The 1,153,433-nt window shown below is 41.1% G+C and overlaps 8 protein-coding genes, 4 long non-coding RNA genes and 1 other non-coding gene across 15 annotated transcripts; 7 read left to right on the top strand and 6 right to left on the bottom strand.

Moving 5' to 3' along the window:
- Positions 1-20,725: 20,725 nt before the first annotated feature.
- On the bottom strand, positions 20,726-23,515 carry LOC134221121 (uncharacterized). The gene is made up of 3 exons (XR_009982216.1): positions 23,475-23,515; positions 21,191-21,590; positions 20,726-21,131 (listed from the first exon to the last, which is right to left on the bottom strand). It is a non-coding gene; the product is annotated as an uncharacterized LOC134221121 (long non-coding RNA).
- Positions 23,516-377,595: 354,080 nt separating this feature from the next.
- On the bottom strand, positions 377,596-380,897 carry LOC134222030 (uncharacterized). Its single transcript, XM_062701183.1, has 3 exons — positions 380,647-380,897; positions 380,389-380,582; positions 377,596-380,331 (listed from the first exon to the last, which is right to left on the bottom strand). Exon 3 carries the CDS (start codon positions 380,239-380,241, stop codon positions 377,596-377,598), a length of 2,646 nt encoding a protein of 881 aa, XP_062557167.1. The 5' UTR covers positions 380,242-380,331; positions 380,389-380,582; positions 380,647-380,897.
- Positions 380,898-400,279: 19,382 nt separating this feature from the next.
- On the top strand, positions 400,280-407,305 carry LOC134224965 (uncharacterized). Its single transcript, XR_009983123.1, has 3 exons — positions 400,280-400,420; positions 400,480-400,917; positions 407,184-407,305. It is a non-coding gene; the product is annotated as an uncharacterized LOC134224965 (long non-coding RNA).
- A 46,247-nt stretch (positions 407,306-453,552) lies between these two features.
- Positions 453,553-453,626, top strand: Trnaa-agc (transfer RNA alanine (anticodon AGC)). Its single transcript has one exon. It is a non-coding gene; the product is annotated as a tRNA-Ala (tRNA).
- Positions 453,627-464,844: 11,218 nt separating this feature from the next.
- LOC134225666 (uncharacterized) lies at positions 464,845-465,716 on the bottom strand. Its single transcript, XR_009983299.1, has 3 exons — positions 465,431-465,716; positions 465,229-465,368; positions 464,845-465,127 (listed from the first exon to the last, which is right to left on the bottom strand). It is a non-coding gene; the product is annotated as an uncharacterized LOC134225666 (long non-coding RNA).
- Positions 465,717-520,432: 54,716 nt separating this feature from the next.
- Positions 520,433-521,731, bottom strand: LOC134222029 (uncharacterized). Its single transcript, XM_062701182.1, has one exon. It carries the CDS (start codon positions 521,729-521,731, stop codon positions 520,433-520,435), a length of 1,299 nt encoding a protein of 432 aa, XP_062557166.1.
- Positions 521,732-521,824: 93 nt separating this feature from the next.
- On the bottom strand, positions 521,825-522,322 carry LOC134222028 (uncharacterized). The gene has a single exon (XM_062701180.1). It carries the CDS (start codon positions 522,320-522,322, stop codon positions 521,825-521,827), a length of 498 nt encoding a protein of 165 aa, XP_062557164.1.
- A 53,412-nt stretch (positions 522,323-575,734) lies between these two features.
- Positions 575,735-1,146,796, top strand: LOC134227610 (zinc finger protein rotund). Of its 2 annotated transcripts, XM_062709225.1 has the most exons (7): positions 575,735-576,902; positions 577,164-577,322; positions 862,501-862,950; positions 1,029,063-1,029,149; positions 1,066,907-1,066,958; positions 1,067,116-1,067,348; positions 1,137,036-1,146,796. In XM_062709225.1, the coding sequence occupies exons 2-7, from the start codon at positions 577,194-577,196 to the stop codon at positions 1,138,248-1,138,250; spliced, it is 2,166 nt and encodes a 721-aa protein (XP_062565209.1). In that variant the 5' UTR covers positions 575,735-576,902; positions 577,164-577,193; the 3' UTR covers positions 1,138,251-1,146,796. The 2 variants fall into 2 exon arrangements, with proteins under 2 accessions (XP_062565209.1, XP_062565210.1); XM_062709226.1 differs by lacking the exon at positions 1,029,063-1,029,149 and having other exon boundaries at positions 575,735-577,322.
- On the top strand, positions 756,609-763,191 carry LOC134224610 (uncharacterized). 2 transcript variants are annotated; one of them, XR_009983001.1, is made up of 3 exons: positions 756,609-757,436; positions 762,289-762,823; positions 762,891-763,191. XR_009983001.1 is itself a non-coding variant. In XM_062704020.1 (2 exons), the coding sequence occupies exons 1-2, from the start codon at positions 756,845-756,847 to the stop codon at positions 762,723-762,725; spliced, it is 1,029 nt and encodes a 342-aa protein (XP_062560004.1). In that variant the 5' UTR covers positions 756,609-756,844; the 3' UTR covers positions 762,726-763,191. The 2 variants fall into 2 exon arrangements, 1 of the variants encoding a protein (XP_062560004.1); XM_062704020.1 differs by having other exon boundaries at positions 762,289-763,191.
- On the bottom strand, positions 766,202-767,383 carry LOC134220657 (uncharacterized). Its single transcript, XM_062699761.1, has 3 exons — positions 766,728-767,383; positions 766,354-766,662; positions 766,202-766,291 (listed from the first exon to the last, which is right to left on the bottom strand). Exons 1-3 carry the CDS (start codon positions 767,203-767,205, stop codon positions 766,272-766,274), a joined length of 807 nt encoding a protein of 268 aa, XP_062555745.1. The 5' UTR covers positions 767,206-767,383; the 3' UTR covers positions 766,202-766,271.
- LOC134220068 (uncharacterized) lies at positions 978,513-981,807 on the top strand. Its single transcript, XM_062699019.1, has 2 exons — positions 978,513-979,045; positions 981,717-981,807. The coding sequence occupies exons 1-2, from the start codon at positions 978,593-978,595 to the stop codon at positions 981,756-981,758; spliced, it is 495 nt and encodes a 164-aa protein (XP_062555003.1). The 5' UTR covers positions 978,513-978,592; the 3' UTR covers positions 981,759-981,807.
- On the top strand, positions 981,802-983,039 carry LOC134228123 (uncharacterized). Its single transcript, XM_062709903.1, has 3 exons — positions 981,802-982,267; positions 982,333-982,631; positions 982,953-983,039. The coding sequence occupies exons 1-3, from the start codon at positions 981,802-981,804 to the stop codon at positions 983,037-983,039; spliced, it is 852 nt and encodes a 283-aa protein (XP_062565887.1).
- On the top strand, positions 1,128,840-1,129,452 carry LOC134227615 (uncharacterized). Its single transcript, XR_009983709.1, has 3 exons — positions 1,128,840-1,129,006; positions 1,129,071-1,129,136; positions 1,129,235-1,129,452. It is a non-coding gene; the product is annotated as an uncharacterized LOC134227615 (long non-coding RNA).
- Positions 1,146,797-1,153,433: the final 6,637 nt, after the last annotated feature.

The following is a 1,153,433-nucleotide window of genomic DNA, read 5'->3' as shown; positions in this document are numbered from 1 at the left end:
TTGTTGACATTAAATTGGTATTAGTTAGGTTTACATTGAAATAATAATTTTGTGTTTATTATTAATCGATTGCAAGATTTGAAAAGTTATCGCCGATGACAACTAGCCTACTTTTCATTCCTGAGAAGTTATCATTGAATGATAATTCCAATAATCTGGCCGATAGTGTACCGCTGCCTTGACCGCTGCTTGACAGTTTGAAAGTTTATTGATAATAATTATCATTCATTCACGTGAGTTGTGCCGGACTTTGCATTTACTCCGGAAGGCACCTAGGAATCAGTGAAAACGAGCCGAAAAAAGTTTTCCAGAACGCATCCACTGTAGCAGCGAAGAAGATTCCGAGCCCCTCTACCGTGGGGCATCGAAATCCGTACACTTAAGCACCTTAGTGTGGTATCCTGAGTTAAGTGTGTATCTGGTTGTTGGGCAAACTGACAGTAGTGTGTAGACTCGAGGAAAGAGGGAGCTAAATAAATGTAGTGTTCCAGAATGTACTTACGAAATATGTGTTTAATGAGAATCAACCAATATGACTATTCCCAAGAATATCACATTGGCGATCCTGCCATGTTTAGTGAACGAATTGCTGTTGAAATTCTCGATAATGTGAGTATATTATATAGCTAAATAGCCATGGTTCAAAAAAAAAAAACCCAGATGAATCCACCTAGCGGTGATGGTGCCTTTCTCGTTCGTTCAAAAGGTTTGGAAAAATCTCAAATAACACCAATATGTGGATTGGTCTTATTTTTCATATTTGTTTATATGCATAAAAAAAATTCTCGCCAAACGCAATTTGTTGCAAACAAATCGGATGAGCATAAGAGCAAAAAATGGCATTTTATTTAGTAGTTTTAAAATTAGTATTTTCGCCATAACTTTTGACCCAATTGTACGATCCGGCCATGTAAAAAAAAATGGAAACAATGGGACAAGATTCTGCGTCGAATGCAATCTGTTGCGAGCGACCTGAGAACATAGAACACATATTGCACATCAATCACAGTAACTTATATATGACCCGATTCAGTCACAATATGGTTACTGCAACCAGATTTGTTGAATTGTGTTGCTTGGGGAATAGATGAAGCATAAGTGCTAAAAAAGTGAGCTAGACTTTTTTGAACTGTTTTTCACAATAAATAGTAATTTGACCATAACATCTAAGCCCATAATCCGATCTGGCTAATTTTCAATAAGAAAATATTAGACATTCTGCGTCGAATGCAAATGCGAGCAAATCGGTTGAGGAAAAGTGCCTGAAAAATGAGTGACATATTTTTAGCGATTTTTTCATAAAAAACAGAATAATCCACCTAGCGGTGATGGTGCCTTTCTCGTGTATTATAAAACAAGAAAATGCATAACAGTAATAATAAAAGCACATAAGAGAGGTCAAAATTGCACTTTAGGGAGATAGATTCAGTTATTTTCATCAATTCACATTTATTTGCGTTTATTTGAATGCATTGCAGCAGCTTTTGAAAAAAAAATTTGTTCGTTTTTGAAAAAAGTTTTCCATGGGGGGACCCTTGGGAAAAAGAAGGGAAAAATCAATGTTTTTTTAATAACTCCGGAACGCAATGGCCGATTTGCCCAATTTTCAATAGCTAAAATTAGGATTCCACGTCGGATGCAACCTGTTGCAAGCAAATCGGATAAAGCTAAGTGCAAAAAAGTGTGTCTCACATTTTTTTTGTACACACACACACACACATACATACATACATACACACATACAGACATCACTTCAATTCGTCGAGCTGAGTCGATTGGTATATAACACTATGGGTCTCCCAGCCTTCTATCAAAAGTTCGGTTTTGGAGTGATCCTATACTTACACTGCCAAAAATATTTATATAAGATATATGTGTCGCCGTTATAAATTTTTGCAATAGCTCTACCCTAATATAATCGATACAGAATCATACATAAATTAAATAATTGCTAATTCGACACCACACATAAAGCTTATTTGGATATATATTTCATCAGTAGTTCGCGTGGCGATAGGTTATGTGTGCGCTGATATACATCATAAGTTAAATCTATGGATTTTTGCCAATAAATATGTGTGGATTTTTAGTAGTGTAGTATACGCGAAAGGCAAAAAGGGACGAAAAACGAAACAAGGAATGACGGTTAAAAGTTGTAAAACTATACTTGACGAAAAAACCCAAATTTATCCCCAAGTGGTGATTATGCCTTACTCGATTCGATATGTTGGATTCGAATTAATGTTGTAAATGCTGTGCTAATTGCCTACATCTTGGCGGTTAAAATATTTGATGCAACTCTATCACGCTGCTTATAAATTACTCAATAATTGAGTAATTTTTAAGCAATTATTATGAGAGTAATGGATTGCGTCATGGCTAAATTGATTAATGACCTAAAGTGTGCATGTAAACAGCGTATTTGTTAAAAGAAAAATAGAAATATTATTTAAATCGAATGAGTTATTAGCAAACAAAAACAATAGTGTCCAACTAGGAAAGTTTCTCCGTCGAATGAAACTAGTTGCACTCGAATCGGTCAAGTCCTTCTATATGAAACGTGTTTAACAATAAAAAATTCCCGGGGCTACACACACACACACACACACACACAGTCAGACATGTGCTCAGTTTTTCGAGCTGACTCGATTGGTATATAACACTATGGGTCTCCGAGCCTTCTATCAAAATTTGGCTTTTGGAGTGAAATTATAGCCTTCTGGTACAACTTTGTTGTACGAGAAAGGCAAAAATGGTATAATTTTCGATCCCATAGTCCAATATGGCCAATTTTCAATAGGAAACAACGGGACAGGATTCTACGTCGAATGCAACTTGTTGTGAGCAAATCGATTGAGGATAAGTGCCCGAAAAATGAGTGACATTTTCTACGCGATTTTTTCGTATGAATTTGTATTTTGGCCAAAACTTCTGATCCCATAGTTCGATCTGGCCAATTTCAAATAGAAAACAATGGGACAGGATTTTGCGTCGAATGCAACTTGTTGCGAGCAAATCGGTTGAGGATAAGTGCCAGAAAAATGAGTGACATTTTTTACGCGATTTTTTCGTATGAATTTGTATTTTGGCCATAACTTTCGATCCCATAGTTCGATCTGGCCAATTTCAAATAGAAAACAATGAGACAGGATTCTGCGTCGAATGCAACTTGTTGTGAACAAATCAGTTGAGGATAAGTGCCCGAAAAATGAGTGACATTTTTTACGCGATTTTTTCGTATGAATTTGTATTTTGGCCATAACTTTCGATCCCATAGTTCGATCTGGCCAATTTCAAATAGAAAACAATGGGACAGGATTCTGCGTCGAATGCAACTTGTTGTGAACAAATCAGTTGAGGATAAGTGCCCGAAAAATGAGTGACATTTTTTACGCGATTTTTTCGTATGAATTTGTATTTTGGCCATAACTTTCGATCCCATAGTTCGATCTGGCCAATTTCAAATAGAAAACAATGGGACAGGATTCTGCGTCGAATGCAACTTGTTGTGAACAAATCAGTTGAGGATAAGTGCCCGAAAAATGAGTGACATTTTTTACGCGATTTTTTCGTATGAATTTGTATTTTGGCCATAACTTCTGATCCCATAGTTCGATCTGGCCAATTTCAAATAGGAAACAATGGGACAGGATTCTGCATCGAATGCAACTTGTTGCGAGCAAATCGGTTGAGAATAAGTTCCCGAAAAATGGGTGACATTTCTTACGCGATTTTTTCGTATGAATTTGTATTTTGGCCATAACTTCTGATCCCATAGTCCGATCTGACCAATTTCAAATAGGAAACCATAGGACAGGATTCTGCGTCGAATGCAACTTGTTGCGAGCAAATCGGTTGAGGCTAAGTGCCCGAAAAATGAGTGACATTTTTTACGTGATTTTTTCGTATGAATTTGTATTTTGGCCATAACTTCTGATCCCATAGTTCGATCTGGCCAATTTCAAATAGGAAACAATGGGACAGGATTCTGCGTCGAATGCAACTTGTTGCGAGCAAATCGGTTGAGGATAAGTGCCCGAAAAATGAGTGACATTTTTGAGTAGTTTTGCACACACACACACACACACACACACACACACACACACACACACACACACACACACACACACACACACACACACACACACACACACACACACACACACACACACACACACACACACACACACACACAGACATCACCTCGATTCGTCGAACTGAGTCGATTGGTATATAACACTATGGGTCTCCGGGCCTTCTATAAAAAGTTTGTTTTTGGAGCGATCATATAGCCTTTACCGTATACTTAGTATACGAGAAAGGCAAAAATAATAATAATAATAATAAAGGAAGCTTTTTTTATAGGGTTGCCAGACATATGGTTATGGGGTTTTCGACTCGTTTACTTATCCACACTAAAAAAAAAAATACGCCATTAGGTGCGGGAAATGCTATAGTCAAAATGTATGTGTGCCACACATAAATAGAATGATTGGATTTTTATTAATGTATAGATCATGATAAAAGGTAAAATGATGGTTGAGCCGATGAAGTCCATGGCCAAAAAAAACAAAAAAAAAAAAAGAGAGAAGGAAATGAATAAAACAGAAGGAGATTTGAAATTGAAAAGTGTTCGTTCTTTGAGGAAATAATATATTTTGATATTGGGATTGTTTGAGCAGGTGAAGTCCAGGGCCAAACAGTTTGAAAAAAAAAAACCCAGATTAATCCACCTAGCGGTGATGGTGCCTTTCTCGACCTTCGTAAAATGTGTGTGCTTGAAAAAAGATGAGCGAGTAGCTAGGAGTAAAAAAGACAAATTTCTTTGTCCGTTCTATGAAAATCAGATTATTTATGGCAAAGATATTGTAGATCCAGTTGAAAACCGAAAATCATATTTTGTCCCATTCCCGGATGTCGCGACTGCATCGCGAGTGGTGCCCGACTATGGCACAGTTGCGCACTACTCGCGATGCAGTTGCAACATCCGGAAATGCGAGAAAATGCGATTGTCGCGAAACCTCGGTTCGGTTTTCAGCTTGATCTACAATATGCTAATAAGAATTTCGACATTTTTGTTTCCTTTTCCAATCTTTTTGACGTACATACCCCTGTTTTATTTTACCCAGTCATATATTTTAAGGTTATCACTTTTGGATGTAAATTGAACTGAAGCTCCGACTACACAAAAAGAAAACGAAAATGTCATTCCCATCAAGCGAGCGGAGGGCAATATTTGTTATGATATAAATCTCATGACCGTCTTTCTACCAAACTCCAGTATGAAGAGGAAGGGAAGTGTATCAGTGTGGAAGCATCCGATAGTTCGTTTTCGGAAAGAAATTATAGCCTTTCGGTACAACTTTGTTGCACAAGAAAGGCAAAAATATTTGGCCATAATTTCAAAGGTAATAGTCCAATCTGGCCAACTTTCTAAATAGAACAGGATTCCGCATCTAATGCAATTTGTTGTGAGTAAATCGGTTGAGGGTAAGTCCATTAAAAGTCAGCTAGACTTTTTACTCGCTTTTATAACACATAGTATATTTTGGCCATAATTTCTGTGCCCATGGTCCAAATTTTCAATAGAAAACAATACGACAGGATTCCGCGTCGAATGAAACTTGTTGGAATTATAGATAGTGGAATATATAGATGAGTGAAGATAAATCCTCTGTCTCCAAACGAACTGTCAAACGTGTCTCCAAACGAGCATGACGTCACGATTTCAATGGAAACGTTAAGGGCTGTGACGTAATATGTGCGTGTGCACGGGCAGAAAAATCGACTCAGCCATGCTTTCGCTCATCTAACTATTCTACTATCTATAGTTGGAATTAAATCGGTTGAGGATAAGTTCCAAAAACGTGAGCTAAACTTTTCGCACTTTTGGTGCGCGCACACACACACAGAGACATCATCGCAGTTCATCGAGCTTATACGTATATAACACTATGAGTCTCCAGGCCTTCTGTAAAAGTTTGGTTTTGGAGCGAACATACAGCCTTTTCGTAGAAAAAGGCAAAAATGGTGTTTCAGCCATAATTTCCGATCCCATAGTCCGATCTAGCCAATTTTCAATAGAAAACAATGGGACAAGATTCTGCGTCGAATGCAATCTGTTGCGAGCGTCAATAGATGAAGTCTAAGTGCTAAAAAAGTGAGCTAGACTTTTTCGAACTCCTTTTCGCAATAAATAGTAATTTGACCATAACATCTAAGCCCATAGTCCGATCTGGCCAATTTTCAATAAGAAAATATGAGACATTCTGCGTCGAATGCAACTTGTTGTGAGCAAATCGGTTAAGGATGTGCCCGAAAAATGAGTGACATTTTTTACGCGATTTTTTCGTATGAATTTGTATTTTGGCCATAACTTTCGATCCCATAGTCCGATCTGGCCAAATTCAAATAGGAAACAATGGGACAGGATTCTGCCTCGAATGCAACTTGTTGCGAGCAAATCGGTTGTGGATAAGTGCCCGAAAAATGAGTGACATTTTTTTAGGCGATTTTTTCGTATGATTTTGTATTTTGGTCATAACTTTCGATCCCATAGTTCGATCTGGCCAATTTCAAATAGGAAACAATGGGACAGGATTCTGCGTCGAATGCAACTTGTTGCGTGCAAATCGGTTGAGGGTAAGTGCCCGAAAAATGAGTGACATTTTTTACGCGATTTTTTCGTATGAATTTGTATTTTGGCCATAACTTCTGATCCCATAGTCCGATCTGGCCAATTTCAAATAGGAAGCAATGGGACAGGATTCTACGTCGAATGCAGTTTGTTGCGAGCAAATCGGTTGAGAGTAAGTGCCCGAAAAATGAGTGACATTTTTTACGCGATTTTTTCGTATGAATTTGTATTTTGGCCATAACTTCTGATTCCATAGTCCGATCTGGCCAATTTCAAATAGGAAACAATAGGACAGGATTCTGCGTCGAATGCAACTTGTTGCGAGCAAATCGGTTGAGGGTAAGTGCCCGAAAAATGAGTGACATTTTTTACGCGCTTCTCTCCTATGTACCTGTCTTTTGGCCATAACTTCTGATCCCATAGTCCGATCTGGCCAATTTCAAATAGGAAACAATGGGATAGGATTCTGCGTCGAATGCAACTTGTTGCAAGCAAATCGGTTGAGGATAAGTGCCCGAAAAATGAGTGACATTTTTTATGCGATTTTTTCGTATGAATTTGTATTTTGGCCATAACTTTCGATCCCATAGTCCGATCTGGCCAATTTCGAATAGGAAACAATGGGACAGGATTCTGCGTCGAATGCAACTTGTTGCGAGCAAATCGGTTGAGAGTAAGTGCCCGAAAAATGAGTGACATTTTTTTAGTAGTTTTGCGCACACACACACACACACATACACACACACATACACACACACACACACACACACACAGACATCACCTCAATTCGTCGAACTGAGTCGATTGGTATATAACACTATGGGTCTCCGGGCCTTCTATAAAAAGTTTGTTTTTGGAGCGATCATATAGCCTTTACCGTATACTTAGTATACGAGAAAGGCAAAAAAAAAGATTGAACAGGATTTGGTCCATTGTCAATCACTATGGAATTGCGCCGAGTTAAGCTCATGGCCATCGAAAAGAAATGAATGGAAATACATAAATATTTTATTTTGAGCCGGCAAGAAAATAAAAATAAAAAAAGGGGTTTGGTATACTTTATATACTATGGCATACATTGTGTATTTGGAAATATTCAAGAGTAAATGCATTCGAATAAAGAAAGTGTGATTTAAGTGAATGAAACATGTTGGCACAACCTAATTAGAAGATGGAATGATTAAAGATTAAAGATGAGAAAGCAACACGCAAAAAAAAAAATACTGCAGTCGAAACTACCATTCCGAGGGTTATTTTGAGAATACGCACCGACGATTTTCAGCAGATAACAAACCCATTTGATTTTACTATGCGAGCAGTAAAAATCTACTGTGGCCCATGCGGAATGTTTTCACATGAACTAAAACAGTGGTGAATTTCTCTGGAACCATGGTAAAATTTACTGAAATTTCATGTTAGTTTTAAAAACAGAGCGTAGTCTACAAAATAGTAGTTTTTACCACGGAATTTTTGTCTGTGTACGAATTTAAAACTGTGGACGTATCTGTTCCCAAAAAGGAAATGTAAATTCATTTTACCGGTTCGGTAGATTTGTTTGAGCGTGTGTGATTCGATATTATGTTTAACTATTTTACACTGGCGTAGAAGCTTTCATATCCGTTCATGTTTTGTTGGAGACCTCTTGTTGTCCTACTCTTTCACTAGATGACGAACCAGGGCAGAGCTGACAATACCAATTGCAATCGTAGAACATTTTTGACAGGAAGAGCGGCAAACTGGATTGCATTTAAGCTTTTTTTTTGTCAGTGCAGTACAGTGGAATTAAAGCACGAGGTGAAAATCGCAAAATCAGTAACTGTAGTCGGGGTTTATTTCTTCTAATACCGTGGCTGTGGAACACATTTTATTAATTCTAATATACCAAAAATGAGTGGTATTTGGCGAGAAAGTGAGCGATCGTCATCGGATGATTCCGATGCGGAAGAAACAGTAAAAAACATTCCTGTCGCAGTTGCAAAAGTGCCGAGTGTGTCAGAATGGTTATCGGGTACATGGCCGCTGAAACCGTTTGACGAGGCGTTACCAACCAACAAGCGGAAAGCGGAATGGGTTCGCTTCCGCGATCAGTTCGACAGAATTGTCTCATGCAAAGCACCCGTTGTTCCTGGTATGCGATTGACAGGGATGAAAATTTTTGCCGGAAATTATTTATTGAGCATTATTGAATTGCACGAGAAACTCATTGATCAGCAGTCGGTCGACGTTTATGCTGACACCGTGATCGCATTAAACAGGTGATTTGTGTATTTTGTATATTGCATGTGTGGTTCTTTGAGAGAGAAAAATAAGACATATATTTAGAAATTATGTACAAATGATATGCATATTTTGTTTCATAACGCCATTATATAGGTATTTCAGTCAGACGTGTGACTCTGCTAAGGAACGATTGAAATATCGGGAAATGCGCATGAACGTGAACGAATCTTTTGGAGACTGGGTACTGCGGCTAGAATCTCAGGCAAAGTTTTGTGAATTCGCGGACCAACAGCGAGAAGAGGAGTTTGTTCAAGCTCTACTGAGGCGTTCGATTCCAGAAATAGCAGATAAACTCTACGAAATGTCGGACGTGTTTGAGAATGACCTCCAACGTATTATCAAACACGGCAAACATTTGGATTATATCCGAACGGAAGCGGCTGAGATGAATCGGCTGCCGAAAGCTACAATAAACAATCCGATTTTGGACAAGGGCGTAGAAGATGTTGAGATCCGACCCGTTAACGCTGTGCATTCGCTGAGACCGAAGTTAGGCTCGCATCGATTTGAACCGTATCACAAAGCACGAAGGGCACCGGATCGTAACCAGTCTCGTTATCGAACCGGGGATTTCCTGACACGAGATAATCGCGCTGCAAATGAAGTTAGATCGTGTACGAAATGTGGTCGTTTGCATGGTCCCAGGGAGTGTAAAGCGTTTCGGGTAAACTGCTACTCGTGTGGAAAAGTTGGCCATTACGCTGAGTTCTGTCGCACACCAAAAAGTAACGATAGCAACCGTTTTCTTGACCGTGTTGGTGGGGTGAAGACCGAAGCGGAGCGGATTAATCAGGTAGATAATGAGAATTAGCCAAAATAATATTATCCACATGTTTTCTTCCTCTCGTCGAAATGCTGATTTTTTTTCTCAAGCAGTTGTTTTAAAATAAATAAAAATGTACAGTATTTTTTTTACTCTTCTTTTCTTGTTGCTCTCCTCCTATTCGCAGTTGATAACTCAAAAACCTGACTTTAAACAATCTCTGGAAGACCCTAGGCTTGTTGATTGTGTGATCGGAACTGAATGTATTCAGTTTTTGATAGATTCTGGGGCCACCGTGAATACGATAACGACATATGTTTGGAAGAGGGTTAAAAGGAATTGCAGATCGGTGATTCATGATGTGGTATCATTCCCAGAGGAAAATTTGAAAGCCTATGCACAACATCGTTCCCTCGAAGTTGAGTGTTCTTTCAGAGCTTATATTAGCGTGGCTAAGCGCGATGGACCCTTGCAGTTGGCTAAATTCTTCGTCGTAAGAGGAACTCAATTATCATTACTCGGGTTCAATACTTCACAGAGCATGGACCTTATCCGTGTAGGCCTTCCGAAAGATTATGCAGTTAATAACGGGTTTGTGGAAAAACTTCAAGCTATTTCTTGTCTAATGACGGAAACTCGGGAGTTTCCAAAAGTTCGTTTCGATCCCATCAAGTTCAAAATAGACGAAACTGTAACACCCCGGCAAATTATCAGATATAATATTCCGAAAGCATTCGAGAAAGCTACGAACGACAGATTGCGAGCTATGGAGTTGAGAGGCATAATCGAGCGTGCAGACAAAGAGCATGATATTATTACTTATGTGTCGCCGCTTGTACTGGTTCCGAAAGGTACGAATGATTTCCGCATAGTCATTGATTATAGGGCGGTAAACAAAGCAATAATTCGCGAGCCTTACCCCATGCCATCTTTGGAAAGAATTTGGTCAGAAATACCGAAAGGAACCATGTTTTTCACAAAACTGGACCTAAAAGATGCATATTTCCATGTTGAATTGCATGCAAGTGTGCGTCACTTCACAACATTTATGACAGCGAATGGGCTCATGCGTTTTAAAAGGCTACCATTCGGTTTATCATGTGCGCCCGAGCATTTTCAACGGGTAATGGAAAAACTATTGATCAGATGTAAGAAGCGCATAGTTTATCTGGACGATATTCTTATGTACGGAGAATCAGTAGAGGAGTTGGAGAAGAATGTGGAGGCCGTTAAAAGGGTGCTTCACGAGAACAATCTCACCATAAATGAAGGGAAATCCACGTACAATCAACAATTAGTAGAATTTTTGGGATTCACTATTGATGGGACCGGAATTCTGCCAGCTAAACAGAAAATATCGGACATTAAATCATTTGAAAGACCCAAAAACACTGCAGAGGTTCGGAGCTTCCTGGGTATGATGACCTTTATAAGTCCGTTTATCCGGAGTTTTGCGCATAAAACTATGCCTCTACGTGATCTGTTGTCAAATGATTGTAAATTTGAATGGAATGAAGAGCGTCAAAAGGTTTTCAACGCACTCAAAGATGCGGCTGAGAATGATCTGATAAAACGTGGATATTTCGATGACAATGATGACACCATTTTGTACACCGATGCGTCCCCTCGGGGGATCGGTGGTGTATTAGTACAGGAGAGGGCTGGAACTGACAATCGACGCATTATCGCATGTGCGTCAAAAAGTCTAACCGCACCTGAGCGTCGCTATCCACAGTTGCATAGGGAAGCCTTGGCCATTATCTGGTCAATGGAACGATTCGCATATCATCTCTTGGGAAGGAAATTTACAGTGACAGTGACGCACTTATGTTTATGAGTAAGACCAAGGATAAAGATGTCGGTAAATGAATTTTGTCCCGGGCTGAGGGTTGGATGATGCGGATGGATCACTATTACTTCGAGTTCGAGCACGTGTCAGGGAGTGAGAACATCGCTGATGCCGCCTCGAGAATTGGCGTCGTGCGAGATGATCCACAATTTGGAATGCATAAGGAACCGCATGAGCTATGCACAGTTACGACAGACGCAGAGATTATTACTGATCATCTGTTGGCTTTGACCACATCGGAAGTAAAGAAGACGCTGGAAAAGGATGATGAACTTCAAACCGTTATCAAATGGCTCGAGAAGACGGAAAAATGGCCAGAGCAAATCGCAAAGTACCAGCCTTTCCAACGTGACATGTACATGCAAGGTGTCTTGTTGATGAAACAAGAGAAGATGGTTCTACCAAGCGTACTGCGGGCCCGCGCACTTCTGTTGGCTCACCGCAGCCACCCAGGTATGTCTACTATGAAACATTTTCTACGGCAAGGTTTGTGGTGGCCAGGTATGGATAGAGAAGTGGAAGACTTTGTACGGAGCTGTCCGGAATGTCAGTTAGTAACTGCATCGAACCATCCGAACGTTGACGGAGCTGCCAAAGAATCCGTGGGATTATGTCTCTATGGATTTCTCGACTGCGTCGGATATACACAACTGGAAAGCTCTTGTTCTCACTGATAACTATTCGCGGTTTTTAGTAGCAATTCCCATGGATAAAACAGATACTGATGCGGTCAAAAACGTTCTCAAACGTGTTTTCAACACATATTACATACCGAAAACATTGAAAGCTGATAATGGGCCCCCATTTAACAGCGCTGATCTGAAAGCTTGGTTGCAGAGAGTATGGGGAATAAAACTCATTCATAGCACACCATTGAATCCAACAGAAAATGGGCTCGTGGAAAGGTGCATGCAGAGTATCAATAAGATAACTTCTATCGCGAAACTCGGGAGGAAAAATTGGAAAGAGGCATTGGCTGATTACGTAGCAGCGTATAACACATGGCCACATCATGTTACGAAAATACCACCAGCCGAATTAATGTTCGGAAGAACAGTAGGAGGATTGCTACCAGATATACGGACGGATTATCAGCAAATATTGGACGAAGAACTCCGAGACCGAGATCAAGCATCCAAATTCAATCGAAATCTCCGTGAAGATTCCAGGCGCAGAGCTACCGAATTGGATATTATGGTAGGAGACACTGTACTGGTCAGTCAGGCGAAGCGCGATAAAACGGATTCACAATATAAAAATGCTTTCCATGAGGTAATTGGAATAGAAGGAGCTGGCCGTGCGACAGTAAAGGACTTAACCACACAGAAGGTTTTTGATCGTAATGTTAAATTCTTAAAAAAATTCGTTGAACGAAAGACAAGTAAGCTATTTCCTTCTTATATTATTTAGTAGTATTCAAAAATGAAAAATAGTGGAATAATATTATTCAAATTTTTATATTTTATTAATCTTAGTTGAGCCAGAGGAGGATGCACGCAATCAAAAGGATGACAGTACAACTAGCAAACACTCACAGGTAGACATAGAGGTGTCTACTGCCGCTACCACGAGTAACGATGAGGAGCCTTTGTCTAAACGCCGAAACGCTAGGGAAATTAAGCGACCTCAAAGATATCTGAATGTTGTGAATAACGATATTTAAACTAATCATACGCATACAGTGAAACTTATACTTTGTTGATGGGGAGGATGTGGTATCCTGAGTTAAGTGTGTATCTGGTTGTTGGGCAAACTGACAGTAGTGTGTAGACTCGAGGAAAGAGGGAGCTAAATAAATGTAGTGTTCCAGAATGTACTTACGAAATATGTGTTTGATGAGAATCAACCAATATGACTATTCCCAAGAATATCACACTTAGTATATGAAAAAGTCATTAGAAAATAGGTATCGAATGTAAATAAAAGGTTTTTCATTGATATAGGAGCATGAAGGCTTCTACTTTTGAAATGTTTAACACTCATTAAAAACTACGAAAAACATATTAAAATAATGAATAAAATCAACTACTCCTGACTCGAAATCCGTCCGCCGTGGACGGATTTCGAATCAAAGGATCAAAATCCGTACAGCTATTTTTTAACTAAATATTTAAATTGAAACAGTCTGATTGACTAAACTACCACTAAATAGTTCGATACGCACCTTGAGAAGCGATCCCTTTGATTTGTATTCCGCGTATCTTATGTGAGCAAAGAAACACAGTTACTTTTGGTGCAATAATGCTCTACCCGAAAACAAAATGGCGGCGAAAACTCCGCGTTTGGGGGGTGGCGATTTGTTTTTGATTTTTGTTGTTTTAATTTCAAAGCCTTCTTTCCATTTCTATGCCTTAAAAGCTTACTGCCAAGTATCTCAATAGGACAAGATAAATTATTTCTACATTAATTACCTATTAGACCCCTTTAATTTATTGATATCTCACGAGGTGGACGGATTTCGGTGCTGTACGGATTTCGGTCCCGCACGGTACTGGCATCAATAGACGTAAGCGAGAAGCTATCATCAAATGCCTCCATGCTTTAGAGAGAAAACGCGCGTGTAAGCAGAAATGAGCTGAAAGCCCTGTAAGTTGCATTAATTTGACGTCTATGCTGGCTTAAGGGCCCCAGTTAGCCTTGAGAGCAAAAGCGCAGAATCCGGAGATGGTGAGATCTATTCTCGATCTGATCTAAGATGTTTCAGGTGAGAAACATTCTAATGATATTGTTCTTTTAACTTGGGTTGGTAAATATTCCTTAATCCAACGTTGCCAAAAGTGAGATATCAAGACTTGCGCCCTTTTCCACTGTTGCTAAAAAGCTTCAGCTTGACTAACATCGTTCAAAGATAATTCGGCTTCACCTGAACATCCTAAAATAAAATGATTCGGAGTTAATGGTCCTTCCTCATCAGAATCTAAAGCTATGTGTGTTAATGGCCTGCAGTTAATGATAAATGCAATCTCATTGAACGTGGCGGCTCTAAGCGTATGTTCACGATATGTACCCTGAAAGAATTTCATCAAATTTTTCGTTTCTCTAACCATTACTTCCCAAGCTCCGCCAAAATGTGGTGACAAAGGAGGATTAAAATGCCAATCGATTCCTTTAGTCGCCGACCTTTGTTTTATTTTCTTAAACTCGTTATTAGCACCAATAAAATTTGTACCGTTATCACTATATAATTCAGCAACTCTTCCACGTAAGTGTTGTAAATTCATTAGACAAAGAAAGAAAGAATCAGTACTTGCGTCGAAGGCTAGATCTAAATGGATAGCTCGCGTAACCAAACAAACGTAAAAAGCGCTCCCCATCGTTTCTCCGTTCTTCTTCCTATTGAAATTGTTATCGGACCAAAGTAATCAACGCCAGTGAACGTAAATACTTTCATATTCGGTGTTGTTCTGAACTCAGGAAGAGGAGCCATCAATAATGGAGGAATTGGTCTGGCTCTTGCATTTTTGCAAACCTGACATTGATTTTTCACTTTCTTTAAAGCAACTCTGATATTCACAACCCAGAATTTTTGGCGAATATATTGAGGATCCGAGTTAAATTCTTTAGAAAGATGAACACCTTGTTAGTTATACACGAAATCACTTTTATGGACCCCACGACTTTTGTCAATTCTAGACTCACCCAAACTGTCATAACTCTAATATTTCTCAATCGATCTTAGAGACGTTGGACAGACGTCCTCAATTTGCAATAAAAAATAGAGCCAGCAATATTTAATTTGCAATTTTTAAATGGCCTACATCAACGATGTGATATTGAACGGTAAAACAGTGAATGAAGTGTTCGAGAAATTTGAACGATTTTTTAATGTTCTTCGCGAGCACGGATTTACGGTGAATTTCAAGAAGAGTCAGTTTTTCAAACGTTTGGTGGTCGATGTGTGGACATTCAGAGGTCCGAACATTGACTCTGATCACTATCTCGTTGTCAGTAAAATTCGATCACGGTTGTCAGCTGTATCGAACGAAAGATCACAGCGAACGATGCGTTACAATATCCAGCGATTGTCGGCGGGAGGAGTATCGGCTGAGTACCGCCAGAAGCTCGACGAACGGATAGGTGCAATCAACGTTAGCGACAACGTCAATGATCTATGGGAGTCGATCCATGGAGCTGTGAGCACAATAGCATGAGAAGTGGTAGGCACTGTACAGGGGCGACCCAGGACGGGTTGGCTCGATGTGGAGTGTCAGAGAATATCAGACGAGAAGAACGTTGCCAGAAGCCGGATGTTGGTGTTGGGTACCCGGTCGAATAGAGATCGGTACAAGGAAGCAAGAGCAGCCGAAAAACGAACCCACCGCAGGAAGAAAAAAGAGTACGAAGAACAAGTTATTAGTGAGGCGCAGGAAAAAATGGAGCAGAACGATATGCGGAGGATTTATGAGTCTGTCAATGGCGTGCGGAGAAAGACAGCGCCATCTCCCGTGCATTAATCGTGTACCATACCGTGGGCTACTATGGCAGCCTATTACTATGGAGCACCTGAGCAACTTTGATTTAGTTGATGATGTTGCTCTACTAGCGTAACGACGCTCTGATATATGTAATAAGCTGAAGGACGTTGCCGAACGCTTCTCTACGGCGGGTCTCACCATTAACGTCAACAAGACCAAATCGTTGGATGTCAACACGAACTACGTAAAACATTTTCCATGTCTTGGCAGCCAGTTAACATCGGATGGCAGGACCAGAATCCACATAGGAGTACGTCCTTCACTTTATGTTCGATCGTTCTTGTTAAACGCAAGAGTAATCACGCAGAAGCTACAAGTATTCATCCATTGATACTTACGTTTTATAATCGGGGCCTGTTGGCCTCACAACTGGATCTTGAATGCTGAGCACCATCGACGATGCTAATTAAAAACCGATACAATCACATTCTGACGTAAGTAATTCAAATACATTATTCGAATTAAATCTTTCGCATGCTTTGCATATGTACACACATTTTACAGATCCTTTGCAACAACTTACATTCCATCCGGATGGATCCGAATTTGTCCCCAATTTGGGACACAAGCCAACGGACCAACGGAATGGACATTTGTAAAATTGAGTATAAATAGGTCGTGCGACACCGCAAACTTCAACCGACAACTGACCCCAACTAGAACTGTACCGTCTTTCGGGGTGACATTGGGCCTAGGGGGTAAGATTTAGTCAAAAACGAAAAATGTTTCCACTCCTAACTCAGAAACTGTTACGAATTTTGATGAAAACTTCAAACGGTTCGAAACTATATTGAAATTCACGTCTAGTAAATCACAAAACAAATTCTAAGAACTAATTTTGCTCGTACCATAATGCTTGGAATTTGAATGTAAAACTATTGATCGAATGAACCCGTATTAAAATAGTGTGATGCACCACAAATCTATAACATAACTAGTTTTTAGATCGATGGATACCTGGTTATCATGTTACGATAATCTGTTGTTGTTTTATCGAACTTTATGGATATTTAAATATACTGCCCATGATTTCATAGTTGATGTATCAATCATTTAAAATTTCAGCGAATTTAGTTTATTACTATAAGCGGTTCTGGTTTTTCGTAGCAACGAGCAATGCACGCTAAAAAGGGGTGAGATTGGGTCAAGCCTTTGGTTGGTTTGCCTTACATTGGTAAGAACCGTAATGTAGGCAATTATTTTGAATGAAGGATTGAATCGATGCGTCGTCACTGCTGATCTTTATTTTAATTGGCCCAATGTCACCCCCTGTGAGAATTTTTGAAGAATTTCCCTTATTTATTATGTTTTTCCCACACAGTGGTAAATTTATTATTCAAGATTGTACCAAACTAATTAAAACTTGATTCCAATGTTAACTATTAGAGCTTTGTAACATTTACTTGGAACATGACACATTTTGGCCCAATGTGGGTGATTCAAAACCAAAAATTTGATTCCTTTCAGATGGAATGCAAGTTGTTGCGAAGGAATCGGTCAAAAAGTGTCTGAAACTCGATTATGCATATGCACAACATGTGATAGATTTAGTTCGGAAACGGTATTGGAGGGTAATCGCTCACTTCGGTGGGGTTTGATCTCACAGGTGCTTTCTCTATCAAGCTACGAAGGACCTTCGTCGTCCTCCACAGCTTACATTACTCGCAATACATTTTCAGAACTAACTCTCTCGTATGTATTTTTGTACAATGCCAACCAACTATGAAAAGAATTTAGTAATGTCGAGCTCCTACTCAGTTGATTCATCAACATAATCGAGTTTCAGACATAGTAATTAATTTCCACTCCGTGTGGCTTAGTATCCGGAACATAGGCAATTAACTTTGAATATACAAGAAACGTGGTTTTTACAGCTGGTTTGATATATGTATGAAAGTTCTTCAAAACAGGCGTCGTCATCTAGGGAAAGTAAAAGGTTAATAACCACTCGGGGTGGTCAATACCCGGAATTTAGGCAATAAACTTTGATTGAAATGCGTATATGGTTGTCGAAAACTTAAACCCATCAGCAAAGACCTGATTGATGCCTTCGCACAGAATAGCCGATTTAATGGAGCCAGGTGATTTGAGAAAAGAAAGTTAAAGCTTGGTTTTTCTTTTAAATAGCATTGTATGCAGATTGCATTTTTAGTGTATATTACCGTACACTAAATGGCCGGTCTCATCGGCGATCATATTTGCTAAATTATTGCAGTGATAATACTTTTTTCAAAATAATGCACAACGTGACGTGATCACTTATCCTGCCCTGATTGCCGCTTTCCTCGGTTTCCGTATAATCGAACAGGCCATCCATTTTGAGAAAGGATTTCCTTGATCACCCCATAATGATGTGTTTTCATAAATGGCCTAATGGTCTTTATTATACATGTGGCGCAATGTGAAAGGAACATCTAGGTGAGCAAAGAACTCCTCCACATGGTTGAAACTTTGTCGGCTGACACAAGGTTTTCGTATTTGCTTCTCATGCACAGGGTGTTCCGATTTATCAACGAGATGTTTACCGTTGATTGTACAGTGCAGTGTACAAGCTACGGCAATGACCGATATTTATTGGTATGGCGTATTGTAGAGTCTGTTTTTCCAAGTTTGCTTCGCTGGCCTCTTGGGAATGTTTATTCCCGAGTATACGGAGTATACGGAAAGGCTATGTCTTCTTCTTATTGGCATTACATCCCCACACTGGGACAGAGCCGCCTCGCAGCTTAGTGTTCATTAAGGTGGTTATACAACAAAGCCACAAATCAGCCATCTTGGAAACCACGTGTTTTTTCTAGGGATTTTTCAAGAGCACAAATTGAGAGAACCACAACGCCCATGGGGTTGAAACATCTGTAGATCGTTTGCTTACCTTTGCTAAACAATCGACTTTATTTTCAGCATTGTACGAAAATTTTTACGCTAGATTTGAATTTTTGATAATATGAGTAGTAAACCGTGTGGTGAATTTGAAATTCACCACATGGCTTGATTGTATAATCACCTTAAGCACTTCCACAGTTATTAACTGCGAGGTTTCTAAACGAGGTGTAAAACGAAAATTTTCACATTCGAGACCGTTACGGAATTAGGAGATTTTTCAAACGCTGCGCAAATAGCGTCTTTATCTTCCGATGAATTTTCGAGATTTTCTTATCAATCGATTTGGAATCTGTCCAGCAATTTGTCAAATCTATTGAAACTATTGACTTTCAACGCTGAACTATTGGAAAATATAATTTTCCAAACCCAGTAAAAATTTCAGAACCAATCAATTCCATTCATGCATCCATCAAATAAGGAGATTCAATCATTGGTAATTGCCTACTTTTCGGTTATTATCTATTACAATAATATCCCGATTTTGTCAGCCTCTGGTGAATTTTGGGGTGATAAAATAAGACATGTGACAAAATCGATTTATTTTAATTTAATTTTTTTAAATTTATTTTACAAATATGAATTAAGGCATAAACTTGGGAAGGCAGAATAGGTGAACGGAACACTTAATTTCTTGTCGAAAAGGCTTACAGTAAGTCATTTGCTTCAGTCAGTGAAAGTTATATATTTTTTCCTTTGTCTGTCAATGGACTCGGACCTAAATAGATGATCCATCCCGCTAAATGTGAAAGTTATTTAATGAAAATCATTGTTGTTTGCGGTATTATTTGCAAAAATAGAAAGAACTACTAATATTTTCAAAATTGGGTCGAAAACGTGATAAAACCGGGACGTGATAGAATCGGGTCGAAAAAGTGATAAGATCGGGGGTAGACAAAATCGGGGGAAGACTAAATCGGAGAGTGACCTAATCGGGTCAATACTGTATGGAATCATGCACACTGTATGTATATGAGTGGTTCCTTTGTCAGTGCTGCCCCTAGATTAACCCAAAGAAGGCGCGAAGACCCATAGTGTTACATATTGCGAGAAAATAGAAAAATTCGAACGAGGGTCCGACGGTCGACCGTCGGAAAGTTGTTCCGCAAACGTCAAATCACTTGATGCACGGAAAATAATGTTGGTTGATTTTTTCGGTGTGAATGTTGATTATTGAAATCAAAGAAAATATGTAACTTTAAACGAGTGTTACATGCCGCTATTTATTTTAAATAAGTTTTATGGTACTTTCAAAGCATTTCGGAAAGTATTTATGCGATTTTGAAGCATTTTAGACTTCTCGAATATTCTTGATATCAAGAAATATCAACACTTTTCGCACAGTGCATATCATTTGAAGTTTCCGACACTCAGTCTTCTTCTTCTTCTTTGCTCCGCAAAATTAGAAGTTTTCTCTGTTCTCGCAATACCAATCGTCTCAGCACGACGAGTTGAGGTGATGTCTGTGTGTGTGTTTGTTTCTGGAGCGATTATATAGAGATGAGTGACGTTTAGCGCTCGCACACTAATGTGCAATTCGTCATGTGTAAAAACATGTTTGTTTTCCTTCTGCTCATAACATAAAAAATGATCGGGTCATCACAATGATATCAAAAGAGTCAAAAAATATATGGAAATATACTCATTTTTACCCAATCTTTGCTGAGTTGCACCATCTAGGAGTGTTTGTTTTCCTTTTATCGCCATGTTAGTCTAACTTTAGAGTTAAGCTAGTTCATGGCAGAATGATTATGTATTTGTGAAAATCGTGAAAATACATAACCAAACTGCCTCGAATGACAGTGGGATGTAAATGAAATATCAAACAAGATCAACGGGAAGTTTTATTTACATAAATGTATTTAATTGGTTTATCCTCGCCACCCGCTTTTGACACTCCTCTGTCACTCGTCCGTCCATTCCATCCAGTTTACCAAAAATACTACCCAGCTGAACCTTGGCCGATGCGGGAACCAGGGGCCGCACTCCAGTCACGCTTTCCTCCCAATTAATGATGCTCATGTCGGCCAAATTCTGCTCACATATTCGGAAATCGTCCTCCATATCCGTTCAACGCTGGCTGGAATCGAACTTTCGTACCGGTTGGGTGTCCACCTGGTCATCGATTACGTTCGATCAGTTCTCCTCCAACATCGTGTACTCGTTACGATGTACTGCGAGTAGATAGTGTGATCACGTCTACGTCTGCTGCTGGGTTAGGGGGCGGTTCAGCTCTCGAGTGCTTCTCTAAAAATATAAATTAAGCAACTGAGTGTAAATCAACTAACCGAAGATAATGCACTTACTTTTTGTTATCGTCACTGTTCTGTTTCCAAGACGAGAACACGTTATATCCTTTGATATTTCATCAAATTAACGTTGAACTCCACTCGGCGGAAGTTCAACAGACAATGGACTCGATTGCTTTTCTATCACTTCCAAATCGACCCCTTGAGGAAGGGTGTTTGCCTTGTCCATCAGATTTTTTGTCGAGCTCCCAACAGCCGGAACGGATTGTACAACCGTAGCGGAGTTATTTGGCCGTTGCGTAGAGTCAATTAACTGGCGGATGACCTACCGGAAACCTCGAGCCAACCTTTATCGGGATGTGTGCCACTGACCACTGACGGGGAAACAATATGTAAATAATAGCAATCGATGTCGACCGGCATCACCACGATCAACACCGATGTGAAACGAGGAGAGCTGTCAAAATAGAAAAAAAATCAACATCAGCATTAAAACTAGCATAAAACATGAAAATGGTTATGTTTTCGATGGTTAGCATATCTAAACAATGCCTAACAGTCCCTAACTTCTAACAGTTTGCTACTCTGGGCACTTACACATTCGAACGTGAGAATCTCAATAGCCTTTACGTATGCTTAGTATACGAGAAAGGCAAAAAGTAGAAATATGGACATTTGATACAGGTATACCTCGATAGTACGTAAACCTGCGTAATTTTAGTGTAGGGTAAGACGGTATAATGCGCCCCACCTGGACAAAACGCCCCCTTTGAATTCTAGAAAACTATAACTAATTAAAGGTCAAAAACAGTTGGTACCTATAAGTATTTGTAAACCCATCATACTATGTGAAGGTGGAAGTATTTTTGTATTACACAATGAAAATAATAGCAAAATACAAAAAGGCACTGTCCACAAAACTTGCACTGGAACACTCAGTTGGGCAACAAAATTACTTTTCTCAGTGGTTAATATGATATAAAAATGCTTCCATCTTCAAAAATATATCGATTTTCGAAAACATGTTTCACTGGCCAAAACGCCCCAGTGTAGGCAGGACGATATGCCCTTACCAACTGGACACAAGCGCAGCGAGCCTGCAGCAGTTGCTTCCAAATTGAATGGACCTATGTTGGTTTTTTAATGTCAAGCGCATAAGGATTTGTAGCCTTTTTATTATGGTACTGATAAAATACTAATGAAGGGCAATTAAACGTCTTTGGTTGAGGTGGGGCGTATTGCCCAGGCACTTTTTAAAATTCATTTTTTAACGACTTTTCAAAAAAGCTTTATTACGTGTTAACTGAAATATTTTTATATGACTACTCACGGGCAATGCATTTTCGACTTCCTGGACTACCAAATAACACAAAGTTTGCATAAATTGCGTTGAAAAGTAAAAAGTAAGTTATCAAGGAGTTGCCTTAGGGGGGGGCATATTATACCGTCTTACCCTACGTACTATCGAAGCGTGCTACTATCGAGGCCAAAAAAATACTGAACAAAACATTTTTTTTCTTACTATTTATGTAGGAGTGGTAAAATGTTTATAAAACCGTTCGGAAGCCAAAATTTCGATAGAAGGCTCTGTACTCTAATTATATTTATATTTGATATAGTACACAAAGGACCAGCATGACCCAGATTTTTCTTCAAATGGACCCTACTTGTAGCAAAACCATCATATTTGTAAATGTCAGGCTATTGTTTTTACTAAATATTATATGTTAATGCTTCGGAACATCCATAAATTACGTGACGTTTTGTAGGAGTAATGGCTTAAAGATATGTTACACATCATACATAATTATACATTTTACTACAAATAGTGACGAGTGGGGGTGGATCACTACATTTTTACGTGACGTATTTTATGGATCCCACCTATAGATTTAATTAGAATGAAAAGCTTTAAGGTTGTTCTGAACTGTCACTGTCGCTAGGACTCTATTGGCTTTATTGACGCTTCCTTACTAAAGCGACAAACTGTCAGCTCTGGCAACAGTTGCATCGCGTTGATTTGGAGGAACCTTATAAGGATTCGTTATTATATGAGTACATAATACTGAGATGAGTATAAAGATAACAAGAAAACTCATTTCAAAGATGTAAAAAAGGATAACTGTTAGAGTTATTTTAATTTTCTCGTCTGTTGAATCGTTTATGGCTTTTTATGACACCAACGTGTAACGAAAAGGCTTTAAACTCCAAAAACGATTTTGTGATAGGAGGCCTGGAGGGCCAACTTTCATATACCGATCAACTCAGCTTGACGAATTTGTAGTGAATAGGGCTGCGAATAAGAATAAATAGTTAAACAAAAAAAAAAAGTAATATTTACCGCTACAATTATTCTCCTTCGCACGATTTCACTTTTCACTGGCTAAATATTTACATACATCTAAATGTCAAAAAGCATTGACATACTAGATGTGAATCGATATTGTACTTTAAAAAGAAAAAGGAGAATTATGAGTGAATATATATATTTAACTGTACCTATAGGGAATTATACATTTATACCATGTTCGCACCATGCACGGAATAACACGTTATTTTAATTATCAACAAAAGAAATGTGCTATTTTGCAAACTTAGTATTATGGTTCATAACATAAGCACCAAAATAATTATACTGTGTTGCGTAAACAGTACATTATTTCGTTGTTAAGTTTTCGTCATAGCGTAATGATTTTAAAGATTACGCAAAGTCAGCCCCGGAAGAAATGAACGTGTGATTGAAATACTTGGCTGATTCTGGAAACGATTTTCTTAAGCGTAGGATCGCTGACGTTGATGCTCCGGAAAAACACGTTTTTTTAAGTTTCAGTAAAAGAGAAAGTTTGACGGTGATATAGTTAAGTCTGGTGAATTTATTATTTCGATTAAAGAAAAACGAAGATACGACAGAATTGAGGTGGTATTTGTCGATAAAGTATCTAAATCTAAATCATTGGCGATCTAATCACAAACTGAAACTAGCGTGGAACTGATCTCTGACCAAAAAGTGCGACGTGGGAAAATATTTTTGGCAACTAGATCTTTTTCTATTCAACACATTCTCGGCCAAACATAAAGATACTTTATACCGGAAACTAAGGAATTGCTCCGAGAACGACCCCTGAAGTTCATACTAAAATTAATTTCATATTTCAGTTTTGATTTCGTTAATTACTCAACTGAAATAAAAGTAACAACAATGATTGTTGCTTCTGATACAAGCTGCAACTCTCCTTTATTGCCCCAAACCATAAAGTCTGAGGTATACCTTATAACTATATATGCTTTCGGTCGAAGAGGAAGTGCATATATATATATATATATATATATATATATATATATATATATATATATATATATATATACATAAGTTAACGAACAGGACACACGGACTCCAACACCCTTTCTCACGGGACGAAGCTGCAGACGTTAGCAGTAATGGAACACGACACCATGGATGCATCGTGAAGCACCCAGACAACTGACGCAGCACGGACAGCAACGACGACCAACGGACTTCGGACCCCGATCACCTGATCTGGGCCACAGGGCAAATTGCTGAGTAGGTTTTTCAGGTTTGATAGGTTTCTTCAAATTGAATACAGAAAAATAAAGCAGTCTTATCGTAACCTTTTTTAAAAACGGTCTTTCATTGAGAAAGCCCTTAATTGGCGCAGTCGTACGGATTTTCTTTGCGCTTAGTTCCGGTAGTGTTTGCCATCGGCGAGTGAATATCGCGGATTCGTGGACAAGTGTTTAGAAAATTCGGGAACCGAATCCCAAAAGTAGAACTGTTTCGCGAGTGACCAAGTGTGTTTTCCGCCTTATTGGCAACTGTGAACGGACATCATAGTTTTGTGGTAACAACTGGATAACAAACGGAGCGGATCTGCAACTATCTTGCCCATCGGTCACCGGACAAGAAATCGAGTGAAGATCGATTCAAAGGTGAGTGATCAATTTTCTCTTCTAAAAATCTATTCTATCTTCTACTACCTACATTACCTCCGTAACCATAGTTCTTAATATTATAAATTTTATAGTGAAGTGAATCTATAGTGACAGTTTATAGAAATCATACAGTAACGAAATGCCAGAAACTAGGCATCAACGTTTGACTCAAATTAGTGAAGAAAGTGAAGATTTCGAAACGGGTGCAACCGCTGCTGGTTCATCCCACAACTAACAAATTGTACACTTAGAGCAAGAGATGGCACGCATCTCTGCTCAATTAAACAGGCTGTGTGTGAACACACCAACATCGAATAATGTTAGAGTGCTTTCGGTCGAAGAGGAAGTGCATAAGAGCCTCCAAGTACCAGCCTCACTAAGAGATCTTGTGCCGTTCGAGGGGAACCCCCTTAAATTGCATCAGTTCATTAAATCCGTTGATCGCATCATGCCGATAATGGAAAAAGTTCGTAACACCCCAACATTCGAAGTGTGGCTCCAAGCCATTCGTTCTAAAATTATTGGCGAAGCCGATACTATGTTAGAACTATATGGAACCGAGCTAGATTGGGATGAAATTAAAAACAATTTAATTTCACATTATAGCGATAAACGTGTCGAAGTCTCGCTCACCCGAGACCTGTTCAAGTTATATCAAACAGGAAACGTGCAAGACTTTAACGAAAAAGTTACGCACCTGATATCACTTCTCATTAATCATCTGATGATTAACGAGAGGGATGCCCATGTTAAAAAAGCAAAGCAACAATATTATCATAAAATAGGACTAAAGGTATTTGTCGCTGGTCTACGCGCACCTCTTGGACCTATTATTAGGGCACAGCAGCCCAAAACCTTGAAAGATGCAATGAGATATTGCTTAGAAGAAAGCAATTACTCATACGTTCAAAATCTTCCAAAACTGCAATCAGATAATGCACACCATACCGGTACCATACCAAAAACATTTCAATCACAACACAAACCTAATTTCAAACCACCCATGCATCCAGCTTTTCGAGCACAACCCAACTCTGATCAACATTCAAATAACCCAAAACCATTTTTCTCAACAAATAATTCGCCCAATCATTCTCATTATCCAAGAATGTTTCCGCAAAGACCCTCATATTTTAACGCATCCAATAAAGCTAACCCACCTTCATCAAAACCCAACACATTTGCACATATCAGGAATCCGAATCAAAACTTCCCGCACAGAGCCAGATCAGACGGCTTCCGTCCAAACTTTAACATAGAAGAAAGTGCACCGGACCATTACAACGAGCAATTTTGTTTTGACTACAGTAGTTATGATTATGATGCATCTGCGTCATATGATACAAACCAAACATACACGTTTCATCCCGACGAAGCGTCCGAACAGCAACAGCAGACATCTGATAACCTTGAAGATGAGTTAAATTTTCATCTGGTCGAGGAATCAATGATGAAAAGGTGAACAACTTTTTGCCCTTTATTCAAATTTTTACCAATAAAGGACCATTAAAATTTCTGGTTGACACTGGAGCGAACCGTAACTATATTAGTACTAAGCATGTGAACTGGGATAAATGTAGAGAAACGCAACCAATAAAAATTAAAAACATTAGAGGAAATCATATCGCTCATAAATATGTGGAATTCAACCCTTTTGAGCAAATAGAGGGTACATCGAAACAAAAATTTATAGTTTTTGACTTTCATGAATTTTTTGATGGTCTCATCGGATATGAGACATTACGGTCATTGAAGGCTAATATTCTCACAGCCGAAAACCAGCTTCAATTCCCTACAGGTAAAGTTGATATGCATAGAAAGTACCCCGATTCTACTACGATAAATTTAAACTCTTATGAAACAAAAGTTGTCAATCTACCAACTGCCGAAAAGGATGGTGAGTTTTATTTTGAAAAAGATATTCCGCTGTCACCTCAAATTATTATTCATACTGGCATTTACACTTGCAAGGACAACCGTGTTCATGTAACTGTAACAAATATCTCTAACGAACCAACAAAAATTTTGATCAGCAACCCATTAGCAGTAGAACTGAATAATTTCTACGCAAATGACCCAATCCATGAAGAAGCTGCTCCTTCATTCCCAAGACAATTTATTTTCGATCAGTTGAGACTTGACCACCTTAACAGAGAGGAGAAAATAAACTTATTAAAGGTAATCGCTGACTATGAAAACATTTTTTATGTTGAGGGTCAACAACTTACTTTTACAAATGCTATCAAGCATAAAATTGTCACAAAGGACGATGTGCCTATCCACACGAAATCGTACCGCTATCCATTCTGTCATAGAGAGGAAGTGCAGCGGCAGATTTCCAAAATGCTGGATCAAAACATAATTAGACACTCCAACAGTCCATGGACTTCACCTGTTTGGATAGTGCCAAAAAAATTGGACGCATCTGGACAGAAGAAATGGCGGCTAGTCATAGATTATCGTAAATTGAACGATAAAACTATTGACGACCGCTATCCCATTCCAAACATCACAGATGTTTTGGACAAATTGGGAAGATCCATGTATTTCACCACTCTTGATCTAGCTTCTGGTTTTCACCAGATAGAGATTGAAAAAAAGGTGACATTGAAAAAACCGCTTTTAGTGTCGAGAACGGACACTACGAGTTCTTGAGAATGCCATTTGGACTCAAGAATGCGCCCTCGACGTTTCAACGCGTCATGGACAACGTGTTGAGAGAACACATTGGCATAAGATGTCTTGTCTATATGGACGCCATCATTGTGTTTTCCACCAGTCTTAAGGAACACCTGGATAATCTAAGGAAAATATTTGATACCTTAAGAAAATACAATATGAAAATACAACTCAACAAAAGCGAACTTCTTCACAGTGAAGTAGCTTTTCTCGGTCATATTGTTACGAGAGAGGGTGTAAAACCAAACCCGGATAAAGTTGACATTATCCAAAATTGGCCAATTCCAAAGAATGAAAAGGAACTCAGAGGATTCCTTGGACTTCTAGGTTACTATCGGAAATTTATTCGAGATTTTGCGAAAGTAGCTAAGCCCCTAACACAAACCCTAAGGAAAGGAGAAAAGGTCGAACACACGAAGGATTTTATTGAAGCATTCGAACGCTGTAAGAATATTATAACTTCCAGCAATATACTTCAATATCCTGATCTGGAAAAGCCTTTCATCCTGACAACTGACGCCTCCAACTACGCAGTTGGCGCCGTTTTATCACAAGGCACAATAGGCAGTGATAAACCTATTGCCTTTGCATCAAGAACTCTTAATCGATCAGAGGAAAACTACTCTGCTATCGAAAAGGAGCTCTTAGCCTGGGACGGGACTTGCAAAGAGGAAAAAATGTAACTTCATCTGCAACCAGCAAGCGCTGTCACGAATTGTCAGATGCAACCAGCACCTTTTTGCGTAAAAGTATTGGTATCCCTCAAAAAGTATTCCGAATGATTTTGTTTTACGAGTACTTTGAAAAGTATTCTAGAAAAGCCGGACAGCTTAATATTGAACAGTTATCAATACGTGTTTTATTTCCGATAGGAAAATCTTTATAAAAATAAGTTTACAAATCCGTAAATCACAAACACTTTTATTGTGCTCAGAAGATTCTACCTGGGAATTAGGTGAAACACTCAAGGAAACAGTTGAGAATCGATGATCAACTGTGATGAAAGAAGAACAAGTGTCAAAACAAGGAAAAAGAAGCCGTCTTTGCAGGTCTCGTCTCAGCTCTTAGCTATTGTATGGGCATGTAAATATTTTAGACGGTACCTTTATGGACAGAAGTTTACTGTTTATACGGACCATAAACCGTTAACCTATGGACTGAATCTGAAAGATTCAAACCATAGGCTTATTCACTGGCGCCTACGATTAGAAGAATTTAACTTCGATATCGTATACAAACCAGGAGAACAAAATGTTGTAGCAGATAGTCTCTCTAGGGTCAGAGAACTAAATTCTAATGATGTAGACGAACCCTCTAACAGCGAATCTATCGAAGATGGCGATTCCGAATCATCGATACATTCCGCAGATACAGATGACTCCGTCTACATACCATGCACCGAACAACCCCTGAACAGGTTCAGTAATCAAATTATCTTACGAATTGGAAACAACGAAGAAGAAACGTACGAAGAAATATTCCCTCGGATATTTCGACGTACAATTACAAAAATAACATTCGGTGTTCCATATCTGATTAAACTATTTAAACAATATATGGATGTAAAGAGTGTGGTGAATTTTCTCGCCTTCCATTTTGAATTACGGCAGAATAAAGAGCGGCTGAACAAGAGAAAAATTAAACGCGTCTTTTCGCTCCAAAGATGGTTTTCTGAATGTCTAGTCACAGCCAAAGCCCGTCAATCCCAAACTATCGTCACATTCACACATACACCTTTTCCTCTTCATCCAATTGCTTAGCGTTGTTTTCCACTCAAAACTCACGCTCACAATCAGCGATCATGGATACCACCATAAACATGTTGTAAGGAACACAACATTTCGATTTTCCTCGGTGGTTCTTATTGACTCGCTTATTGATTACACAAACACATTCAATCACATTCAATTCCTTCATAACGTTCATAATGCGTAACGCACGAAAGGCCTTTTGTGCCCTTCGTTCAATATCGCACAGCGCTACTATCTGACTGACATCATAGGAATCAAGAAGAGAAACGTCAGATTACCGCGATTTGTTTTGCTCTTAATATTCAGTTTGATATTTCATGAAAAATCAACTCGAAGTCTTCGGTAGTCGTTTGAAATGGTATGTATTTTCTTTCAATTAAACGATAATTTCAGAACATTTTCTTTGCATTTATATTTATCTACTACAAAGAGATCCAATTGTATATTTTGCCCGGAGAACGTCATTCCAACACTTCAAATAGTGTACAAAAACTATTTCAGTCGAGGAAAACCGTTCAAGATCCATATTAGCCAGAAACTCCTCACTGATTTGAAAACACCAGAGGAGCAAAACCTTATATTTGAGCAAACGCATACGATCGAACGTCCACTCAGAGACGCACCAACCCACTCGGAGATTGGATTTCTTCATATCATTCACACTTATGAAACGTTTCTGAATACAAATATCGTTCACAATCGGGAAAACTCTAACAATATTCTCAGTTCATCTCAGTTTACACTTTCTGATACTTATACACGTCAACAACTGCTCTTGTTCATGCAGTAAGGATTTGAGCTTAGTAGGCTCTAGAAAAATCAATCTTGCATCAAAACCAGAAAAATTCCAACAATGCTCTCAGTACATCTCAGTTTACACTTTCTAACACTTACATATGACCTAAGCTGGTCTTGTTCATGCAGTCTTGATTAGAGCTTACCAGGCTCTAGAAAAATCAATCTTGCATCAAAACCAGAAAAGTCCAACAATGCTCTCAGTTCATCTCAGTTTACACTTTCTAATACTTATACTTGGCAACAGCTGATCCTGTGCATGCAGTCATGAATAGAGCTTACCAGGCACTAGAAATTCAATCTTGTATCAAAACCAGAAAAATTCTAACAATATTCTCAGTTTATTACAGTCCATACTTTCTGATTCAATATACAAAGTCACGTATCTGGTATTTATCATGTAGTCATGGCTAGAGCTTATCACTCAAAGATTAAATTTGCTTCTATAGGTCCACCCGGACCAAACGTCCTCTCAGAGATGCACCAATCCACTCGAAGATTGGATTTCTTCTATGTGATCCACTCGGATCGAACGTCCACTCAGAGACGCACCAACCCACTCGGAGATTGGATTTCTTCATATCATTCACACTTATGAAACGTTTCTGAATACAAATATCGTTCACAATCGGGAAAACTCTAACAATATTCTCAGTTCATCTTAGTTTACACTTTCTGACACTTATACACGTCCACAACTGATCTTGTTCATGCAGTAAGGATTTGAGCTTACCAGGCTCTAGAAAAATCAATCTTGCCTCAAAACTAGAAAAAATCTAACAATGCTCTCAGTTCATCTCAGTTTACACTTTCTAACACTTACACAAGACCTAAGCTGATCTTGTTCATGCAGTCATGATTAGAGCTTACCATGCACTAGAAAATTAATCTTGCATCAAAACCAGAAAAATTCCAACATTGCTCTCAGTTCATCTCAGTTTACACTTTCTAACACTTACACATGACCTAAGCTGATCTTGTTCATGCAGTCATGAATAGAGCTTACCATGCACTAGAAAATCAATCTTGCATCAAAACCAGAAAAATTCCAACAATGCTCTCAGTTCATCTCAGTTTACACTTTCTAACACTTACACAGGACCTAAGCTGATCTTGTTCATGCACTCATGATTAGAGCTTACCATGCACTAGAAAATTAATCTTGCATCAAAACCAGAAAAATTCTAACATTGCTCTCAGTTCATCTCAGTTTACACTTTCTAACACTTACATATGACCTAAGCTGATCTTGTTCATGCAGTCTTGATTAGAGCTTACCAGGCTCTAGAAAAATCAATCTTGCCTCAAAACCAGAAAAATTCCAACAATGCTCTCAGTTCATCTCAGTTTACACTTTCTAACACTTACACATGACCTAAGCTGATCTGAGTTGAGCTCAACAGGTTCTAGAAAAATCAATCTTGCATCAAAACCAGAAAAATTCCAACAATGCTCTCAGTTCATCTCAGTTTACACTTTCTAACACTTACATATGACCTAAGCTGGTCTTGTTCATGCAGTCTTGATTAGAGCTTACCAGGCTCTAGAAAAATCAATCTTGCATCAAAACCAGAAAAATCCAACAATGCTCCCAGTTCATCTCAGTTTACACTTTCTAACACTTATACTTGGCAACAGCTGATCTTGTGCATGCAGTCATGAATAGAGCTTACCAGGCACTAGAAATTCAATCTTGTATCAAAACCAGAAAAATTCTAACAATATTCTCAGTTTATTACAGTCCATACTTTCTGATTCAATATACAAAGTCACGTATCTGGTATTTATCATGTAGTCATGGCTAGAGCTTATCACTCAAAGATTAAATTTGCTTCTATAGGCCCACCCGGACCAAACGTCCTCTCAGAGACGCACCAATCCACTCGAAGATTGGATTTCTTCCATGTGAGCCACTCGGATCGAACGTCCACTCAGAGACGCACCAACCCACTCGGAGATTGGATTTCTTCATATCATTCACACTTATGAAACGTTTCTGAATACAAATATCGTTCACAATCGGGAAAACTCTAACAATATTCTCAGTTCATCTTAGTTTACACTTTCTGACACTTATACACGTCCACAACTGATCTTGTTCATGCAGTAAGGATTTGAGCTTACCAGGCTCTAGAAAAATCAATCTTGCCTCAAAACTAGAAAAAATCTAACAATGCTCTCAGTTCATCTCAGTTTACACTTTATAACACTTACACATGACCTAAGCTGATCTTGTTCATGCAGTCATGATTAGAGCTTACCATGCACTAGAAAATCAATCTTGCATCAAAACCAGAAAAATTCCAACAATGCTCTCAGTTCATCTCAGTTTACACTTTCTAACACTTACACATGACCTAAGCTGATCTTGTTCATGCAGTCATGATTAGAGCTTACCATGCACTAGAAAACTAATCTTGCATCAAAACCAGAAAAAATCCAACATTGCTCTCAGTTCATCTCAGTTTACACTTTCTAACACTTACATATGACCTAAGCTGATCTTGTTCATGCAGCCTTGAATAGAGCTCACCAGGCTCTGGAAAAATCAATCTTGTATTAAAACCAGAAAAATTCCAACAATGCTCTCAGTCCATCTCAGTTTACACTTTCTAACACTTACACATGACCTAAGCTGATCTTGTTCATGCAGTCATGAATAGAGCTTACCATGCACTAGAAAATCAATCTTGCATCAAAACCAGAAAAATTCCAACATTGCTCTCAGTTCATCTCAGTTTACACTTTCTAACCCTTACACATGACCTAAGCTGATCTTGTTCATGCAGTCATGATTAGAGCTCACCAGGCACTAGAAAATCAATCTTGCAGCAAAACCAGAAAAATTCCAACAATGGTCTCAGTTCATCTCAGTTTACACTTTCTAACACTTACAGATGACCTAAGCTGATCTTGTTCATGCAGTCATGATTAGAGCTTACCAGGCTCAAAAAAAATCAATCTTGCCTCAAAACCAGAAAAATTCCAACAATGCTCTCTGTTCATCTCAGTTTACACTTTCTAACACTTACACATGACCTAAGCTGATTTTGTTCATGCAGTCATGAATAGAGCTTACCAGGCACTAGAAAATCAATCTTGCATCAAAACCAGAAAAATTCCAACAATGCTCTCAGTTCATCTCCGTTTACACTTTCTAACACTTACACATGACCTAAGCTGATCTTGTTCATGCAGTCATGAATAGAGCTTACCATGCACTAGAAAATCAATCTTGCATCAAAACCAGAAAAATTCCAACATTGCTCTCAGTTCATCTCAGTTTACACTTTCTAACACTTACACATGACCTAAGCTGATCTTGTGCATGCAGTCATGAGTATAGCTTACCAGGCATTAGAAATTCAATCTTGCATCAAAACCCGAATATTCTAACAATATTCTCAGTTCATTACAGTCCACACTTTCTGATTCAATATACAAAGTCACGTATCTGGTATTTATCATGTAGTCCTGGCTAGAGCTTATCACTCAAAGATTAAATTTGCTTCTATAGGTCCACCCGGGCCAGACGTCCTCTCAGAGACGCACCAATCCACTCGAAGGATTTCTTTCATGTGATCCACTCGGATCGAACGTCCACTCAGAGACGCACCAATCCACTCGGAGATTGGATTTCTTCATATCATCCACACTTATAAAACGTTTCTAAATACAATTATTGTTCACAATCGGGAAAACTCTAACTATGTTCTCAGTTCATCTTAGTTTACACTTTCTAGCACTGATTACACATGGCTATGCCATTCACAGCAAGCGAATGAATCCTAAACTAAATTTATCCTCAACGACTTTTCGAACAACTTTGTAGAAGATAACAAAATAATATCTAATTCAAATATACACGTTTCACATCAATGATGAATTTAGAGACGACTATTTTGTAGGAAATCCATTGAAATAAAATATAAGTGATAGCTTTTGCCGGTAGTTCAAAGTCATGATTAAGCAATACCATTAGTATGGTGCCGCAAATGGTTTTGATTCCAAATATTTTTGTGTCAGATGAATTTGTTAAGAGTTCTGCTCCATCTTTCTAGAACATTGTTACCATTAAAAACGTTCGCCGATTAATCGGCAGCCATAGTACCCACTTAAACTGTATTTTCACTTGCCCCGGGGTACCTTATGCAAAAAAATAATATGTAAAAATGATAATATGTAAATGTAACTTATGATGATTATTGGTGCATATATAACCACTCTCCATGCGAAGTACACATAAAATATATTATAATACTAGCGAAAGAAACCCAGCTATATGTCGCCAAAATTTTCCGTGCTTATTTCTATCGTAGATTGCTTGTCCTTCTTATACATTTAAGTAAATAATAAAAATCACATCAAAAAACGCTCGAGTTTCATTGTTAAAATATTGTCGGCGTAGCACCAACTTAGAATTCGGAAGTCGGGACTTCCGAACCGAACTTTCTTCCGAAGTTTTATTTGTCAAACTAATTGATGCGTTGTCTAGCGCATCTTTATGCGAATCCAGCGCACTACTTCCGAAGTTGGGAAAGTTGCCTGTATCTGGAGAAAAATCCAACTTCGGTATAAAAAGCGGTATAAATTTATTCCGGATAGACAATATCGGGCTACCAACTCGACAACATCGCCGAGCCTACTGCTGAACTTTCAATACTGGACTAACAATTCGACACCTATTTCTCATCCAACGAGTCTGCAGCTGCAGCACAAAAACAAACCATCTCCAACCAAATACCTTTTTCTTGTTTTCATCGACCTTCAACCTATATTTCAACTATGATTTATGAACATAAACTTACCTGGATCAGAAGTCGCTTAATATATAAGCACAGACTAAGAACATTCTGGAGCATCAGCGGAAAAATTACCGATCAACACAAGCACCATTTTTATTTTTCTGCACCAGATTTCCGAGCAACAATGATTATAAATAGAAAAACACACCGAAATAGGGAGCGCACAAAATTTACCGACTATGCCATTGTCGGGTTTTCTTTAATTAATTAAACACGAAACACAATACTAAATTCTTTTCAATAAATAATTGGCTTTCATTTATTTTCTTTCAAGTCTGTCTTTTTTTTTCATTGTTCACACCCATCCGTTCTCAACACAATTCGTCACAAAACTGAAGATGCCATCTCCTGCAGGATATAGTGGGGCCCTCTCTGCTCTCCACTCAGTTGCAATACTACGCTCTCGGTCCAGAGAACAGTTCGCTCTCCGATAACAGCAGCGCAGCGTTCGTGAAATAATTACATGTCTATTACAGACTACGCTACTACAATCTGTCTAATTAAATTTATATTTTTATTTATTTTATTTCGTCAACCAACGATAATATATAATGATATAGTTCAACCGAAATGGATTATTTTTATATTTGATTCTATTATTTCCTACAATGGACATCGTGGAATCTGGGAAAATTATCAGCAGATTGCAAAACGCTATTTTTTCCCCGCGATGAAGGTTAAAATTTGGCAGTTTATTCGGCTTTGTCGAATTTGTAACAAAAATAAGTACGAAAGACACCCGTACAAAATTAAGTTAGGATCAACACCTAATCCTAAACAGCCGTTAGAAATAGTTCATCTAGATATTTTTATAAAAAAAACCCTAATATATTTCTTTCCTTTATAGACAAATTCTCACGTTTTGGTACCATCATTCCGATAAAATCCCGTAACATCAACGATGTAAGGAACGGGTTAACAAAATACTTCTCTTCAATAGGTACTCCCTATTGTATTGTCTCCGATAACGAACCAGCTATGAGATCAATTGAAATGAGAACTCTCTTAGAAAACTTAGATATCCAAATTCATTTCACTCCTCCAAATCACAGCCTCAGCAATGGCATGGTCGAAAGGTTTCACTCGACATTAGGTGAAATCTATCGATGCCTTAAGCCAGAATATCCCTATTTAACTGATAAAGAATTGTTTCGGATAGCTTGTACAAATTATAATAACACTATACATTCGGCTACCAAATTAAAGCCAAAAGAAATTTTTTATGCCAGAAAAGATGGAGAAGAAAGGTCTCTAGATATCAATACAATTTTACAAAATAGGAATAACTTATTTCAAGAGGTCTTAAATCAATCGAAGGCTACGCAAAGGAAGAACCTGGAGCATCATAATAAAAACCGAGAAGAACCACCAGCCCTACCGTTGGATGATACAGTGTACAATAAAGTACAAGATATCAGGAATAAAGGGAGGGAAAGATATCACTCGGTCACAGTCGTCCAAGATAATGGAAGAACATTTATTGACAATTCTGATCGAGAGATTCACAAAGATAATATTCGGAGAAAATGAATCCACCACAAAATTCTTTTCATTTACAAATTTCAGATGTGGATTCACCTAACTACCCTGACTTGCCTGACAATTGCCATGACGACATCACAGACTATACAAGTTTACGACTTAAACAGAAACCCTGGACTATTAGTGATACAATCTGGCAACACACTCATAAAAACTGGACAGCATCGCATATATCACGCTATTGACCTAACCAAGTACAAACCTTTTGGATAACATCGAACGCGCTGTCGATGGACTTAAAATTTTCACTGATTTTGAAGACTTGACATCTATATTGAGAACAAAGCTAGAAGAAGTCAATGTTTCCTATAAAAAGCTAATCCCGATAAACCACAGTCGACAGAGACGAGGAGCTTTTAACTTTCTAGGATCAGCCATAAAAGTCATAACAGGAAATTTAGATGAAAAAGATTTGAATCAGATTAACGATGATATCAGAGATTTAAAGGACAGGAACCGAGATTTAGTAAGGCAGAATAATATTCAAGTAAAACTTAATAGACATTTAGAAAACCGTATCAACAAAATTATAGACTCAGTAAATAAGGAACAGCAGATTATTAAAAAACAGATAATAACAGCTAGACAATCATTAATTAATAACAAGTTGATAAACCAGAATTTTACCGCAATTAGACAAGCTTTCAAAATTTCCTATCACCTAGATCTTTTGCAAAAACACCTAGATTCTATTTTTGAAGTCATCCAGTTGGCAAAAATCCATGTTATTTCTAAGAACTTTTTAGAATCAGAAGAAACTAAATTTATTGTAGACAGATTACAAGAACAGAACTTAACCATTTTGAACCCTGATCAGGTCTACGATTATCTCGACATCCGTGCTATCTTCAAATGTCCGATTCTCTACTTCATAATCGGAGTCCCTCAAATCTCATCCCTATATTTCAACAATCTACTATTGAAACCACTCCCTATCAACGGTCGAGTTATGAAGCTACCCTGGAATCATGCAATAATTCACGAGAACCAGACTTATTTCATCAAAGATGGTTGTGAAACCACCGGAGAATACACCATATGCGAAGAAGATAAACTCGAAGACATCTCCGACGACGAATGTTTTTCAAAAGTCATCCGAGGATTTCACGGAAGATGCGTCTTCACTAATTACACGATTTTTACCCACGCTACGGGACTGACAGATAATCATGTCTTAGTCAAAAATGCATCATTCACGCTCAGATCTGACTGTCTGCAAAATAACAGAAAACTGTTAGGAACAACTCTAATATTTTTCTTAAACTGTAGTATCGAATTAGATGGAAAAAACTTCACCACCACCGGGTTTTCATCTGTACTACCAACTATAATACCGATGGATGGAGTAAAAATCGAGCAAGCAAACTTCGAAGCAACCATAGATCTCAAGGAGTTGAGAAAACTACCCATCGAGAACCGAGAGGAACTTCAAATCATCAGAGATAGATATTCGCTCCAAACAACCACAAGTTTGGGATTATTCTCCATTTGTATACTTTTAGGCATCTGCATCATCATCTACATTTGGTGCAAGAGGAAAACACTTTCAGACGAATCTAGCGTAACCATCAACATAGAGACGCCTAGCAACCCAGGAACGACAGATCGAATCGAAATTGTATCGGGACGATCCAATCTTGAGGGAGGAGTAGTTCAGGACAGAACAGGACACACGGACTCCAACACCCTTTCCCACGGGACGAAGCTGCAGACGTTAGCAGTAATGGAACACGACACCATGGATGCATCGTGAAGCACCCAGACAGCTGACGCAGCACGGACAGCAACGACGACCAACGGACTTCGGACCCCGATCACCTGATCTGGGCCACAGGGCAAATTGCTGAGTAGGTTTTTCAGGTTTGATAGGTTTCTTCAAATTGAATACAGAAAAATAAAGCAGTCTTATCGTAACCGTTTTTAAAAACGGTCTTTCATTGAGAAAGCCCTTAATTTATATATATATATATATATATATATATATATATATATATATATATATATATATATATAGATCATATATATATATAGTAGATCACGGCACAGTAGCGGTTAAATAAGTGCCTACCAAATAAATAAAGGAATAAAAAAAAAACTCGTAATATATTTTGGAATCTACTTTAGAAACAGCCCAAGAGTAAAGTTCGTATGCAGTTGTAATGTGATGGCCTTGTAAACTTGCTTTTGAAGCGTTTCGCTTTAGAACACCTCCTAAAGCGTCACAAGGCCCTTTTCCATGGCAAGTGGCAAAAAAGTTCCACTCTGCTTTAAGACCGAAGTCTTTGTACATGTGGCACAAATTGAAAGCAGTCATCTTATTTTTGTATTGACTGCCTGATCCATCAGAAAAAAATGGATATTTTTCAGGTAAGGTAGCTTTTTTAATGAAATTCACACAATTTGTTATAAACAGCCGAACGGCAACATGGTTATGTTTAGTAAATTCTGCGATTGCTATGAAGCTTGTAAACTTTAAATTTTGTGCTTCATCTTTATAATATATGGCAAAAGGATGGATTGTACATTGAGCGTTTGCCCAATGAAAACCTTGTATAGCGTCCTGAATAACAAAAGAGTAATTTTCAGAGAAGTCAGGAATTATAATGCAATCAGTTGCTTCCAAATTAATTTTAAGTTGTTTTAAGTAGTTTCCTTGTTGCTCTGCAATAAAATTATGCGGAGATAATTCGCTTAATTTTTCTAAAAATGTTTCCATATACTCTTCTGTATCCATTCGCATTGAATTTAAATGACAACGATCTGTTTGCTTCCATTGTTTAAATTCTAAGGAATCGACATTTTCAAGAAAATTCATCAGGTCATTCTCCAGTGTCTGCGTACCCGGGCAATGATCACAGGTTTTTAACCAACATTTCTCTGTAGGATTTTCACAAAGTATTTTAAAAAACAAGTCATGATACGTTTTTAAATGGTTATGAATAAGTTTCTTGTCCTTAAGGGTTTTAAACATTAATTTAACCTTCTGATGATAAATGCATACGCAGACAGTATGCGTTCCGCTTGAACCAGCTAGAATACAATTTTTTGGGCGGCTGCTGGAAAACATTGAAAATCCAATTTTAAAAGTAAAATATTGCTCTTGGAAAATTGAATAAATTTCACGAAGGTTACATAAAAGTAACCTGCGCTGTACATGCACTTTTTCTCCTGCCATATTTTCAATAACGAAATCCCTTTTCCCAGGACATGCTCTGCTTATCTCGTCCAGCCCGGTGGCATCCCTATCTCACACAATAGGTTTGTTTTGCAGCCAACATTGCGCGACCGTATCCCACTGACAGTTCTGTATCCTAATGAGAATCAAATGTGATGTACACATGCTATTATGAATTTTACACTGAGATGTTGACTGCAAAAACATGGCGTCGTGCCACCCACCTGATCTCGTCACTATTATAAAAGTCCCTAACTACAGTTAGAGTATCATCGCTCAAAGACAACATATTTACTCTGGTCTCCGGTGTGCTCATAAAACCTTTTTCAATCTGTAATTTCTTTGCACGTTGAGCAGTTCGTTGCGAAACACCGAATTCTTGCATCATTTTGTATGCAGTCCAGGATTTGGGAAGGGAAGTTAGAATCCTACATCGATCGTTTCTGTCAGATATTTCATCAAATTTTGCCTTCATTTGTTGAAGAATTTCCTGACTGTCTCCGGGTTTCTGGGCACCAGGGCTACCAATTGATTCAGAACTCGTTGATTCCTAAGAAAACAAAGATTCTGAAAACAAGATGGAAAAATAACTAGGGGAACTGCTCCTTGAATTCATACCATGTACCCAAATCAATATCATTCGAAAACAAAGAATTGGTGCGCTATTTGTTTTGTTTCTCATTTTTGTGATTTTTTCCAGCAGTGAGCACGTCGGAAAACAACAAAACACGACACAAATTGAGCCTAATTTGCCTGTTTTGCGAATGTTATTGATATAGGAGCATGTTATTAATAATGGAACAGATACCCTATTAGTTAGGAGCATGTTTCTTCATATAATGTAATACATATTGTATTCGATTATTCTATTTTGTTGCATGATAGGCAACTGCTCTACAAATTGAGCTACTAGGTCGGATTAGGTAAGATTATACGGAACTGATGTTTTTTCAATTTTCTGAATAATCGAGTACAACTAGTATAACGTAGCAAATCATGATGTCTGAATGAACAAAAAGAAAAGATTATTCTACTTACCAACACTAGGAACAGCGTCAATTTCCGATGATCCAGCGGCATTGGGATCGATTATTTCGAAACCACCATTATTGATGTTTGCTGGTGTGGCGAAATTGTTCACTCTAGACGGTCCCGCCACGGCGAAATTATTGGTGCCTGATGGCCCGGCAACGGCGAGATCATCAAGTTTCGATGGTTCAGAAACGGTGAGTTCTTGATTTTCACATTCTATATTAACTGCACTTGGAGCTGCTGGCTCGTTTCCTTTCTTGATAATGCGATAAAGTCGGCAATAGCAGGTATTACAAATGTAGGAACAGCTTTTATCCAATTTTATTCTCCTTTCCGCTGCATAATCATACAGTTTAGGAGTAAGTTTCCTGTAACAATTACTCCAAACATAGCAATTTGAGCATTCGTGCTTCATTGTATTAAACGTTTCTTCAGTAAGGCAACTGGACAATTTCACTGATTTTCTTGACAGACATATACTTTATCTTATAGACCACTTTAAATAGTCCCTTTGGGTATCATTTAGGTAGAGTGAACAAGGAAAAGGAGACAGATGAATCATAATCAAAAAAGAAAATACAATGAATTACCTGCATCAAAAATATTGAAAACATATAAACAAAGCAGGTAACCTATTGCATGGATCGCTGAAAACCAACCTTTTTGAAAAACGACATATTGCTTTGCCGATTTTGGAGAATGAAGTCATCAATAACAACACCAGGCTATTCCGATTGAATTATTTTCAACTATTGCGATTCGTAAATTCTTCTAATAAACGAGACCAAACAAACACTCTTGAATAACATTTTCATACTTTTGATTTAATTTGAACTATTTGAAATAGTGGAGAATAACGTTCATTCCATGTGTGTATGGGCAGAAAACTTGAAATTTTCAAAAAAAATTAACTCGAAAACGGCTCGATGAACATTTCTAATTTTTGATATGTTATGTAAAAATATTTGAATTTTCATAAAAAAATATAAAAATATATAGTCGTTGTGGTCCAACATTTAAAAATTCTTAAAAAACGAATATTTTGACCATTTTAGCAAATTTGAGTACACCAATACACCAAACCAAAAATTTTAGTAAGAACTCTATCTATAAAAAATATTGCAAATCGATCTAGTGGTTCAAAAGTTATGATTTTTTTAAAATAAAAAATTTCGAATAATAGCGATCCTATATCGAACATGGTCACCCTAATAAAAAAATACGGGTCTAATTATTTTCGATGAAGAACATATTAAGCGATTTTGAGCAAAATTGGACAACTTTTTTTTTCAACTCTATTCTTTTCCCGTGGAATCGCTGTATATATATATATATATATATATATATATATATATATATATATATATATATATATATATATATATATATATCGCCCCTTTGATCCTGAGCGAAAGGAACTTCCGGAGGAATATCTGGAGGAATTTTTGGAGAGTTATTTTTGGAGAAACTTTCGGAGAAATTCCTGGAGGAACATTCGTATAAATTCCTGAAAATTTGTAATACCACACCACGCCACCGCCATTGGCTGAAAATGATCTATAACGCCTTACCATCGATAAAATTTAAATAGACACAGGTCTAGATAGAATTTCAAGTGAAATCCAGTATGAAATTTTCAACCAAGCTTCCAAGGTATCCAAGGAAGACCCCTTGGAAGAAATTACTGTTCCAGGATAAATTTCTTCGGGAATCTAAGTAAAACGTGTCAGAGAAAATTTTCAAGCAAATAAATTTATCCTCATTTTAGTAACGCTGCTGATTTGTTTCTGAAGAAAAAAATTGTCACCTACAAGTAGGGGGAATGACCCCGAGCAACACACATGTTGTAAATCAGTCTATTATACTCATATACGACTAAATTTGGTCATATATGAGTTATTTCAACCAAATCAACGTGAATTGTGCTGCTAGGGACGGCTTTGGCAGGTTTTGTTCTATTATTGGCAGGGGGGTTTTTTATGTCTGACTATGCTCAAATTTGGCCTGAACATTCTTTGCATATCAAAGAACATTGTGGCCAAATTTCATAAAATTTGGTCGACAAAAACCCCCTGCCAATAATAGAACAAAACCTGCCAAAGCCGTCTTTCTCCCTAGTAAAATATTTTGTCGCAAATTCAATTTTATGAATCGCTATTCCCATGATGAAAATAATTTACTCCTCGGGGAAATATTCTCTGGTCTATCAGGTGCTAGGAATGTAAAATAACAACATTGCCAATGACAACAACATTGTCCTCTCTTGTAAATGCTGGGACAAACTCAACTCGCAATAAGCGTCCCGGGTAGAAGCCATGAACAGAATAACAAAACAGACTCGATTGATATAAGAGAACAGGCAACAATATCAAATATTTGCACCGAAATATCATTTAAATATCAAGATATGCTATGGATAAGAACAAATCAATGGCATATGATATTGATCACTTTAAGCTCTATCTGGAATAAGGGCGAATGTCGCAAGAGAGGATTCTCTTCGTCGACTTCCCCTCTTTTATATAAAAGTGACAAGCAGCGGATTTCCTTGTGGTTCATCACCTCAGCTCACAATGCGAGCTTGCATTCTGAGGTGATAAACTGCAAAGAAATCCCCTGCTTGTCACTTTTATTCAAAAGAGGGGAAGTCGACGAAGATAATTTTCTCTTGCGACATTCGCCATTTTACCAGATAGAGCTTGACTTATTACAAATAGCATAACTTGATCTCCTCATGATATTTTAGTGCAAAATATTGATATTGTCGTCTGATCTTTTATCTCTTATATCAATCATGTCCATATCTCATTTTGCTATCTTATCAACATTTGATATTATTGAGCTATTTTGTTCTACTCGGGGTTTGTCCCAAACTGCAACAGAATAGGACAATGATCGTCTGCCGCGAATTTTGAGATCTAGTCGGTTTTCGATGATGTTTTTTGTTAAATAGGTATCAGTTATCAATGTTTAGACATAAACTTAACTATCTGTTAACCAGATTTGTGTTTTACTTCTAAAATATACAAGTCATCGCAGTTTGAAAAGTTCACAACAATTACCTCTCCATGTTTGTTGCAAATAAAATGGAACGCAACAATGTGTTTATCCTCTGCAGATGAGGACAAAGAGTTATCGTCAGGGCTGACAATAGTCATCGAAATGCCACAGTAGCGACGAGTTGCAGTGTCTTACTCTACAGGGAGGATTCTAGAACTGGAACTAACTTCCTTGATAGATAATATAATTCATAAACATAATAATTATTGTTCAATTAAGCGGATAGCTATTCTGCTCTCCAAGAAAATCATACACATACAATTTCAATCATTGCTGATAATATTCTTATGTCAATGACATACCCACTCGTGTGCAAAAGAATCTCTCCTGCTGATATTCTGCTTTATGAGTGCTTGGACGCGCTCCGTATCGCTCGACGCGTCGGCATGTCATCACCCTTAGAGTACGTAATCAGCTGTTCAGGATGTTCATTGAATTGGTTAAAATAATAGTATAATATGTTTTTCGTAAGACCGTCAAACATTTATGATATGCTGCTTTTTTCAAGTTTCGCTACTAAATTCGTTAGAAGCTTACGATGGTGCTTCAATCAGATGTGAAATTATTACATAGCATATGAAGGACCACACGCATGTGCCATGATCAAAGCATAATCAAATTTTAACACAAAGCGTACAGAAAATTGAACAAATTTTTTTTTTGTATACTGTATAACATGATATATGGTGAAATGCCGAATAGTGGACCCCATAGTAGCGACATTTCAAACTTGCTGCCATAAGACGAGGGAATTTTTAACATTTTCAATTCGCATAGTATCTAATATCAAGTTTTGTATCTTCCCTGCTTGTTTCATACCCAAAAAACCCAATTACACGACGTTTTTCGTAAACATCTATATTTGAAAGTCTGACCGTACTTGCCCTATAGTGAACTGATGGCACTCCAAATTTGAATGCACCGATTTTTTACGTAGTTTACGTCGCGTGGTCGTTTCTTCTACCTAACCCTTTTGTTTTGATTCAAACATCATGTTAACAATAGGAAGTTGGCGATTCCACTCTTCCTATCCAAATCGCTTCAATCGGGTGCCCTGATGGTTATTTTATATGTATATAATCATACAGATTCAATAAAAATGAATATGTATATATATATACTAGCTTTATGTACCCGGCCTTGCTCGGAATTGCCAGTTTGATTCGCAGTTTTTTTTTTCACAATCGGAAAATGAATAAACCAATTGGTCAACAGGATAATTGCGTTATCTTATCGATACTTCATCATTTGATCAAAAGAAGGCAGATTTCATTTGAAAACATTGACTGATTTTGGAAAAGGGAGCGAACCCATAATCGCCATATTCCGGGCAAACGTCTATTTCTAAAGAAGGACAAACATCCACCGATGCCTTATTCCGAGCAAACGTCTATTTTAAAGAAGGGATCACATTCACCATCCAGAAGGAAACACATTAATCATTGCTTTTACGTTGGGCAAACCATGATTTCGATAAATGGTTGAATTGATCGATAACTAAACAATACAATAATGGGTTCAGAAGTTAGGCTGGAGCACACACACAAACATACAAACATTGAGTTTTATATATCTCGGCAACTTATTCAAAACGACGTATGTGATTTTGTAAACAAAGATGCATACGTCGATTTGTCAAATATGATGACACTCCCACGCAAACCAATACAACGAACATGTAGCCGAAACCTCCCCTACCTGTATGTGGCGATAGTTTGCGTGGGAGTGCTATCAGATTGCAGAAATCAACGTTTAAATTTTTGTTTACAAAATCACATACGTCACATACGTTGAATAAGTATCCGAGATATATAGATAGCTAATAGCTATATGTATCCGGCTTTGCTAGGGACTGAAAAGTAAATTATAGAATTAAAATGTCCAATGCTGTAGCACGAAACCCACAGAGGTAGATCTACCGCTCATAGAATTGAACCTTTGTATCAATATATTTTTATATCTTTGTTTGGCCCTACCTTTTCAATAAACATCTTCCAAAAATAGAGAATAAGTGTACCAAATCTGGTTGGAATTTATCCTGGGAGTTACACTGAATTGCTCATTTTTAAAGACAACCCTTCCCCCATAACTTTCCCTTTTCCAAAATGACCTCCCACCTTCTTTGTTATCTTCTCCTTAGAATAGAAAATGTGCACCAAATTTGGCTGAAATTGGTCCTGGGAGTTGGGTGTTACACTGAATTGCTCTTTTTCTAAAGACAACCCTTCCCCTTACCCTCCCTTTTCCCAATGATCATCCCACCCTTTGTTATTTTCTCCTTAGGATAGAGAATGTGTGTACCAAATTTGGATGAAAGCGGTCCAGGGTTCAAAAGAAACACTGAATTGCCTGTTTTCTGAACAATACCCCTCCCCAGACCCTCCCTCTTTCCCAAATTACACTTCCATGTGATCGACTTCTCTTAGTGAATATGTGTACAATATTTGGTTGATATGGGTACTGGAAGTTGGGAGTAACACTGAATTGCTCGTTTTATAAAGACAACCCCTCCCCCATACCCTCCCTCTTTTACAATGACCGCCCCACCCCCATTTGTTATCTTTTCTTTAGGGTAGAGAATGTGTGTATCAAATTTGGTTGAAATCGGTGCAGGGGTTCAGAATTTACTCTAAATTACCTGTTTTCTGAACAATACCCTCCCTCCAGACCCTCCCCTTTCCCAAAATCTCTCATATGATTGTTTCCTTATAGTGAATATGTGTACAAAATTTGGTTGAAATCGGTCCTGGGAGATGAAAGTTACACATAATTGTTCGTTTTCTAAACAAAACCCCTCCCCCTTTCCTAAATGACCCTCCCACCCCCTTTGTTAACTTCCCCTGAGGATAGAGAATGTGTGTACCAAATTTGGTTGAAATCGGCCAAGTGGTTCAGAAGTAGTTAGCGAACATACATACATAGATTGGTTTTTATATATATAGAAGAAGATAGAAGATAAATAATGGAATTTCCTCACCAGATTTCCGAGCTTGAAAAATACATCTTTCATCGTTTTTCCTGGTCCTTTCATCAGCACCATTTGTTTTGGAATAAATTGATCTCTCCAAAATCGAGTCCAAAATATCCTGTTTAGAATCAGGTGAGTTGTCCAAATCTTGAAAATATTAATCTTGAATCCTAGAAAGATGGGATAAAAGAGGGAGCAGTATCAAACGCAATAACAAGCTAGTTAGTTTATTCATCCTATTCCATGTTGTCTGCACCCCAAAAGATCGTCAATTTATCAAAATCGGATTATTTGAAACGCGGTAAGAAACATTAAAAGTTATGATCATACAGTAAACATTATTTTTTTATGTGCTGTGACTTAATATGTTTTCTAGTCCGATGTAAATCCTGTACCAGTGTTAACTGCTTAACTCTAAATTGTCCTGTGTTAGATGATCGCTTCGATATTAAGTAGATGACAGTTTATTATAGAAAATAACATTCAATTCAACAGCTAATAAAAGCCCTTAATTGACCAAGAACCTCCTAAGGTTTTGGCAATACGGGGTAGCACAATTCTACATGCATCATCTATCTAACTGTAACCATACATCTTGACCCCAACACTAAGACCATCTTCAGTATTTCACAATTGACTTCAGTCTGATGCTGAAAAACGTCCCCCGGGTACCATCAAAACGCACATCTGCAAAGCCACAATCATTTTTACAAATACATATTAAAGACTAGAATACATGAAAAACATATTTAAGCAAACGTACAGCGGGCAGCCCAAGGTATAAAACCAGAAGTACAAGAACAATTAAAATAATAATTCTTTGATTCAAATAATTTGCTGATTTTATTTATTCATTATAGAAATGGCAATCGTTCCCTACCCAAATATGAAATACAAAAGAGCAAAAGTTGGATTGTTTGTTAATGCGTCAAAGACAGTTAGTGCATGGTGGACAATCAGACTTGACGAGTGTTGAGCACAGCCGTCGATGAAGGGACTCCCCACCTTTAAAATATCATTTTAATAAAAAATGATTTAATTTTAATCTATCTTCTATCTTCTTCTTCTATATATATAAAAACCAATCTATGTATGTATGTTCGCTAACTACTTCTGAACCACTTGGCCGATTTCAACCAAATTTGGTACACACATTCTCTATCCTCAGGGGAAGTTAACAAAGGGGTGGAGGGTCATTTAGGAAAGGGGAGGGTTTTGTTTAGAAAACGAACAATTATGTGTAACTTTCATCTCCCAGGACCGATTTCAACCAAATTTTGTACACATATTCACTATAAGGAAACAATCATATGAGAGATTTTGGGAAAGGGGAGGGTCTGGAGGAGGGTATTGTTCAGAAAACGGGTAATTTAGAGTAAATTCTGAACCCCTGCACTGATTTCAACCAAATGTGATACACACATTCTCTACCCTAAAGAAAAGATAACAAATGGGGTGGGGCGGTCATTGTAAAAGAGGGAGGGTATGGGGGAGGGGTTGTCTTTATAAAACGAGCAATTCAGTGTTACTCCCAACTTCCAGTACCCATATCAACCAAATATTGTACACATATTCACTAAGAGAAGTCGATCACATGGAAGTGTAATTTGGGAAAGAGGGAGGGGTCTGGGGAGGGGTATTGTTCAGAAAACAGGCAATTCAGTGTTTCTTTTGAACCCTGGACCGCTTTCATCCAAATTTGGTACACACATTCTCTATCCTAAGGAGAAAATAACAAAGGGGTGGGATGATCATTGGGAAAAGGGAGGGTAAGGGGAAGGTTGTCTTTAGAAAAAGAGCAATTCAGTGTAACACCCAACTCCCAGGACCAATTTCAGCCAAATTTGGTGCACACATTTTCTATTCTAAGGAGAAGATAACAAAGAAGGTGGGAGGGTCATTTTGGAAAAGGAAAGTTATGGGGAAGGTTGTCTTTAAAAATGAGCAATTCAGTGTAACTCCCAGGATAAATTCCAACCAGATTTGGTACACTTATTCTCTATTTTTGGAAGATGTTTATTGAAAAGGTAGGGCCAAACAAAGATATAAAAATATATTGATACAAAGGTTCAATTCTATGAGCGGTAGATCTACCTCTGTGGGTTTCGTGCTACAGCATTGGACATTTTAATTCTATAATTTACTTTTCAGTCCCTAGCAAAGCCGGATACATATAGCTATTAGCTATCTATATATCTCGGATACTTATTCAACGTATGTGACGTATGTGATTTTGTAAACAAAAATTTAAACGTTGATTTCTGCAATCTGATAGCACTCCCACGCAAACTATCGCCACATACAGGTAGGGGAGGTTTCGGCTACATGTTCGTTGTATTGGTTTGCGTGGGAGTGTCATCATATTTGACAAATCGACGTATGCATCTTTGTTTACAAAATCACATACGTCGTTTTGAATAAGTTGCCGAGATATATAAAACTCAATGTTTGTATGTTTGTGTGTGTGCTCCAGCCTAACTTCTGAACCCATTATTGTATTGTTTAGTTATCGATCAATTCAACCATTTATCGAAATCATGGTTTGCCCAACGTAAAAGCAATGATTAATGTGTTTCCTTCTGGATGGTGAATGTGATCCCTTCTTTAAAAATAGACGTTTGCTCGGAATAAGGCATCGGTGGATGTTTGTCCTTCTTTAGAAATAGACGTTTGCCCGGAATATGGCGATTATGGGTTCGCTCCCTTTTCCAAAATCAGTCAATGTTTTCAAATGAAATCTGCCTTCTTTTGATCAAATGATGAAGTATCGATAAGATAACGCAATTATCCTGTTGACCAATTGGTTTATTCATTTTCCGATTGTGAAAAAAAAACTGCGAATCAAACTGGCAATTCCGAGCAAGGCCGGGTACATAAAGCTAGTAAATAAATAAAAATGATTTGTGTTCCACCATTGAAAGGGTTCAAAAGAAAGGGGTATGACAGACACTTTGGTAAAATTTCCAAGTATTGTAAAATGTTTGTTTTCACAGCTTTTTTTTCTACACCCAGCAGAATGAATGATAATTCGTAGAAAGTTATTAATATCATGAACCTTCAAACTAATTGCATGAATCAAAGCTCAACATAAAAAGATTAACAGTTTTAATTTTGCATCTTATAGTTTCTTTTGGGAATGGAAAAAAAACAATAGAAAATTAAAAAAACAGTAGAAAATAGTTTCAAAAATTGTTACTTTTTAACCATTGTACGGTTCAAATTCGCTGTTAGTATTAAAATTAGTGACAAAATTATAAGCTTAAATAATCAATAATAAGATCAAACCATTTGCACCGTGTCATACAACTGTAAATTTTTCATCAGTCATAATAGTCATATACATATTCATTCTCTACGGTGCACATTACCATGCATTACCAACTACCAAGAGAAGCTGTAGAGCCTTAAAGAGGTATAAAATAGAGGCCACCTGAAAAAATAATAAAAATCCGTGTCCATTTTGCTGCCCTCAGTAGAAGCAAATCATGATACGATCACGAAAAGGGCGACGTTTTTTTTTCATAGAACGCAGACTAGCTATACGCCCGAAGAATATCACCAATGTCTTCTATTCTCTCTCAAACTGTTGGCACTGCACGGTAACGTACAAACTTAGTGTAGTGTGGAAGTAAAACCAGGACAGGGCAGTTTTTTTCCTACCAGTAAAGAAATTCAAAACAGGGAGAGTTTTCAAAGTGATGAAAATTACGATGAGTTAGAGAAAAGTAGAGCAGGAAAGCTCAAGTAGGACGATTTAAAAATATTAATAATAAAAAGTAAAGTGAATTGCTCCAAAAATTCTTAGAATTTATAACAAAATATCCTTTTTGTAATCCTGCAAATCGAGCACCACTACTGATACATCTTGCCAACCGTCATCCACACCAATCAATGCTCCATATTATCCATAAAATATGGGAGGATGAAGAACTGCCTGCCGACTGGTTGGATCGTCTCATATGCCCAATCTATAAGAAAGGGCACAGACTAGAGTGTGCCAATTATAGAGGGATCACCCTTCTGAACTTAGCGTACAAAATCCTGTTTAGCAGACTGAGACCGGCCTTGACCTCTAGTCAGGTTGTTTTGAAAGTAACTTGATATAAATGGCTCTCATTGTTATGGAGGGTATCACCTGAATAATCAAATTGGCGAATACCAGGCAGGTTTTCGTGAGGGCCGATCAACAACGGATCAGATGTTGATCTGCTCATTGATTTCAATGTCCCACTGAAGAGGGAGACGGCGAGGATAGGCTTAACCATTAACTCCACCAAGACAAAGTATATGGTGGCAGGTAGAGATAGGGATGTAGTGCCTGATGGGGATGTGTTTGAAGTTGTTGAAGAATTTGTTTATCTTGGAACGCTTGTGACATGTGACAATGACATTTCCCGTGAAGTGAAAAGACGTATTGCTGCTGCGAATAGGGCCTTTTACGGATTACGTTACCAGCTTAGGTCCCGCAACATGCAGACGGAAACGAAATTTGCTCTATACAAAACTCTGATTCTACCAGTGGCCATTTATGGTTATGAAGCATGGACATTAAAAGAGGCGAACCGGAGAGCTTTCGGGGTTATCGAGCGAAAAGTGCTGCGTACAATACTCGGAGGGAAACTAGAAAATGGTATGAGCTGTATCAAGTATACAAAGAAGACTATATTGTGAATCGTATAAAATACGGCAGGTTTCAGTGGGCTGGTCACTTAGTGCGAATTTCGGAAGAAAGAATAGCGAAAACAATATTCAACAGAGAACCAGACAGGGGCCGGCGACTTCGTGGAAGGCCACGAACACGCTGGCTGCATGCGGTGAAATCGGACCTGGGGACCCTGAACGTTTGGGGGAAACTGGAGGAACATCGCCCAAGACCGACGATTATGGAGCTCTACAATACGTCAGGCATAGGTGTATTGACGCTGTAGCCAGCCAGGTATCCAGGTAGGTAACCGGATGCTGTATGCACTCACGGAGAAGCTGATCGGCCTTAAACCCGTAATCATTGGAGGCGACTTCAATGCTTGGGAAGTGGAATGGGGAAGCAGACTGACCAACGCCAGAGGTTACAGTTTGCTGAAGGCGCTTGAAAAGCTGGAAGTGAGACTGGGCAACGAAGGTACCGTTAGTACATTTCGCAGAGACAGCAGGGAGTCCATCATTGACGTGACGTTTTGCAGCCCGTAGCTGGTGAGAAACATGAGCTGGAGAGTTTGTGAGGACTACACTCAAAGCGATCACCAAGCGATCCGGTATAGTGTTAGAACACGAATGCCGACGGTACGGCGAGAGATTAGGAATAGCGGGCGAAAATGGAAGGCGAAGGACTTCGACAAGGATCTTTTTATCGAAGTACTTCTAGCAGACAGCGGCGCCACAAATCTCGATGCAGATAAGCTGACAGAAACTCTTGCGAGGGCATGTGATGCGACGGTGCCAAGGAGACTGGAAAAGCCGGCGGTTAAATTACTTGTGGAATGAAACTCTTGCTAGCCTTCGTGCTGCGTGTCTCAGAGCCAGAAGACGCTTTCAGAGAGCAAGGTCTGAAACAGTCAGAAAGCAGCGTAAGATAATCTTCCGTGAAGTTAGATCGGCCTTCAACCGGGAGATTAAAGTTGGCTAATCCAAATGTTTTAAGGCGTTGTGCCGGGAAGCTGACGCTGATCCTTGGGGCAACGCTTATCGGGTCGTAACAGGAGGATCAGGGGTCCAGCGACGCCAGCGGAAATGTGTCCGGACAAGCTGAAGATCATCGTTAACGGTCTCTTCCCGCAGCATGATTCTACGATGTGGCCACTTACACCGTATGCAGATGAAGAAGGAATAACCATTGCAGGTATGCAAGTCTCCAACGACGAGCTGTCATCAGTGGCGAAAGGTCTGAAGATGAAGAAAGCTCCGGGCCCGGATAGAATTCCAAACGTGGCTCTAAAAACGGCGATACTGGCGTTTCCAGATTTGTTCAGGATGGTGCTACAGAAATGCCTAGCAGATGTTAACTTTCCGGATAGGTGGATGATCCAGAAACTAGTGCTGCTGCCGAAACCAGGGAAACCGCCGGGGAAACCAGCATCGTATAGGCCCAAGGCCCATAAGCCTGCTGGATACACTGGGGAAGCTTCTGGAAAGGATTATCGTTAATCGGCTGACGCAGTTCACGGAGGGCGAGACCGGCTTATCGGAAAAGCAGTTCGGATTCCGAAAAGGCAGATCGACGGTGGATTGCAATCAAGACGGTCATTGAAGTTTCAGAGAGAGCAGCCAAGAAGAAGAGTAACGATTGACGTCAAAAACGCTTTTAACAGTGCCAGCTGGGAGGCCATCGCCGCAGTGCTGCACGGTATGCGGCTTCTCAACTACTTGTGTAGAATCCTTGAAAGTTACTTCCAGAACCGGATCCTGGTTTACGAAACGAACTCGGGGCAGAAGTCGACTAGGGTTAAGGCGGGTGTTCCGCAAGGTTCCATACTAGACCCAACGCTGTGGAATATTATGTACAATGGAGTTCTAAAACTGAAGTTGCCCAAAGGCGTGAAGATCTTCGGATTCGCGGACGATGTCGTCCTTACGATAACCGGAGAGTCATTGGAAGTTGAAAACTGGATGAATGGAGTTAAGCTGCAGCTTGCTCATCACAAAACAAAAGTGATGCTGGTAAGCAACTGCCGAGAGATCCAGCGGATGCAGATTACCGTAGGAGGGCAATACATACCGTCCGTGCGGGCTTTGAGGCATCTAGGAGTAATGATCGACGACCAGTTGAATTTCAACACCCATTCCCATTCCATTCCTGCGAAAATGCCGCTAACATAGTCATTGCGTTTGCAAGAATCATGTCGAACGTGGGTGGACCTAAAAGCAGCAGTATACGTCTTCTGGCAGCAGTATCATCCTCGATGCTAAAGTACGGAGCTCCAGCCTAGGGAGCTGCGCTCTAGACGAAACGTAACCGCAGAATGTTGAACAGCGTGTTTAATGGCCAATCGAGTCGCGAGTGCGTACCGAACCATTTCGTCGGAGGCAGTTTGCGTTATCGCAGGGATGACTGCAATCTGCATAACCCTAGCAGAGGATATCGAATGTTACCAACGGAGAGATACCAGAAATGTGAGGAAGACAGTGAGACTGGACTCTATGGTGAAGTGGCAGAAGGAGTGGGCCAATGCGAATAATGGAAGGTGGACCCACCGGCAACCCGAAGACGAACTCGGCGCAATGCGCGATAGCGTCCCCTGCGATAGCCGCCGGTAGTCGGGTCACCATCAGTGCGGAAGTTTCCTTCATCGGAACTAGTGGACCACCCTCGACGCCGGAGAAAGTCAGGAGGATTCGAGTGAGAAAGTTTATGGCACGACCGCCGAGGGATCGAGACAACGTAGCAGTGGATCTCAGCGAACTAGTTGGCGAACTAGCCTAAGCTAGGGGCCGGAATTTTAGAAGAAGTGCATGAGCACAGACCAACTCCCACCCCACCCCCCAGTTGTTGCAGCATCCCGTGGTCCCGGGAGGATCGAGGCAAGGAGGATAAGGGACCTGGTTTTATCCGGGAGGCTCATTTTTAGCAGGTCGGGAGGAGCCCAGCCCTGTTCGCTTTCGAGCATAGTGTGGATGCTCAGGTGTCTGTCGCGCAGATTTTTGATGGCCTTCAACCCTTGTAAAAAACACACACACACACAGACATCACCTCAATTCACCGAACTAAGTCGATTGGTGTATAACACTATGAGTCTACGAGCCTTCTATCAAAATTTTGTTTTGGGGCGAACATATAGCCTTTACGTATAATTATACGAGAAAGGCAAAAAGTTTGATCGCAATGATGATCGATACAGGTGAATGATGATTATTATTCAAGGCACCTGAATTATTTGAAATTTACGTTATTATATTTGCATATACCTGCAGGAGATTTATTTCTGAAGCATTATGCTCAACATAACCGTTCATCATGATGCACTGCAATGAAGATCACCAAAGATGACTCAACTACCCGAAGCGGTTCAGTGTGAAATGGGTTCAGAATAAGTTAGCCTACCCAGTAAACTGCTTTCGAATTTATTATTTCATACCTCGAGTTTATAAATTTGGTAGGTTTAATGTTATTTGAATTATTCAATTAAACTTAAATGAAAGGATGGTCATCATACGCACGCTTCGAATAAATTTGATGCATTTATGATATGTGTTCGTCTACATTTCAGGTTCGAATTCATCACTATCACACGAATCATTTCGTCAAATTTTGCAGCTCAACCTGAGACGCACGGCACTCAACCCTCGAGGGCAGACAAATTACGTTTCTGAAATATTGCTTTATATCGCAGTTATCGCTCTTTATTGCATTTGAAAACATTGCTGCTGCTGTTCTTCATTCTCGAGCGATCAAGTGCATTCGGTCTTCGCGGAGTCCACAGCGGCGACGACGGCAACGGCTACGAAAACATACGCATGCGGTTATCTAATGGCCGATTAATTCGATGTTTGTCCTGTCGGAACCGATGTTTACGGTAGCTTTTTATTGCTTTAATTATACCTACTTTGTGCCACGACAATGGCATGACAGCTATTAGGGCAGCGCGAAACGGCGAAGGATATTCGGTCCATGGGGAATGATGTTCTCGGCCACGCTGGATATCGATCATCATTCGCCCAGATGCGACTGAGGAGGTGCGCTCAGATCGAATCCAATTGCCATTACAACCTGCTATGCACAGTTATAAGGGCAAGCTGCGTACATCGTGCATTCTGTTAGATGGGTAAACTGCGGAAGGAGAAAGTGAGGAGACATATCGAAGGGTAATGCGATCACTCTTAAAATGAATCAATGACTCAGAATGTCAAATGCGGTGGATAAAAGTGCATTCTTTTCACATGTTTTGAGATTGTCAGTAAATGAGTAATCTTGAAATTAGGCTCAAACGTTTTCGTTTCACCATCACAATTCGTTCTGTAACCAATCTGAAAACACGACAACATGGTTTATTGAAAGCTTTTTTCATTTATTTCGAGAAAGGCCCCATAATCGCTAGATGGATTAATCTGGCTTTTTTGCTCTTCTCGTAAAAAGTTCGCGCGTGGCTTTGTTGGTTGGTCCTTGTTCTCCGCGCAAGATTCAGGTGTGTTTGATTTTTTATAGAGATTTTTTTTTCGACTCGTGACCATTCTTTGGAATTGCGATCCTTTGTTTTTGTCGTCGTTATCGCCGGTCGAAAGCATCTGTCAATTTGTTATCGCACGGCGGAACGTGTTCATTTCGGTTAGGATGGCTATTAACTTGGCTCTGGGCAAAAGTGCGTACCGAGAAAGAGAGCGCGCGCACTGTTTCCGATGATTGTATGTACTTGTTTGATAAAATATTTGACGGAGAAGGGAATCAATCATTTTTTTTTCATTCCCGGCCAACAGGTGCCAAGGGAGTGTCACCAGGTCTTTTGTTGTGTTTCAAACGAATTCCAACGGGATTTTTGCGTAACCGTAACTATCGAAAGCTGCTCGCCGATCGATAGCACCTTGCTCACTTAATTCTGTTGAATTTAATGGTTATTCCTTGTTCTGGAATAATCAGGATTTTTTTTGGAATATTTTGATCAGCAACATTTGTGAAGAAAATAAATTAAAAATACTGATGCATGTCAGTAGCGGATTGAGGAAAGACACAGAAACAGTATTATGCAACGTACACACCAGTCAAGCAGTTTGACGAACATTGACTCCGCCCCCAAGAAAACGCTTCGGTTGCTGCTTTGTTTGAACGTGTGTGAAGTTGTTCGAACAACCATTTGACAGTTGGCGGCTCGGTTGGAAAAAATTAAAACGGTTTGATTTTGGTTTGAGCTGCCGGGGGTGGAGTCAAGGTTAGCCGAACATGTTTGAGCATTTGTAGTGAAGTTTCACAAACCCTCATATATTTTTTGATCGTTGGTGCTCCAGTCGGCGCGTCGGTCGTTCGTGTGTGATATTGTTGGTCGAATAAATTGATTGTTCGTGCTGCTGTTGGTAAAACTTGGTGGATGTTTGAATAAACGAGAGGTGGAGTCAATAATGCTGTCCAATGAGCAGCTCGAAGTAGCTCGAAGTTGTTCCCGTCCTGCTCGTTCTTTTTTGTCAACAAACGGGCATGAGCGTGACAGGAACAACTTCGAGCTACTTCGAGCTGCTCATTGGACAGCACTAATGTTGGTCAAACTGCTTGACCGTGTGTACGTTCCATTAACTAGTATCTTGTGATATCATCAACGGGCTGAACGCTGAGCAATCGAAATGCAAATGATTAGTTTTAATTAGAAATACTACAATAAGAGATCGGCGAAGACGCCATCTTGTTTCCAATCGAACCGTCAAAAGCGGTTCCAATTCGACTTGTTTACTTTTTGCTTCCATAAGAAGCAAGCAAAAAGTTCAAGTGATGCCGGTATTATTTTCACTATTTCATGCATTTTCATACGTTGCCATTTCGACAGTTTCTCACTCCGCCGGTCTCTGGTTATAGGGTGGCTAGTTTTAATGTAATTATGTTGATTATTTATAAAACGAGATTCAATGAGTGTCGGTAGTGTCTATGTCCCCACTGCACTGAGACATTGTCGCCTCTCATATTAAAGGTTATTCAGCATCATTATCAAGGCTAGGAAGGGCCCCTCGTTATCGCGGATACCTATAAGATGGTATGAGAATTTTATGCGTGGAACCAGAAGATCCTATCACTTATACCTGACATAGGTTTTTGTATTCGGGATCTCTAGTCTGCCCTCTGAGTAGCCAGGGGTGGACGCAATTGTCGAGCACATATTTTTTGTATGTCATCGTTTCGCCGTGGCGACGCGTCGCGAGGAGTGGAATATTCGACGTTAAGGAGTGGGGCACCAAAATGGATAAGGAAAGGGAAGGGTCGTTTGATCAATACCCATTCGGCCGAAAGTCAATTGACCGAATGCCACTAGGCCGAACAAACCATTAGGCCAAAACCATCTGGCCGAAAGGGTCGTTTGGCCGAAAGGGTCATTTGACCGAAAGGGTCATTTGGCCGAAAGGGTCGTTTGGCCAAAAGGGTCGTTTTGCCAAAAGAGTCATTTGGCCGAAAGTGTCGTTTGGCCGAAATAGGTCATTTGGCCGAAAGGGTCGTTTGGCCGAAAGGGACATTTGGCCGAAAGGGTTGTATGGTTGAAAGAGTCATTTGGCCAAAAGAGTCATTTGGTCGAAAGGGTAGTTTTGCCGAAAAAGTCATTTGGCCGAAAGGGTAATTTGGACAAAAGGGTCATTTGGTCGAAAGGTCATTTGCCCAAAAGGGTAATTAGGCCGAAAGGGTCATTAGGCCGAGAGGGTCATTTGGTCGAAAGGGTCATTAGGCCGAAAGGGTCATTTGGTCGAAAGGGTCATTTGGCCGAAAGAGTCATTTGGTCGAAAGAGTCATTTGACCGAAGGGGTCGTTTGACCTAATAGGACATTTGGCCGAATAGGTCATTCGGCCTCATAGGTAATTTGAAAAGTTATAAATTAGCATCTCTCACTCCTGTGAAAAGTGAGAAGAGAAAAATGAAGAGTGAGAAGTGACACGTCTTACTTCTCACTCCTCATTTACCACTTCCCGCTGTAAAAAGTGAGAAGCGCAAAGTGAGTAGTGAGACGACTCAAAACTCACCTCTTTTTTACAGTGAGAAGCGCTAAGTTAGTAGTGAGACGTCTCACTACTCACTTCGCGCTCCTCATTTTTTTAGTGAGAAGTGAGAAATAAGGAATAAGAATAGAAACGTTTCTCTTTTTACTCCTAATTTCTCAGGTGATTTGACCTATTTCGGCCCTTTCGGCCTAATGACCATTTCGGCACCAACATTTCAAAAGGGCGTAACTGCTTTTGTAAACAAGAGCTTCTCACGTCGCTGGTAGGGTAATTAGAGCCCGACCCAGCAATCCAACACCGCTGATGGAAGCAGCGAATCCTCTTCTTTCATCCAATGGCGCTGGATTGCGTTGGTGGGCACTAATTAGCCCACCAGCGACGCGAGAAGCTCTTGTTTACAAAATCAGTTTCGCCCTTTTGAAATGTTGATGCCGATTTCAGTCAAACGACCCTTTCGGCCAAATTACCCTTTCGGCCAAATGGCCCTTTCGGCCAAATGACCCTTCCGGCCAAACGACCCTTTCGATCAAACTACCCTGTCGGCTAAACGATCCTGTCGGGCAAACGACCCTTTCGGCCAAATGACCCTTTGATATATCTGGTAGATATATCTGAATCTTAATTGTAAGCAGAAACGATCATTATTCGCTCATTTCCAAATCTAACAGCTACTGCTAGAATAGTCTAGTTGAAGGTATAGGTTAAAGATGGAATTGGAATGAATTCCATTTCCAGTTGTAGCGATTGCTGAAACATGACAAATATAGGAAAAGATACAAAATAGGAAAGTCTAATGGACCTGGGATTGAACCCACGACCTCCTGCGTATGAAGCCGAAATGGTAGCCATATGACAACCAAGTCCTTGTACTTCGTAGTTACCAGTCGTGAATGGCCGAGATACAACAAATATGCATAGGTCACCAATTGAAAATCATCATTGGGACTAGAAAACTATTGGCACTGTACATTCTTTGGAGTTTCATTAATTCAATAGCAATAACGATGCCGGCCAAGTCCTCATAGTCAATTTAAGATTAGGAGATGAAAATTAGTTCGAAGCTCGTTGCTACAAGAGACCGAGAAATCGTCTGCATCTCCACGGGCGCCACGGATAGCTGGTTAGATGAGAAGGCAATGTATAGGAAGTTGTCTTGGCAAGCAAATAAATAACTATTTTGCACGAAGGTATGTCAAAGTAATTCACCCATACGCACAAAGCAGAACCATGCATTTGGATGATTACGTGATCTTTCTGCGACCGAAAGAAAATATATTTTATATATATTAATTAATGATCAATTTACTCACCAGTACAAAACTCGAAACATCGTGAACTAATTGGAAATGCGTCCTTTGAGCCTATTATTGCGGTAGTGCTATGATCCTATTGTTGTGGTAGCGCTCTAAATAAGATAAACAACCAATACCACAACAATAGGACTGCCCTTCTGAATATAGCGCAATGATAGGTTCTATTATTGCGATAGTAAGTTTTTATTGTGATAAAAACAAAACAATATAAGTTTAGCACAATTGATGAAATATTTCCGAAACTAGAGTTAAATAGAACCCGTAGTATATTGTAGTTTTTTCGAAATCAATTTTGTTTTGCCGCGATGCTGAACCCCTGTATAATAGGTCGTTTTACCCTAATTGATTTTCTTTCCGACCGCTCCTTAAAGAACTAAACATCCGGATCCCGATCAATCACTCACTCGAAGAAAGAAAAATAAAATGCAGTATGAGAATGGAATGAAAAATGAAGAATAAAGAATGAAAAATAAAGAATGAAGAAGGAAAAATTGATAATAACGAATCAAGAAGGAAGAAATAAGAAGGAATAACTAAGTATGAAGAATGAAGAACGAAGAATAAAGAATGAAGAATAAAGAATGAAGAATGAAAAATGAAGAATGAAGAATGAAGAATAAAAAAATGAAAAATTAAGAATGAATGAATGAATGAAGAATAAAGAATGAAGAATGTAAAATGAAGAATGAAGAATGAAGAATGAAGAATGTAGAATGAAGAATGAAGAACGAAGAATGAAGAATGAAGAATGAAGAATGAAGAACGAAGAATGAAGAATGAAGAATGAAGAATGAAGAATGAAGAATGAAGACTGAAGACTGAAGAATGAAGAATGGTGAATGAAGAATGAAGAATGGAGAATGAAGAATGAAGATTGAAGAATGAATAATGAAGAATATAGAATTAAGAATGAATGATGAAGAGTTAAGGATGCAGAATGAGCATGAGCATGAGCATTAGGACCGCACAATTTGTAGTTGCTTCCCCGTGAGATTGACTGAACTTGCGAAATTGTACAGAGAACACATTGAATGGGGCTTGGGATTAGCTACCCATTCTCAATTTACACATTTCGGGAGCTATTTAAAGTCAACGACGCCGGCCACGTCCTTACAGTCATATAGGAATGGAAGGATTGTTAGTCCGACTTTCGTTGCTACTAGAGACCGAGAATACCTCTGCATCTCCACGATTGTCTTGGATAGGATATCGTTTTAGATACAAAGGATAATTTATTTGGATTCACTTTGGTAAGCGATGCGATCTATGGGATGGGAAATAACATTAATACGAGTTAAAAGTTAAAACATGCACGTCCGGTGGCATATGAAAACTGAGGAGATTCGCGTTTTGGACGACCGCACGGAAGCGCAGCACTCTGTACTCACTTACTCGATGGCTACAGCAAACTATTGACGATTGCGCTTTTTTCAACCGCGCGCGACATGTGCATGAGCCACCGAACAAAAGATATATATTTTATTTCTTTCCCGACTACTAAAGCTCCCACTGCACTTACTTGTTCGATGGCTGCTCTGCTGTCCGAAACAAGAGAAATCACGCACTGAACTGATTAACTTTATTACCGGCCGCGCAATGCAGAACACAATATTTCGGCCGATCGCGCGATCGTTGTCGATGAAGAGTAAAGGATGCAGAATGAAGAATAAAGTCGGAAGAAGTAAGAAGGAAAAAGAATGAAAGAGGAAGATAGAAAATTGAAGTAAGAAGAAAGAAGGAAAAATAAGAAGAAGAACGAATGGAGAAAGATGACAGAAAAAATAAGAAGGAAACAGGGAAAAGCAAGAAATAAGAAGGAAGACGAATAAGCAAAATGAATGCAATAAAAGGATTTAGTTGGAAAGAAAAAGATATAGAAAGCGGAATAAGAAAGATGAAAGAAGAAAGAATGAAGTAGAAAGATGGAAGAAGGAAAATGGAAGAAGGAGAAAATTGAGGGTGAGAGGGAAAAGGTTTAAAGAAGAAACAAGAAGAAAGATATAAGAATGGAAGAGTAGCAGGGAAAAGGAAGCAAGAAGCACAAAGGAGGAAGAAGGATGAAAATGAAAATTAACGAAAAAGAAAAAACAGAAAAAATAACAGGAATAATTGACAAGAGAAAAGAAAAGATTAGAAAGACGGGAGATAAAGAGAAGAAAGAAGAAGAAAGGAGGAAGGAGCAAGAAGGAAGAAGGAAAATGGAAGAACGAAGAAGGGAAAAGGATAAAATAAAATTGAAGTTAGAAACAAGAGGGAGAAAGAACGAAGAAGGATGAAGAAAGAAAGAATAATGAAGAAGGAGAGGAAGAAGGGAGAAAAAAAGAAGAACGAAAAAGGGAAAAGGAAAAAAAAGAAAGAAAAAGGAAAGAAGAAAAAGGAAAAAGAGAGCATAGAAGGAACAGGTAAGAAAAAAAAGAAGAAGATATAAAGAAAAGGAATAGGATGAAATATGACAAAAATAGAAAGCGAAAAAGGGCATAAGGAAATGTGAAGAAGGAATAAGGAGGAAAGAGAATGGATGAAAGAAGGAGAATAAAGATAGAAAGGAGGAAGGAAGAAACCCGAATAGCACACTTGTCACATATCAGTAACTGTGACTCATATGCGACCATATCATGTCACATTGGAGTTGCTGTAACCAAATCGAACTGAAGTGTGCTACTAGGGAAGACGAAGGAAAAAAGTGAGGAAAAATGAAGAATTCCTTCTGAAAGAAGGAGATAGAAAGAAAAAAGAGGAAGTAAGGTATAAAGAAGAAAGAAGAAGGAAGAAGGAAAAATAAACAAGGAGAAAGAGGCCGAAAAAGGAAGCAAGTGAAAGTAAGAAAGAAGATGAAAAAAAGAAGAAAGAAAAAGGAATAAGGAAAAGTTAGAAGAAAGAAAAAAATAGAAAGAAGAAAAAAAAAGGCTTTTCTTTTTCCTTCTTTTTCCAAGATGGTGGGAAGGTGGAAAATAGATTTTAAAAAAATAGGGAAGAATATAGAAGGTAGAATGGTAAATATTGTGTTTAACTTGCAGATCCACCCTGTTCATTGATTTCAAAATAGTGCATGACTCTGTAAAAAGAAATAAGCTGTGGCAGATATTGTCTGAATATGTTTTTCTAGTGAAACTAATTAGACTAATATGTGGAATGTTTGATAGCTCGAAAGCAAGTACAGTGTTGGTTAAATAATTCACCAATCTCAATCATTAGGCCGTCCCTCCTTCCCTAGCAGCACACATGTACCACGTAGGTTACTGCAACTCATATGTGACCAGATTTGGTCACAATCAAGTTGCAGCAACCATTTATGTCTGACTTGTGCTGCTCGGGTTTGCGTATTTGAAGGATGCATGCGCCTGAGTTTTTCATGCTCATATTTTTCGCTCCAAAGAACATTTGAATTATGTGTATTGTCTACACACGCCAGACTATGCATTTCTGAATGGGACGAAAGTCAATTTACTGATTTTAACGAAGGAGAACAAAAGAATTCCTACGATGATTCAACTCAGCCACGAGTCTTATACAGTGTTGGTAAAAACTCAAATTCTCTAATTTTTTTAAACTATCATTTATTTGGAAGGCTCATTTGCCGTGAAGCGTTACGGAGCCGGAATACAGTTTTTCATGATTATTATACACTAATGTTAGTTTTGGGGAACCGAAAGACTCACGGTTTGGTCGAGGTTAGGGAATACAATTATACAATAGGAAAGGAAGAGAATTTAGGTGCTTAATTAATTACAATGCTGATGTTCACACAGTAGAAATCCTTGGTGATGTTTCACTTCTGTAACGAGACATTTTTTTTTGGGAGACAGCAATGAGAGGAAGACATACGAATGGGGTTTAACTGTACACAACAAGAGGAAGACATTATTAAAGGATTACGACAGATAAAGGGACAAGTGGACGACGATTACAGTCCAACATCAGTAAATTTCAAAAATTGGTGGACAAGGGACATGTATTTGAGATCAAGACTCGCCAACACTTCCCTAATAGGCTTTGGCTGCCTTCCTCGGACCCGAAGATGTTCAGTTAGCGCAGATCTGGGGCCACGATGCTCCTCGCACGCCCACACGACATGGTCAATGTCTCGATAATCTGCACCACAAACACAGAGATTGCCTTCTGAGAGCCCTACTCGAAAAAGATGTGCATTCAAAGTGTAGTGATTGCACATTAGACGACACATGGTTCGAATGAAGCGTCGTCCTAAATTCAATTTTTTGAACCATGGCCGCCTCGACACCTGCTGGCGATTTGAATACAGCCATCTACCCATCTCCCCATTTGTCCATTTTTGTTGCCAGCTGATCAAGGTTTCCTGACGAACTATTGAGAAAAAATCATCGAAGGTGATTTGCCGATCGTAAATATCACCTTCCATAGCGCCCACCTTAGCCAAAGAGTCCGCTTTCTTATTTCCCGGGATCGAGCAATGAGAAGGTACCCAAGCCATGGTGATTGCGAATGACCGTAAATTCTCTAACATCATCCACGATTCCAATCAAGCGCGAGGCAAACCTCACCCGATTCATGGCCCAGATTTGCGTGATTTTTGCGTGTTCTTCTTCGTTAAATTCATCGGAATAACTTTCTTTGCTCAAAACAATGGATAACAAATCTATACGTAAACACAAAATACGCTTCAATTGGGTATTGACACTTATTGGAGTGAAATCATTTTTCGGCAAATTAGCGAAACGAAGCGATTCTGCGTGAAAAACTCATGAGCGATACTTTTCATGCAAAATCACAAGCGAGTCAGCTCACGCATGAGGCTTCAGTGAGTGAGATTTGAGCATGATTCTACCAACACTGGTCTTTAGATGCTGACTTTTACCTCACGATTGATTGAAATCGTTCATGAAGTAAAATTTTGTGTTTTTACCAACACTGAGCCAGCCCCAGCCTTTTACAAAGGTAAATAAAAGTATTTGGATTGTTTGTTCTTCATCGTATTGGCATTACATCCCCACACTGGGACAGACCCGCCTCGCAGCTTAGTGTTCATTAAGCACTTCCACAGTTATTAACTGCGAGGTTTCTAAGCCAGGCTACCATTTTTGCATTCGTATATCATGAGGCTAACACGATGATACTTTTATGCCCAGGGAAGTCGAGACAATTTCCAATCCGAAAATTGCCTAGACCTGCACCGGGAATCGAACCCAGCCACCCTCAGCATGGTCTTGCTTTGCAGCCGCGAGTCTTACCGCACGGCTAAGGAGAAATCCCGATAGAAAATTTTATAATTGCGCGAACGAGGAAAGCCTATGTTATCGTGTAGATTAGAAGGTGTTTCGGGGATACTGATTTTTGTTTTTAAATGAGCCTCTGGACAAAGATACCGTGAGCGCTTTAAGGTCATTTCTGACAGAATCCCAGTCTCAAAGTGCTCGCGTTTTCGGGGGTACACCACTCGATACGGAAGCAACGCACAACTGTCATTTTTATTTTTTCACGCATGCTGCGACGCAGCAAAGCTAAATCAACAAAAATGACAGTTGTCCGCCGCCACCGTATCGAGTGGTGTGCCCCCGAAAACGCGAGCACTTTGAAACTTGGATTCTGTCAGGAGTGACTTTAAGGTCACTCTGTCATTTTTGTTGATTTAGCTTTGCTGCGTCGCAGCATGCGTGAAATAATAAAAATGACAGTTGTGCGTTGCTTCAGTATTGAGTGGTGTGCCCCCGAAAGCGCGAGCACTTTGAGACTGGGATTCTGTCAGGAGTGACCTTAAAGCGCTCACGGTATCTTTGTCCAGAGGCTCATTTAAAAACAAAAATCAGTATCCACGAAACACCTTCTAATCTACACGATAACTTAGGCTTTCCTCGTTCGCGCAATTATAAAATTTTCTATCGGGATTTCTCCATGCATTTCTTGTTGTGGTGACGTTACAGCGTTACACTAAAAATACCAAAAAAATAAATAAAAATTATTTTCCTAAAATTTTCTTAAGGCAGACAGACAATTTTCCTGACAGTGGCCGTTCGTGAAAGGAGCAAAAATGAGAAGCCTTCAAATCCGACGCTTTCCGTTTTATAATAAATCTTTTTCAAGAAATAACATATTTGGAATACAAGTGGGAAACTATATTAGTTGTCGATAAGAAATTGCAACCGATACAATAAAGACATAAAGCGACCGATCGCATCGTCAAAGATAAATGTATGTTCAGTTGCATGTACAGTGAGCCTAAAATTATACAAATTAGCCACAGTACCAATAACAGTGAGTAGATTAGTAAGATGTTTTATAAAAAAAAACAAACCTCCGCAAGAAGTCGTAGTCAGAGTCCATATTCAGGGCTGTGCATTATCAGTCGATAATAAAAGACCATTCAAGCGTTATTCGTTTGTAAAACATTTTCGCATGATTTGCGCTTAAGTACATAGGGACACGGCAGGTATTTCCGTCCATCGTCGTAGGGACTAAAACCAATGAAAGCAACGTACATTTGCTAGAACTCCATTATAGCAGAACGTTTCTCCTGAGCTTACGATTTGGTACGAATGAGTTTCACAAAAAAGCGTCTCTTTTATTTGTTTTCGAGACTATGACGAACAGGCGAAAATACCTGCAGTGTCCCTACTTGAAGACAACAGAAAAACTGAAAGAATTTCGCATTTTTATTCTTTCCTTTATTTCTTCGAGCCACCAATGATCACGAATTCCTTTTTCTTCTTCCCAACCTAAAATTTCTTCTTTCAAATTTGACTTCACTTGTTGGTACTTTAACTCAGAGTCCAATTTGGTGGGATAATATGCAATGAAATGTAAACCATAATTTGGCACCTGTAAAATGCTGCAAATGGTATATTAAGCTGTTCTTTTAATTTGGCACCGCAATGATTTATGACCACCAGCTGGAGGCTGTCCCGCTCTCTTGGCAGTTAGCAACTTTTCACTTAACCTACATATATTCTGGAATTACCGATACACAACACAATAAAATTCGAATTAGACTTGAACTCCTCTTTCTTTCGCACTTTTCGTTCCTCGGAGATACGCGCTCGTAACCGGCACACCGTTTTTGGAAACCCTTATTAGCATTTGTGAATATTTGCGAGAAAGACACCAGAAAATAAAATTTAACTGCCACACTAGTGGAATCCCCCGAGAAAAGCCAATTACACACGTGCTTACGATGATCGTGTTCTCCAAGAATAGTCACCTTCTGTTGCGGTTCTGGATGAACATCTGATACTGCTCCTTCATATCATAGCTCCGATGTTCATCACATCAAAAACAAAGCAAAAAAAAATATATTTGTATCTCATTTTTGTATTTTCTTTTTTCATCAGTGAGTACGCATGTACGCTAAAAGAAGAGACGATATTGGTAATGTATTTCTTTCTTTCGTGATGGGATGAGGATATGCTCAGTGAGACGAAAATGGGAGCAATGCTCTTACAGACTTCGCTTGAGAACAAAAACAATGATGCGATTGAACAACCGCGTTACGGTATTTGACAGTTGTTTTGTTTCTTGAATTAATTGGTTTATTAAAATTTGTTTTTGCGTGTGATAATTTATGAATTGTGTTTTGTAAGCTGAAGCATCCTGATACTAACAAAACATGAAATTATGTAACTTCCTAAATATCTACCGGTTTTACCTATCGACAAGTCTAATAATATATTTTTCAATAATCATATTAACCGACAACTTGTCCAGACGTTAACAGGTGTCACTTTCCGCTGTTCCCACAATTATACTTCCAAAAATAAATCATATTCCCACAGACACAGAGAGAGAACATGCAACATATGCATCTCCCACGATGATCTCGGATAGTCGTACCACTTGTGATGGTTATCGTAACTGCCACGCCGGTGACCCACTCTGAAGCACATCTCTCACCCAGAACCAACCGCCAACGTAAGCAGGCAAAGTAATGTGCCACTGGAATTCAACCGGGATCAAGTCGTCGACCTTATCCGTTCCGCAGCCATCATCTGCGTGTGGTTGCAGCATCGTTGCTTTGGGTTGCGGAACCATCACACTGATCGACCACATGTTTGTTTTCGGCAGATTCTAAATTTTCTTTTCATCCTTTAGACTGAACTTTTCCCAAAACAATTTCGCTCGACTGAAAGTATCCATCACGAAAAGTTTTGGTTTTAGATAGAAAGAAAAGGGTTGAGGATTTCTTTTTCTTATTATCCGTGCGTTGAGGAGAAGGGTTAGCAATGTCAATAAATTAAAGCAGGATGATTAAAAACCAACGATGATTGTGTTTTGAAATACGGCGTGAAAGCAGAGTTGGAGGGCGGAAACAAAATGCTCCATAATAATAATGGGAAGGGATTGTGATGGTAATGATTGGGTATGAAGATGAAAATTGACGCAAAGAGATTAGATATTTATATTTGATCGCTAGAATTTGGGAAAAATAAAAATCTGATATAAAATGACTAAAAAAATTCCCCTGAAAAATCTTAGCGTTGAAAAAATTAGAAATCATGATAAAAGTAATAAATAAATATAAAATTTTCCTTACTATTATGAGAGATGTGAGAAGTAACCAGAACGTGAGATGTGAGAAGTTAGCAGTGATATTTGAGTAGTAAGAAATTAGGAGTGAGACTTGACAAGTGAGTATTGAGTAGTAAGAAGTGAGAAGTGTGAAGTGAGATGTGAGAAGCAAGCAGTGAGAAGAGGTGTTTTAGTGATATGTAATAAGTGAACAGTGAGAAGCGAAGTGACAAGTAAATAGTAAGTATCGAGAAGTGAGTATTGAGTGATTGGAAGTGAGTAGTAAGTGGTACCAAATGAGAAGTGAGGAGTAAGAAATGAAAAGCGAGAAGGTGGAAGCAAAAAGAAAATATTGAGAAAAATGAAGCAGAAAACAGGGAGAAAGAAGAAGTAAGAAAAAATCCTGATTAATCCACCTAGCGGTGTTGGGCCTTTCTCGTGCATGCAATTAATTAAACTTATACATTGAACATGAAGCCAGAATCAATCAATTAAAATATTCTCAATCATCGATAATAATAATAAAAGGAGAAGTGACTTACGATGCATTAATTTTAAGTGTGGAGTGAGATTTATTGTGTCATGTAGTGCAAAACACCGATAAAATTGACGCGCTATCAGTAAACCCAGTATCAATAATTATTTTTCAAAACATTTTTTTTCTCAAGGAATCAAAATTTGCACTTTTATACTTAATTATCATCATTTATTATTTATTGTTCGTAGCTGAATCGTTTATACAATATCGCATAGCTGTAACCATGAATGAAATGCAGTATTTTGATTCAAAATATCTACTAATGTGAAGTGAAAAAAATATGGCGATGACATACAAGATGACTTTTCGAGATTCATTGGTTCAAATTGTTTTGCTTCGATAAAATCAACTATAAAATCATAATGTTTAGAGGTGGCAATAATGTGGCTTATATCCATGCTGAATTGCTTATGTACTAGATCGATTGGCTGTTACAAATGCCGATTGGTTATTTTTCAACATTTTACAAATGCCGGCTGTTACAAATGCCGATTGGTTATTTTTCAACATTTTCAACATATATGATGGTAATGATTAGAGAGTATTTGACAGCTCAAGTTTCTCGAAAAAAAAACGAGGCATGGATGGAAGCAGGAGAAGTTACGGATTATAACTTCGAATTGATAATTTTATTACACGTAAATAGGAAATAAAATACTCGCTTGTGACGCACAGTTCCGTGTCACCGTCAATTAAAGTGAAGTTCAAGGTATCAGGGGTGCGTCTACGCATCATGTTGTTTTCTGTTAGTTAGTTAGTGTTCTGTTAGTTTCTGTTAGTTAGACTTTTTCCGAATTTGTCACCTCGCAATTTGGCATATGCAATATCAAGATGATTGATGTAGCTGAAAATGTATCAGCATGTATATTATGAGTAAGCACGCAGCATGGTAATAGTAAAGTAAGTATATCTGCTATCCAAATAAAGTTTTCAGTCCTTGCTACTCATATTCACTTGACAACATGTTTTGGTTTTCAATCAGAAATACAAAATTTGTAGCCACCACAAATGCCAATTGATCTCATTTGAAGCCAAATGTTTTGAAATTGACTTTTATGGTTACGAAACGACTTTAAAACGTATTTCATTACGATAAATAAAACTACCGTCTATGAGCTTTAATATTATTTCTAAGATGCGTTTAGGCATGGAGTGCCGCAATAGATCCACATTTAAATTTTAAGCAACGTACACACCAGTCAAACAGTTTGACGAACATTGACTCCGCCCCCAAGAAAACGCTTCGGTTGCTGCTTTGTTTGAACGTGTGTGAAGTTGTTCAAACAACCATTTGACAGTTGGCGACTCGGTTGGAAAAAATTAAAACGGTTTGATTTTGGTTTGAGTTGTCGGGGGTGGAGTCAAGGTTCGCCGAACATGTTTGAGCATTTGTAGTGAAGTTGCACAAACCCCCATATATTTTTTGATGGTTGGTGCTCAAGTTGGCACTTCGGTCGGTCGTGTGTGATATTGTTGGTCGAATAAATTGATTGTTCGTGTCACTGTTGGTAAAACTTGATGGATGTTTGAATAAATAAGAGGTGGAGTCAATGTTGGTCAAACTGCTTGACCGTGTGTACGTTCCATTACAGTATGCGGAATTTACAACATGCTTCAAAAGTTTTTGACAACAGCTAGAAGACAGATCGTAATTCATGCCTGTTGAATGCCTTTCCCAAACTGAAGAGCATGGCGATTGTCGCAATAAAACCTAAATAAATATTATCAAATTCCAAAGTGCTGTTCGAATGTTACTTGGCCGTCTTACTAATCGGTTAAGAATAAGTGCCTTAAAAAGGAGTGACATTTTTTCCTGCAAGAAACTAATAAGATGTAAGGTGGAAGAAAAAAGAAGAAAGTTGATATAAGGAAGAAAGAAGCAAAATTAAATCAGAAGGAAAAAAGGATGAAAAAAGTGAAGAAGGGAGAAGGAATGGAGTGGAAGGAAAAAGGAAGAAATTAGAAAGAAGAAGGAAGAAGTAAGAAGGAAGAAAGAAGAAGGAGGAAGAAAGGAAGAAGAAATAAGAAGGATGTATCAAGAAGAAGAAGGAAGTATGTAAGAAGAAGGAGGAGGGAAAAAAAGAAAAGAAAAGAGAAGATAAAAAAAGAAGAAAGAAGAAGAAAGATGAAAGAAGCAAGCAGGGAGAAGAAAGATTGAAGAAGCAAGAAGGAAGGAAAAAGGAGGAAGAAGGAAGAAAGAAGAAGCTAGGAGTAATAAAAAAAGAAATAGGGAAGGAGGACGAAGAAAGAAAGAAAAAGGAGGAAGGAAGAAATAAGAAAAAAAGGTAGAAGAAAAAGGAAGAAGGAAGAAGAAAGAAGGAGAATGTAAGAAGAAAAGAAGAAAGAAGTAAGAAGGAAAAAGGAAGAAGGAATGTTAAAGAAGGAAGAAGGAAGAAAGAAGATGAAAGAAGGAAGAATGAAAAAGGAAGATTAAATAATTATTATGTATGAACGAAAAAAGAAGAGGGAAAAAGTAAGAAGGGTGCAAGAAGAATGAAGAAAGGAGAAGGAAGATGGAAGAATGAAAAATGAAGTATGTATTAAAATGGAGGAAGGGAGAAGAAAAAGGCAGATTGAAGATGGTTTCTTCGAAGGAAGAAGGAAAAGGAGTAGCACAAAGAAATCGATAAAGATCAATTAAAAATAGGATAACTTCAATGAAAATGTATAAAAACATGACCGTAGAAAATTCACTGTCAGCTTCTGCAGCTCTGACTTCTAGACCAACATTTGAAAAGGGCGTAACAGCCAAAATGTATTCCTCCTGTTTCCTCGTTTACATATATAGCTATACAGTAATATCCCGATTTTATCACCCCCCTGGTGAATTTTGGGGTGATAAAACAGGGTATGTGACAAAATTGGAAAAAAAATATTTTCATTTTTTTTAATTCATTCCACAACTATGAATCATTTTATGCCTTGGAAAGGCCAAATGCGTGAACGGTACCCGTTATTTCTTGTTGAAATTGCTTACAGAATATTTCCCAGGTACTCAGAAGTCTTTCATAATAAACTACAGACGGTGAAAGTTATTTCATGAAAATTAATGCTGTTTTTGGTAGTATTTACGAAAAAAAAAAGAATGACAAAAATTTTTGGGGTGACAAAATCGGGACGTGATAAAATCGGGTCGAAAACGTGATAAAATCGGGGGTAGACAAAATCGGGGAGTGACAAAATCGGGTCAACACTGTATATGTAGACGAAGAATCAGAAGGAATAAATTTTGGCTGTTACGTCCTTTTCAAATGTTGGTCTAGACTTGATACTTGCTGCCGCTTAAACATGAACAAATGCTAATGGGAGATTTGAACCGTGAAAGACAACAAAACTATGAATCACTTTTGCTGTGTGTCCGAGCTGGAAGTATTGCAGAGTACTAACAGACTCTCTCATATTACTATTGACTAATGAAATGCATCATTATTCATCTAATGATACCTTTTCAATCGCAATAAATTTAAATTCCCAATATGCCATCTCACACATGTCATGAAATATAGGTCAGGCTGGGACTCAACCGCACCAAAAACAACATTCTGCTGCACTTCAATAAATCTCTCACAAGGAAAATGCTGCTCATGATAAAAAATTCTCAATTTTCCCAACATTCCACAAAAAACGTAGTTTTTCGGATTTTTTTTTCGTACTCTTCTCCGGGGTATAAAAAACTCCACTCTCACTTTTCATTCATAAAGGAACTCACCAATACCGAACAGCATCCCCTCATCCTCGACTTTCAGCAACAGTTCGCTTTGGTAACGCTGTGGAGTTCGAGAGAAAACGCTTCCTCAAAGCTACAGCATCATACAGGAATCAGATCACAAGAAAAAAAAAGACCGAAAAAGAAAGAACAAGAACGTCCTTGTAAAGGGGTCCTCGGTGGAGTAGGGGGAAAATTGCGTCGGTGTTGGGAAGAGCAGACATACTTTTTTTTAATTTCGGCGCTCCCTTTCCAAACTATGGTAGCCGCTGGAATGAGGAGAACCTTTTTCTCCATGTCCGATGCCGGTTAAAAAGTGTGGCAAAGAAAGAAAAAAAGGGATCTGTGGCGAAAAATCGATACCGACAGACGAGGAAAATTCAAATTGACGCACGCGGACCACTCGGATTGAGGAGAGATGCGTTTGAAAGGTGCAATCCATTGACTGGTGTTATTGAAAGAAAAATATATAAAAGTAATTTATTTAAGAAGTTCAATCGCAAAACTATACATGTTTTAATTTGCACAAAAGATATATAAATGGATACCAACATTCTCGCATCCAATATTGAATCAATCAATATTGTTTCATTTAGCATTCTGAAGTAATATCATAACAAATAATAAAAAAAATGAGATAACCGGTCGTAAATGAATGCTAATATTTAGATAATAATTCCGTGATTCAAAATCATAAAAGAATTTTTAACAAACCAATGAGTTCATTACCCGATACTTTTCATGTCTCAGGGGTCGGGATAAAAAATTTCACTGGTACAAACTCGTCTTTGACAAGTGAAGACATTCCACTAAAAAGCCCAACATTATTTTTTTTTATAAAAAATTTCGATTTTTTAAATAATATTAGAGTAAATTCTGTCAAGTTGACTTTGATCATAGAAAATTGCTCTGCGTTATTTCTACATTAACGATTCAGTTCCGAAAAAAACACTGCAACCGTCTTCGCAATAAATTAAGACGTATGGCACGGCAGTGTTCCAATTTCACGGGTTCTAATGTTCGTCTCATTTGTAGCATTACAAACCACACGATGCAACATGTGTTTTGCTTCTTGTCGATGAGCGTAAGCTGATCCTCCGAACGAAGGCGGTGGTGCGGTGACGGAAAGATCTACATTTCCAAATGAACGATTTTCCCACAGTCCTCGAGAGCGCAGCATCTCCCGACCGTGCTTGGGATGTCCGGAGGTGCGCGGGTAGACAGGGGACCGAAACAAGATAAAGATGCAATGCCGAAGCAAAGCGGAGTGCATAATGGCAGTAGAATGTGCGTGGTTTTCCAAATTGAAGAAACCACAAGTGTGTTGATTTCGATCAGTGGCACAGCAGAAATTGTAGAATATAGTAGCAACAAATTGATATCCTGTAGGGATCTTGTTGGTGGATGGGATAAGCGTGCAGTGCTCCTTTGCGGCGAGGACATTTGAGAACTAGCCATAAATTTGTAAATGTTATGGTTTGTGGTTTTTGTGGATAGAGAACCTATTCCAGTTGCAGTTATTACCAAATGTCCATTCAATCCTTGCGTATTCGCTATTTTCTTTTCAGTGATATTTTTTAGGTTTTCGGTAAAACTGTTTAACAAACAAACGACTACATTTATTTCGCCGAGCCTTTCACACGCTTAGTTGATTTGAGGATTCAAAAACCATCAATCAACTCCAATAAAATTCTGGTTCCAGTTCTGCTTCACTGATTTTTTTTTCGTCGCCCTACTGACGTGACTTAAAACCGCATGCTAGGAGGAAAAAACGATGCCAAATTATTCCAGTCCATCGATTTCAACGCATCCCTTGATTAATTGTCGCCTTGATGGATTTTAACTCTTTTATTCTTTCAATCATTTCCGATTCTGTCCTGAACACCGGAAAAATAGAATCGAACCAAATTAGACACACTTCCCCGTATATAATTTACCAGCGTCAATTAATGATTGAGCTACGATTCTCCCTTTGTGGGCAACCCTTTACCGAAACTGTCCGTCGCAGCGCAGAAAGTTTAAAAATCAAACTCAGCTGCCGCAACCGTCCCAATCATATGCAAATTCGATTGACTATTAACCGAATTCTTTCGATTCCAGATCAATAGGAAGAGGCTGCCGGGACAGACACCCCACAATAGAGAGAGCGCGCCGATACACACGACCCGGCAGCACCTATTTACGGGTCCCGACCCGACGAAGATCTCGAACCGGTGGTATGCAAATGAGAAAGATTCCTCGTTGCCGTCTTGAGCGATGCGGGCCGAAAGGGGTCCTGTTCACTAAATCCTGGGAAAGTTTTCAAAAAGAATCCTTTTAAATGGAATATGCAAATCGAAGTATCGGGATTCGGGGAGAAGAGTGCACGTTACGCTCTATTTGGATATTTATTGATAAATGTGTGAAAGGTACACAATGACGACACAATGGAGCCAGGGTGTGAAGAAACCAACAGCTGCTACTGTTGCATCGTTGCGAATGTTTTACACTATGGGTTGTTTGAAATTTATTTGTCTGTTATAAATGATTGAATCGTTGTATTGTTGGCATTCGTTTGTGCAATTTCATAAGTGCCAATAAGATAATTGGCATGTCACACGTAAAATGTTTTTATCTATTGTAATGCAAATGTAAGGTTGATTCATTTTCATTGAATTTCCTAAAAAAAATCGGAATACGCTTTAATTAAACCTATTGCTATAATTAACCTATTAGTATAATTCCTTTCTCAAAGTTCTACCTAAACTATCGAGTTGAGTGTAAGACAATGTAAAAATATACTGCTTCCATGAGGAGGCAATTTACGTACAAATTGTATGTTAAGGGTATGCGATATTTGGAGAAATTCCATTTCGGTCGACTAGAAAGTACGTTCCGCGGAATTCCATGAATTTTTAGAAAGAAGATATCCGAATTAAAAAGGAAGTTCATACGATAGTGGTTCATATATGAACGTGAACCACAAGCTCACGTTCCTTTACGGAAACCCAATTATTCAAAAAAAAAGTCACGAAAAGGCGTGACGTTCATCACCGAGACACATCTAAAACCTGGAGGTGAACGTGAACATCCCCATTAGACAAAAATTGCTCTAAGGTTCGCTTGACAGCTTCTGCAGAGAAGGTTGCCGAAATTTTCACTTCGTCAGCTCACATAATCTTGGACATAACATCGTCAGTCCACACGAAGCAGCCGTAAACGAGCATGATATCAACATACATTTGACTACCAACGGCTTCTCGGTAGAGCAGGAGATCTCAGCTGGCGAATTGACGACCTATATCAAATCATCGAAAAACATAAAGGCCCCAGGCTTCGAAAACATCTTTAATCTCAAACTCAAACACATGAGTATACCGTTTTTTGAGCATCTCTCGCTGGTCTCAGCTACTCCCCATCATCCTGAAAGTTAGCCAAAATAATCGTCAGCTCATAAATCGGCCACACCTACATCCTGTAATCGTCGGAGGAAGGATCGTCAGTTGGACACTTTTGTATGGACGAAATATGCATACGAATATCGCGCATGAACGATTTTATTGCTGTTATTTTTCTCAGAAATGTTCCCAACACTGTGTCTCTAATATTATTTTATAACAATCAGTATCTCTGAAACACCCACCAAGGAAAAGTGTATAGTCTCCATTTTCATGTCGTGGGTAAACTCCATACTCCATATAAACCTTCTTCACCACACAGATAGAAAAATCCACTAAAATTTACGCTAAAAATCATGCACATAAATGGAACGCTATTATTAGCGTAATTCCACACGGGATATAGCCTAAACTAGAAATACTAAAATAAGAGATCGGCGAAGACGCCATCTTGTTTCCAATCGAACCGTCAAAAGCGGTTCCATTTCGACTTGTTTACTTTTTGCACCCATAAGAAGCAAGCAAAAAGTTCAAGTGCTGCCAGTATCATTTTCACGATTTCATGCATTTTCATACGTTGCCATTTCGACAGTTTTTCACTCCGCCGGTCTTTGGTTATAGGGTTGCTAGCCTAAACATATACAATATTTGACGTTAATCGTCAATATTGCTTACAAGTTGTAAGCAATCTTGTTAGGAAGAGGACCATTTCAGCGTAGAATAGAGTAAATTTCCGCATGCCAAGTTTTACGTGCTGTTTATTTTTCATTTCTTTTTTGTGTGCACCAAACTCACCTCCACCAAAAATGTATGGGAAAATGACCTCCGATAGAACACCTTATATTTGCACTTACGTGAAAGAGGAAAGCCAGCCTATACTATCATCTAGTGGGTGTTCAAAAGATATTGATTTTTTGAAAATAAATTTCTTTGAAAATAATTCTCTCTCGTGCCAATATTATTTCAGAGATGATCATGTATGCAGACAATATTTCTACGGATGTTCTGGGATCTCCAAACCATTTTGGATTTCAGAGCCTTGGTCTACCAGGTCAAGTACGCTTGGTACGAAACCAATAGCGACCAATGGTTCCCATACAGGACCTTGCGCATCATTTACGATCTAGATATGTCCAAACCGGATGCTCTAAGTTCTCCAAATCATTCTTGAAACGATTTGACCCCGGGAGAAAATGCTCGGTTCCGGAGAAGAACCCACCTAAGCCCCAAGCAGCTGGTCTTGAGCCAACGGCCGCTTCCGGGGTGGGCACCAAAGGCCTTCTTCTTTCTTCCGGGGCGTTATTCATAGGGAAGAGTTTCGGATGTGGGACTAATAAAAGTGAATTTCAACTTACGGTGGTTTATTGAAAGAAGGGGGCGGCCGGGTGTATCGTGAAAGCGATGTCAAATAATAGCAGCATCAAGCGATAGCGTCATCGTCGGTTACGTTAGCGATAGACTCGACAGAAGCGTGGTAGGGCTGGCAGGTGTGCGCTGGACAGCACGAGGCTCAGAACGAAACGAACGAATCGGTGCTCGGGATGCGAAGTCGCTTTGGCTGGCGGTTGGCGGTTAGGCGGAGGATCTGGCGAAATCCTGTTTGGGCGTTTGTATGCTTCGTAAGCGATGGAATATCAGTAGCCGAAGGCCGATGATCTGGTTCGGAGGGATTCTCGGTGGGCTCCACAAGGCTCAGAACATACCGAACAAATCGGTAAATAACAATGGATGTCGATGTCGAGGCTTAAGCCTTAAGCCTAATTAGGTCTGTGGTTGATGGTGAAGCTTGGTAAAGCGGGTGAATCGACTGTGTAAATCCGTCGACGGATGCGTGATGGAAAGAGCGTGGCCGATTGCCGACCGAAACCCTGTGCGTTTGGAATGCCCACGAACGAGCGTGACCACGACTAACTGGAGCCGGGGCCGATGATTTTGTTCGGCGGGGCTCTTGGCTTGGCTTGTCTTTACTTTTCCGCTGGACGGAATCTCGTGGCCGACTCCACTAGGCTAGTCGTAGAACTACTGAGGGCTTGACACATGCGTTGGAACAAACGGGAGATGAAAGCTCTTGTACAGTCGACCCGCAATATTGGCGCTTAAACAATGGTCTTCACACCGTGATCGTCGTACACTTACTTTTCTTGTTCGGTTTGGCGAGCTTCCGTCACCCCTAAATCTTGGCCACTCATTATTTTCGCCCCTTCACCGTTTCAGTATTTCCGGAACAAAACGATTCAGTAGCATTCATACTGGCTCCCACGATCTGCGTTACGTTTGGAGGTTGGGTTTTTAGTATAGATCCTCTAGAAAAATGACCTTTATGTGGTGAGTTATTTTTTGGATTAACAACCTTATTTATTTTGCAGGGCGGTTTGTATGTTTTGAACTTCCTAAAGATTTTTTTCATTGGTTACGCAAAATTTGAACACCTTTTCATAACAATGACCAAAGTCTTTCGTTTTTTCACAGCAACAAGCCATAAATATGCTAGGGTAACGGTACCAATAGTGGAGGTATTAGTAGATCCACAAAAGAAAATATTTTTTAAAAATTGATAATTATGGGAAATTTAAAGCTTTAATATCTTATTTAATAGAAAAACTAATAAATTTGCTAACAAAAATGAGGTAGATGTCATTTGACATCAACAATTACCAAATATTGCTTGCACCACTATTTTGGTTCCCATAGTGGTGCTATCCATTGGTTTCTTATGAGACTCGCCACTATTGGTACAGTTGCACCACTATAGGTGCAAGGGAGTCAATTTTGTTAAGGAAAATCATTGTTTTCAATAGTTTTTCAAGCGAAATTTTAAGATAAGTTCCATTTAACAGGATATTTAAAGCACGACGCATCAACTGAAACCATCGTAAAGTCTATAAATATGATAAATCTCATTAAAACCCCACTACCTCCACTATTGGTGCTACCTCCACTAAGGGTACGGTTACCCTAATTGATCTGTACTGATGAAAATGTCAACATTCCATCAAAGTTTTACGATATTTGGATTTGAAGTTATGGCCTCAATATGGGGACACTTGATCCCCTGTTAGTCACCCATACAAAAATTTGGCGAAAAAATTCAAAAAAATATAAATCTGTTCTTAGGCTTCTCATTTTTTGTAGATTTGATGGATTTGATTAAGGGTTGGCAGGAAAAATGATTTATTTCGTAGATCTCATAGAAAGGGGATCAAGTCTCCCCAAATTTTAAAATTGCATGTGCCGTCGAATTCAATAATAAAAATCATTCATGTATACGCACAGCAATTCGATAATTCCGCCTGTTTTGAAGGGAAAATATTTAAAAAATCTTAGGGCACCTTTCTAATTTTATCAAAGCAAGTTCTTGGAGAGGGATCAATTTCCCCCGAATATTTTCATAGTCGATTTTTGACAGCACTTCAAAAAATCGATTGTGTATCAATAACAAGAATAATTTAAGGACTGTCATACATCAGTAAAGTTAAATGCTATATTTCTTAGAGAGTCTGTGTGGAAATCGCGTATGCTTATTTATTTTTGGTTGTGATACATCGGAAATCATAAAAGGGTGTCTACCCAGTCTCCCCTAAATAATCCTACCATCCCACATCGTAATGGCATCTGGGCTCAATACAAAGCAAATAGCAACCTATGGTGTCCGTACAGGTCCCTAGAGGCCATGTGCATGATTTACGATCTAGATATATCCAAACCGGATGTTCTAAGCTCTCCAAATCATTAAGGAGCTCAACCCAATTGATCTACCATGTTAACTGGGCATAATACAGTCGACTCTCCACATCTCGATGTTCTGTATCTCGATATTTCTCCCTATGTCGATGGTTTCCTCGGTCCCTTCAATCTACATACATTTGAGCTTTCTACATCTCGATATCTCTCTATCTCGATGGGTTCTGATCATGATTTGTTCAGGATTCACGCTCCTTATGTCGATATGGTCAAATTTTTATGCTACTAGACCATCTTTGCACAATAACAAACACATCAACAACAGGAAACGACGTTTGTTTTGTTGTCGTTTTTCATAGCAACAAGCTTTTTTGAATCTAGTACCCACTTTAATTTTCCTTCCATTCCTCGTTCTCTCCCTATCTCAATGGTCCCTTCAATATCGAGATGTGGAGAGGCGACTGTAAAAAGCCAATAGCAACGGATGGTGTCGATACAGGCCCTTAGAGGCCATATGCAAGACATATGATTTAGATATATCCAAACCAGATGTTCTAAGTATTCCAAATCATTGGGGAGTTCAGACGAATTGGTCTACCAAGTCAAATGGGCTCGATACGAAGACCTCATGAGCCATATGCATGACCTACGATCTAGATATGTCCAAACCGGATGTTCTTAGTTCTCCAAATCATTCTTGAGACCAGACCAGATGATCTACCATGTCACCTGGGCTCAATATCGATAGTATATCATACAGGCCCTTAGAGGCCATGCCCCAGTAACATTCGGGTTTTATGCTGGTTTTGAAGAAGTCAGGTAGAGCAAATAATGGTTTTCAAGACCGTTATAAAACCAAAAATGTTAGAACATATCTTAATTTTTGTTTATTTATTATCAGACTAAGACCGGAGTGGCCTGTGCTGCACATAAAAGTCTTCTCCATTCAGCTCGGTCCATGGCTGCACTTCGCCAACCACGCAGTCTGCGGAGGGTTCGCAAATCGTCCTCAACCTGATCGATCCACCTTGCCCGCTGTGCACTTCGCCTTCTTGTTCCCGTCGGATCGTTGTCGAGAACCATTTTCACCGGATTACTGTCCGACATTCTGGCTACGTGCCCGGCCCACCGCAGTCGTCCGATTTTCGCGGTGTGAACGATGGATGGTTCTACCAACAGCTGATGCAACTCGTGGTTCATTCGCCTCCTCCACGTACCGTCCGCCATCCGCACCCCACCATAGATGGTACGCAGCACTTTCCTTTCGAAAATTCCCAGTGCGCGTAGGTCTTCCACGAGCATCGTCCTGGTCTCGTGTCCGTAGAGAACTACCGGTCTAATAAGCGTTTTGTAGATTGCAAGTTTGGAACGGCGGCGAACTCTTTTCGATCGGAGCGTCTTGCGGAGTCCAAAGTACGTGAGATTTCCAGCCACTATGCGCCTCCGAATTTCTCTGCTGGTATCGTTATCGGCGGTCACCAGTGAGCCCAAGTACACGAATTCTTCAACCACCTCGATTTCATCACCACCGATAGAAACTCGTGGTGGGTGGCTTACATTGACCTCTCTTGAACCTCTTCCTTCCTACTTCGTCTTCGACGTGTTGATGACTTGTCAAATCTGTTTAGCTTCGCTTTTCAGTCTGATGTAGGCTTCCTCCATCCTCTCAAAGTTACGTGCCATGATATCAATGTCGTCGGCGAAACCAAATAACTGGACGGACTTCGTGAAAATCGTACCACTCGTGTCAATCGCTGCCCTTCGTATTACTCCCTCCAAAGCGATGTTGAATAGCAGACACGAAAGACCATCACCTTGCCGTAACCCTCTACGCGTTTTGAAGGGACTCGAGAATGCCCCTGAAACTCGAACTACGCACATCACCCGATCCATCGTCGCCTTGATCAACCGTATCAGTTTATTCGGAAATCCGTTTTCGTGCATTAGCTGCCATAGCTGGTCCCGATCGATTGTATCATGTGCGGCTTTGAAGTCGATACATAAATAATATGTGGGCACGTTGTATTCGCGGCATTTCTGCAATACCTGACGTATGGCGAACACCTGGTCTGTGGTAGTTAGTTCACCCATAAATCCCGCCTGGTACTGCCCCACGAACTCTCTTGCAATTGGTGTTAGTCGGCGGCATAAAATTTGGGAGAGTAACTTGTAGGCGGCGTTCAGCAATGTGATTGCGCGGTAGTTGCTACAATCCTGCTTATCGCCCTTTTTGTAGATCGGACACACGACACCTTCCATCCACTCCTGCGGCAGAACATCATCCTCCCAAACCTTGTTAATCACCATCTTTGGACAATAACAAACACATCAACAACAGAAAACGACGTTTGTTTTGTTGTCGTTTTTCATAGCAACAAGCTTTTTTGAATCTAGTACCCACTTTAATTTTCCTTCCATTCCTCGTTCTTTCCCTATCTCGATAGTCCCTTCAATATCGAGATGTGGAGAGGCGACTGTAAAAAGCCAATAGCAACGGATGGTGTCGATACAGGCCCTTAGAGGCCATATGCAAGACATATGATTTAGATATATCCAAACCAGATGTTCTAAGTACTCCAAATCATTGGGGAGTTCAGACGAATTGGTCTACCAAGTCAAATGGGCTCGATACGAAGACAATAGGCTCTCATGGTGCCCATACAGGCCCTCATGGGCCAAATGCATGATCTACGATCTAAATATGTCCAAACCGGATGTTCTTAGTTCCTCAAATCATTCTTGAGACCAGACCATTTGATCTACTATGTCTCCTGGGCTCAATATCGATAGTATATCATACAGGCTCTTAGAGGCCATGCCCAGGAACATTCGGGTTTTAAACTGGTTTTGAAGAAGTCATGTAGAACAAATAATGGTTTTCAAGACCGTTATTAAACCAAACATGTTAGAATATATCTCGGGTACTTATTCAAAAAGACGAATGTGATTTTGTAAACAAAGATTCAAGCGTCGATTTGTCCAATCTGATAGCACTCCCACGCAAACTAACACAACAGACAGATGGGGGAAGCCTTCGGCTACCTGTTGGTGGTGTTGGTTTGTATGGGAGTGCCATCAGATTGGACAAATCGACGTTTGAATCTTTGTTTACAAAATCACAGCCGTCGAGAGTTTTGAGCGCAGACATACTGCAACGAGGTAGTGGTCGGATTCAATATTCGCATTGCGGTAAGTGCGTACGTTCGTGATGTCGTAGAAGAATTTACCGTCGATTAGAACGTGGTCGATTTGGTGTTCCGTTACTTGATTAGGTGATTTCCATGTGGTCTTGTGGATATTCTTGCGGGGGAAGAAAGTGCTTCGGACTACCATTCCGCGGGAGGCTGCAAAGTTTATGCATCGTTGGCCGTTGTCGTTCGATACGGTATGCAGACTATCCGGACCGATGACCGGTCTATACATTTCCTCCCTTCCAACCTGAGCGTTCATGTCACCGATGACGATTTTGACGTCCCGCAGTGGGCATCCATCGTATGTCTGCTCCAGCTGCGCAACGCTTCTTTCTCGTCGTCGGAACTCCCTTCGTGTGGGCAGTGCACGTTGATGATGCTATAGTTGAAGAAACGGCCTGTTATCCTCAGCTTGCACATCCTTGCGTTGATTGGCTGACACCCAATCACGCGTTGGCGCATCTTTCCCAGCACTATGTAGCCGGTTCCCAGCTCGTTGGTGGTGCCACAGCTTTGGTAGAAGGTAGCCGCTCGATGCCCACTTTTCCACACTTTCTGTCCTGTTCAGCAGATTTCCTGCAGCGCTACGACATCGAAGTTGCGGGGATGTAATTCATCGTAGATCATCCTGTCGCAACCTGCGAAGCGACTTACAGTTCCATGTTCCAAGCTTCCAATCGTGATCCTTTATTCGTCGCCTAGGTCGTTGCCGATTGTATCGAGTCGTATTATCTTCTATGTCGTTTGTAATAGTTGTTTTAAAAGGCGGCTTATTGGGCCTGCACAAACCTCCTGTCTCGTCGGAGGGCCGTCGTGTCAGGGCTGTTTAGCGTCCCACCTAACACAAGGACTTGGGCTTGTGCGCTTTGAGCGGCACACGGTCGCTTTGGCGGAGCCTACTTGCAGATTCATGCAGCTTTTCATAGAGGTTTAACAGGGCCCACTGTCAAACCCCACCACATCCTAGGCAGGCGCCACAACTCGCAGATTGCCTGGGGAGGCATCGTCAACCCCTTGGACATAGTCCCTGCTGCCCCTGTCTTAATTTTTGTTCATATGTTCACAATAACTTGCTATCGGCTTTGTACCTGTCGTTACTAAAGACTAATTGTTCTTAACTGCAAATATTTAGAGAACTTAGAACGTCGTATTCGGTCGTTTCTAAACCATAAACCATGCAGATAATAATCAGGGACCTGATTGATAAGAAGGACTCAATATAAATTTTTTACCGTGCGTAGATGACCTAAGAAACAAATTGGTCTAAACTCCGCAATGATTTTGTGAACTAAAATCATTGTTTCTTCACATATTTAAATCGAAAATCGCATCCCTAGTAACATTTTGGTTTTATGTCAGTTATGTTATGGCAAATGTCAGTATAATAAAAGCTATTTTTTTCTCGTGCACAGTGAAGCAGTAAACTAAGTAGGTCATGAATAATCAAAACACGATTGTCAAAACTCGGAGCGAATGTGTTCATGAAAGTGAATATTTTATGCTCTGGTTCCGATCAAGATGAATACACCACTGTATTCATCTTGGTTCCGATCTCCATCTCACTGAACATATATTCATCTCATCGCGAAACAAAGAAATACAGCACCAATATCGTCGCTTCTTTTTGTCAACATGCGTGCTCACTGCTAAAAAAATAAACGCAAAAATAAGAAACAAATCAAATTGCTATCCATTGCTTTGTTTTTGATGGGATGAATATCGGAGCCATGAGATGAATTCCAGGAGCTGTTCCCCTAGTTTCTGTGTATCTGTTGAAAAAGCTTACATTGTTTGTATTAAAACCATTCAGAATTGTATAAGCTTAGACTTTATACGTGAGATTTATTTTTTGGAGTTCGCCTTTGCTCGTGCTTTTTATTGGACGCAGAACGATCACGTGATCAAAGAAGAGTATGGTTCTGCTCTGTGTGGGTGAGTAAATTACTTCGATATAACATCGTGCACAATAATTATTTAGCCACTCACCAAGGCGACTTCCTTTGGACTACCTTATTATCGAACCAACCATTCCTTTCCCGTGGCGCTCACGGAGATGCAAAGGATTCCTCGTTCTGTAGCAATAACTGTCGAACTAATTTTCCTAAACCAATTGTGAGGACGTGCTCGGCATCGTTATTGGTCTTGAATTAATAAAACTCCAAAGCATGTACAGTGAGATTAGTTTTCCAATTCCAAGAAGGTGAGCTGTGCATATTTCTTGTTTCTCAGCCAACAAGCAACTTAGTACAGTCAATCAAGCTAAGCTACTTACAGGGGTCCTGTACACCCCGAGTGGTGCAAATGTCCGACATGAAAGATCTCCGTCCTGAGCGATGCTGTATCGATCTAACCTTGGTTAGACCTGTTGCAAGGTTAGATTTCGGTCGACTACATTTATTTCTTTATTGAGGCTGCACCGCCATGAGCCTCTGGGTCTGCCAAATGCTTGTTTACAAATTTTCGTTTTTGCTCATACATAATCGGCCCTTCTTTTTCTTCTTCTTATTGGCATTGCAGTCTGCATTCAGCACATCCACAGTTATTAAACGCGAGGTTTCTAAGCCAATTTACCATTTTTGAATTCGTATATCATGAGGCTAACACGATGATACTTTGATGCCCAGGGAAGTCGAGACAAACCGAAAATTGCCTAGACCAGCACCGGGAATCGAACCCAGTCACTGGTCTTGCTTTAGGGGTCGTACACTAATTACGTAAGCACTTATGCGGGAGAGGGGGTCCGCCATTTTCTTACGTTCCATATAAATAAAAAATATTTGTATGGGAAAAATCTTAAAGGGGGTGGGGGGGTTGAAAAACCCAGAAAAACTGCTTACGTAATTAGTGTACGGCCCCTTATAGCCGCGCATCTTACCGCTAGCCTAAGGAGGACATATTAGGCCCATTTCGCATATTTTTATTAATTTCGTGGATCGTCCTTCTGCACATGTACTTATTACTAATGGAGTATTCCCAACTGAAAAATTTAATAAATTTAAAAATTCATAGACTCAACCCAAGCACTACATAAGGCAAATGTTTCAAATATGCTGAATAACTTATTTTTGCAATTCCTGATCATAATACCTGGCTTACAGTTTTTCTTTGAGTGATAAAATTATTCCATACCAACAATATGGGTGCATAACAGTCATTTGAGTCATTTTTTGCTGAATAAGCTTGGGTAAATGTTCAAATAGTGTTTTCTTTGCGTCTAGTAATAAATGAAATAGTTTGATGGATATGACATCAAAATTTTCCAAAGGCAAGTTCATCAAGAATAATCATATGGGGTTAATTAGACTTTTGGTACAGATTTAGCTTACATCTAAACAGATAAAACTGAATCAACAATTTGACGTCACAATACACGGCTCGAGGCTGCATTTATCATATTAAAGCCCATTTTTATTGCTAAAGAAACGCATTAATAAAGAATACTAAAAAAGTTTAATAAAGTCATTTCTAAAAATAACGTGTGCAACTCGTTTTTTCAGCACTCGTAGTATTTGTCCAAATCGGCAAGCCTCGTTGGATAAACGTCCAACTCGTGCTGAAAAAATCATCTTTTTGCAACTAGTTGCACAAACTACTATTTTATTTCGTTGTATAAATAACTGTATTAGATAACAAGAAGAAAAAGCCTCGGATTAAAAATCTCGTGAATAAATGTGATCATAACAATATATTAAATAACTATCGAGTGCTGAGTTGTCCCGATATTCCCGATGTTTCATTTATTAATTTTAGTAATGCTGTCATCAACTGAGTTATATCTCAATCTGTTATCAATCCTCATACTAGTGTGCTTACATTCTACACAGGGAAATTCTTACTGGAGGAAGTGATTCAACAACCATTTTGAAATCCTTTATGTACAGTTCGCCCGGGGGTAATTTGTGTCACAAAGCAAGTTGCTATCGATTTTTTTTCCTCCGCGGCACACCACGGCTCATTGTAAAAGCATTAGAATCGCGAAAACGATGATTTTTTTCTCGCGTAGATCCTCCATTCACCAGCGCGCTATGTGTTTGCCCCTTTTCGTCCTCCCATTTACTTCACTATTTAGCATAAAGCATGTTTTCAACCCTTTTCTTTTTCCGGGAATTCGTCATAATTAAATACATACAGCTTCACTTCTTCTAGAGTTTTCCCCGAAAATTGCGTGCCTCGACAGGCGGCATGATTGAAGGAAAACCCGTTGACGCCAGCCGGCCGTTGTTTGAAACAAAAAAACACAAAAGTAAATAAAAATGGGTAATTGAAATTATGATCAACATCAGAGCCTTATTTGCTCCGATAAAATAGATTTCTCTGTCAGATCCTAGCTAAGATCAATTTCTGAACAAATGATCGTCATCTGGATTACACTTCAAAAAAATCTCATTACTTCTAATCGGTTCCACTTGCATCTGCCATCTGTTGCCATCCGCGACTTCCTGACCACGAAAGGATATTTCAAATTTGAATATTTATTACCGGGTCCTTTTCCTTTCACCTCCAAACCGACGAAAACAACAGCTGAGTAGCCGGACGCGAGATTTTTTTTCCCACACCACAACCGCACCTCCACAGGAAGCATAAATGCGTTCACTTTCTATTAACGAGAGTATGGTTGTCCTACGCATAAACGCGTAATACCGCGAGTCAGATGATCGAATAACCGCGGCGAGAAAAAAAATCGTTCCCCGCTTCTCATGCCGATCGCGCGCCAGTATCCTTTTTTCCCACTAAAGGAGATCGAGAAAAAAACCGTCTTCGACTTCCGCGTAAAGATTGTCAACGTCACGATACCTAGTGCGTGTTCCACAGGCGTAGGTGGAGGGCTGATTTTCATTCCACTTGGTTCTATTTACGGGGGCTCTTTATATTGAATCTACAAAGTAACATCAAGAATAACGTACTGAAAACTGCAAAATAATGAAAATTTCTAAATCGATTGTTAAAGTTTAAATCATATTTTACCAAATAACATACGCTTTTGGATTCAACCGTATTACAACATAGAATGTTATTTATAATGTACCCAGAGTTAGATCTATCGAAATAACTAGCTACGCTACTAGCATCCACGCGCAGTTGGTCCAGTTTTCCACATCGATATTTTTTTCCCACCCTCGCTCGAATCGGATGCAGGATGCATTTTATCTAAACCGCAGCCCAATCTCACACATTCTGTGTCATCTATGACGACGACGACGATGGCCCAGAAAGGTTAGACACATCTCTCAACTGATGCCGCCGCGCGCCTCGTCCATCAGCCAGCCCGTCCGTCGAACACACTTGCTTCCAATCTGTCGCGGGGGTCCTCTTCGCATTTCGGAGTGTGAGAAAAAAATCTTCTAGCCACCTTTCCGTCTCGGGGGTTTTTCTCTGTTTCCTTACCGTGGCTTAGGATAAAGGTCAACGATCTGTTTTTTCTGTTCTCGAGTTTTTAGGATTATTTGAGGTGCCATGCTCTAAGGAGGCAAAACACATTTTACGCTCATTTTACGAGCGGAGGAAAAAAAGAACCCTTGTGGTCTGTTCTTGTACATTTTTTTTCGGAATGGGCAAGGATGAGGATCGTGACAGACAACAGTTGAGGCGTGCTTTCGGTTAGTGGTTTGTGGTTATGTAAACAAGCACGTGATTGCATGTGGGAAGTGTTCGAGGGCGGAGCAGAGGATCGTCTTCTTGACAAATCCGGTTACATCATGTGACATCATTAATTAATTTACTAGCAAAGAATTCGTTCAATTACACACAAAGATAGTAAGTCCGATAATTTATTCTGATTTAGTTTCAGTTCAGTTTCAGTTTGGCTAATCTTCAGACCAATTTAAGGTCAGTTTCAGTTCAGTTTCAGTTCAGTTTCAGTTCAGTTTCAGTTCAGTTTCAGTTCAGTTTCAGTTTCAGTTCAGTTTCAGTTCAGTATCAGTTCAGTTTCAGTTCAGTTTCAGTTCAGTTTCAGTTCAGTTTCAGTTCAGTTTCAGTTCAGTTTCAGTTCAGTTTCAGTTCAGTTTCAGTTCAGTTTCAGTTCAGTTTCAGTTCAGTTTCAGTTCAGTTTCAGTTCAGTTTCAGTTCAGTTTCAGTTCGGTTTCAGTTCAGTTTCAGTTCAGTTTCAGTTCAGTTTCAGTTCAGTTTCAGTTCAGTTTCAGTTTCAGTTCCTTTTTCAGTTTCAGTTTCAGTTTCAGTTTCAGTTTCAGTTTCAGTTCAGTTTCAGTTCAGTTTCAGTTCAGTTTCAGTTCAGTTTCAGTTCAGTTTCAGTTCGGTTTCAGTTCAGTTTCAGTTCAGTTTCAGTTCAGTTTCAGATCAGTTTCAGTTCCAGTTCAGTTTCAGTTCAGTTTCAGTTCAGTTTCAGTTCAGTTTCAGTTCGGTTTCAGTTCGGTTTCAGTTTCAGTTCAGTTTCAGTTCAGTTTCAGTTCCGGTTTAGGTTCAGTTTCGGTTCGGTTTCAGTTAAGTTTCAGTTCAGTTTCAGTTAATTTTCGGTTAATTTTCAGTTCGGTTTCGGTTCAGTTTCGGTTCAGTTTAAGTTCGGTTTCAGTTCAGTTTCAGTTCAGTTTCAGTTCAGTTTCAGTTCAGTTTCAGTTCAGTTTCAGTTCAGTTTCAGTTCAGTTTCAGTTCAGTTTCAGTTCAGTTTCAGTTCAGTTTCAGTTCAGTTTCAGTTCCAATTCAGTTTCAATTCAGTTCAGTTCAGTTCCAGTTCAGTTTCAGCTCACTTTTAGTTCAGTTTCAGCTCAGTTTTAGTTCAGTTCCAGTTCAGTTTCAGTTCAGTTTCAATTCAGTTTCAGTTTAGTATCAGTTCAGTACAATACTTATTTTTTTCAATGGGATGAAAAATTGTTACTTTTTACTGATTACGGAGCTCAATATTCAGACGGACCAACTTTCAAGAGCAAACACTGATATCGAATGTAAATTAATCAGCTAAGTTTTAAAACTAAGCTTAGTGCTAAAAAATACACATACATACATTACTTTAGTTCGTCTGATTGAGTCGATTGGTATACTTCGATTTCTTGCAAACCTCCTATCAAAATCAGCTTTTGAATTGATCTCATAGACTATGACTTATCTACACTTAGGCTTTGCAAAGGCTACCGACCGCCGATTCTGTAGCTATTCATTGAACAAACATAGTGAAGTTGGGATAAAAATACTTTGTATACGAGAAAGGCAAAAACGTATAAAGTTTTAGGAAAGATATCGGAATTTACTTTTTTCATAATAGAAACTCGTACTTTTAAATACCGCAGCTGTTTCCCTTCAGGCGTTGTCTTTTAAAATAGCTGCATTTTTGCCGAGCCCTTAGGCACCGAATCCTTTCTCTTTAAATTCAAAGACATCATTCACAGGGAAACCAGTTATCCTAATCAGAGTGCCTACAGTGCCGAAGATATTGAAACCCTGCAATCTGCATATAAATTGATATCAATCATTAATTATGTCAATAAAAGTAAACACATTACCCGATCCGGTGCTGCTCTGTGTGTGCTTCCTTCCAGCGGCTAACGTGTGGCTGGTCCCAGTGCCGCATTGTTCCGTTTTTGTTCCCAGCGAAACGTCCCGTTCGGAACCCTTTCGCCGTACTTTGCATCTAATTAGATCCGTTTTCCGAGGAACAGCCATGGTTCGTTCACACACAGGATCACCGGGCCACAGGAGAATAAAGAACCCACGGAGACACATTTTTTTCCTCTGTCCGGGAAGAATATTCAAATTAGGAAGACCCGGAGAGACAGCGTTTTTCTATACCTGTTGGCCTTTTCCCATTGTGCTGCTTCACACAAAACTACTCCAGAGGACAAAAAAACGGAAAACGAGACCATGATCGGGCTTTATCCCCGGCGGCGTAGTTTTGCGCGACACCCCTCTCGACCTTGTCCCTGATCTTTGCGCGACCATCGACCGGAGTGACTCAGGTAGACTGCCTAACCGCCAACTAATTTTCATAATCTCGGATGATAAAAAAAAACTGTTCCGCTCCGGTAGCGGAAAGATGCTGTCTCTTCCTGCTTTTTTTTTCTTCGATTAATCCTCGAAGAAAGCGAAAAGCAACGGATCCACTCCGGGAATAGATCCTGCCTGGAGGATCGCTCTTGAAATTTGGCTGCACTCGAGGTTACGGTGAACTTGCGATGATTTAATTGTTGGTTTGGTGAAAGGAATCGCCGCGGGACATTTTTTGTGTATGCAGTCTTCGAAGTACATACAATCTTGTGCGTGATGAGACTCATCTCAACGGATACGGAAAGCCGTTGAAATTGAATAGTTAAAACAATATGTTTATTCACTTTGTCATTCGAAGGGTACCACTTTCACCGTATGTACTCTTAAAGCTAACATATCAAAAATGTGCAAATATTTACATCTCTAATAATCATTATTAAAAAATCTTAGTTAATTACTTCTTCAATACAAATCAAATCATGATCGCTTATCCTATATCAGTTGTGAACCGCTTTATTCAAATCTCATCCCATGGTGTCAAAGCATAGCTCGTTTCATCTATTATTGATCGCAAATTACCTATGCCAATATAAATATTTTCCTTTAACTTGATTGAACGATAAAAAGGCATTTTCCTTTCCGAAGAAACGAACCCAAAATCACCCCAGAAAATGCCACTGTCAATCTATTCGATTCGCACCCTTTCGCAAACTCCTTCCCCCAAAGGAAGAAACATTTCAATTAACCACACAGCACAATTGATGATTGTGCATCAATCACCAGCCTTGTTGTCGGGCCTGCAGAGAGGGAGAGGTGGAACACCCTTCGGTCTTGTTTTGCAAAAGTGTCCCTGCTACGGATTGCAATGAGTGCAGTTCAGGCATTCGCGAACGAAAAATTGTTCTTTCAAGGTAGGGAGAATCTTCCTCACTTTACCTGCTAGTAATGGATTTTTTCTCCTAGGAATGAATTGCAATGCAATTCTGATGGTAAGAATATTTGACGTGCGTTTGGTGAAAAGTCTAATCCGGCTTGTAATTACTTATCAAGATTCAACAAGTTTGATATTATCCCTTTGCTTGTAACTTAATCTTCAAGATTACATATCTTATATTCGAGAGTTGTGCTAATGATGATGACGCCAATCTTAGGGTAACGGTAAAAATGGCAGGAATGAAGCAAAAATCTTCTGAACTATAATTGGTTGAGAATCCTCATAGGATTTCGTGAGGAATCTGCTTTTGTCAGTAACCCTGACATGATTGTTTTTGTTCCATCGAAAACCTTGCAAAATTCTGTCAGAAATCCTTTTAATTTTCTCTTGATAATCCTGTCATGATTTTCAGAAATTCTTCAAAGATATTTTTGGAAATCCTGCCAGTATTCTGTCAGAAATTCTGCCATGGCATAATCATGGCAGGATTCTGTCACAAATCCTGGCTGGGTTCTGTGAAAAATCCCGGAAGATTTTTGTTTGAAATTATGGCAGGAAAGTGTCAAAATCGTGCAAGGTTCTATCAGAAATCATGGAAAGATTTTGTTAGAAATCCTAGAAAAATTCTGTTAGACATCATGGCAGGATTCTGTTAGAAATTTAAGTATAATTTTGTCAAAATTCCTGACAGGATTCTGTCAGAGTTCTGCCAAAATTCTATCAGAAATCCTTGTAAAATTCTGTCAGAAATCCTGGTAGCATTCTTTCACAATTCCTTGAAGGATTTTGTCAAAGTTCCAGAGAGGATTCTGTCAGATATCCTGTCAAAATTATGTCAGAATTCTGAGAGGGTTCTATCATAATTCTGTCAGAAATCCTGTCAGAATTCTGATAGAATTCTTTTTAGGGTTCAGTCAGAAATCATGATATTGTGCATTTAGACCAAAACTGTTTATATGACGCTGATGAACTGGCAGCAAGGCCCACTTCCGACGAGATGCACACAAAATCGAGCTTGTTTTGTCGCTGACAACGTCGCTGGCACCAAATTGAGGTTCGGAAGTCGATTTCCACACTTCCGAACGCTCTTCCGACAATGTTTTGGTAGCAAATTCAAATTTTGTTCTGACGTTCATGATGTCGGAAGTAAGTTCGGAAGTAAAACGTCGGAAGTCGGAATACAATTTAGTGCTGGCGACACAATATGAAACTTTCAGGATTCCTGGCAGAAATCCGGGAATTTTGTTAGTAATCATGGCAGGATTCTGCAAAAAATTCTGGTAAGATTTTGTTAGAAATCCTTGTAGTATTCCTTCAGACATCCGGATAGGATTCCTCAAGAAATTATGGCAGGATTCTGTACACTGGCGTAAAAAAACCTTTTAAAAATTTAGCCACAAGAAAACTATTTGAAAATCATAAGGAATCTTATGAAACAAAATGAACTTTTGGATGAAACAGAAAAGAGGTTCATCTGATGGTTTTCATAGGGTTGTCATTGAAATCCATAAAGCTACCTTATGAAATTTTATAAAGTTTGTCCAATGGAATTCTTAAGATAACAGCATGGATATAATTTTGTAAAATATGGTTGTGTTTCTAAAAATCATAAAAAATTAAATTATTTTGGATGATAGATCTAATTTATTAAAACAAATAGTCGAGGTACGACGAGAATTAGGGGAAAGTGGGGCAAGATGGCCACCTTAAGCACATTCCTTGGACTTCTGGGGATTATGTTCAAATGATATTTCGCTTGAAAATGTCATATTTCATGTTGATTTGTTGACCTCTGGCTCAACGACGATATCTGAATTTGCCTGGAGCTAATTTTTACGATAAAAACCATATCAGTTGTTTAAATCATCTCTGATTCAGGAAGAAACTATTTTGATGATTTTTTGAATGAATTTAAAGGTTAGGCGACTCTTAATCCTGGAGATGACGTTTTTAATATAGTTGGCAATACCACCCCAAAGATTTCAATCCTATCGATCATAATTACTGTTAATCTTCTCAAATTCTTATTGTAGATAACCTATAGTTATATAAGAGCCTTGGTAAATATTAATTTGTGCTGAAAAAAATAGTAATTTTGGCTTCAAACCTTAAGTTATGTAACTACAAAATTATAAGAAAATTCGAATTTCAACTACACCATCTTAAAATCAATATTTCAAGAACAAGTAAGGTTGTCAAAGTGCGGTTTTCAGTTGAATACCCCTTTTACATTATTGTTAACCATCACTTGTAATAATAATGTGAATATAATGCTCGCTTAAGTCATAATCAACGTTGGCTGTCTTGCCCTATATGGCGATCTTGCCTCACTTTCCACTATAAATTAAATTTATATTCGTTTGCTCTCAAATTGGAATTCGAATCGCATGCCGGAATTTCTTCTTAATTCCTAGTTCGATGATACGTCGTTCAAGGATGGCAAGCTTCTTGCTGTTTTAAATGTATTGAACGATAAGTAGTGACGATATTTTTTTCGATCTAGGGAATAAAAAGATTGTAGGTTAGGTAATATCCTATCAATTGTTATTTATAAATATTTATAAAAAAATATATCTAATGCATTTTATTACCACTTTTGCTGTCTCCGCTGTTGCTCCGCCTGGACGATTTTTTTTTCTCCAAAGTCTGTTAGAAGTCGCTCTCCTGCAGTATCTGGCCAGACTTGTCAGTTGTCCAATGTCAATCGAATCTAAAAAAAAAGCCAGAAGGCCTGCTATCCTTTTCACACCCAGTTTTGTATATTTATTTCTTGTAGTTGGCGTAATATCTGAGCAATGGTAACTGATGCAGGTTTTCTTATGTTGTGGCTGGAAGTCCCCGAAGAATCAAAATGTTTGCAATGTTAAGACCAAGGATGTTAACTATCATTCAGTAATTTGCGTTCGATCATTTAGTAGTTTGTCAATAACACATTCCAGAAGCTGAATTTCAAAATATGTTGTATGGTGGAATTCTAGCGCGAATGTTTTTCTACAACTTTGCCTAATGGTTCGTTATTAGAATTCAACTAATAACGGAGTTAGAGCGCTAGTTGCAGTAACTTAAACTAAATGATTGGAATTTTGTTATCATTTAGTCTAAGTTACTGAAACTATAGCTATAACTCCGTTACTAGTGGAATTCAAACAACGAACCAAGAAGAGTTGTAGAAAAACCTTCGCACTAGAAGTCCACCATACAACATATTTTGAAATTCAGCTTCTGGAATGTGTTATTGACAAACTACTAAATGATCGAACGCAAATTACTGAATGATAGTTAACATCCTTGGTTAAGACTTTGAATTTAGTGGCATCGTGTTTAGCTGACTTTTGGGTGCAGCGGTTAAAACGATTCGGTCCATTTACTTCCAGATATTAGACTGTATTTCACTAGGGGTAATGTTCTGATCACTTTGTACAGTTGCTCGTGTTTTGCTAGAAAAGATATACATATGCTAGTTAAAGTTAAATAGGAGGTAATTGAAAAAAAAATACGAGAAAGGCAAAAAACAGACTTACAATGATGGCGTTTTCCATGGAAAAACATTGGCCTGACCAGGAAGAACAGCACAATGCATCTCGTATTTCTGCAGCACAATATATACTGCCGCTAACCGCAAGTCGAGCACATCTGTATATGGGCGTCCATATACAGATGTGCTCGACTTACGGTTAGCGGCAGTATAGATGGTTGATGTTCGTTCGACGTATTCTTAAAGAGAAAAACTTAATTTCAGCTACTTCCTTATTGGACCACATGGACCAGGGATGCCAGATGATATTTTTCAATGTCTTCACAGTCGTTTAAAAATGTCTTCAAATGTCTTCAATATTAAGATTATGATTACCAGCGAAAAATTTCAAAATTCAATAGGTCTTCTTCTTCTTCTTCAATGGCTCTATATTCCAAATGGAACTTGGCCTGCTTTTCAACTATTAGTATTAAATTAGCATTTCCTCAGTTATTAATTGAAAGCTTTTCTATATGCCTGCCATTGCATGAGTATGTATCTTGCGTGGCAAGTACGGTTCTATCACAAACGCCCGAATGACACTCGCCCGAATGACAAACGCCCGAATTCCATTCGCCCGAATAGACCAAACGCCCGAAAAGACCATTCGCCCGAAAAGACCATTCGCCCGAATGGATCATTCGCCCGAATAGACTATATGCCCGAATAAACTCTTCACATTACTTGATGAAAAGATTTTTTGTGACTAATAAAATAAATATTATTTTTGATTTCCTACTTATTCCATATTTTGTTGTACACGTCTCTCACATGTATCTGAATATTCGTTTATGTGTGAAATAATAAGAATAATAACGATGTTACGTACTTTCTTTTTCATACAATTCAAATAACGACTTGATTTCCTTTTTTTTTTTTTTTTTCCAAGTTCGTTTATTTGGTAGGCTCAGGCGTGTATAACACTTTACGGAGCCATGGTTCTTTGTGATATATACAATCAATATCATTTAATTTTTCAGTTAGTAAGAGAGGGGTAGAAGCCAGCGTACTCGTGGTGACTCGAGGTTAGTTTACAATGTTTAAGGATGGACAGGGCTAAGGATTTGGGATCAGGGAATTTCAGCTTCTCATCCGGGTATTTGGCGTCAGGGACGATGTGGCGTGTCGTCGTGCTCGAGGAATGGTTCGACTGGGAGCATCTTCCGGATGGCAGAGCTATGGTGCTCTACGGAACAGAAAGCAGAGACTAAAAATAAAAAAAAGGTTTTGATATCAAAAGCACAAAGAAAACTATAAATGGCCTGCATATAGACCACATCACGATCTTCCAAAACACCTCGAACTTCCCTGAAGGGCTGTTAACCTCAGGCCACTAGGGTATCCAATAATTGCTCTCTGGAGGCGTCATTTTCCGAGCAGGACCAAACTACGTGATCGATGTCATCATAACCGGCTCCGCACCTACATAAGTTGCTATCGACAAGGTTTATTCTGTACAGATGTGCGTTTAGTGAATAGTGATTAGACATAAGTCTCGACATCACGCGAATGAAGCCTCGACTTAAGTCCTCACCTCTGAACCACGCTCGCCCAGAAACTTTTGGAACTATAGAAAATAGCCACCGTCCAAGTTCGTTGTGTGTCCAATTATTTTGCCAACTTTGAAGAGTACTCTGACGGACTAATGGGAAAAACTCGTTGCTCGAGAATTGTCTATCATAAACCTCACCTTCCTGTGCGCCCACCTTTGCCAGCGAGTCTGCCTTCTCATTGCCGTAGATTGAGCAGTGAGAAGGGACCCAAACAAAGGTAATCTTGAATGATCTTTCGACCAAAACACGCATCTGCTCTCTTATGTTTGTAAGAAAGTAAGATGCGTGCTTAACGGGTTTCATCGACCGGAGTGCCTCGATAGAACTAAGACTATCCGAGAAGATGAAATAATGGTCTACGGGCTGATTGGAAATTATCCCCAAAGCGAAGTTAATTGCTGCCAGCTCAGCAACATAAACCGAACACGGTTCCTGAAGTTTTGGAAGGTGGTTGAAGTCACATTGAAAACACCGAAGCCAGTGGATCCGTTGATGCGAGAACCATCAGTGAAATATCTGTTGTTGCAATTGACATGTTCATATTTTTCAGAAAATGTGAGGGAATAGATATTTGTCGAAGATGATCTGGTATTCCTTGAATAGCATGTTTCATGGACAGATCGTATACAATTGAGGAACTGTCGTTGGTGAAGTGAATTCGAGGTGGATTATAACACGGAAGACAAAGATCTGATGATATGTAGTTGAGATAAACTCTCAGGAATCTTGAACGACAAGTTAGTTCAAGCATATTATCGAAGTTATCTAGAACAAGTGTGTTACTTGTCCCACATTTGATGAGTATTCTAAGTGAGAGCTCCCAGTAACGGTGCTTTAAAGGAGTGACTCCAGCAAGCACCTCCAGGCTCATGTTATGCGTTGAATGCATGCAGCCAAGGGCAATACGCAAACAACGATACTGAATTCGTTCCAATTTGATCAGGTGGCAATCAGCTGCTGAGAGGAAGCAGAAGGAGCCATACTCTAAAACAGAGAGAATAGTCGTTCTATAGAGTTTGATGAGGTCTTCCGGGTGAGCACCCCACCATGTTCCGGAGATAGAACGTAGAAAATTGATCCTTTTACGGCATTTTTGTATCAAATACTCAATGTGGAGTTTCCAGGTACATTTGGAATCAAACACGACCCCAAGGTATTTAGAAGATAAAGATTGGTTGATGTCATCATTCAACAGCTTGAGTTTCAGTTGAGCAGGATACCGCTTCTTAGTAAACACAACCAACTGAGTTTTTTGCGGTGAAAACTCGATCCCTAAATGTCTGGCCCATACAGTCAGATTATCCAGGGTACTTTGCAATGGTCCTTGCAAGACAGCTGCACATGGACCTCTTAGAGAGACCACGGCATCATCTGCAAGTTGTCTGAGCGTGCATTGTCCTTCCAAACAATTGTCAATATCTTTGACATAGAAATTATAAAGCAAGGGACTTAAACATGAACCTTGGGGAAGGCCCATGTAACTATTTCTGGAAGTTGTCAGAGTGCCGAGTGTGAAGTTCATTTGTTTTTCTGACAACAAATTGTACAAGAAATTATTTAAAAATACAGGTAGCCCATTACTGTGCAGATTGTCTGACAGTACTTCAATGGAAACTGAATCAAAAGCGCCCTTAATATCCAAGAATACTGAAGCCAATTGCTCCTTGTGCGCAAAAGCCAGTTGTATATCTGAAGAAAGCAACGCTAGACAATCGTTTGTTCCTTTACCTTTACGAAATCCAAACTGAGTATTTGACAGTAATGCATTTTGCTCGACCCAATGGTCGATTCTTGAAAGGATCATTTTCTCTAATAATTTTCTCATGCATGATAGCATGGCAATCGGTCGGTATGAATTGTGATTAGACGCTGGTTTCCCAGGCTTTTGAATAGCTATTACTTTGACCTGTCGCCATTCAGGTGGTACAATGTTGTACTCCATGAAACAGTTGTACAGGTCAAGTAATCGTCTTTGCGATATCTGGGAGGTTTTTCAGAAGGTTGAATTTGATGTTATCGCATCCCGGAGCAGAGTTATTCGATGAAAGAAGAGACATAGAAAGTTCCAGCATTGTGAATGGTCCACCCAAAGAACCGGGATCATTGACTGATCCTCGAAATAGCGGTTCTGCTGGTACGGAATCTGGACAGACCTTTTTTCGAAGTTGAATATCCATCGATTGGAGTATTCTTCACTCTCGTTGGTGGAAGTGCGGTTCCGCATGTTGTGGGCCGTTTTCCAAATGGTTGTCATTTAGGTTTCTCGCGAGAGTCCCTCGACAAAACTTCGCCGGTAGCTACGTTTTTAGCCTTGAGAAGATTTTTGAGCTTTCTTTCAAGCCTCAAATACTCTTCGAAAAGCTCAGACCTTCCGTATTTACGGAAAGCCTTGAAGGCATCAGATTTCTCAGAATACAACTTAGTACATTCATCATCCCAACCAGGAGTGGCTGGTCTTCTTATGACGGTTGTACTTGGAACGCGTCGTTTCTGAGCTTCTAGTGCGCTTTTTTTTAATTAATTCGGTAAGGAATTGATATTCATCCAGCGGTGGAAGAACATCAGTTGATTCAATACCAATATTTACCGCCGATGCAAATTTTTGCCAGTCAATGTTCTTCGTGAGGTCGAAAGGAACATTAACTGGCTCAGATTGTTGATAGCTACTTTTAATTGTGGTAACTATCGGCATATGGTCACTACCGTGGGGATCTTGGATAACCTTCCACGTGCAATCTAACGATAGTGAATTTGAACATAAAGACAGATCAATACGGCTTTGTTGACCATTTGGTCCTATTCGAGTTACTTCACCAGTGTTCAAAATATTCAAATTGAAATCGTCACACAAATCATAGAAAATAGGCGCTCTATAATCGTCATACGTTTCGCCCCATCCAATACCATGTGCGTTCATATCACCCAATATCAATACTGGAGATGATAGGAGGAGACTGCGCTCCAAAAATGTCGACGATTAATAGAGGCATTTGGAGGAATGTACACTGAAGCTATGCAAAGGTCTTTATTCTTCACATTTACTTGGCATGCGACGATTTCTAAGCCGGGAACAGTCGGAATGGGAATTCTGTAGAAGGAGTAGCATTGTTTGATGCCCAAAAGAACGCCACCATAATGATCATCCCGATCTTGGCGAATAATGTTAAAATCGTGGGAGTTGATTTCAGGTTGAGAAGAAAGCCGTGTTTCAGAGAGTGCTAATATGTCGCTATGGGGATTGCGGATCAAAACTTGAACACGTCTAATTTATTTTTAAGACTATGACAGTTCCACTGCAGCACAGTGATTGTATCTTGTGTAATAGCCGTATTATCCATCGAAAGATACAATTCCTGCAAGAAGGGGCCATGAAACAGTCAATTGCTTCAGATAACTTTCCACTGTTGGTATAAAGAGGTCAATGATTGGCCTCAATGAATTCGGAATATTGAACAAATTCAAAAAACGGTCCACAAGGTCCTTAAAGGAGATCAATCCTCGCTTGGACGGAGTACTTTTTTGGGAAGAACGAATTGAAGTTTTTCTTTCATTGATTCTCCTAGCCGGATGTTTCTTGAAACATCGGTTTTGGGCAATGGCAGGAATGTCTTGCTGCAAGATGGATCCTAAGGAGCAGTGAAGACAGGTTGCTTCAGGATTTTAAATAATCCCCCATTGCCTTCAGATTTGGGCAAGCTTTTATGGATGACTTTTGATTTCTTACGGCGCGATCCCGGGGAAGACGGTTGCTTCCTCTTTTCGGGCACGTGTACCTCCGTAGAATCATCCATATCAGCAGTGTCAGAGTCCAATTCGTCAATGCATATGGAATCATAATAATCACTTACTTGAACGGTAGCTGAAATAGCAGCCTTTGCAGTGGTATCGGCGGATGTGTCTTGCGCTTTAACCATTTCCGCATAAGTCTGCTTGGAGCGCTGTACCAACGAGCGCTTCACTTTTTGGGTGCGCTTTCTGTACACCGGGCAATCTTGCAAACCATGGGCAGGAGCCATACCGCAATAAGCACATTTTGTAGCTTGTTGCTGGCAGGATTCCTCCCGATGTCTTTCGAAACATTTACCACAACGTGGTTTGTTGTCACAAAACTCGGCAGTGTGACCAAGTTGTTTGCAATTGGTACAATTAAATACCCTTGGTACAAAAGACGCACCGGAAACAACATATTCTCTAAATCGACATATTTTGGGAGAATCGAACCGGCAAACGTCACCCGAAGCGAGCCTGACTTAGAATATACCTTTTGCCATCTACCATGGTTGCTGAGTGCAATTCCTTGCAATCCAGAATATCCACGGTAGACTCCATTGCGTTCTTTAAGCGGCCTTTTCCCGCAAGTACATCCTTGCAAGTCAGGCTCGCTGCGTTGATCACACCTTCGATTTCGACCTCCCGCGAGGGGACATAAACCAAATATTCAACATTGTAGGCCTTGTCTTTAGCAATTTCGTTCGCCACCTGATATGTAGGTGCGGTGATTCGTAGCTTGTTCCTGTTGATCTGACTAAAATCAAGCTTCGTAAAACGACGCGTCAAATCTCGCTTAATGCCGAGAAAGTCTAGACTTTTCACTTTCTGCCGAAAGTAAACAACCCAAGGCCCAGGCGAAGCCGCATGGTACAATCGTGTGCGGACATCTTTCAGAGGACTACCGCCCCCATAGTCTCTGCCTCCATTCTCACCTCGCAAGGTGGAAGGACTATTAATTCTTATACTAACTTAGAACTAATAGCAAATTAGAAAATATATAAAAAACTAATTTAATGTATTATAATTAATCCCACTCTGTATCAGAGAGATGGGAGAACAATAAAACAATGCCTTCCACTTATCTGCGCTGCTGCTGTAGGTAGCAGCAGAAACAATAGCCTGCTTCACTGGCGTCGCCAGAAGCAGCTACTTCGCTCGCCGACAGTAATCGCCTTGGATCCGTAGGTAGGCACCACACAATAGACACGCACTACCGAACAAAACCCGCGATGAGACACAGCACACACGTCTGGCTCGTTCGAACTATCGGCACGGAATGACTTGATTTCCTTATATACGTATGCATAAAGTGCTTTAAGGTAGCTTCACACCTCGGGAATTTGGTTCGCACGTTTTTCCCCAGGGCACATGGACCAAAATACGGCGGAAAACTTTCCCGAGGTGTAAAGCTCCATTTAACATTGATTATAAATAAAATCTACTCGTCACTGTCTTGCAATCCATTCACATAGAAAAAAGTCAGTTTCAATCGCTCAGCATTGTTGAGAGATTCAGATATTAAAATATGTTTTATGTATGCTGTCGCTTATACCGTTCCACAAACATCCTGAAATGAATCAAAACCTGATGGAATAATTAGAGCTGTAGCGAAAAATAACGTTGCAAGGGTATTTATTTAAACCAAACGTCAAAAATAAGAGGCGCAAATAGGAATTCACCCTTCTTTTCTTCATACATTGTTCTTTCTAAATGTATTGAAGACATGATTTCTTCCCTAAGTATTAAGGTTCAAGATCAGGTGAAAGATGACTTGCGGACCCTCCGTAGACTGCGTGGTTGGCGACGTGTAGCCATGGACCGAGCCGAATGGAGAAGACTCTTATATACCGCACAGGCCACTTCAGCCTTAGTCTGAATAAATGAATGAATGTTAAGATGGCTGAGATTAATGCTGAGGACCGTGTCTTCCCAAATTCAAGTTTTAAGGATGTTTCTTTCTCCTCAACCAAAGAATTGTTTTTAGAGAACATCAGCGATTGGGATTACAATCGGCATACGGGAAGAATTACAGACTTTAACTTGCCTATTTGTTACCTTTGCACTTTTTTCATGTTAAGATATAACAAAGGCATTAAAGGAGGTTCGAAAATCTTGCCCAAAGAAACGTAATTTTTTTATGTAAGCAAGTATTATGCGAATGGGGTGTACCCGTTAGGTATAATAAACGTTATACATAAATGACCCAAAGAACAGCCCATGACATAAAGAAGGCAGAATTATGCCAAACGACCATTATGCCTAACGTACATTATCCCTAACGTTCGTAATGCGTAACCATTATGCCTAACGTACTTATGCCTAACGTAGCGGGCTTATGTGAATGGTCGCAAATCAACGCACAAAAAGACCACTAGAGACCCACTTTTCTCCCCTTCACTATGATCGGTCTATGAAAAAACCCTAAACAGTATTCCTCGAACTTCCAATAACATTTTAGGGTGGCACAATAAGTGGAATACGCTTTTGAAACGAGGAAGTCCTCCGTTTTATAGCGTTCCAAAACAGTTCCAACTAGAAGAAAGAAATGCGACCACTGATACCCTACGACCACTGCAGGCTAAGAAGACATATAGAATGAAAATAGCAGAAAAGAATGAAAAACTAGACAAACGTTCATATGTTCCAGGTGATTGGCATATTTTTTCTTTTAATATTATTAGGAAAAATAACATGTAGTTATAGAATCTGGAAGTATACATAAATATATGACCTATTCGGGCGAATGGTCCATTCGGGCGAGTGGTCTATTCGGGCGAGTGGTCCATTCGGGCGAATGGTCTTTTCGGGCGTTTGGTCTTTTCGGGCGAATGGAATTCGGGCGAATGTTACATTCGGGCGTTTGTCATTCGGGCGAATGGAATTCGGGCGAGTGTCATTCGGGCGTTTGTGATAGAATCGGCAAGTACAATGGATACACTATGTCCAGGGTGTCGAGAATGTTTCCAACCCGATAATATCCTAGACCGAACCGAGAATCGAGCTCGCCAGTTCTGGATTGGCAATCCTACGCCTTTGCTCGCAAGGCTACTGGAGACCCCAATAGGTGTGTAAATTCAATAATCTCCTTGTATTACTGATGTTGAATAATGTTTATTTTTTTAACATTCAAATTGTTAGAATTCAAGAGAATATTTTTTAAAATTCCTTATTTTTTTAAAACGAGTTTTCCCTGGATTTTGTATTGAGTCGGATTTTTAAACTGAATTTTCACGTGGAACTCTTCCAAATTTCTTTTTAAAGAATACCCTGTTGGGATTCAAAATTTACTGTGAAATACTTGAAAAACATCCAGAGAATTTTCTAAAGGAACGCCCGGATAAATATCTAGATCAACTTCCGGATGTATTCCCGATGGAGCTTCTTATAACTTCTGGATGGAGTTTCTTATTATTTCTGAAAGTCTCCTGAAAAAATTTCCTTAAGAATTCCTGTTGGAACATTCAAAGGATTTACTGAAGGAACTTCTGGAGAAAGTTCTGAAGGAACTTTCGGAGGAATACTTGGAAGAAGGAATCTGTAGAATCTGCAGGATGAATTCCGGAGGGATTTCTGGAAGAATATTTGAAGGATTTTCCTGATGAAATTCTGAAGGATATTCCTGAGGAATTATTGAAGCAATTTCCGGTGGAATTCCAGAAGAAACTTCTGGAGAAATTCTTGGAGGTAGTTGGAGAAGCTTCGTGAGGTATTGCTGCAGAAGATTCCAAAAGAAATCCTGGAGGAAATAGAAGTATACTTATGGAGGCATTCTTGGAGAGTAATTCGGCAACCTTGAAGGATCTTCCAGAGGAGAAACATCCGGAGGGATCCCTGGAATAGCTTCCGCAGAAATCCCGGGGAAACTTTTAAAAGAATTCCCGGAAGAACTAGTGGAGGAATTCGTGAAGGAACTACCGAATGAGTTCTGGAGGAACTTCTTCCAAATGAATTCCTGGAGGATTTTTCGAAAAAATCGCTGAAACTTCCGGAAAATCTCCTGGATGAATTTCGGAAAGAATACCAGAACGTATGTTTGAAGAAATTCTTAGAGGAATTCTTAGAGAAAATACTGGAAGAATGGTCAAAGATATTTCTAGAAGAATTACCAAAGGAATTCAAGGAAGAATTCAAAGAAAGTGTGTACCAAGTTTCCTCTGATTTTGCTACTTAGTCTTTAATTAAAAATCCCTTATTTTTTGTGGAATTTCTCTGAATTTTTTTAGGAAGATTTTCACGTAGAAATTTACTATGGAAATAATGAGAAATAATCATTTAACACCAGAACAAATTCAATTTTATGTCGAAATTCGTAAAAAATTCTATTAAAATTAGTTGAGACCATTTTCTTGTGAAAATTAAAAGGGATTTATTGTGGGAGTTCAGAAGTTGTGGAAATTAAGGAGAATTTTCAATTTAAATTTTAGAGGATTCCTTTTATATCTTTTTATGGAAATTATTAGATATAAATTTTGAGCTGAATTTCCAATTTTAATTCTCTTGAGTTTAGACAAGAAATTCCTCATAATTTTCATGGGAAATTCTCCTTATTTTACACGAAGAATTCTTTGGAATTTTCACAGAAAATTCTTTTAAAAATTCACGGAAAAGACGGATATTTAGAGGAAAGTCAAATGGAAATGCCGAAAAGATCAAAGGAATTCGAAAGGAATTGAGATAAAATTCAGGTTCTAGCTCAACGGTTGAATAGATTAAATCAAGTCATAGAAGAATTCAATCAATTTTTGCTTTCCGATGTAATAATCGAAATACCAAGAAAAATTCAAACAAGTTCTGCCATCGGGATTTTTTTAAACAGCGCACAACTCAAAGTTAAGTGCGTATGAGATCTAAAATGCGTTGCAGTTATCAGCCCGCTAGTGTGAAGGTATTTTTATGTTTGAGATTCTAGGCCCGAGACAAGGACTTTTAAAACTTTTGTATAATTTACATATAGAAGTCGCAGAATTTAAAAGTAGAAAATAAAATTGTATTTTCCACTCGCTGGCTTATTGATTGTCTCAAGGTATCTTCATATAAGTAGATAAGTCTTCAAATATTTTGAAATGTCTTCAAAATGTCTTTACGAAATAAATGTCTTCACAGAGATTCAAATGTCTTCAAATTGAAAACATGTCTTCAAATGTGGCATCTCTGACATGGACAAGGATGAAGTGAGCTATTTTTTCTGACAGATCAGCGTGAACGTTTGAATGAACAAGAATTATTCATAAGGATGCCTTATGATTATTTTACACAAGAAATTGCTATGAATTTCATAAGGTAAATTTATGGATTTCTTTGGTACCTTATGAAGGTAAAATAAAATGAATGTGTAGGGTTTCATAAGCCACAACTTATGAAAATCAAAATGTTTTTTCTGCCAGTGGAAGAAATTCTAGTTGGATACTTTCATAAACTATAAAGAATTATTTTAGAAAATCCTGTAGGATTGTTTTTTTATGAAATCAGGACAATCAAAGTACTCATAAAATTACATTTCATCTTGAAAAAGACACAATCTCGGTGTCGAAACGTCATGTAAATAATAAATTTGTTGTAAAAATTGCAAGACTGAGTAGCCGTTCAATAAATATAATTGTTTCAGAATTTCTGGCAGAATTTAATCATAAATCCGAGAAGGATTCTGTCAGAAATCCTGTCGCGATTTTGTTGGAAATTTGGGTAGGAACCTAAAGGAAATTCTAGCAAATTCTTCAAGAAATCCTGACAGGACTTTATTAGAAATCCTTTTAGGTTTCCGTCAGAAATTCAGACAGGATTCTATTAGAAATAATGGCTGGATTCTGTCAGGAATACTGTCAAGATTCCATCGGAAATCCTTGCAGGGTTCTCTCAGAAATCCTTGCATAATTCGTTCAGAAATCTGGTTTTCGTCTATAATCCTGCTAAGATTTCTGAACGAGATTTCTGAGAGAACCCTGCAAGGATTTCCGATAGAATCTTGACAGTATTCCTGACAGAATCCAGCCATTATTCCTGATAGAATCCTGTCTGAATTTCTGACGGAAACCTGATTTTGTCAGAAATCCTGGTAGAATACTTTCAGTAACCCAGGATTCATTTAGAATATCCTTGAGGATTCTTGCAGAATTTCTGGCAGAATTTGATTATAAATCCAAGAAGGTTTCTGTCAAAAGTACTGGCATAAAATCCTGTTAGGATACTGTCAGAAATCCTGACAGGATTCTGTCAGAAATGTTGATAGGATTGTGATAGATATCCTTGCAGGGTTCTGTCAGAAATCGTGACAAGATTCGGTCGGAAATCCTGTCAGTATTCTTTTAATAATCCTGGCAGGGTTTTTCAGAAATTCTGGTGGGATTCTTTGGACATTTTCTGGCAGGATGCTGTCATAAATCACCAGGATTTCCTAAAAAAAATTCTGTTTGTAACCCTGGATTCTGTCAAAAATCATGGCAGGATTCTTTTAATATTCCTGTACGGATTCTGTTAGAAATCGTAGCAATATTCTTTCAAAAATCCTGACTCTTGAAGAAATTTTGTGAGGATTCTGTTAGGAATCCTGGTAGGATTTTTACATGAAACCTTGCAGGATTCTTTAGGAAAATTCTGAAGGATTCTTCCAGATTTTCTGACAGAATTTAATCTTTTATATCCACGAAGGTTTCTGTCAGAACTCCTGGCAGGATCCTGTCAGAAATCCTGATATTTTTCTATCAGAAACCCTGCCAGGACTCTATCATTAATGCTGTTTTTATTTTGTCAGAAATCCTTGCCGAATTCTGTCAGAAATCCTGGCTGGATTCTGTTAGAAATTCTCGCAGGAATCTGTCGGAAATCCTGATTGAATTCGGTCAGAAATCCTGGTGGGATTCCTTGGACATATTCAGGGTTTTGTCTGGGTTCTTTTAGGGTTCTGTCAGGAATCCTGACAGGATTCTTGCCGGATTTGTGGCTGGAATGTTTCATAAATTCTGGAAGGATTCTTTCAGAATCAGAATTTCTTTCAGAATTTGTATTCTGTCATACTGTTTGATTCATATTCCGAACACTCTAGCACATTTTTCTCTTCGGAGGTCTTTATGGAACATTAATTAAATTTTTTAATAGATTTGACTGTATCAGGTAGTGAAAGAATAGAACTTTCATATACGCGCTTGATACTCATATTTTATTGATTGAAATATATTTAATACTGTATGATTTTATACTGACAAACTTTGTTTCAAATTTCTAACACTTTGATTCAAATTCTTAACAGCATTTTAAATGCGAAATTTCAACGTTATATCATTGTTGAACGATTAATAAGTCAATTCAAAATTCTGGCAACCCTGCCGTTTGTGAGACCGTTTATTTTGCTGTGTCGTCTGCTTACCAACTGAATACGCAGAAATACGCACCTGAAATTGCTTCAACTTGCATCAATTCACCACCAATCGCCTCTTCTGCCCGCCGAACGAATTCATCGCAAATCTCAGTCAGGTAGGATAAGTGAATATATTATTATTCCGAGTCGGCTTGAGTGCGAGATCAGCCCACCGCCATAGCCCCAAATAAAATCTCCCACTTCGTCGCTCTCCACCTGCACTACGAATGCAATCCGCCTGCCGATTCATTCAAATAACAACAAACCGAATCATACAGCCAAGCATCCTCTCAGTGTAGTTCTGTTCGAATGCGTCAAATTCCTGTTTTGTGAACTCACCTGCGCCAACCAAGTCAATATATCGCTTCTGTTCCCGCTCGTCTTCTCAACCTGGTATCCGAGAATCTCACTAAAGCCTCGCCCTATATAAAATCAAAAACTTTCAGCACCGTTTCCCGATTCATCGCCATCATTCATCATCATCGATTGGTACACGGAGAAACACGTTTACTCATTAATGGGTACTTTTTCTTTGCTATCTCTGTCTCTCTGCTGAAAAATTTACCCATTTTGGGAGAATAAGTGGATCTACTCATTCAAATGAGTAAATCCACTTATTCTTCCAAAATGGGTGAATTTTTCTGCAGAGAGAAAGAGATAGCAGAGAAAAAGTACCCATTAATGAGTAAACGATTTTTACCGGGTAGGTAAACAAACCAAGTTGCACAATTCAAGACAAAATTTTCAAAACGACTTATCTGCTTTTGTAAACAAAGATTCAAACGACAATTTGACGAATCTGATAGCTCACCCACACTGAAAACCAAAACTACCCAAAAGTGGGTTGTTTGCACTCAAAACCGTGGTTTGGGCCAATAACCCAAATTTGAGTAAAATGACTTTTCTGACACTAGGTAGTTTGCCTTTAATCCCATGTAAACAATTTACCCAAAGCTGAGTTTAATTTATCCAAAGCGGACCTTGATCAACCCAAAATAGAGAATATTGAATTTACTCAAATTTGGGTTATTGGGCTGAACAACCTCGGTGAGGTGTTTGCATCTTGCTCTAGTTTTGATAGCAATCATGGGAAAGAAAGGGAAAACTACCCAAATTTGGGTAAATTTTTTCTGCGATATTCTCAATAGTGCGTATATTGAACTCAAAGTTTGGGTTGATTTATCTGTCCGTGCACGCAAACCAACACCATCAATAGGTAGGGGAAGGATTCCGCTACCTGTTGATGGTGCTAGTTTGCGTGGGAGAGCTATCAGATTCGTCAAATCGTCGTTTGAATCTTTGTTTACAAAAGCAGATAAGTCGTTTTGAAAATTTTGTCTTGAATTCGAAACGTCGTAGTGTTAGTTAATGTTGATAGCGATTGTTTGCATCTATCATCCCGGAAGTGTTGCTAGTTTGCTTGTTTTCCAGATCAGAATACATTGTGTTATCTATAATTAGAGCATCTTCACCTGCCGTTGCTATTCAAGTTGCAATGGAAATCTGCAATAGCTGCGCTGATCAAATATCAACTCAGGACGTTGTATTGTAGGGTGCTGTCAATACGATTCACCGCGCGGCTGTTAATATGTGGCGGTTTTTGTAATGCGATTTATTTCTTTCCATTACAGATGTGCCATCATTCCAGAGGTGTTGGCAGTATTTTTAAGTAATCCTGGCAGGGTTTTGCGGAAATCCTGGTAAGATTCTTTGGATATATACTGACAGTATTATGGCAAAAATCCTGGCTGGGTTCTATCAGAAATATTGATAGTATTCTGTCAGAAATGCTGTCAGAATTCTGTCAAATTTCTGTCAGGAATCGGTCAGAAATTCTGGCAAGATTCTTTTAATATTCCAGGCAGGAATTTCAGAAATTCTGGCCGGATTCTTCGCATGTATTCTGGCAGGATGTTGCCTGAAATCCTGGCTGGAATATGTCAGAAATCCAGGTAAGAAGGTAGGATTCTTTTAGAAATCCTGTCAGGATTTTGTCATATATCCTGACATGATCCGTTCAGAAATCCTAGCAGGATTCGGTAAGAAATTCTAGCAGGATTCTTTCAATAATCCTTGCAGGATTTTTAAGAAATTCTGTCTGGTTTCTTTGGACATATTCTTGCAGGACTCTGTTATAATCCTGCCTGGAATCGTTCAGAAATTTTGACAGTCATATTTTAATATTTATGGCAGGATTTTTCAGAAATTCTGGCTGAATTTTTTGTACGTATTCTGGCACGAATCTGTCTGCTATCCTGGCATAAATCTTGATGATCGCGCTTGTCTGGACCGGAACCAAGAGCAATGCAAACGCGCGATCCACCGAAAACCATATCGATCTTTTCGTTTTCACGGCGCATAAAACACGCACTGTATTACTTATCCGATGACTACTCCACAAATACTACAATAAGATAAGTTTACGAACTAGCGCCGAAAAACCTGGAAAAAGTTCTACTGTGCAAACGGTAACACAAAAAAGTCGAGATAATTTCCATTCCAAATATTTCCTAGACCGGATCGAACCCAGCCACCTTCAGCATGGTATTGCTTTGTAGCCATGCATCATACCGCGAGGCTAGGGAACGCCCCAAATTATATCGGTACATTGTGTTTTTTTGCCTTTTCGTTTATTTTATTTAACATTTTGGTTTTATTTAAGTAAAAAGTTTTTAATTTTTTTATGTTTCAAATTGCTTTCATCTATCTGGTTTTTTTTGCAAAATGTTCTCATGTGTGAAAATTTTGGAAATTGTGTATTACTTACCGATCTTTTATATTTATTAAATATATTTTATGAAGATTTTCTATTTTTATAGCTGTGGGTTTTGTTTGAGATAGATTAATTTTAGTGAAGCTTGAAGATGTACTTTAAACAGTTCAATCATAAGAAGAACTCTACCCTTCCGACAAATGTTTCCGTTTAAAAGCCATAATAAATGACAAGGATATGCAAATTAGTATCATCCATCTGTAAAAAAAATGTCGGTAACGGTTTTTTAAAACAGGACTACCGTTAACCGTCAAAAAACTAGTTCCTTCCAAAACCAGCATTTTTTGTCTCTATCTCAAGCTATCAAACAAACGTGCATATCGTCATAATTAAATAGCTTGAACCCATTCATCCTACAGCATCCTGGAAGCAGTTTAAACAAGAAGCACTATGTGCAGGATTTTACATAAGACAAGTTTGCGTAATTTTTTTCTCACACTCGAATTGAATCACCCTTCCGAAGAACAAAAAACGCATTCGTAGCGAGACAACACACATCCTGAGATAAAAAATGATGCCTTTCCGTCGCGGAATCCTTCTCAGGACATCCCGGCAAAGGAAAACGATAAGACTCACAAAGGATAAGAAACAAAAAAAATCTCATCATCCACCAAAGCAAGAGAATAGTTGTACCTCGGAAGAAAACAGGCCCGCGAGAATGAATACATTAATAATATAATAAAAATTAAAGAAAAAGTAAAGGACTCACGCAGCAGATCGAGAACGGGAATCCTCTACTCAGCGGAATCACCCCACAAGCGAAGCGGATGGTCCATCATCTGCATATCACGCGTGGTTCCCGGCCGAAAAGGGGTGCCGGGGAGAGATATCCTTGCGGTAGGCTCAGCGTCTTCAGGGAGAACTATTCCCAGCAGCTTCCAGGCACAAACACAATTGATGCGTGACAAAAGGACGAGAGAGCCTTTAGCGGCGGTAACAAAAGGGTGAGGATATCTGCGCCGCGACCAGGACGACAGCACAGCATAACTTTTTTTTTTACTCTCCATGGGTTTCGGGTGAGGTCCTAATCGTCTTCCGCAGTGTCGCCGTCACCGTCGTCGGGATGTTGGATTAGATGCGACTTGATTTGCATATTATTCAAATGATCCACCAGAACCGGGACTAGCGCCGAAAAAAGGTGGTTGCGGAAGGGTTAATGATTTTTTCCGTGAGCGATCTGTGGACGTACCTGCGCGCGTATGCAAAGGGGTGATTTTTTTTTTCATATTCGGAGAACTGTTTGTGGCTCTCAAAAGACAACACACAGCGTGTGATTTTTTTCTTTTCTATTTCCATTATATAGATTGTAAAGTTGAAGAGAAGAATTGTATTTACAAGGATGTTTGTTTTGATTTAAGTTTGTTGAAAATAAATCTTAGAATATTTAATAATTTTTAATCAGCTTTTTGTATTTTTTTTTTTCAAATATGCGTAATGTATTTGACCATGAAATTTGAAATAGTTTTTTCATTCGACTCGTTTTACATAAAAGCAATTACACCCGATTCTGTTTTTACACGGCCGTGTGATTCGTCCACAAATCATTAAAAACAAATTACACGGATTTTTCAAGTTATACAGTTATCAAGAATCTGTGAGAAGCCCTTCCAGGAATTCCTCTGGCAGTTCCTTCAGTAATTCCGGAAATTGCTCCAGGAATTCCCTCGATGTATTGGGAAGTATTATGCAATACGTTTCCTGGAAAGCTTTCCACAACACAAGCGGCATAATGGACGAATCTCAATATGTTAATTAATGGATCTCGTTAAAATCCTAAAACTCATCGAAGCATTCAGCAACTCATCGAAGCTGGCAAGAGCCGGTGCGGGTCGAGGTTGTTCGGTAAAGGTTTTTTTTCGTTGTTTTCTGACAATGTAAAGTCTATCCTGTTTTCTTACATAAGAATAAACGTGAAGTACTCATCCAACTATTTAACTTTACAATAAAAAACTTGAATGTTGTAATACGCCACTTCTTCAGATTGCGGTGATGTTTAAACCAAGCCCTTGTAGAACATTTCCTTTGAGTTTCTGTAACATTTTTTTACGAAATGAAAACGCTTTTTCAACTTATCATTATTATGTCACTAGCTGTATGTACCCGGCATTACACGGAATTGCCAGCTTGATTTGGTAGTTACTGGAATAATTTGAAAATGATGAAACCCGTTAACCAACCGGTTATTGTGTTACTAATATTTCACCACGTGAGGAGAAGGGCACAACATATAGGTTAGAGATCATCCACTGGTTAGAAAGCCGGAAGATTTCATTTTTGAATTCAATTGTTTCTTAAATTACAGCAGGGCAAAAGATAAGCTAAAGAACATCCAATGATTAAAAGATGGAGGATTACACGGTCGAATTCCAGAAAATTATATATCCGGCGAAAAGTTGTTTTCAAAGAAATCACCTGTCATAAGTCTAGTTTAGTACTATTCCAAATGCGTATCTGTAAAGTATACAACGTGGAGGAATTAAATGGAATACAGTGTTGACCCGATTCTGTCTACCCCCGATTCTATCACGTCTCGATTTTATCACGTTTTCGACCCGATTTTGTCACCCCTAAAAATTTTGCCATTCTTTTAATTTTCGTAAATAATACCACAAACAAGATTGATTTTCATGAAGTAACCGCCTGTAGGTTTATGACGAACTAATTCTTAATACCTAGGAAATATTCTGTAAGCAATTTCGACAAGAAATAACGGGTACCGTCCACGCATTTGGCCTTTCCAAGGCATAAAATGATTCATATTTGTAGAATGAATTAAAAATTGGATTTTTTTTTTCAATTTTGTCACCCTATTTTACCATCCCAAAATTCACCAGGGGGTGATAAAATCAGGATATTACTGTGGTATTAAACTCGTCTTATGACAGGTAAACACATTCTACTAAAAGAGCTTTAAAATTTTCCTCAAAGAAATGTTATTTACGGAAAAATGATATTTTCAGGGAAATGTCATTTTTCAGGTAATACCATTTTCGGGGAAATGGAATTTTCGGGGAAATGTTATTTTTGGAGATACAGTGAACTCTCCCTTACTCGATATTGAAGAGACCATCGAGTAAGGAAGGTATCGAGATAGGAATGACATTTATATTTGGCCGAGTAGTTGAAATTTGTTTTCTTATTAGGGGCCGTACACATATTACGTAAGCACTTGTGGGGGAGGGTGGGTCGGTCAATATCTTACGCTCCATATAAATAAAAAATCATTTGTATGAAAAAAATCTTACATGGGGGGAGGGGGGTCGAGAAACCCAGAAAAATTGCTTACGTAATAAGTGTACGACCTCTACGAGAAGAAGTGTACAAGAAATTAAATGTTTGAAGTGAATAGTGAACAGTGAGAACTGAAGACAATATGCACCTATTCCCTTATCCCTACTTTCTTCTCTCTTCGCACATCTCGCTTCTCACCTACCTCTTCCCACTACTCTCTTCTCACTCCACACTTCTCACTATTCATTCACTATTCATTCTCACTTCTCCCTTCTCACTTATAACTTCTCATTTCTCATTTTTGTCTGCTCATTTCTTATTTATCACCTCTAACTTCTACCTTTTCACTTTTTATTTCTATTTCGTACTTCAAATTTTACACTTCTATCTTCTCACTTCTTACTTCTCATTTCTTACTTCTCACTTCTTACTTCGCACTTCTCACTTCTCACTTCACATTTCTCACTTCACACTTGTGATTTCTCATTTCTCACTTATCACTTATCACTTCGTAACTTTAACTTTTCAGTTCTCACTACAGTAATACCTCCGTGAGTCGATATTCTTTGACTCGATATTGACTTATGGAAGCATATTATGCCATATTATAATAATATTTTCTGGGTTACTGTGATGATTCGTTCAAACACCATCCCAGGGATTTTCTGTTCCACAACTCGATATTTCCATGAGTCGATAATACCTACAATATCTACTCATGGAGGTATCACTATACTACTTCGCACTTCAGATTTCTCACTTCCTACTTCTCTCTTCTGATTTTTCACTTCTCACTTCTCTCTATTTACTTCTCGCTTTTCATTTTTCATTTTTCACTTTTCACTTCACACTTCTCACTTATTTATACCTCACTTCTGACTTCTCATGTGTCACTTATCACTTTCCACTTCTATCTTCTAACCTTCCACTTCTTATTTTTCACTTATCAATTTTCACTGTTCACTTATTACTTTTCATTTACCACTATTCACTTCGTGCTTTGATTTTTTTATATTTCACTTCTCATTTCTCACTTCGCACTTCTCATGTTCCATATCTCACTTCTTCCTTTTCATTTATAACTTCTTATATCTCATTTCTCACTTCTAATTTATCTCTTTTCACTTGTCATTTTACACTTCTCGCTACTTACTTCTCACTTCTTACTTCACACTTCTCACTTCGAATTTCTCACTTTTCTCTAATTATTTGAGAGATGTGACCACTTCTTATATCTCACTTCTGACTTCTCATTTCTCACTTATCACTTTTCACTTCGAACTCCTAACTTTTAACATTTTATTTATACTTCTCACTTTTCATTTTTCAAAATTTTCTCTTATTTCTCATTTCCCACCACTCACTTCTCACTTCTTACTTCACAATTCAAACTTCTCATTTCTCACTTAAAATTTTTCTCTTTTTACTTCTAACCATATCGTGCATCTAACTGTTTCTAACAACATCGAGTTAGCGAGGTGAAAATGCATTGGAAAATTACTTCGACTTTGAGAATATCGAATAAGAGAGATATCGACTTACGGAGGGAACGCAGTACCGTTCTGGCCCATATTCCGAACACTGGCGTTTTGGCACCCTAATTCCATTGGGTTTCAGTTCTGATGATCAAGATTACAAATTAATTCAAGATCCTACGGAGAGAATTACTCGAATAAAGCCAAAATGGTCATTCAAAAGCGAGTGTTCGGAATATGAGCCCTCTTCGGAATTTGAGTCAAAACGGTATGCTAGATTCAAGGGACATTGAATTTCATCGAATATGGGAAAATAACGAGTTACAGAATATCGAGTTAGGGAGAGTTCACTGTATGTCACTTTCGAAGCAATTATATTTTCGGAGAAATGTTACTTTCGTGGAAATGTTAAATGTTGGTTTTCGGGGAATTTGACAATCTCAAAGAACCTCGTATGAACATTAGAGTAGAGTGGGGCAAGAGTGCGCGTGGGGTAAGAGTACGTTTTCGATTTTTTGAAGTAATAAAAAAAGATAAACTAGCAGCACTGCATCAGTTTGACAGGTATTCTGGCCAACTATTATCATGTGTAATTGTAAACGATTTGAATAAACAACAAGGGAGATATGGAGTTAGATAGCTTTTTGGTCATTTTGCTAAAAATAATTGGATTTCCGCAACTAGTATTTCATTACCATATATACGTTCAATCAGGTGAACATTATTCCATTTCGATAACCTATTGTATAGAGTACTTTATGGTACAGAACACCAATCCGGTTGGTTTTCCAAGAAGTCAAAACCATTACTTGAATAATTTTTGGGAATGTGGGGTAAAAGTACGCAGGAACCGGTGGGGCAAGAGTACGCATATGAATTTTTAAATTATGATGTCAAACCCGTATCTCCGGTCGAAATAAGACTTCTTCCAAAGCGTAAAGATCCACAACTAAGAAAAAAGAGGCAGAATTCGAAATTATCACAAGTTTTTAGGATAAGTTGAAGTAATTCGGTGTTAGAAAGGACTTAGCGAACAAAGCACTGAAGCGAAATAATGAAATTGTATTAGGACTTGTTGTACACCTAAACATAGTACGAAAACACGATTTCATCTAAATGATAATTTCATTTAATCAAAAGAAACATTCATAAATTACGCCACGTTTAGCTGGGAGGGGTTGCAAGATGTGTAAAGATCCATATAATTTTAGAGGATTCATACAAATAGTGTAAGATAGGGGAGAGGGGTGATGAAATAGCCAAATTTTACGTTGCGTGATTGGTGGACTTTCTTAAAGGAAAATGCCTTTGTATACGCCACGCGAAACTTGATATATATTTTTACCTCTGTAGTTTTTTGTATATATAAAAAACAATGGTTTTTCGTATGAAAGTGCACATTTGTAGGACCCCCTCCCCCTTTAAGAGTTACGTAATCTTTAAACATTCCCTAATATATGCTCATTTAACATCAATTAAATGTTATTAACTCTTATTTGTGTAAATATATACTTAAAGCCTATGATTGGATAAATGCGTACTCTTACCCCACCCGATGCGCACTTTTACCCCACCGGTGGGGTAAGAGTGCGTTTTTCACTTGTCTTGCAATAAGGGTTCTACTAAAACGAATCTCAATAATTTCAATATTTTTTCCACTGGGTAACATAAAGGAAGAGTATATGAATCAACGACACAGATTTGATATGCAGAAGCTTGCTTCATAAGGGCCACATGATCGATTGAAAACTAAGTGCGTACTCTTGCCCCACTCTACTCTATGCCTACCATACATTATGCCTAACATACTTATGCACAATCTCGCACTATACACCTCCCACACCTCTCCTAGTTTCCCAATTACCACCCCACTTCCTTTATAATCGTCTGCTTAGGATAGAGAGCCTGTGTCCCAGTTTTGGATAAAATCGGTTCAGAAGTTAAACTGATTTGTTCGTTTTTCAAACAATACCCAACCTCCTCCTTTTCAATGACCATCCCACTCCCACTGTAGTCGAAATCATTTGGTTGAAATCGGTCAAGAAGTTCGGAAGTTATGCTGAACTGATTGTTAACCAAAGTATACAACTCCCGCCACACCCTACCCCGGCTCCAATGATCATCCAACCCCACTATAAAATATCCTCAGGACCGACTGAATGTGTAGAAAATTTGGTTAAAATCGGTTGAGGGGCTCAGAAGTAATACTGAATTACTGAATTACTAAAAAGGGTAGAGAAAACGTATTCCAAATTTGGTTAAATACGTTTAAAAGTTTTGCAAAACTATTTGATTCATAAACATGCCCCCTCCCTTTTCCCTCTGCCCCCGCTCAGTCTAATATTGTCTTCCTTGGAGAAAAAATATGTGTTTCAAAATTTTGTGGAAATCGCTTCAAGTGTTCAGAAGTTAAACCGTATTGTTCTTTTTTTCTATAGAACACCTCTTCCCTCACACCATCCCCCTTTCCAAAGACCACAATGAAGAATGTTTATTCCAAATTTGATTGAAATAAATCAATGGGTTCAGACGTTATAGGTCAGTTGATTCATAGGGGAAAAATATACTCCGGTGGAAGTAAAATGATCGATTTTAGAATCAGCAATGCTGGTGTGCTGTCCTTGTCTTCACGTTGGGAACTGGATCGATCGGATCGAGGTAGTGCAACGCAAGTTCGTTCACATGGTTTTGCGATGTCTGCTGTGCTCGAAATCGACAAATTGAAGTAAAGAAGCAACACGATCCAACGACCTTTTTTATTTGCGAAAAGACTTAGCGGTGGATTATCTTGCTCTTTTAGTCGAATTGTATATACAATTTTCATTCCGAAACAACCTTTACGATGCAGAAATTTTCCGTATCTCATACCTCGTTTACAATTGTTATGGTCAGCATAATCCGATAAGTTTTAAGACATCACACTTTACCTTTTCGAATTTGATTAGGGAGCATCTAGAACTGCTAACCAGTTAAGGCTGAGTACGTGAGGTCGGAAGAAAAATAGTAGTTCTAGAATGTTTTGATTGTTTTTTAAATAATTGACTGTTTCGTAAACTTCTATAACAATTTTTTAAAGGTGTGTCTATGATGTATTATTATGTAAGAAAGAATATAAGTTGCTTTATGCCAGTTTGAGTAAGACGCTTTATGGCTTTCTCAAGCTGGCTTTTTCCCCAAAAACTGACAATAAGTCTTATGGAAATTACTGAAGAGTCCTGTTGTAAGAAGAGGCTCATATCGTTTGGATAAATTAAATCAACATCGTGTTAATGTGATTAGAAGGTGTTAATCTGAACTTGCGCTTGTTTTTTGAGCTTACACATAAAATAATAAGTTGTTTTTCCATGTGAATTAATTATAGATTAATGGATTAATGGATGGATTAGAATTCAATTAGCACGTTTTTTACCACACACTTAATTGAATAAACGGTGAATTTTAAAACAAAGAAACTCCACAAACTATCTTTATCATGCCTTTTTTTGCAAACTATAATTTCTGCACAAAAACTTCTTCAATGTGCAAACCCGACAACTTTCATCGGTTGACCGCTTAGATGCCTGTATGCAAGTTGACAAAAAATCCGCATATTTCAGGCCCAATTTTCCCGTCTGCTTCTCGCCTACAATCCACCATGAAAAAGCCCTTAATTGGTTCATTCCCAATGCCTTGTGCGTAGTGCGACGGGCATCAGTAAAAAAAGCTCTTCCTCCAATAATAATTATCCAATAATATCATCATCATGGCTCAATTAGATTCGGCCGGGTGTGTGCTTATGCTTGGATCTCGTAATAAAAGAGTAATTAAAAGCATTCAGCCATTGTTTCCAGAGAAAAACACGGTTACCTTGGGGAGAAGCCGTTCGTTGATAATCATCGGTTTTGCCGACTGGAGCATGGAGGACGATTTTTTTGCATCTCATCATTCGGCAGCAGCAGTCATCTTGGGTTTGCTGCACAAGAATGAGCTCCATTTCCGTTCCGTCTCTCGGTGAGATGCTTTTGATATGGATATCGAAGTTGTCTCATAAAAACTCTTTCGAATTCTTTGTTTACATGGAATGCATAGAATATCTTCAAGAAACGGCTGAATATGCTCTAAAAATGAGGTCTACGCCAATAAAATGTCTTTGTAGTAATAGAACAAGCACTTCACATTTAAGGTCTCGTACTCTTCTGTCAGTTAATTTCTTTCTTTCTATGAGCTTTCATTATTTTACCTTTGGTACTCCATTATTTTTATTATCATTTAAGAGAGGACCAACGGTGTTAATAAATGATAGGGAGAATGACCATTTGAGCAGCGCAGCAGCCATATTCTGGCCCTCAATGTTTATCGCCCAATTCTAATCCAACTAATCGACTCGAATATGGAACCACTAGTCCCAGATTATTTTTGTATAACTAATACAGAGTAGTGATTTTAAAAAGATCACAAAATGTTTAAAAAATATAGCTTAAGCAACTGATGATTTCGCGGTTAATGCATACTCACGAATAGTAATGTGCAATATGTCTGGAATATTTAAACTATTGTACGAAAGTATTAAAACGTAATGATCATAATATCAATCTAACAATAACTCACTACCTTACTTTCGAGTCACATAAGCAAGGGGTGGGAAAATTTAACCAAATCAGCAGAAACCTCCATTATTCATCACAATCTATATTGAACGATTTTATTGCTTCCATTGTAGAGCCATGCCGTTTAGCACCCAACGAAAGTAGATTTCTCAAAGCCTTTCTTCCCCGAATCGTATATACGCAAAACTCGATCACCCTTTCGCTCGGTTCATTTGCAAAACAACGGCCTGAAGAAAGGAAAACACTTTCCATGACAAAGGTGTATTCATCGCAGGCAGAACGCGATGCGAAAAAGAGCCTCACTGTGCCAATCAGCAATAAATTTATCGGATTGAAATGAATTAATATTTTGGCGCAATGGTTCGGCATTGGGTCGTCGGGAGATCAGCCGCACGATCAGCATGGGATAACATCTTACTATTTACGCACCACGGTAGGGATAGGGGCCCAAGTGGCTGATTATTAAAAAGAAATATCTGTCGATTGTATTGAGTTATGATGAGGTAGATCAATTTTGCTGCCTTTTTGTTTGGCTGTTTGCATTGTTCCCATTTTTCTGCGCCCTGTCAGGGTTCCGGATGGCAAGGAAACCACTTGTAGCGGTCGGGGAAGCGCTGCAAAGAGCCGCACGCACAAAGGGCAAGGGGAAGGGTTGCAAACACCTTGTTTTGTGGAGGAATAAATCTTGTCTAATAACAGCTTCTCTTGGGTTTCACATCTTTTTCAGCAAAAAAGGATACGCAACGATTAAAGGAAAGGTGTGCATCTTTCCAGGATGTTTCGCTACAAAAGAGACAAAAGTGCACGGGGTTTGAGGAAGGTCGTTCGAGGAAAGATGACAGGATGCATTTTGGCACGCCTTGGATTCGTGTGTCGCAACGTCGTCAGTGTGTCTGAAGGTGACGAAAAGGATCAGAGGACATTTTGCGGCATTGGGAGTCATGTCGGTTAGGTTGACTTTTCACTTTCATCCTTTTCATCGAAATGTGATGTTTACACTGTGAAAAGGATTAGAGATTGGTTGGCGCAGTAGATGGTGGTTTTATTGGAATAAATCTAGCAGTAGTACTCTTTTGATAAAGTATTATTACTATAAGGGCAACTATTCTAAAAAAATAAATTAATTGACGTTTTGCTGCATGAAAAATTTAACATTTGCATGGAAATTTTTGCATTAGGCTTTTAAATTGAATTGAATTTTATTCTGCCAACCGACGTGGACTACTACATATAGATTATAGGTTCCTAGATGTTTTTTGTTCAGCTTTAACTTGTACCGATAGTCTAATTCACTCTAAAAGGAAACTTTTTAAGAAAACTCGGTGAATATGAATATCTGTCTGTTCCGAGTGTATAACGTGCGCACAAAAGTTAAGAAAAACATCAGATTACTTTTCATTTAGAAACCGATTTTCTCGCTAGATAATTTTGATCATACTCAGTCTGTGACATAGCTCGTGTTAATTTTCGTTCGCATATTGATTCGTTTCATTGCGAGTTGGAGTTTCGACCACTCGACCCCATCATAAGGAGACACGGCAACCAACCTGGTTGCAAGTGCCGTTGGAAGCGAAGCTAATCCCACTCTGTGCTGTGCAACGACGACGCCGGCAATCCGCTGGTGAAAAAAACGAAGGAAGCTGAAACAAGTGCAACCAGTGCAGACGTAGAAGTACCCTCGGGTCTATTTAGAGTGTTGAAAGCTCCGGCAACTGATTGCTAATGGCCAGAACTGCACATTCTCACTCTGCAGTGAAGGCGTTAAGATGATGCCCATCAATTCGGACCATCACAAACCGTTAGTGTAGTTACTAGAGGTTCACAAATAAAAGTTCTTAACTAATAATCTTCCGGGTACGAAGTCGCTCAAGGCTTTGCTCATCGAGGAGTAGTAGTAATAAAATTCTTCTTTATTTAATCATTTTCTGTTCTACAATTATTTTTTTTTACATGTACAGTGCTCGGCCAGCTTCAATTGGATTTTTTTTGGGTTTACATTGTTATTTAAGTTTTAAGATATAATATATCATGACGGCCTTTACGAGGCGCTAGTGTGTTTTTTAAAAATTTGATAACCTAACTACTATGTACACTAATATTTACAATAAAAATCTGATAACCTAGATTGGAACTAGCGCTCTAATTGGAGCCTGATCCGAATGCAAGCAACGGACCCTAAACTTTTCTTTACACTCACCAAAGCGTTCATGTAAGGTTTTTATTCCGGCCAGACGGTGGACCTCGGATGTTCTTGTCCTGGGAGGGGTGTTAAGGATCATCCTCAGGAATTTGTTTTGGACCCGTTGAAGTTTGAGGTGGTGGGTTTTAGCGCAGCTCTCCCAGACCGGCATGCCATATTCGATCACAGGGAGGATGATTTGCTTGTAGACAGCAAGCTTATTTTTCAGGAACAATGACGACCGGCAGTGGATCAAAGGGTATATTAGTTTCAACAAAACGTTACACTTTGTCATAGTTTTGTCAACCTGTTGCCTAAAAATAAGCTTGCTGTCGAGCGTCAAGCCATGGTAGTCGGCGTCATTGGCCCATTCCACAGTCGTGCCATTGAGGATGATTTTACAGTACCCAGGCAGAATATGTTTAGGGGATTTAGAGTGGGGGAAAATGATGACCTGGGTCTTCGCCGCGTTGATACAGATCTTCCAGCTGGTGAGGTACTCTGTCAGGGCATCCAGGCCTTGTTGGAGTGTTGCCACTAGCGCTCTAATCACTCTACCGTTATAGACGATGGAGGTGTCATCTGCGAACAGAGACAGAATGCCGCCTTCTGGAGGTTCTGGCATGTCGGAGGTGAACAGATTGAAAAGCAGGGGCCCGAGGATACTGCCCTGGGGGACGCCTGCGACGATGTTGAGCGCATTGGAACTTGCTCCGCTGATTGAGACCCGGAATGTCCTTGCCGACAGGTAATTGTTGATAATTTTCACCTGGGAAGATTGTAGCGTTGTAGTTTGTATACCAGGCCATCATACCATACATTGTCAAATGCCTTCTCGACATCGAGTAAGGCCATGGCGGATGTTTTCGAGACAAACTTGTTCCGTCTGAGGATGTTGGTAACTCAAGTCAGTTGGTGTACAGTTGACCGACCGCGTCGGAAACCAAACTGTTCCTCGAGCAAGATGTTGAGATTTTCGGCAGACTCAAGTAACCGGTGATGAATAGCTTTTCGAATAGTTTGGATAACCCCGAGAGAAGGCTGATGGGACGATAACTTCTGGAGGTGGAACGATCCTTTCCAGGCTTCCGGATGGGGATGACATTTGCTGACTTTCAGGACGATGGGAAGTAGCTGAGCCGGAGACACTGATTAAAGATCAGCGAGAGGTGCTCAAAGAACGGAGCACTCATGTGTTTGAGCTCGAGATTCAGGATACTGTCGAAGCCTGGGGCCTTCATGTTCTTCGACGATTTGATATAGGCCGTCAGTTCGCCAGCTGAGATCTCCAACTCCTCCGAGAAGTCGTTGGGAATCAAATTGATGTTGTTAGCATGCTCGTTGACGGCTGCTTCGTGTAGACTGACGATGTTCTGCCCAAGATTGTGTGAGCTGACGAAGTGACGACCTATTTCAGCGACCTTCTCTGCAGGAGTTATCAAGCGATCCTTAGAGCCATTATTGTCTAGTGGGATCAAAGGTGGAATGGGGCGAGGCTTGGATTTTAGTATTTTGGTCATTTTCCAGAACGGCTTAGCATAATCTGGGAGAGTGCGGATCTTATTCGAGAAGTCGTTATTTTTGAGGTACACCATTCTGGCCTGGATAATTTTTGTGATTCGATTGCAGCGTGCCTTAAGCTCAGGCAGTCCTGTACGCTGGAACTGCCTGCGAGTGACATTCCGCAATCGAATCAAATCTTTGGTGAGTGTATCGATGTTTAAGGAGTTGTTTTCCTGCCGAGCCGTCGGTACATGTTGCTCACGGGCCACCGAGATCGCCTCCTCGAAAGCGCACAGCTGGCGGTCGATACTTTCCGACGTCTCCGGACGCACCTCGTAATTAATGGTGTTGTCGACGCACTGCTGCAACCGCTGCCAGTTCACTCGATGATAGTTTCGCCTTGTTAGCTCGTGCCGATTTGCTGAAGTTCCAACTTCCGCCACCACCGGATAGTGGTCCGAGCTAAGCTCTTGGAAGACGACCGCCTGGGAGACGTGATTGTGCATGTTAGTGATATAGATGTCGAACGTAGCATGGGCCCCGGACCGTGTCAACCGGGTAGGGCTGTCAGGGCTCAGGATGGTGTAGTGACCCTCTAGTTCGTCGTTGGACCAGACGACTCCGTTCCGGTTGGAGACGGTGTTTCCCCACGATTGGTGCTTTGCGTTCAGGTCTCCGGCGATGATGAACTGCCCCTGCCGCCGAGTGAGCTTGACTATATCCCTTCGTAGCTCGGCCGACGTGCCATCGTCGACTTTGGCTTGTGTGGGACAGTAAGCCACGATGAGAGTGAAGACTCCGACGGAAGTGGTGACTTCCGCTCCAACGGCTTCGATGAATTTGAGCTTGAAGTCCGGCAGCAGGCGGCAGGCGATGTTGCTTCGCAAGGCGATTGCCAATCCTCCCCCTCTGGAGTTTGTTCGATCGAACCTCACCAGCCTAAAACCCGGAATTGTTGCACTTACCTAGGACTTCAGGTGTGTTTCATTGATGAAAGCCGCGTCAATCTTCTTCTCCTGAAGAAAATCGCTGAGCTCGATTATTTTACTTTTTAGTGAGCAAGCGTTCCAATTGACCAGACCCACCCTAGCAGCCATTTTCAATGACGAACATGCCCAGAGTGAAGATCTGGTCGAAGCGAGTTTTGCAACCGCGTAGTCGCGTTGCCAGTTGGGTGAAAATCGGAACTAGCTGCTCCAATGTGTAGAGCGGTGGGTCTCCCTCGGCCGGAAGGGGCTCATTATCCTGACGACGGAATCTAGGGGGAGGAAGAGGGGGCCATTCGCTGGTGGATGGTGTTGGAGCTTGAACTGCCCGAGCAGCACGAATCGGACAGAAATGGTTGCAGCAACTTTATTGTGACTGAATCCGGTCACATAAGAGTTGCAGTAACCCATGTGGAACATGTGTACTACTAGGGTGATGCTGCAGCAGCCGCTAGCCGTTTGGGTGGCTGCAAAGGTGGAAGAATTGATATTGCTCGCCGGGATGGCCGGAAAGTTCACCTCGTTGAGAGCAGGAACTCGGTTCTTTTTCAGCAGGGACCTGGTGGAGGCCTTCTTCATGATTTCCAAAAACGCCGCCCGCTTTGGACAGTCCTTGGTTGTAGCCCGATGCTTGTTGCCACAGTTGGCACATTTGGGATCAGCAACCTCCATCTTGTCGCACTCAAGCAGTTGAAGATGAAGCAGTTGGTGCACTGCGTGACGTCGCGGTGGACTGGCCGATATAGCTCCCAGTCAACGACGGTGTAATTTATAACGCCGACCAGCTTCAAGACCTCCCACGTGGTGGAGCTGTGCTCCAGGTGGACCAGGTAAATCTGGTCGCGATATCTCCTCGTCTTGTCGTGACGAGCGATCTTGTGCACGGCCACCGGTTTCAATCCGCAACTTTCGAGCTCAGCTTTTAGCTCCTCTTCCTTCATGTCGTGGAGTCCTCGCAGCAAAGCCTTTAGCGGCTTCATGCCGGTGTGGTCATGAGTGTAGTACTCATACTTGTGGACCTCGAGGAACTCCACGACGGATTGATGATGGTCCTTGTTTGCCGGCATTACTTTCACGCCCTTGCTGCAGAGCCGAAAAGTACATTTCAGCCCTTTAGCGATCAGCTGGCTAATTTTTGGGCGCAAATCCGATGGATCGCCGGGCGGGCACTTCTCCTTCCGCTCCGGTTGCACCTGCGGCAGCTGCGATTGCTGCTTCTTCCTCTTTTTCGGAGGATTGCCGGCGTCATCAAGTGGCAACGGAGAGAACACGTTGCTCTGCAAGAGCTGCTTGGAGGGGTTACCCGCGCCTCCAAAAGCAGTGCGCTTAGGCACTTTTCCAGCGACCGAATCGGCCACCGAGTCTCCCATGACGGGTCCGGGAGAAAATAACGCCAACGCGACGAAGCGAAAACGTAAACAGCGAACGAACGAGAAAAACACTTGGAAAAAATGCGCGAGCAAAAAAACACGTGCTGCTGTCTCGAACTGGAATGATTTCGTTTTGATATTTGGATTTGAAGTTATTGTCTCAATATGGGGTGGGGACACTTGATCTTTCATTGGTGACAACCCTATGGGTGACAACCTATACAAAAATTTGGCGGAAAAATTCAAAAAATATAAATTTGTTCTCAGGCTTCTAATTTTTGTAGATTTGACAGATTTGATGAAGGGTTGGCAGGAAAAAATGTTTTTTGCGCAGATATCATAGAAAAGGAATCAAATCTCCCCAATTTTTAAAATTTCATGTGCTGTCGAATTCAATAACAAAAATCGTTCACGTATACGCACAGCAATTCGAAAATTCCGCGTATTTTGAAGTAAAAATATTAAAAAAAAATCTGAGAGTACCTTTCTAATTTTATCAAAGCAAGTTCTTGGAGAGGGATCAATTTCCCCCGAATATTTTAAAAGCAGATTTTTGACAGCACTCAAAAAAATGGATTGTGCATCAATAATAACAATAAATAAGGACTGTCATACATCAGTAAAGTTAAATACAATATTTCTTAGAAAGTCTGTGTAGAAATTGCGTATGATTATTTATTTTTGGCTGGATACATCGGAAATCAGAAAAGGGAATAAAGTCTCCACAGTCCCCTTATCCGTAACAGATCGAAATGCTCCGATAGTAGAACGGCCTTTACGGAACCCATACTGGTTACTAGATAAGCCACCAGCACACTATGTATATGCCGACAATCTATTCAGTATGACCCTCTTTAGCAGCTTTCCAGCTGTGTCGAGTAGGCGAATAGGTCTGTATCCCGAAGGGTTCCCGGTAATAGCACCAATTTCTTCCATTTCCAGCGATCTTGAAAGTTTTCTTCGTCCATGCGTCTCCCCACGGATTGTCGTTCGTCATCCTGCACAGCTGTTCAAAGCAGGCTCGCTTACTGCATTTAAACTCGTAGTTCAGAGCTTTGCTCGCTGCCTGGAACACCCGATGTCTCGACCTAGCGTCTGTTCTGGTACATCGCAATCTTCTTTTAGCTCGATTTAGATAGGTTCTACGAAGATCTGGGGCTGCGAAATGGTGAGTTGACATCCGGGAAGGGGCGCCTAACATAGTTCTGGTCCTCACAAGTTCCAATACTCACGCTTCCACGGGTCTTCCGATGACAATTGACCGCCAGCTAAGGGTTGCGTACTTAGCTGGTAGTGCGGCCTGGGCACTGTTGTCCTTCTGACATCAGCTAGAGTGAGAGGGTGCGTACTGTGGGGTCTGCCTAGGATGTGGTGGGGTTCGACAGTGGGCTCTGTTGAACTTCTATAAAAGCTGCATGTGTCCCCAAGCAGGCCCTATCAAAGCGACCGTGTGCCGCTCAAAGCGCACTAGCCTAGTCCTGGTGTTGGGTGGGACTTTAAACAAATTTGACCCGACTGATCGAGCGTCTGTCCACCAAGGAGGTGCGGCTCCAACAGCGTCTGTTCTGGCATCCAGCGGCTGAGTATGAAATGCTATTCCCGGAAGCTATACCTAAGATGGCAGCCCCATCCCGGTGGATAGGGAACCTTGGGCCAACAACCTACTGTTCCCGAAACATCAATTTGTTCGAGAATCCGATAATGAAAGAATACGGACTGATTTTACGGCGACGACTCTTAGCGCGAAACAACGGACACGAATAGGAACATGGAACGTTTTAACCCTAGCCCAGCAGGGTAAATTGGCACAACTTGCCAATGAGGCACGCCGCATGAAGCTTGAGATCCTGGGACTGAGTGAAGTCAGTTGGCCAAACTTTGGAGAACACAGAACGCCGTCGGGACAAGTTCTGCTATACTCTGGTTTACGAGGTGAACACGCTCCCCGGCATCGCGGAGTTGGCTTCCTACTAAGCGCTCAGGCACACTCTGCGCTTATGAAGTGGGAACCTATAAGTGAAAGGATAATCGTTGCCAGATTTAGAACACGGGTCCGAAACCTTACTATAATCCAATGTTATGCGCCAACCGATGCTGCTGATCTGCAAGACAAAGAGAACTTCTACAGTCAACTCAATGCCGTCGTAGATAGAATTCCGAAGGGTGATATCAAGATCTGTTTGGGCGACTTCAATGCGAAGATCGGATCCGACAACTCGAACCATGAGCGCATTATGGGACGCCATGGTCTCGGAGAAATGAGCGAAAACGACATGGTGATCGGGGATCGCTCTTCCCTCATCGACCGGTTCACAAGGTCACGTGGGTCTCCCGTGACGGCTTTACAGAAAATCAAATCGACCACATCTGCATCAGCCGAAAATGGAAACGGAGCCTTCTTGATGTACGGAATAAACGTAGTGCCGATATCGCGTCTGATCATCACCTCCTCATCGGCGAAATACGCCTGCGCATTGCGCGGATTCGTCGGCAGGAGGAAAGAGTTGGACGACGATTCAACACACGCCGACTGGAAGATGCCACGGTGAAACGGTCCTTCGTTGAAGAACTGGAGACGCGTGCTGCAGATATTCCGGAAGGTGGCAGCGTGGAAGACCAATGGACCGCCATCAAGAATGCCTTCATCGCCACCAGCGAGAACAATCTGGGCGAACTACGCACCCAGAGAAAACAATGGATCACCGATGAGACCTGGAGGAAGATAGAGGAGCGAAGAGAAGCCAAAGCCGCGATAGAGCGATCGAAAACCAGAGGAGCCAAAGTCTTAGCCCGTCAACGATACACGGCTCTTGAGAAGGAAGTAAAACGCTCATGTCGACGGGACAAGCGAGCGTGGGCAGACTCTCTGGCCGACGAAGGAGAGAGCCGCCGCAACCGGGGACATTCGCCTCCTCTACGATATCTCACGACGCTTAAGCGGGGCGAAGATGAATGCAACGATGCCTGTGAAAGACGCGAATGATCAGTTATTGACCGACCCAACTGACCAGCTGAAACGCTGGTTCGAGCACTTCGAACAACTTTTTCAAGTGTCAACCAGGCCATCACCACCTCGGCATGATCTGCCTAGGATCCGACGTATAACACGTGTCAATACCGAAGCTCCATCGCTGCTAGAGATTCAAACAGCCATCCAAAGCATGAAATCGAATAAAGCCCCAGGGGTCGACCGCATATCAGCCGAGATGCTCAAAGCTGACCCCATGACATCCGCTCAACTACTGCATCGTTTATTTCGTAATATCTGGGACACCGCAACTCTCCCGGTCGACTGGATGCAAGGTATCTTAGTGAAGGTGCCCAAAAAGGGTGACCTGACTGTATGCGATAACTGGCGAGGCATTATGTTGCTGTGTACCGTTCTCAAAGTTCTGTGCAAAATTATCCTAGCCCGGATTCAGGAGAAGATCGATGCGACTCTCCGGCGGCAGCAAGCCGGATTCCGTGCCGGAAGATCCTGTGTGGACCATATTGTCACGCTCCGCATCATTTTGGAGCAGGTTAACGAATTCCAAGAGTCCCTTTACTTGGTATTCATTGACTACGAAAAAGCTTTCGACCGTCTCAATCACGAGAATATGTGGGGCGCCCTGAGACGCAAGGGGTTCCTGAGAAAATCATCGGCCTCATCGAAGCACAGTACGAGGCCTTTTCGTGTAGAGTGCTGCACAATGGTCCTGTCCGACCCTATCCGGGTCGTAGCTGGTGTGAGGCAAGGATGTATTCTATCACCGTTACTGTTCCTCATCGTAATCGATGAGATTCTGGTAGATGCGATTGACCGTGAACCAAACCGCGGGCTGTTATGGCAGCCTATAACCATGGAGCACCTAAACGACTTCGAATTGGCGGATGACGTTGCACTCCTCGCGCAACGGTGCTCTGATATGCAGAGTAAGCTCAACGACCTTGCCGATCGCTCCTCCTCGGCAGGTTTAGTCATCAACGTCAACAAAACCAAATCGTTGGATGTAAACACGGTGACTCCTTCCAGTTTCACAGTAGCCGGGCAACCAGTGGAGAATGTTGAAAGCTTCCAATATCTTGGTAGCCAAATGGCGTCAAACGGCGGTACCAAGATCGACATAGGCGCACGGATCAAGAAAGCAAGGGCTGCCTTTGCGAGTTTAAGAAATATTAAAAAAAAAAGGCAGATAAGTGAACGCACCAAAATACGAATTTTCAACTCTAACGTGAAATCTGTGCTGTTATACGCTAGCGAAACATGGTGTGTATCAGTGGAGAACACTAAACGGCTGCAGGTGTTCATTAACAGATGCCTGCGGTATATAATTCGGGCCTGGTGGCCTCACAACTGGATCTCAAACAACGAGCTCCATCGTCGTTGTCACCAGAGGCCGATAGCAACAGAAATTCGGGATCGGAAGTGGGGCTGGGTCGGCCACACTCTACGTAGCGGCGGAAACGAAATCTGTAAGCAAGCATTAGACTGGAACCCAGCGGGACATCGCAGCAGAGGCAGACCCAGAGGCTCATGGCGGCGAAGCCTCAATAAAGAAATAAAAGAAGTCGACCTAAATCTAACCTGGCAACAGGTTAAAGCGATAGCCGGGCATCGCTCAGGATGGAGATCTTTCAAGTCGGCCCTTTGCACCACCGGAGGTGTACAGGATCCATAAGTAAGTAAGTAAGTACGAAGATCTGCGATCGTGCCTGACCATCAGTACGCTGGTTATCGATTTCCGAGAGGTTTGGTACTCCTAGGGATCGTCACATCACATGCACGAGCTAGTACATCGATTAACTCGTCGCCACTTAATCCCGTTTTTCGTATCTCCCATCGTAGTGATTCCTCCAAGAGTTCTGGGTTGAACTACGAGGTGCGGCACCCTAGATCGGCTGTACCGACCCGCCTTGTGGTTGTGACGGGGGTATATCGGACCATAAAATGAATTTCCTGATGGCCACTGGAGGTATGCTCTTCATGAGCAATCCATTCTGGCTCCACCGTCCATCCCGCGCTGCAGAAGGTCACATCGATACATGAATCACTGCTCGGTCCCCTGAACGTTGGCTCTTGGCCTACGTTCAGCAGGACTACGTTCAATACAGCTAGGGACTCTTGCAGGGTATGACCTCTAGCGTTGGTGAACCGGAATCTTCAGTCCACAGTCCACGCATGGAAGTCACCTACTACAACTAATTATTTCAAACCAGCTAGTTTCGCTGCAAAAATATCGACTACCCTAGTAAGCTGCGCTATAACTACTCCACTGGGGAGGACAGTAGCAGCTACAAAAGTATACACCGTTTACCTTTGCTATGACGAAACCCTCATCGTCAGGTGATGATATTATCTCCTGAATGGGGTATCGCCCGCAAGTCCAGATTGCCACCATATGGGACTTGTCCGCAATCCAGCTGCCGTTTCCAGCAGGGATGCGGTATGGATCGGACAGCAAGGCAACGTCAGCTTTACACTCGGTAACCGACTGTTGTAACAGCAGTTGAGCCGCCTCGCAGTGGTTTAAGTTTAGCTGTGTTACCTGCATGTCTGGACCCTCCTAGAGGCCGGAAAGGCCTGAACACCGGTAAAGTGCCTGTTGTTTGTACCGGGGGACAGATCAGACATCTTGGCGCGGCATGACAGGTGCGAGCATTGTGGGCTTCTGCTCCACACATACGGCATAGGATACTGCAATCAGGGCCCTACAATCATAGGATTTATGACCGTTGTCAAGACACCTGAAGCAGGCCTGAAGTGGTTGGCTTATGCTCAGCGAGCTTACCGACCAACCCACTTTCAGTTTAGCCTTGTCCATTACCTTCTTGGCCTCGGCCAGAGGTACTTGGAATGAAGCAATCTGCATTCCCATGTTTTTTTTTGCGTAGCCGAGTCGCGGATTCCTGGATCTCGACATTGCACAGATTTCTCAGTGCTTCAGCCAGGTTTCCGGCCTCGGTTACTTCATCCAGGCACTTGTACTGGATATTCGAAACTGGCCATTACTTACTTGAATCCCATAACCGTCAAATTTTTGTACTCAGACCTTTTCTGAGCAGCATCCCGCTTCAAGACGAGAATCTGTTACGGTATATTTTTGTTCGTACAGTTTGTAAATGTTAAAGTGAGACTGTACCCACAAAACAGATAGATATCATAGAACATTTCGAGAATTTCAACCTGCGTTTAATAGTTCTAGCGTTATTCCTTCTGATTCTTTGTCCACATATATAGCAATATATGTAGACGAAGAATCAGGAGGAATAAATTTTGGCTGTTACGCCCTTTTCAAATGTTGGTCTAGATTTGTTGTCGAAAACGCTCGTCTAATATTTTTGACGTTCTAGACAAATAGTCTAAAATGTTTGTTCTGTTGTAACACCCGTACAGCACAAACCTGATTTTGCTAATAGTAACATTGATTTATAGCATTTATTAAACATATTTTTTGCAATTCCTGATCATAATACCTGGTTTACAGTTCTGCCATAATCTGAAAAAGTGACGTATACGCCATTTTTCAAAAATGGTGTTAACGAGTACTACTCATCGAGCTCTTTAACAGAAAAATGGAAAACATGCATGTTGTAAAATGGCTGTTACGTCACTTTTCCAGATTACGGCAGAGTTGGCGATTGAGTGATAAAACGGCCTACTTTTCCATACTAATGAAATGGGTGCTTTAATGAACATTATGCAACTCAAATGGGTTGCATAATATCCATAATAGCACTCATTTCGGTGCTATAATAAAAAACCAGCATTAGAACAATAGTTGTATGATGATATGGAAATGCTAATATCATCTTCCAAACTTGGACGTACATGTTCATGATAGCATAAGAGGCGAAAGTATAGAATTGATAGTTCCGTTAGGATACGGCAGGCATGAAGAATGTTTTTATAGAAGTCGATTTTAAAGCGAGCGGAGGGCAATATTTGTGATGGCACATATCGCACGACCTTCCTTCTGCCAAGCTCCCGTATGAAGGGGGAGGGAAGAATATCAGTGTGGAAGCTGATATATCTCCACTGGCAAAAGGAAGGTGGTTTGACTTGCTCATAGTTGTATGACCAGATTTAGCTCAATTAACTTGGGTGAGTGTTCAAACACTGTATTCTCTGTGTCACGTAATCAATGAAATAATTTAATGGACATGAGATTATATTCTCTAAAAGCAGGTGTATCTACCGCTTTATGGTCTGTCGAGCATACAATTTGGCACGATAACAAGGAATATGTTTGTTTTCTGCAGCAGCATGACATTTTGGCAAGATTGATCATGTGAAGTTAATACAGTTGTACCATTTTGGTACAGATTTGTCCCATTAAAGCCCATTTTTCGTCATTGCAAAAATAGCGTGTGCAACTCGTTGCAAAACTTGATTTTTTCAGCACTCGTAGCATTTATCAGACCCGGCAAGCCTCGTTTGATAAACGTACGACTCGTGCTGAAAAAATCAACTTTTTGCAACTAGTTGCACAAGCTATTATTTCCTTGTGTGCAAGAAATGTATAACGGCAAATCATAAATAAGCTTTTTATTATATATTTCTTTTCTTATTGTATCTGGAGTTTTGAGCTAAAAAAACGAAATATTTTATCAACACATTTTCAAAATAATAGCATCGAAAGCCGATTCTTACATTCTTACAAAATTTGTTTTGGCTTCGTTGTCTGAATCGATTGAAATTCAAAATATATGAATGATTTGGAAATGATGTCAATATTGTGCTTTCTGGTTTGGCTATAATATAATTTACATCATTGTTTCGCTATTTTGACTTAAGCCTAAGCAAAAGTAGTTTTGAATTTTAAATAAATTATAACTCAGAAATGGATTTGTTCGTTTGGGTGTCTTCGGATATATATTTAGGTACTCAATGGGGCGTTCTTGTTACTCGGCTGTATTTTCCTCATTCGTTTGGAAAACATTTAATGTGTCCATACCAGAGATTCAATATTCGAGCAACGCCTAACAATATACCCTTTGTCGTCAACAGAGTGTGTTACTGGCAAACGCACTTTGCAGCAAGCCTTTATCAGAACCCAAACACAATATGACAAGAATCGTTTGCCTTGCATGTTTTGATATTTCCGAGAATACGATGCTCATTTTGTAATCGGAGTTAGATTCTCGAATATTTCCATAAAAGCAAAAGATATTTTAGTTACAAGATAAAGATTGTCTCTTCGGTTCTCTTTGTTCTGCTGCCCGAAACATGTGTGGTACCTAACTGTCAAATCGTATGTATTTTTCCTTCATTGACATTTAGATCCCCTATCCACCCAAAAGATGAGCCGGACAGCGACGACAGCGACAATATTTATCTTGTAACTAACATATCTGCACCGGCCTTATTAGCTTCATGCCAAAAAAAATATATCAGACTTTTCTTTCGATGAAAAAATGTAACTTAAAATAAATAACTTCTTGGCCTTTTCTGTTCCAGTTGTCTTTATTCTCTTGCGGGAACGTGGTTTTCCCAAATTATTGTTCAGTAATTTCAATTCCCCCTTCATCAACATGTTTATATATTTATCACAAGCGAAACGCTTGCATGATTCAAACAGCAGTTCAAATGAGTTTTGCTGGAGAATATATTCACTGAGTTTCTTTTCAATTCCGATGTTTGATTTTGAAAGCAATCCTTCAAAGTTTTCCTTGAACGCATTGGCAATTTCCTTCAAAAACGATTCCAATCGTTGGCTCACTGCGCTGTATCAGCGATTTAGATTTAAATTGAAATGATCGACATTTGTTCTATATGGTCGTCGTTTATTTTTTAGGCATTTTTCGTGTATAATGGATCTTGTTATCCAACCAGCTGTGTAATTTACACAATTTATCTGAGCAAGGTCGAAATCATCTGATTAGTTTGTCGATATCTCTTCAGTTTGTGGCGGGGATATTCGACGAAACAAAATCTTTGCGATTAAACAGATTTATGCCGTTGTCTTGTTCACAGTTTTATCTCTCAGCATCTGGCTGGCAGAGGTAGCACGATATGCTGCCATGAATTGTGATGGATCAGGTCGATTGTTCGTCATATTTCTCATACGCACTATGCCGAAAAAGTTCACCAAACAATCTTGGTTGAGAACTCTGGTTGATAACGTATCAAAGTTGAACTCTTCTTTAAGTTCGTTCAAAAGTTGCTTCACGCTTTCAATATCCAATAACCAACCGGTGATGAACCAAGAAAGTTCTTTTTTTGGAGTAATTATATAGCCCTTCGATACAACTTTGTTGTACGAGAAAGGCAAAAAGCAATACGCTAATCAAGTAGGGGAAACGTTCCGATCTCCATCTCACTGAACATATATTCATCTCATCGCGAAACAAAGAAATACGGCACCAATTTCGTCGCTTCTTTTTGTAAACATGCGTGCTCACTGCTGAAAAAAATCACAAAAATAAGAAACAAATCAAGTTCCTTTCCATTGCTTTGTTTTTGATGAGATGAACATCGGAACCATGAGATGAAATCCAGGAGCAGTTCCCCTACATTTGCGGGATTTGACTGATGGACAAAAACCTTTAATGAAACCTCGTTATATCCCTCAATGGGTAACATATTGGACGTTTCTCTCCGGGTACAGAAAGATTGTCAGTTATTTTAATTCGTTGATTGTTGTGTTTATTGTCTATTTTGTATGTCTTTAAAAATTTTATGTAAAATGGTTCCCCGGTGAAAATGAAAAAAAAACGAAAGATATTCTAGTAAAAAGATAAGTATTGTCGCTTCGTTTTCCTTTTTTGCTGTCCGAAACATGTTGAGTACAGAACAGAACTGTCAAATCGTATGGATTTTTCCTTTATTGACATTTAGCGCCCTATCCTCGCCAGCAAAAGATGTCCCGGACAGCGACGACAGCGACAATCTTTATCTGGTAACTAAAATATCTTTTGTTGCAACTCATGTGCTGAGGATACGACTCTTCACTTACCTAGATGTAAGTAATTTTAAATTCTGTCACCATCAACCGTCTAAGACGAATTAAGTACTGTCCATTTAATTCCACTAGTTAATTTTCGTTATCTTTGCAGATACGTATTTCGACCACAACAGTTGTGGACAGTTATTACAACGAAACCAACGATATCAAATCGCATCTGATGCAGATCCATATGATATATGAATGTCGAAGTTATTTTTCACTGGACAAAATCTAAAAACAGTTGAAATTGTTCTTTCGAAAATGTTGTTCAAATATATCTCACTTGCCCCATGTATGTTAAAACTCAAGGGCAAGTGAAAACTGAAGTTTTGGCTTTAATTAAAATGTTTAAATCATTTTCGATGTCACACAATTAATTAATTGCTCAAACTATTCGCCTTCCACATCAAAGAAACATTTAGGATCGACTTTTCTGTTGGAGATCCATTGTTTCAAAATAAAAGTAATAGCGTCTTCCGGGAGTTTTAAGTCATGATCAAACAATAGCATTAGCAGGGTGCCTCAAATGGTTTTAATTCCAAATATGTTTGTCTCGGGTGGATTCGTTGATATTCCTGCTTCATCTTTCTAGAACATTGTTACCATTAAAAACGTTCATCGTTTCATCGGCAGCCAAAGTACCCACTAACCCCGTATTTTCACTTGCCCCGGGGTACCTTATGGGGGTTTGTGCAACTTCACTACAAATGCTCAAACATGTTCGGCGAACCTTGACTCCGCCCCCAACAACTCAAACCAAAATCAAACCGTTTCAATTTTTTCCAAGCGAGCGCCAACTGTCAAATGGTTGTTCGAACAACTTCACACACGTTCAAACAAAGCAGCAACCAATAACACAACCTTCAACCAACGGGAACGAATTTTTTGTGAATGGTCTAGAAGCGTCCACAAAAATTTCGTGAATTCGATAGGAGTAATGGTGTTGAAGAGGACGATTACTTCCTAATCTAACTTAAATTATGCAATGTCAAACAAATCAATACATACAAGACGGCAAACGGAAAATTAGTTCCTGTCGCATTCCATACAGATGCCAAAAAACAGGAAAGAACACCATACATGGTTACAGAACAGAAAAATAAGTATTTTACAGCTCATTAACAGATGTGTATTTTACATTCTAAAAATTATCTCCCGAATGAAAAAGAGCAATGGCTATACGATATATTTCCGTTTACAGTGCAAATAATTCATTTATTCTTTCGAGTTTTGTTTCTTTCGTTTTGTTTCGAGTTTTGTTATTTTTAAACTTTGCATCAGATTTACAGATTTTCAGATAAACAAAGTGCTTAACGCCGATATGAATCATAAACCGCGACTATACGCACCAAAGATCGTTTACAGAATGACGAGAGAGTGCGATCAAACCATTATTCCGTCCGGAATCAGTCCTTCTCTCACACACGTATATAAGGTGCTTACTCTTTCTTTTTATTACGCTTGTCACTCTCGCACGTTTGAGCCATCCATGGTTTGTTCGATTGCTCTCCTTGGCTTTGTAATGCTTTCACATTCGTACATACGCTTAATCGCCTTTTCTTTTCTGGCTCACGCAAATTCCGGTTGTGCGTGGTCGATATTATTATTCCGTGTATGATAGAAAATCGAAAATTTGTTTTCAATAAAATGAAATATCTGCAGTTATCAGACGATGCGTGGATGATGCGCACTACTAATGACATATTTCAAATTGTCGCGACTCGCGTCGCAGCGCGAGTGCTCAATCGCGCGGTCCGGTTTGGTGGCGGCCCGACAATAGCATTTCATAGACAGTTATTAGGTTCTGCAGCGTCTGTATCTAACCTCAAACTGATGACTGATTAGTAGTACTTCGCGTTGGACTCGGGGGCAGCCAACCAATCACGAACTCGAACCTTGTCGGAGTCAGTGGAAAGTACTACTGAACTGTCAAAAAAGTTCATTCGACGAGGACCGAATTCATTCGTGACGTCATGCTGCAGAACCTAATTACAGGCTCGAGAGAATTGGGCGTTTATTCGTTTAAAGCAAACAAATGAAATAATTTCAATCCACTCACGAATAAGCAATCATGATATAATGTTACCAATATTTATTTCCTAAGTGAACTTCATTCTTGCATATATTATATTCACTGCAATATTAACATTATATATTCCTTTATTAGCGCATTTGCCCAAAATTACACGCGGCGTTCCCCTTGGGAAACGACGCACCGCACTTTTTGCTGCCAGTATACTTGATTCTTGTGGGGAGATAACATTGCGGCATTTCCTAAGGTGCGGTTGTTCCTTTCGACTAAGGAACGCCGCGTGGCATTTCGTGCAAATGCGCTTTTGGAAACATTACAACAGCCGCGCGGTGTATCGTATTGACAGCACCCTACAATAATTAGTTTCATTCGATAGTATAACGCAGATTAGGTCCTACTTGCCTACTTGAATAAAGAAGAGGTGGAGTAAATGTTGGTCAATCTGCTTGACCGTGTGAATGTTCCATTACTGTTAATTTTATCTTACTTGTAAGTTACAAATGATTGAGTGGATTGGTGTACGTACCATTTCTGAATGTTAGTGTTTGGGCCTGAAGATAGGCAATAAAATTGTAAATAGAAACGATTATCAGACTCAAACTTTATATTGCTGGTGCCACATGGCACAAATTAGTTGAGGATGCTCAAATAGGATCTGAATCCTACACCAAAAATTGAGCTATGGATACAACTAGTGTAACGGTACCAATAGTGGAGGTATAAGTAGATCCACAAAAGAAAATATTTTTTTTTAAAATTGATAATTATGGGAAATTTACTGCTTTAATATCTCAGTCAACCGATAAACTAATACATTTGCTAACAAAAATGAGATAGATGTCATGTAACATCAACAATTACCAAATATTGCTTGCACCACTATGGGTACGCTTTAGTGGCGGTAAAAAATTATTTTGGTTCCTATAGTGGTGCTATCCATTGGTTTCTTATGAGACTCGCCACTATTGGTACAGTTGCACCACTAGAGGTGCAAGGGAGTCAATTTTGTTAAGGAAAATTATTGTTTTCAATAGTTTTTCAACCGAAATCTTAAGATAAGTTGCATTTAACATGATATTTAAAGCACGACGCATCAACTGAAACCATCGTAATGTGTATAAATCTTATTAAAACCCCACTACCTCCACTATTGGTGCTACCTCCACTAAGTGTACGATTACCCTACTTGGTTGTTGTAGACAAAATGCAAAACGCAATGAAAACACATTTACGGAATTCGACTGTCGGACCAAAATCTTATAAGAAAATCTCGTCATTTCTCGCAATGGGCAACACATTGGATGTTTCTCTCGGGGCACAGAGAAACCGTCATTTTAATTTAACTAATTGTTTATTTTGTATGTTTGTAAAACTTTTTATGTATTATAACGTTGTACTTAAGATGTTGAGGACAAGATTCTTCACTTACCTAGATATTAGTGAAGAAATTTTAAGTTTTGTCTCCAAGTGTGGTGTTTCTTTTCTGTTTTCTGACATCTATGTGTGATGCGTCAGGAATTATTTCGTTTACAGTCGTTTATTATCGTTACCGTACCGCTTGCAATGCTTGAAGATCCATCAAAGTATGGAGTCCATCAAAGATCCATCAAAGTATGGAGTTTCAGATTGCGTAATTTAAGTTAGATTAGGAAGTAACACCTTTCCTCAAATCAAATTGACGAAAATTTTGTGGATGCTTCTAGACCATCACAAAAATTTCGTTCTAGTTATTGCCTTTCTCGTATACAAAGTATCCGTAAAGGCTATAGGATCACTCCAAAACCAAACTGTTGATAGAAGGCTCGGAGACCCATAGTGTTAAACACCAATCGACTCAGCTCGACGAATTGAGGTGATGTCTGTATGTGTGTATGTATGTGTGTGTGTGCACACAAATGCGAGACACTCTTTTTGATACTTAGCATTATTTGATTTGCTCGCAACAAGCTGCTGTCGACGTGGATTGCGGTCAAGTTTATTTATTTATTTATTTATTTTGGAGCAGGGAAAAGCCCGCTTGAGTAGAGCATATCCCTTCCTCAAACGGGCGCAAAACCTTCTCTTCTTTTCATATCCACAGAAATTACATTTTCCAACAGATACAATGTTTACTTAAAACTATTACAATTTGTAGATTCTAATACTAAATATCCTGACTAACTAACATTAAACTAGAGTGTATTGGTTTGGGGGGCGGCAAGTATTCGATAAAAGTTTTTCCGAAGGTTGGAGCGAGAGATATGAAAATCAAATCCAGTTGCACAACGATTAAAAATGCGGCACATACAAGTGAATGGTTCATTATGCCCATAATTTGTGCGTGCACCCTGTAGAACCAAAAATGAATTGAGTCGAAGCTGGTGGTAGGGAACATTTAGACTAATCAGGGAAAGCAAATGTGGGCAATCAATTCTGGATTGTAGAAGGTCCGCAACAAATAGAGCCCTGGATACGTCACGACGCTTACTTAACAATTCTAAACCAATAAGCTTGGAGCCGTCGGTGTAACTGGTAGGTTATTTGGATCGTTCCAGGGAGATGCCTTAGGGCGAAACGAACAAATTTGCGTTGAATTGCCTCGATACGCGAGACACTGTTTTTATAAAACGGTGCCCAAACGACTGAAGTGAATTCTACAATCGACCTTACTAAAGCACAATACAGGGCTTTCAGACATTGGATATTACTAAAATCAATTCTCGCTTAACTTTTCAAAAGGACCTAAGTAATATTTTTTCATGATTTAATTTGAGTATTGCAATCAAAAGCTTTCATGCTGTTCTGTTGATAGCGCTATTCAAATTAATTCATGAAAAAAATGTTACTTAGGTCCTTTTGAAAAGTTAAGCGAGAATTAGTCGATTAACATCGTTGAGGTAAACAAGGAATATTAACGGTCCTAAATGACTTCCTTGAGGTACACCTGAAGTAACAGAGAAGTACGATGAGGTGTAATCGCCAATCTTAATAGCCATTTCACGACCGCCTAGATAGGATTTAAGCCAACAAAGGAAAGATCCTGAGAAACCGAGACGTTCAAACTTTGCGATAGTAATATCATGGTTGATTTTGTCGAAAGCTGCCGAGAAATCAGTGTAAATTGAATCAACTTGTTATCTTTTCTGTAGAGTTTGTGCGATGAACGATGCATAGACGATAAGGTTGGTATTTGTTGAGCGCTTAGGCATGAATCCATGTTGATGTTCCGAGATGAAATCGCGACAGTTATGGAATATAAAGTTAAAAACTACTTTTTCGAATAACTTTGAAACAGCACACAATGCGGCTATACCACGATAGTTGCTAACCTCGCGTTTGTTGCCTTTTTGACGTAGGACTTACGTCTTTCTTGACTATACTGGGTGTCATTTAGATTTTTGGAAATCGAGAGCGTTACGCTGGAAGGGAAGATTTCAAACGATACTAGCGCCTTTATCTTTCGATGGATTTTTAAGATTTATGTATCAATCGACTCGGACACTCTCCACCATTTTGCCTATTTTATTGAAACTTAAGATTATTAACGATAAGCTATTGAAAATTTCAATTCTTGTCAAAGCCAGTAAAAATTTTATATGTAACCAATCCCGTGCATTCCTAACACGGACATCAGAATGCGGTAGATCACGGTCCTTCTGGTCTACCGGAAGATTTTCTTTGTGTATAAAAGAAGCAGTGCCTGCCGTGTGCGAGTCATTACAATTTATGACAGCAGCGCGTACTGACGTGCGTTTAGCACGCGCATTTATTGTTTCGTTCGTTCGTTTGCTGTTTACCTACACAGCGACAGCATGCAGTCACCAGCGGTAGAACTGCCGGTGGGTCTTCGAATATGCATGAAAGAAGTGGGCGCATTTTTTTGTCATTCTGTGCTTGATGATGGTCGGATGCAGTGGTGTCGGTTGCGATGGATGCAATCGCCCATCGCATCGCTCGGAGTTCACGGCTGGAGGCCGATGATGGCTGAGGCAGCGATGATAGATGGAAAAGAAGAAAATTAGAGAGATTTGGTCTGCTCATTCACGAAAAGTGATTGGTTTCATAATCCACATGATCCCGGGATGGGTACGAGTCATGTCATATGACCGACCATATGTTAAGTTGTGGTTGGTACTAAACGACACCTACATTAAAACATGGTTGTACTATAACAGTTCTGATTCCCCAGCCAACAAAAATCAACTGCACTGATGAAAATAAAAATTTGAATAAAATAATTACTTTCATTTATTTGCAGAAGGCATTAGCAATTAAAGATGCACAATCAGCAATAGTGATTAGAAAAATTCGCTGCATTACATGTAAATTTTTTAAAAAAAGTCCGCAAGAAATAATTTCCAGGAGAATATTTAAATAAACTTTATCTTATTCTTTGTTTTCCATATTCTGAGAAATTGTATTATTAAATTTGACGTAGACTCAGAGTTTGGAATCAAAACATTAAATAAATTTTCGTTGATGTGTTAGCAGTACCTCCTCTATTTCAGTAGGGTACTGCTCCTTGACTTGTTTCTTATTGTTTGCTTGAGTAAATAAGGGCTTAAAAATTAGAAACAAAGCACTTCTAATTATGTATTTAATTATTAGTTTTATTTCCAGAAGTTTTGAATACACAAATTGCTAATAATTCCACACAGCATGGAAGTTGTCGTTTCCAATATCAATACTATAATCAAACTCCATAGATCCAAAAGTTAGAAGTTAAATGTAAATACAAAAGATATTTTAGTTACTAGATAAAGATTGTCGCTGTCGTCGCTGTCCGGAACATCTATTGCTGGCGAGGATAGGGGAGCTAAATGTCAAAGAAGGAAAATCCATACGATTTGACAGGTATGTACCACACATGTTTCGGACAGCAGAACAAAGGGAACCGAAGCGACAATCTTTATCTAGTAACTAAAATATCTTTTGTAAATACGCTATGTTTATACTAGTCCTACGTCTACTCGCGGTTATGTTGAAAACATTACCCATTGCTCGTTTTTTATATTTTCTATGTCCTCTCGAAGACCATTGACATTTTTAAAAACAGGGAAGACATGAGATTTTTTCCAGTGGTCAGGGAACATTCCATTCTGTTTGTTGTTTCCTATTGAAAATTTGCCCGGGGATTGGCCATGGAGGACCCCTGTATGATTACTTATGTTAACATTTTAATCTTACATACTTAATATCCACACAAAACACAAACATTAACTGATGCTGGACTTCCAAAACCGGGAAAAAATGTATCAAAGTGAATCACGTGGCTATCAAATTCCAATTTTATATTAATGGATGAAAAAAAAACATCTACGGAAAGTATAACTCAGCGGCATTACAATATCGTCCTACCGTACGTCACCTCAGGAATGGATGCAGGAAAAAAAATGACTCGATAGGATTTTCCCACTCTCCAGTTTGACTGACTGCTGATGCTGGCGCAGTCAAGCGTGGAAAGCAAAACAGGATTTCCGATGCCTTCCCGCGTGCTCATATAATAAGAGTTTGATTATCGCGATTGTTGTTGCTCCTGGCAGGAACCATTTTTTTTTTCGCGCTGGATTTTCACTCAAATATTAACAGTTACAAAACGTTAATAGAACGAGGAGTTTTTGTGCAACCCAGCTAGGAAAAAAACATGAACCGTATTCAAATGTTTATGAAACATTTTTTTATTTTAATAAATCAAGTTTTTTTCGGCATTTTTTTTTTCATCTGGAACAAATGAAAACTGAAATTCATTCTTTGTCCCTCGCTCGGAAGCAACCCTTTTTGGAAAGGTTACCCTCGCGCGCGCATCCAGCCGGGGCTGCACGCGTTTTTTTCTTGCTTCGATTTTAAGACAAGAAGCGAGAAAAAACTAATATCGTATGCATAAAAAGCGATGCCTGACAGTATGTCGCGCTTGCATTGCTCATCACCGAAGCGCCGAAGTTGGCACCGTGTCGAAGTGGGGTAGTTATTTTTTCCCAAGAATACCGCGATGGTTTTTTTCCTCGTAGTGTGCACCTGGATTTTTTGTTCGTTATTTCGATCTGGAATTAGGCTTTTTTGGCTCGCGTTAGTTGGTCTATGTTTGCTGGAAGCTTCCAGCGTTATTTATTAAGTCATGTTCGATTATGTTGAGAGTTAATAATACTGTAATCGTTGGTTATGAGAACATGAAAACAAATGGTTTGAAGCTTTTTTTTTTGTAAACTATGGGCAGTTCACTAAAATTGCAAAGAGCAACTCTCATGGATCGCCCCATTCAATACACACTGCAAACAAAGGAATTGGGAATAAAAAATCCGGAAAAGTTTAATTGGATATCATTTACATAAAACATGAGTGCAGGAACGTGAAAAATTATAGTGTTTTTGAAAAATGAAAGCTCTTGAGGTGGCTCGTCTTTGTCACCGTAAAGTAGTTAAATAACGGTTTCAGCTCATATGCATTTTCTACAATTAGAGAAGGAAGAACGAGGAAAAAGAAAGCAATCAATAAAAACGTGAAAACAGAATTGAGATTCTCAGAGATGTCCGAATATCGATCGATTAAATCGATTAATCGATTAACAAGATCAATAATCGGGTGATTTTAAATCGATTGTCTTCTTGTCAATAATCGAACAAATCGATTAGTTTATTTCGATTAATGCAACAAATATTGAAAAAAATTACCTATTTAATTCCTTATTGTATTCATTCATTTATTGGTCTACATCTGAATTGATAACTGTGACTCAATACTCGTTTCGCGGACCAACCTCGGCTGCACTCCAAAAACGACAAGCCGCCTTGAACTGGGTCCGCCCACCTAACTCGCAAGCGAAAACCATTTTTGCAAGGTTGCTCTATTTTTTGCAACATGCCCTTCCTAACATATCTTTTCTATTCCTGCTAACAATTTTTATTAAAAATAATTTGTTTTGCAGTGTTTCTAATTATTAAGGATTACATTTCCAATCAAGTTCTAAGAAAAACGGATAATTTGTTTTATAATTGGCGATAACTGCGAACACGGTGTGCATTAAACTTCTTAATTTTAAGTTTGTTTTTTCGGATCAGCTTTCAAAATGTTAATGATGATGAACTTGTTCACATGTTGAAGGTTTCATTTAGACATTTGATACTATGAAATCTTGTGCAAAATTCATCTGTAATAATGATAGGGAACCATCATAGTAAACTGAATATCTATATACATATCTATATACATAAGAATGAATTTCTGTCTGTCTAAACCTTATAGACTCGGAAACTACTAAACCGATCGGCATGAAAATTTGTATGCAGAGGTTTTCGGGGACGGAGAAAGTTCTTAAGATGGTTTGAGACCCCTCCCCTCTTTGAAAAGGGGGCTCCCATATAAATGAAGTATAAATTTCTGCATAACTCGAGAACTAATCAGAGAATAAATCAATTTTAGGCGAAACAAAGTTCGTCGGGTCTGCTAGTAAAGAATAAAAATTAATGCAGAGTTAAATAAAATTTTACTTTAAAACATTCGAATATTTAAAAAATAATCGTTTTTTCGATCGATCGATTAGTTGATGTTGATTTCGTATCAATCGAATGCCATGAAAAAAATATTCGATTTCTCGATAATCGATTAATTGAAACAATGCTGAACCGAGGTTCCGGAGGTTCAAGTTTTCTATGACTATGACTCTATTGAAGTAGAAACTCATTTCATTGCCAAAAATATGTCAATTCTATATGTAAATGGTTATATTATAATAGCAAATTTAGATTAATTGAAAAACCATTCGAAATCCACCAAATTTCGATAAAAAAAAACAAAAATCGTGCCGTTTAGGGTAAAACGACCTATTATGGAGAGGTTAAGCACCGTGTCAAAACAAAATTGATTTCAAAAATCCTTTAAAAATTACCTGTTGGTCTTTTTCCACATTACAGTAGTCGAATAGGTTGCTCGTTAACTATAGTTTCGTAAATATTACGTCAATTGTGCTAAACTTATGTTGTTTTGTTTTTATCACAATAAAAACATACTACCACAATAATAGGAAGTAGTTGCCTATCGTTGCGGCATTTGCTCAAGGTCAGTCCTATTGTTGCGGTATTGCATGTAATTCTTATGGAGATCGATACCACAACAATAGGACCTTAGCACTACCGCAATAACAGGCTCAAAGGATTCAAATTTTTAATGAAAAATGTTAATTTTTCATAATTTTGAATGGAATTTCGTCAAATAAAAGCTGTTCTAGTCGTTAATTCGAAGAGTTTTAGCGTATCCCCAATTGTTTTTAATTCTATTATATCCAGAATGGACTATTTTGACACTACCGCAACATTAGGACATATTACAACGATAGGACGTTTTACCCTACTCACATTACTGGTAACACGTCTGGTTTTAAGCCGTTTGCTCAAAGGTAGTAATACCATCGGATTTGTTTAGATATGTCAGCCAGAGCAGTTCTGCTATGCTGTATATTGAAAACCTAGTAAGAATATACATTTTAAATAACTTGATGTTAGATTTTCTAAATAAACTACATATATAAAGTGAACGGCTTAAAAACCAAAGCAACACTCCGCATGGTAGTTAAAGGCACCAAACAAAGGACTTAAAAACCACTATGGTGCAAATGGTTCATGAGACGTTTACTCTAAATAGCCATAAATGTGTTTCTTAATAGATATCAAAAAAGGAGTTTTACCTAGCAATCGTTTATGCTAGAAAATCAAGAAATCATTGGTTTGGTATATAAGCCGTAATCACATGTTACGCGAGATATGAAGAAAACGGTGTAAATTGTATGATTCGCAACAAAGTTTTTCTGAAAGCCGTAAGGTAGGCAATATTGTTTTATATGTGCAGGGGTTGGGCAAAAGGGTTGAGATAGGCAAGATTTTGGCAAATTTCATATTAGTGTAACTTTGCATAAAATAATTCAATTTTGGTAAAACCGGAATCATCGGACGCAGAAACTTTTCTAATTTTCTGTCCTCATTTTAAATCTCAGATCAGTCTACCGGCACCGGATATATTTTGTGTTTTCCAAAGGTATGTTAATACTCAGATATATGGTCACCCTTGGTTGACCTTGACCAAATGTTTGAGTATCAACATACCTTCGGAAAACTCCGGAACATCTCCGGTGCCCGTGGACTGATCTAAGATTTAGAATAAGGACATAAAACTAGAAGAGTTTATGCGTCCGATGGTCCAAGTTTTACCAAAATAGAATTATTCTATACAAAGTTATACTAATATGAAATTCGACAAAACTGTATCTATCTCTTTTTGTGTAACTTCTGTATAACACTAAGGCGAAATCAAACGATTAAATCGAGGAAGGCATTTAAAGGTTTAGACTCCTCACAATTATTTTGATGACAGAACAATTAGGAGGTTATGAGCGTGCACCAAATGTCACTCTTCTGAATACATTGGCGATTGTATCGGAAAGAAATACAAAAACAAAAACAAAAAATACGAAGGCAATTTGGAAGTCGCTTCGGAAATATTGGGAAATATATAACACTGAGTTAAGCGAAATCATTAAAAATATTTCTATTCTTCATAAATATTAATTCACTATTTCAGAGAGAGCTTTAGCCATACACGACAAAACCGGTAAATCTGACCGGCGGAATCTGCCGAAATAAACAATAAGATCGGCTTATGGCATCTGATGCAGAGCGAGTTTGGGGATTCCATCATCGCTTGTGGTTAAATAAATTGAGTCGTTCAACAGGAAAAGGACAAGAGACAAACTGATGAAACCAAGGCTGCTATCAAGGATCTAGAAGAAAACAAGCAAGACATTTTGGAGAATGTTGAGGTGGTTGAAGATACCAAGAAGACGGTAAGTGTTTCGTTGTCTTGTTCGGGAGATCTATTATACAACTAACATTACAAGTCACTAGAGAAATATGACAATCAGGAAAATTCGGTAAATTGACGTCCTATGGTACAGTTTTGCTACTAAGCGCGGATGTTGTTAGTCGGGTACATAGTTTTCAATTACGAACTGTGGGAGTGAATAACTAAGTTGAAAGTCTATTATAAACTCAAAACTACAAACTTTTTCACTTAGCAAATAATATCAATGTCGTCAGCGAAACCAAATAACTGGGCGGACTTCGTGAAAAACGTACCACTCGTGTCAATCCCTGCTCTTCGTATTACTCCCTCCGAAGCGATGTTGAATAGCAGACACGAGAGGCTATCACCTTGTCGTTACCCTATGTGCGTTTCGATGGGACTCGAGAATGCGCATGAAACTCGTACTATGCACATCACCCGATCTATCGTCGCTTTGATCAACCGTATCAGTTTATCCGCAAATTCGTTTTCGTGCATTAGCTGCCATAGCTGGTCCCGATCGATTGTATCATATGCGGCTTTGAAGTCGATAAATAGATGATGTGTGGGCACGTTGTATTCGCGGCATTTCTACAATACCTGACGAACGGCGAACATCAAAATGTTGCTGGGTTTTATTTACATTTTTTCAATAATATAAAGTTCAATGTTTGTTTGAATCTGGTTAAATATTAATTCTAAATTAGATCTCACGTCCTTTCGACTTTTTGATCTAGTTATTTTTTCAACCTTCTTTTCCTTTGACCTTTTGTCCTTTCGATCTTTTTTCCTTTCGACCTTTTGTCCCTTCGATCTTTTGTCCTTTCGACCTTTTGTCCCTTCGACCTTTAGTCCTTTTGAACTTTTGTCCTTTCGACCTCTTGAGCTTAGACCTTTTGGCCTTCGACCTTTTGTCACAGATTCGTATTTTTACAACTACCATTGACATCATCTATTCACATAGACGGAGGCACTTCATTGGTAAGTTGAAGAAAGCACAAATCTCGTACTTTTTTCAAAACAGTATAACGTCCCATATTGTAACTAATATTAATTACTAATTATCAAACATTGACGAGCAGTGTTCTATTCTACTACTGTTTGAATCAATCATTTGTTGTGAGTTGAGATTTATCCTGGCAGTTTTATATATATACGGAATTCAAATAATACAAAATTGTAAGATTTCAATACAAGGTACGTATGCAGAACTGTAATAAAATCTGCCATCCACTTGCACTCCCATTCCAAATGGGCGTAATTGATTCTGACATTGATTTTTATAGTGGCGATTGTGCTTTTAATTCAAACTATTTTGACCAACTAATGTGTCCAACAAAATATGCTGAACAGTGAGAGTACACATTTTTTTCACCGAGGCCGGCAAAATAAATTACCGAGAATCCAACAGCTGAAAGCTTAGTAAAAATCTCAGCAAAAGATTAAATTACCGACTGGTAGTAAATTGGACGTAACCGTGTTAAAATTGACTGTGTCGTTCGGTAGTGCGGTGCTGAATGACTCGGTATAGTGTTTGACCAAGATTAAGTAATATGATGTTCATATTATTCATATTTAAAAATACAAAATAAAAACAATAATCATCATGAACTTACAAATAGCCATTTATTCGGTTTTATTTAATAATTAAACTATCAATCAATGTTGAATTGATATGTTTCTGGAAATCACTTTTTCGTCTGTTTTCATTTTTTTACAGCATGTGGAGATAAACAATCCAAGATTCATAAATTTCGTAACGCCAAAATTGTCAAATTTTAACCTCCTTCTCCCCTATGTCTTACTTTTTGTATGCGCATCTGGAAATTTTATATGGATTGTCACACTGCAAGCAACCCGGCTCGCACCTCTAAGTGTTACGTAATCTATGGATTTCTTACAAGGCATATGTGCAAATGTCGTAGTGCGAGAAGACACAGATTTTCACAAATAGGGTAATTTATCCGATAGTCGTGGGTGTTCCTATAGTTGCGGTAGTGTAGTTTTTATCAAATATACGCTAATAACGCAGCAACCCACATTGTTTATCAATTAGTTGACCTGTCATTAAGTGAAAGAGTTGAAATCTGTTTTGGATTTACTAAAAAATCGGTAAAATATCACTGAAATACTGTAATTTATTCTCTGCCTCCTCCACTATTGGGTCATTTACCCTACGTCTTTTCTCAAATGTAAAAAAAAACTATGACTGAAGTTTTTATTTTCAAACAAAGTTTCAGTGAAAATGTGCTCATTTAAGATAATCATTCTGGCGATAATGTGTGTATCAGTCGTTTCAAATTTCAAGGTCAAATACAGCTACGCCTGTTTGAAAAATGTTCCTGTATTCGTTTTATATCGATGTTATTTACAATGTCGTCGTTTTAAGCCAGTGCTCTTGTTTATTTCCAATGGCGCCGTTTACTTTTCGCGTTTGTTTCTGTTATCATTCAAGTATCACGCAATTGAGTATCCAAATCCGTATGAGGGTGTCGCTAAGTTGGTCGTCTCTCGTTAAGTAAGTAGCGTATCAGTCTCCTGTAGGATTTCTCCAAGTTATAAAAGTCGGGGACTACTTTGGACATTTTGAAACAAGAATTATAACGTAAACTACTATCAAATTTTCCATTATCACCATTCAGGTGTATTTTTGATAGTTGAATGGAAACTTTCTGTTTCAAATTTGTATTTATTTCGTTTAATTTTTCCAGAAAATTAAAAATCCAACGTAGTCCCTGTAGGTAAAAGAAGCCCCGCACGACGGTAAGTGCATTTTTTCAATCTCAATTCATTCATTTTTTTCTTTATTTAATACACTCAATAGCGCACACATCCATTTACAACAGTATCATTTTTTTACCAACTCGTATTCTCGTATGAATCAGATAAAACGAAAAAGGCAGAACGCAACGGAAGGATCACAATCGAAGACGGTTGGAGAGCCACAACCTGGACCTTCAACGGTCTTCGGAGGTGAACTAGCCTTGGGCTAAAAACCTCTTTAATAAAGATTTTAATAATAATAATAACCTTCAACGGTCAACGAAGTACATCATCAGAAGGATGACAGTGAAGAGGATAGGGAAGAAAAATGCTAAGGCAATTTGGAAGTCGCTTGGGAGATATTGGAGTCTTCGAAAAGCAAGAAAATAAACTATTGGACAATTTGTCAGAATGCCATTCGGAGTTGGCCTGTATTTCTCTTGAGAAAAGCATTTTTTCGATTGTCATTAATGATTACAGTGAGTTCAGCGAAATAATTAAAAATACTTCTATTATTGATAAATATTAATTTACTATTTCAGGGAGAGCTTTAACCGATAAATCTGACCGGGCCGTCTGCGCCCTTCCGTAATGTGTCCGTCTTTGCATTCACCTTCATTAACGCTCTTGAATTTCTGTTGATATCGGGTTTTGACTGCATTGTCGATAGATCTCAGCATGCTAGATCAATTTGTGAGGCCACCTAGCTTGCATTATAAAAGTAAACATTGGCTGATGAACAGTTTCTATATGACCTTGTTCGTGTCAACATCCAAACAATTTAGTTTTATCGAGTTTTCCGCGAGCGGTAATAGCGGTGCCAGTGGGTAGTTTCAGATTTGACGTTTATGTAAGTCAACTGCACCTACTGTTCCGAGCATTCTGACCAATGAGGTAAATGATACGGTGTTGATTACCCCGCAGAAGTAATGCTGGAAGGCAATTCCTGGGGGAAATCATGGCGGAGCCCAAGGTAAGTTTAATCGGTATTGCCTGTAACTGCTGGTCGAGCCCTACAGGCCAGTACACTCCCGTGTGGTAGCTTGGCAACTACTAAGCATGTGTGCAGGGTCGTGCGTAAATGCATTTTCTCTTGTATATATGCTCAATATCTTTTGCCGATTAAAAGTTATAATTGCGGTGCGTACTGTGTATGTGTGTATGTGTGCTCATCAGTCATTGCGTTCAAAAGTTATAAAGAATATCGTTTGTTGAATCATATAAGCTTGGTTGGTTGATTCGCTAAACAGTGTTTGCAAGAGCCGTAATGTAGGCAATTATTTATGATGTGTTTCACACTAAGGCAAAACCAAGGGATTGAATCTAGAAAGGCATCGTCACCGCTGCGCTAGATGGATTACTCTGGGTTTTTACTGATTTTATTCTGTTAAACAAAATTTTAACCGACAGCTCAGTGTGTGCCGTTCAGTAGTAATATTATTACATTTGCTTTGTTTCGCGGTCGTTAACGTTAGCCAAACGGTGAGTGTTTTTTCGTCATTTGAAGCAGCATTTAATAATCGAAATAAGTGATATCGTTAATACCGTTCAGCTTCGATTTCCAACGGGTAGTCCTCGACCGTCTTGGGTGGAGATTGCTGATTTTGTGAAGCAGTTGGATATGGAAGTACGCTTAATGTAATCGGCGTACAGAACGGCCATGGACCGATCGCTGTTCGTGAAGTTTCCTACGCCGGAAGCGATGAGGGAAGCGTTGAGAAAAACGCCGATCCAGGAAAATTCGCATACACAAATGGAAAAGCGGTGGAAGTATACACGTGCGTCATAGGAACAAACATACAGTATGTCCATTAGGGTGGCTCAAATTAGTATGGGTAAAACTTTGTTCATTTTTTTTGATGGGCCGCCCTCTTATTCGATTCTATTTGATGCCCTGATGCTCTAGACAAAATTTCAGCCAAATCGGTCAACGCTTGGGCAGTGCTAAACTCGTTGGAAGTTTATATGGAAAAATGTATGCAGAAACATCCAAAAACAGTAAATTGCAGCTGGACTACACAACTTACGATGAAGAACTATGATACTCATTCAGATCTTGGAGAATTTAATACAGAATGTTATGCAGAAAACCGCGAGAAGATTAGAGTTTGGCCGGCTAAGTTATTAGCATTTCTCTGCAGTGGGGTTTGATCAAATTTCGTTTCTTTTACCTTTGAAAAGAAATAAATTCACCCCTACAACACTCCAGTGAAATGCTAATATCTTTGCGTAATAAACTTTAATCTTCTCGCGGTTTTCAGCATAACATTCTGTATTTTATTTTACAAGAACTGAATGAGTATCATGGTTCTTGATCGTAAATTGTGCCGTCCAACTGCAAATCACTGTTTTTGGATGTTTCTGCATAAATTTTTCCATATAAACTTCCAACGAGTTTAGCACTGCCCAAACGTTGTCCGATTTGGCTGAATTTTTGTCCAGAGCATCAGGGCATCAAATAGAGCCGAATAAAAGGGCGGCCCATCAAAAAATTTGAAAAAGTGTTTTTGAGCCACCCTAATGTCCATGTTTTCGATTTGCGTTCGGAACTAAGCTATTTCACCTTGTCATTGGAGTTATGCAAAATGGAAAAGCGTAACGTGCACTTCGCGAAAAATTTTCAGCGGAGTCAGACCTCGGTCATATGTATACGTGTGTCCGTGGTGGGTTCTTGGATGTAGAAACATACATTCCACCTATGATCGATGTTGGTAATCGGATTCGGAAAGAAAGAGCATATTATAATGATCTCAAGGATAAATGTGTTTTATGCGGAGCGTTTGGACACAAAAGAGCCGCTGAATACAACGGAAGATTTAATTGAAAGCGTTGAAGAGGAAATCATTGAGCAATTGGAAGCAGAAGATGTGTCATCATTCGATAATGAAGCGAAAGCTGAGCAGAAACGTAAAGAAAATTTGGAGAAACTGGAGGAAGCCAAAACTATTCTGGAGGCCATATCAAGCCCACATGCCAATCAGCGGCGAGCTCAATTTGCGGCTTCACGGTCTGGTTCAGGATCTGCTTCAGGTTCACGCCGTAAGAAAAAGTGTACTCGTAGAACCAATTATTAATTAGGACGAATGATTTTCTAGAATATTAAATTTATCACGCATATCGGCTCCGTGGAGTTTTTCATTAAACAAATGAGCCTAATAAATAAATACATGAAAAAGACGAAACTGAAAGACTGAATCGAGAAAGGGATCGTCATCACAAGGTGGATAATTCTAGGTTTTTATTATATCTACAAATTGGAGATAGGGGAACTGTTCCGATCTCAATCTCACTGTACATATATCAATCTCATCGCTAAACAAAGAAATACGGCATCAAATTCGTTGTTTCTTTTTGTCAACATGCGTGCTCACTGCTGAAAAAAATCACAAAAATAATAAACAAACCAAATTCCTTTCCAGTTCTTTGTTTTTGATGGGATGGAAATAGGAGCTATGAGATGAAGTGGCGAACCGTTCCCCTATTTATTTTATAATCTCAATTTTTACCAATTTGACTACTGTCATATTATTTTAAAATAAATTGATATCACTCTATTTTTCGAAAACATCGTAGGGCCTAAGTATCCAGAACAACTTTGCAGCACATTTTTTTTTCTCCGAAGTATAGTTTTTGCAGAAAATGCATCTTTTCTCGTAAATCTTGCAATACGGTGATAATAAAATGAATCTTCTTCTTCTTCTTATTGGCATTACATCCCCACACTAGGACAGTGCCGCCTCGCAGCATAGTGTTCATTAAGCACTTCCACAGTTATTAACTGCGAGGTTTCTAAGCCAAGCTACCATTTTTGCATCCGTACATCATGAGGCTAACACGATGATACTGTTATGCCCAGGGAAGTCGAGACAATTTCCAAACCGAAAATTGTCTAGACCAGTACCGGGAATCGAACCCAGCCACCCTCAGCATGGTCTTGCTTTGTAGCCGTACGTCTTACCGCACGGCTGAGGAGGGCCCGAATAAAATGAATACAAAGTGTTAAAGCTGTAGATGTTTTATGTCACCTTCTGAACACTTTTGAGGCTTTTCAAGGCGCGTGGTTCTCCATAAGAATATAGTCTGTATCTTTTTCCGTTGCCAAGTTATATCAACTTATTTGAAAAAAAAAATGGTTTTAGCAAAATTAGTTAAACCTGAGATAAAAACATAACTTATCTCCATTTTTATGACATAATAAAAAATATGAGTTGTTCTTTTAAATGCCGGATGAACATATTTTTTGGTTTTCCCAAACAAAAAAGGTAATTTTGACCGAAAAACAATTAGAATTTTTGATCGGCATCTGTTGAGACACTATTTTAAGTAGGTAGAACGAATTATTGGCAGTGGCTGATTTTGGGGAAGGGTCATTTGGCCAAAACCCATTCGGCCGAAAGCTATTTGACAGAATGCCACTAGGCCGAAAGTCATTTGGCCGAAAGGGTCATTAGACCGAATGGGTCATTTGGCCGAAAGGGTAGTTTGGCCGACAGTATCATTTGGCCGAAAGTGTCATTTGGCCGAAAGGATCATTTGGCCGAAAAAGTCCTTTGGCAGAAAGTGTCATTTGGCCGAACGGGTTATTTGGCCGAAAGGGTCGTTTGGTCGAATGGGTAATTTGGTTGAAAGGGTCGTTTGGCCGAAAGGTTCATTTGGCCGAAAGGGTAATTTGGCCGAAAGGGTCGTTTGGCCTCACTCATAAAATTACTTATATAATCTGTTGTAGGACATTTATTAACGAATATCACCATTACAATTTAATATTAGTTATTCAGTATTGAACTGCAATAGAAAAATTGCGCCTCCACATTCACTCAAATCAAATGATTTGTAATTCTTCCATTCTGTCGTTCAATCCATTAAGAATAAACAAACACCATGCGATCACCATTATTTTACGTTGAGTCATTTTACACCACCCTATGACCGTTTTTAAAGCCTTTTTTTAATGCGTTAGAAAGTTATGAAAACCTTATTATTTTTGGAATAGGAGATTATTGATAAATCTAGCTGGTTTTGTAAATTTTGCATCCACACGTTGCAATGGTTCGGTATTCTTGTTTATATTGGCGTAAAGCGTAATGGGTGCACTATGGACTGATCTCTCCTAGGTGCTTTTAATTTCCACAAACATCAAATCAGAAGCTAAACCCATAACACTTGGCGACCATCACCGCTCGTGGAATACTGGATACCAAGTCTTGGAGTATGTACAACGTATTAATCGTGATTGTTTTTTTAAACTAAGAACAAGACACTAAAATAGTATGATTTTTTCAGCACGAGTTGATCGTTTATCCAACGAGACTTGCCGAGCTATTTTTTGCAATGACGAAAAATGGACTTTAAATATGATGGCACATTGCATAGCTGGACAAGCGTTGAAATGAACAAGCTTTTGAAAAAAATTGGAGTCATGTTCATCAAATTTATACATTTATTAAGGTACACCGGGCAAGTTGAAACGGTTTTTTCAAAGTTGAAATTCGAAGTGCTATAAATAAATCACCCTTTGATATATTTTAAATCCGTTTGCGGTGTTTGCTAGCTCGGGCCAAATATTAAACATAAAAAATAAAAAATAAGCAACCTTAACAAACTTTTTTATAAATATTTTTTATATTTAAATTATTTTTTTATCTGCATCGTTTCAACTTGCCCTGTGAATCGGAGCAAGTTGAAACACTGCGTTATATTCAGACGTAAGATAATTTTGCCAACAAAACGTATGTACTCATTAAGACTCAAGAAGCACGAGGTTGTAAAGGTGATTATAATACTGCTAGGATTCGCATAAGAGTCCCATGTATGTTTTTGACGATTTTGATTTTCTTTCATAAATTAGCCTAAAATTGTCGCTTGTTTAAGAAAAAAGAAGGCTTTGTTCTAGAAAGTTGAAAACAATTTCCACTTTTGTTGTCTCATCTTGATATTTACGGCAAATTACTCAAGTCGGCGAAAATGACATGGGACTCTTATGCGAATAAGGGCAGTATACAACAAAGTCACAAGCGTATTTTCAGAGCTTTGTCGTTGGTTTTCTTTTGTCGCTTGTTTCGCAAGCGCATTTCAGAAAAATTGATTCCCTGCCCTTTTCATTCTAGTGGAGATTATAGGAGGGTTGCATTCATGGTGGAATGGGCGGAAATTTATTAAATTTTTGCTCAGACGTTTGCATGTTTATATAAATTTATGTTTTTCGAATGTATGGATTTACGGTCTATGTTGAATTCTGAAAAAAAACTTTTAATTGCGAGGGTGACTTTTTGAATCGTTGTTTCAACTTTCCCCGCACCACGCATTTCTATTTGCCCCGATGAGTTGAACATGCAGAGCAATATCAAACAACCAAAAATACAAAAATTAAAACGGGTCTTTCATCGATTTTTCATAATCATTATGCTTATTCAACATTGATTGATCACCTACAGTGAAAATTTGATGAAAAAACTCTTCCAAACATCGTTTTGAGACCTGTTTCATTGACGTGCCAAATAGGGTCACGGCAGGTATTTTCGTCTGTTCGTCATAGTCTCGAAAACCAATAAAAGAGACGCTTTTTTTTGTAAAACTCATACGTACCTAATCGTAAGCTCAGGAGAAACGTTCTGCTATAGTGGAGTTCTAGCAAATGTAAGTTGCTTTCGTTGGTTTTAGCCCCTATGACGATGGACGGAAATACCTGCCGTATCCCTAGTTGGTTTGGATTTTGCAAAGGGTGAAAAATAGACAATGGCATGGATTGCTTTTGAAAGCTGCAATTTTTCGGGAATGGCAGTCAAAAGGTGCGTTTAGGCGAGTAGTTTGTTGAAAAAAATTATCAGAGCATTTGGTCATTTCATATCTGAATTACAGCTTCCGTTTCAACTTACCCCGCATTTCAACTTGCCCGGTGTACCTTACGCGATGCAGAGAATATACTATTTAAATACTTTCACAAGTTAATTCAGCAAAATCTAGTCATGTAACTACTTTTCTGATGTTGGTTTTTGTTATAGCACCTAAATGAGTGTTATAATGGTTGTATTTTTGCAATTCCCGATCATAATACCTGTTTTATAGTTCGTCTCTGAGTGATAAAACGACCTACTTTTCCATGCTATCTCAAATGAGATACATAAAATCATTATAGCACTCATTTGGGTGCCATAATTGAAAACAAGCATTAGAACAATAGCTATTATGCAACTCATTCGACTGGTATAATGGTCATTAAGGTCACTCCTGACGGAATCCAAGTTTCAAAGTGCTCGCGTTTTCGGGGGCACACCACTCGATATGGAAGCAACGTACAACTGTCAGTTTTACTTTTTCACGCATGCTGCGACGCAGCAAAGCTAAATCAACAAAAATGACAGTTGTGCACCGCCTCCGTATCGAGTGGTGTGCCCCCGGAAACACGAGCACTTTGAAACTTGGATTCCGTCAGGAGTGATTTTAAAGCACCAATTTCGTTGATACGAAATACTAGGCCGATTTATCACTCAAAAACGAACTGTAAAACAGGTATTATGATCGAGAATAGCAAAAATGGCCTTACGTTCGAGGTCGTATACATATCTGAAAGTTACAAGCAAGCGGTGAAATTGAATGGATTAGTTCTAACTCTTCTTCTGCTAAGTGAAAATATTGCACTGAAAAATTCTAAACATAATTCTCAATTCATTTGATAGATTTAAAAAAAGCCGTTAGGGTAAACGATCCAATAGTTGTGGGTGTTCCTATAGTTCCGGTACTATAGTTTTTAGAGAAAATATGAATTTATCGCATTGTCGGTCAATTAGTTGACATGTCACAACACGAAAGAAAAGAAAACGGCTTGCAAATTCCCTCAACGTCAGTAAAGTATTACTAAAAACCTTATTTTTGTTTTACCTTTGCACTAATAGTTGCGGTAGTGTTCCAATAGTTTCGAATCCCGTATGAAACGAATGAGATTCGCAACTATAGGAACATGAACTACAAAATACCGCAACTATTGGAACAAAGCACCAATAATTGGAGGACCGTTTTTAGGATGCAAAACTTGATTTTGTTACATCTTAAACACTCTTCGTGCAAGAAAAAAATAAAGAGCTTTCGTATACACCCTCAAGGTGAGCAAAATGAAGTATAAATTTGGTGCAATCGATCAAATAGCATTGGAAGGTGCTTAGCTCCTCCACTATTGGATTTTTTACCCTACCGCAATTTACTCAACTTCGACTACACATACGTTTTACGCGGAGAGTAATCTCACACCCTCAACCAGATTTACAAAGGTCCAGTTAACCCATCATGGCACGAGCCTAAACGCTTACAAGTGTCTAACCTCCTGGACTCAATTACTGACGTATAACCTGCGAAAAGATCGACCGAAAAAAACAGAAACTCATAAAAACCCACCAACCTGTTGCCATCCACCGTTTCATCCCGAAAATCCGCCAGGCATTTCTTTTTGGTCACCTACCAACTTGTGTTGCTTCTTCGTTTGTAGCCGGCGTAAATTTAATTTAATTATTCCCAACCGTAATTGAAGATCTAAATAGCGCCTGGCTGGCACAAGTGTCTCGACGCCGCACAGACGGACCAATCTTCAAAAAGACGGTCAAAAATCATTTTTTCAAAATGATCCAAATTGATAACTTGAGTCATGGGTTGTTAGTAGAATACTTGACGATGATCTAAACATAGTTTTGAGTCATTTTATTCCGGTGGATCTTACCTTTACAGTCTATACAAATTGAGCATGTTGTCGATTTTTAATTCTGTTAAATCTTGTAACATTTATCTTACTGTTCATTATGTTGGCCACAACGTATACATCGCCCAAACCTATTATATTTGGCACCATTACAAAGTGTAGCCTTAAAACTAATGAAGCCACGCTTAAACGTTCGTGAATTAATTTTGATCGCGCAGAAAGTACTCGGTCTTTATTATGTATAAAATTATTATTGTATTATCTTCTTGCTGTATTCATTGTAAAATTCAAAAAGGTACCCATCGGTACCCATCAATGAAATTCACACTGTAGCTTCATTTTTTTGTCAGGAATCCAATCCTGAAGAAATTAGGTTCCGCCACCCTCCGCCCGCTCAGTTATTTCGGTTTTACTGACGGTGGTCCTTTCGGTCTTGCCAATCAATTTTGATAAGTGCAGCAACGCACAATTTGTTTTTACTTCTCTTTCTACTTCTCATTTGCCCCAATGCAATGGTGTGACATCAGCTTAAAATTGTCTAGGGGTCGTACACTTATTACGTGAGCATTTTTTTCTGGGGTTTTCGACTCCCCCTCCCTCATGTAATATTTCTTTCAAACAAATTTTATTTACAAGGTGCGTAAGAAAACGACAGAAGCCACCCCCCCCCCCTCTCCCCCATAAGTGCTTACGTAATATGTGTACGCCCCCCAGCACAATTTATTCTTGTCTCACGCATACTGTTGTTAAGGAAATCCCACGTGATCATTAGTTCTTAAGGCTTTTGCGCTCTGAGATTTTGAAAATATTGATAATGAAAGAAGGATAAACTATCAAGTCATGTTGTGTCTAGTCGCAATGGATAATTTCGGGAGAGGATTTTATTTTATCCCTTACTTTCAGTTTTTCAAACTTACTCTGTAAAAATAGCATGAGTTTTTCACATGATACGGAATATCAAGTAATTTCGCCTCTACATGTTTACTTCGGTTAAGGACGAAACAAAACATATTCCATATGTTTACAATTTCTAACAATAAAATAATTTTTTCTTTAGCACTGCGATGAGGCGGCTGAAATCGGTAATTAAATACCTGTGGAAATGCTCATAGAAAGAGAACTCTACATTGGCGGCGCCAGCCATTGATATTTGATGGACACCACTTGGTGCAAGCACGTTGTCTTAGAGAACAATAGCGTGCTTGCGACGACTGGTGCCCCACCTCTCGCTGCGATAGTTGGACTTTAGCTTACGGATTGTTGATGCCGAGAAGAGGAACCATCTATTCAATGAAAAATCACAATATGTGGCCTGCTAGACCATTTTATTCACTTCTAACATTTATGACCGTCTTTTTTGGGATTGGTCCCACTGTGCGCCGCCGGAGATCACCCAGCCTGAAATGAAATTGTACCGCGCCTAACGATGATGGTCAACTACTCGTAAATAAACAACTGACGGCGAGGAGCGTGAACCCCGTCGTATACGAAGAAACTGCTTGAAGGCAGGTTTTATGGTTCCCGAAAAAAGTCAGACTCTAATGGTCAGTAAAGATGTCTTTTCTCCTACTACATGTTTATTGCTTATTTCGAGAGGGTGCACAAGTGAAGCATACTTGAAAGAATGTCCAACGCTTTCCTTGATATGAACAAAAGGCCAAAAAGTTATCAGAGAAAGTTTGAGATGCCTTTCGCAACCTGACCCGCAATAGCGTGCCCAAATATATTAATCCATGCTCAGAATAACTGGTTTAAAAAAATGTACAGTGAAATGTTTTCTGGTCACTGAATTGCTGTTTCTAGATAGATGATAAAATTCGTATTGTAACATTATCGATTGTTTGGTAGAATATTTGATAGGTCTAGAAGAAGAGCCTTTTTGTATTTATCATCTCTAATACTTAGTTAAATAAGTTAAATAAGGAGAATCGAACGAAACCCTAACTTGGTCTGATGCAAACTGTGCAAGTCATTGGAACTCTCCTTTTGGATTTTATGGCACCAGTATGACCTTTAAGACCTCACATAATTCAAAATTCACATAATTGCATCAAAACTATGTTCTTAAAATTTGACTAGTTTCGTGAAATGTAAAAACATAATGCAGAGGCCCTGACCAGGGTTTGAATCCAAAAGAGAAAGAGAATTACAAAGTCTGCTACTTATCGTCTTTATATATACATATACGATATGTAGCATACCGCGAGAGACTTTTTTCGCAAGCTGCCATGATAAAGAACTGATTCGGGAGGCTATACTCCATGAAAAATTTATTTTAAAAAGCTCCAAACGCGGGGAGCACTGATTCTGACGATGCATTTCAACTTGTTCTACACAAGTGTGCGGTTCGCAACACAAAATGAGCGAAAACCAAGCGAAAATCAACACTTCTGTATGGTTGCTGCGTATCCGATTTTGTTTTCTCGCATTTGTATTCAAGTTTGATAAATTTGTTATCATGGTTTGTTATGATTCGGAACAGTTTTTGCCATTCTTTTATCGTTGTTCGTTACTATTGAGAGCGTTTTTTGCAAACCCTGGCCCTGACAGATCACGTCATTGGTATATGTTTTTGATTGGATGAACATACGAGCTTTGAGATGAAATCACAGTAACCCGCAGTGCCGGAACAGGCATTGGTGACCGCTGTTATATCGATTGATTTTTGATACTTTTTACGATACAGACGCAGAGCAACCACCAGCGCAAATTGAATATTTGACTTTGACCGGAATAATTCAACGGTTTCTAAAATGTGTACATTTGGGGGTCCAACATATTGTACGATGAAACGGAACCTTATGATCTATCATCCTAAAGGGTGGTATGGTGGCAGGCCAATTGCAGTGAAGAAAGCACAGACTGACAATTTGCCTTGCGGAACAATGCACCGATGCATTATTCCGCAAGTAATAATGACGTTTTGTTAGGTTTGCTTCGTATTGCTTTGAATCGTTCTATTCGTGATACAAAATTTGTTTTTCGGCGAAATGTTCATGAAAAAATAAGAATATGCTTACAGGTATGTACCTACATCCGGAAGATTCTAATTTAATTTTAATTAGATGAACATTGCGTCATTGATCTTAACATGACCTCACTCTGCTTTGGTTCAGATCGGATTCCTAGGTGCCAATCGATGGTCAAGTCAATAGTGAAGCCATCTACTTCAGAAACACTATTGGATGGGATACCGAATTATTCTAACAATGGTAGAATTGTTGTAATGTCGTCGGAGTAGATGATGCAGTCTGGAAATTCCTCCAGTAACTCCACCGCGAAAAAAAAATTAGATGATTCATCCTGGAATTCCACCGAAAATTCAACAAGTAATTCCTTGAGGAATTTCACCAGAAGTTCCTCAGAGAAATCGTCCAGGATTACCTTCGGTACTTTCTCCTTGAATTCCTCCGGTAATTGCTCCGGGAGTTTCCCCAGGAATTTCTACGGAAATTCTAACAGAAGCTTCTCCAGGAGTTCCTTCAATAGTTCCTTTAGAACAGCGGTTCTCAACCTGGGGTACATGTACTGGTCCTGGTCCCTGGGGTACCAAGGGGTACCTCGAACAACAAAGCGTAATGGCGGATGTATTACAATTCCATTAAAAGCTTACTGATAATGTTTTAATAATTGGGTAATTTATTTTTATTTTTAAACTTTGTCTTGTACATAATATGCATGGCTATCAGTAAATCGAAACTTATTGAATCCTGCCCTCCACAACCAGCACAGTGTATGAAGGGAAGTGCGACAAAAATCAAAAGGACAAAACGTCTACTGAATAAATTTTGAAAATTTTCGAATCTTGCGTAAAAACCAAAATATTGGGTTATACTTATATGCTTTGTAACTAAAATCTTGAGTTTGAAGGTACGACGAGGCATGAAGGATTTTTTTCCGAAATGCTCAGTTGCTTAGTTGCAAGAGAATCGGAAGCATTCTTCTACGATTCTCGGAAGCCTCTTTTAAAGCCACCTTCCCAGAGACTCTAGGGATTCTTTTCAAGAGGTTCGGAAGCTTAATTTGAAGAGGCTGAGAGTCCTCTTTTAAAGAGATTCGGAGTCATCCTTTCAAGAGGTTTGGGAGGCTCCTTTGAAGAGGCTCGGAATGCTCTTTCAAGGGGCTCGGGATGCTCCTTTCAAAAAGTTCGGGAGGCTCCATCCAAAATGCTTGGAAGGCTCCTTTCAATATGCTCGGAAGGATCCTCTAAAGAGGCTCGTAAGCTTTGGAAACTTTCCTTCAAGAGGCTCGGAATTTCCTTTCAAAAGGTTCAGAAGCGTATTTTCAAGATGATCAGAAGCCTTCTTTTCAAAGCATCGGAAGCCGCCTTTCAAAGGCTTCTCGAGCAGTACAAGTCAGACAAAAATGGTTGCAGCAACTTCATTGTGACTAAATCTAGTCACATATGAGTTGCAGTAACCCATATGGAACAAGTGTGCTATTAGGGTTGGAAGATTCAAATCAAGAGGTTCAGAATCCTCCCTTCAATAGGCTCGGAAGCCTCTTTTCAAGAATCGCAGAAGCCTACTTTGAAGAGGCTCCGTGGCGTCCTTGCACAGAAGCTTCTATTTAGGTGGGTCGGAAGCCTCCCTTCGAAAAGATCGGAAGGCTGCCTTCAGAAGACTCGGAAAGCTTCTTTCATGATGCTAGGAAGGCTCCTTCAAGAGGCTCGGGAGACTCCTTTTTCTTCGGAAGGCTCCCATCAAGAAGCTCGGAAGCCCCCTTTCAAGGGCTTTAAAGTCGCCTTTCGGAAGCCTCCCTTCAAGAATCTCGGAAGGCTCTTTTCAAGATGCGCAGAAGCTCACTTATAGGAGACAAGTCCCGTAGGAATGTATAAACCTAATAAAAATCATTTCACGTACTAATGAAAATATCAACCATCTTTTTGAAGAGTTATACATCCCGTTAGTTTTCAGGTCCATTTTTCATATACCTTATTTATACTTATTTTCATTTACACCATAAAAGGGGGGGGGGGGTACCCCTCAAAGTATGCAAAAGTTGGAAGGGGTACCTCTTATGAAAAAGGTTGAGAACCGCTGCTTTAGAAGTTCATCCTGGAGAAATTCCTAAGGAGACTCCTTCGGGAATTCCTCCGGAAATCCCTTCAAAAATTCTTCCGATAAATCATTTGGCAATACGTCCGGTAATTCATCCAGGAATTTCTCCGGAAATTACTTCAGGAGTTCGTTCAGAAATTCCTCCGGAAATTCCTCCAGGAAATCACTTCGGAAATTCCTCCAAGAAATTCCTCCAGGAATTCCTCCGGCGATTTCTCCAGGAATTCCTCCAGAAATTCATCCGCAAATTCCTCTAGAAACTCCTCCGGAAATTCCTCCAGGAATTCTTCCGGAAATTTCTCCAGGAATTCCTCCGGAAATTTCTCCAGGAATTCCTCAGGAAATTCCTCCGGAAACTTCTCCAGGAATTCATCCGGATATTCCTCCAGGAATTCCTCCGGAAATTCCTACAGAAATTCCACCGGAAATTCCTCCAGGAATTCCTCCGGTAATTCTTCCAGGTATTCCTCCAGAAATTTTCCCCGAAATTGCTCCAGAAATTCCTTCAGGAATTTCTCCAGAAGTTTCTCCAGGAAATCCTCCGCAAATTCCTCTAGGAACTCCTCCAGAAATTCCTCCAGGAAAATTCCTCTAGTAATTCCTGCGGAAATTCCTCCAAGAATTCTTTCATGGGACTGTGGAACTTTCTCCAGAAACTCATCTGTGAATTTCTTGAGAATTCATTCCAGTAATTCTTTTAGAATACCTCTTCTTCTTCTTCTTCGTCTTATTGGCATTACATCCCAACACTGGGACAGAGCCGCCTCGCAGCTTAGTGTTCATTAAGCACTTCCACAGTTATTAACCGCGAGATTTCTAAGCCAGGTTACCATTTTTGCATTCGTATTATCATGAGTTTCTGGAGGAATTGATGGTTCTATTTCTGGAGGATTTTCTCAAGGAACTACCGGAATAAATTCTCAAGGAATTCACAGAGGAGTTTCTGGAAAAGTCCCACATGAATTGCTAATAGAACTTTCGGAAGAATGCCTGGTGGGATTCACTAATAATTTACTGAAGGAGTTCTCGAAGCATTTTCTGGAAAAAAAATCTGGAGGAATTCCCGGTAAAGTTCCTTGCGGAACTCCCAGCGAAGTTCCTGGAAGGATTCTCGGAGGGAATACTAATGGACGTACAAGTGGAAGTCGTGGAGGAAGTGTTAGAGAATTTTCTCCCACCCTTCCTAATAACTTTACTCCTCCCTCTTCCACAAACCGAAAATTCTCAAAGGAGTCCATGGAGGAAACTCCATAGGAAGTCTTAGAAGGATTCCCGTAAGAATTGCACAAGGAATTCTCGAACGGATTTTCTGAAGAAATTCTAGAGGAATTTTCGAAAGAATTTCCAAACGTATTCACGGAAGAATTCCCAGAAGAAATTCTGGAATTATTATCGACAAAGTTCCTGAGGGAATTCTGGCAGTAATTCCAAGCAAAAGACCCGGAGAAAGTCCTGAAGAAATACTTGAAGGAATTATCGAAGGGTTTCTCGGAGATATTCCCGAAAAAGTTCTAGGAGGAACTTCCGAACGAAATCCAGGATGAATTCCCGATGGAACTCTCGGAGGAACCCGGAAAGAATTCACGGAGGAGGAGGGATTCCTGAAGGAATTCCCGAAAGAAGCCCTGGTGGAATTCCCCGAAGAACTCTTGAAAGAATTCCCAGAAGACGTTCTAGAAGAATTCTTGAAGGAATTCCTCTGGAAATTCGTCTTGGTATATCTTTAGGAATTCCTACATGATTTTAATAAGAAATCCGTCAATGCATTTTTTTGGGATTTTTTCCAGGAATTCCTTCATGAATTTCTTCTCGAAAAAGAAACGCTCAATTCTTGTCAATTGCTAGACGAAGTAGCTCTATAGAACCTCTTCGAAGAGCAATTAAAACATAAAATGTTTTTTTGGCCACAATAGAACACCATTTAATGATACTATCTGTTCGAGTACCAATTCTGCAGCGCAACTTTTTTGGACTACATCGTTGGTTCATTTACCGAAAGTTAAGCGTTCTAAAAGTAGGTACATAAGAAAATTTGCTGAAATTTCACGATTTGTTTGAATCATATTTAAAAACTTTAATATCTGAACCGTCTAAGACGAATTAAGTACTGTCCATTTAATTCCACCAGTTAATTTTCGTTATCTTTGCAGATACGTATTTCGACCACAACTGTGTGGTCGTCTTCAGTGTCTTGTACTTGACTCGACTTGAAGAAAACAATCGCAACTTACACTGTTTATACTACGCTAGGTACCTAATCTAATCTTATTTGCCTACTTTATTTACCTATACAGTAAATTACTTTATTGTTTAGGTAGAAACTTGAAGAGCCAAGAGCTGCCATTTCCCTGATCCTTATTCAACAGCGCTGTTTGTACCTGTCGGTGGATTTCCAAACTCTCAGCTACATCGAGTTTCCATGGGAAGAGACATTTCTTAAGATTTTAATATTTGATGCCGTAATTGGGTGATTTTCCTTATACACATGCTCTGCTACCTTAGATCTAAATTCGTAATGTAATCCCTTATCGTTTTCTTTTTTCGCCTTACTCACTTCCGCCATATGTTCCTTGAACCTTATATCTAATGATCTTTTGTTTGGCCTACATAGATTTTTTCACATTGGGAACAACTTATCTTATAAACGCCTGCCTTATTCAACATTTCTACTTTATCCTTCGTTGAACCCAATAGAGACTTGAGTTGGTTGCTTCTACTGGAGAATACTAGATCGATGCCGAATTTCCTTAGTCGAGGGCGTAGCTGGTTGGTGATGTGTTTATCATATGGGACCGAAACTCTTTTCAGCGGCTCCTCTATCGGTGTCAGCGTTGTATGTCCATTTCGTCGTAGGGTCCTTTCCTTCTTGTTGATGATCGCTCGTATAGTCCTCTCCTGGTATCCGTTGATCTTCGCTGTTTCCAAGATGTATTGTAGTTCCTTCGTTTTTCCTTCTTCGCTCAGGGGTATCGTCTGCATCCTGTGGATCATGTGATGAAATGCTGCCATTTTATGTTGGTACGAATGGTTCGATGTATATGGGATGACTCTCATGGTGTTCGTGGGCTTCCTGTAGATTTCGAGGCTCAATGTTGTATTTGCTTCCCTGATGACTAGTAGATCCAAGAAAGGTAGTTTACCTTCTTTTTCCTCTTCGAAGGTAAATTTGATGTCCTTATGCACGTTGTTTATCGCTTCCAAAATCCTGGGTAGATCCTTTCGGTTGATGATGCTGAAAATGTCGTCGACGTATCTCCACCACTTCTGGGGTAGTATTCCTTGTTCTTGTAGGTTGTTCTCCAGATTCGCCATGAACAGTTCGCACAAAAACGGTGATAGCGGATTTCCCATTAATTCGTCTTAGACGGTTTAATACATTCCACTAAACGAGCTTAATATATTTTTCTTTAATATCTGCTTTTTAATATCGTCTTTTTCTTTTTAATACAGTTAAGTCAATCAGTTGCAATCAATCTCATCAACTAACTAGTGTCGTTGAATGTTCTGCGTGATCACAGGTGATCACTATCAGAAAACGAACCATTAGAAGCAAAACTATGTGGATTCTCTTTTTGAATTTGTCGCTCTCAATCGTAATCCAGTCACGAACCTCCATAGCCTAGTAAACAAGTTTGAGGAAAATTTATGAATCCTGAGCAGCTTGGAGAACATTGGAACATTCTGCTTATAGGTATCCTCAGCAAACGTTTGATTTGAAAACCAGGAAAGATTTTGATGATAATGCTACCATACACGGCGCAAACACCATCAATAATCTGGCTGCCTTCCTCCATCGACGAAAGACGATCCTTCAGTCGATACAACCATCCAACGTGAACGACACATAAACACAAAAACTGAGACCAAGAATCGCCATGAAAGTCAAGTTTAAAATATCTTCAAATCAGAAAGTTCTTGCGGACGTTCATGGGTCAAATGCGGTTGAAATAGTCTGTTTTTGAAAATAGAACAAAGCATCTAAATACAAACAAAATAATATAACAATTAAACATAATATAGTTATAGACTAAAAACACTTAGAAAGGCGATTGTGTCATCACTGCTGTAGTACACACAAAATTGATGAATTGTAATTTTTATGTGGATGATTGGTCACATTGAGGCCGGTTCCGTAAATCTCTTGGTGTCTGCTCAAAGATGGTCAATAACGGAACCATTTCCATCCTTTCGTGGTCAATAACGGAACCATTTCGATCCTAGTAATGTATAAATCTCCTGGCACGGGAAAGGCGGACAAAAAAGGTCCATTATGCAATTTGATGTAGAGACGAAAAAAATGGTGCTGCAATTGTGCAAAACATATGAAATACAATTGTTTATTTTCTTATCTCCAATAATAGCTCACCTTCTGGACGACACTTTGCAAATTAGCCGCCGAATGAATGCAGTAAATGTTTTGTTTCTTCGCCAACTTTATTTAATTGCGTTCACCAGTTCCTTGGCCGTTTTTCTTGAGATCTGCATACCTACTAAGCTTAAAGCTTTGAAGCGCATCAATAAACATATCGAAGTACACGAAGTTTATTTCGGTCTAACAATCTGATCTGGTAGCCTTGGCGATAAAAAAGTTGGCTAGCTAGGGAACAAAACATCGGTTACCTTTGACGGAACTTCTGAATACCATTTAGAGAGTGTGGAGTTGATACACCCTCCAGCTTGGTAGCCACTACACTGCCCGCTTCACCCTGAGGATCTTTGTACACTTGCGTGAATATGTCTTCGAATCAGATGTGTTTGCTTCACTTGATCTGGTAGCTTTGGACCTTCTTGGCTACCGCGAATAGTTCGGCTCATTTATTTGCGCTCATTTCTTCTTGTCTTGTCTGCTACTTGTCTATTAGTTCCTAGCAGCCGTCTGTTGGCCCCTAGACGAGTTGCCTTGACATCTGCTGTTGCCTAACTCCACTAGTACATCAGACAGATCATTTCCCCATATTATATCTTGAGTATTTGGTTCCCATCTCAGAACCTCGGCACATAGTTTAGGGTCAAGTACTGAGATCATCTCCCTTGGGGAGGGATCAACTATCTTCTGCGGCTTTGATCTTGACGACCTGTTCTATGGTTGCCTCTAAATATGATTACCTGATGATCACTGAAAGTATGGTCCTCATTAACCTACCATGTAGGATCGGCTGACCAACCACAGAACATCACGTCAAGGATGGTTTTATCTCCAACTATACGAAACATGGCTGATGCCTCACCGTTATGTAAGACTATGTTCAGCCCAAATACAGACATACATATGTCACCTCAACTGGTCGAGCTGAATTGATTGGTATAAAAGATCTCCTCTTATCTATAATTCGTTTATGAAGTAAACATGTAGCCTTTTCGTTACACCTTGGTGTTCGAAAAAGGCAAAAATACTGTCCAGATTCCAGTCATATTGTCGTAATGGTATAATATTTAATATTTTATCATAAAAAATCCTTCAAGTCAAATCATCAAAAAACATAGCGTATCAGCAGCATATGACCTACAGCATTGATCCATTTGAATTTAATGTTCAAAAAACTCCTCCAGATGCCAAGCGACGCGGCTCCACTCAATTTGAATAGCCCTACCTCAACATTTGTTAAGTACGTAAACAAATGCCTAACGCGACGTGCGGTGAGTGATCTTTTTTTTTACTTGACCTCCATACGACAGCCGGTAGCAGTAAGCATAACAAAAGTGATCCCATAAAATAAAATAAAATGAAAAAAAAAATCTCGGACAAAAAAACATCCACCCTATCAGCGGGCCACAATCGGTTGTTGAACGATGATCCGTGGACAAAAAGCGATCGCTTAAACAAGTTCATAAAAAGCGCCTGAAGATCTAAATATTTACTTCGCTTCGGTCGCGCTCCAGGTCTTGGTGGCTCGCGCGTGAGAAAAAAAAAATCCACCGAAAAGGAATCCTTTTTTTTTCTACTCAACAACTTCCTTTCGTTTGCGGTTGATCATCTCTCCCTCATCTGTCGGTGATCTCCCTCCCATCTTATCTTTTTATGATCGAACTTACTTTTATTTTCAATGGACGGCTGCCCGGGGTAGTTCATCGGGCTGTAAAAACAGGGCATTGACGATCGATGAAAGTGAAATAAGACCTCCTTGCTTGGGTCACGAATGAAATTGAAATGAATTCGTCAGCTGCTGCCAAAGAATCATCTGGATCGAACTCAAGGTGTATGAAGTCTAAAATTTAACTGGGAAATTTGCTAACACAATGTTGTTCTGTAACTTCATACCTATTAACTGTGTTATTGAATTCTGGAACTTTTGAAATTTTCACACACCTCTTAAGTCAATTACCTACTAGCACAGATAACAGATGTTGAGGCTAGCATCCCATACGTGTGTAAACATCCGCAACCGTTAATTCAAATGTATTTTAAATTGGGACCGCGTTTGGCAATCGATTGGAGATGGCGCAAGAATCATTGTTATTGAAAACGCAGCCCGATTGCGGCTGTCAAATGCATTGGCTGCGTTCGACGGTTGTAATTCAGCTGCATCCTTATGTACTGCCGCAATCAGTTGAGTAGATGGCAGTAGTGGGCCAACGTATATCAATTCAAAAGTTTACACAGGATTTTCAATAAAATTTGTTCTAGCTTCAATGTCTGTTATCTGTGCTACTAGGAAACACAATCAAACAAAGGCGCGAAACTCGCTGTTATACAACTGTCTAATCGTTGATGATGCATAATTAATTTGGAAATCACAGTCTTGGTAGGTTCCCCTCTACCTTCGCCAATATTGTATTCTGATTTGTGTTTGTTTTATTGGAACCTAACACCTGTTTTGGAGCAATTATTTCACCGTTTCTAGACTTCCTTGCACCATCATGTCGGTATAACGAGTTATGTATAGAAGAAAAAAAGCTGAACAAACAGAATGTGCGAAACCACTTTAATCATAACTAGACAGGGTATGCACGTCGCCAAACATATTAAATGTTGAGAAACAATTTGTCGATATTGTAGGACATAAGGTGGTGTATCAACATGCTAATTGAAGTTAGCAGTGCCATAATTATGCATAGATAATTAAAGTTCAAAGGAAACTCCATCACATTTGACTGTAGTTTAACCACTTAAAAAGAAATAATGCTGTACATTCTCCTATTATCCCGTTTTCGGTTGGTGTTGATGAATAATGAAAATCTAAAATAATTTATAATTCACTTTACAATAATTGACACCGTTTATTGAAAAACCAGAAATAATTTCTTATTGACATCACCCTCCCTGCATCAGGATGCCAACCTTTGTATACTTAGTTAAATACATCATTTTCCTCACATTTAATTTTTGAATGCAATTATTGAAAGCAATATGTATGCAATGCTTGAATTATAATGCTTCTCAGCTCAGGCTATCATGCGGATAATCGTCGAGTAACTCGATTAGATAATCGAGTTCAAGAATGAGATCACTGGGATCATCGGTCGTGTTTTAGGCGAGTTTTGGAATTTATGCGTTTTTAACACAGATCTCGATATCTACGCGTATGTTACACCAAGTTTTTTATATGGCCTCTTGAAAAAAGGCTTCCGAGCCTCTAGGAAAGAGGCTTCCGAGCATCTCGAAAGGAGGCTTCCGAGACTCTTGAAAGGAGGCTTCCGAGCCTCTTTAAAGGAGGCTTCCGAGCCTCTTGGAAGGAGGCTTCCGAGCCTCTTGAAAGGAGGCTTCCGAGCCTCTTGATAGGAGGCTTCCGAGCCTCTTGGAAGGAGGCTTCCGAGCCTCTTATAAGGAGGTTTCCGAGCCTCTTGAAAGGAGGCTTTCGAGCCTCTTGAAAGGAGGCTCTCGAGCCTCTTGAAAGAAGGCTTTCCAGCTTCTTGAAAGGAGGCTTTCAAGCCTCTTAAAAGGTGGCTTTCGAGCCTCTTGAAAGGAGGCTTCGGAGACCTTTTGAAAGGAGGCTTCCGAGACCTCTTGAAAGGAGGCTTTCGAGCCTCTTGAAAGGAGGCTTTTGAGCCTCTTGAAAGGAGGCTTCCGAGCCTCTTGGAAGGAGGCTTTCGAGCCTCTTGGAAGGAGGCTTCCGAGCCTCTTGGAAGAAGGCTTCCAAGCCTCTTGGAAGGAGGCTTCCAAGCCTCTTGGAAGGAGGCTTCCAAGCCTCTTGGAAGGAGGCTTCCAAGCCTCTTGGAAGGAGGCTTTCGAGCCTCTTGGAAGGAGGTTTCCGATCCTCTTGGAAGGAGGCTTCCGAGCCTCTTGGAAAGAAGCTTCCGAGCTTCTTGGAAGGAGGATTCAGCGCCTCTTGGAAGGAGGCTTCCGAGCCTCTTGGAAGGAGGTTTCTGAGCCTCTTGGAAGGAGGCTTCCAGCCTCTTGGAAGAAGGCTTCCAGGCCTCTTGGAAGGAGGCTTCCAGGCCTCTTGGAAGGAGGCTTCCGAGCCTCTTGGAAGGAGGCTTCCTGAGCCTCTTGGAAGGAGGCTTCCTGAGCCTCTTGGAAGGAGGCTTCCTGAGCCTCTTGGAAGGAGGCTTCTGAGCCTCTTGGAAGGAGGCTTCCAGGCCTCTTGGAAGGAGGCTTCTGAGCCTCTTGGAAGGAGGCTTCCGAGCCTCTTGGAAGGAGGCTTCCTGAGCCTCTTGGATGGCGGCTTCTGAGCCTCTTGGAAGGAGGCTTCTGAGCCTCTTGGAAGGAGGCTTCCGAGCCTCTTGGAAGGAGGCTTCCAGCCTCTTGGAAGAAGGCTTCTGAGCCTCTTGGAAGGAGGCTTCTGAGCCTCTTGGAAGGAGGCTTCCTGAGCCTCTTGGAAGGAGGCTCTGAGCCTCTTGGAAGGAGGCTTCTGAGCCTCTTGGAAGGAGACTTCCTGAGCCTCTTGGAAGGAGGCTTCCGAGCCTCTTGGAAGGAGGCTTCCGAGCCTCTAGGAAGGAGGCTTCTGAGCCTCTTGGAAGGAGGCTTCCAGCCTCTTGGAAGGAGGCTCTGAGCCTCTTGGAAGGAGGCTTCCGAGCCTCTTGGAAGGAGGCTTCCGAGCCTCTTGGAAGGAGGCTTCCTGAGCTCTTGGAAGGAGGCTTCCGAGCCTCTTGGAAGGAGGCTGAGCCTCTTGGAAGGAGGCTTCCGAGCCTCTTGGAAGGAGGCCTGAGCCTCTTGGAAGGAGGCTTCCTGAGCCTCTTGGAAGGAGGCCTGAGCCTCTTGGAAGGAGGCTTCTGAGGCCTCTTGGAAGGAGGCTTCTGAGCCTCTTGGAAGGAGGCTTCTGAGCCTCTTGGAAGGAGGCTTCCTGAGCCTCTTGGAAGGAGGCTTCTGAGCCTCTTGGAAGGAGGCTTCTGAGCTTCTTGGAAGGAGGCTCTGAGCCTCTTGGAAGGAGGCTTCCAGGCCTCTTGGAAGGAGGCTTCCAGGCCTCTTGGAAGGAGTCTTCCGTGCCTCTTGGAAGGAGTCTTCCGTGCCTCTTGGAAGGAGGCTTCGAGCCTCTTGGAAGGAGGCTTCCAGGCCTCTTGGAAGGAGGCTTGAGCCTCTTGGAAGGAGGCTTCCGAGCCTCTTGGAAGGAGGCTTCCTGAGCCTCTTGGAAGGAGGCTTCCAGCCTCTTGGAAGGAGGCTTCCTGAGCCTCTTGGAAGGAGGCTCTGAGCCTCTTGGAAGGAGGCTTCTGAGGCCTCTTGGAAGGAGGCTTCCAGGCCTCTTGGAAGGAGGCTTCTGAGCCTCTTGGAAGGAGGCTTCCTGAGCCTCTTGGAAGGAGGCTTCTGAGCCTCTTGGAAGGAGGCTCTGAGCCTCTTGGAAGGAGGCTTCCAGGCCTCTTGGAAGGAGGCCTGAGGCCTCTTGGAAGGAGGCTTCTGAGCCTCTTGGAAGGAGGCTTCTGAGCCTCTTGGAAGGAGGCTTCCTGAGCCTCTTGGAAGGAGGCTTCCTGAGCCTCTTGGAAGGAGGCTTCCGAGCCTCTTGGAAGGAGGCTTCTGAGCCTCTTGGAAGGAGGCTTCTGAGCCTCTTGGAAGGAGGCTTCTGAGCCTCTTGGAGGAGGTTTGAGCCTCTTGGAAGGAGGCTTCCGAGCCTCTTGGAAGGAGGCTTCCGAGCCTCTTGGAAGGAGGCTTCAGAGCCTCTGGGCAGGCGGCTTCCGAGCCTCTTGGAAGGAGGCTTCCGAGCCTCTTGGAAGGAGGCTTCCGAGCCTCTCTACAGGAGGATCCTCTTTGATGGAGGCTTCCGAGCCTCTTTTGGATGGAGGCTTCCGAGCCTCTTGGATGGAGGCTTCCGAGCCTCTTGGAAGGAGGCTTCCGAGCCTCTTGGATGGAGGCTTCCGAGCCTCTTGGAAGGAGGCTTCCGAGCCCCTTGAAAGTAGGTTTCTGTGCCTCTTGAAAGCAGGAATCGATTCTCTTCAACGGAAACTTTAGAGCCTCTTGAAAGGACGCTTCCGAGCCTCTCGAAAGAAAGATTACGAGCTGCTTGCAAGGAAGCTTCTCAGACGCTTATAAGGAGGCTTCCAAGTTTCTTACAATGAAGCTACTGAGCTTTCTCGAAAAAAAACCCTCACTTCTCTAATATGGAGGCTTCCGAATCTTTAGATTCCCGATTTCAGTCAATAGACGTTTTGTCCATTTGATCTTTTGTCCTACAGCCCTTCATACACTATGCTGGTTGTGGTGGGTAGGATTTAGAAGGCTTTGTTATACTGATTGCCATGCATATTGTGTAAAGTACAAAGTTCAAGAATAGAAAATTACACAATTATCAAAGTTTTATCAATAAGGTTCCATTACGTTCTATTACCTCCATTACGCGATTTCGTCCGAAGAACCCACCTCCCAAGTTTAGATATAGTGAAAGATAGCTGAAATTAAATTTAAATTTTCGATTCAATTAGATTTTAAATAATTATTATATTGGATTAGATGAAATAATTTAAGGTCCAATAAGTCAAGAGGTGAGCCAGTCCAGGACTGAAAACCTCTCAAATAAAGACAAAAAAGTCCAATCAATTCCTTGTTGTGAACAGTTGTAGAGAACGCTTTGAGAAATGCTTCGTCTAGCAGTCTTAGTTTCAAGAAATTTCCTATAAGGCCGTTACAAATATTTAATTGACTTTTTGTCCTACTAGTCTCCGAAAGGTCAAGGGGGGGGGGGGGATAATGAAAAATAAATATTAAAATGAAAAAAAAACTCCTCGGATTTGTTAAAGAATGTTTCGAAAATCCTCAAAATTATTTGAATTTTATTTTGTTGCTCCCTCAAAATATCATTTTAGCTTAGCTTAGCTTTGACAGACTACACATATCTATGGTTGCTACTCCGTGATTGACCAGAATCAGTGAAATTGCACAAAGAATCAACTGAATGATTGACTGGGATTTTTTTTTTTTTATTTTATTTTATTTTTTTTTTTATTTTTTTTTTAACTAATTTTATTTGCTAATTATCTAATACATGCATTCATCTCTTAGACTAGGTGTTCCGTGTTTTCTTAACACTATCATCCTTATTTGCTATGTTACGCTTTTAGTTATTATTGATACATTTCAATTGCCTCTGGCAGTTAGAATTTTTCCTCTGGTTGAATTGAACCATGTAGGAATTACAATGTTTTCAACTTAAACTAATCTTAACCTATTTAAAACTAAGGGTACAAGGAGTTAATCGTTGCAATAGAAGATTGCAACGATTTTTGTCTAAAGTTGGAAATTATTTTGTTGGACATTTGTTGCAATGTCTCAATATTAGAAATTCTATGAAGTTCATTGGTACTATACCACGGAGGCAACTTCAGAATCATTTTCAAAATTTTATTTTGAATCCTCTGGAGTGCCTTCTTTCTGGTATTGCAGCAACTAGCCCATATTGGCACAGCATACAACATGGCTGGTTTAAAAATTTGTTTGTAAATCAAAAGTTTGTTCTTAAGACAAAGTTTTGATTTTCTGTTTATAAGTGGATATAGGCACTTAATATATTTGTTACATTTGGCTTGAAGGCCTTCAATGTGATTTTTAAAAGTTAATTTTTGATCTAGTAGAAGTCCTAAATATTTAGCTTCGCTAGACCAATTAAATGGAACCCCATTCATAGTGACAATATGTCTGCTAGAAGGTTTCAAATAAGAAGCTCTCGGCTTATGTGGGAAAATTATAAGCTGAGTTTTGGAAGCATTCGGGGAAATTTTCCATTTTTGCAAGTAAGTGGAGAAAATATCCAAACTTTTTTGCAATCTACTACAAATGACACGAAGGCTTCGCCCTTTGGCTGAAAGGCCCGTGTCATCTGCAAACAAAGATTTTTGACATCCTGGTGGTAAATCAGGTAAGTCAGAAGTAAAATGTTATACAATATGGGCCCCAGTATGCTGCCTTGGGGACACTAGCGCTTACAGGTAATCTATCAGATTTAGTATTCTGATAGTTTACCTGCAGCGAGCGATCTGATAAATAATTTTGGATCAGTTTAATGATGTACAGAGGAAAATTAAAATTCATCAATTTTACAATCAAACCTTCATGCCAAACACTGTCAAATGCTTTCTCTATATCAAGAAGAGCAACTCCAGTCGAATATCCTTCAGATTTGTTGAGCCGAATTAAGTTCGTAACTCTTAATAACTGATGAGTGGTTGAATGCCCATGGCGAAAACCAAATTGCTCATCAGCAAAATAGAATTGTCATTAATATGAACCATCATTCTATTGAAAATAATATTTTCAAACAGTTTGCTTATTGGAGAAAGCAAACTAATTGGGCGATAACTAGAAGCCTCAGCTGGATTTTTGTCCGGCTTCAAAATTGGAACAACTTTGGCGTTTTTCCATTTATCTGGGAAGTATGCCAATTGCAAACCTTTGTTACATAAATTAACCAAAAAGGATAAAGAGCTCGCAGGAAGTTTTTTGATAAGTATGTAGAAAATACCATCATCACCCGGGGCTTTCATATTTTTAAATTTTCTAGTAATAGATCTCACTTCATCCAAATTAGTTCCCAACGAAGGGTCAAAAACATTCTCTTGATTGAGAATGTCTTCGAAGCTCCGTGTAACCTGATCCTCAATTGGACTAGTGAGACCTAGACTAAAATTATGGGCACTCTCGAACTGCTGAGCAAGTTTTTGAGCCTATCCGCCTATTGTTAATAAAATTTTATTTCCCTCTTTAAGCGCTGGAATTGGCTTTTGAGGTTTTTTAAGAATTTTTGTTAATTTCCAAAAGGGTTTTGAACTGGGATCCAACTTCGAGACATTATTCTCAAAGTTGGTATTTCTCATAATAGCGAAACGTTTTTTAATGTCATTTTGCAAATCTCGCCAAATAACTTTCAACGCGGGATCGCGAGTTCTTTGGTATTGCCTTCGCCTCACATTTTTAAGACGGATCAGTAGCTGAAGATCGTCTTCAATAATAATGGAGTTGAATTTAACTTCACATTTCGGGATTGCAATGCCTCTGGCTTCGACAATTAAATTTGTCAAAGATACGAGAGCATTATCAATATCACTTTTGGTATCGAGAGGAATATCAACATCAAAATTCCTATCGATATACGTTTTGAGAGAATCCCAATCAGCTCTATGATAATTAAAAGTAGAGCTGATTGGATTATAAATGGCTTCTTGTGAGATTTCAAATGTCACAGGAAGGTGATCAGAGTCAAAGTCAGCATGAGTTACCAATTGGCCACACAGCTGACTTGAATCCGTTAAAACTAAATCAATTGTAGAAGGATTTCGACTGGAAGAAAAACAAGTTGGTCCATTGGGATATTGAATAGTATAATATCCCGCAGAACAATCTTCAAATAAAATTTTACCATTGGAATTGCTTTGAGCATTATTCCATGAACGGTGTTTGGCATTGAAGTCACCAATTACGAAGAATTTTGATTTGTTGCGAGTCAGAATTTGAAGATCAGCTTTCAACAAATTCTTTTGCTGCCCATTGCATTGAAAAGGCAAATAGGCTGCAATGAAGGAAAATTGACCAAAATTTGTTTCAACAGAAACTCCCAAGGTTTCACAAACTTTGGTTTCAAACGAAGAAAATAATTTATGTTTGATACGTCTATTAATGACAATGGCGACCCCACCACAGGCGCTGTCAAGACGATCATTTCTGTAGATAAAATAGTTTGGATCTCTTTTAATGGAGAGTCCTGGTTTTAAATACGTTTCAGTTATAATGGCAATATGCACATTATGAACTGAAAGGAAGTTGAATAATTCATCTTCCTTACCCTTTAGAGAGCGGGCATTCCAATTTAGAACTTTCACACAATTATTTGGATCCATTGAAACGGAGTCCGATAACAATTTTTGTGTGTACTTTATACCAACCTGAACAGCTTCAGGAATGGTATTTGCTTTGAACATTGCATCAATCATGTGATGCAATTGTTCAGTTAAAAAATCAAAATTGGAAGCAGTCATGCTACCTGAATCGGCAACATGACCGTTATTTTCCGTTGGGACATGGGTATAAACCTCATTTTGAGAAGAGAAATTTTGTCTACCAGCAGCGATGTTTGCATACGTAGGTACATTGGAAAAATTGGAATTTACTGAAGTGCTTGCTACCCGTTGACGAGCGGCAAAATTTGTTTGTGAATTGTGGTGGGTATGAATTGCTCGACCGGTAACCGGTTTCGAAATTTGAGCGTTTGAAAAATTTCTACCCATCGAATCTGGGATCCGATTGGAATTTCCCGTCATCAATTTTGCACGGAATTCAAAACTTTTTGCGTGAAGGGCATTCCCAGAAATTGGATTTATGATTGCCCCACAGTTTGCGCACTTAAATTTATTGGAATCTTCTCTCACAGGACATGCGTCCTTGGCGTGAGAGGTTCCACCACAAATCATGCATTTAGCATCCATGTGACAATGTTTGGTTCCATGACCCCACTTTTGGCACTTACGGCACTGGGTAGGGTTTTGGAAATTCCCCCTAGCACTGGGGAAATGTACACATGTAACAAGTACATGGGCCATAATACAGGCTTGTTCCAAACTTCTCATATTATGTAGTTCACTTTTGTCAAAATGAACTACATAAAATTCTTGAGAAATGCCCTCTGGGAAGTACCAGAATGGGATTTCTTTTTCATCTTAATTACTTGGACTGGTGAAAATCCAAGTAATTGAGAAATTTCAATTTTAATCTCATCCAGTGATTTGTCATCACTGGGGAGACCTTCAAGACGACTTTGAACAATCGCTCAGTTTTGTCGTCGTATGTGAAGAATTTATGGCGCTTCTCAGTTAAATAGTGAAGAAGACGTTTGCGATCGTCAAAGGATCCCGGCAAAACGCGGCAGTCACCCTTCCTAGCAATCTGAAATGAAACCTTGATCCCTGAAGGTTACTCAAAATCTCATTCCGGAAGCCAGAAAACTCGGCAACAGATACCACAATTGGCGGAATCCTTTGCTTTTCGCATGAATCGAATCACCTGGGCTAGAGGTAGATTCGATTTGCTCAATTTCATCATTAATCAAATCGAACTGATTGCTCAGTTCGATTGGAGAAGAATTATTTCCGATATTAGAGTTAGAAGGAATATCTGAATTCTCCAGCTTCCTTCTATTTTTTCCGCGCTTGGGCAGGACGGTCTTGAAACCTTGTTTCTTTGAAGTAAGTGGAGAATTCAGAGACTCCCCCTTCCTCTTGTTTTTATTAATGCTCATGGCTGAGCGTGGAGACGTGACCTTCTAAGAGGTTTTTTCCCAGAACGGTGTCCCTGCAGGATTACCACCGCTTGTCGGAATTTTACTTCCGCAAACGGGTCCAACGTAAAACGAAGGCACGGGTCCTTGCAAAGATCGTAACGGGATCAGTGGGTACAAATAGCGCTAAGAAGCACCGTTGAAATTGAAATAGCTTCGGGTAGTATTAAAAACTTCCTTCCGCAAAGAGAGAAAGAACCGCACAGCACGAAAGCACGATGCGGTCAGTTTGACTGGGATTGTTCAAGCATTCTCAGTGTGCAAGTTTCAGTGACTCTAAAATTCAAATGATCAATAACGGCGCCGGCCACGTCCTTGTAGTCAGTTAGGAAGAAGGAAGGAATATTAGTAGATGTTTTTTGCTATTTGAAGACCGTGTTTACCTCTGCATCTCCACAAATACCACAGGAAGGATTATCAGTTAATTGGTAGGCATCGTTGGATCTGGATTCACTCTGATAAGCGATACGACCGTGCCATTCTTTATATACAGTGGTTTTACTTAGCCATGAATCGGGCGCGAAAAGTAGAACAAACTAACTACCGGCCTACCGGCCGCGCAAAGCAGGACACAATATTTCGGCCGATCACTGCATCGTTCTGCTGTCCGAAACAAGAGAAATCACGCACTGAGCTCAGTTGCCCCCTCAAAATATCATTTTTTGGCAAAAAAAATCCGAGGGGGAGGGGAGACAAAATGGATTTTAAATATTTGTATCGGCCTAATTTCTAAAATTAAAGGGTTATTTTAGAGATTAGATTTTGGTTAAAATTTGAAAGAATTTTTCATAAAAACTCAATATCGATTCTCGCGGAAATCCAAATATTGCCTCATGTTAATTCAAATGGATTTCCATTGCAACTTGAAAAATCAGTTAAAAATTAAAAGAATGCAATATAAAACTATTTCCTGGAAAATCTTAAATGATTTCGTCGAAGTATTCGGTTAAAATTTAAAGAAATTTAATTTAAGGATTTCCCATGAATACCTATTTGAAATCTCATCTGTATTAATTCGAAAGATAGAGAAATTTCGGAATGATTTGTTTGAAGGATGCTGAAATATTTACCTTTTTTGAGAATGTTCATTGTAAATTCTTCACAGTGTCCGGGGGAATTCAAAAGCAGTTTTTGGATACATTCCAAAACAATTTGGCGGGGAAATTCATGAGTTTATTTCTTGAAAGTGCACAAGAATATCTTTTTTAAATTCAGAAGAAATTTCCTTGGAAATAAAAAAAATACATTTTAGATTCTAAAGTATTTTCACTGGAAAATTTGGGAGAATTTCACCAATAGATTTTTTTTACAGAAAAAGAAATTCAAAAGAAGTTTTTCTGAAGAATGAATATTTTTCTGTTTAATTAAGTAGAATTGCTCGGAGACTAGCCAGCCTCGGGCTGAAAGTCTCCTAAATAAAGACATAAAAAAAGTAGAATTGCACTCGGAAATTTAAAATAATGTTTAAATTGATGATTTTTCTTCGGAATTGGGAATTTCTTTGAGGTAAGGTAAGAAAAGTTTTCATTGGAAATATCGGATAATTTCTTAAAGAGATTCATAATGGTCAGAAGAATTTTCTTCGAGAATTCAAAAACATTTCAAGAACATAAAAAAAACTCCGCAAATGCAAAAGATTTTCCCTTGGAAATTCGGAAAAATATCCTTTGGAAATTCTTTAGATATGTTTCCACTGAAGATTCAGAAGAATTTCCCTTAGAAATTGAGGAGTGTTTCAAGGAGAATTCAAAATAGATTTCCATTGAAATTGAGAGGTATTTTAATATCCATATAGAGGAACTGCTCCTTGAGTTCGTACCATGTACCTACCCAAATCAATACCATTCGAAAACAAAGAATTGGTGCGCATATTGTTTTATTTCTCATTTTTGTGATTTTTTCAGCAGTGAACAAAACACGACGCAAATTGAGCCTAAATTGCCTGTTTTGCGAATGTTATTTATATAGGAGCAGATACCCTAGGTATTACAAATAGAGGTGTACTGAATTCAAGAGTATCCTATGGAAAAAGTTGGAAGGACTTTTCGGGGAGATTCAAAAATATTCCCGTGGAAATTTTAAAGAATTATATTCAGATCCGGTTTTCAATGAAATTTCATTGAATTTAAAGAAAAACTTTGAATGATTTTATGAGTACATATCGAGTGAATAGAGAAGAAATTTTAAAAAACTTCTTTCGGGAAAGCTTTTCGAGGAAAGGTTTTCGAGGAAATTCGAAGAAATATTTTAGGGATTTTCCAAATTTCTGGATGGTTCAAGAAATTTTTCGCAAAATTTTGATTTTTTTCTGATAAAGGTGCAAAGACGAAAATCCATGCCGCTGCTCGCTAAATTAGCTTCCGATGTGATGTCGAAAACTCCGGTGTTCTTGAGATAAATTATGGTAAGAGCCGCGGTCGATGATTTTCGGACCGGCTAACACCTCTACACCTGATAGCAATATTTTCTTTAAAATTTATTTTTTGCGTAAATTCTCAAACAAATATTATTTGTCAAGAACTTTTTGTGATATCAAATATTCCAATTAAAAAAAACACGTGGTTCAGCCTTCAAAAACCACCCCCCCTTCCCCATATGGTTTATCGTGCTTATTTTCCAACCCTCCCCCACCATGTATTACCACGTGATTTCTGGATTGCCCGTCACTTTACGAACAACGTTCAAAATGCTATTTCTTTTTTCAAATCATGAAACAGTAAAACCATATGCGTATGCAAATTATTTAATCAGCCTTCCGTCGCCTCGTGAAATGGACCAATTCGCCCGAACGCGAAAACAGCCGTTCGCAATCCAATCACCATCCCGTGATCGCGATATCCTTTTTCCGGTGCATTATTGCATGCACATAGTCCGTAGCCATGGGAGTAATTCTTCGGTCACCCTTTGCTTTGGTGATTCTCGCGTCTCCGGACCATCATAAGAGCTAATCCACAGTGCATTCTCCACGCTACAACTTCTTTGTGAAAGCGATTGCCCGCGGCAATCGAACTGCACTGCGATTCAGTTGTGCATCGTTTCGTTATTGCAACTGCAACTTATAATAGGAAGTCATATTTCTCACTTTCGCTTGCGAATTATTCCATCCACGGGCGGGGAACAGAGAGGGCAACAGAAATTACCACGCGAATCGAGTGGAGGGTTTTCCTGTTTGATGTGGAAAAGGGATGGACGAAGATGTAATTCGTCTCTGTTCGCTGGAGGGGTATGCAGAATGAGACAGACAGAAAGAAAGTCAGAAAAACACGTTCACCATCCAAACGGACGCTATAAAACTATACTAGCGTTGCCTGGCGGACAGTAGCTGAAATATAATTTGGGGAAAATTCTTTTGTTATCCAATGCATGAACCTCAATGGATGTTGCACGATAAGTTTATGGCTTCGTTGCAAGACAGAAGAGAATCGTTTATTGTTGCATTGCGATATAAAATAATTTTATTAACCTTTATTGGTAATGAGATATTTTCATATTTTTCGCTTTCTCGTACAACAAACTTTTAAAAGGATTGAAGACTTTAGATTTTTTTTTTTAGATTTTTATCCTAAAGCTAATCAATGAAATGCGATCTGATTTGTACTTTTTTACCATTCGGAAGTGTCTATAATTTCACTTTGTATGCGTAACGCAGGCGCTACGTTTTATTTTATTATTTAAGTTATTAAATCACAAAGTACATGTTTGGTACTCAACGCAAACTTAGTCAAATATGGGAAATAAAGTTCTCACAAAAAAAATTACTAAAAAATTACTTATTTTTTATTTATTTGCTGAAAATATTTAATATGACTTGTCATAAGACGAGTTTGTACAATCCCTTTTAATTCCATCACTTAATTATATCTTGACAGATACGTATTTCGACCTCAACAGTAAGGTTGTCTTCAGTGTCTCGTACTTGACTCGTAGCTCAAAATAATTTTCTTAACAAATGTATTGAGACATTATTATATTACTTATTCGCATGTATTGTAAGCGTATGAAAATTTTCAAATGTACTACCATATAAAACTCATTCATTTTTATGATACTAAACAAGATTAATTTACGAAATTAGGCCTCAGCAAGGTGGCATACATGTTATTATTGAACGCTATTGAGTTTCACCAAAATCAAGAACGGATTAAGTTAGTTCTGGATTATTTAATATCAAGGCCTCTAGAATATATGGAAGTACGATTGGCGTTACGGAGTTGGCTAATTAGATTCAGTTCGCCTGATAGATAGGCACCAATTTACACATGCGTTTTCATTTGTTTTTATTTTTATATAGGGGAACTGTTCCGATCTCCATCTCACTGAACATAAATTCATCTCATCGCGAAACAAAAAAAACGGCACCAATTTCGTCACTTCCTTTTGTCAGCATGTGTGCTCACTGCTGAAAAAAATCACAAAAATCAGAAATACATCAAATACCTTCTCATTGTTTTGTTTTTGATGGGATGAATATCAGAGTCATGAGATGAAAACCAGGAGTAGTTCCCCCATCTATCACGGCGTGTGTACCTTTGTGACAAAAAAATGAGCATATCTAAAATATTCTTCTTGTTATTATAGAGAGTCTTCAGCGAGCGTGCTGGGAATTTTACCTACCTCGGGCAATCTGAATGCCAAAGAGGATTAGGCTCTGTGGATCTCATTCGCCGGTTGACTTGAAATCCTATAATAAACGTTTGCACCGGATGTATTAGTTATGGTGGTTCAAGAACCTTCTTACAATACTGCAAGTTCCAAGAACCACTGTCTTTTTTTTGCTATGGAGGTTATGAGATAGTTCCAGCTCTCCTAAGGATCTCAGGAGAGATTTCATGACGATTCCGGTGGCTGAGATTACAACCGGAATTATACGCACGTCCTCCAGGTGCCACATCTACTTCAACTCCTTTGCCACGTCGTGGTACTTCGTTATCTTGTTGGAGAATGTTGTTTGGACATTATGGTCTAGCGGTACAGCAATGTCGATGAGGGTTACTCCACAGACAAACAGACGTAACAGTTTGAACATTTTTCAGAAAAATCCATCGCCCAACTCCTCTACCACCATCTCGCGAGCATGTTGCACGAAACAATGTTTCGTATGACATTGTCACCAGAAGGCGCTGGAGTGAAATGTCAAACTCGAAGGATTACGACGCTAGCGCCTCTAGTTGTGAAACGCGCAATCGATCAAATTCAAATTGATCGTTAAAGTCATGGTCGATAGAAATTTCTCTAGTGTTACGTCTGTTTGTCTGTGGTTACCCGCTTCATCCTTTTGTCGTAGACCACAATATCGGGCCGATTGGCACGAATGAGGACATCCGTTATGATCTCGCGATCCCAGTACAGTTTCACGAAACTATTTTCCAGTATCTGGACAGGCACATATTTGTAGTAGGCGACAAATTGGTTAACCAAGTTGTGCTTTAAAGCAAGCTGTTGGTGCACAATCTTGGCTACTTCGTTATGACGTCCGAGATTGGCTGAATCAGCTAAGGCTGAACACCCGGACACGATATGTTCGATCGTCTCTCCTACTGAATTGCACTTCCTGCAGCGGTCCTCCAAGTTTTCGTGCAATATATAGTTCTTCGTCGCAATTACACGGTCCTGGATGGCTACCATGAATCTTTCTGTTTCTGAGAAGAGTTCACCCCGCACCAGTCACGTATTCGATGCCGCTTTGTCGATGTATTCCAGCTCCAGTTGATGGGGGTGCGTCCCATGCAATTCCTTCTGCTTCCACGATGCGATCATCTCGTCGACAGATTTGATGTCGCAATTCAGCTGATAATCCTCCTGCGCCAGATGCAGGGAACTGAATCCGTAGTCAGCTTCACACACAGCGCGATAGATTTCGTGGCGGTTCTGGCTCTCCACGTCGCAATGGTTCTGCACCCTCCTCGCTATTACCAATGACAGCACTTTGTGCAGACTCGAAAGTCACGTTATAGGTCTGTACTTGGCTAGGTTCAAAGTGTTCCGATCCTTCGGTAGAAGATAAGTGACACCCCTAGTGATGAATTCTGGTAGCTGCCCGGGGTTATCTAGTACACTGTTGAAGCATTCCTCCATCCGCCCGTGGACCGTTGTGAGTTTTTCAAACCAGAAATTATGCACAAAATCGGGTCCTGGTGCAGCTCAATTCCTGGTATACCGAGTAGCCTCACGTATGTCTTGGGCGGTCACGTTGATAGCGGTCATGTCTCCAATTCCACTACAATATTGCTCTTCTTCTGCCATCTACACATCGCCGTTGTGTATGACGGGGTTCTCCCATAGATTGGACCAAAACTGCGTGACTTCTCTAATCTCCGGAAGGCCCTCACCAAAGTCGGCTTTGTCGTTTTGGATGTGGTTGTAGAACTCGCTTGAGCACTCAATCGCTGTACATGGGTGTCGAGGATCTCAGTTATGCTCGCCTCGGTGAGATCACGGAGTTCCGTGGGTTTCACAATTTCAGCAACATTCCGAACTAGCCTGGTTGATCGATTCCCCTGCTTGTACTGTGTTAATCGACCAACCTTTGACCGCAGTGTGGCGATGCGGGTCTCCAGACGTCGCATCCACGCGGGTTTTCGTGCTTTGGGGCGTGCGCGTCCTTCACTCTTACCTTGTGGGCGCGTTCGCAATCGCAACGTTCTTACAACAGCCACTGCAGCCGAATACACGATAAATTGCAGCTCCTCAAGGTTCTCCACGGTTTCCAAGTACTGTGGGAAAATATCCTGGTTAAGGATGCTTACTGTACTCGTCAACCGATAGGAGTACTACAACTTGGGTATCTGGTGTCGGGACATGGGGTCTGTCCCACGGAACTGTAACTTCTGTGTCCATATGATTGGCTAGTTCGTCCTTCATTTGCTGTCGTTGTAATTCCACTGTTGGCCCTGGAGCGGCGGGTGCAATCGAATCGCGACGGTTACTTGCGATTGATGCATCCAACCAAACAGATCTTCTTCTCGACATATCACTCGATCTTGCCTCCTCCTCCTCTCCTAGTTCCCTCTGCACTTCCCGCTTGATGTATTCTACGTCTTCTGGAGTCAGCATATTATGTGTCAAAATAGCTCTCTGGCGTGTGTACAACTTGTTCTGGTCAAGCTGGGGTGCAAACCGAGGGAACCTCTCATTGAACATCTCCAGCATCGCCGGTCTGCCGGGCATATCCGTCTCCATCCTGGTGCAAACGTAGTAGCAACGGATCACGTACTGATCCATCTCCCTTGTCCACATGATCCGTTGCCGTCGGCGGCCCGCTAACGTGAGTGGTTGACGTCGATCAACCACAGCAACATCAGCAGGTGCAGCATTGTCTAGGTGATTTCTTCTGCTGCCGTTTCTGTTTTGCCTTGTCGGCACGGCCTGTGCCCGATGACTAGAGGGTCGCTGTTGCACCTCTCCTTCCTCTAGCCGCTGGCCGCTCGCTCTGTCCCCCGTTCCAGGACCAGCTCCAGTAGGGGCTTCCTCCTCGGGCAATCGCATGGGTGGTATTCTTCTTGAGCGTAACTCCATATCTGAGTGTGCTTTCATTCCCGGAAGCTAGGGGTTCTGTAAAGTTATTTAATTATTTACAGTGCTAAATAGCTAGGTTCAAGCGCCAGTGCTCGCCCGAGGGTGGTTTTCATTGGTGCTTAGGAATTGGGCCTTAAGCTCCCACTTACTCGAAATTGTGGTTTTTCATGGACGCCCAGGGTATTTCACCTGAGCTCCCACCTACAATAGCAATAATGCTACTATAAAATGAAAAGTATACTGAGTTTTGAATTGGTAATGATTTTTTTTTTGAAAATAATTGAACCGTGTGTTTGAGAAACTGCATATGAAACATTTTTGGCCAAAATGAGATTTTTATATATTCTGATTCCTCGTCCAAAAATACGCATCCTGGAAAAAAATATTTTTTTTTGTTTGTGTAAGATGACGATGCAGAGCATAATCTCCATCCAAGCCTTTCCTAGCTGTAGATTTTTCCCCCGATAGATTTTTTTCAAATAGTCACGAAATGAATGCTAAAGAGCTATATTTTCACGTAGTTGGCCCTAACCTGGTTAGATTTCGGTCGACTTCTTTTATTTCTTTATTGAGGCTTCGCCGCCTTGAGCTTCTGGGTCTGCCTCTAGCGCGATGTTCTGCTGGATTTCAGTCTAATGCTTGTTTACAGATTTCGTTTCCGCCCCTATGTAGGGTGTGGCCGATCCAGCCCCACTTCCACTTCCGATCCCGAATTTCTGTTGCTATCGACCTCTGGTGACAACGACGATGGAGCTCGTTGTTTGAGGTTCAGTTGTAAGGCCACTAGGCCCGGATTATATACTGCAAGCATCTGTTAATGAACATCTGCAGCCATTGAGTGTTCTCCACTGATACACATCATGTTTAGCTTGCGTATAACAGCACAGATTTCACGTTAGAGTTGAAAATTCGAAATTTGGTGCGTTTACTTATCTGCCTGTTTTTTCAGATATTTTTTAAACCGCCGTCTGACGTCATTTGGCTATCAATATTCTCCACTGGTTGCTCGGCTACTGTGAAACTGGAAGGAGTCACCGTGTTTACATCCAACGATTTGGTTTTGTTGACGTTGATGACTAAACCTGCCGAGGAGGATCGCTCGGCAAGGTCGTTGAGCTTAAGAACTGAGCAGAATGGATACGTTTGCGTACGTTTTGACAGTTTTCCCATGGTAAAACTGTCAAAACGCACGCAAACGTATCCATTCTGCTCAGCTCTTTACTCTGCATATCAGAGCGCCGTTGCGCGAGGAGTGCAACGTCATCAGCCAATTCGAAGTCATTTAGGTGCTCCATGGTTATAGGCTGCCATAACAGCCCGCGGTTTGGTTCACGGTCAATCGCATCTAGCAGAATCTCATCGATTACGATGAGGAACAGTTAAGGTGAGAGAATACATCCTTGCCTCACACCAGCTACGACCCGGATAGGGTCGGACAAGACCCCATTGTGCAACACTCTACACGAAAAGGCCTCGTACTGTGTCTCGATGAGGCCGATGATTTTCTCAGGAACCCCCTTGCGTCTCAGGGCGCCCCACATATTCTCGCGATTGAGACGGTTGAAAGCTTTTCCGTAGTCAATGGAGTAAAGGAACTCTTGCATTTCGTTGAAATGCTCCAAAATAATACGGAGCGTGACAATATGGTTCCGACACGGAATCCGGTCTGCTGCCGCCGGAGAGTCGCATCGATCTTCTCCTGAATCCGCGCTAGGATAACTTTGTATAGAACTTTGAGAACGGTACACAGCAACATAATGCCTTGCCAGTTATCGCATACAGTCAGATCACCCTTTTTGGTCACCTTCTCTCAGATATCTTCCATCAGTCAACCGGGAATGTTGCGGTGTCCCAGATATAACAAAATAAACGACGCAGTAGTTGAGTTGATGACATGGAGTCAGCTTTGAGCATCTCGGCTGATATGCGATCGACCCCTGGGGCTTTATTCGATTTCATGTTTTGAATGGCAATTTGAATCTGCTGGAGCTTCGGTATTGACGCCTGTTATACGTCGGATCCTAGGCAGATCATGCCGAGGTGGTGGTGGCCTGGCTGGCACTTGAAAAAGTTGTTCAGCTGGTCATTTGGGTTGGTCAATAACTGACCATTTGCGTCTTTCACAGGCATCGTTGCATTCTTCGCCCGCTTAAGCTTCGTGAGATATCGTAGAGGAGGCAAATATCCCCGGTTGCTGCGGCTCTCTTTTCTTCGTTGATCAGAGAGTTCGCTCGATTGTCCCGTAGACAGTAGACACGAACGTTTCACGGCCTTCTTCGGATACGAGTATCGTTGACGTGCCTAGACTTTGGTTCCTCTGGTTTTTGATCGCTCTATCGCGGCTTGGGCTTCTCTTCGTTCATCTGTTTTCCTCCAGGTCTCATCGGTGATCCATTGTTTTCTCTGGGTGCGCAGTTCGCCCAGATTATTCTTGCTGGTGGCGATGAAGGCATGCTTGATGGCGGTCCATTGGTCTTCCACGCTGCCACCTTCCAGAGTATCTGCAGCACGCGTCTCCAGTTCTTCAACGAAGGACCGTTTCACCGTAATATCTTCCAGTCGGCGTGTGTTGAACCGTCGTCCAACTATCTCCTCCTGCCGATGCGTAGGCGTATTTCGCTGGTGAGGAGGTGATGATCAGACGCGATATCGGGACTACGTTTATTCCGTACATAGAGAAGGCTCCGTTTCCATTTTCGGCTGATGCAGATGGGGTCGATTTTTATTTCTGTAAAGCCATCACGGGAGACCCACGCGATCTTGTGAACCATGTACTTATTACCACAGAACTCTGCAAACAGTTCTCCGTTTTCACTTATTTCTCCGAGACCCTGGCGTCCCATAATGCGCTCATGGTTCGAGTTGTTGGATCCGATCTTCGGAATTCAATCTACGACGGCTGTAGAAGCTCTCTTTGTCTTGCAGATCGGCAGCATCGGTTGGCACATAACATTGTATTATAGTTTAGTTTCGGAATCGTGTTATAAATCTGGCAACGATTATCCTTCCGCTTATAGGTTCCCACTTCATTAGCACAGAGTGTGCCTGGGCGCTTAGTAGGAAGTCAAATCCGCGATGCCCGGGAACGTGTTCACCTACTAAAACGTTCCATGTCCCTATTCGTTTCCGTTGTTTCGCGCTAATAGTCGTTGCCGTAAAATCAGTCCGTATTCTCGGATTATTGAACAAATTGATGTTTCGAGAAGAGTAGGTTGTTGGCCCAAGGTTCTAAATCCACCAGGATGGGGCTGCCAGCTTAGGTATAGCTTCCGGGAAATGGCATCTCATACTCAACCGATGGCAGAACATACGCTGTTGGAGCCGCACCTCCTTGGTGAATAGACGCTCGATCAGTCGGTCCACCATCAGTCCCTCCCAACACCAGGGCTAAGCTAGCGCGCTTTGAGCGGCACTTGGTCGTTTTGGTAGGGCCTACTTGCGGATACATGCAGTTTTTTATACAAGTTCAATAGAGCCCACTGTCAAACCCCACCACATCCTGAGCAGAGCCCACAGGGAAGATTTTTTTTTTTGAGCTCTAGAAGTAGAAAAAGTAGATCAAAAATACTTTGTCATAAGACGAGTTTGTACAATTCCATTTAATTCCACTACTTTATTGTACCTTTGACAGATACGTATTTCGACCTCAACAATAAGGACGTCCCGTACATGATTCAAGATGGGATGTTTTATAACAATGAGGAGTGAGAAGTTAGACATCTCACTTTTCACTCCTCATTTCTCACTTCTCGCTGTGAAAAGTGAGTGAGAAATGAGGAGTGAAAAGTGAGATGTCTAACTTCTCTCTCCTCATATTTCACGACCCTCAAACGACCTTTTCGGCCAAATGACCCTTTGTTCGCCCTCCTCTGTTCGGCCAAATGGTATATTCGGCCAAACAACTTTCAAGCTTGTAGCAATCGGCCGAACGGTATTCAGCCAAACGGCCCTTCCCCACTTATATCAGTTATTTACATGATTGCTGACCTTATAATTTTCCCACATAAGCCGAGAGCTTCTTATTTGAAACCTTCTAGCAGACATATTGTCACTATGAATGGGGTTCCAATTAATTGGTCTAGCGAAGCTAAATATTTAGGACTTCTGCTAGATCAAAAATTAACTTTTAAAAGTCATATTGAAGGCCTTCAAGCCAAATGTAACAAATATATTAGGTGTCTATATCCACTTACAAACAGAAAATCAAAACTTTGTCTTAAGAATAAACTTTTGATTTACAAACAAATTTTTAGACCTGCCATGTTGTATGCTGTGCCAATATGGACTAGTTGCTGCAATTCCAGAAAGCAGGCACTTTAGAGGATTCAAAATAAAATTTTGAAAATGATTCTCAAGTTGCCTCCGTGGTAGAGTACCAATGAACTTAATAGAATTTCTAATATTGAGACATTGCAACAAATGTCCAACAAAATAATTTCCAATTTTAGACAAAAATCGTTGCAATCTTCTATTGCAACGATTAACTCCTTGTACCCTTAGTATAAAATAGGTTAAGATTAGTTTAAGTTGAAAACATTGTAATTCCTACATGGTTCAATTCAACCAGAGGAAAAATTCTAACTACCAGAGGCAATTGAAATGTATTAATAATAACTAAAAATATGACATAGCAAATAAGGATGATAGTGTTAAGAAAACACGGAGCACCTAGTCTAAGAGATGATTGCATACATATATTAGATAATTAGCAAATAAAATTAGTTTAAAAAAAAACATGATTGCTGATGGAGAAACTTCAAACGTCACAATTTCCTTGATAGCCATTGAATAACGTTGTCTGTACTTGGTTATACATTTTTAAACTCTTAGGTCATCAAGTTCGTGATTGCTTTCCTACTTTGATTGTGTACTGGATGTCATCTGTTTCGACGTAGTTGATCTGTTTGAATTCCGCCTTTGTTCAGCGTGCCACAGACTCTCAACGGTAAAACGTACACCGGAAATAGGCAACATATTTGGTTACCTTTTCAATTTAGGCAACATTTCCAGACAATTATATGACATTGTCCTCTGAACCACACGTTCCATTTTTTATGATTTAAATTTTACTAATTTGTACCTTCTCATGTGAGATATGAATGAAGGTGGAATGAGAAGGGTTTCTGTAGGGATTTGTTTATTTTACCGGGCGATTCGCACCACTGACCTGCTGTAGATGTTCGCTTGATTGTAACGCCGGATTAATCCACATAGCGATGATACTGATTCTTTGTCATACTAACTAATTGAGCTGTTATCATTTATTATTGAACATTCAACGGTTTATAAACACTTATTCAATTAAAAAAAAAATGTCTGTAGGAACATGAAAACAGTTTTACACTACAAAGGTTTCTTCAAAGTTCTAGAATACACATAACTACAGACATCAAATAACTATGAAAGTGAATAGATAGATATAGAAAGTACAGTTTTTTCGATGAACGTATAGCTTATCAGTCAAATTTTTATTTTGAGAAAAAGAACGTACCAACCGCAGCTGTGCGGAGAATTTTGTTCTGAATAAGAATTATGTTTGTGATAGAAGGACCTACATGTAAATCAGCATCGCATTTTTCACAATCGCAACCTAAATAAACAATGTCCATGACTTCCACAATTAAATAGGGTTTTTCAATTTTCTCCAAATTAATACCGATGATGAAAATGATACTTTCAAGGCCGTTATACAACCAACTGAATGCAATAATCCTACAGCGGTATGGGCACGAGCATGAAAGATAACTTCATTCATAACTAGGAAACTTGAGCCATTCCGATCATCTCCATGCTTGATAGTTTCCGATGAGCAAATCAACGAATTGCGTGAAATTCGTAATATACCGACTGACTGATCGTTTCCAACCCAGATCCTGCAGTATCGCTTTGTTTTGCAGCATTTCCCACGCAGAATAAGCAAAAGAAAACTCCTCTCAGCCTCAATTACTTTAATAGATAATTTGTCTTCCCCGGTGGCCACTTGGTGACTGCCACGGTACCCGCCGACATCCAATTCGTACATGACTTCCGTAGACAAATAAAAATTACGGTCGCTTGGCCATGTTTATGTTTCCCTTGCCTTGCACCGCCGCGCGCACCCAGACGACCCGGACGAAAATGGAAGCGTATCCCACAAAGCCAAGCCAAGTCCGCCGGTAATCCCTCAAGGGTGTCGCGGTACAAGCAAACGGCGAAGAAGGACTTGACGTTCGTCAAATTAGTCTTTTTTCCCGGCCCCCACCAGCCTCAATGATGGTGATAATGGAAACGGTCGGTGTAGTGTGTTTAGGAGATTTTCGAAGGGTCAGCGATTCTAACGCTTTGAGCGGGGGATGATTAGGTGAGTGAGATAAATTGATTTGTATTTATTTAGCTACAACAAGGCTTGGACGAAAGAGGATGAGACATGGGATTCGAAAGGTGGAATGGTCTTAAAAAAGGATTTTTGTCATGACAGTTTTTGTTGATGAGTTTAAGGTAGTTAATCATTTGAATCAAATGGATATGTAACCTCGTTATTAAAAGACATGTAATCACAAAGCCAGTAGAATAAATAAGTCGAATAAAGTCAGAAAATAATAAGTTTGAAGATCCATTAAATTTTTACTGATATCGAAGCAACCCATAAGAGGATCGGAATCAAAGCGCAACGCAACGCAATGGGACAGCTCTAAAGAAAAACCAGTGAAAACCTCTTTGAGGCGTGTAATACACATTTTTTGGAATGTAGATGGTTTGTTCATATAATGTGTTATTAAAGTTTCCCGACAACATCTTAAGGGTGAAATCCACTGTTATGTTAAAATGAGGCACCCGAGCAAAAACAATATTTTAATTTATTTTTTGTTCGGATCTAAGACTGTGTTTAGAATATCGTGGTTTGAGAAACTTTGCAAAACTTTCCCAATAATCTTAAGGCTTAAATCCTTGGTATAAAATCCTCATATAAAAATCGAAGTCAGTATATTTAAAATAAATATATAAAATATCAACTCGTTTTGTTTCACAAAACATGATACGACAGGAAGGACACTCCTCACGGATTCCAAATTCAATACTACATACTACAATACTACACTTGCGTTTTCTATGGCACATCACTCGATACGGAAATAACGCACAACTGTCATTTTTATTATTTCACGCATGCTACGACGCAGCAAAGCGGAAAAAAAAATAAAAATGATAGTTGTGCGTTGGTTCCGTATTGAGTGGTGTGTCCTTGAATACGCGAGTACTTTTAAATTTGGATTCGGTTAGGAGTGTCCGCAAAGTTTGATAGCCTGCAGGTAATATAGTCACTTTGATAGAAATTTCGATCGAATTTGATAGTTTTATCGTAAAAATAGACCATTTCTTAATGGAATATCAGCCTTATACGCAGATTTTGGCAGCTAGATTTTCGTTATTCTGAAACATTATTTTTTATAGAAGACGGCAGGGGTTGAAGCTCAGTTGGGTCTGATGATGTTCATGATTTTGGTATCAATTTTTATAGTCTTATTTTCAGTAAAATCTTTTGTATTAGGGTGACTTTCAGCTCGTGGCTTATGAAATAAAGTGTTTTGAGAAAACATTGGTTTAGAGCCCTATTACACGAGCATGTGCTACCTACGAATGGATTGAGAGGACAAACGCCTCAATAATTCGCTCTTGTTGATGATTCGATGGAAGTCAATTTAGAGAACGTAAATAGATTAAAGATGCCAAGCAAGTCGATACCTGGGAACCTGTAAAGTGGGAAAGCATATGTCGTATCCCAAAGAAGTCCGCCGATGCGAGCGTTGCAAAAGTCGTCAATAAACTGAAAGTATGGTTTTCTCAAACAAAATCAACACTCGAAACCTCGCGTCGTCACCCATAGCAACCTTCGTTGCCATACCAAACTGCAGCAAGGTGATTGTGCAACATAACAATTCTAAACCGTACTAGACTGTAGGGTACATTGGTGACTTGCAATTCATGTAGAAGTAGTGTAATAATTGTATAAATAATGTTGATATATTTATATCTAGAGCGATGAAATCTTTTTGAATTGGATAACAGCTACTGAATACTACAGCATAGTCTGATGTTTTCCCGAGGAGCCGGGTTTTGGGTTCAAGTGTAAAAGTTTTTCAGAAAAGTGCGTTTGATATAGATACCCGTGTGCCCGATAGTCTGGAGGACAGTTTGGTTCATCTTTTGGAAATTATTCCGGCCAACATTCAGGTTATAATGAACTACAGAATAGGATTTTCTAAATAAGACGGCTGCTGCAGTGCCAACAACTGACGTCACTACCACCTTTCTATACAAGACCGGATTGAGCCGGAAGGGGGCCCGTGACTGACAGCTTGTGGGTCCCCAAAATGTACAAAAAAGGTTGGTTTTGGTACACAAGATTTGTGGGGACCCGAGGCCACGTCCCACACCGCCCCCCTCCCCCCTAAATCCGGCCCTGTTTCTATAACTAACCTAATTACCGCCACCATTTCCATACTCACAAATCCTGTCAGCAACCTTACCCTGGCTCCTAGTCGAAACATTCCAAGTCCATGAAGACTCAGTGTGAAATATACCGTTTAATTAATATTTCGAACACTTTAGCACATTTTTCACTTCAAAAGTCTTTATGGCGCATAAATAAAATATTTTTTTAGATCAATTGTGAAGCGCTTGATAATCATATTTAATTGATTGTAACTATCAATATTGAATGATTTCATTCTCCCAAACTTATTCTCAAATGACGAACACTACCTTATCACATATACACTACCTTATAACATCACGAAATTGAATCCATAAAAAGAACGACCATTCGGCCACCCAATACACTCAATCGAGGCTAATACGTTCTTCCGGTCGACGGTTGAATGAGCCATTAACAACAAGCGGAAACCAGGGCGACATGATCTTACAAAAAAATGCTTTGATCAGTCGTACAAAATGATTTCTATAAACACTCCAATAAAGTTTATATAAAACAATCGCTAAAGTCCGATGTAGTCTTCCTCCATCTTTTTTTACCATTCCATTTATTTATTAGCACAGACAAACAGACATAACACTCGTTAAATTTCCATCTTTCACTGATTTACTGGTCAATTCAAATAATCATTAGTTGGCCAATCGGTCACTAGTGGCGCGCGCATCGGATTTGCTCGAGTTTGACATTTGCTCACTACCGCCATCTGGTTCGTGATTTGCCCAACCAACTGAAATCAACAGATGTCGTTAGTGTTTAAATGACGATTAATTTGATGAGTGAATGTTCAATGTGTTACGTCTGTTTGTCTGTGCTATTAGGCTCGATTGTTTAATTAAAAACTCTACGGAGCCGAAAAGCATTAGAAATAATACAACAAATTATTCCGAAGAATTTCCAGAAGCATCTTGTATGCGGGATGTCTTCTTTGGTGGAGATCGGTCGGCCGATCCCACAGTAATAAAATGTTCCCGTCGTTGAGTTGTCGACTGTGCTAGTTCCTTTTTTTCTTTTTCCTCTTCATCTTTTTGTGGAGGTCCGTGTACCCCATAATACCCTTCTTCACAAACTAGGTCCGATCCGTTTTGTTTTTGAAGAAGAAAAGTTTGTAAACAGTTCTTTGCGTTTCATAATCTACTCCGTATGATATAAGTTTTTACAAGTGAAAGTTGCGAAAATAATATTAAATTACAGCTCATTAGTTAGCTATTTCTCCCGGCTTACTGCGGATAGTGTTTAATTTACATTTTTCGTCGCACACGGGACACTTTTTTTGATATTATCCCGCTCGGTCGGTGAGCCTCCGCTTGGCTCGTTCGTTTGTTTTTGCATTTCTGCTTTGTTATCGCGCGTCGAACGAATATGACCAGAAGCAGCAAGTGTGATGCCGACCATTGTTTTGGTTCCTCCGGCTCTCGCAATCAAAAAATAAACTGCGAGCTCTGTGCTAAGAGCTTCCACTGCAAATGTGCTAATGTGAACAACTCGATAGCCAAAACAATTCGCGACTGCCCCGGTGCTTGTTGGCTGTGCTCCTTCTGTCGTTTGCCAGAAAATCGCTCGCAGTCTGCCTCGGATTCTATGGAACTAATTCTACAGCGATCGACTTCCAACTTAAAACTCACCGGTGCTGTTATGGATACGCTACAAAGTTTTTGTCGAATGTATTCACATTCGCTCTCAAGGCCTAGCTGCTGTCACCAAATCCATCCCGACTCTCGTGCCCGAAATGCCAGTGAAAACCCATTTCCGGATCGTACACTCGACGAACATCCTCTCAACCTAACGAACCTGTTCGATTCCATCATTGCCGATAATAATTGCAAGAGACCCCGGACGAGTAGTGTTTCCCGATCATCTTTTCGTCAACCGGATAAACTAACGAAAGTTGATGTTCCAGTAACCAAAACTATTGCAACAAACACTATAGTTTCTACAATTTCAGACGGTATCGACAACATTCTGCAGCCGCCTTCATCAACTGCTTCATCGAACATTTCTCAAGTCAACCGTTCTGCAAATCAACCTTCCATCGCCTCAAATAGTACAACCAACATTCCTGCTGCCGCCGTTGATACCGTAGCTACTGCTGTTAATACTATCGACTTTGCTACTGCTGCCAACAATCAAGCCATGCTCATCGAAAATCTGCCTCAAGCCATTCCCGCTGCCCACATCCATGCGCCTCCTCGCCACCCGACTGCTGCTCCCAATGAATCCACTGCCAATGCCACCGCTTCGTTTGCCACCACACTCGTTCAAGCCAACACCTGCCGAAACATTACCAATGCCGCCGTCGCGCAACATGTCGGAGATACTGCTACCTCCGAATTTACAAGCAATCAAACTTCTGCTGCTCACTATTATCATCCCAAAGCTCACCAGCTCGCCAACAATGCAATCAACTATACTAGCGCTTCGAATACCACCAACATCTCTGGCTATGTCAACGGACCACGTCATATCTGCACGAACAACCATCAACGCTCGGATATTTCTCAACTACCATCCAACAGTGCACCTACTATACTGCCGTGAATCGCATATCTGTCCCATATTTGCTGGGTTTCCTATTAATATGGGACAAATATGCGATTCACGGCAGTATAAGTATACCCAGAACGCAATATTACACTAACCAAAGTGATAATCACACTCAGCAGTATATCGATATGCCAGTAGTAGTTAGCAGGAAAAATCTTGTTCAAACCCATAACACACCAGCGGGTAATAGACATAACTTAGGAATTACTGTTCTCTCCGATACAGTAATTAAGCCACCTAATCCTTTACCAAACCATACCAGGACTTCTCCCACAACTGTGAAACCCACTCTTGCTGTAGCTCGTCCTATTATCTACGACAAGTGGTTCTACATCACTCGATTTATGCCACACGAATCGGAGGAAAATATCGTCGCATACGTCTCAACTCAGGCTAACTGCGATCCTAATCTCATTTATTGTCATAAGCTCGCTCGTCAAGACAGAAACATGAGACCTCTTTCATACCTTTCTTTCAAGTTGAATGTCCCTGAGAACATTGAAAGCATAATTCTTTCAAATGGTTTCTGGCCTGAAGGCGTATCTATCGCCCCTTTTTTAGACCGCAAATCGAACACCTACAAACAAGTTCGACCAGAGTATCAAACAACCTCGTTTCCGTCCCCGGCTGTGACCCATCGTATCCGTGCACGTGGCCCTCCTCGGATGATGTACCCTCAATATCGGCAACAAGCTCCATCAATTCGAACACCTACTCTGCAATTAGCTCCCAACGTGTATCAGCTTCCGCAGACACCGACGCAAACTCAACCTCCCACAATAAACAGAGTTACTCTAGTTTAAGCAATGAACTTTCAGTCTATTACCAAAACGTTGGTGGTATCAATACTCGAGTAAGTAATTATGCTCTCGCTTGTTCCTGTGAAACCTACGACCTCTACATTTTCACAGAAAGTTGGCTTAATGATAGCACTAATTCAAATCAAATATTTGGCAATTCGTACACCGTTTTTCGACAAGACCGCTCGCCTAACAATAGCAGGAAACAATCTGGTGGCGGCGTTCTCTTAGCTGCGCGATCCCAATACAAGGCGCATCTTCTATCTCCACCTAACTGTTCGGGCGTTGAGCAATTGTGGGTTTCACTTGCCTTCCGCAATTACAAGCTATTCATCTGTGTCATATACATTCCGCCCGACCGCCTGAACGATGCATCCCTCTTCGATCAACACATCGACTCGCTTGACTGGATAATATCGCAAATGGCGCTTTGTGACAAGATTCTGATAATCGGGGACTTCAACTTCAACGGCATCAACTGGATTCCTAGCAATGCATCATTTCTATTTGCTGATCCATCACATTCATCGTTAAGTTTTTCAATCACGCGGTTGCTGGACTGTTATAGTACTGCTGGTTTAGTCCAAATGTGTGGTATAAAAAATGAAAATAACCGTATGTTAGATCTCTGCTTTATCAGCGAAGATATAGCGGAACGCAGTCTTGTTATTCGTGCTCCTGCTCCTCTTGTTAAGATAAGTCGTCATCACCCAGCGCTTCATGTTCTGCTCAGCGAATGTCAACCATATGTTTACGAAAAACCCAGATTAATCCACCTAGCGGTGATGGTGCCTTTCTCGTTTTTTTTTTCGAGTAATTTCTACGCACTTTTGGAATGAAGAAAAACATATTTTGGGCATATCTATCGAGCCCATAGTCCGATCTGGCCAATTTTAAATAGGAAACAATGGGACATGTTTTTGCGTCGAATGCAACCTGTTGCGAGGAAATTGGTTGAGGGTAAGTGCTAAAAAAGTGAGCTATAAATTTTTACGCGTTTTTTTATGAGAAAAAGTATTTTGACCATAACTTCTGAGCCCATAGTCCGATCCGATCAATTGTAAATAGGAAACAATGGGACAGGACTCTGTGTCGAATGCAACTTGTTGCGAGCAAATCGGTTAGGGCTAAGTGGCTGAAAAGTGGGCTAGACTTTTCCACTCGTTGTTGCCTAAAGAAAAGTATTTTGACCATAACTTCTGAGCCCATAGTCCGATCCGGCCAATTGTCAATAGGAAACAATGGGACAGGATTCTGCGTCAAATGCAACTTATTGCGAGCAAATCGGTTAAGGCTAAGTGCCTGAAAAGTTGGCTAGACTTTTCCACTCGTTGTTGCCTAAAAAAAGTATTTTGACCATAACTTCTGAGCCCATAGTCCGATCCGGCCAATTGTCAATAGGAAACAATGGGACAGGATTCTGTGTCGAATGAAACTTGTTGCGAGCAAATCGGTTAGGGTTAAGTGCCTGAAAAGTGGGCTAGACTTTTCAGCTCGTTGTTGCCTAAAAAAAAGTGTTTTGACCATAACTTCTGAGCCCATAGTCCGATCCGGCCAATTGTCAATAGGAAACAATGGGACAGGATTCTGTGTCGAATGCAACTTGTTGCGAGCAAATCGGTTAGGGCTAAGTGCCTGAAAAGTTGGCTAGACTTTTCCACTCGTTGTTGCCTAAAAAAGTATTTTGACCATAACTTCTGAGCCCATAGTCCGATCCGGCCAATTGTCAATAGGAAACAATGGGACAGGATTCTGCGTCGAACGCAACTTGTTGCGAGCAAATCGGTTAGGGTTAAGTGCCTGAAAAGTGGGCTAGACTTTTCAGCTCGTTGTTGCCTAAAAAAAAGTATTTTGACCATAACTTCTGAGCCCATAGTCCGATCCGGCCAATTGTCAATAGGAAACAATGGGACAGGATTCTGTGTCGAATGCAACTTGTTGCGAGCAAATCGGTTAGGGCTAAGTGCCTGAAAAGTTGGCTAGACTTTTCCACTCGTTGTTGCCTAAAAAAAAGTATTTTGACCATAACTTCTGAGCCCATAGTCCGATCCGGCCAATTGTCAATAGGAAACAATGGGACAGGATTCTGCGTCGAATGCAACTTGTTGCGAGCAAATCGGTTAGGGTTAAGTGCCTGAAAAGTGGGCTAGACTTTTCCACTCGTTGTTGCCTAAAGAAAAAGTATTTTGACCATAACTTCTGAGCCCATAGTCCGATCCGGCCAAATGTCAATAGGAAACAATGGGACAGGATTCTGCGTCGAATGCAACTTGTTGCGAGCAAATCGGTTAGGGTTAAGTGCCTGAAAAGTGGGCTAGATTTTTTGCGCACATACACACACATACACACACACACATACACACACACACATACACACACAGACATCACCTCGATTCGTCGAGCTGAGTCGATCGGTATATAACACTATGGGTCTCCGAGCCTCCTATAAAAAGTTTGTTTTTGGAGCGAACATATAGCCTTTACGTATACTTTGTATACGAGAAAGGCAAAAATCACTGAAACCCTAACCTACGTATATTGGAAGACTGATTTCGATGGAATGAATCATTTCTTATCTCGTGTTAAATGAAGCGAAATACTCGACGATTCGGATGCCAATGCTGCCGCAATGACTGTCTCAAATGTGTTGGTTTATGCCATTGATCAGTTCACTCCCAAAAGAGTACATCGTGCCCCGACTTTCCCTCCATGGTCTACGCGACACCTCAAACGTCTAAAAGCTGCTAAACGATCTGCTCTTAAGAAGTACTCGAAGTACCGAACAAATCTGCTAAAATCCCATTACATCTCTCTAATTAATCGCTACAAACAGCTGAACGAATCGCTTTTAGTTCTTATCGGCATCGCATCCAACGCAGTCTTAAAACAACCCAAAACAGTTCTGGAATTACGTTAACGAGCAAAAACGCGAATCTGGTTTGCCCTCGTCTATGTCGCTCGGTGATGCTGAGGCTTCTTCTACGAAGGACATCTGTGAACTTTTCCGCAGGCAGTTCAGCAGTGTTTTTACTAACGAGATTCTTGATGAACAACAAGTATCTGCTGCAGCACTAAATGTACCCACTCTATCTACTTTTGGATCTCACCCTTTCATTGATGCCGAGACTGTTATGAATGCTTGTACGAAACTGAAACGCTCGACAAATCCTGGACCAGACGGAGTGCCTTCACTGATCATTAAGAAGTGCTCAACTGCCCTATCTTCACCATTGGCTGCCATTTTCAACACATTTCTACACTCTGGAGTTTTTTCTAGATGTTTGGAAAACATCCTGCATCTTTCCAGTCTAGAAAAAGGGCGACAAATGCGAAGTTTCAAATTACCATGGAATCGCTTCTCTCTGCGCAATGGCAAAACTGCTCGAGAATATTGTTTTAGCAATTTTAACACACAGCTGCAGTAATTATATTACTGAATCTCAACATGGATTTATCCCTAAAAGGTCGACATCCACAAACTTCGTATCGTACGTATCGTTTATAGCCCGCTCGCTACAGAATCGTCTTCAGGTTGACGCAGTATACACTGATCTATCAGCTGCCTTTGATAAAATTAATCATCAGATTGCGGTGTTCAAACTGCAGCGACTTGGTTTTCAGGGAAAAATCTTAGATTGGCTCAGTTCCTATCTAGTTGGTCGTAAAATGTCTGTCAAAATCGGAAATAATATATCAACATCTTTCAACGTTACATCAGGCGTACCTCAAGGAAGCCATCTCGGACCATACCTTTTCTTATTATATCTAAACGATGTAAACTTCTCCATCGACTGCCTCAAAGTTTCGTATGCAGATGATTTCAAACTCTATTGTGTAATTCGTACCGTAACCGATGCTTCATACCTGCAATCTCAGTTGAACGCATTCGCCGAATGGTGTGTTGCCAACCGGATGGTTTTGAATGCCTCTAAATGTTCTGTTATAAGTTTTGCTCGCAAGCATTCAATCATAAACTTTGACTACAAAATCTTTGACATAACTTTAAGGAAAGATACAACCGTGAAAGACTTAGGGTTATGCTTGACTGTAAGCTCTCATTCAAGGACCACATAGCGTACATTTCTTCAAAAGCGTCGAAAAGTCTTGGATTTCTATTTCGAGTTACAAAAAATTTCACAAGTGTGTACTGTTTAAAAGCGCTATACTGCTCCTTAGTTAGACCAATATTGGAATACGCAGCTGTAGTGTGGTCCCCATATTACCAAAATGGCATCCAACGCATTGAGTCCATCCAGCGCAAGTTTGTGCGTTTTGCGCTTCGTCTCTTGCCTTGGAACGATCCTCAAAATCTCCCAAGATACGAGGATCGTTGCCAACTCATTGAACTTGAACCGCTGTATTTACGACGTGATGTCGCTAAAGCTTCATTTATATCTGACCTTCTGCTCTCAAACATTGACTGTGGTTGTTTAGTCCGTCTTATAGATATTGATATTCGTCGTCGTGATCTTCGTTCCCACAATTTTATTCGTCTTCCTATGTCCCGTACAAATTATGGCCAAAATGAACCGATTAGTAGTATGTGTAGAATTTTCAATCAATGTTATAGTGTATTCGATTTTAATTTGTCGCGTTCTGCATTGAAAAAAAAAATATTGTCGATATTTGTCCAACACTATGTAAGTCAAGTTTTTTGTTATGTTAGTCGTAGTGAAAGTGTTCCAATATTGTATCGTTAAAGTTAAGTTAGTTCTAAAAAAACACCAAGAATGTATCATTTGGTTTGTAAACTGTTGATATGAAAAAAGAAGAGGTTCATGCCTACGGGAGAAGGAGTGAAATTCATTCTGAACTCCACTCCCGCTGGCTTTTCCCTCTCAATAAAAGATAAAAGATAAAAGAAAAAAGATAATTGTTCCCGCTAATTTCTCACGTTCTACCATGCAATCCGGTATTTCGAGTGTTTCCGGTCGATCAATTGAGTCAGCGTCCTGTTCTACTACATCTTCCTCTGGTACTTCAATGATCATATTTTTCCTTGCTTTCGCTGGTATTTTTCCGCTTGCTGCTTCGAAGCTGATAATGACCCAGGAGTATGTTTTTCGTTGTCTTGCTGGTCAATTGTTTTTCATTTTTATCTCCTTCTTCCCCGCTGTTTGTTCATTTGCTAGAACACAATTCCCTTCCATTTCGACACTTCTCCATACTCCATAAGCCGCTATTTTAAAATGTTATCCGGTATTTCTGGAGACAAATCAAACACTCTGATATATTGTACACTGGTACCGGCAACCTACATGTTGATTTCCACAGACATTCCACTAGCATAGCTGAATTTTCGCGGTTCCATATTCTTCCTTAGCGAGTCTTCCATCGCATCCATCGAGACAAAATTCACAAATAGCGATCGATCCAGTGCTGTTTTGTATACCGTTTCCATAAGCAAAACCTCGGTATCTAATTGTCGTAAAAATCCAGCCTTCTCAACCAATGTACGCCACTGAATTCCATAATATCAATTTCGATTATCCTGTCGCAGTCAGCAAAACCTACAGTTCCATCTTCAAAGCTTCCAATCATATTTATCGTCGCCTAGATTTGTGCCCATTATATCGAGTAGTTATTATCTCTCATGTCGTTCGAAATAATTTGTTTTACCACATACAGTAATATCCCGATTTTATCACCCTGCTGGTGAATTTTGGGGTGATAAAACAGGGTATGTGACAAAATTGGAAAAAAAATATTTTCTTTTTTTTTAATTCATTCCACAAATATGAATCATTTTATGCCGGTGGCGGTGTGGCGGTGAAAGTTATTTAATGAAAATCAATGTTGTGTTTGGTATTATTTACGAAAATAAAAAGAATGACAAAATTTTTTGGGGTGACAAAATCGGGTCGAAAACGTGACAAAATCGGGACGTGATAAAATCGGGTCGAAAACGTGATAAAATCGGGGGTAGACAAAATCGGGGAGTGACAAAATCGGGTCAACACTGTATAACACATATTGAGGCTGATATCCGATACGTGTGGTAATCTGTGGATCTGTGGTTTTACATGTGCCTGCGCAAACCTCTTGCTGGAGGGTCGTCATGTCAGGTCTGTTAGGCATGATGGAACTTCCTTGCGGATACCTGCAACTTTTTAAAGAAGTTTAACATAAACCACTATGCAAAATCAAAATGCTGTAGCTGTAGCTGGAATTCGCTTTCCAATGTTTGTTTTCAAAATAAGTTGCGCCCAAATCGCAAATCAGACCCGATTTGAGAAAGAGCGCTTAGTGCTCTACTCAAACGAACTTTTCCCTGCTCCTATGAAATAAAGAAATAAAGAAACGGTTGCGGATGTTTACATACGTATCGGATATCAGCCTCAATATCTGTTATCTGTGGCAAAATAAAGATTAGCATGACTCGATCCGATGATGTCATTACTGCAGCATTGAATTTATAAAAAAATAATCTTTTATGTGTTTCACCAATGTTATTATTTACAGGCGTACTAAAAAAATATTCGTTTCCACCGGTAGATCAAAATTTTCAACATTATTAAACAAACATAAATCATTCGCCCCATAAATCACCACCCAACTGCTAACCATAGCACATGCACAAACCGACCGTGTAACAGTTTGACCTTTCGGCAAGCTTCCTTTTTCCTCTCTATCATCCAATGAACGACACACTGTTATCGATATAGTCTCAGGTTGATCCGATTTATCGGAAAGAAAACTTCCCCACTTCCTCAAATTTTGCCAGATTCAGCTGTCCCGTTTTTTTTCTTGCTTTTCCAACCAACCCTCGGGATAAAAAAAACGAAAACTTTCCACTGGAATGGGCAAACATATTTATAAGATGCCTCCGTACAAGCTGACAGAAGGTGGCAGCAGCAGTGATTTGCTGTGGCTTAGCCCAAGGAAGAGATTCCAAATAAACTTTTGGTCACTTTTGGTCAGGTTCTCTGACCGCATGAACGTGCAAAGGCGGGAATGTAGCTGGCCAAAGGAAAAAAAAAATGCGATGAAATCGCATCACGTCCCTCCCCCGATGGGAAATCTGGCATTTTTTTTCTCTAGCTGTTTTGCGTAGATTTTCAGAGTCCGGTTGCTCTTTTCGTGGTGCACCAAATGGTTCGGTTAGGTGGGGGTGGCAATGCCGACGGCGTAAAAAATCTTCCCACATATTTTACCCTAACTAGACAAATGTTTACAGTTTTATGAGCGATTCTTTGGTGTACAAAGTTTGGCCCGGAAAGGCGGCAATGGTGATATTTTAGTGGGACTGCTTTTCTTTTCCGCGTAGTGAAAATGTGCTGGAAATAGGGTGCAAATTGGAGCGCTTACTGCAGCATAATGAATCATGTGAACGTAGAATTGGAAATAGCTCCTGTTATAAGCAATGCTATTTATTGCAAACTGGCTGATTTAAATTTAGCAAATAAAATAAAAGTGATAAATTAGGAAATACCTACCTTGTTGGCTACAGCGTCGTTAGTTACACATATCCCTGGCGTATTGTAGAGCTCCGTAATAGTCGGTTCTAAGGTACATAATTTCTTTAATAACTTCAAACAGATCTCAGTCAAGTAAGAACACCATTAAACCTACCTCACGCTTACCTACCTACTCCCAACCATCTAGGGGAACGTTTCGAGACTTCATCCCATAGCTCCTATTTTCATCCCATTATGTTTGTAATTTTTTCTTCGCCAGTGAGGACGCGTGTTAGCAAAAAGAAGCGATGAGTGCTGCATTTCTTTATTTTGCGATGAGATGAATATATGTTCAGTGAGATGAAAAACGGAACAGTTTCCCTACTTTGTCTTGGTTGAGCTAATGGTCAATAACTATCACCGTTGTCTCCTTATTCAGTGCGCCAAAGGTCACCACTACTGCCCTATTGTAAGAAACGTTCGTGGGTAGTGGACGTTCCTCTAAAGAGGTTCGCCTGGTTAACAGGTTTTTTTTGTGTGTTATCATTATGTTTTAATACACTAAAAGATGTAATCGCTATAGTGAAGTGTAGTGAAAATGGTGTTAAAGTGTTGGAGTTACTATTTATCGTATTAATTCCATTTTCATGATCTCTTTTTCTGGGAATACAGATTTCCATATAACTTATGATACGCAATGATATCTTAAGTGAGCATTCAGTAGGCATTACGGTTGTGTGAGATACAACTTGAGTGTGGAAACATATACCAACAAACTCTTTGTGTTTGTAATCTTTGGTTTATGAGATCACCATGTATATATCACAGTGATAAGTGAGAAATGGGATATCATCGTATCTTCATATTAGTGACCTCCACGCGAGGTAACAGTTGCTCATCCATCAGCCCACAGTGGTCCATGCATGTCCACATAATAATCTTTCAAACTAAAATTTGTCAGAGGAAATAAGGCGCCTTTTTTTCAGGTCGGCCAACATTTTGGATCGAAACAAAAAAACAGGCGTGATATATTTCGGCGCATTCTACATGTGCTATTAAATTGCTACATTTGTAGTTTTATGCATCGCAATAGTCATTACAACACTGGACAACTCCAGTATTTGTGAGGGAAAATAAATTTCCCCTCTCTCATTACTCACTAATCTCAAATCTACAAATTTCTATGAGTTGATTTACGTGTATAGTGTGTTCATAGGGCTATCGCTTATCAGATGTTTTTTTTTTTCTATCGTAATACATATCCATCGACTAGAAAGGGTCTTTGCATTAGTGCAACACGATTTACATTGGCGTGCACTACACGCTCGTACAAATCACTCTCAGAGAGCTATTTTATGTTCTCTTATGAACGATTTATCTTTGTACCTGGAGTTCTACAACTACTTTACAAATATACGGAACTGCGACTAATACCCATTTTGTTTGTTCCCTTTTGGTTCTATTATGCAATAACCTCTATATTAGCAAGCTGTGAACATTCATGGCAAGTCTAATGTAAGGATTAAACATGTATAGAATATATGAACACACAATATCGCATGGCTTAACAGCAATTGTGAGTTTGTGTAGGATTTAATAGAGAGATTATTCAAAGTTGTGTTCAATTCGGAAATGTACGAAACTGCTGAGTATTTGTGTATATACATCAAGGCTCTGTGTTTCAAACATTTTTTTAGTATTGGGTATTGCTTTTGAATGTTCTACAACTCTATTGTGATATTCCGGAGAGTTCGCTCTTTACTTGCTCAAATGATTGTTCTGTCGGTTCGTCGCCATCCTTATATCATTTGATCTTTGTTTTACAATCCGATCACCATCGAGTTTGCATCTCCTCTAGATACTTTGCGTATATCACCAGTGACTTTACCAGTTCGTTATTTTGGTCATGGCTGCCGTTCAGGATTCAAACATCGGAAATCTATCGATTTCCGATTTTTCGGAAACTATTCAGCAGGTGAGTCATACCGGTACTGAAACTACCGATGTGACGCACGGTGTCCATAAAGTGAACAGTGAAATTATCAAAAATCAGCAGAAGACGTCTACGGCATCTTCTGTTGATCCATCACCTTTAAAAAAGGCATCAACTTCATTGCAGTCATTCCGCTTTCAAGTTAAGCTTGACAACTTTTTCTTTACAGTTGCCTTAAAGAACGATTTAATCAGGAATCTCTATGAATACCTGTACAATTTGCCTGCAGATTCGTTTATACCTAGTTTCGACGGCTTTGGTTTAAGGTACGGCAAAATTTGGTTCTCTCCCGAGAACGAGAAAAGCTGTATCTGGCTGAAGCAATCGCTTCTAGATATAAATGAAAAGGCAGCAAACGATTTCAAGTTTTGCATTCAGCCATATTGTCTGAAGCAATACAAAATTTGTTTAAACATTCCAATGAATCCTAACGAAAGTTTAACTACTAGCGATGTTCTACATCGTCTCGATTTCCAAAACCCCGCGTTTTTGATTAACCTTTGGAAGTTGATTTCAGTCAAGGCCAACACTGCAAAAAGTCGACTGATTTTCTGTAGTGCAGACCATGATTCTTTTGAACTGTTAAAGAAACAGAAATTCCGTATTTACTACGGGTTCCAGAAAGTGCTCGTAAGAGAATTACCGCAGAATGTTTCTGCTAAACCGAAGACGGCTAGTTCTTAGTATTCGTACTATAACTTTCGTCTTTTTGAGGGGGGACATGGGCCTTCTCTAATCTTTCTCTATATTTCCCTTTCCTATTCCCATTCCCATATCCTTTCCCATTTCATCCCTTTTTTCGTCGGGTAAATGATGATAAAGGCGATGAAGGCGAGGCACAAATCTTCCTTTTGCAGGGGAACGTGCCGCCCGAGCCAACTTACTGATACCTGATACGATCGATTTCACCAGATTCTCTCAGAATTTCTGTCTATCTGACCCTCATAGATTCGGAAACTACTGAAGCGATAGGCATGAAAAAAATTGTATGCAGGGGTTTTCGGGGCCGGGGAAGGTTCTCAAGACGGTTCGAGAAGCCTCCAACTTTATAATACAAATAAAACACAAAATTCTGCATAACTCGGCAACTAATCAAGCAAATGGGATTAAATTTGAAATATGGGAAAAAAGAACCTTGGACTAATAAATGTTGGGCGAGGCGAAATTCGACGGGTCAGCTAGTTGAACAATAAATTCAACCCATCTAAGGTCACACTTCGTCGAGTTTTACGCATCAGCCGGAAAAGCATGCGTAGACTTTTTACTGAAACGTATACGGTGTTTTGCATATTGCACTCCCGGAATTTATCAAGGATCATCCGCATGCTTAACATCTTATCGGCTCTCAAGAACTCTCAGGAAAAAATCGTTGTCTTCAGAAGCGTCATAAACCGTAATTGTTATTTACGACAGGGTTTGATTTCGAATCCTATGCGATTGATTTTTAATTGGAAATGTTGGAGGAATGCTGAAGCATTAGCTTCATTAAAACCAAAAATTAAGATGGCATTGTTGTTGCTTGTTGCTCCGCTTTAAAATAAAAGCAACAATTTCTTGAACAACTATGAACAAAAAAACTTTCTTTTAGAAAGCTGAGTTCTGGTCTGTTCATTATTTAATAATTCATGATCTTCTATGAGCATCCAATTCATTCGAAGAATACCATAACAACAGGTGGAAAAAAAATTTCGGTTTGACCGAAAATGTGATTTGGGACATTAAACTTAACATGTTTTCCAGCTGTCATTTGTTCGAAAAAGTCGTTTGGACGAACGGTCATATGGCCGAAAATTCCAAAATCGTTTGGCTGGATAGGTTATTTGGTCAAAATTCTGAGTTTGCCGTTTTACAGAAACGGCCTGTCGTGATTTTGGCCCTTAATTCATCGGGTGCCTGCATGAACCGTATGCTTGTGCCTTGTGATAGGTACATGGAGGCAAGTCGACAATTGCTGCGGGCCCAAGCTTCCACCCTTCTTTAATTTTTTTCACGCCATTTGAGTGGAGAGGAGGAAGATCCGATCTCCCAGTTTGGCGTTGGCAACGGTGATGTGTTGTTTGTTATACATTATTGTGGATTTACTTGACCAATGGATTCGAAGGTCGGTTCACTTGCCTATTTCAAACGTTCCCTTTTCCTGCAAGGTTTGCCAATCTCAATAAATGTTTGGTAGATTACCTTGTTTTTTGCTGCTTGTCTATCAAAACAGATGTCAAAACATCGGAAAAAGAAAGAGAAGTTCGAGGGAAACAGCAAAAACCACGTGGTAGACTTGTCAGTTTTGACAGATTTTACTATGAAGACGGGTGTGAAGGTGAAAACGGCGATTTCAACGACCGTTCTAGGAACAACTATTTGGAACGGTCGTGTCCAATAGGGAAATCCACGTACAATACCACGCTAGCTAGTCAAACTTCTGGAAATTGTGATGCAAACACCGAATCACGGCATACAAAAACAAGGCACTATCGACACGTGTGTAAACATCAATTTTCAATGTAAACAATTAACGTCACTGCTATCGCTGCTCATGACGAAGCAAGCCAGAGGAGCGACATCCAATGTTTTTACTATGGATTTTGACAGGTTTGCCTGTTCGTTCTTTTTTGGGGGATAAATTTATCCCCCAGTGTCAAATTACCCCAATACTGATTGATTTTGCAAAAGTATGTGCGTGAATTTTGAATGTTTACGTTTTTACGGGAGAATATGATACAAAACGCCCATACCACTCAATAATGCAACATGATACAATCTTGAGAAAATAGAGAAAAATTCTTATTAAAACTTATTATCAATTAAAACAATTTTACACTCTATTCCATGCTTCAAACTTAAGAATGTTCAACTTATTTGCTCAATTATTCAGAATGCTAGTTGCACAAGGTACTGTCTATGCCTTTGTTCGTTTTATATCATTTTCACCCTCGGAATTGTTTATGTTGCATTCGCAGTGCACTCGTATTGGTGATTCAGAAAAGATGTGACAAAGATGGCGTAGCTTATCATCCCCGTGAAGCAAGCCAACGTTCTACGATTTAGAAGGCCTTCTTTTGCACTCGTCCATACTGCGATAGCAATCACAATTTTGAATTGTCATTTTCTTTACGAGCCTACCTTGATCCTGTATACCGTGCACCGAATACATTATAGAGTGGCGGTTTAACATATTTTTCATTACCTGAGAGAGAGAAGACAGCTCGCTTTATTTACCTTCATCCTAATGTCACCGCGATCCAGTCACTGCGAACCGAAAAAATAAACACTGCGATGCAACTTCAAATGGTCGTAACCAAAATTATTTATTTGGCAATTTATGTTCGCAACTTTTCTTAGATTTGCTACAGTGAATTGAACCCGTAATTGTGCATGTGAATGATCCCGTATTATGCGATATCGGTTTTGTTCCACGTTAGGAAGTTCATAACCATTCAAATCAGCCAATTCGAACAAGTTTTTATTGGAGTGAAAAATGTTGCTTCCGACGTTATGAAATGTTACTTTGATTTGGTGAGTTTCCACGGTTTCCACACAAATAAAGAAGAAGAAGACGAAGTAAATAAACGATCTGTCAGTGAGCTGGCTTCTCTCTCTCAGTTCATTACTATGTCTGAAACTTGATTATGCATATGTAGGGTTTCGGCAGGTATTTCCGTCCATCGTCGTAGGGGCTAAAACCAACGAAAGCAACGTACATTTGCTAGAACTTCACTATAGCAGAACGTTTCTCCTGAGCTTACGATTTGGTAAGTATGAGTTTTACAAAAAAGCATCTCTTTTATTGGTTTTCGAGACTATGACGAACAGACGAAAATACCTGCCGTGTCCCTACAACATGTGATAGATTTAGTTCGAAAAAGGTATTGGAGGGTAACCGCCCCTTCGGTGGGGTTTGATCCCACGACCCCACCGAAGGGGCGGTTACCCTCCAATACCTTTTCCGAACTAAATCTATCACATGTTGTACATATGCATAATCAAGTTTCAGACATAGTAATTAATTTCCACACCGGGTGGCTTAATACCCGGCATATAGGCAATTAACTTTAAATGTGCTGATATTTTTCATTGTTGAACGAAATGATGTTTCAATTTGAAGAATGTAGTATTTATTGATCAAGCCTTATTCTCTACAGGGCCCTTTGGCTAAAGATGATATTTGACCGGCCGACAATGTCATTTGGTCGAACAAATCATATGTGCGGAAATGGCATTTGACCTATACACATGATACAACCGTAAGAGTCATTTTCTGAACGGGTTATAAGTCTGAAAATGTCGTTTGGCTATTGCTAGAGTGAATCTAAAAAGTGGAAGAGCCGTATGATAATTGAGAAGTAAAAAGTCAGAAACGGGAGGCGATAAATGAGGAGTAAGAAAATGAGAAATAAGAAGTAGGACGTCTCACCTCTTACTCCTCAATCCCTTTCCACTTTCCATTTTTCACTGCGTGACCAGTGAGTACTGAGACATGAGTAGTAAACAGTTAGATGTAAAACTTTTCACTTCTCGTTTTTCAGTTCTCATTTGTCACTTCTCACATTCCTCCGGAAGTTCCTCAAGGAATTCCTCCGGAAGTTCCTCCAGGAATACCTCCGGAAGTTCCTCCAGGAATTCCTCCAGGAATTTCTCCGGAATTTCCTCCAGGAATTCCTCCGGAAGTTTATCCAGGAATTCCTCCGGAAGTTCCTCCAAGAATTCCTCCATAAATTTATGAGAAATTAAGATACCAAGGACACTAATAAGACTCATAAAACGTCTGTCAAAAACAGCTCAGTGTCTGTCAAAAGTAATCTCGCTGGGTGAGTAGCTCGGAAGTCATTCATCTATTATTTTTAAATTCATTTTGAGTTTAATTCGCCTTAGCAGCATCAGAAAAAATATGCATATGTTTGCCAGAGCATATTTGTATAGCAAGATCAGCTTAAGGTCACTCCTGACAGAATCCAAGTTTCAAAGTGCTCGCGTTTTCGGGGGCACACCATTTAATACGGAGGCGGCAGACAACTGTAATTTTTGTTGATTCAGCTTTGCTGCGTCGCAGCATGCGTGAAAAAATAAAAATGACAGTTGTGCGTTGCTTCCGTATCGAGAGGTGTGCCCTCGAAAACGCGAGCACTTTAAAACTTGGATTATGTCAGGAGTGACCTTAATGCTAGTTTCTGCATACTTGGAAGTAGATAAATGTAATATGAACTTGGTATGGTATTGGATACAACTGGAAATAGTTTTTTTTTAACTTAAACCGGCTACGCAGTCTTTAAGGATTAAAACAAGATTTTTATTTGTCCAACTGCGTAGCCGTTTTAAGTTAAAATAACAATAAACAGTTGATCATTCGAAAGTACTGGAAGTAGTTTTTTTTGTAGATTTCGGCTATCTCAGTCTGATAAAACCATTAAACGATTAACGTTTTACTCTGCCCGACGTTTCGACCATTGGATGTGGTATTGAAAAAGACCACATCCAGTGGTCGAAATGTCGGGCAGAGTAAAACGCTAATCGTTTAATGGTTTTATCAGATTGAGATGAACGAAATCTCTACAATGTAATATGAACTTTACTAAAAAATATGTATTTCCGATAGGATAACCTTACCAGTAAAACTGTTTGTTTTTAACAAAACGTGCAAAATCCATTTACCTACTGGTTTAATTGTCCATCAATAGCCAATTTTTCACTACTCACTTCTTACTGTGAATGAAGTGAGACGTCTAATAAAGTGGTAATTGCAAAATGAGTTGTTTCACTTCTTATTTCTCACATCTCATTTTTCACTTGTTACTTTTCAATGTGAAAAAATAAGTGGAGATACGTCCCACTTAGTACTTCCCATTTCTCACTTGTTACTTCTCACTTCTCACTGCTCTTTCTCACTCGACACTATTAGAAGTGACAAGTGAGAACTGGGCCCTCCTTAGCCGTGCGGAAAGACGCGCGGCGACAAAGCAAGACCATGCTGAGGGTGGCTGGGTTCGATTCCCGGTGCCGGTCTAGGCAATTTTCGGATTGGAAATTTTCTCGACTTCCCTGGGCATAAAATATCATCGTGTTAGCCTCATGATATACGAATGCAAAAATGGTAACTTGGCTTAGAAACCTCGCAGTTAATAACTGTGGAAGTGCTTAATGAACACTAAGCTGCGAGGCGGCTCTGTCCCAGTGTGGGGATGTAATGCCAATAAGAAGAAGAAGAAGTGAGAACTGAAAAACGAGAAGTAAAAAGTGAGACACGACTTCTCTCAGTAGAGAAATGAGAAGCAACTGGTGAGAAGAAGTAAGAAATTTTAAAAAAGAAATGAGAACTAAGACGTTTTACATCTAACTGCTTACTACTTATGTCTCAGTACTCACTGGTCACAGTGAAAAATGAAAAGTGAGAAGGGATTGAGAAGATAGGGGCGAGACGTCCCACTTCTTATTTCTCTCTCCTCATTTCTCGCCTCTCCTTTCTGACTTTGTACTTCTCAATAATCATACAGCTCTTCTACATTCACTCGAACAATAGCCAAACGATATTGTCGGCTGGTCAAATGTCATTTTTAGCCAAACGGCAAACTCAGAATTTTGACCAAATAACCAAATAATTGGAATTTTCCGCCATATGACCGTTCGTCCAAACGACTTTTTCGAACAGCTGAATAACATTTTAAGTCTTATGTCCCAAATCACATTTTCGGTCAAACCGAAAAAAAATTTCCACCGCTAATTCTCGCTTAACTTTTCAAAAGGACCTGAGTAACATTTTTTTCATGAAATAATTTGAATAGCGAATCAACAGAACAACGTGAAGGCTTTTGATTGCAGTACTCAAATTAATTCATGAAAAAAATGTTAAAACACAGACTATAATTTTTCACACTAAACGTGCAACCTTACCTTTTGTTCCTCCAATTAAAGTTGGAAACGATTTCATCACGTTTTCTAATGTGGTTAAAAATCTTGGCATTCTAATGGATTCAAATTTAAATTGGACAAACCAGACAAACACTGTTTCCAGTAAAATCTACAACGCCTTGCACTCCCTACTTTTGCTGCGGCATTGTACTCCTCAACACATCAGGATTTAACTTGCCAGGTCACTTTTAGTACCACTATTCGATTATGGAGACATATTGTTTGGTCTTGTATCAAAGGCAAATCTCAAAAAACTAAACCAGGCTTTCAATGCAGTCGTAAGATACGCATACAATCTAAAAAAATATCACCATATATCTGCCTATAAGAAGTCTTTATCTGGTTGTGATTTTGTGAATCATCTTAAGCTAAGAACATGCATCCAAACATATAAAATTATAAATAACCCCCCTATTTACCTCCGAAACTTCTTCAAGGTTGCCTGCTCTTCTCGAGCATTCCCAGACAACCAGAATGCATGCATAATAGAATTGTTTTTCTGTTATGCGATGCCTATGCACACAAATTTCATCGCTTACCAGCCGCGAAAACGCTTTTTGCGTACAAAAGTGGAGGCGATATATGTGTATTTCTTATCCGACGTTGAACGGCAGTGTATGCGATATGCACGATTTTTATGCGAGTTTGTTCGTTATACATTGCGATGTAGTTTGTGATAACAAACTCTGTTTGACAGATAATCCGATTTCGTTTGAGTTTGTTTGCAGGAATATGCGATGTCAACATATGAAGCTGGAATAAACTCACAAAATAGCCTACTGTGCGGGAAAGTTTATAAATAAACTGATGAGCTTCGCACCACAATGCGATTTTGATGAAATTTGGATCGGTAAACGATTTTAATCGTACATTCTTATGCGATGTGTGGTTGTCTGGGTTACTACTTATTGTTCCAAAAGCCCTTTCTAATAATTTGAGCGATTCTTTTCGTGCCCGTGCTGTCAAAATTTGGAACGAATTACCTCGTAATCATAGAAGCGAAACGACATTTGTCTCTTTCAAACGAAATATGAGCATTCACTTCAATTCCCAATAGTATTTTGGTATGAAATTACTTATTTTATTGTGTTAGAAAATAGTACATATTTGCGTAAGCTTTGAAAACTGTTAAGTGGTTATATATGCGATTATAAAGATTATGTAGATAAATAAATAAATAAATAAAATACTAAGGCCAGAAAACGGGGAAGGGTTTCTTGGCTAAAAGTCAGTCGACCGAAAACCATTTGACCGAATAATACATTATACACAAAATTTATTTCCATTTGGCCATATTTAATGTTTTCAAATCGTTCAATACGGATATACTTAATACGGCTAGATGACTTTTGGCATAACGTGTTATTCAGATAAGTGGAATTCAGCCAATTGTATTTCTGCAGCTTTTCAGCTAAAATACGACTACCGTGCCTTTTCCATAAGAGTTTTCCTCACGGTGGAAAATTTCTTAAACAATAAACTCAGCAATAACATGGTTACACTTTTCTTAAATAGCTTAGGTGACTGTTCAACTAGTGTGTTAGATAATTTGAAAACGGATTTTTTTGCGTCAACGAGATCTTTTGGTAGAAACGATGATGTGAAGTAAATCAGACAGGATTATTTTGATCCCCAATTGTCATATTAGGGCCCATTGCAAAAAAAATGTTCGCAACACGTCCCAAAACTGCTTAAAAATCATGTCATCACAAAAATAATTATCTTAGATTTCAAAAGTAAAAATCGCTGATAATAAAAATAAAAAGTAAAAATCATGATATGGTAACGGCTTAGAAACTTCGTGATTCATAATTGTGGAAGTGCTGAACTAAGGTGGCAATATCCCAGTGGGGGATGTAATGCAAATAAGAAGAAGAAGAAGCTTATCGCCAAAAAATGGAAACTGAGTTCGACGAGCAGACGTGCTTTGAATTTCAAGTAGCACCCTCAAAACTTGCAGACTGCCGTCCTGATTGATTGATAAATGGATGAATTTTGAGATTTGTTCCAAAACACCCAAACTTTAAGAATCACCATCCCACATCATCTCAGCCATGCCTGCGTTCGACAGTAAGCCCTTGATTCCGAACCATTACAATGGTGAACAAGGTAGAGGAAATCAACGTACACTGCCGAAACCCGATCGGTGCTGCCATGGTCAGCCATAAAAGGGTATTTTCATTTTAAAACGCCCGTACGATAAATCTTTAAATTCAATGTCAGTCTATCGAACGGTTGAACCAACAACCAACTCCGGCAGACATCGTTGGATTGAATTTATTTTCGTGGTTCGTCAGTTTCAAAATGGCAAATCTTCCCACTGAGTGACAACAAAAGGCGAACCCGTGCGATTGATTGATAAGACGGACCTCGTTGCCGTCCGATAGGAGTGGTTCATCCCTCCTGGGAGCAAAAGAGACCGAACGAGCGATCCAACGGATTTTCAAGATCCTTAAAAAGCCTTAAAGAAGAACGTCGGAGGCGATGTCTTGCAAAAGATAATCTAGTGTTCAAGGGTGCGCTGTGGAATATGTTGCCCTCATCATCATTATCATCATCATTTTCCCTTTTCCGCGTCATCGTCGTCGTGGTCGTCTCCGTCGACTTGAGCCATTGTCATCGGATATCGATTGAGAGGCGGCCCCGGAACCCAGTGACTGGCACCGTTGCGGGACAATCTTGGAGAAATGAGCTGCAACGAAACAAATAAAAAAAAGATACGTTGTGTAGGACTGGATTCAATAATTAATCATTCTGACTGAAGCAGCGCTCCCGAATGGCACTGTCACACACATCGAGCGACGAGCCGGTCGGTCGGTGGTGTGGTGAGGAAGGCGATAAGAGACATCATCACCCGGGGCAGGGAAGAAACCGAAACGAACGCCATTGAGTCGCTTCAGTGCGACTCCCCGAGACTTCAAGATCTGTCTGCGAGGAATCGATATTCAGTGCGGCTGACGGAGCGGTGGCTCGTGGACATTTGTGGAATTGATACCTTTAAAAGAATGTTTCGTTCTTGCGGTAAAAAGCGTTGCATTGTGGCGAGTAGCGATATACTTTCGGTTTCGATTTCAGTTTGTTTGCAGCTGAGAGGCGTAGTGCAAACTTCATGCTTTTTCAGCGTCCAATAAAATGTCGGAGCGAATGTATTCTACTTTTTACGGGATCCGGAGGTGATGAATGGGATTTGATTTCTAAAAATCAGGTGTAGCTTTAGAGTAATAGCAATGAGTGATTCCACACCATTCAAATTAATAGTTTCGAGACAATTTAGTAAACGAATTCATTGGATTTATAATGCATACAGAATGCATAATAATAACTTCGCCAGATAACCTTGAATCGTCTCGTCGCTTCCAGTATACAAATGAGTATTAAATGTTGTAAGAGCGAGATGGATATTATTATTCTTATTCGTTAATAACACCTAGAATAAAAATACTGAATTTTGAATTTTCTCCCATCATTTCCTTATATCAGTTTTCCATGACCACCACACGAACGTTGACCAAATTTATAAGTAATACCCTCCGGAACGAAGATTGTCCAAAACCTTAACATGGCCCTAACAATAGGTTACAAGTCTGTATTACGGCATTTTGGTGCTTTTTATCACATACAGATTTGATCGTGGGAGTTGGAAGTACTACTTTTTCAATATACAGCCGTTTTTCGGCATATCTGTGAATAGTAAATTTGTATAGGGTAACGGTACCAATAGTGGAGGTATTAGTAGATCAACAAAAGAGTTTTTTTTTTTAAATTGATAATTATGGGAAATTTACTGCTTTAATATCGTAGTATTAGTATGATAAACTAATAAACTTGCTAACAAAAATGAGATAAATGTCATATAACATCAACAATTACCAAAAATTGCTTGCACCACTATGGGTACACTGTTCCTTTAGTGGCGGTAAAAAATAATGTTGGTTCCTATAGTGGTGCTATACATTGATTTCTTATGAGACTCACCACTATTGGTACAGTTGCACCACTATAGGTGCAAGGGAGTCAATTTTGTTAAGGAAAATCATTGTTTTCAATAGTTTTTTCAAGCGAAATCTTAAGATAAGTTGCATTTAACATGATATTTAAAGCACGATGCATCAACTGAAACCATCACAAAGTGTATAATTATGATAAATCTCATTAAAACCCCACTACCTCCACTATTGGTGCTACCTCCACTAAGGGTACGGTTACCCCACTTTCATTTTACTGCCAAATTCTGTTTTTGAAAACAAATCGTTTCGCAACAAAGACGATCTCATTCGCCATAAAAATAGTGAGTCCAAGTTAGTACTATTCCATTCAGAGGCGCGGCAACGTTGCAAGACGTGGGTAGGACATAAACTGGATTATCAAATCAATAGAATATTTTCAAGAGAGATTTCAAGAGATTTTTTCGGACATCCACAGATAAGTTATAAACCTCCCTATGACTATTATGACAATCATTATATTTCCAGGGTTTATAGAACATGTATTCAAACATTTTTACGAATTTCCAGAAATGATTATTGATTCCTTCAAATTTTATAAAATACAGGCGAAAAATACCCAGCTTTGGCTGGGTGTTTGTGATGCAAATGTCATATTCTGAACTAATTGCAGCATCGCACTCTAAATCAATTTCCGAGCTATTGTTTCTTTTTCCTCAACCAGTGACCCAAAGTTTTATTCCACCGATTTTTTACCTTCTCGCGTCAAATTCATCAGCTTTTGTACGTACAAACCTTACGGAACCAAAAACGAATCGATTAGGGAGGAAAATTCGCCAATCGATTAACCTGTTCTTGAGTTAAATCGTCAGGAAGGGAATTTAAACTCATTTTTATTTATATAGATTGGATGTTTTCAAGCAATTCTCACTAACTTCTAGGAATTCGAACTTTTAAAATTTTCAGAAATTTCACTCTGATCTACCAGTGAAGCTTATGATTGTCCAAGAACCTTTAAAAGTGTTTAGTACTGTTTACGAGTTTTCAGAAATCTGAAGAAATAGTAATGTTACTCCGAAGTTTTTCTTTTTAACTTCTGAAATTTCTTGCCAACGTAGGTATATTTGTGATTCCTACAGATTTCAATAAACTTTAGAAGGTTTCAGAGTTGTCCTGCTACTAGACATCCGGAAGTACTACAATCACAATACAATAAACTGCTGTTCCCTCATATCCTTGTCTAGTTTCTCAACTTTTGATGATGAGTTCAGCAGTCTAGATACTAACGCATCTGCCTTATAAACAGGATGTCTGGCATAGACTACATCACTTTTCTAAGTGAATTTTTGATTTATATTTCTGTTCATCTACCTTACCGAGTTAACGAACTCTCCTTTCCGTGGTATTCTGGGGATGCAGAGGTTTTCTCGGTCTTTAGTAGCAACAATAACTACAAACCAACATTCCTCTTCTTTCCCAACTGAGCCGTAGGTAGTAAATACCAACCTTTATTCATTTGGATCGTAGCGCAATTTACATCAGTTCTAACCAGTCACGGAGAAGCAACCATTGACAAGAGTACAGTCAGTCTCAGCTAAGTTAACCTAAGCTATATCCTTGTTTAGATATTCAACTTTTGATTACTTCACAGTCAGCCTGTCAATTCTTATAAAATTTCAGAAATTCTCTGAGCCTCCCTGAGCTAGCAGAAACAATTACGTACTTCCAGAAAGTTTTCAACAATTTTATGGAAGATCACATACTAATCAATACTTCAAGACTTCTTGGAAAATCTCAATACATCGTTGAGCACTTTTTGGAATGAAAAGAATTCTTCATAGACTCTGAGAAGCCTTTCGGAATAGATTTCTCCTTTACAATCACTAAAAACTTCCACGATGCATAGTGGCTAAAATCGTGCGCCTGTGGTTGACCAGAGGAGAGCTGTTCGCAGAATTTTGTGGTAATAACGACATGGTGATCGGGGGATCGCTCTTCCCTCATCGACCGGTTCACAAGGTCACGTGGGTCTTCCGTGACGGCTTTACAGAAAATCAAATCGACCACATCTGCATCAGCCGAAATGGAAACGGAGCCTTCTTGATGTACGGAATAAACGTAGTGCCGATATCGCGTCTGATCATCACCTCCTCATCGGCGAAATACGCCTGCGCATTGCGCGGATTCGTCGGCAGGAGGAAAGAGTTGGACGACGATTCAACACACGCCGACTGGAAGATGCCACGGTGAAACGGTCCTTCGTTGAAGAACTGGAGACGCGTGCTGCAGATATTCCGGAAGGTGGCAGCGTGGAAGACCAATGGACCGCCATCAAGAATGCCTTCATCGCCACCAGCGAGAACAATCTGGGCGAACTACGCACCCAGAGAAAACAATGGATCACCGATGAGACCTGGAGGAAGGTAGAGGAGCGAAGAGAAGCCAAAGCCGCGATAGAGCGATCGAAAACCAGAGGAGCCAAAGTCTTAGCCCGTCAACGATACACGGCTCTTGAGAAGGAAGTAAAACGCTCATGTCGACGGGACAATCGAGCGTGGGCAGACTCTCTGGCCGACGAAGGAGAGAGAGCCGCCGCAACCGGGGACATTCGCCTCCTCTACGATATCTCACGACGCTTAAGCGGGGCGAAGATGAATGCAACGATGCCTGTGAAAGACGCGAATGATCAGTTATTGACCGACCCAACTGACCAGCTGAAACGCTGGTTCGAGCACTTTTTCAAGTGTCAACCAGGCCATCACCACCTCGGCATGATCTGCCTAGGATCCGACGTATAACACGTGTCAATACCGAAGCTCCATCACTGCTAGAGATTCAAACAGCCATCCAAAGCATGAAATCGAATAAAGCCCCAGGGTCGACCGCATATCAGCCGAGATGCTCAAAGCTGACCCCATGACATCCGCTCAACTACTGCATCGTTTATTTCGTAATATCTGGGACACCGCAACTTTCCCGGTCGACTGGATGCAAGGTATCTTAGTGAAGGTGCCCAAAAAGGGTGACCTGACTGTATGCGATAACTGGCGAGGCATTATGTTGCTGTGTACCGTTCTCAAAGTTCTGTGCAAAATTATCCTAGCCCGGATTCAGGAGAAAATCGATGTGACTCTCCGGCGGCAGCAAGCCGGATTCCGTGCAGGAAGATCTTGTGTGAACCATATTGTCACGCTCCGCATAATTCTGGAGCAGGTCAACGAATTCCAAGAGTCCCTTTACTTGGTATTCATTGACTACGAAAAAGCTTTTGACCGTCTCAATCACGAGAATATGTGGGGCGCCCTGAGACGCAAGGGGGTTCCTGAGAAAATCATCGGCCTCATCGAAGCACAGTACGAGGCCTTTTCGTGTAGAGTGCTGCACAATGGGGTCCTGTCTGACCCTATCCGGGTCGTAGCTGGTGTGAGGCAAGGATGTATTCTATCACCGTTACTGTTCCTCATCGTAATCGATGAGATTCTGGTAGATGCGATTGACCGTGAACCAAACCGCGGGCTGTTATGGCAGCCTATAACCATGGAGCACCTAAACGACTTCGAATTGGCGGATGACGTTGCACTACTCGCGCAACGGCGCTCTGATATGCAGAGTAAGCTCAACGACCTTGCTGATCGCTCCTCCTCGGCAGGTTTAGTCAACAACGTCAACAAAACCAAATCGTTGGATGTAAACACGGTGACTCCTTCCAGTTTCACAGTAGCCGGGCAACCAGTGGAGAATGTTGAAAGCTTCCAATATCTTGGTAGCCAAATGGCGTCAGACGGCGGTACCAAGATCGACATAGGCGCACGGATCAAGAAAGCAAGGGCTGCCTTTGCGAGTTTAAGAAATATCTGGAAAAACAGGCAGATAAGTGAACGCACCAAAATACGAATTTTCAACTCTAACGTGAAATCTGTGCTGTTATACGCTAGCGAAACATGGTGTGTATCAGTGGAGAACACTCAACGGCTGCAGGTGTTCATTAACAGATGCCTGCGGTATATAATTCAGGCCTGGTGGCCTCACAACTGGATCTCAAACAACGAGCTCCATCGTCGTTGTCACCAGAGGCCGATAACAACAGAAATTCGGGATCGGAAGTGGGGCTGGGTCGGCCACACTCTACGTAGGGGCGGAAACGAAATCTGTAAGCAAGCATTAGACTGGAACCCAGCGGGACATCGCAGCAGAGGCAGACCCAGAGGCTCATGGCGGAGAAGCCTCAATAAAGAAATAAAAGAAGTCGACCGAAATCTAACCTGGCAACAGGTTAAAGCGAAAGCCGGGCAACGCTCAGGATGGAGATCTTTCAAGTCGGCCCTTTGCACCACCGGAGGTGTACAGGATCCATAAGTAAGTAAGTAAGTGTGGTTGACCATCTACCAGGACTGAGAGCTGTTTAAACACGGTGGTGAGGCACTGGGTAGAGCGCTGCATTGGTTAACTATCAAGGTTTGGGAGGATGAGGTTCTGGCGCAGGAGTGGATGGAAGTGTCGTATGTCCCACACACCATAAAATTATGAATACTACAGGTGACGTATGTGAATGTCATATAAAATGTATCACAAAACCACATGACATAAACTGAATCGCATATTTTTCAATGTTAGATGATTAAACGCCGTCTACAAGGTACTCTTCTAAATTTTATACCGCCGACTAACACCAATTGCAAAAGAGTTCGTTGGGCAGTACCAGGCGAACGATTCAACCTAGAGCAGCATAGGCGTAACTAGAGTCACGGTCTAGGGGGGGGGGGCATGGCCTCAGCTGGAAAAGTAGATTTTTCTTAGACGACAAATTTCTTTGTATGTAAAAAGCGTTAAAAGCGACTCTGGTGCGAATGCGTGCTCCAGATTGAAGATTCTTAATTGCGTTGTCTATTAATCGAATCTGGTTTGAGTGTATTTTATTGTATTTCTGAGATTCCTTGAACGTTTAAAAAAAAGCTATGCTCAGTGACTTCTAATCAGCTATGTTCTTATTTTGAATCTTGGGAGGTGGAATAAATTTCGTTATGTTTAGTATAATTGATCCGTGGATTTCTTAACATTTATAATACAACTTGTGTTACGAAGCTCGACTTTTGAAGAAAGAAACTTGAATCGTTAGACGTTATTTTTTTAAGTAAAGTTCCCAACAGAATTTGATGATTTTTTTAGACATCGTGTGTTCTCTGTGGCTTACGATAAGACGTTCAGCTGTTGCAGAGTGTTATGAAATAAGATGCCTTTCTAGACATTCGAAATTTGTTAATTTGAAGAGTTTTGGGAAAACATTTACAATTCTGGAAGAGACTGTTCCTGTTACACAATAAAAGGTTAACGAAATAACATTTTTGAGCTATTTTAGAGATCCGAAAGGGATATTAAAGCAACAAATAAGAAACGCATGAGTTCCAGGGATTTAAAAGAGAATTTTGTGGTGTCGTGGGAGAATCAGAGATATTTTCATTGTCAGAGTTTTAAATTTATGTGATTTGGCAAAGTGGAAATTCAAATCATTCCAGTTCAAGATAGCAGCACGTACGGACGTGTTTTTTGCTCGCGCATTTTTGCCAAGTATTTTTTCTCATTTATTCGTTTACGTTCTCGCTTCGTCGCGTTGGCATTATTTTCTCCCGGGCCTGTCGTGGGAGACTCGGTGGCCGATTCGGTCGCGGGAAAAGTGCCTAAGCGCACTGCTCTTGGAGGCGCGGGTAACCCCTCCAAGCAGCGTTTGCAGAGCAACATGTTCTCGCCGTTGAAGCGCAAGAAGCAGCAGTTGCAGCTGCCACAAACTCAACCAGTGCGGAAGGAGAAGTGCACGCTGGTTTTCATTAGAGGCGACCCGCCGGAACTGCGACAAAAGCTCCGGGAATTGATCGCGAAAGGCCTAACTGCACATTCCGGCTTTGCAGTAATGGCATTAAGGTGATGCCCACCAACACGGACCATCACAATTCAGTCATGGAGTTCCTCAAGGTCCACAGATATGAGTTCTACTCTCATGACCTCCCCGGCACGAAGCCGTTCAAGGCTTTGCTGCGAGGGCTCCATGACATGGAGGAAAATGAGCTCATCCAGGAGTTGGAAGGCAGCGGACTCAAGCCAGTCGCGGTGCACAAAATTGCTCGTCACGACAAGACAGAAGGTATCGCGAATCGCGACCAGCTTTATCTGGTCCACCTGGAGCATGGCTCCACCACCTTCAAGGACCTGAAGCTGGTTGAGATAATCAACCATACCGTCGTTGACTGGGAGCGATATCGCCCAGTGCACCGCGACGTTACGCAGTGCACCAACTGCTTCAACTTCGGGCACGGAACCAGAAACTGCCGCATGAAGCCGCGCTGCAACAAGTGTGGCGAACCCCACCCAACTGACGAGTGCGACAAAATGGAGGTGGCCGATCCCAAGTGCGCCAACTGTGGCGACAAACATCGGGCCACCACAAAGGGCTGCCCAAAGCGAGCCGAGTTCCTGGAAATCCGGAAGAAGGCTTCCACCAGGAACCTTCCGAAGAAGAACCGTGTTCCTGTAGTCAACGAGGTGAATTATCCGGCCATTATGGCTCCCCGTCGAGCGATCTCAGTCCTCCCACCGTTACAACCGCACAAGCGACTGGCAGTGGCAGCTGCGTCGATTCAAGCTCCAGCACCATCAGCACCATCTACCAGCGAATGGCCCCCACTTCCTCCTCCGAGGTTCCGTCGGCAGCTGGAGAACGAAAACACACTCGAAATCTCGAACTCAAACACATGAGTGCTCCGTTCTTTGAGCCTCTCTTGCTGATATTTAATCAGTGTCTCCGGCTCAGCTACTTCCCATCGTCCTGGAAGTCAGCGAAAGTCATCCCCATCCGAAAGCCTAGGAAGGATCCTTCCTCCCCCAAAAGTTATCGCCTTCTCTCAGGATTATCCAAGCTATTCGAAAAAACTATTCATCACCGGTTTCTTAAGTCTGCCGAAAATCTCAACATCTTGCTCGAGGAACAGTTTGGTTTCCGACGCGGTCGGTCAACTGTACACCAACTGACTCGAGTTACCAACGTCCTCAGACGGATCAAGTTAGTCTCAAAAACATCCGCCATGGCCTTACTCGATGTCGAGAAGGCATTTGACAATGTACGGCATGGTGGCCTGGTGTACAAACTACAACGCTACGATCTTCCCAGCTACCTGGTGAAAACCATCAACAATTACCTGTCGGCAAGGACCCGGAATTCTCAATCAGCGGAGCGAGTTCCAATGCGCATAACATCCTCGCAGGCGTTCCCCAGGGCAGTATTCTCGGGCCCCTGCTTTTCAACCTGTTCACCTCCGACATGCCAGAACCTCCAGAAGGCGGCATTCTGTCTCTGTTCTTAGATGACACCTCCATCGTCTACAACGGTAGAGTGATCAGCGCGCTAGTGGCAAAACTCCAACGATGCCTGGATGCCCTGACAGAGTACCTCACCAGCTGGAAGATCTGTATCAACGCGGCGAAGACCAAGGTCATCATTTTCCCCCACTTTAAATCCTCCAAACATGTTCCGCCTCGGGCATACCGGTCTGGGAGAGCTGCGCTAAAACCCACCACCTCAAACTTCAACGGGTGCAAAACAAATTCCTGAGGATGATCCTTAAAACCCCTCCCAGGACAAGAACATCCGAGGTCCACCATCTGGCCGGAATAATAACCTTACATGAACGCTTTGGTGAGTGTAAAGAAAAGTTTAGGGGCCTTTGCTTGCATTCGGACCAGGCTCCAATTAGGGCGCTAGTTCCAATCTTGGTTATCAAATTTTATTGTAAATATTAGTGTACATAGTAGTTAGGTTATCAAATTTTAATAATACACTAGCGCCTCCTAAAGGCCGTCATGATATATTGAAATTATAATTAAAAAAAATTGTCAATGAACATTGAAAACATTTAAAAATCGAAGTTGGAAGGCTAAGTCGGTAGACCACTTTTTATGCAACTTATTAGTCGTAGAACAAAAATGTTTAAATAAAGAATAATTTTACTACTTATACTGAAAATTCAAAGGGATCATGAAATGAACAAATCGTGGAATAATTGAACTGGTTAACAATGACTATTCTTCTTATTCTACAATATGACTAAAATCAGTACATGTTGTTCGAGTTTAAAGCACATGGACCGAATTATATTGAAAAGGGAAAACTTGTCTTTTTAGCTTGTAAAGACATTTCACTAAATATCTTCATATGAATTTTAAAACAATTTTTATCGTTTGAGCTATCATCAGCCGGAATTATGTGCATGCAAGTCTGGGGCCAACAATAACTATATGGAGTCAGTTGTCGCCCTCGATTTTCATTCATTTGTGTGTGGTCGAAAAGTGTTCCAGCTTCATTTAAACTCGACTGCAGTTGGCAACCTAGGCTCGGTTCCCTTAGGCTCGTCTTTCCACAGCTGCGGGCACGCTGCGTTAAAGGGCGCAAGTGTAAAAAGGGAAAAATCGGTTACGCAGCGTAGCCACGCCGATGCAGAGCTACGTTATTTAAACAGTTCTGCATCGGCGTGCGTGCATTTGGCGTTGAAAAAACGCTACGTTGTCATCGGCTCTCAATAGAACAGAAATGTATAATTGTCCAAAGATGGTACAGCAGCCTGCAAATTTGAATATATCGACATAGGGAGATATCGAGAAAGGGAGGTTATTTGAGATGTAGAAAGCCCAAATGTACATATGTAGATTGAAGAGGCCGAGAAAACCATCGACATAGGGAGAGATATCGAGATGTAAAGAGTTGACTGTAACTTAGACTTCACATTTCAGTCATAAAATTATAACAACATTCCAAATCTGAATGCAGAAGTATGTATACAGTAAATGAATTTGACTATATTGGAGTTTCCTTTTCAATTTTTCTGAGGGGGTCCACAAGTGGGTCTGAAGTGGGCCAGGCCCCCCCTGGCCTTCCTTATTTACGCCAATGCAGAGCAGGTGTTCGCCTTACGCCCGATATTGCAGAAATACCCACAACCACCACATCATATATTTATCGACTTCAAAGCCGCATATGATACAATCGATCGAGATCAGCTATGGCAGCTAATGCACGAACACGGATTTTCGGATAAACTGACACAGTTGATCGGATGATGTGCGTAGTTTGAGTTTCAGGGGCATTCTCGAGTCTCTTCATACGCGCAGAGGGTTACGGCAAGGTGATGTTCTTTCTCGTCAGCTATTCAACATCGCTCTGGAAGGTCAGGGATCGACACGAGTGGTACGATTTTCACGAAGTCCGTCCAGTTATTTGAATTCGCCGACGACATTGATATTATGGTACGTAACTTTGAGAAGATGAAAGAAGCCTTCGTTAGACTGATAACGGAAGCTAAACGGATTGGACTAGTCATCAACACGTCAAAGACGAAGTACATGATAAGAAGAGGCTCATCAGAGGTAAACGTAAGCCACCCACCATGAGTTTGTATTGGTGGTGACAAAATCGACGTGGTTGAAGAATTCGTGTACTTGGGCTCACTGGTGGCGTACTTTACTTTTGGCGTACGTACTTTTGACTCTGCAAACGCTCCGATTGAATAGAGTACGAAACGCGTATTACACCGGTAGTTCTCTACGGACACGAGACCTGGACGATTCTCGTGGAGTACCAACGCGCACTGGAAGTTTTTGAAAGGAAAGTGCTGCGTGCCATCTATGGTGGGGTGCAGATGGCGGACGGTATGTGGAGGAGGCGAATGAACCACGAGTTGCATCAGCTGTTGGGAGAACCATCCATCGTTCACACCGCAAAAATCGGAAGACTGTGGTGGGCCGGGCACGTAGCCAGAATGTCGGACGGTAACCCGGTGGAAATGGTTTTCGCAGACTACGAGGTTGGTGACGTGCAGCCATGGACCGAGCTGAATGGAGAAGATTTCTATGCACTGCACAGGCCACTTCGGTCTTAGTCTGAAAATAAATAAATAAATATTTGCACAAATCGAGTTTCAGACATTACCATTATATCGGTTCCAATCGGGCCATGTACTACTACCGAATGTTATATTGTTATAACTTACAGATCAGGAAGTTTGATTTGCAACATGATGATTGATGGTGTTTACTTATTTCCCGAATTTGGTCCTAAAACCTGGATTACAGGCCATATTTTGGACCAATTAGATTCCTGATCAAGTGTGACATAGTTTATGTATCATCTTCATTCAAAACATCTAAAATATCATTTCGGTAGTATACGGTCTTGAACCCGGTCAATTCCTTACACTCTGTTTAAATACGGAATAACTCCGGAAGCGGTCTAAGATTTGGAATATTTAAATTTCTAATTTCTTCAGCAGCGTGACACTCTCAATTCAGGTAGCAGTCATATTTCTCGGGAGAAAATCTGCAAATCAAACAGCAGGAAGTCCATACTTCGGCAAGTGGAGCTCTATAAAACGAATTACAATTCATATTAGGGCGATTGTACCCATCGAAGAGTGAATGATTCAGAGATGTTTACCAGCTGTTCGCTTTCTTAACCCTTTTTGTCGTTGCTAGAGAATATGGCGCTTACCTTCGTCTGTCCAGTAAAGCAGTGGAGTCTCCGAAGAAAATTCATTCTCTAGCCCATACAGAAAGGCGAAAGATTTTATCCCGCTGATATAGTTGTTTGCTTTGCATTTCTAATTTGATGATTTATTTGGCTCAAATAGGAACCAAATGGACCGCGTAAATGGCGGCTGTTCGTTCGTTACAGAAGATATGCCGTGCGTCCATGATTTGCACTATGCGATAATGTGGTTTCGTTTACATCCCTCGTTGGTTAGCTGATGGCATGGATCGGGGGTGGGATGAGGAAGAATAAATTTAAAATTTTGCTCAGTTGTAAATATTTATGAATTTGTCTCACCGAACTTTTGTCTTGTTTTAGCGAGATAAATATGCAATGAGAAAAATATCGGTCAAGATAATCAGACAGAAGCGGAATTCTGTGGTCGTGTGGTTTTACTCCCTGAAACTAGACTATAGTCTATAGATACTACGAATGGATTGAAATGGCACGTCCTTATATTGCTTAAATCATCATACGAATCATATTGAACATCAAACCAATTCGCAAATGTAAATTTAAATCGCAGATAGGATTCACGTAGAAGTGTTTGGCATAACGTAACGTAAGATTCATGCCACCTTATCTTTTAATATGAAGACTCTAAAGAAATTGCGAGGAAAATACGATCGGTTCTGATCCATTTGGAAAGCGACAATATGTAGACCAAGGGCAATAAAATATGAGAGAAGTGGGGTACAGACGTGACCACCTTCCAAGTACTTTGACAAAGATTCATTTGTGCATTCTGTATGAAAAACGACTTATTACCAATTACATGAACAAAATGAAAATAATTGAAAGAGAATTTTCAATATAAAATCATTTAAATGTTTGATCGATTAATTCTGTCAAAAATATCCCAAAGCCTGAAAACCTTCAACGATTGTGCTAAAAAGTGCTCAAATACAATCGAGATATGTTATGACTCGTCAACTCCTGGCTGATTTTTCGCAAATGTACCCGTTGGTAACTCCTCCATCATCAGAAGCGAGCCCCTTTAATGCGGCACAGAGCCATTGCAATTCATGTGCACCGTAGAGTGCAGCAAATTGCGTCCCTCGTTGTTTTGTTGCGCGTGGTCTGTCGTATGGAGAGCCATTGCGTTGCGTCGGTTTATGACCATTAGGCCAATAAAATAATTCAAAATTATTCCACATTCAATTTCTCCTCCCCCTACAAAAAAAAACCCGGTGCAGCTGGATACCATCGCGTCAAGCGCCGTTTTGTTGAACTGTTTCAACCCACCTTAACGGCCATAAAAACCGCGATTGAGGGACAATAAAAAATAGCAAGATGTCTACCACCGCACCAACCCTTCAACTCAGGTGGAAGACAACAGCAGCGGTTAGTGCATATCACTTTGCACTTTTGCGTTGCGGTTCAGCACGAGAAGTCCAATGCGTTTTCTTTAATTTTATGGCCATGTTTATTCACGCTAGAATGATGCGGAAATTTGCTATACGGTCCCAATACAGAGCAAAGGGTCGACGTGACCACGCCTCGTTTACTGTTTTAGATAAGACCGAACTAATTAATATGAATAAAGATCACAAGATGAAATTTTTGAATTAGTTTATGCATTTATTTTTTATGCTGCTTCCCATGGTTCATAGACTTTCCGTTATGATGCGCAGCTCAAAGCAAATCATACTGGAGGAAAATTTGGTTTACTATCACCTTTAGAAAAAAGTCATAGACCTCCGTGCACATAAATTTAAAGTTATCAAATTTCTACAGAAAGCTCACAGCAGTTTCTTTTTGGATCGGTTCGGATTCAAAACAACGCTTTTTTTACATCGGTTTCGTATAATCGGTCAGAGCAAAGGTGTTTAGTTCATCTGATTTGCCTACAGCAAAATCGGCACAGGAAGTTGTCTATGCCATTTGCTCATCTAAAACACAATGTTGAAAAGCTGGCCATGTTTCAGTAGCAACGTAGAGCTGCGAAAAAGAACAGCAAAGTGATTCCCCAGAGTTCTATTCACTCAGCTGGTGTGACAAATTTTATCACGCAATCAGGGTTACGCTTATACCAAATCAGGAAAATGCCGTCCCTCGACAACTCTATTCCCATCACGTCCTCGCAGCAACGACGATGTCATCTTCCATTCTTTCCGCGCACAATCGTTATCTCTTCCCGAAGATCAATTTTCCGGTTGTCCTGCGTAAATTGACAGCTCCGCAAACTTACCAACGGAATGTGGAACACAATTAAATCGTAAAGAATCTCCCCCATTTCCTGATTTGTTTGGCTCGTCCGATCGGAATTGCGCCTCCAACTACCGATAATATAACTGATATCGAAAGGCTAATTAAATTTCGCATCACCTTCATCGCGGAATCGATCCGCGATGTGATCGAAAACGGACCCATATTTAAATCAGCTCCGGAGATGAGTTTTTCGTCGGGTTGCTTATCGTCCTGCGACGTGCGTGCGATCCGATAGGAATCAAATCGAGATATGGTCATCATTACGCGTCGTAGCGCGATGGTCATCCGGCGAAAATATGGTAAGGAATCCGGAGATTTCCATCGAAAAGTGTCACTGCTAGCCGATCGATGCTCATTATCATAAATACTTCACTCCTCGAGGCAGTATTTAGTAGCGAGAGAGCTGCCCATCGGCAGAGTGTCGTCGACTTTTCAAAGTACATTCTCGGTGTCAGACTGGGGGATGTTCGATGCAGTAGCTGTCTGACGAAGATTATTGATTTTTCGTGGGGCAATTACCATATTTTTACCATTAAAATGCTAAAACAACAACGAGAAGTTTACTGAGAAGAAAATGCAGTTTGAAACCATAAGCAATTCTGTGTAGCCCCAATCACAGTCATTCTTGGCTTTAAATTTGGAATGGTGTTTCCCGCAACACAGTTTCAGAAGCGTGAAAGATTCTTAACCAATTTTCACGCCAAATCAACTTCCTAGCTTCAGTGATGAATCTTTAGCTTTCATAGGCTGTTTTTTATGTTCTATGCGGCAAATTAAATAATTGATTTATAACTTTTTATGCGTTACGCTTTCGTAGCTGCTGCTCTTCTGTTGAGGTGATTACTTGAAACATCCATCATCGCACCTTTATACAGAAACGAAATCATTTGGCGTACATAAGCGAAGCACAATAGAGTCATTAGAAAACACCATTCCGACGTCCTCATAGAGTTCTGTTTCTCGGAGAATATTTTAGTCTTGTAATACTCATTATTGCACTAGATTATGGGTTCCAAATTTAGTGGAATTCGGTAGAAGGGCTCAGAAGTTATACATCACTGATCTCCACCTGTATGAAATTCTTTGAAAAAGCTACTCAATTTTCGAAAAAATCGCTGAAAATACGCGAGAAATGTTTTGTCTGACAATTATTCGGAATTGCCATTCTCTACTGATTTGTTACGGGAAATTATTTTGATACTTTTCAATAGAAAATTTAAGATTTTCCACGAAAGTTTTTTTTATGTTTTCAAAGAAAATTTCGAATTTCTAAGAGAAAATCAGAATTCTTTAAAATTCTCAGAGAAAACTCACTTAAATTTCCATGGGAAATTCATTCTTCGACACTTCAAAATGTCTGCTGTATCCTTCAAACATAGACTTCAAGTTAATCGACATGGACCAGGACCAGGATACCAATATCATCTTTCGAATTCAGACGTACATGTTCATGATAGAATTAGAGGCGAAAGTACAGATTTGGTAGTTCCGTTAGGATACAGCTGGCATGAAAAATTTATAGAGGTGGAATTGAAAGCGAGTGGAGGGCAACATTTGTGACCTTCCTTCTGTCAAACTTCCGTATTAAGGGAAAAGAAAGAGTATCAGTATGGTATATGATATTTTCTTCACTGGAAGAAAAAGGAAGGTTTTTTGATTTGCTCATATACCATCGCGTGCGGAAAAAGTTTCTATCGACGAGTACTGGCTCTGAGTTTCTAATATGATATCAGTATATATTCGAATTTGCACGGCAAATGCTGGGTAAAGCGTACCATTGGTACTTCGCGTACCTGAAGGAATAAAATAGACCCCATCTCGCGGTCCTTATCCTCTTACCCAGCAACTCCCATCTCTACCTCCCCACGGTGCTGGCCGGGCTACGAGCAACCTTAGGGAAGATCGGGTAACCAACTCCGGTGGGAACTATGGTCGTATGCTGACAGGGAAGGGGGGTTGCTCCTCTCCGAAGGTGCAAATCTTATTGAGCGTCTGTTCTCCATGTTAGGGACAGCTGATCATCGTCCGAGCGCTTCTCCGACATTATCGACGTCAGGACATATCGTGGTGCTAACAACGACTCTGACCACTATCTGGTGATGGTTAAACTGCGCCCAAAACTATCCGTCATCAACAATGTTCGGTACCGACGACCGCCGCGGTACGACCTAGAGCGACTGCTGAAGCAACCTGATGTCGCCACTGCATACGCGCAGCATCTCGAGGCAACGTTGCCGGAAGAGGGTGAGTTCGATGGGGCCCCTCTTGAGGACTGCTGAAATACAGTCAGAGCAGTCATTAACGACGTAGCGGAGAACAACGTCGGATATGTGGGACGAAGTCGACGGAACGATTGGTTCGACGAAGAGTGCAGACAGATTCTGGAGGAGAAGGACGCAGCGCGGGCGGTCGCGTTGCAGCAAGGTACCCGGCAGAACGTGGAACGTTATAGACGGAAGCGGAGACAGCAGACCCGCCTTTTCAGGAGAAGAAACGCCGCCTGGAAGAAGCGGAGTGCGAGGAGATGGAACAGCTGTGCCGTTCTCAAGAAACACGCAAGTTCTACCAGAATCTCAACGCATCCCGCAAAGGCTTCGTGCCGCGAGCCGAAAAATGCAGGGATAAGGATAGGAGCATCTTGACGGAGGAACGTGTGGTGATCGAAAGGTGGTAGCAGCACTACGAGGAACATTTGAATGGCGCTGAGAGTACAGGCAGTGAAAGTCAAGGCAGCGGAGGAGATGACTACGTCAGTTCAGCGGACGATGGAAGCCAACCAGTCCCCACCTTGAGGGAAGTTAAGGATGCCATCCAACAGACCAATAAAGCAGCTGGTAAGGATGGTATCGGAGCTGAGCTCATCAAGATGGGCCCGGAAAAGCTATCCACTTGCCTGCACAAATTGATAGTCAGAATCTGGGAAACTGAACAGCTACCAGAAGAGTGGAAGGAAAAGGTTATATGCCCCATCTACAAGAAAGGCGACAAGCTGGAGTTTGAGAACTTTCGAGCGATCACTATCGTTAATGCCGTCTACAAAGTGATATCCCAAGCCGGCTTCGTTGACGGCTGCTCGACAACGCACCAGATCTTTACTGTACGGCAAATCCTCAAGAAAATGCCGTGAATACCAGGTCCCAACGCACCATCTGTTGGCTGATTTCAAGGCGGCGTACGACAGTATAGACCGCGTAGAGCTATGGAAAATTATGGACGAGAACCGCTTCCCTGGGAAGCTTACCAGACTGATCAAAGCAACGGTGGATGGTGTGCAAAACTGTGTGAAGATTTCGGGCGAACACTCCAGTTCGTTCGAATCGCGCCGGGGACTAAGACAAGGTGATGGACTTTCGTGCCTGTTGTTCAACATTGTGCTAGAAGATGTCATGCGGAGAGCCGGGTGTAACAGCCGGGGTACGATTTTCAACAGATCCAGTCAATTTATTTGTTTCGCGGATGACATGGACATTGTCGGCCGAACATTTGCAAAGGTGGCAGAACTGTACACCCACCTGAAACGTGAAGCAACAAAAGTTGGACTGGTGGTGAATGCGTCAAAGACAAAGTACATGCTTGTGGGCGGAACCGAGCGCGACAGGGCCCGCCTGGGAAGCAGTGTTACGATAGACGGGGATACCTACGAGGTGGTCGAGGAATTCGTCTACCTCGGATCCTTGCTAACGGCTGATAACAATGTCAGTCGTGAAATACGAAGGCGCATCATCTGTGAAAGTCGGGCCTACTACGGGCTCCAGAAGAAACTGCGGTCAAAAAAGATTTGCCACCGCACCAAATGTGTCATGTACAAGACGCTAATAAGACCGGTTGTCCTCTACGGACATAAAACATGGACAATGCTCGAGGAGGACTTGCAAGCACTCGGAGTATTCGAGAGATGGGTGCTTAGGACCATCTTTACGGTGTGCAAGAAGACGGTGTGTGGCGGCGAAGAATGAACCATGAGCTCGCCCAACTCTACGCCCAAGCCGGAAGGGTACGATGGGCAGGGCATGTTGCAAGAATGCCGGACAGCAACCCTGCAAAGATGGTGTTCGCTTCCGATCCGGCAGGTACGAGACGACGTGGAGCGCAGCGAGCGAGATGGGCAGTCCAGGTGCAGAACGACTTGGCGAGCGTGGGGCGTATTCAAGGATGGAGAGATGCGGCCTCGAACCGTGTATTGTGGCGTCAAATTGTTGATTCAGTGTTATCTGTTTAGATGTAGACTAAATAAATGAAATGAAAAATGAAAATATATTCGAATTTGATTTTTATTGTGCAGCTGTCAACTTTCATTGTGAAAGTTATTTTGTTACTCTTGTACTTAAAAATACGGCATTTCAGATTCATATTCTAGTTAGGGTTGCATATTTATTTTATCATGTGAAGTACTTTCTTCCACGAAATAAAATGCTAGTGTTACTTTTGTGCTCCTTTTTCCTGATTCGATACGGAGGTGGATAAAATTAAATTTAACAATGACAGGCTTTTTATTAGCAAAGCAAGAAACTCTGAAATTTGGAGATGTTCATTGACCCTAGTAAATTGAATGTACTCGCTGGTGATTTTAATATGAATTGGTGTGACATCCATGATTCGAATCATTTGAAACGATTAGCAGATTTTTTCAATTTAAAGCAAAAAGTTGTTGAAGATACGCGTATTTCCCGGCACAGTAGGACATTAATTGACCATGTTTATTCTAATTTTGATTCTATTAGTATAGTAAAAAATTGTGAATTAAAGAAAACCGATCATGAAACACTAGTGATTAACGTTGATTACAATAGTAGTAATTATAGTAATGTAATAAATTTAAAGTGCTGGAGGAAATATTCGAAACAAGCTGCTGCCTCGATATTTGTGTGATCGAATTGAAAGAGGAAGTGACATACGTAGATAAAATTCAAGACACGCGGATGAAGGAAGAACGCCTTTCTTTTTACATGGTGCTTCACAAAATTCATTGTTTTCAAGGGTATACATGTGGCTATTCAATTCGATGCCTACACAGATCAAACGTGCAGCAACACTAACACAGTTTAAGAGACAATGTATTTCACACATCAAAGCTGCTTTTTGAACGGCTGCTCTACAAGTTTTTATAATTGACTAACTTTAAATCTTGACGAAGTTGTGACCATCGGATGTTTAGGTGTAATCTGAATTATTTCTTATTTATTGAGGCATTGTTGACGTAATTCTAAATTGAATCTTTTTTGTGTAGTCTACAAAAGTTTGAGCCTCGCGCGCGCAATACAAATATAAGTTGTTCATAATTTATTACAATCATCGACATTTTTGAGTTGTTTGCGTGATTGATGAAAGTGAATTTTGAATAACTAGTAATGAGTGGAAATAGAGGATTGGCCTTGGCTACCTGGTAGATTGTCTTTGTACGCGATAGAAGACGAGCCTTTGATATCGACAGAGAGGTATCACAGGCGTTTTGTTGTCGAAAATCAAAATAGATGCTGAAAGATACTTTCGAGATGTAGAATGCGGTTTTGTTGCTTTTGAAATCTGTGCGAGAGGTATCACAAGTTTTGCATTTCTGTAGACCTCGAGGTATCACTACCGGTTTTTGCTAAGTGATGAATCAAAACTGCAGTTCATTGTTTTAAATTTAGTTTTTTGCTGTATAGCGATGGACAGTATTAGAATTTATATCTGTAAAATAATCAGATCGTTTTTTTGTTATTGGCAAATCTTATTAAATTGATCTTAATTAATTATCTAAAAGATCCCAAGCAACACAACTTGTTTTATATAAGTTGATAATGCACATATAATACATAGTATCATGTATTTCTTTATGAATACATTACCATTTTTCATACGCTTATAAACCCAAAAAAGCGCAAAAAATGGCGTCTTATAAAACATCAATTATGTCCTAAAACATGTTTTTAATTACATCTGTATAACTAATATATATATATATATATCTTATATGAGCATTATATAACATGCAATACCAAATGAAGTAATGAAAACGTTATGAAATGCTCTTATAGTACATATTTATATGTTGTATATTGGTTATTATTTTTACTATTAATACTAACAAGTTTGTAAGACTCTAATTTTGTGGCCCCGGAACCGCTCAGTTCCAGAAGGGAACTGGCCTAAACCCCTAGCTGCTGGTCTAGCCACGGCAGCCGTCTAGGGTGGACTCAGAAGGCCTCTTTTGTTCCGGGTCTCAGGGTCACTGGTGTGGGGAGGTTTTCGAGAGCGCAAAGGACCTAACCAGAAAACTGAAAAATGGATTTGGAGGCTTTTATTACACAACAAAAAAACTTACAGGTGGGTGGCGATAAGGTGACGACTGGGTTGATCGGGCGATTGTGCTGCCCAACATAGAGCACGCGGTGAGGTAGTCGGCGGGCTGCCGAACGAAAATGATGCCAGAAGGAATCCGGCCAATGATGCAGTCGACAGTATCAGACGGTTATGACCCCTGCAGGCCTCGTAGGGAAGCGGACTTCGGTGTCGTTCAATGGTGGCAAGACAGTGGTTCAGTCCAAGGCGGTCGGTTGGAAGTCGGCCGGATGGAAAAGCGGCTGACACGCGGCCGCGTGATAATACGGCCACTGGCAGTCGGCTGGAGGCCGAATAATGGTGCTACCGGACGGTCTAACGAAGCAGCGGCTGGCACGCGGCTGGACGATGATACGGCCACGGGCGGTCGGCTGGAGGCCGAATAATGGTGCTAACGGTCGGCCTAACGAAACAGCGGCTGGACGATGATACGGCCACGGGCGGTCGGCTGGAGGCCGAATGATGGTGCTGACGGACGGCCTAACGAAAAAGCGGCTGACACGCGGCCGGACAATGATATACCCACTAGGCGGCGATGCAGCCGGGCGAAGATGCCGCCGACAGACGACTGGGCGACGTTTCGGTCGGCAGTGGCTTGGATGGTGAGGTGTCTGACGGAAAGTCAGCTGGTGATACGGGTAGCAAGCGACTATAGAGCCACCAGTGGGAGGCCGAGCACGGAGGCAGTCTACGAACTGCTATGCGACGGGATGGCCGAACAATGATGCGGGCTGGTTGGCCTCGAAAATCTCCGGCGTCCTTATTGCGGGAATCCTTTGCACCAACTCACTATGCCAAGTCTTCCAATTTTCCGAGAAGGAAAGCACTCTCCTCGTTGATTCCACAACGCTGACTACTATCACTTCTTTTTTTCGCTGTCTCTTCAGCCTCTTGCTAGGGCACTCATCTCTTCACAGAAAAGACGCGTTTTATGTATCCGCCTTTCCCTCTTTTATCTATATTATCGCTCACTGGGCGATGTAGCTCATTTTGCCGCTTGCGTTTCAGCCACCCACCGCACGGTTTGAAATCACCGTTTACAAATCTTTCCTACGCACAATGTAACTTTACATCTTTACGCTCGAATGAACAAAAGTAACAAATGTTACCCGCCGGTAACAAGTTGTTAATGAGTTATACAAAAGTTTTAAATATGTGCTCATTCACAAGTATATATTGAGCCACGCAATATTTGTACAGTGATCGCCAATTAGCGAACCCCAACTAAAAAGCACCCCAACTAGAAAAAACCCAATTAGCGAACGTTCACTGTATATGACAGAAGAAAAATGACATTTTATTTCGTTTACTTATTTATGATTCGATAACTCAAGTTGGCCATCCATAATGCACATGAAGTTACATAAACTTTATTTAAATTATAGACTGAAATAAATTTGCACTTAGTAGGAAAATGTCGTTTTTCCTTGCCATGCAAGATTTTTTGTGTAACTTTCCATTATACTTGCAACAAATTCTTGCGCCATTTGAAAAGGTAAATTAAGTATTCAGCAATTATCAATTATCAATTATCAATTATCATTTATTGATATATATGAACAACCCCTTCGCAAGAGGTGGGTTGTTCAGGTCTCCGCCTAGGTCGGCAGCTCAGTGCGCAGCGCCAGCGTGGGTCACTTAACCTTCCTCTCGGCTAAAAAAACGCCGGTAGAGGTTATTGACGGCCCATGGCTTGTGGAGGCGATGAACCGCAAACGCGATGGGCTTTCGGCCTTCGAGGTGGCGACGGAACAGCTGGACGCCATCATCGACTTTGCGTCATCGAAGCATAATATCAGTAAGGACCTCAAGAGGAGCTTGCTGAAACTTCGAAAGTCGATGTTGGACGCCAAGCAGGAAACGGCGGTCGGGACGGCCAAGTGCGAACCCGTGAGATCCATGGAGTCGAGGTCTACCCAGTCTGAGGCCCAAGAATTCGCGGATTTGGGCAAGGTCGAATCGACCGAGGGCGTGCCAGCGAAGACGGTGGTGCCAAAGTCTACCCAGACTGAGGCTCAAGTATTCGCAGGAACGTCGGGGGTGGCTGCTCCAACGGAGCAGACACAAAAACGGGGGAGACAGTCTCCAGGGGATGAGCTCCCTGGGGGCCGCCCCAAAACGCGGAGGGTTACTACCCCGAACAAAGGTAGTGGGGCTGGGAAGCTGAACCCCGGCCAGGTACCTCCAAAACCGGGGGAGGAAGGACCTGGAAAGGTCCGTCCATCCAGGAAAGACGGTGGTAAGGGGTTACGGCAGGCTGAGAGCTCTCAGCCGCCCCAGACCAGGGAAATAGAGGGGGATGACGCATCCTGGACCCTGGTCAAGAACAAGAGGAAACCGAAGACGTCAAGGGCCGAAAAGAAGGCCCAGGCGAATGAGAGTAGCAAGAAATCTAGGGTAGGCGCCAATTACTCCAGGGGCGATGCCCTAGTCATCAAAACGGACGAGGCTAAGTACTCGGACGTCTTGAAGGCGATGAGGAGTGACGTCAAGCTCGGTGAACTCGGCGCCGATGTACGTCGAATAAGACGTACCCGGATGGGCGAGATGATCCTCGAGCTAAAGCGGGGCGTCTCGCAAAAGGGCGCCGCCTACAAGAAGTTGGCGGAGGAAGTCCTAGGCGAGACGGTCAAGGTGAGGGCACTCACTACGGAGGTGAATCTAAGGGTTAAAGACCTGGACGAGATCACCGAAGTCGAAGAGCTCGTCACGGCACTGCGGCGACAGTGCGAAGTGGAGGTGTCCACCGCAGCCGTCCGGCTACGGAAAGGTCCGGCAAGGACACAGGTAGCATTGGTTCGGCTACCTGCAGCGGACGCCTCCAAGGTAGTCAAGTTAGGGAGCGTCAAGGTGGGGTGGTCGGTATGTCCTGTGGGCATATATGAACAACCCGAAGTTTGCTTCAAGTGCCTGGAACCGGGGCACAAGCAATGGAACTGCAAAGGCCCTGACAGAAGCAAGCTCTGTCGACGCTGCGGATTGGAGGGACATAAGGCACAATGCTGCACGAACCCTCCCAACTGTTTGATCTGTTCCAGCAAAGCTGCGAACAGCAAGCACCCCATGGGGGGTTCGAAGTGCCCGGCGTTTAAGCGTGTTGCAAAATCACAGTGCAGGTAACGCAGCTAAACCTGAACCACTGTGATGCAGCCCAGCAACTGCTGTGTCAGACAGTTGCTGAATGGGGACGGATATCGCCATCATAGCAGATCCTTACCGGGTACCCGCCAGGAACGGTAATTGGGTCACCGATGGGTCTCAAATGGCAGCGATATGGACAACGGGGAAATACCCAGTTCAAGAGTTGGTGTCTTCGACACACGAGGGCTTCGTCATTGCCAAAATCAACGGGGTCTTCTTCTGCAGCTGCTATGCGCCTCCTCGATGGTCGATCGAGCAGTTCGGTCGAATGCTAGATTGTTTGACGGCTAACTTGATGGGGCGTAAGCCGGTGGTGATAGCGGTGGACTTCAACGCTTGGGTCGTGGAATGGGGAAGCCGATCCACGAATCAACGGGGGCAGATCCTGCTGGAATCACTGGCCATGTTGGATGTGGACTTGGCTAATGTCGGTACCAAAAGTACCTACAGCTGGAACGGCGCCGAGTCGATTATCGACGTTACGTTCTGGAGCCCTGGCCAAACGAGTAGTTCGAACTGGAGGGTAGATGATGGCTACACTCACAGCGACCACCTGGCGGTTCGCTACAGTATCGACTATACGACCAGCATTCAGCGGACGGAAGAAGGGGCGAGGCCTAGTCCTCGTATGTGGAAGACATCATACTTCGATGACGAGGTGTTTAAGGAAGCGCTCCGCCACTAGCACAATACTCTCGGTCTGAGTGGCGAGCAGCTGGTAACAGTACTCTCGCGTGCATGCGATGCCACCATGCCTAGGAAAGTCCACCCTAGGAATGGGAGACCACCGGCTTACTGGTGGACTCAAGCAATTGCGAACCTGCGCCGCGCCTGCCTACGGGCAAGGAGGCGGATGCAGCGAGCACGCACAGAAGAGGAGCGTGTTGAACGACGGGTGGCGTTCGTGGCTGCTAGAGCCGCTCTGAAGACTGAGATTAGATCAAGCAAAAAGCCTGCTTCGAGGGCCTGTGTCAAAGTGCCAACGCGAATCCATGGGGTGACGCCTATAAGGTCGTAATGGCCAAGACACGTGGGGCGATGGCCCCTACAGAGCGGTCTCCAGAGATGCTGGAGAGGATCATCGCGGGACTCTTCCCACGTCACGACCCAAGTCCCTGGCCTCCCTTTGTGGAGCTGCTAGGGGCCAGGGTGGCCGACGAGGGAAGAGTAACGGTGGCGGAACTTGCGGGGATTGCACAGTCCCTTAGTGTAGGTAAGGCGCCAGGACCGGATGGTAATCCGAACCTGGCCATCAAAGCGGCCATTTCCGAGGCTCCCGAGATGTTCAGATCTGTTATGCAGAGATGCCTGGACGAGGGAGTCTTCCCTGAAGCATGGAAAAGGCAGAGCTTGGTCCTATTGCCAAAAGCGGGAAAACCACCGATCCGTCGGCATATAGACCAATATGCCTGCTTGATACGGCGGGGAAGGTGCTCGAGAAGATCATCCTCAACAGGTTGTTGATACGCACGGAGGGTGCGGATGGTCTATCGAGTAACCAGTTTGGCTCCCGAAAGGGTAAGTCGACCGTAGTCGCTATCTTGTCGGTTACCAAATCCGCGGAGATAGCTATCCAGCGTAAGAGGAGGGAGTTCGCTATTGTGCAGTAGTGACTCTCGACGTGAGGAATGCTTTCAATAGTGCCAGTTGGGCAGCTATAGCAGATGCGCTCCTACGTCTTGGAATTCCCGAGAACCTGTACAAGATTCTCGGAAGCTACTTCCAGAATCGAGTACTGGTATACGACACGGAGGCGGGTCGGAAGTGAGTTGACATAACCTCAGGGGTTCCACAAGGTTCCATACTGGGTCCGGTGTTATGGAACGTCATGTACGACGGTGTCTTGAGGTTGAAGTTCCGGTGGGCGTGGCAATCGTCGGCTTCGCTGACGATATTACGCTGGAGGTCTACGGCGAATCGATCGAAGAGGTGGAATTGACTGCAGCCCACTCGATCGCAATTGTGGAGGAGTGGATGAGTTCCAGGAAGTTAGAACTGGCTCACCACAAGACTGAGGTGGTTGTTGTTAACAACCGAAAGTCGGAGCAACAAGCGGTGATAAGGGCAGGCAACTGCACGGTCACCTCTGAACGCTCCATCAAACTCTTTGGGGGTAATGATCGACGATAAGCTCACCTTTGGTAGCCACGTCAATTACGCCTGCAAGCGTGCCTCCACAGCTATAGCGGCATTGTCCCGGATGATGTCCAATAGCTCTGCGGTTTATGCCAGCAAGCGCAAGCTTCTGGCTAGCGTTGCTCTGTCCATACTGAGGTATGGGGACCAGCTTGGGGCACGGCCCTGCGTATTAACTGCTACAGAACGAAGTTAGAAAGTACGTATAGGCTCATGTGCCTAAGAGTTGCGAGCGCGTACCGTACCGTGTCGCACGATGCACTTTGCGTCATCACCGGTATGATGCCTATTGACATCGTTATCGGTGAAGACATAGAGTGCTTTGAAATGCGCGGCACGAGAGGCATCCGCAGGACTGTCAGGTTGGCCTCAATGGTCAAATGGCAGCGTGCGTGGGACAGTTCCACTAAGGGTAGATGGACACATAGGTTGATACCGGAGATAGATACGTGGGTCAAGAGGCGCCATGGGGAAATCACTTTCCACCTGACCCAGGTCCTTACAGGCCATGGTTGCTTCAGACAGTACCTACACCGGTTCGGACACTCGGCCTCGCCCGAGTGTCCGGTGTGCGTAGGTTTAGAGGAAACATCGGAACACGTGTTGTTCGTGTGCCCGCGTTTTCGCACAATGCGTGACCACATGCTTGCCACATGTGGTCTGGACACTACCCCGGACAACCTAGTCCGGAGGATGTGTAAAGATGAAGTTGGCTGGAACGCCGTTTTATCGGCTATCGTCCAAATCGTCTCGGAGCTACACAGAAGGTGGCGCGTGGACTCAAGGAATGGCTAGTTCAGGCGCAAATAAGAGGTGGTCCAAGGGTTCGGAGTCGGCTTCATGGGTCATACCGGTGCCCTGTGGTCGAACTCGATCCTTTTATCGAACAAGTGGCCGCGTGAAGAACAACATGTTATCGTCGCTTTCGCGGCGTCGGTCAACCGGGCGGGTTCCGAGCCCGAGGACGGAAAGGGGTCCTCGTCAAGGCTGGGGCAGGCGTAGGCACCGCGTCGGCAAGTCCCTCTGTGTGCTGGCGAATAGGCACTATCGCAGAAAGGTCAATTTGGGGTGCACGCGGCATCATCATTCTTGATACCAGTCGTGCAGAGGGAAGCAGGCGCGAAGTCGACCCTGCCCACCTTCCGAGGACATAAGGCGTGGTAAGGCCACCTGGAAAGCCGGCAATGCGCTGGCACGATACCATGGTGTTCTTCTAAAAAAGCGAGTCACGATGTTCGATGCTGCAAGGACACGCAGCTAACCTCGAGGGTGCGTTATGCACTGGCCCCCTTTGAAGCATTACTTTCTGGCTGTACCGAAGGGACGATGGGCTTGGCGGCAATGGAAACGGTTTAGCTGGTCGGGGATGCAGTCCTGCCTCCCTCATTGGAGGTGGCCCCTAACCCAGCACTTCCTGGTCAACCCAGGATGTCTGTTGAACAGATTCCCCCTCCATTGTTTAGGAAGAAAATAAAAAAAAAATATATATATATATATATATATATATATATATATATATATATATATATATATATATATATATATATATATATATATATATATATATATATATATATATATATATATATATATATATATATATATATATATATATATATATATATATATATATATTCAGTAGATCATTCGGAAACATGGCAATGGAGTGTTTTGGGAAACAGTCAAACCAGTCAATGTGTTTGTTCCTAGTGGTAAAAAGTTTAGCTCCTGAAAAATTTGAAAATTTCCAATTATTATGGGTTTTATATGTGGATATTTTACTTTTATATAGACTCATAACATAGCATCAACTGAAATTAAAAATCTCATAAGCAATAATATAGTTCCTTTGGTAATCTTATTATTTGTACACAAACACATATTTCTCGTGTTTTTGGTCACAATTTCGGAACGCAAGGACCAGTCGTTAATTTCCAATAGCAAATAATTAAATTGTAATACGGAAAGCACGAAAATCATCATCATTTCTATCCTGATTCAAATCAACAAACAGTTGACTTTAAAAAAAATGACATGCTGTGTTTGGAGAGCTTAATTGATTGGTTAAACACCACTATCGAAAAATCAATTTGGAATGATCCTGTTTTTTGTACGAAAAAGGGTAGAAGAATTTTTTTACTGAACTAATTTCAAATCCAAAATATTCATTAGTAAAGTATCTTTATTTTTCAGCCGACACTGTATTTTTTTTTCTTCGAATTCTAATCATTGCCTTGTTATACAAGGATGTTGTAACTATGTTTAAGATCAATCACCGATGCAGCTTTATAACACACTAAAATCGTGCGCTATAATTGTTATACGAGAGTTATTTTAACATAGTTATAACCGTTTTTAGTAGCTTCAAAATGTTGTTCTCAGATAGCCACAAACTGCAGAGGATGAGCAATCGAGCAATCAAAGCCATTGGGCCATCAAAGATGAAATAAGCCTGCCATTCGCCCACGAAGAAATGCTCAAGCGGACTCAGTCTGTTAAACTGAACAAATGTTATGATTATGTACGCCGAGTTCAGAAGGTTATTCTCTTTGTAATTGGTCCATTGTAGTCTGCACTCTTCCTTAAATATCGAGCATATTGATCCCCAAAGCATTTTTAGGTTATTGAATAATTACTATGTTTATTTCATCATTTTTTGTTGAGATGACAATCTTTACTCTCGTGAAAATGGATATAATAATTAACTTGTTATATATTCGTCAATGATTGCATATTATGTGTGCCGTCGCATTTATATAACACTAATAAAACATTCACAATGTTAGTTAAAGTTAATGTTATAATGTAGTCATATATATTTCTTGTTGACAGAAATATAACACAGAATAATTTCGCTAAGAAATGTATGTATCAAACATTATTAAACCTTTATTATAACAAAGAAGGTATTGCTTGTCCATATTATAGCTTAAATTTTTCATTTTTGTTACTTGGGATAACTCGTCTAGCTCCTTTGTAGGGGTATCTGGCGGGACCATCATCATCATCATCATCATCTCCACGATACTTGATACTCAGCGTTTTAAAAAATATACCTTCAATACATTAAATAAATAATTCCAATAACAATATCAATATAAAATTTAACAAATTATTCTTTCCCCTAAACCAGCGGTTCTCAACCTTTTCCTTGAGAGGTACCCCTTCTAACTTTTGCATTAATTGAGGTCCCCCTATTTTTTGATAGTTTGCAGTAGTCATCGAGCAAGTAAGTGCAGTGCGTGTTTTATTCGTCGGAAAAATAATAAAATATCTATTTAATGGAGGTGGCTCATGCGCATGTATTGCGCTTTGCTCCGGTCGAAACAAACGCGACCTTATATAATTTGCTGTTGCGATTCTCCTCAGTTTTCATATGCCACCGGGCGTGCACGGTTTAACTTTTTTCTCGTGGCGAGACAGCAAATTAGTGTTATTTCCCATCTCACCAAAGTGAATCCAGATAAAATATCCTATACAACTGACACAATACCACATTCCGAGACAGTCGTGGAGATGTAGAGGTGTTCTCTGTCTCTAGTAGCAACGAGAGTCTAACTAAAAATCCTTACCTTCCTATATTACCATAAGGACGTGGCCGGCGCAGTTATTGACTTTAAAAATTTACGTGTACATTGATAATGGGTAGCTAATCCCAAGCCCCATTTAATGTGTTCTCTGTACAATTTCGCAAGTTCTAGTCAGTAGTCAATCACGGAGTAGCAACTACGAATTGTGCGGTCATAATGCCCATGCTCATGCTCAATCGAGGTCCCCCTATTTTTTGCTGTAAATGAATAAAAGCGTAACTCATAAGATATATGAAAAATTGACCTGAAAGCCAACGAGATATATGGATCTCAATAAAGTGGGCTGAAATTTTCATTGTTCCATGAAACTTTCCAATTCAAATTAAGTTTACACACCAAGCTTCCTACAGGACTACTATGACTATTGAAGGTTTCTGAGCCTCTTTCAAGTAGGCTTCCGCGCCTCTAGAAGGGAGGCTTCAGAATCACTTAAGAGAAGGCAGGCTTTCGATCCTCTTGAAGGGCGGGTGTCTAGCCACTCAAAAGAAGGCTTCTGAGCATCTTCGAAGGACGCCTCTGAGCCTTTCGGAAGTACGCTCCCAAGCCTCTTGGGAGCGTACTTCCGAGCATCTTGAAGTGTCCCTTCCGATCCACTTGAAAGTAAGCTTCTGAAGCTCTTAGAAGGAGGGTTTCGAGCCTTTTGAAAGGAGCATTCTGAGCCTCTTGAAGGAAACATTCTAAGCCTTTTGAAAGAAGGCTGCCGGCTCTCTTAAAAGAAAGCTTCCGACCGTCCTGAAAAGAGGCTTCCAAGCCTCTTGGAATGAGGCTTCTGAACCTGTTAAAAGAAGGCTGCCGAATCTTTGAAAAGGAGTCCTCCAAACCTCTTTAAAGGAAGTTTCTGAGCGTCTTGAAAGGAGACTTCCGAGTTGGTTGAAAGAAGGCTTCTTTGAAGCGTAAAAGGATACTTCCAATCAGAGGCGCATCCACGTTCCGAGTCGTGGGTAGGACAAATAGGAAATGCCGATTTAGGCAACAGTTCTGGTATTAACAGTAGCATTAAGCGATTCGCAGGCGTTACAAGACTATTTCGTCACTTTAACGGATGTACACAAATAATAATTTTGGACTGATCACTGGAAGCAAGGCACTCTTCAACAGTCGAGATCTGTCCTGGCCCCGTTCTTGTGAATGCTGGAGGGAAAAGAATGGTTAGTTGGGACACCTATATTTTGTAAAGGAGCAGAGAACTCTACGTCCTCCCATCGGTGCCACGGGACGTTTTGGAACTGTTAGTGTGAAAGCTGTAACGGTAGGAATCGTTTAGGTAGAACGTGAAACACGGAAAGAACTAAGGCATACATAATAGGAAAATGCGAGCCAGAGATCGAACCCATGACCTCCTAACTGCTAACTAACTGCTTTTCTAACTGCTAGGATTCCATATTACCTCCAGGATTTAGCGATCCAAACAAACTACCAAAAAATCGCAGGATTGTCAAAGAATCTGTTTTCGGAGCTCAGAACCTTTTAAGAGCGGTCTTCGGTATGTTTCTGGTTCCTCAGATTTCAATAGATCTTTTGAGGTTTGAAGAAAACTTTTTCCGTAGGCTTTTAATAATCCATTCAATCAAATATTTAAAATCTATTTTGTCTCCCCCCCTCGGATTTTTTTGCCAAAAAATAATATTTTAAGGGGGCAACAAAATAAAACAGAGGGGGGGGGGGGCAACAAAATAATTTTGAGGATTTTCAAAACATTCTTTAACAAATCCGAGAAGTTTTTTGATTTTTTTCATTTTAATATTTATCCCCTTGACCTTTCGGAGACCAGTAGGACAAAAAGTTAATTAAATATTTGTAACGGCCTTATCATAACATCTAAAATATTTAATTAATCGCATTTGCAGATTTCAACAACTTCTATTTCACCTCTGTAAAACCTAGACAACTTTGAACGCTTTAGGGATTTTAAAGTGCCTGAAGTCTAAACAACAATCAGTAGTCTATTGCTTTAGGATCCCAAAAACATCTATGATTATTGTTTGGACTCTGATTAACTTTAAAATCACCTTCTGCTAACACACAAATTTTTGCCATCCAATGACTTCATATGTTTTTACCACAATCATGGGTAGGACAATGCTTTGACTGTCCCACCCAGAAAAATTCATGCGTAGGACATGTCCTACCTGTCCCACCCACTCCCGGCGCCACTGCTTCCAATCATCTTGCATCGAAGCAACAGAGGTTTTCTAAAAAAAAGCCTTCATACCTTTCAAATGGAGTTTTCCGAACCTCAGGTAGATTGCAATGTAGATTTTTAAAATATGTTCATTCGACGTTTTGTTCTTTTGATCTTTTGTTCCGCAGCCCTTCATACACTGTGCTGATTGTGGAGGGCAGGATTCAATTAATCACCATGCATATTATGTACAAAGCAAAGTTTTGGAATAAAGAAATACATAATTATCAAAATTTTATCAACAAGTTTATATTGAAATAATTCCAATTATTGTAACAAGTCCGCCATAACGCATTTTTGTCCGAGGTACCCCCAGGGTTATATGTACCCCAGGTTGAGAACCGTTGCCCTAAACACATTATTTTTCAATAACAATACCCCTAATTATTAAATTATTTTTGAAAAACAATAAATTTGTATTTAAATAATTAAAAAAATATATATTTAAATTATCTAACATAAAATAGATAAATTTAATAACAATAGTACATAGTTTTTGCGGCAGCGCCATGAAAAAGTTGTTCAAAACGGTCATATTGTCCATATTTCTTCACGAAGTTTTTTCTTTCTAATAATATTTTCAGTTGTTGCTTACGCACCATAGTCACTTTTTAAATTTTACAAGACTTTTTTTTCCATGGGTCGTTTCATTTTTGTTCTGGTAATAAATTATTCAGTCATTGTAATTACATCCCAATAACATCCAAACAAATTCCACCAGGCACAAAAAGCTCACCGACAGATCTTAGATTACCACTTACACGCAAAACGGACATGATCGCATAATCGAGCATGTTATTGATCCGAATGCATGTTCCGATCCCAAGCCACACTGCTTCTGTTTGGCTCGTGTAAATGAATTGAATATGCAAAAAAACATCAACAAACTGAGAAAGAGATGAACCAGGCGATTCAGCATGTTTGTAGTAGAAGCAACTTGTGTCTTACTTCAGATCAGCCACCAACAAGCAACCAGGACGGAACGACAATTCTTATGTTCCCATACTGGGGGCAATGGCAGTGAGTGGGTTCAGGAGGAATTCATGGTTCTACTACATTGCCTTGTATCATCCTTTCTCTCGGGACACATCGATGCAGCACCATCTCTGGTCTGCCCGCAGTACAGAATGCTCTTTTGTTGGTGGCTTTCTGTCGGTTGATAGATGTCGGCGATAAGATATATTTGTTTTCCCGCCGCTTTTCTCCTTGTGCTGTAACGATTGCAGCTGTGTACAAGAGCAGTGTAAGCAAGGAGGCACCCAACACTAATCAAGATCCGATTCGACCTCTTGGGTGTTTGGTCTGGTAAAATCACCCAACAGCATCATCGTTATCATCGCCATCGTTCTCGTTGTCGTCGTCGTCATCGTCTTCGTAGTCAAGCCGGACATGTTTCGCTCTATGGCAAAGCCGCCATCATTCTCTATTCGGCCAAAGTAAGGCCAGCAATAGTACACATGCCATTTGTCAGATTACCAACGAATTAATCCACACTCGGGAGGTGAACAGATCCAAACTAGAATGTAGTTCCTCAAATCGATTATGTTTTGCGGTTGTTCGTATGGTTTGCTATTTCTTTTGATTGGGTTTTATCAGTTTTGTTGTAGTTTAGAATTTTAGTCTAATAAAATTATTCTTGGAATTTCAATTTGCTCGAAAATTAAGGTTGGTGATGTTTTTCTCAACTCTTAATTTTTACTAACATCAAATTGAACTGATTGAGCCAAAGAGAAAGCACTCAACTTTCAACTTCAAACAACTTCATCACCCAATTACGACTCCAAAGTTCCGAAATCAATGCCGCGCTGAGCCTAGAGAACATCCGTCCGATCGGCTCAAGTCATCGTTTAGCGCATCGAATCGGTGACGCCCCAATCGCCCAACAAAGATGAACCCATTGAACCTATCTTGAACGTACATCGACGCTGACATGCACCTTTCTATCCACACCTATTTGTATGGTCGGCCGCGGCGGCGGAAAGAAATTTGCTACACTTGATCGATTGGATTATTGTTTTTATTGTACGGAGCTACCGTTTTGCTATTATCGGAATTAATCAAGCGTAATACTGACCCCCCTTCCCTCACGGATTCCGCTACATACTAGTTGTTAGTCCTCCGGCTTGGATGTTTACTTTGGCCTACTGTCCGTCGGGTGAGGAGATGATGCATAGCGGGTCTGGCCATTCAGTGGCTTTCTTCGCGCCTCTTATTGAATGACCTCCGTTGCTGACTTCTGGGCTGCTCAATTGATCAAACCGGTGCAGTGATGCGGTGGTGGTGTTCGCCGGTATCCATTCAATCTCATCGGCGAGATTGATTTAATAATGAATGAATGAAATTGCCCCCGTGGAACGCGTTCCAGGTCAAAGCTGAAGCCGCCGGGTTTGGTTGATGAATGAACCGAATATAGGCACGAATTGGTAGAAGGAAATGAATCAAGGTGAAAAGATGGATGGATCGGTTTTCTTAACGGACAAATTTCTTATTGTTAACTAGAGTTTAAAATTATACGCTGTGCAATCACTTTACAGATGATGATCGTACACGAGATCCAACTATCTGTTCTGTTGAATGGTCGTTTAACAATAAAACATTCTCTTGCGAATATTTGTACTTAATTTAAATCATGCTTAAGTTGAGTACCTCATGTAGTAGCACAAAAGTGTTTTCGATGAACATACAAAAAGTAATAAAATTTTATCGACGTGAGTGGGTTGTGTTAGAACTCCATTTCTGAAAGTCTCGATAATAAAGACAAAAAAACTTCATTAGGGTAACGGTACCAATAGTGGAGGTATTAGTAGATCTACAAAAGAAAATATTTTTTAAAAATTGATAATTATGGGAAATTTACAGCTTTAATATCTTAATCAATAGATAAACTAATAAATTTGCTAACAAAAATGAGATAGATGTCATTTAACATCAATATTTACCAAATATTGCTTGCACCACTATGGGTACACTGTTCCTTTAGTGGCGGTAAAAATTAATTTTGGTTCCCATAGTGGTACTATCCATTGATTTCTTATGAGACTCGCCACTATTGGTACAGTTGCGCCACTATAGGTGCAAGGGAGTCACTTTTGTTAAGGAAAATCATTGTTTTCAATAGTTTTTCAAGCGAAATCTTAAGATAAGTTGCATTTGACAGGATATTTAAAGCACGACGCATCAACTGAAACCATCGTAAAGTGTATGAATATGATAAATTTCATTTAAACCCCACTACCTCCACTATTGGTGCTACCTCCACTAAGGGTACGGTTACCCTATAGCTTTTTACATATATGAAACAAGAGAATCGGTCCAGAGTTTTCATATTCGATGATGACATACATTCAATGCTTTTTAGTAATCACTTTTTTGAAGAACCGATTTGTTTTCTAGAAAAATTGTAGACGCAAAAAATGTATCAGGAAAGTGATCAATTTTTGGCGAGACAAAATTCGTCGGGTCAGCTAGTTAACACTAGGATTCATTCGTTCCGAAAATCGTTGTAACTAAATTTTAAAATGGCTATATCTCAGTGGTTTTTCAACCGATTTTCTCAGTTTTTCACCAACCTCTTAGCCATCTCTTCTAGTTTGTGGACATTGCAAAATATTGTATCTAGGGGTTTTCATTTTTTCACTAGAGCTGTGGGAGTAAAGCAACGGATTTAGAAAAATGCGATTTTGGAGATATACTTATATTTCATTACCAAAAATGATATCTATTCATATAGTGATGATGGAAATGATAAAATACCAAATAAAAAACATCACCTGGAAGAACACATTTTGAGCATCCTCAAATCCAGGAATTTGAGATGTTGTAAGATCTCCAAATTGTCCTGAAGTTTGAGTAAAATGGTCTATCGAATCAACCATGGCTTTCATGATGTCTCCAGCCGCGGTATCAACTTTTTTATGTCCTCCGAGTATTTGCATTTCACTTGCGCCTCAAATCCAGGCATATGAGATGGTATAAGATCTCCAAATTGTCCTGGAGTTTGAATAAAATGGTCTTTCGAATCAACCAAGGCTTCCATGATGTTCTTTGCCGCGGTATTAACCAAATTAAGTCCCTCCCTTTTTTTATTTTTCACTTGCGTCTCAAATCCAGGCATTTGAGATGTTGTAAGATCTCCAAATTGTCCTGGATTTTGAGTAAAATGGTCTATCGATTCAAGTCTATCGCTTTACGATGCCTCTCTGAAATGTTTTCGATTTCCTAATTTTCTCGATTCAAAGAGAAAAAACCGAAATAAACCAGGTAGTAAGTGATCCTTCCTCTCTTGATTTTAACCAAGACACCAACCTTTTTTTATTGTTTCACCATTCTCTTCATAACTTTTGAAAGCAATAACCGTCGACTAGAGTGTGCCAATTACAGAGGGATCACTCTTCTGAACTCGACGTACACAATTCTGTCGCCTATTCTGTTTAACAGACTGAGACCGCTAGAAGAGTCCTTCGTCAGCGAATACCAGGCAGGTTTTCGTGAGGGTCGATCAACAACGGATCAGATGTTTAGCCTGCGGATGATCATTGATGAATTCCGTGAGAACAATTTGCAGACTTACCAAAGTTCTTGTTGGTGTATCGGGTAATAACCCCCCTCCCCTTATTTTTTGGCGATAATGGACATCATTGTGCTTGCCTATACGTTCCATTCTAGTGTCTTCTTCCGTTTACCTCGAGGACGCCATTACTAGGACCTGATTGTACCAATTTGATCAACGATGTTCGGATTTAACGAGACTTGCCCGAAATTCGACTTCGACTGACAAAGTAATGTTCTTAAAACTTTTTAGAGTAAAGTTTCATTAAGACAAACATACACTATCGGATGATTATAATAATAATAATAAACAATAAACATCATAAATAAAGTACAACATCTCATATGCCTGGATTTGTAATGCAAGTAAAAGACAAATACTCGGAAGTCATAATTGGGTTGGTAGCGCGGCTGGGGACATCATGAAAGCTTTGATTGATTCGATAGACCATTTGATTCAAACTAAAGAAAACTGCGACGCTAGTGAAAAACAAACATTCAGAGGACATAATTGGGTTGATGCCGCGGCTGGGGACTTGATGAAAAATTTGTTTGATTCGTTAGACCATTTGATTCAAACTTCAAGACAATTAGGAGATTTTAAACATCTCATATGCCTGGATTTGAAACGGAAGTAAAAGGCAAATACCCGAAGTACATGATTGGGGTGATACCGCGGCAGAGGACATCATGGAAGCCTGGGTTGACTCGATAGACCATTTTACTCAAACCCCAGGACAATTTGGAGATCTTACAACAACTCAAATGCCTGGATTTGCGACGCAAGTTAAAGATAAATACTCGGCGGACATAATTGAGTTAATACCGCGGCTGGAGGCATCATGAAAGCCTTGGTAGATTCAATAGACCATTCATTTTCATTTCATTTATTTAGTTAACATCTAAACAGATAACACTGAATCAACAATTTGACGCCACAATGCACGGTTCAAGGCCGCATCTCTCCATCCTCGGATACGCCCCACGCTCGCCAAGTCGTTTTGCACCTGGTCTGCCCATCTCGCTCGCTGCGCTCCACGCCGTCTCGTACCTGCCGGATCGGAAGCGAACACCATCTTTGCAGGGTTGCTGTCCGGCATTCTTGCAACATGTCCTGTCCATCGTACCCTTCCGGCTTTAGATACCTTCTGGATACTGGGTTCGCCGTAGAGTTGGGCGAGCTCATGGTTCATTCTTCGCCGCCACACACCGTCTTCTTGCACACCGCCAAAGATGGTCCTAAGCACCCGTCTCTCAAATACTCCGAGTGCTTGCAAGTCCTCCTCGAGCATTGTCCATGTTTCATGTCCGTAGAGGACAACCGGTCTTATAAGCGTCTTGTACATGACACATTTGGTGCGGTGACGAATCTTTTTCGACCGCAGTTTCTTCTGGAGCCCGTAGTAGGCCCAACTTCCACAGATGATGCGCCTCCGTATTTCACGACTAACGTTGTTGTCAGCCGTTAGCAAGGATCCGAGGTAGACGAATTCCTCGACCACCTCGAAGGTATCCCCGTCTATCGTAACACTGCTTCCCAGGCGGGCCCTGTCGCGCTCGGTTCCGCCCACAAGCATGTACTTTGTCTTTGACGCATTCACCACCAGTCCAACTTTTGTTGCTTCACGTTTCAGGCGGGTGTACAGTTCTGCCACCTTTGCAAATGTTCGGCCGACAATGTCCATGTCATCCGCGAAGCAAATAAATTGACTGGATCTGTTGAAAATCGTACCCCGGCTGTTACACCCGGCTCTCCGCATGACACCTTCTAGCGCAATGTTGAACAACAGGCACGAAAGTCCATCACCTTATCTTAGTCCCCGGCGCGATTCGAACGAACTGGAGTGTTCGCCCGAAATCTTCACACAGTTTTGCACACCATCCACCGTTGCTTTGATCAGTCTGGTAAGCTTCCCAGAGAAGCTGTTCTCGTCCATAATTTTCCATAGCTCTACGCGGTCTATACTGTCGTATGTCGCCTTGAAATCAACGAACAGATGGTGCGTTGGAACCTGATATTCACGGCATTTTTGAAGGATTTGCCGTACAGTAAAGATCTGGTCCGTTGTCGAGCGACCGTCAACGAAGCCGGCTTGATAACTTCCCACGAACTCGTTCACTAATGGTGACAGACGACGGAAGATGATCTGGGATATCACTTTGTGGATATCACACTCCAGTTTGTCGCCTTTCTTGTAGATGGGGCATATAACCCCTTCCTTCCACTCCTCCGGTAGCTGTTCGGTTTCCCAGATTCTGACTATCAGTTTGTGCAGGCAAGTGGCCAGCTTTTCCGGGCCCATCTTGATGAGCTCAGCTCCGATACCATCCTTACCAGCTGCTTTATTGGTCTTTAGCTGTTGAATGGCATCCTTAACTTCCCACAAGGTGGGGGCTGGTTGGCTTCCATCGTCCGCTGAACTGACGTAGCCATCTCCTCCGCTGCCTTGATTTTCACTGCCTGTACTCTCAGCGCCATTCAGATGTTCCTCGTAATGATGCTTCCACCTTTCGATCACCACACGTTCGTCCGTCAAGATACTCCCATCCTTATCCCGGCACATTTCGGCTCGCGGCACGAAGCCTTTGCGGGATGCGTTGAGCTTCTGATAGAACTTGCGTGTATCTTGAGTACGGCACAGCTGTTCCATCTCCTCGCACTCCGCTTCTTCCAGGCGTCGTTTCTTCTCCTGAAAAAGGCGGGTCTGCTGTCTCCGCTTCCGTTCTGCCGGGTACCTTGCGACCGCCCGCGCTGCGTCCTTCCCCTCCAGAACCTGTTTGCACTCTTCGTCGAACCAATCGTTCCGTCGACTTCGTCCCATATACCCGACGTTGTTCTCCGCTGCGTCATTAATGGCTGCTTTGACTGTATTTCAGCAGTCCTCAAGAGGGGCCCCATCGAGCTCACCCTCTTCCGGCAACGCTGCCTCGAGATGCTGCACGTATGTAGTGGCGACATTTACCATCCAATATAATGACCAAATTTACAAATATTTTTCATTGTAATACATAGAGGTACTGATCTTATTTGCTAGTATTGAGAAGAGCGAGTGTATATGAACTGATATTCTTCTTCTTGGCATTACATCCCCACACTGGGACAGAGCCGCCTCGCAGCTTAGTGTTCATTAAGCACTTCCACAGTTATTAACTGCGAGGATTCTAAGCCAGGTTACCATTTTTGCATTCGTATATCATGAGGCTAGCACGATGATACTTTTATGCCCAGGGAAGTCGAGACAATTTTCAATCCGAAAATTGCCTAGACCGGCACCGGGAATCGAACCCAGCCACCCTCAGCATGGTCTTGCTTTGTAGCCGCGCGTCTTACCGCACGGCTAAGAAGGGCCCACAACTGATACTTACTAATAAAATACATGTGTTTAACTGACCCATTTCGTCAAAACCTTTTTCTCGTTTTATTGTCGCTCAAAGTTATAGAATTTTGCATCACTTCAAAGATAGAATGTTTTAGAATTAGAATTTCAATGCCAATACACAAAATGAAAAGCGCCGGAGGAAAGGAGGAAAAAGCGCCAGCAGGAAGATCGAAACCGTGAAGAGACGAAGCAACTGTACCGCGCTAATAACACACGAAAGTTCTATGAGAAGTTAAACCGTTCATGTAAGGGCCACGTGCCACAGCCTGATATGTGTAAGGACATAAACGGGAACCTTCTTACGAACGAGCGTGAGGTGATCCAAAGGTGGCGGCAGCACTACGAAGAACACCTGAATGTCAATGTGGCAGACGAAGATGGCGGTATGGTGATGGACCTGGGAGAACACGCGCAGGACATAATTCTACCGGCTCCGGATCTCCAGGAAATCCAGGAGGAGATTGGCCGGCTGAAGAACAGCAAAGCCCCTTGGGTTGACCAACTACCAGGAGAGCTATTTAAACACGGTGGTGAGGCACTGGCTAGAGCGCTGCACTGGGTCATTACCAAGATTTGGGAGGAGGAAGTTTTGCCGCAGGAGTGGATGGAAAGTGTCGTGTGTTCCAAGGGCAATAAGCTGGATTGTAGCAACTACCGCGCAATCACATTGCTGAATGCCGCCTACAAGGTACTCTCCCAAATTTTATCCCGTCGACTAGCACCAATTGCAAGGGAGTTCGTAGGGGAAGTACCAGGCGGGTTTTATGGGCGAACGCTCCACCACAGACCAGGTGTTCGCCATTCGCCAAGTACTGCAGAAATGCCGCGAATACAACGTGCCCACACATCATCTATTCATCGACTTCAAAGCCGCATATGATACAATCGCTCGAGACCAGCTATGGCAGCTAATGCACGAACACGGATTTCCGGATAAACTGACACGGTTGATCAAAGCGACGATGGATCGGGTGATGTGCGTAGTTCGAGTTTCAGGGGCATTCTCGAGTCCCTTCGAAACGCGCAGAGGGCAACGGCAAGATAATGGTCTTTCGTGTCTGCTATTCAACATCGCTTTGGAAGGGGTAATACGAAGAGCAGGGATTAACACGAGTGGCACAATTTTCAATTAGTCCGAAGCCAAGCGGATCGAACTAGTCATTAACACGTCGAAGACAAAGTACATGATAGGAAGAGGTTCAAGAGAAGACAACGTGAACCACCCACCGCGAGTTTGCATCGGTGGTGACGAAATCGAGATGGTAGAAGAATTTGTGTACTTGGGCTCACTAGTGACTGCCGAAAATGATACCAGCAGAGAAATTCGGAGACGCATAGTGGCTGGAAATCGTACGTACTTTGGACTCCGCAAGACGCTCCGATCGAATAGAGTTCGCCGCCGTACCAAACTGACAATCTACAAAACGCTCATTAGACCGGTAGTCCTCTACGGACACGAGACCTGGACGATGCTCGTGGAGGACCAACGCGCACTTGGAGTTTTCGAAAGGAAAGTGCTGCGTACCATCTATGGTGGGGTACAGAAGGCGGACGGTACGTGGAGGAGGCGAATGAACCACGAGTTGCATCAGCTGTTGGGAGAACCATCCATTGTTCACACCGCGAAAATCGGACGACTGCGGTGGGCCGGGCACGTAGCCAGAATGTCGGACAGTAACCCGGTGAAAATGGTTCTCGACAACGATCCGACGGGCACAAGAAGGCGAGGTGCGCAGCGGGCAAGGTGGATCGATCAGGTGGAAGATGACTTGCGGACCCTCCGTAGACTGCGTGGTTGGCGACGTGTAGCCATGGACCGAGCCGAATGGAGAAGACTCTAATATACCGCACAGGCCACTTCGGCCTTAGTCTGAATAAATAAATAATAAATCTCTCAAACTTTTGTTTTTACCAACTATTTGTTTCTCTAGTAACAAACCATTCATAAATTACTATTCATACCGCATTTGTAAATTACCGGGGCTCACCCCTAGAAAAATGTCTATTAACCTAACATGTAACTGTTTTTATTATTTCCATACGAAAATACTGCTTACGATATGCGAATGTGGGCAGAATAGTCAAGAAACCTCCATGGCAAGAACCAATCTTTGCTAGAGCTCTCCGTCCGTGCTGCTTGTCAGTGCAACAGAGTTCCGCGTTCTACGATTAAGTATGTTTCGTTTTGAAAACGAATGTGCAAGGAGCAAGGAAGAACCGGGCAACCCAATGCCATCAATGGCGTAAATGGAATAGATCTGTACATAAAAAATATGGCAGGGTAGGAGGTGCCTACATCATGGCCATGGGCCGCACGTTTGTTTTGCTTTGATTATGCTGCACCGAGTGGTACTGAAATTGATATTAGTTTCAATACCCTTAGCTGGTAAATATTGTTCTGAACTTTTGAGTGCTTATGAAAATATATTGCTTAACCAGGACTTTCGGGATAAAAACGCCGAAAATGCTGGAGATCACTAATTTAATCTAGTAACATAACTTTGCAAGCAATACACAATTATTCGAGTGGTCCAAAATATGTTCATAGGTGGTCCAAAATTAAATCTTACATATCTTCAGAATTTATGATAGTTTGGTTCTTTCAGTGGGATTTACAACATTTTTACCTACAAATCCTAACTAGCATTCGCCACTTTTTAGACGCATAGGGAATTGATCAAGCATTACTACAAAATTTAACTTTTATTCGAAAAATTATTCGGCCATCTCCTAATGTGGTCCAAAATACCTCCCCTAACCCCACCATTCGAAAACAAAGACACAAATTGAGCCTAAAATTGCCTGTTTTGTGAATAGTATTGATGTATGAGCATGTTAAGGTCACTCCTGACAGAATCCAAGTTTCAAAGTGCTCACGTTTCCGGGGGCACACCACTCGATACGAAAGCAACGCACAACTGTAATTTTTATTTTTTCACGCATGCTGCGACGCAGCAAAGTTGAATCAACAAAAATAACAGTTGTCCGCCGCCTCCGTATCGAGTGGTGTGCCCCCGAAAACGCGAGCACTTTGAAACTTGGATTCTGTCAGGAGTGACCTTAAGAATAATAGAACAGATACCCTAGCTGGAACAAAGTTAATTGCCTGTATTATGGATAAAAATCCGTCGTTTGTAGAATGCTGGGTTTGTATCCGTAATTTAGGCAATTACATTATTAAATGATTTTTGTAACGAATAATTGTATCAATCTCTGTTATAATTGAGGGGGTCAAACGCTACACCCCTTGACAAAAACTTAGCTTTGAGAAATTCAAAAAATATAAATTTTCCGTGAATTTTCACATTTATTATAAACAACATACAAACCATATAGCTATAAACTACTCTCTATGAAACAAAAGCTTTTTTCTCTGTAGCCAACTCAAATTTGACCAAAATGTCACTTACACTCCTCTGCTTCTAACTCCCTCAATTGTGTTAGGTCGAGAGGGATTTTTGTTATATGCACGCTGCTATTTTAACAACTAATCCGCCAAATTTATAACAAAGTTTGTGGTTTTATTTTTTCCTTTCTCGTATACTACTAAGTGTACGTAAAGGCTATACTGCCGCTAACCGCAAGTCGAGCACATCTGTATATGGAGCCCCATATACAGATGTGCTCGACTTGCGGATAGCGGCAGTATAGGATCACTTCAAAACCGAAGGCTCGGAGATTCATAATGTTATGCACCAATCGGCTCAGCTCGACGAATTGAGGTGATGTCTGTATGTGTGTTTATGTGTACAAAAATGTGAGACATACTTTTTGGTATTTAGTATTATTTGTGACGGGATTTGAACCCAGAATATTAATAACAGTAGCCATATGGATGCGCCTTCTCAGCCACGTCATCACTCTGTCTTCAATAGGTTATTTGTTTCACATAAGCTACTACCAGGGTTTGCAGAATTCGCTTTCAGTAGATCACGAAAAACGATAAAAGAAAGGCAAAAACTGTTCCGAATCATACAAGCCATGATAACAAATTTATCAAACTTGTATACAAGTGCGAGAAAACAGAATCGGATAGGCAGCCCCCACACAGAAGTGATAATTTTCGCTTATTTTGTGTTGCATCATCAGAACCAGTGCTCCCCGCGTTTGGAACTTTTTAAGAGAAATTTATAATGAGGTATAGCCTCCCGAATCAGTTTTTTATCATGACAGCTTGCGAAAAAAGTCTCTCGTGGTATGCTACATATCGCATATGTATACAGAGACGATAAGTGAGAGACTTTTTAATTCTCTTTTGGATTCAAACCCTGGCTACCACCATTTACATTGGTAATGATTGTCACTCTATAGTCACTCTTTCCCGAAAAGCGATTTTTCCCCGAAATTTTTTTTTAAGGGAGCATCCTGTGCTCCTGATATTGAGTGAGCATCACGAACCCTGCTAATGTGACTTTCCCAGTTTCATAATGCGCCAGAGAGGCATCATTAACTTACTACTTACATATGGGTCCTGTACACCCCCGGTGATGCAAAGAATTGAGTTGAAAGAACATCACCAACCAACGCTTGGTGGAATAATCTGCCCTTATTATAATTTTGTTGGTCGTATGCTACCATCACACGTGCCAAATAAATTCCAACAATCAAAAGAATCAATCACGGTAATTATACAAAATGCAGCAGAAGCCAGCATTTCAAAAATAACCACCATTAAACATCAGAAACTTTTGGATGTTGGATCAAAGAAGCAACGAGTGATATAAAGATGAGGAGGAAATACATCCTAAAGTTCAGAAGATGCCCCCAAAAATAGCATCCAAATACAAACTAGCCTACCTAATGCGAGAAGCCGAGAGCAAACTATTTGTAGCCAAAAAAGAAAGCTTGAACGATTTTCTTAGCTCCATAAGCAAAGAGGTATCTAATACTAATACCAAAGAAATTTGGAGTAGGATCGACTCCTTCGGCGGATAGTCCAAAGATATAACGATTGTAGAAGATACGTCCATAATAGACGAATCCAAACAAATCACAGAACGACTACCCAATATCCGGTCGACTTCCAGTCGGAAATGAAAACAAGGGAGTCAATCATCCTTAATCTGAAATATGAATAGGACACGGCATTCTTCGAGAAGCCCTTATAGCGATGAAATCCATCGCAGGAAAATGTATCCAACGGAGAAATATAAAAATCCTGGTCTATGCAGACGATATCCTTATCGTACGCATAGGAAAGGTGAAGTTCAAACTCACAAGCCTCTCACAAATTCAGAGGGCTATATATCTGATCTCAAAACAAACACAGCAAAGTATCAGAAGTTAAAAAAATGACCTAGAGTTACCGCAAATCAAAAGCGAAAAATCACATGGAGTAACCATTGATAACAGATGAAACAGCAAACAACACTTGCTAAATCTAAAGAAAGACATCGCAGAAAGATGTAACATAATAAATACAATAGGAGGGCGATACAAAGAAGCAGACCGTCAAATGATGCTCAATGTATTCAACTCACTAGTCCTATCTAAAATATTATCGGTGTGCAGCTTTATTCAAGCTGCCCACAGACACTGTGGCAAACGATAGATCCGGGATATAACCAAATCATTAGAACGATGAATAGAGCCCTTCGATCATCAAGGCATACCAAACATATAACTCGAACATATCAATGGTTGTTATTTGAAGCAACGATAATTCTATGATAATGTGTCAGTCAATTTTATTTCATACCAAATTTATAACAACATTGGATATTTACATTTTTATTAAAATTGCCTAAATTTTTGTGTAGGTATACCTAGATATAGGACAAAAATCGAATCTAACTATCTTCAGTATAACTTGAACTCAAGATCAATATAGATAGAACAGAGTTAATTGCCTATATTATGGATGAAAACCCGTCGTTGTAGCATGCTGGATTTTTTCCATAAAGTATAGGCAATGATATAGCGTTTGGGACCAAATAGTCATATCAACGTTTGTTACAATATTGATGTAAAAGATCAACCTTTGTTATACTTTTTGTTATTTTAACAACTAATCAGCCAAATTTTTAACAAAGCTTGTTGTATATTTTGTCCCTTTTTCGTACAACAAAGTTGTACCGAAAGGCTATAACATCTCTACAAAAATGAACTTACCACTTACTCAGAATTATTTTATTCCTAAAGAATTCTTACGGTCAAAAATTAAATTTTTGATAAATCTACTTTACTTATTTTATTATTTTAATAAAAATGTACATGTCCTACTAAAAAAATAATCGTGTTTAATTTCGTGGACAGGAGGAATGAGTATATTTTGTTTAGTAGAGAATTAAATTGCCTGTTTGAACATATCGTCGTTTGGCTTGCCGTTTTACTTTAGTTAGGAAATCAAAATGTGAATTCTATTTATTTAGCTCGATTCACTTAAAGTCCTCCAACTCATTTCAATATATGTTGCTTACGTAAGGAAATACTATATAAGTCTATTGAATAATGATGCAAAACATTTTATTGTGGTACAACGAATACAAGTTATAATCATTTCGCCTTATGTCCAAGACAAAATGATTACAATATGTTTGCGTTATATCACAATAAAATGCTTCGAAATATTTTCTTTCAGCCGAAAACACTTAACTACGTCAATGCCACTATTGGCTATCATCACCCAAGAGGCAACTCAGCACCGTTCAATGAGTGGAAACGATTGCTACCGTTCAAATTACGCCATAGGACAAGGAAACATATAACCGTCGCCGCCGCCACCGTCCGTTTGAGGCTATTTAAAACCAGGTCGAATTTAGCACGCGGGTCAGTTCCATTGATGAGCACCGCGGGTCGGTCCTCGACAACAAAGGAATTGATTTGACGCGCTTCACTTGTCGTCACTGGGAAGTCTTCACCGGACCGACGACGACCTGACAAAGAACCCCGCTCGGATGGGTGATGACTTGGCACGTCACCTGCCCAACGTGGACAAGCGCGAAGATGAACGCGCCCGCGCGCTGTTGCCTGGTCGAGAGACCCCCGAATGACTATTTCATTCGAATTATTTCACACGCGGGCTGTTTTGGCGGTTGCATCGGAGGCGATAACCAACGCGACGACGACGGTCGATCGATTGATCGTCAGACTGATGGACGTTATCAGTGGCTGGGTGGCCGCAATCTTGACTGCTTGACTGGCGCTAATTTGTTTCCAAAGCTCATGGGTGATTCGATAGAGCTCAGAAAATTTGAAATTATTTTTAAATATATCTTTGAATTATCTATAAATTAGCCTGAAACGTTTTTCTTCGATGATCTTATATTTAAATTAACAACATCGTCTAAGACGTATCGAATACTTATGAGACGCGGTAACCAATTTCAATTATTCAATTTAAACTTTCCTGTCCATGCATGAGTCAAGCAACTGTCGAACTTGGAACGCTTTTTCTACCAGTACCATTTACATATCTTCATAGAGCATATATTCGATGTAATTTAAAAGGGCACCTACTTCTATAGGGAAAACTGCTATAGAAGCATTAGTACAAAAACTTCAAAAATGACTGTGAAATTGCAATACGATGAAAAATAAGTGGGTGGAATAGATTGAAAAAGCATGTCTAGTTGTTGTCCTTCGTTGTTCTTGTGGAAATTTGATCGCATTTTGAAAGTAAGCTAGTCGCCTTCATCGCACCAAATGGGAGATTCTTCTAGTGATATCAAAATATAAGAAATCTTTGACATGATAAATGAAATGTTCGGAACTGTATTCCATAATGCTAAATTTGATGAATAATTAAAATTATAAATATAATTATAATCGATGAATAATGTCGAAATGAGGGGTCGATCCAATTCCTTGAAGTTAATTTACTGCAATATCTTCACAAGACGCACTATATACCCTATATAATGCCTCCGCAGTATCTGTGTTCTCTGAATACAGAATAAACTAGTGAAGGTAAATTAAATTGTACAAACTCTTTGAATATTTTATTCAGATTCATTTTGCAGCATTTATCAATGCGAACTGTCTCTAAACACATATTCCAAATGCAACAAAGTTGCACAAAACTCGCCGAAGCGCTAATAAAACCATTTTCAAACATTTCATTTGCGTAATGGGGAAAATCACGCCACTAGTAAATTTAGATCTCTAATCGTGGAAATATCATCATCATCCAGTGCGGTTGTTAATGCATAAGAGATAAACAACGCCCTTAAAGCGAAAGCTTTTATAATTCAATCCAAATGGGACAAAAAACCTAACGGTATTGCTCATCCACCATTAGAACGAGTGTAACTTCGGCATAAATGCAGTGCAGCACTCTAATAGTATTTGCTAAAGATTCAAATGGGAAGATAAAACTGTTATCCACTCACTGGTGAAATGAACAGAAACCATTTGAATGCTGCAGGTTGGCTTCGGCTTGGGACTGCCATAGAATGGCAAAACATATGTTTGCATATAAACAATTACGAAAGATCCATAGAAAAAATTAAAAACGATCCTGATTGTTCGTAAAGCGAAACCGTAAATTCTTATAATAATTCGAGAGCCCCCCGAAAGCATAATTTCAAGATCCATAACTTCATTAAATGATGGCATGGCAAATGCTGGATAAAGCGTATCATTGGTACTTCGCGTACCTTAAGGGATATAACAGACTCTATATTGCGGTCCTCCCAGTGATGTTGGCCGTGGTATAAACAACCTAATGGAAGATCGGGTAACCAATCGCGGTTGGAACTATGGTCGTACGCTGACTGGGAAGGGGAAGGGGGTTGTAGTTTTGTTTTCAAATCTGATCTAGAGTATATTCTCCATGTTAGAAGCGGCTTATAACAGCGTATGCTCCCCATGTTAGGAGCGTGGAGTTGGAGTCACGAAATCAGATTAAGCGAGTTATCCGGTGAATATCGATAAGCGACCGAATTTGAGTGTTGAGAATGAAGGGCAAATTATTCAAGTATAATCTGATCAGCATCTATACCCCAACGAACGATAAGCCAGATGGTGTGAAGGATGCGTTCTACGAGAGCCTTGATAGGGCCTACAGAGAGTATCCAACCACGATGTAAAGATTGCCATCGGGTATGCAAACGCCCAGATCGAGAAAAAATGTTCTTTTCACGCTGTCATTGGTAGGGAAAGCCTTCATTCCGCTACCAACGATTATGGTCTCTTAGTGATGGAGGGGCCCTCCTTAGCCGTGCGGTAAGATGCGCGGCTACAAAGCAAGACCATGCTGAGGGTTGCTGGGTTCGATTCCCGGTGCCGGTCTAGACAATTTTCGGATTGGAAATTGTCTCGACTTCCCTGGGCATAAAAGTATCATCGTGTTAGCATCATTATATACGAATGCAAAAATGGTAACTTGGCTTAGAAACCTCGCAGTTAATAACTGTGGAAGTGCTGAATGAACACTAAGCTGTGAGGCGGCCCTGTCCCAGTGTGGGGATGTAATGCCAATAAGAAGAAGAAGAAGAAGAAGAAGAAGAAGAAGAAGTGATGATCTCTAGCAATGAATTATTGGCAGTGGCTGATTTTCTACTCGCCGCAGCCACATCCAGGCGCTATAGTATATGCACAAAATAGCCAGCAAGAGTTAACCGCCAGAAATTTGTATGGCGAAAGACATCTAACGCTGATTTTCTCAAAATTAGGAACTTTTCATGAAAAACTATTTGGTATCGGTTATGAGGGATGATGTCCGCTACTACGCCTACCAAATATTTTTTCGATTAAAGTGCTTAATTTTGAGAAATCGAACCTTAGATGCCTTTCGCCATACTGATTTCAGAAAGTTAACTCCTAGTGTGCCGCTGTAATTACGCTCAAAGCAGGCGATTCATTGGGAAAAATAACTCAATAGTTAACACAATGATTCCGCGAATACACGTCTGGCAACATCCGAGTTGCGATAATTTCTCACAGATAGTCCACGTGCTGACCTACGGACGGCTTTTCTCGAATGTTATAAATGAAAGCTTCTTCAGATACATGAACATTGATTTGGATCACTTTTTTGGAATTCGAGCGTGACTATCCAGTACCACCAGAAGCTTTACGAACGGACAAGATATGCCAGTGGATCTGGCGACGTCAACAGATTGTGAAAGAATATCCAGGAAGCTGTGACTACAACAACGCAGCAAGTATTAGGCACTGCCAGGAGTGCCAGCGAGTGACGGACGAGAAAAATTCTGCTAGGAGTCGAATGTTAGTGGCTCGTACCCATTCAAACAGGAGCGGTATAGTGTGGCAAGGGCAGAAGAGAAACGAATTTACAGCAGAAAAACCCAGATTAATCTACCTAGCGGTGATGGTGCCTTTCTCGTTGTGTTTCGAGTGAGTAATTTAAACGCACTTTTGGTGAAAAAAAAGTATTTTGGTCATGACTCCGAATCCCATAGTCCAATTCTGCCAATTTTCAATACTAAACAATTCTACGTCGAATAAAACTTGTTGCGAGTAAATCAGCTAAGTGCAAGTGTCTAAAAAGTGAGTGATTTTTTTTCTTATAAAAAAGTATATTTTGGTCATAATTCCGAAGCCCATACACCAATTGGACCAATTTTCAATACGATACAATGGGACAAGATTCCGCGTCGAATGCAACTTGTTGCAAGCAAATCGGTTAGAGATAAGTGCCTGAAAAATGAGCGAGATTATTTTGCGCACACACATACACACACATACACACGCACACACAGACATGGCTGCGAAACGGTGGATTGACATCTGGGAAGGAGCGACCTACACAGCTCTGGTCCTCACAAGTTCCAATCTCACGCTTCCACGGGTCTTCCGATGACATTCGACCGCCAGCAAAGGGTTTTGTACTTAGCTGGTAGTGCAGCCTGGGCACTGTTGTCCTTCTGACATCAGCTAGAGTGAGTGGGTGCGACCAAGGGGACCATCGTCCCTAACCCCTAATCCCAAGGCGTTAATCGACCCATGCCGAGGGGATGCATGGCCAGGGGGGGTGAAATAATGAGCTAGGCCTTTAACGGAGCCTGTGGGGTACCTGGGCACCCTTAACAGTAATTGTCCCTTACCGCGACATGCTGGGCTCTAGCGTGGTGGACCTCTTTTCCCGAGTTTTTCCGTGGGACCAATATGGAAAACCAAGTCAATTCTTCAATCAGTGGTAGTAGTGTAGGCGACAACCCCTTCGTAAGAGGTGGGTTGTTCAGGTCTCCGCCTAAGAGGCCAGAATCAATAGTTGGCAGCTCGGTGCGCAGCGCCAGCGTGGGTCACTTAACCTTCTCCTCGGCTACGCCGATAGAGGTTATGGACGGCCCATGGCTTGTGGGGGCGATGAACCGCAAATGCGATGGGCTTTCGGCTTTCGAGGGGGCGACGGAACAGCTGGACGCCATCATCGACTTTGCGTCATCGAAGCATAATATCAGTAAGGACCTCAAGAGGAGCTTGCTGAAACTTCGAAAGTCGATGTTGGACGCCAAGCTGGAGAGGGCGGTCGGGACGGCCAAGTGTAAACCTGTGAAATATGTGGAGTCGAAGTCTACCCAGACTGAGGCCCAAGGATTCGCGGACTCGGGCAAGGTCGAATCGACCGAGGGCGTGCCAGCGAAGACGGTGGTGCCAAAGTCTACCCAGACTGAGGCTCAAGTATTCGCGGGCACGTCGGGGGTGACTGCTCCAACGGAGCAGACACAAAAACGGGGAAGGCAGTCTCCAGGGGATGATCTCCCTGGGGGCCGCTCCAAAACGCGGAGGGTTACTACCGCGGACAAAGGTGGTGGGGCTGGGCAGCTGAACCCCGGCAAGGTACCTCCAAAACCGGGGGAGGAAGGACCTGGACAGGTCCGTCCACCCAGAAAAGACGGTGGTAAGGGGTTACGGCAGGCTGAGAGCTCTCAGTCGCACCAGACCAGGGAAATAGAGGGGGATGACGCCTTCTGGACCCTGGTCAAGAACAAGAGGAAACCGAAGACGTCGAGGGCCGTCAAAGGAGTCTTGGATAGGCGCCAATCGCTCCAGGGGCGATGCCCTAGTCATCAAGACGGACGATGCTAAGTACTCGGATGTCTTGAAGGCGATGAGGAGTGACGTCAAGCTCGGTGAACTCGGCGCCGACGTACCCGGATGGGCGAGATGATCCTCGAGCTGAAGCGGGGCGTCTCGCAAAAGGGCGCCGCCTACAAGAAGTTGGCGGAGAAAGTCCTAGGCGAGACGGTCAAGGTGAGGGCACTCACGACGGAGGCGAATCTAAGGGTTAAAGACCTGGACGAGATCACCGAAGTCGAAGAGCTCGTCACGGCACTGCGGCGACAGTGTGAAGTGGAGACGCCCACCGTAGCCGTTCGGCTACGGAAAGGTCCGGCAGGGACGCAGGTAGCATTGGTTCGGCTATCTGCAGCGGACGCCTCCAAGGTAGTCGAGTTAAGGAGCGTCAAGGTGGATGGTCGGTGTGCCCTGTGGGCATATACGAGCAACCCGAAGTTTGTTTCAAGTGCCTGGAACCGGGCCACAAGCAATGGGACTGCAAAGGCCACTGCCGACGCTGTGGATTGGAGGGATATAAGACACAATGCTGCACGAACCCTCCCAATTGTTTGATTTGTTCCAGCAAAGCTGTGAACAGCAAACACCCCATGGGGGGTTCGAAGTGCCCAGCGTTTAAGCGTGCTGCAAAATCACAGTGCAGGTAACGCAGTTGACTTGCTCGGCCTCGCCCGACTGTTTGGTATGCGAAGGTTTGAAGGAAACGGCGGAACACGTGTTGTTTGTGTGCTCACGTTTTCGCGCAATGCGTGACCACATGCTTGCCACATGCGGTCTGGACACTACCCCGGACAACCTAGTTCGGAGGATGTGTAAATATGAAGTTGGCTGGAACGCCGTTTTATCGGCTATCGCCCAAATAGTCTCGGAGCTACACAGAAGGTGGCGCGTGGATTTAAGGATGGCTAGTTCAGGCGCAAATAAGAGGTGGTCCAAGGGTTCGGAGTCGGCTTCATGGGTCATACCGGTGGTCACGCCCTATGGTCGAACTCGATCCTTTTATCGAACAAGTGACCACGCGAAAAACAACATGGTATCGTCGCTTTCGCGGCGTCGGCTAACCGGGCGGGTTCCGAGCCCGAGGACGGAAAGAGGTGCTCGTTAAGGCTGGGACAGGCGTAGGCACCACGTCGGCAAGTCTCTCTGTGTGCTGGCGAATAGGCCCTATCGCAGAAAGGTCAATTTGGGGTGCACGCGGCATCATCATTCTTGATACCAGTTGTGCAGAGGGAAGCAGGCGTGAAGTCGACCCTTTCCACCTTCCGAGGACATAGGGCGTGGTAAGGCCACCTGTAAAGCCGGCAATGCGCTGGCACGATACCATGGTGTTCTTCTAAAAAAGCGAGTCACGATGTTCGGTGCTGCAAGGACACGCAGCTAACCTCGAGGGTGCGTTGTGCACTGGCCCCCTTTGAAGCATTACTTTCTGGTTGTACCGAAGGGACGATGGGCTTGGTGGCAATGGAAACGGTTTAGCGGGTCGGGGATGTAGTCCTGCCTCCCTCGTTTGCTGTTGGAGGTGGTCCCTAACCCCGCACTTCCTGGACAACCCAGGATGTCTGTTGAGCAGATTCCCCCTCCATTGCTTAGAAAAAAAAAACAACAAAAAACACACACACACACAGACATCACCTGTATTGTATGTATAATGTCCGAACATGGTTTTCCGGCGAAACTGATGAGACTGATACGTGCAACGCTGGATGGCTCGAAATCAGACGAAAATTGCCGACAAAGTGTCTATCTCGTTTGTGATCTAAAACAGATTAAAGCAGGGTGATGCATTTTTCAATAATATCCTCAATTACTGAATTGGGGAATGTTCGATTCGGTTGGCATTTGATGCGGGTTAGCAGAACACCGGCGAATTTGTGTAAAATGTTCTGATTTGCTCGCTGTTAGTGACAGCCATTTCCTATCATGTGGTGTCCTATCAATGTCACCAAGGAATAAACCACATACAGCGGTTGGTTTCCTACTCGCCGCTGCCGTATCCCGGCGCTAAAGTATATGTAAAAATAGCCAGAATGAGTTAACCACCTGAAGTTTGTAAGATGAAAGACATCTAATGCAGGTTTTCTTAACAGCACAAACTTTTCATGAAAATCTATTTGGTACTACTTATGTAGGAAGGTGTCCGCCACTACGCCTACCAAATATTTGTTCGATTAAGCAGATTATTTTGGAGATATTGAACCTTAGATGCCTTTCGCCATACTGATTTCCGAAAGTTAACTTCGCTGTAAGCACTCTCAAAGTAGGCGATTCATTGATAGAGTTTTGAGAGACCATTGACTGCTATGATGAAGAAATGATCTAGCTGCTAACACCGCTATCAAAATTCTGCATCTGGCTGTAGTGATGATGATATGGAGCAGCTTTGATTACGTAACCAGCTTAGGTCCCGCAATATGCAGATGGAAACGAAATGTTCTCTATATAAAACTCTGATTCTACCAGTGGCTCTTTATGGACATGAAGCATGGTCGTTCAAAGAGGCGGACCGGAGATCGGGGTTTTCGAGTGTTGCGTACAATACTCGGAGGGAAACTAGAAAATGGTGTGTGGCGCAGACGCATGAATCATGAGCTGAATCAAGTATACAAAGAAGAAATTATTATGAGTCATATAAAATACGGCAGACTTCAGTGGGCTGGTCACTTAGTGCGAGTGCCGGAAGAAAGCATAGCGAAAGCAATTTTCAATAGAGAAACGGATGGAGGCCGGCGATTTCATAGAAGGCCACGAACACGCTAGTTGCACGCGGTGAAATCGGACCTAGGGACCCTGTACGCTCGGGGAAACTGGAGGAACATCGCCTAAGACCGACGATTATGGAGCGCCAGGATATATTTCGACAAGCCTCGTTGGATAAACGTACAACTCGTGCTGAAAAAATCATCTTTTTGCAACTTGCTGCACAAACTTCTATATAAATAATTTTTGAGTGATATAAAACTTTCCTTCTTTAGCAGTCTATGTATATGGCCATCATAAAGCAATAAGTTTTAACTATTTTCACAATAAAATAAGGTGACCAGACGTCCCGCGTTTCGCGGGACAGTCCCGCATTTTCGCCATTTGTCCCGCGCTGAAAAGTGTCCCGCGAAATGTTCCGCGTTTCACTTATTTCAATATAATGTCCCGCGAAATAAAGAAATATTGAAAAAAATTGCAGTAATTTAGTAAACGTTCTTCAAGAACTTATAAGATTTTGAAAATTCATCATATTGATTAATGGCATGCATTTTGTAATGCTATATCCTGGATGGGTAGCAGAAACGTTGAAATAAGAAGACACGTCAGAGTTCTTTTGATAAGCAGATATTAGCATCAAAACACACAACAATGAGCATCATCAAACCCCAGCTTGTGCGTCGCAAAACAAGAGGTAGCCTCACACCAAGGAACTAGACTTTACTAAGGTGGCACAGATCAGCGTTGCGTGCCACTAGTTGTCTCGTTTAGTCTCCCGCTGATCTTATGCAACGTAAATAGTGACGTCACTATTTGCATTGCATAAGATCACCGGGAGAGTGATAGAGACAAATAGTGGCACGCACCGCTGATCTGCACCACCTTAGTAAAGTCTAGCTCATTGGCCTCACACCTCGGGAATTTGGTTCGCGGATTTTTCCCCATGCATTTTTACATATGCGATGTTTTCGGAATTTAGACACGGAAAATCAAAATCCCGGCCCCCTTTAAAATACACGTGTAAAGTAGCCTTAAGGTATCCTCATACCTCGGGAATTTAGTGTTTTTACATATGCGATGTTTTCGGGATTGGGGCACGGAAAATCAAAATCCCGGTCCTATTTTAAATGCACGGGGATCAAAATCCGGCGGAAAATTTTGCCGAGGTGTGAAGTAGCCTTTACTCTGTTTGTTAAGGTAGCCTCACACCTCGGGAATTTGTTCTGCGAATTTTTCCCATGTATTTTTACATATGCGATGTTTTCGGGATTTGGGCACGGAAAATCAGCCTTTAAAGGTAGCCTCACACCTCGGGAATTTGGTTCGCGGATTTTTTCCCCATGTATTTTTGCATATGCGATGTTTTCGGGATTTGTGCACGGAAAATCAAAATCCCGGCCCCATTTAAAATGCACGGGGACCAAAATCCGGCGGAAAATTTTCCCGAGGTGTAAGGTGGCCTTTAAGGCTACCTTACACCTCGGGAATTTGGCCCGCGGATTTTTCCCCACACATTGACATGAAATAAAACTCGAAATAGCTCAGCTTAGCTGATTTTATAATAAAAAAAAACCTGAGTAAGATGTAATAATTTTAAGTAAATTTGAGCGCCCTACCTAATTGTATAAATCGAATAATACGATCACTTTGAATGTTAGCAAAATGAATCATGTAACCAATACAAATAAGTTTAACCTTCAGGAATTCGCACCGTTGTAAAAAGTTGAACAGATTCATTCATAACAGAGGTGGGATTGCGTGATTGATCCAGGGCCAAGCGAGTCCCAGAGGGGTTTATCAAATTTTAAAGTTTTGACTTAAGCACGTTTTTGAATAAAAACAAGGATTTAAAAAATTTTGTCCCGCGCTGGCACAAAATATATCTGGTCACTTTACCTTACTTACCTTGATAAAATTCACATAAAATCAAGCGGCAAGTAACAAATATTACATGGGATGTGATCCATAAGTAAGATGATATGATTGATAAATTTGGTCATATTATCCATATGTTTTTGATATTTTGGATCAATTGATATAGTTTTAGCGTAGACGGCCACAATTTTGATCACATTTCCAAATCAGTGGATCATTGGACCATCATCACGTTAATAATTAACCCAAATTTGAATTCAAACTCAAAATCAAATTGATCAAAACATATTTTTGCCTTTCTCGTACAACTAAGTTGTACCGAAAGGCTATCATTTCACTCCAAATTCGTACTTTTGATAGAAGTCCCGGAGATCCATAGTGTTATATGTATACCATTCGACTCAGCTCGATGAGCTGAACAAATGTCTGTCTATCCGTGTGTGCGTGTGTGTGTGTGTGTATGTGTGTGTGTGTGCACAAAATGCCATAAAAAACATTAGCCAAATTTTCACATAGAAGCTCTTAACCGATTTTCTTGTAACAAGTTGCATCCGGCAGAGACTAAAACGCTGTTGATCACTATTGAATTTCATAATAATGGCGAATTGTAAAAAATAGATAATATTAAAATAGTGATGAGACATAATCACATAGAACAATAATGTGTTATGTTTTTTTTTTATTTTTTTTTATTTAATCTTTATTTAGGTGTTTTTTTAATTCTAGATTAAGTTCAACACCGGATAATGTGTTATGAAAAATGCCTTGCATCTATGAATATTTTTTATCCGTTTCCTTGCTCCGTGTTTATCCGTGGCTTGCTCCCATTACGAGTTTCATCGTACTATAAAGATGCTCGTGTTGCGCGCATTTAGGCGCAAGCATGCTCTTCGTTCAGTTTCATAGTACTACGAAATTGTCCGAAAGTCAAAATTCGAACATAGGAAATTCAAGAAACTTTTGGCAGCGCCATCTGTCGTCTACTAGTGTAAATTTTCTATCATAACATTAGACGGTGTAATTGTTTTTCCTTTCTTGTACATCATCTAGGTGTAAGCGTAAAGGCTACATTTATTACCTTTTTGCACGAGAAAGGCACCATTACCGCTAGGTGGATTAATCTGGGTTTTTTGAGATCATTTAGCAAAGATATTTTTCTGTTTTTCTTGGTCATATCTGGGCGGAACATATTGTCCAAATAATTACTGAATTTTAGATTATCTAAGGATCTTAAAATTGTTCTTAATTAGTGCTCGTGCAAGTATTATTTGCAACGTGCAAGTATTATTTGTGGATCATTTTTAAATTGTTTATGAATCGTTTTTGCACATTTAATTGAACAATGTAAGGGCTGCCCCATAGCATTGGTGCACAATCTCCATTCTAGTAGTGAAAACTAAAAAAATACGTTCTCGGGGCGAGGAACTGCGTTAACGAACAAAAACCGACCAGCAGTCAAACAACCAATTACATTATTAATTCTTAATGCGAATATTGAAAGTAAGAAGTATGCTGCTTTTATTAGGACATGACAAGTTCTTCCAACATAGTTGCAAGTAAAGAATTTTATTTAGTAGGATCGTTTATTTCCTACATGCATTAGTTTTTAAACTAAATACGATAACACCTAACTCACGTTTCTTGCACAAAGCTATGGAAAAAAAAACGATAGACGAATATAGAATTCAGCGGCTAAGGAAACCAAAGTGTTGCAGTCCAAGTTATATTACCTCCTCTATCACGTTGAATTTCATGAGATGAAGATGCTTTTCAATTTGGTGTTCTATTAGCATTTTCACAGTTATTACCTGAAAGCTTTTCTGCGTGAATTTATATTTTCTGGCGATCATAATGGACACCAAAAACCGAACTGGAATTGGCTATCTTACGTCTGCTCGCAAGGCTAACTGGAGACCTCCTTTTTTTGTCATATGATACACAAATTCAAACACTGCCATTAATAACTGTAAAGTGTTTAATGATCATTCAACCGGGAGGCGCAAAATGTCTCTGTTGAGGGATGTGATTCCAGAAGAGAAGAAAAAATGTAAGCCACCTAGTCTGCATTCATACTTCAAAGCTCCCATGATGCACATGTTCGGTAGCGATCCCAACCGCATTGAATGAATTATTGGCAGTGGCTGATTTTCTACCCGCCGCTGTCACATCCATGCGCTATGGTATATGCGCAAATAGCCAGCAGGAGTTAACCGCAAGAAATTTGTATGGCGAAAGGCATCTAACACGGGTTTTCTCAAAATTAGAAACATTTCAGGAAAAACTATTTCGTACCGGTTATGTAGGAAGCTGTCCGCTACTACGCCTACCAAATATTTTTTCGATGAAGGTGCTTAATTTTGAGAAATTGAACCTTAGATGCCTTTCGCCATACTGATTTCCAAAAGTTAACTCCTAGTGTGCCGCTGTAAGCACGCTCAAAGCAGGCGATTCATTGCGGCAGAAGTGCCACCTTACAAAAAAGCTCAAGTTCCAACAGTTCACCGACCATATCCCGTGCTCCCCGGTTGTAGAAGAAATGGATATGGCGAGCCCCGCAGGCATATAATTCCAGTGGCATAAATGAAATATTAACGTTAAATTGAGGCATCGCATCGTAATTTATCATTTTAGCGTCTCCTATTTGCAGTTGAAGCCCCGTCGTATTGCCGTTGGACACCTTTCGTTATTTCCTCATTTTCCAGCAGCAGCAGGTACGGTGCCGACAATAATGCATCGTCGGTGCATTCTGATGCAGATGAAAAATCCTTCGACGTTTTTCAAAGCGGAGAACTGCTGCTAGGACCGATCGTTCGTCAGGGAAATTTAAAATTAAATGTACATATTTATTTTATAAATTTGTTTTATATGGGAAGCGGTTCGAGTTCGGACTCTTCTTGATCCGCTGCATGAAATGTTTTGTTTCACTCGATTCTGGATCAAGGTCTGTGCAGCTCCCTGCTCTAGTGCTGCGTGAATTTCTTCTGGTAGAAGTTGGAAGCGGTGGATAATTAAACATTTTTACAACTTAGCAGAGGTGTTCACACTCGGAACATGTTATTGATGGTCGTTGTCTGCAGTTAATATTATTCATTTCACTAATGAAGAACAATTACATTTTTATTGAGTGCTATTCTTAACACTGATAGTCAATGACCCTTCAAGGCCATGCGCTTGATGAATGCCTTCCAAACTTTTTATTTTCGGAGTTGCAGTTGAATCTCCTACCTCGTGGTTTCTTTTTTATCTTTCCTGTACACTAAGTATACGTAAGGCTAAAAAAACTTTTTTTTGAGACCTGTGGACCCATAGTGCATGGTAGTTAGAGTACGGCGCAGTTGTATAAAAATGCCAACTTCAACAAGGTGAGATCAAGGTTTTTCTGAATTGTTTTGGGACCCCAAAAAAATATGAGCTCTATTGGTTGCGTCCCTGCTTTCCGTATCGCGTATGAAATCTGTATGAAAATTGGTTACCGAAAGACTTTGCCGAAGAATGAACGATGCAGGGACATCTACAATAGTAATTTTTGCAACTAGTTGCAAAAAGATGATTTTTTCAGCACGAGTTGTACATTTATCAAACGAGGTGTGCAGAGTTGAATAAATACTACGAGTGCTGAAAAACGAGCTTGGTCGTGAGTTGCACACACTATGTTTTGCAATGGCGACAATCAGGGGTAAGCCAGAGTAAACGCGAGGTGCGATGCGAGGCGACAGTGCAATTTGACCAACCCCGTGAAACAAGTGCAAGTTCTTGAAGCCACCGTTTGTTGGTGTGGCGCTAGTGCTGTTCTTGAAGTTTAAAGCTCCGTTCATATTGCACCGATTACATTTCGCGCGGGTATTCAATTATGTATCGCAAAATGATTTTCGATCGTGGAAAATTTAATTTAAATAACTTAAGTTATATTGTTCTGTTTTCGTCATTTGTCCAGCATTTTACGTGCGATAATAGCCACCACAATATTTATAATACCCAAGCAACCAAAAGTTCGTATAAGAGGGGATGTTTTGGCGTAATCTGCTCGCATTTTTAAGTAATTTTTTGAATGGTGAGAGCGCAAAAGTAAACTTTGAAGTTCAATTAAGGTGCTTGGAACTCAATGTGAACCAAAAGTGAACCAATTGGTTCGTTTAGGAACAAATTTAAGTAAAATCTGAACTTTTAGTTGCTTGGGTAATCAATCATCAAAATCAGCCTAAATCATCACCGAAGGAAGCCAATAAATTAATTTCGATAGCCACAATTTAACATGTTCTGGTAAGGTGCAATTTATTTGACGTTTGTCTTGTGTCGTTTGTCATCGTAGCAATTATCATCATCCTCATAAATTTATCATTATTGGCGAATAAAGATTGCATGAAGAAGAAGAAGTCGAAGGATAATATATGAAAAAAATGCATAAGGAAACACACGAGAAATTTTTTTAAACTCTTTTTAAAAAAAAAATTAGGAGCAATTTAATTAAAAACGGTTAGCAGTACGGAGCTTCTACTGCAAAATCGATTTCAAATTTTATTTTGTGATATCACACTTGATACTGCTTTTGTACTGCTTTCCGTTTTTAATCAAATTACTTCTAGATATTCAACTAAGGCTGTGAACCATTCCACCGATTCGTTTAACTTTTAGTTAAAATTTGACAGTTCGATAGTTATTTTTCTTTGATTAAAAGTAACCCTGCTCTGGAGCATGGTAAGATTTGACAGTTCGATTGTTAAACTTTGGTCGTGAGAAAATTGACACCAAATCCATTTTGTTCCAAATAACTATCAATCTGTCAATACTCAAATGGGTCGGTTTCGGGCTAAAAATTTAACCACGATGAGAAAATCACCATCGAAATGTCGAATTTTAACTAAAAGTTAAACGAATCGGTGGAATGGTTCACAGCCCTAAAATTGAGTTCGATTGAGGCGGTCATTAGCGCTCGTAAAATGCTGTACATGACCAAATTAACTGGATTAGGCAAATTTTGATTAAATTGGGTCGGTGTTCCAATTGTCGCCATACTATTTTACAACTATTTTTTTTTAAATAAATAAAAGGCATGTGGGTGGACTTTATATATCAAGCGAAAGGTTGTGAAAACCACAATAAAATTTGTTATTATCCTCAAAATTAATTAATCCATAATAGGAACGCATGCACCAGTTGTGGCACTATTCCTAATTTTGGTTCCTTATTAGGCAAATCCCATTGTTTTCTTATGGGACTGGCCAAATTGGGACCACTAGTGCGACAACTGGTGCAAAGGACGTTAAAAATTGAGCAAAATCAATTTTTACAATAATGCTTTGCTTTATTTTGGAGGAAATCAAAGGTGTTATCGGAAATAAGCTTTATCGATATGAACTTGGTTTGCAGTGATTTGATTGGTCATTTGACATATAAAGCACTAGTGCGACAACTGGTGCTATAGCCACAACTGGTACACCTAGCCTATATTGTAACTCTGTCAATTGTCATCCGATTTTGACAATTTAGGGATGCCTGAACTGGAAATTTAATATTTACTAAATTAATGATTTCGTGTGTGTTACTTCTAACGTGAAGTTAAACGATTTACAATGATATGGAAATGCTAATATCATCTTCCAAACTTGGACGTACATGTTCATGATAGAATTAGAGGCGAAAGTATAGAATTGATAGTTCCGTTAGGATACGGCAGGCATGAAGAATGTTTTTATAGAAGTCGATTTGAAAGCAAGCGGAGGGCAATATTTGTGATGGCACATATCACACGACCTTCCTTCTGCCAAGCTCCCGTATGAAGGGGGAGGGAAGAATATCAGTGTGGAAGCTGATATATCTCCACTGGCAAAAGGAAGGTGGTTTGACCTGCTCATATGCCATCGCGTGCGGAAGGATTTGCTATCGACGAGTACTGTCTCCAAATTTCTAATATGACATCAGCATTTAGTCGAATTGACGCAATGAGAAAACAGAACTGTGCAATAAAAATCCTATTACGTGTCATGGACAGGTGTTTTATGAAACACTACTGATCCAACTGGAAGTGGATGTCCCATTGTGGATAAAATTTTGCTTTAAAGGACCATTTGTGTGTTGACAGAATAATACTTTTTTGAAGCATAATGGACTTAGCGTAAAAGTCAGGAGATTAAAAATAATAACTATCGAGCTGCGAATGATCATGCACCGGAAAAAAGTTCTTTTAGCTGACGAGAAACCTAACTATACTGCCCATGTCGCAAATGTGTTACATTTGAATTTTTGTCGATTATGAGTTAATCTTATGAATCCTAAGTAACCTAAGAATTAAATCAGATTAGTAGTGATTCCAATTGTTCTGCTGCATTTGATTTTAATATGAATCTGAAACATGCATCCCAGCAGCTGCCCTAGATTAATTTAAGTTCAGATTCTAAAGCTCAAAACTAGTGCACAGCTATGTTTTTTCTGCAGATTGAATCACGAATTCCAAATTTTACGTTCGGAATTCGAATAAATGCACAAATTACGCTTACGAAGCAATGCACTTTGCAATTACGCGGCATTTCTGAGCAGCAAGATAAATAATTATTTTATTTATTTAAACAAAATTTAAAGACGCCAGTGTTTTTGTATTACATATATTTTGCTTCAGATTCCAATTTTTGAGGAAAAATAAATCGCTGCTGATCAATCAGTTAATTGGTTTGCAGTCTTATTTTTTCTACTTGCGAAAATTAAGTTTTCAAACAGAAAGATGCATTAGGAATTAAAGGCCCACTCTTTATCACAATGCCAAATATTTGTCAACTTCCTTCAGACATCTATCAAATTATCGACATGGGTATCAGGCAGACTTGACAAATTTGTTATTATTATTATTAACCCTTTTGTTACCGACAAAAAAAACACCCTTACGTTACCGACAGGGTACCCGGGTACCCACGGACTTAAAATGATCATAACATTGTCAGTTTCCCACCGATTTTGACGATTTTGGTTGCTACGGATTCAGGAACTTACCCGCCATTCGATATATGTTACAGAGAACCGATTCGGATTACCTGGTAACCGGAATTTCGGATTAACTGGGCCAAGTCCCAAAGTATGTGTAAACTGAAGATATATATTCAACCAAATGAAGATTTCTTGCGTCCTGACTAATAAACTTCGTTGGAAATTTAAAGAATATAACTTAACTACGTCACAGGACCATCTTATGAATTAATCCCGGAACGGTTATTCCGGAAACAGGTTCCCGTGGGGCCTTAAGTGGCCACAAACTTATTCTGAAGAAACCCTGGCAATATGGGTATCAAAATTCATGAAATTGTTTCGGAAGCATGATCTGATAAGTAATTGGACCATTGGATGGTTTGACAACGGACTGGTCATCCTGGAACAGGTTCCCGTGGGGCCTAAAGTGGCCACAAACTCATTTTGAAGGAACCCTGGCAATATGGGTATCAACATTCATGAAATTGTTTCGGATGCATGATCCGATAAGTATTTGGACCATTGGATGGTTTGACAACGGACCGGTCATCCTGGAACAGGTTCCCGTGGGGCCTAAAGTGGCCACAAACTCATTCTGAAGAAACCCTGGCAATATGGGTATCAAAATTCATGAAATTGTTTCGGAAGCATGGTTTGATAAGTAATTGGACCATTGGATGGGTTCAATCAAAGGTAATTGCCTATATCCGGGGATTAAACCACCTCACTTGATCAGTACCGTTGCTGATGAAGAATGTGTATAGCCGCCAGACATTCTAAATACTCACGCTCCTCTAATGTGGACGTGTACTATACACATGTGGAAGTATTGGCTTGAGAAAATGGACTGCGAGTGATTTGACTATGCGTCCAATTTGGGAATCTCGAGCTCGTTCAGTAGCCGGTAGGTTGCGAAGGCCGACGGAGGTCCTTCGTAGCTTAGTTGGTTAAAGCACCAGTCTAGCGTACTGTAGGGTCATGGGTTCGAGTCCCATCGAAGGGAAAGTGGTTACCTCCAATACATTTTCCAAATCAATATCTTCCACATAACGTACATATTCACATATGAGTTTTCATAACATTGTAAACCATTGGATGGTTTGACAACGGACCTGTCATCCTGGAATAGGTTTCCGTGGGGCCTAAAGTGGCCACAAACTCATTCTGAAGAAACTCTGGCAATATGGGTATCAAAATTCAGGAAATTATTTCGGAAGCATGATCTGATAAGTAATTGGACCATTGGATGTTTTGACAATGGATGGGTATCAAAATTCATGAAATTGTCTCGGAAGCATGATCTTTTGGGTTATTAGGCCATAAGATGGTTTGACAATGGACCGGTAATTCTCTAACAGGTTTCCGAGGGGACCCTCATTTAGAAGAAACACTTGCTATCATCTTTTTCCGTTATTTCTTGTCAAAAAGACTTAAAAATTCTTGACAGGTACTCAGAGATGATTTATAATGAACCACAGGCGCTGTAAGTATCATTGGTGTTTGCTGAATAATTTACAAAAATAAAAAAACGACTAAAATTTTCAAAATGTTTTGTGGTGACAATATGGGTCAAAAACGTGACAAAAGCGGGACGTGATAAAGTCGGGTCGAAAATGTGATAAAGTTGGAGGTAGATAAAATCGGGTCAACACTGTGTAACTTTTCTCATTTCACTTTTCACTTTTTACTTTCCACTTCTCACTGCTCACTTCTCATTCGACCCAATAACCATTCGGCCTAACAGCCATTCAGCCAACATCAGTCCCATCTTCTTGGAAAAACATGTTTCCGAAAATATTCCAAGAATTTTGATGCCAGGGTGTCTTTTAAATGTGGGTGTCAGGGTGTCTTTTGTGGCCACTAAAGGCCTTTCGGGAACTTGTTCTAGGATGACTGTTCTGGTAGATATCCATCCTATGGTTTCAACTTTATGGATAACATATTTCCGAAACAATTCCAAGAGTTTTGATACCCATATTGCCAGGGTTTATTTCAAATGAGTTTTTGGCCCCTACGAGCCCTCCGGGAACCTGTTCCAGAATGACCGTTCCGGTTCATATCCATCCTATGGTCTCAACTACATGAATAACATGTTTCCGGAAAAATTTCAAGAATTTTGATACCCATATTGCCAGGGTTTATACTAAATAAGTTTTTGGCCACTACTGGCATTCCGGGAACTTGTTGCAGAATGACCGTTCCGGTTCATATCCATCCCGACTAGAAGGTCATATCAAAATTATATCAACCTATGTTATCATGTTATACTCAATTTTTATAACACAATTTGTTAGAAACATGGTGCAGGATGTTGTTAAAATATCTAAATTTCTATCAAAAAATACACTACTGGAAACAAAAAACTATCAAATTTTGTTACAATTTTATCATAAAAATAACATATTTTGTTAAAAATTTATAGCAGAATTAGATACAAAATATATTGTTTCTGTGCAGTTGCAAATTTTTATGGTTCGTGATAGGTCTCCAGATTGTGATCAACAATCAGAAATTTTTGGTTTTGTCTGAACAAGAATATTTTTCGAGAAATTGAAACTAACAAGATTACAAATAAGGCAATCTTTTCAAATTATATCAGCGTTATGATATCTATATGGCTGGGAGACTTTGCTTCATCTATTTTAATTGCCTACTGTTGGGCAATTCGGTGTTGAGCATTTTTAAATCATATTATGATAAAATTCTGTTACAACATTTGAAAGATAATGACTACTAAGAACAAAATTGTATCAAAATAAGTTATAAATATCACAATATGTTAATATTGTGTTCAGTTTCTGTTATGCTCTTCTAGTCGGGATCCTATGGTCTCAACTACATGGAAAACATGTTTCCGGAACAATTCCAAGAATATTGTGTACCCATATTTATTTATTTATTTGCTCTTAATCAACAGGCTACGACAGCCCCAATGATTGTTTACTAATTCTAATAAAAAAAACTAACAGCAAACAAAACATTTTCACATTTGTATCCATGAAGGCAGAACATTTACACATTTACAAAAATACATTTACAAAATACATTTTACAATAGTTGTATAAAATATGTTGTTTCACGGTTCCCAATAATTATGTTCACGATTCACGAATTCCCTGAATAACAATCCTGTTGGCCACGTTGATTTCTCCAAAGCTTTTTCCTTATCTTTCCAATTTACACCAACTTTGAATGAAATGTAACGCAGATCGTCCAGATTACTCCATCGCGGAACTATTTTAACGACTTCTGGTTCATCGGTTGGTCGCAAAGCATTCAGGGCGCCAGGGTTTCTACCAAATGAATTAATGGTCACTTTAGGCCCTCCGGGAACCTGTTCCGAAATGACCGTTCCGGTTGATATCCATCCTATGGTCTCAACTACATGGAAAATATGTTTCCGGAACAATTCCAAGAATGTTGATGCCCATATAGCTAAGGTTTATTCTCAATGAGTTTTTGGCCACTACGGGCCCTTCGGGCCCTCCGGGAACCTGTTCCAGAATGACCTTTCCGGATCATATGCATCCTATGGCCTCAACTACATGGAAAACATGTTTCCGGAACAATTCCAAGAATTTTGATACCCATATTGCTAGGGTTCATTCTAAATGAATTTTTGGCCCCTACGGACCCTACGGAAACCTGTTCCAGAATGACCGTTCCGGATCATATCCATCCTATGGTCTCAACTACATGGAAAACATGTTTCCGGAACAATTCCAAGAATTTTGATATCCATATTACTAGGGTATATTCAAAATGAGTTTTTGGCCACTACGGGCCCTCCGGGAACCTGTTCCAGAATGACCGTTCCGGTTCATATCCATCCTATGGTTTCAACTATGTGAATAACATGTTCCCGAAACAATTTCAAGAATTTTGATACCCATATTTCCAGGAATGAATTTGCGGCCACTATAGGGCCCACGGGAACCTATTCGGGGATGTCCGTTCCGAGTCCATATGATCACGTGGTCCTAATACGTTGGGAAGTCATAATCCTTGAATTTTCTGCGAAACTGGTAGCTCAGGGTACAAGAAATCATCATTTGGATTCTATAAGATCAACTTCTCCATTTTTGAGACATGGTCTAGCAAATCCGGAACTCCGGTAACCAGGTAATCCGGATCGGTCCCATGTGACATGGAACGGATAGAGGATGAATTTCTTAATCCATAGCAAACGGAATCGTCTAAATCGGTTGAAAACTGACGAAGTTATGGTCATACCAAAACGTGGGTACCCGGGTACCCTGTCGGTACGTTACGGGGTAAAAATATTCAGAAGCCCCTCCCCAAGCCCCCCCTTACTGGATTTTCATTTTCGTACCACCCAAACCTTAATTTTGCCGAGTTTGAAGATGTCACGGAGTTTCAATTTCCTGCGATGATCAGAACCCTAAAAAAATTTCACTTGAAAACGAAAAAGGTACCCGGGTACCCTGTCGGTAACAAAAGGGTTAACCATGGTTAATTAACCCCTACAGGCAGAAATAGTCTTGATGGTGTCCCATGCAACCATGTTTAAGAATTGAGCCAAAAAATGAACAAATAAAGCTCTCTTTCCGTTATCAAGGATTTTTACGGTCATGAACGCACACAGCGACGCAGAAATAGACTGTCAATGTAAAAAACATAGTCTGTTAACTATTTGAATTAACCTTTGCAATAATATGAATGTATAGATAATCTTTGAAAATGAACTTTTGAAGGCAAAATATATTGAGGGGGCGAAACGATACTTTGCCCCCCTCTTGGATAAATATTGAGGGGGCAAAAAGTGCATCGGAATGTTCTGGAATGTTCGCCCGAGACCTTCACACAACTTTGCTCACCATCCATCGTTGCTTTGATCAGTCTGCTAAACTTCCAGGGAAAGCTGTTCTCGTCCATGAATTTACATAGCTCTACGCGGTCTATACTATCGTATCATAAACAGATAGTATGTTGGGACAGGAGTGGTCGTCGATACCGTATATGGTTGATGACATATAGTCTTAGGCGCAGTTTAACAATGCTCAGATAGTGGTCAGAGTCGATATTAACGTCAGAGAAGTACCGTCCATCAATCAGAACGTGATCGATTTGTGATTCTGTCTGCAGTGGTGATCTCCAAATGTACCCACACGGAAAGCTGTGTTGTAAGTAGGTACTGCGAATGGCCATATTCTTGGAGGTGGCGAAATCAATAAGTCGGAAGCTGTTTTCGTTCGTCAGTTGCTGGTCGTTGAACTTTCCAATAGTCGTCACAAACTCCCCCTCTTGGCTTTCCATCTGATTAAAATTATATTTGACACTATTTTTTCCCCTGCCATAAGACGATTTTGGCACTTTTTATTTTATTCCACCACGTTGTAATCCTTACACATAATCTTTACACATCTATGGGGACTTTAACCAACAGTGACGCTGACTTTATTCTAGACTTTGAAGATGAATGTATCTTATTGCCAGTCATAGGGGAAAACGAAACTTTGCAATTAATTTTCGACAAGTCTACAAGTTTGACAAGTTTTAACCAAATCAATCGTATAAAAAATAAGCAAAATTGCTATTTGGACTTTTTGATGACACATATTTATAAAGATTTTTGTGTAACAGAATCTCAAAATTCTTTGTGGAAAAATGACTTATGCGATCAATTGAATTACGCTACCGGTAATCCTTTGTATAATTCAAAAACTGAGAGCGAAATAAAGTCCTGCCCTAAGAACTTCTTTAATTGCGCTAAAACTAAACTGAAGTCTAGTAACTTTCCATCAATTATGCATCTTGACGAAAATGTTGGGGGTAGCTCGGAAAAAAACTGTAATATTTTTGCAATTTTTTTTTTCAAGAAATCTACTACATTTTCTGAAAATGATCGCGACCGCGACTATTTTGCATTTTAACCAGACTTTTCGGGTGATATTGGAGTGAATCAACTTCAAGTTGAGGATGTTTTGCAGGCCCTAAGAAGTTTAGACGCCTCGAAAGGTCCTGGTCCTGACAGAATCTATTTTCTTTTTATGAAAATCCTAGCAATGGAACTAACCGCTCAATTGTTTTGGCTTGGTTGTCACTAGAATCAGGAAAATTCTCAAATATATGGAAAAACTCATTTCTGAAACCCATTTTCAAATCTGCAAGCTCATAAACATTCAAACTTTGAAAGAGCGTCGTGAAATATAGTTTCGCAGCGTATTGATTTAACAAGCATTTTATCGAAATTAAATTTCTACATACCATCTCTACAACTTCGTCATCGTCATATATTTCTTATCAATCACTGCCTCACAAATTATGCCAAGTTTGGACCTCTTAATCAGATGATGGTCATCTATCTATAAACAACACTGCGAAACTATTGACTTCACAATATCTAGGTCGAATCTAAAAAAATATTTTCTCACAAACAGAAGCCTGCACAATTAAAAATTAAATTATATTTTAAAATTATATACTACTTTACCAATCTATTTCTATTTTTTTACATCATTTTATCATATTTCTACACGGTAAAAAATATACACGTCCATGCGAACTGTTCTGCATTTGAATATGCACTACTTTGGAATCAAATCAATATCAACAACTGAACTCGTCGCATTCAAATACCACCACTTCCATTTGACGTGCACAATGTTTTGATTATAAAAGAACAAAATAAAAAAATAGAATTACCTCAGCTCAGATTTGAATAACATACCTTTGCTTGAAAGTCTTTCGTCTTACCATGACTCCATCTCACACTTCGAAATACCTCTTGAAATAAGCAGAACAGATGAAAGAACTGTCATCTATTTTTAGAACAACACCAATATCGCTTCACTCTTAAATCAATAGCATTGAACCTGTGAATTCAATAGCATAGCACTTTCAATTCTAGTGGAGACATTATTGGTGCTGATCGCAGTGCTAATCATTTCAACATCCAGTGAGTAGCACTTTGATCAACACTGTTGATGTTATGGAATTGTCTGCATTCAACACACTTGTGAAAGGTGTGACACCACTTCAAAATCAAAAGAATATCATTTTCAATAATAGTGATTTTAAAGTTGATCATTCAATAGATGGAACAGTTAAATTGAGCGTGTTGATTTTTTACCGTGTAGCATTAAGGAAAAAAAATTATATGTGCTAGTCTATGTCGGTTGACAAAATAAATAAATAATATTTCGATTTCAACTGTCAGGCCGTTTTCAATGTCTCGTACTCGACGATTTTTTACACAACGTTTTTACGACAGGATACCTTCCAAAATTGTACGAACAAAACCGGAGAAACATGTCTGAATGTTAGTAGGGGAAAGTGGACACACATGATCCTCACTTCTTGTTTCGGATATTTCTCGAAATAACAGTCTATATGGTTTCAAGTAGACTTAAGGTGATTATACAATCAGTCCCGTGGTGAAGTTTAAATTCAGCACATGTTTTTCCATACAGTGCTGAAATTTAAGTCGATTGTATAGCGTAAGTAATAAATGATTCTACGGTTGTATCATCACTATGTGCGTTTCGGTTCTCTCAATTCGTGCTCTTGAAAATTGACTGAAGAAAACACGTGGTTATTTAAAAACATCATTGGAAGCGATTATTTTTTCATGAAAGATATAAAAATATCACCTTTTCCGAGAGATAGAAAATTTTTCAATTTCTAAACTTGCGTGAGACTTGATTCCCATATCGAGGAGAATTGGTTGGGGTTCGGCCAAATCGCACCAAGCGCCAACAAAAATTACCCATTTTTCGGCCCAAGTTTTCGTTTAGCATATTTAGCTGATCGTGAATCATAACGGATATCACTCTACCCCATTTTTTCCCACATTTCTCACAGCAAATGTATTCGGAAAGAATTTTTTTTCGGAAATTTGAAAAAAATCCTTCGGAAAATCGGAAGTAATTCCTTCGGGAATTTGGAAGTAATTCCTTTGATAATTCGGAAGAAATTCGGGAGGAATTGCATCGGGAGTTCAGAAGGAACTACTTTATGAATTTAAAAGGAATTCTAAAGGACCTTCAGGAAATAGAAATAAATTCCATTATAGAACGCTTCTTTCTCGTCGTCGGGTCTCCTGTTGCGGGGATGTAATTCATCGTAGATCATCCTGTCGCAACCTGCGAAACCTAGCGACTTGTAGTTCCATGCTCCAAGCTACCAATCGTGATCCTTTATTCGTCGCCTAGGTCATTGCCGATTATATCCAGTCGCATTATCTCTTAAATTGTTCGTAATTATTGGTTTTCCAGGCGGCTTATTGGGCCTGCGCAAACCTCCTGTCTCGCCGGAGGGCCGTCGTGTCAGGGCTGTTTAGCGTCCCACCTAACACCAGGACTTGGGCTTGTGCGCTTTGAGCGGCACACGGTCGCTTTGGCGGAGCCTACTTGCGGATACATGCAGATTTTTATAGAGGTTTAACAGGGCCCACTGCCAAACCCCACCACATCCTAGGCAGACGCCACAACTCGCAGATGGCCTGGGGAGGGATCGTCAAGCCCTTGGACATAGTCCCTGCTGCCCCTATTCAGAATTATTTCCTTCAATAATTTGGATAGAATTTCTTCGGAAATTTGTTGAAATATCCTCCGGAAAATCGGGAGCAATTCTTTAGGGACTAAAGATAACTTTGATAATTTGAAAGAAATTCCTTCAGGAATTCGGAGAGAACTCCTTCGAGAACCCTGAAAGAACTTTCTCGAGAAATCGGAAAAAAAATCCTTCGGGAATTCAGAAGAAAATTCTTTGTTGAATTCGGAAGGAATTTCCGCAGGAATTTCTTTGGAAATTCGGAAAAAAAAAATCTTAGGGAATTGGGAAGGAATTCCTTCGGAAAATCGGAAGAATTTTTTTGGTAATTCAAAATAAACTCCTTCAGGAATTTGTAAGCAATTCCGTCGGGATTTCGGAAGAAATTCATTCGAGAATTCTGAAGGAATTCCTTCAATAATTACTAACTAATACTACTTTATTGGGACGATTAATCAACATGCGGTTTTCGTTGGGTGAAAGCTGTTGAGTATCCCTTTTAGGTATGTAGGTTTTCTTTTAACCTGCGCTTAATGGGGAAACGTCATTAACAGTATAATGAAAAAATAAATTTCCCCAGACTAATTTGCATGCAAACTTGAAACGGCTTGTGCTAAATCAGTTTTGATCCAAATGAGCTCAAATTTTCAGAGAACACTCAGAACATAGTAAATCAGATGAGCACTGTGGAGCAAAACTGATGTTTTGAACCACCCTATTATCCATATCCTAAACTATTTTTTTGATAACGTTCAGTTTAAGATATTATTCATTGGGTTATGCTTTTTCAGTCCAATTGATAGCAACAATCTGTAGCCCACCTACAGAGCTGAGCTGGACCAGGCTCTCTTTTGAATTACATTTTCTGAACATATCAGTACACCTGATGACTTAATTTCCATGAACGACGCATAAATGAATAATAAATCAACGATCCACAACGAACCGGCAGATTATATACCTACCAGGATGATCCCACACCGCCCTCATTATCCGTGGCCAATTGACCACAGCTCGGTGCCGGTGACCGCTGAGCAAACAAACGCATGTACTCCGCCTTCTTGCTCGTTGCCCCATCCTCATCGGATGCGGGCCTCCAGGAGGCAATCTACACGCATTTCCGAACGTCCAAGCTGACACGTGATGGAAGGGTTGGTCATTTCCTCGATGTCCTTTCCCGCAACGGAGAAACAACAACGCTAGGAACTGAATATGTACCTACTTCAACCACTACGGGGTGGACGTGGAAGCGCTCGTCAATGTTTGTGTAGCTCGGCGCCTGCTTCACTGTCTGTTGGTTCACGGAGCTTGCTGTGTCGTTCGACGGTAGCCCGCGCATATTCTTGCATTTTGTTATCATAACTTAAAATATTTCCAATAACCAATTGCAGTAAAAAGCAGTGGAATTTTTATTATATTACGAGTGGACTGTTTTTCAATTACTGGCAAATAAGGGTGCGGGAGACAGAGGGTCAACCCAGGTGAAACGAAATGTCAATTCTGCAGCAATGACGCGGACAAGGTGATTCACAAGTTTCGTTCGTGCACATCTGCTATTCGGTGATGGATTCCGGTGCACCTCGAGTGCATGTCCAACCTTTTGATCAAAGGATAGCATTAAACTCGGTGATTGCTTAAATGAGATGCAATTCTTCAATTGATTGCTTTGGATTGACTTTTCCGGGGAAAAATAACGTAAACCGTTTACTTCGAAGCACATCATATTTGTATTGTGAGAAGCTGATTACGTTTTTCTGATAGATTTACATGGCTAGAATTGGAACACCGCATCTCGTTTCAATTGTGTAAAGTCGGCATGCGTAGATCTTTTCCAGGGCTCTGTTATCGACTGGTCGATAACAAAAGTAGAGGCTGATGGAAGAAAATTAGCAAACCTTATAGTTTTGAGTTGTTGCGCTAAGTCGCTCAAGACATATTCAAAACGTTGAATTATGAGAACCGGCCAAATCTTATTACCATAATTTAGCAACAATGCTCCCAAAAACCAATATTTCCCATAATTAAAGAGCACGCAGCTTACGTATGCAATATCTCTTCCAATTCTTCTACAGAATAGAAACCTGTTGTTTGGATTCAAGCATTTAGTCAAACTCTCTAATTTGCCTACCACTGTCTTCGTCCGGGTCCCCGTATCGTTGCATTTCATCCAAACTCCAAGCTCAAAGCTGCCAGATAAAAAGATCTGATTAGAGTCTTATATGCAAATCGCCTTTCAAACGATAACACATGCACGCAATATCTTTGCCCCAAAACCGCTATTCATAATAGCCACCACGTTCGAATATTTAGATCCTTGGTGAGGCTGTTCCCCGGGAGAGAAAGTTGAATTGATGATGAGACTGGTAAAGTGCTTCTAACCATTCCCCGTTCATAATGATGCCCCAAACCAATCCCCAAACTCAAAAGCGGCGAAAACCAACGGTACTTTGCTGCACAGTTTTCAGCAATCCGTCCGTGCATCGATCGATCCTTCGGCAAACAGTCTGACTACTAATGGCTCTCCAGCCGGGACTCGGTCATTAATGCTGTCTGGAAGCTACTCCTGCATCATCGAAATGCTTCTGTCCATCAAACGGTGCTGCTGCGCGCAGGGGCACCGAAACAGAAGAACGAACCCAAATGTTGATGAGAATTTAAGCACACACAGTGCAAAAAGAAACCATCACGCGCGCGGATGGCGTTTTTCTGTCTGGCTGGGCCCAAAATTGCAGGACTCGATATTTACTGTTAATGCTCGGATGATCTGTGTCCGCGCTGCTGTTGCAGTGGGTCCAGCGAGCAGTGAATAAGAAAAGATTCTCAACTAGCGAATCACAGCAATGGATTGGTGGAGATTTGCCATATTATGATCGAGACAATTCTTTATAAATTAAGGATTCAGTGGTTGGTCGCATTAAATAATAAATAATAATTTTAAGTTTTCACACATGGAAACGTAGTAGATGAGAAACGAAAATTAGCTAAGAGTTAAATGCTAAAACCGCTCCTTAGATTTTGGAGCCTGTACAGAAAAATTATAAATATTATTTTTACAGCAAAAATTCTTATTAACAAAAGTCAACAGTCGAGAACCCCTGATTGCAATCGAAAGTAACAAAAATCGATTCCATCGCAGAAAACGCTACTAGAATTCCAGTGCATATTTGTCCGCCGCCTTTTGCCACTTTCCTTTCCTCGGAATGCGTCCCGTGAATTCATTCGTCACCGTCTGCAATGAGGTAAAAATGAACCAAAACGCTAAAATCTGGTTTTTTTTTCTGTCGACAATAATGCGCTGCGCAAAAATTCTAAATCAAAAACCGAATTTTCCTTTGATGCCAGTCTAAGCAGCAGCCGACCTTCATGATCGTCGCGGTAACATGAACGACAACGGCGACGCAGTGCCATCGATCTATCAGGACCATAACGTTTTGAGCCAAATTCATCAAAGTCAGTCAATTCCGTCAAACGATTCGGTGGATTTTCGTGGGCAGCTCCTAAATAGCTGTGTCCACAGGGCTTCTTTTTTCATCGCTTTTTTTTGGTAGGATCAAACGACGATGGATGACGTTGTGGTGGCAACTCGCTTCAGTGCTGGCGGTAACTTCTGTCGTGCTGCGTGAAAAACAGTAGCTGATTAATTTGGACATTTGATTTTTTATTGCCTTGTAGTCGGTGTTTGGCCGCAGGGGTGAACTCTTTTTTCGTTTCTCTCGATTGTTAATATTCGGGGCAAAATGTACCCACCTTTCTATTTCTGAAACAAAATCTCGAAATAAAGTTAACTTTAATTGATAACAGATTTCCGGATAAACTGATACGGTTGATCAAGGCGAAAATGGATCGGGTGATGTGCGTAGTTGGAGTTTCAGGAACATTCTCGAGTCCCTCCGAAACGCGCAGGTTACGGGTTACGGCAAGGTGATGGTCTTTCGTGTCTGCTATTCAACATCGTTTTGGAGGGAGTAATACGAAGGGCAGGGATTAACACGAGTGGTACGATTTTCACTAAGTCCGTCCAGTTATTTGGTTTCCCGACGACATTGATATCATGGCATGTAAATTTGAGAGGATGGAGGAAGCCTACATCAGACTGAAAAGCGAAGCTAAACGGATTGGACTAGTCATCAACACGTCGAAGACGAAATACGTGATAGAAAGAGGCTCAAGAGAGGACAACGTAAGCCACCCACCACGAGTTTGTATTGGTGGTGACGAAATCGAGGTGGTTAAAAAATTCGTGCACTTCGGATCACTGGTGACCTCCGATAACGATACCATCAGAGAAATTCGGAGACGCGTCATGGCAGGAAATCGTACGTACTTTGGACTCCGCAAGACGCTCCGATCTAATAGAGTTCGTCCGCCGTATCAAACTGACAATCTACAAAACGCTCTTTAGATCGGTAGTCCTCTACGGACACGAGACCTGGACGATGCTCGTGGAGGACCAACGCACACTTGGAGTTTTCGAAAGGAAAGTGCTGCGTACCATCTATGGTGAGGGGCAGATGGCGGACGGTACGCGGAGGAGGCGAATGAACCACATTTTGCAATTTTGCATCAGCTGTTGGGAGAACCATCCATCGTTCACACCGCGAAAATCGGAAGACTGCGTTTGGCTGGGCACTTAGAATGGTACTCGACAACTATCCGACGGGAACAAGAAGGCGAGGTGCACAGCGGTCAAGGTGGATCGATCAGGCGGACCCTCCGCAGATTGCGTTGTTGGAGACGTGCAGCCATGGACCGAGTCGAATGGAGAAGACTTTTGTGTATTGCACAGGCCTCAGTCTGGTAATAAATAAATAAATCTAGTTGAAAAAAATTGAGGCGCTGTCCAGTAGAGTGATTAAAATATTGATGTTTTCGCTTCCTTATACTTAAACGATCACATTTGCCATTTGAGGAGTCCTCTCACATTTTGACCTAATTTTGGAAATAATAAGGAAAAGGATAAGCATAAGGAAAAGGGAAGCAAAGACTGGCCTGGCACAACATTATATGACAGAAGGACACAATTTTGATTTTGGAAACACGGAAATTTTCGAACGGATAGAAAACCAGGAGAGCAGGATCATCGCAGAGGCCTTCCACATAAAGATGATATGAAACGATGCAACGGTGAACCTACAACGAGAATGCGGTGGAATTGACTCAGCGTACAACGCACTAGTGTGCAAAATCCGATCGTTACACAAACGAACAGCAACTCGGTAGACACGATGACGCACATGGTACAACACATAGAAGGGATTCGATAGTATTAGACTCAAGGGGGTTAGTTATTAAACCACACTGGTGGCAAGTGTACGTTTTTCAATGTAAGTGGGAGAAAAGAAAATTGTAAGTAGTTTGAATATTTTAAACTAATTCATAAAATTTGATCACAGATCTGATGATGGCTGAATGGAGTAAGCCGAAACGTTACAATTAAAAAACGGAAATCGTGTATTTTTCATCACCGATAAAAATCAGCAAACCAGAAAATATAAAGTTTTACGGTGACCTCCACCAAATGAAAAAAAGAAAATATACCTTGTTGCGTACGTCTTACGATTCCCATGAGTTATTTGGTATCTTTGAACTGAGTAGGATGTACTCTGAGTATTTCAATGTGTACATCACCATTCGCTTTCAAGACCAGAACTCACGAATATTTTGTATGAACTGGAATGTCCCAAAATAGTATCTTCAACACATAAAACTGATTACATTTATGTCTTCAGTTTTTTTGTGATTTTCCCTCCTGTCTGGCACAATTTGGTTTATTTCGTGATCAGATTTTAAATAATATGACCATACTTCTTAGATCAGGGATATGGCTTTCAAAATAGGTAATTACAGTTATCAGATAACTTGGAAACTTTCAAAATCACTTCTGTTTGATATATTTCATGAATAATATGAATAAATTTAGCCATGATAGCAAACGCTAAGGGAAAAAAACTGAACTTTAATTGCTTTCAACAACTAGGTTTCGAGAAATGAAGATTTATTTCTGGGTGTCTTACCCTAATCCAGCTAGCGGTGTTGGTGCCTTTCTCGTGCAAAAAAATATCTAAAAATATGAGTAAGTGTTTTTAGCGTGTTTTGTATAAAAATAGTATTTTGGTTATAACTTCTGGTCTCATAGTTCAATCTGCCCAATTTTCAATAGCAAACAATGGGACATGATTCACTGTCGAATGGAACTTGTTGCGAGTAAATGCCTATGCTAAGTTTCAAAAAGGGTGTCTACAAAATTGTGTACACATACACAAACACACACATTAAGGTGGCTCAAAAAACACTTTTTCAATTTTTTGGATGCACCGCCCTCTTCATTCATTCATTTCATTTATTTAGTTAACATCTAAACAGATAACACTGAATCAACAATTTGACGCCACAATGCACGGTTGGAGGTCGCATCTCTCCATCCTCGGATACGCCCCACGCTCGCCAAGTCGTTTTGCACCTGGTCTGCCCATCTCGCTCGCTGCGCTCCACGCCGTCTCGTACCTGCCGGATCGGAAGCGAACACCATCTTTGCAGGGTTGCTGTCCGGCATTCTTGCAACATGCCCTGCCCATTGTACCCTTCCGGCTTTAGCTACCTTCTGGATACTGGGTTCGCCGTAGAGTTGGGCGAGCTCATGGTTCATTCTTCGCCGCCACACACCGTCTTCTGGCACACCGCCAAAGATAGTCCTAAGCACCCGTCTCTCGAATACTCCGAGTGCTTGCAAGTCCTCCTCGAGCATTGTCCATGTTTCATGTCCGTAGAGGACAACCGGTCTTATTAGCGTCTTGTACATGACACATTTGGTGCGGTGGCGAATCTTTTTCGACCGCAGTTTCTTCTGGAGCCCGTAGTAGGCCCGACTTCCACAGATGATGCGCCTTCGTATTTCACGACTAACGTTGTTGTCAGCCGTTAGTAAGGATCCGAGGTAGACGAATTCCTCGACCACCTCGAAGGTATCCCCGTCTATCGTAGTACTGCTTCCCAGGCGGGCCCTGTCGCGCTCGGTTCCACCCACAAGCATGTACTTTGTCTTGGACGCATTCACCACCAGTCCAACTTTTGTTGCTTCACGTTTCAGGTGGGTGTACAGTTCTGCCACCTTTGCAAATGTTCGGCCGACAATGTCCATGTCATCCGCGAAGCAAATAAATTGACTGGATCTGTTGAAAATCGTACCCCGGCTGTTACACCCGGCTCTCCGCATGACACCTTCTAGCGCAATGTTGAACAACAGGCACGAAAGTCCATCACCTTGTCTTAGTCCCCAGCGCGATTCGAACGAACTGGAGTGTTCGCCCGAAATCTTCACACAATTTTGCACACCATCCACCGTTGCTTTGATCAGTCTGGTAAGCTTCCCAGGGAAGCTGTTCTCGTCCATAATTTCCAATGCTCTACACACTTAGAAAATATCGTGTAAATTTATGGCTTGGAACATGCACATAAATGGAGCGGCAAATATGTCGTGAAATTACGTCAGCCTTTAAATTTACATGACATCAGATTCCAAAAAAAATACACGTCATGACGTAAAAGCAAGCACAGCTCACTTTCACTTCATGACGTGTAATAATGTAATAAATTTTCATTGTTATCATTAGGTAATTGATCGAACATACCTTGTGCTGACGTTGTTAAGTCGTTTCCATTATCGTCACGATATTATGCGTGTCCTCAAATAAAAAATAATTTTGATATACGATTTCCATACCTTCGTAAAAGCACCGAAAACACCACTTCCACAGACACAATATGTAACTTACATAATTTACGCACCCTGCATTTAAAAGTAGAAAAACACATCCCCGTCGGAAATCACACGGGGGGCAAAATGCTTCCAATAACACCTGTTAAAACTTTTTTATACACATCCAACCAGGGTAGAAATATTTCACAGTCAATGCAGTGAAAAACATGGATCTCAGTATAATCTGCAGTCGCCTTCTTCGCCGCCGTGGTGAGTGCGACTGGGTGCAGCCGAAAAATCATTTCCAACACCGACCTTTCAATTTCGCATTCAGCCACTCACAAGTCACTCTGACATGCTGCTCAGTTCGCTCCTTACCATATGACTGTGAGTGGCCCATTTAAACGCGTGGTGATTTTTTTCAATTTGCTGGGTGAATGTGTACATTTTGCTGTGGTAGATTTCATCTTCGCGGCGCAGTGGGTGATGTGAATTCTGTTGTTTACTTTTCTGCCTCTCCGGGAATGTGAGGTTGATTTCAAAGCAGGAAGAAAATAAAAACATGATATAAAAAAACATCACCTTCATCCAGTGCTGCCGAAAATTTACAACCCTGCATCCAACAGTTCTTGATCACGTTACTTGAAGCGATCAAACATTTGCTTCAATTCTAGCATCAATATATTGCATTTTGTTCATTGTTAGCGCTCAAGAAGTTGGAACGCCAGAAATATTTTTTCTTCAACAGCCTTTGCGAGAAGGCCGAGCGGACCGGTTTTTATCACGAAATGAACACCAATCTAATCTATAAACAGAATTAGATGACAATTTCGTCGCGAAATGTCGAAAGCAATTATTTTCTCCGTGAAAATTTCCTTTTTACGCCACAAAAATACAACCGCGCCGCACTGCTTGAAAAAAAAACTGACTGAAACGTCAGCAGCATTCAAGGTACTAAAACTAAAACTGAAAAACCATCATGAATCATGTAAATTTACGTATTCTGGGATATGAAGTTAGGTTGAATGCAGTTCAATGTGAGCTGAGAATTCGATTTCAAATATACATGAGAAGGTACATAAAATTATTGCATTTTCATGTTTAGGTCACAGAACATTTACGTCAAATAAAGATTAGATCACATGTGAATTTCATATTTTTTTAGTGTGTACGCGGTCTATACTGTCGTATGCCGCCTTGAAATCAACGAACAGGTGGTGCGTTGGGACCTGGTATTCACGGCATTTTTGAAGGATTTGCCGTACAGTAAAGATCTGGTCCGTTGTCGAGCGGCCGTCAACGAAGCCGGCTTGATAACGTCCCACGAACTCGTTCACTAATGGTGACAGACGACGGAAGATGATCTGGGATATCACTTTGTAGGCGGCATTAAGGATGGTGATCGCTCGAAAGTTCTCACACTCCAGTTTGTCGTCTTTCTTGTAGATGGGGCATATAACCCCTTCCTTCCACTCCTCCGGTAGCTGTTCGGTTTCCCAGATTCTGACTATCAGTTTGTGCAGGCAAGTGGCCAGCTTTTCCGGGCCCATCTTGATGAGCTCAGCTCCGATGCCATCCTTACCAGCTGCTTTATTGGTCTTTAGCTGTTGAATGGCATCCTTAACTTCCCTCAAAGTAAGGGCTGGTTGGCTTCCATCGTCCGCTGAACTGACGTAGTCATCTCCTCCGCTGCCTTGACTTTCACTGCCTGTACTCTCAGCGCCATTCAAATGTTCCTCGTAGTGCTGCTTCCACCTTTCGATCACCACACGTTCGTCCGTCAAGATGCCCCATCCTTATCCCGGCACATTTCGGCTCGCGGCACGAAGCCTTTGCGGGATGCGTTGAGCTTCTGATAGAACTTGCGTGTTTCTTGAGAACGGCACAGCTGTTCCATCTCCTCGCACTCCGCTTCTTCCAGGCGGCGTTTCTTCTCCTGAAAAAGGCGGGTCTGTCTATAACGCTTCCGTCTATAACGTTCCACGTTCTGCCGGGTACCTTGCTGCAGCGCGACCGCCCGCGCTGCGTCCTTCTCCTCCAGAATCTGTCTGCAGTCTTCGTCGAACCAATCGTTCCGTCGACTTCGACCCATATACCCGACGTTGTTCTCCGCTGCGTCGTTAATGGCTGCTTTGACTGTATTCCAGCAGTCCTCAAGAGGGGCCCCATCGAGCTCACCCTCTTCCGGCAACGCTGCCTCGAGATGCAGCGCGTATGCAGTGGCGACATCAGGTTGCTTCAGTCGCTCTAGGTCGTACCGCGGCGGTCGTCGGTACCGAACATTGTTGATGACGGATAGTTTTGGGCGCAGTTTAACCATCACCAGATAGTGGTCAGAGTCGATGTTAGCGCCACGATATGTCCTGACGTCGATAATGTCGGAGAAGTGCCGTCCATCAATCAGAACGTGGTCGATTTGTGATTTTGTCTGCAGTGGTGATCTCCAGGTGTACCGATACGGGAGGCTGTGTTGGAAGTAGGTGCTGCGAATGGCCATATTCTTGGAGGCGGCGAAATCAATTAGTCGTAGGCCGTTTTCGTTCGTCAGCCGGTGAGCGCTGAACTTTCCAATAGTCGGTTTAAACTCCTCCTCTTGGCCAACCTGAGCGTTCAAATCTCCTATGATGATTTTGACGTCGTGGCTTGGGCAGCTGTCGTACTCACGTTCCAGCTGCGCGTAGAATGCGTCCTTATCATCATCAGTGCTTCCGGAGTGTGGGCTATGGACGTTGATTATGCTGAAGTTGAAGAACCGGCCTTTGATTCTCAAATTGCACATTCTTTCATTGATCGGCCACCACCCGATCACGCGCCTTTGCATATCGCCCATCACTATGAAAGCAGTTCCCAGCTCGTGTGTGTTGCCGCAGCTCTGGTAGATGGTATGATTACCTCTAAACGTTCGCACCATTGATCCCTTCCAACAAACCTCCTGCAGCGCTACGATGCCGAATCCACGGTCCTTGAGCACATCGGCGAGTATGCGTGTGCTCCCGATGAAGTTGAGAGATTTGCAGTTCCACGAACCGAGTTTCCAATCGCTAGTCCGTTTTCGTCGCAGTGGTCTTCGCCGATGGTTCCGGTCCGTACTCTCTTGTTGATTGTTCCTTGCTTATGATTTTTTAAAGGCTGGCTTGCAGGGCCTGACACCAAACCCCCTAAATTTTCGGAGGACCATTCCTCCTAATTTCCGGTGGACCATGGTGCACAGTTTCACTTAGAGTCCCTCGCTGGCACTCGGACGATGATCAGCCGCCCCTAACATGGAGAACAGACGCTGTTGTGAGCCGATCCTGACATGGAGAACAGACGTTCAATAAGATTTGCACCTCCGGAGAGGAACAACCCCCCCCTTCCCTGTCAGCATACGACCATAGTTCCCACCGGGGTTGGTTACTCGATCTTCCCTAAGGTTGCTCGTATCCCGGCCAGCACCGCGGGGAGGTAGGGATAGGAGTTGCTGGGTAAGAGGCTAAGGACCGCGAGATGGGGTCTATTTTATTCCTTCAGGTACGCGAAGTACCAATGGTACGCTTTACCCAGCATTTACCGTGCCGCACCGCCCTCTTATTCGGTTCTATTTGATGCCCTGATGCTCTGGACAAAGTTTCAGCCAAATCGGTCAACGTTTAAAAATGCTATCAATCCCACGGGGTCGTTAATACTCATTACAAGAGGACGGACCTTTTGGTAGTATTGCCGCGAAAATGTAAACACGTACCGTGGGCATCGAAATCCGTACACTTGGCTGGATTTATAATCATAGGATCAAAATCCGTACAGCTACTTTGGTCTAAATATTCAAATTGAAGCAGATCGATCGACTAAACTACTACTTCAAATAGTTCAATACGCACCTTGAGAAGCGATCCCTTTAGTATTTATTCCACTGATCTTACTTTTTCATTGCGTTTTGAAATTTGAACAAATACACTTTTTATGGAATTAAGGGCAAATCGCGAACAAATGACACACGAAACTGGGCGTTTGCTGGGAAGCGATTTGTTTTTGATTTTTGTTATTTTAATTTCAAAGCCTACTTTCCATTTCAATGATCAAAAAGCTTACTATTATAACCAGGAAAAGATAAATTATTACCCACCGCAGTAAAAAAAGTAACACGAAGACAGTGTGAAATTCGGAGGTTATACGCAACTGTCAATAGCGCGCGGCATAAGACTGCGCCAGTGCCCGCCATGTGCAATGACCGAAAGGGGAATTTGCTGATAGAGAAGACTATGGTGGCAGCCAGGTGGAAGGAGCACTTCGAAGATTTGTTGAACGGTGAAAATGAAGGTATATTAAGGAGTAGGATGGACATAGTCGGCGATGGTCAAGCTGTGGAACCACCAACGCTGGACGAGGTTAAGAAGGCTCTAAACGAGCTGAAAAACAGTAAAGCTGTTGGGAAGGACGAGATCCCGGTCGAGCTTCTCAAACACGGAAGTGAGCTGCTGCATCGATTAATCCACCACATCATCCATAAAATATGGGAGGATGAAGAACTGCCTGCCGGCTGGATGGATGGCCTCATATGCCCAATCTATAAGAAAGGAAACAGACTAGAGTGTGCCAATAATAGAGAAATCACCTATGAGTCCTTCGTCGGCGAATACCAGGCAGGTTTTTGTGAAGGCCGATCAACGACGGATCAGATGTTTAGCCTGCGGATGATCCTTGATAAATTCCGGGAGTACAACTTGCAGACTCACCATCTGTTCATTGAATTCAAAGCAGCGTACGATTCAGTGAAAAGAAATGAGCTGTGGCGGATGATGTCCGAACATGGTTTCCGGCGAAACTGATTAGACCGATACGTGAAACACTGGATGGCTCGAAATGAAGCATTCGGATTGCAGATGAAGTGTCAACCTCGTTTGTGACCTTAGACGGATTGAAGCAGGGTGATGCACTTGCACTCGAAGGCGCTATTAGAAGATCTGGCGTGCAGAGGAACGGCACTATCATCACACGGTCGCAAATGCTCCTGGGCTTTGCGGACGATATCGATCTTATTGGAATCGATCGCAGAGCAGTAGTGGAGGCTTTTGTCCCACTGAAGAGGGAGACGGCGAGGATAGGCTTAACCATTAACTCTACCAAGACAAAGTACATGGTGGCAGTTAGAGATAGAGGAAGGCCCAGTGGTGTTGGTGCTGAGGTAGTGCTTGATGGGGATGTGTATGAAGTTGTTGAAGAATTTGTTTACCATGAAACGCTTGTGACATGTGACAATAACGTTTCCCGTCAAGTGAAAAGATGTATTGCTGCTGCGAATAGGGCCTTTTATGGATTACGTAACCAGCTTAGATCCCGCAACATGCAGACGGGAACGAAATTTGCTCTATACAAAACTCTGATTCTACCAGTGGCCCTTTATGGACATGAAGCATGGACATTAAAATAACGCCTGAACGTTCGGGGAAACTGGAGGAACATCGATCAAGACCAAGAACCACGATTATGGAGCTCTACAATACGCCAGACATAGGTGAATCGACGCTGTAGCCAACCAGGTATCCAGGTAGGTAAGATAAATTAATTAAAAATTAATTCTCATGAGGTGAACGGATTTCGGTGCTTTATGGATTTCGGCCCCACGGTATTCTTCTTGCGTCTATGCCATCCCCAAAACTCGCTTGGTTCTCACTTGCTGCTGCGGTAACAGTGCTTTTGATGGTTTGATGCTCGGTTCATCCAATTCTTATAGACGTAGAATGCGTTCATCAATTGTCATCCAGTTCCTGATATTGGAAGCATGAAATTTACCGAAATTCCGTTGACGACAACCCCAATTGGCAAAAGCCTTTGTTGCCTCATTCAGCTATTTGTCGACGAACACTGTCGTGAAGTTCTGGATTTCGAACCAACCGCTTTTCCAAACACTTGAAGCGTCATTCTGCTCAAGATGAATACACTACTAGGTGCTCCAAACTGCCAAGTTTATGGAAGAGAAGAAGGTGGGTGAAAATTCATTTTCAGTGTAAAACGACAACAAACCGGCTGGCTCTCCCATACTAAAATCCAAGATGGCTGAATCGTGAATATTTCAGATTGAAACACCTAGTTGTGTATTCATCTTGGTTCTGCCATTGGCCGACTATGGGGAAACTCCACGTAATGGTGCATCCAGAGCAACCCTGTCTCGCACTTCTCGCTACCTGAGTAGACAAAAATAGCTCAATAATATCAAATGTTGATAAGATAGCAAAATGAGATATGGACATGATTGATATAGGAGATAGAAGATCAGACGACAATATCAATATTTTGCACTAAAGTATCATGAGGAGATCAAGTTATGCTATTTGTAATAAGTGATCAACATCATGTGTCATTAGTTTGTTCTTATCCATAACATATCTTGATATTTAAATGGTATTTCGGTGCAAAGTTCTGATATTGTTGCCTGTTCCTTTATCTCTTCTATCAATCAAGTCGATATCATGTTTTGTTATTCTGTTCATGGCTTCTGCCCGGGTATCCGGACCCCTCCGCGTAGTAGTCTACGGAATGTTGAACGCTCGTTGCTCTTCTACTCATTTCACGAATGGCGCAACTAGTTTGCTTTTCTTTTGAAGCATTATAACTCACGAACGAGTTGATGGTTTCGCAACATTTTCTCAATAATAGATTCGTCTTGGAATCAAGGATGTTATCGATCATTTAGTAATCTGCCTTCGATCATTTAGTAGTTTGTCAATAACTCATTCCAGAGGCTAAATTTTAAAATGTGTTGTATTGTGGACTTCTAGTGCAAAGGTTTATCTACAACTCTGCCTAACAGTTCGTTGTTTGAATTCCACTAATAACGGAGCAATAGCGCTAGTAGCAGTAACTTATACTAAATGATTGCGTATTTTGTTATCATTTAGTATAAGTATAGCAACTAGCACCATAACTCCTTTAATAGTGGAATTCGAACATCGACCTGTTAAGGAGAGTTGAAGAAAAACCTTCGCACTAGAAGTCCACCATACAACACATGTTGAAATTAGACCTCTGGAATGAGTTATTGACAAACTACTAAATGATCGTACGCAGAATACTAAATGATCGATAACATCCTTGCTTGGAATTCTTTGTGTTTATTTACCTACCAGGGTTTCGACTTTTCATTTCGATGAGACAAAAGCAAGCGTTTTTAGGGCCCGGTTAGAATCTGTTTTCGTTGTTTATAGTGTGGAACATCATTGAACCCTCAACTGGCAGCGAAGAATGAATTGTCAAAGAATCGAGATGCGATCCGAATGGCCGGATAGTTAAAAAAAAATTCGTCTCTTTGTGAGTAGTAGAAAGTAAATAGTGATAATTGTGAAGTGTGGAGTGAGAAATCAGGAAAGATATATTTCTCATTTCCTAATTTCCAAATAAACAATAAGAAGTCAGAAGTGACAATTGAGAAGTGAGAAGTAAAAGAAAAGTTCTGAAAAGTGTGAAGTGTAAAGTGAGAAATATAAAGTAAAGTGAATAGAAATAAAAAGTAAGCAGTGATAAGTGAGAAATAAGGAATGAGAAAAAAAAGTGAGAAATTATTTAGAAGTAAGAAATGAAAAGTGAAATGTGAAAAGTGAAAAGTAGGAAGTTAGAAGTGAGTAAAAAGTGAAAAGCGAAAAGTAAAAAGTGAGAAGTTTGTAGTGAAAGGTAAGAAGAAATAATCAGTAAAAAGTGAGGAACGAGGATTGAGATATAAAATTAATTCTCTGTTATTCCTTCTTGTTTTTTTCCTCAGCGTTACTCCCTACTACTAACTCCTTACTTCTCAAAACTCACTTCTAAATTTTCTGAGTCTAGTGGGATTTAAATAACGTGTGAATTGAATCACCCCACAATGGTCGGATTCGTCAAATTTCACGACATAAATCGATAACTCGCTAAGTGCTAATGTTTTGACGTCTTCAGAAGAAATGATCTACAAGAAGAGATCTATTTTTGGTGTAAATTGTCGTTAGGGTGGTTCTTCGGTGAAAATTTTTGGAAATGTATTTTTTTACCCTTTCGAGTTAGGTGTTCATTTAATTCTACAAAGTTGTAGAGAATTTAATTCTAAGCATTTTTGCTTAATAAACATTTATTTTATCTCATATAGGTGATGTTTTATGACAAAATTTCTAAATTTAGATAGGGTGGTCCCGAAAAAAATAGTTTTTAGCTTCCACTTTCATCAATTCAGAATATTTTCAAAAACTGTCTTAGCATCGCTTCACGGTCTTTGGATGGCGCATCTTTTGGTTACATAAGATGGTTGATAGCTTCATTTTCAAGCATATTATAAGCGTTTTTTCATGAAAAAGTGATATTTTTCTGAGCATTCTACTGCAGCTAGTAGCAAATATTAGCAAAAATTTCAATCGTAATCTGAAAGTATACATGCAGGCCCATCAAATCCATGGTATTTCATTTGTCCATCTTTGTCCACTTTTGTTTGACGATAGTATTATTTTTGTACGAAAAATTAGGGTGAAACACATATATCATCTTTGGGATTTTCACAATATTTGGTAGAATAAAATTCAAGAACACCGTCTTCGACCAGAGGTCATACAGACTGAACACTTAACACTCAGACAACTGACAGGACACATCATACTCAGTGGACCGGCGTAGAATTTTTCGATCACGACAAGTTTCCTTTTTACCGAAGCGGGAATCGAGCCCACGCCCCATAGTCCATGCCTCTAGACGATTGACGGCGCTAACCGCACGGCCACAAAGCCCACAAAGAATCGTTCTTTATCAAAAATATTTAAATCAACTCGTGTAAAAAAGAAGTCGAAAAAATCATTTTGACATTTTAACTACTGGAACGATTTTCAAGGTGTTATGAAATAAATGCTTAAGAGCGCTACTTTTGTGGCGAAATACAAAATCATAAAAATCAAATTGGTTTTCCATGGCAAATTCGCTGAATAATTTCATTTTCACAGTTTCTAAATGAGGGTCGCCAATAACTACATGTGATTCCATGAACATTGATAATTGGTCCAGTAGTTAAAAAATTATGTTTTAAAAAAATATTTTTTTCAAAAATGTTGATTTTTTCGACCACCCTGAATCGAAATCGGACAAAATTAAAAAGTGAGTTTATTTATTTTCGAAAAAGAATGATTCTACCAAATATTGCGAAAATCAGAGATATGGTATATGTGTTTTCCATGGAATAGCTGATTTTTCATACAAAAACTAATATGATTATCAAACAAAAGTGGACAAACATGGACAAATGAAATACCATGGATTTGATGGGCCTGTATGTATACTTTCAGATTACGATTGAAATTTTTGCTAATATTTGCTACTAGCTGCAGTAGAATGCTCAGAAGAATATCACTTTTTCATGAAAAAACGCTTATAATATGCTTGAAAATAAAGCTATCAACCATCTTATGTAATCAAAAGATGCGCCATCCAAAGACCGTGAAGCGATGCTAAGACAGTTTTTGAAAATAATCTGAATTGATAAAAGTGGAAACTAAAACTATTTTTTTCGGGACCACCCTATCTAAATTTAGAAATTTCGTCATAAAACATCACCTATATGAGATAAAATAAATGTTTATTAAGCAAAAATGCTTAGAATTAAATTCTCTACAACTTTGTAGATTTAAATGAATACCTATCTCGAAAGGATAAAAAAATACATTTCCAAAAAAAATTCACCGAAGGGCCACCCTAATGACAATTTACACCAAAAATAGATCTCTTCTTGTAGGTCATTTCTTTTGAAGACATCAAAACTCTAGCAGTGATGGTTTTGGAGTTATCGATTTATGTCGTGAAATTTGACGATTTGAAAATTTTAGTTTTCACCAATACTTTTTTGGAGGTGTACCGACCACCATTCTGGCCAGTGGCCTGGACCTTTTTGCCTTTCTCGTACAACAAAGTTGTACCGAAAGGCTATCATTTCACTCCGAAAACGCACTTTTTATAGAAGCCTCTGAGACCCATAGTGTTATATACCAATCGACTCAGCTCGACGAACTGAGCACATGTCTGTCTGTCCGTGTGTATGTATGTGTGTATGTGTGTGTATGTGTGTGCACAAAATCTAAAGAAAACATTAGACAACTTTTCGTATAGTAATCCTTAACCGATTTTCTCGCAACAAGTTTTATTCGACAGAGGACAAAGCCTTGTTGATCACTATTGAATTTGATAACGATCGGTCATTGCGTTTAAAAGTTATGAAGAAAATGGTACACCGAACCATATAGGCCCCATATAAGGTTGGTGTCTCAACTAATTGCGAGAAAGGTATCACCAACGCTAGGTGGATTAATCTGGTTTTTGTTATGCGATTGGAAATAACCTTAAGCACAGGCAGCCCAGAACGTTGTTACTGCCTGTAAGTAACATTTCGCAGAAGAATTAAATCTTTGGTGAATGTATCAATTATTAGAGTGTTGCTTACCTGTCGAGCCGTTGGTACATGTTGTTCCCGGGCCACCGAGATCGCCTTTTCGATGGCACTCAGCTGTTGGTCGATTGCTCCAGGTGTTTCCGGGTGCGTTTCGTAGTCGACGTTGGAATCAAAACACTGTCGAAACCTGCTAGTTCATTCGTCTGGGACTGGGACTGGGATGACTGCTGATGCCGATTAATCGCGAAGCCAACTGCCACAACCACTGGATAGTGATCCCGGGTAAGCTCTTGGTAGGCAACCGGCTGCGAGCTGTTGTCGTTCATGTTGCTGATGTACAAGTCGATTGTTGCGTGGATTCAGCCTAGTTGAAGATTTCGGGATTAGGGTCGTGTAGCAGCTTACCTCCATGTCATTGTTCCAGATCGTGCCGTTTTGAATGTAGCAACTATTGTCTCAGGCTTGATGCTTGACATTCAAGTAGCCGGCAGTAATGTACTGACCTTCCCTCCGCGTTAGCTTGACAATGTCCCTCTGAAGGGCCGCGTGATTGTGCCGACAGAAGTGATAACTTTGACACCGATGACACTCAGCTGGAAGGTTTGTACCACGCGACAGTTGATATTGTACCAAAGAACAAGGCTTGATCTCGTCAGGCGGTCGAGTCTCATGAATAGGAAGTCCGGAATATTGTCGTTCACATCCGGATTCAGGTGCGTTTCGTCGATGAACGCCACGTCTATTTTCATCTCTTTAAGGAAAGCCTTCAGCTCTAATGTTTTGCTCTTAAGTGAGCAAACGTGTTTCGAATAGCCATTTTGCCGAAAAGGTCATTTGGCCGAAAAGGTTATTTAGACAAATGGGTCATTTGGACGAATAGATAATTTGGTAAAATACGTAATTTTGCCGAATAAGTCATTTGGCTGAATAGGCCATTTGACCGAATAGGTCATTTGACCGACAATTTTCGGATTGGAAATTGTCTCGATTTCCCTGGGCATAAAAGTATCATCGTGTTAGCCTCATGATATACGAATGCAGAAATGGGAACTTGGCTTAGAAACCTCGCAGTTGATAACTGTGGAAGTGCTTAAAGAACACTGCTTAATGAAAGCTGCGAGACAGCAATGTCCCAGGGAGGGATGTAATGCCAATGAAGAAGAAGAAGAAGAAGGTTATTTGGCCGAACAGGTCATTTGGCCGAATGTGTCATTTGCCATCTCACATCTCACTTCTCACTGTGAAAAGTGAGAGAAAAGATATTAGTAGTGATGAGTGAGAAGAGAGGCGTCTTCCGACTCACTTTGCTCTACTAACTTTACGCAGTGAGTAGTGATAAGTGAGAAATGAGAAATGAGACGTCTCACTTCTCACTCCTCATATTGTACTTCTCACAGTAAGGAGAAGCGAGAAGCGCGAAGTGAGTAATGAGACGACTCACTACCCATATCGCACTACTCACTTTTCACAGTTAGAAGTAAAAAATGAAGAGTGAGAAGTGAGCCGATGTCTAACTTCTCACTCCTTATTTCTTACTTCTCACTGTGAAAAGCGAGTAGTGCGATGTGAGTAGTGAGTCGTCTCATTACTCACTTCGCGCTTCTCGCTTCTCATTACTGTGAGAAGTAAGAAATGAGGTGTGAAAAGTGAGACTTCTCACCTCTCACTTCGCACTACTCACTTTTCACAGTGAGAAGTGAGAAATAAGTAGTGAGAAGTAAGAGGTCTCACTTTTCACCCATCATTTCCCACTTTTCAAATAACCAATTCGGCCCAATGACCAATTCAGCCAAATGACATGTTCGGTCGAATGACCTATTCAGCCAAATCTGTACGCCAAATAACCTATTCGGCCAAATGTACTATTCGGTCAGATGTCTTATTTGGCCAAATGTCCTATTCGGCGAAACTGATACGGCTGATTCGTATAACGTTGGACGGATCGAAATCAAGTGTAAGGGTTGCGGATGAAATATCGACGTCATTTGTTACCTTAGATGGATTAAAGCAGGGTGATGCACTCTCGAACCTACTGTTCAATATAGCGCTCGAGGGAGCGACTAGGAGAGCTGGTGTGCAAAGAAGCGGTACTATTATCACAAAATCGCATATGCTCCTGGGATTTGCGGACGATATCGATATTATCGGAATTTTAAGAGGGAGACAGCGAGGATTGGACTCACGATCAATACCAGCAAAACGAAGTACATGGTCGCTGGCAATCAACGTGGGTTCATTAGTGGTGGTGGTAGCGAAATAGTGCTGGATGGTGAAAAATTTGAAGTGGTAGAAGAATTTGTGCATCTTGGAACATTAGTGACGTGCGATAATAATGTTACCCGCGAGGTGAAAAGGCGTATTGCAGCTGCAAATAGGGCTTATTACGGACTTCGTAACCAGCTTAAGTCCCGTAGTCTGCAAACGAAAACAAAACTCGCGCTGTATACTACTCTGATTCTTCTGGTGGCTTTATACGGCCATGAGACATGGACGTTAAAGGAGGCTGATCGGAGAGCTCTCGGAGTGTTTGAGCGTAAGGTGCTGCGGACAATACTCGGCGGTAAACAGGAGAACGGTATCTGGCGGCGTCGCATGAATCACGAATTGTACCAGGTGTATAAAGGGCTGGATATTATTAAGCTTATACAACACGGCAGACTACGGTGGGCTGGTCACGTTGTTTGTATGCCGGAAGAACGTCAAGCGAAGATAATATTTAGTAGAGAACCCGGAAGAGGCCGCAGGCTTCGTGGAAGGCCACGTACACGATGGCTTTTTGCAGTTGAAGAGGACCTGAGGGCGCTCAATGTTCAGGGCGACTGGAAGCGATTGGCCCAGGATCGAGTCCAGTGGAGAAGGATACTCCATTCGGCGTAGGTTCATCGAAGAGCTGTAGCCCATCAAGTATCAAGTATCAAGTAAGTCCTATTCGGCCTAATGGTTTGCTCGGTCTAGTGGCATTCGGCCGAATGGGTTTCGGCAAAACGACCTTTCTTCCATTTTTACATGTGACATTTTTATAGGTATTTTTGTGGAAATTTTGTATATTTTTTTCTATGGAAAACTTGTATTTTAATGGAATGTTGCTTTTTTTCTTAGCTTTTGGAAAATTCTCATAAGTGTATGTATAAGAAGACGAAGAAGACGTATATGTGTATAATTCTTTATGGAAATTTGTTGTATCATAATTGTTTTAATTTATTCTTCCTGTCGCAAATTATTTTATTTATACAAAATCCACTTCTGAATGTAGAACCTCCCATGAAAAAAAAAATCCTGCTTAAGAGAAATTTCGTGTGATATTCGTTGAAGCAGACAAAATGGAATGTAAAAACATGCAAAACTAATTTCACGATCGTCACAGTCTCATGATAACTTTCAAAATTTTATAGATTCTCATATCAACTTACTATAGTTGATATGACTCTCGAAAAATTTAATTAACAACAAATTCCGATGTTGAATATTTTGTTAGCTCTAACTCCTCCGAAGTTTCAGCCCTGATTACCCTCAAATCCATCAATCTGCGCCCAACCACATCAAATATCAGAAAACAACCGTACCGCGCGCACAACCGACAAAACAATGTCAAGGTTGTCCCCTCCGAGAAGGTGCTCCCGATTAGAAACGACTCGCCAGGCCCAGGAAGGCCGCCTGCGCACAAGAGCTAGAAAATATTTCCGATCGCTGAAGAATGCGAGGGTCCGCTCGATTTTTGATGATGATTTCCCAGCGAATTTATTTGATCTGTTTCGCTGCCTGCGCCTTCCAGCAGCCTCCTTTGTCGCGGTGCGCTCCAGTCCACCTCTGGTCGGTGGCTTCAATTTTGGTCCACGGGCACGGTCCGGAACAGAAGCCAATACGTGCCGACAATCGTAGCTAATTCGTTTGATCTTCTGCCGACACCTTGCCGAGATCCACCGAACCACAGAAGGGCTCCCGAATCGCGCACTTTGGCTGATCAACCGTCGTCTGCTGGCTGCTGCTGATGAAGCTCATCATCATCATCCGAAGGTCTGTTGTCGTGGCTTTCGACTGCTGGCTGAGTGATGAAATTGAACGAGTTTATAAATAATTATAAGCAAAGGTTTCCAATTGCGCGCCCCCAAGACTCCCAGGAGGTGACTTCCAGACTGCTGATGGCCATCAGACTTCGATGTGGTGAGAAGGTCCTTGCCACACAGTGACACAACATTGTCAACCCATTAGCCCGGTAAAGGGACTCTCGGGGCAGATCGCCATCATCAGTCGGTCAGCCGCCGCGCCGCGCCATGTGTAACCAACAGTAATCACAAACTCACATTCACCTGGTAATGGTTGGACGACGTCGACGAAGATCGCGCTGTGAGATCACATCACCAAATACGGTTCAACGCGACTCAATGCCAGAGCCGGGAGACGCAGAAACCGGGCGAAATGACTTTATAATGATTCTAAATGACGACCCGTACCGTATAATTATCGGGATGGAAGAGTCTCCGGGCGAAGATGATCTTCTGTCTCTCGCGTCTGATTCGATGGGCGGTGGCCTGCTGCCTAAGTAACTCCGGTAGCACTTCCACCGAAAATGCAATAATTTAATCATCGGCTAGTCGTTGCTTTGCAGAAAAGCGCACCCCGTGGGCAAATTTTTCTGTAGGCAATTCGATCTTACTTAACATTTCACAAGGTTCTATCAAAGAGCAGTGTCTTTGTTTTGTTTCGTTTGGTCTAAATTTTATTCCCATGTAACCTATGGCTATCAGTTAATATTTAATTATGATTATTTAATACAGATTGTAAATACATCGTTTCAGCTAAAACATTACGATAAAAGCATTGTTGTTAAAGCTCTAAAGATTTCTACTTCGAAGAAAGTTCAATCATACTGGTTCTGGTTCTTTTGACAACTTAGGCGAGGTTTTTTTTGTTGCAGTGGGAAATGATATCTGCCAATCGCGCAGACCGTTCATAATTGGAACAGAACCCAAAATTGGATTAGTGGTTTTGATTTCTTGTTCATAAGCTGCTTATCCTTTACATTATGCACAACTCAAAGAAGATAACACATTGGATTTGATCATGTGAGATGTTTTGGAATGATTAGGGTTAAGACAGGCATTTTCGTCTTTTTATCATAGTCTCAAAAACAAATAAAAGAGACACTTTTTTTTAACAAACTAATCCGTACCAAATCGTTAGCTCTGAAAAAAACGTACTTCTATAGTAAACTTCTAGCAAATGGACGTTGCTTTCGTTGCTTTTAGCCCCTACGACGATGGACAGAAATACCTGCCGTGCCCCTACGAGAGGCTTTGTGAATAAATTATTTAACGCATAAGGACGGAAGTGCAGTTGAGCTTATTTATTGTGACAAAGGGGTGGGGGGGCTTAAATGCTAAAATAAAAATAACAAATTGAAAAAAAAAAACAGATTTATTTATCTAGTGGTGATAATGACTTTCTCGTGCACTAGAAAAGGCTTCATAAATTCCCATTAAAAAGGCAATAACACTTGACATTTTAAGAAAAGAGATCAAAATTTGTCATCATCAAAATTGATGGAAATATCAATTTACATTTACATTTACATTCCCGCCGTTGTAGAAAAAAAAATCGATTTTGGTTTTTTTTTCCAAAGGGAGGGGTCCTTTGGAGAAAACAATGTTTTTTCAATTATTCCGAAATGTAATGCCCGATCGGGATAAACGGACACACACACTTATACATAAATGAGGTAGGAGGGGCCTCAATCCCGTTTTTTGCTTTACATAATTTGTGCACAAAGCCTAGAGCAAGTATAACTAATTTATTTGTATCAACACAAACTCAAAAATATGTGAACCCGAGAAAAAAATAAAGATGTTTAATTATAGTGTCAAAAATTCAAAACGTTGTTTTTGAAAATTTACAAAAAAACGCAAAGGGCTAAAGGGTGTACCGTTTAGACTCAAACTCCGAACATGACTCATATTCCGAACACGCGCTTTTAAATGGCCATTCTGGCTTTATTCGTGTAATTCTTTCCATAAGATCTTGAATTTATTTGAATATTGATTCTCAGAGTTGAAAACCTTTGGAATTTTTAGTTTTGTGGCGCTAAAACGCCAGTGTTTGGGATTTGAGTCTAAATACTATTGCAATCTAGTTTACTTTTAAACATTGGCGAACCAAATTTCTAAGGTGTGAACGGCGGAAATCGATACACGCATGACTGCAATCGGTCTTCCTTTTCCCCTCATGAAGCGTCTCATAGAAAGTATAAGCAACGGAAGCCCAGGCGCTTAACCAACCGACGCATAAATTGGAAGATCCCCTGCTTCACTTGCTTCGCGGCTGTCAACGCCATCACGGGCGTGTGATTGCGAACAAAAACGCACCATCAGTTGGTGTAGGAATTTTTTAATTAGAATTTAATTGAAAATGATTTCGCCTTTTTCTCGCCGTCGTTCATGTGCTGCGTTCGAAGCTGAAGAATTTTCGCAACGCACTGTTGAGATGTTGCGGTTGCCCGGACACGGTCAGAATGTGGTGCAAAGCTATGACCCGGCGCTTCAGCGGTTTTCTTGGCCGGCGGTCCCCATCAATCGATGCGGATTTTTTTATTGTACATTGCGGTTATGGCTGGTTAGTGAGACGTTATTATCGCATACAATTAGCCATTTTTTGAAACGAGATCTTTCGTGAAATTGTCCTCACAGCAAATGACGCGAAAGGAGAAACGGTGAAAGTGATGACACTTCCGGTCCAGTTGAGCAGTAATTACATACTTCCGATGGATGCCTACCCGTGCAGTAAAGTGTTACAAAGCCACAAGTCATTCAATAGAACCCCTTTCGAAGATCCCGGTTGGCTCATCCCGAGGAGCAAAAACGGCAGCGTCATCATGCCGCAATAAAAATTCCATCTCAAGTCAATAAAACAGTTTAAAAAGTTATTCGGAGAGCAAATAAACACAATCAACTTGGTCCCGAAACGAGATACAGATCAACAAACACCGAAATTGGCAGCGATGAATCTTTCACCGAAGTTCCTAGCGAAGTGTAAGCGGTTGGGGTTAATGGTGATGGCACCCTATAATTTGGCGTCAAATCAGATCGACACTGTGAACCAAGTCTTCGGAATCAAGTTCTAATAGAGAAAGTTTTACATCTCTTTTGTTCGACTGTTGGTCTTTTTTTTGTTGCCAGTGAGAATTCCGTAGAAAAGTTTTCTGCTTCTTCGAATGATTTGTTTGCAGATTCTATTCGTTTGCTTTGGAAAGGGATCCTGTTAACGCCTTTTCGATGGAAAGTTTACCAGACAGTGGAGTTATTTCGACGAAAAGAGATTTTCCCACCATGATTAAGCTGGACGTTGTTTCCATATAGTGGTTTTCAGCTTCTTCGGATGCAAGATAAACTGGCGCTTTTGATGTGAAATTTACTCCAACAGCCTGTTTAGATTATGAGCTTTATTATGTGCTATCATTTTCTATCTACATATCTTCTTCTTCTTCTTCTTCTTATTGGCATTACATCCCCACAGTGGGACAGAGCCGCCTCGCAGCTTAGTGTTCATTAAGCACTTCCACAGTTATTAACTGCGAGGTTTCTAAGCTAGGTTACCATTTGTGCATTCGTATATCATGAGGCTAGCACGATGATACTTTTATGCCCAGGGAAGTCGAGACAATTTACAATCCGAAAATTGCCTAGACTGGCACCGGGAATCGAACCCAGCCACCCTCAGCATGGTCTTGCTTTGTAGCCGCGCGTCTTACCGCACGGCTAAGGAGGGCCTCTTCTTCTTCTTATTTCTTCTATATACATAAAACTGAATTTCGGTCTGTTTGACTCGGAAACATTTAACCAATCAGGGTAAACATTTGTATGCAAGGGTTTTTTGGGCCGGTATTGTTCTTGTGACGTATTTGTGTGCCCGCCATAAACACAAATTTCTACATAAATCGAGTACTGTTCAAGCAAATGGAACCAAATTTAGCATGCGGAGATTTTTGAAGGCAAGAAATATATCTTTGGTGGTTGAATGAGAACCATTTTGACTCTCCCAAAGTGTATGGGGAAATGACACAGGGAAAGGACTTATGTGAAAGAGGAAAACCCTCTACTTTCATGTAGCGTAAAGACGTCCCGGGTTATGCGAGACAGTCCCGGATTCAACCTGCTTGCCCCGCATTGCCAGGTGTCCCGGAAAACGTCCCGTATTCCATGATGAGTTTGTAAAGTCTGAAGAATCTATGAAACCTGTAGAAAATGGGAGGATTTGGACTATGTAGAGGGTCTACTAAACTTTTGCCCTTACTAATCTCATGCAACCGCGAGAATATTGGCTCCCAAGTCCAAACTTTTGTCAATCCTTGCCCCACATCGTCTGTTTTAGTTTGCATCATCACGCCAAATTTTGGGTAAAGCGTACCATTGGTACTTCGCGTACCTGAAGGAATAAAATAGACCCCATCTCGCAGTCCTTAGCCTCTTACCCAGCAACTCCTATCCCTACCTCCACATGGTGCTGGCCGGAATACGAGCAACCTTAGGGAAGATCGGGTAACCAACCCCGGTGGGAACTATGGTCGTATGCTGACAGGGAAGGGGGGTTTGCTCCTCTCCGGAGGTGCAAATCTTAATTAGCGTCTGTTCTAGTGTCAGGATAGGCTCACAACAGCGTCTGTTCCCCATGTTAGGGGCAGCTGATCATCGTCCGAGTGTCAGCGAGGGACTCTGAATGAAATTGTGCAGCATGATCAAGCGGAAATAAGGACGAATTGTCCTCCGGAAATTTAGGGGGTTTGGTGTCAGGCCTTGCAAGCCAGCCTTTAAAAAAAACATTAGCTACGAACAATCAACAAGATAGTACGGACCGGAACCATCGGCGAAGACCACCGCGACGAAAAGGGACTAGCGATTGGAAACTCGGTTCGTGGAACTGCAAATCTCTCTACTTCATCGGGAGCACACGCATACTCGCCTATGTGCTCAAGGACCGTGGATTCGGCATCGTAGCGCTGCAGGAGGTTTGTTGGAAGGGATCAATGGTGCGAACGTTTAGAGTTAATAATACCATCTACCAGAGCTGCAGCAACACACACGAGCTGGGAACAGCTTTCGTAGTAATGGGCGATATGCAAAGGCGCGTGGTGGCTGATCAACGAGAGAATGTGCAGGTTGAGGATCAAAGGCCGGTTCTTCCACTTTAGCATAATCAACGTCCATAGCCCACACTCCGGAAGCACTGATGATGATAAGGACGCTTTCTACGCGCAGCTGGAACGTGAATACGACAGCTGCCCAAGCCACGACGTCAAAATCATCATAGGAGATTTGAACGCTCAGGTTGGCCAAGAGGAGGAGTTTAGACCGACTATTGGGAAGCTCAGCGCTCACAGGCTGACGGCCTACGACTAATTGATTTCGCTGCCTCCAAGAATATGGCCATTCGCAGCACCTACTTCCAACACAGCTTCCCGTATCGGTACACCTGGAAATCACCACTGCAGACAGAATCACAAATCGACCACGTTCTGATTGATGGACGGCATTATCGACGTTAGGACATATCGTGGCGCTAACATCGACTCTGACAAGAACAACGTGAGTCGAAGTCGACGGAACGATTGGTTCGACGAAGAGTGCAGACAGATTCTGGAGGAGAAGGACGCAGCGCGGGCGGTTGCGCTGCAGCAAGGTACCCGGCAGAACGTGGAACGTTATAGACGGAAGCGGAGACAGCAGACCCGCCTTTTTCAGGAGAAGAAACGCCGCCTGGAAGAAGCGGAGTGCGAGGAGATGGAACAGCTGTGCCGTTCTCAAGAAACACGCAAGTTCTATCAGAAGCTCAACGCATCCCGCAAAGGCTTCGTGCCGCGAGCCGAAATGTACAGGGATAAGTATGGGAGCATCTTGACCGATGAACGTGTGATGATCGAAAGGTGGAAGCAGCACTACAAGGAACATTTGAATGGCGCTGAGAGTACAGGCAGTGAAAGTCAAGGCAGCGGAGGAGATGACCACGTCAGTTCAGCGGACGATGGAAGCCAACCAGCCCCCACCGTGAGGGAAGTTAAGGATGCCATCTAACAGCTTAACACCAATAAAGCAGCTGGTAAAGATGGTATCGGAGCTGAGCTCATCAAGATGGGCCCGGAAAAGCTAGCCACTTGCCTGCACAAATTGATAGTCAGAATCTGGGAAACTGAACAGCTACCGGAGAAGTGGAAGGAAGGGGTTATATGCCCCATCTACAAGAAAGGCGACAAACTGGAGTGTGAGAACTTTCGAGCGATCACCATCCTTAATGCCGCCTACAAAGTGATATCCCAAATCATCTTCCGTCGTCTGCCATTATTAGTGAATGAGTTCGTGGGAAGTTATCAAGCCGGCTTCGTTGACGGCCGGTCCGACAATGGACCAGATCTTTACTATACGGCAAATCCTTCAAAAATGCCGTGAATACCAGGTCCCAACGAACCATCTGTTCGTTGATTTCAAGGCGGCATACGACAGTATAGACCACGTAGAGCTATGGGAAATTATGGACGAGAACAGCTTCCCTGGGAAGCTTACCAGACTGATCAAAGCGACGGTGGATGGTGTGTAAAACTGTGTGAAGATTTCGGGCGAATAAGGGTATGCGATAACACACTTTTTCCTAACGAAACGAAACGAAACGAAATTTAAAATGTGTATGTTGATTCGGATCGAAACGAAACGAAATATAGATTTACTTTCGAAGCTTCGAAACGATACGAAATCAAGGCTAATTTATTTCGAAATTTTTCGAAACGAAACGAAATTTTAATTTTTTTTCCGCGGATTTTTTTTTAAAATGGTTTTACGCAATTCTGATTTCACTTTTTCGAAGTCAAATAACTGTTTTTAGAGTTATAATAACAGAAGAGGTAGTCTGTGATAAATCGCCGCATTCTCGCCGCATATAACATTGGCGATAAGGCAATACCCCAGCATTTGTTCCGCTTTCAAAGGAATTCATCGTGAAGCGTGTGCTCCTGAATCTGTATTTTTGTATTTTTGTATTTTTGATATCAATTTTATATCAATTTTATATCAGTCAGTACATAAACATATAGAAATTGTTGGATTTTTCATATACGGATTCAAAATTCGTTTAAAACCTTAGTTCACTTAAGAATTATGTAATATGCTGAAGCATACTTCATATTCTCTTGTCAGCCTGGCTTTATAGTACCGTGGGGCACTAAAATCCGTACAGCACCGAAATCCATCCACTCCAAGAGATATCAATAAATTGTAGGGGATTTCAAGTAATTAATTTACTAATAATTTATCTTATCCTGTTCATATACTTGACAGTAAGCTTTTTGGCCATGGAGATGGAAAGTAGCTTTTGAAATTAAAACAATATAAATTAAAAACAAATCGTTACCCACCGAACGCATAGTTTCTGGCGCCATTTTCATGCGTGTAGAACATAACTGCATCAAAATTAAGTGCGGTTTAATTGCAAATTGTGACTAATAAAGTAAGGTGAGTGGAATACAAACCAAAAGGGATTGCTTCTCAAGGTTCGTATTTAGCTATTTCTATTGGTAGTTTACTCAACTAGTCTACTACAATTTATATCTTCTTCTTCTTCTTATTGGCATTACACCTCCACACTGGGACAGAGCCGCCGCGCAGCTCAGTGTTCATTAAGCACTTCCACAGTTATTAATTGCGAGGTTTCTTAGCCAAGTTACCATTTTTGCATTCGTATATCATGAGTAGGGTGGCTCAGATTAGTATGGGAAAAACTTTTTTCAACTTTTTTGATGGGCCGCCCTCTTATTCGGTTCTATTAGTAGTAGTAGTAGTAAAATTCTTCTTTATTGTTTCATTTTCTGTTCTACAATTATTTTTTACATGTACAGTGCTCGGCCGGCTTGGCCCTCCAACTTCAATTTTAAATTTTTATGTTTACATTGTTATTTAAGTGTTAATATGATATATCATGACGGCCTTTAGGGGGCGCTGGTGTGTTTTTTAAATTTGATAACCTAACTACTATGTACACTAATATTTACAATAAGAAATTTGATAACCTAGATTGGAACTAGCGCCCTAATTGGAGCCTGATCCGAATGCAAGCAACGGACCCTAAACTTTTCTTTACACTCACCAAAGCGTTCATGTATGGTTTTTATTCCGGCCAGACGGTGGACCTCGGATGTTCTTGTCCTGGAAGGGGTGTTGAGGATCATCCTCAGGAATTTGTTTTGGACCCGTTGAAGTTTGAGGTGGTGGGTTTTAGCGCAGCTCTCCCAGACCGGCATGCCATATTCGATCACAGGGAGGATGATTTGCTTGTAGACAGCAAGCTTATTTTTCAGGGACAATGACGACCGGCGGTTGATCAAAGGGTACAGTAGTTTCAACAAGACGTTACACTTTGTCACCGTTTTGTCAACCTGTTGCCTGAAAATAAGCTTGCTGTCGAGGGTCAAGCCAAGGTAGCCGGCCTCATTGGCCCATTCCACGGTCGTGCCATTGAGGATGATTTTACAGTCCCCAGGCGGAACAAGTTTAGGGGATTTGGAGTGGGGCAAAATGATGACCTGGGTCTTCGCCGCGTTGATACAGATCTTCCAGCTGGTGAGGTACTCTGTCAGGGCATCCAGGCCTCGTTGGAGTTTTGCCACTAGCGCTCTGATCACTCTACCGTTGTAGACGATGGATGTGTCATCTGCGAACAGAGACAGAATGCCGCCTTCTGGAGGTTCTGGCATGTCGGAGGTGAACAGATTGAAAAGCAGGGGCCCGAGGATACTGCCCTGGGGGACGCCTGCGACGATGTTGTGCGCATTGGAACTCGCTCCGCTGATTGAGACCCGGAATGTCCTTGCCGACAGGTAATTGTTGATGATTTTCACCAGGTAGCTGGGAAGATTGTAGCGTTGTAGTTTGTACACCAGGCCATCATGCCATATATTGTCAAATGCCTTCTCGACATCGAGTAAGGCTATGGCGGATGTTTTCGAGACAAACTTGTTCCGTCTGGGACGTTGGTAACTCGGGTCAGTTGGTGTACAGTTGACCGACCGCGTCGGAAACCAAACTGTTCCTCGAGCAAGATGTTGAGATTTCCGGCAGACTCAAGTAACCGATGATGAATAGCTTTTTCGAATAGCTTGGATAACCCTGAGAGAAGGCTGATGGGTCGATAACTTTTGGGGGAGGAAGGATCCGGATGGGGATGACTTTCGCTGACTTCCAGGACGATGAGAAGTAGCTAAGCCGGAGACACTGATTAAAGATCAGCGAGAGGTGCTCAAAGAACGGAGCACTCATGTGTTTGAGCTCGAGATTCAGGATGCTGTCGAAGCCTGGGGCCTTCATGTTCTTCGACGATTTGATATAGGCCGTCAATTCGTCAGCTGAGATCTCCAACTCCTCCGAGAAGTCGTTGGGAATCAAATCGATGTTGTTAGCATGCTCGTTGACGGCTGCTTCGTGTGGACTGACGATGTTCTGCCCAAGATTGTGTGAGCTGACGAAGTGACGACCTATTTCAGCGACCTTCTCTGCAGGAGTTATCAAGCGATCCTTAGAGCCATTATTGTCTAGTGGGATCAAAGGTGGAATGGGCCGAGGCTTGGATTTTAGAATTTTGGTCATTTTCCAGAACGGCTTAGCATAATCTGGGAAAGTGCGTATCTTATTCGAAAAATCGTTATTTTTGAAGTCAACCATTCTGGCCTTGATAATTTTTGTGATTCGATTGCAGCGTGTTCAGTACGCTGAAACTGCCTGCGAGTGACATTCCGCAATCGAATCAAATCTTTGGTAAGTGTATCGATTTTTGGGGTGTTGCTTACCTGCCGAGCCGTCGGTACGTGTTGCTCTCGGGCCGCCGTGATCGCCTCCTCGATAGCGCACAGCTGGCGGTCGATACTTTCCGGCGTCTCCGGACGCACCTCGTAGTCGACGGTGTTATCGACGCACTGCTGGAAACGCTGCCAGTTCACTCGGTGGTAGTTCCGCCGTAACTGCTGGTGCCGATTGACCGAGGAGCCCAGTTCCGCCACCACCGGATAGTGATCCGAACTGAGCTCCTGGTATACAACCGGCTGCGAGACGTGGTCACTCAGGTTTGTTACGTAGAGGTCGAGCGTTGCGTGGGCACCGGACCGACTCAGCCGAGTGGGGGAATCCGGGCTCAGGATCGTGTAGTGGCCTTCCTCCATGTCGCTGCTCCAGATGGTGCCGTTTCGATTGCCGCGACTGTTGCCCCAGGCTTGATGTTTGGCATTCAAGTCGCCGACAATGATATACTGGCCTTGCCTCCGCGTCAGCTTGACGATGTCCCTCCGAAGGGCAGCCGATGATCCATCGCCGGCTTTGGCTTGCGTTGGACAGTACGCCGCGATGAGCGCGATTGTGCCGACCGAAGTGGTGATTTCGACACCGATGGCCTCGATGACACTGAGCTGGAAGCTTGGAAGCAGACGACAGTTGATGTTGTAGCGACCCCACCTCCCCTGGTCGGCCGGTCGAGTCGCACGATGCGGAAGTCCGTGATGTTGATGTTCACCACCGGTTTTAGGTGCGTTTCGGTGATGAACGCCACGTCTATTTCCTTCTCCTCAAGGAAATCCTTCAGCTCGATTGTTTTGCTCTTTAGCGAGCAAGCGTTCCAGTTGACCAGGCCCACCCTAGCAGCCATTTTCAATGATGAACATGCCAAGTGTGAAGACCTGGTCGAATCGGGTTTTGCAGCCGCGCAGTCGAGTGGCGAGCTGCGCGAAGATCGACATCAGTTGCTCCGGAGTGTACAGCGGGGCAGATTCTTCCGGTGGGACGGCTTCGTTCTCCGACTGCCGACGGAACCCAGGAGGAGGAAGCGGGGGCCATTCGCTGGTGGATGGTGCCGACGATGCTGGAGCTTGGACCGATGCAGCTGCCGCTGCCAGTCGCTTGTGCGGCTGTAGCGGTGGGAGTATTGGAATCACACGACGGGGAGCCGGGATGGCTGGAAAGTTCACCTCGTTGATTACAGGAACACGGTTCTTCTTCGGAATGGTCCTGGTGGAAGCCTTCTTCCGGATTTCCAGGAACTCGGCTCGCTTTGGGCAGCCCTTTGTGGTGGCCCGATGTTTGTCGCCACAGTTGGCGCACTTGGGATCGGCCACCTCCATTTTGTCGCACGCGTCAGTCGGATGGGGTTCGCCACACTTGTTGCAGCGCGGCTTCATGCGGCAGTTCCTGGTGCCGTGCCCGAAATTGAAGCAGTTGGTGCATTGCGTGACATCGCGGTGCACTGGCCGATATCGCTCCCAGTCAACGACGGTGTAATTTATAACGCCAACCAGCTTCAGGTCCTTCCAGGTAGTGGAGCCGTGCTCCAGATGGATCAGGTAAAGCTGGTCGCGATATTTCCTCGCCTTGTCGTGACGAGCGATCTTGTGGACGGCTACTGGCTTCAGTCCGCAACTTTCAAGCTCTGCTTGGAGCTCTTCCTCCTTCATGTCGTGAAGTCCTCGCAGCAAAGCCTTGAGCGGCTTCGTGCCGGGGTGGTCATGAGTGTAGTACTCATACTTGTGGACCTCGAGGAACTCCACGACGGATTGATGATGGTCCCTGTTGGCCGGCATCACTTTCACGCCCTCGCTGCAGAGCCGAAAAGTACATTTCAACCCCTTAGAGATCAGCTGGCGAATTTTTGGGCGTAAATCCGGCGGATCGCCCTTCACAAACACGGGCGGGCACTTCTCCTTCCGCTCCGGTTGCACCTGCGGCAGCTGCGATTGCTGCTTCTTCCTCTTTTTCGGCGGATTGCCGGCGTCATCAAGCGGCAACGGCGAGAACACGTTGCTCTGCAAAAGCTGCTTGGAGGGGTTACCTGCGCATCCAAGAGCAATGTGCTTAGGCACCTTTCCCACGACCGAATCGGCCACCGAGTCTCCCATGACGGGTCCGGGAGAAAATAAAGCCAACGCGACAAGCGAAAACGTAAACAGCGAAAGAACGAGAAAAAAAAAAACACTTCGAAAAAATGCGCGAGCAAAAAACACGTCCGTACGTGTTGCTGTCTCGAACTGGAATGAGATGCCGTTCCGCTCTGCGGCGTGCTGTGCTCCTGTTCGCGTGTCTGCTGATTCGGTTCTATTTGATGCCCTGATGCTCTGGACAAAATTTCAGCCAAATCGGTCAACGTTTGGGCGGTGCTAAACTCGTTGGAAGTTTATATGCAAAAATGTATGCAGAAACATCCAAAAACAGTGAATTACAGTTGGACGGCACAACTTACAATGAAGAACTATGATACTCATTCAGATCTTGAAGAATTTAATACAGAATGTTATGCAGAAAACCGCGGGAAGATTAGAGTTCGCCCGGCTAAGTTATTAGCATTTCCCTGAAGTGGGATTTGAGCAAATTTCGTTTCTTCTTCTTCTTCTTATTGGCATTACATCCCCACACTGGGACAGAGCCGCCTCGCAGCTTAGTGTTCATTAAGCACTTCCACAGTTATTAACTGCGAGGTTTCTAAGCCAGGTTACCATTTGTGCATTCGTATATCATGAGGCTAACACGATGATACTTTTATGCCCAGGGAAGTCGAGACAATTTCCAACCAGGAAATTGCCTAGACCGGCACCGGGAATCGAACCCAGCCACCCTCAGCATGGTCTTGCTTTGTAGCCGCGCGTCTTACCGCACGGCTAAGGAGGGCCCCGTTTCTTTTACCTTTGAAAAGAAATAAATTCACCCCTACAACACTCCAGTAAAATGCTAATATCTTTGCCTAATAAACTATAATCTTCTCGCGGTTTTCAGCATAACATTCTGTATTTAATTCTACAAGAATTGAATAAGTATCATGGTTATTGATCGTAAATTGTGCCGTTTTGAGATGTTTCTGCATACATTTTTTCATATAAACTTCCAACGAGTTTAGCACTGCCCAAACGTTGACCGATTTGGCTGAAATTTTGTCCAGAGCATCAGGGCATCAAATAGAACCGAATAAGAGGGCGGCCCATCAAACAATTTGAAAAAGTGTTTTTTGAGCCACCCTAATCATGAGGCTAACACGATGATACTTTTATGCCCAGGGAAGTCGAGACAATTTCCAATCCGAAAATTGCCTAGACCGGCACCGGGAATCGAACCCAGCCACCCTCAGCATGGTCTTGCTTTGTAGCCGCGCGTCTTACCGCACGACTAAGGAGGGCCCCAATTTATATATTTAGTAAATAAATAGCTGTACGGATTTTGATCCTTTGATTCGAAATCCTTCCACGGTGCACGGATTTCGGTTCAAGAGGCGTAGCTAAAATTCATTATTTTATTATATTTCTTTAAATTTCTAATGTGTAAATGCGCAACAGTTTGAAAATAGTGGCCTTCGTGCTCCTGTATTAACGATAAACGTTTCATTTGCATTCGTTTTTAATTTTCCAGACCCTTTTTCACATACTGAGGTGCTTAAGTGTACGGATTTCGATGCCCCACGTTATCGTGCTAAGTCAAAATTAGGAAATGAATGCTTAGATTTTTTTAGTGGGATACTCAGTTATGTATTCACATCTGCCAAGCGTGTATACGCAGATAGAAAATTGATATTACCAGAGCGTAACAGCCAAAACTTATTCCTTCTTATTCTTCGTCTACATATATATAGCACACATTTTTTTACCAATCTGTTTATTTATGAGGCTCAGATGTTTAATAATAAACTCTACGGAGCCGAAAACATTAGAAATAATAGAACTAATTATTCTGAAGAAGTTTCAGAAACATTTCTGCGTGAGGTCTTCATTGGTGAGGATCGGTCCATTGATGTTTCAATAATCAAACGATCCCGTCGCTGACTCGTAGACTGCGCTGGTTGCTTTTTATCCTCTTCCTCTCTCATTTTCTGTAGGAGTCCGTGTAGCCCATGATTCCTTTCTTCACGAACCAGATCCGATCTGTATTATTCTTGAATGTCATAGTTTCTGCTAGTGTTTTGCGTTCCACCATTAAATAGGAAATTTCAAATGGTTCCATCCGTTCAGTTGAATCGGTATCCAATCCAATCACTTCTTCCTGAGCCACTTCAATTACGTCGTTCTGCGCTGCATCCGATGATGTTTGACGGGTTGCTGCATCAAATCCGATAACGACACCGGAATACGATTTCCGTTGCCCATCTTGCGTTGCCACATTCGTCTCTTTCTTTCTGATTGTTCGTTCATGTTTTCCTTTATGGATACGCATCCTTCTGGTGATCTTCCGCTCGGCACATGAAACATTTGTTACGCAAATCCTGGTAGAATACCTTTCCTGTCCATATAGCAAACATTGGCTCACTAGAAGAATCATGTGCACCTTTCTAAAACGCATAAAGATATGTATTTCAGAATGAATTTCACAGACCCATATCTAACGCAAGATCAATGTGCTTCGTTTAATAAACTTCTACAACACGATCAGAGGCGCACCCATGTTCCAAAACGTGGGTGGAACAAACAGGAGAAATGTTGATTTAGATGACAGTCCTGGTGTTGAGAAATCGATGCCCATTCTACATATAAACAATTCTAAATATAAAAATTAATTCGCCAATCTTTTCTACAAGAGGGATGGTAACATATAAGCCTTGAAAATTAACTAAATATTTCTTTTTACGACGCTACTTCAAGACGCAAAGATGAAAACAATTTTAATTCAAACGCGCTATCAATGCGTATTATAAAACGATAACGCGTGCGGTCAAAGTGTTTCACTTCATAAACGAAAGCACACTCCATCGCGTACACTGGGTTGCTTTTTACGTTCTAGCCGGATTTCGGGATTTACGCGGGTTTTTCACCAAGTTTTTAACGCGGTCTATCAAAAGGATCTGGGAACACGTGGAAACAGAGAAAAATCGATTAAGTCGTTTTTATACGCGGTTTTTGGGAATTACGCGTTTTTTACGCAACTTTAACTTAACGCTCCAACAGCTTGTAAAGAATCACCCTTTTTTCGACAGAAATGATGCGTTCTAGAAGTGCACGACCCATAAACTTTACTGTCACGTGTCTAGGGAAAAAATAACCCACACATTACTCGCCCGGTGGGCGCTGAATATTCTCAGTATATTGGTTATAGAACTGCCCTTGAAATAAAGAAGGAGAAAGACTAAACTATATTTTTTTTAGAAATATGTTTCTAAAACTACTGTGTTTCAGTCATCATGTATATAAAATAAAAGATTTTTTAAATTTTGTTCATTTGAACTGTTGTCCATTCTCTCTCAGAAACTTTAAGAAAATTATACGGATCCACTCCCAGGAAATCGAATGATAGTCAATCAATCCTTTGGGGAACAGAACCAGAACATCTTGTGGACCAGATTTCATGCGGGCTTGAGGATTTTTGTGATGTCTTAGATGAGTTCTTTCATGTTTCTATAATAAAAATCCCGCAGACTTCTATCATTCTATTTAAACGAATTCAACATTGAACTCCCTAAAATTTGATTATATTTTTGTAAAACTAGTATTATCAGACAGTATGGCAACTGAAATATTTGCCTAAATGATATGTTCTCAACAGAATCATGGGTATGACAATGCCTTGACCTTGACTGAACACAATCGATTCCGCACTAAATAATTTTGTGCTCTTCGGTGCAGACATTAGTTTTATCACTTCGCGTTCTCCCACACTAGCTGGCGTGATCAGCATCAACACGATCGATTGCACACTGGTTCACGGTGCCCCCAGACGCGAATATTATAGCACTTTCATGAACCTCCGTGGTTTTCTCACGAAAAGAAAGCTTAGAGCACCAGGAAAAGGATGCGAGGTGTTTTAAAATCTTTCATCGGTGAAATTTTGAATACGCCCTATTTTAAAATTGTATGGTTTTTTCCATATACATACATGTTAGCTGCAAAATATAACTATATAGTGCCTACCTTTTCAATAGTAATTAAATCAACTATTGTTGAAATGCCAGTAGCAATACGAAATCTTCCAATGTTCTTCGACATTCGGGTAATGTGTCTAGCCCTAGTAGGTCTGTCATACATTAAGATTGGTCGAACTACAGGTGGGTGTCATCCATATCTCGCACAATGGGTTTGTTTTGCAGCCAACATCACGTGACTGGTTCCCACATTATTATTGGATCATTACTGGATCCCAATGGGAATCAAATGGGATAATGGTAAACAACACAAATACAACCTTAAATCTTACATTGAGATGTTGGCTGCAATAACATGGCGTCGCGCCACCCACCTGTCGAACTATAAATCTCATGGAACAACATCGATCACGAAAAGCATCGCAACCTAGTTTGCGTTCTGTGTTTGGAAAGGAAATCCTAATAAAAGATGTGTGTAAATGCCAATTCACTATTGCATTATCACGATAAATTCAACGACTTTTATGGGATAAAAGGGATTCTAAGTAAAGTGTGACATGTAAACATAATAAATTAAAACAAGCATAAAATATTCGCTTTCCTAATGCATCAGTAATTGTCTGAGCACAAAGATGTAAAATTGAATGATTATAATAAAAACAAATCACTGGTTACAAAAACCTACACGGACAGATAAATCAACCCAATGAATAAGGTAAATCAAGGTTCATGAAAGAGCGATAATATTCGCTTCAGGGGGCACCGTGGGTTAAACAAATTTCTGCTACGCGAGGTAGATTTTTTTCACTCACTGCCGTTCCACGATCGATTCCGCATTCATATTGTGCAATTAGTAAAAAAATATCACAAATTTGAAATTTGAATCTTGGAAACACTGCAGACGTTTTATAGAAGAAAACTACATACGTATTTGTCAACTAAGAATGGGGTTATGTAGTAAGCGTTAATAGAAAGATTTGTATAACCAAAAGTTTTGAAAACAACTTTACGGTATAGTTCAGCGGCGCAGCCAAAATTTTTGATAATATAAACTATGGTTTATGTTTAAATTTGTTGCGAAATTCCGCGGAATTCCGTTCAATTTCGTTAGAAGCTAGTTTTTTCTTTCGAAATTTTTGTAATTTTACGAAACGAAACGAAATCAAGAAATCAGATTTCGCCATGCTCAAATTCCGCGAAATTCCGCGGAATTTCGTTTCGAACCACCTGAAACGAAATTTTTCGAAATACCGCATATGCTTACGGGCGAATACTCCAGTTCGTTCGAATCGCGCCGGGGACTAAGACAAGGTGATGGACTTTTGTGCCCGTTGTTCATCATTGCGCTAGAAAGTGTCATGCGGAGAGCCGGGTGTAACAGCCGGGGTATGATTTTCAACAGATCCAGTAAATTTATTTGTTTCGCGGATGACATGGTCATTGTCGAGCGAACATTTGCAAAGGTGGCAAAACTGTACACCCGCCTGAAACGTGAAGCAACAAAAGTTGGACTGATGGTGAATGCGTCAAAGACAAAGTACATGCTTGTGGGCGGAACCGAGCGCGACAGGGCCCGCCTGGGAAGCAGTGTTACGATAGACGGGGATACTTTCGAGGTGGTCGAGGAATTCGTCTACCTCGGATCCTTGCTAACTGCTGATAACAATGTTAGTCGTGAAATACGAAGACACATCAGCTGTGGAAGTCGGGCCTACTACGGGCTCCAGAAGAAACTGCGATCAAAAAAGATTCGCCACCGCACCAAATGTGTCATGTACAAGACGCTAATAAGACCGGTAGTCCTCTACGGACATGAAACATGGACAATGCTCGAGGAGGACTTGCAAGCACTCGGAGTATTCGAGAGACGGGTGCTTAGGACCATCTTTGGCGGTGTGCAAGAAGACGGTGTGTGGCGGCGAAGAATAAATCACGAGCTAGCCCAACTCTACGGCGAACCCAGTATCCAGAAAGCTAAAGCCGGAAGAGTACGATGGGCAAAGCATGTTGCAAGAATGCCGGACAGCAACCCTACAAAGATGGTGATCGCTTTCGATCCGACAGGTACGAGACGACGTGGAGCGCAGCGAGCGAGATGGGCAGACCAGGTGCAAAACGACTTGGCGAGCGTAGGGCGTATTCGAGGATGGTGGGATGCGGCCTCGAACCGTGTATTGTTGCGTCAAATTGTTGATTCAGTGTTATCTGTTCAGATGTAGACTAAATAAGTGAATGAATCACCACGCCATTAAAAAAAGTCTAGGCATACACGCAAGGAGTAAACAGTACAAATCGACAGTCCAGTCAACGACGATGACATTGAAGCCAATTTTTGAAGTTTTCAAAAAAATTGATTCGTTTCATTCCAGTTCGTGACAGCAGCGCGTACGAACGTGCTTTTTGCTCGCGCATTTTTCCAAGTGTTTTTTCTCATTCGTTCGCTGTTCACGTTTTCGCTTCGTCTCGTTGGCGTTATTTTCTCCCGGACCCGTCATGGGAGACTTGATGGCCGATTCGGTCGCGAAAAAAGTACCTGGTCGTACACATATTACGTAAGCAATTTTTCGCGGTTTTTCGACCCTCCCTCCCCCCATGTAAGATTTTTTTCATACAAATGATTTTTTATTTATATGGTGCGTAAGAAAATCACAGACCCCCCTCCCCCCATAAGTGCTTACGTAATATGTGTACGGCCCCTAAGCGCACTGCTTTTGGAGGCGGGTAACCCCTCCAAGCAGTTTTTGCAGAGCAACGTGTTCTCGCCGTTGCCACTTGATGACGCCGGCAATCCGCCGAAACAGAGAAAGGAAGCAGCAATCGCAGCTGCCGCAGGTGCAAACTGAGATGGAGAAGTGCCCGTCTGTTTTCGGTAAGGGCGATCCACTGGATTTGCGGCCAAAAATCCGCCAACTTATTGCAACGGGCCTCAAGTGCACGATCCGGCTTTGCAGCGAGGGAGTCAAGGTGATACCTGCTAATCAAGATCACCACAAATCTTTCGTGGAGTTCCAACAGGTCCACAAGTACACTCAGGTAAACAACAATAGTGATTTTCATAATAAACCACTTATGAAACGATTTTTAATGATTTCATAAGACAATTTTGTATTTCATAAAATATTGACAAATTTCCATTACCAGCTCTCTTCTTTTTCATAAGCGCTCTTATGAAAAACTTATGTTACTTAGTGTGTAAAAATATTGTGACGTGTGCACATCTAGAAATCAACATGGCTACCGATAAAGATTTGCTGTTAGACTTGCCGATTTCTTCTCCAATTTTAAACAAATTCAGGGGTAAATCAATGTATTTTAATTGAATGTTAAAATAATACTTAGATTGTGGAATCGGAATCAAAGAAAAAAGGTATTATATGATAAAACAATTGCGTAAAACATTGATTTTTCCAGATCCATTATACATTATACTATGTACACACTACCGCCTTAATGACATTTTATAATTAGGAAAGCTTTGATCACCTGATTTATCTAATTAGTTCATTTGACGGTGATAGACACTGTACCAAGACAGGCCTGTCTTGGTACAGTGATCACCACGTCACTATCCAAGCTGTTCCTGGTGACGTTAGGCAGAATAACAGCGATTTCAACAATGCTTGTTCTCTCATATGGCCCTCTGCTAATCTTCAGTTTCTATTCATTTCACACTTGCCGCTCGCTTGCGGTGTCAATCGAATCTGTATCTTCATTACTTTCATCTACTCCCTTTCGCTTTGAGTAGTATAATTATCACCGAAAAAAGCCAATAAATTAATTTCGGTTAATGACATTTTATTGTTATTAATTTTTATGTGATCCGTATCTATTAAAACACACAATAAAGTGATGAATTCAAATGATATATGAAATACTCACCCTTTAGACCTGCAAAGACATTTCATTCCAACAAAAATAACAGATTTTAATAACATGTTTTTTTATTTGAAGGATCCGTATTTTGTTCGACGCGACAAGGGAAATCCGGGCGGTAAATTATTCAATCGAATTAATTATCTGATCCAATCTGACCGTCGCAGACAAAAAGCAGAAGTGGATCACCGATTGCAGTGCGAAGCATCAGTAACCCATGAAATAATTTCCGATGAAGCTTATCACGCATTGGCATGGCTAGAACTCAATGACGCACCCTGGATCACGGTACTGCAGCAGTGGGAAACTTCTTCTCCAGCTAGGCAGGAGCATAAGAAAAACTCAGCAGCAAGGACATTCCCTCATGTAAGGGCTGAACACGGATATCAATTGGTAAGTGTAAATTATATGTTGTGAAACACTGAATAATTACGCCAAAAATGTAATACACTCCGTTCTTTTTTTACACGGTTGGGATTTGTCGATTTTGACCTTTAGCGTCAATGAAGCTATGGTCGAAAAAAATCAGAAAAAAATAATGGAAAGCTATGAGCTATTTCAAAAGCTGTGAAAGTTCAGGTTAACCGAGAAATTAATAAATACCAGCCGCGTAAACAAATATTGGGTGTTTACACAAACTTCTCTATATGTACCCAACTTTTTATTATTTTTTTTAGATCGATGTTGATTACCGTTTGCTTAAACTTGGTTCCGTAGATAGTGTGGAAGAAGTGGCCCAAAAGTGGGAAAAACTGATAACACCTATGCACAAGTACATTTCTAAATATGCAAAGGATCCATCTATGAAAGAACTCCTGAAAGCCATCCTAAATGATAGTTTAACTGCCGGTACTTTTTATGCTCCATCCAAATTTATTGGCAAAATAAACTATGTTTTAATTCTTCTAGATTCTCGGATTCCACCTGTTCTTCTTGCGATTGACACCTTCTTGACCCCCGTCAAGGCTGGCTCAGGTTTAAAGCCAACAATAGCTACAGCACAGACAGACACCGTTATATTTTCCAACAGCATTGACTAGACCCGCGATCATTATAAGCAGATAATCGACGATGCCGATGAATCTGGAACACCAGCTCCCCCAAAGCTAATTGTCTTTGCCGAAAACTATTCGTCTCCATGCAACGAATGTTTGGTGGTATTCAAAAATGTGGAGTACAAGCTGAACAGTATTTCAAGAGGGGTGGATGTACTCATCAAATTATCCGCTGTGCTAAAACTACAAATTTCTAAAATATCCAAACTAGTCTGGATTTTTGTCAATCAGCATATCTACGGTATTCCTAGTAAGAATACCTATATCAATATCGTGGAACTTCAGGAGTTTTTGAGTAAGGAGGCACAATGTAAGTCGAATGCCCGATGAAAGACTGTAGTGAGCGGTTTTCAACAGCTCTTAGCTTATTAAACCATGTAACTGTTTATCATAAAACGCCTGCTCACTTTAATCTGAAATGCACATTTCCAGCATGTCCACAAATTTTTAGCAAATTGGCTAATTTAAAAAAAAAAAAAACACATGTTAAACCATCGATTCACACAACAATATAATGAGCCAGAACCAGAAAGAAATCTTAAAATCGAGGAAAATGACAACCCAAGAAAAATTCAGAGAATAGAGGAATGTTCGTATCAACCAAGCGATTTATGTGTAGTACCAGATTTAACCGATGCGCAACAACTAGCTATTAAGTTTACTTTAAGTATTTATAAGAAAAACAATTTCACACGTAATGATGTTCAAGTCCTACAAAATGCTACAAGTGAGTTTTGCTCAGGGATTTTTAATAAAATAGAAGACCTCAACCTAAAAACTGAAGATCAGAAAACCAATTTGAAACTTTATTAAAAACCAGCAAAACAGCATTCCAGTTCATTAACACAGAGCACACATTTTTTAATCATTTAAAAAGCCTAAGAATTTTCATAACTCTAGAGAAAGATATACCAACGTTAAACAATAGTTTGGAAACTTATGAAGGACGAAGAAACTGTTTAGTACTTATCCCAATACAGTTCAAAGTGAACACAAAATTCGAAGCCGGAAACAATTTTAAAAAAGTGCTAGATCACATTGATATATTGCGCATAAATCCCAAAATTTTATTCCCACCTTTGGGTTTCCGCGCCGCGCACTCAGCGCCAGACTCGGCGACAAGGCGAAAGTTATAATGTTGGTAACCCTGATTTTTGACGATTAATGTCGATTGTTTGTGTGAGTGCACCGAAGTAAAAAAATAGAGCTTTTAGCTGAATTTTCTATTGTCAAATGCAAGTTTTGACAGTATTATTCATGTATGAGTGGAAAACATATACAAAAGGTCTATCGGGGAAACAGTCGCTGAAGACAAATGTCATTGTATTCAACGACGAAACGAAAAGTTTTAATGCAAAAAGCAATAGTTGAAGCGTTAGAAAGTATTAATTATTTTATCAATGGCCGAGTGTGGAAAGATATAAAGATCAAGTATTCAGCAATCGAGACAAAAAGTAACGTTATATCATTATGGATCTATGCGGACGAGTTCGAGATTAATGACGCCCTATTTTCATTGTCCTTGTCTTCCAGACAACATGATATCTAAACTCAGTAGCATATTGGTGGCTGAGGTTGTCAGGAAAGCAGCGATCCATATAGCAGGTGTAGATAATCTGGTGAACGAGTTAGTTACTCCGTTTAAGAAGATAGAAGAGGAAGGTCTAGAAATACAAACTAGAAATAACGTGCTAGTCCGCTTCGTTCTAAGTTTATCAAGGAGATAACCTTGGGGCACACTCCCTTTTATCTCTTTCCAAAAATTTTAACTCCATATACTACTGTCGCTTTTGCCGAAAACAAAAAAATCTTTTGCAAACGGATTGTTCTGTTTGCAGTAGTGATCTTCGAACCATCGAAAATTATAATGAAGACATTATCTTAAATGATCATTCTTTAAAGTGTTTATCTGGTGAATAAATCTTTAACCAAATTCCTTCTTTTCGCGTAGTTCAAAATTTAAGCGTCAATGCCATGCACGATATCTTTAGTAACGGCGTTTGTAAATACGGATTCACAGAAGCTTTGAATTACTTTGTGTTTGAAAAGAAATATCTGACCATTGTCCATTTGAACACCCGTGAAGCCATGGTCAGTCAAATATCATTGGACGGTGGTTCGAGAAGAATTCCTGATTTAGATTACTTTTATGATATTAGTAAGCAAAGTAAAACTGTTAAAATGCGAATGAATTGAGGGCATTTTGTCACAATTTCACTTTCATCGCTGGACCCTATGTACCAACAGACGATCCTGTTTGGAAGTATTGCAGAATTTTGATAAGAATGGTCGATCAAATCCTTGCTAAAGATTTTACTTATCAAGATTTAACGTCTCCAAGTATAATAAGTGAGCATCATTATCTGTACCAATCTCTTTTCAAAGCAACACTTAAGCCAAAGCACCATTTCATATTGTATTACCCCAAGGTAATTTCAGAATGTGGGCCCGTGTCACAAACGATGTGCTTCTGGAATGAAGCAAGGCATCAAGCTTTTAAAGAATACGCTTATATGATTAAATCTAGAACTAATGTGTCATACACATCAGGTATGAAATCATGCTTGCAATTCAGTAGCGATGTCTTTATCAACACTTTTCAGGAAACGCTTCCCCAAGGTAGTTTTAAATCTGGAACTCTTTTCTCGCGACCATATTACAAGCAGATAGCCAATTTGATTTTCGATAAAAATGATCCAATGAATCAGATACAGTGGTTGGTTTCCTTCTCACCGCTGCCCTATCCAGGCGCTAACGTATATGTTAAATTAGCCAGCATGAGTTAACCACCTGAAGTTTGTATGGCGAAAGACATCTAACGCAGGTTTTCTCAACAGCAGGAGCTTTTCACGAAAAACTATTTGGTACCGGTTATGTAGAAAGGTGTCCGCTACTACGCCTACCAAATATTTTTTCGATTAAGGTGATTATTTTCGAGATATTAAACCTTAGATGGTTTTCGCCATACTGATTTCCGAAAGTTAACTCCTAGTGTGCCGCTGTAAGCAAGCTCAAAGCAGGCGATTCATTGAATTTACTTCAACTGATATTCGTATACGTATACGTATTCTATTTCAAATTTTGTAACACTGACCACTACTAGAACTAGAACGAAGATTTCATACTGTATCAAGGATCTTTACAGATTGTTGTAAGACACTGGAATATAGGCTCTTTCAATGAACATTATTTGGCAACAGAAGCAATAGAACGACTGAATACCTTAAGTATAATACATGTGGATTCGATAGATGGTCCATCCTTTAGTATAAACGAAATTTGTGATAAATTCATGTTCAGAAATAAATAGAATTTTTCAATGTTTTATTCCAATTGTTTTGAACTCATTCACCACTGACAATCGTTTTATAGAGTATCTTATGAATTTCGCAAGATCGGTTTAATTTTAATCCATAATAGTTTCTTATGCAATTCAATATTCGTAGTGTAGAGTTGCGTATTGGATTTGTTGACATTTGTCCATAATCAATCTTATGAAATTCGAAACCAATAGTATGGAAATTTAGGGGGGGTCCCGTAGCGTAGTTGGCTACACGTTCACCTTACAAGCGAATGGTCAAGGGTTCGATTCCCAGCCCCTCCACCAAACCCTCGTCAGTCGCCGGATCCGCAGCCCATACGGTGGCGTTCTGGGGTACGCGCCTTACCGTCACAGCTGCCTGATGACAACTGACAACTTGTTCTTCTCGGAGGCATTCTTCCAACGTTACCCGGATAAATGGCAACCGAACAATGCAACGATCATTGGATAGACGACATGGACAAACGGACACAATGGACTCACAATGAGATGGACAAGCAACGACAACAATAATGATAATGGAAAAATCTAAAAATAGATTCTGTGTGGATTCTGGCAGCAGAATGCAACAGTAGATCTCGGCACAGTAGCAGTTAAGTAACACAGAGTGCCTACCAAATAAAGAAAGGAATAAAAAAAAGTATGGAAATTTACAAAAAAAAAATATTGACATAACTTTATGAGAAACTTCGCCTCCTCTACGATATCTCACGACGCTTAAGCGGGGCGAAGATGAATGCAACGATGCCTGTGAAAGACGCGAATGATCAGTTATTGACCGACCCAACTGACCAGCTGAAACGCTGGTTCGAGCACTTCGAACAACTTTTTCAAGTGCCAACCAGGCCATCACCACCTCGGCATGATCTGCCTAGGATCCGACGTATAACACGTGTCAATACCGAAGCTCCATCACTGCTAGAGATTCAAACAGCCATCCAAAGCATGAAATCGAATAAAGCCCCAGGGGTCGACCGCATATCAGCCGAGATGCTCAAAGCTGACCCCATGACATCCCTCAACTACTGCATCGTTTATTTCGTAATATCTGGGACACCGCAACTTTCCCGGTCGACTGGATGCAAGGTATCTTAGTGAAGGTGCCCAAAAAGGGTCACCTGACTGTATGCGATAACTGGCGAGGCATTATGTTGCTGTGTACCGTTCTCAAAGTTCTGTGCAAAATTATCCTAGCCCGGATTCAGGAGAAGATCGATGCGACTCTCCGGCGGCAGCAAGCCGGATTCCGTGCCGGAAGATCCTGTGTGGACCATATTGTCACGCTCCGCATCATTTTGGAGCAGGTCAACGAATTCCAAGAGTCCCTTTACTTGGTATTCATTGACTATGAAAAAGCTTTCGACCGTCTCAATCACGAGAATATGTGGGGCGCCCTGAGACGCAAGGGGTTCCTGAGAAAATCATCGGCCTCATCGAAGCACAGTACGAGGCCTTTTCGTGTAGAGTGCTGCACAATTGTCCTGTCCGACCCTATCCGGGTCGTAGCTGGTGTGAGGCAAGGATGTATTCTATCACCGTTACTGTTCCTCATCGTAATCGATGAGATTCTGGTAGATGCGATTGACCGTGAACCAAACCGCGGGCTGTTATGGCAGCCTATAACCATGGAGCACCTAAACGACTTCGAATTGGCGGATGACGTTGCACTACTCGCGCAACGGCGCTCTGATATGCAGAGTAAGCTCAACGACCTTGCCGATCGCTCCTCCTCGGCAGGTTTAGTCATCAACGTCAACAAAACCAAATCGTTGGATGTAAACACGGTGACTCCTTCCAGTTTCACAGTAGCCGGGCAACCAGTGGAGAATGTTGAAAGCTTCCAATATCTTGGTAGCCAAATGGCGTCAGACGGCGGTACCAAGATCGACATAGGCGCACGGATCAAGAAAGCAAGGGCTGCCTTTGCGAGTTTAAGAAATATCTGGAAAAACAGGCAGATAAGTGAACGCACCAAAATACGAATTTTCAACTCTAACGTGAAATCTGTGCTGTTATACGCTAGCGAAACATGGTGTGTATCAGTGGAGAACACTCAACGGCTGCAGGTGTTCATTAACAGATGCCTGCGGTATATAATTCGGGCCTGGTGGCCTCACAACTGGATCTCAAACAACGAGCTCCATCGTCGTTGTCACCAGAGGCCGATAGCAACAGAAATTCAGGATCGGAAGTGGGGCTGGGTCGGCCACACTCTACGTAGGGGCGGAAACGAAATCTGTAAGCAAGCATTAGACTGGAACCCAGCGGGACATCGCAGCAGAGGCAGACCCAGAGGCTCATGGCGGCGAAGCCTCAATAAAGAAATAAAAGAAGTCGACCGAAATCTAACCTGGCAACAGGTTAAAGCGATAGCCGGGCATCGCTCAGGATGGAGATCTTTCAAGTCGGCCCTTTGCACCACCGGAGGTGTACAGGATCCATAAGTAAGTAAGTTTATGAGAAACGCTTATGAATTCCAAAAGTTTTTCTTTTGTCGACATTTCATAAGAATAACTTATCTGCCGTAATCTGAAAAAGTGACATATGTGCCAATTTACAACATACATGTTTTCCATTTTTTTGTTAAAGAGTACGATGAGTAGTACTCGTTAACACCACTTTTGAAAAATGGCGTTTACATCACTTTGCCAGATTACGGCAGTTATGTAGTTCATATGATCGTTTTTGTGAGTGTATGAGTTTTACACTCTTGACCTCCCCTGCACGAAGCCGCTCAAGGCTTTACTGCAAGGGTTCCATGAAGGAGGTGAAGCTTATCACCGAGCTAGAAAGCAGTGGACTCAAGCCTATCGCCATGCACAAAATTGCTCGCCACGACAAGGCTAGAAAGTACCGATATCAGCTTCACCTGGTCCATCTGGAGCATGGCTCTATCTCCTTCAAGGACCTGAAGCTGATCCGAGTAATAAACTACACCATCGTCGGCTGGGAGCGATACCGGCCCGTGCACCGTGACGTGACGCAGTGCATCAAATGTTTCAACTTCAGGCATGGCACCCGAAATGGCTCCTGGATTCCGTCGGCAGCCGGAGAATCAAACTGTCCCGCCGGAAGAATCTGCTCCGCTCTACACCCCGGAGCAATTGTAGCCAATCTTTTCCCAGCTCGCCACTCGGCTGCGTGGTTGCAAAACCTGATACGACCAGGTCTTCCCTTTTGGCATGTTCATGATTGAAAATGGCTGCAAGGGTGGGCCTGGTCAACTGGAATGCTTGCTCGCTCAAGAGCAAAATAATTGAGCTGAAGGATTTCCTTGAGGAGAAGGAAATAGACGTTGCGTTCATCACCGAAACGCACCTAAAACCGGAGGTGTACATCAACATCCCGGACTTCCGCATCGTGCGACTCGACCGACCGACCAGGGGAGGTGGTGTGGCCATCGCTCTTCGCTACAACATCAACTGTCGTCTGCTTCCAAGCTTCCAGCTCAGTGTCATCGAGGCCATCAGTGTTGAAATCACCACTTCTGTCGGCACAATCGCGCTCATCGCGGCGTACTGTTCAATCCAAGCTAAAGTCGGCGATGGCTCATCGGCCGCCCTTCAGAGGGACATCGTAAAGCTAACGCGGAGACACCGTCAGTATATCATTCCCGGCGATCTAGAGCGACGACATGGAAGAAGGCGTAAATCACGAGTTATGTCAGGTGTATAAAGTGCTATATATTTTTAAGCTTATACAATACGACAGACTACGGTAGGCTAGGTACGTTGTTCGTATGCCACATCGTGGAACATGCGTGCCAGATGGTGAAATAATTTGGCAATTGGTCTTTAGACGTATCTCCCAGCTGATGCATCTGTTTGCCAATTGTACACTTTTTATTGCGTTTCTGAATGTATCAGAAAGATATCACCGCAAAGCAGATTATTATTTATTTATCGTATTCGGTTGAACAAAGAAATAGGGTAATGCTTACAAAAGTCTGGATATATATTCTTGTTTAAAAAAAAACATTTTGAAGTAACTTTCAGAAGGTCAAACTTCGACTTTTAAGTGAGAAATGCAATGTCAGAAAGTCACTCCCCATAAAGACAACAACCATCTCAAGTACGCATTCAAAGAGGATTACGGTAGCTAGCTGTAGCCTTTCTGTAGCCCTCCGTCCCTGACAATGGAAACTTGCCTATTCAACAAACTGCCGGAGGGTTCTTTCCGAAACAAAAGAGAGCTAATATTTTCTTCCCCGGGCCCAGAATATGGCTCCTATAGTAGGCACTATGTCTTGAGGATTCGCTCACCCCTCGCCTCACCATGCAGCACAACGAACCCGACTCAAGTGGGTGCAGAATAAAAACACTTTTCATTGTCGTTAGCACTCTCGTAAACAATCTGTCTACAAGATTTTAAGGATTTTCTGTTATTAATACAATCGTTATGATAATGCGTCTTGTCTTGGTGCGTCTTCTCGGTCAAGGAAGGACCATTTAGACGAAGTTTTTCCCTCGTTGCTCCGACGCCGTCGAGTTGGTGAGTTATTGAGCGCTATCCCCTTTAAGATATTGGGGCAGCCAGGAACCAAGTCGCAAACAAGCAAAAAAGTGGATAGTAATGAATTGATGATATTAATTCGATATGATTTGTAGGAAATGGTTCCCCTCGAGCGCAATCGCCAGTCAGCCTCCGGTCACCAGTCGGTCGGTGTTCGATGGAGTCGGACGGTTTGTTGCTTCGCGCTAAAAATGCCAACTGTTGGAATCCAATATCCTATCGTTTCTCGAGTGGTAAGTGGCAAAAGAGAACGATAGGAGGGAGATCAGGCGTGACGGCAATTGGATGTTTATTGTTTTGAATATTCAATAAGGAATCAATTACGAGAATTCATCCGCCGATTCGAGCCAGAAACGGATGGTATTAATCGAAATTGGAAGCAAAATCAAATGGTATGCAGATGATTGTAGGATGTTCTACAATTCTCAACATTGATCTTAAGTAACCATAGACAGACTTAATTCTAAAGATTTACGTATATGAGTTGAGACTTCCAAACGTTTTCATGATAGAATTACAGGCAAAAAACCGACTTGATAGTTTCGTTGAAACACGAAATGGATTTTTGAAGCAAGCGGAGGTCAATTTTAGTGACAATATCAATCGATCGACCTTCCTTCTGTGAAGCTTCTATTTAAGGAGGTGGGATGGTTGAGAAAATAAGACTATTAACTAACTATTTAACTTGTTTATAATTATTTATGATTTAATGTTTAGATCGAATTTTTAAGCCATTTTAGCAACATCCTGAACGGCGATAGGAGGTTTGGTTGAATACCGTTCGGCCGATTGTCATTTGGCCGAATGCCACTAGGTCGAAAGTTGTTTGGCCGAACAGACCATTAGGCAGACAGTAATTCGGCCGAAAGGGTCATTTGGCTGGAAGGGTCGTTTGATCGAAAGGGTCATATGGCTGGAAGGGTCATTTGGCCAAAAGGGTAATTTGGCCGATTGGGTCGTATGGCCGAAAGGGTCATATGGCCGGAAGGGGTAAAAAGGCCGAAAGGGTCATTTGGCCGAATGTGTCATCTAGCCGAATTGGACATTTTGCCGAATAGGACATTTGACCGAATAATTCATTTGAAAAGTGAGAAATTACGAGTGAGAAGAGAGACTTCTCAATTCACATTCCACAGAAGTGAGACGTCTCACTACCCACTTTACACTGCTTGCTTTTTACAGTGAGTAGTAAGAAATGAGGAGTGAGAAGCGAGACGTCCAACTTCTCACTCCTCATTTCTCACTACTCACTCCTCAGGTAGGAAGCGCGAAGTGAGTAGTGAGACGTCTCACTATTCACTTCTCATTTCTCACTGCTCACTGTGAAAAATGAGAAGTGAGACGTCTTTCTTCTCACTCCTAATTTTTCACTTTTCAAATGACCTATTCGGTCAAATGTCTTATTCGGTCAAATGACCCTTTCGGCCAAATGACCCTCTCGATCAAACGATCCTTTCGGCCAGATGGGTTTCGGCCAAACGTCCATTCCCCATCCTGAACAAAGATTAGCATATTTATGGAAAACAATTGATCTACAAGTAATACAACAAAATGTGTTTATCTTTAATTCTTTAATTTTAATTTTAATCTTTTTATCTTTAATTTATTTTTATGTCCTCGGAAAAATCTAAACTTTCCTTTAAAAGTTGAGTGTTAGTAACTTCTTCTTCTTCTTCTTATTGGCATTACATCCCCACACTGGGACAGAGCCGCCTCGCAGCTTAGTATTCATTTAGCACTTCCACAGTTATTAACTGCGAGGTTTCTACGCCAGGTTGCCATTTTTGCATTCGTTTATCATCAGGCCAACACGATGATACTTGTATGCCCACCAGGGAAGTCGAAACAATTTCCAATCCGAAAATTGCCTAGACCGGCACCGGGAATCGAACCCAGCCACCCTCAGCATGGTCTTGCTTTGTAGCCGCGCGTCTTACCGCACGGCTAAGGAGGGCCCTGAGTGTTAGTAACGTTTTACTCAAATATTCAGTTCCCTGGACACGTGCAAACCATAATACATATACTCATTCTCCGTTTCTTACATAAATTCACACTGTCTTTCCAACACAGTTCGGGCAAACTAAATTTCCCAGATAGCAATAAATATTTGTTTATGGTGTATTTATTCAACCGTCCCTCAAGCAGCGACAATCCTCTGCCACTGAAGTGTAAAATGAATGTGTTCCAACCCATTCCTGTGGCACTTTTTCCTCCGCAATAATCGCTAGACATTGTCAACTCGTGGCAGCCTGCACCAGGATTTTAATCCTCTTCGTCGACAAAGTCTCTGGCTCTAGCTTCCTACTGGTACCATCCTTCTTACCTGACTTCACTTTCTTCCGACTCAAACACAAATCTTCCACATACATCACCCGTTTGTCGTCGACCGGTTCATTTGCTTAATTTACTACCATAATAAACATGTTATCACATTGTCCCCTCCGTTCGTTGTTTGCGCTCCAAGACGCAAGATCCACAATCTTCAAAAGGTTGCACAAAAGTTTTTCCCAGCCCGGTTTTTAATTTACTGCCTTTTTTCGGTTGGTAAGAAGAAGTCCTCCCAGCCATTGGCAAGGGATGAAAAAAGTAAAGTCCTTAAATTGGATTAATTTTCCGTAACGGAGATTTCCTTCCTTAGGGAAGGCTTTTCTTGTTCGGGGTTAACTCGTACGATTTGTGAGGGAGGATTTTTCCTAGGGGGGTGACCACATGAAACGACTTCGGAATCATATATCACCTGACTTTTTGCCGGAGAAGCTGTGTTTTGTTTCGAAGAATTTATTGGCATTTTTCTTCATATGTAATCGCCTTATCAGTTTGTTGGACTGCTTTTTTGTTTGTGTTCCACTACGAATCAAGAAAAATCCTCCATGGGTAATTTGCAAACGATAAAAGGCTCTTACAATTTAATCCACTCCCGTCCTCATCCCGCCCTGCAAACATTTGTATATTTGCACAGGAAAACAATCAAACACATAAGGAAGTCGTTTCTTAAACGAAACCGAACCCAAGAAAGGGATGGCCTGAAGATAAATTACCTACATGTGTTGCGACTGGCAGGCTCTTATACCATCCTCCGAGGCCTGGATCGAGGTTCACTAAGAGGAGGTGTTGATGTGTTACGCAAATTTGCATAGAACCGTGAAATGACACACACGAAAATTGTCTGTTCTCCACACTGGAGGGAGTAACTGATGCGAAGTTTATTATGAGCGAGCCATGTTTTGAGTCCCGAATCCACCTGAGGAGGACGTGACCTGTTTGCAATGAGCATCATTGACGCGGGGGAATTCGAAAGCTTATGTCCGGGGCACCAGGCAACACAATGAAGTTATGACAGGTTTATGATGTTCGAACAGACGAATTCCTCGGAATCATTTGGACCAGCCAACGGTGCTACTCCATCTGCCTCGAATTGGTCCGCATAATGAACCATCCTCCGGACCGACCAGTTGTAGAATCGCATTCTAAGCAAGTGCACTTGTGGCGATCGAACTGTGGTAGCAGTGAAAGAAAATTTTACAGTCGTAAAAGTTAAAATTTAATTTTTATTAACACCGTTTCCCATTCCCACCTCGTCGACATTTAACTTACGATGCGGTCTCTCGGCTGGATCGGAGAAGGGTAGGCTCATGGTTTTTGAGAACGCGCGTACGATGGATGTAGTTGGTTCGGCTTCTGGTGGAAGATGATGATGGCAAGCTGCAAAACTGTTCACCGCCACAGGTTGAACTTTGGCGTATGAATCGGAAATAAATTCAAGTCACGTTTAGCTCGTTAAAACTTATTGATTACAATGAACTATAAAAACTGATAATGAAATAATCGCAAAAGAGGAATTATTGGAAACTTATAAGCAATTACGCTTGGGTGGAATTACGGGTCAATAGGCTAATTACATAATACCCAATAAATGTTGAGTCTACCCAACGTCAACTGGTTTACTTACCAATCAATATAATGTCCCATAAGAGGCCACTTTGACATTTTTTCGTAGACCACTTTGACATTTTTTTAATTTCTTTGGACAATCTGACTCCCTCTTCTCACAGACCAAAGAAAACTTCCTTCACTCTTGAAAATTTTCGTAGACCTCGAAAATATTGAATAGTATAGTGAACGGATACATATCGAGTATACTAACATAATCAAACTTAATAGATGAAACCGTTAGATGTTGGAACACAAGCATGAGCATGATCGAATGCCCTCGGTTGCTACTTCGATATTTCCAGGTCTGCTGTAACTACACAGAGAACCAACGCACAATGGGGAAAATGTTGCATGTTTCGGGCAAAATTCGATAACCCAAAAGGCCGCTGAACAAAAATTGTGACCAAGACCTTTCTTAAAAAAAATTTTCCCAGGAATCGAATGGGGCTCATTTCGGGTACGGCACGCCATTCCTAATAGGACTTTTTGGACGTTTTCCCCCAACTTCCCCCAGAACTTTGGTATTATGAACGGAATGCAGCCGTTATAAGCAGTTTACGGCATATTTCTGATTGAATCTGAATGATTAGAATATTGTTGGGTAAGCGTAGTGTTATTTTATCTGGAGAGTATGCTAGTTTTAGGGGAATGTGGGGTAAAATAGTATCATATATTATATACATACAAATGGATTTCTGTCTGTCTGTCTAATCATTATAGATTCGGAAACTACTGAACCATTCGGCATCAAATCTAGTATGCAGATGTGTTTGGAGTCGAGAAGGTTCTTATGATTTTTGGAGACCCCTTCCTCTTCTGAATGGGGGGCTTCCAAATAAATAAAAAAAATCAGCATAACTCGAGGACTAATCAAGCAAATGCAACCAAAGTTAGCATGTTAAGGTTTTTGAAGTCAAGAAATGTTTCTGTGGTGATTCGTGACCCCTCCCCCTTCTAGAAGGGGAGGATCTCATATAAATGAAACATGAATGTCTCCATAATTCGGAAATTGATCAAGCAAATGGAACGAAATTTGGCATGTGGTTTATATAATAGGCAAGAAATGTTTCTGTGGTAGTTCGTGAGCCCTCCCCTCTCTGCAAGAAAGCGGGAGGGCTCCAATACTAATGGAATCGAAGTTTCCACATAACTTATAAACTAATCAAGAAAATGGAACCATATTTGGTATGTGAAGGTTTTTGAAGTCAGGAAATGTTTCTGTGGTGGTTCGTGACCCCTCCCCCTTCTGGAAGGGGGGGCTCTCATACAAATGAAACACAAATTTCTGCATAATTCGAAAACTAATCAAGCAAATGGAACCAAATTTGGTATGTAAGAGTTTTTGAAGGCAAGAAATGTTTCTGTGGTGGTGCACAGATATTTATTTAAGATATTTAATTTCTCGTATGCGACGTTTTATCCTCACTTTTCACCGAAACATCATCAATTGAACGATTTTGCGAAATAATCATATACTTTCAATTTTAACTGGTTGTACTTCCACCATCTACTTGAAGAATGCAACTCAGCATTCAAGTGTTCAATCGGATCTTCTAAGTCTTTAGCCGCAATGAATAACATTTGTATGAAATGAGAGCCTCCCTTTCCAGCATGGGGAGGGGTCACAAACCACCACAGAAATATTTCCAGACTTCAAAAACCTTAACATACCAAATTTGGTTCCATTTACTTGATTAGTTTTTGAGTTATGTAGAAATTTCATTTGTATGGCAGCCTCTCCCCTTTCTTCCATGGAGGGGAGGGGTCACGAACTACCATGGAAGCATTTCTTGCCTATTATATCCGCCACATGCCAAATTTGGTTCCATTTGCTTGATTAGTTTCCGAATTTTGCAGAAATTTTTGTTTAGTTTATATAAGAGCCTCCCCTTCCAGAAGGGGGAGGGGTCACGAACCACCACAGAAATATTTGCAAACTTCTAAAACCTTAACATACCAAATTTGGTTCCATTTGCTTGATTAGTTTATGAGTTATGTGTAAATTTCGATTCCATAAGTATGGGAGACCCCCCCCACTCCTAGCAGAGAGGAGAGGGTTCACGAACTAACACGAAAACATTTCTTGCCTATTTTATCCAACATGCTAAATTTGGTTCCTTGGTTGCTTGATTAGTTTCCGAATTATGCAGAAATTTATGTTTCATTTGTATGAGAGCCCCCCCTTCTAGAAAAGGGAGGGGTCACAAACCACCACAGAAACATTACCTGACTTCAAAAACCTTAACGTGCCATCTTTGGTTGCATTTGCTTGAATAGTCCTCGAGTTATGCTGTAATTTTTCATTTATGTGGAAGCCCCCCATTCAAAAGAGGGAGGGATCTTCAAACATCATAAGATCCCTCTCGACTCCAAATACATCTGCATACTAGATTTCACGCCGAATGGTTCAGTAGTTTCCGAGTCTTTAATGATTAGACAGACCGACAGAAATCCATTTGTATGTATATAATATATGAGACTATTTTACCCCACATTCCCCTAAAACTAACATACTTTCCAGATAAAATAACACTGCGCTTACCCAACAATATTCTAATCATTCAGATTCAATCAGAAATATGTCGTAAACTGCTTATAACGGCTGCATTCCGTTCATAATACCAAAGTTCTGGGGGAAGTTGGGGAAAAACGTCTAAAAAGTCCTATTAGGAATGGCGTGCCGAACCCGAACTGAGCCCCATTCGATTCCTGGGAATATTTTGTTTAAGAAAAGTTCTTGGTCACAATTTTCGTCCAGCGGCCTTTTGAGTTATTGAATTTTGCCCGACACATGCAACATTTTCCCCATTGTGCAACGGATGATATTTCAAACTAATATCACCTTCAATGAGGTGACCCAAAATTAGGCAATACCAAAATTAAGTAATACACTCATCTCATCAAAGTTGAAGAATGAGCAATTTTTAAAGCAGGAGTAATTACTATGAAACAATATTATAGAGATAGTTCTGTCAGAGATAAAAATAATTGTTGATTTTGAAAACTTCTGTTGTGTGAGATTGATTATTCTCGTTTCACTTTCTTGTCTATTTCGATCTTCTGCTATTTTCGATCTTTTGTCTCTTTCGACCTTTTGTCCCGTTCGAAGTTGTGTCCTTACGACCTGTTGTTCCTTTCGACCTTTTGTACCTTTCGACCTTTTGTCCTTTCCGACCATAAGTCCCTTCAACCTTTTGTCTTTTGATCTTTTGTCTTTCAACCTTTTGTTTTTCGAACTTTTGTCCCTAGCCCGCCAAACAAACCACTATACCGAAACCACAAAACAGATAGGAATCATAGAACAAACTGCAAACAAAGTTTCAAAGTAGACTTTTCGAGTATCAACAATCGACGAACGGCTCTCCCGTGTATCCAAGGCGAAAGAAAGAGACAACCAAGCATTCGATGCTGCTCTATCTTATGCGCGTTGTTCAGTAAAGCTTGACTTCCACCGCTAGATTCGCTAGTGTTTCAGAATCCTGGAAGGACCACATTTCACTGCAATGATGCCATGATGTTATATGCCGAAAAGTGAGACGTCTTACTTCTAACTACTTATTTTCCCCTTTCTCACTGTGAAAAGTGAGTAGTGCGAAGTGAGAAACGAGACGTTTTACTACCCACCTCGTACTACTCACTTTTCACAGTGAGAAGTGAGGAATGGCCTATTCAGCCAAATGACCTATCCGACCAAATGACCTATTCTGTTATATGACCCTTTCGACCAAATGTCTATCGCCCTAATGGTCTGTTCGGCCAGATGACCTTTTCGGCCTAGTCTCGGTCAAATGGTATTCAGCCGAACGGTTTTCGGCCAAACGACCCTTCCCCCATTTGCCTAAATCCATTGGGCCGAATGCCATTTGGCCGAAATGGTCTTTTGGCTGAATTCCATTTGACCGAATAGTTGAAATACGTTTTGATATGAGTGTGTGAAGTGAGAAGCAGTGGTGGAAATCTGTGAACCTTGTGAACCTCGGCTTAATTTGCGAAATGTCATAAAACAACCTCGGAACATGTTTATCACGGGTGTTCGAGCAAGAACACCTTTGTTTATCGTTATTGTGTTTATCGCAAGTGAAATTTAAGGGTATGCGATAAGATACTTTTTCATAACGAAACGAAACGAAACGAAATTTAAAATGTGTATGTTGACTCGAAACGAAACGAAACGAAATATATATTTACTTTCGAGACTTCGAAACGATACGAAATCAAGGTCCATTTAATTCGAAATTTTACGAAACGAAACGAAATTTTAATTTTTTTTCCGCGGAATTTTTATTGAATTGATTTTACATTTTACAAAATTGGTTCACACGCAACCGAGATATATATCTCCAAAATTGACCATTTTGTATGAAAAACTGTAAGTGTGATTTATATTATGCAGGTCACTGTAGTAACAAAAGAAGCAGTCGGTGATAAATCACCGCTTTCCCGTTTACAATTGGCGAAAAGGCAATACCCCAGCATTAGTGCCGTTCCAAATTTCTCTTTATTATCATATTTAGTCGACGGAACGATTGGTTCGACGAAGAGTGCAGACAGATTCTGGAGGAGAAATACGCAGCGTGGGCGGTCGCGCTGCAGAAAGGTACCCGGCAGAACGCAGAACGTTATAGACGGAAGCGGAGACAGCAGACCCGTCTTTTTCAGGAGAAGAAACGCCGCCTGGAAAAAGCGGAGTGCGAGGAGATGGAACAGCTGTGCCATTCTCAAGAAACACGCAAGTTCTATCAGAAGCTCAACGCATCCCGCAAAGTCTTCGTGCCGCGAGCCGAAATGTGCCGGGATAAGGATGGGAGCATCTTGACGGACGAACGTGTGGTGATCGAAAGGTGGAAGCAGCACTACGAGGAACGTCTGAATGGCGCTGAGAGTACAGGCAGTGAAAGCCAAGGCAGCGGAGGAGATGACTACGTCAGTTCAGCGGACGATGGAAGCCAACCAGCCCCCACCTTGAGGGAAGTTGAGGATGCCATTCAACAGCTAAAGACCAATAAAGCAGCTGGTAAGGATGGTATCGGAGCTGAGCTCATCAAGATGGCCCCGGAAAAGCTGGTCACTTGCCTGCACAAACTGATAGTCAGAATCTGGGAAACCGAACAGCTAGGAGTGGAAGGAAGGGGTTATAGGCCCCATCTACAAGAAAGGTGACAAACTGGAGTGTGAGAACTTTCGAGCGATCACCATCCTTAATGCCGCCTACAAAGTGATATCCCAGATCATCTTCCGTCGTCTGTCACCATTAGTGAACGAGTTCGTGGGAAGTTATCAAGCCGGCTTCGTTGACGGCCGCTCGACAACGGACCAGATCTTTACTGTACGGCAAATCCTTCAAAAATGCCGTGAATACCAGGTCCCAACGCACCATCTGTTCGTTGATTTCAAGGCGGCATACGACAGTATAGACCGCGTAGAGCTATGGAAAGTTATGGACGAGAACAGCTTCCCTGGGAAGCTTACCAGACTGATCAAAGCAACGGTGGATGGTGTGCAAAACTGTGTGAAGATTTCGGGCGAACACTCCAGTTCGTTCGAATAGCGCCGGGGACTAAGACAAGATGATGGACTTTCGTGCCTTGCGCTAGAAGGTGTCATGCGGAGAGCCGGGTGTAACAGCCGGGGTACGATTTTCAACAGATCCAGTCAATTTATTTGCTTCGCGGATGACATGGACATTGTCGACCGAACATTTGCAAAGGTGGCAGAACTGTACGCCCACCTGAAACGTGAAGCAACAAAAGTTGGACTGGTGGTGAATGCGTCAAAGACAAAGTACATGCTTGTGGGCGGAACCGAGCGCGACAGGGCCCGTCTGGGAAGCAATGTTACGATAGACGGGGATACCTTCGAGGTGGTCGAGGAATTCGTCTACCTCGGATCCTTGCTAACGGCTGACAACAACGTTAGTCGTGAAATACGGAGGCGCATCATCTGTGGAAGTTGGGCCTACTACGGGCTCCAGAAGAAACTGCGGTCGAAAAAGATTCGTCACCGCACCAAATGTGTCATGTACAAGACGCTTATAAGACCGGTTGTCCTCTACGGACATGAAACATGGACAATGCTCGAGGAGGACTTGCAAGCACTCGGAGTATTCGAGAGACGGGTGCTTAGGACCATCTTTGGCGGTGTGCAAGAAGACGGTGTGTGGCGGCGAAGAATGAACCATGAGCTCGCCCAACTCTACGGCGAACCCAGTATCCAGAAGGTAGCTAAAGCCGGAAGGGTACGATGGGCAGGGCATGTTGCAAGAATGCCGGACAGCAACCCTGCAAAGATGGTGTTCGCTTCCGATCCGGCAGGTACGAGACGACGTGGAGCGCAGCGAACGAGATGGGCAGACCAGGTGCAGAACGACTTGGCGAGCGTGGGGCGTATTCGAGGATGGAGAGATGTGGCCTCGAACCGTGTATTGTGGCGTCAAATTGTTGATTCAGTGTTATCTGTTTAGATGTAAACTAAATAAATGAAAATGAAATGAAATGAATCATATTTAGGATATGATTTCTTCTTTAGAAGCAGACATTTTGCCTAGACTTGTAGACACCATGTCTTTTATCAAAGCAGAAATCTGTCTGGTATGACTTAAAGTGATATTATCAAATTGAAGATATGATTCAATTTTTGAAATGAAGTCTGCGTCTGGAATGAGGCAAAGAAATATGATATCCATTCGTAAACAGTTCGTTTGGTATTAGATAAATATGAATGTATTTCTTTGATAAAAGTATTCATCTTTCGCAAAATTTTCTAATATGTTAGGTAGTCCCTTTTATGAAAATAATTACAATATACCCTGGTGATTCGACAAATGTATTGCCGGACTATCGAGGTTTCTGTCGTTAATCCGACTGTCAAATCCATCAAATGAATCAAAACAAAATCACAGCACAAATTTAAAAACTGACGGCATAATGTCTTTAAATGGGTGTTGATATTTTTAATCCGGAGAATTCCGACTTAACGAGATCCGGACTAACGAGTCGTCGGATTAGCGAGTTCCGAATAAGCGGGGGGTTACTTTATACAGAAAATCCTTTTATTAGTAAATAATTTCAAATTCACGTTTTACAAAATTACCTTCTTTATATAATACTTTTTCTATACTTCTTTCCACCAATAATAATCGTAATTCAGAGTTTTACTATTTCTGGGCAATTGTACATTACGTTACGAAAATTACGTCCCGGAGAATGGTCTATTCTGGCATATGGTCCATTCTGGGGAATGTGTTTCTGGTAAAAATCATTCTGATAAACTGATTCTGGCAAATGGTTTTGTGGCAAATGCCATACAATCAGTGAGCTAACTCAAAACCACAAAATGAAGGCATAGATTTTATTTTCTATCTAGTGAGATTTAGGATTAGGAGACAAAAATTGGTTTGACACTCATTATTATAAGAGACCGAGGAATGCTCTGCATCCCCGTGACCGCCACGAGAAAGGAATCTTTGGTTTGTTGAAAAGATAATTCATGTGAAGCCACCTTGGTAGGCGACTAAATATTTATAGTAAACAAAAGTTATTATGAAAACTCAAAGACGAAAACCGTGTTTCAAATCAATCCAAGTTCGTTTAATCAATGTGCTTCGTTTATTAATAATGTTTTCCTTGGGGCCTACTTAACGCTTAAGCGGTGCTTAGTCATGCGCCTCAACCTGGGCACTATGGGGGATCCCCATACAAGCGAGCGGTCAAAAATAAAATTGGACTTTTAAAGTGATTTTCCACTTAGTTTTAGCTGTGTATGGTCGAAATAGCATGAATATACAATTTCCACCCCCCCCCCCTTTGGGGATCGTCTATGAATTACGTAATTATTTTTTTCATAGGTTCGATTAACGTGACAAAGCAAACCTATTTGGGAAGTTGAAATTTCGTGCGTTTTCTTAAGGAGAAGGAAGGGGGCTGTACAAAAACTAAGTTCAGCAATTTATGGACATTATGGCGGCGATCATGTTAAATGACATTAATTTCATGACATTCCGTGATATTTTTTGTTCTCACTCTCATGCCTCACAATTTGTATTTAGAACAATTTGTTTGACAAAGTACTAGGATCTGAAGGATCATAAAGCATTAAATGTTAATCAAATAATCAGAATTGAAAATAACTTTTGAAAAAGGGTATTAGCAAATTAGAAATCGCAATCCCATGACATTTTTACGTGTACAAGTTATTCAAAAATGAGATTAATATATTCTCAAAAAATGTGGACATTCATTGTGGAATGTAAGAATGCTCCATTCTTCCGAAAAGCAAAATTATTTTAATTTAAATAACAACACTATTTGAATTACTTTTGATTTGTTTTCATGATTTCTACAAGTTATATACAGCATCATTCTTTTCTGTGTCAAGGTTTAAGTCTTCAATGATATTTTCTTCAATTCCATCAACGATGGAAGATGAGATAAATTCATCTAAAGTATTAGAAGATAAAGAACTTTTGAAAATCTTCAAATATTACAAAATTACGCATGGCATAAGAATAACTAAGTGAAAATTTGTTTCCAACGTCTCCTCGTTATCCAAATCGCGCTTAAAATGGATCTGATTCATGTAAGGCACGAAGGAAAATGTCAACATTTGCCTCTCTTGATCATTTTCTTGCATTATGAGTTCTAAATTTCTTCAACTGTTTATATTGACTTTCCGCTGGTTGTTCAGCCAGTGAACCTCAAAGTGTAGATGAGTGAATAAATATTTCCCTACCATTAGCCAGACATTCATGAACACTAGCAGGAATTTCATACGCTCCGTTCTAACTAAGATATTGTTCGTCTTTACTTTTGCAATAAACATGTCGGGAATTATTGATTCCAGGAGATTTATAAATATTTACATATTATGAAATCTCATATTTAGTTCTCCATCAGTAGCTAATGAATAGCTCAGAAAATTAGGTTTAGAGAATGACTCAAACCACTCAAGCCCCAAACGCATTTCAGCGGAATGGCGACGGAAACGGTAAAATTTGACAGGAAATATATGAGCGAACTGTTAAATCCTTCCGTTACCGTTGTGCTGCATTGCATTGGGGTTTTATTCATTTACTCCTTTGAAAAGTTAATTAAATGAGCTCAAATGGTTATAAATAAAGTCGAAGTTATTACCAATAAATGTATTTTGACCATACCCTTTGAGCGCATAGTTCAGTCTGACCCATTTTCAATAGGAAACGATGGGACTAGATTTCCGTCGAATGAAACTTGTTGCGAGAAAATCGGACACAAATAAGTGTCTAAATGGCGATTGCGTTCTTTTGCGCACATACATACAGACGCGCATGCACACACATACAGACATCACCTCAATTCTTCGCGCTGAGTTAGTTGATATATATCACTAGTGGTCTCCGGGCCTTCTATCAAACATTCGTTTTTGGAATGAGCATTAACCTTGGAGTACGAGAGAGGCAAAACACGGTAAAAAACAAATGAAAAAAATCAGAGTGACTTAACTCTGTTAATTGCAAATACTGGCAAGAAATTCTTTCAGGACATTTTAGTCGAAGCTTTGTCCTTGATGTGTATCATAAAAGAACCCTGGGATTCCTGAGGAAAAAAGTTCTTCACTATCAAAGTTGAAAATAGCGTCGTTTTGGAAAAAATATTGCTTCCGCATTTTTTCAATTTTATTTCACAGTGTAACCATTAGATTTTGCACACAATATAAAAGCTTATACAATAACCTTTGTAATGATGTATTAACATTGAAGAAAAAACATTTAAAAAATATTTCAATAAATAGTTGAAAATAAAATATTTTTTCAGAAAATTTGCTAACTTTTTTACCCATTTCTGACTTTGCCACCTTATATCTTTGGAACTAGTGCACCTAGAGACTTCAAATTCAGAATTTCTCTTAATTAGAGTATTGACAATGGAGAGAAAATATTTTAAAATAATTCGGAAGACATGACATTTTCGATTAATGACCGCCCGAAATCCTATAGTGCTGGGGCCTCATTGTGCATCTTTTTTCGATAGCTCTTCCGTATGACAGTTTGCAGGGTTTGCTCATTTCGAGTCGAGATACGCAATGCTACCACTGGTTTGAGACATAAGAGATGAAGGAGTCGGCCGTTAATAAGAAAGAGGCGCTCTAAAAATAATTCACAAGGGCCTCCGGAATCCACGCCACGGATTTGCCTCTTTGACAAAGTTGTACTGATCAAATTTGGATCTGATTACATTTAATTTTTTTATATATCTTTATAATCGTGATTTTTTAATTAAATAAAGTTCTCCACTAGATTATATTTATACTCTGAGCCTGACGTCTTAAATATTGAGTCGGATCTCTTTTGAAAAAATAGGATAGAATAGACATTTCTAACAAAACACTAAAGACGTTTTATAGATGAAAATTAAATACGTATTTGTCGACTCAGAATGGGATTATGTGGTAAGCGTTGAATGAAAATTTGTATAACATTAAGTGTTGAAAACAACTGTATGCTTTCGTTCAGCGGCGCAGCCAAAATTTTTGATAATACACTACTGTACGAGACAGAATGGTTTAAGTCTAAATTTGTATCGAAATTCCGCGGAATTCCGTTAAATTTCGTAAAAAGCTAGTTTTTTCTAGCGAAATTTTTGTTATTTTACGAAACGAAACGAAATCAAGAAATCTGATTTCGCCATGCTGAAATTCCGCGAAATTCCGCCGAATTTCGTTTCGAACCACCTGAAACGAAATTTTTCGAAATACCGCATATGCTTAGTGAAATTTATCCATTGTATTCGATTTATTTATTTATTATCAAACAAAGGCCGGAGTGGTCTGTGCTGCACATAAAAGTATTCTCCATTCAGCTCGGTCCATGGCTGCACTTCGCCAACCACGCAGTCTGCGGAGGGTCCGCAAATCGTCCTCCACCTGATCGATCCACCTTGCCCGCTGTGCACCTCGCCTTCTTGTTCCCGTCGGATCGTTGTCAAGAACCATTTTCACCGGATTACTGTCCGACTTTCTGGCTACGTGCCCGGTCCACCGCAATCTTCCGATTTTCGCGGTGTGAACGATGGATGGTTCTCCCAACAGCTGATGCAACTCGTCGTTCATTCGCCTCCTCCACGTACCGTCCGCCATCTGCACCCCACCATAGATGGTACGCAACACTTTCCTTTCAAAAACTCCCAGTGCGCGTTGGTCCTCCACGAGCATCGTCCAGGTCTCGTGTCCGTAGAGAACTACCGGTCTTATAAGCGTTTTGTAGATAGTCAGTTTGGTACGGCGGCGAACTCTATTCGATCGGAGCGTCTTACGGAGTCCAAAGTACGTACGATTTCCAGCCACTATGCGCCTCCGAATTTCTCTGCTGGTATCGTTATCGGCGGTCACCAGTGAGCCCAAGTACACGAATTCTTCAACCACCTCGATTTCGTCACCTCGATTTCGTCACCTCGATTTCGATAGAAACTCGCGGTGGGTGGCTTACATTGACCTCCCTTGAGCCTCTTCCTATCATGTACTTCGTCTTCGACGTGTTGATGACTAGTCCAATCCGTTTAGCTTCGGTTTTCAGTCTGATGTAGGCTTCCTCCATCCTCTCAAGCCATGATATCAATGTCGTCGGGAAACCAAATAACTGGACGGACTTCGTGAAAATCGTACCACTCGTGTCAATCCCTGCCCTTCGTATTACTCCCTCCAAAGCGATGTTGAATAGCAGACACGAGAGATCATCACCTTGCCGTAACCCTCTACGCGTTTCGAAGGGACTCGAGAATGCCCCTGAAACTCGAACTACGCACATCACCCGATCCATCGTCGCCTTGATCAACCGTATCAGTTTATCAGGAAATCTGTTTTCGTGCATTAGCTGCCATAGCTGGTCCCGATCGATTGTATCATATGCGGCTTTGAAGTCGATAAATAGATGATGTGTGGGCACGTTGTATTCGCGGCATTTCTGCAATACCTGACGCGGCATTATGGCGAACACCTGGTCTGTGGTAGAGCGTTCACCCATAAATCCCGCCTGGTACTGCCCCACGAACTCTCTTGCAATTGGTGTTAGTCGGCGGCATACAATTTGGGAGAGAACCTTGTAGGCGGCGTTCAGCAATGTGATTGCGCGGTAGTTGCTACAATCCAGCTTATCGCCCTTTTTGTAAATGGGACACACGACACCTTCCATACACTCCTGCGGCAGAACCTCATCCTCCCAAACCTTGGTAATCACCCAGTGCAGCGCTCTAGCCAGTGCCTCACCACCGTGTTTGAACAGCTCTCCTGGTAGTTGGTCAACTCCAGGGGCTTTGTTGTTTTCAGCCGGCCGATCTCCTCCTGGATTTCCTGGAGATTCGGAGCCGGAAGTCGCATGTCCTGCGCGCGTGCTCCTAGGTTCATTACCATACCGCCACCGTTGTCTGCCATATCGCCATTCAGGTGCTCTTCGTAGTGCTGCCACCTTTGGATCACCTCACGCTCGTTTGTAAGAAGGTTCCCGTTTATGTCCTTACACATATCGGGCTGTGGCACGTGGCCCTTACGTGAACGGTTTAACTTCTCATAGAACTTTCGTGCGTTATTAGCGCGGTACAGTTCCTCCGTCTCTTCACGGTCTCGATCTTCCTGCTGGCGCTTTTTCCTCCGGAAAATCGAGTTTTGTCTGTTCCGCGCCCGTTTGTATCGTGCCTCGTTCGCCCTCGTGCGGTGTTGCAGCAATCTCGCCCATGCTGCATTCTTCTCCTCAACTAACTGCTCACATTCGCCGTCATACCAGTCGTTTCTCTGATCCGGAGCCACCGTGCCTAGTGCAGCGGTTGCGGTGCTTCCAATGGCGGATCGAATACCTCTCCAGCCATCTTCAAGAGATGCTGCGCCTAGCTGCTCTTCCGTTGGGAGTGCCACTTCCAGCTGCTGCGCGTAGTCTTGGGCTAGTCTACCGTCTTGTAGCCGCTCAATGTTTAGCCGCGGCGGACGACTTCGACGCGTGTTGATCACCGTCGAGAGTTTTGAGCGCAGACATACTGCAACGAGGTAGTGGTCGGATTCAATATTCGCACTGCGGTAAGTGCGTACGTTCGTGATGTCGGAGAAGAATTTACCGTCGATTTGGTCTTCCGTTACTTGATTAGGCGATTTCCATGTGGCGTTATGGATATTCTTGCGGGGGAAGAAAGTGCTTCGGACTACCATTCCGCGGGAGGCTGCAAAGTTTATGCATCGTTGGCCGTTGTCGTTCAATACGGTATGCAGACTATCCGGTCCGATGACCGGTCTATACATTTCCTCCCTTCCTACCTGAGCGTTCATGTCACCGATGACTATTTTGACGTCCCGCATTGGGCATCCATCGTATGTCTGCTCCAGCTGCGCATAGAACGCTTCTTTCTCGTCGTCGGATCTCCCTTCGTGTGGGCAGTGCACGTTAATGATGCTATAGTTGAAGAAACGGCCTTTTATCCTCAGCTTGCACATCCTTGCGTTGATTGGCTGCCACCCAATCACGCGTTGGCGCATCTTTCCCAGCACTATGAAGCCGGTTCCCAGCTCGTTGGTGGTGCCACAGCTTTGGTAGAAGGTAGCCGCTCGATGCCCGCTTTTCCACATTTTCTGCCCTGTCCAGCAGATTTCCTGCAGCGCTACGACATCGAAGTTGCGGGGATGTAATTTATCGTAGATTATCCTGTTGCAACCTGCGAAGCCTAGCCTAGGCCTGGGGAGGGATCGTCAAGCCCTTGGACATAGTCCCTGCTGCCCCTAAATTGTATTCGAAGTAACCACAAATACTCGCGACCGTGATTTTTACTCGCGAACAAAATACTGCCTTGCTTTTTTTACTTTGCTCTGCCCTACTCGCGAGCAAAGCAAACACCAGAAAAATGCAGGCAGTAGGTTCGCGCGAGTGTGGCATTTTTGGTAGGTCCAATTACATTCTTTTCTTGCTCGTGAAGTGAGTATTTCCACCACTGGTGAGAAGTGACAAATGAGAAAAGAGTAGTGTGAAGTTCTTGGTAAGAAATGAGATGTGAGCAATACGAAGCAATAACTATGAATGAAGAATAAACAAAGAAGTAAAAAAGAAGAAAAATAAGGAAAAACAGAAAAAAAGAAAAAAAGAAGAAGGAAAAATGAAGAAAAAAAAGGAAAAAGGAAAGAAGAAGGAAGAAAGGAAGAAGGAAGAAGGCATAAGAAAAAAAAGAAGGAAGAAGTGAGAAGGAAGAACGAAAAAGCAAGAAAAATGGAGTAAAAAGGAAGAAGAATTTTTGAGAAATAGGAAGAAGGAAAAAAGGAAGGAAGAATAAAGAAAAAGGGAAAAAAGAAGGAAGAAGGAAGAAAAAATAAGGGAAAAAAGGATAAAAGAAAGAGAAAGATAGAATTAAGAAGACTTAAGAATTTAGGGAGAAGAAAAAATAAGGAAGGAAGAAGGAAGAAAGAAATAAGAAGAAAGAAAGAAAAAAAAGAAAAAGGAAGAAGAAATAATATAAGAAGAATAAGGAAAACGAAGAAGAGAGTGGGGGAAGGAAGAAAGAGGAAAATAGAAGAAAAAAAGAAAGAAGAAGGAAGAAAGAAAAGGAAGAAATAAAAGGGATGAGGAAGAGGAAAGAAGGAAGTAGGAAAAAGGAAGAAAGAAAAAAAAGACAAAGGAAGAAAGAAGAAGGAAATAGGGAGAGGGAAGAGGAAAGAGGGAAAAAATAAAAATGAAAAAGGAAGAATGAATAACGAAGAACGAAGAAAGAAGGGAGAAGAAAGAAAGATAATGGAAGAAGGATGAAGAGAGATGGAAAAAAGAAGGAATGAGAAAAAGCGAAGAAGGAAGCAGGAAGGGGTAAAATGGGAGAAGGAAGATAGTACAAGGAAGAAAAAAGAAAGAAGAAAGCAAAAGGAAGAAGGAAGAGGGGAGAAGGAAAAAAGGAAGAAGGAAGAAAGAATAAGGAAGAAGAAAAAAGGAAGAACGAAGTGGAAGAAGGATGTAGGAAGAAAGAAAAAGAAGGAAGGAAAAAGAAGAAAGAAGTAAAGAAAAGAAAGAAGAAAGAAAGAAGAAAGAAGAAGGAAGATTGAAGAAAAAGGAAGAAATAGGAAGGAAGTAGGAAGAAGGAAGAATTAAGAAGAAATAAAGAAAAACGAAGATGGAAGAAGGAAGGGAGACAAAGGAAGAAGAAAGAAGGTAGAAGGTAGAAGGAGGAATTAAGAACGAAGAAGGCCAAAGGAGAAAGGAAGAAGGAACAAGGAAGAAAAAAGAAAGAAGAAGGGGTACGAAATAAAAATGAAAGCAAAAGGAAGAATTATGAAGATCTAAGAAATTAGATAGAAGGTAACAAGCAGGAAGGAAGAAGGAAAACGGAAGAAGGAAGAAAAAAAGCGAGAAGAAATAAGAAAGAAGAACGAAGCAAGAAGGAATTAGAAAGAAAAATGAAAGGAAAAGGAAGAATTAAGAGAATTGGGAGATCACGAAGAAGGATAAAAGTGAGAAAGAAGGAAGGAAGAAGAAAGAATGAAAAAAAGAAAATGTAAAAAGGGAGAAAGAAGGACGAAGAAACAGAATGAACAACAAAGAATGAAGAACGAAGGAAGAAGAAAAACGGGAGATGGAAGAAAAAAGATGGAAGAAATTCATGAAAAAAGGAAGAAGGAATAAAGAAAGGGGAAAAGGAAGAAGGAAGAAGGTAGAAGGAAGAAAAAAGAAAGGAGAAGGAAAAAGGAAGAAGGAATAAAGAAGTAAGTAAGTAAGTAAGTAAGAAGGGAAAGGGTGTAGAAAGATAGAAGAAGGAAATATGAAGAAGGAAGAAGAAAGAAGGAATAAGTCATAAAGAAGAAGAAAAAAGGAAGGAGTAAGACTGAGAAGAAAGAAGAAGGGAGTTCTCTGTTCTTAGTTCTGTTTTCTCTTCCAACTCTTTTCTTCTCACTTCTCATTACTCACTCCCCCCTCTTCACTACTCGTAATCTGAAGTAATTTTTTTTAACTATTCGGCAAACCGACATTCGGCCAAATAGCTTGACACCGTATCTTGTACATATTCTTTTATGGAATGATGTATTTCCATTGAAAAAAAAATTCAAAATAATTTTCTTCTTCTTTTTCAATGGCTCTTCATTCTCACTGGAACATGGCCTGCTTTGGAACTTAGTATTCTATTAGCATATCCTCAGTTATAATTTGAAAGCTTTTCTATGCCCGCAGGTACAATGCATACACAGTGTCGTGGGCCCAGGGCGTCGTGAAGTTTCCAACCCGAAAACATTCTATACCGGACCGAGAGTCAAACTCGCTATCTCCGGTGAAACTAAATTGTGAACATGTAATCAATCAGAAGCCCAAATGCGTTCATTTTTGATAGAATAGAAGCCAAACATACACACTAAAATTATTTCACAGATTTCGGTGAATTTTGCTTCAATTCACCGAAATCTCAACAGCAGATTTGTTCGGTAATTATTTCACCAAATTTTTGACGATTTTTCCTTTGTTCAACTGTCAAAACCACCGAAAATCTTTAAAATTATTAACCGAACAGTTCTGCTGTTGAGATTTCGGTGAAATTTCACAGAAATCTGCGATTTATTTTAAGTGTGTAGTGAACCATTGCAATTACATGTGTTCCAAAATCTGAACAAAATTCACAGTACTGCCGTAATATAAAAAGTGATGTATGCATCAAAATATAACATTTTTCAAAATTGGCGTATAAGTCACTTTTTTAGATTACGGCAAAGTATCTTACAAAATATTGAGAATACAGCCAACACTATTTTGAGAGCCTATCCCGCTTATGAACTTTATCAGGATAAAGCTATGATAAGTTGAGGCCAAAGTTGTCGTTTAATATAATATCAATTTGAAAATCTCGTAATCTAAAAAAAAAGCTATAAGCATCATTATTACTTGTATCATCTTTTAGAATACCAAGACAAGACTTGTTGACAAACTACATTCTATTTAAATTATTACTTTGGTATTTTTGTACACTTTGTACAAATCGTGATTTATGATGGGTCTGCGTTATTCTCCATTTTCCACCATGCGCAGTATTTTCCGCTCAAACAGTCCAATATTTCGATACTGACTGGGGTTTAATCACCGTGGAAACTTATTTGTTGTTTTAATTGGCTTTTTTCGGTGACAATTAAATCAAAACAGCAATTTAGCGTTACGCGTTTCGGCATACTACGCTTCAGCCATTCTCAGACGCTACTAGCTGGCAACTTCCTAGCTGTTCAGTCAGACAAACCATGGAGGTTGCCAGCTAGTAGCGTCTGATGATGACTGAAGCGTAGTATGCCGAAACGCGTAACGCTAAATTGCTGTTTTGATTTAATTGTCACCAAAAAAAAGCCAATTAAAACTATAACAATATTTCGATAGTCTGCATCTTTTAACGTCCACGCTTCATAGCCGTACAGGGAGACTGAACGAATCAACGATGTGTACAGAGCTAGTTTTGTCCGTGTCTGTAGGCTGCGAGACTTTAACTGGCTACGCAAAACTCACTGCTAATGTCATTATAACATGTAAAGACTTGTACGTAGTCCTACGTCACCTTTGTGTTTGTACACAAATTGGGTTACAGCTTTGAGTTTTTTTTATTTTGAAATTTAGAGAAATCTCCTTTGATATTCGGAAGAATTTCTCGTGAAAATAAAAAAAAACTTTCCGTGGACATTTCTCGAGGAAATATGGAAAAAAAAAATCCGAGAAGATTCGGGAAAGTTTTTTCGTGGTAACTCGGAATACCCAGTAAACTCCGTGGAAATATGGGAGAATATTCCGTGGAAATTCGTAAGATTTTTAGGAGGAATTACGAAAGAAATTCTTGAAGACATTCGGCAGAATTCCACTGTCACTCTGATTTCTGTATTGATTATTATTGGAATTTATATATATGAAAAATGCGTATATTCCATGAAGCACTTCAATTTTATTCGCCAGTAATTATTGTGGCCCGTACGTTCGTGGTTGTTTATGGTAGCTGGCAGTGAAATTCGTGATATTCAATTGAGGTAGAAGAAAGTTTGAACAAATTGCTGATGATCCAAATTTTGTTCACGTTTACCTTATCCTGTAAACGTATTTACTCTTTCCAACGTTCATGTAGGAGGGGCTCTGCAAGCGCCAGTAAAAAATTGTTCTTTTTTCAGCCCAAGTTTTCGTTTAGCAGATTAATTGATCACAAATCCGCATATCTCCCAACTCTAAATGTACAACAAATGTACGTATGAATTGAAACTTACGAACAAAATATCACAAATAAGTTAAAAAGTCTCTTGGTGCGGTTTAGCAGAACCACGACTATACATATCTTCATATAAGAACACTGTAACACTAATGCATACCACTTTCTTCATTCTGGAGTAGCCGAGCGTGACCTTGTCACTCTTTTAGCTCCGGAAAAAAGAAACCTTCATCGGATAAAAGGCAGTCGCCAGAATCAACAACCAACTGATGTTTGAATAGATATTCATACCAAATTCAAATGTATACAAATGCATAGAATTCGCACTTCCTCTCCCAACTATTTAGTGTATCTCCGCTTGAACGAAAGTGAAAGGCAGACATTGCTATCCCCAATTCCAGCCGCCGCTTGGCCACCACTGCCACATACCGCAGCTAAAGAACGTTCAGCGTGCGTCGTCTTGTCCGGAATGAAGAGATGAACATCCCAGACCGAGGCGATGCGATGGATTGAATTGAATAAAAGAGAAATTTGTCTCTGTCGCGTTCGTCGGCATCAAGACGCCATCAATTTCCTGGGCTGCCGGGGTGCGACCGACGACGATTCCCCGCCGTGAAGCTAATATGGAAAAGTGCCATCCGCGTCACGCCACGCATTTTGATCCTGCCGGCGCCGCACAGTGGCAGAGGATTGTACGCAGACCGAAAGAATTTTTCGAGCACGTTAAAATCTTCGTGATTTTATGCCCGGTGGAAATGGTTTAATGTAATTTTCCGCCTTGGTGAGTTGTAACTTAATCGATACGCAAGTGGTAGAATATTTACAGAATTCCAATATCAAATCACCGCTCAAACAGAAAATCAACCCCAATGATGGAGATGTCTATTTTTTGCCGAAAAAACAAGCTTGTTTGGAACTTGAATGCACCATTATTATGGATAGCTGCTTCGCACGGAGGTTCGAAAAGCGTGCTGGATCATCTATATACATAAAAATGAATTTCTGTCTGTCTGACCTTTATGGACTCGGAAATTACTGAACCGATCGGCGTGAAATTTTGTATGCAGAGGTTTTTGGGGCCGGGGAAGGTTCTTAAGATGGTTTGAGACCCCTCCCACTTTCGGAAAGGGGGGCTCCCATACAAATGAAACATCCATTTCTTCATAAATCGAGAACCAATCAGAGAATAAATCAATTGTAGACGAAACGAAGTTCGTCGGGTCTGCTAGTATTAAATAAATTAATCATTCCTAGTGTAAATCTCGTTTGCCGTTCCATTTCGCGACGTTCAAATATGAGCATGACAGTTAAGAACAAATTCCACTCAGTTTGTCACCACTGTGATTCATCGAAGATAGCGAATAAAACCAATGGTGTGAGAATAGCGCGAATTGAGTGAGCAAACACAATCGGCGGTAAAGGACAAATTATTCCTCAATCGGACGAGCATAAGGACTGCGGATTACACCAGTCTGATTAATTCGAATGAGGCCGAGATGAAAGATGATCGCAGAATAAATCAGAAATCCTAAAAATATGCTGATACGCGTGTAGATGCGATGAATCTGGAAAAGGTTGTTTTTCCTTGTTTGTGAATCATTGTTTGTGGGATATGTGAGAACTCCCAGAGTTCTGCGGAGATAGAACGGAAAGAAAGCAAATCAACTACTTCAACCCAGCCAACGACAGGATTCATGAATATTAAAATTTTCCTCTAAAAGAGATATCATCGCGAAATGGAACGGCAAACGAGGACGAGGCCTCTTAGCGGAGTCAGTCAACGTTTGCAGACAGTGATTAATGAAAAGCGTTTACGGTTTGGTTGTTCCGTTCCAGTCAGCAACTGCTCGAAGGATTATCGGTATCGAAGATTGATATCTTCCACCAAACAACCCTCACCGAATCTTCCGGCGGATTTGCCAACGACGAAATTAATGAAATTTTCTGAGTGACAGCGGCGCTTCCGGCAAATTGTTCCTTCTTGCACCTGCAGCACACTTGTGTAAGCTTGCATAACGATCTCGAAAGTGTCAAATACAAAAGTAAGATTATCACAACTCCCCACACAGTCAACCACCATTTAACATTTTAATGTAAACATGACACGATATCATCTACAACACAAAGCCTCCCGTTGGAAGCTGCTCTTTTTTCTCCATTTTCCCAGCAACTGTTTGTCATTCTTTGGGAAAATGCCTGTGGTTTTTTTTTCGGTTTGGCTTTTTGAACACGTCGAGAAGCTTCCCGTAGCTCTCTCTTCGTCCGCACATTAAATTTATAGTTTTCGGTTGTCATCCGACAGAGCTTAGAATACTGCTGCAGCTCCTGCGACACAAGCTGCGATGTCGGTACTAGCAAACAAGTGTTAAAGTACCTCAGCGATTTGGTATCACATATGGATGGGAAAGCTGCACTGTAAAAAAAATAAGACAATTTATTTGATTCTATTTAAACTTTCTCGACACCCTGAGCATAGTGTATCCATTGTACTTGACACAAAACAGTGGCGTAGCCACGGGGGTGGTTTTGGGCATGAAACCCCCCCCCAGAGACAACATTTTTGTAAGAAAATTTTTTTTCGAAAAAAAAATGTTCAGAAAACCCCTTTCAGACCAATTTTCTGGCTACGCCACTGACACAAAAGATACATACTCATGTAATAGTGTGTGTAGTATATAAGATCAGGTCTTCGAAGTATTGGAAATGAAATAATCATTTGTGTTATTAGCAATCATTCAATTTAGAATTACAATATACCTCTTTGTAGTGTATTTCTTTCAAGCGTGTAGCACGCTACCTTAGACTTCAATATATTTTGATTCATAGCCTCCATCGAAACAGTTCGGAATAGACGAATCCAAGTAAAAATAAGAAGAAGACAAACGACGGTGTTAACTTTGACAGATCCTACAGGACAGCATAGGGAGATCATTTTAAAATGCTTATAATAAATTCTAGACAAAATTTAATTAAAATCTGATTGATGTATGGTACGGAAAAAGTTCCGAACTGTATGATAGATACATTTTTGGAAAATATTCGAAAAATTGAGATAAGCTTCCAGATATGTAATTCAGAACTTTTTCCGTACCGTACATCAATCAGATTTTAATTACATTTTGTCTAGAATTTATTATAAGCATTTTAAAATGATCTCCCTATGCTGTCCTGTAGGATCTGTCAAAGTTAACACCGTCGTGTGTCTTCTTCTTATTTTTACTTGGATTCGTCTATAAAAGTGTCAAAACAGAGTGATATTCAGTTTGCTGAGTATTGTTAAGACGAACGGTCGAGACTAGATATCTCGTCCGGGTCACGACAATGACGCAGCCGGTAGTTTTAAAATTGCTTTTTTTATCTGTAGATTGTGTGTGTGTTGTGATTGAAGCAGAATAGGAAAATAAAATAGGTAAATTCATATGTTAAACATTAAAAAAGAAGTGGAAATATGCTAGTGTCTCCGGTAGGCTCCCTGACGGAAGGGCAGTGGAGTAGGCCGGGAGACAGAAAAGTGCAAAAAAGAGAGCACAATAAGAATTGAAATAAACAAAGATTGCTAGCGTCTCCGGTAGGCTCCCTGACGGAAGGGCAGTGGAGTAGGCCGAGGAAACACAAAACACAGAAACACAGAAAAATGAGAAAAATAGATAAACGAAAAATTTGATATTGGTAATGAGTTTGAAAGTATATTAAGACAAGCACGTATTTAAGATAGGAGTTGCCGTTGGAATTAAAGTTGTTTATATGGAAACAGAATTCAGATTGAATCGAAAATAAAATTTGCAGATTACATTTGGAGATTGGACTTGGACTAGATTTAGATTGGTTTTTAATTTAATTTACATAGATTGGAACTGAATTGGATTTAGATTAGATTTGGATTGGATATAGCATGGATTTGAAATGGGTTTGGATTTGATTTGGACTGGATTCAAATTGGATGTGGATTTGACGGGCAGTTGTGGAGTTGTGTGCGACAGAAAAAAGTGAAGAAAATAGATAAACAAAATATTGAACATTGAGATTGAATATATAGCAAAAAAGCAAGGTTTGATGTTAGATTTAGAGTTGTTTATTTGGAAACAGAGTTCAGATTGAATTGAAATTAAAATTAAGATTTGGAGATTGTATTTGAGCTGGATTTAAATGGAAGGTAAATTGAATTTGCATAAGAGATGGAAATGGATTGAAACTGGATTAGTTTTGGGACGAGGTTTGGAATTGGATTAGTCTTGGATTCGAATTGGATTGAATTTGAAATGGACTTGAATTGGATTTAAAATGGACTTAGATTGGATTTAAAATGGACTTGGATTGGTTTTGGATGGCATTTGAATTTTGATAGAATTTGATTTAAATTAGTTTTGGAATGGATTTAGATTGGATTTTGATTGGTTTTGGATTGGATTCTGATTGAATCTAGATTGGATTTGGATTGGAAATAGATTGGATTTGAACTGGATTTGGCTTGGATTTTGATTGAACTTGGATTGGTTTTGGATGGCATTTAAATTTGGATAGGAATTGATTTAGATTAGATTTGGATTGGATTAGATTGGTTTTGAACTGGATTCTGATTGAATCTGAATTGGATTTGGATTGAGTTTGAATTGGATTTGGATTGAATTTGGTTTGGACTGGATTATGATTGAAATAGGTTTGGATTTGGATTGGATTTGAATAGGATTGGATTTGGATTCTATATGAATTGGATTTGGATAGGATCTGCATTGAAGTTGAATTGAATTTGCATAGAAGATGAAAAAGGTTGGAACTAGATTAGATTTGGATGAGATTTGGAATTGGATTTGGCTTCGATATGAAATGGATGGGATTGGATTGAATTTTGAATGGACTTGGATCAGATTTGAACTGGAGTTGAGCTGGATTTAGATTGAATTTTAATTGCACGGATTGGTTTTGGATGGCATTTGAATTTGGATTGGATTTGGATTAGATTGAATTTGGATTGGATTTGGATTGGTTTTGGATTGGATTTGGATTGGATTTAGATTGGATTTGAACTGGATTTGGATTGGACTTGGATAGGTTTTGGATGGCATTTGAATTTGGATGGGAATTGATTTAGATTAGATTTGGATTGGAATAGATTGGATTTTGATTGGTTTTGGACTGGATTCTGATTGAATCTGGATTGGATTTGGATTGGGTTTGAATTGGATTTGGATTGAATTTGGTTTGGACTGGATTATGATTGAAATAGGTTTGAATTTGGATTTGGATTGGATTTTAATAGGATTTGGATTGGATTATGACTGGATTAGGTTTGGATTTTGATTGGATTTGAATAGGATTTAGATTGGGTTTGGATTGGATTTGGATTGTATATGAATCGGATTTGGATAGGATCTGGATTGGAGTTGAATTGATTTTGCATAGAAGATGGAAATGGGTTGGAACTAGATTAGATTTGGATGAGATTTGGAATTGGATTTGGCTTCGATATGAGTTGGATTGGATTTAGATTGGATTCGTATTGGATTTGGATTGGATTTGGAATGGATTTCGATTGGATTTGAATTGAATTGGGATCGGATAGGATTTAGATTGGATTAGGATTGGATTTGGATTGGATTTAGATTGGATTTAGATTGGATTGGATTGATTTGGATTGGTTTGGATTGGTTTGGATTGGTTTGGATTGGTTTGGATTGGTTTGGATTGGTTTGATTGATTTGGATTGGATTTGGATTGGTTTGGATTGATTTGGATTGGTTTGGATTGGTTTGGATTGGTTTGGATTGGTTTGGATTGGTTTGGATTGGTTTGGATTGGTTTGGATTGATTTGGATTGGTTTGGATTGGTTTGGATTGGTTTGATTGGTTTGGATTGGTTTGGTTGGATTTGGATTGGTTTGGATTGGTTTGGATTTGGTTTGGTTGGTTTGGATTGATTTGGATTGGTTTGGATTGGTTTGGATTGGTTTGGATTGATTTGGATTGGTTTGGATTGATTTGGATTGATTTGGATTGGTTTGATTGGTTTGGATTGATTTGGATTGGTTTGGATTGGTTTGGATTGGTTTGATTGATTTGGATTGGTTTGGATTGGTTTGGATTGGTTTGGATTGGTTTGGTTGGTTTGGATTGGTTTGGATTGGTTTGGATTGGATTTGATTGGTTTGGATTGGTTCTGATTGAATCTAGATTGATTTGGATTGGAAATAGATTGGTTTGAACTGGATTTGGATTGGATTTTGATTGAACTTGGATTGGTTTTGGATGGCATTTAAATTTGGATAGGAATTGATTTAGATTAGATTTGGATTGGATTAGATTGGTTTTGAACTGGATTCTGATTGAATCTGAATTGGATTTGGATTGAGTTTGAATTGGATTTGGATTGAATTTGGTTTGGACTGGATTATGATTGAAATAGGTTTGGATTTGGATTGGATTTGAATGGGATTGGGTTTGGATTCTATATGAATTGGATTTGGATAGGATCTGCATTGAAGTTGAATTGAATTTGCATAGAAGATGAAAAAGGTTGGAACTAGATTAGATTTGGATGAGATTTGGAATTGGATTTGGCTTCGATATGAGTTGGATGGGATTGGATTGAATTTTGAATGGACTTGGATCAGATTTGAAATGGGTTTGAACTGTATTTAGATTGAACTTTAATGGGACGGATTGGTTCTGGATGGCATTTGAATTTGGATTAGATTTGGTTTAGATTTGATTTAGATTAGATTTTGATTCGTTTTGGATTGGATTTGGATTTGATTTTGATAGGATTTGGACTGGATTTGGATTGGACTTGGATGGTTTTGGATGGCATTTGGATAGGAATTGATTTAGATTAGATTTGGATTGAATATAGATTGGATTTTGATTGGTTTTGGATTAGATTCTGATTGAATCTGGATTGGATTTGGATTGGGTTTGAATTGGATTTGGATTGAATTTGGTTTGGACTGGATTATGATTGAAATAGGTTTGGATTTGGATTTGGATTGGATTTTAATAGGATTTGGATTGGATTATGACTGGATTAGGTTTGGATTTTGATTGGATTTGAATAGGATTTAGATTGGGTTTGGATTGGATTTGAATTGTATATGAATCGGATTTGGATAGGATCTGGATTGGAGTTGTATTGATTTTGCATAGAAGATGGAAATGGGTTGGAACTAGATTAGATTTTGATGAGATTTGGAATTGGATTTGGCTTCGATATGAGTTGGATTGGATTTAGATTGGATTCGTATTGGATTTGGATTGGATTTGAAATGGATTTCGATTGGATTTGAATTGAATTGGGATCGGATAGGATTTGGATTGGATTTGGATTGGATTTGGATTGGATTTAGATTGGATTTAGATTGGATTTGGATTGGATTTGGATTGGATTTGGATTGGATTTGGATTGGATTTGGATTGGATTTGGATTGGATTTGGATTGGATTTGGATTGGATTTGGATTGGATTTGGATTGGATTTGGATTGGATTTGGATTGGATTTGGATTGGTTTGGATTGGTTTGGATTGGTTTGGATTGGTTTGGATTGGTTTGGATTGGTTTGGATTGGTTTGGATTGGTTTGGTTGGTTTGGATTGGTTTGGTTGGTTTGGATTGGTTTGGATTGGTTTGGATTGGTTTGGATTGGTTTGGATTGGTTTGGATTGGTTTGGATTGGTTTGGATTGGTTTGGATTGGTTTGGTTGGTTTGGATTGGTTTGGTTGGTTGGATTGGTTTGGATTGGTTTGGATTGGTTTGATTGGTTTGGATTGGATTTGGATTGGTTTGGATTGGTTTGGATTGGTTTGGATTGGTTTGGATTGGTTTGGATTGGTTTGGATTGGTTTGGATTGGTTTGGATTGGTTTGGATTGGTTTGGATTGGTTTGGATTGGATTTGGATTGGTTTGGATTGGTTTGGATTGGTTTGGATTGGTTTGGATTGGTTTGGATTGGTTTGGATTGGTTTGGATTGGTTTGGATTGGTTTGGATCGGTTTGGATTGATTTGGATTGGATTTGGATTGGTTTGGATTGGATTGGCTTTGGATTGGATTTGGATTGGATTTGGATTGGATTTGGATTGGATTTGGATTGGATTTGGATTGGATTTGGATTGGATTTGGATTGGATTTGGATTGGATTTGGATTGGATTTGGATTGGATTTGGATTGGATTTGGATTGGAATAGATTGGATTTTGATTGGTTTTGGACTGGATTCTGATTGAATCTGGATTGGATTTGGATTGTGTTTGAATTGGATTTGGATTGAATTTGGTTTGGATTTGGATTGGATTTGTGGATTTGGATTGAGTTTGAATAGATTTGGATTGAATTTGGATTAGATTTGGACTTTACTTACACTCGATTTGGATTGGATATGGATTGAATTTGGATTGGATTTAGATTGGATTTGTATTGTTTTGGTTTTGAATATGGAATTGTATTGGATTCGAATGGGTTTTGAATATGATTTGGATTTTGGATAACATTTGGATCGGATTCAGTTTGAATTTGGATTGGATGGTTTGGATTTGAATTGAGTTAGAAAAGGATTTTGAATAGATCAACATGACATAGCGACAAAATCAATCTTTGTTTCTTATATGCCTGCAGAGTAGAGGAGGAGAAGAATGTAGTATATAAGATCAGGTCTTCGAAGTATTGGAAATAAAATAATCATTTGTGTTATTAGCAATCATTCAGTTTAGAATTACAATATACCTCTTTGTAGTGTATTTCTTTCAAGCGTGTAGCACGCTACACGCTACACGCTACAGATATCTCGTCCGGGTCACGACAGTGTGCATAGAGAACCTATCAATTAATAACTGAGGAAATGCTAATAGAATACTAAATTGAAAAGTTGAAATGTAGAGCCATCGTAGAAGAAGATGTAGAAGAAGAAGAAGAAAATATGTTCCAGGCCTTGCACGGAGTTGCCAGGATGATGCGGTAGTTACTGATATAATTGGAAATGTTGAAACTGATTGGTAAACGTGGTTATTGTGTTACTAATAACGGGTGGCAACTAAAAAATTGGAATGACTTCAATACTTTTCTATCAGAATAATAATGCTAATAAAAATGCTCCACGGACCATATGCCAATATTCATTAGTCTAAGTTTGAAGACAGGACAACTCTTGCTATAACATATATCAAATTGAACTGTACTTTTTTGTTTTTTAGTTGCCACCCGTTATTTTACTACATGAGAGAAACTCGTAGCCTAAAGAGTTCTTTCCTAAAGTAGACTTTGATCGACACAGACGGAGCTTTTCGCGAACCATAAAAATAAAGTTTCCATTGTGTGAAAGTGGTGAACTATACCAATTACGTTAGAGTCCAAGTATTTAAACCAGAATCAGGGCCCGTTTGAAAGAGTGTGCAAACTGCAAACCACCACGGTGAAGAGCCTTCAGGGCCTGAAGTTGTCGTCAAGAAACGGCACGTGCTATCATACGTAGCCCGGTTATTACTCCCGAGTTAACCCACACGATCTCGAACGTCTATGGCTGTTGGACCTGCGCGTCCGACGACCCAGAGCAGCTCACAGAACCACCATACGAGAACGAGGCTCGAGTCCCAACCATTCATCGTACCAGTGCATAAAATTGTCTACCGGCCAGGTACTTGGTTATAACGATTCATATATAACAATACAATACTCTGACACACACCCACACAGCGTGTACAATTTAGGGCAATATACTGCAATTTACTGCAATATTGTGAAACACTGAGCTTTGTTAATTACTACCACATATCCGAGGTCTGATTAGCATAGTAGATAACACTCCAGCCGATCTTGAGACCAAAGGGGTTTTCCAGGCCCAGCTAGCCGAAAAAAGAGGTATTTGAAGCACCCATCCTCACACGGCAGGCCGTTGCTTAGCCAAGCTTACCGAGGCCTTTGTCCTGGCAGTCCACGTGCTGCCCATCCTAGCAATTACAGGATAAGGGCACAGCATATGGGCTAGAGATCATCTAGTGATAGAAATACGAAATAAGTATTTCACTTTTGTATGCAGTAATTTCGCAAAATAAAAAAAAAGATAGGTTGAACAACAGGTTACAGGTTACGCTTTACAATTTGATGTATTTAGTATGATGCTGGGTCATTAGGCTGAAGGTCATTAAATCGAATGAGAACTAGGGAGTGAGAAGTGAGTAGTGCGAACTGAGGAAAAACTTGAACGGAAGAAGATTTGACTGGGTCGGTACATCTCCAAAACAATAACGGGGGTGTCCAAAGGTCAGCTCAGTGTGGACAGAAACCACACGCTGAGCATAAGGACAAAAGCTGGCTTGATCTGGATGTTCAAAATATAATGAGACAGCAAAAGCTAGGTCTCACGATCCTCACGAGTTTCTAGTAAGAGGTGTCAAAAAAGTTACCACAGGGATAACTGGCGTGTGACTACCAAGCTTTCATAGCGACGTGCACACTTAATTTTTTACCGGGATCTCAGCAAAATGGTCAACTTTTACCGAGATTCGCACAACCGTGCCGCAGCAGAAATGTTTTTTTTGCCAAAATTTCTGTCAAAATTGCTGGAAATCAGCAAATAATTTGCCGAAAATCAGCTAACAAGCATCATTTTTGCCGGAATATCATTTTTTTTATTTTGCTGGCGCACGGCTGTGCGGATTTTTGCCGAGCTGCAGAAATAAAAACTAAGTGTGTGGCTGTTTGATCCTTCGGCTCTTCCTATTTTACTTATAATATCATATCGTACTCTTGGACACTTTCTTTACACTCGAGATTGTCTAACTGGTGTGTTCCAGTTAGGGTCTCAATAATAACAACTGAAGAACTAAAGTTGTCGATAGCTAACTGGGGTGAACCAGTCGGGTCGAGCTCTAGAATCAGAATCTCTCTTTATTGGGGTTCATCTATTATTTATACATTTCAAGGTCTCAGTTTTTACTGTAAAACATACATGAAAGAAAGAGTAATGTAATTTGGAAGTGAGACAACTGGAGTAACAAAAATGCCAAAACATCTTTGCGCCATCAGCCATATCGATTATTATTATGCACTTTGCCTTGGCTGGTCATTTGACACTAAGCATATGCGGTATTTCGAAAAAAATCGTTTCAGGTGGTTCGAAACGAAATTCCGCGGAATTTCGCGGAATCTGAGCATGGCGAAATCTGATTTCTTGATTTCGTTTCGTTTCGTAAAATTACAAAAAATTCGCTAGAAAAAACTAGCTTCTAACGGAATTTAACGGAATTCCGCGGAATTTCGAAACAAATTTGAACTTAAACCATACTTTATATTATCAAAATTTTAAGAGAATTTAAGCAATTTTCGAAATTGCTCATTTGCAGTTAAGAATAATTGTTTTTTTTTCGCATAGATGTAAAAGCAACATCACTACCGGTGTTCGAGAATACCACGTAGTTACACTTTCTTTCAGCAGTTAGAAACTCTTAGTTCGTGACCAGCTTAAGCTAAAATTATATTTCTTAATCAGGAAAAGCTCTCTTTGTTGTTGGAAGAATACTTACAATTTAGTGTAGGGTTCTTTTCTCACAAGTAGATTTTTAGCTATGGATTCTCCAAATTATGCAAACTGCAATCATTCAAATTCAATTGATTTTCTAAAACTGTATAGTATTTCAATTTTACTCACGCTGCACTCAACTAATTTAGCCAACAGGATCTAATTATGATACTCCGAAATATTGATCATCTCTTAGAGCTATAGGGATCAATTTTAGGTTACGATTCAGTTCGATGATTTTTCAATATTATTTCCAAACTTACGTTGATAATTGTAGAAATTCACGAAGTATTAAAGATAAATGTAGTACAAGCAAATATTAATATAATTTCTTGTAGTTTTAAGCAATCTAATCTAATAATTCACTATTTGGAAGCTGAACTCTATCCACGTTTTGCCGTTTCTCCAAGCGGTTTGTTTACCTTTATTATATAGTTCTAATATAGCCGTATTACCTATCACTTTATTGCTCAGGTATTGGTACGTCATACACAACCAGTGATTGGTGCAGCGTTGCCAGGAAGTGCAGCAACATTCCCATCCCGTAATACTGCATGCTCGGAACAATTTTACCCAGGCTATCAACATTAAGTACGGCTAACTTACTAACTGGTCTTCTCATAAATCCTGAATTCGTTTGTATTGCTGCGCGTCGTACCCGTCCATCTGTTCTCTTTGGGTTTCTGCTACACGTCCCCGCAGCCAACTGTTCCGTTTGGACCCTCCGCTATAAGGACTAGATCACCCACTTCAACAGGCTTGGTATCGCTAAACCACTTGGTACGTCTACATATTGTCGGCAAATACTCTTGAAGCCAACGGCACCAGAAAATGTCCAGCTGATGACGAAGTTGATTCCAATTGTTACGGACAGCTTCGCGTTCGTCGGTTTTATTCGCAGGTGGTTGCTTCACTCCGCTGCTGCTCCCGAGCAAAAAATGGTTCGGCGTTAAAGCCTCTTGTTCTTCCGACTCTAGTGGTAAATAAGTCAATGGTCTAGTGTTGACGATGCTTTCCGCTTCAGTAAGTAGCGTTGAAAAACCTTCGTCGTGCAGCTTCCTTCCGGTATCGATACTCATTATGGCTGCCTTAACAGAGCGTACCATCCGCTCCCATGCGCCACCCATGTGCGGAGCGGAAGGTGGATTGAAAAACCACTTTGTATTCGAGTTAGTGAAGGTTTCCGCTAGCCCGCTACTGATTTGCTGTCTGAGTACCTTTTCAGCACCTTGGAAGTTAGTGCCATTATCAGTGTATACCTCCAAGGGTGCTCCTCGGCGTGCAACAAAACGACGAAAGCAAGTGATGCAACTCTCGGAGCTTAGGCTATGCGCTACCTCAAGGTGAACCGCCCTAATTGTCAAGCATGTAAATAGTGCCACCCATCGTTTAGCTTGACTGCGCCCCACTTTTACTAGAACCGGGCCAAAAAAGTCAACTCCGACGTACGAGAAAGGACGCTCGAATGATGCTAATCTAGCTGCAGGCAAAGGTGCCATCTTTGGTGTTTCCGGCTGTGCTTTATTGATTTTGCACCTCTGACAACTTTTCGCCGTTTTACGTACAGCTGCTCGAAGATGCGAAATACAAAATTTTGTCTAAGCTCGTTCACCACTGTTTCCGTATTCACGTGATGGTTTCTGCAGTGATAGTGATTCAGGAGCAGAACAGTGACATGGTGTGACTTTGGCAGAATAACCGGAAACTTCATGTTGAATCCAGTGTTTGAAGCAGCTCCAATACGTCCGTTTTGCCTCATTACTCCGTACTCATCAATGTATGGAGATAGTTTGTAGATAGATGAGCATTTGTCTACTCCTCCCTTCTCCCCTCTTAATGATAAGAGTTCATCCGGAAACGATTCTTCCTGGCAGACTTTCCATATAGTGTTCTCCGCCACTCGCATTTCTTCGGTGTTTAAATGTCCTACATTTCGTTGGTTTTCAACTTGTCGAATATTGTGGATGAACCGTAGCACGTAAGCAATTGCTCTAACGAGTCGCGTCCACCTGGAAAACCGTTCGAAACAAAATATTGGTTCTTGCTGGGTAGTTACATGTGCAAAACAAGATCGTAGTTCTTCCGCTGTACTCAAATTCGGTTTGATGTTCTGAAACGACCATTGATGTTCAGGATTGTACAAAAACTCCGGTCCTTGGAACCACGTTCCATTAGAACATATGTTAGGCCCTTTGCCCCATTTTGTGGCCTCGTCTGCGGAATTCATTTTAAAAGGCACCTACTTCCATTCGCTGTTTCTGGTTGATGTCAGAATTTCACCGACCCGGCATGCGACATATTGACGGTATCTACGGGCATCTGAACGAATCCAAGCTAGTACTGTGCTAGAATCCGACCAGAAAAACCGTCTATCAATCGATACAGTGTGATTTTCGGCAACGAATGAAGCTAATCTAGCTCCGAGGACGGCGGTCTGTAGCTCTAACCGGGGTATGGAGAGCGGTTTTAGTGGAGCCACCTTTGTCTTCGCCGAGATTAAATTACAAACAATAGTTCCGTCGGCAAGGATGAATCGGAAATATGCAGCAGCAGCGTAGGCTTCTTCGCTTGCATCAACAAACAAATGAAGATGTGTGGAACGAACGGACGCGAAAGAGTTTTGCGAGAGGTAGCATCGTGGAATCTGCATACTATCGATTTGACTCAAGATGTTTATCCACTTTAACCATCGATCAAATTCTTCTTCGCCAATCGGCTCATCCCAATTGATCCCTGATCGCCATATAGCTTGGATGATGATCTTCCCGTGTATAGTATACGTGGCCAATAATCCAAGAGGGTCAAATAATGACATCACACATCGTAACACTTGGCGCTTTGTCGGCCGCCGACTTTTCTCGATGATTTCTGCAATGTCGTACCGCATTTGTGTTGAAAATCCCAGTACATCTATTTAGTAGGCAGCCACAGCATACCGAGAACTCTCTCTGGACCGCCGATTTTGTCCAAATGCAAATCTTTTGCAATCGGAACATTCGTTTCTCCCAGGTGCTGAAGTACGTCTGGAGAATTGGAGCGCCAACCACGAATTTCAAACCCACCTCTTTTGTGGATTGTTTTCACCTCCGTCGCTATTCGTTGAGCTTCTTCCTGCGTATCAAAACTATCCAAATAGTCATCCACGTAGTGGCACTTGACAATTCCTTCTACTGCTCTTGGATAGTCTTTTGCAAATTCTTCAGCGTTTTTATTTTTAATATACTGTGCACTACATGGAGAGCAGGTAGAACCAAAGGTAGCCACATCCATAAGGTAGACGGTTGGTGGATGACTTGAATCTTCTCTCATCAGGAATCTTTGAGCGTGTCGATCTTCAGGGCGTATGCGAAGCTGGTGAAACATTTCACGTATGTCTCCACTTACAGCAACTGGCTTTTCACGGAAGCGGAATAGAACAGCTGGAAGCGGATTCAACAAATCAGGCCCTTTCAAAAGGACAGTATTAAGAGAGATGCCGTCGACTTTGGCAGCCGCATCCCATATTAACCTAACTTTGCCGGGTTTTTTAGGATTGGTTACAACGCCGATCGGTAGGTACCAGGTTCGGCGAGGATCTGCTTTTGCTAATTCTTCGTCTGTTGCTCGATGAGCGTAACCTTTCTCTAGGTATTCCCGAATTTGTTGGAGTACCGTAAGTTTTAATGAAGGTTCTCGGGTCATCCTGTTTTCTAGGCATTGGAGGCGTCGTAGGGCCATTGGATAGCTTTCCGGGAGTTCAAATTGGTCGAATTTCCAAAGGAGTCCTGTCTCGTATCTGTTATGCAATCGAACTGTTGTTTCAGCTAGAATTTTCCTTGCTCGCATGGTTTCGTTTGATTCCAATTATAGCTTTGGTTTAGCTCCGCAATCTTCCTGATTGAAATTCCGGCTTTATTACCTCGTGAAGATCGTTTCTCTGCCGCAATTCAAGAATGTGACAACTAATTCCGACTGTTCTAGATGTGTTAGTTCCACCGTACACGCACCACCCAAGCCGCGTTTTGGTAGCAACTGGATCTCCGTTGCGTCCTTCTCTGCATTTAAGTGGCAGTGCGATATTTAGTTGGTCTAAACCGATAAGTAGTCGCGGCACAGCGTTTTCATACCCACGAAGAGGTAAATCTTTCAAATGAGCATACTTCTGAGACATTCTTTCAGCGTCCAGCGATTGTACGGGAAGCTTTAGTTCCGATACGGTTCTGGCGGAATGAATTTGGAAGGATTTTCTTCCATTTACTCCCGAAATCTTGAAAGACACTTCCTCGGAATCCACTTCACACCGGGTCACGTTACTGGTCCAGTTGAGATACAGTGTTCGACTTGGTCCAGATTCCCCTAGCTGCTGTGCTATCGATTTATCCACTAGCGTTAAATCCGATCCGTCGTCCAAGAAAGCATACGTGTGTACAGTACCAGCTCTACCGGTCAGTGTTACAGGAATAACGCGGAACAACGTTTTCGAGTCTTGATCACGATGCGAGTGATTTTCGACAGTAATTGTTCTAGCCTTATTTTCCACCTTGGAGTGGAGTAGCGAGTGGTGCTTGAATTCACAACCATCAATTCCACATTTAGTCGATAAACGACAGCGATTTTTGCCGTGTTGGTTTAGACAAGTCCGACACAACTTCAAATTGTGAATACATTTCCAGCGACCTTCCACGTTGAGGTCTAAGAACTGCTTACATTCCTTGACACGATGGTCTGCCGTATTGCAAACTGGACACTTTCGTGCTGTGGTTGAATCGTCGTTGTTCTTACCGTTACTTCTATTTGGTAAACTCTGCGATGCATGTGCAAGTAGTTGATAATTTTGTTTACCCTTTTTTCTCTGCTCCGTTACTCGTCGATCGATGGAACAATCTACTATTTTGGTGACTTGACTGGCCGCCTTTACCACGATCGACATATAACTTGCGAAAGTTTGCAATGTTACGTCTTGCATGGTTTGCTTGTGCATTGCCCACTGCAGCCTCATTTGAGAAGGCAACTTATCCTCTAGTTCCTGCAGTAGTGCAGGGTTATTCATATGAGCAGTTTCTCCGGCAGCTTGCAGATGGTCACAAAGACCCTGAAGTTCCATTCCGAATTCTATTACCGTTTCAAGACGTTCCATTCTCGGTGCAGGAGTGGCGCGTACTCTGTTCAACAGAGAGGTTACGAGCAATCCAGGTCGTCCGTAGAGCATCCGAAGCGTTTCGATTACTTGGGGCACAGATACAGGTAAAAGTAGCCGACTGCGCACAGATTCGCGAGCTTTGCCTCTCAAGCATCGCTGAAGTCTTATCAAGTTTTCAGCATTACTAAACCCACAATTTTCCGTAGTTATGTCATACTGGCTAATAAAGATGGGCCAATCTTCCGGGTTTCCATCGAAGTCGGGTAGATCGCGGGACATTACACGACGAGCGGCGATCTGGGTGGTTGTTGGACCCTGGCTTACTGAAATATCGTCTCTCGTGTTCACACCGGCGCGGGCTGTTTCGATATGTCGTACGTTACGTGGTATTTGGAATGTCACTTCGTCTGCTAGCGTCGGCAAATGAGTGTTCTGAAGTGGTGGAGCTACTCGCTTGACTCTGGCGCCACTCCTATGATTTCGAAAGACACCAACATCTGATGACTCAGAAGGAGTGTACTCGAAGGGCAGCGGAGGGATATCAATGCTGGCGTCATCCGTTACAGCGCTGACAGGTGGTGCAGGAGGGATTTGGTGTACAGAACGACGTATACGAGGTTGAGGTTGAGGAGCTGCAACTCGTGGCTTGGGAACTGGTCCTGTGTTTGCAACGATGGATTGCTTGTTGGATCGATGCTTAATTTCTTTTGCGGGAAGGATATGACTACTCGAAGCAACAGGCTGCGGAGGTGGCTCTGCTGGATTACCCTCGGTAAAGGAAGAAACTCGATTTCTTACTTCATGTCCGATTCTGCGTTGAATGGTTTCCAGATTTGGTACCTGTGTAGCAGTACCAATTGGTGTACTGCCTGTAGGCTCCCTTGTTCCGTCATCCATCATCCATTGTAGAATGCTCTCGCGATTACTCTTGTGACTCCTGTTGCTTGCTATGCTCCCTCTTTCACTCGATTCGTGCATCTCCAAAAGAGCGAACTTCTCTTTGAGAAAAGTTCTCTCCAGCATTTCCTCGTCTAATATTTGTTGATGTTCCTGCTCGATTCGCTTTTTCTCTAAGGCTTTCTCCTGCAGAAAACGCTTACGACGGATTTCCTGTTCTTCACGCAGCCGTTGTATCTCCAGCACTTTACTGGAAGACGCTCTTGATGAACGACTGCTGATGCTGATTGGTGAACACTCGTTGCAGGTCCATGTACGATGCTCAACGGATCTGTTTACTCCAGCGCAACTAAAGTGGTACCATTCCTCGCATTCTTCGCATTGCACCATATCGTCGGCCCAATCTGGACGATTGCATTCCGGACAGGCGCTGGCAGAGTCGTTGGGTTCGACCCCTTCCAGGTTGGCGTTGAGTTTGTGAGCCATATTAGGTAAATTCTAAAGTTTGTTCGAGAATACCACGTAGTTACACTTTCTTTCAGCAGTTAGAAACTCTTAGTTCGTGACCAGCTTAAGCTAAAATTATATTTCTTAATCAGGAAAAGCTCTCTTTGTTGTTGGAAGAATACTTACAATTTAGTGTAGGGTTCTTTTCTCACAAGTAGATTTTTAGCTATGGATTCTCCAAATTATGCAAACTGCAATCATGCAAATTCAATTGATTTTCTAAAACTGTATAGTATTTCAATTTTACTCACGCTGCACTCAACTAATTTAGCCAACAGGATCTAATTATGATACTCCGAAATATTGATCATCTCTTAGAGCTATAGGGATCAATTTTAGGTTACGATTCAGTTCGATGATTTTCAATATTATTTCCAAACTTACGTTGATAATTGTAGAAATTCACGAAGTATTAAAGATAAATGTAGTACAAGCAAATATTAATATAATTTCTTGTAGTTTTAAGCAATCTAATCTAATAATTCACTATTTGGAAGCTGAACTCTATCCACGTTTTGCCGTTTCTCCAAGCGGTTTGTTTACCTTTATTATATAGTTCTAATATAGCCGTATTACCTATCACTTTATTGCTCAGGTATTGGTACGTCATACACAACCAGTGATTGGTGCAGCGTTGCCAGGAAGTGCAGCAACAACCGGTACCCACATTAATTGCAGCTTATTCAAAAAAAATATCAACAAGCACGTTCGCCGAATTCGTTAATTTTTGTTTCAGTTTGCGAAAGACGTGCTAATGCTTAAGGCACTTATTTTAGTCCTATTTTACTTCTGTTGAAAATTGTTCTGCAAATAGTTTGCAATCTAATATAGATCAGCGAAGAATATACGTATCTATTGAGACGAAAAATATAGATGAATTGAAAGGAAGAAGAAATAGTTTTTTTTTAAACTTATGTGTTTTCTGCTAGAACTCACATAAAAAAATGATGAATTTTTTGACATTTATTTTTAAAGGACTATTATACCCTACACTCCCCTAATGGAAAATTCTGATTTTTAATTTCAACTTAGACAAAAAAGTTTGGACAGTTTTCACCAGATCGGAAAACATCAACTTAAGTAGGGTCAAAATTTGTGCGAACTTTCTTTTGAATAAACAGTGTTGCAGAAAATTGCGATTTTCTTAGAAATTCTTGAGTTGGCGCTTCTACATTATATATGAGATGGAAGCTCTTTAGTTCCTTAATTGCCTTACGGGTTTAGTTTTTTATCCTAGATCTGTTGGTGAAAAATATTCCCTTTGGAAAAACGGCCATTTTTTATCGAAAAAGTCAATTTTCTCCTACAGTAAACAACTTTATAACCCTATTAACACTTGGTATAAAGTACTGATTGAGTAGAAAAAAACGTGCCAAATTTAAACAAAATCGGTCATTCATTGCCAAAGTTATTGCATTTTTTGGTTTTGGCGATTTTTGAACAATAATTTTTGAAGGGCCGTTTTACCCCACTTCCCCTCAATGAAAAAATCTGAAAATTTGCAAAATGCCTTCTCTTACATATATGAACAAACCCTGAAAATTTCATCCAAATCGGAGAATATCGTTGCAACCTCCCTTGGAAAGGGGGTCGCGCTTCTCGCGAACTGGCTCTTAATTATTTGGCTGCGCCGCTGAGACCATAGTAAGCCGTGATAAGAAGCAGACGTTTATTTTCGCGTATAAAATTTTCTGTCAAAATTTCCATGTTTTTTTCAGTGAAGAAAATGATATATAAGTAATTGGAATGAATTAATCAATCCGATCAAGTTTGTGATGAATTTGACCGGATGCCTGACTTTACCCGGTGAGCCGTTTCCATTTACATTCTCTTTCATTCGGTCTTTTCCAAACATTTGCATCGTAGGGTCGTATGTCAAGACTGATGCGTGCCTGGAGTGGATACCATATAGTACACTTTGCATGTGGTCAAATAGAGATATGCGCCTATATCGTCTTCACTTTGGACACTTGTTCACTTTCATATGCGACTTTACGTTGGCTAATACCATTTCTATCTGCTCCTGTCCATAGGTTTAATAGATACATTGTCAGTGAGATCTAGTTTCTGTAGTTACTAACACTCATCCTGTGATTGCTGGATTTTCTAGCAGTTCTGTGCAGAAGCCTGTCGGTGCCTGTATGGGACCTGGGCGTATGCGAGGGTGCTGGATTCCCATACAAGTATTGTATGGGACGTTACAGTTTTGCAAGCTTTTCTTACAATGATTGATTGTGAGCTTACATTTTTTTGTGTGAGAGTCTAGCAGTTTCGCAGATGCCTACACTCAGCGAACTGGACTATCGAAATTCATAACTGGCGCCTTATGAATCTTCGACCGATTATTTCACCAGCAGTGCTTCTTATACGCAGTTACCTTCCCGGCTATTCAAGCGTCGATGGGCGTGTGGTCTACATACCGGCCTCCCAACCCCAACGTCCATGGTTCGAATCCAGTCTGCCGCACTTTACTTTTTTTTAAATGAAAATCATCATTCATAAGGCAACATATTGAAATTCATACCGATTCCTTGTGGCAAATTTTCATAAGGCGTTTAATTGAAAATCATACGTCCATTTTCCTCAGTGTAGTTCTTGTACAGGATTGTGGGTTCTTGTAAAGAATTGTTGGAGGGTCTGACAGTCGCTGGTTGGGTGTAATTCCGAACTTATCTTTCGTTCTGTCAGTAAATCAACAAAGTCGAATAGTGGCAAAAAAATGTTTCAAATTTATCACAATCCTTGAGCGCTTATTTTTTTATTTATTTTTTTATCAGATCGGTTTGTTCTGCTTTGTGCAGTTGGTCACAAATTAAATTTATTAGTGCGAATCGTGTTTTCGTACAGCACGCAGAACGTTCGCGGAAGTCGGATCGTTTTTCTACTTTCTTCAGTCGATCGGAACATAAATTATTCAGTGCTCTCTATGCTTTCTGGAAGCATGTCAGGTTTTCGCGGAAACCAGATCGTTTTGATCTGCTTTGTGCAGTCGGTCAAAAATCAAATTAATTGGAGCGCATTTGCTCGTGTACTCGTAAAGCATGCAAAATGTTAACAGAAGCCGGATCGTTTTTCTGCTTTATGTAGTCGATCGGAACATAAATGTGTTTTCGCTAAGCTTGCCGAATGTTGTGCAGTCGGTTGGAAACTAAAATAATTAGTGCGCGTTTGAATGTTTTCCTGTTGCTTCGCTACACCTTACACACCGTTTGCCAATATTTTCCAGTAAGCAGAGCGGTCGGCCGGTCGTCGAAATTTAGTTTTGCTTTGTGCGGAAAGCAAAACGATCGGCCGATCATCAAAATTTGGTTCTGCATTGTGCGGATTATCAGAAAATTTAATCAGAAAGTGTAAATTTGTTTCTTGACCAGTCGTGATTCTCCAGTAAGCAGAGCGATCGGCCGGTCACCGAAATTTTGTTCTGCATTGTGCGGGGGAGTAAATTAATCAGAAAGTGAAAATTTAGTTCGTATCCAGCTGTGTAGTGCGGTCGATAATTAAAATTATTAGCTTTCGTTCGATTGTTTTTGTTTTAAATCAAACTACACGCTATACACGAACCAAAATGAACCCTGCCACACGCCCTACCCCATATATCCAACATCCCAGTGATTTCTCGTGGAAGTGCAGATGATTCGTCGGCTTCCATCAAAGCAAGTATCACGTCAACATTTTCCTACACATTCCTTAATTGATACGGCCGGCGTTGGTATTGCTTAAATTTGGGTCACCAGTTCTTACACATTGAGGATGATGTTAGTCCCAAACATCATCTGTTGGTTCTTTGTGTAATTACTCTGACCTGGCAATAACGGAGTAGCAACCGTGGGCGGTCAATCATGCTCATGCTCATGCTCATGCTCAAAAATTTTGGCTGCGCCGAAAAAATTAATTCGTAAAGTTGTTTTCAAAACTTTAGGTCGACAAATACGTATGTAGTTTTCTTCTATAAAACGTCTGCAGTGTTTTCAAGATTCAAATTTCAATTTTGTGATATTTTTTTACTATTTGCACAATATGAATCGATCGTGGGACGGCAGTGAGAGAAAAAAATTTGTTTAACCAGTGTGCAATCGATCGTGATGGAGAACGCGGAGTGATAAAACTAATGTCTGCACCGAAGAGGACAACATTATTTAGTGCGAAATCTATCGTGTTGTATAAGTTTATCAAACGAAGTACATTGATCTTGCGTTAGATATAGATCTGTGAAATTCATTCTGAAATACATATCTTTATGCATTTTAGAAAGGTGCACAGGATTTGACTACCAAATGTTTCATGTGCCGAGCGGAAGATCACCGGAAGGATGCGTATCCATAAAGCAAAAAAATGAACGATCAATCGGAAAGAAAAAAGCGAATATGGCAACGCAAGGTGGGAAACGGAAATCATATTCCGGTGTCGTTATCGGATTTGATGCAGAAAGGTCAAACATCATCGGATGCAGCGCAGAACGACGTAATTGAAGTGGCTCAGGAAGAAGTGATTGGATTGGATACCGATTCAACTGAAATTCACAATTTAATGGTGGAACGCGCAAAAACTAGCAGAAGCTTTGACATTCAAAAATAATACAGATCGGATCTGGTTCGTGAAGAAAGGAATCATGTGTAGCCCGGACAGAAAAATGAGAGAGGAAGAGGATAAAAAGCAATTAGCGCAGTCTACTAGTCAGCGACGGGATCGTTTGGTTACTGAAGGATCAATGGACCGATCCCCACCAAAGAAGACCTCACGCAGAAATGTTTCTGAAACTTCTTCGGAATAATTAGTTCTATTATTTCTAATGTTTTGGCTCCGTAGAGTTTATTATTAAACATCTGAGCCTCATAAATAAACAGATTGGTAAAAAAAATGGGTGCTATATATATGTAGACGAAGAATAAGAAAGAATAAGTTTTGGCTGTTGATCCCTTAGCCATACGGTAAGACGCGCGGCTACAAAGCAAGACCATGCAGAGTGTGGCTGGGTTCGATTCCCGGTGCCGGTCTAGGCAATTTTCGGATTGGAAATTGTCTCGACTTCTCTGGGCATAAAAGTATCATCGTGTTCGTCTCATGATATACGAATGCAAAAATGGTAACCTGGCTTAGAAGCCTCGCAGTTAATAACTGTGGAAGTGCTTAATGAACACTAAGCTGCGAGGCGGCAGTGTCCCAGTGTGGGGATGTAATGCCAATAAGAAGAAGAAGAAGAATAAGTTTTGGCTGTTACGCTCTATTCAAATGTTGGTCTAGTAATATCAATTCTCTATCTGCGTATACGCTTAGCAGATGTGGATACATAACTGAGTACCCCACTAAAAAAAATCTAAGCATTCATTGCCTAATTTTGACTTAGCACGATACCGTGGGGTGGGGCATCGAAATCCGTACACTTCTCCTCGTTTGTCGGGTGAAGATCACTGCGTCCAGATTTTAGGACTATTGTGATATACCCTTTTACTGTGAAATACGCAAGTTATCTCAGTAACATGTTTGTCACTGAGATACCTTGGTATCGACTGAACTCAAGACCATCTATTATTGATGAATAGAGATCCTGAGTTACAGTATGTGACTCCCCCATTCTGGCGAGACTAGCTTTATGAAACCAACCACGTCCTTGGGGGATAAGATCCATATGTCAGCAGGCCCTAAAAAGGGCTTGCTGAGAACTTTGAACCTACGTTGGGTGAGTGCACTGCAATAGCAGAGGATGTGTTCTGATGTTTCTCTCTCCTCGTCACAGAAGCGGCAATTTGAGGTTTGGATTGCTCCGATCTTTTGTAGATGGTATCTGCAGGGGCAGTGTCCAGTTATTAGACCGGTGTAGATGTTGAGATCCCTTTTGTTGAGACCTAATAGTTGTTGGGTTTTCTTGGGGTTAATCGTTACGAGCCTTTTGGATTGGCTCGTATGGGGAAGTGCATTCCAGTTTGATGTGATTTGACTGACCATATATTTGTTCAGTTCCATTTTTACAGAGCAGTCTGAGATCCCGCAGAAGGGCTCAGGGCCAATGAACCTTTCATTAGATCCATTCCTGGCTAGCTCATCAGCAATCTCGTTTCCCTCTAGACCCGTATGTCCTGGGATCCAATATAGGTAGACTCGATTGCGTATGGATAAGTTTTTCAAAGCCAGAATGCATTCCCACACTAGCTTTGAGTTACAAGTGTAGTTATTAAGCGACTTTAGTGCCGCTTGGCTGTCAGAGAAAATACATATTTTTGCAAATCTATACTTTCTCCTCAGGCATAATAACACGCATTCTAATATTGCATATATTTCCGCCTGAAATACTGTGGGCCACTGTCCTAAGTGGACAGAAATTTTTGTTGTAGGGCCATAGATTCCGGATCCTGTCAGATTATTCATTTTCGAACCATCTGTGAAGAAATTTATAGAGCCTGTTGGAACGCTGGGTCCACCTCCTTCCCACTCCTGGCGGGAAGGAATGAACACATCGTAAGGTAAGTCATAATTGACTACCGTTTCCATCCAGTCACTACAAATTCCTATTGCGGGATTTATGGCAAATTCATTTAATATGCTGAGGTGACCCGTAAGGTCTCCCGACAGCAGTGTTTTTGTTCTCTTTAACCTTAGAGCACTTTTTCCGCTTCCAGCTTTATGAATTGATCTAACCGGGGCAGGTGAAGCATTGCGTCTAGGGCCAAAGTGGGTGTACTACGAACTGCACCAGTGATGGCTATGCAAGCGGTGCGTTGGATTTTGTTGAACTTAGCCCTTGCAGCAGCCTCATTAGTTTTAGGCCACCAGACAAGGGAAGCGTAAGTTGTCCTGGGACGGACAATGGTTTTATATATCCACATGATCATACTTGGTTTTAGGCCCCATCTTTTTACCAAGGGTTTTTGAACAAACCCAAAGTGTATTGAGACCTTTCTGCACAACTGATTGGAGATGAGAGTTCCAATTAAGCTTTGCGTCGAGTATGACACCTAGATATTTTACTTCACTTGAATAAACTAATTGTGTTTGATTCAAGAAAAGGGGTTTCAGTTGTACCTTTCTCCGTTTGGTGAAAGGGATAATGGAAGTTTTTGTAGGATTTATGCCTAGTTGATACTTTTGACACCAGGAAAAGTGTGATTTAGGGCAGATTGCATTCTTTCCACGATAACACTTTCGAATTTGCCTCGTACAATAATGACAACGTCATCAGCATATCCAACCACTTCGAAGCCTCTTCTCTCTAAGCTGTCTAGAAGCTCATCCACCACCAGTGACCACAACAAAGGAGAAAGCACTCCGCCTTGCGGACACCCCCTTGTTGCTTTAACAGTGATGTATGAACCGCTAAGCTCAGAGGAGATTTTCCGATTGGCTAGCATAGCATGTACCCAGGTAACAATGCATGGGTCGAATTTTCTCCTCAACATTGCTGACCCTATAGACGAATAAGAAGCGTTATCGAATGCGCCCTCAATATCAAGAAATGCTACAAGAGCAATTTCTTTTGCATTAAGTGTTTTTCGATTTTTGAACTACCGTATGTAGTGCCGAGATCGTAGATTTTCCACTTTGATAAGCGAATTGGTTTTTGACAAAGGCATTGCTTTCATAAATTTGTGATTTATGTACTCGCATAGTACCTTTTCCATAATTTTGAGCATTACAGAGGATAAACTTATCGGCCTGAATGCTTTGGGGTTGGTTTTATCTCTCTTGCCTGCCTTCGGAATGAAGACAGCCCGGATTTGACGCCAATCGTTAGGTATGTGCCCCAAAATCAGACTCGCCTTAAAAATCTCAACCAAGGGTGGAACCAGTGTTTTCTCCTCTTTTTGGATCAACGCTGGAAATATTCCATCCATGCCAGGAGACTTAAATGGCTCGAAAGATCTCACAGCCCTCTCAACCCTGGCCCGAGTGAAAGCTTCCTTTGCAACCTTTATTGCGTCTTTTTTAGATCCAGAAACCCATGATTAAATCTCTTGTGGATCTGAGACAGCAATTCCAGTGCCTTGGTCGCCGATGCTCGACTCAGGGATTGAATCAGGGAAGTGGATCTTTAACAATTCGCTCAGTGTATCGCTAGGCTCTACAGTGAGCGAACCATCCGTCTTTCGGAGGCTATCCACACCATTGGAGTGGTCTTTTGAAAGAGTTTTTTGGAGTCTGGCCACTACGGGTGTATTCTCTATGCTTTCACACATTAGAATCCACGATTTCCGTTTGGCTGACCTTATTTCTTTGTTGTAGTTCGTCAGGGCCTTTCTGTATAGGCTCCAATCGCCGGTTCGCTTAGCACGATTGAACTCCCTACGCGCAGTTTTCCTAAGCTTCTCAAGAGTTTTATTCCACCATGGAACGTCTCTACTCGAACTAGTTGATTTAGTTGGACAGCTCTCTTGGTAGGCGTTAAGGATTTTGTTTTTAATGGATTTGGACGCATCTTCCAATTGTGTTATGGACTTGATGTGACTTTCTATGATGTACTCTTCGGATCGTAGGATAGCTGAGTAGGATTCCCAATCAGTTTTCTTAGGATCTTTAAACGTTTTTCCATCGTTAGACCCCTTCCGATTCGAAGATGATGTGTTTATGGTCTGACATTGATATTTCTTCAGAAACATGCCAGTTTTTTATTTTATCAGAGATAGACCGACTACATAGAGTCAAGTCCAAAACTTCCTGACGAATGGAGTTTTCAAACGTGGGCTTGTCACCAACATTACAAATGTCAATGTTCTTGGAAGAGAGAAACTGTAACAGGTACTCACCTCTGGTGTTTATATTGGTACTTCCCCATACGGTGTGATGTGCATTTGCGTCGCACCCTATGACATCCCCTTCGTCCCCTACGTTGTGTCGGTGGCTGTAGGCTACGAGCGCAGCTATTTCTGGAGGAGGGATTTCGTCCACGTCACCTGGGAAGTATGCCGAGACCACCAAGATCTCTCTACTCCCTCTGGCGGAAGGTACCTCCATCCTGACCGCTACGATGTCCCTTTTATGAATTCTGAAATTGGAAAGTATTTACAGTTGTTATGTAATAAAATAGCCGCTCTAGGAGAAAGCTGGCTGTCATCATATACCAACTTACATGAGTGTTGTGGAATACCTTGTATTCTGGATTTATTGACCCATGGCTCTTGAATGAGGGCCACGGTTAAATTCTCTTTGGTGAACCTCCGACAGAGCACACCCGTGGCGCTCTCAGCATGGTGGAGGTTCACTTGCAGAATTTTAGTCGCCATTTCCGGGGTTCCCGCTTTTTCCGGACGACGACTGTCCGGCTTTGGATGTTGCGGATCATCAGGATGTCGTTTGGTATTACAGTCTGGGTTTTCTCTCTTCCCTGTAGCAACCTGGCCCTCCAGTTTCGCCTCTGTGGTCAAACTGTCGCTTTTGCACCCCTTTGCCCTGTTTAGATACCTTTGGTTTGGTACCACTAGAGCAGGGGGTCGCATGTAAGCTTCGAGCTTTTCCTTTAGAGGCGGACAGACTAGCCTTTATGGTGCTTTTGGGGTGAGATTTACTAACCTCGCCCGAACCGGAGGCTTCCTCAGATTTCTCTTGGGTCGGCCTTCCAGTTAGCCGAACCTCGCCCGAACAGGAGGCCTCCTCAGATTGCTCTTGGGTCGGCCTTCCAGTCGGATTGGCGGTAGCGGCAGTCGGTTGATCTGTAATCTTCCTTAGTTGGATTTCACCAAATCGGTAGTTGAGGGTGTATTTGGACTTCTTCAACTTTTCCATCGACGCACCCTCTACTGTGAAGATCCATTCAACATGAATATCTTTCAGAATGGATCGTTTCACAATACGCCAATTAGTTGTTGTGATGTCATTTTGGCTTTCTATGAGAGCCTTTATTCGGTCGTCATCATAGCTGGAGCTTTGTGGGAAGAATGCTCGGATCATCTCTGGACGTGGAATCGCCACTTCGTCCATTGCCATCAGCTCTGCACCTTCCCAGGGTTTCATGGATGGGGATATTCTCTTTAACCACTCAGCAGTCTCTTGATCCTTACAGATTAGAACCATGTAACCGGACTTGTAGATGAGGTTGTTGAATTTGGGTTTTATTGGCTCGTTTCGCTGTTGAACTACTCTGAGCAGGAGTGCTTCTTGTAGAATGTCTAGCTGGGCTGTAGTGAGTTGGACGGTGGGAAAGTCTTTGGGTATTATCCCGACCTTCACGCTTTTGGCCATATCACTGTAGCTGATACCAGCTGTTTTCCTCATGGGTGGGTTTTGTTGTCCAGACACGTTTTTCTGAGGCGCGCGGTTTGAGGACTGTTGGGCGCGCTCTCTCGGATCCAGATGGTGCTTCACCCTTTTTTGTTTGGGGTCCTCTGTGGCGGATTTGTCTAGGTCGTTTCTCGAGCGTTTTGAGGAAGTGGGCTCGCTCTCCTTATTCAGGATTATGGATAAGGCCTCATTCCGGTCTTTTCCCTTCTCCCGGAGAGTTCTAAGCTGCTTCCTCTGCGAGCGTGTGAGTGTGGGGATTTTCTTTCTCGGAGCACCCTTGGCTTCCGTAGAACCCTTGTTATCTTCGGATCCTTTGCTACTTGCTAAAGATTTTTGGGGGTTGATGATGATCCTTATACCATCATCTTCGTTATCTTCCATGTCCAACAGGTTGGAGTTGGTCGATGAGGGGTTGTAGATCTGGATCAGCTTTGTCGAAACATATGCTGCTCCGGGAGATAGGCGTTGCAGGGCAGGATATTTCCATCTTCTCCTGCGAACTACTGAGTAGCTGGTCTTCGGTAAGGCCAAGCTGACTCAGAGTATTCTCCACTTCGCTCTCACACGATTGAGAGAGGCAGTCGTCACCTTGAGGGTTGTTTGTAGAATTTGTACTCATTTTTGGTCCCACGAGTAGCTAGGGAAATAAATGTCCGCTGCACCAGTGCCCCGCCGTAGTGCAGTAAGGGCTGCTTACTGGGGTGTTCGCCCTGGTGCACCCCAGGCTCCGTTCGCGGTTGAGCATGTTTAGAACCCCCTCAACCATTCAGCCCTCGGCACGGGTCGCATGACACCTTGGCATTGGGGTTTATCCATTTTTGCTTTACACGATGGCCATGAATAACAGCCATCGCAACCTTCCTCCTTTACCAGGGCTTAGGACCTGTAGCTCAAGTTCTCAATAGTTTCACAATCTTTCGGACATGCAACTACAGCGAACCATCATTGCTAGCGGAGTTAATCCGTACACTTAAGCACCTCAGTATGTGAAAAAGGGTCTGGAAAATTAAAAACGAAATGAAACGTTTATCGTTAATACAAGAGCACGAAGGCCACTATTTTCAAACTGTTGCGGACTTACGCATTAGAAATTTGAAGAAATATGATAAAATGATGAATTTAAGCTACGCCTCTTGAACCGAAATCCGTACACCGTGGACGGATATCGATTCAAAAGATTAAAATCCGTACAGCTATTTTTATACAAAATATATAAATTGTAGCAGACTATATGAGTAAACTACCACTGTAAATAGTTAAATACGAACATTGAGAAGCGATCCCTTTGATTTGTATTCCACTTACCTTACTTTATTAGTCGTAATTTGCAATTAAACCGCACTTAATTTTGATGCAGTTATTTTCTACTCGCATGAAAATGGCGCCATAAACTATGCGTTCGGTGGGTAACGATTAGTTTTTAGTTTATGTTGTTTTTATTTCAAAGGCTACTTCTCATCTCCGTGGCCTGAAAGCTTACGGTCAAGTATATGAACAGGATAAGATAAATTGTTAGTAAAATAATTATTTGAAATCCCCTACAATTTTTTGATATCTCGTGGAGTGGACGGATTTCGGTGCTGTACGGATTTCGGTGCCCCACGGTACTATAAAGCCAGGCTGACAAGACAATATGAAGTATGCTTCAGCATAATTACATAATTCTTAAGTGAACTAAGGTTTTAAACGAATTTTGAATCCGTATATAAAAAATCTCACAATTTCTATATTTTTATGTACTTACTGATATAAAATTGATCATATTCAGGAGTACACGCTTTACGATGAATTCCTTTGAAAGCGGCACAAATGCTGGGGTATTGCCTTATCGCCAATGTTATATGCGGCGAGAATGCGGCGGTTTATCACAGACTGCCTTTTCTGATATTATAACTCTAAAAACAGTTATTTGACTTCGAAAAACTGAAATCAGAATTGCATAAAACCCTTTTAATAAAAATTCCGCGGAAAAAAATTTATTTCGTTTCGTTTCGAAAAATTTCGAAATAAATGAACCTTGATTTCGTATCGTTTCGAAGTCTCGAAAGTAAATCTATATTTCGTTTCGTTTCGATCCGAATCGACATAGACATTTTAAATTTCGTTTCGTTTCGTTTCGTTAGGAAAAAGTGTGTTCTCGCATACCCTTATTTGACACCTTCGAACTACATGCTATCGCCTCCGCACCTCACCAGTAAAGGAAGAGAGAGAGAGACGGTAGAATGATGTAACTTGGTGGTTAATGACTTCCATATGTGTCGTTCTCAATTGCATAGCTTGCGCTTTGGTCTAGGTCGTTTATTCACTGCTTTTGGGCTAGGTCATTAATTTATTGGTTGAATGGTTGCTGTGTGATTTTGTTTATTTTGAAGTCGGCTCTTCCTATCATTGTGAAGCATAATTTACAAAGCGTAGGATTGTTCACCCTTTCAATGGAACGTGAGCTGGGCTTAGACCGTCTTGACAAGTCCACCTTTCTTCACTTGTCAGCTCACTTCCAGACACATTCATAGTCGACCCTGGCCTGTCAATCTTCGGTTGAATATTAGTCATTAAATATTTATGCACATTCTACAAATTGATAAATTATCTGAATTCTGAACACGTTTTAAATGAGTAACGTAATTTATCACATAGAACTGAATCCGATTTTCATCCGCGAGGCACTTTCAACGGTAAACGTCAATATAAACAATGTTAATTATGTTTTTTCTGCACATAGTAAGCACACTCAGTGACAGTCGAATGAATGAGTTTGTGGAGTAGTCGTCTGACAATGTCATTCTCTGTTTTGAATCATGCGATGTTTGTCAAAATTTGGACCGAAGATGCTTCATGAAGATAAATAATTTAAGCTCTGCTAGTGACTACGATGTCATTGTGCTAACTGAAACTTGGCTTCGAAGCGACGTGCTAAACTCGGAACTGGCTTCTAACTACAACATTTACCGGTGTGACCGTAGTAGTTCAAATAGTCAATTTCAACGAGGTGGCTGAGTACTCATTGCGGTGAAGTGCTCTTTGGTCAGCGCATCGTTTTGCCTCCCAGAAAGTGATTCTCTGGAACAGATCATCGTCAAAATAACTCTCGTTGATAAATCCGTCCACTGAACTGAAATGATTGAAGCGCCATCCACGATGTTAAGACCAGACCGCCATCATAAACCGTTTGTTATATGTTTAGACATACAACATACTTCGGATCGTTCTGGAAGTATCACCTCTAATCAAGAATTAGATTTCACACGTTGTGACTTTGACGTTGTAAAGTCGGAGTTTGGCTCACTCGATTGGCATCAAATCGTTGGTGGAACCGATGTAAATATGGCTATCTCAGCGTTCTACAGTACTGTGTATGATACGGTCAGAAGGCATACTACTATCCGTAGATGTTCAACGCGTCGGACATTCAAGCGACCTTGGTAGAATGCAGACTTACAACACATGCGTAACGTTCTCCGCAAGGCACGACGACGGTATTTCAAAAACCGGAATTTTGAGAGTAGAACGTTTCTTCAACGCATCGAAGCAGAGTATGGCGAATTTGTTAACACTACTTTCCGTAACTACATTTTTCGTGTCCAAGAGGAACTTAAGTCGAACCCATCATCGTTTCATTAACAGCAGGAAGAACTCACAGCAGGTTCCTTCGGAAATGTCATTTGGCGACGTTACTTCCAGCGGCACCTCTGAAGCAGCTGAACTTTTTGCCAGTTTCTTCAAATATGTGTATAACGCCGCGTCTCCTCCAAACTCAGTTGGCGCTATAGACTCACTTCAATCGTACTACATCAATTTTCCACGCCCGATATTCTCTACCGCAGAAATAGTAAGCGCATTGAGCTCTATTGATCCATCAAAGGGCCCTGGTCCGGATAAACTGCCGCCAAGCTTTATTCATAAGTGCTCCGATGTGCTGGGACTTCCAGTTTGTCTTCTGTTCAACTTGTCTCTAACGCAGGGCATCTTCCCAGATGCGTGGAAGCTATCCGCAGTTACTCCAATACACAGAACGGGTAGCATTCATAATGTTGAAAATTACCGTCCCATATCAATATTATGCTGTCTGGCGAAGACGTTGGAGCTTCTCATCCATGAAAGGCTGTATTCGGCTGCCGTCCCTATCATTTCTGAATATCAGCATGGATTCGTAAAAAAACGTTCAACAGTGACGAATCTCATGACATACACCAGCAAGTTGAACTCAAGCCTAGAAAAACGATGTCAAGTGGACAGTATATACATAGATTTTTCGAAAGCATTCGATAGAGTACCGCACACTTTGTTGCTTAAGAAGCTTGACCGCCTTGGATTTCCTGATTGGATTATCGACTGGCTCTGTTCATACTTGACTGGAAGATCCGCCTTTGTCAAAATAGGTGCTGTAAAGTCAGACACATTCATGACGCCATCCGGAGTACCGCAAGGTAGCCACCTTGGTCCGCTGCTTTTCATCATTTTTGTCAACGATTTGTGCGAACGACTTCGTTCCCACCTGATGTACGCTGACGATCTAAAAAATTTTCGAATAGTATTTTTGCTTGTCGACTGCTCTGCTTTACAGCATGATCTCGATACCATAGCCCAATTGTGTGCGCTGAATAGCATGGATTTGAATTCCAAAAAGTGCAAAATCATCAGTTTCAACAGATCAAGGACGCAAATCGATTTCAGCTACTCATCAGATGGAATTTCACTGGATCGCGTCTCTTCCATCAATGATCTTGGCGTAACAATGGACAAAAAACTCAATTTCAGCGAGCATATGTCAGTGACCACCGCCAAAGCTTTTGCAGTGCTCGGTTTTATTCGTCGCAACGGCGCGGAATTCAACGACGTGTATGCTTTAAAAAGTTTGTACAGCTGTCTTGTCCGCAGCATACTTGAATATGCCATACCAGTTTGGGCACCGTTCCATGAAGTGCAGTCAGCCCGTATCGAACGAGTTCAACGGAGTGAAGTCCGGTTCGCCCTCAGGAGGTTATCCTGGACCAATCCTTTGTGATTACCACAGTACGAGGATCGTTGTCAGCTAATACACTTGGAACCGCTCCGCCAAAGACGCGCATATTTGCAGAGGATGTTCGCCTTTGACCTGCTAAGCCACCGGCTGGACTGCGATGAGCTACTACAGCGTGTCACCTTTTATGTTCCAGCGCGCCGCTCCCGTCAGCGGCAACTATTTTGGGCTAGAAGACACCTCCGTTTTCGGCCAGAACCATCCGCTAGAAAGATGTTTCCACCTTCTCAATGACTTGTCTGATTTTGATTTTAACGTTAACAGGACTTTCTTTAAAAATAGCATTAGGCAACTAGATGTAAGTTAATTCTAGAAGCAGCAGTCTGTACAGCATAGCTGACGACGAAGAAATAAAGAAACAGAAACAAACCGAGCTGATAGTGTCCCCCATAGGTGGTCGGCGATCATGTGGCAGATAAACCTACAAGACCTAGTTGGCATCTTATTGCATGGAAACACGCAGACAAAGCCCTCGCGCGCGATGCCATACAGCAAGTATTCTACGATACTGGAACGCTGATGGCACTGCTCAGCATCGATACCGTCGGGCGGAGCTTCTTTTGACTAATCGGAGGCTACTTTGGACATTTTAAAACAAGAATTGTAACGTAAATTACTATCAAATCGCCATTATTACCATTTGGGTGTCTTGTTGATAGTTGGATGCTAACTTTCTGTTTCAAATTTGGTATTTTTGACCCTTCCTTCGGAAGTGTCTATAATTTCACTTTGTATGCGTTACGCAGGCGTGTTACGCAATAATCTATCAATGAATCTATTGAATGATATGATATGATATGGAAATATGCCTATTTTTCTTATTTGTCTCAAAGAAAAAATTGATTTTAATCAAGGTACGTATAGAAGCATATACCAAAAAACTTTCTCAGAAAAGCAAAAACGTAAAAATTTAAAGGGATTTTTCTTCAGTGGAAGTTAGATAGCAAATGTGAACATGTGTTGAAACACTAATAGACCACTTATATAAATGCATGTGTACGTATGTGTGCAAATTCTGAAATTTACTACCATATAAATCTCATTCAGTTTTAGGGTATTAAACAGGATTAGTTTTTCAAAATTAGGCATCCATAAGGCGAAATGTATGCTATTACTGAACGCTATTGAGTTTCCTTTAGATCAATGACTGATTTAGTTAGTTATGGATTAATTATAATCGAGGTCTCTGATAATTACGAGTATATATGCTACCAGCGCTACGATAGTTATTAACCATGTAACAATAGCTATTTAATCAGAAGAGTGCCTGATAGATAGGCAGCATGATATACATTGCGGTATCATTCGTTTTGTTGTCACTTAACCCATGAAATCCGCCTTTCTGTAGGCAATTAATTTGTTATTTTACACGTTCAATCGCCGTGGGAAGTTGAGTAGTTTTATCTCGTTTTAAACACTGGAGTCTGAAGATATTATTTCCTCATAACTAAGGAAGGGTCAAAATCTCACTGTAGGTGGATTAACCTTGGTTTTTCGCTTAATTTTTTCAGAAAATCCAAAATCCAAAGTAGCTCCTGAAGTCAAAAGAAGCGCCGCACGACGGTATATGATATCGATACCTGAGACCTCCTACAAACGATAGGTTTACAGGCTGGGAGCTGCGAGTTGCAGAGAAGTGTACATTTCGATCCTCTCAGGCTACCCTTGCTTGCTGGGGGCAGCAGGGACCATGTCCAAGGGCTTGACGACCCCTCCCCAGCCGTCTGTGAGTCAGGGAGAACTGCCTAGGGCGTGGTGGGATTTAGCAGTGGGCTCTGCTAAAATCCCTCCCAAAAAACCACAAGTGCCCGTAAGCAGACTCTATCAAAGCGACTGTGTGCCGCTTCAAAAGCACAAGCCCAGGGAGTGCCATTGGCACATCAGGATTGATCAGTAAGATCCTGATTATGGTATACTGGTTGCATGTTATTGGTCTTGTTTTTGGATATTGAGATATTGTGAACGCAAGGGGCTGGTAGTCTGGTTATTCTATTCTCTTAGTAAGGCCGGGTGACACCGACCTGGAAACGGCGAATGGGCTAATGGCCAGGCTGTCTTCCGTCCCCTAAAACCGTGGCAGGCCTTGTGGCACGCGGTACAATCCTGTGGCTCAGCTGGTAGCTGAGTGGGAGTAGGCTCAGATGCTCCTTCCTGACTAGCGCTGATCTGGCTCTGAACACGAAAGTGTCAACCCTTGCATGGCCTCCCTGCATGCCGCAAGGTATGCATAGATAACCATGGGATCGCGAAGGCGACTACACCAACAGGATTCGACAGCAGCCGCAAGGGGGACCCAACAGACAAGAGTAACCTATTAAAAACTACAAAATCGACGAAGGAGGGAGGTGAGACGAATGGCGACAAGGAGAACCCTTTCGCCAGGCACAGTGGCCTTGATCGGTCACCCCAAAGATCGCCGGGGGGAGGCGATGGCGGAGCACGTGGAGGGTCGGAAGAGGTGCCGGTGGATGTTAAGATGGACGGCCCCACTCTGACCAAAGTCATTAACTCGGTGATGACTAACCACGGCGAGGATGGAGTCCAGACGATGGAAGTGATTACGGACGTTTCGGACGTAATCATGTCCTTCCTGGACAACCGAGTAAATTATAGTAAGGACTTGAAACAGGCCGTACTGACCCTCTGCGCTCTAGTCGTGGAGGCGAAGTCGGAGTGGAAGTCCTTGCTGGAAGCCAGTAAGGAGGCGGAGCACAAGATTCGTCTTTTTACTGAGGAGAAAGAGTTGGCGGTTAGTCAAGCAGTGAAGGCCTCGAAGGAGGCTGAATCGAAGATTCGGCTCCTTACAGAGGGGAAGCAGCTGGCGGAGAGCCAGACTGCAGAGCTTAAACGACGTATGGTGGGACCCAACAACCATGAAATCTACTAAAATTACCAAATCGACGAACGAGGCAAGGCAAGGAGAATCCTTTCGCCAGACGCAGTGGCCTTGAGAGGTCTTCCTAAAGACGTGGGGTGACAACCCTCCCTAATGGTCAGGAGGTACTGGTGGAAGCCGTCGAAGAAAAACAGAAAACTAGAGGGTAATAAATTGCCCGAACATTAAGGAAATGGACCCGGCGGTCCTTAAGTGAAAGTTGGAATCCCAAAAAGTCACCTTGGTCGAGAAAAGAGGGAAAAATTGTACCCTTGTTCTAACATTCTCATCTAACAAAGCACCAGTAATGGTGAAGATTGGTGCCATCGAGGCTATTACCCTAGGCCAAGACTTTGCACTAAGTGCTTCATGTTCGGCCACCTCACAGACATATGTCGTAACAAAGCAGTCTGTCTGCGCTGCGACAAACCATTACGTTGCGCCAACTTTGGAGGAAAGCACACGCCCTCCTACGACGGTTGCCCAATATGGGCCCAGGAAGTTAAGATCTGAAGATTAACAGCAGATAGAGAGCTCACAAACCCTGCAGCAAGAATGATCTAACGCAGTCGATTTGGAAGTCATTGAACCAGCATGGTGAAACAAGAAGAAGACCAGGGAAAAGGCGTGTTTCATCGTCGAAGCAAACACATCCCCGCAAGAACAAATTGAAGAGAAACCGGTCATATCAGGTACCCCTAATAAACAGAAAAGTTGGTTGGTGCTGAGGGTCGTGGGTTTGAGTCCTAATTGAGGGGAAGTAATAACCTCCAATACATTTTTCAAATCATAATCTTCCACATAACATATACATCTATTTGGGCACCGTGAATTAATTTGTGCCATGTGGCACCAGCAATATAAAGTCTGAGTCTGGGAATTTCACTATTTAAAATTTTAATTGCCTATCTTCAGGCCCAAACACAGAGCATCCAATGCGAGATATGACGAGGTTTCCTTATAAGATTTGTGACCATCAGTCAAATCCCGCAAATGTGTTTTTATTGCATTTTGTATTTTGTCTACTAGGGTAAATGATGTATCTTGAACAAGCGCAGGACATTCATTAGAAAATATATCGAGATTGAATAGTATAAAACAATTGAAAACCACTAGGTTCATCCAAATACATAACCTATGATTATTCTTGTGTCTCCATTGCCCAATTTTTGAGTAAATTACGTTTACTAGGTGTAAACTGTGACATACTGCGAACTGAAATATTTTCTTTTTGGACATCAAATATATAATTTCAACATGGAAAATGCATATATTTTGGACAGAGTCATTTTCTCCTAATTTAAAAATGGCCACCTACAGATCTCAATGGTATGACTTACCTACACGTATCCACATTCATTTAAATGCATTTATTTGCTTAACTGACATAGATTAAACGAGAAATTAACATTATTTTGCAATCTCATCGATATCATTGAAAATAGCCTGAAAGTTGGCAATTAATGGTTTATCCATGTACTGTACATGGGCTGACCAATAAATGTCTGATGAATAAAAACATAACTTCATTTTGGTCACTCCTTTTTCATCCGTCTCAAGTTTATGTTAAGCGATTGGAATATGTTAGTATCTCAATTACAATCAAACTTTGGCTGCAGGACCTCAAGATTGCCGTTTGAACCAATTCAAACGTGTTTCAGGTGCATGTTACGAAGAGTCCTATAATGCATGTTCTCCTGCATTCTGGCGTCCAGCAGGCACTTTGGTAGATAGCTTTACATTTTAGATAATTTTAAAGATAAATAATAGTTGATTTGTGAATTCTCATCAGGAGCCGCTAGAGTTGAGGTAAAAGTATGCAATGATCATAATTTCGATAAAAAAAATTCCTACACATGATCTAAAATTGATCGAAAAAGCTCAGGCTTGTCCAAAATATGTACGGGGTAAAGGGGTCGATTTGGAAGTGATAGAAAAGCCATCGAGTCCATTGTCTGTTGAACTTCCTCCGAGTGGAGTTCAACGTTAATTTGATGAAATATCAAAGGATATAACGTGTTCTCGTCTTGGAAACAGAACAGTGACGATAACAAAAAGTAAGTGCATTATCTTCGGTTAGTTGATTTACACTCAGTTGCTTAATTTATATTTTTAGAGAAGCGCTCGAGAGCTGAACCGCCCCCTAACCCAGCAGCAGAATTTCCAGACGTAGCGTGATTACACCATCTACTCGCAGTACATCGTAACGAGCACACGATGTTGGAGGAGAACTGATCGAACGTAATCGATGACCAGGTGGACACCCAACCGGTACGAAAGTTCGATTCCAGCCAGCGTCGAACGGATATGGAGGACGATTTCCGAATATGTGAGCAGAATTTGACCGACATGAGCATCATTAATTGGGAGGAAAGCGTGACTGGAGTGCGGCCCCTGGTTCCCGCATCGGCCAAGGTTCAGCTGGGTAGTATTTTTTGGTAAACTGGATGGAATGGACGGACGAGTGACAGAGGAGTGTCAAAAGCGGGTGGCGAGGAAGTTGACACCGTTTTTTCGTCGCACTTCCAGTCTCTGGGCTGCCGAATAAGATAAGGTATTTGATGAGGATATTCCGTGGTATCACGGAGATGTATGGTGAGTTGTATTTTTGCTATGCCTCGAGAATTATTATTATTTATTCAGAATAAGGGACAAGCCAGAGTAAACGCGACGTTCGATGCGACGCGACGCGACAGTGCAATTTGATAGCCTATTGATAATGATTGTTATTCTTTTGAGTGAGTCGCGTAGCGTCGCTTTTACTCTGGCTGGCCTCTAAGGCCGGAGTGCCATCTGCAGTCCTTCATGAAAATCGTCTTTAATTCCATTCTGCTCGGCCCATGGCAGCTTTTTATTAACCACGCAGCCAACGGAGGGCTCACACATACTCTTTCACCATGCTCGCTGCGCACCGCGCCCTCGTGTTTATAAAAAACAACCGGTCGAATGAGCATTTTGTAGATTGTCAGTTTGATATTCCCAGAGGAACTCCCGGAGGAAGAGGAATTCCTGGAAGAAATCCCGGAGGAATTCACTAAACATGCCTTTTACTTGACTCTATTCCGACATACGCAAGACATGCCTAGCCCACTGTGATGTGCCGTATTTTATCAGCCTGCCAAGGTCTGCATTTTTGTGCAGTTGGTGTAACTCGTGATTCATGTGTCAGTGCCATTCATTATTTCCACCACGCCGCCAAGAATTGAGCGCCCAGAAATTCCACCAGGAGCTTCTTCGAGAATTCAACCAGAAATACCTCCAGCAATTCCACCAGGAATTCTTCCGGGATTAAAACCAGGAATTCTTCCGGAAATTCCACCAGGAGTTGCTCCGGGAATTCAACCAGGAATAACTCCAGCAACTCCACCAGGAATTCCTCCGGGAATTCAACCAGAAATTCTTCCGGGATTTCAAACAGCATTTTTTTCGGCAATTCCACCGGGAATTCTTTCGGACATTCCACCAGGAATTCCTCCAGGAATTCCTCCGGGAATCCACCAGGAATTCTTCCGGACATTCCACCGGGAATTCCACCAAGAATTCCTCTGGGAATTCCACCAGGAGTTCCTCCGGGAATTCAACCAGAAATTCTTCCGGGATTTTCTCCTGGAATTCAACCAGGAATTTCTCCGGCAATTCCACCAGAAATGCTACCAAGAATTCCTCCGGGAATTTAACCAGGAATTCTTCCGGGATTTCAACCAGCCATTCTTCCGGGAATGCAACCAGAAATTCTTCCGGGATTTCAAACAGCAATTTTTTCGGCAATTCCACCGAGAATTTTTTCGGACATTTCACCAGGAATTCCTCCGGGAATGCCACCAGGAATTCATCCGGGAATTTAATTAGGAATTCCTTCGGGAATTTAACCAGGAATTCTTCCGGGATTTCAACCAGGACATTTCTTCCGGACATTCCATCAGGAATTCATCCGCGAATTCCACCAAGAATTCTACCGGGAATTCAACCAGGAATTCTTTCGGCAATTTCTCCGGAAATTCAACCAGGAATTTCTCCGGCAATTCCACCAGGAATTATTCCGAAAAATCTACCAGAAATTCCTCCGGGAGTTCTACCAAGAATTCCTCCGGGAATTTAACCAGGAATTCTTCCGGGATTTCAACATGGAATTCTTCTGGGAATTCCACCAGGAGTTTCTCCGGGAATTAAACCAAAAATACCTTCGGCAATTATATATAAACCACCTGAAATTCCTCCGGGAAATCCACCAGGAATTCCTTCGGAAATACTTCTAGACATTCTACCAGGAATTCCTCCGGGAATTATTTCGACAATTTCACCAGGAATTCCACCAGGGATTCCCTGGTGGATTTTGCGGAGGAATTCCTGGTGGAATTGCCGGAGGAATTCCTGGATGAATTCCCGGAGAAATTCCTGGCGGAATTCCCGGAAAAATTCCTGGTGGAATTCCCGGTGGAAATCCTAGTAGAATTCCAGGAAAAATTCGTTGAGGAGGAATTTCTGGAGAATTTTTTGATAGAATTTTTGGAAGCATTCCTGGAGGAATTTTTCAACAAGGAATTCCTCCGGTAATTCAACCAGGAATTCATCCAGGAGTTTCAGCAGGGATCCCTCAGGGAATTCTTCCAGACGTTCCACCAGGAAACCCTCTGGGAATTCCACCAAGAATTCCTCCGGGAATTTAAACAGGAATTCTTCCGAGATTTCAACCAGGATTTTTTCCGAGAATTCCACCAGGAGTTTCTCCGGGAATTCAAACAAGAATTATTATTTATTATCAGGCTAAGGCCGGAGTGGCCTGTGCTGCACATAAAAGTCTTCTCCATTCAGCTCGGTCCATGGCTGCACTTCGCCAACCACGCAGTCTGCGGAGGGTCCGCAAATCGTCCTCCACCTGATCGATCCACCTTGCCCGCTGTACACCTCGCCTTCTTGTTCCCGTTGGATCGTTGTCGAGAACCATTTTCACCGGATTACTGTCCGACATTCTGGCTACGTGCCCGGCCCACCGCAGTCGTCCGATTTTTGCGGTGTGAACGATGGATGGTTCTCCCAACAGCTGATGCAACTCGTGGTTCATTCGCCTCCTCCACGTACCGTCCGCCATCTGCACCCCACCATAGATGGTACGCAACACTTTCCTTTCAAAAACTCCAAGTGCGCGTTGGTCCTCCACGAGCATCGTTCAGGTCTCGTGTCCGTAGAGAACTACCGGTCTTATAAGCGTTTTGTAGATAGTCAGTTTGGTACGGCGGCGAACTCTATTCGATCGGAGCGTCTTACGGAGTCCAAAGTACGTACGATTTCCAGCCACTATGCGCCTCCGAATTTCTCTGCTGGTATCGTTATCAGCGGTCACCAGTGAGCCCAAGTACACGAATTGGTCTGTGGTAGAGCGTTCACCCATAAATCCCGCCTGGTACTGGCCCACGAACTCTCTTGCAATTGGTGTTAGTCGGCGGCATAACATTTGGGAGAGTACCTTGTAGGCGGCGTTCAGCAATGTGATTGCGCGGTAGTTGCTACAATCCAGCTTATTGCCCTTTTTGTAGATGGGACACACGACACCTTCCATCCACTCCTGCGGCAGAACCTCATCCTCCCAAACCTTGGTGATCACCCAGTGCAGCGCTCTAGCCAGTGCCTCACCACCGTGTTTAAACAGCTCTCCTGGTAGTTGGTCAACTCCAGGGGCTTTGTTGTTTTTTCAGCCGGCCGACCTCCTTCTGGATTTCCTGGAGATTCGGAGCCGGAAGTCGTATGTCCTGCGCGCGTGCTCCTAGGTTCATTACCATACCGCCACCGTTGTCTGCCATATCGCCATTCAGGTGCTCTTCGTAGTGCTGCCGCCACCTTTGGATCACCTCACGCTCTTTTGTAAGAAGGTTCCCGTTTATGTCCTTACACATATCGGGCTGTGGCACGTGGCCCTTACGTGAACGGTTCAACTTCTCATAGAACTTTCGTGCGTTATTAGCACGGTACAGTTCCTCCGTCTCTTCACGGTCTCGATCTTCCTGCTGGCGCTTTTTCCTCCGGAAATTCCTTCCGGAATTTCATTCCTTCCGGAAATTCCTTCCGGAATTCCTTCAGGAATACCTCGGATAATTCCTTCGAGAATTCTTCCGAAAATTACAGAAATTCTTCAAGGAATTTCTCCGGGAATTCCACCAGGATTTCTTCTTAAAACTCCATTACGATTTCCTCCGAGAACTCCACCAGGAATTCCTCCAAGAATTCAACCAGGAACTCCTCCAAGAATTCAACCAGGAACTCCTCCGGGAATTCAACCAGGAATACCTCCCGCAAATTCCACCAGGTATTCTTCCGGGAATTCTTTCGGACATTCCACCAGGACGTCCTTGGATGAATTCCCAGAGTAATTCCTTGTAGAATTCGCGGAGAAATTCCTTGTGGAATTCCCGGAGTAATTCCTGGTGAAATTCCAGGAGGAATTCCTTGTGGAATTCCCGGAGGAATTCCTGGTGGAATTCCCGGAGGAATTTCTGGTTGAATTCCCGGAGGAATTCCTTGTTGAATTCCCGGAGGAGTTCCTGGCGGAATTTCCGAAGTAATTTTTGGAGGAATTCCCGAAGCATTTTCTGGACAAATTCTCGAAGAAATTCGTGGAGGAACTCCAGGAGGAATTCCCGAAGGAATTCTTCGGAGGAACTCCAGGAGGAATTCCCGAAGGAATTCTTCGGAGGAATTCCGGAAGAATTTTCAATGGTATTCCCAAATTCCCCGTAGGAGTCTTCGTAGGAATTTTGTGAAGAATTTTTGGAAATATTTCCGGAGGACTTTCCTAAGGAATTCTTGAACCAATTTTCCAAAAATTTCTGAGTAATTCTCGAAGGAACTTTCATGGAGAAATTTTGAAACCCCTGGAGATATCACCTGAGGAAGTATGCTAAAGGAACTTTTGGAGGAATTTTCAGAGAATCTCCTGGATGAATTCCTAGGAACCTGTGTAGTAAGTTTGAAAGCAGGAATTGCCACAGAAGTTTCAGGACACATATTCGTAGGGACCTCTGAAGGATCTAACAGAAGAGACTCGGGAGAAATGTTCAGAGTAACATAATTTCTGGAGAACTTCCATTGCGATTCCCGAAGGAATTTCTAGAGTAATTCCCGAAAGAATTCACTGAGGAATTCCCGAAGGAAATCCTGGAGGGATTCAGGGAATAATTTCCGAAAGAAATTCCGAAAAAAACATCTAGAGGAATTCCAAAAGGAATTCCTGGAGGAATTCCCGAAGGAATTCCTGGAGAAATTCCTGAAGAAACTCCTGGAGAAATTCCTGATGAAACTCCTGGAGAAATTCCCGAAGAAACTTCAGGAGAAATTCCCGAAGAAATTACTGGAGGAATTCCAGGAAAAAAATTCAATGAGAGAAATTTACGAAGAAATTCTCGGAGCATTCTCCGAGAGGAATTTCCAGACGTGTTTTTAAAGAATGGGAAACTTATTAAAATAATAACTGGTTGAATGCCCAGAAAAAATATGAAATAATTCTTATAAATATGTACGCTTTAACTACCAGGAACTTCGCGAGTAATTGTCGGAGGAGAACTAATGGAGGTATTTTGGAACCACTGGAGATATCACCAGAGGAAGTAGGCTTAAGGAACTTTTTGAGGAATTTCCAGAGAATCTCGCGGATGTATTCTTGGAAGAACTTCTCTAATAAATTTGAAAGCAGGAATTGCCACAGAAGTTTCAAGAGACATTTTCGAAGGAACCTCTGAAGGAACTAACGGAAGAGATCCGGAAGAAATGTCCGGAGGAACATAATTCCTAGAGAACTCCTACTGGAATCCAGAAAAACTTCTGGACGAATTTTCAGGGCGAACTCCTGATAAAATTTTCTTGGGAATTTGGGAACCTTTGTTGTAAATCCCACAGAAATCTAGGAACCCCTGGGGAAATCGTTAGAAGAACTCCTAAAGTGCTTCTGAGGGAACCTTCGTTTAAAGAACTTTTGAAGGAATTTAGAAACCCCTAAATACCTGGAGGAATTCCAATGAGAAATATTGCAGAAACTATAATAGAAAATTCACATAGGTATCTCTGTAATAATTATCAGGATCTCCGCTAAAATCTCGGAAGAAATGTTGTAGGAACTGCAAAATCAAATCCTGGAAAAATTTAGGAACCCCTGAAGGAATTACCAATGAATTATTGGCAGTGGCTGTTTTTCTACCCGCCGCTGTCAAATCCAGGCGCTATAGTATATGCGCTAAATAGCCAGCAAGAGTTAACCGCCAGAAATATTTATGGCGAAAGACATCTAACGCGGGTTTTCTCAAAATAAGAAACTTTTCATGAAAAACTATTTGGTACCGATTATGAAGGATGGTGTCCGCTACTACGCCTACCAAATATTTTTTCGATTAAGCTGCTTAATTTTGAGAAATCGAACCTTAGATGCCTTTCGCCATACTGATTTCAGAAAGTTAACTCCTAGTGAGCCGCTGTAAGCACGCTCAAAGCAGGCGATTCATTGAACTTTTTAAAACCACAGAAACTTCCGGAAGAATACCTCTGGCGTTATCAAAGGAATTCCCTGAAGAAGCTCTATTAGAATTCTCATAGGTTCTGTTGGAAAATGAATTCCTACACGGATTTCGGTAAAATTCTTAGTTATACTGCGTTGTTAATTTTAAGTAAAATTTTATTGAATTCATATTCATATTTACTTAACTTCTAGTAGAATATTAATATGCCTATACCTATCCTCTAATAAGCATGTCGAATATTGATTTAAAATTGTAACGATAATATAAATATACTATGCCTGATGTACAACATTCTTATATTTTGCTCTTCACTATTTAGATTCCGGCCTGTAGGTTTTGTACCGCGCCTTACAGATCTTCCGGATGCCATTGCTCCTGTTCGCAGACGGCAACACCGTTTCGTGCATCGTTCCGCATTCATCGTTTGCAATCATCGTCGGCACTGCTTTTCTTATCCTTGGAAGTGTCCAGACCATGTTCCGAGCCGAAAGACAAGGCAGCAGCGAAAGCCTGAAAATGATTTTTTTTCCAAGTTCTCGAGCGACGAAAACACGGCTCCGGATCAAAATTTAGCCAATAGCAATGGGCAACAGAGGCCGCCAGCGAATTTAATTTAATTTTACTTACTTTTGTTTGATTCGATGCGATATGGGACATTTGAAATGATCAATAAACCAATTAAATACATTTATGTAAAAAAACTTCCCGTTGATCTTGTTTGATATTTCATTTACATCCCACTGTCATTCGAGGCAGTTTGGTTATGTATTTTCACGATTTTCACAAATACCACAAATACATAATCATTCTGCCATGAATGACAGCTGGATGTAAATAAATCAGCATAAAAGCCCTTTTGAAACAACCCTAACAATAGGTCATTGCGCGCGGCAAACCTAACCTCACTATTTTGACAGGTACTGGTCCTGTTGTTTACGTTTCGGACTTAGAATTTTTTTGATCCAAATTGAATCTGCATATTTCACGATGTTGAAGACATTCCGTACATTCCGCATTGAAATATTGGTAATTATCGATAAGTTTAGGTAATTATCGATCAGAAAATCCAAAGAATGATAGAAGTATCTGAAAATTAAAATAAAGTCGTCTGTAAACAACAGGACCAGTACCTGTCAAAAGTCGTGCGTGACGTCACTGTGCAATGGAGTATACCCTAACCGCCCACTGCGAAACATAACTAACTTCACTCTAAAGTTAGACTAACATGTTAGATCAAATCATGCAATAAACATAAACATACCTTGCAAAAGTGTTGCAGATCTGTCTAATTTTAGTCTCATTTTACTCTAAAGTCAGTGAGAATATTAGAGTAAATTTCTTTCTAACAGGTTACACTCATATTAGGGTCAAGTTAGAGTAACCTTCCTTGCTGGGATGTAGCACCAGCAATATAAAGTGTTTGTCTGGGGATTTTGTCTATTTATAATTTTTATTGCCTATCTTTAGGCCCAAACACATAACATTAAGAAATGGTACGAACACAATTTATTCCATTCAAACATTTGTTACTTACAGGTAAGATAAAATAAACCGTAACAGCAACCAAAACAATTTTTGATGGTCTAGATCTAGAAGCATCCATAAAAAATGTTTGGGGTTGTGTACAAGGCACGACCGCTCGACGTAAACTACGTAAAACCAAATATAGGACATATACTGAACCAATTATTCCGCTCTATATATAAGGCAATCCATAAGACAGCTGCGATCAGCTGACGATTTTTGTTTACCTTGAATTTTTGACAGATTCTGACCGGACTGACAGAACAATTCAAAGAAAAATGTTAAGCGCGGTTTGCACCAGAAGTGAGTTCCGATAAACTGCATACACTTTTTGTTTTGATTTCGATTGTCAGTCCTATCGCTGAATGTCCTCATGGATAGCCTAATTGCCCGTTGCATCTATTTTTAGACTCTGGCGCAACTTCATTTTGCTATAAATTTTCAGCGTGCACACCAATACATTTAAGCTATCTTTGTAATTGTTTTTTATGGATGATTTTCATCGGACACACGTGTTTTGGTTTACTCAAACAAACAGCAAACAGTGGTAATTCATGTGTATGTCTGACACGGGGAAAATATTCACGCAAATAATTTTCGCGCAGGAGTCTAATAAGGCGGAATCTGCGCAATAGAAGAGAAGGAACTTTCCTACCGACACTACACGCTTAAAATCAATAACACAGAGATGTGTTTGCTTCACACAAAACGGACCTAATGCAGAACATCCCCTAGATGAGCGACAGTTACACAGGCACAAAAATGTCTCGTACGGTCGTGATAACGGTCCTTTTCAACATGTAAACGTTTGTACAGATTCCTTGTTTCATGAGGAACCAAATACTGTTGAAAATATTGAAATCCAAGCTTCAATAAAACCACACGAGCTATTTTTGTGGCTGTGTAACTGTCGCACATCTAGGGGATGTTCTGCATTAGGTCCGTTTATGGCTAATACATATCTCTGTGTTATTGATTTTAAGCGTGTACTACCCAGCTTTAGCAGCATCTCGCACTCTGTGAAGGAGTAGGGACCCCACTGTCTAGCAGCTGGGCCACCCCAGTTCAACAAATGATTAGAGATGTCGTAAAATCTCGATTAATCGATTATCACAGCGATTAATCGATTAATCGAAGTAATCGATTAATTTGCGACATCTCTACAAATGATGATACCCTAAAAGTAGTCAATTACCAATAATTGGATCGAGCTGCGTAAGAGATGCATAAAGCATGAAAGAACTAAAATTTTGAATAGTTTAGCGTTGATACTCAAGTTTCAATACTAGTGGCAAATTGATGGAGACTTTGCGAATCGATTGATATATGACCCGATGCCAGCGAAAGTGGTACATGAACCATTTTTGTCGATTTTGTGTTTTATACACCAACTGCTTCTATGAGCAAAGGTCTAGTAAGGGAATAATGAAAAAGTGATGTTTGACAACTAAATCTGGAGATATGCACATTTAAATTTCTGGTATATATCACAATGGCAATTTCGTTGCCAGGAAAAGTGGTGCATGTACAGTTCTACCCACTAAAATCAGCTTATTGAAAATAAAATTTGAGAACATGGATATTTCCGCAACAAATTTTAACCCTATTTTGAATTTCAAGATGGCTTTAATAATTTTATATTCGTACATGTACCACTTTTACTGATAATGATTTTCGGTTTCTCTTGCATTTTGTTTCCATTAATAGTAGTACATGTGCATTTTGTTCCAACAAACTTAAAATTTGTCAAGAAACTCCGCATATTTCTCATTACTACCTTTAGACACATCAGTCATAACACGTTGGTACAGTTGAGATGCAGAAAATTGCTAATTTGAATTTCATTTTCGAAGTTTTTGGAAAAATGCGTCTCCTGTAAAATTTACTCAATGTAACATGTACCACTTTCGCTGGCACCGGTTCATATAAATCTTTAAAATCCATTGAAAGATAAAGGACCTTTTAATGTTACAAATCTTACATGATTTCGTGACGGTCCCTAATTTTGAAATTTTCATTTTACACCCTGTATCCGAGTCTCCCCTTAGACGTAGTTTACGTCCCCCAGAAGTAGTACTGAGAGGTAGTTCCTGGGGGAAACGATGGTGGAGCCCAAGGGAGTTTAGTCGGTATTACCGGTATGGTCGAGTCCGACACTCCAGTACACTTCCGTGTGGTAGTTTGGCAACTACAATGCACGTGTACTGGGTTAGTGTGTAAATGCATTCTCCTTTGCAAAAAAAAAAAAAAAAAAAAAAAAAAAACGTAGTTTACGTCAGAAATTTCGTAAATTTGATTGGAGGAAAGGTGTTGAGGAGGACGATTACTTCCTAATCTAACTTAAATTATGCAATCTCAAACTGGAACTACGAGCATTGCCAACGGTACGGTAACGATAACAAAAAGCGATAAACGAAAATTTTCTCCAGATGCATCCATACAGATGCCGAAAAACAGGAAAGAATCACCACACTTGGTGACAGAACTTAAAATTGCTTAACTTACAACTAGGTAAGTGAAGAATTCTGCCCTCAACACCTGAGTTACAACTTTTCTAACAACACATTCAACAAATGAAAGTAACTGACGACCTCTCTATGCCCCGAGAGAAACGTGCAATGTGTTGCCCATTGCGAGATATGACGAGATTTCCTTATCCAGTTTTCCGCGAGCGGTAATGGCCGCCAGCTTCCCTGCGGCTCAGTCTCTGATTCGACATTTGTGGAGGTCAACTGCACCCGAGCATTCTGATCAATGTGGTATATAAGAAGGCTTGAATTCACTTCATCAGCACCTTCTTATATGCCACATTGGTCAGAATACTCGGAGCGGTGGGTGCAGTTGACCTCCAAAAACGTCAAATCAGAGACCAACCCACAGGCAAGCTAGCGGCCATAACCGCTCGCGGAAAACTGAATAATATTTTGGTGCATCAGTCAAATCTAGCAGCACACTTCGGAATAGAGCGAGAGAATGTGTTTGTGAGCATATCACACGTTAAAAAGATACCACGCACAATTTTATGTGATTTGATTTTAGCGAAACTACGAACAAAACATCTGGCGTAGGCATTTATTTTGAAATAGTTTTAAAATACAAATGCTTCTATTCAGATATTTACGCAGACCATGAATTATATCAATAGTGATAGCCACGCCGTAGTATTTTAAACCTTATGTGGCTGACAGGACCGATTTCCTTTTGCAACTTCAATCCTTTCCAAGCTTATCACAAAAATCATATCCATTCCCGTTCCTACATAGCGCATTTCAACCATAATTAATTGTCTACTTGCAGTTTAAAAGCATTGCAGGTAAATGATTTGCAGTTATCGAGTGAAACTTCCTCCTCTGATGGTGGTTAACTACAGTTTCCACAAACTTTAACCACTTGTGGAGAAAACTGGTGTCAAGCCCGGCTTCAAAATAAGTGGTATCGGCACAAAAATCCTCTGCCGTTCTGAAAATGAATTCCAGACGGTGGAAAATTTGTTGAAGCAACTACAGTTGGAGTACTTTACGTACGACAAACCCGGAGACAAGCGGTTCAAGGCTATCGTTCGCGGCCTTTCCAGAGTGACAGCGGATTCACTGAAGAAGCAGCTTCTCGTGGAACACCAGCTGGTTGCCATCGAGGTGCACGAAATCAAGCGTCAAGAAACTCCAAGTACAGAAACACCATGTATCTCATCCATTTTCCCCGTGGGTCAACCATAGAGATGGTTGGGTTTCTCATATTGTAAACCCGAACCCGACCCGAACCCGATTTGAAAATTCCTTTCAAACCCGGACCCTACCCGAGACGGTCTTTGAAACCCTCGGACAATTTTAGCCTACCAGGATACACCACAGTTCGACTGGACCGTACAACATCGAGCAGTGGTGGCGTCTGCATCATCATCAAGCATCGGATCAAGTTTTTTGTTCTACCACATTTCGCTACCTCAACGATTGAAGCTGCCTGCTGACAACATTCGCATCGTTGCTGCCTCCTGCCCTCGACAATGCAAGAAAATTGATGGATCCACATCCAGCTTCAAAAACGACCTTGCAAAGCTGACACGATTTAGCACAAAACTCATCATTGGGGGAGATCTGAACGCCAAGCACGAAATCGGGAACAACCGCATCCGCAACAGAAACGGTTGTCTTCTGTTTGACCACGCTCAGCTAGGCTACTACACGATAGAGTAGCCGGACGAAGGGATATACATCTCTCCTGCTGGCATTACAAGCACGCTGGATCTCTTCTCAGCTCCGACCACAACCCAGTAGTGTGCAAACTCAACGTGACAGCCAGTGCTACTCCGGCTCGTTTTCGCAAGGACTATCACAACGTGAACTGGCTAGCCTTTCAACGACTGGTGGATAGCAATGTTGTGCAAAATCCGCCGCTCAACAACACTGATGACATCGACACTGCGACGACAAAATTTCAGGCAATTCGGTCATTCGGCGCGAAGTCAATTTATGTTTATATGGAAATTTGTATGAGAAAAACTTATAATTTATTCAAATCCCCCTACAACTCTTAAATCGTGATGAACTCAAATAAACATCCCCAACCTCCATTTTTGGAGTCTATTTGAGCTCAACCAGTGGATAACTCATTAATTTTGATTTATATTTCCACTGCTACGTTGAGGCTAATTACACCATTTTAGCCATTTATCTCATATTTACACTGTCAATAGAACCGTTCAATCCACTCATAACTAATGTGTTATCCGGAGGTCTCATTTATATAGATTCCAAAAAGGGAGGTTGGGGATGTTTATTTGAATTCATCACAATTTGACAATTGTAGGGAGACTTGAATAAATTTTAAGTTTTTCCCATACAAATTTCCATTTAAACATAAATTGACTTCGCGCCACCCCTAAATGGCCACCGAATTGCCTGAAATTTTGCCAGGACTCCTATATTATCAAAATGATGCTAATAGACATATGGGAGTTGGAATTTTCGAACATTTTTGAAATTTGAACTGCCCTAGTGCACATGTTTGAGGGAATTCATTTCAGTACCCGTTCAATCTTTCCACAATTTAGGGGGGCGGCGACGCCATCCCTCCTTGCCCCCCTCTGGCTACGCCCTTGGAAGTATTAAAAGCAGCGATCAATCTAGCGGATGAGAGATGCGTCAATCGGCTGACACTAAAGGGTGAGTACTTGAATATTGACTAAACACGGTGACTCCTTCCAGTTTCACAGTAGCCGGGCAACCAGTGGAGAATGTTGAAAGCTTCCAATATATTGGTAGCCAAACGGCGTCAGATGGCGGTACCAAGATCGAAATAGGTGCACGGATCAAGAAAGCAAGTGCCTTTGCGAGTTTAAAAAATATCTGGAAAGGAGGCAGATAAGTGAACGCACCAAAATACGAATTTTCAACTCTAACGTGAAATCTGTGCTGTTATACGCTAGCGAAACATGGTGTGTATCAGTGGAGAACACTCAACGGCTGCAGGTGTTCATTGACAGATGCCTGCGGTATATAATTCGGGCCTGGTGGCCTCACAACTGGATCTCAAGCAACTCCATCGTCGTTGTCACCAGAGGCCGATAGCAACAGAAATTCGGGATCGGAAGTGGGGCTGGGTCGGCCACACTCTACGTAGGGGCGGAAACGAAATCTGTAAACAAGCATTAGACTGGAACCCAGCGAGACATCGCAGCAGAGTCAGACCCAGAGGCTCTTGGCGGCGAAGCCGCAATAAAGAAATAAAAGAAGTCGACCGAAATCTAACCTGGCAACAGGTTAAAGCGATAGCCGGGCAACGCTCAGGATGGAGATCTTTCAAGTCGGCCCTTTGCACCACCGGAGGTGTACAGAATCCATAAGTAAGTAAGTAAGATTCTTTACAATATTTTTACTTCAGATCTTCCAATTCTCCCGGAAGGCTGTGTACTAGCGCTTTTTGCCGACGATACATCTGTTGCGGTTAAAGGTAGGAAACCCAGGGAATTAACCAACAAACTCCAACGATGTCTCGACATCCTTATAAAATACATGACAGAGTGGAAAATTAAACTAAACTCAGCGAAAACACAAACCATTATGTTCCTACATAGACAGTCTTATAAATTAAAGCCTCCTTTTGACTGTAAAATTTGTATTTTTAACAACCAAATAAAAGATATTTTAGTTACTAGATAAAGATTGTCGCTTCGGTTCCCTTTGTTCTGCTGTCCAGAATATGTTGGGTACCAAGCTGTCAAATCGTATGGACTTTCCTTCTTTGACATTTAGCTCCCCTATCCTCGCCAGCAAAAGATGTTCCGGACAGCGACGACAGCGACAATCTTTATCTGGTAACTAAAATATCTTTTAACCAAATAAACTGGTCCGATGAAGTCACTTTACTAGGAGTAACACTGGATAGTAAACTGCTGTTTAGGTCCCATACTGATAAAACCAAAAACAAATGTTTAACGCTGCTCAAATGTCTGTACCCACTAATAAACCGAAGATCTAAACGAGAAATAAATTGAATGTATTCAAACAAATAGTCGCCCCGGTAATAGATTATGTTATGCCTATTTGGGGATTTGGAGAATGACACACAAGAAAAAGCTGCAAGTTATACAAAATAAATTTCTAAGACTAGTTGTAAATGCCTCTCGCTTCTCCAGAATCGATGATATCCACGAAGCAGCTCAAAAAAGTTACATTTATGACAGAATTAACAAATATTCTGAAAATTTTAAAGCTAAAGCGCAAAAATCGGACTTTAGGATAATTCGAAATTTGTATGAAATGTAAATAGTAGTTTTCAATTAGATTGTGTAAATAGTAGTTATAGTTGTAGTTTTAAGGAAAAGTTCAATAATTTCCCGAGTCTATAAGGGCAGACAGACAAAAATTCATTCTTATCTGTATAGTAGTTTACGTCGAGCGGTCGTGTCTAATACACAACTCTCATGATTTTTTTATAAGGGATCATTCATAAATAACGTGGAGGGGGGAAGGGGATTGCCCAAAGTTTGACAATCCATTTTTCTAAATGATTCATACAAGAAATGTGACATGGGGACCGGGTTGGAAATGGCCAATTTTTGCGTTGCGTAATTAATGGATCTTCCCTAATTCACTCCAAGTAACATTTCACTGCCATATACCGCTGAAAGGGAGAAAGGTCGAATATACCATTTCACCGATCAGACCATTAGGCCAAAAATCATTTGACCGAAAGGGTCATATAGCCGAATAGGTGATTTGGCCGAAAAGGGTCATTTGGCCGAATTTCCAAAAAATTGACCGTGGGAAGTTTCTGAGAATTTCACGCTTTATATCTTTAAAATTTCTTATAAAAAACACTTATACATTGCTGCAGAAATTCCGAAGTAATTCTCGTGGAAATAACAAAGAAATCAGTCGAACATTCCGAAAAAAATCCTTCTGAAATGTTGAAGATTTTTCGATGCAACCTCCGAAAAAATTGCAGCGGACTTTCCATCGGAAATTTTGAAGAATTCCCCTTGCAAATTCTTAAAACAAAATTCTTGATGATATGGAAATGCTAATATCATCTTCCAAACTTGGATGTACATGTTCATGATAGAATTAGAGGCGAAAGTATAGAATTGATAGTTCCGTTAGGATACGGCAGGCATGAAGAATGTTTTTATAGAAGTCGATTTGAAAGCGAGCGGAGGGCAATATTTGTGATGGCACATTTCACACGACCTTCCTTCTGCCAAGCTCCCGTATGAAGGGAGAGGGAAGAATATCAGTGTGGAAACTGATATATCTTCACTGGCAAAAGGAAGGTGGTTTGACTTGCTCATATGCCATCGCGTGCGGAAGAATTTTCTATCGACGAGTACTGTCTCCGAATTTCTAATATGACATCAGCATTTAGTCGAATAGAATTTTTATTGCACAGTTATGTTTTCTCTTGCTATTTTGAAGAATTTTCCGTGGTAATTTCGACGAATTTCCTATGGATATTCTAAAGAACATTCTATGGAAAAATCAAAGAATATTTCTTGGATACCGGAAAAATGTTTTCGTTACAAATTCCGGGGAATAAGGGATAAATATTGCACATAGGTGCTCTATTGATTGTTTTCTGTAAAAAATAAAAATTAAAAGTCTGCGTAGACTCTTGATAAACGCCCCGCCCAGTTCGAAGACAAACGTAGACTTTTCAATAACGATAGAGAATATGTGTCCCAATTTTGATGAAAATCGGTCAAGGGAATCAAATTTTTTTGTTTTTGAACATTACTCAACCACCTTCCGCATACCAAATGACCCTTCCAACACCTTTATAATCATTTCCTTAGGATATGTTCAAAATTCGGTTAAAATATTGTTGAAATCGACCGATGCGTTGAAAACTCATACAAAACTGTTCGTTTCCCTCTCCACTATGATCTTCGCTACCAGTTTAATATCGTCTTCCTTGAACGGAGAATATGTGTCCCAAATTTGGATGCAATTTGTCAAGGGTCACTGTAGTAACACCTAAAAAATACCCTCCCCTACACCCTACCCCTGTTTCGCTGATTATGCCTTCTTCTTCTTCCTTTTCAATGGCTCTACATTCCAACTTGAACTTGGCCTGCTTTTCAACTTAGTATTCTATTAGCATTTCCTCAGTTATTAATGAAAAACTTTTCTGTGCTCGCCATTGCATGATTATGTATCTTGTGTGGCAAGTACAATGGATACACTATGCCCAGAAAATCGAGAATGTTTCCAACCCGAAAACATCCTAGACCGGACCAAGAATCGAACTCGCCATCTCCGGATTGCCAATCCTACGCCTTTGCTTGCAAGGCTAGTGGAGATCCCCCGCTGACCATCCCACTCCCAATAAAATTGTCTCATGAGTACAGAGAATATGTGTTCCAAGTTTGGTAGAAATTGGTTGAGGGGAAGTTGATCTATAATTAAACAATACTTCTCCCCTCCCACACCGCTCCCTCTTTTTCAATGACTTTCTCATCCCTACCATGATAATCATCTTAGGACAGAAAATATTTGTTCCAAATTTGGTGTAAATCGGTCAAGGGGTTCAGAAGTTAAACTGAATTGTTCGTTTTCTAAAGATTTGAACACGTTCAACCGCGCACTCAAATTATTACCCACCTATTTTTACTGTGCACAAAGTCTCCTACGTTTTCACCGTACTTTTGCGAACGAGATCCATACAAGAACCATAGATAGCGCTGCACCATACCGCAGCTTGATAGCGAGAAAGGATCGCCCATATTCTTTTGATGACGGAATTCCAGTGGAAAAGTTTTCCACACACACACATTCTGTACCGAGGGTAGTTCATAGAAAGCACGAACATCGCAACAGCAGCGGCAGTCATCCTGAGGGTGATTTATTGCACTCGGCACGTTTTATTAGATGGCATTCCGGGGGATTCCCACTCTGGTTTGCCTTTCGCGCTGCGAGATGACACTTGCTTCGTCTTTTGCTCCTGGCGGTGACGGCGGAGGATTTGGTCGGTTTTTGGTTTACATGTGTGGCGCGATCTACGCTCTATACCAACTGGTGGAAAGTGGCACATTTATGCAGTCAGATTGTCGGAAAAATTTACGGGATGGAGAGAAAGGTGCCCGAATATGAGGAGGATGAGTAAGCTGAGTGGAGTAGTGTTTCTGACGGGACATTTGCCTGGAAGCCAAGGAAGGACCAACTGCCCGAACAATTCTTTCGAAGACAAGAAAAATTTTAGCAAATGTGACGTGACGGGTTTGTGTCTTCTGCATTTCTGCCAAAACTATAAATCGCCAGTCACAGACGCCCAGGCTCTCCTGACTTTAATAATCATCATTAATAAACATCACATCTAATGCCTCTGCTTTCTTTCGTAGCTGACTTCAGTATAGTACCGCCGTCGTTACCTCAGATGACATCCCATTTGAGTATTTTCCCCGGTGACGGTTGGTCATTTTTGATAATTCTTATCTCTGAGTCTAGGGAGAAGCGTTGGAAAGTGTCCCCTCGGGAAGGAGTGTAAAAAATGATCGACCGTGGTCAAAGGTTCTGGTTTACTTTGTAAGTCATATTTCATGGTGACGTAGACTAGGGAGAGAAATACCTTGCCATAATCTGCCGAGCACAGAGTAACCGGTCACTTGTTTCTGAGCAAGTGGCTACCAAGAAGCAGTAAAGTTTCGTTTGTTTTAATTAAAATATTACCAAAAAGTCGGGGAAGGTATGATTTACACGCCTACACGGGGCCGGTAGCATGGGAAACAAGCAATGAGAAACAGCACTCTCCGGTGGAGCCAACGAAATTTGTAATCGATTATGTTTATGGGAGAAACTCGTTAGCCTGCAACGACAGGCAGCCGGAAGGAGTTACCCTTTTGCTCTTTGAATGGTGCATAAATTTTCATCATACTTAGTCGGTTGACTGGCGCTGTTGTTGCTGTTGCCTTTCGTGATCTCCTCTTTTCTCGCCAGGGTATGGGTGGGAATTTTCATCTCTTGGATTATTCGTGAACTCCTGCACTGGTCCCACGGAAGACCAAGTTTTGAGAGTTTAACTTGGCGCACTGAAGCCGTAAATTGCGTGATTTATGTTGCGTCAGTTAACTTACAGCTGCTACCAGTTTATGAAGACTTGGCCCTTAGTGGATGGGGGATCTCTTAACTGACTTGTGAATTGATTTATAAGAAGGAGATGTAAAAATTGATTCAATAAACATGATGAAGAATAATAAATGGAATAATCTGGAATGTGAATGTGATATCGAATAAATATCGGTTAGAGCTTTTACATCGAGCTTCAGCTAACAAAACAATATGCTACTTAGTAACAACAAAAGTTCAGCTGATCTTCAACATTCGTTTCCTGAGATACCATTCCCACATGTGACTGAGCAGTAAACAAAATAAATCTCGACATATTCCTGCCTAGATTCGGAAAATAAAGCATTTTTACAAGAATGTGTTGTTAGCCTATTTATATACGAGGAGATGTTAATTGAGTAGATCTTATCTAATCAATTGATTGCAGCAAAGGCATTCATTCAGTTGAATCTGAACCCCTTCTTAACTTACATGCCTTATTCCGAAATTTTGTTTGTGTAAATCATCTCAAAGTAATCCTAAACATTTTCCAGATCAGCACGTTATCTACCACATACACCAAACTCCAGCAATATCTTTATCATCAGTTTATACCCAATCCGTTTTTTATTTAGTCATTCATGTTCTATACAATTGATTTAACAATAATTACAACAAATAATCTCTTAACATATATTCAGGTACTTGCCAAAGTGTTGTTTGAAACATTTTTTGTTGTTCCAGTTTACTGCCTGTAACCGTATATTTGTCCCATATGAATAGGAAATCTAGCAAAGATGAGACAAATATGCGGTTACAGGCAGCAAAGTTCTATAATACTATTTTTAAAACAGTACAAATTATTTAAATTGTTGGATCTTATTATCATGAATCTAATACTGTGCACCGACTGCCACAATACTGCCTTTAGTCTTGGGTTATTCCCAGGAATGAGTCATGTTAAAATATCATCAAGAGTTGCTAAATTTACGTGAAGTTGTGTTTATCTGCATTCTACTATATGATGAAAGTTTTTGTCTGAAACTCCACAAGACTCACAATTGTAATCTAGAATACTATCAACATCAAAACACATAATTTTCTGTCTGTTAGGAATCACATCATTGGGTAGCATGAATAATTTAGGCTCTGAAGTATAAGCTGAACTTTAATTCTACCATAGTTGTATCCAATTGACATCAGGAAAATCGTGCATTTGAATCGGGGTCAGTTAGCTGTAGTCTACCTCTTCTATAACAATAAGCGCTTGCATCACGTAAACTTAATTTTCTTAAATACGAGATGTTCAAGGTACCCTAATACGTTCTCGACTTCAACCCGCGATATTTAACAGATTAACCAGGCTTTTGCAATTTCTTTATCATCGGTATATACTTAAACGGGCAGCAGGGACTATGTCCAAGGGCTTGACGATCCCTCCCCAGGCCATCTGCGAGTTGTGGGCTTGCCTAGGATGTGGTGGGGTTTGACAGTGGGCCCTGTTAAACCTCTTTAAAAAGCTGCATGTATCCGCAAGTAGGCTCCACCAAAGCGACCGTGTGCCGCTCAAAGCGCACAAGCCCAAGTCCTGGTGTTAGGTGGGACGCTAAACAGCCCTGACACGACGGTCCTCCGACGAGACAGGAGGTTTGCGCAGGCCCAATAAGCCGCCTGGAAAACCAATAATTACGAACAATATAAGAGATAATGCGACTCGATATAATCGGCAAAGACCTAGGCGACGAATAAAGGATCACGATTGGAAGCTTGGAACATGGAATTGCAAGTCGCTAGGTTTCGCAGGTTGCGACAGGATGATCTACGATGAATTACATCCCCGCAACTTCGACGTCGTGGCGCTGCAGGAGATTTGCTGGACAGGACAGAAAGTGTGGAAAAGCGGGCATCGAGCGGCTACCTTCTACCAAAGCTGTGGCACCACCAACGAGCTGGGAACCGGCTTCATAGTGCTGGGTAAGATGCGCCAACGCGTGATTGGGTGGCAGCCAATCAACGCAAGGATGTGCAAGCTGAGGATTAAAGGCCGTTTCTTCAACTATAGCATCATCAACGTGCACTGCCCACACGAAGGGAGACCCGACGACGAGAAAGAAGCGTTCTACGCACAGCTGGAGCAGACATACGATGGATGCCCACTGAGGGACGTTAAAATCGTCATCGGTGACATGAACGCACAGGTAGGAAGGGAGGAAATGTATAGACCGGTCATCGGACCGGATAGTCTGCACACCGTATCGAATGACAACGGCCAACGATGCATAAACTTCGCAGCCTCCCGCGGAATGGTAGTCCGAAGCACCTTCTTTCCCCGCAAAAATATCCACAAGGCCACATGGAGATCACCTAACCAAGAAACGGAAAACCAAATCGACCACGTTCTAATCGACGGTAAATTCTTCTCCGACATCACGAACGTCCGCACTTACCGCAGTGCGAATATTGAATCCGACCACTACCTCGTTGCAGTATGCCTGCGCTCAAAACTCTCGACGGTGTACAACACGCGTCGAAGTCGGACGCCGCGGCTTAACATTGAGCGGCTACAAGATGGTAGACTAGCCCAAGAATACGCGCAGCAGCTGGAAGTGGCACTTCCAACGGAAGAGCAGCTAGGCGCAGCGTCTCTTGAAGATGGCTGGAGAGATATTCGATCCGCCATTGGTAGCACCGCAACCGCTGCACTTGGCACGGTGCCCCCGGATCAGAGAAACGACTGGTATGACGGCGAATGTGAGCAGTTAGTAGAAGAGAATAATGCAGCATGGGCGAGATTGCTGCAACACCGCACGAGGGCGAACGAGGCACGATATAAACAGGCGCGGAACAGACAAAACTCGATTTTCCGGAGGAAAAAGCGCCAGCAGGAAGATCGAGACCGTGAAGAGACGGAGCAACTGTACCGCGCTAATAACACACGAAAGTTCTATGAGAAGTTCACGTAAGGGCCACGTGCCACAGCCTGATATGTGTAAGGACATAAACGGGAACCTTCTTACGAACGAGCGTGAGGTGATCCAAAGGTGGCGGCAGCACTACGAAGAACACCTGAATGGCGATGTGGCAGACGAAGATGGCGGTATGGTGATGGACCTGGGAGAACGCGCGCAGGACATAATTCTGCCGGCTCCGGATCTCCAGGAAATCCAGGAGGAGATTGGCCGGCTGAAGAACAACAAAGCCCCTGGGGTTGACCAACTACCAGGAGAGCTATTTAAACACGGTGGTGAGGCACTGGCTAGAGCGCTGCACTGGGTCATTACCAAGATTTGGGAGGAGGAAGTTTTGCCGCAGGAGTGGATGGAAGGTGTCGTGTGTCCCATCTACAAAAAGGGCGATAAGCTGGATTGTAGCAACTACCGCGCAATCACATTGCTGAACGCCGCCTACAAGGTACTCTCCCAAATTTAATGCCGTCGACTAGCACCAACTGCAAGGGAGTTCGTGGGGCAGTACCAGGCGGGTTTTATGGGCGAACGCTCCACCACGGACCAGGTGTTCGCCATTCGCCAAGTACTGCAGAAATGCCGCGAATACAACGTGCCCACACATCATCTATTCATCGACGTCAAAGCCGCATATGATATAATCGATCGGGACCAGCTATGGCAGCTAATGCACGAAAACGGATTTCCGGATAAACTGACACGGTTGATCAAAGCGACGATGGATCGGGTGATGTGCGTAGTTCGAGTTTCAGGGGCATTCTCAAGTCCCTTCGAAACCCGCAGAGGGTTCCGGCAAGGTGATGGTCTTTCGTGTCTGCTATTCAACATCGCTTTGAAAGGGATAATACGAAGAGCAGGGATTAACACGAGTGGTACAATTTTCAATAAGTCCGTCCAGCTATTTGGTTTCACCGACGACATAGATATTATGGCACGTAACTTTGAGAAGATGGAGGAAGCCTACATCAGACTGAAGAGGGAAGCTAAGCGGATCGGACTAGTCATCAACACGTCGAAGACGAAGTACATGATAGGAAGAGGTTCAAGAGAAGACAATGTGAGCCACCCACCGCGAGTTTGCATCGGTGGTGACGAAATCGAGGTGGTAGAAGAATTTGTGTACTTGGGCTCACTGGTGACTGCCGAAAATGACACCAGCAGAGAAATTCGGAGACGCATAGTGGCTGGAAATCGTACGTACTTTGGACTCCGCAAGACGCTCCGATCGAATAGAGTTCGCCGCCGTACCAAACTGACAATCTACAAAACGCTAATTAGACCGGTAGTCCTCTACGGACACGAGACCTGGACGATGCTCGTGGAGGACCAACGCGCACTTGGAGTTTTCGAAAGGAAAGTGCTGCGTACCATCTATGGTGGGGTACAGATGGCGGACGGTACGTGGAGGAGGCGAATGAACCACGAATTGCATCAGCTGTTGGGAGAACCATCCATCGTTCACACCGCGAAAATCGGACGACTGCGATGGGTCGGGCACGTAGCCAGAATGTCGGACAGTAACCCGGTGAAAATGGTTCTCGACAACGATCCGACGGGCACAAGAAGGCGAGGTGCGCAGCAGGCAAGGTGGATCGATCAGGTGGAAGATGACTTGCGGACCCTCCGTAGACTGCGTGGTTGGCGACGTGTAGCCATGGACCGAGCCGAATGGAGAAGACTCTTATATACCGCACAGGCCACTTCGGCCTTAGTCTGATTAAATAATAATAATATACTTAAACTGGATCAATGAGCAAATGTGCATCATATGAACCCAAATTCATGATTCATGATACTGCAGAACGTCGTCGAGTTCAGCTCGAAATATCTACCAGATCAAAAAGGTCTTTTAAAATATAGCACAAATCAGACGCACATGATTACAGCAACTTGATTGTGACTAAACCTAATCATATATGATTTGCGGTAACCAATATGGAATATGTGTGCTACTAGGGTCCCCATCATCGGTATACACCAAATCCGATTGAATAAGCATATGATTCCCATTTCCTGATCCACAATGAATAAGGTGCTGTTTGTGTCGAGCAATGTCCATTTTATATAGCCATGTTTTTTGTGGTGGGCTTAGAAACTGTGCATTCGGAAGTTCAGAACTGTGAGAACGTATGTGTTAGAACGTATCACTAATTTGCAGGGTTGAAATATGTCAAAGTTAATGCAGTGAAACACATGGATCTCAGCATATTCTCCGGTCAGTCCCATTCACCAACCATTCAATTTACCATTCAACCCAACACAAATCGGCTCAGTTCGTGCGTTACCGCATGAATGAATGTGAGTGGCCCATTTAAACGCGTGGTGATTTTTTGTCATTTGCTGGGTGAATTTCATATTCGTGAAGCGCTGGGTGATGTGAGATCTGTTGTTTAATCTTCTCTTTCTTCAGGCAGGAAGAAATAAAAAATCCAGATTAATCCACCTAGCGGTGATGGTGCCTTTCTCTTTTTTTCGAGTGACTTTTGGTATAAAAAAAAGTATTTTGGCCATAACTTCTGAGCCCATAGTTCGATTTTACATCGGAAACAATGGTACAGGATTCTGCGTCGAATGTAACCTGTTGCGAAGAAATCGATCAAGGGTAAGTACAAAAAAGTGAGCTAGACTTTTCAGTCAACAGGTGAAATGCTGGATGAAAATCTTAAAGCTGAATTCACGAAAATCCCAAAAGGTGGTATCAGATACTTATCCACTAAAGTAACAATGTATAAGCTACTGGAGAATACTCCAACGGCTGGAAAGTATTAATCATTAATGGCTTCGGTGATTTTTTATTTAAAAGAATGCGAAATTTTAGATTCTGAATAAAAAATCAAACGTTGTGCATTTTACATTATCAGAAATTTAAAAAGGCTATTCTCGTTGATTTAAATTCCTTAATTCAGTTAATACTAAGCTTTACATATACTTTGTCCGAAAACATATCCAAAAATACTTCCAGAAATTCCTCAGGCTATTCCTCCGGGAACTTCTCTAGAGAGTTCTGCGATGATTATTAGGGAATTCCTCTAGAAATTCTTTCGAGAATTCACTTTCAGGAATTCCTATAAGAACTTCTTCTGGATTTTCTTCAGGAATTCTTCTAACTTCTCCTAGAGTTGAATTTGTTCCTGAGGAAGTGATATCAGTTCAGTTGGGCATAATTTTGAAGTCTTTTTGTGTTCAGCTAAGTGCTTATGAGTGTTTGAGGAAATATTCAACCTGCCCTAGAATAGAGCCTCACCTTTGGTGAGTGGCGCTTAAGCTGCTGCTTACGTTTGAAGCGGGTACGTGAGAACGTTTCACTAATTCGCATTCCCGTTTTCGTTCGAACCACTCGATTTTTCGAACTTCACTCTTTCGAACGTTTGTCGCATTCCCGTTTTCGTTTGAATGCGTATTTTGATACCTTTTGATACCGTTGAAATTTTAGAATAATTTCCCGTGGGAACTCAAAAGAATTTTCCTGAATTCCAAGACAATGTTTCATGGAATCTCTGAATATTTCTGGAATTTCGTTTTTTCTGGAGTTTTAAAATAGTGTCCGGTAGAGATTCAGAATTGTTTAAGATTTTTTTACTGGAATCGCAGAATAATTTCCTGTGAGAATACAGAAGAGTTTGCCGTGGAAATACAGTAAGACATCCCGTGTAAACTCGGGAACATTTTCCGAGAAAATTCTGAAGAATTTTCTCATGGAATCTCAGGAGAATTTTGCGTGGAATTTCAGAATTCTTATCCGTGAAAGGTTGAATAAAATTTCCTTGGGGATTCAGACAAATTTCCCGTGGAAATAAAGAAGAAAAGGAAGTGGAAGTGCAGAAGTTAACCGAGGAGATTCAGAAGAATTTTCCGTAGATATTCGATAGATTTTTCTTTGGAATTTAAAAAAAAATCGCGAGGAAATTTAGGAGATTTTTTCCTAGAATATCAGATAAATATCCTGAGGGAATGCAGTAGAGTTTGCATATTCAGACGAATTTCCCGTTTAGAAAAGTTTCCGTGGCATCACGATATAAAGCAAAAAAAAATCCGTGGAATTTGTATAGAGTTTTCCCTGGAAATACAGAAAACATTTTCGTGGAAGTTTGAAGGTATTCCTGGCGGAACTTCCGAAGGAATTCCTGGAGAAACTTGCGAAAAAAATCATGAAGGATCTTTCGAAGGTATTCCTGGAGGAACTTCCGAAGTAATTCCTGACCGAACTTCTTTAGGAACAGCCGGAGAAATGCCTGAAGGAATTCCTGAAAAAAAAATCCAGGAGGAACTGCTTAAGAAATTCCTGGAGGAACTATCGGAGAAGTTATAGGAAGAACTTCCGAAGAAGTTTAAAGAGGAACTTCCAGAGAGATTTCCGAAAGAAATTCTTGAGGAACTCCCGAAAGAAACCTTGAGGAATTCCCGAAAGGAACCCTTGAGGAACTCCTGAAAGGAATCCTTGAAGGACTCCCGAAAGGAACTCTTGAGGAACTCCCGGAGGGATGCTTTGAGGAACTCCCGGAGGGATGCTTAGAGAAACTTCCGGAAGAATTCCTGAAAGAACTTCCTGAAGATTTTCTGGAGGAACTTCCGGTGGAATTCCTGGAGGAACTGACGAAGGAATTCCTAAAAGAACTTCTGGAGGAACTTTCGGAGGAATTCCAGATGGAACTTCCTGAGGATTTTCAGGAGGAACTTCCGGTGGAATTCCTGGAGAAACTAGTAACTTTCGGAGGAGTTCCAGATGGAACTTCCGGAGGAGCTCCAGGAGGAACTTCCGGAGGAGTTCCAAGAGGAACTTCCGGAGGAGTTCCAAGAGGAACTTCCGGAGGAGTTCCAAGAGGAACTTCCGGAGGAGTTCCAAGAGGAACTTCCGGAGGAGTTCCAAGAGGAACTTCCGGAGGAGTTCCAAGAGGAACTTCCGGAGGAGTTCCAAGAGGAACTTCCGGAGGAGTTCCAAGAGGAACTTCCGGAGGAGTTCCAAGAGGAACTTCCGGAAGAGTTCCAAGAGGAACTTCCAGAGGAGTTCCAAGAGGAACTTCCGGAGGAGTTCCAAGAGGAACTTCCGGAGGAGTTCCAAGAGGAACTTCCGGAGGAGTTCCAAGAGGAACTTCCGGAGGAGTTCCAAGAGGAACTTCCGGAGGAGTTCCAAGAGGAACTTCCGGAAGAGTTTCAGGAAGAACTTCTGGAGGAGTTTCAGGAAGAACTACTGAGGGGTTCCAAGAGGAACTTCTGGAGGAGTTTCAGGAAGAACTTCTGGAGGAATGCCAGGAGGAACTTCCGGAGGAATTCCAGGAGGAACTTCCGGAGGAATTCCAGGAGGAACTTCCAAAGGAATCTTGGTGGAACTCCCGAAGGGATTCCTAGAGAAACTTCCGAAAGAAATCTTTGAGGAACTCCCGAAAGGAACCCTTGAAGAACTCCCGGAGGGATGTTTTGGGGAATTCCCTTGGAGATGCTTAGAGAAACTTCCGGAGGGATGCTTCCCTAGTAACATTTTGATATTATGCTGGTTTTATATTACTCTTGTAGAGTAAATAATGATCTACAACCCAACAAACATTTACTAGTTGAACTAACATCAGTGTGATGATTTAATTCAGCGCTGTGTTGAATTATGTCTGTACTATTTCTTATCACAACTTCTGTTCAAGCTTTGTTCACACAATTTTGGCGAAGTTATACAACTACAACATCCCATTTTGAAAAACAACTTTATTAACTGATTCGTTAAATCTTTAATAAGCATTTTACCAAATATATTATATTAACAATATGGTTCACTTCGAGTTTTTCCATACAACGAAATGGCGAACAATTTGCCGGTGATAACAACATCATCTAGCGAGCAAAGAGGAATCTAAACATGTTTTTTTCTAGCTTGTGCTGGAAAACCCTCCTGCCATCTTCCGGTGAGTAGTCATACAGTTGTTCGATGACATTTTACAGTGTGGGGATGTCCATACATTTGTCAATAAATCGATTACCGGAATATCGACTTTGTTAACTGCAAACACTACTGTAAATATTTCGATGAAGCAGTGCAAAGCAGACAAACTACACCTTTGCTTCAATCGTTCAAACTGTGAAAGCCGTTCCGCAAACATTAAAATTATTGTTCCACTGTAAACATTTCTATCATTTTCTTCAGCAAGAAATTTGAATAATTCTTTCTGAATATTATCGATATTATTCCAATGCATCATTCATCTTCCTCTTCGGTGTCCTAAATTCCTACTGGAACTTTACACCTGCGTTGCAACTTATTATGAATTGAAAACATTTTGCTGCCCACCATTGATTGAATGAATATGTATCTTGAGTGGAAAGCCATGAAGATGACACTCATCTCATTGCGTTTTGTTATGTTGCGCTTATCATAATGGGTATGATTATTTTGTTACATTTAGACATGGAAAGTGAATTGAGCAAGTCGCTTGGATTAAACGCGTCCAAACACCTTCGCTCAACTCACTTGAATGGACAGTAAGTTGAACATGTTCAACTCTTGGCAAGTAAATTGCATTAAACTAAGCTGTTCAATTCACTTGCCCTTTCAAAACGTAGCATTACGGTGAGATATTTCGGCTAAACTTAATTAAGCCTATTTTATTGTGCTTTCTCGATTTCGTATGCAATATCAGATATTTTTGGGATTTAATAGATTATTTTCGATACTTTCGCAAGAAAAACTAGTTGAACGTACCCGATCTTGCTCGGGATTATATTACAGTCGCTCTCCACATCTCGATATTGAAGGGACCATCGAGATAGGGAGAGATCGAGGAATGGAAAGACAATTTAAATGGGTACTAGATCCAAAACAGCTTGTTGCTATGAAAAACGACAACAAAACAAATATCATTGCTTATTGTTGATCTGTATTGTTATCGTCCAAATATGGTCTAGTAGCCTAAAAATTTGAACATATCGACATAAGGAGAGTGAATCCAGAACAAAATACGATTACAGCACATCGGGATAGAAAGATTTCAAGATAGGGAAGTTATCGAGATGTAGAAAGCCAAAATGTATGTAGATTTAAGGGGCCGAGGAAACCATCGATATAGGGAGAGATATCGAGATATAGAACATCGAGATTTACAGAGTCAACTATATTTTGCATTCTTACTGTCAATTGTTCATTCAGCGCCGCACTCTAGATCATTTTTAGCGCGATCGTATTGGGTTTGCTTTCAACTCGCATCAAAATTGTATTTTCACAATTTCTCAACTTTCTCCTCAAAATTTAGTGATATTTTATAACACAGCAGTCCTCAAGACGAATCGATTAATGAGAAACCCGTACAAATCGGTCAACCCGTTCGTGAGTTATATTGCCTCAAAGGAAATGCAAACTCATTTTTATATAGAGAGATTGTTCACAAAAGTACGTTTCTCTCTGTCTAATCATATTCACAAATTGATAACAATTTGGGAATTCTTAAAAATGGGATTATGCATGCGAGTTAATTTGAAAAAAAGTCATCATTGATTTTATAAAATCAAGATAATTCAACGAGGTGTGTGACAAAAAAAATGAGCATCGCTAATACTTTCACTACGTGAAAATATAGCTCTTATGGGCCAAACACATGGGAAAACTGTCAAAACGGACGCAAACGTGTCCATTGTGTTTGACCCTTTAAGCTTTCATTTCGTGACTATTTGAAAAAAATCTACCGAGGGGTCCCAAACAACTTTTTTTTCTCCCTTAAACGGAACCTTTTAGTTGTAAAACAGTCAATTATTTACCACGTCACTACTAAATGAGTTTCCTCGATTTTTTTCTTCCAATCATCATATAAAAAATTAAGGAGGAATCGATTATTACCAAGTTATAGTCTAAATAACTTGTCATAAGACGAGTTTATACAATCCCATTGAATTCCACCACTTAATTGTATCTTGACAGATACGTATTTCGACCTCAACAGTAAGGCCGTCTTCAGTGTCTCGTACTTGACTCGACTCAAAAGCTCAAAATAAATTTCTTATCTAAATAACTTGTTTATTGAAGCTCAAGCGTCGAAGAGCATAACGAAGCCAAACTCGATAAATGTATGTAATCCTCTGAAAATAGCTGAGAAACGCTTGGATGGAGATTATGCACTGGTTCGATATCTTTTTTACATATATACCCAATACTTTCTCAACACCTGCCAAAATTGAAACTTGTTATGCGAATGAATAAGTTTAACTGGTGTCATAAAATTAGTCAAAACGATTGATCATGCTAAACAATGATCTACCATAGTAATGTAAAAGCCTTCCTTAGCCATGCGGTGATATCCCAAGCAACATTACAAGTTTTATTCCGTTCTAGGGATGGTTTTCAAATATCAATTTAAAATAATTGTAACAGCAATATCCCTGATCTCCCTTGAATATATTGATATTTCTCCCTAATATATTTATAATGCAAATCAACTACCAAACATGTGTTTTACGTGGTGAAAACATTGTCTAATCATGAATTATTGGAACGATTAATTGAGATGCGGTTTACACTGAGTGAAAGCTGTTGAGTATTCCTTTTAGATATGTAGGTTTTCTTTTAACCTGCGCTTGATGGGGAAACGTCATTAACAGTACAACGAAAAAATAATATTCCCCATACTAATTTGCATGCAAACTTGAAACGGCTTGTGCTAAATCAGTTTTAATCCAAATGAGCTGAAATTTTCAGGGGAAACTCAGAACATGGTAAAGAATCAGATTAGCACTGTAGATCAAAATCAATTTTTTGAACCACCCTAATGCTCATCTCACAAGTAGGTAAAATATTTTGATCATATTATCATCCTTGAAAATGTGATAAAAATAGTTACGTTTTCAAAAATCCTTAAGTCTTGAATGTCGGAATTCCATCGTTTTTCGAGTTCAAATAATCATTTTGTAAACTCTTATGCATCTATATATCTATAAATCATAAATCTATAAATCTCTACGAATTTTGTTAATTTACATTTAAATTCAAAAAGTGTAACAAAACATAAGTAAATTGATCAGGGTCACTTCCTTGCTGTAAAAAATACCAGTGAGTTTAACCATTGCCTAGCGGTAATGTTTGCTAGCCAAATGTTGAATTCAATAAATTCGGCTCCGTAAGTGTTTGTTTATAACGATCGTCATATGTTGGGTAGTTTAATTATAACGTGTATCGTGTATCGTGGCGCCAAATGTGGGGTCGCCAGAATTTCCTGAGAGTTAATCATATTGTTAATATATTATGCATCTCGAGATAAAATAGAATACTGCGGCTTCCTGCTGGTTGCTTCTCAGGTAAACGGTTACTAAACACAACAGTGTCAATGAAAATCTCACCCACTGTATGCACTTGCCATGATAAACACTCTCCATGTACTCAGTGACTCCGGTTGCCTCTCACTAATACAATCGAACACTGTTGTCATTTCGCGAAAAGCACGTGGTTTTGTTTTGAGCGGGAAAATTCTGCCTATCTTTTAACACGGCGGCTATCTTGACGTTTACCTTCACAGTCGAGTCTGTGAGTGTAAGACCGCCGCAGCATTCTAGAAAAAGATTACGCGACAATAGTACATTTGATAAAAGTGTTGCAGTCAAATGAGCAAACAGCAACATGGTGTGCGAAACAGAGAGCGAGTAGGTGCACCGGCATGGTCCCGCCGGATACAGTTCAACGAGCTATATCAAATTTATTATACATTTCCACAAAAATATGCCTACCACACTTCTGCTACAACATTTGATTTTCCATTTGCATTCGATTAAACATAATCGATTAAGTTTGCAAAAAAAACATCAAGCATCCCTATTTTTTTTTCATGATGACATTTTGAAGTGTGTGTAAAACCTTGTAAAACGATCGTCATATTTTGGGTAGTTCGATTTACGTGTGTATCGATCCTTTCGGACGCAAGTTGGCGCCACATGTGGTGTCGCCAAAATTTCGTGAGAGTGAATCATATTGTTAATATAGTATATTTGATTTTACTAAGCCTCAATTCAGCTGCATGTGAATTCTTCGAAAATAATAACGCATAGAAGGTAACATCAGTAAGATCTCCAATGAACGTATTTTGAAGCAATTGCTATTTTCATATAATCATTTTAAAATTTTCCTAAATCGGGTCTCGAACTGCTGTCATTTGATCATCCGCCGGTAACGTTGTCATCCGCGCCATCCTTGATTGGTTAGATATGGCTCACTCAATGCATAACATAAATAATCTTATAGCTGAATATGAATCATAATTGGACTCTTATTCAATAAGTCGATCTGTCAAACTACAGTTCGTTAATAACTGTTCAAGATTTTTATTTCAACCATTGTTCAGCCAGTCATAACCCTCGCACACTAGGAAAAATACGTTAAAATAATGTCGATAAGCGATAAAATAAAATCCGTCCCCCAATGCTATTTATGAATTTATGAAAATAAAATCAATGTATATTCGGCCTTCCTAAGGCTGTGAACCATTCCATCGATTCGTTTAACTTTTAGTTAAAATTTAACACTTCGATGGTTATTTTCCCATCGTAATTAAAATTTTACTCCGAAGCCGACCCATTTGAGTTTTGACAGATTGATAATTATTCGGAACGAAATGGATTTGGCGCCAATTTTCTCGCGAACAAAGTTTAACTATCGAACTGTCAAATCTAACCATGCTCCGGAGCAGGGTTATTTTTAACCACGGCGAAATAACCATCGAACTGTCAAATTTTAACTAATAGTTAAACGAATCGGTGGAATGGTTCACAGCCTAAGAATCTCTTGATAATCGGTTGCGATATGGTTGTCAAATGCTAAGATTATTCCAATTTCGCCGCAATAAAGATCAACATCCGTGCGATAATATTGGGATTCCACACATGAAAGATTCAATAATTTTCCGATGTTATTCAACGGCGTTATGTCCGGCTTTTAGTAAATTTAGTTCCGCATGAATGCATGATTTTTTATTGCTCCAGCAGTTTTGTTCGTTATAATCTCCGACAGTTTAATAAATCACGAAAATAAAAAGCATGTCTTGAAAATAAATCATTATTTTTCTATAAATCAAATTTCCCAGATCTAGAATCCAGATTTTCTCTCAAACTGAAAAAGCATCCACATTCCACTAAAAAGCTCAAAATAATTTTCTTGAAAAAGCATGTTTTTTCCCACTGTGCGATAGATCAGATAAATGTGAAATCCAATGGTTAAGAAGGACAAAGGTTAAGAAGGATGTCTAATGCCTGCTTATTAATTTACTATTCAAACTCAATTCGACCACCCTTTCAGAGCATCACATCAAAGTCGAACAGAGAACTTTAAAAATCATTAGTTCAGTACATTGTTAAACTTCCCCAATGTGCTGAAATGTGATAAAACGAAAACGTATGTTCAACTTCAAATAAAGGTAGTAAACAAATAAAAAGGCCATGTCGAATATTAGTTAGATTAACTGCTGAAATGAAATCTGTCTAGCAAATTATTCAGCATCCATTTTATTCAGCTACAAAGATCACAAATAAACAATAATTCAACCTAGATGCTTATTTGTAGCTTGTCGTTGTTTGTTGGGAAGAGCGTTATAAAACTTAAAATGTTACTTGGGTCAGAGAAACTCCCTGAGGAATTTCTACAGGAGCTCCGAGAAAAGTTCCTGAAGTAACTCCTGGTGGAACTTCCGAATGAGTTCCCGGAGGAACTTCCGGAGGAATTCCTGGAGGAACTTCCGGAAGAATTCCTGGAGGAACTTCCGGTAAAATTCCATGAGAAACTTCCGGAGAAATTCATGGAGGAACTTCCGGAAGAATTCCTGGAGGAACTTTTGGAGGAATTCCTGGAAGAGCTTCCTGAGGATTTTCTGGAGGAACTTCCGGTGGAGTTTCTGAAGAAACTAACAAAGGAATTCCTAGAAGAACTTCTGGAGGAACTTTCGGAGGAATACCAAAAGAAACTTTCTGAGGATTTTCTGGAGGAACTAGGAACTTGCTGAGGAGTTTCAGGATGAACTTCTGGAGGAGTTCCAGGAGGAACTTCTGGAGGAATTACAGGAGGAACTTCCAGAGGAGTTCCAGGAGGAACTTCTGGAAGAATTCCAGAAGGAACTACTGGAGGATTTCTAGAAGGAACTTCCGGGAGAATTCCAGGAGGAACATCGGAGAAGTGGCACTCCCAATGGAAGAGCAGCTAGGCGCAGCGTCTCTTGAAGATGGCTGGAGAGATATTCGATCCGCCATTGGTAGCACCGCAACCGCTGCACTTGGCACGGTGCCCCTGGATCAGAGAAACGACTGGTATGACGGCGAATGTGAGCAGTTAGTAGAAGAGAATAATGCAGCATGGGCGAGATTGCTGCAACACCGCACGAGGGCGAACGAGGCACGATATAAACAGGCGCGGAACAGACAAAACTCGATTTTCCGGAGGAAAAAGTGTCAGCAGGAAGATCAAGACCGTGAAGAGACGGAGCAACTGTGCCGCACTAATAACACTCTATGAGAAGTTGAACCGTTCACGTAAGGGCCACGTGCCACAGCCTGATATGCGTAAGGACATAAACGGGAACCTTCTTACGAACGAGGTGATCCAAAGGTGGCGGTAGCACTACGAAGAGCACCTGAATGGCGATGTGGCAGACGAGGATGGCGGTATGGTGATGGACCTGGGGGAACGCGCGCAGGACATAATTCTACCGGTCCCGGATCTCCCGGAAATCCAGGAGGAGATTGGCCGGCTGAAGAACAACAAAGCCCCTGGGGTTGACCAACTACCAGGAGAGCTATTTAAACACGGTGGTGCGGCACTGGCTAGAGCGCTGCACTGAGTCATTACCAAGATTTGGGAGGAGGAAGTTTTGCCGCAGGAGTGGATGGAAGGTGTCGTGTGTTCCATCTACAAAAAGGGCGATAAGCTGGTTTGTAGCAACTACCGCGCAATCACATTGCTGAACGCCGCCTACAAGGTACTCTCCCAAATTTTATGCATTCGACTAGCACCAATTGCAAGGGAGTTCGTGGGGCAGTACCAGGCGGGTTTTATGGGCGAACGCTCCACCACGGACCAGGTGTTCGCCATTCGCCAAGTACTGCAGAAATGCCGCGCATACAACGTGCCCACACATCATCTATTCATCGACGTCAAAGCCGCATATGATATAATCGATCGGGACCAGCTATGGCAGCTAATGCACGAAAACGGATTTCCGGATAAACTGACACGGTTGATCAAAGCGACGATGGATCGGGTGATGTGCGTTAGTTCGAGTTTCAGGGGCATTCTCGAGTCCCTTCGAAACCCGCAGAGGGTTACGGCAAGGTGATGGTCTTTCGTGTTTGCTATTCAACATCGCTTTGGAAGGGGTAATACGAAGAGCAGGGATTAACACGAGTGGTACAATTTTCAATAAGTCCGTCCAGCTATTTGGCTTCGCCGACGACATAGATATTATGGCACGTAACTTTGAGAAGATGGAGGAAGCCTACATCAGACTGAAGAGCGAAGCCAAGCGGATCGGACTAGTCATCAACACGTCGAAGACGAAGTACATGATAGGAAGAGGTTCAAGAGAAGACAATGTGAGCCACCCACCGCGAGTTGGCATCGGTGGTGACGAAATCGAGGTGGTAGAAGAATTTGTGTACTTGGGCTCACTGGTGACTGCTGAAAATGATACCAGCAGAGAAATTCGGAGACGTATAGTGGCTGGAAATCGTACATACTTTGGACTCCGCAAGAAGCTACGATCGAATAGAGTTCGCCGCCGTACCAAACTGACAATCTACAAAACGCTCATTAGACCGGAAGTCCTCTACGGATACGAGACCTGGACGATGCTCGTGGAGGACCAACGCGCACTCGGAGTTTTAGAAAGGAAAGTGCTGCGTACCATCTATGGTGGGGTGCAGATAGCGGACGGTACGTGGAGGGGGCGAATGAACCACGAGTTGCATCAGTTGTTGGGAGAACCATCCATCGTTCACACCGCGAAAATCGGAAGACTGCGGTGGGCCGGGCGCGTAGCCAGAATGTCGGACAGTAATCTGGTGAAAATGGTTCTCGACAACGATCCGACGGGAACAAGAAGGCGAGGTGCACAGCGGGCAAGGTGGATCGATCAGGTGGAGGACGATTTGCGGACCCTCCGCAGACTGCGCGGTTGGCGAAGTGCAGCCATGGACCGAGCTGAATGGAGAAGACTTTTATGTACAGCACAGGCCACTCCGGCCTTAGTCTGATATTAAATAAATAAATCAATAAATTTAGACGTTAGGGTTTAATTTGTATTTGTTTTATTAACACCATTAGCATTTATTGTATTCTCTTCGGAACTCATTTTTAGAATTTCTTTGCATGTTGTATCGTACGGATCTCAACATTCAAAACACCTCAGATATCATTTAATCAAACATGCAAAATTATAAAACTAATCCCAGCGACGGATAGCAGGGAATGCTTCAGCGCACCGTAATCATCTCCGTCTTGTTTTCGGTTCTTGAAACAGCTGTTTCTGGAAATGGCACAATGTTGGTCACTCATAATGTAATTCTCGGAGCAGCGGAGTAATTCATCAGCAGCTGGAACCCACCGGTGCGGGATTCCTACACAATCGTCTGATTACCCGTCGAATTTAGTAGTTCTTCCCGATACCGTTACCGCGATATTTGATTAAAAATTGCGAAAAAAAAACGGATGATCATTTATAATTAAAACATTCTAAAAGGAAACTTTTTGATCTTTGTTTTGTTTCTTTGCTTTTTGACAGCTTAGAATTGTTGCGAAATTGCTTGTCGACAGGGCAACACTTTTTCGCATACGAAACTTATCCGTAAAGCATTCGATCGAAAACGGGAATACCATTTTCGAACTCATTCGAATCGAGACGTTCGTTCAAAAGTACGATACGAACGTTAACAAGAATAAGTTTGATTGTAGCCATATTTTTGGTATGGACCAAATGACATTGAATCTTAGAACTTTGTGAACTTGTGAAATTAATGAGTGAAATTCTATCGACTCAATTGACCGGCTGGGATGTTTAGTGATGCACGGATGCATCGTTCAGGAATTGGTTGATCGGGTAGTTCATATGGTCTTAACTTCAGGACGTTTTGAAGAACCAGAAAGGCCTGCACTAGCTTGTGAAGCTAATGAGTGAAATCTTATCGGCTCAATGGACATGCTGGAATGTTTAGCGCTAAACGAATACATCGGCCATGACTTGGTTGGTCTGGTTGATCATATTTTTTGAGCTTCAGGACGTTTTGAAGAACCAAAAAGGCCTGTATTAGCTTGTAAAAGTAATGAACTCTAGGTCGTTTTGAAGAACAAGAAAGGCCTGTAGTAGGACAGAACTTGGCTGATCGGTTGTAAACTCCAGGACGTTTTGGGGATCCTGAAATATGTCAATGCCTTTTCAGTTTTTTATACTAGTTTTGACAGTTTTGTACACCTCCGATGGTGCAAAGGGCCAACTTAAAAGATCTGCATCCTAAGCGATGTTTATTTATCGCTTGAACTGGTTGTCAGGTTAGATTTCGGTCGACTTCTTTTATTTCTTTATTGCGGCTTCGCCGCCATGATCCTCTGGGTCTGCCTCTGCTGCGATGTCCAGCTGGGTTCCAGTCTAATGCTTGTTTACAGATTTCGTTTCCGCCCGTACGTAAGGTGTGGCAAACCCAGCCCCATTTGCGATCCCGAATTTCTGTTGTTATCGACCTATGGTGACAACAACGATGGAGCTCGTTGTTAGAGATCCAGTTGTTAGGCCAACAGGCCCGAGTTATCTACCGCAGACATCTGTTTTTTCAGATTTTTTTTACAGATTGGAAATTGTCTCGTCCTCCCTGGGCATAACGTATCATCGTGCTAGCCTCATGATATACGAATGCAAAAATGGTAACTTGGCTTAGAAACCTCGCAGTTAATAACTGTGGAAGTGCTCAATGAACACTAAGCTGTGAGGCGGCTCTGTCCCAGTGTGGGGATGTAATGCCAATAAGAAGAAGAAGAAGAAGAACTGAGTTTGTTATGGCTTAAGTATTGTGCATATTAGTTTTTGGTATTATTTCTTTGGTATTTTACCTCTTATGCAAGGCTAGTTCATAACAGAGTATGGTATCAATAACAGAATTAAGTATTATTGAGCCAATTTCTCCTGCTCGGGTACCAAGATATTGGAAGCTTTCAACATTCTCCACTGGTTGCCCGGCTACTGTGAAACTGGAAGGGGTCACCGTGTTTACATCCATCGATTTGGTTTTCTTGACTTTGTTACTAAGCTTGCCAAAGAGGAGCGTTCGGCGAGGTCGTTGAGTTCGAAGTTTAGGTGCTCCTTAGTTACATGCAGCCATAGCAGCTAAACCGCTGCATTCACGGTCAATCGCACTTACCAGAATCTCGTCGATTACGATGAGGAACAGTAACGGTGATACATCCTTGTCTCACATCAGGTAAAGTGTTTTCATGTTCACCGAAAGGCAAATAAGGAAAAAAGTGTCGCATTAGCGAATAGCCCACAGGACAGCTGTGTTTGCAGGAAGTGGCATCTCTTGAACAGTGTTAATCTTCATGTCAACTTTTTTGCACCAACTCACAATCCACGTCGCATTGATGTCTGCGAGTTTGCGCTTAATTGATTTGAGTTCATCAACTTTAAGCGATCCAAAAGAGTAAAAAACTAAATACTCAGGCAGTTATTTTTATGGCTGTCGAAAGTAATTTTGGTCGAATCAAATGATTGTTTTGTTCGAGCCGCAAGAAAAACGGCGACAAATTTCTCCAGGCGTGAAGAAAAGTTGCGATATTCAAACAAAACAATTATGCGAAAATGGCCCTACTGTAAAACTTAATTACTTACCGCCGGTCGGTGATGACGACTGCTTTCCTTCAGCACCGGGGAGTGTGAGCATTATTTATTTATGTAATTTAGTGTAATTAGCGTTTTCTGTTCTTTATCTTCATCAGACATCGTAACACTTAATCCAAACGGTGGTGGCGGGTGGAGGTGACCGGCAAACGAATCTGGGTCTTCTTACTCATCCGCAGCATACAACGACATCGGGGGTAAACTTTTATCCGGACTAAGCAAATTGAGTGCAAAGCAGCTGCAAAAGGGTCCAGCTGAGATAAACCAGCCGGAGAGGGGTTCGCCGGTTGTTGGTCAGCCAAAAGTTGTTTAAAATACACAATCAAGCAAACGGACAGAGCGTGGGGCATGACTGGAGGTAGCAAAAACTCCCCAGTGCCTCAGTGAAGCAGTACAGATGAGCCGAACCGTGATGGGAATTTTAAAATATATGTGAAATTTTCTGCTGGCGAAGGAGTTTTTCCACATCCGCCACCGCTGGTGACCGATGGAAGTTTAGATTGCAATAAATTTTAAATTTATTTTCAGCTATCCGGACTTGATTGAGGAAAAACTGGGGCTCGTGCATGGAGAACTCATTGTGCGAATTTTCCTTCAGAAGCCGATATGCGGATATTGGAGGATAACAATTGCGCAAACAACTGGTACTTCCGGAAGAAACAATAATGTTTCAAACGGATTTTGCTGATTTCCGCAAACAGGAAATTTATTAAATAAAGATTGACAAAAATTTGCATCGTCACGTAGATTATTTTCAAATGAATTATAATATTGCTAATAGTTGGGGAAATCCTTTAAATCGAAACAGATGTTCTTTTTCAATGCAGACCAAATAATATGCAGTATGAACAAGGAATGTAATTGTCGCTGAAAAATGCAAAAAACAAGCGACAAAAGAGAATAGCGATAACTCTTTGTCCCTATCTGCAGAGGATAAAGACATTGTTGCGTTCCATTTTATTTGCAACAAACAAGGAGAGGTAATTGTTGTGAACTTTTCAAACTGCGATAAATTGTTTATTTTAGAAGTAAAACGCAAATCATGTCAACAGATGGTTAAGTTTATGTCTAATCTATGATAACTGATACTAATTTAACCAAAAACATCATCGGAAACCGACTACTTCTCAAAATGCGTGGCAGGCGATAATTGTCCTATTCTGTTGCAGTTTGGGACAAACGCTTATTGCGAGTTGAGTTTGTCCCAACATTTACAAGAGAGGATAATGTCGTTGTCATTGGCAATGTTGTTATTTTACATTCCTTGAGTATGAATGGATGATTAATTTCATTTAATGTGTAACACCATTGCGAAGAAAGCCTTATTTTCAAAGCTAACTACAAGATTAAAATTTAAATTAAATTGATTTCATTTTACGACTTTGATGATTCAACCACAGGTTAAAACACTAACACTAACTTATATCTGCATTAATTGCCCCCAACTTAAAATGTAGCAGGATAAATGTTTATTTAAAGACCCCATACGGGGTTTTGTAATTTACTTGGCTACCGAGCTCAACTAAAAGAAAAACACTGTCCGTTCACCGATTTCTTCTTTCCTGCAATGAAAATGCAACCTAAATGAAACGATGCTCCAACACACGGCGGTACTCGTGTTAATTGCAGAAATTTTCCCAAATTGATCCGGTTGTATTTTCCCGGCATAAATTAAATTTAGCACGTCTACACGAACGAAAGCACCGTGGTTCAGCTGGGGTTGAAAAATTTAATTGTTTATTAATGGAAAATACCATCTGTTGGCGCGGCGGACACTTCAGCGTGAAGGATACACACTCCACATTCAAACGCCGATGTTGCAAACCGTTTAGCATCCGATGCCGCGTTGAAAGGACGATAATGATGCTGGCGATGAAGAACGAAATGGTTTGGTTTCCCAGCATCCCCCGGTGCCCAAGATGATGTTCGCGGCGTGTGGTCGGTGGATAGCTGAAAGTTCGTTGATTTGCTCCGGTTTCCAGAACGAAGTACTTTGCGGTGAATGATATGATGGCAATATAATGAAATCATAATTAATTTGAATTTGATTCGAGTCAGAGCGGGATTGTTTATGGATGAGCTGTTATTTGAGGAGATGTTAATTGACTGTTTAACCGTGACTCATGACACTACGGTTTTACTGAGCTTACACACAGTTATTAAGTAAGAGATGTCGAAAATGGCCATTGATCAAATGTGAATTTGAGACTTATTCGTTTTAGAAGTCTAGAATTCCTCCCAACCGATAAGATCCTAGGTTCGAACTTGGGATTTATGTGGGAATATTGTTTTAGCTATCGACTGCTGCGTTTAAACTTTATTGAAAGAATTGCGTTTCAACACCAATAAATATTATTGAATGCACCCTTTTAGACAAAAATTCAAAATATATCAAAAACAGAAAGAGCTTAAACTCAAACTAATTTGAAAGTAAAAATGAACCTTTCGAAATGTATAGAACGGGCTTGGTGGTCATATGGCTACCACTTCTGCCTTATACACAGGAGGTTGTGGGTTCAATCCCAGGCCCCGTTTCTTTCCACTTTGTATCATTCTGTATATTTCTCATGTTCTAGAAATCACTAGAACTGTCAATGGATTCTCATACCATTTCTATCTTCTGTTCTATACCTACAAACAACAAACTAACGACTAATTGACACATGTAATTGTTAGAATTCAAAATGCGAAAGCTCATTTACTATCACATTAGTAGCCCGTTAACCAAGACGAACCTCTGCCATAGAACTCTAACACACAGATTCCAATAAAATTCCGTATGAACTCGTGACGAACGCAGAGGTGTTCTCGGCTTGAAGTGGGTGAGTGATTGCATTATCACTTCCTGCCCATCCCCTATAGACCGTGAGAACGTGGCCGGTATTGATCATTAAAAACTACAAGAGCTCTCGGACTGTGCACACTGAGGTTGAAGAGCAAATCCCATGCATCCATCCATTGATTCCCTGTGCAATTGCGATTGTTCTGGTCAATCACGGAGTAGCAACTACGAAATGCTCAAAATGTATATCGAAGAAATAACACGCCACCTATTCTTAAAGCTCTACACTAATTCCACACGTTGTATACAGCATGACGAGAACAGGCTTGCAAAGATTTTGCACCAAAGATAACGACGCTGTCTAGTCCTTGCTAGAGCGAATTTCATATCACCAGTCGTGTTAGTATGCCCATCTTAAGTTTTCCTCCAGCTAGCTGTTCACTATCTCGTTCGGCTCAGCAAATTTCCAACCACCAACTGGGAACGTGTGTCATTTTCCCGATGATTTGGCCGTTTTAATGCCAAAAATTTGTCTTTAATAAGAAACGATATATCATTCGGAGCTGCCTCCGGCCTGTTGGCTTCGGATGGTGGTGTATAAATAATTTAGGTTTCGCTTTCCTTCATCTCTGGCGGCGGATGGGAATAGACAGGCAGTCATGCTCAACATCTCCAACTGGGAATCCAGCACTTGTGGTGGTGGTTGCGATACGGTATGGTGGTGCGAAGAAGTTCTCGATGCACCCTCGTCTTCGGAGCGGTTGTTCGTTTATCTGATGGAAACTATCCCTCCCTCACGATGTGTTCTTGTTCTTTCAGGACGCAAACAACTCACGATACGTACAGAATGAGCTGTGAAGTTTTCCCCACTGCTCGAAGTAAGAACTGCGGAAAAATAGGACTTTTACTGGGAGGGATTCGCAACTTTAATAGTTGAGACAATGTCACAAGGAAGTTTTTTTTTCAAAGGCGTTGAAGGCAGTTAAGAGTACTTTTGGGACTTGTTAAATCGATTTATGGTGATTGAGTCGGGACGGAATCAGGAAAAAAAAGTTTAAATAATCACTCTTTAATACTGCTTACTGCTATATCTTACATGTCCCAAACAACACTTCGAAATGGTGAGTCCAACATAGCTCTGGTCCTCACAAGTTCTAAAACTCACGTTTCCATGAATCTGCCGATGACAATCGACCGCGCAGGTACAACCTGCGAGCTTTCCTAGGATTTGGTGGAGTTTGACAGTAGGCTCTGTTAAACTTCTATAAAAGCTGTATGTATCCGCAAACAGGCCCTCGCAAAGCGCACTAGCCCAGTCCTGATGTGGGGTGGGACTCTAAACAAATCTACAAATCTGATCTGAGTGATGAAGCGTTTGTCCACCATGCAGGTGCAGGTCAAACAGCGTCCGTACTGCACGCAACCGGCAGTTGTTAGATTTTCCTACAATTCTGTATGTATAAGAATCTACCAAAACCTGTCTAACCTGTCTAACAATTTTGTAAGCATTTCTTACATTTTTTTGTATAAAAATCTAACAATTTCGCATATGCCCAGTTTTTATACAGGTTTTGGTAGATTCTTATACAGAATTGTTATGAAATCTAACAACCGCCGGCGCCGGTTGGGTGTGGTATCCAGCGGCTGATATTCCCCGGAAGCTGTATCTAAGATGACAGTTCCATCTCGATGAATAGGGATCTTGCGCAAACAACCTACTTTTCTCGAACCTCAATAAACCGCCCGAATAGACCAGACGTCCGAAAAGACCAAACGCCCGAATGGATCATTCGCTCGAATAGACCATTCGCCCAAATATACCATTCGCCCGAATGGGTGCCCGAACCAATCGTTTAGCAAGTTGAATTGTTCTTCGATTGGCATCAGGGATTTAATCCTAACGAGAAAGAACTAGTCTCTCACTTATCATCTCTGTATACATATACGATATGTAGCATACCGCAACAGACTTTTTTCGCAAGGTGTCATGATAGAGAACTGATTCAGGAGTCTATACCCCATGATAAATTTCTTTTAAAAAGCTCCAAATGCGGGGAGCACTGGCTCTGATTATGCATTTCAACTTGTTCACACAGCTGTGCAGTGGGGCAGCAGGGACCATGTCCAAGGGCTTGACGACCCCTCCCCAGCCGTCTGTGAGTCAGGGGGTTCTGCCTAGGAGGTGGTGGGGTTAACAGGGGGCGCTGTTAATTCCCTCCCAAAAACCACATATCCGCAAGCAAACCTTATCAAGCGACCGTGTGCCGCTTAAAGCATACAAGCCCCTAACCCCGAATCCCAAGGTGTCAGGCGACCCGTGCCGAAGGGATGAATGGCCTGGGGGGTGAAACAATTAGCCAGGTCGTTAACGGAGCCTGTGGAGGTTCCACAGAGTGAGGGCTGCTTCGGCGGCAAGCAGGTGGCAATGGGTGGTACCCACACACCCCAAGTGGTGCACATGTGGTGCAAGCGAATGGGAGTTGGGGGTATTACTCGTAATACCCCCACAGAATGAGGGACCGAGTGTATGGGTGAGCACACAAGTAAGTCTCGCATGGTACGCATGGTCGGTAGTGTTAGAATGACTGAAGTCTGGTGAGGCCTGGCAGGAGTGTCGGGGGCAGATACCTCTGCGGCACCTCAGAAGTAGGGGACACGAAAGTCTCGCTGCGTCTGGCAGGAGTGTCGGGGGGTTGATGCTTCTGCGGCACCTCAGAAATCGGAGACATGTAAGGTAGTGGTGTAACCCCGTCCCAGGATGGGGAGACCACCACATTGGCTGAGGACTACCTGGGCTTCGAAACGTCAATGGGTGGGTGCTACCGGCATAGTACCTTACGGGGACCTATTGACAGTGTCAAAGCCCGGGTAGGTGAGTGTTAGGCACGCTTGACGTGCCGGGTGTTCCACGCCCAAGCGATGCACAGGAGGTGCACAGAGTGGATAAAAATGGGAGATGGGGGTATTACAACCCCCACTGAGTGAGTGACTGAATGTCAAAGAGAGTGGTGCACAAGTGGTGCAAGCGATTGGGACTGAATGTATGAGCGAGCACACAAGTTAGACTCGCATGGTACGTATGGTCAGAGTGGCTGCTTAGGCAGTAGTGTGATCCGGCTGTCAGGGACGGAATGAGTGAAGTCTCGCTAGGCCTGGCAGGAGTGTCGGGGGGCAGATACCTCTGCGGCACCTCAGAAGTAGGGGACACGAAAGTCTCGCTATGACTGGCAGGAGTGTCGGGGGGTGAATGCCTCTGCGGCACCTCAGAAATAGGAGACATGAAAGGGTCTGCCTTGTAGCTGAGGTAGGAGCGGCATAGGAGCCACCAACCTAGGGTCGCCTCCGGCTTGGTAGACAAGTGGTGCCATTCTGTTGCAGGACGGGGTGAGCACCATACTGAATGAGGACTGTGTATGTTGTGAGATGGCGGCATGGGGGTACCCCCTGCAGGGTACCTGGTCTTCTCCTGCAGTCATTCAAGCGGCATAGGCAGGTGAGTGTTGGGGCACATGTGGTGCCAGTATGTCTTGTGCAAATGTGTTGCAGAGGGAGTGTCGAAGAGTTGAGGCGCATACGTGCACTTGTGTACGTCATGGAGGAGGCGCAATGCCCAATAGTCACCCTCGAAGTATTGCTTAATTGCGGGCCGGGGGCATGACTGGAGAGGAAGGAGTTGGTTTTAGTGGGTCTGGTGATCCCATCCCCACACTACCTGGGTTCGCCTCCCCAGGTGTCTGTTTGCAAATTTCCATTACCTTCGTTAAAAAAAAAAAAAAAAACACAGCTGTGCAGTAACCAACACGAAAGGAGCGAAAACAAATTGAGAATCACCATTTTCCGGTGGGGGCTGCCTATCCGATTCTGTTTTTTCGCACTTGTATACAAGTTTGATAAATTTGTTGTCATGGCTTGTTATGATTCGGAACAGTATTTGCCTCTCTTTTATCGTTGTTCGTTATTTATGAATCGCCTACTTTGAGCAGCACATTAGAAGTTAACTTTCGGAAATTAGTATGGCGAAAGGCATCTAAAGTTTAATATCTCGAAAATAATCATCTTAATCGAAAAAATATTTGGTAGGCGTAGTAGCAGTCACCTTCCTACATAACTGGTACCAAATAGATTTTCGTGAAAAGTTCCTGCTTTTGAGAAAACCTGCGTGAGATGTCTTTCGCCATACAAACTTCAGGTGGTTAACTCATACTGGCTATTTTTACATATACGTTAGCGCATGGATACGGCAGTGGCGGGTAGGAAACCAACCACTGTATGTGATTCATTGAGAGCGATTTCTGCAAACCATGATTAGCATCATGCAAAACGTTAATGATTACTTATTCCATCCATTGCTACGATATAATTCGTAAATTGGACAGTAGCGATACTCATGTTTTTCTTTTGAAATCCATATCTAGAATGCTATCAGAAATCAAAAAGGGGAGGGGCTCTTGATTTCAGTTGAAGATAAATTTAACCAAAGCATGAGGATTACTACTTCTGGGCACGCTCATCTTCACCGTAACTAGGGAAAGAAAAAGAATGTTGATGTGGTACTTACTTAAGAAAGGCCGCTGACTTTGCGACACCCTCATAAGTAGCCCGAAGATAAATATTGGGGAGGGTATCCGTTTGATCAGGCTTTGCCTGGAGCTGTCAATGTGGGGTATACCCCGTTAGGCATAAGTACGTTAGGCATAATGGACGTTAGGCATAACGGACATTAGGCATAATGTACGTTAGGCATAATGTACGTTAGGTAAAAAATGACCCAAAGAACAGCCCATGACATAAAGAACCCGTCAATGTGACAAATCTTACTGCGTAACACAACACATTACGATGTCTACCCAGTGTTATAGGACTATCGATTCTATCACAAACGCCCGAATGACAAAACTCGAATGTAACACATGCCCGAATTCCATTCGCACGAAAAGACCAAACACCCGAAAAGACCATTTGTCCGAATGGACCATTCACCCGAATTGGTAGTACAACCGAAAAGATTTTTTTTAGAAGAATAATTTACCACTGAAGTTAATCAAAAAATATATGATCGTTTGTTTTCTTCTTATTTTGCACTTGCTCGAATTAACTAAAGTATATGCACGTATATGGGTACAGGACATAAGGTCGAAAGAACGAAATAATAATATACTTTATGATCACCTTGATGAAAATGTTGGTTTGACTAAATAACTCTAAAAAACAGCCTACGTTTGAAAAAAGGCAAAATTTCAGGCAAATGTAACACTGAAAATGCCAATAACTATAAAAATGTACAACTCGCAAAAACATCCCATGTTTGAAAAAAGGAAGAATTCTAGAATTAATTTTTATCGGGTAAAACACAAACCCCAAACTTTTTTTATCGGGATCTCATCAAAATGTTGAACTTTTACCGAGATTCGCACGGCCGTGCCCTAGCAGACATGTTTTTGCCGAGATTTCTGTCAAAGTTGCTAAAAATCTAAAAATTGTATGTCTCGCTCGATTTCGATTATCTATCATATATAAGACACGATGCCGGTGAAATCCATATCTTAAAGCATCGATTTTGCCCAGCAGCATTGAATCGTTAAATAACATTGTTTATACATCTTACTTGTTCGCCATTTTGATTAAAACATGGTTTAATTTCAAAACATTGAATGTTTAAGTAGTGGATGTTTATTATTATAAATATAATCATGAAAAAACAATATTAAAATACATTAATCGTGTTTATAATAAGAAATTTTATAGAAAAACATTAGCTGTACGCTCAATTTTGTCACATCTAATAGGCGTATTTTGAGATTATTTTCCAAAAAATGAACTTTAGAGAAAAAATTTCAAAAATTTTATGTACGCGTACATTGAAGGAAGGGATGAATATTGAAATGCATTAAAAACAACCGAGCCAACAATTAAATTTCCTTTGGAATTTTCGAATATATTCATCTAATCCATGCTGGACGCTCAATTTTGAGAGTGACTGTATGTGCGTGCCATTGAAGAAGGAACCAAATTTCCATATGCTTTATTCCGGACAAATCAAGCTCTATCTGGTGAAAGGGCGAATGTCGCAAGAGAGAATTCTCTTCGTCGATTTTCCATCTTTGAAATAAAAGTGACAAGAAGAGGATTTCTTTGCAGTTAATCACATCAGAATGCAAGTTCGCATTGTTTTCTATCGTGCTTAGGTGATAAACCACAAAGAAATCCGCTGCTTGTCACTTTTATTAAAAAGAGGGGAAGTCGACGAAGAGAATCCTCTCTTGCGACATTCGCCCTTATTCCAGATAGAGCTTGGAATGCGAATTAAGATGAAATAAGTTATTATTCGGGTTGCAAAATGGTGAGTTGACATCAAGGAAGGAGCGTCCAATATAGCTCTGGTTCCCACAAGTTTCTATCTCACGCTTCCGCGGGTCGACAGATGACAAGACCACCAGATAAGGGTTGAGTACTCAGCTGGTTGTACAGTATGTTGTCTTTCTGACATCAGCTATAGAGTGAGAAGGTACGTCCCGAGTGTCTGTCTACCAGAAGGTGCAGCTTAATTGTTTCAATACGGATGGGTCATATATATGACACAAGACGAAAATCAGCTGTCAAAAATCAGTTTTAAGAGATAGAGCCTTGCTTTCTTCAGCAAAAATGTTCAAAATTAACTGCTCCATCCAGGAAGAATATTGCACAGGTCAGGTTACGGACACTACGACGATCTAGAGCATCCAAACTATCCTTGAGTTGTAGTTTTGATGTTCTTAGGAATCAAAACCATACTTTAACATATTCTTGTTAAATAATTGAAATTGAAATGCTTAATGATAAATTTCGGTGCCTGCCCAGTGGTATAACAGATCTTTTTTCAATATCTACGGTACTCCAAAACGTCCTTGAATTCAGATCTTGATATTCAAATCGATCAACAAGAAGATCTACGATGTTCTCGCTATTTTTATGAGTTGGAATAGCTCCACGGGACTTCATTACACCATTACAGACATACTACAGAATTCATTCGACATCTACGACACTCAAAACTATCCTTGAGCACAGATCTTAATATTCAAATCCATCAACATGAAGATTTTCGATGTCCTTACTAGTTTTATGAGTTGGAATAGCTCCAAGGTACCTTGTAACATCATTACAGACACACCAGACATTCGATCAATATCTACGACACTCCAAACTAACCTTGAGCACAGATCTGAACATTCAAATCGATCAATAAGAAGATCTTTGATGTCCCCACTATTTTTTATGAATTGGAATAGCCCCACGGTACATCGTAACATCATTACAGACACACCACAGAATTCGTTAAATATCTACGACACTCCAAACTGTTCTTGAGTACAGATCTTAATATTCAAAACGATCAACAAGAAGATCTTCGATGTCTAAACTATTTCAATGAGTTTGAATAGCTCCAAGGTATCTCGTAACACCATTTTAGACACATTACATAATTCATCGAGTTTTTACGACACTCCAAACTGTCTTTGAGCTCTGATTCTAATATTCAAATGGGTTAACAAGATGATCTTGGTAAAATAACCTAATAACACCATTACAGACACACTACACACTTCGCTCGACAACTACGACTCTCCAAACTATCCTTGAGTACACATCTCAATATTCAAACCGATCAACATGGAGATACTCGATGTCCCTAGTAGTTGCATGAGTTGGAATAGCTCCACGGGACTACAGAATTGGTTCATTATTTACGAAACTCCAAACTGCCCTTTAGTACAGATCCTAATACTATTTCTCAATTATTTTTATGAGTTGAAATAGCTTATTTATGGTATCGTTGCTATCCTGTGAATGTTATGATTTTTATATACTGGTGTAATGATGTCCCGACACAAACTCGGAAACTTATGAATCACGCGGTTGCTCTTGTAAACCCCCAATATCTGATCTCAAGAATGTTTTGAAGTATCGTTGATATTCTGGGTATGATGTATTATGTATATACTGGTGTAATGATATCAAATGGGACTTCATCAACTAACACACAAGCTCGAAAACCTATGAATCACTCTGTTGGTCTTGTAGACCTCCAATATCTGAACTCAAGAATGATTTGGAATACCGCAGGAACTCTGAAAATGTGATTTGTGTATACTGGTGTACTTATGTCCCGTGGGGTTACTCCAACTATCACACAAGCGCAGGACCCTATGAATGACTCCGTTGGTGTTGTAGACCTCCAATATCTGAACTCAAGAATGGTTTGGAGTACCGTAGCTTTCTGGGAATGATGAATTTCTTATATACTGTTGTATTGATGTCCCGTGGGGCTTCTCCAACTAACACACAAGCTCGGGAACCTATGAATCACTCTGTTGGAATTGTAAATCTCCAATATCTGAACTCAAGGATGATTTAGAGTACCGCCGGAACTCTGAAAATGTGATTTGTGTATACTGCCGTAATCTGAAAAAGTAACGTATATGCCATTTTCCAAAAATGGTGTTAACGAGTAGTACTCATAGAGCTCTTTAACAGAAAAATGGCAAACATGCGTGTTGTAATTTGGCTGTTACGTCACTTTGTCAATTACGACAGTATACTGGTATACTGATGTCCCGTGGGGTTGCTCCAACTATCACACAAGCTCAGGACCCTATGAACCACTCCGCTGGTGTTGTAGACCTCCAATATAACTCAAGAATGATTTGGAGTACCGTAGCTATTCTGGGAATGTTGTGATTTCTTATATACTGATGTAATGATGTCCCGTGGAGCTTCTCCAACTAACACAGAAGTTCGGGAACCTTTTGAAAAATTCTGTTGATCTTGTACACCTACAAGATCTGAACTCAAGAATGGTTTGGAGTACCTTAGATATTCTGAGAATGTTGATTTTTTATATACCGATGTAATAATGTCCCATGGGGCTTCACCAAGTAACACACAACCTCAGGACCCTATGAATCACTCTGTTGGTGTTAAAGACCTCCAATATCTGAACTCAAGAATGGTTTGGAGTACCGCAGGAACTCTGAGAATGTTGTGATTTGTGTATACTGGTGTAATGATGTCCCGTGGGGTTGCTCCAAGTATCACACAAGCTCAGGACCCTATTTTATACACCTCCAAGATCTGAACCCAAGAATGGTTTGGGAATGTTTATTTTTTTAAATACTGATGTAATGATGTGGGGTTTCTACAACTAACACACAAGCTCAGGAACCTATCAATTACTCGGTTGGTCTTGAAGACCTCCAAGATCTGAACTCAAGAATAGTTTGGAGTTCTGGTAACACTGCGATGTGAAAAAAAAATAGTTTTATTATGTCTCAAGTATCATTGCCAACTCCATATTAGGATTGAGGCCCCGTAAAACGCTTTGTTGTTTGTTTAGATCATCAAGTTCTGTACTCAAAAAAGGTTTGAAAGCCCTAAAAGATCTTTAAAAAAATATTTTCCCCCGTATATCTACTTTTTTATGGTTTGCATTCGTTTTTGAAGCAGTATGTATGATATGGAAATATGATTAGTTTCGGAGCATGTTATTAATAAAGAAACAAATATCCTAGGACGTCTGGATTTTGGGCAGGATTTTCCTCCCAATTCCTTGCAATATCTTGGTCTTCGTATTTAACATGATTTTCCCACTGAGGGATAGACTTCCCGTAATGCTGGGTAAACACCTTTACGTGGTGCATTACGGAGTAAAATCTACCATACTGTGCTCTAGTTCTTAATATTTTTGTTGATACTTATGAGTGACGGAAGAGTATGGAACGACTATCTTTTGCTCCTTTTGGATGGAGTCAATGGAGTACATTATAAAAACGAAGCTCAATCTTAGGCTGGTTTGGAATCCGACGACATGAATCTCCAAGCTCCAGAGCGCTCATTAATTAGGAAAGAAGCGGATACGAATTTGGTGGATCTGCTGAACCCTCTGACTGATTAGAGCTCTGTGTAGAAGTGAAATTCCGAAATGGCAAACGCAATGGAATCAAATCTCTGTACGAAAACGAATTCGGAACTCATAAGACGAAGCAAAAACATTTTTGAACTTCAGTACCGATGCATGGTCAAAATCATTATTACCGTGCGGGACCGAAATCCGTACAGCACCGAAATCCGTCCACCTTATGAGATAATAATAAATTAAAGGGGGTTAAAGGTAATTAATGTAGAAACAATTAATCTTATCCTGTTCAGATTCTTGGCAGTAAGCTTTTAGGGCATAGAATTGGAGAGAAGGCTTTGAAATTTAAACAAGAAAAATCAAAAACAAATCTCCACCCACCAAACGCGGAGTTTGTGCCGCCATTTTGTTTTCGAGTAGAGCATAATTGCACCAAAAGTAACTGTGTTTTAATTGCTAATTGCGAATCATTACATGAGATAAGCGGAAAACAAATCGAAGGGATCGCTTATCAAGTTGCGTATCGAACTATTTACAGTGGTAGTTTTGTCAATCAGACTGTTGCAATTTAAATATTTAGTTGAAAAATAGCTGTACGGATTTTGATCCTTTGATTCGAAATCCGTCCACGGTGGACGGATTTCGAGTCAGGAGTAGTTGATTTAATTCATTATTTTATCATGTTTTTCGTAGTTTTAAATGAGTAAATGTCAAACACTTTAAAAGTAGAAGCCTTTATGTCCTGTGTCAATGACAAACGTTTTATTTACATTCGATTTCTATTTTCTAATGACTTTTTCATACACTAAGGTGCTTAACTGTACGGATTTCGATGCCCCACGATATACTACTTTTTGTTGAAGCTGAAACTGATTGAGGGGCGCGCCTTTGAGAGTTGCCACCTCTCGAACGGTATCAATAGCGGTACCTCAATCTAAAGAGGCCTCACACTCAGTTTGAGAAATATATGAATAAAAACGACTTCATCATTTCTTTTCAATAGAGCGGGCTTGGTAGTCATATGGCTACTGCTTCTGCCTCATACGCAGGAAGTCGTGGGTTCAATCCCAGGTCCGTTCCATTCTCCTACTTTGTATCTTTCTCTATATTTCTCATGTTCTAGCAATCGTTAGAACTGGAAATGGACTTTCATACCGTTTCCATCTCAATTCCTAGGCCTTCAACTTGAATATTCTAACAGTGCCAGAATTCGACATGAACTATAAAGCGCGTTTCCAAACATCCAATTAGAAATGCCATCAGTTGCTTTCTCCTATCTATCACATTGGCAGCTCGTTAACCAAGACGGCCTCTCGAACCTAACCCAAAAATTCCAATAAATTTCGCATGAACTCGTGGCAAGTGCAGAGGTATATTCGGCTTGCAGTGGGCGAGTGATTGCATCATCATTTCCTCCCCCTTCCCTACATTGACTTGCATTCTGACGTGGCAGGCTCCAGTATGACCTAACAAATGAGATCACTTGTACATTGAAGATGTGAGCTAGTCCCAAGCAAACATCTGTTGGTTCCCTGTGCAAGAACAGCTGATCTGGTCATAATGGAGTAGCAACTACGAGCAGTCAATCAAGGTCAAGGTCAAGGTCAAGGTCTTTTCAATAGAAATGGAGTAGAAAGACATACACTAAACAAATGACACGGGTGCACTACAAAAGTTCAATGGAATGGACGCAGTAGTTCATCCCGAACCAAAAAAAGGATGGACGCCACATTATTATATATTTTTTCAAAACGTAAACTGCTTACAAACACAACCTACAAGCATTTTAGAGAATTCAAATAATTTAATTACCATAAGGATTCGTTGGAACTTTCACAATTCTGTACGAAAATTCTTTATTAAATATAGCGTAAGAAATTTTATGGCCTCCGCGGCATATTACTTTTTTAATCAAGTGAGGTTATGTGAGCAAATAGACTGGCAAATAGCTCACACAACCTCACTTGATCAGTACAGTTGCTGATGAAGAAAGTGTGTAGCCGCCAGTTATTCTAAATACTCATGCTCCTCTAATGTGAACGTGTACCATACACATGTGGAAGTGTTGGCTTGACAAATGGATTGCGAGTGATTTGACTTTGCGTCCAACTTGAGATTCTCGAGCTCATTCAGTAGTCGCTAAGTTGCGAAGGCCGACGGAGGTCCTTCGTAGCTTAGTTGGTTAAAGCACCAGTCTAGCGTACTGAGGGTCGTGGGTTCGAGTCCCATCGAAGGAAAGTAGTTACCTCCAATACATTTTTCAAATCATAATCTTCCACATAATGTACATATTCACATCTGAGTTTTCAGAACATTGTAAATTAATGTCCAAGTCGGGTGGTTTAATCCCCAGAAACAGGCAATTACCTTTAATTGAACTGTCATTTATTGTTTATTATGTTAAGCATCTAAATGCATAATTAAACTTCAATTTTTCCCATTGAAAAAATATTCTGTTCGACTGAGTTGCAAATTCGGGCGTATGGTCTTTCCGGACAATTAGTCTTTTCAGAAAAATGGTATTCGGTCATTTGTTACATTCTGGCGTTTGTCATTCGAGCGCTTGTGATATAATAGGACATTTGGCCGAACAAGTTAATTGGCTGTATATGTCATTTGGCTAAATAGGTCTTAATTGTCTTATTTGTCTTATTTGTCTTATTTGTCTTATTTGTCTTATTTGTCTTATTTGTCTTATTTGTCTTATTTGTCTTATTTGTCTTATTTGTCTTATTTGTCTTATTTGTCTTATTTGTCTTATTTGTCTTATTTGTCTTATTTGTCTTATTTGTCTTATTTATCTTATTTGTCTTATTTGTCTTATTTGTCTTATTTGTCTTATTTGTCTTATTTGTCCGAGTCGAGTCAAGTACGAGATAAGTCTTCCACAAATTGAAAATGAAGTAAAATGCTAATTCCTGCAGGGTGACACGAATGTACTACTGCAAAGCATAGATTTCCAATAACACAAACACATCTAATACGATCGAAAAAATAATATTCAAACATTTCTAATCAGTGCAATCGATATTATCATTAGGACCAGTGCTTGTGACATCCAACCTACCAAGAAATACAAATCACTTTCAATTAATTAAACCAACCGGTATCGGGAATCCACCCCTTCTGATCCGGAAAGATTGTCCCGCTTAACATGATTATCACCATCATCGGCAGCAAATCGTCCAGCTTGGGCTTCGCCCGTAATGGGGTTCTGCCTCTTGGGATGACGATTTAATTTTCTCCTGTCCACTGCTGACACCGAATGGTATGCTTCGGGGACTGCTACCACCTTCAAGAATTCAACCATTTCTCGTTTTCCGAATGTGGGGTATTAGATAACAGCAGCCATTATCGCTGGTCATTGTTACGGTCATTTGAGCAATGTTTAGTGGGACATTAGTCGGATTCTTCGATAACCCTACTTCTGCTGGACAACCCTTTTCTCTGACTCTGGGTGGCGATTCAATTCGAACGCACCCCGTCAGGGTGAGATGACTTCCTTGCTCTTACTCTGATTGTAGGTTGATGAATGTTCTTCTCATATCTCATTGAAATCACCCTCTAGCTTTGCACTATGTGTTGGGGCGGGCGAACACAAGAATGGCAAACGGACATGGGATGACCAACGAGGCTAATCACTCTTGAGATTTGTTTACGGTTGGTGTTTGGGCCATCTAACCTCACCTTGTAAGGAACTACATGTTTTACATTCCTGGCTAATCGGATTGAACCTTTGTCGGTTAGTTATTCCGGGTGAGATTAAATATGTAGAGCTGGGAAAAGTAGGATTATAGTTGTCCTACACGTTACAAAGGAGTAAGGGTTATGCAATACATAAAAGTTTGGTAGGAGGAACAACGATTGAAGGCAATATTGTAGTACTTGCAGAATTTTTTTTTCAAATTTGTTGGAATGCACACTATTTACGAATCATCTGTCCAGTACCTTTTATGCTAAAAATAAATATACCAATAATAACATCTCTCACCATTCATTGATGTGATAGCCAGACTCCCCTCCCAAGCATTTCCATTGGGCATCATTTGTTCTGCTACTATTCAGTTAGAGCTATGTAGTGCCGATCAAACTGCTACCGCGTATAGTCACATGTCTTTCCGACGGCTGTATTCCGCAGGCTCTGAGACGATCTTCTGCTGCCAGGCAGGGGTAGCACGATGCGACGCCGAGAGCGATTTGTATGATGGATTTGTATGACGTTGATTTTTATTCTTCAAGCGGATTTGCCCCAGCAGTCGATGGCGTTTACCGAGCAAATGAAATGAAATGAAATTACTTAAGTGCGGAGCCAGCAGCCGCAGCTCCTGTGGACGGGCCGTGAGGAGGGTTCGGTGGGATAAGCCGTGAAAAATGAGATAAGAGAGATAAATGATGGCAATCAGCGTTTAGTCGGGATGTGAGTGTTGTTTCGTTTAAAAATCGTTGGCAAATATTGCCTTACAGGTCACGGGCGGCCCTTTGATGCTGCACCGCGACGACACAAAACAAGTGCGAAGAAGCGCCAAGAATGGGCGATGGTTTCATTCATAATAGGGCCGCGGTTGCACAATTCCGCAATGGAACACACGTCGTGAACTTTTCCGAAAATCATCAGCAATCCGTCAGATGTCCGGTTCGACCATTAATTAACCTCAGCTGCTGATGAGCCCCCGTGTGCTGCTCTGGCGAGTGGAAATGATGCAGTAGCAGAGACAGCGGCAGCCCATCTTAATCCCACTAACGTAGTAAAGCAATTAGCAGAAATGTAATCATTAGCATCCCCCTGTTCTGCCGGGATAGATAATCTCCGGGAAACTAGCGGCGGAGGAAAACAAGAACAACGAAAATGCAATGCAGTGCTTCGGAAGCTGAAATGAATTTAGATTGAACTCCACGGGGGTAATAGTGAAGTGATTAATCATTTCGGGAATTCTTCTACTGAGCAGATATTCTCTTTACGAAATGGATGAGTTTCAACTCATTGCCATAAAAATTGTTACTATTCACGAGTGGATGGCGCCGGGAGTAGTGGGTAGGCCAAGTAGGACATGTCCTACGGATGAATGTTCCTGAGTGAGACGATAGGTTTGATTTCTAGGTCTACCAAAATATCGTCAAATTTTAGGTAGTTTAACGTACGTAGTTTTGAGGAAATGACAGATGTGCGACGCCTCCGTAACGCGAAAACGCGAGCACTTTGAAACTTGGATTCCGTCAGGAGTAACCTTAAACATATTTATTTATCATGGTCTGATTAGTCAGAACGCCAACGCAATGCCAGTGCACTGGATGTCCTGGATCATATGTTTCGAATCAAAACAAACACGATGCTACGCACACCAACATATCCAATGACAGATGGAACTGAAAATGTTTTTTTTTTCAGGGTTCGGCTTGGCACTGACCCAGGTTTAAAAACGAATTCGACATAAGGTTGCTTCATTTTTTGCAACATGCCCTGCCTAACATATCTTTTCTATTCCTGCTAACAATTTTTATTAAAAATAATTTGTTTTGCAGTGTTTCTCATTGTTAAGGATTACATTACCAATTAAGTTCTAAGAAAAACGGATAATTTGTTTTATAAATGGCGGTAGCTGCGAACGTGGTGTAGAGTAAACTTCTTAATTTTAAGTTTGTTATTCGGATCAGCTTTCAAAATGTCGATAAACTTGTTCACATGTTGAAGGTTTCTTTTAGACATTTGATACTATGAAATCTTGTGCAAAATTCGTCTGTAATAATGATAGGGAACCATCATAGTAAACTGAATATCTATATCTATCTATATCTATATACATAAAAATTAATTTCTGTCTGTCTGAACCTCATAGACTCGGAAACCACTGAACCGTTCGGCGTGAAAATTTGTATGCAGAGGTTTTCGGGGACGGGAAAGGTTCTGAAGATGGTTCGAGACCCCTCCTCTCTTTGGAAAAGGGGGCTCCCATACAAATGAAGTATAAATTTCTGCATAACTCGAGAACTAATCAGAGAATAAATCAATAGGGGAGATACGTATGAAATGCGCCGGTTGGGTACGTTTTCTTGGTTATTAACCCAAATTTTGTCTCAAAATCGTTAGCGGCTGGAGCCAAAAAACATTTGTAAGCCGTTACGCAGAAAAACTTTGTCAAAAACTCTGTGTTTAAATTTTTAAAAATAAAATGTTTTTTTGGCTCTTTCCGATGTAATTTCGGTGTTTACGTCAACAATGCTTTTTCTTCACATACAAAAAATATTTTCTACTTCCTTTTATTAATCAAAAATATTGACTACCTTAAAGTATAAGACTGACACTAATCTTTTGCAAAAGAGTGTGACTATTTCAGTGAAAAATATTGGAATATTTTGATTATCATTTTTGGGTGGCGCATATTGACCAGCGTCGTCCATTTTCAATGAAAATGCATTACATATTTTGGAATAAAATTGTTTTCTTGTAATATTGTTGGTTTTTCTTGAAAGTGGTTAGACCATATAATGATTGATGTGCAAGATTATTGATGAACACTTCAAAATTACACTATTTCAGATGAAATCACCATTAAATTAAGATATTAGCTTAGGGGGCGCATATTCACCGCATCTCCCCTAACGTTTGTGGGACGACTGTTTCTTTTGTATTTTAGAAAACAAAAAAAAACGGCTACTCAGTCTAAATTTAGTAAAACGAGTATGTTATTTACCCAACGTTTCGACACGGGGATTGTGTCTTCCTCAGGGGGAACTGTAAATTTTTACTATTACTATTTGTTTTACATGTTTGTCAAGTGGAACTTACAATATTGTCGTTTTTTGTCTATTGTTTGGTGTAACTTTAACTGTCACCGTTTAAAATTTTGGTTTGTTGGTCCATTCTGTGGATAGTATATCTCTAATAATGCTCATTTTTCATTAAAGAATTAGGTTTTCAAAAATCTTACTCTTCGGAACCACTGCACTTAAAAATGTTTGTACTCGCCGGCAATGGCGCTATTTCTACTCAACCCCCTATCCTGAATATTCTATTGGTAACCTGCACTGTCGAAAAAATGTGGGCAGCAGGGACTATGTCCAAGGGCTTGACGATCCCTCCCCAGGCCATCTGCGAGTTGTGGCGCCTGCCTAGGATGTGGTGGGGTTTGACAGTGGGCCCTGTTAAACCTCTATAAAAAGCTGCATGTATCCGCAAGTAGGCTCCGCCAAAGCGACCGTGTGCCGCTCAAAGCGCACAAGCCCAAGTCCTGGTGTTAGGTGGGACGCTAAACAGCCCTGACACGACGGCCCTCCGACGAGACAGGAGGTTTGCGCAGGCCCAATAAGCCGCCTTTAAAAACAACTATTACGAACGACATAGAAGATAATACGACTCGATACAATCGGCAACGACCTAGGCGACGAATAAAGGATCACGATTGGAAGCTTGGAACATGGAACTGCAAGTCGCTAGGCTTCGCAGGTTGCGACAGGATAATCTACGATGAATTACATCCCCGCAACTTCGATGTCGTAGCGCTGCAGGAAATCTGCTGGACAGGACAGAAAGTGTGGAAAAGCGGGCATCGAGCGGCTACCTTCTACCAAAGCTGAGGCACCACCAACGAGCTGGGAACCGGCTTCATAGTGCTGGGAAAGATGCGCCAACGCGTGATTGGGTGGCAGCCAATCAACGCAAGGATGTGCAAGCTGAGGATAAAAGGCCGTTTCTTCAACTATAGCATCATCAACGTGCACTGCCCACACGAAGGGAGATCCGACGACGAAAAAGAAGCGTTCTATGCGCAGCTGGAGCAGACATACGATGGATGCCCACTGCGGGACGTCAAAATCGTCATCGGTGACATGAACGCTCAGGTAGGAAGGAGGAAATGTATAGACCGGTCATCGGACCGGATAGTCTGCATACCGTATCGAACGACAACGGCCAACGATGCATAAACTTTGCAGCCTCCCGCGGAATGGTAGTCCGAAGCACTTTCTTCCCCGTAAGAATATCCACAAGGCCACATGGAAATCACCTAATCAAGTAACGGAAAACCAAATCGACCACGTTCTAATCGACGGTAAATTCTTCTCCGACATCACGAACGTACGCACTTACCGCAGTGCGAATATTGAATCCGACCACTACCTCGTCGCAGTATGTCTGCGCTCAAAACTCTCGACGGTGATCAACACGCGTCGGAGTCGTCCGCCGCGGCTTAACATTGGGCGGCTACAAGACGGTAGACTAGCCCAAGACTACGCGCAGCAGCTGGAAGTGGCACTCCCAACGGAAGAGCAGCTAGGCGCAGCATCTCTTGAAGATGGCTGGAGAGATATTCGATCCGCCATTGGAAGCACCGCAACCGCTGCACTAGGCACGGTGGCTCCGGATCAGAGAAACGACTGGTATGACGGCGAATGTGAGCAGTTAGTTGAGGAGAAGAATGCAGCATGGGCGAGATTGCTGCAACACCGCACGAGGGCGAACGAGGCACGATACAAACGGGCGCGGAACAGACAAAACTCGATTTTCCGGAGGAAAAGCGCCAGCAGGAAGATCGAGACCGTGAAGAGACGGAGGAACTGTACCGCGCTAATAACGCAAGAAAGTTCTACGAGAAGTTGAACCGTTCACGTATCGGCCACGTGCCACAGCCCTATATGGGGAAGGACATAAAACGCAACCTTTTTACTAACGAGCGTGCGGTGAGCCAACGGTGGCAACAGCACTATGAAGAGCACCTGAATGGCGATATGGCAGACAACGGTGGCGGTATGGTAATGAACCTAGGAGCACGCGCGCAGGACATGCGACTTCCGGCTCCGAATCTCCAGGAAATCCAGGAGGAGATCGGCAGGCTGGAGTTGACCAACTACCAGCAGAGCTGTTTAAACACGGTGGTGAAGCACTGGCTAGAGCGCTGCATTGGGTGATTACCAAGGTTTGGGAGGACGAGGTTCTGCCGCAGAAGTGGATGGAAGGTGTCGTGTGTCCCATCTACAAAAAGGGCGATAAGCTGGATTGTAGCAACTACCGCGCAATCACATTGCTGAACGCCGCCTACAAGGTACTCTCCCAAATTTTATGCCGTCGACTAACACCAATTGCAAGAGAGTTCGTGGGGCAGTACCAGGCGGGATTTATGGGTGAACGCTCTACCACAGACCAGGTGTTCGCCATACGTCAGGTATTGCAGAAATGCCGCGAATACAACGTGCCCACACATCATCTATTTATCGACTTCAAAGCCGCATATGATACAATCGATCGGGACCAGCTATGGCAGCTAATGCACGAAAACGGATTTCCGGATAAACTGATACAGTTGATCAAGGCGACGATGGATCGGGTGATGTGCGTAGTTCGAGTTTCAGGGGCATTCTCGAGTCCCTTCGAAACCCGTAGAGGGTTACGGCAAGGTGATGGTCTTTCGTGTCTGCTATTCAACATCGCTTTGGAGGGAGTAATACGAAGGGCAGGGATTGACACGAGTGGTACGATTTTCACGAAGTCCGTCCAGTTATTTGGTTTCGCCGACGACATTGATATCATGGCACGTAACTTTGAGAGGATGGAGGAAGCCTACATCAGACTGAAAAGCGAAGCTAAACGGATTGGACTAGTCATCAACACGTCGAAGACGAAGTACATGATAGGAAGAGGCTCAAGAGAGGTCAATGTGAGCCACCCACCACGAGTTCCTATCGGTGGTGACGAAATCGAGGTGGTTGAAGAATTCGTGTACTTGGGCTCACTGGTGACCGCCGATAACGATACCAGCAGAGAAATTCGGAGACGCATAGTGGCTGGAAATCGTACGTACTTTGGACTCCGCAAGACGCTTCGATCGAATAGAGTTCGCCGCCGTACCAAACTGACTATCTACAAAACGCTCATAAGACCGGTAGTTCTCTACGGACACGAGACCTGGACGATGCTCGTGGAGGACCAACGCGCACTGGGAGTTTTCGAAAGGAAAGTCTTGCGTACCATCTATGGTGGGTTGCAGATGGCGGACGGTACGTGGAGGAGGCGAATGAACCACGAGTTGCATCAGCTGTTGGGAGAACCATCCATCGTTCACACCGCGAAAATCGGAAGACTGCGGTGGGCCGGGCACGTAGCCAGAATGTCGGACAGTAATCCGATGTAAATGGTTCTCGACAACGATCCGACGGGAACAAGAAGGCGAGGTGCACAGCGGGCAAGGTGGATCGATCAGGTGGGGGACGACTTGCGGACCCTCCGCAGACTGCGTGGTTGGCGAAGTGCAGCCATGAACCGAGCTGAATGGAGAAGTCTTTTATGTGCAGCACAGGCCACTTCGGCCTTAGTCTGATGATAAATAAACTGTCGAAAAAAACCTTTCGAAGTTTATAAACTTACCTTATGAAATTTAGCCACAAGAAAATTGATTGAAAATCATAAGGTTGCCTATTGAACTGGATGAACCTGAATGAATTATGTCCATAATGAAGCATATGTTTTTCTTGAAGTTGTCTTTAAATTTTCATTGATCAACCTTATGAAATTTGAAAAGTATGAATTATGAAATACTTATTTACTAAGTATGAAAATATTCTAGATTTATTTTATATGACAATAAAATTTTAATTTAAAAACAAAGAAATTATATGGTTTTTATTAAATATTTATATTGCTGTTCCAGAGAAAATTTTCCTCTTTCCGGTTGAATATTCAAACTACCGCAGCTGTCACTTCATACTTTTTCTCTGCTGTTTGGCATGGCACTCTACGATGACAACGCCCAATACCAGGTTTTTGTTTCAGTGTGTCTCAGATTTGCATGCTTGCGGTAGAACTTTGACAGCTGCGGAAGAACTTTGCGGAATCCGTAAAATGAAAATTTTTAAAAAGATCCGCAATATCTTTATTTAAAGCAGCAATAAGAATGACATATTCAGACTGAGAGCTGAGAAATTTTATAATGATGATCAGGATTTTAAAGTTAAATATCGTCTCCAGAAAATCTATCGGAACGGAACTTTGAGGTGTTACATATCTGGACGAAGCCATATGCCCATCGGCTGCAAACTAGCCCATGTTCAATGCCTTGCTGACAAACTACGATCGTATGACCTCTCTGTAGTAAATAAAGCTTATTGTTTGAAGTTGAGTTTTACTAGGGACAGTAGGGGCAATATGAACCACCCTCAATTTGAGCTTATTGACAAGGTTTATCATGTCAAAGTTATATGAACTTTAAGAAAATGCTCCACATATGCCTCAACGTAAAAACCGCTTTTATACTCAATTGAAACATGAAAATATTACGGATAAATTACAATATCGTATCACGTATCACTGCGGTTGGAACAGAGAAAATTACTGTAGACCAATGAAATGTGTCTGAGCAAACGATGAAGAGTGGCAAATCGGTACGGTCCGCTGTTGTAAGCCGCACATCAATCTAATTTTCTATGGAATACACTAAGCTGTTGTTGCAATAAGAAATATCATATTCAATTCATCCATATTTTATTACATTTGAATGATGATTTTTTGAACTTTTCAGTCCATTTCGGAACGATTTTCTTAGATGGTCCATATTGCCCTGATCATCTCTAGTTTAACACTTTAGAAGTGCGCGAGGTACGTGCCGAAACTTTTCACATGTGAAAAACTACAAGAATTACTGGCCACGCAAATCTCTTCATCGCAAAGCCGCTATTCCAAAGAACATGTCCACTTAATTCAACACTGCTAAAAAAATCTATATAATGTTTATGTGTGACCGATATAGATATTTGCAATTACATTAAACCAATATATTTTATGTGTGGGCCATATAGGAAATGCATTTGTGATCACACATAAAACTTAATAAGTACCAATCATACACTCTATTACGCTTGTTAATAATTTGGAATGAGGTTTCCTTATATAAATTATTCATCAATTTAACCTTTTAAGAATGAAATGAAATGTAATAAATAATAAACGAATCGAAGTTTATTTATTTGCAAACTTTATTAGCATTTATCATTTACAAGTTCGTAGCGCATAATGCAGATATGTAACACCATTAAAGCGGATAACTGGGGATAATAGTAGCAGAAGCGAAGCAGTATCTCCGTATCTCAGTTCTGGCAAACCCATATCAGTGCTCATCTTCGGGTTTCTTCCATTCCGAATCAGCTACTCATTGTTGGATTCTGGCCATAGAATGTGTAAACCGCAGCAAGCAGGCTCGTACTCGTCCTCCGGATTGCGTCGTGAGATCCCTGAGCTCAGTAGACTGGTTCTGTTACCATTTTTCGCTGCATGCCCCCTCCGCCACCCGACTGCACCCGCCTCCAGCCAGCTGGAGAAGCAGTTTATTGGATTCTGATGTTTTGCCTCCGCCTTTTTTTCCCCGAACAGAAACGTATTCTAGCGATACCACTTTCCCTTAGCAGCACTCTTTCGTCACCGATTTGAAGATTATTTTTCTTTCGCACTTGATTAAGATGACCTGAACTCGGCACCGAAAACGCATACAGAACCAAGAACCGTTCTTCTTCTCGAATTACCTAAAGGTAATTCATATGTTCCACCGAAAACTGCAGCACTGCGATGCGCGTTCCACGACATAAACTTTTCGTTACATCCTGGTTACGCCTTTTCTCACTGGCGATTAAAATTGTGCTCATCTTCCGGTGTCTTCCATTCCGAACCAGCTAAATATTGTTGGATCCTGGCTATAAAATGTGTAAAGCAGTGAAGATGCGGGCTGCAGCACACCCGTTATGTTCCAAACCGCAAACGTTGCATGTTTTCGATCAGATTGTTACCAGATTTTGTCCTGTAGATGGTTTGCCTCTACATTATTTTAAAGCACGCCGGACACCTCTTGTTTGCCAATTGTTCACCGCTCACCTTCCGGTTTCTTCCTGACTAAACCAGCAGATCTTTGTTGAATCCTCGGATTTGTTAGGAGCAGCAGGTAATCAAGCTTCGGCATACATTCGTAATGTTCCGAACTACAGGCGCTCTAGATTTTTTTTTCGAAGGGACGCGGTGTACAAAATTTCACGACGATCAAGTTTCTTGCTGTTGCCTCTTTCCTCCATGGTGCTGCATCTAGGTATTATTTAAAATGAAGAAAATGAAACAGGAATTCATGTTTAAAGCAGTTTGGTTATATGATGCCTTTTACCTACCTAAGAACGAGCCTGCGAAAAATAATATCTTCGCCAGATATGTCATTGCCACACACGCATTCACCATTTTTATTTTTCTGTTTTACTTTTTTCGCATGGTTCGTAAAAATCAGTTTATTATTCCCGCATGTTCAATTTTATGTGTGAGGTGTTATGGTTTTTAACCATTAGTCTCTACACATATTCTTGAAAAGGGGTGCAAGTATTTTTGATAACGATGGTTTATTAAGGGTAACTGTATAAATATGTGATTTATGAAGCACTAATAAAATGTATGGTTTATGCTTTCTTGTGGTTTTATGTGTCGCTACATATATAAAAAAATATTAGTTTTTTTGTAGTGAAGCTTATCGTTTGTGTCGAGTTATCGCAAGTGCAAGGCAATGGCTCTAGGGAAAGAATGCTGAAGCAGCTGAAAGAGCAAGGACATCGTTGACATAACTAGTTAATCCCACAGCAAATGCCGGATGCTGTCCTTTACAAGCAGCTAAACAAACTGAAGGAACTAGTTTTCCAGGACTTGAGGCAGCTAAATTATCCATCTTCCGGGAAAGTTCTCAATTTCGAGTCACAAAGTTTCGGCTACAGCAAGCTACCGTAGCAGTAACTAAAATGGATAAGAAAATCACGTTTAGCAAGTTTAAATAATACAGTTACTGATATATAAAATTATATGTATGTATTACGTATACATTGCTTAGTGCTTACCGATATTTTCTGTACCTTCTTGATTTTCTGGTTGAAGATTTTAACGTCCGAGATGTTATTCTTAAAGGACACATTGTTCGACGACGAAGCTTTAGCTTTTCTGTAGTTGAAAGATTTTCTTCTTCAATTTTATTTCTTTCCTATAATTAAATAAAAGGTTGTAGCTTGTTATAATTCTACATTTAAAAAATCTGAATCTCACCTCTTTTGTTGCATCCGTTCATTGTATTGGACCTGTTTATCTGCCTAAACGGGTTTTTCTGAAACCGGAAGAAAGTCCTTTTTCCTAATCATCTGTCCGGTCCACCTCCTCTTCACGCACTTTATAAACACTAGGAATAGGCTATTGATGCGGGTGGCTGAACTTCGGTGTCGTGAGTTACCACGGAGACAACACTTTAAGGCTCAAGGCTCCATAACTCTGTTTTGAAAATTAATGACGTTATTGCTTGTTAGTATTGGTGAGGCAACTAGTACGAAAAAGTGACGAAAATTTGAGGTGGGTGGAAATGGGGTGGTAAAAGCTTGTCAGCTGCTACATAATGCTGCCAGATGCAACAAAATGTTTACTTTTGAGCATTTATGAAATATTTATTATATGGAAACTTATTTTAAAATTCTTCATACACCACTGGGCTTTCAACATACAGTGTTGGGGAAAGTACAGTAAAACACTTAGATTCTCCGAATATTTGCATTTTATCCGGTGAAATTTCGTGCACCGAGCACACTAAGACAGTTTCCCAAATTAATGTATGACGAAGTTATGTCTTTTTTATTCTTCATCCGCAGACTGTTTGTTTGCTGCTGCGTGAGTCTCGTGCCATCCATCCACACTTTCTTGTGTGCAGTCCAAATAGAACAGAATCGAGTTAAATTAGGCTGTGGCACACAGAAAGAGTGCTAGCCACAGATACTGATTTATTAGTTCTAATCTGTAAAATGAATAAGAAATAAGTAATAAGTAAGGAATAATGAAACCAAAACCGATTATACGTTGAGAAATTATTCTACGAAAACATTGTGGGGGGGGAAAATAGTAAAAGTATGCGCTGTCGTCTTCTTGGTCGAGGCTGCTGCTGCGGCTGCCGTGGTTTTGTTTTTTTTTGACTGCAAGGTCGGATGAATGGTACGGTTAAATTAAATGTCAACCATTCTCCACCCTGCCAACAGAAGCTTGCAGAAACTTTTCTTTTTTTCTGGTTGATTCGATTAATTCCACAAACCGCAATAATTATTTGATTAAATAAATCTGGCAACGATGAAATGATGATTCTTTTCTTGTATATGCATAAAGTTGTTTGCGTGTCGACTAGCATATTCGATGTATTGTTTTGATATTTCTAAGTTGCTTTGCCGAGATTTTGAGCGCACTATTTCACCTAATGCGGTAGTGAATTTGGGTGTTCCGAATTTTGCAACATTCACAATACGTTGAAGGCCGTCTCTCACTTCAAATTTTTTAAAGCAGTTTTTGTTGGTTTTTCGACATGAAGTGAAGAAATTGGTGTTCAACATCAAAGACAAAAGTGAAAGTTAGGTAGTGAATCATGTTTAGTTGTGATAAAATCAAGAAATAGGCGAGAAAAGAACAAGTGAAAAACTGAGTGCATGTTCAAAATAAATGTATGGGTGTGATTCGATCGTTCGGAGTTGGTGTGTGTACAATTAGTATACGAAAATTTGTCTAGGAAAAAAGCAGTTTTAAGCGCTTTTCAGTCAAATAATTAATAATTAATTAGCTAGGTGAGTGAAAAATTAATATAAAAATACCATGAATACACGTTGACAGAGTTAAGTTGGTGAATAGCAGTGAAATATTGAATTTTGGCTAAAATTGTATTAGTATTAGTGCGAATGAGAACAAAATCATCTTCATCATCAAATTGATTACGGTTTATAGAGCCTTAAGTTGTAGCTGATGCGTTTTTGATGATCTTCGGAGAGTTGACATCGCCAACTACCAACTGTGAGAGACACCCTATTACAACGCCGCATTGATGATGGTAATGATGACTGTAACCACACTCACACAGGTGAACTATGTTACGCATGCGCAAGTATCTTTTACTGCAGAGCTAGACATGTGTGAGTGAACATTACCGCGGAGCGAGGCTTTATAATACATCCGACCGTTGGCACGGGGCTTGTCTGCATCCAGTGCTCGTCGAGGTAGGTTGTGGCTCCCGGTGCAGCCGGTTGGGTGATTCCGCTTGTGAACCGCGTTTGCGGAGTTGCACACCAACGTTTGTAGTGAAATGGTCGAATCGATTTGATAACAACATTCCAGATATTTGACCATTCCCTATAGTGTTGATGCGCCTCGTAGTTTTACTAAACCATGAGAAAGGGAGATTCAAACTGAATTCGTGGGGATTTAGAGTAAAATATACCTACTTACAGTTAGTGATGGCATGGTAAAACACCGGTCCGGCAAGGGAGAACGACAAGGCCGATGGGGCCGAAGTGATGCATTCCTCTAAAATCATATGAAAAGTAGGTGATCGCTAGACGTATTTTCGACAGCGTAAGTTCTTCCCAGAAACTTTCGAAATGGACCAGTATCCAGTGTCTTACGTCAGTTTCACGGTCGATTGCGCACCACTCCACAATCAGCGAAAGTAAACTGGATTCACCCTTCATAATCCGGTACCGTTCCGTATGCCCAATGAAAATGCACGCTAACGACAAACAAACGGTAACTCTTCCGCGTTATCATCAAGTACTAGGTGCCGAAGAAACATACAACTGATGAAGCTTGTCCAAACACAATATCCTTCTGACTGGGAGTGACAAGGGAGCTCACTGAGAAAATTGATTCCATTCGATTCCGATGTCTACATTGCAGTGAAGGTTTTTACATCCTGTGCGTTGTCAGTCTGATGAGTAATTAACTGTACAGAATTCCTGATACAGCGAGTACCATCTCAAGTTTTGCTACACAATTGACATCCGAAAAGAATATTATTCATGTTCACCAGAATCCAGCTACCTACTAAACGGGTAACGTCGGCGATCCCTTTGGGAACTGCGCATATGATATAGATCCAAATTGTTTTGCAGGATTTCATTCCTCCTGGAAATATCATCGGTGGTGTCAGTTGTCTTCGTTTAGAGAGAAATGTTTCCGTGATTGCGGCGGCACATGTGCTGATGCATTATTGGCCATGAACGCTGTGAATGAGAAAGCAAAGGATATGTATGAAAAACTTATTGACATTTTTTTAAATTTATTTCTAGTAATACCTTTTCCGGCGATATTCTACTAGACTATTAAAATCAGAATTATAATAGTCTTTCTTAGTACGCCATCATATATGATACGTATACGGCTAGGGCTCAATCAGTTTTCTGTAAAATTGTTCTTCTGGATGAAAAAATCGAACTGAAGCGCGCGATAATTTTGTTTGACAACTGCCAAAATGAACGTTGAAATGAACAAGGTTTGTTCATAAGAATGCCTTATGAATATTTTACATAAGGAAAAGTTACTAATTTCATAAGGCAGACTTATGATCTCTATTGGTGCCTTATGAAATGAAAATAAAATGAATTCATAAGGTTTCATAAGCGTTGCGTTGAAAATCGAAAGGTTTTTTTCCGCCAGTGTGGTGCCCTATCGTAATAATTGTTCGTTGTGTTCATTCCTTACGTTTTTGGTGTTCATTTATGTTCTTTATACTGTGTAGTATTGCTGCGTATGTTGTACTAAGGTTGTCTACGTCGGCTCGCTTATTAACCGTGTTGTTGGTGTTGGTGATGTGACACATTTCGAGAAATGGGAGTATTGATGTAGCTGTGATCTACGATCTTGGTGTTGTCTAAATCGAACCTGTGATCTTGTTCCACACAGTGTTGGATTAGAGCTGTTGTCGTTTCTATTAGATTTCTAGCTGTTGTATCGGTATTAGTATCTTTTTCCTTCATGATTTTTTCTAGTTTGTTTACATTCGATTTGTGCCCTAACAGTCGTTTGTGTCTAGTCATACCTATATAGCAATTGTTACAATTTTTGCATGGAATTTTGTAAATTACGTTACTAATTTCTTCTCTGTTTGTAGGATGTTTGACTTTCGTGTGGAGATCTTTGATGGTGCGATGCTGTTTTGATGTCACTGTTATGTTGGAATAGTCTTTGTTGAGAATTTTTCTTATGCGTTCTGTTAAAGCTGGTATGTATGGGATTGCTCTGTAAATTTGGATTTTGCTTGCTTCAGGTGCATCTTGGCTTGGATTGTTCATAATCGGTTCGGCGTTGGTGGTGATACAGTTTGGGAGAGACGATGAGATGACATGCTGAGGGTGGAAGGGATTCGCTGGCATAATGGCTGGTTGGATTGACGATTGATGCAACGGTTGGCTCCGACTGACTGGGTGTGGGATGCTGACTTGAAACTGTGGTGGGGTGGTGGAGGGTTGCTGGCATGATGGTCGGCTGGGTGGAGGCGGTGGGCTTTCGTTCATCCGTTGTGGGTGGGGATGTTGATTTTGAGTGTTTTGGTTGCTATTGGTTACGTATAGATGCAGTAGGCGGTTGTTGGCATGGACCAACAGGAAATAAGATATTCCAAGTTTCTTAATATGTTGTATATTAAAAATTTTCTGTAAATAACAAAGTTCATTAGATAAGCATCAGCTACAAATTGTTTCCACTTACGTTTAGTATTCTTATTCCCTTCGTTTTTCCTAGTTTTGTTTTACTATTAGTGTAATTCTAAACCTGCAATTGCATCGCATTAGGATTTGATTATAGGACTGTGAATTCTTATTGGAATTACCGTTATTTAAGGTTTGTGACTAGTTATCACGCACTACAGCTATGAATCTTAGCTAGCTTCCAGCAGTGATTATCCAGCTGACCTCACCTACCAATTACATGCTTTAATTGAGTTTCATACAGATTCAAATCTGGCTTACCGTGGATAGAAAGCTGAACTTTATATTTAGGCACCTAACGGGCTACCGTATGCTACAGTAGATTAGTTGAAGGTTATCTATCCCAACATTAGGAAATTAGCTTTTGTTATAAATTCACTTTGTATTCCATCTTACCCTATTGAATTTCAAGAAACTGTTATCTAAGCTAGTCGCACAATATTTCATATAGTATCTAGAAGTATCCGTTTTATAATAATTTGTAATTCACAATCATAACAATAGTTCGCATGTACATATCACCAGCTAACAGTTTTGAGTCGCCTTCGATTTGTTTTTGTGTTAAAGAGCTGATTGTCAAATCGTTCTTCCGAGAGCTGGTTGCAGCTGCATGACATATATTGATTGACAGATATACCTACACCGTATTATTCGGCGCGCCGACCAAGGGGTCGTTACAGTGGTTGATGAGCTGTTTTGGGTAGTTGTTTTTCCGAAGATGACAGTGTATTGTTGCTGCGATTTCTTTCATAGGTTTGTTGTTCGTTAGCGAGCAGACCCTATGAATGAAATTGTTTGCTACGTTTATCTTATGCTTTGGCTGGCTAGTAAAGAATAAAAATTAATGCAGGTAAAATAAAATTTTATTTTAAAACATTCGAATATTTAAAAAATAATCGTTTTTTTCGATCGATCGATTAGTTGCTGTTGATTTCGTATTAATCGAATGCCATGAAATAAATATTCGATTTTTCGATAATCGATTAAAGCTATGTCCATTTAGAATCCGGAATAATAAAATCATCTGTATCTCGGTAACGGATTGACGTACAAAGAAGGTTAATACATCAAAACAAGGGTAATTCACTGTACTTTAAGGAAAAATTATTGATACAAATAATTTCTTCTTGTTTCTAGTGAAAATTCGCACCTTCTTCTTTATTCCTCTCATCAAAAGTTGCACACCTCCGGAGTCAACTTCCTTGGCACATTTGTTCCACATTTTTGTTATCTGAGTCGCGTCTCGAGCTGTTTTTCCACTTTTTCCACTTTTCTTAAGCTTCCGCTGCATTACTGCCCAAAATATCTCGATGGGCCGGAGCTGTGGGGAGTTGTGTGGATTTATGTTTTTATCGATGAAATCTTCGTTATTATCGCGGTACCACTGGATGATCTCCCGGCTGTAGTGGCAACTCGCCAAATCTGGCCAAAACTTCACGGGACCATTATGAGCTTTATGGAAGGTCGACCGCGGTTTTTGAGACATTCCTCCTTGTACAACTTCGAGTCCATCGTCTTATTCGCCACAAACACTTAGATCTTTGCCCCACAGTTGCATATCCCTTGCCAAAATCATCAGTTTTTTTTGCAAGTTTGTCCAAAAATCAAACTTAAACCTCGCAGGAACTACTCCTCGTGCCGTCACCGTGTAGAATTTTTGGCTAGGAAGCTGTCCGAAATCCATTTTGACGTAGGTTCCATCGACGATGAGCAGGATTATCAACGTGGGTGTGCAGACTTTTTTCTTTCCTTTCGGCTTCCATCTGGAATAATTTTTGACACGCTGCCCGAAACTTCGTGAAATTTATACCACAGCAAGTGGGCGCCTAGGTAGACAAACCGCTGTAAAAGAATTCTTGCAGCGGTCACTTTCCGTGCCGCTGCAATACAATAAATGATTCCGGATGCTAAATGGACATGGCTTTAATTGAAACAATGCTGAACCGATAAAAAGGAAGTTCAAGTTTTCTATGACTAATTTAATTAATTGATTGAAGTAGAAACTCATTTCATTGCCAAAAATATGTCAATTCTATACGTAAATGGTTATATTATAATAGCAAATTTAGATTAATTGAAAAACCATTCGAAATCCACAAAATTTCGATAGAAAGAAAAATTGCGCCGTTTACTCACATTACTGGTAACACGTTTGGTTTTAAGCCGTTTGCTCAAAGATAGTAATATCATCGGATTTGTTTAGATATGTCAGCCAGAGCAGTTCTGCTATGCTGTATATTGAAAACCTAGTAAGAATATACATTTTAAATAACTTGATGTTGGATTTTCTAAATAAACTACATACAAGACTACATATATAAAGTGAAAAAACCAAAGCAACACTCCGCATGGTAGTACCAAACAAAGGACTTAAAAACCACTATGGTGCAAATGGTTCATGAGACGTTTACTCTTAATAGCCATAAATGTGTTTCTTAATAGATATCAAAAACGGAGTTTTACCTAGCAACCGTTTATGCTAGAAAATCAAGAAATCATGGTTTTGGTATATAAGCCGTAATCACATGTTACGCGAGATATGAAGAAAATGGTGTAGATTGTCTGATTCGCAACAAAGCTTTTCTGAAAGCCGTAAGGTAGGCAATTATTTTTTATATGTGCAGGGGTTGGACAAAAGGGTTGAGATAGGCAAGATTTTGGCAAATTTCATATTAGTGTAACTTTGCATAAAATAATTCAATTTTGGTAAAACCAGAATCGTCGGACGCAGAAACTGTTCTAATTTTCTGTCCTCATTCTAAATCTCAGATCAGTCCACCGACACCGGATATATTCCGGGTTTTCCAAAGGTATGTTAATACTCAGAGATATGGTCAAGGTCATTTCCGTGAAAACGGTTTCCGGAATATCAATTCATCATATTTCCGGAAACTGTTTTCACGGAAATGACCTTGACCAAATGTTTGAGTATCAACATACCTTCGAAAAACCCGGAACATCTCCAGTGCCCGTGGACTGATCTAAGAATTAGAATAAGGACATAAAACTAGAAGAGTTTATGCGTCCGATGGTTCGATGGATTATTCTATACAAAGTTATACTAATATGAAATTCGACAAAATTGCATCTATCTCTTTTTGTGTAACTTCTGTATAACACTAAGGCGAAATCAAACGATTAAATCGAGGAAGGCATTTTAAGGTTTAGACTCCTCACAATTATTTTGATGACAGAACAATTTGGAGGTTATGAGCAGAAGGGAAACAAAAATATATATAAACAAGACGAAGCGTGCACCAAATGTCACTCATCTGAATACATTGGCGATTGTATCGGGAAGAAATACAAAAACAAAAACAAAAATACGAACGCAATTTGGAAGTCGCTTGGGAAATATTGGGAAATATATAACAGTGAGTTAAGCGAAATCATTAAAAACATTTCTATTCTTCATAAATATTAATTTACTATTTCAGAGAGCCGTACACGAAAAAACCGGTAAATCTGACCGGCGGAATCTGCCGAAATAAACTATAAGATCGGTTTATGGCATCTGATGCAGAGCGAGTTTGGGGTTTCCATCATCGCTTGTGGTTAAATGGATAGAGTCGTTCAACAGGAAAAGGACAAGGAACATACTGATGAAACCAAGGCTGCTATCAAGGATCTAGAAGAAAACAAGCAAGACATTTTGGAGAAAATTGAGGTGGTTGAAGATACCAAGAAGAAGGTAAGTGTTTGGTTGTCTTGTCCGGCAGATCTGTTATACAACTGACATTACAAGTCACTAGAGAAGTATGACAATCGGTAAAATTCGGTAGGTTGACGTCCTATGGTACAGTTTTGCTACTAAGCGCGGATGATGTTAATCGGGTACATAGTTCTCGATAAAGAACGTTTGGAGTGAATAACTAAGTTGAAAGTCTATTATAAACTTAAAACTACAAACTTTTTCACTTAGCAAAAAGTATCTTGATGTCAAATGTGTGAAAAAAAAGTTCAATTCGTTTCCTTTCGGAATTTATAAAAGAAAACATAATGCGTTTTATTTTTTTTCGCATCCCAGATGGTACATCCAAAACATCTTAGATTGAACTGTCCCAATCGGAATTGTGTGATTAATCGTCTCGCAACTCACCAAAAATCTACAAAATAAGCAAAAATCGTTTTGGGCGAGAGTAGTAAACAGAAAATTGCAATCCAAAATTTGCAATACACCTGCTTAGTTTTAATTCTCATTGTGATTTTTTCACATTTGATAATGATTTGTTGCCTAAGACATTTTAAAGTTATTTTTGCAATTAGAGCAAATACTATTCGGTTCACGTTATTTTTAAATGACAATTCTGAGCCGTTGTTCACAACGGTTGTAGGACAAAAGGTCGAAGGTCAAAAGGTCGAAGATCAAAAGGTCGAAACACAAATATGAGCCAAGGATAAGAAGGTTAAAAGGCTAATTGTTAAAAAGTCGAAGGATCAGAAGGTAAAAACAATGAGGCAAAACGTCGAGTGTTAATCAACCATTCTTCAGCTCATTTATGTTTATTTGTGTTTCACCTGATAATATTCCAGATTTTTTCCTTTTCATAATCATAAGCTTTTCTTTTGAGTTTCGTAAATTTACATTTATTTGTGTTTCACCTGATTATATTTTATTGTTGAATTTTTCTTTCTTTTAATAATAGGGCTTTCTTTCGAGTTTCGCATATTTATATTTATTGGTATTTCATCTATTGATATTTTATTCCACAATTTTCCCTTTGGTCAAATATAGGGTACTTTTTCAGAGGTATATTGGAAAAATCAATATGTTCATCAAAGTGTTTTGAGCTTGAGCTCGATTGACTGCTCGTAGTTGCTACTCCATTATGAGCAGATCAGCTGTTCTTGCACAGGGCACCAACAGATGTTTGCTTGGGACTAGCTCACATCTTCAATGTACAAGTGATCTCATTTGTTAGGTCATACTGGAGCCTGCCACGTCAGAATGCAAGTCAATGTAGGGAAGGGGGAGGAAATGATGATGAAATCACTCGCCCACTGCAAGCCGAATATACCTCTGCACTTGCCACGAGTTCATGCGGAATTTGTTGGAATTTTTGGGTTAGGTTCGAGAGGCAGAGATCCGTCTTGGTTAACGAGCTGCCAATGTGATAGATAGGAGAAAGCAACTGATGGAATTTCTAATTGGATGTTTGGAAACGCGCAAAATAGTTCATTTCCAATTCTAGCAGATTACTGTTAGAATATTCAAGTTGAAGGTATTAGGAATTGAGATGGAAACGGTATGGAAGTCTATTTCCAGTTCTAGCGATTGCTAGAACATGAGAAATATAGAGAAAGATACAAAGTAGGAGAATGGAACGGACCTGGGGTTGAACCCACGACTTCCTGCGTATGAGGCAGAAGCAATAGCCATATGACTACCCAGCCCGCTAAATATGTTCATCAAAGTGTTTTATTTATTTATTACCAGACTAAGGCCGGAGTGGCCTGTGCAATACATAAAAGTCTTCTCCATTCGAGCTCGGTCCATGGCTGCACTTCGCCAACCACGCAGTCTGCGTAGGGTCCGCAAATCGTCCTCCACCTGATCTATCCACCTTGCCCGCTGTGCACCTCGCCTTCTTGTTCTCGTCGAATCGTTGTCGAGAACCATTTTCACCGGATATTCAGGAATCTTTATGTTCAAATCCATAGATCTTAATTTCAGCTTATAGTTCTATGCTATCCTATCACTATCCTCGAAAAACAAAAGTTATGAAAATTATTAATATCTATTTATGCGCTTATGTGATTTAGAATATCCTCAATTACTGGATTGTTCGATACGATTTTTGATTAATTACCCGACTAGAAGGTCATATCAAAATTATATCATCCTATGTTATTATGTTATACTAAATTTTTATAACAAAATGTGTTGGAAACATGGTGCAGGATGTTGTCAAAATATCTAAATTTCTATCAAAAACTGTACGACTGGAAACAAAAAACTATCAAATTTTGTTTCAATTTTATCATACAAATAACATGTTTTGTTAGAAATTTATAACAGAATCAGATACAAAATATATTGTTTCTGTGCAGTTGGAATTTTTACAGGTCGTGATAGGGCTACAGAATGCGATCAACAATCATATTTTTTTGTTTTTGTATGAACAAGAATATTTTTCGAGAACATGAAATTACCAACATTACAAATAAGGCAACCTTCTCAAATTATATCAGCGTTGTGATATTTATTGCTAGGAGACTTTGCTACATCTATTTTAATTGCCTACTGTTGGGCAATTCGGTGTTAAACATTTTTCAAATCATATTACGATATAATCCTGTTACAACATTTGAAAGATAATGGCTACTGAGAACTAAATTGTATCAAAATAAGTTATAAATATCACAATATGTTAAAATTGTGTTAAATTTTTGTTATGCTCTTCTAGTCGGGTAGAACTGCCACACATGAATTTGTGGATAAAACTGTATGATGCTTGGAGAGAACTGGCAGAACTCCGGTCATATACATATCTATCAATCATAAAAGTCTTGCCTACACTGTCACGGAAAGGCACACCATGAATAGCTAATTTTATTACAAGTATTTAATTAAAACGAAAAAGCACAAGCTTTCTCCTTACCCTTCATCAAGAATCAATTCCCCGATGGAAGGTTATCCCTTTTATTTATGCGACACACGCACCTCTCCGAACGAGGGAATCCTTTTTGGCAAAATTGAACAATGTCACAAACCACGAAAAAGCCATCATCATTAGTGCCTTTCCGAAGGCACACATCGCACACGATAAATAAAAACAAAGAAACCCCCAAACCGAGCACTCCGTTGTGGCCGTTCCCCATTCTCCCCACCTACCTCTACCACCAAAGCGTCCCGCAACTATCGTCTCATTCGGCCGGGGTCAAGATTAAGATATATGATTGGTGGTTTTTCATCCCGGCCGGGTAAGATTGCAGCTCGAATCAGCTTGGCCACCGGTCATCCATTGTCGCCAGCCAGGCAGCTGCTCGAAGTGCCTCAGTTGAGCTGAAACAAAGCACCCCGAACCCGAAAGTGACCGAGCAGAATTGGGCTACTTTTGGAAATTGCAAAAGGGGGCTGTTTGACTTACGACGATGATGACCACACTTGAGTTCTCCGGGTATGGTTTTGAAATTTTCGAAAATCTAATTTATGAGTAATTTATTGATGATTGCAAGTTTTAGGAAATCGTTGGTGAACAGCCAGGATGACGACAACAAAATCTGAAAATCAATTTACTCCTCGAAAATTAACGTGTAAAGTCTGGATTGAGAATGTCCTAAGCTCAACAGAAGTTGTGATGTGAGAAAAATACATAGCAAACATTAATGGAACCTTCTTTAACATTGCGATAGAAGCAAGACCACATTGGAGGTCACTTTTCTGGCTGTATATTTTCACGGATTCCTTTGGCTGATGAATTAGACCAATCGCCTCAATGAGAGGCGGCTGTCGCAGGCCAAAAGAGAGGAATTATGTCAACTTCTCTACATTTTGGTGGGTTATATAAATCAGAAAGATCTGTGCCTTCTTTGTCTTCTTTGTCTTCTTTGTCCTCTTTGTCTTCTTTGTCTTCTTTGTCTTCTTTGTCTTCTTTGTCTTCTTTGTCTTCTTTGTCTTCTTTGTCTTCTTTGTCTTCTTTGTCTTCTTTGTCTTCTTTGTCTTCTTTGTCTTCTTTGTCTTCTTTGTCTTCTTTGTCTTCTTTGTCTTCTTTGTCTTCTTTGTCTTCTTTGTCTTCTTTGTCTTCTTTGTCTTCTTTGTCTTCTTTGTCTTCTTTGTCTTCTTTGTCTTCTTTGTCTTCTTTTTTTTCTTTGTCTTCTTTGTCTTCTTTGTCTTCTTTGTCTTCTTTGTCTTCTTTGTCTTCTTTGTCTTCTTTGTCTTCTTTGTCTTCTTTGTCTTCTTTGTCTTCTTTGTTTTTTTGTCTTCTTTGTCTTGTTTGTATTTTTTGTCTTATTTGTCCTTTTTATCTTATTTGTTGTATTTAAAAAAAAATCTATTCTGATGTACGTATAAACAATCGGGTTGGAGCAGGGAATCAATTTTTCTTGGATGCCCATGCGAAGCAAGCGACAAAAGAGAACCAACGACAAAACTTTGATAAGAAAATTATTTTGAGCTTTTTAGTGGAATGTTTTCACCTGTCATAAGACGAGTTTATACAATCCCATTGAATTCCCCCACTTAATTGTATCTTGACAGATACGTATTTCGACCTCAAAAGTAAGGCCGTCTTCAGTGTCTCGTACTTGACTCGAGTCGAGTCGTCGAGAGACAGGTGACAAAACTTTGTTTTTATCGGAGATAATAATGACAAAGATTTGAAAATGTTTGTCAACAACAAAAAAGGAGACAATTCTGTTACTAACTTTTCATCCCGTTATTTTGCACTATCTCTACACAAATTTCCGGTTTCATGCTATCGTAGTTTCTGCTTTTATGGAAATATTCGAGAATCTAACTCTGATTGCAAATATAGCATCGTATTCCTGGAAATATCAGAGCATGCAAGACATATAATTCTTGTCATATTGTGTTTGAGTTCTGATAAAGGCTTGTTGCGAGATGCGTTTGTCAGTAACAAACTCTGATGATGACAAAGGGTATATTGCTAAGCGTTGCTCGAATATTGATTCCCTAGGCTGGAGGGATGGAGTAAGGAATAATGGATTAGCATCCACCTACTTGAAGTTGGTCAAGTTAAAACATTTTAAGAAAACTTCACCAGCAAGTATGTACGTTAAAAAATTCTACATCAATTTTACGAGTTCACTTTCCGCGCATTTTTATCTCTTTTGAAGGGCGATCCGGCGCTTCGGTTAACCTTTGTTTCAAAAGAGCAACCTACAAATCGTTTGCCGCATAATCCTCATCTTGAGTCGTCGCCTTTTCGCAGTGTTCTGGAGCGGCAAAGGGCACTAAATCTTGTACCGAGCAAGGCTGGGAAAATTCCATCCTAATTAAATTTATGATACAGTTTTATTTATGTGAGTCGAACGTTTAATTTATTTGATGAATTATTATTATCATCATTTCAGCTACTGCAACTGCAACATCGGAAGGAGCGCTCAGCCGAAGCGACGATGATGGGATGTGCGTTTTTACGAGGGACAGCCAGGCGCGGAATGAATTAGGCTCGGCCGAATCGCAACTCCGTCGGAGTTGGGCACTGGAACCTACCAACGACAACGATGTAGGCCACGGTACGTGCGGAGGAGTGCGCAATAAAAACGCGAACTCATGTGGTTTCGGCCAGCAAAGATTTTCCCGCGCTGTCTGGTGCTGCTGCTGGATCCTTTCTATTGGGACGTGGAAGGTGCATTGAAATTCAATGAGCTTAAAACCGCAACCATCGATCGGTGATGATGCGAAAGCGAAAACTAATATTGGATAGAGATGAAAAAATTGGTCGAGAATCGAAAAGCAGACTGAGTCGACGGCAACAATTTGGAAAAGAATATCAAAAGGCGAAAACATTAGATCAATCTACTTAGTGCATCCACTATCATCGACTTATTAACAATCAGAGGAACATTATGTGCCAGGTTTTGGCTTTCGTACATAATTTTTGATTTCGTTTTAAAAAGAACATTCATAAAAGCCCTAGCAACAAAACTGCCATTATTTCACTTTAATTCGCCAAACGGTTACCATTTTCATATAGCTGAAATTTCTTTTCAAAAATTATAATTGATATGAATACGCAGCCTTTCCGTGCACCTTTGCGTAAATACGGTTGCAAGTAAAAAAATCAGTAGCACTTTTACAAAATTTCGATCCTAAGATAAAAATCTCCCGGAACGTTATTTGAAGCTGATTCTGCTGCATGGAACAACGTTCGGATGCACGTCGTTCGGATTATAAATATTGATGATCTGTCTGGGCAAAGCGACGGAATGCGACGTGTGAGATTCTGGTATGGATCAAGACGGTCGAAATTCTGGCGGCAGTTTGTTGAGGCCTAAGATTACCCAAGATTTTGGTATGGTTTTATCCATGCCGATGTGGACAGTTTGGCAGTTGGAGAAAATCACTGAGCGATATGATTTGATTTAATGCATCAATGTGTACGTATGTTGTTCCTGAGGCCTCATTGTGCATCTCCTTTCGACAGCTCTTTCGTATAACAGTTTGCATGATTTGCTCGTTTCGAGTCGAGGTGCGCAATGCCACCCCTGGGTTTAAAAAGGCTGATGGCATTCGGAATCAATTCATATTGTATGAATTCGCGATCAATTCCTAATTTTATACTGCTATGTTTACTACAAATCTTCAGACAAAAGATCATCTTCAATTGAAAATTCTGTCTAGAAGAATGGTTTTAGGATATAGTCTAAGTGCAGTGTCAAAATATTGTTCAGCGTGCAAAGGTCTACGGTTAAAAGTGAAACTAGGTACTTGAATTTATGTGGAAATTTATTAATCCATGTTACGAGAACAGTGCTGCCATTTCGTAGAAGTGCAGATGAAGTTCATCCCAGAGGCAAGCTTTCGGAATCCAAGGTAGGATCCTGCTCGCAAATTGACCCCTGTTTCACTTGGTTTATGATAGTTGATCCACGTACCACTTGAACACTATCAAAATTTTCGATTCAATGCTTGGTTGGAAATAAACATGGTTCTCAAAGCGTTCATGCTGGCCATTAGCGTAAGTCAAAAGCCCTGCTTCGACAATCTGTATCAATTTGTCTTCTCAAAACCATATGATGACGTCTATATGGTAGTTATGGCGAAGACCAGAAGGGCACTAACACCCCTTAAACGGTGCTCAGAGAGGTTTAAGGAGATTATAGCTAGAGCGTCACGCCGAAAATCATTTTAGCCAGCGTTCGGTTATACGACTATCTGACCTATTCGACCAAAGAACCACTTGTCCACTTCGGCCAAACGACTTTTTCAGTCAAATGACCAGTTACCCATATCGGCCCAATGGCATTTTAGGCCAGATGGGTTTCAACCAGATGACATGTTTGGCCATACAACTTTCGGCCTCGTGGCATTTCGCAAATTGTTTTTCTGTCAAATAACTTTCGGGCAAACGGCCTTTCCCGTCGTATGGCTGAATGTCATTCGGTAGAGAGATGTTTGTCTGAATGCCACTTGGCCGAAAATCGTCTAGCCGATTACTACTTGGCCCATTGATCGTTTTGGGCGAAACGGTTATTAGGTCGGAAGTTGCTTAGCCGAAAATGTTATTTGACCGAAAGCGATATGCGGCCGAACTGGTGGGTCAAAACGTTTTTTGCCCTAACAGATTGGATACCAAAAGTGATATTGACAATGCGCTCGTATCTTTGACAAGTTTAATTGTCGAAGTCAGAGGCATTGCATTTCTGAAATATGAAGTTAAATTCAACTCCATTATTATTGACGACGATCTTCAGTTACTGATCCGTCTTAAAAATGTGAGAAGAAGGCAATACGAAAGACCTCGTGATCCCGCGTTGAAAGTTATTTGGCAAGATTTGCAAAATGAAATTAAAAATTTCGCAGCCTCTCGAGGAATAGTAATCCGAAGCACCTTCTTTCTCCACAAAAATATCCACAAGGCCACATGGAGATCACCTAACCAAGAAACGGAGAACCAAATCGAACACGTTCTAATCGACGGTAAATTCTTCTCCGACATCACGAACGTACGCACTTACCGCAGTGCGAATATTGAATCCGACCACTACCTCGTTGCAGTATGCTTGCGCTTAAAACTCTAGACGGTGTACAACACGCGTCGAAGCCCAAGAATACGCGCAGCAGGTGGAAGTGGCACTCCCAACGGAAGAGCAGCTAGGCGCAGCACCTCTTGAAGATGGCTGGAGAGATATTCGATCTGCCATGAGAAGCACCGCAACCGCTGCACTAGGCACGGTGGCCCCTGATCAGAGAAACGACTGGTATGACGGCAATTGTGAGCAGTTAGTTGAGGAGAAGAATGAAACATGGGCGAGATTGCTGCACGAGGGCGAATGAGGCAAGATATAAACAGGCGCGGAACAGACAAAACTCGATTTTCCGGAGATAAAAGCGCCAGCAGGAAGAACGAGACCGCGAAGAGACGGAACAACTGTACCGCACTAATAACACACGAAAGTTCTTTGAGAAGTTGAACCGTTCACGTAAGGGCCACGTGCCACAGCCTGATATGTGTAAGGACATAAACGGGAACCTTCTTACGAACGAGCGTGATGTGATCCAAAGGTGGCACTACAAAGAACACCTGAACTTTCGGCCTCGTGGCATTTGGCAAATTGTTTTTCAGTCAAATAACTTTCGGACAAACGGCCTTTCCCGTCGTATGGCTGAATGTCATTCGGTAGAACGATGTCTGTCTGAATGCCACTTGGCCGAAAATCGTATAGCCGATTGCTACTTGGTCGAATGATCGTTTTGGGCGAAACGGTTATTAGGTCGAAAATTTCTTGGCCGAAAATGTTATTTGACTGAAAGCGATATACGGCCGAACTGGTGGGTCAAAACGTTGTTTGCCCTAACAGATCATTTGGCCGAATAGATCATTTGGCCGAACGGGTCATCCGGCCGTAAATGTCAGTTATCAAATAGCACTTTCTGCTTAACTACCATTTTGGCCGAACGGAAAGTTCGACCAAATATCCTATTCGGACAAAAGACTTTCGACCAAATTATCCATTCTGCCATACGACACTTTCGGCCATTCGGTCAAATGACTTTCGATTAGGTAGGCTTCAGCCTAGTACTATGTTCGCACTAGGGCCTTGTAAGATGTTATTCGGCTATCTTGATCAGCTTTATTTTGTCGATAATTTGAATAACATGCACACCTAAAAATAATCATTTTATTTTAGGTGCTGTGACAACGACATATTCGAGCGTCACTTTTGACGTAAAATTAGGTGATAATTTAATTTTACATCACAAATATATTGACAAAAAAATTGAAGTATTAGAACGTGGACCGAACATAAGCCCGCTGAGTGAGAGCCCAACACGTTACCACTTAGCTATCTTCGTCTCTTGAAAGAGAGGTGATCGAAGTAAAGCATGTTCCACGATTTGCACTGAACAAGTATTTCACTGCATCAAGGCATCGACTGCCAGAGCGTTAGGTGCGTCGCATCGGGTGCTGTGTTTAGGTTTCATGACATGTAATTTTAAATCATCTAACATTGAAAAATATGCGATTCAGTTTATGTCATTTGGTTTTGTGTCATTTTATTCACGTACGTTACCTGTAATATTCACATTTTTTTGGTGTGTGTTATTCAGGCCGTAGTTCAAACATAGTATAATGCTTTGGACTGCCAATAACATGTTCGGCCAATTAATGTTCAGCATTTTGGCTATCAGCTCCGTCCAAAAATATTATTTAATCGAGGAATTTTTTGGATTTGAATAAGAAATTCTTGGAAAATTCCAATGGAAATGCTTCGTAATTTTCATTGTAATTTTTTTCAGTTGTTCGATATTTGCACGGATATCTCACTGGTTTATCGGAGTTTCGGTGAACCTTTATAAACGTGAAACATTATAGATTAGTGGTGTGATCTAATCTTATCTCAGCACATACAAACATTGGGCGTCGATTTTTTGCAATGATTTCATTTGTTGACGATATTGTTTATCAATGTGTTGATTCAAATGAAATGTTATCGAAATTTAATGTTTACATACCTTCTCGGCTAGGCGCAGCGTCTCTTGAGGATGGCTGGAGGGATATTCGATCCGCCATTGGTAGCAGCGCTACCGTTGCACTTGGCACGGTGCCCCCGTGGATCAGAGAAACGACTGGTATGACGGCGAATGTGAGCAGTTAGTTGAGGAGAAGAATGCAGCATGGGCGAGATTGCTGCAACACCGCACGAGGGCGAACGAGGCACGATACAAACGGGGGCGGAACAGACAAAACTCGATTTTCCGGAGGAAAAAGCGCCAGCAGGAAGATCTAGACCGTGAAGAGACGAAAGAATTGTACCGCGCTAATAACGCACGAAAGTTCTATGAGAAGTTGAACCGTTCACGTAAGGGCCACGTGCCACAGACCGATATATGTAAGGACATAAACGGGAACCTTCTCACAAACGAGCGTGAGGTGATCCAAAGGTGGCGGCAGCACTACGAAGAGCACCTGAATGGCGATATGGCAGACAACGGTGGCGGTATGGTAATGAACCTAGGAGCACACGCGCAGGGCATGCGACTTCCGGCTCCGAATCTCCAGGAAATACAGGAGGAGATCGGCTAGCTGAAAAATAACAAAGACCCTGGAGTTGACCAACTACCAGGATAGCTGTTTAAACACGGTGGTAAGGCACTGGCTAGAGCGCTGCACTGGATGATTACCAAGGTTTGGGAGGATGAGGTTCTGCCGCAGGAGTGGATGGAAGGTGTCGTGTGTCCCATCTACAAAAAGGGCGATAAGCTGGATTGTAGCAACTACCGCGCAATCACATTGCTGAACGCCGCCCACAAGGTACTCTCCCAAATTTTATGCCGCCGACTAACACCAATTGCAAGAGAGTTCGTGGGGCAGTACCAGGCGGGATTTATGGGTGAACGCTCTACCACAGACCAGGTGTTCGCCATACGTCAGGTATTGCAGAAATGCCGCGAATACAACGTGCCCACACATAATCTATTTATAGATTTCAAAGCCGCATATGATACAATCGATCGGGACCAGCTATGGCAGCTAATGCACGAAAACGGATTTCCGGATAAACTGATACGGTTGATCAAGGCGACGATGGATCGGGTGATGTGCGTAGTTCGAGTTTCAGGGGCATTTTTGAGTCCCTTCGAAACGCGCAGAGGGTTACGGCAAGGTGATGGTCTCTCGTGTCTGCTATTCAACATCGCTTTGGAAGAGGTAACACGAAGGGGAGGAATTTACACGAGTGGTACGATTTTCACGAAGTCCGTCCAGTTATTTGGATTCGCCGACGACATTGATATCATGGCACGTAACTTTGAGAGGATGGAGGAAGCCTACATCAGACTGAAAAGCGAAGCTAAACGGATTGGACTAGTCATCAACACGTCGAAGACGAAGTACATGATAGGAAAAGGCTCAAGAGAGGTAAATGTAAACCACCCACCACGAGTTCCTATCGGTGGTGACGAAATCGTGGTGGTTGAAGAATTCGTGTACTTGGGCTCACTGGTGACCGCCGATAACGATACCAGCAGCGAAATTTGGAGGCGCATAGTGGCTGGAAATCGTACGTACTTTGGACTAGAGATGGGCGCTCCGCTCAGGAGCTGTTCCAAAGATTCGCTTCCTTACATTGAGCTGATGAGCCATGGATCTTTTTTAAAGAAGCCCAGCTCAGTAGCTCACTTTAAATTGATGAAGTCATTGTCAAACACGCGCCTAGAGAAACTCCCTCGAGTACGCGCGCTGTTGTATTTTGTACAGCACAAACGAAAATACCACGCTCGCGGTACACTACACAAGCGAGCTTGTATGAGCATTCCAGTCCAGTACCGCGCACGTGCTGATCGTTTATTATTTGCACCTCAAGGCTCAAGCACCATCAAGCCAAGCGACAGCACCATCTAGCCAAGCAACAGAAATCATTTCTGCTGCAGAGAGGAATAAGAAATACACGAGCAAAAATAATCTAGCTTGCCGTCTATTTCTTAACCCATACCCACATACTCGGCGCTACGAACGGACACACAAAAGATACCTACTAGTGCGGTAGCGAACGAACCATACCAAGCAAAAGATCCGAAGATTCGAACAACTCTCAGTTCCGCTCATGTCGTCGTCCAGCTCGAAAATGCTGTGACATGGAAGCGAGAGCTGCGCCTCCAGCTCAGATCCGTGCGACACGGATCTCGATCCGGATCAGTCGCGACCGATTCTAGCGAGCGAACCGTGTGGTTCAAACGAACCGAACTGGGAGCTGTGTCTTGCACGGAGCGGATCTTTTACTTGCGACGGGTATTCCCGCCAGCATACTGCTACATGTGCACTCGGTTTGTTTGTAGCACCGTGCTCTGTATTTGTTTACTCTCTTGTTTTTATTTCTCTCGCATTTCGGGAACCAATATAGATGAATGGGGTCGCTTGTATGAAAATGTCAACTACGCATGGTTAGAAGGGCTAGAAGCGCGCGCAAACAAGGCATTGATTTACTGCACCCAGTATGAAGAGAAAACTAATGAGACGTGATATGGTTCATATACATATCAGAGATTAGGGACTGAATTATTCAAATTAACGATTTGAGAAACGTTATCAACAAAATGTAACTTAGAATTATGAATAGAAAATAATGTTGAGTTAGTTTTTGTATAGAAATAAATGTGATGGTTCTAAATAAACTCCTAGACTTCAAAACTAGTGGGTCAGAAAATGCGTAATAAATGTTATTAGTTTAAAATTGTCGGTTTTTCAATGAAAATTATTACCTCACTGTAGCTTAACATTTTAAAAATTTCAAAGTGAGGTAAATAGATGAATGATGAACGAATGAATAAATAAATGAATGACATAAATTTTTCAAATTTTTGAACAATAATTAAAATAATAATATTAACAATTATGTTTTAATATATGAAGCATTAAAGAACTGAAGAGCTGATCCAAGGAGCTGACTCTTTTCAATGAGCTGAACGGATCAGATCCGCTCACTGCAATGAGCTGTTTTGCCGATCTCTACTTTGGACTCCGCAAGACGCTCCGATCGAATAGAGTTCGCCGCCGTACCAAACTAACTATCTACAAAACGCTTATAAGACCGGTAGTTCTCTACGGACATGAGACCTGGACGATGCTCGTGGAGGACCAACGCGCACTGGGAATTTTTGAAAGGAAAGTGTAACTCCGCTAGCAATGATGGTTCGCTGTAGTTGCATGTCCGAAAGATTGTGAAACTATTGAGAACTTGAGCTACAGGTCCTAAGCCCTGGTAAAGGAGGAAGGTTGCGATGGCTGTTATTCATGGCCATCGTGTAAAGCAAAAATGGATAAACCCCAATGCCAAGGTGTCATGCGACCCGTGCCGAGGGCTGAATGGTTGAGGGGTTCTAAACATGCTAAACCGCGAACGGAGCCTGGGGTGCACCAGGGCGAACACCCCAGTAAGCAGCCCTTACTGCACTACGGCGGGGCACTGGTGCAGCGGACATTTATTTCCCTAGCTACTCGTGGGACCAAAATGAGTACAAATTCTACAAACAACCCTCAAGGTGACGACTGCCTCTCTCAGTCGTGTGAGAGCGAAGTGGAGAATACTCTGAGTCAGCTTGGCCTTACCGAAGACCAGCTACTCAGTAGTTCGCAGGAGAAGATGGAAATATCCTGCCCCTCAACGCCTATCTCCCGGAGCAGCACATGTTTCGACAAAGCTGATCCAGATCTACAACCCCCCTCATCGACCGACTCCAACCTGTTGGACATGGAAGATAACGAAGATGATGGTATAAGGATCATCATCAACCCCCAAAAATCTTTAGCAAGTAGCAAAGGATCCGAAGATAACAAGGGTTCTACGGAAGCCAAGGGTGCTCCGAGAAAGAAAATCCCCACACTCACACGCTCGCAGAGGAAGCAGCTTAGAACTCTCCGGGAGAAGGGAAAAGACCGGAATGAGGCCTTGTCCATAATCCTGAATAAGGAGAGCGAGCCCACTTCCTCAAAACGCTCGAGAAACGACCTAGACAAATCCGCCACAGAGGACCCCAAACAAAAAAGGGTGAAGCACCATCTGGATCCGAGAGAGCGCGCCCAACAGTCCTCAAACCGCGCGCCTCAGAAAAACGTGTCTGGACAACAAAACCCACCCATGAGGAAAACAGCTGGTATCAGCTACAGTGATATGGCCAAAAGCGTGAAGGTCGGGATAATACCCAAAGACTTTCCCACCGTCCAACTCACTACAGCCCAGCTAGACCTTCTACAAGAAGCACTCCTGCTCAGAGTAGTTCAACAGCGAAACGAGCCAATAAAACCCAAATTCAACAACCTCATCTACAAGTCCGGTTACATGGTTCTAATCTGTAAGGATCAAGAGACTGCTGAGTGGTTAAAGAGAATATCCCCATCCATGAAACCCTGGGAAGGTGCAGAGCTGATGGCAATGGACGAAGTGGCGATTCCACGTCCAGAGATGATCCGAGCATTCTTCCCACAAAGCTCCAGCTATGATGACGACCGAATAAAGGCTCTCATAGAAAGCCAAAATGACATCACAACAACTAATTGGCGTATTGTGAAACGATCCATTCTGAAAGATATTCATGTTGAATGGATCTTCACAGTAGAGGGTGCGTCGATGGAAAAGTTGAAGAAGTCCAAATACACCCTCAACTACCGATTTGGTGAAATCCAACTAAGGAAGATTACAGATCAACCGACTGCCGCTACCGCCAATCCGACTGGAAGGCCGACCCAAGAGCAATCTGAGGGGGCCTCCTGTTCGAGGAGGTTCGGCTAACTGGAAGGCCGACCCAAGAGAAATCTGAGGAAGCCTCCGGTTCGGGCGAGGTTAGTAAATCTCACCCCAAAAGCACCATAAAGGCTAGTCTGTCCGCCTCTAAAGGAAAAGCTCGAAGCTTACATGCGACCCCCTGCTCTAGTGGTACCAAACCAAAGGTATCTAAACAGGGCAAAGGGGGTGCAAAAAGCGACAGTTTGACCATAGAGGCGAAACTGGCGGGCCAGGTTGCTACAGGGAAGAGAGAAAACCCAGACTGTAATACCAAACGACATCCTGATGATCCGCAACATCCAAAGCCGGACAGTCGTCGTCCGGAAAAAAGCGGGAACCCCGGAAATGGCGACTAAAGTTCTGCAAGTGAACCTCCACCATGCTGAGAGCGCCACGGGTGTGCTCTGTCAGAGGTTCACCAAAGAGAATTTAACCGTGGCCCTCATTCAAGAGCCATGGGTCAATAAATCCAGAATACAAGGTATTCCACAACACTCATGTAAGTTGGTATATGATGACAGCCAGCTTTCTCCTAGAGCGGCTATTTTATTACATAACAACTGTAAATACTTTCCAATTTCAGAATTCATAAAAGGGACATCGTAGCGGTCAGGATGGAGGTACCTTCCGCCAGAGGGAGTAGAGATCTTGGTGGTCTCGGCATACTTCCCAGGTGACGTGGACGAAATCCTCCTCCAGAAATAGCTGCGCTCGTAGCCTACAGCCACCGACACAACATCCCCTTCGTCATAGGGGGCGACGCAAATGCACATCACACCGTATGGGGAAGTACCAATATAAACACCAGAGGTGAGTACCTGTTACAGTTTCTCTTTTCCAAGAACATTGACATTTGTAATGTTGGTGACAAGCCCACGTTTGAAAACTCCATTCGTCAGGAAGTTTTGGACTTGACTCTATGTAGTCGGTCTATCTCTGATAAAATAAAAAACTGGCATGTTTCTGAAGAAATATCAATGTCAGACCATAAACACATCATCTTCGAATGGGAAGGGGGTCTAACGATGGAAAAACGTTTAAAGATCCTAAGAAAACTGATTGGGAATCCTACTCAGCTATCCTACGATCCGAAGAGTACATCATAGAAAGTCACATCAAGTCCATAACACAATTGGAAGATGCGTCCAAATCCATTAAAAACAAAATCCTTAACGCCTACCAAGAGAGCTGTCCAACTAAATCAACTAGTTCGAGTAGAGACGTTCCATGGTGGAATAAAACTCTTGAGAAGCTTAGGAAAACTGCGCGTAGGGAGTTCAATCGTGCTAAGCGAACCGGCGATTGGAGCCTATACAGAAAGGCCCTGACGAACTACAACAAAGAAATAAGGTCAGCCAAACGGAAATCGTGGATTCTAATGTGTGAAAGCATAGAGAATACACCCGTAGTGGCCAGACTCCAAAAACTCTTTCAAAGACCACTCCAATGGTGTGGGTAGCCTCCGAAAGACGGATGGTTCGCTCACTGTAGAGCCTGGCGATACACTGAGCGAATTGTTAAAGATCCACTTCCCTGATTATTCAATCCCTGAGTCGAGCATCGGCGACCAAGGCACTGGAATTGGTGTCTCAGATCCACAAGAGATCCAATCATGGGTTTCTGGATCTAAAAAAGACGCAATAAAGGTTGCAAAGGAAGCTTTCACTCGGGCCAGGGTTGAGATGGCTGTGAGATCTTTCGAGCCATTTAAGTCTCCTGGCATGGATGGAATATTCCCACCGTTGATCCAAAAAGAGGAGAAAACACTGGTTCCACCCTTGGTTGAGATTTTTAAGGCGAGTCTGATTTTGGGGCACATACCTAACGATTGGCGTCAAATCCGGGCTGTCTTCATTCCGAAGGCAGGCAAGAGAGATAAAACCAACCCCAAAGCATTCAGGCCGATAAGTTTATCCTCTGTAATGCTCAAAATTATGGAAAAGGTACTATGCGAGTACATAAATCACAAATTTATGAAAGCAATGCCTTTGTCAAAAAACCAATTCGCTTATCAAAGTGGAAAATCTACGATCTCGGCACTACATACGGTAGTTCAAAAAATCGAAAAAACACTTAATGCAAAAGAAATTGCTCTTGTAGCATTTCTTGATATTGAGGGCGCATTCGATAACGCTTCTTATTCGTCTATAGGGTCAGCAATGTTGAGGAGAAAATTCGACCCATGCATTGTTACCTGGGTACATGCTATGCTAGCGAATCGGAAAATCTCCTCTGAGCTTAGCGGTTCATACATCACCGTTAAAGCAACAAGGGGGTGTCCGCAAGGCGGAGTGCTTTCTCCTTTGTTGTGGTCACTGGTGGTGGATGAGCTTCTAGACAGCTTAGAGAGAAGAGGCTTCGAAGTGGTTGGATATGCTGATGACGTTGTCATTATTGTACGAGGCAAATTCGAAAGTGTTATCGTGGAAAGAATGCAATCTGCCCTAAATCACACTTTTTCCTGGTGTCAAAAGTATCAACTAGGCATACATCCTACAAAAACTACCATGTTCCCTTTCGCCAAACGGAGAAAGGTACAACTGAAACCCCTTTTCTTGAATCAAACACAATTAGTTTATTCAAGTGAAGTAAAATATCTAGGTGTCATACTCGACGCAAAGCTTAATTGGAACTCTCATCTCCAATCAGTTGTGCAGAAAGGTCTCAATACACTTTGGGTTTGTTCAAAACCCTTGGTAAAAGATGGGGCCTAAAACCAAGTATGATCATGTGGATATATAAAACCATTGTCCGTCCCAGGACAACTTACGCTTCCCTTGTCTGGTGGCCTAAAACTAATGAGGCTGCTGCAAGGGCTAAGCTCAACAAAATCCAACGCACCGCTTGCATAGCCATCACTGGTGCAGTTCGTAGTACACCCACTTTGGCCCTAGACGCAATGCTTCACCTGCCCCTGTTAGATCAATTCATAAATCTGGAAGCGGAAGAAGTGCTCTACGGTTCAAGAGAACAAAAACACTGCTGTCAGGAGACCTTACGGGTCACCTCAGCATATTAAATGAATTTGCCATAAATCCCGCAATAGGAATTTGTAGTGACTGGATGGAAACGGTAGTCAATTATGACTTACCTTACGATGTGTTCATTCCTTCCCGCCAGGAGTGGGAAGGAGGTGGACCCAGCGTTCCAACAGGCTCTATAAATTTCTTCACAGATGGTTCGAAAATGAATAATCTGACAGGATCCGGAATCTATGGCCCTACAACAAAAATTTCTGTCCACTTAGGACAGTGGCCCACAGTATTTCAGGCGGAAATATATGCAATATTAGAATGCGTGTTATTATGCCTGAGGAGAAAGTATAGATTTGCAAAAATATGTATTTTCTCTGACAGCCAAGCGGCACTTAAGTCGCTTAATAACTACACTTGTAACTCAAAGCTAGTGTGGGAATGCATTCTGGCTTTGAAAAACTTATCCATACGCAATCGAGTCTACCTATATTGGATCCCAGGACATACGGGTCTAGAGGGAAACGAGATTGCTGATGAGCTAGCCAGGAATGGATCTAATGAAAGGTTCATTGGCCCTGAGCCCTTCTGCGGGATCTCAGACTGCTCTGTAAAAATGGAACTGAACAAATATATGGTCAGTCAAATCACATCAAACTGGAATGCACTTCCCCATACGAGCCAATCCAAAAGGCTCGTAACGATTAACAAGAAAACCCAACAACTATTAGGTCTCAACAAAAGGGATCTCAACATCTACACCGGTCTAATAACTGGACACTGCCCCTGCAGATACCATCTACAAAAGATCGGAGCAATCCAAACCTCAAATTGCCGCTTCTGTGACGAGGAGAGAGAAACATCAGAACACATCCTCTGCTATTGCAGTGCACTCACCCAACGTAGGTTCAAAGTTCTCAGCAAGCCCTTTTTAGGGCCTGCTGACATATGGATCTTATCCCCAAGGATGTGGTTGGCTTCATAAAGCTAGTCTCGCCAGAATGGGGAGTCACATACTGTAACTCAGGATCTCTATTCATCAATAATAGATGGTCTTGAGTTCAGTCGATACCAAGGTATCTCAGTGACAAACATGTTACTGAGATAACTTGCGTATTTCACAGTAAAAGGGTATATCACAATAGTCCTAAAATCTGGACGCAGTGATCTTCACCCGACAAACGAGGAAGAAGAAAGGAAAGTGTTGCGTACCATCTATGGTGGGGTGCAGATGACGGACGGTACGTGGAGGAGGCGAATGAACCACGAGTTGCATCAGCTGTTGGGAGAACCATCCATCGTTCACACGGCGAAAATCGGAAGATTGCGGTGGGCCGGGCACGTAGCCAGAATGTCTGACAATAATCTGGTGAAAATGGTTCTCGACAACGATCCGACGGGAGCAAGAAGGCGAGGTGCACAGCGGGCAAGGTGGATCGATCAGGTGGAGGACGATTTGCGGACCCTCCGCAGACTGCGTGGTTGGCGAAGTGCAGCCAAGGACCGAGCTGAATGGAGAAGACTTTTATGTGCAGCACAGGCCACTCCGGCCTTAGTCTGCTAATAAATAAACAGCGTTGATTCTTCAGTAAGCAGAGCGATTGGCCGGTCGTCAAAATTTCTTTTTGCTTTGTGCTGAAAGCAAAACGATCGGCTGGTCACCGAAATTTTGTTCTGCATTGAGCGGGTGAGTAAGTTAATCATAAAGTGAAAATTTAGTTCGCATCCAATTTTACAAACAGGGCGGGTATGATTTGGATTAGAGACCTTTTAAACGATCGCAGCGCTATGGGTGGCGAGAATTAAAGCATCCATTTTAAACGGTTTGCGAAGCAGATCACACCATCAAGAATGGACAATGTTCTAGAGAAAAAAGATGAGTTTCTATATTTTGAGATGAATGTATGTGTGGGAATCCCGCGGTTACGCAACGGCCAACGTGAAGGTTATTTTCTTTTAGCCCGAGTATCGCTCTTTCTCAGAGGCGCATCCACGTTCCAAGTCGTGGGTAGGACAAATAGGAAAAATGTCAGTTTGGGCAACAGTTCTGGTGTTGAGAAATCGATGCACATATTTCATATAAAAAATTGTAAAAATAAAAAATACTGAACATCCTGACATTTCAGACATAATCTTCACATAATTTGTGAAATTTTCATCGATTTCCAGGATAAATATTGCTTCTTTAATAAACATGATTGTACTAGTAGTTGCTAGTTGCTCTTTCAGTCAAAAAGATGATCAATGTAGGATAAGGAGAAGAAAATTATTTCGACAATCATTGCTACAAGACGGATAGTAATGTATAGGAAGTCGACTAAATACTTCAGTTCTTTTCCACACGGTTTTTTAGATTGAGTTTTTTTTTACTTTTTGAGATTTTTCGGATATGCAGTCTGGTTTATTAGAACAAATTTTTAATTTTTGTCAGACGTTTCGACATCGGGTTCGATGTCTTCTTCAGTGAAACTATTGTATTTAAGTGTGCTTAGTTTGATTAGCTACATGGGATTCTTAATATTACTTACAAATTTTGATTGCTCTTGTTAAGTGTGATGGGTGTTCTGTACGGTCAATTTGATTTTTGGTCGGTATGCATCCCATGAAATACAGTATAAAATATTTAAATTTGAATTTTTGTAGTCAATATTATGTGGTCTAATTACTCATAGGTTTGATTATTATCACAGTTTTGTCACGTATAAAAAACATTAATTATAACTATTACGGTTATGGACACTGTAATTCTAAAAGCTTTAACAAACTAAGAAAAGCAGCTTTGAAAAGTTTCAGTTTGAAGAAGGCCTGTTAGATTCAGGTTCGCTTGATTTTGTTTCTGGTGGTGTGTAAGATGGATGCATACGTAGAGTGTAAACCTTCTACATCTGTACGTTAGTTGACAGTATGTGAAGTGTTTACAATATGACACATTTCTATAAAAATGAGATTGGTATTTGATCTGCATTGCTCTAATATGTTTGTGTTGGAGAAGTCGAACTTATGGTTATATTGTATACTATGGTCTAGTAGTGCTGTTTTGTCCTAAAGTGTATCTATTCTATGGGATGTATTGGTGTCATTAATCTAATTTATTTCGTCTAGTTTATTTACGTCTGATCGATGTCCTGAGAGTCTGGTATTAAATTTGTTCTGAGTCATGCCCACATAACGAGATTCGCATTCTGAGCATGGAATTTTATAAACTAAATTGGATTTGTCTTCTTTAGCTACAGGGTCTTTCATGTTGGCAAGGAATTTGGAGATAGTGTTCTGCTGTTTGCTCGTGATACAGATGTTTGGAAATTCTGGTGTGAGAGATTTTATGATGCTATCAGTCAGTTTTGGAACATACGGAATGGACATATATGTTTTGATTATTTCTACACAGTTGCTGGATACTGGTTGAGTTGCATCTGGATTGATGAGTCCTGGAGTTTGGCTGTTGTTGGTGCTTGTTGAGGATGGATTTGTGGCTGGATTGTGGGTATCGGAAGATGGATTTTTATCGTAGTAGTTTTTGATGAATCGGTTGATTAATGATGCAGGATAGTTGTTGAGTTGAAGATGATTATGTACTATTGTTACTATTTGTTGCTTGTCGAAGTTGCTGGTCAAAGAATGTACTCGATGAATGAAATTGTATGCTACGTTGATTTTGTGTTTCATTTGGTGGAATGACAGAAAGTTAAGCATTCTTCCTGATGCAATTGGTTTGCTATACCAACTTGTGTCCAGTGTCCGGTCTTCGTTTCTGGTAACGGTCATGTCAAGAAATGGTATTTTGTTGCTGTTTTCCACCTCTACTTTCACAGCTATTGAAGACGGTCAGGACATCCTGAATGTGATTTTTAGGAACGATGAGAAACATATACATACTTTTTGAGGAAGGGTATGACGTAACTTAGCTTAGCTAGTGCTAGGTCTATGACGGAATCTAAAACAATGTCAGCTAAGATGGGTGAAAGCGGACTTCCCATAGCTGTTTGCATATAGAATTTGTCCTTGTAGCGGAAATAACATGATGCCATACAGTACTCGATAATCTCCAGAAACAAATCTAGGTTGATGTTTGTGTCTATTTCAGACCATCGCTCAATAATCACTTTGCATACTAGGTGTCTGGGAACGTTTGTGAATAAGAAAACGACGTCCAAAGATATCATGACATGGTCCTCTGGAATATGTGTTATTCTGATAGTATTACTGAACTCGAAAGAGCTAGGTGTGCTATACTTGCTCTTTAGTAGTTTTTGTAGAATGCTTGCAATAAATTTAGACAGTTTGTATATAGTAGTAATGTTTGGAATAACTGGTCGGAGAGGCATGCTGTTTTTATATGCCTTAGGTTGACCTAAATTCTAGAACACGTCGCATTATAGACTTTCAGGTAATATTAAGCATTCCATGTAGCTAATCAAATTAAGCACACTTAAATACAATAGTTTCACTGAAGAAGACATCGAACCCGATGTCGAAACGTTTCTCGTTTCTGGTCTATTAGATGAAGATTATGAAGTCGGCTCACAAAGTTGTTGTTGGTTGTCTGAATACGGCTTGTGGGATCTCGTTGTATGTTTCTGTATGTTTCGGGGTCTTCCACTATGATGTTCATTTTGGCTTCATATTCGGATGAGTACATGATGATAGTTCTGTTACCTTTATCAGCTGAAAGAACGCATACTTCCGTATGGGTTTTCAAAAAGTGAGCGGGATATGATAGCGGCATAGGATGCATACCGACCAAAAATCAAATTGACCGTTACAGAACACCCATCACACTTAACAAGAGCAATCAAAATTTGTAAGTAATATTAAGCATTCCATGTAGCTAATCAAATTAAGCACACTTAAATACAATAGTTTCACTGAAGAAGACATCGAACCCGATGTCGAAACGTTGGACAAAATTTAAAAATTTGTTCTAATAAACCAGACTGCACAGCCGAAAAATCTCAAAAATTAACACTACAGTCGAAGTCAACAACTGAAAGTTTTGACGTAAACTACGTCTAAGGGGAAGCCTCAGATACAGGGTGCAAAATGAAAATTTCCAAATTGAGGACCGTCACGAAATCATGTAAGATTTCAAACGGTAATAACGTCTTTATCTTTCGATGGATTTTCGACATTTGCTTATCAATCGATTCGGAAACTCTCCAGCAATTTGCCAATTCTATTGATACTATTGATTATCAACGTTAAACTATTGAAAATGTTATTTCTTTCCAAACCGGGTGAAAAATTCAATCCCGTTCATAAATCCCCAACACGGACATCAGATTGCAGTAACGTACGGGCCTTTTGATCCACTGCTTCGTTTTCCCTGTGTATAAAAAGCCCCGTGTTTCGCGTGCGCGCGTCATTTTCATTCTGCATGTCACGGAGAACGGACGATTTCGTTCGCACGGGAGGACTCGTTGATTGAGATTTATGAGTGTTGATGCGGATGAAATTTTTCGTCAGGTGGTGGTGGCAACAGCAGTACATCTTTTCATCCGTGTTCCCAACAGCATCGTTGTGGAAATGAATCGGTTCTTTTCAGGACCACCATTATGTTTAGCTTAGCTTAGCTTAGCTTTGACTGACTACACATATCTATGGTTGCTACTCCGTGATTGACCAGAATCAGTGAAATTGCACAAAGAATCAACTGAATGATTGACTGGGATTGTTCAAGCATTCTCAGTGTGCAAGTTTCAGTGACTCTAAAATTCAAATGATCAATAACGGCGCCGGCCACGTCCTTGTAGTCAGTTAGGAAGAAGGAAGGAATATTAGTAGGTGGTTTTTGCTGTTTGAAGACCGTGTTTACCTCTGCGTCTCCACAAAAACCACAGGAAGGATTATCAGTTAATTGGTAGGCATCGTTGGATCTGGATTCACTCTGATAAGCGATACGACCGTGCCATTCTTTATACACAGTGATTTTACCTAGCCATGAATCGTGCGTGAAAAGTAGTACAAACTAACTACCGGGCGCGCAATGTAGAACACAATATTTCGGCCGATCGCGCCATCGTTCTGCGTCCGAAACAAGAGAAATCACACACTGAACTGATTTTTATTACCGGCCGCGCAAAGCAGAACACAATATTTCGGCCGATCGCGTCATCGTTCTGCTGTCCGAAACAAGAGAAATCACGCACTGAACTGATTTTTATTACCGGCTGCGAAATGCAGAACAAATATTTCGGCCGATCGCGTCATCGTTCTGCAGTCTGAAACAGGAGAAATCTCGCACTGAACTGATTTTTATTACCGGCCGCGCAAAGCAGAACACAATATTTCGGCCGATCGCGCCATCGTTCTGCTGTCCGAAACAGGAGAAATCACGCACTGAACTGATTTTTATTACCGGCCGCGCAATGCAGAACAAATATTTCGGCCGATCGCGCCATCGTTCTGCTGTCCGAAACAGGAGAAATCTCGCACTGAACTGATTTTTATTACCGGCCGAGAAATGCAGAACAAATATTTCGGCCGATCGCGTCATCGTTCTGCAGTCTGAAACAGGAGAAATCTCGCACTGAACTGATTTTTATTACCGGCCGCGAAATGCAGAACAAATATTTCGGCCGATCGCGTCATCGTTCTTCAGTCTGAAACAGGAGAAATCTCGCACTGAACTGATTTTTATTACCGGCCGAGAAATGCAGAACAAATATTTCGGCCGATCGCGTCATCGTTCTGCAGTCTGAAATAGGAGAAATCTCGCACTGAACTGATTTTTATTACCGGCCGAGAAATGCAGAACAAATATTTCGGCCGATCGCGTCATCGTTCTGCAGTCTGAAACAGGAGAAATCTCGTACTGAACTGATTTTTATTACCGGCCGCGAAATGCAGAACAAATATTTCGGCCGATCGCGTCATCGTTCTTCAGTCTGAAACAGGAGAAATCTCGCACTGAACTGATTTTTATTACCGGCCGAGCAATGCAGAACAAATATTTCGGCCGATCGCGTCATCGTTCTGCAGTCTGAAACAGGAGAAATCACGCACTGAACTGATTTTTATTACCGGCTGCGAAATGCAGAACAAATATTTCGGCCGATCGCGTCATCGTTCTGCAGTCTGAAACAGGAGAAATCTCGCACTGAACTGATTTTTATTACAGGCCGCGCAAAGCAGAACACAATATTTCGGCCGATCGCACCATCGTTCTGCTGTCCGAAACAGGTGAAATCACGCACTGAACTGATTTTTATTACCGGCCGCGCAATGCAGAACAAATATTTCGGCCGATCGCGTCATCGTTCTGCAGTCTGAAACAGGAGAAATCTCGCACTCTTTCAGGACCACCATTATGTTTGGGAGGAAAATTAAGTTGAAATAATTTTGACGTAAACTACGTCTAAGGGAAGCCTCAGATACAGGGTGTTAAACGGAAATTTCCAAATTTGTGACCGTCGCGAAATTAGGATAGATTTCAAACACGAATAGCGTCTTTTATCTTTCGATGCATTTTAATCACTTACTCTGCAGAAGTCGAATGATGGATTGAATCTTATGAATTTTTGCGTTACTGCTGCCGATTTATTGCAACAATCTCATGAATTTACTCTCAGTCAAACCAAATTCCTCCAATGAAAAATTTAATGCCCTGAAAAGGACAGATTTTAGATCATGCGGATTTCTAATCACCAACACAACAGCAACCATTCGATAGTCAGAATATCACAAGAGTATTTCACTCAAATGCAGATGCTGGCTCTATGGTTCTACCGATACACTGCAACAGATTGCCATCGTTGGATTCTCTGTCGCAACGATCCTGTTACGAGTGCTACCTACGCCATCGGTGGAAACGAAGAGCGTGCGTCAGAAGGAGAAGCTGCAAAAATGTATTTGCATGGATGGAATTTAAACCTGAAACAAGTAGCAGTCTATCTACTAAAATAATAATCTTGAGGGGAAATTTCACTGGTATTGATGCTATCCATGTGGATAAATTTTTGTAGCGTCACTGACGCACGGTCGTGATTCCGCCGCTGACGGAAACTATCAGCCATCACCAAGCGATTGATATGCACTTTGATCAAAATTTGTCTCGCCTCAAATTATGGCTTAAGAGCTGCTTCACTGATGACACTTCAGACGCAACCGTCGCAGAAATAAACACCACCATAGCCGCCATCGTAGAGACACGCAAGAAAATTTCATCTGAGTGCTGTTGATGCTGACGACGACGACCGCGCGACCCACACCATCGCCGGAAATAAAATTTCCGGTAGGAGCTCCGCCGATGCCGAAGCTGGTACCATGGTCTGGTCTCCGCGACATCTCGAACGAAATGGCTCGCGCGCTCGGAAGAGCTGCTTTCTTGTAATCAATGAAGTTGAACCTGAAGCCACGCCCCTTTGGTGAGTGTTTGACGGTTGCACAATATTTGCAGTCATACCGGACAACAAAGAGGCGGGACTAATGAGCCATCTTTATTGGTTATAAGAAAACTGCTATCCCCCGCGCGCGTGGCGCAATCAGTCTCATTCCAAATCAAGACAGCAACACGTACGGACGTGTTCTTTGCTCGCACATTTTTGACGTAAACTCTACGTCTAAGGGGAAGACTCAGATACAGGGTGCAAAATGAAAATTTCCAAATTGAGGACCGTCACGAAATCATGTAAGATTTCAAACGGTAATAACGTCTTTATCTTTCGATGGATTTTCGACATTTGCTTATCAATCGATTCGGAAACTCTCCAGCAATTTGCCAATTCTATTGATACTATTGATTATCAACGTTAAACTATTGAAAATGTTATTTCTTTCCAAACCGGGTGAAAAATTCAATCCCGTTCATAAATCCCCAACACGGACATCAGATTGCAGTAACGTACGGGCCTTTTGATCCACTGCTTCGTTTTCCCTGTGTATAAAAAGCCCCGTGTTTCGCGTGCGCGCGTCATTTTCATTCTGCATGTCACGGAGAACGGACGATTTCGTTCGCACGGGAGGGCTCGTTGATTGAGATTTATGAGTGTTGATGCGGATGAAATTTTTCGTCAGGTGGTGGTGGCGGTCTGGCAACAGCAGTACATCTTTTCATCCGTGTTCCCAACAGCATCGTTGTGGAAATGAATCGGTTCTTTTCAGGACCACCATTATGTTTAGCTTAGCTTAGCTTAGCTTTGACTGACTACACATATCTATGGTTGCTACTCCGTGATTGACCAGAATCAGTGAAATTGCACAAAGAATCAACTGAATGATTGACTGGGATTGTTCAAGCATTCTCAGTGTGCAAGTTTCAGTGACTCTAAAATTCAAATGATCAATAACGGCGCCGGCCACGTCCTTGTAGTCAGTTAGGAAGAAGGAAGGAATATTAGTAGGTGGTTTTTGCTGTTTGAAGACCGTGTTTACCTCTGCGTCTCCACAAAAACCACAGGAAGGATTATCAGTTAATTGGTAGGCATCGTTGGATCTGGATTCACTCTGATAAGCGATACGACCGTGCCATTCTTTATACACAGTGATTTTACCTAGCCATGAATCGTGCGTGAAAAGTAGTACAAACTAACTACCGGGCGCGCAATGTAGAACACAATATTTCGGCCGATCGCGCCATCGTTCTGCTGTCCGAAACAAGAGAAATCACACACTGAACTGATTTTTATTACCGGCCGCGCAAAGCAGAACACAATATTTCGGCCGATCGCGTCATCGTTCTGCTGTCCGAAACAGGAGAAATCACGCACTGAACTGATTTTTATTACCGGCTGCGAAATGCAGAACAAATATTTCGGCCGATCGCGTCATCGTTCTGCAGTCTGAAACAGGAGAAATCTCGCACTGAACTGATTTTTATTACCGGCCGCGCAAAGCAGAACACAATATTTCGGCCGATCGCGCCATCGTTCTGCTGTCCGAAACAGGAGAAATCACGCACTGAACTGATTTTTATTACCGGCCGCGCAATGCAGAACAAATATTTCGGCCGATCGCGTCATCGTTCTGCAGTCTGAAACAGGAGAAATCTCGCACTGAACTGATTTTTATTACCGGCCGCGAAATGCAGAACAAATATTTCGGCCGATCGCGTCATCGTTCTGCAGTCTGAAACAGGAGAAATCTCGCACTGAACTGATTTTTATTACCGGCCGCGAAATGCAGAACAAATATTTCGGCCGATCGCGTCATCGTTCTGCAGTCTGAAACAGAAGAAATCTCGCACTGAACTGATTTTTATTACCGGCCGAGAAATGCAGAACAAATATTTCGGCCGATCGCGTCATCGTTCTGCAGTCTGAAATAGGAGAAATCTCGCACTGAACTGATTTTTATTACCGGCCGAGAAATGCAGAACAAATATTTCGGCCGATCGCGTCATCGTTCTGCAGTCTGAAACAGGAGAAATCTCGCACTGAACTGATTTTTATTACCGGCCGAGCAATGCAGAACAAATATTTCGGCCGATCGCGTCATCGTTCTGCAGTCTGAAACAGGAGAAATCCCGCACTGAACTGATTTTTATTACCGGCCGCGAAATGCAGAACAAATATTTCGGCCGATCGCGTCATCGTTCTGCAGTCTGAAACAGGAGAAATCTCGCACTGAACTGATTTTTATTACCGGCCGCGAAATGCAGAACAAATATTTCGGCCGATCGCGTCATCGTTCTGCAGTCTGAAACAGGAGAAATCTCGCACTGAACTGATTTTTATTACCGGCCGAGAAATGCAGAACAAATATTTCGGCCGATCGCGTCATCGTTCTGCAGTCTGAAATAGGAGAAATCTCGCACTGAACTGATTTTTATTACCGGCCGAGAAATGCAGAACAAATATTTCGGCCGATCGCGTCATCGTTCTGCAGTCTGAAACAGGAGAAATCTCGCACTGAACTGATTTTTATTACCGGCCGCGAAATGCAGAACAAATATTTCGGCCGATCGCGTCATCGTTCTTCAGTCTGAAACAGGAGAAATCTCGCACTGAACTGATTTTTATTACCGGCCGAGCAATGCAGAACAAATATTTCGGCCGATCGCGTCATCGTTCTGCAGTCTGAAACAGGAGAAATCACGCACTGAACTGATTTTTATTACCGGCTGCGAAATGCAGAACAAATATTTCGGCCGATCGCGTCATCGTTCTGCAGTCTGAAACAGGAGAAATCACGCACTGAACTGATTTTTATTACCGGCTGCGAAATGCAGAACAAATATTTCGGCCGATCGCGCCATCGTTCTGCTGTCCGAAACAGGTGAAATCACGCACTGAACTGATTTTTATTACCGGCCGCGCAATGCAGAACAAATATTTCGGCCGATCGCGTCATCGTTCTGCAGTCTGAAACAGGAGAAATCTCGCACTCTTTTCAGGACCACCATTATGTTTGGGAGGAAAATTAAGTTGAAATAATTTTTGACGTAAACTACGTCTAAGGGGAAGCCTCAGATACAGGGTGTTAAACGGAAATTTCCAAATTTGTGACCGTCGCGAAATTAGGATAGATTTCAAACACGAATAGCGTCTTTATCTTTCGATGCATTTTAATCACTTACTCTGCAGAAGTCGAATGATGGATTGAATCTTATGAATTTTTGCGTTACTGCTGCCGATTTATTGCAACAATCTCATGAATTTACTCTCAGTCAAACCAAATTCCTCCAATGAAAAATTTAATGCCCTGAAAAGGACAGATTTTAGATCATGCGGATTTCTAATCACCAACACAACAGCAACCATTCGATAGTCAGAATATCACAAGAGTATTTCACTCAAATGCAGATGCTGGCTCTATGGTTCTACCGATACACTGCAACAGATTGCCATCGTTGGATTCTCTGTCGCAACGATCCTGTTACGAGTGCTACCTACGCCATCGGTGGAAACGAAGAGCGTGCGTCAGAAGGAGAAGCTGCAAAAATGTATTTGCATGGATGGAATTTAAACCTGAAACAAGTAGCAGTCTATCTACTAAAATAATAATCTTGAGGGGAAATTTCACTGGTATTGATGCTATCCATGTGGATAAATTCTTGTAGCGACACTGACGCACGGTCGTGATTCCGCTGCTGACGGAAACTATCAGCCATCACCAAGCGATTGATATGCACTTTGATCAAAATTCGTCTCGCCTCAAATTATGGCTTAAGAGCTGCTTCACTGATGACACTTCAGACGCAACCGTCGCAGAAATAAACACCACCATAGCCGCCATCGTAGAGACACGCAAGAAAATTTCATCTGAGTGCTGTTGATGCTGACGACGACGACCGCGCGACCCACACCATCGCCGGAAATAAAATTTCCGGTAGGAGCTCCGCCGATGCCGTAGCTGGTACCATGGTCTGGTCTCCGCGACATCTCGAACGAAATGGCTCGCGCGCGCGGAAGAGCTGCTTTCTTGTAATCAATAAAGTTGAACCTGTAGCCACGCCCCTTTGGTGAGTGTTTGACGGTTGCACAATATTTGCAGTCATACCGGACAACAAAGAGGCGGGACTAATGAGCCATCTTTATTGGTTATAAGAAAACTGCTATCCCCCGCGCGCGTGGCGCAATCAGTCTCATTCCAAATCAAGACAGCAACACGTACGGACGTGTTCTTTGCTCGCACATTTTTGACGTAAACTCTACGTCTAAGGGGAAGACTCAGATACAGGGTGTAAAACCGAAATTTCCAAATTTGTTTTCTGTATGTACGTAGAATCACGAGCGCGCGTCAAACGGAGAAGCTGCAAAAATGTATTCGCATGGATGACTATCTACTAAAATTATAAGTCTTTCTCTGAATCGTGCTCTCGTGATTCTACTACCGACGGAAAACAATCTGCCATCAACAAGCAATTAAGTTAAAATTCATCTCGCCTCAAATTGTGACTTAAGAGCTACTTTCATTGATGGTAGCCAATCGTTAGTAGGGGAAATTACGGCTTTGGCAGGTTTTGTTCTATTATTGTCAGGGGGTTTTCTGTAACTAATTATGCTCAAATTTGGCCTAAACATTCTTTGCATATCAAGGAATATTGTGGCCAAATTTCATAAAATATGGCCAACAAAAACCCCCTGACAATAGAACAAAACCTGCCAAAGCCGTCATTCCCCCTACTTCATCAAGAAAATTCAATCTTAGCGCTGCTTATGTTAATGACGACGACCGCGCGACTCACACCATCGCCGTAAATAAAATTTCCGGTAGGAGCTCCGCCGATGCCGAAGGTGGTACCACGGTCTGCTCTCCGCGACATCTCGAACGAAATGGCTCGCGCGCGCGGAAGAGCTGCTTTCTTGTAATCAATAAAGTTGAATCTGTAGCCACGCCCCTTTGGTGAGTGTTTGACGGTTACACAATATTTGCAGCAATACCGGACAACAAAGAGGCGGAACCAATGAGCCATCTTTATTCGCTATCATTCCAGTTCGAGACAGCAACACGTACGGACGTGTTTTTTGCTCGCGCATTTTTTTCGAAGTGTTTTTTCTCGTTCGTTCGCTGTTTACGTTTTCGCTTGTCGCGTTGGCGTTATTTTCTCCCGGACCCGTCATGGGAGACTCGGTGGCCGATTCGGTCGCTGGAAAAGTGCCTAAGCGCACTGCTCTTGGAGGCGCGGGTAACCCCTCCAAGCAGCTTTTGCAGAGCAACGTGTTCTCGCCGTTGCCGCTTGATGACGCCGGCAATCCGCCGAAAAAGAGGAAGAAGCAGCAATCGCAGCTGCCGCAGGTGCAACCGGAGCGGAAGGAGAAGTGCCCGCCCGTGTTTGTGAAGGGCGATCCGCCGGATTTACGCCCAAAAATTCGCCAGCTGATCGCTAAGGGGCTGAAATGTACTTTTGGCTCTGCAGCGAGGGCGTGAAAGTGATGCCGGCCAACAGGGACCATCATCAATCCGTCGTGGAGTTCCTCGAGGTCCACAAGTATGAGTACTACACTCATGACCACCCCGGCACGAAGCCGCTCAAGGCTTTGCTGCGAGGACTTCACGACATGAAGGAGGAAGAGCTCCAAGCAGAGCTTGAAAGTTGCGGACTGAAGCCAGTAGCCGTCCACAAGATCGCTCGTCACGACAAGGCGAGGAAATATCGCGACCAGCTTTACCTGATCCATCTGGAGCACGGCTCCACTACCTGGAAGGACCTGAAGCTGGTTGGCGTTATAAATTACACCGTCGTTGACTGGGAGCGATATCGGCCAGTGCACCGCGATGTCACGCAATGTACCAACTGCTTCAATTTCGGGCACGGCACCAGAAACTGCCGCATGAAGCCGCGCTGCAACAAGTGTGGCGAACCCCATCCGACTGACGAGTGCGACAAAATGGAGGTGGCCGATCCCAAGTGCGCCAACTGTGGCGACAAACATCGGGCCACCACCAAAGGCAGCCCAAAGCGAGCCGCGTTCCTGGAAATCCGGAAGAAGGCTTCCACCAGGACCATTCCGAAGAAGAGCCGTGTTCCTGTAATCAACGAGGTGAACTTTCCAGCCATCCCGGCTCCCCGTCGTGTGATTCCAATACTCCCACCGCTACAGCCGCACAAGCGACTGGCAGCGGCAGCTGCATCGGTCCAAGCTCCAGCATCGTCGGCACCATCCACCAGCGAATGGCCCTCGCTTCCTCCTCCTGGGTTCCGTCGGCAGTCGGAGAATGAAGCCGTCCCACCGGAAGAATCTGCCCCGCTGTACACTCCGGAGCAACTGATGCCGATCTTCGCGCAGCTCGCCACTCGGCTGCGCGGCTGCAAAACCCGATTCGACCAGGTCTTCACACTTGGCATGTTCATCATTGAAAATGGCTGCTAGGGTGGGCCTGGTCAACTGGAACGCTTGCTCGCTAAAGAGCAAAACAATCGAGCTGAAGGATTTCCTTGAGGAGAAGGAAATAGACGTGGCGTTCATCACCGAAACGCACCTAAAACCGGAGGTGAACATCAACATCCCGGACTTCCGCATCGTGCGACTCGACCGGCCGACCAGGGGAGGTGGTGTGGCCATCGCTCTTCGCTACAACATCAACTGTCGTTTGCTTCCAAGCTTCCAGCTCAGTGTCATCGAGGCCATCGGTGTCGAAATCACCACTTCGGTCGGCACAATCGCGCTCATCGCGGCGTACTGTCCAACGCAAGCCAAAGCCGGCGATGGATCATCGGCTGCCCTTCGGAGGGACATCGTCAAGCTGACGCGGAGGCAAGGCCAGTATATCATTGCCGGCGACTTGAATGCCAAACATCAAGCCTGGGGCAACAGTCGCGGCAATCGAAACGGCACCATCTGGAGCAACGACATGGAGGAAGGCCACTACACGATCCTGAGCCCGGATTCCCCCACTCGGCTGAGTCGGTCCGGTGCCCACGCAACGCTCGACCTCTACGTAACCTCTGAGTGACCACGTCTCGCAGCCGGTTGTATACCAGGAGCTCAGTTCGGATCACTATCCGGTGGTGGCGGAACTGGGCTCCTCGGTCAATCGGCACCAGCAGTTACGGCGGAACTACCACCGAGTGAACTGGCAGCGTTTCCAGCAGTGCGTCGATAACACCGTCGACTACGAGGTGCGTCCGGAGACGCCGGAAAGTATCGACCGCCAGCTGTGCGCTATCGAGGAGGCGATCACGGCGGCCCGAGAGCAACACGTACCGACGGCTCGGCAGGTAAGCAACTCCTTAAACATCGATACACTCACCAAAGATTTGATTCGATTGCGGAATGTCACTCGCAGGCAGTTTCAGCGTACTGGACTGCCTGAGCTTAAGGCACGCTGCAATCGAATCACAAAAATTATCAAGGCCAGAATGGTGGACCTCAGAAATAACGACTTCTCGAATAAGATCCGCACTCTCCCAGATTATGCTAAGCCGTTCTGGAAAATGACCAAAATTCTAAAATCCAAGCCTCGGCCCATTCCACCTTTGATCCCACTAGACAATAATGGCTCTAAGGATCGCTTGATAACTCCTGCAGAGAAGGTCGCTGAAATAGGTCGTCACTTCGTCAGCTCACACAATCTTGGGCAGAACATCGTCAGTCCACACGAAGCAGCCGTCAACGAGCATGCTAACAACATCCATTTGATTCCCAACGAATTGACGGCCTATATCAAATCGTCGAAGAACATGAAGGCCCCAGGCTTCGACAGCATCCTGAATCTCGAGCTCAAACACATGAGTGCTCCGTTCTTTGAGCACCTCTCGCTGATCTTTAATCAGTGTCTCCGGCTTAGCTACTTCCCATCGTCCTGGAAGTCAGCGAAAGTCATCCCCATCCGGAAGCCTGGGAAGGATCCTTCCTCTCCCAAAAGTTATCGACCCATCAGCCTTCTCTCAGGGTTATCCAAGCTATTCGAAAAAGCTATTCATCATCGGTTACTTGAGTCTGCCGAAAATCTCAACATCTTGCTCGAGGAACAGTTTGGTTTCCGACGCGGTCGGTCAACTGTACACCAACTGACCCGAGTTACCAACGTCCTCAGACGGAACAAGTCTGTCTCGAAAACATCCGCCATGGCCTTACTCGATGTCGAGAAGGCATTTGACAATGTATGGCATGATGGCCTGGTGTACAAACTACAACGCTACAATCTTCCCAGCTACCTGGTGAAAATCATCAACAATTACCTGTCGGCAAGGACATTCCGGGTCTCAATCAGCGGAGCGAGTTCCAATGCGCACAACATCGTCGCAGGCGTCCCCATGGCAGTATCCTCAGGCCCCTGCTTTTCAATCTGTTCACCTCCGACATGCCAGAACCTCCAGAAGGCGGCATTCTGTCTCTGTTCGCAGATGACACATCCATCGTCTACAACGGTAGAGTGATCAGAGCGCTAGTGGCAAAACTCCAACGAGGCCTGGATGCCCTGACAGAGTACCTCACCAGCTGGAAGATCTGTATCAACGCGGCGAAGACCCAGGTCATCATTTTCCCCCACTCCAAATCCCCTAAACTTGTTCCGCCTGGGGACTGTAAAATCATCCTCAATGGCACGACTGTGGAATGGGCCAATGAGGCCGGCTACCTTGGCTTGACCCTCGACAGCAAGCTTATTTTCAGGCAACAGGTTGACAAAACGGTGACAAAGTGTAACGTCTTGTTGAAACTACTGTACCCTTTGATCAACCGCCGGTCGTCATTGTCCCTGAACAATAAGCTTGCTGTCTACAAGCAAATCATCCTCCCTGTGATCGAATATGGCATGCCGGTCTGGGAGAGCTGCGCTAAAACCCACCACCTCAAACTTCAACGGGTCCAAAACAAATTCCTGAGGATGATCCTCAACACCCCTCCCAGGACAAGAACATCCGAGGTTCACCGTCTGGCCGGAATAAAAACCTTACATGAACGCTTTGGTGAGTGTAAAGAAAAGTTTAGGGTCCGTTGCTTGCATTCGGATCAGGCTCCAATTAGGGCGCTAGTTCCAATCTAGGTTATCAAATTTTTTATTGTAAATATTAGTGTACATAGTAGTTAGGTTATCAAATTTTAAAAAAACACACCAGCGCCTCCTAAAGGCCGTCATGATACATTATATTTTAAAAATTAAGTAATAGCATAATAATAATAATAATAACAATAATTGAAATTGAAGTTGGAGGGCCATGCCGGCCGATCACTGTACATGTATAAAATGATTGTAGAACAAAAAATGATTTAAATAAAGAAGAATTTTACTACTTTTACTACTACTAGCCATCTTTATTGATGATAAGAAAACTGCTCTCCCCCGCGCGCGTGGCACTTCATTAGAAATGTCGCGGGCGGCGATCCCAGTATCGGTTCTTCTCAGGGCTAGAGATGTCGTAAAATCTCGATTAATCGATTAGTAACTAATCGATTACTCTCGATTCTTATCGATTATTGAATCGATTAATCGTTGGGTAGTAATCGATTAAAAATTAATCGATTACCACAACGATGAATCGATTAATCGAAGTAATCGCTTAATTTGCGACATCCTTATGATGTCGTAAAATCCCGATTAATCGATTAGTAACTAATCGATTACTGTTGATTCTTCTCGATTATTGAATCGATTAGTCGTTGGGTAATAATCGATTCAAAATTAATCGATTATCACAACGATTAATCGATTAATCGAAATAATCGATTAATTTGCGACATCTCTACTCAGGGCCACCATCCTATGCAAAGGAAGAGGTGAGGCGAATATTGTTCAAAGAGCAAATTAAGCACTTGGCGACGCCATAATGTTGCCGTCCGTAGCAGAATCACGAGTGCGCTCCGGGAGGAGATGCTACAATTATGAATTCGTATGGATGGCATCAGTGGCAGCCAGGTGAAATTTTCTCAAGATCTTATTTGATTTTGTTGTGATTGGGAAGGCGGATTATTAACAATCAATCGAAAGATGGAGATGGAGACAGTTCAATCGAAATGATGCCGTCAGTAGCGAAATCACGAGTGCGCTTTGACACGTGGTCTTTGCAAAAACATGTGTGCGTCTTCAGTGATTTGACGGAAGTTATCCTCATTTCTAAAGTTTTAACGGTTAAATACAGTAAAAAGTGCAATTAAACTTGATAAATTGAAGTTTAGAAATACCCAAGTTTAGTTAAGCTCATTTAGAATATTTTTCGAAAAATTCGAAAAAGAGCAATGAATTGAATTTAAACAAACAAAATCACTCTTTGGATTTCTTATGAAATTTATATTTTAAAAGGAACTAATATATTTATGTAATTAAAACAAATTTATTGAATTTCCGAGTTTTGTATAATATGAGTAGTTTACTCATATTATACAAAACTCGGAAATTCAATAAATTTGTTTTAATTACATAAATATATTAGTTCCTTTTAAAATATAAATTTCATAAGAAATCCAAAGAGTGATTTTGTAATACTCATGGATAATGGCACTAGATTCTTCATTTTACCAAACTGTTTCACGTAGTTTACGTCGGGCGGTCGTGTCTTGTACACAACCCTTATGATTTTTTTTTTTACGCTTTCGAGTTTTACCCGGCTCACACGAAACGAAACCGGAAATTACGTTCTACAAGTGCACGATCCATCAAGCACTACTTATTCAACATCATTGTCCTGCAGCTAGTAAAAAAACCACCCATTTTTCACCCGAAGGCTGCTGAACACTTTATAACTTAAATTAAATAAGGAAGGAGAAACTCTGGGCAATTATAAGTTACTGTTGTAATTATTGTCTCAGTCTGTCAGTCAGTCAGTCATAATGTATATGAAATTGAAGATTTCTATGTTTTGTACATTCAATCTTTTGTCTCTTCTACCTCTGACATTTTTAGTAATTTCTATGGATCGTCGCTTATCCACTACCAGGAAATCGTATGATTGCCGAATAATCTTTCAGGGAGTACAGGACCCGTCGCAGACCAGTTTTTATGCGGACTTAAGGATATTTGTGATTCTTTAGCCCTTACAGGTTTCTACAAAACTTCTTTTCATAAGTTCATAATAATTCATTTAAACTAATAATAATAATACTGAATAGCTAATACAATTTAATAATAATACTAATAATAAACTGCTCAATATTTTATGTTATTATTTAGACCTAAAAACCAGACATATCACACACTTAAATCAGTTCACAGATTTCAATGAATTTACGGTGCGCTGTGGGAAAATGTTATTTCATTGAAATACTTAATACGCGAAAGAATAAACGCTCCTCTTTCATTTTCTGGGTAAATTAAAATGTTCTATCGGGGGATCTAGAACATTTTTGGCTTTATCGTATACAAAGTATGTTTTATTTTTTCAGTTTTTTCAGTGGATATTCCATAAAAATCGTGAAAGACAAGCATTTTAAATGAAGTCCTTCTGTCGAAGACATTGTGAATTTCATTGAAATTCACCGAAATCCCTACAACAGAACTGTTCGCTAGTTATTTCACCGATTTTCTGTGATATTTTTCTTTATTCAACTGTCTAAGCCACGGAAAATCTGTAAAACTATTTACCAAACAGTGCAGACAGTATTGCAACAAGAGCTTAAAATAATCGAGTGTTTTTGATGAAGACTCTTCGACACTCTCACTTCGTAACATATTCATATTCGGCTGAATAATGATTTTAATGAAATTCGTATCGTCAAGCATGTTTATGCGATGTGCGATGTGTTGTATGGGACGTCTGTTTGTCTGTGTGCAGTCTGGTGCACAATTTCTTTAACAATGCTTTGAATTGCTTGTAGGCTAAGATTACATTTTGTTTAAGTTTATGGAGCATTTCTTTTTTTTACGGAGCACTGTTTTTAGTTTAAGGAGCATTTTCTCAGGTTAAGGAGCATTTTTTATTGGTTTAAGGAGTATTTCTTCGCATTTTCCTTAGTTTTCGGAGCATTTTTCTGTTGAATAGGGTTACCAAGCAAAACAATCAGCTTCATACTCCGGCTCAGCCGGCTATACAATGGTGCATAAGATTCTACTTTATGACAGCCAATTTCAAGGTACTTTTTCAACTATTTCACAATAATTCTTATATCAATATACTGCGCAATTATCATTAGTTAAATAGCAAATCTTTATTTTCTAAGGAGCATTTTCAATTGTTTACGGTACATTTTTTTCGTTTCTACGGTACACTTTTCAAATGTTTACGGAGCATTTTATATATTTCAAGGTAATTTGTTCAATAATTTAAGGAAAAATGATCAGTTTTTTTAAGGAGCATTTTTCAATTGTTTAAGGATAATTTCATCTGTTTTAATTTAATAAACAATTTGTGGGCTGCCTATGCTAAATGTGATTACCAATATTAACGTTTCACTTCTTTAGATAAAAAAAAAGCTCAGTATAGCTCCTGACCCAACGAGAGATTGTAATTGTACCTGCTCGAGTTCTAGGTAAATATTATCGGATATTTGATCTAGTCTATGGGACCGACATTTTAATAGAGTTTGTTATCGCTGGTGTTTCGCCCGTGTAGGTTACGCACGCCGTATGGCCGCTGGGAAGGTACGAATACTCGTTCGCTTTTAGCTGGTCTCACGGCGGGTTGGTGATCGGGCCCTAGCGCATCTAAGAGCCATCGGAAGTGACACTCCCGGGGTGTCAGTCGGTCGTCAACAGCTAACCACACTCCATTGTTGGCCTCGAAGCACACAGATAGAAAAAGTTGTTGGAATTTACACGAAAGTAATGCACATTAGTATGACGGCGAATGTGAGCAGTTAATGGAAGAGAATCGATTTTCCGGAGGAACAACCACCAGCAGGAAGATCGAGACCGTGAAGAGACAGAGCAACTGTACCGCGCTAATAACACACACAATTTCTATGAGAAGTTGAACCGTTTACGTAAGGGCCAGGTGCCACAACCTGATATGTGTATGTAAGGACATAAACGGGAACCTTCTTTCGAACGAGCGTGATGTGATCCAAAGGTGGCGGCAGCACTACGAAGAACACCTGAATGGAGATGTGGCAGACGAAGATGGCGGTATGGTGATGAACCTGGGTGAACGCGCGCAGGACATAATTTAACCGGCTCCGGATCTCCAGGAAATCTAGGTGGAGATTGGTCGGTTGAAGAACAACAAAGCCCCTGGGGTTGACCAACTACTAGGAGAGCTGTTTAAACATGGTGGTGAGGCACTGGCTAGAGCGCTGCACTGAGTCATTGCCAAGATTTGGGAGGAGGAAGTTTTGCTGCAGGAGTGGATGGAAGGTGTCGTGTCGTGTGTCCCATCTACGAAAAGGGCGATAAGCTGGATTGTAGCAACTACCGCGCAATCACATTGCTGAACGCCCCCTACAAGGTAATCTCCCAAATTTTATGACGTCGACTAGCACCAATTGCAAGAGAGTGTGTGGGGCAGTACCAGGCGGCTTTTATAGGCGAACGCTCCACCACGGACCAGGTGTTCGCCATTCGCCAAGTACTGCAGAAATGCCGTGAATACAACGTGCCCACGCATCATCTATTCATCGACTCCAAAGCCTCGCCTTCTTGTGCCCCCAACGATCCGCGGGCACAATAAGGTGTGGTGTGCAGCGGGCAAGGTGGATCGATCAGGTGGAAGATGTCTGGCGGACCCTCCTTAGACTGCGTGGTTGGCGACGTGTAGCCACGGACCAGGCGGAATGGAGAAGACTCTTATAGACTCGGCCTTAGTCTGAATATAGAAATAATACGAGCGCTTTGATGATTGTAAAGATATGATGCTATTAGGAATAGGATGCTACTAGGGCGATAGTTCCAATTTAGAATATAAAATTTGTTTGCTAGAAGTGTTAATAAAGTAGTAAGGTTATCAATTTAAGTTTTAAGTATGTCAAATAACAAACAAAGCTAATACAGGACATACTGCAGGATTCTCTTGAAAAATAGAAGTACTAAAAATCAAATTAAAATAAACAAAATATGGATACAAAGATGAAATACCAGGAGGCTAAACACAAATGCTGTGTACTACAAAAAATAAAAAATAAATTAATTCAAAGGTAAAAAAGGGGTGCTACTCGGGTTCTAACATAAGTTCGGTTTTTGAGTGATCCTATAGTAGTGTTAATGAAATAGTTACTTGGTTTACGAGAAAGGCAAATAATTGAGAGAAAGATTCCTGAGTAAATTTAAAAAAAGTTTAATAACGAGAAAATGTGGAAGAAAGTTGGAAGGCTTTCTCGAACAATTCTGAAGTATTTCCAGGAAAACATTCAGGAGTACTTTTATGAAAAAAATCAGAAGATAAAGTTCAACAGAATTTCTCGAAGAAATTCGGCCGATTTTCTCGATGAAATTCAAAAAAAAAATATGAATATTCAAATAAACTTTTTAGAAACTTTATCACTTATCAATAGACAAAAAAAGCATAAGGCCTTGAGTTCTTTACTTCACATACTTTTTTCTTACTTTCGTAGATGATGAGTTTTAAAATATCAACCGTCTCAAATATCAACAATTTACATATCAATTTTACACTTCGCATGATCAAACTACAAACCACAATCAGACCGTAGAGAGCTTAGGCAACGCGATAACAATAACAATAAGTGCAAAAATACTTAAATCGACTGCGACACCCGCAGAAAACGTTGAGCAAGGATAAGACAAATGACCATGCCACTAGCGATTACGGGCCGGACCCACATCCGAAGATGTTCGTATTTTACTCTCATTTCGAAGCCTAAACACGCTAATTGCAACCTTCACCATCATCATCATCATGTGCCTCCTCACCATGTGGCAACCAACCGCCCTCAGACAGACTTTTTACGACCGAAACATTTCATTAACTCATCGTGGCTACCGCCGGCATCAAGTAGCAGCATCATCAACATCATCATCTTCGCCACCGTACGTTGTCGGGATGGTGCTGCGGCTGCGACGGCGTCTCGGGGCTCGTCAGATCCTGCCTCGCTCGCGAGTCCAAGCGCCAAGGAACCGAATTTGCGCGAGTTCATTGCCTGTGGGATTTAATTGTTTTTCGCCACCCATCTCTCCAGCATCGGTGAATTGCCCTTCGCCACGGCACTAATGTGTGCTTCGCTAATTTACGGAACTATGTTCTTTTCTTCTCATCGCGAGGTTTGGGAAAAGTTTCCTTCGAGTTGGAAGTTTTTTTTCCGTTTCCGTCTAGTCACTGTCGATCATTGATGAAGTTTCCGAACGGAACAAGGATACGCTTCGTCTAATTAAAGTACTTTGTTTCTTAGACAGTTTATGTATGATATGGAATATGGATGAAGTTCAATGATTCTTCATTTTATCTAGTGCCATTAAAACCTATTTAATACTAGAAGTTGATTTTAAAAGTGGCAAGAAGTGCTTAATAATGTACTTCAAAATTTTATTTCATCAAGGGTTTCATAATAGAACCAATGGAAAATGTGCAGTGTTTCAGGTCATACTACTATGAAAGAATTGCATTCTAATCCCACTTTAAATAACGAAAATGGATAACACATATATTCAGCTTGAAATGATTTTTGTTCCTACAAATGCTTCGATTTCCTTGAAAGTTTGCTACTAAATCTAATTTGATTTCTTTAGAATTCAAAAACGTCTGCCAAAACCGAAAAAAAAAACACCAAAACAATTCACGTTCTTCTAACGGGTTATACCTTGACTAAGATTCGATGGAAGTGACCAAACACAGTAGCAAAGAGCGGCAGAGAAACACCCATCCAAAGTGATGCGTTGAAAATTGATTCAATTTCCGTTTGCCCATCAAAGCGTGAACATCTTCCTTCGGCTCGATGATACAAAAGTGAAGTTATTATCCACCCACTCCGCTCTTCGCCAGTCAGTCTCCGCGCTCAATCAATGGGCAAATGAATGAATGAATGATGCTGCCGGCGCGTCGCCGCCTCGTGTGGATGTACGTAGAGGGTCGGTAAATGTTTTATATTTTGTTGTAGCATAATAATGACAGAAGTGTGTTTGATTTACTAGGGTCACGTTTCTTGGCATGATAGAGCATGTATTAAAAAGTGTGTCTTCGGGAACACAAATATACAAAGTTCACGAATTTTGAGTACTGTATTGCACGAAACCGTTGACATCAATAGGTGTGTACATATAACAAAAATATTCGTAGAAAATTTGCACAAAATTGCAAAATTCGGACAGTTTTCTATAGTTTTATAAGAATAAAACATTGAAAAATTAAAAAATTATTTTATAGAAAACTGAAACTATTCAATTACCACAAATGCCAGCATTTTTCAGCGGAATTTTGTTGAGTGGTTTCTCACATGCACCTTTAACCGAAAAGTTTTTTTTTTTAATCTTTATTTAGGTGTTTTTTTAATTCTAGATTAAGTTCAACACCGTTTAACCGAAAAGGACTGACTCTGGTAATTAGCAAAACTTGTGAATAATAAAAACCAATATCCTTTCGAAATAGATTATTTCCGCTGTTAGTAGGTTTTTCACGAATTCGAAAGTTTTACAATTACAGTGATTTTTTTCAATCTGTATCTTAAACTTTTTTTTTCATTCACCCTATAATGAGAACACACAGCTCGCGATATCGAGCCTGCACAGCCTTTGCCCGGTTAGATGCAATCAGTGATGGGGATCGCATGACTGCCGCTGCTACTGCTGCAGAGATGAATGAACCGAGTGTGACTAAGCGTTTTTAGGTCATCTCCTGCGCCAAGAGCGTCGACAGAACGCGTCAAAATGTGCGATGGTCCACAGGCGCTGGTGTTGAAGTCGACACGAAGGGATTGTACCGGGGCAACGCAAAGGAGCATTTTATTAAGTGCTCATGTGTAGCGAAATTCGGCTTCGAGTGAAAGAAAATAATGCTTTTCATTTACACAATGAAAAAGCGTTTCATTAAACTCATTACCGCGTCTCGGCTGGGTCGAGTGTGACCCACAGCCGAGGTTTAATAAAGAGGGTTATTCATTCGAAAGTGGTGAGGTGAATGCGTTACATTTGTTTTGTTCATACGCAAGGCGACATTTATAGCGCCACCACGACATATGACGATTGGTTGTTAAGAAAATCAACATGCTCTTTTGGTGGAATGTCTTCACCTGTTATATAACGAGTTTAATACTATTCCATACATAAATTTACCACGTTGTATCTCTACAGATACGTATTCCAACCTCAACTGCAAAAGCGTCTTCAGTTTCTTGTACTTGAGAAGTCTGTAGATAGAATCACAAATCGACCACTGATTAAAGGACGGTATTTCTCCGATATTATCGACGTCAGGACATATAGTGGCGATAACATCGACTCTGACCACTATCTGGTGATGGTTGAACTGCGCCCAAAACTATCCCTTATCAACGATGTACGGTACCGACAGCCGCCATGGCTGAAGCAACCTGATGTTCCCCTGTCATAAGACGAGTTTATACAGTCCCATTGAATTCCACCACTTAATTGTATCTTGACAGATACGTATTTCGACCTCAACAGTAAGGCCGTCTTCAGTGTCTCGTACTTGACTCGACTACGAGACGTACGAGACACTGAAGACGGCCTTACTGTTGAGGTCGAAATACGTATCTGTCAAGATACAATTAAGTGGTGAAATTCAATGGGATTGTATAAACTCGTCTTATGACAGGTGAAAACATTCCACTAAAAAGCTCAAAATAATTTTCTTATCAACCTGATGTTGCTACTGCATTCGCACAACATCTCGAGACAGCGTTGCCGGAAGCGTTAACGACGCATCGGAGAGCAACGTCGTGAGCAAAAGTCGACGAAACGATTGATTCGACGAAGAGTGCACACATATTCTTGAGGAAAAGGTTGCAGCGCGTACGGATGCGTTGCAGCAGTGGACCCGACAGAACGTGGAACACTGCAGACGAAAACGGAGACAGCAGATCCGCCTTCATTAGGAGAAGAAACGCTGCCTGGAAAAATGAGGGATATTAAGGATGTCATCCAACAGCTAAAGACAAGTAAACCAGCTGGTAAGGAACGTATCGGAGCTGAGCTCATCAAGATGGGCCCGGAAAAGCTGGCCACTTGCTTGCACAAACTGATAGTCCGAATCTGGGAAACTGAGCAGCTGCCTGAAGAGTGGATGGAAGGGGTATATAACTTGTAGTAGCTCCATCTACAAGAAAGAAGACAAGCTTCCGAGCGATCACCATCTTTAATGCCGCCTACAAAGTGATATCCCAGATTATCTTCCGTCGTCTGTCACCAATAGTGAATGAACTCGTGGAAAGTTATCAAGCCAGCTTCGTTGGCGGCCACTTGACAACTGACCAGTTCTTTACTGTAACGGCAAATCCTTCGAAAATACCGCAGCAGGCCCCAACGCACCATCTATTTATCGCTTTCAAGGCGGCATACGATAGTACAGACCAAGATGAATACACCCGGGGGATGCGTTCCGTTCCGTGTAAAAACAGTTTTCAGTTAAAAATTTGAAATCCGTGTTAAAAAAGTTTTGTTATTTCTCGACGAATCATGCAAAATGGAGCAACTTTGCAAACATTTCGTATGGGATTTTTTTTACACTGCCGTGTAAAAAAAATCCGTGTAAAACAGAATCGGGTGTTTATTATTACACGGACAGATAAATCAACCCAAACTTTGAGTTCAATATACGCACTGATGAGAATATCGCAGAAAAAATTTACCCAAAATTGGGTAGTTTTCCCTTTCTTTCTCATGATTGTTATCAAAACTAGAGCAAGATGCAAACACCTCACCGAGGTTGCTCAGCCCAATAACCCAAATTTGAGTAAATTCAATATTCTCTATTTTGGGTTGATTAAGGTCCGCTTTGGATAAATTAAACTCAGCTTTGGGTAAATTGTTTACATGGGATTAAAGGCAAACTACCTAGTGCCAGAAAAGTCATTTTACTCAAATTTGGGTTATTGGCCCAAACCACGGTTTTGAGTGCAAACAACCCACTTTTGGGTAGTTTTGGTTTTCAGTGTAGGTGTTCCAATACATAGAAGAGAAGAAGACGGGGACGAAAAAAATATTTTCAGTGCAAAACGCAAACCAGCGGTTCTCATCCTTTGGGGTACCTTTGCTGGTCTTAGGGGGTACCTATGATAGAAATGCGTAATGGCGGATGTTGTATTATAAAAACATCAAACAAATCTTTACACTGCTATTATGCATGTTGATTAAATAGGAAAAAATAATTAAAAGATAAATCAATAAAGTGGAAGTTTTTATGATCCATATCTTTCAACAGGATGAGATTTCTGGTATGGATTGAAAAAGAATATCAAAACTAGCGATCATTTTTACGGTTCCAGTTCTGATTACTCCCAGATGTTTAACAGAGAATTAGCAAGTCACGTTTGGTGCTATTTTATTTCTATTTTATTTTGCGCGTTACAAATGTAATAGATGCTATACAATAGCTCTCTTCCTCAAAGACAACTGTGGTGTAAAGACGATCTAATCGTACGAACGTTTTATTTGCAACTGTTTGATATGTACAATTTCTGCTAGCTTGGACCTGACTGACTGCGTGCGATGTTTTCTAACTGCAGCTCGGCCGTACCTATCGACGATCGTGAGGCGATTGGTGTGATATGGAATTTAATGATGATTATATACATACGCAAATGCTTGTCCAGTCTTCTCGGACACTAATAATTCAGTCAGTGATCTAGCAGTATTGGATGAAATACGATTGAAGGCCAGCGCGAACATACCGGCCGCCTTGAAATGACATATTTCAAGTCTAATTTCTATGGAAAGCAATATATCTTAACCACTGAATTTTAAACTATTTCAAAACAAATATTACGTATATACACATTGATGTAAACTTGTCTCTTCGAAAAAGGTTGTGTTGCTCTGCTGTCGATCTGATTATCAGCCTTGATGATCTGCTTGCGGTCTCTAGGATATGAATACTCTTGATCAGGTTCCGTTGACAAATCTTTAGTATGCTTTCCACGGTCCGTGTGGCACAGGTTCAGCTCTTCACTAGAGTCGTCTACCGAATCCTCTTCGAATCGTCTGCATTCAGATGCCAATCAACCTCGGTTAAGGGATCCTAGGTCCGTGTGCTATGAATAAGATGAGAGACGATTTTTTAAATGTAAAAATGAAATACATAACGACTTCCCTGGGTTGCGGAGGCCGTCCGCCTCCACAGGCGCTAATGCGCCACCGATGCTAATGCGCCACCGATCCTTGTCAACACGGATGTTGCCGTCTTTCCCCAGGTGGATCTCACTGACACGACCCATTCGCCACCTGAGAGGTGGTAAATTGTCCTCACGTAGCAGTACCAGGGTTCCGACGAGAATGTTGTTCCGTTGTCTGGTCCATTTCGTGCGAGCATGCAAGCTCGATAAATATTGTGTTGACCAACGTTTCCAGAAATGTTGGAGGAAGTACTGAACTCGCTGCCATCTTGAGAGCCGAGACTGATTGAGCTCTTGTAGAGATGGTTCTGGTATTGCTGTGAGTGGCCTACCCACAAGAAAGTGACCTGGTGCCAGAAAATACAAGTCTCCAAGTCCAGGCCTCGAGTTGAGGCAAGCCTCAATCTGTGCCACCAGGGTAACCATTTCGTCGGCTACGAGTACGTTGTTTCCAAGAGTGCGCTTAAGATGACCTTTCATCGACTTCACGGCGGCTTCCCAAAGTCCACCGAAGTTGGGGGATTTCTCCGGGATGAATTTGAAGTTGATGTTCTCCAATGAAGCTTCTTCAGTCACCGCTTTACGAACATTTGGTTGTTGAACAGCTTTCGAAGATCGTCTAGCTCGCGTCGGGCACCAACAAAGTTAGTTGCGTTGTCACACATAATGATCTCTGGTCTACTTCGCCGGGAGACAAATCTTCTCAACGCCGCGACATAAGCTTGTGTTGTGAGGTCTGCAACGACCTCCAGATGATACTGCTACGAAACACTTGATTGGACCACCCTTGCGATAGGGGTTCTGAATATAAAACGGACCACAGTAGTCCACTTCTACACACAGGAACGGTGGAGCTGGATTGACCCGCTCGGCTGGTAAATCTGCCATGAGTTGTTCGGAACTCTTCGGTCGAGCCCGAAAGCATTTGACGCACCGATGAATAACTTTCCTTGTGAAGCTACGAGCTGCTATCGGCCAGTATCTTTCCCGAATGCTGGCGATGAGCAATTGTTGCCCAGCGTGCAGGGCTTTCTTGTGATAGTAATCCGCAACGAGGATCGAAAGAGGATGCTGATTGTCCAGAACTATACGATGCTTTCGACCGGCTGAAATGTTAGCGTTTCGAAGCCGGCCGCCGACGAGGATTAATCCGTTTACCAAGCGAGGGCATAGTTGCTTTAAGCGAGACGTAGGTTTGACTTCTCCATTCTTACGTAACGTGACTAGATCTTCTGGAAAACTTTCTCTTTGGGCTAGGATCAGTAGCTGATGTAAAGCTGCTTCTCGTTCTTCAAGTCGCACTAGGCCTACTCTGCGGTCACTAGTGTTTCGACAGTTGTGCACAAATCTCCGGGCGAGGGATACGATGCGAACTAAATCTTGTAATGACGATCTGAGATTGAAGATTGTACTAGGTTCAATAACTTGAGCTGGAGCCGATACCGTTGTGCGTTCTTCGAGTAACAGAGGATCTATGTCCTCCTGATTTATGTTAGCCGTTGTCGGCCATAAGGTTTTGTCTAACCGTAACCAAGGTGGCCCTTGCCACCACATCTGGAAATCCTTCAGCTGATGAGGATCCATTCCTCTTGATAGAACATCTGCCGGGTTGTCCAAGCCGGCTATGTGATTCAAAATACCTCCACGTGTGATGTGCTGAATTTCAGGCCACGAAAATGTTCCAACGAGACGGAGGCGCTGCGATCCAACACTTACGATTATTGAGTCGATCCAAAAATACGGCTGAACTGCGATCTTGTGACTTTGGACGACTTTTTCGTACAGATGTGCGCCTGTGAGTGCAGACGAGAGCTCCAATCGTGGAATCGAAATTTGTTTTCGTTTCTTCTCTAGGTCTCCAAGCGGAGCTACACGAGATTTAGCGGTAACCAGTGACAACGAAACTGTACCATTGAACGAGACACACCTGAGGTAGATGCAGGCGCCGTACACCTTCTGGGATGCGGCGCAGAACATGTGAAGCTCAACGGACAATGTTTCGCTTCCGAATGCGATCCAACGAGGTACTTGCAACAAAGTCAGACCTTCCAAACTTTCTCTGAATCCTCTTCACAACACTTGAAGCTCTTCGGGTAGAATATCATTCCAGGAGCACTTTGTTCTTCTTAGATCCTGGAGAAATACCTTGGATGGAACAAGACTAGGTCCAACCAGGCCTAACGGATCGAAAAGCTTCGCGAAATCGGACAATATGATCCTTTTGGTGATCTCAGTAGCAGGGTTCCACTGAGGTACAGTGAACCGAAAAATGTCCGAACGGGGTTCCCATTTAATTCCAAGGGTTTTAACTGTGGGGTTAGAGAGTTCGAGGTCCAAACAAGAGCGTTCATCTCGCAGATAAGGTGGAATATGATCCAGCAATTCTCGAGAGTTGGAGCTCCATTTCCTCAAGGTGAGCCCAGCTGTGCTTAGAACTTCGATCAGATCCTGTGACAATTGTACAGCTTCTTCAAGACTGTTAACGCTCTTCAGCATATCGTCGACGTAGAACTCGTAGAGAATCGTGTCAGTGGCGGCAGAAAAGTGGTTCTTCTCATCCTCCTGCATTGGAGTGGATAATCCATCGGATGCATCTTGATCATCCTATACATCTTCTCAATATCTGCTGTCATCGCGTACTTCCTCAGGCTGAAACGAAGTGTTATGGAAGTAAGGTCCTCCTGAACCACAGGATCCACCATGAGAGCTTCATTTAACGAAACTTCAGACATAGACGCATCAAACACGACACGCAGTTTGGTCGTGGTGCTATCGGGCTTTAATACCGCATGGTGCGGTAGGAAGTATGCTACCGGAACTGTACTTAGGTCTTGTGCAGAAATCTCACTCATATGCTGCATCCGAAGATATTCGTTGATGAATCGGAATACATTTTCTTCACGATTTGATCGGTATCCATTCTGCGCTCCAAAGCCATGAAGCGACGAGTAGCGATTAACTGAGTATCTCCCAAGCGGTCAACAAGAAATTGTTTCTTGGGTAGCTGAAAAACAAATCTGTTTCACATGCCGACTCTTCTAGTGACAATGTGCTGGTGGTGCGACACGATTCCAGCTCAAAGAACCGTGCTAGTCCTTCTTCAATATTCTCTGCAGCAAACGATGATACGACTGGAAAAACAGCAGACTCATCCGGAGTCCCTCCAGAAACTATCCAGCCCAAAAGAGTATTTTGCAAATTTGAACAAGAATCTCCCAGCTCCATTTGACGCTTTGCAATCATCATCTCCAAATATACTTCTGCTCCTATGATCAGATCCACAGCTGCAGACTCGTGGAACGTTGGTTCGGCTAACACTATCTCCTTCGGCACATTCCAGGAACGGATTTCAATGCTTCGTGTTGGAAGATCGACGGTTACTCGTGGCAATACATGGAGTCCAGGAGTCCAGGAATGCACGAGCAAGCAAAGAGTTACCGAAGTGATCGTAAAGGCTAACGACAGCGGTAGAGAGAAGAACGGTGTGCGGAACGTGTCTTGTTGTAGCTAATGGAGCAGTGTGTAAGTTTGGACTGGGGCCGTCTGTGGCGGATAAGTGTGACTGAGCGTGACTTGCATGTGTGGAATTTGATTGTTCTGTGCGTCCAGTTTGTGAATGCTGAGTGTGTGTTGAGAGACCAATATGTGTTGGCTTAACTTGTAGTTGTTGCTGTCCAGGTGATTTCTTAGATGACAGATTCCCATTTGACTGTCCTGACTTGGCAGACAGATTTGCGATGGTCGACGAGTTCGCGTGAAGTAACGAGTGGTGCCGTTGACCACAGTGGAAGCACGATCCTCGGGTGCAGAATCGCATGAAATGTCCTGATGACAGGCAATTCAAACAGAGCAAATGTTTTTATTCACCGCGTCGAACCTCTCCGAAATCCGCATCGTCGAAAACTTGGTACACTTAAAGGAGGAGTGAGCTGATTCTCCCCAGAATGGACAACAGCTTGATTGGATTCCAGCATCACTGATTGCTGGAGGAAATGGCTTGTTTAGCTCCGGTTGGAACTGCTACCCAGTTGCGAAGGACTGTAATACGGAACAATGACTTTTCAAAAACATTTCCAAGTCCTGATATTTTGGAAATTCCTTCGAATTGTAGTATGATTCCTACTGACGCAACGTTGTGGGATGTAGACGCTTGCAGAGCATGTAATGCAGTAGTGTACTCCAGCCTTCAGTATTCTCACCAATCTTGGCGAGCATTTGGAGGTTCCTTTCGAATCCGTTGATTAGCTTACTCAACGTGTCGAAATTTTCTTGACGAAGTGACTCAAGGGCGAACAAGGAATCCAGGTGTGTCATCACCAATAGCTTCTTGTTCTCGTAGACGTTCTCTAATGCATTCCACGCGATCGCATACTTGGCGGACGAAATTTAAATCGTTGCGATCTCTTGCAGCGCATCTCCAGTGAAAAACGTTCTCAAATAAGTAAACTTGTCAATGTCGGACAAGCTAACATCGTTGTGGATTAAGTTTTTGTACGTGTCTCGAAATGTGATCCAATCCGACATTCTTCCATTGAAGATTGGCAACTTCAGCTCTGGGAGTTAAACTTTCGATTGGGGAACCACTGTAGGTGCATGTGGCTGAATCTGCAATGAGTTACTCGAACCTGCTTGGAGTAAACCAAACATAATCTTGAAGGAGTAAACGTCGTTCTCGAAATCCTTCAGAATCTTAGCATTGTTGCTTTTACACCTTGATGTGTCGCTGAAACTTGGCTTGTTCAGTTTCCTCAGGGTCCATCTCTCCATCGGAAACATCATCGGTTAGCAGCTCGATCTGCATTCGCAGTTTGCTAAACTTGTCCCATATTTCGTCTATCCGCCCCTTCGTGCTTGGTTTGAACAAATTGCTTGAGATTGTCTAGAGAAATCCGCAAAACACACTCCTGCTTAGACAGCAATCGAAGATCGTCAGCTGCTGGCATAATTAATTACTTTCACAATCACAATCCACTTTAAACTTTACACTTTACTCGAACGCGAAACTCAAATCGACCACGCTGTTTGACTGGAAAAAAGGGATAAATGAATGGGAACAGAACAAAGCAAACCAACCTACAAAGCGGACAAAGCCATCAGAGATGGCGAAACGGTCAAGGCTCAACTCAGCGAAAATGATTTGGACTACACAAAATTGTCATACATGCAGTTTCAATTATCTTTAATTGATGGTTCCACTCTAAATTTCATACCCTTTGGGTCAATTCACAAGCATTGGCATCGGTCTCACATGCATCAGAAAACCGCGCCACAGACAAACCTGCCCTCAGTACTTATCCTGTTTTGGCAAATCCGTCCTGAAATATTCGATACCGATTTCCGTAGCTCAATCAGCAATCTACAAATTTCCGTCGTGTCCAACTTGATCTCGAACTGATGATCGACAGCAGCAACACTTAACGATGAGGACGCCTGTGTCCTATTGTTCTCCTTCGTGGAGAATAATCAGCGACCACGCGGCAGACACCAAATTGTTCTTAAATTCACTTTGCTTTCGCGATTCCCGACAATTTGGTTCGAATCGGACCAACAATGTTCGATTTACACTTAATCACTTAAAGGTCGTCGGATAAACGCATTAGACGCGAAACTTCTTCATGTGGACGAAAATTGTTTATTGGACTAACTGATGGTTCACAAAATTATACATGCAAAACACGCGAGTGGATTGAAACGAACTGTCGCTATCGAAGGTTTATTGCAGACTTTTACAAACTAGGTACAAAGATTCTGAAAGCGACGCGTGGTGGAAAGACGATCTAATCGTACGAACGTTTTATTTGCAACTGTTTGATATGTACAATTTCTGCTAGCTTGGACCTGACTGACTGCGTGCGATGTTTTCTAACTGCGGCTCGGCCGTACCTATCGACGATCGTGAGGCGATTGGTGTGATATGGAATTTAATGATGATTATATACATACGCAAATGCTTGTCCAGTCTTCTCGGACACTAATAATTCAGTCAGTGATCTAGCAGTATTGGATGAAATACGATTGAAGGCAATAATGATAATTTCTAACTTAGCGATACGATAACAGTGGTTACAGGAACTACCATTGGACATAGAATCTTTTGACATAATATTTCTGATAAGTGCAACAAGAGCTACCTTCAATGACACCGTTTTATCAGACCACATTTTAGCCCATGGATGATACAGTTTTGATCCTTGAATTATGTAAGGTTCGCAATGTTAAATAGAGACAGTCAATACCCCTCGATAATGAATTTAACGGCGTTGGAAAAGTTACAACAGTTGTTGTATCCCGCGGCGCACAAGGAGGTAGATTATCAAACGGTGATTGAGAAGTTGAAATCATAAATATTTCAGTCCCAAGAAAAACCGAATCGCTCAATCGGTTGAGTTGTTTAAACGAAACCAGAAGGACTTCGAAAAAGTGGCGGTAGAGCTACAAGCACTTTCCAAACATTGTGTATTCGGAGAATTTCTCGACAAGGCGCTCAGAGACAAGTTTATAGCTGGCCTCCAAAATGCCAAAATACAGTGGGAGCTATTAAACAGTGAGGATGACACTACGTTCGACAAAGCAGTTTCCAAGGCCAAAAACCTGGAGCAGATTTTGAGAAGATCTAGTGAAGATGAAAACGAAGCAGGAGTACACTAACCGGATCAACGCAGGTCAGTACATGAAGAAGAGTTGCTCGAAGACACGTGGTCAAAAAGACGACAGCAAGTGCAATCAGCCAGAAAGCCCAGCGAGGCGGTCCATCTCTAGGAAGAAGACGAAAAATCAAAGAAGGAAAGATATCAAATGTTATGGCTGAGGTAGGAGAGGACACTTCGTAAGGAATTGTTGGAGAAGGCGACACATGAATGGATTGGCGGCCATAGAAAACGATGCCGATCATAATGAGAAAGAAAGCGATGACGAGCTGAACCACGTGGCGAACCATCCACTGTTCAAGAAGTCTTTTTTATTCCTTTCTTTATTTGGTAGGCACTCTGTGTTACTTGGCCGCTACTGTGCCGAGATCTAGTGTGGTATTCTGCTGACAGAATCCACAAAGAATCTATTTTTAGATTTTTCCATTATTCATTATTGTTGTCGTTGCTTGTCCATCTCACTGTGAGTCCATTGTGTCCATTTGTCCGTGTCATGAATCCAATGATCGTTGCTGTTCAAGAAGTTGTGACTAAACGGTAAGTGGTTTGATTTTGAGATCGGCACAGGTGCAACAACACAGGTTATGAGCAAATATGACTAGTCCGATTTGCGACTTCTAAGAAGTGAAGTTAAATTGAAAGCGATATCTGGTACACTCAGGGGTATAGCAAAAGTCAAAATCACCGTAGCAAACATAAAATACATACCTAAATATGTTTACTCTTTTATTCGTTGACTTACACAGATTTACGACTTAAAAATGATTTATTCTTTATACTTACGTGCACGCCAAAAAAACGAGTCGTTTACAGGAGTTAACCCCGTTGAAACTCATGGAAAAAGGTCAACTGAATTAAGCGTGCACAAACCGAAAATGTCAGAATGCCCAAAACTGTCAAAATTTCCAAAAATGTCAAATTCATGTTTACTACGGTGCATCTGTATGGGGTTGACAGCTGCGCTATATCCCTGGGTAGACTGCTTGCTATCGCTGGATCGATCCAAGTAGAGGTTAGAAAAGTGGAGGATCGATCAATTCTCGCTTAACTTTTCAAAAGGTCCTAAGTAACATTTTTTTCGTGAATTAATTTGAATAGCGCAATCAACAGAACAACATGAAAGCTTTTGATTGCAGTACTCAAATAAATTCATGAAAAAAATGTTACTTAGGTCCTTTTGAAAAGTTAAGCGAGAATTGTTTTGTCGTTGATTATCGTTGATGGTGAGAGATTAGGTCCTCTAATGGGGCGAGATTGGTTAAATGTGTTGTATCTCGGGTGGCGTAGTTTTTTCGTCCACGAGTATGTAGATAGCGCTTATAAGAACGAATCGGTGAGTGAACATAAGTGCGAACGTGAGAGAAATAAGTTACTCGCTGTTTTGAATACAAAATATCGGGATCTTTTTACTGATAGCTTACAGTATCCGGTGGAGGGCTTTGAAGCGAGTATTCGGTTGAGAGACCATGCGTCTCCAGTGTTCTATCGTCCGTATGATGTGCCGTTTTCTCTCAGGGAGAAAGTTTCAGATGAGTTAGATAAACTAGTGAGGTAAGACGGTATACTGCGTCCCACCTGGTCAAAACGCCCCCTTCGATTTCTAGAAAACTATGAAGATCTAAGTTACTGTTGTGATGTACCTATAAATACTTGTAAAGCTATGATGGCTATGTGAATGTGAAAGTATTTTTGTATTACATAATGAAAATATTTACAAAATACGACAAGTTACAGTTGTGATGTAACTTTCAACGTTTACTTGCTCAACATTCTAGAGCGACGCTAGCATACTGTCCGCAAAACTTGCACTGGAACACTCAGTTGGGCAGCAAAATAACTTTCCTCAGTGGTTAATATGATATAAAATTGCTTCCCATCTTCGAGAATATAACGTTTTTCGAAAACACGTTTTACTGGCCAAAACGCCCCAGTGTAGGCAGGACAATATGCCCTTACCAAGCGAACACAAGCGCGGCGAGCTTGCAGCAGTTGCTTCCAAATTATATTGAAACTATTGAAATGTAATTCAAACCTGTTTAAATGGACTTATGTTGGTTTTTCAATGTCAAGCACATAAGGATTTGTAACCTTTTTATTATGGGATTGATAAAATACTAATGAAAGGCTATGAAACGTCTTGGGTTTAGATGGGGCGTAAGGTGACTGTGAACAAAGTCATTTGTAATGTGCATTACCCGCTACCTAACATCAATGACGCGTTTGCCAATTTGAGTGGATATAAGTATTTCGCTAAGCTGGATCTGCATGGAGCGTATATGCAGATCAAGGCCACAGAGGAATCGCAAAAGTATTTGGTAGTCAATACACACAGGGGACTGTACCACATAACATATGGGTAACTCGGGCTCAAAAAGCTGTACCCAAGTACAGATTCAAAGGTGGTATAGAGAACATCGTAACGTCAAAGGCATTATACCAGTTCACATTCGAAACACGGAAAAAATATAGTAAACACAACCAAACCTTACACGGTTAGATGACTTTGCCCATTAATGGGTACTGTTTTTTGTTGATATTATTTCCACCGTGAAAAAGTCACTCATTTTGAACTTGAGGAACGTACACATCTTAGTTGCTACACCGTGATTGACCAGAACAATGGTAATAGAGTAGACTTTCAATGACGCCGGCCACGTCCTTAAGGTAATCGGGGATGGGGAGGAATGTTGATGCAGAATCGAATTGCCGATGTGATAGGAAAGAAATGATTATATATTCTTATTGATATGCAGGAAACGTGCTTTTCCGTTCATTTTCAATTCTTAAAGGAATAGTTAGACGGTATGGTATGGGACTCCATTTTCAGTTCTAACGATTGCAAGAACTTGAGAAGTATATAGAAAGATGCAAAGTGGGAAGATAATGGAACGGGCCTGGGATTGAACCCACGACCTCCTGCGTATGAGAAAAATGCGGTAGCCATATGACCACCAAGCACGTTTCATTATTCCCACCGTGAAAAATCCAACAAACAATTAAAGCTGAATAAGCTAGTTTTTAGCTGAAGAAAACTATTTTTGGCTATATAAGCGCTTCACTCACCTTCAATGTTTGTTGGGAAGTCACCCATTCTACTTTGAAAATTTTGGTTGATTTAGTGTGATCATTACAAAATTAGGTTTGAAACAACAATTAATGTGAGTTAAATTTTGTCAGTAAATTTGCATTATTATTCAGAAGCATAATCAGAACATACATACGATATCCAATTTTTTTGCCAAAACGTAATTTCAAAGATAAATTTCAAATACAATGAGAAGCAGCAAGCTATACGATGTCGAATCCTTCCCTTCCAATGAGCTTGACAGAGAAAGATAATCACGTCAGACGTCAACTGAAAGCAGTTGTTTTGTTTTGATGCAGTGATGTTAAACGTTTAGGAATTAATTAAATTAAGTTACGATAATTGAAAAAATATGTTTTTGAAGTGAAATACACATGTGCACATGTTTTAAATATTGGATATTTCAAGCGACAAGCGACCAGTGTCGGCAACCGACCGACCACCTTCCCCTTCACATTTTGGACACCCTCATTTTAGTCTGTTCAAAGATGAATTTTCAATTTACACAGGTCATTTAAGCTAAAGCAAAGTATTATATTTTGATTGGGATGCTTGAATGAGAGAGATTTGATTGAATTGAGATTTTCAACGATATATGGTTTGAAGCGTAACGCATAATAACGCTTGTCTTTTTGAACAAATGATTTCATTTAAATTTCATCTAAATATCGTTATTTTCGCACAGGAAACTAGTCAAACATATGCGCAGCAATCTATTCTTCATGAAGACAATGCGGGATTAGCAGCGGCATTGATTTTAGTTCAGAAATCAAGAAAATGTCGCCGGAAGGGTCCAAAATATGTAGAGGTTGAAATCAAGTTGATTATTCTATTTTGCTTAATGGAAGCCTAATTTTGTAAAATTAATCCTGTGTGATACCACCAACGGGGGTGTCATTGGGCCAAAATTGGGCATACATGTGCTCCATGTATGTGACATTGGGCCAAGTACAATAAAGTTCAGCGGTGACGATGCAACGATTCAATCGTTCATTAAAAATAATTGCCTACATTACGGCTCTTATCAACTATGTATGGCAAATCAAAGAAAGGCTTGGCCCAATCTCACCCCTTTTCAGCGTGCATTGCTCGTTGCCAAGAAAAACCAGAACCGCTATATAAATATTCATAAAATTCGATAAAATAACAACAGATTATCGTAACATGATAACCAGGTATCCATCGATCTTAAAACTAGTTATGTAATAGATTTGTGGGGCATTACTGACACTATTTTAATACGGTTTCATTCGATCAATAATTTTACATTCAAATTCCAAGCATTATGGTACGAGCACAATTAGTTCTTGGAATTTATTTTGTGATTTCCTAGACGTGAATTTTCATATAATTTCGAACTGTTCGAAGCTTTCATCAAAATTCCTAACAGTTTCTGAGATATAAGGAGTTGAAACATTTTTCGTTTTTGGCCCAATCTTACCCCCTAGGCCCAATGTCACCCCGAACGACGGTACCTTAAAATGAATGAGATTGATATGGTAGTATATTTGAATATTTGCTTCATTGAGAAAACAAAGTGACACGACTGCGTACCGCATACAAAGTGATTTGACTCAATTTTGACGTAAACTACGTCTAAGGGGAAGACTCGGATACAGGGTGTAAAATGAAAATTTCAAAATTGGGAACCGTCACGAAATTATGTAAGATTTGTAACAATAATAGGTCCTTTATCTTTCAATGGATTTTAAAGATTTATATATCAATCGATTCATTAACTTTCCACCAATTTTCCAGTACTATTGAAACTTTTGAGTATCAACGCTAAACTATTGAAAAATTCAGTTCTTTCATGCATCATGCATCCCCTATGCAGCGCGTTCCAATCCTTGGTAATTGCCTACTTTAAGGTTATTAATAATTGTTGAACTGGGGTGGGGTGTATGAATGGGGAAGCCCAGCTACTAGACAGTGGGGTTTCTACTCCCTCCGGAGTAGGAGATGCTGCTAAAGCTGGGTAGTAGTTTCGGTTAGATAGTTCCCTCTCTTCTATATAGAGCGAACTAATTGGTTCAGTTTACTATATTTGGTTTTGCGTAGTTTACGTCGAGCGATCGTGTCTTGTATACAACCCCAACATTTTTTGGGTTAATTTATTTGTCCGTGCAGGACCTAACTTTTATACCACTTTTGAGTTCCGTGTCGCTTTTCTCATGTGACAGAACGATGTTCCCCATACCAGTTATACAACTTTGGCGAGAAGCAAAGGGGGCCAACTTTTTGCTTCGGTTTCTCTTCGGAGTTACACTTATGTTATGTGCTGGTGGCCTCACAACTGGATCTCAAACAACGAGCTCCATCGTCGTTGTCACCAGAGGCCGATAACAACAGAAATTTGGGATCGGAAGTGGGGCTGGGTCGGCCACACTCTACGTAGGGGCGGAAACGAAATCTGTAAACAAGCATTAGACTGCAACCCAGCGGGACATCGCAGCAGAGGCAGACCCAGAGGCTCATGGCGGCGAAGCCTCAATAAAGAAATAAAAGAAGTCGACCGATATCTAACCTGGCAACAGGTTAAAGCGATAGCCGGGCAACGCTCAGGATGGAGATCTTTCAAGTCGGCCCTTTGCACCATCGGTGCAAAGTTTTTGAATATTCAACTACAACGTGAAATATGTGCTGTTATAGGCCAGCGAAACTTGGTGTATATCAGTCGAGATCACGCAGAAACTACAAGTATTCATTAACCGATGTCTACGTTTTATAATCCGAATCTGGTGGCTTCACAACTGGAAACAAAATCTGCAAGTAAGCGCTGAACTGGAGGCAGAGGTGGCGACGTAACCTAAACAAAGCCAGGAATCTGACCTGAACCCAGGTCAAGGCTAAAGCGAGCAGCCGCCCAGGATGAAGATCTTTTACGTTGGTCACATGTACCGCTAGGGTTGCTCAGGACATATGAGTGAGTGACTGAGTGATCAAGCTTCCAATCTGGAAAATCTAGTTTCCAGATAACCGAGTCCGACGTGTGTTATGATTGCATCCTATTCAGCGCTGTATGTTATGAGATTAATTTTAACCGTCTAAGACGAATTAAGTACTCTCCATTTAATTCCACCAATTAATTTTCGTTATCTTTGCAGATACGTATTTCGACCACAACTGTGTGATCGTCTTCAGTGCCTCGTACTTGACTCAACTTGTTGGGTTGTTGACAAAGTTGAGTCAAGTACGAGACACTGAAGACGATCACACAGTTGTGGTCGAAATACGTATCTGCAAAGATAACGAAAATTAATTGGTGGAATAATTAAATGGAGAGTACTTAATTCGTCTTAGATGGTTGAATACATTCCACTAAAAGAGCTTTATATATTTTTCTGAGATTAATTTCACCAATATTTGTTTTCCAAAATCTATAGGCATAAAAATTAATTTCTGTCTGTCTGAACTTTATAGACTCGGAAACTACTGAACCGATCGGCGTGAAAATTTGTATGCAGAGGTTCTTCTGGCCGGTGAAGGTTCTTAAGATGGTCCGAGACTCCTCACCGCTTTGAAAAGGGGGGCTCCCATACAAATAAAACATCATTTTCTTGATAACTCGAGATTTAATCAGAGAATAAATCAATTTTAGGCGAAATGAAGTTCGTCGGGTCTGCTAGTGTCTATTACATTTGTTATAGTCAAACACTACACATAAAGCTATCTCCATTTAGAATTCGGAATAATAAAATCATCTGTATCTCGGTAACGGATTGACGTACAAATAAGGTTAATACATCAAAACAAGGGTAATTCACTGTACTTTAAGAAAAAAATATTGATACAAATCATTTCTTCTTGTTTCTAGTGAAAATTCGCACCTTCTTCTTTATTCCACTCATCAAACGTTGCACACCTCCGGAGTCAACTTCCTTGGCACGGCACATTTGTTCCACATTTTGGTCATCTGAGTCGCGTCCCGAGCTGTTTTTTCACTTTTCTAGAGCTTCCGCTTCATTACTGCCCAAAATGTCCCGATGGGCCGGAGTTGATGAAATCTTCGTTATTATCGCGGTACCACTAGATGACTTCCCGGCTGTAGTGGCAACTCGCCAAATCTGGCCAAAACTTCATGGGATCTTCATGGGCTTTATGGAAGGTAGACCACGGTTTTTGAGACATTCATCCTTGAACAGCTTCGAGTCCATCGTCTTATTTGTCACAAACACTTAGGTCTTTGCTCCACAGCTGCATATCCCTTACCAAAATCATCTGTTTTTTTCGCAAGTTTGTCCAAAAAGCAAACTTAAACTTCGCAGGAATTACTCCTCGTGCCGTCACCATGTAGATTTTTCGACTAGGAAGCTGTCCGAAACTCATTTTGACGTAGGTTCCATCGTCGATGAGCAGGATTATCAACGTGGGTGTGCAGATTTTTTTTTCTCTCCTTTCGGCTTCCATCTGGAATAATTTTTGAATCGCTGCACAAAACATCGTGAACACAGATGACAAACCGCTGTAGACGAATTCTTTCAGCGGTCACTTTCCATGCCACTGCAATACAATAAATGATTCCGGATTCTAAATGGACATAGCTTTATATTTTGGATTAAATTCCTCGGAAATTCGGACCCTGTCCAAACCATTCAATGGCTAGTAGTAGACTAATCAATTTTGGACGTTACTGAGAAAAACCTTCTCTTGGGAGATGGGTGGTTACGCACACCCACCAGCCGCATGTTTCGCCGAGGGGTACATCGATGAACTTGCCTATTTGATGCTCAAACAATAGAAATTTAAAAGAGCCCACTACTGTAAAACCCCACCACATCCTAGGCACGCCACACAACTCGCAGTGGCGTGGGGAAGGATCGCAAAGCCGTTGAACATAGTCGTTGCCGCTCCCAATTGAATTACAGTGTGAACAATCAAGATCTGCTGCTACTTGGACACTTAACAAACCTGACACGATGTTTTTCCGGCGAGACAGGAGGTTTGGTCAGGCCCAACAAGCCGCCTTTAAAACCAAATATTACAGGATAATCTACGATGAATTGCATCCCCGCAAATACAACATGCGTTCCCACATTTTAAGCTGTCGACTAGCACCAATTGCAAGAGATTTCGTGGGGTAGTACCAGAGGGGATTCATAAGCGATTGCTGAAGTGCCGCAAATACAAAGTGCCCACACATCATCTTTTCATTGACTTCATTTGAAACAATCGATCGGGACTAGCTATGGCAGCTAATACACGAACACAGATTTCCACATAAACTGACACGGTTGATCAAAGCGACGATGGATCGGGTGATGTGCGTAGTTCGAGTTTCAGGGACATTCTCGAGTCCCTTCGAAACGCGCAGAGGGTTGCGGCAAGGTGATGGTTTTTCGTGCCTTTTATTCAACATCGATTTGGATTGGGTAATACGAAGGGCAGGGCTTGACACGAGTGGTACGATTCTAACGAAGTGCATTCAGCTATTTGGTTGCGCCGACGACATCGATATTATGGTCCGTAACTTTAAAAAAGATGGAGGAAGCCTACATCTGAAGACTGTAAAGGGAAGCTAAGCTAGTCATTAACACATTAGACAAGTATATGATAGGAAGAGGCTCAAGAGAAGACAACGAGAGCCAGCCATCACGAGTTTGTATCGGTAGTGACGAAATCAAGGTGGATGAAGAATTCGTGTACATGGGCTCACTAGTAACCGCTGAAAGAGGTACCAGCAGTGAAATTCGGAGACGCGTCATGGGTAAAAATCATACTTACTTTGACTCTGCAAAACGTACTGATCGAATGGAGTTTGCTGTCGTACTTAACCGACTAACTACAAAAAGCTCGTTAGACCGTTAGATCTCTACGGACACGAGATCTGGACGATGAGTTTTCGAAAGTAAAGTGCTGCGTGTCATGAACCACGAGTTGCATCAGCAATCAGGAGAACTATTCATCGTTCACACCGCGAAATCGTACGACTGCTGTGGGCCTGGCACGTAGTCAGAATATCGGAGCAAGGTGGATCGATCAGGTTAAAGACGATTTGTAGACTGCGTCTGCGGAGACTGCGACCAAGCTGAATGGAGAAGATTATTATCAAGATGAATACACAGCTAGGTGTTTCAATCTGCCCAATTTATGGACGAGAAGAAGGCGGGGGTGAAAAATTCATTTTCGGTGCAAAACATAAACAAACCGGCTGGCTCTCCCATACTAAAATCCAAGATGGCTGAATCGTGAATTTGGCAGATTGGAACACCTAGTGGTGTATTCATCTTGATTATTATGTTCAAACATTTATTTTTTGAAATTGAAATTTGAGTTTTATGAGAAATTTGAAATTTATGAGTTGTAAACTAAAACATGTTCAGCAAAAACAATCCTTTTGGTTCAACCGCAATATTTTCGTACACTGTGAAAAAATATAGTTGAAGTATGCTGTGATATGGTAAAATTCAAGTTATATTTGAGCTCTGTTAAAATTTTCAACCAAATCGGTTCACGGACAACCGAATTTCAAATCTTCAAATTTGACCAATATAACCACAGAGAACAGACGTACATCTTCATTCGCGTGCTTGTGTAAAAGTTTGTACTGGTCATTTTAAAGTATGTCGTTATGCCCCCGTTGCGCGGTGCTAGTGTGCTGATAAATATGGTTAAAATTTGCCGTGTTTTACTTTTTAGCGCTAGTGTTCATTCTGAATTGCTCCCAGGCTCGCTCCTAGGTGGCAGCACTACATTGTTTATGAAGTGTATGCCAACGCCATCACTTAGTGGAATTGAGTTTTTATGTCGAGCAGCCTGCGTTGGCGGTGCTGAGGTGCGATTTGAATCTTTACACATGTTTTAAACGAAATTTTGTTCGAGCATCCATGTCTGTTCTCTGTGATATAACTACGAATAAAACTCGGCCTTTGGAGACTTTATTATGTCGGTGACTGTACTTACCACTTTGCTCCGCATGCAAAGGTAGATGATAGATAATTATCATCACAAATTCATACCTAAACCACAGAGAAACAGACGTCCCACTTAGAACAAAATGCAATCAAAATCATCGCCGCGGAATCATTATCGCCCAATTCTAAATTCACTGTGGTTGGACAAGCGCAACCAGATGGCGGTAGTGCGTAAACGTCAAACACAAGCAAAATCGATGGAAGCGCAATCAGTGGCCGATTGACCACCTACAAAAAATTGAATCCACCGTTAAAAAGGTGAACGATGTAATATGTGTTGAGTGTGACGTCTGTTTCTTTGTGCCTAAACAAAAAAAATCAATGAGCATTTCTAAAAAAAATCGTATTACTTACAAGACTGGCCAAGTTACAAGCAAAAAACCGTGAAGCCACGGAATAATTTGAACAAGAGAAAGAGGTTTCAAGTTGGTGTGTGCCATAAGCTCTGAGCAATGTTATCCTCTATTGAAAGAACCGTTCAAATGCACACGTGCTAAATTGAGATACAAAAACAGTTCCTACCCACAAATGGTATAATTTTAGCTCAATTACCGCTTGACGTTTTTTTGCCCTACTCGAACAACATTTTTCACGTTCTAATGTAGCGATTGCGACCACTCTCGATATAGAAGAGTAGTCAAGTCAATACACTGATTTCCATGGTTCGATTGGACTAACGCTACACAATTTCCGTAAAGTTCTTCTAATTGGACTGTTCAGTTTTTGCCGATAGCAAGAAATGACGTCACTGTTCCGGACTGGATTCAGGTTATCTCATGGTTTTGTTCCGAGGCGTACCCGAATTCGTGGTTCATTATTCTAAATGCATTTTCAGTTATTTATGGTTTCGTTCTCGATCCATATCTAATCGCTGGCGCTGTGATGAAGAAAGCACATTCAGAGAAAAACAAACTCTCATTTCCAGAGATCGTCTGCTACGATAGCGTTTAATTGAATAATACTTCTCCTGTTTTGTTTAATTAAATAATTGCTTTTAATTACATTCGATTTTTTCCTTCGCCCTTCAGCTGTTTGCCATTCCTGCTGCACTCTTTCCTCTGACCCATCTCTTTCGACGAAGTGCACCCGAAGAACAATGAAACGCGCAAACATGTTTAAAATTCATTCGACTCACATAAAACAAGATGCACTCGGGAACACCTTGGAAACGGCTGGCTGCCTGCTTCGATCGCAACAAAAAGAAGCATAACAATTGTCACCACGCTTCCTATGCTCGTCGAAGCTTCGAGCTCTGTATTAGTGTACCCCTTTACCAACACAATTCCGAAGCAAACAAGTGCTCAAAAGCTCCAAGAGCTGAAATAAACGTAAAATTTTCATTTTCCTTCCATAGCATCGGATTACAATTTTATCACTTTTGCAACCAGCAACAACCCTTCCGCTCCGGATAACAGTGTTGGTTGCGCTCGGAGTTCAGTTTTTTTTCAATTTCGCTCTCGCTCTCGTTTTCATTTGACTTTTTTCATCCCTGGTTTTACGGCGCGCCATCGGCAGAGAGGCAGCAGCACGAGTCGAGAGTTCGTTCGCTTGTCACTGTGTACGCGGTGTACGATGCCGGTGTATGGTGGCGGTGGCGGCGGAGCTCGTCGCAACGAAAGACGAACGAAGACACAAAAACCGGCCAATCGAGAGCGTTTTTGAGTCGACGTTGGAGGCGGAGTGACGTAATTGTTCCGGCGATTGCGCACCATCCCCATCACCATTTGCCATTGTCGTCGTCTTCGTCGTAGGAATGGGCGTTTTTCGGAAAAATATCGATACTGCCGAATCGATGTTTTTATTGTCGAAAAATCGATGCCGAAAAATATCGGCGTTGAAACATCGATATTCCGATATATCGATACGCCCGAAAAATTAAAAGCACGAGCAAAAAAAAAAAAAACAGTGTTAGTTTAGATTTTTCATTTCAGGTCATCGAATCGCACATCAAAGTTTCGCTGTTTCGCAGTTTTTAACAGATTGTGCCTAATGCGCTATATTTTTGGAATTCAAAAAATCGAAATCCGATATCGGCTAGAAAAAATCGATACAGTCAAATATCGAACTTAAAAAAATCGATACGAAATATCGATTAATCGGAGCGAAAATATCGATTCCCGATATATCGTATCGGTATCGCCCATTCCTACTTCGTCGGATCGGGCGGTGGTCGGTTGGTCGGGGTCTTTCGGGTGCGGTGGTTGCCGCGTAGGTAAGCATAAATGAATAGCATTAAGGAGTGGATGGATGTGTACCGAGCATCGGATGGTGATGGGAAGCGTGCGGAAAGGTCAGGCTCGGGGTCGGACGAATGGATAAAAATGTCCATTTTTGATCGCGGTACGGACTGTGTAATGAACGCCCGATGGCTGTAGAACGAATGATTTGCAAGTTGAGTGATTGATACAGCAAGGTGGCTAAGGGGACCAGGAAGGAACCTTCAAGTTGGATCAGCTCTGTCTGGGTAGCTACCGTCTGGTCCATCACAAGAAAATCTTCACCTGATCCAGTGAATTTAAGCTAACGTTGACCCAGCATTCGAAATTTTGACAATAATCTCATGGAATCTTTAATATGGGAGTGATAAACTTTTGTTACAAAATTTTGCTCATAAGTTAGATAATATTTGATATATGTACTAATATATTTGGTTTGGGCTGATGGTTCATTCCTGGGAGTTGCGAACTCGATCAAATTAAATTTTCATTAGAGCAATGAATTTCCTCTCAATGTTCAATGTACTCGATTGATATTCTCACATTGAATTATGATTATTTTTTTCTTTTAAGCTAAATAATCCTGGTACAGAAATATCGTTTTCACTGATTTATAGCCTGTGTAGACCAGAGCATTAGTGATTAATCATAAAATTCTAACTGCCAGAGGCAATTGAAATGTATTAATAATAACTAAAAATATTACATAGCAAATAAAGATGATAGTGTTAAGAAAACACGGAACACCTAGTCTAAGAGATGAATGCATGTATTAGATAATTAGCAAATAAAATTAGTTAAAAAAAAATTTAAAATAAAAAAAAGTGATAAATTATAGATTCAATCATGATTAATGAATAATGGGTTATTTAATCATTATTCAATAATCATAATCATTCAAAAATACGATTCAATCATTAATCACTAATCGTTAATCATAGATTTTTGCATTTAATCATTAATCACTAATCGTATTCATGATTGTTTTGAGTTTATTCATTATTCATCAATTTAAATCATTACATACATTGCTATTATTCATCATTCTTTAATCATAATCATACAATTTTTATTCCTTTAATAACATAATTTGGTAGACAGGTTACTTGATTATTGATCACTATGCAAATCATCTATTTGATTATTTATAATCATTAATCATTAATCATATCGATCGTTAATCATTAATCATACACATATTGTGTCAACATTCAATCACGATCGGTAATCGTTAATCATACTTCAAACGTTTTATTCTTCAATCATAATCGTTAATCATTGTCAAAAATTATTTTAATCGTTAATCATAATAATTAATCATTGTCAAAAATGGATAAATCATTAATCATAATCTTCAATTCTAGAGTTGAATGATTTAATCATAACAAATTTAATCATTCATTGGATGCTTTATTTATTAAAGCTCTGGTGTAGACTACCTTATATGATTATTGTATTATTGTATTATGATAATTAGCAAACCAAATTAGTTCAATCAAAGGTAATTGCCTATTTCCGGGGATTAAACCACCCGACTTGGACGTTAATTTACAATGTTATGAAAACTCATATGTGAATATGTACGTTATGTGGAAGATATTGATTTGGAAAATGTATTGGAGGTAACCACTTTCCCTTCGATGGGACTCGAATACCTGACCCTACAGTACGCTAGACTGGTGCTTTAACCAACTAAGCTACGAAGGACCTCCGTCGGCCTTCGCAACCTAGCGGCTACTGAACGAGCTCGAGATTCCCAAATTGGACGCATAGTCAAATCACTCGCAATCCATTTATCAAGCCAATACTTCCACATGTGTATTGTACACGTCCACATTAGAGGAGCGTGAGTATTTAGAATGTCTGGCGGCTATACACATTCTTCATCAGCAACGGAGGGAAAGTGGTTACCTCCAATACATTTTCCAAATCAATATCTTCCACATATCGTACATATTCACATATGAGTTTTCATAACATTGTAAATTAACGTCCAAGTCGGGTGGTTTAATCCCCGGAAATAGGCAATTACCTTTGATTGAACTGAACTTGAGTTGCGTGCTCTTGCCTACGCAATGCGGTCGGGTCTGAGCTTGACGACCGACTGGCAAATAGCTTACACAACCTCACTTGATCAGTACCGTTGCTGATGAAGAATGTGTATAGCCGCCAGACATTCTAAATACTCACGCTCCTCTAATGTGGACGTGTACAATACACATGTAAAAGTATTGGCTTGATAAATGGATTGCGAGTGATTTGACTATGCGTCCAATTTGGGAATCTCGAGCTCGTTCAGTAGCCGCTAGGTTGCGAAGGTCGACGGAGGTCCTTCGTAGCTTAGTTGGTTAAAGCACCAGTCTAGCGTACTGTAGGGTCATGGGTTCGAGTCCCATCGAAGGGAAAGTGGTTACCTCCAATACATTTTCCAAATCAATATCTTCCACATAACGTACATATTCACATATGAGTTTTCATAACAAACCAAATTAGTTGAAAAATCAAAGATTTGCGTTAGCCGACGAATGGGTGGTCGTCGACAATAACAGACAAGCGGGAATTGTAGGATTTTGGCTATTTTTCAGAATAGTTTAGCACAGTCTGGAAGAGCACGAATCTTATTGGAGAAATCACTATTCCTGTGGTCCACCATTATGGCCTGGATAATTTGTGTTAGGCGATTGCAACGTGCCTTAAAGACGACTGCCAGTGCACTGGTACTACCTTCGCGTAACATTTCGTAAACGGATAAAATCTTTGTATCAATGGTTAGGGTGTTGCTTATCAGTCGAGCAGTGGGCCGTTGCTCAAGGGCCTGGGATAGCGTCTCTTGGATGGCGTGCAGCTGCTCGTCGATTTCTTCGAGTGTGGTCGGATGTCGCTGGTAGTTTATGTTGTCGTCCACGCACTTTTGGAACCGGCCTCAGTTGGCACGATGGTAGTTTCATCGGGACTGCTGATGCTGATTGACCGAGGAGCCCACTTCCGCCACCACCGGATAGTGGTCTGAGCTGAGCTTCTGGTAGGCAATCGGCTGCGAAATATGATCGTGCATGAGCTCCGGACCGTCTCAGCCGAGTAGTGGCCTTCCTCAATATCGTTGTTCCAGATGGTGCCGCGACTGTTGCCCCAGGCTTGATGTTTTTCATTCAGGTCAACTGGAAGCTTGGCAGCAGGTGACAGTTGATTTTGTATCGAAGAGCGATGGCCACACCACCTCCCCTGGACGGCCAGTCGAGTCGTACGATGCAAAGTCCGGGATGTTGACGTTCACCTCCGGTTTTAGGTGAGTTTCAGTAATGAACGCCACGTCTATTTCCTTCTCAAAGAAATTCTTCAGCTCGATCGTTTTGTTTTTGAACGAGCAAACGTTCCAGTTGACCAGGTCCATCCTTGCAGCTATTTTCAATGATGAACATGCCAAGAATGAAGTCCTGGTCGAAACTGGTTTGATATCCGCGCTTCTGAGTGGCGAGCTACACGAATATCAACATCAGTTGCTCCGGGTCACAAGCATGGACAGAATATCGTCTGTCTAAGCGAACAACATGCATCTGACTCCCCATGACTTCTCGGAGGAGTTAGAGATCATTCATTCAATCATTTATTTAGTCTACATCTAAACAGATAACACTGAATCAACAATTTGACGCCACAATACACGGTTCGAGGTCGCATCTCTCCATCCTCGAATACGCCCCACGCTCGCCAAGTCGTTTTGCACCTGGTCTGCCCATCTCGCTCGCTGCGCTCCACGCCGTCTCGTACCTGCCGGATCGGAAGCGAACACCATCTTTGCAGGGTTGCTATCCGGTATTCTTGTAACATGTTCTGCCCATCGTACCCTTCTGGCTTTAGCTACCTTCTGGATACTGGGTTCGCCGTAGAGTTGGGCGAGCTCATGGTTCATTCTTCGCCGCTACACACAGTCTTCTTGCACACCGCCAAAGATGGTCCTAAGCACCCGTCTCTCGAATACTCCGAGTGCTTGCAAGTCCTCCTCGAGCATTGTCCATGTTTCATGTCCGTATAGGACAACCGGTCTTATTAGCGTCTTATACATGACACATTTAGTGCGGTGGCGAATTTTTTTGACCGCAGTTTCTTCTGGAGACCGTAGTAGGCCCGACTTACACAGATGATGCGCCTTCGTATTTCACGACTAACATTGTTATCAGCCGTTAGCAAGGATCCGAGATAGACGAATTCCTCGACCACCTCGAAAGTATCCCCGTCAATCGTAAAACTGCTTCCCAGGCGGGCCCTGTCGCGCCCGGTTCCGCCTACAAGCATGTACTTTGTCTTTGACGCATTTACCACCAGTCCAACTTTTGTTGCTTCACGTTTCAGGCGGGTGTACAATTCTGCCACCTTTGCATATGTTCGGCCGACAATGTCCATGTCATCCGCGAAACAAATAAATTGACTGAATCTGTTGAAAATCGTACCCGGCTGTTACACCCGACTCTCCGCATGACACCTTCTAGCGCAATGTTGAACAACAGGCACGAATGTCCATCACCTTGTCTTAATCCTCGGCGCGATTCGAACGAACTGGAGTGTTCGCCCGAAATCTTGACACCGTTTTGCACACCATCCACCGTTGCTTTGATCAGTCTGGTAAGCTTCCCAGGGAAGCTGTTCTCGTCCATAATTTTCCATAGCTCTACGCGGTCTATACTGTCGTATGCCGCCTTGAAATCAATGAACAGATGGTGCGTTAGGACCTGGTATTCACGGCAAGGTTTACCGTACAGTAAAAATCTGGTCCGTTGTCGAGCGGTCGTCAACGAAGCCGGCTTCCCACGAACTCATTCACTAATGGTGACAGACGACGGAAGATGATCTGTGATATCTTTTTGTAGGCGCCATTAAGGATGGTGATCGCTCTCGTTCCTCACTTCTCGCTTCTCACATCTTACATCTCACTTCTCGTATCAAATTCCTCACTTCTTACTTCTCACTTAGATATAGCTTCTCATTTCTTGGCTCTCACTTATCACTTCTAATTTCACACTTTTCACTTTTCACATATCACATCTTTATCTCATTTCTCACTTCTTACTATTCACTTCTCACCTCTCACTTCACACTTCTCGCTCCTCACTTCTCACTTCTTATTTCCCACTTCTCACTTCACACTCCCCACTTATATCTTCTAACTTTACCCTTCTTGCCTTCACTTCTCACATCTTACTACTTTTCATTTCTTGCTCCTCACTTCTTTTATTCCACTTCTGAGTTGTGAGTTCTCTCCATTCAATTCTGGCTTCTTACTTCTCACTTCTCGCTTCTCACTTCTCGTTTCTCACTTCTCGCTTCTCACTTCTCACATCTTATATCTCACTTCTCTTATTGAATTTCTCACTTCTCAATCTCACTTCGAATTTGTCGCTTCCAACCCACTTCACGGCTCTCACTTATCACTTCTCGTTTCTCACTTCTTGCTTTTCTCACTGCTCGTATCGAATTTCTCACTTCTCACTTGCAGCTTCTCATTTCTCGGCTCTCACTTATCACTTCTCGTTTCTCTCTTCTCATTTTTCAAATCTTACATATTTATCCCATTTCTCACTTCTCACTTTTTACTTCTCGCCTCTCACTTCTGACTTCCCACTTCTCACTTTTCACTTCCCACTTCTTACTTCTCACTTCTTGCCTTTTACTTCTCACTTCTAATTTCTCATTCCTATCTTCTCACTTCTCCCTTCTTGTTTCTCACTTCTTACATCTCACATCTTACATATTACTTCTCACATCTCACTTCTATTTATTTCCTTTTCACTTTTTAGAAATAACTTTCCACTTCCGCCCACCTTTTACTTCTCACTACTCGAATATAATTTTTTACTTCACACTTCCCAAATCTCACATTTCACTTCTCGCTGCCGTTTTCTTACTTCTCATTTCTCCCTTCCTATTTGTCACTTCTCTCTTTTCACTTCTCACTTCGCACATTTTACTTCTCATCCACATTGTACTTCTTCCTACTCGCTTCTCGTTTCTCACCACTTGTTTCTCACTTCTCAGTTCTTACTTCTCACTATTCACTTCTTACTCCTCACTTCTCACTTTACACTACTTACTTCGCACTTCTCATTTTTCACTTCGTACTTCCTACTTCTCTCTTCTCGCTTCTTATTTCTTTCATCTTAAATCTCACTTATCGTTTCTAATTTCTCATTTGTCACTTCTCAATTACCGCTTCTCACTTCTCACTTTTCGCTTTTCACCTGGGAAGCAATATTAGAGCAACGCCTAACAATATTCTCTTGGTCATCAACCGAATTTGTTACTGACAAACGCACCTAGCGACAAACCTTTATCAGAAACCGAGCATAATATGACATGAATAATTTGCCTTGCATGCTCTGATATTTCCGAAAATATGATGCTAATTTTGTAATCATTGTTCGATTCTCAAATATTTCCATAAAAGCAAAAACTATGATAGCATAAAACCGTAATTTGCTCTAGAAATAATGCAAAATAACGGGATGAAAAATTAGAAACAAAATTGTCTTCTTTTTTGTAGCTGACAAAATTTTTCGGATCTTTGTCATTATTATCTCCGACAACAACAAAGCTTTATCAAGGTTAAGGTGGAAGTAAATGGAAGAATAATAGTCTTTTAACCTTGTAGCATTTCCCCTAAGACGCTCTAAAATAATTAATCATTATAAAGCTTTATCGTTGGTTCTCTTTTGTCGCTTGTTTCGCATGTGCATTCCAAAAAAATTGATTCCCTGCTCTTCACTTATCACTTCTCGCTTCTCACTTCTCCCTTCTCACATCTCACTAGTCACTGCCGCTCGTCAACGGGTAGCAAGCACTTCAGTAAATTCCAATTTTTCGAATGTACCTACGTCTGCAAACATCGCTGCTGGTAGACCAAATTTCTCTTCTCAAAATGAGGTTTATACCCATGTCCCAACGGAAAATAATGGTCATGTTGCCGATTCAGGTAGCATGACTGCTTCCGATTTTGATTTTTTAACTGAACAATTGCATCACATGATTGATGCAATGTTCAAAGCAAATACCATACCAGAAGCTGTTCATGTTGGTATAAAGTACACACAAAAAATTGTTATCGGACTCCGTTTCAATGGATCCAAATAATTGTGTGAAAGTTCTAAATTGGAATGCCCGCTCTCTAAAGGGTAAGGAAGATGAATTATTCAACTTCCTTTCAGTTCATAATGTGCATATTGCCATTATAACTGAAACGTATTTAAAACCAGGACTCTCCATTAAAAGAGATCCAAACTATTTTATCTACAGAAATGATCGTCTTGACAGCGCCTGTGGTGGGGTCGCCATTGTCATTAATAGACGTATCAAACATAAATTATTTTCTTCGTTTGAAACCAAAGTTTTTGAAACCTTGGGAGTTTCTGTTGAAACAAATTTTGGACAATTTTCCTTCATTGCAGCCTACTTGCTTTTTGTATGAAGTGGGTAGCTAAAGAATCTGTTGAAAGCTGTTATTCAAATTCTGAGTCGCAACAAATCAAAATTCTTCGTAATTGGTGACTTCAATGCCAAACACCGTTCATGGAATAATCCTCAAAGCAATTCCAATGGTAAACTTTTATTTGAAGATTGTTCTGCGGGATATTATACTATTCAATATCCCAATGGACCAACTTGTTTTCTTCCGGGCGAAATCCTTCTACAAGTGAGTTAGTTTGAACGGATTCAAGGCAGCTGTGTGGCGAATTGGTAACGCATGCTGACTGTGGCTCTGATCACCTTCCTGTGACATTTGAAGTCTTACAAGAAGCTATTTATAATCCAATCAGCTCTACTTTTTAATTATCATAGAGCTGATTGGGATTCTCTCAAAACGTATATCGATAGGAATTTTGATGTTGATATTCCTCTCGATACCAAAAGTGATATTGATAATGCTCTCGTATCTTTGACAAATTTAATTTTCGAAGCCAGAGGCATTGCAATTCCGAAATGTGAAGTTAAATTCAACTCCAATATTATTGACGACGATCTTCAGCTACTGATCCGTCTTAAAAATGTGAGAAGAAGGCAATACCAAAGAACTCGCGATCCCGCGTTGAAAGTTATTTGGCGAGATTTGCAAAATGAAATTCAAAAACGTTTCGCTAATCTGAGAAATACCAACTTTGAGAATAATGTCTCGAAGTTGGATCCCAGTTCAAAACCCTTTTGGAAATTATCGAAATTCTTAAAAAACCTCAAAAGCCAATTCCAGCGCTTAAAGAGGGAAATAAAATTTTATTAACAAATGGCGAAAAGGCTCAAAAACTTGCTCAGCAGTTCGAGAGTGCCCATAATTTTAGTCTAGGTCTCACTAGTCCAATTGAGGATCAGGTTACACGGAGCTTCGAAGACATTCTCAATCAAGAGAATGTTTTGACCCTTCGTTGGGAACCAATTTGGATGAAGTAAGATCTGTTACTAGAAAATTTAAAAATATGAAAGCCCCGGGTGATGATGGTATTTTCTACATACTTATCAAAAACTTCCTGAGAGCTCTTTATCCTTTTGGTTAATTTATTTAACAAATGTTTTCAATTGGCATACTTTCCAGATAAATGGAAAAACGCCAAAGTTGTTCCAATTTTGAAGCCGGACAAAAATCCAGCTGAGGCTTCTAGTTATCCTTAATCAGTTTGCTTTCTTCAATAAGCAAACTGTTTGAAAAGATTATTTTAAATAGAATGATGGTTCATATTAATGACAATTCTATTTTTGCTGATGAGCAATTTGGTTTTCGCCATGGGCATTCAACCACTCATCAGTTATTAAGAGTTACGAACTTAATTCGGCTCAACAAATCTGAAGGATATTCGACTGGAGTTGCTCTTCTTGATATAGAGAAAGCATTTGACAGTGTTTGGCATGAAGGTTTGATTGTAAAATTGATGAATTTTAATTTTCCTCTGTACATCATTAAACTGATCCAAAATTATTTATCAGATCGCTCACTGCAGGTAAACTACCAGAATACTAAATCTGATAGATTACCTGTAAGGGCTGGTGTCCCCCAAGGCAGCATACTGGGACCCATATTGTATAACATCTTTACTTCTGACTTACCTGATTTACCACCAGGGTGTCAAAAATCTTTGTTTGCAGATGACACGGGCCTTTCAGTCAAAGGGCGAAGCCTTCGTGTCATTTATAGTAGATTGCAAAAAAGTGTGGAGATTTTCTCCACGTACTTGCAAAATGGAAAAGTTCCCGTAAGTCTGCAAAAACTCAGCTTATAATGTTCCCACAGAAGCCGAGAGCGTCTTAGTGGAAACCTTCGAGCAGACATATTGTCACTATGAATGGGGTTCCAATTAATTGGTCTAGCGAAGCTAAATATTTAGGACTTCTGCTAGATCAAAAATTAACTTTTAAAATCACATTGAAGGCCTTCAAGCCAAATGTAACAAATATATTAAGTGTCTATATCCACTTATAAACAGAAAATCAAAACTTTGTCTTAAGAACAAACTTTTGATTTACAAACAAATTTTAGACCAGCCATGTTGTATGCTGTGCCAATATGGGCTAGTTGCTGCAATACCAGAAAGAAGGCACTCCAGAGGATTCAAAATAAAATTTTGAAAATGATTCTGAAGTTGCCTCCGTGGTATAAATACCAATGAACTTCATAGAACTTCTAATATTGAGACATTGCACAAATGTACAACAAAATAATTTCCAATTTTAGACAAAATCGTTGCAATCTTCTATTGCAACGATTAATCCTTGTACCCTTAGTATAGAATAGGTTAAGTTTAGTTTAAGTTGAAAACATTGTAATTCCTACATGGTTCAATTCAACCAAAGGAAAATTCTAACTGCCAGAGGCAATTGAAATGTATTAATAATAACTAAAAGCGTAACATAGCAAATAAGGATGATAGTGTTAAGAAAACACGGAACACCTAGTCTAAGAGATGAATGCATGTATTAGATAATTAGCAAATAAAATTAGTTAAAAAAAAACTGAAATTGACTACTTCTCCGGATGCTCCGGAACTTACGGAGGACCAATAGGTGAGGATGCTTGCATTGATTTTGCTCTGCCATTGCTATAACAGAAGGATTAAAAAAATTACTGAAATTACTGAACTTGCGGAGGACCAATAGGTGGTCACCAGGGATCAATGAGCGATGCTTGCAAAATAGAAAAGATCCGATGATACATCATCACGAATATGCAGAAGTTCTAGAGGGTCATTCAATAATGATGTCGCAGGTTTAAGGGGAGAGGGGGTCTAAGATTTTGTGACAGTGCATATACTAGGTATACAAAAAAAGCGTGACAGAGGGGGGAGGGGGATCTAGAAATCTAAAAAAGTAGTGGACGTCATAGTTGAATCACCCCAGTGATGCTAAACTTGTTGGGGTGTTGCAATATTCAAAGCAGGTGTTGCAATACTTTTTTTTGCGCTTCCATACTTCCGGCGGGTAGTGTACATAAATGTGTAGTCACTGTCAGTCAAAGCTAAGCTGAACACATTTTACTGCATGAACCATTTATTCTAAAAGAATTCTTGTGTACGATGGAACAAATCGAAAACTTCCAATCGAACGAACTTCACTCAGATCGATAAGCTTTAACGCAAAAATGGACCGACATAGAACGGATGAAAATCTCAAAAGGATGCAGCGGGCAATCGATGGTGGGCGGGCTCTTGCACTCCTACTCCTGCTCGGCATGGTTGCCTCGAATCTGATCCGACTGGAAAATGTGAATTCTTCTCTGCTCTGCGAGCACACGACTGCTCGAGGCAACAAGCACTAAAAAAGATTGAAATCGAATAAGAGAACTCACTTTTTGCAGCGATGCTCTTTCGGTTTCATCCCGATGATGGTAACTTTGTGTTTATTTATGCTTCGGATGCGCCCGAGTATAAATTTATTAAAATTAAATAAAATGTTCTTATCGCTGCTAAAGCTTTTTGCTCCCGCTGACATTTACCTGCGACTCATGCTTTTTGCTTGTTTGAAGGCAAAGTTTTCGCCTCTGAACAGTTGCTTATTCCGGTGGCATTGTTTATTTAAGCCCCGATTAACTGTGATAAACTGCTGATACGTTTTGTGGAATACTGTCTTGCTGCGTCTTTTCAAGCCAATCCAATCGATAGCATGGGGTTAGGCAGCTACAGTCGAAGAGTAAAACACAAAATTTATGAGGACGGAAAAGTAATAAATTGCTATTTGTCTATTTTTCTAATGGACACTCAAAACTAACACTTTTCATGTGACTAAAAAACCGTATACAATATAACTATTGAAATCTGCAATTACTTGGAGACTAATTTTATGTGAAGTGTGCATAAAAAAGTTGGTTATCTACAACTTTGGCGTAAAATTCAGAAAATTCTCAAAATTCACATTTGTCTTTCACATTTTTGTCCTTTGACCATCCATTCATTGACTTTTTTCACATAAATATTTTATAATTCGACCATTTTCCTTTCGATTTAGGATCCTAGATTGGGTTACACGGCATGTAGTTTTTTGTTTCGAAACTTTTCATCTCGGGAATAAATCAAACCAACTCGAAAAAGCCATCGAAAAATGCCGCGGATGAGCGCGCATAGGATGAATGTTTTCTCACGCCGAACCTTGCGATTCGCGTAGATGCACTTTAGTTGCCCATCTTGCGGAAATTATGAATGTGTCTGGAGATTTTGCTTTATGAATGTACAACGAGATGATGGCTGGTTTGGTACCTCCGCACAATGGGATGAACACATGTCTGCAAGCACATTGCGCTGCTCGTTTGGGAAAGGAAATTGAGAAATTCTTTCGCTCCCGTTCCCTTGGTTCATCGCATCAAGTCGTCGCCCTATACGGAGCCCGCTGCAGAGATACGGGTGCAGTGTAATCTTTCAGGGAGATGGCAAGCGTAATTTTATGTTCCTAATGAGGCGGAAGTGTAATGAATGCATGGTGCACATGATGTGAGAGAGAGATTTGAATCATACTTTGCAGTTATTAATCTCTGATCGTTTATTCAATTATGGAACAAAACACGAAGTTTATTGAATTTCAATTTTACACAAAATATCATACTTTTAACAATGGAGCTGAAAAACAATTTGAACTTACCGTCGTGCGGGGCTTTTTTGGGCAAATCGGGGGCTACTTTGGACATTTTGAAACAAGAATTGTAAAGTAAATTACTATCAAATCGCCATTATAACCATTCGGGTGTCTTGTTGATAGTTGAATGCCAACTTTCTGTTTGAAATTTGGTATTTTTTCGCTTAATCTTTTCAGAAAATCCAAAATCCAAAGTAGCCCCTGAAATCAAAAGAAGCCCTGCACGACGATATGCAAATTACGATTGGATTTGGATTGGATTTGGATTGGATTTGGATTGGATTTGGATTGGATTTGGATTGGATTTGGATTGGATTTGGATTGGATTTGGATTGGATTTGGATTGGATTTGGATTGGATTTGGATTGGTTTGAATTTGGATTGGATTTGGATTGGAATTGGATTGGATTTGGATTGGTTTGGTTGGTTTGGATTGGTTGGATTGGTTTGGATTGGTTTGGATTGGTTTGGATTGGTTTGGATTGGTTGGATTGGTTTGGATTGGTTTGGTTGGTTTGGATTGGTTTGGATTGGTTTGGATTGGATTTGGGATTGGTTTGGATTGGTTTGGTTGGTTTGGATTGGTTTGGATTGGTTTGGTTGGTTTGGATTGGTTTGGATTGGTTTGGATTGGTTTGGATTGGTTTGGATTGGTTTGGATTGGTTTGGTTGGTTTGGATTGGTTTGGATTGGTTTGGATTGGTTTGGTTGGTTTGGATTGGTTTGGATTGGTTTGGTTGGTTTGGATTGGTTTGGATTGGTTTGGATTGGTTTGGGTTGGTTTGGATTGGTTTGGATTGGTTTGGGATTGGTTTGGTTGGTTTGGATTGGTTTGGTTGGTTTGGATTGGTTTGGATTGGTTTGGATTGGTTTGGATTGGTTTGGATTGGTTTGGGATTGGTTTGGATTGGTTTGGATTGGTTTGGATTGGTTTGGATTGGTTTGGATTGGTTTGGATTGGTTTGGATTGGTTTGGATTGGTTTGGATTGGTTTGGTTGGTTTGGATTGGTTTGGATTGGTTTGGATTGGTTTGGTTGGTTTGGATTGGTTTGGATTGGTTTGGATTGGTTTGGTTGGTTTGGATTGGTTTGGATTGGTTTGGATTGGTTTGGTTGGTTTGGATTGGTTTGGTTGGTTTGGATTGGTTTGGATTGGTTTGGATTGGTTTGGATTGGTTTGGATTGGTTTGGTTGGTTTGGATTGGTTTGGTTGGTTTGGTTGGTTTGGATTGGTTTGGTTGGTTTGGTTGGTTTGGATTGGTTTGGATTGGTTTGGATTGGTTTGGATTGGTTTGGATTGGTTTGGATTGGTTGGTTTGGTTGGTTTGGTTGGTTTGGATTGGTTTGGATTGGTTTGGTTGGTTTGGATTGGTTTGGTTGGTTTGGATTGGTTTGGATTGGTTGGATTGGTTTGGATTGGTTTGGATTGGTTTGGATTGGTTTGGTTGGTTTGGATTGGTTTGGATTGGTTTGGATTGGTTTGGTTGGTTTGGATTGGTTTGGATTGGTTTGGGTTGGTTTGGATTGGTTTGGATTGGTTTGGTTGGTTTGGATTGGTTTGGATTGGTTTGGATTGGTTTGGATTGGTTTGGATTGGTTTGGATTGGTTTGGTTGGTTTGGATTGGTTTGGATTGGTTTGGATTGGTTTGGATTGGTTGGATTGGTTTGGATTGGTTTGGTTGGTTTGGTTGGTTTGGTTGGTTTGGATTGGTTTGGTTGGTTTGGATTGGTTTGGATTGGTTTGGTTGGTTGGTTTGGATTGGTTTGGATTGGTTTGGATTGGTTTGGATTGGTTTGGTTGGTTTGGATTGGTTTGGATTGGTTTGGTTGGTTTGGATTGGTTTGGATTGGTTTGGATTGGTTTGGTTGGTTTGGTTGGTTTGGATTGGTTTGGATTGGTTTGGTTGGTTTGGGATTGGTTTGGATTGGTTTGGATTGGTTTGGTTGGTTTGGTTGGTTTGGTTGGTTTGGTTGGTTTGGATTGGTTTGGATTGGTTTGGATTGGTTTGGATTGGTTTGGATTGGTTTGGTTGGTTTGGATTGGTTTGGATTGGTTTGGATTGGTTTGGATTGGTTTGGATTGGTTTGGATTGGTTTGGATTGGTTTGGTTGGTTTGGTTGGTTTGGATTGGTTTGGTTGGTTTGGATTGGTTTGGTTGGTTTGGATTGGTTTGGATTGGTTTGGTTGGTTGGTTTGGTTGGTTTGGATTGGTTTGGATTGGTTTGGATTGGTTTGGTTGGTTTGGATTGGTTTGGATTGGTTTGGATTGGTTTGGTTGGTTTGGATTGGTTTGGATTGGTTTGGTTGGTTTGGTTGGTTTGGTTGGTTTGGATTGGTTTGGATTGGTTTGGTTGGTTTGGATTGGTTTGGTTGGTTTGGATTGGTTTGGTTGGTTTGGATTGGTTTGGATTGGTTTGGATTGGTTTGGTTGGTTTGGATTGGTTTGGATTGGTTTGGATTGGTTTGGATTGGTTTGGTTGGTTTGGTTGGTTTGGATTGGTTTGGATTGGTTTGGATTGGTTTGGATTGGTTGGATTGGTTTGGTTGGTTTGGATTGGTTTGGATTGGTTTGGTTGGTTTGGATTGGTTTGGATTGGTTTGGTTGGTTTGGATTGGTTTGGATTGGTTTGGTTGGTTTGGATTGGTTGGATTGGTTTGGATTGGTTTGGTTGGTTTGGTTGGTTTGGATTGGTTTGGATTGGTTTGGTTGGTTTGGATTGGTTGGTTGGTTTGGATTGGTTTGGATTGGTTTGGATTGGTTTGGATTGGTTTGGATTGGTTTGGATTGGTTTGGTTGGTTTATGGTTGGTTTGGTTGGTTTGGTTGGGTTGGATTGGTTTGGATTGGTTCGATGTGGTTTGGATTGGTTTGGTTGGTTTGGATTGGTTTGGATTGGTTTGGTTGGTTTGGTTGGATTGGTTTGGATTGGTTTGGATTGGTTTGGATTGGTTTGGTTGGTTTGGGTTGGTTTGGTTGGTTGGATTGGTTTGGTTGGTTTGGATTGGTTTGGTTGGTTTGGATTGGTTTGGATTGGTTTGGTTGGTTTGGATTGGTTTGGATTGGTTTGGATTGGTTTTGGATTGGTTTGGATTGGTTTGGTTGGTTTGGATTGGATTTGGATTGGTTTGGTTGGTTTGGGATTGGTTTGGATTGGATGTGGATTGGTTTGGATTGGTTGGATTGGTTCATGGTTGGTTTGGTTGGTTTGGATTGGTTTGGTTGGTTTGGATTGGTTTGGTTGGTTTGGTTGGTTTGGATTGGTTTGGATTGGTTTGGGTTGGTTTGGTTGGTTTGGTTGGATTGGTTGGATTGGTTTGGATTGGTTTGGATTGGTTTGGATTGGTTTGGATTGGTTTGGTTGGTTTGGATTGGTTTGGATTGGTTTGGTTGGTTTGGTTTGGTTGGTTTGGTTGGTTTGGATTGGTTTGGTTGGTTTGGATTGGTTTGGTTGGTTTGGTTGGTTTGGTTGGTTTGGATTGGTTTGGGTTGGTTTGGATTGGTTTGGTTTGGTTTGGATTGGTTTGGTTGGTTTGGATTGGTTTGGTTGGTTTGGGATTTGGTTTGGTTGGAATTGGATTGGTTTGGATTGGTTGGATTGGATTTGGATTGGTTTGGATTGGTTTGGTTGGTTTGGATTGGATTTGGATTGGTTTGGATTGGTTTGGATTGGTTTGGATTGGTTTGGATTGGTTTGGATTGGATTTGGATTGGTTTGGATTGGTTTGGATTGGTTTGGTTGGATTTGGTTGGTTTGGTTGGTTTGGATTGGTTTGGATTGGTTTGGTTGGTTTGGATTGGTTGGATTGGTTTGGATTGGTTTGGTTGGTTTGGATTGGTTTGGTTGGTTGGTTTGGTTGGTTTGGATTGGTTTGGATTGGTTTGGTTGGTTTGGATTGGTTTGGTTGGTTTGGTTGGTTTGGATTGGTTTGGTTGGTTTGGTTGGTTTGGTTGGTTTGGTTGGTTTGGTTGGTTTGGTTGGTTTGGATTGGTTTGGGTTGGTTTGGTTGGTTTGGGATTGGTTTGGATTGGTTTGGTTGGTTTGGATTGGTTTGGTTGGTTTGGATTGGTTTGGTTGGTTTGGGATTGGTTTGGATTGGTTTGGGATTGGTTTGGATTGGTTTGGATTGGTTTGGATTGGTTTGGATTGGATTTGGTTGGTTTGGTTGGTTTGGTTGGTTTGGATTGGTTTGGATTGGTTTGGATTGGTTTGGATTGGTTTGGATTGGTTTGGTTGGTTTGGATTGGTTTGGGTTGGTTTGGATTGGTTGGTTTGGTTGGTTTGGATTGGTTTGGATTGGTTTGGATTGGTTTGGTTGGTTTGGATTGGTTTGGTTGGTTTGGATTGGTTTGGTTGGTTTGGATTGGTTTGGTTGGTTTGGTTGGTTTGGATTGGTTTGGATTGGTTTGGTTGGTTTGGATTGGTTTGGTTGGTTTGGTTGGTTTGGTTGGTTTGGATTGGTTTGGTTTGGTTGGTTTGGTTTGGTTGGTTTGGGTTGGTTTGGATTGGTTTGGATTGGTTTGGATTGGTTTGGTTGGTTTGGTTGGTTTGGATTGGTTTGGTTGGTTTGGATTGGTTTGGATTGGTTTGGATTGGATTTGGTTGGTTTGGATTGGTTTGGTTGGTTTGGATTGGTTTGGATTTGGTTGGTTTGGATTGGTTTGGATTGGTTTGGATTGGTTTGGTTGGTTTGGATTGGTTTGGATTGGTTTGGATTGGTTTGGATTGGTTTGGGTTGGTTTGGATTGGTTTGGTTGGTTGGTTTGGATTGGTTTGGATTGGTTTGGATTGGATTTGGATTGGTTTGGTTTGGTTGGTTTGGTTTGGTTTGGTTTGGATTGGTTTGGATTGGTTTGGATTGGTTTGGTTGGTTTGGTTTGGTTGGTTTGGATTGGTTTGGATTGGTTTGGATTGGTTTGGATTGGTTTGGTTGGTTTGGTTGGATTGGTTTGGATTGGTTTGGATTGGTTTGGTTGGTTTGGATTGGTTTGGTTGGTTTGGATTGGTTTGGATTGGTTTGGATTGGTTTGGATTGGTTTGGATTGGTTTGGTTGGTTTGGATTGGTTTGGATTGGTTTGGTTGGTTTGGATTGGTTTGGATTGGTTTGGATTGGTTTGGATTGGTTTGGTTGGTTTGGTTTGGATTGGTTTGGATTGGTTTGGTTGGTTTGGATTGGTTTGGATTGGTTTGGATTGGTTTGGATTGGTTTGGATTGGTTTGGATTGGTTTGGATTGGTTGGATTGGTTTGGATTGGTTTGGATTGGTTTGGTTGGTTTGGTTGGTTGGTTTGGATTGGTTTGGATTGGTTTGGATTGGTTGGTTGGATTGGATTTGGATTGGTTTGGATTGGTTTGGATTGGTTTGGATTGGTTGGATTGGTTTGGTTGGTTTGGTTGGTTTGGATTGGATTTGGATTGGTTTGGTTGGTTTGGATTGGTTTGGATTGGTTTGGTTGGTTTGGTTGGTTTGGATTGGTTTGGATTGGTTTGGATTGGTTTGGATTGGTTTGGTTGGTTTGGATTGGTTGGTTGGATTGGTTTGGTTGGTTTGGATTGGTTTGGATTGGTTTGGATTGGTTTGGATTGGTTTGGTTGGTTTGGATTGGTTTGGTTGGTTTGGATTGGTTTGGATTGGTTTGGGATTGGTTTGGTTGGTTTGGTTGGTTTGGATTGGTTTGGATTGGTTTGGATTGGATTTGGTTGGTTTGGATTGGTTTGGTTGGTTTGGATTGGTTTGGTTGGTTTGGATTGGTTTGGGTTGGATTTGGATTGGTTTGGATTGGTTTGGTTGGTTTGGTTGGTTGGTTTGGATTGGTTTGGATTGGTTGGATTGGTTTGGATTGGTTGGTTTGGTTTGGATTGGTTTGGATTGGGTTGGATTGGTTTGGATTGGTTTGGTTGGTTGGGATTGGTTTGGATTGGTTTGGATTGGTTTGGATTGGTTTGGATTGGTTTGGATTGGTTTGGATTGGTTTGGATTGGTTTGGATTGGTTTGGTTGGTTTGGATTGGTTGGATTGGTTTGGTTGGTTTGGATTGGTTTGGTTGGTTTGGATTGGTTTGGATTGGTTTGGATTGGTTTGGTTGGTTTGGTTGGTTTGGTTGGTTTGGATTGGTTTGGATTGGTTTGGATTGGTTTGGTTGGTTTGGATTGGTTTGGATTGGTTTGGATTGGTTTGGTTGGTTTGGTTGGTTTGGATTGGTTTGGATTGGTTTGGATTGGTTTGGTTGGTTTGGTTGGTTTGGATTGGTTTGGATTGGTTTGGATTGGTTTGGATTGGTTTGGTTGGTTTGGTTGGTTTGGATTGGTTTGGTTGGTTTGGATTGGTTTGGTTGGTTTGGGATTGGTTTGGATTGGTTTGGATTGGTTTGGTTGGTTTGGGATTGGTTTGGATTGGTTTGGTTGGTTTGGATTGGTTTGGTTGGTTTGGATTGGTTTGGATTGGTTTGGATTGGTTTGGATTGGTTTGGTTGGTTTGGATTGGTTTGGATTGGTTTGGATTGGTTTGGTTGGTTTGGATTGGTTTGGTTGGTTTGGTTGGTTTGGATTGGTTTGGATTGGTTTGGATTGGTTTGGATTGGTTTGGATTGGTTTGGATTGGTTTGGATTGGTTTGGATTGGTTTGGTTGGTTTGGATTGGTTTGGTTGGTTTGGTTGGTTTGGATTGGTTTGGATTGGTTTGGATTGGTTTGGATTGGTTTGGTTGGTTTGGTTGGTTTGGTTGGGTTTGGATTGGTTTGGATTGGTTTGGATTGGTTTGGATTGGTTGGTTTTGATTGGTTTGGATTGGATTTGGTTGGTTTGGATTGGTTTGGATTGGTTTGGATTGGATTGGGATTGGTTTGGATTGGTTGGATTGGTTTGGATTGGTTTGGATTGGTTTCGATTGGTTTGGATTGGTTTGGATTGGTTTGGATTGGTTGGATTGGTTTGGATTGGTTTGGTTGGTTTGGTTGGTTTGGATTGGTTTGGTTGGTTTGGATTGGTTTGGATTGGTTTGGTTGGTTTGGATTGGTTTGGATTGGTTTGGATTGGTTTGGATTGGTTTGGTTGGTTTGGTTTGGTTGGTTTGGATTGGTTTGGTTGGTTTGGATTGGTTTGGATTGGATTTGGATTGGATTTGGTTGGTTTGGATTGGTTTGGATTGGTTGGTTTGGATTGGTTTGGATTGGATTGGTTTGGTTGGTTTGGATTGGTTTGGATTGGTTTGGATGGGTTTGGATTGGTTTGGATTGGTTTGGATTGGTTTGGATTGGTTTGGGATTGGTTTGGATTGGTTTGGATTGGTTTGGATTGGTTTGGTTCGGATTTGGATTGGTTTGGGATTGGTTTGGATTGGTTTGGTTGGTTTGGTTGGTTTGGATTGGTTTGGATTGGTTTGGATTGGATTTGGATTGGATTTGGATTGGATCTGGATTGGATTTGTATTGGATTTGGATTGCATTTGGAATGGATTTGGATTGGATTTGGGGAAAGTGTCCAACGTATTTGTGGCGATTCGAGGGTAATAATTTACATTGTTTGGTGATGGGCGCAACTTCGGCACTAGGGTCAACAATGTATCCAGGCATTTGGAGTAATGGACGATATAACGTTGCGTCATACTCAAGATATAATCTGTCAGTTAGTATCAGTCAGTTAGTAGATTTTGCTTAATTCTTGACGTCCTTTGCACCAGCTGTCGCACTAGTGGTCCCAATTTGGCAAATCTCATTAGAAAATAATGGGATTTGCCAAATTGGGAACCAAAATTAAGAATAGTACCACAACTGGTGCATGCGTTCCTCTTATTGATTAATCAATGTTTAGAAATATAACAAATTTTATTGTGGTTTTCACAGCTGTTCTAAGGAGCAGGAAGTTAAACCGTTCACTTGATATATAAAGTCCACCCAGATGCCTTTTATTTATTTTTTGAAAAATAGTTGTTCTTATGTATGGCGACAATTGGTACACCCACCCTAAACAAAAAGGAAAACATGTCTAAGTTCAGGTGAGATGGCCCTCGTTTCATTATTTAGGCACGATAATCGTCACTCTTTAATGGTTAAAAGCTTACATTGAAAGAAGCGAACAAAATAAAAGTTGTGTTTTACAGCTTATGTTAATAATTCATTCATCTGCCTCTTTAAACGATATAAATAAATCAATCATTTTGTCATGAAATCATGCTCATCAGACCAAAAACTTGCCGGCCACATGGGAAGCAAAAAACCATTTCCCAGCACTCAAATGGCACAAAAACCATCACAGCTTTAATTGAAGCAAAAAATCCAACCGCAGGAAGCACCAGCAAGAAACAAACACAACATTCTATGCAAATTATGCCACATCTTATATCATATAATCATTCCAATTTCGCATTTTTGCGAAATCCGCAGCGGTCATGACCTACCCTCACACGGCCCACAGCACATGGCTTTGCGTTGGTTGACGAGCATACGGTCGGTCGGTGGGCAGACGGCGGCGACTGCGGCAAGAACTTCACCTCCCCTCTACGGAGGAGGGCCAGATTCGTCTCTCGTTCAGGTTGTGATATTACAGATCCATTACCGAGCAAACGTTGGCGTTTTTTTTTCGTGTGTACATATGCGAATTATTCGACAACTCGAGTCCCCTTGTCTCGGCCGGAACATGTGCAGCGAAATATGGTGCTATTTGATTCTTATTTTTTGCAGGACGTAGATCTTTCCGCTCATCCCTCTTGCATTACCAGCACCAGTCAACTGAAAGCAAAAGATATGCATAGTGCATTCCGCGGTTAAACACAGTGCTGGGTTTTGACATAAATTGCAGCAAAATTTAGTTTCGATGGGCAAGGCTAATTGAAGAGATGTCAGATAATAACAAACTTCTCCTTTTCGAATTCAAAAAAGTGAGTCACATTACACCAAAATAAAGAATTTAAAAAAATGAGTCGAACGAGATTTTGGCTGTCTTCGGGACACTGTGAGACCGTTTTCAATGGGAAATGTATGACGCCTGAAGAATCTCCCAGAACGAAAACATAAATGAGGCAGAGTGCGAATCTGGAGAAAGCGAAATATGCGCAGGAATTAATTTAGAGTGTAGATACTGAGACGAGACAAAGCAAGAAAAAAATAGCAACGTGTCTGGAGACAATTCTGAAAAAAAGTGCAGCAAAAAGTGCTACCTGAAGTACGCGCAAGTGGTGGGAAACAAGTGGCAAATCACCAACCAACAACCGATGTTACGCTTAGGTATTCACATTATTGGCTGCCGAGCGATTGACTTCCTCACTCCTCAGACACAGGATTTAAGTGCTCCACCCTCCACCGTGACAACATGAAGAGAGCGGGCGAAACGTTCACCCGGTATTCTTGATATTGATTGAGCCATGGTGGTCTGGTTTGGATTCGAAAGAAAAAAAAATGAGGAGGAACTCGTAAGGGTCATCATTGATTTTTTTGTGCGAACGTCTTTAATATTCGACTTGTGGTAAGGAAATTCACTCCATAAGGAATGATACTTAGGAAACTGTGTCAATTTAATAAGTTACCGTCAACTGGGGGGAAGATGATCATTTTTAAGACAAAACATGCAATAACAATGTGTGTTTACATTTTAAATCGAAACAAATATTTTCAAAACATGTACTGCTATATGTTGCAATAATCAACAACTTTAGTTTTCTGAAATGCATTCGCATTTATTAAAATAAATTAAATTATCACACATTTTTTGAGTAATCTGGTTAGGGGTGAAGTTGATCAAGACAGCTCTACTAAAATCATTATGACCTAGTAGTCAAAATACACTAGGTTATTTGTATGAATGTTGAATTTACTACGTAAAGAAGTCTACGAAGTCAATATTTGAAACGAAAATAGCGTCATTTATGACTATCTCTCTCTTTCTTCCACAAAATACATTTCATGATTGATTATAATCGTAAAACTCGGATTTCTACCTAGCGGTAACATTACTTGAACGGAGAATATTGTTGACTACCGTTTCATAAAAAAAATTGGCACTTTTGACTGACACATCAAATGATCATCTTCACCTCAATGATCATCTTCCCCCCAGTTGACGGTATGTATGTTTAAGGTGTGACAACTCGAGATTTCGCTACAATTAACTCAATCATTCATTCTTCCGTTTTATAGGGAACAGATCTGCTATATAATATTGGATTTCTCTGGAACCTTGTACATATTGGTTGCGGCATTGTTTGATTTGACACATTTTTTTAGTAGGCCAGGCTTCGTGTACATAAACAGTTTATGAGAGAACATAAGGCTTATCCTGACCAACTCGAAGCTACGCCAAATTTAATTAAATAATGACAACCCAAAAATTTAATGAAATATACTACAGGGTGTAAGCAAAACAATAGGATAGGCACAATCTTGTCAAAAATCAAGTTAGCAGAACATTATTTAATAACCATATCTTGAATCTTCAATCGATCCACTAATTCCGGAGATATTTCGAGTTTTTCGAGGGTATATTGATTGATCAATAAGTCTTGAAAATACTTTTTATCATTCTTTATTATTGAGATTTCCAACTCAAAGCTGACAATTCCCTATTATTTTTTTTTTCTTATACTAAGGCCGGAGTGGCCTGCACAGTAAATAAAAGTGTTCTCCAATCAACTCGGACCATGGCTGCACGTGTCCGCAAATCGTGTTCCTGATGATCGATCTACCTTGCTCGCTGGGCACCTCACCGTATTGTGCCCGTCGAATCGTGGTCAAGGATCATTTTCACTTGGTTATTGTCCGAAATTCTGGCTAAGTGCCCAGCCCATCGCAGTCTTCCGACTTACGCGGTATGATCGATTGATAGTTCACCCAACAGCTGTTGCAACTCCTGGTTCATTCGCCTCCTCTAAGTACCGTCTTACATCTGCACCCCGCCATAGATAGCACGCAACACTTTTCTCTCGAAAAATCCCCCACTCCTCCACCAGCATTGTCCAGGTGTCGTGTTCGTAGAGCAGCGGCTCTAGGAGTACTTTTGCTGGGCCAAGGGGATACCTCGGACAAAACTTCATAATGGCGGACGTATTACAATTCTAATCAAAACTTATTGATAAAGTTTTGATAATTGTGTATTTATTTGTTTCTATATGAAAGAGGAGAGCATATATTTTCACGTGATTGGTGTTTCAGAGATACTGATTTTTGAAAAATAATATTTCCCCATAGAGACACCGTGAGAACAGTTTATTAAGAACTGCGGAATTTAAGATCAAAAGAGCAAAACGTCGGATGAACAAATTTTACAATTCCTCAATGCAATTTTACTGTTTGAAACAAAATGTTGAACAATACGTTAAGAATATGCTTCTGTACTAAAATCTAGAGTCTAAAGCCTCCGTTTGAGAGACCAGAAAGTTTTTTTTTCCAAGGAGCTCGGTTGCTTGGTTCCAAGAGGATTGGAAGCATCCTTAAACGCTTTTCGGAAGCCTTCTTTTAAACAGCTTGAAAGCCTCCTTTCAAGAAGCACAGGAGCTTCCTTTTAGGATGCTCAGAAGCCTCCTTCCAAGAGGCTAGGAAGTTAGCTTTCAAGAGGCTCACAACCCTTATTTCAAGAGGCTCGGATGCCTTCTTCCACGTTTGGAAGAAGGCATCCGAGCCTCATAAGGATCAAGAACATCCTTTCAAGAGGCTTGGAAGCCACCTTTCAAAAGGTTCAAAATCCTCCTTTCAAGAGGCCTGGAAGCCTTCATTCAAGAGGCCCGAAGCCTTCTTTCGAGATGTCCGAATGTCCCCTGTTCAAGAGGCCCGGAAGCCTCCTTTCAAGAGGCCCGGAAGCCTCCTTTCAAGAGGCCCGGAAGCCTCCTTTCAAGAGGCCCGGAAGCCTCCTTTCAAGAGGCCCGGAAGCCTCCTTTCAAGAGGCCCGGAAGCCTCCTTTCAAGAGGAACGGAAGCCTCCTTTCAAGAGGCCCGGAAGCCTCCTTTCAAGAGGCCCGGGAGAGAAATGATAGTTTTTCGGTTTAACTTTGTTATACGAGAAAGGCAAAAAGAAGTGGTCTGTGTTGGTATTCCCATAACAAGAAAACGGAAGAACCTGTTCTGCATGGGTTCTATCATTGAGGAACATGAAGAGCCTTGTCACATCGGAATATACCTTTACTTTCAAACGAATACAGCATTCTCTTCTCGTTTCATTCACCTAAAGCGATGCAACGTTTTGTTCGTAGCCGTTAAATTTTTTCCCTCGACAGTTCGAGTGGAAATTCGTGGTAATTCGGAATTCACATTATCCCAGTTTAGACGGTCATGAGCGTCTTGCTCTCGCGGTCACCCTTTTTTACGCGTGAATCGTCCCCTGTTGTATAAAATTCCGCAATTCTCCGTTCTACCGCTAGTCACAATGCCACCTGTTACTTTCACCATCACTTCGCAGACGCGGGACTATCGGAATACAAACCTGGATGACATGGAATCATTGGCCGAATCAATACATCATCGTCCGAATTGCAAAAAAGGCTAATTATGAAAACGGATGACACTCTCGAGCAAAAATTCAAAGCAGCTATCCGCGCGTACAGCCTACTCCGTTCCCATTTGGCAAAGGGACCACTGGGAATTGTGAGAAATTAGAAGTGAGAAATAAAGAGGGAGTGTGAGGTCTCTCACTTCTAACTTCGCATTTCTCACTTTTCACAGTGGGAAGTGAATAATGATGAGTGAGAAGAAGTGAAACGCCTCACTTCTCACTACGAAAACGCAAAATCGCGAAATGAGATGTGAAAAATGAGAAGTGGGAAACGATTAGAGAGAAGTGAAAAGTAAGACGTTTCATTTCTTCCTAATAATTTCTCAATTCTCACGTTTCACGGTGAAAAATGAGAATTTCGAAGTGAGTAGTGAGACGTCTCAGTCCTCACTTCACACTACATACTTTTCACAGTGAGAAGCGAGAAGTAAGAAATGAGGAGCGAGAAGTGAGAAAGGAGACGGCTCTCTTCTCACTCATCATTTCTAACTTCTCATTTCTCACTTTTCGCTGTGAGAAATGAGAAATGGTGATTGAGAAGTGAGAAGTGAGACGTCAAATGCAATATTCGGCAAAAGGGCCTATTCTGCCATAAGCGATTATCAACAGTTCCAACAGCGATTATCAGGCAAGTACGCTTTCAATACGTTCGGTCCATCCTCCAAAAAGCCACCTGTTTCCAGCCCACGCTCAGCGACGTCTCTCTCATCTGAATATCCTCTCGATCGGACACCGGGACGCACACTTGCCCCCAGCCTTGTGGAAGGTCCCTATCCGCTCATCACAGTCGAGCCCATCCAGCCTACGATCATCAGCCGTCCCGGCCCTGTGTTTGAGGCAGGTGAGGGGACCTTCCAACAGCGATTATCAGGCAAGTACGCTCTCAATACGTTCGGTCCATCCTCCAAAAAGCCTCCTGTTTCCAGCCCACGCGCAGCGACGTCTCTCTCATCGGAATATCCTCTCGACCGGACACCGGGACGCACACTTGCCCCCAGCCTTGTGGAAGGTCTGGCAGGTGAAGGGACCTACCAACAACGAGCATCAAGCAACGAAAACAGTGGTCTGCGTATCTACTATCAGAATGTTCGCGGGCTTCGTACCAAAATCGATGACTTCTTTTTGGCGGTATGCGAAGAAGATTACGATGTCGTTGTATTAACCGAAACTTGGCTGGATGACGTCATACATTCAGCACGGCTTTTTGGAAACCACTACTCGGTGTTCAGAACTGATCGCAATCCTCGGAATAGCCGTAAAACCCGTGGTGGTGGTGTACTCATTGCAGTTTTGGCAAAGTTCAATTGTGTTCGTGAATCTGCTGTCGTCAGTGATACCCTTGAACAGTTGTGGGTTCGTGTCAATATGACCGGTTTCATTATCAGCATTGGGGTTGTGTACTTGCCACCTGATCGTATGAACAATCTTGATGATATTCAACGCCATCTAGATTCTATCGAAACGGTTACTTCTACTCTCAGAGCTAGCGACAAGGTCTTGCTTCTCGGTGACTACAATCAATCTGCTATTCGGTGGTGTTCGGGTGAAAATTCCTACCCATCAGTAGACTTGATACGCTCTCGTCTATCAGAATCCAGTTGCGTATTGTTGGACGGATTCAACTTTCATGGATTGACCCAGATCAATCCCATTGTTAACTCAAATGGTCGTGTACTTGATCTGGTACTGGTTAATGATGCAGTGTTGCCAAGTTGCACAATACACTCTGCTGTTGAGCCGCTGACACCTGTAGATGTCAACCATCCTCCGCTTACCTTGGAGGTGTCGTACGTGCCGCCCATTACCTTTGAGTCTGGACATGATTCGAGCAGTTATAACTTCCGAAAAGCAGATTACTCTGCACTGAATGAAATGCTACTTGCAGTTGATTGGGATGGCATCAATTCTTTCGATAACGTCGACGATGCCGTGGATTTTTCACCGACAGTATCGTTCGTGCATTTGCTATTCATGTTCCGATTGTAGGACCTGCACGGAAGCCTGCGTGGTCCAACCACAGATTACGAATACTTAAACGTCGCCGTTCTTCTGCACTTCGTAGATACTGCAATTATCGTTCCACGTACAACAAGCAGCAGTTCAATAAGTGCCAGCAGTGTATACAGAAGTTATAATCAGTTTTGTATTCCCGATACATCAGCCGCACACAACGAAATCTGCGTCTAAATCCCAAGCAATTCTGGAAATTTGTTAGGTCCAAACGGAAGGAAGATGGTCTTCCTACGTCAATGCAACTGAATGGTGTCTCTGCTGACACTCCCGCTGACAAATGCGAGCTCTTTGCTACACAGTTCAAGACCTCCTTCAACGATTTCGCAGCTCCGCTCTCTCATGCCGTTGAGGCTTCTCGCGACGCTCCTCGTGATGTACTGGATTTAGACATCTTTCCCATCAGTGATGAAAATGTGTGCCGGGCGATTCGGAAACTGAAATTTTCTTTCCGTGCTGGGCCGGACGGGATACCCGCTGCTTTGCTGCGCCGGTGTTCAAGTGCTTTTATCAAACCGTTAGCAAAAATCTTCAATCTCTCGCTTCGAACCAGAAAGTTTCCCATGCGCTGGAAATCGTCATACCTTTTCCCAGTACACAAGAAAGGGAACAAATGCGATGTGAGCAACTATCGTGGAATAACCACTCTCTCCGCTTGTTCGAAAGTTTTCGAAATCATAGTGAACGACACGCTCTTCGCTTGCTGCAAGCAGTACATCTCAACGGACCAGCATGGATTTTCCCTAAGAGATCGGGCGCGACCAACTTGACAGAATTCACAACAACTTGCATTGAGGCTCTTGATAACTGGCGGCAAGTGGATGCTGTATATATAGATCTCAAAGCTGCTTTTGACCGTGTTGATCATGGTATTCTACTTAGTAAACTGGAGAAGTTGGGCGTTTCCTCTGCGTGCGTGGATTGGTTTTAGATCCTACCTGACGGATAGAAAATTGCGTGTGAAAGTCGGATCATCTTTTCGGATCCTTTCGTTACTCCATCTGGGGTACCACAAGGCAGTAATCTGGGACCATTATTGTTTTCAATATTTGTCAACGATGTGACACTGGTGCTACCACCTGGAGTGAGGCTACTCTATGCTGACGATGCAAAGATATACATTGTCGTCAATAGTCTTGAGGACTGCATTAAACTACAAATGCTTTTAACCCGTTTAGAGGGGTGGTGCAGGCGAAACCATTTGTCACTCAGTATCCATAAATGTCAGACAATAACGTTCAGCAGAAAAGCGAAAACCTATTATTTACAATTACATGCTGGCTGGGACAGCTCTTGAGCGAGTGCAACAAATCAGGGATCTTGGAGTTATACTTGACGACGCACTAACCTTCCGTTTCCACTACGATTACGTGATTTCTAAGGCAAACAGACAACTTGGCTTCATAATGAAAATCGCCAAAGGATTTCGTGACCCATACTGCCTGCGATCGCTCTATTGTGCGCTTTTACGACCAACACTGGAGTTTGCTGTCACTGTGTGGTGCCCTTATCAAGCCACCTGGATCTCGAGGATCGAATCTGTGCAAAAAAAGTTCGTGCGCTTTGCTTTGCGCAATCTTCCTTGGCGTGATGGCCAACATTTCACTCCATATGAAAACCGCTGTCGGCTGCTTGGGCTGGATACTTTAAATGTTCGACGCCGTGTGGCACAGGCCATGTTCGTAGCGAAAATCCTCAATGGTGCTTTTGACTCTCTAGCAATACTTAGTAAGATGAATTTTTACGCTCCTATGCGTCCGCTGAGGAGAAGGGACTTCATTCAGCTTGGTGCTCGAAACAGTCGATATGGTCAGCATGATCCAGTTCGATATATGTCATCCAATTTCAACGCAGTGTTCCACCTCTTTGATTTTAATCTATCGCCAGCAAATCTACAGCGAGTTTTCACAACACACTTTCGAGACACCGTTTGACACAAACGTAGTTTGTTAAGTTCTGTTTTACTGTAGTGATTAATTCTTGTGTATTATGATTATGTATTATGTGTATGCTTGTTAGATTCAGTGATAAGTTTTACCCTTGTAGTCATTGAGACATCAGATGTCAGATGACAATTACTACTAAATAAATAAATAAATAAATAAATAAATAAGACCCATTCTGCTAAATGATCTATTCGGCCAATTGACCTATTCGGTCGTATGATCCGTGTGTTCAAAAGGCTTTCAGCCAAATGAGTTTCGGGAAAACGACCCTTTCCCTCGTTATAGTTTCCGACGGGTTTCTATGAAATTTCCTCAAACTAAAATCATGTGTAAAGTTGAGTAAATCGGGAAAAGCAAACATTAAGATTCGTTTGGAAATTTCACATGAGCCGTTAATAACGCGCTATTTCGCCTACTATGCAGGGTAACGTTTGCTTGGTCAAATAGTCTTATTATAAATTTTCTGTTCCGGTTGAACGAAAGAAAATTCTATGATCGTCTTAACAACATTATAATAAATTGTGATATAATTATTTCGAATAACAATACTTGTTATTATTATTTATTTATTCAGACTAAGGCCGAAGTGGCCTGTGCGGTATATAAGAGTCTTCTCAATTCGGCTCGGTCCATGGCTACACGTCGCCAACCACGCAGTCTACGGAGGGCCCGCAAGTCATCTTCCACCTGATCGATCCACCTTGCCCGCTGCGCACCTTGCCTTCTTGTGCCCGTCGGATCGTTGTCGAGAACCATTTTCACCGGGTTATTGTCCAACATTCTGGCTACGTGCCCGGCTCATCGCAGTCGTCCGATTTTCGCGGTGTGAACGATGGATGGTTCTCCCAACAGCTGATGCAACTCGTGGTTCATTCGCCTCCTCCACGTACCGTCCGCCATCTGCACCCCACCATAGATGGTACGCAGCACTTTCCTTTCGAAAACTCTAAGTGCGCGTTGGTCCTCCACGAGCATCGTCCAGGTCTCGTGTCCGTAGAGGACTACCGGTCTAATGAGCGTTTTTTAGATTGTCATTTTGGTACGGCGGCGAACTCTATACGATCAGAGCGTCTTGTGGAGTCCAAAGTACGTACGATTTCCAGCCACTATGCGTCTCCGAATATATCTGCTGGTGTCATTTTCGGCAGTCACCAGTGAGCGCAAGTACACAAATTCTTCTACCACCTCAATTTCGTCACCACCGATGCAAACTCGCGGTGGGTGGCTCACATTGTCTTCTCTTGAACCTCTTCCTATCATGTACTTCGTCTTCGACGTGTTGATGACTAGTCCGATCCGCTTAGCTTCCCTCTTCAGTCTGATGTAGGCTTCCTCCATCATCTCAAAGTTGTCATTAGGAAATCAATCCTTTCTTGAGAAAACAGAACAGTGATACTGTTTTTGGCCATGCATCGGAGCCCTAGCCACATCCTTGTCTTGCTTCTAGAATATCACCAGTAAACAATGAAAACCCGGGATTTAGCTCTGTCTACAAGACCATTTCAAGCAAGAGAATTTGTTCAGTAATAAGAACTTCCGTGTGTTCCTCTCACTATCATTGTTCACCAGTTCAAGAAGAGTTAGTACGTATTTAAACCCCTAACTCGATTTTTCCAGCAGTCAGTTCAGCCTAGGACCGGGTACCGAGGTTTTTATACTAATTGCTTGAAAAGTTGTATCCGCTGCATACAGGGTGTTCAATAAGTTCGAATACACTTTCAAAAAATGTTTAAAAATTGAAATTAAATTATTTCTTTTCCCAGTTGCATTTCACTGAAAGTATTGTTTATAAGGAACGTTTGTAACATTTCTTTTGGAATGACCTCTATTTTGTACTTCTTCACGAGCTTCAAACGTTTCTAAAACCCATCGCAAGCGGCACGCACGGTCTGCATGGGCATTTCGTTCCGGATTTTGAGAATTACGTCTTGAACTGGTCCAAGTTACTGACCTTGTATTCGTACAGCTTTAACATAATGAAGGACCACACAAAAAAGTTAAGAGGGTTCAAATCCGGGAAATCTCCGTCTAAGCACCGGGCCACAGGGGGCATCAATCGTCCCCAAAACCTCAGTTTTGTAGTACGCCGCAATGATTTTGAAATTCAAAAATGGCTATTTATGATGCCCAATCCATTTTCAGAAGGTCAACATCACACACATCCTATAGCGTATATATACCGCTAACTCTGACATCAATACTAATACAGAATATGTGCATTGGGCTTACAAACACAATGATCAAACATTTGTATTCGAACTTATTGAACACCCTGAACAGTTTAGCCTCAAACAAGAGGAATTCGAGTCTTTCAACTGTCTGCAAGGTAACATTAATTATGTTTTATGCTGTTGATAGCGAGGACTAAATACGATGAATCCTTAATTACCACAACTAATTGCCCTAGCTAGAAAAATGGATTAGGTTAGGGCTCTGTTTGGTAGATCTTACACCGCAACACACTACGTCAAAGTGATCTACCGTGTTACGGGATATGGCACATCTTACCCATAAAGCCGGTTCCCAGCTCGTTGGTGGTGCCACAGCTTTGGTAGAAGGTAGCCGCTCGATGCCCGCTTTTCCATACTCTCTATTCTGTGTCTGTCCAGCAAATCTCCTGCAGCGCCACGACGTCGAAGTTGCGGAGATGTAATTCATCGTAGATCATCCTGTCGCAACCCGCGAAGCCTAGCGACTTGCAGTTCAATGTTTCAACCTTCTAATTGTGATCCTGTGTTCGTCGCCTAGGTCTTTGTCGATTATATCGAGTCGCATTATCTCTTTTATTGTTCGTAATGATTGGTTTTCCAGGCGGCTTATTGGGCCTGCGCAAACCTCCTGTCGCGTCGGAGGGCCGTCGTGTCAGGTCTGTTTAGCGTCCCACCTAACACCAGGACTTGGGCTTGTGCGCTTTGGGCGGCACACGGTCGCTTTGGTGGGGCCTACTTGCGGATACATGCAGCTTTTTATAGAGGTTTAGCAGGGCCCACTGTCAAACCCCACCACATCCTAGGCAAGCCACACAACTCGCAGATGGCCTCGGGAGGGATCGTCAAGCCCTTGGACAATGGACATAGTCCCTGCTGCCCGCATTTTTCATATATAAGGTTGTTTCCATTTTAAAAATATATTTGAAAAAAAAATTATATATCACATCATATAAGTTTTATTTTTATTACGGGTAGACAGCTAATCATCCAAAGAAGTGTTTATCATAAAGGGATACAGTAATATCCCGATTTTATCACCCCCCTGGTGAATTTTGGGGTGATAAAACAGGGTATGTGACAAAATTGGAAAAAAAAATTCATTTTTTTTAATTCATTCCACAAATATGAATCATTTTATGCCTTGGAAAGGCCAAATGCGTGAATGATACCCACTATTTCTTGTCGAAATTGCTTTCAGAATATTTCCCAGGTACTCAGAAGTCGTTCGTAATAAACTACAGGCGGTGAAAGTTATTTCATGAAAATTAATGCTGTTTTTGGTAGTATTTACGAAAATAAAAAGAATGACCATTTGTTTTGGGGTGACAAAATCGGGTCGAAAACGTGACAAAATCGGGACGTGATAAAATCGGGGGTAGACAAAATCGGGGAGTGACAAAATCGGGTCAACACTGTAATACAAAACAAGCAACTACATACAAAGCAAAGTCAGGATGTCATTCAACAGCTAAAGACTAATAAAGCAGCTGGTAAGGATGGTATCGGAGCTGAGCTCATCAAGATTTCCCCGGAAAAACTGGCCACTTGCCTGCACAAACTGATAGTCAGAATCTGGGAAACCGAACAGCTACCGGAGGAGTGGAAGGAAGGGGATATATGCCCCATCTACAAAAAAGGCGACATGCGGGAGTGTGAGAACTTTCGACCGATCACCATCCTTAATGCCGCCTACAAAGTGATATGCCAGATCATCTTCCGACGTCTGTCTCCATTAGTGAATGAGTTCGTGGGAAGTTATCGAGCCGGCTTCGTTGACGGCCGCTCGACAACGGACCAGATCTTTACTGTACGGCAAATGCTTCAAAAATGCCGTGAATACCAGGTCTCAACGCACCATCTGTTCGTTGATTTCAAGGCGGTATACGACAGTATAGACCGCGTAGAGCTATGGAAAATTAAGGACGAGAACAGCTTCCCTGGGAAGCTTACCAGACTGATTAAAGCAACGGTGGATGGTGTGCAAAACTGTGTGAAGATTTCGCTCCAGTTCGTTCGAATCGCGCCGGGGACTAAGACAAGGTGATGGACATTCGTGCCTGTTGTTCAACATTGCGCTAGAAGGTGTCATGCGGAGAGCCGGGTGTAACAGCGATTTTACGATTTTCAACAGATCCAGTCAATTTATTTGCTTCGCGGATGACATGGACATTGTCGGTCGAACATTTGCAAAGGTGGCAGAACTGTACACCCGCCTGAAACGTGAAGCAATAAAAGTTGGACTGATGGTGAATACGTCAAAGACAAAGTACATGCTTGTGGGCGGAACCGAGCGCGACTGGGCCCGCCTGGGAAGCAGTGTTACGATAGACGGGGATACCTTCGAGGTGGTCGAGGAATTCGTCTACCTCGGATCCTTGCTAACGGCTGATAACAATGTTAGTCGTGTAATACGAAGGCGCATCATCTGTGGAAGTCGGGCCTACTACGGGCTCCAGAAGAAACTGCGGCCAAAAAAATTCGCCACGGCACCAAATGTGTCATGTATAAGACGCTAATAAGACCGGTTGTCCTCCACGGACATGAAACATGGACAATGCTCGAGGAGGACTTGCAAGCACTCGGAGAACTTGAGAAACGGGTGCTTAGGACTACTTTTGGCGGCGTGCAAGAAGATGGTGTGTGTCGGCGAAGAATGATCCACGAGTTCGCCCAACTCTACGGCGAACCCAGTATCCAGAAGGTAGCTAAAGCCGGAAGGGTACGATGGGCAGGACATGTTGCAAGAATGCCGGACAGCAACCCTGCAAAGATGGTGTTCGCTTCCGATCCGGCAGGTACGAGACGGCGTGGAGCGCAGCGAGCGAGATGGGCAGACCAGGTGCAGAACGACTTGGCGAGCGTGGGGCGTATCCGAGGATGGAGAGATGCGGCCTCGAACCGTTTATTGTGGCGTCGAATTGTTGATTCAGTGTTATCTGTTTAGATGTTAACTAAATAAATGAAATGAAACTGTTCATTATATTTAATACGGTCGATTTCTATGGTAATGGACCGAAATTTAGACATACATTCTGAAATCCATGGCATGCTTCAGACAATTCCTAAACTGACCTCTCCTCGAATTCCCCTGGAATCTGCTATAAAGAAGGCGGTGATCACTATAATGCTTTAAATTATTCTCCATAGATCGTTAACTGAAGGCTACTAAGCCTCATTTTATTAATTAAAAATTATTCGTCCGGCGTTTCGACACTAGATTAATGGTTTCTTCAGAGAAAGAATTAGAAGAAGCCACTCATCCCGTGTTGGGCGAATATAAAAATCGTTTAAATCTTATTAGACTGCGTAGCCGTGGTTAAACCTCACAGTCGTCCCCAAAAATTGGGCAATATTTCTGTAATCATCGTCTCGCAATGCCATGAAATAAGATACCCATTTTCGCATCATTTCAATCTGTTATCTTTTCATTATAATTACGAAACCGTTTTCACGGAAATGGCTGCACATTACTGGTGGATTCTTGATCTGCAGCCATCATTGACCGGTAACTTAGTTCCAGTTTCTGGGGAAAGCATAAAACATAATGAAAATACGCCGCTCAAATAACTACAAGAAGAAAATAAATGAATTGTTAACATATTCTCGGAAAACCCGGAACATCCCGAATCTCAACCAAACTGGGATTTAGGATGAGGAATTTTGAAAGAGTTTTTGAGTTCGAATCTATCAAATCGGTTCTATCAAATTCTGACTGTTCTAAGCAAAGTTATGAAGATTTGAATGTCGACATAATTTTGCCTATCTCAACCTTTTCCTCTGACCCATGTATTTAGAGGTATACAGATTTACAAATCTAGAAATTCCTTCGATTCAAAAACCTACGAGAGGCTAGCTCAGCAACACTCTTCAAAGCCACATAATCCCATACATTGTAAATAAGAATCTTGAATTGAAATAACATTTCAAAATGTGAATTAGTAACTCAATATAATTCAATATTACATTATAAAGTTATTTTATACTGCATTACAAAAGATTCATTATTAATTTTATGCAATTTGATCTAGACATTTATGGAATTGTTTATGGCTTTCTTCTAATTGGTTCGCAAAGTCGCAATCACTCACTCACCCATTACCCATAGGATACTATTCTGCTTGATACATTTGAAATAGCAAATCGAAAGGGGCAAAATAACTTCACCCTAACATTCAATGAACTGATTTATAATTTCTCCATGAATATCATAATAAAAAAATCATTCCTTCTACTATCTTGAAACAATTCCGTTCTTTATGGTTCTAGCTTCTTTTGGATATTGATATAATTACAATAAGAAATGCTCAATACGACTGCTGGTTTGATGGGCTGATGTGCCGCATTTGGAGTTCTAAATTACAGAAGTCAACTGATGTCTTGCGGTAGATGATTGATTGATAACAATATCATGATTTTTCTACCTCTGTAATAAATTTTACATGATTACGGTAAAGTAATTTTTATGTCTTTCATGCTCACATAAGAAGGAAGATCAACTGATTTCAATAATCGGATAAGTTCATGCCTCCTTCAGTCTTTTTCATGGATATTGAGCCTATCACGGAGCTGGATGGATAGGGATATGTTAAATGTGCATCATTATAGAAGCATACCGGCAGATGGAGACGCATGGTGCACCAGTTTCTAAGTAATTAACTTTGTGCAAATCATATCCTCTTTCTATTAATGAAACAGTTGTGTGTGTTTGTCATCATTTGTAAGGCTGAATGCATAATTATTTTTATTTTTGCTTATCTCTAATAATAATAAAGAAACTAAATGAAATAAGGTTTCTGAATTTAATTGTCGAACATTTTCTTCCCGATGATTATGAATATTAAAAATATGCATAGACCCGGTTCTTTTTTTACACGGGTGGGTTTTAGTTAATTACGACCTCTAGTGCTGATGAAACTATGAGTTAACCCCATGAAAAAAATCACAAAAAATCAAAAAAAAAATCAGGTGGTATTTAAAAAGCTGTGAAAAATCAAATTAACCGGGGAATTAAAGAATGCACCGTGCAAAAAAATTGGGTGTATTCCTAATTTAAATGACATGTGCTCTTCTCCATGATTTGGCCAAGGTAAAAAAGCAGTATAGAATGTTGCAAATCTATCAGGTATGAACTCAAGCAAAATGTGGAAACAATTTGCTATGATTATCATATTCGCACTCGCACAACCTAACCAAAAATATATATGGATTATGTTGGCATATTTTGACACAGCTTTGAGCAATCCGGATGAAACCGTTTTTGTTTAGCCAATACCATATAATTCGAAAAAAAAGGTGGCATCCCTGGTTACGAGATTGACTGATCATAGGGCAATGATATAGATTTAGAATAACATAATACACATTTTAAAACGTTATTCTTATGCAAGTTTTACTTAATTTAAAATAATTAGAATTCACAATCAACACTTTTATAACGTTTCCATTGTCTAATTAGAATGTTTTATGAACTTTGGAACTATTATGCACAGAACATAATATAAGACATTTTTAACACAAGTTCCTAGGGCGCAACAATCATAGATTAACAAGTGTTGAGACCCTAATTTATTAGCTGTCTAACACTTTATGAGGCGCAAAACAATCCTCTGCAAAACAATTTTATCAAAAATAGATAAACTAAACAAACACTCTCTTGCCACTTGCGTTGCTATTCCAGCATCCGCTCAATATCAATGGATATTCCGACGGCAAATGCTTCAGCGTCACAGTTGTCGCCCAACGCAATGTGTCCCACTCGCTTCGGTAGTTGAGCGCCAACTGATCCAGCTCTGATAAATCAAGCGAGCTCAACTGACGACCGAGCCCCACGCTGTACGCGACACAACCACACACTAACCCATCCGCGTTTGGGGCGGGAAATGTTGACTCGTCCGCCACTCACACGGCACGGAAAAACATGGCAAAACATGGACGAAAAAACGAGACAGCAGGTGGTTCTTCAGTTTTTCGCGTGATACTCCCCCCACCAGCCGGGCGAACCATGCTGCCTCGTTGCATGGAGGATGTTGTCGAGTCACGTGTTGTTGCCCCGGTGCGAGTCAAAAGCGAGCAAGGAGAGCTCGATGCTCCAGTTTCTCTCCTGTGTCCAGCTCTCGCGGAACCTTACAACGGTTTCCCATGCATGTTGTGCAGCGTGTTGATTAGATATGTGCGCGGTTCTAACTCGTCGCAAGAGAGAGAAGCGCGCAAAAAGTGAATCCACATCGTGATGCCGGTGCCTGTGGGGAGCATCGTCATTGAGAGAGCGGGAATCAGCTATCGAAACTTCTTTCGAAGTTTGCAACTACTCGTTATCAACAAATAACTTGATTCGCTTCGTTATTTCGAAGTGTTGTAGACGTGTTTTTCCGTCCTGCTGCGTTCGTTCTTTTTCCGTCCCTTCGTCCGTTTCCTTGTGGGTAGGAAAGAAGGCAGACCCGGTCCGGTTCAGTGCGGCAAGTGAAGAAGACGAGCGCTCGTTGCGGAAGACAAGAACGAAAAAACGGCACACTCGTGGACGGACGTTCCTCCGCAGAAGACTCGCCCGTTGATAGTGGTACGGTAGCTGTTGCTGTCCCTTCTCTTGTTCGGCCTTCGTCATTTGGCGGTAGCGCGCGCGGTTGACCATGTGAGGCGAGAGATAGCCCCAAAAGTGTAAAAACGGCCAGATCATTCCCGGTTTCGGAAGCGAAGAAAAAAGGTCATCAAGGCAGTCTTTTTTGTTTTGTCAAACCAAGAGGACATCGAATACGACGCCGACGACTGCTACGACGGAGGTGGCGAGCGCGTTGATTTTCTTGTTGCGTCGGTTTTGGTGGTTCCGTTTTTTTTTGTTCGCGAGGACGTGGAGGAATTTTTTCGACAGTCGAAAAATACTCGGCGACCGGTTCGGGGGTCCGGAATATTAGTGAATTTTTGTCGCAATTACCGATAATGAGTTATGAGGCGTAGGGATGGTTGACGGACGACTGGCCTCGAAATTAATGAGCCTTGTCTAAGGTGAAGCATACGTGAGTGCGAGATTGTATGTGTGACAATCGTGAAAGCATCAGCGGTTCCTGAAGCGAAGAGGAACAAGTGGAAAGAAACAAGTGAGTGAGAGTGCATTGGAAGAAAAAATGTAAACACCATTAGTGAACAAAAAGTGTAATGATAATTGTGTCAATCAGTTTTTATTCCCCGCAGCAATCGATTTCGTGCAATAATGCTGATCGATGTATGCCGGTTCGGAGGCGACATCCAAGTGCGATTGATGGTGAATAAGTGCGAGGGAGACGAGTGAATTTTGCTGCGATTCATTCATAAAACGTGATTAAATTGAACGTGGTAGGATCCCGGGCGCCGTATCGGTACGGGACTTGAATTGATTCCTTGTTACTTTGAATATCTGAGATTTTATCACACACTCGCCCTGCCTCGCTTCTGAATTGATAATAACAGAAACGCGAAATAATAACGGAATCGCATGTTGGGTGAAATTATCGGAAGCACAGCTGAGTGACGTGCGATGACCGACGACACGAATTAGAAGTGTTTGTGCAAGTGCACTGCTGGTGAGCACACAGGAAGCAAATCAATTAGTTCTAGCGACTAGACGTGGCGATGGTTCCAACAGAGTGACAGTACCTACTTTCCCCTGATTAATCAACGGTCTCGTTGGTGGAAGCATTTTCCGATGACACTGTTGAGTAAACATAATTGCGAGCGGTTTACAATCGGTGAATGAGGAAGTGCGCTGATAGCTTACCCTCAATTAATTTACGCGTGAACCCTGCTGATGATGTGCTATTGTTTACGGTTTGTTGTGGTAGCAGAAGAACACCTTGAGGGCCCAGTGTCAAGATATGTATCCGTGGTATAGAGAGGCGCCGCTAAGTGTTGGACAGATTTGCAGCCCTCTGTCAGGAGCGGCGGCAACTACCATCAAGACAGAGGTCGGCTACAGTGATTGTATGCTGGATTTTCATAGTAAGGTATGTTTCAAACATGAACAGGTATTGAACAGCATTACACTTTGCCAACTAATAAAATGCTAGAAATAAATTAATTAAAAATTAAAAACATGAAATTGGAGCATGGCACTGTTAAATTTGAAAACTTTCAAAATTCTCTTCTAGTTTTTTTTAACTTATGTCTTCTTCTTCTTCTTATTGGCATTACATCCCCACACTGGGACAGAGCCGCCTCGCAGCTTAGTGTTCATTAAGCACTTCCACAGTTATTAACTGCGAGGTTTCTAAGCCAGGTTACCATTTTTGCATTCGTATATCATGAGGCTAGCACGATGATACTTTTATGCCCAAGGAAATCGAGACAATTTCCAATCCGAAAATTGCCTAGACCGGCACCGGGAATCGAACCCAGCCACCCTCAGCATGGTCTTGCTTTGTAACCGCGCGTCTTACCGCACGGCTAAGGAGGGCCCTTTTAACTTATGTAGTTATTGCATTATAAAAATACTTCAATTCCTGTATTCTAAATTTGAAAACAAAAAATATCTTTTTCTTTGTTAAATATCTTGGATGCGCATATGCACGGCATATGTTTCAAAATGGACAAATTGATATGAAATTTGCGAAAAAGAATCCACGTGTCTTGGAGGGACTTGAACCCTCAACCTCCTACTCTATAGATAGGCGTGGTAACCCCTACAAAACAAGACCACGGTTATCACGCCTATCTAGAAAGTATTAGGTTGAGGGTTCGAGTCCCTCCGAGACACGTGGATTCTTATTCGCAAATTTCATTTCAATTTGTCCATTTCGAAACATATGCTGTGCATATGCACAGCCAAGATATTTGACAAAAGAAATATTTTCTTGTGGCCTAGTTGCCAAATAATATGCAATTAATTGTGATTAAGTGTCGGTCGGTCTTTAAGTGTCATTACTCGTTTGAGCACACGAGAATAGCTAACATTAAAAAAATATCTGCAGCATGAGTCGCATTTCTCGAATTAAAACAAATTAAATTTAAAAGTGACAGTTAAAACATATCCCGGTCATAAGAATCGTGGGTGTTTTCCAAAAACAATTCGATGTCTGCCAATGGTGATCATGTTCTATGAGCCGGGTTCATATTTAATTTGATTTTGATTTGGGAAATGAGGCGCATACATGTGAAATACTGTTAAATACATGCATTTAATTTGATTGCGGATCTTCATGAAACTGTTGCGAAGAGATGCGATAAATAATCATATAAATATAACAATTCACGATGTCTATGGTTTCTATAAGAAAGTGAAGGAGGGAAGAATTTTTACATTTTTCCACACGCACATGTCACAACCGCATACATCGGATTTCAACAAATTGCTCTAGACGGTTGATATTCCGTATATTCGTAAAAAAACACTAATTTTCGTATGGAATTACCAACATCCGTAAATTTCTTTTCGGATCCGTAGATCGGTCAAGAGTTTCCATTTCCATAGATCTGGCATCGTTGCCCATTCGACGAAAAAGTGTTTTCCGTCTCTGCCACTGGGCTGCATGTAATAGAGCCGAAGGCCTTCTTTCACAAAGAATTGTAATCATGAAGAGGTTTTATAATAGGCTTAAAACGGCAATGAAGCAACCCTGGAAAATTATCGAGGTTTGTATTCGGGTTTGCATGAAAACCATTGAGCTGACTACCGTCAGATTTTTGGTTTTCATAAAAATTCTGTCGCCATTTTGTTATAATGAACGTCAATAGTCGTAATTAAACAGCTAATTAAGCTGGAATATTAAAAATGACAGTTGTGTGATGCTTCCGTATTAAGTGCGGTGCCCTTAAACACGTGAGTGAAAATAGTTTTGGATTCCGGGAGGCTTGTCCTTAATTCTTTCTGTAGTATTTCCATGGAAGCACGGTAGCTTCATTCCATAAAATTCGGAATTGAAATATTTTAAGCAGTTTGAAGAAATATTTAATTTCCTTTTTTTTGTAAATAGGGGAGATTGCCCAAGTAACATTCATACAGCACTTTGGCATTCGATGATATTTATTGTGGCTTTATTACGACGATAGTCATGCTCTTCAGTTTGGGAAAAGCATTTAACTAGTATGAATTTTGTTCCACCTCTGGTTGTTGTCAAAACCCTTTTGAAGCAAGTTATAAATTCCAGATACTATAATATTTACAAAACGAACTTATTAGGGCACTCCATGCCTTGATTAAACCCGTCTGGGGTGTAAAGCTTTTCGATTTTCGTTTTATTTGTCATGATAAATTACTTCTTAAATTATTTTTGTAACTATAAAAGTTACCTTCAATACAATTAGCTGCACGTGAGATCAATTGGCATTTGTGATTGCTACAGTCAGGAATGCAGAATAAATAAAAACAAAACGAAATATATTACTCGAAATATGCTGCTGACACATTTTCAGCTTCGTCAGTTTTCCTAATATCGAGATTTGCCTTTCCAAAATCGTGAGGTTACATATTGCAAATGACAAAAAATGGACGAAATAACGCGATGCGTTCACCCGCCCCAATCACATTGAACGTTTTACTTTTTTACAGGTATCTGGCACCCCCAATCCTACCCACTACGTTTGACAATAGTCAACATCTTTGAGTTTCCCATTGTTCTATTAAAATTGGGTTTTCCACTGAAAATTCTACTTTGTAAACAAACCACTATTCCGAAGTGATTTTTTCTAAATAGACGTAAATATTTTTCATCATTTTTCAAGAAATTGTGCGAAAGTATTAGTGCGAGATGTATTTCAAAAAAAAAATTGATGTCTTTAATAAGTTTTCATATTTCAATCGGCACTAAGTGCTCTACTTCGCCAAAATATTATGATATTTAAATATATTTTTAATGGCAGGTTTCAACGATTATGATTACGCCTTCGTATTAAATAATTCGATGATTTTGATGCTGGCATCAGAAACATGGCCGCTTCGCAGACCCCTGCTTTTTCATTGACAGTGGTGGCACGGCAATGTGCTTTTTTATTTCCGATTCACTGTCATTGCCATCACGTGACATAACTAACTCTAATTTTGGGCAAAAACGTTTTTCCTTCATCGGACCTGCCAGATTGCCAGCAAGTAACAAACTGTTCTTCTTTCAAAACTAAAGTAAAATCTTATTTAAAACACCTAATTTCAAATTTATTAATTTAATCTTCAGCATGTTTTTTGTCTTCCTTTTTCGTAAACCGTCATCAAACAATTAGATATTTTTGTTCCTAATTTAAATTTAATTTTATATTCATACTAGCAGACCCGACGAACTTCGTTTCGCCTAAAATTGATTTATTCTCTGATTAGTTCTCGAGTTATGCAGAAATTTCTGTTTCATTTGTATGGGAGCCCCCCTTTCCAGAGGGGGGGGGGGGTCGAACCATTACAGAAACATATCTTCCTCTTCATGCCAGATTAGGTTATATTTGCTTGAATAGTTATCGAGTTATGAGGAAATTGATGTTCCATTTGTATAGGAGCCCCCCTTCCGAAGAGGGGAGGGGTCTCGAACCATCATAAGAGCCATCCCCGGAGCGAAAAACCTCTGCATACAAATTTTCACGCTGATCGGTTCAGTAGTTTCGGAATCTATAAGGTTCAGACAGACAGAAATTTATTTTTATGTATATAGATTTAATAATTATTAATAGTAGTAAATTAAATGCTTCTTTAAAAGGATATTCGATCCACTAGAAGCATTTCTAAGATATATTTTTGTCTTGTTCGTATTTTTCCTTACTTGTTGTTTATTCACTTATTTATTCTCAGCCACGTAGTAATTTGTTAAGTATCCTCCTTATTTTATCATGTGTTGCCAGTGGCTGAGAATTGAGTGTCCATTACCAGGGGGCAAGGATGGTATCGATCATTTAGTAATCTGCGTTCAATCATTTAGTAGTTTGTCATTAACTCATTCCAGAGGCTAAATTTTTAAAAGGTATTGTATGGTGAACTTCTAGTGCGAAGGTTTTTCTACAACTCTGCCTAACAGGTCGATGTTTGAATTTCACTATAAACGGAGTTAAGGCGCCAGTTGCAGTAACTCATACTATATGAACGAACTGTTAGACAGAGTTGTAGAAAAACCTTCGAACTAGAAGTTCACCATAGAACACATTTTAAAAATTAGCCTCTGGAATGTGTTATTGACAAACTACTAAATGATGAAACGCAGATAACTAAATGATCGATAACATTCTTGCCGGGGGTCTCAATTCGAGCTTTTTGGTGTGGGGGTATTATATTTTGTACTTACGTGTACCGTCAACTGGGGGGAAGATGATCATTGAGGTGAAGATGATCAGTTGAAGTGTCAGTCAAAAGTGCCAAATTTTTTTATGAAACGGTAGTCAACAGTATTCTACGTTCAAGTAATGTTACCGCTAGGTAGAAATCCGAGTTTTTCGATTATAACTATGAAAATGTATTTTGTGGAAGAAAGTGAGAGATAGTCATAAATGACGCTATTTTCGTTTCAAATATTGACTTCGTAGACTTCTTTACGTAGTAAATTCAACATTTATACAAATAACGTAGGGTATTTTGACTACTAGGTCATAATGATTTTAGTAGAGCTGTCTTGATCAACTTCACCCCAAACCAGATTACTCAAAAACTGTGTGATAATTTAATTTATTTTAATAAATGCGAACGCATTTTAGAAAACTAAAGTTGTTGATTATTGCAACGTATAGCAGTACATGTTTTGAAAATATTTGTTTCGATTTAAAATGTAAACACACATTGTTATTGCATGTTTTGTCTTAAAAATGATCAGGTTCCCCCCAGTTGACGGTAATTATAAATTAGAAGTTTTAAATCGTAACTTCCATCAACACAAATTGTTTTTTGTTTATTTTGAAAAAGTTGACCTGTAAAATTCTCTCTAATTATGGTCATCATATATCGGCACCGATTTGCGATTTGGGCGTAACTTATTTTGTAAACAAACATTGTTTTTGCCTTTCTCGTATACTAAGTATACGTAAAGGCTATATGTTCACTCCAAAAACAAACTTTTTATAGAAGGCTCGGAGACCCATAGTGTTATATACCAATCGACTCAGCTCGACGAATTGAGGTGATGTCTGTGTGTGTGTGCGTGTGTGTGTGTGTATGTGTGTGTGTGTGTGTATGTGCGCACCAAAAGAGCAAAAAGTTTAGCTCACTTTTTTTGCACTTACCCTCAACCAATTTTCTCGCAACAGGTTGCGTTCGTCGCAGTATACTGCCCCATTGTTTCCTATTGAAAATTGGCCGGATCGGACTATGGGCTTGGAAGTTATGGCCAAAATACTTTTCCTCATAAAAAAGCGCGTAAAAAAGTCTAGCTCACTTTTAATGCACTTACCCTAAACGGATTCCCTCACAACAGGCTGCATTCGACGCAGTATACTGCCCCATTGTTTCCTATTGAAAATTGGACGGATCGGACAATAAGCTTGGTAGTTATGGCCAAAATACTTTTTTTTACCGCACGAGAAAGGCATCATCACCGCTAGGTGAATTAATCTGGGTTTTTTTTATTCCGTAGAGTGCAAGAGTTTTTCTCCAAAACTAATTTCCTTACCTGGTAGAGGAAAGCCTATTCTATCGGATACATGCCGTGGTTTTCTCTGGAAATGCTTGCTGTAGCTGGAATTCGTCTTCCAATGTTTACAAAATGAGTTACGCCCAAATCGCAAATCGGTCCCGATATGTTGAAAAATGACCAAAAGGCATTTGTACCAGCCAGTTACTCAAGCACATAAGCGATTCAGCAGGGTAATTAACAACCTTCATCAATGTCACATCTAAACATTATGATTTTATAGTTTGTTTCATTAAAACAAAACAATTTGAACAAATAGATCTCGAAAAATCGTCTCGGATACCATCGCCACATTTTTGCCTTTCTCGTATACTAAGTATACGTAAAGGCTATATGATCACCAAACCTTTGGTAAAAGGCTCGGAGACCACATAGTGCTATATACCAAACGACTCAATTCGACGAATTGAGGTGATGTCTGTATGTGTGTATGAGTACAAAATTTTGTAGACACATTTTTTGGAACTTAGCATTGACCGAATTATTTGCGACAAGTTCCATTCGACGGGGAATCCTGTCATATTGTTTGCTATTGAAAATTGGCCACATCGGACTATGGGATCAGAAGTTATGGTCAAAATACTATTTTTTATGAGCAAAACACGCTAAAAAACACTCACTCATATTTTTTTAGTATTTTTTTTACTCGAGAAAGGCACCAACACCGCTAAGTGGATTAATCAGGGGTTTTTCACTACACGTCTGTAGAGACTTTAAGTTCAAAAATGCATTTATACTACGTTAGATTTATGATTACAGACGATATTTACGGAACAGCTACGAACAATAAAAATAAACAAATAATAATAATTTAACAGATAGAGGTGTGCGCCGGTCCGATATTCGTCGGTGGCGTTTGTCAGAATTTTGGTCGGCGGCGGCGGCGGCGTTTTCGGCGTCACGTCGAATGCCAATTTAGTCAAAAATATCAATCCGTTTGGCCTAATGACATTTACGTTGAAAAGGCCTTTTTATCAAACGACCTTTGAACAAAATTTCGTAACCTCTACTTTTCAAGTCTATACTGGCCTTTAAGTCAAAAGTCATCTACCCAAATCCCATTAAGCCGAATTGAACATTTATCCGGAAATCTTATCAGGTCGAAAATGGTTTGACCAAAAATGTAATATGACCGAAAGCGACATACAGCTAAAATGGACATTCAGCCGAAATGTTAATTTTAATGTTTAATCGAAAATGCTGTTTGGTAGAAATTATCATTTAAACCGAAAATGTCTTTTCTGCAAAACAACCCTTCCGGTCAAATGGGATTTTCTGGCAAATGACCTATTCGGTTGATCGTCTTTTTGGGAAAATGATCAATTGAGCAGAACGACACTTTTCAAAGAAGGAAGTAAGATTGCAGAAAGGACATTCTTGGGCCAAACGGCTTTTCTACCAAATGACAATTCTAGCACTTTTGGTCAAATGATCCATATTTGGTCAAACGACTTTTTCAGCCGAACGTCATTTTCAGCTAAATGAGCTGTTAGGGCAAATAACTTTTGCTTTCAGCCAAACTACATTTTCGGTCGAACCAGTTTTGACCTGATAACGGTTTCCGTTAAATGTTTAGTTTTGCTAAATTGTACTTGGCTAGATGTCTTTTGGCCTAAGGGTCAGCATCGACTCAAAAATAGAGAGGCTACTGAATTTTGTTAAATGGTCAATTGACAAAAAGTCTATTTATCCAAACGAGTGACCATTTTTGACCATATTGCCCGTTCAGTCCGTGATTCAGTGTCATTGATATTTGGCCGTGAGACCCGTTGGACCAAATTACGTTTTCGGCCAAATTGACCATTCTGTCAAAAAACCGTTTCAGCTAAACGGCATTTTTAGCCAACGATCGTTTCGGCCATGATGACACCTACTAGCAAACGGCGCTTTCGGTCAATGGAATTTCCCAAGAATTTCCTATCGAAAATAGAAAGAATTTTCTGAAGAAATAAAAAAAAATCTTCAGCATTTTTCCGTTATTTCAATATTTGCTATGTCATACTAGCCGTCTAATGATGAACTTCTCCCTGTGAAAAAATCACTCTTATTAAGGATAAAAAAATAGCCGTCTTAAATAATCTAGATTGACAAAGTTAACGTTAAAGCGTCCCTTTCACCAGTCACAATTTTCTTTATAAATTTCAAAGAATACTCAACAGAAACTCAATAAGAACTGTCCGTGGATATTCCGAATATTTTCCTGTAGAAATTAAGAACAACTTCCCGTGAAAACTCTGAAGAGATTCTCACGTCAATTCCAAACAGTTTCTTTGGTAAATCCAATAAGGGCTCCTCTTGGTAATTCTAAAAAGTTCTCGAAACTTGAAAGTAGTTCCTGTGGAAAATCTGAAAAAAAAATCCAAATGAATATTCTGGAAAAACTTGAAAAAGTTTATAAGAAAGTTCATTAATTTTTTTAGGCGAAGCACAAAGATTCTCCCGTTAATAATTTAAAAATATCCTAAATGACCAATTCAGTTGAACGCAGTGCTGTCATGGCAAATCATGAGCTGGTTACTCATACATTTAAAATTTTGCGCCCCTTGAAAAATCCGCCCATCAAACTTTTTAGATTTGAAAATTGCGCCCCACGCCTAAATGTGAATAAATTCAATTTAATACTTATTCTAGATCAAACAAAATACGTAATACCGCCAGAGTAACACCAGATATTAGTTCGATGCGGCATATACATCTGCATAAACAAGCATTCATATGTAAAGCACAGACAAACAGACATAACACTCCTCAAATTCCCATCGTTTAGGGGAAACTGGACACACATGATCCCCACTTTTTGTTTAGGATATTTCTCGATGTAACATGCACCGATTTGCACGCTTCTTGATGGATTTGATAAAGAACTTAATAAGCTATTCAAAAACGTCATTGGAAGTAATTATTTGTCCATGAAAGTTACCAAAAAATCGATTTTGCCGAAAGATAGAAAATTTAGCATTTTCAAAACTTGCGGGAGATTTGATCCCCATATAGGGGGAAATTGATCCCTTTATGACCTGAACATGTTTAGGTTCTTCCAAGTCTAATGAAGGTTGAATTGGTCTAGCTTCAAATCCTAATAATTCTTCAAAGTCTGCCGTAATATTAGTCGTGCGAAAATTAAATATTGTGGGTATTAAGCAAGACAAGTATTTTAGTTCTCGAATAGAGTAGTAGTGACAGATAGAATGTCTGCTATAGCAACAAAATTGGCATGGTGATGATGATTTATCTGCAAACCATTCACTTCACTAACAGACAGTGGTCATATCACGACAACCATGATGTTCCCAAGAGGATCTCTCTTTGTGATTGATACAGATGATACCAAAAATGGTTGATCGATACATAAATATATCTTTATAATTTTGGAATCTAATTATTCTATTAAATTGTTCAAAGAGGTCTCTTATATTTTGATCTTCTTGCCCTCAGATGCATTCAATCTATTCTATAATCATTCAATCTTTCATTCATTCAAGCATTCAATCTTCTATAATCATCAAGTAGCTGAAACAGTGACCCATTCTCACCCCTATTTGACCCATTACCTCCCCCGACGACGGTACATCGAGATCGCCAGACTACTACCAATACCACAACCGTGATCATACCAGGATGATGACTTCATACATCAATATGGTACTATCACGTATCATAATTTTTGTAGTGCGTGTTATTATTACACAAATGCGATTTCTCTTAAACGACTGACCAAAAGATGTTGAATGAGACTATTATTAAAAATTCTTTATACAAATAAATGGTGATTGTAAGCAAACTTCTCCTTGTTCAAACGGAAATAATTTAATACCAGATCGAACAATACTGATTTTAAGCCCTGTGATTTGTTGAGTATTTTCAAAGCTTAATTTACACTCTTTTTCATTGAAAATAATGTTAAAATGCATTTAATAAAACTAATCAAAACAAAGTATGTTCAACTACACTTTGTTCTGGTTAATGAAATAAGGCTATTGAGAAATTCAAATTGCGCGTGTATTCTCTGATTAACAAAATTAAAGAGAAATAAAATTTATTTATACTTTTCAACTAGAAAATAATTTTAACAGATCAACTAGTTACATACAATACAATAATATGCGACGGTATACAACAAACGCCCTAATATATGCAATATCGGGATCAAGTGTGTCCAAACTGTGGGGGATCAAGTGTGTCCATGTTGAGTATTTATCTTGTTTTGTTTTTTTATTCAATGGGAAATAAGCAATAGTTATTTGAATGTACTTATTCAATTCTACTATAATAAATCTTTGTCCAGTAAAATTTGGTACGTTTTGGTTGGACATATTCAAAGTTATTAAACTTTTCTCCTTTGAAGAAAAAAAGGATTGAGAATGCTAAAATAATAAAACCTCTGTAAAATCCATATACATAAAGTAACTAATATCAAATGTTACTCAGATTCAATAATCTATCTAACGGATTCGTTTGCACATATCACTGGTATAAAAATGTGATTAGTTTTCGAGAAAACATGGGGGGATCATGTGTCCCCGGGGATCATGTGTGTCCAGTTTCCCCTACTGATTTACTGGTCAATTCAAATAATCATTAGTTGGCCAATCGATCACTCGTGGCGCGTGCATCGTTTTTGCTCGAGTTCAATTGGCATGTTAGAATGAAAGTGAAATTCTAATGAAATAGGATCTTCAAAATATAGACTGTGATGGAACGGAACTCCTATAGTTTTCAAAATACCAATGAAATTTCGCTTTCTAAACTCATTGATTGCATCGTATTATGATTTTTACAGGTCTATGTGCCGACTTCTTTCAAAAACAATTATGTTGATGAGTAAAACATTGGTCGAAATTTCAACTGTACTTTGTATTGAATATTTGATTATTTTTTTCTTGATTACTCCGCCCTCTGTTCAAGTCAAGTTTTTGTTGTCTATTTAAATCGCCTCCATTTAATACCAATGTATTTTTATCTAAAAAAAAATTATAGAAAACTTTTACTTAATTTAGAGGTCCTACGCGCCTCGAATTGATGACTGCCTCAACAAAGGTTGTTTTTCATACGAAATGCCTAACTTTGACAAGCTAGCCTTTCTAATTACCTCATATTATCAAAACATTTTCTAAAGGAAATACCGCCAACTTAGAATGCCTTTTTGAAATAGCTTCAAACCAGTATCGAAACTTCTGAAGATATTTTCACTAATTTGCAATGCTTTTAGGAAAATTTTGCACTCTGATCAAAATTTCCCTGTAAAGAAAGGCTATCATTTCACTCCGACAACGAACTTTTTATAAAAGGCTCTTAGACCCATAGTATTGTATACCAATCGACTCAGCTCAACAAACTGAACAAATGTCTTTACGTCCACGTCCGTTGAATTTCACCTGCACCCGACATTTTTTTCTTTTTTTTTAAGTTTCGTCTCCACAAATTTAGGTAGGGGGAATGACGGATTTGGCAGGTTTTGTTCTATTACTGGCAGGGGTTTTTTTATGACTGACTATGCTGAAATTCGGCCTAAACATTCTTTGCATATCAAAGAATATTGTGGCCAAATTTCATAAAATTCGGTCGACAAAAACCCCCCTGCCAATAATAGAACAAAACTCCTAAGCTTTACTTCATTATAACAGTTTTACGCCCATGTGTTTTGGACGTTTAAAATGCTTCTGGGTAACTTCAATCGTCTAGTGGCATGTGCTGAGAAATGTCGGTTTGATTCCTACTCTAGTAAAAAGATTTTAATAAATTTATCACTAATCAACAAAAGTGTTGCATGAGAGTGCTGTGCGTTGTCTAAGCCAAGACTAATTTGTTATCGTGGTGTGTCACGGTAAAATGAAAACTAATAAGGTGTACCGACTTAAATTTTAATTTTAAATGTTCATCAATCGACCAAAACAAACTATTCACTATGAATGCCTTAGAGCAAATTAATTGTACTCCAATTGCTACTAAGGCCGCCCTCACATGACTCACAAGACCGCCCAACTCACAATGAAGGTCTCAGAGTAACCATAATGTACTCAAATCGAATCTGTGTCTAACTTCATGGGTTTCAGACGTTCGCTGAGCTCATTATGGATGCCTCGAATCAAACATATTGTACTAAAATTGATTCTATGTCCGCACTACAAAACTCAAAGGCTCTATCAACTTACTATGAAGGCCTCAGAGTAAATCAAATCTATGTCCGCCCACTCAAGGGACTCAGATGATCACTCATTTCACAATGAACACCTCAGGCTCAGAGTAATCAAATTGTACGCAAATCGAATCTGTGTCCGCCTTCATGAGACTCAGATGATCGCTCGATTCACTATGAAAGCCTCAGAGTAACCGAATTGTACTCAAATCAAATTCATGTCCACCCACATGGGACTTAGACGATCACTCATTTAACTATGAGCACCTACGAGTAACCAAATTGTAATCAAATCGAATCTGAGTCATGCCCTCATGGAGCTCTAGCGAGGGCTCAAGACACTATGAACGTCTCAAGGCAACAGTTTTGAACTCAAACTCATGATGTATCCGCCCTCATGGGGCTCTAGCGAGCGCTCAATTCACTACCCTAGTAACATTTTGGTTTTATACTGGTTTAATAACACTCTTATAGAGTAAATTATGGTCTACAAGAGCGTTATAAAACTTAAAATGCTACTTGGGTATAAACGTCTCAGAGTAACAATCCTGTACTCAAATTCATGTTGTTTTTCCCCTTATGGGACTCTGGCGAGCGCTCAATTCACTATGAACGTCTCAATGCAACAGATTTAGACTCAAACTTATGCTGTGTTCACCCTCATGGGACTCTGATAAGCGCTCAAGTCACTATGAACGAATCAGAGTAACAATGCTGTGTCCGCCCTTATGGGACTCTGGGGGGCACTCGATTCAATAACATATTTTCAAAACGACTTATCTGGTTTTGTAAACAAAGATTCAAACGTCGATTTGACAAATCTAATGGCACTCCCACGTAAACCAACCCCATAACCAAGTGCCATCAGATTCGTCAAATCGACGTTTGGATCTTTATTTACAAAAGCAGATAAGTCGTTATGGAAATTAGGTATTAAATTCACTATGAACGTCTCAGAGTAACAATTTTGTACTTAAATTCATGCTGTGTCCGCTCTCATGGGACTCTGGCGAGCGCTCATGTCACTATGAACGTCTCAGTGCAACATATTTAGACTCAAACTCGTGCTGTGTTTGCCATCATAGGGCTCTTGCAAGCGCTCAAGTCACTATGAACGCCGCGCCCACGCAAGGTATCCAGTAGACTCGCCCAGGAAACAAAAAGATGTCGAATTCCACGCTCCCCCTCTTGGATTGTGTCTTATGGTGAGAATATCAATCCCTCAAAATTTAAGCTCAATCGCTTGGAGCATAAGCTGCGCATTTGATTGGATGTTTTTATGGGGCTTTGAGTCAAAATTTATAGGAAAATACACCACCGACATTCGACATTCGATTTGGAAATTGGTTCTGATCGCTCGATTGTTGGTATGTTTCAGAACAATTTCACAGAACATTGTACGATGATTAAATAACTTTGCTATTTTTGAATATTTAATATAAAATGTTGGGTACTTAATCTGCCCATGATTTTATAGTTGATATTTGGAATTACTTGAAGACAAATATCGCAAATCCTAAACAATTTACCCGTAAAAACTTAAATGAGGTTTGAGACATGCAACTTGTCGATGTTACAACGATTGAATTACCGTAGTAAATGCGAAAGTAAGTTAAATTAGCTGAAATTTTGAAAGGTTATTACGTCAATCATGATATCATGGGCAGTACTGTTCACATTTTACATGTAGTTGAATTTAAGAAAGATTTATTGGAGTCGAGCCAGCCTAGGGCTGAAAGTCTTCTTAATAAAGATACAAAAATAAAGAAAAAAAAAGGTTTTGTTTTCTTGTTAAATAGATTTGTTCATTTTAAATTAACATTTCCAAAAGCAATAGACTTATGCAGGGGTTCATCGAATTCACTCACCCGATGGATTTTGACATTTGAGCGGGTCGTCTTCTCGAACAAAAGTTCATTTTGCGTTCATTATGCGACCCGCTCAAACGTCATAATTTCTTGGGGGAGTTCATTTTGCGTTAGTCTATATGATGAAATATGGTTATTATACACGGATCGATCAAACAACCTAAATTTTGAGTTGTTTTAGTTGTCTCATTCCACCCGATGATATCAGAAACAGAAAAAGTAAACCACCTAACGATAGTAGTTCGATGGGGAATTAAAAATTGGGTTGAAGGGGTTTATCTCAAACTTAGGTTTTTTGAACCTATTCAAACCTTTCGTTAGGTGGAAACAACTTAGAATTCAGATACTTTTCTACACATGATCAAACGCAAACTCAAATCAAATACTAAAATCAAATATTAAAGCTCAGGCTGACCCATTCGACTAAAATTTGGCATCCCCCAGCAACGATCTAGAATTAAGGGAATTGAACTTAATTTTGACTTGTTTGAACTTCATTTTGGGTAGATGAATTTAACCATGTGGCAATGAGAATTATCTATGGGGGGTTTGGCCATGTATACCATGATGGAAATTGTGCCTTTTTTCGGAAGAAATGTAGAAAATATATACATGCTTGCTTGTACTGAATGTATCCGCATAACAATTTCATTGAAAATTTTCATAACTTCTTTAATCAAAAATAAATTATTTTTATGAAGGAATTAGTTGAATGGCTTATGTCTCTACTAATTACTAGGGCAATCCACATTTTTTGTAGATTTTGACCCCCTTCTCCTATGTCACCAACGTGTTTTTTTTTAACAAAAAGACCGTACTATCACACTTCACATATTTTTGGTAGTTTTCAACCAAGTGAAAATGTTTTGATGCCAATTCAGGATTCTGTTAGCATTGGTTCCACGATGTATGATTAAACTTTCAACTTTTGTATCTTCAAGTCCAGAAAACCTTTTAATATTCAATTAGAGGTAAAAATTCTTTTCAAATATGATTTTCCCAACTATAAGAAGTTTCTACGAAATCGCAAAGTCCTGCTGCTAATAGCTGAGGTCTTTACAATATCACTTTTTTTTTAATTTATCCGGGTTTCTAACAATCTACTTCTATTTATTGTGGATTAAAATTATGAGACGGTTAGTAAATGTTATTAAAAAGTAGTGTACGATTGCTGAAATAAGAAATACATTTTAGGTTTATTAAAATAATTGAATTGATCTCACATCGGCACTGTGACCACCCCGAGGATTCAAACGAGCGCTCATTCTACTATCGCCTTAGGGAAACTTAATTGAACTCAAAATGCTACTGTGCCCGCCCTCATGGCCTCAGACGAGCGCTCAATCCACTATCATCACATAAGTGCAACCAAATTTAAGTCATTTCGACACTGCGCCCGCCCTCATTGACTCAGACGAGCGCTCAATCTACTATCAACACATAAGTGCAACCAAATTGAACTCATATCGACACTGCGCCCACCCTCATTGACTCAGACGAGCGCTCAATCCACTATTATCACATACTTAAGTGTAAACAAATTGATCGCATATCGACACTGTGACCGCCCCCAAGGATTCAAACGAGCACTCATTCTACTATCTCCTTAGAGAAACCTAAATGAACTCAAAATTCTACTGTGCCCGCCCTCATGGACTCAGACGAGCAGTACAACCGAATTGATCTCATATCGACACTGCGACCGCCTCAAGGATTAAAACGAGCGCTCAATCTGCTATCTCATTAGAGAAACCAAATTGAACTCAAAATACTACTGTGCCCGCTCTCATGGACTCAGACGAGCGCTCAATCCACTATAATCACATAAGTGCAACCAAATGGAGGTCATATCGACACAGCGCCCACCCTCATGGACTTAGACGAGCGCTCAATCCACTATCACCACATAAGTACAACCAAATTGAACTCATATCGACACTGCGACCGCCCCAAGGATTCAAACGAGCGCTCATTCTACTATCTCCTTGGAGAAACCTAATTGAACTTAAAATGCTACTGTGCCCGCCCTCATGGACTCAGATTTGCGCTCAATCCACTATCATCACATAAGTGCAACCAAATTGATCTCATATCGACACTGCGACCGCCCCAAGGATTCAAACGAGCGCTCATTCTACTATCGCCTTAGAGAAACTTAATTGAACTCAAAATGCTACTGTGCCCGCCCTCATGGCCTCAGACGAGCGCTCAATCCACTATCATCACATAAGTGCAACCAAATTTAAGTCATTTCGACACTGCGCCCGCCCTCATTGACTCAGACGAGCGCTCAATCCACTATCATCACACAAGTGCAACCAAATTGAACTCATATCGATACTGCCGCCCTCATTGACTCAGACAAGCGCTCAATCTACTATCCACACATAAGTGCAACCAAATTGAACTCATATCGACACTGCGCCCGCCCTCATGGACTCAGACGAGCGCTCAATCCACTATCATCACATAAGTGCAACCAAATTGATCGCATATCGACACTGTGACCGCCCCAAGGATTCAAACGAGCGCTCATTCTACTATCTCCTTAGAGAAACCTAATTGAACTCAAAATGCTACTGTGCCCGCCCTCATTGACTCAGACGTGCGCTCAATCCACTATCATCACATAAGTACAACCAAATTTATCGCATATCGACACTGTGACCGCCCCAAAGGATTCAAACGAGCGATCATTCTACTATCTCCTTAGAGAAACCTAAATGGACTCAAAATGCTACTCTGCCCGCCCTCATGGACTCAGAAGAGCATTACAACCAAATTGATCTCATATCGACACTGCGACCGCCCCAAGGATTCAAACGAGCGCTCAATCTGCTATCTTCTTAGAGAAACTTAATTGAACTTAAAATGCTACTGTGCCCGCCCTCATGGCCTCAGACGAGCGCTCAATCCACTATCATCACATAAGTGCAACCAAATTTAAGTCATTTCGACACTGTGCCCGCCCTCATTGACTCAGACGAGCGCTCAATCCACTATCAACACATAAGTGCAACCAAATTGAACTCATATCGACACTGCGCCCGCCCTCATGGACTCAGACGAGCGCTCAATCCACTATCATCACATAAGTGCAACCAAATTGATCGCATATTGACACTGTGACCGCCCCCAAGGATTCAAACGAGCGCTCATTCTACTGCCGCCCTCATTGACTCAGACAAGCGCTCAATCTACTATCTACACATAAGTGTAACCAAATTGAACACATATCGACACTGCGACCGCCCCCAAGGATTCAAACGAGCGCTCATTCTACTATCTCCTTAAAGAAACCTAAATGGACTCAAAATGCTACTCTGCCCGCCCTCATGGACTCAGAAGAGCATTACAACCAAATTGATCTCATATCGACACTGCGACCGTCCCAAGGATTCAAACGAGCGCTCAATCTGCTATCTTCTTAGAGAAACCTAATTGAACTCAAAATGCTACTGTGCCCGCCCTCATTGACTCAGACGTGCGCTCAATCCACTATCATCACATAAGTACAACCAAATTGAGCAGTCATTCTACTATCTCCTTAGAGAAACCTGAATGAACTCAAAATGCTACTGTGCCCGCCCTCATGGACTCCGACGAGCAGTACAACCAAATTGATCTTATACCGACACTGCGACCGCCCCAAAGGATTCAAACGAGCGCTCAATCTGTTATCTCCTTAGAGAAACCAAATTGAACTCCAAATACTACTGTACCCGCTTTCATGGACTCAGACGAGCGCTCAATCCACTATAATCACATAAGTGCAACCAAATGGAAGTCATATCGACACAGCGCCCGCCCTCATGGACTTAGACGAGCGCTCAATCCACTATCACCACATAAGTACAACCAAATTGATCTCATATCGACACTGCGACCGCCCCAAGGATTCAAACGAGCGCTCAATCTGCTATCTCCTTAGAGAAACCAAATTGAACTCAAAATACTACTGTGCCCGCTCTCATGGACTCAGACGAGCGCTCAATCCACTATAATCACATAAGTACAACCAAATTGATCTCATATCGACACTGCGACCGCCTCAAAGGATTCAAACGAGCGCTCATTCTACTATCGCCTTAGAGAAACCTAATTGAACTACAAATGCTACTGTGCCCGCCCTCATAAACTCAGACGAGCGCTCAATCCACTATCATCACATGAGTGCAACCAAATTGAAATCATATCGACAATGCATCCGTCCTCATGGACTCAGTCAAGGATTCAAACGAGCGCTCATTCTACTATCTCCTTAGAGAAACCTAATTGAACTCAAAATGCTACTCTGCCCGCCCTCATGGACTCAGACGAGAGCTCAATCCACTATCATCACATAAATGCAACCAAATTGATCTCATATCGACACTGCGCCCGCCCTCATTGACTCAGACGTGCACTCAATCCACTATCACCACATAAGTGCAACCAAATTGAACACATATCGATACTGCGCCCACCCTCATTGATTCAGACGAGCGCTCAATTCACTATCATCAAATAAGTGCAACAAAATTGAAGTCATATCGACACATCGCCCACCCTCATGGACTCAGACGAGCGCTCAATCCTCTATCATCACATAAGTGCAACTAAATTGAACTCATATCGACACTGCGCCCGCCTCCATTGACTCAGAAGTGCACTCAATCCACTATCATCACATAATTTTAACCAAATTGTTCTCATATCGACACTGCGACCGCCCCCAAGGATTCAAACGAGCGCTCATTCTACTATCTCCATGAAGAAACCTAATTGAACTCATAATGCTACTGTGCCCGCCCTCATGGACTCAGACGATCGCTCAACCCACTATCATCACATAAGTGCAACAAAATTGAAGTCATATCGACACAGCGCCCACCCACATTGACTCAAACGATTGCTCAATCCACTATCATCACATAAGTGCAACCAATTTGAAATCATATTGACACAGCGCCCACCCTCATGGACTCAGACGAGCGCTCAATCCACTATCAACACATAAGTGCAACCAAATTGAACTCATATCGACACTGCGCCCGCCCTCATGGACTTAGACGAGCGCTTAATCCACTATTATCACATAAGTATAAACAAATTGAACACATATCGACACTGCGACCGCCCCCAAGGATTCAAACGAGCGCTCAATCTGCTATCTTCTTAGAGAAACCTAATTGAACTCAAAATGCTACTGTGCCCGCCCTCATGGACTCAGACGAGCGCTCAATCCACTATCATCACATGAGTGCAACCAAATTGATAGCATATCGACACTGCGACCGCCCCCAAGGATTCAAACGAGCACTCATTCTACTATCTCCTTAGAGAAACCTAAATGGACTCAAAATGCTACTCTGCCCGCCCTTATGGACTCAGAAGAGCATTACAACCAAATTGATCTCATATCGACACTGCGACCGCCCCAAGGATTCAAACGAGCGCTCAATCTGCTATCTTCTTAGAGAAACCTAATTGAACTCAAAATGCTACTGTGCCCGCCCTCATGGACTCAGACGAGCGCTCAATCCACTATTATCACAAAAGTACAACCAAATTGATCTCATATTGACACTGCGACCGCCCCCAAGGATTCAAACGAGCGCTCATTCTACTATCTCCTTAGAGAAACCTTAATGAACTCAAAATGCTACTGTGCCCGCCCTCATGAACTCAGACGAGCAGTACAACCAAATTGATCGCATATCGACACTGTGACCGCCCCAAGGATTCAAACGAGCACTCAATCTGCTATCTTTTTAGAAAAACCAAATTAAACTCAAAATGCTACTGTGCCCGCCCTTATGGACTCAGACGAGCGCTCAATTCACTATTATCACAAAAGTACAACCAAATTGATCTCATATCGACACTGCGACCGCCCCCAAGGATTCAAACGAGCGCTCATTCTACTATCTTCTTAGAGAAACCAAATTAAACTCAAAATGCTACTGTGCTAAATGACACAGCGCCCACCCTCATGGACTTCGACGAGCGCTCAATCCACTATCATCACATAAGTGCAACCAAATTGATCTCATATCAACACTGCGCCCGCCCTCATTGACTCAGACGAGCACTCAATCCACTATCATCACATAAGTGCCAACAAATTGAACTCATGTCGTTACAGCGCCCACCCTCATTGACTCAGACGAGCGAAACCAAATTGAACTCATATCGATACTGCGCCTGCCCTCATTGACTCAGACGAGCACTCAATCCACTATCATCACATAAGTGCAACCAAATTGAACTCATATCAACACTGCGCCCGCCTTCATTGACTCAAACGAGCGCTCAATCCACTATCATCCCATAAGTGCAACCAAATTGAACTCATATCGACACTGCGCCCGCCCTCTTTGACTCAGACGAGCGCTCAATCCACTATCAACATATAAGTGCAACCAAATTGAACTCATATCGATACTGCGCCCGCCCTCATTGACTCAGACGAGCACCCAATCCACTATCATCACATAAGTGCAACCAAATTGAACTCATATCGATACTGCGCCCGCCCTCATTGACTCAGACGAGCACTCAATCCACTATCATCACATAAGTGCAACCAAATTGAACTCATATCAACACTGCGCCCGCCTTCATTGACTCAAACGAGCGCTCAATCCACTATAATCCCATAAGTGCAACCAAATTGAACTCACATCGACACTGCACCCGCCCTCTTTGACTCAGACGAGCGCTCAATCCACTATCAACACATAATTGCAACCAAATTGAACTCATATCGATGCTGCGCCCGCCCTCATTGACTCAGACGAGCACTTAATCCACTATCATCCCATAAGTGCAACCAAATTGAACTCATATCGATACTGCGCACCCCCTCATTGACTCAGACGAGCGCTCAATCCACTATCATTACATAAGTGCAACCAAATTTAAAACATTTCGACACTGCGTCCGCCCTCATTGACTCAGACGAGCACTCAATCCACTATCATCAGATAAGTGCAACAAATTGAACTCATATCGACACTGTGCCGCCTTCATTGACTCAAACGAGCGCTCAATCGACTATCACCACATAAGTGCAACCAAATTGAACTCATATCGACACTGCGCTCACCCTCTTTGACTCAGACGAGCGCTCAATCCAATATCAACACATAAGTGCAACCAAATTGAACTCATATCGATACTGCGCCCGCCCTCATTGACTCAGACGAGCACTCAATGCACTATCATCACATAAGTGCAACCAAATTGAACTCATATCGATACTGCACCCGCCCTCATTGACTCAGACGAGCACTCAATCCACCATCATCACATAATTGCAACCAAATTGAACTCATATCGATGCTGCGCTCGCCCTCATTGACTCTGACGAGCACTAAATGAACTATCATCACATAAGTGCAACCAAATTGAACTCATATCGATACTGCGCTCGCCCTCATTGACTCAGACGAGCGCTCAATCCACTATCATCACATAAGTGCAACCAAATTGAAGTCAGATCGACACAGCGCCCACCCTCATGGACTCAGACGAGCGCTTAATCCACTACCATCACATAAGTGCAACCAAATTTAAGTCATTTCGACACTGCGCCCACCCTCATTGACTCAGACGAGCACTCAATCCACTATCATCACACAAAAGCAACCAAATTGAACGCAAATGGATTTTGCGCCCACCCTCATTGATTCAGACGAGCGATCAATCCACTATCATTACAGAAGTTCAACCAAATTGAAGTCATATCGACACAGCGCCCACCCTCATGGACTCAGACGCGCACTCAATCCACCATCATTACATAAGTGCAACCAAATTGAACTAATATCGCCACTGCGCCCGCCCTTATTGACTCATACGAGCACTCAATCCACCATCATTACATAAGGGCAACCAAATTGAACTCATATCGACACTGCGCCCGCCCTCATTGACTCAGACGAGCGCTCAATCCACTATCATCACATAAGTGCAACCAAATTGAACTCATATCGACACTGCGCCCGCCCTCATGGACTCAGACGTGCGCTCAATCCACTATCATCACATAAGTGCAACCAAATTGAACTCATATCGACACTGCGCCCACCATTATTGACTCAGACGAGCGCTCAATCCACTATCATCACATAAGTGCAACCAAATTGAACTCATATCGACACAGCGCTCACCCTCATGGACTCAGACGAGCGCTCAATCCACTATCATCACATAAGTGCAACCAAATTGAACTCATATCGACAATGCGCCCGTCATCATGGACACAGACGAGCGCTCAACCCACTATAATCACTTGATCCAACCAAATTGATCTAATATCGACACTGCGACTGCCGCCAAGGATTAAAACGATCGCTTATTCTATAATCTCATTAGAGAAACCAAATTAAACTCAGAATGCTTCTGCGCCCACCCTCATGGACTCAGACGAGCGCTCAATCCACTATCATCATTTAACTGCAATCAAATTGAACACTATCATCACATAAGTGCAACCAAAATGATCTCATATCAACACTGCGCCCGCCCTCATTGACTCAGACGAGCACTCAATCCACTATCATCACATAAGTGCAACCAAATTGAACTCATATCAACACTGCGCCCGCACTCTTTGACTCAGACGAGCGCTCAATCCACTATCATCACATAAGTGCAACCAAATTGAACTCATATCAACACTGCGCCCGCCTTCATTGACTCAAACGAGCACTCAATCCACTATCATCACATAAGTGCAACCAAATTGAACTCATGTCGTTACAGCGCCCACCCTCATTGACTCAGACGAGCGCAACCAAATTGAACTCATATCGATACTGCGCCTGCCCTCATTGACTCAGACGAGCACTCAATCCACTATCATCACATAAGTGCAACCAAATTGAACTCATATCAACACTGCGCCCGCCTTCATTGACTCAAACGAGCGCTCAATCCACTATCATCCCATAAGTGCAACCAAATTGAACTCATATCGACACTGCGCCCGCCCTCTTTGACTCAGACGAGCGCTCAATCCACTATCAACACATAAGTGCAACCAAATTGAACTCATATCAACACTGCGCCCGCCTTCATTGACTCAAACGAGCGCTCAATCCACTATCATCCCATAAGTGCAACCAAATTGAACTCATATCGATACTGCGCCTGCCTTCATTGACTCAGACGAGCGCTCAATCCACTATCATCACATAATTGCAACCTAATTGAACTCATATCGATGCTGCGCCCGCCCTCATTGACTCAGACGAGCGCTCAATCCACTATCATCACACAAGTGCAACCAAATTGAACTCATATCGATACTGCGCCCGCTCTCATTGACTCAGATGAGCACTCAATCCACGATCAACACATAAGTGCAACCAAATTGAACTCATATCGATACTGCCGCCCTCATAGACTCATACAAGCGCTCAATCTACTATCAACACATAAGTGCAACCGAATTGAACTAATATCGATACTGCGCCCACCCTCATTGATTCAGACGAGCGCTCAATTCACTATCATCACATAAGTGCAACAAAATTGAAGTCATATTGACACAGCGCCCACCCTCATGGACTTAGACGAGCGCTCAATCCACTATCATCACATAAATGCAACCAAATTGATCTCATATCGACACTGCGCCCGCCCTCATTGACTCAGACGAGCACTCAATCCACTATCATCACATAAGTGCAACCAAATTGAACTCATGTCGTTACAGCGCCCACCCTCATTAACGCAGACGAGCGCTCAATCCACTACCATCACATAATTGCAACCAAATTGAACTCATATCGATACTGCGCCTGCCCTCATTGACTCAGACGAGCGCTCAATCCACTATCATCACATAAGTGCAACCAAATTGAAGTCATATCGATACTGCGCTCGCCCTCTTTGACTCAGACGAGCGCTCAATCCAATATCAACACATAATTGCAACCAAATTGAACTCATATCGATACTGCGCCCGCCCTCATTGACTCAGACGAGCGCTCAATCCACTATCATCACATAATTGCAACCTAATTGAACTCATATCGATGCTGCGCCCGCCCTCATTGACTCAGACGAGCACTCAATGCACTATCATCACATAAGTGCAACCAAATTGAACTCATATCGATACTGCGCCCGCCCTCATTGACTCAGACGAGCGCTCAATCCACTATCATCACATATGTGCAACCAAATTGAAATCATATCGACACTGCGCTCGCCCTTATTGACTCAGACGTGCGCTCAATCCACTATCATCAAATAAGTGCAACCAAATTGAAGTCAGATCGACACAGCGCCCACTCTCATGGACTCAGACGAGCGCTTAATCCACTACCATCACATAAGTGATGGTAATTTTAGTCATTTCGACACTGCGCCCGCCCTCATTGACTCAGACGAGCGCTCAATCCACTATCATCACACAAGTGCAACCAAATTGAACTCATATGGAAACTGCGCCCGCCCTCATTGATTCGAACGAGCGCTCAATCCACTATCATCACATAAGTGCAACCAAATTGAAGTCATATCGACACAGCGCCCACCCTCATGGACTCAGACGAGCACTCAATCCACCATCATTACATAAGTGCAACCTAATTGAACTAATATCGCCACTGCGCCCGCCCTCATTGACTCAGACGAGCACTCAATCCACCATCATTACATAAGGGCAACCAAATTGAACTCATATCGACACTGCGCCCGCCCTCATTGACTCAGACGAGCGCTCAATCCACTATCATCACATAAGTGCAACCAAATTGAACTCATATCGACACTGCGCCCGCTCTCATTGACTCAGACGTGCGCTCAATCCACTATCATCACATAAGTGCAACCAAATTGAACTCATATCGACACTGCGCCCACCCTCATGGACTCAGACGAGCGCTTAATCCACTACCATCACATAAGTGATGGTAATTTTAGTAATTTCGACACTGCGCCCGCCCTCATTGACTCAGACGAGCGCTCAATCCACTATCATCACACAAGTGCAACCAAATTGAACTCATATGGAAACTGCGCCCGCCCTCATTGATTCGAACGAGCGCTCAATCTACTATCATCACATAAGTGCAACCAAATTGAAGTCATATCGACACAGCGCCCACCCTCATGGACTCAGACGAGCACTCAATCCACCATCATTACATAAGTGCAACCTAATTGAACTAATATCGCCACTGCGCCCGCCCTCATGGACTCAGACGAGCGCTCAATCCACTATCATCGCATAAGTGCAACCAAATTGAACTCATATCGACAATGCGCCCGTCATCATGGACACAGACGAGCGCTCAACCCACTATAATCACTTGATCCAACCAAATTGATCTAATATCGACACTGCGACCGCCCCCAAGGATTAAAACGAGCGCTTATTCTATCTCATTAGAGAAACCAAATTGAACTCAGAATGCTTCTGCGCCCACCCTCATGGACTCAGAACCGATAAAACGAATTAACATCAAAATGATTCTGTCAGAGTCTATTATATAGAGTTGCGCAAAGAGGATCTTCTTACTCTTATTCTGAATGATGCTCTTGTTATTATGTTGAAAACTTTCATTTTTGTTCAACCCTTCAAATGACTTCACGGGAGTGATCACTTCTAAAGCTTTTTAATTCGATAACCAAAGTCACCTGCAGAGTGCAAACACGTGAGTTTCTTGTTGCAACTTTATTGGGGGGTGTATTGAAGTTTTTTGAAGCTGTTTCTAGAACAAATCTAATACATTTCAATTCATGAGTTTTAATTCGCCATAATAATCATCAGGCGATAACAATACTTTCGCCTTACCAACAAGCATTTGTTTACTTTGCTCGATAGGTAGACGGTTTGACAGTTCAATAGGTAGATTTGGCTTCACTCTTTGCGTAACTCTATATATAATAGACTCTGGATTCTGTGACCGCCCTCATGGAATCCGACGAGCGCTCAATCCAAAAATAAGCATTCCCGCTTTTTTCCGTTTGTTTCCCCTGTAATTTCTAAACAAAATCTTCCGGACGCATTTTTCGCTGATTCTCGCATCCCGGAACAAACATTTCGCTTGGTTCCCGTATTGGAACAGCCTCTGAATGCTAGGGATTGTTGATTCGAAGCGTACCATCATGAAACGAACGCGTCCGGAAGCATTCCCGCTGGTTTTCGGATGTTTCTCCCGTGATTTGTAAACTAAATCTTCCGGATACATTTTTCGCTGAATCTCGCAGCCCGGAACATATAGATCGCATGGTTCCCGCATTGGAATGGCCTCTGAATGCTGGGGATTGTTGATTCGAAGCGTACCATTATGAAACGAACGCGTCCGGAAGCATTCTCGCTGCTTTCCGGATGTTTCCTCCGTAATTTGTAAACAAAATCTTCCGGATGAATTTTTAGCTGATTCTCGCAATTCAGATTATCAGATCGCATGGTTCCCACATTGTAACAGCCTCTAATTGCTGGGGATCATTCATTCGAGGCGAACCATTATGAAACGAACGCTTCCGGAAACATTCCCGCTGCTTTCCGGATGTTTCCCCCGTAATTTGTAAACAAAATCTTCCGGATGCATTTTTCGCTGATTCTCGCAGCCCGGAACATACAGATCGCATGGTTCCCGCATTGGAATGGCCTCTGAATGCTGGGGATTGTTGATTCGAGGCGTACCATCATGAAACGAACGCGTCCGGAAGCATTCCCGCTGCTTTCCGGATGTTTCCCCCGTAATTTGTAAACAAAATCTTCCGGATGCATTTTTCGCTGATTCTCGCAGCCCGGAACATACAGATCGCATGGTTCCCGCATTGGAATGACCTCTAAATGCTGGGGATTGTTGATTAGAAGCGTACCATCATGAAACGAACGCGTCCGGAAGCTGCTTTCCGGTTTTTTTCCCCGTAATTTGTAAACAAAATCTTCCGGATGCATTTTTCGCTGATTCTCGCATCCCGGAACAAACATTTCGCTTAGATCTCGTATTGGAACAGCCTCTGAATGCTGGGGATTGTTGATTCAAAGCGAACCATTATGAAACGAACGCGTCCGGAAGCATTCCCGCTGCTTTCCGGATGTTTCCCCCGTAATTTGTAAACAAAATCTTCCGGATGCATTTTTCGCTGATTCTCGCAGCCCGGAACAAACATTTCGCTTAGATCCCGTATTGGAACAGCCTCTGAATGCTGGGGATTGTTGATTCGAAGCGAACCATTATGAAACGAACGCGTCCGGAAGCATTCCCGCTGCTTTCCGGATGTTTCCCCCGTAATTTGTAAACAAATTCTTCCGGATGCATTTTTAGCTGATTCTCACAGCCCGGAACATACAGATCGCATGGTTCCCGCATTGGAATGGCCTCTGAATGCTGGGGATTGTTGGTTCGAAGCGTACCATCATGAAACGAACGCGTCCGGAAGCATTCCCGCTGCTTTCCGGATGTTTCCCCCGTAATTTGTAAACAAAATCTTCCGGATGCATTTTTCGCTGATTCTCGCAGCCCGGAAAAAACATTTCGCTTAGATCCCGTATTGGAACAGCCTCTGAATGCTGGGGATTGTTGATTCGAAGCGAACCATTATGAAACGAACGCGTCCGCAAGCATTCCCGCTGCTTTCCGGATGTTTCCCCCGTAATTTGTAAACAAAATCTTCCGGATGCATTTTTCGCTGATTCTCGCAGTCCGGAACATACAGATCGCATGGTTCCCGCATTGGAACAGCCTCTGAATGCAGGCGATTGTTGATTCGAAGCGTACCATCGTGAAACGAACGCGTCCGGAAGCATTCCCGCTGCTTTCCGGATGTTTCCCCCGTAATTTGTAAACAAAATCTTCCGGATGCATTTTTCGCTGATTCTCGCAGCCCGGAACGAACACTTCGCTAAGATCCCGTATTGGAACAGCCTCTGAATGCTGGGGATTGTTGATTCGAAGCGTATCACCATGAAACGAACGCGTCCGGAAGCATTCCCGCTGCTTTCCGGCTGTTTCCCCCGTAATTTGTAAACAAAATCTTCCGGATGCATTTTTAGCTGATTCTCGCAGCCAGGAACATACAGATCGCATGGTTCCCGCATTGGAATGGCCTCTAAATGCTGGGGATTGTTGATTCGAAGCGTACCATCATGAAACGAACGCGTCCGGAAGCATTCCCGCTGCTTTCCGGATGTTTCCCCAGTAATTTGTAAACAAAATCTTCCGGATGCATTTTTCGCTGATTCTCGCATCTCGGAACAAACATTTCGCTTGGTTCCCGCATTGGAACAGCCTCTGAATGCAGGTGATTGTTGATTCGAAGCGTACCATCATGAAACGAACGCGTCCGGAAGCATTCCCGCTGCTTTCCGGATGTTTCCCCCGTAATTTGTAAACAAAATCTTCCGGATGCATTTTTCGCTGATTCTCGCAGCCCGGAACAAACATTTCGCTTAGATCCCGTATTGGAACAGCCTCTGAATGCTGGGGATTGTTGATTCGAAGCGAACCATTATGAAACGAACGCGTCCGGAAGCATTCCCGCTGCTTTCCGGATGTTTCCCCCGTAATTTGTAAACAAAATCTTCCGGATGCATTTTTCGCTGATTCTCGCAGCCCGGAACATACAGATCGCATGGTTCCCGCATTGGAATGGCCTCTGAATGCTGGGGATTGTTGATTCGAAGCGTACCATCATGAAACGAACGCGTCCGGAAGCATTCCCGCTGATTTCCGGATGTTTCAAAATCTTCCGGATGCATTTTCGCTGATTCTCGCAGCCCAGAACATACGTATAGGAGATCCTGCAAAGGGTAATCCTGTAGCGGATTTTTTGTTAAATCTACAGGGGCGCAGCAAAAGTTAGAGGAATTCATATAGGAGGGCAGTAAAAGTACATTTTCCCATTCCAAAATCTAATTGGGCGCAAAAAGTTAAAATAATACGTTCTAGGGGGTGGGAATCCCATAGAGAACAATTTTTTTAAATCTACAGGGGCGCAAAAAATTTAGAGGAATCCTGCAGAGGACATATTTCAAAATCTACGGGGGCGCAAAATGGAGGAATTCGTATAGGAGGGCGGAGATCCGGCAGAGGACATATTTCTAAATTAACGAGGGCGCCAAAAAGTTTGAATAATACGTTCTAGGGGAGCGCATAGTTCCCTATTGGTTTGAACATCTACGGAGGCGCAGAATAGAGGAATTCGTATAGGAGGGCGGAGATCCTACAGAGGAAATATTTCTAAATCCACGGGGGCGCAAAAAAAAAGTTTGAATAATATTTACGTTCTAGAACGCAGCCCAGAACATACGTATAGGAGATCCTGCAAAGGGTAATCCTGTAGCGGATTTTTTGTTAAATCTACAGGGGCGCAGCAAAAGTTAGAGGAATTCATATAGGAGGGCAGTAAAAGTACATTTTCCCATTCCAAAATCTAATTGGGCGCAAAAAAGTTAAAATAATACGTTCTAGGGGGGTGGGAATCCCATAGAGAACAATTTTTTTAAATCTACAGGGGCGCAAAAAATTTAGAGGAATCCTGCAGAGGACATATTTCAAAATCTACGGGGGCGCAAAATGGAGGAATTCGTATAGGAGGGCGGAGATCCGGCAGAGGACATATTTCTAAATTAACGAGGGCGCCAAAAAGTTTGAATAATACGTTCTAGGGGAGCGCATGGTTCCCTATTGGTTTGAACATCTACGCAGGCGCAAAATAGAGGAATTCGTATAGGAGGGCGGAGATCTTACAGAGCACATATTTCTAAATCCAAGGGGGCGCAAAAAAGTTAGAATAATATGTTTTAGGGGAGCGGAAATCCTCCAGAGAACCATTTTTTTAATCTACAGGGGCGCAAAAAAGTAACAGGAATTCATATAGGACGGCGGAGATCCTACAGAGGACATATTTCTAAATCCATGGGGGCGCAATTTTTTTTAAATAATTCTTTCTAGGGGAGCGGAAATCCCGTAGAGGACATATTTTGAAATCTAAGGGGGCGCAAAAAAGTTAGAGGAATACATATAGGAGGGCGGAGATCCTGCAGAGGGGGCGCAAAATGGAAGAATTCGTATAGGAGGGCGGAGATCCTACAGAGGACATATTTCTAAATCCACTGGGGCGCATAAAAGTTAGAATAATATGTTTTAGGGGAGCGGAAATCCTCCAGAGAACCATTTTTTTTAATCTACTGGGGCGCAAAAAAGTAACAGGAATTCATATAGGACGGCGGAGATCCTACAGAGGACATATTTCTAAATCCATGGGGGCGCAATTTTTTTTAAATAATTCTTTCTAGGGGAGCGGAGATCCCGTTTAGGACATATTTTGAATTCTACGGAGGCGCAAAAAAGTTGAAGAAATTCGTATAGGAGGGCGGAAATCCCGAAGCGGAAAATTTTCTTAAAATCTACAGGGCGAAAAAAAGTAAGAGGAATACATATAGGAGGGCGGAGATCCAGCAGAGGGCATATTTCTAAATTAATGAGGGCGCAATAATGTTCGAATAATATATTTTATGGGGCGGAAATCCCGAAGCGGACATTTTTTTAATCTACAGGGCGTAAAAAAGTTAAAGGAACACGTATAGGAGGGCGGAGATCCTTCAGAGGACATATTTCTAAATCTACGGGGGCGCAAACAGTTCGAATAATACGTTTTGAGGAGCGGAAATCCCGTAGAGGACGTATTTTGAAATCTACGGGGCGCAAAAAGTTCGAATAATACGTTTTAGGGGCGGATATCCCGAAGCTGACAATTTTTTTAAAATATACAGGGCGCAAAAAAGTAAGAGGATTACATATAGGAGGGCAGAGATCATGCAGAGGACATATTTTTAATTCTACGGGGGCACAAAAAAGTTTGAATAATACGTTCTCGGGGGCGGAAATCCCGAAGCGGACATTTTTTTTTAATTCTACCAGGGCGCAAAAAAAAGTTAGAGGAACACTTATAGGAGGGTGGAGATCCTGCAGAGGACATATTTCTAAATCTACGGGGGCGCAAGCAGTTCGAATAATACGTTTTAGGGGAGCGGAAATCCCGTGGAGGACATATTTTGAACTCTTAGGGGGCGCAAAAAAGTTAGATGAATACGTATAGGATGGCGGAGATTCTGCAGAGGATACATTTCTAAATCCTCGGGGGCGCAAAAAATTTTGAACAATACGGAAATCGGAAGCGTATTTTTTTTTAAATCAACAGTTGCACAAAAAAAAGTTAGAGGAATACGTATAGGAGGGCGGAGGACATATTTCTAAATCTACGGGGGTTTGAAACGTTCGAAAATTACGTTCTAGTGGAGCGGAAATCCCGTAGAGGACATATTTTGAAATCTTAGGGGGCGCAAATAAATTAGAGGAATACGTATAGGAGGGCGGAGATCATACAGAGGACATATTTCTAAATCCACGGGGGCGCAAAAAAGTTTGAATAATACGTTCTAGGGTAGCGGAAATCCAGTAGAGGACATATTTTGAAATCTACTGGGCGCAAAAAAGCTGAAGAAATTCGTATAGGAGGGCGGAGATCCTGCAGAGGACATATTTTCATATCCACGGGGGCGCAAAAAAGTTCGAATAATACGTTCTAGGGGGCGGAAATCCCGAAGCGGAAAATTTTCTTAAAATCTACAGGGCGCAAAAAAGTAAAAGGAATACATATAGGAGGGCGGAGATCCAGCAGAGGGCATATTTCTAAATTAATGAGGGCGCAATAATGTTCGAATAATACGTTTTATGGAGCGGAAATCCCGTAGAGGACATATTTTGAAATCTACGGGGGCGCAAAAAAGTTGAAGAAATTCGTATAGGAGGGCGGCGATCCTTCAGAGGACATATTTCTAAATCTACGGGGACGCAAACAGTTCGAATAATACGTTTAAGGGAAGCGGAAATCCCGTAGAGGACATATTTTGAAATCTACGGGGGCGCAAAAAAGTTCGAATAATACGTTCTAGGGGGCAGCATAATACGTTCCCGAAGCAGACAATTTTTTTAAAATCTACAGGGCGCAAAAAAGTGAGAGGAATGCATATAGGAGGGCAGAGATCATGTAGAGGACATATTTCTAATTCTACGGGGCCGCAAAAAAGTTTGAATAATACGTTCTCGGGGGCGGAAATCCCGAAGCAGACAATTTTTTTTATTTCTACCGGGGCTCAAAAAAAGTTAGAGGAACACTTATAGGAGTGTGGAGATCCTGCAGAGAACATATTTCTAAATCTACGGGGGCGCAAAAAAGTTCGAACAATACGGAAATCGGAAGCGGTTTTTTTTAAATCAACAGTTGCGCAAAAAAAAGTTAGAGGAATACGTATAGGAGTTCGGAGGACATATTTATAATTCTATGAGGGCTTGAAAGGTTCGAAAATTACGTTCTAGGGGAGCGGAAATCCCGTAGATGACATATTTTGAAATCTTAGGGGGCGCAAATAAATTAGAGGAATACGTATAGGAGGGCGGAGATCCTGCAGAGGACATATTTCTAAATCCACGGGGGCGCAAAAAGTTTGAATGATACCTTCTATGAAGGCGGAAACCCTGAAGAGGATTTGTTTTCAATCTACAGGGGCGCAAAAAAAAGTTAGAGGAATACATATAAGAGGGCGGAGATCCTTCAGAGTACATATTTCTAAATCCACGGGGGCGCAAAAAAGTTTGAATGATACGGAAGAATGATAGGGGAGCGGAAATTCCGTAGAGAACATATTTTGATTTCTAAGGGCCGCAAAAAAGTTAGAGAAACACGTATAGGAGGGCGGAGATCATGTAGAGGAAATATTTCAAAATGTACGGGTGCGCAAAAAAGTTCGAATAATACGTTCTAGGGGGTAAAAATCTCGAAGCGGACAATTTTCCTAAATCTACGGGGGCGCAAACAGTTCGAATAATACGTTTTAAGGGAGCAGAAATCCCGTAGAGGACATATTTTGAAATCTAAGGGGGCGCAAAACAATTAGAGCAATACGTATAGGAGGGCAGAGATCCTGCAGAGGACATATTTCTAAATCTACAGGGGCGCAAACAGTTCGAGTAATACGTTTTAGGGGAGCGGAAATCCCGTAGAGGACATATTTTGAAATCTAAGAGGGCGCAAGAGGAATAGGTATAGGAGGGCGGAGATACAACAGGGGACATATTTTGAAATCTAAGGGTGCTCAAAACAATTAAAGGAATACGGCGTTTAGTAGGGCGGAGATAAATAATTAAATAAATTGTACGGGGGCGCAAAAAAGTTCAAATAATACGTTCAAGGGGCGGGAATCCCATAGAGTACTTTTTTAAATTTACGGAGGCTAAAAACAGTTAAAGGAATACGGGGGCGCTAAGAAAGTTTGAAGGTTCTAGGTGGGGCGGAAATCTCGAAGCGGACATTTTTTTCAAATCTATAGGGGCGCAAAAAAGTTCAAGGAATGCATATAGGAGAGCGGAGACTCTGCAGAGGACATATTTCTAAATCTACGGGTGCGCAAACAGTTCGAAAAATACGTTTTAAGAGAGCAGAAATCTCGAAGCGGACATTTTTTCAAATCTATGGGGGCGCAAAAAAGTTAGAGGAATACATATAGGGGTGGAGATCCTACAGAGGACATATTTCTAAGTCCACGGGGGCGAAAAAAAAGTTCGAATAATACGTTCTAGGAGAGCGGAAATCCCGTGGAGGACATATTTTTAAATTTGCAGGGGCGCAAAAAAGGTTAGAGGATTACGTATGGGAGGGCGGAAATCCTGCCGAGGACATATTTCTAAATCTACAGGGGCGCAAACCGTTCGAATAATACATTTTTGGGGAGCGGAAATCCCGTAGAGGACATATTTTGAAATCTACGGGGGTCAGAAAAAGTTAGAGGAATACGTATAGGAGGGCGGAGATATTTAAATAAATAAATTCTACGGGGGCGCAAAAAAGTTCAAATAATACGTTCTAGATCCCGTAGTGGACTTTTTTTTTTATCTAAGAAGGCGCAAATTAGTTAGAGGGATTCGTATAGGAGGGCGGAGATCCTGCAGAGGACATATTTCAAAATCTACGGGGGTGCAAAAAGTTCGAATAATACGTTCTATGGGACCGGGAATCCCGAATAGGATACATGGAGAATGGGGAAGGGGGAACGATTTCAGAATGGTAGGAGCAGTAAAAGCTATCTTAGAGAGCGGAAAAATTTTTCAGAAGAAAATTATTTTTCGTTTCGGTGAAAAGTAAGCAAAAAAAAATTTTTTTTTGGTCCCGAGAGCTGGTTACTCATTGAGTAACTTGGAGTAACCACCATGACAGCACTGGTTGAACGACACTTTCCACTGAATGCCCATTTCGACCAAAGAGTATATTCGGCAATCAAGCTATTCTGCCAACCGATTTTTCAGTCAAAGGAACTATTCTACCAAATGACATTCTTGGCCAAATAACATGTTTTGATTTTGACATCAAATTGATTCATGATTTGTTTACAAATATTGCTGGAGATTACTAAATTGAATGATATGAAATCAAACTGTGTACTTATTTTGTTATCGAAAACTAATATCGAAATTAGTTTTCGATTTGCTCTCATCGACAGCAGGAATAGTTTTTTACTTGATTCACAGTAAGACTTTTCTGCTATACGATAGACTTCTACCAAATAGTCTTTTCGTTTGAACAACATATTCGGCCAAACAACTTTCAGCCTTGTGGCCTCCTTCAGCCAAATGGATTTCTGCCGAACGACTCTTTGCCATTAATTTAATTTCAATGAGATTTTTTTTTAAATTTCAACGGGAAATCCTTCGCAATTTTTCACACGAAGTTTTGCTTAGTTTTTACGGAGAGCTTTTTGAAATTTGAACAAGAAATTGTATAGAATTTTCATAAAAATCATTGGTATCTTTACGAAACATTCTCAGTTTCAACGTGATGTTGTAAAAATCTATCAGGAAATTATACGGAAATTCCACTGAATCTTCGGAATTTCCACTGAAAATTTTATGAACTTTTTCAAATTTGAATCGGCGTGAAAATTACAGATCAGCGGCGTGACAAATTTTAAAACTGCCGGCGGCGGCGCACACCTCTAAGCAAGACCATTTCCCCCATGGCAAAACAAAGTTGACAATGGTTTTTGAGCAATGTCATCCAGTATGCGCAACCCACTAGTATGGAACTAGAGTGGGCTATGTAGGGGAACTGGGGGTAGGACGCCCACGTTAAGGAAAATGCCATTTTCATCAATGAAAACCACCATTTCAGCCAGTTTTCATCAGCGCATACTAAAGAACAGCATATCTGCGACTGACTACCGATGACAGATATCTAATTGTACATTTTATTGCACAGAAATTTGATTTTTAAAAAGCACCCGAAAAATATTGATTTTGAAACCATGCGGGGTGAGATGCGCCAGTGGATGGGTTAAAACGCGCATGTGTTTATCGTACTGATTTTCATTTTAATTGCCTACATTAAGGCAATTAGGGGAAGGAGGGGCAATATGCCCTAGCTAAGCATAGACTGCTTTTATGCCTTAGCTATAACGATTTTCATGGGTGTTTCTACCTCACGCAACAGTTAAACAATATAGCTAGCTGATGCCATATTAAAATTAGAAAAAATCTCAATCATATTGATAATATTCACATTTCAAAAAAGTGGTGATATTTCGTTGCCGGAAAACTCATGAGGCAAAACGCCTTTTAGCAGGCAGCTCTTAGGGAACAACGTACCATGCGTCGGCACATCAGCATTCTGGTATGGACAGTGCGTGGAGACGCGAGTACATTGTAGGATAGTTCCACTAGGGCATTTTGCCTCGCCGAAATGTTAGATGTTTCATCAAAAAGTGGAAAATTTCAGTTTTTCCTACATTCCCATCTATTATTTTGACACTTTTTTCGCCTAACCTACATAGTTCCACGTCTAGTTTGATTTAGGCTATCTCAAACATGGTAAATATAAGTGAATACCTGAAAATCGTTTTGCCCCGGGGGGGCGTTTTGGGGCCTCTTCCCCTAACCGAATGTTTCAGCTGTTTCGGTCATACGAAATGAGCATGGGCGTACTGCCCCACACCGACCTCAGAAGTTTGAAGGCCCATCAAATCGTTTTAAGACCAATTTTGACGACGATTTCGTGTGGAACATAAAGAACACGAGTAAGCAGCATGGCTCATGGCTCAATTTTCAATTTACCAATGAATAACAGCGATAGAAAGACTAAATTTCACCGAGCTAGAATTGCATCAAAACACGCAAAAATCATTTTTTCGAGTTTTTCATGTGTAACTAGAGAAAAATCATGAAATATATGTATCCAATGGCAATATTTTTCATTGATTCATCGTATGGGACCGTACACTAATTACGTAAGCATTTTTTCTGGGGTTTTCAACCCCTTTCCCCCATGTAAGATTTTTCCCATACAAATCATTTTTTATTTATATGGAGCGTAAGAAAATGGCAGACCCCCCCTCCCCCCATAAGTGCTTACGTAATTAGTGTACGACCCCTATAGACTATTTAAAATAATCACAATGGGGATATTTAACCTTATTCAGGGGTGGCGCGTTTTAACCCCTATGGGCGTGTTACCCCCACTTCCCCTAGTAGTGTCAGGCCCTGCAGATCAAAGGGTCTACGGTTCGAGATTTCTTACTCCGGAGAAATTAGTGGGATCGGAGGCTGTCAAAAAAAGCACAATCGTCTGCTACAGGGTTTGCAGAAATCGCTCTCAATAGATAACGAACAACGATAAAAGAGAGGCAAAAACTATTCCGAATCATAACAAGCCATGATAACAAATTTATCAAACTTGTATAGGGTTATGCGCTAATTCGTCCATGGCGCTAGCATTCGTCATATCAAATTCTAAATCACTAAATACTCGCGAATCGTAAACTAACATAATAAACTAATCATCTGGCGAGATAGAAAAAAGTGTACACTACGATCTGCATTCATTCAAATTACATTCCGGTGTTACTTACTTGAAATACAGTTAAATTTAACTTTGCGGCTCTGACTTTTGCACAATTTCCTACGTTATCCGTGCGACGAAGGAAAATCCAGTTCGTTCACTGCTGTAGAAGACGCGCAACACCGTCACCAAAATCAACGTAGTTCACTGATTTTCACCGCAATTTTTCACATAAATTTCTCACAGCGCACTAAATAGAAGCAATGTTTATTGCTGAAGTGAAAACTAATTGAAAAATAACTACCGGAAGGCGTTCAAATGATCTGTTTTTTAAACTTTAGAGCGTTTGAAATTTATTTTCTTCGTCGCCTTGTTTATAGTCGAAAAACGCGTTGCCAAACTGGCAGTTTGAACTGAAATAATCCTATGTTACACATCTGATAATACATCATGCAGTCAATAAAAGTAGGTTTTTCAATTATTTTCCGCTAGCGCAATAAAAGTAAAGTCTTCCAAATATATATTTTTCATACACACTTGTCATTCATACTAAAATTTTCTACTATTCCAAATGTTTGAAGCAGGAGAAATAATTTATTAATGGAAATTTGTTGGCAGCACTACCCAGTCCCACGTACCTGTTAAGCATGTGTGTTAGTTGTTTGACAGACTTAGGCATTTCACTGAATGGCAGCACAATCAAAACCATTTTTATGCGGTCGAAATGGGATTGCACTAGGAAATTTTTGTTAACTGGAACCGAAATAAACTTTCAAATTTGACTTTCAAAATTGACCGAAATGATAGTTATTCTGCATGAAGTCACAGATAAGTCTTCCAGTTATCCAAGAAATGGCTTGAGCTCAGGAACAAAGATTTGCAGTCCTGTTTTAAGTATGGTACATGCTCCTTGTGGTACAGAGAAAGGATGCGTAGATGATCAATTTTCCGATTTCAAATATGGTACATGCTCTCTGTAGTACAAAGAACAGAATGTGTTCTTAGCATATGTTCTTGGTCATCCAAGAAATCCCTTGAGTAAGGCCTTTTGATCTACACGCGTAACTAAAGATCAATTTTCCGGTTTCAAATATGGTACATGCTCTCTGTAGTACAAAGAACAGAATGCGTTCACTGCATATGTTCTTGGTCATCCAAGAAATCCCTGGAGTAAGGCCTTTTGATCTATACGCGTAACTAAAAATCAATTATCCGGTTTCAAATATGGTACATGCTCTCTGTTGTAAAAAGAACAGAATGCGTTCACAGCATATGTTCTTGGTCATCCAAGAAATCTCTGGAGTAAGGCCTTCGGATCTACACGCGTAACTGAAGATCAGTTTTCCGATTTCAAATATGGTACATGCTCTCTGTAGTACAAAGAACAGAATGTGTTCTGAGCATATGTTCTTGGTCATCCAAGAAATCCCTTGAGTAAGGCCTTTCGATCTACACGCGTAACTAAAGATCAGTTTTCCGATTTCAAATATGGTACATGCTCTCTGTAGTACAAAGAACAGAATGTGTTCTTGGCATATGTTCTTGGTCATCCAAAAAATCTCTGGAGTAAGGCCTTTCGATCTACACGCGTAACTAAAGATCAGTTTTCCGGTTTCAAATATGGTACATGCTCTCTGTAGTACAAAGAACAGAATGTGTTCTTAGCATATGTTCTTGGTCGTCCAAGAAATCTCTGGAGTAAGGCCTTTCGATCTACACGCGTAACTAAAGATCAATTTTCCGGTTTCAAATATGGTACATGCTCTCTGTAGTACAAAGAACAGAATGTGTTCTGAGCATATGTTCTTGGTCATCCAAGAAATCCCTTGAGTAAGGCCTTTCGATCTACACGCGTAACTAAAGATCAATTTTCCGGTTTCAAATATGGTACATGCTCTCTGTAGTACTAAGAATAGAATGTGTTCTTAGCATATGTTCTTGGTCATCCAAGAAATCACTTGAGTAAGGCCTTTTGATCTACACGCGTAACTAAAGATCAATTTTCAGGTTTCAAACATGGTACATGCTCTGTAGTACAAAGAACAGAACGCGTTCACTGCATATGTTCTCGGTCATCCAAGAAATCCCTGGAGTAAGGCCTTCCGATCTACACGCGTAACTAAAGATCAATTTTCCGGTTTCAAATATGGTACATGCTCTCTGTAGTACAAAGAACAGAATGCGTTCACTGCATATGTTCTTGGTCATCCAAGAAATCCCTGGAGTAAGGCCTTTTGATCTATACGCGTAACTAAAAATCAATTTTCCGATTTCAAATATGGTACATGCTCTCTGTAGTAAAAAGAACAGAATGCGTTCACAGCATATGTTCTTGGTCATCCAAGAAATCCCTTGAGTAAGGCCTTTCGATCTACACGCGTAACTAAAGATCAATTTTCCGGTTTCAAATATGGTACATGCTCTCTGTAGTACAAAGAACAGAACGCGTTCACTGCATATGTTCTTGGTCATCCAAGAAATCCCTGGAGTAAAGCCTTTTGATCTATACGCGTAACTAAAAATCAATTTTCCGGTTTCAAATATGGTACATGCTCTCTGTAGTAAAAAGAACAGAATGCGTTCACAGCATATGTTCTTGGTCATCCAAGAAATCTCTGGAGTAAGGCCTTCCGATCTACACGCGTAACTGAAGATCAGTTTTCCGGTTTCAAATATGGTACATGCTCTCTGAAGTACAAAGAACAGAATGTGTTCTTAGCATATGTTCTTGGTCGTCCAAGAAATCTCTGGAGTAAGGCCTTTCGATCTACACGCGTAACTAAAGATCAATTTTCCGGTTTCAAATATGGTACATGCTCTCTGTAGTACAAAGAATAGAATGTGTTCTTAGCATATATTCTTGGTCATCCAAGAAATCCCTTGAGTAAGGCCTTTTGATCTACACGCGTAACTAAAGATCAATTTTCGGGTTTCAAATATGGTACATGCTCTCTGTAGTACAAAGAACAGAATGCGTTCACTGCATATGTTCTTGGTCATCCAAGAAATCCCTGAAGTAAGGCCTTCTGATCTACACGCGTAACTGAAGATCAATTTTCCGGTTTCAAATATAGTACATGCTCTCTGTAGTACAAAGAACAGAATGCGTTCACTGCATATGTTCTTGGTCATCCAAGAAATCCCTGGAGTAAGGCCTTTCGATCTACACGCATAACTGAAGATCAATTTTCCGATTTCAAATATGGTACATGCTCTCTGTAGTACAAAGAACAGAATGCGTTCACGAATAGTGAAACTGCCTTTATCGCATTTAGTCAAGACACCAACCTTATATGTCGCTTATATGACTCGGTTCAATGTACCATTTTCGTAATAACTTTCAAACGCGATCAACTAGGCTTTGCCTTCTATCGAATAAAACTTGTTGCGAGAAAATCGGCTAAGGATTACTACAAGAAAAGTTGTCTAATGTTTTTCTTAGCTTTTGTGCACACACATACACACACATACACACATGCATACAGTTCGTTGAGCTGAGTTGATTGGTATATAACACTATGGGTCTCCGGGCCTTCTATAAAAAGTTCGTTCTTGGAGTGAAATGATAGCCTTTCGGTACAACTTTGTTGTACGAGAAAGGCAAAAATAATGAGTACATTATATATTCAAAACAGGCTTTTAGATCGTTGGTTACACGTGTCGATCTGAAATGATCCACTTCAGGTATTTCTTGGATATCCGCGAACGGCTTTCATACGCAGATTCTGTTACTGTGAAACCTCCATGAGTCGATATTAAAGGGACCTTACATTTACAAAACCATCTTGTAGATCATTGGTTATGCATGTAGATCTGAAGGCCTCCACTTCAGGTATTTCTTGGATAACCGCGAACGTCTTCCATACGCAGATTCTGTTAAATGTACTACAATGGGTACATAATATTTAAAAAACAAGCCTGTAGATCATTGGTTACGCGTGTAGACCTGAAGGACTTCAATTCGGGGATTTTGTGGATAACCGTGAAGATCTTCCATACGCAGATTTTATCATACAGGGGTTAGGCAAAATGATTGAGATAGGCAAAATTTGGCCCAAATTCAAATCCTTATAACTTTTTGAAAAATTGATGAAATTGGACAAAACCGGAAGCATTCGACGGCAAATTTAGTCAAGATTTAGGAACATGTGCGGTCACAAATACTGGCCACCGGACACCGGAGATGTTCCGGATTTTTGGAGGCCATGTGGCCATTTTTGTGTGGTTTGAAGTTACATCGATAAACATTATTTTCCTAGAAACTAGATCTTATTGAAAATTGAATGCGGGCTGTTGCGCTAAGATCCGTTGAAAACCATCCGAGATATGGCCATTTCAGTAAACCTGGTTCCGGATACTATGTTCAATTATGTGAATCCTTCCAATCACGTATATATTATCAATATTGGCATCAAACTTTAAGATTTTTCATGGAGATGCTTCAAGAAGCATATGCAGGACGATCAGTTGCCCTGACCACTCTGTAGTAGGTTCCAGGTGCCCCGGGGGAAGTGGCCAATTTGAAAAACGTTCAGAACCCTATCAATATGGGTATCAAACTTCAAGATTTTTCATGGGGATGCTTCAAGAAGCATATGCAGGACGATCAGTTGCCCTGACCACTCTGTAGTAGGTTCCAGGTGCCCCGGGGGAAGTGGCCAATTTGAAAAACGTTCAGAACCCTATCAATATGGGTATCAAACTTCAAGATTTTTCATGGGGATGCTTCAGGAAGCATATTCAGGACGATCAGTTGCCCTGACCACTCTGTAGTAGGTTCCAGGTGCCCCGTGGGAAGTGGCCAATTTGAAAAATCAGAACCCTATCAATATGGGTATCAAACTTCAAGATTTTTCATGGGGATGCTTCAGGAAGCATATTCAGGACGATCAGTTGCCCTGACCACTCTGTAGTAGGTTCCAGGTGCCCCGGGGGAAGTGGCCAATTTGAAAAACGTTCAGAACCCAATCAATATGGGTATCAAACTTTAAGATTTTTCGAGGTGATACTTTTAAATGCATTTTAGAACCAGCAGCTGTCATGACCACTCTGTAGTAGGTTCCAGGTGTCCTGGGGAAGTGGCCAATTTGCAAAATGTTCGAAACCATATCAAAATGAGTATCAAAGTTCATGTTTTTTCTTGGAGATGCTTCAGGAAGCATATTCAGGACGATCAGTTGCCCTGACCACTCTGTAGTAGGTTCCAGGTGCCCTGGGGGAAGTGGCCAATTTGAAAAACGTTCAGAACCCTATCAATATGGGGATCAAACTTCAAGATTTTTCATGGAGATGCGTCAGAAAGCATATTCAGGACGATCAGTTTCCCTGGCCACTCTGTAGTAGGTTCCAGGTGCCCCGGGGAAAGTGGCCAATTTAAAAACGATCAGAACTCTATCAATATGGACACCAAACTAAGATTTTTCGAGGTGATACCTTTAAATGCATTTGAGAACCAGTAGCTGTCATGAACACTCTGTAGTAGGTTCCAGGTGTCCTGGGGAAGTGGCCAATTTGCAAAATGTTCGAAACTATATCAAAATGAGTATCAAAGTTCAAGGTTTATCATGGAGATGCTTCAGGAAGCATATTCAGGACGATCAGTTGCCCTGACCACTCTGTAGCAAGTTCCAGGTGCCCCGGGCCAATTTGACAAACGTTCAGAACCATATCAATATGGGTATCAAACCTCAAGATTTTTCGTGGTGATACTTTTAAATGCATTTGAGAACCAGCAGCTGTCATGACCACTCTGTAGTAGGTTCCAGGTGACCTGAGGAAGTGACCAATTTGAAAAATGTTCGAAACCATATCAAAATGAGCATTAAAGTTCAAGGCTTTTCATGGAGATGCTTTTGGACTCTCCTGTCGAATAGAGTTCGCCGCAGCACGAAGTTGACCATCTACAAAACGCTCATTAGACTGGTCTGCCTCTATGGCCACGAAAGTTGAATGTTGCTGGCGAAGGACCAACGCGCCCTTGGATTTTCCGAATGGAAGGTGTTGCGGACTATCTATGGTGGGGTGCAGATGGAAGACAATGGAGGTGGTGGTGGAGTTCAATGAACCACGAGTTGTAACTGTTAGGAGAACTACCCACATGGTACAATTTTGGCGGTTACGATGGGCCGGGCATGTAGCCAGAATGTCAGACGATAACCCGATTGAGATGATGCTTCGATAATAATCCGACCGGTACAAGAAGAAGAGGCGTGCAGCGGTCACGGTGGATCGACCAAGTGGAACGTGACCTGCGGATCTTTCGCAAAAATGAAAAACAGACGTCATATTAGGGATTTGTCATAATATCCCTGATGATCAAGTGCCCCGGGGGAAGTGGCCAATTTAAAAAACGTTCAGAACCCTATCAATATGGGTATCAAACTTCAGGATTTCTCATGGAGATGCTTCAGGAAGCATATTCAGGACGATCAGTTGCTCTGACCACTATGTAGTAGGTTCCAGGTGCACCGAAGGAAGTGGCCAATTTGAAAAACGTTCAGAACCATATCAATATGAGTATCAAACTTAAATATTTTTCGAGGTGATACTTCTTAATGCATTTTAGAACCAGCAGCTGTCATGACCACTCTGTAGTAGGTTCCAGGTGTCTTGGGGAAGTGACCAATTTGCAAAATGTTCGAAACCATATCGAATACTCAATACTTATTATCAAAGTTCAAGGTTTTTCATGGAGATGCTTTTGGACTCTCCTGTCGAATAGAGTTCGCCGCCACACGAAGTTGACCATCAACAAAACGCTCATTAGACTGGTCGGCCTCTATGGCCACGAAAGTTGAATGTTGCTGGCGAAGGACCAACGCGCCCTTGGAGTTTCCGAATGGAAGGTGTTGCGGACTATTTATGGTGGGGTGCAGATGGAAGCCAATGGAGGTGGTGGTGGAGGCCAATGAACCACGAGTTGTAACTACCACATGGTACAATTTTGGCGGTTACGGTGGGCCGGGCATGTAGCCAGAATGTCAGACGACAACCCGATTGAGATGGTGCTCGATAATGATCCGACCGGTACAAGAAAAAGAAGCGCGATGCGGTCACGGTGGATCGACCAAGTGTAAGATGGCCTGCCATCAATGGCAGCAGGTCGCAAGCATGACATGGCAATTGTGTGGGGTGCTATATCTTGACATGGCCATGGTCCTATTATGGCACTTAAGGGCAAAGTGAAGCCTGCCGATTATCAAATTATTTTGGAAGACAAGGTATTTGTTGATATTATGACAAATCCCTAATATGACGTCTGTTTTTCATTTTTGCGAAAGATCCGCAGGTCGCGTTCCACTTGGTCGATCCACCGTGACCGCTGCACGCCTCTTCTTCTTGTACCGGTCGGATTATTATCGAAGCATCATCTCAATCGGGTTATCGTCTGACATTCTGGCTACATGCCCGGCCCATCGTAACCGCCAAAATTGTACCATGTGGGTAGTTCTCCTAACAGTTACAACTCGTGGTTCATTGAACTCCACCACCACCTCCATTGTCTTCCATCTGCACCCCACCATAGATGGTCCGCAACACCTTCCATTCTGAAAATCCAAGGGCGCGTTGGTCCTTCGCCAGCAACATCCAACTTTCGTGGCCATAGAGGCAGACCAGTCTAATGAGCGTTTTGTAGATGGTCAACTTCGTGCTGCGGCGAACTCTATTCGACAGGAGAGTCCAAAAGCATCTCCATGAAAAGCCTTGAACTTTGATGATCATTTTGATATGGTTTCGAACATTTTTCAAATTGGCCACTTCCTCAGGACACCTGGAACCTACTACAGAGTGGTCATGACAGCTGCTGGTTCTAAAATGCATTTAAAAGTATCACCACGAAAAATCTTGAGGTTTGATACCCATATTGATATGGTTCTGAACGTTTGTCAAATTGGCCACTTCCCCCGGGGCACCTGGAACCTACTACAGAGTGGTCAGGGCAACTGATCGTCCTGAATATGCTTCCTGAAGCATCTCCAAGAAAAAACTTGAACTTTGATACTCATTTTGATATGGTTTCGAACATTTTGCAAATTGGCCACTTCCCCAGGACACCTGGAACCTACTACAGAGTGTTCATGACAGCTGCTGGTTCTAAAATGCATTTAAAAGTATCACCTCGAAAAATCTTGAAGTTTGATACCCATATTGATTGGGTTCTGAACGTTTTTCAAATTGGCCACTTCCCCCGGGGCATCTGGAACCTACTACAGAGTGGTCAGGGCAACTGATCGTCCTGAATATGCTTCCTGAAGCATCCCCATGAAAAATCTTGAAGTTTGATACCCATATTGATAGGGTTCTGAACGTTTTTCAAATTGGCCACTTCCCCCGGGGCACTTGGAACCTACTACAGAGTGGTCAGGGCAACTGATCGTCCTGAATATGCTTCCTGAAGCATCCCCATGAAAAATCTTGAAGTTTGATACCCATATTGATTGGGTTCTGAACGTTTTTCAAATTGGCCACTTCCCCCGGGGCACTTGGAACCTACTACAGAGTGGTCAGGGCAACTGATCGTCCTGCATATGCTTCCTGAAGCATCTCCATGAAAAATCTTGAAGTTTGATACCCATATTGATGGGTTCTGTACGTTTTTCAAATTGGCCACTTCCCCCGGGGCACCTGGAACCTACTACAGAGTGGTCAGGGCAACTGATCGTCCTGCATATGCTTCTTGAAGCATCTCCATGAAAAATCTTGAAGTTTGATGCCAATATTGATATGGTACCGGATAATATATACGTGATTGGAAGGATTCACATAATTGACCATAGTATCCGGAACCAGGTTTACTGAAATGGCCATATCTCGGATGTTTTTCAACGGATCTTAGCGCAACAGCCCGCATTCAATTTTCAATAAGATCTTGTTTCTAGGAAAATAATGTTTATCGATGTAACTTTAAACCACACAAAAATACGAGCGGCAGAAAAAATGTGTTTTTGACATGGCCTCCGAAAATCCGGAACATCTCCGGTGTCCGGTGGCCAGTATTCGTGACCGCACATGTTCCTAAATCTTGACTAAATTTGCCGTCGAATGCTTCCGGTTTTGTCCAATTTCATCAATTTTTCAAAAAGTTATAAGGATTTGAATTTGGGCCAAATTTTGCCTATCTCAATCATTTTGCCTAACCCCTGTATGTACCACAATGGGTATATTGCATTTACAAAACAGGCCTGTAGATCATTGGTTATGCGTGTAGATCTGAAGACCTCCACTTCAGGTTTTTTTTTTGATAATCGTAAAGATCTTCCATACGCAGATTCTATCATAGGTACCACCATGGGTATATTGCATTTACAAAACAGGCCTGTAGATCATTGGTTACGCGTGTAGATCTGAAGGCCTTCACTTCCGGTATTTCTTGGATAACCGCGAACGTTTTCGATACGCAGATTCTGTTATACGCACCGCAATGGGTATATTACATCAACAAAATAGGCCTGTAGATCATTGGTTACGCGTGTAGACCTGAAGGGCTTTACTTCAGGGATTTTTTGGATAGCCGTAAAGATCTTCCATACGCAGATTCTATCATATGTATCACAATGGGTATTTTACATTAACAAAACAGGCCTTTAGATCATTGGTTACGCGTGTAGATCTGAAGACCTCCACTTCAGGTATTTCTTGGATAACCGCGAACGTCTTCGATACGCAGATTCTGTTATATGTAATACAATGGGTACATTACATTTACAAAACATTACATTTACATAACCGTGAAGATCTTCCATACGCAGATTCTGTCATATGTACCACCATGGGTATATTACATTTACAAAACAGGCCTGTAGATCATTGGATACGCGTGTAGATCTGAAGACCTCCACTTCAGATATTTCTTGGATAACCGCGAACGTCTTCGATACGCAGATTCTGTTATACGCACCGCAATGGGTATATTACATCAACAAAATAGGCCTGTAGATCATTGGTTACGCGTGTAGACCTGAAGGGCTTTACTTCAGGGATTTTTTGGATAGCCGTAAAGATCTTCCATACGCAGATTCTATCATATGTACCACAATGGATATATTACATTTACAAAACAGGCCTGTAGATCATTGGATACGCGTGTAGATCTGAAGACCTCCACTTCCGGTATTTCTTGGATAACCGCGAACGTCTTCCATACGCAGATTCTGTTATATATACTACAATGGAAACATTACATTTACAAAACAGGCCTGTAGATCATTGGTTACGCGTGTAGATCTGAAGACCTCCACTTCAGGTATTTCTTGGATAGCCGCGAACATCCTCCGAACACATATTCTATTCAATGTTTCACAATGTACACATATCATATTCAGAACAGGCCAATATTAATTGAATTAATGTTATTTTTATTTAACACGGTATGATACCGCATAAAAAACTACTTTGGTGTACTTGTAGAAATCGCACACCAATACCAACAGATTTATTTGACAGCAATCCATCGAGTTTTAGACTGGACGAATGAAAATTCTCATGGACGTATACAGATTTTCATAAGACAAATTTGAAAAATTTAAAGGGTATTTTTGATTGCCGATTCCCAATAAACTATGATTTGTTCAATGCGCTAATAGTACACAATGAAAACTAGGAACTCTAAAATACGTGTTACATACAACTTAGTTAGAGTAAGCAGTTGGGCTGGCGTATAAATTAGATTTGAAAACCAAGCACTACCTACTACGACGGGAATTAGCTCACTACCCTACAAGTGCGAAAAAACAGAATCGGATAGGCAGCCCCCACAGAAAAATGGTGATTCTCGCTTTGTTTTCGCTACTTTCGTGTTGGTAGCTGTGTAGAACAAGTTGAAATGCATCATTAGAGCATGTGATCCCCGCATTTGGGGCTTTATAAAAGACATTTATCATGGGGTATATGTTACTCTTGACAATTTTTGAAAAACCAAGTATGCAGAGTGGCTTAGAAATACCACATTTTTATGCCCACTATGTTACATTTGATTTTGAGATGGTGCTGCCAGCTCCATTGAAGGGTTGGCGCGAAATTCGTCTATAGCATCTCGAATCAGTACTCTATCATGACAGCTTGCGAAAAAAGTCTCTCACTGTATGCTACATATCGTATATGCATACAGAGACGATAAGTGAGAGACTTGTTCTTTCTCTTTAGGATTCAAACCCTGGTCTGCTACATTCCAACAATCCGGTGGAGCATCAACCCACCCATAATCAAACCAATGAAACTGTCGCGGTTCATCGTCAAATCAGTACATCTGCGTTATCCCGAGTACTTCCGGTGACTCTATACGGGAAGAACGGTCCAGCGTTTCTGGATAATGGTTCGTCAGTCACAATGGTCGAACAGAATCTTTATGCATTCACTGGACAGGAAGCATGAAAAAGCAGATTACGAATACAAATCTAGTGCAACTTCAGATATCGGCAGAGGGAGTAACCAGCGTCTCAACGAAGTCTACACTGTTGAAAATCTTGGGCTACCAGAACAATCGTTAGAATTCAACGAGATGATGACACGATTTAGACACTTGGAAGGCTTGCCAGTAAAAAGCTTTAACGCTGCAGTGCCTGGTGTGCTAATCGGTCTCACCAACACTTGTTGGCCACAGTCAACCTTCGTCAACACGTATCGGTTGGTCTGTTGTTTACGGATGTCAACGCAGAAATGTGTATGTAATGGAGCACCGACAACTTCACATTTGCGCGAAGCCAGACGATGACGATTTGCATGACCACGTGCAGAGATTCTTCTCCATTGAAAGCCTTGGAATAGCGCTAGTTCCGCAGGTAGAGGCAGCTGACGAGCAACGAGCCCGTATAATTTTGGTACAAACGACTAAGCGAACTAGTAGCGGTAGATTCCAGACAGGACTCCCATGGAAACACGACGCGTTGGAATATCCTAGTAGCCGCCCATTGGCTGAAAAGCTATTGAGGTGTTTAGAGAAGCGGCTATCGAAAGAACCTGAATTGTACAACAATGTCCGTCAACAAATGTTGGGCTATCTGGAAAAAGGATATGCGCATAAAGCCACCATCGAGAAACTGCGTCATCTCGATCCACGTCTCACATGGTATCTTCCTATTGGCATAGTTCTTTACCCCAGAAAACTAGGTAAGGTGAGGGTAATCTGGGACGCTGCAGCAAAGATCGGAGGTTTGTCGTTAAACTCTATGCTACTAAAAGGTCCAGATCAGTTGACTTCTCTTTTATCCGTGCTGTTCCATTATCGCGAACGGGAGGTGGCTATTTCAGGAGACATTAAAGAGATGTTCCATCAACTCTTGATCCGTGAAGAAGATGCTTGCGCACTACTTTTTCTATGGATGGCACGCTCCGAACATGCCAATAGAAGTCATGATAATGAATGTTGCAATCTTCAGTGCATCGTTGTTTGTTATGAATTTGAATGCTGCAGAACACGGGATGTCACATCCGACGGAAGCCGCCGCGATCAAACACCGGCACTATGTAAATGACTATCTAGATAGTATTGATACTGAAGATGAGGCTGCTGAATTAGCGTTGGAGGTAGCGGAAGTCCATTCACAAGCTGGGTTTGAAATAAGGAATTGGCTCTCGAACAGAAGAAAGATTCTTGATCAAATCGGCGAAGTAAACCCTGGGCCCGTTAAGCGTTTCGAAGCAGACAAGGAAAACGGCACGGAGACACTACTTGGGATGATTTGGAAGCCAGACGAAGATGTCTTTTCGTTTTGATTAAGCTTCCGAGACGTTCTGCAGCAGCTAATAGCAGCAGACATAATTCCGACCAAAAGAGAAATGTTGAAAGCCACTATGAGCATCGATGACCCTCTAGGTATCGTGGCAGCCTTCGTAATCCATGGAAAGGTTCTTGTTCAGCACGTCTGGAGGGCCAAAATCGATTGGGACGAAAAGATTCCATGGGAAATTCACTATCGTTGGAAAGAATGGCTTGCTGTGCTCCGTAAGATGAATATAGGAAAAGTCGTTCGTTATTATTTTCCTGGATACAATACCGAATGCTTCAACTCCTTAGTTTTGTACATCTTCGTGGAAACCAGCGAAAAAGCTTACTCAACATTCGCCTATTTCCGCGTCATCGAAAGTGGCCGTGTTTGGTGTTCCATGGTATCTTCAAAAACGAAGGTAGCTCCACTTCAATTCTGTCCATACCGCGATTGGATCTGTTGGTAGCGGTACTCGGAGATCGTTTGCGTAAAACTATTGAAGAAAAACACTCGCTGAAGGTACGTCGAACATTTTTCTGGAGCGATTCAGTCATCGCTTGGATTAAGTCGGATGCACGCCGCATCCGCCGACAATTCGTAGCATTACGCGTGAATGAAATTCTTAGTCTTTCGTCAATTCAAGAGGCGATGGGTGCCCACAAAACTCAATGTGGCTGACGAAGCCACAAAATGGGAAAAAGGCTCTTCATTCGACCCAGAAAGTCGATGGTATCACGGACCTGGTTTCCTGTACGACAACGAGGAAGAATGGCCGAAGGAACGTCGATGTGAAATCAGCTCCACAGTGGAAGAACTTCGACCAGTCTTTGTGTACACTCATCATATTATCGAGCCGGCAGTAAAATTGGAACGGTTTTCACGGTTGGAGCGGTTACTACGAAACATGGCATACTTTATGCGGTTTGTTGACAACAGGTTATGGCTACACAAGAAAAAGCCTCTTCGACTGGGTACGTTTACAAGAGAGGAATTACAAAAAGCCGAGCAGTGCTTGTGGCGTGCACAGAGTGATGGATTTCCTGACGAAATGGCAGTGTTTATTTACAATATTCAGTCAAGTTCAGCACGCCGTCGGAATCTGGAACGGAATATACCTTTTATCGAGCTTTTTTTGTCTTTATTAGCAAGACTATCAGCCCTAGGCTGGCTCGTCTCGTTATCAAGCTCACACCAGCGATTCACGAGTTTGACGTGCTTCGTGTTGACGGTCGAATTCAGAAAGCCAACTTCGTTGATTATGATACCAAGAATCCTATCATCTTGCCAAAAGGTCATCGAGTGACTAATCTGATGTTAGACAACATTTTCACATACCGAGACTAAGAGTACAAATATGTTTGGTGAAGAAACAGTGTATGTGGTGGCGTGTGTATAAATCTGCTCCAGCTATGCCTAGAATAGGACCACTTCCGAAAGCCAGATTGATGCCGTTCTGTCGTCCATTCACCATGATTGGTATTGACTATTTTTTACCTTTCGCTATACGATCACCGACAGTAAGAAGTACGTTAAAGCGCTGGGTGGTCTTATTTATCTGTTTGACCATTAGAGCGGTGCACGTTGAGATTGCAGCCAACCTATCCACAGACTCCTGTAAGAAAGCAGTTCGGCTGTTCATCGGTCGCAGAGATGCTCCACGAGGTGCTCCTTCTCGGACAACGGGACCAATTTTGTAGGTGCAAGTAGAGAGTTGGCCGCTGAAATCCAGATGGTCAATAAAGAGTTGAGCAGTACGTTCACCGATACCCAAACACGGACAATTCTCGAATAAAAGCTTTCAAGAATTCTCTATTCAATATTGCAGAATCACCCAAATGTAAAATTCGGAAGGGTTTTCGAAATAAAATGGCCAACATGCATGCCAGTCATACAACCTCACAATAATAATAGGATTCAATAATGATGCCAACGCTGTACAAACCGAACCTCGTTGTGGTATCTAAATTATGCACTGTGACAATCTCAACCAATTAGTGCATCCGTTCCAAAGTGTCAATTTTTCCATTCGCCACAGATGCTTTGTGATCGCGGGCCCAGGTTGGCCAACAAAGTTTGTGAATTGTGAGCTGATGTGAGAAATGACGGACGGACCATTTCCAAAGTTGTAACAATACAAAGGACGATGCATTTTCTCTCCCTTAACGCTCGGGTGAGGTAATATCGATGTACCTTCGTCGTAATTAACCCTCATTTGCTTGTCTGAAATTACTGTTTTTTATGCTTTCCAATGGAACGGGAAAATCCGCCCAAAATCACCAAAACCACGAAATTTACCTTTTTAGCTCTCACTCGTGTTTTAAGCAAGCTGAGCCACCACTGGATTTTACTGAGCCCAAAATTGTTCAAAATCCACCAGTCTGTTCTGGGCATTTACGGAGCGTAGTGGTTGACGCAGGCGGACGGCGGAAGGCTAATTCAAAAATGATTACAATGTTTCGCAAAGTGGCTGCTGCACCCGGGGATTCGCGTTCGCCTGGTGCACTCGTTTGCAACGTCGCGTCAGTTACTGCCGTTGCTTCACTCCCTAATGAAAACTTTACCCTTCGGACTCACAATTAAATGGTACCGTGGTTTGGAGTTACGTTGTGCAGTGAATTTTAAGTTATTAAGAAATGTTTTCACAAGAAAAGAGAGAAAATGTGCAGACTGGCTCAGCCCTACTGTTCAACCGCGTGAAGTACTGAACTGCGAGCCGCGTGGCTCCCGCAGTTGTCATTATATCATTTGGCAATCCGACGTACGCAAAAGGGATTCGGTGCTTCTGCAATTCAATTGCCGTCGGCTGTTTTCATTTTCAAGCCATAATTTAATTCCGGCAGCTTGGATCATCCTTGCGGAAGGTCATTAGAATGCCCTGCGAAAATCCACCTGTACGGAGCTCATTCTGATGTTCTTCCATCTTCATCATCATCAATGGAAAATATTCCACAAAGGAGAATGCGTACCGACGTATGACGCGGCAGCAGCAGTGGAGGACGATCGGGCCGGGTACGCGAAATTAGACAGGCGCGAGTGGATAATTTTACGAGCGTGGGTCATAAAAAGGCTTAATCAAAAGTCACGTACGAAGCTGGTCGTTACTCGACTACTGGTTTTGCTTTTCTTTGAGGGTAGGTTTCAGAGCATTTAAAGATTATCGCAGGATATCTGTGTTTCTGTTCGTTGGATCCAATAGCGTGAAAACGGAAATGCGATCGATTTGGAAATGGAACATTGTATCTGATTTGTGTGTTATTTTATGACCGTGACTGAAACCATGCCCAAAATTGCGAAACATAACCATTGGTTGAGAACCGTAAACAATTGGGTTGCACATTCGAATAGAAAGACAGTACGTCTAAAAAATTTGCGGTAATGTAGGTACATACGTGGCTACAAAGCAGTCACGTGGAAAATTAAAACAAATGAGTTTACACTGCACTTATAGTAACGGGTTTTGACCTTATCAAAAAAAATTATAGTACTAACTGAAGAAATTATATTTAGAAGATCTGATTATTATTTTCGCTTAAATTGACCACATTACAAAAGTTCAATTTCATAAGATGTCATTGTCATGTCATGCTTCATTGAGAAGTTTTAATTCAGATTTGAATGCAGTTCTTGATTGTGGATCTAAAATTCATAAAACTGCACGCTGCTCAATATCCGGTATTTTATGTAAAATATAAATCAGAAAAACTTCAAAATGTTTGGATTTTTTTTCTCCTCTTGAGGGGATGATTGTCGCCTGGTGATCTACCACTTACCATTTAGACACAAAACAGATTGACATCATAGAATAAACTGCAAGTTTCAAAGTAAGCTCTTTGTGTATCATCAATAGACGAACGGCACTCCCGTATATCCAAGGCTAAAGAAAGAGACAACAAAGCATGCGTGCTGCTCTGTCTTATGGGCGTTGCTCAGTAAAGCTTGATATACACCGCTAGGTTCGCTAGCGTTTCAAAATCATGGAAGGACCACATATCACGGCAAAGATGCCTATATGCTATGTGATTTAGACCACAAAACTCAATATTTTGGTATCTTGTAGCATCATACAACCAGGACGAATTTTACATATGATATCCGTAATCCATTTGAACACCCCTCCAAAAAAACATTAAATTAGGACAGGAATGTTCGCAATTACGGCAAGTGCATATGTCCGAATACAAACATTTTGAAGAAAACTTGAATCACGATCAACATAATATAAGACCACTAATTCTATTATTCAGACCGCATCATCCTTTCGTGCTGTGCGGTTCTTTTTTCTCTTTGCAGAAGGAAATTTTGAATACTACCCGAAGCTTTTTCAATTTCGACAGTGCTTCTCAGCGCTATTTGTACCTACTGATCCTGTTACGATCTTTGCTTGGACCCGTGCCTTCGTTTTACGTTGCATCCGTTTGCAGAAGTAAAATTTTGACAAGCGGGGGTAATCCTGCAAGGCAGTGGCGTAGCCACGGGGGTGGTTTTGGGTATAAAACCCCCCCCCAAAGACAAAATTTTTGGAAGAAATTTTTTTTTTCGAAAAAAAAAATGTTCATAAACCCCCCCCCCCCCCCAGACCAATTTTCTGGCTACGCTTTTTTTTTTTGACTTAAATTCGTTTATTTTTCAATTTTTTTTGTATAGTACAGTATTTTAAAAAAAACAATTCAAGTGGTTGGCCACAAGGCCCTTCAACTTTAGTCTCTTTTTTAGGTTATTTTCAATAAAATTTCAAAAGATTATCTAGCTTGATTTACCATATCATCCTTTAGGAGGAATTGATTATTTCAGAAATTTGATAACCTAACTACTATGTACACTAATATTTACAATAAAAATTTGATAACCTAGATTGGAACTAGCGCCCTAATTGGAGCCTGATCCGAATGCAAGCAACGGACCCTAAACTTTTCTTTACACTCACCAAAGCGTTCATGTAAGGTTTTTATTCCGGCCAGACGGTGGACCTCGGATGTTCTTGTCCTGGGAGGGTGTTGAAGATCATCCTCAGGAATTTGTTTTGGACCCGTTGAAGTTTGAGGTGGTGGGTTTTAGCGCAGCTCTCCCAGACCGGCATGCCATATTCGATCACAGGGAGGATGATTTGCTTGTAGACAGCAAGCTTATTTTTCAGGGACAATGACGACCGGCGGTTGATCAATGGGTACAGTAGTTTCAACAAGACGTTACACTTTGTCACCGTTTTGTCAACCTGCTGCCTGAAAATAAGCTTGCTGTCGAGGGTCAAGCCAAGGTAGTCGGCCTCATTGGCCCATTCCACAGTCGTGCCATTGAGGATGATTTTACAGTCCCCAGGCGGAACAAGTTTAGGGGATTTGGAGTGGGGGAAAATGATGACCTGGGTCTTCGCCGCGTTGATACAGATCTTCCAGCTGGTGAGGTACTCTGTCAGGGCATCCAGGCCTCGTTGGAGTTTTGCCACTAGCGCTCTGATCACTCTACCGTTGTAGACGATGGATGTGTCATCTGCGAACAGAGACAGAATGCCGCCTTCTGGAGGTTCTGGCATGTCGGAGGTGAACAGATTGAAAAGCAGGGGCCGAGGATACTGCCCTGGGGACGCCTGCGACGATGTTGTGCGCATTGGAACTCGCTCCGCTGATTGAGACCCGGAATGTCCTTGCCGACAGGTAATTGTTGATGATTTTCACCAGGTAGCTGGGAAGATTGTAGCGTTGTAGTTTGTACACCAGGCCATCATGCCATACATTGTCAAATGCCTTCTCGACATCGAGTAAGGCCATGGCGGATGTTTTCGAGACAAACTTGTTCCGTCTGAGGACGTTGGTAACTCAAGTCAGTTGGTGTACAGTTGACCGACCGCGTCGGAAACCAAACTGTTCCTCGAGCAAGATGTTGAGATTTTCGGCAGACTCAAGTAACCGGTGATGAATAGCTTGGATAATCCTGAGAGAAGGCTGATGGGACGATAGCTTTTGGGTGAGGAAGGATCCTTCCCAGGCTTCCGGATGGGGATGACTTTCGCTGACTTCCAGGCCGATGGGAAGTAGCTGAGCCGGAGACACTGATTGAAGATCAGCGAGAGGTGCTCAAAGAACGGCGCACTCATGTGTTTGAGCTCGAGATTCAGGATGCTGTCGAAGCCTGGGGCCTTCATATTCTTCGATGATTTGATATAGGCCGTCAATTCACCAGATGAGATCTCCAACTCCTCCGAGAAGTCGTTGGGAATCAAATGGATGTTGTTAGCATGCTCGTTGACGGCTGCTTCGTGTGGACTGACGATGTTCTGCCCAAGATTGTGTGAGCTGACGAAGTGACGACCTATTTCAGCGACCTTCTCTGCAGGAGTTATCAAGCGATCCTTAGAGCCATTATTGTCTAGTGGGATCAAAGGTGGAATGGGCCGAGGCTTGGATTTTAGAATTTTGGTCATTTTCCAGAACGGCTTAGCATAATCTGGGAGAGTGCGGATCTTATTCGAGAAGTCGTTATTTTTGAGGTCCACCATTCTGGCCTTGATAATTTTTGTGATTCGATTGCAGCGTGCCTTAAGCTCAGGCAGTCCAGTACGCTGAAACTGCCTGCGAGTGACATTCCGCAATCGAATCAAATCTTTGGTGAGCGTATCGATGTTTAAGGAGTTGCTTACCTGCCGAGCCGTCGGTACGTGTTGCTCTCGGGCCGCCGTGATCGCCTCCTCGATAGCGCACAGCTGGCGGTCGATACTTTCCGGCGTCTCCGGACGCACCTCGTAGTCGACGGTGTTATCGACGCACTGCTGGAAACGCTGCCAGTTCACTCGGTGGTAGTTCCGCCGTAACTGCTGGTGCAGATTGACCGAGGAGCCCAGTTCCGCCACCACCGGATAGTGATCCGAACTGAGCTCCTGGTATACAACCGGCTGCGAGACGTGGTCACTCAGGTTTGTTACGTAGAGGTCGAGCGTTGCGTGGGCACCGGACCGACTCAGCCGAGTGGGGGAATCCGGGCTCAGGATCGTGTAGTGGCCTTCCTCCATGTCGTTGCTCCAGATGGTGCCGTTTCGATTGCCGCGACTGTTGCCCCAGGCTTGATGTTTGGCATTCAAGTCGCCGGCAATGATATACTGGCCTTGCCTCCGCGTCAGCTTGACGATGTCCCTCCGAAGGGCAGCCGATGATCCATCGCCGGCTTTGGCTTGCGTTGGACAGTACGCCGCGATGAGCGCGATTGTGCCGACCGAAGTGGTGATTTCGACACCGATGGCCTCGATGACACTGAGCTGGAAGCTTGGAAGCAGACGACAGTTGATGTTGTAGCGAAGAGCGATGGCCACACCACCTACCCTGGTCGGCCGGTCGAGTCGCACGATGCGGAAGTCCGGGATGTTGATGTTCACCTCCGGTTTTAGGTGCGTTTCGGTGATGAACGCCACGTCTATTTCCTTCTCCTCAAGGAAATCCTTCAGCTCGATTGTTTTGCTCTTTAGCGAGCAAGCGTTCCAGTTGACCAGGTCCACCCTAGCAGCCATTTTCAATGATGAACATGCCAAGTGTGAAGACCTGGTCGAATCGGGTTTTGCAGCCGCGCAGTCGAGTGGCGAGCTGCGCGAAGATCGGCATCAGTTGCTCCGGAGTGTACAGCGGGGCAGATTCCTCCGGTGGGACGGCTTCGTTCTCCGACTGCCGACGGAACCCAGGAGGAGGGAGCGGGGGCCATTCGCTGGTGGATGGTGCCGACGATGTTGGAGTGGCTACGCCACTGCTGCAAGGACACCGTTCTGGGAAAAACCTATTAGAAGGTCACGCCTCCACGCTCAGCAATGAGCATTAATAAATAAAAACAAGAGGAGGGGGAGTCTCTGAATTCTCCACTTTCTTATAAGAAACAAGGTTTCAAGACCGCCCTGCCAAAGCGCGGAAAAAATAGAAGGAAGGAAGCAGATGTTCCTTCTAACTCTAACATTGGAAATAATTCTTCTCCTATCAAACTGAGCGATCAGTTTGATTCGATTCATGACGAGATTGAGCAAATCGAGTCTACCTCTAGCCCAGGTGATTCAATCCATGCAAAGCAGCAAAGGTTTCCGCCAATTATAATATCTGTTGCCGAGTTTTCTGGCTTCAGGAATGAGATTAGGAGATCAAGGTTTCATTTCAGATTGCTAGGAAGGGTGACTGCCGCGTTTTGCTGGGATCCTTTGACGATCGCAAACGTCTTGTTTAGTATTTAACTGAGAAGCGCCATAAATTCTTCACATACGATGACAAAACTGAGCGATTGTTCAAAGTCGTCTTGAAAGGTCTCCCCAGTGATGACAAATCACTGGATGAGATTAAGGTGATTATAGAATGAAGCCCGTGGTGAATTTCAAATTCACCACACGTTCATCTGCATACATTTCCAAAAGCCCAAATCTGGCGTAATAGTTTTCGTACAGTGCCGAAACTCAAATCATAATTGTTCAGCATAACTAAGCAAACGATCTACCATTATATCAGCCGCATACGCGTTATGGTTCTTTCATCTCGTGCTCTTGAAAAAAATATTGGAAAAGCACGTGGTTTACAAAATGGCCGATTTCTGACTTCATTCTATAATCAATCACCTTAAATGTGCCAATTGTGGGGGCAATCATAAATCCAACCCAATCTCACAAGAAGCCATTTATAATCCAATCAGCTCTACTTTTAATTATCATAGGGCTGATTGGGATTTATATAAAACGTATATCGATAGGAATTTTGATGTTGATATTCCTTTCGATACCAAAAGTGATATTGATAATGCTCTCGTATCTTTGACAATTTTAATTGTCGAAGCCAGAAACGTGCAATTCCTAAATGTGAAATTAAATTCAACTCCATTATTATTGACGACGATCTTCAGCTACTGATCCGTCTTAAAAATGTGAGGCGAAGCCAATACCAAAGAACTCGCGATCCCGCCTTGAAAGTTATTTGGCGTGATTTGCAAAATGAAATTAAAAAAAGTTTCGCTATTCTGAGAAATACCAACTTTGAGAATAATGTCTCGAAATTGGATCCCAGTTCGAAACCCTTTTGGAAATTAACGAAAATTCTTGAAAAACCTCAAAAGCCAATTCCAGCGCTTAAAGAGGGAAATAAAATGTTATTAACAAATGGCGAAAAGGCTCAAAAACTTGCTCAGCAGTTCGAGAGTGCCCATAATTTTAGTCTAGGTCTCACTAGTCCAATTGAAGATCAGGTTACATGGAGCTTCGAAGACATTCTCAATCAAGAGAATGTTATTGACCCTTCGTTGGGAACTAATTTGGATGAAGTGAGATCTATTACTAGAAAATTTAAAAATATGAAAGCACCGGGTGATGATGGTATTTTCTACATACTTATCAAAAAAACTTCCTGAGAGCTCTTTATCCTTTTTGGTTAATTTATTTAACAAATGTTTTCAATTGGCATACTTTCCAGATAAATGGAAAAACGCCAAAGTTGTTCCAATTCTGAGGCTTCTAGTTATCGGCCAATCAGTTTGCTTTCTTCAATAAGCAAACTGTTTGAAAAGATTATTTTAAATAGAATGATGGTTCATATTAATGACAATTCTATTTTTGCTTTTGAGCAATTTGGTTTTCGCCATGGGCATTCAATCACCCAGAGTTACGAATTTAATTCGGCTCAACAAATCTGAAGGATATTCGACTGGAGTTGCTCTTCTTGATATAGAGAAAGCATTTGACAGTGTTTGGCATGAAGGTTTGATTGTAAAATTGATGAATTTTAATTTTCCTCTGTACATCATTAAACTGATCCAGAATTATTTATCAGATCGCTCACTGCAGGTAAACTATCAGAATTCTAAATCTGATAGATTACCTGTAAGAGCTGGTGTCTCCCAAGGCAGCATACTGGGGCCAGTATTGTATAACATTTTTACTTCTGACTTACCTGATTTACCACCAGGGTGTCAAAAATCTTTGTTTGCAGATGACACGGGTCTCTCAGCCAAAGGGCGAAGCCTTCGTGTCATTTGTAGTAGATTGCAAAAAAGTTTGGATATTTTCTCCACTTACTTGCAAAAATGGAAAATTTCCCCGAATGCTTCCAAAACTCAGCTTATAATTTTCCCACATTAGCCGAGAGCTTCTTATTTGAAACCTTCTAGCAGACATATTGTCACTATGGATGGGGTTCCAATTAATTGGTCTAGGGAAGCCAAATGTTTAGGACTTCTACTAGACCAAAAATTAACTTTTAAAAATCACATTGAAGGCCTTCAAGCCAAATGTAACAAATATATTAAGTGTCTATATCCACTTATAAAAAGAAAATCAAAACTTTGTCTTAAGAACAAACTTTTGATTTACAAACAATTTTTTAGACCAGCCATGTTGTACGCTGTGCCAATATGGACTAGTTGCTGCAATACCAGAAAGAAGGCACTTCAGAGGATTCAAAATAAAATTTTGAAAATGATTCTGAAGTTGCCTCCGTGGTATAGTACCAATGAACTTCATAGAATTTCTAATATTGAGACATTGCAACAAATGTCCAACAGTTTTTAAGCTACAAATAACTTCTTTGCATTTTGAAGAGAATTCTTCAAACTTTTTGAGAAAAATATCGATTTTGAGCAGAAGTGTTGCCAACTCTATTGTTTTTGCGTTTTAAGTATAAAATCGTATTTTTCTGCCAATGAGTATATTTTTATTTGGAAAATAACATCAGCATCGTGTTCTCCAGAAAATTTTGTATAAGAAACACTCGAAACCCCAAGGTACTATGTGCCGTTCTCGAGTTATGGAGTTCTGAATATTATATGATTCATATGAAACTTATCAACCACATAAGACTTTGTTATGCATACTGAACCTTTACCTTTTATGGAATTGCCAAGAATTCGAAGATATTGTTTTTTTTTCAAATAAATTGTAAAACATGTAACTTGAGCCTTTGAATAGAAAAGAATGTACTTGGCAACGTAGTCACTTTGGAAGGAATAGCTTTTCTGTCTTGTTGTAGAGCATACTATTAAACTATTACTCACATAGATACTGTATTGTTTCACCTGCTATGGAAAGATTTTTTTTTAATTTTTAAAAACATTTATTAATTTTGAAAGCTCTCGGCTCATATGCCGTTGAGCGTTACGGAGCCGAATTCTTTATACTATTTTATTCTTACAAAATAACGTTAGATTAAGTGAACCGAAAGACTCGTGTTTCAATCTGGATTAGGGAATACAGTATCACAGTAGGGAAGGAGGAAACGAATAATACTAAATTTATGACGATGATGAGAACATTGACGAAGTTCTTGTTTCATTACTGTTACGGGACATAGAAATGAAACAAGAATTTCATCACCGTTAAACAAACATTTTCTTAAAACCAACAAAGGAAAGACATACGAGAGGCAATTACGACAAAAGTTTATTTTTAATTATTTTTTCTGTGCTATTTAGGGGCTTGTCCTTAACCGATTTGTTCGCACCATGTTGCATTTTACGGGAAATCCTGGCCCATTGTTTCCTATTAAAATTTTACTGGTTGGGATTATGGGCTCGAAAGTTATGGTCAAAATACTATTTCCATAATGCACGAGAAAGGCACCATTACCGCTAGGTAAATTAATCAGGGTTTTTTAGATAACCATATCGTTTTTTAAATTTGGATTTTTACATATAATCGATAGATAAACAAATCCACGAAATTTGATTAAAATCGGCCAAAGTCGATTACAAGTGATTCAGTCACTTGGTATGGAATGACCCATATGTATAATCGAGTTTCAGACATAGTAAGGACAGTTGACCAGATAGTGCTGGCAGAAACATTGATTTCTTGCATATGATTTCAACAATCAATCTTCAAAGCGTTGTAATATTTCCAGCAATGCTTATTCTTCAGCAAACTCTTTCAGCATCTCTCAGTATTGAGTCAGATGATTGAATTAACGATAAAATAAAGCCGCTAGGAGCAAAAATGCAAAACATACATTTTTCCATACTAATCTCCATATAAATTTCAAACGCGATGCTGTTAGTGGGGAAGCAACCAATCGAGCTGCGTATGTGTGTTATGTATGTGTCAATGCGTATATGTGTGTATGTTCGGAAATCAGTAAAAAAATCTACTTTGTTCACAGCGAAAAAATGACTTTTCATTTTAAAAATCCTGTATCTCAAAATCGGAACATAGTACCTCGGGGTTTAAAGCGTTTCCAATGTAAAAATGGTCAAAGAACACGTTGGTGAGGTTATTTCCTGAATAAAAATATACTCATTGGGTAAAAAATGCATTTTTCACACAAAAACTTAAAAATTATTCATTTGGCAACACTGCACATCAACAAATTATTTTTTTTATAAATTCCTTGAAAAATCTTCATTCGAATGGTTACCTTAGATTCGTTATAGACTTCACAGTTCCAGAGATATGAACAAAACAATATGATGAGTTTCATACATTTGTCCGAAAAGGGGGATGGTCTTATTAATCATGGGGAGGTCCAATCACCACGAAATTTTGGTTTTTGGGGTATAACCCATACATAAACAATTGGTCAAAATTTCATTCAATTCTAAGAAAGTCGATTGCACGTTTGCATTTTTTCTCGGTCACTTCATATGGAATGACCCAAATGCAATCAATCATTATGGGGTATCAAAAACAGTCAATTTCGCACCAACTCTACGGTAATTCATACCATTTTGGTCGCCTGAAATTCATGGAAATAGATTTGAAAATTAGGAGTGGTTTTCCACCTACCCCTGTGGAATGGGGAAAGTAACTTGGGTTTTCCACCTTTATATTCAATTGTGAATTTTGTTGAATAAATTCATTGGCTCAATGGAATAGGTCCCCAAGGAATGCTTGTAATAGCTAGTGGAGGGCTGTTTTTGCCTCCTCTAACACAAAGTGTACGTAAAGTCTATCTGTTCGCCCCAAAGATGAACTTTTGACGTAGGACTACGTCTGTGTTTTCTATATTGGGGTACACTTTACGATTGCGAAAATCGGGGACCGTCACGAAAATATGATAGACTTTGAACTTTAATATCTAAGCCGTTTCTCGATGGATTTTCATTTTTTTTTGGACCATTCGATCAAGGATGAGTCAACGCTTCTTTGTATTTATTTGTAAATACTGATTTTCAACTATTTATTATCGATAATTGATGAAAAGTTTAGAAATAGGTAAACTAACCAATCACGTTCATGCATCACTAGCACAGACATCAAAAATCAATCACTTGCGGATTTGGATCTAATCCTCAGTTTGAACAAGGTTTCACGCAGAGCAGACGCATCAAAGCGATCGCAGCGGAGCGAACACAGCATCACGGAGGCGCTAATAACATTTTCAAAGGAAATCAATCGCATTGGTGGTGGTCCTCGATGTGTTGCTGCAGATCATTCAACCTCAACGAACCAGAATTTCATATGAAGAAAAGGTTGACCATAAAAATAGCACTGTGGCGATCCCGCACCGCCAGTGCCGATGCTGAAAATTTATTACAAATTGTGGTGTCAGTTAGTTGGAAAGGAACATTGGGAAAAAAAAATTGATTCTTCTCAGGACCAACATTTTATGAAAAGAAAGAGTTAATTGCGAAAAAAGACTGTTTCGGTGGCATCGGGTTTGGCGTGGTAGTTTGGTTGCTGTTAGTGATTCCATCCATTAAAATTCACTACATCATCTCCCTCCGACGCGCTATAAAATTCGCTATTTACGATTGAGTTTTACACTTTGAAGAAAGTTTATTTCGGATAGTCGGATCCACCTTCTTTTGTATAAAATCAATGAAGACGCCATCTCAGTGGAAACTATCTACAGCAACCACCCATCGGTGAACGTCGCTCGGACAGACAGATGCCGAAAGAAAATGTTTTGTAATATGAAGAAACTTCGTCTTGAGTCAAACTTCTGTTGTCATTCCTCGCAACAATCTTGTGAAAAAGTTTCATAGGATTCTTAGAATTTATTATTCTCCGAACGGTCCGTTGTCTGGGGAAACCCGATCGAAATGGCTCGCGCGCGCCGAAAAGCAGCTTTCTTATATCTAATGAAGTAATTTCATTAGTCCCGCCCCTTCATTAATCGTTATGAGTGCACATTATATTTACAACCATATCAGCTCACAAAGGGGCGGGGCTAACGGGCTTAATTTATTAAATATAAGAAAGCTGCTGTTCGGCGCGCGCGAGCCATTTTGATCGGGATTCCACAGAGAGCGGTTCGACATTCGATGCAGCGGAGCGGACACAGCAGCACGAAGTGGGTGGCAGTGTTGCAATGCTGTAAATTTATTTCAACCCTTGGAGGCTTAGCGAAAAATCATCAAGTGGCTGTCGGACAGTTGCAGCGCAAGGTGTCGACAAGCGATTGGATGCAGTTAGTTATTTGAATGGGAATTGGGAAAAGAAAATTGGTTCTTCTCAGGACCAACATTTTACGAAAAGAAAGAGTTAATTGCGAAAAAGGACTGTTTCTGTGGCATCGGGTTTGACGTGGTAGCTTGGTTGCTGTTAGTGATTCCATCCATTAAAATTCACTACATCATCTCCCTCCGACGCGCCATCAAATTTGCTATTTACGATTGAGTTTTGCACTTTGAAGAAAGTTTATTTCGGATCAACCTTCTTTTGTATAAAATGGTGCCTTTTGTATAAAATCAATGAAGACGCCACCTCAGTGGAAACTTTCTACAGCAACCACCCATCGGTGAACGTCGCTCGGACAGACAGATGCCGAAAGATAATGTTTTGTAGTATGGAGAAACTTCGTCTTGAGTCAAATTTCTGTTGTCATTCCTCGCAACAATACGCATCTTAGATAAACAACATCTCATAACAAAATTCAGAATCTTGCGAGAAAATTTCATAAGATTCTTAAAATTTGTCATCCTCCGAACGGTCCGTTGTCTGCGGAGTCCCGATCAAAATGGCTCGCGCGCGTAGTAGTAGTAAAATTCTTCTTTATTGTTTCATTTTCTGTTCTACAATTATTTTTTACATGTACAGTGCTCGGCCGGCTTGGCCCTCCAACTTCAATTTTAAATTTTTATGTTTACATTGTTATTTAAGTGTTAATATGATATATCATGACGGCCTTTAGGAGGCGCTGGTGTGTTTTTTAATTTGATAACCTAACTACTATGTACACTAATATTTACAATAAGAAATTTGATAACCTAGATTGGAACTAGCGCCCTAATTGGAGCCTGATCCGAATGCAAGCAACGGACCCTAAACTTTTCTTTACACTCACCAAAGCGTTCATGTAAGGTTTTTATTCCGGCCAGACGGTGGACCTCGGATGTTCTTGTCCTGGGAGGGTGTTGAGGATCATCCTCAGGAATTTGTTTTGGACCCGTTGAAGTTTGAGGTGGTGGGTTTTAGCGCAGCTCTCCCAGACCGGCATGCCATATTCGATCACAGGAGGATGATTTGCTTGTCGACAGCAAACTTATTGTTCAGGGACAATGACGACCGGCGGTTGATCAAAGGGTACAGTAGTTTCAACAAGACGTTACACTTTGTCACCGTTTTGTCAACCTGTTGCCTGAAAATAAGCTTGCTGTCGAGGGTCAAGCCAAGGTAGCCGGCCTCATTGGCCCATTCCACGGTCGTGCCATTGAGGATGATTTTACAGTCCCCAGGCGGAACAAGTTTAGGGGATTTGGAGTGGGGAAAATGATGACCTGGGTCTTCGCCGCGTTGATACAGATCTTCCAGCTGGTGAGGTACTCTGTCAGGGCATCCAGGCCTCGTTGGAGTTTTGCCACTAGCGCTCTGATCACTCTACCGTTGTAGACGATGGATGTGTCATCTGCGAACAGAGACAGAATGCCGCCTTCTGGAGGTTCTGGCATGTCGGAGGTGAACAGATTGAAAAGCAGGGGCCCGAGGATACTGCCCTGGGGAACGCCTGCGACGATGTTGTGCGCATTGGAACTCGCTCCGCTGATTGAGACCCGGAATGTCCTTGCCGACAGGTAATTGTTGATGATTTTCACCAGGTAGCTGGGAAGATTGTAGCGTTGTAGTTTGTACACCAGGCCATCATGCCATACATTGTCAAATGCCTTCTCGACATCGAGTAAGGCCATGGCGGATGTTTTCGAGACAAACTTGTTCCGTCTGAGGACGTTGGTAACTCGGGTCAGTTGGTGTACAGTTGACCGACCGCGTCGGAAACCAAACTGTTCCTCGAGCAAGATGTTGAGATTTTCGGCAGACTCAAGTAACCGATGATGAATAGCTTGTTCGAATAGCTTGGATAATCCTGAGAGAAGGCTGATGGGACGATAGCTTTTGGGTGAGGAAGGATCCTTCCCAGGCTTCCGGATGGGGATGACTTTCGCTGACTTCCAGGCCGATGGGAAGTAGCTGAGCCGGAGACACTGATTGAAGATCAGCGAGAGGTGCTCAAAGAACGGCGCACTCATGTGTTTGAGCTCGAGATTCAGGATGCTGTCGAAGCCTGGGGCCTTCATGTTCTTCGACGATTTGATATAGGCCGTCAATTCGTCAGCTGAGATCTCCAACTCCTCCGAGAAGTCGTTGGGAATCAAATGGATGTTGTTAGCATGCTCGTTGACGGCTGCTTCGTGTGGACTGACGATGTTCTGCCCAAGATTGTGTGAGCTGACGAAGTGACGACCTATTTCAGCGACCTTCTCTGCAGGAGTTATCAAGCGATCCTTAGAGCCATTATTGTCTAGTGGGATCAAAGGTGGAATGGGCCGAGGCTTGGATTTTAGAATTTTGGTCATTTTCCAGAACGGCTTAGCATAATCTGGGAGAGTGCGGATCTTATTCGAGAAGTCGTTATTTTTGAGGTCCACCATTCTGGCCTTGATAATTTTTGTGATTCGATTGCAGCGTGCCTTAAGCTCGGGCAGTCCAGTACGCTGAAACTGCCTGCGAGTGACATTCTGCAATCGAATCAAATCTTTGGTGAGTGTATCGATGTTTAAGGAGTTGCTTACCTGCCGAGCCGTCGGTACGTGTTGCTCTCGGGCCGCCGTGATCGCCTCCTCGATAGCGCACAGCTGGCGGTCGATACTTTCCGGCGTCTCCGGACGCGCCTCGTAGTCAACGGTGTTATCGACGCACTGCTGGAAACGCTGCCAGTTCACTCGGTGGTAGTTCCGCCGTAACTGCTGGTGCCGATTGACCGAGGAGCCCAGTTCCGCCACCACCGGATAGTGATCCGAACTGAGCTCCTGGTATACAACCGGCTGCGAGACGTGGTAACTCAGGTTTGTTACGTAGAGGTCGAGCGTTGCGTGGGCACCGGACCGACTCAGCCGAGTGGGGGAATCCGGGCTCAGGATCGTGTAGTGGCCTTCCTCCATGTCGTTGCTCCAGATGGTGCCGTTTCGATTGCCGCGACTGTTGCCCCAGGCTTGATGTTTGGCATTCAAGTCGCCGGCAATGATATACTGGCCTTGCCTCCGCGTCAGCTTGACGATGTCCCTCCGAAGGGCAGCCGATGATCCATCGCCGGCTTTGGCTTGCGTTGAACAGTACGCCGCGATGAGCGCGATTGAGCCGACCGAAGTGGTGATTTCGACACCGATGGCCTCGATGACACTGAGCTGGAAGCTTGGAAGCAGACGACAGTTGATGTTGTAGCGAAGAGCGATGGCCACACCACCTCCCCTGGTCGGTCGGTCGAGTCGCACGATGCGGAAGTCCGGGATGTTGATGTTCACCTCCGGTTTTAGGTGCGTTTCGGTGATGAACGCCACGTCTATTTCCTTCTCCTCAAGGAAATCCTTCAGCTCGATTGTTTTGCTCTTTAGCGAGCAAGCGTTCCAGTTGACCAGGCCCACCCTAGCAGCCATTTTCAATGATGAACATGCCAAGTGTGAAGACCTGGTCGAATCGGTTTTGCAGCCGCGCAGTCGGGTGGCGAGCTGCGCGAAGATCGGCATCAGGTGCTCCGGAGTGTACAGCGGGGCAGATTCTCCCGGTGGGACGGCTTCGTTCGCCGCCTGCCGACGCAACCCAGGAGGAGGAAGCGGGGCCATTCGCTGGTGGATGGTGCCGACGATGCTGGAGCTTGGACCGATGCAGCTGCCGCTGCCAGTCGCTTGTGCGGCTGTAGCGGTGGGAGTATTGGAATCACACGACGGGGAGCCGGGATAGCTGGAAAGTTCACCTCGTTGATTACAGGAACACGGTTCTTCTTCGGAATGGTCCTGGTGGAAGCCTTCTTCCGGATTTCCAGGAACTCGGCTCGCTTTGGGCAGCCCTTTGTGGTGGCTCGATGTTTGTCGCCACAGTTGGCGCACTTGGGATCGGCCACCTCCATTTTGTCGCACTCGTCAGTCGGATGGGGTTCGCCACACTTGTTGCAGCGCGGCTTCATGCGGCAGTTCCTGGTGCCGTGCCCGAAATTGAAGCAGTGGTGCATTGCGTGACATCGCGGTGCACTGGCCGATATCGCTCCCCAGTCAACTACGGTGTAATTTATAACGCCAACCAGCTTCAGGTCCTTCCAGGTAGTGGAACCGTGCTCCAGATGGATCAGGTAAAGCTGGTCGCGATATTTCCTCGCCTTGTCGTGACGAGCGATCTTGTGGACGGCTACTGGCTTCAGTCCGCAACTTTCAAGCTCTGCTTGGAGCTCTTCCTCCTTCATGTCGTGAAGTCCTCGCAGCAAAGCCTTGAGCGGCTTCGTGCCGGGGTGGTCATGAGTGTAGTACTCATACTTGTGGACCTCGAGGAACTCCACGACGGATTGATGATGGTCCCTGTTGGCCGGCATCACTTTCACGCCCTCGCTGCAGAGCCGAAAAGTACATTTCAGCCCTTAGCGATCAGCTGGCGAATTTTTGGGCGTAAATCCGGCGGATCGCCCTTCACAAACACGGGCGGGCACTTCTCCTTCCGCTCCGGTTGCACCTGCGGCAGCTGCGATTGCTGCTTCTTCCTCTTTTCGGCGGATTGCCGGCGTCATCAAGCGGCAACGGCGAGAACACGTTGCTCTGCAAAAGCTGCTTGAGGGGGGTTACCCGCGCCTCCAAGAGCAGTGCGCTTAGGCACTTTTCCAGCGACCGAATCGGCCACCGAGTCTCCCATGACGGGTCCGGGAGAAAATAACGCCAACGCGACAAGCGAAAACGTAAACAGCGAAAGAACGAGAAAAAACACTTCGAAAAAATGCGCGAGCAAAAAACACGTCCGTACGTGTTGCTGTCTCGAACTGGAATCGATCCTGCTGACTAGCGAGATGGCTCACGCGTGTCGATAACCAGCTTTCTTATATCCAATGAAGTAATTTCATTAGCCCCGCCCCTTCATTAATCGTTCTGAGTGCACATTATGTTTACACCTATTCCAGACCACAAAGGGGCGGAGCTAACGGGCTTAATTTATTGAATACAAGAAAGCTGCTTTCTAGCGCGCACGAGCCATTTTGATAGGGATTTCGCAGAGAGCGGTTAAATAAGATTTTACGCAGAGCCGACGCAGCGGAGCGAACACAGCAGCACGAAGGCGCACTGATAGTATTTTCAAAGGAAAATCATCGAATTGGTGGTGGAAGTCTGCGTTGGTGGTCGACATTCAACCTCAACAAACCAGCATTTTATGTGAAGAAAGAGTTGTTTACAAAAATGACGTCTGTTTCGATCCCGTGCGATGCAGTGGCGATGCTGAAAATGTATTCCAAATTGTGGCGTCTTAGCGAAAACTCATCGAGTGGTCGTCGAACAATAACAACACGAAGTGGAATTCTAACCCTAACGTTTCGACAAGCATTGGGTTGCAGTTAGTTATTGGAAACGTGCATTGGGGACACAAAATTGGTCCTTCTCAGGACCAGCATCTTCTGAACAGAAAGGGTTGATTGCAAAATGGACTGTTTCGGTGGAATTGGTGTTTGGCGTGATAGTTCGGTTGCTGTAAGCGATTCCATTCATTCGAACAAATTTGTTGCGTTGTCACTCACCGACGCGCGCTTTTCATTCTGCTATCGAAGAAAAACCTTCTGTTAACGCCAAACTATTAATTTTGGACTTTGATGAACATTCTTGCATCCCGGGTTAACTACCCTTGTGTAAAATAATGGTACTGTAAAGAACCGATATTTTTCAAATAATGGAGCTTTTCAATCCTCAACTACAACAAAACATAATCAAAATCTTGTGAGGAAATTCCATTTGACTGCTACTGACACCATGCATTTGAACAAACTCATTGCATCATCTCCCTCCGAAGTGCGCTTGTGGTTGTGCTACCAAAGGGCAACTTTCTGTCGTCGCCAAACGATGGTAACCCGAAAAAATCGATATCATTTCTAATAACTAACGAAACAAAACCAAAGAATCTTGGCAGAAAATTTCACTTTCCGTCGACGACGGCCAAATCGATGAAGACGCCAACTTAGTGAAAATGTCGTTTAGCTGCCTTAGTTTCTCAAATGGCGCATTATTAAAAACAACAAATCTTTCCAAAATCGTCATTGTCGTTTAAACAGCCGAACAGTCTGTTTGTCTGGGTAAACAATTTTCCTAGCGGTCAAAACCTCTTCTTGGATAAATAGTTTAAGTCCTGAAAAGGACTGTTTGTAATTTATTCTTGAAGTCCTGCTCACGTTGCCACCAGCGCTATAGAAAACGATGCATGTACGCTTCCATCGCGGGCGGAAGTCGAACGTTGCAAATTAATATATTTGTGTTTTGTTTCGCGCCACCTCCGATTCTGCGTATTTTTTTCCTTTCGTCCGGACATTTTTGAGCATGTCTTCTAGGATTCTGATGATATCCACTGAAAGATAGACGAATGCCTTCAGTGGCGATGCGGCCGATGAGTCGTTCCTTTTCCACGGCTGGTTCATCCAACTGGGAGCTACCTTCAGTTTCTTGATTCGGTTGACCTCCGAGCAGTTTGCACAATGCTAATAAATTTACACAAATTATGATGAAAAATACCCTCCATTTCGTATAGCTACGTAGTCATACGTCACCTTTGCGTACAACCCGATTGGGCTGCACCTTTGAGTTTTTAGAGTAAAAATGGGATTCACAGTATTATGAACTAATCGATTCAGTTCAAATAATTAAGATGATGTCTGTGTGTGCGCAAAACACGAGCAAAATTATGAGCTACTTTTGTTCGCAAAAAAATTGCATTCAACGGCGAAACTTGTTGTGAATATAAAGGAATGTGTATAATGGGATTTATTTACATTTCAGCGCTATTTTTATCTCTGTTATACGTTTTTCCCTTTCTCGTACAACAAAGTTGTACCGAAAGGCTATCATTTCACTCTGAAAACGAACTTTTTATAAAGGGTTTTTATATAGGGGAAGTGCACCGGTTTTGGCCAACTTAGTGCCTAATTTGGCCAACCCTGGAAAATACATATTTTTCCAAAATAATCGATCAGTTGAAAGCAGCGTTGAACCGTGAGGGATATATCTTTTGTTGGAACTAATAAAACCCTCGCGAAATGCTTTATTTTCGGAGTTATTCGCAAAGTTAGCCAAATTAGGAACATGGCCAAAACCGGTACAGTTCCCCTAGGTGTTATATACCAATCAACTCAGCTCGACGAACTGAGCAAATGTCTGTCCGTGTGTATGTGTGTTTGTATGTGTATGTGTGTGCACAAAAGTTTAGAAAAACATTAGACAACTTTTCATATAGTAATCCTTAACCGATTCTCTCGCAACATGTTGCATTCAAAAGGTGGTAAAGCCTAATTAATTACTATTGAGTTTGATAACGATCGATCTTTGCGTTTAAAAGTTATTAAGAAAATTATTAGCGCCATATAAGATTGGTGTCTTGGCTAAATGCGAGAAAGGCAGTATCACTACTCGGTGAATTAAGTTGGGTTTTTTAATATAGGTGGATTAATCAGGCGTTTTCTTATTTATATTAGTCCAATCACCACTGAAATCACAATGATAACAAAGAAGGAACATACTAAGATTGACAGCTATCGAAATAAACTCTGGTGGGAAGGAAACATTTGAGTGATCAGAACATTATCCACTCCCCCCGCAGTGTTTGATACCAGGGGTAAGTGTAAAATTTTGAAATTATTTGTTCTCATGGTATAAATCACTACAAATTGAATATGATTAGTTCAACTGCAACATTTCAATTCTTGCGAAACCTAAACCGACAGTTCAAGCTTTAACCGTGTAAGTGTATGTATTATACAGATTTTAACATATTATTAGTATGAGCATCAAAGTTTTTTCTTGCATAATTTTTCGAGTCGCTTTTTACACTTACCCCCTTTTTCCACTTCCCCCAGTATACCTTACCATCGAGAAATTCTTCCAATTTCTTAGTGAAATTCTTCCGGATTTGTTTGAAGTTCTTTTTAATCTTCTCGAAAAAATCTTTTTCCGATTTTCTTAGGGAAATTCTTTTCAAATTTCGTGGAAGGTTACAATCCAGTTTTATCTGGATATTCTTTCGATTTTTTATTGGAAAATTCGTGGCTTCCGATAAACACTGATGATGGTTGCGGTTATTTTTATTGGTTTTCTTCATCAAAAGACTATTGCAAGTACCGATGATGATGGTACTCGACTTGGACATTAATTTACAATGTTGTGAAAACTCATATGTGAATATGTACGTTATGTGGAAGATATTGACTTGGAAAAAATGTATTGGAGGTAACCACTTTCCCTTGGATGGGACTCGAACCCATGACCCTACAGTACGCTAGACTGGTGCTTTAACCAGCTAAGCTACGAAGGACCTCCGTCGGCCTTCGCAAACTAGCGGCTACTTATACATAATTTAATCTAAGAAATTACACTTACCTACATATTTATAATTCAGTGCGAGATATTGTCTACCTTCTTTTACATGATGTGGATGTGGAAGGAAATGGTTCTTGTGGAATTATTTTAAAATCGCTTCTACAAAATGGTCCTAAACCAGGCAACTCATTCTGAACTAGCATTTATGGAATAAATTTGTAATAGAAAAATTATCAATTAACACTAAAATAAATTTCCAAGTTGATTGAGAAACTTAGTTCTAAACACGCAGCTACTAATTGAAACATTTGATTCGGTCAAACCGCGAACTGCCTTTATGGTTTGCGCTTACCGGGCAGATTATAAAAAAGCGTTGAAAATAACAATCGCCGTAATGAGGAAAAACTAAATGTGCTGTGTGTGCGTACGTACTTTATGCAGCTTGAAGGCCCTCGATCAAAGCCCCAAACAAGCACAGAGCGATATGGACGGTCGGAAGTACGCAGGAGACTGCCGCGCAGTGGAATATGCGCTTATGTAATTTACGGTGCGAGGTGTAATTGGAATAATTGAGTTGATTGAATTAATAGGCCATTCAGCGTCGGGGTGTTATTGTGGCCGATTGATGAAAATTCTATTTTTTGCCGCCGCCGCGCCGGTTGTTGATGCCACCGTGTATGCGCGCTCTGGCGTTCCAAAGCCACCAGCAGCACCTGAATTGAAGAGTGATGGATTGGGATTTGGCGCGCTCTGATGCCTGCCAAGAATTGTTCTCGATTGAAGCCCACACCTCTGCTCCATACAGTGGGAAGGATGAGGGGGTGGGGCTGGGCATGAAGGTCCATTAGGCCGTTTTTCGTCGGTAATTGCCTGCTAACCGCGGGCTGTCTTTTGAGTAAATATTTTGAACCACCAGCCAGTACGTCTGTATTAGCATACACAGAGGTTGGTACAGAGGTGAGCGGAGAGTGAAAGCTTCATTAGCGAATGGCAGCTGGCAGGTGGTCATCACGTACTGACGACTTGACAGAAATGGGTCGCTGTGTACATTAGATAATTGAGTCATTTAACAAGTCATAGGCATCGCAAATACTTTATTATGTTTTTCCTTTTGTTACTGAATAATATACTAACCCGTCATTTTGATTACTCCAAAAATGTATGGAAAATGACCCCCAACAAAACATTTTGGTAATGCACTTAAGTGAAAGAGCAAAACCTATACTTTCATGTAGTGGGTGTTTCAAAGATACTATTTTTTGTGAAATAAGGCGAAAGACACCGTGAGCTGAGTTAAAGTAATCACCAAAACCGCGTTGTAGTTTAGATCCGGTAGATCGTCCATGATCAAAAATCGAGTTCATCATATCAGAGTAAAATTCAAGATCTTTTGCAAATATGAGCTGTGTTCTAGCATATGTACATCTTCTAATGACAATAAATCCTGTTTTAACAGCAAATCAACTGACGGCACCGCAACTGTGGAAGAAGATTTCATCAGCCTTCGTTGCGTAGCGTTGCGTATTTCGTAGATTGCAGGATTTGGATGTTTGGAACGTTGGGAGAGAACATAATTTAGTAACAGTGATGGTAGAATCATACTCAAATCTGGGGAAGAGTCGTTCGGCCAAATACCGTTCGGCCAAAAGTCATATGGTCAAAAGGGTTATTTAGCCAAATAAAAAATTTGGTCGACTAGGACATTTGGCCGAACAGGACATTTGGCCGAATAGGACATTTGGCATAAAGGGTCATTTGGCCGAATAGGCCATTTGACCGAACAGGACATTTGGCCGAATAGAACATTCGGCCGAATAGGACATTTGACCGAATATGACATTTGGTCGACAGGGTCATTTGGCCGAATAGGACAGTTTTAGCCGAATAGGACATTTAGCCGAATATGACATTTGGCCGAAAAAGATATTTTGCCGAATAGGACATTTGGCCGAATAGGACATTTATCCGAATAGGACATTTGGCCGAATTGGACATTGGAGTAATTCTCGCTGAAACCGGGCCAATATTTGCACGAGGTTCTTAAAAATGCCTAAATTTATATTCATTCGAAAGCTTACGGCGAGTATATTGAGGATCCAGATCCAGTTATACACGAAATCATTTTAAGGGACCTCGATTTTTGTCAATTTTGACTCAAGCAAAACTGTCATAACTCCAACATTTCTTAACCGATCTTAGAGATCAGCATATCGTTGGAAAGAGGAAAAATGTATCCTCAATTTGCAATAATAAAAATGGAAGCAGCCATATTGAATTTGACCGCCATCTTGGATTTCTTTTTGAAAACTATTTTTCCGCTAAGTTCGCAACCACCGATTTTGAATATTAATACATCGATGAAAAGCTTACCTTATATTGTGCAAGCTTATATTATATTGTGAAATCCAAGATGGCGGCCAAACTAAATATGGCTGCCTTCATTTTTATTATTGGAAATTGAGGATACACTCTTCCTCTTTCCAACAATATGCAGATCTCTAAGATCGGTTGAGAAATGTTGGAGTTATGACTGTTTTGGTGAGTCAAAAATTGACACAAAAGTAGGGGTCCATTAAAATTGTTTCGTGTATAACTAACGAGGGGTTCATTTTTCTGAAGAATTTAACTCGGATTCTCAATATACTCGCCGAAAGCTTTCGAATGAATATAAATTTAGGCATTTTTAAGAACCTCGTGCAAATAGTGGCCCGGTCTCAGCGAGAATTACTCATTGGGAAGAGTAGGACATTTGGCTGAATAAGACATTCGGCCGAGTAGGACATTTGACCGAAAAGGACATTCCTCGCTTAACTTTTCAAAAGGACCTAAGTAACATTTTTTTCATGAATTAATTTGAGCTTTTACTTACTTATGGGTCCTGTACACCTCCGGTGGTGCAAAGGGCCGACTTGAAAGATCTCCATCCTGAGCGTTGCCCGGCTATCGCTTTAACCTGTTGCCAGGGTAGATTTCGGTCGACTTCTTTTATTTCTTTATTGAGGCTTCGCCGCCATGAGCCTCTGGGTCTGCCTCTGCTGCGATGTCCCGCTGGGTTCCAGTCTAATGCTTGTTTACAGATTTCGCTTCCGCCCTTACGTAGAGTGTGGCCGACCTAGCCCCACTTCCAATCCCGAATTTCTGTTGCTATCGGCCTCTGGTGACAACGACGATGGAGCTCGTTGTTTGAGATCCAGTTGTGAGGCCACCAGGCCCGAATTATATACCGCAGGCATCTGTTAATGAACACCTGCAGCAGTTGAGTGTTCTCCACTGATACACACCATGTTTCGCTAGCGTATAACAGCACAGATTTCACGTTAGAGTTGAAAATTCGTATTTTGGTGCGTTCACTTATCTGCCTGTTTTTCCAGATATTTCTTAAACTCGCAAAGGCAGCCCTTGCTTTCTTTATCCGTGCGCCTATGTCGATCTTGGTACCGCCGTCTGACGCCATTTGGCTACCAAGATATTGGAAGCTTTCAACATTCTCCACTGGTTGCCCGGCTACTGTGAAACTGGAAGGAGTCACCGTGTTTACATCCAACGATTTGGTTTTGTTGACGTTGATGACTAAACCTGCCGAAGAGGAGCGCTCGGCAAGGTCGTTGAGCTTACTCTGCATATCAGAGCGCCGTTGCGCGAGGAGTGCAACATCATCCGCCAATTCGAAGTCATTTAGGTGCTCCATGGTTATAGGCTGCCATAACAGCCCGCGGTTTGGTTCACGGTCAATCGCATCTACCAGAATCTCGTCGATTACGATGAGGAACTGTAACGGTGATAGAATACATCCTTGCCTCACACCAGCTAAGACCCGGATAGGGTCGGACAAGACCCCATTGTGCAGCACTCTACTGTGCCTCGATGAGGCCGATGATTTTCTCAGGAACTCCCTTGCGTCTCAGGGCGCCCCACATATTCTCGTGATTGAGACGGTCGAAAGCTTTTTCGTAGTCAATGAATATCAAGTAAAGGGACTCTTGGAATTCGTTGACCTGCTCCAGAATTATGCGGAGCGTGACAATATGGTCCACACAGGATCTTCCGGCACGGAATCCGGCTTGCTGCCGCCGGAGAGTCGCATCGATCTTCTCCTGAATCCGGGCTAGGATAATTTTGCACAGAACTTTGAGAACGGTACACAGCAACATAATGCCTCGCCAGTTATCGCATACAATCAGGTCACCCTTTTTGGGCACCTTCACTAAGATACCTTGCATCCAGTCGACCGGGAAAGTTGCGGTGTCCCAGATATTACGAAATTAACAATGCAGTAGTTGAGCGGATGTCATGGGGTCAGCTTTGAGCATCTCGGCTGATATGCGGTCGACCCCTGGGGCTTTATTCGATTTCATGCTTTGGATGGCTGTTTGAATCTCTAGCAGTGATGGAGCTTCGGTATTGACGCGTGTTATACGTCGGATCCTAGGCAGGTCATGCCGAGGTGGTGATGGCCTGGCTGGCACTTGAAAAAGTTGTTCGAAGTGCTCGAACCAGCGTTTCAGCTGGTCAGTTGGGTCGGTCAATAACTGATCATTCGCGTCTTTCACAGGCATCGTTGCATTCATCTTCGCCCCGCTTAAGCGTCGTGAGATATCGTAGAGGAGGCGAATGTCCCCGGTTGCGGCGGCTCTCTCTCCTTCGTCGGCCAGAGAGTCTGCCCACACTCGCTTGTCCCGTCGACATGAGCGTTTTACTTCCTTCTCAAGAGCCGCGTATCGTCGACGGGCTAAGACTTTGTCTCCTCTGGTTTTCGATCGCTCTATCGCGGCTTTGGCTTCTCTTCGCTCCTCTATCTTTCTCCAGGTCTCATCGGTGATCCATTGTTTTCTCTGGGTGCGTAGTTCGCCCAGATTGTTCTCGCTGGTGGTGATGAAGGCATTCTTGATGGCGGTCCATTGGTCTTCCACGCTGCCACCTTCCGGAATATCTGCAGCACGCGTCTCCAGTTCTTCAACGAAGGACCGTTTCACCGTGGCATCTTCCAGTCGGCGTGTGTTGAATCGTCGTCCAACTCTTTCCTCCTGCCGACGAATCCGCGCAATGCGCAGGCGTATTTCGCCGATGAGGAGGGGATGATCAGACGCGATATCGGCACTACGTTTATTCCGTACATCAAGAAGGCTCCGTTTCCATTTTCGGCTGATGCAGATGTGGTCGATTTGATTTTCTGTAAAGCCGTCACGGGAGACCCACGTGACCTTGTGAACCGGTCGATGAGGGAAGAGCGATCCCCCGATCACCATGTCGTTATTACCACAAAATTCTGCGAACAGCTCTCCGTTTTCGCTCATTTCTCCGAGACCATGGCGTCCCATAATGCGCTCATGGTTCGCGTTGTCGGATCCGATCTTCGCATTGAAGTCGCCCAAACAGATCTTGATATCACCCTTCGGAATTCTATCTACGACGGCATTGAGTTGACTGTAGAAGTTCTCTTTGTCTTGCAGGTCGGAAGCATCGGTTGGCGCATAACATTGGATTATAGTAAGGTTTCGGACCCGTGTTCTAAATCTGGCAACGATTATTCTTTCACTTATAGGTTCCCACTTCATAAGCGCAGAGTGTGCCTGAGCGCTTAGTAGGAAGCCAACTCCGCGATGCCGGGGAGCGTGTTCACCTCGTAAACCAGAGTATAGCAGAACTTGTCCCGACGGCGTTCTGTGTTCTCCAAAGTTTGGCCAACGGACTTCACTCAGTCCCAGGATCTCAAGCTTCATGCGGCGTGCCTCATTGGCTAGTTGTGCCAATTTACCCTGCTGGGCTAGGGTTAAAACGTTCCATGTTCCTATTCGTGTCCGTTGTTTCGCGCTAAGAGTCGTCGCCGTAAAATCAGTCCGTATTCTTTCATTATCGGATTCTCGAACAAATTGATGTTTCGGGAACAGTAGGTTGTTGGCCCAAGGTTCCCTATCCACCGGGATGGGGCTGCCATCTTAGGTATAGCTTCCGGGGAATAGCATTTCATACTCAGCCGCTGGATGCCAGAACAGACGCTGTTGGAGCCGCACCTCCTTGGTGAACAGACGCTCGGTCAGTCGGGTCAAATTTGTTTAAAGTCCCACCCAACACCAGGACTAGGCTAGTGCGCTTTGAGCGGCACACGGTCGCTTTGATAGGGCCTGCTTGGGGACACATGCAGCTTTTTATAGGAGTTCAACAGAGCCCACTGTCGAACCCCACCACATCCTAGGCAGACCCCACATTAATTTGAGCACTGCAATCAAAAGCTTTCATGTTGTTCTGTTGATTGCGCTATTCAAATTATTTCATGAAAAAAATGTTACTTAGGTCCTTTTAAAAAGTTAAGCGAGATTCGATCGAATAGGACATTTGGCCGTAAAGGTCATTTGGCCGAATGGGACATTTGGCCGAACAAGACATTTGGCCGAATAGGATATTTGGCCGAATAGAACATTTGGTCCAATAGGGCATTTGACCGAATAGGACATTCGACAAATATGACATTTTGCCGAATAGGACATTTGGCCAAATGATACATTGACCGAATAGAACATTTTGCCAAATAGTTCAATTGCAAAGCGAGAAATGAGGTGTGAGAAGTGAGACGTCTCACTTCTCACTACTTATTTTCCACTTCTCATTGTGAAAAGTGAATAGTGGGAAGTGAATATTGGTACGTCTCACTACTCACTTCTCACTTTCCACTTCTTACAGTGAGAATTGAGAAATGAGGAGTGAGAAGTGAGGCATCTCAATTCTCACTCCTCATTTTCACTTCTCACTGTAAAAAGTGAGAAGCGCGAAGTGAGTAGTGAGACGTCTCACTACCCATTTCGTACTATTCACTTTTCACAGTGTGAAGTGAGAAATGAGAAGTGGGAGGTAAGACGTCTCACTTCCCACTCCTAATTTCTCACTTCTCACAGTGAAAAATGAGTAGTGTGAAGCGCAAAGTGAGAGGTCTCACTACTTTGCGCTTCTATCTTTCTACAGTGAGAAGTGAAAAATGAGGAGTGAGAAGTGAGACATCTCACTACTCACTTCTCATTTCTCACTGCTCAATATAAAGTGAGAAGTGAGTAGTGAGACGTTTCACTGCTCACTTTACACTACTCATTTTTCACTGTGAGAAGTGGGAAATAAGTAGTGAGAAGTGAGACGTCCCACTTTTCACACCTCATTTCTCACTTTTCAAATGACCTATTCGGCCAAATGTTCTTTTCGGCCAAATGACTTTCGGCTAAATGGCTTTCGGCCTAATGGTTTGTTCAGCCAAGTGGCATTCGGCTTTCAGCCGATGGGATTCCGGCCAAACGAACCTTCCCCATCAAATCTCAATTATCGAGGATTCATGCACGAGCTAACTCGCTAGCGATTCTGTAGGGAGAGCATCGCGCTTGAGTTTCTCGGACAGAACCGCATCGCTTCGCCGGAAAATAATTTCGCTCTAAAAACCGTCAAAACGTGATCGAGGCATATGTTTTGTTTACATATGGATTTATTAGCCACTGATATTATCTAGAAAAGTTAATTTAATGCATTCAACAATGAAGAACACGTAAAAATCAGGCAATGATGCATTTCGTGATTCGACTCATGAGCGATTTTCTGGGCCATGAGTCTGATAACCATGAGCCTGACGTTGGGAGTGATCATGCTAAGAAATTTCTGCAACTCCATTAATGATTTTCCTGGGATGGGCGAAGCTATTACATTTGCCCTGTCCAATAATCCTTATTTTAAACGTCATTGTTAGCTCTCTTTAAAAAGAACGAAAATAAAATATATTAAATGCCGCTTTTCCCCATTCGTTTCTCAAAGACCCACAAAATTGAATATGTTTTATTGTACGCGTAACGCATATCCCAAAAGTTACAATCAAATCGGAGTTCATTGGAATGTAAAATAACAAAATCCTCCTATAACAAATACAACCATAGTGGAATGGTACTAAAATATGTTTGAATCCAGTATTTTTCCATCAACATGAAATAACACATAATATTTATTATGACACCGATGAAAAATATCACAAATACGGCTGCGCATTTATAATTACTTGAGCACTGTATCGTGAAAAATAATATTTTGGTAAGCTATGAGACGCTTCACTACTCCATCTAATACTTCCGCTTGATATCAACCTCAGACACATTCTTTATCTTCTTCTTCTTCTTATTACCATAATTATTTGTGGGCTTCGTGGCCGTGCGGTTAACGATGTCAATCGTCTAGACGCATGTATTAGGAAGTGTGGGTTCGATTCCCGCCCCGGTAAGGAGGAAACTTTTCGTGATCCAAAAATTCTCCACTGGTCCACTGGGTGTTATGTGTCCTGTCCGTTGTGTCATGTTAAATAGGTGTTAAGTATTCAGTCTGTACGACCTCTGGTCGAAGACGGTGTTCCTGTCTTTTATTGGCATTACATCAGACAGGGGCAGAGCCGCCTCGCAGCTTTTAGCTAATATTGTTCATTAAACACTTCCACAGTTATTAACTGCGAGGTTTCTAGCCAGGTTACCATTTTTGAATTCGTATATCATGAGGCTAGCACGATGATACTTTTATGCCCAGGGAAGTCGAAACAAATTCCAATCCGAAAATTGCCTAGACCGGCACCGGGAATTCAACCCAGCCACCCTCAGCATGGTCTTGCTTTGTAGCCGCGAGTCTTACCGTACGGCTAAGGTGGGCCCCGCAGACACATACGTAAACATAATCCTCGAGTCAATAGAAACATTCCTAATAGGTATGAAGCCATACCACCAAAATGCTCAATTTAGAAAAAAAAATACTAAAAAAATAATATTCAATTGAAAATTATGGTAAAATAATTCAAGCATAGTTGAACAGTTTCAAAGTCTGTTTAAATTTATTATTTCAAAAGTTTACTTAAAACCTATTTTAGTGGTCCTTTTGCACCATCGCTAATGGATTGAGCGTCTTATACGCTAGTAGAGGAATATTTCACAAGTTGTCGCACTCTACAATAAGGGTGGGTGTAGATATAGATGAAACAAAACAAAAGAAGGTAGACGTATAGTTTTCTGTAAATGTGACGTTGAAAGTAGCTTAAAATGGACTTACCGAATAAGAAACTGGTCCTCAATTCAACCCAAAATAAATTTTGCAGCTTTCGGGTAAATATGAAAATTTCTTATCGCGTTCACTCTTCAGTATTTATTAGAACGTTTAAGTGGCTTACTTGAAAACCTCATCGTCTGAAATTTGGTCGCATCGTCGCTTTTAGGTTGATATTTGCTTCTTGTCCACTTTGGTTGACTTCTGAAATCGGCCAAAAATGGCAGCATCTCTTCGCATTCTTCAAAAACGAGTTGTCTGGAAAACCACAATTCACCGAAAACCAATTTTATTTAAAAAAAATATTCATACAGTTCACTTTTTTCGAATAATTATGATAATTATTATTATTTTCAATTTATGAACTAATTTAAAACTGATAAATTTGAGGCCCTCCTTAGCCGTGCGGCTACAAAGCAAGACCATGCTGAGGGTGGCTGGGTTCGATTCCCAGTGCCGGTCTAGGCAATTTTCGGATTGGAAATTGTCTCGACTTCCCTGGACATAAAAGTATCATCGTGCTAGCCTCATGATATACGAATGCAAAAATGGTAACCTGGCTTAGAAACCTCGCAGTTAATAACTGTGGAAGTGCTTAATGAACACTAAGCTGCGAGGCGGCTCTGTCCCAGTGTGGGGATGTAATGCCAATAAGAAGAAGAAGAAGAATTAGAAAAAAGTACACTCAGGCTTTACCGATTCTTAGTTGAATTGCTCATTTTCTACCGCAGCTTTCTAGACTCTACTCTGGCCTGCGGATTTTCTTATAAGTAATCATCTTCCGATTACGGAATAGCTGACTATAAGGAAATCAGTAGTCCAAAATGCACCCCTTAAGCTTTTTTGATGTTTTGACCGATATCAACAAGAGTATCGAATCATGTCAACGTGTAGATGCTAAATTTACAAAATTTACTAAAAATAACAAGGTTTTTATGTATTACCTAAATGCTTAGAAATTTAAGTAATTGCATGTAAAATAATGGTGAACGCATGGTAGTTTGTTTTGTCTTAATGGATTGAACGACAATCTTACGGGTGATTAATTCGCAAATCGTAAAATTTGACTGCACGTGTGGAAAGAGAACCTGGGGACCCTAAACGTTCGTGGAAACTAGGAGAACATGGTTGAAGAACGACAAATGTAAAGATCCAGGAACTAGACGATCGGCCATTTGATTCAACGCAAAACGCAAAAGCAACAGTGTGTTTGTGTCGAGTAGCTTCCGGTAATGACATTATGATATGCTGTCGCCATTGCATGCCCATTTGGTAGCAGAAAATGATTGTTTCACTTAGTGAACAAAAAAATGACAATTTTTAAAATATACATTGCGCATGTCTCGATTCTTTATAAGGTAAATCTTTATACCGATTATCATGTTTTGCCATCAAAAAGCCAAAAAAGAAAAAAAATACAGGTGTCGTACGAAAACTTCAATATTTTCTTACTGAATATACATAAATGCACATACTGCACATTCATTCATATCACGGAACTGAAACACAAGAAGATCAGAGGTTAAGGACAATCACGTAGGGATCCAAAAATTGTTGCCTCAATGGCCTGGCCACGCACCCTAGCCCTCTACTCGTTTTTTGATGACACAAATATCAAGTGATAATTGATCAACGACACCTAAAATATGTGTTTGTTCATGTTTCAACGGAACACAAAAGCCACACTGTTTTTATGTTAACAAAGGTTAGCTTTTGGATATTTGTTTTACTGAAAACATGGACTATAGTTTTGGAATTAGATTCAAGCGCAATTCACCTTTATTTGATGAGTTTGGGCTTTCCCAAAATTTAAAATTTTCATTTTACCGCAGCAACTGGGCATTTCACAACAATACAACATTCTACTTTCCGTTTAAATATATTCTATTCAGCAGCGGCACTTACAACAATGAATGACAATGCACTACTTGTAAACAGTAATTACTCACACCGATTATCGCCCAGCGGCAGGGCCCAATCCGTTACCTCTCGTCGAACGAATAAAATACTCCGCTCATCAATTTTCCACGCTTCTAGCTTACAATGCATCAACAGTCCCATAGGAGAATTTTCCGCTTCGCTCCCGACATTGCTCGGCGTTAATTTTGAAAATATCTTTCCGCGTGGTGAATACCAACAACCTGAATGCATGCTCGGCTCGGCTACCGCGAAGAACGGCGCTGTATAAAAATCGACCGCAATCATTTTTTTTTCCACCTGACCTCATTGCCTCATTTTTCATTCATCTCATGTCATATTTCGCGACCCACACGGTGGCGATGACAGCGACAACGGGCAGCCAGCGTCTGGCGGCCGATGTGTGGCGGCATTTTGACCTGTGTGTTCGTTTCGTTCAAACATCACCGAGAACAGAAATGATCAACATGCAGACAATTTTAATTCCGCTCAATTATGGTTTATTAATCTCACTTTTTTCTCCCACCCGACGTTAGAGAAGGTACAATTCATATAACATAGGATGTGATGTGCGTCTTTTGCCAGGAAAGCGTGAGCATCATCTGTGGTAAGCTTTCCAGCGCGATGTGAATGAGAAAGTTTGGAGAGACAATTACATCACCTGGCCATGCCAATTCAACGTAAATGCTGTGTCTCCTTTGGCAGCCCGGCATTTCACAGAGCCGAATTAATTTTGGTGCCCAGTTTCCACTAGGGAGTTAGCTTGAACACATTGTTCATTGCAAGGAGATGTTAATGAAGCATCGCAATAGCAGACGTTGACTACAAACAATCCCGAAAAGGTTCTAGACTGGACCAGAAATTGTACTCGCCACCCTAGTTCACTAACTGAGGACCCAAAATAACTGGTTATTTTAATTTCACATAATTGATATTTCACCCATTTTTTATCCTAAGTGAAACGACAATTTTATTGAAATTTGATTTCGTTTTTCCCGTATCATCAGTCTATGTTAATCACAAAAAATAATAAAAACAATCCTTTCCCTTTTGTCTCTCAATTTGCCAACCAGCTTTGTTTATGGATCTACCGCCCGCCGGTCGATTGGCTGCTTCCAACCAGGAAAAGAATAACATTGTTTATTTTTTTTATTCACAAGCTTTCCGATTCTTGTTCTCTCCCAGCAAACCCACGAAAGGCACTGTCCTGTACCCGTTGTTGGCAGCGAACTTCGATCAGCTAATAATGTGCTCGCGATTATAATAAAGCTTGTACCATTCAAGTGCCTATCGCAAGGGACAAATCTCCGAACATTGTTCAACATCGCCGCTGTTCTTGTGTGGTCAACGTGGACCGCAAAGGAGAGTAATTCTCAAAGAATGTCCCGAAGAACGCCCAGTTGATCCGTATCGGCTGAGAAATTGGATTAAGTACAACGAACTGCCCCCGATAGGTTGAGGGCTGCTACAGAGGCTCTGTTCATGCGTTTCCCAGATGAAGATGTTTTATGGTGGCAAACGGTGGCGACGATGTCTACATACGTACTTGTAGATTGGATCGTTTATCGAATGAAAGTTTCGAAAATATGGGTAACTCAGAACGGTAGCTTACGGTCTACCATCGCATCGGTAGGACCCCGGTTGGAAACTGAGCCGGCAGAAACCATCGCTGCATTCCATGGTCCCTCATGTCAACCATTTATTCGTCTGGGGCATACGCGAGGCCCATCCGACGCATGCTTTACGAGCTGTGCCGTTTTGTCGGTCGACTGCATGATGGATGTGAATATTCACGTGAATGCAATTATAAAAGTTATGACGGCTGCTCGTTTGTTGGCCGAATGAATACTACTACTACTACCGGTTAACCGAATCCCAAGGGTATGCGATAAGGTGGAACGCAAAATTGCAAGATAGGATATAGAAAGAAAAACTAGGTGGTAGAAGCGAAATTCTTCACTAAATAAAGATATTTGTTAAGGTATAGGGCCAAAAGGGTCTCCAGACTTGCGAGCAAATCCCGTAGGGTTGCCAATCCGGAAATTGCGAGTTCGATTCTCAGTCCGGTCTAGGATGTTTTCGAGTAGGAAACATTCTCGGCTCACTGAAGCTGTCAGTGTCGCCACAATTATTTCATCATTGTGTAGTTTAAAATTGCTTGAGAATTTGCAGTAAACGGAGAACAAAAGGGACTGGCAACTATGAGAAAGAAAATCATCACTCAAGCAGCGGATCAGCGAGAGAAAAACAGCTGCGTCGACCAATCATGGGATGAGAAGAGCAAAATAAACCAACGCCGTAGTAATATAAAAACATATTAGTTTTCTGAAAAAAAAACATTGGAAAATATCATAAAAGATTTATTGTAAGAAGGTCCTTCAAATATTCCTCCAGAATTTCATCCGAATATTTGTCCTAGAATTCCTACAGATATTCCTCCGGACATTCCTACTGAAATGCTTCCGGATATTCCTCCAGAACTTTCGCTGAATTTTCTTCTAGGAATTCGTCCATATTTTTCCCCACGAATTCCTCCGAATATTCTTCGAAATATTTTTCCGGATGTTCGTTTTGGAATTCGTCCTGATATTCTCTCTAGGAATTCTTCCTGGTGGAATATACGGACGAATTCCTGGTGAAATATCCGGAGGAACTCCTGGAGGGAAATCCAAAATAATTCTAGGACGAATATCCGGACGAATTTCTGGAAGAACATTCGAAGTAATATTCGGAGGAATTCCTGGAGAAATATTCGAACGAATTCCTGGGGGAAATTCAAGTAAAATTCCTGTAGGAATATTCAGAAGAATTTCTGGAGGAATGGCAACTCCAGTATAGATTCGTCTAGGAATACCTCAGAGATTTCGTCTAAGAATTCCTCCTCTATTTCCTCTGTTAACTCCTCCCAAATTTTTCTAGGAATTCCTTTGAAAATTCATAAGAGAATGACTCCTGCATTTCTCCGGAAATTCTCTGGGAATTTCTTAAAGCATTTTGAGATTTCCTCCAGTCATTCCTCAGGGAATTCATGTCAGAAATTTTTTTCGATCAATTCTCGGAAGAATTCCTAGAAGAGCTCCCGGAGGAATTCTCGAAGAAGTTGCAAGAGGACTTCTCAGATAAATTTGGCAGGAATTTATGAAGCAAATGCTTGGGAAATTTGAAGGAAATTCTAAAGAAGTTCCCGGAGGAATTCCCAAAGAAACTCTCGAAGCAATTACCGAAGAAATGCCCAAAGGAATTCCCGAAAGAATTCCCAAAGGAATTCCTAAAGAAATGCCCAAACGAATTCTCAGAGGAATTCCCAAAGAAATTTGCAAAGGAATTCTCAGAGATTCTCAAAGGAATTCCCAGAGGAATTTCCAAACGAATTCCCAGAGGAATTTCCAAACGAATTTCCAGAGGAATTCCCAAATAAATTCCCAAAAGAATTCCCAAGCTAAATCCCAGAGGAATTTCCAAAGGAATTCCCAGAGGAAATCCCAAAGGAATTCCCAGAGGAAATCCCAAAGGAATTCCCAGAGAAAAGCCCAAAGGAATTCTCAGAGAAATTCTCAAAGGAATTCCCAGAGGAATTTTCAAAAAGAATTCCCAGAAGAATTTTCAGAGGAATTCCCAAAGGAATTCTCAGAGGAATTCCCAAAGAAATTTGCAAAGGAATTCTCAGAGATTCTCAAAGGAATTCCCAGAGGAATTTTCAAACGAATTCCCAGAGGAATTTCCAAACGAATTTCCAGGGGAATTCCCAAACAAATTCCCAGAGGAATTCCCAAACTAAATCCCAGAGGAATTTCCAAAGGAATTCCCAGAGGAAATCCCAAAGGAATTCCCAGAGGAAATCCCTAAGGAATGGATGATTCCGTAGCAGTAATCGATGGTGTAGCAGCGAATCATCAGATGGCGGTCGCACTGGTCCTCCTGGATGAAAGCAGCTTCTAAGTCAGATTTTTCTCACAAGGTTCAAACTATTGAGAAGTTGCTGATAGTGATTGAAGAAGCACATTCTTCTTCTTCTTCTTATTGGCATTACATCCCCACACTGGGATAGAGCCGCCTCGCAGCTTAGTGTTCATTAAGCACTTCCACAGTTATTAACTGAGAGGTTTCTAAGCCAGGTTACCATTTTTGCATTCGTATATCATGAGGCTAACACGATGATACTTTTATGCCCAGGGAAGTCGAGACAATTTCCAATCCGAAAATTGCCTAGACCGGCACCGGGAATCGAACCCAGCCACCCTCAGCATGGGCTTGCTTTGTAGACGCGCGTCTTACCGCACGGCTAAGGAGGGCCCCTTAGCAGAAGCACATTACTGAAAATAAATCGGTTCTTGTCAGAACCACCATTATATTCGGAAGAAAGTAAACTGATGTACTGTGAATGTAGCAAATTTATAGCCAGTAACATTTTCTCGCTAGATTCTGAGTTACTGATAGCGTCAGCAACGGAGTCACAAGCATGTGAAGGAAGGAAGCGATACAAAAAAAATGTATTCGCATGGATGGTTTCTGTTCCGTCTAAAAACGTAATATTAACCTAATATAACCTAATACATGATGCTAAAATGAACCACATACAGTGACTGGTTTCATACCCGCCACTGACAGCGTCCAGGCGCCAACGTAAATGTGAAAATAGCCAGCATGAGTTAACCACCAGAAGTTTGTATGGCGAAAGACATCTAACGCGGTTTTCTCAACAGTAGGAACTTTTCACGAAAAACTATTTGGTACCAGATATGTAGGAAGGTGTCCACTACTACGCCTACCAAATATTTTTTCGATTGGGGTGCTTATTTTCAAGAAATTAAAGCTTAGATGCTTTTCGCCATACTCATTTCCGGAAAGACAACTCCTAGTGTGCCGCTGAAATAACGCTCAAAGCAGGCATTATCATTGTACGGGTTGGTGTAGGACATCCATTCATATGTAAGGAGGATTGGTGTAAGAACGAAGCGTGTTGACGGCAGAAACAAAAGACCAACTGTCTTCTGTAGCGAATATTTACTGACTCTTTGACTTATAAAGGCCTTTGTTTAGTGCCCAACTTCAAGTGTTGAACTTAATTTTAAAATTAAAAAAACACTTTAATAAAGAATTTAAAAAAAAAGTGCCCAACTTCAAGGTTATTAATTGGTCCTTCACTTGCTTTTAATTAGGTTTAGGAAACTAGTTAAGTGACAAATTAGATTAAGTACAAATAGATAAGTATTTTAACAGTATTCATAACATTCTCCCACGTTTAGCTTAGTTTAATCTTCGTTCGTCATTCCACCGTTGACAGCCTATCGATGTGACACATTGCACAATGGGAAAAAATGTCCATAAGGCAAATAAATTCAATATCTCGGTTCGGTACTGGCAGATTGCGCTGATATTTTGACACAAATCGTAGAACTTTCTGAGGAATCGTGCAAGTGTGGTGAAGTTCACTGCACAAAGCTGCAAGACCTCGTTTCACCTTAATGCCCTTTATTTGACATGTTTTCCGCAAGACCTTGGCATTTTGGGTAAAAGAAAGAAAATAATAGAACGTGGGGTGAAATGAGCAAAATGAACAAAAATAACTCCACTCGATTCCCTGGAAAATTGTAGATTAGATTAGTAATGTGGGGTTATTAGTAAGAAATTTGAGAATTATAAGAACGTGGGGTAAAATCAGCAAGACCTCAATTTCTAACATCGTGCAGTAGACAGAGCTCGCAGAACACGTTTTTTGACAACATTTGAGAGCAAATATGTCATGTCTTGTCGAATACTTCTAACTCCGAACATGACGAATTACATAACAAATAAGGGGCATTGGGGTAAAATGAGGTCTTACAGCTTCGTGCAGTAAACTTAACCACCTTTGCACGACTCCTCAAAAAATTCTACGATTTGTGATGAAATTTCAGAGCAGTCCGCCATTACTGATCCGAGATATTGATTTTTTCGCTTTATGGACATTTTTTTCCCATTATGCATTGGTAGTAAATCAGTCAAGCGGTAGAATCGGTTGTCCTAGGGTGACCAACTCGACGCACAAAGGGGTATTTTGTCAATCTAGCCGAAATAAACTATTTTATTTGTTGAAACCACTCAATTTAACTTCACTTGTCATAAGACGAGTTTGTACAATCCCATTTAATTCCACCACTTAATTGTACCTTGACAGATACGTATTTCGATCTCAACAGTAAGGTCGTCTTCAGTGTCTCGTACTTGACTCGACGAGACACTACCTTACAATCCACTAAAAAGCTCAAAATAATTTTCTTTACAAATTAACTTGTTTTTTGGTTATTAAGATATAAAAACAGTTTTAAGGGGAGGCATTCCACGGAGGCATGCCAGTCGATCCTGAGCGACCATTTCGAAAATATCTTTGAAAAAACTTTGCACAGTTTTTCAATTTCATCTAAATCGTCATTTTTCGATATCAAATCTTCATATTGAGTCAAGGCTAACTTTTCAAAAGGGTGTATGTGAAATGGTTCAAAAATATTTAAAGAGCTGTACAGCAAAAACGGAATGTTCGATTGTTATGATTTTTTCAGCAAAGTTAGACAACTAAATGATAGTTCTTAAGAAAATGTGTACAGTAAAAAAAATTTTTTTTTGCCTTTAAAAATATCATTTTTGTCACAAAAACTCAAATATCTCAAAACCCTATCTTTTTTCGAACGTAATTTTTTTAGGGAAAACGGTCCATTATATTAGCTATCAAAAGCTGCAAAATCAAAGATTTATATACACGTGTACGTCTATAGTTTACCTGCAAAAAATATACCTCTTAGAGAATAGACTTTATGATCGGGAGGAAACGGGTATCTTCAACAACAACAAATGCATGATAGGTACATACCATTACAATGCTCACGAAAAAGCAAAAGAATTACTACCACTAAGGTTGTTAAAGATCTTATGGTAATTTTTTTGTTCAGTCAAGCAAATGACACCAAACTAGTCAGTAAAAACTTAAAAGTGATTTTGTTTATTGGAATATAACGAACAACATGAGTAGCCGCTTTCTCAACTGTTGTAGGCCGTTTGATGGAAAAAAGTGTTCAAAAGAGTTACGAAATCTCACCGAAAGCACCATAGATAAACTGAAAGCGACTGGTTATGCTTCAATGTCCACATTGAATACAAATTTACGCATTTGCACGTCCTGCCGTCTAAACGTTGACAAAAGAGCAATCTGTATATCATAGGTTGAGCAGAGGGCAGGAAGTTCGAAAACGACAACAACTGAGGAATTGCCAGATGTATCAAGTGCTGAGAGCCTTGCCACCGTACCATCAGCGAAATCTGTTCCAACAAATCAATCGGAAGATGAGTGTATCCAAAAGGTCAACATCGAACGCTTTAACGAGGGCATAGCTGGGATAAAAGTGACTCCGATTAAATGGAGTAAGATTGACTACGTTTATTACCCGGAGAAAAAATACCGTGAAATAAACGAAGCTGTACGAAGAAACCTCTTCAAATTAGGGACCTGATGATGTGGAAAATACAGACTACGATGAGGTAATTATAAATATGAAGGAAAGGTTCTCGAATGCAGCCACGTCAAGGAAAGAAAAATTATTGATTTTGTCGATGCTGCCAAGTTCGTGGTCTATTCAGGATGCCACTGATGAGTTCAAAATCAATAGAAATACAGTGAAAGAGGCAAAACAATTGAAGAATAACTGTCTTTCAACCAAAAATACTAGGTCTAGTACTCCATTAACAGATGAGACAAAAGAAATAGTAGTTCAATGTTTTGAAGATGATGAAGTAAGTCGAGCTATGCCTGGTCAAAAAGATTATGTATCAGTAAAAAAAAGATGGAAAGCGTAAAGCAATTCAAAAACGATTAATGATGACGACTTTGAAAGAAGCGTACATATGTTTCAAGGAAATTCACGATAATATTAAAGTAGGGTTTTTCTCATTTGCAAGCCTTTGGCCAAGGCAATGCAAGCTTCTTTCCAATTCAGGAACACATTATGTGTGTGTGTGTGCACAACCCATGAGAATATTAATCTTATTTTACATAGTTTGGAAAGAATCAATTTAACAAAGGATATAAAAATGTTAACTGGTAGTCTTTTGTGTGAAAATACAACATCAAATTGTTATCTACGATCTTGTTCGGATTGTCCAGATTCTTCATCATTGGTAATATCCCTCAAAAACAAACCATCATCATCATCTTCATCATTGGAAAATACTTTATTCGCTGAGTTTGAAGAAAAATATATTGATCAGTTATCATTTGAGCAATGGGTGACCACGGATAGGTGTGACCTAGAAACTATTGTAAAACCTGTAGATGAGTTTATGTCATATTTTTGCTTGAAATTAGAAAGTTTAATCCCTCACGATTTCATTAAAACAGAACAATCCAGCTTTTTAAAAAATACGAAAAATACATTACAAAATGGTGAATTTTTAGTCATTTGTGATTTTTCTGAAAATTACAGCTTTGTATTGAAAGATGAAGTGCAGTCCCATCACTGGAACGTACAACAAGCTACAATTCATCCATTCGTTATTTATTTTAATGGAAGTGCGCAAATTGAACACTTAAGTTTTATTATAATTTACGAAGATTTAAGACACGATTCAGTATCCGTAAACTAGTTCATTGAAAAAATGATTAACTTTTTACGCGTTGATAAGAATAAAGTAGTCAAAAAAATATATTTCATGTCTGATGGAGCAGCGTCGCAGTACAAAAATCGTAAGAATTTTTCGAGCCTATGTCAATTTAAATCAATATACGGAATTGATGCAAAATGGCATTTTTGCCTTTCTCGTATACTAAGTATATGTACGTAAAGGCTATATGATCGCTCCAAAAACAAACTTTTTATAGAAGGCCCGGAGACCCATAGTGTTATATACCGATCGACTCAGCTCGACGAATTGAGGTGATGTCTGTGTGTATGTGTGTGTGTGTGTGTGTGTGTGTGTGTGTGTGTGTGTGTGTGTGTGTGTCTGTGCGCACCCACCCAAAAAAAAATGTCACTCATTTTTCAGGTACTTATCCTTAACCGAATTACTCGCAACAAGTTGCATTCGACGCAGCATACTCTACCATTGTTTCCTATTGAAAATTGGTCAGATCGGACTATGGGCTTGGAAGTTATGGCCAAAATACCACTTTTTTTATAGAAAAAGATTAGTAAAAATTTGTCACTCATTTTTCAGGCACTTATCCTCAACCGATTTACTCGCAACAAGTTGCATTCGACGCAGGGTACTTTACCATTGTTTCCTATTGAAAATTGGTCAGATCGGACTATGGGCTCGGAAGTTATGGCCAAAATACCACTTTTATATAGAAAAATTGAGTAAAAAAATGACACTCATTTTTCAGGCACTTATCCTTACCCGATTTACTCGCAACAAATTGCATTCGACGCAGAATACTCTCCCATTGTTTCCTATTGAAAATTGGCCAGATCGGGCTATGGTCTCAAGAGTAATGGCATAAACACTAGTTTTATAATGCACGAGAAAGGCACCATCACCGCTAGGTGGATTAATCAGGGTTTTTGCTACGTCACATGGCAAAGGTCCTTGTGATGCTATTGGAGGAACAATAATGGCATGGCCACAAGAGCAAATTTAGCCAAAAAACGTGAGCATCCAATTAAAACTGCGAAAGAACTTTTTGATTGGGCGAATCGTAGAAAAGAAAAAGATTTAACCAAATTATCATTTTGTTTTACTACTACTGAAGAGTACGAAATAAAGGCTTCAGAGCTCAGCGAGCAATATAATAATGCAAAAAACGATCCAAGGAACCCAAAAATTTCACTGTTTCATTCCATTGTCGGAAAATAAAATTAAAGCAAAACTATACTCAAACTGTGCTGATAATAATTCAAAAGTGTTCGATATTGTAAAAAATTTGAATAAAAATAAATAAAAAATAAGTATTAATAAACTGTTTTCATGATATCATAACCCATACCGAAATTCATTAGCATTAGCATTAGCATTGTTACGGTGTAATTCGTAGATTGGACACTAGTGATACTCATGTTTTACTTTTGAGATCCTTATCTAGAATGCTATCAGAAATCAAAAAGGGGAGTGGTCCTTGATTCCAGTCCTAAACAAAAATAACAAAAGCATGAGGATTACTACTCCTGGCCACGCCCATCTTCACCGTAACTAGGGAGAGGAAGGAAGTGTTGATGTAGTACTTACTTAACGAGAGGCCACCGACTTAGCGACACCCTCATAAGTACCACGGAGTTTGATAATAAGGAAGGTATTCGCTGGGTCAGGAATTTCCTGTAGCTGGCAATGTAACCGTGATAGATCTCATCCCGTAACATACCACGTAAAGGTGTCTACCCAGCATTACGGGTACATAACCCATACCGAAATTCAAACCCAAAACTCTTAGAGTTTCTATAACAACATTGTGTAACTGCCAGATTTAATTTAATAATTAGGATAATATGATAGATCGAGTAGAGAGACTCATCGATCATTCCCTGCAAAAAAATATTCTGGTGCTGATATTAAATGTCAAATCTAAGATTATTTTTGTGATCTGTTAATTCATATTTATGTATTCATACATATAATATTTATACATATAATATACACAATATCGATGAATACATAAATATGGAATATCATAAAAACAACTTGTTTAACTCACGCAAGGCCCTTAACAATAAAATCAGCATCAAACTGCGATTCTTGAAAAAAAAAATACACGGAAATTTTTTTTTGTTTACTTTGTGTGAAAATTGTGAAATGTTTGAAATGTCATAACTTTTTTGTTTATTAGTTTACCATCACCAAATTTTTATGGTAGATAGCTAATACGTTGATAAAAAGATAGGGTTTTGAGATATTTGAGTTTTTGTGACAAAAACGATATCTGCTAAAGCAACACAAAATTTTTTTTACGGTGTACATTTTTTTAAGAATTACCATTTAGTTGTCTAACTTGGCTGAAAAAATCATAACAATCGAACATTCCGTTTTAGCTGTGCAGCTCTTTGAATATTTTTGAACCATTTTCACATACACCCTTTTGAAAAGTTAGTCGTGACTCAATAAAAAGATTTAATATCGAAAAATGACGATTTAGATGAAATTGAAAAACTGTGCAAAGTTTCAAGTCAATAGAAAATCATGAATAAAAAATTTGTTAAATTTTGATGCAGTTGCTTGGAATCGCTCGTAACAAGACCTTTATATACACCGAGCTTGCTTTTTACGCGGTTGATTTTCATCAATTTTTCGGTCACCCCAAATTCCACGACTTTTTCAATTTCACCTTATTCTTGATGTTTTGTACATTTTTTCGAACGGTGAACGTAAAGCTTTATTAGTTCCAAGTGCCAAAAACAACCAAAAACAAATTGCGTAAAAAGCGACCCCACCCCAAATAAATATATGACTGTATGTAGAATCCGATCAAAATGCTAGTTGATCAGAGTGCAGATTTCTGGGTGCATGGGTAAGTGAGTAAGTGAGTAATTGAGCAAGTAAGTGAGATAGTGAATAAGTGAGTGAGCAAGTAAGTGAGTAAGCGAGTAAGCGAACAAGTGAAACAAGTAAACGAACGCGATAAACCAATAAATGAAGATATAATCGTATGAGAGAATGAGTGACTGCTTAAGTGAGTGAGTTAGTAAGCAAGTGAGTAAGTGAGCGAGTGAATAAATGAGAGAGTGAGTAAGTGAATGAATGGGTAAGTAATAAAGAGTAATTGAGTGAATGAGTAAGTGAGTGAGTAAATGAGTTAGTCAAGTAAGTTAATGAGTGAGTGAATAAGTAAGTAAATTAGTAAGAGAGTAAGTGATTAGTAATTAAGTCAGTGAAAAAGTGAGTGAGTGAAGAGTTAATCAGATGATGAGGAAAGCCTGAAGCGTGTGAAGCCGAGAGTGGCTGATTGGGTGAGTGAGCAACATAATAAGTGAGTTAATTAATCAATAGGTGAGAAAGTGAGTGAGTTAGTAAGCAAGTGAGTAAATGAGTGAGTGAGTAAGTGAGCGAGTGAATAAGTGAGTGAATGGGCAAGTAATTAAGAGTAAATGAGTGAATTAGTAAGTGAGTGAGTAAATGAGTGAGTCGAGTAAGTTAATGAGTAAGTGAGTGAATAAGTAAGTAAATTAGTAAGAGATTACGTGGGTGAATGAGTAAGTGAATTGGTAATTATGTCAGTGAATAAGTAAGTGAGTGAAGAAGTAATAAGATGATGAGGAAAGCTTGAGAGAGAGTGAGAAAAATTTAATGAACGAGGGGGACGAGGGATCGATAGGACTAGTAGATCAATTAGTGAGGTAGTAAGCGTGTGAAGCGTGATTGGATGAGTGAGCAAATGAATAAGTGAGTGATTGAGTGAGAAGGAATACTTATAAGAAAAATAGGCATATTTTCATATAATGACACTTGTTATAATTATATTTTCAATATTAAAGTGAATTCGTCTCAAATACCATACATTTTATTTCATAATTCATGAGATTTATTGATAGATAAATACGTAACACCCCTGCGTAATGCATACAAAGTGAAATTATAGACACTTCGAAGGAAGGGTCAAAAAGATTGAGCGAACATGTAAATGTGTGCTACTGTGAGTGAGTGATTGTTAAGATTGAAAAAAATAATGAATGAGTTAGTCTTCACCAGTGTTAGTAAAATCACTCATAAATCTCAATCAACAAGCGCTCCCGTGCGAACGAAATCGTCTACGATTTTAAAGAAATGCATCACGCTTGAATTTTTCATGCTAAAAGGCTTTATTTCACTCATTTACCAAAAAATCATTTTGGTTTAAAACGCATTTGAAATCAATTTGGGGGCAATTTATTGCTTATACATACAAGAGTGTCTAATATTTTATGCGACAAACGTCAGTTCACTGTTTTTAACGAAGGAGAACTAAAGAAAACCTACGATGATTCAAATGGATGATGCAACTCAGCCAAGAGTTCTGAGGTGCTGAATTGGGTGCGTTTCAACTCACGCTTGATTTGAATCACCCATGAGTTTTGAGATTTTGAGTTTTTACCAACACTGGTCTTCACTAAACCAAACATCGCATTGATTTTACTTTTTGTGCCAAGGCATCATCATTCTTCGTAATTCGTGTACCAGCTGACCATCATTTACTTCTTCTAGGAAAAGTTTTGACGTATTCCATGGTGACAGCTTGCTCCAACGAAATCATTTTGTTTACACTGAGGTCGCTTTTTAAGCGATTTACGCATTTTTACGCGAATTTCCATATAAATTTTCAAAACGCGATTTTTAAGAAAAAAAACGTCATTTTTACGCGGTTTTTTCTTCACGCGGATTTTAGAGTTTTTGCGGTTCTTGGAATTCAAGTGGTTTTAATTTATATGGAACGTATCCCTCGTGTAAAAACCGACTTCTTTTTGATTCAACTCAATCAGTTTTAGCTTAACGTCTCAGTACTTTTTATGATAATTTTGTTTTTGATCCTTGTATTTTATATTATTGTTTTGGAGTCATTCACAAATCATAACCTTCCAGGACGCACTTTAATAACTTTCCAATATTGGATTTATAAATTATGATCGTTTTACCCCGTAAATACGAATAATCTCTTGTTATATACTATCGTATAATTAAACGACATCTATACGTTTAGAAAGTGAGATGGAAAGTTCATCGCATTTCTCAGAAAAATCTCAAATCACAACTTTCGAGACCCCGATTTTGAAATGGCGCAAGATATTATTTCGGTGTATGAATGTATATCCAGCGGCTATGTACTGAAATATTACCGATTATCGCCGTATAACAAAATGCCAGACCAATGAAATTGTGAGTTTTTCATCTTTTTTTTATTCATAAGTAAGCAATCGATTTTTTTATGAATTAAATGTGTATAGACTACTAAATTACTACCATTATCATCCTCCGTGGTTATAATGTGAATTAAAGTTATACAGAATGAACACCGAAGTAATTAATTTCATGCTATGAAAAAGCAAGTCGCAAATGTTAGTTGAAAACCGCAATGTTTCAAAAAGCGTAGCAGTCAAAATATCATTACAAATAAAAAAAATTAAACAGATAGCAGGTTATACACTATTCAGCTATTTTTATATATTTTTACACTACAATCTACCCTTATGTGCGACGGTAGCACTGTTGACGAAGCGGCTGGGCTGCAACTAGTTTAATTTTCAGGGCTGAGCTGATGGTTTGAGAATCCTTGGCCGTAAACCTTAAACGATATTAACGATTTTTAACAATATTCACATAATTTTTTAATTCTGATAAAACGATATTATTCGCAACATCACGTACCCCTTTAGAACCGATGGGCTCGTTACGTGGCCAAGTGCAGCACAACGATACGCAAGAAAAAGGTTCCATTGTTTAAGTCCAGTCTGCGCAATGTGTATGTTTGATTGGTGGTAGGTACGTTCGTCATAACACCGCACCCTTTCCGCAGGTCTCGGAATCCTGGGTTCAGGATCAAGGCCACCACCACCGCCGACCGACGCAGCAATTGCAACCGAAGGGAATGATTAACATATCTCGGGGAAGCACTAAATTGTCGAATGATTTATCGACACCATGGAGTATCTGAAACTCTTCCAGATGTTCACAATCCGGTTTCGTTTTCGGAATCTAACTTTTTCTTCATTTACACTCCAACCAACGCCTGCTCTTCCATTCCAGCGAATTACGGATTCATTTGTCACCCAGATCGGAAGTTTAGTGAACAGCGAGCATTGAGTAGAAGCAAAAAACGCGTGACTCCCAACCAAGTGTGAAAAAAAAAACTCCGGAACCATTTGAATTACATTTTAACTCGCGCATAAACTCCCATAAATCATCATTCATTCAAGTTTTTATTCCGCGCTGTTCATACTACAACTGGTCGGTGCGATGTGAAGACTATTCTTTGAATGTTTCCCTTCCATTCCCATTAGGCGTGCTTCCATACGGATCATCTACTCAGCAGCAATAGCAGCAGCAGTTGAAAATGTAGAAAAGCGCACAAAACTCAAACCCGTTGATGATAAAGATTCCATCGTTTGGTGTGCTCTCGGAGCCATAACTGATTCCCATATGATGAACCATAATTTTCTATAACCATGTTGAATGCGTTGATGAGATGATAATATGACGAGATATTAATGACTATCACTATTAGAAACACTTCACGTTATTATGCCGTATATTTCAGTGTCTTACTTTTTGAGGCTCATTTTTTCATATCAACCAAACGTTTTGTAGTTAAAAAGATCATTGCACCCAGCAGCCACTGCTAGATTTTCTGACAATTCAGAAAAAGAACCTGCAAAAACCTGTAAAAGAAATTGGCATATGCGAAATTGTTAGTATCTCTTACAAAAAATGTAAGCTAATAAACAAATAATGTAAAAAAAGCTTGCATACAACATTTGTATAAGAATCTACCATTTTCGCATATGTTCAGTTCTTATACAGGTTTTTTAGGTTCCTATACAGAATCGTTAGAAAATCTAATAATGATCGGTTGGGTGTGGAAGTTCATTTTTCTCGGTCTGTAGTGGGTATGACATTACTCTTCTCATAAACCGAGAAATACGTAACAAACAAAATACATAATGCATAAAGGAGGAAGGGGGTTACATAATTTGCATCGGATTTGCTAATGTTGCTCTCTGATATTTTTTTTCTTTTTGATATTTTTGTGGGGATACAAATTTATCTATTGCCAGGAAAAGATTTGTTTTGAGTTTATCAGATTGAAATACGTACTAAAGAATACGATCCTATTTACTTTTCATTTATTTGGATGAATATGGTGGCTATGAGATGAAAACCCGTAATCCTATTCGAAGTTCATTTGTCATGCATCCCAGCTGTAGAATACAATTTTAGTAAGAGCTGACATGCATATTGTTTCAAGTTTTAGATCACAAACCTCACCTCACTGAGGGAAGGCTTCGCCAATCGATTGAAATCCACCGCACCCTGAACCTTTCGGAATGTCACCACCTCCGAACCGATGTGGCAGCGCAAAAGACAAGCCATGGGTCCATGTACAGCAAAAATTAACTTACAAACTACATAAACATGCAATTCAGCGACATGCCCTGTTAGTACTACAAGTTTCCTCCCATTCCCCCGATTCCAGCCGGTGTCCCCCAGACAATTGGTCGTTTTCTGATTCTGCACTTGTTCCGAAACATTAATTATACCGAATAATAACAAAATACAGTAGCGCGGGGCCTATGTGCGGAGTGTTGTTTGCACGATCGACCGACATCAAACGGCTTTGCGGGCGATGGAAAATGCAATTCCCTTCCGCAAAGGTTCGGTTGATTCCGCGTCGGCAGGCAATGGCATCGGACCGAGAGCCATCGAGCGAGCAAGGGAGATGGAACGACCCAAACGGAGCCGAAAATTGTCTGGAGCCATAAAACAGATGCAAGTCGGAAGACAGCGCCAGCCTTCACCAGAAGGTTGTAGTTTTGTAGACCATCCGATCCGAACCAACTGGCGTAGTTAGAGCGGCGCTGAAATGACTTCCCATGCGCCAGGAATTGCAGCGAATCAAAGTGTCCGAGCCTGTAGCGGTTCCAGTAGCGAGAGGGCCACTAGAACTGGGGTGCAGGAAAATCAAAAACATTTTATACATGCATAATGCAATTCATGAATGCGTAAAAACACCAAACGATCAATAAAACAGACGCGAGCCTTCCGGGAACGATTTACTTTACTTTTTGCCTTTCTGGTGTAGGACCTGATTGTAGAGCTGCTGGAAAACCACAATTTTTATTGAGTTGATTTTTGATACATGGGCTGCAGATTCACGTTCCCGTCGGGCCTATGCACTTTATGGGGTGCCTTGGATAGGGCGTCGATTCGGGATCAACCATTCAATGAACATGGATACAACTAAGTTCAGAGAAAGGAAAAAATCTTCATGATTCTATGTTAAGAACATAATTAATTATTATTATTATTATTATTTTATTTGTGACATTTTACCATTTGGGTGGCATTCATGTCAGGTAATTCATGCTTAAAAAGTAACTTGGTTACAATATGAAGAATAGATTAAATTTCCTTGAACAAATCACTTTCTTTTATAAATCGTATCACTGCTGTTTCTTTGTCGGTGTCGAAAGCGAGTATTTCCGACAGTGATCCGCCTACCGTGAGGCGTTGAAATCCGTACCTTAGAATATGAAAAAGTCACTAGAAAATAGGAATCGAATGTAAATAAAACGTTCGTCATTGACACAGGCGCACGAAGGCTTCTACTTTTGAAGTGTTTCACATTTACTCAAAAAACTACGAAAAACATGATAAAATAATGAATTAAATTAACTACTCCTGTTTCGAAATCCGTCCACCGTGGACGGATTTCGAATCAAAGGATCAAAACCCGTACAGCTATTTCATAACTAAATATTTAAATTGAAACAGTCTGATCGACTAAACTACCACTGTAAATAGTTCGATACGCACCTTGAGAAGCGATACCTTCGATTTGTATTCCGCTAATCTTTTGTAATAATTTGCAATTAGCAATTAAAACACAGTTACTTTTGGTGCAATTATGTTCTACCCGAAAACAAAATGGCGGCACAAACTCCGCGTTTGGTGGGTGGACATTTGTTTTTGATTTTTGTTGTTTTAATTTCAAAGCGTTATTTCCAATTCTTTGCCCTAAAAGCTTGCTGTCAAGTATTTGAACAGGATAAGATTAATTATTCCTACATTAATTACCTTTAACCTCCTTTAATTTATTGATATTTCATTAGGTGGACGGATTTCGGTGCTGTACGGATTTCGGTCCCGCACGGTATACCACACATCTTCCTTCTTTGTTCTAATCCTCTGCATTCTACTAGTATGTGTTGTACTGTGAGCTGCACTCCGCAAAATGTGCATATCGGCGGTGCATTACGGTTCATCAAATGTGCGTGGGTAAGTCGTGTGTGTCCAATTCGGATACGTGTTAAGACACGTTGTTCGGAGGGACATTTCCGATCCGGGTATTTATATGTCGTTTGTTTGATTTGTCGCAGCTGTGTTCTACTTTGGTACCATTCTTGTTCCCAAGCTTCCCAAATCTTGCTTTTTATGGATCGTACTGCATCTTGAGCTGGTATTTGGATGTCCTGTTGCGTAAGGTTTCCTCCAATTCTGGCTAGCTGGTCCGCTTTCTCGTTGCCTACAATCCCGGAGTGACCAGGTATCCAAATAAACGTTATGTCCTTGTTCGCGATGGTGGCTTCAATCGACTGTATCCAAGGATGCTTTGATCGACCGCCGCTTAATGCATCAATGCAGCTGGCAGAGTCAGTCATTATTATTGCCTTCACACGCCCGTGAAGTTTAGAAACCGCTGTTTTCAAAGCAAAGGCTTCGGCTGAAAATACGCTGCATTGATCTGGAAGTCTAGGGGCAGCAGGGACTATGTCCAAGGGCTTGACGATCACTCCCCAGGCCATCTGCGAGTTGTGGGGCTTGCCTAGGATGTGGTGGGGTTTGACAGTGGGCCCTGTTAAACCTCTATAAAAAGCTGCATGTATCCGCAAGTAGGCCCCACCAAAGCGACCGTGTGCCGCTCAAAGCGCACAAGCCCAAGTCCTGGTGTTAGGTGGGACGCTAAACAGCCCTGACACGACGGCCCTCCGACGAGACAGGAGGTTTGCGCTGGCCCAATAAGCCGCCTAGAAAACCAATCATTACGAACAATATAAGAGATAAGGTGGACTTCGTGGCCGTGCGGTTAGCGACGTCAATCGTCTAGACGCATGTGCTGCGGAGTGTGGGCTCGATTCCCGCCCCGGTAAAGAGAAAACTTTTCGTAAAGCGAAAAGCTCTCCACTGGTCCACTGGGTGTTGTGTAAATGTCCTGTCCGTTGTCTCATGCTAGATGTTAAGTGTTCAGTCTGTGCGACCTCTGGTCGAAGACGGTGATTCTGTCTTGTCTGTCTTGTCAAAAAAAAAAAAAAAGAAATAAGAAAAAGATAATGCGACTCAATATAATCGGCAAAGACCTAGGCGACGAATACAGGATCACGATTGGAAGCTTGGAACATGGAATTGCAAGTCGCTAGGTTTCGCAGGTTGCGACAGGATGATCTACGATGAATTACATCCCCGCAACTTCGACGTCGTGGCGCTGCAGGAGATTTGCTGGACAGGACAGAAAGTGTGGAAAAGCGGGCATCGAGCGGCTACCTTCTACCAAAGCTGTGGCACCACCAACGAGCTGGGAACCGGCTTCATAGTGCTGGGTAAGATGCGCCAACGCGTGATTGGGTGGCAGCCAATCAACGCAAGGATGTGCAAGCTGAGGATTAAAGGTCGTTTCTTCAACTATAGCATCATCAACGTGCACTGCTCACACGAAGGGAGACCCGACGACGAGAAAGAAGCGTTCTACGCACAGCTGGAGCAGACATACGATGGATGCCCACTGCGGGACGTTAAAATCGTCATCGGTGACATGAACGCACAGGTAGGAAGGGAGGAAATGTATAGACCGGTCATCGGACCGGATAGTCTGCACACTGTATCGAATGACAACGCCAACGATGCATAAACTTCGCAGCCTCCCGCGGAATGGTAGTCCGAAGCACCTTCTTTCCCCGTAAAAATATCCACAAGGCCACATGGAGATCACCTAACCAAGAAACGGAAAACCAAATCGACCACGTTCTAATCGACGGTAAATTCTTCTCCGACATCACGAACGTCCGCACTTACCGCAGTGCGAATATTGAATCCGACCACTACCTCGTTGCAGTATGCCTGCGCTCAAAACTCTCGACGGTGTACAACACGCGTCGAAGTCCGACGCTGCGGCTTAACAGTGGGCGGCTACAAGACGGTAGACTAGCCCAAGAATACGCGCAGCAGCTGGAAGTGGCACTCCCAACGGAAGAGCAGCTAGGCGCAGCGTCTCTTGAAGATGGCTGGAGAGATATTCGATCCGCCATTGGTAGCACCGCAACCGCTGCACTTGGCACGGCGCCCCCGGATCAGAGAAACGACTGGTATGACGGCGAATGTGAGCAGTTAGTGGAAGAGAAGAATGCAGCATGGGCGAGATTGCTGCAACACCGCACGAGGGCGAACGAGGCACGATATAAACAGGCGCGGAACAGACAAAACTCGATTTTCCGGAGGAAAAAGCGCCAGCAGGAAGATCGAGACCGTGAAGAAACGGAGCAACTGTACCGCGCTAATAACACACGAAAGTTCTATGAGAAGTTAAACCGTTCACGTAAGGGCCACGTGCCACAGCCTGATATGTGTAAGGACATAAACGGGAACCTTCTTACGAACGAGCGTGAGGTGATCCAAAGGTGGCGGCAGCACTACGAAGAACACCTGAATGGCGATGTGGCAGACGAAGATGGCGGTATGGTGATGGACCTGGGAGAACGCGCGCAGGACATAATTCTACCGGCTCCGGATCTCCAGGAAATCCAGGAGGAGATTGGCCGGCTGAAGAACAACAAAGCCCCTGGGGTTGACCAACTACCAGGAGAGCTATTTAAACACGGTGGTGAGGCACTGGCTAGAGCGCTGCACTGGGTCATTACCAAGATTTGGGAGGAGGAAGTTTTGCCGCAGGAGTGGATGGAAGGTGTCGTGTGTCCCATCTACAAAAAGGGCGATAAGCTGGATTGTAGCAATTACCGCGCAATCACATTGCTGAACGCCGCCTACAAGGTACTCTCCCAAATTTTATGCCATCAGCTAGCACCAACTGCAAGGGAGTTCGTGGGGCAGTACCAGGCGGGTTTTATGGGCGAACGCTCCACCACGGACCAGGTGTTCGCCATTCGCCAAGTACTGCAGAAATGCCGCGAATACAACGTGCCCACACATCATCTATTCATCGACTTCAAAGCCGCATATGATCCAATCGATCGGGACCAGCTATGGCAGCTAATGCACGAACACGGTTTTCCGGATAAACTGACACGGTTGATCAAAGCGACGATGGATCGAGTGATGTGCGTAGTTCGAGTTTCAGGGGCATTCTCGAGTCCCTTCGAAACCCGCAGAGGGTTACGGCAAGGTGATGGTCTTTCGTGTTTGCTATTCAACATCGCTTTGGAAGTGGTAATACGAAGAGCAGGTATTAACACTAGTGGTACAATTTTCAATAAGTCCGTCCAGCTATTTGGTTTCGCCGACGACATAGATATTATGGCACGTAACTTTGAGAAGATGGAGGAAGCCTACATCAGACTGAAGAGGGAAGCTAAGCGGATCGGACTAGTCATCAACACGTCGAAGACGAAGTACATGATAGGAAGAGGTTCAAGAGAAGACAATGTGAGCCACCCACCGCGAGTTTGCATCGGTGGTGACGAAATCGAGGTGGTAGAAGAATTTGTGTACTTGGGCTCACTGGTGACTGCCGAAAATGACACCAGCAGAGAAATTCGAGACGCATAGTGGCTGGAAATCGTACGTACTTTGGACTCCGCAAGATCGAATAGAGTTCGCCGCCGTACCAAACTGACAATCTACAAAACGCTAATTAGACCGGTAGTCCTCTACGGACACGAGACCTGGACGATGCTCGTGGAGGACCAACGCGCACTTGGAGTTTTCGAAAGGAAAGTGCTGCGTACCATCTATGGTGGGGTGCAGATGGCGGACGGTACGTGGAGGAGGCGAATGAACCACGAATTGCATCAGCTGTTGGGAGAACCATCCATCGTTCACACCGCGAAAATCGAACGACTGCGATGGGCCGGGCACGTAGCCAGAATGTCGGACAGTAACCCGGTGAAATGGTTCTCGACAACGATCCGACGGGCACAAGAAGGCGAGGTGCGCAGCGGGCAAGGTGGATCGATCAGGTGGAAGATGACTTGCGGACCCTCCGTAGACTGCGTGGTTGGCGACGTGTAGCCATGGACCGAGCCGAATGGAGAAGACTCTTATATACCGCACAGGCCACTTCGGCCTTAGTCTGATTAAATAAATAATAATAAATAATGATCTGGAAGTCGAATGCTCAGGTAGTCGCTGAGCATGACCACTCCCGCGCCGATTTTGTTGTTGTACTTGGAGCCATCAGTAAATATTTGGTCGTGAGTACTGTATCGGCTCGCGATAAGCTCTTTGTACTTTGGCAGCACAATGCTTTTGTTCGTGCCAGCTTTGATACTGCTCCTGAGAGAACTGTCGATTTTGGGGGATGCAGTGCACCATGATCTGTCCGTGGATATGAGTGTTCTACATACATTTGGAAGAGCCCATGCGGTTGTTTCCAGAAGGAGTGATTTCGCTCTTTTTATTATGGGATACTCAGCTACGTTTTCTTCTTTTTCCAGTAATCGAACGGCTATTTGACATAGGCGCTGGATTAACGCAAGTCTGAAAGGAAGACTTCCAGCTTAACGGACGGTAGTACGGAGGGTAGAGGGCTGAATGGAAATGTACCAGAGGCTTGTCGATGTACGCCGTTGTAGATGGGCCCCAAAATTCTCTCCTTTGCTTTAGCGTTGTTGCTTGTTAAGCCTAGGCCGAAGAAGATCTTTGGTATGATTAAGGAGAAACCTATTTGCATCAAAGTAATTCTACTGCTCCTTTTCAAGCGATGTCAGAGAATTCGCATGATGTGAGTTTTTTTTCTGACAGCTTTGCTTTATGAGCGCGAAGTGCTTTAAGAAGTTAAGCTTAGAGTCAAGAAGGATTCCAAGCACTTTCAAACTACGTACTAAAGGAATAGGTACATTGATAATTTTAATGGCTCTCCCTTTTTTGCGGTGTTTAAGGTCACTCCTGACGGAATCCAAGATTAAAAGTGCTCGCGTTTTCGGGGGCACACCGCTCGATTCAGAGGCGGCGCACAACTGTCATTTTTGTTAATTTAGCTTTGCTGCGTCGCAGCATGCGTGAAATAATAAAAATGACAGTTGTGCGTGGCTTCCGTATCGAGTGGTGTGCCCTCGAAAACGCGAGCACTTTTAATATTGGATTCCGTCAGAAGTGACCTTAATGTTACAGACGTGTAGACGCTTGGATTTTTCGGGTGCTATGGAGAAGCCTACTCCGGTTGCCCAGTTTACAGCTGCGGAAACTGCTTTTCGTAGGATTGCCCGAATGAATTATTGGCAGTGGCTGATTTGCTACTCGCCGCTTCCACTTCCAGGCGCTATAGTATATGCACAAAATAGCCAGCAAGAGTTAACCACCAGAAATTTGTATGGCGAAAGACATCTAACGCTGGTTTTCTCAAAATTAGGAACTTTTCATGAAAAACTATTTGGTACCGGTTATGTAGGAAGGTGTCCGCTACTACGCCTACCAAATATTTTTTCGATGAAGGTGCTTAATTTTGAGAAATCGAACCTTAGATGCCTTTCGCCATACTGATTTGAACCGGTGCCAGCGAAAGTGGTACATAAACCATTTTTGTCAATTTTGAGTTTTTTACACCAACGTCTTCTATTTGCAAAGATCTAGTAAGGGAATAAGGAAAAAGTGATTTTTGGCAACTAAATCTGGAGATATGCACATTTTATTTTCTGGTATATATCACAATGGCCATTTCGTTGCCAGAAAAAGTGGTACATGTACAGTTCCACCCACTAAAATCAGCTTATTTAAAAGAAAATTCGGCCACATGACTGTTTTCACAACAGATTTTAATCCTATTTTGAATTTCAAGATAGTTTACTGCCGTTCAGAATGATTTCAAAAATGTACATGTACCACTTTTACTGTCAACGTTTTTCGGTTTCTGTTTCCTTTTGTTCCCATTAATAGTGGTACATGTACAATTTGCTCCAATAAACTTGAAATTTGTCATAAACTTCGCTTATTTTTCACTACTATCTTTAGGCACATCAGTCATAACATGTTGGTACAGTTTAGTTGCAAAAAATTGCAAATATGAATTTATTATTCGATGTTTTTGGGAAAATGCGTCTCCTGAAAAATCTACTCAATGTAACATGTACCACTTTCGCTGGCACCGGTTCATTTCAGAAAGTTAACTCCTAGTGTGCCGCTGTAATTACGCCCAAAGCAGGCGATTCATTGTTCCGTGGTTGCTCCCTTTGACTATTATTATGACGTCATCAGCGTATAGTAAGATTTCTGCCCCAGGTGGGATAACTTCTAGAATAGGTTGAATAGCAACAATGAACAACGTCACAGAGAGGATGGAACCTTGAGGCACTCCATTCTCTGCTCGTCTCAGTGAAGAAAGAGAGCCATTGGCAGCTACTTGGAAGTACCTTTCAGAGAGAAAGCTGGAGATGATGTTTAGCATTCGACCAGAGAGTCGCCATTCCGTCAACGTGCGTAAAATAGAAGGCCTGTGCGTTGTGTCATACGCCTTCGAAATATCGAGGGAAATTATTTCTGTGTGTTCGTCTTCCTTAAGATTGATGATAGATTCTAACTTAGCGAAGTGGGTGTCGACGCCTTTTCCTGCGCGAAACGCGTGCTGACGCGGATCAAGTTTTCCAGTAGTCTCCAACTCTGTAACTAATCTTCGGTCGATCATTCTTTCGAAAATCTTTCCAAGACAGCTTAGAAGCGCTATAGGTCTATATCCTTCGGGCTTACTGCGATCTGCTCCAGGTTTTGGGATAGGGATTATAGTACTCACTTTCCATTGTGATGGAAAGCTACCACTTTCCCACACATGGTTAAAGAGTTGCAGCATCACGATTTTTGCTGAGTAAGGTAGACGTTGCAGCAGTACATAACTCACGTTGTCGGTGCCGGTAGCGTTGCCTCCTTGGCGGTTAAGAGCCCACATCAGTTCATCTAAAGCGAAATCCCTGTTGTATGTTTTGTGAAGGTTTTGGCGTTGACTTCTGAAGGACTCACAGTTCTCTGTTTCGTGTTTTTTACGGAATGCTTCTGAGTAATTTGTGTTGGATGTTTTGTATTGATACTCATCCGCAAGTGCATTCGCTACTTCTTGTCCATCGTTAGTGTGTCCTGCCGGTAGATGTAATGTAATTGTGTTGTTTGTTGAAGTATTCTGCTCCAGGAGTTAGTTACTCAAAAAGTTCTAGAAACTCATCTTGCAATTCTTTCTGCAAATTTGGATTCCTCTTTAAAATGCTTCTCAAATTTTATTTGAAGTCATTTGAAGTTTTTTACGTATACGTATTTCGACCTCAATAGTAAGGTCGTCTTCAGTGTCTCGTACTTGACTCTCCTATCTACATATAGTTATAATCAAGTGATGGAATTAAATGGGTTAGTACGACGTTGTCTCATGACAAATAAAATGAATGAATTATTGGCAGTGGCTGATTTTCTACTCGCCGCAGCCACATCCAGGCGCTATAGTATATGCACAAAATAGCCAGCAAGAGTTAACCGCCAGAAATTTGTATGGCGAAAGACATCTAACGCTGGTTTTCTCAAAATTAGGAACTTTTAAAGAAAAACTATTTGGTACCGGTTATGAGGGATGGTGTCCGCTACTACGCTTGCCAAATATTTTTTCGATTAAAGTGCTTAATTTTGAGAAATCGAACCTTAGATGCCTTTCGCCATACTGATTTCAGAAAGTTAACTCCTAGTGTGCCGCTGTAAGCACGCTCAAAGCAGTCGATTCATTGATAAGAAATAGTGTACAGTAATTGTTTAGTGGTGTTCAGTTCAAAATTTCATAGTTGACGTAACAACCATTGCACTTGTGAGTGTATTTCGAATGATTTAAGAACGTACATCACAAATTTAAAACATTTCAACCCGAAAGCACTTAAACGAGGTTTGAAACATGTAGCGTATCGATGATGCAGCGGTTTAATTCACCTAGTAAAGGCGAGATAAGCTAAATTCGCTGAAATTTTGAATGGTTGTTACGTCAACTATGAAATCATGGGCAGTGTTAGTCCTTGTGGTTTTGTGTTGAAAACTTGGTCTTGTTGGTTTCAGGCTAATTCGTTATCATCTGTTAGTTAATTTCCCCTCCGCCCCAGCTGTCATATCAGCAGTGCAGCAAATACAGTGTGGTAGTGAGTAGTGCGGTAAAAAAGGACAGTGTGAACAGTTGAACGACCTTTTTTCACAAGCGGCTTAAAGGAAATCGCGTTGAAATTTAATTTCAAAACTACATAACGCTTTCAGGGGCACATAACTCCAAAAGCAAACGACAGGCAACAGCAAAAAGCATTTTGCAAAATGGTTTTTAGGTGTGCTTCTTCTTCTTCTTATTGGCATTACATCCCCACACTGGGACCGTGCCGCCTCGCAGCTTAGTGTTCATTAAGCACTTCCACTAATAACTGCGAGGTTTCTAAGCCAGGTTACAATTTTTACATTCGTGTATCATAAGGCTAACACGATGATACTTTTATGCCCAGGGAAGTCGACACAATTTCCAATCCGAAAATTGCCTAGACCGGCACCGGGAATCGAACCTAGCCACCCTCAGCATGGTCTTGCTTTATAGCCACGCATCTTACCGTACGGCTAAGGAGGGCCCCCTTTTAGGTGTGCTAATCGCCGTTAAATTTACATTTATGCTAGCGCTAGGAAGAATGGCCATTGTGGCATCCATTTTTGGAATCTGTCGTGATTGTCCTTAAACGCTAAAAAGTGATAGATGATTTGTGTAGTTTCAGGGGAGCAAGAGAGGTGGCAGGCCATTTGGGCGAGTACCATTTGTCAAAACGCTATATGACCGGTTGCCTTTTAGTCGTATCGTTAAAAAAAAGATTACGAGTAATTAAAAGTGAGAAGTAAGAAGTGAGGAGTAAGAATTGCAAAGTGTGAAACGAGAACTGTTAAATGTTACATTTCTCACTCCTCACTTCACATAGAAATTGAGATTATAGAAGTAGTTAGAAGCAAAAAGCAAGAAAATTTAGTGAAAAGTGAGATGTAAGGAGTTAATGTAAAAAGTGAGATGTGGGAAATAAGAAGCAAGAAGTAAGCATTGAGATTGTTAGTAAGTAAGATGAGAGAGGTGAGAAGTGGGATTGAAGTTCCTTTCTTTTTCCCTTTCCCTTTTTGCTTCCTTCGTTTTTCTTTCTTGTTCTTCCTTTTTCCTTCTCGTCTTTTTATTTTCCCTTCTTCCTTCTTCTTTTTTCTTTCTCTTTATTTCTTCCTTTATTTTTTCTCCAGGCCTTTTCTTTTTCCATCTTCTTCATTCTTATTTCTTCCCTTTAGGATAGGAATCTTTCGCAGTCTTTCTTTCTTCTTCCTTCTTTTTTATCCTTTTTGTTTCTTTCTTCTTCTTTTATTCTTCTTTTTTCTTCCTTCTATCTTCTGCCTTGTCTTACTTCTCACCACAAATATATGACTTCTCAAGTCTGTTTTCTCACTTCCCAATTATCATCTCATCAGGGCTTGGATGAATGAATGAAGATGAGGACCGATGCTTTAGCACCAGATATACTCCCGAGATGACTACGTCAGTTCAGCGGACGATGGAAGCCAACCAGCCCCCACCTTGAGGGAAGTTAAGGATGCCATCCAACAGCTAAAGACCAATAAAGCAGCTGGTAAGGATGGTATCGGAGCTGAGCTCATCAAGATGGGCCCGGAAAAGCTAGCCACTTGTCTGCACAGATTGATAGGAAGGGGTTATATGCCCCATCTACAAGAAAGGCGACAAACTGGAGTGTGAGAACTTTCGAGCAATCACCATCCTTAATGCCGCCTACAAAGTGATATCCCAGATCATCTTCCGTCGTCTGTCACCATTAGTGAATGAGTTCGTGGGAAGTTATCAAGCCGACTTCGTTGACGCCCGCTCGACAACAGACCAGATCTTTACTGTACGGCAAATCCTTCAAAAATGCCGTGAAATGAATACCAGGTCCCAACGCACCATCTGTTTATCGATTTCAAGGCGGCATACGACAGTATAGATCGCGTAGAGCTATGGAAAATTATGAACGAGAACAGCTTCCCTGAGAGGCTTACCGGGCTGATCAAAGCAACGGTGGATGGTGTGCAAAAATGTGTGAAGATTTCGAGCGAATACTCTAGTTCGTTCGAATCGCGCCGGGGACTAAGACAAGGTGATGGACTTTCGTGCCTGTTGTTCAACATTGCGCTAGAAGGTGTCATGCGGAGAGCCGGGTGTAACATCCGGGGTACGATTTTCAACAGATTCAGTCAATTTATTTGTTTCGCGGATGACATGGACATTGTCGGCCGAACATTTGCAAAGGTGGCAGAACTGTACACCCGCCTGAAACGTGAAGCAACAAAAGTTGGACTGGTGGTGAATGCGTCAAAGACAAAGTACATGCTGGTGGGCGGAACCGAGCGCGACAGGGCCCGCCTGGGAAGCAGTGTTACGATAGACGGGGATACCTTCGAGGTGGTCGAGGAATCCGTCTACCTCGGATCCTTGCTAATGGCTGATAACAATGTCAGTCGTGAAATACAAAGGCGCATCATCTGTGGAAGTCGGGCCTACTACGGGCTCCAGAAGAAACTACAGTCAAAAAAGATTCGCCACCGCACCAAATGTGTCATGTACAAGACGCTAATAAGACCGGTTGTCCTCTACGGACATGAAACATGGACAATGCTCGAGGAGGACTTGCAAGCACTCGGAGTATTCGAGAGACGGGTGCTTAGGACCATCTTTGGCGGTGTGCAAGAAGACGGTGTGTGGCGGTGAAGAATGAACCATGAGCTCGCCCAGCTCTACGGCGAACTCAGTATTCAGAAGGTGGCTAAAGCCGGAAGGGTACGATGGGCAGGGCATGTTGCAGGAATGCCGGACAGCAACACTGCAAAGATGGTGTTCACTTCCGACTCAGCAGGTATAAGAAGACGTGGAGCGCAGCGAGCGAGATGGGCAGACCAGGTGCAGAAAGACTTGGCGAGCGTGGGGCGTATTAGAAGATGGAGAGATGCGGCTTCGAACCGTGTATTGTGGCGTCAAATTGTTGATTCAGTGTTATCTGATGTAGAGATGTAGATGTAGACTAAATAAATGAAATGAAATGAATGAAATGAATACTCCCGAGGAAGGTAGCTTCATGAGAGAACAGTTTCAAAGTGCTTAGTGAAGAAAGCATGCTTCCTCGCTCCATATGGCACTGTTGTACGAAACAGTTGGAGAGTGAAATCAAGCACCCGCTAATGCAGAGAATATTTAACTCTCTTGCCTCAATTATACTGAGTTGCGCATTTCTGTTGGAATAAATGTGTAAAAGAGAGGTATATAATGCAGGCTCTCTCTTTCTCGCTAATGTGGTTTTGTTTTTATACCACACTCACTCGCAACTGGGGTGTGGGGTCTGCCTAGGATGTGGTGGGGTTCGACAGTGATCTCTGTTGAACTTCTATAAAAAGCCACATATGTCCTCAAACAGGCCCTATCAAAGCGACCGTGTGCCGCTCAAAGTCAAAGCGGGTGGGACTTTAAACAAATTTGACCCGACTGATCGAGCGTCTGTTCACCAAGGAGATGCGGCTCCAACAGCGTCCGTTCTGTTCTGCAAGTTCCGTTCTGCAAGTTTCGTGCTGGTTTCAAGTGCCAGTCAGGCCATCACCACCTCGGCATGATCTGCCTAGGATCCGACATATAACACGCGTCAATACCGAAGCTCCATCACTGCTAGTACCCATTTCAATTTTCCTTTCATTCGTCGATCTCTCCCTATCTCGATGGTCTCGTCAATATCGAGATGTGGAGAAGCGACTGTAGTTGTTATATCGGAGGAACCTTTATAGCCTTTGGCGTTCCGGAATACTCCGCGTTTGAGAACAACTATGGAACGATCATGTGCGGAAGAATCGGAAGCATCCAATGATAATCGATCATCATCATCCTCTCGCTTCGCTGAAGCTAGCTCAGGGAAACAAGTTTTCATTCACTTGTCATAAGACGAGTTTGTACAATCCCATTTAATGGGATTGTACAAACTCGTCTTATGACAAGTGAAGACATTCCACTAAAAAGCTCAACATAATTTTCTTAACAAAAAAGTTTTCATTGCTGACACCAGAGAAAAGGTTTGCATCCCGAACATTTCTAACCTGTAACGAACCATTACTACGTTACGACACTCATTCAGTTCTTGTTCACAGAATTTTTAGCCAAATTTTTACCCGGTCTCGGGTCCTCGGCACACTCCACTGGCTGAAGCCAAGACGGCGTCAGTCAAAGAACTCGTTTTGAGGTTCCACCGTCCAAGTTTCTTGCATGCTTTTTTGAAGGAAGGTGTCCATTATCCGATGCAGAAATCGAAAGCCGTCTTCATCTACCAAATCGCAGAATCGAAAAACTTACCGAAGCCGTTGAAATCTCAGAGAATTCGTAAAAGGAAGACTGTTAGTCAGTTGTGCCGCAAGCGGTATTTCAAGTCAACCGTCAGAACTACACGTCTGCACACTGTCGATGGAGCAGATAATGAAGTACAGTATTCAGATAAAGAAAAGTCCGGGTGTTTTATGTACGCAAACATAATTCCTAGAGCTATTCACGATGGAATGTCCGTTGGAAAACGAGGAAATGAATCAGAGTCGAGCCAGCCTAGGCCTGCAATTCTCTCTAATAAGGACAAAAAAATGAATTCCTGGCGGCATGTCCAAGTAAACTGTTAAGAAAATTTCGAAGAAATTTCTGGAGGAAATTCCTAATTTCAAACATTCCTTGCTTCCAGTTAGCTTCAAGGCATGTGTAACTCGAATTCAATCCTAATTTTCAAAAATCGTTGAATAATTTTCATCGCCCACAACTTTCTCATTATTTATTTTGCATCCACCGTTTCGGTTAAGCGATCCTGGATAATTTATAGAAATAGAAAATGTTTTGAATTTATGTTTCACATCAATGTTATAATTTTTATAGACTGTGGATCTTCCACCAGCAGGAATACAACCATTTATGAATGCTTTCTCTTCCTTTCAACTGTGTACCTTTCATACTGCCGACAAAAACAATAAAAAATGGCATTATTTTGACTTCACGAGGTAGAAGCCTCCTGAAGTGAATGGCATTTTTTCTATTTTTCAATAAAATCTTGCATTTGCAAAATCACTCTATTATAAAAAGCTGTCCAAGAACAGTTTATGAGCCGCCCAAGAACACTTTATGACATTTTTTTTCAAATTGACAGGCTCTTAATGAAATAATCAAAACAAAATCCACTTTTTTGCAATTCCTGATCATAATACCTGGTTTACAGTTGGCGTTTGAGTGATTAAACTTCCTACTTTTCCATACCAATGACATAGGTGCTTTAATGAACATTATGTAACTCAAATGGGTTGCATAAAATCCATTATAGCACTCATTTGGGTGCTATAATGGAAAACCAGCATTAAAACAATAGTTACATGACCACATTCAGCTAAATTGGCTTGGGTGAGTGTTCGAATAGTGTATTCTTTGTGTCACGTAATAAATGAAATAATTTTATGGGCATGACATCCAATTTTCCAAAGGCAGGTTTATCTATCGCTTTATGGTCTGTCGAACACACAAGGGGGCACGATAATATGGAATCTGTTTGTTTTCTGCAGCAACATGATTTTTTGGTAAGATTGGTCATGTTAAGTAAATAAAATTGTACCATTGTGGTACAAATTTATCATATTTTAGCCCATTTTTCGTCATTGCAAAAAATAGCGTGTGCAACTCGTTGCAAAACTTGATTTGTTCAGCACTCGTAGTATTTATCCAACTCGGCAAGCCTCATTGGATAAACGTACAACTCGTGCTGAAAAAATCACCTTTTTGCAACTAGTTGCACAAACTACTATTAAACTTGTCTATTATTCATAATCCACTGAAATTCTACCTACTTTCGGTCATTCAAGCATCTTTTGCGAATATCCAACATTTCTCTGCCCATTGTTCGATACCAATTTCTTCCCAGATGAATGTAATGTAGATCCATTATGTGGGCTCACTCCATTTCATTTGCATAATTATCAATTTGTGAGACCCCATTTTTAAGCACCCTCATCACACGAACGCGTCATTACGTTGATCATCAAACTGAGAACGATGACAGCCACGTATATAAGACGGAAGAACGAACGAAAATGTAGTGCAGCTTGTTTCAAAGCATGATTGAAGCCGGATGATGTGCAAGTGCCCATTTTCGCACCTCAACAGATCCAATTTTGTCTCCACGCACGCTGGATTACCCGGAACGAAATGAGAATTGATGACACGGCTGGGAAACTGGGCTGGCTATGATGAATTACAATTCACCTCGAACGACCGCAACCGCATAAAATAAACAATTCCACCATCGCATCGTGTGTCTCATCATCATTGTATTTTGTGGTGCGATCTTCAAGGTCTCATCACCAGCGGGTACCCCATTCCATCAAGGATGTGCATAATTTCGAGCACAACGATTTCACCACGTGACGTTTGATTGGGTCGACCATTCTGAGAAAGGAACTTCCTGAGCTTGACCCACTTTTGAAAACTGGTTGTCGCGTACATCAACTTGCCAAATTCTTTGCTGGAAATCTTGATAAGAATCCAAAACCTGCAAGCGCCAAATTGATAATGGCTCCTAATGACTGTTATCGATCGTGTTTTTCCGCGCGCGTGGTCGTCTAATCAACGTACCCTGAGATCATCAGCCGGCAGCGACGCTCTCCCCAATGAACAGCCGATCCCAATGACAGTTATTAGTTTGGCTGTTATGGCTGTTTTACAACGGATAATAGGTGTCCTTTGCCGCGAGCTAACCAATTTCGGACTTGCCGCGGTGATGACCAGCCCCGGTAGCGACGACGGCGATGTTAATGATGATGATGAGGATGTAATTTTTCAGCCTGGCTGCGCTCAGCGCCGGCGAGTGGCAAACAAAAGTGCCGCGAGGTGCGGACAACTCAATTTCAGTATAATACATCTTTAAGATGCTCTCGCGGAGATTGACGGCGGCAGTCAACGAAACGGTCGGTGGCGATGCTGACGTTATGGAAGATGCGTAGGGTAATGTTGGCTACACCGCACCGGAGGTTACATTGTTTGTATCTGGGAGGAAATTATTACAAGCTTGTGCGACGTTATGTGATAGGTGCTTGATTATGTAATTTGAAGGTGAGGTGATGGATATGATACATGATCTTCATTTGTGAGGATTGATTATAAGGGAGTCATATCGTACATCAACACGGTGCATGAAAATATGAAAAATTTCTCGTTAGATTTCAATTCATTCTCACTCAAGATACTCAAGAGTAAATCTTGAGCTATCTTGCTTGAACATCTCAATTTTTTAGTGATGAACTTAATTTTGAAATTAAAAAATCACTTAAATAAAGAATAAAAAAATCTCAATTTTCCAAAATAGAAAATTAATTCAACTGCGATATTTTTTTTCGACAGCTGTTCATATTGTGAACGGCAGATTGATATTAGTTTTTTCATGTTGCTGTTTGAACAAATGCTTATTTTATCGCCAAATAGGTATGCAAATGATTGTTTTTGATTTATTTTTTGGAGTTTAATAAATACATGCTGAATTGTTAGTTCTATAAAAATATATTCCAAAACAGTGCACAGGCTGATCGTTGCTTAGATATTTTCGTCTGCCTTTGCACGGTGGTTTCCATAGCACTATCCGGCTCCGTTCACGTCCAGAACATTAGGCAAGAAGATTCTCGCTTCTAATGTGAGCTGTTCCATAGTTACCTATACGGCGATCTACATGTTTCTCTTCAACATTCTTTCGCTTCATTCTTGTTCGTGCTTAAGCAAATGGTTTTCAAATCAGTTGATCTAAATAATTACTTTTGATCATCTACCTACTCCTCCATACTTCAAGTAGGAAAGCTGATTAACAAATTATTCATCAAAATCACGGTCGTAAAACTGTTTCTAATTTGAAATGAAATTGTTTTCTCATCTGTATTTATCTTTTAATTTATTTATCTTCCCTTCCCCGTTTGGCCGAATGCCACTAGACCGAAAGTTGTTTGGCCGAATATACCACTTGGCCGAACAGACCATTAGGCCGAAAGTCATTTGGCCGAAAGGGTCATTAGGCCGAAAGGGTCATTTTGCCGAAAGCATTTGACCGAAAGGGTCATTAGGCTTAAAGGGTGATTAGGCCAAAAGGGTGATTTAGCCGAAAGGGTAATTATGCCGAAAGCGTCATTTGGCCGAAAGGGTCATTAGGCCGAAAGGGTCATTTGACCGAAAGGGTCATTTGGTCGAAAGAGTCGATTGGCCGAAAGGGTCATTTGGCCGAATAGGACATTTGGCCGAATAGGTCATTTAGACGAATAGGTCATTTGAAAAGTGTGAAATTAGGAATGAGAAGAGAGACGACAAACTTCTCACTCCTCATTTATTACTTCTCGCTGTCAAAAGTGAGAAGTTGCGAAGTGAGAAGTGAGACGTCTCACTACTCACTTCGCGCTTCTCACTTTTTACATTGAGAAGAGAAAAATGAAGAGTGAGAAGTGAGACGTCTCACGACCTCCTGCTTATATGGCAGAAGCAGTAGCCTCTAAAGCTCTGTCCAGTTACAATCCGGAATCATTTATTGTATTGCAGCGGCACGGAAAGTGACCGCTGCAAGAATTATTTTACAGCGGTATGTCTACCTAGGCGCCCACTTTCTGTGGTATAAATTTCATGGTGTTTCGTGCAGCGAGTCAAAAATTATTCCAGATGGAAGCCGAGAGGAGAGAAAAAAATCTGCACACCCTCGTGTATAATCCTGCTCATCAACGGTGGAACCTACGTCAAAATGGATTTGGGACAGCTTCCTGGCCAGGAATTCTGCATGGCGACAGCACGGGGAATTGCTCCTGCGAGATTAAGTTTGCTTTTATGGACAAATTTGCCAAAAAAAACTGATGATTTGGCGAGAGATATGCAGCTGCAAAGCAAATACCAAAGTGTTCGTGACGGATAAGACGATGGACTCTAAGCTGTACAATGAAGAATGTCTCAAAAACCGCCTACTAAGTTTCATGAAAGCCCACGAAGGTCGCGTGAAGCTTTTTTCCAGATTTGGCGAGTTGCCACTACAGCCGGGAAGTCATCCAGTTGTACAGCGATAATAACGAGAATTTCATCAATAAAAACATAATCCACCCAACTGCCCGCAGTTCCGGCTCATCAAGACATTTTGGGCAATAATGAAGCGGAAGCTTAATAAAAGTGGATAAACAGCTCGGGACGCGACTTAGATGACCAAAATGTGGAACAAATGTTCCAAGGAAGTTGTCTCCGGAGGTGTGCAGCGTTTGATGAGAGGAATAAAGAAGAAAGTGCGAATTGTCACTAGAAAACTAGAAATGATTTGCATTTTTTTCTGAAAGTACAGTAAATTACCTTTGTTTTGATGTATTAACCTTATTTCTATGTCAATCCGTTACCTAGATACAGATGTTTCATTATTCCGGATTCTAAATGGACGTAGCTTTAAACCACCAAGCTTGCTACCACTTATAAATGATTAAATAGTGCTTTATGATTTATACTGGGCTAGGAGGAAGTCATAAGTACAGCAGCTCAGAGCGAGCTCAAATATCTCAAGTCAATAACGGCGCCGGCCACGTCCTTACGGTCATGTAGGAAGGGAAGGATTGTTAGTCCAACTCTCGTTGCTACTAGAGACCGAGTATACCTCTGCATCTCCATGATTGTCTTGGGATAGGATATCGTTTTAGCTACAAAGGATAATTTATCTGGATTCACTTCGGTAAGTGATGCGATCTATGGGATAAGAAATAACACTAATTCCCTGTCTCGCCACGAGAAAAATGTTAAACCATGCACACCCGGTGGCATATGAAAACGGAGAAGAAACGTTTTGGACGACCGAACGGACGCGCAGTACTCTGTACATACTTACCCGATAGCTACTGCAAACTACTTCCGCAAGCAAAACTAAATTTCGACGACCGGCTGATCCGCTTACTGGAGAAACACGAATGGACAAGGAACAAACTTTCACTTTCTGATTTATTTACCTACTCACCCGCGCAAAGCAGAACAAAATTACGACGACCGACCGATCGTTTTGCTTTCCGCACAAAGCAAAACTAAATTTCGTCGACCGGCCGATCCGCTCACTGGAGAAACACAACTCGAAGGAAAAAAGAAGGAAGAAAGAAATAAGAAAGAAGGAAGATAGAAGGAAGAAAGAATGAAGAAAAAATAAGGAAAAAAGAAGGAAGTAAGAAGGAAGAAAGAAGGAAGCAAGAAAGAAGAAAGAAGGAAGAAAGAAGGGAAAAAGTAGCATGAAAGAAGCATGAAAGAAGGAAGAATGAAGGAAGGAAGAAGCAACAAAGAAGGAAGATAGAAGAAAGAAAGAAGGAAGAAAAAAGAAAGAAAGAAAGACAAAAAACAGAAGAAAGAATAAAAAAAGAAGGAAGAAAAAAAAAAGAAAGAAGGAAGAAAAAATGACGAAAGAAAAAAGAAAAAAAGGAAAGATGGAAGAAAGAAAGAAGAAAGAACGAAGGGAGAAAGAAAGAAGAAAGTAAGAAAAAAGGGAGAAAGAACGACCAAAGAAGGAGAAAGAAGGATGAAAGAAGGAAAAAAGAATGAAGAAAGAAGAATAAAAGGAAGAAACAGGAAAGAAAGAAAGAGGAAAGAAGGAAGAAAGAAGAAAGGAAGAAGGAAGAAAGAAGGAAAAAAGGAAAGAAAGAAACAAGAGAGAAAAAAAGAAGAAAAAATGAAGAAAGAAGGAAGAAAGAAGCAAGAAAGAAGGTAGAAAAAAAAGAAAGAGAAAGAAAGAAGGAAGAAAGAATGAAAAAAGAAGGAAGAAAACAGCGAGAAAGAAGCATGAAATAGGGAAGGAAGAAAGAAAGAAGAAAGAAGGAAGAAAGAAGCAAGAAATAAGCATGAAATAAGGAAGGAAGAAGGAAGAAAGAAAGAATAAAGAAGGAAGAATGAAATAAGAAAGAAGAAAGAACCATGAAAGAAGAAAGAAGGAAGAAAGAAAGAAGAAAGAAAGAAGAGAGAAGGAAGAAATAAGGAAAAAATCAAGAAGAAAGAAGGAAGAGGGATGAAGAAAGTAAAATAAACCAAGGAGGTAGAGAGAGAATGGAGGAGGAAAAAGGAAGAACTGACTTCTCACTTCTCATTCGGCCTAATGGCCTGACACCCTTGCAAATGTTCCGCGTCCCATATAAAACACGTTCAATCACGCACTGTTTTATGTACTCACCGACAACACACGGCACAAATTCGGATTTCGCGACTTTCCGTGTCCTAAAACGAACACGTCCGAACCATAGCGCAATCCACTCACTGACGCGCACAAAGCACAACCATAAATATATTTTGCGATTGTTCTGAGTCCTACCTGAAACACGCCCGATCGTACTATTCAGTTTAATCACAAACACATTGGTAAAAAAGAAAGTTCCGATTGACCGAAAATGTCTTTTGGCTCACTCTTCATTTCTCGCTTCTTACTGTATTGTGAACAATGGGAAGTGCGAAGTGAGAAGTTAGAAATGAGAAATTAGGGATGAGAAATGACAAGTAAGAAAGAGTGAGAAGTAAGGCGTCTTACTTATTTCTCATTCTCATATTCTTTACTTATTTCTCACGTCTTTTTTCTCACTTGTTGATTCTCACTTCTTATTTCTCACATCACATTTCTTACTTGTTACTTCTTCTTCTCAGTTTTATTTCTTACTTCTAGTGAGGTAAAGAAAAAAGTACGAAATGAATTTGCTTAGTGAGTCGTTTGACCAGCAAAATTAAATATTTGGCCCTGAAACTACAAAAATGCACAAAACCTTTGGGATCAGTTTAAAAATTAGTTTGCTTGCTTATTCACCATTGGCAATGGCCTTCATGATAATAAGCTATCGGTGTCTAATGCTCAGCTTATTGCCAGTTCTCTTGATAAGCAGTGGGTGCCACAACAATCACGGGTCAGGCTGGAATAATAAAATTGACAGTAGGGTCAATGTCCTTAAGCATTCCTTGCAACCCTGGATATCAAAGAAGGGAAGAATATCGTACACATAGTTGCAAACCAGGAAGAATACCGTACACAAAGTTATTTATCAGTGACTGTACGTAGTTGTCTAGGTTACCTTGGTCTATGGCACTACATACTTGTCGATCAGACTCCTGCATAATTCCATCTGATTTTTGGGCCATACGTTTTGCGGAGAATCGGCTCAACGATGGTCACAATGCCATTGACAGCAATGGGCTTAGTTTACGATATTCTCAATCATCGCAAGTACTTCATGGTAGCTATAACATTAGATTTGACTTCAGTTTCGCATGGTATTGTTTAACGATTCTAACGAGACGCTCCAACGTCCTTTCATCTGTGGGGAAGCATGAGGGATGAATGAAGTTCCAAGAAGTGTGAGAGGAAGTGAACCTCATTACCATTACATGATGCAAATTTACCATAGCTAGACCTGTGAACCCATTGAAATTAATTCACGCATTTAAAATTCAAAATTTCTTCGGATGCTCCTCCAGGAATTTATTTATTTATTTATTTTCTAGTCCGGATCAAAATGTGTTAATCGATTTTATGGTAAGGGTAGAAAACTGGATGGTAGTTATTATGCCTTATCAAACTTTTCAAAACGATATATGCCAACATTGACTTTTTTTTGGTACAAATTTTGTCCGGTTATTGATTATTCAAATATGACAACTTCAATGCAAAACCGTGTTTAAGGACAAGCCTCTTGGAATCCAAAACCAAATGTATTCACGTTTTCATTCACTGCATTCGAAACGGATGCCACGCACAACTGTCATTTTTATTATTCCTGCTTTGCTGCGTCGGAGAGGCCTGTCCTTAAAGGAAAACTTATGTATTAAACTGTATGTTTCAATCCTACACCCAACCGGCGATTGTTAGAATTTCTTACAATTCTGTATAAGAACCTACCAAAAATCTGTATAAGAACTGCGCATATGCGAAATTGCTAGATTCTTATACAGATTTCGGTATTCTTGTACAGAATTGTAAGCAAATCTAACAATCGCCGGGTGCGTGTAATGATGTGTAGAGGTAGCGTATATACTGCCAAAGATCTACTGCTAACCTATTTTGAACTGAGAAAAGCGACTTTATCATCATAGTAGAATAATTTGAGTTTTCAAACACAATTATCCTCTACGATCGTGCCAAATTCCAAAGCTTCATTTGGTCATCATGATAATGACATCTCTTAGTAACGGATTTAGACATTGTGTGTCACTCCCCAGCTATTCTAATATCGCAGTAAATAATGCAAGTTCCGTGGATATCTCTTGGAATCGTGACTGTCACTTGTTAACCCGCGTCATTCAAACTCTGTGCAAAGTCTTGAATCAACTGCTAACGGCTCAGCTCGACTGCGATCAATCTGTATGACATTTGCACGTTAATGTCTGAATTTGGAATTGAGATTTCTGCTAACCAAGCTTCGTCGAACTCACTCCTTGTCGCCCGACGGTTATTCCTAGCAGTGAAGTGCAGGTGTCAACCACCGACAAGTCACCGTCGTCGCCCACCGTCGTTGGTCGTCGTTGCTGACTGCATCGGCCAACGCCGCGCGGGTACTACTCGACCATCAAACCTAGACAGCCGGCAGCAGCCTTGAACTCGTGCGCGCACCCATCACCTCTATTATGGCCATATTCGCCGCGAACTGAGTTCCATCCTTGGCAAAGAAACACAGATTGCAGGAATTTGACTCGAGTCCATACTCAACTGGCGAATTGATAGCGATTGGTCTCCTGGTGCTCACCCGACGACACGATTGCGATTGGTATCATTAGCGGCGTTCATTTTAGGACTTCTCGGAAAACACCACACCCACCTTCTTCACGGGGAACTGTCCTGCTGAAGTGCGTTGCGTCCGCGGCTGCCTAATCGATGATCAAGAATAGCCATAAATGCGCACGGTCCCGAAGAAATACAGCAATTATTTTAATTAAAATTATTTCACCTTTTCGGTCATAACAAGTGGTGCTAGTCTCGAATGAACCTTTCCGATCGTTAAGGTGATAATTATACGAGTTTCATGATCAATTTCACGCTTCATGGGGAAGAGATCCAAAATTTGATTGCCAGCTATATATAAATGGTTTATTTTCTCTCCGAAGAGAGAACAAAAAGGCGTCAAAGCAGCAAATGTGTTTTTGTTGTTTTTGAACTCACTTGTTCTGAACGATTGTCTGAAACAGACTTTAAATGATGCTTCGAGACTGCGATTTACACTAGGAACAGCAAAAGAATTTTCTCATGAGTTCTGAAATGCAAAGTATTTAGGGCATTTTTCGTTTCTATTATTACTGGAAACAATCAAATTTTGCAATGACGAAAAATTAGCTTTATTAATATAAATTTGTACCAAAATGGTACAGTCTAACTTTCTTCACATGATCATTTTTGCGAATAAATAATGTTACTGCAGAGAACAATCAGCGTGCAGATGTCATGTAAATCAAACTACACAGGATTCTGTTTTTACACGAATTTTTTCGCTCGTATTTTTGATCGTGTGACTTAAATTTACCACAAGAGAAAAATCACATGATAATTAATATGCGTTATACATTCAGGATGAGTGCGAAATTGAGAAAATGTAAATCGAGTAAAAACAGAATCCAGTGTAGTTAATTGAATATGCGAAGCAGATAATATCACCCAAGCTAATAAGGTAAAATATTGAATTGTTGTTGAATGATTGATACAAAGAATGATCCATAAAAATAACACCTGATAAAAAAATGCGCAAATTTTGGAGTTTTATAAGTTATTTTTCAAAGATTTATAATTTGGATTATTTATCACAAGTTCATGAAAATAGCAGGAATAATATTTTGATCATGTCTAACGGAACATATTTTCCTATTAATTGCTAAGGCTTAGTTACGGATCTTAAAATTATTCCTTAGGATACTCCAATGAGTGTTATAATGGATTTTATGCAACCCATTTGAATTGCATAATGTTCATTAAAGCACCCATTGGTATGGAAAAGTAGGCCGTTTTATCACTCAAACGCCAACTATAAACCAGGTAGTTTGATCAGAATTTGCAAAATAGTAGTTTGTGCAGCTAGTTGCAAAAAGTTGATTTTTTCAGCACGAGTTGAACGTTTACCCAACGAGGCTTGTTGGATAAATACTACAAGTGCTGGAAAAATCGAGTTTTGTAACGAGTTGCACACGCTATTTTTTGCAATGACAAAAAATGGGCTCTGATATGATAAATCTATAACAAAATTTACAGTCCAAATTACTCCACATGATCATTCTTGCCAATAAATTATGTTGCTGCAGAACAATCTGATTCCATGTTATCGTGCCACATTGCATTGTCGAGCTAGCCATGAAGCGATAGATGCACTTGCCTTTGTTTAATATTGATTTTATGCACTCAACTAAACTATCTCATGAACATCATAAGCCTCATCTTGCAAAACGTAAAAAATCGAATTTCATTTTCATTAATCCTCTTATGAACATTATTTTTGTATCTTACAGATCATAGGAGTTATCTATATAAAAAATAAAACATAAGGATTGTCTTATGATTTTTATCACAACTCTTGAGCTTGAGTTTGAGCTTGATTGACTGCCCGTAGTTGCTACTCCATTATGACCAGATCAGCTGTTCTTACACAGAGAACCAACAGATGTTTACTTGGGACTAGCATTCATCTTCAATGTACAAGTACTGGTGATCTCATTTGTTAGGTCACACTGGCGCCTGCCACGTCAGAGTGCAAGTCAATGTAGGGAAAGGGAAGGAAATGATGATGCAATCACTCGCCCACTGCAAGCCGAATATACCTCTACACTTGCCACGAGTTCATGCGGATTTTTTTGGAGTTTTTAAGTTAGGTTCGAGGGGCAGAGGTTCGTCTTGGTTAACGAGCTGTCAATGTGACAGATAGGAGGGAGCAACTGATAGAATTTTTTATTGGATGTAGGAAACAAGCATTTTCGCTTTTTTCAATTCTAGCAGTTAATACTAGAATAGTCAAGTTGAAGGTATAGCATTGAAATGGAAATGGTATGGAGTCCATTTCCAGTTCTAGCGATTGCTAGAACATGAGAAATATTAAGAAAGATACAAAGTTGAAGAATGGGACGGACCTGGGATTGAACCCATGACCTCCTGCGTATGAGGCAGAAGCTGTAGCCATATGACTACCAAGCCCGTCATATTGCCTTATGATTTTTATAACAACTCTTGATGCGAAAAAAGACAAATCTCATAAAATGGAAAATTATCATGGCGGAATATTTCGTTAGCTAACTAGTTTTCATCGCAGACTTATTTTACGATACACAACAGTGAGGACACATATTTTTACCGGGGTGCTTGCAAACGGTGTCAGGACAATTAGCAAAAAGAAGCAAAAAGTGAAACATGAGAGGCTCTTTTTTCTACATACCCCTTCTTCTTTCTCCTTTCTTGCATCTTCCTTCTTCTATATGTCTTCTTTTGTGTCTTTTTCCTATTTTTTTCTTTTTCGCTCTTCCTTCTTCCTTTTTCTTTGTTATTTATTTCTTTTCCCTTCCTCTTTCTGCAATCTTCTTGCTAGAAAGTTGCTTTTTTTCTTCCTTTATTCTTCTTCTCTCTCTTTGTTTTTAAAGGTATTAATGTTTTCAATTCGATGCCTTCACACATCAAACGTGCAGTCACGCTAACTCAGTTTAAGAGATAATGTAGTTCACACGTCAAAGCTGCTTTTTGAACAGTTACCCGGCAATTTTTTACCCGTCACACATGTATCTTGACGAAGTTTTTGACAACGGATGATTTTTATGGACCATTTTTGTTTGTATTATTTATTGAGGCATTAAAAACTATAACGTTCGCCACGATGATGATGATGGATTTTAATTTATTGACGTGGTTTATTTTAAAACCTTTCTTTGTGTAGTCTTTGTAGTTTGAGCATCGCACGCGAATTACAGATATGAATGATTTTGAATTTATTTGAAAACTCGCATAATTCGAACTGTTGAATCGTGCTCTTGAATTAGTAGTAAGCCTTGTGATAGATTATTTTGTACTCGCGGTTATTCCGAAACTTTTGTTATCGACGGAGTGGTTACACAGGTTTTGATGTTTGGTTGTCGAACCTAATGATCCATGTTCAGATACATGTGAGTTTTAGATTGCGATATTGGTTTGTGAAAAGAACGCGATGTTTGGCGGAGCTTTTGAAATCTGTGCGAGAGGTTTCACAAGTTTAGCTTTTGATGAGCTCCATGTATCACTACTGTTGGTTACGAAAATTCTAGGTGTAGTTCTCTAGTTCGTTTTACCAATTTATTTTTGCTGTACAGCATGGAATTTTATTTTGGATTTTAAATCTGTTTATACAATCGGATCGTTTGTTTGCAAAACCGATTACATTGATCTTATTTAATTATCTTAAAGATAATAATCGTCCAGCTCAAACCTTTGTGGGGGTATGTGGCGGGACCATCATCATCATCATCATCATCTTTCTTTGTTCTTACTTCTGCCTTCTTCCTCTTCCATCTTTCTTTTTTCTTCTTTTCCCCACCCTTCTTCTTTCTACTTTCTTTTTTTTCCTACTCCTTTCTTCCTTTTTCTATTATCCTTCTTTATTTCTTTCTTTCTTGTTGCTACTTTCTTTCTGTTGCTTCTTTCTTTCTTCTTGTTTCTTCCTGTTTTCTTCTTCCTTCTCAATTATTCCTTTCTTCTTCCTCCTTCTTTCTTCTTCATTTTTATTTCTTAGCTTTTATCTCGCTTCCACCTTCTTCCTTCTTTTTTATTCCTAATTCTTCATTCCTTCTTTCTCCTTTCTTCTTCTCTCTGCTTTCTTCCTTCTTCTTTCTTCCTCCATTCTTCTGCCTTTTTTCTACTTCATTCTTTTCTCTTTACATTTTCCTTCTTCTTTCTTCTTCATTCCTTCCTCCTTCCTTTTTCCTTCTTCTTTCTTCCTTCTTCCTTCTCTCTTCTTTCTTGCTCCTTCCTTCAGTCTTCTTCCTTTTTCCTTTCTCCTTCTTCCTTCTTCTTTCTTCATTCTTCCTTCTCATTTCTTCCTTCTTCCTCCTTCCTTCTTAATTCTTCCTTATTCCTTATTCCATCTTCATTCTTCCTTCTTCCTTCTTCCTTATTCCTTCTTTCATCTCCCTTTTTCCTTTTTCCTCCTTTCTTTTTCCTTCTTATTTCTTCCTTCTTTCTTCTTCCCTCTTCCTTCTACCTTCTTTCATATTCCTCCTATTTCTTCCTTCTTCATTCTTCTTTCTTACTTTTTCCTTCTTCCTTCTTCCTTCTCCCTTCTTCTTTCCTTCTTTCTTCTTCCCTCTTCCTTCTACCTTCTTTCTTCTTCTTTCTTCTTTCTTCCGTTTTCTTCCTGTTTTCTCCCGTCTTCCTTCTTTCTTCTTCTTTCATTCCTCTTCCTTCTTATTTCTTCCTTCTTCCTTCGTCCTTCCCTTCTTCTTTCTTCCTTCTTCCTTCCTCCTTCTGCCTTCTTCCTTATGTCTTCTTCCTTCTTACTTCTTCCTCCTTTTTCTTTTTTTACTCTTCCGTTCAAGTTCTTCCTCACTTCATACTACTCACTTCTTAGTTCTAAGTGTCCCATCCCAGTTCTCGTTCTGCCTAATGATCATTCGGCCTAATGACCCAGCATCTATCCAAACGACGGACTTACTGACCATCATCCGGGAAAACTGAAAATCATCTGTCCCTGTTCCATCACGATGTCCAGATCGACCAGTTATAGCAATCGGTTGTGAATTGGAGGACCAGAAATGTAAGTAAATGTTTCCTCTTGTTGTCGTTTTTTATCCTTTTGCTTACTTCTAAAATCATAATTTATATTTTACCGAACCTCGTTAACGTATAAGATACCTGCTCATCGATTCCCGAGTAGCACACATGTTCCAAATCAGTTGCCGTAACTTATATGTGACTGAATTTGGTCACAATCAAGTTGCTGTAACCAGATTTAATAGAAGTGTGCTTCTTGGGTTACTATAGTATGGTATACCATGACTGGGACTGTATCGAGTCTGTTGATGTAATAAATAAATAAATAAATAATATACCATTCAATGGTTACTACCAGCAGGAGAGGAAAATACCGACGATGGGAAAACTTTCGAGTCCCCAACGGGTGCGTTGATCTTGACGAAATAGAGAAAATATATGATACATTAAATAGAGAAAAATATGAATACACTAAATACAACAAACAAAATATTTTTTATACAACCATTTGTGACTTTTTTGTATTTACTTCTCATTTGATCTCGTCAGAGACCTCATGTGTTGCATTTGTAGTTCTCGACCTCTAAAATCGACTGGTTACTGGCGTTTGTTGTTTGATTGGAAAAATACCGAGATTATTTGGTCACACAGTATGAAAGGGATCATCGCTATAACGGCATGGAATTCACTTGCATGTTCAGATAAGTTAAAATACTAAGTTATTACGATATCTGAATGTCTCAAGAGTGTTTTTCAGGCAAAAATAGGCCTCTTATTGGAAACGATAGGTGAGGGTTGTGAAAACTGTTGAGCAGCATAACCATAAAAGCATATGGAGACGCATGGTACATTTGTGCGATGATGCATCTTGTGACTAAAATATTTACGCAAATTGCTTCTCATCCGTTTTATCAAATAAATGAACAAGTGTGCGAGCATTTATGTGGAACTTGTATGGGAAATTATAAAATCCAAACCTCGGCCCACCCAGTTTTGTATATCACAATCATGGAACGTACTCACCAGAATTGAAATTTGAGCAGTAGGACATTCAACATTTTGGTGACTCCAGTTTTGAAGACTGAAGCTAAATGGCTTCTTAAAGTTGTCCAAAACACTCACAAAAGGGTTATCCAACCTTCATCTGCCTGTCCACATTTAGTTTCCGTTGATAAATGCAGTCTTTTTTATTTGTTTGAAAACGTTTCAATTTTTTTCTTCGTAAAACGATTTCTTGATAACTCCTGCAGGGAAGGTCGCCAAAATAGGTCGTCACTTTGTCAGCTTACTCAATCGTGGACAGAACATCGTCAGTCCACACGAAGCAGCTGCAAACTAATGCTAACAACATCCATCTTATTCCCAACAACTTCACGGAGGAGTTGGAGATCTCAGCTGGCGAGTTGACGGTCTATGTAAAATTATCGAAAAGCATGATGTTCCCAGGCTTCGACAGCGTCCTGAATCTCGAATTGGAACATATGAGTGCTCCGTTTTTCGAGCACCTTTCACTGATCTTTAATCAGTGTCTCCGTCTTCTTCCCATCGTCCTGAAAGTCAGCAAAAGTCATCCCCATCCGAAAGCCTGGGATGAATCATTCATCTCCGAAAAGTTATCGCTCCATCAGCCTTGTCTCAGGGTTATCCAAGCTGTTTGTAAAGGCTATTCACAGCCGGTTACTTGAGTCTGCCGAACACCACAACATCTTGCACGAGAAACAGTTTGGCTTCCGACGCGGTCGATCAACCGTACACCAACTGACCCGAGTTACCAACGTACTCGGATGGAACAAGTCTGTCTCAAAAACATCCGCCATGGCCTTACTCGATGTTGAGACGGCAATCGACAATGTAAGGTATGATGGCCTGGTCTACAAACTACAACGCTACAATCTTCCCAGCTACCTGGTGAAAATCATCAACAACTACCTGTCGGCAAGGACATACCGGGTCTCAATCAGTGGAGCGAGTTCCAATGCGCACAACATCGTCGCAGGGAGCCCCCAGGGCAGTATCCTCGGGCACCTGCTTTTCAATCTGTTCACCTCTGACATGCCAGAACCTTCAGAAGGCGCCATTCTATCGTCTACAACGGTAGAGTGATCAGAGCGCTAGCGGCAAAACCCCAAGCGAGGCCTGGATCTCCTGACAGAGTACCTCACCAGCTGGAAGATCTGTATCAACGCGGCGAAGACCCAGGTCATCATTTCCCCCCACTCTAAATCCCCTAAACATGTTCCGCCTGTAAAATCATCCTCAATGGCATGACTGTGGAATGGGCCAATGAGGCTGACTATCTTGGCTTGACCCTGGACTGTAAGCTTATTTTTCGGCAACAGGTTGACAAGACGGTGACCAAGTGTAACGTTTTGTTGAAGCTACTGTACCCCTTGATCAACCGTCGGCTGTCACTTTCCCTAAATACTAATAATGTAGCTGGTAAGGATGGTATCGGAGTTGAGCTCATCAAGAAACTGAACAGCTACCGAAGGAGTGGAAGGAAGGGTCATATGCCCCATCTACAAGAAAGGCGACAAGCTGGAGTTTCTTCTTCTGACTCTCTCATCAGATTTATTAGACGCGCGCGTATGGAGTTCAGTGCGTGTTTTCTCTTGTTTCGGACAGCAGAACGATCGCGTGATCTGCCGAAATATTGTGTTCGGCAGTGCGCGGCCGGTAATAAAGTTAATCAGTTCAGTGCGTGTTTTTGTCGGATTAGCCATCGAGCAAGCGTTGTGCAGTGCGTGTTTTAGTGTAGTTAAGATATATATAAGAACGTGAAAATATATAAGACATGCGTTGCTTTTCCGTTTTTGTATCATCATGAATATGGCGTAACAGTTAGTCGTTTACCAATATATTTTTGATTTCCAATATATTTCCTTCCCAACTAACATACCATTCCTTTCCAGTGCACTCGTGGAGATGCAGAGGATTCCTCGGTCTCTTGTAGCAATGAGTGTCGAACCAATTTTCCTCCCCTTGTCCTAATTGGCTGTGTGGACGTGGCCGACATCGTTTTTGGTCTTGAATTAAAGAAACTCCGAAGCATGTACAGCGAGAATAGCTTTCTAGTCCCGAGAAAACTATTCAATTGATGAACTGTGCATTATTTGTTGTTTCTCGGCCAATCACGACTAGCAACTTCGATGGGTACAGTCAATCAAGCTAAGCTAAGCTAAGATTTATTAAACGCACGCGTGTGTGTGCCGCTTACCGTAATCAGGATCTCACTGGTATTAATCCTGATGTACCGGTTGGCACTCGTGTTGGGCTTGTGCGCTTTAAGCGGCACACGGTCGCTTCCCAGTCAACATAAAATCGTAATTAGTGCAATACCAGATGCTAAATTGGAGACGATATACATTAGACCTCTTCATGTTTTCAAAAAGTATCAAAAATTTAACCAGTCAGCCCAAAATCACAATTCTTATGCTAAAATAAGCCTCCTGTCAAATTTTCAGCTAATTCGGATAAAATTTCGAGGTGGCTCAAGTCGATTTAGTGTTTTTGGGCTATTTCAATTTTGAAAAAAATCTAACAAGAGATATAAATGTCGAAAACTATCGCAACAACCTCTATACGAAAGCGTTTGGTGTGCTCTACAAGTCTTGTGAACATTGCGATTCGTTCCGTTCACGTTTTGACCACGTTAAAGTGATTTTCGAGCTTTTAAGTGCATAGAAACACGATTTCCCCTAAAAGTCGTTGTTCTATGAAATTTTTAAATTCATGACAAATCATTTCTTATTTATTGTATTATTATTCCTTTTTTTCCCTGGACATTTGAGTAATGTAATTGCCAATGTGCGATTTACCGTTAAATTCTTAAAAATCAGAAGCTGAACCTTTGTCATAAATTTGCACGTTAGGATTTCGTCAAACAAGTTGTTCGAACAAAGAAGCTTTGATTTCACTTGTTACTACGATGCACTCAATGGTAAAAACATACAGACATATGGTGCAATGAACCAAGTTTGGAAGTCGTTTGTTGTAAGCATCAAATATCATATGATTTGATTTATGTTTTGTTCGAATAACTTGTTTGAAGAAATCCTAACGTGCAAATTAATTACAAATGTTCAGCTTCTGATTTTTAAGAATTTAACGGTAAATCGCACATTGGCAATTATATTACTCAAATGTCCAGGGAAAAAAGAGGAATAATAATATAATAAATTAGCAATGATTTGTCATGAATTCAAGAATTTCATAGAACAACGACTTTTAGGGGAAACAGTGTTTTTATGCACTTAAAAGCTCGAAAATCACTTTAACGTGGTCAAAACGTGAACGGAACGAATCGCAATGTTCACAAGACTTGTAGAGCACACCAAAAGCTTTCGTATAGAGGTTGTTGCGATAGTTTTCGACATTTATATATCTCGTTAGATTTTTTTTCAAAATTGAAAATAGCCCAAAAACACTAAATCGACTTGAGCCACCTCGAAATTTTATCCGAATTAGCTGAAAATTTAACAGGAGCCTTATTTTAGCATAAGAATTATGATTCTGGGTTGACCGGATGAATTTTTGATACTTTTTGAAAACATGAAGAGGTCTAATATACATACATGTTGTATGGAGAAGTACCTCTATCGCATCCACTCCAGCATCATTCTTCTTCTTCTTATTGGCATTACATCCCCCACTGGGACAGAGTCGCCTCGCAGTTTAGTGTTCATTAAGCACTTCCACAGTTATTAACTGCGAGGTTTCTAAGGTTACCATTTTTGCATTCGTATATCATGAGGCTAACACGATGATACTTTTATGCCCAAGGAAGTCGAGACAATTTCCAAACCGAAAATTGCCTACACCAGCACCGGGAATCGAACCCAGCCACCCTCAGCATGGCCTTGCTTTGTAGCCGCGCGTCTTACCGCACGGCTAAGGAGGGCCCCAGCATCCTACACGACACCATATACGTTAATGTGTTGACTTGGTTTGATAGGGTTTGCTTATAGACACATGCAGCTTTTTGTAGAGAACCCGCTGTCAAACCCCGCCATATCCTAGGCAGGCCCCTTAACTCGCAGAGGCCATGGGGAGGGGTCGTCAAGCCCTTGGACATAGTCCCTGCTGCCTCCAGTTGATTCGTGAGAAAAACCCATCAATATTAAAAAAAATGGAATCCAACTAATTTACATTTTGATGGAGCGAACTACTCAAACTAAATTAGCTACAATGAAACTTTAAACTTTATTATATTTGCGCGTTATTATGTATTAAATTTAAGGGTAAGTTGTACCAATTGAATTTCTGAGAATCAGATTGTGCATATTGTTAACGTAACACAAAAAACAACCAGTTTGGACCAACAAACAACCAGCCCATGGACAAGCTGTTGGATACCATATTTCAGGATGCACGTAGCTTCTCATTAGGCACCTTGCTTCGTCATTTGTACTCTAAGTATCTTCCTCCCCGACTGTCTGTTACAATTAAATAAACCATAATTTCTTGATTGCAAAAACTCTATAATTTATAAAATCTTGTAGCAGCGTTCTCCTTTCGCAGCTAATTTTAATTAGTAACCGTACTGAATCCATTCTTTCGTGTTGAAATTCCAACACGAACATGTCACGAGAACCAGACAAAACCAAAATAGCGAAAAATGCCATCACGATTGACAATGTTTTGCCCACCAGCTTCTCCAAACGACAGGCAGGAAATTCCACCCGATGCCAGTAGTAGGAGGACCACCCAACTAATCGACCGAACAATTTCCAACAAAGTTCACTTCCTCCAGCCTCTCTATCGAACAAGACCCACACCAGTGCCAGTCCGTGCTGTGCCGTGGGTGCTGCAGAATGGCACGCATCGAAACGAAATGACCAAATAAGCACCGGGAGCAATTAACTTCACGCGCGCGATGCTCCCCAAAGAGCGATGCAACTCGACGCATCGAGCAACGACGACGACGACGACGACAGGTCAAAGCTTTTGCGCTCTAATTATTTCCCATAATTGAGATTTGTACCCCCGTTTTTGTAGCCAATGAGCGCATCGGAATAGAAGCAACCAGCAGCCAGTGCCTAGTGACGGAACGAATGAAGTGCTTTTTTGCTGCACCAATCAGCGACTAAAAAAGCGCTACAATAGCGGTGGCAGTTCGCGCAGTGATGGCTGCCCATTTGTGGACGTGCGGGATCAATTCACACTTGGCTTCCCGTGTGTTTGGTGGTAATTAAAATCAAATCTTTTCTGCCGGCCCCGTCCTAAGGTGCCGTTGGGGTTCGATTCGATGGAAAATGGCGAGTGAGGGTGACTGCAGCACATGTGCGACAGCAGCAATTTTAATTAATTAGACACAGCCCAAAAATGTCCACCGCTACATATTGGCTTCGTTGCGGTTGCAATCAGACCATCTACAAGCGACCATCTTCGTGTGCCCATTTGTGGTCTAATTCTAATTACTCCGGTCTAGAGGGTAGGGGGAGTACTGACGTGGCGGAGGCGACGAACCTCAGGCCCCAGGACCGCACTGTTGAGACGCGTGATGATTGATTGCGGCTGGATTGAAACGAATCAGTCTGCGATGGATCGATTTCTGCGATGAAATGGATCGGTGTTGATGCTGAACGCGTGTCAATTAATTGTGTACCATTTTTGCCGATACGCGACGGAATTTGCCGCTATCTTATTACTACGCGCAGTGGTTTACTCTTGGGTGAGCAACGGTGGAGGAGGAAAAACTCGCTGGAATTATGAAACCTGTTCAATAGGTGCGAACCATCGTTCAATCGTCCAATCGTCCAATGTGAAATACTGATCAAGAAATGGCAAGAAAATACCTTTCCACAATCGAGTACCATTTAGGTACATATTCTGGTTTTTATAGGACAAAACAAATATTGATTTTTGGTGAACAGTTCATGACAGTTTATGAATTTGTTGATTATTGATGGGTTCTATGGAGAACAAATCAAACTTTTCAATTTACACCAATACTTGGTTAAACCAAAGATCCATGGATTTCACAATTATCACAAAAACCAGCGGTTTGACAAAAAGGGTTAAAGACGCAAAATTGTGTCGAAATCAAAATTAAAATTTAACTTTGCTTAAAATATGTGTTAAGAAAATTATTTTGAGCTTTTTAGTGAAATGTTTTCACCTGTCATAAGACGAGTTTATACAATCCCATTGAATTCCACCACTTAAGTGGTGGAATTCAATGGGATTGTATAAACTCGTCTTATGACAGGTAAAATATGTAATCAGGTTCTGGTAAAACCGAAGCCAGTGGACGCAGAAACGGCCACATATCTGCGTAATACTGACGGATTCTCGAACTGGAACTAGCATTGGACGGCAAAATATTTCGATCTGAGACCTTATATGAGGGCAGAAAACTAGAATAATTTTTGCTTCCAATGGTTCCGGGTTTATCAAAGCCTGATTATTTTAGGCAAAGTTATGCTAGTTTGAATTTCAACAAAATTTTGCCTATCTATTTTGGGGTAACGGGTTTTTTCGGATCAAAAATTTATTAATAATTCTGAAAGCAATGTCCGGTCGGGCCAACTTTCAATAGCAAATAATGGGGCCGCATTCACTTGTTGCAAGTAAGAAATCGGATAATGTTCCAAAAAGTGTGTCTACAAAATTTGTACACTTACACACACACATACAGACATCACCTCAGTTCGTCGAACTGAGTCTATCGGTATATAACACTATGGGTCTCCAGGCCTTCTATCAAAAGTCATTTTTTGGAGCAATCATAAAGCCTTTCTGTACAACTTTGTTGTACGAGATAGGCAAAAACATTTGATTGAGTGTTACAATCTAGCATTGTTTGAATTCATTTATATTTGAAGAAACAGCCAGTTCAACTAAAAGTTGTGTTTATTTCTATGTCTCAAATAGATTTATTTTTTTATTTATCAGACTAAGGCCGGAGTGGCCTGTGCTGCACATAAAAGTCTTCTCCATTCAGCTCGGTCCATGGCTGCACTTCGCCAGCCACGCAGTCTGCGGAGGGTCCGCAAATCGTCTTCCACCTGATCGATCCACCTTGCCCGCTGTGCACCTCGCCTTCTTGTTCCCGTCGGATCGTTGTCGAGAACCATTTTCACCGGATTACTGTCCGACATTCTGGCTACGTGCCCGGCCCCAAGCAGTAGTCCGATTTTCGCGGTGTGAACGATGGATGCTTCTCCCAACAGCTGATGCAACTCGTGATTCATTCGCATCCTTCACGTACCGTCCGCCATCTGCACCCCACCATAGATGGTACGCAACACTTTCCTTTCAAAAACTCCCAGTGCGCGTTGGTCCTCCACGAGCATCGCCCAGGTCTCGTGTCCGTAGAGAACTACCGGTCTAATAAGCGTTTTGTAGATGGTCAATTTGGTACGGCGGCGAACTCTATTCAATCGGAGCGTCTTGCGGAGTCCAAAGTACGTACGATTTCCAGCCACTATGCGTCTCCGAATTTCTCTGCTGGTATCGTTATCGGCGGTCACCAGTGAGCCCAAGTACACGAATTCTTCAACCACCTCGATTTCGTCACCACCGATAGAAACTCGTGGTGGGTGGCTCGCATTGACCTCTCTTGAGCCTCTTCCTATCATGTACTTCGTCTTCGACGTGTTGATGACTAGTCCAATCCGTTTAGCTTCGCTTTTCAGTCTGATGTAGGCTTCCTCCATCCTCTCAAAGTTACGTGCCATGATATCAATGTCGTCGGCGAAACCAAATAACTGGACGGACTTCGTGAAAATCGTACCACTCGTGTCAATCCCTGTCCTTCGTATTACTCCCTCCAAAGCGATGTTGAATAGCAGACACGAAAGACCATCACCTTTCCGTAACCTTCTACGCGTTTCGAAGGGACTCGAGAATACTCCTGAAACTCGAACTACGCACATCACCCGATCCATCGTCGCCTTGATCAACCGTATCAGTTTATCCGGAAATCCGTTTTCGTGCATTAGCTGCCATAGCTGGTCCCGTTCGATTGTATCATATGCGGCTTTGGAGTCGATAAATAGATGATGTGTGGGCACGTTGTATTCGCGGGATTTCTGCAATACCTGATGTATGGCGAACACCTGGTCTGTGGTAGAGCCAACCCAGCTTATCGCCCTTTTTGTAGATGGGACACACGACACCTTCCATCCACTCCAACGGCAGAACCTCATCCTCCCAAACCTTGGTAATCACCCAGTGCAGCGCTCTAGCCAGTGCCTCACCACCGTGTTTAAACAGCTCCCCTGGTAGTTAGTCAACTCCAGGGGCTTTGTTGTTTTTCAGCCGGCCGATCTCCTCCTGGATTTCCTGGAGATTTGGAACCGGAAGTCGCATGTCCTGCGCGCGTGCTTCTAGGTTCATTACCATACCGCCACCGTTATCTGCCATATCGCCATTCAGGTGCTCTTCGTAGTGCTGCCGCCACCTTTGGATCACCTCACGCTCGTTTGTATGAAGGTTCCCGTTTATATCCTTACACATTACGGGCTGTGGTACGTGGCCCTTACGTGAACGGTTCAACTTCTCATTGAACTTTCATGCGTTATAAGCGCGGTACAGTCTCAAATAGATACATATATAAAATATATTTAATGCAACAACATATTATTATCTGTCTTCTCCTTCCTGATAGACATGACTATATGAAGTAACGTGCTGTTTTTCTATTCTCTTTTACCTTTTTAGGTTGGTGCGCAGCTGCAGAGCAGAGATAAGTTCCAGAGGCAAGAAGGTTTTATCTATTTTTTTAGTACGGATCTACAAAATCGTAAAAAAAAAAATAGATTATTATTCGTTAAACATCAATATTGTTACAGTAAAAAAGTACTAATTTAACTCTTCATATTGAGATCACAGGTAACCGAAAATAGCAGCAATTATATATGGTGGGTAGTATCATGAGGGGAGTAAATGACTGAACGGCCACATATTCTTAATCCTTCCGTTAGCATTCCCTCTTTTGAAAATGAAAATTTTAAACTATGTGATTTTTTGTCTTTCGACATTTTTTTACAACTTTTCCAAAAAAGCCAAATTAATTCTACTTCCAGGAACTTCCTATGATTGCTCACTTGGTTCCGGAGTTACTGCGGATTTAAAATAGATGTTAGCATTTAGCCATTTACTAGAAGGCATACAATGGTTATTTGAGATATTTTGAATGTAAACGTCCCATAAACTATCCCAAATTTCATCAGGAATTTGATCGGTGAAAAATATCCGTCCGAAACTGTTACTGGGTTACTTTACGTAAATAGGCATACCATCATGCAGTATCTCATCCAAATTTGGTACACACTTCTCCATCCCAAAGAAAAGATAACCAAGGGGGTTGGGTGGTCATTGGGAAAAGGAGAGGATATGGGGAGAGGGGTTGTCTTTGTAAAACGAGCAATTCAGTGTAACCCCCAGTACCGATCTCAACCAAATTTTGTACACTTATTCACTAATTCACTAAGAGTAGCCGATCATATGGAAGGGTTATTTGGGAAAGGAGGGAGGGGTATTGTTTAGAAAACGGGCAATTCAGTGTAACTTGATTGACAGTTGACGGATTTCAAACATATTTGAAACACACATCTTTTATCTTAAGGAGACGACGATAGGGCGGTTAGAGATGCTCTTTGGAAAGAATCTATGACAAAAGGTCGAAAGACAAAAGGTCGAAATGACAAAAGGTCGAAAGACAAAAGGTCGAAAAGACAAAAGGTCGAAAGGCACAGAAGGTCGAAAGGACAAAAGGTCGAAAGGCACAGAAGGTTGAACGGAACAAAAGGTCGAAAAGGACAAGTTGATAACAAGTTGGGTGTATTCCAAAAGATTTTATGAAATGCATTTAACTTCAAGCAAAAATAAAACACTCATTACATAAATCAAAGTTGAAGAATAAGCAATTTTCAAAGAAGGAGTAATTACTATGAAACAATATTATAAATATCTAGATAGTTCTGTTAGAGATAAAAAGATTGTTGATTTAGGAAATGAATTAAACTTGTATTGCGCGAGACAGAGTTGTCCCATATATTTGTCAAAAAAGTTGCTCTTTTATTTCAACAATTTTTAGCAACTGAATAAAATTCATTCAATGAGTGCAAATAATAGATGAATATCTAGGTTTTCTGAATGTCACTTCGATCTGTCAAAATAGTGTACACGGCAGCAACGCAGGCGCACGCATTGAAAATACACCGGCGTGTAGTATACGCCGATGTATTTGATGTGCGGCGTGCACTATTTTGACAGATTGAAGTGACATTTAGAAAACTCAACATCCATCTATTAGTTGTACTCACTGAATGAATTTTATTTAATTGTTTAAAATTGTGAAAAATAAAAGAGCAGAGTTTTTGCTAACTGTGTAGGGCAACTCTGCTGGTGCTAGATTGACTCTCTCCGTTTCAGTTCCTTGTCCATTTCGACCTTTTGTCCCTTTCGACCTTTTGATCTTATTAATCTTTAGTTTCTTTCGACCTTTTGTCCCGTTCGACGTTTTGTCCTTTCGACCTTTTGTCCCTTTCGACGTTTTGTCTTTCGACCATTTGCCCTTTCGACCTTTTGTCCCTAACCCCTTTGGAAAATAGGGGGGTTTGGAGGGAGGAATACTGTTTAGTTGTCGATCAATTCAACCCTTCATCGAAATCATGGTTTGCCCACTGAAAAGCAATGATTAGTGTGTTTCCTTTAGGATGGTGAATGTGATCCCTTCATTAAAAATAGACGTTTGCCCAAAATAAGGCATCGGTGGATGTTTTTCCTTCTTTAAAAATAGACATTTACCCGGAATAAGGCGATTATGGGTTTGCTCCCATCTTCAAAATCAGACAATGTTTTCAAATGAAATCTGCCTGCTTTTAATCAAATGATGAAGTATCCATAAGAAAACATAATTATCCTGTACATTCAAATGCAAATGGCTATATACCGGGTATTAAGCCACACGGAGTGGAAATTAATTACTATGTCTGAAACTCGATTATGCATATGCACAACATGTCATAGATTTAGTTCGGAAAAGGTATTGGAGGGTAACCGCCCCTTCGGTGGGGTTTTATCCCACGAAACCAGTACGCTAGACAGGTGCTTTCTCTACTAAGGCGATCTCTCTTCGCTTATGTGGTCGGGTCGGAATCTGACGACCAACTGGCACAACCTCACACAACCCTTCTTCATTGAGCGCCGTTGCTGATGGAGCAAGTGTATAGGAGCCGGACAATAATGAATACTCATCCTACTTGGTTGGCATTTGTACAAAAATACATAAGAGAGAGTTAGTTCTGAAAATGTATTGCGAGAGTTCGGCTGGTTGCCCGGTGTTGGGAATTTTGTTTCATTAGTACCCGCTAAGCTGCGGAGGACGACGGAGGTCCTTCGTGGCTTAGTAGAGAAAGAACCTGTCTAGCGTACTAGGGTAGTGGAATCAAAGCCCACCGAAGGGGCGGTTACCCTCCAATACCTTTTCCGAACTAAATCTATCACATGTTGCGCATATGCATAATCGAGTGTCAGACACAATTATCCTGTTGACCGATTGGTTTATTCATTCTCCGATTGTGAAAAAAAAAACGCAAATCAAACTGGCAATTCCGTGCAAAACTGGGTACATACAGCTAGTAAATAAATAAATAAATAAATTGGAATCGGTTCACGGATGAACCGTGTACTTGCTCTGGTGTCAAATTTGGGATTTAAACAACACTATCATGAGGCATCCAGTTAGCTTTCCGAGAAGGCGTCGCATTGCCAATCCGGAGATGGCGAATTTGGTTCGGCCTAGGATGTTTTTATGTTGAAAATATTATCGGCTACCTGGGCATAGTGCCATAGTGCCTGCCACAGAAGATACAAATTCATTAAATTAGTAGACATAGAAAAGCTTTCAATGAATAACTGCAGTAATGCTAATTGAACCGTTTATTTGAGAAACTACATATGTAACATCTTTGGCCAAAATGAGATTTTTATATATCTAAGTCTTCGTCCAAAATAGGTATTCTGGCAAAAAACACGAAAAAAAATGTTGTTCAGGGATGTTTCATTGAGAGCATATGCATATAAGCACGCACTTTGAAGAGCAATTTTGGAGTACTGATTACAGTTTTTACATTGGAAGTACCCCAGGGTGTAGAGTTTTGCCAAAAACTATTGATCTACATCGAAGAAATCGAAAGATGCGGTGGCAATTTGTTCAAAAACAGTAATTTGTTGTTTTCTCGAAATTGTGTAAAAAGGATATATGCAGTTTCTCAAACAATTGATTTAATTGTACACTAAGTTGAAAAGCGAGCTAAGTTTCGGTTGATCATGCCTAATGCCAAACATCATGTTTTCGAAAGCTATTGTTTATAAGATACTTTTGTGCTTTCTGGTTGATATTTTTCCTCATTAGAACCAATGCGATTCCCAGTGCCGGTCTACACACTTTTCGGTTTGGGAATTGTCTCGGCTTCCCTGGGCATAAAAGTATCATCGTGTTAGCCTCATGATCAATGATCAATGGTAACTTCACAGATAGAAAAAGTTGATGAAATTTACACGAAAGTAATGCACATAAAGGGAACACCAAAAAAAAGCGTAATTTTAAGCGATATTTTCGCTTGAATGTATGCAATTCGTATTGCATTATCTCACTATTAATTCGATTAAGGTGATTATAGAATGAAGCCCGGGGTGAATTTCAAACTCACCACACGTTTATCTACATACATTTTCAAAAGCTCAAATCTGGCGTAATAGGTTTCGTACAGTGCCGAAACTCAAATTATGATTGATCAGCATAACTAAGCAAACGGTCTACCATTATTTCAGCCCCATACGCGTTATGGTTCTTTCATCTCGTGCGCTTGAAAACAATATTGGAAAAGCACGTGGCTTACAAAATGGCCGATTTCTGGCTTTATTCCATAACTGGTATATATGGTATATATTGGTATATATTATTCCTTAAGTGGTATAATGCCATACAAATTGCATACATTTAGGGCGAAAGTGATGGAAAAGATTCATGAATGCTCAAAATAGTATAATTTTCCAAATCTGTATTTTTTACGCGCTGATTAGTTTTAATTTTTTTTTCTGCGGATAATAACTGTGAAAGTGCTGAATGAACACTAAGCAGCGAGACGGCAATGTCCCAGTGGGGGATGTTATTCCAATAAGAAGAAGAAGAAGTTTTCAATCCGGAATAACTCCGGAACCAAATGGCCAGTCCTGAAAAACAATTAATTTCGGTGTTTTTGACAGCTGCACAAAAGAAAAATCGCCGAAATTTGGTGAAATAATTACCGAACAATTCTGCTGTTGAGATTTCGGTGAATTGAAGCAAAATTCACCGAAATCTATGAAATGATTTAAGTGTGAAGCTCCTGAAACTAGAGCAAATTCCGCTTCTTTTGGAGAAAGTTGCGAAAAAAACTGTTGACACACAGTTACAACCACAGTTATTTTATTTCTCATCGTTAGGGCTTAACATATTGCTTATCGTAGTTAGATCAGTAAACGAGATAGCGAAAACGAGCCATTAATGGACACTTTAAATTTTTTACCAACTAGCTGACCCGGCGAACTTTGTCTCGCCCAAAACTGATCAATTTGCTGATATATTTTTCTACGTACACAATTTATCTAAAAAACAAACCGGTTTTTCAAAATAATTTTTCCTTTTTTTATCATGACACTTTTCGAATTAATTTAGTAGCCTAACCAAAATTAACAAAAATCGACCTTTCCGTTATCTGATGATAACGTCAAATTAGATGACATGATTTAAAATTATCATACAAAAAGCACGACAAACCATTTCATCGGAGAGATTTTATTTCGATTGTCATTTTTTTTTTTCAAAAAGAAAGGGATATAAATTAGCCAAAATTGAGCTCCAAAATTGAGCTGTCTATTCTTCAGTCATGCGCGGTCGTACAAATGCCAACTTTGTTTTATATATATAGATGATCAAAATTGAATAAAATCATGCAAAATTGTACGAAAAACCATTTCAACGAAAATATTGGGCATTGATCTTTAAAGTATTCCGTTTCATCTTAACATTTTTCCTTGTAAATAGAAGAAGAAAAGGGATACAAATTAGCAAAAATTGGGTTGTCTTTTTTTGAGTGATGCGCGGTCGTACAAATGCCCAAATGCCAACTTTGTTTTATATATATAAGATGAGACACAGTAATATCCCGATTTTATCACACCTCCTCCTGGTGAATTTTGGGGTGACAAAATAGAGTATGTGACAAAATCGGCAAAAAAATATTTCTTATCGGTATTTATTTTATTTATTTATTTATTTATTTATTTATTTAACAATAATAATTCATAACCCCTCCTTAGCCGTGCGGTAAGATGCGCGGCTACAAAGCAAGACCATGCTGAGGGTGGCTGGGTTCGATTCCCGGTGCCGGTCTAGGCAATTTTCGGCTTGGAAATTGTCTCGACTTCCCTGGGCATAAAAGTATCATCGTGCTAGCCTCATGATATACGAATGCAGAAATGGTAACTTGGCTTAGAAACCTCGCGGTTAATAACTGTGGAAGTGCTTAATGAACACTAAGCTGCAAGGCGGCAATGTCCCAGTGGGGGATGTAATGCCAACGAAGAAGAAGAATTCATAACTACATAAGTAATCTTCTAACGATTTTCAATGTATATGTGGCTATGAGCAAACTATATATTGATAGCAACGTCTTTTGATCAACACCATTGTACATTTCAATACCGATTAAAGTGAATCTTGATCTTGTTCTTGAAAGCAGTTGAATTTCTTTCATTCCTGCAAATAACTGGCAATTCGTTCCAATGTTTAACTGCACGATGACGAAAAGATTCTTTTAAATAATTCGAGCGATACCTAGGGACAGTTAACAGGCAAGTACGGGATGATCGAGTAAATGTGAAAAAGTTGTGGAGGTAAACAGGTGGTCGGCTCAGAATATTGTGTGTTTGAATACAAATTCTTGAAATAAGATGTTTAGTATAACTACATCCTAGAAGGGCTTCTCTATATACTGATAAGTGGTCAAATTTCCTCAGATTATATACATATCTGGTGACAGCATTGAAAACTAAATTAAGTCTTTTTTCATTTTTTTTCGAAACAAGACCAAACAGAACATCCCCATAGTCAAACAATGGAATTATTAGTGATTTGGGACAAATGGAAAAAACAATGGAATTATTAGTGAACAGGGATTTTGTCAGATTGAATGTTACCGTAATCAACGTATTGGTATCGATTTGATAAGTAAGACCTTATCAAGTTTACAGAGAATGTATCTAGCATGAAATTTTGTTTTAATTTTCGACATAGGAGATGATGATCAATTGAGTCGAAAGCTTTACTAAAATCTAATAGAACCATGACCGTAATCATTTTATTGTCAAGAGCTTCTCTTATGTCATTTTCAATTTTTGTTAATGCCGTAACAGTACTACACGCTTTACGGTAACCAGATTGAAAGGGGCACAATAACTGTTTTTGTGTAAGATAAAGACTTAATTGATTTGAGATAAGCGACTCGAACACTTTAGAGAGAGCACATAGAATGCTTATCGGACGATAGTCATTCTCAAGTACAGGATTATCAATTTTACCTATTGGGATAATCTTTCGCAATTTTCCAGTCCATTGGAAACTCGGAAGTGGTGATACAGCAATTGAAAATATCGGTGATGTACGGTAGAGTGACGCATAAAGATGATTTCAAGATACTCAACGGAATCAAATCATTGCCAACAGCATCGCAAGCTGCAGACGCGAATTCGGCAAGTACATCGTCATTGGACACACATCTGAAGGAAAAATTTGACTGTGCTTCTACGGTATCTTCGTTTTGTGAATCCGTACGAGAAGTAAAATGTGTTCCAAAATAATTATTTAGAGTTTCAGCAGTTACATCACCGCCGCTCACATTAGTGCTAGTGTGTTTAAGTCCAAGACGCTTAATATTCTTCCATAGTTGCTTGGCAGGAAGATCGACGTTAAGTTGAGAAGAAAAGTATTCCTTTTTTATTCGTTTCACTTCACGATTCGCTAGATTACGAAGTCTGGTGAAAGTAATCCATTTTCCACGATCATTTATATCCCGTTTCCAACATTCATACGCATCGGAACGGTTTTTGAAGATACGCTCAACATGTTTAGTAATCCATGGATTATTGGGATCTTTAACAGTTTTCTTCGTTAAGGGGGCATGACGATTAAGGGTGTCGAAAAACATCTCATAAAAACATCGAAGCTTATCATTAACATTAGCACAGCAAAAAACTCGATCAAAAGCACAATCGTGTAGGTCGGATAAAAATGAGTCGTTATCTATTTTATGGTACTCACGAGCCCAGTATACTTCAGGGTGTGACTTCGAATGTTTGTACTTATAGTCAACACAAATAAAATCATGATCACTTATCCTACCAAGAGAGGATTGATAGACATTATTTATACTTTTCGTACAATTTCCAGTGAACAGATCAAGAATGGAAGATGATTCGGTCCTGTGGCATGTAGCTAATTAACTTGAAAGACAGTGCATTTAAATTTTCCAAGAATGTCGTGCATTTTTTCGATTCTTGTGCCTTTAAGTTGATGTTGAAATCACCCATTACTAAAATATTAGGCTCTGTGGATGACAATTCAGAGATAGTGTTGAAGATACAATTTAAATTCGACACCTTTATATTAGGGGGCTTGTATATGACACCACATACAAGGTTCGCGTGTTTCAATTTAATGAATAGATAGTCGATCTCACTATCTTTTTCGGATTTGGTGATGACCGAGTACTTAACATTTTTCTTTAAATAGAAAGCCACTCCACCACCTCTTTTTTTCCTATTACGTCGATCAGATCTTACTATGGCGTATCCCGCAATTTCAGCCAACTTATTGGTAATAGATGGTTTGAGCCATGTTTCAACAATTGCTAAAACATCTAATGCAGAATTAGCTAATAATGAACGATAGTTTTCGATATTGCCGATAAGACTGCGGGCATTATGCAGCCCGATTTTCATAAAATTTCTGGAGTGTTTTGATAGGAAGGATTTTAGTTGATCATGTTCAAAATAATGATATTTTATGTTTGAATCATAAAAGGATTCTTGGAAATGCAGAGCAGATGTAGCAACTAAATTATTATTGACTGGTACAATGGTATTGATACTACTTAAGTTTATCATATCAGTACTACGTGTTTGGCAGGATTCCCGTTTTTTGCTTGAAACTCACGTATCTCAACGCCTTCTGGCCAGTAAAAAGGGACTAGCTCTTCTGAAACTGATAATTTGAACGATACAAAAGAAAGCTCATTTAAATTTTTGGAACGCGGAACTAACTTAACACATTTTAATGAGGAAGGATCAATATTAATTGTATCACGCAAGTAATCGACTATATCCTCTTCAGTTTGCTCAACGTGGAACGGTGTGATGTATAAGGACTTCATAGTTTCTATATTCAGGGTTTGCCGCAATGGTGAGCGATTTCTGCTTACCACTCTCAGTCGACAATTTTCTTGTTGAGCGTTGATAGATGAAGGACCAGCTGTTGACGATGAACTAGGCACACTAGTGTAGGTTACTTGTGCTCGATTGTTGTAAGCTGACGTTCGTTGCGCTTCGGAAGCAACCGCGGCGTAGGAGTTGGGTACGGTAGAGACAGTGGCAATAGTAGTGGCATCGGAGATGGCAGCAGCAGGAACGAAAGCGGTGGTAACGGAGGGGCTGATGACAGAGGCAACAGCGGCTGCGGTAGCGGTGGCGGTGGTTGCGATGGCGGTAGTAGCGGTGGCGGTGGTAGCGGTGGCGGTAGTAGCGGTGGCGGTGGTAATGGTGGTGGCGACGGACGCAGCGGTGGTGGCGATGACGGGGTTAGCGGTGACAGAGGCCATTCCAACTGCATGGTTAAGGTCATCACTATTCAAGGTAGCATCGAGTTCCGCTTCAACATCAGCCATTGTATTGTTAGCAGCATTGGAACGAAGTGAAATATCAAGATTGAATCGATCAATGCTGTTGTAGAAATCTGTTGGGTCATGATTTGTTGTTCCGGTAGCAGCAAATTGTTGCAGCCTCGACGAAAAACTGGAGTCGCGCCGAATAGAAGAGGAAATCGATAGTAGGTTGTTGAGGGTCTTCAAGTTTTCTCCGAATTGGCCAATCCTAAGATCCATTGAGTCGACGCGTAATAGTAGGTCACGCATAGTCTTGATGATGATAGCCTCTCTGTCCATAATGCTTGGGTTAAAGTTGACCTTACAATTTTCGCAGAACCAGAGCAACCCAACATTGGCTGCCCACGCTTTGAAGTTTGTTACATTCAAACCGACACAACCGGGATGGAAAACTCTTCCACACGACCCACTGCACAGGACACTTCTATCTGATCTTCCGAAGTTCCTAGCACAAGCCTTACATGCATCCATGATCTTATATTCAACCCAACACAGCCCAAAATTCAACGTAGAGTGCAGATTTTCCTACAACATAAACAGTTTGCTGCGGTGTTATAAAGAATACCTAACAACACACGAGGCAGTATATAAACGAAATCAGTATTTTCCCAAAACTAATCTTATTGAACTGCCCCCTTAGATCACTTTCACTAAAGCCTTTGCCGAACCAGAATCATGCGCGTCGATTAAAGTGTTTCGACTTTTGAAACCATCGAACGCACCCAGACACGGTACTCTATCCGACTGACCGGCACCACCCTAAGTGAGGTGTGTGATTATGAACTAATTTGCCCTTACCAAAGCTGCTATCGAACCAGAGCCTGCACGTCGATTATAGTGTTCCGGCTTTCGAGACCACCGAACGCACCAAGACACACTACACTATCCGATAGAACAGCACCGTACCAGAGGAACGTGTAAGGACAGAAGGCAAAACAAATCGAAAAATAATGGTACTTGCTGATTGAATGATACACCACCGTCAAGATTGTGTTGTTATCACTCAGTACAACACCACTTTAAACTGAGCTGATGCGGTACTAACCTTTATTTGTGTTGATTTGTGATGTGAAGGATTTGAATTAAAACCACTTTTGCACTCCAATTCATGAAGGATAAGGTTGATCTTCAGTTGTATCCCGTTAGGTAGGTAACACTTCAGAGTTTTCCGGTAACAGTTTGTATTTAAGAGTTTGGTTTATCAGGCGATATATCAAAAGCTAGAGAGCTACAAAATACGTTGCTAGTATAGTTTGGTAGGGTGATCCAATCTTTAAATTTTATAATTTTTTTCAGAAGCATGAATCAGTTTATGCTTTGGAAACGCAAAACACGTGATTTCTTGTCGAGAAGGCTCACAAAACTCTTGACAAGGACTGAGAAATGATTTATAATGAACCACACGCGGTGAATGTTATTTCATGAATATCATTGTTGTTTGCAGAATTATTTACAAAAATAAAAAGAACGACTAAAATTTCCAAAAATTTTTGGGGTGACTTCTCTCTTGGCCATTGGCCATTTCGAGCAAACGACTTTTTCGACCAAATGACCTGTTCGGCCAAACAAAATTTTCGGTCAAATGACCCTTTTGCTAAACGACCATTTAGGCCAAATGACATTTTCGGTCAAATGACCCTTTTTGCTAGACGACCATTCACACAAATGGCATTTTCGGTCAAATGACCCTTTTTGCTAAGCGACCATTTAGGCTAAATGTTTCAAATGAACGAACCAATCGTTTAGTCAAGTTGAGTTGCTCTTCGATTGGCATCATGCAAAACGTGAATAATTCCTTAACTCCAACTTTCTGCAGTTCACGAATCAGAAGGCTCACTCGTCCAGGCTTGGTTAGGTTAGTTGGTGGTCTTGTCATCGGTCGACCCGTGGAAGCGTGAGATAGAAGCTTTTGGGAACCATCATATTTCAGAAGAAGTTACTGTTTGCGTTTCTGGACTAATTCGTGCTTTAAGGTGACTCGGGGAGGCACTACAAACCGTGTTATTTTTCCTATCTTTTGTCTCTTTCTAGCATTTCCACCTCGAAATTTTGGAGCGGCGTATCTTGGGTTTCAGTTGTTTGATGTAACTATAAAAGTATCAGCATGTAGATTGCGAGTAAGCACGCGCCTGTGATACTTTTTCAAAGTCATATTTGTTGTAGAAAAAAAAATTAAGCATTCAATGATGAAATGATGACGATTTGATGATTGTTTGTGCTTCCCGTGTCACCTTAATAATATAACAGACTTCACTAAAGAACAGCCTGAACCATAAAGAAGGCAAAATTATGCTCCAATGCCAATCGGCATTACACATACAGAAATCTACCTTGATCAAAAGACCTTGGCTCAATAGTAGCTTTTACTTTGGATACTTATCCTAAACCTTGTAGGTTAATGGGTAGAAGTTACAAAAATGATAATTGGGATAAAGGTTCCAATTATTTTAAATTGAAGGTTTTATTCTAGATTTTCATTCTTTTTATCATGGGTTGTTCCTTAGAGTTTTGCATATTAATGTTTTTAACATTTTTGTTAAAATTTTAACAATATTTATTTGACCTTACGTCCCTGATCCATATACTTTTTTTTCCTCAATTCAAGCAAATGCAAAATATGGAGAAAACAAACGGTCATATGTTTTTGATTAACTTCAGTGAGAAAATATTCGTCTAAAAAAATCTGTTCGGTTGTTTTACCAATTCGGTCGAATGGTCTTTTCTGGCGTTTGGTCTTTTCGGGCGAATGGAATTCGGGTTTATGTCCTTCGTGCGTCTGTGATAGAATCTCCGCTATATGACCCTTTTGGCCAAATGACTCTCGCCCTAATGGTCTGTTCGACCAAATGATATATTCGGCCAAACATCTTACAGCCTAGTGGTTTTCGGCCATACAACCCTCTCCCTTCTAGAGCAATCGATTTAGGTCCCCGAATGTAATTAATTTCCGAGTTGTTGTAATCTCTGTATTTGCTGCAGTTTCCGACAATTTTCATGATCTTCATGTCGTTTTCCTCTGCCTCAGTTCTCCTTTTACGACTAGAATTGCCAGACATCAAAGCAAGAATTTGTCCACGGGTATGCTTCTCTTCAAATCTGAATTCTTCCAACATTTTCAAAACGCCTACGTGACTGCCAACCAGGCCATTCCATCGTCTATGCCAGGCCTCGATCTGATAAGTAGTTCTCGGAATTCCGTCGGTAAAATTTGCTCGATAGACGAATCATCTGCACCTTTCTAAAATGCACAAAAGATATGTATTTCAGATTGTATTTTAGAAATGTGATCAGGAGTTTGCCAGGTATGAAGAAATAATTTTTCCTTTCTCCTACAAGAACTTGTAATAAAAGGATATTATTCCCTTCCAAATTCAACCTTTTCATAGGAGGCTCTGAGACCCTTAGTCTTTTATACAATCAACTCGACGAACCAAGCTATTGTCTGTTTGTCGATGTTTATGTGTTTGTGCATATGAGGCATGCAAACATTTTTGTCAAATTTTCTTCCTCAACCGACTTCAATTGAGTGTAAGAAACAGCTGCTATGGACAATATGAGCCGGTCACGCCCTTACAGTCAATTTAGGATTAGGAGATGAAAATTAGTTTGACACTCATCATTATAAGAGACCGAGGAATGCTCTGCATCTCCGAAAACGAAAACCGTGTTTCAAAGCAATCCAACGCAGAATCAATGCGCTCCGTTTAATAATAATGTTTTTCTTAGCGGTGGCTCTTAAGGCCTAGTTATGCGCTCAAATCTGGTTTGAGGCCTAAGAGGTGAAGAAGTCGGCCTTTAATAAGAGGCGCTCTAAAATACGTCACAAGGGCGCTAGGAATTCACGCCACGGTTTTGCCTCTTCAACAAAGTTGTATATACTGATCTGATTCATACAGTAGACGTTCGATAACTGCGCAAGTCATTTAACGGAAATGATTTTTAACTGCGATTCGATAGTTGCAACAGTTTTGCAGTTATCAGACCGCTAAACTTCAGAACTATGTCAAACTCAATGAAAGCTGCATTGCGCTGCACAATCAGATGCACTTTTATTTCATCTGACGTCGATTGACAACCGTTTGACGTCTAAAATACGTCGAACGGCATTCGCTAACTGAAAAGTTAACATGTTGTAGCTATCGAACGGCTACTGTATATGATTGACTAAAATAAAAACACCCCCTATTAAATTATAAATTTTTCATAAAAAAATAGGAAATTACCAATTATGAAATCAGGGTATGAGCAACAAATAAATAGAAAATTTTCACAAACAATTATGAATTTTCCACAAAAAAACAACAAATTAGCACTTTTAAAAGCAAAAATGGCAATTATAAAAGAAGTATTTTCCATGAAGATATCAAAATGTTCCTCGAAAAAAGTATAAATTTCCATAAATAAATCATTATTAGTAATAAACAATTTCAAAGATTTCCACAAAATAAATATTTTTTTCCATAAATAATAAACAAAATTCCACAAAATAATCAAGAAAAAGCATAAGAAAATTATTTTGAGCTTTTTAGTGGAATGTTTTCACCTGTCATAAGACGAGTTTGAACAATCCCATTGAATTCCACCACTTAATTGTATCCTGACAGATACGTATTTCGACCTCAACAGTAAGGCCGTCTTCAGTGTCTTGTACTTGACTCGACTCGAGTCGAGTCAAGTACAAGACACTGAAGACGGCCTTACTGTTGAGGTCGAAATACGTATCTGTCAGGATACAATTAAGTGGTGGAATTCAATGGGATTGTTCAAACTCGTCTTATGACAGGTGAAGAAAAAGCAATAAAAAATTAAAAAATAATCTCTGATCTGACGACCAAACTGGCACAACCTCACACAACCCTACTTCATTGAGCGCCGTTGCTGATGAAGCAAGTGTGTAGGAGCCGGACAATATTAAATACTCATCCTACTTGGTTGACATTGTGTACAAAAATACATTTGAGAGAGTTAGTTCTGAAAATGTATTGCGAGAGATCGGCTGGTACCTGGTGCTGGGAATTTGGTTTCATCAGTACCCGCTAAGCTGCGGTGGACGACGGAGGTCCTTCGTAGCTTAGTAGGGAAAGCACCTGTCATGCGAACTGGGGTCGTGGGATCAAACCCCACCGAAGGGGCGGTTACCCTCCAATACCTTTTCCTAACTAAATCTATCACATGTTGTACATATGCATGAAGCGGGCTTGGTAGTCATATGGCTACTGCTTCTGCCTCATACGCAGGAGGTCGTGGGTTCAATCCCAGGTCCGTTCCATTCTCCTACTTTGTATCTTCCTCTATATTTCTCATGTTCTAGCAATCGCTAGAACTGGAAATGGACTTTCATACCGTTTCCATTTTTATTCCTATACCTTCAACTTGAGTATTCTAACAGTAATCTAGTAATCTGCAGTACAGTAATCTGCTAGAATTGGAAATGAACTAGAGCTCGTTTCCAACATCCAATTAGAAATTCCATCAGTTACCTTCTCCTATCTATCACATTGGCAGCTCGTTAACCAAAAACGGACCTCTGCCTCTCCAACCTAACCCAGAAATTCCAACAAATTCCGCATGAACTCGTGGCAAGTGCAGAGGTATATTCGGCTTGCAGTGGGCGAGTGATTGCATCATCATTTCCTCCCCTTCCCTACATTGACTTGCATTCTGACGTGGCAGGCGCCAGTATGACTTAACAAATGAGATCACCAGTACTTGTACATTGAAGATGTGTGCTAGTCCCAAGCAAACATCTATTGGTTCCCTGTGCAAGAACAGCTGATCTGGTCATAATGGAGTAGCAACTACGAGCAGTCAATCAAGCTCAAGCTCAAGCTCAAGCTAAATCTATCACATGTTGTACATATGCATAATCAAGTTTCAGACATAGTAAAAAATAAAGAAATATTAAAAAGCAATAAAACTGAGACTGAGATTTTCAAAGAAAAATTTCTAATTCTACATTGATATTTTATTTTGCTTATTATATGATTACATTTACACTCTGCGCCTAAAGTCTTAAATATTGAGTCGAATCACTTTGAAAAAAATAGGATACAATAGTTAAAGATATTTTTTTTTCAGTTGGACACTTCTAACAAAACACTGCAGTGATGAACTCTAATTATAAGAAAAATCAGTTTAATAAAGTTTAAAAAAAATATAGCAAAACAATGAAGACGCTTTTTTTTCTTTGTCTGTCATTGAGATCGGACCTAGTTAAAATGAAAACGTTTTAAAGAAGAAAACTAAACACGTATTTGTCGACCCAGAATGGGCTTATGTAGAAAGCGTTAATAGAAAAATATGTATAACATTAAGATTTGAAAACAGCTTTGTGATTTTGTTCAGCAGCGAAGCCAAATTTTTGATAAATCACGACCGTACGAGGCAGTATGGTTTAAGTCTGATTTTGTTTCGAAATTCCTCGGAATTCCGTTAAATTAAGTTAAAAGCTAGTTTTTTCTAGCGAAATATTTTCTATTTTACGAAACGAAAACAAGAAATCAGATTTCGCCATGCTAAAATTCCGCGGAATTTCGTTTCGAACCACCGCATATGCTTATTCAATAGCTAATCTTTTAATACTGGTTTAATAACTGGCTCTACAACTTAATTTAAAATAGCCCCATTTATTGAACCAGTATTAGAAAAAACGAAATATTGTAGTAATGGTTACTTGGATAAGATATTTTGAACAGCAAAAAATATGCCAAATGACCCCCACTTTTGTCCCAGCTCAAAATTATGCCAAACGTCCGTTATGCCAAATGACCTTACGCCAAATGACCTCATACCAAATGACCTTATGCTAAATGACCCAGACCCACCATTTCAGTTGTGCTATGTACATCAAGTAGGTTTTTTGATATCGAACAATAATAAAATTTAGCTTTTATTGCAAGTTGCCTATATGTGATAAAAACAGTATAACTAATTATTTTCAGCTAAATTGAAAGCGGCACTATGTTTTGTCTGACTCAGAATTGGATTGAAATGGCAGTTACTCGTACAATTAACCTTAGTCCATAAATCTATTCACAGCAGTGATAAACTAGAATCTACCCTTAATTAAAATAGTTCTATTCTGACAAATGGTTAAAGAATAGGTTATCGCTTAGTCTGGTATAATTTCTGCTTCTCGACTACTGGACTCCACAGGCAACTAGCTAGAACAGCACGGAATCCCCATTGCGATAAAGTTAATCGAATGTTCATTTGTGTTCTTTGAAATTTATAGTTTTGGCGCATAAAATCCTTTCCTCCCGATAGTATAAGTAGAACTTTATACCTTTGGTTGTTAACCCATCTCTGGAATAGTTAGGGCACCGTTGCGACAAAAACACATCGAAATGAAAATATATTTCCATTACCTTTCTCTTACCGCCCGATGCTTGATGGCAAGGTGGGGTGCCACCTTGTACAAATCAGTGATTCAGGTCTTACGACAACGACAAAGTCGAACGAAAGGCTGCCCTTCCACTACGACCGAGGACGGTATGTCTCGAAGATAAGCATCACCCAGGGCAGAAATGCGATCGACTCGTTAGATGCATTGCTAAGTGGCTCGACCGACCGACTATTTACATGCAAGCAAGTTCCTCTCTATCTCTGGGTGGGGTCCGAGAAAATGCCGTAGAAGTAAATAAATAAATGAATAATTCTATATGCATCGAGTATAGGAATTGAATTGCGGGGTACAAGACCCGGGCTGTATCCATTGCACTGTTTCGTAAAATCAATGCGGAGTAACTCTTCTCCCTTTTAAACAATCTCCAGCAGGGAAATTAAGTGGTTATTTTCGCGTGGCATAGAATGAGGTTCAATTTTTCACGTTCATCTGAATTGTTACACTGTCAATCAATCTGTGGACAGTGGCAAACTACCGTGATATTGTTTGGTAATTCCCCTCTTACTACACTAACATTGTCTGCTTGAAGTAATTCTTTCAACTTAATTCAACGAATGTCCAGATGCATGCATACAGCTTTCAGGCAAAACTATCGATTTAGTAGCGCTCATGCCGTTGCGTCACAACCAACGGCAAATTCATTGGATCATCAGTCGAGTCGGACGAGAGATGTCAACGTCATTCATTCATCTATCCATCTTCCACTTCTGGAGGCGTTTCTGTCTGTCGAGAGTACTCCGATTTGTCCCCTCCGCGCGCCGTACGTCACGAGTCGCTACGGCTTCAACTGCACCGACTCGACCCCTCAGCTTGATGGGAATTTTCGGGGGAGGGAATATCAGCTGACATCACACTCGTCGGGTCGTCTATTTGGTTCGGCGTGGTTTGCATCATGGACCGCATTAGCCACACACAACTGCCTGGCGTGTACCGTCGTGGATAATACCCGGAAGAACACACGCGTCGTCGCGTCGGCCGTTGCGGTTCTCATGTGTCTTTTTGGTCCAGCTCGGAGAGGGGCACATGAAACAATGACGGATCATTAGCATCTCATCGTGGAGGACAATTAATCAAAGCGGTTTCGCTGACTGGGCTGGAAACGTAAACAATCCCGTGGCGAGGCTCAAGAGGATATCTGAAGCCAAATTCTGGATGGATGGGATGCGGATTAAAGTGCGGGGCGCATTGTCGTTGACTTTCTGTGAAGATAATTTGATTTTGATATTTTGGTTTTAGGTTTCAAATTAGGCATTTCGCTTATCATTCATGTTATGCCAGTGTAAAAAATGAAGGTCATTGCTAATTTCTAGGCTTTTGTAATTTGTATAATCTTCACACATTTGGCCAATCATTATCATAATGAGGAATATGACTTTTACACACACACATATCTTTTGTGCTACAAATTTAATCTCGATGAGATTATCGAAAAACAGGAGAGCTCCTGTGAAGATTGTAATTTGAACATATTTAATCGGAAAGATAGTTTTTAAGATTGATTTGACATTATTTTTGGAAATCCATAAGAATTGAACAAAAACAGTAAATTCACAGATAGAACAAATACAAAATTTTCAAACTTTGATTTGATTTACTGTAGTTTTTTATACAAAAGTGTGTCACAAGAATAACAACTCACCGAAGCAGGAGCAGTCCAAAGTAACTAAGGAAGCAGCTAATTTTTGAAAAGCAAAACTGCAACTGCAGTCTTCAGCAAATTTATTCACCAGACAAATGGCATTATTCTCCTCACGTTACCGGTATCCAATGCTGCTCCCATTCGTCGTGTCTGTCCGAAGTTTTAAGTTTGCACTTTTATTCCAGTTTTATATAACCTGGTCTCGATTTGCAACGTCTTCCTGTTTTGCTTTCCTGTCAGTTGGGTTTCCGAGCTGGTTTGCCTTTTGACCGTACGTCTAGCGTCGACCAACCCAACGACACATTGATGGTGGTGCAGTTTGGTTTGTACTTGTACGCGCCACACTGCATTTGTCATTCAAGCACGAGACACAACATCAGACCAACCAACAGCATATCTTGCCTCTCCGTGCCCGCTCGAACCGAACCCAAGTAGGTAGCATTTGTCCACGCCACGAGGATTCCTGCGCGCTACGCCATCCCACAACCAACCACTGCCCCATGAAATGGTTCAATTTCAATTAGCGAATTCCAGCCACCCCTGTCAGGTCCACCAGGCAGACGCAAGCCACACTATTGGCAACTTGCTTTACCGGGAAATTGTTTCGGTTTTCTCTGGAACAATGCTGCAGGTTGCCGCCGCCGGTGGTGCGCGATGGAAACCAGAGCAAACCGGCGACGACAAGCCGGGGCCGGCTGGTTGCAATGCAACAGTTATCCGAAGAAGTTGGCAATCAGCAGACGTCGCTTCCGATTTCCGGCCGGATCGATTTACGGTTCTTTCTCTGGCAAACCACAAATTGAACAACACAAATCGATCACACGCTCAGCTCGTCTGCTGTGTTTGGTTCTGCTCGTTGACTGGGATGTGATTTTCCATAATTGCATCTCGCACACAGAGGTGGGAATCCACAACGAGATACGCAGTCAAGATGGCAAACAATGCGGTTAAACGCAGCATCCTCAATCAAGAGATCTGCTGGTTACTGGAACAATGAGGAGGACTTTAAAAGGAAAACGGTTCGGTACTGCAAAGGCTTCCGTTTCGGTACGGGTAATCTAGATTAAGATGGTACCAAATGCGTTGGTACAGTATGCAAGACGAATAATAACCCAGTGCACTGCACACAGATTTTATTCAATGCAGGCTTTGGCAGCATTGTTTTCGTCACTGCCAATAAGGCGAAACACCAAACTTCAAATTCAAGTTATCTGAAATTGTTTTTGGACCACCAAATGCATGATAAATTAATTGTAAGAGAATGGAAATTTTCGCTAATTTTGTTTTCGACTAAGAAGGTTCATCAAACTTGGAGATAATTTGATATTTAACTGTGTCGTGTTTAAAGAACTTGATTGCAAAACACGTTGTAGAAGAGACAGAAGAAATGCTGAAAAAGTTTCATGAACGAAAAGTTAGGGCTTTTTTATATTCGTCGGTCTACTTCCGACCACTACCAACGCCAGAAAGACGATCCCCCACAAATGCCCTGCATGGACCGATAAGTAGAAGTCTACTGTCCATACCAGCGGTTCTCAACCTTTTCATGATTGGTACCCCTTCAGACCCTCCTTAGCCATGCGGTAAGACGCGCGGCTACAAAGCAAGACCATGCTGAGGGTGGCTGGGTTCGATTCCCGGTGCCGATCTAGGCAATTTTCGGATTGGAAATAGTCTCGACTACTCCGGGCGCTACGTATCATCGTGTTAGCCTCATGATATACGAATACAAAAATGGTAACTAGGCTAAGAAACCTCGCAGTTAATAACTGTGGAATTGCTTAATGAACACTAAGAAGAAGAAGAAGAACCCCTTCAGACCTTTGAATAGTTTGAGCTACTTCCTATATTTTATGAAAATATAACTGGAATACGATTAAGTACTCAAAACTCATTTATCGAGTTTCCTATGAAACATCGAGAATTCAAATACTTCGACTTAGCACAAATTTGAATTTTGGGTTTGGCATTGGGATTGAAAAGATAAAGATGTTTGATGTTTTCGGCAAACAAAATGATTCCTGATAGTTTCGGTCTTTCTCTACAATACCATGGTAAAGCTAGATAGGTGCGATTCCCAATGTTGTTTAGGAAGTTATCTTAACTTCCCTAAGCATGAGAGTTTCATCGTGTTAGCCTTAAATTATATGAATGAAAAAATAATAGCTTGGCATTGAAACACAGCGGTTAACAAACATAGAAGTGCCTATATTTGCTAACACTGAGTTGCTATGCGGCAGTTCCTCGTGTTTTTTTTAACGTTATTCAAACAATATTTTTAGAATAGTAGAAATATAAATTACTACAAAGCAGATCACACTGAAGGTTACTGGATTCGAGATGAGACCCGGCTTGGGCTATATATTTTTCATGCCTCAAGAAATTAAGCATGTACAGTCGACTCTCTACATATCGATGTTCTACATCTTCTTGGCCGCTTACATCCACATACATTTTTGCTTTCTACATCTCGATATCCTCCCTATCTCGATATCTCCATATCTCTATGTGTGATATTCATATTGTGTTCAATATTCTAGTCATAAGACGAGTTAATATCATCCCATTGAATTCCACCACTTAATTGTATCTTGACAGATACGTATTTCGACCTCAAAGGTAAGGCCGTCTTCAGTGTCTCGTACTTGACTCGACTTACGAGACACTGAAGACGGCCTTACCTTTGAGGTCGAAATACGTATCTGTCAAGATACAATTAAGTGGTGGAATTCAATGGGATGATATTAACTCGTCTTATGACAAGTGAAGACATTCCACTAAAAAGCTCAAAATAATTTTCTTATCAATATTCTAGGCTACGAAACCATTTTGGGGCAAAAACAAACTCATCAAAAAACAACTCAAAGGTATAACCCAATCGGGTTGCACGCAAAGGTGACGCAGGACTACGTGTCTCTTTATTAGGTCTCTTTCTTTATAGTTTGTGTCGCTTTATTAACATTGAATAAACTGCTGGATTAACATGCCGCTGAACTCTCGTCTGGCTTTTGGTGGAGGACATCAGAAACCCAGAAGACACCATCCTCAAAAATGTCCGAAATAAAGTAAAAATAAGCAAAATTGGAAGCGGCGCGAAACCAAACGCAAATAGATTTATTTGCAACGTTCGGTTCCCGCCTGCGATGGAAGCAACGTATATCGTTTTCTACGGCGTTCTACGGTGAAAAGTGAGAGAAGCTTCAAGAATTAATTACAAACAGTTCTCTTGCAGGACAAAAACTATTTATCCAAGAAGAGGTATTGACCGTTGGTAAAAAACTTCACCCAGACAAACAGACTATTCGGCTTAAGTTTTCGAATTTTTGGGTTTTTAGGCGTTGTATCGGTCCAGTGGTTAATAATAAGACAACCGTTTTAGTCAAAGCCAATGTATCTGTTTAAACGACAATGACGCTCCTGAAAAGATCCTTTATTTTCAATACGCGCGTTTTCAAACACTAAAAGAGCTAAACGAAATTTCCAACTAAGGTGGCGTCCTCATCGATTTAGCTGTCGCTGGCTAAAAGTGAAATTTTCTGGCCAGACTTTTTGATTGTGTTTCTGTTCGACATTAGACATGAAATCATTTTTTTTTTTCGGGACACAATTTTAAGCAAAAGAAGGTTGATCCGAAATGAATTTTCTTCAAAGTGCAAAACTTAATCGTTTGGCTACGACAGAAACTTGCCCTTCGGTAGCAGAGTGACAAGCACGCTGCGGAGTTAGAAGATGCAAATAAATTTATTCTTATAGACGGAATCTCTAACAGCAACTAAGCTACCATGCAAAACGCCGATGCCACCGAAACAGTACATTTTTGAAATCAACCCCAATGCGCCTTTCCAATAACTAACTGCAACCTTGCGTTGAAATTTCACTTCGTGCTGTTATTGTCCGACAGCCACTTCATGACTTTGATGCCACCATTTGGAAAAATAAATTTGAACTTCAACAAGACACCAAACATTAAATTTACAAGCTACAATAAAAAAAATTGGAACTAGCTCTTTCAATATATATGGTAAATTAAAAAAATATGGGCACGAAAATCACGAAAAAAATTTGAGGTTTCATCCGGCTTTCCATCACTGTGTGACGGCCACAACATACGATGCGATGGTTCTCCGTTGCAAATGCTACCAGACGAACCTTCGTACTGCTGTGACAGCTCCGCTGTGACCGCTCTGCGTGAAATCGTGTTTAAACTAAAGATTAGATCAAACCCCGAAAGTTGCTTGATTTTGATGTATGTACGTGATTGATTGATTTCCCTATTTCTAAAATTGTCACCAATTATCGAGGGTAAAGGGTAAAATGCCCATTGATTGCGGAATTTTAAACTTGCTGTCACAGTAACAAGTTCTGCATCTCCCCTGCTTGTTACATACCCAAAACAACGTTATTTGTTGATAGCAACATTTGAAAATCTGACCGTGTTTGTCCTATAATTGACTGACGGCACTTCCAATTTGAAAGCCCAAATTTCGACGTAAACTACGTCTAAGGGAAAGATTTGAATACAGGGTGACAAATGAAAATTTCCAAATTCGAGACCGTCCCGAAATTAGGGGAGATTTCAAATGCCAATAGTTTTTTCTATCTTTCGATGGATTTTCGATATTTTATGATCAAGCGAATCGGAAACTATCCTGCAATTTGTTGAGCTCATTGGATCTATTGATTATCAACGTTAAAACATTGAAAAATTCAAATTTTCACAAACCCATCAAAATTTCAGAGTTTCGTTACGACCGCTGTCTGATGCGGTTGGTTCTTGCGCTCTACTTTTGTGTAATGATTCGCTCAAAAAGTAGAACAATAGAACCAAAGCAATTTAGGGGGTCCCGTAGCGTAGTTGGCTACGCGTTCGCCTTATAAGCGGACGGTCATGGGTTCGATTCAAAGCCCCTCCGCCGAGCAGCACAGGTCAGACAAAATTAATTGCAGCAACTTGATTATGACTGAATCTGGTTACATATGAATTGTAGTAAACTATGTAGGACATGTGTGCTGCTAGGGCCACTAAACCCTTGCCAGTCGCCTAAAGTACAGCCAAAACGGTGGCATTTTGGGATGCGCGTCTTACCGACACAGCTGCCCGATGACGACTGACAAATTGTTCTCCTCGGAGGCATTCCTCACGATGAGATGGACCAGACAATGATAACAACAACGAATGTCTAAAAATAGATTCTGTGTGGATTCTGTACAGCAGAATACCACAGTAGATCACGGCACAGTAGCGGTTAGGAAAACAAAGAGTACCTACCAAATAAAGAAAGGAATAAAAACAAAACCAAAGCAATGACCGCAGTCGAAGCGAAAGAGTAGTGTTTATGAAAAAGTGCTTTAGGTGCTTGTATAAGCAAGGAGTGATTGATTATTAACAGATTGCGCGGCCGGTAATTCGCGAAGTCGAAGCAAAATTCTTCACACAAGCAATGACAGTTCTTTATGGGTTTTTACAGTAGAGCAACAGAGAGGAGGAGATGGCGGCCATGTTTCACTCAAACTCTGACAGATAGCAATGGGGTTTCCCATAGGAGGGAAGAGCAGAATTTGCTTCGACTTCGCGAATAAAGTTAATCAGTTCAGTGTTTGCTCTCTCTTGTTTCGGACAGCAGAACGATCGCGCGATTTGCCAAAATATTGTGTTCTGCATTACGCGGCCGATAATAAGAGTAGCCATCAAACAAGTAAGTGCAGTGCGTGTTTTAGTCGTCGAGAAAGAAATTCCAGATAAATTATTCTTTGTAACTAAAACGATATCCTATCCCAAGACAATCGTGGAGATGCAGAGGTATATTCGGTCTCTAGTAGCAACGAGAGTCGGACTATCAATCCTTCCATTCCTATATGACCGTAAGGACGTGGCCGGCGCTGTTATTGACTTTAAATATTTGAGCTCCCGAAACGTGTACATTGAGAATGGGTAGCTAGTCCCAAGCCCCATTCATTGCGTTCTCTGTAAAATTTCGCAAGCTCAGTCAATCACGGAGTAGCAACTATGAATTGTGCGGTCATAATGCGCATGCTCATGCAAGGAGTGATTGGTTATTAACAAGGGCAATGGTTCTTTAAATCCTAATTATTCGTCAAACTTTCATTGCAATACCTCTAAATGCATAAACAGCTTTATGTAAGGTTAATCCTGGACTAACATTTGAAAAGAACGGTAAAGCCAATGTTTGACCTAAACTGCGTCTAAGTGTGTATCTGCAGTGTGTACAATGTTTCAAAATTGAGGACCGTCATGAAATCATGTAATATTTTAAACGTTAAAAGTTCCTTTATTTTTTAATTAATTTTCAAGATTTATATATCAATAGACTCGGACACTCGCCACCAGTTTGCTAGTTTTATTAAAATTGATTATCAACTGTAAACAAGATTATCTTACCATTTGAGCAGCACCCCTTAAAATAGCACTTCAAAGTATTTAATCGCCATACATTAGGCAAATTTGTAGTTTTTAAGTGAAAATTTTAAATTGTCGCCAATTTATGCCAATTTTGTTCAAAATCAGTGACATATAAAAATGATTTGGATATGCAGAACATTCTCAAGATTCGCTTTATTTTGTTCTACTGTGTGCGGTCGAAAAGTTAATTAATTGGTACGCGATCGATTATCCCATTTAATTACACTACTTGATAACTTCAACAGATACGTACTTGTTAGTACTTAATTAGCACGAACTCGTCTTATGACAAGTGAAGATATTGCACTAAAAGCTCAAAATAATGAATGTGAGTAATTCTCGCTGATACCGGGCCACTATTTGTACGAGGTTCTTAAAAATGCCTAAATTTATATTCATTCGAAAGCTTTCAGCGAGTATATTAAGGATCCGAGTTAAATTCTTCAAAATGATTAACTCCTCTTTAGTTATACACGACATCATTTCAAAGAACCTCTCGATTTTTGTCATTTTTTGACTCACCCAAACTGTCATAGCTCCAGCATTTCCTCACCGATCATAGAGATCAGTATATCGTTGGAAAGAGGAAGAGTGTATCCACAATTTTCAATATTAAAAATAGAGGAGGCCATATTGAATTTGGCCGGCATCTTGGATTTCTTTTTGAAAACTATTTTTCCGCCTGGTTGGCAACCACCGATTTTGAATACATCGATGGAAAGCTTAGTTTATATTGTGCATTGTGTACAAAAATCTCAGGTTTATGTTTTTTCTATCAAAAGTTATGTATGATTTACCAAATTATTTTTTAGGCCTATCTGACCAACGAACATTATTCGTATGGTAAATATGATACTAGGACGTCAGTTCCTTGATTTCATACACTATTCTAAGTCAATTATGTTTCAAAAATGAAAAGCATATCTACAACAGTATCTTATTCGAAGGGCTCGAAAGTTTTGAGCATAACGGAGCCGTATTCAAGATATTGTATTAAATAATTCAAGAATTTTGGTATTGGTAAATCTTAATAAATAAAATAATAAATAAAAAAACAAACACCTGGGATTTTTGGACACAATGCACAATATAAGCTAAGCTTTCTATCGATGTATTAATATTCAAATTCGGTGGCTGCGAACCTGGCGGAAAAACAGTTTTCAAAAAGAAACCCAAGATGGCGGCCAAATTCATTACGGATACTTCTATTTTCATTGTTGCAAATTGAGGATACACTCTTCCTCTTTCCAACGATATGCTGATCTCTAAGATCGGTTGAGAAATGTTAGAGCTATGACAGTTTTGATGAGTCAAGAATTGATCGAGGGGTCCGTAAAAGTGATTTCGTGAATAACTAACGAGGGGTCTATCTTTCTGAAGAATTTCACTCGGATCATTCCAAAAGCTTTCTAATGAACATATATTTAGGAATTTTTAAGAACCTCTTGCAAATAGTGGCCCGGTCTCAGCGAGAATTACTCATGTGCAGAACACTTTCGAGGCTCGCGTTATTTGGTTTAGCTGTGTGTGCTCGAATATCCGCATTCCACAATCTCGATATTGAAAGGACCATCGAGATAAGGAGAGATCGAGGAATGGAAGGAAAATTGAAATGGGTACTAGATGGAAAAATCTGATTGCCATGAAAAACGTCAATAAACCAAATGTCATTTCTTGTTTTTGATGTGTTTGTTATTGCCCCAAGGTTGTCTAGTAGCCTAGAAATTTAAATAGTGTGCCTTGCAACAAAATGACAACTTTCGTGATCATTTTCCAAGGCTCTCATATATGTGGAAAATGTATCCGCAGTACAAATAGCACGTGCTATCAAAGCACTCATCGTCAGAATCGACCACGTGGTGACCAAATTTTCAAAAATATCAAAGCAGCTTTTTTTCTGGAGGTATGTTTTTCTTAGGCGACTACTAGCGTTTATCTTTTGTTGCGACTTAAAATGAACGGAAGAGTAGATTTTATTTTGAGCGGTACAATATATCGTGTTTCCAACGATTTTTTAGGAAATTTAGCAAGTGACCAAATCGTCTTTGTTGCGAAACAAACAAACAAGAAAAGTTATTGAGAAATGTACTGAATCGTGGGAAATTCAATTTTACGCGTAAAATAATAACATAAATATCAACATTGAGCATTTTTTCTCATTTTTTAGAGATTGTACTAACTTAAGACCTATATCACATACATAAAACGCAACGCGAGACTGGACACAACACTTATGGTTCTTACAAACGAAAAAAATGATTTTTTTTAAATTACCTTCTTGTCGACCTGTTTCGGGCTCAATGCTGCCATTTACAGATTGGACCACGTCCTGTATGTTGACAGCAGCGAGCCCGAAACCGGTCGACAAGAAGATAATTTTAAAACATCCTTTTTGTGTTTGTTAGAACCACAAGTGTTGTGTCCAGTCACGCGTCGCATTTTATGTATGTGACCATTTTTTGTTTTCCTAATAACTTTGCTAACAATAATCCGATCGCTTCGCAATAATAACTATCTTACATATTAGGAAATATACTATGAAGTCTTCGGGTTGATTATTTTTAAATGGTTAAAATTAGTTTTTAAATAGATAAATAGTCGAAAACATACGTGGCAATTTCTATAGTAAATTCCATAGAAGCATCAAACTGCTCGTGCTCAGTCAAATTACAGCCAATTTAGTTAAAACTTTAGGAGGTTCATTAAAATAGCAAATGTTATCATTCGGGCATGGGGGAGCGAAAGGGTCAAAATTTGAATCACTCTAAGCTCATGCTCAAACCAGTGACATAGGTAACTAAATGAATTATCTTATAATCTGTTTTACGTAGTTTACGTCGGGCGGTAGTATCTTGTATATAACCCTTCTGACTTTTTTATGTAGCTTGAGCATACCCTACATAACCCTTGTATTTTTTTTAGCGGTAAATATATTTAATTGATGAACCGCAAAGTAGGTAATTATTCTGCCATCAACGATGGCAGCATCTCCAAGCGGAATTTGTAATGAAAATGTTGGTAGTACGGATTTGCAGTACACTTGGGTCGTAAAAAGCAACCCCAGTGCATGCAATTTCAAAGTTTTACACGGTTTTGAAAAACGGATACAACTCATGAAGCGTTCCTTTTGATTTTCTTTTTGTTGGGCAGCCAAAAACGCATCAGCCACATCGGGCTGAATTTGCACATTGTACCTATCTATTCATCTATTCCATTCGTAATTGTTATGCTGTGCAAGAAATAATGTCAATTTATTTCTCGAAGAACAAAGGTCAGGGACAAGGGATTTTCATTGCGATTGCCAACGCATCATATCCAATGTAAGTATTAAAATATTGATTTATTATGTTCAAAGTTTATTGCCTATATTCCGGGGATTAAACCACCCGACTTGGGCATAAATTGACAATATTCTGAAAACTCGTATGTGAATATGTACATTATGTGGAAGATATTGATTTGAAAAATGTATTGTAGGTAACCACTTTCTCTTCAATGGGACTCAGTCTCAGTGAGGGTCGTGGGTTCGAGTCCCATCGAAGGGAAAGTGGTTACCTCCAATGCATTTTTCAATTCATTATCCTTCACATAATGTACATATTCACATATGAATTTTCAGAACATTGTAAATTAGTGTCCAAGTCGGGTGGTTCAATCTCCGGAATATAGGCAATTAAGTTTGATTTCGTGTGCCCTTGAAAACGCGAGTAGTTTTAAATTTGGATTTCGTGAGGATTGTCCTTAAGCGATAATTTTGAATTATCGTATCCAACAATTTTCATATTTGAGTTACGCCAGTTTTGCTCGAAACTAGTGACATAAGTAATCAAATTAAGGCTCAAGACTCCATCACAATGTTTTGAAAATTAATGACTGTATCGCTTGTTTGTAATAGTGAGGCAATTGCTACGGAAAAGTGCAGCAGCGATAAAAAAAATTGTTTACAACTGGGGTGTTAAATATATGCCAGCTGATGCATAATGTTGCCAGACTTGACGAAATTTTTAATTTATATCATAACACATGTTTACGGTGTATCAAATATATGGGTTTTTACCGGTTGAAATTTTTGTATACACCACTTGGAATGTAACAGAAGCTTACATAACATGTTTAAATATTTATTTTTGGTTTATTTGTTCAATCCGACAAACAGCAATGATTTTTTCCAATAAATAAATCTGGCAACGGTAAAGAGATGATTATTTTCTTGTGTATGCACACCTTTGTTTGCGTGTTGGCGTGGACGTGGCTGGCGTATACGTTGTATTGTTCGGATTGAATGAAGTTGCATCGCGTAGATTTTGTTCTCACCATTTCACTTATTGCGCTAGTAAATTTGAGCTTTCCGCATTTTTTTGCATTTGTAATACGGTCGTCAAATTTGTCTCTCACTTCGATTTTTGGAAAGCAGTTTTCGACAGTTTTTGGACGTGAAGTGAATTAATCGGTTGTAGAGGTGTGCGCCGGTTCGAAAATCGACGGCGGCGGCGTTTGTCAGAATTTTGGTCGGCGGCGGCGGCGTTTTCGGCGTCACGCCGAAAGTCATTTTAACCGGCGGCGGCGGCGGCGTGAATCGGCGTGGTGATTTTTTTTATAACGTTCTCGAAGATTTTTTTTCATTTTTTCGGGATATTTTCAAGATCTCAACGGGAGCATCTTTTCCAGAATTTTTTTTCCAATATTTCCAATATTATTGTAAATTATTATCGAATTTTCCACAGGAACAACGTTGCAGCTCTTTGTCATTCCCAAGGAAAATTGTTTGGAATTTCAGGGAAAAATAATTCAAAATTTGCATGAGAAACTATTCAGAATTTTCATGAGAAATTGTTCTAAATTTTGTACTCCGGAATACTCAACAAAATATTTCGTCAAATTTACACTGAACATTTTCCGGAACATCCACGGGAGACTCTAAGGAGTTTTAACGGGAAACTCGCTGGAGTTTTCACCAGAAATTTTCCGCTGGAAATTTTTCAAAATCAGAAAAAAATTTCGATTTCAACGGAAATTGTTAGGAATTTTCATAGGAAATTTATTCTAATTGGCTCGAAGTTTTTTTAAATTGCCATGGAAAGTTCTTCGAAATTTTCCAGAATTTCCACAGGGTGACTACTACCTGTAAAACCTGGAAAAATGCTGGAATTTTCTGAGAATTTCTGACACAATCAGGGAACTTTCAAACATGAAAAAAATAACAAATTTAAGAATTGAACACGTATGGATCGTTGTTCCGATCTATGGACAGAAAAACGTTTATCCAGCTTCAAAGGAATTTCTGAATAATTCCCAGCAATGTCTTAAGAGAGCTAAGCATTTATTTGGGAAATCAATTTGGTTTTGTTTGTAAAATCTTCTGAGAATCTTCGGAAATCTTCATCAATGTATTAAAAAATGTATAATAATTAAGGATTTCAAGGAAGTTACTGGAAGAACTTTCGAAGAAATTTCTGGATTAATTTTCAAAAGAATTTTCGGATGGTTTTACAAAGGAATCACGTGTCCTAGGAATTATAAGCGTAATTTTCAAAAATATTTCTGGTGGAATCTCCAAGATGAGTTCCCGAATGAATTCCTGGAGGCAGTGGCGTAGCCACGGGGGTGGTTTTGGACATAACCCCCCCCCCAGCGACAACATTTTTAGAAGAAATTTCTTTTTTCGAAAGAAAAAAAATGCTCGGAAATGCTCAGGAGGAATTTCAGAAAGGATTCTTTAAAGAATTCTCGCGGTAGAACATAAAAATATTTTCAAGAAAAAAAAACTAAAGGAAATTGTAAAGGATTTCTGCTAAATGAATTTTTGAATAAATATCAAATGGAATTTACAAGGAATTCCCAGAAGAATTTACAAAAGAATTTCTAAAAGTATTCCGAACTAATTCTCAAAAAAAAAATTCAAAGAATTCCTCAGAAGGATTCCAAAATGAATTTATGAATAGATTCCCGAAGGAATTTTGAAATCAATTTCTATGGAAATTTTAAGAGAATTTCCGAATGTTCAAAGGAATTTGTAGAAGAGAAACTCTCTATAAAAAAAATCCGGGGAAGTTACTCGAGGATTTCCCAAGCACATATTCCGAAAATAATCTCCTCTAGGAATTCTAGAAATAATATCCAAAGAAATTCCTGAAGGAATTTATTAAAATTTCCAAAGAAATTCGTAAATGAATTTCCGAAGGAACCTCCAAAGGAATTTTCCCAAGAATATCCAGAGCAATTACAATTCCTGAAAAATCTCCAAGGATTTCAAATAAATCCGAAGCATTTTCCGAATGTATTCCCAGTAGAACATAAGTACTAAAACGCTAGTGGCACTGTAACCATTAAAATTATTTTGAAATTTAAAATTATTTGGCTTCAATAAGCTTAACTTGGCATATGCTGTCTATCATGTTGTAGTGTATGATTGGTTGCATCAACAACATCGGTTTGACACTTATACCAACATACTAGCGGTTTTTTGGCTGCTATGTTTGAGCACAATACTGCCCCCACTCGCATAACAATCCTATTTGACTTTCCGTTACTTTTGAGTTAATCCAATGAATAGGGTTTATTTCTTATGTACTTCCATAAATCATAATAAAACCTGCGATTTTGTATGCCCATGAGTGAAGAAATACCAAGTCATAGTCCCATATTGAAACTACCCGCATAACAGACCCACTAAGCATTTACATGAACTAATTGCTCAAAGTTAAACAATGTTTCTATCAAACTAAATCGCTTTACGGTAATCCAGCGAATGATGAACAACTTAGCAAAATTTCAGAAAGATACGACGATGTTTCAATTTATTAGATTTTTTAAAAGTTTCATATGGAAGATGCGATTTGGAACTTCAATAGCTTCTCAGTTTGCGAAAAAACAGTATGGGACTAATATGTGAGTGGGCGCAGAATAGATGTTGGTCACAGGAGCGACATTAGCAGTTTTATACTTTTCATCATCTGTATTTCCGAACGAATTTCTAAAGGAATTTCTTAAAACATTTCCGAGGAATCTGAGCCAGCCGTAAGCTGAAAATCTCATTAATAAAGACATCAAAATTTCCGAGGAATATGCTAAAGGAACTCGTAAAAGAATTTACAAAGGAATCGTCAATTTATTTTTCCGAAGGAATATCCGTACGAAGTTCTGAAGGAATTCCCGATGAAAGTCCCAAACTAATTTCCGGAATAATTCTTGAGGAAGTTTACTAAAGTTCCTCTAAGGAAATTTCTAATTAAAATCGATCGAATTTTCGAAGAAATTTTGAAATAATATCTGCAAAAATCTATTTTACGAGGGTACCTAAAGTTTTTTTTATGGAATTCTGGAGGAAGTTCCGAAGGAATTCCTGAGAAAATTTTTCTCGGAGCAATTATTTAAGGAATTTCCAATTACATTTCATGGAGGAATTTTCAAAGGAATACCTGAAGGAATTTTTGATTGAATAATTGAAGCAATTTCTGGATGAACGAATTCACGAGTCTTCGCCATAAAGCAAAACCATGCAGAAGGTGGCTGGGTTCGATTCCCGATCAGGTCTAGGAAATTTTCGGGTTGGAATTTTTTCACCTCCTTCACCTTTTCACCTCCCTGGGCATATAAATGTACCATCGCGTTGGCCTCACGATATATGAATGAAAAATGGTAACCCGGCTTAAATAAACCGCGCATTTAACAACAGTGGAAGAGCTTAATTAACACTAAACTGCGAGGCGGCAATGTGCTAGTGGGATATGCAACCTCTGCCAATAAGAAGAAAAAGATGACGAGATGTGCTTGGTCAAACTACATATTCGGCCTTGTGGCTTTCAGTCAAATTACATTCTGCCAAACGACAGAAATTCTAATCCAGTCTCTTCAGAATTTCCACTCACAGTTTTTCTAAGTTTTTACGGAGAGGTTTTCGGAATTTCAACGGTAATTCTCAAGGAAATCATTGGTATTTTCACGAAAAATTCTCTGGGGTTCCAACGTGATGATGTGGGAACTTCTTCATACTTTAATCGGCGTGGAAAAATATAGATCAGCGGCGTGACAAAATTTTAAACGGCGGCGCGCCGATGCAAAAATGCCGGCGGCGGCGGCATGCCAAAAACTGTCGGCGGCGGCGGCGTGGCGCGGCGGCGCACACCTCTAATCGGTTGTCAAGATTGAATAAAAAGGTGAAACTCAGTTAGTGAATATGTTTTAGGAGTGATTAAATCAAAGAAACAGTGGACGAAGATCAAGTGAAAAATCAAGTGCGTGTGTATGTGTTTGCTCCGAACATTCGGAGTTAGTATGCGTTCGATAAAATTGCGAATGTCGGTCTAGGAAATAAGCAGTTTTCAGCGTTTTTCCAGCAATTCCTCAGTAATTGTTAGTTTGGATGAGTGAATGTAATGAATATGCTATGATTGAGGTAAGTCGGTAAATAGCCCCAAAATATTGAATTTAGTTCAAAACTTTATTAGTATTAGTGTGGATTCGAATAAAATCATCGTCATCATCGGATTGATTACGGTTTATAGAGCCTTAAGTACATTATAATTTTCAACCATGATGGCACTACATTCCTGTTTCATGTAGTTTACGTCGGGCGATCATGTCTTGTACTTAACCCTTCTGAATTTTGTTGTTGTTAAATTTGTTTAATTTATACATCTCTGCGTTGATATTGATACATATTTTGGATTCTATGGATTCCACATCTGTAATAATTTTCTTGTTGTTCTAAAATTTTTAAAGTTTGAATTAAGGTTATCATATGAAATAATCCTACATTTAATCCTTTCAAATGTTTTGGTTATGTTCTAGAGCTATCTTAAAACTACAATTCGGTCGTCACCAAACTACAATTTACACTACTATTTACAAAGGAAATTTGTTTTCTAGTTGGGGACTAGCTGGGATCGCTGGCTGGTCCGAGAAGCAGCAACGAATCGTAAATGTATCATTACACTCACCATTGCGTTCGTGTAGTGTTTTTATCCCAGCCATGTGGACCTCAGAAGTTCATGTCCTGGGAGCAGTTTGAGGATCATCCTCAGGAACTTGTTTGCACTTGCTGGAGTTTCAGATCATGAGTTTTAGTGCAACTCTTCCTAAAGGGCATGCCGTATTCAATCACGGAAAGGATGATTTGCTTGTAGACTGCAAGCATATTTTTAAGGGACAAGGACGACCAGCGCACAATGATTCAAATAAAATATTCACATTGTTTAGATTGAAGTGCTCCAAAAGAATAGCGCCGATGAGTGCCCGCAATGATTCTATGCTCATTACATAGCTTAAAGCAATAGCTTTCTATTAATCACTATTTTGTTTCGCGAAAAGTTGCGACAAGCTGTTTTTTTATCGGTTTAGTTTGAAATGTACATAGTATTTTTTGGTCTATTTCTAACTGAAACCTTACAAATGCGTATTTTGTGTTCACAAGAACCTTCAAAATGCCTTTTTTAAATTATTAGATTGAAGTTGAAACGTTTGATATGATTACATATAATATTGAGAACATATGTGATGGAAGCGATTATTCAATGAATTATTTGTATAAGGTACACTGGGGGATGTGGAAAAGGAAATATCGATAGTTCATGCTCAAATTATTGTAAAAGCAATTTAAATGATCTAAATGCATTAAATCATTATGGGCTCTCAAAAACAGTCCATTTTGCACCAACTGTGCGGTAATTCATACCTTTTTAGTAGCTTGAAATTTACAAAAAATATTTGAAATTTAGGGGTTATTTTCCCACTTACCCTAGTGGAATGGGGTTAGTGGAAAATCCAAGTTATCTTGACCTTCAATTGTGATGAGTAGTGATGTATGATTAAAATCAAGATGGTAATTGCTCTGAGTATCTTTTGTTGATCATTGGATTAAAGGTATAGGTCCTCAAGGAATTCTTGTAATAGCCATAGAATGTAATAGACGTAAAATCTGTATGTTCGCCCCAAAGATGAACTTTTTTGAGGGAGAATGAGACTTACAGTGTTATAAACTTATCGACTCAGTTTAACGAATTGAGATTATGTCGGTGCGTGTGTGTGTTTGTTTGTATGTGTGTGCGCAATACACGTACAAAATAATCACCTATTTTCATGCACTTGTCCCTACCCGATTTGTTCGCAACAAATTGCAATAAACGACGAAACTTGTTATGAATATAAATGAATATGTATTATGGAATATATTTACCTATCAGTGCTATTTTTACCTTTCTCATACTTTCTTTTCATATGTGAAACATGTGAATGGCATCAATACCGATAGGTGGATTAATCCGGCGTTTTCTTACGTATATTAGTCCAATCACCACTGAAATCACAATGATAACCAAGAAGGAACATATTAAGATTCATAGCTATCGAAATAATCCAATAATTTGCGTGATCAGAACATTATCCACTTCCCCCCAGTGTTCGATACCAGGGGTAAGTGTAAAATCTTTGAATTATTTGCTTTCATGGTACAAACCACTACAAATTGCATGTGATTAGTTCATGTGAATTATAATTGTCACCTCTGGTGCGAAATAACCGGGAAAAGAAATAATTTATGCAAGTAAGAATTGATTTTATGAATGCAAAAAATAACTTCTCTCTAAACCTAAAATGACAGCTCCAGCGTAAACTGTGTTAGTGTAAGTATAACACAGATTTTAACATAGTATTAGTGTGAACATTAAGCTTTATTTTTGCACAATGTTATGGTGTGGTAAAAACTGTAAAGTCTGTACAATTGAAGTCGATTTTTACCTTACTTTTATTTGAATATTTTTATTGCTGTTTTAAATGAAATTATCGGGTAGCTTTCTTCCCAAATGGCAAGAAGATACTACACACAAAGTTTCTTACTTCCAAAACTTTCTCCTGACATCCGAGGATCTACCAATTTTAGATTGTTTTCTAATGAATTTTATTGTCGGGTATTTGATGTCCAATAATCCAAATTACCTAATTATGCTGAAAACTTTTCTAAAGCAGAAAATGAAAAGAAAATTCTAAGTTTTTTTTCTAGCAAATTGGCATTAAAGTGATTCTACATATCAAGAATTTCATGTTCTGATGTTTGAGCTCGAGCTATGAGCTGAAAATGAGTCAAGATCTTTCCCTGTATTATATTCTGGCCTTAGCATCATATTAATCACATTCTTGAACCATCTGTTTGCTCAATACACAATTCAAGCAAGATGTCTTCTTCTGTTACTATCTGCTTATGCTTATGTTCGCTTCGGTTACTTGACCATTTTCCTCCATGAAACAACCAATCAGCAAGCTCATTTGCAGCATTCCTTAAAATTCAGCAAACTATTCTGCCTCCTGATAAAAGCATTCCACAAATTGGTCAATTTCGCGAAAAAAAACCTCTCTCAATACCAACATCCATCCGGCACAGTGCCATTTTTCAGCCCATTAAAATTCGCTTATTGGCTCGCCCAATCATGATGGTGCCGCTTCCCCACATACAAACACACACGTTCCATCCAAGCCTCCTCCAAATTAGCATTTTTTCGCAGCAAATCCGTGAAACCGAAACCAAAGCGCTAAATTAGCATAGATATCCATCATCATTACAATTATCATAATAAAGCGCCAACCAAGGAAGAGAGGAAGCTAATAATCCTTGACTTGCCCGGCGCTCCTTGTTGCAGCGCTTGTTGGCTGATTGTCGGATGCTGTTGACCCTCTTCCCGTTTCGCACTCGCAGCCAGTGCTGCTGTTTTCCGATGGCAGGATGAATTCAATCCCAACGCATAACAATGCGCGGATGGACGTTCCATGGACCGGGTGGCGTTTCCGACCCTATACTAGGGTCGTCGTCTTACACAAGTGTACCTACTGCTAGATTCGCAGAAGGAGCTTAAATCCCGATCATTGTCGACGACGTCGTGGTCGTCGTTGTGAAACGTTGGGCGGAGTAATTTGCATTCAAATGCGAACGGAAGTACGGTTATCAATATTCAATAAAATAAAACTCGAAATAATGAATGGTATTCGATGGATGAGACTTCTACTGCGAACGGGTGCGTGCTTTTCACTCCTGTTGTTGTTGAGACGAACTTGTTACTACGAGAGACTTGCTTCCAAAGATGTATGCCATTTGAGCGTATTGAATGGTTATATGCCAGGGTTGTAGTAGCGCATTTGTTTAAATAAGCTAATTCAGTCAGCTAATTGATTCCAATGCTGAACTAATGAAAATTTAAACGAATGTGGATATTCGTTTAAAATTTTAAATTTTAAATGGAATTTTAAACGCTAATCCAAGAATTTTTTTGTGTTTTTAATTTTGTTTTCCACCGACAGGTAGTTTATTTTGTGTTTCCTGATTGGCTTTCACATCGAGAGTTGGAGATATCGAAGGCGGAAGGAAGGTAATTTCAAGCAAAAGGGACAATATCCATATTTGCTCTGAAATATCATGATGTTCGCATGGATCATCTATTGTCAGCGGCGATTCCCTAGTTCGTCGAAAATCGATTCGAGGTAAAGCACCGAGATGCGTTCTTTGACATCCGTCGTCCATCAAAAGACAATGACACATATAAAAGGCGCCTTTGCAGCATGGGAAGTGCTCTTTTTCTGGTCATCGAGTCAGCCAACAGGTGGAGGCAGAATCACCATGGACGAAGGGTTGCAACGGTTAAAGTTGGACGTTAGAACACAGAGAACAGACGTTCATCTTCATTCGCGTGCTTGTGTAAAAGTTTGTACTGGTCATTTTGAAGTATGTCGTTATGCCCCCGTTGCGCGGTGCTAGTGTGCTGATAAATATGGTTAAATTTGTCGTGTTTTACTTTTTAGCGCTAGTGTTCATTCCGAATCGCTCCTAGGTGGCAGCACTACATTGTTTATGCAGTGTATGCCAACGCCATCACTTAGTGAGATTGAGTTTTTATGTCGGGCAGCCTGCGTTGGCGGCGCTGAGGTGCGTTTTAAATCTTTACACACGTTTTTAACGAAATTTTGTTCGAGCATCCATGTCTGTTCTCTGTGGTTAGAATTAGTATTTGCAAATTGGATTTGAATTTTTACTGAAGGAAGAATTGAATATTAGGGACCAAATATTAAATTTTTGTGTCCTGAAACCGCTGTGTTAACGACATTGGTCCTTCGAGCCGGATAGCGTGAACTCCGCTAGTCCACCAGCCTGGAACCTAAGCCAAACCCAGTCACGTGTCCAGGAGGTTAGCTGTTTGAAGCAGTTTATATAATACAAGGCAATTAAATTGCCTATCAAAGGTAATTATATTTCCAATACCTTTCACCCGTCCCGTTTGAGCTGCGCGGTCTTCGCCTTGCAGATTCCGTCGATCCTTCGGGAACTCGTCCAGTCCGTGAGCCTGGAATCTTGGCAAAACCCACTCACCACTCGCACGTGCTAAGGGAATTAACTAATAGGAGCATTCATATAATTCAAGGCATTCATATTGCCTTTCCAAGGTAATTACCTCTCCAATTCATATACCCCGTCCCGTTTGAGCTGCGCGGTCTTCCGCCTTACAGATTCCTTCGCTTCCTGGTCTTCATCATCCCACAATGTCTACGGAACGACGCATCAAGGGCCTCAAGACGCGTATGAAAGGCCTACTGACGTCGTTCAACCTCATCAAAACCTTCGTAGACCAATACAAGGAAGAACGAGATGCACTCCAAGTTCCAGTGCGTCTGGAACATCTAGTGGTGCTTTGGAAGGATGTCAACTCTACGCAAGCTGAACTGGAATCGCTAGACGATGACGGCTTGGACGATAACCTTAAGGTCCGAGCGGAATTTGAAACTAGCTACTTTAGCGTCAAAGGATTTCTCCTCTCAGTAAATACATCTGCTGTCCCAAGTCCAACGCCTGCAACTCTACCAACAGCTCAGCTTCCTCAATCGTCGTCGGTACGACTACCCGACGTAAAACTGCCCATCTTTTCTGGTCACCTGGATAGCTGGCTAAATTTCCACGATCTATTCGTCTCTCTCGTTCACTCGTCACACGAACTCTCGAGCATACAAAAGTTTTATTACTTACGGTCGTCCTTATCTGGAGAGGCCCTTAAGTTGATTCAAACAATCGTTCTCAGCGCAAATAATTATCAAGTGGCCTGGAATTTATTGATTGATCATTACCAGGACCCCATCCGATTGAAGCAGTCTTACGTAGATTCGCTATTCGAGTTTACTTCGTTAAAACGGGAATCTGCGCAGGAACTTCACTCACTAGTGGAGAAATTTGAAGCAAACGTCCGTGTGCTCAAACAGTTGGGAGAAAGGACAGAGTACTGGGACATACTCTTGATTCGAATGCTGAGCAATAGGCTTGACTCAACAACTAGGCGCGACTGGGAAGAGTTCTCCTCAACTAGAGGTAACGTAAGTTTCAACGACCTCACGACCTTCATCCAGCGAAGAGTTACGGTGTTGCAGACAATCCACAAGTCGGTTGAATGTTCGTCTCAAGGTTTCACGAAAAAATCAGCTCCTCGTCCAGTTGCCAGCCATGGGGCCAGCCATCCAAACTATCGAAAGTGTCCTGTCTGCTCTGACCATCACCCCTTGTATATGTGCGCAGTTTTCTCCAAGATGACCATCGAAGACAAAGAGAAGGATGTACGACGACATCAACTGTGCCGCAACTGTCTCCGAAAAGGTCACCAAGCTCGTGAATGCCCTTCGTCTAGTACTTGTCGTAAATGCAAAAATCGCCACCATACTCAACTTTGCACTGGTGGAAACCCAGTTTCTGTGAACTCCAGAACTGTAGAATCTGTTGCACCGAATGCTGCCTCTGTTCCTGTTGCAGAAGAACTACCGAGAAATGCCAACTCTGCCGTATCTGAGTCCATTAGCTGCGCTTCTTCTGGGATGAAAAGGAGAAGCGTTATACTGGCCACCGCCGTGGTCATTATTGTCGATGACAATGGAAGCGAGCACATCGCTAGAGCACTTCTAGACTCTGGCAGTGAGTGCTGCTTCATGGCCGAATCACTCGCTCAACAAATCAAGGCCAAGCGCACCAAGATTCACATCCCTATTTCTGGTATCGGCCAATCCTCGACCCACGCTCGTCACAAACTCCAATCAATCATTCGTTCTCGCGTTGGTCAATACTCAACCGCCGTGGAGTTCTTGGTCCTTCCGAAGGTCACCGTAAACTTACCGTCGACCACTGTAGATACCTCGTCCTGGGAGATGCCCAATGGAATTCAGCTCGCGGACCCGTCATTCTACGATACTAGACCTGTTCAGCTTGTACTCGGAGCCGAAATATTTTTTGATCTTTTCAAAGTGTCTGGTCGGATTCAACTTGGCGAGTCCCTGCCGAATCTCGTCAACTCCGTTCTTGGTTGGGTTGTATCTGGGGGAACTGCCAACTTTCGATCGACACCGTCCGTTACCGCCAACCTTGCTAAAGTCGCAGATCTCTATAATCTAATGGAAAAATTCTGGATCATCGAAGAAAACAAGGATTCCTCAACCTACTCTGTTGAAGAAGCAGCCTGTGAATCTCATTTCCGTCGAACAGTTTCTCGTTCACCAGAAGGTCGCTATATCGTTCGATTGCCGCTGAAACAAGACGCACTGCTACACCTTGGGGACAATCGTCGATCTGCTATCCGCCGACTTCATCTCATCGAAGGCCGACTTTCACGGAATCCGGAGCTAGGGAGTCACTATAGAGAGTTCATGCGGGAGTACGAAGAATTAGGTCACATGCAACAAGTTCACGACTATGAAAACCCACCATCTCCCAGTTACCATCTACCTCATCACGCCATTGTACGAGAAGACAGCACAACAACCAAGGTGCGTGTAGTTTTCGACGCATCCTGTCGAACTACAGAAGGATCATCCCTAAACGATGCTCTCATGGTTGGGCCTATAGTTCAAGAAGACCTCCGATCTATTATTATGCGCTCCAGAACCCATGCTGTGATGCTTATCGCAGACATCAAACAAATGTTCCGTCAGATACGGATTAACGAAGAAGATACAACACTCCAAAGAATTGTATGGCGTGCCTCTCCAGACACATCCATGAATACGTTTGAACTGAAGACTGTTACCTATGGTACTGCTAGTGCACCCTTTTTGGCCACCAGAGTACTCCGTCAACTCGCCGATGACGAACAACATCGATTTCCGGAAGCTGCAGACGTTTTGCGCAAGGACTTCTACGTGGACGACTTGTTCTCCGGCAGAAAAACTGTGGAAGAGGCCATCACACTCCGAAATCAGCTTAATTCGTTGCTAGCAGCAGGTGGCTTCGAGCTTCGTAAGTGGGCTTCAAATGTCAACACTGTCCTGGAGGGAGTTCCATCAGACAACCAAGCGTTGAAACAATCGGTGGATTTGGATCGAGACAAATGTATTAAAACCCTTGGACTTCACTGGGAACCATCAACAGATCATCTTCGTTATAAAATCGAACAACCTACACATGAAAACACTCCACTAAAACCAAAAGGATCGCCTTGTCTCAAATAGCTCGCCTGTTTGATCCCCTTGGCCTTGTTGGTCCCGTCATTACAGCTGCAAAATTATTTATGCAAGCTCTGTGAACCTTAAAAACCAGCGACGGACATTTATGGGCCTGGGACCACCAACTTCCTCCAAGCTACAAGGAACGATGGCTCAATTACAGCACTCAATTGCCCCATCTAAATGACCTACGCATCGAAAGACATATTTTATGCTCAAACCCTTCCTCGACTCAGCTACATTTCTTTTCCGATGCTTCGGAAAATGCATACGGCACATGCTGCTACATACGCTCTACGAATTCCGTCGGAGAAACTAAGGTTGCACTGCTGACTGCCAAGTCTAGAATCGCTCCATTGAAGCAGCAGAGCATTCCACGTCTCGAGTTATGTGAAGCATTACTCTCAGCAGAGCTCTATGGAAAGGTAACTGCATCACTGCAAATTCCAGTCGATGTTTTCTTTTGGGTAGACTCAACTATCGTAATCAGTTGGCTTCAATCTGCACCTTCGACTTGCACCACCTTGCAAACCGTGTTTCCAAGATCCAACTCGCCACACAAAACTGTTCGTGGAACCATGTTTCGGGACAACAAAATCCTGCCGACCATATCTCTCGTGGAATGTCTGCAGAAAATCTTATTCACGACGAACTTTGGTGGATGACACTCGAGAAGGAATTTTGGCCCACACAACGAACAAACGACTCAAACTTTAATAACATCCCATAATCACGGAATCCTACTGCACATCAGGTTCTGCAATTTCAACCACTGAGCCTTCTTTCGTCGATCAATTCATCGCCAAATTTTCTAGTTATAACAAAAAGCTACGAGTGGTTGCTTATTGTCAACGTTTTCGTCAAAATTGCCAAAGTATTCCAACCCAGACCACAACACTCATCACTACCGAAGAAATGCAAGCAGCAGAAACCGTTCTGATTAGCCTAGTGCATCAGCAGATGTTCAACGCTGAATGGAAACAACTTCAGCGGTTACAGTCAGTTTAATCAAAATTCGTTGGTTCCATCCTTTCCTTTCAAAGGAACAATTGATCCGCATTGGTGGTAGATTGAGTAACGCACAACAACCCTTCGGAAGTAAACATCAAATTCTATTGCCGTCATCTCACACTATCTCGACTCTCTTGATTCGTCATTTACACGAGACCCATCTACACGCCGCACCCCAGCTGTTACTCAACGTTCTTCGCCAACGATACTGGGTTACCGGGGCCAGAAGTCTGGCCAAGAAGATAATCCAAAACTGCATCTCCTGTGTGAAATCTCGTCCGAAGCTTGTACAGCAGTTTATGGCCGAACTCCCAAAGGAAAGGGTCACAGCAACACGACCTTTTAGTATAACCGGTATCGATTATTGGGGCCCAATTCAACTTAAACCGAACCATCGTCGTGCAGCGCCTTGCAAAGGATATGTCGCAGTTTTTGTTTGTTTCACGACGAAGGCTGTGCATCTTGAGTTAGTAGGAGATCTCAGTACATCTAAATTCATTCAAGCTCTTCGACGCTTCGTTGCTCGCCGTGGTCTGTGTGCCGAAATCTTTAGCGATAATGGCAGGAACTTTATTGGAGCTGCCAACGAATTACGCAACATAATAGAACGCAAGCATCATCAGCAGCTGATCGCCGAAGAATGTGCCTCTAATGGGATCCGATGGCATTTCAACCCTCCCAAGGCATCTCACTTCGGGGGTTTATGGGAGGCAGCTATTAATTCCGCACAAAAACATTTTTTTCGAGTCTTGAGCAATCACGTACTTGCATCTGAGGACATGCAAACCCTGCTTGCACAAATTGAGTGTTGTCTCAATTCACGACCACTTGTTCCGCTTAGTGATGATCCGACGGATTTCGAATCTCTGTCTCCTGGACACTTCCTTGTTGGTTCTGTAGTATTCAGAGTAAGCGGCTAATGATTTTAGTTTGTATAAGTGATTCTAGACTATGAATTGATTTTGCTATTGAGGATAGTACATTAAACATAAGCAATCAAATATACCAATCGTGAAATCACATATTTCGCGTGCTCCAATTTACCGTACAATGTGGCAAGTTTTACATTAGACTTGATTCGAACTCTCAATTTTGCATATGCACTAATATTGATATCTATCGTGAAAGAATCTGTGCATGGTTGAGTATTTGAAAGTATGGAGAGCAACATATTGAATTTTCTGACGAACTTTGCTTCATTTAAGCGTGTGCCAAGGAATCGGTAGCTTGTGAAGGGCTGAGAAAGGTTGCGCGGCGGGGTATGGCAATGCTAGCGCATTGCAGCCACCGCAGTGTGAGATGGTGTTGGTAGCGCCATCGGGTTGAGTAGCAACGACGAAGATTGCACCGTCAGTTTGTTGTCGAATTTTAAAACGAACAGTCGCACCGCTCTTCAACGGCGGATTCCATTCAGCCGTTTTCGGATGGAATACGACATGTCGCAGTCGGTAGTGTTTGGTTTATATTTGTAACTAGCGCATGAAAATGGTGCTTGCCACATCCATTAATGTGCTGGTTACTAAATGGTAAGTATACTCTCATGTTGTGGATTTCGGAGCGAGCAGGTCTCCGAAATCATAGAAAAAAATACCGAAGCGAGCAGGTCTTCGAGTGTTTAATAAAACATGATCCCGGAGCGAGCAGGTCTCCCGAGGATATAATAAAAGATACCGGAGCGAGCAGGTCTCCGAGGCATTTTTTTTTGTTTATTCCGGAGCGAGCAGATCTCCGAGGCACTTTTTTGTTTATTCCGAGCAGGTTTCCGAGGCATTTTTTTTTGTTTATTCCGGAGCGAGCAGGTCTCCGAGGCATTTTTTTTTGTTTATTCCGGAGCGAGCAGGTCTCCGAGGCATTTTTTTTGTTTATTCCGGAACGAGCAGGTTTCCGAGGCATTTTTTTGTTTATTCCGGAGCGAGCAGGTCTCCGAGGCATTTTTTGTTTATTCCGGAACGAGCAGGTTTCCGAGGCATTTTTTTGTTTATTCCGGAGCGAGCAGGTCTCCGAGGCATTTTATTTTGTGAATGCGATTAGAACTCCGAGGCATGTTGACGTCGAACTACGTCTGTGACCACTTTGCAAATGCGAAGCAGGATTCCGGAGCGAGTGGAAATCCGAGGCATGTTTACGAAGGACTACGTCTGGGTTTTCTATAGAGGACCAAACTTTGCGAATACAGAGGAGGTGTCCGAGACAATTTTGTTCATTCCGGAGCGAGTAGAACTCCGAGGCAGGTTGACTTAGGATTCCGTCTGTAGAGTACATTTTGTGAATGCGAAGCAGACCTTCGAGGAATTTTCGTGTTTATTCCCGAGCGTGTAAAATTTCGATGCGTGTTAAAGCAGGGCTACGTTTGTGTATTCATCAAAAAAAAAAAAGTTTACTTTGAAAATGCAAAGCAGTACTTCAAGGCATTTTGTGTTCATTCCGGAGCGAGTACACATCAGAGACATTTTGACGTATGACTGCATCTGGGTATTCCGTAGAGCAGTACACTTTGCGAATGCATTGCAAGATTCCGAGACATTTTTTGTTTCTTTTTCGGAGCGAGTAGAACCTCGAGACATGTTGACGCTGGACTACGTCTGTGTATTATGTGGAGTACACTTTGTGAATGCGAGCCGACCTTCGAGGCATTTTCGTGTTTATTCTGAAGCGAGTAGAACGCCGAAGCATATTGACGTAGGACTACGTCTGTGTATTCTATACAAGAGTACACTTTGTGAATGTGAAGCACTCCGAGGTATTTTTGTTTATTCCGGAGCGAGCAGAACTCCGAGGCATGTTGACGTAGGACTACGTCTGGGTATGCTATAGAGGACCACACTCTGCGAATACAGAACACGACTCCGAGAAAATTTGTGTTTATTCCATTTTGTGTTCATTCCGAAGTGAGTAAAAAATCCGAGGCATTTTATTTTGTGAATGTGATTAGAACTCCGAGGCATGTTGACATCGAACTACGTCTGTGACCACTTTGCAAATGCGAAGCAGGATTCCAAGACATTTTGTGTTTATTCCGTAGACGTAGGACTACGACTGTGTGTTCTATAGAGAAGTACACTTTGAGAATGTGAGGCATTTTTTTGTTGATTCCGGAGCGTGTAGGACTCCGAGGCATGTTGGAGTAGGGGTTCGTCTGTGTATTCAAAAGAAGAGTAAACTTTAAAAATGCAAAGCAGGACTCCAAGGCATTTTGTGTTCATTCCGGAGCCTGTAAACATCAGAGACATTTTGACGTAGGACTGCATCTGGGTATTCTATAGAGGAGTACACTTTGCGAATGAAGACTCTGAGGCGTTTTTTGTGAATGTGAGTAAACTCCGAGGCATGTTGACGTCGAACTACGTCTGTGACCACTTTGCAAATGCGAAGCTGGATTCCAAGACATTTTGTGTTCATTCCGTAAACATAGGACTTCGGCTGTATATTCTATAGAGGAGTACACTTTGCGAATGTGAGGCATTTTTTGTTGATTCCGGAGCGAGTGGAAATCCGAGACATGTTTACGTAGGACTATATCTGGGTTTTCTATAGAGGACCACACTTTGCGAATACAGAGCAGGTGTCTGAGACAATTTTTGTTCATTCCGGAGCGAGTAGAACTCCGAGGCATGTTGACGTAGGATTACGTCTGTAGAGTACATTTTGTGAATGCGAAGCAGACCTTCGAGGAATTTTCGTGTTTATTCCCGAGCGTGTAAAACTTCGATGCGTGTTGAAGTAGGGCAACGTCTGTGTATTCAACAAAAAAAGTTTACTTTGAAAATGCAAAGCAGTACTCCAAGGCATTTTGTGTTCATTCCGGAGCGAGTACACATCAGAGACATTTTGACGTATGACTGCATCTGGGTATTCCGTAGATCAGTACACTTTGCGAATGCATTGCAAGATTACGAGACATTTTTTGTTTCTTTTTCGGAGCGAGTAGAACCTCGAGACATATTGACGCTGGACTACGTCTGTGTATTATGTGGAGTACACTTTGTGAATGCGAGCCGACCTTCGAGGCATTTTCGTGTTTATTCTGAAGCGAGTAGAACGCCGAAGCATATTGACGTAGGACTACGCCTGTGTATTCTATACAATAGTACACCGAAAAAATTCTTTATATTGAATATATTTGTCGCACACATAAATTTTTGCAATTTGGCGACCCAAATATATCCAATTTGTACCCACACATAAATTCAATAACTGCATATTAGAGACCACACATACATTTTATTTGATTATAGATTATATTTGTACTTCGCGTGGAGAGTGGTTATGTGTGCACTAATTAGAATCATGAATTAAATTAATGGATTTTTGCCAATAAAAATGTGTGGAATACACTTTGTGAATGTGAAGCACTCCGAGGCATTTTTGTTTATTCCGGAGCGAGCAGAACTCCGAGGCATGTTGACGTAGGACTACGTCTGGGTATGCTATAGAGGACCACACTCTGCGAATACAGAGCACGACTCCGAGGCATTTTGACGTAGGAATACGTCTGTGTATTCTATGGAAGAGTAAACTTTGCGAATGTGAAGGACTCCAAAGCATTTTTGGTTATTCCGGAGCGAGTATTTTGAGGTAGGACATCGTTTGTGTGTTCTATAGAAGAGTATACTCTGCGAATGCAGAGCTGGACTCCGATGCAACTCCAAGACATGTTCGTCTGGGTATTCTATAGAAGACCACACGAATGCAGAGTAGGACTCCGAGACAATTTTGTTCGTTCCGGAGCGAGTAGAACTCCGAGACATGTTGACGTAGGATTACGTCTGTGGCTTCTATGAAGGAATACATTTTGCAAAAGGACTCCGAGGCGTTGTTTTATTTATTCCAGAGTGAGTAAAACTCCAAAGAATGTTGACGTAGGACTACGTTTGCAAGTTCTATAGAGGATTGCTCTTTGTGAGTACCGAGCAGGACTCCGAGGCATTTTTAGTGTATTCCGAATTGTGCAGAAGCAAGTAGAATTCCGAAAAAAAAATTAAAATGTGACCCACAATCATTATTAGTTTTTAGCAAAAATATGACGGTACTTAACACATCAAGTTTGTTCTTCTTTGCATTAGATTTTGATGGTACTACAATATTAAGAATTGTTCTAATTTATTTTGGAGCAATTTGGGTATGATTTTCTTCATAATGAAATATTTATAAAATTGAAATCATATTCTTACAAAGCTAAAAGAGTAGGGAAGGAGAAAGATGTAGTATTCAGAGTAAGCGGCTAATGATTTTAGTTTGTATAAGTGATTCTAGACTATGAATTGATTTTGCTATTGAGGATAGTACATTAAACATAAGCAATCAAATATACCAATCGTGAAATCACATATTTCGCGTGCCCCAATCTACCGTACAATGTGGCAAGTTTTACATTAGACTTGATTCGAACTCTCAATTTTGCATATGCACTAATATTGACCTCTATCGTGAAAGAATCTGTGCATGGTTGAGTATTTGAAAGTATGGAGAGCAACATATTGATTTTTCTGACGAACTTTGCTTCATTTAAGCGTGTGCCAAGGAATCGGTAGCTTGTGAAGGGCTGAGAAAGGTTGCGCGGCGGGGTATGGCAATGCTAGCGCATTGCAGCCACCGCAGTGTGAGATGGTGTTGGTAGCGCCATCGGGTTGAGTAGCAACGACGAAGATTGCACCGTCAGTTTGTTGTAGAATTTTAAAACGAACAGTCGCACCGCTCTTCAACGGCGGATTCCATTCAGCCGTTTTCGGATGAAATACGACAGGTTCATCCTTGAAAGCAGTTCCAGATATTGATGTCACCACCATTCCAACAAATCGATTGAGGTCATACCAGCTGATCCAAAAACTACTTCAACAAATTTGGCAGCGATGGCACGTTGAGTACCTGTGCACTCTACAGTCTCGTTCTAAATGGACAAACCCTCCTGTCAATATCCAAAAGGACCAGCTCGTTCTTCTGAAGGAGGAAAACATACCGCCCTATCATTGGCCGACCGCAAGAATACTGGAAATACATCCAGGGAAGGACGGAATCACTCGTGTCGTCACAATAAAAACACCAACAGGGATCTACACACGACCGGTTTCGAAGCTCTGCATTCTGCCGATATCATCACCCGATGTCAACAACTCAAAGCCATCAACAAGAAATCAACAAGCCCGCACTAACCAGCAACCTACGCAACACATTGACGGGTAATACTTCAATCCTATTTTGAGGCACGGCATCCGATAGTAATTCCAACGAAGAACACCTAAAATAAAGAAAATACAAGGTCCTTTAATTGAAAGGACAAGGTAAGCACCTGTCCTATTTGATAAGCTTTCCTGAAACCCGCTACCGGGTCTAATGTTTTGATTCCAGCAATGAGATAACCCACCAAGCATCGAATGACGTGTCAACGGTCAACTCGATCAACAATCAAAAGAAGAAGATGTCATCATCGACCTGAACATCGATTCATCTGCCAGAATCCAATCTTCGAAGGGGCCAGGATGTTCGCATACGCGAGAAGCGACACCTATCCGTGAGCATGGATCATCTATTGTCAGCGGCGATTCCCTAGTTCGTCGAAAATCGATTCGAGGTAAAGCACCGAGATGCGTTCTTTGACATCCGTCGTCCATCAAAAGACAATGACACATATAAAAGGCGCCTTTGCAGCATGGGAAGTGCTCTTTTTCTGGTCATCGAGTCAGCCAACAGGTGGAAGCAGAATCACCATCGACGAAGGGTTGCAACGGTTAAAGTTGGACGTTAGAATTAGTATTTGCAAAGTGAATTTGAATTTTTACTGAAGGAAGAATTGAATATAAGGGACCAAACAACCAAATTATTGTGTCCTGAAACCGCTGTGCTAACGACACATGAGAATATCAATTTATGATACTATTAGTTTGTTTTCATCCTTAATATGTCTTGATATTTGAATGATACTTCAGTGCAATTTTTTTTATGATATTTTCGCCTGCTCTTTTAAATCTTACATCAAAGTCCATATCATGTTTAATAACTCAGTTCTGTCCGGGTAAGGTAATGAAAAACATGAATAAGAATTGCATTGAAATTGTAAAAACTAAAATAACAAGCCGTGGAATATTATCAAACTGAGGTACAAATCAAAAACCATTCAACACGCACTAATTCTTATGGTTTAAGTCCTCAGTTGCAGAGCTCTCTTGCCACGCAAAAATGAAGCTAGATTTTGGTTGTGATATGCATTTAAAAAAAACACACCTTAGAGGAGGAATGGGGATTTAGATAAGTGTGATTACTCATATAAAATTTTGATATGCTTCTAAAAAATAGTGTGACACAAATGGCCAATTTGCGTTACATAATTAATGGATTCTTCCTTCCATATTAGACTTTCTTTTGAATGATCGCGATTGTCTTAAATCAAAAATAATTCGCAACAATATTTAGCAAACAAACATTATTTTATTGATTCCAAAGAATTTAAACGTTTTTGTCCTTTTTTTTGTTTTTTTTTTTTAATTGTGGGATTATACCGTGGTTTTTACAAGAAATGCTGGCTTTAGTAGGAACTTGCATATTAATTTTTTTATTTCAAAATCAGCTACACCCAAATCATAAAGTATTCCTGAAAGACGACAAAGTAAAACGAAAACCTATGTTGTGCTTTATTAGTGGATTGTGAATGACGAAAAAATATGAGGCATATGCATATATGTTTTTGCTTCATATTGCAGCAGATAATGGGAGTACGTCAACTTATGCGATCAAATGACCATTTTTCTAAAAACAATTATCGTCATAACTCGAATGTTTCCGAACAAAACATGCATATTTTTATATGGAGCATATGTATAACTAGGGCTTCCATTTTTCCCGGGAATCAAATTCCCGGGAAACGGGAAATGAAATAATAATTTCCCGGGATTTCCCGGGATCCCGGGAAATAAAAGAAAACTCTCGGAACTAATTCGAAATCGTAGTTTAAATTTGTCGTAAAATATGATTTTGAAAATATACATTCGACATCAGGGATGCTTGCTATTTTGTCGTCAAATGATGAAAGAGTCATTGAAAGCTGAGAAAGTTTTTGTTCATTTCTACAAGCGTTAACTCCTTCTATAAAACGTTCGCCAGTATCAGCATCTGCTCTGGCTCTAGAGTAAGATATGTAGTGTCCTGATGAGCTCCGCTATGTGCTACTTTTCCATATTTTTTTCAACACTTCTTCAGGTTGTATCCTTTTTATCCTAAAATCTGTTTTTCCATCAAGATCTGTTAGCCCACCAATGTTATAAAACAATCAAATAAAACATTTCAGAAATATTTTAAAAATGCAAACGAGGTCTTGAAAAACATTTGACAATAATAGCACAAACCTGCCAAAGCGGTCACTACTATTGCCTGAATATCTGCGAACATTGGTAGCTCTGCTGTTTCACCACAGACACTAAACTTTTAATTCGACTTCACAACGCTTACCGACGTTTGGACCTACTGAGTAAACAAACGATAGATTCAAACTCGCCTGTCTCGCCTCTCTCCAACACGTGTTGGAATGCACCGTATGATTATGTAGCATTTTCAGTTCTTAAACATTAAAAGTGAAATACATAGTGAGATGATGCTAGTAAAAAATGTAATTGATACTCCAAAATCCGTTATCATCAAATTAAAAAAAAAAGACAATTATTACAGAATATTTTAGTATGTTCATTTCCCGGGAAATTCGGGAAACTGATACATAAATCCCGGGAATCGGGAATCCCGGGAAACATGATTTTCCGGGAAATCGTTTCCGGGAATGGAAGCCCTATGTATAACCGTACGAAGAATCCATATCTGCAAAAAAGTGAGTTTTGGTCATTTTGGCTTATACGTCAACTATGTGATCATGGGCAGTAGAAGACCTATCAACTATTTATTCTGCATTATTTTATAAGCCTCTACTTTCAGAAGACCTAACATTGTTTACTTTTTGTTTTATCCATGAGGCTGCCTCGAGAAAAGGCCTATCATTTATTTTTTTCAATTATTGCTAAGCCCATTCGTAAACAAGGCCAACCCTTGTTATCGTTTTGAAGTATGGAATAAGGCTTTTTCAATCACACGTTTTCAAAGGAATTAGCACGAAAAAGTAGAAGGTTGTATCCGAGACACGACCGCCAATTGGACGTAGGATTACGTAAGTGTAGAAGATTTTATTTTGAAACTCTAAATATGTTTCTTGGTGCTGATTTTTGAAGATGGGGCTGTATATTCAATCTGGGTTGGAATATCCTCGACATGTCGCATATCCTGGAAATAAATGGGCGAAAACCCGATTGTTACTATAAACTCATTTCGGTTTATAACTATAAGCAGAGTATTAAAGAAACAGAAGATCGGTAAACAACAGCCTCAACAACATCTTCCTCCATGAATATTTGGTGGCCCTGAAAAGGGCCGTTTGTTTATGTTGGCTTGAAGCCTTTTGAAGTGATGTACGCCATGGTCCCGATGAATGTTAAAGGATGCATCAATCCACTGTTGGGCTGAATCTGTAGAAAACAAAGAAAAGAACAAAACGGAAAGAATGTTTCATATTAAATACATTATGATCTAAATATAAATTTAGTTACCAAATACTCAAGTTTCATTTTCAGGATCAATTATCTATTTTTGCTACGGACTGTCCGGCTGATGTCAATGATTGATCATTCTGGTTGAAATCGAACGTTTTGGCAGATGAACTAGCGGACCAACGACGATCAGTGACGTTAATTCACTTCACTGGGATGGCATCGGTTCTAGAATAAAATAACATAACTGATGAAGAGAACTATGTTTATTTCTAAATCATTAGTTTTACCTCGGGACACCGCAAGAATCGACAAAATAGGCCGGTGGTAGGAGAAGTACGTGCAGTATCTCCTGCATTCCACACTTACGTTCCGGGTGAACGTTAGATCGAGACATGTGCCACCCAGAGTAGTCGCTATAGTTGGATCCGAAGCACAATCCAGATAGAGAAACTGCTTCATGAACCAGATGAAATCTCTGTTCTCCTCTTTCGTCACATCAATATTAAAGTCTCCCGACACTACCACGGGCATGGCAACATGGGTGTACTTTATGAGGTTGCGCACTAAGAAATATTTCTTTTGCTTCAGGGTGGTACCTAGTAAATATTCAAAATTTAATGCAACACACTTAAATACAAACACAACTACTATTTGATTATACCTGGTGAAATATATACCGCAAACAGTAACGTGCGGGTTTCCATGATCGAAACCTCTGCAGCACAGCAGTCCCCATATTCGTCTGCTACACTCAATGCTGGGTCATAGCTTTCATTGAGCTTCGTAATGGCGTGAGAAACGGCCATAGTCGACGAACCAGCACGTTCAAATATTGCCACTCCTCCCGCTCTTGTTCCGTCACGCTTCTCTTGACAAACACAAAGGTATCCATTGATGTTTGTGGTTGTGCCGTTGTCAAGCCAAGTTTCGCTCATTGCAAGCAAATCAACGGCGGTAAGCACCCGATCTGTTGCAATGTCCGACGAGTGTGCATTCAAACTTTGTACATTGATGCTCATCAACGTACAAGCCAACTTGTTTGCGGATATAGCTTCCATGATATCGTCTGTAATGGTGCGCATACGATGGTTACTCAAACGTTCAAGTTCCGTCCGAAGGTCGTTCATTCTAGGGGTCATAGAACCCTTTCCGTGGTGGAACCGGAATGAGTTACTGGCATTCGTCAGATACAATCCGTCGATTGATGTAACCCTGGAAAGACCAACGTAAACTAGCTGCTGTTCCTGACCCTTATCGTAATTATATACGACTTCCGAGAATGTGCCTCCCTGGGACTTATGGACTGTGAGGGCACACGCACTTACAACGGAAACTGAACTCTTTTGCACTTAACACCACCGTTAAGGGTTACGTTCGCCGATCGTTTGACGATTGGAGTCCAGCCTGTTTGTAGCACCCCAGGTCTCGAATACACCAGCGGTCTGGCCTTCACTCTCAACATCTTCCCAATGGACTCATTTTCGAATGCCATCCAAAGCCTCGTGATTGCCTGTTGCTGCGAGTTTCCTTCGTTGTACTCAACATGCATGAGCTCTCCGATCGCTCCGTTCACGATGCCATCTTCGACATCCACGTTGGTGGTCAGCATATAAGGTGTACCAAGAACAAGACGCAACAGATACGGTAAGCCACCAGTCTCTACTACACTCATCTTATGCACCTTTGTGCGAGCACTGGCCAGCTGGGAATTGTCCTTATAACCAGAGTATAGGTCATCTGCAGTACATTCGACAGCCTCTCGATCCATCAACGCCACAGAGTTATACCGTTCGACATCAGCGTTCCGATGGAATAACCGGATCCCTCGAGGGACATGCTGCCGACACCACTCCTCCGTACGGAACCTGCTTTCAATAAGCTCGATTTCCTCAGACGACATCCGCTCACCGTTGCCAATTTTTGTGAGAATGCTGGAGAACTGCTCGTTGGTTTGTCGCATAACTTGAACCAATGGGTAGAAGTCGAGAGATTGCCATAAAACGGCGCCATGCATGGAGTTTATGCTCGGTTTAAACACCGCCCGTGCATTGACCGGTGGCAATTGACGAAGATCGCCGCAAAATACGATCGGCATTCCACCGAATGGATCGTCGTAGTTCCCCGTGATTTCTTGAAGCCGGACATGTACTGTGTTGAGGACATCAGCACCCAGCATGCTTGTTTCGTCGATAATGATGAGCTTCACGTTGGCGAAGGCGTTCCGGTACAGTTGTAATGCCTCGAAACTCAGCTTTGAGCTTTGCCTACGCGACATGCAAATCCGGAATGCGGAATGCACTGTTGTTCCACCTATTGCAACCGCTGCTTTTCCAGTGGATGCGCATGCTACATAAGCGTTGTGCTGCTTATTATGAGCTTGGCTGTACCGGTTCACTGTCTCCATTAGAGTGCGCAAAGTGAACGTTTTGCCACAACCCGCCGGGCCAGTGAAGAATATTTGCACTGGTTTGCAGTTTTCTTCAGAGGAATGCAAGCTGTGGATTACTTGCACGATCAAATCCCGCTGCTGCTCTGCATTCGTGGCACGCACCATTTCGCAATATTCTTGCTTTGACAAGACATTTGATCGCTGTTTGACGACAGCTGCCAAGGGTCCTGTTGGCAAGTTGTGAATATCGTCATCATTCGGCTCCATGACGATCGTGCGGACGAACTCATCGCGCTTCTGGTCGGCAATCACCTGCTGCTCATCGTCTTCGCTGCATATGCGGATGTATTCCTCCACAACCTGATCCAAGTTCATTTCGCAGTCATACTCCTTGTGCTTTGCCAAAATGGCGGCCTCGTTGTCTTCATACAACTTCAGGAACTTGTTCCGATCAAGTACATCGCAGACTTCATTCCTGAACGGTAGGAAGAGGAGAACCATCTCACGCTTATAGTCGACCATTTCCGCCATACTGTATGAGCACCAACGCAATACACGGGGAACTGAACGGAGTCTATATGAATGCTTCGTGGATCTTTCTTCCGAATAATATGCTGCGAAATCCGCCAAGCAGATATCATCCATTCCTCGGCGCAGTTCATACCGTTGGATGATGTTTAGCGTCCACACATCGGTGGAATTGTCGTCGAGATCCTCTTCGTCCATCTGTTTGTTCCGCTTCTTGGATTTTATTCGCTCTTGTGGCCACATTGTCGCAATAAACTCAACCTAAAACGAAATTGAATTCTAAATTGTGAAAACTATATCATTTGATGAATGGTACCTTGCGGCTGGCTTCTGACATCGGTTGCCGAAGCAAATACCAAGCAGCCTCCTGGGCAGACATTTCCACGGAATTTAACATTTTATGCTGACCTTCTTCAACAATCCATTGTAGTCCTGGTCTGGATGCTCTTCCTGGAGCTTTATGAGGTCACGATGTAAACTACTTATGCCTCTGTTGGTCTTGTTTACGTATTCCACAACATAAGCAGCACATGAAAACTCCTCCAGCACAAACTGCAAATCCATATTGGATTTAAGCTTCTCAACGATCCAAGGATTGAATGGATTGGTCCAAAGCTGCGTCATGGAACGTTTCAGCAGAACTGTTGGTCGGCGAATGGAAGAGCGAATCACGTCCAAGTAGTAATCGTACGTGCAACTGCTATCAACGAGAAACGCGTCAAGGCTATCGTAGACCTTCGTTTCAAGAGCTTCCCGCATTTTCGCTGCCTTTCTGTTTAGTTGTTGAAGTCGGCCATCCCCGGCTGTAATAGGGATCAGAATTCTGGTTTGATCCATTGGCCAGTACGGAATATTAAACCGGCAACGTTTATCATTTCGCTTGAAACACGTAAACGTGTGTTTATGAACCTAAAAGGGTTTGACATTGTGAGTGATTACTTGCTAGAAACTATGCGAAATTTAAACCCACCTGATTGCCATAGGTCTCAGGCAGATCTTCCGATCTGATGGAGCACAGAAAATCGATCAACTCAACAGTAGCGGGCATTCTTTCGGAAACATCCTCACGGGGATCGTTCGCCAGCCAGAGCAGAATATGTGCATGCGGGCTGCCACGATGCTGGAACTCGATCCTCTTAAAATAATCTACAACGTGGTATTTTCCGAACGGGCTCAACCTGGTCGATGACAGAAGGCGCAGAAAGATGTTTACCAACTTGTGAAAATATGCACAACACGTGACAGGATCTTCGCTGACAAGTGTAGCACGCTGGAGTGCAGACAACTGTTGCACAATATCGTCCATTTCCGCATTGTTAGAGCCACCAGAAAGCTTCCGCAGAATGCTTAGTAGGTGAGGCCATCTAATTTCATTTGCACTCATCGTCAAAATCATCGTGGGTTTCCCCAGCTGCCGGATCATGGCGAAAACATCCCGTTTTCTTTGCTGCCAATATTGAACGGAGTTCGGAATAGATTTCAGAAAAGAGGTTGCGCTCAATACAGCTTTCCAAAAATTCCCGATCTTGCAACTGCGCCCTTGTTATGTTGGCCGTGCCCATGCATTTAAAGGTATTGTTCAATCCTTCCGATACCCGCAGCCGCATGATTTTCATGGCCATATACAAAATATGCTCCGGTCTCGCGCCCCGCCGATCCCGACGTCGCACCTCGCTAGTAGCCATCATGAACGCTGTCACATGGACTTCACGGTTGAAGCATCTCGGATGACCAAGATAAATATCGGGGAAAGACAGCTCCTCAGCAAACTCATCGTAGATAATGGAAAGCGGTTTCTGATTTTGTGCCGGTGCAAGTTCCAGACACTTGTCTTCATTCCACATGAGCGTATGTTGTTGTCCAATCATCATTTCTACCTCGTTCATCTCGTCGACGACTTCAAGGTCTACTGCCCTACGTTCCTCCGAAATATCCGTCTGCTCTGTTTGTCCGATCGCAGCCAAGTTTTCTTCATTGAAAACAATTCCATTCCGCCTGTAGAGCGGTGTAGTAACCAGATAGTTCAGCCATGCTTTAACGGTACCTTTCTTCACGTAGCCGGACAAGTAACTTGATTTGTGTATGAAGTGTTTCTTGATGCACACGTTGATAGCATAGTCGTCATCCAGGTGGCGGGAAGTTCGCCTACCATCTGGGCCACGTCGACTGGAATGTTGATAATTTGGCCGATTATTGCCAAACTACCTGTTGCATGTTAATGAAAATAGGTTAGGAAAATCATATATTTATTTGATGTAATACATTTTTAAGTTAAAATAACTTTTCCACAAACCTGCAGTATGCCGCAAACGACGAAACTGCATGAAATTGATCCTGGGAGACACCAGTCTTGTGGTGAGAGGGTCTAGCGGAGGCAAATTGGACGGAAACTTGGGATATGTAAAGCGATTCGTTTTCGACAATGTAGGAATTGATCCGCGGTTCAGGCTTGTTCGACAAGTAGCACACGCCAAAAATCCTTCCACCGTTTCGAAATAATTTGTCGCCAGTAACACGGCAGCATTTGAGTCGGAGATTGGTTTCAAATCATTCCTGAACCAGATTCTAGCACACACATCACAAGCGCAACCGAAATCGTTTTCCACGAAACGTTTCTGGAACTCCCGATCAGCCCGATCGAAATTGGGTTTGTCTTGTGTTAAAAGCGAAGAAATATGTTCGCCATCATCATCGACAGCAGACACGTTTTCTTCAAAGTCACCACGCTCATCATCGACATCTGCTCTTGCGGACTGCATCACAACATTTTCACCGGCGTCGGAATCTTCATGATCAGAGTTTACGACCGTATCAGCACGGATTAAGTTGAATTCTACTCGAAGAAATTGTAACACGGGAAGATTAATCCTTATTGACAGACAGATATACATAATTGACAGATGCATTCGCATTTAAAATGACTGTACTAAGTACAATAAGACATTTAAAAACATAAAAGATGAAATGAAAAATTATTGCCAAGCGTACTATAAACAACAATAGCATAGTAAAATAAAATTCAAGTAGCATGTGTTTAGGATATATTTGTACAAAACACACTATCCAAAAGTTTAAGTAAATCTTAACTTTATGTCATAAAAATCTATTTGTTAAAATTTTGCGATTCGCTGGAATCTAATATGTTATTGTTCCAAATATTAAATTCAAAATTCAATTGAATCAAATAATAAACAAGTAAAAGACACCGTAGATTTAATACGACCCAATAATTCATTAAATAAAAATAATATTTGAGAAGCTCCAACTATTTAATTCAAATTTAATCCGAATCATACTCAAATTCAGAACAATTAAATAATATGTCCGAAAAATATATCGAAATTCAAACTCAAGACAAAATAGAAATTCGGTTCAAATCTTATCCATTAATACATGAATGCAAAATTCAAACACAATCGATTTGCAAATTTAATTCAACACCAAATTAAAGGACCAAATCTTACCGATTGTGTGATTTCAACTCTACTGGCAGGCTAATGTAACCTACCAAGTGAATGAATTCGGAACTATATTAACAAATTGAATATCTAAGAACTTTTTGGGCTTTTGGGATTGGAATTATATTGTTCCATTTATCGTTTAGCGATTTATAAAAACCCAACAAACAATTCAGGCTAAATAAGCTAATAAGTAAACATTTGCAGTATATATTTCGAAGTACTTGAAGAACTTCAGCCGTTAAAAGTACTTACCATGTTGTCAATGCTACATTTATTGAAAATAATATATAAATTATGTGTAATAACAATGTAATACATTCGACGACAAGCAAAGAGAAATAGAGGTATTCGTAATAGAAAATAGGTAATAGATAATATTCGTTGATAATTTCACATTTATAGATAAATCTGCTATATAAAATGATAAAATGCAAAAAATGCAAAATTTCTATACTGTCATCATAGAATTTGAAGATTAGTTCACATTATTGATATGTATTTACACATTTGCTGCTAATAATAACTTCCTACCTCGAGTTGAGGGCCCTTCGCCAGCGTCCCAACCGGTAGCCGACGACGTACTACCCTTGGCCGCTTTCAACTTGGCCCGATAACTCCGTGCCCGTTCAGCGTCCGTCCTTGAAAGCTTTGAGGGTGCGTCCGATTGTTGATCCCTTTCACGCTTCCTGGAATTGCGTTTATACTTCGCTGCCAAGTATTGCGACATCGCACTGTATTCACTAGTATCGAATAAACTTCTTCTAAGCACAACTAATGTTTCTCACTTCACCGATGTGATACGAGACACTAACTGTATATCGAAAAAATATGAAAATTGCATCACGTTAGCTATTGAAAAGTGATGTCTGTGCTAGAGAATGCATGCATATTGAATGCCAAGTTGAACCTGGTGAGAAAATGTTTATTTCAAGAATACCCTGTTTAGTAGGTGCTGGGATTAGAGATGATATTCGATTGAAAATTTACTCAAATGTTAGCAATTTTCATATTTATTTAAATACGGCGTTGTTCTGTTGCTCTCAAGCAATTATGAATTGCACTTTGCAGAAAATTCGTCTCAGCTCAAAATACTCCCATGTAATATGATAGTTATTATAAGAACCAATTTGTTTTCCACAATACGCCTATCCAATCACAAGCAGCAATAAAGCTTATGATTTGTACTTTGAAAAACATTTGTCTCGGCTCAATCTTCACTCGTGTGAAATTATGATTCTGAAAAGAACCCATTTGTTTTCAGTAATGCACCTTCCCAATCACAAGCAGCAACAAAACCGAAGCAGAATCTAGAAAAAATTTCATTTCATTGCTACCGACCCCAATGTCAGACGCTCGATAAGTTACCGCTAAAACGCGACATACGCCATCATGCGAATCAATTTTCGCAGCATCCCCCTCCGAAGAGCGCTTGCGCTGCTGCCGACGCCAAGCGATTGTAATTTGCACTTTTAAGAAGTAAAAGAAGAAGAAGAAGAAGAGTCGCTGGTTATGTTCGAAAGCACTGGCATCGAACGAACGAAAGGCGGAGCAAACAAGCCGATGCCAAGCGATCATAATTTGCAATTTGATTTGTAAAAGAAGAAGAGCTAACAGACATATCTCGACCTCCGATCTGATCGGTCACTCGCGGTTGTATTGTTATCAACTGACTCGCTTCGTTGTCGTGTGAAGTACGCTACGCATTCGTGTGTGTGTGCGAATTGATCCCATCATGGGTGGCAGCGCAGCAGACTCGGCTGCGAACAAAGGTGTGAAGAAAAAGACGCTATCAAACAACATTTTTTCCACTCTCCGGGACGATGATGCCGGTGATCCACTGACTCGCAAGAGGCCAAAGCTTCAACAGAAGGAAAATCAAATCGAACGGAAGGAGAAGTGCCCGCCGATTTTCGTCAAGGGAAACACCCAAACATTGCGGTCTAATCTGCGAGAGCGCATCGCTAAGGGCACACTTAAGTGCTCCATCAAGCTTTGCTCCGATGGCCTGAAGCTGATGACTGAGACGAAGCCTCAGTACTACAGGATGCTGGACGATTTGAAGCAAAACAATCATGAGTTTTATACTCATGATATGCCCAGCGACAAGCCGCTTAAGGTGGTGCTACGAGGTCTCGATGACATGAATATCGAGGAATTGAAAAGCTTACTAGTGGAATGCGGACTGATCGCTACCGCTGTACACAAGATTGCCAGACAAGATACGTCGAAAAAATATCGTGACCAATTTTACTTAATCCATTTACAACATGGGTCAATTACTCTAAGGGACCTGAGAAAAATAAAGATAATCGACAGCACCGTTGTCGACTGGCAGCGGTACAGACCAGTTCATCGTGACTTTACGCAGTGTATGAACTGCTGTAATTTCGGTCATGGCACTAGAAATTGCCATTTGGCGCCACGCTGCGTCAAATGTGGCGAAAATCACAAAACAGAGAAATGTCTCTGGTTTATTATCGAGAAGAATCCGGACATGCAGCAATTGGATGTCAACTGCGCAAATTGCGGAGCAGAACACGAGGCCACCGCCAAGGAGTGTCCGAAGCGCGCCGCTTTTATTGAAGTACGCAAGAAAGCAAGCTTCAAGTACCAGCCAGCGAGAAAACAGCCACCTGTGCTGAATGAACAAAACTATCCTGAGCTAGTTCCATTACAACACCCGAAAACTACTGTAATACCGCCATCGAGTTTACCACCGATCAACCAATGGCCACCGACTCGTCCTCCTGGATTTCGGCAGCAGCATGAAGAAAAGTCTGCTTCAGACGCAGATGCAGCTCCACTCTTCACTACGGAGCAACTGGTTCCCATCTTTAACCAACTGGCGACTCGTTTGCATGGCTGCAAGACGAGATTCGATCAGATTCTTACTCTAGGGATGTTTATAATTGAGAACGGATGTTAAACTGATCCAAATAAATAAACGCCAGCTCACCAGGTTTGGCTGTTTTAGGTTAAGATAGTTTAGATAGGTAGGTTATAAAATTAATAAATTAAAATCTAAAACTAAATGCTATAAAGCAGAAAATGTAAAACAAAAAACAACAACAAAATACAATTTCACATTTTGAAAAATATTATTAATAGAGATGCAGAACTACTATACAGGTTAAATCACTCAACATGTAAATCAAATGTGTAAAACAAAAATATTGAAATAAAGAAATATTTCTAAAAGAAGAAGAAGAAGAAGAAGGAGAAGAAGAGGCCCTTGTTATGTACGAATGCATTGGCATCGAACGAAAGAAAGGCGGAGCAAGCAAGCCGATGCCAATGATACGGCGCTCAAAGGGGCGGGGCCTCGAAGTCCATGCAAACGTATTCTGACCAGCCGAAGTCTGATTTTCTCGGAAAATCGGCAGGACAATTACATCGCAGCGCCGACCAGAAATCACCGGCGGTGAAAAGGCTGAGAAGAAACATCATCAAGGGCGTCTCATCAGTAGTAATAAACTACTACTACTACTTCTCGGAAATTCGGCAGGACAATTACATCGCAGCGCCGACCAGAAATCACCGACGGTGAAAAGGCTGAGAAGAAGGGCGTCTCATCGAAGGCGTCGAGTATCTTCGTGCGTGTCGAGCTGGCCAAGCCCGCCGTTTCGGAGGGTTCCAAAGTCGTCACCAAGTAAGTCAGCTCCTAATGAATGAACGAGGAAGTAGCTTCACTTAAAACGGCTCTTTTCGGGGCAACAGTCCCACTCAAAGAGGAGAGGAGTTTTCGTACCGTGCACGCCGGAAATCAAAAATTTGATATGAGTATCCACTACTGATGCCACTGTCAGCCAATTTAGAATTTGCCGCTGGAACACGATAGAAGTCATCCATCCTAATACATTGTTTTGGAACGTCTCCATGCAAGGAGCGCATCGGCTGCTACAGCCAAAGAACTTTGCCCGTCACCAAGCGATTATGATTTGCATTTTTGCAGATTTTTGTCTCAGTTCAACCTTCTCCCGTGTAAAAGATAATTTTGTTTCCAATGACGCGCCTTTCCAATAATAAACAGCAAGTACGCCGAAATCAGAATCTTGGGAAAATCTGATTTGACGCAACTCAATGATGTGAGACGTCATCATTGTTTAATTCCACACTTTTAATTGATAGCAGATTCCAACTTTCTACCGTCGCCAAGCGGTTATGATGTGCACTTTGAAGAAAATATTTTGGCTCTACCTCTTAATAGTACATTTGCCAAGAATTGATTTTGATCCACAATGCGCCTTTCTAATCAATCATAGCAAACAAACGATAGTCCGTATCTTGCGTAAAAATTTCACTTTTCTGCTAAATAGTCACTATTAAGAAAACATTTTCAGTGACGCCACTGGTATGCGGGGACCGTAATCGCTGCCATTTTGCAATCAACTCTATCTTCTCATAAAATTTTGGTCCTGAGAAGAACCGGTTTTCTTTCCAAAATGCGCCACTAACAGTAACTAAACGATAGTCCGAAGATTGTTGCTTTTAGCGATGGCCTCTCGATGTTCCACTTTCTGCTGAGACTGCTCCTACGGGCGTCATCGTTGTGCCCGCTCTCCGAGAAAATTTAGTTGAACTGAGGATTGGAGTCGAGCCCGTAGGTTGCACGATTTTGATGTCTGTGCTTGCGATGCACATCGCGATTGGTTGGTTTACCGATTTTCAGTGCCTAGTAAAATTCAATTTTTCAATAGTTCAGCACTTTGAATGCATTTTTTCGATAGCTGAGCAAAATCTTAAAGAGTTCGTCGATCGATTAACACCAAAATCTTTAAAATCGGTTGAAAGACGGCTGAGTTATTAGCCCATACTTCCTGACCACTTTTCGTGACGGTCTCAAATTTGAAACTGCAGAATGACCCCCCAATGTTCCGGAAAGACGTAATCCTACGTCAAAAACCCAGATTAATCCACCTACAGTGAGATTTTGACCCTTCCTCAGATATAAGGATTTTTTTTCCAGACTCCAGTATTTAAAACGAGATAAAACTACTCAGCTTCCCACGGCGATTTACCGTGAAAGTGACAAAATAATTGCCTACCCAAAGGCGGATGTCATGGGTTGAGTGACAACTCAACGAATGATAACGTACTGTACTTCATGCTGCCTATCTATAAGGAGCTCGTCGGATTGAATAACTAATGTGACATGGTTAATAACTATCGTAACCCTGGTTGCATATATTGTACTCGCAATTTCCAGAGACCTCGATATTAAATAATCCAGAACTAACTAAATCAGTCATTGATCTGAGCGAAACTCAATAGCGTTCAATAATAACATATATTTCGCCTTATGGATGCCTAATTTGGAAAAACTAAACTTGTTCAATACCTTAAAGTGAGCGAGATTTTTATGGTAGTAAATTTCAGATTTTTTACACATACGCACACATACATGCATACAAGTGATCTATTAGTGTCTCAAAACATGCCCACATTTGCTATCTAGCTTCCACTGAAGAAATTTTTTAAATCCCTTTCAATTTTTACGTTTTTGCTTTTCTGAGAAGATTTTTTTGTACATGCTGCTATATGTTCCTCAATTAAAATCATTTGTTTCTTTGAATCAAATCAGAAAAATAGGCATAATTCCATATCACATCATTTGTTATAATTATATTTTCAATTTCAAAGTGAATTTGTTCCAAATACCATATATTTTATTTAATAATTCACGAGATTTATTGATAGATTAATACGTAACACACCTGCGTAACGCATACAAAGTGAAATTATAGACACTTCTGAAGGAAGGGTCAAAAAGCAGTTCTAGCGCAGTTTTTAAAAAAATCTATCGCCTGTTATCACAAAATAATGGGCAACGGTTTCTCTTTGCTAATTGGTAAGTATATTAATGTATAGCTGTGATAAATAAACGTTTTTATAAGCTCGAATTCTTTCCAGCTGCCGCTGCGGCTGTTCAGAGAAGAACGGAATGCAATTTTCTTCCTTAGGGCCGATTTCTTCACCTTCGCCTAACTCTTAAGCGGTGCTTACTCATACGCTTAAACCTGGTTTAAGCACTAAGCGGAGGTGAAGAAATCCGCCCTTAATGTGATAAACACCAATTGTGTTAAAAAGCCAAGGAAGGAATTAACAAAACCGGTATATTCATTACCACTGGATATGTCATCAGCTAATTTGAAAGAGGGACCACTAAATCTATCGTTGGTAGAAAATAAACCATTGGATTTGGCAATGCATAGAACACGATTGCTGTCACGTAGTGTTGATACTAACAATAATGTGCAAAGTGAAAGACGTCCGTTGAATTTAATCGTTGGAAACCAAAGCATATGTGAGTACAGTATCCAATAAGATTCATTATATTTAGGTATACGCATAATATATTTACAACTGCGTATAACAATCTTTTATATGTACGCAATCCAAAGATGATTCCGTTACAGCACCTTCCAAGGACGACTCCGGGAAAAGATGTATTTTTACTGCAGACCATTCCGTTATCCCCAAACGTGAGAAATATACTGGAGTTTGCAATTCGGTATGACAAGGTCAAAACAGTACGCTATCGACGATAGGTTTGAAAGTGATTCACCGACGTCTAGATTGCATTTATCCGGAAAAAATTTTTTTTTGAAGCTGCAAATGCTACTATTTCTCAAGCCGGACCAAGAAAACCGCAACTATCTACCACCAGTCTGATATCCGGTCCACCGATACCGACACCAAAACGTTTCGACGAGAGATGCAATAATATTGCCGATAGTGATTCACTTACATGTTCTGCCATCTCTGGAATCGGTGTATTCGAAGATACGGCAGTGCATGTCACTCCAATAGCACTATCCGATGACAAATGTATCCGTAGCTCTGACATTGACAATATTGCACAAAGTCAGTTACATCTCTCGAGTTTATTCGTTGGAAGTCAAAACAAAGATTCATCAGTCAAAGTAACGCCAACAGTAACAGCGCTTTCTAGTATACATGCACATTGCACATACTAGTATAAGGGACAAAGCATTGGAAGACGTTGGATGATGAAGAAGATGATGATGCTCCTATTGGGGATGCCACATTTTTGGACATGTTTTTAATCGAGGCATATTTTGAACCATACCATAACCATACGATTGTGGGTCTTTATGGAGATGATGTTGGAATCGACGTAGATGACCATTCTGGCGACGATGAAAATGGTGATTTTTTTAAATACAGGTATGGTATTTTTGGTAGTATCAACGATTAATATACTTACAGGCAAAGGAAGCGACATACAAAATCGGGAAGAACGACTGTCTCAAATTGACAAAAGCGTGGAGAAGGGTAATCACTTTTGCGCTTGGGGTAATCCCTTTTGCGTGTGGGAGTATAAGTAAAGCCCGTTGTCCATTGTTCGTGATAATGATAAATAGTATGACAAACAGTGTACTAGCTTAATTATTATAGATTATTATTCACTGTTTTATGTAACACATAAATTCAACATTCCCGAAGAGTCCATTTTTGATGGGTCTAATGTATCGTTTAAAACCAAATTTTAAGAAATTTGCATTTCCGAAGCACACGAACTATACAACCACTTCGATTTTGTCACCCCCGATAAACTCGTGATAGGTGGCTAGCACTATCTTCTCGTGAGTCCAGTGTTGGAAAAAACTCAAAATCAAAAAACTCATGAACGATTAAAATCAATCGTGAGTTGAAACGCATCCAACTCTACACCTAAAAACCTAAAAACCACCTAGGTTTCCTAGGTTTGCTTTTGTACTCCTTCGTAAATTAACGGTTTTTTAACCTTCAACACATAGAACAATGGATTGGATAATCATGCGTGTGTAAACAATAAACTGCCCCCAAATTGATTTTAAACACTTTTCGGAGCGAAATGATTTTTTTTGGGAAATGTGGGAAAAGATCCGGCTTAGCATGAAAAACTAAGACGTGAGGCATTCCTTTCAATTCGCAAACGAGTTAGTTCGCGGGGAAGCGCTCAATAATTGAGATTTATGAATGATCTTACCAACACTGCTCTTGACCCCTTCTTGTCATGTACCTAGTTCTCGGCGTGTTGATGACCATTCCGATCCGCTCAGCTTTCTACTTCAATTTGATGCTTCTCCATATTCTCATGACAGAGAAAGACTAATGTCGTTTTCGGTTTTAAACCTGGGTCAGGTCCGACCCCGACTCTGAATAACCGAATGAAAAACGAATCGGGGTCGAGTCAGTATGATGGTATTAGTGAGAACTGAGAAGCCATATCATCTGTTTTATTTTCAATTCGCACTTTTATTAGCTGGCATAAACAAACATATTTTATCTATTGAATTTTGTTATTAGTGTTATTTTTTTCTTGTTTTATGAATTATGGGGGAAATCAGACGTTTCTTCTAGTAATTGTTTAATTTAAAAAATGACTATTATTCCATCAATAAATTTATGTTATTGAGAGCTTGTGATGAATGACGATGGAAATGTGAATTGCCGTGAAAGAATTTATGCCAATCCATGTTTCTCGATAAACCATTATGCTGATTCTATATGGCTTTTTGGGCAACAGTGATTGTGTTACAGTAGATTTGAATTATCAGTTATGTGATTCAAATGAAACAGAACAAGAAAATACGGAAACACTTTGCAAAAAATCCAATACAAAATTTATTTAGATTTGGGGCCTTTTATTTTAAAACAAAGAATCGAATCGTACAAGAGTTAAACAGCATTCTTTTTTGTTAACAGAACTGCAATCTTCTTCTTCTTCTTCTTCTTTCTTCTATATATATTTATTTATTTACATATATAAAAACCAATCTATGTATGTATGTTCTCTAACTACTTCTAAACCACTTGGCAGATTTCAACCAAAATTAGTACACACAGGGCCGGATTTAGCGGGGGGCCGGGGGGGCCGTGGCCCCGGGCCCCCACAAATCTTATGTACCAAAACCAATTTTTTTATACATTTTGGGGCCCCCACAAGCTGTCGGCCCCGGGGCCCCCTTCCGGCTAAATCCGGCCGTACACATATTGTCTATCCTCAGGGGAAGTTAACAAAGGGGTGTGATGGTCATTTGGAAAAGAGAGAGAGGTGGTGGGAGGGGTTTTCTTCAGAAAACAAACAATTCTGTTTAACTTTCAACTCCCAGGGCCGATTTCAACCAAATTTTGTAAACATATTCACTAAGAGGAGGCGATCATATGAGAGGGGATTTGGGAAAGGGGAAGAGATCTGGATGGAGGGGTATTGTTCAGAAAACGGGCAATTTAGTGTAACTTCTGAACCCCTGCACCGATTTCAACCAAATTTGATACACACATTGGTCATTGGTGAAATGGTCATTGAGAAAAGAAGGAGGGTAAGGGGGAAGGGGTTGTCTTTAGAAAACGAGCAATTCAGTGTAACTCAAAAACCCGCAGGACCAATTCCAACCAGATTAAATGATTAAATCATTTAACTCTATTATTATAGATTATGATTAATGATTTATTCATTTTTGACAATGATTAACGATTATGAATAATGAAAAAAAAACTTCTGGAGTACGATAAACGATTACCGATCGTCATTAACTGTTGACACAGTATGTGTAGGATTAATGATTAACGATCGATATGATTAATGATTAATGATTATGAATGATCAAATTAAATGATTTGCATAGTCATCAATAATCGAGTTACCTTTATTCCAAATTTTAAAAGGTATGAAAATTATATGATTATGATTAAAGATTAATTAATAAAAGTAAGGTATGCAATAATACAATGTTCCAGCATAACTTCTTTACCCTTTGCCCGATTTCAACCAAATTTGGAACAAACATTCTTTTTCTTAAGAAGGCGAAGATGATAGGGATGATATTCAGAAAACGGGAAGGTTGTGAAGGGACTGGCATTGTTCAGCTCTCAATCAGCTCAGTGTAACTTCTGATCTCCCCTTAGCCGATTTCAGTCAAATTTGGAACACACATTCTTCATATTAAGTGGGTTAAGGGTGGAAAAGGGTGTGGGGGAGTTGTATTGTTTAGTTATCGATCAACTCAACACTTCATCGGAATCGTGGTTGGCCCAGTGAAAAGCAATAATTAATGTGATTCCTTCTGGATGGTGAATATGATCCTTCCAAAAAATAGACGTTTTCCCGGAATAAGGCATCGATTGATGTTTTTCCTTCTTTAGAAATAGACGTTTGTCCGGAATAAGGGGATTGTGAGTTTGATCTCTTCTTTGAAATCAGTCAGTGTTTTCAAATGAAATCTGCCTTCTTCATTTATTTATTTATTTTTATTTTTAACAAAAAAATTAGAATAGGGAAAAACCCCTTTGAGTGAATTCTTTAAGAATTACTTCTCAAAAAGGCACAGAACCTAAATCTGCCTTCTTCCAATCAAATGATGAAGTATCAATAAGAAAACACAATTATCCTGTTGACCAATTGGTTTATTCATTTTCCGATTGTGAAAAAACTGCGAATTAAACTGGTAACGCAGAGCAAGGCCGGGTACATGCAGCTAGTAATGAATAAATTAATGATATGAACATTTTGGTATAAATAACTTCATGGAGGCAGATACTCTGGTACGCTGTTTTCCCATTGATAGAGCAATTATACCTAAAGTATATGTTCGAATACGGCACGGCAAATTCTGGGTAAAGCGTACCATTGGTACTTCGCGTACCTGAAGGAATAAAATAGACCCCATCTCGCGGTCCTTAGCCTCTTACCCAGCAACTCCTATCCCTACCTCCCCGCGGTGCTGGCCGGGATACGAGTAACCTTAGGGAAGATCGGGTAACCAACCCCGGTGGGAACTATGGTCGTATGCTGACAAGGAAGGGGGGGTTTGCTCCTCTCCGGAGGTGCAAATCTTATTGAGCGTCTGTTCTCCATATCAGAATCGGCTCACAACAGCGTCTGTTCTCCATGTTAGGGGCGGCTGATCATCGTCCGAATGCCAGCAAGGGACTCTAAAGTGAAACTGTGCACCATGGTCCACTGGAAATAAGGAGGAATGGTCCTCCGGAAATTTAGGGGTTTGGTGTCAGGCCCTGCAAGCCAGCCTTTAAAAATCATAAGCAACAAACAATAAACAAGAGAGTACGCACCGGAAGCATCGGCGAAGACCACTGCGACGAAAAGGGACTAGCGATTGGAAACTCGGTTCGTGGAACTGCAAATCTCTCAACTTCATCGGGAGCACACGCATACTTGCCGATGTGCTCAAGGATCGTGGATTCGGCATCGTAGCGCTGCAGGAGGTTTGTTGGAAGGGATCAATGGTGCGAACGTTTAGAGGTAATCATACCATCTACCAGAGCTGCGGCAACACACACGAGCTGGGAACAGCTTTCATAGTGATGGGCGATATGCAAAGGCGCGTGATCGGGTGGTGGCCGATCAATGAAAGAATGTGCAGGTTGAGGATCAAAGGCCGGTTCTTCAACTTCAGCATAATCAACGTGCATAGCTCACACTCCGGAAGCAATGATGATGATAAGGACGCATTCTACGCGCAGCTGGAACGTGAATACGACAGCTGCCCAAGCCACGACGTTAAAATCATCATAGGAGATTTGAACGCTTAGGTTGGCCAAGAGGAGGAGTTTAGACCGACTATTGGGAAGTTCAGCGCTCACCGGCTGACGAACGAAAACGGCCTACGACTAATTGATTTCGCTGCCTCCAAGAATATGGCCATTCGCAGCACCTACTTCCAACACAGCCTTCCGTATCGGTACACCTGGAGATCACCACTGCATACAGAATCACAAATCAACCACGTTCTAATTGATGGACGGCACTTCTCCGACATTATCGACGTCACTGGTGATGGTTAAACTGCGCCCAAAACTATCCGTCATCAACAATGTTCGGTACCGACGACCGCCGCGGTACGACCTAGAGCGACTGAAGCAACCTGATGTCGCCACTGCATACGCGCAGCATCTCGAGGCAGCGTTGCCGGAAGAGGGTGAGCTCGATGGGGCCCCTCTTGAGGACTGCTGGAATACAGTTAAAACAGCCATTAACGACGCAGCGGAGAACAATGTCGGGTATATGGGACGAAGTCGACGGAACGATTGGTTCGACGAAGAGTGCAGACAGATTCTGGAGGAGAAGGACGTCGCGCTGCAGCAAGGTACCCGGCAGAACGTGGAACGTTATAGACTGAAGCAGAGACAGCAGACCCGCCTTTTTCAGGAGAAGAAACGCCGCCTGGAAAAAGCGGAGTACGAGGAGATGGAACGAACGTGTGGTGATCGAAAGGTGGAAGCAGCACTACGAGGAACATTTGAATGGCGCTGAGAGTACAGGCAGTGACAGTCAAGGCAGCGGAGGAGATGACTACGTCAGTTCAGCGGACGATGGAAGCCAACCAGCGCCCACCTTGAGGGAAGTTAAGGATGTCATCCAACAGCTAAAGACCAATAAAGCAGCTGGTAAGGATGGTATCGGAGCTGAGCTTATCAAGATGGGCCCGGAAAAGCTAGCCACTTGCCTGCACAAATTGATAGTCAGAATCTGGTAAACTGAACAGCTACCGGAGGAGTGGAAGGAAGGGGTTATATGCCCCATCTACAAGAAAGGCGACAAGCTGGAGTGTGAGAACTTTCGACCGATCACCATCCTTAATGCTGCCTACAAAGTGATATCCCAGATCATCTTCCGTCGTCTGTCACCATTAGTGAATGAGTTCGTGGGAAGTTATCAAGCCGGCTTCGTTGACGGCCGCTCGACAACGGACCAGATCTTTACTGTACGGCAAATCCTTAAAAAATGCCGTGAATACCAGGTCCCAACGCATCATCTGTTCATTGATTTCAAGGCGGCATACGACAGTATAGACCGCGTAGAGCTATGGAAAATTATGGACGAGAACAGCTTCCCTGGGATGCTTACCAGACTGATCAAAGCAACGGTGGATGGTGTGCAAAACTGTGTGAAGATTTTGGGCGAACACTCCAGTTCGTTCGAATCGCGCCGGGGACTAAGACAAGGTGATGGACTTTCGTGCCTGTTATTCAACATTGCGCTAGAAGGTGTCATGCGGAGAGCCGGGTGTAACAGCCGGGGTACGATTTTCAACAGATCCAGTCAATTTATTTGTTTCGCGGATGACATGGACATTGTCGGCCGAACATTTGCAAAGGTGGCAGAACTGTACACCCGCCTGAAACGTGAAGCCACAAAAGCTGGACTGGTGGTGAATGCGTCAAAGACATGCTTGTGGGCTCAACCGAGCGCGATAGAGCCCGCCTGGGAAGCAGTGTTACGATAGACGGGGATACCTTCGAGGTGGTCGAGGAATTCGTCTACCTCGGATCCTTTTTAACGGCTGATAACAATGTCAGTCGTGAAATACGAAGGCGCATCATCTGTGGAAGTCGGGCCTACTACGGGTGACAGAAGAAACTACGGTCAAAAAAGATTCTCCACCGCACCAAATGTGTCATGTACAAGACGCTAATAAGACCAGTTGTCCTCTACGGACATGAAACATGGGCAATGCTTGAGGAGGACTTGCAATCACTCGGAGTATTCGAGAGACGGGTGCTTAGGACCATCTTTGGCGGTGTGCAAGAAGATGGTGTGTGGCGGCGAAGAATAAACCACGAGCTCGCCCAACTCTAAGGCGAACCCAGTATCCAGAAGGTAGCTAAAGCCGGAAGGGTACGATGGGCAGGACATGTTGCAAGAATGTCGGACAGCAACCCTGTAAAGATGGTGTTCGCTTCCGATCTGGCAGGTACGAGACGGCGTGGAGCGCAGCGAGCGAGATGGGCAGACAAGGTGCAAAACGACTTGTATGTATTATGTATTATGTGTATTATGGCGTCAAATTGTTGATTCAGTGTTATCTGTTTAGTTGTAGACTAAATAAATGAAATTAAATGAATGAATGGAACGAAAAGAAACTACAACGAAGTATAGTTCAATCTGATGTAACCCAAACAGACGAAAATAGCACAATAATATTAAATATAGATAAGATAGCAAAATTAGATATGGACATGATTGATATAAGAGATAAAAGATCAGACAACAATATCAATAAAATATTATGAGGAGATCAAGTTATGCTATTTGTAAATAGTGATCCATATAATGTGCCATAAGTTTGTTCTTATCCATAGCATATCTTGATATTTTTTTTTGTTATTCTGTTCATGGCTTCTGTCCCGGAAGTTATATAAAAAGTTGACCTTAGTCTTCAAAATTAGATTAAGGACATAGTTGGAAGAATACCACGATGGCAGCCATCCGGTTCTCCACCACCCCTCCTCCACATCTCTCCCAGTAACATTTGAATGCTCTTCCTAACAACATTGCTTACAACTTGCACGCAATATTGACGATTCACGTCAAATATTGTATACATTTAGGCTATATCCCGTGTGGGATTACGCTAATAATGGCGTTTCATTTATGTGCATGATTTTGAGCGTAAAATTCAATGGAATTTTCTATCTGTGTACACTCACCGGCTCGATTTCAGTGCAGAATAGCGTAAATTTTCGCATTCCAAGTTTTACGCGCTGATTATTTTTCATTATTTCTTTCTGTGTAGCTCTTAGCTATATGAAAGCTTGGCTGGCGGTTTGTGAGGAGGCGCTATACAGGCATACCTCGATTATATGGACTTTTTCGATGCAAAAAAATACATATAATCGAATTTTCCATATAATAGAAGCAAAAAAAATCTCAAAATGTTTTTTAAACTATGAAAATAGTTTTAATACAATAAAAGAAAATATCAAATATTGCCTTAAAGTGTAATCCGCACGTTTGGGCCCATTTTATGATGATTCAGAACATTTCGATTTTTTATGAGATCGTAACCGTTTTTCAGTCGCTAGTTTGCATACCGTTCTAAGATTATGTTAGTAATGAAGACTTTTTCAACCAGTTCATTGATTTGGTAGACTCAGTCGTGTCCGGGCGTTTGACGTTGTAAACGGTTTTGTCTCTTTGCAGGGAGCATCTTTCGGATGGCCTCGTGGTACACGGTACAGAGAAACAGAAGTCACGAAGACTTCATCAAGCTTAATATGGACACAAAATTACACTTGTTTAAAAATTCTAAGAACAGTGCCTACCTCTTTTAGCAAACGAAGTAAACACTAAATGTACGGAAAGCTATATACTTTAAAAACAAACTTTATCTGGAAGCACTGGCACTTATACATTATCGTTTTGATCGCAGCAAATTGAACCCGACGGAGATTTTTCCCATTGTCTCCTATTGGAAATTGGCCGGATCGGACTATGTTATGGCCTAAATACTTTATATGCAAAAAACGCCTATAAACAATCACTCTTGTCTGACACTTATAAACCGATCCGCTTGCAACAAGTTGCGGTTGATGGGGATTCTTACAATTAATTTAAATGCATGTAAATAAGGATTCTCATTCGCCTGTCAGTGAAATTTTTTACCAGTGTCAATCGCATCCACACCTGCAAAGTGGATATCAAGGTTTATATTTTGGACTATGTACCTGTGTGCTATTGATTTTGGCAGTCAATTTCTAACTGAACAACGGAATGAAGAACTGGACACCGTAACCATAAGTCACGGTTTTAATGATTGGAAAATCTTACTGAGCATATTCTTGATTATTTTGTCGCAATTGAATCCTTCATATCAATGTGAATTCATCATTAAATTGGAATAATTCTAGATCAACATTTGAAAAGGGCGTAACAGCCAAAATTTATTCCTTCTGATTCTTCGTCTACATATATAGTAGGGTGGTTCAAAAAATCGATTTTGCTCCACAGTGCTCATCTGATTCTTTATCATGTTCTGAGTGTCCTCTGAAAATTTGAGCTCATTTGGATTAAAACTGATTTAGCACAAGCCGTTTTAAGTTTCCATGCAAATTAGTATATTGAAATTTGTTTTTTCATTATACTGTTAATAACTCTTACCCATTAAGCACCGATTAAAAGAAAACCTAAATAGCCTAAATCTATACTCAAGAGCTTTCACTCAACGAAAACCGCGTTTTGATTAATCGCCCCAATAATTAGTAATCGATTTTAATACAGGTTGTGAATCTTAGTCATGATTGTTAAACTTCTTTGATGGCATCACTGAAATTTGTAGTGCAACATAGTAGCCTGAATTTGTGTGTGCTATCTTTCGCGCCACGAGCAGCAATGTTGCCTATTGAGGAGTTATGCAATTAGCTCCAGAAAACCACGATATAGATTAAATTCGATTACTAATTATTGGAACAATTAATAAAGATGCGGTTTTCACTGAGTGAAAGCTGTTGAGTATTCCTTTTAGCTATGTAGGTTTTCTTTTAACCTGCGCTTAATGGGGAAGCGTCATTAACAGTTTAATGAAAAAATAAATTTCCCCATACTAATTTGCATGCAAACTTGAAACGGCTTGTGCTAAATCAGTTTTAATCCAAATACCCTCAAATTCAGAGGACACTCAGAACATGGTAAAGAATCAGATGAGCACTGTGGAGCAAAATCAATTTTTTGAACCACCCTAATATATAGCTTTATATGCAGACGAAAAATCAGAACAAATAAATTTTGGCTGTTACGCCCTTTTCAAATGTTGGCCTAGAATTCTTGCTGTCTGCACCATTGGCAAGCTTCTTTAAACAGCATTAAGAACTGCTAACTTACGTTCCCGATATTCAATTTTTCTGCCTGCCCTTAAAAATGCTGAACGAACATACATACCGGGATATTTGATAACTTTTTTTGAAAGTCTTTTTGTAGATTTTCGCGGCATTGACAGTGGGGGAAAATAGTAATCTCTCACCTGGCCTTTTTTCTTTCCCGCAAAATAATTTCTCGGCGAAAATATGCATGTGAGTGAGTATAAATGAGCATTACGATCGCTGGTAGCAGTCATTAAAGAAACTCTTTCAGTTACTTGGACATACTGCTAAAAGATTTGCTGGATGGTAAAGCGTCATCCGTTTTTCTACACTCAATTCCACGCACCAAAAGCAGAAAAAGGTCGGAAGTAAAGGTCTAACAGCCGAATATGTCAATCTCATTTCATTACTTGCTAATTGCTTCCCATACTGTTAGACTGACAAGCCGGTTCACGTTTTCTTGAATCAGAAATCACCTAAAATACGTGTTATCATTCCCCCACATATTTGTAAGGACGTGGCCGTGACTTTTGTTGATGAATGAAATACACAATTACAATCAAAGTGCAATAAAAAAAATGGTTAATCAATCTAAGCAGCGGACCATATGATTTAGTATGCGCTTTCATATATAGCTTCGAAAACATGCCATACTGGCCCTAATTTGCCCCAGTGCACCTTAATAAATATAGAATCAATGTAAAATATGACGTGGAATATTCAACAGCTTTTCAAACTCCCAAAACACGAAAAAAATTGAGCTGAAAAAAAAGTCCATATAATCGAGGGTCCATATAATCGAGGTATACCTGGTAGTAGAAAGTGCAGCAAAAAGTTTAGTTTTCCCATACTAGTTTTAATAAAAACTCAGCAGTCAGTCGGTTTTTTCCAAACCGGCTCAGGTTTTCGGAGGACTCTCGGAGAAAAGCTTTAAATAATCGAATGTTTTTGGTGAAGCTTATCGGCCTTCTTTGTCACCCTCACTTTGTAAAAAAAAATCATATTCGGCTTAACATTGCAAATTCCCGATCAAATATCAATCAATGAGTATTTATTTAGATTTCGTGAATTAATAAATTACTGTTAAACTGAACACTGATGATGATGTAAACAACTACTCTTATAGATCTGACCCCGACGTTAAACTGAGGGACACTTTTAGCGCCAAAAGTCAATATTATCAAGGCCAATTATGTTTTCTTTGAAATCAGTGACCATTCTCATGACCAATCAAATGAATGAATCTGCGAAGAAGAAAACTGAGTAAGTCATTCTATGCTTTGAATAGTCATGCGACCTGACTTCATCCCTTCCATACCACTTGAGAACCGATTGTAAATCCGCTTCTCCATTCCGCAATGATGTCACTTCATCCCTCCTGCGCAGCCCGTCAACCCTGCCGAATGCGTTACAACCGTGATGTGTGGCGTGATGAATGGGCTCCAATACTTCTGCCTCACCATCATCATCCGGCAGCAACATCCGAAGCCAGAGCAGCCAACTCTTGTTGATCGATCTGGCATTAATATAGACGTGCGGAATCCCTCACACATTCGGCTTCCGTCAGCATCGCCGTCGTCATCCATCCTGGCCGTTGTTGGTGCGTTGATCCGACCAGGCGCCCAAATTGATGCATATCGCATTTCAATCCGCCCAATCTGTTGGTATCTTGTTTCGATCATTCATCCACTCGCTACACCATTCAGCGGGATTTTCCGTCACCACGGTCGATTGTGGAAGGGATTGCCACCACCGTCGTTCATCTGTGCGTTGGCAAGGCACAATAGGATGGGTTAGTGATAAAGAGTGACCAAAACAGGTATAACGTGGTTTGCTGATAGGATTATAACATGTTTCAAAGCAATAAAAAGAAATGTGCTATGCGATTAGAACTTTATGTGAAGCAACATATTTCTATCATGATTAAAACAGAAAAGATGCCCTTTTGATTAAACAGATTTTACATATAAAAAATTCATAAACTGAAGACGGATTGGATGATAAAACTTTTCAACAAAAAATGTTCTTAGAAATACGTAGCATAGAATACATATTTGTGACCGTTTTTCATTAATTTCTTCAATTGTGAAACAGATTATCGCACGATTGATTTTGCATTTTTGTTTGTTGCCCCTACCTGGGAAGATCTCCTCTTCGGACGACTCAATCTCATCCGGAGGTCTCTCTCATTCGACGGTCGTCGTCGTGATGCAACGCCGCGCTTCCACATGGATTCGAAGATGTTCGATCGTTTCACGTTTGCGATGATGGTGCCTGGAATCACGCGGGTCTTGAATCCTGTTTTCCGGAGTTGCACGGGGGTTTGGCTTCGTCACGCTGGAAATTGGCAATTTATTGTAATTCGTATTTAAATCGTTCGTAACGATATACAATTTGAGTACTCAATAATGATGCTGCTGATGAGGCCGGGCGGAAGAGGCGGCTCGCACTGGTTGAATTGAGAACTGTGCTGGCGAAATAATGTTGCAGGTATATCCAGGTAATATGCAAGAATTACATTGAGATATGGATAAAGGATCAGGTGTAATTGTTGGTTGTCTGAATTGTTCGTAAGAATCGTTTTACATCCGATGATTTTAACTGTGGCACCACTGTTCTGGCACTAACCGCATGCTATTAGTGAAAAATAAGATAAAGAGATGCAACGTACCTGCTGATTAGTTTGCTATTCTTTCCGCATGGGTACGTAGAAAAAGTTTAAACATAAAATTTAGGCAAATTGTTCCATACGATACAAATTACAAACATTATTGGCTTCTGAATGGGGCCTTCCTTAGCCGTGCGGTAAGATGCGCGGCTACAAAGCAAGACCATGCTGAAGGTGGCTGGTTTCGATTCCCGGTCCGGTCTAGGAAATGTTCGGATTGGAAATTTTATAGATTCCCTGGGCATAAAAGTATCATCGTGTTAGCCTCATGATATACAAATGCAAAAATGGTAACTTGGTTTAGAAACCTCGCAGTTAATAACTGTGGAAGTGCTTAATGAACACTAAGCTGCGAGGCGGCAATGTAATGCCAATAAGAAGAAGAAAAAGAAGATAAGCTTCTATATAATTTTACAAACTATTATTACTATTATATTGTTTATCCTGATTTAAAACTCGAGAGATCTTTTACGCGTATACTAAGTATACGTAAAGGCTATAGGATCACTCCAAAACCGAACTTTTGATAAAAGGCTTGAAGACTCATAGTGTTATATACCAATCGACTCAGCTCGACGAATTGAGGTGATGTCTGTATGAGTGTATGTATGTATGTATGTGTGTGTACAAAAAAATGTGAGACACACTTTTTTGTACTTAGCCTTATCCGATTTGCTTGCAACAGGTTGCATTCGACGCAGAATCCTTCCTAATTTTTTGCTATTGAAAATTGGCCCAATCGGCCATTGCGTTCTGGAGTTTAAAAAAAAACATTGTTTTTTTTTCCTCATTTCGGCACCAACATTTCAAAAGGGCGAAATTGCTCCTGTAAACAAGAGCTTCTCACGTCGTTGGAGGGTTAATTTGAGCCCACCCACGCAATCCAGTGGGCCCCGCCACGGGCAGAAGCAGCGAATCCTCTTCTTTCATTCAATGGCATTGGATTGCGTAGGTGAGCACACATTAGCCCACCAGCGACGTGAGAAGCTCTTGTTTACAAAAGCAGTTTTGCCCTTTTGAAATGTTGGTGCAGACTTTTCCCAAAGGGAAAAAAAATTTCAAAATCGATTTTTTTTTTTCAAAGACTGCTGCAATACATTCAAATGAACGCAAATAAATGGGAATTGATGAAAATAACTGAATCTATCTCCCTTAAGTGCAATTTTGACCTCTCTTATGTGCTTTTCTTGTTATGTGTTTTCTTAGTTTATAATACACGAGAAAGGCACCATCACCGCTAGGTGGATTATTCTGGGTTTTTCTCTAGAGTTTTTGTAGTGAAAATTATCTATAAAATTGAAAAAAATGTCTCGAAGAACCTTTTGAAGGTTTCTCGGAAGAAGGCTTAGGAGAATTCTACGACACATTCTTTCAATAGTTCCTCGAAAACAATTGTCCTAATTTCCATATGTCAAATTATCCGGAGGATTTGATGTACTCATACACTGTACATGTTTACAGTTCTGTAGAGATTGTTAATGGATGATGATGAAGGAGATCTGGTTGACAAGGCATCGCAGCCGAATAAGTCATCGAGGTCAGATTTACTTCGTTCTACATAATGGAATCATCGATGTGTTTTCAAGCTCTTGAAGAACTGTGCCATTCCACAGAACTAAGACTTCTAATTGAAACACAAATTAAATCAGTTTATAGTTAAAATTGATTATCAATAATTCTTAAATTACCCTGCTCGCATAGCAAGATTACTTTTGACAGATGTTGAATCATTTTTGATAGATATTTTGTTGCACCCAAAAAACAAATCTGACAATTATTGTATAAAATCTGGGCATATACAATTCTGTAAGCTTTTTATACAAATATTGTATTAAAATAATACAAATCTGTATTATTTTAATACAATATTTGTATAAAAAGCTTAGAGAATTGTATATGCCCAATTATTATACAGTTTCTGTAAGGTTCTTATGCAGAGCTGTATTAAAATCTGCCATCCTCTGGTTGGGTGGGTCTTGCTGGGTAGCACCAGTCATTGTTATGTCGTCAACATTTCATAATTTTCGAACTGTCACTTTTAAGTTTAATTTGATATTATTTCGCGAACCGGACCGAAGCCTTATTGCTGTCCTACTATCTAGTGAATCTGTCATCTATATCAGTAATCAACAATCTATCATCCGACCTTCGCGCTTTGCCAAAGAAAACTATGTGCCACCAAATACTGCTACTTCAACATCACACTGTTACACTCGTTACACTGACAATTGTTCAAGCGTTTCGTGTACAAGAAAATTGATCTAACATCTACTGCAGTGACAAATTTCAACAGTCCCATGGCTATCGAATCATTAGCAACCCCAAATGTGACAACTGGGCAGGGACGCACAAAGAGACTCTACGCGTCAAATAATTTAGCTGAGAAATACTCGCTGGCCATGTTTATTGCTAATACAGCTGCAACTAAGAATGGTATCCCATTGACTTGTCCAAAAAGAAATAGCAAGGATCATTAAATCTAAACAGAAAAAAAACCCGGACATGGCGAAATTGGCAATATTCTTCGAAAGCATGTTCCACGAAAACTAGACCCTGCAGCTCTAGAATGTGATTATCGCTTATTTACGTAATTGCTTCTTCCAAACTTTCGGAAGCTTCGTTTGTGTCAATCCAGAACCAGGTAAGGATATAACACTGCCAGGCAACTGTCATCACATGAGCCTTCAACCCAGCATGAGAAAAATCCTAGACCGTGTCTTTTTTTTACGAATAGAAGAACGCATCTGATAAATCACAACGTAATTCATGCGCAACAAATTAGTTTCAAACAAGACCTATGCGCCGATTGAAATTTTATCGGCGGCGGCGTGATTGATCACTTTCAGTCAGCGACGGTGTCAAGCAGTTAATGATCGGCTACGGCGGCATGGGTCGGTGTGGGCTTATTTCGTGTTTAAAAAAAATCTACACAGTTAAAAATTCTGAAAATTACACGCCATGGAAATATTTAAACGCATATTTTTGTGTTCAATAGCCTATAATTTTACATCCAACTTTTTCTTGTGCGCAATATTGAATACAAGCTCCATAGTAATGACGACCTGTAATTTTAAAAAGTGATGGAAAAATGAGTCGAATCGAACGGAGCCTTTTTGTTACATCATATATGCTGTAACATTTTTATACTGTGTATATTTTCTTCAGAAACTCCTTCAAAAGTTCTTCCAAAAGTTACTCCGGAAATTCCTTCAGGAGTTCCTCCGCAAGTTCCTCCAGGAATTCCTCCGAAAGTTCCTCCAGGAATTCCTCCGGAAGTTCCTCCAGGAATTCCTCCGGAAGTTCCTCCAGGAATTCCTCCGGAAGTTCCTCCAGGAATTCCTCCGGAAGTTCCTCCAGGAATTCCTCCGGAAGTTCCTCCAGGAATTCCTCCGGAAGTTCCTCCAGGAATTCCTCCGGAAGTTCCTCCAGGAATTCCTCCGGAAGTTCCTCCAGGAATTCCTGCGAAGTTCCTCCAGGAATTCCTGCGGAAGTTTCTCCAGGAATTCCTCCGAAGTTCCTCCAGGAATTCCTCCGGAAGTTCCTCCAGGAATTCCTCCGGAAGTTCCTCCAGGAATTCCTCCGGAAGTTCCTCCAGGAATTCCTCCGGAAGTTCCTCCAGGAATTCCTCCGGAAGTTCCTCCAGGAATTCCTCTGGAAGTTCCTCCAGGAATTCCTCCGGAAGTTCCTCCAGGAATTCCTCCGGAAGTTCCTCCAGGAATTCCTCCGGAAGTTCCTCCAGGAACTCCTCCGGAAGTTCCTCCAGGAATTCCTCCGGAAGTTCCTCCAGGAATTCCTCCGGAAGTTCCTCCAGGAATTCCTCCGGAAGTTCCTCCAGGAATTCCTCCGGAAGTTCCTCCAGGAATTCCTCCGGAAGTTCCTCCAGGAATTCCTCCGGAAGTTCCTCCAGGAATTCCTCCGGAAGTTCCTCCAGGAATTCCTCCGGAAGTTCTTCCAGGAATTCCTCCGGAAGTTCCTCCAGGAATTCCTCCGGAAGTTCCTCCAGGAATTCCTCCGGAAGTTCCTCCAGGAACTCCTCCGGAAGTTCCTCCAGGAATTCCTCCGGAAGTTCCTCCAGGAATTCCTCCGGAAGTTCCTCCAGGAATTCCTCCGGAAGTTCCTCCAGGAATTCCTCCGGAAGTTCCTCCAGGAATTCCTCCGGAAGTTCCTCCAGGAATTCCTCCGGAAGTTCCTCCAGGAATTCCTCCGGAAGTTCCTCCAGGAATTCCTCCGGAAGTTCCTCCAGGAATTCCTCCGGAAGTTCCTCCAGGAATTCCTCCGGAAGTTCCTCCAGGAATTCCTCCGGAAGTTCCTCCAGGAATTCCTCCGGAAGTTCCTCCAGGAACTCCTCCGGAAGTTCCTCCAGGAATTCCTCCGGAAGTTCCTCCAGGAACTCCTCCGGAAGTTCCTCCAGGAATTCCTCCGGAAGTTCCTCCAGGAATTCCTCCGGAAGTTCCTCCAGGAATTCCTCCGGAAGTTCCTCCAGGAATTCCTCCGGAAGTTCCTCCAGGAATTCCTCCGGAAGTTCCTCCAGGAATTCCTCCGGAAGTTCCTCCAGGAATTCCTCCGAAGTTCCTCCAGGAATTCCTCCGGAAGTTCCTCCAGGAATTCCTCCGGAAGTTCCTCCAGGAATTCCTCCGAAGTTCCTCCAGGAATTCCTCCGGAAGTTCCTCCAGGAATTCCTCCGGAAGTTCCTCCAGGAATTCCTCCGGAAGTTCCTCCAGGAATTCCTCCGGAAGTTCCTCCAGGAATTCCTCCGGAAGTTCCTCCAGGAATTCCTCCGGAAGTTCCTCCAGGAATTCCTCCGGAAGTTCCTCCAGGAATTCCTCCGGAAGTTCCTCCAGGAATTCCTCCGGAAGTTCCTCCAGGAATTCCTCCGGAAGTTCCTCCAGGAATTCCTCCGGAAGTTCCTCCAGGAATTCCTCCGGAAGTTCCTCCAGGAATTCCTCCGGAAGTTCCTCCAGGAATTCCTCCGGAAGTTCCTCCAGGAATTCCTCCGGAAGTTCCTCCAGGAATTCCTCCGGAAGTTCCTCCAGGAATTCCTCCGGAAGTTCCTCCAGGAATTCCTCCGGAAGTTCCTCCAGGAATTCCTCCGGAAGTTCCTCCAGGAATTCCTCCGGAAGTTCCTCCAGGAATTCCTCCGGAAGTTCCTCCAGGAATTCCTCCGGAAGTTCCTCCAGGAATTCCTCCGGAAGTTCCTCCAGGAACTCCTCCGCAAGTTCCTCCAGGAATTCCTCCGGAAGTTCCTCCAGGAACTCCTCCGGAAGTTCCTCCAGGAATTCCTCCGGAAGTTCCTCCAGGAATTCCTCCGGAAGTTCCTCCAGGAATTCCTCCGGAAGTTCCTCCAGGAATTCCTCCGGAAGTTCCTCCAGGAATTCCTCCGGAAGTTCCTCCAGGAATTCCTCCGGAAGTTCCTCCAGGAATTCCTCCGGAAGTTCCTCCAGGAATTCCTCCGGAAGTTCCTCCAGGAATTCCTCCGGAAGTTCCTCCAGGAATTCCTCCGGAAGTTCCTCCAGGAATTCCTCCGGAAGTTCCTCCAGGAATTCCTCCGGAAGTTCCTCCAGGAATTCCTCCGAAGTTCCTCCAGGAATTCCTCCGGAAGTTCCTCCAGGAATTCCTCCGGAAGTTCCTCCAGGAATTCCTCCGGAAGTTCCTCCAGAAATTCCTCCGAAGTTCCTCCAGGAATTCCTCCGGAAGTTCCTCCAGGAATTCCTCCGAAAGTTCCTCCAGGAATTCCTCCGGAAGTTCCTCCAGGAATTCCTCCGGAAGTTCCTCCAGGAATTCCTCCGAAAGTTCCTCCAGGAATTCCTCCGGAAGTTCCTCCAGGAATTCCTCCGGAAGTTCCTCCAGGAATTCCTCCGGAAGTTCCTCCAGGAATTCCTCCGGAAGTTCCTCCAGGAATTCCTCCGGAAGTTCCTCCAGGAATTCCTCCGGAAGTTTCTCCAGGAATTCCTCCGGAAGTTTCTCCAGGAATTCCTCCGGAAGTTCCTCCAGAAATTCCTCCGGAAGTTCCTCCAGGAATTCCTCCGGAAGTTCCTCCAGGAATTCCTCCGGAAGTTCCTCCGGAAGTTCCTCCAGGAATTCCTCCGGAAGTTCCTCCAGGAATTCCTCCGGAAGTTCCTCCAGGAATTCCTCCGGAAGTTCCTCCAGGAATTCCTCCGGAAGTTCCTCCAGGAATTCCTCCGGAAGTTCCTCCAGGAATTCCTCCGGAAGTTCCTCAGGAATTCCTCCGGAAGTTCCTCCAGGAATTCCTCCGGAAGTTCCTCCAGGAATTCCTCCGGAAGTTCCTCCAGGAATTCCTCCGGAAGTTCCTCCAGAAATTCCTCCGGAAGTTCCTCCAGGAATTCCTCCGGAAGTTCCTCCAGGAATTCCTCCGGAAGTTCCTCTAGAAATTCCTCCGGAAGTTCCTCCAGGAATTCCTCCGGAAGTTCCTTCAGGAATTCCTCTGGAAGTTCCTCCAGGAATTCCTCCGGAAGTTCCTCCAGGAATTCCTCCGGAAGTTCCTCCAGGAATTCCTCCGGAAGTTCCTCCAGGAATTCCTCCGGAAGTTCCTCCAGGAATTCCTCCGGAAGTTCCTCCAGGAATTCCTCCGGAAGTTCCTCTAGAAATTCCTCCGGAAGTTCCTCCAGGAATTCCTCCGGAAGTTCCTTCAGGAATTCCTCCGGAAGTTCCTCCAGGAATTCCTCTGGAAGTTCCTCCAGGAATTCCTCCGGAAGTTCCTCCAGGAATTCCTCCGGAAGTTCCTCCCGGAATTCCTCCGGAAGTTCCTCCAGGAATTCCTCCGGAATTTCCTCCAGGAATTCCTCCGAAATTTCCTCCAGGAATTCCTTCGGAAGTTCCTCCAGGAAGTTCCTCCAGGAATTCCTCCGGAAGTTCCTCCAGGAATTCCTCTGGAAGTTCCTCCAGGAATTCCTCCGGAAGTTCCTCCAGGAATTCCTCCGGAAGTTCCTCCCGGAATTCCTCCGGAAGTTCCTCCAGGAATTCCTCCGAAATTTCCTCCAGGAATTCCTTCGGAAGTTCCTCCAGGAAGTTCCTCCAGGAATTCCTCCGGAAGTTCTCCCAGGAGTTCTTCCGGAAGTTTTCCCAGGAATTCCTCCGAAAGTTCCCCCAGTAATTTCTCTAATTCCTCCTTTGGGATTTCTCCCAAAGCTTTTTCAGGAATTCTTCCGAAAGTCCGGTATGAATTCTTTACTCGAAAATTTATTCCAGAAGTTCCTCCTGGAATTCCGAGAAATATCCCTGTATTTCCTCGGGAACTTCCTTCAGAAATTCCTATGGATGTTCCTTTCGGAAGTTATTGCAGGATTTCCTACCGAAGTTCGTTCTGAAAATCCTCCGGAAGTTTGTTCAAAACTTCCTCCGAGAGACCGTCTAGAAATTGGTCCGGAATTTTCTCCGCCAGGGATTCCACTAGAAGATACTCCAGAAATCTACATGATTTTTTCACAAAGAGAAATTTCCTCAGTAATTCTTTATGAAATTCCCTCAAAAATTCTCCATGGAGTTTCTCTAGAAATTCACCCAAGAACTTTTCATACATTATTTCAAAACTCCTCAGAAATTCTGGTATTCTTCTAAACTCACCAGACCCCGGGATTTTTTCCGTAAATTCCAGTACAGCTTCAAAAATAAATTCGGAATGCTTCAAAAATTCTACTCGATAATCGTTCAGAAATTCCTCAGAACTCACCAAACTCCCAGCTCCCTGGAGCTCCGTGAAGATTTCTTAAAGAAATTAACGAATAAAATCGCGATGCAATTTCTGTCGATGCAATGTTTTGATTGACTGCAGAAATTCTCAGAAAAAAATCCAGAAAAGCGGTTAAAGAAATTCAAAAATTTGGAAAAAAATTCCTAAAACATTTCATGATGAATTACAAAAAAAATCTGTTCTTTTTTAAAACAAATTTTACAAGCATGTCCAAAATAATATCAGACCGCAATACTGAAGAATTCATAGTAGAAATTTTTGAAGTAGTTTTTTTGTTAGAAAAAAAATTGAGAAATCCTACTGCTTCAATTGCCATCGGCTTGTAAGAAGTACTCGGCGGCGTGGCCAATTTTCAGATGAGAGTGTGTTGGTTCATTTTTGACAGCGCCAGCGGCGCAAGAAAATCGTCGGCGGCGCGCGTGGTCTATTTCAAACGAGAGCATTCCACAAACCACCAGACGTACACAGTACATAAAACAATCGCAAAGTTGTGGATAATCAGCTGGAATAATATGTCTTGATGTGGAAATAGCGTATGATTATGTGTAGCAAGATGCTATTTAACACAAATTGAATAAGCTCATTCTCCACTTTACGTTCTGAAAGTAATATAATCTTTCTTGAAGTAATGAAGCTTCCAAGTGGCAGTATGTGAAGTGCAGTCAAATTCTCTGCAAGTACCCTACGCTCTACGAAGTCCGCTGCTGTTTAACATATTTGCCTCAGATGTGGTGATGAGAGATGGTGTTGAGTATTACCTTTTCGCCAACGAAATAAGTTTTTTTTGCTGCAAACACATAAAAGAAATTTCCATCAAGAAACTACAATCAGCTCAAACAAACTTGAAGCTTACCAACGGCGATGGAGAATCAAATTTAACTCTAACAAAAAACACAAATATCGATTATGAATTATTATGTTGATGAAGCTAAATACTTGGTCCTCTTGCTCGGGCTAAAGCCTAAACAAGCACATAGCTGCCACGTCGAACAGATGTGACAGACTTACCAAGTTTCGATATGCGCTTATTAGTCGTCGATCACGATAAAGCAGCACGAATAAGAAACTCCATTAACCATTATTGCTTACAGGACGTTTATCGTGAGCTGAGTTTTGAAAGGCTGAGGCAAGCGCAAAAGGTTCCAGGATTCAGATAATTCCATTGATTTATTTAATAATTGGAGATTCTATCTACATATCTGAACACATGAAAAACAAATACTTATAAATGACCATTATAATGGTATGAAGGAAGCATGAGCCTATCTGTTCTGCAAACGCCAACACTGTAGAGCTAATAAGGTTTCACTAACGACTTCCTAAACCACTTCTATCCATCTATCACAAGAAATTACGCTACGCTGATAAACTTGTCAACTTATCAATTCTATATACAACATATTAACCGGGAAAATTTCCATCGTAATGCATCGCAAGTCGCCCACCAACCGTCAACCCGACCGCATTTATCTGAGAGAGCATCATTTAATGAACATCGCGCTATTCACATCCAGCCCGTGACCGCCCTCGGCTGTGGCTGGGCCTGGGCCTGTGCCTGTGGTGGGTCATAAAATTTGCATAATTTCCACGCAATTAGCACCCGGTCAGCGAGAGGAGGTCGTTAAATGCCGCTTGTCATCTGCTCGGGTTTATGGATATGGGCTGTGCCAAGATGACTGCAAAAAATAGCCACAGATTGCAGCTTTCAAGGTGGCTGGGTGCCATGTCCAAGTGATGAACGAGACCAGCTTGCCCGCGACGCGACGCCTTCGGCGCTCAAGTGTCGATAGTCTAATATAATTTAACGATAAACACCATCATCGCGTGCGTTGCAAATGGTCAACAGCCTTGTCGTCGTCGCAGTTTAGGTGACGATAATGGGCATGATTATCGTGTGGAAGCACATTTTGCAGACCGCGCTGCGCTGTCGGCAAGAGATGGCTGACTTTGGTCCGAAGGGAAGTTGATTAATTATCGCAAATATTTATCGACGATCGGATAGCGGGGTAATGTGCAATGCACGGAGGTGCAAGGAAAATTATGACGCGCGGCATCGTCTGATTATAGACTATGCATAGGTTGTTTGAGACCAATCGGATGCTGATGGCTGGTTCAGCTTAATTGATATAGCTTGTAGTACAACGGTTTGATGGGACTTCCAGATGAAATGGTGATGCTCAACGTAAATGAGATTCCGAGAAGAAATTAATACATACTGATGAATAGCTCGAGCATTATTATTTAGTGATCGATTTTCAATGGAGGGTACATTTCAACTCAATAAAGATCTCCGTTTAGCTGATTATTATGGAAATACCAAGTGTTGGTAATCTAAACTTTCAAAGCGTCTGTGGTCAAATGTCGTTGAGCTGACCATCCTGAGAAATGTCCAACTATCGCCTTAACCTATTGTCAAGATAGATTTCGCCCAAATTTTTTTATGGAGGCTATGCCGCCATGGACCTGTAGGTCTGCTTCTGATACGATGTTCACTCGTACGTGAGGCAGTGGCGTAGCCACGGGGGTGGTTTTGGGCATAACCCCCCCCCCCCCAGAGACAACATTTTTAGAAGAAATTTTTTTTTCGAAAATAAAAATTGTTCAAAAAACCCCCCCAGACCAATTTTCTGGCTACGCCACTGACGTGAGGTGTGACCAACCCAGCCCCACTTCCGTTCCCGAATTTCAGTTGATATCGGCCTCCACTGACGGAGCTGAGCTGGGACACGTGACCCACGGAATTGAATATTTATCCTTAAATGATATACTGCAAAACCAGTCAGAAAAAAAAAATATTCCGCATATTTTGATAACCACTGAAAGGCTTCCTTAATAAATTTACTGGGAAAATTACGAAGATATGCCGTACTTGTGTTCAGGCTATCAATTAGGGATTGCTTTGTTTTTTTTTTTTGGAATTTTCAAAGGAAAATCTGAAGGAATTCCCGATAGAATTTCTGCAGGATTTTTTTATTGAATGGCTAACAATTCCTAGAGGTATTTCCTAAATAATTTCTCAATCAACTTGCAAAAAAAATGTTGTGATGGCAGTCTTAATAAGTAGCAAATACTTTGTTGCTCCTACATCCGACGTTTGTAGGATGTAGTCGGATGTAGGAGCAACAAAGTATTTGCTACTTATTAGGACTGCTATCGCCGAAAAAAATTCAATCTTCATAGCAAAACTTCAGTCGTCAATTCCCAGATAGTTGTGATGATGATAATTACGTGATAAGTAACAAGTGAGAAGCAAGAAGTGAGAAAGTAGATGTTAGAGATGGGAATTAAGACATCTCACTTAACATTTCTTAATTCTTATGATAAGTGACTTACTTCTATGCATCACTTTCTCAAATTGAAATTCTCCCTTTTCACAGCGAGAAACAAGCAGTGAAAAGTGATACTCTCATTTCTTAATCTTCATTTTTCACTTCGCTTTTTTTTGCTTTTGAGTTCTTAATTATTATTTATCTCTTCACACTTCTCCCATTCCTTATTATTCGACCAAGCAATTTCGGCCAAACGACATTTTGGGGCATAAAATGACAAATGAAAAGCAGGCCAAGTTCTAGTTGGAATGTGGAGCCATAGAAGAAAAAGAAGAAGAAAGAGAAGAAGAAAAGAAGAAAAAGAAAAAATCTCTTTCGGTCAAATGACATTTGCGGCCAAACCGCTTAATTACCATTTTGACCAAACGTTCAATTCTGCCAAATGAAACTCGTACTCGGCTAGATAAGTTTCGGCCAAATCGGTCTCGCAAAATGGTTTTCAAGTTTCCGGCCTAATTCAATTCCCTGATCCGAAATTCAACTTCAAAATATTATATTCTTATGCATGATACAAATCCTCCATTTAGATCGGAGAAAGAGGCTCTCGCTATCCAATCGCAGGCAAGTACTCATCCGTTTTGAATTATTCGCTTCCTCAACCTTCAACCGATCGCAGATTTTCAATGACTACGCTTACGGAAGCTCGTCAATCGTCTACCCAATTGGGATCGTCACCGGGATGGGCGTTCAAGGAGCTTTCCCCTGCGTGGAGTTATTACCAAAATATTAGAGGATTAAGGACTAAATTAGACGACATGTTACTTTCTTCGAGCGACTGTTATTAGGACGAGAGTATCAATTCGCTGCAGGTGTTTGATACATATTCCAACGTCTATCGCTGCAATCTAGGAGGATGGGGTCTGGGTCATTTGGCATAAAGTCATTTGGCATAACGCCATTTGGCATAATGTCATTTGGCATAAAGGCCATTTGGCATAATGGTCATTTGGCATAACGAAAATTTGGCATAATTTTAAACTGCAAGAAAATACTGGGTCATTTGGCATAATGGACATTTGGCATAATTTCGTACTTGGAAAGCGAAAGGGATATTTCATATATTGTTTAGCGTATATAAAGTAGGTCGAGGTTGTTTTTTGATAAATTTAGACTGATCTTCTTCTTCTTCTTCTTCGTTGGCATTACATCCCCCATTGGGACATTGCCGCCTCGCAGCTGTTCATTAAGCACTTCCACAGTTATTAACTGCGAGGTTTCTAAGCCAAGTTACCATTTCTGCATTCGTATATCATGAGGCTAACACGATGATACTTTTATGCCCAGGGAAGTCGAGACAATTTCCAATCCGAAAATTGTCTAGACCGGCACCGGGAATCGAACCCAGCCACCCTCAGCATGGTCTTGCTTTGTAGCCGCGCTTCTTACCGCACGGCTAAGGAGGGCCCCAAATTTAGACTGATAGTAGATATTTTCCGGAAGAACGAAATAACAAAACGGCAGAATTACTTCCGTGGGAGGCATCACATCTATCATTGACTTATTCCGGCCACATGCCTACTTTTAAAGTAGGAATTACATCCACCTTCAATCCGGGCATGCGCCTTAAGATCGGATCAAATCCACCATTGCCTTAATCCGGGAAAGCACCTAAAATTAAAAACTCAAGCAATACACTTGTCGTAGACGAGCTACCAAAATCATCAAGTCACATATGATTTATTGCAACCAAATCAATCTGAATTGTGCTACTCGGGAAAGAGATCACATCTACCATTGATTTTTTCCCGGAAAGCGCCTACTTAAAAAGAAGGAGTCACATCCACCATTTCCCTAATCCGGGCAGAGCCTACTTTTAAAGAAGGGATCACATCCAACAAATCTTTCATTGCCGTAATCCGTGCAAGCGCCTATTTTTAAAAAAGGGATCACATCCCTCATTGTCTCAATCCGGGGAAGCGCCTTCTTTTAAAGATGGAATCACATCCACCATTGTCATAATCCGGGCATGCGCCTACTTTTAAAAAAGGGATCACATCCTCCATTGCCATAATCCATGCAAGCGTCTACTTTTAAAGAAGGGATCGCATCCACCATGACCTTAATCCGAAGAAGCGCATACTTTTAAAGAAGAGATCATATCCTCCATTGCCATAATCCTAATTTTGAAGAAGGGATCGCATTCACCATGGCCTTAATTCAGGCATGCGCCTACTTTTAAAGAACGGATCACTTCCACCATTGCCTCAATCCAGGCAAGCGCCTTCTTTTAAAGATGGAATCACATCCATCATTGTCATAATCAGGGCAAGCGCATACTTTTAAAGAAGGGATCGCATTCACCATGACCTTAATCCGGGCAAGCGCCTACTTTTAAAGAAGAGATCATATCCTCCATTGCCATAATCCACGCAAACGCCTACTTTTAAAGAAGGGATCGCATCCACCATGACCTTAATCCGGGCAAGCGCCTACTTTTTAAGAATGGATCACGTCCTTAATTGCCATAATAAGGCCACACGCCTACTTTTAAAGAAGGTTTCATATTCTCCATTGCCATAATTCGGCCACACGCCTACTTCTATGAAGGCGATTACATCTACCACTGCTCTAATTCGGGAATGCGCCTACTTTTACATTGCATTTCAAATACATTCTTTCCAATGTCTTTTTAATATTGTTATCGCCGGGTGTTATATTTACTATTCCGGGGTGTTTCCCGCACCACTTAGTCACCATTTAGCGAATGCAAAGAAAAATTATGCCAAATGTCCGTTATGCCAAAAGACCCTCACAATTATGCCAAATGTCCGTTATGCCAAATGACCGTTATGCCAAATGGTCTTTATGCCAAATGACCTTATGCCAAATGGCGTTATGCCAAATGACTTTATGCCAAATGGCCCGCTCCCAGGAGGATGAAACGCCTGCCATCCACGGTACAATGGCACTCTACCCAACATCGTTTTTGCTACTTATGATTTTATAAGCGTTGTTTTGGTGGTATGATATCTGTAGTAAAATGACATTGTAGTTCACGCATTGTTGCGTAACATGTTGCTCGATGAAGTAAGGTTGTGTGAGATTGTGCCAGTGTAGGATCTAGTTAGCATAAAAGAATGTAAGTTGCATTGAACCGAGGAATAAATATCATTCTGTATCCAACCGTCGCCTTCGTTACTATACTATATTTGGCGACGAGTGGAAACTTTAGCACTCGGAAAAACGATTTGGCGGAAGTTGAAGAAATTATGATTATTTGCGAATTAAAGAAGAATACGAGGAAGTTTCGAAAGGAAGTCCTTTGATTTGGAATAATGGCATATTGTATGGTAAGAAAAAAAAATCCGAGAAAGCAAATTGGAAAGAAGAATTTTTAACCAGCTATTAATTAACGTACCAAAAGAGGCCAAACATACCAGTACGATCTTCGAATCATAAAGTGAGACCCGGGACGCCTCACATAAATAAATCTGAACGGAGGCCCGATTAAACGGGATGGCCCTCCAGTGAGACCCGGAAGGCCCGGGATGGCTCTCACTTAACCATGTACCCAACTGAATAACGGGAGGATCACTAATATAACTGTGAGACCCAAAAGTTGATGGATCTATCGAGGTTAGTTCAGGATTTTACGATTCGAGATTCAAGGTAGTCGGGATGACCCTCTTCAAATCAGTGAAATCTGAGATAATCAGGACAATGAATACTAAATAAACTGAAATTAATTGTTGGTGTGAAAGTCTCTATTTAAATTTTGGAAAAAAGTCACCAGCAGAAAAGAAAAAAAGAAAAAAATAACCTGTTATGCTCATACACAGGACTATACTACCATATAATTATTTAAGAAAAATACATTCATTAGATCAACCATATTGTGCCGCCATTTGTTGAAGACGATGAGGGCAATCCAGCGGCCCGCTGGGAGAAGTGGCGAGAGCATTTCGAGGCGTATCTCGATTGGAAAAATGTGGTTGATCACGAAGAAAAGTATAAATCATTAATGCTGTTTGGCGGTTCCGACATCCGTAGAATTGTTTCAAAAACACAGGTAAACAAATCGCATCTTCTGAGCAACCGTTATCACAAGGCTCTTCAAGTACTGGATGAGTATTTTATACCCCGCGTGTCGAAAACATTTGAAAAGCAGAGGTTTCGGTAAATATTTCCAGAGCCAAATGAAAAGCTGGACAAATATGCAATTCACCTCAAGAAACAGGCAGCCAATTGTTCATTCGGAAGTCAAACGGACAATATGATCGTGGATCAAATCGTGTCAAACACCAAAGACGACAAATTGAAGCGCAAGTGGTTAGAAAAGGACTACACACTAGATGAGGTGCTAGCAATGGCTCGAACTCAGGAATCCGTGCAATTCCAATTAAGCACATGGGAAACCGGAACCCCCAGTACCGAGGTGAATAATGTAATTCAAACAAATGAACCACAAAACTCTCTCCGTCATTCAAATAAGGGCTATCTAGAAGATAAGGCAAGTTCTTCATATACCAGTCGATGTTTCCGGTGTGATGGGCGACATAGTTCAAAGGATCCATCCTGCCCTGCTGTGTCCCGCAAATGCAAGGTTTGTCACAAGATCGGACATTTTGCTCGCTGTTGTCTGAGAGGAAAGAAATCCACGAAGCATTATCGCCAGGATAATCTCAAACCGAAGCAGAAAAGTTTGTTCCAGAAGTGAGTGATGAATGCGCTAAACACCAAGCTAATGGCGAAACTTTAGATCTGTTTCACTTGGGAGCAACGAAGCGCTTTGTGTCTGCTAGCGTAGCTGGTGTTGCTGTGAAGTTAGTTATCGATACCGGGGCAGAGGAAGATATTCTCAGTGAGAACGATTGGAAAATGTTGAAGACAACAGGGTTTGAAGCATATGGCATCAAGAAAGGAAGCAATAAAGTATTTCACGCATATGGGTCTCCAGTTCCATTGACATCTGTTTTGAAGGAAGTAGCGTGGAAACCACACTGTATGTTATCAAAAGTGAAAATGTTCTTCGCTATCTGCAAATACGGCCGTCAAACTAAGCATTATCAATTTCTTTAGCGTTATTCAATCTGATCCCTTTCCTTGCATAGCCGGTAAGATCTAATTCTTAAGTAAATTTAGAAGAATATAAAAAGTAGATAAATATATATATATATAACTCCAATCTAAAAAAAAATACACACACACATACACAGGAATTCAAGCCAATATAAAGATAGACAAAACCATTCCTCCCGTTCGACAAAGCCTAAGGCGCATTCCATTCCCTTACAAGAGTTGACATTGTTAAAGGAATTAGAAAAGCAAGACATCATAGAGCGCGTTTCTGGAGCATTCGAGTGGGTCTCCCCGATGCTAGTGAAGCGCAAAAGCGTTAATGAAGTTAGAATTATCGTGGATCTTCGCGAAGCAAATAAAGCTGTTGTACACGAGGTCCACCCACTTCCTACGTTGGAGCAAATGACGAAACAAATTGGAGGTAATGTAATCTTTACGAAGCTAGATGTAAAACAAGCTTTCTATCAAGTTGTTCTGAAAAAGAAGTGTCCTTTTATCAGTCCTATTGGTTTGATGCGATATAAAAGATTGGTGTTTGGATTGTCCGCTGCGCCTGAACTTTTTCAGAAGGTCATAGAAACAATTTTTGCCGACCTTCCATGGTTGATTGTTTTCATTAACGATATCCTCATTCCCGCTAAAAATGAAAATGAACTAGAATTTAGAACAAAAATGGTACATGAACGTCTTAAGAAATGCACAACGTACTAGTAAACACATCTAAAGTAGAAAGAGCTGTAAAAGAAACCGATTTCTTGGGGTACCACATTTCGGGATGTGGAATTACCGTTGCTCAAGATAAACTAGAGGCTATTAGGAAATTGAAACCACCGACGTCTCCAGAAGAAGTAAGGAGCTTTCTGGGGTTAGTTAACTTTGTTCATCGCTACGTACCAGATATGGCAACGATCAGCTACCCATTGAATCTACTGACTAGGAAAGGTACCAAATTCTGTTGGAATGATACGCATCAGAACGCATTTGAAAAAATTAAACGAATCTTGCTTAAAGAAGAAACGTTAGGATATTACGACATCGTTGACGACACTTTCGTAATTGCCGATGGTAGTCCCGTCGGGGTTGGTGCAGTGCTTGTCCAGAAGAACAAGGCCGGGGATTTTCGCATAATTAGCTACGCTTCAAAAACATTAACTTTGACTGAACAAAAATATGCCCAAACTGAGTGTGAAGCATTGTCTTTAGTATGGGCATGTGAGAAGTTTCATCACTACCTATACGGAACATTCTTTTTCTTAATCACCGACCATAAGCCGTTGGTCGTTATTTTCGGTGATCGGTTGAAACCTTCACCTAGAATAGAGCGATGGAAGTTGAGATCAATGTCGTACGATTGCAAGATCATGTGTCGTCCCGGAAAGAACAACATTGCGGATCCACTTTCAAGATTATGTCAATCGTGTTTGAACACTGGTCCAAGTTTTGACGAAGAATGCGAGAGGATTATAAAGATGGTTGGAGTTGACAGTTGTCCTACAGCTCTATCTAATAAAGAAATCATGTCTGCAACGAATAGTGATCAAGAACTTCAAGAGTTATCTAAATGGTTGCCTTATGACTCCAAACGTTGGCCGAAAACATTGGAAGGAAAAACTTTAATAATCTTGCTGAAATCGATAAATACATGTACAGTTATTCAAATAATTTTGTTTTATTTATTTCTATTTCTATCTTTTATTTATAAAACAAACAACTAGCGAACAGCCTATCTAGCGACGGGACTCTAATACACAAAGATCAACGAATTGTGATTCCAAGAACTCTACAAAAACGTATTTTGGAACTTGCACACGAGCCTCACCTTGGAATTACAGCTATGAAACGATGATTACGAACAAAAGTGTGGTGGTCTAGGATGGATAACATGGTAGAACAATTCGTCAAAAATTGTCATGGATGTGTTCTTGTTTCTGAACCTGACTCACATCCAATTGTTAGGTCGGAAATGCCTGATAACCCATGGGAGAAAATTGCCATTGATTTTATGGAAATACCTGATGGGAATCAGATTATTACACTAGATTTGTTGAAGTAGCTATTCTTTCATCAATGACGGCTAAGGTAACAATCACAAAATTACGGGAAATGTTTGCTCGTTTCGGGTACCCAGAAGAAATAGTTTGCGATAATGGGCAGCCATTCTCTTCTCAAGAATTTGGAAAATTTTGCAACACTAATTGCATCAATATAAAGCATACTGTACCATACGCAGCATTCCAAAATGGACTCGTAGAAAGGCAAAACAGAACCATTCTCAAAACTGTGAAAATAAGCGATGCCATGGGTAGAAATTGGAGAAGCGATCTTCAAGACTTCCTGCATGCATACCGAGCAACACCTCAAGCCGCCTCGTAAATCACAGTGCATACAAAGCCAAAACCATGTATCTGCAAGCAATGAAAATAATGGAGCTAAATCTAAATTAATCTAAATCTATCACATGTTGTGCATATGCATAAACCGAGTTTCAGACATAGTAATTAATTTCCACTCTGGGTGGCTTAATACCCGGAATATACGCAATTAACTTTGAATGAACCTTTTTGTTTCTCAAAATTCTGGACTGGGGCCCACCTTAGCCGTGTAAGATGTGCGGCTACAAAGCAAGACCATACTGTGGGTTCCATTCTCGGTCCGGTGTAGGAAATTTTCTCGACTTCCCTGCGCATAAACGTATCATAGTTTTAGCCTCATGATGTATAAATGCTAAAATGGTAATTTGACTTAGAACCTAGCAGTTAATAACTGTGGAAGAGCTTAATGAACACTAAACTGCGAGGCGGCAATATCTCATTGGGAGGTGTAATGCCAACGAAGAAGAATAAGAAGACATTCTGGACGAGTTCGCCATCTCAGCAACATGAAGTGCCTTTGACAGAGACAGTACCCAGCGATTGTGCAATTGTGCATCTCTCAAACAACATTTTCACACAGATTGATTTGTGAAAATTATTCATGCGATGTAAAATGACTTTTAGCGTGTAGGTTCTGGTGCAAATCTCTGTGAATCTTCACAGAGAGTTGAGCAGACAGTATTTACTCAGATTTATTCATATTGGCTAATTACTTCCTAATCTTTTATCAATACTCACGCTCACCCCATCGATTCGTAATATGTATAGGATGTATGCAATATAAACACGGTTCAATAATCAAATTTGTTCGAATGTCCTTCACCATGCACTCGAGGCGGCAGATTCAGCAAACTAAAACAATCGAAGAGCACTTCTATGCAGCATTGATGCTACCTACTCCGCCTTCGGTGAGCATCCAATTTGTTCTAATACAATCGAATGTTGCACCTCAGCACGACTAAAATCAACACCACCGCCCACTTGTCGCGCACACGAATTCATGCATCGAGTCAAAGTGATAAAAAGCCGAAGCCGATCAGGAAGGCGTGGCAAAAAGCATCACTTTTCAAAGACTCTTTTTTTTTGTGGCGGAGTAAAGTCGCGTGTCGTTTGCATATAACATAACCGGAATGTTTTTTAGATTTTTTTTTTCTTCAGTCCGTTCTTCTACGCCTAGTCGAACAGCATTGATAACGTGGAGAAAAACGATTCGCTGTATGAAGTGTCGGGATGAAAAATGTGGAGCCCTGAATTTTTGTCGGAGAGGGGGGAGGCGGGTCGGACGTTTGGCATCCTAAATTGCATCGTTCTCCTTTAACACGTGCAACTACAATTGAAAACAATGTTGCAATATTGTTAGATTTCAATACAGACCTCATTCGATTTTGGCCACAAGTTCGGAACATTTATGTTGCCAAAATTAAATGGTTTTGTTGTCTCATGATACTTCACATTTCTTCACTTGACACACTGGGACGCTTTTTACGTATTTCTCACGCAAATTTAATATTTATTAAACCTCTTTGCTATTTTGTATTGCGTTTTGAACATGTATGTGTTCTACAAAAATCTAAACGGCATCTTTCATTTCACACCAGCAGAAAAAAACAATGCAATATTTCATTTCCATCACCCACAATTCCCCTTTTTCATAGCAATCAGTGAAGTTAAAAAAAATCTAAACACCATTTATACCGTAAAGCACTCCGACAACACGCTTCTGAAAGCAATACACATCGAAACGGCTATGTCGCTTGTTCATTTAACTTAAACGACAGAAAAGAAACTGATTTCCTATTCCAACGCGCGACGATGATGAAATGCGATTCTAATCACTCCGCCGGTTTTTCCCAACCAGTCCTCGCGCCGTTGTCTCCAGACAATTTTCCACCTGACGCACCTACAGCGTTGCCATCGACTGGCGAAGATAAGTACCGTCATACTCACCTATTGTATTCCATGCGCTGAATTGTGATATGTTAGGCTTCAAAGAACAAAAAAGATGTGCTTCAAGACACGGATATGGAAAAAGAAAAAAAAATGTACGACGCTATTACTGAAGCTAATTTCCTCTTTTGTTTTAATGATTTCTGAACGGTATGGTACTCCGTAAGTCGACAAGCGCGACATCCCGTACGCGTACCATGCTACCCACCGAGCGGCATAATTATATTCGATTCTATGCTCTCCCGCTCTTTATGCTGTACTTTTATGGCACGCACCGTCGTCGTCGCATCGTAAGCATAGAAGTTGCGTCGTATTGCGGTACAATACACATTTTGATCGTGCAACGTATCAGTATGCTATAATGCATAGCAAAATTTTATCGTTCAGCAGAGACACTCACCATTTCACGTTCGAGCAGTTGTTTTGTGAATTGATAGTTGGCAGCACTTATTAAACTTATGGCAGTAAAATGCCATAATTTGTGAGTTTTAATTCCAAACATTGCTGCTAGAGTGTAGCATACGAAATAGAATAACATGATAAGCATATTAATAAAACATGCCAATCATGCATTTTGAACAACAAATAATAATAATAATCCCAAATAATTATCGAGGTCGTTCAAGACATGGTTATTGTGTTTTATTTGTTCTGAATTTTTGGAACATATTTTTGCATCTTATTCGATCTTCCTATATACTTGCGTTTTATTTTGCATTTCTATTCATTTAGGAAATCACGCACGGAATATGTTGTCCAGTGAAATTACTTTCAAAACAATTGGTTTTCACCCTGCAATATAAAAGAACAATCGAATTGAATATATGACGATTTGGGGAGGAAACTGTACAGCAAATGTATGGTTCGTTGTTCCTTAAAAGTTTAACTCCTGTTAGTAGTAAATTTATATCCCTATTATTATTATTATTATGATTGTACGTTGGATGGAACACTCTTCAGATTGCAAGCGCCTGTATAGCAGAGCAATTCGTTTAGGTTTCACGCTTTTATTTATGACAAAACTAGTTATTATAAAAAAAAAATCAGTAGAAGTTTGATAGGGAGGAATCTTGAGCCATCTTAAGAAACTTCCCCGGCTTGAAAAACTATAACTTGATATCGACTCGTGGAAGCAAATTATTCCATATTTAGTTACTATGATGGTCCGTTCAAACAACTCTCCAAGGATTTTATATTCTAGATACATCTCGATATTTCCATGAGTCGATGCTGGTCCCTTAAATATCGACTCATGGAGGTTTGACTGTATATAATTGGCGTCATAAATGAATATGTGATATTTGCATTAAAACAGAGTTGCTTACATTCGCCACCATCTTGGACACAAAGTGCTCCACAATATGGATATTTCCCATTGATAACTAAGGTTGATAGAGTAACCGTACCCTTAGTGGAGGTAGGTAGCACCAATTGTGGAGGTAGTGGGGTTTTAATGAGATTTATCATTATTATTCACTTACTTTACGATAGTTTCAGATGCAGCGTCGTGCTTTAAATATCGTGTTAATTGCAATTTATCCTAAGATTATGCTCGTAAAACTATTGAAACAATGATTTTTGTTAATAAAATAGACTCCCTTGCACATATAGAGGTGCAACTGTACCAGTAGTGGCAAATCTCATAAGAAAGCAATGGATAGCACCGCTATGGGAACCAAAATTAATTTTTACCGCCACTAAAGGAACAGTGTACCCATAGTAGTGCAAGCAATCAATTTTTTCTGTTAACGCTTACTACATAACCCCATCCTTAGTCGACAAGTACGTATGTAGTTTTCTTCTATAAAACGTCTTCAGTGATTCCAAGATTCAAATTTGAATTTGGTGATATTTTTCACTATTTGCACAATATGAATTCGGAATCGATCGTGGGACGGCAGATAGGGTAACGGCTGTACTTTGGACCGGGCTCATATTTTGGACCACCCAGCAAAATTTTGTATTTATATCACATAAAACTAAATAAAAACTCAAAGGTGCAGCCCAATCGGGTTGTACGCAAAGGTGACGTTGAACTACGTAGCTGTATGTAATATACAGGTTTTCGACTTTTCTGTTCGATGAGACCAAAGCAAGCGTGTTTCAAGCCCAGGGTGAATCTGTTTTCGCTGTTTATCCTGCTCTCCTGAGATTGAGTGAGATTTTAGACTAACATTTAAAAGGATGATAAAAATATTTTTTCAAATAAACGAGGATGAATAACACTCTCAAGCGATCACTTATCCAAATAATCATTTAATAAAAACTCGCTAGAGAGTGAGAAACGTTCGATAATTGTATCTTGATTCGAAGCATTATTGGTGAATGCTACTTTTGAACTTTTTTCCCTACATAACACCAAAACACAATGCCAAACATTCGATTGAGCTTCATTGTTTACATTAAATTGGCATTAGATTAGTTTGGTTTACATTAAAATAATAATTTTGTGTCGCAAGATTTGAAAAGTTAACGCCGATAACAACTCGCCTACTTTTCACATCTGGGAAGTTATCAAATGATAATTCCAAAAATCTGGCTGATAGTGTACCGCTGCGCTGCCTTGGCCGCTGCTTGACAGTTTGAGAGTTTATTGATAATAATTATCATTCCTTCACGTGAGGAGTCGGTCTTTGCATTTACTCCACAGACACCAAGAGCCGAAGAAAGATTACTAGAACGCATTTTCTGCAGCAGCGAAAAAGATTCCGAGCCTCTCTACTGGCATCAATAGACGTAAGCGAGAAACTGTCGTCAAACGCCCCAAAGCTTTAAAGAGAAAACGCGCGTGTAAGTTAGCAGAAACGAGTTAAAAGCCCTGTAGGTTGCATTATTTGACGTTTATGCCGGCTTGAGGTTCCCAGTTAGCCTTGAGAACAAAGGCGCAGAATCCGGAGATGGCGAGATCGATTCTCGATCCGATCTAGGATGTATCGGGTGGGAAACATTCTCACACTCTGGGCAATTACTAATTATTGGGGCGGTTAATCAACATGCGGTTTTCGTTGGGTGAAAGCTGTTGAGTATTCCTGTAGGTTTTCTTTCAACGTGCGCATAATGGGGAAGCGTCATTAACAGTATAATGAAAAAATAAATTTCCCCATACTAATTTGCAAGCAAACTTGAAACGGCTTGTGCTAAATCAGTTTTAATCCAATTGAGCTCAAATTTTCAGAGGACACTCAGAACATGGTAAAGAATCAGATAAGCACTGTGGAGCAAAATCGATTTTTTGAACCACCCTACTGGGCATAGTGTATCCATTGTACTTACCACACAAGATACATACTAATGCAATGGCGGGCAAGGAAAGCTTTTAATCAATAACTAAATAAATACTAATAGATTACAAAGTTGAAAAGCCAGCCAAGTTCCAGTTGGAATGTAGTGCTATGGAAGTAGAAGCTTGCAATGCACTTATGAGAATGAATGATTCACCGAAACCAATTCCTAAACTGTTATCAAGTTTCAGTAAATATTATCATACGTATATATTCTAATACACTGGAGTCATTTTTTATGCGGATGATATGGGCCACGTGAATTAAAACAAAGTTAAACCCAGCGTAAATTCCAAAGTATGTCTGAATAAACCGCAGAAATCCCGAAATTCGACTGAAATAAATTGCATAAAAAGCGATTTGTGTAAAAAAAACCGCGTAAAAACGACTTCAGTGTACATTGGGAATGAAGCGTTGACTCTTCCTTGATCGAATGGTCCAAGAAAATTAAAAATCCATCGAGAAATAGCTGAGATATTAACGATCAAAGTCTATCATATTTTCGTGACGTTTTTCGATTTTTTGCAATTTTAAAGTGTACCCCAATATAGAAAGGACAGACGTAGTTCTACGTCAAAATGCAACATTTAAATTTTATTGCAAAAATAAACTATTCATAATGTATCTCCTACATTTGTTTCTTATAAAATGTTGCAATTATTAAGAATATCTTAAAGCATTTACTCATTCCGGTTGGAATAGACCAAAACTAGGACGACATTGTAAAATTGAAGTCAACTTTCAAAAGCTGTAAGTTCATTTGTACATAGATTTAAAACATGTGAATGATGTTGGTGACTTATTAAAACCTAATTGAAGCAGTTTCATACCTCGAGCAAAACATTGTAAGTTTAAAAACAGTATTCTGAGGCATGTCCAAAATAGGTTCATTTTTCATTGAACCGAACATATTTTCGACATATCTTCTTTTTAAGTTCTATATCTCTTAAACTTTTGTTTTTACCAACCATTTGTTTCTCTAGTACCAAGCCATTTATAAATTACCGTTCATAGATGTAAGCCCTAGAAAAATGTCTATTGAACCAACATGTAACTGTTTTTATTATTTCTATACGAAAATACTGCTTATGATCGCATATCAGCCCCACCTTTGCTGGAATTCCTATTTATATAGGACAAATATGCGATTGTGGGCAGAATAGTTAAGAAAGCTCCATGACAAGAACCAGAGCTCTCCGTCCGTGCTGCTTGCCAATGCAACAGAGTTCCGCGTTCTAGGGTTATGTTTCGTTTGGAAAAAAATGTGCATGTAAGGAAGAACCGGGCAACCCGGTACTAGCAATGGCACAAATGAAACAGATCTGGCAAACTACCTACATAAAATATATGGCAGGGTAGGAGTGACCAGGTGCATACATCACGGCCATGGGCCGCACGTTTGTTTTGCTTTGATGATGCTGCGCCGAGTGGTACTGTATTTGATAATAGCTTCAATGCCCTTAGCTGGTAGATGTTGTTCTAAGCTTTAAAGTGCCTATAAAAATGTATTGCTTAACAAGGACTTTACTGATGAAAACGCCGAAAATGCTGGAGATCACTAATTTAATCTAATAGTAACATAACTTTGCAAGCAATACAAAATTATTTGAGTGGTCCAAAATATGTTCAATAGGTGGTCCAAAATAAAAACAGGTGGTCCAAAATTAAATCTTACATATCTTCAGAATTTATGATAGTTTGGTTCTTTCTGTGGGATTTACAACATTTTTACCTACAAATCCTACCTAGCATTCACCATTTTTTAGTTGCATAGGGAATTGATCAAGCATTACTACAAACTCTAACTTTTATTCGAAAAATTGTTCGGCCATCTCCTAAAGTGGTCCAAAATACCTCCCTTACCCTTAGTTAGTACCCTTAGTCTCTACCTCGCGTAGCAAAAACTTGGTCAACCAGTGTATCGAAAGTGTAATGCTAATCACGCCAGCTAGTATTGGAGAACGCGAAGTGATAAAACTAATGTCTGCATCGAAGAGCACAAAATTATTTAGTGCAGAATCGATACTGTTATAGAAGCTTATTAAGCACATGGATCTTGCGTTAGATTGATTTGAAACACAGTTTCTCACATGAATTACCATCTCAACTAACCAACGGTTCCTTTCCCGTAGCGCTCAAGTGTTAAACTAATTTTCCGCTCCTAATCCTAAATTGACAGTAAGGAGCATCGTTAGGTATTGGTCATGAAATAGAAACTCTGAAGCAAGTATACAATAAGAATAACCTTTTTAATTGATAATTAATAAATTAATAATTTAATTTCATTTCCCAAGAATATTTTTTAATTAGTGAGCTGTGCATATTTGCTGTTTCTCGGCCAGTCATGATTAGCAACTACCATGTGTACAGTTAATTAAGCTAAGCTCTTCTTTGACTATTTGCACAATATGTTAGGAACATTGCAGATTTGTGGGCATTTCTAGATCTTCGCAAAAAATATCCAGAGCGAGTTGAAAGATCATTAAAATTGATGAAAGCTGAAAGCTTTCAGCTCATACTGACCATAACAGCTGTTCTTATATGCCAAAGACACACAGACAATACCTCAATTCGTCGAGCTGATTGTATATAAGAGAATATGAGTCTGTGAAATTCAATCTGAAATACATATCTTTATGCATTTTAGAAAGGTGCACATGATTCTTCTAATGAGTAAAAGTATGTTATATTTATGTGGACGAATAAGAAGGAATAAGTTTTGGCTGTTACGCCCTTTTCAAATGTTGGTCTAGTAATATTAATTCTCTATCTGCGTATACGCAGTTTTGGAAATCTGTGAACCTTACTCACAAAACGAGAAGTAGGCAATGCAAAAGGCTCGCGAACATTTTTTTGCCTTTTTCTTACCTACCTTCTACTCGCAGAGAAAACAAAAAAAAAGAACCTCGAAAAATGTTCGTGAAGCATCGCGAGTCATTCGGGTTAATTTACAAAAAGTCATAGAACAACCTCGGGACTTGTTTCTCACTGATGTTCGAGCAAGAACACAATTGTTTATTGTTATTCTGTTTATGTCAAGCCAAATTTATCCATTGTATGCGAACAAATCACAAATACTCGCGACCGCGATTTTTACTCCCGAACAAAATACTGTAACAGAACAGAATGCGGCGATTTATCACAGACTGTCTCTTCTGTTTTTATAACTCTATTGGTCGCAAAACAGTTATTTGACCTCGAGTGAAAGTGAAATCAGAATTGCGTACGTAATGTAAAACCAATTTAACAAAAACTCCGCGGGAAAAAAACTAAAATTTCGTTTCGTTTCAAAAAATTTCGAAATAAATGAACCTTGATTTCGTATCGTTTCGAAGTCTCGAAAATAAATCTATATTTCGTTTCGTTTCGATCCGAATCAACATAGACATTTTAAATTTCGTTCCGTTTCGTCCAACTAATACATACCTCCACTATAGGTACCGTCACCCTATAATTATTCGGTACAAAAATGAACTTTCTAGGTAATTGGTAATTGCCTACATCACGGATACAGATCTGGTACGCTACAACGACGGATTTGCATCCATAATGTAGGCAATTAACTTTGTATCAGTTATTGATATCGAACATGGGCTCAAGTTATTCTGAAGGTGATTACCTTTTATTTTTTTCCAATGTCTATAAAAATTGTAGGCAATCATTTTCTAAAAATATACGTAGCTAATGTTGTTATAAATTTGATATGAAACAAAACTGGCCGAAGAGACATTTTTATCGTATTGTCTTATTACACACGTTGTTTTAAATAACATTCATTTATAAAATTAATTTATAGTTTTATTATGCATTCCTGATCGGTTTACTTGAACCCCATCACCTAGGACCTTACCTGTCAACTTTTTGTGCTCAGAACTCTTTTGAAGAGTGTCCCGCTACAAATTACGTTTTTCCCCGTCCGTCAGATGCAGTTGACTACCATCCTAGGCCAGAAAGCTCCTGGGATGGCCCTGTGTCCAAGAAGTTCGGAGGTCTGATTCATCGCCAGCCGGTAAAGAGGTGAACCATCTCTAACCTCCTCCGCCTGGCTCACCGCCAGCTTTATCTCCACAGTAAGTGTGTGGATTTAGCGCTCTGCCTACTTACTGGCCTCTAGCAGGATCCTCCGCGTTCTTCGTGATTGGTTATCATTGATTTGATCTCCTTGGTCAGGTTGGTTTCGTCCTTCTTGACTTAGATCTGCATTTCCCCTGACCCTACACGGCCTTCTCAAGCCCGCCAAGGTTTTATGGGACGAAAAACAGACTGACCATTTTGCCGTTTCAGGTCAGTGCCATCCGGCATTACTAAAAATAGAATGTCCAGACTACCAGGTCTTCGCACTGAGTTACTTCTTCCAGGCCCTTGCACTGGATGTTCGAGACTGGGCATAGGGCTCTTCCCGATAAATAAAGAATAACAAAATTATAACAAGGGGAGTTATTTTTTTCAGAAAAATATTGTAACAAAATCTATATAATAAAAATGAAATGGTCTGTATTCGTATCCGCATAATTCAAAAACGGCTGGATGGATTTTCTTCATTCCTTCAGCAGATATGATCATTATAGTTTTCGACGGGTTTATATGATATTTCCTGATTCGAAAATTACGAGTAAGGTTGTGTAAATCGTAAAAAAACTAAAATTAAGATTTCGTATGGAAATTTCACATGGGCAGTTCACAACGCGCATTTTGGCCTACTATGAAGAACAACGTCTGCCGGGTCGACTAGTGTGTTATAAATTTGGTTGGTTTGTTGTTAAAATAACAAAAAAAAATATAAAAAATCACTCCAGCCGTAACACAATTAAATCATAGGTTGATACCTTATTATTATTATTATAATCTTTATTAAAGAGGTTTTTAGCCCAAGGCTAGTTCACCTCCGAGGAGGTTAATACCTTCATATCCACATTATATCAAACGTTGATATAATTATTCAGTAGAAAAATCTAATTTTAGGGTTATTGATAATTGTCTACAACCCCGGAAATAATTATAAGGCATTCGCTGATATTCATACAAAATTGTCAGGTTTGAGGACCAAAATTTTGATTTCTAGCTTTTAGATTGGGGACATATTTGACATCCCATCCTAAAATGATATAAATTTTAAATTAATGATGGTTTTTTGTATGCACGATTACTAAGAAGGCACATTTTAGTTGGAAATAATTAGAAAACCACCACTTTTATATGGAGCTCCATACAAGTAGAGTGACTTTATAATTATTTACAACTGAAACGGGCCTTTTGAGTAACCATGCATACAAACAACCATCATTAATTGAAAATTTAAGTCATTTTAGGCTGGGATGCCAAATATATTCTCAATCTAATCGCTAGAAATCGAGATTGTAGTCCGCAAACATGACCATTTTGTATGGAAATCAGCGAATGCCTTATAATTATTTTCGGGGGCGTACATCACTGATAAACATCTGGTACGCTACAACGACGGATTTCCAGCCATAATGTAGGCAATTAACTTTGTTCCAGCTTTACATATCGAACATGGGCTCAAGTTATACTGAAGGTGGTTGCTTCCTATTTGTTCCAATATCTATAAAAAATGTAGGCAATTATTTTGTAAAAATATACGTAACTAATGTTGTTTTAATTTTGATATGTTCTTCCTCTTCGAAACTACTGAACGCTCGCTAGCTACATTCAGGTCCGCCTCTTCCGTGACCTCACTAAGCCTCGCGGCTACTCCAATAAATGCCATACATAAGCATTCGAAGTTCCACGGTCTGGCTCTCCGCCAGCCGATTCTCTCGACGCATCCTCGATTCGGTCTCCTCTTTGTCCTTCTCCGGCTGGCGTTTCGCCAGCTTCCGCTTCTCCGATAGTTTGCGAATTTCCCGCTCCGCACTCTTGCTGGCCTCTAGTAGGGTCCTCCACTCCGACTTGGCTTCCACTCCGTCTACTAGGGCACATAGCGCCTGTACATCAAGTTTCAGATCCTTGCTGTAATTAACACGGTTGTCCAGGAACGACATGATCACGTCTGAAACATACGTGATCACCTTCATCGTCTGGCCACCGCATTCCTCGTGGTTCGCCATCACCGAGTTGATGACGCGGGTCAGGGTGGGGCCGTCCATCTTTACTTCAACCGGCACCTCCTCAGACCCTCCACGGGCTTCTCCATCGCCTTCCCCCGGCGATCTTTGGGGAGACCTTTCAAGGCCGCTACGTCTGGTGAAAGGGTTCTCCTTACCACCATTCGCCTCACCTCCCTCCTTCGTTGATTTAATTTTGATTGTATTACTCATGTCTATTGGGTCCCCCTTGCGGCTGCTGTCGAATCCTGCTGGTCCAAAAACACCCCCGTGGCTAAGCTACTGTACCGATGCATGGTTAAAATCAATATTATCTCATATCTGAAGCCGAAACTCACTAAGCCTCTGTGAGTCGGTGTATTCTCGACATTGCCTTCACGTCAAGTTTTAGAAATACCTGAAGAAAAAACAACTGCTTCATTTCTTCTCAAAAGCAATAGAGTAGAAAGACATGCACTGAGCAAAGGACATACTATAAAAGTTCAATTAATGGACGCAGTGATTAGTCTTACCGCACAGCTAAGGTAAGATGCGCGACTACAAAGCAAGACCATGCTGAGGGTGGCTGGGTTCGACTCCCGGTGCCGGTCTAGACAATTTTCGGATTGGAAATTGTCTCGATATTCCATGGGAAATGGTAACATGGTAACATGGCTTAGAAACCTCGCAGTTAATAACTATGGAAGTGCTTAATGAACACTGAGTTGCAAGGCGGCAATGTACCAGTGAGGGATGTAATGCCAATGAAGACGAAAAATAAGAAGATGAGATTCATCCCGAACAAACAAAAAAATCGTACAAGGCTGTCCAACATCACTGGCTCTAGGCGTGAGAGAATGCGGCTGAACATACAGCGACTGTTGGGCGAGGGCGTTGCGGAGCAATTCGCTCATAAGCTCGACGAAAGAATCGAAGGACACCCAACTGGAGAAAATTTGAACGCATTGTGGCAACAAGCCTACGAGGCGGTCAATACAGTTGGCAGAAAGGTACTTGGTACCAGAGAATCCGAATACCAACCAACACCACGGTTAGCTCTTGTTTGCAAATACAATAGGGGTATTCACGTAGCGCTTAGTATTCAGTGTATTTCTTGTATACGTGGTATATTTAGCCAAATATTTACGAGCTGGAATTTCTTTCAAAGGAAATCAGACTTACGCGACTGTATGCCGATAAACTTCGATTTTGATGTGTATTCGCTTACACCGCTTTAGAATACCATGTTCAAGGGGATTAATATGATATTTTTCTGAAAATAAATAACAAACGTGGAATCTTGCTCTTAATAATCGATGTTCGGGAAGTTCTTATGTGCGTACCGGTATGGGTTGTACATGACATTTATGCGAGGCTCCTTTTCTCATTCTTATATACCCAGTTCTTATTTACACGGGTGGTTTTTGGTCGATTAAGACCTTTAGCCTTCATGAAACTATGAGTTAGCTCTTTTGAAAGAATTAGCATTAGCATTAGCATTAGCATTGAGCAATTCGCACAAATTCGTAGGTGGTACAAGCCAAGACTATTGTATGAGAGTAGCATCACTTTCGTCCGTTACCACAGATATTGATTTGGGACTAATCACTATCTCTTAGATGGAAGCAATGCACTATCCAATAGTCGAGATCTGTCCTGGCCACGTCCTTGCGAATGCTGAGGAAGGGGAAGGATGGTTAGTTGGACACCTACTTAAGAAAGATGCAGAGAACTCTACGACCTCTCATAGGTGCCACGGGAGATTTTGGGATTGTGTGAAAGGTTATAACAGTAGGAATCGTTTTGGTAGAACGTGAAACACAGAAAGAACTAAGATAGAAATACAAAGTACGAAAAAGACGAGCCTGGAATTGAACCCACGACCTCCTGCTTATAAGGCAGAAGCGGTAGCCACTAGACCACCGAGCTCGTCTATGAGTTAGCCCTTATGAAAGAATTCACAAAAAATCAAAGAAAATTCAGGTGGTACTTAAAACCCTGTAATAAAATTAGTTTAATCGGGGAATTGAAGAACCATCCGTGTGAAAAAATATTGGGTGTATACTGCGTTTTGATGCGTAGCGAAGAATCCCAATCCAATCCCAAGCATCCGAACGGTTGATAAACAATAATAAACAAAACCGCATCGAAAATTCGACGCCTAATCGCCAAAGCCGCCGCTCAACGAAAAAGCTATCCTCAATACAACATCAATACAATTACCGACCGAAACCAACACTCTTCTTAGCCTTGGACCCAAATTTGCCATCCCAACTGACATCACCATTCCGAGAAATCTCTTCCATATCATTGCCGATGTGGAGTCTATTCTCAGCACATCGTCGTATAAAACCATCCGTGACTACACCAGATGCAAGATAACAACCGCCATTCACATCTCCACCCGATCAAAGGAGTCAGAAGATCCGGTAGCGAAATTCTGCAAACATGCTGCTGCTACAACCAAAAAGTTCCTATCTGAACATCAGGATATAGTGATTATCGAATCAGATAAAGGTAAACGTATGGTCGTCATGTACAAAGAGGATTACGATCGCAAATTGGCATTACTGTTGACCGATGCCACCTACAAGGTACTGATGAGAGACCCTACTCAGTCAATCCAGAGAGCAAACAATGCTATGATCAAGCGTTTGAACAACCTAAAGCTGATTGATAAAACAACAACAAATTGTCTTACTAGCACGACAGCCACATGTCCACGAATATACGGCCAACCAAAAGCCCATAAGGATGGAATACCTTTACGCCCAGTAGTTCCGAATATCAATGCTCCAACATACCAAATTTCAAAGTACGTAGCTTCCATACTATCAGATGGTTTTAACAGTGATTACAACATCACCGATAGCTTCAGATTCGTCCAATACATTACAACTCTAACTCTACCAGCTGGATATGTCCTAGTATCCTTCGATGTAGTTTCATTATTTACATGCATACCGAAGGAACTCATAATACACGACATCATTATGAACTGGGATGACGTCGGAAAAGCAACCAACATCTGTCTGGATATATTCATAGAAATCGTGTCATTTTGTGTAGATAACAGCTACTTCCGTTTCCGGGATAAACATTATAGACAAACGTTTGGAACAGCTATGGGCAGTTCTCTTTAGCCAATACTGGCCGACTTAGTGATGGATACACTCCTGAGGACTGTCACCACGAGGCTACAGTTTCCTATTACAGTTCTCAAGAAATATGTAGATGACCTCATCCTGGCGCTACCTCCAGACAAAATTGATACGACTCTTCAAGCATTTAACAACTATAACGAACACATACAGTTCACCGTCGAAAAGGAAGATAATGGTAGATTGCCGTTTCTGGATACACTTCTCATACGGAAAACGCATACGCAAAATCGATCTCGTCCTGTCGGCTACTGAACTACCACTCGTTCCACTCTACAAAAGTTAAAGTCAGTGTCGCTGAAAATTTCATTAAACGCGTCTGAACCATTCCAACAATCACGCAGGCCAAAACGACAGTGCAAACCTCATCTACCAACATCTCCGACAGAACATCCCATCATCCCTCATCAATAGACTGATTATCCGATTCAGACCATCAACCTTCAACCCACAAAATCAGCAACACAATCGCCAAATCACATCACGTCCAATCCATTTACAACGAGATCCAGCAGAACATGGAAACATCAATATCACCGACGAAGAAACTATAACAGGATCCATAGATGTCATCATAACACCACAGCAAAACGACTCATCCAACTCGCATTCTTCAATCACCAATGAACTGATCACCTCCCACCAGAACAACTCCATACAGGCCACAACATCCAATCTCGTCCATCGCAGCATCCCGTACATCGCTCATCTCAGCCCAACCATCGCAAGTATCCTAAAAAACGACTATCCAGTATCCACAAGTGAAAATTCAATAGACTGAGAAAGCCAAAATTTGAATAAGTAATTCGAAATAAATGTTGAAGATTTTCCGCTTTCAGAAAGCTCCAGGATTCGAATAAGAGTTTCTGGCCGCTCGTAGCTTTTTGTGGGAATATTTTCTGTCTGATACCTGTAGAAATGTGATGAGTGTACCTTCAAAACCTGACGTTTCATTCCAGAATCTAGTCTATCATTTAATAATGTCCAATTATTATATGAGGACATTTAATGCGCATATTATTTAGCATTTTTTTATTAGGTTTATCATGCTAGACATATGATAATATCTGAAGTTATTTGATGTGCATTTATTTTTAATACTGGTTCTGATTTTATCTATTATGCTTATCACATCTCTACAATACCTATTACCTCTACTCGTTAAATAAGAATTTTATTAAGTATTATAAGGCATTTCAACAATCATGGTAATCTTTGCAGCCATAATAAACATTCTTCTTGCTTTACTTCTGGTTCGTTTGAAAAAAAACAAACATCTGTTGCCAAATAGAGAAAATATTTACATCTTTATTCAGATTTTAAAACGATAAGTTTTTTTCATTCTCTGCAGAATATAATACAGTTTTCATTGATCATACAATCGATGATATTGAATAAATAATTCCTGTTCCATAATAATATCTAGGTAGGATTATTATATGTTACGTTTATCAATCGCAATCTCAAACTCAATTCACTAAGTTGAGACAAACATCCATAACTAAATTCTTCGATCAAACATCCTAGTCAATCCAAAATCCGCTCTGAAATGACAAAAATATGACAAGGTCCCACACGCTTCGGATTAACAAAAATGCCTTGAAGTATAACTCCGGCAAGAGCCCTTCTCTCTCTGAAATAACAAAAACTCGTCGGAGTCTCTCTCGCTCCGGAATCATTGAAGCTGCCTCGGATGCTATCTTGTTCCGGAATAACAAAACTCGTCGGAGCCTCTCTCGCTCCGGAATTACCAAGATGCCTCGGAGTCCTCCTCGCTCCGGAATAACAAAAACTCTCCAGAGTCCATCTCGCACCGGAATTACAAAAAAGTCCTCGGATTCCCTCTCGCTCCGGAATTAGAAAAGATGGTTTGGAGCCCTTTTCTCTCTCCGTAATAAGAAAAACTCGTCTGAAAACCACTCGCTCCGGAATTACAAAAGTTGTCTTGGAGTCCTTCTCGCTCCGGAGTTACTAAAGTTGTCTCGCAAGCCTTTTCGCTCCGGAATATCAAAAAGTCGTCGGAGTCCTTCTATCTCTGGAATTGAAGTTAGAGTCTCTCTCGCTCCGGAATTACAAAGGTTGCAGCGGAAGCCTTCTCGCTCCGGAATAAGAAAAGCTCTTCGGAATCCCTCTCGCACCGGAATTACAAAAGATGCCTCAAAGTACATTTCCCTCAGGAATAACAAAAACTTTTGCTCCGGAATTAAAAGATGCCTCGGAGTCCATCTCGCTCCGGAATCACAAAACATGCCTCGGAGTACATTTCCCTCCGGTTTAACAAAACTTGTCGGAGCCCCTCTCGCTCCGGAAATACAAAAGAGTACATTTCCCTCCGCAATAACAAAAACTCGTTGGAGTCTCTCTCGCTCCGGAATATAAAAGTTGCAGCGGATACCTTTTCACTTCAGAATAACAAAAACTCTACGGAATCCCTTTTGCTCCGGAATTAAAAGATGCCTCGGAGTCCACCTCGCTCTGGAATTACAAAAGATGCCTCGGAGTACATTGTAATTTTAATATTGTTTTCAGTATTTGACTGCTTGTACTTATCTTGTATGTATTTTTGTATGTTTGTTCAAACCAAATCGCACCAAGCGCCAACGAAAAACTACTTATTTTGTTTAACAGATTTAATTTATCACAAATCGTATCGGATATCCCTCAACCCCATAACTGAGGATATCCTTCAACAAATGTACACAACACATGAATTGTTATGTCCCCGACCATTTTAATATGCGAATCACAATAAATCACAATACAAAACTCCAAGAAGGTTAATTGTTGGGTTTTCATTGCGAATTCTTGGGCCAATTCAGGTTTTCGAGAAGAATTGTTGGAATCTGATGGAAACGTTTTCATTAATCATCTATTTGCTATTATTTTTTTTTTTCAAGTTCGTTTATTTGGTAGGCTCAGGCGTGTATAACACTTTACGGAGCCATGGTTCTTTGCGATATATACAATCAATATCATTTATTTTTTCAGTTAGTAAGAGGGGGTAGAAGCCAGCGTACTCATGGTGACTCGAGGTTAGTTTACAATGTTTAAGGATGGACGGGGCTAAGGATTTTGGATCAGGGAATTTTAGCTTCTCATCCGGGTATTTGGCGTCAGGGACGATGTGGCGTGTCGTCGTGCTCAAGGAATGGTTCAACTGGGAGCATCTTCCGGATGGCAAGAGCTATGGTGCTCTATGGAACAGACAGCAGAGACTAAACACAAAAAAAAACTTTGAAGAATGAAAAAAAATAAACTATTAGATTTTGATATCAGAAGCACAAAGAAAACTATAAATGGCCTGCATATAGACCACATCACGATCTCCCAAAACACCTCGAACTTCCCTGAAGGGTTGTTTACCTCGGGCCACAAGGGTATCCAATAATTGCTCTCTGGAGGCGTCATTTTCCGAGCAGGACCAAACTACGTGATCGATGTCATCATAACCGGCTCCGCACCTACATAAGTTGCTATCGACAAGGTTTATTCTGTAGAGATGTGCGTTTAGTGAATAGTGATTGGACATAAGCCTCGACATCGTGCGGATGAAGCCTCGACTTAAGTCCTCACCTCTGAACCACGCTCGCCCAGAAACTTTTGGAACTATAGAAAATAGCCACCGTCCAAGTTCGTTGTGTGTCCAACTTCTTTGCCAACTTTGAAGAGTACTCTGACGGACTAATGGGAAAAACTCGTTGCTCGAGAATTGTCTATCATAAACCTCACCTTCCTGTGCGCCCATCTTTGCCAGCGAGTCTGCCTTCTCATTGCCGTAGATTGAGCAGTGAGAAGGGACCCAAGCAAAGGTAATCTTGAATGATCTTTCGACCAAAACACGCATCTGCTCTCTTATGTTTGAAAGAAAGTAAGATGCGTGCTTAACAGGTTTCATCAACCGGAGTGCCTCGATGGAACTAAGACTATCCGAGAAGATGAAATAATGGTCTACGGGCTGATTGGAAATTATCCCCAAAGCGAAGTTAATTGCTGCCAGCTCAGCAACATAAACCGAACACGGTTCCTGAAGTTTTTGGAAGGTGGTTGAAGTTACATTGAAAACACCGAAGCCAGTGGATCCGTTGATGCGAGAACCATCAGTGAAATATCTGTTGTTGCAATTGGCATGTTCATATTTTTCAGAAAAAAGTGAGGGAATAGATATTTGTCGAAGATGATCTGGTATTCCTTGAATAGCATGTTTCATGGACAGATCGTATACAATTGAGGAACTGTCGTTGGTGAAGTGAACTCGAGGTGGATTATAACACGGAAGACAAAGATCTGATGATATGTAGTTGAGATAAACTCTCAGGAATCTTGAACGACATGTTAGTTCAAGCATATTATCGAAGTTATGTAAGACAAGTGTGTTACTTGTCCCACATTTGATGAGTATTCTAAGTGAGAGCTCCCAGTAACGGTGCTTTAAAGGAGTGACTCCAGCAAGCACCTCCAGGCTCATAGTATGCGTTGAATGCATGCAGCCAAGGGCAATACGCAAACAACGATACTGAATTCGTTCCAATTTGATCAGGTGGCAATTAGCTGCTGAGAGGAAGCAGAAGGAGCCATACTCTAAAACAGAGAGAATAGTCGTTCTATAGAGTTTGATGAGGTCTTCCGGGTGAGCACCCCACCATGTTCCGGAGATAGAACGTAGAAAATGGATCCTTTTCCGGCATTTTTGTATCAAATACTCAATGTGGAGTTTCCAGGTACATTTGGAATCAAACACGACCCCAAGGTATTTAGAAGATAAAGATTGGTTGATGTCATCATTCAACAGCTTGAGTTTCAGTTGAGCAGGATACCGCTTCTTAATAAACCCAACCAATTGAGTTTTTTGCGGTGAAAACTCGATCCCTAAATGTCTGGCCCAAACAGTCAGATTATCCAGGGTACTTTGCAATGGTCCTTGCAAGACAGCTGCACATGGACCTCTTAGAGATACCACGGCATCATCTGCAAGTTGTCTGAGCGTGCATTGTCCTTCCAAACAATTGTCAATATCTTTAACATAGAAATTATAAAGCAAGGGACTTAAACATGATCCTTGGGGAAGGCCCATGTAGCTATTTCTGGAAGTTGTTAGAGTGCCGAGTGTGAAGTTCATTTGTTTTTCTGACAACAAATTGTACAAGAAATTATTTAGAAATACAGGTAGTCCATTACTGTGCAGATTGTCTGACAGTACTTCAATGGAAACTGAATCAAAAGCGCCCTTAATATCCAAGAATACTGAAGCCAATTGCTCCTTGTGCGCAAAGGCCAGTTGTATATCTGAAGAAAGCAACGCTAGACAATCGTTTGTTCCTTTCCCTTTTCTAAATCCAAACTGAGTTTTTGAAAGCAATGCATTTTCTTCGACCCAATGATCAATTCTTGAAAGGATCATTTTCTCCAATAATTTTCTCATGCACGACAGCATGGCGATCGGTCGGTATGAATTGTGATTAGACGCTGGTTTCCCAGGCTTTTGAATAGCTATTACTTTGACCTGTCGCCATTCAGGTGGCACAATGTTGTACTCCATGAAACAGTTGTACAGGTCAAGTAATCGTCTTTTTGCGATATCTGGGAGATTTTTAAGAAGATTGAATTTGATGTTATCGCATCCCGGAGCAGAGTTATTCGATGAAAGAAGAGACATAGAAAGTTCCAGCATTGAGAATGGCCCACCCAAAGAACCGGGATCATTGACTGATTCTCGAAATAGCGGTTCTGCTGGTACGGAATCTGGACGAACCTTTTTTGCGAAGTTGAATATCCATCGATTGGAGTATTCTTCACTCTCGTTGGTGGAAGTGCGGTTCCGCATGTTGCGGGCCGTTTTTCAAAGTGTTGTCATTGAGGTTTCTCGCGATAGTCCCTCGACAAAACGTCGCCAGTAGCTACGTTTTTTAGCCTTGAGAAGATTTTTGAGCTTTCTTTCAAGCCTCAAATAATCTTCGAAAAGCTCAGACCTTCCGTGTTTACGGAAGGCCTTGAAGGCATCAGATTTCTTAGAATACAACTTAGTACATTCATCATCGCATCCAGGAGTGGCTGGTCTTCTTGTGACAGATGTACTTGAAACGCGTCGTTTCTGAGCTTCTAGTGCGCTTTTTTTTAATTATTCGGTAAGGAATCGATATTCATCCAGCGGTGGAAGAACATCAGTTGATTCAATACCAATATTTACCGCCGATGCAAATTTTTGCCAGTCAATGTTCTTCGTGAGGTCGAAAGGAACATTAACATTAACTGGCTCAGATTGTTGATAGCTACTTTTAATTGTAGTAACTATCGGCATATGGTCACTACCGTGGGGATCTTGGATAACCTTCCACGTGCAATCTAACGATAGTGAATTTGAACATAAAGACATATCAATACGGCTTTGTTGACCATGTGGTCCTATTCGAGTTACTTCACCAGTGTTCAAAATATTCAAATTGAAATCGTCACACAAATCATAGAAAATAGGCGCCCTATAATCGTCATACATTTCGCCCCATCCAATACCATGTGCGTTCATATCTCCCAATATCAACACTGGGGATGATAAAAGGGAGACTGCGCTCCAAAGATATCGACGATTAGGAGAGGCATTTGGAGGAATGTACACTGAAGCTATGCAAAGATCTTTATTCTTCACATTTACTTGGCATGCGACGATTTCTAAGCCGGGAACAGTCGGAATGGGAATTCTGTAGAAGGAGTAGCATTTTTTGATCCCCAAAAGAACGCCACCATAATGATCATTCCAGTCTTGGCGAATAATATTAAAATCGTGGAAGTTGATTTCGTCTTCGGAAGAAGCCATGTTTCACAGAGTGCAAATATGTCGCAATAGGAATTGCGAATCAAAAACTTGAACACGACCAATTTATTTTTTAGACTATGACAGTTCCACTGCAGCACAGTGATTGTATCTTGTATGGCCGTATTATCCATCGAAAGATACAACTCCTGCAAGAAGGTTCCATGAAACAGTCAATTGCTACAGATAACTTTCCACTGTTGGTATACAGAGGTCAATGATTGGGCTCAATGAATTCGGAATATTGAATAAATTCAAAAAACGTTCTGCAAGGTCCTTAAAGGAGATCAATCCTCGCTTGGACGGAGTAACGATTTGTAGTTTTTCTTTCATTGATTCTCCTAGCCGGATGTTTCTTGGAAACATCGGTTTTGGGCAATGGCGGGAATGTCTTGCTACAAGATGGAGATATTTGCTATTATATTACAACTATTATTCCGGCGAACTTTGTTTTGTAAGAGACAGACATGATTTTTAGCAACCACAAATAAAATAGAACCCTTGTCCTTGAACCAGGGTTTCTTCGATACATGTGGGAGAATAGAATGTAACCATCTCCCCAAATCTCCTTCATCCCATTTTTCTGTCAATCGAACAAAACCTGGTGACGAACAATTGTAAAATATTCATTAAAGGCGATTTGACGGTCGTATATACCGCCTTCCATAGTGCCCACCTTGGCAAGTGAATCCGTTTTCTCATTACCCGGAATTGAGCAATGTGAAGGGACCCATGCAAAGGTGATGACTTACTAACCTTGTTATACAGCGATTCCATGAAAAAAAAAATTTTTTTTTTGAACAAAAAAGTTCCTAGATTTTACTCAAAATATGTATGAATGATCTTTACCGAAAATAATTAAACCCGTATTTTTTTGTTTTGGTCTTAGGGAGGTCATTTTCAGAAAAGGGTGGTACAAAAAACGGCGTTTTCAAAACTTCATAGCTTTTGAATCATAACTTCATAACTTGCTCACTTACGCAAGGAACGGTCATGCGTCTCCATCATTTCAAAATGGTGAAACTGAATCAATTAATTAAAGTTTTCGACCTTTCCGAGCACCACATGTCAGGAAAAAATGTTGCAACAGCTTTATAGTGACTAAATCTGGTCACATATGAGTTGCCGTAACCCAGGTGGAACTGCTAGGGTTGTAACTGACCAAACATAATAAAGTTTTCACTGTTGATTTTATAATAAAATGACCGTCAAAAATACATCGAGTACTTGAATATTTTATCTCTAAGCTACGCTTTTACAAATCCTGATTTTCTGAGTTTTATATGAAATAATGGTCAATATTTGTTTTTGTCAATAATTTTATTTCTGCAAAAAAGTTCTTATAATTGAACGCACTTTTCGTCATCCGGAAACGAAAACCTTTTCACGATAATGTTATGCTCATTCTGAGGTTTAAAGGGATGAAATGATTGTGTCCCCGGTATTTGCTTAACTTAGTATAACTGATTATTTTTTCTCCATCCATTTATTTTAAAATATATTTTTGAAATAGCTCATTCATAAATTAATTTTTAACCCATGAAAAGCATTTCGTTTTATTTTTGTTGATTAATTGAGACCGTTTAAATAATAAGCTAACTTCTGCAGATAAAGATGACCTATTAAATATATACAAGATTCATTAAAAGTTTGTTTCGTTCCGGTATTCGACAAAAAATCAATATTTCGGTTTGTTTCGTGTCTTGTAAAAAAAATCTTGTACCGCAGAGAATTAGCTGTAATTTTCCAAAAAGTGTAGCTCAAAAACGGCATGGCAAAAATTTGTCTAATCGAATCGCTAAGAATCGAGATAGTGACCTCCCAACATGGCAATTTTGTATGGAACCCGAGCTTGTCGTTATACTTATTTCCACCAGTGTATATATATTTTTGCCTTTCTCGTATCCTAAGTATACGTAAAGGCTATATGATCACTCCAAAACCAAACTTTTGATAGAAGGCTCGGAGACCCATAGTGTTATATACCAATCGACTCAGCTCGACGAATTCAGGTGATGTCTGTTTGTGTGCATCCCCGACCCGCTAAACCGTTTCCATTGCCGCCAAGCCCATCGTCCCTTCGGTACAACCAGAAAGTAATGCTTCAAAGGGGGGCCAGTGCATAACGCACCCTCGAGGTTAGCTGCGTGTCCTTGCAGCATCGAACATCGTGACTCGCTTTTTTAGAAGAACACCATGGTATCGTGCCAGCGCATTGCCAGCTTTCCAGGTGGCCTTACCACGCCCTATGTCCTCGGAAGGTGGGCAGGGTCGACTTCGCGCCTGCTTCCCTCTGCACGACTGGTATCAAGAATGACGATGCCGCGTGCACCCCAAATTGACCTCTCTGCGATAGGGCCTATTCGCCAGCACACAGAGGGACTTGCCGACGCGGTGCCTACGCCTGCCCCAGCCTTGACGAGGACCCCTTTCCATCCTCGGGCTCGGAACCCGCCCGGTTGACCGACGCCGCGAAAGCGACGATACCATGTTGCTCTTCACGCGGCCACTTGTTCGATAAAAGGATCGAGTACGACCACAGGGCACCGGTACGACCCATGAAGCCGACTCCAAACCCTTGGACCACCTCTTATTTGCGCCTGAACTAGCCATTCCTCGAGTCCACGCGCCACCTTCTGTGTAGCTCCGAGACGATTTGGACGATAGCCGATAAAACGGCGTTCCAGCCGGTGTCCAGACCACATGTGGCAAGCATGTGGTCACGCATTATGCGAAAACGCGGGCACACGAACAACACGTGTTCCGCCGTTTCCTCTAAACCTACGCACACCGGACACTCGGGCGAGGCCGAGTGTCCGAACCGGTGTAGGTACTGTCTGAAGCAACCATGGCCTGTAAGGACCTGGGTCAGGTGGAAAGTGATTTCCCCATGGCGCCTCTTGACCCACGTACCTATCTCCGGTATCAACCTATGTGTCCATCTACCCTTAGTGGAACTGTCCCACGCACGCTGCCATTTTACCATTGAGGCCAACCTGAGAGTCCTACGGATGCCTCTCGTGCCGCGCATTTCGAAGCACTCTATGTCTTCACCGATAACGATGTCAATATGCATCATACCGGTGATGACGCAAAGTGCATCGTGCGACACGGTTCGGTACGCACTCGCACATGAGCCTATACGTACTTTCTAACTTCGTTCTGTAGCAGTTAATACGCAGGGCCGTGCCCCAAGCTGGCCCCCCATACCTCAGTATGGACAGAGCAACAGGGAATCAATTTTTCGTCGATGCGCATACGAAACAAACGACAAAAGAGAACCAACGACAAAGCTTTGTTTTTGTCGGAGATAATAATGACAAAGATCCGAAAATTTTTGTCCACGACAAAAAGAAGACAATTTTGTTGCTAACTTTTCATTCCGTTATTTTGCATTCTCTCTAGAGCAAATTTCGGTTTTATGCTATCGTAGTTTCCACTTTCATGGAAATATTCGAGAATCTAACGCTGATTACAAAAATAGCCTCGTATTCTCGGAAATATCAGAGCATGCAAGGCAAATGATTCTTGTCATATTGTGTTCAGGTTCTGACAAAGGCTTGTTGCAAGGTGCGTTTGTCAGTAACAAACTCTGTTGATGACAAAGAGTATATTGTTAGGCGTTGCTCGAATATTGATTCCCTGCAGAGCAACACTAGCCAGAAGCTTGCGCTTGCTGGCATAAACCGCAGAGCTATTGGACATCATCCGGGACAATGCCACTATAGCTGTGGAGGCACGCTTGCAGGCGTAATTGACGTGGCTACCAAAGGTGAGCTTATCGTCGATCATTACCCCCAAGAGTTTGATGGAGCGTTCAGAGGTGACCGTGCAGTTGCCTGCCCTTATCACCGCTTGTTGCTCCGACTTTCGGTTGTCTCAGTCTTGTGGTGAGCCAGTTCTAATTTCCTGGAACTCATCCACTCCTCCACAATTGCGATCGAGTGGGCTGCAGTCAACTCCACCTCTTCGATCGATTCGCCGTAGACCTCCAGCGTAATATCGTCAGCGAAGCCGACGATTACCACGCCCACCGGGAACTTAAACCTCAAGACACCGTCGTACATGACGTTTCATAACACCGGACCCAGTATGGAACCTTGCGGAACCCCTGAGGTTATGTCAACGCACTTCCGATTCACCTCCGTGTCGTATACCAGTACTCGATTCTGGAAGTAGCTTCCGAGAATCTTGTACAGGTACTCGGGAATTCCAAGACGCAGGAGCGCATCTGCAATAGCTGCCCAACTGGCACTATTGAAAGCATTCCTCACGTCGAGAGTCACTACTGCACAATAGGAGGATGATCTTCTCGAGCACCTTCCCCGCCGTATCAAGCAGGCATATTGGTCTATATGCCGACGGATCCCCCGGTGGTTTTCCCGCCTTTGGCAATAGGACCAAGCTCTGCCTTTTCCATGCTTCAGGGAAGACTCCCTCGTCCAGGCATCTCTGCATGACAGATCTGAACATCTCGGGAGCCTCAGCAATGGCCGCTTTGATGGCCAGGTTCGGAATACCATCCGGTCCTGGCGCCTTACCTACACTAAGGGTAAGTACCTACACTTGCTGATATTATGCTTCGATGACGCAAAGTCGATGATGGCGTCCAGCTGTTCCGTCGCCACCTCGAAGGCCGAAAGCCCATCGCGTTTGCGGTTCATCGCCTCCACAAGCCATGGGCCGTCAATAACCCCTACCGGCGTTTTTCTAGCCGAGAGGAAGGTTGAGTGACCCACGCTGGCGCTGCGCACTGAGCTGCCGACTATTGCCTCTGGCCTCCTAGGCGGAGACCTGAACAACCCACCTCTTGCCAAGGAGTTGTCGCCTACACTACTACCACTAATTGAAGAATTGACTTGGTTTTCCATTTTGGTCCCACGAGTTGCTCGGGAAAAGAGGTCCACCACGCCAGAGCCCAGCATGACGGGGTAAGGGACAATTACTGTGGAGGGTGCCCAGGTACCCCACAGGCTCCGTTAAAGGCCTAGCTTATTATTTCACCCCCCTGGCCATGCATCCCCTCGGCACGGGTTGCTTGACGCCTTGGGATTAGGGGTTAGGGACGATGGTCCCGGTCTAACTCGCAGTGGCCATGGGGAGGGGTCGTCAAGCCCTTGGACAAAGTCCCTGCTGCCCCATGTCTGTCCGTGTGTATGTGCGTATGCGTGCACATGTGCCATAAAAAACTCTAGCCAATTTTTCACATAGTAATTCTAAATTGATTCTCTAACAACAAGTAACATTCGACAGAGAATAAAGCTCTAACACATACTACTCTAGCCATTCGACCTTACTCTCGCTCTGGCATCCTTTATGGGACATTTTACTTAGGTTCCCACTTCTGACATACCATGTGAGTCTGACTGAGTCTGATCCTCCACAACTGGTCGTTTAGAAGTGCCCAACATCGACATCGTGCAAGATATGTGGATCAGCTTCAACGGGTTGGATTCCGAACAGAAATAGGAAGGCGTAGATTTTCCAATACTGGGCCACATGTGTATAATAAAATTCCCAACTCGTGAAAAATGCTCCATCCGTATTCGTATTCAAGCGTAATCTTAAAAGTTAGGGTAAGACGGTATAATATGCCCCCCCTAAGGCAAAACCTTGATAACTTTTTACTTTTCATAGCAATTTATGCAAACTTTGTGTTATTTGGTAGTGCAAGAAGTCGCAAATGCATTGCCCGTGAGTAGTCATATGAAAGTATAACAGATAACACGTAATAATGCTTTTTTGAAAAGTCGTGAAAAAATGGATTTCAAAAAGGGCCTGGGCAATACGCCCCACCTTAGCCAAAGACGTTTCATAGCCCTTCGTTAGTATTTTATCAATCCCATAATAAAAAGGTTACAAATCCTTATGTGATTGACATTAAAAAACCAACATAAGTCCATTTAATCAGGTTTTAATTACATTTCAATAATTTCCATATAATTTGGAAGCAACTGCTGCAAGCTCGCCGCGCTTGTGTCCATTTGGTAAGGGCATATCGTCCTGCATACACTGGGGCGTTTTGGCCAGTAAAACATATTTTCGAAAATCGTTACGTTTTTGAAGATGGAAGCAATTTTATATCATATTAACCACTGAGAAAAATTATTTTGTCACCCAACTGAGTGTTCCCGTGCAAGTTTTGCGAACAGTATGCTAGCGTCGCTCCAGAATGTTGTGCAAACAAACATGAAAAGTTACATCAAAACTGTAACTTTTTGTATTTTGCTATTAATTTCATTATGTAATACAAAAATACTTCCACATTCACATAGTATGATGTTTTTACAAATATTTATAGGTACCCACTGATTTTGACCCTTAGTTAGTTATAGTTTTCTAGAAATCAAGGGGGGGGCGTTTTGGCCAGGTGGGGCGCATTGTACCGTCTTACCCTACTAAAAGTAACACTGTGAATTTGATAGAGATCTAATGAACTTTGATGTTATTAATACAATCTATGAAGCTTATATAATTTTAGGAATTTAGTTGAGTAAGAACAATACCTAGAACACAAGTTCAGTAGGCAGAGTTCGCAATAACATCTGTATTCCCTTCAAGAAACGAAATAAATGAAAAACTTGAGCCGTAGATATGAGCGGAGGCAAAAAAATGTTTCAATTTTGAAGCCTGCCTTCTTTCAATCAAATGATGAAGTGTCAATACCAAAACACAATTACCCTGCTGACCAACTGGTTTCCTTATTTTCCGAGTGTAAAGAAAACTACGAATCAAACTGACAATTCCGAAGAAGGCCAGCACATACAGCTAGTTGCAAATTTAAATCACAATATAAAGAAGTTGTATGCAGAAGGCTAATGAAAGTCGAGATATAGTTTCAGTCTTTTTCAAACGTCGTGAAATGTTTCATACATCCAAAACATTCATGCCCAAGGTTATGAACAGCTCATCAAGCATGTCGCCAGTAAAATAGGTGTCTCGTGTATCCATCCGAAACTCACAGCCATGTCCGATTCTTATCAACTATTCAAACAAAGCCATGAAATTCCAACTTGGATTGATGCTGCGTCCTCGGACTGGCACGGATTGATCCCGCCGGAGTGGAGAATCCACAACGGGTCCCCCGGAATAAAGCGAACTATTGATTCCCGGTTTGATCTGCCCCTGGCTCCCAGAGCCTTGCAGCCAGCCAGCAGAGTACACTGAAGGAATGGTGTAAGCAAGGAATATTGTGTGCACAGCAATAGCAACAGTGCGCGCTCGGTCGGATGGTTGCTTGCTCGCTTGCCAGCTTTAACCCCGTCGTGGTCCTCGTCATCGTCGTTTTGCCGTGCACATATACAACACATAAAATATGGAATGCATGTGTATGTTATGCGATTGGAAGTTTTCCTGAGAAAGTGGGTGGGGGAGCAGCGATGGTCTTCCGCCGAAAGAAAGAATCGTGTGCACAAGAAAACATCGAAGAAAAGCACCGCAGCAAGAGTAACAACAGAAGAAGCTTCGATGGAGGTAGTAAAAAAATAACCAGCGAGACTGCACCAACAACTGACATTGGACTACTGTCGATGATGAAACAGTGCGGGTTTTCCCGGATCGAATAATATACTCACTTTACTAAAATCATGTTTTTTCGCGTCGTACGATGCAGTATCAATGCAAGACAAAGATGACTTTCGTATTGCTCAATGTCACGTTTAATAAGATTTTGCGCACCATTGGATTCCGTAGATTTCCCAATGAAGAAAAAATATCAGCACGCGATTTTTGTAGTTGATAAGGACTTGAGGGCACGTAACGATCAAAGTGACAGCAAAGGAATGGTTAGCATGTCAAACTCACTCGACTCGCTAAACGGTGCGGAAGAAGTTTCAGAAGCGAGCGTTCAAGATAGGGGAAGAAAACCAAATGCAAAAGAAGCAATTGAACAATTTTATAGAAATTTCAGGGGAAGAAAACCAACTAAAGTAAAACTTTTTTTTTGGTTTTAAAACATTTTTTTGAATTCATTCAAGTATATGATTGAAAAAGGTTTTGCAGGCGTATTGACGTGTGGTCTAGCTACCTAACAATATATTTTAAACTTTTCCACAATTGGATCAGTCGAAAAACTGCAGTGAAATTACCTATCATAAGACGAGTTAGTACTATTTTATTTAATTCCACCACGTTGTGATCTATTCAGATACGTATTTCGATCTCAACAGTATAGTCGTCTTCATAGTCTTGTACTTGACTCCACTAGAAGACATTTGATTCTCGTTATATTCAATTTGAGACTTTACTGTAAATGGGGGAAAAATAAAAAAAAATGTATGGAAAAAAAGCGAACCGAGGATCACCGCCAAAAGGAAGCTAGTGAGTGCTCACCAGAATAAGAAACGGGACGAGAAAAAAAATATATGTGTGTATGTATAAAACTTATATTTTTCTCATTGCATTTTTCTCGTTTTGTTTGAGAGCACTATTTTGGCCCGGTAGAGACACGGGGGCTGGTGGTAACCAGGAAAAGGAAGCAAGTATAGAAATAAAAAAAAAACCGTCGACGGCGAACCAGAAGTTGTATTATGAGCGTCAAGACGTTTGGGAAGTATCAGCGCCGGCGAGAGTGTGCAGAAAATCGCCGTCGCCACCGGGAGCGAGTCGAGCAAGTCGCGCGCCGCGGACAGGACGCGATTCCGTGTGTGTTCCGGATTGAAACCAAACCGCATGTCCCGCTACAGCGGCAACCGCCCCCGTTCTTAATTAATAGCTACCGACGGTACCCAACCAGCTGCCTTATAATGAGATGCTAAAGATATAGGAAGCGGTTTTCTGTTCCTCCTATCGTGAAGTGTGTAGAATAGCAGAAAATGCAAAAGTAGCTCCAAAGAATCCGCTTCCCGCAACGAAAGTTCCTCAATCTAGGCCAAAAAATGTTTGTAGAATAAGTGCAGCCAGAAGCAGAAAAAAAAGTTCCTAAAAGAAAAGAAAAAAATAAGTTAGACAAGTGAAAGTTTACCGTTCCTCGGTTCCCACAGTTGTATTTAAGAAATTTATTCAAGCCACCAAGTTTTGTGATAACAGAAAGCGTAGAATAAAAGTTGCATGCCCCTGAATTGCGTCTATTTGCACAGTAAAGTGGTATCTGCCCTCCTACCTGGAAAATCAAAAGAAGAAAGTGAAAATCTAATTACTCCTCTCGATGCATGAGCGGGCGCACAAAGTGGGAAAGGATAACACAAAGTGATGGGAAAGAAGGAGGGAGCAGGGGATGTTTGCCCAACAAGTGAAAGTTTGCTGAGAAGTTAGTCGGGAAAACTTTATTCCTCTGCGTTCGGTGATATCTGGAACATCTGCTCCGGAGAACAAGTTTTACCTATCTTTTGGATTACTACGCTCGAGACCGCAACACAACCCACCAAATTGATGACGTCTAACATACGGATTAAAGGAGATCTTTACTCAAAGCCGACCTCCACTGCTACACTACCAGCGCCACCGGAAGACGACAGGATGGGCGCCGAATCACACTTCGAGTGCGGTCCGGCGGTGCATCAAAAGCCCTCCTTCCTCTTCCCAGCGCAGTTCTACAAGAACCTATTCGCAGCATCAGCTTCACTTCTTCAGAAGCCACCGACGACGGTCAGTTGCTCGTCACCGACCGCCGCCGACGACGAGAAGGCGGAAGATCTATCCACTCCCGGTCCCCAACCTTCCTCGGTGTACCCTGCGTCCGTCGCCACATCAGTGGCACACTTTTCACGCAACTTGTTCTTCCCCTCGTCCTCTGGCTCCGGCAGTGGCGCTGGGGAGAATGAAAAACTTTCGCACAATCCACAACACAACCACCATCACCACCACCACCACCACAATCTCCATTCCCAGTCATCATCTACAGCGGCGTGTCGTCCCGCAGATTCAACGGAAGCGGAGCATGACGATGTGAAGGACGTCGTCGTCGCTCCTCCAGAGGTTAGCATTGTTTGCATGGGGTTTTGGGGACTGGGTGCTGGAGAGGGAGACATTTGATACTCATTTGGGTTAATATGATAATTAGACTTTGAGTGGTGGTCTAGCTGATGGGGCCAAATGATAATGTTTATATACGGCCTGTGGAAAGTATAGAAAAAGGTGTTTTACAAATATGTTGATCAATGACCTTGTATCAGGGCGAAAGGGTCATTATGAGGGATCGAACGAGGGGATCGTTCCAAAAGCCAATGATAAATACTGCCCATGATTTCATAGTTGACGTAACAACCAGCACCATCGATGTTGGGAAAACGCATTTTTATTAATTTTACCCGAATCATCATATCAATCAACAAAATACATGAACTAATCTGTCTAAATGGACAATATTAGTAGTTATTTTAAGGCCGCGGGGAATTAATTATTATTCCTTTGATTGAAGTGGTCAAAATATGCATACGACAGTTTATGCGATCAAACAAACGTTTTATGGAATGTTTGTTCCCATAACATGGCGTAAAAACCAGGCTACTACGTGTGGTTATATAGCGCTAAAGAATAATTGAAGTTAGTTCCAACGATTAATTGATTGAAGAAGGGAAATCTTTTGAAATGTTCGAGTTTCCGGGAAAAGTTTTTCGGATAGCTCTTTCCGTGAAAATTAAAATTATGTGGTAAAGATAAAATGTGTGGAAGAGTTCGTGTTGCAAAGAATTTAATCAGTACCGTACGGGGATTTTTGCACAATTACAGCATAAGAATGGTTCTGTAACAAGTGTGCAAGCAGTTACCGTTTTTATGTATTGGCCAAAGCCCTCGTTCCAACCAAATTTTAAGCAAAAATGGTTCCAATCCCTATTAAAAATACCCGAGTAGACGAGGATTAGAAGTAAATCAATCGTGATTAGATTGCAAAATGAGATATGGGCCTGATTTATATGTAGGATATAAAAGCACAAAATATCAGACGACAATATCCAAATTTGCTCTGAAATATCATGAGGGTATCAGTTAATGGTATTTGGAAGAAGTGATTAATATCTCGAGCTATTAGTTTGTTTTTATCCATAACACATCTTGATATTTAAATAACACTTCGGTGCATTTTTTGTTGATATTTTTGCCTGCTCTTTTGAATCTTACATCAAAGTCCATATCATGTTTTATAATTCAGTTCTGTCCGGGTAAGGTAATGAAAAACATGAATAAGAATTGCATTGCAATTGTAAAAACTAACCCGGTGTGCTCGAAATATACATACCAATAGTATCAAGCTGAGGTACAAATAAAAAGCCATTTAACGCGCACTAATTCTTATGCGTTAAGTCCTCAGTGGCAGACACAAACAATGCAGCTAGATTTTGGTTCTTATATGCACTTTTAGAAATATCCATAAATTACTACACTTTAGAGGAGGAATGGGGATTAAGATAAGTGTGATTTCCCATACACACTTCCAATATGCTTCTAAAAAAAAGTGTGACACAAATGGCTAATCATTGCGTTGCATACAAGGATGTTATCGATCATTTAGTAATTTGCGTTCGATCATTTAGTAGTTTGTCAATAACTCATTCCAGAAGCTGAATTTCAAAATGTGTTGTAGTGCGAAGGTTTTTCTACAACTCTGCCTAATGGTTTGTTGTTCGAATTCAAATAATAACGGAGTTATACCGCTAGTTGCAGTAGCTTAAACTAAATGATTGGAATTTTGTTATCATTTGGTCTAAGTTACTAAGCTATAACTCCGGTACTAGTGGAATTCAAATACAAACCATTTCACCATACAACACATTTTGAAATTCAGCTTCTGGAATGAGTTATTGACAAACTACTAAATGATCGAACGCAAATTATTAAATGATCGATAACATCCTTGGTTGCATAATTAATGGATTTTCATTCTTCTTTTATATTATACTTCCTTTTGAATGATCGCGATTGTCTTAAATCAAAACTTTTGGCGACAATATTTAGCATTGATTCAAAAGAATGTAAACGTTTATCTCCAGACCTACGTTGAAAGCTTATTTTGTCGGATTATACCGTGGATTTCACAAGAAATGCTTGCTTTAGCAGGAACTTGCATATTAATTTTTGATTACAAAATCAGTTACGCCCAAATCATAAAGTAGTCCTGAAATAAGACAAAGTAAAACGAAAACCTATGTTGTGCTTAATTAGTGGATTGTGAATGTCGAAAAAATATGAAACAGGTTTTTGCTCCATATTGCAGCAGGTAATGGAGGTACGTCAACTTATGCGATCAAATGACCATTTTTCCAAAAACAATTATCGCCATAACTCGAATGTTTCCGAACAAAACATGAATATTTTTTCATGGAGCATATGTATAACCGTACGAAGAATCCATATCCGCAAAAAAGTGTGTTTTGGTCATTTTGGTTTATACGTCAACTATGTGATCATGGGCAGAATATTACAGAACCTTATTATGATCTCGAAAGAGTTAGTATCCCATTTAATTCCATAAATATTTTAACTTTCCAATTATTCATTTAGACCACAGCAATAAAGGTCGTCTCTCGTTCATATAGTTAGCTTAAATCTGAACAGATAGCACTAAAACAACAATTTGATGCCACAATACACGGTTCGAGACCGCATCTCTCCATCCTCGAATGCGCCCCACGCTCGCCATGTCGTTTTGTACCTGGTCTGCCAACCTTGCTCGCTGTGCTCCACGCCGTCTCGTACCTGCCAGATCGGAAGCGAACACCATCTTTGCAGGGTTGCTGTCCGGCTAGTCATCTTTAGTGTATTCTAAGCATAAGACACTGAAGACGACAAAAACTGTTTAATCTTCTTCTTCTATATACATAAAAATGAAAAGGTTTAATCTTTGCAAAGATTGTCATTATGTGATTCATCGATATCTGTTGATGTTAAACATAATAATGGAATAGAAGATTCGAAATGTTTTCGGGGTAGTGTCCATTCGGGATATTGGCATTCGGTCACAGATTATCCGAGATCAGCTCTGTTTCCAAAGATATTCGTTGTCATCCAAAGGAAGAATCGGACGAATTCAGTTCAATGGGGAAAACGGCGAAGGAACACGGAATCAGTGACGGGGCGGATGGGTCATATGTGCCCAGCGTTTTAAATTGGCTGTATATAATCACAGAAAACAACTCGCTACCCACTTTCTTTAATAAATTTGTTCATCAGGATGTTGGCTTTACAGGACAAATATCGGAGGTCACGTCGAGGACCCAAATATCCTTGGGAAGACGTTGGGAAGATTTCGCTTCTGATAGCATGCAAATTGCCGGGGCCCTCCTTAGCCGTGCGGTAAGACGCGCGGCTACAAAGCAAGACCATGCTGAGGGTGGCTGGGTTCGATTCCCGGTGCCGGTCTAGGCAATTTTCGGATTGGAAATTGTCTCGACTTCCCTGTGCATAAAAGTATCATCGTGTTAGCCTCATGATATTACGAATGCAAAAATGGTAACCTGGCTAAGAAACCTCGCAGTTAATAACTGTGGAAGTGCTTAATGAACACTAAGCTGCGAGGCGGCTCTGTCCCAGTGTGGGAATGTAATGCCAATAAGAAGAAGAAGAGAAGAAGAAGAAGCATGCAAATTGCCGTTTTGGGTCAAATTCCGAACATGACTTATATTACGAACACTGGCCTTTTAGAGCCCTAATACCAAGTTTTTCATCGGATTTCCGTACTGAGGATCAAGATTACAAACGAATTTATGATCATATGGAAAGAATTACGGAAATAAAGCTTATATGCACATTTGAAAGCGAGTGTTTGTCATTTTCGGAATATTGGTCGGAACGGTAATATGAATCGTTTTAATCCTATACCACACTTTTTGATAATTCTGAACACTCAATCAAGTTTCCATCATGAACGTCAACTCAGTGAATAATTTTCAGGAATAGGAGATGCTCAAGGTTCTTTAAAATATTCTCGAGCTCAACCCAGATCTACCAAAGCTTTTGCAATGTCCTCAGGATCGGAATATACCCTAACAAATTTACCCGAAAACTAAATTTCAGCCGCCTCGCAGCTTAGTATTCATTAAGCACTTCCACAATTATCAACTGCAAGGTTTCTAAGGCCAAGGTACCATTTTTGCATTCGTATATCATGAGACTAACAAGATGATACTTTTGTGCCCAGGGAAGTCGAGACAATTTCTAATCCGAAAATTGACTAGACCGGTACCGAGAATCGAACCCAGCCACCCCCAGCATGGTCTTGCTTTGTAGCCGCGCGTCTTTATCATCGATATATCCGGACCAATAATGGTCCTAATTCCCATGATTTCCTAATTTAAGCACACACTCTAATTGCTCTAACTAAAGATCCGTTAGGTAAAATTAATTGAAATTTTGCGTACGCATAGTTTAATATGTATTATTTACACTCTGTGAATTGATTTCATCAGGCGGACAAAATTTTTCAAAATGTCGACGAACAAAGCGTGCACGAAAAAGTTTTGCATGAGTATTTTGAGAATGAGGATCTGACGCATTGTGCCATCGGTTTATCGGAAACGAAGATCCGGAAAAAAAGCCGTCAAGTTAACGAGAACGATCACAAACGCGTAGTTGGGGCCTTTAAATGAAAACCGAACTACACGAGTTCGAGATGTGGCTAAAAAGATGCATGTGAGTACTTAAGACTTTCGTACAGAATACCAACATTCGAGTTGGATTACGTACGTTTAAAGTTCAGCAGTCCCAAAACCGTGACGAAAAACAGAATACGGTCGCAAAAAGCCGTGCCCGGAAGTTGTACGATCAGGAGTTAACGAAACCATACTAGCATAATGGATGACAAGACATAGGTCGGGGATCAGCCAAACCGTACCAAGCGGCTTTTTGACTGACTTGTAATAATATGCTCGCACAAGAAAAACGTCATTTCATATCACTTCTTACGTATATTTGTTGTACGATATCCTCAATTATGGGGTTGGCGGAGATTCGATACTCTGTACGATCAATTAAATCTATTTTACGAAAGCTTGGGAAGAAAAATATGTAATTTTTGGTTGGCACTTGGTGTGTTTTGGCAGAACCCCGACCATATGTGAAGGCAGACTTCAATCAGATTCCAGGAAACCTGTATGTGAGTGTTAAGGATAAGTGTGACGTTCCCAAGAACCTCCGGACACCGAAGATATCGAAGTTTGCCAAGTAGTTCTTGATTTGACAAGCGATTTGTACTTGCGTGAAGCGAAGTACACCTTCCGTTACCTCAAGCACAATGAATGGTCAGGTGTTTATGGAAGAGTATCTCCAAAAGCGGCTTCTCCCTCTCCTGAAGGCTCACGATGGTCTGACGATCTTTGGTCGGATTTGGCATCATGTCACTACACGAAGGACGTGCTAGAATGGCATAAAGCGAATGATGTCGATTTCGTGCCGAAAGATCTGAGCTCCCCGAACACAGCGGAACTGCACCCAATAGAAACATATTAGTACTAATTTATTGATGTGTTCGTTTTATATTCTGGACCAGATGTTGAGCTCCATCGACGATACCTCCAAAAACCGCTAGCAACAGAAATTCGAGAGCGAAAATGGAAGAGGTTCGGCCACACATTTTAAGGAAGCGGAGACGAAATTTGTAAACAAGCGCTGGACGGGAGTCCGGCAGGACATCGCACCAGAGGAAGACCGGGGGGCTAAAGGTTCATTCCAAAGTTTTAAATTTGTAACCGTCACGAAAAGAGGTCAGGAAGCAAGATTCTAGTGATTTTGGTATTAATCGTTCTCTAAGATTTCATGCAACTATCGTAAATAATTGATTCAATGCATTTAACTATAATAGGCAGGCAGTGTTGATAATTAACTTTTTCCAGACGAGACAAGCCAGCCTCGGGCAAAACGTCTCGCTAATAAAGAATAAAAAAAACTTTCCAGTAAATTTCCTGCATCCCAGCTATTAGCTATCCGGTTTAAAAATGTACAAAATGTTTATGGTCGAATTACAATTTCAGCTATTAGCCATCCGACATGAAAATGTACAAAATGTTTATAATCGAATTCTACATCGCACTTAACGTAATTCTACGTTCCGTTGAGTGTATGAAGCATATTGTGCCATGCACTTCTTCAACTGATAAACGCAATAAACTAGCATGGAAAATCATTTTGACTCGGTTTTTAGCAGCACTCATGCAGGCAGGCTAAGCAAAAGTTTTTTTTCTTTTGCCTAAGAGTAGTTTTCTGAATTGACTTACCTGCTTTCGCACATTAGACGAACGGATAACAATCACACTTCTGTTCGTTATCATTTTTATTTCACACTAGCAGTCCCGTCGAACTTCGTCTCGCCAAAAAAATTGTTATTTTCAAACTTTGTGCTTCATTTGTATGGAAACCCCCTCGTTTGAAGCAGGGAGCGGTCTCAAACCATCATAGATACATTTATTGTCTTCAAAAATCTCAACATACTAAATTTGGTTCCATTTGCTTGATTAGTTCATGAGTTACGCAGAAATATGTGTTTGATTTGTGTGGGAGCCCACCTTTTCTTAAGGCGGAGGGGTCTCTAATCGTCTTACGAACCTTCCTCGGACCCAGTCGGTTCAGTAGTTTCCGAGTCAATAAGGGTCAGACAGACAGAAATTCATTTTTATGTATATAGATTTCCCATTAACACAGCGACACGATTAACCAAAACGTTTAGGGACCATATTTAGCACTCGTTGTCAAGCTTCAGCATACGATTTTCATTTGAAGCAGCACATTATTAATTGCCTACCGTACGGCTTTTACAAACAATTTCTAGTGAATAAAGCACCATCCTTTCATGGGTTGAAAAGTATCTAGCACTAGAGCTAAGAATATTTTCCGAATACCTACCTATCAAGTCCATTTCGCTCTAGGCTTTCGGTGGCTTGTGCACAATTATTATTGTTTTTGATTCTTTGACGTAACAACCAAAAGTAAGCAAGCCGTCTGGTGGCATAATGTTTAAAGCTTCATTATATGAAAATTTAGAACGATGAATCTAGACCAGCATTTAAAAAGGGCGTAACAACATAAATAAATTCCTTCTGATTCATGGTATATGTATGTACATAGTTTTATATATGAAGACCAGAAATCAGAAGGTATAAATGTTGGCTGTAACACCCTTTTTAAATGTTGGTCTAGAGATGTGCTCAACCACAGCATAGTAGCCATATACCGTATCAATCTTCAGAAATAAAACATATCAGAGTCTAAACATTACCGAACTTGCTACAAGTAGCATTTTCAAAAGTATTATTTTTAATTATTTTTCATCCACGGAAAATTCCGTTTTTGCTGAAAACTGAAATATGAAGTTTGCTCCCTTACTAGACAACACATTTGGAGAGCAAAACACACATTTTCAAAGCAAAATATTATTGAAATTATATTTGTGTATTAAACTAAATTAAATTCAACAATAGAAAAAAAGGAGAAAAATTCACCAACACTAATACGTGGACAAGCTGGACCACAATGGATTCAAATGGTACCTGAAACAGGGACCACAAGTTTAATGTAAAGGAGGGGCATCGCCATCGACTCCACCATAAAGTAAACCTGAAATTAGTCTACTGTCAATAGCGTGTCAAACCATAGGAAAATGATAACAATAATAGCTAATCAAATCTATTAGTTACGTACCCCATTAATGCTGATGAGAGACTTCAATATCCACAGCACTGCGTGGGATAGCTTGAAGGTATTGAAACACTTTCTAAGCATTCACTTCTTCATGGTGTCTACTCATATTTAAAAATAAACCTCCCTGACATTTCCAGGTTATTTGACGTAGACTAAGTCTGTCTTTTGGAGTACACTTTACGATTGCAAAAAATCGAAAAACGTCACGAAAATATGATAGACTTTGATCGTTGATATCGCAGCCGTTTCTCGGCGGATTTTCAATTTTTTTGAACCATTCGATCAAAGAATAGTCAACGCTTCATATACGATGTACACTGAAGTCGTTTTTTACGCGATTTTTTCACACGAATCCCTTTTTTGCGATTTATTGTCCATCGGGATTTCCCCGGTTCATTCAGACATATTTTGGGATCTATGCAGTTTTTCACGTTGTTTTAATTTACGCGGCCCATATCCTCCGCGTAAAAACCGATTACAGTGTGTTACTATATGTATGTATGATCGAGTGGCTCAAATTAGCATGGAAAAAACTTTTTTCAATTTTTTTGATGGGCCGCCCTCTTATTTAATGCCCTGATGCTCTGAACAAAATTTCAGCCAAATCGGTCAACGTTTGGGCGGTGCTAAACTCGTTGGAAGTTCATATGCAAAAATGTATGCAGAAACATCCAAAAACAATGATATGGAAATGCTAATATCATCTTCCAAACTTGGACGTACATGTTCATGATAGCATTAGAGGCGAAAGTATAGAATTGATAGTTCCGTTAGGATACGGCAGGCATGAAGAATGTTTTTATAGAAGTCGATTTGAAAGCGAGCGGAGGGCAATATTTGTGATGGCACATATCACACGACCTTCCTTCTGCCAAGCTTCCGTATGAAGGGGGAGGGAAGAATATCAGTGTGGAAGCTGATATATCTCCACTGGCAAAAGGAAGGTGGTTTGACTTGCTCATATGCCATCGCGTGCGGAAGGATTTGCTATCGACGAGTACTGTCTCCAAATTTCTAATATGACATCAGCATTTAGTCGAATAGGATTTTTATTGCACAGTTCTGTTTTCTCATTGCGTCCAAAAACCGTCCAAATCCAAAAACAGTAAACTGCAGCTGGACTACACAACTTACGATAAAGAACGTTGATACTCATTAAGATCTTGGAGAATTTAATACAGAATGTTATGCAGAAAACCGCGAGAAGATTAGAGTTTGCCCGGCTAAGTTATTAGCATTTCTCTGCAGTGGGGTTTGAGCAAATTTCGTTTCTTTTACCTTTGAAAAGAAATAAATTCACCCCTACAACACTCCAGTAAAATGCTAATATCTTTGCGAAATAAACTCTAATCTTCTCGCGGTTTTCAGCATAACATTCTGTATTTTATTTTACAAGAACTGAATGAGTATCATGGTTCTTGATCGTAAATTGTGCCGTCCAACTGCAAATCACAGTTTTTTTATGTTTCTGCATGCATTTTTCCATATAAACTTCCAACGAGTTTAGCACTGCCCAAACGTTGACCGATTTGGCTGAAATTTTTTCCAAAGCATCAGGGCATCAAATAGAACCGAATAAGAGGGCGGCCCATCAAAAAATTTGAAAAAGTGTTTTTTGAGCCACCCTAATGTATGATCATATTTACCATTGAAAACGTGCCAACAGTTTAGCAATTAGCAGGTTTCGGTGAATCAGTCAATCTCGTAAGTGCATAGCAAGCTTCTTTTTCCATAGCACCACATTCCAACTGGAACTTGGGCTTCTTTTCAACTTGTGTGAAAAATACAATGGATACACAATGCCCAGGATATCGAGAATGTTTTCCACCCAAAAACACCCTAGATCGATCTTGCCATCTCCAGATTCTGCACCTTTGTTCGCAAGGCTAACTGGAAACCTCAAGCCAGCATAGACGTCAATTTAATGCAACTTACAGGGCTTTTAGCTGGTGCAGTTCGTTTCTGCTAACTTCCAAGCGCGTTTTCTCTCGAAAGCTTGGGGCGTTTGATTATATGCATCATCAGGGTTTGTAATTAGAGGTGTGCGCCGCCGCCACCGGCAGTTTTTGACACGCCGCCGCCACCGACATTTTTGCATCGGCGCGCCGCCGTTTAAAATTTGTCACGCCCGGTGGTCTACAATTTTCCACGCCGATTCAAATTCGAAGAAGTCTCTAGAATTTTTCGTAGAAATTCTTAACATTTAGAGGAATTTCCGTAGATTTTCCCGATTGATCCATAGAACATCACGTCAAAGCACCAGAGATTTTTTATTGGAAATACCAATAATTTCCTTTGGAATCCCATACAATTTCCGGTTGAAATTTCGAAAATCTCTCCGTAAATACTAAGAAAAATGTCGAGTGTAAGTTTCGAAGCATTTCCCGTTGAAATGAAAAAATCTCGATAAAATAAAATTTTTGAACGGAGAATAGTCGTTTGACAGAAAACCATTTTGGCAAAGGCACCAACCCAACATACATTGGAGGTGAATAAAGCGCTTATATGACCAAAAATAGTTTTCTATAGCTTTTATAGATAAAATTCTTTGTTTGGAAGGTCGAAAGTTGATTTACCTATTATGTCATATGACCAAACAAACCATTTGGCTGGAGCCACAGATAACATACATACAAGTTCGTTCTCAATTGTGTGTAAAGAATTTAACAGTCTTTTTGAAACACAACACAAGTGGCAATCACGTGGCGGCGCTGGCATCGCAAAGTTTCTCTCATCGAGAAGCTGTCAAAACTTTTGGGCGCCACCACCCAGGACATTTTCGGGCCAAATTGCTCTTTCAGCCAAACGACCATTTCTACCAAACGGCATTTTCGATCAAATAATCTATTCGGTCAAATGACCTTTTCGACCAATCAACCATTTCGACCGAACGGCATTTTAAGTCAAATAAACTGTTAGGCAAACAACTTTTTCGGTCAAATTACCAGTTCGGCGGAATGTGTCTCTCAGCTGTTTGACGCTTTCGGCCAAATGTCATTTTCGGTCAAACCTTTTCGGCCGGTAGCCAGGATGTCCTGGGCACAATTTGTTTTTTTTTTTCAATCATAAAAGCGTCTGTTGATGATGATGATACCGCGATACAATTGTCACAGGCTCGATTTCGGCCGTATCTGACAAACGTTCAATTCGGCTTAATGGAATGATGACGTGTTATTCGACCAAGCGGCATTCGAATAAATGGCTTTTTGCCGAATGACTTTCGGCCAAACGACGGATAGGACTATTTGTTCGAAAGCCACAAGGCCGAAAGGTGTTTAGCTGTATATGGTATTTGACCAACAAACCATTAGAACAAAACCCATCTGGCCCGAAAATTTTATTTAGCCGAAATGGACATACGGCCGAAAATGTCGTTCGACCGAACTGGTCATTTTTTCAAAAAAAGTCGTTTGGCCGAAAAGGTTATTTCGACCATTTCCGTTCGGCAGAAAAGCCATTTCCCCGAAAATGTTATTTAGCCAACATGGTGGATATTTTTCACTCATAATATCAATCAACATTTGGCCGTTGGGTCAAATGACATTTTCGGAAAAATTATCCATTCTGCCGAACAACCATTTCGCCCAAACGACATTTTCGGCCTTATAACCTATTCCGTCTTTTTCCGCCAAAACATCAGTTCGGCCATATGTCCATTTGGCCAAATGAAGTTTTTGGCCGAACTGTTTTCCGTTGTGTAACCGTTTTGCCCAAATGTTTATTTCGGCCAAATGCAATTCGGCTTGACGTATTAATCGGTTTTCCGTCAAATGATTTTCAGCCAAACGACAATTTTTTTTTTGCCTTTATCGTATACAAAATATACGATCACTCCAAACCAAACTTTTGATAGAAGGCTCGGAGACTCATATCGTTATGTACCAATAGACTCAGCTCGTCAAATTAAGCTGATATCTGTGGATGTGTATGTATATAAAGTTATTATGAAAAAATCTTTTTCAGAAATTGCTGCAATGCATTCAAATGACCGCGAATGGATATAAATTGATAGAAATAGTAAAATCTATCCTCCTAAAGTGCTAATTTGACCTGTCTTATGTGTTTTCTTATTTTTATTATGCACGAGAAAGTCGTTAGGTGGATTAATCTGGGTATTTTCCATTGAATTTTCGAAGAATTTCTTATAGCCAATCCAAAATATTTCCTTCGAAATTCAGAAATTTTTTTCGTTGAAATACCGAACAGTTTTCCGTGACATTAAAAAAATCACGTAGGGAAACTGTGCCGGTTTTGGCCACCTTAGTGCTCAATTTGGCCAGCCCTGAAAAATACATCCCCTAAAAATTCTGTACAATTGTAGTTCTAATTTCAAAAAATTCACCGTGCGAATTACGATGAATTAACCACCGAAATTTTCTAAAAGTTCTAATGACTTTCCAAGGAAATTTCAAATAATTTGCCGCTCGAATCCATTTTTTTCTATATCCACATTTTGAACAACCTCCCGCGGAAACTTTGAAGAATTTTCTGTGTAAATTTCGAAGAATACTTAACAAAAACTTTTCGTGGAGATTCCGAACATTTTTCTGAAGAATTTGTCATGTAAATTTAAAAAAATCGTACTGGAATACCAAACAATTTTTCTTGGAAACTCCAAAGTGCTTCCCTTGGAAATTCCAATGAAAAACTCGAAACTTCATAGTTGCTATGGAAAATACGAAAATAATTTTCAAATGAATGTTTTGGAGAAGCTCAGAGAATTTTCGGGATTTTGATTCTCCTGCTGAAATCTCTTGAAAATATCTCTTAAAAATGCAGAAAAAATCTTTAAGAAACGAACGTAAGAAAAAACAATGTCCACGCCGATTCACGCCGCCGGTTAAAATGGCTTTCGACGTGACGCCGTAAACGCCGCCGCCGCTGACCGAAATTCTGACAAACGCCGCCGCCGCCCATTTTCGAACCGGCGCACACCTCTATTTGTAATGCTTACTCAATCTCAGGGGCACAGGATAAACAACGAAAACAGATTTACCCTGAGCTTGAAAAATGCTTGCTTTGGTCTCATAGAACAAAAAAGTCGAAAACCTGTACTTATCATACAGCTACGTAGTTCAACGTCACCTTTGCGTACAACCCGATTGGGCCTTTGAGGACCTTTGAATTTTTTTCAGGTGCTTTACATTAATTTGTAATTGGCTTGTATAGCCATATGCCATATGTAGATTCATGCAAAAAAAAAATCAATTCAAACAAGCAAATATTGCGAAACACGTTTTGACCCTTCCTTCGGAAGTGTCTATAATATCACTTTGTATGCGTTACGCAGGTGTGTTACGTATTAATCTATCAAGAAATCTCGTGAATTATTAAATAAAATGTATGGTATTTGAAACAAATTCACTTTGACATTGAAAATATAATTATAACAAATGATATGACATGAAATTACGCCTATTTTTCTGATTTGTTTAAAAGAAACAAATGATTTTAATTGAGGAACATATAGAAGCATGTACAAAAAAATCTTCTCAGAAAAGCAAAAACGTAAAAATTTAAAGTGATTTCAAAAATTTCTTCAATGGAAACTAGATAGCAAATGTGAGCATGTTTTGAGACACTAATAGATCACTTGTATGCATGTATGTGTGCGTATGTGTGCAAATTCTGAAATTTACTACCATAAAAATCTCGCTCATTTTTAAGGTATTGAACAAGTTTAGTTTTACCAAATTAGGCATCCATAAGGCGAAATATATGTTCACAGACAAACAGACATAACACTCGTCAATTTTCCATCGTTCACTGATATACTGGTCAATTCAAATAATCATTAGTTGGCCAATCGATCACTCGCGCACATCGGTTTTGCTCTAGTTTGACGTTTGCTCACTACCGCCATCTGGTTCGTGATTTGCCCAACTAACTGAAATCAACAGATGTCGTTAGTGTTTAAACGACGATGAATTTGATGAGTGGATGTTCAATGTGTTATGTCTGTTTGTCTGTGTTATTATTGAACGCTATTGAGTTTCGCTCAGATCAAGAACTGATTTAGTTAGTTTTGGATTCATTAATATCGAGGTCTCTGGAAATTGCGAGTACAATATATGCAACCAGCGTTACGATAGTTATTTACCATGTCACAATAGTTATTCAATCCGACGAGCGCCTTATAGATAAGCAGCATGAAGTACAGTACGTTATCATTCGTTGAGTTGTCACTCAACCCATGACATCCGCCTTTGGGTAGGCAATTATTTTGTCACTTTCACGGTTAATCGCCGTGGGAAGCTGAGTAGTTTTATCTCGTTTTAAATACTGGAGTCTGGAAAAAATTTCCTTATAACTAAGGAAGGGTCAAAATCTCACTGTAGGTGGATTAATCTGGGTTTTTTTTAAACAATAAATAACATTTTTTCTCGTTAATTTTTTAAGAAATTCATTAAAAAATGCGCCCAGGAATTCCCTCGAACATCTAAAATTTTTGTATGAATCAGCACACTGCTAGGGATCACCCTCTCCCCTAACAGAGTGACATACTTTGAGGATGGACCCATAGGAATTTATTCGAAATTTTTTTCAGGAATTCCTTGGGATCTTATTTCGGTAATTTTTCTTGGAGAATCTTTAGAAAACTTTCTTAGAATTGTTTCGCGAATTTGTTTAGGGATTTCTTCAAGAATTCCGTCAGAACTTCTTAAGAAAATTCCTCCAGAAAATCATTTAGGGACTGCCTTACGAATTCCTTTACGAGTTTCTTTACAAATATCCTCGGAAATGTTCTTATAGTTCTTTTGAAATTTCTATTATTATTTCGTTCGGAAATACAGTTGATGCAAAAGAACAAGATTTCTAATGTCGCTCCCGTTAGTGATACTTTGAGTGTCAAACCAATGATGTTATTATTGAAACCAAACAAGCACTTCAATATGATGGATAATAAACGGCCAAGTTAAGCTTATTCTGGCAAAATAATATTGATGGTTACAGCGCCACTAGCGTTGTAGTACTTTTGCTTCTCTCGGAAATACTTCGGAAAAAGCTTCAGATTTTTTTAATTCCTTGCGTTTTTTATTTGTAAATTTCTCTAGGAAATCTTTGGAAAACACCTTGAGGGATTGTTCCGGATATTCCTACAAAAATCCCGGAAATTCCTTCAAGAATTTCTTTGGAAATTATTTCTGTAATTCCTATAGGAATTTGTTTAAGGTATTTCTTTGGAAATTCCTCCAGCAACTTTTCCGAAAATTCCTTCGGACATTCGTACAGAGTTTTTTAGCATTCATTTTTATTTATTTAGTTTACATCTAAGCCAATAACACTGAATCAACAATTTGACGCCACAATACACGGTTCGAGGCTGCATCTCTCCGTCCTCGTATGCGTCCCACGCTCGCCAAGGCGTTTTGTACCTGGTCTGCCCACCTCGCTCGCTGTGCTCCACGCCGTCTCGTATCTGCTGGATCAGAAGCGAACACCACCTTGCAGGGTTGCTGTCCGGCATTCTTGCAACATACCCTCCCCTTCGTATCCTTCCGGCTTTAGCTACCTTCTGGATACTGGGTTCGCCGTAGAGCTCCACTCGGAATTCCCTTGAGAATTCTTTCGAAAATTCCTTTAGCACAAATTTTTCACTTCCTTTTTTCCAAAAATTCCTACTTTCGGAAATTCCTTAAAGAATCCATTCATCTTCCTGGAATTCTTTCTGGGACTCATCTTGAAAATTCCTACAGGAATAATTTAGAAAATTTTGCTAATAATTTCTATGGACACTCCTTGAGTGATTGAAAATTCTGGTATATTTATTCAAAGTTATGAATCATTTTCGTCTTTTGAGAGAGTTTCACTCATGACATATTGATCACTAGGCCAACCATTGAGACACGCGTATGGATTAATTTTCAAAGTAAGGGATGCTTTCGTAAATCCCCCAGGATTTTTTCGGAAACCCCTTCAATGATTATCAAAAAAGCGGAATTGTTTTTCGGAATTATGCCGATACAAATATTTAAGAACAATTATGTCTCTCCCCATTTCGGGATATTTAGCCCAAAAATAATATTTTGAGGGGGCAACAAAGAAAGTTGCGGAAAGTTTTGAGGATTTTCAAAACTCTTTTATTATCCCCCCCCTTCCTTGACCTTTTCGAGACCAATAGGGCATATATTTAATTGAATATTTGTAACGGCCTTATTGTGGTGCACATAATGTAAATCCGGGTGATATGCCGCGTCGGTATAGATGCCGCAATTTAGAGCTTTCGTAAAACAGACTAGCTTTTTTGGCTCAAATGTATGTTAGATGTCTTTTGTAGCGAAACCAAAATGTAAGTAGAAACTGCTCATTATTTTCAGTCAAAATAGTTAAAAGAATATTTACGAATATGTAAATGTAATATTTACACCAGGGAAGCCGTAAAATTTCTAACGCTATTTTTAATTAAAAAAAATTGTACGCTTTTGTGAAAATACTAACGAACCCACATGTTCATTTCATTATTTGAGCCATCCAAAAAGCTTGTAGGTTATATTTGTAAGCAATCTACAAATCTAAATCTAAATCTAAATCAATCTAAAAAATACAGTGATGTGGCATCTATTCCTTACAATTGGTATAGATGTCGAAAAAAAGGGTGATACGCCGGATCTACCTACTATCAGCAATTTAATGGATATTATTTTTAAGTAGGAAAATCAATGCATCGGATGGCTACTTCAATCCTCTGCAGTGATGTGGCGTCGGAGTTGACGCGGGCAATCTGGATGTTGACGGCACATGTGGATATTGGTGGTTGGCCGGGCGTCAAACCTTGTAGAAGTTGTTCTAACCACTCGAGCCAACGTTCAGCGAGTGACTGACATCTCCGGTTGATGCGCCTTTTGCTCCATCCTCGGCCAGTGAACCCACCCACGCTCGCTTGTACCGTCTGCAGCAACGTTTAACTTGTTTCTATAGAGCCGTCTACAGTTAGCGAAACTAATAGTTGGCTGTTCTAGTTCTTGTCCGCTATATGGGGATGAAAATGGAGTCGGAAATGGATCAGCCAAAAATTCGACGGAGCTTTCTTGATGTTCGGAATAAACGAAGCGCAGACATAGCATCTGACTATCATTTTATAATTCGCTAGATCTGACTATGCATTGATCGGATTCAGCTGTGGGAGGATAGGCTCAGGCGGCAAATCAAAACAGACCAACTAGAAGATCCAGCTGTCAAGAGATCGTTGAAGAACTTGGAACTCGGACAGTGCTTGTTCCAGAAGATGGAAGAGTAGAAGAGCAGTGGACGGTTTTCAAGAATGCTTTTATTCAAACCAGTGAGATTATGATCCATTATAATATGAAAATTGATCACTCCGCCAAGTATTTTTTTTTACCACGCCGATGGCTATTAATGGACTATTGAAACAGTAGGGTTGTGGAAAAATGTCTTTATAAGGCCAACTTGACCACATACATATTTTGCCTTTCTCGTATATTAAGTATTTTCTTTGAAATCTACCTGATATTCAATGTTTCGGAAAATATGGGAATTATTCTCTTGGAATTTGAGGAATGGCTTCTTGAACACCTGCGAAACTTTTTATGTATTAGGATTCCTTTGGTATTTCGGTATGAAAATATTTCGAAATTCAAGGTAAAATTTGTTCTATAAACTTAACGAGTTTTTTTTTATAAATTCCTGATGAATTTCCTTCGAAAAGAAGGAAAACAAGAATTTTATTCTAGTTTTCTTTCTATATTATACTTTTGAGACCGTTCACAAATTAAGTGATGCATATTTTGGTGGTCTTTGACACAGTCCCCCCTCATAACACTTTTTGTATGGAAGATTTTTGTTTGCATAAACCGTAGGGGAAACTGGACACACATGATCCCCACTTTTTGGTTAGGATATTTCTCGATGTAACATGTACAGATTTGCACGTTTCTTGATGGACTTGATAAAGAATTTAATTAGCTATTCAAAAACGTCATTGAAAGCAATTATTTGTTCATGAAAGTTACCAAAAAATGGATTTTGCCGAAAGATAGAAAATTTGGCATTTTCAAAACTTGCGGGAGACTTGATCCCCATATAGGGGGAAATTGATCCCTTTATGAGCTGAACATGTTTAGGTTCTTCCAAGTCTAATGAAAGGTCAAATTGATCTAGCCTCAAATCCTAACAATTCTTCATAGTCTGTCGTAATAGCAGTCGTGCGAAAATTAAATATTGTCGGTATTAAGCAAGGCAAGTATTTTGGTTCTCGAAAAGCGTAATAGTGACAGATAGAATGTCTGCTATAGCAACAAAATTGACATGGTGATGATGATTTATCTGCAAACCGTTCACTCCACTAAAAACAGTGGTCATATTACGACAAATATGATGTTCCCAAGAGGATCTCTCATTGTGATTGATACAGTTATGATACCAAAAATGATTGATCGATACATAAATATATCTTTGTAATTTCAGAATCTAATCTTTCTAGTATATCTCTGAAGTAGGCCAATTATACTGCAAATACCATGGCCAATGGTAAATATCCCTGAGTACCTGTCTTGGGACCAATAAAAAAAGACTGTGATACATCGAGATCGCCAGACTACTAGCAATGCCACAACCGTGATCATACCAGGATGGTGACTTCATACATTAATATTATACTGTCACGCATTATAATTTGGTACTGTCACACATCATCATTTTTGTAGTGAGTGTTATTATTACACAAATGCGATTTCTCTTAAACGACTGATCAAAAGTTTTTAAAAAAAGTTGTTGTTTGGTACGTTTTGGTTGGACATATTCAAAGTTATTAAATTTTTCTCCTTTGAAGAAAAAAAGGATTGAGAATGCTTAAATAATAAAACCTCTCTAAAACCCATATACATAAAGTAACTAATATCAAATGTTACTCAGATTCAATAATCTATCTAATGGATCCGTTTGCACATATCACTGGTATAAAAATGTGATTAGTTTTCGAGAAAACAGGGGGGGATCATGTGTCCCCGGGGATCATGTGTGTCCAGTTTCCCCTAACGGTCAGTCTGACCCCTTCACTTCCCCTGCAGCGTTACGTAATTTGTGATCGGCCGTAATTTGTGATTTTTTTTAGAATTCCTCCACTGCGTTAATTCATACATTACATCCAAAATTCATTCAAGAATTTATCTTCAAGAAATTCTCTAGGACATGGTTCATAAAATCTTTAAGAACTCCCGGGGGCTGGATAGTAGGTGAGTTTTAATGAATTATTCTACAATTTGTGGAAGGAATTCTTGGAGGATTTTTTGGAGGATATACGTGGATGAATTTCCTTGTTACTATCTGAAGGATTTTTTTTGTGAAAACTTCTACATGAATGCGTGTAAGATTTTTTGAAAAAAAAAATTTATGGAAAAATAATCGAGGGCGGAGCGGGAGCTAAGCTTAGAAGAATTCTATCTGTAATTCGAAATGAAATCGAAGGGATTTTCTGGAAAAATTCTCGTAACAAAAAATATGAAAAGTTCTTGGAGGTAAAAAGGAATTACTGAAGAAATTTCTAAGCGAGTATCTGTGAAAAAACTAAAGAAATTCCCTAATGAATATCTGGAGTAGCTTCCAGTAGAATTTCTAGCGGAGAAAATTCCGGAACAATTTGTGGACGATGAAAATCTGAACGAACATCCGAAGGAAATCCTGCAATAACTTCCGAAGGAAAATCCAGATGAATTCTTGGATGAAATTCCCGAGGAATTCCAGGAAGAACTTCTGAAGGAATTTCTGGACAATCTTTCGAAGGAATTTCCGGAGAAATTTCCGAAGAAACTTTCAGATGAAGTCCTGGGATAACTTCTAGAGAAATGTCCAAAGAAGTTCTTGTAGGATTTCTCGAAGCAATCCCTGGAGGAATTTCTGACGGAAATCCTGGAGAATTTTTTAAAGGACTTCCGAAGGAACTCCCGGAGGAAGTTTCGGAGGTACTTCTGAACGATCTTTCGGAGGTCTTTCGAACCAAACCTATGGAGGGTTTCCTGGAGGACATCCTAGAATAACACCCCGAGGAAAGCTAGCAGAAACTTCAGAATATTCAGAGGAATTCCAGGAGTAAGTTCTCGAAAAATTCCAGAAGGATTCTTATGGAGGAATTAAGAATTCCTGGAGGAACTTCTGGGGGGATTTCTGAAGAAACTGTCGTAGGAATTCCTGGAGAAACTTCATGGAGGTACTTCCGGAGGAATTGCTGGAAGAATTCCCGAAAGAATTCCTGGAAGAACTTTTGGGGGAATTTCTGGATCCAATCCGCTGCCGATCACGAACGGCTTGACACCGCTGGCAGAAAATGATCTTTCACGCCGCCACCGATAAAATTTCAATAGGCGCACAGGTCTACTAGAGTGAGCTGCGCACCCAGCGAAAAGAGTGGATTTCTGATACTTCCCGACGTAAGATTCAGCAGCGTAGAGAGGTTGTGAAATACGAGTTACGTCAATGGTATATATCTCTATTAGGGGGAGTCGGGCAATGCTGTATACGGGACTAGTGGATATTAGGTCGACTTGCTGACTGTTGAAGAGGGAAGGTCACAGCAATCGAAAATCATCGCCTCGTCTGTGGTGTCTCACGACGATGCCTAAATGGAGCGGTCGTGGGTCCGAGCATGCCAGTGGGGCGCGACAGGTCAGTTACTCTTCGACTTGGGCAGCTGAAATGTTGGTTCAAACACTTCGAATAGCTTCTTCAAGTATCAGCCAGTATCCTTTAAGAAGCAGCCTTCCAAAGCTTGGAATCCAAAGAGACTTCCCAGGGTCGATCGGCAATCGGCGGAGGTGCTCAAGGCTGACCGTATACTATATCTTTGTGATTATTTTAGCAGCACTATTCTGCAATACAATGCCTTACTCCTGGAGCAGGGTAACAAGCTGGAACTGTTCCTACATTTGCTATTTATTCTGTTGTATAAATCAAGGGGGTCATGTGATCCAAAAAACAAATCTTACAATTGTTGTATAACATTTTGGCATATACAATTCTGTAAGCTTTTATACAGATATTGTATTGAACAAAGCAAAACTATAAGACTTCCATACAACAATTGTATTCTAATCTGCCGAAATTATATATGCCAAATTATTATACAGTTTCTTAATTTTCTTTTTCGCTCGACTGTAGTATTGAGCTTATTTGGGAAATATTTGGCTTCGCAGTCTTGGAGGGAATTGAAAACTATGTTTTTAATCTTTTCCCGACGTTTCGGTCCATTTAGGGCCTTTTTCAAGGGGTCGATTTGTTAAAGTTTCTTCGACAAACGTCGGGAAAAGATTAAAAGCATAGTTTTCAATTCCCTCCAAGACTGTGAAGCCAAATATTTCCCAAATATACAGTTTCTGTAAGGTTCTTATGCAGTACTGTATTAAAACCTGCCATCCGCTGGTTGGGTGATATATACTAATCCACTAAGTTTGACGATATATAGATTTTCCAGCATAATATTTAATAATAATCAAAAATATAGTCATTTTATTTTTTTTTATTTCTTTATTATAGTGATTTTTAAGTAATTTACAAAGTTCATCACTTAATATACTCATTTATTTTTTTTATTTCCCCACAGAAAACTCCATCCTCGTTCCCCTGGCTATCGGACGCAACCAACAACAACGATTACTCCAAAGCCAATAATAATAACCACCACAGCAGCCATCACCCGCATCTTCACCACCATCACAACACCTGCCGACACCCGGAGGACACCAAATCCGGGCTCAACTGCAGCTCGCCCCGGATAGGGAGCTCAAGCGGAGGTCTAACCTCCGGCCATCATCCATCTTCGGCGGCGGCCCCAACAGCGGAGGGAGCCACTCCCGACTCCAGCAGCACGACGGCGACCGCGGCGATACCGAACTTCAACCAGATGCCGGTGCCGGGCTCGGTCCAGGGCCAGAACCCCACCCAGGGGCTGGTGCACTGGATGAGCGCGGTGATGGCCGAGCACATGACGTCCAACTCGCACCACGATCCGACCGCGGTCGGGATGCACTACATGTGGAACGGACCGGTAGAGGTGAGTCGATTAAAGATTTGGGAGAAATGTTTTCGGACCATGTATGTACATATCTCAATTGTGATGAAATTGTGAAACATGTCATAAACGTATTATGACTATAACTAAATATCTTAATCCCTCTAATATAAAGCTTAATAGTTTTTGTCGGATTTTGTTGGAATCAAATGTGCAAATTCTTTTCAGGGATATTTAATTCACTATGAATGTAATTCAAAGAAATTTGAAATAACAGCACTGATCTGAAATAGAATAATTAATTCATATTGATTTACTAGTGAAAATTCACTGTTCTCTAAAAAGAGAGATTAACTCTCTTTCAGAAAATTTAGATGTTCTACCTTGCATTATTTGATTATAGAAAATCATGCCATGATTCTTGATATAAAAGATTTTCCTATCAAAGTTTTGACATTTTTCAAAATAAAAATTCAACTCGTACATTGAAGTAAGAAACATTTGCTAGCAAACAACTTTCGGCGCAACAAATCGCACGGTTCGATGATTTGTCACAAGCAAGATGTTGAAATATGAACGAACCCAAGATACACAGCTTGGAGAATTGAATTTGTTGGATGCATCTGGAAAACACAGGAAGGAGGCGAAAGCTACAGCCATCTATCACTCCCATTCCCTCTCCTGCCAACAGCGTCTTTCGGTGTTTCAATGAATTTCCTAGGAGAGTAAAAAACCGTACGAACAAAGCTATGCGCCCGCTTTCAGATATTGCATTCACATAAAAACCGGGATATAAAAAGCAAAATACATAAAAACGAAACTGGCTGCACTCGGATAGTCTGGCAGGAAAAAATAGCATTCGTAAAAGAAACATTTCTTATCCACATGAAACCATGAAAAAGCAACTTAAAGAAAACGGAGAGCGGTGGGATATCCCACATAAGGAACACAATCCACCCCCTTCTGTATGAGGGGAGCGAGCGGAGGGATGCCATCGGGAAAAAATATCTTCCTTATTCTTCACATTTTCCACACTCATACTCAAGCGCACCCGGAGACTCAAATCCACTGACTGCAGACTTCGAAGCCAGTGATGTTCTCGTCGTCATTTTTCCTATTTGAATCGCCTCCTCGAGCCCCCTCCTGCAGCCAGTCCGGAGAGCTTGCGGGAGCGGAAAACAAAACAGAAACATAAAAATAAGAACGTGTGGCTGGCGGAAAAGTCTCAACGGACCGGCTAGTGAGTCGGGTCAGGATCGCACTTGTTCCGCACGCCGTGTTTGCTCCTTGTGTGATGTGTTCTTCTGCTTCGCTTGGTTCACTTGGCATTGGAGCGGCGTCGTTCACGTCGTTGTCCGTTTTTTTTTCGAGAATGAGTCAGCAGACATGTGTGGGTGGAAGTGGTGGCACCGTTCGTCAAGGAATGAGGAATAGAATCGTTTTCTTGTGCAATCCATCAGAGAGGTTCATAAAAATGAGGTGGGGAAGTTTTCCGTGGATTTTCGTGCACGATTGGCGCTTTGTGAAATCAATTATCAACTTGTGAATGGACACAGCAGACATTACTGATATTGAAGGTTTTATTGTGGTTTCAAAGAGATCCTACAGCTCGGGACAAAATCCAAATGTATAGTTGATATACTTTAAGCTTCCTCAATTGTACACGTACCAAAAAAAGCGAGGTCTTTCACGAAGTCAACAAATTACTTGCTGAACATTATTGCTTGGCTAACTTTTGACATACGAACCATATATCTGGCCCACTGTTAACTCGAGAACCTTTATTATCAAATTAAATAAGACCGGAGCGATCTATGCACCATATGCACTATGTCTTCATCCTATTCAGTCCGTAGTTGCAATGAGTATTTTTGATGCTATTCACGGTTTATTCGCCACCTCCATGTACCGTCTTCGAACATTCCCAGGTTGCCTGTTCTACGACAAATCTAACAAGCCATAGCAAGATGATTGATTTGGTACAAAGGCCTACTTTCCATTGTTTGGTTTATTGGACAATAGGCTGTAAGCCCGTTACCCTGCTAAAATATTTTACACAAAATTAATGTTACACATACAGTTGTCCTCTTAAATATAATCTTAACTTATTACGAATCGCTTCTGTTGTCATAGTTGTGGAAATAACATCCTGTAGTCTGTTGAAATCATTCATGGACCTACTAGTTGGCTCATGCAGCTTGATTGACTGCTCGTAGTTGCTACTCCATCAGCTGTTCTTGCACAGGGAACCAACAGATGTTTGCTTGGGACTAGCACACATCTTCAATGTACAAGTAGGGACACGGCAGGTATTTCCGTCCATCGTCATAGGGGCTAAAACCAACGAAAGAAACGTACATTTGCTTGAACTCCACTATAGCAGAACGTTTCTCCTAAGCTTACGATTTGGTACGCATGGGTTTTACAAAAAAGGGTTTCTTTTTTTTGGTTTTCGAGACTATGACGAACAGACGAAAATACCTGCCGTGTCCCTACTGGTGATCTCATTTGCTTGGTCATACTGGCGCCTGCCACGCCAGAATGCAAGTCAATGTAGGGAAGGGGAGGAAATGATGATGCAATCACTTTCCCACTGCAAGCCGAATATACCTCTGCACTTGCCACAAGCTCATGCGGAATTTGTTGGAATTTTTGGGTTAGGTTGTAACAGTTTTGTTTCAAGAAATTTCAATTTTAAGCCACAGTGCAATTTTGCCCATCCTCATTCAAGTAAATAAAAAAATACATTCGATTCAAACGTTGCCACCGAGCAATGTAGAGCGCATTTTCTCTACCTATGCACTATAAAAGAGCCGCCGTTCGTCACATCGAGGTCAGAAAGTTCCCGTCGATCGGCAAACATCGACTAGCAGCAGTAGCAGCAGCAGAAGCCCAAGATGGGTTTGGATCGCTGGTCATCATCGCTTGCTGCTTGCCGTCGGGACGATCGACCACGGGAGGCTGATTTGCAGTCGCAGCTGGCTGTGCTGTAGCCGTCGTGCGGTGTACCTGCCAACGATCAACATGAGTCGGGACTTGTAGTTGTCACTACGCCCGAGATTCTAAGAGTAATTAAATAATTTTGCAACATGTGGTGTGGCTGAGAGGGGCGAGTGGTATCATACGCACAACTGGAACCGACCGCAATGCGGTTGGTTCTTTGGAGTTGCTGAGTCAACTCAATTTTGTGTATAAATGTCGTGAGATAGTTTGAATCGGAATGGTTTTGAGGAATGAATAAAGTGATTGTGTCTCGATTGTTAAATTGAAAGTGTAGAGAACAGATTCCGCAATAATGGTTTTCGGACCACGACGTGGCCGACTAGCAAGCTGGGCAAATTAAAATGAATCTTGGCAATTCCTTTCGAGGAATTGGCGCAAAAGCCAAGTTTTTAAGCGGAATTTGTTCGTCTTCACTATTTTGATAATTTTATGATGACTCCACCGGAATAAACCGTTACAAGGTTCGAGAGGCAGAGGTCCGTCTTGGTTAACGAGCTGCCGATGTGATAGATAGGAGAAAGCAACTGATGGAATTTCTAATTGGATGCAGGAAACGAACTTTATAAGTTCATTTCCAATTCTAGCAGATTACTGCTCGAATATTCAAGTTGAAGGTATAGGAATAGAAATGGAAACGGTATGGAAGTCCATTTCCAGTTCTAGCGATTGCTAGAACATGAGAAATATAGAGAAAGATACAAAGTAGGAGAATGGAACGGACCTAGGATTGAACCCACGACCTCCTGCGTATGAGGCAGAAGCAGTAGCCATATGACTACCAAGCCCACTTATAAATGGTTTGATGAGTGATCAAGACTAAAAATTGTAGGGTAAGACGGTATAATATGCCCCCCCTAAGGCAACTCCTTGATAACTTTTTACTTTTCAACGCAATTTATGCAAACTTTGTGTTATTTAGTAGTCCAAAGACGCTTCATAGCCCTTCATTAGTATTTCATCAATCCCATATTAAAAAGGCTACAAATCCTTAAGCGGTTGACTTTTAAAAAACCAACATTAGTCCATTTGAGCAGGTTTGAATTACATAGTTTTCATATAATTTGGAAGCAACTGCAGCAAGCTCGCCGAACTTGTTTTCACTTGGTAAGGGCATATCGTCCTGCCTACACTGAGGCGTTTTGACCAGTGAAACATATTTTCGGAAAAACATGTTTGAAGATGGAATCAATTTCATATCATACATTGAGAAAAGTTATTTTGTTGCCTTACTGAATGTTCCACTGCAAGTTTTGCGGACAGTATGCAAGCGTCACTCCAGAATGTTGAGCAAACAAATGCTGAAAGTTACATCAAAACTGTAACTTTTTATATTTTGCTATTATTTTCATTATTTAATACAAAAATACTTCCACATTCACATGGTTTTACAAATATTTTTAGGTACCAACTGATTCTAACCCTTAATTAGTTAAAGTTTTCTAGAAATCAACTTGTGGGCAAATTTCATTACATCCGTTTGATTAATTTGTATCGCAACTTGAATTAGGGAAACCTGTATCTAATCACTTGTTAGGAACTACTCGTTTTTGGTTATCATGTTGAATAACGCGATATAGAAATCATGAAAATAGTTATGTCAAACAGCTGGCTCCCGGGCAGCTTCTAAGCGATTCTCACTATTCGTTCACGGTTGTTTTATTCATTTCCTGTAGTTTGCCGATTTGCTACGCTTCCAAGGATGTTCATTTTTCTTTGTAAAATCGGATGGAGTTTGGATGCTGTCATAAAGATTGTAGAAAATTTCGTTCTACCAACTTTGAAGTAAGGAAAATGTTCAGACTCAGAAATATTACTGCGAGTTCTCCTCTTAGCAGTAGAGCGGAAACCACCGAAGCGAACAAAAATGCAAAACTGAAGGGCTAAATCACCAACCACAAATCACAAAACAACAAATTTGGATTTAATACATGTATTTGGGGTCTTTCCCCCTTCTTCTAACGTTTCCTTCCTTCCTCCTACATTCTCTCTACTTTCCCTTTTCTTTCCTCATCTCTTGCATTCTAATAGTTTTCTACTTACAGTACTTCTCGGTACTCACGGTACCCTACTTGTGCTCGGGGCGTCCCCCTACACCAGCTTCTTGGCGAACCTCTCACAACCGCGACAACTCGCCTGTCGCATTGCCATCCCACGCACGTCGCTCCCGATCTGCTTCCGACCCGCCACGTCAATGCCTCTGCTGGAGACCCCTCTGGCCATCCAGTGCGACTGGGTAGCTGGATGGGGTCCCTCCGAGGCACCTCCTTCCCACGTCGAGTCTTCCACACACCTTTCGCCGCAACTGCTCCGTTCCTGCTGCGGAACCGAAAGACACACGATCCGGATCTCCGTGTTGACCAATGTGGTTGCCGGGCTACGCCTTGTGTTGGTCGATGAAAAAACCGAGTATCTAAAAGAACCCCTGTGGGGTTCGTGCTTGCTCCGGATGTGTGCTCTTCAGTGCTGTCATGGTGGTTACTCCAAGTTACTCACTGAGTAACCAGCTCTCGGGACCAAAAAAAAATTTTTTTTGCCCTCTTTTCACCGAAACGAAAAATAATTTTTTTTTGAAAAATTGTCCGCTCTCTAAGATCGCTTTTACTGCTCCTACCATTCTGAAATCGTTCCCCCTTATATTCTCCATGTATCCTATTCGGGATTCCCGCTCCCCTAGAACGTATTATTCGAACATTTTGCACCCCCGTAGATTTTGAAATATGTCCTCTGCAGGATCTCCGCCCTCCTATACGAATCCCTCTAACTGATTTGCGCCTCCTTAGATAAAAAAGTCCTCTACGGGATCTAGAACGTATTATTTGAACTTTTTGCGCCCCGTAGAATTTATTTAAATATCTCCGCCCTCCTATACGAATCCCTCTAACTGATTTTTTTGCGCCCCGTAGATTTCAAAATATGTCCTCTACGGGATTTCCGCTCCCCAAAAACGTATTACTCGAACTGTTAGCGCCCCTGTAGATTTAAAAATATGTCCTCGGCAGGATCTCCGCCCTCCCATACGTGATCCTCTAACTTTTTTTGCGCCCCTGCAGATTTAAAAACATGTCCTCCACGGGATTTCCGCTCTCCTAGAACGTATTATTAGAACTTTTTTTCGCCCCCGTGGATTTAGAAATATGTCCTCTGTAGGATTTCCACCCCTATATGTATTACTCTAACTTTTTTGCGCCCCCTTTGATTTCAAAATATGTCCTCTATGGGATTTCCGCTACCCTAGAACGTATTATTCAAACTTTTTTGCGCCCCCGTGGATTTAGAAATATGTCCTCTGCAGGATCTCTACCCTCCTATAGGTGTTCATCTAACTTTTTTTTGCGCCCTGGTAGAATTAAAAAAAATTGTCCGCTTTTGGATTTCCGCCCCCGAGAACGTATTATTCAAACTTTTATGCGCCCCCGTAGAATTAGAAATATGACGTCTGCATGATCTCTTCCCTCCTATATGTATTCCTCTTACTTTTTTGCGCCCTGTAGATTTTAAAAAAATGGTTAGCTTCGATATATCCGCCCCCTAGAACGTATTATTTGAATTTTTTTGCGCCCCCGTAGATTTCAAAATATGTCCTCTACGGGATTTCCGCTCCCCTAAAACGTATTATTCGAACTGTTTGCGCCCCCGTAGATTTAAAAATATGTCCTCTGAAGGATCTCCGCCCTCCTATACGTGTTCCTTTAACTTTTTTGCGCCCCTGTAGATTAAAAAAATTGTCCGCTTCGGGATTTCCGCCCCATAAAATGTATTATTCGAACATTATTGCGCCCTCATTAATTTAGAAATATGCCCTCTGCTGGATCTCCGCCCTCCTATATGTATTCCTCTTACTTTTTTGCGCCCTGTAGATTTTAAGAAAATTTTCCGCTTCGGAATTTCCGCCCCCTAGAACGTATTATTCGAATTTTTTTGCGCCCCCGTAGATTTCAAAATATGTCCTCTACGGGATTTCCGCTCCCCTAAAACGTATTATTCGAACTGTTTGCGCCCCCGTAGATTTAAAAATATGTCCTCTGAAAGATCTCCGCCCTCCTATATTTGTTCCTTTAATTTTTTTTGCGCCCCAGTAGATTAAAAAAAAAAATGTCCGCTTCGGGATTTCCGCCCCATAAAATGTATTATTCGAACATTATTGCGCCCTAATTAATTTAGAAATATGCCCTCTGCTGGATCTCCGCCCTCCTATATGTATTCCTCTTACTTTTTTTGCGCCCTGTAGATTTTAAGAAAATTTTCCGCTTCGGGATTTCCGCCCCCTAGAACGTATTATTCGATTTTTTTTTGCGCCCCCGTAGATTTCAAAATATGTCCTCAACGGGATTTCCGCTCCCCTAAAACGTATTATTCGAACTGTTTGCGCCCCCGTAGATTTAAAAATATGTCCTCTGAAGGATCTCCGCCCTACTATATTTGTTCCTTTAATTTTTTTTGCGCCCCAGTAGATTAAAAAAAATTGTCCGCTTCGGGATTTCCGCCCCATAAAATGTATTATTCGAACATTATTGCGCCCTCATTAATTTAGAAATATGCCCTCTGCTGGATCTCCGCCCTCCTATATGTATTCCTCTTACTTTTTTTGCGCCCTGTAGATTTTAAGAAAATTTTCCGCTTCGGGATTTCCGCCCCCGAGAACGTATTATTCAAACTTTTTTGCGCCCCGTAGAATTAGAAATATGACGTCTGCATGATCTCTGCCCTCCTATATGTATTCCTCTTACTTTTTTGCGCCCTGTAGATTTTAAGAAAATTTTCCGCTTCGGGATTTCCGCCCCCTAGAACGTATTATTCAAACTTTTTTGCGCCCCCGTGGATTTAGAAATATGTCCTCTGCAGGATCTCCACCCTCCTATAGGTGTTCATCTAACTTTTTTTTGCGCCCTGGTAGAATTAAAAAAAATGTCCGCTTTTGGATTTCCGCCCCCGAGAACGTATTATTCAAACTTTTTTGCGCCCCCGTAGAATTAGAAATATGACGTCTGCATGATCTCTGCCCTCCTATATGTATTCCTCTTACTTTTTTTGCGCCCTGTAGATTTTAAGAAAATTTTCTGCTTCGGAATTTCCGCCCCCTAGAACGTATTATTCGAATTTTTTTGCGCCCCCGTAGATTTCAAAATATGTCCTCTACGGGATTTCCGCTCCCCTAAAACGTATTATTCGAACTGTTTGCGCCCCCGTAGATTTAAAAATATGTCCTCTGAAGGATCTCCGCCCTCCTATACGTGTTCCTTTAACTTTTTTTGCGCCCCAGTAGATTAAAAAAAAATTGTCCGCTTCGGGATTTCCGCCCCATAAAATGTATTATTCGAACATTATTGCGCCCTCATTAATTTAGAAATATGCCCTCTGCTGGATCTCCGCCCTCCTATATGTATTCCTCTTACTTTTTTTGCGCCCTGTAGATTTTAAGAAAATTTTCCGCTTCGGGATTTCCGCCCCCTAGAACGTATTATTCGAACTTTTTTGCGCCCCCGTGGATATGAAAATATGTCCTTTGCAGGATCTCCGCCCTCCTATACGAATTTCTTCAACTTTTTGCGCCCCGTAGATTTCAAAATATGTCCTCTACGGGATTTCCGCTACCCTAGAACGTATTATTCAAACTTTTTGCGCCCCGTGGATTTAGAAATATGTCCTCTGCAGGATCTCCACCCTCCTATAGGTGTTCATCTAACTTTTTTGCGCCCTGGTAGAATTAAAAAAAAATTGTCCGCTTTTGGATTTCCGCCCCGAGAACGTATTATTCAAACTTTATTGCGCCCCCGTAGAATTAGAAATATGACGTCTGCATGATCTCTGCCCTCCTATATGTATTCCTCTTACTTTTTTGCGCCCTGTAGATTTTAAAAAAATGGTCAGCTTCGGGATATCCGCCCCCTAGAACGTATTATTCGATTTTTTTTGCGCCCCCGTAGATTTCAAAATATGTCCTCTACGGGATTTCCGCTCCCCTAAAACGTATTATTCGAACTATTTGCGCCCCCGTAGATTTAGAAATATGTCCTCTGAAGGATCTCCGCCCTCCTATACGTGTTCCTTTAACTTTTTTTGCGCCCCTGTAGATTTAAAAAAAATGTCCGCTCCGGGATTTCCGCCCCATATAATGTATTATTCGAACATTATTGCGCCCTCATTAATTTAGAAATATGCCCTCTGCTGGATCTCCGCCCTCCTATATGTATTCCTCTGACTTTTTTGCGCCCTGTAGATTTTAAGAAAATTTTCCGTTTCGGGATTTCCGCCCCCTAGAACGTATTATTCGAACTTTTTTGCGCCCCCGTGGATTTAGAAATTCGTCCTCTGCAGGATCTCCACCCTCCTATACGTATTCCTCTAATTTATTTGCGCCCCCTAAGATTTCAAAATATGTCCGCTACGGGATTTCCGCTCCCCTAGAACGTAATTTTCGAACTTTTCAAGCCCCCATAGATTTAGAAATATGTCCTCCGCCCTCCTATACGTATTCCTCTAACTTTTTTTTGCGCAACTGTTGATTTAAAAAAAAATCCGCTTCCGATTTCCGTATTCCTCTAACTTTTTTGCGCCCCCTAAGATTTCAAAATATGTCCTCCACGGGATTTCCGCTCCCCTAAAATGTATTATTCGAACTGTTTGCGCCCCCGTAGATTTAGAAATATGTCCTCTGCACCCTCCTATAGGTGTTCCTCTAACTTTTTTTTGTGCCCTGGTAGAATTAAAAAAAATTGTCCGCTTTGGGATTAGAATAAGAAATATGTCCTCTGCATGATCTCTGCCCTCTTGTATATGTTCCTCTTACTTTTTTGCGCCCTGTAGATTTAAAAAAAAATGTCAGCTTCAGGATATCCGCCCCCTAGAACGTATTATTCGAACTTTTTTGCGCCCCCGTAGATTTCAAAATATGTCCTCTACGGGATTTCCGCTCCCCTTAAACGTATTATTCGAATTGTTTGCGCCCCCGTAGATTTAGAAATATGTCCTCTGAAGGATCTCCGCCCTCCTATACGTGTTCCTTTAACTTTTTTTGCGCCCCTGTAGATTTAAAAAAGTTGTCCGCTTCGGGATTTCCTCCCCATAAAATGTATTATTCGAACATTATTGCGCCCTCATTAATTTAGAAATATGCCCTCTGCTGGATCTCCGCCCTCCTATATGTATTCCTCTTACTTTTTTGCGCCCTGTAGATTTTAAGAAAATTTTCCGTTTCGGGATTTCCGCCCCCTTGAACGTATTATTCGAACTTTTTGCCCCCCGTGGATATGAAAATTTGACCTCTGCAGGATCTCCGCCCTCCTATACGAATTTCTTCAACTTTTTTGCGCCCCTAAAGATTTCAAAATACGTCCTCTACGGGATTTCCGCTCCCCTAGAACGTATTTTTCAAACTTTTTTGCGCCCCCCTGGATTTAGAAATATGTCCTCTGTAGGAACTTCTTCCTCCTATATGAATTCCTCTAAGTTTTTTGCGCCCCCCCTTAAAAAAATAGTTCTCTGGAGGATTTCCGCTCCCCTAAAACATATTATTCTAATGATTAATTATTTAATTATTTTATAGCGTCTTAGGGGAAATGCTACAAGGTTAAAAGACTATAATAGTCTTTTAATATTATTCTAACTTGTTTGCGCCCCCTTGGATTTAGAAATATGTCCTCTATAAGATCTCCGCTCTCCTATACGAATTCCTCTATTTTGCACCCCCATAGATTTTGAAAAATGTCCTCTGCAGGATCTCCACCTTCCTATACGTTAGATCTGTTCACCATTTTCAAAAGTATTTCAGATTCAAAGTGCCACCGCTCTATTTCAATAAGTATCTTTAATGGAGTCTCCTGATCAATTTTCAGCCAAATCCATGGAGATTTAGAGGTGCATCAAACGAGATTTGTGATTTTCAGACTTTTTCGTAAAAATATCATCTGAACGCATCAATTTAACTCCACCTAATAAAAGGATTAGTTGGTGATAGCTTCTTTAGACTATTATCTACCACTTTGTCATTGATACTAAGATGGTTAGAGGGCTTATTCTATGACTTTTTATTAGATTTAGCTGAAAAAAATGCCTTAAACCAGAAAAATTATTTTAGCCCTCCTACACGCATTCCTCTAACTTTTTTGCTCCCCTTAGTTTTAAAAATATGTCCTCTACGGGATTTCCGCTCCCCTAGAACGTATTATTCAAACTTTCTTTTGCGCCCCCGTGGATTTAGAAATATTTCCTCTATAGGAGCTCCGCCCTCCTATATGAATTCCTCTATTTTGCGCCTCCGTAGATGTTCAAACCAATAGGGAACCATGCGCTCCCCTAGAACGTATTATTCAAACTTTTTTGCGTCCTCTTTGATTTAGAAATATGTCCTTTGCTGGATCTCCGCCCTCCTATACGAATTCCGCCATTTTGCGTAGATTTTGAAATATGTCCTCTGCAGAATTCCTCTAAATTTTTTGCGCCCCTGTAGATTTAAAAAAAAATTTCCGCTCCGGGATTTCCGCCCCCTGGAACGTATTATTCGCACTTTTTTGCGCCCCCGTGGATTTAGAAATATGTACTCTGCAGGATCTCCGCCCTCCTATACGTATTCCTCTAACTTTCTTGCGCTATCTTAGATTTCAAAATATGTCCTCTACGGGATTTTCGCTCCCCTAGAACGTATTACTCAAACTTTTTTGCGCCCCCGTGGATTTAGAAATATGTCCTCTGTAGGATCTCCGTCCTCCTATATGCATTGCGCTAACTAACTTGCGCCTCCTTAGATTTAAAAATATGTCCTCTATGGGATTACCCTTTGCAGGATCTCCTATACGTATGTTCTGGGCTGCAAGAATCAGCGAAAAGGCATCCGGAAGTTTTTGTTTACAAATTACGGGGGAAACATCCGGAAAGCAGCGGGAATGCTTCCGGACGCGTTCGTTTCATAATGGTACGCTTCGAATCAACAATCCCCAGCATTCAGAGGCTGTTCCAATACGGGAACCAAGCGAAATGTTTGTTCCGAGATCCGAGAATCAGCGAAAAATTCATCCGGAAGATTTTGTTTACAAATTACGGGGGAAACATCCGGAAAGCATCGGGAATGCTTCCGGACGCGTTCGTTTCATAATGGTACGCTTCGAATCAACAATCCCCAGCATTCAGAGGCTGTTCCAATACGGGAACCAAGCGAAATGTTTGTTCCGGGATCCGAGAATCAGCGAAAAATTTATCCGGAAGATTTTGTTTACAAATTACGGGGGAAACATCCGGAAAGCATCGGGAATGCTTCCGGACGCGTTCGTTTCATAATGGTACGCTTCGAATCAACAATCCCCAGCATTCAGAGGCTGTTCCAATGCGGGAACCATGCGATCTGTATGTCCCGGGCTGCGAGATTCAGCGAAAAATGCATCCGGAAGATTTTGTTTACAAATTACGGGGGAAACATCCGGAAAGCAGCGGGAATGCTTCCGGACGCATTCGTTTCATAATGGTACGCTTCGAATCAACAATCCCCAGCATTCTGAGGCCATTCCAATGCGGGAACCATACGATCTGTGTGTTCCGGGCTGCGAGATTCAGCGAAAAATGCATCCGGAAGATTTTGTTTACAAATCACAGGGAGAAACATCCGGAAAGCAGCGGGAATGCTTCCGGACGCGTTCGTTTCATGATGGTACGCTTCGAATCAACAATCCCCAGCATTCATAGGCTATTCCAATGCGGGAACCATGCGATCTGTGTGTTCCGAGCTGCGAGATTCAGCAAAAAATGCATCCGGAAGATTTTGTTTACAAATTACGGGGGAAACATCCGGAAAGCAGCGTGAATGCTTCCGGACGCGTTCGTTTCATAATGGTACGCTTCGAATCAACAATCCCCAGCATTCAGAGGCTGTTCCAATGCGGGAACCATGCGATCTGTGTGTTCCGGGCTGCGAGATTCAGCGAAAAAAGCATCCGGAAGATTTTGTTTACAAATTACGGGGGAAACATCCGGAAAGCAGCGGGAATGCTTCCGGACGCGTTCGTTTCATGATGGTACGCTTCGAATCAACAATCCCCAGCATTCATAGGCCATTTCAATGCGGGAACCATGCGATCTGTGTGTTCCGGGCTGCGAGATTCAGCGAAAAATGCATCCGGAAGATTTTGTTTACAAATTACGGGGGAAACATCCGGAAAGCAGCGGGAATGCTTCCGGACGCGGTCGTACCATCATGCCACGCTCGGCATCAACAAGCCCCAGCATTCAGAGGCTGTTCCAATACGGGAACCATGCGATCTGTGTGTTCCGGGCTGCGAGATTCAGCGAAAAATGCATCCGGAAGATTTTGTTTACAAATTACGGGGGAAACATCCGGAAAGCAGCGGGAATGCTTCCGGACGCGTTCGTTTCATAATGGTACGCTTCAAATCAACAATCCCCAGCATTCAGAGGCTGTTCCAATACGGGAACCAAGCGAAATGTTTGTTTCGGGATGCGAGAATCAGCGAAAAATGCATCCGGAAGATTTTGTTTACAAATTACGGGGGAAACATCCGGAAAGCAGCGGGAATGCTTCCGGACGCGTTCGTTTCATAATGGTACGCTTCGAATCAACAATCCCCAGCATTCAGAGGCTGCTCCAATACGGGAACTAAGCGAAATGTATGTTCCGGGATGCGAGAATCAGCGAAAAATGCATCCGGAAGATTTTGTTTACAAATTACGGGGGAAACATCCGGAAAGCAGCGGGAATGCTTCCGGGCGCGTTCGTTTCATAATGATACGCTTCGAATCAACAATCCCCAGCATTCAGAGGCTGTTCCAATACGGGAACCATGCGATCTGTGTGTTCCGGGCTGCGAGATTCAGCGAAAAATGCATCCGGAAGATTTTGTTTACAAATCACAGGGGGAAACATCCGGAAAGCAGCGGGAATGCTTCCGGACGCGTTCGTTTCATGATGGTACGCTTCGAATCAACAATCCCCAGCATTCATAGGCCATTCCAATGCGGGAACCATGCGATCTGTGTGTTCCGGGCTGCGAGATTCAGCGAAAAATGCATCCGGAAGATTTTGTTTACAAATTACGGAAACATCCGGAAAGCAGCGGGAATGCTTCCGGACGCGTTCGTTTCATAATGGTACGCTTCGAATCAACAATCCCCAGCATTCAGAGGCTGTTCCAATACGGGAACCAAGCGAAATGTTTGTTCCGGGATGCGAGAATCAGCAAAAAATGCATCCGGAAGATTTTGTTTACAAATTACGGGGGAAACATCCGGAAAGCAGCGGGAATGCTTCCGGACGCGTTCGTTTCATGATGGTACGCTTCGAATCAACAATCTCCAGCATTCATAGGCCATTCCAATGCGGGAACCATGCGATCTGTGTGTTCCGGGTTGCGAGATTCAGCGGAAAATGCATCCGGAAGATTTTGTTTACAATTTACGTGGGAAACATCCGGAAAGCAGCGGGAATGCTTCCGGACGCGTTCGTTTCATAATGGTACGCTTCGAATCAACAATCCCCAGCATTCAGAGGCTGTTCCAATACGGGAACCATGCGATCTGTGTGTTCCGGGCTGCGAGATTCAGCGGAAAATGCATCCGGAAGATTTTGTTTACAAATTACGGGGGAAACATCCGGAAAGCAGCGGGAATGCTTCCGGACGCGTTCGTTTCATGATGGTACGCTTCGAATCAACAATCTCCAGCATTCATAGGCCATTCCAATACGGGAACCAAGCGAAATGTTTGTTCCGGGATGCGAGAATCAGCGAAAAATGCATCCGGAAGATTTTGTTTACAAATCACAGGGGAAAACATCCGGAAAGCAGCGGGAATGCTTCCGGACGCGTTCGTTTCATAATGGTACGCTTCGAATCAACAATCCCCAGCTTTCTGAGGCTGTTCCAATACGGGAACTAAGCGAAATGTATGTTCCGGGATGCGAGAATCAGCGAAAAATGCATCCGGAAGATTTTGTTTACAAATTACGGGGGAAACATCCGGAAAGCAGCGGGAATGCTTCCGGACGCGTTCGTTTCATGATGGTACGCTTCGAATCAACAATACCCAGCATTCAGAGGCTGTTCCAATGCGGGAACCATGCGATCTGTATGTTCCGGGATGCGAGATTCAGCGAAAAATGCATCCGGAAGATTTTGTTTACAAATTACGGGGGAAACATCCGGAAAGCAGCGGGAATGCTTCCGGGCGCGTTCGTTTCATAATGATACGCTTCGAATCAACAATCCCCAGCATTCAGAGGCTGTTTCAATACGGGAACCATGCGATCAATATGGTTGTTCCGGGCTGCGAGATTCAGCGAAAAATGCATCCGGAAGATTTTGTTTACAAATCACAAGGGGAAACATCCGGAAAGCAGCCGGAATGCTTCCGGACGCGTTCGTTTCATGATGGTACGCTTCGAATCAACAATCCCCAGCATTCATAGGCCATTCCAATGCGGGAACCATGCGATCTGTGTGTTCCGGGCTGCGAGATTCAGCGAAAAATGCATCCGGAAGATTTTGTTTACAAATTACGGGGAAACATCCGGAAAGCAGCGGGAATGCTTCCGGACGCGTTCGTTTCATAATGGTACGCTTCGAATCAACAATCCCCAGCATTCAGAGGCTGTTCCAATACGGGAACCATGCGATCTGTGTGTTCCGGGCTGCGAGATTCAGCGAAAAATGCATCCGGAAGATTTTGTTTACAAATTACGGGGGAAACATCCGGAAAGCAGCGGGAATGCTTCCGGACGCGTTCGTTTCATAATGGTACGCTTCGAATCAACAATCCCCAGCATTCAGAGGCCATTCCAATGCGGGAACCATGCGATCTGTGTGTTCCAGGCTGCGAGATTCAGCGAAAAATGCGTCCTCAAGATTTTGTTTACAAATTACGGGGGAAACATCCGGAAAGCAGCGAAAAATGCATCCGGAAGATTTTGTTTACAAATCACAGGGGAAAACATCCGGAAATACGGGAACCAAGCGGAATGTTTGTTCCGGGATGCGAGAATCAGCGAAAAATGCATCCGGAAGATTTTGTTTACAAATCACTTCTGGAAACATCCGGAAAGTAGCGGGAATGCTTCCGGACGCGTTCGTTTCATGATGTTACGCTTTGAATCAACGATCCCCGGCATTCAGAGGCCATTCCAATGCGGGAACCATGCGATATGTATGCGGGAATGCTTCCGGACGCGTTCGTTTCATAATGGTTCGCTTCGAATGAATGATCCCCAGCATTCAGAGGCTGTTCCAATGCGGGAATCAAGCGAACTGTTTGTTCCGGGATGCGAGAATCAGCGAAAAATGCATTCGAAAGATTTAGTTTAGAAATTACAGGGGAAACATGAGGAAAGTAGCAGGAATGCTTAATTATGTTTAATTATTTTTGGATTGAGCGCTCGTCGGATTCCATGAGGGCGGTCGCAGTATCATTTTGAGTTCAATTCGGTTGCTTGATATGAGTTCAATATGGTAGCACTTATGTGATGATAGTGGATTGAGCGCTCGTCTGAGTCCATGAGGGGGGCGCAGTAGCATTCTGAGCTCAATTTGATTGTTTTAACGAGATAGTAGAATGAGCGCTCGTCTGCGGACGGGCGCAGTGTCGATATGAGTTCAATATGGTTGAACTCATGTGATGATAGTGAATTGAGCGCTCGTCTGAGTCCATGAGGGTGGGCGCAGTAGCATTCTGAGTTCAATTAGGTTTCTCTAATGAGATTATAGAATGAGTGCTCGTTTTAATCCTTGGGGGCGGTCGCAGTGTCGATATGAGATCAATTTGGTTGCACTTATGTGATGATAGTGGATTGAGCGCTCGTCTGAGTCAATGAGGGTGGGCGCAGTATCGATATGAGTTCAATTTGGTTGCACTTATGTGTTGATAGTGGATTGAGCGCACGTCTGAGTCAATGAGGACGGGCGCAGTGTCGATATGAGTTCAATTTGGTTGCACTTATGTGATGATAGTGGATTGAGCGCTCGTCTGAGTAACTGAGGGCGGGCGCAGTGTCGATATGACTTCAATTTGGTTGCACTTATGTGATGATAGTGGATTGAGCGCTCGTCTGAGTCAATGAGGGTGGGCGCAGTATCGATATGAGTTCAATTTGGTTGCACTTATGTGTTGATAGTGGATTGAGTGCTCGTCTGAGTCAATGGGGGCGGGCGCAGTATCGATATGAGTTCAATTTGGTTGCACTTATGTGATGATAGTGGTTTGAGCGCTCGTCTGAGTCCATGTGGGTGGGCGCAGTAGCATTCTAAATTCAATTAGGTTTCTCTAATGAGGTTATAGTATGAGCGCTCGTTTTAATCCTTGGGGGCGGTCGCAGTGTCGATATGAGTTCAATTTGGTTGCACTTATGTGATGATAGTGGATTGAGCGCTCGTCTGTGTCAATGAGGGCGGGCGCAGTATCGATATGAGTTCAATTTGGTTGCACTTATGTGATGATAGTGGATTCAGCGCTCGTCTGAGTCAATGAGGGTGGGCGCAGTATCGATATGAGTTCAATTTGGTTGCACTTATGTGATGATAGTGGTTTGAGCGCTCGTCTGAGTCCATGTGGGTGGGCGCAGTAGCATTCTAAATTCAATTAGGTTTCTCTAATGAGGTTATAGTATGAGCGCTCGTTTTAATCCTTGGGGGCGGTCGCAGTGTCGATATGAGTTCAATTTGGTTGCACTTATGTGATGATAGTGGATTCAGCGCTCGTCTGAGTCAATGAGGGTGGACGCAGTGTCGATATGAGTTCAATTTGGTTGCACTTATGTGATGATAGTGGATTCAGCGCTCGTCTGTGTCAATGAGGGCGGGCGCAGTATCGATATGAGTTCAATTTGGTTGCACTTATGTGATGATAGTGGTTTGAGCGCTCGTCTGAGTCCATGTGGGTGGGCGCAGTAGCATTCTAAATTCAATTAGGTTTCTCTAATGAGGTTATAGTATGAGCGCTCGTTTTAATCCTTGGGGGCGGTCGCAGTGTCGATATGAGTTCAATTTGGTTGCACTTATGTGATGATAGTGGATTCAGCGCTCGTCTGAGTCAATGAGGGTGGGCGCAGTATCGATATGAGTTCAATTTGGTTGCACTTATGTGATGATAGTGGATTGAGCGCTCGTCTGAGTCAATGAGGGCGGGCGTAGTATCGATATGAGTTTAATTTGGTTGCACTTTTGTGCTGATAGTGGATTGAGCGCTCGTCTGAGTCAATGAGGGCGGGCGCAGTATCGATATGAGTTCAATTTGGTTGCACTTATGTGATGATAGTGGATTGATTGCTCGTCTGAGTCAATGAGGGCGGGCGCAGCATCAATATGAGTTCAATTTGGTTGCACTTATGTGATGATATTGGATTGAGCGCTCGTCTGAGTCAATGAGGGCGGGCGCAGTATCGATATGAGTTCAATTTGGTTGCACTTATGTGATGATAGTGGTTTGAGCGCTCGTCTGAGTCCATGTGGGTGGGCGCAGTAGCATTCTGAATTCAATTAGGTTTCTCTAATGAGGTTATAGTATGAGCGCTCGTTTTAATCCTTGGGGGCGGTCGCAGTGTCGATATGAGTTCAATTTGGTTGCACTTATGTGATGATAGTGGATTGAGCGCTCGTCTGTGTCAATGAGGGCGGGCGCAGTATCGATATGAGTTCAATTTGGTTGCACTTATGTGATGATAGTGGATTCAGCGCTCGTCTGAGTCAATGAGGGTGGGCGCAGTATCGATATGAGTTCAATTTGGTTGCACTTATGTGATGATAGTGGATTGAGCGCTCGTCTGAGTCAATGAGGGCGGGCGCAGTATCGATATGAGTTCAATTTTGTTGCACTTATGTGATGATAGTGGATTGAGCGCTCGTCTGTGTCAATGAGGGCGGGCGCAGTATCGATATGAGTTCAATTTGGTTGCACTTATGTGATGATAGTGGATTCAGCGCTCGTCTGAGTCAATGAGGGTGGGCGCAGTATCGATATGAGTTCAATTTGGTTGCACTTATGTGATGATAGTGGATTGAGTGCTCGTCTGAGTCAATGAGGGCGGGCGCAGCATCGATATGAGTTCAATTTGGTTGCACTTATGTGATGATAGTGGATTGAGTGCTCGTCTGAGTCAATGAGGGTGGGCGCAGCATCGATATGAGTTCAATTTGGTTGCACTTATGTGATGATAGTGGATTGAACGCTCGTCTGAGTCAATGAGGGCGGGCGCAGTATCGATATGAGTTCAATTTGGTTGCACTTATGTGATTATAGTGAATTGAGTGCTCGTCTTAGTCAATGAGGGCGGGGGCAGCATCGATATGAGTTCAATTTGGTTGCACTTATGTGATGATAGTGGATTGAGCGCTCGTCTGAGTCAATGAGGGCGGGCGCAGTATCGATATGAGTTCAATTTGGTTGCACTTATGTGATGATAGTGGATTGAGTGCTCGTCTGAGTCAATGAGGGCGAGAGCAGCATCGATATGAGTTCAATTTGGTTGCACTTATGTGATGATAGTGGATTGATTGCTCGTCTGAGTCAATGAGGGCGGGCGCAGAATCGATATGAGTTCAATTTGGTTGCACTTATGTGATGATAGTGGATTGAGTGCTCGTCTGAGTCAATGAGGGCGGGCGCAGCATCGATATGAGTTCAATTTGGTTGCACTTATGTGATGATAGTGGATTGAGCGCTCGTCTGAGTCAATGAGGGTGGGCGCAGTATCGATATGAGTTCAATTTGGTTGCACTTATGTGATGATAGTGGATTGAGTGCTCGTCTGAGTCAATGAGGGCGGGCGCAGCATCGATATGAGTTCCATTTGGTTGCACTTATGTGATGATAGTGGATTGAACGCTCGTCTGAGTCAATGAGGGCGGGCACAGTATCGATATGAGTTCAATTTGGTTGCACTTATGTGATTATAGTGAATTGAGTGCTCGTCTTAGTCAATGAGGACGAAGGCAGCATCGATATGAGTTCAATTTGGTTGCACTTATGTGATGATAGTGGATTGAGCGCTCGTCTGAGTCAATGAGGGCGGGCGCAGTATCGATATGTGTTCAATTTGGTTGCACTTATGTGATGATAGTGGACCCAAGCAGCACGCGCAACATCTTTCAAATAGGTGTTTGTTCCTAATAAATTTCATTGAAGACACAGGCAATACATCGAATCACATTAAAGCCACTTCCCAGTTTCAGAAAATCACAATGTTTCATTTCCGTTTAGGTGGCGTCGCAATATTCTACCCATCTGACTTCTTGAGTGGTTTAAAATTCGATGTGTTTCATATCAGAAACAAAACAGATAAGTTGCAGAATTAATAACACTTCGGTTCATTGCTGTTACGACAATGTTTCTGATATGTTGCAAAACACTTTGAGCTCAGCTGAGCAGTATTTTATTTTTGACAGTCCCCTGCATGTTCCGTATAAGGTACAATGAAGTTACAAATGACTTTGTTGTTTATGTAGTGCACTTGTAGCAGAATCTCCAAATAGAATTGTTGGTGTGAGGGTTATAGTGGAAGGTTGCAAATCTCAAGGTCCATGGTTCGATTCCCGGTTGGTTTTTGTGTTTTTATTTTCATTGTAGCCGCAAGATGTTGCAAATAGGCTCCACCTCTTGCGCTTTTTGTGTCACAAAGGAGTTCCAAATACGACGCGTTGTGCATAAGTCAGACCTTTAGTAAGTCACTCCACAGTTGTTGTTACTCACTGAGAAACAAGAGGTGTTGCTTGGGGATTGAGTGCTCGTCTGAGTCAATGAGGGCGGGCTTAGCATCGATATGAGGTCAATTTGGTTGCACTTATGTGATGATAGTGGATTGAGTGCTCGTCTGAGTCAATGAGGGCGGGCGCAGCATCGATATGAGTTCAATTTGGTTGCACTTATGTGATGATAGTGGATTGAGTGCTCGTCTGAGTCAATGAGGGCGGGCGCAGCATCGATATGAGTTCAATTTGGTTGCACTTATGTGATGATAGTGGTTTGAGCGCTCGTCTGAGTCCATTAGGGTGGGCGCAGTAGCATTCTGAATTCAATTAGGTTTCTTCAATGAGGTTATAGAATGAGCGCTCGATTTAATCCTTGGGGGCGGTCGCAGTGTCGATATGAGTTCAATTTGGATGCACTCATGTGACGATAGTAGATTTAACGCTCGTCTGAGTCCATGAGGGGGGGCACAGTAGCATTTTGAGTTCAATTAGGTTTCTCTAAGGCGATAGTAGAATGAGCACTCGTTTAAATCCTTGGGGGCGGTCGCAGAACCGATATGAGAACAATTTGGTTGCACTTTTGTGTCGATAGTGGATTGAGCGCACGTCTGAGTCAATGAGGGCGGGCGCAGTGTCGATATGAGTTCAATTTGGTTGCACTTATGTGATGATAGTGGATTGAGCGCTCGTCTGAGCCAATGAGGGTGGGCGCTGTGTCGATATGACTTCAATTTGGTTCCACTTATGTGATGATAGTGGATTGAGTGCTCGTCTGAGTCAATGAGGGTGGGCGCAGTGTCGATATGAGTTCAATTTGGTTGCACTTATGTGATGATAGTGGATTGAGCTCTCGTCTGAGTCAATGATAGCGTGCGCAGTATCGATATGAGTTCAATTTGGTTGCACTTATGTGATGATAGTGGATTGAGTGCTCGTCTTAGTCAATGAGGGTTTGCGCAGTGTCGATATGTGTTCAATTTGGGTGCACTTATGTGATGATAGTGGATTGAGTGCTCGCCTGAGTCCATGAGGGCGGTCACAGTAGCATTTTGAGTCCAATTAGGTTTCTTTAAGGATATAGTAAAATGTGCGCTCGTTTGAATCCTTGGGGCGGTCGCAGTGTCTATATGAGTTCAATTTGGTTGCACTTATGTGATGATAGTGGATTGAGCGCTAGTCTGAGTCCACGAGGGTGAGCGCTGTGTCGATATGACTTCAATTTGGTTGCACTTATGTGATGATAGTGGATTGAGCGCTCGTCTGAGTAAATGAGGGCGGGCGCAGTATCGATATGAGTTCAATTTGGTTGCACTTATGTGTTGACAGTGGATTGAGCGCTCGTCTGAGTCAATGAGATCGGGCGCAATGTCGATATGAGTTCAATTTTGTTGCACTTATGTGATGATAGTGGATTGAACGCTCGTCTGAGTCAATGAGGGCGGGCGCAGTATCGATATGAGTTCAATTTGGTTGCACTTATGTGATGATAGTGGATTGAGCGCTCGTCTGAGTCAATGAGGGCGGGCGCAGTATCGATATGAGTTCAATTTGGTTGCACTTATGTGATGATAGTGGATTGAGCGCTCGTCTGAGTCAATGAGGGTGGGCGCAGTATCGATATGAGTTCAATTTGGTTGCACTTTTGTGATGATAGTGGATTGAGTGCTCGTCTGATTCAATGAGGGCGAGCGCAGCATCGATATGAGTTCAATTTGGGTGCACTTATGTGATGATAGTGGATTGATTGCTCGTCTGAGTCAATGAGGGCGGGCGCAGCATCGATATGAGTTCAATTTGGTTGCACTTATGTGATGATAGTGGATTGAGTGCTCGTCTGAGTCAATGAGGGCGGGCGCAGCATCGATATGAGTTCATTTTGGTTGCACTTATGTGATGATAGTGGATTGAACGCTCGTCTGAGTCAATGAGGGCGGGCGCAGTATCGATATGAGTTCAATTTGGTTGCACTTATGTGATTATAGTGAATTGAGTGCTCGTCTTAGTCAATGAGGGCGGGGGCAGCATCGATATGAGTTCAATTTGGTTGCACTTATGTGATGATAGTGGATTGAGTGCTCGTCTGAGTCAATGAGGGCGGGCGCAGCATCGATATGAGTTCAATTTGGTTGCACTTATGTGATGATAGTGGATTGAGTGCTCGTCTGAGTCAATGAGGGCGGGCTTAGCATCGATATGAGGTCAATTTGGTTGCACTTATGTGATGATAGTGGATTGAGTGCTCATCTGAGTCAATGAGGGGGGGGGGAACCTCGATAAGAGTTCAATTTGGTTGCACTTATGTGATGATAGTGTGCACGAGCTCGAGCGGTTAGTTTTCTGGAAAAACAGTCATCACAATTTGAAAAATAAAACACTTGAACACTTCTGATGTGACTTGCTAACTCCAAGTCCAAAATCCGACTCTCTTCTTTATTTACAAAAACGTTATTTATAATTACTGGCTATTGTTTACAATTTTTCTCTCATTTTCAATAATGTTGCAGAATGTTGCATGCTACCTACATTTACTCTCATGTGACATTCTGCTCTGAGAGCATTCGTACTCTCTAAATAAACAATTATTTAACAATTGAGTCAGCTACTATTTCTAGGCCAGCTTATTCGCCAAGTTTTGCTTATACTTAAATATCCGTTGTTTATTTTCAACAGCGGTTGCTACTTTATAAACATAAATGGACAGGTTCCAACCTGTCCAATCTTTTCTTTCGTTCGTTTATATGACATACTTTAAATATAGAAGAAAAATGATGATTATTGCATGGCGTTTAGGGTCGCTACATCTCTTCCAACCCACTGAGCTTGAAATTAGAATTGTAAATTATCATTTCAAGTGGATAGTTAATGGTTTCGTTTCAAAACTTTACGGTTCTCCTGAAGCTATAGTTCAAACATATTCATGAAATATTCAAAAGTTGTCCTCTGATCATTAAAAAAATACAAATTTTCAAGCAGTGTATATCTTTGAAATTCCTTGATACTATTTTCGTGCAATTTTTTGATTCCTCAAATTAATTTTGCTATAACTTTTTTGTAATATTTTCGCCTAATCCCTCTACACATATACTTCCTCGAGAGTGTCTTACCTGATGATGCCTACTTAACTCGCCTAGCGTCTGCTTGCTGATGCTCGTTTCTTCATCATATCTCGTGTAGATCACTTGGTCGGTTTCAGATTCCGAGTGCAGGGTATACTCCTGGTATGTTGCTTGGTTGTTTGAACTTGTAACGTAATATTGGATCTCCGTGGTGAAGTTTTGATATATGATGTCTATCGTTTGCTGGGTGCGTAAAATTTGATCGTACCGTTCACTAGTAATAATTTGACGTGCCATCTCCGAATGTATATGTTGCTTTCCTCTGGTTGTAGTTCATGAATTTACTGCTTGCCTTATAGCAAAAATGTGTAGCTATTATAGTGTATCTCCAATAGTTTTCAGTTGATTCTCCGTTGATACGTAAGTTGTGGCGAATTGCCGTGTATACGCTGCTCAGTTTTGTTGTGAGACATTCGCATCTTTTTGTTGTGTGATGCAAATTAGTTGTTATTGATAAAATTTTGCTCGTTTGATATTTCGCCTTGGGTTGATCCTCTTCATAACTTGTCTTCTATCGTGGGAGTTTAGTCTTCATGGTTTTCTGTTTCTGCTTATCTCGAGGTTATTGTTATTACGCCTGGTTAAATCTTCTTTCATATCGCCTTGTATAATTCACCTTTTCCTAATGTTCCTCCGAAAATTTCTACTCCTGATGTTCCTCCAAAGATTTCGTCCCGTTGAATCCGTCTTGATACCCCCACACTCTTTATCTTCAACCTTCCGTATGACCTGTCGTTCTGGTGATACCAATTAACTCTGGTATGTATTTCTCGATACACGATGTCTTCCTTCGTTCGATTCTCGATGTCTTCCTTCGCCATCGGATGTTGTCTGTTCCTCTTCGCTGGATGTTCTTTCGCCCGTTTGCCTCTCTCGAGTAAGTTATTGTGCATTTACATTTGGAAAATAATTGTGAACTATTTTACTGTCTTTTACTACTCTACACTGTTTTGTTTTTTTTTTTTGATTACCGGATAATGATTACATCTTCAGTGCTATGTTACTATTTTAATGAATTTGATTCTACTTATTGGGCCTTGCCTCCTTTTGAATTTATCGTTCGATAATAAAAAAATAATTGATTGTATTACTTCATCTGATTATGTTATTCTCGCTGAATTATCCCCGTGAAAAAAATTGAGTTGAAGCAAAGAATGTATTCTGCAGGTTTTTGTACAGATATATCTAAAGATAATATAATTTTCTGCGAAATACTTTCTGCCACATATTCCAGACCTGTATCAATAGTTTGATTATTTGTTCGACATCCTTTGTCAATAATATGTTCAGCTTCTTTAAATGCAAAATCTTCGTTATCTGTTGTCTCTGTTTGACAAGCCATGTCACTAAATAATACGTAATTCCGATTACTTGTGTTTCCTTCACTGATTTTTCCAGCTAATGAATTGACGCCATTTATTCCCCTCTTTGATTTATTTTTAGTAGTGTTCACAATAATATCTGGTTTGCGCAAAATGATATACGCAAATTGCTGATCAATATATAATGTATGTTGCTTAAGAAATTCTGCTCCTATAATTCCCGGTACACATAATTCTTTTATTAAATGGAATTTAATTTTATATTGCGAATTCCCCATTATCACGTTTATTTCTACTGATCCTAATGTTAACGTTTGCGTTGAATTGAATCCAGTCATATTCAATTTGTCGGACAAATTTACTTCAGTTTGCCCCATATTAGCAGCTACGTCCCATCTCATTAAGTTGCAACAAGCACCAGTATCTATCAAAAACTTCATTTTACGATTGGGATTGCCCATTGCTTTGAGGGCCAATAAAATTGATTATCGCTCGTACGTATAATTGGCACCCTTTCATGTGCCGGAATACAAATATTAAGCTTGTGCATACCTGTAGAGGAGTTTTCTTCCATCTTATTTGAATGTGCATTATTGGAATTTTCCCTATAAACTTTAAATTTATTGTTATTATTATCCACATTATTATATTTAGCAATATTAGTGTTATAGCGTCTAATTGGTTTATTATCTATTTGTCGGGGTGTTCGGACGCGATATTCGAAACCCCCATTGATCAGTTTTTTTGTTTCGTGTTAGATGTAGTCCTTTGAACATATGCGTGTGAAAAATCATTTTGACATTCTTCACCATTCAAGTTTTTTCTATGTCCCTCGTTAGAGATTTGATTGAGATTGTCTTCCATAGCCTTGTTCAATATTTCCACTCTTACGTTGATCTCTTCAATTTCATTTCTATCGTCCCACTCGTTTTTTAACCAGATGAGTAACTCTGGAAATGATTGTTCTCTCTGGAATATTCCTGCATGGGCAAGATCCTTGTTTCGAAGTCCCCCTAAGAAGTGTTTTCGCAAAGATGATAACCCAAACGGCCCTTCATTTTCTATCCATTTATACAATTCTTCTCCTCTCGCTTTATATTCATCAAACGATTCGTTTGGTTTCTGTAAAAGTGTTTCAATATCTTTCATGAGAGCACTAATGCTTTTCTGAAACTTAAATTCTCGTTGTAAATTAGCTTTCACTTCTGTCCAAGTAGGGGCAATTAAATTCTAAATTCTTCGAAGAGCCTTACCTTTCAATTTCATCCATATAACATTCAAAAGCGGAGTTTGATCGTGTCCTTCTAACTGAGATGCAAATAATTCCAATTGTAAAATGAATGGGTCCAGCTCTTCTGGATTTCCATCATATACGGGTATACATTGGAGTGCTGTTATTTGTGAAAACTCCATTTTACCTTCCGTTTTGTACCGAACCCAAGTATTTAATCAAGAATCAATTAATTGTGACATTGAGGTGTTAAATTGAATAAACTTGTTTGTAAGAACACAAATCCTGCGAACGCATATTGCTGGCAATTACTGCACTGCTGTTGCATACATTATTTCATTCAAATCAAAAGCTCCCGTTCGTAGATGTGTAATCATATCCAATGCATTGCATTGGAAACGCGCCCATTACCGTGCGCCTATCTGCTCGTCCGCGGTTTGGACGACTTATTGCCGACGCATCAAAATGTACTCAGTCCGTTCGCGGGTCGTTCGTTCAGTTCGTTCGCGGGTCGTATTGAAAAAAGTGCCGAGAGAGTTACCGAAAAAAGTGTGTCATCCAGTGTCCAGTGTAGAACATCGTCGTGGAAGGTAAATATATAGTGATAATTAATTTATTGTAGGTGAACGTATGTGAATGCCATGGGTATCTTAATTTTAGTTTTCACCGGAAAATCCATCAAGACGTCTTCGAGTTATGCGAAAACGAACAGAGACCGTTTAATCGTGGACAAATTCTAGTGCTTTACCGCAGTGTTTCCTGTTGTGCGGTAACCAAGTATCGGTGATAGGTGAGTATAACACCTCTGTATCGTGTAAATAATTTCACCTTTCAATTTTAGTCCTGGACTTAATACCAACTTTTAATCGGATACTCTGGGCTTGGCATCTATTGAGTGTGAGTATTTAGTAGTAAATAATTTGTTGAGGATACTTGTATTATGGTATTTATAAATAAAAATGTTTTATTATTACATGTAAATGCTTCGAAAAGCCCGAAATTCATGTACTCACCTATACCACATTTTTTTTACTGCTCCGATGCTCCAGGGAATTTAATTAATTTGTCCGAGTTTTTTGTTCATTATGACTGATTTTTTTTGTCCTTTTTCGCACATTTAAAGTTTTTATTCTGATGTGCACAATCATAGTTTTCTTCACTTTTTACACATTTTGGATGTGAATTTCATTTCACTAAGTTTTTTTTTTGAACTTTCTCACTTTGAAATTCAACCATTCTGTCTTCTCGATTTTTTTATAACTACTAGACAGTTCGAAACGGCGTTTCCATTGCCAAATTTTAGCGGTTACCGCTGTCACCAATTGCACGAACTCGAGCGGTTAGTTTTCGGGAAAACAGTCATCACAATTTGAAAAATAAAACACTTGAACAGTTCTGATGTGACTTGCTAACTCCAAGTCCAAAATCCGACTCTCTTCTTTATTTACAAAAACGTTATTTATAATTACTGGCTATTGTTTACAATTTTTCTCTCATTTTCAATAATGTTGCAGAATGTTGCATGCTACATACATTTACTCTCATGTGACATTCTGCTCCGAGAGCATTCGTACTCTCTAAATAAACAATTATTTAACAATTGAGTCAGCTACTATTTCTAGGCCAGCTTATTCGCCAAGTTTTGCTTATACTTAAATATCCGTTGTTTATTTTCAACAGCGGTTGCTATTTTATAAACATAAATGGACAGGTTCCAACCTGTCCAATCTTTCCTTTTGTTCGTTTATATGACATACTTTAAATATAGAAGAAAAATGATGATTATTGCATGGCGTTTAGGGTCGCTACAAGTGGATTGAGTGCTCGTCTGAGTCCATGAGGGCGAGCGCAGCATCGATATGAGTTCAATTTGGGTGCACTTATGTGATGATAGTGGATTGATTGCTCGTCTGAGTCAATGAGGGCGGGCGCAGCATCGATATGAGTTCAATTTGGTTGCACTTATGTGATTATAGTGGATTAAACGCTCGTCTGAGTCAATGAGGGCGGGCGCAGTATCGATATGAGTTCAATTTGGTTGCACTTATGTGATTATAGTGAATTGAGCGCTCGTCTGAGTCAATGAGGGCGGGCGCAGTATCGATATGTGTTCAATTTGGTTGCACTTATGTGATGATAGTGGATTGAGTGCTCGTCTGAGTCAATGAGGGCGGGCTTAGCATCGATATGAGGTCAATTTGGTTGCACTTATGTGATGATAGTGGATTGAGTGCTCATCTGAGTCAATGAGGGCGGGCGCAGCATCGATATGAGTTCAATTTGGTTGCACTCATGTGATGATAGTGGATTGAGTGCTCGTCTGAGTCAATGAGGGCGGGCGCAGCATCGATATGAGTTCAATTTGGTTGCACTTATGTGATGATAGTGGATTGAGTGCTCGTCTGAGTCAATGAGGGCGGGCTTGGCATCGATATGAGGTCAGTTTGGTTGCACTTATGTGATGATAGTGGATTGATTGCTCGTCTGAGTCAATGAGGGCGGGCACAGCATCGATATGAGTTCAATTTGGTTGCACTTATGTGATGATAGTGGATTGAGTGCTCGTCTGAGTCAATGAGGGCGGGCGCAGCATCGATATGAGTTCAATTTGGTTGCACTTATGTGATGATAGTGGTTTGAGCGCTCGTCTGAGTCCATTAGGGTGGGCGCAGTAGCATTCTGAATTCAATTAGGTTTCTTCAATGAGGTTATAGAATGAGCGCTCGATTTAATCCTTGGGGGCGGTCGCAGTGTCGATATGAGTTCAATTTGGTTGCACTTATGTGATGATAGTGGATTGAGCGCTCGTCTGAGTCCATGAGGGCGGTCACAGTAGCATTTTGAGTCCAATTAGGTTTCTTTAAGGATATAGTAAAATGTGCGCTCGTTTGAATCCTTGGGGCGGTCGCAGTGTCGATATGAGTTCAATTTGGTTGCACTTATGTGATGATAGTGGATTGAGCGCTAGTCTGAGTCCATGAGGGTGAGCGCTGTGTCGATATGACTTCAATTTGGTTGCACTTATGTGATGATAGTGGATTGAGCGCTCGTCTGAGTCAATGAGGGCGGGCGCAGTATCGATATGAGTTCAATTTGGTTGCACTTATGTGTTGACAGTGGATTGAGCGCTCGTCTGAGTCAATGAGATCGGGCGCAATGTCGATATGAGTTCAATTTTGTTGCACTTATGTGATGATAGTACATTGAGCGCACGTCTGAATCAATGTGGGTTTGCGCAGTGTCGATATGTGTTCAATTTGGTTGCACTTATGTGATGATAGTGGATTGAGTGCTCGCCTGAGTCAATGAGGGTGGGCGCAGTGTCGATATGAGTTTAAATTGGTTGCACTTATGTGATGATAGTGGATTGAGCGCTCGTCTGAGTCAATGAGGGTGGGCGCTCTGTCGATATGAGTTCAATTTGGTTGCACTTATGTGATGATAGTGGATTGAGCGATTGTTTGAGTCAATGTGGGTGGGCGCAGTGTCGATACGAGTTCAATTTGGTTGCACTTATGTGATGATATTGGATTGAGCGCTCGTCTGAGTCCTTGAGGGCGGGCACAGTAGCATTTTGAATTAAATTTTGTTTCTCTTAGGAGATAGTCAAATGAGCGCTCGTTTGAATCTTTGGGGCGGTCGCAGTGTCAATATGAGTTCAATTTGGTTGCACTCATGTGATGATAGTGGATTGAGCGCTCGTCTGAGTCAATGAGTGCGGGCGCAGTATCGATATGAGTTCAATTTGGTTGCACTTATGTGATGATAGTGGATTGAGCGCTCTCCTGAGTCCATGAGGGTGGGCGCAGTGTCGATATGACTTCAATTTGGTTGCACTTATGTAATGATAGTGGATTGAGCGCTCGTCTGAGTCAATGAGGGCGGGCGCAGTGTCGATATGAGTTCAATTTGGTTGCACTTATGTGATGATAGTGGATTGAGAGCTCGTTTGAGTCCATGAGGGTGGGATCAGTAGCATTTTGAGTACAATTAGGTTTCTCTAAGGAGATAGTAAAATGAGCGCTCGTTCGAATCCTTGGGGGCGGTCGTAGTGTCGATATGAGATCCATTTGGTTGCACTAATGTGATGATAGTGGATTGAGCGCTCGTCTGAGTCCATGAGAGCGGGCACAGTAGTATTTTGAGTTCAATTTGGTTTCTCTAAGGAGATAGCAGATTGAGCGCTCGTTTGAATCCTTTGGGGCGGTCGCAGTGTCGATATGACTTCAATTTGGTTGCACTTATGTGATGATAGTGGATTGAGCGCTCGTCTGTGTCAATGAGGGCGGGCGCAGTGTCGATATGAGTTCAATTTGGTTGCACTTATGTGATGATAGTGGATTGAGCGCGCGTCTGAGTCCATGAGAGCGGGCACAGTAGTATTTTGAGTTCAATTTGGTTTCTCTAAGGAGATAGCAGATTGAGCGCTCGTTTGAATCCTTGGGGCGGTCGCAGTGTCGCATAAGATCAATTTGGTTGTACTGCTCGTCTGAGTCCATGAGAGCGGGCACAGTAGTATTTTGAGTTCAATTTGGTTTCTCTAAGAAGATAGTAGAATGAGTGCTCGTTTGAATCCTTTGGGGCGGTCGCAGTGTCGATATGAGATCAATTTGGTTGCACTCATGTGATGATAGTGGATTGAGCGCTCGTCTGAGTCAATGAGGGCGAGCGCAGTGTCGATATGAGTTCAATTTGGTTGCACTTATGTGATGATAGTGGTTTGAGCGCTCGTCTGAGTCCATTAGGGTGGGCGCAGTAGCATTCTGAATTCAATTAGGTTTCTTCAATGAGGTTATAGAATGAGCGCTCGATTTAATCCTTGGAGGCGGTCGCAGTGTCGATATGAGTTCAATTTGGTTGCACTTATGTGATGATAGTGGATTGAGCGCTCGTCTGAGTCAATGAGTGCGGGCGCAGTATCGATATGAGTTCAATTTGGTTGCACTTATGTGATGATAGTGGATTGAGCGCTCTCCTGAGTCCATGAGGGTGGGCGCAGTGTCGATATGACTTCAATTTGGTTGCACTTATGTAATGATAGTGGATTGAGCGCTCGTCTGAGTCAATGAGGGCGGGCGCAGTGTCGATATGAGTTCAATTTGGTTGCACTTATGTGATGATAGTGGATTGAGAGCTCGTTTGAGTCCATGAGGGTGGGATCAGTAGCATTTTGAGTACAATTAGGTTTCTCTAAGGAGATAGTAAAATGAGCGCTCGTTCGAATCCTTGGGGGCGGTCGTAGTGTCGATATGAGATCAATTTGGTTGCACTTATGTGATGATAGTGGATTGAGCGCTCCCCTGAGTCCATGAGGGTGGACGCAGTGTCGATATGACTTCAATTTGGTTGCACTTATGTAATGATAGTGGATTGAGCGCTCGTCTGAGTCAATGAGGGCGGGCGCAGTGTCGATATGAGTTCAATTTGGTTGCACTTATGTGATGATAGTGGATTGAGCGCTCGTCTGAGTCCATGAGAGCGGGCACAGTAGTATTTTGAGTTCAATTTGGTTTCTCTAAGGAGATAGCAGATTGAGCGCTCGTTTGAATCCTTGGGGCGGTCGCAGTGTCGACATAAGATCAATTTGGTTGTACTGCTCGTCTGAGTCCATGAGAGCGGGCACAGTAGTATTTTGAGTTCAATTTGGTTTCTCTAAGAAGATAGTAGAATGAGTGCTCGTTTGAATCCTTTGGGGCGGTCGCAGTGTCGATATGACTTCAATTTGGTTGCACTTATGTGATGATAGTGGATTGAGCGCTCGTCTGTGTCAATGAGGGCGTGCGTAGTGTCGATATGAGTTCAATTTGGTTGCACTTATGTGATGATAGTGGATTGAGCGCGCGTCTGAGTCCATGAGAGCGGGCACAGTAGTATTTTGAGTTCAATTTGGTTTCTCTAAGGAGATAGCAGATTGAGCGCTCGTTTGAATCCTTGGGGCGGTCGCAGTGTCGCATAAGATCAATTTGGTTGTACTGCTCGTCTGAGTCCATGAGAGCGGGCACAGTAGTATTTTGAGTTCAATTTGGTTTCTCTAAGAAGATAGTAGAATGAGTGCTCGTTTGAATCCTTTGGGGCGGTCGCAGTGTCGATATGAGATCAATTTGGTTGCACTCATGTGATGATAGTGGATTGAGCGCTCGTCTGAGTCAATGAGGGCGAGCGCAGTGTCGATATGAGTTCAATTTGGTTGCACTTATGTGATGATAGTGGTTTGAGCGCTCGTCTGAGTCCATTAGGGTGGGCGCAGTAGCATTCTGAATTCAATTAGGTTTCTTCAATGAGGTTATAGAATGAGCGCTCGCTTTAATCCTTGGGGGCGGTCGCAGTATCGATATGAGTTCAATTTGGTTGCACTTATGTGATGATAGTGGATTGAGCGCTCGTCTGAGTCCATGAGGGCGGTCACAGTAGCATTTTGAGTCCAATTAGGTTTCTTTAAGGATATAGTAAAATGTGCGCTCGTTTTAATCCTTGGGGCGGTCGCAGTGTCGATATGAGTTCAATTTGGCTGCACTTGTGTGATGATAGTGGATTGAGCGCTAGTCTGAGTCCATGAGGGTGAGCGCTGTGTCGATATGACTTCAATTTGGTTGCACTTATGTGATGATAGTGGATTGAGCGCTCGTCTGAGTCAATGAGGGTGGACGTAGTATCGATATGAGTTCAATTTGGTTGCACTTATGTGTTGACAGTGGATTGAGCGCTCGTCTGAGTCAATGAGATCGGGCGCAATGTCGATATGAGTTCAATTTTGTTGCACTTATGTGATGATAGTACATTGAGCGCACGTCTGAGTCAATGAGGGCGGGCGCTGTGTCGATATGAGTTCAATTTGGTTGCACTCATGTGATGATAGTAGATTTAGCGCTCGTCTGAGTCCATGAGGGGGGGCACAGTAGCATTTTGAGTTCAATTAGGTTTCTCTAAGGCGATAGTAGAATGAGCGCTCGTTTAAATCCTTGGGGGCGTTCGCAGTACCGATATGAGAAAAATTTGGTTGCACTTTTGTGTCGATAGTGGATTGAGCGCACGTCTGAGTCAATGAGGGCGGGCGCAGTGTCGATATGAGTTAAATTTGGTTGCACTTATGTGATGATAGTGAATTGAGCGCTCGTCTGAGCCAATGAGGGTGGGCGCTGTGTCGATATGACTTCAATTTGGTTCCACTTATGTGATGATAGTGGATTGAGTGCTCGTCTGAGTCAATGAGGGTGGGCGCAGTGTCGATATGACTTCAATTTGGTTGCACTTATGTGATGATAGTGGATTGAGCTCTCGTCTGAGTCAATGATAGCGGGCGCCGTATCGATATGAGTTCAATTTGGTTGCACTTATGTGATGATAGTGGATTGAGTGCTCGTCTTAGTCAATGAGGGTTTGCGCAGTGTCGATATGTGTTCAATTTGGGTGCACTTATGTGATGATAGTGGATTGAGTGCTCGCCTGAGTCAATGAGGGCGGGCGCAGCATCGATATGAGTTCAATTTGGTTGCACTTATGTGATGATAGTGGATTGAGCGCTCGTCTGAGTCAATGAGGGTGGGCGCAGTATCGATATGAGTTCAATTTGGTTCCACTTATGTGATGATATTGGATTGAGCGCTCGTCTGAGTCAATGAGGGTGGGCGCTCTGTCGATATGAATTCAATTTGGTTGCACTTATGTGATGATAGTGGATTGAGCGATTGTTTGAGTCAATGTAGGTGGGCGCTGTGTCGATACGAGTTCAATTTGGTTGCACTTATGTGATGATATTGGATTGAGCGCTCGTCTGAGTCCATGAGGGCGGGCACAGTAGCATTTTGAATTAAATTTTGTTTCTCTAAGGAAATAGTCAAATGAGCGCTCGTTTGAATCTTTGGGGCGGTCGCAGTGTCAATATGAGTTCAATTTGGTTGCACTCATGTGATGATAGTGGATTGAGCGCTCGTCTGAGTCCATGAGGGCGGGCACAGTAGCATTTTGAATTAAATTTGGTTTCTCTAAGGAGATAGTAAAATGAGCGCTCGTTTGAATCCTTGTGGCGGTGGCAGTGTCGATATGAGTACTATTTGATTGCACTCATGTGATGATAGTGCATTGAGCGCACGTCTGAGTCGATGAGGGTGGGCGCAGTGTCGATATGAGATCAATTTGGTTGCACTTATGTGATGATAGTGGATTGAGCGCTCGTCTGAGTCAATGAGTGCGGGCGCAGTATCGATATGAGTTCAATTTGGTTGCACTTATGTGATGATAGTGGATTGAGCGCTCTCCTGAGTCCATGAGGGTGGGCGCAGTGTCGATATGACTTCAATTTGGTTGCACTTATGTAATAATAGTGGATTGAGCGCTCGTCTGAGTCAATGAGGGCGGGCGCAGTGTCGATATGAGTTCAATTTGTTTGCACTTATGTGATGATAGTGGATTAAGAGCTCGTTTGAGTCCATGAGGGTGGGATCAGTAGCATTTTGAGTACAATTAGGTTTCTCTAAGGAGATAGTAAAATGAGCGCTCGTTCGAATCCTTGGGGGCGGTCGTAGTGTCGATATGAGACCAATTTGGTTGCACTAATGTGATGATAGTGGATTGAGCGCGCGTCTGAGTCCATGAGAGCGGGCACAGTAGTATTTTGAGTTCTATTTCGTTTCTCTAAGGAGATAGCAGATTGAGCGCTCGTTTGAATCCTTGGGGCGGTCGCAGTGTCGACATAAGATCAATTTGGTTGTACTGCTCGTCTGAGTCCATGAGAGCGGGCACAGTAGTATTTTGAGTTCAATTTGGTTTCTCTAAGAAGATAGTAGAATGAGCGCTCGTTTGAATCCTTGGGGGCGGTCGCAGTACCGATAAGAGAACAATTTGGTTAAACTTATGTGTCGATAGTGGATTGAGCGCATGTCTGAGTCAATGAGGGCGGGCGCAGTGTCGACATGAGTTCAATTTGGTTGCACATATGTGATGATTGAGCGCTCGTCTGATCCAATAAGGGTGGGCGCTGTGTCGATATGACTTCAATTTGGTTCCACTTATGTGATGATAGTGGATTGAGTGCTCGTCTGAGTCAATGAGGGCGGGCGCAGCATCGATATGAGTTCAATTTGGTTGCACTTATGTGATGATAGTGGATTGAACGCTCGTCTGAGTCAATGAGGGCGGGCGCAGTATCGATATGAGTTCAATTTGGTTGCACTTATGTGATTATAGTGAATTGAGTGCTCGTCTTTGTCAATCAGGGCGAAGGCAGCATCGATATGAGTTCAATTTGGTTGCACTTATGTGATGATAGTGGATTGAGCGCTCTCCTGAGTCCATGAGGGTGGGGGCAGTGTCGATATGACTTCAATTTGGTTGCACCTATGTAATAATAGTGGATTGAGCGCTCGTCTGAGTCAATGAGGGCGGGCGCAGTGTCGATATGAGTTCAATTTGTTTGCACTTATGTGATGATAGTGGATTGAGAGCTCGTTTGAGTCCATGAGGGTGGGATCAGTAGCATTTTGAGTACAATTAGGTTTCTCTAAGGAGATAGTAAAATGAGCGCTCGTTCGAATCCTTGGGGGCGGTCGTAGTGTCGATATGAGATCAATTTGGTTGCACTTATGTGATGATAGTGGATTGAGCGCTCGTCTGAGTCCACGAGAGCGGGCACAGTAGTATTTTGAGTTCAATTTGGTTTCTCTAAGGAGATAGCAGATTGAGCGCTCGTTTGAATCCTTGGGGCGGTCGCAGTGTCGACATAAGATCAATTTGGTTGTACTGCTCGTCTGAGTCCATGAGAGCGGGCACAGTAGTATTTTGAGTTCAATTTGGTTTCTCTAAGAAGATAGTAGAATGAGTGCTCGTTTGAATCCTTTGGGGCGGTCGCAGTGTCGATATGACTTCAATTTGGTTGCACTTATGTGATGATAGTGGATTGAGCGCTCGTCTGTGTCAATGAGGGCGGGCGCAGTGTCGATATGAGTTCAATTTGGTTGCACTTATGTGATGATAGTGGATTGAGCGCGCGTCTGAGTCCATGAGAGCGGGCACAGTAGTATTTTGAGTTCAATTTCGTTTCTCTAAGTATATAGTAGATTGAGCGCTCGTTTGAATCCTTGGGGCGGTCGCAGTGTCGACATAAGATCAATTTGGTTGTACTGCTCGTCTGAGTCCATGAGAGCGGGTACAGTAGTATTTTGAGTTCAATTTGGTTTCTCTAAGAAGATAGTAGAATGAGCGCTCGTTTGAATCCTTGGGGGCGGTCGCAGTACCGATAAGAGAACAATTTGGTTAAACTTATGTGTCGATAGTGGATTGAGCGCATGTCTGAGTCAATGAGGGCGGGCGCAGTGTCGACATGAGTTCAATTTGGTTGCACATATGTGATGATTGAGCGCTCGTCTGATCCAATAAGGGTGGGCGCTGTGTCGATATGACTTCAATTTGGTTCCACTTATGTGATGATAGTGGATTGAGTGCTCGTCTGAGTCTTATGTGATGATAGTGGATTGTGCGCTCGTCTACAGGTCAATGAGGGCGGGCGCAGTATCGATATGAGTTTAATTTGGTTGCACTTATGTGATGATAGTGGATTGAGCGCTCGTCTGAGTCCATGAGGGCGGGCACGGTAGCATTTTGTATTTAATTTGGTTTCTCTAAGGAGATAGTAAAATGAGCGCTCGTTTGAATCCTTGGGGCGGTCGCAGTGTCAATATGAGTTCAATTTGGTTGCACTCATGGGATGATAGTGGATTGAGCGCTCGTCTGAGTCCATGAGGGCGGGCACAGTAGCATTTTGAATTAAATTTGGTTTCTCTAAGGAGATAATAAAATGAGCGCTCGTTTGAATCCTTGGGGCGGTCGCAGTGTCGATATGAGTTCAATTTGATTGCACTCATGTGATGATAGTGCATTGAGCGCACGTCCGAGTCAATGAGGGCGGGCGCAGTGTCGATAAAAGTTCAATTTGGTTGCACTCATGTGATGATAGTGGATTGAGCGTTCGTCTGAGTCCATGAGGGCGGGCACAGTAGTATTTTGAGTTCAATTTGGTTTCTCTAAGGAGATAGTAGAATGAGCGCTCATTTGAATCCTTGGGGGCGGTCGCAGTGTCGATATGTGATCAATTTGTTTACACTTATGTGATAATAGTGGATTGAGTGCTCGTCTGAGTCAATGAGGGCGAGTGCAGTGTCGATATGAGTTCAATTTTGTTGCACTTATGTGATGATAGTGGATTGAGCGCCCGTCTGAGTCCATAAAGGGGGGCACAGTAGAATTTTGAGTTCCTTTTTATTTTCTCTAAGGAGATAGCAGATTGAGCGCTCGTTTGAATCCTTGGGGCGGTCGCAGTGTCGATATGTGATCAATTTGTTTACACTTATGTGATAATAGTGGATTGAGCGCTCGTCTGAGTCAATGAGGGCGAGCGCAGCATCGATATGAGTTCAATTTGGTTGCACTTATGTGATTATAGTGGATTGAGCGCTCGTCTGAGTCCATGAGAGCGGGCACAGTAGTATTTTGAGTTCAATTTGGTTTCTCTAAGGAGATAGCAGATTGAGCGCTCGTTTGAATCCTTGGGGCGGTCGCAGTATCGGTATGAGATCAATTTGGTTGTACTGCTCGTCTGAGTCCATGAGGGCGGGCACAGAAGCATTTTGAGCTCATTTGGGTTTCTCTAAGGAGATAGTAGAAAGAGCGCTCGTTTGAATCCTTAGGGGCGGTCACAGTGTCGATATGAGATCAATCATTGATTTTGGTTCCACTCATGGGATGATAGTGGATTGAGCGGTCGTCTGAGTCCATGAGGGCGGGCACAGTAGCATTTTGAATTAAATTTGGTTTTTCTAAGGAGATAGTAAAATGAGCGCTCGTTTGAATCCTTGGGGCGGTCGCAGTGTCGATATGAGTTCAATTTGATTGCACTCATGTGATGATAGTGCATTGAGCGCACGTCCGAGTCAATGAGGGCGGGCGCAGTGTCGATAAAAGTTCAATTTGGTTGCACTCATGTGATGATAGTGGATTGAGCGTTCGTCTGAGTCCACGAGGGCGGGCACAGTAGCATTATGAGTTCAATTAGGTTTCTTCAAGGAGATCGTAGAATGAGCGCTCGTTTAAATCCTTGGGGGCGGTCGCAGTACCGATATGAGAACAATTTGGTTGCACTTATGTGATGATAGTGGATTGAGCGCTCGTCTGAGTCAATGAGGGCGGGCGCAGTATCGATATGACTTCAATTTGGTTCCACTTATGTGATGATAGTGGATTGAGTGCTCGTCTGAGTCAATGAGGGTGGGCGCAGTGTCGATATGAGTTCAATTTGGGTGCACTTATGTGATGATAGTGGATTGAGTGCTCGCCTGAGTCAATGAGGGTGGGCGCAGTGTCGATATGAGTTCAATTTGGTTGCACTTATGTGATGATAGTGGATTGAGTGCTCGTCTGAGTCAATGAGGGCGGGCGCAGTATCGATATGACTTCAATTTGGTTCCACTTATGTGATGATAGTGGATTGAGCGCTCGTCTGAGTCAATGAGGGCGTTCAGTGTCGACATGAGTTCAATTTGGGTGCACTTATGTGATGATAGTGGATTGAGTGCTCGTCTGAGTCAATGAGGGCGGGCGCAGTATCGATATGACTTCAATTTGGTTGCAGTTATGTGATGATAGTGGATTGAGCGCTCGTCTGAGTCAATGAGGGCGTTCAGTGTCGACATGAGTTCAATTTGGTTGCACTTATGTGATGATAGTGGATTGAGCGCTCGTCTGAGTCAATGAGGGCGTTCAGTGTCGACATGAGTTCAATTTGGTTGCACTTATGTGATGATAGTGGATTGAGCGCTCGTCTGAGTCCATGAGGGCGGGCACAGTAGGATTTTGAATTAAATTTGGTTTCTCTAAGGAGATAGTAAAATGAGCGCTCGTTTGAATCCTTGGGGCGGTCGCAGTGTCGATATGAGTTCAATTTGATTGCACTCATGTGATGATAGTGCATTGAGCGCACGTCCGAGTCAATGAGGGTGGGCGCAGTGTCGATAAAAGTTCAATTTGGTTGCACTCATGTGATGATAGTGGATTGAGCGTTCGTCTGAGTCCATGAGGGCGGGCACAGTAGCATTTTGAGTTCAATTAGGTTTCTTCAAGGAGATCGTAGAATGAGCGCTCGTTTGAATCCTTGGGGGCGGTCGCAGTGTCGATATGAAAACAATTTGGTTGCACTTATGTGATGATAGTGGATTGAGCGCTCGTCTGAGTCAATGAGGGCGAGCGCAGTGTCGATATGAGTTCAATTTGGTTGCACTTATGTGATTATAGTGGATTGAGCGCTCGTCTGAGTCCATGAGAGCGGGCACAGTAGTATTTTGAGTTCAATTTGGTTTCTCTAAGAAGATAGTAGAATGAGTGCTCGTTTGAATCTTTTGGGGCGGTCGCAGTGTCGATATGAGATCAATTTGGTTGTACTTATGTGATGATAGTAGATTGAGCGTACGTTCAAGTCCATGAGGGCGGCACAGTAGCATTTTGAGTTCAATTCGGTTTCTCTAAGGAGATAGCAGATTGAGCGCTCGTTTGAATCCTTGGGGCGGTCGCAGTATCGGTATGAGATCAATTTGGTTGTACTGCTCGTCTGAGTCCATGAGGGCGGGCACAGAAGCATTTTGAGTTCATTTAGGTTTCTCTAAGGAGATAGTAGAAAGAGCGCTCGTTTGAATCCTTAGGGGCGGTCACAGTGTCGATATGAGATCAATCATTGATTTTGGTTGCACTCATGGGATGATAGTGGATTGAGCGCTCGTCTGAGTCCATGAGGGCGGGCACAGTAGCATTTTGAATTAAATTTGGTTTCTCTAAGGAGATAGTAAAATGAGCGCTCGTTTGAATCCTTTGGGCGGTCGCAGTGTCGATATGAGTTCAATTTGATTGCACTCATGTGATGATAGTGCATTGAGCGCACGTCCGAGTCAATGAGGGCGGGCGCAGTGTCGATAAAAGTTCAATTTGGTTGCACTCATGTGATGATAGTGGATTGAGCGTTCGTCTGAGTCCACGAGGGCGGGCACAGTAGCATTTTGAGTTCAATTAGGTTTCTTCAAGGAGATCGTAGAATGAGCGCTCGTTTGAATCCTTGGGGGCAGTCGCAGTGTCGATATGAAAACAATTTGGTTGCACTTATGTGATGATAGTGGATTGAGCGCTCGTCTGAGTCAATGAGGGCGGGCGCAGTATCGATATGACTTCAATTTGGTTCCACTTATGTGATGATAGTGGATTGAGTGCTCGTCTGAGTCAATGAGGGTGGGCGCAGTGTCGATATGAGTTCAATTTGGGTGCACTTATGTGATGATAGTGGATTGAGTGCTCGCCTGAGTCAATGAGGGTGGGCGCAGTGTCGATATGAGTTCAATTTGGTTGCACTTATGTGATGATAGTGGATTGAGTGCTCGTCTGAGTCAATGAGGGCGGGCGCAGTATCGATATGACTTCAATTTGGTTCCACTTATGTGATGATAGTGGATTGAGCGCTCGTCTGAGTCAATGAGGGCGTTCAGTGTCGACATGAGTTCAATTTGGGTGCACTTATGTGATGATAGTGGATTGAGTGCTCGCCTGAGTCAATGAGGGTGGGCGCAGAGTCGATATGAGTTCAATTTGGTTGCACTTATGTGATGATAGCGGATTGAGCGCTCGTCTGAGTCAATGAGGGCGTTCAGTGTCGACCTGAGTTCAATTTGGTTGCGCTTATGTGATGATAGTGGATTGAGCGCTCGTCTGAGTCCATGAGGGCGGGCACAGTAGGATTTTGAATTAAATTTGGTTTCTCTAAGGAGATAGTAAAATGAGCGCTCGTTTGAATCCTTGGGGCGGTCGCAGTGTCGATATGAGTTTAATTTGATTGCACTCATGTGATGATAGTGCATTGAGCGCACGTCCGAGTCAATGAGGGTGGGCGCAGTGTCGATAAAAGTTCAATTTGGTTGCACTCATGTGATGATAGTGGATTGAGCGTTCGTCTGAGTCCATGAGGGCGGGCACAGTAGCATTTTGAGTTCAATTAGGTTTCTTCAAGGAGATCGTAGAATGTGCGCTCGTTTGAATCCTTGGGGCGGTCGCAGTGTCGATATGAAAACAATTTGGTTGCACTTATGTGATGATAGTGGATTGAGCGCTCGTCTGAGTCAATGAGGGCGAGCGCAGTGTCGATATGAGTTCAATTTGGTTGCACTTATGTGATTATAGTGGATTGAGCGCTCGTCTGAGTCCATGAGAGCGGGCACAGTAGTATTTTGAGTTCAATTTGGTTTCTCTAAGAAGATAGTAGAATGAGTGCTCGTTTGAATCTTTTGGGGCGGTCGCAGTGTCGATATGAGATCAATTTGGTTGTACTTATGTGATGATAGTAGATTGAGCGTACGTCTTAGTTCATGAGGGCGGGCACAGTAGCATTTTGAGTTCAATTCGGTTTCTCTTAGAAGATAGTAGAATGAGCGCTCATTTGAATCCTTGGGGGCGGTCGCAGTGTCGATATGTGATCAATTTGTTTACACTTATGTGATAATAGTGGATTGAGCGCTCGTCTGAGTCAATGAGGGCGAGTGCAGTGTCGATAAGAGTTCAATTTGGTTGCATTTATGTGATGATAGTGGATTGAGCGCTCGTCTGAGTCCATAAAGGGGCACAGTAGTATTTTGAGTTCCTTTTTATTTTCTCTAAGGAGATAGCAGATTGAGCGCTCGTTTGAATCCTTGGGGCGGTCGCAGTGTCGGTATGAGATCAATTTGGTTGTACTGCTCGTCTGAGTCCATGAGGGCGGGCACAGTAGCATTTTGAGTTCAATTAGGTTTCTCTAAGACGATAGTAGAATGAGCGCTTGTTTGAATCCTTGGGGATGGTCCCAGTGCCGATGTGAGATCAATTCAATTATTTTAATAAACCTAAAACTTATTTCTTATTACAGCAATCGTACACTACTTTTTAATAACATTTACTAACCGTCTCATAGTTTTAATCCACAATAAATAGAAGTAGATTGTAAAATATAAAGATAAAATTAGATAAATTAGGAAATTAGGATAAAATTTAGAAAAAAAAGTGATATTGTAAAGACCTCAGCTATTAGCAGCAGGACTTTGCGATTTCGTAGAAACTTCTTATAGTTGGGAAAATCATATTTGAAAAGAATTTCTACCTCTAATTGAATATTAAAAGGTTTTCTGGACTTGAAGATACAAAAGTTGAAAGTTTAAACATACATCGTGGAACCAATGCTAACAGAATCCTGAATTGGCATCAAAACATTTTCACTTGGTTGAAAACTACCAAAAATATGTGAAGTGCGATAGTACGGTTTTTTTGTTCAAGAAAAAACACGTTGGGGACATAGGAGGAGGGAGTCAAAATCTACAAAAAAATGTGGATCTAGTAATGAGTAGAGACATAAGCCATTGAACTAATTCTTTCATAAAAATAATTTATTTTTGATTAAAGAAGTTATGAAAATTTTCAATGAAATTGTTATGCGGATACATTAAGTACAAGCAAGCATGTATATATTTTCTACATTTCTTCCGAAAAAAGGCACAATTTCCATCGTGGTATGCCAGACCCCCCTAAGATAATTCTCATTGCCACATGGTTAAATTCATCTACCCAAAATGAAGTTCAAACAAGTCAAATTAAGTTCAATTTCCTTAATTCTAGATCGTTGCTGGGGGAAGCCAAATTCCAGTCGAATGGGTCAGCCTGAGCTTTAGTATTTGATTTGAGTTTGCGTTTGATCATGTGTAGAAAAGTATCTGAATTCTAAGTTGTTTCCACCTAACGAAAGGTTTGAATAGGTTCAAAAAACCTAAGTTTGAGATAAACCTTCAACCCAATTTTTAATTCCCCGTCGAACTGCTATCGTTAGGTGGTTTACCTTTTCTGATTCTGATATCATCGGGTGGAATGAGACAACTAAAACAACTCAAAATTCAATTGGAAATGTTAATTTAAAAAACCTTTTTTGTTTCTTTATTTTTGTATCTTTATTAAGAAGGCTTTCAGCCCTAGGCTGGCTCGGCTCCAATAAATCTTTCTTAAATTCAATCACATGTAAAATGTGAACAGTAATAACCTTTCAAAATTTCAGCTAATTTAACTTACTTTCGCATTTACTACGGTAATTCAATCGTTGTAACATCGATAAGTTGCATGTCCCAAACCTCATTTAAGTTTTTACGGGTAAATTGTTTAAGATTTGCGATATTTGTTTTCAAGTAATTCCAAATATCAACTATAAAATCATGGACAGATTAAGTACCCAACATTTTATATTAAATATTCAAAAATAGCAAAGTTCATTTTATCATCGTACAATGTTCTGTGAAATTGTTCTGTAACATACCAACAATCGAGCGATCAGAACCAATTTCCAAATCGAATGTCGGAGGTGTATTTTCCTATAAATATTGACGCAAAGCCCCATAAAAACATCTAATCAAATGCGCAGCTTATGCTACAAGCGATTGAGCTGAAATTTTGAGGGATTGATATTCTTACCATAAGACACAATCCAAGGGGGGGAGGGGCGTGGAATTCGACAACTTTTTGTTTCCTGGGCGAGTCTACTGGATACTTTGCGTGGGCGCGGCGTTCATAGTGACTTGAGCGCTTGCCAGAGCCCCATGATGGCAAACACAGCACGAGTTTGAGTCTAAATATGTTGCACTGAGACGATCATAGTGACTTGAGCGCTTGCCAGAGTCCCATGAGAGCGGACACAGCATGAATTTAAGTACAAAATTATTACTCTGAGACGTTCATAGTGAATTCAATACCTAATTTCCATAACGACTTATCTGCTTTTGTAAATAAAGATCAAACGACGATTTGACGAATCTGATGGCACTCCACGCTAACCATCACCATCTACACGTAAGTGAAGGCTTCGGCTACCTGTTATGGTGTTGGTTTGTGTGGGAGTGGCATTAGATTCGTCAAATCAACGTTTCTTTATTTACAAAAGCAGATAAGTCGTTTTGAAAATTTGTTATTGAATTGAGTGCCCCAGAGTCCCATAAGGGCGGACACAGCATTGTTACTCTGATTCGTTCATAGTGACTTGAGCGCTTATCAGAGTCCCATGAGGGAGAACACAGCATAAGTTTTAGTCTAAATCTGTTGCACTGAGACGTTCATAGTGAATTGAGCGCTTGCCAGAGTCCCATAAGGGGGAAAACAACATGAATTTGAGTACAAGATTGTTACTCTGAGACGTTTATAGTGTCTTGAGCCCTCGCTAGAGTCCCATGAGGGGATGACTCAGATTCGATTTGATTACAATTTGGTTACTCGTAGGTGCTCATAGTTAAATGAGTGATCGTCTAAGTCCCATGTGGGTGGACATGAATTTGATTTGAGTACAATTCGGTTACTCTGAGGCTTTCATAGTGAATCGAGCGGAGGCTGAGGCTTTCATAGTGAAGGCGGACACAGATTGGATTTGAGTACAGTTTGATTACTCTGAGCCTGAGGTGTTCATTGTGAAATGAGTGATCATCTGAGTCCCTTGAGTGGGCGGACATAGATTTGATTTACCCTGAGGCCTTCATAGTAAGTTGATAGATCCTTTGAGTTTTGTAGTGCGGACATAGAATCAATTTTAGTACAATATGTTTGATTCGAGGCATCCATAATGAGCTCAGCGAACGTCTGAAACCCATGAAGTTAGACACAGATTCGATTTGAGTACATTATGGTTACTCTGAGACCTTCATTGGGATTTGGGCGGTCTTGTGAGTCGTGTGAGGGCGGCCTTAGTAGCAATTGGAGTACAATTTAATTGCTCTAAGGCATTTATAGTGAATAGTTTGTTTTGGTCGATTGATGAACATTTAAAATTAAAATTAAAGCCGGTACACCTTATTAGTTTTCATTTTACCGTGACACACCACGATAACAAATTTGTCTTGGCCTAGACAACGGACAGCACTCTCATGTAACAAAAGTTGATTAGTGATAAATTTTCCGATGCCAAAAAAAATCTTTTTACTAGGGTAGGAATCAAACCGACATTTCTCAGCACGTGCCACTAGACGATTGAAGTTACCCAGAAGCATTTTAAACGTCCAAAACACATGGGCGTAAAACTGTTAATGAAGTAAAGCTTAGAGTGTGAAAACAAGCATTTTTATGGAATGTTTGTTCAATGAAGATACCTAAATTTGTGGAGACGAAACTTAAAAAAGAAAAAATGTCGGGTGCAGGCGAAGTTCAACGGACGCGGACGTAAAGACATTTGTTCAGTTTGTTGAGCTGAGTTTGGTATACAATACTATGGGTCTAAGAGCCTTTTATAAAAAGTTCGTTGTTGGAGTGAAATGATAGCCTGAATGAATTTATTCACATTTAGGCGTGGGGCGCAATTTTCAAATCAATAAAGTTTGATGGGCGGATTTTCCAAGGGGCGCAAAATTTTAAATGTATGAGTAACCAGCTCATGATTTGCCATGACAGCACTGGTGCTCTTTGAGTGGTTGCGCCAAGGTGTGATGCCGTACACGACTTGTTTTATCGCGGCGTTTTTGTTCCTCTCGCCACCGGTCAGAATGGTTCGTTCCTTCGGACGAATGGAAAGTCTCACCCTTGTCGTACTTCCGTGATCCGTGGAATGCACGTGTGCACACTCAGTTTTCATTTCTGCAGCTCCTCAAAAATCCGCAAAGCCGTTAGCCAGCAAAATAAATAACTGATATTTCGGCAAAAATAGCGTTTGTTAGCTGATCTTCGGCAAATTATTTGCTTTTCTCGAAAAAAAAACATGTTTGCTGGAGCACGGCTGTGCGATTCTCGGTAAAAGTTCAACATTTTGCTGAGATCCCGGTAAAACAAATTAAGTGTGTGTGCTGCCTTTTTCCGTGGTTTCCACCAGCAGACGATGCGAAACTTCCGAAACCCGGACACTTGAAAGTGATCCGGAACTCTTTTCTTCGCCTCTTGTGGCAAGTTTCACTAAACGGTATTTTCCTCGATCACGTTTTCTTTTGCCTTCCGACACCGGCAAATGGTTGTAGACGAGTGACGATGACGTTTGGATTTTCCGTTACTCTTTCTCTTTCTGTGGTGGTATGCGTGTCTTCAGGAAAATGTCAAATTGACAACTGTCAGTCTCATATAGGTCTGTTCCTTTTTGGCGTACACGGAACGTATTCAACCAACATTTGGTTTTCGAACATGGTGCACTGAACCAAAAGTGCATTTCGCCTGATTTATTTCTGCTCATGTGTGTCGTATCCATCCGAGAGCCGATATGCACCAGCCGAAACTCGGCCCAAATAAAAAAACACTACACAGACGCGCACATCCATTCGTTGGAAGTTTCGTCTACAGAATGACCAAACATTGATGCACCCATCTCATTCAACCTTCCTCATCTTTCCCATGTATATTTCTTTCCACTCTAATGTCGAATTCGTTTTTAAAAAGTTCCAACCTAGGTTGGAACCAGTTCCAACCTAAGTGCTGTCAAAGTGTTTTTTTATTCGCTCAGGTTGGAACTAGGTTCGCACTAGTTCCAACCCCAAAGCTGTCGGGTTCACACTGTGTTGTTTCACGGTTTCGCACCGGGTTCACCAATACAACTGTACTTCAACTGTCAAAACCACGTGGGTGGGTGGGACTGTTCGGAATAAACAAGCAGAAGGGAGAAACGAAACTGTCTGTTTATTAAAATAAAATGCGCGTTGAAATTCTTTTTTTCCGATAATTTTGTGATATTTGATTTGAAACTACAAATCAAATGAAATTAAACCGGTACTGTTGTTTAGATTCAGTTCAAACATAATTGTTAGGGAAGTTATGTATTCATAAATTCATTCAGGTTTTCCTTACTGATTGTGTCCTAAATTAGGTCGGTGGATGCAATTATGTAGTTTGGGAATTCCCCTTGAAACCCGTTCACAAAATCCGCTAAGAATTGTCAGACAAATATATTCGAGGAATACCGCATTCGAAATTCTTCTATAAACTCTTTCGTGCGTTTCAGAATTGTCTTCTAGAATTCTACCAAAAAATACTTCAGAAATTCTTTCAGTAATTCTTTCTTGAATTTTTGGCGATATCTTTCAGGCATTCCTCCATATTTTTTTTTCCAAGGGATCCTTTCGAGATGAATTCCTTTGGAAATTCTTCTAGGAATATCTTTGAATTCTGTTCCAGGATTTTCTCTGGAAGTTGCTCCAGGAATTAATTTGGAAATTCCTACAATAATTCCTTCAGGAAATCATTCTGGAACACAGGAACTTACTCGAACTTTCCTTCAGGAAGAACCTTGAGTAATTCCTCCGGGAGATTCTTGAAAATTAAAAATGCACGGGCCCAAAATCCGGCGGAAAATTTTCCCGAGGTGTGAGGCTACCTTTATCAGGAGAGGTAGCGAGGAAAAAAAAATTTCGAATCCTGGAGAATTTTTATTACATGCTTCTGAGTGTTCTCCGAAAGAAAAAAAACTTTTGCAGAAATAGATTAATTTTTGTAGAATAGAAAATCTCTTTTACATGAATTCTATACGGAATTCTTGGTATAAAAATGTGCACGGGATTATTGAATATAATTAAATAGGTGAACTGTTCCGATCTCCATCTCACTGAACATATATTCATCTCATCGGGAAACAAAGAAATACAGCACCAATTTCGTCGCCTCTTTTTGTCAACATGCGTGCTCTCTGCTAAAAAAATTACAAAAATAATAAACAATCCAAAATTACTTTCCATTGCTTTGTTTTTGATGGGATGAATATCGGAGCCATGAGATATATTCCAGGAGCGTTTCCCCATTTTATATCCACCCAAAAGTAAATTCCACTATCCGCAAAAATCAGTTCACGCAAAAACATATTTATTTATCATGATCTGATAAGTCAAGGCCAACGCACTGCCAGTGCACTGGATGTCCTGGATCATATGTTTCGAATCAAAACAAACACGATGCTACGCATACCAACATATCCAATGACAGATGGAACTGAAAATGTTTTTTTATTCAGGGTTCGGGTTGGCACTGACCCAGGTTTAAAAACGAATTCGACATAAACACACGTTAACATTTGTTTTCATTCGTCTTCATACGCATCATTGTGCAATTTTCGAGACGAAACGAGACCGCTGCTTCGTGTGTTATGAGTTCAATCTCGGTGCAACCATACACTTCGAGGAATCATCTGCTACGTGTAATCATTTTGATGACAAATCATTTTCTTCGAAGTGGTTCAAAATCGAGCTGTTTATTTCTTAAAATATTCGACTATTGGTATGAACCGAAAATATATTTTTTATTATTATAATCAATTATGAATTACACGTCCCTTCACTACAATGTGGTTCGCTGGAGACGTGCGTAGTGATGACGGATTACTTTTCGTGGTTTCGGACTTTTACAAATATTTTTTTTTTCAATTTCGTTTATTTGGTAGGCTCAGGCGTGTATAACACTTTACGGAGCCATTGTTCTTTGTAATATATACAATCAATATTATTTTATTATACGGTTAGTAAGAGGGGGGTAGAAGCCAGCGTACTCGACTTTTACAAATATTGCTTGAGATCTAATAATCACTAATCAAAGGCAAACGTAACATTATTTCATGGCGGAAATCAACTCAGCATGCCCAAGCCCCTAAAGCCCTTGCGTCTTACATGCAGTTCAAAACAGTTTAATGCAGATATTCTAGGTTCTGGAAATTGTTCTGGCGTTCAGATTAATTGGTCTACCAGGTCTACTACTACCCTCGATATCAAACCAAAATCAACTCAGCATGCCCATGCAAGCCCCTAGAGCCCTTGCGTATTATTTTTTTTCACTTGGACAGTGGTGAATACAGTTAACGAGAGGATTACTCACAGGACCGACGGATTAAATCATCTTCTTCTTCTTCTTCATTGGCATTACATCCCCCACTGGGACATTGCTTCCTCGCTGCTTAGTGTTCATTAAGCACTTTCACAGTTATTAACTGCGAGGTTTCTAAGCCAAGTTACCATTTCTGCATTCGTATATCATGAGGCATCTTACCGCACGGCTAAGGAGGGCCCCAAGGATTAAATCATCGCATAGAGCAATCTGTGTTTTGAGCTGGACATCGGAAGAAACAGAGTTAGTTACCTCTTGACCGGTCAGCAATATACATGGACAACGGGAGTCCACGCGGTAATAATTTTAATGCGTTGGCTTTATTTACTCGATGTTAGTCTGTTATTGAACATAAATGTATTCTAAGATTCGGGTTTGTGCTCCGGAAAAATGTGATTCGTGTTCGATTTCACGGAAGAAATACTCGGTGGAAAAAAGTGTCCCGAAATTGGACTAGTAGCCGCAAATGACATATTTGGAATAAACCGCAGTGACCCAGCTCAAGGTAGCACATATCGTCGAGTGTTGGAGAAGCAACCAATGCAGCTATGGTAGTGAAACTTTGTTCCCCGACAAAGAGCTTACCAACGAATTCCTTAAGAAACTTTTAAAGAAACTTTCGCAGGAATTCCTGACAGAACTCTTGGAGGAATTACTGAAGCAACCTTCGGATGAACTCATGGAGCAACTTCAAGGGTAATTCATGGAGGAACCTTTGACAAAAATTTCTGGAGGAACTTCCAAGAGTTCCTAGGAGAAATTATCTGGGGAACTTCCAAAGGAATACTTGGATAAACTTCCCGAGGAATTTCAGGAGGTACTTTCAGTGGAATTCCTGGAGGAACTTAAGGAGGAGTTCCTAGACGGTTTGTCAGATGCTTTCTAGAGGAATTGTTTGAAGAGCTTTTGAGAGATTTTATGAAGAAACTTTCGGGGAAATTCGCGGAGGTACTTCTGAAAGAATTCCTGGGAGATCTTATCAATTAACTCCTGAAGAAACTTGCCAATGAACCCCTGAAGGAGCTCTTGGATGTACTTCTTGAGAAACTTTAATAGGAACTTCTTGGAGCAATTTCTTGCAAAGTATTTTTGGAGCAACTTTAGAAAGAATGCATGTGTCCGCAAGCAGGCCCCACCAAAACGACCGTGTGCCGCTCAAAACGCACTAGCCTAGTCCTGGTGTTGGGTGGGACTTTGAACAAATAAGACCCGACTGATCGAGCAGCTGTTCACCAAGGAGGTGCGGCTCCAAAAGCGTCTGTTCTGACATTCAGCAGCTGAGTATGAAATGCTATTCCCCGGAAGCTATACCTAAGATGGCAGCCCCACCCCGGTGGATAGGGAAGGTTGGGTCAACAACCTACTGTTCCCGTAACATCAATTTGTTCGATAATCCGATAATGAAGGAATACGAACTGATTTTACGGCAACGACTCTTAACGCAAAACAACGGACACGACCCAAGTAATATTTTTAGTTTTAAAACGGTCTTGAAGACTTTAATTTACCCTACAAGAGTGTTATAAAACCAGTTTAAAATCAAAATGTTACTAGGGGAATAGGAACATGGAACGATTTAACGCTAGCCCAGCAGGGTCAATTGCCACAATTTGTCAATAATCCACGCCGCACGAAGCTTGAGATCCTGGGACTGAGTGAAGTCCGTTGGCCAAACTTTGGAGAACACAGATCGCCGTCGGGACAAGTTCTGCTAAACTCTGGTTTTCGTGGAGTTGGCATGGTGACCGGGTCGCTCTTCCCTCATCGACCGGTTCACAAGGCCACGTGGGTCTCCCGTGACGGCTTTACAGAAAATCAAATCGATTACATCTGCACAGCCGAAAATGGAAACGAAGCCTTCCTGATGTACGGAATAAACGTAGTGCCGATATCGCGTGTGATCATCAATACACCAGCGCATTATTGCGCGGATTTGTCGGCAGGAGGAAAGGGTTGGACGACGGTTCAACAGACGCCGATTGTAAGATGCCACGGTGTGACAGTCCTTCGTTGAAGAACTGGAGACGCGTGTTGCAGATATTCCGGAAGGTGGCAGCGTGGAAGACCAATGGACCGCCATCATAAATGCCTTCATCGCAACCAGCGAGAACAATCTGGGCGTAATGCAACGATGCCTGTAAAAGACGCGTTATTGACCGACCCAACTGACCAGCTGAAACGCTGATTCGAGCACTTCGAACAACTTTTCCAAGCACCAGCCAGGCCACCACCACCTCGGCATGATCTGACTATAACACGCGTCAACTCCAACGTGAAATCTGTGCTCTTATACGCTAGCGAAACATGGTGTGTATCAGTGGAGGACACTCAACGGCTGCAGGTATTCATCAACAGATGCCTGCGGTGTATAATTCGGGACTGGTGGTCTCACAACTAGATCTCGAACAACGAGCTCCATCGTCGTTGTCACCAGAGGCCGCTCATGGCGGCGAAGCCTCAATAAAGAAATAAAAGAACTCGACCGAAATCAAACCTGGCAACAGGTTAAAGCGATAGTTGGACATCGCTCAGGTTGAAGATCTTTTACGTCGGCCCTTTGTGTACAGGACCCATAAGTAAGTGTTTAGAAAGAATACCTGAAAAACTTTCAGAGGAATTCTTGGAGGAACTTCTCATAGAACTCGTGGAGGTAGTTTCGGATTAATTCCTGGAGAAATAATCGGAGGATTTTTGGAGGACCTTTCAGAGGAATTCTTGAAGAGTTTCCTGGAGGAATATCCGGAGGAATTTCTTGATGAATTTCAGGAGAAATTCCTGGAGGAACTTCCTTAGAAATTCCTGAAAAAGAATTATGTACTGAGAAAAATTCAAAGGCGCATTAACTGTAGGAATCGGACCTACTAAGCGGTCGAAAAAGATTCACACGCGGACTACATATATCATGTACATAGTGCTCATAAAACTGGAGGAGCTTCCCAACGAATTACTTTAGCAGCTTCCGAAGGAGTTTTTTGAGGCCTAAAAGAATCCTCCAAAACCCCTTAAAAATTCTCCCCTGAAAATCGTTTTGAAAGTCTTTGGAAGTTGATTTAGGAATTTCGCTGGATTCCTAAATTAATTCCTCTGGAAATTCATCCAGTCTACAGAAACTCTTCCGAAAATTTCTACAAAAAATCCTTCGAAAATTCCTCTAAAAACTCCTCTGGAAACCCGGGAAAATCCCTTTGGAAAATATTTAAGAAATTTTCCCTGCAATTTCCACAGAAACATTTTCAGAAACTCCTGCCAAAAAAACCCTATTTCTCCAGGTAGTTTCTTCTAGTTATTGCCAAGAGATCGCTTGAAAAACCTTACAGATGATTTTTTCCGGAAAATTTACTCACAAAATTTCCCCAGCATATACCAATGGTTGCATTGTTGCGCTTGCGCCCGGGACATTCTTCCATAAATTCTCCCGCTTTTTCTTTCGTGAGCTCCTCTAGGAATATTAAATTACTTCAAGAAATCTTCAAAAAATCTTCCCCCGGAATTCGTTGTGGAATTCCGTCAGGAATTCCTCATGGCAATCTTCAGTAAATTCCTCCAGGAACTATTATTTGTTTGTTGTTTTTTGTAGATATATCTGAAGGAGTTCCTAAAAGATTTCATGCAGAAATTCCTGGAGGATTTCTTGAGCAAGTTGCTGAAGAAAACACCGTGCTCAATATATTCTTGTACAAATGCTATTTCGATTATTTCACATCAGTAGTTTTGTTTTTATTGAAAGTTAATATTATATGGATCCATTATGTGTGTTTCGTGTTCCGGAATAATATCGGCATTAACCTTTCGACCTGCTTCAAATATTTTTCAAACTGAGATGGTTAGATAAGAAGGATTATCAACCCCTCATCCCCTAGCGTCATGCTTCTTGTATTAAATCCCTTAAAAACATGTCAGGTTTCTTGAATCCCATCCTCTCCTTCACAATGCAACTTATCTTATAAGAGGCTCTTTTTACTGAAGTTTCTCTCTTTCTGTTCCTATTGTGTAATGCTCTGAAATGCTAATACTGTTTCTTCTTCTTCTTCTTTTTCTTGGCATTACATCCCCTATTGGGACATTGCCACCTCGCTGCTTAGTGTTCATTCAGCACTTCTACAGTTATTACCCGCGAGGTTTCTAAGATAAGTTACCATTTTTGCATTCGTATATCAAAAACACTTAGTTGAAAAGCAGACCATGTTTCAGTTGAAACGTCTTCAATGTCTCATAGTTGACTCGACTAAACAAATGATTTTCTTTCAATTCGAAATAGAAAAACCTTGCGACTTTAACTCTTGATCCTTAACTTTTCTGCTTAAACTTAAACTGTGCTTTTATTCCCAGAGGACTTTTGTGCACTTAGTGTCTAATCATCAAAATCGAAAAAAAATGCTTCGCCTGCCCTAAAACTATGTGCTAACATCAAACATTTCTTCTGATGCTCTAGTTTAGCATTCCAGCTATTCCGCAAACTGCTCCGGAAATGAAGCTTTCGTTTGTTCCTCTCAATCACCTGCATCCACTTTCGATCCTGGAGGCGAGATTTTCCATTTCCATGTAAACAGCAACCGCACGCACTGTTTCAACTGATTTGCAATGGTGCCAACGGCAACGTGGATGCACAATCCGATTACGAACGGGGTACGAAACGAGCACCCACAAAATATGGATAGTGCAGATGTGTAAAGCACACACGCGGAAGACTACACGGCCAGGACTCTCGCTAAACAAAATCCGGCTCCAAAAGGATGACCACCGCACATCGTACCGCAAACCAACACGTGCAGCCGCGCGGTCGCTGGAGCAGATAAAAGCTCATGGCTAGCGAACAAAAAATGCATTCCGGAGATGCATCTTGCAGCCGTAACGTGGGCGTACACAGCAAAAGGATTGGATTTGATCGAGCAGTAGAAGTACTGTAAATTCGACGGAAAAGTTAGCCAAATGAACATTGGTTCGACAGGATATGGATTCTCAAAATGGTTTCGAATTAAGTTCACTACAAGTTTGATTGAATTTAAAGTTTTTATGCTTTTAAGGTTTTAATTCAGACATAAATGAAAACCCTTTACTTTTCATTATAACAACATATCTACTTATTGGGTCTTCTATTGGTCTAACTCCCTTGCTACGTCGATGGCTTCTAGCAAAAATGAAAAAAAAACTCGGTGGAGCAGCCCAATCAAGTTGTACGCAAAGGTGAAGTAGGACTACGTAGTTGTATGTAATAGATTGTATTTGTAACCATAGTTTGTGCTCTTTTATTAACATAGACATTTCGTTCTATCATATTTTCGTGACGCTCTCCGATTTTACCAATCGTCGCAAAGTATACCCCCGACCCCGGTATATAAAACACAGACGTAGTCCTACGTCAAAAGAGATAGTTGACGCTGTCGTCACTAGTGAAGCATCTTTAGCCAACTGGAAGCTGAATGTCAACGCAAAATCCATATTGCTCTACAAAATATTTTTTAAATTTGAACATTTGGTACTCCAGTCAATTTTTCCTAATGGTTTATTACCTCTTTTGCATCGAATAATGTAATGAAAATATAACCTTCTAATAATCGATAAGAACGCGCTTCAATGAGGCTAACGAAATTTGCTTGAAAATTATACACGTTTTCTAAGTTTAATTACGAATTCAAAATGTAAATCAAGCAATAACTAAGATACAAAGAGGGGTTAGAACCACAAATCATGAGCTAGAAAAATGCGGTTGCTCGTACAAGTTGTAATATAATGCATAGTGCACCACAATCCACCCTCGTCATCTGCACCTTCACCAGGTGAACCATTTCGCAAACATGAACTCATCCTTGAATCATGCGGCCAATATAGCGACTACCGAAACGATGATTTTCCCACAGTTTTTATATCCACCGTGATGACGATGACGGTCGGTAGCGGGTGATAAGTGAGAATATCGAGAGCGAACAAATGCATCTCACTCACTACCACCATTGTGCGGCAGGTGCTGGCAGAAAAAAAAACACCACCCACCTTCCTTGAAGAGATCCTTTCAGTTTCTGGCCGTAATGAAACACGTGAAAAAATGAAAAACAAAAACACAAATAGGAGAGAGAAACATCGTTTGGAAAAAATATCGACGAGACAAAACGGCCAACGAGAAACAGTAGCATCGTTCCGGCACCTTCACAATGTTGCCGGCACTGTCTCCAACTTCAATCAACAGCTCACGGTCTGCTTTTGTTGCTGTTTGGTGTAGGAACCTGGCACTTGCAACATACTGGCGAAGTGTTGCATACAATCGCTTACCGTATTCGTTTGACGGGGGGTGTAACAATTGTGTTGTTATTTTCATGTTCCTAAGCAAGCAAAATAGGGTTACAGTTCCAGTTCCCTATCTTATGAATATAAATTCTAAACCTTTAATTCCTTAATAACTTAGTTCCCTAATTCCTTAATTTCGTAATACCTTAACTCCATAATTGCTTAATTCATTAATTCCTTAATTCCCTCGTTCCTTAATTCCTTAATTTTCAGTTCCTTAATTCCTTAATTCCTTAATTCCTTAATTCCTTAATTCCTTAATTCCTTAATTCCTTAATTCCTTAATTCCTTAATTCCTTAATTCCTTAATTCCTTAATTCCTTAGTTCCTTAGTTCCTTATTTCCTTAGTTCCTTAATTCCTTAATTCCTTAATTCCTTAATTCCTTAGTTCCTTAATTCTTTAATTCCTTAATTCCCTAATTCCTTAATTCCTTAATTCCTTAATTCCTTAATTTCTTAATTCCTTAATTCCGTAATTCCTTAATTCCTTTATTCCTTAATTCCTTAATTCTTTAATTCCTTAATTCCTTAATTCCTTAAATCCTTAATTCCTTAATTCCTAAGTTCCTTAATACCTTAATTCCTTAATTCCTTAATACCTTAATTCCTTAATTCCTTAATTCCTTAATTCCTTAATTCCTTAATTCTTTAATTCCTTAATTCCTTAATTCCTTAATTCCTTAATTCCTTAATTCCTTAATTCCTTAATTCCTTAATTCCTTAATTCCTTAATTCCTTAATTCCTTAATTCCTTAATTACTTAATTCCTTAATTCCTTAATTCCTCAATTCCTTAGTTCCTTAGTTCCTTAATTCCTTAATTCCTTAATTCCTTAATTCCTTAATTTCCTAATTTCTTATTGCCTTAATTCCTTGATTCCTTAATTCCTTAATTCCTTAATTCCCTAATTCCCTAATTCCTTAATTGCTTAATTCCTTAATTCCTTAATGCCTTAATTCCTTAATTCCTCAATTCATTAATTCCTTAATTCCTTAATTCCCTAATTCCTTATTTCATTAATTCCTTAATTCCTTAATTCCTCATTTAATTCATTGATTCCTTGATTCCTTAATTCCTTAATTCCTTGATTCCTTAATTCCTTAATTCCTTAATTCCTTAATTCCTTAATTCCTTAATTCCTTAATTCATTAATTCCTTAATTCCTTAATTCCATAATTCCTTAATTCCTTAATTCCTTAATTCCTTAATTCCTTAATTCCTTAATTCCTTAATTCCTTAATTCCTTAATTCCTTAATTCCTTAATTCCTTAATTCCTTAATTCCTTAATTCCTTAATTCCTTAATTCCTTAATTCCTTAATTCCTTAATTCCTTAACTCCTTGATTCCTTAATTCATTAATTCCTTAATTCGACATCGTCACCAAGATACAGACAATATCCCTATATCCCTGAGCCAAGAAGGAAAAGCGAAGGAACTTCAACACAATTTGATAACAGAAACCTTTCAACTAATTACTGAGGAATTGCTAATAGAATACCAAGTTGAGAAGCAAGCCAAGTTCCAGTTGGAATGTAGATCCTAACGTCGCGGACTCATCACCAGCAAGAAGGAAAGGACCCAACGCCGAGACAGACTAACAACGCTGACACCAATCGATGAACCGCTTACGACAACGAACCGACATTCAACGTCCTTTAGCATTGTTATAAACTTGCCGTAAAGTTATGCAACTGAGGTAGGAATAGAACCTATCCACCGCACATGATGTCGAAGTTGTAACAGTTCGATGAAAGCCTCGTAATTAACAACTGTGGAAGTTCTATGATGCGAGTCGTCCATGTGGTATGATGCGAAGCCAATGAAGATGAATGATTTTACTCATCCTTCGCAAGCTTACAATATTATCAACGTTTTCCATTCACAGGACACTTAGTACTTTGTCGTGTCATATCTGCGTGTATGGAAATATATTTGAAAAATCAACGCTTCATGAATAACTTCGTTCCATCTGGAAAGTTGCTCATCTAAAGTTAGATTGAAGCTGAATCAAAAGTTTCCACTAATTAAGCAGAAATGTTACGCTAATGAATATTAAACCAACCCTAAGCGTTCCCTGGGATTAATTTCAGTACTCCAGCATGTTTTTTTTCGTCACCTTCATCCCGACTCTTCCATTGCTTTCACATTTTATAATTTTCACAAAACAGATTTCCAGCCATCCCACACTAGTGGTAAAACCTCATCTCTAAAGCTATCGTCATCATCGTCCTTGTTGTCGTCGTCGGTTACGGAGAGCGAAATAAAAAAAAGAATCCGGATCTCTACGCATCCATCCTATTCCGAGCAGGACCAGCACGCAGTCGGTCGAAGGAAAAAATCCGATTTTTGTCGAACATTCCCCTTCCTTTGCTCATGCTTCTGAATCCCATTGCCACCGTTGAATAAGTCCCAAAGCATTTTTGATGACGGTGGATTTGGGTGGGGAGACAACTACCAACACTACTGCAGTGCACTATTTTTCCGTCTAGTGCCGCGGGAATCCGGCCACCAACACTACCACGTCTTGTCCTGACCACCAGAGCAGAGGATGTTGTCACTTCTGGAGTGTCCCTCATCCAGCCCGTCGATCTGCATGCTCAACCGGAACTGGCCAGTGACGTATAGAGGCTGTGGATATTTTCTTCAGCATCGGTTCATCATTTAGAAAACCTGATAAATCCATCTAGCATTGATGATGCTTTTCTCGACACAATCGTTACACTGCGCCTTAGTATTTACCAACAATAATTTCCCAAGTAACAATTGAGGTTGTGTCAGAGTTTTATAGCGTTCTGCAAAACCTAATCTCAAAACCTTCCATGCAGTCCTCGCAGTTTCCACAACCTCCTGTAGATTCCTATATAACCATGTTACAGCCAGTTGGCCCAGTTTTATTGCAATCATTAAAACCTGATATGCGTTCTAGTTCAGAACCAACGGTTTTATAATATACTTCAAGTCTCACATAAAACATGCAACACAAAACCTCCTCAAGACTTGGTGGTTTTGAGAACCACTTTATAACCATGATTCAACCGCTTCATGACTATGATATAACAAACAAGCCGATACTTAGACAGCTGTCAACTCTCAGGTCGAATATTTGTTTATCGTTTGTACTAGAATAGGAATATGTTTTTCTTCCTGCATTATATGGATTACATGTCAGCAACAAAAATATAAGAATTATTATCAGCCATGTTCAATAAAAGTTCATATCTGGCTTTTGGTGTTCTATGCATGTTTGAAGGCGTGCCAGAGATTTTTCATGGCGAAACCATGATAAATAATCGGTATTTTAGCAATGCGCTTCGTTAATTTGTTATTATTTAGAATTTTTAAGTTTAATTAATTACTTTCGAAATAATTTCAATGAATAACCGCTTTGTTTGATCAAATAATCAAAGCATTATTCTTAAAACTTATTTAGATGATCAATTTTACCGTTTAAAAGGTGTAACATAAATGTGCATGATATTTCGATTATGAAATTCATTATTTTTTTTATATCGGCGACATTTTTTCGAATAAAACTTTGATTGCATAAAATATGCCTCTATATAACCACTACTCCTGAACTGGCCCTATCTTGGCATTTGAAACTACTAGAGGTTTTATCTTGGCCTTTATCAAGACCATGTTACGACTAGCAAGTTTTATCTTGGTCAAACTAAAAGCATGGCAGTTTTATATATATATATATATATATAATGACAACATGACAACGTAGACAGATATAAAAAAAAATCATAAACAAACATTTTTTGCCCTCGACATCGCATGCAGGTAATTCTTAAAATAAGTATTACAATTAAACAGCATATAGTGACAATTGTTAAATGGAACATTTTGAGCCATAAAAGTGTTTTACTGTGTTAAAGTGGTAAACCATGTATGGATGAAATGCATATTTTCATTCCCCTCATCGGCAAATGCTGTTTAAAAAGTTTTTTCGACGACCTAAATATATAAGGGAACTGCTCCTGGATTTCATCTCATGGCTCCGATGTTCATCCCATCAAAAGCAGAGCAATGGAAAGGTATTTGATTTGTATTTTTTTTTCCAGTAGGTACACTTATGTTGCCAAAAAGAAGCGACGAATTTGGTGCCGTATTTCTTTGCTTTCCGATGAGATAAATGTATGTTCAGTGAGATGGAGATCAAATCAGTTCCCCTACATAATTCACGACGTAGAAAAAACTGCTTGAAAATTGTTTTTTTTTATTTTCGACTGAAATCGAAATGAAAATACTTCCGTGGGTCAAACAATTTGTTCTGAAACTGAAATTTGTTTTCTATCCATTGTAGTAGTTTGAAGCTTCGTATTCCTATGCAGGTCTTTTTCAGGATTAAAGGTTATATGTGGGTTTTATACAGGACTTTACGAAGCTTGGTAGCTTTTATAAGTCTTGATCAAAACCAACATATAACTAAACTGTTGGTTTTATGTTAGTTCCATTTCTTAGTTCTGAGGAGGAACACAGGAGCCTAAAGAGCTGTGGTTTTATATTGGAATTCAAAACGTAGTTCTCAAGTACTCTTGAGGATCTGATTAAATGACAACTGTATAAAACCAAAATAAAACTTTAAGCATTTCTACATGCCGTAATAAAACCTCTATAAAACTAGCATAAATCTTCGAAGCATTGCGATTGTTACTTGGGGTGTTATTCTGCTACTAACGGCAATTTTCTACCACAAGCGATTGTGTTTTGCATTATGAGAACAAAATCATCTCGGCTAAACCTTTTTGAATTAAATGGTGGTTCTAACGTCCGATTTATTACACTCTCTCTGCATATAAAATTTGTAGATTTGTAGATTTGTAGTATCTCGAAAGGATCCTAATTGTCCTGGAGTTTGAATCAAATGGCCATCCATGATGCCCCCAGCAGCCCAGTCATGTCCATGGAAATAGAGGAATATATCCTTCAACCCTCTTTTTACGGTACCGTCAACTGGGGGGAAGATGATCATTTTTAGAACAAAACATGCAATAACAATGTCTGTTTACATTTTAAATCGAAACAAATATTTCCAAAACATGTACTGCAATAGGTTGCAATAATCAACAACTTTAGTTTTCTGAAATGCGTTCGCATTTATTAAAATAAATTAAATTATCACACATTTTTTGAGTAATTTGGTTTGGGGTGAAGTTGATCAAGACAGCTCTACTAAAATCATTATGACCTAGTAGTCAAAATACACTAGGTTATTTGTATGAATGTTGAATTTACTACGTAAAGAAGTCTACGAAGTCAATATTTGAAACGAAAATAGCGTCATTTATGACTATCTCTCTCTTTCTTCCACAAAATATATTTTCATGATTATAATCGAAAAACTCGGATTTCTACCTAGCGGTAACATTACTTGAACGGAGAATATTGTTGACTACCGTTTCATAAAAAAATTTGGCACTTTTGACTGACACATCAAATGATCATCTTCACCTCAATGATGATCTTCCCCCCAGTTGACGGTACTTTTTTATACGTCACTTCGTTTGTTACGTCCTCTTTTTTACGGCACGTCACGTAAAAAAAATCAAAACTCATTCCAGGTCATCCACGAAATCTCTGGAACCTACACGCGTAACCAAGGCCGGTCTAGACGCGTAATTAAAGGGCGGTTATCTCTTTTAAAAATGTTTTATACCCTATTTGATCTATCAAACCAGAATGAAAACGATTTCAAAAACTATTCCTTTCCAGCCCATCCAAGAATTACTTGAAGAATAGGCCTGTTATACATGCATAACCATAGGGTTATTCTTTTCCACAGTTATTAACCGCGAAGTTTTTAAGCCAGGTTACCATTTTTGCATTCGTATAACATGATACGTTTACGCCCAGGGAAGTCGAGACAATTTCCAATCCGAAAATTACCTAGATCGGCACCGGGAATCGAACCCAGCCACCCTCAGCATGGTCATGCTTTTTAGCCGCGTGACTTACCGCACGGCCATAGGGTTATTATCTCCTTGAAAAATAATTCATGGATATTCGGGCTGAAAGTCTCTTTAATAAAGACACAAAAAAAAAAAAAAAACAATTCATGGATGGTTCATAGACATTTTTATCTTTAGAACCAAATTGTATCGTATCGCTTTCAATAACTTTTCCGTTTCAGGTCATCCAAGAATTTCCTGGAGTATAGGCTTTAAGGTCTACACGCGTAACTAATGGTTTTTTATCCCTTTTCAAAAACCTATATTAATTCTCCAAGTGGTGATAGCGCCTTTCTAGTGTATTTTAAAATGTATTAGGACAATTACATAAGATATGTCAAAATAGCACTTTAGAAAGAAAGATCGCATTATTTCCATTGACTCTCAGTTGTTTGTATTCGTTAGTATTATACGTTTCCGCTCTCAGTAATTTTTTTTTCTATTTTGAATTTTTTTTTCGAGGGAAGAACAGTTTTTGGGGCAATAGCTTTCCGAGTAGGCGAAAATAGCTAGCTCATTAATATCAAATGCTGATAAGATAGCAAAATAGGATATAGACATGATTGATATAATAGACAAAAGACGATAATATCAACATTTTGCACTAAAATACCATCAGAAGATAAAGTTATGCTATTTGTTATAAGTGATCAATATCATGTGTTCTTATCCATAGTATATCTTGATATTTAAATGATATTTTGGTGCAAATTTTTGATATTGTTCCCTGTTCTTTTATATTTATATCAATCAAGTTCATATCATAGTTTGTTATTCTGTCCATGGCTTCTGCTCGGGTTCGGAACGCAATGACCGATCTGGCCAATTTTCCCGATTTTACGTGACCCGATTTTACGTCGAATGCAACTGGTAGTGAGCAATTCGCTCAAGATTAACTGCCAAACTAAACACACACAGACAGACATTACCTCATTTGTATATAACACTGTGGGCTTTCTATTTCATTTATTTAGCTTACACCCAAACAGATAACCAGTGTTGGTAAACATTCAAGATCTCAAAACTCATGGATGATTCAAATCAAGCGTGAGTTGAAATGCACCCAACTCAGCATCTAAAAACTCATGGATGAGTTGAATCATCCATTTGAATCATCGTAGGTTTTCTTTTGTTCTCCTTCGTTAAAAACAGTGAATTGACGTTTGTCGCATAAAATATTAGACACTGTTTTATGTGTAAGCAATAAATTGCCGCCAAATTAATTTCAAATGCGTTTTTAATCAAAATGTTTTTTTTGGCAAATGAGTGAAATGATGCGTTTTAGCATGAAAAATTCAAGCGTGATGCATTCCTTTAAAATCGCAGACGATTTCATTCGCATGGGAACGCTCGTTGATTGAGATTTATGAGCGATTTTACCAACACTAGATAACATTGAATCCACAATTTGACGTCAAAATAAATGGTTCGAGGCCACACCTATCCAAGTCCTCCAAGCTTGCAAGTCCTCCTCGTGCATGGTCTAAGTTTCTTGTCCGTAGAGAGCTACCGGTTTTATGAGCGTTTTGTTAATGACACATTTGGAGCAGATGTGAATCTTTTTCGACCGCAGCTTCCTCCAAACCCTCAGCCCCCCTATCATTGTCTCCTTAACCCTTTCAGGACGACTCTTCTTTACATTGATTTAACGTACAGATTCGTGTTTTTCCGCTCGATCCTGCTAAAACTAGTATATTTTTTTCGGATGTCCTAGGCCGTCCAAACTGTTCTGGAGTACATATCCTCGAATGCATCAGAAAATATCTCTAGAAACAAAATGTCCAAAGCTGATAATATGTCCAAAAATATCTATGTGATCATAAGACATGCAATTGCCGAGTTTGAATTAACGCAACCTAAAGACCTTTTTGGTTTTCCAAAATGCCTGGAAGTTCAAAAGATGCGATCTACCTAATCAACCAAGTCCTGAACGATGTATGTATCTGTTTAGCGCAAAACATAACAGCAGGTTCATTGAGACGATACAATTCATAATTTTCACAAGCTACAATAGGCCCTCCATGATTCGATGTTCTTAGACTCGATATCGACTAACTAAAATTACCATCATAAATTATTTTCTCGGTTACTCTGATGGTCCTTTCGAACAATTTTCCAAGGAAATTCGAAATTCCCCATCTCAATGTATGCTTGAGTCAGTGGTCCTTTCATTAGCGACTCATAGAGGATCGGTTTTATTATAGACCCTTTTACGAGCTCGGATAATGTGAGCTATCCAATATCCCAGTAGGTTCATTGAGTTGATGTGACTTCAATCATTATTCATACAAGCTACTACAGACGTTTTAGGTTCAACAAAACGTCCTGAAAACCGTAACGATTGAACAACAGCCATACCTCCATGAGTCGATATTAAAAAGACCACCGACACATGGAAACATTGAGATGTGGAAGAGAAAATCCTTGGAGAGCTGTTTGAAGAGACCATCACAGTAACCCTTCAATTATTTTTAATATGGCATAATTTGCTTCCATGATTCGATATCGATATTGCTCCATGACTGTACTTGATCATCCAAGTCCGTGTCTTTACGCATCTTTACTCAAGATTATTTTGGAGCACCTTGGATATTGGATCTCATGTTCATGGAAATTATGATCATATGCTTATTACACCGGATTTGGGAAATATCGATAATGAGGATATTGTGAAAGTCTTGATAGATCTGGAAGATATTATGAACTGAACTCAAGAATATTAGGAGTATACCGACGATGAGGACATTGTAAAAGCCTTGATTAATCCGGTAGATACCGTTAGCTGAACCACAGAACGTTTAATAGTACAATGAGCATCTCGTATTCTAGAAAATAGGCTTTGCATGATGCGTATATGTCTATTGAATCAGATTGGGTGTATACCGACGATAAGGACATTGCAAAAACCTTGATTGGTCCGGTAGATACCGTGGGCTGAGCTTCAGAACGTTTTGGAGTAGCTTGAGCATCTCGTATTCCTGAAAATTAATCACAGGCATAACGTTCAGGATGGCTCAACTTGTCTGACTATTCAGAACTATCAAACAATGTGATTTAGGATTCACACATGCCAGATTTACTTGCATGCTCTCAGATGTGAAATCTTCCCAAAGTTTCGGATATCTATCTGGTTCTTCAGCGTAGTCAAACTTGACCCCTTATATTTTTCCTGCAAAGCCAACATCATGCTGAACAGTTTTGCTGAAGAAAGTGATGACCTATCTCTCTTCTGTGGTTTTCGGGGCATCAATATTCGAGCAAGGCCTAACAATATACCCTTTGTCGTCAACAGAGTTTGTTACTGACAAACGCACCTCGCAACAAGCCTTTTTCAGAACCCAAACACAATATGACAAGAATAATTTGCCTTGCATGCTTTGATATTTTCGAAAATCCAAAGCTATTTTTGTTATTACAGTTAGATTCTCAAATATTTCCATAAAAGCAAAAGCTACGATAGCATAAAACCGAAATTCGCTGTAGAGATAATGCAAAATAACGGAATGAAAGGTTAGCAACAAAATTGTCTTCCTTTTTGTTCCTGAAAAACATTTTCGGATCTTTGTCATTATTATCTCCGACAAAAACAAAACTTTGTCGTTGGTTCTCTTTTGACGCTTGTTTCGCATGCGCATCCAAGAAAAATTGATTCCCTGGTGGTTTTAAACAGCCAATCCAAAACGCTGGGCATAAATGACGCATCCGTCCTGAAAGGGTTAAGATAGAAAATGGAATTGTCTCTGGCTAGTTTTTATGCCGGTCACTGTACGTCATGAAACATTCCTTATGATTTTCTTATAGGGTACCCGCCTGTCACTTTTGGCTGTATTCTATTTGTAATTCATACGCAGTGCACGAAATAATATCAATTTATTTTTCAAAGGGTTTACGGTAACATCGTTTATTCCCTAAATTAGGTTAAGATTAAGCAATTTTTCACCGAAATCTGTTAATCCATCAAAACTGGAAATATTACAAAATATTATTTTATACTTCGATCATAATGCCATACAAACTCAATTCCGTTTAGGCAGGATAATTATATTTATGAATAAACAAATAACAAATAACTTTTCTTGATTCCTTGTTGGTTTCGACCCTTCAAATGCACCCTAAAGTTAATTGCCTACATTTTGTCGATTGAATGCTTATTTAGATGTTTAAAGCGCGAATTACATGTTTACTTTTAATGGCTTGACGTTGACATTTCTCTTATATAGAATACTGGTTCTGAAAACATTCGATTTGTTTTCAATAATGCGTCTTTCGATAAATAAGAGTCGCCAAACGAAAATCTGAACGTTGCGAGAAAATTTTAAACAATTTACTTGTGCACTGGTGAAGTCAACGGCAGAAATGGATTTCTGCTAGAATTGCTATCGACGCGATCGTTGCAAATAAACATTTTGCAGTCAGTTGCGTAATAATTTCCCACCAACTATCTCTGTGGGGCCTTCCTTGGCCGTGCGGTAAGATGCGCGGCTACAAAGCAAGACCATGCTGAGGGTGGCTGGGTTCGATTCCTGGTGCCGGTCTAGGCAATTTTCGGATTGGAAATTGTCTCGACTTCCCTGGGCATAAAAGTATCGTCGTGTTAGCCTCGTGATGTACAAATGCAGAAATGGTAACTTGGCTTAGAAACCTCGCAGTTAATAACTGGGCAAGTGCTCAATGAACACTAAGCTGCAATGTCCCAGTGTGGGATGTAAGGCCAATGAAGAAGAACTCTGCAAATGCCACCGAATCCAATCAATTTTATGCAGGATCCACCGTCGTTCAACGCCACCGATATCGTTACAGTAACCATTGCCGATGACCACCATCGATACAGATAGAGCTAATATCGACGGAATCGTTTTGATTAAATTTTCAGAAGTCGTCGCTGCGCTGACGTTTCAGCTGGTTTCAAAATATTCATCAAACAGATGATTAGAACTAAACATGTTGCATTAATTTGACGTCAATGCTTGTGATGTCTATGGGATTGGATGATTTACCGACACCGACTGCTAAACTGTTAGCAAATTATCAATAGTAAATAATAATAAATCAAAATTTTAATATATTGGATATGAAGCGTTAACTCTTCCATCGAATGGTCAAAGAAAATTGATAATTAATCGAGAAACGGCTGAGATGTCACCGTTTGAAGCTTAACATATTTTCGCGACGTTTTTCATTTTTTCGCATTCGCAAAGTGTACCCTGGTATAGGAAATACAGACGTAGTCCCACGTCAAAAACGCGGCGTTGATCAATAGTCTGCACCGATGGTACAAACATAAAAATGTAACTTTGAAGCAAGGTAAACTCCGAGGCAATCGCAATATACCATTGTCCTTCGAGAATTAAATTGACACTATTTCTTGCACAACGTAACGATTACGAATAAAATATATGAATAGATAAGTGCACAGTGCAAACAAAACCAGAAATGGCCGATGCATTCGTGGGTACCCAATAAAGAGAAAATCAAAAGGAACGCTTCATGACGTAAACTACGTAAGAAAGTTTTAATTCCTAATAATTGTAGTATTGCATCCGGGTTTCAAAACCGTGTAAAACCTTTAAATTGTATACACTGTGGTGCCTTTTTTACGACTGTGGTGCAAATTCGGTCTACCAGCATTTTCATTACAAATATCGCTCGCTTGATGCTGACTTCCAATCTAATCCAATGCTGGTACAAATGTTTATGGTAAAGCTCAAAACAATAATTGCCCTTTTAACGGGTATAGAATTGAATTTTTTTGCCGCCAAAAAAAATAAACCATATTGTTCTTCGAGAAATAAATTGACATTATTTCTTGCACAACGTAACGATTACGAATAAAATATATGAAGTGCAATATACAAACAAAACCAGAAATGGTCGATGCATTCGTGGGTACCTAATAAAGAGAAAATCAAAAGGAACGCTTAATGACGTAAACTACGTAGGAAAGTTGTAACTCCTAATAATTGTAGTGTTGCATCCGGTTTTCAAAACCGTGTAAAGCTTTTAAATTGTATACACTGTGGTAGCTGTTTTACGACCCCAGTGTACTGCAAATCCGGTCTACCAGCATTTTCATTACACATTCCGCTCGCTTGATGCTGACTTCAAATCTGGTTCAATGCTGGTACAAATATTTATGATAAAGCTCAAAAGAATAATTGCCTACTTAACGGGTAATCAATTAAATATTTTTACCGCTCAAAAAAATAGAAGTGTTGTGTAGAAGATCATAATGCTCAAATATTATAATCTGATCAAATTGAATTTTTATGTATGTCACTGGTTTCGAACAAATCTGGCGTTACTCAATTTTTATTTTCAAAATAAAATTTCACTAACAAACCTAAATTTAAACCCCAATGCTGATTACGCCTTCCTCGATTTCCTGTTGGATTCGACTTAGTGTGGTAATGCATCCCAAAGTTAATTGCCTACATTTTGGCGATTAAATGCTCATTTAAATGCTTTAAGGGCTAATGAAGCCGCTACATGTAAATTTCTAATAGTGTAACGTTGGTAATCAAAAGTTTCAATAAAATTAGCACATTGGTGATGAGTTTCCATGTCGATTGATAGGGTGGGTGTACCAATCGTCGCTATACATAAGAATCACATTTTTTTTAAAAATAAGTAAAAGGCATGTGGGTGGACTTAATATATCAAGCGAAGGGTTTTACTTCCTGCTCTTTAGAACAGCTATGAAAGCTACAATACAATTTCTTATAATGCTCAAAATTGATTAATCCATGATAGGAACGCATGCAACAGTTATGGCACTATTCTTAATTTTAGTTCCTTATTTGGCAAATCCCATTGTTTTCTTATGGGATTGGCCAAATTGGGACCACTAGTGCGACAACTGGTGCAAAGGACGTCAAAAATTAAGCAAAATCAATTTTTACAATTATGCTTTGCTTGTTTTGGAGGAGATCAAAGGTGTTATCGTATCATATGAATACGCTTTATCGATATGAACTTGGTTTGCGGTGATTTGATTGGCCATTTGTCATATAAAGCACTAGTGCGACAACTGGTGCTATAGCCACAGCTGGTTCATCTAGCCTATATAAATAAGAGATGTCGTAAAATCCCAAATAATCGATTACTCTCGATTCTTGTCGGCTATTGCATCGATTATTCGTTGAGTAGTAATCGATTCTAAATAATCGTTTATAACAACGATTAATCAATTAATCAAAGTGATCGATTAATTTGCGATATCTCTAATATAAATCTCATGAATCCATCAAAAGATAAAGGGCTATTATTGTTTAAAATCTCACATAATTTCGTGACGATCCCCAATTTCAAAATTTCCGTTTTACACTCTGTGTCCGAGCCTCCCCCCAGGGCCGGATTTATGGGGGGGCCGGGGGGTGGGCCGTGGCCCCGGGCCCCCACAAATCTTATGAACCAAAACCAACCTTTTTTGTACATTTTGGGGCCCCCACATACCGTCGGCCCCGGGCCCCCTTCCGGCTAAATCCGGTCCTGCCTCCCCCTATAGACGTAGTTTAAGTGAAAAATCAGAAGGGTTGTGTACAAGACACAAACGCAAGGTAGAAGTTGCACAACATAAGGATTTTCTTGTAGCACAATACGCATTGTAGTTTATTATGGTTTCGATTTTAGTGTTAACTAAAGTATTATTGTTTCGTTGGTGAATATGAATGTGAATATGGTTGAAGTATGCGCATCTGAGGTACACTTTGCTCAAACATGTTGTAGATTCTGGAATATTCACGTCACAATTAGGTTGATCTTTATCTTCCTTCAGAAAATCCTTTTCTTTAATGAAATTTGAAATTTGTTCCGATTGTTGTTGTACTGAAAATCCATTTCGTCTTGAAAAGCCTAACGTTGAGTAGAAGGCAATAACTACCGTAGCACTGAAACAAGAAAGCTACACGTGAAATGACTTTCTCTGACAGCAATTAGGATAAGCAACCAAGTACAATCAAAAACGCAGAGTATCAACCTCGAATAAATTGAGCAGAGTAGTTCACAAAATGTGTGCAAAATCAAGCATGCAATTGCTTCGAATCCATGATTTTGCACAAAAAATATGGACGTCCTGTAAAAACTCAAAACAGGATATCACAAAATCAAGTACACCACATTTCCTCTTCCATCAACATGTTTGGTGGCCCTGAAAAGGGCCGTTTGTTTTTGTTGGCATAAAACCGTTTTAAGTGTTTGTGGATCGCGTCCTGACGAATGTTATCGGCTGGATGATGTCTCTGAGGATGCGGCTCCTTCAAAGGGTCGTTTGTTGTGCTGGCGATTTGAAAGCGATATTGACCACAGCTCTGGGGATTTTGCTACAGTAAAGACATTGATATACATACCTGTAAAGAGGTTTATAAATTTAAATGACTAAAATAGATTGTTGAGGCGGTGTTGAACTTAATCTAGCATTATAAAAACCCTTATTAATCCACCTAGCGGTGATGGTGCCTTTCTCGTGCATTATAAAAATAGTATTTTGGCCATTACTTTTGAGCCCATAGTCCGATCTGGCCAATTTTCAATAGGAAACAATGGGAGAGTATTCTGCGTCGAGTGCAACATGTTGCGAGTAAATCGGTTAAGGATAAGTGCCTGAAAAATGAGTGACATTTTTTTACTCATTTTTTTAATAAAAAAAAGTGGTATTTTGGCCATAACTTCCGAGCCCATAGTCCGATCAGACCAATTTTCAATAGGAAACAATGGTAGACTATCCTGCGTCGAATGCAACTTGTTGCGAGTAAATCGGTTAAGGATAAGTACCTGAAAAATGAGTGACATTTTTTTACTCATTTTTTCTATAAAAAAGTGGTATTTTGGCCATAACTTCCGAGCCCATAGTCCGATCTGACCAATTTTCAATAGGAAACAATGGTAGAGTATCCTGCGTCGAATGCAACTTGTTGCGAGTAAATCGATTAAGGATAAGTACCTGAAAAGTGAGTGACATTTTTTACTCCTTTTTCTATAGAAAATGTATTTTGGCCATAACTTCCGAGCCCATAGTCTGATCAGTCCAATTTTCAATAGGAAACAATGGTAGAGTATCCTGCGTCGGATATTGTTGCGAGTAAATTAAGGATAAGTACCTGAAAAATGAGTGACATTTTTTTTGGTGGGTGCGCACACACACACACACACACACACACACACACACATACACAGATCATCTCAATTCGTCGAACTGAGTCGATCGGTATATAACACTATGGGTCTCCGAGCCTTCTATAAAAAGTTTGTTTTTGGAGCGATCATATAGCCTTTACCGTATACTTAGTATACGAGAAGGGCAAAACAGCTTAATAAAGTTTGAAAAAAAACCTGATTAATCCACCTAGCAGTGATGGTGCCTTTCTTGTGCATTACAAAAAAAAATGTATTTTAACCATTACTTTTGAGCCCATAGTCGGATCTGGCCAATTTTCAATAGGAACCAATGGTAGAGTATCCTGCGTCGAATGCAACTTGTTGCGAGTAAATCGGTTAAGGACAAGTGCCTGAAAAATGAGTGACATTTTTTTACTATTTTTTTCTATAAAAAAGTGGTATTTTGGCCATAACTTCCGAGCCCATGGTCCGATCTGACCAATTTTCAATAGGAAACAATGTTGAAGTATCCTGCGTCGAATGCAACTTGTTGCGAGTAAATCGGTTAAGGATAAGTACCTGAAAAATGAGTGACATTTTTTTTTGGGTGGGGTGCGCACAGACACACACACATACACACACACACACACACATACACACAGACATCACCTCAATTCGTCGAGCTGAGTCGATCGGTATATAACACTATGGGTCTCCGGGCCTTCTATAAAAAGTTTGTTTTTGAAGCGATCATATAGCCTTTACCGTATACTTAGTATACGAGAAAGGCAAAAAGATTGTTGAAAAATTGGTTGTTTCAATAAATACACCATGTATACTGTGTTGAATAGAGCTCAACCGGAGGAAGGTCGAGACCACCAACCGGCAGAGATACCCCGACAGCAGGAAATAGTTGTGTTGCGAATTTTGCATGCTTTTAACATGGAAAGATATCCGCAGGTGAGCATCACGCGACGGTGAGATAGGACAGCAGTTGCAGAACACCTTTCAGATTACATCGCAAGAATGTAGCGCCGAGTTAACAGCGTCGCGTCTTGTAGCTCGAACAAGGTAGAGCAATGAGGTCGTGTCCCTTATACGATGTTTCGGACAGACACGGGCTGTAAATGAAAATTTCCGATATGGACCAAGCTGTCAGGTGGAACCCAAAGAGCAAGTTTGGCATGGGACCGGGTGCGGATAATTCATGACTAATGAAAGTTGATAGAAAATATACGGTGTAATTAGTTTATTTGTTTATATATTAAAATCCAACTGACAATAAAATGTCTAAATGAATAAAACTTGAACTAGTTGGTTACGGTCAACGGTGCGAAAAGAGTCGAGTATCCGATGAAGAATCACGTCAACTCCGGTCGAGAATCTCGTTGATGCGCCGAATGATTGACCGAGTTGGCTCGTACAGTGCATAATTGCAAGTCTGTGGTTCTAGATACCAACATGAACGTTGACGAAGAGGTCTTTCAGGTGCATACAGATTAAGTTGCGACAGTAATTTTGGACAATCGATATTTCTGGTGAGCAGCCTCCCAGCAAACGTGGCTTGAGCGGCAATTCGTCTTACATCCAATGGTTCGATGCCAATCAAACGACAACGTTCCTCATACGGTGGCAAGTTCATCGGGTCGCGCCATCTAAGAAAACGAAGAACGTATCTCACAAACTTTCGTTGGACGAGCACCAGTCTTCGAAAGTACACAGCATATTCTGTAGGTCGCTGCAATCTGCCATACTTTTCATAATGTAATACATTTTCGAATCGTCTGCGTAGAAGAGGCGGCAGTCTGGTGATGATAGCAGAAAAACATCGTTTATGAAGATCGAAAGCAGCAGAGGGCCCAGGTTACTGCCTTAAGGTACTCCCGAGTTTTTTGCAAAAGGCTTCAGATTCCGATGTGTAAATCTTAACCTGTACCAAACGGTCCATCAGGTACGACCTGAACCAATCCGCAGCCGTTGATGAGACGCCGAGTATCGTCAATTTAGCAAGCAAAATTTCGTGGTCTACAGTATCGAATTTGGCTATCAGATCCATGTACGCTGCAACAACTTGCCATCCAAAATCCATACAACGAAGGCAGATAGACGTGAATTGTACTAAGTTCGAACTAACCGACCGCTTCGGATAAAAGCCATGTTGGTCGAAATCGATCGGTCATTCATAATAATCTCGAACAACTTTGAACAAGCACATAGAGAGGTAATTCCACGGTAATTGGAAATGTTCCGCTTGACTCCTTTTTTGTGGATCGGGAACATAAACGAGTGTTTCCAGAGTGCAGGGAACTCGCTGTGCAGTGCCGAGAGTTGGAAGACTCTCGCCAACGGGCGGTAGAGATTAACAGCGCACCGTTTCAGAACTGAAGATGGAATTCCATCGGGGCCAGTTGTAAAGGAAAGCTTCACTTTGCGCATTGCACCATGTTCTCAGTTATGTGGGGAATGTCAAAATTAATCACATCGCGTTGCGTCCCGGCTGTGGCAGCTAGCATTTGTCCCGCCAAGGCAGAGAAATCGTGAAACACTTGCTTGAATCTTCGGGCAAACAGATTGCTTTTATCGCTTTCGGTATTGGCTGTGTCATTTCCGAGGAACATAGAACATGAAAGTCCTGATTCATTCCGTTTGGAATTGACAAACGACCAAAAGTTTTTCGGGTTCTTGCGTAAGTTCGCTTCCGTGCGTCTAACGTGTCGATTATAAAGGAAGTGGTTGTACTTGCGGTACCGATTGCTTGCGAAATTGAATAGCTGTTTGTAATAAGGTGAGCGAGAAGTGCAATATCTTGGATTCGACCATGGAGGTTTTTGCGGGGGTCGTCTTACTGGAACAGTATGGAAAAAGACATCTTCCAGAGCAATATTGAAGAAATCCACTGCATCGTTGACGCTGCTAGTCGATTCGATAAATTGCCAGTCAATTTCCGCCAGTGCGTTGTTCAGTGCAGCATAATCAGCACGACGAAAGTCCAGAGAGTAGTCTTCAGATGGCGGTGTATAAGTAATCGGATCAGGAAGAGTTAAATATACTTCAAGAACAGGGTGGTCAGCGTCTAGACAGATCAGTGGTTCGATTGGAAGAGAGATGAATGTACCCGGTAGAGCAGAATTATTTACTATGACAAGATCCAGCAATCGTCCGTTCTGCTTAGGATAGGAATTGACTTGTGTGAACCCATTGAAATTGAATCCATCCAAAAGAGCGCAGCAAGCCACCGGCATATGCGAAAGCAATGGGTCGATAGTTGGTGTTTTGTTTTCTGCACAGCACCATTGTAATCCAGCTTGGTTATAGTCGCCAAATATGAGCACAGGAGAGTGAGGTCTCAAACCAGAAGAAATCGAGGAAAGCGAATCCATATGCTCACGGATAATTGTGCTGTCGTTTTTACGATCAGGAGGAAGGTAAACTGCACCTACGGAGAGTGTATCTCGTGGAAGTTCTACGACAATCCAAAGCTGTTCTAATAAGCTTGAGACAGGTGAGGTACTCAGGTAGCTGGTTAGCCTAGTAGAAACGGCAATCAGGACTCCGCCACCGCGCGATTTGTGGCTATTCAACGTAGATCGGTCGGTTCTGAAGACGTTGTATAACGAGCCGAAAAGTTGCGAAGATTTAATTCTGTCGTCCAACCACGTTTCCGTTAGAACGATTAAATCAAATTCGGCCTTAGAAACTTCCAGGAAGAACGAATCGATTTTGGTCCTCAATCTACGAACGTTCTGGTAATAAATCCGTAGTCCCTTTGAGCGATGATCCGGAGAGCTGCAAATTAATGGGGATTCAGACACCGAGAGTTCCAAATTATGGTCAGACTTGACTGTATATGCCGGCTGGAAGACCCCTTCTCCTGACCCAAGCACAGGGCCGGGACGACTGTGGAGCGCTGGCGGGAGTGGCTCGTCTGTGATGGGGGATACGGGGCTTCCAAAGGGCGGATGTTTGTGCGTCCCGGGATGACGTCTCTAGGCTGAGATCCTTTGTCATAGTTGGATTTGGATGAGGCGATGTTTCTTGTAGTTGTAAGATGAGCGATGAATTAATGGTTTGAGTCACTTTGGCTGAAAATTATGTCTGCATCAGGTAGCGAATTACCATTACCAAGAGCGTACTTGCCTGGAACTGCAGGCTGGAAGACCCTTTCTCCTGACCCAAACACAGGGCCGAGATGACTGTAGAGCGCTGGCGGGAATGGCACGACTGTGAAGGGAGGATACGAAGCTTCCAACGAGCGAGAGAAGTTGCCTAGAAGTTCCTTCATCTTCGGAGAATCGCTTCCTTTTGCATGGTAGAATTTGAATTCATCCTTGGCACTGGTCAGAAACAATCCTTCCGGAGACGACAATCTTGAGAGGCCAACATATACAAGCTGATAACGGCACGCTAACTTTCACTTACTCAGTGACTGAGTAAAATTGTATTGCCCTCTCTTTTCTTCTCACAAAAATTTTACTCAGTTTCCGCCAAAAGCGGGATTACTCATAGCTATGTTTGCTGACCGCCTGGTAATCGGTGTCCATTGTGGCATACGCCGGGCTTTGAATACACTAAGGGCCTTGATGTCACCCTTAGTTTCGCTCCAATAGCTTCGTTCTCGAACATGAGCCAAAGCCTAACCATTCGCTGTTCTGGTTCATCTTCGTTCAGCTCAATGTGCATGAGCTTGCCGATCGCACCGTTAACGATACATGTACGGCATGCCGAGAGTTAGACGGAGCATATAAGGCATGTCACCAGTTTTCACAACACTCATCTTATGAAGCTTGTTCCTGGCACTTTGGGTGAAAAATGAATAAATAAAATGCTAGATCTATGAACGTTTATTTGAAAATTAGATTTAAGTCTATCTAGATGAGCTTTCTTTTCATTAGAAAATGTTGTTGAGAACGAAACTTACGTTTGAATGGTATGCATGAGGACTTGTTGTCATTTTTAATCCATTCTGAAACATGGCGCACATAAAACATGTCTATTGAATAACAATTGAAAACACAAAAATGTTTTTTTGATTTGATGCAAATACCTCATTTTTATAAGTGTTTCAGCAAAAAGTCTCCTCATTATTCTCCAAAGTTATTTTTGAAGGATTTTGCCTTTCTCGTATACAAAGTATACGTAAAGGCTATATGTTCGCTCCAAAAACGAACTTTTTATAGGAGTCCCGGAGACCCATAGTGTTATATACCAATCGACTCAGTTTGACGAATTGAAGTGATGTCTGTGTGTATGTGTGTGTGTGTATGTGTGTGCGTATGTGTGTGTGTATGTGTGTGTGTATGTGTGTGTGTGTATGTGTGTGCGCAAAATAATCTCACTATTCTCACTCATTTTTCAGGCACTTATCCTTAACCGATTTGCTCGCAACAAGTTTCGTTCGACGCGAAATCCTGTCCCATTGTTTCGTATTGGAAATTGGTCGAATCGAACTATGGGATTCGAAGTAATGGCCAAAATACATTTGTTGACAAGAAAAATTCTCACTCATTTTTTAGGCACTTACTTTTAGCCGATTTGCCTGCAACAAGTTGCATTCGACGCAGAATCTTGTTACATTGTTTCGTATTGAAAATTAAACAGATCGGTATTAAACAGATATGGCCAAAGTTTATTTTTTTGCCTTTTTGCCTTTCTCGTATACTAAGTATACGGTAAAGGCTTTATGATCGCTCCAAAACCAAACTTTTTATAGAAGGCCCGGAGACCCATAGTGTTATATACCAATCGACTCAGTTCGACGAATTGAGGTGATGTCTGTGTGTGTGTATGTGTGCGCACAAAACGACGCAAAAAATGTCACTCATTTTTCGGGCACTTATCCTCAACCGATTTGCTCGCAACAAATTGCATTCGACGCAGAATCCTTTTCCATTGTTTCCTATTGAAAATTGGCCTTTTAATAGAAAAATCACAAAAAAATGTCACCTATTTTTCGGACACCTAACCTTGATCGATTTACACGCAACAAGTTGCATTCGACGCAGATTCCTGTCCCATTGTTTCCTATTGAAAATTGGCCGGTTATGGCTAAAATGCAAACTTTACGAAAAAATTGCGTAAAGAATGTCACTTATTTTTAGGCATTTATCTTCAGATTATTTGCTCGCAACAAGTTGCATTCGACGCATAATCCTGTCCCAATGTGTCCTATTGAACATTGGCCAGATCGAAATATAGAGATGAGTGACGTTTAGCGCTCGCACACTAATGTGCAATTCGTCATGTGTAAATACATGTTTGTTTTCCTTCTGCTCATAACCTCAAAAATGATCGGGTCATCACAATGATTTCAAAAGAGTCAAAAAATATATGGAAATATACTCATTTTTACCCAATCGTTGCTGAGTTGCACCATCTAGGAGTGTTTGTTTTCCTTTTATCGCCACTCACACATTCGGACGTGAGAATCTCAATGGGATCGGAGGTTATGGCCAAAACACCATTTTTGCCTTTTGTCTACAAATTATATGTACGAAAAGGCTATATGTTCGCTCCAAAACCAAACTTTTACAGAAGGCCTGGAGACCCATAGTGTTATATACCAATCTACTCAGCTCGACGAACTGAGATGATGTCTCTGTGTGTGTATGTATGTGTGTGCGCGCACCAAAAGTGCGAAAAGTTTATCTCACTTTTTTGGTACTTATCCTCAACAGGTTTACTTGCAACAAGTATCATTCGACGCGGGATCCTGTCGTATTGTTTTCTATTGAAAATTTGGAAGATTGGACTATGGGCACAAACATTATGGTCAAAATACTTTATGTTATAAAAAAGCGCGTAAAAAAGTCTAGCTTATTTTTAATGCACTTACCCTCAATCGATTTACTCACAACAAATTGCATTGAACGCGGAATCCTATTCTATTATTTTCTATTGATAATTGGCCAGCTTGGACCTTAGAAATTATGGCCAAAATACTTTTTGCCTTTCTTGTGCTACAAAGTTGTACCGAAAGGCTATAATTTCTCTCCGAAAACGAACTATCGAATGCTTCCACACTGATACACTTCCCTCCCTCTTCATACGGGAGTTTGGCAGAAGGACGGTCATGAGATTTATATCATAACAAATATTGCCCTCCGCTCGCTTGATGGGAATGACATTTTCGTTTTCTTTTGTGTAGTCAGAGCTTCAGTTTAACAAACATCCAAATGTCATATCCTTAAAATATATAACTGGGTAAAATAAAACAGGGGTATGTTCATCAAAAAGATTGGAAAAGTAAAAAAAAATGTCGAAATTCTTATTAGCATATTGTAGATCAAGTTAAAAACCGTACCAAGATCTCGCGTTTTCAACTGGATTTACAATATCTACAATATTTACGATTTTCATAGAACGGACAAAGAAGATTTTCTTTTTTACTTTTTTACTCCTAGCTACTAGCTCATCTACTTTCAAGCAAACACATTTTACGAAGGTCGAGAAAGGCACCATCACCGCTAGGTGGATTAATCTGGGTTTTTTGTGATATTTTTGGATAATTCCGATATTTTTACTGAATTACCAACAGAAAACAAGAAAACCTCCTAACGATATTTCCACACAGACCTCACTAGGATCCTTCTATAAATTCCTTGTAAATAAACTTCCACAGCTTAAAGAGAATTTCTGCAGCACTTAAAATCCAAAAAATGTTAGGAAATTTTCAAAGGAATTTTTGCGGAATTTTTTGGAGCGGTGACCGCAGGAATGACAGCAAAAAATCCGCAAGAATGCCGCCTTGAATTCACGAAAGAATTTTAGGAAGGTTATCCGGATATACTGATGATCACAGGATTTTTTCCGCAGGAAGTCACCAATCGATTAAAGCAATGAAGCGATTTCGACAGGAATTCACGAAGAGGTTTCCGCAAGTAAATTTCCAAGAGCTCCTAGAGAAACTCGTTACAAGAATTGAAGGAGAAGTAACGCACGAATAACGAACAATTTTTTGCTGGAGTTTACGCAAATAATTCTGCCAAATTTTCAAAGCAATTTCTGTAAAAATTTCGGAAAATATTCCTCTGGAATTTCCGAAGGAATTTACGCTTGAAACTCTGGATTCTGACTTGAAAATCAACAGAGCTTGAGCAACTCTGCTAGATTCTGTATTTTTTTTTTCGAATTGGTACGAATTCAAATAAGTGTTTTACAGAAGTTATTCAAAAAACGGAGCTGCATTGTCTACTTCCTTAACTGCTCATAAATGCATAACAGTCCCATGTAGTTAGGAAATCAAGCTAACATGGAACTGTTATGTTTTTCTGTAACCAATTATGATGAAACCTAGCCTGAACATTTTTTGTGTATCAATGCATCTTGTGCCGAATTTTATAAAGTTCAATCAACAAAAAATCCACTGACAATAACAGAACAAAACATGCCAATACCATCTCATCTAAAAAGCGGTACTTATTTTAATAGTTTTGGCTGTTTAGTTCTTGTTCACATAGCTTCAGTACTACAAGTGTTGAATAGGGCCATCTAGAATGGTTGTAATACTAACTGCGGTTTTCTTAGTCATATTTTCAATTCGGTACAAACATATGTAAAGTTGCAGTCCGAATTTTGACAAACATCGCATGATTATTCAAAACATAGAATGACATAGTCAAACGACTGCTGCACCAACTCATTCATTCGACTGTCACTGAGTGTGCTTACTATGTGCAAGAAAAAAAACAATTAGCATTGTTTATATTGATGTTTACCGTTGAAAGGGCCCCGCGGATGCAAATCGGATTCAGTTCTGTGTGATAAATTACTTTACTCAATAAAAACGTGTTCAGATTTCAGATAATTTATCGATTTGTAGAATGTGCATAAATATTCAATGACTAATATTCAACTGAATATTGACAGTCCAGAGCCGAAAATGAATGTGCCTGGAAGTGAGCTGACAAGTGAAGAAAGGTGGTCTTCACCAAAAAATTTCGATTATTTTACACTCTGGTTTATAATCATTTTTGAAATCAGTAATATTATAAAAACGAACTTAAATAGAAGACGTTCAGTAAATTGTGATAAATAAATAGAAATGAACATTGTAAAGTAATGTCCAAGTCGGGTTGTTTAATCCCCGGAATATAGGCAATAAACTTTGATTGAACTGATAAGCAATTTGATATTCCACGTGTTCCACGTATTAGAATTTAGTTCTAAGTCACGCGGACTTGGCGCGGAATGGATTTCATGTACAGCTGGAGCGTTTCGAAACTCAGCTGGGACTTTTGTCTGCGGGACATGGTTAAGCGAAAAGCCGAATGGACCGTTGTTCCGCCTATAGCAACCGCAGCTTTGCCAGTCGAAGCACAAGCAACATACGCGTTGTTTTATGCGTTATGTGCTTGACTAATGTCTCCATAAGTATTCGCAAAGTGGATGTTCCGCCGCTACCAGCCGGACCCGTGGGGAAAATTTGCATCAACTTGTCGTTATCGTCTTCATCGTTACCGTGCATTGTGTGAATGACAAGCAGAATCAACGAACGATGTTCAGGATTCGTGGCTCGAACCAGTTCACAGTAAGCCTGCTTGCGCATATGACATTGGATTGCTGTTTAAGCACGGCGTTCAATGCGTGAATTGGCAGGTTCTGTATGTCTGTATGTCGTCGTCGTTTGGATTCATGTTCATTCATCGTCCGGATGTACTCGTTGTGCTTGTCCGTGTTGGCTTCCTGGTCTTGATCAGCATCCATACCACACATTTGCAAATATTGGTCGACAGTATGTTCCAGGTTCAATTCGCAGTCGGGGGAACATTGATCAGTTGCACCATTTTCAAGAAATGAATAAAATATTACTTCCTGTTATCACAATTACTTATATCTTGACTAAATTTGAAATAATTTGCTGCTGAATAATAACCTTCGGATGAATTTGCATTTATTTTTCGCCAAAATTTGAACAATAAAATCAACATAAATTTTTGAACTTACAGCAAGCTACCAAAAAAGTACTGAAAACAAGTTTAATAACATAAAAACTCAAAGGTGCAGCCCAATCGGGTTGTACGCAAAGGTGACGTTGAACTACGTAGATGTATGTAATATACAGTTTTTCGACTTTTCTGTTCGATGAGACCAAAGCAAGCGTGTTTCAAGCAGAGTGTAAAATAATCGAAATTTTTTGGTGAAGTCCACCTTTTTTCACTTGTCAGCTCACTTCCCGACACATTCATAGTCGGCTCTGGATTGTCAATATTCGGTTGAATATTAGTCATATATTACAAATTTTACAAATTGATAAATTTTCTAAAATCTGAACACATTTCAAACGAGTAAAGCAATTTATCACATAGAACTGAATTTGTTTTTCATCCACGAGGCACTTTCAACGGTAAACAACAACATAAACAATGCTAATTATGTTTTTTTCTCCACATAGTAAGCACACTCAGTGACAGTCGAATGAATGAGTTTGTGGAGCAGTCGTCTGACTATGTCATTCTATGTTTTGAATATTCATGCGATGTTTATCAAAATTCGGACTGAATTTGCTTCATGAAGATGAATATTTTAAGCTCTGGTTTCAAGCTTTGATTTCGCTGTTTATCCTGCTCTCATGAGATTGAGTGAGATTTTAGACTAACATTTAAAAAGGATGATAAAAATATTTTTTTCAAATAAACGAGGATGAATAACACTCTCAAGCGATCACATATCCAAATTATCAATTAATAAAAACTCGCTAGAGAGTAAGAATCGTTCGATAATTGTATCTTGATTCGAAGCATTATTGGTGAATGCTACTTTTGAACTTTTTTCCCTACATAACACCAAAACACAATGCCAAACATTCGATTGAGCTTCATTGTTTACATTAAATTGATATTAGATTAGTTTGGCTTACATTAAAATAATAATTTTGTGTTGCAAGATTTGAAAAGTTATCGCCGATAATAACTCGCCTACTTTTCACACTTGCGAAGTTATCAAATGATAATGAATTATTGGCAGTGGCTGATTTTCTACTCGCCGCTTCCACATCCAGGCGCTATCGTATATGCGCAAATAGCCAGCATGAGTTAACCGCCAGAAATTTGTATGGCGAAAGACATCTAACGCGGGTGTTGCGCACACCCTAAGCGTGACACAGCACCTACATCGAAGCAGGGTTAATTGACATACCTACAGTGACAATTTGCACTCAACGGCCTGAAGTTGACTGCGATTTGTTTTGATGGGAGCTGTCAACAGTAAAAGTTTTGTATACCAAATGGCTATTGTAAAGAGCATTGTAAAATTGATTAGTAATTTGTTATTCGTACCTATAAATTGTTAAATTATTCTACTTAAAACTAAGTTGATACGGTAAGCTAGCAAAACACAAATAATTGGAACTTAAAAACTAAAATAAATACTATATACAGGGACGAACAAGTGAGTCAGTAAGCTGGTCCCACATGCTAAGGATCCAGCCAGTGATACCGCGTGATATTAATGACTTGTTCGCATAAACGGTTGTCGCTGGTAGATACATCCATACAAACCCACGGAAACCTACAAACGTGAGTTGTTATATTTCTAACCTAAATGTAAAACTAAATAGAAAAAAAATGTATTTACAGAAAAATTTAATCGCGGTGCTAAATCGCGCAAATAAAGCCAGATTGAAATTTTTGGAAATTGTTTCCTTGTTGCAACCGCAACAATCTTAAATTTTTGTTTCTGGATCTACCTACGATGGCCAATAGAAGGAACCCAAGGCGGAATCGGGCGCTGGAAGAAAGCCTACAACAGTCGTGCCTGCTGTGTAATCTTCCAGACTGCAACGAGATGGTGTGCTGTGACCGATGTAATCAGTGGTTTCACTTCGACTGTGTCGGAGTTAATGAAGACGTGGCTAATGTGTCCTGGAGCTGCCCGGATTGCTTGCCAGCGCCAGCTACAAATCCGGCTCCACAACTTCCACTATCATCAATACCACCGACAGCAAATACAGGTGAGCCAATTACACGATCGTCCCTGCCACCACCACAAACGCCGATGCCCCCGCCAAGAGCCTCAATAGTGCCAACCCCTCGTCCACGAACATCATTACACGACGCTCCCCCACCCACACCTCTTCCGCGTATTTCACGTGCACATGGTTCGTGTCCACCCGTTGTAGAACGCACGCTTGCAGAAGTGGAAGTTATTAACAGACTGCCAGCGGACCGTCGTATCCAGTTCCTGGAGCAGCAGGAAGCCATCGAGCAGCGATACTTGCTGCGTAGGTTTCAGCTGTTATTGGAGTCGCCAATCAACGATAATCCCGTGAATGAACAAGAAGAAAGCAGGACCGCTCGGACAAACCAGGCCACCATGGTGCCACCAGTGTATCATTCATCTCCAGTGTGTCACAATCAGTTGCCTCCACGTTCCACTCTTGAGAACAGGAACATGTCACCGTTTGTTCCAATCTCGCGGCCAATTTCGAATTTCCCTCCTGTGGATCATAATCGACCGAACGTTTCGATGTTTCCTCCGCCGCTTGGCAATCTACAATCGAACTCTCCATCTATCCGCCCACCACCAGACATACATCGTCCTGTAGCTTCTTCATTCGTTCCACGTCAACGCAGTTATTATTCGCATGCTTCTGCATTCCCCCATCCTCATGGCAATCAGCATCAGCAAGCTTCCGCATTCGCCCCACTCACTGGTAATTTACAACCAATCGGTCCGGAGTACTATCCGTCAGCTTTCCACAACGATCCTACTGCAACAGGAGGAGCGACGCTGCTCAACAAAAGCCAAATTGCCGCTCGCCATGCAGTACCGAAGGAGCTACCAGTATTCACCGGTGAACCGGAGGAGTGGCCGCTGTTTTTCGCTTCCTTCGAAAATTCGACGCATCTTTGCGGGTTTACACCTGAAGAGAATATGGTTCGACTGCAGAAGTGTTTACGAGGTAAGGCGTTAGAATCAGTGAGATGTCAGCTGTTGCACCCTAGCAACTTGGAGCAAGTGCTTGGTACACTCAAGATGCTGTTTGGTCGCCCGGAAATCGTTGTACATTCGCTTCTACAGAAAATCAACAATCTACCGGCCCCGAAGGCGGACCGCCTTGGGACACTCGTCGACTTTGCTCTCGCTGTACGCAATATGGTGGCGACAGTGAAGGCCTGCGAACTAGAGGAGCACTTATGCAACCTCACCCTTCTGCATAGTTTGACCGAACGGCTTCCTCCGATGATCAGATTAAACTGGGCGACACATCGACAATCTCTTCGTGTCGTAACGTTGTCCGAATTCAGTGATTGGTTGTATACGTTAGCAGAGGCAGCGAGTGCAGTGACCATGCCACAGTTTTCTACCGCCATAGACAGCAAATCTCGCCGAGGTAGGAAGGATGATGGATTCTTGAACGCGCACACTGAAGTAATTCCAAAAGCGAGGCAGTTGGAAACAAACAACGGTTGTCTCGTCTGCCAGGGACGCTGCGTAGCTGTGGAGAAGTGCAAGCGGTTTATTTCGTTCGGTCTCTCCGCTCGCTGGGACACACTTCGTGAGCACAAACTGTGCCGCAGTTGTCTGAACAATCATCGTGGTCCGTGCAAGTCTGCGAAGCCATGTGGGAGAAATGGATGTCAATACAAACATCATCGGCTATTGCACAACGATGGGAAGGACAAACGGGGGGGATCCCCTGGTTCAAGCAACAGCGTTCCCCAACAAGTCGTCGTCGAAAGGTCATCGGATGTCGAGTCGTGCAATACGCATCGAGGAGGAGGAAAGGCCGTTCTATTCCAGTATGTTCCAGTAGTTCTCTATAACAACGGTATCGAGCTCCGCACTCACGCATTTCTAGACAGTGGATCATCATTAACACTGATGGAGGACAGTTTGGCGAAGGAGTTAAACCTGAATGGTGAGAAGTACCCCTTGTGTCTGCGATGGACTGCGGACACCTGCCGGTATGAAAAGGATGCCAAGATAGTCTCGCTCAACATCTCTGGCACACATAGTGGAAGCAGTCTGCACAGTTTAAAGGAGGTCTACACGGTGAAAGAGTTAAAGCTTCCTTCTCAATCTCTACCGGCTGATAATCTGTGTGCAAAATACGTGCACCTGAAATCACTGCCACTGGAATCTTACAGCAACGTTCAACCAAGGATAATGATCGGTGTTAGCAACGCAAGGGTGATGCACGCTTTGGACAGCCGTGAAGGGAACCCAGACGAACCGGTGGCGATTAAGACTCGTCTTGGTTGGACTGTCTATGGCACTTGCCCATCGGCGAGTGTATCAGCTGACAGTACCGCTCCACTTAGCTTCCATATCTGCTCACATTCCCATGGACCAGATGAAACCCTACACGAAACGGTTAAGAACTATTTCGCACTCGACAGTTTGGGGATCAGAGCTCCGCAGAACAATCTACTTTCCAAGGAAGACGACAGAGCACTATCAATACTGCGCGATATCACCACTTTCCAGAATGGGCGCTATCAAGTTGGTCTACTATGGAAGTTTGACGATGTGCGTCTGCCAAACAATCGATCCATGGCGTTGAGACGTCACTACTGTTTGACGAAGCGGATGGAACGAGAACCACAGTTAGCTGCAACATTGAGAGCGAAAATGACGGACTACGTCAGAAAAGGTTATATCCGTAAGCTGACACCAGAGGAGTGTCGAGTAACTGGAGGTCGCACCTGGTACTTACCGATGTTCCCGGTATTTAACCCCAACAAGCCGGGGAAAGTTCGAATTGTCTTCGATGCAGCTGCAACTTTCGGAAATGTCTCCCTCAACTCCGTACTGTTAAAAGGGCCAGATCAGCTAAACGCTCTGCCACCAGTCTTGTACAAGTTCAGAGAGTGACAAATTGGCCTAGAAGGTGATGTCGCAGAGATGTTCCATCAGATGCGGATGCGACCTGAAGATGACCATAGTCAGCGGATCCTGTGGTGTGCCAGCGAAGATGCGATGGAACCAAGCGACTACGTGATGCAAGTAGTCACATTTGGTGCTACCTGCTCGCCCAGCACAGTGTTGCACGTCCTCAATAAGAATGCGTCCCGATTCGAGAACAGATATCCCACTGCTGTCGATACTATCCGTCGTCGTTATTATGTCGACGATATGTTGACTAGCGTTGACACAGTGGAAGAAGCAGTCAAACTAGCAAACGATGTTTGCTACATTCACCGCAAGGGAGGATTCCACATGAGGAACTGGGTGTCGAATTCATCAGCTGTACTCAAGGCCCTCGGAGAAAATCCGAAGTCCGAGAAGTCCATGGAGATGAATGCAGAGCTCGCTATGGAAAAAGTTCTTGGTATGTGGTGGAGTACCACGACAGATGTCTTCCGCTACAAACTCTGTACGGATCGCAACAGAGATCTACTGTCTGGCGCCAAACACCCTACTAAAAGGGATGTACTACGCACGCTAATGGCGATTTATGATCCTTTAGGGCTCATTGCACACTACCTGATGTACCTTAAGTTACTGCTTCAGGAGATCTGGCGGGCTCAAACTGGATGGGATGAGACCATCGGCCAGAAACATCTGGAGAAATGGCTGACTTGGTTGCGCATACTGCCTGAGCTGGAATCCGTCCGCATACCTCGGTGTTACTTTCTCCACAACGCAAGGCATGATGAAGCTACAGTGTAGCTCCATACTTTCGTGGATGCCAGCGAAAGTCGCTTCGCTGCCGTGTCATTTTTCCGCTTCGAAAAAGATGATCACATCGAGTGTGCTCTTGTTGGAAGCAAAACGAGAGTGGCACCTATCAAGTTCGTTTCCATACCTCGCTTGGAGTTACAAGCAGCAGTTGTTGGCGCGCGTTTAGCTCGTAGCATTGTAGAAGGGCACTCCATCAATATCGCTCACCGCTACTTTTGGACGGATGCCCGGGACGTTATGTGCTGGCTGCAGTCCGATCACCGCCGATATTCCCAGTTTGTGGCGTTTCGTGTTGGCGAAATACTTGAGACGACCGACATCACCGAGTGGAGATGGCTGGGCACTAAGCACAACGTCGCTGATGATGGAACCAAGTGGAAGTTCAAACCAGACCTCAAACCAACAAGTCGTTGGTTCGTAGGACCTCCGTTCCTATGGAAGCCGAAAAGTGAGTGGCCAGTGTCGTCCCTACAGGGTGAGGAGACCTATAATGAGATTCGAGCTAATCTGCTGCATCACATCGAAAACAAACCCCAAGCTATTCTTCTGCCGGAAAACTACTCTTCTTGGCAACACTTGCGGCGTGTGACAGCATTCGTCAAGCGTTTCATCGAAAACATAAAGCGAAAGAAAAACAGGCAACCAGCAGAAATCGGTCCGCTCACAAGTGAGGAACTTTCAACAGCAGAGGTGTTTCAGTTTCAGCGAGCCCAAGAAGATGCGTACGGCGAAGAGTTAGCAGTAATAACAGACAGCCGCCGTCTGAAGAAGAAGAACCGCTTGTACAAAGTGAACCCTTTTATCGACGATCGTGGCGTGATGCGAATTCACAGTCGTCTTGGCGAATGTGACTTTGTAGACGAGAGTGATAAATACCCAATCGTGCTCCCGCGAGACCATCCAACTACACGTCTCATCGTCGCTAATGTTCATCAGCGTTACCATCACCAATGCCACGAAACCTGTGTGAACGAAGTTCGTAAACAGTTCTATATTCCTCGAGTGCGCAGAGTTTGCGACCAAGTGCGTCGTGAATGTCAGTCGTGTTTGATCACCAGTGCGAGACCAGAACCACCAGCGATGGGACCTCTTCCGAAGGCGCGAGTTGCAGCTTTTATACGTCCATTCTCATACGTGGGTGTGGACTTCTTCGGCCCGTTTCTCGTCCTTATCGGTCGCCGACATGAGAAGCGCTGGGGACTGATCGTTACATGCCTAACAACTCGGGCCATACATCTCGAACTTGCCGCTTCGCTGAGCACCAGTTCGTGCATCATGGCTCTTAGGAACTGCTTCGCACGTCGTGGGACTCCCGTGGAAATTCGAAGCGATCGAGGGACAAATTTTGTTGGCGCAGAGAAGGAGCTGAAGGCTGCGTTGGCGGGGCTAGACCTGGATATGCTGACGACTGAATTCACCACTCCGGCAACATCGTGGCGTTTCAACCCTCCAGCGTCACCTCACATGGGTGGCTCCTGGGAACGTCTCATCCAATCGGTAAAGAAGATTTTAGCTGCAGTTAAACCCCAGAGAGTGCCTACAGAAGAAGTGTTGAGAAGCTACCTAATCCAGGCAGAGAATATCGTCAATAGCCGCCCACCGACACACGTACCTGTAGATGACGTGTCGTCACCAGCGTTGATCCTCAACCACTTTCTGTTGGGATCTTCGAACGGGTCCAAACCTCTTGTTCCGTATACTGATTGTCCGCTGACACTTCAACAATCCTGGAAGGCGTCGGAAGCTTTGGCAAATTGGTTTTGGCGGCGATGGGTAACAGAGTATTTACCCACGATAACCCGGCGCACCAAGTGGTTCTATCCTGTCAAGCCGATTGTGGTTGGCGACATTGTCGTTGTGGTGGATCCTCAGTTGGCTCGGAACTGTTGGCCGAGAGGACGGGTGCTCTCAGTCAAGAATTCGTCAGATGGACAAGTACGTTCGGCGGTCGTACAGACAGCTACAGGCATCTACGAAAGGCCAGCAGTTAAACTTGCGGTGTTGGATGTAGGCGCAAACCGGAGTGAGCTGGGCCAGGGCCCAACTACTGGGGGGGACTGTTGCGCACACCCTAAGCGTGACACAGCACCTACATCGAAGCAGGGTTAATTGACATACCTACAGTGACAATTTGCACTCAACGGCCTGAAGTTGACTGCGATTTGTTTTGATGGGAGCTGTCAACAGTAAAAGTTTTGTATACCAAATGGCTATTGTAAAGAGCATTGTAAAATTGATTAGTAATTTGTTATTCGTACCTATAAATTGTTAAATTATTCTACTTAAAACTAAGTTGATACGGTAAGCTAGCAAAACACAAATAATTGGAACTTAAAAACTAAAATAAATACTATATACAGGGACGAACAAGTGAGTCAGTAAGCTGGTCCCACATGCTAAGGATCCAGCCAGTGATACCGCGTGATATTAATGACTTGTTCGCATAAACGGTTGTCGCTGGTAGATACATCCATACAAACCCACGGAAACCTACAAACGTGAGTTGTTATATTTCTAACCTAAATGTAAAACTAAATAGAAAAAAAATGTATTTACAGAAAAATTTAATCGCGGTGCTAAATCGCGCAAATAAAGCCAGATTGAAATTTTTGGAAATTGTTTCCTTGTTGCAACCGCAACAGCGGGTTTTCTCAAAATTAGGAACTTTTCATGAAAAAATATTTGGTACAGGTTATGTAGGAAGGTGTCCGCTACTACGCCTACCAAATATTTTTTCGATAGAGGTGCTTAATTTTGAGAAATCGAGCCTTAGATGCCTTTCGCCATACTGATTTCAGAAAGTTAACTCCTAGTGTGCCGCTGTAATTACGCTCAAAGCAGGCGATTCATTCCAAAAATCTGGCTGATAGTGTACCGCTGCGCTGCCTTGGCCGCTGCTTGACAGTTTGAGAGTTTATTGATAATAATTATCAATCCTTCACGTGAGGAGTCGGACTTTGCATTTACTCCAGCAGACACCAAGAGCCGAAGAAAGATTACCAGAACGCATTTACTGCAGCAGCGAAAAAGATTCCGAGCCTCTCTACTGGCATCAATAGACGTAAGCGAGCTGCTGTCGTCAAACGCCCCCATGCTTTACAGAGAAAACGCGCGTGTTAGTTAGCAGAAACGAGTTAAAAGTCCTGTAAGTTGCCTTATTTGACGTCTATACCGGCTTGAGGTTCCCAGTTAGCCTTGAGAACAAAGGCGCAGAATCCGGAGATGGCGAGATCGATTCTCGATCCGATCTAGGATGTTTCGGGTGGGAAACATTCTCACACCCTGGGCATATTGTATCCATTGTATTTACCACACAAGATACATACTAATGCAATGGCGGGCAAGTAAAGCTTTTAATCAATAACTAAAGAAATACTAATAGATTACTAAGTTAAAAGCAGACCAAGTTCCAGTTGGAATGTAGTGCTATGGAAGAAGAAGCTTGCAATGCACTTATGATATTGACTGATTAACCGAAACAAATTCCTAAACTGTTATAGCCTATTCAGATTACGCCATTAATGACATAATAATTGGCGTTTCAGGGTAAATACGCTTTATGATGTCATTATTTACGTAATATTCCATACATTTTGCGCTGTCAAAAGATACCCACTAAAAAGAATTTATTACGAACAATTATTACGAGAGAGCTTTCGTTCTAACTGGAATGCAGGGAGAAATTCAACAAAACAAAACTGACAAGCGTCACGCTCTCTTTGCCAGAGAGAAAATTCTCTCTGTTTTCATTTCGTTTTGTAGTTGACAGTCATGCTCTTTCTGTCGTAGCAGGGTCGAATGCATGTTAGATGGAAATCTTCTGAGCGCTGAAGAATTACTCGGATTGTGATGGTTTTGTGGAAAGCATTTTATATGATGAAAAATAATGATGATAATTATTTATTCTCCACTTATTCAACATGAATTGTTTAAAAAACAGATGCTCTCTAGAATTAACATAAAGTATTTAACTTAAACCTAGATTTAATAGAACAAATCGAATAAATTTTCAAAGTTCAAGGGCCAATGGCTTAATATACTTTGGATTTCAACATTTTTCACGTGGGACAACTGTACGATTTGAATGGGATGTATATATAAAGTAGAATAACCTTAAATAAAACATGGATTGGTAATGCATTAATTCATCCAAAATCCAGTTTAAATTATATCACATTCACACGATTCGATTTTGTTAGAAGCTGTATCATTGATTGTCGAGTAGAACGCAATGGTTCAGTTTCCATTTTTGAAAAAAAAAAATTGCTGAGTTGCCCTTCATACATGGAGATACTGGTGGAAATACATTTTAGTTCGATAATATTTCTTGGAAATTGGTCCAATCGTCCTTTTTTTATTTATTTGTGAGAATTCCCAAAAGTATCTAAATTTTTCTTTCAAATCTCCGTTCGATCAAAGTACAGAATCAAAATACTTTTTAAACTTAAAAATAAATTGAGGAATAGTCTAATTCCCCGAAGAACGGTGCAATTGAATATAGCTTCGCTCATTATCCTTAATGAGAGCTTAAAATATTCTTCGAAAATCCCTTTTCATATTTTTTTTTTATATTTTTTTTCGTAGAAACTTTGTTCAGAAAAAAATGTTCGATTGTCGCCACACAAATGCTTGATTTCGCAAATTAAATTTTAAAACTCTCCTTGAATTCAACCCTGTATTAGCGTGCAAATGAGGAAACATGGAAACGTCAAGATATATTATCTTGCTGCAGTCTGAACACCTCGTAATAATTGGATACCCTCTCATTTAACAAAGTCATAAATAGCCCAATCTGAATAGGCTATTAGCAAGTTTCAGTGCTAAATATTATCATACGTATATATTGTCATACACTGGAGTCATTTCTTATGCGGATGATATGGGCCACGTGAATTAAAACAAAGTTAAACCTAGCGTAAATTCCAAAGTATGTCTGAATGAACCGCAGAAATCCCTAAATTCAAGGGAAAAAAATTCGCACAAAAGCGATTTGTGTAAAAAAACGCGTAAAAACGACTTCAGTGTACATCGGGTATGAAGCATTGACTCTTCCTTGATTGAATAGTCCAAGAAAATTTAATAACCGAGAAACGGCTGAGATATTAACGATCAAAGTCTATCATATTTTCGTGACGTTTTTCGATTTTTTGCAATTTTAGATATAGAATAGACAGACGTAGTTCATTCCTTGTCGTGTTTCTGGACGAGCCGGACGTATTTTACTCCCGTGTCTCATCACGTGACGCGCTTTATACCGCTAGAGTTTTTTTTCCCCCGTTTAGTATTCGGCGGGTTGTTTTATATCGTTAAGTTGCCTACGCGAGTGTAAAGCTAGTTACAAGGTGATTTATCCAGCCGACTAGTTAAGGAAGCGAGCTGTTCTAGCGATGCTATTGCAGTCTCGTTAGTTTGGTTTTTTTTCATCAAGTGCTGCGACGACGATCAGTATCAATCAGCATCAGGTCGTCATCGAAAAGCTACCTACTCAGGTAGGCAGCAAACAGGCTAAGTAAAAGATTGTATCCCATTGTCTCTTTGCATTCGTTTAACTTTCATCCACGCACCAGTGGTGAAGCTTTTGTGTGCTCTGCCTGTCGTTAGGCAAGGGTGGCACCGTTGCATTAGAGTGGGACGAAACGCAAAAAGGTTGCCTGAATTATTATTAAAACTTTGAATTTTTTTCTTCTTTTTGTGTGTGTGTGTTTGTTTTGTTATTATTATAATTAAAACCTATTAGTATTATTTTTTTTCTTCTATTTTTTTGGGGGATTTTGTATTACATTTCATGGACGAAGAAAACGGAGGCGAAACGCCTCCCAAAGACAATGTCGTTCGCATCGCGATTCTACCAGGCTTCTTCGCCTGGGCCTTGGGTTGTTTACTTTCGGCAGAAAGTGAAAAGTATTGATTTCCTAGGAATCAAACGTGATTTGACGCGTCGTTTTCCGAAAACTGATTTTCATCAAATCAATCGGAACAAACTACGTGTAACCGCACCTACATACCAGGATGCAAATGCTATCGCAAAAGACCAGAACTATAATGTGGAATATTTGGTTTATGTGCCCTCGCGGGAGGTCGAGATTGAAGGCGTAATTAACGCAGCGAGCCTGACTTGCAAGGATGTGCTTGCAGGAAAAGGCCGTTTAAAGAATGCCCTGCAATCTACCGTGGATATTCTGGACTGCAAGGAATTGCATTCAGCAGCCATGGTAGATGGTAAAAAGTATATTCGAAGTCAGGTTCGCTACGGGTAACGTTTGCCGGTTCGATACTCCCAAAATATGTAGATATCGAAAATATGTTGTTTCCGGTGCGTCTTTTGTACCCAGAGTTTTCAATTGTACCAACTGCAAACAGTTGGGGCACACTGCCGAGTTTTGCGACAACAAGCCCCGTTGTGGCAAATGTTTTGAAAAGGCATAGGGAGGAGTCCTGCCAACAACAAGTTACAAAGTGCGCTTATTGTGGCATGGACCCTCCCCATGGTTTGCAAGAATGTCCGGTGTACAAAAGCGCACCCAAAAGTTAAGCGTTCATTAGTACAGCGCTCTAAGCAGTCGTATGCAGAAATGGTGAAGTCGCAAGACACATCCGCAACTGTCAACGCAACGGCTGCTATTTCAGCTGCCGTTCAAGTAAGTGATTTTATGATGTCATTTCCATAGACGAATCGGACTCTGACGTAGCCGATATGGATGATTCTGCGGAGGTACACGTACCCGAAAAGAGGAAGAAACTGTCTTCCCAGGATTGCGCCGTAAGAAAACAAAATCATCCCTAGAAGCTTGCCGAAATCTGATGGTAATGGGGGATTATTTAAAATTCCGAAGCAGCCTGTCTATACTGCTCCTTTTGACCCATGTTGCAGTAAGACATTCCCGCCATTGCCTAAAACTGATGTTACAAAGAAACATCAGGTAAGGAATATCTCTGAGCAGAAAACTGCTACTCGCACTTCTAAGAAAAGAATCTCGTCCAAGCGAGGATTGATATCCTTTAAGGATCTTGTGGATCGTATTTTGAACTTGTTCAATATTCCGAATTCATTGAGGCCAATCATTGACCTCTTTATTCCAACAGTTGAACGTTATCTGGAAGCAATTGACTGTTTCATGGCCCTTCTTGCAGGACTTGTATCTTTCGATGGATAATACGGCCATACAAGATACAATCACTGTGCTGCAGTGGAACTGTCATAGTCTGAAACATAAATTGGACGTGTTTAAGTTTTTAATTCGCAACTCCGATTGCGATATATTTGCACTCTGTGAAACATGGCTTTCTTCTGAAGATGAAATCAACTTCCACGATTTTAACATTATTCGCCAAGATCGGAATGATCATTATGGTGGCGTTCTTTTGGGAATCAAAAATGTCACACTTTCTACAAAATTCCCATTCCGACTGTTAATGGTTTAGAAATCGTCGCTTGCCAAGTAAATGTAAAGAATAAAGACCTTTGCATAGCTTCATTGTATATTCCCCAAATGCCTCACTTAATCGTCGGCATCTTTGGAGCGCAGTCTCTCTTTATCATCCCCAGTTTTAATACTGGGTGATATGAATGCACATGGTATTGCATGGGGCGAAACTAGAGACGATAACAGAGCGCCTATTTTCTATGATTTGTGCGACGATTTCAACTTGAATATTTTGAACACAGGCGAAGTAACTCGAATAGGACCTCAAGGTCAGGAAAGTCGAATAGATCTGTCTTTATGCTCTAATTCACTATCATTAGATTCCACGTGGAAGGTAATCCAAGATCCCCATGGTAGTGACCACATGCCGATAGTCACCACAATCAAAAGCGGCTATCAACGATCAGTGCCAGTTAATGTTCCTTTCGACCTCACGAAAAACATTGACTGGCAAAAATTTGCATCGGCGGTAAACATTGGTATTGAATCAACTGATATTCTTCCTCCACTGGATGAGTATCGACTCCTTACCGAATTGATTCATAAAAGCGCACTAGAAGCTCAGAAACGACGCGTTCCAAGTACATCTGTCATAAGAAGACCAGCCACTCCTGGATGGGATGATGAATGTACTAAGTTGTATTCCGAGAAATCTGATGCCTTCAAGGCTTTCCGTAAACACGGAAGGTCTGAGCTTTTCGAAGAGTATTTGAGGCTTGAGAGAAAGCTCAAAAATCTTCTCAAGGCTAAAAACGTAGCTACTGGCGACGTTTTGTCGAGGACTATCACGAGAAACCTCAATGACAACACTTTGGAAAACGGCCCGCAACATGCGGAACCGCATTTCCACCAACGAGAGTGAAGAATACTCCAATCGATGGATATTCAACTTCGCAAAAAGGTCTGTCCAGATTCCGTACCAGCTGAACCGCTATTTCGAGAATCTACGCTTGATCCCGGTTCTTTGGGTGGACCATTCTCAATGCTGGAACTATCTATGTCTCTTCTTTCATCAAACAATTCTTCTCCGGGATGCGATAATATCAAATTCAATCTTCTAAAAACCTCCCAGATATCGCTAAAGACGATTACTTAACCTATTCAACTGTTACACGGAGTACAACATCGTACCACCACAATGGCGGCAGGGCAAAGTAAAAGCTAATCAAAAGCCTAGTAAACCAGCGTCTAATCACAACACTTACCAACCGATTACCATGCTATCATGCATGAGAAAATTATTGGAGAAAATGATCCTTTCAAGAATTGACCATTGGGTCGAACAAAATGCATTACTGTCAAAAACTCAATTCGGGTTTCGAAAAGGTAAAGGAACAAATGACTGTCTAGCGTTACTCTCTTCAGATATACAGCTGGCCTATGCGCACAAGGAGCAACTGGCTTCAGTTTTCTTGGATATTAAGGGCGCTTTTGATTCTGTTTCCATAGAAGTACTGTCGGAAAATCTGCACAGTAGTGGATTACCCGTTATTTTGAATAATTTCTTGTACAATTTGTTGTCAGTAAAACACATGAACTTTACTCTCGGCACTCTGACAACTTCCAGAAATAGCTACATGGGCCTTCCCCAAGGTTCATGTTTAAGTCCCTTGCTTTACAATTTCTATGTTAAAGATATTGACAATTGTTTGGAAGGACAATGCACGCTTAGACAACTTGCAGATGATGCCGTGATCTCTCTAAGAGGTTCATGTGCAGAAGTCCTGCAAAGACCATTGCAAAATTCACTAAATAACCTGACTGTTTGGGCCAGACATTTAGGGATCGAGTTCTCTCCGCAAAAAACTCAATTGGTTGTGTTTACTAAGAAGCGGTATCCTGCTCAACTGAAACTAAAGCTGTTGAAAGATGACATAAACCAATCTTTATCTTCTAAATACCTTGGGGTCTGGTTTGATTCTAAGTGTACCTGGAAGACCCATATTGATTATTTGTTAGAGAAATGCCGAAAAAGGATCCATTTTCTCCGCTCTATCTCCGGAACATGGTGGGGCGCTCACCCGGAAGACCTCATCAAACTATATAAAACGACTATTCTCTCTGTTTTAGAGTATGGCTCTTTCTGCTTCCTCTCAGCAGCTGAGTGCCACCTAATCAAATTGGAACGAATTCAATATCGTTGTTTGCGTATTGCCCTTGGCTGTATGCATTCAACGCATAACATGAGCCTGGAGGTGCTTGCTGGAGTCACTCCTTTAAAGCACCGTTACTGGGAGCTCTCACTTAGAATACTGATCAAATGTGGAACAAGTAACACACTTGTATTAGAAAACTTCGATAATATGCTTGAACTGGCTCATCATTCAAGATACCTGCGAGTCTATCTCAACTACATATCGACAGATCTCTGTCTTCCATGTTATAATCCACCTCGAGTTCACTTCGTCAACGACAGTTCCTCAATTGAATACGATCTGTCCATGAAACACGCTATTCAAGGAATACCAGATCATCTTCGACAAATATCTATCCCTTCCATTTTTTCTGAAAAATATGAACATGTCAATTGCAATAACAGATATTTCACTGATGGTTCTCGCATAAACGGATCCACTGGCTTCGGTGTTTTCAACGTAAATTCAACCACCTTCCGAAAACTTCAAGAACCGTGTTCGGTTTATGTTGCTGAGCTGGCAGCAATTAATTTCGCTTTGGGGATAATTTCCAATCAGCCCGTAGACCATTATTTCATCTTCTCGGATAGTCTTAGTTCTATCGAGGCACTCCGATCGATGAAACCTGTTAAGCACGCATCTTACTTTCTTACAACTGTAAGAGAGCAGATGCGTGATTTGGTCGAAAGATCATTCAAGATTACCTTTGTATGGGTCCCATCCCATTGCCTAATCTATGGCAATGAGAAGGCGGACTCGCTAGCAAAGGTGGGCGCACAGGAAGGTGAAGTTTATGATAGAACAACGAACAACGAGTTTTTCCCATTAGTCCGTCAGAGTACTCTTCAAAATTGGCAAATGATTTGGTCACACAATGAACTTGGACGGTGGCTCTTTTCCATAGTTCCTAAAGTTTCTGCGCGAGCGTGGTTCAGAGGTGAGGACTTAAGCCGAGGCTTCATTCGCACGATGTCGAGACTTATGTCCAATCACTATTCACTAAACGCACACCTCTATAGAATAAACCTGGTTGATAGCAACCTATGTAGGTGTGGAGCCGGTTACGATGACATCGATCACGTAGTTTGGTATTGCTCGGAAAACGACGCCTCCAGAGAGCAACTATTGGATACCCTAGTGGCCAGAAGTAAACAACCATACAGGGAAGTAAAAGGTATTTTGGGGGTTCGCGATGTGGTTTATATGCAGGCCATCTATGCCTTTCTTTGCTCGTCTGACATAAAAGTCTAATTCCACTATCTTTTTTCTTTCTCGTTTTGTTTTTGTCTTATTGTTCTGTGTAATACGAAGCTATGGCCATCCGGAAGATGCTCCTGACGAACCACAACTCGAGCCCGACGCTACGCCATACCGTTATTGACGTCAAATACCCGGATGAGCAGCTGAAATACCTCAAACCTAAATCCCAACCTAGTCCGTCCTGAAATTACGCAATCTAACCTTGAGTCGCCACGAGTATCTTGGTCTATACCCTTTCCCCTTACTAACTGTAATTGTAAATATCATAAAGTCTCGGCTCCGTTAAGTGTTATACACGCCTGAGCCTGTCAAATAAACACAATAGATAAAAAAAAAGACAGACGTAGTTCTACGCCAAAAATAGGCTCGTACATTCCTATAGTTATGTGATACGTAATCTCATTTTCTTGGTTATTTCAAAGTTTTTGATATATATTGGTGAAAAATCTGATAATTTTTCCACTAGCGATGTCTTTCTCGAAACAATCGATGCAAATCGCTTCAGCGTAAGAGATTCCAACTGTAATTGCCTATCTTAAGTCGTTTGCATACGCTTTCTCGTAAGAACAGTTGCACTCGACGAGGAATTGATCGAGCGTGTCGAACACTTTTGTCTCCATAACGTTACGCATTATGATGGATCGTGCTTCAAGTTGTCCCTGGCGTCCATCGTCCACCGTAAGTGGCAAAAGCACTCTTGTGCGGTCCATGGACCAATACAGTTCTTATTACCACGCTTGTAGCACGAAAACGTATGCTTGCTCACCTGGTTCGTGTCTGGCAAATCAACTGAGCAGAGACTGTCGATCGATTCTACTGTTTTGGGCATGTTCTCCGCGATCGCCTCGCTTGGATCTTTATCCATACAAATTAGAATATTGGCGTGAGGACTTCCACGATGTTGAAATTCAATCCGTTTGAAGTAATCAGCAACACGATACTTTCCAAATGGACTGTATCAGGACGACTGAAGCAGCTGCGTAATGACGTCCACAAGCTTATAAAAATATATGCAACATGATCATCGTTCACCAAAGTGCTGCTACTATTCGCACCGGACAAGCTTTGTAATGTTCGCAACAGGTGTGGCCATTTGGTCTCACTGGCACTCAGTGTGAGGAACATCGTTGGTTTCCCTAACTGTCGGATCATGGCAAACAAATCGTTCTTTACGCTGTTGCCAGTATTGGACGGAATTCGGAATCGATTTAAGGAACGATAAATTCCGATCGACACACTGCTCCAGGAACACCTTATCATCCAGCATGGCCCGTGTGATGTTGGCTGTTCCATAGCAACGTATAATACGTGCCTGGGCTTGGCAGCTCGTCGGTCACTGCGCCGCAGTTCGCTGGTGACCATCATATTGTAAGTCCTCGGATGCCTCAATCTTAAATATATATCCGGGAATGCCAATTCTTCGGCATGCTCATCGTAGATCTTCAGACACTTGTCCTCATTCCAGATGAGTGTTTGCTGCAATTTGACATCATTGCTATTTTCCACCGTGTCGATCACATCTTCCGTAGCTTGTGCTGCAGAATCGATGGCATTCAACTGATTCTCGTTGAATGTTATACCGTGCCGACGATACAGTGCCGTTTTCTCCAGGTACTCAGACAGGCTTTGATCGTTCCCTTCTTCACAAATCCTGACAGGTAGGCGGACTTATGGATCAAATGCTTCTTAATAGAAACATTGAACGCTCTGTCATCATCCAGCTGGCGGGGAAGCTCCCTGACCATTCGATATAGCTTCTGAATGTATGCTATATCCGCTTGACTGATTTTCACCAAAATCGAGACACATGGAAGCAGAGAAAGTGGGATGGCCAGTAGGAAAAAGGAAGTTGTGTGGGAGGTATGGAGTTCGAGACGAGGCATATATATGAAAAATAATTCCACAATTTGAAAAGTTTCTCAAAAATAGCACGTAAATAACATCAAAAAAAATTTTAAAACAATAATTTCCCCGAAAATGACATTTACTTAATTAATATCATCCGAAGGAAATCTGTTGTTTTTAATAATTGGATATTCTTCAACCTATATTTTACCCTTTTGCGGAATTATTGCATTTAAAAACCTCCCTTCTTTCTATCATTAGACGATATTTAACTTGCCCTTATTCTCATGTGTTGGAATATTGGTAACGCAATAATCAAATGTTTAAGATATGGCTTGGAATAGAATTTGATCGTCCGATGAATAAAAGCTTTTTGTGGTACTCTCCCCATGCTTGACTACAATTTTTTTCGATAGAAGGGTAAATGGTATGTGAACGGAAGAAGAGAGGAAGTGAGCTACCGTTTTGGAACGGAATCGAACTAGTCCTTGGAAACAGCTGAAAACAGATTCATTTCCATGCCAGAACCAAACAGGCACTCGGACACCCGCCACAGCCAACCCTAATGTGCGATCATTGTACTTATAGGTTAGGTGGTCCAACATTTATACACATACAAGGTGTGGCAGAAAATAATGCGAAAATTGGTTCTATTTCTTTCAAATCCCATCTCACATTTTCGAGTTCGGTTATCATTAAAAGGCCCTTTCAAACAAATTTACTGAATGTGTGCTCTATTTTTATTAATAATATCTTCAAGATGACGCCGGAGCTAAAACACCTCTTTCGAACCTAGTCCTCCGACAAAGACTGCCATGTGCATGTTAGGGTCTTCACACAAGTGTGCGATGGTTTGCAGGCTTTTCTACGAGAGAGCAAAAGAACATTAAAATTAAGAAAAATATATTAAGCTCGTTTAGTGGAATGTATTAAACCGTCTAAGACGAATTAAGTACTGTCCATTTAATTCCACCAGTTAATTGTCGTTATCTTTGCAGATACGTATTTCGAGTCGAGTCAAGTACAAGACACTGCACACTTAAAATAAATCGCCGAATTCGGTAAAATTTTACCGAAATCTCAACAGTTGAACTGTTCGGTAAATAATTTAACTGATTTTCGGTGATTTTGACAGTTGAGCAATGGAGAAAATTACAAAAAATCTGTAAAATAAATTACCGAACAGTTCAGCTGTTGAGATTTCGGTAAAATTTACCGAATACGGTGAAATGAGGTAAGTGTGTGAAGACGACCACACAGTTGTGGTCGAAATACGTATCTGCAAAGATAACGACAATTAACTGGTGGAATTAAATGGACAGTACTTAATTCGTCTTAGACGGATTAAAATTAAGCTTTTAAATATTTATTATGTTTAATGTTCTTCCGCAATTGTTGGGTCGATTGGACGTGTGACATGGCGCTCCATCATGCCGTAGGACAACGTTATGATCATCGGAGAATTTGGCCTTAACCCAGGGATGCCCTTGGTCCTTTAAAATACCGATAAATAATTCGGTATTGATTTTAAACCCAAAATAAATGAAAACAGGCGAAAGTTTCCAAGCCACCAAGCCAAACATCATGACATCAGCCAGATTGATTTGGAATTTAAACATCATTTTCTCCAGAACATCCACAATTTTTTCCGGTGAGATGAACCGATCCGTGCGGTCGTTGGCGTCAACATCGATGCTGAAAGGCTTTTTGCGTCGGAGAACAGGATTATATTTTTTTCCTTCTTCAACAAAGAAATTATTTTTTTTGAAAGAGTCACTCGTAGTTCTTATTCCCGGTTCGTAATCAAGTGGCGTGATGGATCTCGCATGGATTTTTCAGAAATTTTGACTTCCTTGGCATTTTTTTATGGAACGCACCAGTTTGCGAGCAATCTTCCCACGGGCCGATTTGATCACGTTTGGCATATGTGCAAAGCATGGACGTCCACTTCCCGACTTCCGCTGCTTAGACCCATCCTGCAGAGACATTTTAAGGCGATAAACTGTGGCCAAAAGACATCCTACCACCATAGTAATCTCATTCGGCGTTTTCTGGGCGAGCAACAAACTAGTAACCACTTCTTTCGCGTACATTTTTAGAAATTTGAAATAAAACAATTACAATCTCTCGGTGCAACTAGTGAAATTAGTCACTAGCTACTCGAATTAACCCAATATTCAAGTTTAAACATTTTCGCATTATTTTCTGCCGCACTCTGTAGAAGTCACGTACGGTGACTCACTAAACACTGGGCACATCCAGCAGTAACAAACCCTTGTATAGTGTGACGAACCCATAATTTATGGAACTGATAAATTTGAACTTGGGCCCAGGAAAGAACTCATCGAACATAGGGACCATGTTAAGATCAATAAATGTTAACCAGGCACAACAAAATGGACAACATATTTAGAGATTCTACTCTCCCGAAGCAAACCAGAGTATTGTTCATCTCTTTGCAGTCTGTTTTATTCTACGGTCGCACAAGACGAAATCAGTGAGCTGTATCTGATATCCAAATGAACTAAGTTCGACAATGAATCGAAAAAATCTTCAGGAGACATTATTCAACACATCAATCTGTGGACAAGCTAAATCACATACAACTGATTCAAATGGTACCTGAAACATGGACCAAAAAGTTCATGCAATGGAGTGGCAATCGCCATCGAAAAATCGATACCACACAATGAGTTAAACCTGAAATGAAATCTACTGTCAATAGCGTGTCAAACCATAGGCAAAAGAAACACGAAAGAACTGATAAAATCCAGGAGTTATGAACTCCATTATTGATGATGAGAGACTTCAATATGCACAGCACAGTATGGGGGAGACGGTAGGGGCCACAAGATATTAGAACACTTTTCAAGCAATCACTTCTAGAAAACTACAACAAATATGTAGACCAACAATAGATAGAAAGTCAAAACGAAAATGAAATGGGAAGTCGCAGAAGCAAGCATTCACACCACAACAGAAAAGTATCCTGTTAAATTCGATTTAGTGTAATTTAAGCATTCCAAATTTATTGCCTACATTTTGGCGATTAAATGCTTTAAAACGTTTCATGTAAAAACTCCCAATAGTTTAACGTTGATATTCAAAAGTTTCAATAAAACTGGCACATTGGTGAAGAGTTTCCGAGTCGATTGATATATAAATCTCAGAAATCCATCGGAAGATAAAGGCAATAATAAAGTTCAAAATCGTACATAATTTCGTGACAGTCCCTAACTTTGATCATTTCATTTTACGAAAATTTCTCAGCGATTGGTAGTTACAAGTTGGTTTAAAATGAATGATTTATTAGCAGGGATTGTAATTATCACTCTTACGAGTAAAGAATAATCACTCACGCAGATTTTTGTCGAGAAATCGTTTTGCGTGAAAGAAAAAAAGGTCTAATGAGAGATAACTATTTTCCCTCACTACCAGTGCCGCAAAAAGTTGATTTGCTTGTTTTCTCACTTCTTTCATCCTTTTCGTGTCACATCCAATTGCAAAAACAGTAGCCTTTACGGAACAAACAAACTAACTCCTATATGTTTTATTTATTATCAGACTAAGGCCGGTGCTGCACATAAAAGTCTTCTCCATTCAGCTCGGTCCATGGCTGCACTTCGCCAACCACGCAGTCTTCGGAAGGTCCGCAATTCGTCCTCCACCTGATCGATCCTCCTTGTCCGCTGCGCACCTCGTCTTCTTGTTCCCGTCGGATCGTTGTCGAGAACCATTTTCACCGGATTACTGTCCGACATTCTGGCTACGTGCCCGGCCCACCGTAGTCTTCCGATTTTCGCGGTGTGAACGATGGATGGTTCTCCCAACAGCTGATGCAACTCGTGGTTCATTCGCCTCCTCCACGTACCGTCCGCCATCTGCACCCCACCATAGATGGTACGCAACACTTTCCTTTCAAAAACTCCTAGTGCGCGTTGGTCCTCCATAAGCATCGTCCAGGTCTCGTGTCCGTAGAGAACTACCGGTCTTATAAGCGTTTTGTAGATAGTCAGTTTGGTAAGGCGGCGAACTCTATTCGATCGGAGCGTCTTACGGAGTCCAAAGTACGTACGATTTCCAGTCACTATGCGCCTCCGAATTTCTCTGCTGGTATCATTATCGGCGATCACCAATGAGCCCAAGTACACGAATTCTTCAACCACCTCGATTTCGCAACCACCGATAGAAACTCGTGGTGGGTGGCTTATATTGACATCTCTTGAGCCTCTTTCTATCATGTACTTCGTCTTCGACGTGTTGATGACTAATCCAATCCGTTTAGCTTCGTTTTTCAGTCTGATGTAGGGTTCCACCATCCTATCAAAGTTACGTGCCATGATATCAATGTCGTCGGCGAAACCAAATAACTGGACTTCGTGAAAATCGTACCACTCGTGTCAATCCCTGCCCTTCGTATTACTCCCTCCAAAGCGATGTTGAATAGCAGACACGAAAGACCATCACCTTGCCGTAACCCTCTACGCGTTTCGAAGGGACTCGAGAATGCCCCTGAAACTCGAACTACGCACATCACCCGATCCATCGTCGCTTTGATCAACCGTATCAGTTTATCCGGAAATCCGTTTTCGTGCATTAGCTGCCATAGCTGGTCCCGATCGATTGTATCATATGCGGCTTTGAAGTCGATAAATAGATGATGTGTGGGCACGTTGTATTCGCGGCATTTCTGAAATACCTGACGTATGGTGAACACCTGGTCTGTGGTAGAGCGTTCACCCATAAATCCCGCCTGGTACTGCCCCACGAGCTCTCTTGCAATTAGTGTTATTCGGTGGCATAAAATTTGGGAGAGTACCTTGCAGGCGGGTTTTAGCAATGTGATTGCGCGGTAGTTGCTACATTCCAGCTTATTGCCCTTTACCTTATTGCCTGATACCTTCCATCCACTCCTGCGGCAGAACCTCATCCTCCCAAACCTTGGTAATTATCCAGTGCAGCGCTCTAACCAGAGCCTCACCACGGTATTTAAACAGCTCTCCTGGTAGTTGGTCAACTTCAGGGGCTTTGTTGTTTTTCAGCCGGCCAATTTCCTTCTGGATTTCCTGGAGATTCGAAGCCGGAAGTCGTATGTCCTGCGCGCGTGCTCCCAGGTTCATCACCATACCGCCACAGTTGTCTGCCATATTGCCATTCAGGTGCTCTTCGTAGTGCTGCCGCCACCTTTGGATCACCTCACTTTCGTTTGTAAGACGGTTCCCGTTTACGTCCTTACACATATTGGGCCGTGGCACGTGGCCCTTACGTGAACGGTTCAACTTCTCTTAGAACTTTCGTGCGTTATTAGCGCGGTACAGTTCCTTCGTCTCTTTACGGTCTCGATCTTCCTGCTGGCGCTTTTCCTCCGGAAAATCGAGATTTGACTGTTCCGCGCCCGTTTATATCGTGCCTCGTTCGCCCTCGTGCGATGTTGCAGCAATCTCGCCCATGCTGCATTCTTCTCTTCTACTAACTGCTCACATTCGCCGTCATACCAGTCGTTTCTCTGATCCGGAGCCAGAGTGCCTAGTGCGGCGGTTGCGGTGCTTCCAATGGCGGATCGAATATCTCTCCAGCCATCTTCAAGAGATGCTGCGCCTAGGTGCTCTTCTGTTGGGAGTGCCACTTCCAGCTGCTGCGCGTAGTCTTGGGCTAGTCTACCGTCTTGTAGCCGCCCAATGTTAAGCCGCGGCGGACGACTCCGACGCGTGTTGATCACCGTCGAGAGTTTTGAGCGCAGACATACTGCGACAAGGTAGTGGTCGGATTCAATATTCGCACTGCGGTAAGTGCGTACGTTCGTGATGTCGGAGAAGAATTTACCGTCGATTAGAACGTGGTCGATTTGGTTTTCCGTTACTTGATTAGGTGATTTCCATGTGGCCTTGTGGATATTCTTGCGAGGGAAGAAAGTGCTTCGGACTACCATTCCGCGGGAGGCTGCAAAGTTTATGCATCGTTGGCCGTTGTCGTTCGATACGGTATGCAGACTATCCGGTCCGATGACCGGTCTATACATTTCCTCCCTTCCTACCTGAGCGTTCATGTCACCGATGACGATTTTGACGTCCCGCAGTGGGCATCCATCGTATGTCTGCTCCAGCTGCGCATAGAACGCTTCTTTCTCGTCGTCGGATCTCCCTTCGTGTGGGCAGTGCACGTTGATGATGCTATAGTTGAAAAACGGCCTTTTATCCTCAGCTTGCACATCCTTGCGTTGATTGGCTGCCACCCAATCACGCGTTGGCGCATCTTTCCCAGCACTATGAAGCCGGTTCCCAGCTTGTTGGTGGTGCCACAGCTTTGGTAGAAGGTAGCCGCTCGATGCCCGCTTTTCCACACTTTCTGTCCTGTCCAGCAGATTTCCTGCAGCGCTACGACATCGAAGTTGCGGGGATGTAATTCATCGTAGATTATCCTGTCGCAACCTGCGAAGCCTAGCGACTTGCAGTTCCATGTTCCAAGTTTCCAATCGTGATCCTTTATTCGTCGCCTAGATCGTTGCCGTTTGTATCGAGTCGTATTATCTTCTATGTCGTTCGTAATAGTTGTTTTTAAAGGCGGCTTATTGGGCCTGCGCAAACCTCCTGTCTCGTCGGAGGGCCGTCGTGTCAGGGCTGTTTAGCGTCCCACCTAACACCAGGACTTGGGCTTGTGCGCTTTGAGCGGCACACGGTCGCTTTGGCGGAGCCTACTTGCGGATTCATGCAGCTTTTTATAGAGGTTTAACAGGGCCCACTGTCAAACCCCACCACATCCTAGGCAGGCGCCACAACTCGCAGATGGCCTGGGGAGGGATCGTCAAGCCCTTGGACATAGTCCCTGCTGCCCCTATGCCCCTATCAGATGTTAGTTACGGATCGTTTTTCATTCTTTTATGGATCGTTTTTGCACATTGAACGGTGCAAAGTAAGGGCTGCCGTTGGAATATTGGTAACGCAATAATCAAATGTTTAAAATCTGGCTTGGGATAGAATTTGAACGTCTGATGAATAAAAACTTTTTGTGGTACTCTCCCCATGCTTGACTACAATTCTTTCGATAGAAGGGTAAATGGTATGTGAACGGAAGAAGAGAGGAAGTGAGCTACCGTTTTGGAACGGAATCGAAATAGTCCTTGGAAACAGCTGAAAACAGATTCATTTCCATGCCAGAACCAAAGAGGCACTCGGACACCCGCCACAGCCAACCCTAATGTGCGATCATTGTACTTATAGGTTAGGTGGTCCAACATTAATACACATACAAAGTGTGGCAGAAAATAATGCGAAAATTGGTTCTATTTCTTTTAAATCCCATCCAACATTTTCGAGTTCGGTTATCATTTTAAGGCCCTTTCAAACAAATTTACTGAATGTGTGCTCTATTTTTATTAATAATAACTTCAAGACGACGCCGGAGCTAAAACACCTCTTTCGAACCTAGTCCTCCGACAAAGACTGCCATGTGCATGTTAGGGTCTTCACACAAGGGTGCGATGGTTTGCAGGCTTTTCTACGAGAGAGCAAAAGAACATTAAAATTAAGCTTTTAAATATTTATTATGTTTAATGTTCTTCAGCAATTGTTGGGTCGATTGGACGTGTGACATGGCGCTCCATCATGCCGTAGGACAACGTTATGATCATCGGAGAATTTGGCCTTAACCCAGGGATGCCCTTGGTCCTTTAAAATACCGATAAATAATTCGGTATTGATTTTAAACCCAACATAAATGAAAACAGGCGAAAGTTTCTTTTTGAACGAGTCACTCGTAGTTCTTATACCCGGTCCGTAATCAAGTGGCGTTTCACTCAATCTCTGTAAGGTACATGCAAGTCTTCTTTGATGGATCTCGCATGGATTTTTCAGAAATTTTGACTTCCTTGGCATTTTTTGATGGAACGCACCAGTTTGCGAGCAATCTTCCCACGAGCCGATTTGATCACGTTTGGCATATGTGCAAAGCATGGACGTCCACTTCCCGACTTCCGCTGCTTAGACTTATCCTGCAGAGACGTTTTAAGGCGATAAACTGTGGCCAAAAGACATCCTATCACCATAGTAATCTCATTCGGCGTCTTCTGGGCGAGCAACAAACTAGTAACCATTTGTTTTGCGTACATTTTTAGAAATTTGAAATAAAACAATTACAATCTCTCGGTGCAACTAGTGAAATTAGTCACTAGCTACTCGAATTAACCCAATATTCAAGTTTAAACATTTTCGCATTATTTTCTGCCGCACTCTGTAGAAGTCACGAACGGTGACTCACTGAACATTGGGCACATCCAATAACAAACCCTTGTATAGTGTGACGAATCCATAATTTATGGAACTGATTAATTTGAACCTGGGCCCAGGAAAGAATTCATCGAACAGAGGGACCATGTTAAGATCAATAAATGTTAACCAGACGCTCAAGGGCACAACAAAATGGACAACATATTTAGAGATTCTACTCTCCCGAAGCAAACCAGAGTGTTGTTCATCTCTTTGCAGTCTGTTTTATTCTACGGTCTCACAAGACGAAATCAGTGAGCTGTATCTGATATCCAAATGAACTAAGTTCGACAATGAATCGAAAAAATCTCCAGGAGACATTATTCAACACACCAATCTGTGGACAAGCTAAATCACATACAACTGATTCAAATGGTACCTGAAACATGGACCAAAAAGTTCATGCAATGGAGTGGCAATCGCCATCGAAAAATCGATACCGCACAATGAGTTAAACCTGAAATGAAATCTACTGTCAATAGCGTGTCAAACCATAGGCAAAAGAAACACGAAAGAACTAATAAAATCCAGAAGTTATGAACTCCATTATTGATGATGAGAGACTTCAATATGCACAGCACTGTACGGGGGAGATGATAGGGGCTATAAGGTATTAGAACACTTTTCAACCAATCACTTCTAGAAAACTGTAACAAAAATGTAGACCAACAATAGATAGAAAGTCGAAACGAAAATGAAGTCGCAGAAGCAAGCATTCACACCTCAACAGAAAAGTATCCTGTTAAACTCGATTTAGTGTAATTTATGCATTCCAAAGTTTATTGCCTACATTTTGGCGATTAAATGCTTCAAAACGTTTCATGTAAAATCTCCTAATAGTTTACCGTTGATATTCAAAAGTTTCAATAAAACTGGCACATTGGTGAAGAGATTCCGAATCGATTGATATATAAATCTCAGAAATCTATCGGAAGATAAAGGCACTAATAAAGTTCAAAATCGTACATAATTTCGTGACAGTCCTAACTTTGAACATTTCATTTTACGAAAATTTCTTATCGATTGGTAGAAAAAACCCAGATTAATCCACCTAGCGGTGATGATGCCTTTCTCGTCATCATAATATGTACTGAAAAAATCACATATGAAAGGTCAAAAAAGCACTTTAGTGGAATAGATCGCATATTTTCTATCATTTTGCATGTTTTTGCATTATTTACTATGCATTGCCACCATTCTTGAAAAAAAAATATTTTCATTTTGATTTTTTTTTCCAAGGGTTTTTCATTATAGCACCCAAATGAGTGTTATAATGGATTTTATGCAACTCAATCGAGTGCTTATGCTTATTCATTAGCTAAAAAAAAGTTTATATTTTTTTCATCATACGCTCAATTTTCGATACAGTCGTTACATATGTACTAATATTTATTGTATGAAATAAGGTACAGCTAGCAGTGTGCAGTGTACTACCTGGAAAAACCTGAAAAACCTGGGATTATCAGGGAATTTCTCCCCACCTGGAAAATACCTGGAATTATCAGAGAATTCCTAACATAATCAGGGAAATATCAATACCCGGTGATCATGAGTGAAATTCTCTTAAAAGATGAAAAGTTCTTAAAAATATTTGAATAATACATATATACCAATCAAATGTATTGGAAATGTAGTGAACGTTAATGGATCGTTGTTCCACAAAAAACGTTTTACCGTCTTCTAAAGAATTCCTGGCGAATTTCCGAAGCTATTCTTGGTGAAATCTAGGAATTTGTTTGGGAAATCAATTAGGGATTGCTTTGTAAATTCTTTTGAGTATTCCCGCGGTAATTTTTTAGGAATATAATAATAAAAATACTAAATTAGTAAGGATTTTTCAAAGCAATTCCTGGAGGAACTTCCGGAGGAATTTCGGGATCAGTTTTCCTAGGAATAATTTAAAGAAATCACAAAAAAGTGTCCATAACAATGATTAGCAATTTTCTAAATTATTTCTGGAAGAATTTCCAAGATAAAAATCGAAAAGAATTCCCGGAGGAATTTCAAAACGAATTTCCGGACAATTTTTCGGGTGGTTTCTTCAAGGAATTCCCAAAAGGGAACCTGAAGGGATTTACAAAAAAAAGTGTAGAATGATTTGTAAAGGATTTTTGCTAAAGGAGTTCTTGAAAGGATAGCCGAAGGACTCCCGAATGGATATTTCAAAGGAGTTTCTAGTATTCTCGAAGTATTTCCAAAGAATTCTTAAAAAATATCCGGAAAAGCTCCTCCAAGTGTTTTCTAAAGTTTTCCTCTAGATACTTCTGAATGAGTTGCTAAAAAATCCCAAGGAATTTCAAAAGAATATCCGAAGCCTTTTCCGAACCCGACTAGAAGGACATATCAAAATTATATCAATCTATGTTATTATAAATTTGTATAACAAAATTTGTTAGAAACATGGTGCAGGATGTTGTTAAAATATCTAAAATTCTATCAAAAATTACACTACTGGAAACAAAAACCTATCATATTTTGTTACAATTTTATCATAAAAATAACATATTTTGTTAGAAATTTATAACAGAATCAGATATAAAATATATTGTTTCTGCGCAGTTGCAATTTTTTACAGTTCATGATAGGTCTCCAGATTGTGATCAACAATCAGAAATTTTTGTTTTTGTCTAAGCAAGAATATTTTTCAAGAACATGAAACTAACAACATTACCCGACTAGAAGGTCATATCAAAATTATATCATCCTATATTATTATGTTATACTAAATTTTTATAACAAAATTTGTTAGAAATATGGTGCAGGATGTTGTTAAAATATCTAAATTTCTATTAAAAACTACACTACTGGAAACAAAAAACTATCAAATTTTGTTACAATTTTATCATAAAAATAACATATTTTGTTAGAAATTTATAACAGAATCAGATACAAAATATATTGTTTCTGTGCAGTTGGAAATTTTACAGGTCGTGATGGGTCTCCAGATTGTGATCAACAATCATATTTTTTTGTTTTTGTCTGAACAAGAATATTTTTCGAGAACATGAAATTAACAACATTACAAATAAGGCAAACTTCTCAAATTATATCAGCGTTGTGATATCTATGGCTGGGAGACTTTACATCTATTTTTATTGCCTACTGTTGGGCAATTCGGCGTTAAGCATTTTTCAAATCATATTATGATATCTCGCTTAACTTTTCAAAAGGTCCTAAGTAACATTTTTTTCATGATTTAATTTGAATAGCGCAATCAACAGACCAATATGAAAGCTTTTAATTGCAGTACTCTAATTAATTCACGAAAAAAATGTTACTTAGGTCTTTTTGACGTAGGATTACGTCTTTCCGGAACATTGGGGGGTCATTCTGCAGTTTCAAATTTGAGACCGTCACGAAAAGTGGTCAGGAAGTATGGGCTAATAACTCAGCCGTCTTTCAACCGATTTTAAAGATTTTGGAGTTAATCGATCGACGAACTCTTTAAGATTTTGCTCAGCTATCGAAAAAATGCATTCAAAGTGCTGAACTATTGAAAAATTGAATTTTACTAGGCACTGAAAATCGGTAAACCAACCAATCGCGATGTGCATCGCAAGCACAGACATCAAAATCGTGCAACCTACGGGCTCGACTCCAATCCTCAGTTCAACTAAATTTTCTCGGAGAGCGGGCACAACGATGACGCCCGTAGGAGCAGTCTCAGCAGAAAGTGGAACATCGAGAGGCCATCGCTAAAAGCAACAATCTTCGGACTATCGTTTAGTTACTGTTAGTGGCGCATTTTGGAAAGAAAACCGGTTCAAAAATGGCAGCGATTACGGTCCCCGCATACCAGTGGCGTCACTGAAAATGTTTTCTTAATAGTGACTATTTAGCAGAAAAGTGAAATTTTTACGCAAGATACGGACTATCGTTTGTTTGCTATGATTGATTAGAAAGGCGCATTGTGGATCAAAATCAATTCTTGGCAAATGTACTATTGAGAGGTAGAGCCAAAATATTTTCTTCAAAGTGCACATCATAACCGCTTGGCGACGGTAGAAAGTTGGAATCTGCTATCTATTAAAAGTGCGGGAATTAAACAATGATGACGTCTCACATCATTGAGTTGCGTCAAATGAGATTTTCCCAAGATTCTGATTTCGGCGTACTTGCTGTTTATTATTGGAAAGGCGCGTCATTGGAAACAAAATCATCTTTTACACGGGAGAAGGTTGAACTGAGACAAAATCTGCAAAAATGCAAATCATAATCGCTTGGTGACGGGCAAAGTTCTTTGACTGTAGCAGCCCATGCGCTCCTTGCATGGAGACGTTCCAAAACAATGTATTAGGATGGATGACTTCTATCGTGTTCCAGCGGCAAATTCTTAATTGGCTGACAGTGCATCAGTAGTGGAAATTCATTACAAAATTTTGATTTCCGGCGTGCACGGTACGAAAATTCATCCACTCTTTGAGTGAGACTGTGGCGCTGAAAAGGGCCGGTTTAAATGAAGCGACTTCCTCGTGCATTCATTAGGAGCTGACTTACTTGGTGACGACTTTGGAACCCTCCGAAACGGCGGGCTTGGCCAGCTCGACACGCACGAAGATACTCGACGCCTTCGATGAGACGCCCTTCTTCTCAGCCTTTTCACCGTCGGTGATTTCTGGTCGGCGCTGCGATGTAATTGTCCTGCCGAATTTCCGAGAAGTAGTAGTAGTAGTTTATTACTACTGATGAGACGCCCTTGATGATGTTTCTTCTCAGCCTTTTCACCGCCGGTGATTTCTGGTCGGCGCTGCGATGTAATTGTCCTGCCGATTTTCCGAGTAATAAATTGTCCTGCCGATTTTCCGAGAAAATCAGACTTCGGCTGGTCAGAATACGTTTTCATGGACTTCGAGGCCCCGCCCCTTTGAGCGCCGTATCATTGGCATCGGCTTGCTTGCTCCGCCTTTCTTTCGTTCGATGCCAATGCATTCGTACATAACAAGGGCCTCTTCTTCTCCTTCTTCTTCTTCTTCTTCTTCTTTTACAAATCAAATTGCAAATTATGATCGCTTGGCATCGGCTTGTTTGCTCCGCCTTTCGTTCGTTCGATGCCAGTGCTTTCGAACATAACCAGCGACTCTTCTTCTTCTTCTTCTTCTTTTACTTCTTAAAAGTGCAAATTACAATCGCTTGGCGTCGGCAGCAGCGCAAGCGCTCTTCGGAGGGGGATGCTGCGAAAATTGATTCGCATGATGGCGTATGTCGCGTTTTAGCGGTAACTTATCGAGCGGCTGACATTGGGGTCGGTAGCAATGAAATGAAATTTTTTCTAGATTCTGCTTCGGTTTTGTTGCTGCTTGTGATTGGGAAGGTGCATTACTGAAAACAAATGGGTTCTTTTCAGAATCATAATTTCACACGAGAGAAGATTGAGCCGAGACAAATGTTTTCAAAGTACAAATCATAAGCTTTATTGCTGCTTGTGATTGGATAGGCGTATTGTGGAAAACAAATGCGTTCTTATAATAACTATCATATTACATGGGAGTATTTTGAGCTGAGACGAATTTTCTGCAAAGTGCAATTCATAATTGCTTGAGAGCAACAGAACAACGCCGTATTTAAATAAATATGAGAATTGCTAACATTTGAGTAAATTTTCACTCGAATAGCATCTCTAATCCCAGCTCCTACTAAACAGGGGTATTCTTGAAATAAACATTTTCTCACCAGGTTCAACTGGGAATTCAATATGCATGCATTCTCTAGCACAGACATCACTTTTCAATAGCTAACGTGATGCAATTTTCATATTTTTTCGATATACAGTTAGTGTCTCGTATCACATCGGTGAAGTGAGAAACATTAGTTGTGCTTAGAAGAAGTTTATTCGATACTAGTGAATACAGTGCGATGTCGCAATACTTGGCAGCGAAGTATAAACGCAATTCCAGGAAGCGTGAAAGGGATCAACAATCGGACGCACCCTCAAAGCTTCCAAGGACGGACGCTGAACGGGCACGGAGTTATCGGGCCAAGTTGAAAGCGGCCAAGGGTAGTACGTCGTCGGCTACCGGTTGGGACGCTGGCGAAGGGCCCTCAACTCGAGGTAGGAAGTTATTATTAGCAGCAAATGTGTAAATACATATCAATAACCCGAACTAATCTTCAAATTCTATGATGACAGTATAGAAATTTTGCATTTTATCATTTTATATAGCAGATTTATCTATAAATGTGAAATTATCAACGAATATTTTCTATTACCTATTTTCTATTACGAATACCTCTATTTCTCTTTGCTTGTCGTCGAATGTATTACATTGTTATTACACATAATTTATATATTATTTTCAATAAATGTAGCATTGACAACATGGTAAGTACTTTTAACGGCTGAAGTTCTTCAAGTACTTCGAAATATATACTGCAAATGTTTACTTATTAGCTTATTTAGCCTGAATTGTTTGTTGGGTTTTTATAAATCGCTAAACGATAAATGGAACAATATAATTCCAATCCCAAAAGCCCAAAAGTTCTTAGATATTCAATTTGTTAATATAGTTCCGAATTCATTCACTTGGTAGGTTACATTAGCCTGCCAGTAGAGTTGAAATCACACAATCGGTAAGATTTGGTCCTTTGATTTGGTGTTGAATTAAATTTGCAAATCGATTGTGTTTGAATTTTGCATTCATGTATTAATGGATAAGATTTGAACCGAATTTCTATTTTGTCTTGAGTTTGAATTTCGATATATTTTCGGACATATTATTTAATTGTTCTGAATTTGAGTATGATTCGGATTAAATTTGAATTAAATAGTTGGAGCTTCTCAAATATTATTTTTATTTAATGAATTATTGGGTCGTATTAAATCTACGGTGTCTTTCTACTTGTTTATTATTTGATTCAATTGAATTTTGAATTTAATATTTGGAACAATAACATATTAGATTCCAGCGAATCGCAAAATTTTAACAAATAGATTTTTATGACATAAAGTTAAGATTTACTTAAACTTTTGGATAGTGTGTTTTGTACAAATATATCCTAAACACATGCTACTTGAATTTTATATTACTATGCTATTGTTGTTTATAGTACGCTTGGCAATAATTTTTCATTTCATCTTTTATGTTTTTAAATGTCTTATTGTACTTGGTACAGTCATTTTAAATGCGAATGCATCTGTCAATTATGTATATCTGTCTGTCAATAAGGATTAATCTTCCCGTGTTACAATTTCTTCGAGTAGAATTCAACTTAATCCGTGCTGATACGGTCGTAAACTCTGATCATGAAGATTCCGACGCCGGTGAAAATGTTGTGATGCAGTCCGCAAGAGCAGATGTCGATGATGAGCGTGGTGACTTTGAAGAAAACGTGTCTGCTGTCGATGATGATGGCGAACATATTTCTTCGCTTTTAACACAAGACAAACCCAATTTCGATCGGGCTGGTCTGTAGTTCCAGAAACGTTTCGTGGAAAACGATTTCGGTTGCGCTTGTGATGTGTGTGCTAGAATCTGGTTCAGGAATGATTTGAAACCAATCTCCGACTCAAATGCTGCCGTGTTACTGGCGACAAATTATTTCGAAACGGTGGAAGGATTTTTGGCGTGTGCTACATGTCGAACAAGCCTGAACCGCGGATCAATTCCCACATTGTCGCAATCGAATGGCTTTACATATCCCAAGTTTCCGTCCAATTTGCCTCCGCTAGACCCTCTCACCACAAGACTGGTGTCTCCCAGGATCAATTTCATGCAGTTTCGTCGTTTGCGGCATACTGCAGGTTTGTGGAAAAGTTATTTTAACTTAAAAATGTATTACATCAAATAAATATATGATTTTCCTAACCTATTTTCATTAACATGCAACAGGTAGTTTGGCAATAATCGGCCAAATTATCAACATTCCAGTCGACGTGGCCCAGATGGTAGGCGAACTTCCCGCCACCTGGATGACGACTATGCTATCAACGTGTGCATCAAGAAACACTTCATACACAAATCAAGTTACTTGTCCGGCTACGTGAAGAAAGGTACCGTTAAAGCATGGCTGAACTATCTGGTTACTACACCGCTCTACAGGCGGAATGGAATTGTTTTCAATGAAGAAAACTTGGCTGCGATCGGACAAACAGAGCAGACGGATATTTCGGAGGAACGTAGGGCAGTAGACCTTGAAGTCGTCGACGAGATGAACGAGGTAGAAATGATGATTGGACAACAACATACGCTCATGTGGAATGAAGACAAGTGTCTGGAACTTGCACCGGCACAAAATCAGAAACCGCTTTCCATTATCTACGATGAGTTTGCTGAGGAGCTGTCTTTCCCCGATATTTATCTTGGTCATCCGAGATGCTTCAACCGTGAAGTCCATGTGACAGCGTTCATGATGGCTACTAGCGAGGTGCGACGTCGGGATCGGCGGGGCGCGAGACCGGAGCATATTTTGTATATGGCCATGAAAATCATGCGGCTGCGGGTATCGGAAGGATTGAACAATACCTTTAAATGCATGGGCACGGCCAACATAACAAGGGCGCAGTTGCAAGATCGGGAATTTTGGAAAGCTGTATTGAGCGTAACCTCTCTTTTCTGAAATCTATTCCGAACTCCGTTCAATATTGGCAGCAAAGAAAACGGGATGTTTTCGCCATGATCCGGCAGCTGGGGAAACCCACGATGTTTTTGACGATGAGTGCAAATGAAATTAGATGGCCTCACCTACTAAGCATTCTGCGGAAGCTTTCTGGTGGCTCTAACATTGCGGAAATGGACGATATTGTGCAACAGTTGTCTGCACTCCAGCGTGCTACACTTGTCAGCGAAGATCCTGTCACGTGCTGTGCATATTTTCACAAGTTGGTAAACATCTTTCTGCGCCTTCTGTCATCGACCAGGTTGAGCCCGTTCGGCAAATACCACGTTGTAGATTATTTTAAGAGGATCGAGTTCCAGCATCGTGGCAGCCCGCATGCACATATTCTGCTCTGGCTGGCGAACGATCCCCGTGAGGATGTTTCCGAAAGAATGCCCGCTACTGTTGAGTTGATCGATTTTCTGTGCTCCATCAGATCGGAAGATCTGCCTGAGACCTATGGCAATCAGGTGGTTTAAATTTCGCATAGTTTCTAGCAAGTAATCACTCACAATGTCAAACCCTTTTAGGTTCATAAACACACGTTTACGTGTTTCAAGCGAAACGATAAACGTTGCCGGTTTAATATTCCGTACTGGCCAATGGATCAAACCAGAATTCTGATCCCCATTACAGCCGGGGATGGCCGACTTCAACAGATAAACAGAAAGGCAGCAAAATGCGGGAAGCTCTTGAAACGAAGGTCTACGATAGCCTTGACGCGTTTCTCGTTGATAGCAGTTGCACGTACGATTACTACTTGGACGTGATTCGCTCTTCCATTCGCCGACCAACAGTTCTGCTGAAACGTTCCATGACGCAGCTTTGGACCAATCCATTCAATCCTTGGATCGTTGAGAAGCTCAAATCCAATATGGATTTGCAGTTTGTGCTGGAGGAGTTTTCATGTGCTGCTTATGTTGTGGAATACGTAAACAAGACCAACAGAGGCATAAGTAGTTTACATCGTGACCTCATAAAGCTCCAGGAAGAGCATCCAGACCAGGACTACAATGGATTGTTGAAGAAGGTCAGCATAAAAATGTTAAATTCCGTGGAAATGTCTGCCCAGGAGGCTGCTTGGTATTTGCTTCGGCAACCGATGTCAGAAGCCAGCCGCAAGGTACCATTCATCAAATGATATAGTTTTCACAATTTAGAATTCAATTTCGTTTTAGGTTGAGTTTATTGCGACAATGTGGCCACAAGAGCGAATAAAATCCAAGAAGCGGAACAAACAGATGGACGAAGAGGATCTCGACGACAATTCCACCGATGTGTGGACGCTAAACATCATCCAACGGTATGAACTGCGCCGAGGAATGGATGATATCTGCTTGGCGGATTTCGCAGCATATTATTCGGAAGAAAGATCCACGAAGCATTCATATAGACTCCGTTTAGTTCCCCGTGTATTGCGTTGGTGCTCATACAGTATGGCGGAAATGGTCGACTATAAGCGTGAGATGGTTCTCCTCTTCCTACCGTTCAGGAATGAAGTCTGCGATGTACTTGATCGGAACAAGTTCCTGAAGTTGTATGAAGACAACGAGGCCGCCATTTTGGCAAAGCACAAGGAGTATGACTGCGAAATGAACTTGGATCAGGTTGTGGAGGAATACATCCGCATATGCAGCGAAGACGACGAGCAGCAGGTGATTGCCGACCAGAAGCGCGATGAGTTCGTCCGCACGATCGTCATGGAGCCGAATGATGACGATATTCACAACTTGCCAACAGGACCCTTGGCAGCTGTCGTCAAACAGCGATCAAATGTCTTGTCAAAGCAAGAATATTGTGAAATGGTGCGTGCCACGAATGCAGAGCAGCAGGATTTGATTGTGCAAGTAATCCACAGCTTGCATTCCTCTGAAGAAAACTGCAAACCAGTGCAAATATTCTTCACTGGCCCGGCGGGCTGTGGCAAAACGTTCACTTTGCGCATTCTAATGGAGACAGTGAACCGGTACAGCCAAGCTCATAATAAGCAGCACAACGCTTATGTAGCATGCGCATCCACTGGAAAAGCAGCGGTTGCAATAGGTGGAACAACAGTGCATTCCGCATTCCGGATTTGCATGTCGCGTAGGCAAAGCTCAAAGCTGAGTTTCGAGGCATTACAACTGTACCGGAACGCCTTCGCCAACGTGAAGCTCATCATTATCGACGAAACAAGCATGCTGGGTGCTGATGTCCTCAACACAGTACATGTCCGGCTTCAAGAAATCACGGGGAACTACGACGATCCATTCGGTGGAATGCCGATCGTATTTTGCGGCGATCTTCGTCAATTGCCACCGGTCAATGCGCGGGCGGTGTTTAAACCGAGCATAAACTCCATGCATGGCGCCGTTTTATGGCAATCTCTCGACTTCTACCCATTGGTTCAAGTTATGCGACAAACCAACGAGCAGTTCTCCGGCATTCTCACAAAATTGGCAACGGTGAGCGGATGTCGTCTGAGGAAATCGAGCTTATTGAAAGCAGGTTCCGTACGGAGGAGTGGTGTCGGCAGCATGTCCCTCGAGGGATCCGGTTATTCCATCGGAACGCTGATGTCGAACGGTATAACTCTGTGGCGTTGATGGATCGAGAGGCTGTCGAATGTACTGCAGATGACCTATACTCTGGTTATAAGGACAATTCCCAGCTGGCCAGTGCTCGCACAAAGGTGCATAAGATGAGTGTAGTAGAGACTGGTGGCTTACCGTATCTGTTGCGTCTTGTTCTTGGTACACCTTATATGCTGACCACCAACGTGGATGTCGAAGATGGCATCGTGAACGGAGCGATCGGAGAGCTCATGCATGTTGAGTACAACGAAGGAAACTCGCAGCAACAGGCAATCACGAGGCTTTGGATGGCATTCGAAAATGAGTCCATTGGGAAGATGTTGAGAGTGAAGGCCAGACCGCTGGTGTATTCGAGACCTGGGGTGCTACAAACAGGCTGGACTCCAATCGTCAAACGATCGGCGAACGTAACCCTTAACGGTGGTGTTAAGTGCAAAAGAGTTTAGTTTCCCATTGTAAGTGCGTGTGCCCTCACAGTCCATAAGTCCCAGGGAGGCACATTCTCGGAAGTCGTATATAATTACGATAAGGGTCAGGAACAGCAGCTAGTTTACGTTAGTCTTTCCAGGGTTACATCAATCGACGGATTGTATCTGACGAATGCCAGTAACTCATTCCGGTTCCACCACGGAAAGGGTTCTATGACCCCTAGAATGAACGAACTTCGGACGGAACTTGAACGTTTGAGTAACCATCGTATGCGCACCATTACAGACGATATCATGGAAGCTATAACCGCAAACAAGTTGGCTTGTACGTTGATGAGCATCAATGTACAAAGTTTGAATGCACACTCGTCGGACATTGCAACAGATCGGGTGCTTACCGCCGTTGATTTGCTTGCAATGAGCGAAACTTGGCTTGACAACGGCACAACCACAAACATCAATGGATACCTTTGTGTTTGTCAAGAGAAGCGTGACGGAACAAGAGCGGGAGGAGTGGCAATATTTGAACGTGCTGGTTCGTCGACTATGGCCGTTTCTCACGCCATTACGAAGCTCAATGAAAGCTATGACCCAGCATTGAGTGTAGCAGACGAATATGGGGACTGCTGTGCTGCAGAGGTTTCAATCATGGAAACCCGCACGTTACTGTTTGCGGTATATATTTCACCAGGTATAATCAAATAGTAGTTGTGTTTGTATTTAAGTGTGTTGCATTAAATTTTGAATATTTACTAGGTACCACCCTGAAGCAAAAGAAATATTTCTTAGTGCGCAACCTCATAAAGTACACCCATGTTGCCATGCCCGTGGTAGTGTCGGGAGACTTTAATATTGATGTGACGAAAGAGGAGAACAGAGATTTCATCTGGTTCATGAAGCAGTTTCTCTATCTGGATTGTGCTTCGGATCCAACTATAGCGACTACTCTGGGTGGCACATGTCTCGATCTAACGTTCACCCGGAACGTAAGTGTGGAATGCAGGAGATACTGCACGTACTTCTCCTACCACCGGCCTATTTTGTCGATTCTTGCGGTATCCTGAGGTAAAACTAATGATTTAGAATTAAACATAGTTCTCTTCATCAGTTATGTTATTTTATTCTAGAACCGATGCCATCCCAGTGAAGTGAATTAACGTCACTGATCGTCGTTGGTCCGCTAGTTCATCTGCCAAAACGTTCGATTTCAACCAGAATGACCAATCATTGACATCAGCCGGACAGTCCGTAGCAAAAATAGATAATTGATCCTGAAAATGAAACTTGAGTATTTGGTAATTAAATTTATATTTAGATCATAATGTATTTAATATGAAACATTCTTTCCGTTTTGTTCTTTTCTTTGTTTTCTACAGATTCAGCCCAACAGTGGATTGATGCATCCTTTAACATTCATCAGGACCACGGCGTACATCACTTCAAAAGGCTTCAAGCCAACATAAACAAACGGCCCTTTTCAGGGCCACCAAATATTCATGGAGGAAGATGTTGTTGAGGCTGTTGTTTACCGATCTTCTGTTTCTTTAATACTCTGCTTATAGTTATAAACCGAAATGAGTTTATAGTAACAATCGGGACTTCGTCCATTTATTTCCAGGATATGCGACATGTCGAGGATATTCCAACCCAGATTGAATATACAGCCCCATCTTCAAAAATCAGCACCAAGAAACATATTTAGAGTTTCAAAATAAAATCTTCTACACTTACGTAATCCTACGTCCAATTGGCGGTCGTGTCTCGGATACAACCTTCTACTTTTTTGAAAAGTTAAGCGAGATATAATCCTGTTACAACATTTGAAAGATAATGGCTATTGAGAACAAAATTGTATCAAAATAAGTTATAAATATCACAATATGTTAAAATTGCGTTCAATTTTTGTTATGCTGTTCTAGTCAGGTACACATAAGACAACCTTTTCAAATAATATCAGCGTTGTGATATCTATAGCTGGGAGACTTAAGTACATCTATTTTAATTGCCTACTGTTGGGCTATTCGGTGTTAAGCATTTTTTAAATCATATTATGATAAAATCCTGATACAACATTTGAAAGATAATGGCTACTAAGAACAAAATTGTATCAAAATAAGTTATAAATATCACAATGTGTTAAAATTGTGATCAGTTTCTGTTATGCTCTTCTAGTCGGGAAGGTTTTTACAGTAAGCAGTGATAGAACGCCAGAGGCGCTGTTATCATTGAAATTTTTCTACCAAAATATGCTCCAATAAGCTTAATAGCCTATTCAGATAACGATTAGATTGTTAATCGTAATAAATATCGTGTTAAAGCGGTGAAAGAAAATTGAATGTATGGGGATGGCATCAGGTTGTTGTATATCATGATATGTATGATCATAAATGACGTAATCTGAATAGGCTATAACTTGGCTGTTTGACACTTAGAGTACCGGTAACTTGGCTGCATGGTCCAAGCAAACTAGACGTTGGTCACGCGAGCAGGTAAAAGGACGTTGTAACCGTTCGCAAAATCGTATGAGGTGATTTATTAACCTTGGTGGCGCGTAGCGCCACTCTCACGTGTGAGAGACCACCAGTCTGTTGTTTTGCCCGACTTTCTTGAGACAATACCTCAGGGGAAATCCTCGAACGGTTGCTGGCTGAATATTCCAAACCACTTGCCAAACCAACGGAAACCCAAACTCGCTCTGCTTATCCCTTATTGACCCTCGTACTCGCTTAAGCTCGCTCAACCCAATACTCACTGACCGAAGAGGAATAGAAGTCTGAAATATCCAATCTACCCACGGAATAACTGAAACGTACGAGAACAGTGTGTTCTAAACGGAAATGCTGCACATAAAATCAATTGGCATCCAGATCTTCTAATTCAACATATTTTATTCTCAAGGGAATTCATTCGGGTTGAACGACATACTAAATGGGCTTAATATTCATATGGGAAACTTCATACAATGTTTCCACGTACCTGCGCAGGATTTTCGTAGCGATGGCGGGATTCCGGCGGGTGCCGAAGACGGAGGGCTTTCCGGCGGGTTGTCGAAGACGGATGGCTTTCCGGCGGGACGCCGAAGACGTAGATTCCTAGATTTAAGCAAATGGTTGGAAAGAGCTCTATACTTTCAGGAGCCATTGCTGCACTCACTGAAGCAGTATACCACTTCGCTCAGCCGAGACGCAAACCGCACGAAACATTTCATTACTCCAAGACAGTCAAGTAGTCAGGCAAAGACTGGTTGTATTTTGGTCTCGCTTTGGACTTTGAATCGTCAAGCCGACTTAACGAGTTCTAGCATTATTTTGCTTAAAAAGATAAAAACGTCCAAAGCAAAATTGATTCAAATGAAATAAAATATATACTGAAAAGAACAAAAATAATTAATTTACAATACATAAGCTTTAATTCAATCTAAATATTATTCTCTTCAATTTAATTACAATAATAAAAACTAATTTCAAAATTTATGTACAATTGATTTTGCTTAAAAAGATAAAAACGTCTAAAGCTTTTGAATTTCTTTTAAATTTAATTCAAATTATCCGTCGAACGTTACAACGTTAGGCATAAAGGATGTTAAGCATAAAATGCCCGAAAAACAGCCCACGACATAAAGAAGGTATTATGCCTAACGTCCTTTTGCCTAACGTCATGGACCCAGCAATCTCATTTTTTGCATCAACACATTTCCTGAAGGAGTTTTCGTAAGAAGTTCTGAAGGATTTCCTGAAGAAATTCCCAAACATATTTCCGGAACATTTCCTTAAGTAGTTTTCTTAAGTTTCTCTGAAAAAAAGCAGCTTAAAATGAAGACATTTTCGAACAAACACCTAAAGGAATTTAGAAAAAAATCGTAAAGGAATCGCCAAATGCATCTCTAAAGGAATTTTCGAAACAATTCCTTGATAATTTTTCCAAAGTTTTAGCAAAGAAATTTTCAAATTAAATCCTGGAGAAAGTTCTGAAGCAATTCTTAAAATGATGGAAGATATTTTCAAATGAATATCTGGAGGAGTTTCCTATGTGATTCCTGAAGGAATTTTGATTGAATGGCTGAAAAAGACAGACGTAGTCCTACGTCAAAACCTGGAAAAAATCAGGGAATTTTGATTTTACAGATGAGTAGACACCCTGACGTCCGTCGAGGACTTATGAGCGTTTTGTATATGTTTCATTTGGAGCGAGTGTGAATCTTTCTAGTTCCTTCAAAATTTCATCCAGGAATTCCTTGCTTCCTTCTCTAGGAATTTACGAACGTATTCTTGAAGGGACTTCCAAAAGAACACCAGTGGGAATTTCCGGCATTCTTGAACTTCTTCAAGAATTCCTTTGGACATGCTTTGAATAAGGAATCAAATCAAGAAAATCCTTTGAAAATTGACCTTTCGCGTCAAATAATTATTTTTGCTCAATCGATTTTTTAATTTATTCAAAGTCAAACCTTCCCAAAATAAAACAGCCTCTGAGTATTTTTAAAATTCGAAATGGTGCTGATTTTATGCCAACATTAGGCCAACTAATGGATTCCTTCGACAATAATTTTATGAATTATTTTAGGAATTTCCAACCCTACAGTAATTGCCTAAGGAAATTCTTTGCATTTCTTGAAAATTCCCTTAGGAATTCTTTCAGTACCTCATGAAGGAATTCCTTGAGAAGTTCTTTTAGAAAGCTCTTTGAAGAATTCTTCGAAAATTGCTTTAGTAACTATTCTAGAAATTCCTTCAGACCTCCGGAAATTGCTACAGAAAATCAGGATATATTTTGACAATTTCTTCAGAAAACCATTCATTTTATTTAAGAAATGGTGGAAAGGAGGGGTCAAGCCGAGCGTTACAGTTTATACAAAAAATCCTAACAAAATGTGTTACGTGGGGAGGGTGGAGTTCTGAAATCACCTAATTTAGCATTACGTGATTGGTGAAGGTACTTGCATTTCTTTGGAAATTCCTATCGAAATTCCTTTGGAAGATTTATTAAGAACTTCTTCGGAAATCCTTTGAGAAAATCCCTTGAGGAAATCCTTTGACTCGTTTGATTTCGTTGAATAATTCTTGAGGGAAATTCTAAAGGACCTTCTAGAATTTCTTACTAGAGTTTTAAAAGGATTTGCAGGAGGAAAATCTGATGAAATATCTGGATAAATTTTCTATTTTTGGCATAAATTCTCGAACCAGGATAGAAAGATGGGTGTTGCGGTCACAAGCTTTCGACCATTCTCTTATGCGCATAGAAAGCGAAAAAAATTTATATGATGTTTCTTCCAATTAGAACGTAACATAGTCGAATAATAAAACATTAAAAATTCAACAAAAGATAAATAAACTTACTTTTACCCAGTTACATCACCGTCCAATTTGCGCGCAAACTGATGAACTATGGAGGGTGGCCAAATCTGATTGTGGTGGCATCGGACCGCTCCATTCTGGGCTAAACGCGAGCCGGGTGTCCTGCACGGTAGTAAAAGGGGTACCAATCTCGCGTCATGGCCAGTATCACAAAAAAAGAAGAAAAATTCGCACTTCCACGACTTGGCGGCGGTCACCCAGCGACGATGCCGCTCGGTTCGGCTGGAATGGGTCAGTTTTAAAACTCCCAACCGAGTGCGCGAAAAAAATAAAATAAAAGAAAAGTGAAAAATGGAACCAGTTCGGTGGGAGCGTGATTGGGAATGGAGACGCGGTGGGGGTTGTCGGAAAAAATGCTATTTTTTCGTATACTATCGCAGCGTCCTGCTTCGGTGCACCGCGGCATATCTCGATCTCACTCGATCCTATCTGGTGCGGTGTCCTTGAGGTGGTGGTGTCGCGGAAGTGCGGTTTTCGTCTAGATGCAACCATCATCAAAGCTCTTCTCTATGTGCTAGTGCGAGGCACGCCGTCCGACCCTTCCCGCCATCCGCTGCTGTTGCTGGACGTCGACATTTTTTCAGCGATTCCAACGGGCAACTATACTAACTCCAAAACTGTACCGGCTGATGGCGGATGGAGGTGGTCACGCGGAGCGGAGCACCACGAGTGAGAGAGAAAAAAATGGTATATAACACGCGGGAGGAGATTTTTTCTCTGGCTGCTTTTTAAAAAGTGTGCTTACATTTTTATTTCCTTTTGGAGGAAGCGATTTTTTCCTTGCACTTCGAGCAGAATGGGTTGTATTTTTTCCGGTTGTGCAGACTCTGCTGGTGGGGGGTTTTGGGTGTTTGGATGATGTTCGCTTCGGTGTGTTAGTGTTAGAGATTTTTTCCTGATCAGGATTTTTGGGCTTTTTTTGGGATGGTTAGTAGTAGTAGTAAAATTCTTCTTTATTTAAAACATTTTTGGTTCTACAATTAATTTTAACATGTACAGTGATCGGCCGGTTGGCCCTCCAACTTCAATTTCAATTATTGTTATTATTATAATTATAATGTTTGACTTAATTTTTAAAAAATAATGTATCATGACGGCCTTCAGGAGGCGCTAGTGTTTTTTTTTTAATTTGATAACCTAACTACTATGTACACTAATATTTACAATAAAAATTTGATAACCTAGATTGGAACTAGCGCCCTAAGCGCTTGTTGGTCCGAGTGCAAGCAACGGACCCTAAACTTTTCTTTACACTCATCGAAGCGTTCATGTAAGGTTTTTATCCCGGCCAGACGGTGGACCTTGTATGTTCTTGTCCTGGGAGAGGTGTTGAGGATCATCCTCAGGAATTTGTTTTGGACCCGTTGAAGTTTGAGGTGGTGGGTTTTAGCGCAGCTCTCCCAGACCGGCATGCCGTTTTCGATCACAGGGAGGATGATTTGCTTGTAGACAGCAAGCTTATTTTTCAGGGACAATGACGACCGACGGTTGATCAAAGGGTACAGTAGTTTCAACAAGACGTTACACTTTGTCACCATCTTGTAAACATGTTGCCTGAAAATAAGCTTGCTGTCGAGGGTCAAGCCAAGGTAGTCGGCCTCATTAGCCCATTCCACAGTCATGCAATTGAGGATGATTTTACAGTTTCCAGGCGGAACAAGTTTAGGAGATTTAGAGTAAGGGAAAATGATGACCTGGGTCTTCGCCACGTTGATACAGATCTTTCAGCTGGTGAGGTACTCTGTCAGGGCATCCATGCCTCGTTGGAGTTTTGCCACTAGCGCTCTGATCACTCTACCGTTGTAGACGATGGAGGTGTCATCTGCGAACAGAGACAGAATGCCGCCTTCTGGAGGTTCTGGCATGTTGGAGGTGAACAGATTTAAAAGCAGGGGAGGATACTGCCCTGGGGGACGCCTGCGACGATGTTGTGCGCATTTGAACTCGCTCCGCTGATTGAGACCCTGAATGTCCTTGCCGACAGGTAATTGTTGATGATTTTCACCAGGTAGCTGGGAAGATTGTAGCGTTGTAGTTTGTACACCAGGCCATCATGCCATACATTGTCAAATGCCTTCTCGACATCGAGTAAGGCCATGGCGGATGTTTTCGAGACAAACTTGTTCCGTCTGACACCGTTGGTAACTCACGTCAGTTGGTGTCCAGTTGACCGACCGCGTCGGAAACCAAACTGTTCCTCGAGCAAGATGTTGAGATTTTCGGCAGACTCAAGTAACCGATGATGAATAGCTTTTTCGAATAGCTTGGATAACCCTGAGAGAAGGCTGATGGGTCGATAACTTTTGGGGGAGGAAGGATCCTTCCCAGGCTTCCGGATGGGGATGACTTTCGCTGACTTCCAGGACGATGGGAAGTAGCTAATCCGGAGACACTGATTAAAGATCAGCGAGAGGTGCTCAAAGAACGGAGCACTCATGTGTTTGAGCTCGAGATTCAGGATGCTGTCGAAGCCTGGGGCCTTCATGTTCTTCGACGATTTGATATAGGCCGTCAATTCGTCAGCTGAGATCTCCAACTCCTCCGAGAAGTCGTTGGGAATCAAATGGATGTTGTTAGCATGCTCGTTGACGGCTGCTTCGTGTGGACTGACGATGTTCTGCCCAAGATTGTGTGAGCTGACGAAGTGACGACCTATTTCAGCGACCTTCTCTGCAGGAGTTATCAAGCGATCCTTAGAGCCATTATTGTCTAGTGGGATCAAAGGTGGAATGGGCCGAGGCTTGGATTTTAGAATTTTGGTCATTTTCCAGAACGGCTTAGCATAATCTGGGAGAGTGCGGATCTTATTCGAGAAGTCGTTATTTTGAGGTCCACCATTCTGGCCTTGATAATTTTGTGATTCGATTGCAGCGTGCCTTAAGCTCAGGCAGTCCAGTACGCTGAAACTGCCTGCGAGTGACATTCCGCAATCGAATCAAATCTTTGGTGAGTGTATCGATGTTTAAGGAGTTGCTTACCTGCCGAGCCGTCGGTACGTGTTGCTCTCGGGCCACCGTGATCGCCTCCTCGATAGCGCACAGCTGGCGGTCGATACTTTCCGGCGTCTCCGGACGCACCTCGTAGTCGACGGTGTTATCGACGCACTGCTGGAAACGCTGCCAGTTCACTCGGTGGTAGTTCCGCCGTAACTGCTGGTGCCGATTGACCGAGGAGCCCAGTTCCGCCACCACCGGATAGTGATCCGAACTGAGCTCCTGGTATACAACCGGCTGCGAGACGTGGTCACTCAGGTTTGTTACGTAGAGGTCGAGCGTTGCGTGGGCACCGGACCGACTCAGCCGAGTGGGGAAACCGGGCTCAGGATCGTGTAGTGGCCTTCCTCCATGTCGTTGCTCCAGATGGTGCCGTTTCGATTGCCGCGACTGTTGCCCCAGGCTTGATGTTTGGCATTTAAGTCGCCGGCAATGATATACTGGCCTTGCCTCCGCGTCAGCTTGACGATGTCCCTCCGAAGGGCAGCCGATGATCCATCGCCGGCTTTGGCTTGCGTTGGACAGTACGCCGCGATGAGCGCGATTGTGCCGACCGAAGTGGTGATTTCGACACCGATGGCCTCGATGACACTGAGCTGGAAGCTTGGAAGCAGACGACAGTTGATGTTGTAGCGAAGAGCGATGGCCACACCACCTCCCCTGGTCGGCCGGTCGAGTCGCACGATGCGGAAGTCTGGGATGTTGATGTTCACCTCCGGTTTTAGGTGCGTTTCGGTGATGAACGCCACGTCTATTTCCTTCTCCTCAAGGAAATCCTTCAGCTCGATTGTTTTGCTCTTTAGCGAGCAAGCGTTCCAGTTGACCAGGCCCACCCTAGCAGCCATTTTCAATGATGAACATGCCAAGTGTGAAGACCTGGTCGAATCGGGTTTTGCAGCCGCGCAGTCGAGTGGCGAGCTGCGCGAAGATCGGCATCAGTTGCTCCGGAGTGTACAGCGGGGCAGATTCTTCCGGTGGGACGGCTTCGTTCTCCGACTGCCGACGGAACCCAGGAGGAGGAAGCGGGGCCATTCGCTGGTGGATGGTGCCGACGATGCTGGAGCTTGGACCGATGCAGCTGCCGCTGCCAGTCGCTTGTGCGGCTGTAGCGGTGGGAGTATTGGAATCACACGACGGGGAGCCGGGATGGCTGGAAAGTTCACCTCGTTGATTACAGGAACACGGTTCTTCTTCGGAATGGTCCTGGTGGAAGCCTTCTTCCGGATTTCCAGGAACTCGGCTCGCTTTGGGCAGCCCTTTGTGGTGGCCCGATGTTTGTCGCCACAGTTGGCGCACTTGGGATCGGCCACCTCCATTTTGTCGCACTCGTCAGTCGGATGGGGTTCGCCACACTTGTTGCAGCGCGGCTTCATGCGGCAGTTTCTGGTGCCGTGCCCGAAATTGAAGCAGTTGGTGCATTGCGTGACATCGCGGTGCACTGGCCGATATCGCTCCCCAGTCAACGACGGTGTAATTTATAACGCCAACCAGCTTCAGGTCCTTCCAGGTAGTGGAGCCGTGCTCCAGATGGATCAGGTAAAGCTGGTCGCGATATTTCCTCGCCTTGTCGTGACGAGCGATCTTGTGGACGGCTACTGGCTTCAGTCCGCAACTTTCAAGCTCTGCTTGGAGCTCTTCCTCCTTCATGTCGTGAAGTCCTCGCAGCAAAGCCTTGAGCGGCTTCGTGCCGGGGTGGTCATGAGTGTAGTACTCATACTTGTGGACCTCGAGGAACTCCACGACGGATTGATGATGGTCCCTGTTGGCCGGCATCACTTTCACGCCCTCGCTGCAGAGCCGAAAAGTACATTTCAGCCCCTTAGCGATCAGCTGGCGAATTTTTGGGCGTAAATCCGGCGGATCGCCCTTCACAAACACAGGCGGACACTTCTCCTTCCGCTCCGGTTGCACCTGCGGCAGCTGCGATTGCTGCTTCTTCCTCTTTTTCGGCGGATTGCCGGCGTCATCAAGCGGCAACGGCGAGAACACGTTGCTCTGCAAAAGCTGCTTGGAGGGGTTACCCGCGCCTCCAAGAGCAGTGCGCTTAGGCACTTTTCCAGCGACCGAATCGGCCACCGAGTCTCCCATGACGGGTCCGGGAGAAAATAACGCCAACGCGACCAGCGAAAACGTAAACAGCGAAAGAACGAGAAAAAACACTTCGAAAAAAATGCGCGAGCAAAAAACACGTCCGTACGTGTTGCTGTCTCGAACTGGAATGATAGCGTTTTTTTTTTTTTTGGGATGGCAATCGGTTGGAGCATTTGAATTCAATTTTCGAGATAAAACTATTACGATGAATTTTTAGGCGGAATATGAATTATTATGTTCGATGTAGAGATAGAACCAATATCGTTGAATCTGAGTGTTGACGATGAAAGAAATTTGAAATTAAATGCAGCATCATGAGTTAATTATTTTTATAAATAATTGTTACTTCACTAAAAAACGACAATGTCAAAGTAAGAATTATTCTCGAACAGACTGACCGGTATCTTCCAGAAATTGTCTTTATATTTTACAGTAAGAATAATTCAAGTTCACCACATTATTTCATTGTATAGTGGCAATTCATTATCTGCCAATTTTCTTAACAGAAATCCTCAATTTTATATTGCTATGATTCAATTCACTATATCAGTAATTAAATTTCAACTTACAATGCTTTCATAAATCTGCCCAACAGGACATTACTTCTAATCTGTTATCTAAGGTATGACATCAAAGATGATTACATTAAATCCCAATTTCAAACCAAGGTAATGCCTTCTGCTACCAGTCGTCAATTCTACGTTTGCATCTTTATTTACAAAAGCAAATAAGTGTTTTTGAAATGTGGTATTGAATTGATTTTTGTGAGTTACCCTCATAAACAAGGCGTTAGAATATTATCGTGCATTCTATTTTACTGACTCTGTTTAATGCATAGTGTTCCTGATCCGGAGTCAGAAGCAGATCGATGCGACTCTCCGGCGGCGACAGCATGCAGCGGATTCCTTGTCGAAAAATCCAATGTGGACCATATTGTCACATTCCATATCATGCTGGGTAATGTCAAGTGTCACTCAATATGCTTTCTATTAAATACAAAAAGCTTTAGATCGTCTAATTTATAAACATATGTGATCCGCTTTAAGAGAAAATCCTCAGAAAATCGTTGGTCTCATCAAGACACAATACTAGGCCTTATCCAACGTCCGATACCTTTCAGGTCATTGAGAGGTAAAGGTATTTTATGGTAGGGGAAGGTGGGCAGACTTGATACCTGGGGAGATTTGATCTCCCCATGTTTTATCGAGAACTAAAAGTAGTTTTGTTCTAGCGTATTTTTTAGTGTAGATCCTCTAGACAAATGACCTTTATGCGGTAAGTTATTTTTTGGATTGACAACCTCATTTATTCTGCAGAGCGGTTTGTATGTTTTGACTTTCCTAAAGATTTTTTTATTGGCCATGCAAAATTTGAACAACGCGCTCTCCCATACTGTATTGAACCGCTCTGGGGAATGACAAAGTTTTAAAATCCAAGCCTCGGTCCATTCCACCTTTGATTTTATTAGACAATAATGGCCTTCTCCTGCAGAGAAGATCGTCACCACGTCAGCTCACACAATCATGGATAGACCATCGTCAGTCAACAAGAACCATGCATTAACGAGCATGCGAACAACATTCATCTGACCCCAACAATTTTTAGGAGGAGTTGGAGATCTCAACTGTCGAATTAATGGTCTATATTAAATGATCGAAAAACATGAAGGCCCCAGGCTCCAAAAACATCCTAAATATCGAACTCAAACACATAAGTGCTTTATTTTTCGAGCACCTTTCGCTGATCCTAATCAGTGTCTCAGGATAAGCTATTTCCCATCGTCCTAAAAGTTATCGTCCCATCAGCTTTCTCTCAAGGTAATCGAAGCTGTTTGAAAGGGATATTCCCTAGTGATTGATTGAGTCTGCCCAACACCACAACATGTAGCTTGAGGTGCAGTTTGGTTTTCATCGCGGTCGTTCAACTGAACACCAACTGACCCGATTTACTAACATCTTCAGAAGGAACAACTTTAACTCTAAAACCTTTGTCACAGCTCTACACGATGTCAAGGAGGCATTCGTCAATGTTTGACCTGTTAGCCTGGTGTACAAACTACAACGCTATAATCTTCCCAGCTACCTGGTAAATATTATCAACAACTATCTGTTCGCGAGGAGATTTCAGGTCTCCACCAGCGGAGCGACCCAACAAACATTGAATATGGATGAAGCGCTTATACAGACAAAAACAACCTTCTCCATGAGCATGATCATGGTTGACCGCCTACGGGTGCTACTCCATTATTGCCAGGTCAGCTGTAATTTATTTATTTATTTATTTCACTTTGGCTTCAGCTATGACTGGACTGATTAAAACTTATATATCTAGTTGTCCTAATAACAAACATTTAAAATAAACTCTACTCACATTGAAATCAAAGCCTTCAACACCGTTTAGAAGCGCAAAACATCTCTCAAGCGGGTTGTTTTGTCCGAAGGTTGTACGATGGCGTGCAGTCCAAAACAGCAAACGCTGGCGGAAGCGGCGAGCAGGAACAAAAATATTCACCTGCTGTAGAAGATCCGGACAGTCTATTCGGTTGCTGATTATGTCAAAGGCGAACATTGTTTGCAGAAATATACGTCGTTTTCGTAGAGACTCCAATCGTATTAGCTGGAGCCGGTTTTCGTACGGGAGCAACCTTATTGGATTGTCGTAAAGCGAAACGGAGGAAGCAACGTTGAACTCTTTCAATTCTAGTGATGTGCGTTTCTTGGTAAGGTTTCCAGACTTGCACACCATATTCTAGAATACTTCGAACAAGCGAACAGTACAGTACCTTCAGTGCGTACACGTCACGAAACTCGGATGCGTTACGACGAATGAAGACGAGTACAGCGAAAGCCTTTGCGGTTGTCGAGGTAATATGCTCGTTGAAGTTTAGCTTGCTGTCCATTATTACGCCAAGGTCTTTGATGGATGATACTCGTTCCAACGTTGCATCGTTTACAGCGTATTCAAAACTCAGCTGCATTCTACTGGTAAAGCTTTTAACCTTGCACTTCATTGTGTTCATTTCCATCCCTTCGAAATACACCAATTAGCTATGGCATCGATATCTTGCTGTAGAGCAGCACAGTCAATCAGTGTACTGACTACACGGTAGATTTTCAAGTCATCGGCGTACATTAGGTGATGACAGCACAGACGGTAACTCAGGTCGTTGACAAACAGTATGAAAATCAGAGGCCCAAGGTGACTTCCTTGTGGAACACCGGAAGGTGTGGCGAAGCGGTTTGACTCAGTGGACATGAGTTTCACGTAGGCAGATCTTCCAAATAAATAGGAGCGCAACCAGTTGAGAAGCCATGCTGGAAACCCTAACCGTTCGAGTTAAGTCGTGAGGCACTTTGTCAAAAGCTTTGGAGAAATCCACGTAAACATTACACAGAGAACCAACAGATTAAATTTGGGAGTAACATCATCTTCAATGTGTTAGTACTGATGACCTAAAAATAAGCAAATATTTTTGAATATTTTTTTGGGCCAAAATGTTTGCGAAATGCACTTTTTTCGTGTGAATTTCCAAGCCAGTGACATAATACAGATAGGCGTCCCGCGTTTTTCAGGACGCTTACTGGTCACGTTATTCTACGTCCAATACAAAACACGAACAAACCTGCACTGCAAAAAAAACAACCATTTTCAGCTTAAGTTGTTTGTCAGCTTAAGTTGTTTGTACGAGATATGTCAGCCTTGGGCTGAAAGTCTCGATAATAAAAAAAAAGTTGTTTGTTTGTGTCCACCAGGGCAGTGTCTTCGGGCTCCTGCTGTTTAACCTGTTCACCTTCTAACCTCAGAAATGCGGTATTCTGTCTCTGTTCGCAGGTGACACCTCTCTTGTCTGCAAAGGTAGATTGATCAGAGAGCTAGTGGCAAAGCTGCAACGAGCCCGTGGCGCATCTATTCTTCCATTCGTGATACGGCTCAATAGACTCCCCAAACTCGAAATTCTCCAATGAAACCATCAGTGAAGCCTACCAATTTGACATGTAGAGGAAGTCTATGAGTCAATGCTACATCATACATAGCATTCCATAACACTGGGCCCAGGATGGACTCTTGAGGTAAAGGAGAAGAGTGCATAACGCACCGAGGGAGCAAAATGGCCTAACTCATAAAATCACTCATACTGTTGTAGGACATTTAAGAACCACAACAGTTCAATATTAGTTATTCATTAAAGAACTGCAAGGGGAAAAATGAGCAAAATTTCATCATATCTGCTCAAATTTAACAATTTGCGATACTTCCACCTCACCCGTAAGTTTTTCGTTCAATTCATTAAGAAAAAACAAACAATCATTATTTTACATGCAATTGAGTCGTTTTAAACCTACATTCGGGCGTTTTGCTCCAAAGCCATATTTTAACATTTTTTAAATGCGGTAAACAGTCATGAAAACCTTGTTATTTTGAATAGGAGATCATTTTACATCTACATGTTCAAATGGTTCAGTATTTTGGTTTATATTGATGAAAACAACGAAGAAGCTTAAGGGGTGCATTTTGGACTGTTCTTCCGTACACCTGCAGTGTTGTGTATGCTGTGATGATATACGTTCGTCCGATATAGAAGTTCTCTATTCTCCAATGATCTCATACAGTTACGATACCGACGACACCCCAGCTTGCGTTGTTGAAGGCATTTTGCTCGTCTATGGTGACCCCCGCATAGTAGGCGGCACCTCTGCTCTTATGCGTTGGATCGCCACCTCTGCCGTTTTTATTCCAGACTTGGTGTCGTTCTAAGTGGACCCCCTTTGCCAAAAACCAAACTGGTTGGCCACCACCCCTCTTCACCCTTTGTGTTAAGGAGCTGAGAGTAACCCTCTAGCAAGCGCCCGTGACGTATTGTGGAAAAAGAATGTCAATGATACTGTGCAATCTCCCTGAAGACCGGCTGACTTCCTAGCTCTGAACTCTGCACGGCGTTCGGCCTAGCCTGGTCTGTGAAGGCGCTTTGCATCTCTTTTTTTCCTTACAGCTAATCGTCCAAAGTGCTCAAATCTGACAAAATAACGTAGATAATACCGTTTTCAGAAAGAAGTCGTATACTTCACTTTTTGGATTACGGCAGTAACGTCTTGGAATGTAGGTTGGGGACCGTTCCTCGGTAATCCTTTCCTTTGCATTGCCACACGCACGTGACAGAACTTCAGTTTCCATTTAGGCCAAAGATGTGAAATTCCAGACTTTCCGCCAGTAGGCTTGATGGTCCACCTCGTGCTATCAACGCCGTGGCTAAGCGGATTTTTAAATAGTCCAGTGAATAGTTTTAAATTGACTTTTTAATGGTCGCTATGTGTGTAGCCTTCGACCACTCTCCAGCTCATGTCGCTGTTCAACCCAGGACTACACTGTTTCTTGCACAGTCAGCAATATCTAGTTTTCTCCAATAAATAGGCAATCCGGTCTTCATGACGTGCTTGCATGCCTGTTATTCACTGACACACATCAGACACCGTGGTGCATTGTCATAGGGCTGCACCAAATGACCCCCTTCATAGTATTTTCGATACAACTTACACTTGTCCGGCCCATTGCAGTCGCAGGACTTGAGGCCAACCTTAAAGCATCGGCTATCTAACTTTAAGTTTTCCAGATTGCAACACGTTACTGGCCTCTGAAATCTGTAGCCTGAACGATGATACCTGTATGCCAAATGGCCTTTCATGAAGATGTACCGATTACGGTTCTATTTTAAGTAGCATTGCAACTTGATGGTGGTAATAAGTTCTTCCGCCACAGTAGCCCCATCCAGCTACTTGCTCTAGAGCAGCGGTTCTCAACCTGTTTCTTGAGGGTACCCCTTCGAACTACATTGGATTAATTGAGGTACCCCCTTTTGAAAGTAGGCTTCCAGGCCCTTTGAAAAAAAAATCCAAGCCCTTGAATCTCTTGACAGTAGGCTTCTGCAACTCTTTGATAAGGGGCTTCTGAGCCTCTTGTAGAGATGCTTTAAAGCTTGTTTGCATGGCGGCTTTCGAGCCACTTAAAAGGAGGCTTCCTTTGCCTCTTGAAAGGAGGCTTGCAGGCCTTTTGTATGCTAAGTATGCTTCCAAGACTATTGAAATAAGAATTCCAAGCTTCTTGGAGAAAGGCTTCCGAGCTTTTTGGAGGGAGACCTCCGAGCCTCTTGAAAGGAGCTTCCCGAGGATTTTGAAAGGAGTTTTACGAGCCTGTTGAAAAGAAACTTTCGAGCCTTTTGAAGGGAGCATTCCGAGCTTTTTGAAAGACCCTCTCAAAAGGAGGTTCTCGAGCCTCTTGAAAAGAGGATTCTGGGTCTTTTAAAGCGACGGTTTCGGTCTCTAGAAAGGAGGCTTCTGGCCTCTAGAAAGGAGGCTTCCAAGCCTCTTGAAAGGAGGCTTTTAAGCCTCTTGAAAGGAGGCTTCTGGACATCTTGGACAAGTGAAACGCTCCGATCAAATCAAACCAAACCAAACTGACTATCTACAAAACGCTTATTGGACCGTTAGTTCTCTACGGACACGCGACCAAGGACCAATGCGCACTTGGAGTTTCCGAAAGTAAAATGCTGCGTACCATCTATGGTGGCGTGCTGATGAAGGACGGTACGTGGGAGAGCGAGTTGCATTAGAGAGTTGTTGGGAGAACCATCCATCGTTCACACCGTGAAAGTCGGAAAACTGCGTAAGCCGGTAACGTAGCTAGAATGTCGGGCAGTAATCTGGTGAAAATGGTTCTTGACAACGTTCCGACGGGAACAAGAAGGCGAGGTGCGCAGCGACTGCGACTGTGTGGTTGGCGGCGTACAGCCATGGACCGAGCTGAATGGAGAACACTTTTATGCACTGCACAAGTCACTCCAGCCTTAGTCTGGTAATAAATAAATTATGCGTACTATGTACAAGACAATTATCAAAACTTTATCAATAAGTTTCGATTGGAATAGCAATACGTCCGCCATTACGCATTTTTGAACGAGGTACCCCCTTGGACCACCAAAGGTACCCCCAGGAGTACATGTACCCCAGGTTGAGAACCGCTGCTCTAGAGGGCCACTAGATGTACGAGCTCCTTGTAAGTCATGCCATTGGACTGGTCTCCCTTTTTGAGAGCCAAGATTTCTCCTGCCGTGCGTCTCATACTACGGACGTCTTCTCCTAATTTTGAGAGGCCTTCTGTATTGCATATGAGGATGCTCGCGTACTTGTCCTTGTCTGTCTCAATCGGTAAGACCTCACTTCTTTCTATCACCTTTGTGACTTTTTTAAGGGATATTGCTATCTTCCCATGGTCATAGATCAGAAGGGGGCTCACACTCAGGTGTGCCATCGTCGAACACGGGTAACCTGTGCCCCTCTTGCTTGGCAAGTTAAGGAGCCTGTAGCATTCTGCTGTCCTGTTTATCAGAGTTGAGTTGAGCGAGGGTATCAGGATGTATGCCTTTTCGAAATTTTCGCTCTTCTTCCCTCCCAAACTTCTGGTCTGACTATTTGAACTAATACGTTTACCTGATATAAGGCGAAAAGTGAAGATAATGCCTTCTTTTATTAGACGTGTTCGGCGGATAAAGGAAATAATGCCTTTGTTAAACGCAGACGTTTGCCCAGTATAAGGGGAACATAGTAGATAATACCTTCTTTAAATGACTGCATTTTCCAGGTATAAGACGAATAGGGGAAATAATGCTTTCTTTAAATGAGACGTAAGACATAAAGACCGGAAATGAAGATAACGTCTTCAAAAATAAACAAAAGACATGTAAAAATGTCTCTCACCTGTTTCCCTTTTTACATTTAAATCAAAGTTTATTCCAGAAAATAATTGCATTGTCAATACGAAAGAAACAAGTTTATCGGTTTGTCTTTCCTTAGTCTTCTTATTGCCGTTTACCACTGACATTCTACAAACTACTAAAGCTATATTCCTACAGATTAAAACACCTTTTCTGTTATTCTGTCAAATCCTCTGTTCACAGGCCGTTTAAAAACCAGTAAACATAGACTGAAATTTCATCCATCTACATCCACATTATGCATGAAAACTTACTGCAACATCTTTCTCTAAACTTTAATAATCATCAAAAGGGTGGGGCCCTCCTTAGCCGTGCGGTAAGACGCGCGGCTACAAAGCACGACCATGCTGAGGGTGGCTGGGTTCGATTCCCGGTGCCGGTCTACCCAATTTTCGGATAGGAAATTGTCTCGACTTCCCTGGGCATGAAAGTATCATCGTACTAGCCTCATGATATGCAAAATGCAAAAATGGTAACCTGGGGTGGCATTGCGCATCTCGATTCGAACGTAATTTTATCGAGTCGAACATGTTTGGTATTACGGCTTTCGATTCGATCTCGAAAACGACTCATCGTTCGAGTATGCTCGAGGAGGTACAAGAATAACGAGATGTTTTGGCATTATGGATACTCGCTAGCACACTGAAAAACGACTCAAGTCGAATGAAAAACACTCGTCACCTTTCTAGCTTTCGAATGTTGTTCGAGAGTCATTTCTTGCTGAAAGTTTTTAATTATATTTGTTATTATTACTCTACGGGAAGAGAATAAATGCTTCATTATTGTATCTTGAAGGAAATAATGTCATTATTATACCTACTTTTATAGTTTCCAGGCACTATGCAATTTCTAATTATCCCGAAATTCGCGTAAAAACGACTTCAACTAAATTTTGTTGTAGTTTTCACGTATTTCTTGACGATTTCGAAATAACCGATGGGGAAAATTTGCGTAAAAACGTGTATATTCTAAAATCTACGTAAAAATAGTTGAGTTAAAGAACAAAAAACGCGCAAGAGATATAACCCAAGTGCATTTAAATAAAACACATGGAAACATCAAAGTAATTTATTATCGAATCCTTCTTTATGGCCCGTTTGCATATTCGCTAGTTCTAGCGGACAATGCACTATCCAACAGTTCCAGCGCAATATTAGCACAATGTAAAGGCTTATTAGCGAGGACAATTTCTGTTTACATTGTGCTAATATCGCGCTAGTATTGTCGGATAGTTCTAGCATACAATTCACTATCCGACAATACTAGCACAAAATTAGGGTAATGTGAACAGGAATTGTCATTTGCTAATAGTGGGCCATTGGCTTTAAATTATTTCGCTCAAAATTTGATCTGTGGCATATGACCCGTTTACATATTCGCTAGTTCTTGCGGACAATGCACTCCGACAATACTAGCACGATATTAGCACAATGTAAACAGTAATTGTCTCCGCTAATAAGAGTTTACATTATGCTAATTTAGCGCTAGAATTGTCGGATAATGCATTGTCCTCTAGAACTAGATAATATATAAACGGGCCAATAAAACATAAAACTTATAATTTGTGTCGTAACAATATCTCAATCTACAAAACATATTGTATCGGCATAATGTTTTAATCGGATGCAACTGCTCAATAAATAATATTCCTTTTTATAGTCATTGAGCACAATTTGCTTATTTATAAATTAACCGCCAATTCATGCCCTGAAGGATGCCTTTCCAACAGGCAACATGCTACACGCAGATGAAATTACTCTTTTTCTCTCTGTTTACTCACATTCGCCATGCGCTGAAGGTTGTCTCTCCTGCGGGCGGCACACTAAACACGGAGACAGCTATCTCTTATTCTCTCTGTTTACATTTCGTTTGACAGAAGATACTCGATTGAACTAGTACAGCACCATTCGAAATCTTGTACTGCGACTGAATGAAGTCGAACGAAATACATAATGCCGCAATTTTTTCGAAACGAATGCAAAAACGTACGAATCGAGTGATTCGATTCGAAATGCACAATGCCACCCCTGGCTTAGAAACCTCGCGGTTAATAACTGTGGAAGTGCTGAATGAACACTCTGCTGCAAGGCGGCTCTGTCCCAGAGTGGGATGTAATGCCAATAAGAAGAAGAAGAAGAAGGGTTGCACCAGAAGTGGAACGGGATTTTTCGGAAGGAGAATTCTTTGTTGCATATTGTATTGCAACAGTTCAAGATTGAAGAACTTATCGCATCGTAGAGTACGTGCGAGTTGTACATGGTAAACCTTATCAGCAAAGATGCAAGAGGGAGGTGATGGTGTCTCCAATTAGCCTTACGACCAAAGGCATAGGAGTGCTAATCGGGAGATGGCGGGTTTGATTGTCGGCTCATGCAATGACAGGTATTTAAAAGCTATCAATTAATAACTGAGGAAATGCCAATAGAACAGCCATGTGTAGATTACTCGACTGGAGTCGCCGTACGGTAGTAGCCTTTGGGTAGTGTCGTTAGGTCTGTTTCCGCTTGTATTTGTGTTTGTAAGATTGATACTCATTTCTAGTTATCCCTTCTATTCACGGATTTTGAACCCAACAAGAGTAGTTGTCTTTATGATCCTATGGTTGTTCAATGTTCCATAGACATTGTCCACACATGCAAGCATGCAGAGAAGTCTTGCTATGGGTTATATTTGTATGCTCGAAGACGGATCAGCGATATCAGCAAAACTTGTCTGAAACTACTTCAACCTAGCTGACGCTGTCAGTGATGAACTCTAGTTACAGTCGACTCTCTACATCTCGATATCCCTCCCTATATCGATGGTTTCCTCAGTCACTTCAGTCTTCATACATTTGGGCTTTCTGCATCTCGATAACCTCCCTATCTAGATATCTCTCTATCTCGATGTGTTCTGATCATTTTTTGTTTTCAGGATTAACTCTCCTTATTTCGATATGTTCAAATTTTTAGGCTACTAGACCAGCTTTGGACAACAACAAACATATTAACAACAGCAAACGACATTTCTAGACCAACATTTGAAAAAAAAATTATTCCTTCTGATTCTTCGTCTACGTATTTAACTATATATGTAGAAGAGGAATCAGAAGGAATAAATGTTGGCTGTTACGCCCTTTTCAAATGTTGGTCTAGATTTGTTTTGTTGTCGTTTTTCATAGCAATATAGAGCTTGCTGACGTTTGATCATCTTTCTCTTGTACGCGCACAGAATGGATAGGATTTGTTTTCATCGGGAAACGCTTCGGAAGCGTTTCCCGATGAAAACAAATCCTATCCATTCTGTGCGCGTACAAGAGAAAGATGATCAAACGTCAGCAAGCTCTATGCTTTTTGGATCTAGTACCCATTTCAATTTTCCTTCCATTCATGGATCCCTCCCTATCTCGATGGTCCCTTCAATATCGAGATGTGGAGAGGCGACTGTATCAGAAAAATCACCTTAATAAAGTTTAAAAAAGCCGACGCTAGATAACATGATTAGAATGGTCATTGTCATGAGGATTGTCAAGGTTTTACTGGGCAAGGGCACGCATGATAACAGATAACACCCAGCATTACTAAGTGGATAGAATGCCACAGCTGTCATCCCTATACGCCACTTGACCTTGCACTTGACCGATTTGCTCGCGACAAGTTGTATTCGAGGTGGAATTGTGTCCCATTGTTTCCTATTGGAAATTGACCAAATCGAACATTGTGTTCCGGAGGTATTGCCAAAACATTGTTTTCCCCAAGGGTCCTCTTTCGGGAAAAAATCCAAAGCGAAAAACAATAACTTCAGTTAACAGCGGAAATGTAAAGTAATGAATGCAAACAAATGGGAGTCCATGGAAATAATGGGATCTATCTTACAATAGCACTTTTTAGCTTCTCCTATGTACTTTTCCCAATACATTTTATAATGCACGAGAAATGTACCATCACCGTTAGGGAGATTAATATGCTTTTTTTGGAAACATGTTAAATTCAAATAATTTTACTCACTTTTATTCGAACACTCGGAAATCGAAGTGAGTTCCACGCAGTTCATGCGCCGGCAATTCGGACGGAAAAAGCTTTCCATTATTCTAACAAGAACATCGTTTATAACATGTGGATGACAGAACTTGTTTGGGACATTTCTGTCGATCATCGATCGTATAATTACATTTTGAAACAACAAATTTGTTTAAATTTTGGTTCCCATTTTTTCCCCATGCACTTGCATAACAAAAACAGTCAATATCCATCCAAAATAATTATATTTGCATCAAAATAAAACTGCTTTCAATCTTCTCCCAGCAGCGACGCTGCAAACATTCAGCTGATTGATAACATAGAATTAATTTCGCCCGAACGGCCGCCTTCAATTTGCATACGGCGCGAAACATCAACCCGTCAAAATTTGTAGATGGCCGGAATGACGGCGCACATAGCTCATAGTGGATAGAGCAGCATGTATAGTTGGCAGTCTCGGAACGGAACGCGCGCCGACACCAACCAGCGAGAGAGAAAAAAAAATCTAATTAAAAATGTTCAGTTTAAAATTCGTTCAAGCAAATATTTTCCTTCTCGTATCTCGTTACTTTGCTTTGATTCAATTTTTTCGCCAGCACACAGTTTCGACACGAATATTTTACCCTTCTTGGCAGCCTCTTGTGCTCCGCTTCCTGGTGCTTTCCAGGGCTGCCAATTGCTTTTAGGTCCATTTGCGCGATGCCTCCCTCCTCTCTCGCTAGCTGTGCATATAGATATCTAGCTGGGGAAGGTGCACCAATATGGCACCACCATCTGGAATTGTTTGAGACATTGTTCGAATACTAAGCAGTTTATGTTCAATCAAAGTCGCAACAACAAACAATTAAGGATAAGCCTCCCAAAATTAAATTCAAATCTACTCGCGTTTATCGAAATAACACCCAACTGTCATTTTTTATTTAAGCTTTACTTGTCACAGTATGTGTAAAATAATAAAAATAACAGATGTGCGTTGATTTTGTTTTAAATGGTTTGCCCTTGAAAACGCGAGTGAGTTTGGATTCCGGTTCGCTTTCCCTTAACACTGCATTGTTTAACGTTAGCATGTTGAACAATTCGTCCAAAAATGTCATTTGAATGCATGGAAGGCTTTCCATACCGTTCTCCCTACCGTCGTTCGCGTAGTCGTAGTAGGTTGGTGCACCCGGCCCTACCACCCTCTGGTCATTTAGCGCCGTGGACATCAGTTATAATGTCCAGCGCTTTTGGTGGCTTCAAGTAGAGTGCCAACACCGACAGAACGTCGTCATGATGCTTTCTTTTTGAAATTTTTATCATTCAACTTTGATAGTGCAACATACCCTTTCGCGGAGTGCTTCACCGTTACGGCTTCATTGGGTAATTATATAATGCACCGTGGAGCACCGAAAACCGTGCACCTAAGTACATCAATATGTGCGATAGTCACGGGAAAATACATTCGAGAAACAATCGAGGGAGGTGATACACTTTACGACTTCAAGAAATGTTTTCAATTTCGATGGAATCCTTACATGCCCCAAGCTGACTTGAGCAAATTAAAAAAAATAAGAACACATTTCCTACTCACTCGCACTCGAAAATTCAACTTATATTTTTCACACAAAGACGAGAGCTTCTTGTTTGAAATTTTCTGGAAGAAGACATATTGTCGCTATGAATGCGTTGCATTGTAACGGAGTGTTGGAAGACATATTATCGCTATGAATGGGGCTCGTACTAATTGGTCTAGCGGAATAAAATATTCAAGACTTAAACTAAATTCAAAATTAACTTTCAAAAGTCATATTGAAGGCTTTCAAACCAAACATAGCAAATATATTGGGTGCCAATATGGACTTATAAATAGAAAATCAAAACTTTTTCTTGATAACAAATTTTATGACCAGCTGTGTTGTGTGTTGTCTGGAGCAAAACCGAATGAAATATCTTGTCCTAGGTTGCTCGTTTTTGGGCCACTAGTCGCAAGTCTCCCTACACGCCGGCCGCACACGCATCTTCCTCGATTGCACACAACTAGCTAGTGCTGGGTCTACCCCAGAACCGACGTCCTCTTCCAGGTTCTCTGCTAAACATGACTTTTGCTGGTCTGTAAGTTGTAAGCTGCTGTATTTTATCAGCCATCCGATGCGATTTCTGAATTTTTGTAAACCTGGTACAACTCGTGATTCATGCGTCTGCGCCATTCACCATTTTCAACCACGCCACCAAACACTCCGTTCTCACTAAAGCGGGCGCAAAACCTCCTCATCTTATCTATGCATCAACAGATAACAATTCATATCCAAATGATACAATTCGGCTTAAAACTACATCCAACAATAAACTTAAATCTAGGCCTAGCCACTACTGATTGTTTTTTAGAAGGTGAGAAAAGTTTGTACGTAGAGTGTTACGAGACGAATGGAAATCGAATCGTATGGAGTAACTATTGAATATACGGCACATGCTAGTAAATGGCTCATTGTGACCATAATTAGTTCATGCACCATGAAGAAAGAGGAGAGAACGAGAGCGAAGGTTTTTATGGCTAACATTAATATTTACCTAGTATGGAAAGCGGTGGGGGACAGTCGATTCTCTATTGCAAGAGATCTGCAATGAATATCGCCCGAGAAGTATTGCAACGGACTGTTAGCAGTTCTAAATCTATAAGCTTGCAACGGTCTTCATAGCTTGGTAAGTTTGACGGATCTCTCCATGGAAGGCGGCGTAAAGCGAAGCGTATAGATTTGCGTTGAACGGATTCTATTCTAGCAATATTGTTCTGGTAATATGGAGCCCACATAGCGGAACAATATTCCAAAATCGATCTGACTAAAGAACAAAATAGTGCTTTGAGACAGTGGAAATGCTTTGTAATTCGGAATATAAAGTCAAGGGTGCGAGAGGCTTTAGATGTCACGTACGCAATATGCTCTCTAAACGTTAGCTTAGAATCTTACATCACCCCGAGGTCTTTGACAGAAGATTATCGCCGGAGACTAGTGCAATCGATTTTGTAGTCATAGATAACCAGAGAACATTTGTCAGCTTTGAGTACTATTTGATTTAAATCACACTAGTTTGCAAACAAGCTCAGTTGTGCATGTAGGAACGACGCATCGTCGAGATTTTTTTAATCCAGTACAGTTTGAATCATCGGCAAATGAGAGCTTGAAAAAGATGTTGTATAAATAAATTATAAAAACAAGTGGCCCAAGATAACTACTTGTTTTTATCATTTATTTATGGGGCACTCCTGAAGTCATCGGAAAATAGGATGAAATGCAATCTCCAATTTTGATTGCCATTTCTTGATTTCTCAGAAAGGGACTAAGAGAGATGCTTTGAGAATCCAGAATCCGAACGTTGAATCCGAACGAACTTGTGAAACAAGTTGTGCTGCTTGGGAAGGTAATATCTGTGGGATACTAGGAAATTCAAAACGTTATCAATTAGACAGGGATTGAATCCAAAAGAGAATGAAGAAGTCTCGATATGTAGCATACCGTGAGAGATTTTTTTTCGCAAGCTGCCATGATATAGAACTGATTCGGAAGGCTATAGGGTAACGGTACCAATAGTGGAGGTATTAGTAGATCCACAAAAGAAAATATTTTTAAAAAAATGATAATTATTGAACATTTACAGTTTTAATATCTTAGCCAGGGAATCAATTTTTTTTGGAATGCGCTTGCGAAACAAGCGACAAAAGAGAACCAACGACAAAGCTTTGTTTTTGTCGGAGATAATAATGACAAAGATCCGAAAAATTTTGTCAGCGACAAAAAAGAAGACAATCTTGTTGCTAACTTTTCATCCCGTTATTTTGCATTATTTATAGTGAAAATTTCGGTTTTATGCTATCGTAGTTTCTTCTTTTATGGAAATATTCGAGAATCGAACAATGATTACAAAATTAGCAGCGTATTTTCGGAGATATCAGAGCATGCAAGGCAAAGGATTCTTGTCATATTGTGTTCGGGTTCTGATAAAGGTTTGTCGCTAGGTGCGTTTGTCAGTAACAAACTTTGTTGATGACAAAGAGTATATTGTTAGGCGTTGCTCGAATATTGATTCCCTGATCTTAGCCAATAGATAAACTAATAAATTTGGTAACAAAAATGAGATTGATGTCATTTAACATCAACAACAACAAAATATTGCTTGCACCACTAATGTGTACACTGTTCCGTTAGTGGCGGTAAAAATTAATTTTGGTTCCACCAATTTTGGTGCTCCGCCTTGGTGCTACTGAATTTGCCTCCGCTTTGGCCTTATCATCGGATGTGGTTATTCTGCTTGGAGACTTCAATCAACCGGATATTTGTTTCCTGATCCGCTTTTGTCTGCAACTACACCTGCCAGCCGCCAACTAGTCGATGGGATTGCTTTTCTTGGACTCAGCCAAATCAATCAGATTTCGAACTTTCAATCAAACATGCTCGACTTGGTGTTTATCAATGATTCTTCACTGCATGAATGCATTGTCGTTGAGGCTCCGGACGCCGTTGTGCCGCTTGACAACTATCATCCTGCGTTGGATATATCATTTGACAACGGATTTAATCAATGTTTCGATGAACCTATGAGTGACGGTCGGCTCAATTTTCGCAAAACCGATTTTCAACAGCTCCGACAATGCTTGTCTCGTATTGACTGGAATGTTTTAGATCGCCTGGACATCGAATCAGCTGTAGACCACTTCAACTGTCTGCTACGTGATTGCGTTTCAGTCGTTGTACCGAAGCGAAAGCTTCCGAGGAAACCTCCGTGGACTAATGCTCTTTTACGGAACATGAAAAGAGTGCGCGCTAGAGCTCTTCGCGCTTATACCTTTCGACGGTGTGCCTTCACTAAACGGAACTTCAACATCGCCAGCAATGATTATTGGTGCTATAATAAACTCCGTTACAAACACTATGTTCATCTCACGCAACAAAATCTCCGACGACACCCCAAGAAGTTTTGGCCTTTCGTGAATTCTAAAAGAAAGGAATCTGGACTGCCATTAAGTGTTTTTCTCGATAACGACATTGCGCTGAATACTGAGGATAAATGCAGCCTTTTCGCTAAACACTTCTCAAGTGTATTCTCGGGCCTTTTGCCTTCTCAGGTTGACATTGATAGAGCTCTAAGGGTCTGTCTCATTTGGAGAATTAAACATAAAAGTGACAGTTCGAAAATTAGCAAATAACCCGGTAATAAGAATTGCTGGTGCTGCCCAGCAATTCCAATAAGACATCGATGCAAAATGATTCGATATCTGTCAAAAGTAATCTTGCTCTGCGTGCAGGGTTATTTGATAATTATTGAAATGTCACTTTTAAGTTTAATTTCAGTTTAATTCTCCAAATGACACAGACCCTAAGTGGAGTACCTAGCAATGTAGTGGATGTGGATGTCTTTCAAGTAGACGTTCAAATGGAACTGTCAGCGATACATCAGACCAAAACATCATTTTCTCCTGGACCTAGCGTTCTTCCATCGGCTGTGCTAAAAAAATGCTCCGATATTTTAGCTGCGCCACTTTGTCTTCTATTCAACCTATCACTCCAGCAGAGGAAATTTCCAGTGCAGTGGAAATGCTCTACTATGTTCCCAGTTTTCAAGAAAGGTGGCAAACGAGATGTGAGAAACTACCGTGGCATTACATCACTCGGAGTGGAGTCGAAAGTGTCGCTGATGAACGATAGAATGTTCGCTTCCTGCAGAAATTACATCAACCCGTATCAGCATGGTTTCTTTCCCGGTCGCTCTGTGGAAACGAATCTTGTCAGTTTTCCTTTGTTTGCATGGAGAACATGAGTAAAAAATTCCAAATAGATGCCGTTTACACCGATCTCAAATCTGCTTTTGACAAAGTTAACCATGACCTGCTGCTTGTAAAACTAGAAAAAATGGGCTGTTCTTTTGCTTTATGCACTTGGCTCCGGTCTTATATGGTTGGACGCCAAATGTCGGTCAATATTGGAAATAATTCATCCGACTATTTCTCGAACCTTTCTGGAGTTCCACAAGGTAGCACCCTTGGACCATTGCTATTCTCGCTTTTCATAAACGATGTAACCCTTATTTTGCGACGTGGAGGTATACTGCTGTTGTTTGTCGATGACCTTAAAATGTATGTAGTTGTTCGAGACCTCACTGACTGTTATGAACTACAGAACCTTCTTGAAATCTTCAATGGCTGGTGTACTCGGAATATGATGGTTCTAAGCATTCCTAAGTGCTGTGTCATAAGTTTCCGACGAACAACTAATTTCGTCCAGTTTGACTACAGTATTGCTGGTTCTCCACTTCAACGGGTTGATCATGTAAAAGACCTAGGAGTTATTTTGGATGAAAAGCTTACCTACACCCGCCAATTCTTAAATACCATCGATAGAGCCAATCGCCTGCTTGGGTTCATGTTCAAAATCTCCAATGAGTTTCAAGATCCGTTGTGTTACAAAGCGTTGTACTGCTCCCTGGTTCGCTCAATACTAGAGTTTGCATCTGCTGTTTGGAATCCCTACCAGGCTGTATGGAGTGAGCGGTTCGAATCTGTGCAAAGAAGATTCGTCAGATATGCTTTGCGCTGCGCAAAGGCTGCCTTCCATGGAATGACCCGTGGAATTTACCAGCCTATGCTGATCGCTGTCGTCTACTCGGGTTGGATACTCTAGCCAAGCGGAAGAATGTTGCTCAGTGTGTTTTTATTGCCAAGATTTTAACATCCGAATACGATGCTCCTGAGTTGCTGTCGAGAATTAGTTTATACGCATCTGTCCGAACGCTTCAAGCGCGAGCGCTGCTACACAAGGAGCCACAAGCAACTAACTATGCTGCTAACAGTTCCATTGTCGCCATGATTCATCGATTCAACGAAGTGTCCGACGAATTTGATTTCCAGATTTCAACATCCAGATTTCGCTGTCGTTTGCTGAGCCGTATGTAATGTTTTTAATGTTTGACCACAACTAGATTTAAGAATTTCATGTAGACAGCACAGTCCGATGAATAAATTACAAATACAAATACAAATTTCTTATGAGACTCGCCACTATTGGTACAGTTGCACCACTATAGGTGCAAAGGAGTCAATATTATTAAGGAAAATCATTGTTTTCAATAGTTTTACAAGTGAAATCTTAGGATAACGTGCATTCAACAGGATATTTAAAGCACGACGCATCATCTGAATCATCGTAAAGTGCATAATCATGATAAATCTCATTAAAACCCCACTACCTCCACTATTGGTGCTACCTCCACTAAAGGTATGGTTACCCTACCTCATAATAAATCTATTTCAAAAGCTCCAAACGCGTGGAGCACTGGTTCTGATGATGCATTTCAACTTGTTCTACACAGCTGTGCGGTCCCCAACGCAAAATGAGCGAGAACAAAGCGAGAATCATCACTTCTCTGTTTCATATCAGATTCTGTTTTTTCGCACTTGTATACAAGTTTGATAAATTTGTTGTCATGGTTTGTTATGATTCGGAACAGATTTTGCCTTTCTTTTATCGTTGTTCGTTACCTATTGAGAGCGATTTCTACTAACCCTACAACTAGAAGGGCAGTTGACAATACAACTGATACATCTTGTAAATCGCAATATGCGTAGCATTGAGATGATCATTTATAAGAGTAGCGAATCAGGCCCTTGTGCATGAAACGAGGGTTATTTAACCTCTGTTTGAGAATAAGTAGACTATTGCAACATAATATTATTTAAAATATTCTAGAGGTAAGACGATTAATCTATATAAAAAAATAATTTGAACCATATGGGCTTACATTTATTTAAGTAGTTGGTAAATGTAATATCTATATACTTTTCTTGTCTCGAATAAGACTAGAAATTCAAAACAATATCTATTGAAGAGCGTTTGTAGCGAAGTATAAAATACACTTAAATCGCACCATGCAAATTTTAGGCCTTGATTCAAGACTAAAGGTTCCAAAGTGGTATCAATTGAATAACGTCGAAGGCGAAGCTAGGAATGATTGATTTAGTGAATCCATAGAGGTGACCATTAAAAGGGAAGCAAATAAAGCTCATGTTCATACAGCGACCCTAATTTAGCCTCTATTAGAGGCAAAAGAAAGGAATGAAAACTATATGACAATATGTTTGAAAGCATCAATTGGGGAGGGTTCCACATATGGTAAATAAATTAAACAATAGTCGTATTTCCACCATTTACATTGTTTGAGCGTGGAGCCCGTAAATGCCAGCCACCGGAGGTTTTTCTTCCCGCTATGCGCTAATAGCGGCGCACCAGATCACGGGTCGTGAAATTCACCACTAAAATCACCTTGCAGGTCTGTTTCTCAGCAGAACATCCTACCACGGTATCACAATTCGATTGTGAAATACAACGATTCACGAGTCACAACACAATTATCCCGATACAACCGTGTATTGCGATCACGGATTATCACGCACGCACTCACGAAAAGACTTAGGCTGCCACCGTTGGCCACAATCGCAGAAACTTCGGATCGGGATAGAAATTTGGTTTTTTGATTGGTCTGCACTGAACTAATTGCCTTTATTGGCGCGATCGAACGGACGAGAAATTGATATACGCGTGTTTGCTACCGTCCACTTTGGGGTTCTATTTCTTACTGTTGGGTATGGGATGTGTTGTACAATTTCTGTGTTCGGTAAAGGGGTTTTTGTTTTAACTTTAAGGTGTACAGTGTGTTGCATGTTTGTGGTGACGGGTTATAATATAGTTCATTTAGATATTAAGTTTGCGTCGAATTCAGGTGTTTTACATCTAACTATTTACAATTTTAATTATTTACAAAAATATACATTTCGATCAGGGTATTGATCATTCCGGCCACCTTGAAATAGCCATGCTGTTTCAATCCTCTCTTTGTGGTGATACTCTCTCACGACTCTCTCCTGCTCGGTTAACTTCGGGTGGTGAACACGATGACCATCGATGTCCATCCATTCATTGGATCGATGCTGCCTGAATGGGCCCATTCAGCAGCCGGCGTACAGAAGACGAACAAGAGCGGTGAGTTGATCGCGACGTCGAGAGTTGGTAGAGAACGGTGTTCTGTGAAAAAAGATCCGGTAGAACGAACAGGGACTAGTAGATAAGTTGGAACGCTAATCACCTGTTAGCAATCCAAATATGCGTTGAGACAGTTTCGGACTGCTCTACCGATCTTTGTAGGGTCTGCTTACGATGTGGTTTGGTAGTCATCTGGTGTTATAGGTAGAAGGGCCACCTTGGCGGCTGGTCGCACGACGTTCTCTGCTGCTGCTGTCTTCATGCTGACAACACGGACGATTCCATCTTTACCTGGATGCAGCTTCGTAATTCGTCCCAGCGGCCACTGTGCCGGTGGAAGATTTTCGTCTTTGATGACCACGAGCCGCCCTAACTGCAGATTGACTGGAGACTTGCAACCCTTGTTGGCTCTGGTTTGAAGTTGGGCAAGATACTCCGGATACCACCTTGTCCAAATACGCTGCAACTGCTTTTCGGTTCGTTGCCAGTGATCCAGACGGTTGTCCGGTATTTCGGTAACATTGGCTGACGGAACTGCTTGGAGATTCGAACCAACAAGAAAATGGCCTGGGGTAAGTACTTGGAGGTCGGCGGGATCTGTTGGAAGCGGAGTTAGTGGTCGTGAGTTCAAGCACATTTCGATTTGTGCCAGCAACGTTGTCATATCTTCCCAGCTAATCGATGTTTGGCCTATTTCTCGTAGGAGATGGTGCTTGCACGATTTCACCGCCGCTTCCCACAATCCTCCGAAATGTGGGGCGCGTGGCGGTATAAACTTCCACTGGATTTCCTGCTCAGCACACCAGTTGGTGATGGATTCGCGGTCACTGTCGTTGAGCTTCAGCATTTCGTAGATGCGATGCAAGACATTTGCTGCTCCCTTAAAGGCGGTCCCGTTATCGGAGTGGAGCTCACAAATTCGCCCGCGGCGTGCAACAAAGCGACGTAGAGCTGAGAGGAAGGCTGGAGTGGAAAGGTCCGAAACCAGCTCTATGTGTACTGCTCTGGTCGAGAAGCACACGAAGATGGCTATATAAGCCTTTGTCGGAGATCTATTCCGTACTGGAGACTTGAGAAATACCGGGCCGCAGTAATCCACACCAGAGATGGAAAACGGCCGTGCTCTGTTGGATGAGTTGCGGCTTAGTGCGGAAACATTTGACACATTGGTGGTAGGTTGATCGGGTCAGGTCTCTTCCTCCAAGAATCCAATATTTCTGGCGCAATGTGGACAGCATCAACTGGGGACCAGCATGAAGGAGAGCCTTATGGTAATGATCACAGAGTAGACGAGACAGAGGGTGCTTGGATGACAGGATGATTGGGTGCTTGCTTGCTTCAGGTGCATGGGCATTCTCGAGTCGTCCGCCAACACGGAGGATTCCGTCGAGTGTCAAGCGTGGCTTCAGCCATTTCAATGGGGCACCTTTCACGGTTCCGACGGATTTAATCTCTGCTACCTCATCTGCGAAAGTTTATTGCTGTGCGAGACGAGATAATGCACGGTCAGCAGCCAGCAAATCTTCTGTAGAAAGCGTTGTTCTTTTTTTTGACGAGCTTCGTTCTGCAACCTTCAGGGAATTGATGTACTTGATGCAGTAGGCAACCACACGACGTATTTTGGAAAATGATGAGAAACGAAGGAACAACTGATCTGCGAATGAGGTTTCTTCACTAGGCACCGCTACTAACGAAACATTGCGTGCCTCTTCGGCTGTAGATTGAAACTCTTCGCAGGGGATGCTTGCATTTGGCCAATGATCGGACGATTTGGAAAGCCACGATGGTCCGTTCCACCAACGGCTTTGGTTTAGTAGTTCGGCCGGTGTCAGACCTCGGTTCATCGGCTGGATTGTCGATTCCGGGAACGTGATTCCAGGAATACCCTTCGGTGTTAGACTGGATCGTTGAAACTCGATTGGCTACAAAGGTTTTCCAACGATTCGGTGCAGATTTAAGCCACTGCAGGACGGTGGTTGAATCTGTCCAGAAGAAGACTTCGGTTGACGATCGCATTGATTGGTTTATCTTCTGGAACAATCTGGTAGACAGGACAGCAGCGTTCAGTTCCAGACGAGCGATGGAATGCTTGGTGGCTATTGGCGCAACCTTCGACTTCGAAGTCAGCAGTTGTACGTGAATGCGATTGTCGTCCTCTGAACGAGCGTAGCAGCATGCGCCGTAAGCCAATTCTGAAGCGTCGGAAAACAGGTGTAGCTGGAGTATTGGTGCATCGGCAAATGAAACGAAGCGAGGAATTCGTAATTCGGAAAGTATATCCAAAGTGGCGTGATACTTCTTCCATTCTTCTTGTAGGTTGGGTGGAAGTGGCCTGTCCCACTCGTAAGGACTGTTATCCTCAGTCTTCAGTTTCCAGAGGCGTTGCATAAACATTTTGGCGGCAGCTATCACCGGACCGACCAGACCTAATGGGTCAAATATTCTGGCAATGTAGGAGATCACTTTACGTTTTGTGAGGATTGCTGCAGGGAGCGGCATCTCGACATTGAACCGCAGCATGTCCGTTCTTGTGTCCCAAACAAGGCCTAATGTTGAGACGGATTGATCGTCGTGGAGATCGTGGAGCGGTTTTATCGCTAAGTCTTCGGATGGTACACCAGTCAATGCTTCTGGCACGTTGGAGGCCCACTTTCTCAACGGAAACCCAGCGGTCGCAAGCATGTCAGTGATTTGGCGACGCTTCTCGATGGCATCCTCCAGATTTGCTGCTCCGGAAAGGAGGTCGTCTACGTAGAAGTCCTCGATGACTGCTTTAACGGCTTCCTTGAAGTTGTCTCCTTCATCCATAGCCAACTGTAAAAGTGTGCGGGTGGCCAGGTATGGAGCTGCTGCGGTGCCGTATGTGACCGTCAGAAGTTCGTAGGTGTCGATCGGATCCGATGGAGTTCGGCGGAACAGAATGCGCAGGAAATGTTGATCGTCGGGATGGTGAAGTACTTGGCGATACATTTTTTCCACGTCAGCGACGAAGGCGATCACGTGGAACCGGAAACGAATAATGATGTTGACGAGAGGCTGCTGTATAACTGGACCGACGAGGAGTGTATCATTCAGGGACACTGCAGTGGACGTTTTGCAAGAGGCGTCGAAAACCACACGCACCTTGGTGGTAGTACTGCTCTCCTTGAACACCGGATGGTGTGGTAGGTAACAATGTGGAACAGCATCATCAACAACATCAATCTTGCGCATGTGGCCGACTCGGAGGTATTCATCGATGAACTCGTGGTAGGTTTGCTTTAAGGCGGAATTTTCTCAAGGCGTCTCTCGAGGCTGTAGAAACGGCGGGTGGCATTGCTCGAGAGTCACCGAGGGTGACTTGCGGATCTTCGGACCGAGGAAGGCGTACGACGTACCTTCCGGAGTGAGTTCGGGTGGTAGTGTTGGCATAGATTTCTTCGCATCGTTTTTCTTCAGTGGAGTACGTTGGGCCATGATCGACAGCTTCGAGTTCCCAGAATCTCTGAAGCGCATTATCTAGAGACCGATCAACAGTTGATAGGTAGCAGACCGGTGGCGTGGCGGAGGAATTGATGGCAGTTTTCCCTGATACTGTCCAGCCAAATAGGGTGTCGACCAGGAACGGCAGACCTTCGCCGAGTGATATACGGTTGCCGGTGTGGATTTCATGGTAACATTCTCCGCCAATTATGATGTCGATCATGCCCGGTGTATCGAAATTGGGATCGGCTAATGGAACCTTTGGTATGTTCCACGATGCGGAATTGATGGCTATAGTGGGTAAATTGGCAGTGGGCTTCTTCATGATCAGGAATTCGAGTGTGGTGGAAAAGGGACTGGTTCGAGATTTGATCGTTGCGGAGATTTGCCGCTTTATCTGCTTCGTAGATTCTCCGATTCCTGCAACTGCAACATCAACGACGGCTTGACGGGTGGCAAGAGCATTTGCCAACTTCTTGGTGATGAAATTAGACATCGCAGCGGAATCGAGAAGAGCTCGGATAGCGATTTCCTTGCCGTGCTTGTCGACGATGGATAGTACAACCGTTTCTAATAGGACCGTGCTTCTACTTGATTGGACGGGGAGATTTACTTCGGGTGGATTCGACGATCCAGCGGTCCCCACGTTCGTCGACGTGGATTGAGAAGACTGTTGAGCAGTCGCATTCGACGAGCCGGCAGGAATTGACGTGGGTTTGGAGGGTGTACCTTGGTCGTGCAGTAACGTGTGGTGTTTGGCGTGACACGTTCTACACGAAAACTTCGATTTACAAGCCTTGGCTTGATGGTTTGGACGGAAGCAATTCCAACATAAACTTCGCTTGGTTATTAGCTCACGACGTTGTCCAATGTTTAGGTTGGCAAACGTCGGACACTGAACTAGTAAGTGCTTCTGCGAACAAGCGTGACATAGTGAAACGTTTGGCTTGACTTCGTTGGTGGCATTGTTGACAACGGACCTGACTGTAGTGGATTTCTTCGGAACTGGGCCGGCCACCTTGATGTGGGACCCTTGGGAACGGTTCTGTAGATCGCTGGAGACTGACTTCAACATACGGACTTGATTCGTGAGGAACTCAATCAGCTCGTCATACTTGACTTCTTCCTGCTTTCGAGTTTCTTGCTCCCAGGCACGCAACGTATAGGAGTCGAGCTTGTTGCAGAGGATGAACGTGAGTGGTGTATCCCAATGCTTAATGGGTTCTCCAAGTTTTTCCAACGCCTTGACGTGCCGATGGAAATCGTCGACTAACGTATTCAGCTCGTGTGCTGATTCCCGCTTCATCGGTGCCAATTCGAATAACCGTCTAAATAACTCCTTCCGCAAAACCGCTTGTTATCGTACCTCTTCGTGAGGGCGTCCCAGGTTGACGCGTAGTTGTCCGCTTGTATGTCGACACACTCAAAGGGCTTCCTGGCATCTCCTTCCAAGGACTGCAACAGATATTGCAACTTATTCACCGTTGGGATGTCATCGTTTCCGTGGATCATGGATAGAAAATTGTCTCGGAAGGATATCCATCGCGATTCGTCTCCACAAAACTTTGGCAAGTCGATCTTCGGCAAGCGATGATGAAAGGTAGTAGTATTATGCAGCTGTGCCGATGTTGACATCCTTGTCGAATGCATGAGAGGATGATCCCGATCTCGCTTCATCAGCAAGAAACCTTTCAGCTTGCAAAAACGGTTCTCAAAATCATTCCGCACCGCCATATGATGATCGAAATTCTCCTCTTCATCTAGCTTCTCCAACTCGGACTGCACGTGCAGAAACTCCTTGTTTGTTCTGTTCAGCGTTTCCAGCCGCACGGCGATTTCTCCAACATCCCGCTCATGGTCGTATTCCCTGACAAACCTTTCCACCACATCTCGAGATGCCAAAACCCGTTTGAGAATAAGCTTGTCCTCAGCTATCTTCTTCTCCTTCTTAGGTGCCATCACTCACTACCACCACGGATCACTTGACTGCGCGAACCGAACGTGAACAACACAAAATCGTACGATTTTCTCCTTCCCGTCGCGTTGTGCTGCTCATACGCGATAACGACGGAAACACCACGGTGATCGATCGAAATAATCCTTCCCGTCGCGACACGTGATGCTTCTACGCGCACACGAAACGAACGACCGAAAGAGAACACGTAAATCGTAACGATTGCTCCTTCCCGACGCGGTTACGTGTCTCAGAACGACTCGCGGATCCGCTAAACGCCACCGCGCAATCGTAGGAAATTGAATATCAAATATAGCAATTGATATTAATTTGGTCCACCACTGTACCAACAAATGTGTGTGACACTGTAAAGCACACCTTTGCAATTATCGAATTTGCTGAGATGGGCTAGCCAATATGCCACCACAGCTGATAATAGCAAACTTCTACGTGCGCTTGTTCCACAATAGTAACGATTCGATCGTTCTTCGCCTTTATCTTTTCGCATGCAAATTTCTATTCCTCCTCACACAGTACCTACTACCAACTTCTGTACTGGGGGGCAAAGGTTTGGCGCCAATCTCGTGTGCAGTAAACTGCCACTCAATAGAACAAAGTTTGAATGGCCTACCTTTTGTGATCAGCGTACTCTGACCACTTACCGCAATGGCGAATTCCACCTATTCGCGCGTCGATCTGGGCTTGGATGCTTCCTCCGACCTGGCTCGAAGGACCAATGTTTGAGCGTGGAGCCCGTAAATGCCAGCCACCGGAGGTTTTTCTTCCCGCTATGCGCTAATAGCGGCGCACCAGATCACGGGTCGTGAAATTCACCACTAAAATCACCTTGCAGGTCTGTTTCTCAGCAGAACATCCTACCACGGTATCACAATTCGATTGTGAAATACAACGATTCACGAGTCACAACACAATTATCCCGATACAACCGTGTATTGCGATCACGGATTATCACGCACGCACTCACGAAAAGACTTAGGCTGCCACCGTTGGCCACAATCGCAGAAACTTCGGATCGGGATAGAAATTTGGTTTTTTGATTGGTCTGCACTGAACTAATTGCCTTTATTGGCGCGATCGAACGGACGAGAAATTGATATACGCGTGTTTGCTACCGTCCACTTTGGGGTTCTATTTCTTACTGTTGAATATGGGATGTGCTGTACAATTTCTGTGTTTGGTAAAGGGGTTTTTGTTTTAACTTTAAGGTGTACAGTGTGTTGCATATTTGTGGTGACGGGTTATAATACAGTTCATTTAGATATTAAGTTTGCGTCGATTTCAGGTGTTTTTAAATCTAACTATTTACAATTTTAATTATTTACAAAAATATACATTTCGATCAGGGTATTGATCATACATTAATTGTGAGTTCGCATACATCTTTGTTTGTTGATTCAGAGATAAATGTAGCAATGATAACCTTATTACTGAAACCAGCAGTAATCGAGTTCACTAGATTACTAGGGTGGAAGACACCTTTGCGAAATTTAGGTTCCTGCACCAAAGCCATTTGGGCTTTGCCGTTTCGCATTAGTCTACAAATATTGCATTGCAAGTTAAGATAAAAAAGCGTTATTATAAACAGCAACGATGAAACCAAACCGATATCGTATGAAGAACGTCAAAGACGAAACACAGAGTACACTGTGTAAAGCGCATAATGCGAATCCACATAAGTGGCTGAGATTGAATAAAGGTAGCCGATTACCTCGGAGAACCAGAAAGTCCACAACGTCATATTTTAGGCTAGCATAGCAAAGGCTCAATACTGTGAAGGGCGCCCAGGCTCCGTTAGAGGTTAGGGTTTTCAGACCTTCCCAATGATTCATTCGTAAGCACGGTAAGCATAATGTAGCGTTACACCGAAAATTAGGGGTCACCTGTATGGTGGACTTTTACCACTGGAAAAGGCAATCTGTAGCGTTATTCTCAGCCAAAGAATCGGCTGCCGATACCACACGACTATCTAGGCTGTTCATGGAGAGAAGTTGTCATAGACTTCATGTCTACTTTCAATGAGGCCGAACAGCCACGATGTCGTAATTGAATGATGTACATGTTCAGACTTAAACAGACAGTCTTAGATCCAAATTAATAATTTAAATTCCCATAAAAAGCTGCATGTATCCGCAAGTAGGCTCGATCAAAGCGACCGTGTGCCGCTCAAAGCGCACAAGTTCAAGTCCTGGTGTCAAGTGGGACACAAAACAGACCTGAACGGCCCTCCGACGAGACAGGAGGTTTGTGCACGCCTATAAGCCGCCTGGAAAACCAATAATTACGAGCAATGTAAGAGATAATACGACTCGGGGCCCTCCTTAGCCGTGCGGATTGGAAATTGTCTCGACTTCCCTGGACATAAAAGTATCATCGTGTTAGCCTCATGATATACGAATGCAAAACTGGTAACCTGGCTTAGAAAAGAAACCTCGCAGTTAATAAATGTGGAAGTGCTTAATGAACACTAAGCTGCGAGGCGGCTCTGTCCCAATGTGGGGATGTAATGCCACTAAGAAGAAGAAGACGACTCGATATAAACGCCAAAAACCTAGGCGACGAATAAAGGATCACGATTGGAAGCTTGGAACATGGAGTTGCAAATCGCTAGGTTTCGCAAGTCGCGACAGGATGATCTACGATGAATTACATCCCCGCAACTTCGACGGAGATTTGCTGGACAGGACAGAAAGTGTGGAAAAGCGGGCATCGAGCAGCTACCTTCTACCAAAGCTGTGGCACCATCGTAGTGCTGGGTAAGATGCGCCAACGTGTAATTGGGTGGCAGCCAATCAACGCAAGGATGTGCAAGCTGAAGATAAATGGCCGTTTCTTCAATTATAGCATCATCAACGTGCACTGCCCACAAGGATGTTATCGATCATTCAGTAATTCGCGTTCGATCATTTAGTAGTTTGTCAATAACTCATTTCAGAAGCTGAATTTCAAAATGTGTTATATGGTGGACTTCTAGTGCGAAGGTTTTTCTGCAACTCTGACCAATGGTTCGTTGTTAGAATTAGACTAATAACGCAAATTACTAAATGATCGACAACATCCTTGACTGCACACACGAAGAGAGACCCGACGATGAGAAAGAAGCGTTCTACGCACAGATGGAGCAGACATACGATGGATGCCCACTGCGGGACGTCAAAATCGGATAGTCTGCACACCGTATCGAATGACAACGGCCAACGATGCATAAACTTCGCAGCCTCCCGCGTAATGGTAGTCCGAAGAACCTTCTTTCCCCGCAAAAATATCCACAAGGCCACATCGAGATCATCCAACCAAGAAACGGAAAACCAAATCGACCACGTTATAATCGACGGTAAATTCTTCTCCGACATCACGAGCGTCCGCACTTACCGCAGTACGAATATCCGACCACTACCTTGTCGCAGTATGCCTGCGCTCAAAACTCTCGAAGGTGCACAACACGCCGCGAAGTCGGACTTAAGTCCGGCTTAACATTGGGCGGCTACAATACGGTAGACTAGCCCAAAAGTTCGCGCAGCCGCTGGAAGTGGCACTCCCAACGTAAGAGCAGCTAGGCGCAGCGTCTCTTGAAGATAGCTGGAGAGATATTCGATCCGCCTTTGGTAGCACCACAACCACTGCCCTTGGCACGGTGACCCTGGATCATAGAAACGCCATCATACGAGTGACGGCGGATGTGAGCAGTTAGTGGAAGAGAAGAATGCAGCATGCTGCAACACCGCACGAGGGCGAACGAGGCACGATATAAACGGGCGCGGAACAGACAAAACTCGATTTTCCGGAGGAAAAAGCGCCAGCAGGAAGATCGAAACCGTGAAGAGACGGAGCAACTGTATCGCACTAATAACACACCAAAGTTCTATGAAAAGTTGAACCGTTCACAGAAGGACCACGTGATATGTGTAAGGACATAAACGGGAACCTTATTACGAACGAGCGTGAAGTAATCCATAGGTGGCGGTAGCACCTGAATGGCGATGTGGCAGACGAAGATGGCGGTATGGTGATGGACCTGGGGGAACGCGCGCAGGACATAATTCTACCGGCTCCGGATCTCCAAGAAATCCAGGAGGAGATTGGCCGGCTGAAGAACAACAAAGCCCCTGGGGTTGACCAACTACCAGGAGAGCTATTTAAACACGGTGGTGAGGCACTGGCTAGAGCGCTGCACTGAGTCATTACCAAGATTTGGGAGGAGGAAGTTTTGCCGCAGGAGTGGATGGAAGGTGTCGTGTGTCCCATCTACAAAAAGGGCGATAAGCTGGATTGTAGCAACTACCGCGCAATCACATTGCTGAACGCCGCCTACAAGGTACTCTCCCAAATTTTATGCCGTCGACTAGCACCAATTGCAAGGGAGTTCGTGGGGCAGTACCAGGCGGGTTTTATGGGCGGAGTCCAAAGTATGCACGATTTCCAGCCACTATACGTCTCCGAATTTTTCTGCTGGTATCATTTTCGGCAGTCACCAGTGAGCCCAAGTACACAAATTCTTCTACCACCTCGATTTCGTCACCACCGATGCCAACTCGCGGTGGGTGGCTCACATTGTCTTCTCTTGAACCTCTTCCTATCATGTACTTCGTCTTCGACGTGTTGATGACTAGTCCGATCCGCTTGGCTTCCCTCTTCAGTCTGATGTAGGCTTCCTCCATCTTCTCAAAGTTACGTGCCATAATATCTATGTCGTCGGCGAAGCCAAATAGCTGGACGGACTTATTGAAAATTGTACCACTCGTGTTAATCCTTGCTCTTCGTATTACCCCTTCCAAAGCGATGTTGAATAGCAGACACGAAAGACCATCACCTTGCCGTAACCCTCTGCGGGTTTCGAAGGGACTCGAGAATGCTCCTGAAACTCGAACTACGCACATCACCCGATCCATCGTCGCTTTGATCAACCGTGTCAGTTTATCCGGAAATCCGTTTTCGTGCATTAGCTGCCATAGCTGGTCCCGATCGATTGTATCCAGAGCGTTTATGAATAAAGCTTCCAATGAATTATTAAATTTGTTATGATTAAATCATTCAGCTCTATGATTAAAGATTATGATTAATGATTTATTCATTTTTGACAATGATGAATGATTATGATTAACGATTAAATTAATTTTTGACAATGATTAACGATTAATGATTATGAATAATCAAATTAAATGATTTGCATATTGATCAATAATCAAGTAAGCTCTCTACCAAATTGTGTTATTGAAAGGTATAAAAATTGTATGATAATGATTAAAGATTAATGAATAAAAGCGATATATGCAATGATTTAAATTGATGATTAATGAATAAACAAAAAACAGTTATGAATATGATTAGTGATTAATGATTAAATGTAAAAATCTATGATTAACGATTAGTGATTAATGATTGAATCGTATTTTTTGTATGATTATGATTAATGAATAATGATTAAATTACCCATTATTCATTAATCATGATTAAATCTATGATTAATCACTAATGCTCTGATTGTATCATATGCGGCTTTGAAGTCGATGAATAGATGATGTGTGGGCACGTTGTATTCGCGGCACTTCTGCAGTACTTGGCGAATGGCGAACACCTGGTCCGTGGTGGAGCGTTCGCCCATAAAACCCGCCTGGTACTGACCCACGAACTCCCTTGCAATTGGTGCTAGTCGACGGCATAAAATTTGGGAGAGTACCTTGTAGGCGGCGTTCAGCAATGTGATTGCGCGGTAGTTGCTACAATCCAGCTTATCGCCCTTTTTGTAGATGGGACACACGACACCTTCCATCCACTCCTGCGGCAGAACCTCATCCTCCCAAACCTTGGTAATCACCCAGTGCAGCGCTCTAGCCAGTGCCTCACCACCGTGTTTAAATAGCTCTCCTGGTAGTTGGTCAACCCCAGGGGCTTTGTTGTTTTTCAGCCGGCCAATCTCCTCCTGGATTTCTTGGAGATCCGGAGCCGGTAGAATTATGTCCTGCGCGCGTTCCCCAGGTCCATTACCATACCGCCATCTTCGTCTACCACATCGCCATTCAGGTGCTCTTCGTAGTGCTGCCGCCACCTGCCGCCACCTCACGCTCGTTCGTAAGAAGGCTCCCGTTTATGTCCTTACACATATCGGGCTGTGGCACGTGGCCCTGACGTGAATGGTTCAACTTCTCATAGAACTTTCGTGTGTTATTAGCACGGTACAGTTGCTCCGTCTCTTCACGGTCTCGATCTTCCTGCTGACGCTTTTTCCTCCGGAAAATCGAGTTTTGTCTGTTCCGCGCCTGTTTATATCGTGCCTCGTTCGCCCTCGTGCGGTGTTGCAGCAATCTCGCCCATGCTGCATTCTTCTCTTCTACTAACTGCTCACATTCACCGTCATACCAGTCGTTTCTCTGATCCGGGGGCACCGTGCCAAGTGCAGCGGTTGCGGTGCTACCAATGGCGGATCGAATATCGCTCCAGCCATCTTCAAGAGACGCTGCGCCTAGCTGCTCTTCCGTTGGGAGTGCCACTTCCAGCTGCTGCGCGTATTCTTGGGCTAGTCTACCGTCTTGTAGCCGCCCAATATTAAGCCGCGGCGTTCGACTTCGATGCGTGTTGTACACCGTCGAGAATTTTGAGCGCAGGCATACTGCAACGAGGTAGTGGTCGGATTCAATATTCGCACTGCGGTAAGTGCGGACGTTCGTGATGTCGTTCCTTTCCCTCATTGTGGATGAATTTGATTTCATTATACTCGTTGTTGATCGCTTCCATAATCCTGGATAGATCCTTCCGGTTGATGATGCTGAAAATGTCGTCGACGTATCTCCACCATTTCTCGAGTAGTACTCCATGTCCGTGTAGGTTGTCCTCCAAAATCGCCATGAACGATTCGCACAAAAACGGTGATAGTGGATTTCCCATCGGTGCACCCTTCATCTGTGTAAAAGATACCACGGAATGTGAAGTAGTTTTCTGTCATGCATAGGCTTGCCAGCTTTAGGCACATCTTCAGATTTCCTCACCATGCTGTTTCCGTCCTTTGTGTTAGCAGTCAATCCTCCAGAAGAGCGTCTTTCACTGGAACGATTGGGAATAATGCCGCTACGTCGAATGATACCATTATGTCCTCTTCTTCTATGTGTCTAGAATTTGGGTGAACTCCTGGATGTGCTGGGGAATTGTTTCGGAATATTTTAGAACTCCTTCATCTTTGGTAATCCTTTAATCCTTGGTAGCACCGGATTTGCTGTTTTAACTTGAGCTTCTCCGATGATCGCCTTACATTCCTTTATGGTTTTCTCCGTTAGTCTTATAAATCCTGGTAGCGGATCCACTGTAAAATGCCTGTATGGCCCACCGTTGTCCACTTTCATCACCTTGTTGGTATCGATGGCAATCAGCATCCTCTTCGGTCCACTTCGTAGGTTGATGGATCTTGGTCCTTGATGGCCGAGGTGATCTCTTACGTGGTCGTGACCTCTTCACAATAGAGAATAGATTAGGTGCTATTCACAAATTATGAAGTGATATTGCTCTAGGTCTTGCGTTACGGTTCATGCAAATAAATAAAATAATCCATACAAAACCTGTTACGAGGATGAGGGAAGTTGTATAAAATTATCAAATTTCAACAACAAACCCCACATCTAATTCTCGTTACATCCTGCCATTAAGCATTATCGTTTACCTCCAGGCATCAAACCTGTAGTTGCTGAAAGATGTTTCTTTTACCCATTGTATTATTTTGTATGTTCGGTTATAGTTTTTGTATTTATGTTTTAACAATTATTTCTAGGATCAATACGAGGCAGCAAGCAGCATGAAAAAAATCTGCAAAACTCTTTCTGAACAACGTTCTCTATCTGAATTGCTTACAAACTTTCTTTTTCATCACTATCATTAAAGGTATTCAATGTGCGATTTTTAATAAATGCAAATAAACGATTGCCAAAATATCAATAGTAAAGATGAAAATTAAGTTATTTGAATGTCAATATATAGACAATGACTAATGATATGCGAACTGCATATAATGTAGGGGAACTGTTCCGTTTTACATCTCACTGAACATATATTTATCACATCACAAAACAAAGAAATCCACCACCAATCTCGTCGCTTCTTTTTGCTAACACTGCTAAAAGAATCACAAAAATAAAAAAAATCAAATTCTATTTCATTGCTTTGTTTTTAATGGGATAAACATGGGAGCTATGATATGGAGTGCCAAACAGTTCCCCTACTTATTCTGCATAACAATTTAAACAGATTAGAAGCCACATGACATGTGTTCTATGAGCCATGGGTTCATGTGGTATTTTTATCATTTTAAGCAAGCGTTTAAATTTTATCAAGCAATCAGCATGTTTGTTATACATCAATCATCTTTTGACTTGTAAAGTTTTGTCCCAATCTGAACCGCATTTGTTTCTACGTGAAATCTCGCATTTCATTCGAATTATCGCATACCCTCAGCCAGGAATGCGCCCGGAGCTCATCAACTCAAACTGCAGAACAACCAATTTCCACCAGCAACCCGAAGTGCGTTTTCCGACAAACCAAGTACCTACACTTTTGTTTCCATCTTCATTTTCACCCCGACACTCTGGACGATCCCAAGCCCAAAGAACCTCACCACCTTCATCGCTTCGAGAAAGTGGAGAGAAAAAAATTCAATTAAAAAATAACTTTGATATAAAAATTTTCCACCCCTAAGCTAATTTTTTTCAGTATTTTAAATATTCTTTCTACCATTTTCTCCCGCTCATCGCTCTATTTGAGCGGCCACACAAACTGGCCCTGTCCGCTGGATATCTTCTTTTTTCCACTCATTTCCAAAGCGCAAACCTCTTCTCCAGCATTTTTCAATTAACGCTCGGACTCTCGCCCGGTTGGTCCAACGCACCACCCTCCACCCTCCGTGGCTATCAGAACGGGAAACAGAGCTGGTGGAACGACAACTTGCTTCTGCTGCCGCGAAAGTCCGTCGACTAAGTAGGTTCGGAAACGAGGTGATGCGGCGGGAAAGGATTTTTTTTCCGCGTGAAACAAGAGTTATGATTTTCTGGCAGTGTCTTTCTCGCACCTCTTGGTCTACAGAATGAACGGCCGATCGAAACGAATCTGGTACCTGTTAGTTCGCGGGCATGGTGTTGTGTATCTGATTTGCAACAAACAAATGAAAATCTATTAAATACTAGTCGACCCGGCAGACGTTGTCCTGCATAGTAGGCGGAAATGCGCGTTGTGAACTGCCCATGGGAATCCTAATTTTAATTTTTCACGATTTACTCAACCTTACTCGTGATTTATGCGTGAGGAAATATCATATAAACCCGTCGGAAACTATAATGAACGTAGCTGCTGAAGGAATGAAGAAAATCCATCCAGCCGTTTTCGAGTTATGCGGATACGAACACAGACCATTTCATTTTTATATAAGACTAGTTGACCCGGCAGACGTTGTCCTGCACAGTAGGCGAGAATGTGCGTTCCGAACTGCCCATGCAAAATTCGCATAGGAATCACAATTTTAGTTATTCACGGTTTGCTCAAAATTACTCGTAATTTTCGCGTTAGGAAATATCATATAAACCCGTCGGAAACTGTAACGGATGTTTCTGCTGAAAAAATGAAAAAAATCCATCCAGCCGTTTTCGAGTTATGCGGATACGAACACAGACCATTTCATTTTTATATATAAGATTTGATTAACATTAATCTCATTCTAAACTGGTTAGCTGAATGATTAAGTTTAAGGGCAAGCCTCCCGAAATCTAAAACTAATTTCACTCGCGTTTTCGAGGGTACCCCACATGTTACGCAAGCAACGCACAACTGTCATTTATATTGTTTCACGCATGCTGCGACGCAGCAAAGCTGAAATAATAAAACAGACAGTTGTGCGTTGATTCTGACATTCTGTATTGAAGGGGTGCCCTCTTGGGTGCTCTTAAAAACGCGAGTGAATGAAATTTGTTTTGGATTCCGGGAGGCTTGTCAATAATTGCAAACTAATTTCAGCAATTTTTCTTTTATTGCAACCTTGATTGCAACGTAATTTGCTTGACGCTTTTCGTCCATTTAACTCATAATTCATATTTACACTATAAACAAAACCTTATAAACCTACTCAATATTGATGACTTATGTCCTGATATAATACATATAGATTATAGATACAATAAATTGGGGTAGAGGTTTTACAATATGCATGTCCGTCCATTCAACACGATTCAGAACTTGTGGTTTTAACACATTTTCAATTTTCGTCGTGCAAATTTCCGTTTAAATATAAATCATCCTCACGTTATACCTATCTGAATCGCCATCAAATGCTTCAAAAGCTATAAGAGCTATGGGAATTGGACTTTTGACGTACTCCATATATTTTCAAACAGTCTTTCAAAATTATATATTTATAAAGTTGTGACTGCCGCGGACATAATTAGAATTAATTATATTTAAGCATATAAAAATTGAATACAAATCAAAAAAATATACATAACATACAATGTAGCTTACATTGATAAAAAATCAAGTTTCAGAGACATTCGAGATAACCCATCTTCATAAACGTACACAGCACCAAAATCTCATTTCAATCCTGTATCTTTCTCTTCCATTTTCCGCCGGCTCTGCACATTGGCCTCACGCATCGATGGAAATCCGACATTGCTGCCGCGTTGCCCATGGTAATTGCAATCTCGCTCGGACTGTGTGTGCACACTTCAAACGAAAATCGAAATCCCATCGTCGGACGGATTATTCCTTCGTCTCGATCTTCGTTACGGTATGCTTGGTCGCTACAAAACCACCCAATGACGACGACGCACATGACGACGACGACGTTGCACTCGGTGCGTACGTGCACTCGCTTCATCAGCAATGTGGCCAGCACACCAAGGATATGGACTCGTACAGCGGTTGGCCAGCCCCCAGAAACCACATGTCCATGAAGCAAGGATATGAGGTACCTCCTTTGATCCACCTACGGGTCTTTCTGTGTGTTGCCGTTGTTGTCGTTGTTATTTTTGGTGGTGCTTTTTCATTTCCCGTTGCATGCGAATGCTTCAAATCACATTTTGCTACTCCGCTTGTTTTTTTTTGTTTCGATTATTGATTCAGTTTTCCGTTGTCGCACAAAAGATGTACACAGCGTGGAAGAAAATTCCCACATCTCACAACCGCTGCCTGGTTCTTGATTCGGGGAAATCCCTAATGAAAATCGTCATAGATTCATTTGGGATCCTGTGTGGAGGGTGGTCCTCTTGGACCAATCAACCATTTGCGGTTGTATTGATTCAATCAGGGTCTACCCCATGTTCCAGATGAAGGGAGAGAACGAAAGGAAAACTCACCAGATTCCCAGAGTTCCTGTGCCATGCTGATTGATGTTGTGTGCTTCATGCTTGGCTGTGGGTTTCCCATAGTCAAACTGCTTTTTTGCTTGCTTCCACTTTTCAGTTGCTAAGTTGCGTTTGTTCCACTTTTTTTGTTTCTATTGTGCAGAGAAATGTGTGTGAGAGACGAGAAGTTAGTTGGTAGAGCTATTTCTGTTCATTTTCCGAATTGTGCCTCGAGCTATACCAAGTGCAATTTTTATTAGGCGCACCCACCATCACTACCATCCCGTAACTTGATTTCGCTATCGAACAAAGAAAAACGAATCCTTTCGGTCGGCGCTATTAATTGCAGAGACTGCCTTCCTTCAGTGGAAAAATCTCGCAGAAGACGAACAAAAAATAATAACAGGAAACCGCTTTTCATTCGTGCGTTTGATGATGTTCCCACACTTCTAGTTTGTGTTCATACTTTGGATCATTTTCTACACAATCATCCTATTTCAAATCACTGCTTGTCAAAAGTCCAAAATCAATTTTTCTTGTGTCAAGATCTTACCGAATTTAAAAGGTGAATTGCACAGTTTGCCGCATATGGAAACGGCAACCCATGGTGTTCAGTGACTTAACCTAACGACATATGTCGTAGTGTTCGACCTTATTATGAGAATCAATGGTCTGGTATGCAACCTTCAGCAACCAACTTGGTAGGTCGACGTTTTAAGAAAAAGTGATCTCGTAATTCCAAATTCTGTATTCATAAATATTTTTCTAATTGCGGATTCCGTCATCCAGCAACTGGGGAGTATTGGGATCTCCCAGTGTCGGACACATGAGCCATTTCACGAAAAACTCTTAAAACATAATACGGATATGTTTACTTGAATATCATAACTCGGATCGAGTTTACCTTTACAATCTTTTGGAAATGGTAATATCAGTTTCCACACTGATACTCTTCCCTCCCTCTTAATACGGGAGTTTAACCGTGTGATTGCCGGTCGTGAGATTTACACCAGCACAAATATTGCCCTCCGCTCGCTTTCAAATCCATTGTCACGTCACCTCCCTGCCAATAGTCCACTATGGCGAATTGAGGCTGTCGTCATCACAATGGGCTTCGACTAACACAGCGATCGGTCTACCGATAACAAATAGGTATAGGGAATGATGATAACGAATTATAATCAAAACAAATTGAACTGAATTGGAAAAAAGCCTAGGTGATTTTGTGTCTCGCAAGTCATGCTTCAAATTCGCGATTGAAATTTAATTCCATTTGTTATTTCACGCAGATAGTTAGCAGTTAGATAAGCTTACTTACTTACTTACTTATGGATCATGTACACCTCCGGTGGTGCAAAGGGCCGACTTGAAAGATCTCCATCTTAAGCGTTGCCCGGCTATCGCTTTAACCTGTTGCCAGGTTTGATTTCGGTCGACTTCTTTTATTTCTTTATTGAGGCTTCGCTGCCATGAGCCTCTGGGTCTGCCTCTGCTGCGATGTCCCGCTGGGTTCCAGTCTAATGCTTGTTTACAGATTTCGTTTCCGCCCCTACGTAGAGTGTGGCCGACCCAGCCCCACTTCCGATCCCGAACTTCTATCGGCCTCTGCTGACAACGACGATGGAGCTCGTTGTTTGAGATCCAGTTGTGAGGCCACCAGGCCCGAATTATATACCGCAGGCATCTGTTAATGAACACCTGCAGCCGTTGAGTGTTCTCCACTGATACACACCATGTTTCGCTAGCGTATAACAGCACAGATTTCACATTAGTGTTGAAAATTCGTATTTTGATGCGTTCACTTATCTGCCTGTTTTTCCAGATATTTCTTAAACTCGCAAAGGCAGCCCTTGCTTTCTTGATCCGTGCGCATATGTCGATCTTGGTACCGCCGTCTGACGCCATTTGGCTACCAAGATATTGGAAGCTTTCAACATTCTCCACTGGTTGCCCGGCTACTGTGAAACTGGAAGGAGTCACCGTGTTCACATCCAACGATTTGGTTTTGTTGACGTTGATGACTAAACCTGCCGAAGATGAGCGCTCGGCAAGGTCGTTGAGCTTACTCTGCATATCAGAGCGCCGTTGCGCGAGGAGTGCAACGTCATCAGCCAATTCGAAATCGTTTAGGTGCTCCATGGTTATAGGCTGTCATAACAGCCCGCAGGATCTTCCGGCACGGAATCCGGCTTGCTGCCGCCGGAGAGTAGCATCGATCTTCTCCTGAATCCGGGCTAGGATAATTTTGCACAGAACTTTGAGAACGGTACACAGCAACATAATGCCTCGCCAGTTATCGCATACAGTCTGGTCACCCTTTTTGGGCACCTTCACTAAGATACCTTGCATCCAGTCGACCGGGAAAGTTGCGGTGTTCCAGATATTACGAACTAAACGATGCAGTAGTTGAGCGGATGTCATGGGGTCAGCTTTGAGCATCTCGGCTGATATGCGGTCGACCCCTGGGGCTTTATTCGATTTCATGCTTTGGATGGCTGTTTGAATCTCTAGCAGTGATGGCAGATCATGCCGAGGTGGTGATGGCCTGGCTGGCACTTGAAAAAGTTGTTCGAAGTGCTCGAACCAGCGTTTCAGCTGGTCAGTTGGGTCGGTCAATAACTGATCATTCGCGTTTTTCACAGGCATCGTTGCATTCATCTTCGCCCCGCTTAAGCGTCGTGAGATATCGTAGAGGAGGCGAATGTCCCCGGTTGCGGCGGCTCTCTCTCCTTCGTCGGCCAGAGAGTCTGCCCACGCTCGCTTGTCCCGTCGACATGAGCGTTTTACTTCCTTCTCAAGAGCCGCGTATCGTTGACGGGCTAAGACTTTGGCTCCTCTGGTTGTCGATCGCTCCATCGCGGCTTTGGCTTCTCTTCGCTCCTCTATCTTCTTCCAGGTCTCATCGGTGATCCATTGTTTTCTCTGGGTGCGTAGTTCGCCCAGATTGTTCTTGCTGGTGGCGATGAAGGCATTCTTAATGGCGGTCCATTGGTCTTCCACGCTGCCACCTTCCGGAATATCTGCAGCACGCGTCTCCAGTTCTTCAACGAAGGACGGTTTCACCGTGGCATCTTCCAGTCGGCATGTGTTGAATCGTCGTCCAACTCTTTCCTTTTGCCGACGAATCCGCGCAATACGCAGGCGTATTTCGCCGATGAGGAGGTGATGATCAGACGCGATATCGGCACTACGTTTATTATAAGATAAGTTTAGTGCAGTATAAATTATACAGTTTCGCCTAGTACAGGTTCATGCACTATTTAGTTTCAAACTATAGTACGGAGGTGAGGAAAATATGTCCTAAAACTAAAATATATAACCCTAACTGCTAACGGCACTGCTTCGGCCAGACCGAAATCTTTATTCAAATTATTCTAAATGGTGGTAAATGGCCTTGTAAGTCGTAGAAGGGATGCGGATCCGGTGGATGTCGACTGAAACACCACACTCTTCTTCATTCTTCGTCCTCTCCAGTAACATCGACACACTTGATGAATGTATCGCCGGCTGCTGAGGACGGAAATACGCTTTTCCGAATTCTGCCAGTTGTGCCCCATGGAAACGGGAGAAGTCTAGCTGTGTTTGCATTCGTAGAAGAGGATTCACATATTACTATGCTAGAGGACAAGATTGCGAAGGAACTTGGTGTTCCCGGCCCAAGAAAACCGCTTACCGTATGCTGTCCTCTTCTTCCGGCGCAGCGTGTGAATTACAAGCAGATGACATCACGCTTTCCACATCTTAAGAGACTTCCAATAGAAGATTACGATCTAGCACGACCGAAGCTCTTGATCGGACTGGACAATCTTCGTCTCGGGGTTCCACTGCGGTTGCGGGAGGGAGGACCATTTTACCCTATGGCATCTAAGTGCCGATTAGGTTGGGCAGTATATGGCGCACCAACAAAGACGCTGCCGAGAGTGAGTGTTAACTTCCACATGGCTGCGGCGCTTACCATGGATGATCTGCTGAACGAACAGCTTCGAGACTATTTCACGCAGGAAGAAAACGGAACTACTAATCCAGGAAGGACGATTGAGTCAAACGAGGACCAAAGAGTGAGGCAATTACTGGTGGATACAGCGGGGCGTACAGAAACTGGTTTTGAATCTGGTTTTCTATGGAAAGTTGAGTCCGGAGTTCCCGAATACGTATCTAATGCCCATTTGTAGAATGAAAGCATTGGAGAAGAAGCTGATAGGAAATGCTGCGTTGATGCAGCGAGTTCACGAGCAATTATGCGTCTACTAGCCAGCCAGTCAGAAGTCTCCATCGATCCTCGGAGGATTTGGTTTCTACCTTTAGGAATCGTCATCAATCCAAATAAACCAGCGTAAACTCGGTTGATATGGAATGGTGCGGCAAAAGTTGCTGAAAGGTCCGGATCTACTCACATCTCTGCCGAAAGTTCTCAGTGGTTTCCAATTGTTTCCCATAGCAGTTTCATGCGACACCAGGTAGATTTTTCTTCAAATAAAACTGAAAGATAGCGACAGGAACACCTAGATGTTCGTATTTCGTCCCAAATCTTATATGCCGCCCCAAATCTAAGCTATTGAAGTCACCACGTGCTCTCCGTCTACGGCGTAATTCGTCAAGAATGCAAACGCCCAGCAGTAAGCACTACAGTATCCACGGGCGGCGGCAGCAATTATCGACCACCACTGTGTGGACGACAACCTGGGCAGCTTTATGACTGTTGACGAAGCTACACAGGTGGTTAACGAAGTCAAAATTGTCCATTCAGAGGGTGGATTCGAAATACGCAACTTTCTGCCTAATGAAGGCGAAGTACTGAGAAGAACTGGGGAGATCGAACCAGATTCATCCAAAGATTTTGCTCGTGTGCGTGCAGAAACTACCGAATCAGTGCTCGGGATGAAGTGGATCACAGTTTCGCTATACGCGACGACCTACTGCCTATTCTCAATGGAGATCACATCCCGACGAAGCGCTAAGTCCTGAAAGTGTTCATGAGCCTTTTTGAACCCTTAGGATTCCTGTCTTTCTTCTTAGTCCACGGCAAAGTATTGATGCAGGACATTTGGGCATCAGGAATCGGTTGGGATGAACAAATTGGCGAGCAGCTCTACTCTCGTTGGCGTCTATGGACCAACTACTTTCCGCAGTTGAGCACTCTGGGGATTCCTTGTTGCTATTTTAGTGCTTCATTTCCCACCAACTTGCACAGAGTAGACCCAGCAAACACAAGGTCGTATATCATAGTGAATAAGTGTACAAAGTGGAAGCCATATACGTATACGTACATTGGCACGGCAAATGCTGGGTGAAGCGTACCATTGGTACTTCGCGTACCTGAAGGAATAAAATAGACCCCATCTCGCGGTCCTTAGCCTCTTACCCAGCAACTCCTATCCCTACTTCCCCGCGGTGCTGGCCTGGATACGAGCAACCTTAGGGAAGATCGGGTAACCAACCCCGGTGGGAACTATGGTCGTATGCTGACAGGGAAGGGAGGGTTTGCTCCTCTCCGGAGGTGCAAATCTTATTGAGCGTCTGTTCTCCATGTCAGGATCAGCTCACAACAGCGTCTGTTCTCCATGTTAGGGGCGGCTGATCATCGTACGAGTGCCAGCGAGGGACTCTAAGTGAAACTGTGCACCATGGTCCACCGGAAATAAGGAGGAATGGTCCTCCGGAAATTTAGGGGGTTTGGTGTCAGGCCCTGCAAGCCAGCCTTTAAAAAATCATAAGCAACGAACAATCAACAAGAGAGTACGGACCGGAACCATCGGCGAAGACCACTGCGACGAAAAGGGACTAGCGATTGGAAACTCGGTTCGTGGAACTGCAAATCTCTCAACTTCATCGGGAGCACACGCATACTCGCCGATGTGCTCAAGGACCGTGGATTCGGCATCGTAGCGCTGCAGGAGGTTTGTTGGAAGGGATGAATGGTGCGAACGTTTAGAGGTAATCATACCATCTACCAGAGCTGCGGCAACACACACGAGCTGGGAACAGCTTTCATAGTGATGGGCGATATGCAAAGGCGCGTGATCGGGTGGTGGCCGATCAATGAAAGAATGTGCAGGTTGAGGATCAAAGGACGGTTCTTCAACTTCAGCATAATCAACGTCCATAGCCCACACTCCGGAAGCACTGATGATGATAAGGACGCATTCTACACGCAGCTGGAACGTGAGTGCGACAGCTGCCCAAGCCACGACGTCAAAATCATCATAGGAGATTTGAACGCTCAGGTTGGCCAAGAGGAGGAGTTTAGACCGACTATTGGAAAGTTCAGCGCTCACCGGCTGACGAACGAAAACGGCCTACGACTAATTGATTTCGCCGCCTCCAAGAATATGGCCATTCGCAGCACCTACTTCCAACACAGCCTCCCGTATCGGTACACCTTCTGATTGATGGACGGTACTTCTCCGACATTATCGACGTCAGGACATATCGTGGCGCTAACATCGACTCTGACCACTATCTGGTGATGGTTAAACTGCGCCCAAAACTATCCGTCTTCAACAATGTTTGGTACCGACGACCGCCGCGGTACGACCTAGAGCGACTGAAGCAACCTGATGTCACCACTGCATACGCGCAGCATCTCGAGGCAGCGTTGCCGGAAGAGGGTGAGCTCGATGGGGCCCCTCTTAAGGACTGCTGGAGTACAGTTAAAGCAGCCATTAACGACGCAGCGGAGAACAACGTCGGGTATATGGGTCGAAGTCGACGGAACGATTGGTTCGACGAAGAGTGCAGACAGATTCTGGAGGAGAAGGACGCAGCGCGGGCGGTCGCACTGCAGCAAGGTACCCGGCAGAACGTGGAACGTTATAGACGGAAGCGGAGACAGCAGACCCGCTTTCAGGAGAAGAAACGCCGCCTGGAAGAAGCGGAGTGCGAGGAGATGGAACAGCTGTGCCGTTCTCAAGATACACGCAAGTTCTATCAGAAGCTAAACGCATCCCGCAAAGGCTTCGTGCCGCGAGCCGAAATGTGTCGGGATAAGGATGGAAGCATCTTGACGGACGAACGTGTGGTGATCGAAAGGTGGAAGCAGCACTACGAGGAACATCTGAATGGCGCTGAGAGTACAGGCAGTGAAAGTCAAGGCAGCGGAGGAGATGACTACGTCAGTTCAGCGGACGATGGAAGCCAACCAGCCCCCACCTTGAGGGAAGTTAAGGATGCCATTCAACAGCTAAAGACCAATAAAGCAGCTGGTAAGGATGGTATCGGAGCTGAGCTCATCAAGATGGGCCCGGAAAAGCTGGCCACTTGCCTGCACAAACTGATAGTCAGAATCTGGGAAACCGAACAGCTACCGGAGGAGTGGAAGGAAGGGGTTATATGCCCCATCTACAAGAAAGGCGACAAACTGGAGTGTGAGAACTTTCGAGCGATCACCATCCTTATTGCCGCCTACAAAGTGATATCCCAGATCATCTTCCGTCGTCTGTCACCATTAGTGAACGAGTTCGTGGGAAGTTCGTTGACGCCCGCTCGACAACGGATCAGATCTTTACTGTACGGCAAATCCTTCAAAAATGCCGTGAATACCAGGTCCCAACGCACCATCTGTTCGTTGATTTCAAGGCGGCATACGACAGTATAGACCGCGTAGAGCTATGGAAAATTATGGACGAGAACAGCTTCCCCGGGAAGCTTACCAGACTGATCAAAGCAACGGTGGATGGTGTGCAAAACTGTGTGAAGATTTCGGGCGAACACTCCAGTTCGTTCGAATCGCGCCGGGGACTAAGACAAGGTGATGGACTTTCGTGCCTGTTGTTCAACATTGCGCTAGAAGGTGTCACGCGGAGAGCCGGGTGTAACAGCCGGGGTACGATTTTCTACAGATCCAGTCAATTTATTTGCTTCGCGGATGACATGGACATTGTCGGCCGAACATTTGCAAAGGTGGCAGAACTGTACACCCGCCTGAAACGTGAAGCAACAAAAGTTGGACTGGTGGTGAATGCATCAAAGACAAAGTACATGCTTGTGGGCGGAACCGAGCGCGACAGGGCCCGCCTGGGAAGCAGTGTTACGATAGACGGGGATACCTTCGAGGTGGTCGAGGAATTCGTCTACCTCGGATCCTTGCTAACGGCTGACAACAACGTTAGTCGTGAAATACGAAGGCGCATCATCTGTGGAAGTCGAACCTACTACGGGCTCCAGAAGAAACTGTGGTCGAAAAATATTCGCTACCGCACCAAATGTGTCTTGTACAAGACGCTCATAAGACCGGTTGTCCTCTACGGACATGAAACATGGACAATGCTCGAGGAGGACTTGCAAGCACTCGGAGTATTCGAGAGACGGGTGCTTAGGACCATCTTTGGCGGTGTGCAAGAAGACGGTGTGTGGCGGCGAAGAATGAAACATGAGCTCGCCCAACTCTACGGCGAACCCAGTATCCAGAAGGTAGCTAAAGCCGAAAGGGTACGATGGCAGGACATGTTGCAAGAATGCCGGACAGCAACCCTGCAAAGATGGTGTTCAATCCGGCAGGTACGAGACGGCGTGGAGCGCAGCGAGTGAGATGGGCAGACCAGGTGCAGAACGACTTGGTGAGCGTGGGGCGTATCCGAGGATGGAGAGATGCGGCCTCGAACCGTGCATTGTGGCGTCAAATTGTTGATTCAGTGTTATCTGTTTAGATGTTAACTAAATAAATGAAAAATGAATATACGTACATTTTGCATGCAGTCAAATGGAGACATGCGCCTATATCGCCTCCACCTTGTATACTTATTCGATAGCATATGCGACTTTGTGTTGGCTGGGGAACTCCACATTCTCGTTCATGCAAGTGATTCCGCGTACGCCTGCGTTGCATATTACCGCCTCGAAACGGAGAAGGGAATTTATGTAGCACTGGTTTGCTTGAAAAACATCCATTCCTCGCCTGGAGTTGAAAGCAGCGGTCTTGGGAGTTCGGATGCTGGAGTCCGTGTATGGTTATCACACCTATCCTATTCGTCGACGCTTCCTCTGGAGCTATTCAATCACCGTTACAATAAATTCGTCACCGTACGTATTGGAGAGATTCTTACAGCCACAGATGTCCGCGAATGGAGATGGGTTCCCTCCGGTTTAGATACGGCGGATCTCGCCACTGAGTGAAAGAATGGACCAGATTTGTTGCCGGACAAGACGATCTGAAGCGTGCTGAGGAAGAACTCTGGAAGGTGGCACAGGGCGATGCCCCTCCAGAAGAAATTGCCATTCTCTCGGAAACTCAAGGTGCTCCTGATGCGCGTCACTGGCGCCTAAGTAAATCCAGTCCAATCTACAACAACTGGCCTTTCCTAGACGAACGTGGAGTACTACGCCTTCGCGGCAGAATTAGTGTTGCTACTTTTGCACCTGCCAAAGCTAAGTACCCTGCGATTCTTCGAGACAACATTTCTTGTGCTTAGTTTCATATGGGCGTAACTGTATAGATCGATTTCTCTACGTTGATGTTTTCTTTTTATTATTGTATCGAATTGCGCTAGTTTGTTGATGATTTAATGGTTTGGTGTGATAAAGGATGATTGTATCTTGTACCAGAATCAATAATCACGGTTTTAGCTTTTGAAACAATTGGGTTATTAACAAAATGTAAAATCGATTAAGAGAAATCGATTACACCCGGTTCTTTTTTTACACGGGTGGGTTTTAGTTGATTACGACCTTTAGCGTTGATGAAACTATGAGTGAATTCCATGAAAAAAATCACGAAAAATTGAAGAAAATTCAGGTGGTATTTAAAAAGCTGTGAAAAATCAGCGCGAGATTTAATCACTATCCTGATTACATACTGGTACCATCGTCGTTTCCGCCACGCGAACTGAGAAACCGTCGTCAACGAGATGAGACAACGCTTCGAAATCGCCATGTTGCGTGCTTTGGTCGAAAAGGTCACAAAAAACAGCATGGCATGCCGAATTAAGAAAGCAGCTCCAAATCCTCCAGCCATCCCGGTGAGCTACTTCGGACCAATACTGGTCAAAGTAGGGAGGAGCCTGGTTACGCGATGGGTTGCTCTGTTCACCTGCCTCACGATTCGCGCTGTGCATTTGGAGGTGGTGTACAGTCTATCCTCTGAATCCTACATCAAGACGAAACAATACTCTTGCCAATACGTTCACCACTGCAAAGACTCGATGGAATTTTATACCACCGGCCGCCCCCATATGGAAGCACTACCCCCAACCATTTTCTTCTGGGGACCTCAAATGGCGACAAATGTCCGGTGAATAAACATGTCAATAGCCCAGCGGCACTACGTAGCAGCTGGAGACTTGCCCAGTCCATAGTTCAGCGGTTCTGGACAAGATGGATCAAAGAGTACCTGCCAGTAATCACGCGAAGGTCAAAGTGGTTCGACGAGGTGCGAGACATTGAAGTGGGAGATTTGGTGTTGGTTGTCGGTGGAACGACGAAGGACCAGTGGATACGTGGGCGGGTAGAGACGGTGATGCCTGGACGGGACGGAAGAGTACGACAGGTAGTGGTCAGAACAGCATCTGCACGGCCTGCAGTGAAGTTGGCAGTACTTGACGTTCTGGATAGCAGTGAACCAAGCGGAGACGTCGAATAGCGACGTGAGCACAAATAAGGTTCACGGGAGGGGGGATGTCACGTCACCCCCTGCCAATAGTCCACTGTGGCGAATTCATCACAATGGGCCACCGATCGGAATGATGATATCGAATTATAATCAAAACAAATTGAGCTGAATTGGAAGAAAAGCATAGGTGATTTTGTGTCTCGTGTTTGTTATTTCACGCAGATAGTTAGCAGTTAGGTAAATCTAGTGCAGTATGAATTATAAAGTTTCGCCTAGTACAGGTTCATGCAGTTTTTTTGTTTCAAACTATAGTACGGAGGTGAGGAAAATATGTCCTAAAACTAAAATACATAATCCTAACTAAATCTAGGGTACAGTAAAGCCACTGCTTTGGCCAGACCGAAATCTTTATTCAAATTATTCTAAATGAATAAGGTGTAAGTATGCTAGTTTTCTACAACCTAATGAAACTAAAGTGACTTAAATTTGCAGTATCTATAAACATGAACGCTACAAGCTATAGTGATTGTAATTTATTCGTCCATGCTTAGAAGTCTCCAAAAATTGTAAGTAACAAGGAACGAATGTAGTACAAATGATACTAATAGATCAATTACAGTTTCAGCTTACTATTACCCAATAAACGATTTGGTCAAAACAGTTTGCAAGACTTTCCCCCCAAAACATCCGCTTGTATAAAACATTCTTCTTGCCTGCCGTATCCTAACGAAACTATCAAATTGATACTTTCGCCTCTAATTTTATCATGAACATGCACCATAATCCTGGGAACTTTGATCACCGGGGTAACATTGATCAGTTCCAGCTTTTTCAAGAAATGAATAAATTATTACTTTCTGTTCTTATTATGACCTATACCTAACTTAATCTTGACTAAATTTGCTGCTGCATGATGTAACCTTCGGATGAATTTGCATTTATTTTTCGTTAAAATTTGAAAAATATAATCAACATTAATTTTTGAACTCACAGCAAGTTGCTTAAAGTAAGCATATGCGGTATTTCGAAAAATTTCGTTTTAGGGCATTCGAAACGAAATTCCGCGAAATTTCGCGGAATTTTAGTATGGCGAAATCTGATTTTCTGATTTCGTTTCGTATCGTTTAATTCCAAAAAATTCGACGGAAAAATCATGCCTTTTACGAAATTAAACGGAATTTCGCGGAATCTCGAATTTTTAAAATTTCAAATTTTCATATCATAAAACAATTTGGCTGCGCTGCTGAATAAAGCCATTCAAACTTTATTTAAATTTTTATACATATGAATTCTTTCACTAAATCTCACCACATAACATAATTCTGTATTTTCAACAGAAACACATTTAGCTTTCCACTTAAAAAATTTCTTCAATGTTTTGTTGAAAGTGTTCAAGTAAAACGTGATGCATGGTTGTTGATTTAAATAACATTGTTCAGTGACGTAAACATAATTTGTACATCTCATCGTTTTGGTATGCTCTATTTTTATTTAAGTTCACTGAGTTAGGTAATATGTAATATATTATGAGGCGATTGTTCGATCCGTGCTCTAGTTGAAACTTTTCGATAAACGAAATATTCCTAACTTGTGTACTGAGTATTGTTAGCTTCCCGTTGTCTTTTGAAAGTATTCAGTTTGAACAACCATTGTTTATTAGAAACAGTGAAATGGAGATGGTGATGATTCAGAAGTTGTCCTGATTTAATAGATTTTCAGTTCTTTGCAGATTTAAGAATGCTCAAGATTTGGGGCTTTTTTCTGATATCTCATTTATTTCAGATTCTGGAACTGATTCAGATCCTTCCGATTGAGATCATTGTCATGACCTAAACTTTTACCTTCAGATATTTTTGATTCCGTATATCATGGAAATCTAGAATTTTCTCACATTAACTAGATCCTGCAGATCCATATAATTCAAATGCTTCAAAATTGTATCTATTTTCTGTCACAATCGTACTGGTGCGGCGCGTTTTCCGTAGGGCAGTTTGTTGTTTGCTTGGACGTGCTGCTGGTTTTAAAAGTTAATATTTAGCAATAAACGTAAATGTCTGCGTTTGAGTTTGATGGCATAAAATTAGTTTACATTTAATAGCTAAAGGCTTATACATTGTTCCCAAGGTCTGCAAAGATTTATAGTTTGAATGCCCACTCTCCAGGCTATACAGATTCATCATGGAATGGAGAACGTTTTCCGGGGCGCCAGGCAATGTGAGGCAAGTAGGCTGAACCCGGAACTGTCCCGCATAATCCGGGACGTTTGGCTACTGTAACCTAATGCCTACACAGATAGAAAAAGTTGTTGAAATTTACACGAAAGTAATGCACATAAAGGGAATGCCAAAAGCGCGTAAATTTAAACGATATTATCGCCTGAATGTATGCAATTTGTATTGCATTATGTCACTTTTTATACGAATAAGTGTCATAATGCTATGTAAATTGCATACATTAAGGGCAAACTTGTTGGAAAAGATTCATGTACGCTCAGAATAGTGTAATTTTCCATGTCTTTATTATTTACGCATTTTTGACGTAAACTACGTCTAAGGGGAAGACTCGGATACAGGGTGACAAATGAAAATTTCCAAATTCGAGACCGTCACGAAATTATGTAAGATTTCAAACGTTAATAGCTCCTTTATCTTTCAATGGATTTTCGAGATTTTATTATCAATTGAATCGAAAACTCTCCAGCAATTTTTGAAGCCCATTGAATCTATTGATTATCAACGTAAAAACATTGAAAATTCTAATTCTTTACCAACCCAGTAAAATTTCAGAGTTTCGTTACGACCGCCGGCTGCGGTTGGTTCTTGCGCTCTACTTTTGTGCGGTGATTCGCACAAAAAGTAGGCTACGATAGAACCAGAGCAATGACCACGGTCGGAGCAAAAAAGTAGTGTTTATGAAAAAGTGCTACAGATGCTGGACATGTTCATGTAAGCAAGAGGTGATTAGGCCGATACAAATATTAAAAATCAATTATGTCTCCCCCTGGTTTTTTTTCGCCCAAAAAAAAAATTTGAGCGGGCAACAAAAAAAATTCGCTTAATTTTTAGGATTTTCAAAACATTCTTTAACAAATCCGAGGAGTTTTTGATTTTTTCATTTTAATGTTTATTTTTATTATCCCCCTTGACCTTTCGGAGACTAGTAGGACAAAAAGTCAATGAAATATTTGTAACGGCCTTATTAAAATTGATAATCAATTTTATACAAGGTTATCCTACTATTTAGGCAGCACCCTTAAAATAACACTTCAAAAGTATTTAATCGCCATTTCATAGGCAAATGAGATGTATTAATCACTCTAAGTCGAATAACATTCGGAGAAAGGCATCATCTCCACTGCAGAATAATAAATTTGGGGTTTTTAAATGAAAATTTTAAATTGTCATATCCAACCATTTTCATATAGTGAGTTACGTCTATTTTAATCGAAACATAAATGGATTTGGTGTGCGATCGAACATGATTTACGGAAAAACTACACATTACACGCGGCAAAACGTTTACCAAAACGAACCTCGCTACCTTCCGACCCCATATATCCAACATCCCATTAGTTGTAATTTAACTAAGCACGCACGCGCGGTTTGAAATTTGTATGAGAATTACTATGCAGTCATTTTTTTTGGAAAACCGTTTTGCAACGTTGCTCATTAATATCTAAAAATATATGAGAACGTTGACAACATAAAAAAATTTAGCAAGTGAATGAATCGTTTTTGAGAAACAATTTGCTGCTTGCAAGAAAAATTATTAAGGAAATACTAAATCGTGGAAAATTTAATTGAGCACGTAAAAGAATAACATATCAATAATGAGCATTTTTCTTCTTCTTATTGGCTTTACATCCCCACACTGGGACAGAGCCGCCTCGCAGCTTAGTGTTCATTAAGCACTTCCTCAGTTATTAACTGCGAGGTTTCTAAGCCAGGTTACCATTTTTGCATTCATATATCATGAGGCTAACACGATGATACTTTTATGCCCAGGGAAGTCGAGACAATTTCCAATCCGAAAATTGCCTAGACCGGCACATTGAATCGAACCCAGCCACCCTCAGCATGGCCTTGCTTTGTAGCCGCTCGTCTTACCGCACGGCTAAGGAGGGCCCTTCAGCATGAGCATTTTTATTTTCTTTATAACTTTGCTTACGAAAATCCGATCGGTTCGCAACAACAACCGTCTTACAGATTTAGAAATATTCTACGACGTCTTCGGGTTGATTATATTTAGGGGGAGATCCTCAAGTTCCGGACACATAAGCCATTTAACAACAAAAAAACTCTAACTATCCGGATTATGTTTTTGCCTTTCTCGTACAACTAAGTTGTACCGAAAGGCTATCATTTCACTCCAAATTCGAACTTTTGATAGAAGTCCCGGAGACCCATAGTGTTATATACCATTCGACTCAGCTCGATGAGCTGAACAAATGTCTGTCTGTCCGTGTGTGCGTGTGTGTGTGTATGTGTGTGCGTGTGTGTGCACAAATGCCATAAAAACATTAGCCAAATTTTCACATAGAAACTCTTAACTGATTTTCTTGCAACAAGTTGCATCCGACAGAGACTAAAACGCTGTTGATCACTATTGAATTTCATAATAATTGAAAATTGCAAAAATAGATAATATTAAAATAGTGATGAGACATAGTCACATAGAACAATAATGTGTTATGAAAAATGCCTTGCATCTATGAATATTTTATCCGTGGCTTCCCATTAAGAGTTTCATCGCACTATAAAGATGCTCGTGTTGCACGCATTTAGGCGTAAGTATGCTCTTCGTTCAGTTTCATAGTACTATGAAATTGTCCGAAAGTCAAAATTCGAACATAGGAAATTCGAGAAACTTTTGGCAGCGCCATCTGTCATCTAGTAGTGTAAATTTTCTATCATAACATTAGACGGTGTAACTGTTTTGCCTTTCTTGTACATCATCGAGGTGTAAGCGTAAAGGCTACATTTATTACCTTTTAGCGCGAGAAAGGCGCCATCACCGTTAGGTGGATTAATCTGGGGTTTTTTTATACCTTTCCAGCAGAACATACCCTGCGTTGCTCGGGTTTTTAAGTTTAATGTCATTTTCTGCGTTGATTGCGACGCCGTACTCTAGATAATTTTTCGAGCGATCGCATTAGGTTTTATCCAAACTCGCCCTAATATTGTATTATGACAATTTTCCCAACTTTTCCTTTAAAATTTACTTACCTTTTACATATAGAAACACAGCTGATCCCAATACGAATCGATAAGTGAGGAAATCTCGCAAATCGGTCATCCTATTCGTGAGTTATACTGTCTCAAAGGAAAAATAGATAGAAGAAAGATACACAAAATATGACCATTGACCATTGATGATTCATACAAACTAGCAATATTTGGTCATTTGAACACGTTTTGCGACGATGAATTTTGGTAAAAAAATTCACGGTTCAGAAAAATGTCTCCTAGTACTGGACACTATTGCATCATGTTCAAATGTGACTAAGTTCCTGTTACATGAATAAAGACATCATTCAGAATAGTAATATTTTTCACGTGCTTTAAGTTGTAAATACTAAAAATTGTTAGTGGAGCTTATTTGACTCTTCAGCTAAATTTTTTACATCCTAATCCAAATTCCCACCTTTTTCAATGTCCTCTTTAATTTTTGTTTCTGCTAATTTCTGTGGCTTTCTCTGCAAGAAGAAACAATTGAATTGAAGTAAGTGTAACAAAACAGGTGTGAAGAATTTTTATTCAACATCAAATTTTGTACAAACTACAAAGTTTATAACATGAAGATCTGATATTCCTTGCCGTTAGAAGCCTTTTCAGCAGCTTCCTTTTGTACTTAATAAGATGAAGGAGGGACCTCTGCAAGTAGTATCGTTTTAAGAAGTGTCCGATATTGGGAGGTGTCCGGCGCTGGGGGATCTCCCCCTAAATAGTCACGAAACGATCTTTCACAGACGGGATTTCTATAGTAATTTCCATACAAACTTCAAACGACTCGTACTCAGTTAAATTATAACCAATTCTCATCAGACCGCATCGTGCTTTCGTGCTGTGCGGTTCTTTCTCTCTTTGCGGAAGGAAGTTTTTAATACTACCCGAAGCTATTTTAATTTCAACGGTGCTTCTTAGCGCTATTTGTACCCACTGATCCCGTTACGATCTTTGCAAGGACCCGTGCCTTCGTTTTACGTTGGACCCGTTTGCGGAAGTAAAATTCCGACAAGCGGTGGTAATCCTGCAGGGACACCGTTCTGGGACCTCTTAGAAGGTCACGTCTCCACGCTCAGCCATGAGTATTAACAAAAACAAGAGGAAGAGTCTCTGAATTCTCCACTTCCTTCAAAGAAACAAGGTTTCAAGACCGTCCTGCCCAAGCGCGGAAAAAATAGAAGGAAGCTGGAGAATTCAGATATTCCTTCTAACTCTAATATCGGAAATAATTCTTCTCCAATCGAACTGAGCAATCAGTTCGATTTGATTAATGATGAAATTGAGCAAATCGAATATACCTCTAGCCCAGGTGATTCGATTCATGCGAAAAAGCAAAGGATTCCGCCAATTGTGGTATCTGTTGCCGAGTTTTCTGGCTTCCGGAATGAGATTTTGAGTAACCTTCAGGGGATCAAGGTTTCATTTCAGATTGCTAGGAAGGGTGACTGCCGCGTTTTGCCGGGATCGCTTTGACGATCGCAAACGTCTTCTTCACTATTTAACTGAGAAGCGCCATAAATTCTTCACATACGACGACAAAACTGAGCGATTCTTCAAAGTCGTCTTGAAAGGTCTCCCAGTGATGACAAATCACTGGATGAGATTAAATTGAAATTTCTCAATTACTTGGATTTTCACCAGTCCAAGTAATTAAGATGAAAAGAAATCCCATTCTGGTACTTCCCAGAGGGCATTTCTCAAGAATTTTATTTAGTTCTTTTAAGAAAAGTGAACTAAATAGTTTGAAAAGTTTGGAAAAGGCCTGTATAATGTCTCATGTCCGTGTTACATGGGAACATTTCCGCAGGCCTCTGGGGGAAATTTCCAAAACCCTACCCAGTGCCGTAAGTGCCAAAAGTGGGGTCATGGAACCAAACATTGTCACATGGATGCTAAATGCATGATTTGTGGTGGAACCTCTCACGCCAAGGACGCATGTCCTGTGAGAGAATATTCCAATAAATTTAAGTGCGCAAACTGTGGGGCAATCATAAATCCAATTTCTGGGAATGCCCTTCACGCAAAAGTTTTGAATTCCCGTGCAAAATTGATGACGGGAAATTCCAATCGGATCCCAGATTCGACGGGTAGAAATTTTTCAAACGCTCAAATTTCGAAACCGGTTACCGGTCGAGCAATTCATACCCACCACAATTCACAAACAAATTTTGCCGCTCGTCAACGGGTAGCAAGCACTTCAGTAAATTCCAATTTTTCGAATGTACCTACGTATGCAAACATCGCTGCTGGTAGGCAAAATTTCTCTTCTCAAAATGAGGTTTATACCCATGTCCCAACGGAAAATAATGGTCATGTTGCCGATTCAGGTAGCATGACTGCTTCCGATTTTGATTTTTTAACTGAACAATTGCATCACATGATTGATGCAATGTTCAAAGCAAATACCATTCCTGAAGCTGTTCAGGTTGGTATAAAGTACACACAAAAATTGTTATCGGACTCCGTTTCAATGGATCCAAATAATTGTGTGAAAGTTCTAAATTGGAATGCCCGCTCTCTAAAGGGTAAGGAAGATGAATTATTCAACTTCCTTTCAGTTCATAATGTGCATATTGCCATTATAACTGAAACGTATTTAAAACCAGGACTCTCCATTAAAAGAGATCCAAACTACTTTATCTACAGAAATGATCGTCTTGACAGCGCCTGTGGTGGGGTCGCCATTGTCATTAATAGACGTATCAAACATAAATTATTTTCTTCGTTTGAAACCAAAGTTTTTGAAACCTTGGGAGTTTCTGTTGAAACAAATTTTGGACAATTTTCCTTCATTGCAGCCTACTTGCCTTTTCAATGCAATGGGCAGCAAAAGAATTTGTTGAAAGCTGATCTTCAAATTCTGACTCGCAACAAATCAAAATTCTTCGTAATTGGTGACTTCAATGCCAAACACCGTTCATGGAATAATGCTCAAAGCAATTCCAATGGTAAAATTTTATTTGAAGATTGTTCTGCGGGATATTATACTATTCAATATCCCAATGGACCAACTTGTTTTTCTTCCAGTCGAAATCCTTCTACAATTGATTTAGTTTTAACGGATTCAAGTCAGCTGTGTGGCCAATTGGTAAGTCATGTTGACTTTGACTCTGATCACCTTCCTGTGACATTTGAAATCTCACAAGAAGCCATTTATAATCCAATCAGCTCTACTTTTAATTATCATAGAGCTGATTGGGATTTATATAAAACGTATATCGATAGGAATTTTGATGTTAATATTCCTTTGGATACCAAAGTGATATTGACAATGCGCTCGTATCTTTGACAAATTTAATTGTCGAAGCCAGAGGCATTGCAATTCCGAAATGTGAAGTTAAATTCAACTCCATTATTATTGACGACGATCTTCAGCTACTGATCCGGCTTAAAATGTGAGAAGAAGGCAATACCAAAGAACTCGTGATCCCGCGTTGAAAGTTATTTGGCGAGATTTGCAAAATGAAATTAAAAAACGTTTCGCTATTCTGAGAAATACCAACTTTGAGAATAATGTCTCGAAGTTGGATCCCAGTTCGAAACCCTTTTGGAAATTAACAAAAATTCTTAAAAACCTCAAAAGCCAATTCCAGCGCTTAAAGAGGGAAATAAAATTTTATTAACAAATGGCGAAAAGGCTCAAAAACTTGCTCAGCAGTTCGAGAGTGCCCATAATTTTAGTCTAGGTCTCACTAGTCCAATTGAGGATCAGGTTACACGGAGCTTCGAAGACATTCTCAACCAAGAGAATGTTTTTGACCCTTCGTTGGGAACCAATTTGGATGAAGTGAGATCTATTACTAGAAACTTTAAAAATATGAAAGCCCCGGGTGATGATGGTATTTTCTACATACTTATCAAAAAACTTCCTGAGAGCTCTTTATCCTTTTTGGTTAATTTATTTAACAAATGTTTTCAATTGGCATACTTTCCAGATAAATGGAAAAACGCCAAAGTTGTTCCTATTTTGAAGCCGGACAAAAATCCAGCTGAGGCTTCTAGTTATCGCCCAATCAGTTTGCTTTCTTCAATAAGCAAACTGTTTGAAAAGATTATTTTAAATAGAATGATGGTTCATATTAATGACAATTCTATTTTTGCTGATGAGCAATTTGGGTTTCGCCATGGGCATTCAACCACTCATCAGTTATTAAGAGTTACGAACTTAATTCGGCTCAACAAATCTGAAGGATATTCGACTGGAGTTGCTCTTCTTGATATAGAGAAAGCATTTGACAGTGTTTGGCATGAAGGTTTGATTGTAAAATTGATGAATTTTAATTTTCCTCTGTACATAATTAAACTGATCCAAAGTTATTTATCAGATCGCTCGCTGCAGGTAAACTATCAGAATACTAAATCTGATAGATTACCTGTAAGGGCTGGTGTCCCCCAAGGCAGCATACTGGGGCCCATATTGTATAACATTTTTACTTCTGACTTACCTGATTTACCACCAGGGTGTCAAAAATCTTTGTTTGCAGATGACACGGGCCGTTCGGCCACAGGGCGAAGCCTTCGTGTCATTGTAGTAGATTGCAAAAAAGTTTGGATGTTTTCTCCACTTACTTGCAAAATGGAAAATTTCCCGAATGCTTCCAAAACTCAGCTTATAATTTTCCCACATAAGCCGAGAGCTTCTTATTTGAAACCTTCTAGCAGACATATTGTCACTATGAATGGGGTTCCAATTAATTGGTCTAGCGAAGCTAAATATTTAGGACTTCTGCTAGATCAAAAATTAACTTCAAATTAGATCACATTGAAGGCCTTCAAGCCAAATGTAACAAATATATTAAGTGCCTATATCCACTTATAAACAGAAAATCAAAACTTTGTCTTAAGAACAAACTTTTGATTTACAAACAAATTTTTAGACCTGCCATGTTGTATGCTGTGCCAATATGGACTAGTTGCTGCAATACCAGAAAGAAGGCACTTCAGAGGATTCAAAATAAAATTCTGAAAATGATTCTGAAGTTGCCTCCGTGGTATAGTACCAATGAACTTCATAGAATTTCTAATATTGAGACATTGCAACAAATGTCCAACAAAATAATTTCCAATTTTAGACAAAAATCGTTGCAATCTTCTATTACATCGATTAACTCCTTGTACCCTTAGTATAAAATAGGTTAAGATTAGTTTAAGTAGAAAACATTGTAATTCCTACATGGTTCAATTCAACCAGAGGAAAAATTCTAACTGCCAGAGGCCATTGAAATGTATTAATAATAACTAAAAATATAACATAGCAAATAAGGATGATAGTGTTAAGAAAACACGGAACACCTAGTCTAAGAGATGAATGCATGTATTAGATAATTAGCAAATAAAATTAGTTAAAAAAAAAAAAATAAAAAAAAAAAATAAAAAAAAAAAATAACCAATTCAGTTTAAAATTTAGGAGGTTCATCAAAACAGCAAATGTTATCGTTCAAGCATAGATGAGCGCAAAAGTCAAAATTTCAATCCCTCTAGGCACTAACAAAAATAATTATCTTAAGATCTGTTTTACGTAGTTTACGTCGGGCGGTCGTATCTTGTATATAACCCTTCTGATTTTTTTTCTGTGTACATGCAGATAGTGTAATGGTGTTGCTAGAGTAAGAGCATCCCACGGATATTATTGTTAAGGTTTCTAATCGTTCTCACAAAAAGTAAGTGAGAGGTGAACTTCCGCGACTAGCATAAGAGTCCCATGTCGATTTTTGGCGATTTTGATTTTTTTTCAGAAATAAGCTTAAAATGACCTCATATTTAAGAAAAACTGATAAAATAATAGACTTCGTTCAAGAAATTTGAAAATCAAAACCCACTTGTGTTGTCCCATCTTGCTATTTATTCGCATAACAGTCACATTCCAAATTTTGATACACTTTTACACAGAAAAGAAATATAATTATGGTCCATTCAATAGTTCCATAGCAATGTATACATAAAAATAATATTATGCCAAATTTTCAGAAGGATTGCATGTTTAATCAATTTATTAGATTTTTTTTGTATTTCTCCATGTAAAACGAGTTTGAAACATTCAACGGCATATTACTGAAGTTGAAGAAAACTGACATGGGACGCTTATGCGAATAGGGGCAGTGAAGTGATTAAACGAAAAAGGTTTTCATCTAGCAGTCACGATTTTCGTTTATCTTCCAAGGCCGAGAAAAAGTGATGAATGAAAAATGCCCTACCCCCAACAAAAAAAAAACGCTAATAGACCTCAGTAAAAAAAATAGAAAAAGTCGAGTTTACTACTGCAATCAAAAGCTGCTTGGAAAGTTTTACAGATTCATTAAATTCTCATGGATTTGGTTGGAAATTTGCCTGGAGACTTATTCAAGACGTTGATTGAAATGGAAGGGTGGAACTTTGAATCTGTCTTTTCAAAATGGTGAACAGATCCAATCAATATGAAATCTGTTGATTGCAGTTTAAAATCGGCATTATTTTATTTTTACTGATGTCTGTTGGAAATATTAAGCGATGAATATTTTTACGTTGTTTCTGGTAAAGGGGCGTACTTTTGAAAATGAACAGGTACAAAACTGATGGCATTTGGGTGACAATATTTTACTTTAAAAATATCAAACATTTTTTTTATTCGTGTTAGGGGAAAAGACGGCTTTGGCAGGTTTTTTTTTCTATTATTGTCAGGGGGTTTTTTGTCGACCAAATTTTATTAAATTTGGTCACAATATTCTTTGATATGCAAAGAATGTTTAGGCCAAATTTGAGCATAATCAGTCATAAAAAACCCCTGACAATAATAGAACAAAACCTGCCAAAGCCGTTATTCCCCTATGTATACCACGCAAAAAAAATTCAATAAAAATTCCGCGGAAAAATAGATTAAATTTCGTTTCGTTTCGTGAAGTTTCGAATCAAATGGGCTTCAATTTCGTTTCGCTTCGATGTTTCGGAAGTAAATCTGAATTTCGTTTCGTTTCGTTTCGAATCAACAATAGCATTTCTAATTTCATTTCGTTTCGCCTGGAAAAAATGTGTTATCGCATACCCTTAGCTTAAAGCATTCAATTCAAATACTATAACGGACATGTCACGGAATACAGTTAGGGTAGATGTACCGGTTGTCACCATAGCACCTATTCAGGCCACCCTAAACATATATTGTCCATTACTAGAAAACATGCCATCTTTAAATCATAATTAGCACGAATAGAGTAACTACAACTCTTACAGTTAAGCTTATGTATATAATTGGATATTCTGGCGAATTACTCATGTATATTTGATCAATTCACTTTCGACACTACTTGTACTCCACGAAAGTGTAGCCCATATGCACTTGTTAATAAACGAATTTTTTTTTGTTAAATATCTTGGCTGTGCATATGCACAGCACATGTTCCGAAATGGACAAATTGATATGAAATTTACGAACAAGAATCCACGTGTCTTGAAAGGACTCGAACCCTCAACCTCCTACTCTCTAGATAGGCGTGATAACCCCTACACAACAAGACCACTTAAAGGTCTCGTTTGCGGAGAAGCCGAGTACCAACATCCACCGCGGTTAGTTTTTTTTTTTGCAAATTGAATATCTTTCGGATGCTTGATTTGTCCAATCTTTACATGTGCTTTACTCTTGTATATCCACAGTCAAGCGAGTGCATATGTACTTAGTATACGAGAAAGGCAAAAATAGTTCGTACGGAAACGAATATTATTGGTATTTGTCATGGAATAAAATCGGAAATAAGTTGGCAACAAAATATATTATTTCCATTCCTTGTAGATGTTTGTATTTTAAATGTAACATAAAAGGTTAAAATGTATTATTGGTCCTTTTGAAGTCAAGCGCAAAAGTTACCCAATGCTCCAGTTTTGGTCAACTCTTCATTGCCAACCAAATTTGACAATTCTTATTTCCGCCAACCATCCACGAAACTAGTGTTCAGATCAAGTGGTAGTTAATTTCCCAGTGGGGCAAAACCACAAAAAGAGGATCTCAAACTGTACTTTCCGAGAAGGATGAAACGGATGTTGTTTCTTGGGTTATTGAGATGCAAAATAGAGGATTTCCTGTTCAACGCTGGACATTGTTGTACAAAATTACGGAAATCTTGACTGCATTCCCTCGAAAATCTCCATTTAAAAACATTTGCTTAGGTTAGTGTGTTTAAACTGTATCAAACATATAACTTAACTGATAATTTTTCGTGATATTTCGACATCCCAGATTGGCAATAAGAACCCCAGAGTCAGTCACGTCAGCAAGTGCTCGTGTTTCAGAAGCGGACATACGAAAATGGTTTCAAGGGGTTTCCGAATGGCTTGATAAACAGAAAATGAAGCCGCGTATTTAACGGCGATGAAACTCGCGCATTTCTTGTCCAAAAAGGTTCCCGGAATGTCTATGAAGTGGAGCAAGCAGATGGTAAATAAAACATAACGGTTACGTTTTCGTTTAATGCAGCCGAAGATACTGTTGAACCGATGCGATGGTCATACTTCCGGGTCAACAAATCAGGAAAGAGATTGCTCAAGCTTTCCCATCTACTTGGGGTCTTGAACAAAGCGAGCGTGGATGAATGACTACGCACAATTTCAGTTAATATATCCGAAAAATATTTCATCCTTGTTAAAAACGACATTCCGCTTCCTGTTGCTTTTTACGTCGATGGCCATTCTTCGCATGTTGCCATTAAAGTTGCAGATCAGTGTCTAGAGCCCGGTATCATTATGGTAGCTCTATACCTAAATACAACCCGAATCACTCAACCATCCTACTTCATGGCCAAAACTGGTACACCTACCCTACAAGAAGAGTCAATGCTCTCGATGATTATTTGAAAACGACGCTAAATGAAAAGTTTCCCGCTTCTCATACTATTCGCTCACGATGGCACAACTTGCTGTTTTCATAACAGGTATTAATGCCAATTTTGAAATCACAGAGCTCGCAGCTTTGATTCCAATGAAGGGTATTTACAACAACCGGGAAAGACCGCATGGACGCAGTAACGCCGTGTGTAAAGAATCTTGAACTCTCTATAGACAAATTGAGTGGTCTTGCAACTGACGGGGTTTTATCAATGGTTGGAAAGAACAACGGTTTTGTGATCCTAATGAAGAAAAAACAGTCACAAGGGTATGGAGATATTGTTCCAGCGCACTGCATCATTCACCAGCACATTCTTTTTGCTAAAATTACCAGGATCCCGGATGGTACGTTGGTTGTCGTAAGACAATAAACCTTATTCAAAGCCAGAGGTGTTAACCATCGACAATTTTAGTATTTTTTATTACAAAAATGGCATCCGAATACGGTGATTTGTTGTATTCTTCAGAAATTCATTGGAAAATTGAGAAACAGGAGACGAAAAAGTGGATTTCAGAAATCAATAATCACGAATGGATATGTGATCTGGCTTTTCTGGTAGACATCATCAAGCACCTGAAGTTGAACACCAAACTGCAAGACCAGGATTAGCTGCTGGGCTGTTGTTTTCTCACATTAAAGCAATCAAAACAAACCCAAAATGGTTGCTGGTAAATTTGTTCACTTCCCTCTTCTTGCAGTAAATAGTCCAGCAAAATCAGAAAAGTATTCTGGTACAATGGATGCTCTACACGAGGAATTTATCGGTCGCTTCGAAGATTTTGGGGAACATTCGATAGACATTTCTATTTTTGGAACACCCTTCATCACTGGCGGAATAAAGCAGGGGCACGATGGGGCACGTGACTCACCAAATCAAATATTTTCCCTAAAAATTAATTACATGCGCCAACATTATTTTGATAAAAACTCAGATTAATTCACAAATTACATATCGCTTTAGAGAGTGGGGGTACCTGTCAGAGTGTTACCATTCAGCAGCAAATTTAGTCAATATTGAGATGCCTAACTCACAATAAGTAATTGTGATAACAGAAAATAGTATTTCATACATTTCTTGAAAATGGTGAAACTGATCAATGTTCCCCGGATTACGGTAATTTGTGAATGAACTCCAAGCGGTGAAGATGCCTTTCTTGATTCAATCGTTTGTGTGATGTTAGTGTGATACACATCACAAATAATTGCCTACATTACGGCTCTTGCAAATGCTGTATAGCGAATCAACTAACCTCGCTTATATGGTCAACACACCATTTTCTTCATAACTTTTGAACGCCGATCGTGATTATATACAAGGGACACGGCAGGTATTTTCGTCTGTTCGTCATAGTCTCGAAAACCAATAAAAAACGCTTTTTTGTAAAACTCATACGTACCAAATCGTAAGCTCAGGAGGAACGTTCTGCTATAGTGGAGTTCTAGCAAATGTACGTTGCTTTCGTTGGTTTTAGTCCCTACGACGATGGACGGAAATACCTGCCGTGTTTCAACTATAGGGTTTGTCCCCAACCCCGTGAAACAAGCACTAGTTCTTGAAGCCACCGTTTGTTGGTGTGGCGCTAGTGCTGTTCTTGAAATTTAAAGCTCCGTTCATATTGTACCGTACATTTCGAGTGGATATTTAATTATCTATCGCAAAATGATTTTCCATTGTGAAAATTTAAATTTCAATAACTTAAATTATATTGTTCTGTTTTCGTCATTAATTCAGCATTTTACTTGCGATAATAGCTGCCACAATATAATTATCATCAAAATCAGCAGAAATTATCACCGAAAAAACCAATAAATTAATTTCGATAGCCGACACAATTTAACATGTTCTGGTAAGGTGCAATCTATTTGACGTTTGTCTTGTGTCGTTTGTCATCGCAGCGATCATCATCATCCTCATGAATTTATCATTATTGGCGAATAAAGGTTGCATGAAGAAGTCTAAGGATAATATTTGAAAAAAATTGCACGAGGAAACATACGGGAAGTTTTTTAAAACTCTTTTCAAACATTTTAGGAGCAATTTAAATAAAAACGGTTAGCAGTATGGGGCTATTCTTTCCTTCTACTGCATAATAAACGCAATTTTTCGATTTCAAATTTTATTTTGTGATATCACACTTGATACACAGTATGAGAAAAGTCCAACCCCGTTTCCGTTTTAAATCAAATTACTTCTAGACATTCCACTAAAAGAGTTTAAAATAAGCGGCCATTAGCGCTCGTAACATGCTGTAGATGACCCCTGAGATGACCACATAAACTGGGTTAAGCAAATTTTGAAAGAAATTAAATAATTATATTGTAACTCTGCCAATTATCATCCGATTTTGACAATTTAAGGATGCCAGAACAGGAAATTTAATATTGTTTCACAGTATGTTTACAGGGCCGACTAAGGTCCTTCGAGGAATAAGTTTGTCAGAATCCGAATGAAAACAAACATTAAGGTAACCAACTTGATTTGGACCCTTACATATTTTGGACCCTCCTGTTGACATTTTATTGATATCTGAACTAGATTCAATGCCGCTGCATAATCCCGCATGGTCTTTATGCAAATAAGATTGCTGCGAATGTGTTTGACTAACTTCCTGTGCGAAAATAACGATATTTGGATGAAATGTTAATGAAATCAATTTTTTCAAGAAAACAAACTAACTTACAATGCGTTACGCTTCAAAGCATACATCAATGAATATCTCAGAACGAACACAATCAGTTCATGTTGAAATTGCAAATTTGAATCGCTGCAATCTTCTCATTGATGCATGCTAATCGAAAGATAAGACTTTGCTTTAGCTCAAATGACCTGTGCAAATTGAAAATTCATTTTTGAAGAGACTAAAAGTGGGGTGTAAAAAATGTGTACATTTGGGGGTCCAATGTTGCACTTTCCAAAACAAAAAATATTTTTTCAGTTCAAAATATCAGTGATTTATAAACATCCGATGCCCATTGCAAACTTCCTTTTCATAAATAAGACTTTCATCTATGAAATTATTTGATTTTAGCTTGTATCACACGTCTCATTTGAAAGATATAAGCGGATATTGGGTAGCACTTCCTCTAGGGGTTCAAAAATGTTGCATACCCTAAACTTGAAAGCGCCAGTTCGAAGGTTTAAAAAATACCCAGTCTTAAAAAAGGCTGGTGCACCTTCCGAAACCATTAAAACGTAAATCTATCACAAGTAATCTTGCTCTGCAAGCAGGGTTTTTCGATAATTATTGAACTGCCTCTATGAGATATGAGACAGCACAACTACTTTTCAGTTGACTAACTCAATTCATCTATTTACCTCTTTGGTTACAAACTTGAGCTCACTATAATGTGGGCGTCGAAACTAAGATAATAATAGCATAATGAACTTAGCCAGGAGATTAAAAATAATAACTATCGAGCTGCAATGATCATGCACCGGAAAAAAGTTCTTTTAGCTGACGAGAAACCTAACCATACTGCTCATGTCGCAAATGTGTAACATTTAAACTTTTGTCGATTATGAGTTAAGAATCCTAAGTAACCTAAGAATAAAATCAGATTAGTAGTGATTCCAATTGTTCTGCTGAATTTAATTTTAATATGAATCTGAAACATGCATTCTCCCAGCAGCTGCCTCAGATTAATTTAAGTTCAGATTCAAAAGCACAAAACTGTTGTACAGCTTTGTTCTATTTTCTGCAGATTGAATCACGAGATTCAAATTTTCTATGTTTTGGCGATTGAACGTGTTATTTTAGCTACGGAATTTGGATCAATGCACTTTGCAATTACGCCGCATTTCTGAGCAGCAAAATAAATAATTATTTAATTTATTTAAACAAAATTCAAACATGAACAGAAACCTGCTGGAGATACCAGCGTTTTTCTTTTTTTTTTGCTTCAGATTCCAACGAGAATAGTGTTCTTAAATTTGGAGGAAAAATAAATCACTGCTGATCAATCAGTTGGTTTGCAGTCTTATTTTTTCTACTTGTAAAAATTTGGTTTTTTAACGATGCATTAGAAATTAAAGGCCCACTCCTTATCACAATGCTAAATATTTGTCAAATTCCTTCAGACATCTATCAAACCGTTAAGATATCGACATGGGTATCAGGCAAACTTGACAAATTTGTTATTATTAATAATTTGGTATTTGTTATTGTGACAAATACAGTGCTGATAACTTTTGCGCTATAACGAAACATTTGTATCTGAAATTAACGAATCAGCTATAGAAATAATTGCAATACATTTATGAAACATATTTTAGATGGTGCGCTTAAAAAAACTGTTTCTTTATTTTTTATTCGAATTAAATCTCTCCTCGAGCGATATTGTCGCATGCGTCACTGTGTTCCGTGCTTAAAGCCACATCTTGACAGCTAGCACCAAGTTTAGCACCAAGTTTTCGGCTTCAATCATATTGTATGCAGATGACAGCCGTTTCAGGGGGCTGTTTGTCCCCCGTCGAACGCAACTTGTTGCGAGGAAATGGGTTAAGAATTTTATTATGAAAAAGTGGCTAAGGTTTTTTGGTTTTTGTGTGCACACAAACACACGAACTCAGCTCATCGAGCTGAAAGTCGATTGGTATCAGTGGTCCCCAGTTTATCATTTCGAATTGAATTTTGAAGTATAATACAAAGTAATCAAAAAATCTGTTTAAAAAACATACTTGTAAGGGCATTACATACTACAGCGTAGCTGAGTTTTAGTTCATATTATTACACACTTCTGCGATAGTGGACTTAGCGTGAAATTTTACTTTCGCAACAAAATCTCCTCGGCTTAGTTGGCAAAACTATTTTACCAAATAAACATCTGTCGACCGATTCTAAGAGTTTTTTTTATCCTCGATGATTATTGTTCAATGAAAGTCGTTGCAAATAACGACAGCATGTTTGAAACGTGTTTTTGAAGCCAGGTGAACTTACCAGCAGTACTTATTTTCTGACTTTTTCGATCTGAGATATTCAAACGGAATTATACCTGCATTGCCCGACGTGTCGACTCGTTTATTTGATCTTTTTTCAAAGAAAATGCTCATCAGGAAAAAGACTCAATAACGGGCCGAAACGTCGGACTCTGCAAACATAAACCCGTTTGAATATCTCAAACTAACAAATTCAGAAAATAAGAACAATTATCCCAGTCGAACTACAACCACTTACCAGAATTATTGAATAGAACATTGAGTAAATATGAACTCTGAACTGTTTACCGTGTTTTTAATATTTTCAAGTAATTAAATTTTCTGGAAACCTTTTCTTCATCATCCCAACTAATCGCAGCATGACAAAATCTTGATTTCGTTGAACATTTTTCTTAGTGTGAAGTACATGACGCATTTCCAGGAATTATAAATCAAGAAATTTTCAATCGAATTTTGCCACAACTTAACTTATTTAGAAAAAAGAATAATAAGCAAGTTGCATAATAAAAGCAATGATTATTTCTCAAGTGAAAAATAATTATAAAATAACTACCGGAAGGCGTTCAAATGATCTGTTTATTTTTCAAACTTTAGAGCGTTTGAAATTTATTTTCTTCGTCCCCTTGTTTATAGTCGAAAAACGCGTTGCCAAACTGGCGGTTTGAACTGAAATAATCTTATGTTACACATCTGATAAAACATCATGCAGTCAATAGAAGTAGGTTTTTCAATTATTTTCCGCTTGCGTAATAAAAGTAAAGTCTTCCAAATAAATATTTTTCATACGCACTCGTCATTCATACTAAAATTTTCTACAATTCCAAAAGTTTTAAACAGGAGAAATAATTTCATAATAGAAATTTGTTGGCCACACTACCCACGTACATGTTAAGCATGTGTGTTAGTTGTTTGACAGAGAGGCATTTAACTGAATGGAAGCACAATCCAAACCATTTTTATGCGGTCGAAATGGGATTGCACTAGGAAATCTTTGTTAACTGAAACCGAAATAAACTTTCAAATTTGACTTCTAAAATTGACCGAAATGATAGTTATTCTGCATGAAGTCACAGATAAGTCATCCAGTTATCCAAGAAATGGCTTGGGCTCAGGAACAAAGATTTGCAGTCCTGTTTTAAGTATGGTACATGCTCCTTGTGGTACAGAGAAAGGATACGTAGATGGTCAATTTTCCTATTTCAAATATGGAACATGCTCTCTGTAGTACAAAGAACAGAATGCGTTCACAGTATAGATAGTGGAATATATAGATGAGCGAAGATAAATCCTCTGTCTCCAAACGAACTGTCAAACGTGTCTCCAAACGAGCATAACGTCACGATTTCAATGGAAATGTTAAGGGCTGTGACGTCATATGCGCGCGCGCGTGCACGGTCAAAAAAATCGACTCAGCCATGCTTTCGCTCATCTATAGATTCTACTATCTATAGTTCACAGCATATGTTCTTGGTCATCCAAGAAATCCCTGGAGTAAGGCCTTTCAATCTACACGCGTAACTAAAAATCAATTTTCCAGTTTCAAGTATGGTACATGCTCTCTGTAGTACAAAGAACAGAATACGTTCACAGCTTGTCTTCTTGGTCATCCAAGAAATCCTTGGAGTAAGGCCTTTTGATCTACACGCGTTACTAAGGATTAGTTTTCCGGTTTCAAATATGGTACATGCTCTCTGTAGTACAAAGAACAGAATGCGTTCACAGCACATGTTCATGGTCATCCACAAAATCCCTGGAGTAAGACCTTTCGATCTACACACGTAACTAAAGATTAGTTTTCCGGTTTCAAATATGGTACATGCTCTCTGTAGTACGAAGAACAGAATATGTTCACAGCATATGTTCTTGGTCATCCAAGAAATCTTTGGAGTAAGGCCATTCGATCTACACGCGTAACTGAAGATCAGTTTTCCAGTTTCACAGCATATGTCATGGTCATCCAAGAAATCTCTGGAGTAAGGCCTTTCGATCTACACGCGTAACTGAAGATCAGGCTTCCGGTTTCAAATATGGGACATGCTCTCTGTAGTACAAAGAACAGAATGCGTTCACAACATATGTTCCTGGTCATCCACGAAATCCCTGGAGTAAGACCTTTCGATCTATACACGTAACTAAAGATTAGTTTTCCGGTTTCAAATATGGTACATGCTCTCTGTAGTACGAAGAACAGAGTGCGTTCACAGCACATGTTCATGGTCATCCACGAAATCTCTGGAGTAAGACCTTTCGATCTACACACGTAACTAAAGATTAGTTTTCCGGTTTCAAATTTGGTACATGCTTTCTGTAGTACAAAGAACAGAATGTGTTCACAGCATATGTTCTTGGTCATCCAAGAAATTCCTAGAGTACGGCCTTTCGATCTAAACGCGGAACTAAAGATCAATTTTCCGGTTTCAAATATGGTACATGCTCTCTTCATAATGGGTACATTACATATTCAAAACAGGCCTTTGGATCGTTGGTTACGCGTGTCGACCTGAAGGCCTCCACTTCAAGTATTTCTTGGGTATCCGCGAACGGCTTTCATACGCAGATTCTGTTATATGTACCACAACGGGTACATAACATTTACGAAACAGGCCTGTAGATCATTGGTTACGCGTGTCGACCTGATGACCTTCACTTCCGGTATTTCTTGGATAACCGTTAAGATCTTCCATACGCAGGTTCTATCATATGTACCACAATGGGTACATTACATTTACAAAACAAGTCTGTGGATCATTGGTTACGCGTGTAGACCTGATGGCCTTCACTTCAGGGATTTCTTGGATAATCGTGAAGATCTTCCATATGCAGGTTCTATCATATGGACCACAATGGGTACATTACATCAAAAAAAGGCCTGTAGATCATTGGTTATGCCTGTAGACCTGATGGCCTTCACTTCAGGGATTTCTTGGATAATCGTGAAGATCTTCCATATGCAGATTCTATCATATGTACCACAATGGGTACATTACATTTACAAAACAGGCCTGCAGATCATTGGTTACGCGTAAAGATCTGAATGCCTCCACTTCAGGTGTTTCTTGGATAACCGCTTCATACACATATTATATTCTATGTTTCACAATGTACACATATCATATTCAGAACAGGCCAATATTGATTGAATTTATGTTATTTTTATTTAACACGGTATGATACCGCATAAAAAACTAATTTGGTGTACTTGTAGAAATCGCACACCAATACCAACGGATTTATTTGACAGCAATCCATTGAATTTTAGACTGGACGAATGAAAATTCTCATGGACGTAAATAGATTTTCATAAGACAAATTTGAAAATTTTGAAGGGTGGTTTTGATTGCCGATTTTCAATAAACTTTAATTTGTTCAATGCGCTAATAGTACACAATGAAAACTAGGAACTCTAAAATACGTGTTACATACAACTTAGTTAGAGTAAGTAGTTGGGATAGCGTATAAATTAGATTCGAAAACCAAGCACTATCTACTACGACGGGAATTAGCTCACTACCCTATTATATGTCTGACACACACGCTCAGTTTTTGTTTTTTCTTGGCAAAAATCCGCACAGCCGTGCGTCAGCAAAATAAATGATGGTGGTGGTGGTTGTGGTTTCGGTGTGGTTTGAGCAGAAATTTGGGGACTACAATATATAATCATAACAAACCAACAAAAGCTCTTAATACGATAATCCAGAGGCAATGTTCGCTTCTTAAGGCTACTTTACATCTCGGGAAAGTTTTCCGCCGGATTTTGGTCGCCGTGCATTTTTAAATGGGCCCGGGATTTTGATTTTCCGTGCGCAAATCCCGAAAGCTATGTAGGGGAACGGTTCGGCACTTCATCTCATAGCTCCCATTTCCATCCCATCAAAAACAAAGCAATGAAAAGATCATGCAAAAATGGAATTTTATTTGTTTTTTATTTTTGTATTTTTTTTTTCACCAATGAGCACGCATGTAAGCAAAAAGAAACGACCAGATTGGTACTGTATTTCTCTGTTTTGAGATGAGATGAATATATGTTCAGTCAGATGGAAAACAGTTCCCCTATATGTAAAACTACATGGGGAAAAATCCGCGGACCTAATTCCCGAGGTGTGAGGCTACCTTTAGAGCAAATCTACTTATTGGCTGTCGATTGTGATGTAACCTCCTGGTATGACCTGGAACCGGGTTTGCCAATTAGCACCCGGAATGATAAATAGGAGAGGAAGTTCACTACGAAAGCCACAATGCTCCCTTATGTCGAATTCGTTTTTAAAAAGTGTTTTTTTATTCGCTCAGGTTGGAACTAGGTTCGCACTAGTTCCAACCCCAAAGCTGTCGGGTTCGCACTGTGTTGTTTCACGGTTTCGCACCAGGTTCACCAATACAACCGCACTTCAACTGTCAAAACCATATGGGTGGAATAAACAAGCCGAAAGGAAATACAAACCAGAGTAAAAACGGAACTGTTTGTGCATAATATTAGAGAATGCGCATCGAAAGCCGTTTTACGGAAATTTTTTATTCCCTATGATATTTGTCAACATTTGCATTATATTTAAATTCCCTTAGGACTTTTTTCAGTAATCTCAGGATAATTTGTTTTAAACGGAAATATTATATTGCAATTTATTCTAAAATTCCCCCATTAATTATTTCTTTAAGTAGTTCTTCAAAAAATCATATGGAAATTCTTCAAAGAATTCTTATAATTCGTTCAGGTATTCCTCCTTGAAGTCTTATATGCATTCCATTGCGAATTCTTCCCAGAATGCATTAGAGCAATATTTCAGGCATTCCTTCATAATATTTTTCCAAGAGTTCATCTGGAAATTCCTCCAAGAGTTCCTACGAAATTTCTTCCAAGAATTTCTCTGGAAGTTCCTCCAGGAATTCCTCTGCAAGTTCCTCCAGGAATTCCTCCGGAAGTTTCTCCAGGAATTCATTCGGAAATTCCTTCGGAGTTCCTCCAGGAATTCCTCCCGAAGTTCCTTCAGGAATTCCTCCGGAAGTTAATCCAGGAATCTCACCAGCTATTCCTTCAGGAATTATTCCGGAAGTTCTTTCAGAAATTTCTACGGAAGTTCCTCCAGAAATTCCTCCGGAAGTTCCTCCAGAAATTCCTCCGGAAGCTCCTTCAGAAATCCATCCGGAAGTTCCTTCAGAATTTTCCCCCTGGAATTCCTCCAGGAATTCCTTCAGAAGTTCCTCCGGAACTTTCTCCAGAAGTTCTTCCGGAAGTCTCTCCAGAAATTTCTTCGGAAGTTCCTCCAGGAATTCCACCGGGAGTTGCTCCAGGAATTCCTTCAAAAGTTCCTCCAGGAATTCCTTCAAAAGTTCCTCCAGGAATTCCTCCGGAACATCCTTCAGAAGTACCTCCGGAAGTCCTTCCAGAAATTTCTTCGGAATTTCCTGCGGAAGGTCTTTCAGAAATTCCTCCGGAAATTTTTCCCGAAATTCCATCAGGAATTCCTTCGGATGTTCCTCCAATAATTTTCCCGGATGTTCTTTCGGAAGCTCTTCCAGGAATTGCTCCGAAAGCTCCTCCACGAATTTCTCCGGTGGTATCCTGAGAAATTTCGGGAGGGACTTCCGAAGGAATTTTTGGAGGGACTTCTGGAGGTATTCCTGGAGGAACTTTCGGAGGAACTTCTAGAGGAACTTTCGGAATGAATTTCTGGAGAAACCACCGGAGAAATTCTTGGAGGAACAGCTGAAGCAATTCCTGGAGGACCTTCCGGAGGAATTTCTGGGAAAAATTCCGGAGGAATTCCTGGAGGAACTACCGGAAGAATTTATGGTGGAACTTCCAGATGAATTTCTGGAGGAGCTTCCGGAGGAATTTCTGGAGGAACTTCCGTAGGAGTTTCTGGAGGAACTTCCGGAGGAATACCTGGAGGAACAGCTGGTGGGATTCCTGGATGAACTTCCGGAGGAATTCCTGGAGGAAATTCTGGAGGAACTTCCGGAGGAATTCCTGACGGTACTTCTGGAGGAACTCCTAAATTAATTTGAGTAGGATTTCATGAATGAATTTCCAAATGATTTACTGAAGGAACTTCCGGAAGAAGTTTTGAAGTATTTTTGGGAGGAATTCCTGAAGGAATGTTCCAAAGATTTTCTGAAGGAACTTCCGAAGGAAATTTTTAAGGAACTTCGGAACTTTCCTAACGAACTCCCGAGCTCCGAACGTAACTTCAGGTAGAAGAGGAACTTCTGAATAGATTCCTGAAGAAATTTCGCAAGGAATACCTGAAGAAACATCCGGATGAATTCCGGAAAGAAACTCCGAGTAAATGCCTGGAAGAACTTGCGGAGGAATTCCTGAAGAAGCGAAAAGGAATCCATCCAAAAGTAAATTTCGTAATTCGCGAAAATCAGAGCGAGTACTTGATCGTTTTTATCATGATCTGATTCGTTGTGGCCCACAAACTTCCAGTGCACTGGTAAAATCCGGTATGGTGTCGATCATATGTTTCGAATCAAAACAAACACGATGCCACGCACACCACCATATCCAATGACAGATGGAACTGAAAACGTTTTTTTATTCAGGGTTCGGGTTGGCACTGACCCAGGTTTAAAAACGAATTCGACATTAGAAACCCTACCCCACTAGTTACCGTATCACTGGAGCAGCGTTACTCAACCTTTTTGATGAGCATTGCTCAACCCAACCCAACCCATTTTTTTTGTTGGAAATTTGGACTCTACCCAAGTTGTAGTGAAATTCTTAAGGCATATAAAATGCATCTGGGAGCTCAAATAGAAAAAAAAATGCTATTCGCCTTTTTTCGTTTGGCTCTAATCTAATCCAAAAAATATTTCTTATTCGTTGTTTCTCAATCCAATTTTAAAATTTATTCATGGACTTCCGATGAACCATTTGAGGGTTTTTGTATTTGGACAGAGTTTTTGGAACATGAAAGGGGAATATGAAACAACCACTCTTCGTAACATATTCATATTCGGCTGTGCACTGTCAATTTTTGAATGAATATCGATCAGTGAGTATTTATTTCGCATTCATAAATTATTATTTTTTGTAAAAAATTAACACATTTTTGATAATTTTAATGATTACTCACATAAAAAATATGAAGCCGACGTTCAATTGATAGTCATATAAACAAGGCTTATCATGATTTTTTGAACGCAATGACGTTTGTCAAAAGTAAAGTTGCTTCATGAAAATAAATGTTTTATGCTCTGGTTTGAGTAGAATAGAATAAATTTCAAAAATGTTTCAGGCGATTTTGTTGCGATATCTGAGGTTGATTGAACGGGAATTTGTGTGGGAAAAGTGATATTTCAAAACTTTAAACTTTTTTTTGTTATCTAGCAAAAATGGAACCACATTTCTAGAGTGCTTTGAAATAAGTCGTATGTGTAAAAGAGAGTCTCTTTGCTTCTCTTTCGGTTACTACAATACTAATCTAAAGTTTACTTCGGATTTCTTGGTAGATATTTAAAGACAACAGCTGGGGCTAGTGTGATGGAACGAAAAAGTATTAAAAAATCATCACTTGCTTTTCTATTAGCGAAAGTAGTAGTGAAGTAGGTATAAATCCGACGGTTTCTGTTATTAGCTATAACTATTTTTCAGAATTCTTGGAAAAAAATGATTTCCACATTTTCTTTATGCATGTGCACTGTTTTTAATACAACTTCCGTAATTGTTCAATTCGTTCTCATCCAGTACTCATTCGTCATTGTAAAAATGGTACATTTTTTTCCACTTGTCACTTGATATACCTTTCCGGATTCGACGCGAAGCAATTAATCTGATTATTTGGCCACCCATTTAAACCCGATTTTCTTCGCACTTTTTCCCCAAACAGGCCAAAATGAATGCAGTCGATCATCACCATCATCACAACAACCTGCAGAAAGGTAAGCCCGTCAGCATGTGCGGAATGACCGTACAATTGTTTGCGCGAACACTTTTGATTATTTCACGCCTCCGGGTGCAGTAATTGAAATTTCAAATTTTAATTTTCCAATTTTGCGTTCTGTCCCGGCGCTTTCTCGGTACTGCCCCGGACTGCAGGTCACATGATTGACGACGGACGGCTGCTGGATCACCACGGAATGCAGTCGGCGCAGATGAGTCAGATCTACGGGGCCCGAGGGGCACCGACGAATGGCTCACCCGGTGGACATCACGTGCATCCGAACCCGGCGGCCCTTCTCGTCGTCCCGCAGCCCATCAACGCCACCAAGATAGGGGCAGCGCTGCCGAACGGGACCGGCCGGAAGTACCAGTGCAAAATGTGCCCACAGGTAAGTTTCGTAGCCCGGTAATTTGACGTCTTTAGCTTTTCTAAGAAAAATGGAAAAGTGTATGAGCAGCTAATTGACTCTGGGAAGAAAATGCAATTTGATCGAGCAGATTCGATGCATAATTAATCGTCCTAAGTGAAGGACGTCGATGAGGTGGACGCGTTTTAAGCTAATTAATGGACCTGCTGGTGATGCGTGACACAAAAGGCTGACTTCGACTTCTTCACTTCGAAGAAGGTTGCGCTAAAAAAAAGCTGCTAATGAATAATTACTGAGTGCGCTTGGCAGATGAACAATGAATCGGGGTGCTCTGTAATGACGAGGAAAAAAGGATTGTATAGAGTCTGTAATTTAGTATGCATATTTTTTCTACGTCTGTATTTTGACCTCAAGGTGATATGGTTCAATTTCGTAATGGTTAAAATAACGTGTTGGTGCAACTATGTATGCCAAAGTTGATTTCCAAACAAATGCGGCAGAATAATTCCATTCCAATCATTATAAACAGCAGCATTCATATCGGACAAGTATTCGCCACGTAAAGTAACGGGAGGTAATGTTAGCCTAGGACGTAACGTTGGCTCACGTGTATCAGGCGTATTTTAGTTATATTACGCTAGATTGCACTTCTTCAACTGATAAACGCAAAAAACTTGCGTAAAAATCATTTTGATTCAGATTTTAGCAGCCACTTAAGCAGACAGCACACTATATTTCCTACCTTACGAATTTTACACGCAAAACAAAAGCGTTCATGAATTCATGAACTGAATAGTTCATGGTGTATTTTTTCGGGAATAACAGGCACGGATTCGGGAATACAGTCACGTTATCTGGAACGTTCTGGAAAACGTGACTGGTGTTCCCGAATCCATGATGAAATCACGGTGTATTTTTGCGATTACACTTATTACACAGAGCAAAGATTAAGAAAATATGCCGAACATAAAGTTCATTTCGTTCGAAACTTTTGATGGCTTAAATAAGAGTTTGTGGACAATTTTTTACTATTTGGCGTCATAACCAAAAGTAAGCCGTCGGGTGGCATAATTTTAGTTAGAGCTTCAATATACGAAGATTTATAAATGAGTTCAACCACAGCATCATAGGTTTGAGCCATATACCCTATAATAGAAATAAGGAAGGCCAATACAACCATTAAAAATCTCACCAAAAATCTATTTTTTGTCGACAAAGTTAAAACTTTAAACTAATTTATTGATATTTGTCTTATGTAAATTGAAAACAATTTCGCGAATCATACACGCACTATAAAAAAAAGAATTAGTTGCCATTTATGCCTAAAAGTCTGAAACTTTCCTGGGAGATTCTGAAAATGTTCCCCAAAAGGATTTTTTATTCATCTCTTTGGTGACAGAATACTGATAATATCTCAAAACGATATTAACACGACTATAGAAGTTAGGAAATACTGCCTTTCAGGAATAACAGCCTACCCGCTACATACCTAACATAGGATAGTGCAAAAAAAAAACTCATTATCAACTAATTACAAACACTCAATCAACCTTAATGAAAGGAAGTGAAAAATTTGCTTCTGCTGTGACTGAACGCGCACTGCCATCATCGCCAGAGAAAGAGTGTTTCTTCGAAATTAGGATTTGAACTTTTCCATTTCCCTATTTTTTTTCTCGCCTGCAATCATCAACCAGCGGATATGAGCTACGGTAGGGAAAAAAATGAACCGAAATTAAATGGTGAAGCCATCAAGAGAAAGGGTGTGAAACTCCGGGTCCAGGTCTTGTTATAGAGTGGCAAACGGTAAAGCTCGAGCGCTCGGCGCTTCCACTTGTGGGGTTGATGGACATCGCCCGGGTTCGGTATGGTGGCTCTTATTTTGCCACACAAGGATACTCAGGTCAGTCGCGTAGTTTTGTATTAAAAATAATTAAAACTTGTAAATTTAGTTTACTCCGAAGCGATGGTGACTGGCTGTTGGAGTCACGCTCGTCAACTCTAGTTGATAGGAGTGAAGCTGAAAATTGAGTTGATATTTTTTTTTGCGGCATTTGCTAATATTTTCCCACGGTTTCCAGTGAGGTAAGAGTTTTGGCGTGCACCAAGTACGAGCTTTGTAGAATAGGAAAAGCGAGTTCAAAATTGTTTGGTTTCCACCGGTAGAAATTTGTTAACAATTGCTTCTTCTTCTTCTTCTTTTTCTTCTTCTTCTTCTTATTGGCATTACATCCCCACACTGGGACAGAGCCGCCTCGCAGCTTAGTGTTCATTAAGCACTTCCACAGTTATTAACTGCGAGGTTTCTAAGCCAAGTTACCATTTTTGCATTCGTATATCATGAGGCTAACATGATGATACTTTTATGCCCAGGGAAGTCGAGACAATTTCCAATCCGAAAATTGCCTAGACCGGCACCGGGAATCGAACCCAGCCACCCTCAGCATGGTCTTGCTTTGTAGCTGCGCGTCTTACCGCACGGCTAAGAAGAGGTTAACAATTGCTATCCAACAGGAATTGAGTTGACACTATAATAGGGCCACTATAGGCTATGATATAAGCATTTATAAATATATTTTGGCAGATTTTTGGGAGGACCGTATGCTTTCTTTCTTATTGTATTATTTTCCTGGTAAGTTTCTTGAAAAAGCAAGTCACTGGCCGAAAGTAGAGGGGCTCAAATTAGTCAACAAAAAATTGTATCTGCTCCCTGTGGATTGGCCAACTTTACTCACTTAATCGATTGATCTATCAGGAAGGATTTGTGTTAGGGGATGTTGAAGTGCTTTATGCTTTAAGTGCTTTAAACCAGAAACAAAACCAGAGATTTGGTGAACGGAGGTTGAACTTTATCAGTATCAATTTAAGTAGCAGTCCTGGAACCTTTGCATTACCTCTAGCCAAATGGGCAGTGATGCCGCTAGCCTCACAACCCTTGCCAGATTTTTTAAAGATGGACGGTTGTATGGTCAGGTATCAAATTGTCTCTGCCAATACGAATTTAATCCCCATCTCCCCACTGACTAGGCATCCCGAGCACCACAACCCGGATTATGAGTTCCTACTTTGTCTTGGTGATACTCTCCATACAACAAGATCAGCTGGTGTGACAACCCTACATCCCCGTAAATCGACCCAATTCAATTAATGTACCCTATACCAACTCTAAGTATTTCGGTTTTACTACACACTCAGTTGAGCTGTGGTTAGCTGTGGCCTAAACTCAGAAAGCCTTAATGTCCAAGTTGCAGGCTACCGAATGCAAACTACACCAGCTGTGTATGTTGATCATTGAGCACGTATAACGCATCTAAACTGATGAAACGTCAACTGATCTACTTTCCTGGTTCTCGGGTACTTCGTAAAAGCCTTTGTTTTTAAAGGGCTGTTTTATCCAAAACTCATTTGGGCGAATGCCACTTTACCGAAACCCATATGGTCGAACGGGTAATACGGCCGAATAGGTCATTTCTCTGAAAAGATCATTTTGCTGAAAATGTCATTTTTCTGAATAGGTCATTTGTGCGAAAATGTCGTTTCGCCGAATAGGTCATTTGGACGAATATGCTATTTGGCCGAATATGTCATTTGGCCGAATGGGTTATTTGGCTGAATAGATCATGTGATCGAATAAGTCATTTGGCCGAATAGATCGTTCGACCTAATGGGTCACTTGGCCGAATGAATCATTTGGCCGAATAGGTTATTCGGCCGAATAGGACCGAAAAGGTCATATAGCTGAATGGTTTGAATGTCGTTTGCCCGAACGGGTAATATAGCCGGAAATGTCGTTTGGTTGAATAGGTCATATGATCGAAAATGTTGTTTGGCTAACTGATCATTTGACCGAAGAGGTTGTTTAGCCTAACAGGTCATTTGGCCGAAAGCGAAAAATGAGAAGTGAGACGAAAGGAGTCTTACTTCCCTAGAACCCTAGAAACATTTTGGTTTCATTCTGGTTTTATAACATTATTTTTTTTTTTTTTTTTTTTTTAATCTTTCGTTTATTTGGAAGGCTCGTTTGCCGTGAAGCGTTACGGAGCCGAAATCAAGTTTAACAATACATTTCTTGATTCTTATACATAGTGTTAGTTTTGGGGAACCGAAAGACTCGCGGTTTAGTCGAGGTTAGGGAATACAATAATACAGTAGGAAAGGAAAGGATTTAAGGGTGCTTAAGTAATTACGATGCTGATGTTCACAAAGTTGACATTCCTCGCATTTTTACATCTGTAACGGGACAAACAAACTTTTTTTGGGAGACAACGACAAGAGGAGGACATACGGAAGGGATTAACGACAGACATGGAAATGTACAACAAGAGGAAGACAATCGATATGGGGTACGACAGACAATGATTACAGTTTTACATCAGCAACTTTCAAAAATTGGTGGACCAGGGACATGTACTCTAGATCAAGGCCCGACAACACTTCCCTAATAGGCTTTGGTTGTTTTCCTCGGACCCGGAGATGTTCAGTTAGCGCAGATCTGGGGCCACGATGCTCCTCGCACGCCCACACGACATGATCGATGTCCTGATAATCCTCGCCGCAAACACAGAGATTTCCTTCCGAGAGCCCCACTCTGAAAAGATGTGCATTTAGAGTGTAGTGATTGGACATTAGACGACACATGGTTCGAATGAAGTCTCGTCCCATAATCATTTGTTTAACCATGGACGCTTCGACACCTGCTGGCGAATTGAATACGGCCATCTACGCAACTCCCCATTTGTCCATTTCTGTTGCCAGCTGTTCAAGGTTTCCTGACGAACTATAGCGCCCACCTTAGCCAAAGAGTCCGCTTTCTCATTTTCCGGGATCGAGCAATGAGAAGGGACTCAAGCCATGGTGATTGTGTAAGACCGTTGTGATAAGGCACTCAAAGCTTTCCGTATCCCATTCAGTAGATACGCTGAGTGCTTAACCGGTTTCATTGACCGAACAGCCTCCAAGGAACTTAGACTGTCGGTGAAGATGAAAAGTGGTCAGGAGGTAGGGATGCGATTTGCTCGAGTGAATAGTGTATAGCTGCTAGCTCAGCAGTATACACGGAACAAGGCTCTTTGAGCTTAAAATAGGCGCTATGAAAAACGTTAAAAACACCGAAACCCGTGGAGTCATCAATTTTGACCCGTCTGTGAAAAGCTTCTCCTCACTGGCGTGCCCGTATTTGCTTGCAAATAATGGAGGTAAGACCTCCGCACACAGAAAGTCTGGTATTCCATGAACCTCCTGCTTCATGGACAGATCAAAACTTTTGATTCAAAAGTAACAGAGGAACTGTAAGAGTCTAAGAAGTTAGCACGATTGGTATCTACCGAAGAAGGGCTTACCTCCAGCGTTATGTACCAGTGGTAAATACTCATGAATCGAGATTGAGGGCTTTGTTCGAGCAGCTTCTCGAAGTTATCAATGACCAATGGATTGAGAACCTCACAGCGGATGAGGAACCGGAGCGATAATTCCGCGAAACGATCTGTTAGTGGCAGTACTCCCGCAAGTACTTCCAAGCTCATTGTATGTGTCGAATTCATACATCCTAACGCGATACGGAGACAGCGGTACTGAATCCTTTGAAGCTTCAGCATGTGTGTTTTAGCCGCGGACTGGAAGCAGAAACTACCGTATTCGAGGACCGACAAAATGGTTGTTCTATACAACGTCATAAGATCTTCGGGATGCGCTCCCCACCATGTTCCGGTTATTGATCGCATGAAGTTGATCCGTTTCTGACATTTTTGTGTCAGATACACAATGTGCTTCCCGAAGGTACATTTCGAGTCGAACCAGACTCCGAGGTATTTAGAAGACATGCTATGAGTGATTGTCTTACCCATCAGTTGGAGCGGGAACTTTGCCGGCTTATGTTTTTTTGAAAAGACAACCATCTCAGTTTTCTCCGGAGAGAATTCGATACCCAGCTTCGTAGCCCAAGTAGACAAATTGTCCAAAGTATCTTGCAATGGTCCTTGCAGATCAACCGATGTTGGCCCCGAAACGGATACAACACAATCATCTGCAAGCTGTCTCAACGAGCAATTTGGCATGAGACATTCATCAATGTCTCTGACGTAAAATTGTAAAGAAGGGGCTCAAACATGAGCCCTGGGGAGACCCATGTAGCTAATTCGTGAAGTTGCTGAGTCACCATGAGAAAAACTCATACGCTTCTCTGACAACAAATTGTACAAATAGTTGTTCAAAATTGGTGAAAGTCCACACTCGTGGAGTTTGTCAGATAAGACATCGACGCAAACTGAATCAAAAGCCCCTTAATGTCCAAAAACACTGAGCCCATTTGCTCTTTTTTAGCGAAAGTAAGCTGAATTTCTGAAGAAAGCAACGCAAGACAGTCGTTCGTTCCCTTGCCCTTCCGGAGACCAAATTGTGGAACTGACAACAAACTATTCGAATCAACCCATTTGTCTAGCCGGAAGAGAATCATCTTCTCCAACAGCTTCCGAAGACATGATAGCATCGCGATGGGGCGATACGAGTTACAATCCGACGCGGGCTTTCCGGGCTTCTGGATGGCTATCACCCTCACTTCCCTCCAATCATCCGGAACAATGTTGCACTCCAGTAACTGATTGAACAAGTTCAATAAGCGCCTCTTCGCGACGTCTGGGAGGTTTTTGAACCTGATTCTATCCATCCCTGGAGCGGAATTGTTACATGAAAGGAGAGCAAGTGAGAATTCAATAATCGAAAAGGGACGATCCATATCATCCCTGTCTGCAAAAGCATCACGTAGCTCTTGCCTCACCGGTACCGAATCCGGACAAACTTTCTTTGCGAAGTCAAGTATCCACCGCGACGAGCTTTCACGATCTTCGTTTACGGACGACGCGTTGCGCATCCACAGAGTTTTCATTGAAGTCTCGCGCGATAAACCTTCAACAAAAGTGCGCCAATATCCGCGCTTCTTCACTTTGACCAGTTTCTTGAACTGGATTTCGAGCGCGGTGTATCGTTTGTGAAGAACGATCGCCCCGTGTTTCCGAAATTCTTTGAACGCGGCGGATTTCTCGCGATAAAGTTGCGTACACTCGATGTCCCACCACGGACTGTAGGGTTTCCTACGAACCGAAGCTCCTGGCACCGGCCGACGTTGTGCCTGAAGAGCGCTTTCAAGAATCAACTGCGATAGAAACTTGTACTCTTCCCGCGGGGAAGTGCTTCTATCGACTGTATGCCATCGCTGATGGCGTCCGCATATTTGCCCCAATCGATGTGCTTCGTTAAATCATATGAAAGATCGATGGAAACAGATTGCTTATGTCCATTGGAAATCGAAACTTCGATCGGCAAATGATCACTACCTTGGGGATCTTGGACCACCTTCCAAGTACAGTCCAACGATAATGAGCTCGAACAAATGGAAAGATCTAGACGGCTATCTCTTGCTGGAGGAGCCACTCGTGTAACTTCTCCTGTATTCAAAATTGACATATTGAAGTCGTCGCAGAGGTCGTATATCATTGATGAACGGTTGTCGTCGTACAGTTCCCCACAGCCTGTTCCGTGGGAGTTAAAATCTCCCAGGAGCAACCGTGGCTCGGGCATAACTGAGCAGATGTGCGAGAGATCTCTTCGAGATATCGCGGTGTTTGAAGGAAGATATATCGAGGCGATACTGAGGTCCTTTCCTCGGATAGTCACCTGACATGCGACAGCTTCGGTGCCTGACATCGGCGCAAGATTGACTCTATAGAATGAGTGCTATTTTTTGATCCCTAAAAGCACTCCTCCATATCGATTTGCCTGATCGCGGCGGATTATGTTGAAATCAGGAAAATGAAGGTTCACATCTGGTGTTAGCCATGTTTCACATAAAGCAAAAGCATCGCATTGTAATTTGTTAACTAAAAATTTAAAAATATCTAATTTTGGAAGAATACTTCGACAGTTCCACTGTAGAATCGAAATCATGTTACCCTTATTGACTAAGTTAGCCATCGAAGGATACAAATGACTCGAGGAGGGGCATTTTCGAAGCCAGCTGCTTCAGGAGAGGAGTCAGAATAGGAAGAACAGTTTTGACCATGTTCTTCACGGGGTCGGAAGCATCAAAGAAGTTGAGGATGAGCTCCACGATGCCAGAAAGTGTGAACATTGGAGCGCTCGGGAGTTCTTCTGCTCGCTCTGTATGCTCTCTTTCTGGCTGAGAAATCGCAAAAAAGGGGTATCTGGGATTTTCAATGGTACCGGAAGCGGTGGAAACTCTCGATCATCCTGATGTGAAACCACAAAAGTTGAACGTTGTGCTTTGAATTTGACCATGTTGGATTGGGGCTCACTTTGAGGCTGTTTTCTAGGCTTTTTCGAGGGTCGCTGGCTCTGTTTTATTCTCTTCCTCGTTGAGCCATTGAAAACAAAGGGAACCCCATTTCCAACCTCGGAGTCAGAGCTACCTTGATCGTCCAAAGGAAGAGACGAGTAGATGGTGTCAGAAACGAGTGGAGGAGCGGCCTTCCTCAACATTTCGGCGTAACTTCGCCGAGAACGTTGCTGAAGAGACCGCTTCTGGTGGATTCGCTGCTGTATGTACGTTGGGCAAGCTTCAAGAGCATGTGGAGGGCTTTCGTTACAATAGACACATTTCGGTGCCGTCTTGCACGCGCCCTCCACATGCTTCTCTCCGCATGATGCACAGCGAGGTTTATTGCAACAGTACTGAGCGGTGTGGCCCAGCTGCTTGCAATTAACACAATTCATCACCTTCGGTACATACAGCCGAACAGGTAGACGAAGTTTGCCAATCACTACGTAGTCAGGCAGTGCGGACCCGGAAAAGTGACGCAGAAAGAGTCAGAGGGGAATAACTCCGCTTCTCTCCTCCTGCGACACCGAATACATTTGTTTGCAATCCAGTATCGCAACAGGAGGCAAAGAAACGTTCTTGAAACGACCGAAACCTTGTTTCAAATCGTCGCATGTCATACTTCCCTCCGTCACCACCCCGCGATCTCACACACTGCTGACGGTAAATACACCCTATATTCGAGAGTGAAAAGCTCACAGGTGACAATCTCGTTGGCCTGTTTGCGATCACTGACCGTGACACGGAGTTTACTGGACCCAACCATGTCAATGGTCGTGACAGACGAAAATCGCTTTTCCAGATCTTTGCTAATCTGGCTGATATTCAAACGTTTGCCTTTGGGTCGAAAGAAAACAACATACGGCCCACTAGAGTCGTGAGGGTAGACCTTGGGACGGGGGCTCGTAGAGGAAATTTTAGCGTTGCTGGTGTCCATTTCATTTTGGTTTGGAACACCCGAATGCAACGAAACATCTGACATGGAATACGAAGTACCCCGCCAACTTCGCCTTCGCGCATTGCGGACACGAAATGCGCCGCTGCAGCGAGGCACAATCTATTTTAAAACTAAACACTTATCACAAGAACAGAAAAAAACATACATACACACAAATTAATGAGAGGGAAGACGAGTTAAAGAAAAGGAAAAAAACTATTCCAATAAGATGGAGAAGAGAGGGAACAACGAGAGGGAGCTCAAGTAAATACTTGCGTTCACACTGCTGTGTCGCCGGCTAACGGTTCTGGCAGCACACACTGACTGGATGGACAATCGCCGGGGCGGTGGTGCGGTCGAAGCGAACCACGCTGTTGTTGGTGTTCTTGCCGCAGACAACACTGCAACTGGGTGGATGGATGGTGGCAGGACGGCAGCGTCTGTGTTGGTGGAGACGCACGATGGATGATGACTGTCGGCGTGGGGCGATGATGCCTGCGCCTGCGATGGACGCCGAAGAAACTGCAAAACTTTGCGTTGTCTTGCAAAGGCAACGAAATGGCTACTCAACTGCTTCAGCTAAGCACCACTTCCACTCAAGCACTTGCTTCAAAACACTTTCGGAAAAAAACCTCTACCTGTACTTCAGGAAAAAAACCAAAAGAGAAGCAGACCGTGCGCGGACTTTCAACCGTCTCGCTCGGATGCTCGACGTGGAATCCTCGGATGCTCGACGTGGAATGATATAACATTATTGTAGAGTAAATTATGATCTTCAATGGCGTTATAAAATATAAAATATTACTTGGGTTCATACTTCTCACTTCTTCTCCCTCTTCAAGAGACTAATCGATGAGTGTCGATGTGAAGTCAGAAATTTAACGTCTCACTTCTCACTCATCGTATCTAACTTCTCACTGCTCACTGCGAAAAGTGAGAAATAAGAAGTAAGAAATGATGAGGGAGAAATAAGTGTCTTACTTCTTATTTCGCACTTCTCAATTTTCATAGTGGAAAGTGAGAAGTAAGAAAAGATGAGTGAAAAGTGAGGCTTACTTCGCACTCGTCGGTACTCACTTCTCACTGCAAAAAGTGAGAAATGAAAAATAATAATTAATGAGTGAGGAAGGAGAAAATTCACTTCTAATTTCGTTATTTTCACTTTTCACAGTGAGATTAAAGAGGTGGAGAAGGGAGAGCACTGAAGCCCTACTCCGACATGTGGGACATCTGGATTTGGTTCTAAAATGTAAACAACAGTGTTAATTCTCTACCATCTTTTTGTTATGGCGAGGCAATTTTTATGTACACTTTTGTTTTCGATATTTTATCAAAATCAAACACTCAATCATCCAGCAATATAACGATGTGGTATGTTTGAGATACCTGCTTGATGAAAGGGACTCGAAAAAGAATTTATTTGCAGTAACTAATCGAATAGAAATATGTTCGCATTAACGATTGCGCCCTAACACTGGTTCTAAGTTCGATGCAGAGTACACGAGCTTTGTTCGCCAGTGACAGGCGTACGGAGCCTTTTGATTAAAGAAGTAGGAAACATGGAGTGAGAAGTAAGATGTCTCACTTCTCATTTTTCACTTATCAATTCTTTCTTCACACATCTCTCGCTTAACTTTTCAAAAGAACCTAAGAAATATTTTTTCCATGAATTAGCTATTGATTGCAGTATTCAAATTAATTCATGAAAACAATGTTACTTAGGTCCTTTTGAAAAGTTAAGCAAGATCTCACTATTCGCAGTGAGAAGTGAGAAATTAGAAGTCAGACGTCTTACTTCTTATTTCTTGCTTTTCATCTCCCTCAGTGAAGTTAGAAGAGCGGAACGAGTAGTGAGACGTCTCACTTAGCCTTAAGTGAGACGTCTCACTACTCGCTCCGCTCTTCTAACTTCTCGATGTTCTTAAGTGATGAACTTTGTATACAACTTAAAAATCACTCTAATAAAGTTTTAAAAAAGCTCACTGTTCATAGTGCGAAGTGAGAAATAAGAAGTGAGACGTCTCACTGCTTATTTCTCACTTACGCACTACAGAAAGTGCGATGTCTCATTTCTTGATCATCATTTCTTACTTATCATTTTCCACTTGTCACAGTGAGAAGTGAGAAGAGACATGCTCACTTCTTACTTATCACTTATCATTTCTCACTTCTCACTATGAAAAGCAAGAAGAGCGAAGTGAGAATTGCAACGCCTCACTTGTCACTCCTTAATTCGCACCTCTCACCTTCCACAGATGCCCTTTCTACCAAACGACTATGGACCGAAATTTCACATTTTAAAACCCCTTTCCCCCGTAGTAGACTTTCGTAGACTTTTCCGAAAAAACTCCCCTCTCCCCCCTTGAAGTCTACGTAGACTTTTCCAAATTTCACAAAATATCATATACGACTGGAAAAATAAGGAAATCAACCACGTTTTAGCCAATTCAGCTACTTCTCATAAGTCGAATTTGTACAATCTCATTTAATTCCACCACTTAATTGTACCTTGACATATACGTATTTCGACCTCAACAGTAAGGTTGTCTTTAGTGTCTCGTACTTGACTCGACTTCAAGTACGAGTTGAGTCAAGTACGAGACACTGAAGACGACCTTACTGTTGAGGTCGAAATACGTATATGTCAAGGTACAATTAAGTGGTGGAATTAAATGGGATTGTACAAACTCGTCTTATGACAAGTGAAGACATTCCACTAAAAAGTTCAAAATAATTTTCTTATCAATTCAGCTATCCAAATCCATTTCAGCATGTAAACATTAGAATAAAATTCGAATTTCAAACATAACAAAATCAAACTAAACAAAATCCAACAACACAAAAATCAATTTGAAATAAAATTAAATTTAAAGCTCTGTCCTCAGCTCCTGAAACCAAATCTCAAAGCCAATTATTTTATTTTTTGTTTAGCTCGCTTTTTCCTTGAGATGTGCGCTACCGCCGCCGACACTTTTGCACGCCCTACGCCCTAAAATCTGTCATGCATCTGATCTATAATTCTCCACGCCGGTTCAGAAGACCGAAGAGTTTTCAGAATTTCGAAAATTTTCGAGGTGAAATTCCGAGAATGTCCAGTCCTCATTCCAATAAGGTTTGCCTGGAAATTTCCTTGAACTTCCCGATTGATAACCTTTAAAGTTTCCCAGTAATACCACAAACAAATTCCGACGCTTTTCTTGAAAATTCCATGCAATATATGAAATCCCAAGAAATTCCTTCTTGGCTTACACTACGTAAACAAGGTGATACTGCCATCTAGTGACAATCCGGACTTGCTAGGGTAAGGGAGGTATTTTGGACCACCAGTTCGACGGCTCATATTTTGGACCACTGAGTGCAAATTCCTCTTGGTGGTCCAAAATAAGAGCCCCCGTAAGGGTGGTCCAAAATACATCCTTTACCCTAGTGCTCAGTAAAAAAGTTAAAAGTAAAATACGACAAATTTTTACAAACATTCTTAGCACACTAGCACCACGCATCAGGGGCATAACGAGATACTTCAAAATGACAAATACAAAGTTTTACACAACTTCGCGACATGAGATGAACGTCTGTTCTTTGTGCTCTAATTCCAAAGAATTTGCATCAGATCTCCCGAAGTAAAAAATTTAAAAAAATGTATACGTAGGTATTTGGTATACCCGTCCCCCTTCGTAGGCTAACGTAGACTTTTTCGGAAATTACTTCATTCGGCCAAATGACCTATTCGCCCAAATAACTTATTCGACTAAACGGCCTATTAAGCCAAATGCCTGCCAAAGGGTTTATTCGACCGTATGGTGTTCAGCCAAATAGTTTATTCGGTCGTACAACCCTTTCGTCCAAATGTCTTTCGGCCTTATGGTTTGTTCGGCGAAATGACATATTGGACCAAACAATTTTCGGCCTAGTAGCATTCGGCCGAAAGGCTTTCCACTAGAATTCCATTTACTGTCTATCTTGCTTCATACCGCAAAATATGCTTTTGACCTTCGCTGACAGACGATATGAAAGCGAACAGCTCTCTATTTTTTGAAAGCTCATTGCAACCAGGCACTTCTCTGGGTCTTTTCAGGGTCCTTAGTGTTTGCATTTTGTTATCTCTTGTAATTGAAACTCTTTGGTGAATGCAGACCGAAAAACACAAAACCAAACACTAAAAACTTGATATTGTTTCAGAATCCGAACGGTCATCAATTTGATTCCAAATCAAACGTTAAGTTCGATTTGCTGTGGAGAAACAAAACAGCCTTGGACTGCTACGAAGTAGGTACCCAACTTCTATGAGTTTTGAATAAACTCGCTGAAAATGAGGAAGAAATGGTCAAACATATTTTTTTCGTTTGATTGTCAATGTAAATCAATTAGCTCATTGCACTAAAACCAGGGCACCGACACCCAATTTTTTCACTATGGATTTTGACAGGTTCGCCTGTTCGTGCTTTTTTGGGTGATAAATTTATCCCCCAGTGTCAAATCACCCCAATACTGATTTATTTTGCAATAGTATGTGCGAGAATTTTGAATGTTTACGTTTTTACAGGAGAATATGATGCAAAACGCCAATTTCACTCAATAATGCAACATGATACAATCATGAGAAAATAGAGAAAAAATGAACGAACTGTAAATTAAAACTATTTTACACTCGATTGCATGCTTTAAACTTAAGAATGTTCAACTTATTTGCTCAATTCGTTTGAATCCTACTTGCACAAGGCACTGTCTATGCCTTCGTTCGTTTTATATCATTTTCACCCTGGAAATTGTTTATGTTGTATTCGCAGTGCACTTGTATTGGTGACTCAGAAAAGATGTGACAAAGATGGCGTAGCTTGTCATCCCCGTGACTAAAACAGAACTGTGATGTAAAGTGTAATGTGAACAAAATTACATTCCTACTATCGGATACCAACAACCCGTTTGAAAACCATTATTCTCAGCAGAAAAATCCCTATCTTCAGCAAAGTATACCTAACATGATTATCTCCCGTAACACCGAACCTTCACACCGCCTGTTCAGCGAAGGGATGCGTGATTCCTGTGTGCAGAGCTGGCACACAGCAACTTCCATCACCTCACCATAGACCATCGCCAACTTTCATTAGGTATCGCGTTGTGATCAGCGACGCTTCGTTGTCTCACCTCCGAAGAAAGAGTAGGTAACTAACTACAACACTAGGCTACGACCTACGGTATGGGGAAGAAGGAGTTGGTGATGCATCATCGCGGCAGGATGAGGCGGCCAGATATCACGTTGTTGGGTGGGATGGTTTTTGGCCTACCACAAAATGATCGACGTGTGCTGCATTCGATTGCCGCTCTCTGGACCTCACTCCTAGCACGATTTCACAGCATCGCATCGGTAGGTTTAATTGCGAGGGTGGCATTAGGGTGGTGGTGGCACAAATAGAAAAGCGATTCGATGCGTTGTCCTGGCGCTGTTCGTGTGTTTGAAGAGAGTCAAGAGGTTTTTTTTCCTGTTTCGGATGATAGGGTTGAGGGAAAAAATCCTGACTCAGGTCGAGAGAAAGAGTAACCTACTCCGAGAGCGCAAAGTTGGATGCATGCAAAATAAGAAATAAAAATCATTGACTGACTGGTGGCGCGGTTGGATGGTCGGTACATGGGTCGCAAAAAATACATAATCAAAACGGGATGGAAAGTGTGCGCGCCTATGTGTTGCTATGTGCGGCCGAGGAAAAACGGGGTGAGTTCGGGAAAGTTTTCTAAAAATCGAGAAAAAAGTAAACCAGCTGGAGTACGACCACACGCATAAATGCAATCGCTCGGTCAGCATCCTGGATGTGGCGCGAACAGTAGTGATGGGAGGGCGAACTGGCCTAACCGCACGCCTAGCGTCGTCGAGCGTCCCCTTGGAAACGATTCCAGTCAGTGCTTCAGTCCCCGCCGCCGTCTGTGGCATCAACTGAACCGCGTGGTGTTCGGTATTGGGAGCTGGCGGAATTTCACTACCAACAACGACGACCTTCTCGCGAGGTTTACCCTCAGGCTCGCTAGCATGTTATAAATGTTTGAAAGTAAACGAGGAAAAAGAAAATAGCAGGAATTCTCCAACAAAGGGTTCAAAGGGGAAATTAATCGTTCTATTATTCGATGATTTTCTATTGTTTGTGGGTGAAAATGATTTCTTTTCTCGTTTGCTTTCTATTGAAAAAGTGACACTTAGTTGAAGGGTAATGATAGACAAGCGCTCTCAGGATAAATGAAACTTATGTATAATTAATGACGGATTCAAGATAAATTGAATTGCTAAGGAGGAGAATTACTTGGACTTGTGATACAATATGATTGGAGCTAAAGTATACAACAATAGAATATGTACAATCCATAGAATATGCTAAAGAAAACTAAAGCCAAGGCTCTGTCTGATTTCCTGAACCAAATTTAATCTTAAATCTAACCCGGTTTTAAGAAAGGCTGGTGCCACCCAACAATACCACTTCTTCTATCAAAAATTATTCGATATCTGTCAAAAGTAATCTTTCTCTACGAGTAGGGTTATTTGATATTATTCAAACATTCGCTTTCAAGTTTAATTTGAGTTTAAATCGGTAGACGAGACAGACCCTAAGAATATTTCCACAAGTGCAGAGACGAGTCCGCTGTCCCCGTTCTACCGAGTCCGACCACGCTGTTTCTTTCGTCTACAGACGTTGCTTTCAGCGGCGATACTCAGTTGCTGCCTAAAGTCGCTGCACGTACACAGTGACCACATCTGGTTTACTTCAGCCTTCTCGATCATACCAAGGCGGGCGTCGATACCGAACATTGTTGGTGACAGATGGTTTTGGGCGCAGTGTAACCATCAGTGATCAGAACCAATGTTAGCGCCACGATAGGTCTTGACGTCGATAGTGTCAGAGAAGTGCCGTCCATCAATCAGAACGTGTTCAATATGCGATTCTGTCTCTGGGGATCTCACCAATTTTCCATTGCGTCGTTTCCCCGGGTCCACAAAGGGACCACCAAGCCTCGTCATTCTTAGATCACTGAATAGGTACCCCTCCCATCCTACTGCATTAGACACCTTTTACGAACAGCTCTGTTTATGGTTCCCTTCGCGATGAACCGAATCATCCTCACCTCGAGTAGAGGGGTGATTGAAACAGTGTAACGACCTGGTAGAATACCCTCCCGTGAGCTAGCGAGTTTCACCTGTGGTGATAAAAAGGTGGAAGCAGCACTTCGAGGAACACCTAAATGGCGCTGAGATCACAGGCAGCGAGGCTCAGTGGCAGGAGACGACTATATCAGTTCAGTGGATGATGGAAACCAACCAGCCCTTGCCTTGATTGAAACTTTACCCGCGATGCCAAAAACTATGAAGCAACTCCGTTCAGAAGTGTGCGCGTTTAAAGAACGGCACACGTCGTCTCAAAAACGGACATCGTGCGGCACTTTGTGAACGCCGGATACGCTCGTTCCGGTATGTACAACATCTTGGTACTATTAGACAACAATCAGAGCATCGAAAGAAGCCCGGTCCCGGTCTTACGGTGTAAATATAAGACCTAGAGCAGGCCTGCCCAATTTTCAGAATTAACAATGAATTATTGGTAGTGGCTGATTTTGTACCCGCCGCTGTCACATCCAGGCGCTATAGTATATACGCAAAATAGCCAGCATGAGTTAACTGCCAGAAATTTGTATGGCGAAAGACATCTAACGCGAGTTTTCTCAAATTTAGAAACTTTTCATGAAAAACTATTTGGTACAGGTTATGTAGGAAGGTGTCCGCTTTTACGCCTACCAAATATTTTTTCGATGAAGGTGCTTGATTTTGAGAAATCGAGCCTTAGATGCCTTTCGCCATACTGATTTCAAAAAGTTAACTCCTAGTGGGCCGCTGTAAGCACGCTCAAAGCAGGTGATTCATTGCTGGCGGCCAACCAATATTCGGCAATTTTTTAATAACAAAAAATTCATGCATTGATTTTTTTCTCCTTTTTTCAGAATGGCAAAAAAACTCCAGAAAAAAAACTAAGCACTATTGAATTGCGTTGAAAATTCATTCTTTTTATGTACATTGGAAGCCGTACACTGGGCAGCCCTGAATTCTGGTGGCCACCTGCGGTTATTATTGATCAAGACTTTTAAATATCTCCAAGATAACCGTCAGAAATGGTTTAGAAAAAAATTGCGCTGCTCTAGGACGAACTTCACAAGATGACCATTTTTACGGATGTTCCGGATTCTCCAGAAGGCCGTCTGGTGGCCACTGCACTATGGCCCAGGATACAGATTTACATGGAAAGATGCTAAATTGTTCAGAATAGTAAGGCCGTCATTATGGTGCTATCAAAAATTAAGTTCCACGAAGTTGTAGCGCAGTTGTATTCCATAAAAAAGTGCTAAAAATGTTTTCTGTAGCTCTTAATTTGGCTGATTTAGCGCAACTTTCCTTACTTGGGGCAGATTAGGGCAGACCAAAAAAAAATTTTTACACGGCATTTGAAAGAGCAACTCATATTTTTTATTATGTAGAAAAATTGATATATAAGATATGTTTTTTTTTTTCATCTCAAGTTTTATCACTTTCACTAATGTCTAATTAAAATAAATTGATATGAGTCAACAATGGAAGAACATACAGATAATGTTCTTATAGCAAAACATGCGCCTTGAATAGCCCCAAAAGTCTTCAAAAGGTGACATTCATAATAAATGAAAAAAAATCTACAGCTTTAACACTTTTTACACGTTTTATCATTATCACCACATGGCATTGGATTAACGAGAAAAGATGCATTTTCGGCCTAAACTATACTTTCAAGAAAAAAAATTGTTCTGCAAAGTTGTTCTGGATACTTGAGTTATCGAAAAATAGGGTGGGTCATTTTATAAAAATGTGAATTTTTTTTTTATTTTGCGGAATATTGACATAAAATGTACTACAAACTTTTTCTGTAGCTCTCAAGCTCACTTTTTTTGTGCAATTTTACTTACTAGTATATAATATTTTTGATCTGCTCATTTTAATTTTTATGTTTCACGAATGTCATCTTCTGAAGAGATTCGGGCCTTTTCAAAACGTGTGTTTTTCTTTAAGAACATTTTCTGTATCTTTTTTCCGTTGTCGAGTTACATTAGTAAAATTGTTAAACTCGAAATAAAAAAAATAACATGCCGTAATCCGGGGGAACATTTATCAGTTTCACCATTTACTAGAAATGAAAAAATATTATTTCCTGTTATCACAATTACTTATTGTGAGCTAGGTATCTTAATCTTGATTACATTTCCTGCTGAATGATATAGTCTTCGGATGAATTTGCATTTATTTTCCGCCAAAATTTGAACAATAAAATCAATAATAAATTTCGAACTCACAGCAAGCTGCCAAAAAAGCACTCAAAACAAGTATAATAACAAAAAAATTTGCTCGTACCTATGGTTATGTGATAAGCGATCTTATTTTCTTGGCTAATTCATAGTTTTTGTTTCAAAATTTTCATATATATTATTGAAAAAACAGATAATTCCACTAGCGGTGATGATGTCTTTCTCGAAACAATCGATGCACATCGCCTCAGCGTTTGCATACGCTTTCTCTATAGATAAATGATTGGCCAAAGTTACCCCAAATTAAAAAATCAAAAAGCATTTTTAAAACAAGTTTAAAACTATCAAATAATCAAGAACAACAGCATTTTACTTTCTACGCGTAGCAATACTCGTTTTAAAAATATTTAAAAAAAACTATGATTTCGCTTACGGGGAAAATATTTACAAAACAATTAAAAAAAATGATCAATGTTCCCCCGGATTACGGTATCTCCCATTTTTTAACATAATAAAGAAAATGAGTTGCTCTTTCAAATGCCGTGTAAACATATTTTTTTGGTCTGCCCTAATTGGAGATATCAACTTTTGAGAAAAACGTAATTTTGACAGAAAAACTATTATAACTTTTGATCGCTAAAAGATTTTGAGCATATTTATATATCAAAAGTTGCATGTTTTTAGCTCTAAGAGTCACCCGAGGACGACTTTTCCGAAAAATCGAAAACAAACAAAATAGATAAAAAGTACTGCTTTTTTAAGGGACACCCTAATCCAAGTAGGTAAAATTGCTCTAAATCATTCAACTTAAGGCTCTATTAACCGTAATCAATCCGATAATGACGATGATTTTATTCGAGTCCGCACTAATACTAATAAAGTTTTGAACTAAATTCAATATTTTGGGGCTATTTACAGACTAACCCTCCATCATAATATATTCATGGCATTTCCATATTAATTTTTCACCTAACAAAACTAGCAATTACTGAGGAATTGCTGAAAAAACGCTGAAAACTATTCGTATGTTCATCGAACGCATACTAACGTTCGAACGTTCGGATCAAACACATACACACTCACTTAATTTTCCACTTGATCTTCTCCCATTGTTTCTTTGATTTTATCACTCCTAAAACATATTCACTAACTGAGTTTCACATTTTTCTTCAACCTTGACTACCAATTAATTCACTTCACGCCCAAAAACTGTTGAAAACTGCTTTCCAAAAATCGAAGTGAGAGACAAATTTGTCGACCGTATTGTAAATGCAATAAAATGCAGAAGACTCAAATTCACTAGCGCAATAAGTGAAATGGTGAGTACAAAATCTACGCGATGCAACTTCATTCAATCCGAACAATACAACGTATACGCTAACCAACACGCAAACAAAGATGTGCATACTGATTTTTTTTTAGGAATACATGGTGGTTTAATGCAAATTAGTAAACTGACTGAAAAGATATGTCATTTTTACTCAATGTATTGTACTTTTTACAATAATGCGAGTCCCGGAAGGTTTATGGAACAAATTTCCAAAATTCAAAAACGCAACAACTAAGCTTTACATGCTGAGAATTCAATTTCGGTAAGCTTATTGATTTGACTAGTGCTAACCATCTTTTAAACTATAATTGGCTTGGTAGTCATATGGTTACTGCTTCCGTCTCATACGCAGCAAGTCGTGGGTCCAATCCTACGTTCGTTCCTACTTTGTATCTTTCTCTATATTTCTCATATTCTAGCAATCGCTAGAACTGGAAATGGGCTTCCATGCCGTTTCCGTTTCTATGTTATGCCTTAAACTTGACTATTCTAGTAGTAACTGCTAGAATTGGAAATGAAGGATACAAAAGCTCGTTTCCCCTACATCCAACCAATAAGAAATTCTATCAGTCGCTTTCTCCCATCTGTCGCTTTAGCATCTCGTTAACCAAGACGAACGTCTGCCCCTCGAACTTTACCCAAAAATTCCAAAATGAACTCTCGTGGGAAGTGCAGAGGTATATTCGGCTTGCAGTGGGCGAGTTACTGCATCATCATTTCCTTCCCCTTCCCTACATTGATTTGCTTTCTGACGTGGCAGGAGGCGCCACTTTAACAAATGAGATCACCAGAAGATGAGTGCTAGTCCCAAGCAAACATCTGTTGGTTCACTGTGCAAGAACAGCTGATCTAGTCATAATGAAGTAGCAACTACGGGCAGACAGACAAGCTCAAGCTAGTGCTAATCCTTTGTAAAACTATATTTCAATTCAACAACAATAATTGTTTTCAATATGTTGTAAATTGATCTTCATTACCTCGAAAGTAAAATGTCTTAATTATGGATTTCACTTTCGATTAGGTTTGGAAATAAACTCATTTTTGAGATTTGTGCTAACGTAAGAACTGTATCATACACACAAAACGCGACGCGAGACTGGACACAACACTTATGGTTCTTACAAACGAAAAAGGATTTTAAAATTTACCTTTTGTCGACCGGTTTCGGGCTCGATATTGCCCATCTACAGGACGTGGTCCAACTGGCTACAAACACTAGGAAATAAGCTTCCGATCTCGCTTATGGATCACTTCGAACTGATTTATATTTTCGTCTACCATGTATTACAAAGTTCGGTTCCAATGTACACAAATGTGTAGGTAACTATAAAGAATTACATACGAAATACTTACAATAAAAATCAACTAATCGTCGCAGCAAAAGGACTCCTCTCGACAAGTTTTCTCTTCCTGGATTGACGGACCGCTTACTATCCTTGGTATATCAGCATGGCTCACTTCAGGTGTTTCTACCGCAAGGAATCCGAAAAAATCTTCCTGATCGTCGATGGAATTTCGTCTGGCCTTGAACCGTCCGGTAATCACCAACTTCACTCGTTCTTCCTTTTGTTCCACCACCTTAAGTTGATTTATGTGTGCCGTTAGTAAATGTGTGCCGAGAACATTCTGGAAAATATTTGTTGTAACTTTTTAAACAAATTCCGCTTCTAGCTATCTAGGAATGTCTTTCTTGTTGAAATTTTTGTACAACAACCAGGGTTGTAAATATTCGGCAGCACTGGATGAAGGTGATGTTTTTATATCATTTTTGCCTTTCTCGTATACTAAGTATACGGTAAAGGCTATATGATCGCTCCAAAAACAAACTTTTTATAGAAGGCCCGGAGACCCATAGTGTTATATACCAATCGACTCAGTTCGACGAATTGAGGTGATGTCTGTGTGTGTGTGTGTGTGTGTGTGTGTGTGTGTATGTGTGTGTGTATGTGTGTGTGTGTGTGCGCAAAACTACTCAAAAAATGTCACTCATTTTTTGGGCACTTATCCTCAACCGATTTGCTCGCAACAAGTTGCATTCGACGCAGAATCCTGTCCCATTGTTTCCTATTTGAAATTGGCTAGATCGGACTATGGGATCAGAAGTTATGGCCAAAATACAAATTCATACAAAAAAATCGCGTAAAAAATGTCACTCATTTTTCGGGCACTTTTCCTTAACCGATTTGCTCGCAACAAGTTGCATTCGACGCAGAATCCTGTCCCATTGTTTCCTATTTGAAATTGGCCAGATCGGACTATGGGATCGAGAGTTATGGCCAATATACAAATTCATACAAAAAAATCGCGTAAAAAATGTCACTCATTTTTCGGGCACTTATCCCTAACCGATTTGCTCGCAACAAGTTGCATTCGACGCAGAATCCTGTCCCATTGTTTCCTATTTGAAATTGGCTAGATCGGATTATGGGATCAGGAGTTATGGCCAAAATACAAATTCATCCAAAAAAATCGCGTAAAAAATGTCACTCATTTTTCGGGCACTTATCCTCAACCGAACAAGTTGCATTCGACGCAGAATCCTGTCCCGTTGTTTCCTATTGAAAATTCGGACATATCGGACTATGGGATCGAAAATTATACAATTTTTTATGGAAAAATCGCTAAAAAAACTCTCTCATTTTTCAGGCACTTTTCCTCAACCGATTTACATATTTTCTTATTAAAAATTGGCCAGATTGGACTATGGGCTTAGATGTTATGGTCAAATTACTATTTATTGCGAAAAAGAGTTCAAAAAAGTCTAGCTCACTTTTTTAGCACTTAGACTTCATATATTCCCCAAGCAACACAAGTTTAACAAATCTGGTTGCAGTAACCATATTGTGATTGAATCCGGTCATATATAAGTTACTATGATTGATGTGCAATATGTGTGCTTCTCAGGTCGCTCGCAACAGATTGCATTCGACGCAGAATCTTGTCCCATTGTTTCCTATAGAAACTTGGCCGGATCGTACAATTGGGTCAAAAGTTATGGCGAAAATACTAATTTTAAAACTACAAAATAAAATGCCATTTTTTGCTCTTATGCTCATCCGATTTGTTTGCAACAAATTGCGTTTGGCGAGAATTTTTTTATGCATAAAAACAGATATGAAAAAAAACACTCGGCATCGTTTAAAACGGAAGCATTTTTTCTCGCGTGTGACATTTTGTCTTGTTCAAATTTTGAAAACTTCCGCGGGTAAGAATGGTCGACTTAACCCAACTTAACCTACACCCCCGAGGGAGACCATACGGCCCTGAAGGCGTCCGTTAGCCGATCGTGTTTTCTTCGGATCAATGAGATAGATCGTAATAGCTGACAATAGTGCTCAAGTGAAAATGGTAGCAGCTCACTGGTCGGTGGGAAACTGGTAACCAGTGCCGCCGGCATCGCTGGAGATCTTTCATGATTACCACCTCTCGGAAGCGAAGAGCTGCCAAGTCTTTAAATTGTGGGTAAAGTAGTCAGCCTGAGAAAATTATTTTGAGCTTTTTAGTGGAATATTTTCACTTGTCATAAGACGATTTTGTACGGTCATATTTGGTTCCAACACTTGATTGTGCCTTGACAGATGCGTGTTTCGACCTCAGCGGTGGGGTCGTCTTCGGCGTCTCGAAGTCAAGTCAAGTAGGAGACACTGAAGACGGCTTTACTGTTGGGGTCGAGGTACGTATCTGTCGGGGTACAGTTGAGTGGTGGAATTGAGTGGGATTGTGCAGACTCGTCTTATGACAAGTGAAGTTTTTATTGTTAATTCATTACCTTATTATAATTAATATTTTCAGAATATTTATTGATTTTATTATTCTTATCATATTCTTTACATTTGTTTCATTCCTATTTTTTTTAACACATAATGTCCATCTCTAATATAGTCATTTCAATTTTATTAAATTTCCTTTAAGTGTATATGAATTAAACTCTTTGAGCTCAAATAGCAAATTATATGGAATATTTTTATCATATGGCAGTGTATTCAACAGTATTTTCATAAAATAAACTGTATATTGTGTACAACAGCTAAAGGGTTATTTTTTACCAACGGAAATATCCAAACTCATTGTCTCCGTATTGGTTATCATATATTACATACATCGTAACGTTTTATTCAATTATTTTACTTTTTATAATCGTTTTACTCCTTCTAAACATGTTTATAATATTCGTACTACTTATTACGAGACTCTTTATGAATAAATATTCTGTTGTTATAGGAATACATTTAATTTGTGATTATTAAATTACATTTATGAAATCGAATCCTACCATACAAAATAACTTGTTTTCGGGTTTCCGTTTTGACTAATGGAGGTTCGACTACTTTGTCGGGCCGGTTGACACCAATAAAAATATTCAATGATTACGATACCAGAGCCACCATTTTTCAGAACCTACTTTTTTTTCTAGTGATCCCATAGTAGACTTACCTTTATTCAGAACCAGGTGAACAAAATGTTCGATCAGATGACAGCAAGCTTCGGTATCAATCGGTTGTACTTCATTCATTGTTTTCAATAATTTACTACGTTCATCAAATTTCTTGCAATTATACTCAATAAATGTTTATATTTCATCATATAATATTATATCATGTTATATGATATATCATGATATTAATTTCATTAATCTAAACAACCTGGATCGATCCAAAATCAAATTCATCTTCTTCGGATTGGTATTTCTGAACCATTTCTCTCAAGGTCGACTAATGCTTAACAAAGCAAACCCTGCCGTACAAAACATGTAAAGTAAATAATATATGGTACCGTAGGGCATCGAAATCCGTACACTTAAGCACCTTAGTATATGAAAAGTCATTAGAAAATAGGAATCGAATGTAAATAAAACGTTATTCATTAACATAGGAGCATGAAGGCTTCTATTTATGAAGTGTTTAACATTTACTCATTAAAAACTACCAAAAACATAATAAAATAATGAATAAAATCAACTACTCCTGACTCGAAATCCGTCCATCGTGGACGGATTTCGAATCGAAGGATCAAAATCCGTACAGCTATTTTTAAACTAAATATTTAAATTGAAACAGTCTGTTTGACTAAACTACCACTGTAAATAGTTCGATACGCACCTTGAGAAGCGATCCCTTCGATTTGTATTCCGCTTATCTTATGTGATGATTTGCAATTAGCAAAGAAACACAGTTACTTTTGGTGCAATAATGCTCTACCCGAAAACAAAATGGCGGCGAAAACTCCGCGTTTGGTGGGTGGCGATTTTTTTTTTTTATTTTTTTTGTGTTAATTTCAAAGCCTTCTTTCCATTTCTATGCCTTAAAAGCTTACTGCCAAGTATCTGAACAGGACAAGATAAATTATTTCTACATAAATTACCTTTAGCCTTCTTCAAATTATTGATATCACATGAGGTGGACGGATTTCGGTGCTGTACGGATTTCGGTCCCGCACGGTATGGGTCCTTTGACACTGTAGCAAAGGGTTTGTAGTATGTAGTAAACGTAGTATGATTCACCTGTGATTTTTAGCTCGTAATTTATTGATATTTTTTAATGTATTCATCTATTACAGATTAAATGTCTTCTGTTATAGCCTATTCAGAGCATAATTTTACTCACATGATGAAGAGTAGCTTGATATCAAGGATTGCTCATCGTATTTTCATTTCATATGAAATTTATCACTCTAAATGCCTCGTAAATGCTTGTAATATGAATATGCCATTATTGAGTTGAAAAACATTTGTGATCAATAAGAATCACTACATGAAAACTTTCGTTGCATTTCATCAGTGCTTAATAAAACTTAGCAAAACTCCGACCATATTACCTCGATTTAATTGATCATTTCTAACTTTCAAATACATTTCTGACATAAAAAAGACAGGAAGAAAACAAACAAATAAAAACAAATAATGTAATAATGTTTCATCATATACATATTTATTTTGCTTCATCAAATGATTTGTAACATTCATATTTTTTTTTCATGACATATATTTTATTGTGAAATCAAATATATGGCCAACAATCAAACTCATTCGAATGGCTATATGATATTTTGCTCGCAAATCTATTGAGAACATTATATTGTAAATATGTATTATCATTATTTTATACTCATTACATTGGTTATTATCATGCATATATTTCATTTTAGTTATAATACATATGCTATATTATTTTTATGCCATCAGCGATATTTTTTTCAGATCAGGCCCAAGGTCCAGGGATGACGGTATTCATCAGCCGAAACACCACCTTATTTCCTCTACAATATTACTGATTTGACTGTAAATATATGAAATGGGACTGGGAGGGTGTATCAGGGCATCAATGAAGTTACAATTGGACAATGAAGTGGTAGCCAATCGGAGTCAAGGAAGGAAAGTATCAGTCGTTCGCGTCTATTGCTTTTATCTCCAACAGTTGTTAACCAGTTGACGCGCCCTTCTTCAAACAAACCATCCCGTGGAAAGCTCACAAGAATTGCAAATTTCATTATTATTTTTGTTGGATCATTTTGCTGGAAGGAGATTCTTATTTTCCCGTGGGTTTAGTGTAAGTGTCTCTGCTTACAGGTCCACCACCCCCATTTTTGGCCTTTCATACAGCAATATGTTGAATTCAAAATTATATTGAAATTTGACCTTACTGTTAAGTGGAACCGCATGCAGAGCAAGACTCCAGCCAGGATGGTGGCTAACTACATACATACATACATACATAAACAAATATGAAAAATAAAACCAATCCACATATTTCTTACAAATTTTTCCAAACCTTTTGAACGAACGAGAAAGGCACCATCACCGCTAGGTGGATTAATCTGGGTTTTTTATTTTCTTCCTGCTTTGAAATCAACCTCACATTCCCGGAGAGGCAGAAAAGTAAACAACAGAACTCACATCACCCACAGCGCCGCGAAGATGAAATTTACCACTGCAAAATGTACACATTCACCCAGCAAATTGAAAAAATTCACCACGCGTTTAAATGGGCCACTCACAGTCATACGGTAAGGCGCGAACTGAGCAGCATGTCAGAGCGACTTGTGAGTGGCTGAATGCGAAATTGAATAGTCGGTGTTGGAAATGATTTTTCGGCTGCACCCAGTCGCACTCACCACGGCGGCGATGCAGGCGACAGCAGATTTTACCGAGATCCATGTTTTTCACTGCATTGACTGTGAAATATTTCTACCCTGACAACAACCTATCCCCTGCCTTAAGCTTGTCAAAATTATGAACTAGCCCTGCATAAGACGTAAAATAGCAAAGGAATAATACCAAAAACCAATGAAAATAAATACTAAGGTATGGAAATCCATATGCTGTGTGCGTGCCTTTCGTGTATGGCGAAAAACCTTTCACTACTACATTCGAACGAGCTCCCATAAGAAGCCGTGCAAATATGTACGTCACCATTTGCTGTTTACATTTCCCATCATCCACTAATACACTTGCATTTGGTCTCCTTCCTCACCTTCTATCTATTCTCATTGACCAAAAACTTACATGCACAATTTTTAAGCCATAACAAACTCTGTTCTTGAATTGAATTGCAATACCAAATGCATAACCAATTATTATTCGTTTGGTATTGAAATACCTAAGCATGTTATGCCCCAAGTATTCTGCATATAAGTTTTTGGTATTATTTTTTGGTATTTTACCTCTTATGCAAGGATAGTTCATACCAATTTCTGTTCCCTTGTCATAAGACGAGTTTATTCGTCTACCATTCATACCATTCGAGTCGAGTCGAGTCAAGTACGAGACACTGAAGACGACCTTACTGCTGAGGTCGAAATACGTATCTGTCAAGGTACAATTAAGTGGTGGAATTAAATGGGAATGTACAAACTCGTCTTATGACAAGTGAAGACATTCCACTAAAAAGCTCAAAATAATTTTCTTAACAATTTCTGTTATCGAGGTCGTCGCTCTTGCTCGGGTAAGGAGGACTTTTAAACACTTTCACTCCTTGGTGTTTTAAAAAGTCAGTAAAATCGTTTGAGTAAAAGGGTGGACCTCTATCTGTCACCACAATATCGGGAAGGATAAATCTAACGAAAAGCGATGCAAATTTCCTGTTCACTAGCTTGGCAGTAGTATCATTCCGCATCCACTCAACTTCTACCCATTTGGAATGGCTATCGACTATGATTATGAAGGTTTTCCTTTCAAAGTGAAAGAATTCCGCGTCTAATCGGCTGAAATGACGTGTAGTGGGTATCCACGATCCCACGTGTTTTAATTTAGCAACAATGACTCTATTTTTGAGCACGTCCTATATTATTTAACGTACATTTCAATTTATTCATTCATACCTTGCCAGTATACTTGGTACTTTTTTCAAATTTGCCATGCCACTATGATTGGCGTGCAAGAGATTTAAAATGTTTGACTTTAAATTTTCTGGTATAGTAACTTTATCATCCAATAATTGCCAAACCTTCCAATAATTGCAATTTAACTATCTATTTATCTATCAACATTTTTAGGCCAACCACAATCGACAAAATCAGCAAGTTTTCGAAGAAATATATTTTTTTTGGTTCTTTCGAAAGCAATGCATAATCTAGTGGGAACTCGTTTGAAAAATTTAGGCTCCTAATAGAATCTTGAGCCAAGAAGTTCGGCACTTTCTGATTAATTGGAAAACGACTACAAAAATCTGAATCTCTTGTTTTGTTTGCAGGACTGTATTCAATTTAAAAGTTATAAATTGAAAGCTCCACCTTTGAAGTCTTGTGACATATTTGGATAGTCTGCCTTCTATGCCAAATATACCTCATAAAGGCTATGATCAGTATATTCTTTGAATGTTTGTACAAACAAAAATTAATGATTTTTTTCATTAATAACACAAACTAGAGCCAAGGCTTCATGATGCAGTATTGGATATAGTCTTTAAGTGCATCATTTATGGAAAATTATGCCATGCGGAAATTCATTGGAATCTGGGGATTAGAGGTTCGTATTGGTTAACGGATTGCCAATTTGATAGTAATAAAAGGGTGGTTATATTCTAATTTGATGCAGAAACGAGCTTTTTCGCTCATTTCGAACTGCAACAGTTACCTGCTAGAATTAGTCAAGTTGTTGGTGTAGGATAGAACATGGAAACAGTATGAAAGCCCATTTCCAGTTCTAGCGATTGCTAGAACATGAGAAATATATGAAAAAATACAAAGTAGGAGGAATGGAACGAGCCTGGGATTGAACCCACGACCTCCTGCGTATGAAGCAGAACTGAAGCCATTTGTCCAACAAGACCGTTATGCAAGGAAAGGAAATATTAACATACATTTTTTTCTCCGTTTTCATTCCACTATTAGAGCGCCGCACATTCATTCTGAAGTAGCCCTCGTTGTTTGTAGCAACGCAGGCAAATTCTTTTTCGATTTTTGTTTTCTCCAGGAAAAAAGAGTAGCCGCCAAAGCACCCTTTCTCTTTGTATTTTTTTTTAAATTTTTCACCCGCTCGTATCCGATCCCCTCCCACCGCAGTCTTCTGCCTATTTATTCAACCAGAATATGCGTCCAGTTCAAAGTTCTCACCCTCTCCTGCTCGCCCGGAACCAAATTCAGCAACCCTTTCCAAAGCGCAGCCAGCATGGACGAGCATCACTCGCGTGTTTCCTCTCTCTTCTTCAAATGGAGATCAGAAAAAAAACTGAAAAGAACACGTTTTCTCACCCCCCGAAAAACACGTCGACGGCAAAGCTCCGATGGCATCAACGGTCGCGTGCCTCCCACGCTTCTCCCAGTGATCTGACTCCTGTGTGTATTGTGTGTTGGTGCAGTCGGGATTTGAAAATAAAAAATTGCAAGTGTGCGTGCGGGGCGCATTTTTTCCTCGGACGAACGATGTTTTTTCCTCATCCAACGTACCTACCCCGCAGACCAGCAGATTACAGGTCGTATCGCATGAGAACGTTATTTACTCGTAGTTTAGTTAAATTTCGAGATTTTCGTTTTTCCTTTAGGCCTTTGTATCTAATCTGATTATTTTCACAACCGATTTTCCATACATCACAATTCAAAAAGTGAACTTGTTACTAGAGCCTATTTTATTACGATGGCCTCAAAATTATCTTGAACAAAATATTAATTAGGAGTTTGCGGCATGAACTTTATTTTTGCAAGCCCCTGTTCTTCAACGCTGTCACTTACTCCCGACCACCACCCACTGAAGTTAGCATTTTTCCAGCACTCTCGATAATACTTGGGATACATGCGATGCGATGCAGCTGTACCAGGACTTTGGCGACGTGCTGCGGCGTTGTGGCATTTCGTTTGAAGCTCTCCTCATGTCTCATCGGACGCATGTCGTCGTACGTACTACATGGCACTGTGAGGCTTGACAGCAAGCATTTGGCGCAAATCACCGACCGTAACGGGCGCGGGAGCATAGGCAAGGGGATTCAAATTTTTACTGACTCCTTGCCGGAATACCGTTTGATTCGCTGGGTGAAATCGGGTGGCAAGGAGATGGAGAAAAAACGACTGATAAAAAGTGAGAAAAAATCATTTGTATAGGTGAGACGGGCACCGAGTGGTATCTTCCGAACCCTTTCCCCCGTCAATTGGATGGTTTGATGGTAACTAAAGGGCATTTTCCATCTGATTGTGGTGGCTCTTGGATGGTGGTGATAACTACACCTAGCTAGAACAGGGATGAATTCTACCTAATGACCATTTTTTCCATCTCGATTTTATTATTTTCAATTGATTTTTACTATAACGAGATTATTGTAGAGTTATTGCTTTTCTTTTCTATTTCTTCTATTCTCCCGCTTTTTTTCCTTCTTAAGATATGGTTGAGTGTAGGAAGTTTGTGACATATGAAACCTGTATGTTGTTGATCTAAAATCAATCCAGAATGCGTCTTGTTTATATTGTACATTATTAATAATTTGCAAATCAAACTAGGTTAGTGCTTTGTGATAATGTGACGAGTTCACCAGAACGTCCTTGTATTCGATCAGTCAACTGCAAATCGCTGCCCATCGCAACACTCTTCAATAAAGTTACCAAAAAAACACGAAAACAACATTCCTGTATCCACCTAAAGTATTTCAACCCTTGGCAAATACAAAGAGAATGGGCTGAGAAGAATTAAAAAAGATCCGAAAAAAGTATGAAACACCAGCAGCATCCAAAGGAATGGGTCCACTACAAACCGGGAGGGTGTTGGAAGCAACGCTTCTACTACGCCTGCCGACCGACTCGACTGTTGCTGATGCTGCTATTGCAGCGACTCTGTGTTTACCTCAACTCCCGGCAAGCGATGGGGGGGTGGCAATGATTCGCTGCTTTGCTCCCCCACTCTCGTCCTTCGTCCACCCGCTCGCCGGCCGACGGAGGATAGAGGCGCACTCATACAGATAGAGTCCGAACCACCCACCCAGTCAGACGGGAGGATGCTGGCCGTCAGGGGGGAAGCATTTTTAGACAGCATCCTTTTTTATATTCACTCATTTCGTCGTGTCGTGTTCTTCCTCCTGCCTCCGACTATTTTTTTTCCAACCCAGGACGAGAGCACGAAAAAATTGCACACTTTTTGCCTCCCCCTTTTCTTCTGCGGAGGCTGGTATTGCTGGCTGGCTGGCTGACTGGCCTTGCCTTGCCTTGCCATGGTGCTGTCGTAGAACCTAGTCGATTCAAACACTCAATTTTTTCGCACAAAAAATCAGTCGAGTTTTTACATTCTAATGAGTAACAACACATAAAATTTTACGCGCGCGCTTGGCCCGACCAGGTCTGGTTTGTTGGATGCAGCATTTTTTGGACAACTGCTTGGTCGTTGGTGGGCTCCTCCTAACTTCTGGCGGCGGCAACGGCGGTGATAAATTCTTGGAGAACCCCAGGCCGAGTCGAGTCGTCAGCGATTAATTGGTCGTTCTTCATTTCCCCAATTTGGTCCGTCGCGACGTGTCACGGCGGCAGAGTCACTTTTTGTCCCAACTGGCTGGTCCAGAGGACCTCGGCATCCTCGGCGGGTGCGTCGTCGGTGTGGTTAGAGGAAACGCGCCCAGTCCCGTCGGTCAAGTTTTTGTTCCACGCGTGTGGCCGCGGCACGGACTTTCAATTTAGGCTAGTTTTTATTTCAATTGTACAATTGAAACGCGAGACCGTTTTTTTGCACTTGCTGACGCGTGGAAATCCTCCGCCGTTCTAGTTTCGCTTTGGCGTTGCTCTAGTGAACTCAATGTGACAGTTGATTTCCCACGCGACGCCAATTCAAAGTCGCTGTTGGATAGATGGAGTGTTGTTTTTGCACCGTCATCGTTTGATTCCTGTTCCCGGTATTTTTTTATGTGACGAATCAACATCTCAACAACTGTTGAGCGGCGAAGAATGGATGATGATAAAAACCCGTCTGGACCTGGCGCCGCACGAGGAAAAATTGAAGTGATGAAATGATAACAAAAATAGAGAGCGGAAAATTCGAAGGGCAAAAAATACACAGGATATAGTAAAACCGGGATCAATTCCAATGGAACGGAAACAAAAACAGTGAATCGGTGGAAAATAGAATTGAAAGTTCAACATACAAGCTCAGAAAAAAATCGCGCGCGGATCTTTGAATTTCACCGGCGTCAGCTGGAAAATCGCAGTGTGTGTATATGTGTCCCCGTTTTTTTTTCACTCCTGAACCCGGTGAATGGATAAGAAGTGAAAAACGAAGGAAAAAAAAAAAGAGCGGTTGCAATTGAAATACATATATTTTTTATACGCTTTCATCTTATACATAAATATTTTTCCCGACCCACCGCACACATTTGTTTATGCTGGTCGGTGGTTTCTTGTGTTAAAGTTTTTTGTGTTCGCTTCTCTTTTGGAGCCGGGCAGGGTATGTGTGTGGATTTATTTTCTTTGCATCCTTGAGATGGTTTCTCAAGGCTGTCGTGATTTTATGTTTTCACACTGCTTTCCGCGATTCGTGATTGACCTAGAAGCGCCGGCATTTATAGAACTGAATATGTTGGTTTTGATTCATGAGGAGAAATACGACGTTACCCAAAGATGATAGAAGATAGATAAATTAAATGGAAAGTTATTAATTAATCTACAAACCCAAGTGTTAACTGTTTAGATGTGAACTAAATAAATTAAATGAAAATAAACCCAAGGTTCAGGGCTAGAAAATTAACGTTACTGAAAACGTTTTTCATTTAGTAATGTAATGATTACTTGAAGAAATAATTGCTCATTATTGATCTAGAGAAAAGTGCTTTTAACATGTCTTCGACCTTTACTACCTATAGTTTTTTTTTTTTTTATTATTATCTTTATTAAAGAGGTTTTCGGCCCTTGATACCTATAGTTGCATAAACTCCCCAAACTATTATAGGCCAGCTCAAGAGTTTGGTGCCTAATCCGATATCGATCTACGTTCTAAATTACTATATATTTTGTATACAAAACCTCTATCAACTGCATTTGCATTTTGATTCAAAGGGTGTTTACCATATTAGTGCTTAAAAATGTCAAAATGTTTACCAAATCTGAAAACACAAATATGGCTAACTTTTTCCAAGGTGATGTGGGAAATTAGAGTTGATCTGTACATAAAAGTATTCAATATTTATTCTAGAACTTTTCAATGAAACAAGTATTTCATGTTACGAAAAACAATATTAGCAAAAATTGATTGATTGATGCATAATCACATCCTGTTAGAGCGTGTATTTTTACAAATGGAAACTGATGAAAATATATTCTAATCCTAGTTTAAGGCCTAGTTTTACCGTATCAATTGGGTACCTGAGGTACCAGATGGGTACCATTGAACATGTGCTTTTGAAATGCATTCAAGGCTGAAGAATGATTAATTTGCTAGTTCAAGCTCTTTCTTTATCAACGTTACTAATAAATATGGATAGCCCATGATTAAAGGTGGACTGTAATTCTGTTATTTCCCGAAAGATTTCACCGCATATTCATAAAAACATATAGACGGTTTTGGGCAGAACTGGCTTACATCAAAATATGTGAATAACGTTTTAAAATGTTGATACAAAAAAAAATCTCTGCGTTCGTGATTGATCTAAATTTGGATAGATCCTGACTTATTTAATTCGGAAAAAGGAATAGTTTTGTTCGTTTCACAAAAAAAAGTTATGTGAGAATGTTAACCTGAATGTTTTCAAAATAAGAAGCTAAGATTCAGCTGGGCAATTTGGTTTTTCACAACAAGTGCATGCGCTACATAAATTCCAATAAATTATATGCATTTCCGAGATCCATTTTTTGAAACTTTATCCTCGACGTGACAAGCTGAAATTGCCGAGAAGAAAATAAAGTGCATTGAATATGGTTGAAAAAGTAGAGCAATGTTGACTAATGTGATCTGTTAATTACCCGTTCTGTGCTTAACTCGGCCTAAACTAAAGATAAATTTAAAATTTGTCATATTAACGTAATATTGAGCGGTCCTTCCTCAGCGGTAAGATATGCGGCTACAAAGCAATACCATGCTGAAGGTGGGTGATGTAATTCCTGAGTCCAAGTAATGCCAATAAGAAGAAGACATATTACCTTCTAAACCCTTCGTGAACAGAAGTTTTTTAAATTCGAAGAAATGTAACAGATATCTGGGGGTCTTTTTTTTACCCAGAGAAGATTTGAAAACGTTGCAGTTTCGTAATGAAGTAAGATACAGGTTTAAAATTTTCTGACTTTATCTAACTTATTGAAACGAAAAACTCTGGTGAGTTCAGTGCGAGATTTCTCTTGTTTCGGACAGCAGAAGGATCGCGCGATCGGCCGAAATATTGTGTTCTGCTTTGCGCGCCCGGTAGGCCGGTAATTAGTTTGTACTACTTTTCGCGCCCGATTTATGGCTAGATAAAATCACTGTGCTGCCGTAAATCGGAAAAGTGACGTAACAGCCATTTTACAACATGCATGTTTTCCATTTTTCTGTTAAAGAGCTCGATGAGTAGTACTCGTTAACACCATTTTTGGAAAATGGCGTATACGTCACTTTTTCAGATTACGGCAGTGTGTATAAAGAATGGCACGGTCGAATCGTGAATCAGAGTGAATCCAATTCCAACGATGCCTACCAATTAACTGATAATCCTTCCTGTGGTTTTTGTGGAGACGCAGAGATAAACACGGTCTTCAAATAGCAAAAACCACCTACTAATATTCCTTCCTTCTTCCTAACTGACTACAAGGACGTGGTCGGCGCCATTATTGATCATTTGAATTTTAGAGTCACTGAAACTTGCACACTGAGAATGCTTGAACAATCCCAGTCAATCATTCAGTTGATTCTTTGTGCAATTTCACTGATTCTGGTCAATCACGGAGTAGCAACCATAGATATGTGTAGTCAGTCAAAGCTAAGCTAAGCTTATTGAAACGAAAAACTCTGGTAAACAGCAATCAGCGATCTCTGGAAACGCTACAAATAAAAGTTAAACAAATGCATTAACAAGTCAAACATCTTTTGTAATCAAATAAAAGGCATAGACTCGCATTTTCGAAAAGTAATTTCGGAAAGGCGTACTCATTTTTGTAGCAATGGAAATGCGTACTCGTTTTTGTAGCAATGAGCCTGATAAAATGTATGCCATTGTCTATTTTTACGGTTTATCACTTCTTCTTCAAATATTACCACTGGAATTTGTCCAGCTTTTCAACTTAAAATTTTTAATAGCACTGCTACTTCCATCATTCGCCTTTCCCGAACAAAGTCTGAAAACATAATGAGAGCATATAGAACACATATTTTGATTTTGACATCAAATTGAAATCATAATTTGTTTTCAGATATGAATCATCATGACTGATTACATATTTTGATCTCATTTTGCTGTAGGTTTCTAAACTGTATGATTTAACGTCAAACTCTGTACTTATTTTGATATCGGAAACAATATCAAATTTAGTTTTCGATTCGCTTTCATCGATAGCAGGAATAGTTTTCGTTTTGATGTCCTAAGTGGCCACCGGAGGTCCGTCGGAAGATCCGGAATAACAGTAAAAAAGGTCAAATAGTAACGGTCGCCATAGAGGAGCACTTTTCTTATTATCGTCCTCCGGTATTCGTTTTATGGTATTTGTGGAAGAAATATTTTATTGTAGTACCCTGAACCAGTGTTGCATTTTGAACTGAACGCGTGCTAAGAAATGCCCGTTCGGTTTTTTTATTTTGAACTTGATCACAGCAATCTTGGATCATTGTTCAGAATTTTCATTTGGCTCTTGAACTCTGCGTTCAGTTCATATTTTTGAACGCGGTCAAAATATCATATAAGTAAAATTAAACAATCTGATGCCATTATAAAGTATCATTTTCATAATTCAATCAAAGTAAATAGACTTGAGCTTTGTACTTTCCGTAATAATAATATGGAAATGTGACTCAGAACATGACGTAGACCAACGAGGATACGTTTACAATAATTAAGGAGGATGCACGGCGGGACTTTGAATTTGAGATCAGGGTATTTTAGCTGCTTATCCGGGTATTTGCTTCCCGGTTCTTAATACGCGAAAAAAAATGACTCAAAAAGAACTACAAACAGTGGATTTGAATTGGATAGGACTAACTCGTGCCAAATGCAGGTAAAGTAGCTTCGATTTTTAAACAGCAGCTATTCTCCCAGTATTGTGTATTGCTATCTGGAATACTTTATCTCTACACATGACTGTTGTTTCGTAGTAACTTTGGCAGCTTTAATCAGCCTATTTCATCGGTAATTATTGACTGATTGTCCTTGGTTTATGGGATTTGAAAATGGCGTGGGTTAATGATTCGCCCTATTAAATATCATTCCGCCGAAAAAATCGGTACTACCGCCTTTGTGTAGTGATTGATCGACCAAATCCTTAAATTCCAAGGATAAATAGATGTATGATTTGAATATGTTTACAAAATGTAGATACTTGCTCGCATTAATTCTTCATAGGTATAGGCTCAAATTTGGCCTAAACGTTCTTTGTATATCAAAAAATATTGTGGCCAAATTTCATTGTGGTCGGCAAAAACCCCCCTGCCAATAATAGAACAAAACCTGCCAAAGCCGTCTTTCCCCCTAGATAAAATCAGAAGACGTAACGGGTGCTTTTTCTTCATAACTTTTTTCGTATCTTGACTTGCAGGGAACATAAAGTTTCATCAAGTTCAAGTAGTGTGAACGAACTGACAGACCTTTGAGCGAATAACAAAGTTCATACTGTGTTCAAGCAAAGCCTCCTTGGAGTTCAATTTTTTGAACGGAACGCGCGTGGTGTTCTTATGATCACGGGTTCAGTTCAATATTTTTGAACGCAAACTGAACGCGTTCAAATGCAACACTGGCCTGAACAATAAATAAAATGGTCTTGCACCTGATTGGCGATTGGAGGTCATTCGAAAAATATGAAATATCTGTAAAAATGGTCAGTTCATGAAACTGAGTGACCAACGGAAGTGCTCCGGAAAATACTGAATATCCTTTAAAAAATCATTGACGTGAGTGGCAATCGAAGTTCCTCGGGAAGATTCGCAATTCCAGAAAAAGTGGTCAATTAATGTCACTCATTTTATAAGTATGCGTTTTTGAAAATCTTTTTATTATCATACTCTGAGTAACAAATGATTGTCGACTCACCCAAAAGGATCACTGTACTCATTTGATTCCAAAATATCCTGATTTTTAAAAACCTTTTCGTCCTTCTCATGCAACAAAGTTGTACCGAAAGGCTATCATTTCACTCATAAAACGAGCTTTTTACAGAAACATCCAATAGTAAAGTTTCTTATACCATTTGACTCAGTTCGATTAATCGACGTGATGGACGTATGCCTGTGTATGTCCGTATGGTCAGTATTCGTACTTTTTGTTTTCACCAATATAAACAAGAATGCCGAACCACTTCAACGTGTAGATGCGAAATTTAAAAAAGCAGCTGCATTCCACAATGGGAACAACAAGATTTGCATGACTTTCTAACATTTTTAAAAAATGTTTCAAAAATAGGCCTGGGGCAAAACGACCTAATGGTGGTGTAAAATGGCAGCAAAATAAAATTTGCGCAAAGAAATCCGTAGACTTGTGCACCTCTCTAAATTTAAAAACGAATGTAGGGTAAAAGACCCAATAGTGGAGGAACTAAGCACGTTCCACCACTATTTCTTGCTTTCCATCAAGTCTATACTTCATTGCACTTACCTCAAGAGTGTATAAGAAAGATACTTCAACATATTTTATCCGAAAAGTGTTGAATTTGCAGCAGAATCCATTATTTCCATCAAAAATGGTACCTCCAATTATTGGTGCAGTGTTCCAATAGTTGCGTTATTTTTTATTTCGTGTTCCTATAGTTGCGATTCCCATTGTTTTCTTATGGGACTCGCAACTATGGGAACACTACCGCAACTATTGGTGCAATGCTGAGAAAAAGATAAGGTATTTTAGTGATACTTTACCGATTTTGAGGGAAATCCAAACCAGTTTCCTTTTATTTCGTCTACTGACATGTCAACAAATTGATGGACTACATGGGTTGCTGCGTTCAATTCGTAGATTTTGTAAAAACAGCACTACCGCAACTATAGGAACACCCACGACTAACGGATCATTCACCCTAAATGAATTATTTATCGTTGATACAGGAGCTTGAGGGCTTGTATTTTGAAGGTGTTGCACATTCATACATTAGAAATTACAAAAAAAGATAAAATAATGAATTTAAGCAAAACCTTTTGAACGGAAAGCCGTCCACCGTGGACGGATTTCGAATCAAAAGATCAAAATCCGTACAGCTTTCTTTAACTAAATATATAAATTGTAGCATACTAGTTGAATAAACTACCACTGTAAATAGTTGATTACGAACCTTGAGAAGCGATGCCTTTGATTTGTATTCCACTTAACTTACTTTATTAGTCGCATTTGGCTCCAGAAACTATGGGTTCGGTCGGTGGCGATTTGTTTTTGATAAATGTTTTTAAAATTTCAAAGCCTACTTTCCATCTCAATGGCCTAAAAGCTTACTGTCAAGTATATGAATATATTAATAAATAAATTATTTGTAAATCAATTACTTTGAATGGGCAGGGTTCTGCCGAATCGCACCAAGCGCCAACCAAAAATTTCCCATTTTTCTGCCCAAGCTTTCGTTTAGCAGATTCATTTGTTCACAAATCGTGTCAAATATATCTCAATCTTTTCACTGAGGATATTCTATAATAAATGTAAAAAAAATATGGAGCTCCATATAACAGTGGTGGTTTTATAATTATTTCCACCTAAAACGTGCCTTTTCAGTAAACTTCTATACAAACAACCATCATTTATTGAAAAATTTAGGTCATTTTGGGCTGGGAAGCCAAGTATGTCCTCAATCTAATCGCTAGAAATCGAAATTTTGGTCCTCAAACATAACCATTTTGCATGAAAATCAGTAAAAGCCTTATAATTATTTTTGGGGATGTAGTTACAATTGAAAGGTAAAATTTATTTGCTTATGCAATAAAATGATACGTGTTTCCAGAATGGATAATAGTTGAAATAACAAAAAGATAAATTTTGCAATTCCGGTTCAAATAGTTACCTAGCTTTACAGAGCGTAACTTAGTAATAATAGGGCACTGCCCGGACTGTTTTGTCTCTTTCTCGCTGCAATGAAATTATAAAACAACAAGGCCAGTAAACGTCAAAATTTATGAAGAACGAAAGAGAAAGAGATTTTTCCGTGCAGTGCCCTATATGCCCTACTTTTCTATATCAAAGAATGCGTGTTTATATGGCCATTTTAGTTATCGAATGAGTAGCATCTGCATGATGCTAATATTCAGCTAATGACTTAAATACTTTTCTATAAGAACTTAGAATTGTCGCTCCATTGCATACAAAGGGGAAAGGTCATTTGGCCGAAACCCATTTTGGCCTAATGCCACTAGGCCGAATAAACCATTAGGCCGAAACCCATTCGGCCGAATAGGTCATTTGTTCGAATGAGTCATTTGGTCGAACAAGTCATTCGGCCAAATATGTTATTTGGCAAAATAGTGCGCGAGCTCGAGCGGTTAGTTTTCTGGAAAACAGTCATCACAATTTGAAAAATAAAACACTTGAACAATTCTGATGTGACTTGCTAACTCCAAGTCCAAAATCCGACTCTCCTCTTTATTTACAAAAACGTTATTTATAACTACTGGCTATTGTTTACAATTTTTCTCTCATTTTCAATAATGTTGAAGAATGTTGCATGCTACCTACATTTACTCTCATGTGACATTCTGCTCCGAGAGCATTCGTACTCTCTAAATAAACAATTATTTAATAATTGAGTCAGCTACTATTTCTAGGCCTGCTTATTCGCCAAGTTTAGCTCATACTTAAATATCCGTTGTTTATTTTCAACACCGGTTGCTATTTGATAAACATAAATGGACAGATTCCAACCTGTCCAATCTTTCCTTTTGTTCGTTTATATGACATGCTTTAAATATAGAAGAAAAATGATTATTATTGCTTGGCGTTTAGGGTCGCTACAATAGGTCATCCAACTGCTCAGTTCTCAATAATCGTTTCTTACTTCTCACTGCAAAAGTGAGAAATAAGAAGTTAAAAATCAGACCGCATCGTGCTTTCGTTCTGTGCGGTTCTTTCTCTCTTTGCGGAAGGAAGTTTTTAATACTACCCGAAGCTATTTTAATTTCAACGGTGCTTCTTAGCGCTATTTGTACCCACTGATCCCGTTACGATCTTTGCAAGGACCCGTGCCTTCGTTGTACGTTGGACCCGTTTGCGGAAGTAAAATTCCGACAAGCGGTGGTAATCCTGCAGGGCCGCCGTTCTGGGAAAAACCCTCTTAGAAGGTCACGTCTCCACGCTCAGCCATGAGCATTAATAAAAACAAGAGGAAGGGGGAGTCTCTGAATTCTCCACTTCCTTCAAAGAAACAAGGTTTCAAGACCGTCCTGCCAAAGCGCGGAAAAAATAGAAGGAAGCTGGAGAAGTCTGATATTCCTTCTAACTCTAATATCGGAAATAATTCTTCTCCAATCGAACTGAGCAATCAGTTCGATTTGATTAATGATGAAATTGAGCAAATCGAATATACCTCTAGCCCAGGTGATTCGATTCATGCGAAAAAGCAAAGGATTCCGCCAATTGTGGTGTCTGTTGCCGAGTTTTCTGGCTTCCGGAATGGGATTTTGAGTAACCTTCAGGGGATGAAGGTTTCATTTCAGATTGCTAGGAAGGGTGACTGCCGCGTTTTGCCGGGATCCTTTGACGATCGCAAACGTCTTCTTCAGTATTTAACTGGGAAGCGCCATAAATTCTTCACATACGACGACAAAACTGAGCGATTGTTCAAAGTCGTCTTGAAGGGTCTCCCCAGTGATGATAAATCACTGGATGAGATTAAAATTGAAATTTCTCAATTACTTGGATATTCACTAGTCCAAGTAATTAAGATGAAAAAGAAATCCCACTCTGGTACTTCCCAGAGGGGCATTTCTCAAGAATTTTATTTAGTTCATTTTAACAAAAGTTTTAACAAAAAACTAAATAATATGAAAAGTTTGGAAAAGGCCTGTATTATGTCCCATGTCCGTGTTACAGGCCTGTATTATGTCCCATGTCCGTGTTGCAGGCCTGGGGGAAATTTCCAAAACCCCACCCAGTGCCGTAAGTGCCAAAAGTTGGGTCATGGAACCAAACATTGTCACATGGATGCTAAATGCATGATTTGTGGTGGAACCTCTCACGCCAAGGACGCATGTCCTGTGAGAGAAGATTCCAATAAATTTAAGTGTGCAAATTGTGGGGGCAATCATAAATCCAATTTCTGGGAATGCCCTTCACGCAAAAAAGTTTTGAATTCCCGTGCAAAATTGATGACGGGAAATTCCAATCGGATCCCAGATTCGACGGGTAGAAATTTTTCAAACGCTCAAATTTCGAAACCAGTTACCGGTCGAGCAATTCATACCCACCACAATTCACAAACAAATTCTGCCGCTCGTCAACGGGTAGCAAGCACTTCAGTAAATTCAAATTTTTCGAATGTACCTACGTATGCAAACATCGCTGCTGGTAGACAAAATTTCTCTTCTCAAAATGGGGTTTATACCCATGTCCCAACGGAAAATAACGGTCATGTTGCCGATTCAGGTAGCATGACTGCTTCCGATTTTGATTTTTTAACTGAACAATTACATCACATGATTGATGCAATGTTCAAAGCAAATACCATTCCTGAAGCTGTTCAGGTTGGTATAAAGTACACACAAAAAATTGTTATCGGACTCCGTTTTAATGGATCTAAATAATTGTGTGAAAGTTCTAAATTGGAATGCCCGCTCTCTAAAGGGTAAGGAAGATGAATTATTCAACTTCCTAACAGTTCATAATGTGCATATTGCCATTATAACAGAAACTTATTTAAAGCCCGGACTCTCCATTAAAAGAGATCCAAATTATTTTATCTACAGAAATGATCGTCTTGACAGCGCCTGTGGTGGGGTCGCCATTGTCATTAATAGACGTATCAAACATAAATTATTTTCTTCGTTTGAAACCAAAGTTTTTGAAACCTTGGGAGTTTCTGTTAAAACAAATTTTGGTCAATTTTCCTTCATTGCAGCCTATTTGCCTTTTCAATGCAATGGGCAGCAAAAGAACTTGTTGAAAGCTGATCTTCAAATTCTGACTCGCAACAAATCAAAATTCTTCGTAATTGGTGACTTCAATGCCAAACACCGTTCATGGAATAATGCTCAAAGCAATTCCAACGGCAAAATTTTATTTGAAGATTGTTCTGCGGGATATTATACTATTCAATATCCCAATGGCCCTACTTGTTTTTCTTCCAGTCGAAATCCTTCTACAATTGATTTAGTTTTAACGGATTCAAGTCAGCTGTGTGGCCAATTGGTAACTCATGCTGACTTCGACTCTGATCACCTTCCTGTGACGTTTGAAATCTCACAAGAAGCCATTTATAATCCAATCAGCGCTACTTTTAATTATCATAGAGCTGATTGGGATTTATATAAAACGTATATCGATAGGAATTTTGATGTTGATATTCCTCTCGATACCAAAAGTGATATTAATAATGCTCTCGTATCTTTGACAAATTTAATTGTCGAAGCCAGAGGCATTGCAATTCCGAAATGTGAAGTTAAATTCAACTCCATTATTATTGACGACGATCTTCAGCTACTGATCCGTCTTAAAAATGTGAGAAGAAGGCAATACCAAAGAACTCGCGATCCCGCGTTGAAAGTTATTTGGCGAGATTTGCAAAATGAAATTAAAAAACGTTTTGCTTTTCTGAGAAATACCAACTTTGAGAATAATGTCTCGAAGTTGGATCCCAGTTCGAAACCCTTTTGGAAATTAACGAAAATTCTTAAAAAACCTCAAAAGCCAATTCCAGCGCTCAAAGAGGGAAATACAATTTTATTAACAAATGGCGAAAAGGCTCAAAAACTTGCTCAGCAGTTCGAGAGTGCCCATAATTTTAGTCTAGGTCTCACTAGTCCAATTGAGGATCAGGTTACACGAAGCTTCGAAGACATTCTCAACCAAGATAATGTTTTTGACCCTTCGTTGGGAACTAATTTGGATGAAGTGAGATCTATTACTAGAAAATTTAAAAATATGAAAGCCCCGGGTGATGATGGTATTTTCTACATACTAAAACTTCCTGAGAGCTCTTTATCCTTTTTGGTTAATTTATTTAACAAATGTTTTCAATTGGCATACTTCCCAGATAAATGGAAAAACGCCAAAGTTGTTCCAATTTTGAAGCCGGACAAAAATCCAGCTGAGGCTTCTAGTTATCGCCCAATTAGTTTGCTTTCTTCAATAAACAAACTGTTTGAAAAGATTATTTTAAATAGAATGATGGTTCATATTAATGACAATTCTATTTTTGCTGATGAGCAATTTTGTTTTCGCCATGGGCATTCAACCACTCATCAGTTACGAACTTAATTCGGCTCAACAAATCTGAAGGATATTCGACTGGAGTTGCTCTTCTTGATATAGAGAAAGCATTTGACAGTGTTTGGCATGAAGGTTTGATTGTAAAATTGATGAATTTTAATTTTCCTCTGTACATCATTAAACTGATCCAAAATTATTTATCAGATCGCTCGCTGCAGGTAAACTATCAGAATACTAAATCTGATAGATTACCTGTAAGGGCTGGTGTCCCCCAAGGCAGCATACTGGGGCCCATTTTGTATAACATTTTTACTTCTGACTTACCTGATTTACCACCAGGGTGTCAAAAATCTTTGTTTGCAGATGACACAGGTCTCTCAGCCAAAGGGCGTAGCCTTCGTGTCATTTGTAGTAGATTGCAAAAAAGTTTGGATATTTTCTCCACTTACTTGCAAAATGGAAAATTCCCCGAATGCTTCCAAAACTCAGCTTATAATTTTCCCACATAAGCCGAGAGCTTCTTATTTGAAACCTTCTAGCAGACATATTGTCACTATGAATGGGGTTCCAATTAATTGGTCTAGCGAAGCTAAATATTTAGGACTTCTGCTGGATCAAAATTATCTTTTATAAACACATTGAAGGCCTTCAAGCCAAATGTAACAAATATATTAAGTGCCTATATCCACTTATAAACAGAAAATCAAAACTTTGTCTTAAGAACAAACTTTTGATTTACAAACAAATTTTAGACCTGCCATGTTGTATGCTGTGCCAATATGGGCTAGTTGCTGCAATACCAGAAAGAAGGCACTCCAGAGGATTCAAAATAAAATTTTGAAAATGATTCTGAAGTTGCCTCCGTGGTATAGTACCAATGAACTTCATAGAATTTCTAATATTGAGGCATTGCAACAAATGTCCAACAAAATAATTTCCAATTTTAGACAAAAATCGTTGCAATCTTCTATTGCAACGATTAACTCCTTGTACCCTTAGTATAAAATAGGTTAAGTTTAGTTTAAGATGAAAACATTGTAATTCCTACATGGTTCAATTCAACCAGAGGAAAAAATTCTAACTGCCAGAGGCAATTGAAATGTATTAATAATAACTAAAAGCGTAACATAGCAAATAAGGATGATAGTGTTAAGAAAACACGGAACACCTAGTCTAAGAGATGAATGCATGTATTAGATAATTAGCAAATAAAATTAGTTAAAAAAAAAAAAAAAAAAAAAAATACGCCCCTGAGCATTGAAGATATATGCCTCGATATGCTTGGGAGGAGCTTGACTTCTTTCTAGATGTCGGCGCAAGCTTTGCACAGCTTCAGTGAAATCACTTCTCACTCCTCATTTCTCATTTCTCACTGTGAAAAGTGAGAAATGCGATGTGGATAATGAAACGTCTCAATTCTTTTTACGCACTAGTCACTTTTCATAGTGAGAAGTGAGACGTCTCATTTCTCGCTTCTCACTCCTTTCTCACTTATAGCTTCTCACTTTGAAAAGTGAGAAGAGCGAAGTTAGAAAAAAAAACTCTTTCTTCGCAGTGACAAGTGAGAAATGATGATTGAGAAGTGAGAAGTGAGACGTCAAATGACCTAAATGCTAAATGACATCTTCTTCTTCTTCTTATTGGCATTACATCCCCACACTGGGACAGAGCCGCCTCACAGCTTAGTGTTCATTAAGCACTTCCACAGTTATTAACTGCGAGGTTTCTAAGCCAGGCTACCATTTTTGCATTCGTATATCATGAGGCTAACACGATGATACTTTTATGCCCAGGGAAGTTGAGACAATTTCCAATCCGAAAATTGCCTAGACCGGCACCGGGAATCGAACCCAGCCACCCTCAGCATGGTCTTGCTTTGTAGCCGCGCGTCTTACCGCACGGCTAAGGAGGGCCCGCTAAATGACATATTCAGCCGAATGACTTGTTCGGAGAAATCGCTAGTTCATAATCGGCTTATTCGGCCAAATGACCTTTTCAGCCAAAAACTATATTCGGCCAAATGACCTGTTCGGTCAAATCACCCGTTCAGCCAAATGACCTGTTCGGCCTAATGGGTTCTATCACAAACCGCCATTCGCCCGAATGACAAACGCCCGAAAAGACCAGATTCCCGAAAAGATCAAACGCCCGAATGGACCATTCGCCCGAACAGCCCCATTAGTCCAAATGCATGTCAGATCCAATCCACATAACATATGTGTAACTCGGGTAGCAAAAGTTGTACCCTTATAACACTTTTTATTTGTTATACGGAACATCGAAATGTCAGAAGATAATATAACAGTATTTGATCTAATAAGGGGTCACGCGAATTATAATGTATATCTGAATACGATTCGCGTCCTAGTGGCGTTGGAAGTTTAGGAGCTGAAATTGTTTTTTATAATTAATTGGAGATGGGAGTAAACAATATTAAAGTTGAAAAGAAAGGAGTTTAAGGTATGTAACTGATTTAATATTGTATTGATATTGATTTGAAAAATTCCAATCGTACGCCGCGCACGAGCTCTTAACCAGTAAACCATGAATTTGTTTGGTGTTTGGTTGAAATATTATGTTTTTATTCGAAAAGCATATCAAATGCTCATTCATTGCTATGAGCATATTTATTAACCGCATTTCTCAAACATTTCCCATGTGTGGCGTCTTTCCCAGTGGTGTGGCATCGCACCCGAATTTGACTTTTTTTCTAACATGTATGTAACCGAATTTTTGTCTTTCAAAAGTCTGCTACACTATGTTTCCTTAAACTATCAATAACAGCAATTAGAGTTTCATTCATCGGATTATTTTGAAGAAATATCGATTTTTAAAAAGGTGATGCCTCACCTGGATTTACCCTCATTTAAATGTTCAATGCACAGTTTTGGTGTTTTCTGTTTCCTGTTTACATGTCGTTGAAATTGCTCTACTTTTGGTAGAGTAATGTGACCAGCAAGCATCCTGCGACACGCGGGACGCCTATCTGGATTGCGTCACTGGCTTGAAAATGGATCCTCCAAAAGTGCATTTAGCATAGATTTTGGCCCAAAAATATTTGTAAGGCTGTATGAATTGTAATAAAATTGTAAAAAGAAGTTGAAAAATGCAGCGTCCCGCGAAACGGACGTCTGGTCACATCATGGTAAAGAGTATTCGGAATACTATCAACATAAAAGCAATGTTCTAATAATGAAAAGAATGCCATGAATAGAGATGACATTAATATGATAAAGATTATCTTGATTTCAATGTTGAATCATCACATTTTCATTAAATATGATATCCAAATTGGAAACACCTCACAGTTGCGATGCTCTCCTGCATTATGATAAGCGAGTTTGCTTTCGTACGATTGATAATTTATAATGTTGCTTCTAATCTATCTATTTTGTGATTGTTGCGCATCTTAGATAAACATTGGTGTATCCCTCGTCATCCTTTCGAAAAAAAACCGAAGACTGCGTATATAAAGATTCGTTCCTAATGTAGAACAGTTCTAAGGAATATACTTTTCTACACATGTTGAATAAAATCTAGATTTTTACCATGCTGACTCGAAAATATTATATCAATTTTAGAGGAATTTTATTTTCGTATGATAAATAAGCTAAAATGGATAAAAGACGAACATTTCATCAAAAACGCCTGAAAACAGAAGTTTACCCTACAAATAAATCAAATCAGATTTCATCTAATATAAATTAGTAACAGCATACACACCCGTTTCAAATCACTCAGAGACTGAGTGAAATTGTATTGCCGTCTCTTTTTTTCCCACGGAAAAGTTACTCAAGTTTCGTAAAAAGTGGAACTACTCAAATTTTGAGTAGTTCCACTTTTTACGAAAATTGAGTAAGATTTCCGTGAGAAAAAAAGAGACGGCAACACAATTTCACTCAGTCTCTGAGTGATTTGAAACGGGCGTGTAGGAGAGACCTTCTTTTGGATGCAATCCGTAATTTTTAAAAACAATATAAAAAATTGATGATAGAAAAATAAATATCATTATACTTTGGCTACAGATCTTGCTCTTTGTAGTCTTGGAAAAAAGTGTTATAATTTTCTGATCATATGATATTTGTTTACGCTTGAAAATGACAGAACGATGTTCCCGTTCCTATAGATAGTGGAATAATTATAATTATAACAGTTTTGGCTCATCAAAAGAGGGTCAACTTTTGGATTGGATTTTGTTCGAAGATCCACTTATGTTACAGTCACTCTCAAAATTGAGCGTACAGCATGGATTAGATGAATATATTCGAAAATTCCAAGGGAAATTTAATTGTTGGCTCGGTTGTTTTTAATGCATTTCAATATTCATCCCTTCCTTCAATGTATGCGTACATAAAATTGTTGAAATTTTTTCTCTAAAGTTCATTTATTTGAAAATAATCTCAAAATACGTCTATTGGATGTGACAAAATTGAGCGCACAGCTAATGTTTTTCTATAAAATTTCTTATTATAAATAGGATTAATGTATTTTAATATTGTTTTTTCATGATTATATTTATAATAATAAACATCCGCTACTTAAGATCACTCCTGACGGAATCCAAGATTAAAAGTGCTCGCGTTTTCGGGTGCACACCACTCGATTCAAATGCTATTTAACAATTCAATGCTGATGGGCATAATATATGCTTTAAGATATGGATTTCACCGGCATCGTGTCTTATATATGATAGATAATCGAAATCGAGCGAGACATACGATAAATTTGGGAAAATTCAGTCGGCAAATGATGAAAACAGATGTAAATATACAAAGAAAACGACAAATGTTGGGAACGGCATATTTCAAATTAAGTATAACTTTATTTAAAAGTCGATGTATAGGTAGCTTATAAGCTCAGGGCACTCATTAATAATAATATTAATAAAAGAGCAGCGCACGGATACATTATAAGATGTCATTTTATATTTGAAGACTCAGTCACCGTAGGAACAAATTTGGTTGAATCATTTAAATTCACCAAGATATCACTAAATAAGCTGCCGAACTCTTAAAAAAGTTTATTTTTACTCGCTACATGGAAATCATCCAATTGTATCCCTTATGGTAACAGACCGTGGAGTTCAATCCAAATTTGATTATGAAATTACGATTTTAAGCTATCTTTTCAATATTCAATCAAAAGTGCTCTGCGGGATTGAAAAGCTGTTTTTATGTTCGGTACCTTAACATGCACCTTGTACTTTTAGAATTTGACTGTGAATGATTGGATTCAATAATATTACTCTTAATGATAGACCTGGGACAATAATCGAGCTTTGAAACAAATTTAAGTTAAAGACATACTAAATTTGAATTATGTCATTTCTAACATTTGTCGTTTTCTCTGTATGTTTACATCTGTTTTCATCATTTACCGACTGAATTTTGACAAATTAATCGTATGTCTCGCTCGATTTCGATTATCTATCATATATAAGATACGATGCCGGTGAAACATACAAATTAAAGCATTTATTTTGCCCACAGGCATTGAATTGTTGAATAGCAATGTTCTTACCTCTCACTTGTTCGCCATTTTGACCAAAACTTGGTTTAATTTCAAAACATTGAATGTTAAAGCACCGGTTAAAGTAGCGGATGTTTATTATAATAATTATAATCATGAAAAAACAATATTAAAATACATTAATCGTGTTTATAATAAGAAATTTTATAGAAAAACATTAGCTGTACGCTCAATTTTGTCACATCTAACAGGCGTATTTTGAGATTATTTTCAAATGAATGAGCTTTAGAGAAAAAATTTAAACAATTTTATGTACGCATACATTAAAGGAAGGGATGAATATTGAAATGCATTAAAAACAACTGAGCTAACCATTTAATTTCCTTTGAAATTTTCGAATGTATTCAACTAATCCATACTGTACGCTCAATTTTGAGAGTGACTGTATGTGTCCAATCGTTAAGTTGATGGGTTGATCTTCGATTGACATCGCGCAAAACATGAATATTTGCTTATTCCACCTTAATTACTATTTATCTGGAATAATGCACATGGGAAATTAAATTATTCCATTTACTCTTCGCATTTGCTGCACTAATTCGAGCTTTATGAAGAGAATATATAATATACGTCGATCGTTGGGCATAACAAACGTCACTAAAGAACAGTCTAAGCCGCAAAGGCAGAATTATGCTTCCATGCTAATCTGCATTATGCCAATAATGTTCTACCTTGATCAAATTGCATTAGCCTAATAGTAGCTCTTACTTCTAAATCCTCATTTGCCTGGATCGATGCATAAGGGTATAAAATACCTTCGAAATTACAAAAAGATAATTAGGACAAAATGTTCAATCCACTAATTTGGAGAGTTGCATTCTTTCAAACATGGCCTGTTCTTTAGAATTATTTAGTCAAATCAACATTTTCATCACTGTGATTATAGAGTATAATATTTTTCTCGTACTTTCAACCTTGTGTCCCAGTAATGTTTTTGTAACTCCGACCTTTTGTTCCTTTGTGTTTCAAGGGTAGAAGCTATAGTCAAGTCAAGTATTTTTGTGGTTTGTGCTAGCGTAAGAACGACATGACACTCATACTTTTGTACCCTAATCCGAACAAATGCAACATTTGTAAATCAATCTAAATGCTATCATTTATTTTTTGATTAAGCTAAGTAGTTATATGCATCATTAAACTTTAATGGAAATATATTCTTTTTGGAATAATATTTTGTTCGGCTGTGTTTCCAATTCCAAAGTTCCATTTAGCGTGTAGTCCTTTCGGGCAATTGGTCTTTTCGGGTGTTTGATCTCTCAGGCGAATATTGCTCGGGCATCTGTTACATTCGGGCGTGTGTCATTCGAGAGAATGGAATTCGAGCGTATGTCATTCGGACGTTTGTGATAGAATCGCCTAATGACTTTCGGCCTTAAAACAATTTTGTCAAGTTTATATCAAGACAAAATTTTCAAAACGACTTATTCGCTTTTGTAAACAAAGATTCAAACGACGATTTGACGAATCTGATAGCTCTCACACCCAAACCAACACCATCAACAGGTAGCGGAAACCTTCACCTATCTATTGGTGGTGTTGGTTTGCGTGGAAGAGCTATCAGATTCGTTAAATCGTCGTTTGAATCTTTGTTTACAAAAGCAGATAAGTCGTTTTGAAAATGTTGTCTTGATTTCATGTTTTGTTATCAATATCACGGCTTCTACCCGGGATAGCGCATCTGGTTGCGATCAATGATGCATATATACGCAATGATGCGATATACGTTGAACGTGAGTAAAATTGTAAAATTGTAAAAAAAATCGAGAAAATTATTTAGCTCTTTTTTTGCCATTTTCAAGAAATTATTTAGCTCTTTTTTAGTGGAATGTTTTCACTGCCATAAGACGAGTTTAGCATAATTCCATTTAATTTCACCACCTTGTAATAATTTTACATTACATCAACTGTAAGGTCGTCTTCAGTGTCTCGTACTTGACTCGACAAAATTCGATTTGAAACTGGAATCGTTTTAAATTATTTAAACTTTAAAACCTACAAAAAAAATCTCCAAAAGTAACATATCCATCGGAATAAAAGTAAACCTAATTGTCATAGAGATGAGAAACTTTCACATACAACAAGCACAAAAAAGCAAAAACAATAATTGAGCAATTATTTCTTAGGATTCATAGAGATATCTTTTTATTGAAACAGAAGCCAAACAATAATTTTAGTCGCACACTCCATTGGCAAATCACAAAAATGCTCAAAATTTCAAAAATTGCCATAAGTGAATCACATTGAAAAGAAGTTAATATCAGCTTGAAGACATATTGATTATCAATCCACATTTCCGTGCACATACTCAAGCAGTGTTCAACCATATCAAACTGGAGGGGCGCATCGTCGAGTATTCCCGTCCCGGTGGGGGATTGGACTATCACAACTCGCCACTGATCGGCGAAATCGCCGCCGCTGGTGATTACTCTCAGTTCCATCGGTCAATCGATCAACTTCGTTCACTCAATGAACGTGGAATCCTTGCCGCCGCCGGAAACACCCAATTGACCGTTACCTTCACCCCATTGCAAGCCAACGGAAATGCTACTATATTGGACTACAATCACCATCAGCAGCAGCAGCAGCAACAACAACAACAACAACAGCATCAACAGCAGATTCAAACACATCACCAGCAGCATCACCATCATCATCACAATCAAAACCAGAAAACATATCACCAGAACGCCACTGGAAACGCAAACAACAGCACCACCAGCCCCCCAACCGGCAACGGCAGCAGCACCAACAACTCCACCGCCGCCACCCACAATGGCCACGAGCGAATCGAATTTCCACACAAATCCAGTGTGAACAGCGGCAATAACAATAATAGCATTTCCGTCGACACCGGAGCCATCATCGGCAATGGGAATAATTTAATTGACGATCGCGTCAATAACAATCACCTCGCCAACAGTACCAACAGCAGTAGCAGTAGCAACAATCACCGAACGGGAAATAGTGCCAATAGCGGCGGCGGAAATGCGGGCACTGACCTAGACTTGAAACATTTCATCGTCGAAAAGAAGGAACTCAAATCGTCCCCGTCGTCGCCGACCTCCGGTGCCCCAGGGCTCCATCATCAGCAGCAGCTGAATGTGGCGCAAGCGGGGCCGAATGGCGGACTGAGCTCGAATGGGACGGCCCCGCTGATTGCCAACTGTGTAGATACGAAGGACACCAAGGTGAGAATGTATGATTGGTATGCTGCAATTATTTTGTTTGGATTGAGTGTAACTCTGGATGGCTATTGACCGTATTAAAGCAAAGAATCAAAAGCAGTGGCTGGCTGGATTGCTTTCCATCGCTGCTAACATCTTGTTTATATGCGTGCAAAAAAGTCGAAATTTTATAGCCAGAAATGTGTATGGAAGAGGGATCTTGAGTGAATTTCTTTAAAAGTACGAAAGTTTCTCGAAAAAATGTTTAGTACCAACTCCGAGGAAAAAAATCTTCTATATGTCCATTGGAAATACTTTTAAATTCTACGTTTTCGTCAAAACTTCAAAATTTCTTCGACAGCTTATCCTGTGTTTCGCCCAGAAACTTTCCAGTTAATTCTTTTTTTCTGAATTTTCAACAAGGAAATCTTTGTTTTGTTTTTAGAATTCCCATGGGAACTCTTTGTTTTTTGTTAAATGTCTTGGCTGTGCATAGATATCAGTCGTTTGAGCACACGCGACTGCTGCGTAGAACAGTTACACTCCTCAAATGCTTTGGCCAAGCAGGTCTTTGTGATTGATTCACACTCTATACAAATTCGCCCAGCCAGTTGCTGCGGGCATAGTGTGTGAAGTTCTCGATAATCAGCAATGTGGGCTTGCATGACTGTGGATATTAGAGTGGGGCGTCATGGTCATTTTTTCAAATCAATGGTTTTTCGAAACCACTCTGGGTCCTGAACAACTGTGCCGAATTTGGGACCGATTGGTTGCTTCCTCGCTTTCCGCATAACGTTTGAAGTTTGTATGGAAATTAGTATGGGAGAACGTATATTTTTGCATTTCTATTACTAGACGTTTCAGTTCATCGTAAACCAAATGGCACATTGCGTTAAAGTATAACCCAAAGGATGCCGAAAAACTTTGCTGAAGATGGCACGTTGCTGGAACGTCCACGAAGAAAGTTATAACGCTTCGAAGATTGAGTATTCAAACCATATGCAAAACCCAGAATAATCCACCTAGCGTTGGTGGTGCCTTTCTCGCATTTACCACACAGCCAACCACAGTGGAGGTTGGAGCTCGGATTCTGATGGCTTTTCCGCAAACGTGACCTTTAAGTTTGCTTGTTGTGTAGGGGTTATCGTGACTATTTAGAGAGTAGGAGGTTGAGTTTTAGAGTTCCTCCAAAACACGTGGATTCTTTTTCACAAATTGCATATCAATTTGTATTTGTCCATTCCGAAACATATTTAACACGTACGTCCCCAACCCCCATTTTACGACAAAACTCAAAATTCAAAACCATGCAGCTCAGCCAATTTCTAACGGATTTTCAAGCAACCTTCTGGAATCGATCACAAAATACCTATAGTTTTAGGAACCGAAGTCAATTTTTGTGCAATGGCCATGGTTCCGGATATATTCCGGGGAGTACTGGGGTTACCTCCCTCCCGAAAAAAATGGTCACTGGCAGATCGGCTTCGAAATCCATCGTGCGACATGTCAAACTTCATGATTTTGCAAAACAAGTACACAATATCGAATTGGCCACCCTCCGGGTACTTCCAGGGCCTGGTTCCCTTGGGGAAGTGGCCAATTTTCGTTCACTCTTGCAACACATCTTGCGACATGTCAAACTTCATGATTTTGCAAATTAAGTACAGTGGATTACATTTCGGCGATTTTCGATCGAATTGGCCACCCTCCGGGTACTTCCAGGGCCTGGTTCCCTTGGGGAAGTGGCCAATTTTCATCCGCTCTTGGAACCCATCTTGCGACATATCAAACTTCATGATTTTGCAAAACAAGTACACTGGAGTACATTTCGGCGATTTTCGATCGAATTGATCACCATCCGGGTACTTCCAGGTAGGCCTGTGCGCTGATTGAAATTTTACAGGCAGTGGCGTGATAGATCATTTTCAACCAGTGGCGGCGTCACGCCGTTGGTGATCAGCGGTGGCGTGGATCGGCGTGAACCAGTTTCAAGCGCCAAATTTTTTTCAAAAGTTCGTCAAGGAATTCTTCCAGAAGTTCCTCCACTAGATTTTTTAAATATCGTCAAGAAATTCCTTTGGACATTCCTCCGTAAGTGCCTCTGGGAAGATCCTCCAGAAACTCCTCCCGGATTTCGCCTGGAAGTTCCTTCAGGAATTCCTCCAGGAATTCATCTGGAAGTTCCTCCAGGAATTCCTCCGGAGGTTCCTCCGGGAATTCCTCCGGAAGTTTCTCCAGGAATTCCTCCGGAAGTTTCTCCATGAACTCTTCCGGAAGTTCCTCCAGGAATTTCTTTGGAAGTTCCTCCAAGAATTTCTCCGGAAGTTCCTCCAGGAATTCCTCGTAAAACTGGAATTGGCCACCTGAAATTCCAGGAATTTCTGGAGGATTTCCTAGTGGTATTTCCGGAATAATTTCTAGAGGAACTTCCGGAGCAATTTCTGGAGGAACTTCCTGAGGAATTCCTGGAGGAACTTCCGGAGGAATTCCTGGAGGAACTTCCGGAGGAAGTCCCGGAGGAATTCCTGGAGGAACTTCCGGAGGAATTCCTGGAGGAACTTCCGGAGGAATTCCTGGAGGAACTTCCGGAGGAATTCCTGGAGAAACTTCCGGAGGAATTCCTGGAGGAACTTCCGGAGGAATTCCTGGAGGAACTTCCGGAGGAATTCCTGGAGGAACTTCCGGAGGAATTCCTGGAGGAACTTCCGGAGGAATTCCTGGAGGAACTTCCGGAGGAATTCCTGGAGGAACTTCCGGAGGAATTCCTGGAGGAACTTCCGGAGGAATTCCTGGAGGAACTTCCGGAGGAATTCCTGGAGGAACTTCCGGAGGAAATCCTGGATTAACTTCCGGAGGAATTCCTAGAGGAACTTCCGGGGGAATTCCTGGAGGAACTTCCGAAGGAATTCCTGGAGGAACTTCCGAAGGAATTGCTGGAGGAACTTCCGAAGGAATTCCTAGAGGAACTTCCGGAGGAACTCCTGGGGGAACTTTCGGAGGAATTCTTGGAGGAGCTTCCGGAGGAATACCTGGAGGATCTTCCGGAGGAATTCCTGGAGGAACTTCCGGAGGAATTCCTGGAGGAACTTCCGGAGGAATTCCTGGAGGAACTTCCGGAGGAATTCCTGGAGGAACTTCCGGAGGAATTCCTGGAGGAACTTCCGGAGGAATTCCTGGAGGAACTTCCGGAGGAATTCCTGGAGGAACTTCCGGAGGAAATCCTGGATTAACTTCCGGAGGAATTCCTGGAGGAACTTCCGAAGGAATTCCTGGAGGAACTTCCGAAGGAATTGCTGGAGGAACTTCCGAAGGAATTGCTGGAGGAACTTCCGAAGGAATTCCTAGAGGAACTTCCGGAGGAACTCCTGGAGGAACTTTCGGAGGAACTCCTGGAGGAACTTTCGGAGGAATTCTTGGAGGAGCTTCCGGAGGAATACCTGGAGGATCTTCCGGAGGAATTCCTGGAGGAACTTCCGGAGGAATTCCTGGAGGAACTTCCGGAGGAATTCCTGGAGAAACTTCCGGAGGAATTCCCGGAGGAACCTCCGGAGGAATTCCTGGAGGAACTTCCAGATGAATTCCTGGAGGAATTCCTGAAGGAACTTCCAGGCGAAATCCGGGAGGAGTTTCTGGAGGATCTTCCCAGAGGCACTTACGGAGGAATGTCCAAAGGAATTTCTTGACGATCTTTACAAAAATCTAGTGGAGGAACTTCTGGAAGAATTTCTTGACGAACTTTTGAAGAAATTTTGGCGCTTGAAACTGGTTCACGTCGATCCACGCCACCGCTGATCACCAACGGCGTGACGCCGCCACTGCCTGAAAATGATCTATCACGCCACTGCCTGTAAAATTTCAATCAGCGCACAGGCCTACCTGGAAGTACCCGGAAGGTGACCAATTCGACCGAAAATCGCCGAAATGTACTCCACTGTACTTAATTTGCAAAATCATGAAGTTTGATATGTCGCAAGATGGGTTCCAAGAGCGGATGAGAATTGGCCACTTCCCCAAGGGAACCAGGTCCTGGAAGTACCCGGAGGGTGACCAATTCGATCGAAAATCGCCGAAATGTAATCCACTGTACTTAATTTGCAAAATCATGAAGTTTGACATGTCGCAAGATGTGTTGCAAGATTGAACGAAAATTGGCCACTTCCCCAAGGGAACCAGGCCCTGGAAGTACCCGGAGGGTGGCCAATTCGATCTTGTGTACTTGTTTTGCAAAATCATGAAGTTTGACATGTCGCACGATGGATTTCGAAGCCGATCTGCCAGTGACCATTTTTTTCGGGAGGGAGGTAACCCCAGTACTCCCCGGAATATATCCGGAACCATGGCCATTGCACAAAAATTGACTTCGGTTCCTAAAACTATAGGTATTTTGTGATCGATTCCAGAAGGTTGCTTGAAAATCCGTTAGAAATTGGCTGAGCTGCATGGTTTTGAATTTTGAGTTTTGTCGTAAAATGGGGGTTGGGGACGTACGTGTTAAATATGTTTCGAATGGACAAATACAAATTGATATGCAATTTGTGAAAAAGAATCCACGTGTTTTGGAGGAACTCTAAAACTCAACCTCCTACTCTACGATAACCCTACACAACAAGCAAACTTAAAGGTCACGTTTGCGGAAAAGCCATCAGAATCCGAGCTCCAACCTCCACTGTGGTTGGCTGTGTGGTAAATGCGAGAAAGGCACCACCAACGCTAGGTGGATTATTCTGGGTTTTGCATATGGTTTGAATACTCAATCTTCGAAGCGTTATAACTTTCATCGTGGACGTTCCAGCAACGTGCCATCTTCAGCAAAGTTTTTCGGCATCCTTTGGGTTATACTTTAACGCAATGTGCCATTTGGTTTACGATGAACTGAAACGTCTAGTAATAGAAATGCAAAAATATACGTTCTCCCATACTAATTTCCATACAAACTTCAAACGTTATGCGGAAAGCGAGGAAGCAACCAATCGGTCCCAAATTCTGCACAGTTGTTCAGGACCCAGAGTGGTTTCGAAAAACCATTGATTGAAAAATTGACGCCCCACTCTAATATCCACAGTCATGCAAGCCCACATTGCTGATTATCGAGAACTTCACACACTATGCCCGCAGCAACTGGCTGGGCGAATTTGTATAGAGTGTGAATCAATCACAAAGACCTGCTTGGCCAAAGCATTTGAGGAGTGTAACTGTTCTACGCAGCAGTCGCGTGTGCTCAAACGACTGATATCTATGCACAGCCAAGACATTTAACAAAAAACAAAGAGTTCCCATGGGAATTCTAAAAACAAAACTTTTACAAAGATTTCCTTGTTGAAAATTCAGAAAAAAAGAATTAACTGGAATGCTTCTGAGCGAAACACAGGATAAGCTTTTAAAGAAATTTTGAAGTTTTGACGAAAACGTAGAATTTAAAAGTATTTAAAATGAACATATAGAAGATTTTTTTACTCGGAGTTCCGGAGGAATTCCTGGAGGAACTTCCGGAGGAATTCCTGGAGGAACTTCCGGAGGAATTCCTGGAGGAACTTCCGGAGGAATTCCTGGAGGAACTTCCGGAGGAATTCCAGGAGGAACTTCCGGAGGAATTGGTAGAGGAACTTCCGAAGGAATTCCTGGAGGAAATTCCAGATGAATTCCTGGAGGAATTCCTGAAGGAACTTCCAGGCGAAATCCGGGAGGAGTTTCAGGAGGAACTTCCCAGAGGCGCTTACGGAGGAATGTCCAAAGGAATTTCTTGACGATCTTTTAAAAAATTTAGTGGAAGAACTTCTGGAAGAATTCCTTGACGAACTTTTGAAGAAATTTTGGCGCTGGAAACTGGTTCACGCGGATCCACGCCACCGCTGATCACCAACGGCGTTACGCCGCCGCCGCTGCCTGAAAATGATCTATCACGCCACTGCCGGTAAAATTTCAATCAGCGCACAGGCCTACCTGGAAGTACCCGGACACTATGGGGGATCCCCATACAAGCGAGCGGTCAAAAATAAAATTGGACTTTTAAAGTGATTTTCCACTTAGTTTTAGCTGTGTATGGTCGAAATAGCATGAATATACAATTTCCAACCCCCCCCCTTTGGGGATCGTCTATGAATTACGTAATTATTTTTTTCATAGGTTCGATTAACGTGACAAAGCAAACCTATTTGGGAAGTTGAAATTTCGTGCGTTTTCTTAAGGAGAAGGAAGGGGCTGTACAAAAACTAAGTTCAGCAATTTATGGACATTATGGCGGCGATCATGTTAAATGACATTAATTTCATGACATTCCGTGATATTTTTTGTTCTCACTCTCATGCCTCACAATTTGTATTTAGAACAATTTGTTTGACAAAGTACTAGGATCTGAAGGATCATAAAGCATTAAATGTTAATCAAATAATCAGAATTGAAAATAACTTTTGAAAAAGGGTATTAGCAAATTAGAAATCGCAATCCCATGACATTTTTACGTGTACAAGTTATTCAAAAAATGAGGTTAATATATTCTCAAGAAATGTGGACATTCATTGTGGAATGTAAGAATGCTCCATTCTTCCGAAAAGCAAAATTCTTTTAATTTAAATAACAACACTATTTGAATTACTTTTGATTTGTTTTCATGATTTCTACAAGTTATATACAGCATCATTCTTTTTCTGTGTCAAGGTTTAAGTCTTCAATGATATTTTCTTCAATTCCATCAACGATGGAAGATGAGATAAATTCATCTAAAGTATTAGAAGATAAAGAACTTTTGAAAATCTTCAAATATTACAAAATTACGCATGGCATAAGAATAACTAAGTGAAAAGTTTTTTTCCAACGTCTCCTCGTTATCCAAATCGAGCTTAAAATGGATCTGATTCATGTAAGGCACGAAGGAAAATGTCAACATTTGCCTCTCTTGATCATTTTCTTGCATTATGAGTTCTAAATTTCTTCAACTGTTTATATTGACTTTCCGCTGGTTGTTCAGCCAGTGAACCTCAAAGTGTAGATGAGTGAATAAATATTTCCCTACCATTAGCCAGACATTCATGAACACTAGCAGGAATTTCATACGCTCCGTTCTAACTAAGATATTGTTCGTCTTTACTTTTGCAATAAACATGTCGGGAATTATTGATTCCAGGAGATTTATAAATATTTACATATTATGAAATCTCATATTTAGTTCTCCATCAGTAGCTAATGAATAGCTCAGAAAATTAGGTTTAGAGAATGACTCAAACCACTCAAGCCCCAAACGCATTTCAGCGGAATGGCGACGGAAACGGTAAAATTTGACAGGAAATATATGAGCGAACTGTTAAATCCTTCCGTTACCGTTGTGCTGCATTGCATTGGGGGTTTTATTCATTTACTCCTTTGAAAAGTTAATTAAATGAGCTCAAATGGTTATAAATAAAGTCGAAGTTATTACCAATAAATGTATTTTGACCATACCCTTTGAGCGCATAGTTCAGTCTGACCCATTTTCAATAGGAAACGATGGGACTAGATTTCCCGTCGAATGAAACTTGTTGCGAGAAAATCGGACACAAATAAGTGTCTAAATGGCGATTGCGTTCTTTTGCGCACATACATACAGACGCGCATGCACACACATACAGACATCACCTCAATTCTTCGCGCTGAGTTAGTTGATATATACCACTAGGGGTCTCCGGGCCTTCTATCAAACATTCGTTTTTGGAATGAGCATTAACCTTGGAGTACGAGAGAGGCAAAACACGGTAAAAAACAAATGAAAAAAAAATCAGAGTGACTTAACTCTGTTAATTGCAAATACTGGCAAGAAATTCTTTCAGGACATTTTAGTCGAAGCTTTGTCCTTGATGTGTATCATAAAAGAACCCGGGGATTCCTGAGGAAAAAAGTTCTTCACTATCAAAGTTGAAAATAGCGTCGTTTTTGGAAAAAATATTGCTTCCGCATTTTTTCAATTTTTTTCACAGTGTAACCATTAGTTTTTGCACACCATTTAAAAGCTTATACAATAACCTTTGTAATGATGTATTAACATTGAAGAAAAAACATTTAAAAAATATTTCAATAAATAGTTGAAAATAAAATATTTTTTCAGAAAATTTGCTAACTTTTTTACCCATTTCTGACTTTGCCACCTTATATCTTTGGAACTAGTGCACCTAGAGACTTCAAATTCAGAATTTCTCTTAATTAGAGTATTGACAATGGAGAGAAAATATTTTAAAATAATTCGGAAGACATGACATTTTCGATTAATGACCGCCCGAAATCCTATAGTGCCGGAGGGTGGCCAATTCGATCGAAAATCGCCGAAATGTACTCCAGTGTACTTGTTTTGCAAAATCATGAAGTTTGATGTGTCGCAAGATGGGTTCCAAGAGCGAATGAAAATTGGCCATTTCCCCAATGGAACCAGGCCCTGGAAGTACCCGGAGGGTGGCCAATTCGATCGAAAATCACCGAAAGTGGACTCCAGTGTACTTGTTTTGCAAAATCATGAAGTTTGCAAAATGGGTTCCAAGATTGAACGAAAATTGGCTACTTCCCCAAGGGAACCAGGCCCTGGAAGTACCCGGAGGGTGACCAATTCGATCGAAAATCGCTGAAATGTACTCCACTGTACTTGATTTGCAAAATCATGAAGTTTGACATGTCGCAAGATGGATTCCAAGATTGTGTAACGGTAGTCAATATTGGTTTTGGAATTCTTTGTAAATTAAGTTTCTAAATTTGTAAATATAAATATCTAAAACTGTAAATATATACTTCTTTGTTAAATGTTAATAATTATTCTAGACCTAATTCAAATTCGTAAATTTCGATACAACACAACATGGAATACCAATTAAAACGAACCGTGTAGCTGGTGCAGACTTGCATGCAATTTAAATAGAACGTTGCGTGAAGAGGTTAGTTGCTACGCCTGAAACGCATAAGCGCCTTTGAAGCGGATCACCATTCGTGACACCGTTACATAAAGTCCGAGCAATGAGAAAGGGTTCGACTTGCAATCGGGAATATGAGTGAGAGATGTTTACAATCTATCTCTTACAATCAGGGTCAACGTAATCCGTCGCGCTTCAATTTCCGGTTACATTGCCAAAGAACGTTAATCTGAGGATTATTTGCAATCGACTCGTTCACTTTGATCCTGACCGTGGTGAAAGAAGGGCGCGATCCTTTAGTTTGTTCCGTGGTGTAATTGGTTCGTGAATTTAAACGTGAAGTGTTCGACAGGCTAATTAATCTTTTCTGTGTTCCCCGTATAGGCTAGCCTAGTTGTAAATTGTGCGGTAGAGTTTTTGTGAGCTGTGCGACTGTCTTGTGTGTTAAAGGTAACCAGACCCAGAATTGAGTGTCATTAGTGTAGTCTAATTGTGTCAATGACCTATCTGTGCGGTCAACGACCTTCGCTGTCTTTATTTTTGAACAGCCTAGACGACAAAGCCACCGCCTGCACGCCATCACCATTGCTCGTCGCCATCGCCAACCCTTGCCACGCTCTGGACTCAAGGTTCCCCGCCTTGACGAAGGCGGAAGGGAGTAGCAACCGTCTAACTGCACTCCAACCGGCGACCCCCAGTCAAACCCCGGCCGATTGAGTCGGCCCGAACCGTAAGTGTTTCCGAACCTTCTTTTTTCCGGACCCGTTCGCGGCTCCGAGTGTGCTGTAGTCAGCGAAAATAGGCGAACCGTCGGAAGCTCCAGTCGGAGTCCATCGCAGTGGCCGAAATGGCCAATTAGAATAAGTCGTCGCATGCAAGACAAGTGATACCGAAAAGCGCTAGAAGTAGAGAAAGAGTAGAAGACCGCACAAGCTAGGGAAGTGAAGGGGACTAAGTAGGCCGGCCCAGAGATGTGATTTGAAGCGAATTATAAAAATGTCCTATCGAAATAAACTGTTTTTTGTTTCTGTAAATTGTAGTTCCTAGTTAGACAGATGTGATTGAGAGAGTCTGAAGGGTATTTCACGTTTCGCGTTAGTATTGTCTGCCCGCGTATGTTGATCCGAATTGTTCGTCTTTCGAAGCGAGAGGGAAAGATGGGGTGGGAAGATTGTTACCAGTGATGATAACTTTATACCGTGGACACGTGATAGGATTTGGGAGTGTGCTGGGTTTCGTTGGTCAGGATTGTAAGAGTTTGGCTGTCGGTATCGTGGGTTAGACAATTTGAGTGTGGGTGGTCGGTTACTCGTGTTCCTGGTGTGTTGAACAATTTCCGGACTGGTTCATTAACCAGTCTATAGCCGGGCAAACTAACACGACGGGTGGTCCTCTTCGGAGGTGGCGCGTAAGCCATCCGTTGCAAAATCCTCCAGGAACAGCCGCGGCACTGCGACCACTACAATTGAACGAAATTTGGCCACGTCCCCAAGGGAACCAGGCCCTGGAAGTATCCGGAGGGTGGCCAATTCGATCGAAAATCGCCGAAATGTACTCCAGTGTACTTGTTTTGCAAAATCATGAAGTTTTATATGTCGCAAGATGGGTTCCAAGATTGAACGAAAATTGGCCACTTTCCCAAGGGAACCAGGCCCTGGAAGTACCTGGAGGGTGGCCAATTCGATCGAAAATCGCCGAAATGTATTCCAGTGTACTTGTTTTGCACAATCATGAAGTTTGATATGTCGCAAGATGGGTTCCAAGATTGAATGAAAATTGACCACTTCCCCAAGGGAACCAGGTCCTGGAAGTACCCGGAGGGTGGCCAATTCGATCGAAAATCGCCGAAATGTACTCCAGTGTACTTGTTTTGCAAAATCAGGAAGTTTGATATGTCGCCAGATGGGTTCCAAGAGCGAATGAAGATTGGCCACTTCCCCAAGGGAACCAGGCTCTGGAAGTACCTGGAGGATGGCCAATTCGATCGAAAATCGCCGAAATGTACTTGTTTTGCAAAATCATGAAGTTTAATATGTCGCAAGATGGGTTCCAAGATTGAATGAAAATTGGCCACTTCCCAAAGGGAACCAGGCCCTGGAAGTACCCGGAGGGTGGCCAATTCGATCGAAAATCGCCAAAATATACTCCAGTGTACTTGTTTCGCAAAATCATGAAGTTTGACATGTCGCACGATGGATTTCGAAGCCGATCTGCCAGTGACCATTTTTTTCGGGAGGGAGGTTACCCCGGTACTCCCCGGAATATATCCTGAACCATGACCATTGGACATAAATTGACTTCGGTTCCTACAACTATAGGAATTTTGTGATCGATTCCAGATGATTGCTTGAAAATCCGTTAGAATTTGGCTGAGCTGCGTAGTTTTGAATTTTGAGTTTTGTCGTAAAATGGGGGTTGGGGACGTACGTGTTAACAAAAAATGATTTTCGTATGGCCGAGTTGCATATTATTAAATGATTCTTTGTTATTCCCAGGCATTGAAAATCCACATTGTTTATTAAACGAGAGGATCGCACTCCATGCCGCCCAGCAACGGGCTGGGCGGGCTGGTATAGAATGCGAATCAATCGCACTCTGCTGTGCCATAGGCTTGCTTGGCTAAAGCATTTGATGAGTTTGATTGCCTTACGTAAGCGGTCGCGTGTACTCAGACGACTAATGATGGTGGAAGACCGACACTTGATTACAATTAATTGCATATTATTCGGCAACTCGGCCGTACGAAAACCATTTTTTTGTTAAATATCTTGGCTGTGCATATGCACAGCATATGTTTCGAAATGGACAAATTGATATGAAATTTGCGAAAAAGAATCCACGTGTCTTGGAGGGACTCGAACCCTCAACCTCCTACTCTCTAGATAGGCGTGATAACCCCTACACCCCTACACAAATGCTTTAGCCAAGCAAGCCTATGGCACAGCAGAGTGCGATTGATTCGCATTCTATACCAGCCCGTTGCTAGGCGGCATGGAGTGCGATCCTCTCGTTTAATAAACAATGTGCACTCGCTTGACTGTGGATATACAACAGTAAAGCACATGTGGAGATTGGACAAATCAAGCATCCAAAAGATATTCAATTTGTAAAAAGAGAGCTAACCGCGGTGGAGGTTGGTACTCAGATTCTGATGGCTTTTCCGCAAACGTGACCTTTAAGTGGTCTTGTTGTGTAGGGGTTATCACGCCTATCTAGAGAGTAGGAGGTTGAGGGTTCGAGTCCCTCCAAGACACGTGGATTCTTTTTCGCAAATTTCATATCAATTTGTCCATTTCGAAACATATGCTGTGCATATGCACAGCCAAGGCTCGTTATCTGTTTGTCGTTGTCACTTGAATAAAATTCAATTTATGTTATACTTGCCAACTATAACAGGATAGCGTTTGATTGAAATATCATATATCATTATATGATATATACGTTTCGGGGATGATCCGTCTTTGTATTTTTTTTAGTTTCATTTTTTTTTTCAAATCAATTTTTCAACAAATTATTACTATTATTTATTTTTTATTGTTTTATTGTTGCCCGAGGGTGGCTCGTCTCCGAAACAAATTATTTGTTTTTTCTATGTAAAGCATATTTTCCACAACCTTATACCATGAAAATGGCCAACCACTGTTCCATTACTAGCATTTGTCAATAAATATCAATGGCTCCGTAAAATTTGATTCTAGGTTGAATAGAATCCAAAAACATTCGAAAACGACTGAAAATTTAAAAAATCGATATAATTTTATCTTATAACCGCTATATCTTAGAAACGGTAGCACTCAGTAAAAAAAATACGTACTTCCATAAAAAAAATTTACGTAGGGGAACAGACGGCTTTGGCAGGTTTTGTTCTATTATTGTCAGGGGGGTTTTTGTCAACCGAATTTTATGAAATTTGGCCACAATATTCTTTGATATGCAAAGAACGTTTGGGCCAAATTTGAGCATAATCAGTCATAAAAAAACCCCTGCCAATAATAGAACAAAACCTGCAAAGCTGTCATTACCCCTACTTCCATAAAATCAAGTTGGTAAAAACGAGTAAAGATTTTTTTGTCTATCTTAAAAAAAACGACTGAATAAAAAAAATATATAACATTTTTGGCCATCATTTCTCCATTATGACTCATAGTGCAAAAAAATACATATTATATTATCTGCTACAACATATCAAAAAATAAAAAAATATTGATTATGTTTTATGATCACAAAGGATGTATATGCGAAATTCAAGGAGATCAAAATATACAAAACTGAAATCTCGAAAAAAATCATTATCTCACAGAGAATTGCTCTTTAGCCGTGACCAAGACTCAAACCGGATTCCTATTATTTTCCTTTATTTCTTTTTTAAGCTTTCTCGCCACGAAACCCTGGGTCATTGGCGCATTTAAATTTATTGGAATCTTCTCTCGCAGGACAGGCGTTCTTGGCGTGGGAGGTTCCACCACAAATCATGCATTTAGCATCCATGTGGCAATGTTTAGTTCCGTGAACCCACTTTTGGCGCTTACGACACTGGGGTTTTGGGAATTTCCCCCAGGCCTGCGGAAATGTTTCCATGAAACACGGACATGGGACATAATGCAGGTCTTTTCCAAACTTTTCATATTATTTAGTCCACTTTTGTCAAAGTAAACTACAGGGGTTAGACAAAAGATTGGACCATCAGAAGTGGACACTCATCTAGTACGCTGTCCCCTGGCAAATTCTGATATTGGTCCTTCCGGGTTTTCCGAGGGTATGTTCAAGATGCATTTTTTTCACTACTTGTCATTTTATGTGACGTTTATTTTCATCATGTTTTATACTTTCTTCAAAAACTAGAACTAATATGCTGACCAATGGTGGATGTAGATCGAGAATCCATCAAAACTACGCATAGATATTTCCGTGAAAACGGTTCCGGAAACATGATGAAATCGGAATGAGATGAGATCGGAATAATGCAAATATGAGTATCTAACTTCATGGCTTTGTGGGATGATGATTACAGAAACATTTCCAGAATGATAGTGTTCACTGTTACCCTTATAGCAGGTTCCAAGGGCCTTCCAAGAGGGGTCGGTTTTGGCACCATCTGGAACTATGCATATATGGGTGTCAAAATTCTTGTTTTCCCAAGACGATGAATATAGGATCTTTAATAAAAATACATTTTGAGGGCAGTTATACTCTCTGGCCTATTTTTAACAGGTTCCGGGTGTTCTGCGAAAGTGACCGTTTTCACGAAAATGGCCATATGTCGGCGTATGCCTAACGGAATTTCAATATGCAGCCAGCATTGTTCAGCATATTAGTTCTAGTTTCTGAGGAAAGCATAAAACATGATGGCGGTAAACGTCACTTAAAATGACAAGCAGAAGAAAATATTAATTTTCAACATACTCTTGGAAAACCCGGAACATCTCCGGCGACCAAAATCCAATATAAGGTTTTGCATCGAGGCAGTCCCGATGGTCCCAATTTTATCAAAATCGGATCATTCTACGCAAAGTTATGCTGATTTGAATTTCGACAAAATTTTTCCCAACCTCAACCTTTTTGTCTAACCCCTGTGAATAGAATTAGTTTGGTCGTCGTACGTGAAGAATTTATGCCGCTTCACAGTTAAATACTGAAGAAGACGCTTGCGATCGTCAAAGGATCCCGGCAAAACGCGACAGTCATCCTGAAGGTTACTCAAAATCTCATTACTAAAGCCAGAAAACTCGGCAACAGATACCACCATTGGCGGAATCCTTTGCTTTTTCGCATGGATCGAATCACCTGGGCTAGAGGTAGATCCGATTTGCTCAATTTCGTCATGAATCAAATCGAACTGATTGCTCAGTTCGATAGGAGAGGAAATATTTTTAATGTTAGAGCTAGAAGGAATATCTGAAGTCTCCAGCTTCCTTCTATTTTTCCGCGCCTCGGCAGGACGGTCTTGAAACCTTGTTTCTTAGAAGGAAGTGGAGAATTTAGAGACTCCCCCTTCCTCTTGAAATTAAAATAGCTTCGGGTAATATTAAAAACTGCCTTCAGCAAAGAGAGAGAAGAATCGCACAGCACGAAAGTACTTTACGGTCTCGTCGGCACCCTTTTGTTTTAGTTCATAACTTTCCTAGATTTGCACAATGTGATGATATTTTCATACCAATAGGCATAAGCTAATATCTGGTGAAGAGTTTTGATTTATTCCATCTATTGGAAAATTTTTATTAACAATTTTGTTAACCGTTGTTTTATACCATTCTAAAAAAGGTGGTCGGTTATCGGCACCCCCAAAAACTCATTCAAAATTACGAAATATGAATTGAGAGTGTTATGGCTAAAAATATCGAGATTTACTTTGGCAATAGTAATGAGGTTTATACACATTTTATCAATATTTTTAACATTGTTTTATTTGATGATTTGCCTTGATATTTCACCGTTTCCATCATATCAAGATCGTGCTTATATAGCACACGTATGAGTCATACGGTATACGGTATGACAAATATCAAAATGACAATATCTATTTTCTGTTAAAAGCTACGACGGGGTGCCGACAACCGACCAGTGCCGGCAACCAACCACCTTCCCCTACTTATAAAATGTTGAAAGAGGTTTTGGGTTGAAAAGTTCGCGATCGTGGGAGGCTAAATTATATTTTTCCTTTAGTAATATTACGGCAATAGTGAGACATATTTGTAAAACAATTATAGCTAATGTTCGTTCTGGCGGGAAAATGGGGAAACATCTCTTGCATTGAATTCCATGCAATCCAGAAATCTTCGTCAAACCGAGTCGCGAATCCGGCAAATCGTCTAATAAAGCATTCAAGAATGTTATTTGCCGGCAGGGCTGGATTTAGCCGGAAGGGGGCCCCGGGGCCAACAGTTTGTGGGGGCCCCAAAATGTACAAAAAGGGTTAGTTTTGGTACATAATATTTGTGGGGGCCAGGGGCCACGGCACCCCTGCCGCCCACCCCCATAAATCTAGCCCTGTTTGCCTGCATCATTGATTGTTCCCTAAAAAGCACGGGGATGACAAGCTACGCCATCTTTGTCACATGTTTTCTTAGTCACCAATACGAGAGCACTGCGAATGCAACATAAACAATTTCGAGGGTGAAAATGATATAAAACAAACAATAGCATAGACAATGTTAGACAGTACATTGTGCAAGTAGCATTCTGAAGAATTGAGCAAATAAGTTGAACATTCTTAAGTTTAATGCAAAGGCTTGCAGGGCCTGACACTTAACCCCCCAGATTTCCGGAGGACCATTCCGCCTAAATCTTCGGTGGACCATGGAGCACAATTTTGATTGGAGTCCCTCCCTGGCACTCTAATGATAATCAGCCTCCCCTTACATGGGGAACAGACGCAGTTGCGAGTCGTTTCAAAATTTGTAGATAAAATTCCAAAGTTTTGAGGCTACTTTGACAAAGTGTGGAGGCGCATGGTACATTGTTTTTAGTGTCGTAAAAATGATTTGTTTCGTGAAGTCTTAGGAAGTTTAATTTATCTGTTTAATTATTTTATTTGATTGTTCCAATTGCCTAGTAACGATCAAAAAATCTTCGATTCTATCATCAACACTTCTAAAGAAGATAGGCTGTTTCATTCTATCATTTGCTGTCATGTTAAATTTAAGCAGAGAACACAAAAAAAATACAAAAAAATATAATGAAGTTCATCAATTCTTTCTAACAACTTGCAACATATCTCAAAAATAGGAATCAGCTTGTTTTTTTTTCTAATAGGATGAATATGGAAGCTATGAACTGAAGAGCCGGACCAGTTAATCAATTTCATTTGATACTCGCGCACCAGTTTCCAATGCGCAACCATAATCACTACGACGATGATGCTGAAGGAAACGGCTAACCGAGTAGAAGTAATTTCTACCCCGCCCATAAAAGCGTGTTCATTGCAGCCACAGCATAGCGCCTCAAGCAGGGAAAGAGTTATGAAAGTTCGTTTGTTTGAATTATATTTCCGCAAACGTGATGAGTGCTGCATTGGGGGTGAATGAAGCTGCGCGTAGGGAGGAAAGTTTTCATCACTTCTCCTCGAGTACGCGTTGTTGGAACAATTTGTTTGATGGAAGAATTAACTGCTGGCACGACGAAGTTGGGGCCGCATACTTTCATGTTTGATTGATGGGGGGTTGAACGGTGGAGAAGGTCTGAAAATTCAGATGGGAATTTCAATGCAGGTGTTAGAGAGGTACCAGCTGGAAATCACTATTAGTAGATCTATGATTGGAGTCTTTTTGAGTGTAATCAAGTTCATTTACAATCTACATTCATCATGTTCAGAACTTTTTTCTCATGTCTTTATTACGTTTTTCATTTCAGATTTTCACATCGAAAGCAGATCTCCAGCTACACACGCAAATTCATATGCGAGAAGCAAAACCCTACAAATGTTCCCAATGTAATAAGGCGTTTGCAAACTCGAGCTATCTTTCACAACACACTCGGATACACCTTGGAATCAAACCTTATCGGTGTGAGATTTGCCAGCGGAAATTCACTCAACTATCCCACCTTCAACAGCACATCCGGACTCACACCGGCGACAAACCATACAAGTGTCGACATCCTGGCTGTTTGAAAGCATTTTCGCAGTTGTCGAACCTCCAATCGCACTCTCGCTGCCACCAAACGGACAAACCTTTCAAATGCAACTCTTGCTACAAATGTTTCTCCGATGAACCCTCCCTGCTGGAGCATATTCCTAAGCACAAAGAATCGAAACATTTAAAGACTCACATCTGTCAGTACTGTGGCAAGTCCTACACCCAGGAAACCTACCTTTCCAAGCACATGCAGAAGCACTCTGAGCGAACAGACAAGCGGCCACCGATTGGAGCACGTAGCAGTAGTAGCACACTAAATCTCAATACCAATACGACCGTCCCTCCTGCAATAACTGGCGGCGATAATCCATACTGGCCGAAAGTGAGTCCGGACTCAGCAGCCAATATGACGGACGTCATGCAGCAGCAGCCTCCGACGAATCAACAACCCCCGCAGCAACCGCAGCAGACAAATCCGCAAAGCCATCACGATTTCAGCCTGAACCAGCAGAACAATCCCAACAATCAAACTCCCAACGGTCACAACAACGCACAGGGTGAGCTCCACCATCATCGGGACGAGAACGTCGAAGACCTGGTAGTCAGTGCTCGCCAGAGTGCACCGAACATGAACGGAAACATCGTGCTGCCGCCCTCGTCGACCCCGATGTCCGCCGGCGGTTACGACACCAGCAGCATAGCGAAAGCGGCATCCAACTCGGCCTTCACGCCGATCAACTCGATGCCGCCGCACCTGAACACCCTGCAGCACCACCATCACCACCAGCTGGCGCAGCGGCCGTATCTGTACGACGCGATCAGCTTCCAGAACCAGAAGGCGATCCAGCAGAGCCCGTCGAACACGTTCCCGAACCAGTTGATATCGCTGCACCAGATCCGGAACTACGCGCACCAGCCGGGCGGTGGGCTGATGGCGGGGGAGCACCTGCTCGGGGTAACTGTGGGGCCCGGTGGTAAGGATAAGGGTTAAATGTGTTGGCAGATATATTAGTATGTGTCGGTTGTTGGCGTGAAGAATGTTTTCTAGAAAAATGGCCTTTATAATTTCACCTGTAATCCAGAAATCCATATGGTAAACATGAAGTTTACAATGAGAACAAGTTGATCATTGATTAGATCGATTTCATTATAATTGAACAGCTGAGGACATCGCGAATGCATCTGATGGATAATTCGAATATTCTGCGATAACACTGAAACCGCCGCTAAAACTCCCGCAGAACTTAATTTTGGGAAATTCTACAAATTCATTAGGATTTTTTAGTATTGAATGATGCACTCGCTCATAATTCTGAAAATCTGTCTAATTGCAAATCTGTTAGGTGATCTTTCAGTTCCTAATAGAATATTTAGGTGTTAATGAGTATTTTACAAAATTCTAACTCGAATTCGCCTTTTGTTGAAAACAAACGCTTATTCTAAATCTTCTATCTTCGAATATTCTGGAAGTATTTATAAATTAAAAATATTTTTAAAAAATATAAAATTCCTTGCAATAGATCAAACAATATATTCAAAAACTCTAAAATTAATTTAAAATTCAACATTTTCTCCGACATTTTGGGTACTTGTTGTTGCTTGTTGCTTAGTTGCTCTTGTTAAGGTATTTCTATCCAAGATTACGAAAACATCTTTCAAAATTTTATTGATTCATCCCGAAAACACAAAAATTCTTTCCCAAAATAGACAGTTTTACAAAAAATTGATACTTTTTTTTTGAAATCCCTATATTTGGGGTTTAGTACAAATAAAACCTTCGTGACAGCATTGTCCATTTGGCGAAGCTTCAAAACTAGATTCTATTTCATATTAGTAATACATATTTCGGTTACATAATTTAACTGTTAACTAGTTTCTATTTCAATCTTCCCAGAGCAACAAATTCTACACCACAACTCATCAACAATTACAAAGTGAATTGCAGTCATACAGCCAGTGTTGCCAGTTTCACTAATAACTTCAACTCTTCTAAAAAATGAGCAAACTCAAAACATCCTTAGGGAAGTTTGCAAAGATTTTGTTTTCGGAAACCGGAATATTTTTCAATCATTTTAGAATATCTTCCGAAAGAACAGAAACTTTTCTGGCAAATTCGGAATTTCGAGCATTTCTTATGTCTTTCGAAAATATTGAAATTTATGGGAATCAAAACAAATGAAGTTGAAAATGAAGTTTGTGACGTTACTTTCCAAAATCGTTGGCTTATTTCTCAATTCAAGACAAACATTCAGATATTGAGAAGGTTCAGAAATTTCGAAGATTATTACGCTCTTTGAGATGTTTTTCAAAATGACAGAAATCTCTTCCTGAAATAGAATATTGTTTTTGATATAAAAGAATTGCATTGGGCCCTTCTTAGCCGTGCGGTGAGATGCGCGGCTACGAAGCAAGACCATGCTGAGGGTGGCTGGGTTCGATTCCCTGTGCCGGTCTAGACAATTTTCGGTTTGGAAATTATCTGACTTCCCTGGGCATAACAGTATCATCGTGTTAGCTTCCCAGTGGGGGTTGTAATGCCAATGAAGAAGAAGAAGAAGATAAGGGAATTGCTTAATGGATTTTTAAATTCAGACTTGTTCGTGTTTTCGGAAATGTTTCATTTCTGAGCAAATGAGCAACTCAACAAGTTTTTCAATCGATTTGGGATTTTTTCGTGTATCTTTTCTTTCAACATATGTTCTGGAAGTTTAGCATTTTTTTTTTCAAAAATACGCAAATTATCTTTCAAAATTCAGCAAATTGTAAAGGCACGACATGACAGAAGGTAATCCATAATCAATGGCTTGTTGGTGATTATGAGCATTGATGCAAATGTTTGAAGATTTCGGAAATCCTTTCGATAAATTGAAAGTATTTTGAAAAAAAATCTCCAGATGTTTTTTAATCGATTCGGGATTTTTTCTTTCAACATTTGTTCTGGAAATTCAGGATTTTTTGACGTAGGACTTACGTCTCTCTTTACTATACCGGGTGTCATTTCAAAATATTCAAATCGGCCGCGTTACGCTGTGTTGAAAGATTTTAAACATCAATAGCGTTCGTCTCAGTGGACGAATTTCTACGGTAAGCCCCTCAATCGACAGATTTCAAGTATGCCTTCCATGTCCATGCTTGATAAGACCCGAAAAACTTTTTTCAATAGGCATGAAACTTTTTTCAATGAAAAACATGGAGATCAAGGGAATCTATAAATATGGGTACCGCATAATTCTTGCATCATTCCATTACCACGTTTTGATTGGTGCAGACACCAGCGAATGAGCAGCCGCTGGGTCTGCCGAGAAGCCATAAAATAGCGCAACGCGATTTTTTCCTTTCATTCTGACCGGGACAAGCGAAGCAACCGCATCATCGATTGAACAGCACTCACACCTTTTAGCAAGGAATGAAGTCTGCACCGACCGCTTTTTCGGCTCGACACCATCGAAGCGAACATCATCAGCCGAAACCTAGCCAGTACAGCAGCAGTCCACCCTACAGACCCGACAAAGCAGCAATGCTGAGCAGATACCGGCAATAGCAGCAAAGTCGAGCCGAGACCGGCCGGCATCGGTGCTGAGCCGAGACAGGCTGAAGAAAAGCCACATGATGCAGCATGTATGTCCAAAAACAAACGGTTCTTCAGAGAGCCAATAATAGAGATCAATATCAATGCTTTCAATGCCCTTCGGGATAGAAATTGTACTTGGGTGCCAAATCCAATATTCTAGAGATAAAATTTTATGCGTGATTTTCATAAATAGCGTCAAAACTAAAAGTGGATAATTTTTCTGATTTAACCGCGAAGTGCACGAAGGACTTCGCTTGACCATGCCTTTAAAGATTCATAAGATGTCCAAATCTCTCACATAATCTTATTTGGATAAAAAACACCGATAACAACTCAAACATTAATAAACTATCAATCGATTTTTCATCAAATGTTGGATTTTTTGGCATTGATAAAAAAATATGTAGATAAACATTGCTTGCGCACACAAAGCGATCGTGACTGAATGATCGTCCCATGTTACCAATTCTAAATCTTATCACCCGTAATCCCATGTCCGGGTGTTTCCTTCCTTCTACTACTAACAATGTTGTCTCAGAAAAGAACACGTACTTCCCACCTGAACTGCAATTCTAAGCTCGCTTGCCCGGCTTATTGGTCTGTATCTAGCGAAAAGTCCCGTTAGGAAATAGACGCCAGCAGCGAACAACAAGCGTAAAAAAGAAGAAGCCCTTCTCGAACGCGTTGATGATGATGACGCTTTGGCTGACAAAGAAGCGGGATACAAGACACTAGCTGATTGGCCCACCAATTGGGAAGCAGAGAAGGTTCAAAATAAGGTATAAAAGAAAAGTGCATTCGCTCGCAGAGCATTCAGTGTTTATTATACCATCACTAGAAATTTGCAGTTATTTGAAAAGATCGTTTTCTTACTTTTTGCACTTAGCCGAAGCAAACAGCCTTTTTCAAGGCTCTAAGAGTTAAAAATAATGTTCTCCTTGTTGCTATCGCACGGATTAGAAGGCTGTTCAGTGGAAGGGCTGAGATACAGTCTACATCCCCTGCTGAGCCAACTTGTGGTTTATTTCAGGCAGTCCTTCAGTGGGTTACGAAATATTAGCCTCGACAGTGGCAACCTTCACTGTCGAGGCTAATATTTCGTAACCGGACAGATACTTCCTGATTTTTTTTGATGATTCTTGTTCCAGGTATATTTGATTTCTGTGTCGGTTTGATGAGAAGATTTTGCCAAGGAATGGTATGCAACGCCGATTATTTATCCAAAATAGTTGATATGAGAAATTTGGACATATTATGTATCTTGAAGGCATGGTCAAGTCAAGTCCTACGTCCACTTAGCGGTTATGTCACAGACATTACCCACTGTTCGTTTTTTTTTTTTTCAAAAACGCGCAACTTCTGGAGGTTCATAATCATTAATCAATGGCTTGTTGGTTTTGGTAATGAGCATTGATTCCCAAGAAATGAGGAGTAGTGGTTTCCTGACGCATTTATATTGTTCATTGTTCATTGTGTTTTACAGCATTTTTGTGTTACTGTAGGCGAGTCTTGATTTCAAGCTTTTTTATGGGAATATCGATCAGCCTGGTTGTGCTGGTTGATTGAAAAAGGCTTTTTAGAACCAAATTGGTTAGAAGCTGATTATAAGATCAGGGAGAGGCAATTTTCCATCTTATTTTCTATCAATGCACGTCGCCAACCACGCAGTCTACGGAGGGTTAGCAAATCGTCCACCACCTAATCAATCCACCTTGCTCAATGCGCACCTCGCCTTCTTGTGGCCGTCGGATCGTTGTCGAGAACGATTTTCACCGGATTACTGTCCGACATTCTGGCTACGTGCCCGGCCTACCGCAGTCGTTCGATTTTCGCAGTGTGAACGATGGATGGTTCTCCCAGCAGCTCATGCAACTCGTGGTTCATTCGCCTCCTCCACTTGCCGTCTGCAATCTGCACCCCACCATAGACGGTTGGTTCACCACGACCATCGTCCGGGTCTCGTGTCCGCAGAGGACTACCGATCTAATGAGCGTTTTGTAGAAAGTCAGTTTGGTTCGGCGGCGAACTCTATTCGGAGACCAATGTACGTACAGTTTCCAGCCACAATGCATCGCCGAATTTCTCTGCTAGTATCATTTTCGGCAGTCGCGAGTGAACCCAAATACACCACCGATACAAACCTGTGGTGGGTGGCTTGCGTTGTCCTCTCTTGAGCCCCTTTTTATCATGTACTTTGTCTTGACGTGTTGATGACTAGTCCAATCCGCCTAGCTTGCCTCTTCAGTCTGATGTAGGCTTCCTACATCTTTTCAAAGTTATGTGCCATAATATCTATGTCGTCGGCGAAACCTAATATCTGGACGGACTTTGTGAAAATCGTACCACTCGTGTCGATCCCTGACCTTCGTATTATCTTCTACAAACCATGTTGAATAGCACACACGAAAGACCATCACCTTGCCGTAACCCTTTGCGCGTTTCCAAGGGACTCGAGAATGCCCCTGAAACTCGAACTACGCACATCACCCGATCCATCGTCGCCTTGATCAACCGTATCAGTTTATCCGGAAATCCGTGTTCGTGCATTAGCTGCCATAGCTGGTCCCGATCGATTGTATCATATGTGGCTTTGAAGTCGATGAATAGATGATGTATGGGTACGTTGCATTCGCGGTATTTCTGCAATATCTGGCGTAAGGCGAATACCTGGGCTGTGGTAGAGCGTTCGCCGATGTTTTGTAAAAAGGCTCCCGTTTATGTCCTTACACCTATCAGGCTGTAGCACGTAGCACTTACTTGAACGGTTCAGCTTCTCATAAAACTTTTGTGTGTTATTAGAGCGGTACAATTGCTCCTTCTCTTCACGGTCTCGATCTTCCTGCTGGTGGTTTTTGCTCTGGAAAAACGAGTTTTGTCTGTTCCACGCCCGTTTAATCGTGCCTCGTTCGTTTCTTGCGGTGTTGAAGCAATCTCGCCCATGCTGCATTCTTCTCCTCAACCAACTGCCCACATTCACCGTCATACCAGTCGTTTCTTTGATCCGGGACCACTGTACCAAGTGCAGTGGTTGCGGTGCTACCAATAGCGGGTCGAATATCTCTCCAGCCATCTTCAAGAGAAACTGCGGCTAGCTGCTCTTTCATTGGGAGTGTCGTGCCACTTCCAGCTGCTGCGCGTAGTCTTGGGCTAGTTTATCGTCTTGTAGCCGCCTAATGTTAAGCCGCGGCGTTCGGCTTCGACGCGTGTTGCACACCGTCGAGAGTTTTGAGCGCATGCATACCGCAACGAGGTAGTGGTCAAATTCAATATTCGCACTGCGGTAAGTGCGAACGTTCGTGATATCGCAGAAGAATTTACCGTCGATTAGAACGTGGTCGATTTGGTTTTCCGTTTCTTGGTTAGGTGATCTCCATGTGGCATTGTGGATATTTTTGCGGGGAAAGAAGGTGCTTCGGACTACCATTACGCGGGAGGCTGCGAAGTTTAGGCATCGTTGACTATCCGGTCCAATGACCGGTCTATACATTTCCTCCCTTCCTACCTATGCGTTCAAGTCACCGATGACGATGACGCTCCAGCTGTGCGTAGAGCGCTTCTTTCTCGTCGTCGGGTCTCCCTTCGTGTGGGCACTGCACGTTGATGATGCTATAGTTGAAGAAACGGCCTTTAATCCTCAGCTTGCACATCCTTACGTTGATTGGCTGCCACCCAATTACGCGTTGGCGCATCTTACCCAGCACTATGAAGCCGGTTCCCAGCTCGTTGGTGGTGCCACAACTTTGGTAGAAGGTAGCCGCTCGATGCCCGCTTTTCCACACTTTCTGTTTTGTCCAGCAAATCTCCTGCAGTGCCACGACGTCGAAGTTGCGGGAATGTAATTCATCGTAGATCATCCTGTCGCAACCTGCGAAACCTAGCGACTTGCAGTTCCATGTTCCAAGCTTCCAATCGTGATCCTTTATTCGTCGCCTAGGTCTTTGACGATTATATCGAGTCACATTATCTCTTATATTGTTCGTAATTATTGGTTTTCCAGGCGGCTTATTAGGCCTGTGCAAACCTCCTGTCTCGTCGGAGGGTCATCGTGTCAGGGCTGTTTAGCGTCCCACCTAACACCAGGAATTGGGCTTGTGCGCTTTGAGCGGCACACGGTCGCTTTGGTGGGGCCTACTTGCGGATACATGCAGCTTTTTATAGGAATTTAACAGGACCCACATCACATCCTAGGCAAGCCCCACAACTCGCAGATGGTCTGGGGAGGGATCGTGAAGCCCTTGGACATAGTCCCTGCTGCCCGGATGCGAATGCTGCCCAGATTATAATAAAGTCTTAGGTATTCCCACTTCGGCAGAAGTAATTAAAAATACTGAAATTCGGTCGGATAAAATTAAAAAACAATTACCAAACTTTAAAGCCCTATATGATATGAAAGCACTTCTTCACCTGACAACCGACCAAAGAATGGAAATCACTTGTAAATTTGTTCTAACGACAATTGCGAAGAGGCCCTATGAGGTGTAAATGTTCCTTAGGTTTTACTGCAGCCATCCAAATGAACAGAGGCAAACGCGATGGCAACACTGTAATAGCTGTGTAAATATGTTCCCATTAAGAGTTAGGCATTACAACACACACACAAAAAGACAAAGCGTGGAATCCGAACGATACGAAGTATAATTTTTGAATGATGTATTTTATTCCAGAGCCGGAGCATTTATCAACGCTGTACAATTTATTTGAAGAAGCATTTGTTCGTGTAACATTAATCGTGTATATTACAGTCTTTTAGTTGCAATCTCTGCTCAATAGATAATTGAACATAATCGCAAATGAATCAACTAATATGTAATTAACCGTCCAACAGACAGGAAATGATTCCAATTATTTTCTGAACTATCTACCTTGAGTTACTGTAACTTTGCTGCGTTGTTCGAGAGACGTAGAACTGTGTCCAGTTCAAGCAGATAAGCAAAGTGAGAACACTTGAATTTAACTAAGGATCAAAGGTAAGCGAATAATCCTGCACTAACTTAGTACCAGTGATGTGAAATGAATTCAAATTAAATCAATCATTCTATCGAATCTGTATCTGTTTTTTGTAAAATATGAAAATAAAATCACGTGACACATGTATTTTCTAAAAACTGTGATAAATAATAAAAGAAAATATTTCTTAAACAGATGAAATCGAACCAGAGCGGAATATCAGTTTGTGTCCCCAGTGCGGGAAATCCCGCACATCGGGGTTCTGTTTTAGTTCAAGTTTTACTCCTGTAGACTCCTGCGTTGGTTCAGTTGTATAGCATTTGTTAGCTAGAGGCATAAGTAGTTTTTGTTAGCAGTTCCACGAACTTGATTTCCTTAGTTGTTTATCGCACTACCAATCGATTCAGTTGAGGCAATACCACTTCGAGTAACAAGAATAGAACACATTACATTACGGAATCGTACTATTTGAAGGAGAATAAATCACGCAGATTAGATCAAATTGAATCTTAACTTTAATGTCGTAAAATTAGGTGTACGAAACAAAAAGTCACTGTACTTTACAGTTCAGAAGTGAAGATAGCAGCAACAGCTATCGGACAGTTTTTAAAAGCAAATGACAGTAGGAAACGAACAGTGAAAAAGACACTCTAATCTAAGCTGCAATTATATTTATAAAATAAGGACTATAGGACGATCACAGCACACGGACGACCGATATACGAAAAGCTACAATTTAAATCAAACCAGATTTTGATCATATGGAAAAGCAAAACAGAAACTTATTCAATCTTACAGTTTAGCAAAAAGAAATCAACTAAAATAAAGTCGAACGGCAAAACTACTGGAATATCTCTATCTAGTGCTATCTATTGTATATGATGAAGAAAAATAAACGTGATTTGAGAAAACAAAATTAAAAATAAATATTTTATAATTTACACCACTTGCAATTGTAAATCTTAATGATCCACTGTGAAACTATTTCGATCAAATCAAAGGAATAAAATAAAAACTTATAAATGTATGTAAAATTACTCGTTTAGGCAGACTTTATTTCATCCGAAACATGATATCTTCGAGAGTTAAGAGTTAAGCAAACAACCAAACCCCCCCCCCCCCCCCTTAACCTTCTACCTTGCAAGATTTCAAAATCAAACCATTCTTTTGTAGTTTTTTTCGTCGTTTGTATGAAAGATGGGCATCTGAATTTTCGCGCAATCATTAGAAAACGTTTCTTAATGATGTACTATTTGTTAGAGGGTCAAATGGTGGTTTGCTGGAGAAAGTCCAGTGTCCATAAGAATGATCTTAATCATTAAATCAAAACATTTTTTATGCTCCAAACTTTTAAGTAAGTTGCGAACGAATTTAACCAACAATAATTTGAACAAAAATGAAAAATTTTTTTTTTTTTCAAAGGATACTTATTATGGAAGGAAACACTTCTCCCTAAATTAGGACAAGAACAGTTCCACACGAAATATCTTTGCAAACGTATGAAAGTATTTTTCAGATGGAAAATTTACAAAACTAGCTATGTTCCACAATGATCTCTGATTAAAAACAACAAGATTTAAAAACTGTTTTCAAAATGGGCCTGGTGCAAAGTGCCTTTATGGTGATGCAAAATGACTCAATTGCAATTTGGGGACGCATGGTTGTTTGTTTATCTTAACGGATTGAATGAAAATCTTATGAATGAGGTGAAAGAATCGCAAATCGGTAAATTGATCTTTAACACTGGTGACGCCAAAGCTCTGGTAATGGTGAGATACCAGCGTTTTTGGCGTAATTTATTCATAAATAATTTGGCGTCAGTAGTAAGAGAAGGCAATAATCAGTCAAGCGAAAAATCAATTTAAAAAAATGTCAAGCAGTTTCAAATATTAAAAAAAAATTCATTTTATCGTCTGCAATACAATCTACTAGTTTATTGAAAAGGCCTCTAGAAATTTCTCGGAATGTATCTTCAAAAGCTTTCAATTCAAAAATTATTTCAGATATTCCTTCGGATACCATCGAAGGTTCCATTCCCTCAGAAATTTGTTTAGTAATTCTTCTGGAATTTCCAACAAAAAAAACATAACGCGAATCTAGGACAAATTCTTAGGAATTTCTGAACGAATTCACAGTGCAATTTGTAAAGGAACTACTGAAGGCATTTCCAACATTCTTAAATTTCTTTGGACATTCCTTCGAGTATTCTTTCGGAATTTACTTTGGGGATTTCTCCAGAAAACCCTCTGGAAATTGGGTTCTAAAGCCCTACAGCGTTTATGAATGCAAACGATAGTGCATCGGTCAAAAATATATGACCCGATGTTATATAAATTCTGATAATTGTCTGAGTCAGTTAAAATGATTTTTTGACGTAGGACTTACGTCTCTCTTTACTATACCGGGTGTCATTTCAAAATATTCAAATCGACCGCGTTACGCTGTGTTGAAAGATTTTAAACGTTAATAGCGTTCGTCTCAGTGGACGAATTTCTGCGGTAAGCCCCTCAATCGACAGATTTCAATTATGCCTTTCATGTCCATGCTTGATAAGACCCGAAAAACTTGTTTCAATAGGCATGAAACTGTTTTCAATGAAAAACATTGAGATCAAGAGAACCTATAAATATGGGTACCGCATAATTCTTGCATCATTCCATTACCACGTTCTGATTGGTGCAGACACCAGCGAATGAGCAGCCGCAAGGTCTGTCGAGAAGCCATAAAATAGCGCAACGCGATTTTTTCCTTTCATTCTGACCGGGACAAGCGAAGCAACCGCATCATCGATTGAACAGCACTCACACCTTTTAGCAGGGAATGAAGTCTGCACCGACCGCTTTTTCGGCTCGACACCATCGAAGCGACCATCATCAGTCGAAACCTAGCCAGTACATCAGCAGTCCACCGTACAGACCCGACAAAGCAGCAATGCTGAGCAGATACCGACAGCAGCAGCAGCAGCAGAGTCGAGCCGAGACCGGCCGGCATCGGTGCTGAGCCGAGACAGGCTACAGACCCGAGAAAGCAGCAATGCTGAGCAGATACCGACAGCAGCAGCAGCAGAGTCGAGCCGAGACCGGCCGGCATCAGTGCTGAGCCTAGACAGGCTGAAGAAAAGCCACATGCATGTATGTCCAAAAAACAAACGGTTCTTCAGAGAGCCAATAATAGAGATCAATATCAATGCTTTCAATACCCTTCGGGATAGAAATTGTACTTGGATGCCAAATCCAATATTCTAGAGATAAAATTTTATGCGTGATTTTCATAAATAGCGTCAAAACTAACAGTGGATAATTTTTCTGATTTAACCGCGAAGTGGACGAAGGACTTCGCTTGACCATGCCTTTAAAGATTCATAAGATGTCCAAATCTCTCACATAATCTTATTTGGATAAAAAAAACACCGATAACAGCTCAAACATTAATAAACTATCAATCGATTTTTCATCAAATGTTGGATTTTTTGGCATTGATAAAAACATATGAAGATAAACATTGTTTGATACTGACCGCACACAAAGCGAACGTGACTGAATGATCGTCCCATGTTACCAATTCTAAATCTTATCACCCGAAATCCCATGTCCGGGTGTTTCCTTCCTTCTACTACTAACAATGTTGTCTCAGAAAAGAACACGTACTTCTCACCTGAACTGCAATTCTAAGCGAGCTTATTGGCCTGTATCTAGCGAAAAGTCCCGTTAGGAAATAGACGCCAGCAGCGAGCAACAAGCGTAAAAAAGAAGCCCTTCTCGAACGTGTTGATGATGATGACGCTTTGGCTAACAAAGAAGCGGGATACAAGATACTAGCTGATTGGCCCACCAATTGGGAAGCAGAGAAGATTCAAAATAAGGTATAAAAGAAAAGTACATTCGCTCGCAGAGCATTCTCGCTTAACTTTTCAAAAGGACCTAAGTCACATTTTTTTCATGAATTAATTTGAGTACTGCAATCGAAAGCTTTCATGTTTTTCTGTTGATTGCGCTATTCAAATTAATTCACGAAAAAAATGTTACTTAGGTCCTTTTGAAAAGTTAAGCGAGCATTCAGTCTTTTTTATACCATCACTAGAAATTCGTGGTTATTTGAAAAGATCGTTTTCTTACTTTTTGCACTTAGCCGAAGCAAACAGCCTTTTTCAAGGCTCTAAGAGTTAAAAAGAATGTTCTCCTTCAGTCGCTATCGCACGGATTAGAAGGCTCTTCAGTGGAAGGGCTGAGATACAGTCTACATCCCCTTCTGAGCCAACTTGTGGTTTATTTCAGGCAGTCCTTCAGTGGGAAGGTTGCCACTATCGAGGCTAATATTTCGTGACCGGAGAGATACTTCCTCAATTTTTTTTGATGATTCTTGTTCGAGGTAGATTTGATTTCTGTGTCGGTTTGATGAGAAGATTTTGCCAAGGAATGGTATGCAACGCCGATTATTTATCCAAAATAGTTGATGTGAGAAATTTGGACATATTATGTATCTTAAAGGCATGGTCAAGTCAAGTCCTACGTCCACTTAGCGGTTATGTCACAGACATTACCCACTGTTCGTTTTTTGTTTGAGCCTTTGTAGAACATGTAAGACAATTGGACTGAGCAGCGTCTGTTGTTGCTGAAAAGGCAACATATCAGAACGAATGAACCATTAGCCCAAAACGTCAGACCCATATATTAACTGTCAAAAAAGTTGAGTCAAGTGCCCTGCGGTGTTTCTCTAGTGCGTTTGAATTATATTATTCCGTATTTTTAAATTTCATATTAAACAATGTTCCTTTCGTCTTTTGAGTTGGAAGAAAAACTGACGCATTCAGGATACTTAACTTCATTGTTCCCTGAAGGAAAATTGAATATCGATTCCCAATTACTACGTAAAAAATCCAGAAATTTCTTAAGGCATTCATTTCAAAAATCAAAGAAGTAATTCCCAGGAAATTTCGAAAATTTCTTCGGAAATACCTCTACGATTTTTTTAGGAATTGTTTCTGAATGTTTTTGAAGGTTTCTTTGAAAATAAATTTGATTTTTTTTTCGGAAATACCTAAACAAAATCCTGTGAAAAAAGTCGAGTCAAGTACAGAGTAAGTCGAGTCAAGTACAAGACACTGAAGACGACCACACAGTTGTGGTCGAAATACGTATCTGCAAAGATAACGAAAATTAACTGGTGGAATTAAATGGACAGTACTTAATTCGTCTTAGACGGTTTAATACATTCCACTAAACGAGCTTAATATATTTTTCTGAAAATCCTGTGGATATTCTTCAGGAATACCTACAGAAATTATTTAAGGGATACCTTCGGATTGTTTGGAAGAATTTGAATTCTTTTGAATTCCTTTAGGATTTTTTTAGTAAATTCCATCGGGATATGTTGGAAACCCTGAGAAATCTTTCCGAAATTCTTTGGAAATTCCTTAGAAACTTCCTCCAGGAAATCCTTCGGAAATTCTTTTAGTTAAACCATATGGATTTTTTTTGCGAAATACTTGTAGGAACTATTCCGGAAATTCTGTTAAAAGTACTTTTCCGAGAATTTTGAAAGAATGAAATTGGAACAAATTGGAATTTGCGAAGAACTCCAAAAGGAATTTCCGAAGATTCCTAAAATGATTTATGAATGAATTTAAAAACTGATTTTTGAAAAATATTGTAAAGGATTATGTGATAGTCTCGAATAATTTCTAATTAAATTTCCGGAGAAATGTCCGAAGGAACTTCAAAAAAAGCAATAGAATTCCTGGATGAAGTTCTGAAGAAATTTTCTAAGAACTCCAACATTTTTTTCCTAGAGTTTCCGAAGGGTTTTCCTTAAGAATACTGGAACAATTTCTTTAAGAAATTTCGAAAATATTTGCTGAAGCAACTTCTTTAAAAAAAAAGTTCGAAGGAATTCCTAAACCAATTTCCGCATAAAGTCCTAGAGCAATATACAGAAAAATCATAAATAAATTTCCTAAAGAATTCATCTATATCTAAGGGAATTTCAGAAGGTAATCCTGAAACAATTTCCATAGATATTTTTGATGAATGTTTCGTAGGAATTCCGACCAAATTTCCAACACAATTTCCGACGGAGTTTCTAAAAGAATTTCCAAAGACGTGTAAGTGTTTAGTTTTGTTAATTGTGTGTATAGAAGAGATTTTGTATTTTAATATTCGTAAATATGTATGACAGGATTTTTTTGTGTGAGTTTGAAGGTTTTTCCCCAGCAGGGTACACTTGGCATACAAATAGATAGCTATTAGGAGCAACCACCTTAACTGCTACCAACCACCCTCCAAGCTTCTTCAACCCACCACCAGGAGCTGCAGGATACGGAGCTGGGATCGGCCATGATGGGTTGCACAATGAATCGCCTGCTTTGAGCGTGCTTACAGCGGCACACTAGGAGTTAACTTTCTGAAATCAGTATGGCGAAAGGCATCTAAGGCTCGATTTCTCAAAATGAAGCACCTTCATTGAAAAAATATTTGGTAGGCGTAGTAGCGGACACCTTCCTACATAACCGGTACCAATTTTTTTCATGAAAAGTTTTCATGAAAAGTTCCTCATTTTGAGAAAACCCGCGTTAGATGTCTTTCGCCATACAAATTTCTGGTGGTTAACTCATGCTGGCTATTTTGCGCATATACTATAGCGCCTGGTTGTGAAAGCGGCGGGTAGAAAATCAGCCACTGCCAATAATTCATTGGGTGGCACGAAAAAGGGATGGAGACTGTGAAAAGTCGATGACCGGAGATGGGGTCATGAACCTTGAGGCTGATTGGTCTGGGACAAGTCGTTCACTTACCCGGCAGTCGTGAACAAGACTAGATGTGCAAAGCGCTAATTAGAAATTAAAATACAAGCAGTTTTAAGTTACCAGATTGTGAGCAGAAGGAGGAAAATCAGGAAACCGCCCAACTTGCGGAATGCCTGTATTTTGATCGTTTTTGTGATACGTGATTTCCGTTTCAATCAAATTAGGACCCTGTTGTTCCACCGTGGTGTCGCTATTCCGACCGCTGTATTTACGATACGGACCCAGTTCCCGGGGAGTCTTTGTGTCGTCCTAGAACCCCTTCACCGGGTAGATTCCGGCACCGTTAATCGCCGAAGACCGATCCGTCAACATATCGGTAGTCTAGGACGCGCAGCTGGATCGTCAACTATCCGCCGACGAACCCTTGGTGCCACCCACGACGCGAAACGTGACCAGACGTGGTCGAAGCCATCCGTAGACACAGAGAGCAGAAACGCGGAGAAGGAGAGGAAGTGGTTGTGGAGTGAAGAAAGGGGCCCCGCCTTGTAAGGTTAGCTATAGTGGATAAGGAAGTGGGAGGAAAGTTAGAAGAAGTGTAGCCAATAAAATCGTGAAAATAGTTGAAAAGTGCTGGTAGGTTTTCCTTTATTTAAGTGCGAAGATTCCCTGTCCCGCGATAAATATTCGAGAGTGTGCCGACCCTGAGGCAGTTGATTCGGGGAGTCTCGGAAGTGCTCCCGGTTGGCTAAACCGGCATTTACATACGTTCTTAAAAGGATTAGTTAAGGAATTTCCGAAGAAATGTTCGAAGTAAAGTATTCTTTTAAAGGATTTTTAAGAGGATTTTTTAAAGGATTAAGAAAATTATTTTGAGCTTTTAGTTGAAAATCTTCACTTGTCGCTAAGACGAATTC

The sequence above is a fragment of the Armigeres subalbatus genome, chromosome 3 (genome assembly GCF_024139115.2).
Source record: "Armigeres subalbatus isolate Guangzhou_Male chromosome 3, GZ_Asu_2, whole genome shotgun sequence".
Classification (NCBI taxonomy): Eukaryota; Metazoa; Arthropoda; class Insecta; order Diptera; family Culicidae; genus Armigeres; species Armigeres subalbatus.
The sequence above is the reverse complement of the archived record's forward strand: the minus strand, read 5'-3'. Positions and strand labels throughout refer to the sequence as shown.

Coding starts and splice junctions, on each gene's coding strand:
- LOC134222030 (XM_062701183.1), bottom strand. CDS start 380,241: ATGGCTCACAAACTCAACGCCAACCTGGAAGGGGTCGAACCCAACGAC.
- LOC134222029 (XM_062701182.1), bottom strand. CDS start 521,731: ATGTTCTGCGCCGCATCCCAGAAGGTGTACGGCGCCTGCATCTACCTC.
- LOC134222028 (XM_062701180.1), bottom strand. CDS start 522,322: ATGCAGGAGGATGAGAAGAACCACTTTTCTGCCGCCACTGACACGATT.
- LOC134227610 (XM_062709225.1), top strand. CDS start 577,194: ATGTATCCGTGGTATAGAGAGGCGCCGCTAAGTGTTGGACAGATTTGC. Junction 1,029,150..1,066,906: donor CCATGAAGCAAGGATATGAG/GTACCTCCTTTG, acceptor TTCCCCAAACAG/GCCAAAATGAATGCAGTCGA. Junction 1,067,349..1,137,035: donor AGTGCAAAATGTGCCCACAG/GTAAGTTTCGTA, acceptor TTTTCATTTCAG/ATTTTCACATCGAAAGCAGA.
- LOC134224610 (XM_062704020.1), top strand. CDS start 756,845: ATGGCCGAACTCCCAAAGGAAAGGGTCACAGCAACACGACCTTTTAGT. Junction 757,437..762,288: donor TCCTGGACACTTCCTTGTTG/GTTCTGTAGTAT, acceptor GAAATACGACAG/GTTCATCCTTGAAAGCAGTT.
- LOC134220657 (XM_062699761.1), bottom strand. CDS start 767,205: ATGACCCCTAGAATGAACGACCTTCGGACGGAACTTGAACGTTTGAGT. Junction 766,663..766,727: donor TGCGGTATATATTTCACCAG/GTATAATCAAAT, acceptor AATATTTACTAG/GTACCACCCTGAAGCAAAAG. Junction 766,292..766,353: donor GATTCTTGCGGTGTCCCGAG/GTAAAACTAATG, acceptor ATTTTATTCTAG/AACCGATGCCATCCCAGTGA.
- LOC134220068 (XM_062699019.1), top strand. CDS start 978,593: ATGATCCGGCAGCTGGGGAAACCCACGATGTTTTTGACGATGAGTGCA. Junction 979,046..981,716: donor CTGAGACCTATGGCAATCAG/GTGGTTTAAATT, acceptor TAGTCTTTCCAG/GGTTACATCAATCGACGGAT.
- LOC134228123 (XM_062709903.1), top strand. CDS start 981,802: ATGAACGAACTTCGGACGGAACTTGAACGTTTGAGTAACCATCGTATG. Junction 982,268..982,332: donor TGCGGTATATATTTCACCAG/GTATAATCAAAT, acceptor AATATTTACTAG/GTACCACCCTGAAGCAAAAG. Junction 982,632..982,952: donor CTATTTTGTCGATTCTTGCG/GTATCCTGAGGT, acceptor TGTTTTCTACAG/ATTCAGCCCAACAGTGGATT.